At 38.0% G+C, this 1,153,433-nt stretch overlaps 35 protein-coding genes, 3 long non-coding RNA genes and 1 other non-coding gene across 58 annotated transcripts; 22 read left to right on the top strand and 17 right to left on the bottom strand.

Annotated features, from left to right (window-relative positions):
• Nucleotides 1-105,189: 105,189 nt before the first annotated feature.
• On the top strand, nt 105,190-327,016 carry LOC135078586 (Ig-like and fibronectin type-III domain-containing protein 1). Its single transcript, XM_063973116.1, has 31 exons — nt 105,190-105,356; nt 181,435-181,468; nt 226,749-226,810; nt 238,005-238,074; nt 283,295-283,559; nt 283,734-283,882; nt 287,064-287,210; nt 295,377-295,602; nt 298,132-298,304; nt 298,875-299,211; nt 299,898-300,051; nt 300,680-300,840; nt 301,121-301,334; nt 301,464-301,589; nt 301,856-302,036; nt 302,725-302,859; nt 303,294-303,478; nt 304,181-304,325; nt 307,937-308,066; nt 309,044-309,245; nt 312,944-313,049; nt 313,815-313,955; nt 314,366-314,544; nt 316,210-316,377; nt 319,251-319,374; nt 319,903-320,104; nt 320,933-321,105; nt 322,446-322,618; nt 323,116-323,199; nt 323,302-323,502; nt 325,283-327,016. Exons 4-30 carry the CDS (start codon nt 238,005-238,007, stop codon nt 323,494-323,496), a joined length of 4,545 nt encoding a protein of 1,514 aa, XP_063829186.1. The 5' UTR covers nt 105,190-105,356; nt 181,435-181,468; nt 226,749-226,810; the 3' UTR covers nt 323,497-323,502; nt 325,283-327,016.
• A 25,093-nt stretch (nt 327,017-352,109) lies between these two features.
• LOC135078415 (uncharacterized) lies at nt 352,110-354,737 on the top strand. The gene is made up of 4 exons (XM_063972982.1): nt 352,110-352,233; nt 353,286-353,481; nt 353,706-353,923; nt 354,010-354,737. The coding sequence occupies exons 1-4, from the start codon at nt 352,110-352,112 to the stop codon at nt 354,735-354,737; spliced, it is 1,266 nt and encodes a 421-aa protein (XP_063829052.1).
• A 13,341-nt stretch (nt 354,738-368,078) lies between these two features.
• On the top strand, nt 368,079-370,339 carry LOC135078679 (uncharacterized). The gene is made up of 4 exons (XM_063973222.1): nt 368,079-368,202; nt 368,794-368,989; nt 369,310-369,527; nt 369,612-370,339. Exons 1-4 carry the CDS (start codon nt 368,079-368,081, stop codon nt 370,337-370,339), a joined length of 1,266 nt encoding a protein of 421 aa, XP_063829292.1.
• A 13,903-nt stretch (nt 370,340-384,242) lies between these two features.
• Nucleotides 384,243-386,875, top strand: LOC135078414 (uncharacterized). Its single transcript, XM_063972981.1, has 4 exons — nt 384,243-384,360; nt 384,930-385,125; nt 385,728-385,945; nt 386,036-386,875. The coding sequence occupies exons 1-4, from the start codon at nt 384,243-384,245 to the stop codon at nt 386,755-386,757; spliced, it is 1,254 nt and encodes a 417-aa protein (XP_063829051.1). The 3' UTR covers nt 386,758-386,875.
• Nucleotides 386,876-387,167: 292 nt separating this feature from the next.
• Nucleotides 387,168-389,562, top strand: LOC135078585 (uncharacterized). Its single transcript, XM_063973115.1, has 4 exons — nt 387,168-387,327; nt 387,737-387,908; nt 388,405-388,622; nt 388,835-389,562. The coding sequence occupies exons 1-4, from the start codon at nt 387,168-387,170 to the stop codon at nt 389,560-389,562; spliced, it is 1,278 nt and encodes a 425-aa protein (XP_063829185.1).
• Nucleotides 389,563-389,748: 186 nt separating this feature from the next.
• LOC135078691 (cytochrome P450 4C1-like) lies at nt 389,749-418,044 on the bottom strand. The gene is made up of 11 exons (XM_063973235.1): nt 418,010-418,044; nt 409,466-409,625; nt 407,281-407,370; nt 406,691-406,801; nt 406,081-406,269; nt 404,185-404,381; nt 403,938-404,004; nt 403,661-403,862; nt 402,227-402,378; nt 399,283-399,465; nt 389,749-390,156 (listed from the first exon to the last, which is right to left on the bottom strand). Exons 2-11 carry the CDS (start codon nt 409,623-409,625, stop codon nt 390,005-390,007), a joined length of 1,503 nt encoding a protein of 500 aa, XP_063829305.1. The 5' UTR covers nt 418,010-418,044; the 3' UTR covers nt 389,749-390,004.
• A 1,757-nt stretch (nt 418,045-419,801) lies between these two features.
• LOC135078695 (F-box/LRR-repeat protein 15) lies at nt 419,802-422,112 on the top strand. Its single transcript, XM_063973241.1, has 3 exons — nt 419,802-420,080; nt 420,154-420,620; nt 420,706-422,112. The coding sequence occupies exons 1-3, from the start codon at nt 419,883-419,885 to the stop codon at nt 420,857-420,859; spliced, it is 819 nt and encodes a 272-aa protein (XP_063829311.1). The 5' UTR covers nt 419,802-419,882; the 3' UTR covers nt 420,860-422,112.
• Nucleotides 422,113-422,189: 77 nt separating this feature from the next.
• Nucleotides 422,190-450,523, bottom strand: LOC135078584 (uncharacterized). The gene is made up of 12 exons (XM_063973114.1): nt 449,306-450,523; nt 441,755-441,931; nt 438,258-438,436; nt 435,569-436,650; nt 435,237-435,362; nt 434,462-434,753; nt 433,283-433,680; nt 429,144-433,167; nt 427,766-427,884; nt 427,078-427,244; nt 425,846-425,969; nt 422,190-425,220 (listed from the first exon to the last, which is right to left on the bottom strand). Exons 1-12 carry the CDS (start codon nt 449,858-449,860, stop codon nt 424,946-424,948), a joined length of 7,518 nt encoding a protein of 2,505 aa, XP_063829184.1. The 5' UTR covers nt 449,861-450,523; the 3' UTR covers nt 422,190-424,945.
• Nucleotides 450,524-451,662: 1,139 nt separating this feature from the next.
• LOC135078692 (uncharacterized) lies at nt 451,663-464,048 on the bottom strand. Of its 2 annotated transcripts, XM_063973236.1 has the most exons (7): nt 463,874-464,048; nt 463,305-463,469; nt 463,166-463,198; nt 459,963-460,106; nt 456,225-456,414; nt 455,184-455,354; nt 451,663-454,657 (listed from the first exon to the last, which is right to left on the bottom strand). In XM_063973236.1, the coding sequence occupies exons 1-7, from the start codon at nt 463,885-463,887 to the stop codon at nt 454,289-454,291; spliced, it is 1,086 nt and encodes a 361-aa protein (XP_063829306.1). In that variant the 5' UTR covers nt 463,888-464,048; the 3' UTR covers nt 451,663-454,288. The 2 variants fall into 2 exon arrangements, with proteins under 2 accessions (XP_063829306.1, XP_063829307.1); XM_063973237.1 differs by lacking the exon at nt 463,166-463,198.
• Nucleotides 464,049-471,791: 7,743 nt separating this feature from the next.
• LOC135078677 (uncharacterized) lies at nt 471,792-476,959 on the top strand. Its single transcript, XR_010258652.1, has 6 exons — nt 471,792-472,084; nt 472,180-472,336; nt 472,696-472,752; nt 473,185-473,254; nt 473,708-473,897; nt 474,468-476,959. It is a non-coding gene; the product is annotated as an uncharacterized LOC135078677 (long non-coding RNA).
• Nucleotides 476,960-483,293: 6,334 nt separating this feature from the next.
• LOC135078676 (heat shock protein 60A-like) lies at nt 483,294-485,417 on the top strand. Its single transcript, XM_063973220.1, has one exon. It carries the CDS (start codon nt 483,440-483,442, stop codon nt 485,156-485,158), a length of 1,719 nt encoding a protein of 572 aa, XP_063829290.1. The 5' UTR covers nt 483,294-483,439; the 3' UTR covers nt 485,159-485,417.
• Nucleotides 485,418-486,027: 610 nt separating this feature from the next.
• On the bottom strand, nt 486,028-490,272 carry LOC135078665 (tyrosine-protein phosphatase non-receptor type 13-like). 3 transcript variants are annotated; one of them, XM_063973195.1, is made up of 2 exons: nt 490,022-490,272; nt 486,028-489,411 (listed from the first exon to the last, which is right to left on the bottom strand). In XM_063973195.1, the coding sequence occupies exon 2, from the start codon at nt 489,405-489,407 to the stop codon at nt 486,132-486,134; it is 3,276 nt and encodes a 1,091-aa protein (XP_063829265.1). In that variant the 5' UTR covers nt 489,408-489,411; nt 490,022-490,272; the 3' UTR covers nt 486,028-486,131. The 3 variants fall into 3 exon arrangements, with proteins under 3 accessions (XP_063829265.1, XP_063829266.1, XP_063829267.1); XM_063973196.1 differs by lacking the exon at nt 490,022-490,272 and adding an exon at nt 489,863-489,885; XM_063973197.1 differs by lacking the exon at nt 490,022-490,272 and adding an exon at nt 489,772-489,792.
• Nucleotides 490,273-490,412: 140 nt separating this feature from the next.
• On the top strand, nt 490,413-499,841 carry LOC135078674 (vesicle transport through interaction with t-SNAREs homolog 1A). The gene is made up of 5 exons (XM_063973218.1): nt 490,413-490,865; nt 490,997-491,055; nt 491,189-491,312; nt 493,823-494,034; nt 494,536-499,841. Exons 1-5 carry the CDS (start codon nt 490,772-490,774, stop codon nt 494,683-494,685), a joined length of 639 nt encoding a protein of 212 aa, XP_063829288.1. The 5' UTR covers nt 490,413-490,771; the 3' UTR covers nt 494,686-499,841.
• A 1,316-nt stretch (nt 499,842-501,157) lies between these two features.
• Nucleotides 501,158-510,059, bottom strand: LOC135078666 (general vesicular transport factor p115). Its single transcript, XM_063973198.1, has 7 exons — nt 509,849-510,059; nt 508,699-508,833; nt 507,034-507,980; nt 506,412-506,733; nt 505,455-505,848; nt 503,389-504,510; nt 501,158-501,379 (listed from the first exon to the last, which is right to left on the bottom strand). Exons 1-7 carry the CDS (start codon nt 509,924-509,926, stop codon nt 501,246-501,248), a joined length of 3,132 nt encoding a protein of 1,043 aa, XP_063829268.1. The 5' UTR covers nt 509,927-510,059; the 3' UTR covers nt 501,158-501,245.
• A 375-nt stretch (nt 510,060-510,434) lies between these two features.
• On the top strand, nt 510,435-512,726 carry LOC135078663 (uncharacterized). Its single transcript, XM_063973193.1, has 6 exons — nt 510,435-510,582; nt 510,694-510,943; nt 511,219-511,432; nt 511,883-511,961; nt 512,057-512,169; nt 512,425-512,726. The coding sequence occupies exons 1-6, from the start codon at nt 510,518-510,520 to the stop codon at nt 512,607-512,609; spliced, it is 906 nt and encodes a 301-aa protein (XP_063829263.1). The 5' UTR covers nt 510,435-510,517; the 3' UTR covers nt 512,610-512,726.
• A 464-nt stretch (nt 512,727-513,190) lies between these two features.
• LOC135078661 (serine/threonine-protein kinase RIO3) lies at nt 513,191-515,465 on the bottom strand. Its single transcript, XM_063973191.1, has 2 exons — nt 513,964-515,465; nt 513,191-513,872 (listed from the first exon to the last, which is right to left on the bottom strand). Exons 1-2 carry the CDS (start codon nt 515,314-515,316, stop codon nt 513,378-513,380), a joined length of 1,848 nt encoding a protein of 615 aa, XP_063829261.1. The 5' UTR covers nt 515,317-515,465; the 3' UTR covers nt 513,191-513,377.
• Nucleotides 515,466-517,124: 1,659 nt separating this feature from the next.
• Nucleotides 517,125-519,186, bottom strand: LOC135078662 (large ribosomal subunit protein eL34-like). The gene is made up of 3 exons (XM_063973192.1): nt 519,160-519,186; nt 518,952-519,023; nt 517,125-517,450 (listed from the first exon to the last, which is right to left on the bottom strand). Exons 2-3 carry the CDS (start codon nt 519,014-519,016, stop codon nt 517,156-517,158), a joined length of 360 nt encoding a protein of 119 aa, XP_063829262.1. The 5' UTR covers nt 519,017-519,023; nt 519,160-519,186; the 3' UTR covers nt 517,125-517,155.
• Nucleotides 519,187-522,401: 3,215 nt separating this feature from the next.
• Nucleotides 522,402-590,161, top strand: LOC135078668 (bone morphogenetic protein receptor type-1B). Of its 2 annotated transcripts, none has more exons than XM_063973200.1 (3): nt 522,402-522,495; nt 586,240-586,427; nt 587,743-590,161. In XM_063973200.1, exons 1-3 carry the CDS (start codon nt 522,492-522,494, stop codon nt 589,009-589,011), a joined length of 1,461 nt encoding a protein of 486 aa, XP_063829270.1. In that variant the 5' UTR covers nt 522,402-522,491; the 3' UTR covers nt 589,012-590,161. The 2 variants fall into 2 exon arrangements, with proteins under 2 accessions (XP_063829270.1, XP_063829269.1); XM_063973199.1 differs by lacking the exon at nt 522,402-522,495 and adding an exon at nt 582,461-582,658.
• Nucleotides 533,493-538,755, bottom strand: LOC135078660 (uncharacterized). The gene is made up of 2 exons (XM_063973189.1): nt 537,427-538,755; nt 533,493-533,880 (listed from the first exon to the last, which is right to left on the bottom strand). The coding sequence occupies exons 1-2, from the start codon at nt 538,406-538,408 to the stop codon at nt 533,876-533,878; spliced, it is 987 nt and encodes a 328-aa protein (XP_063829259.1). The 5' UTR covers nt 538,409-538,755; the 3' UTR covers nt 533,493-533,875.
• Nucleotides 590,162-590,934: 773 nt separating the features above from the next.
• On the bottom strand, nt 590,935-593,539 carry LOC135078657 (RNA-binding protein lark). 4 transcript variants are annotated; one of them, XM_063973184.1, is made up of 5 exons: nt 593,315-593,539; nt 592,524-593,197; nt 591,753-592,018; nt 591,584-591,625; nt 590,935-591,223 (listed from the first exon to the last, which is right to left on the bottom strand). In XM_063973184.1, exons 2-5 carry the CDS (start codon nt 593,187-593,189, stop codon nt 591,175-591,177), a joined length of 1,023 nt encoding a protein of 340 aa, XP_063829254.1. In that variant the 5' UTR covers nt 593,190-593,197; nt 593,315-593,539; the 3' UTR covers nt 590,935-591,174. The 4 variants fall into 4 exon arrangements, with proteins under 4 accessions (XP_063829254.1, XP_063829255.1, XP_063829256.1 ...); XM_063973185.1 differs by having other exon boundaries at nt 591,795-592,018; XM_063973186.1 differs by having other exon boundaries at nt 591,810-592,018.
• Nucleotides 593,540-594,238: 699 nt separating this feature from the next.
• LOC135078675 (stress-activated protein kinase JNK) lies at nt 594,239-788,847 on the top strand. Its single transcript, XM_063973219.1, has 13 exons — nt 594,239-594,405; nt 691,556-691,582; nt 732,253-732,310; nt 763,624-763,746; nt 765,048-765,209; nt 769,844-769,973; nt 772,433-772,630; nt 775,009-775,143; nt 776,107-776,236; nt 777,088-777,245; nt 780,336-780,461; nt 781,839-782,003; nt 785,435-788,847. Exons 5-12 carry the CDS (start codon nt 765,061-765,063, stop codon nt 782,001-782,003), a joined length of 1,191 nt encoding a protein of 396 aa, XP_063829289.1. The 5' UTR covers nt 594,239-594,405; nt 691,556-691,582; nt 732,253-732,310; nt 763,624-763,746; nt 765,048-765,060; the 3' UTR covers nt 785,435-788,847.
• On the top strand, nt 653,716-653,787 carry Trnai-uau (transfer RNA isoleucine (anticodon UAU)). The gene has a single exon. It is a non-coding gene; the product is annotated as a tRNA-Ile (tRNA).
• LOC135078652 (uncharacterized) lies at nt 680,323-685,445 on the top strand. Its single transcript, XR_010258651.1, has 3 exons — nt 680,323-680,717; nt 680,793-680,843; nt 684,726-685,445. It is a non-coding gene; the product is annotated as an uncharacterized LOC135078652 (long non-coding RNA).
• A 621-nt stretch (nt 788,848-789,468) lies between the features above and the next one.
• On the top strand, nt 789,469-790,889 carry LOC135078673 (transcription initiation factor TFIID subunit 9). Its single transcript, XM_063973217.1, has 3 exons — nt 789,469-790,002; nt 790,210-790,435; nt 790,677-790,889. Exons 1-3 carry the CDS (start codon nt 789,635-789,637, stop codon nt 790,800-790,802), a joined length of 720 nt encoding a protein of 239 aa, XP_063829287.1. The 5' UTR covers nt 789,469-789,634; the 3' UTR covers nt 790,803-790,889.
• A 135-nt stretch (nt 790,890-791,024) lies between these two features.
• On the bottom strand, nt 791,025-943,538 carry LOC135078672 (probable 3-hydroxyacyl-CoA dehydrogenase B0272.3). 2 transcript variants are annotated; one of them, XM_063973216.1, is made up of 5 exons: nt 943,533-943,538; nt 792,958-793,012; nt 792,493-792,854; nt 792,059-792,273; nt 791,025-791,419 (listed from the first exon to the last, which is right to left on the bottom strand). In XM_063973216.1, the coding sequence occupies exons 2-5, from the start codon at nt 792,976-792,978 to the stop codon at nt 791,178-791,180; spliced, it is 840 nt and encodes a 279-aa protein (XP_063829286.1). In that variant the 5' UTR covers nt 792,979-793,012; nt 943,533-943,538; the 3' UTR covers nt 791,025-791,177. The 2 variants fall into 2 exon arrangements, with proteins under 2 accessions (XP_063829286.1, XP_063829285.1); XM_063973215.1 differs by lacking the exon at nt 943,533-943,538 and having other exon boundaries at nt 792,958-793,230.
• Nucleotides 793,477-815,548, top strand: LOC135078669 (inositol polyphosphate multikinase). 6 transcript variants are annotated; one of them, XM_063973202.1, is made up of 7 exons: nt 793,477-793,757; nt 803,416-803,623; nt 804,382-804,624; nt 806,228-806,416; nt 807,644-807,839; nt 809,724-809,883; nt 814,948-815,548. In XM_063973202.1, the coding sequence occupies exons 2-7, from the start codon at nt 803,428-803,430 to the stop codon at nt 815,269-815,271; spliced, it is 1,308 nt and encodes a 435-aa protein (XP_063829272.1). In that variant the 5' UTR covers nt 793,477-793,757; nt 803,416-803,427; the 3' UTR covers nt 815,272-815,548. The 6 variants fall into 6 exon arrangements, with proteins under 6 accessions (XP_063829272.1, XP_063829271.1, XP_063829276.1 ...); XM_063973201.1 differs by lacking the exon at nt 793,477-793,757 and adding an exon at nt 802,232-802,330; XM_063973206.1 differs by lacking the exon at nt 793,477-793,757 and adding an exon at nt 802,377-802,432.
• On the top strand, nt 793,852-801,319 carry LOC135078671 (probable 3-hydroxyacyl-CoA dehydrogenase B0272.3). Of its 2 annotated transcripts, none has more exons than XM_063973214.1 (5): nt 793,852-794,057; nt 794,260-794,532; nt 794,772-794,857; nt 797,401-797,615; nt 801,056-801,319. In XM_063973214.1, the coding sequence occupies exons 1-5, from the start codon at nt 793,947-793,949 to the stop codon at nt 801,283-801,285; spliced, it is 915 nt and encodes a 304-aa protein (XP_063829284.1). In that variant the 5' UTR covers nt 793,852-793,946; the 3' UTR covers nt 801,286-801,319. The 2 variants fall into 2 exon arrangements, with proteins under 2 accessions (XP_063829284.1, XP_063829283.1); XM_063973213.1 differs by lacking the exon at nt 801,056-801,319 and adding an exon at nt 798,996-799,292 and having other exon boundaries at nt 793,857-794,057.
• LOC135078413 (small ribosomal subunit protein eS26) lies at nt 856,510-857,433 on the top strand. The gene is made up of 3 exons (XM_063972980.1): nt 856,510-856,600; nt 856,788-856,965; nt 857,237-857,433. The coding sequence occupies exons 1-3, from the start codon at nt 856,598-856,600 to the stop codon at nt 857,401-857,403; spliced, it is 348 nt and encodes a 115-aa protein (XP_063829050.1). The 5' UTR covers nt 856,510-856,597; the 3' UTR covers nt 857,404-857,433.
• LOC135078646 (PEST proteolytic signal-containing nuclear protein-like) lies at nt 858,421-860,017 on the bottom strand. The gene is made up of 4 exons (XM_063973174.1): nt 859,844-860,017; nt 859,536-859,721; nt 859,193-859,454; nt 858,421-859,059 (listed from the first exon to the last, which is right to left on the bottom strand). Exons 1-4 carry the CDS (start codon nt 859,869-859,871, stop codon nt 858,894-858,896), a joined length of 642 nt encoding a protein of 213 aa, XP_063829244.1. The 5' UTR covers nt 859,872-860,017; the 3' UTR covers nt 858,421-858,893.
• Nucleotides 860,136-864,157, top strand: LOC135078645 (mitochondrial tRNA methylthiotransferase CDK5RAP1). The gene is made up of 7 exons (XM_063973173.1): nt 860,136-860,794; nt 860,938-861,088; nt 861,162-861,376; nt 861,454-861,584; nt 862,001-862,157; nt 863,481-863,608; nt 863,736-864,157. The coding sequence occupies exons 1-7, from the start codon at nt 860,257-860,259 to the stop codon at nt 864,126-864,128; spliced, it is 1,713 nt and encodes a 570-aa protein (XP_063829243.1). The 5' UTR covers nt 860,136-860,256; the 3' UTR covers nt 864,129-864,157.
• Nucleotides 864,313-886,353, bottom strand: LOC135078583 (uncharacterized). Its single transcript, XM_063973113.1, has 8 exons — nt 886,249-886,353; nt 870,095-870,196; nt 869,346-869,543; nt 868,983-869,048; nt 868,866-868,931; nt 868,749-868,814; nt 868,632-868,697; nt 864,313-868,174 (listed from the first exon to the last, which is right to left on the bottom strand). Exons 1-8 carry the CDS (start codon nt 886,351-886,353, stop codon nt 865,445-865,447), a joined length of 3,399 nt encoding a protein of 1,132 aa, XP_063829183.1. The 3' UTR covers nt 864,313-865,444.
• LOC135078582 (uncharacterized) lies at nt 919,697-928,536 on the top strand. Its single transcript, XM_063973111.1, has 12 exons — nt 919,697-919,811; nt 920,569-920,677; nt 921,130-921,293; nt 923,412-923,489; nt 923,605-923,687; nt 924,011-924,136; nt 924,990-925,167; nt 925,786-925,904; nt 926,500-926,644; nt 926,695-926,821; nt 927,307-927,483; nt 928,521-928,536. The coding sequence occupies exons 1-12, from the start codon at nt 919,697-919,699 to the stop codon at nt 928,534-928,536; spliced, it is 1,437 nt and encodes a 478-aa protein (XP_063829181.1).
• Nucleotides 943,539-980,261: 36,723 nt separating the features above from the next.
• On the bottom strand, nt 980,262-987,388 carry LOC135078641 (uncharacterized). The gene is made up of 3 exons (XM_063973168.1): nt 987,103-987,388; nt 982,184-986,903; nt 980,262-981,354 (listed from the first exon to the last, which is right to left on the bottom strand). Exons 1-3 carry the CDS (start codon nt 987,311-987,313, stop codon nt 980,328-980,330), a joined length of 5,958 nt encoding a protein of 1,985 aa, XP_063829238.1. The 5' UTR covers nt 987,314-987,388; the 3' UTR covers nt 980,262-980,327.
• A 1,544-nt stretch (nt 987,389-988,932) lies between these two features.
• LOC135078670 (stimulator of interferon genes protein) lies at nt 988,933-1,151,127 on the bottom strand. 4 transcript variants are annotated; one of them, XM_063973210.1, is made up of 9 exons: nt 1,151,115-1,151,127; nt 1,000,162-1,000,233; nt 999,877-999,959; nt 994,559-994,618; nt 993,476-993,714; nt 992,856-993,116; nt 991,237-991,405; nt 990,203-990,316; nt 988,933-989,525 (listed from the first exon to the last, which is right to left on the bottom strand). In XM_063973210.1, the coding sequence occupies exons 3-9, from the start codon at nt 999,956-999,958 to the stop codon at nt 989,428-989,430; spliced, it is 1,023 nt and encodes a 340-aa protein (XP_063829280.1). In that variant the 5' UTR covers nt 999,959; nt 1,000,162-1,000,233; nt 1,151,115-1,151,127; the 3' UTR covers nt 988,933-989,427. The 4 variants fall into 4 exon arrangements, with proteins under 4 accessions (XP_063829280.1, XP_063829282.1, XP_063829279.1 ...); XM_063973212.1 differs by lacking the exon at nt 1,151,115-1,151,127 and having other exon boundaries at nt 988,933-989,332; nt 989,425-989,525; nt 1,000,162-1,000,416; XM_063973209.1 differs by lacking the exon at nt 1,151,115-1,151,127 and having other exon boundaries at nt 1,000,162-1,000,416.
• LOC135078636 (uncharacterized) lies at nt 1,000,906-1,002,521 on the top strand. Its single transcript, XM_063973164.1, has 3 exons — nt 1,000,906-1,001,102; nt 1,001,181-1,001,404; nt 1,001,486-1,002,521. Exons 1-3 carry the CDS (start codon nt 1,001,009-1,001,011, stop codon nt 1,002,284-1,002,286), a joined length of 1,119 nt encoding a protein of 372 aa, XP_063829234.1. The 5' UTR covers nt 1,000,906-1,001,008; the 3' UTR covers nt 1,002,287-1,002,521.
• LOC135078637 (U5 small nuclear ribonucleoprotein 40 kDa protein) lies at nt 1,002,447-1,004,615 on the bottom strand. The gene is made up of 6 exons (XM_063973165.1): nt 1,004,408-1,004,615; nt 1,004,204-1,004,330; nt 1,003,915-1,004,118; nt 1,003,210-1,003,452; nt 1,002,940-1,003,118; nt 1,002,447-1,002,801 (listed from the first exon to the last, which is right to left on the bottom strand). Exons 1-6 carry the CDS (start codon nt 1,004,519-1,004,521, stop codon nt 1,002,622-1,002,624), a joined length of 1,047 nt encoding a protein of 348 aa, XP_063829235.1. The 5' UTR covers nt 1,004,522-1,004,615; the 3' UTR covers nt 1,002,447-1,002,621.
• Nucleotides 1,008,620-1,010,788, bottom strand: LOC135078412 (uncharacterized). Of its 2 annotated transcripts, XR_010258596.1 has the most exons (4): nt 1,010,117-1,010,788; nt 1,009,825-1,009,996; nt 1,009,359-1,009,481; nt 1,008,620-1,008,995 (listed from the first exon to the last, which is right to left on the bottom strand). It is a non-coding gene; the product is annotated as an uncharacterized LOC135078412 (long non-coding RNA). The 2 variants fall into 2 exon arrangements; XR_010258595.1 differs by having other exon boundaries at nt 1,009,825-1,010,788.
• Nucleotides 1,016,711-1,018,543, bottom strand: LOC135078635 (enkurin domain-containing protein 1-like). The gene is made up of 4 exons (XM_063973163.1): nt 1,018,292-1,018,543; nt 1,017,522-1,018,154; nt 1,017,266-1,017,430; nt 1,016,711-1,017,149 (listed from the first exon to the last, which is right to left on the bottom strand). The coding sequence occupies exons 1-4, from the start codon at nt 1,018,323-1,018,325 to the stop codon at nt 1,016,989-1,016,991; spliced, it is 993 nt and encodes a 330-aa protein (XP_063829233.1). The 5' UTR covers nt 1,018,326-1,018,543; the 3' UTR covers nt 1,016,711-1,016,988.
• Nucleotides 1,018,839-1,038,906, top strand: LOC135078411 (uncharacterized). 2 transcript variants are annotated; one of them, XM_063972979.1, is made up of 8 exons: nt 1,018,839-1,019,055; nt 1,019,665-1,019,829; nt 1,020,272-1,020,505; nt 1,020,706-1,020,781; nt 1,021,339-1,021,437; nt 1,021,795-1,021,928; nt 1,022,117-1,022,215; nt 1,038,473-1,038,906. In XM_063972979.1, the coding sequence occupies exons 1-8, from the start codon at nt 1,018,922-1,018,924 to the stop codon at nt 1,038,543-1,038,545; spliced, it is 1,014 nt and encodes a 337-aa protein (XP_063829049.1). In that variant the 5' UTR covers nt 1,018,839-1,018,921; the 3' UTR covers nt 1,038,546-1,038,906. The 2 variants fall into 2 exon arrangements, with proteins under 2 accessions (XP_063829049.1, XP_063829048.1); XM_063972978.1 differs by having other exon boundaries at nt 1,021,273-1,021,437.
• Nucleotides 1,151,128-1,153,433: the final 2,306 nt, after the last annotated feature.

Here is a 1,153,433-nt window from a genome sequence, read left to right as displayed (position 1 = left end):
GAGGATCATTTCCACAAAGCGTTTGGTTAATTTGTTGACAAGTTTACTTTTGGATAATATTGTACACCTTCATTTAAAATTGTTATCAAACTACCGTACCTACATTAACATAAATGAGCGAAATTGTGTTTGTCAACAAAAAACAAAAGAAAACTCTGTTTACCTAAACAATCACTGATCCTCCAGTCCTTATTTAACTTAAAATGTTATTATTTTTTAATAAATTGTTTTTATTAATTAAAATTGAAACTGAATGTTGTCGCGAACCGAACCATCTGATTCAATAAAGCTAAATGAGCTGTAACTTGTATCTTGGTAATGTTTACATCGGCAGATAAGGTCAGTTAATGAGAAGGTATGCGTCATACGAGTATGATTTTTACATATTCCGTAGTTCTTTACGATAATTTTAGTGCGAATGTGAAAATAGCGGCAAAAAATAATAAGTATTTGAGGCAATGATATTACAGAACTATAGATATGTTACGTTCATCTGGGGGCACGGCAGTGCCCCCGCCAAGTCGAGCGCGAAGCAAACACTGCCGTACCATCCTTTACTGGAACCATTTCGCCGCATTTTCAGGCCCCTATTTGAGAACCTCTGGATAAGACCAGAACGCAGAAATTTTTGTCATCTAGTTAGCTATAATCACATACTTAAAATCCAAAATTTCAAGTCTGTAGGTCATTTAGTTCCGAAGTTAAGCGAAAGCAAAGTTTCGCATTTATGACACTCACTCACTGATGATCATCAAAATAGAACTAGTACTTCCCATAAACTCAGAGAGCTGAAATTTGGTACAGAGTTAGGGTTTAATGGCCACATAAAGGGAAAACTATAAAAACTAGGAAAATCGAAGATCTGGAGTAACACCACATTCATAATCAATACTACTAGCGCCACACCGGCACCGTGGTGTTCGCCTGTACCGCTCACCGCTAGATGGCGCTAGCACTTTGAGCGTCGATTTTCTGCACCGCGGTGTCCAGATTTTTTTTCCTTTCTAGACCCCCCCGTCGATTAAGTTAAATGTTGTGTAATTTGAGTTTGGTTGATTTCGTTTATTATATCGTGAGGTTCGCTAAGGTTAAGTCTGTTATTATTAAAACAATTCTGATTCGTTGTCCGTTTTAAAGGTCGCTATGTTTAATATCGTAAAAAAAATCGATAATATTAAAGGACGACGGATAATATTAAAGGACGACGACGTTAAATAATTATGCCACATTCTACAAAAAGAAGTGAAATCCCACCAAAAACATTCTGTAAAAAACTAGCCAAGTCTCGATGGAGCTGCTTGTTTATCTCTAAAAAGTAATGAAATCTAGACAAAGTCGTGCCAAGTCTATGGTTCTTTACTGCGATTTCTTTATTATTATAGTTAATGTTGTGGGACTTGGCCGTTGAACAATGAACAATCTTTATAAGGATAATCAATAATCATGCGTAAGTATTATTGAAATACGCAGCTTTATTAAGCCTACAATTGACTGGTTATTAAATCAACGTTTTCCAAGTGGCAATATTCCATCGTCAATGGGTAGCGGTTCTGGCAACAGATTGGTGCAATGGTGTCATGGAGCACCTGGTTTTGTACCCTTAAACGGCCAAGTCACACAACATTAACTATAATAATAAAGAAATCGCAGTAAAGAACCATAGACTTGGCACGACTTTGTCTAGATTTCATTACTTTTTAGAGATAAACAAGCAGCTCCATCGAGACTTGGCTAGTTTTTTACAGAATGTTTTTGGTGGGTAGAAATTACGATTTTAATCCGTGCCGAGCTATTCCAAATTGCACACATTGACAAATGTAACTGATAAGTGAAACAAAAGATACGAAATAGCACGCAAATGAAAGAGATAGCTATAGTTTTAACGATTCTGCACTAACTAATCTATGTCCGCAGCGCACGCATCCTTATCGCTCTAACGTCAAAACAAGATCGCTTTCTCTTTCTTAACTTGAACATGGCGCATGGCGTCTTGATTGTTTGCATAAATAATTGAAAATATAAATACTAAATAATTTTGCATAATCACATGTGGTAAGAGATCCCTTGTATTTTGTTTACTTTAGAGTCATAATTGGTACACTTTCGAAACACACACGATGGCATTTTTTATTTATTTTGGTAAACTTACGGTGTGGTACGCACGCGATTGCGCACGACGCAGGCCACACGAAGACTAAACACAAGACGTCCCAATGAGGATCATTTCGATTTTTAGCTGTGAATGCAGATTTATAGGGCTAAGAAATCCTTATTACACAGTCCAAAAATTTTTATTCTACGACAAAAATTGACGAAGTTATGGCCAAATTACTAAAAAAGTTCACTGACCGCCCGGCGCGGGGACGATGACGTCATTATATCCGATCCGAACGCTGCCGGCGTACTGCGTGGATAGAAAATATTTTTTTCTCGCCAAACTGTCAGTTTTAGAGAAAAACTTGTAATGACATTTATTCATCAGAATAAAGTAAGCTATCGATAGGTAATTTTAAAAAATAGAAATTGTGAAAAATAACGCAAAAAATTCATACGCTCATACGATTCAATAGAACGCAGAGACGCGATTGGGGTCTCCGCGGTGGTATATTTGGCGATTTATTCAAATAAAGTGTTCATAAGTGTTGTTAGAGTCACATCTTCTTCCAAGTAAAATATAAAAATGTATAAGTATTAATTTATTTACTTCTAACAATAAGGTATAGCTGAGGCAGATACACTCTGCCTAGGCTACAAGACATTGCTATGAAGATCATTTCGATGTACACGCAATACCTACCTGTTATTTAGTTTTTCTGAGTTAAACCTACGTACCTACCTATCTATTCGCCGTTTCCATGGGCGGGCCAGCTGCTGCAGGAAAGGACAGCTGCTCCCTCCTGGAAATCTATTTGATCTTAGCCTAGAAGCTGGGTATGACTCCCCAGCCCCCCTCCTCTCCCCAGGTCATAAGCTGGGCATGACTTCCCCCTCGGCCAGAAGTTGGGTATGATTTACCCCCCCCCCCCCCCCAGGCCCGAAACAGGGTATGACTTGACCCCTCCCCCTCCCCCCAGGCCAGAAGCTGGGTAAGGCTTGCCCCTCCCCCCAGGCCATAAGCATAAGCTGGATATGACTCCCCTTCGGCCAGAAGTTGGGTATGATACCCCCCCCCCCCATGCCAGAAATTGGTTATGACTTGACCCCCCCCCCCCCCCCCAGGCCAGAAGCTGGGTAAGGCTAGCCCCTTCCCCCAGTCCATAAGCATAAGCTAGGTATGACTCCCCCTCGGCCAGAAGCTGGGTATGACTTACCCCCCCCCCCCAGGCCAGAAACTGAGTATGACTTGCCTCTCCCCCCCTCCCACCAAGGCCAGAAGCTGGGTAAGGCTTGTCCCTCCCCCAGGCTATAAGCTGGGTATGACTTATCCCCCTCCCCAGGCCAGAAACTGGGTATTAGCATCATATTATGTATTATTATGTTCAATACAAACAATCATTAAGTTACACTCACCCCAACCGCGTCTCCGCATTGCATCGAATCCTATGAAAATGTGGTTTTTGGACATAGCGATACTTATTTTTCACAATTTTTATTTTTAAAAATTACTGGTCGATAGGTTACTTTATTTTCATGAATAAATGTTATTATAAGTTTTTTTCTAAAACTGATAGTTTAGCTGGAAAAAAATATTTTCCATCCCAATAGTACGCCGGCTGCGCTCGATTCGGATATAATGACGTCACGCGGCCCTGCGTACGTTGACTTTTAGCGGCATAAACGGCCTATGTTTATTACTTAATATCTTCGTAAGTAATGGTCCGATTTGGATAATTCAAAAAGATATATCTTTCTTATGTCTTAAAGATTAACGTAGATACTAGTTTTATTGCATTTTCTACAACAGTACTGATCCTCATTGGGACGTATTTGAGTATTCACAGCGCGAGCGCTTATAACATATCTGCTTTTGTTTTTATATAATATCATTGATTTGAGGAAAATCAATCAATAAAGTAATATAGTCACACCAGTCTTTAAACTGCTGAGGGCGGTTTTCCTCATTGAAAAAGAAATTTGAAATTGAATTTGAACTGGATATAAATGGACTTCTCAGCAATTTTAGGCTGAGTTGTACCACCTAACTTTAACCGTAACTTTAACGATAACCGGGGTTTTTTGTATGAAGTTTGATAGGTTTTTGACGTTTGTTTATAGTTAAAGTAAGATGGTGCAATGGTTTAAAAATATCTCTTTATGTTATCTTCCCGTGGATTAACTAATTTTGGAGTTTTGGATTTGAGGTATATGTCGTACCTATACCTATTGAAATTCCGAAACCATTTAGGTACGACAGGTTTAATTTTCTGTCTAAAGGACATCATCCACGTTTCATATATTTTTGGTCCAAAATCAAAAGTGCCGGCCAACAAAAAAAAGTGCTGTATTCTGACAGAATACGTCTGCCTTAGCATTTGTTACTATGGCACCAAAGCCGTAGCTCCACTGTGCGTCGAGTATTTGAGATCTAAAAGTCATCGATTATTCATACATTTTTTGTTCAAAATCAAAAGTGTCGGCCAATAAAAAGAAAAGTGCTGTGTTCAGACAGAATACGTCCGCCTTAGCATTTGTTACTATGGCACCAAAGCTGTAGCACCACTATGCGTCGAGTATTTGAGATCTAAAATTCATCGACGATTCATACATTTTTTGTTCAAAATCAAAAGTGTCGGCCAATAACAAAAAGTGCTGTCTTCTGACAGAATACGTCCGCCTTAGCATTTGTTACTATGGCACCAAAGCTGTAGCACCACTGTGTGTCGAGTATTTGAGATCTAAAATTCATCGACGATTCATACATTTTTTGTTCAAAATCAAAAATGTCGGCCAATAAAAATAAAAGTGCTGTATTCTGACAGAATACGTCCGCCTTAGTATTTGTTACTATGACACCAAAGCTGTAGCACCACTGTGCATCGTAGTATTTGAGATCAAAGTCAGTCGTTTCATATATTTTTAGAGCTCAAATACTACGATGCACAGTGGTGCTACAGCTTTGGTGCCATAGTAATAAATGCTAAGGCGGACGTATGAAACAGCACTTTAATTTTTTGGCCGGCACTTTTGATTTTGGACCAAAATGGATGATGTCCTTTTTGTTGTCCATCACATACTTACTTACACGTTTTTTAGGCATTGAGTGACAGCTTGGTTGCGCATCTTTAATGTTACACAAGAAGGTAAGCCCTGAACTTTAGGTACAGCAGCGTCTCGTGACACCTACAGTAGCCAAAAAGTTCGCAACACTTCTTTGTTACAGTTGAAATTAAGGTTGTGTATTGTCAACCTTTTTGCCACTTTGCGTGTCACGAACTATTTGACGCTGACTGTACAGACTTTTGTGTCATCAAACTTGTATGAAAAAGTCACGGGCGTTCAAACTGTTGACAGCAAACTACATTGTTACAATCGATGCGACTATAAATTTTCGTTTTCATACTTCACCGATAATGTTCATAAATAAGTCAATTTTCAAGGCGCCCAGTTCAATCTCCCTGGATTGAAAACAAGGATTGGAAGAGATACTGCGAGATTTATTTGACATTTCGATCTTGCTATTAACATTGTATTCATTATGACTAACTCAGTGACATCTGATTAATTTATCATTAGTATGCTTGCCTACTAGGGAAATTACTAAGTAAAGTTCATTAGCAATATCTCAATCTCTCTTTTCCAGGTATGTACTAAATGAAGGCTCTTTATTTTCAGCACTTCATAACTACTAGGATTTAAAAAAATACGCGCTTTTTCGATGCCGTCATCATCATCATTTCAGCCATTGGACGTCCACAGCTGAAAATCCAAGCCAGATTTTTCCGATGCCATATTTTTTATTTATATATTTTATTAATAGAATACAATGGCGGACTTAATGTCACGTAGCATTCTTTACCAGTCAAAAACGCTTCTACGTTGCGTCTCAGCACCGTACAAAGTCGCAACATTTATTTTAAACAGCTTTTTGTGCTATGAAAAAGCATTGGCTACACGAAATGGCGTTAGCGATGACTGTAGGCAAAAAAACATAACCATCCTTCTGGCGCAGTCGCGTAAATAATATTACCGACTGATTAAACTTCGTGATCACTTCTGCGAAGGGTTTTAGGGAAGTGATAGCTTACAAAAAATATTCCTTTGCGAAGCGAACACGAAAGAAGTACCTCACTCAATAGGGACCAAATGTTGTGCTTTTGGCTACTGGCTTGGTAGAGATTGGAATTTAGCTTCTTACATTTAAAAACATGTCGACACACCCCTTTAAACCGGCTCGTTATCTTAGGTCATGTATGATGAAACTAGGATCGCTGTTTCGTCATCCTAGTGATTAATATCTACCCTGTGGTTATCGATTTATTGCGTAATTAACTACGCCAATAATAGGCGGGAAACTGAGCAGTTACTTAGGACTTAAAATAGTCAGCGTCAAATAGTTCGTTCGTGACACCCAGAGTTGCCAAAAAGTTCGCAACAAATGTTTTTGTTACAATAAAATTAGAATAAGGTATTGTTATGAACTTTTTGGTCACTTTGGGTGTCATGAACTATTTGACGCTGACTATACCTACGCAAACTGTATTAGGTAAGTATGTTTCAATTTTATTATTTACCTTTTGATGGTGGATAATCATAAAGTAGGATTATACATTACTGTAGTTATTGATTTGAACAACAAATAAACAACCGTGAACCCAAGTTCAGAAAGTTTAATAAGAGAACTGAAAAATGCACGAAACTGACACTAAGTTAAAGTAGGTTATCTAAGTATAAGTAAAAATTGTGCATTAATGTGTAGCAACTTCGTATTTTTATTTCATCAGAAATAATCATAATTATTTCCGTCTGGCACACATATTTTTAACATTAATTTGATAAATAAGTACGAGTACGTAATAATATTTAACTAAATCAATTTCATTTTGCGTCTTATAATGGTAGATTGGCAAATATTATACACTCGCGAGCAAAAGTATGGAATCACTTACATGAAGTTGTTTCCACGCGATCTTGTGTACTAACGAATTTGTTAGTAACAAAAAAAGTAGCACCATTTTAAAGATTAAACTTTTAACTTTAAATTGATACCAAATTCATTTAAATCACACCGGTATTTAAAAAGATATCCCCGCTGATGTGAAGAAGTAAGAAAAAAGACATGTACCAACTGTTTGATACGTCGCGAGTTGCGGCCTATTTACCCCCTATAAAAGCACGTGTTTTTGGATTTTTGCGTTCACACGTTGATCCATACACATCTCGGCTTCTTTTGACACTTTACCTGGGATTCTACACCTACAGAAGCAGCACAAATCGTTGCACTGTTGCAAGAAGGGTTCAGCCAGCGGGCTGTCGCACGTCAGCTCCACATAAGCCAGTCCTGGGTTTCTAAAGTTTTAAGACGCTTTTGGGAGACTGGTGGCTTTATCCCGAGACCAAGTTCTGAACAGCGCCGGTGCACATCGCAGAGGGATGACCGTTTTTTCATGTCAACCTCTCTATGAAATCGTCATTTGACTGGTATCGACGTCCAGCAAGAGCTCAGAAATGTTCGTAGGATAGCTGTTAGCAAGTGGACAGTTCGTCTAAGATATGAGCAATAAAATTTGAGTCCAAAAAGGCCTGCCACAGGCTGGAAACTGACGGCAGGTCACCGACAAGCACGCTTTCAATTAGCTCGCACTCGGAAGGCGAGTAATGGAGGCGAGTTTTGTTTTCCGATGAATGCAGACTGTTTTTGCAGTGCAGCAGTCGAAGAGGTCGGGTCTATAGACGGCCTGGGGAGCGATTTGTGCAGTGCTGGTTTACTAAAACATTGGCTTATGGGGGTGGCTTGCTCGACTTCCCATCGAGATGTGTAGGAGCAAATTGAAAGCGTGCTTATCGGTGACCTGCCGTCAGTTTCAAGCCTGTGGCAGGCCTTTTTGGAGTCAAATTCTTTTGTTTATATCTTAGACGAACTGTCCACTTGCTAACAGCTATCCTACGAACATTTCTGAGCTCTTGCTGGACGTCGATACCAGTCAAATGACGATTTCGTAGAGAAGTTGACATGAAAAAACGGTTTTCCCTCTGCGATGTGCACCGGCAATGTTCAGAACTTGGTTTCGGGATAAAGCCACCAGTCTCCTGAAAGCGTCTTAAAACTTTCGAAACCCAGGACTGGCTTATGTGGAGCTGACGTGCGACAGCCCGCTGGCTGAGCCCTTCTTGCAATAGTGCAACGATTTGTGCTGTTTCTGAAGGTGTAGAATCCCAGGTAAAGTGTCAAAAGAAGCGGAGATGTGTATGGATCAACGTGTGAAAGCAAAAATCCGAAAACACTTGTTTTTATGGGGGGTAAATAGGCCGCAACTCGCGACGTATCAAACAGTTGATACATGTCTTTTTCCTTACTTCTTCACATCAGCCGGGATATCTTTTTAAATACTGGTGTGATTTAAATGAATTTGGTATCAATTTAAAGTAAAAAGTTTAATCTTTAAAATGGTGCTACTTTTTTTGTTACTAACAAATTGGTTAGTACACAAGATCGCGTGGAAACAACTTCATGTAAGTGATTCCATACTTTTGCTCGCAAGTGTACAATTTTAGATATACATCTCTAAATAGCCAAGTTGAATTTTAGTAAATATTTTGCAAATCCTATTCGACTAATATTAGAAATGCGAAAGTTTGTATGGATGTTAGGATGTCATGCATGATGTAGGTAATGTGTGTTACTCTTTGACGCAAAAACTACTGAACGGATTTTGTTGCAACTTTACACTATTATTGTTTGTAACCCAGATTAACATTATAGGCTACCTAGTAACTACCTATACTTTATGCCGATCTGTGACACTAAATTTCACGCGGGTGAAGCCGCGGGCAAAAGCTTGTAACTAGGCATATAAAAAGCTTTTTTACTAGGGTCAACAAATCCTTAAAAGTTTCTATTAACTACTTAGCCTGTACTTACCCGTAACTGTCCACAGACTGAACCGAGCTGGGAGTAGACAGGTCTTCTTCGCACCAATGTCTCGCCGAATTTTTGACAAACCTCATATTAACACTGCACTATCAGGAACGTCTGTCCCGGTGTCTTCGCGCACTCAGTTTGGGAGATAACGTGAATTCTTGAATGGGATTCGGAGATCTATAATTTTTACTGGCCTCTTAACTAAGTATTATTAAGGGCAGACGCACTGTGCGACAAATTCTTTTCTTTTTTAATCGAGAAGTGGCTAAGGCCTACCAAACAGAGAAGAGAGGACTGGAGGGAGATGTGTTTGACAATCAGAATTCGTTATTTCCGCATTTAATTTCTGAAATATGATTGGTCATTCAAACGCTTCTCTCCTCTTCGCTTTGTGCTTTGGTGGAAGCCGGCTTTAGTAATTTTAGTGTCTCAGAATATAGGTACATACCATTGACAGATGCATGATCTGGTGGCTTTTTAATCAGGCTATGTCTGTCTACTACGGTCAGTGGTTTGAATCCCACCGGGGATAAATGTCGACATAATCATTTCTACACGTTTAGTGTCTTTAGTTAGATTTGCTTACCTAAGTTAAGTATTCGTTTTTTATCTTACTTACTTAAGTAGTTGTCATAGTAGCAGCTCTGCTTAGTTTGGGGCAAAGGTTAACTACTTATGATAATGTTAATTGAAACATTAAGTAATTAATTAACTTTATAGCAAAAGGCTTTCTTTATGCCTTCTGTAGGTAGGTACCTACATACAAGCTTAATTTACAGAATTTGATCCAAAATGGGTAATTTTTGGATCGGATTCTGTAAATTAAGCTTGTGTGTACCTACTACATAATGCTACTGGGTCATTGCCTAGACGCTAGCGAGACTTTTTTGGAAAACATTAAAACTTAACACCAGGTGGCCAATATTTTTTCTGTCTTTCAATGCGTCCTTATGTTCTCCTAGAATTCAATTTCTATTAATATTAATTACCTAATGTTCCACTGATAGCAACAAGTTCGTGGCCGAGTGAGCGGTTATTGCCCTACCAAAAATGTTCGAGCTATTGTATTTTTGTTACATAGGTAAAATCACTAAGGTGGGTTTTATTTAAGGAATATTAGAATGTTTTAACAGAAAAACAACGAATCTCCAGTACACTGAACGATTAACCAAGAAAACTTTTAAAAAAATACACTTTTAAAAGGAGACTTTCTCATTCTGGTTTCTGAATGTGGCAAATAAACTGCGGTACCTCTGTAGTCCAGTGCCAGTGGCAGCTCCCTCGATCCCCTTATTTTCCTGTGTACCCTTGGCTGTTCCCTTGATGGTACAGTGGAAAATAAATTTTAACCGCTGTACCCTTGGTCGTAAAACCCAACCAACTTAAATTGTACACGTGACCAAGAGGACTAGCTTTTCTTGAATTTGGCCAAAAAACAAAAACAAATGAAAATCGATAAAAACAAATGTAGTAACATGGATGTAGATAAAAGTAAAACCTAATTATAATTAATTAAGTACATTATAATTAATTAAGTACATAGAATAAAGACAATATTACGCCATTTTTAACCGACTTCAAAAAAGGAGGAGGTTATATGTTCGGCTGTATGTAGGTATGTTTTTTTTTCTGATGATGAAAGGTCAAACTTCGTAAATCAGGAGTTAGATGATTTTTAATTGCCCATATTTAAAGTAGGTAGCCTGTACACTGCACTCACGATACCCCTGGTGGTATCGTGGGTCTCGTTAAAGAACTACACTTCAGACCCACGATATCCCTGGGAGTAAAGTTGGCAAACGAGGAACGGCGCGGGCGCGGCGGGCGGGAGGGGGGACGCACAGTGCACAGTGTTGTGGAATACCTCTATGAATTCTAAATTGATTTCATTGAACATGCAATAAAATTTCTTCTTCTTCTTCTTTTCTTCTTTTCAGCCAAATGACGTCCACTGCTGGACAAAGGCCTCCCCCAAGGTTTTCCACAATGAACGGTCCTGCGCTGCCCGCATCCAGTTAATAAAATTTATATCGTTAAAAATAAAATAACAACAATTTTATTCATATAAACTGCTCTACTGGAGAAGTTTTGTAATGTTAAAAAAAACTTTAATTTGACTTCATTAAAATAAGTACCTATAGCCTAAAATTAATAAAAAATGTAAATAAAAAAAATATAAATGATTGATAATATAGATAAGTTGTTGTTAATATTTTTAACGATATAAATTATTGCATGTTCAATGAAATCAATTTAGAATTCATAGAGGTACCTATTCCACAACACTGTGCACTGTGCGTCCCCCCTCCCCGCCAGTCGCGCCCGCGCCGGTCCTCGTTTGTCAACTTTACTCCCAGGGGTATCGTGGGTCTGAAGTGTAGTTCTTTAACGAGACCCACGATACCACCAGGGGTATCGTAGGTCTGCAGTGAGCCTGTATTTGTAGGGAAGATTATTTACACTTAAAATGGAAAACTATAGTCTCAATCTCATTAAACATAGGTACTGTCCATCTTCAGTGAGAATAACAAGGACTAATCAACTAAAAAGCAGAAATAAATTAATTTTAACAAAAAAATTAAAACTAACTCCAAAAAACCTGCACTAAAAAGTAGAAAATAATTAGGTATAGCCTGACCAGGAACATAAAAACCCTGGCATAGAGGCGCGTCAATTGCATTTGATAGTGCAACACTGAGTACAGTCGTACCTGTGTTAAATTAATATGTATCAGGATTCAGGATTACGGGCTAATTTGATATTTTCATAAATTAACGAAAAAATATTATTATAGGTAACCTGATTTAAATAAATTAAATGAAACCATCAATCGAGCTAGTAGAATTTATTTTATTATTCATCAATAATCAAATTCAGAACTTGAATATTCAACTGCAATGTCTGCTCATGAACGCTTCAAACTCGGTACTTCTTTCCCAATCCCATAAAATTCAACACTTAGAAAGTGACAAAAATTTTTAAAATAGGTAGTTGAAACAAACCACAGCTAATTTTCATAGTGGACTGTACTATACGATAAACATGTCAGTCAATTTGATAACCTTTGTCGGAAACATTATTCAATGAAAATATTGTCCGAACCCTTAGTATTTCTCTTCGACAAATACTTTAACACATTGTGAACCACTTTTCTTTCACGACTATAAAAAGATTTTAGCAATTTAATTCATAAAACCAATTGCGCACATTTAAAATAAAGTTTGTTTACACTTTGACAGCAATAGACTGACATGCAAGGTGACATGACAATGAAGTTTTCAGTTACTGTTGCCATTAAAAGAAATTAGTACCATTAGTTTTCCGCAACATGGCGAGGGTTTTTATGTTCCTGGTCAGGCTATACATTATTTATTTATTAGGAAAATTTTTTTGTGAATTTTATCATGGAAAAGCTAATTGCATTGACGATGATATACCTTGTTTTATTGAGAGGAATGGCGGTATTGTTTTATTACATGACGGTCGACAGTACTACAATTTTGAGATTTCAGAAGTGGTACAGGAAAATGGCGTAATATTGTCTTTATTCTATGTATTTAATTAATTATAATTAGGTTTTATTTTTATCTACATCCATGTTACTTCATTTGTTTTTATCGATGTTCATTTGTTTCTGTTTTTTAGCCAAATTCAAGAAAAGCTAGTCCTCTTGGTCACGTGTACAATTTAAGTTGGTTGGGTTTTACGGCCAAGGGTACAGCGGTTAAATTTTTTTTTCCACTGTACCATCAAGGGAACAGCCAAGGGTACACAGGAAAATAAGGGCCTCGATCGCGGTCCTAGATTCGATTTCCGGTTTAATAAGGGAAATGCAGCCTTTTAATACCAAAAGCAAGCAAGTGTACTATGTATGTATTCTCTGTTGGATAGATATACGAGTATGCCACTTGGGATCGAACCCGGGACCTCTGGGTGTGAAGCTCCTAACCCTTCTGGAGTGTAGGCCAAATACCTACTCCATTTGCCTCTAGTAAATTAGAGGGTCGTGGTGCTCCTGCAGTGGAGTCTTCCAGTGACTTGGTCCATTTTTAAAACGCCCTAATTTCAAACGTTTAATAAAAAAATTATTCTTCTATAATTTGGCGATGTCTCGTAAGTGTCCGTCGTGCCTTAGGTCAGCTCGTAGTAAGGGTTAATGCTGGCCAGATAGCCGAGTAGGTATAAATACACGTTGCTACTCGCTGTCTGATAAAAAAGTAATTTTACTTATCTACAACAATGTACACGTAGGCTTATGATAAGGGTTTGGTAGAATTTGAGATGATAAAACGTTAAAATTACATCCTATCAGATGTTATTAAACGCGTGAAGAACATCTCTTCCTAGTTCGTATGATGAATGGGCTTTTTATTTTTAAAAACATAACCCTCCTTATGGCGTAGTCGGGTAAAAATACAGGGGGACCAAAAATGTTTATAATAATGCTTGATTTCTCGAAATTCGATAGGGAAGCGTAGATGATGAGAAACTGATAAATTTTATGAATTTTTAGTCACTTCTTAGAGCGCTTCACGGGACATGAGCATGCTTTTTGTGTAAAGGCTCATCCTGTTGCACAAAATAGTGTGATACAAATAACTGTTATTTATGTCCATACTTCAATAGGAATTGAAGTATGGACTTACTATCCTAGCATTGTATTTAACAAATTTTATATCGATCATTTCAAACTCAGTATTGTTATTTTACTGAATTAGCTCCACAGCTGTTTAGTTTCAGTTGTGAAGCGAGGAAATACAATCAAAGATGATTATTATGTAACAAACATTTATTTACAATTACATTAACACTAGAATAAGTTAGGTTACAGAAGCGGCGGAACGCAGATCTTGATAATTAACCTACAACCTTATACCTAAATAAAGGCTGACAAAAAGTGATTAATACTTTGGTGATTTAAGTCTTATTTTAAGTAACACCAACTACAATATTGAATATTCAATGAACGGAAAAGTAACAAGATTTGGAAATACCTATGTTGTTAAAATACAGTCAATTGAAATGTTTCTACAAAGGACAATGACCAAAAGTGGTCCAAATGTCCACCACTAAGGAGACCTATATTGGCTTATAGTCCATTAAATAGAGATTAACTTTCAGTATGGGACGAAAAAAAAATAAGCTGTCAGTAAAAAGTTATAACACTTTAAAAAATGTAGTAGTTTACGCGCTAATCTCAGGAACTACTGGTCCGATTTGAAAAAATATTTTTGTTATGGATAGCCCATTTATCAAGGGTGGTTTTAGGATAAATAACATCACCCTACAACCAATAGGGGCGGAGCAGTAAAGATAAATGTTGTAAAAATGGGAAATATTATTCAAACTATTTTCACGCGTACAAAGTCGTAGGCACAGCTAGTATAATATTTAATAAAATTCATCTATAAGCCCGCGCCATATGCGACATGACATAATATGCGTAGATTAGTCCAAAATGTGCAATGGATAGAATGATATCAAGAACATTTTTCGGATGAAAAGGTAAAAAACAAACTTTTCATTCAGTCATATCTTTTTACTGACAGCATATTTTTGATTGCGGTTTGGTTATAATGAATCAGTATTTAGTAGACTATTTTACTACATAGGTCTCGTTAGTGGTGGACATTTGGACCACACTCCATACATTTTTGGTCATTGTCCTTACATGATCTTAATTTTATGTGATTACATACCAATGTAAGCATGAACAATAAATATGAAAGAAGAGGCCCATATCGAAAATTTATTATGAATGAAAAGGGCAATTTTATGAATACCTATACTATAACCTAAACTTCTACTATTCATCCATTGCTAATATTTAACTAAAGTTATGTTACTAAAACTATACATCACAATTTAATCCAAGGTTCTTTCATTAAAAAAATTGAAATAAAATCATCTTACATGAAGAATATTTTTGATATGAAGCAATGGAATAGTAGAAATGCATCATCATTATAAATTAAATTTAAATGTTTTTGAAAGATTTAGATACATTATATTTTCTACAATGTATTTAATGTAGATGCAATGCCGTAGCTGTTCAGTAAATGCCAAATTATTACAATTCTTGTTCTGTTAGGAAGTTGTCTTTTTGTAAACTATAACGCTGGTTTAACACAGAACATGCTTCTTTAAAGAATTGTCATATCAAAAGTTAAAAATTGTTATGAGCATTGATGATGGGGAGTGTCAATGATGTCATCAACGTAACGTTACAGTGATATGACTAGCATGTCTCGTACAATACTAGGTACTATGTGTGGTACACATATTAGATGTTGAAGCCCATTTTCCTCATGCATGCCTTGTGCTCTTCTATCAGGTCACCGCAGTTTTCTTCACCTTTTTCGATGATGCTGAAAAATAATAGAACTCATAAAAAGCTCATAAAACTCTTTTATTTCTGCAAATAGGCTTTAAAAAAGCACTTTTACACGTCCCAGTATTAACCCTACCACTGCTTCAGGACAATAAATGGACCAGTGCTGAAAAGAAGCAGAAGAAACTCGAGTCACTATTGTCAGCCAATAAAAAAGTTTGTTTACTGTCTTTGTTCGCACTTAACTTTAAAGAATATCGGCTCTTTGTTGCAATATTGTATTTTTACTACAACAATAATAGGGACAAATTTTATGGTTATTATTTGAGAATTTCAGGTGGACTTTTTTATTAACCAAGATGAAAAATATCTCCAAAATGTATCAAGTTTGTGTGTGACATTTCTTGTGCTCTCTTAATTTTGAAAAAAGTGTTACAGACTGTTAAACGGTCTGTATCTTCAACTACCAGGACATTATCAATCTTTGTTTACATTTTCTTCAAATAGCCAGTCAAAAGTAATTATTAGTAACAAAAATGAGGGTGAATTCTCTTATGACTACAAGAGTAATGTAATATTGAATAAGTATTTCATTATATTTGGGCAAATGGTTACGTAATTACTAGAATCTTTCGGAAAAATCATTTTAACCTTACCAAGCATCTCGCACTCTTTTGGTCTCCGGGCACGCGCAGCAGGGCTTCAACTTCGGCTTTTCTGCAGTCGCAGGAGCCGGAGCTTCCAAAACCTTCACATCGGCAGCTTTAGCACTTGCGTTTCCCATTTTTAGTTATAAAAATTCACAGAAATTATGATGCAATACAAAATACGGCGCACGTGAAAATGTCAGACAATTTTTTTTTCAAGGGCCCACCAAGGTCACCGTAGCTGTCAAAGTGACAGCGGCGTGTTCCTTTACGTTAGTGCTACTTTATTTGTAACGCGTAACGTTATTCGTTACGAGAGATTTTCCTTTGATGGCATAGCGTTTAAACCGATATTTTGTGGGAATCCTGCTAACTTGGCGCAGGTACTGGGTAGGTAGGGTAGGCAGATTGGGCAACAGAAGAGTCCCTTTCAAGTGGTTTATATTGTCTTGAGCTTCTTGGAGTGTAGATGTATGTACATACTACTTAGAGCAAGTCTAGTTTAAATATTTTACAATAATATAATATCTATTGTTTAAGTTCTTTTATCGTGCATCAATAATGAACATTTTGATATATGAATTAATACATTTCTAAATAAATATAAAGTCGTAAAAATAGTAACATCGCACAACAGAACAAGTTAAACAAAACTAGGCTAGGATTAACAAGCTTTTAATAGTCTGAGTGGGGAGTCAAAAACTTTCCGCTTGATCAAATAGAGGTGGAAGGAATGGTAAATAGAATGACCGCGATAGTGCTGTTCATCCTTTGAATTTGTTGGGACGTAACATATAAGTAGTAACTGACCCGGCGAACTTCATATCGCTTTTGTTCATCAAAATTAATTACTGAAATATTTTTTTCAAATAGATCCAGTAGTTTCAGAGCTTATTAAACAATCAAGCCTAAAAGTCTATTAAGTAAATCACTCATGAAAATCTTTCGATTAGTTAGCCTTAGTTTTAAGATACCAAGAAAATTTACCTACTTAATGCTGCGTTTACCGCAAGTGGTAGTGGTGACGGCATGATGGTGGTTATAAAAAGGGACACAAGTAGGTACTTTTTTAGCGTCCCATTTTGAATTGAAGTAGGGACGTCCCTCAAGCAGTTGCCCACCGCCACCTGCGCCAGGCAGGTCCGCCGTAATCCTACTAAGCCTTGTTTACTTTACTACGTGAGGCGTTAGCTTTAACCTTGCCTATATTATTTTAATGTTGGCTTTTGTGCTTCATATTGCGTATTTTTATCTTATTTAATGTCCTCTATTTTCTTCGCAAGTGTAGCGAAGATCGGCACGGGTGGTGGCAAGGTTTTTAGATTAGCTCATACTTTGATCAGACTCCTAGAGCGGCTTATAAAGCTTGCCGCCGTCTACTAAACCATTGACACGACAAAATAAATACAGAACTAACGTGAAGCACAAAACTTTATGAAATCTGGCATTAGTTATATGAGTTTGAACGGCTATGCAAATGCACTCGGTCCCACCATTACTACAAAATAATTGTAATAGTTATGGCAGATTATGTACACTAATTAGGAAATTGACCAAGACGTAATAGCACGTAATAGTGTGAACACCCATCTCGATTACTTTCTTCTAGCGTGCGTCACCCATGTTACTTCGGTGTGCGGACTAGCGCTTCGACTTGGACAATTTGCCGTATAGTGTACATTCGCCATTAAACTGCAGGGCTACTCTCTAACGACGTCTACACCTATCTGTCTGTCACTGTCGCTCGTGCTATCATCTCGCTTTATGAGGAATACATTCAAAACTTCGAATAACGTTGTAGAGAGCTGCCCCGCAGACAAAATTACATCTATCTACATATCCATTCTATCCGGGCTGTAGCAACCCCAACGTCTAGTCTCACGACCAAACCCACATGCGAATTGTAAAAAGTCATGAGATAGATGGATAGATGGCGCTGTGCTTCTTTACATTGCGGTGTGTTCTGGGGGCACGGCAGTGCCCCCACCAAGTCGAGCAAAAAAGCGGCACGGCCGTACCATCCTTTTCTCGAAGCAATTCAGGCCATTTTCGACTGCCTGTAACTTCGTTGTGGATAAAACTAGAAGGCTGAATTTTCATTAGCTATGCAGGCATTGTAAAGACACGGTATATTTAAAATTTCATTCAATTTGAACCAGTAGTTTAAGAATTATAACGGGTCAAAGTTACTTAATTTTGTCACTCACTGACTGACTCACTGACTCACCGATCATCAAAACTCTAAGGCACTTCTAGCAGACCTAGAAGCTTCAAATTTGGAATATAAGTAGTGTTTGGTGTATGAATCAAGGAAAAACTAAAATATTTGGGGGCACGGTAGTGCAACCGCCAAGTCGAGTAAAATTTTTCAATTTCGGTCCAGTTTTCTAGATACATAACTGCTGTCTACAAAATACAAAAAGAAATGAGATTTGGGGGCACGGTAGTGCAACCGCCAAGTCGAGTAAAATTTTTCAATTTCGGTCCAGTTTTCTAGATACATAACTGCTGTCTACAAAATACAAAAAGAAATGAGATCCCATCAAAAACAATACTTGTCAAAAAAACCAAGTCTCGCAACTCAGTTGTTCTACGGTAAAAAGTTGTGAGATCCATGTAATACCAAGTCCAGGCCAGGAAATGTTTAACGTTTTACATAAATATATTGACTTGGCCATCGCATGAAAACACGTGTACCTAAATTAAATTATTTAGTGCGATGGCCAAGTCAATATATTTATGTAAAACGTTAAAGATTTCCTGGCCTGGACTTGGTATTACATGGATCTCACAACTTTTTACCGTAGAACAACTGAGTTGCGAGACTTGGTTTTTTTGACAAGTATTGTTTTTGATGGGATTGTTTTTTTCCGATATTATAGAATTTTTAAACACGCAGTGTGAGAATATCAGGTCAACTTACTATTTTCAATGTCTTCGAGGTCGATCTACCCACCTCGTAAGGGTAGCACGCCTCAAGGCACTGAAAATACTAGTAGGCTTACCTGATTATAAATTAATATGAAAATCCGTAGGGAAGCCATTGTCCAGCAGAGGTCGGGTCGGCATTAGGCTAAAACGTGAACTTAAAGGATTTTATGAAAATATTGCATAAGAGTTTAGAATAAAAACTTAAGATAAAAAATAAGAAAAAGGTTTTTTTTTTAACTTTTGCCTAGGCATAAACTTAACTAATTTGGTTGCAAATAACGTACTACAATCCCTTACAAGGATCATGTGAGCCGCCTGCCACTTAAGTTGGGAAATTCTGCGGGCCGTAAGTTTGAAAATTCTGCGGTACCTATAAGTTAGGTACTAAACAGGGCTTTCATTTATAAACTTTGACTAATCCTCCTATTCGATACACAATCGTGTAAAGTAACTGGCAGTCGCATCGTAATTTGCGCGTACGCGGACATTGCTCGACAATTTATTCCTATTGTTGCGGATGGAACTGGATAAAACCGGATATTTCCGCATTTTCCGCGCCATGTACATGACGGCATATCAAGGTAAGCTGTGGCATCTTATGTCGTTGCCATAGGGTCTATTTTGGAACTAAGATTTACAGTTTAATGTGCTGTAGCTACATCACGGTGACGGTCACATAGATGGTGTCCTAAACTAACTCACCGTATATTCTGTGGAAATGGGTGACGGGTACGCTATTGAATGGACTCGCAGAAGTGGTTTATGTTTTTGAGGAAGTTAGTGGGTAAATTGTTTTTAAAATGCGTTTTATTTTATAGATAGCATATTATCCTCCGGTCCTCTTTAGTTCTGAAACGATTATTTTCACTCTTATAGAGTTGTTAAGTTTCTCCTTTCAACTTCTGATCCTATAATATGATACACCTTTTTCATACAATAACCCTTACAGCATCATTCATAATAGTGTTTTAGTATTTATTTATTAGGCTAAGCCTGCCTGTAGAGTCAGATTTTGCATACAGAACGCTAATATCATACAAATCCATTCAACCATTGAACTCACAGACATCTCGTTGAAAATATAACCAGATTACACAACAACAATCTTAGACCCTCACAATAAAACATCCCATTTGAAACCCAACTTCAAGTGAAGATTGTATTCGCAGGTCATTAGACGTGAGGTGGGCCATAACAATGAAAATTTAAAACGGCCCGAACGGCCCGATGGGGCCTTGTTATGGCGCACCGTGAATTTTAACTGCGACTCAGTGGCGGACTAAGTCCGTCATAGGCCTGTAGGCCTAAGATGCGCGCCGTGATAACTTTTATCGATGTCAAAATGTATGGGCAAAATCGATAAAATGGCGTGACAACCGCTTATCGCGACGTGCATCTTAGGCCTACTGGGGCGACAAAGCTAAATGAGGCCCCCCAGCTTTAAAAAAATTGTTTTACAGGCAGTGGCGATTTGGGACATGAGCCGGGCGGGGCCTCCTCGGTCGGGGGCCCTTGACATTTTTAAAGTCTTGTTTAGAATTTGATCAGGAGAATGCCTCCATTTGATGAATTTTTATTTTGGTGATGGGTCTGGGTGTTACTATGTATAATATGTATGTATTTACAAAAAAAAGTATTTAAGTATGTTTATATCCGTTGTCTAGTACCCATAGTACAAGCTTTGCTTAGTTTGGGACTAGAAGCGTAGTGTAAAATATCCAAGGATATTTATTATTTATTTGGGGCCCCCCAAAGACCGGGGGCCCGTGGCATGCTGCCCCTTCCGCCCTGTTAATCCGCCACTGCGCTGACTACTGATTAACATAAATACAGATAAACGGGATCTTTTGTACACGTGCGGTTTTTTGGCGGGTTAATACCGGTGATTTTTATTCAGCTGGCGAAACAAAATGGTTGACACGCCTGTTGCATTCTTTCGCATGTTATGTATGTTTTTTTGTTATATTTTCAGGGAAATAATTGAGAAATAAATAAATTAGATTTTTCAACTAAAATATGAGTGGAGTTTCTGCTTATTATATTGCTAGTTTGAAAGTTAAAGACGCTATAGAACTCCGAGCAAGCTCGCTCCCAGGAGACTAAAAATGGCGGCAAACAGAAGTTCGTTCGTTCGTTTCAACCAAATGACGTCCACTGCTGGACTGAGGCTTCCCCCAAGGATTTCCATACTGACCGGTCCTGCGCTGCCCGCATCCAGGTTCTTCCCGCGGCCTACGGAAACGGAAGTAGGTAAGTCAAATCAATTCCTATTATGTATGATTATTGTGGAAATGACGTTAATCACGGTATAAAAGCTAGACTGGAACGCATCTCTCTCACCAGATGCTGTGCTCAATACCTAATAATTACAAGTTTAATACCTAATTAATGCAAGTTTAATACCTAATTAATAAAAGTTTAATACCTAATTAATACAAGTTTTATTGTTATCTAAAACTTGTACTTTGAGTTTTTGAGCTGGAATTCATAATACGGATCTTAGACTGAGTTGCACCACCTAATTTTAACCGTGACTATAACCAACACCGTTGTTTTTTGTGTGGAGCTTACAGACTTTTGTTAAAGTTAAAGTAAGATGGTGCAACCCAGCCTAAGTTTAGTAGGAATCTTCTCAAGTACAAAATGTCTCGACAATATTGCCAAAATTGCAAACAAGCTTAGTGTTTAGGGCGGGCTGCACCAACAGGCCGGAGATTAACTTGGAACTATGATAATCGCCGATTAAGCGGCCCGCTAACTCCTGAACATTATTATTAGAAAACTTTCTTGGGAAAAGGCAGGGAGATTTAGAGATAGCTAGATGCGCCACTTGTTACCTCAGTATGGTTTTATGATAGGTAAATACAATACCGGCGCAGGACCGGTCTTAGGGGAAAATTTGTCCAGCGGTGGACGTCTTTCGGCTGAAACGAAAGAACGCAATACAATAAAACGTCGGCCGTTTGGTGTAGTGGTTCAGAACGGACTACTATGCCGAGAGGTCCCGGGTTCGATTCCCGGCCGGGCAGAAATTGAAATGATGAATTTTAATTTCTGTGACGGGTCTGGGTGTGACTATGTATAATATTTATGTATTTAAAAAAAAAAAAAAAGTATATAAGTAGTATATCCGTTAAGCTAGCACCCATAACACAAGCATTAAGTTGCTTACTTTGGGGCTAGCTGGCGCTGTGTGAAATTGTCCAAAGATTTATTATTTATTATTTATTATAATAAAAAGTAAATACTTACAGATGAGCCCACCACCTCCAACCACAAGGTAGACCGACGATCTCATAAAGGTAGCAGAAAGGCGCTGGATGCAAGCCGCTACAAACCGTGCGACGTGGAAATCATTTGGGGACGCTTATGTTCAGTTTCACTGCCACGAAATTCCGATCGACCAGCAGATCAAGTGCCGCAAGTGGAACTGGATTGGCCACACTCTCCGAAGGGACCCCGATCACATCCCTAAGCAGGCTCTGGATTGGAATCCCCAAGGAAAATGCAAACGTGGTCGCCCCAGGCAAACTCAAACACACACACACACACACACACAAACACACACACACACACACACACGCACGCACGCGCACACACACACACACACACACACACACACACACACACACACACACACACACACACACAATTATTCACTCAAAGTTCGCTTTTGCTTGTTTTTATTTTCATGTAATAGGCCTTTATAATTAATCAACTTTAACTTCAAAATTATAATAATTATCAAAATGTAACAACATCTGAAATAGTTATAAACCTAGGGTGGAAGACGCTGGCAGCTGTGACACAGTGTATACTAGTACAGCTGTCAACGCTAACCTCTTTGTAATAATAATGTTGTACAAGCTCCATTAAAAAAAAAAAAAACTTGGCGGCGCACTGTAGCGGACGAGGCGAAGAAGATCGGCAAGACCTGGAGCGAGATCAAGCGAGAAGCTCAAGACCGAACGAGATGGAGGACTGTTGTGGACGCCCTCTGCCCCATCTAGGGGACATAGGACCATAAGTAAGTATATTCAGCAGGGGACGTTTTGTGGCTGAAATCATGATAATGATGATGACAAGTAAGTTCCGTAAAGCAGAAAACTGACTTGGTTCGCACCTCAATATTTTTTAAGAACTTGCAAATGTTTGTGACAATTTGATATTTTTATAGTTTGAATTCTAATCGATTTGCTGTGTATTTTTGTAACGTAACTTCACCCTGTAAAGCTGTACCTACTCAATGAACATTACTTTGTTTGGGAGAACAGGAAGTTTATAAAGCGAGTGTTACTTCCACATTATCTAAGTCCTTTCCACCAACTCGGCGGTACAGTCAAGCTCGCCTTTGAACCCGCGTTATTATGTTCTAAAATTAACCATTGTACACTCGGCGTACGACGGTAGTTTTAAAACTCACGTGAAAAGCCCATATTAAAAGGAAATTACGCTCGCGTCTTGAAACGAGCATTCAGGAGTTCATGATTTTGTAAGGTAAGGAACAAGTTCGGTATTAATGTGTTTGGTTATTGTGTTGGAGAGCTTATCAAGTAATAATAATAGTCTAGGTGACAATAGCACAATACCTTCTTCTCCTTTGAGACTAAAAGATTTTACTGACGGGGTAGGAGTACTTAAATAGCTGACCATGATAGATTTATGTAGCAAAACGCCTGTTTACAGGTGTTTGCATGTATTAATTTGTCCAAAAGTTATTTTATTTTTACAAATAAACTTTTTTATATTTATTTTATTTGGCCATTTTGTTTGTTCTCACTACTAGAATCAAAACGATCATTATCGAACGTTAAAATAAAGATGCAGGTAGTTCGAATTTCGAATTCCGTGTCTATTCGGAATCAGTGACGCGCGTCAACCATAGCTCCTATAGTCCATTGAGAGCTTAAAAAGCATAAAATTTTGTAAAAAGTGGAACATTTTTGTGATATGATTATAAAAAAACTAATTATGGAGTTTCATATTCTTAGAAAGTGCTGTGAAAGTTAAGGTATGGCGATAGTGAATGGATTTCTTCGAGTCTAATAGTACACGTTCTTGGCACTTCTTGGCTTGGAGCCTTGGACTGCAGGGCTGCTGAATCTGTGAAGTAGGTAAGTGGCTTATTATGTTTCATAGTCTTGGTCTTACATTCAACTGTGTTCCAAACAAAGAGCTAACTGATGTCTTTTCTCAATTTTCATTTTACCCTCACAATATTTTTAACAAATTAATCCATAGCTTTGAATTCATATTACCATTAACTTGTTGCGGGTTCAAGATAACGTATATTATTCAGAGTTCAGACTACTAAAACGTTTTTGGACATGCATCCTTGAAATAGCTAGATAGAAACGGGCCTATTTCACAGCCCATATCACATGTTTCATCTGTCAAAGCAATCAACGCCGTCAGCTGATCGCTTATGTCAAGTGCGTGTGCCTTTGCGAGGCAGACTACCGTCAAAGCTTGATTGAGGTGACCGGCTCTCACTCTTTGATTTGCCACAACCCCGGCGTTTGGTAGTTCGAACGGGACAACAGGACAAATTGGGGACGTATTTTGTGTGCTATTTTGTACTCAAGTTAAGTTTTACGTGCAGTTCATAGTTGGAAAAATGTAAATAATTCGCTACCTCGATATTTTCACTTATCGATTTAGTTAGAGTCAATTGAGATTTTTGGCTTGAGAATATTTACTTATCCTCATCAAGTATGAAGTTTTCATACTTGAGTTGAAGATGAGCACTCATGATGGAAATCTCAATTCAAAAACCGGCCATTTTAGTTTACGTGTTTTATGAAAAAATAGAAGCAGAAATGTTCATTAAATCGAGTTAGATTGAATTTACTGACAATTTAGTGACTGGGTTTCTTTCTTTCTTACGCTACTTCTTCTCAGCACTTGCCTACATTATTGTTCTGAAGTAATCGTAGGGTTAAAGCAAAAAATAAGCTTATTGGGACGTGTGAAATTGCTCTATAAAAGCCTGCTTACATGCAGAAAGCATTTTACAATTTTTTAAATTACCTTTTACGGTTCTTTTATTTTGACCAAGAAATTAAAAACGAGCGGACAATTTCTATACCTACCTACTAGTTGTCCCCTGTATTAGATTTCTCGGGTTTAACAAATAATGACTCGTGCGCAAAGTTGGGTATCCTCCTTCGAGCCACATGAGGCCTCGAACTTTTATTGTTCGCCACAAGTTCGGGCGTGGATAGATGGCGCCCTGAGGGACAGGTTGTCATAATGTAGAGGAGTACAATAGGCCCAATAAAACAACGCTACAGGGGCATAATGCTCTAGTACTTAAAGTGCATAATAGAGCAATAAATGATTGAGTATTTAGTGTTGAAACCAGGTCACAAAGAGTTTTGCTATCTTGTCAAATCAATAAAAAAGATTATGACGTGTGGGTTTAGCGCACGTCGCTATTTCCTGTGTATCTATCTTTTATAAGTAGTTTTGCTTAATAAACATCCGATGGACACGTGAATATGCAGTTGTGTGAGTAGGCTACGACATTGGTGTCCTAAAACTGAACCTGAAAAAAAAATTGTTGGTATTTGACAACGCACAACTGCGGCGCGGCGTTTGAATCTAAACTTATTACCTTTTAGTTTTGGGTTACAGTTTTTGAGTAACTGACTCTTTTATAATGCAAACAGCTAAAAGGATTCAGATTATAATGAAACAGCTATAAAAGGATTCATACTCGTTCTGAAACTTCAGATATCTTTCTCGAGCACTACACATATACGAAACCCATACAAATGTATTGAGCTTTTTAGTAAAAACTGGTACTACTGGGTCAGTTTCCACTATGTGGTTACACGATAAATTGCCCGATTAGACACAGGAATGTTAAGGGGTATTAATGGAATGAACCGAGCCTTGTTTGGAGATACTGGGCTCGGAATTTGTTTAACTTGATAAGAATCTGATTCGGGACTTCGGAAGTCTTCCAATAGAATAAGGCCAGATATTTATATGTAGATCCGGGCCTTTTCAAGGCGAGAGTGAATAGGCACTTACAGGGCAGATATGTACCATCCTAGACTGCATCTCACTTAACACCAGGTGCGATTGCGGTCAAATACCTGCCTTATCTAGCATAAAAAAAAACCATCATACATTTTTTTCCAAAATACAGGAAGGCTTATTACAAAATGTTAAACACCCGTTGAACTCTTGTTTAAATTATCATTTAGTAAAGTAATGACATTTTAAACTAATAATTAATTAATAAATTTGTCTGCCTACTAGAAAGAAGAACTAAAGTCCCACTAGTTCTACTGTCCTCGTGCCTCCGTACTACACATAAAATCGTAGGAATAAAAGGAAAAAAAGTAAGAACTAGTGAGAATAAAAGGTACAACTTACTTCGACCTACTACGTAAGTAGTTAGGTACCTATCATGTGGTTTATTACCTCCTATCTAAAATCATTTGAGAAAAATCTTCCATAGCAATTTAGTTGCAAACGAGAGAGTACTGTTTCAATGGATCTCACCGATACTGCTATACTAGATACACTCTACTGGAGCTCAGTCAAAGACCGTCTCGCTTAATTGCTTTAGTTAGGATACTAATTTTGAACTTAAAACCAAATGTAGTTTCACGTTTTACCTGTACTGCTTTATCACTATAATAATTTACAAACATACAACTTAACTTGAGGGTTGATTTCACGTGTTCTAATTTTTTTTACAATGATGTCGAAAGTAAAAAATATTTATTTGCAGAAAAGCGAGTGCATTAGTTAATTTCGCCAGTCAGGCAATCAGTCAGATAAAACATCGTTCGTATCAGCCGAATGACGTCCACTTCTGGACAAAGGCCTCCTCCAAGGATTTCCATAAAGACCGATCCTTCACCTTCCCCGGAATAAAAAAAAACATAATACGAGATTCATATTATTTTTAGATTTTAATATATTTATTAAAGTCGATTTCTTAATTTTAATTAAATGACATTTCATTTTTACTTAATAAATACTCTGCGATTGCTATAATCTAACTAAACGTAAGATGTAATTTCTTTCTGACTCCGATTCAGTCAGTTTGTGAGTCAGTTTTCCATCATCCACATTATACCTCCCTTGCGCCATACAACGTGCATTACTTTGCTATTTCCCCCGATGCAAACTGAATTTGTAGAACGTCTAGGAGTGCTCACAAATATTATTTGTATTCATGAATGCGAAATGAGGTGTCAATCGGGGAGGTTTGCGCTGCTCTCGGCGACAATAGGATCGCTTACCTTCAAATAGTGGGGTAACTAATGCATCCTTCAACTGGGTAGAAGGTATTTGGTTGACGTAAGTCATTGTATTTTAGAAAGTTCATAGGTCTTTAGTTCGTTTCAGCGAAATGTCGTCCACTGCTGGACAAAGGCTTCCTCAAGGATTTCCATCATAGGTCAGTTGTTGTAAAATACTTGCGAGGTAACTTGGTCTACTTTCCTTGTAATAAGAATGCGTGTCTACTTCAAGGGTTACTTACTGTCAGCGTCAAATAGGTCGTGACACCCAAAGTTTTCAAAAAGTTGACAACACAACAAAGACGTGTTGCGAACTTCTGGCTATTTTGGATGACGATTTGACAGACTGTATAAGACTGTACCTGATATATATTACTTATTCTTTTTTTATACATATTACAATGGTGACCATATTAGGTTGTTCATTACACACTTGATTTTGGTTTTGAACTGGCTAACTTATGTCAATGTCTTACAATCTAGTAATTCCAGAATTGCCGTTTTAAGTTCGAAAGATGTTTTACGTATTCTTACTCCTGTATCTATCAAACTAAGCTCCCAGCCCATGGGGCCCCATTATTTATCGATGGCCCATAAACAAATATCGCAAAACAACGACTTAGCAAGACAGATGGCGCCACGCGACAGCAACGGATTTATTGTGCCGACTAGCCGAAGCATGTTAAGTACAGCCGGATCATTTCGAACGGAAATCTGAAAAAGTATTTTACTACTAAAAATACTAAAATACTATTTTGTGATTATTGTGATGTGAATTCCGGTTTAAGATCAATAAAATATTCTGTTTTATTTTAATCAATATTTTTTTTAGTTAATCAGACTGTTAACTTCTTAGGCTGCACTGGGTTGCGCCAAAAATCTGTCAAACTCCATACAAAATACACCGGTTATCGTAATAGTTACGGTCAAAGTTAGGTGGTGCAACTCAGCCTTAATCTAGTCGTATACTCGCTACACGGGGCTCTCAAATCCCATGAAGGAAGTCGGATAGTACTAACATAGTTTTCTTTCATAGCCAGTAACACACTGAAAAAAAAAAACGCTTTTTAAGTTACCAGTTTTATGTTACTACGACCACAGCTACGACGCTCTTGCTACGATCTTGTTTCGCTACGAGCTTGCTACGAGCCATTGCCTACGGATTACGTAGCACGTAGCAGCATGAGTTGACTGTTCTTACTGAACTACGGCAGAAATGATAAGTTGTTGCAATTTCTTTGGTATCTAAAAACCACATTGCGAATTGCGTTACGAGTTTTGTAATCTCCGCCTTATTTCATAAGCAATAGAGGTGAACGACTATTTCTTAGTGGTTGTTTTAAGATGGGTTTCGAATTCACCGCTTACTGTCCCATAGGACCTTTCTTGCCGTTCCATAGTTTCATATCTTAGAATGTTTTTGTTCTATGATTAATTGTTATTTGTAAGAACTTGTGATGAAATAGGGCCTATCGCTTCTAGAACATAAATGTTTTTTTTTTATGTTAAATTACTTAAATTAAAACTATAACTATCTTTAGCAAGAATTGAGAACCTCCTCGTTTTGTTGAAGTCGTTTAAAAATGCTTAATTTCTTTGAAGTACCTATATTGCACCATTGCATAATTTTATAGAAACACAGAAGTTTATAAGTAAGTCGGCGTACCTTTAACTTCTTAATCTTACCAGAACATCGGGATTACCTGTCATACCTACATGTACCTATATTTATTTATTGTGATGTATTGAGTCCTTTACAAAGGTTTTCAAAATGGTTCTCATTTTACTGAATAGGTGTCCTACGATTCTTTATCCGTCATGTTGACGCCATACCAGGATATGGAATAGGCACAGTCGCAATCTGCTTCAGTGCAGGACTTGGAAACATTTTGCGTTTTTTCGGGAAATACTATATTTTTTCAACTACTATGCGAGTAAGTATACTAAAGGTTCGGCTAAACCAACGCGTGCTCGATGGGCGATGGCGATGGCGACCAGATGGAGTCAGTTTGACTGAACCTTAACGGCTGATTTTCTGGATTTTTCAATCGTCGGATAACTTAGCTGAAGAACATGTTTGACACAGTTTCACCATGGGAAATAATGTCAGATTGACAAGTTTATTTTTCAGTTAAAAGATATTATAACGTTGGAAAAATCAGCCCTTAGAGCTGATAGCAACTACTGATGAGTTTATTCATTGCTCTTGATACATAATAATATGAGCTTTTAAGAATACTATTTCCATGATACTCTGGAAGTGACCGCTCCGAAGAAAAGCTCTGGTTTAAGGCTGTCAAATTAAGAATGACAGTTGTCAATGAGTGAACATGTCGTTTACTCGTAGTCGTGCGGACGCACCCGAGCTTTTTTTGTGGAAAGTTTTTTATTGTGAAATTACTGTGTATTTTTTGTAACAGTTGACCATATGTAATAGAGTATGTACCTACCCCACGTATCAGTTACTTAATGAAAATGATACTGGATTTTAAATATGTCTTTTTTTTTAATGAAAAACGGAATCCAGACTTACAACCCCTGCTTTTATGGCGCGATCCACGCTCCGCTGGCTCCGAATAACGAGAGCGGCGCGCATTTAGTGTCACTAAAGCCCCCGACACACGGCGTGACGTGACGCGACGTGAACGCAACGTGACATGTCTGTGTTGTGACTCAATGGTCACAATTGAATGTGCGTGTGTTTAGAGATACGAGTAAATCAGCTAAATTTTGAGCGAAAACTCAGTAACTCTGGCGTCGACTTATAGTGTGAATAAAAATTGCGCTACACATAAATAAAAGTGGGACGCAGTGTGACTTTTTACCAACTCTTCTTTTCATTCATGAAAATATTCAGAATTGCCAACTCAGTCGCTTGTTGACGTGACTCAGACGCTTGTGTACTTAATAAAAAATCGGTTAGTCTAGGTAAAGTACAAAATGAAAGAGTACATACATTACAGGGTTTAAATTCGCAGTTAAAAATATCTTGCATACCTCTAAGATTCTTGCAATACCCCAAATGACATAATATCACATTATTTTCAAATTCTCTCGATTTTAAGAAGTAATCCAACGCGCTTAACACACCAATTAAAGTGAATATAGTATCATGCTTTCATGCTGGCACACTCGGTGTGCGTGAGGCTTAAGACCAACTCCTTAAGCCTACGTGTTTGAAGAAAATGTCTTTTGTGAGTTACAAGCCTTTGCAGCGTAGGCGGCATGGAATAAAATACATAGTTATTTATCTAAATGTAGTGCTTTCTTGGCCTAAAAATACTGTGATACATCCCTCGAGAGTTAAGGGTTTGCCATACTGGGTGCATACTGCGGTCTGTGGTCAGGTCAAAGTGAACGCAGCATCATAACAGTCAGCGTCAAATATTTCGTGACACCCAAAGTAGCCAAAAAGTCCGCAACACGTCTTTGTTACAACTTTTTGGCTACTTTGGGTGCTTAGGGTGTCACGAACTATTATTTTACGCTGATGACTGTATGAACAACTTCAATGTAAACAAACAATTAAAAAAATCATCTTTATAATACATTGTAGATAATCTGCATAACTTTACGCCTGAAATTTAGTGGCATATCAGAAAAAATAGACCTATTATAGCGTTATACTGAAATAACATAATAATTATTTTTATTTAGGTTTTTTTTAATACTACCGGAACTAGATTACTAAAATGATTGAAAATATACCTATTCGTAATTTAGATTTGATCTGCATACTTGTAATTCGAGTAGATTTTATGTTTATGCTATCGGCTAAATCTTGATTACCAACAAAATGGGTTGGATTTACAGGTTAGATATTCCAAAATTTTTCATAAAAAACTTTATTGACACAATTATTTTTCAATTGACCATTGATTTTGCTTCTTAAGGCTGAGCTGCACCACCTAACTTTAACGGTAACTATGACGATAACCGGTGCTTTTTGTATGGAGTTTGACAGATTTTTGACGTTTCCAAAGTTAAAATAAGATGGTGTAACTCAGCCTAAAGCTTCCTCCTAGCTTTCAATTAGTGAGTTGATTAGATAAATTTTATTTTACTTACATGCATGCGGTAAGGTGAGAATACGAATTCAGAATACGCCTTTTAGCGGCAACAGATCTGACTTTATTCTTACTCGTATATCAACCTTCCTCTATTATTGTCAAATAAACCATCATCTCATCTATTGTAAATATTTATCGAAAAAGTCCCCAAAAGGAACGAAAGGGAATGTAAATGAGGTGGGTACAAGGGATGGGAGTGTCCCGTCCCGTGCGCTGTCAGCACGCCCCGCTCTTTGGGGTTAATACGGTGTTGGTGAACTTTGTCCCGGATACGCTGGAAAAGAATTCCATATGAGAAGGTTAGGGGTGAGACATGCAGGAAGCAGGCTGACTGTTTAAGATGTTTGATAGATAGGTAGGACTCTTTATTACGCACTACCCAAAACTGGTTAAATTAATTCAGCTCAAAAATTAAAATAAATAATATTTTGTTCAATTTAAACCGGTATTTTGGTACTTATGAACGTCAAAAAAAGACCTCGAGGGGCAATTTACATGTCTCCTTAACTTTTGGGTCCTACTAGCTCTGATGTTTATTGCTGGATAAAGGCCTATATTAAGGATTTCAATAACGACCGGTCCAACGCTATCCGCATTTAGGCATCTAGTAATTTTTGCAAATGACTAATATTTTCGCTAACCCCTCAAAGTATGTTTGAGCACCTTTGGGCTATTGTCGCCTGAAACGTTTAATATTGGTTACATTATTAACTTTTAAACTCGCTACTGGTTGTAATCTACGCGACCTCTACACCAATTGACTGTATTTATAGACGTAGGTCGGTTTTAGAACGTTTAATAAATCGTTTGTCCGACATAAACGCGGCTAAGTGCTATTAACGCATTAGTGGCCCGTATTCACCGAGTGTCAATTTTTCAGCAATTTACAGGGGTTTGAACTGATTTTATTACACCTATAAAACGGTTTTGGGACTCGTAAATATTTATATTGGATTGACTATTCGGTGTAGGTGGAAAATTGCAGAGAACTCAAACTATTCAAAATCTAACCAGCATATAAGCACTAAGAAATTGGAGGGTTAGACAGTCTGTAAGAGTGCTTTGGAGCTAAGTATAAGTAATAGAAGTCCAGAACTGAACCAAAGGTACAGCGTATGGTCTCCTACTCGATAGACCGACGACCTCACTTGGCAATGGTTGCATATTAGGTTGTATTTCATAGCGATTCTTGGGGGACTCTTACGTACATCAGTGGAGTGCCATTGGTTTGTGTGTAGAGTGTATCAGTCAAAAACGACCAAAAAATTGTCAAATACGCTTAATTACCCGACTGCGCCATAAGGAGGGTTATATTTTTTTTTTTTTTTTTTGCAATTTTTGTAAGTTCTAAACATTTTCATTGCTCTGAGCTCGTGTCGGTCTTCAGGGGTTTATCACCCACGGTAATGTTCTGTGAAAATTTATATTGGACCCACTGTCCTCTGGCGGCTTGCTTGCTATTTTATAGCGCTCGCCGAAAAGGATTCATTTTACTGGGAGCTGTGGGCACATTGATAGTGGAAAGTAATAATGGTTTGAGATTTACTTATACGAAGGCAAAAGATGGGATTTGAGATCATAACTATATTCATCATCATTTTAACCACAGGACTTTCATTGTTGAACATAGGCCTTCCCCAATGTTTTCCATATTAGCCGATTGGAAGCTTTATTAAGGCTTCAATAATTGGGGGAAAGATTGCTCCTCATTGGTTGAGGATTTCGGGCGAATCTTAAATTGATCATCACTTTGTGATGTAGGTCAAGACCTTCCCCATTTTGGTTAAAAAAACAAAATAGATGTGTTTTATTATGTAGTACTTAGTTTCAAGATGATTTTTACACAAATAAGTAAGACATGTTAGGCCCAGAACAGACGGTGACGAACGCAACTGCAACGAAACTGCAACTGCTAGTTACCTTTGAGTTGCATCTAAGTTTCTGCCATAGCGTCCGTTGAGAGACCACACATGACGCGACCAGTTTGAAACTTTCAGTTTCAGTTTCATTCATCAGAATCATCAGAAAGTTGCAGATTCGTTGCAGTTGCGTTTCACCGTCTGTTCTGGGCCTAAGAGTGAATATTTGCACTTACAATACACGCAAGCATAGAGAGGTAGAATAAATTAATTATTTTTTTCATCGTTTCGTTAGAATTAAGGTTTTTTCTCATTGATCTATGGCGAGTGCCGAAGGCCTTTCCTGGAAGGCCTTAACAGCCTCGTGGCTAAAAATTGATTATAACTTTAATATTACTATAGTTTATTGGAAGCTCTAGGCTTAGCAAGTCTGGCATGTAATGTATGCGTTCCAATTTGCTGTTTATTGCATGGCCATCAGTTATAACGGGTCTAATTGGGCGCATATAATGGGCCGGATTGGACCATTGTGCGGTCAATGTGTAGTCGCTTTTAAACAAAAGCTGAAATACCTAGTTTTCGTATGATCGCTTTTCATTAACGGTTTTGAATATAATTACAAGTGAGTGCAGTATTCTAAAGGCATTAAAATAACACTAAAGACCCGTTAGAGGTTCAGATAGATTTAATTAGGTATAGTGCTTACAAATACATAGCACTATACTATGAATCACAATGAATAAATCTACAATGCTCATCGAGTTTAGTATGAAAATGTCGTAGGCAGTCGTCCTCAACCCTTTATCGATCAGATATCTCTAATGAGATTTGTAAAACAAAAAGTTATAGTTTATCTGACAGATAAGTTCCTGATAGGCTATCAGAGACTTGTTCAGAATAGTGAAACTGGGACCGAAACTTATCCATAGACTTTGTCAAAGTCGCTTCATATCCGCGGCCGGCGGCCTTCGTCCTAATTGCCCCACAACGGATATTGTGCTGTAAAGTCAATACCTTTGGGTCTATAAGTTTACAGCTTAACTGTGTCAATGCCAGAGGTATTTTTTATTTTTTTATTTGTGGCAACCAAACCTCTCTGGGAGGTTTATTTCTGCCAATGTCGAGTGAAATATATTGACATAGTTATCAATAGAACGTGGGTGTTTCAGTTCTATTGATTTTTCATGGATTCCGTGGAGTTAAGTATGCCCGTAAGCAGGTTTCGAGACGCCACCGGGTCCAAAGCGGGTTGTTCATACGACAACCCACTCGACACTCGATGCGCGCTCAAATTCGAAGTATTTCAATGTTTTTTATAATTTATCACTTCACTGCACTTTAGAACACAAAATAACACCAAATTTGTACACTAAAGTCCATTAAATAATAAATTGAAACCATTAAAACAGATCGACCATGCTTCCCGTTCAACTACCCTCCACGGAATCCATGCCAGAGGTATGTGAGCGACACGGGAGCGTGTTTTTGTGACAGTAAAATGTCAGCGAGACTTCAGATCTCCTTCAGTGGGTCTAGTCAAAACGCACTTTAAAATCGCAAACCCATCGCAAACCAGTCGCAAACAAACAAACAAATCGCAAAAGAGGTCGATAACAAAAAAGGCTTAGTCAAACGGCAAAAAATCGAATCGCAAAGCCCTACCTATCGATAATCGAAAGACTGGATTGAAATTTCCCATACAAAGGCTTAGCCAACATGCATTTAAGACTCAATCAAAATCGAATCGAATCGCAACACCCGCCATTTTCATTGCGATTACTTAAACCCCGGTGATAAGCTTCGATTATATCGAAAACCAATAATGAGTTGCACCACCTAACTTTGACCGTAACTATGACGTTAACCGGTGTTTTTTGTATGGAGTTTGACAGATTTTAGACGTTTGTCAAAGTTAAACTAAGATGGTGCAACCCACCCTAAGGCTGTTTTGACAAATCCGTATCGCGATGTCGTTTTGACAGCTAATTTGACAGCGAAGCATAGACGTAAACAGAGAGCAGAAAGAAGGAAGAAACTAATTTAAAAAAAAAAAGCTAAAAAAAGTAAAAACAATCGCAAAGTCATAGACATTTTTTAACTTTTATTCGATTTTGAATGAACTTTTATGTCGCCGCGTCGTTGGTGGTTCAATGTGCATTTTGGCTGCCATTTTCCGATCGAATCGAATTACTGGTGACGCGGCGACTGACATTAGTGAAAACTTCATATTGGTTTGCGATGGCATTTTGACTAGACCCACAGATGTGTGCCCTGTCACGTCATAATATGTCAATGTCACCGCTCCCGTGCTGTTCACTTACACCAGGCATTGAATCAGTTAAGCGTTAAACCTATGTGCCTGAGATATGGCAGCGGAACGGGATGGTGTTTTTGTGACAGTCAAATGTCAGCGAGACTTCAGTGGGTCTAGTCAAAATGCCATCGCAAACCAATGGGAAGTTTTCACTAATGTCAGTCGCCGCGTCACCAGTGATTCGATTCGATCGGAAAATGGCAGCCAAAATGCACATTGAACCACCAACGACGCGGCGATATAAAAGTTCATTCAAAATCGAATAAAAGTTAAAAAATGTCTATGACTTTGCGATTGTTTTTACTTTTTCTAGCTTTTTTTTTTAAAATTAGTTTCTTCCTTCTTTCTGCTCTCTGTTTACGTCTATGCTTCGCTATCAAACTAGCTGTCAAAACGACATCGCGATACGGATTTGTCAAAACAGCCTTAGGGTGGGTTGCACTATCTTAGTTTAACTTTGACAAACGTCTAAAATCTGTCAAACTCCATACAAAAAACACCGGTTAACCGGTCATAGTTACGTTTAAAGTTAGGTGGTGCAACTCACCCTATTGGTTTTCGATCGAATCCAAGCTTATCACCGGGGTTTTAGTAATCGCAATGAAAATGGCGGGTGTTGCGATTCGATTCGATTTTGATTGAGTCTTAAATGCATGTTGGCTAAGCCTTTGTATGGGAAATTTTAATCCAGTCTTTCGATTATCGATAGATAGGGCTTTGCGATTCGATTTTTTGCCGTTTGACTAAGCCTTTTTTGTTATCGACCTCTTTTGCGATTTGTTTATTTGTTTGCGACTGGTTTGCGATGGGTTTGCGATTTTAAAGTGCGTTTTGACTAGACCCACAGATCTCCTTCGGATTTACGTATGCCCTGTCACGTCATAATATGTCAATGTCACCGCTCCCGTGCCGTTCGCTCACCTCAGGCACTGACTCAATTACTAGACACGGGGTTGTTTGGTGGCCGCTAAAGGAGGACCCGTGGCGGCGGCGCGCGCATGTGTTCACACGCACCGTTAGCGAAGAACAGGGGAGGTACTACTCCCCTGAAGCCTTTGTTTGTCACCTGACATCCGCTTTGCAATGGAGGGAAGTCGAACCTTAATTTTGAACTCCTCCTATGTTCTTCTGATTAATTTCGTTGCGGGTCCAATGACAGTTTAACTTTCCCCCGGGACAAACTTGACCTTAATTGGTTGGGTTTTTATGGCGGTCAAGCTGTAGATCCTGACTACACAGGAGTTGCAGTGGTGGGAACGAGAGGTGGGAATAGTCCCGTTGCTCCCCTGAAGCCAGTCGTCGCTTGCTCAAACAGAGCGAGCCACAGTCTGGGGCGGAGCCGCGAAAGAATGTCTAGGCAGTCTAGCTTGGACAATAACTAGCAGTTCCGTCCCAAAGACTTCGGGAGGACATCAGGTTTTAGTGAGTAGGCCCTGCCCATCTGGCAGGGAGAGCCTCACATAACCGACTGGTCCCCCCGGGCCGGTGGGTATGCAATTTTATGCATTTGCTGACGAAAAAAAAAGGCATTGACTCACTTAACTGCTACATCTATGTGCCTGAGGTATGGCAGCGGCACGGGAGGGTGATTTTGTGACAGTTAAATGTCAGCGAGACTTCTGTAGCCTTATTCACGTAACAAAACTTCAACGACAACAAAACACTGAGTTGCGATCCTATCGAGTAATCGTTCTATCAAAATGACCCTTGCTTGTGAATACGGATTTAGAACTGTTTTTCAATGGGACGACATCTGAACGTCAGCGAGATCTTGACTGTCAAAATACGTGAATTAGGCCACTGGTCGTCTTCAGATTCGTATGCTCTGTCACGCCATACTTAATATGTCAACGCAAAATATAAGGCCCAAAAGATAAGGAGACATGTAAAGTGCCCCATAAGGGGTACCTTTTCTTTTTTATTATTTACTATATTATTTTGACGTTCATAAGTGCCACTTGTGGTCTAAACTGAATAAATATTTTTGATTTTGATTTTGATTTTTGATTTATGTCAATGTCACTCCTCCCGCGCCGCTCAAATATCTCGGGCACTGACTCAATTGAGTGCTAGACTGTAACCGCTCTAGCAACGGAAAAAGGTTTGATAGATGTTAAAATGAGTTTCAGATATCTGCGGTTTAGCTGGATTTTAAAATAGAGTTGATAGAACGTTGTAAAATGGTTCGTGGTTATTCATTATTGGTTTAGAATGAGTTATTGGACAGCGTGGGACGTCCACCCACAAGGTGGACCGACGACATCATAAAGGTAGCAGGAAAGCGCTGGACGTAGGCCGCTACCAACCGGGTAACATGGAAAGCATTGGGGGAGGCCTATGTTCAGCAGTGGACGTCCTATGGCTGAAATGATAATGATGATGATGATAATGAGTTATTGGACAATATAGATTCATTTATGCTGGGAAAATGTTAGTACCTACGCGAAGCGATTTTCAATTTGTGATTTCCTAATGGGAATCGAAAACAGGACTTTCGTGTCAAGGAAGTTTAGGTATTAGATCATTTAGCCCACGAAACTACACAGGATATGACTGGCGCAAAAACGCGCACAGTAAGTAAATACATTTAAAGGGGCCTCGCCCGTATACACAAACATTACTATGAGGCCTCACAGTGCGCGTGAACGCACAGGGTGACATACGAACCAATAAAAGAGCTCTATTCAACGCTGTGCGTTCGATTTGCTGCTTCACTTTAGCAAGCATCGTTTGTGAATACGGGTGTTATTTACAAAAAAAGTTTACAAGAACGTTGGTTTGAATTGACATTTCCATACTAAACGTCAGTTTAAACAAGTGTTCAACGGGCGTTTAACTTTCGCAAATCAGAAAAATTGAAATATTTCGGAGTTTACTCGTAGGTGTTTTCTGATATCCTATAAGGGTATGTTATGAAAATATCAAGTCAAACGCCATTTTGATCTTCACAAAACACGCATGTTCTATAGGACAATCTATACCATCCCTTGTAGCCTAGTAGCAGTTAATAAGACATTGTTCAGTTCGGCCGGCGCTATAGGAATGTAATTAACTCCTGCAGCCCTTTGCCCTGTCCTGAAGGATTTATTGAAATGAGCCTAGAAGCGACATCTTTGTAAAATTGGAAAGACAATAGACTTGATTGGAAGCTGTAGCTAGACGTCGTATTTCTGTTAGAACTGTCCTTGTTGATTTACACATAATTAAGTTTTTAATTTAAAAAAGTAAGTGCTTTGGTAGTAATAAAAAATAATAGGTACTTAGGTCTTATTTAAAACGTCTCAAACGCTAGTTTTTAGATGTTTTTTCATCATATCGTTACGTTACACTACGATACGTTTATGTACTGCGCACTTAGTCGAAACAAATTGTATTCTAAAAGCACAAAAAGCTCTTCAAGGCAAGGATGAAATAGGTATATGGAATATAAGTAGTTACTTCTGGCAGGATCACATCATTATAAGCTCAAACGTGTGTCATTAAAAATGCCTAGTGGCAGGTACGTAAGGAGGCAATATCCAGCATCTTCGTTGGGTATTATTCTTCAGCTGTTGCTTACCTTTTTATATCAAAACCCGGTTTCTACTTAACTCGTTTTCATTGTCATACTACCTTAGTGTATTACTTACTTATACAATTTTTGGCCAATATATCTGACAGTAAGGCTTCTAAGGCCTTTCTAGGAAGTCTAAACCTCTGCGTCTGTCCACTCCACCCAATCCGGTTTAACAGATCGCGCCACCATAAATATTTGGATGGACACATCCAATTTTATCGAGACCGGACGCGTCTTGCGAATGTGGCCGTTAATTGAGACCACTTTGACCATAGACTCCCATCACAAAACTCTATGCTCTATGGCAGGGGTCACCAAACTACGGCCCGCGGGTCATATCCGGCCCACGACAGCTTAAGACTAAGCCTATGTTTGCATAGGTGGGCAGAAAAATTAAAATTGTCATGGCCCTTGCAACATACCGAAAAAAATATTATGGCCCCAAGGCTTCGAAGTTTGGAGACCCCTGCTCTATGGAGATACAATATTCGGTGAAGCATAGAGCTTTAGTACAGTTTCTTAATTTATCATCATCATTTCAGCCACAGATCATCCACTGCTGAGCAAAAACGGGAGTACTTTAAATACTTCCAGATTGGCCAGTTTACAACTTCCTGCGTACATTACTAAAACATAAAATAAAAATTTGTTTTCTAAGATTTAACTTTTGGAACCTTTGAAACTGAGAACCCTTTATTTACAGACAGCCAGTTTGACAGAGATTTATTTATGTTGTCGCTCTCAAATTGCTAGAGACAATTTATGTCCTGAAATTCAATAAAAGGTCCTCTTTTAAGTGCGTATTTTTGATGGGCAACTACGGGACCTTATACAGTGTGAGTCACGTTAAAGTGTACATATGAAAATAGATGAAACTAGACCTATTTTTATCGACAAAAAAGAGGTCAAAATTTTTTTGAGATTTTTTTTAAATTTTTTATAGAATTTTTTTTCTTCCAATTACTTATTGTAAAGAAAACGTAATAACTTTTAAACTAAGCGGTATATCCTGATAAAATAAAAACAGTAATAATGCTAAATAACAGGCAATACTAAATAAATACATAAAATACACAAAAAATGCCAACAAATAATAAAAAATGGTACTTTTTGAAAAAAATCTGCTTTTAAATTCGTGTTTCTTTGGTTATTTGATAAATTTCTCCAAAAAATGCCCCTATAACAGGTGGTTTTTATTACTTTGTATAATTCTCTATCGTATTATCTTTGTAAAACCAAAAATCGCATGTCTTTATCCCTATCACAACATTTGCTATGATCGTTTGAACAAAGGCCTGCCACAACATTATTCTCCGCTACAGGTAGAGACAATTTTAATTTTAACTAAAATGCTTATTTTACTTCGAAATCTTTTGTTTTTATTTGAAATCTAACTTGTGTTTATCAAAATTACAAATCTAGAGCCATTTTCAGTTTCGTTGTTAACGAAGCTTTGAATGGCGCGCCCGGAGAAGCTTAGTTCAAACGATCATTGCAAACGTTGTGATAGGAATAGAGACATGCGATTTTTGGTTTTACGAAGGTAATACGATAGAGAATAATACAAAGTAATAAAAACTACTGGTTATAGGGGCATTTTTTGGATAAATTTATCAAATAACCAAAAAAACACGAATTTAAAAGCAGATTTTTTTCAAAAAGTACCATTTTTTATTATTTTTTGTCCTTTTTTGTGTATTTTATGTATTTTTTTAGTATCGCCTGTTATTTAGCATTATTACTGTTTTTATTTTATCAGGATATACCGCTTAGTTTAAAAGTTATTACGTTTTCTTTACAATAAGTAATTGGAAGAAAAAAAATTCTATAAAAAATTAAAAAAAAATGTCAAAAATTTTTTGACCTCTTTTTTGTCGATAAATATAGGTCTAGTTTCATCTATTTTCATATGTACACTTTAACGTGACTCACACTGTATTGCTTATGCTTCAACCATACCAACGCGTGCAGATCGCCACTATGACAGTTCACGCGACCTATCATTGGCCTTTGATCGCGATGGCGATCTGCACGCGTTGGTGTGGTTGAAGCTTTAGTTCTTACCGAGCATTATAGATCCACACTACTAAGTTACTGAACAAAACTACACTAACTCGACATACTCAGTTTCGATAGGAAATTGATAAGTTTATTTTATTATGCGAGCGGCGCAGGATTGGTCTTTGTGGAATTCCTTGAGGGAGGCTTTTGTCCAGCAGTGGAACGATATCATCATTATCATCATCATCTCAGCCACAGACGTCCACTGCTGAACATAGGCCTCCCCCAATGTTTTTCATGTTACCCGGTATGTAGCGGCCTGCGTCCAGGATCTTCCTGCTTTAGGACATCGTCGGTCCTCCTTGTGGGTGGGTGATGAGTTCATATTTCACGTGGCTATTTACAAGTCTCAAGTGCCACAACACAGGTCAAAACTGAATAAAATATTTTTGATTTAGATTTTTGATTTTGTTGAAAGTGGTAGGCTGTAACGGAGTCTTTTGGTCAGAGTGGTCTGTCTGCTAAAATACTTACTGCATTATTGCCCTGTCTCGGTCGTGATCAGAATTATATTTGGGGCAGCGATTTATATCGCGTGGCAGGTGAGTTATAAATCTAGGATAGCGATCTTATACAGTTTATGCTTATTGAATTGAATGTTGATTGCAGGGGCTGCAATTGGCTGAATGAAATGGTGTTTAAGAGCTGTAATAGGCTATAATTAGAGCTTATCTATAGAACTAATACGAGCTTTTAGCTTTGGTTTCTTGATTGAAACATTACGTTACGGTCAGATATGTTACGGTCAGATATTCCGAAGCAATGACGTTTAAATGACTAAGCGTTTCGATGACTCTTTTATATTGCGAACAGCTAGGGACTGGAACTCGCTGCCTGCTACTGTCTTTCCTAAACACTATAATCCGGGCCTTTTCAAAGCGAGAGTGAATAGGCACTTACAGGGCAGATATGTACCATCCTAGACTGCATCTCACTTAATATCAAGTGCGATTGCGGTCAAATACCTGCCTTGTCATGCATAAAAAAAATATGGCATGATTTGCTACTAACCCTGACGCATATTGTGCTGTCACAAGATTCCGTAATAGACATTTTTCACATCGCATACCGTATGACGCCTGCAGTTGAGTTGTAGGATCCGATCATAGGACAAAATCTAGAGACGTTCATCTCATAGCTAAGGAAATCGAAAGGTACTTGATACAAATAAGGCCTACGTTCTAATAAGGCCTATACATCAGAAAACACAGATAAATAAATCCGAGCGGGATAATACTTCAAGGACACGTACTCATATGCCCTATAACCCGGTAGAGAGCAAAAGCGTCCCGATCCACGATCTCAGCTCCAATTGGCACGCGTTCTTCTAAGGTGGTGGGTGATTTCGTGCTCTCTTATAAAAATCTGGCGATTTCATCTTCAATTTTCGGTAAAATGACGCTGTTTTAGATTAAGCTTTTCTTAGTAATCATTTCTAAATATTTCTTACTAGCTAATAATTACCTTAATTTGTACTACTGGCTATAGATGCATTATTTGTAAATTCAAGAGCGAGATATCTAATAAGGCCTAGGCCTTATTTCAGCATGGTAGGCCATATTAGATATTTATGTCAACACCTGATTACGGACAAATTCATTAAACTAAATGAGTCAAACAGTAACTATAGGTGTACCAGAATCTCATGGCAAATAGGGAAAATAAACTTTGTTGAGAGCAATACTGGGGAAATTGGAATAAACGATCTTGATACTGTTTAATTTTTTACTTTTATGACTAATATTAATGAACATGAAGTACGAATATACATTTTAGGTAGGTATGTGTATGAAGAATGTTGTTATACATCAGGTTTTTAACATGTGAAAATGTCTTGGAAATTAAATATCGTCTGTGAGAAAAGAAATGTCTGAGAAATTAATTATTTAAATTAACTACCTACATATTTTCACGTGGAACTGAAACATAGGCGGTGCCGTTCTTTTTGTATATTTTTAATTTTACTAAGAAAGAATCTTGAGTGACCCTAGCTGAAAAATAAAAACTGCTAGATTTAAAAAAAATGAACTGGCTGGATCAGGGGTGATTTACTGTTTGTACTCCGAATGACTGTGTGAATACACCGAATAGCTATGCGCAACTTAAGGGCCCTGTAACTTATTTATTTGTAGAGATATTTTCATGATTATTTCACAATTATTATTAGTTCTACTTATATTTATTTCAAGTTTTATTTCAAAGAAAAAAATTGGAAAATTCTCCATTATTCAATCTTGCTTTATGAAATCTTTTTAAATTTTCTTTACATCGTCATAACATCAGCACCAATTTGTGAGATATACCTGAAAACCCCGATAAAGCAGCTATTAAGTAAGAATAATATAAAAAAACACAACCCTCCTTCTGACACAGTTGGGTAATAAACTAAATGTATCAAAACATTTCAGTCCAACTTACTGTCAACTCGACGACGCGCTTTAGAATCAAAGATTGACTTTGAATTATGCCTTATTTTACAATTCACATTGAAAACAATATGCCTTGCTTGAACTTTTTCGACTTTTTCACAAAAATAACAAATAGTCAAGAAGAGATTACAAAAATTTTCAAGCGGCTGACAGATTTCATAATTTTCTTTGACAGGTGACAATTAAACCATAGACAATTGCCATATGAAAAACACACTTTTCCAATATTTTTGTTTGCCATGAGATTCTGGTACACCTATAAATATTTATTTAATAAGAATGTTACTAACAGTACAGAAAATAAAAAGAAAACTGAGTCGAAAAAAATTACAAAACCTGTAAAAAAAAAGAAACAAAATACAAAACCAAGTAAAAATAAGAAAAAAAAGCCGTATGTATAATTCTAAAGGAAAGGAGAATAAAAGCTGGTATTATCATGCCTGTCTCGAAGACAATGTAGCAGATATGCGACCATATAGGACTGCTTTTGGTGGTATCACAAAGATTGTGTAGGAGTTCGTAGTGATGATTCAAAAGCCTTTTTATGCCCTGGTTCTAACAAAAATTTAGATCTTATTTTGTTTACAAGAATTCAAGACTAAATGATGTTCCTAAACTGAGTTATTTAAAAGGTTTTATGTATAAGCCTTATTCGAACACGGTGTTTTAATAAGCCCTATACAAAAAAATAATATTGTTTGTTTTCTTTTTTTTTGACAATTTAGGTAAGGAATCATTACTTTGTTACTATGAATATTTAATTTTATCTATAATTGATGTATAATTCTTAATAAGTGGAATTTAAGTTTATCTAGAGATATACAGTATATTTCTGTTTACTTGGTGTGTAAAATTTTGATAACGCAAACAAATCGACGTGTTAAATGTTATTAAGACCGCATTTTGTTTAATACAACCTCAATTTTATGGTCTAGAGGCATTTGAATCATGTAGGCCTTATTCCGTGTAGGTGATTTAATAAAGCCAAAATCAGTGGTTTCGTAATTTGCTTATTTTGAATAGATTTAGTTAAAAATTGTGTTATTTTTTGTAATATTCCTAAAATTAAAGGATGGAAGAAGTTAATTAACCTTGTTTTTGTTAATTGGCGTTAATATTTATTGAAATATAAGCATTTAAAGTTAGGTAGGCCTTATTTGTATCAAGTACCTAACATAGAGCTCCCAGATTAGAGATAGGTTCATGAAAACATTCAACGTTGAACGAAAAGGAGACTTCCAAATATTCATAAAACAAAAAAGCTTGGGTTAGATAATCCGAGAGAACCTTAACAACTTTCTCCAATTTATACTTGTAATAGGCTTTGATTATAATGTTCCAAAATAATCCGCAGCACAATAACTTATTTATACCAAGCTGCTTAACACTTAAGCTGGTTTACGTGGATTGGCAAAGTTCTTGAGTGAAAAAATCTAATCCCGCTTTTATCCGAGAGGTGGAGCTCGGAGCTCTAGTGATGTTGAAATGTCGATGTGGGATGTCGATAGGTTTTCCGTGACTCTACATGACCATGGACCTATAAAAAAAGTCGGACGGATTCTCATCAACAAAATACTGTGACATTAGGATATACCAGCTCGCCTGTACGTACAGGCCGGCACGCACACATTCATACCCTGATACACCACTTCGAGTGCAAACTTCACACAGTTGACACATTTACGCGGCGAAAAAAAAACACAAATACGACATGTCTTGCGTGGTGAAATTGTGTAAAAACCGTTCTGATCGAACGAACAAAAATCAAGGAATCACATTTCACAGGTAAACTAATAATCTAATCACTTATTTCCCCGATTTTATAAACATTAAAATATTAAAATCAAACGTCAATCACCCGACAAAATAATACGTCAAAAGCCAGTGTTCTCAGTTATTTACGTGGGAAAATTACCCGAAAAGTGGGAAATCTATAATTTTAAGACTTTTTAGGTGTTTATTACGCATACTATTGAAATAAAATAATGTATCATAATAACTGTGTTTTAATGGGATAATATATATTTTCGTAGGCAGATTTGATCCTTCCCAAGGGCGTGGAACTACGAAATTCAAATTTTTTTTATATTTTTGCAAGTCAGTGTCAGGTTGTATGTTAAAATCTATCAGAGATAATAATATTGATGATACATAAGAATATGATTACGTAGGTACACAAGATTGATAATTTGTAACTGCGTGAATCGTACCTGACACTGACTTGCAAACAAAGTAAGAAAATTTGAAAATTTCGCGTCTACCTCAACGTATTCATCTTTCATCATTTTCAAATGGCACGATATAATTTCGTCTACATTTCCAAGTAACATATCTGCCCATCTATGTTTTTCTTAAGATAAATGGGTAAAATGTTTTGGCTAACATGGCATCCCTAAATTCACTCACACAATAGACAAACGCCAAAATTTTGCGTCACAGTTTTGTTGTAGCGCGAGTTCCGTCCGCCTTTTTTTATAGGTCCATGTACATGACTATAAGGCCTGTTAGCGGTAAAATCTAAAGCAGTTTTTATCTGAGAGGTATAGCTTGGAGTTCTAGTGATGTTAAAATGTCGATGTGAGGCGTCGATAGGTTTTTTGTTTCTCTCCATGACAATCTCCATTTTTGGGAAAATAATCCGGGATTTGTTATTGTTTTTTTTTTATCTAAAGCCCAATAATAATTAACTCAGGTAATTGCCGGCAAGCACAAAGTCTAGGGTTCTCTTCTCAAGCGAAAAATTAAAACAATTACGTTTTGTTAGGTATACCTAGTTTAACTTTCTTGAACCTCTCTCCCGCCCCTTTCGAAAAACTGTTCTAGGAGCCAACTCTCCTATATGTCGGATCTGCAAGATCTACAATAAATGTAGTGGTCCCCTGGATGTGCATTTCATGTCCCTACCCAAATTCAAGGCAACAGCAACCGACTCTATGTCATAATAATTTTACTTATATAACATCATTTATGCTAACTAAGCAGCAACTTATATTTCTTGCAAGCTGTGTATACCTCTAAGTGATAGTGCAATTAGCTTAATATTTTGCGTATTTTTTAACATATTGTGTATTGTTGTACCTATCGTTGGTGTACCTAATAAATAAATAAATAAAAAATAAATAAATTAACTTTCCCCCGGGACAAACTTGACCTTCACTGGTTCAGTTTTTATTGGCGGTCAAGCTGTAGATCCTGGCTATACAGGAGTTGCAGCGGTGGGAATAGTCCCGTTATACATAGTTAATGTTTGTTCATAATAATTAAATTATGTAGTAATTGAAGTATTCTCTATAGGAACTTATTTCCGGTCAAGTAAATTAATTGTAATATAAAATGTATTACATTTCTGAAAAACTCTTCACAACACTAGCGACCCCTCATTTGCATTCAAATGCAGAGGGAGGCCTTCTTTCATAACCCAAGACGAGGTGCGAACGAAATGAGGAATTACCCAGCCAGCCATTTGGTCGCGAATTTGTTACTAACTACCGCTTCACTTAAGATTAGACTCTGATGCATATGATATGGGGTTGAAATTCAGAAATTTTATACCCTGTGTGATGCCAGGACATTAGCAAGATAAGCTTTTTCTTATCAGGATATCTCGAGGGGAATTGGACAACTGCAAATGAGGGTAAAATGGTATCTTGTCCGTTAACATGTTAACGCGGAATCTAAATAATTTTTGCACATGGTAAAACAAGATTGAAAGTACTAAAAAGCAAGTTACTAACTAGCTTTCGATTAAAGCTCCCTCATCTACAATATAATATTATAAAGAGGAAAACTTTGTTAGTTTGGTTGTAATGAATAGGCTCAAAAACTACTGGACCATTTTAAAAAATCCTTTCACCATTCAAAAGCTACATTATCCACGAGTAACATAGGCTAAATTGTATTTTGGAAAAAAATAGGGTTCCGTAAAATATGTAGATAATGTAGTCCATGCGCGCGAAGCCGCGGGCGGAAAGCTAGTATTAAATAATGCTGGACTAACATAGAAATTTTCATACTCGGTATGTACCTATAAGAGTTATTTAAGACATATTTCAGAGAATAGGTAAGGATCCACGTGAAGAAGATTATTTGATTTTGTATCTGTCTGGACTTATCTACCTTTCTTTGAATTTATTTTTGTACTGAAGTATTCTATACTAGTAACTAAACTGCACCAGCATTATTTTCCAACGCAACCGCTATGAAAAATCACGTACCTAAGTTGAAAACTTTCCGTAATTGGATCGGAGTTTGAGGGAAGTTCCCTACTTAAAATATTACCTGCCGCCACTAAATTAAATTAAAAACTGTTGGGAAATCTCGAAAGAGGCTGTATAAGCGGTTTCTACGGTTTTAATCGTTTCTCATGTGGTAAAAAAATGACCGTTTTTTTGTTATTAATTAATGCCAAGTTAATGCTGAGTTGCACCACCTAACTTAAACCTTAACTATAACGATGTTTTTTGTATGGATATTGAAAAATTTTTGACGTTTGTTAAAGTAGTTAGTCAGCCTAAATGTAATTTCAAATTGGCAATGCGACGCAATCTTCTCAGCACCAGTCCATATGTTGTCCTGAAGTGGTGGTAGGGCAAGCTATATTTTGGACGTGTATAAGTGCACTGGAAAGGGCCTATGTACTGAATAAAATATTTGAACTTGAATTCGACTGCTTTGGATCGATCTGTAAGCTTTCTTGCACACAATTTAAAAGGAAATAAATAAAAAATGTTATTGAAACAAAGTGACCAAGGTTTTGACTTAATTTTATATTTTGTTTAAAATAGAGTCCTTTGCTTAGAGTGGACTATTTATTTAATCACTTAAATTAGCACAAAGCTATTCACTTCAACATAATGGACTCAGGTTACTAATCATTCCCAAGTGTAAAGTTGCACGGTCGAAGCACTGTAAGTCTGAAGACGCAGGTTTGAATCCCAATTAAGACATCTAGGAGAAGTTGTGACTACCAGTTGTTTGTTTTGCAGTCTACCCGCACTCGCCTCTTTGTTAGCTCTAGGGCCGGTTGAACAATGTTAAACTTTATTTAAATATCAGTGATTATATTTTTACTGGCGTAATATAAAATGGCAGAATTAAGGCGATTAGAGTCCTCAATCCGCGCCAAATGGGCATTTTGTAAAGCCTACTCCTCTTTTACTGCTGGACAGAAATAGTTGAAAAAAATATATGTTATACAACAGTTCAAGGACTACATTTGTGACGTTTGAATTTTCGCTACGTCTCTTTGTTTTGGATTAAAAAAATAAATACGGGACATCGATTTTTTACTTAAATTCCCTACTCCTCCAAAACGACTATGTTAATTTAAAAGATTTTTGCACGAATAGATTAGGAATTCTTTAATCTTTAAATGACACGTTGCGTTTTTCAATCGAACATTACTTTCATTCATAAATTTTACTTTTGATAAATTCCGAACGTTTTGCTGTTGAGGGGGCCTTCGCGGGGTGCGGGCGGCAGTCGGCCGCTGGCCTTCAGACGGGGAGGTTGTGTCACTCGCTGCAAACTGACATTAGCGATCAAAATGAATTTTTTCTTTGGCTGAGTTGCACCACCTGCCTGACGTGACCTAACTTTGACCGTAGCTTTGGCGATAACCGGTGTTTTTTGTATGGAGTTAGACAGACTTTTGACGCTTGTCAAAGTTGAAGTAAGATGGTGCAACCCAGCTTTTGTTCGACAATAGATTTTATGTCAGAATTGTTCATAGAGTACGTGCAGTCAGATGATACAATTGAATTATGACGCGCTCAGACGCTATTTTCTACCTGAATAGAATCTATTAGCGTAAAAAAAAACTATAATTGACTCCAAAACAACTGCACTAGATAAATACAAGTAGAAAAATTATTACGTCATTTATTTACTAGGCCTTTGCAATCAGTATCCAAATTAGGAGCTAGTCAGAATCTGTAACTTAATCGATTTACGTGAAGAAAACAATTTATATTTTTCATACTGATTAGAATTAGATTTTCAATATGTTTCTTCGCGAAAATACCACAATTAAAAATAACACCTGTAACGCCCCTGGGTCTGCGGGTGTCTATGGGCGACGGTACTCATTTACCAACAGGTGATCCGTTTGCTCGGTTGCCTCCTGTCACATTAAAAAAAAATTAAGATAAAGTGGTATTGAATTGTTCTATAGAGCTTATTAAAAAATTTGGAGACTGATTACAAAATTAGCCATTTTCGGAGTCGGTGGCAGCCTACCTTTTGGTGATTCGTTTTGGAGTTGGTTTTAATTTTTAGTGAAATTAATCTATTTCATGCCTTTAGTAGACTATAGGTACTCAGTAGACCTTGTTGTTGCCACTGAAGGTGCATAGGTACTCAGTACATTGATACCATATTTTTCATGTTAAGTGCAAATAAACTTCCCTAAATTACAATGGATAACCCTTCAACCATCGATAGGCCTCGCCATGGTCTCCCTAACGTCCAATTTTGACCCCAGTAAAAATATCACCATTTTCAAGATTTTTAAGATTTTGTGCATTTTTAGAAAATTGTAATCTGGGGGCACGGCAGTGCCCCCGCCAAGTCGAGCGCGAAGCAAACACTGCCGTACCATCCTTTACTGGAACCATTTCGCCGCATTTTCAGACCCCTATTTGAGACCCTCTGGATAAGACCAGAACGCAGAAATTTTCGTCATCTAGTAAGCTATAATCACATACTTAAAATCCAAAATTTCAAGTCTGTAGGTCATTTAGTTCCGAAGTTATGCGAAAGCAAAGTTTTGCATTTACGACACTCACTCACTCACTGATGATCATCAAAATAGAACTAGTACTTCCCATAAACTCAGAGAGCTGAAATTTGGTACAGAGTTAGGGTTTAATGGCCACATAAAGGGAAAACTATAAAAACTAGGAAAATCGAAGATCTGGAGTAACACCACATTCATAATCAACAATTACTACTCCGGCACCGTGGTGTTCGCCTGTATCGCTCACCGCTAGATGGCGCTAGCACTAGCAAGCGGTGTCCAGATTTTTTTCCTTTCTAGAGAAAGTCGTCGATTAAGTTGAATGTTGTGTAATTTGCATTTCGTTGATTTCGTTTATTATATTGTAAGGTTCGCTAAGGTTATGTTATTAAAACAATTCTGATTCGTTGTCCATTTTAAAGGTCGTTGAGTTTATTTGCGTTTAATATCGTAAAAAAATGTCGCCACTTTCTACAAAAAGAAGTGAAATCCCACCAAAAACATTCTGTAAAAACTAGCCAAGTCTCGATGGTGCTGCTTGTTTACCTATCTCTAAAAAGTAATGAAATCTAGACAAAGTCGTGCCAAGTCTATAATGGTTCCTTACTGCGATTTCTTTATTATTATAGTTAATGTTGTGTGACTTGGCCGTTGAACAATCTTTATTAAGATAATCATACATAAGTATTATTGAAATACGCAGCTTTATTAAACCTACAATTGACTGGTTATAGTTGAATCAACGTTTTCCAAGTGGCAATTTTCCATCGTCAATGGGTAGCGGTTCTGGCGACAGATTGGTGCAACGATATCATGGAGCACCTGGTTTTGTCACCCTTCAACGGCCAAGTCACACAACATTAACTATAATAATAAAGAAATCGCAGTAAGGAACCATTATAGACTTGGCACGACTTTGTCTAGATTTCATTACTTTTTAGAGATAGGTAAACAAGCAGCACCATCGAGACTTGGCTAGTTTTTACAGAATGTTTTTGGTGGGATGAAATTATTTAGGTATAATAATAAATAAATACAAATTAAACGAGCCTAAACTCGATGGAATCGTTTAATCCCGGAGTTGCTATGGGGCCACTGGCATTCCAGCTCTACCATCAGATCAGCTCCATGTCATCACAATATTGAATTGTCACCCGAATTACATGTATATCCGAAATTTTAACTCAATCAATTGATGAAGGATTTCTAATAAAATGACAAATACATTTTCAGTTTATTCTTCATAAGTGACACAGAGAGAATGACAATAGACAAAAGCAGAAACATTTGCTTTTTAGGCCATAGACAATACAAGGTACTAATGCGTTCCAATAGGGATGATGACTAGGTAATGAAATCGAAATTCTATTTAGTCCGTCAGACAGATAATTAGAAAATATTAGACTCATATTTTTTATTTTTTTCCATAATCGAATAATTACAGTATTATATTGAGTTGAAATGTCGCGTGACGTCACATTTGAGTAAAAATTCTACTCAAGCGTGGCGTATCGCGCCATTTCAACTCGATGTAGCACTGTAATTATTTAATTATGAAAGAAAATAAAAAATATGAGTCTAATATTTTCTAATTATCTGTCTGACGGACAAATAATTGAAATTTTGTCATCTAGCCTAGTTGTCGTCAGGAAGTTGGTCTAACTAATTCAGCTTGCAAGATTCCACCCGAACAAACATTTATGTAATTACCTACATAGGTACATCATAAATTGCAAGCTAAATAAAAGCTTGTAATAAAGTCGGGTTTGTTCAAATTTCGAGAACGACTGAACCGACAAAAGCGTTAGAAAATTTACAAAAAATAAAATAAAATTTTATCCCGTACAAAATGTTCATGGATTTTGTTATTTTTATTAAATACCTTTACGCCTGAGTTAAATGACACCGACATTAAGGTTCATCAATAATAATTTAAGTTTAAAATAATAGGCAGTAATGTATGAAGAAAGAGCTTCTATTCTGTATCTACCTATGCCCGTGTATTTTTGATCGGTGTCAAATCGGAGTTTTTGGTGCGGGGTACGCGGGTGTTGCTCGCGGCGTGAAGGTCAAACGCCCAAGGTCATTGAGGACTCTAATCGCCTTAATGATACATAATAATATGAGGAATCAGGGTGACTTGTGACTTTGACTTTTGTAATGTAGTCATTGTGGAAAGCTCTCGAAGAAAAATTTGCAGTATCATGTGACTTTACTAGTATTTCCTAATCTATATCTAAAAAAGCGAAAGGTCAATGACTCATTCACTCATTCATTACGAAACTTAGAAACTACAAGTGTTAGAAGTCTCAAATGTTGCATAGAGGTTCCTTTTAGAACGTAGTTGCTCACTAAGACGGGATTTTGCAAAATTCAACCCCTAAGGGGGTAAAATAAACCTATGAAATCGCGGGCATCCGGTAGTAAATAAATAAATAAATATAATAATATTTCGTAATAACGGGGAAGCTCTTATGGCCTATGTCTGATGGATTTGGTGATCATGCTGATGGTGAAAGTGATCTTAACCCGGAATCCTCAACCACAGAGGAACTAGCTATCTTACCTCTAACTCCTGAAACACAGCAATGCTGTTAATATGGTTGTTATGGTCACAGACTTAGGTAACAGTTAAAGTTTGGTCAATAAATCGCCACTACTCTACCGTCGGTGGCACCGGCCCTGGTCTGTAGTTATCTCCGGTCAAAGTTTGACCAGCGGCGAGCGTCCGACATCGATTCCAGGATTTAACTGCGAAATTAATAATAGTTCGCAACTTTACTAAATTAACTTGAATTTCGGGAACTGAATGATAAAGTTTAATAGTCACTTTGGTTATTTATAGGTAGCTCCGAGAAATAGGTTCTTGACCTGAGTAATAATTTATGATTAAATACCTACCGATTTAATTTTTTATTTTTAGTTTACTCAAGTTTAAATAATTTTATTTCAAAGGAAAATAACTTAAAAGAGAATAAAAACCGTGTGCTTACCATGAGTTTACGTTAGGTGTGCTCGCTAACGACTGCGTAATAAAATAACATTAAATAAATGACATAATAATATTATGCAGCGCCCTAGCGGCTACTTTCAAGAAATAAAATCTTCATAGATTTTTTTGACGTATTCGCTAGCAATATTAGGTGTTCTCACGTACAATATTGTATGATGGTGTTGAACACTGTGCTGTGTGCGAGAGCGACTCGACTTGGTCAGCCAATAAAATGCCTTTGTCATTTAAAAGTACGCAGTTATATTGTGATTGGTTTAATTGAGACTTAAAACGGACTTACCTTAACACTTAAAAAATAAATAAAAGCGTTGATATTTTGTCCCTATATCTGAGAATCCTCCGCCTGGACATGAGCTCCCCTGGCCTACATGGACATCTTTAAATAGACTTCGGACGCAGGTCGGCCGTAGTAAGGACAATCTGTTCAGGTGGGGATTCTTCACATTCGCTTCGCATCGCTCGCACGGTACGGACGTGCGCTCCGCCTCGCCCGCCCGCTCGCATGCGCTGCGCTCCGAGTTCCTCGAGCTTATCGCCCTCGCTCTGCGAGTCTTGTTTCTGTGGTGTTTTGTCACAATTACGTGGCTTGCCCGCGGCTGCGCTTGGGATACCTAACGGTGATAACGAACAAGCGTAGTTAAACGCCTTTCTAAAGGCGGTTCGGTTCGATTGGGAGCGACCGACAGTGCCTTTTTCAAGGCGCTGAAATTTCCTGCCGCCGCCGGTATATTAGGCTGTGAACCTTGGCCTCCTGGAAGGCACGTTTGAGAGGGTGAGGCGTTCCTCCTCGCCCTTGAGACACTCGGTTTCACAGTCTTTTCACTGCCGGGCGTGACCCCCCCTACCCCTCCCTACTTTCCATCCCTGAAGGAGCGTATCCCTGGTTGTTTTTGCGACCGGGGCCCTCCTGAAGGACTGCTAGGAGTAGGTACTCACCCTACGTCGCGGCGTTGCTACGTTGCGGCGTAGTTACATTGGCTAGGGCACACTTTTCCCACTCACCCCGCACGGTTTACACCGACTGTGCGGGACTTACACACCGCTATAACCACCGAGTTTCTTGCCGGCTCTTCTCGGTGGTTGCGACTTGCGAACCGGCGTAGATTCACGCGTCGCGAAACTCAACTCCATGCCATGGACACGGAGGAACTCTTAAAGTTCCTCCGGGCCACTCACCCGGAGGTCCTCTCCGGGTTTAAAGCCCACATACGGGCAAAGACCCTCGCAAGCTCTGTGTTTGAGGAGCCTGCTTCCCCTTCATGTCCCGAGGACGCCATGTGCGATCCGAACTCGGCCCCTCTACCAATTCCGCTCACTAACGAGCACTCTCTTACCATAGAGCACCAATCCCATGCTCCCAGTAGGGACATGGAATGTGACTATGTCTCGGACGCCGATGACAGTGGCTTCACCACCGTCAGTCGTTCAAAGAGGACCCGCAAATCCGCGGCCTCTCCACCTCCTTCCCCCCCTGCGAAGGCGCTGAAGGCCAACTCGGGCCTCTCTCAGCCCTCGCAATCCTCCCAGCCATCCGGCTCGCAGTCGAGCACCGGGCGGACTACCAGAGTCCCCCCAGTCTTTGTCCAGGACAAGGCGTCCTGGAACAAGATTTCCGGCGCGCTCAAGGAGCGCCACATCAACTTCTCGCACGCTAAGTCGTGCAATGTAGGCATTAAGGTGTCTTTGTCCACCTCGGACGAGCACCGAGCCCTAACACGTTTCCTTGATGAGAACCGTATCGGTTATCATACTTTCCCCCGCGAGGAGGAAAGGGAGCTGCGGGTTGTTATCCGTGGCATTCCCAAGGAGCTAGACTCCGCCTCCATCCTGGCCGACCTCAAGGCCCAAAACTTCCCCGTCAAACAGGTTCATCGTCTGTACAGGACTCGTACTCGTGAACCTTTTGACCTTGTCCAAGTAGTCTTGGACTATTCCGACGAAGCGAAATCGATTTTCAACTTGAAATCGGTTTGTTTCATCTCCGGGCTCAAAGTTGAGCCACCCCGAAAGCGCGGCGCTCCCGGCCAGTGCCACCGCTGTCAACATTACGGGCACGCTGCCCGTAATTGTCACGCCCGTCCTAGGTGCGTCAAGTGCCTAGGCGATCACGGCACAGCCGACTGTGTCCGTGACAAGGCCACAGCCACCGAACCACCGAGCTGCATACTGTGTGGTACCCAGGGTCATCCTGCGAATTATCGCGGTTGTCCCCGGGCCCCACGCACTCAGCCGCGTGCCCCCATCCCCTCTGCTCCCAGGCAGATCAATGCTACTCGCAACTTTGCGGTAGCAAGTGAGGCTCCTAGCCTCCGTCCCAATAGGCCCAATGCTTGGGCTAGGCCTCTGGCCTACACCCAGGCAGCCAGCCTTATTCCCGCACCCGCCCAAACAGCTGTGGCCCCACCCGCGCCCCAGCAGGCTCCTCAACCCCACCCAGCCCCTAAGGCTACGCCAAAGGCACCTACCCATCAGGCGCCTAACCCTAGTCCCCCTGCCCCTAAGGCACCGGCCCACAAAATCCCGGCCCCTCAGGCCAAGCCCCAGCCTACACATTCACCTGCGGCTGACATTAAATTGGTCAGAGACTTCTTTGGCCAAATTAATGTCGGCGAGATGTTTGTGATCGCCGCAAAACTGCGCGCGACTAATGGCGAAGGCAACATCATGGATAGGTTATCTATCCTCGCCGAACACGTAGACTTTTGCTACGCTATCTCTTCTTTCCACGCTCCGTAATGGCTAACCCCACCGCTAGGATCAAACCCCGGTCAATCACCTTAGCGTTTTTCAACGCTAACGGTCTTAGACAGCAGAAGGACGAGGTTACTCAGTTCCTTACCGACCACCAGGTCGACATCTTTCTGGTTCAAGAGACCCTCCTAACTCCCTCTATTCGCAATCCTAGGATAGCGAACTACAATATCATTAGACACGATAGGCCCACACGTGGCGGCGGCACGCTTATTTATTATAAGCGTTCTCTGCACTGTGCTTTAGTCGATCCCCCTTCTCTCTCTAACCTAGAAGTCTCACTCTGTCGGATAGCCATGACTGGACACGAGCCCATTCTCATCGGCTCGGTTTACCTCTCCCCGAACAAGACTCCCTTAAGGAGCGACTTTCAGGCCCTCTTTGCTATGAATAGTGCAGTCATTCTTGGCGGCGACTTTAATAGCAAACACACTCATTGGGGTTGCGTAACATCCACTGCCAATGGCAACATGTTAAGCGAACTCTCTGAGGAACTCATCTTTGACATCTTAGTCCCTATGACGCCCACTCACTATCCTTACAATGTCGAGCATCGGCCCGACATTTTGGACATGGCAATTCTAAAGAATATAGGCCTCCGCCTACACTCTATAGAAACCATGCACGCGCTCACTTCTGACCATCGCCCGGTCGTACTACAACTAGGCTCTCCTGAGTCTACACCCACTATGAAGACAATTGTGGACTGGGACAAACTCAAGGTAAAACTTGGGAACTGTCAGAGCCCACAACTGTCCTCAATCCCCGACGATATAGTTTCGCCTCACGAAACTATTCACGCGATCGATGCCCTCACTAGTCACATCTCGGTCGCCATCGGCGACTCGTCTAGGCAAGTGCCTGCGATGGCTAACCACCGTCTCAGGTTGCCTGACGACGCGCGAGAGCTATTGAGGGCAAAGAACGCAGCCACTCGCGATTATGACGCTTATCCAACCGAGGAAAACAGAGCCCGCCTACGTTCCTTACAGCGCGCTGTCAAGGCTCGTATCGCGGAACTCCGTAACAATCAGTGGGATGATCTACTTAAAGAAATCTCGCCATCTCACCAAGCCTATTGGAAGTTGACGAGAGCCTTTAAGTCCGACACCGTAGCGTCCACGCCACCGCTTTTACGTCCCGATCAAACGCTTGCGTTTGACGACGACGCCAAAGCCGAATGTCTAGCCGACAGTCTAGAAGCACAGTGCTCCCCCAGTACCCTCCCAGTAGACTCTGCCCACCTCCGCATGGTGGACAGCGAAGTCGAACGTAGAGCCGCCCTCCCTCCGACCACAACCCTAGACCCGACCAACGTCGACGAGGTGCGAACGATAATCAAAGGTTTCCGTCCCAACAAAGCCCCCGGCCCGGACCGTATCTCTAATAGAGTCTTACGCGCCCTGCCCGCCCCCCTAGTATACCTCTTGGTTGCTATTTTCAATGCGGCTATGTCTCACTGCATCTTTCCCGACGCGTGGAAAGAGGCGGAAGTCATTGGCATCCCGAAGCCCGGTAAGAAACTGGCTGACCCCACAAGCTACAGACCCATCAGTCTCTTAAAGACCATGGGTAAGTTATACGAACGTATAATTGTCTCTCGATTAAGAGATTATGTTTTTTCTAATAATCTCTTAATAAACGAACAGTTTGGCTTCCGCGCCTCACATTCCTGCGTACAACAGGTGCACCGCTTAACGGAGCACATACTTAGCGGCCTCACTGCTAAGCCACCCGTAGGGACAGGAGTGCTATTCTTTGACGTAGCGAAGGCATTCGATAAAGTCTGGCACAATGGCTTGATTTACAAGCTTTACGAACTCGGTGTGCCGGACAGTCTCGTGCACATCTTACGTGACTTTTTATCGAATCGCACCTTTCGTTACCGAGTAGATGGCTCCCTCTCCTCCCCCCGCCCCATAAGAGCCGGAGTCCCCCAGGGCTCCGTGCTCTCGCCCATTCTCTTTTCATTGTACGTCAATGACATCCCCAAATACCCGCATACGGATTTAGCCCTCTTTGCGGACGACACCGCACTCTACAAGTCCGGACGTAATCGGAATTACGTCATCTTGGCGCTCCAACGCGCAGTCACACAATTAGGCGAATGGTTCAGGAAGTGGCGTATCGAGGTAAATCCCGAAAAAAGTGCAGCAGTGTACTTTTCTAGGGCTTTGTCTGCGAAACGTCCTCCGGTTCGCACTCGTCCTAATGTCCCCACCCATCTCACCTTATTTGACCAAACTATTCCTTGGAAAAGTGAGGCCAAGTACTTAGGTGTCACCCTCGACCAGAGATTATCGTTCGCTCCGCACCTCAGACGCGTCTTGAGCCGTGCGAACCACTACATCCACCGACTCTACCACCTAGTTGGAAGGAAAAGTAAATTGTCACTTAGAAATAAGTTGACAATTTACAAAACCTGCATCCGTCCAGTGTTGACTTACGCCAGTCCGGTGTTTGCTCACACTTCCTGCACAGACCTTAAGAAATTCCAGACCCTCCAAAACAAATTCTTACGCCGAGCCGCGGATGCCCCGTGGTTCGTGCGTAACACGAATCTCCATAGAGATTTCGAGATCCCATCGATTGATCACTTTATGAAAGAAGCCTCTCGCCGCTACTTTGATAAAGCGATCAACCACAAGAACCCTCTTATCGTTAGCGCCGCCACGTATACACCCCAGAAAGATGTCGCTGCCCAATACCGACGACCTAGGCATGTCCTAGACGACCCGGACGATCCTATTACCGAATTTCTGAACACAGACATCACTGCCTTAAGCACGCCAACTACTCCACAACACAGTAGCTCGTTACACCGTACTCGCCGGCGAGTACGAGGCCCTGCTTTCCATTTCGGACGGTACAGACATGTACCGGGCCGGTTCTCCCCTATCCGTCCCCCGGACACGGCCTGAGCCGAGGTCCGAGCCTACCGTGGCGCCCTCAGGCCGCGTCCGTAGTCCCCTCGATCGGGCCCACTAGAGTGAGCCCGCCGTAGGCTGGACTTTGGTCCAACACCGCGGTGGGCAACCCTCTAGTTGGGTTCGCCACTGATCGGGCGCCTTATGCGCTCGATACGGCCCGATCGCGAACGTCGGTCTGCGACCGACGCGGACGAGCCTGGGCTTCGCTACGCGAAGCCCACACTCGGCCTCGTCGGCACGCGCACCGACGATCGCCAAACGGCTAGAGTACCTTCTGTACTCGCCACTCTGCCCGGTGAAGCTGGAAAAGCTCCTCAAGCTACCAGCGCGCGTCCCTTCAAAAAAAAAAAAAAAAAAAAGTGGGGATTCTTGGATGGCTCAAACTTGAAGTGCAAGTGTGGTTTTGTTCCCCAGTCGACGAAGCACATGATGACGTGCCCTGCGTGCCCAAACAACTGCACGCAGGAAGATTTTTTTATTTTATTTTATTTTGTTGGAAAACAAAACAGAATACATCATTTGGTTAGATTAATACTAACAATGGTGTTAAGCGCAAGAAAGTAATCCTATAACGTGTTTCCACGGCAGAAGCAGACTTATAGGGTTAGTAAAAATACTTATTCTATTGATATTAATAATTAAATTAGGGTAAAAATAATCCCAACTAATATTATAAATGCGAAAGTAACTCTGTCTGTCTGTCTGTCTGTCTGTCTGTCTGTCTGTCTGTCTGTCTGTCTGTTACGCTTTCCCGCTTAAACCTCGCAACCGATTTTGATGAAATTTGGCATAGAGATAGTTTGAGTCCCGGGAAAGAACATAGGATAGTTTTTATCCCGGTTTTTGAAACAGGGACGCGCGCGATAAAGTTTTTCTGTGACAGACAAAATTCCACGCGGGCGAAGCCGCGGGCGGAAAGCTAGTAAAACTAATAAAATTAGGGTCTAGGGATATTCTTGAGGATGGGCAGACGCTGTGTAGGTTTGTTGGCGACACGACAAGAAGAAGAAGAATAAAATATTTTCTTTCTTTCTTTCAAACATAATATTTCGTTATTTCCATATCATACCCGTCTTATTTACTCGTCTGTCAAAAAGAAGGGTTAATCCGCCGCTGACACGCCGTTTAACCACTTGTTAAATAACGGGTCCATTACAAAACAGGACAAGTCGCAATTGTCCAGTTTTAATCTCGGACGTGTAAACGCGGATGTAATGGCGGCCGCAATTACCGCGCGTATTGTTTGCGGGATTAAAAACGGTGCATTCAAATTAATTGTAGCTGAAATTTACTTCCAGAAGAACTGGTTGAAACAAGAGAGGTTCAGAAAATGTTGTTATAATCATTTGTCATGTTAGCTTTATTTACTCAGCTTCTTTATTAGAAACATAATAAAAAAAACTTATACATGAACCTAAGTAAGTATCTCTTTTCGAAGGGAAAATTGTGTAGCAATAACAGTCCTCCGAAATAATTTATTAACTAATGGAGTTTCAATTTTGTAATACTTAATAAATTACAGATCTAAACACTAATACCTACGTACTTTCAGCCTATGGATGTCTACTTCTAAACGTATGGCTCTGCCATAGTCTCCAAAGGAATGCCACAAGATTTCCCGTTATTTTCATTCATCTATCTCCACTGTAGGACATACGCCCGTTTTCACCATCAATCCGTAATTTTTAAGTGACCCCTATGTAAACAAAATTCCTGTATGTGTTAACCTCGGGGTCACTTAAAAATTTGGGATTTATGGTGAAAACGGGCAATAGGCCTGCACCAATAGGCGGCATTTTAGCCCGTATTCGGCTCGTCGCATCGTAATCACGTCGCGTTGCAGTCACGTCAGCTGTGTGAGCTTAAACGTTTCATATCGTATTAAATCCAATGAATCAAGACACAGCTTTTATAAGCCAAGTTTCAGTGTTCCAGTAAATAATTGCTTAAATTAAATTAATTAATCTACCATAATACCTTTTAATGTCTCTCAACGATGGATAACGATGCTTTAGCGCGTAAACTTAGGAAAATTACTAATTAGGAGTCTTTCTTTGCTAATTCTAAGAGATGGTATAAATTATGTAAAAGGACTCATAAATAAAGCTGAAAGTTGGACTTCTACAATTAATTTAGCAACTATAAATTACTAGCTTTTTCCCACGGCTTCGTCCGCGTGAAATTTTGTCTGTCACAGAAGAACTTTATCGCGCACGTAAATAAATAAATATTTATTCCCTGTTTCAAAAACCGGGATAAAACTTATCCTATGTCCTTTCCCGGAACTTAAACTTTTTCTATACCAAACACACACAACATTGTATATATGCTATTTTTATAATTGTATGTAGGTACATACAAGATGCTAAATTGTGTCTTGATATGCTGTCGTTTCTACTCGATGCTTTTTATGTAAATAAAAAGTATAACTTTTGTTTCTTGCAAACATGACCCTATCTATGCTGCCTATTTTCGAAGGAATTTGAATAGTTTTTTTTAGTAACAAATGAGATATTTTTAATTAGACTTTAGGATAGGAAAATTAGACGAAATTCACCCGGGCAAAGTCACAGGAAGAGGCTAGACCTAGTGCCCTATAATATAATTTAGTTAATATTCTAACCAAGTAAATGAACAGCTGAAACAGGTGTTTCAATTTAATTTATTCACACAAGAATGTTAATCAAATCGAATGTCTGGAATGATTGGAATTCCCCCAACTTCGACAGTTTTGAACCGCAGCCACACGAAAAGTCCGGGGGTATATCTTCAAAGTATTCGATAATGAATACACAAATTAAATCTTTGTTTTTTGCTTGGGTTTTAGTCTGCGTCAAAAAGTCCGTGACACCCAAAGTAGCCCAAAAGTTCGCAACACGTCTTTGTTACAATTGGAATAAGGTGTGTTGTCAGCTTTATGGTCACTTTAGGTGTCTCGAACTATTTGACAGTGACTGTAGTACCTATCGTCGCTTCTAGTGCTCGCTAATCTGTATTATTGATAAACTAGTTTTGCCCGCGGCTTCACCCGCGTGAAATTTATTTTGTCACATATCATCATAAATTATAGCCTATATGTTATTCTGGGTTATAAACAATAATACTGACAAGTTTCATCAAAATCCGTTCAGTAGTTTTTGCGTGAAAGAGTAATCCAGACATCAAGACATCCAGACATCCAAACTTTCTCATTTATAATATTAGTAGGAAGTAGGATAAATAAGTATCCTTCCAACCTTTGCTTTAGGACTATTTAGCAGTCAATTTTAAATGGTTCGGCCAAACCAACGCGATTACACGCGATCAGCCGGCGTGCAGCGATGGCGACCAGACTTAAATGCATTGATCGCCGATCTTAAGAGTGGTGACATTTTAGTTGTAATGAAAATTTATCAATAATTGCTTTTTTATTTTGTTTATGTATAGTGTGTGACTTTATTGTCTTATTCTACAATGTTTGGATGAATGAGTTAATGCACGGGTGGCACCCATGAAAAATATTTTATAGAATTAACACAAATCGAAACGGATGCCAGTTTTCAATTTTGTATTACTTCCTGTCATTAAGAGAATTAGTTTTTGGAGCCCAGAATGCTAAACCTTATCTAGAAAAACTGAAACCAATTCCCAAACCTCCTATTAAATAATTTAGTTATTATTTTACACTGATTGTATTATGCATGTAAAGTTATTTATTTTAAACTTATATGCACATAAAACAGTGTACATAAGGCGGCCCCAGTCAAACTGAAATTAAAGTAGGCGGTACAAAATTGATATTAACTTAGATGAAATAAGATTACATAATTATTAGGAATAGATGCATACATCTAAATTTAAGTATATAACTCAAAGGTGACTGACTGACTGACTAACACAGTGATCTATCAACGCACAGTCCAAACCGCTGGACGGATCGGGCTGAAATTTGACATGCAGGTAGATGTTATGACGTAGGCATCCGCTAAGAAAGGATTTTACGAAACTCCAAACTAAAACGGGATCCACGCGTACGAAGTCGCGGGCGGCCGCTAGTAGTATAATAATAAGATGGATGACAAAGGGAGAAAAAAAATTATAATGTCGTTGGTATATTTTTTCAATAAATAAATAATACATTATTTTTTGTGTACTAATTTACTAGGCAGTTTCGCTAGGGATGTAATTATGGGATGATATTAAAATCCCGCTGATTTATCGCACGACACCATAATAGCTCCTAAATAAAAGCTAGCGTTTAGGGATGAACGCGGGTGAAAAATGGGGGATAGGGGGGGTTCTAATTATTGGATGGAATGTTAATAGGTCTAATTAATGTCGAGTGATCGTGACAAGCCGCGACTTGGCCGGGCTATTATTTGCAAGGGCCTTTTTATATTCGTATTCTGTGGATAGAGGCCCGGAAATCCGGAGGGAGCTGTCATTGGGGTTTTTAAGGAAAATTTAATCTTAAGATGGGCAAGTTTAAGGGAAGGGATTTCTTTTCTGCGCCTAATATGAATCATCATCCAGTTAATATTAACTATATTTATTTTATTACTAGCTTTCCGCCCGCGGATTCGCCCGCGTGAAAAAAGGACTGTTTTTAGGGGTTTCCCGGAAATTATTCGAATTTTTCTTGCCGTAAAAACCATCACTTATTAATTAAACGATCATTAAAAAATGAATTGGCAAAATTGGTCCAGGCGTTGTTGAGTTATGCGCTTACCAACACATTTTGCAATTCATTTTTAAAGATTTCAACTTCTCGTCTTCGCTCCGTACAGTGCATGGTGGAAACCGGGCCTTACGATAAAATTATTTCGTGTTGTCCGCAAATCGCTGTCCAATGTGATCTCTGTCTATAATTTATAATTAGATTTTGATTAGTGTATAAAACTAAGTCATTTGTACATTTTGGACTAGTGCAATATTTGCAGCCTAGTGGTGATGCAAATGGAAGTACTAAATAGTTTAATATCATGCCAAAAGAAGCCATGCATCTCATTGCGAAAGGTGGTCGTCTTATTTTACGTGATGTTTTTATTAATTTTCATAACAAGGGCAGAAAAGGTGAGAATACTAGGATGTATTAATTTCTGATCTTATAACATCAGTACAACGCATGCACACATTCACACAAACCCACACACACAATATCTCATACTCACACAACTTTTGGTACTTTGGTGTTAAGTAAAAAATCATGTAATTTTTTTATATTTTATTTTCTTATTATATAAAACTGATCGAAAATGCGGGCGTCTCTTCATACAGGTTTTCTAAACCTAAAAGGAGACACCCAAACCCCTGTAAATGTGTCTTATAAGAAAATAAAGAAATTTTGATTTTTTTTGATTTTTTTTTTAATCTGTAATCTTGTTAATGCATTATCAACATCGATCGGCATCGGTTCAAGAGCTATTTTGTTTACTTGCCATATGTTAAAATAATATTTTGGATATTCCACGAATCCCAGGATTTGCTTTTTAAGTAGAAAAATAATAAAAAACTACAAATTCACGCTTTAGGGAGTAATTGAGTAAGTTTTCGTATTGCGTTGTAAAATCCCGGAGTAGGTATAAGTCGGAATCCCGTGAAATATCCATATTAACATCAATGTTTGACGTTAATGAACCTAAATAGCTCTACATATTCCGATTAGTGATTATCAATCACTTGTTTTTCTAACTTATTCAGATCCGTTACATCAGCACAGAGCATCCGTGCGTAGAGTACATAAATACGAAGTACATCCCGTTCGCCAACCTGACCACCACCCGTTACGGTCGCACCAATCCTGTGTACTATATTGGGCTCCACTTTGTGACTTTGGTAACTTTGGGAAATAACTTCACTGTGAGTACCCATCAGACGTATGCATTGCGAGTTTACGCCAAACGTCATCATTAGCAACTGCGTAAAATTGACATGAAATATAGGACATAATATTGTGCAGCATCCCTAGCGGATAGTTTCAAGAACTAAAACTCTTCAGATTAAGTTTTTTTAAACGCACTCGCTAGCGCCGACGTTCAACGTAAACTCGCACTAAGCCCGTTGTTCCTCCATAACAAATGCCCCGTCAACATCACCTCTGGGGTTTTTTAAAGATGTCCCCTGCATCGTGGCCCGGGAAAGTGGGTAGACGGGCCCCAGGCCCACTCAGTTTGGGTTACGGGTTAAACTTGACAGGCCCTCTGATTTGACCAGACTTGCCGCGCTTGAGTTTTTCTCCGCACCGGTATTCCGGTTCCCCCATCACTGGGGACTAGTCCATACGAGGAAAGCCCTAACCGATTGCCCAGCTAAAAATGAGTTACCTACTACCGGTGACCCCTTAATCAGGTTGAGGAGGACCTAAATAGTAACAGCCTAAGGACGTCCAGTCCACTGCTGGACAACCCCAAGGATTTCCCCAACAACTGGTCCCGCGCTGCCCGCATCCAGGTGCTTCCCGCGACCTTTACCAGACCGTCAGATTATTTAACGATTAAAAGACATCGCACATTTATCAATCCGGAAAGGGATCGTCACCGTATCAACTCGAGGCGGTCAGTATTTTTTGTATGAAACTCCATATTGTAACGCACATATAGGCGGTTACCACACTGCGCCGCGCTCCGTCGCGGAGCGCGGGGCGACAGATTTTTTCATTGTATGCAAGTACCTCAGTTTGTATAGAAAACACGCGTGGCACTTCACACTGACAACGCGTCCGCGCGCGTGATTTTTTATATGAAAATCACGCTCTCCGCGGCGGAGCGCGGTGCAGTTGTGATAACTGCCATACCCGCACGCAATGTAACGTAAACGCCTCGGCTCGCGACTGACAGCGCACGAAAGACGATAGCGATACGGTGTTGATCCCTTTCCGAGTTGATAAGTCTGCTATGAGCTTTTAAACCTTCGTTCGTTCGTTTCAGCCGACAGACGTCCACTGCTGGACAAAGGCCTTTAAACCTTAACCTCGCAATAAGTTTGCTCCTTTCGAGGAGTCGTCTCTTTATGTTGTGAAATCAAATGAGATAAGAGAAATGTTTCATCGTAGCCGTAGCTAAGTGATGTCTTGTAGCAAATAAATACATTGGCAGGAATCGTTCTATAGTTTTCGATTCTTGCCCACAGATTGACTTCTACTTCTACGAGTACCTATCGAACGTGTACAAGCGTGGGTTCATAGAGCTACACTTTAAATTGTGCAACTTCATCGGAAAGGATAAGTTTCTAGGCACATCCCTACTGCAAGGGAAGTTTAAGAGGCCGTGCCCATATCCGCCGGTACGTTCGTTCGTTCGTTTCAGCCAAATGACGTCCATTGCTGGACAAAGGCCTTCCCCAAGGTTTTCCACAATGAACGGTCCTGCGCTGCCCGCATCCAGGCTCTACCTTTACCAGATCGTCGGTCCACCTAGTAGGAGGCCTGCCCACGCTACGTCTTCCAGCCCGTGGTCGCCACTCGAGAACTTTCCTGCCCCAACGGCCATCGTCTCTACGAGCTATGTGCCCTGCCAACTGCCACTGGATTTTAGCAATTCTGCGAACTATGTCGCCGGTACGTTTATTCTTAATTAAAGCTTTAGAGTAGGCGCACACCGTTGATTTTTCGTTGGCCGATAGTTTATACGGGCGGTTGATCAGTATGGGCATGTATGGGAGTGCGCACACTACGCCGATTCGATTTGGCCGATTCTTCATACAATTTAAAATCGGGCACAACTATCGGCCAACTAAAAATCAACGGTGTGCGCCTACTCTTAACCACACCAACGCCTGCAGATCGCCATCGCCGGCGCGATCATAGGCCAATGACAGGTCGCGCCAACTGTCACGTGTATAACAGTTTAATAAGATACTCAAAAGCAGGATACCTAAGCACGAAAATATTTGCTCTTAGATATTAAGACCTACTATTCTTACTACTGCACTGTCACTGTGGTATCAATAACATTTGTTATTCCAGGACGACTATCATTTGTACAACATAACGTTCAACATCGGGGTTATACCCGGGGAATTCCCCATTAAGAAGGGTCGCATAATTGCAAACTTCACTTCGACAGACTACGGCGTGCAGGTGGCTTCAGGTTTCATAGACATGGAAATTAAAGAGGTTAATGTAAGAAGAAAGAAGAAGGAGAAGTAACGCTTGCTGTGTCTGAAGCATTTAAAGAAGAATCTCAAATTACACGATAGGATAATTAAAAAAAAAGTCATAAAACTCATTTTATTTTTGCAAGCAGGCTTTTTAAAAGCACTTTTAGGTACACGTCCCAGTATTAACCCTACCACTGCTTCGGGACTATAAATGGGCCAGTTGCAGTGCTGAGAAGAAGCGCTAGAGACTCAGTCACTATTGTCAGGCTCTTTTTTTAAGGGATAACAGTCTTTACAATTCACAATTTGAAATGTAATGAATATTATAAATCAATTTCTTATTGTTATTTTTTAAAATACATAGTTATTAAATATTGATGCGAGCTAGGCAGTTAAATAAATAAATAACTAAGTTTATTGAGCGATTTTTTTCTAGACTGGTTTACGGTGACAATCTAGCCTATTTCGAGTTCAACAGTACACAGCTATATTTTACAATTTTGCCTCGGTTTCCCCCTAGTAAATTATAAAGTAAATTTTCATTTTCGCACTTATGAATTTATCGTCCAAGGCGACATGTATTGTTGTTTAAATCTTTTTAACTTGTTTTGTTTCTGAAAAGAATTTTGTACACGAAATGATAAGGAAAGCTTTGCTTGAGAAAATCTACAAAATTATTTGTTTCATATTTTTGTCGTTCCGGATATTATTATAGTCTTAACTTCAGCTACCACTATATTGGAGAACAAAACCAACAAAACTTTAAACATCCTTAAAATTAATTCAGTAACTTTGAAAAATAGTTATTTTAACTGTCATAGTTTTCACGGATCATATTTTGTAAGATGCGTTTGGCTGCAGCGTTATTTTTTTATGCATGAGAAGACAGGTATTTGACCACAATCGCACCTGGTGTTAAGTGAGATGCAGATCAATATGATGTGCTGTTAAAGTTCTTATTGTTTTTTTTATTTGTAAGGATATACTAACATCCCAATAATATTGTTTTTCTTTCTTTCTCTATTCGTCTGGACGTAGCCTTATCCCGACCATTTTCAGCTGCAACTGCTGCAAGCCCCTATTGACCAGTCGCCGCGTTGTTACATAATTATTGGCTGCGAGAGACAATCCACTGTCAAATCATATCGCTCCGGCGTTGCGAGTAATTGACCACCATCATTGCGTAGCCCGAGCAGAACAGCCAGCGCTCTTAGGCTCGGCTCACTCTTAGGGCCCTTTAGTGCAGGATCCAGCGAAACTAGACTGTCGCGTGAACACAGAAGTTTGAATTCCAAATTCGAATCGGTTTATTGCGGGACACTGCAAACGGGATGTTCATTCTACTACTAAAAGGGATCCTGCAAAAAACGGGATTTCTCCGTAGCAAATAGTCCTTAGTTTAACATACAGCACAGGGCAGCGGGGCTTCAATTCTAATTTTATACACAGTTTTGTGTTTGATGTCGCTCTTGCTCGAGTAAATGCAATGATTAAATGATGGATAGACCTGAAACTTCTGAAAACGTTGCTGGGAGTAGGATACGAAGAAAATTGAAAATTATACAGTGCTCACGGTTAATCGCCCTTTAATATCATCATGTGAAAGCCGCAGTAGAAGTTAGACGGACGAATAATATGTCCTGGAATAATAATATGTACCTATCACCCGACCAAACTTTAGACCTTGGCTCTACAGGAGTTGCAGTGGTGGGTATAAAAGAAATAAATAAGTAAGTGTCTAAGGGCTATATTTCACCGGGACACAGCAAAATGTATACAGCTCTATAGAGAGTTACTCACCTGGTGTCCGTTTGGTTGCGCAAAGCTCTATACATTTTGTTGGTAGCGGCGACTGGTTGCGCCGCCATGGTGTCCCGGTGAAATATAGCCCTAAGGAGCTCAGATGGAAGAGTAGTCGCCCGGCAAGCGAAACGTCGTAGGTTCGATTCCCGCCTTAGACAGTTCGATTTTTTCAAGTTGTTTATTTAAAACAAAAGAAATGGTCTGTTTTCATTGTGCTATGCCAATGATACCCGCTATTGGATGTTTGCGGTCACATACAGTTCGATGTGTGAATGCCTTCATTATTTTAACCCCGTTCCGATCTGAAGCTTCAGTTAGTCATTTAAGTACTTCTTGGCCTTAGATCTGGCTCTAGCTCTAGTTTGTCTGTTTGTTTAACTGGCTGTAAGTTAACTACTAGTTTCAGTTTCACTAGCCTGGATATACAGAATTTCCTTTCCAGCCGGGCTAGGATGCGCGCCGTGATAAAAACTTATCGACAAATGTATGGGCTTATCGGGCGTGATAAACTCTTACCGCGGCGCGCATCCTAGGCCTACTAGTAGTTTAACACACGATTTAAAAAATAAAAAATAGTCGGAGTAATGACTAAAGAGTACACTTTCAATAGGAGAATTCTAATTCTAAGAGTAGGCGCACACCGTTGATTTTTCGTCGGCCGATAGTTTAGTCGGGCAGTTGATCAGTATGGGCATTTATGGGAGTGCGCACACTAAGCCGATTCGATTTGGCCGATTCTTCATACAAATTAAAATCGGGCACAACGCCAACTAAAAATCAACGGTGCGTGTGCGCCTACTCTAAGGGATATAGGATTTATTGCTTCAGAGAGTAATTTAAGTAAGAACTAGAGATTCTGATAGTATCATAAATTCTCGACCGAATACAAATCTGTGATACGCCAAAAACACAGTTACAGAGAGAAATGTACTATTATTTTAGGTGAAAAGATAAGAGGAACCTAAATTAATCATATTGATTGTTTTGCTGACACGCAATTATTTCGCTCTTGTGTTGATTTCTCGGGTAGATTACCGCTTTCATGGCGAGTAAGCGGAAAATGTGCAAACAAATATACACTCGTAGGTACGTGTTTGTAAGAATATGTAAGAAGTAAAATAAATAATATTATAGTATGAGAAGAATATTCTGATATTTTAGGTCACTAAGAATTTAAATTAGCTATTCAAGTAGGTACTTACTTCCTAAACATCTGTATCTATTAAAAACACTTAAAAGGAGTGTTTTACTTTCAGGTGTCCAGTTCGATTCTTATTTCACCTGAACAAATCGATGAAACTTAGTAAAGGATTTGCAGTGCCTAAAATAAACCTAATTTTATCAAAGAACTAGCTGACCCGGCGAACTTTGTTCCGCCTTAATGGCAATAAAAAGTATCCTATGTCCTTCTCCTGGCTCTAAACTACCTCCCTGACAATTTTCAGCTAAATCGGTTCAGCCGTTCTTGAGTTATAAGTGGAGTAACTAAGACGACTTTCTTTTATATATATAGATTAATCATATCTTGGCTAGAATTCAAAATCCTGCATATCTTACTAGCCGGCACCTAAGTATACTTTTAGGGTTGACGTTCACAAGCGCCCACATTACCACAGATTACTCCCATAAAATGTGTCTCTGTCTGTGTCAAGATGTCTACTTGGCCTTAAAACAAAAAATATTCAATTTGTCGACGTAAAAGTTCACGCGAAAGAAAATTCAAAGCCAATAGCAAAATTGCAATCACTCGCGAGCGCCTCCTCAAACGTCTGAGCCTACAATTTCCTACAGCCACCACCTTATATGATGTTTCAGAGACAGCACAGTCTCAGGGAGGGAACGTAGACTCATATTATTTGATACGATTTTTATAACGATTCAAACTCATAGTATGAGAGGGGATCGTACTTTACTTGTACTTTCGGCCAAATCGGAGTTTATTAATTAATTGTTCCAAGCTCAGCAGAACATTTATGAACGTGTGCCATGGAGCTTATCTTAGTTCAAGTGACGTAGGGTTTCTTACGGTCCCCTCTCGTACCATCAATTTGAATAAAAATATTTATATTTCATCCGAATCACTTTTATCCAGGGAAACAAGCTTGTCTGTATTTTCTTGATAAAATAAATACCATTTCTTCAATAACTGCAGTTTTTATCGTATGAAGAAAACACCAATTTTAATTATTTTTCACGTCCTTTAGGTCAGTATTGAGGAAGGCTTCTTCTACAGAACTAACATTACAATTTATTTTGTTTATTTATTATTTATAAGGCTTTGTGTATCTCAAAATTGCTATTGTTACAGAGCACAATCACAGTTTATATGTGATTCGATATATTTTTATCCTGCCACGAACAGAAAATGGGTCGGATGGACCAATAAAATGTTGTGAGTAAAATACATCGTCACATCACTATTCGTCACTTGTGCTCCCCAAGACAATAACCAATTTTGTGATATACGAAGCCTTAGAAAGATTGTCAAATAAAGACTTCAAGAAATAATTATTAAAATGTGACCTTTAGTATTTGCTTTGTTAGTTGTCTAGAAGAAGCCTTCATTAATAAGGCCTAAAAGTACGAGTAGATAAAGTCATAAACATGCTAAAAGTGGATGTATCTCACTCTGCTCCGTTGAACGTCGAAAAGCGTCGCGAATAACATTATCGCTGCCGTAACTTAAGATCCTGATACGAATCCTCATTTATTTGGGGTCGTGTCACAATGACGAATGGGTGTCAACCCTTACGGTTGGGGGGCCGAGAGACGAGTGACGAGCGGGAGACTAGAAGAGACATTCGTCCGTTAACGTCTTGGTAGTCCAATTTTAGGACAAACTGCGGCTTCGTTTCATTGCACGCAATGCAAAGCATTTCCCCACTGAAAAGCTCATAAAGCGACGAAGTGTGAACGTAGTAATAGGTAGGATCACACATACGTCATATAAGTCGTAGAAGTTATGGCCGTTGGAGCAGAAGATTTTCCGAGCAGTAACCACGGAAGGCGCGATGTCGGCACGCCTCCCACTTGGTGGACCAACAATTTGGGAAGTACCTGGATGCCTGTTGATGCAATACGTACCTACTTTGAAAAACGTTATCCGAAGCTTCGAATGCTACCATCCCTCTCACGGAAAACGAGACGCGAGCATCAGCGATGGTGACAGATAGACCCGAAACTAGGTATACAGCGTTTTAGAGTAGCCATACAGGTTTTGCCTTAACTGGTTAACTGAACCACGCGGGTCCAGTGCGAATAGTACTAGGGCATAGACTAGGGTGAGTCAATAGCTACCACCATCTTACCTAATCCGGGTGAAGCTCGCTTCCACCTTCGGCCTGATCATCGCTTACTATTAGGTGAGATACAACATAATTTAATAATTTGTATAATTTTTGGACTTACAATTTTATAGTAATCGATGTGGTGACTAAACATGTAAGCACTTTGGGTTTTCTGTAAGCTTATTGTGTTGCTCATTAAATAAATAAATAAATAAAAACGAGGAACCTCCTCGTTGTGGATAAAAAAAATGCAATACTTGATGTCGGCTTATTATTATAACCAGTAGTTCAATTTCTTCTTATGAACTTCAAATCCGCTTCAGCCAGTGTCTTGTTTTATGTCCAAGTTAAAATTCCCCTCCCGTAGCCGCCGATGCCGTACAAGTGTCCACGTTTTGACAACACAATTTATGGTGTCCCGAACGTTGTAGGCGTTGTAATTGAAGTATTAGCGAATAAATTACGCTGTCCGATAGGTTCGGGAGATTTATTGTTATTGGGTGGGTAATTAGATATTGGTTCAGGTAAGATAAGCCTTAATCTTGAGGAAATTGCTTAAAATCTGGTCAAGTTATTTAAACTAAAGCCCGGTCCGTGAGCACGTAGAATTTTGTCCAATGACCCCAAGCTACACATCCATATTGCTCGCGTGTAATTATATTGCTGTCGCGACTGTGCGACGGGCGCCCGCAGTGAGTGTACGAGCTCACGGACCAGGCTTTAGTAACAAGTATCTATCAATGGATCTGCTGTGCAGTGGTGTGACGCATTCGTATTTGACCCATTTATTGTCCCGAAGCAGTGACAGGGTTAAAGTAATACACGGACGTGTAATATTGCATATTATTATTAATTTGTATTTCCACTAGTATTCCCAGGTGACACTCACTGTTGAGCCTTTAGTTATTAGGTACTTACATCTACATTTTAACAGCTTACATAAGACTAGGCGCAGACCACCGATTTTTAGTTGGCCGATTGTTGGGCCCGATTTTAATTTGTATGAAGAATTGGCCAAATCAAATCGCTGTAATGTCCGCACTTCCATAAATGCCCATACTGCTCAACTGCCCGATTAAACTATCGGCCGACGAAAAATCGATGGTCTGCGCTTAGGCTTATATGCGGTTTATGAGCCGCTTGATCTGACACTAAGATTATGGAGAAATGTTTAGTGTTCAGAATCCAGATGAAGGCAAGTAGCTATGTTCAATTTATTCCACATGTGTAAACAACATGTTTCCACATATGTGGAAATCCTTGGGGGAGGCCTTTGTCCAGCAGTGGACGTCTTTCGGCTGAAACGAACGAACGAACGATGTAAACAACTTGCATGTCCTCATTCATATTACAAGTTTATATTAATTGGTGTTTGTTCATAGTGCTCCAAACAACCGGTTCCCCCGAGAGATGCGTTGCAATAATTAAAAATATCGATTTGATTAAATCTCTTCTTAATTAGTAGTGGCCAAAACACCGCCCGCGGGATCGCATTACCCGGCTTCCCTAATGGAATTGCTTTTATTGATACATGTTCGATTAATTAAAATTTCGTAATGAGATTATTTCTTTTTTTTTTGTAGAAGAAATGGGCTTGAAAATGACACTACATAGAGTCTTACACAAAGGTCTGCTTAACAATTTAAATAGGTTTATGTCAACTCGAACTTGGGCAAACTCATAGTAAACCATGAGCCTTTATAAATTTTACTTATAGATGACTAGCTTTCCGCCCGCGGCTTCGTCCGGGTGGAATTTTGTCTGTCACAGAAAAACTTTATCGCGCGCGCGTCCCTGTTTCAAAAACCGGGATAAAAACTACCTATGTCCTTTCCCGGGACTCAAACTATCTCGCCAAAATTCATCAAAATCGGTTCAGTGGTTTAGGCGTGAAAGCAAGACAGACAGAAAGACAGAGTTACTTTCGCATTTATAATATTAGTATAGATTTAAACAAAATTTTAATATTGTCAACTGATAACAAAAAAATACTTAATCAGTTTTACAGAGAGCGTTTCATACTACAATTGCCTCGAAACGTGGTCTCTACTGAACTCGTCGATGACAACTTGTTACAATTTCAACTTCAGTTCATTATTTTTTAACCCTCTAGCTGCAAGCAACTTAAAATTTTTTGATCAATATTTTGTATTCTTGCAAACGATTCATTATAAAATAAGACACATCCATGCTCTTTTCTGTAACTAAAAGATCATAAGACCTCTTTCATAATGAAAGAAATCTTAAAAAGGCTTTACGATGATCCTCAAATCAAAAACGATCCTTTTAAATAACGCGGCGGAATCAAAAGGAAATGAGACGATCATGTAATCGAAGGGATTAATGCCTATTGGATTGGAAGCGATGGAAGGGGCTTGAATTTTTACATGGAGATTAGAAACATTGAAAATTTTAGACTTCTTACTTGAAAAAATCCACTGTCTTGGATAAAACAAATCAAATATGACTGTTTATTAAGTCATCGTTCGTTTCGTTTCAGCCAAATGACGTCCACGGCCTCCCCCAAGGTTTTACACAATGAACGGTCCTGCGCTGCCTGCATCCAGGTTCTTCCCGCGACCTTTACCAGATCGACGGTCCACCTAGAAGGAGGCCTTCCCACGCTACATCATCATCATCATCATCATTTCAACCACAGGACGTCCACTGTTGAACATAGGCCTCCCCCAATGACTTCCACATCACACGGTTGGTAGCGGCCTGCATCAAGCGCCTTCCTGCTACCTTTATCAGGTCGTCGGTCCACCTTGTGGGTGGACGTCCCACGCTGCGTTTTCCGGTACGTGGCCTCCATTCCAGAACCTTGCTGCCCCATCGGCCGTCAGTTCTGCGTACTATGTGCCCTGCCCACTGCCACTTCAGCTTGCTGATCCGTCGGGCTATGTCAGCGACTTTAGTTCATTTACGGATCTCCTCATTTCTGATTTGATCTCGTAAAGAAACACCGAGCTCCCACGCTACGTCTAATACAAATTCACTATACTTACTATTTATTGTCTGGAACTTAGGAGGTTAAAAACACACAGTACCTATCTAAAAGTATTATTAAATGCCAGTATTCCTGTTTAGGCACTTCATAATTATGTTCTTTCTGGGACACCAAACACATTCAACTAAACTCTTTGCCATCTTATGTAGTGATAGGTATTTATATTTCTTGTGATAAGCTCTCAGACAGACAGTTTTCAAACTTCCACAGAACCCTCAACATCAACAGCACTTAGTATCTGTGTGCTTACCATGAGTTTACGTTAGGTGAGCTCGCTAGCGAATACGTCAAAAAATTCTATGAAGATTTTATTTCTTGAAAGTAGCCGCTAGGGGCGCTGCACAATATGTCATACATTTAAATGCCATTTTTTTACGCAGTCGCTAGCGAGCACACCTAACGTAAACTCACTGTACAAACAAACAGCCTAACTATGGCAACCTTTTTGCATGCTTTATGAACTGACCCTCGTGATATTTATACAGCCCTGGAAGAGTATCTTTTGAATTTGTCCTCCCGCTCCGAAGGGCCCGCACAAAGACGCTGTAGATGGCTTAATTCGGCCAACAATGAAGACGGTTATAAGAAAATATTTGGTAAACAAAATGGATAAATTCTTTATGCTGGAGAATTGACATGCCCACGGATTTAGAACGGGGATGAGCTTTTGTTACAGTTTAGTTTTCCCTTTTTGAGATGCAATAAGGGATTTTGCATAACAAACTAAACTGGCTGTTACTGACTTACGTTTTAATCGAACTATTTCATAATCGGCTACTTTTTAACATCACTGTTCATAAAATTTGTCTGTTACAGAAAAACTTAATCACGCGCGTCCCTGTTTCAAAAACCGGGATAAAAACTATCCTATGCACTTTCCCTGGACTTAAATTATCTCTATGCCAAATTTCATCGAAATTTGTTTAGTGGTTTAGGCGTGAAAGCTTGACAGACAGTTATATTTGCATTTATAATATTACTAGTAGCGATAGAAAGCTGTAATTGCAAAAATACTAGTTGACTTAAAATTGACTGTAAAACCAATCCTACGTGGTTTTACAGTCAATTTTAAGTCAACTAGTATTTTACATAATTTATAAAATTTTTGAACCTACTTATTACATAATGTTGATAAATAAGTACCATTCTGTCTTAATTTGCCTCCAACCGTATCCACTCTACATAAAATTGGGTCAAACCTTGTCTAAATGCAAATCCACACGAATATAAGAATATTTTTTCAATGTCAGAAATATTTAACGTCACGTTACAAAATGTGCATGCGTTTTAGCGGTCATAGACTCTCAACATTGTGTCTACATTAGTCTACAATGAATTATACATTACGCTAAATTGTTATTATCGGTTAGTCCCAAACCCAAATGTACGAGTATACCTACTCGTATTACATTGTTTATTTACAGAAATCAACTTAGCAACTTAACTTTGGGAACCGTGCACTGGCTTTTTTAAACGGTTTTTTCTTCTTTGGCTCTCGCGGATTGTGTACTTGTTTAGAACTCATTAGATTTAGTTCTTTTCTTTTCCCAGTTAGGCTAATTCTTGTTAGAGTCGAGATAACCTATATGCAAACAATGGACAGTATTAGTAGTCTGAGATCTGTCTTGGAAATACCTAGACTAAAATGGAACCTAAAGCGCCGGGGCTATAGCAATTTAACTTGCACAGTGTAGGGTTTTGTGAAATGAGCATTAACGTAGAAATATCAACTTTGGGAACCCCTGAGGTATAATCCCGTGTAGAATTTAGTTCTTGCGTCCCGGCACGGGATCCCTGGCAAATCCGGGATCAGCGCGTCGTGATAAAAACGACAAATAAAACGCGCCTTCTGCGTAATGTGGGACGCAGAGTAGAGGAGACTACACCATAGTCCCCAGGATAAATTAAATATTTTTTCTTTATGCTGGTTCTTTCTTTATTAGGAAACTTGACAACAGTCTTCGGCGTCTTTCGACTCTATCAATTTGGTTGGGTCTTCGAAGGATGTGTCTTATTTCTTTACAGAAAATCAGGTAAATTCAAGTCGTCAATGCCTAACCTATGCTACTTTGTTACCGAATTTTGTTCAGAGTTCTTCCAAGTGAGACCTAAGATATGTTTTAACATGTCCCAATTTTGCCTGAAACCAGCTTTTACATGCTTGAGTAAAATCTACACATCCAAATGGTCCCATCAGTTTTTCAAATCAAATCAAAAATATCTTTATTTGTCTATGAACTAATTGAATTAGTTCTTACAATTTGTCAAATGGTCTTAAGGAGCCTTTACATGTCTTATTCTTTTTTCGCCCTACCAGCAGCGCTTCGAGACTAAGATTTCGTAAGTGCTGAAAAAGCGCCGCAAAAAACTTAACGGTCAGTAGAGAATTAGCAGTGCTACTTCAACTTACTAATTTAACCCACGATTCCATCAGGCTATATCGGTAGCCTAAGTTATGTTAGTAATAAATACTTAACTTCTAAGCAATTCAGGTTTTTGTGCAGGGTCCGTTGTACGCTCAGGAAGCGCCGCGACCACGGACATGATATATAGCGCACAAATGTCACGAGTTGCTCGTGTTATGGTAATATCCACTACTGTAATGTATGCCGTGGCAGGCATTCGAGGCAATTTTACTTTTATTACTGCCACTGGACGGCTGAGGCGGCAACGTTTGACGTGGAGCTGATATTGCTATTGAGAAAGCGACAGGCGTTATTTATTTTGGACAGCCAACAAAAGAAACGATGTAAGTCTGTTGGAATATTTATTAAACTGCTGCTACGAAATGCTAAATTTTGTAAATAAATTATTCCTACGCGCATACCTAAATAAAATATTATTTACATGAAATCGTTCTAAATTCCATAGACTTTAAAGCAAATATAACAAAATATAAATTATATTAGGAATGCAAAACAATTAAACTTTATATTATGAAACAATGTAGGTACCTACTTACATTAATGAGACCACATAAATACCATATACCATATTCGTACTGTACTAGGGGAGTTTACTAAATCCGAGTAATAAACAACTAAGCACGTTTGCTGGTGCAGCTGATTGGAACCATCCAATTTATTTATATGTTTATACATAAATTTTATATGATCCTCATGTGGGGAAAAGGTCACTCAATTAGAGGAGGGTGTGATGCGATCGAAACTTGGTATTGCCAGGGTTTAACCCTCAATATGAACAAGAATAAGAAATCATGTAGGTAGTTAGAATAAGACAGTTACTATTGCCCGTGGATCTCGTAAAAGGTGACTGAGGGACAATCAGGCCTCTCTAACCGGACTCCTCCGTATTCCTCTGAAAAATTAGAAAAGGTCATGCTCCTGAGATTTTGAATTTGCCTAAATTTTGAGATTGTGAAGCTTGCCACCAAATCAGTTGCGTCACAACTGGCAAGAGTGTAGCGACGAAGAAGAAGAATGTTCCTGAGACTAAATGACTTAGTATGATACAGGGCTGGTCTTTATTTTTAACCACCACGAAACCAAAATGATACAAAAGAGAGCTGGTCTGTGTATGTAGGGTAGGTACAAATAGGTAAGTACACAACACACGCGCGTTTTTATCCACGGGGTCGGCAAAGGGAAACTGCATTTCTAGGCCGTTGACCACCGCATACACGCATAGAAATCAATGGCCGCCAAGAAATAGGGTTATTACTTTGTCGCCATGGCAACGGAAGTGTACACAACTGCAGCACTGCATCATTTTTCAATTTAAAAAGTCCCCTTTTATTGTAGCAGTTTCATTTGGTATATTTGGGTTACGTGGAATTTTAGACATGCCTTTATTTTGCGCAGTACTAAGCAGTAAGTAGGTACCCTAAGTACCTACCATATTACTTATAAATCGTAGCGTTTGAAAAATTTAAGTGGTGGATGTCATTGTTTCATTAGGTTATCAATCAACTCTACCAAATAACTCTATAAGCTAACAATTTGATTAGGACTTAGGATATAGAAATGGGCCGAAAGATTAATAAGATTCTGTGCTCCGAATGCTAGGTTAAGCCATAAATAAGCCATAGTCTGATAGAGCCATGTTAAGACGCCTAAGTTATTATAGTCTGCAGAACTGACGGCCGATGGAGCAGCAAGGTTCTGGGGTAGAGGCCACGTACCGGAAAACGCAGCGTAGTCGCATCGGCATTCATCCACCCACAACATGAACTGACGACCTCATGAAGGTAGCAGGAAGGCGCTGGATGCAGGCCGCTACCAACCGGCTATTGTGGAAATCATTGGGGGAGGGCATATGTTCAGCAGAAGATGTCCTATGGCTGAAATGATAACGATGAAGACGCCTCTTGAGAGTCATTTAAGTTTGACACCGTGTGTGACCTTTATACCAAAACAACTCTCAAACAAAACAAAAAAGATCCAATCCTCATTTTCTTAAGCATGCCTTTTTGCATTACGACGGTATTCCTCTAACCTTGACTGCACTTCACATAATAATACCGGTTGTCAAACAACCATTGACCTAACGTAACACTTCTAAGTTGCGAGTGTCGTGTCGAACTGTGATTATACATAAACGCACTCGTACAAAATACACGATATCGCGTGATGCATCACTATCATCGATCCATCAAGCAAACTTCAACCTTATGTCCATCAGATATTTATACTTTATCTTAATTGCAATTTAAATTAACGGGTTGAGGACGTACGTTTTCGAAAACCTTTTAACTAATGTTAAGACGCAGTAGTTTATTATTTTTTAATGTTCGACTTAATACTAGGTAACAGCAACATTGATGTTTGGATTGCATCATTATTTTGGTAAGATAAGGTAATTTTACGGCGATCATCTCTTCTTAGATGTCTTTATTGCTACAATTTCTGTATCATCTCGAGGAAATAATTGAAAAGCATTAATTTGATGATTATCAAGAGTCCTTAAATCAAGAGGGTTTAACGGGAGATTCATGATAGAGCACATTAGTTGTTTCCATCTGATTTTTAAAAAAAAAAAATAGGTCCATAACCCGAATAAACAAAACCTGTGGGTCTAGAAAAGTGGCACTTTTTGATCGAATGGATAATCGAATCCGTTGTAACTCTATACAAAAAAGAAAGTCTTTTCGAGCATCTTTCGACATAAAAACTGACACATTTTGCAATTTGTCTAGGGGCTGATGTTGTACCCAAGTTTAAGGAAAGTTGTTAAAGCATTAACTAAAATTCATAACAAGTGCTACCCAATGATGGCTCACGATAGAGGTGGGCGCCGATATAAAATTGGCCGGCGGCGGCGCGCCGACTTTTTGACCTCGGCGGCGGCGGCGTCGGCGGCGTGACCTTGTTTGACCTTTGTTCATTAGGTTTTTTTTTTTAAATCTGCTTTTTTAGTATCTGTCGTCAATACTAATCAGGTAATTTGCAGTTGGTTGGGGTTTGAGCCACTAGAGTGATTTACCCTAGTAAATTAGCTCTCTTGATCATAGATACTTTGATATTTGGATAGCGGGTTTTGCTGAGATCAGGTTCTCGTGTATTTCCTAAAGGCGAGCGTACCAATGTGCCGATAAAAGTACCATTAACATGTATTTTTGAGCTCTTTGGAGGCACATAGTTAATGTTGGATTAGCTGACTGTCAGTTGAATATTATATTCAGTTCTGTTTTATTTATATTTATGGTCTTTCCATGTCATCCTACGGTCCAGGATTTTAGTGCAGGTTGATTGCAGCAATTTGTCGAGGTCTAGATTGGCCGGAGGATAAGTTTCACGTCTTAAATGATAATATGGTGAGACTTCGCCACTTGGTCAGCCAAGCAGCTGACTTTGCAGTCTAGTCACTTTAATCACAGTTACATTTGAGGAATGCCGCAGCTTTCTGGTGTCTGGGCTACTTTACTAGTACTAAATGTTATAGAGCGGACCAAGTACAGAGTCCTGGGGTACTCCAGCTCTGCAGCTAAAAAGAGAAGATTTTGTCATCGAGTTTGATTTAAAACTGTCTGTCACTGAGATAAGAATCCGTCAGTAGGTAGTAGAAGTGTGCTAGAAGGTACTTTTTAACTTCATAGAGTAGTCCTTTATGATAAACCCAGCTGAAGCCGCAGCGAAAGCAGACGTACAGGATTCTTTCTTTTCCAAACCTTGTACTGATTATGGTTGGTATGGTTTCTGCCAAAATGTATGGTCGGGTATACTATATTACATGGATCATACTTAGAAAAGGGAATAAACGAGCAAGAATGATCCTTTTCCATAATTTTAACAATACAAATGTCAGATTAATTGAGCGATAAGAGAATTCGTTAGGCGACTTGCCAGCCTTGTGGATCATTTCCAAAGTTAAGAGACTTGCGAGGTTCTACGTCTTCCGGCTCGTGGTCGCCACTCAAAAACTTCCCCAGCGGCCATCAGCTCTACGAGATATGTGCCCCGCCCACTGCCACTTAATTTTAGCGATTCTGTGGGCTATGTTAGTCACTTTGTCCTCCTGCGTCTTTAGTCCTCAATTAGCATAGCAGGAATCAATCTTCTACTTTGAACTTGAGGAGGGTAAGCTGAAATATGGCTGTCAACTCCTCAGATTGTCAAGTACAAAGATGTTCAGAAGCAGCATACGAAAAGATGCAAAATGAGCCCTCTCAAATCACAATGGGAAGGTTTGGCAGCACAGCACCTAGAATGGCGGGAGACTGAGTTGTGTAGAGGCGAGTCCGCGAATTCAACTGAACTCGACGCAAAACGCTATGATGTAAATGCCGTCCATCTGCCGCCATTCACTATAATTATGTTGGCGGCGGGTAATTACTCTCAACGTGCGAGGAGTTTGCCGCGAAGATCGGCTATGTAAGCCATCTTCGGGCGCACCAGTGCCCGTTAAGACAGCTAAGTCGAAGTGGTCACCATGACCGAAATCGGTTGGATAAATCATCATCATCAGTAGGAATCAAAGGCAGGCATAGCTGCAAGTCTCGGATCAAATCCAATGCTTGGTCTTATTTTTTTGATTGAATTGTGGATTTTTTGGATTATCCGTGTCAATGGGTTTAAATAAACCGGCTTGTCATGTAGCAAAGATCTGAGATTTTTCTTGTCAGTTTGCACTAATTTATTACCGTACCTAATAAGCGGAGAACACTTTGAGGGAGGTACTTTGTTGCCTTCCAGAGGTTGTGGTTCCCATTTGCATTCCGAGACATATTTGCCAATCTCTGTGTGAGTGATTCTCTTAAAGTATAGTCCAATAGTGTGGGTTATCTGCCAGACGAAGGCGGGGATTTTTTTCTTGACAGCAAGAGGGACCGGCGCCTCTCGCGATTAATTATTTACTAGACCAAGCAGTAACTTGAATAATGTACTTGATTAACTGTTAAAACATATAGTTAGTATTAAGTTATTCAATCAATTTATTAGTAGGTATATCAACGGCATTAAGTTTGCCTTGTGTACCAATTTATATGGCATTAAAAAATAAATATTATAGTTAGTTCTTCTGTTATATGGTTTACTGATGGGTCAAAAATGGGCCCTAACGTAGGCTTTGTCGTGTACGGGACTATTCCCACCTCTCGTTCCCACCACTGCAAATCCTGTGTAGCCAGGATCTACAGCTTGACCGCCACAAAAACCCAACCAATGAAGGTCAAGTTTGTCCCGGGGGAAAGTTAAACTGTCATTGGACCCGCAACGAAATTAATCAGAAGAACATAGGAGGAGTTCGAAATTAAGGTTCGACTTCCCTCCATTGCAAAGCGGATGACAGGTGACAAAAAAAGGTTTAAAACCTTTAAGAAAAGATTATGCACCACGGACAATAAATTAAATTAAGGGGGCCTATCTTATGAGCAATTAGCAACTACCTGCCAATAATATTGGCGTGTATGGAGAGCAGCCGAAGCTTAGGCTATCTCAAAGCCTGGATAAATTTGCTTGAAGTCTACGCCATTATTGAATGTGCGAAAGCTAACCTGCGAAAAAAATTATGCCAATAATTTACATTAACTCAGACAGTCAGGCCGCGCTGATGGCCTTAAACTCCAACTTAACCACCTTAAAGTTGGTAAAAAATGCATGAGTCGACTGAATACCCTAGGAAAACGTAACAGAGTAACGCTAAGATGGGTTTCAGGTCACGCGGGAATCGTGGACAGTGAAAATGCCAACGAACTGGCCAGAGCGGGAGCGGAGGGAACACAATATGGTCCAGAACCCTTTTGTGGCATTCCCAAAAGCACATTCTCACGGACTGCGGACCTTTGATGCGCAAGCGGAGCTTACACCTGGGCAAACACATCCTAAGCCCACAAGATGTAAAACATATCGCCCCCCAAAAGATACTGCAATTCCTAATGGATGCAGGACTCGGAGGCAAACTGTAAGGAAAATAGCGGCGATCACAATAGATCGGTACCGGTCGCAGTGATACTATACTAGGACTTTATTGAACTAGAATAGTCGCTCAACTCCATAAAAAAATAGTTCTTCTGCGTTTGAAACACAAATTAGTACAGTATATCAGAGGAATAAATTGCAAATAGTTTGTACAGTATCAGTATCGGCGCGCCGACAGCTAGTCGTCGGCGGCGGCGGCGCGAAAAAATTCGCGGCGGCGGCGGCGCGCCGGCGTGGCGCCCACCTCTACTCACGATAGAAGAAGACTCGATATGATATGTTTTTTTTAATCCACAACGAGGAAGCTCGTGGCCTGTATCTCACCTAATGGTAAGTGACGATCAGGCCGAAGGTGGAAGCGAGCTTCACCCGGAATCCTCAACCACGGAGGAACTGGCTATCTTACCTCTAACTGCCGGAACACAACAATGCTGTTAACATTGTTGTTATGGCGACAGACTTAGGTAAGATGGTGGTAGCTAGTCAAGGTCACATGATTGCTTACGTAATGTTTTCCCCACATGTCATTAACAAACTTAATCACTCACCCTTTAAGTTATTGAATGTTGTGGTCACTGAACGCCTTATCAGTCACTAATTGCAGTTTGATTTGGTTCTGATGAGGTGCAGTTAGTGTAACGGGTCTCGTTAAACGTTTCATAGCGGTAACTAAAATGTGGTTAACGCGGTTTTGGCAGGTTAAATGCAATGGATGCAGTGGCCTTTAGATCTCTGTTCTTTGAATGTATCTTTGAAGATACAGAACATGAAGATTATTTATTAAGCACTTTCAGGGCAAGTGCTCTATATTTAAATGTCAACTGTTAAGATGATTCTGAGTGGGTGACCTCTTTGACAACATTTTTTTCTTTTTCTCTCCGTTGTTTATTTTTGTACTTTTATTAGGTGTCCAATAAATATTTTCTCTTTCTTTTTTTTTCATATTTCATACTTTGATAACACCGTCATGCTTATTTGCAATATACATTTAGGCTGGGTAGCATTATCTTACTTTAACAAACGTCAAAAATCTGTCAAACTCCATACAAAAAACATCCGTTATCGTTATAGTTACGGTCAAAGTTAGGTGGTGCAACTCAGCCTTAGTGTTAGATTAACATTACGCATGCTGTTGTCACCTGTATCAAGTTTGCAATTAAATATGTAACCAAATGTTATTGTTCATATTTATTTTGTGGTGTAATCTTGCTAGTGATCTTTTTAAATAATAAATAAATTCCTTAAAAGTAAGTTCAAGTACACAAGATTTGTAAATAAGTATGATTCATAGGATTTAAAAAAAAAATGTTTACTTATGTACATAAGTACCTATCTATGAAGATGAATCCAAGAAAATTATTACTATTACTCAATACTCAATATGTTTATTGCTTCCTTAAGTACATTTAGGTGTTACATATGTTTGGAGATCATTAAGGACCCTGTTGGGCGCTGCAAACTTAAAATCTAAGGAGAGGAGGCTTCTTTTTATAGATAGAAAGTTACAGTTTAGTTAGGTACATCGTTAATTAATTTTATCGTCTAGATATTCTTTTATGGTGTAATAGCATTTCGTAGACAATAGCTCTTTTAGTCCTGTTATGAATGTACTATTATTATTTTCTTTTAATAAATGATCGGGCAATTTGTTATATATTTTTATGGCCATATTGTAGGTGCTTGAAGAAGATAAATTTAGGCGGATGGTTGGTATTTTTAATTTATTTTTATTTCTCAAATGATATTGTGGACATGATTCTTCGCGTTTGGTAAAAAACTCAAAGTGGGAGCGGACAAATTTACAAATATTTAAAATGTAGATACAAGGCAAGGGTAGAATTTTGTACTTTTGAAAATAAGGTTTACAACTGACTTTGGGCTTGATATTTGCTAATATACGGATTAGTTTTTTTTGTTTTATAAATAACGATCGAACATCTGTGCTATTGCCCCATAAAATAACCCCGTTTTTTTTTTTTTTTTTTTTTTTGCGTCAGGAAAATGTATAACTTAGCCAAGCGTAACCGTATGCGTAATAAGTTACAAGTGCAGTCTCTAAATCTGTTGTCTTCTTAACCTCTCGGAGAGCGAACGCGAAGCTTGATAATTTGGACTTAATTTTTTGTATGTGTATCTTCCAATGCAAATTTGTATCTATAGTTAAACCGAGTAGACTAAAATCTTTTACTTGTTCCATATTAATGTTATTAAAATTATAGTTAAGAGTAAGTGGTGTCTTTTGATGTGGGTTAAAGGTCATTAGTTTCGTTTTTTCAAAATTGATTTCTAGATTATGTGCTCTCATCCAATTTGATATTTTATTAAATAATTTATCTAATTTATCTTTTATATTAATGTTATTTCGGCAAGTCGTTAATAGAGAAATATCATCTGCAAACAGAACGCACGGCTCCTCCATGATCTTGGGGAGGTCGTTAATGTATATCAAAAATAAGAGACACCCTACTACACTGCCTTGCGGTATTGATGCATTAACTGTTTTTTTATCAGATCGGACTTGTAAAATTTTTTGGGTTTCATTATCAAACTGTTCTATTTCGACATACTGTTCCCTATCCTTTAGATATGACTTGAACCATGAGTGTGCTGAACCGCGAATGCCAATTTCGTATAGTTTAGATAGTAGTATATTATGTTGTACTCGGTCATACGCTTTGGTCATATCGAGTAGGATTCCGACGCCATATTGTTTTGCATCTAAGGTTTTGACTATTTCTTGGGTATATTTATACACTGCCAGTGTTGTAGAGCGGTTTTTGCGGAAACCGTTTTGGCTATTGTCAAATAAATCGTATTTTTCGCAAAATTTTGTAACTCTATCACAGATCGCTTTTTCAAATATTTTTGAGCATGTGGGCAAAAGGGCTATTGGACGGTAATTTGATGGATTGGTTTTTTCATTTTTTTTGTAAATTGGTTTGATAATTGTTTTTTTAAGTAATGATGGGAAAGTACCTTCAGTAAATGATTGGTTAATCAATAGTGTCAGTGGCAAGGTTAACTCGTCTGCACACTCTTTGAATAGATTAGGTGGTATTTCATCTATTCCGTGGCTGTGTTTATTCTTTAAAGATTTTATGATTTTATTGATCTCGCGAGAACTTACCGGACTTAGGAACATTGTGTTTTCCGTGGGATTCATAACATGATAGTTATATACGGGTTGGCTAGAGTTGGTGCTGCCACCTGGTGGATTTTTTGGGGTCGAAAGTTCACCCATGGATGCAAAGAATTCATTAAAGTGGTCAGCGACTTGTTTTGGGTTTGAGCAAAGATCACCTTTTATTTTTATTTTAATGTTTCTTTTTTCTTTTAGATTTTTCTTATTTGTTCTCTCGTTTATTATACTCCACATTGTTTTAACTTTATTATTTGAAAGCTTTATTTTATTGATATAATGATTTTTTTTAGCCCAGACAATCGACTTCTTAAGTATTTTTTCATAACTTTTGTAATGGTTATTAATTATTATATTATTTGACCTTGAAGCAAAAATTTTTAAAAGCCTTTTATGTTGACAGGATTTTTTAATACCTTTTGTTAACCAATATTTTGTATAGTTCTTTTTTAACTTTATTTTTTGCCTTGGAATACATGTGTTCAATATTTCTTTAACTTTGTTATGAAAGGCTTCATAGTTTTGATTAATGTTATTATTTTTATTTATTATATCATCCCAGTTTATTGATTTTAATTCAGCTCTGAATTGTGATATTGCTTTTTTGTTGAATAGGCGTTTCTCTACTATCCAAGTATTTCTTTTTAATATTTTAGATAATTTAAAATCAATTATAACTCCTGAATGGTCTGAAAAACCAAATTCTTTTACTTCAGTTTCAAGAAATTTCGGTTTAAAATTTGTAAAAATATGGTCTAAGCATGTTTCTATTGTCTGAGTTATATGGGTAGGAACTTTAATATGTTGGGTGAATTTATGTTCTAGCATCAAATCTAAGTATTCATATGTTTTTTTTATTATTTTGCAATAAGTTTATATTTATTAATAAATAACATCGTCACAAACTCTCAGATTCCAAGCTGAAGCTTAAAAATAATACCCAATCAAACCACTATTATTACTCGAATAAATTATATACCTATACGTTGTCGGTACATATTATGATATCATTTTAATATGTATCTTGATGGAAATCGTTGTTGATAAATTGAAATTTTGCCAGGGTATAAGCGACTCTATATCGTTGGGTTAAGGTTAAAGTTTCGGTGTGGTCGTTTGACCGTAGATCGTGATTGTGCTGCATAGTTGAGTGCGACCTTCAAACGCTCACGCTTTGTTTGTACAGTGAAGCACAAAAGTGGTTTTTAAGTTAATTGTTTTGTTACCTTTGACCGGAATTTGTTTCGTCCATATTAAATGTTTCAAAAGAAAAAAAAATCTAATGAATTTTGGTTACTAAAAAGAGTTGTTAGCTAATTTTAATAGAACAATAAATTAGTTATTAAGCTTCGGTTTCAATAACTTAATTGGACAATTACGTACGAGTAAGTAGGTATTAGGTATACAAAATGTTATTAAATTTGCTTTCATGTCTTATTACTCGTCTAAAGAACACTGTTTTAATCTGGGGGCACGGCAGTGCCCCCACCAAGTCGAGCACGGCCGTACCATCCTTTTCTCGAAGCAATGAAGAATGTTCACTAATTTTGTTTTTTAGCTTTCTGTATTCTCTGTTAAAAATAAAAAATACACGTGAAATAATTATTTCGATACGTCAATTAGTTTCCAAGATATTGAATTTTAAAAGTGCGGGCGGCGGCCGGCCCGCCATTTTATGCGCGTGACGTCATATTACAACGACTGGCTCATATTTGTATGGGTGGAATGCAAACTGAATTAAGACCCACTTCCAGGCAACCGATTAAGCTGAAATTTCGCAAACACATGTGATTTGGATGACCATGCAATATTATGATGACATGGAGCTGATCTGATGATGGAGCTGGAAGGTGGCCATAGGAATTCTATAATAAAACGACTTAAATGCATCGAGTTTGGGCTCGTTCGTTTTGTATTGATGAGTATTTTAATTCTATATAGTAATCGGGGTCTAATAATGGAGCTGGAAGGTAATTCGCAATAAAACGACACAATCGCATCAAGTTTGGGTTTGGTTCAATTTTAATTTCTGTGATGGGTCTGGGTGTTAATATGTATAATAAGTTTGTATTTACAAAAAAAAATTATTTAAGTATGTTTATATCCGTTTTCTATAGTCTATCCAATATAGCTTGATTAGAATGACAGCTGCCATCAAAAGTAACGACATAACTTTGTAGTAGCGATCAATGAGAGCTAAATATTGGCGGACAAGAAATAATTCACGTCTGACCTACAAACAATATTTTCGACGACAGTGCTTCCAATAAAAATGTTAATTTCGTGTTATATGCAGCGTTAAATTACACCAATAAGTAGTAATTCGAAATTACAAAAATCAAGCTAGAGTATTAACGACGTCTCTACAAGGTTATCTCGAGTTACAAAAATGTTAGGGTTGGGACATATCGACAAATGTCATATTAAATTAAAACTATTTTTTTAACATATTTAACAAATTTTTTTTCTAACTAATTTTTTTACATATTTAAGTCAAGTTATACGTTTTTCTAAATGTTCACTATTAGAAACCAAAAAACATTTCATTCTTAAATAATCAAACATCGGAAATCAATCACCGGTAATTTTTTGGGTATTCATAGCACTGTTGCTCTAGAAGAGATACCCACCGCCCTCTAGCGAGAGGAAAAAACCACTGAAGAACACTGATGATAATGACTACGACTTAGGTTGTACACCCTTGACATGAATTTTAAATTTTACTGTCTTTAAATTTAAATCATAATTGTCATTTTTATGAATAAAGATATGAAGAAAAATTGGGTGCATTTTTTTATATCATTTTTTCGAAAACTTATCGATACATCTATGTGAACCGTACGAAACATACTCAGCACTAGTCACATTCGTTTGACAGCCGTCATTCTAATCAAGCTATATTGGATAGACTATAGTGAGTGGACGCTGTGAATGTACGTCACACGGGGTCACGTGACCGTCGGCGGGATTCAATATTTAAGCGAACTTTGAATGCCTATAAAATCATAACTACTGGGTATTTTTGAATGAAATAAAAACTAATGTATTTGTAAATGTAAAAGCTTAACTGTAACATAGGTTTCAAGTGATTTTGCATACCTAGTAACATTCTCAATTCAGGCCATTTTCGACCGCCTGTAACTTCGTTGTGGATAAAACTAGAAGGCTGAATTTTCATTAGCTATGCAGGCATTGTAGACACGGTATATTTCAAATTTCATTTAATTTGAACCAGTAGTTTAAGAATTATAACGGGTCAAAGTTTCTTAATTTTGTTAATTTTGTCACTCACTGACTGACTCACCGATCATCAAAATTCTAAGGCACTTCTAGCAGACCTAGAAGCTTCAAATTTGGAATATAAGTAGTGTTTGGTGTATGAATCAAGGAAAAACTAAAATATTTGGGGGCACGGTAACTAGTGCAACCGCCAAGTCGAGTAAAATTTTTCAATTTCGGTCCAGTTTTCTAGATACATAACTGCTGTCTACAAAATACAAAAAGAAATGAGATCCCATCAAAAACAATACTTGTCAAAAAAACCAAGTCTCGCAATCAGGTTTCAGGTTTAAGAATTTATTTCTCAAAAGAAATTGTACATTTCACTTAAAATGAGAAACAAGGTATTTCAATTATTTATAAAATAAATGTAGGTAGATCTTAAACTAAGGGCGCACGGATTTAATTGTTCACCAAACACAAGACATTCGTCGGTAGACGTGAAAAAAACAAGACACATTGACCTTATTAAGTATCACTTTTTGACTCAGGTGTAGAAGGCGATCACTTGCCATCAAGACCTTTATGCGGACCTTTGAGGATGTGGAACTTTAATATCTTTTTGAAAAACGGAAAAGACTGAATTTCTTTGATGTTTTTGGGTAGCTTATTATATTGCTGAGCTCCTTCATATAATATACTTTTTTTACCATAATTAGTTCTGGAAGGTTTCAAAAGAATATTGTTGTTTTGCCTAGTTATGTTTTTTCTTGATTGTCCTACTTTAGTAAATGATATTTTTGAATGAATATCTTTAGTGAGGATCTTTCGTACAAGTACACATATATTATATAGGTAGGTCTGGGATACGGACATTAATTTTGTATCTTTGTAAAGTTTTTCAGAGGAAGTATAATAGTCGTAATGGAAAAGAAGTTTAATTAGTTTGTTTTTCGTTGTTTGTAACTTTTTGAGGTTGGTTTTAGCAGCTGTGCCCCATATTTCAATGAGATAGTCGAGGTGAGGTTTGACCATGGAGTTGTAAATCAAATACCGAACCGGAAGTGGGAAACAATTTGCCACGCCATGCAGTGAACATATCAGAGCAGATAATTTTGATCGAACTTGGTTTATGTGAGGCTGCCATGTTAAGCGATTGTCAAGTATTAGTCCAAGGTACCTTTCTGAGTATATTCTGGTCAAGTGTTCGTCGTTAATGGTTAAAGCTGGGTGATTTTCGATTTCTTTGTTTTTGGCACTAAAAATGATATAATTTGTTTTAGATACATTGATCGTAAGTAAATTTGATTGGCCATGGCATGAAAACACGTGTAAATTAAATTATTTAGTGCGATGGCCAAGTCAATAATTTATGTAAAACGTTAAAGATTTCCTGGCCTGGACTTGGTATTACATGGATCTCACAACTTTTTACCGTAGAACAACTGAGTTGCGAGGCTTGGTTTTTTTGACAAGTACTGTTTTTGATGGGATATAATGTACTGTGATGATCAGTCCAAAAGAGATAAGTCCACATAGAAATCAGAAATATTTATTTGCTTTTACATGGTTTTACAAGATATTATTATTACAATTGGCATGTCCACATGTTGACGCAATTAGTCATGCAAAAATTGAAAAAAAAAAAATGTTGTAAGTACAAAAGAACAGTAATAAGCGTTTGAATGTCAGGACTATTATTACAATGGATTATATTAATATGCTTTATATTAACATGCTTAAAAACATAACCCTCCTTCTGACGCAGTCGGGTAAAAAGGTTGTGAATTTTCAATTCAGACGGTAACTACATACCAATCTGGTAGAGAAAAAGCCTTTGTCCATCAGCGCTTATAACAACAAAGTTATTGAGTTTGTGCTCGACTGTACCCGCTCATCAGCGCGGTCTTATGTAAGGTGCCTCCATGCAGCTGTAGAACATAAACAATAACATAAAAATATAAACAGCTCGTACCTGAGCGACGAACGTCGTTAGCAGGTAGTCTTTAGAAGACGGGGAATATTCATATTCATATTCATATTCATTTATTTGCTCACTAAGTGTAGGTACATAAGGTCTTATAACTAAATACAGTGCTTAAAACTTAGTAACCTAGTTTAGGTATTGCAAATTTTTTGGAGAGCTGCATGCATGCTATATAATTATTTATTTTGTAGGTAAGTATAATATTATATTTTAAGTATTTATTTACAGTCCAGAATACCAAGTTGTATGTAGGTAAAGGAGTAAAAATAAGTCTAAAGTTCTATAAGGTACCTTTAGACTCAAACTTGACAAGACTCCAAGTGTGTTCATAAAGACGTCACGGCTTTATATCACCAACTTTTAAAAGTGTCCTTGCCTTTTTACTAACTTCAGAGAAGGTAGACCTAGAGATACTTACTTTTGTCGGAAAAAACAATTACAGTTACTAAGGTTTTTTTGGCGTTTGGTGTAGTGGTTCAGAACGGACTACTATGCCGAGAGGTCCCGGGTTCGATTCCCGGCCGGGCAGAAATTGAAATGATGAATTTTAATTTCTGTGACGGGTCTGGGTGTGACTATGTATAATATTTATGTATTTAAAAAAAAAGTATATAAGTAGTATATCCGTTAAGCTAGCACCCATAACACAAGCATTAAGTTGCTTACTTTGGGGCTAGCTGGCGCTGTGTGAAATTGTCCAAAGATTTATTATTTACTAGCGGCCGCCCGCGACTTCGTACGCGTGAATCCTGTTTCTCCCGCTAATTCCCGTTCCCGTGGGAATTTCGGGAATTCCTTTCTTAGTGCACCTCTACGGTACCTAAGCTACGTCCCTTCCAAATTTCAAGTGCCTACGTTTAGCCGTTTAGGCTGTGCGTTGATCTGTCAGTCAGTCAGTCAGTTTCTCCTTTTATATATTTAGATTATTATTATTATTTTGCTCTTAAGGAGCCTCTACATGTCTCATAATCTTTTTAACCTACCAGCGCTTCGAGACCAGCATTTGGCAAGTGCTGAGACAGCTGAGAAGAAGCGCCGTAAGTTGTTCTAACAAGATAAACATTTTGCTTTCCTCCGTCTCGTACTAATTTAAAACCCTGTATACACATAAGGTACGTACCGTTCACCGACTTAAGTGTGGGCACTGGCTCCTGTAACACAGGTACATACACCTAGCACAGGAGTCAGGGGTTTCGCAATTTTATACTGTACTTGTTTTTATGTCAATAAAGTTATTATTTATTTATAAGGTCAACATCAATCCTGCTTCTTGTTCCCACTAAGTATTACAAGTCCTGTGCAGCCAAGATCAACAGCTTGGTAATCTATGAAAGAAGTTGAAGTCTTGGGGATAGCTTATAATCATCATCATCATCATCATCTCAGCCACAAGACGTTCACTGCAGAACATAGACCTTCCCCAATGATTTCCACATCGCCCGGTTGGTAGCGGCCTGCATCCAGCGCCTCCCCGGGGATAGCAATGTGAGAAAATGACGATATTTCTATTTATTTTTAAGTATTCAGGATATTACATTTTGTGACCGCCAACCAGACCCAGTTGAAGGTTGAGCAGTTCCGGGAGAAAGTTGAAATGTTTTAGGTTTCCGTAAAGAAATCAATCAATAGTTATCACAGATTAAAAAGGGAAGAACTATAAGTAATAAGGAAAATATTTAGAAAAAGGTATTTAAACAGTGATTCTTGGAATAAGTTTTCCAAATAAAAATAAGTGGCGTTAATCAAGAATCCTAAACGATTAAATTGTAGGTACCTACTAAAATTGTATATTTACCCACCAAAAACTCCACGTGTAAAGTTACGGAAAATCTCTAGCCTATTGAAATCTTTATCCCATTAAGTAGTTAGCAAAACCATAAAAATATAGGCTGTATAGTGAACCTAACCACTATAATTTCATGGGAACACCGCGATACAAAATGACAGCTATGTCAACTGGACACTACACCGTAATTAAACCGTTTATCTTACATGATAGGGTTTTACTTTGTATTGTGTATCAATCCACTAGTTTTTGAATCCTGGTTTCATCATTTTACTTAACTACTTGCTGTGTGGTTCTCGAAGAATAGAGTAGGAATATTTTGACTCACCCTATGCAATGGATGTCGTAAAAAAAACATACATACAGTCGAACATAGAACCTCCTCCTTTTTTGAAGTCGGTTAAAAAGGCGATTAATGCTGGTTTTCTATATTCAATCCTAATCCAAATCCGTCCGTCAGCTGTCAAATTTCAATATGCTTTTGTCAAAATATCTGCGGTTTTGTTTTTTTTTACATTTTCATATTGTTTATGAGACTATTAAAACAATATTAAGATGTACCTAAACACGCATCAAAAATGAATTAAATTAGACAGTTGAAATCCTGATTTGGACAAGGATTGAATATGGGAAACGGGCGTAAGGGGGAGAATTAAAAATGCGAACTTCAGTCAGGCCTCAAGTCAGCCAGAGTGTCAAGTACTTTATACAGACTAAGAATGGTTTTCCTGTAGTAGAGACTTCGACGATGATGGATGACCTAACTGCTAGGTATATTAGGGCCATTAGTGCTTCAAAACTAAACTATTTAGATTCAAGTTTCCTTCCTTATTTTTTAGTCGAAATTATGATATTTTTAATGATTCATACTCGGGAAACTTTATTTTTATATGCGATCTTAGGCATTTTGATATATTAGAAGTCGGAATTACTCTAGATTTCAACAGCGTATTCTTAAAAGACATAAAGGGAGTTGAAGGTGCTGTCAGAGTCCAAGCAAAGAAAGAAAGAAAGAAAAATCTTTATTTGACAACTTAAAAGTAAAAAATAAATACATTCATCTCATTTTAGATCACAAACATCAAAAGGAGAAAGAAAAAAAGGAAAAAATAGTTATAAAGTTGTCAAAAAGGCCACACACTCAGTAACGTCTTCAAAGTTCTTAATATTGAAAGAAAATTTAAAGTCGTAACTGTATAACTATTTTTAATTACACCCGGTATAAACAGACGCACCTTCCGACCCACAAATGTTAAGGTTATCATAGCATTAGATAAAACAATCGCTCATAATCACATTTCCCACCCGGTGACATCATGACCCGCGGTGCCTGGCACGCGGCTTGAAACGCTGTGACGTCACACTTTTTGTAAACACTAGTGTTACAAGTGTTAATTTGCTATTGTTATTTCGTGTTTCCTGATTTATTTAGTCTTTAAGAATTATTTCTTGCAAAGATCCAAAAGATTAGTTCAAGTAGATGTGTCTGTGTTACTTCATTCGTTCCTTTGTTTCAGATAAATGGCGCCCACGGCTGGACAAAGGCCTCCCCCAAGAATTACCATAACGACTCTTCTGCCCGCATCCAGGTAGGTGACAGATGATGGAAATTACTATTACGATTTAATACAGACTAAGCTTCATCAGTATTGCTTTCATGAACATAAGATACATTCTTGTGATGCTTCTTCTTAGAATGGGCCCATATTATTGTTTCCAAGTTATTTTTGGACATGTAAAAGTCTACCCACCTGAAAATAAATTGATTGTCGTGTTTATTTCATAAATGTTACACATAATTTTCCTCTCTGTGAAAGATATATAAAATCAAAGAGCATTTTCACAGCTTCTGATAACACCAAAGTGTGATGAATTTCATCGTATTCTGTAGATCAAAATAGGAATTAAATCTGCCCCCGCACTGTGACCTTTCTACAATCTGACGCCGTATTTTAAGCATTCTGTTTTAATTTGCACTGTTCGAAAACGAATTCTTAATAACGCTGAGTCATTTCTTGAACTTAGTAAAGAGCAGTGGAGCAATCATATTTTAAATTCTACTTGTAGAAATCTAGGTACCTAGTTTGTGTTATCAATTTCGATAATAATTTGTTTCTTTAGGATCTTAACACAACTTAACCCTTGGAAGTACCTATAAGGCCTGAAGTTATAAAATAAAGGAAATAATAATAATAGGAACAGAAAACATATGTGTACCTATTTCAGGAAGGAAAAATTGACAGGAAAAGAGAGAAACAATTTAAGCTATACATGCCCAATACAAATATTCCTAAGAATTTTTACAGGTTTTGTGAGCCAGTTGAAATTTTGATTAGCTTATTCAAGAAACCTTCTATTGGTAGGTATTCTATGTGCGTAGTGTGTTGCAAGTATTAAGAACCAGCCAAAATAATTCCAATATTAATAATAACTAGACTGGCAACATTGTACCCATGCGATGCAAAAAAGTCCTAAAATTACCATGAAAATCCGGTCCAGATGTATCGTATACCTATTCCTTAGGCATAAGGTTGGTATTGGCTTAAGTTTCTCTAATAATGCCAGTAATTTTTTCATGATCTTTTTGCATGAGAGTCATCGGCCGGCATCGATCACAACAGGTATGACCAAATGATCTAACACATGGTTTTTGGACAGACATTTTGTCTCTTGACAAATCATGCTGCGGTGAAAATGAGAATTTTAGCTTTTGCTAAAAACTTCTTTCCTTCGTTAATTCAGCCAAAAGATGTCTACTGCTAGACACGGATTTTCACAAAGACCTGTCCTGCGCTTTCCCCATTTAGGTGACTCTCGATATCTTCAGCAGATCGTCGGTTCACTTAGTGGAAGGTCTATTTGCACTTCGTCTTCCCATCCATGGTTACTGACTAAAAAACTAAGTCTGTTTTTTATAATTCTGCTCGACAACTTTTTTGACTAAAAACTAAGCCTGTTTTTTATAATTCTGCTATAGGAGAATGTTATTTATAGTCCATGAGATATGCATTCAACATTATCATCACATAATTTAAGGTCTTGAAAGCACTTTAGTCCCGTGCGCCAGTAAGGAAGAAATCCTGACCTTCAGGTGGAATATCTCAAAGCTAATGTAACATTACCCAAACTTTCACTTACATTATTGACAGCAGCAAATACTTATGTTGGATGGGAAAAATCCCACATTTCTGTTTACTGAGGCTTTCTGATTTTTGAAGGCGTGTATGATTTAAACATGGCTCCGAAGTTTCTTTGTCGGAATTCAACGCCTCGAATGAGTGAAGGACACTTGAGGTCGTCTTATTTGACGGCGTCCAAAGGGTTAAGCTGACCCTCGTCAACTTTAACGCGTCACTGGACAGAAATAGGGTTAAGTGTTAAAGCCTATTCTGTGTCTGAAAGTGAAGCCTGAACTTCAGAGAATGGTTTAAATTGAAAAACTAAATTAGATGTAAAATCTTATTAGGGGTTCATAAACTACGTGGAATATTTGGTAAGAAGAAGATATTTGCTTTAAAAGAAAAGTGTTCACTCATTTGAAAACTAATTTCTTTAAACTTGGAAAACGGATTGAGCATTTGATCCGTCGCATTTTTAATAGGATACAAAACGTATTTTCCTCGACATTATAGTTTTTAGCTAGGCATTTTGTACTGGTGATTTATTGTAAATATGAATCGGAACCCACCGAAAATCCATAAATCTAACTTCCAGATTGTAAATCACAGTTTCTCACCCATAACTCAGACCTCGAAAGTGGTCGAGTTGCGAGCCGTCCCAAATCGCTACTTGACCGTAACATGGCGCTAAAAAACCGGCCGTCCTCGCCAGTACCGAGAAAAGGTTTTTGTTGCTATACAGTCAACGCTGATAGAAACCGGCAGTTGGAAAAATGATTAACCAAATACTAATACTTAGACCCGTATACCTACTACAATGAAACTCAAGTTTGCAAGAGGCAAACATTATGGGCCTAACTATAACTCTGGGTTGTTCGTTTCAGCCGAAAGACGTCCACTGTTGGACAAAGGCCTCCCCCAACGATTTCCACAAAGACCGGTCCTGCGCGTCCGCATCCAGGCACCTCCCACGACCTTTACCAGATCGTCAGTCCGCCTAGTGGGAGGCCTGCCCACGCTACGTCTTCCAGCTCATGGTCGCCACTCAAGAACTTTCCTGGCCCATTTGGTACGAACTCTTTTGATAGAGTACGAGCACATCAGGCAGCCAGTCATTTCGGCCAACGGCAGTCCACTGCAAGATTTTGAGCCTCCTCCAAAGAGCGCCACCAGTATAAAGCGATCCATCGAGTTCGCTGGCCTTTTCCCTGATCTTCCTCCGAAATGGTGGACTCTGGATCTGGTTACGGGAGACCGTCCCGGACTTCATCCCTTAACAACATCCAAGCCAGAGTATTGGTCTTTCCATAACTCGCTGAGTGACATGTAGCCTGTGGATTATCTTTACTGTCATGTTTCTGCTCCAAAAGTCATCATGTTAGACAGCTATACTTTACAATTTTGAAAAAGTGTAGGTATTAGATAACTAAGGCTGAGTTTTAAATAAACAATTTGAAAAAAACAGGGTTTCGATTGGGGTTTTCTTTTAAGTATAAATAGATACTTGTGTTAAAATAACTAATTGTTAAATTTTGCTATTAATGGTTAAATATTAACAAAATGCAAACTAATAGTTAAAAATGTATTAAAAGTCAAGCTAACCATTCATCAAAAAACATTTTTTATGATATTTAACCACTTGTCATTTGACATCTGCCAAATTTGGCTATTGGTTATTTTAACTACGAATCAAAAAACTGGGCCTAAGGCGAATAAGGCCACCTTACAAAAGCACCGGTTAATAACATTAACCGGTGCTTTTTGTATGAAGTTTGACATATTTTGACGTTTGTCAAAGTTATGAAGTAAGATGGTGCAACTCAGCCTAAGTTTCTCAGGTCCATACAAGGAAAGAATGATTTTTGTCTTTTTTCTCAATGGCTACTTCAAATGTAACATATTATTATACCTATTTTAAATAAACGCTTATGGGTTAAGGAAAACGGGTCAAGCGATGGAAAATTTGCAAGGAAACTAACGATTTATATGCAATCGGTAACAATTGCTATTTAATTTTATTGCTATGTTTTATGTATGGGTCGTGTAGATTGTAGCTAGATCTGTAATAGGATGCGAAGATGGTTTCTTGTTATGTGATCTTTGATTTATAACTTCCCTTCTATAGCGTCTGTCGGCGACTTTACATGTGCATACTTATTCACACAAATAATTTATAGCCCAATACAAATTTTTGTGACAAGTGTGAATAAACTATTCTGCACCTACTAAAACTAAGTTAGGGATTTAGGGTATAAAATATAAATGTTATGTAATGGACAGATTTAGAAGAAGAAAGAAAGATACATTTATTACAATGGACATCACACAAATACAGGCAATTACATAGACATGACAGTGATTTTCGTACACATTCATAATAATAGTGCAGGAATGACTTACTAGGTATGTGGTAGACTTCGCTTATCATAATTACCAAGCACGGCAGTATAGTTTTATTTTTATTCCGATGGTCCTACCAAACTTGAACTAATTAGTAAATTAAAGGCACTTTAAGTTAGTGCTTATATGCAACAATATTATTAAGCCGTGTTGCTTACAAAATACCTACGCTGCCTCTACGAATAAAACAGCGTCGTCACGCAATATGCTACATGGATTATTTTTTCTTTTATTAACATTTGGCATTAAATGTTAGTTATTTCTGTTTTAAAATAGTTATACAAAGTATCCAGTGCCAGGCAGCCTCATTTTGCAAGTCTGTCTGGAAGTGTATCTTTTGTATATTAATTCTTCCTTTTTTTCTTGTGTGGTGTAAAATAAAATGTGTTCTTTCTACCTATCATTGTCTTTTTGGCCATAAATGTCGCATCGATGTCAGAATCGCATATATTTCCGATAAGTTCAATTTAATCGCATCACGCACACGTCGTTACGCAACGAGTGTCACAATTGTATGTCAGTGGACTTGCCTACAAAATGTACACACGATAGCGATCGTTGTTCGATTTTTTATTGTTTGAGCCTATGGGCTACCTAAGTAAACTCCGACAAACTTTACTTCGACTTTACGTTACTCCGACAAAGGATATTCGCCTTTGTCTAAGTAGTGTAGTGTCGAAGTAAAGTCATGTTGATATTCAGTAGTGTCGGAGTAACGTAATGTCGAAGTAACGTTTGTCGGAGTTCAGTTTTTGAGCCGAGCCTATGTAATAAGCGGTTCAATAACTTAGTTCTCAGTGAGAATTACAAAAATTGGTTTAGCGAAATCTACAGTAACTGAGAATGAGAAAAAAAGAAAAAAAAGTCGGGGGTAGAATCAAAAATTGCATCGTCAGGCAGACGTTTCCACGGATGAGATTTAATTTTTAGATTTGCATGTAAATTCAGAATGGTCTGTACCTATGCGTCGTCTGGTACCCATAGTGCAAGCTTTGTTTAGTTTGAGACTAGATAGTACCATAGAGTACCTACTCGTACTTACTGTGTAAGTTATACAAGGGTAGGTAAATGTTTAAAAAAACTTAGGCTGCGTTGAAACCGTAACCATAACCAAATAAGATGGTGCAACCCATCCTTAGAAGAGTAACGCCTGTATTCACAAACGATGCTTGCTTAAGTGAAGCGGCAAATCTAACGCACAGCGTTGAATAGAGCTTTGTGATTGGTTTGTGTGTCACCCTGTGCGTCCACGCGCACTGTGAGCCCTCATAGTAATGTTTGTGAATACGGGCGTAAAAACTTTTCATAAATGTGGATTTTAGGTCACTCCGTCCATTAACGTAACTTTTTACACGTTTAAGCAACTTTTTAACACTAGGAAGGAGTCAAATGTAGCCAACGCATGCATTCCTTAGTTGCGTGCGTCGAAATTCGGTAACATTTCCTTCCGAGGTGTCGTTCGCCGCTCGCAGTGAAATCGTCACGCTTTGGTGCCAATGGTAAATTGCTGATGGTTTCACATGTGGAGGTCTGGTGAAGAGCTTACCATAGACTAGGGTACTTCTAGCCTCAGTCTATCATCATCATCATTTTAGCTAGATTTGAAGGTCTAGTGAAGAGTTTACCTATTCTAGCGCTTTCCTGCAACCTTAATAAGGTCATCTGTCCCAGCTGAACATCTTTATGCCTCCCTCAACGAATTCCAGATTGGCCGGTTGGAAGCGCTTGCATCTAGCGCCTTTCCTGCTACCTTTATGGGGTCAATTGTCTATTTGGTGGATGGAGTCCCGTCTCAACTTTTGATCTGGATCTATGCTTGAGATTGATACGAAATTTTTGCATCGTTCTTTAATATGGATCTTACTTAGCATAATAAATATTGAGTCACGTATGCACAAAAACTATTGTAAGCCTCGATATTATAGTTTATTATCGTATCTTACTCTCCCAAAATCATAGATTACCGCATAATGTCCAATCTGTAACCGCAGCACGTGTGGCCAAAGACAATAAACCCGAGCCGTGATTTGCGCCATAGATAAGACGAGTCCATAGACACGCGTCATACACGTAATGAAAACGAAAGTTATTGCGTAAAAGTGCGTTTGTGTGAAGAAACTTGAGTGAAATGCCGCGAAAAATGTGCGGGCAGTTTAATGTCTTATCCGTTTGTGTAATGGATAGGCGCGTTTGAATTTTAAGGCTGAGTTACACCACTTTACTTTAACCGTAACTACAACCATATTAGGCTGAGTTGCATCACCTAACTGTAACCGTAAATATAGCGATAACCGGTGTTTTTTGTATGGAGTTTGTCAGACTTTTGACGTTTGTCAAAGTTAAAGAAAGATGGTGCAACTAGGGTTGCCAACCGTACTCTAAAATAGAGTATTGTCCTCTATATCATGTAGGCGTACTCTATAATCTATAACACTAATAGAGTACGCTAAAATACTTTTTTTTACAAAATGTTTACTAAACTAGTGCACGTCTGTAATAAATGCAAAAATCCATAATCAGAATAAAAAAGACTAATGTTGAATTTAATCATTTAGAACAAATTATAGAAGGAAAACTTAATTTACAAAGACTAAACATACAGATGGACAGTTTATATTCAGAAGTAATAATTTTAAAAGAACTCCAAGCCGAATTGTTTAATAACACAGATTTTATGCAGAATACAGTACTTTTGTTCAACTTTGGCGGCTCGTAACTAACTATCCAATCATTATCTGGATCTGATATTTGACTAAAAACATATTCGATATTAATATCAAATAAAAAAAAACGGTTGAAAACTGGCGAGAAAAAAAATTTAAGTAGTTAAATAAAAACAAAAATATCAATTAAAAAAAACAAGCTCACTTAGGGTCAAATGGGCGAAATTGTATTCTTAAAATGACCTTATACACACACGAAGTTTGTGTAACCTTCCGCCAAACACCCTGTATATAAATTTAGAGTTGGAATGTTTGGACTCATACAATTCCTTTAAAAACAATCAAAAATTGTTATGTGCTGCAAAAATTACAAAAAAAATACCTGTTTAAAAGTAAAAAATAAATGATACTCTTTTTTGTAAGTCCGTACTCTTTATTTACCTCCTTTAAAATCAGATATACTTTATTTCTTCTAAAAAAAGTTGGCAACCCTAGGTGCAACCCACCCTTAGTATGGAGTTTGACAGACTTATGACGTTTGTTATAGTTATAGTAACAGTCTTAGGCTGAGTTGCACCACCTAACTGTAACGAAAACTATGACGATAACCGGTGCGTTTTGTATGGAGTTTGACAAATTTTTGACGTTTGTCAAAGTTAAAGTTTGGGTTGCACCCTACTGCATCTTACATCTTACTTTAACAAACGTCAAAAACCTGTCAAACTCTATAAAAAAGCACTGATTGTCGTTATAGTTACCGTTAAAGTTAGGTGGTGCAACTCAGCTTTAATCTATAATACTATTAACGCGAAAGTATGTTTGTAGAGATAGGATGCATGTCATGTTCATTACGCTTCACATAAAAAATACTGAAAAGATTTTATAAAAGTTTATAATGTTATTTATGAGAATAGCACAGCTGATATTTATGATTATTATTTATTATTATGTTGTGTAACTTTATTAAATCCTACGCGGACTATGTCGCGGGCAAGCTGGAAAATAAATTGGTGTTATTACAAAAAAGTTTGCCAGTCGTTAAACACGTGTGTTTAAAGTGACATTTTCATAGGTGTATGTATGTTAAAACAATTAAATCAATGTAAATTAAAACAAGTGTTCAACGCCCGTTTAACTTTTTGTAATAAACCCCAACATGTTTATTTTAATAATGAATCGAAATTATTTTTCATTGAAATAAATCATATCAGTTTCTTTTTGTATGTATTGATTGATTTTGATTGTTAATTTGTTTTAATAGTGTAATACCTAATTGGTACAACCGTTAACTGTACAAAATATTTTTTTAATAAATGGGAAATTGATTTTATGAAAGATTTTTCAACTCTTTTACTACAAATTGTCTGAAATGAATAGATATTATTTTGATGATGATTGGAATTTAATTAGGTATTGTGAGTCCCGCAAACTACCTTGTTATCACAATGATTAATTATTAGAAGTGACAGTAAACAATAGTCATTCATAATTTATAACTAATTAGTATCATATTCGGAAAGCTAGCAAACGTAGAGCCAAATAACTGTTGACTTGCTCGCACACTGTCAACTTAATTATCGTCAAAATTAATGAACTGTCAAAACAAATGTCATTTACAGACTGCTCAAAACGTTAATGTAACTGAAAATGTGACAAATTGTATAACTTATAGGCCAGTAGAATTAAACACAAAAATTGATTAAATCGGAAATAATTCCTACAAAAGATTTTTTTGCTTTAATGGCTTCATTGGTTGCCCATTAAGACTCTCCTAAGTTTTCGACTTCGACGGAGTTGTGCTTAAGTGGTGGGGGCCCCCGAAAGCGGCGTTTTTTCGGTTTTCCGGTTATACCGCGTAAAGGACTTACCCTATCGAAAAGTGGTCTTCATGACGGTTAAAGGGCACTTAATCCTGCATTGAATAAGACCAAATTCATATGTTTTGGACAAACCGTTCTCGCGCTAAAGTTCGGCAAAGTAGAAAATATACGTATAATTAATGACCCTCTCCACGTCCAATGGCTTGTTACCCACATGCTTCCAAGCCTTGTAAAGGGTCGCCTTAACCAGTGTAACCCTAACAAGGCTCTCGAGTTTGATTCGCTTATCCTTGTTCGTCCCAGCCGTTCCTTAACTGCGGTTGCTGCACCTCTTCCTGACACTCTCCTGAACGACTCTGTGTTACCTAATGTGGCTGCCTCTCTTCCTTGTACCCTCCTGTACGATTGCATTGCTTAGCTATATGCCTGGTCCAAGGTTCGACGCCACAAAATCAACTTTGTACGCGTGAAAATAGTTTAAATACTATTTTCCGTGCTTGCAACATTTTTCTTTACTGCTTCGCCTCTATTAGTCGTAGAGTGATTGTATATATCCTATAGCCTTCCTCAATGTATGAGCTATTCAACACAAAAATAATGATTTCAATCAAACTAGTAATTCTTAAGATTAGCGCGTTCAAACAAACAAACAAAAAACTCTTCAGCGTTTTAATATGAACTTGTTGTTGTTGATTTTTGGCGTCGAACCTTAGACCAGGCATACGGCTAGGCAACGTAGTCATGCAGGAGGATACAAGGAAGAGGGGCAGCCACAGTAGGTAACACAGAGTCGTTCAGGTGAGTGCCAGGAAGAGGTGCAGCAACCGCAGTTAAGGAACGGCTGGGACGAACAAGGATAGGCGCATCAAGCTCGTAAGCCTTGATAGGGTTACACTGGTTGAGGTGGCCCTTTTCAAGACTTGGAAGCCTGTGGGTAACAAACCATTGGACGTGGAGAGGGTCATTAATTATACGTATATTTTCTACTTTGCCGAACTTTAGCGCGAGAACGGTTTGTCCAAAACATATGAATTTGGTCTTATTCAATGCATGATTAAGTGCCCTTCAACCGTCATGAAGACCACTTTTTGATAGGGTAAGTCCTTTACGCGGTATAACCGGAAAACCGAAAAAATGCCTCTTTCGGGGGCCCCCACCACTTAAGCACAACTCCGTCGAAGTCGAAAACTTAGGAGAGTCTTAATGGGCAACCAATGAAGCCATTAAAACAATAAAATCTTTTGTAGGAATTATTTCCGATTTAAAAGCTAATTCTACTGGACTATTAAACATTTTACATAATAATATTAAATAACACAAAGGTTGTCTTATAACGAGTTAAGAAAATAAAAATGGCCGTACTCATCTCATTCTCACCTTCGCGACCTTGCGTCGAGGCTGCATCGGTGACGTTTGCAAACAATCCAAACCAAATTGACCTAAATAAACAATAAAAACACACCTTTTGCGTGTGCAATAGAGTATTATATTGCATAGCGAGGTGAAGAATTACCTTTGTATTAATTACGGAGGTATAAACAAATCATCATTGTTTTCAATAGCGCTATAGATGCGGCCAAGCAAACGCCGCCGGGCCAGCTCAGTCGAGTCGCGTCGATCGTACGGCGCGGACTGATCGCCATTTTCACGGTTTCCCGCTCACGTCGCGAGTGTTCGAATTTCAAATTCGTGTGTTTCTTTTTCTGATTTTTGCTTTTTATCTTTGTTTTGTGCCAGGATTTTTTCAAGGAGATCAATAAGGTTGGTATTTTTTTTTATTTTTGATACCTAGTTATTTTTTAATTAATCCGCTTGAATGTCGGAAAATGTTTTTGTGTTACAAAAAGAAAGAAGGTAGCTGTTTTTTTTTCGTAAATGCGGTGTCAATGGAGTTTTTTAGAGTTATTTTAAAGGAAGCGTGAAGCGATTGAAGTGCTATTTTCCTGAAGTAGCTTCCTGTTGGTAAAGAAAATGTGCTAACCCACCTGTTTCATAGTACATAATTAATAAATGCTCCATTAAACCGGTTGCAACGGAGTTCGTTCTGTTATTGTTTTTTTATTGGCAGATATTCGCTGAAATAATTATACGTTGTTTTAGAATTTTCCTCAATAAATTATGATGAGTAGTTTATCTCTAGATCTCTCAGAAACTATTTCGTGAAAAAATAAAACTTAACAGACACCTATCTATAAATTAATCTTTATTGTTTTGAGGGATATCTGAAATATACGATATTATCTTATTTTTTGTGATATTGTATAGACTAGATTTATTGACTTCAAAATTAGACGTCTAACTCAATTGTACAAGTAACGTTTCTTTTAATTTTTTAGAGCAAAAGAAAACTTGTACTGTTTTCACTATAGTAAATTTATTATCAATAGGCTTTAGTTAGTGCCGAACATAAATTAAATAAATCATATTATGTATAATAAACTACGTAAATAAAAAAATTGCGCAGATACTGGTTTTATTGTTGCTAAAAAGCTTAATGATATTATTTATGTTTTTATGTGATGTCCATTCCTTTACTTAGGTCACCAAGAAGCAGCACTATTGCAAAAAAAAAACCTTTTAAGTTATAAGTAGTATTTAAACCATATAGTTTGTATTTTTTATGTTAATGTAGAGTAACTAAGTTTTTGATAAAAATTGACTAATAAAAAAGCCTTTCAATCACTTTAGGTAGATAAATCGAGAACAAAACATTTAGTTTAGTGTCACGTTTAAAATTCTTCATCTGTGCTAGACTGTATGAACGTTAGCCTTGGCCTGAACGAAATTCAGTTACCTACCTACATACTGAACTCGTATTTTTCTCGATCGTACCTCGAATATTACACGATAACTCGGAATGAATGTTAGAGCTAGATTCGTAAAATTTGACTCAACAAAAGATCTTTGGTATATTTCTATTCCTCCGAGACGATTTAGTCTATGATAGTGACGTATTTTAAAGCATTAACTTATCTCGCTGAAAAAATATTATATGGATTCATCATCATTTGAGTCATAGGACGTCCACTGTGAACATACTAGGCCTCCCCGAATGTTTTCCATAATGATCGGTTGGTAGCGGCCTGCATCCAGCGCCTTCCTGCTACCTTTATAGGGTCATCGTGCATCGGTCCACCTTGTGTTTTATCCGAATACGGATAAACGCACCAATCGTATAGGAATCCTTTACGATTACGAGTAAGTATGCGAGTTACGAATCGAATGTTACAAAAATGTGTCAAAACCTTATTTTGCGTTTGCTTGAAAAGAATTAATTAAAATTAACGGCCAATGAAGTTTATTCAAGCCTGCAATATAGTAGTAACTAGAAACCAGTACAAAAAGTATGTTTTGCTCTTTACTGTGAGTATTATGTATTCTTATCGGAAGTGGTATTTCAAAAATATTAAAATTAGGTAATCAATATGATGTAGTTTAATAACTACGTATTAATTAAAAGATTTAAATGATCTTTGGCAAGGTAGGTACCCAGCTAGTAACATAGTTTCACGTGACATATTATGTAACTTACATTATTATTTTGACAGTAAGGCTGGGTTGCACCATCTTACTTTAACTTTGACAAACGTCAAAAATCTTTCAAACTCCATACAAAAAACACCGGTTATCGTTATAGTTACGGTTAAAGTTAGGTGGTGCAACTCAGCCCAAGATGTGAGAAATTAAGAACATCTCATGGTGTTACGGTTGATGTGGGGTCGTAGATAAAGCATTTTCATTGGCTTTTCCATGGCATCAGTATTCAAAGTTACCATAACCATTGTTAGGTCGTCCGTCCATCGTGAATGACGTATAAAAATTGAGAATATTAAAAAGAGGAGAGAAATAATTTTACTGACTGAAACATAAGAACTGAAAATTACTTAATACTAAACTTTAAATTACACAGGTTTTAATAATTAAATATAGTACGAGTATTTAGTGTAGTTCTAGATATTATTAATTATTATTATTCTGTGACGAAATTAATCATAAAAGCAATTAAAACATGAGATCACAAAGGTGATGACATATCACCAAACAAAATTTAATCAAGAAACATAAACACACTGACAATGAACAATCGGTGCCAAAGATTAGACCCAGTGTTTGTAAACCAAACAATTCCGCTCAAACATTTGTTTGTCAACAAATATGTTTAATCAATATTATATTTCAATTTAGTTTCTATGATGTCTATTTTAGGAAGGAGTAGCGAAGGCTCATCACCCTTTTAGGGTTTCGTGTTTGTTATACAAAGATTCATTTTACGTAAGTATTTTAAATAAATGTCCACACGTGTACATTTGTGTCTGCGTACCCTTATTACTTTTTACCGGTTTATAGGTACTTCGTATGGAAAATACAATGTATTCAAATATTGTTCAACAAGGAAAGATTTCTTGAATACTTAATGCCCGCCTCACTTTTACAAAAACCCGCATTCATCGTAGAGCGAACCCTAAAATATTGCTAGAACATTTTCAACAATGTAAAAAGCTATTTTGCCTTACCGACCGACCTTCGCCGGCGGCAAATGAAAAAAATACCTTTTTTTTTCTTAAACCGCAAGCACGTGACATTGAAATTGTACAGCCAGTCACAAAAACTACGTAATACACCTTTTTAGTCCATAATTCTAAGTGGTAAGAACTAAAATTGCATCTTTAGGAAATAGGTACCTAGCTCCCGTTTTGCGATTATCTGTTTTGCCTCGGACTCATTTTTTATTTTTAAATCTAGATTTGGAATGCCAGTGTTTTCTAATTCCATTCGTTTTAAATCTTTTGTTTTAGTTGATCGTTTGTTGTTTTGTTTTTAATTAATGCTGAAGTCGCATTACGATTTGAAAGGCAGTTGCATAATGTTGGATTGTAAGTCAAAGCATAAAAAATCAGGAATGCCAATGGCGTTTTATTTTGTAACTTTTTTGCACTAATGGACTATTAGTGGTTGAGCGTATAAATGCCGAATTTAGAAGAATATTAAAGACATGATATGAGCCGGTATTGCAGACTTTCAAATCTAGAGTCACGAACGTATCTGTTTTTAAATGCATATCTTTTATCTAGTAACTAAAGTAAGCTAAAATGTTAATCTAAAATGTTAGATCAAGGCTAGGAGATAGAGCCATTTGCTACACATTATAAACCAAAACACTTCTTTGGACTATGTTTCAAAATTTTCATCAATGATGAAAAGAAGATTTATTTACTTCGTGTACGTTTCATTTCTGTTTCGCGTCCAAAAAGCTCAGTATGTTTGCTTTATATTGAATTAAGACTACAAGAAGAGCGAGGGAACGAAATTACTCCATTCCGAGACAATTCGAAGACGTAGGAATGCAAATATCGCATGTACCCTGACATCTCACACTAATTAAACTTGCGTCTCGTGTGTAACGCCTTGCAAGTGGTTAGGGATGTGCGGAGTCCGGAACTTGAGATAGTTTTTATCGATAATATCGATATTTTTGTTTTCTTATTTAATGAAATTTTTGAGTGTCTAATAACTTTGTTGCTCATCCAAGTACCTAATTGTAAAGGAAAAAGGATCGAAAATTCAAACAAGATATTTTTATTACTTTCTCTAATATCTCTTTTTGTATTTCACAACATGAGTAGTAGTTAATCAAAGTACGTGGTAAATAAATTTGATAAATGACGTATTTCAACTCCACCCAATCATCTCCAATCTAAATTCGAAATTAAATGTTTGGTATCTTGACGACGGTACCCTTGGAGGCAAAGCAGATTCTGTTTACAATGATCTTGTTAGGATCATGACCAACTTTAAAAAGATTGGACTTGACCTTAACCTTTCGAAATGCGAAATTTTTATTAACAATAATATTCCTTCACATATTCGACAAAACATTTTGGATAAATTCAACTGTCTGACCCCCAACATTAAAATTCTAAATTCTGACTCACTTTGCCTCCTTGGTGCTCCTCTTCTCGATGACAGCATTAAACCTTGTTTGGACAAAAAAATTAACCATTTTTCAAATATGGCGTCCAGGCTGGAACATCTAAATTCTCATATTGCTTTCACTATTTTGAAATATTGCCTTTTCGTCCCTAAATTTACATATACTCTCCGTGCAAGTACAGTTTGGAAAAAAAATAACTATTTGGATGTGATAGATTCGACCCTTAGATCTTCCCTTGAAAAAATTCTAAATTTGCAACTCAATGATAATTCCTGGTTACAAGCCACACTCCCTATTCGGCTCGGTGGTATCGGCATACGCAAAATTTCTAGTGTTGCTTTACCCGCCTTTCTTTCGTCCGCTTACAGTAAGTACTCTTCACCTCGTCAAAAAAATTTTTTTTAACAGCACATTTTTAGATGAAATCAGTGAGGCGGAAGAATCTTGGAAAAGTCTCTGTCCTAGTGAGGACGTCCCAAAGGAACGTCATCATCAAAAACTCTGGGACGCCCCACTAGCGAAAGAGACTTTTAACCATCTTGTTCAAAATTCTATCAGTGATACTAACAAAGCTAGGCTCTTAGCAGTTTCTTGTAGGGAATCCGGTCATTGTCACTTCCCTCCAAAAATCTCGGAACATTTTTTGACAACGATTCTTTCCGGGTGTGTGTGGGCTTACGCCTCGGAGCACCAATATGTGATCCCCATACGTGTCCCTGTGGCAAAAAGGTGGACCAATTCGGTCACCACGGTCTATGTTGCCAGCAAAGTGCTGGTCGTCTCGCCCGACACGCTGCTCTCAACGACGCCATCAGGAGAGTCCTTGCCAGCATCAACGTTCCTTCCACGTTAGAACCACGTGGATTGGTCCGTGATGATGGCAAGAGACCTGATGGTCTCACTCTGGTTCCCTGGGAACGGGGACGGGCTTTAGTTTGGGACGCTACATGTGTCGATACTTTAGCCCCTTCCCACCTCAGGGAATCAGTTGCTAAAGCTGGGGCTGCAGCGGAGTCGGCTGAGTTAGCCAAACGGCGCAAATATGAGTCACTTTCTAATGATTACATATTTGCGCCTTTTGGTGTCGGGACCTTCGGACCTTGGGGACCGAATGCTAAATTATTGTTTCGGACCATTTCCCCTAAATTAATTAAAATTTCGGAAAATCTAAATGCTGGCTCTTTCCTTGCACAAAGGCTTAGTATTGCCATTCAGCGAGGAAATGCAGCCAGCATCCTCGCCTCTTTGCCTCACGGACACACTTTTATTTTTGAGTAAAATAAGTTTATATTTTTATTTTGTTTAGAGTTAAGTTTGCCTTAGTTTAAAAAAAATCTGTTTATTGTAAATAAAGAGAAAAATGACAAAAAAAAAAACAAAAAAAAAGTAACTTCATTGTTGCAAAAATAAACTACAAGAAAGAAGGTACTTCAACCGTGATCATGGCACAAAGGTGACACAGAAACGTATTTACCTACTTCATAGTTGTAAAAATATCTGAGTGTAATCAGTATGTTTATCAACAGTTCCGGACTTCTCAAACTGGACACTGCACATCACTATCGCCTACCATTGACGCCTCCACAATGCACGTTGCACGTAAAATACTCATTAACCTAAATGCTAGCTCTCATAAAAACTAGGGCTGCTCCCTACTCCTCCGGAGTTCTTGAGTCAAAGGAACTAGGTAATTTAGTAGCTGTACGGTAACATTACCAAGTGGCTATAATTTGCTGAAGCTCAGAATATTATGTGTCTTTAAAGTCGTATTGTTGCATCTGTGTCCAAGTTTGACTCAAGTAGAGTCTCAAGTCAGTTTTCATTAGCGTCATAAGCACTAATTCAAGTTCACATCAAGCAACAGTTCCAAGGCACAGCTTCTCTAAAATAACTTCAATTAAGTCCTGAAAACCCCATTTTTTATTAAAGCAGTAAATGACAGTTTAACTCGTTAATTTCTTTGAGTTGTGCAATAGTTTGGATGTGTTTTGAAAACAAGCTAATTATCAAAACGTAGATAACAATTTTATGTTCTTGCTATACAGTGTGAGTCTTGATAAAGTGCACATATGAAATTAAGTGAAAGAGACTATTTTTATCGACGAAAAAAAAGGGCAAAAATTATCTGAGATTTTTTTTTATTTCAATTACTTATTATAAAGAAAAGGTAATAACTTTTAAACTAAGAGGTATATCGTGATAAAATAAAAATAGTAATAATGCTAAATAACAGGCGATACTAAAAAAAAACAAAAAATATTCAGAAAATGGTAACAAATAATAAAAAATTGTAACATTTTGAGAAAAATCTGCATGACCATTTTTCGTCGATAAAAATAGGTCTAGTTTAACATATTTTCATATGTGCACTTTATCAAGACTCACACTGTATTATGAGAAATTGGATATCGTCACTCTACACTGCAAATATTCCACAACTTTTATCATTTGGTTTGACCCGTAAGGAGATATACCACGAACACACATTTTAAAGAAACATCATTTAAATAAAAAATTCACAGTAGAATCATAAAGGCTGCATTGCCCAGTCTTAACAAACAGAGTGACGACACACAAATGCATTGCACATTAACCTAAATATTCCCTTCAGAGCCGGGGCCAAGTCCCGACATGTGTTTATATTACCATCTGGCTGTAAAAAGCATTAGACTGGGTTGCACCATCTTACTTTAACTTTGAAAAACGTCAAAAAGCTGTCAAACTGCATACAAAATACACCGGTTATCGTTACTTAACCAATTGTCAAATATTGTGGGACGAAAAGACGTAACTGATTTTTATCAATTTCACGGGGGCGACATTTACAGAAAATTTTAAGCATGGAAAAATGCATTTCGGGCGCTCTTTAACTGTCAATACTGGCTTCCTGACAAATTCATTTACGATCTTTTGTGAGGTTATAAAATGCACGTTGTTTAATAATATTGTGTGTTTCAATATCGCCATTTTGTTAGATACACCTTTTGGTGATTCGACCGTTTACGTTTTTCAGATTACGTTTTTCAAATTATGGTCTTCTGGGCCAGCCTAGGTCAAATCTTCTGTGTTCAACCTTTGGTAAATTAGAGAGCTGCACCTTCCGTCGGTTATAACCTAAATATGTCTGGTTTCTAACTTTTTAACTTGCTACATTGACGCCTGTAATCGTAACTCAATATAATTTTGCTAATATTTTATGCAATAATGACTTAAACAATAAATAATATTATACTGAAATATTAGTACGTATTGTGTAAATATATTTGCACACGGATCATTCATTATATCAATAATCAAACACCAAATCGATATGAATGTTTATTTGAAATAAAGTATTTCATACAATATTGCTGAAACACAATTAATTGGCTAAGAAATTATCGCAATTCAGTTATTTATTTATACACCTACCTCCCTTATATTTGGTTCAGTTTTTCATAATAAATTGCCCAAGGTCTAAAATATGTAGCACATCAGCCTATACATTTTTGTAGCAAAACCACCTCTATTACAAAGGAATAAGATGCCAGTGTTAAACTTGACGTGCCTTAGCAGTTCTGTTACATTGCCGTTCGAGTCCATTGGTCGCGATTTATGTATTATGGAATTAGGTTATGAAAACTGAAATGATTTTGAAACCAAAAGTATTTATTGGAATATTTCTGTTTTTTACACAAGCGTTATTTATTTATTTTATTTTCTTTATTATTAAAATATTTTTGTAATATAAAAAATATGACTTTTTACATTAGCTTAAAAGTTTTCACTGCTTTTAAAATCTATGCGTTAGAAATTACTTAGATGCAGGAAACTGGACGTGGAGTTTCGGAATTCAGAATTTCAGAGCAGAATAAAACTACCCCGCCCTTCCCAAAGGTGACTAAAACCCCGTTCCCTTTTCACCGTTTATCCTTTATACATCACTTACCATAGTAGGTAAGGTACCGATAGTTTAGTCGGGCAGTTGATCAGTATGGGCATGTATGGGAGTGCGCACTTTACACCGATTCAATTTGGCCGATTCTTCATACAGTTTAAAATCGGGCACAACTATCGGCCAACTAAAAATCGATGGTCTGCGCCTAGTCTTAGTTTTATTTTATTTTTATTTTTCTTTATTCCTACTGGATCGGTACTTAGAATCTGTTTGAGTATTTGCTTCTGGTAAATTAAAGGTGGAAGATGGAGATACTAAAATACTTGTAATACCTACGTTTACCCATGTTCGCAAAATAAATATATTTGATTTGATTTAAATAAGAGTTGTGCTCCTGCAGTGGAGACTAAATGACCATCGGGTCATTTTGTCATATCGATGATGATTTCTTTCACATGGGATAGGAACACAGAACCTCTGAAGTCTCTCTCTCTTACCTTTGGACTGAAAGTAGATATTGGAGCACTGAAAACATATTTTTAAACTTCTTAACCAATATTGTTTATGGTTTAAATGTATAACAACAGATAGCTCGTGACTTATCATGCGCGGCGTTATGTCATACTGCCTAATGTATGCAAGAACCGACACAGTTTAGTTCAAGGCTGAACGGATTGCGATGTGACCCGGTGTCACGACCGATAATGTATTATGTCGGAAATGTTAAGAGAGATCTACAAATCGACAATCCAAGGTCATCTTCCGGTTTGCAGAATATTTGGCATCTTCTGCAATAAAAACTTAAGAAAATGGTTGTTTTATGCTTTTAATGCAGTGTTAACGATCAAATCTATGATTCAATATTTTAAGGAAATGAAAAACACCCATTAAAAATTATCAATGCGATTTGGTTTGTATTATTCGTGTCCTTTTTAATTAATGTTTTGTCTATATTTTGATCAAACTTACTAAACTAAAGAATTTCTAATTCCATAAGAACTTAGGTCAACTAACTAAGCTTATTTAACTTAGTACAAAGTCTACACTTTTACCAACTTGTTATGTTGAGATTCCATTAACCTAAGACTTGAATCTATTTGAATTGGGATAGAGTTTTCTAATACGGTAAAAAAGCCGGAGAAATATGGACAAGACTTGAATAAAACTTTGAAAATACTACCACAGCTCTAAATAAGTATGTTCAAGCCACGCATGGTCGTCTTCTTGGCTTCGCGACACTGGCCATCAAGAAACTGCATTGTTTTCTCAGTGACTAATATCGAAATTCTTTTGTTTTTTCTCTCGCTTGACCTTCGATTTTCCACGTACCATGCATTTTCACGCCTCGAATTTGTAAACATTGTAAAATAGCGGCGCCCACATGGACCCCGTTTACCCCCTTAGGGGTGGTGTTTCGTAAAATCCGATGGCGGATGTCTCACACCCCTTAAGGAATCTACCTGCCTTTCAAGTTTGTGGGTGTTATAGTTTCTGAAATTACATTATTAATCAGTGAGTGGTATTTCGTTTTTAATTATCGAGTTTACTTCATTTCTATATCTATCACGAAACACAACAATAAGGCCTATCGAGCCACTTCAAAGATTTTAACCCTTAAGTAACATCCTTATTTTTGGTTACACTTTGAACACCCTGGGGCAAAAAATTACCCCAAACGGAAACTGAAAAATTTTAAGTAAATATTTAAAATCAATTTAATTTTGTGATTTACAATGTATTAATGGACTCACTGAATTATACGATTGCTTTAAAAGAACGTCTATCTAGCGTAAAGAAACACCTTAAATCAATCATAACATAAACAAATAATTTGTCATTGGCAACTAATAGTCTCCACAATCCACTAGAAAAATCTTGGAAAGTTATTGTGGGAACCAAAAACTTACACTAATCGGACATTAAATAGATGTTTTATGCATATTTTAAACACAAAATGAAATAAAACGAAAATTTCTGGCTTTATAATAAAGCAAAATAAAAAAAAATTTTTTTTTATAAAATTATGAAAAAATATTTTAAAATATTTTTTATTTATTTTATTTCCAATTATTTTTTTCAAAACACATCAGACACGCTGAATTACTACGTAATTATCTCTTTTGAGCCCCATTTCTGTGTCGAATTTATGAACGCTCTGTTCTGAGGGGACGTCTTCAAAGTTCGAAAAGTATCATGTAAATCAAGCTCTAATTATCTCTCTGCATTCTAGAGACAATGTGCTACTTAATCGTCATACTCGTATAAATATTTACTCATTTTGTTTCAATGTTGTAAAAACCTATTAATAACATGTTAGGTGATGATAAATTAAAGTATGCGTAACCAACACCTTGGGGTAAATTTCTGCCCCACCTACCTGTACAAGCCAAACGGATGATTTTTTTCACATCCCGCATCTACGAGCTTAAAGCGCACACTCTGGATTGAGAATACACAAAACGACATTGCACTAGCTACGCTAGAAAAAAAGATATGTCAATTTTTATGCGCCTGGGGTAAAAAATTACCCCACGGTGTTACTTAAGGGATAAAGTATAAGTACCTGCCTATTACATGAAAACCAACCAAAACTGAAGTCAAAGCGAATCTAGGTCGATAATTTTGAATCTTTATCCGTAAATTGACCAGACCTCGGCTTGTGGTATTTGTAGTCTCCTTTGTAGGCCTTTAATTTGTGCTGTGGTCGGTCGGCCTCAGTAAATAAGCCTGGAGTTATGTTAGTGAGATTAAATTTAGTTTTAGAGGTTATTAATGGGTTGATCGCTGGTTAGTTTGGACCCGTGGGATAAGACGTAGTGAGGTTCATTTACAAGACTTTTTGAAACCAAGGATTAATAAATCTTTGACCTAGTTATTTAGGTGTTAAGTCAATTGGTTTGAAAATTGTAGAGACGGAGTCGTTTCTATGTCTTTCTCTCTCTCTATGTAAATCCGTTTTTATATGCTTTTGGTATTTGGTAGGAATAATATTACCTAGTTGGAATCATTTTTTTTTATTTTACATCTTGGGTATTTTAATGGAGGGACGCTCGACAAGTTTCTTTACAAAACTTTTTCTGAAGTCTCAAAAAGTCTTAGAATAGTTAATTATAAATAAAAACCCAACCTAATGACTTTTGTTTTTAGTCGAAGTCAAAATACGACATTAATTTTTGCGACACTCAGAAACCGTTTAAAAAACATTCAATGATCTATTCTTTTAACAAAGATCATGCTAAACTTATTTTTAACTAAACAATCTTCCTCTTACCGTTCCAAAATAAATTTTCCAATTTTTTGCCGCCTGCAATTAACGCAAATGAAGGGGTTTTGACGTAGGTACAGTCAGCAGCTCATCAGATTAAATTTTCGTTGCAAAATAACCCTTTTTACCACGTCTTAAGAGCCAGTGTTAGCTTGATGTGCTCTGTACAAAGTTTTGTTTACATCGTTAACGCGACAAGCGAACCGGCAAAGGTTAAATGAATTATAACCTAAGGTTGCGACTTAATCCATATTGAGCGGTTAATGAAGAAATGTGTTGCAGGTAAGTATCGATATCCTTTGGACTAAGCAACGTGTGATGCTAACATATACTTAGAAGGTACCTGTCAATTTGGAGTAACTTCTTCTTTCATCGTATAAGTTGTTTCAACTGGGGTCAAAACTTCTGATATAGTTTAATCAAACCAAGCACGGAAACATATCTATCTCAAGGTCTGGTTGGTCTGGTAAGGTAGAACTAAACCTTGCTATGTTTTAACTAAAAGGAACCTCTAGACAAAATGGTTTATTAATAGTGTTTTTTCTACAGAATCTACAGCAAATACTAAAGTATTTTGACAGTCAAGAAGCTTGTTTAAAAAGCGTTATTTCAGTCATAGGACATCTACAGCTGAAAATAGGCTACCCCCAAATAAATGTTATAAAAAACCAATGACAGGGTAAAATCAATCACTCACACCTCTGTTGTTATTTTATTTGTCTAATGCCGCGAAAAAGGGTCAAATCAATCCGAAACCTTTACATGACATTTCACTTAAGATTGTCCCTGTGTTACATATAGCGTAACCTCGAGACACTTCTTGTCATATTAGCATACAATGTGTGACAGTGACACACAATATTTATTAAATTACAGTTCAGTCCTTAGAGAAAATGTGAAGTCTAGCACACAGCAGGCGTGGTCACGTTACAGATCGCAAGAAATTGCATAATTGGAATAAAATTTCGATTTAGTTGACTTTAGTAGGTAAGGCTAATTTCCTTCTTAGAATGCTTGCAGTAGAAATCAAGTCTAAATTGTTTCAAGTTAATGTGAGGCAATCTTGCCTAAAAACTACTACTGAAATTAGCACCTAAGGTTGGTCTATGTAGGGCAGTGTTACCTAACTCGTACTTGAGCTAGATTTCATGGCGTTGATATTTCAACGGTGCTATGCGATCCCAGAGATCTAAAAGAATTTAATACCTTTTAGGGGAATAATTCAAGTCAAAGTGGTAGTTTCAAACTCATTTTTTTGGACTTTTGTGATCCGGTTCAATACGTCACAACATTTTGCATCCAAGACACCGCTACCACTGGAAATGCCTTTAGCATAAACCTAACGACTTGACCTGAGACCCTTACGTTCCATTTTGAACAATGAAATCTGTCCACTTGTAACATAGTAACTTGTAACTCACAGCCGGCTGTGTGTCAGGGGCTTTGGTTGCTTCAAGCCTATGTGGGGCAGTGTTACGGCAACAACCGCTGCGTTTGTAATACTAATTGATAGATCTCACGCGATTCAATCAATACTATCGAGTTAGAATAATTAACAGCATCGAGTGGCCACAGTGAAGTATGCTATAGTAGCTTTAGGTCAAAATCATAATATGGTCGAACAAAGGTTAAAGTCAAAAATGTCTTTAATTGTAACAAATTGTTAAATTGAAAATTATTTTTGCCCTTAAGAAGCCTCAATAAGTAGGTAATATAATTGTACGTTTTTAAGTTTTCGCAAATTAATCATTATTATCTTCCAAATCTACTTAATTGGGTCATCCTGAACGGAAAATAAACAAAAATATTACTCTAATTACTTTATTATCTACGTTTAAAACCCCAGTCCTTAATACTTCTTATTTTGGGCAGAGTTCACAAACAATTTTCGCTATGATGTCACAGGAGTCATTTTTCATTTAGTAGGTATTGTTAAAGACGGTAGGCTCGGGAAATACTAGTAATCCCCGTTGTGTGCTACAAGGGACAGTGTGAAGCGTTTTAGATTAATTATTTCGTAATAACATTGTGCTTATAACACGCAAAGGTCACACAGTTATAATAAAGGGTTAGATTGGGTGAATTGAATGCATAATATTTTAAAAATGAACAATAAAAATGGCATGTGCTTTTGCGGCACAAAAGATCAATCTTAATTATTCTTCTTTAGATTTTCTGATTTCTTCCTAGTTTAAATTTCCGAATTTATACTAGTATTATTTAATGCTTTCATTTAAAATTATAAGCGAAGCTGTTATTATTAACTCATTATTTATTTACTTGCAAACCGCTCAATTTTTTTAACTTGAACCGTCTCTGGACTTTCATCAGATCCTTGTACGAAAAAACCTTATTCATTTTAATTTGTCCTCTAGAGGTTTTGCGTCCTTTTGAGTCCTTAGACTTGATTTATTGCCAGCATCCATTCCGCTGGCTTACGACTCTCTGGACAGTCAGTAAACTAAAAATGAGTTATTTTTTGTATTGAGCTATATTGACGACATTGTTATTGTTGGATAGGCTTTCATAAACATTACCTAACTATGAACTACAAAGCTAGTAAGAAGACGCGTATAAATGCATTATTACCTATGTGTAGGTGATGTGTATCTATTTTAGTCAAAGCACAGACGACTGGCACATCAAGCTGTGCTATCTTATGTATTGGTAATTAATTATTAATTTGTTATTTTGTGACAACAATCTATAATGCTGTTGTACCTACTTCAAATTCACTTAGTTAGGGTCTAAGAAATTTATGTGTTTGTTAATTATAATGTAAGTCTCATAGTGTCCCAATGAATAAGCCAAATATTAAAAAATGAATATTTCAAAGAAAAATGCCATTGTTACAAATATGCAAAGTATGTCAAGAGACGCCAAAATAGACATGTTCGTTCCATTAAGAAAGCTCAACGTCGGGCTCAGTTTAAATCTCCAAAAATGCTGCGTCCCGTGATCGATCATACACGAAGCCTGTCCGCGGCGATAAGGCTGAGCGATGATCACCCATCAGCTCGGTGCTCACGCAAATTGACGGAAGGGGCCCGTAATGAAGTGGGACTATGGTTTTGCTATTGAGGGCTGGAAGAGGTTAACACGCGTGTTTATTATGAAAGAAATTCAATATTATTAATTGCGCTGCTGTGATAAGAAAAGACGAAATGCGCTTAGGGCAGTTTTGTAGTTACCATGCATACAATTTTTCAAACAATGGATTACATCTGTGAATATTGATGGAGGCCTATGTTCAGCAGTGGATGTCTTTTTGTGAAATGATGATAATGGTGATATTTGTAGATCTTTGTCAACAATGATATCATACAATTCTGTTATCACCAGTAAAAATGCCATAGTTTTCATATCGTCAGTATTATTGTAGTAAAAACTTAAAAACAAATTCCTTTTGATTAAGGCAAATATATATCCGGCACACTCTTGCGTGACCCAAGCCCGCAGCGTCACAAATGAGTGATGCAACCCCGCGCCCTATCTACTTGAGTGCCTTGAAGGTCACTTTATCAGTTCAAGTTCCATTCCACCTGCGTGACCTTTTCCAATAAAATATTATAGATAATACGCCCTAATGACCCGGCATTACGTGACAATCGTCACGTACTGGTTGATTGTCAATTGTTTCCTATTTTACACAACAATGGGCTGTTTGGACCTATCGAGAGCTTGTTTATCTCTTCCTATGACTTTTAATTGCATTTAACTAGACTTGCACGCGGCTGTGAATGCATTTCACGTAAAGTTAAACAAACAAATTATGAAAATATTGTGAGCTCATTAGGCAGGTACTCGTAGTATCTCAAATCTCAGATTCGATCGCTATTCCTACGACACTTTTGTGTATTAATTAAACCATAAGTATTTTATTTATTTATATTAGGAATTTTAAGGCAAGCATAAATCTTTTTTATTTTTCGATGTGATAAAATCTTAATAATTATATTATTTTTTACAAAATAACTACACTTCAAAATATAGATAATGTACCTAAATTAATAGCAATTGTGACTCCACAGCTCCGGTGTATTGTGGCGCGAATCTTCTAATGTACAAAAGACTGGTTGTTGTACCGTATATGTATAATAACTCTATGTATATCTAATCTTTAAATCTACTCTTAGCTAAGTAATAAAATGTAAAAAAACTCATCAGCATGTTGTAAAGACCCCCATAAAAATGCATCATTCGGACAAAGAAACCACCGAGGAAAGTACCTATTTTTCCTCAAGGATTACGGGCAAAATACGCTTTCCATGTTACCTTAATAATGGTGCGATTAATACGTAAAGACCGGCAAATTCTTTGTAACAACGTTGTTACCTAAAATTGGTTTGTTACAGGATAATTTATCACAAAAAGTTAGCAGAAGAGAATTATTAATGACACCGCGATCTCCTAATTTGATTCTTTACGTTATCATGGCTGAATTAATGGTGTTCAAGTGTTTGGGGATTTTATGCGATTTCTTTTAAATAAATTATGCATGTTTTCATTATGTACGAGTATGCCTTAATATAATTATGCCTTGCCATTTAATGTAATTTGTTTCTACACAGTATTCGGCTACTCCAATTCCGAAAGGTTTTAAGCGTACAATTTAAACATTTAAATATGAATAAATTCCCATACATATTATATGGATATCTCACAAAAATTGTCAATTAAAGAAATAGAATAGATGAAAAAGTACAATTTAAGAGCTTTGTCCAGCAGTGGACGTCTTTCGGCTGAAACGAACGAACGAACGAAGAGCTCTTATCGCTAGGAACATCATTTAACTGTTGATTAAATATGATTGGATTGAACGTTTTCGACTTTTTCAAGTAATAATTTGTCTAATGTATGTAATTTATAAAGTTTTTAACTAAAAATGTTTTATCTTTTAATTAGACGGATACTCCTATCAACGTCCGCTTCAAAATAAAATAAAATAAAAATGCAAATACAAAAATCCAAAACACGTGACTTTTGCCCCAAGAGTTTATGCAAACGAAGGATTAATATGGAGGTTCATTTTAATGTCGTCGAAATCCCTCTTTGTTAAATCTCGCCGTAATATGATTTTATCAATATCTAATATGCAAAGACGCAAACTGCGAGCGCTTATTAACCGAACCGGCGCTCGCGTCTCCAAATCCGTAAATCCGGAATTAAGCTTATTACGCGAAAATACGGCTTAATACCGAATTCGCATTTATTTGACCCGGTTAGGGCCCGTTCCTGCAATCCAGTTTCGGGATCCAGTTGTGCAGTCCCAAAAACTGGACTGTCGTGTGAACACACAATATTAATGTGTTTGAAATTCGAACGGGTCGATTTTTTGCGGAATACTGCATATTATGGGATGTGACACTGGAAAACGCAGCGTGGGACGTCCATCCATAAGGTGGACCTACGACCTCATAAAAGTAGCAGGAAGGCGTTGGATGCAGGCTGCTACCAAACGGACGATGTGAAAATCATTGGGGGAGGCAGTTCAGTGGTGGACGTCCTATCGCTGGAATGATGATGATTATAATGGCAATCCTACTAATATTATAAATGCAAAAGTTTGGATGTCTGGATGTCTGGATGGATGTTTGTTACTCTTTCAAGCAAAAACTACTGAACGGATTTTGATGATACTTTACAATATTATTCTTCATAACCCAGAATAACATATAGGCTATAATTTATGACGATCTGTGACAAACTAAATTTCACGCGGGTGAAGCCGCGGGCAAAAGCTATACTGCAATAAACGCGATATCTCCGTGGGAACAAGCCCTTAAGATTAACATGAAAATACGGCTCAATACCGAATTCGTATTTATTCGACCCGGTTAGGATTAACCGTCAGATGGAAGCGAAGGTAAGACAACACCGACTTGAATAATTAGAAAAGTTTTTGAATTAGCACAGTTGGATTTTTAATCGACTCTTGCCGCGTCCAGTTATCTGATTTTACTTTTTTGTATCTACTTTGTTATCTTTTTATAGATGAACAATAAAATATGTACATTCTTCAGCAGTTAAAGTATTTTTAATGCCTCTCTGAGTAAAGACTGAAAACCAGCGCCGTGGCCTTCGTCACCGTGGGCCACGGCATATGCTGAGTGGGGTCCCGTTGCAGTGGGCATCTTGTTGGTGAATGGGTGGCACTGCTCAGTTTACTCTTGTTTTTATTTTTTCTTCTTCCATTATTATGTGCCACTGTCATGATGTCTATGTAATTGCCTGTATTTGTGTGATGTCCATTGTAATAAATGTATCTTTCTTTCTTTCTTTATAAAGTGTCAAGTAGGCTACTCGTTGCAAAAGTGACGAGTGGCAACGAAACTATGACAAGACTTTGACGCTAAAATAATTCTTACTTTACTTACTAAATTAGTGTGAATCAGGAAGTTACTATTTACTTACAACTTTACTCGAAGATCGTGAAAGAGAAAGTTAAAAATCTGTCTTGCCAGCTCTTTCGTTAGTTTTAAACAGAGTAAAAACTTAACCCTTTACACCCGACGCCATACGATCGTGAGTTTGACTTTGAAAAATTCTAGACCACACTCGAAACCATTTTTCCGAACACAACCGTCATCGATCGATTGATAAGTATGGGTCTGGTGCTTAACTTCAAGTGCATGAGGTTTGAAATCGGCGCGGGAGGGTGTCAGTGAACTTTAGATTTGCATGCTCTGTCACGCCAAAAATGTCGATGTCACACATCCCTTGTCGCTCCCGTATCTTTTGTTTCGTTGAAATGGAACGCGAAAGTTTAAATTCTTATATTGCTATAGCTAGGTACCTATAGATATTGCTTTTTCCAGCCCTATGTCAGTGTACGTAACATAACGTCTATAGATAATTCATAGTTCATATTCAAGTCTCTACCATGAAATTTACTTCACCGAGTTTTAATTAAGACAGAATTTTATGTAGTCCATTAGATAATACTCCCGTTAAAGATATTCCCAGCAAATGAAACGCCATAAAGTGGCTAATCTCACGCGCACCTGAGCGATGTTTACGACCGAGACACCAATTTGATGGAGTGGCATCCAGCACAGCCGGTGTATCTGTGGATACAATATTGAGATAGGCTTCGTAAACATTACGTATTGATTTTATTGATATACCTACTAGCTGGAGGGAAGTCGTACCTTAATTTCGTACTCCTACTATTTTCTTCAGTGTGCTTACCATGAGTTTACGTTAGGTGTGCTCACTAGCACAGTCTAGCGACTACGCAAAAAAATTACATTAAATGAATGACAAATTGTACAGCGCCCCTAGCGGCTACTTTCAAGAACTAAAATCTTCATAGATTTTTTGACGCAGTCGCTAGCGAGAAAGCTCATGGTAAGCACACTGATTAATTTCGTTGCGGGTCCAATGGCAGTTTAACTTTCCCCCGGCACAAACTTGACCTTCATTGGTTGGGTTTTATGGCGTTCAAGCTGTAGATCCTGGCTACACAGGAGTTGCAGCGGTAGGAACGAGAGGTGGGAATACTAGCTGGCCCAGCGGACATCACCGCCCAGTCAAGTAATATTAACATTGCGGATTAAAAAAAAAACGCAAGGGTATTGTAGGATTGTAATAGTGAAAGAATTTTTCAAATCGATCTAATAGTTACGGAGCCCATTTATTTATTTAAGGACAACTAACAAAATATATACCATACATTCCCAGTTTCCTTATAAATAAATTATGCTAAGGTGTTGCCTTAATTAAAGGTTGCCACGACATGCACATAATGTTGGATAACAATGAAGATGCCAAAGTGATAGAATTGATTATTAACTATCTGTCAAATAAATCTGTAAATTCAAACTCAAACAAACAATCAAATCTTTCCTGTTTGTAAGTAAAATAATTTTGCCTGCGGTTTCACCCACGTGAAAATTATTCTTTCACAAAAACTGTATCAGGCGTGGCTTCTTTCGAAAACTGGGATAAAAACTCTCTTTTGATTTTCTTTTTGGCATAAACCTACCTCATGAATCACATGAAAATCCGTTTAGTAGTTTTTGTACGTTACACAAGGAATATCTATTACATTTGCGAAATAGCATTAAAGTATTGATAGCCCAGTTGGAACGGCTCGGTATAAAGGTTATTTATTACATTAACCTCGTTCAAGCCACGAGATGTAGCGTTCAAAACTGACATTTTATTTGTTCCCTAGGTACCTATTTCCGCAGTCTGTCATACCTTCCCGGAAATTATCACCCGCCTTCTCAATCGCTGCTTTGAACTGGCATATTTTCCGACCATCTGGAAAACGGCACATGTGATAGCTGTACCCAAACCTACCAAGGATGATTACAACGTAGCGTCTTCTTATCGGCCAATAGGTCTTATAAATGTCTTTGGAAAACTGGTTGAGAAGCTCATCACTAAGCGGCTCACTCATCATCTTCACACTAAAGGCTTTATGAACCCGAAGCAATTTGGGTTCAAAGAACAAACTTCTACCGTAAATGCCCTCAATCAAGCTCTTAAAGATATTCAATCAGCTCGCCAGGACAAAAAACTAGGGATAGCAGTGTCTATGGACATCCAAGGTGCCTTTAACAATGCCTGGTGGCCCAAGCTTTTGCAGAGACTCCAGCTTGTTGAGTGTCCTCAAAACATATATAAACTCATCACGAACTACCTCAATGATCGGACAGTTACTCTTAATTATGCCGACTCAAGCGCCTCTAAAACAATGACTCGTGGATGCATACAGGGCTCGGTCTGTGGACCGAGTTTCTGGAATATCATCTTGGATGAACTCTTCGAGCGGGAGCTCCCGTCAGGGTGTAAGCTGCAGGCTTATGCGGATGATGTATTGCTGATCTGCACTGCCAAAGACTTGTCACAACTGGAACGCAATACAAACACAGCTCTTGAAATCATAACAGCTTGGGGAGAGAGTGCAAAGCTCACATTTGGCCCTACAAAAACACAAATGATTGGCTTTACCCCGACTGCTCGTAAAGCTTGCATCACCCACCGTGGTATTCGTCTGCAATTTAAGACTGACATAAAATTACTTGGCATCATAATCGATCAAAGACTAACCTTCACAAAACACGTTGACTACACCATCTGTAAAGCTCTTAAAATCTATCGTTCACTTTGTAAATTTGTTCGCCCCACATGGGGAGTTCATAGCCAAAACATCTCAACAATATACCAACAAGTCATCCAACCCATTATCACATATGCAGCCGGAATCTGGGGTGATGCAATTAAATTCAAGAAGGTTAAAAGAAGTCTCTTGTCCTTGCAGCGTGGGTTTGCTGTTAAGATAATACGTGGTTTCCGTACTGTATCAACTATTGCTGCTATCTCGCTTGCACGGCTCACTCCACTTGACCTAAAAGTCCACGAGGTTTGCGTCACCGAGCGTGCAAAACTCTCGGAATGCTCCCCATATCTCCCTTCGAACATCAAGTTACAAAAACCCACACCACCAGCAAAACTTCCCCACCCTGCAGTGCGACAGGGCATCAAATTCTCTTCGGCATATACCGAGCAAGATATTGACAGACTTTGCCCATCTGACGGCACCAAGATCTTCACCGATGGCAGTAAGCTGGAGGATGGTAAAGTTGGAGCAGCGTATGTCATTGTGAAGCCTAACCAAACGCCTATAACTTACAAACTTAAGCTCCACAACAGCTGTACCGTCTTTCAAGCGGAACTGTTAGCCATTGAACGTGCTGTTAGATGGGCCACAGAATCCAGTAATACCGAAAGGGCAACAGTTCTCTCGGACAGCCATTCTGCTCTTCAAGAGTTAGCAAATATGCACACCACCAACAGCTTGGCAGTAATGACTCATAATCATTTACGTCTCCATCCAGGATGCGTGGAGTTCGTCTGGGTTAAAGCACATGCCGGCCTGGAAGGCAACGAAACAGCAGATGAGGCCGCAAAAAGTGCAGCGTCTTCTCAGCGTGCTCCCGACTTTTCTAGATTTCCGATCAGTCATGTAAAGCGCGGTATACGAGAAATTAACCAACGTCTCAATAATGATCGGTATATTACTGCTAGCACGGGTGCCCTTACTCGTAACTTGCTTCCAAACCTGGACAACATTATCCAACTTTTCGCTCAGGTGGAATACTCCTTCCACCTGACACAAATTCTTACCGGTCACGGCTATCACCGACAATACTTACATCGATTCAAGATAGCTGAGACCGACAAGTGTAATTGCGATCCAAATGCTGTCCAGGATATACTCCATCTACTCAAAGACTGTCCGCGTTTTATCCGGCAAAGAGTGCAACACATGGCTATATGCCAGTACCTTAAAGTAAAACCTTTTGAAATATCGGACCTGTTAAAGAGGGAAAGCACCATCAAATCATTCATAGAACTGTGTAAATATATTGTAAATAATTTAAAAGAATACAATAGTACTTAAGAAATAATATATAAAAAAAAAGTGCATAAATGTATAATAAAAAAAAAAAAAAAAAAAAAAAAAAAAACAATAAAAAAAAAAAAAAAAAAAAAAAAAAAAAACAATTAAAAAAAAAAAAAAAAAAAAAAACCTCTAAAAAAAAAAAAATCTTACTTATTTTGTTAATTTTAAACCTTGTACATAAATGTGTGTAAAGTATGGAGCCTACAAGTTTGCTCGTATACATTGGCGAGAAGCTACCTGCACTCTCTAAATATGTACATTCATTTGTCTGCATATTTAAAATACCATTACCTTGCAAAAACCAAACTCCGGTAATTTCGGCTGGAGATAAAAAAAAAAAAAAAAAAAAAAAAAAATCTATATATCTATATCAGGGAGGTAGTTTAGAGCCAGGAGAAGGACATAGGATACTTTTTATCCCGTTCGAAATAAAAAAACGTCTGCTTATTTATTGCCATTAAGGCGGAACAAAGTTCGCCGGGTCAGCTAGTATATATATACAGGGTGTTAGGTAAATGGGTATATGAGCCGACACTAGCCCATGTTAACATAGGCATATAAATGGTATGGTGAAGTCAGAAATTTGATATCATCATTTTAATTTTTTTAATTTTCATACAAAAAAAAATTTATAAAATCCGATTTGTATAAAAAATAAAATAATTAAAATGAAGATATCAATTTTCTGACTTCACCATACCATTTATATAACCATGTTAACATGGGCTAGTGTCGGCTCATATACCCATTTACCAAACACCCTGTATATATAAAAGAAAGTCGTGTTAGTTACACCACTTATAACTCAAGAACGGCTGAACCGATTTAGCTGAAAATTGTCAGGGAGGTAGTTTAGAACCAGGAGAAGGACATAGGATACTTTTTATCCCGTTCGAAATAAAAAAAAAGTCTGCTTATTTATTGCCATTAAGTCGGAACAAAGTTCGCCGGGTCAGCTAGTTATCAGGCACTTACAGGGCAGATATTACCATCCTAAACTGCATCTCATTTAACACCAGGTACGATTGCGGTCAAATGTCTGCCTTGTTATGCATAAAAAAATAAAAGAAATACATAGTACAACATGAATAATTAGCCATGTCAGATTAACAAAGTATTATAAATATGGTTTATGCTGAATAGGTACGAAGGATATTGAAGTTTTTAAGGAAAAGCGGTTCTTCCTCACTGTGGGCTACAAGGAATTAATAATTTTATAAGAAAATGTCACAAAATCGCCTGTCTCCCACCACTTCTGGCAAACGTTTAACCGTCTCCGTACATCGTAGATTGGACCGGTCATCACGCTGCTAAAGGCGCAGGATGTGCCCATTGCCATGGGCATTTGTCGCTTTATGTCCAAACCATTGTTCCCTATTGTTACGTCTGTCTTGCTCTCACAACCGGTAATCTGTATTGGAGAGAGCGAGAGCGAAAAGGGATATTAAGCGAACTCTTGCGGTCGGGAGCAGAAATTTGTAGTTTAGTGTTGAAGGATAGTTTATGCTGTGTTTGTTTACAATTTAACGACTGTGATATGGCCCTTTAGTTTTTTGGTAATGATGTACTTTAGAGTTGTTGGAAAGTGATCTTTCAGATCTCTAGACATTAAACAAATTGGAAATTTAATTATTGATTTCAGTTTGGTTGAGTATGAGCAGCTTGAATCACTCTAATTCTCTACTTTACAAATAAATATTATTATTCCAGGCTCTGGAGAGCACTTTAATTGGTCTGAATGAACTGTATACTCTGTATCTTATAACATAATCAAATTAATTTACATTTCTTGTCAAATATCATTTCTTTTTATAACGCGAAAGAAGCTAAACATTTTCCGTAGAAATAGGCACATAAGAGTATTTCTCAGGAAAATGAAGTAATTATTTATTTTTAACAAGCGTTACTCCACGCTTTAAAAAACACAATTTTATAAACACAAGTGTTTTGTTTTTATCATCAGTCTTTTGTGTCCAGGCCTTGCTTGCCTTATTGAGGGTCAAACGACACTTGTATGGTCGCTGATTCGATAAGCTATTAACGACGTTTGCATACTAATTATTAATTAGGAGGAAAAAGTTATTGTTCAAGGATGAGTAATTGTAAAAAGATAATTTGTCATCATCGTTTTAGCCAAAGGACATCCAGCCGGACTAGGTAGGATGCGCGTCGTGATAAACGTAATCGTAACATGTTTTATCCCATAAAATCGATAAAATGATGGATATGTTACGGTCAAAGTGATAAATGTGAAAATTATGAATAATCGCCGGTTATTATGAATAATTACCGCATGATTTGGTAAATGTGATTAATATGAGGTCATTTATGTGTGTATAAAACTAAATAGGCGGCTTAGGCCCTTGGGCCACCCCCGCCGCACCTTAACCTATTTTTCACTTTAAATCAAAACATTATGTTAGGCATCATGGAAAAGTAATATTATGCAAGAAACATTCCAAACTCATTATGCCAAATTATATTAATATATGATATCAAAACGTTCAAAAGTTTGGCTGTACACGAGCACGTACACAAGATGTTGTTCTCTTTTATGAAATTTGTTAGTAATAAGGTTGTATTATTAAATGATCACTGTTAAATGTGATTAAATTATCACTTTTACCGCGACTGTCGGTAATTATTCATAACTAGCTGACCCGGCGAACTTTGTTCCGCCTTAATGGCAATAAATAAGCAGACTTTTTTTTTAATTTCGAACGGGATAAAAAGTATCCTATGTCCTTCTCCTGGCTCTAAACTACCTCCCTGACAATTTTCAGCTAAATCGGTTCAGCCGTTCTTGAGTTATAAGTGGTGTAACTAACACGACTTTCTTTTATATGTATAGATAAACGGTTATTATTAATAATTTTTAATTTATCACATTAACCGTAACAGATATACCTACACCTGAAATAAAGAGGTCCTCGCCCCAACCCATCTGACCAGGGTGGGGAGTGTAGGCCAAATAACATTTGTCTCTGGTAAATTAGAGAGTCGTGCTCCTGCGTTAGAGACTAACGCCCGATTCCCATATTCAATCCTTGTCCAAATCCGGATTACAACTGTCAAATTGAATTCAGTTTTAGATTATATTTCCAAAATTTTCGATGCATTTACACTTTAATATTGTTTAAATAGTCTTATAAACAATATAAAAATGTAAAAACATCAAAAACCGCAGTTATTTTGGCCAAAAACATATTAAAATTTGACAGTTGACAATCCAAATCCGTATAATTTGGATTAGGATTGAATATAGAAATCCAGCATAAATGACCTGACGATGATAGAGTTTTCTCTTTCCGTGGATGTCCTGAATTTTACAGATAGTCTCAGGGAAAGTTTATTCCTAAAGAAGTCCTAAGAAAGTCCTGTGTTCCTTCAAAAACTTCCATACTTATCAGTGTCAGGATTTCTCTTATTGTTGAAACTTTTTCATTTTGATAAACATAAATTAAAAAATTAAAATTCATAAAATTCATTTATTTTTGCAAATAGGCTTTAAAAAAGCGCTTTTACACATAATCACGTTTACGTATATTTATTTGACATTGCGAAGTCGGCTCATAACAGATATTAAATGCTTTTCATGGAGGAAATAAAGGCAATATTGAGACTTGGATGATATTGTCGATCATCTCACCTAAATTTTATTTGATAGGTCTTGCAATTGCTAAGACTATACAAATTAAAATACAATGGAAAATCAGCAGAATCACAAACACATCAATATAGATCACGTCGCAAACCCGTTCAACCCTAAATTTAAAATTTCACCCTTCTGTTTACATTTTGCAAGTTTAAGCGGACAATTTTTAATCCTTCCCCTCGTAACGTCAGCTCAGGAATCTGTTATCAAAAATTCTCATAACATGCCCTTTGATTTATTACCCAGACTACAGGACGTGGTCAGCTCATGAGCGGTGAGCTAGCGGGAGCGAGTTTGCACTCGATCTTTTTGGCGAAGTTTATGGAAATCACATAAAAATCCTACATTTTTAGAGTCAAGTTACACTTACAGCGATACATTTTTACAGCGATACAGTATGTAGTTTTTAATTAGATAATTTATTATAACTAAGTAGACAATGCTCAATAACTTATGACATTGCTCAATAACTTATAATGCAAATTAGGAAGGAACTGGAACTCGCTGCCTTTAACGAATAATATGACCTAGGTCTTACTTTACTTATTTTTACATCACAGGCATAACTCATAAACCTATTAACAATGTTATTTTATTACAATTGACTCTGAAAGTTCTTTTTCCACGTCGATATTGTCAACTTATCTCGCTCTGGGTGAAGCCCCGGCCTCTATCAACGCGCGCTGAACGGTAAGTAGCAGGCATTACGTCGGCATTCGAATTCTCAAACATTCTCAAACGTAATTAAAACGCTTCGACTTATTAAAGTGGCCAGGAATTTTTATTTGGACGCGTGGAAACGAGGGACGTGTGGAAACTCCAGGAGCACGGAATTAAACTTTTAAATCAGTGGAAATATGCAAATGTTGCTGTGGTGCAGTTTTGATTTGGTTTTTCCACTTTAATCTAGTTTTGGGTTACTTTTTTGGGAGAAATTTGAAATGAAATTTTTTTTCTGTGTTGGTAGTGTTTTTCGCAAAAACTTACAGATCATAACATTTTAAAGTCGCACTCAATTTTTTCTTGCAACTGTCATCGCATAGTAATTTGGTTAAATCTATTTTTTAACCGACTTAAAAAAAGAAGGAGGTTCTATGTTCGGCTATATGTATTTTTTTTTATAATGTCAATCAATTTATTTTTCCTCTTTTCATTGAATGTGTAAATACTTTCCTAATATCAATAATATTTACGCAAGTAACCTTTACGCTATTGAGCATACATTTTTGCACAGTATAATGTCTGACATCGCAAATCGATTGTCACTGTGACAGAGCCTCCGTCCGTAACCATATTCTGTACACAATAAGGCTAACTGCACAACAGTGGAGCTTTTTTACAAGAATACCGAGCAAGGCTAGGTTTATTAGGTTTCTTTGAGAGAAATGAAGAGTTGTTATTAGTATTGTTGACGCCTCCTAAGTGACAGGTAAGACTCTTTAGACTTGGAGGTTCTGGGTTATATTTCCGAATGGGTCAACAATATTGTTAAATCACTTTTGTTACTGTTTACAGTTTATAATATTTACTCTTAATCATATTGCATTTTTCACTATTTTGGATTTGACAACAAAATCACTTTTATAAAGGTAAAAAGGGTTACAGTTTAGTTAGGACATTGTACGCTTAAATCAATCTAATTGCCCTAAAAATAATAAAGATTCTGTGCTTTGGAAAGCACTTTAAGCAGTTTAAGTCCGATTGAGTCATATTGGACGCCTATGGCGGCTCATTGAGTCTGACACCAGATGGTGCTTTCGATAGTAAGAGCAGTAAGAGCAAATTCAAAGACTACAATTCATTGCCATTATGTATTAAAAAAGGATTAAATACTATTTTAAAATAATACATCAAAGAAAAGGTTATGTATGTAACACATTTACTTTAATAAACTATTGTATTAAGTTTAACATTCATTGATAGTCATTTGTTTTAGTTTAACAGCAGTTGCGCCAAAAAAGACAAATCATTTCAATTGTAACTGTAAACCTCCGTTACATCTTTCGTAGTAACGCATAGCCTAGCACACAGCACAGCAATAATAAGTCATAGTGTACCCTGACCTTTAGACATACCAAAGACGTTTCATAACATTGTATGACATTGTGCCTTAAATGGGCAGTAGGTACGTAACAATTGTGTGGCAGACGTAAAACTCGAAGTGCCCTGTTCTTTGCGAACTTAACGACCTATGTGGCAACATGACCTCACATGAAAGACTATTTGAACATGCAAATTAGCTTATGACAATGTTTCTCTACTACGGGCCGGAAGACGTAGAGGCCCCCTACTAGGTGGACCGACGATCTGGTGAAGATCGCTGGAGGAACCTGGATGCCAGAGCGCAGGATCGGTCGTTATAGAAATCCTTGGGGAAGGCCTTTGTCCAGCCGTGGACGTCATTTGGCTGAATCGAACGAATGTTTCTCTACACATGAGCCATCTGAAATGTACCGAAAAAAATGGTATTTCAATGAAATTCCAACATGAATGTGGTTAAATTAGTTAAAAGGTTTTTCATTCATTTATAATATTAAACAAATAAAGGTTTCGCATAAATTATACTAAGTACCTATGTAAATACAGGCCTATATTTTAATATACTCATACTTTCAAAATGATATTACGTAGAGGTAGAAGAGTTCAGAATGCCTAAGGAAATATTATTATCGGCTATAATTTTGAAATAATTTATTTAACCTTCTGCTGCTCTACATAATCGTTATTATACAGTTATTTATGTTTATATTCTCCGATAGCAAATTATAAGCCCTTTCCAAAGTCCTAGGTAAAAGTGACTTCGGTATAAATCCTCTTGACCTATGTTTTCTTTATTTAACTTTAACCGCACATCAAGCTCCCAGTCTGTAACCACAGCGAGTTTAACCGCAATCGAGTAGCCTAGAAACAAATGCCAGTGCCACAGTCAATAAAGAACCAACAGCATATTCTGTGGCAGGAAAGTTTTAAGCTGTCAAAGTAAAAAACAAATGCTTTTGTGTGCTGAAAGTACAAAATTTTGTGGAAAGTCAGCAAGCCAAAGTAGGTTTAACTAAAATAGTGAGCATGAAAAAACATATTCAATGCCATCGGTTTTCCACGGTCTTCATTTTTATTGAGGTAAAATGTAAAGAAGAGTTATATATTAGAGACTAAATAGAAAAATATGTCGTATTGATGAGTTTTTTGAGAATTGTCAAAATGCTATCTGAAAAGACAGCACCTTTATTGCCCGTGTTACTACCATTCTTACTACCAGTAGTAATACCGGTAAAGTGATTACCCGTCTTACTACTGTAGTTGAAAGTTGTTAGAACAGCAATAAAATATTGCTCGTGTTACTACCGTTTAATTTTAATTACAAAAACAACAAAATATAGCGAATTTGCATGTTGCATTTTGGCAACAACGTTTGGTCTTGTGGGTGTTAAAAAAGTTTCAATGTAGATATTACACTATACCAGAGTAAATACAAATCGTTCAACCAAACAAACTCTTCAGCTTTATAATATTAGTATAGATATTATGTTGAAGTTATTGTATAAAATATTTAATTTCCAAAAGATTTTTATTTTGCCTGTGTAGATATTGTGTGTCTGTAGATGACAATATCCGACACATTCAGATGCAATTATTGAATAGTGAAATCTCGGTAGGCCACGTCCTCGATAAATTACGATGATTTTCCTGTGTTGTTTTGTATAATTTCATGTATTTTATTTTATTTTATTTATTAGGACAACCAACAAGACAAACATGCATACATGGAATTACTATAACTAAAAGTGCATAGAACTATATAAGTGTGTTAATTTTGTTTGCATTTTGTTCAAAATAAAAATTCGCAATAATATTTAGTTTGTTTTTGTAATTAAAATTAAACGGTAGTAACACGAGCAATATTTTATTGCTGTTCTAACAACTTTCAACTACAGTAGTAAGACGGGTAAACACTTTACCGGTATTACTACTGGTAGTAAGAATGGTAGTAACACGGGCAATAAAGGAGACAGACAGCCCAGCAGCAACTGGCACAATGCGTAAATCATCTCAGCAATAGAACTGGCTGTTACATTTGAGTCGCGCCACACTGCGCCAAGGTGAGAATCTACCCTCATTACATATTCCAACGCGAATTTGCCTCACTTTGAGGGTAGCCTCGATTGCTGACTTTGCAGCGTACTCGGCGAAATCTATATTTTTCATACATTTGCATAGTATGAGTATGTTCCGGAACAGCGATGTAGACAATTGGCCCATAAACTCATATCTTTACGAGACTTTGTGTTTTATGTTGTTGGGCTTAGGTTTTCTATACATATAGGAATGTCGTAGAAGAGACAACGATGTTAAAATTCTATAGAACTTTTCATCTCTTTCGAATTATAGGAGTTTCTTAAAAATTAAATTCCTAATTCTTTTCTCATTTAGGTATTTAAATTATAATTTTTAGGCATTAAATATAACCCAGATATTTGAGATTTTGTTATTTAATTGTTTTGAGTAGGTAATTCAATCAAAATAAGTCATTCGAAGTTGATATTCGTGGTTGGTTTTTTTAAGATAAAGAAAACGATAACCTTTTAGAACTTTGACATGTATCGGTGGATATTTTGTGTTAGATAATAAATTATTGTATATTAATTTACAATCGTGTAAACACGAGACTTTATGAACATGTTAAAAGTCAACACATGATTGTTAAGACATATTTGTATGTAAACGGCGCTATAAAACCGGCATTTATTGAATAATGACAAAGAAGATGCGCAATTTCTCATGTTATGGTACCATTTACCTCTTGCTCTTGGGTTTTACCACATCAATATTATGATCAATAGGTAAGATTGTGTACCTATATTAGATTGATAGAGCCCATTTAATAAATGATCATTCTCATAATAACAGGAAAACGGAATGATACCTAACCAATAATATTATCAGCCTAAGAAACCTTACTATGACGTAGTGATACAAAAATAATTATATTTTTATCTGTTGTACTTAAAAAATACCTAATCTGTTTTTATATACGTTTGGCATTAAAATGGTAGTAGCTTACATTTATTTATTCAAAAAAATAGACCAAAAACATATAATTTCACAGACAAAAACATCAACAAAAGTTAGTAGTAAATGGTTGTAATAATATGCTTTTTACAGGTGGATACAGCATTTGTGGATAATGGTTCTGAAAAGAAAATGGATTTTCATTATTATAATTAATTAGGTACCTACCTAGTACATATTCAGGAGTAATTTGGATATACTTTAAGTGTCCCAAAAAAGAAAAATTGTTGAAATGCGTGCTTTTTAGTTTAGTAGCAAAGTGTCAATCACGAATACTTACAAGCTTTTTATAACAAACTTTTAGGTTAAATATAAAAAAAATATGGTCTTATCGATTTATAAATCTAAAATATTATAAATGGATTTCACCTTGAATACATAAATAATGCTTCAGTATGCGGCTGTATAAAACATTTTATCTAGATCGATATAGCCAATACTTATACCTAGGGTTTCTGATTTCTCGACTTATTTTTTTTCTCGAGTTTTGAGAATTCTCGAGGCCAAAGTCTCGAGTTTTCTCGGGTCTCGAGTCTTTTAATGAAAACTGCTGAAATCGGTTGAAATTTATTAAAAACAAAGGTTTTTTTATCTAATATACTTACTTTTATGCACAACAATCAATATTAGAATTTAGTACCACTTATTTTGGTAAAGAAAGAAACAAAAAATTAAATCTTCTTTCATCATTAATATTTACTAATAATCATAACAAAAGTCATAAAGTCGCGTGTACTTTAAGGATAAATAACAATAAAAATCTGGAGCTACAATTGAATCACTTGTTTTCTAAAGAACACAAGTCCAAATAGCAAAATTACGATAAATACACTGGTCATCACAAAAATCGACCCTCCCGCGACAAGCACTTTCAAACGTATGCATCCCCACTTCCCACTAATATTGGCACCATTTAAAAGCCTAGTTCTAAACTTCATTTCATTAAAGGAAAGGTTTTTACCCCAAAAATGTGTCTGTAGAAGAATCCAGAGTCACTTCTTCAAAAAATAGGTAGTTACGCTTGAGCCAACTGTCATAAACTATAAAACTGTTAAGTTGGGATTAATCGCTATCAATCTGTTAAAGAGGACACGTGATATTATTATTTGGTTTTATAACCATAAAAATTGGTCTAATTGATCCCAGAGGTGAGCCCAATGTGAGGTCTTTTTTCAAGTCACATTTATTGTATATGTTAATCGTTTAAATCGTTTATTAAGAAATTAAATGTGTTTTTCTTTAAGGATATTTATTGGGCTTTCAAATAACACCAATATTGTTGGGGCACCATGATTTTGTCAGTAGAAACGAGCTTTCCTGTAAAACGTAGGTGGGCCGATTTTTGTGATGACCAGTTTAATTTTTTTTATGAACAAAAAAAAACTTTTTAATAAATTTTTAAATTTCTCCTAGATAACGACTTGAATAAACTTTACGAGGAGGCACGAGTTTAACAAATTTTTCAGTCTTTATATCAGTCAGCAGAGTTAAACATACATAATACGTAATATATCATACTCGTTGTTGAATATTATTACTTTGTTTCGATTGAGATCATTACTTGCAAATCAAATCAGTTAAAAAAGGAAAGACTAGGCCAGTCTAAAAGCAACGTTGACCTATTAAATAATTAAAAACTTTCTTTTGTCTAAGAAAATAGGCTTTCAAGAATATTAAAGCTTCAAAATCGAAACTCGAGAATTCTCGAGCTCCGGTAATTTTTTTCTCGTCTCGAATGAAGCCAAATTTCTCGAGTTTTCTCGAGTTCGAGAAAGCTCGAGCAGAAACCCTACTTATACCTCTACATTCTTTTTATTCCAAAGGACAACGCAAAAAGAATGCCAAATAGAGCAGTAAATATTTAAATTGCCCTCGTAAATAAGAATAACCTGTGTTTTTTATCGTCAGCAATAAAAGGCGTATACTTACCTCAGCGCGTCATGACGTGACACACTTGACGCGGCAAAATGACAATTTGACACGTTTATGACGGAAATTCGACGGAGTGATGTGGGCGCCTTTATTTTGAGTATGGAGTGATGACTTGCTAAACGTGTAATTTATTTTAAAAGAAACCTTTTATCTTAACGCTCTTTCAAATTAGACATTTTGAAATGGACGGTTGTCGTACGTTTGTAGGGCCGCACACGGAAAATTGTATAATGATAATTGCATTGGAATAAAAATTGACAATTACCAACAGTGTATGCGGACTTGCATTCTCACGACAACCGTCCGGCTCAAAATTTTGACCACCTAACTTTGACCGTAACTTTAACGATAACCGGTGTTTTTTGTATGAAGTTTGACAGATTTTTGACGTTTGCCAAAGTTAAAGTAAGATGGTACAACCCAGCCTAAGAGTCGCAGCACGCATGTTACTATTTGAATCGGCGATGGACGAATTAGCCGCTTTTTAGAAGCTATATGTAGCGACCACATATTCCACATCGCACAGTTAAAAACGACAAACACGGCGTTTGAATCGCATTTCGGAAGCGCGACGTAGCGACAGCTAAAACGCGCGAGTCTACCTATACCTTGCTTAGATTGGTTATGATCGGAAAATTTGGACTAAATTGTAGTGGCCGGGCAATTGACAATTTACATCCAACAATCATATAATACCAGTGAATATTCGAGAATTCTTAAGATCATTTTACATTGAACAACAACAACATTTCAACAACAAATGACGAATGCAACATCATCATCCTCAAGTGAAATCATCGTCCTAAATAAGTGGCTTAAGAAATTCTCCATTCAAAAGAAATAGGTCAAATGTAGCCACGTATTCACGAGAATACCTCAGCACGTCAACTGCGACAATACATTCCAAAATCTCTCTTATTTTGTTTGTCATAAGGGCGGTGTAAAGATCAACTGTGAAGCTTAATGTGCAGTGTATGATACAAGAGTGTAATTGAGGATGCGCTCAATATAAGGACGCCTGTTTACTTGTTGATGTGCAGTGTGCAGTGTACTTTCTAACCTGACTAAACCAAAGAGATATATCGCGATGACCCTCATGTTGAAATGAAGACCTTCTGGATTTTTCCAGAGACTTTAGCACATGAACAACAAAGCTCTTTTAGATACAGTTTGCTGTATTCAATACTGTGTCACGAGTTCACGACATTCAGCCTTAGGAGGGTTCACGAATTAAATCCCTTGACTGATACTTACATACCTTGGTACTGGGTAACGGTACGGACCTAGACATCCTAAGACATTTCGGTGTACAATAAGTAGATCCGAGAGCAATGGATTGTGGTAGCTTATAAAGTATTTTTTGGACATTAATTGTAACTAGATGAATCTATAAATTACTCTAATATAAATCGTTATTTATCTCTACTACTTAATAATTTAACTCAAACTCTTACATTAAAACATAATCTTTCATCAGCTAATTAAAAACCGAATTGATAATCCAATCAACAGCACATCAGTCCACTTTAGTCTTGTAAAACAATACCTGTTCCAACGACATAAGACTCCAATTAGCTTGATATACCATCGCACGCAAAATTGATATCCTTCCGGATACCGCAGCGAATCCGCGAGACACGCGCTGTAACATAACATAACAATAACTGTTAATGTAACGTAACGCGCGTTACGCGGCCGTTACGTAACGCCGCGTAATGCACCAGTAACATTGATCATTCGCCTCGTGATGAGCTGTCTACAAGTTTTTAATAACTGAACTGTATCGTGTTTTTTTTTTGTATTTGGCACTTTTACGATTTTGTTTTCATTAAAGTACCTAATAATGTGCTCACAGTTTATTGAACTTAGGAAATTCTGATCTCAAAGGGCGTTTGATTGCAGTCTGCTAATGGATATAGTCTGCTACCAAACGTGAAATGAGAGGGATCCAACAACACATAGCTTACATGCTATTCTATTGAGTTGATGAGGGCCATGAATGTGTCGATTGGTTGAGATTTGGTTATGATTTGTTGTGGTTTATAAGGGTCAATACGTAAATTGTTGCATGTCATCTCGTGCTCATGCCGAAGTCTGCTAAATATCGGGCAGTCTCAGATTTGTAGCCTCAATTCCTCATGTGTAAACATTCTTTAGAGTCGAGTAACTCCTAATTAGTTTAATTTAACTTAGTTTATCTACTTACTATATAAAAATAAGTCGGGTTTTCCTCCCTGACGCTATAACTCCAGAACGCACGAACCGATTTCCACGGTTTTGCATTCGTTGGAAAGGTCTCGGGCTCCGTGAGGTTTATAGCAAAGAAAATTCGGGAAAAGGGGGTAATCTACTATATAAAAATAAGTCGGGTTTTCCTCCCTGACGCTATAACTCCAGAACGCACGAACCGATTTCCACGGTTTTGCATTCGTTGGAAAAGTCTCGGGCTCCGTGAGGTTTATAGCAAAGAAAATTCGGGAAAAGGGGGTAAAACGGGATCCACGCGTACGAAGTCGCGGGCGGCCGCTAGTTGCCAATAAAAATAAACCATAACATGTGATCCACACATGCTATGAACAAAATACTCATCATAGATTAAATCTGTTGCACAACAAACCACCAGACTGGTCGGGCTTCTTGCACCACTAACATTGAGAGGTCGATGACCTTGTACAAGGTGCTCTTGTGATTAGTACTTTATTGACAGGATGTTTGAATTTAGAATAATTATGTTTTTCCTCGATATGCGTATTTTTATGGTACTTTTTTTTCTCCAGCCAGTACATTTTTTAATTTTGTATTATTTTTATTACGTTAAAAATATATGCAACCTACCTTTAGTTAATTGGTAGGTCTGCATTTTATTGACAGGATGTTTGAATTTAGAACAATTTATTTTATTTTTCCTCGTGATGCATATTTTTGTAGCATTTTTTTTTCCAGCCAATAAGTTTTTGTATTTGTTATCATAATAAGGTTTATAACATAACTCAAAGTAAAAAAGAAGGTAAAAACATACACAACCTACCTTCAACTAATTGGTAGGTACTTAAACATACCTACTTACCTACTTGAAAGAAACAAAACAAAATTGATTAAAATATTTTGGGATTTTACTAATTTGTATTTCAATCCTTTCACGTGACATTATCACCTAAAATGCATTAATATGTCATTATAAATCAATAAATAAATATTGTTTGAGATATAGAGAAGGCTTTGGGATTAATTATCTTATTTTATTGTCTGATGTTGATGTCAATTTATGTCTAAATTATTTCACTGGATTTGTTATTAATTTCCTAATTATTTTTATTTTCTAACGATATTGACCGGCAATATCCTGGTTTCAACAATGAATTTTATTAAATTTTACGACGCACTATTTTTCAATTAACACGAGTGTAATAAAATGTGTTAATTAATTAATTTTTCGTTATCTTTTCAGGTAATGAGAGCTGATCATTCCAGTGCGATGGTTCTGGTAATCAACGGTAGTGAAACGTATTAGTGAGTCACGCGATAATTTAAACAATAGTTCTTTTCCTATGAAATAAGTAGTCGTTCTACGAGTTTAATATGAATAACTGCAAAAAATATTTTTTTCGAACGTCTTTGGAGTTTTCTAAGAACAGTATTTATAATACAAAATTTGAGTACATACATATTTTTTGAAAATTGAATTTTAGTAGGTTTAGGATCAGACCTCTATTATAGAGGCTCTATTATTAAATTAAACTCTTTTATTTGTTGAAATTTATTTAAAATGTAGTTTGAGATGCCACCACCACTAAAAAAAAATCTAATAAAGTATGTGCTTTATAGAGCGTTTAATTGTTACGGATTCTTCAAAATTAAATGGAACTTTTATACTAAAATACGCGAATTTTCAGCATAAACGCTTACGAATTAGCTTAAAGGTTAAATAAACTAAGCAGGAGGTTTCCAAGGTTACAATTGACTCGTTACATACAGAAATCAACATCCGCCATTTTTGTATATTTTTTTATTATTTAAACACTAATCATCTAACGTGACCTCGATACCAAAGTTCAATGCGAACTCACGTGACCTGAAAATGGAAACTAAATCGTTATATAATTGAAAACATAATTATGCGCATATAATACATAAATACATGCTCGATTTGGCTCATTAAATGCTTTAATAAGCTATATTGTTTATGTATGATCCTAAACATACTAAGAACCAGTTATAAATAAATAATCTTAGTGGATTACATTATTTAATGAGTTTAAGGTAATTTAATCAATTAGATGACCCTTTAATAAGCGTTAGCTACAGAGCCGTAACTAGAGTTAAATGTAATAGGGAAGCGGTAATCATTTAGAATAAGTAGCAAAAAGGTGTGTCGATATTAGTTATTAAGGTAGCTGCACCTTATATGCTGATATAGTTTCATTATTACTTCTTCCTAACTATGCACTGGCATAAAAGATTAAAATTATCCTGAAGGTTATAGAAATTAGAGATTTCGAGGTATTTTCGCTTTGCATCATTCTGCAATTTGGCGTCGAAACAAAACAGCTCTCCTTCAGAACTTTACACTTTTGCGAAATAGCACTAATTCCAAGTAAATAGTTGTCACAGTTTTTCGCTTGATGAGCGCTTGATGAGCTATCGTCTGTAAAAACACTTAATGTAGGTATATTTTTTTCTTACCTATGATTCACAATCATACCGATATTCTCTTTCATAATCATTGTAAGCTTGTGCTCAAAAATGTGCATACCTTTCTGTAGTACTGTGTATTATGTTAAGCAGTCCAATAGGACTCTATTCAAAATAGGCTGTCACTTGGTGTCATGTAGCTCAATCAATCATCGTGATAAATTATCACTAATATTGCTATTGTTCGATTAGTATCCCTGAGTCACCTTGAAGCGTCGGCCGTTTGGTGTAGTGGTTCAGAACGGACTACTATGCCGAGAGGTCCCGGGTTCGATTCCCGGCCGGGCAGAAATTGAAATGATGAATTTTAATTTCTGTGACGGGTCTGGGTGTTACTATGTATAATATGTATGTATTTAAAAAAAAAAAGTATATAAGTAGTATATCCGTTAAGCTAGCACCCATAACACAAGCATATTAATTGCTTACTTTGGGGCTAGATGGCGCTGTGTGAGATTGTCCAAAGATATTTATTTATTATTTATTTATTTGTCCAAAGATATTTATTAAAAGTATTATACGTTTAAAAGTAAAGGTTAATGCAATATGAAAAGTAATAGTGTTCTTAACTAAAAAGTACTTACTTTAAAAGTAATCTGTTATTTCTTTTTGATAGGTATTATTTAAAAGTATGACGTAGGATCAAAGTTCAAGTCTAAAGTATGTTTTATTCAATACCTTTGTATGTTTAACCTTCAAATATAAATATTATTTATCTTGAAACTTGATTTCAAATGAGTTTTCTTAATCCAGGAATGAAGGAAAAAGCTAATAGAGGAATGTTTTTGCTTCATTGGAGATTTTCTAAAAAATAGGATACTGTAATAAAATAAATTATAATGTTAATTAATTAATGTACTCGTAGGACAAAAATGTAAGATTTGCATGCTACACATTTAAGATGGCTAAAGTACAACTGAAAAATTGTAATAACACCCACTAAGTGAAATCCCCTATTGAATGGAAATAAATGATATTTGATTTGAAAAAATAAAAAAAAACATTTTACAAGATTCTTGCTATTTACAACGTACTAATTAGATATAATGCATTGTATTACAAACTTATTGAATCGATTTCTCTTTTTGTAACTCGCCAGGTTATAAATGTGGGCACTAATTGTGTTAAAACATACGTATATTGAACATTATTTCTACTCTATTTAAAGTTTGATTTGCTACTTGATTAATGAATTGAAAGGATTGACTGTCTAGCAAGATAGACATTAGTAATACGAGTAATTCACACCTACATAAATTATAATTAGTTGGTAGTAACACAGAATAATAATAAGTACTACGTACAGAAGTTTTACTTCGCGAAGGTATTTAAAAAAATGTATGCTCAATGTCATTAACAATATGGTGTAATTTAGCTTGTCTCAAGAGTCAAGCAAGTTTGTCAGAAGTTTTGTTGACAAACGTCAGTGATCGGTACTGCGCCGAAGCTATAGGGCTGACTTCGGTAAAATGATGTGACGTGAGGTGCCAATCTGCAGAAAATGGCGGAGGAAATACATGATTTAGCATGAATTATCACGAATAATATTAACTACTTATTTACCTCTCAGTGTCTTCAGGCAACTTAAAAAAGTACATTCTGTGTTTTTATTATTATTTAGGCAGTTAAATACTGCACAGTATTTAGTACACCATTTTCTTTATTTTTTTCCATCATACACAAGAATACGCGTGCGTGAGTCAATGTTCGCTCGTATGTGAGGCCTTGTCGAATAGTACTCTTGTAGGGGGCAATCGTGCGTGTTTTGTTTTCGATGTAAACTCGCGGAGATGAACAGGCCTGGAAGTAATAAATATATAATGGCTTCGAAGTAAGTTTGACACTTGAGATTGTCGTTAAAAATTAAAAATTGCATTTTATCAGTTAATGACATGCTGCTGCTGTTTATAACTAATATAATTACCAATCGCCTAGATCGGATTCATTTTACATTGGACTTACGCCCGTATTCACAAACATTACTATGAGGTCTCACAGTGCGCGTGGACGCACAGGGTGACACACGAACCAATCACAGAGCTCTATTCAACGTTCGTTCGGTTTGCTGCTTCACTTAAGCAAGCATCGTTTGTGAATACGGACGTTAGTCCCATACAATCATCATCATCATCATCTCAGCCATAGGACGTCCACTGCTGAACATAGGCCTCCCCCAATGCTTTCCATGTTACCCGGTTGGTAGCGGACTGCGTCCAGCGCTTTCGTGCTACCTTAATGATGTCGTCGGTCCACCTTGTGGGTGGTAGTCCCATACAAACGAGAGATCATTATTGACTGGAAGATTGTCTTATAAAATGATACACATATTACGAACTTTGCTTATAAGCATGAGCCTATAGGTGTATGATCAATCAATCAATGTGTCGTAATAACAAATCAGCTTTTAGGCTAACACGGGAACACCATTTGCGTGCTCTGTGATCGATCTTCAGTAGAAGTTTCATTAAGTTTGGAGAAGATAATAGAACCTTTGTTAACTTGACGTTGAGATTGTTTAAAGATGTTCATATGAACTTTACGATGTTTATTTAAACTAACTATAGCCCGTGATTTGCCTATCATTTCGATAAAAATACATATTTAGAAAGAAAGCTTTTCGTGAGCTTTCGTGGTAGCCTTTAGGATAAGAAAGTTTTATTTTCTACAAAAGTTAATATAGTTGTTGTCATTTGTCTCTATTGGAATTCGAACTTACTACTTTAAGTACAATACCGGTACATACCACTCAGGATTGCAAGGACTTGAAAAAAAAGTATAACATTGTGAACAAAATCTATGACACTGGCTGTATGGCTTTGCCTTTTTCTGCAAAAAGAAAAAAAAAAGAAACAAATCGTGACCAAAATTTACTCGGCCCAAACCGTGGGCAGTACCAGTTAAAAAAGTTTAGATAGCAAACAATCCCTACAATATTCGGATACATTTGCTGACTGCGCAAAAAAACACTTTTATCATAATTTTTCAGGAACTCAAAAGAACATCTCATTACCGTTGTAAAAAGTACTTTGGAACAAAACAATACCGCCTTTTTAGGGGCGAAGGTGCGAACCCGGTTTTAACTGAAAAAATAAATTACTCTTGCAAAGTTTCAAATGTGCATTGTCAGCCAGTATAAAGGAGGCTAGAACAGTAACCCTTTTTGTGAGTTGGGACGTTTTGTAAAACGATTCAAACCTAAAAAGCTTCTGTAGTCGGTGCCCTCAGATATAGGGTCTCTAGACTTTTAACGATTCTATTATAAAAAGCAGTTGCAGTCAGTGCCCTTTGACCTAAGGTCTCGAAAAGTTTTGGTTGTTAAACTAATTGCAATATTCGAATTGTTTGTTCGTGAGGATAAGGGTGCTTTTTATATCTAGGTTTGTTTAAGTTTCTAAAGCTAAGCTTTTTTGAATCACGGATTTATTATTTTACCCGGTTCAACCAACATGTTATTTCTTTTAACAAACCTGAGGCAGTAAATTTTGGAATTGACCAAATTTGCACTAAATTGACTGCTGCCTGGCCTGATGGTTGTCGTAGCCAACTATCAATACCAGATAGGGTTGCGGCTTCGAATCCCGTCATGTGCAAAAATAATACCTTCAGGGCGAGAGTGAATAGACACTTACAGGGTAAGGTATGCACCACCCTAAACTGTATCTCACTTAACATCAAGTGTGATTGCAGTCCAATACCTACCTGCTTTGTTCTGCATATAAAAACCTGTTAGAAAGAAAAACTTGAAAATAACTACATATTAGTCTAGTAAACCTTATGGCATTAAGTTCGCCTTTATCGGCCATTTCCATTTTTTCTCTCGCTCTCATCAAATGGTGATTCTTTGCTTGCGATAGAACGAGACGACATGACCGGGAATGGGTAGCTGAACCTGTGGCCGATGGTACCAATTTATATGGCATTAAAGATTAAATAAATAAATAAACCTACTGACTTCACCTGCCCCGTGGCAACGAACAATGCGAACTTACCGTAACGGGAAAATTTTGGGTAAAGGGCAATTACGATGTTAATTAAACGAAATTATTCAAGTGTTAATAAATAAATTAGACAGGATTTGTTTGGGAAGCCCTTCTGCTGGCAGACAGATTCCTGCTCGAACTCAAAGGAGCAGGAGGTAATTGCCGTGTGATTTAGCAAAAGGATTTCGAATTTCGGAAGCAGAAGTAACAAACGTTGTGGTGGAGAAGTAAATTAACCCAAAAAGTTACACTTACCTAGGTTAAGGCACTTACAGGGCAGATATGTACCATCCTAGACTGCATCTCACTTAACATCAGTGCGATTGCCGTCAAATACCTGCCTTGTTCTGCATAAAAAGGTGAAGTTAAGATGGGTGACCAGTCAGTAGCTTATATCCTGGAAGGTCTAAAAGTCTGAAATAGATACGATTCTATGTAAAAACTACAACGACGGAACTAATTTCCCTTTTAATTGAAAGAAAGAAGAAAAAAATATTTCAATTTACTGGGTACAGTCAGCGTCTAATAATACATATAATTAGTGACACCCAAAGTGGCCAAAAAGTTGATAACACAACCTTATTCCAATTTTGACTTCGTGCGTTTGCATTATTTATTAGGTAGGTACATTCATAATCATAGACAATTATTTAATCATGTTGCCAGTGTCAAGTAGGTATTTAAGAAAACAAATTCATTTGTTTAAAAAAAAAACTGCAATTTTTAAACTTGGAATTATGTAGAACAGTGAAACAAATGCCTACCAATCGTTGACGCAATCGAACAAAAATGGTTGCGGTTGAGTAACGTTAGTTAACAGATGTATCAATAGTTGTAATGCGCGTGCGACACACCGACCGAATGGAACACTTTCTTTGCTATTGCTTGTGTTGTGGCTCAAGTTACAGGGATTAGCGATTTGTTATACCTAGATAAAAGTCAAACATAAACATATTTGTCTGTGTTTTTCCAGAACATATGAAAAAGTAACTAACTTATTTTCGATAGAGACAGATTTTTAAAAATGCGCAAAAAGTAGCTCTAATACCAGATTTTTGGAAACTTTTTCATGTTCGAACTCGTATAATTTTTCTCACGAGCAAAAGTCCATTGCAAATGGTCCATTACAAAAAAATGCAAAAGGTAAATATAAGTAAAATGTTAAATACTGTTTCGGGGTACTAATTTGTGCCAGTGTGAGAAATGATAGAGCAAAAAAACTCCCTCAAAAGGTTGCAGTAAGGATGCAAGCTCGGAAATTTTGTAATTCAGTTTTCTTTTTTAAAATTATAAATGTCAATTTTTCCTACTTACTCATAGAATATGTAAAACAATTTCTTTGTTATTAATAACAGACTTAGGCTGAGTTGCACCACCAAACTTTCACCGTAACTATAACGATAACAGGTGGATTTTGTATGGAGATTGACAGATATTTGACGTTTGTTACAGTCAAAGTAAGATGGTGCAACCTACCCTTAATTGATTAAGTCCGATTTCAAATAGCATTTCACTTCCATCTTGCACCACACTCATCGGTCATTACCGGGCTAGCGCCGCACGATCGAGTTGCACAAGGTGAAAGAAGATAGTTTGAACGCTACGGACGTACAAACGACCAGTTTTTATATATCTAAAGTGTAATTGATGCCTTTGGTATTTAATGCAGAGGTTTGGAGTCTGGTCGATTGGAAAATTAGAGTTTTGATTTGACAAGTTGTTTGGATGACGTGCGGGTCAACATTTTGTGATAGGCACCGTTATTTTGTTTTTTGACTTTACTAAATACTACGTCAAATAGTTCGTGACACCCAAAATGGCCAAATAGTTGACAACCACCTTACGAAGACGTGGTCCGAACTTTTTGGCTACTCTGGGTGTCATGAACTATTTGACTCTGATTGTACTGGAAGAAATCTAATAATAATTCCAAGCACTTTTACTTTTACTTATAATAGAGCATTCATATTTACTTTATTGTTCTAAGTACAATTGGTTTAATTGTCTTTACAACCAATTTAATAGCCCATAATGAATAGTTTATGGTAAAAAACTAGCTAATAAAATTACATGCAAACGTAACACAAACGTGACGTCTGTTATATAAAAATGGCATGAGCATTAACTAACCCGAAATGCGTTGCATGGCGATTCGCCTTGCCCGTTGCATATTTATTAGCGACTAACACTGGTCGCTATGGATATAAAAAGTGGATTCCGCCGGTGACAGTGAAAAGTGGAGCGCTACTACTTGTCAATTTCAATATGCGCGCATCACTACACTTGCATTAATTAATAAAATAGAGATTCAATACGAATTTTTTTGTGACCACGGCTGTAGCAAAACAGCAAACGTACTTGCCGAAATGTCAAGCAGTAAGAACTATGTATTTACCTACTTCATAAAAAATCTCGCGTTTAGATCCGTGTTTCAATATTATTTTTAATGGAACATGAAAGCCTGAAAACTTGCGGTATTTATGAATATTAATGAGTATTTTTTCAAAATCACTGAAAATACGTATAAATTCATTAATTAATTGTGACATCACTTTATCGAATCAAAACGCAGTGTTTTAGTATAAATGAGATGAGTACGTATTATGTGACGTCACGGACAGTTGTTTTCTGACAAAGTTTAAAAACGCTTACATACAAGCCAACTTTTAACAAAAAGTTACACAGTTGTTAAACACTGTTTTAAAATGTAATTTCTATACTAAACGTTACTTTAAAACACTGTTCAACGAGCGTGTAAGTTTTATTAGGTTAAAGTTTGACAGATTGTCCAGGCTTTACTAACTTTTGTCTATGTAAGGTAACTTACCCATATGGATCTGAATGACTCAATATTTGTTATTGTACTTGAAATAAGTCAAACAAAGCAACAAGCTTTCATTAGTCTTCAATCTCAACCTACGATTGATGGTTTCAACGTTGAACTGCTACGCGAAATTGAACAGCTACCCTCCAATTGAAATGCAACCTTGTATTCATGAGTACAGATGCTAAATTGCAGTGGGATTGTTCGTTCATTATAAGGAAATAGGTATTTGATGAATGGCTGGAGTAGTAATGATCAGTGCATGATATACTGTTTCCTGAATACTGTCTGTTTTGTGAGCGTGAAATGTATGTAATCGTAATTTTTGCAGTATCCCGGACAACTTTTCCGTGTTGCTGACATATTTTCTGTGCAACAAATGACAATAATAATATGTCGTGTATTTAAAGCAATAAAAGATAGGTATTTACGATTGAAAAATAATTGTTTTTTTTTCAGCGTCACTGAAAACTAGACTATGCTAGAAAACTTGTATTGTATCCTGTGTGATACAGGATGTTTCTTGAAGTCAAGAAAAAGTATCCCAGAAATTGTGTAAAAATGCTTGAAAGTAGCTAAGCAAGAAAATCAATAGCTACCTGAGCAAAAAATAACTCTAAGGCCCAGAACAGACGATGAAACGCAACTGCAACGAAACTGCAACTGCTAGTTACTTTTGAGTTGCATCTAAGTTTCTGCCATAGCGTCCGTTGAGAGACCACACATGACGCGACCAGTTTGAAACTTTCAGTTTCAGTTTCATTCATCAAAATCATCAGAAAGTTGCAGTTTCGTTGCAGTTGCGTTTCACCGTCTGTTCTGGGCCTAAAAGTAAGCAAAGATGCAACACATACATGGGGACTAAGGCCACATAGATTGCTAGTTACAGTCAGCGTCAAATAGTTTGTGACACCCAAAGTAGCCAAAATGTTCGCGACACTTCTTTGTGTTGTTAACTTTTTGGCCACTTTTGGTGTCACGAACTATTTGACTCTGAATGTACAGTCACGGAATGAAAAGGTTCGTCAGTTTTCAAATTGATTCCTTCAACGAATCGCGAGCACATATTACCTTTTGAAACATGTTACAGAATAATCTCGAGTTAGAGAAAATAATCTTTAAATGTTCGTCAGTAAAGTTCAAAATTATTCAGCTCAAAGTTGTTTGACGATTTATCTTGTCAAGAAGATTATTATGATTGATAAACTAAAACCTTCTTGTTGGTTCAACCTGCCATTATTATTTCTGTTAAATAAAAAAAACTATTGTCAATTGGTCAATGTCATCATTGCATTGCACTGATGGGATAAAAAAATAAACAAGCAAAACCTTATTCGTTAGCAAACGTCATATTTATTTAAATGTTAGCAGCACTGTTTCTTGCACGGTTATGTTGGCAGGTTTGACTCTTACAGTACCTAGTGCAAGCGAAAACCGACACTAAGGTGACGAACCTTTTCATTCCGCGACTGTACTACCTCACTAATGTTAAAGTATTACCTCACACCCGCTTGACACCTCACAAGAATCGCCCTGTGTAAAAAACCATTTCCCGTAATTCATAGCTACTACATTTTTACTTTAAACCGCTAAGTATGGAACTAGTCGCAGTGTTGAATTAGTTGAGTAATCTACATATGCGCTCTATTACGTCAGCGCGCATTTACCTACGCGCGTAAACGTAATAGTTAGTTAGGTTTGCGACTGAGTTTTTATTTCTTGTTTAGGCAAATCGTTTATGCGACAAAAGATTTGCTTATCTTTAGGATTTATCGGAAAAAATGTAGGGTGGGAAAATGTAGGGATGGTTGACAAATTGCTGATGTATGTTTTGTTGTTATTAGTGTCAAGTCCATAGACATCGACTCTTTCTGGGTTCTGTTATTGTAAATTAAAGTAAAAGTAGTTTACGTGGGTTTTTCTAATCAATTAAGAATTTGCTTGAATTTTCCATTGTTTGATGTTTGGGGATATCTTCCTCTTCCGAATGATGATAGTGATGATGATAAATTTCTTGTCAAACAGCTTCGAATCTTCTTCCTCTGTCATATTGGTATCTTGTGGGTAGTACCTAGTAATCATTATGGTTTTTAACCTGACATAGCTCATTAGGAATATTAGGATAGATGGCTTAATATTCTCTGGCCGGGAAACTCAGAATCGTAATCAATCAAATTTTTTCATCGAATCGAATACATGACCTTTAGACCATAGAAGTCCCTATTTTCGCGGCTTTGCGCCTCATTTCTGTTTACCAATTTGAAGTAACTTCGATGAGTACCTAGTAATCAATAAGACTTAAACTAAACTCCAGGCCGAAAAGTAAGGATTTAAGTACCGCCTTGAATAATATAAACAGACCATTTTAGTAATCGCTAAGTCAGTTTTAGATCTAAGCCTCGGTGAAGGCACATTGAAAATAGATATAGAAAGCACATAGCAGTGACAATTAAGACAAACAATTTATTGTATTACTGGCGACCCGCCCCTGCTTTGTACAGGTACCTAAAATACTTAAAAAACCTTCCTCACTCTATTGAATAATAAAAAAAAAACGCATCAATATCCGTTGCGTAGTTTTAAAGATTTTCGTCGATTCTAAAGGTACGAAATTGACATGAGACAGAAATATGAAAAAAAAAAGAAATACATGAAGCAACTATTCTCGTAGAGTTTGTCATTAGAAAGCTCTTTTGTACAACTCGTACATTTTTAATATGAGAATGGAATAATGTTTGTGGCCAGTAGGTTGTACTCGTATATACTTTACGTTTCATTTCGTTGATTTTGTAAAAGCCCAAGAAATTCGGTCAACTTTGTCAACAAAAGATGATTTACTTGTGCCATGAAGGCAGTCAAATCCAGAATCATTTTTGACTAAGTATGATATTGTAGAGTTCCCCTACTTTGTGTACTTCCATTGTTAGAGGGCACTTCTCGCAAATTCTAATTTTCGCAAGCCAGCTTAAATCACGCATTTAGTAATCCCTATTATAATTCAGGATTAGCAACGCAGAGCTTGTTGTGACAAGAAATACAAACGAAAGGAAGCAATCATTTACATTTTGCGAATCCTAATATTGTAGACGATTCTTTTTCCAACAGCTTAGTTTTTTATTTTATTTTTATTTTATTTATTAGGACAACCAACAAGACAAACGTAAATTTTTTATAAATGCTTAGAACTAAGTGTTGTCTTATTTAAGTAGAGGCTTTTTTTTGGACTCTATGTCAAAAGGTTCTTTTTTGGCTGAAATCTCACTTCATTATCGGTCGGTGTCTTCAATGTTTAGGAAATTCAATATAAATCATAGAGACTTGTCTTCAGTGAGTAAGTGTAGTTGAATTCCATATTTTCATATTACTCGTATTTCGGCAATTATTAAAGGTGTAAAATTTATTGTGAGGCTTCTTAAGTTTAGAATAAATAGAAGTACGCTAGCTAGGTTGGCATTTATCTTAATATACATAATTCAAGGTTTTTATGTGTATGAGTATTTCATAATAGGACAACCGCACGTTATTTTGGTTAAACCGAAATTTTTGCCTCTGGCGCAACAGCTTAAATTGTTGAAAGTGCTCCTAACCACATTGTGGTTCAATTGTTATTATTTTTGTTTATTATAGTGAGTATATTCAACAAGTATTGCAAATATATTATGTACGTGATAAAATGTTACGAAAAAAATTCTACTATGAAAATTAAACAAATGATTTACTGGCATAAAATTATGATCTAAAAACTAAAACTATCAACCAATAAATCCTTAAAATATCGTTAATTTAAATATTTTTAATAATGCTTTTAGTAAGAAATAAAAGGCTTTTGGATAATGGGATGCGATGAACACTTTTTCTGACACACCTACTGAAATCCTCGCTTGACTTGGTCCTATGTCTGATCCTATGTTCCCTAGATGGGGCAGAGGGCGTCCACAACAGTCTTCCATCGCGTTCGGTCTTGAGCTTCGCGTTTGATCTCGCTCCAAGTCTTGCCGATTTTCTTCGCCTCGTCTGCCACTGTGCGCCGCCAAGTTTGTTTGTTGACAAACTTGGAAATCCTCGCAGATGAGATTATATTAGAAGCTGTATAAATAATAACAAAGAGATTTATTTTGTCCTCACAATTTAAGTGGGTAAAAATACAATTTTAAAACTCGTACTGTTTGACCAAAGTCCGTCAAGAACGTTTTTCTGTCGGAAGCGCAGGCGCAGCGAATCGTTACTTTTTGCGACGCATTTAATTAGTGAATTGTTTTGTTACTTCGCGTTTACCACATTATTTACGTTTTTATTGACTGGGATAACGTATTTATTTTTGTTGGAAATAAGTTTTGTTATTTATGTAATTTTGGCAGGCCTCCCAACTACACGACACGACTGGGCAGTGTTGCGGGAAGCGTCTGGAACACAGTCATATAAGACTGATATACAGGGTGCCTTGAAATTAACACGTCATACGACACTGGAGGTAGCTAGGTATAAGACGCATCGAACAAGCCTAATATGTCCATAGGAAAGTTTCATAAGTTTTGAGATATGACCAATTTTTGAAATTAATGTCCATAGAAAAGTTTGAGGAGTTTTGAAACATGTTGTTATTTTTTAACGTGGATTTTATAGACTTGTTCGATGCGTCTTACGCCCGTATTCATAAACAACGCTTGCTTAAGTAAAGCAGCAAATCGAATGCACAGCGTTGAATAGAGCTCTGTGATTGGTTCGTGTGTGACTCTGTGCGTCCACGTGCACTGTAAGACCTCATGGTAATGTTTGTGAATACGGGCGTTAGGCTCGTATAGGTACTTCTGGTGTCACTGTGACGAGCTAATTTTAGGACACCCTCTATAGTTTTAATGATCATGTGTGTAACACAACATGATGAGACATAAGTCTTTTGTCCCTTTGATAACTTGCATCTAAGATCCAATGCACAATGTATGAAAGCCACAAGGTATTACCGTATAGCATTGACTACGGCATTATAAAGGATCGTGGGCAAACGCATTGGTCTGTATAATCTGGCGATGACGTACAGTCAGCATATCAACATTTTGCTTGCAAAAAACTAGTTTTTGAACTGAAAGACGCACGCAAACTGAAGCATCATCGACCTATGCTTTCAAATCATTTGAATTCATTCATTTATTACACCTACTTTCTGTATCTTCTGGGAGTAATTTTAAATAGGAATACCTAGTACACCTACCTAATACCCTATTTCTCGTCCAATAAAGTAGAGTATGCTCTAATTGTCACTGAAATATAAATGGGCAGGTTGAATTTGAATATACTTGGAAAAGTAAATGACACAACATGTAATAGGTGCCTACTTGATATTGTTCGATTAAAAGGGGCAATCATCATCATCATCATTTCAGCCATAGGACGTCCACTGCTGAACATAGGCCTCCCCTAATGCTTTCCACGTTGATCGATTGGTAGCGGCCTGCATCCAGGTACTGGAATGGAGGCCGCGTACCGGAAAACGCAGCGTGGGACGTCTACCTACAAGGTGGACCGACGACATCGTAAAGGTAGCAGGGAAAAGGGGCAATAATTTTGAGCAATTGTGTAAGTCACGTGTTTTTTATGCTGACTGTAACCTCACATTCTGATGCTGTCGAGACGTTTGCACCCACTACGTTTAAATGAACGCTTCCTTCAGTTAACCGTGTGGAGACTCCATCTGTTGATCTATTGTCTGGACTTTTTAATACAAAAAATACTTATTTTGCTTTAAACATATTTTTCCGACTGTTTTGTATGTCCTAGTCACAGATCACAGAAACTAAAAGGAGATGTGACAGGGAGCGGGGCCGGTGTCGCAGCAATATGCCCAAAAACAGAACAAATTGCTCGTGACAGCAATGATGACAGTAGCGACGTCATAATGTAAACAGTTTACATTGCTTGCGTAGTACGAAAGATTATTCGAACGTTGAATACTGATACCGCAGTGGATAATGAGCACATATTTTGATTACTTTGTGTGTGTGAATTTCTAATGCGACACTGAGTTTCGAACTCAGCGCATTAGTTGGCATCTCTCTACATCTCTATGGTCCTAGATTATCTATGTTAGTACCTACTAACTTGTTTACAATTTATTATTGGACTTACATTAAATTACTTCCATCGTGTAAATTCTAACCATAGAAAGCCATAAATAATTGAATCTGAATTGAGCACGGGTCAAACGAATTTATAACATAGGTAATCTAACATAGGCACACCTCTCCGTTTACGACCCATCCGTACCAGAGCGTCAATGTGACGTCACGGCTGCCAGGTGCGCAGTTAACTCGACTGGGTTGTATCTTCCAGAGTATCCGCGAACACAATGTGCTAACCTCCGAATTATTTCCTTGTTTTGTACGAACCCTGAAACTATGGTCACCCTTCTGCTTCTAGAATACAGTGGAACCGACTAATACGTCGTCGGCGACGCTCCGTGATATCTTTAATTAAACCGATTATCCACTAAAGCGTCCAGACCCATGAAGATGTGACGCGACAGCCAGGGCTGACATCAGTGTAGGTTACCTTAGTTTTTCCTGGAAAATCATCTTGGATATAAAAATAATAATAAATAAATAAATAAATAAATATCCTTGGACATTTTACACTGCGCTTCTAGTCCCAAACTAAGCAAAGCTTGTACTATGGGTACTAGACAACGGATATAAACATACTTAAATACTTTTTTTTTTGTAAATACATACATAATTATACATAGAAAACACCCAGTCCAATACAAACAAATATGTTCATGCACATATGGGCGGCGTACCTTTTTAATTATTATTATGAGCCTAAATAATTATGAAATATATAGAATAATATGTAATTCAATTATTTTTGTATAAAATTAATTCATATCTTATCAGTTTTATTTGCCGATCACGTTTGCTGTACATATCCGGTTCCGTTTAGTTTATAAAAGCGAATATAATTAATAGACATTTTTAAATATAATTAAATCAATTTATAAATAGTTTAAAATATTTGTTTAGTATTTTAAAAATATATTTTAATTATTAAATGAATTGTTGATAAAATAAGTCTATTGATTGACTTGTTTTGTACAAAGTGTCGTGAGTAGTGGTGGGGTTGTTTGTCACACACACAGTATTTAAGTCATTTGTCGTTGTAGCGATGGCATTCGCATTTGAACCGTGTTATAAGGTGTTACTCTGCCCGATTGTGATCAAGTGTAATATTGTAATTATAAATAAAATTACAAGTGATTATTGAAACTTAAATGGTCTCATTTATCACCCGAAATGGAACCCAACGAACGTGATGGCGGAATACCGCCGACAGCAGCGGCGGGATCACAATCCCCTATACTTGGTGGAGCCTTCAGAGATGCAGAATCACGACACGAGCCTACATTTTCCATGGATCAAGTGATGAGTTTATTGACAAGTGTGACGAAACAAGCAGCGTCGAGTGCAGTTACTGCGGCGATCTCTGCCACTCCTATGCCCCGTGATCGCAGCCATTTTTACCTCCCACCGTTTGATCCAGACATCCGTTCACATGACATCAGAGATTGGTGTGCGAATGTTGACGAAACCATCACTGCTTTCAACATTTCACCGCAAGAGGCACGCATGAAAGCTATTCTCCAACTGAAAGGACGCGCTAAGACATGGGCTGATACCTGGTCCCTACAATCCACTACTTGGCAACAAGTGAAAGAAGACTTGATTCGAACATTTGGAAAGGAATTCCGGTATGCTGATGATGTTTACAAATGGCGTAGCTACACATCTGATCAAGCTGCCAGTTACGCCGAGTACGCTACGACGGGATGGACACTCTTCAAGCGGGTCCGGCCTGAGGCTTCGGACGCTGAGGTGATCGACGCTTTGATAACAGGTATTTATCCTGAATATATTAGGTCTGAATTATTAAGAAATACACCTGATTCTTTGCCCAAGCTAGTTTCTGTTTTAAAAACTTATCGCAAGCGTAAATTTGATAGTTCAGAAAAGCCTTATAACAGTTATATTAAAAGATCGCGTGTATCTGAAATCCCTGGAAGGAATGACCAATCTCTTACTTGCTACAAATGTAACAAACAAGGTCATCGTTTTCGTGATTGCAAGGAATCCACTACTCTTTCATCTGTGCCGATATCTAAGCCAGATTCTGTTCAAGGCCCTAGCGTTCCTAGTGTTTCTGTGAAGTCTGTCGAGTGCAAATACTGTCATAAATTGGGTCACGTAGAAAAGAATTGCTTTCGAAAACAAAATGCCGAACGTAACAGGGCTTCTCAAAATAAATCTGTATTTTTTTGTAATTCAGTGAATCGCAGTACCACAAAAGTGAAAATAGGGAATAGCTTTTACGACTGCTTATTTGACACAGGCGCCGATTGTTCATTAATTAGGCAACGGTTCTCTGGGTGTGTTCCAGGGAAAAGGAAATCTGTAAACGTTGTTTTTTCTGGTATCGGTGGTTACCCAGTGCGTTCAACCCAATCTATCACAACCATTGTTGAGATTGATAAAGTCAGTGTAGAGCTAGAGTTTTATGTAGTCGGGGATACGCAAACCCAATTTGACATTTTAATAGGCTATGACCTTTTGCAAATCCCTGGTCTCAGTGTTACATTAACTAACACTGGAATTTCAATAAATCAAGCCGCTAATGACAACGTAAAGGCTTTGAATGAGTGCACAGTAACAGATTCTATTTTTGATCTTGACACTGATATTAAAGACCAGGCCTTGCTTGAACAATTAAAAAATATCGTAAGTAGCTTTCAAAAAAGTTTTACTACCGGCAATAATGTAACAAAGGTCACTACAGGCGAGTTAGAAATTAAATTAAAAAATCCTGATAAAATTGTACAACGCAGACCCTACAGATTATCCCCCGTTGAACGTGAGAAGGTAAAATGTATTATAAATGACCTTAAGAGTAATGGTATCATCCGCGACAGTTCTTCTCCTTTTAGCAGCCCTATTCTGCTCGTAAAGAAGAAAGATGGCTCTGACCGACTCTGTGTCGACTTTCGAGAGCTGAATACCAATACACTTAGGGATCATTATCCATTACCTTTGATTGCAGACCAAATAGACAAACTAGGTAAGGCGCGTTACTTTACTTGTCTGGACATGGCCGCGGGGTTTCACCAAATACCTATTGCCGAAAACTCGATTGAGAAAACTGGCTTTGTAACACCTGACGGCCAATATGAGTTTTTGCGCATGCCTTTCGGTCTTTGTAATGCGCCTTCCGTTTATCAACGAGCGATTAACAAGGCATTAGGAGATTATAAAGATAAAATTGCTCTCGTTTATATAGATGACATATTAATTTTTTCTGAAACGGCTGAAGAAGGTTTGCATAATCTAAATCTTGTTCTTAAGCGCTTGACAGATGCTGGTTTTTCACTAAATATTGCGAAATGCTCATTTTTAAAAACTTCTGTTCAATTTTTGGGAAATGTTATCGAAAATGGCACTGTCAAACCAAGTCCATTAAAAATACAAGCCCTGTCTAGCTCGGAAGTTCCTAAAAATGTAAAGGAACTCCGCCAGTTCAATGGTTTAGCTAGTTACTTTAGAAAATTTGTGCCTAATTTTTCTAAAATTATGATACCTTTATATGAACTAACAAAATCCAATGTCCCCTGGAACTGGACTGAAACCCATGAAAAAGCTAGACAAGAGATAATTAACCGTTTAACATCTTTCCCATTGTTGACAATATTTGACCCTGACTTGCCAACCGAACTGCACACTGATGCCAGTGCTCTTGGTTATGGGGCAGTATTAATACAGAGACAAGATCAGGTCCCCCATGTCATCGGCTATTTTAGTATGAGAACGACGAGTGCGGAAAGCAAGTATCACTCGTATGAACTCGAAACTTTAGCCGTTGTCAAAGCTATTCGTCATTTTCGCCATTTTTTATATGGCCGTTCATTTAAGGTCGTAACTGACTGTAACTCCCTTAAAGCCTCGAGGCACAAGAAAGAACTGACTCCTAGGGTACACCGTTGGTGGTCTTATCTGCAGTCGTTTCAGTTCGAAATAGAGTATCGCAAAGGAGAACGACTTGCCCATGCTGACTATTTCAGTAGGAACCCAGTGAATGTGACTAGATCACAAAAAAGCTCTGACGAAGTATCGAGCTCAGTCCCAACATTGCATTTCTCTCTTAATGCTTCAACTCTTGACCACAATTGGTTGCTCATCGAACAAAAACGTGACTCCGTACTTAAGAATATAGTGGACCAATTACAGTCCGACTCCATTCCCAAGAACATCGCAGACACTTATGTTATTTTACAAGACAAATTATTGAGACGTAAAGTACAAATAGATAAGAAAACGCGAAAATTGATTATCGTTCCTCGCAGTTACCGATGGAACTTAATTTCCCACTATCACAATTCTCTCCAGCACTTCAGTTGGGAAAAAGTATTGGCAAAAATACGAGAGCAATATTGGTTTCCAGACATGTCCAAACTAGTACGCAAATTTATTGAAAACTGTGTTAGTTGTAGAGTCAGAAAAGGAGTATCACGTGCTAGACAAGTTTCTTTGCATCCAATTGACAAAATTTCTGTTCCTTTTCACACGGTGCATGCAGATATTACTGGCCAAATGAATGGAAAACGTAATCGCGCTGAATATGCTTTCGTTTACATAGACGCATTCACTAAATATGTTCATCTTGTGTATTCAAACGATCGTACCTCAGATTCTGCTATAAGATGTTTTCGTGAAGTGATTACTATTTTTGGTACTCCCACTAGACTTATAACCGACCAAGATAAAAGCATGACTTCCTCGGATTTCAAACAATTTTGTCAAGATTTCGGTATAGAACATCATGTTGTAGCAAAAGGCGCTAGTAGGGCAAATGGTCAGGTGGAACGAATTATGAAGGTCATTAAAGATAACATGTCAGTGGTGGAGCTTGATAAGCCTTGGCACAATGCAATTCAAGATTTACAATTAGCCATAAATTGTACAGTCTCAAAAAGTACTGGTAAAAGTCCAATGGAATTATTATTTGGTAAAAAATGTCATCCTCCAGCTATCAAGCTCCTCCAAGTTGATGATGATGAACCTGTCGAAGACCTTATAGCTGTTAGGAATGCTTGTAAAGAAAGGATGGACGAGCGATCTATTCAGGACAAAATTCGATTTGATAAAGGTAAAGCAAAAATCAAACATTTTCAAGTTGGAGATTTTGTTTTAATGCGGATTCATGAACGTCATACTACAAAATTGGGACCCAAATTCGAGGGCCCCATGGAAATTTTGGAAATTCTACCTAACGATCGATATAAAGTAAAACACATCAATTTACGCGGATGCTCTGAAAAGATCGCCAGCCATGATTATTTAAGACCTGCTCCCATCGGACAGGCAGACCCGTTCGATAAAAGTGAGGAATGTACCGCATGGGCGGATGATATCTTAGATAAGAATTAAGAAAATAATTAGTAGAGCTAATTAGTGTGTAATAATGAAGTAATTCGTGTCAATTTTACTATGTTCCTTTCCACATTTCCTATCCTAACGCTGGCTGGCCACCATGCGTTTCCTTTCCCGGTCTTGGAGGCTAGATCCCAGGATGGGTGATGCCTGAATTGGTGTATTGGCTAGATCCCTGGATGGGTGATGCCTGAATTTGTGTATTGGCTAGACCCCAGGATGGGTGATGCCTGATTTGTGTTTTGGCTAGATCCCAGTAGAGGTGATGCCTTGGTTATTTGTGTGATTATGAATTTATTTTGCTATAGTATGATTTTGTAATGTTATTTAATTCAGCGCAGAGAGCGCGCTGGATCAGTATGGCCGTATGGGCGGCGTACCTTTTTAATTATTATTATGAGCCTAAATAATTATGAAATATATAGAATAATATGTAATTCAATTATTTTTGTATAAAATTAATTCATATCTTATCAGTTTTATTTGCCGATCACGTTTGCTGTACATATCCGGTTCCGTTTAGTTTATAAAAGCGAATATAATTAATAGACATTTTTAAATATAATTAAATCAATTTATAAATAGTTTAAAATATTTGTTTAGTATTTTAAAAATATATTTTAATTATTAAATGAATTGTTGATAAAATAAGTCTATTGATTGACTTGTTTTGTACAAAGTGTCGTGAGTAGTGGTGGGGTTGTTTGTCACACACACAGTATTTAAGTCATTTGTCGTTGTAGCGATGGCATTCGCATTTGAACCGTGTTATAAGGTGTTACTCTGCCCGATTGTGATCAAGTGTAATATTGTAATTATAAATAAAATTACAAGTGATTATTGAAACTTAAATGGTCTCATTTATCACCCGAAATGGAACCCAACGAACGTGATGGCGGAATACCGCCGACACACACAAATGTTTGTACTGTGCGGGAATCGAACCCGCAACCTCTGGAATAGTAGTCCATTTCAAACCACTACACCAAACGGCTGACGATATGTGAGTAGATAAGCGCGTGTAGTGCCGTCTAGAAGAGCCTGGAGCCTCCGAGTGACGTAATGATAATTTTCTCTCTCTGTTTCTCTAGATGTCTAAGATCCTACTTATAAGACCGGACTTTAAAATTATGTCAAATCAGCTGACCCGGCGAATTTGGTACCGCCTATGTTCATCAGAAATAATGTGAAATTCTATTGGTGAAAGAATTTTTCAAATTGGTCCATAGTTTTGGAGTCTATTAATTACAAACAAACAATCAAATCTTTACTCTATGATATTAATGTAGAGTTACCATAATGTAGATTAAAAGCAGCATTAATTATTATTTTTAGTTTTCGGTAAAATTACATCCGGTGAACTAAAATGTTTTGGAAAAACACCATAAACTTCATTTATTCTATGTACAGTTGGGTCAGTAATGATCTATGTCATTAAAATCTCCGCCCAACAATCGCAATTTTGGTTTTACAACCCTAGCCACGGTCATAGTGAAGGCCAATCGGCTGATGGCATTCCATGATTGGAAGTTAAAAAGCTGAAACACAAACAAACAATTGATTTTGCAGAGTTAATGGATATAAAAATATAAAAACGTATATTTGTAATTATAGCCTTCTGTGCACATACGATTTGGTAGGTAACACTCCGTTTTTTTACTTCTTCGAATTGTCTGTCACTTTTGAACAAACATCTTTAAAATGCAAGTAAATAGTAGTCCTGACTATAAGAACTGTACCTCCTGCAGTGCGACGATTTCGACAAGAAGGTCACTGACAAAATAACCTCTTTTGAGTATTACCTGTTTTTTTAGAAAATTTTACGAACAGTTCTTTCGGAGATAGGGAAGTGGAGGTGTCTTTTTCCGACATAAATAAGGTTTTAGTCCATAATACTCTTTCAAGTAAGCAATCTTGTGACGAACACGTGAATAACGGTTCCGTTTTTTAACCCGAATGAACCCTAAATCTAGAATTCTCAAGAATGCTCTGGTACCTGCTAGCACTTCTAATAACTGAGAGAATAACACGCGATGAGTCATCGGAAAATTCTAGTTTATTACTAAATTGGATAATCGCACTTCTTTTCTCTTGTGACCAGTATATTTGTGTAGGAGTTAATTGTTTTGTATCTTTTTGTTTGACGAACTATTCTACTGGGAATTATAGTTACAGTGATATTTGATTTGCTCTGTTTTGTTAGAGGTATGAGACTTGGTTATTTTCCTGCGGGTGATATTTATGCCGATTGTTGTGCGGAGTTATTTTTGTATTGGTTGTACGAGTTCTCTGTATAATACCGTGATTGGATCTTAACTCGTGTGATACACAAACTATAGGTACATGGTGATGCCAGATAACATTACACAAGAAAACGGATAATTTACAACTGAAACTTTTCCATGCGATAGATCGTAGGTTTTTTAGGTTTCCTAGTAAAATCGCAAAACTTTCTACCGTGTTACTCGTACGGGTAAGTATTTTATCCAGAATCACCATGCTCTTGTATAAAACATTTACAGGTATCAAGTAAGTCAGCGTCAAAAGTTTGTCACACCCAAAGTTGCCAAAAAGTCGATACCAATTGTAAAAAAGACGTGTTGGGCCATTCTTATTCTTACGCATTTTTGTGTGAGATGTAAGAATAGCATATGTTTTTAAAGAAAATCAGTGCACTGTATATTAATTTACTTAGTAAAATACCTCTATTAACTAGGCCCAATATCATTTTTATCATAAAACTATTAGAAGAATAATAAAAAAAAGTTACAAGTCCAAAATGTCACGGACCGTGTAGTGTGAGATTCCCGGATTTGGACATACAATATTTTTTTCTGAAGAGATGTTATGTTATTTTGATAAATATTACAGTAATTATGCAAGATTAATACATGTTATATAAGACTGTTAAAAATTTATATCAATAATAATTACCATTTTTTATTTTGAACACCAAACATTGTGTGAGCAGTTTTTGTGTCACAACCACGTGCGCCACTTTAAATATGCGTAACTCGGTAAAAAACTATCTTTGATATTGACATCCCTTGCTAAGTTTTTTTAGAACAGTAACATTGTCATCTTATTAGATTTGCAAATGGCTGAACGTAGTGAGTGAGCCGCAAAAAATTATTTCCTATTTATTTGAAAAAATAATTATGTTTTATGTGTATAAAACATAATTATGTACCTCATGCAGTATAGTTTCAGATAATTGCATAAGATCTGCTAATTCACAGATAGTTTTTTGGATATATCGGACACGTTCCAAATTGTCACGGCCATGGTGATGCTTATGTGTATGAGATTAGAGTTGACTATCGAATGGCAGGTACAGAGTGTAACGAAAAGACGTGTGTTATATACGGCGACTTTATTGGGACTGTTTTTACACTGCAAAATTTGCCTAGCTACTCATTCAATGAATGAGACCGTGCGCTTGTCTATTATAAACATAACATGCCGCCCACCAAAGTACGACAGGACTTTCATTAAATTATTAGCATGCACATAGTATACTTATACAATACAACAGCAATTTACTACCAATATCACATAACTAAGTAAACATGATCGCAAGTTAACATAATTATACAAAGTAAGTTAAACTCAGGAAGTAAACAGTAGTTAAGAAACTGTGAGACAATGTAAGTATAATCCAGTAGGCTTTCTCAACATTGACATTTACTATTAAAATTATATATTCGTACAAACTGAATTAATCTTCAACATAGATAAAGAAATTTACTGCATCATCATTAATAGGTAGTTCACACAATTTACTAACCGAACGTTTTACAATTTCATTACGATACCTAACACTGTATACTCTGGTACAACCGTCATTTCCAGGGTGTTGAGCCACTATCCTACCTAATGGCCACTTTCCGGGTGGTAATTGTTCGTCCTTAAGTAACACAACGTCACCTACTTTGAATTCTGATTGTTTTTTATGCCACTTAGGTCTAGTTTGCAATCTAGTCAAATATTCAGTTTGCCATCTATGCCAAAAATCTCTAACTAACTTTTGAGTCATTTGCCAACGGTTTAAACGGTTAATATTTATGTGTTGTAAATTAGGAGAGGGTACGTTAATTGGGGCCTCGCCTATCAAAAAATGACCAGGCGTCAAAGGTTCTGGTGCAACTGGATCTAAATTGTCGATTGGAACCAAGGGTCGTGAATTCAAACAAGCTTCTATGTCACAGAGTGTGGTTGTCATCTCCTCGAACGTGAGACTAGCTGTGAGTATTCTTCGAAGGTGGTATTTTGTAGATTTCACGCCTGCTTCCCACAAGCCACCGAAATTAGGGCTGTAAGGCGGAATGAAATGCCACTGTGTTCCTTCTTTTGCGAGATGTTCCGTTAAATGTTCTGGTAGTTCTAATTTTGTGGCGTTTAATGCTTGTGCCAATTCCTTGTTAGCACCGACAAAATTTCTGCCTTGATCACTCCACAAATGTGTACATCTACCCCTGCGAGCAACACAGCGACGAAATGCGCCGATGAAAGATTCGGATGTTAGGTCCCCAACCAATTCAAGATGGATAGCTTTAGTAGCCATACAAATGAATATGGCAATGTACGCCTTATTTTGTTTAGCTCCACGTCCTCTTGACATCAAAACATACAAAGGACCAGCAAAATCAACCCCACTGTGCAAGAAAGGACGTGCTGGTGTTGTGCGCACACGAGGTAAGTCACCCATCAGTTGTGTTTTAACAAGGGCCTTCTGCCTAGCACATATTACACACTTATGTATGTAAGCCTTAACCGTATTTTTTGCTTGCAGGATCCAGTACTTCGAACGCAGGTAAGTCAACACTAGCTGCGTTCCACCATGCAGTGTTCTTTTGTGTGCATCAGCAATAATCAGGTAAGTTAATTTACTTTTGTTTTTCAGGATTATAGGATGTTTGCTGTGTTCCGGTAAGACAGAGTTACGCAATCTGCCGCCCACCCTGAGGACATCATCTTCGTCAAGGTAAGGATTCAATGTTTTTAATTTACTATTTCTCTTTACATTTTTGTTAGCTTTTAAATTTTCAATTTCATCATTAAATTCTTCTTGTTCAATTTTGATGCATTTCTTCAAAGCAATGTCTAATTCTTGTGTAGTTATTGGTTCATCTATCCCTTCTGGATTTGTTTTATTGTGTAAAAATCTTATGCTGTATACTATTACTGTTAAAAGTTCATTCAAACTGTCAAATTCTTCAAATTTTATTATCCTTTCTTCATTTATCTTCAAATTTGCATGTATGTTTCTTTGTTCTAAGTCTGTATGGGACACATTTGGTTTTGTAAATATGATTTCTTGTTGGCTTAACCATTTTGGTCCATCCCACCATAGCTTGCATGTTTTCAGGTCTGAGACTAGAGCGCCCCGAGAAGCAACATCAGCAGGGTTTTGCTCTGATTTCACATGATGCCACTGCTGGTGATTGACATTGTCCAAAATTTCGACGACGCGGTTCGCAACAAATGTCTTCCATCGAGTCGGTTCTCCACTTAGCCACGACAACACTATCGAAGAGTCAGTCCAAGCAAATATTTGTGAAGCAGGTATTCGCATTGCTTGTGCTACATGCCTAAGTAATTTGGACAATAGCACTGCTCCACAAAGTTCCAGCCTAGGTAACGAAACTGGCTTAACAGGAGCGACTCTTGTTCGAGCTGCAAGCAGTTTAGTGGTTATAGTGCCATCGAAGTTAATTATTCTGCAATAAATAACTGAGGCGTATGCTTTCTCAGATGCGTCTGAAAATCCATGCAATTCTATCCTCTTGGTTTCTTTGTTTGAACATCCAATCCATCTTGTTATATTGATGTCTTTAACGTTTTCAAAGTCTTGTCTTAATTTTGACCATTCTTCTTTCAATGCCTCGTCAAGTTCTTCATCCCAGTCTACCTTCTTCAACCACAGTTTCTGTATCAGTATCTTCGCGTTAACTATGCAGGGTGCTATCCATCCAAGTGGATCAAACAGTCTTTGAATTTCCGCTAGTATGTTTCGCTTTGTGATTGAGGTGTCCAGAATGGGAGGTAAGTCTATGTCATATTTGAATTGATCGTTTGCTAAATTCCATAGGATGCCTAACGCTTTAATAGTTCCATCAATTTTCAAATTTAGCTGTACTTTAGTTGAACGGTCTTCCGGTTTGATAGATTTCATGAATTCGGCACTATTAGACGACCATTTTTGCAATTCGAAGCCACCTCTTTTTAGTATTTCAGACATTTGTTTGCATGCTTCTATGGCTTCGGCTGCACTGTCAAACCCAGATAGTACGTCATCCATATAAAAGTCTTCTTTCAGGATCTTTGCAGCGACAGGAAATTCTTCACCTTCATCGTCAGCTAATTGTAACAAGGTCCTGACTGCGAGGTAAGGTGCTGGTGCGGTTCCAAACGTAACGGTAAGTAAACGGTATTCTTTTATGTCTTCATTAGGATTGTCTCTCCACAAAATACGTTGGAAATCGGCATGTTCTTTCTTTACTAACACCATTCTATACATTTTTTTCAGGTCAGAAACAAAACATACGGCGTGCATTCTCCACCGCAGGACTATGCTTCTCAGATCTTCCTGCAAAACCGGTCCAACCAACAACTCATCGTTCAGAGATATCCCGTTCGTGTCTTTACACGATGCATCGAAAACTACACGAACTGGAGTAGTCTCGCTTCCGCTTCTTATGACAGCATGATGACTCAAATAAACTGCTTTGTTTTCATGTTCTTGTTTTGGTATTTCTTCTGCATGATTTAAAGTTACATATTCTTGAATAACTTTCGCGTAATCTTCTTTTAATTCTTGTTTCTTCTGTAATTGCCTTTCAAGCTGTAAAAATCTTCTCAATGCTATCTCTTTGCTGTTACCATCTAATGATTTCTGAACTTCTACTTTAAATGGTAAGTTTACTATGTATCTACCGACTTCATTTCTTTTGTATGTTTTCTCGTATATGTCTTCGCATTGTTTTTCTTCTTGTGTAAGCTTTCTTCCTCTTCCAGTATCTAATTCCCACATTGCGCTGAGCATATTATTAAAATCAACCTGGTGATGCATTACAAGCAGTGACGGCGTTTCAGGTTCTCTCTCACCTATTTTGCCAAACAAAATCCAGCCAAGATCAGTCTTTTGAGCACACGGAGTTCCAGGGGGCCCTTTAATTATGTCAGAATGGACGATTTGTGCGTACTCGTTGACCCCAAGTAACAAGTCTATCGGTGCTGATTTGTTGTAGGTTGGATCAGCTAATTGCAAGTTGTATAGGTGAGGCCAGTCTCTCACCGCGATTGATGAAGAAGGTAATTTTGTCGTTAACTGTTTAGATATAACGTAAGCTTCTGATTGCAGACAAAATTCCTTGTTATGTGTTGAAAGTATATGAAGTTGAACTTTGCTATTTATCTTCATCTTTGTAGAACCAACTCCAACAATGTTCCCTGTGATTGATTTTCTTTTCAGTTTCAGTAGTTGAGTCGCCCGTTCGCTTATAAAAGATGCCTGCGATCCTGGATCTATTAGCGCTCGAAAAATCATGGTATGTCCTGTTTCACTCTTCACTTTTACCATTGCTGTGGCTAATAGAGCATACACCTGGTTTGTCTTGCAGTGTGACGTCATCAATGTGTTGACTTGGATTTCATCCTCTTCTACATTTGTATTAGTAGCATGTGCAGTAGGTTCATTCGACTTAGTTTGATGCAGAAGGGTATGATGACGCCTGTGACATATGCGACAGGACATTTGTAATCGGCACTTCATAGCGGAATGTCCTGTCCACAAACAATTGAAACACAGGTTTTGATTTTTTGCATAATTACTTCGTTCCGTAGTTGACATCTTTGTGAACTGTTTACAATGACATAAAGTATGATTTTCGTTACATAATATGCATGTTCTTACTGGAGAAGTTGCTGCGTGGAATGTTTTCTCTCTTGTGGTCTTCTCTCTTGCTCTCTCTGATGCTCCCGTCGTGATTGGATGAACTAACTCTAATGTACGAAACCTTGATTCCAAAAAACACTTCAAATCAATCCACGACGGTAACACGTCCGAGTCACTCTTGAAAGCGAAAGTCTCCCAATCTTTACGTGACTCCTGATCCAATTTCTGTACTACAAGAAATATAATTATAGGATCCCAAGAATCGGTTTTAATATTTAAGTTATTTAATGTATTTATGCATTCGTTAGTATTATCGAGTAACATTTTAATTTGATTGGCAGACTGAACACTTAACCTTTTATATGAAAACAACCTATTTATAAGAGAGTGCACTATTATACGTTTATTTCCGTAACGATTTTTCAAAGTGTCCCACGCATCCAAATAATTGGCTTCTGTCACACGAACATGTCTGAGGAGTGCTTCTGCTTCGCCCGCTAGGCTGGTCTTCAAGTAATGAAGCTTTTGTACGTCGGAGAGTGCGCTGCTGTTGTGTACTAAACTCACGAACAAGTCTTGAAATGTTGGCCACTCTTCATAGCTTCCATGGAAGGTAGGTAATTGTATACTCGGTAGCCTAACTTGCGACTGAAACGTTGATACATTGGGCGAATCATTATTCATAATGCAAGGCGAGCTTCTTTGTTGTTCCAGACTTTTCTTCTCATCTATCGCCGTGATCGCATCACGAATGTTGCCTTTGATACAGATATACATGTCCTCAAACGTTCCATATTGATCTTCCGCAAAATAAGCTATGTCAGCTCGTTGTTCGCGTGGCGTGATCTTCACGAGTTCATGATGTGTGGTTGTAAACAACTTCCAGTATTCGTCTATACACTGCATTCGAGCTTGTAAGTATCCTTTAGTCAACCTTGCTTTAGGACATTTTCTTAGATTACTTTCCGTTTTTCTTATCAAACAAGCTGTTTCTTCAAGTTGAAGTAGTAATTGTTCCATATTTGTAGTAATTGATGTTTAACTTCACTCGTAAAAATGTCCGATGAATAAGTTTTCTCTAAAACTCAGTCCGGCATTGATATGCAAATTAGGCAGATAACGCTCAACTCGTAAACAAGTTAGTTGGAATCTTCATTTCTCCTTCGATATCGTAACTGCTTCACCATAAGGGCTAATTTGCAACTTCACGTAGCACAAATAAATCGGCACCTTCCATTAGCGCGCAGCGTATTGTATTCGATCGCTCCCAGGTGCACGAATATTTTGTTTATTCCACTGCAAATATCCGGTTCGTTACGGACCACTATGATGTTTATGTGTATGAGATTAGAGTTGACTATCGAATGGCAGGTACAGAGTGTAACGAAAAGACGTGTTTTATATACGGCGACTTTATTGGGACTGTTTTTACACTGCAAAATTTGCCTAGCTACTCATTCAATGAATGAGACCGTGCGCTTGTCTATTATAAACATAACACATGGTATTAAAAATGTGTCACTACCGCAAACTATTTAAGTACATCGTCGTGACATTACAACGCGTGGTTGTGACTTTCTATTTTTATTATTTTAATAGTTTTTGTTGTTCTGCTAAATTATTTTGTGTATTGTGCAATTTTTAGGAGTAGCCTTTTAGTAAGTGTACTTATTTTTCGCTAGTATGATTTTCTAGAGGCCACGAAGGAAAAATTATTGCACTTTCTCATTTCTGCAGTAATATCAAATTTTACTGAGATAGCTCCCGGTAAAGGCCCTGTAGAGGTGGTCGGAGTTGTTTAAAAGGAATTGCTATTAACCATATTTTTAGTGGTACGGTGACTATGAAACATGTTTAAGTTGTCAAAACCAACTATTATGTGAATCCTACAGAAATCTCATATGATACTCAATTAGGTACCTACTGTGTTTAAGATTTACTAATTTGTTAAGCATATTATCATATCGAAACCATGTAGGTAGCATATCGGAAGCATGATCAGATAGTGCCAATAATAAAAAGTCTATTTTTTTATTATCTAGTAGATATATTAACTACCTGACGGTATTTTTGATCTCAATTTTAATTAAATTTTTGGATGTTCAGAAAAAAGTACATATTACCAAATAACACCTTTGTTGATGAAACGAATTTAGTGTATTTTATTGTTAATCAATTTAAACTATTATTATATAAATTTAACAACATAAATATTATTATTTACAGTAAAAATGTAAAACTGTCACATCCGTGTCATGCTGTGTCACAGCCGTGTTTACGTAGGCTATTTTGTTTCCTTTCCGAGGGCTTTAAGGTTGTCCATATACATCAAAAGTATGCTTTTGGTTTATACTTTCGATACACATCGCAAAAAGTTTAAAAAAAAAACTTTAATTTAAAAAAAAAAATTGGCACAAATTTAAGAATGGCCCTGTTACGAAATTTTTGATTACTTTTTTTAAGCATAACAAGGCAGGTATTGAGTGCATTCGCACCTGATGTTAAGTGAGATGCTGTCTAGGAGGATGCCTTTTGGTATCATTGAATAAGCCGTATTGCTAATAGCTATATCACTCGATGTTTATGTACTTATCATTTAAAAATAGTGATGTTCCAATAATCACAAAGAAATAACCCTTCCATGCTCAAGGAGCAGAGACACGCAATAAACTGTCCCCAAATGACCCTACACGGGGCCGAACAAACCCTACACGAGACGGTGCCAAATGTGCCTTCTTGAGCGCCTGGCCCGTTAGGTTAATATTTGTGGCACCATATGCTGCATCCACTTTATGAGCGGGCCAAATGAGATGAAGGAATGGGAGGGTTATTTTTAGCTAAAGATTAAGACTGAGGATAATCTTGTTACAAAGGAGAGTCTGTGATTGATAAAAGTATTGATCTATATGTATAGATTTAAAATTAATGTTTTTTTCATTCATAAAATTAGTAGCAAAAACAAGACAGTCCATTCCAATTTGTCAGAAATCATGGTCATGAAATTAAAAACGAAACGAAAACTTTTTTCTAAAAACACTAATTCTTTAAAGCTTTTGTTTAAAATCTCTTATTGGAATATTTTTGACAATATTTATATACAGTTCATACAAGATTTACCATAAGATACAGTCAATTGCTTAGGCATTTCAGTCTTTCAGTCTGTCTGAAGAATGTGTGATTATCATTTTAATCACAAAAGCCTTTGTCTAATCAATCGTAGTTGCTTGCGAATAAAAATTAGTGATACAGTAGTTTAGGTATGAAAATAATGCAATTAAAGACAAAATAATAATCACAGGTGACATTTCTCAAAAATATACCTGAGTGCGAATTCCATTCATCCATTTAATTAAAGGTCATTGTTTTTTGTTTTGTTATTAATTATTTTTCGATGAACAAAATCGAAATATAAACAAGCTTATCCCCTCGAGATGAGTCATTATCAAAAATAGATCGCAGATTCTTCGAAAAAGGTCAAAATAATAATTTATTGATGATACCCTGACTGTTTGAAGCTTTAAAATCGAAATTATGTTGAATCTATCGAATATTTTATGCATGCTTGCAATTCTTATTTAAAAGATTACTGCTGATGACGATGTTATCTATATTTATAAAAGCGAAAGGTCACTGATTGACTGACTCACTCATCACGAAATCTCAGAAACTACAAGCGCTAGTCCCAAATTTCGCATGGGGATTATTTTTAGAATGTAGGTGCTCTAAGACGAAGACGGGTTTTTGCAAAATTCAACCCAAGGGAGTAAAACAGGATCCACGGGTACAAAGTCGCGGGCGGCCGCTAGTTATTTATAACATTTGAGAGATAGTTACTCAATATGACAGCCTTTTCATCCTACAAAGATTAACATTATTCATTGTGAAACCACTTCTATAAATAAAAATCACAATTATCTGTCTCAAAAGAGACTCGAACCCACGCCGTTTCGTATTGTTACAGACCACTTGGCCGAATTTATCAAGTGATTCTTACGCCCGTATTCCCAAACATTATTCAACACTGTGCGTTCGATTTGCTGCTTCACTTAAGCAAGTATCGTTTGTGAATACGGGCGTTACAATATGAGCCAGCGTCCTTAGCGTGAGTACGAGTATAAACGTCTTTCTTACACCTTGTTATTAGTAAAATTTGATCTAACGTGTGTAAGTCAACTTCCAAACAAGCCGTAGTTTCCAATTCTCCCAGGCGTGTGTTGATATAACAACGGTATTTTAGGATAAAACCGCTAAATCTGAGAAGTCCCAAACATTACTTATCTTGGCAATAACAAAGTTTGTTTTCAAACACCGAGATTGTTAGGGAAATCTTTATAAAAGCAATCGAAGTGTATTCGTGTTTACCGGCGCCATTTCAATAGACTACACGAATGTTTGTACTTCAACGTAAAAGGTACAGATCGTTGCTACGACGAAGAAACCCAAACTTACTCGTGTTAAAAATAATAGTACTGAGCATACTTTCTCGTAGAAGCTACACACATACATATACATACACATACATACTTACTCGTATTCGTCATTCGAATATGCACACGATGCACACCCTTTATTACTTTACAATATTGATTAAAAAACTCGGTTCCCACAATTTTCATAGTTCGTCTCCTGAAACTTTATTTTTTACTTGCAGCTTTTTATTTATCACCTTAAAGATGACAAAGATGATAAAAATTGTAGTGTAAACTGAAGGTGTGAAGTAGCATATTAAGTTCACTTGGGTTTGTTAATTCATTCTTTGCCAAGCCAAGAAAAACTTTTTTCAAAGCCAAGAAAATCTTTTAGCTTTTTTAATTGTTTGCGGTTCAACTGACATTTGACACTGGTAGGTAAAAACATATTTGTATGTCCCTATATAAATTGGTGGTAGTAAAATGTCAATTTACTTACATAAATCAAAAAAACACGTGAAGAATCAGCTCCATGCAACCTTGACATTGGTCACGTGGCCGGAAGCGGCAATCACGGGACAATGGCTAATCAAAATGGCGGATGCGCGCCATTACTGATCGGATCAAGCTCTGACATGTCGGAGCTATTATTTGCCGATCTTCTGCTCGTTTGTGTATCATTGTTTCATTACTGAAACTTTTTGGGTATTGGTGAAAATTTTAGTAAGCCTTTTTTAGAATTTGGCAGATTGTACGAGTATATTTCCCATGGAAATAGGGCGAATGTTTTTGCGATTCAAAGTTTAGCCTATTTATTAACTTTTTAGTGCACTTATTTATTTGTCCTAAATAAAGCGGACTCTAAAACACGACTTGAAAGAGCTCTAATGAGCTCTAGAGCTCTTATACAAGTGTTCTACCTTCACCTACGTAGTAGTTTCCTTCTGGATAACTTATCTAATAACACTTAGAAGTGGCAGAAGATCGTATGCTTAACCTGTTTGCAAGCGGAAATGCATTTTCAAAATACATTCATAAATTCTTCCAGAAAAGTGGCATATTTAGGTAATTTCTTTTCCATTCTTCTTTTTCACCTTAGACTTTCCTAGTCGCTTCCGGTTTCAAATCCATTTCTGTTTTTTTGAGATGGTCCAAATCACGACAGACATTCGCAAATAATCAAAATTGAAAACATTAATTTCTAAAAGCTTTAAACGAAACAAATTAATGCCAATCACTGAATAAACGTGAAATAACAATTAATCCAAAACTAAATAAACTAGAAACTAAATCCTATCCAATAAGCAATCAGGGTTCAAAATTAGCACCAAATAGCAATCGATCGCCGGCAACCTGTCTATTTAAATTACGACCAATAATTGGTTCCCGAGTTAATGGAAACTGCCTGAGTAACCAGGCTGTACTTTGGACATGTATAGGGCTTCCATCCGTCTGGGTTTTCCTGGAAAAACCTCTCCACTCCGAGCATTCCCTGCTTTTTGTCTAAATAAAAATAAAGTTTCGTGTGCCAATCGCTATTTACTCTCGTAAAGCTGCTCTCTAATAGCTTCACTGAATTCAGGTAATCGATTTTCCCTGATTTACTTGATTAGCTGCTGCCAACTTTTAAGTTTTTAATGTATCTTTTATTTTAATAAAAGATACATTAAAAACCGATTTTCGAGAAAACGTCAGAATAGCGTAGATTTTACTAAAATCTGTCAAACTCTATACAAAAAGCACCGGTCATCGTTGTAGTTACGGTTAAAGTTAGGTGGTGCAACTCAGCCTTATTATACTCCTTCACAATCCAGAGTCCATGCTTTTACTGAAATCTTTTTTCTAAGATCTCTTAGGCTAATTTGCAGCATCTTACTTTAGCTTTAACAAACGTCAAAAATCTGTCAAACTCCATTGCAAAAAACACCGGTTATTGTTCAAGTTACGGTGTAAGTAAGTTGAACTTAATAATTCTAGATGGTTACCCTACACACGTAGCGACAGCCTATTATCCCGTAGACCGCGGTTATTGAAGACGAAATAGAAAATGAATTGCGTCTGGCACTCATTAGTGCTTGAACATTGACCTTCATGGGTTTCATCAGCAGTTAAGTTCATTATCAACTGGGTCTTAATTTGGCGTCAGTCTGGTCTAGTATTTATACTTTTGATAGTGGAACTTATGGGGTATAATTAAATTACAGACAGTATTGTCCAATAGCTGATGAGTCTTTAAATATCATTATCCGTTTCAATTAAATATCATTACGGATTCATCATCATGATTTGCAATTTTGTTGTTTAGGTGATTTATTTACTTAATTAATACTGATCTAATTAATTTCATTGTTGGAACAATTTACGTATTCAGGAATTTGCTAGTGACAGACGAAGATGCAGATTTCTTTCAGACCGGTGCTTTTTATATGGAGTTTGACAGATTTTTGACTTTTGTCACAGTTAAAGTAAGATGGTGGTGCTACCCCAGCCTTACCCATTTTTCGGCATACTCTGCATTATTTGTAGTGACCTACTATCCTACGTATCCTGTCACTGTAATTAATCTTTTTTTTATTTATTTTGTTTAAATAGAGGATATTTTAATCAAGTTCATCAAACTAATTCCACACCTAAATAATTCCAAATGCTCACCCATCCAACATCAGGCCACGCAGAAAGCTGCTTAACTTCGATCGATTTCAGTTCACGCAAACCACCACACCACGCGGCTCTTGTTCACGTGTACGAATCTGGCCATGCCCACTGTCAGACCTCCGTCAGGGTAATCCGCCATCTTTAATCTACCTGATCTGACCAATTAGTCCTGTTCGATATTCAATTTGAATTAGCTCGGTTTTCGGTCCGTAAAACATATCGAAGGCAGTCCGGACCAGTGGGCTGAGAAGATAAGTCTTTGGGAATTCAATTAGAACCAGGTTGGAAATGTTTAAATATTTGAATTTTATTTACTGTCATTATTTAGAATTTTCATTATGTACTTAACTTTATATAGGTACATTATTAGTTTACAAATCAAACATATTTTGAACGTCTCTATAATCTGTTGCTCTATCCTTTAACTTTTAACTTGATTAATTTTCATTCTAAAATGAAAACTTCCGATTTTATAATTAATAATTATTTTATTTTTAAAAATGACCGTCTACTAAAGTTTTGAATTTAGTAAAAATCCATCACTCAAAAACTATCCTATATTAATAATTATAATCAAACTTTTCAAATTCAACCAGTCTTGATCGTACTTACAAAATTAAATACAAGCAACACTAAAAATGATTACCCCTAATGGGCTGTGGTACAAATACAAATGCACAGCAATTACGCCAGTGGTACACCAGTCACTGGCACGTGCCCAATGCCGAACAAGCTTCAATGCCGGCCGATGCCATAACTATGGGATGCCACTGCGATCTACCGGCGACTGGCGTAAGGGAAAAGATACAGATCAATAACTTAAATCACTAAAAGACATCAGCCACGTCATGGCAAAGTATAGGTAAATACTCAAAAAGAAAAAGATAAGGGGCCAAACAAACCTTGGGAGAGGCCTTTGACCAGCAGTGGACGTCTTTCGGCTGAAACGAACGAAGGGGCCATAATATTACAAAAAGTTAAACATACGTTGAATATTTGTTGGAATTGTTAAACTAGCGTTATGCTTTTTTGTAATAGGGCCCAAGATATTTTGGATTAACCTTTCCTGGCGATTAGCTTAACGTTTTCTGCAATGAGATATTAAAAAGGTTACAATTTAAATATTTTTGGTGTCATTACTTATTAAAGAAGGAATTTTACGCTAAATTACTTAAGTATGCTTAGCAAAACGTTGAACCTTTTGTTTAGTATAACTTGGTGACTATTATGTATTTTGAGTTATTTTTTACTCGTATAACTTACCAATGTATGGACGTATTATGTTATAAGTATGGATGGATGTTTATGTTCTGTACCTATAGTAGCTAAAATAAATCATTTAAATAAATACCCAATAACTTGTTGCCTAAAAAATGACTTTCAAAAATGAGGTGACATTCTATGACTTACGCCACCCACAAGGCTCGCAATATCAGCTATCATAACCGCCATTGTGAGGTCTAAGTGCACATTAACCGTACAAATCCACTTTTATCTCGGCTTACACAAGTTATGCTTAATGCCCCTTCTTTGAATGTCACTTGAATAGGCCATGTGACTCTTTATTGCGGAGGCTGACACTGTGACATTCCATAGAGTAAAATGTAACTCAATTTACAGTATTATTTGACGATACTGGTGTCAAACTTTAATTTTAATTGCTCATAAGATAGGCCCCCTTAATTTAATTTATTGTCCGTGGTGCATAATCTTTTTCTTAAAGGTTTTAAACCTTTGTTTGTCACCTGTCATCCGCTTTGCAATGGAGGGAAGTCGAACCTTAATTTCGAACTCCTCCTATGTTCTTCTGATTAATTTCGTTGCGGGTCCAATGACAGTTTAACTTTCCCCCGGGACAAACTTGACCTTCATTGGTTGGGTTTTTGTGGCGGTCAAGCTGTAGATCCTGGCTACACAGGAGTTGCAGTGGTGGGAACGAGAGGTGGGAATAGTCCCGTGGTGTCAAACTTTACAGGGAATCCCCCAGTTTCTGATATTTGCATTATGAAGAAATGATACTGGCCAGATTTGGGGATATCTCACATTTTGCGAAATCAAAATCTAATTTTAACAACCACTAAAAATCAAATGTAGAGTGACTGGAATTTGATTTTCCAGACCAGTGCATTGACTGCTGACAGACAAAATGACTGATAAGTTCCACTTAAATTACTTACCTACTTATTAAGCAATATTTTAAGCAACTTTGTATTCTAGTGACTTTGTCGTTTTGAAGTAAAATTTTATTGTAAGTGATCTTTACGACTTTTGGTTCTTAGTTCATCGTAAATCAGCAACGTATTTCTAAAATTACCTGAAGGTTAAGTGCATTGAAAAGGGCCTATTTAATAAACAATTTGAATTGAACGAAAACTGAATTACCTTAAAACTTAAACACTTCGTTTATATTGACTTCAAACTTAAATAATGATAATATGATCTTTAAAGTTACTTAAACTTACGAATATTGTTGAAGCTCTAAACACAAAGCTCTAATAAACCTAAACAATCACCCTGTAAACATTATCCCACTACATTACCAGATGAATATTAATGCAAATTGTGTGGCAGCGATCATCCCCGTGTTTATCAATTGGGTACTAATTAATTGAGATTGATGCGTGTGTTTGTTCGTATTATGTCAGTGGGTAAACAAGCAGTTTAATTTGGAAAGTGGTTTTCGATGCAAAAAACAGTCACTCTATTTTCAGTTGTTTGCCTAACACGGAATAAATTGTAGCAGAATTTTGTATTGTTTGTCATATGGATTGATTTAGTTTATATCCAAAGAGATTATGGGTATACTCGTAGTTCTTGCAACACACGAAGGCGAGTGAGCTTTACTTGTACATGCACATAACGATAGTGTAATGTCTGTCAAAACTTTTGCAAAACGAACAGTAGCGAGCCACAACACATGTAAAGCTCACTCGCCTTCGTGAATTGCAATTTTAAACAAGTAAGACCATGACTGATTTTATGAGCCGTCAAACCGCCATAGGTGTGTTAGTAATTTTATTTATTTATCGGTTAATTATTTAATTTGGGGCTAGATGGCGCAGTGTATAAAATGTCCAAGGATATTATTTTTTTATTAGTTAACTAATTTTATTAAAGCATGTTTTATTCACAACAGAAATAAATACATATTCTCGTTATTTCTGTTATGTTAGAATTCCAGTTAATTAACTTTAACTTTGTGCTGGTGAAAATTAGTTTAAAATGTAAACGGGATCTCCGTTTATCCCATGTCTGAAGTAATTCTATTAAATTTATTCGTCTCCCAATTAATAGAAAGGAAAAACTTTAATTAAAAGTAAATACTATTAAAAGAGAATGTTATCCATCCAAACCATTAAGTTTGCAAGTCCTATAGTCTTGTTCCATTTTATCAAGGAAGAAATTCAAAATGAGCATTAGACTTGAACTACCTTACTAAAGTCAAGATGAACTTTTGACTCTACTGTTTTCAAAGTGCATAATAGGAGGCTTTGTAGGAGCTTTTCTTCTATTTAAACATCTAAGGCATATACACAGTTTTCGTGACTCTCTTTTTTAAAATTAATTGTTTCTATTGGCACAGAATATAATATAGAAGTATCTAACTATCCTACCTATGATTCAGGGTAGTTCCCAGTTGTGAGTTGTTACAACACGTCTCTTAAATTATATATTTAATCAGTGTAGCTCTATTAAGAGGATATCGAGTCTTCCTAAGGTACTATTGTCGAACAAAGGCCCTCATCGCCTCTTGACCTTACTCGGCGAACAATCTCTCGCTAAATATTACTTCCTCAAGAATACCCCTCGAACAAGAGCCATATTTTCGCAGCTACGTTAAGTACCTATGTATTTAGATTGTATAATGAAATTTATTTATAATTAACGCCTTGGCTGGTAGGGCCCAAAAAATAAGGAGACATGTAAAGTGCCCCTTAAGGACTACCTTCTGTTTTTTTATTTTTGACGTTCATAAGTACCAGAAATACTGGTGAAAATTGAATAAATATTTTTAATTTGATTTGATACTGAAAGAAAATGATAGCGTAATATTTTAACGACTTTTAAAAGGATGTGATCTTCAATTTGTCTGTTTTTTTAATGTATGTTACCGCAGGTCAACGATTTCAAAATTATTGATTACTGGATAAACAAACAAAATAATATAAATACTTTTCATGTTATAAATAAGTATTTATTGATAGGTTCTGTTTCAATAACTAGTAAAACATAAATAAAAGTACAGTCGAACGCAAAAGTAATATGAGCAAAATGGCTCATTTGGGGAACTCGTTAAAAGTGTCATTTTTCCACTAAATTGGACCACTGGGGAGACATACGAGCCACAACGTAAGACAGATAGAGTGAGCTCACTACACTCGCGAGCTAGTAACATAACATGTTTTCTTATTCTAATCAAAATATAACAATACAATAAGTCTTATTAGTGGCGTAATTATTGAAAAAAATAATCAAAAACCCAATTACGTAAAAATGAACAGGATCTGGCACAGTCGGGTAAAACGCCCCATGTTTTTTTTAATTAGCCTCTCATTATTTATTATTTTCCCTGTAAGCTACTTTAATGACAGACATGTTGTGTGCACTTCCATAATAATTGTAGAATTATATTGCAATGTCTGTTGTACCGTTTACACAGATGTAGACTGCTTATTTTAGTATTCATTATTTATTTGACTAACACAGCTGGTGTAGAAAATACCTATAAATCATTGGAAACATCGTCAGAAGTTTAGTAATCATCATAACTCATCATCATAATCATATCATATTTGTCTGTTTTTAAAAACATACAAATATGAATACGCAGGAAGATTTCATGAATGCTACTGACAACGCCACTCTTGTAGCGGAGTTTTGGGTTGTCACTGTATAGGTGTGTTGTCGACACGACAAGAAGAAGATTGTTTCACTATATGTTTTCCAAATAAAATAAATAAATATTTTACCAAACAAATGAGGTCAGATGTGAAGAACCCACTGCTTTATTGTGTTGTAGAAGGGTGTAAATATAAAATGTATTTATGTCCGCGGGTAACGTCCGGGGAGGGATATGACCCGTTGGATGTGACTGTACCTTATTATGTAGCTTATTGCAGAGGCGTTTTCTTAAACAATGTTCGACACAATAAATTACTAGGAAACCAACCATTTTAAGAAATATTTTCTTCTAACGAAAATTTCGTCTAATATTGCCAGTGAATCCAAAAAGACCTCTACAAAAATAAGTAAGCGATAAAGGGGTTTTACACGAATATTTTTTTTGTTCATAAGACTATTTGGCTTGAAAATAATCATGGAGATTGGTATCAAAATCCTGTACAAAACAACCAAAATTGCTTCGGAAAAATAACCAGAAAGTTTATAGTTTTGTCTCCATCATGGTAATCTTCTAAAAAATTGTAAGCAAGAAATAATCATATTTTCTAGTGGTCCATAAACTAACCACATATTACACAACATTGTCACTCCTTAAGAAGTCGTTGTCAACACGTGTCGGATTGTATTAAAGATGCATTAAAAATTTCCACGGCCAACTGCGCACTTGTTAAAGGAATTCAATACCTTTGACGATTCGCATCACAATGTTTCGATTATTATTAATTGATCTACGTGAAGTTATCCATCAGAAAACAAAAGTAATCAATATTGTAACAAAGTGTAAGTAAACCTACAGGAAATGTGCTGGTTTTAATTCATTAGATTCAAAATTTCAAATACTTATTCCCGTTTTATTTGTTTCAGGTTCTAGTTTGGGATTGAACTGATTGGAATTATTGTAAGTAATTAAATAATAATACTATAACTATTTATTAAGCTTTTGTCAAAACTAAATTAAAAGCTAAATACCATGGTTTTACCGTATAGCTATCCTTTTATAAATACGCTATTATTAGCGTTCGTACCTAAATACCTGGTGTAATTTATTTATTTGCTTGTCACATGGTTAAAATTCGGCGCAACACCCCGCTAATCCACGCTAAATTTTGTCAGTGTGTGCGTGCGCGCCGCATACGTATTGGCGCGCTCACATACAAACCGCTCTCGGTGCGTTTCTATGAAGATGACCTACTCATTTGTATTTACTCTGGTCTTGAGGACTGTAGGTGACATACTCTGCCTTTGTAGGCCCACTGTTTACAAAGTGCCACAAACGCTGGCGATTACACATGCAAACTCGGTGCAATTAGGCGCGGCCTTGCGGCGACATTGGCCTGTCGCGTTAGTGGGACATCACTCATTGTTTTGTGACCGGTTGGACACACGTTATGTTAGAACAAATAGTTTGTGATTTGAGCGGATAATCATGACAAGAAGTCTAGATTTTTTGTCTCTACATAGATATCATACCTCTAGATATCATGTCCCTAGATATCATTCGTCTAGAGATTTGTTTTTCTTTTATGGGACAGGAGGCAAACGAGGAGATCGATCATTTGATGGTAAATGATTACCGTCGCTCATAGACACGCGCAGATCCGGCCTGGTCTTTAGAAATTGTTTCTAAGCTTAGTTCCAGCCTAAAACGATTTCAATTTCAAGCATATACCTACTTCGTATTAAGGCTTTGGTTGGTTGAATTTCAATAAGTAATTAGACCAATCACAAGGTAGACTTAGATTGAACCGAGTGTTGTTAACGGACCTAAAATCTTCAAGTAGATAGCTTAGGGACCGAAATTAGGGTTAATCTTTTAGGAATCACTCAAACTTCACTATTAGGTGTAGGTATCAAACAGGATTTTGAAGAGGTAAACAAATTGTTAATGGTAAATGAAGAACATGATATTAGCGCTCACTAGTTGGCTCTTCGTAGAGAGTGACAGGACTTTTCTCTGCTCTCATTCACTCTAGTAAGTGCAAATGCGAAAGTCCTCCTGTCATTTCAGAGTGATAGGACCTAACTCTACAGTGGCTGGTAATCGCTAATACAGTAGCTCTCTTAGCGTTAGCTAAATTTTGAGTTAGCTCAAGAAATGCTGAGTTTTCCATCATTCGTTCATTCGTTTTTCAACCTAATGTACTACTACTAGATATGCCTCATCGCGGATTTTCCCAACAACCGATCCGGCGCTACCCGCATCCAGGTGCTTCCCGTGACGTATCCCACTTAGAGCACCTATCGATATTTTGAGCAGGTGCTATTAAATTTAATTTTATATCGATAGGTGCTCTAAGTGGAACAAACCAGGTGCCTGAAATACGTCTTTCCTGCGACCTTCATCAAATCGTCGGTCAGAGTTACCCATACTTGTCACATATTTGTCGCATACAAAGCGACCTTGCTTTGACATTGGTCTAGCTCATTAGCACCGTTTGAGCATCACATCGTCCGTTTGATTGCTTGTTAGCGCCATGACAGACGTTTAGGCTCGCCCATTTTACCAGAGTAAATACATTAATACAGTGTGTGCGTGCGCGCTGCATACGTATTGGCGCGCTCACATACAAACCGCGCTCGGGCGTTTCTATGAAGATGACCTACTCATTTGTATTTACTCTGATTTTACCGTCTGCTGACCACCATCTGCATTGTATACGAATTATGATTGCAAAACAATGGGAGCTGGATTCTGGAGTTTTGTCAACTGCAGCACCATTTTGTCACTAGGAGAGCTCATTTACGTGCTAACCTTTCCCTACTGTTAAACTAAAAACTAGGTAGAGCCTGCGACTATTATTTATTTTATTTAAAACATATATTAAGTATGCACAAAAACACACATTACATAAGGCGCACTTAATACCATTTGGTATTAGTTTCCAGTTAACCTTATTTTTTCCTGAAAAAGGTAAATCAAAACGCTGGGTTATATAGGAAAGTATATTGTGATTGTATTGTATTTTATTATCTTGCATTCCGTATTTATTTAGACTATGATGATTCAAGTTTAGCATGTCTTTAATAAGATCTCAAGGTTTTAATTTTTATCCGAAACTGGTTGATAGATAAACTTGAAAAACTAAATGATATGATCAAATAAAAACATCAATAACACATCCGAATACCAACATACACTAGTAAACTAAAATGTACATATTATAATAACATGAATCAGTCGTACGAGGTCAAGGCCAGCATAAAATAATATAAGCTATTTTTAACCGCAGCCTCATTAACGTGAACCAATTATTATAATAATACTGGCTTTTAGAGCAAAAACTTCGTTGCTTAATAAAATAATAACATGCTGGAAATATGAAAAAGTTACCAGAGTGTAGGTCACTTGATGTGCTGAACTAACGTGAGGTCAGTGTCAAGCTTATTTAGATTTAAATATCATACTCCAGATTTTTTGAGTAATTAAAATTCTATATTTCAGCTTCATATGCCCTAAAAAGTATTATTATTCCATGAATCCGTGAATCAAAACTTTGTTATTTTTACAAGTGATAATAACACCATAAACAGAAATTGGAAACTAAAATTAACTTTGTTAGATTGGATAAAAGTTTTAAGATCAATTGGATTTAAGATCATAAATTAATGTAGTAGAACACTTATATGCAATAAAGAATTTCAATTTGAATAAGGTACTCGTATAGTACGAGATCTGTAGATACCTCAGATCGATTTATATCCTTACTATAATATGGAGGTAAACTTCCAAGAAATAGCTTCCATTTAAATAATTTGTTTTTGTAACACAATACAATACCTACCAGCCAGGTTCCTACTCAAAACAATACGGAGGTAAATAATAATACAATGGCTTTCCATCTCAACAAACCAATCAATCTAGCTTGATCATCCCTTCCATTGTAAATTCAAGATTCGATGACTGGTAGGGACGTTTCTCGATTACTCATAAATTATCGGCACTTTATCGATAAACGTAAAGGTTTAAAGGTTTTGCCACACTATATAAATAAATAAATATCCTTAGACATTTTACACTGCGCTTCTAGTCCCAAACTAAGCAAAGCTTGTACTTTGGGTACTAGACAACGGATATAAACATACTTACCTAAATACTTTTTTTTTTGTAAATACATACTTATTATACATAGAAAACACCCAGTCCAATACAAACAAATATGTTCATGCACACAAATGTTTGTACTGTGCGGGAATCGAACCCGCTACCTCCGGATTAGTAGTCCGTTTCGAACCACTACACCAAACGGCCGTCACTGAATGCGATATGCGGGCAATCCGGTCGACGTGAAAGGAGCCCATTTTTAAACAGCATAGTCGGTCAGGGCAACGGTCATCAGTCCGGGCAATACAATCTGTCAGCAGCGGTCGTGACAAAGCAATCTGTCAGTGCAGCGGTGCAATTTGCGTTCTTTGCAAGATGATCGCATCAAATACAAAATGTAAAGACCGACAACGGCATTACATGATGCAGGCTGCGTTTACTGACCAGTGGGCCTAGGCGCGCCGCGATAGGCGGTTATCACGCCATTTTATCGATTTTGTCCACCTATTTTGATGTCGATAAAAGTTATCACGGCGCGCATCTTAAGCCTACTGAATGCAGTGTGACAAATCCTTAATCTTTAAACCGAGCCCAATAAATGCATTTACCTTATATCATAAATCGCCTTGGCCCTGGCCGCAATCGTCTTACATAACGCTTGCGCATACTTGTCGTGTAAATAACTTGTGCGCTTTATCTAAAATAGGCATCGGATTGTCACGGATAATACGTATGGTAAATAATCTCCTGTGGATTAAGGTTTGTGGCGTTTATCGATAGTTTTGGAATTTAACTTGACATTCAATTAAGTTGTTAATGTTTAATTAAAGGCTTATCATAGTTCTATTACCAACAGTGTTATATTGTGTTCACTTTGTAGAGTTTTTGAAGCTGTAGATATTTTTGTGTATTCTATTGAATGTTCCATCTAAATATTAGATTATTTTAAATGTGTTTTAAAAACAAAACGTTTTTAATAATTGCTTTGAACATGGAGCGACATTGTCACCTTGAAAAAGGTTCATAAATAAAGAGAAAAAAAATACTTTGGACGCTATTATGTTCTACCTTAGCTTAATTTATTTATAAGGAAACTATGAATGTATGGTGTATGTTTTGTTGGTTGTCCTTAATAAATAAATAAATAAATAACATATTATTTTTGTGAGTGACTTTGGCTGTTTAGTTTATTTGATTTACTATTTGTTGTTTTTTAAAAGGCGATAAATTGATATATAATATGAGGAAACATCCGTTTCTGAACATTTTGCCCTTTATTTTAACTCACAAAAAGATCGTCCAACAATAGTTTCAATGCCTAAAGTTTATCGATAAAATTATCGACATACGAGGTTACATCACTACTGAAGATGCTCCATCGTCAGTGGCCTTAACATCGGAAATGCTTGACACCGTTTGCCGATTGTGCTCGGTTAATACTAAATACATTTGTTTGTATACCTACCTACTTTGAGGTGAACTTGCAGCTGTTATTTAGTCTTACTAAAAATATGTTTTCGTGTAATATTATGTTTAATACGTAAGTAAGTACTTTAGTAGTCTTAGATTAATTCAACCTTAGAAGTGATGCTACGAGTAGTTTGGTAATATTAATAGTTTGAACGCGTACCGCGACGTGAAACATCCACCCACAAGGTGGGCCGACGACATCATAAAGGTATCAGGGAAGCGCTGGACGCAGGCCGCTACCAATCAAACAGCATGGAAAGCATTAAGGGAGGCCTATGTTCAGCAGTGGACGTCTTTTGCTGAAATGATGATGATGATGAATGTTTGAAGCAACAATAGCCGAACGGTGATGGTGTCGGACTGGATGACTTGTGCCCGAGGAACGCGGGTTCGATCCTCACCGCTGGACCACGCTGGATTATTGTGGTGAACCCACTCATCCAAGCATATTTAGTTTAACATGGTTTACCATGAGGGGTTAAGTGTTAAAAAAAACTGTTCATCTGTCACATATTTTTCTTAATATGGTCGGAATCAAATCAAAATTGCTATTCAGTTGGAATATTGGGCAATGTTGATAAGAATTCTCACTTTTGTCAAATATGCTGCGAACTGAAATATAGCATTCCTAGCTAAGTATTTTGATTGCTCAATGCAATAAATTCCAATAAATGATAATACGCTTACAATTAATATTAAATTGCAATTCTGATTGCAATTTATGAGCGGATTGTGTTGTCTGACTGCAATAAATTTACAAGCAGAAGATTTGACTCTATGATGAGAGTTTCGTAGAGGATAATCTACGACTATATCTATTTGAAAATGAAGGTAGTTAGGTACTATTCGAAATCTTTTGCAAATAAGCCCAGTATAAATCTGCCCATGAACAGTCATCCTTAAAGTTCGTGATAACAAAAGTAGCCAAAAAGTTCGCAACACGTCTTTGTTACAATTGGAATTGTTTTGTTAACTTTTTGGCCACTTCGGGTGTACGGACTATTTAGAATATTATGTAATTTTGAGAAAAGAAACTACAATTTAATTTAACTATCTATAGTCAATAGTCAATATCTTTATTGCATTCCATGTTGTACATAAGTATCTTTCTATATCTGTTGTATATAAGTACTATCTTTTGATTGACCTTTTAAATTCAAGCCTCCTACTCCAGTCCCCAAGAGACAGGTGTAACCTAGTTTGGGGACCACTAGCAATACTTAGTTGTATGTAAGCTTTGTTAAATAAAGGATTTATAATTTTATTTATTTTAAAAACTGATAATATCATCACTAATAATACAATGTGCTAGTTTCTTACCCTTGAATTCGACACTATGCTATTGACAGGACAATGTCTATACAATACAAATAGCAGGTGTGAACCAGACATAATGTTCTGTTGGCGTAACTTATTAATACGGTCTATAGCACCTTGAGGAAGGTCGAATTTTCGGTTGAGATGTCCTTATTTAAAAAAGGAAGAGTAGTACCTAAGGCCAAAAAATTTTGCAATGTGCCGTCATGGTAATATGTACCCTACTCATAGCATATGTAAATAAATTATAGTCACCTGCTCTAAAAATTACGATCATGATAAAACATTATAGTTCAATTACTCTCAATCAATCAGCAAATCATAAAATTATATCCTTAAAAATTACTCATTAAATAACTCAATATGCCATAATAATGATTTATAACGGCTTCCCCAAAACAGCACATCATCAAGCGAACCGTATGAAGTTTGTTAAAAAATATTACCGCATTCATCTCTTTATGACCGGCATTAAACGTCTAAGTTTAATGAGGTAATGATTATTAACGACCGCCCATCGGAAGTCAGCCTTTACCTACGGACCATCCACAATGGACACCGGTGCAGTGGGCTCAATTACCAAGCGGGACTATTCTCACCTCTCTTTCCCACCGCTGCAACTCCTGTGTAGCCAGGATCGACAGCTTGACCACCATAAAAAACCCAAACAGTGAAGGTCAAGTTGGTCCCGGCAGAAAGTTAAACTGTCATAGGACTTGCGTCTTGCAATGTAATTAATCAAAAGAACATAGGAGGAGTTCGAAGCTCAGTTACTAAGCAAGCAATATCATGTGGTATCCACTACAGGAGCTCCTCTCTAATTTAACAGAGGCAAATGGAAAACGCAGCGTAGGACGTCCACCGAGGTGGACCGACGACATCATAAAGGTAGCAAGAAGGCGCTGGATGCAGGCCGCAACCGACCGGTCATTAGGCAAATCATTATGGGAGGCCTATGTTCAGCAGTAGACATCCTAGGGCTGAAATGATGATGATGATGAAATGAGGATTTGGCTTACACTCCCTCTTCTATTTTATTCTATCATGCTGGCCAGTATCATACTTTTATTTGGCACACAGTGAATCACATACCTTTCAAGAAAATAAAAAAATAAATAAAAGAAAATACCAGAGGTGCACATGTAGGTATGCCATGCATGACGCTGGCTTTCAGTAGCCCAGTATCTTTAGTTTAGTGAAGTTTGGGGCACTGTGTTATCATCATAATACATTATTTAATTACAGTAGAATCTCGATTATACGGACTTCGATTATCCGGATATCCGATTATCCGGACACATTCTTCACGGTTTCTAATTACCGATTCAGGGTCTGGACCCATAAATACCTAAGGCGCCACCACCGTAACATGGTACGGAAGTCTTCTTAGTTTATTGTTTAAAGAAATGGATGACCAATGGTCTAATATTTACATTTTTAGACTCTAAAATGATGTATTGAAAACCATTTTTATTGTAAAAAGTTAATTATTGTTTGATTTTACTTTGAAATCGATTATCCGGATTTTCGATTATCCGGAGCACCCCTGGTTTTTTAATTGATCCGGATAATCGGGATTCTACTGTATATCAAATCAAGCTCTATCTGCCATAAAGCAATTTATTATAAAGCAGTTAGAGAACAAGAATGCGGAATGATGGATCAAGTTAAATATATTCCACACAACATAGGGCGTCCTTATAATTGAATAGCCTGAGTCAGAATCTTGACAAAAGGAAACTCATTAATAAACATTAAATTAATGAAGATATTTATAAGCATTTCCTTGAGAATCGTCACCTGCTTTAATTGAGAAGGCTAAGAAGATTATGTTATTTAAATACTTATGTAATTAGGTAATATGAATAAAAATAGAGTCATCATCTTATTTATTTACAAACTAAGATGAAAATTTTCTGCTACTTTTTTTTTGGAAAATCCTAGAATACTATTGTTGTAATTTGTAAGTTTTAACTTTTAACTACGGGTTAGAGACTACAATGCGCCAATAACTGCAAACATATACTTTTATTATGATATTACAGGAGTATTTTGAAATAACATAATTATATTTTAGTAGGTAAGCCAGAAACCAAGTAAATAACATAGAACTTTGACACAATATGCACTGATTAACACCTGGAAGCTGGAACTAAGTTCTAAAATCAAATTCTACGAAGTTTGGGAACTTAACATGCCGACGCGTGGGCTGAATGCTAAAAGTATTCCTATGACTAAAATATTAGATAATATTCGAATATTGACAGATAGAGAGGGGTGCAGACATCTATGCTGTGACCTGTCAAATACGCGAAAAATGACAGATGACAGCGTTGGTGCATTGTAAATTTTGTCAATAAGTAGTCTAATCGGCAAAAAAAATTTCATATTCGAATAATGTATTTTACATAGAATAAAATTACATGTAAGTCCTACATAGTTTTATTAAATCTTTCCTTATTTTTTTTTACGATAGTTCATATAATCACGCATTATAATTTATTCAAATCAAAATATATGGATGTGGGACCGGTCGTTGTGGCAATTCTTGGAGATGCCTTTGTCCAGCAGTGGACTTCAACGAACGATTATAAATGTATCATAGTACTAGCGGCCGCCCGCGACTTTGTACGCGTGGATCCGTTTTACCCCCTTAGGGGTTGAATTTTGCAAAATCCCGACTTAGTGAGCACCTGAGTTCTAAAATGCACCATGCATCATCATTTCATGCATGCAAAATTTGAGACTCATAACACTTGTAGTTTCTGAGATTTCGTGATGAGTGAGTGAGTCATTCAGTCAATCAGTCAGTGACCTTTCGCTTTTGTAGATATACCTACATAGATAATATTAAAGCTACGACAAGAAGCGTTCAATACGTCGATACTCATCATTTCCTAGTTCAATAAGGAACTTTGTATTTCTACAACATCGTCAATGACGCTCTGCGCACGCACACGTTGTAATAACATTTCATACAAGCACATCAGATTATGTTTTTTATAGCATTATAGACCTTAATACAATCACATAAGATGCCAGTGTATGGTGTGATGTGGCGTCGGTGTAGGTACATCATAACGATTATGTCGATCTTAATTCGAAATATTGAAGGTTTGGAATCACTTCCTAATTAATTAAAAGTATTTTTAATTGGAAGGGCTTGCTCTTGTTGGTTATTTTACTCAAGGCAAAGGTGATTCAAATTAAAAGAAATTATTCATTTCAGGCAGTAAATAAAGGACAAAAGACAATCTAATGCCAGTTTTCACCATCAATCCCAAATTTTTAAGCGACCCCTATAACTCATAACAGGAACTTTGTTTTCATAGAGGTCACTTAAAAATTAAGGATTGATGGTGAAAACGGGCGCAAAAACCTTTTTTTTTTTAATTATTAATTCACAATTTACGACACATAGGTGTCATACCCACAGCGCCTTAACTTTCGACAAAATTGGATCATTTTCTTTTGCCTTAAATTCTTTTCGAATAAATAATAATAAATCGTGAAACATTGCTAGGCTAAAATGAAAAAAATATTAAAAATCAAACTGTTACTTATGCTAAAAAGTTGAGATGAAACCGATTTCGGAGTCGTAAAAAAATTGGTATTCCATTCCGCCCCCAGCCCTCGCATAATTACTTTTTATTAAAAACTTCCTCTAAAATACTGCACACGAATTTGTGGAATGTCTAATAAACAAAAAGTGTTGCCAACGCGGAAAAATCGAGCTATGAGGAAACACGTGTGGGAATTCAAACCATGCGTGGATTGTAATTGAATTCAAATTTCAATGACTTTTCACACGGTTTCGGAAATGTTTAACTCGGGTTAAATCACAGATGAGGTAAAATAAGTTCGAACAAATAAAATATGATTTCATATTCGCATGCCTAGGTAAAAATTAGTGCAACCCAAAACTCTTAAAAAAACGTACTGTCGTGTGACACATGGGACTCTACAAACGGACATTCGTGTGAACGTTAATATTAAAACACAAATACAAGTACCTACTTACTACTAAACGGGATTTTGCAGAAACCAGTTCCTGCAAAAAACGGGATATCTCCGTGGGAATAATGGCCCAAAGTTAGTTCACGTAGTTTTTGATGCAGATTTCGATTATTTTTAGTTGTTCTACCCTTTATCTAAGTGTGTTATCTTTTATTTGAAAATTAAAAAGGTTTTAAATCAACTGTCGTTGCCGGCATTTCATAATTATAACTTTTAATAGCTCGAAGTTTTCGAATTAAAAACAAATGAATGTTGTTTCCAAGTTAAAATTTGCGTCCGACTCGACAATCAGTGCCGATTGAGTTTGTCCTTTAATGGAAGCACAATGGACTTTGTGTTTAAAATAACAGAGTATTAATTTTTAACTGTTGAACGAACACTTTAATGTTGAAACAGATTTTAAAAAATGATTAATATATTGTGCTATTTTTAAGAGTTGTTGGAAAAATGACTGCCTATATTTTTATTAGGACTTTTTTTTTACAAAATCTTGAATCTTTTTCAAGTATAAAAATAAATTCCAGCAGAATTGTTCTTATTAACATTATATTACAAGATCTTTAAAGGGCTATTATTACTGATGCTCAAATTAAACTAGTGACATTTAAAATTGTTAATTTAATTAAAGTAATTATTAATTAACTTTATTTTTCCTTGAACATGCTGCTTGTCTTGACCTCCATCGGATAGGACTTTTAAACCGTCAACAGTATAGAGAAAAATATTTTTCATTGGTGTAGAATTTTATTTCATTTTGGCAGGATACATTTTGCTACTCTTGAGGAAAGGGTTAAACAGTCAACCACAACCAACAAAATTGTATCCCTAAACTCCTTCCAGTATACTTCAGTAGAAAGATCGCATAAATATAATTTCATAGACTTATTTTCTAATCCACAACGAGGATAATATTAACCCAATATTCCCTAAAATTAGATTTCCTGATAAGGAAGTTTTACACCCTTATTCACGAACGATGCTTACTTAAGTGAAGCAGCAACGCTAGGCGAAGTCTAACGCACAGAGTTGAGAGCACTCTATAGAGCTCTATGATAGGTTCGTGTGTGTCACTCCGCAACTCAAGTATTGTCTAGGAAAAGGTTTTTGGGACCCTGTGCGTCCACGCGCACTGTGAGTCAACATAATATATATGTTAATGAATTTTACAATGTTAACACCCGTGTTAACATTGTAAAATTTTATCAAAATTCGTTGTGTACTTTTTGCATGATAGAGACAAACATTCCATCGTTGCCTTGTTTGGCGTTAATAATATTAATGAATCACACATAGATATTTCAGAAAACTTCGCCGCTCTTCAATTAAGATAAGCTCGGATTAATTTGCATATTTATGAGATTTATTAAGAAGAATTAATTGTATTTGTACAGGTCCGTCTTGATGACCTAGAACTAATAAATAAAATTGTAAGGTTGCATACCAAACTCATTGGTCGCGCGCCTGGCCGGTTAGAAAATACTTTTTACTTTTTTGCGTTTTTTCATCGATTGTCACTTTTTTTCTCTTTTGTCTTGAATTTTCTACCTAAAAGAAATGTAATTTATTTTATTTGAAGCAATATAATTTTACATTTTACATTTAACAAGGCCTTTTAATGAATAATCTCTCGTAGTATCGGTAACGTAAATTTCGTTCAGTATTGAATAAAAATACATAATAAAATAGAGATATAGAGTCAAGCAGAATAAGCATACAAATAATAGAATATAATCTATGTTCCTCATCTTTGAATTTAAATCATCGAATAAAATGAAAAATGTAAATGTAGAGTCATTTGTGACTCTACATTTACATTTTGGAAGACACACACATAATGGAAGATAGGTACTTATAAGCTTTTCAACATTGTATTATTCTAGAGCTATTTTAAAACCAACAATATACAACTAAAGGCTATCAGTTCCATATTACATTACTGTTACGAGTGCATTGCAAATTAAAATAGAAGCAATAATTGTAGATTTCGATCGTTAAAACTAGGTGAGGAGTCCGATTTAAACCGGTTTTTCGCGATTATCGATTCAAATCGATGATGATATTTGAATTGCAAACGCTCGATATCGCGGTAGGTCCATAGCCTCATTTAAAACTGGTATCTAACAAAAGGTCACGTATGTGTTTACAAAAATATTGCAAATAGGATCATTGAACTTGATTTGATTACAAAATAGAAAAACGGTCAGGTTTATTTGAATTTGGGCGATATTTCCGTTGAGTGAGAATAGAGAGCCTTTTCAGCTTAAAGTTTTGTGTTGTACATAATAAAGAAAATTTTGTAACAGGTGTTTTAATTTTTGTAACTCAGTTAACTAACTAGTTTTCAATTTTTATTTCAAAATTACTAGATCTACCTTTTAACATTGGCTACCAAGAGATCCTTGAATCGAGTCTGAAGCAATGGATTTTTAATCTTCTTCTTCTTATCGTGTCGACAACAAACCTACAGAGTGTCAGCCCAAAACTCCACTACAAGAGTGGCGTTTTCAGCAGCATTCATTAAATCCTCCTGAGTGCAGTTGCTTGGGCACTAAGGGCACGACATCATGTGCTTCATCGACTGGGGAACAAAAGCATTTTTGATATATTTTTTTAATAAAATCTTTGAAGAGTTCACTGGCAAATATCCATAATTTCCTTAATGATAATAATAAAACACCTTTGCTATAAGGTTGTAGAACCCGATTATTTTGAAATAGGTAACCTGTTTCAATTTAAAATATCAATGAACCTATTAAATAATACCCTAGTCAAACCCCAGAAAAACTGGCGCTATAAATATAACTATTGGACTGGAAATAACGGTCATTGTCGCTGATCCTAATGATTATTGGGTCACTCACCCCGTTTTAATGAGTAAAAAATTCCACAATTTCACATTTAACGTTTTTATTTATCATCAAAAATGATTAAAGTTACCAAGTTGGTCGTATTTTTATTTTTTCAAAACGTCACTGGCAGCCGTAGCTTTTTGACATATTTCTATACCAACATCACTGTTGCTATCTACCTAAGTATTAGCCTAGGCGCAGACCACCGATTTTTTGTTGGCCGATAGTTGCGCCCGATTTTAATTTGTATAAAGAATCGGCCGATAGCAAATCGGTGAAATGTGCGCACATCTCCATACTGATTAACAGCCCGATCTAACTATCGGCCAACTAATAATCGCTAGGCTTATTAATATTGTTAACATGTAATATCTTATGGCATTAAGGCTGCGTTATCTTACTTTTACTTTAACAACGTCAAAAATCTGTCAAACTCCACACAAAAAGCACCGGTTATCATTATAGCTACGGTTAAAGTTAGGTGGTGCAACGCAACCTTAAAATCTAAATCAGCATTTATCATATTTACGAACTTATTCTTGTCCAAAATATGTGAGAAACAACTGAATAACGTTATAATGCCGCGTTCCTTTGTCCGTTAATTTAAAACAATGCTGTTAATGTATTAGTTGTAATTATATGCAGCGCAAAGCAGGCAGCCTTGAGAGCGTGCGATTGACTATGCGGCATGTCCCTTTAAGGCGAGACCTAAAGGTAACAGGGCCGTAGCCAGAGTTCAATTTAGATTATACTATTATTTTAGGATCATCCTCTCCGAAGAAAACAATTTTTTTCGGAGGCGGTTGACCATAAGATTTATTTTTCTGAAGGAATCCTAAAATATGAATCTTTTGTTAATTTGAAGTTCTTTAGAAAGTAGATACCTTACGTCAATAGTTCTTTTTTTTAACATATGAAAATTTTACTGTTTTTGTTGGAAGTTTTATCATAGTATAAGATAGGGCAATGTAATTTAAGGTAGAGCATTGCATTTACCCTCCTTTCCTATCTACGGGCCTGTTTGATACGCACCTGATAGTGAGCAGAATACCGATGATACATTGAGTATTAATAGTGGCATAGATTTGTAACAATTATGTCAAGATTTGGGAAATTTTCCAAAAGCTTTACATACAACTAACTTTGTAAATAATAAAGTCATCCTTGCTCATCTATTCGTTGTCTATCAGTTGTATGTCGATGCCATTGATTACGGTACGTGGATTGCATAAACCGATAAATATTAATGGTGAATAAATAACTTTGTACTTAATTCTTTGTGTCATACCTCTTTGATACCTTGACGATCCTATAGTGAGTGACTTATAACAGATTTTATTTAGTAGGTAGGTACGTGCCTACTCGTACGCGTGTCAATTTGAAAGGAACCTCAAGAAGAGAACCATTGTCTCTTCTCGTACTATTGATAATGTTGAAATCCGAATCAGTGAAAACGGTTCATATCCGTCATCCGATTTTTAGTCAGTTTTCTAGACCCGTATTTTAACGGATTCGGATATGACGCAATGCGTTGCGCTCTATAGGTCCACACGATAAGAATACATGACGTTGTCCGAAATACATTTTTTTATTTTGTTTATTTGTTAGCTGTGCCCCGCGGTGTTACTCGAGGTAAAACGTAGCCTATTTGTTAATCCAAAGTGTCAACTAACTCCATACCAAATTTTATTAACATCGCTCCAGCCGCTTAGACCTGAGGAAGTAACAAACATACACACTCACAAACTTTCGCCATTAAACAATATTAGTGTGATGTGACAATATTTGTGTCATTGAAAGTAGAAATATTTTGTTTTTAGTTTATTTATTTATTAAAAGTTATTTTAATTGATCGGTAGATCAATGTCATACATTAAACTTTTGAGTAACTAATGGAGACATTTGAATGTTCTGTCCCACTTGAGTTTGCGCACGTAAACAGTGACGCGCGTGTTGTACAAGCAAACAAGTTATGTAGGTTTTGTCTATATTGAACCGCCTTTGTTTTGTAATTACTTGATGTTAGGTCACTTTGGTGTCTTAAAATCTTTGGGTGACTTTGAAAAGGTCAATGACATAAGTATTTTATTCATATTTAGGAGAAGTAGGCTGGAAGACGTAGCGTGGGCAGGCCTCCTACTAGGTGGACCGACGATCTGATAAAGGTCGCGGGGGATGCGGGCAGCGCAGGACCTTTGTCCAGCAGTGGACGTCATTTGGCTGGAACAAACGAACGGAGGTGAAGAAAGTAACATAATATTCTAAACGTATAGATAACTAGCTGTCTCGGCGAACTTCGTACCTACCGCCAGTAAAATATTAGTAAGACAAGATCCAGTTCAAAAATGCAAAAGCGTTTTATAAAAAGTAAGACAAGATCCAGTTCAGATCATCCAGTGTCTAAATAGCTCAAAAGGAAGGGCAGTCGCCCGGCAATCGAAAGGTCATGGATTCGATTCCCGCCTTAGGCAGTTCGATTTTTTCAAGTTATTTATAATTAAAAAAAAAGAGACAAAACGTCTTGTAAGACGGTCTATAGCTTAGTGGTAAGAACAAGAAGTTAGTTAAAAGTCATGGATTCGTATCCCTCATGTGACAATAAAAACATTATTTTTTCTTCTCTGTTATTGCTCTTTGTTTCATACTATTACATAATTGTCTCTAACTTCCTGTTTAACAGCTGATCGAACACCCAACCAAAACCACATTCAAATGTATAAAAACTAGTCAATGGCTCTGTACGTATGTAGGCTTGTAATTTACAATTCTAATTGAATGAATAACATAACTTGAAATCAATATAGTAATTACTACCTAAGTTATTAATGGCAAATTGAGTTAAGATGGAACAATAATAATTTTAAACAAAGAAACAGTAATTATAAGTATGTTTTATAACTATTAAACAGTCTAGAAAAAAGCAAAAGCGTTTTATAAAAAATATTTGTAAAATTAATTATAAAATCGTTTGTCCATGAATGCTTGTTACTTACAAAGGAGTGTTTATATAAATTACTTTTCGCTTGATGGAAAACCGTTTAAAATCATGATAAGTGAACTGAAATATTCTTATTATTTTTAATAAATTTTCATTTCTGTATTTTTCCGAAAGTTGAAAAGACCGATTTATTTTTTAAATCGTCCTTTTACTCGTCTGTTTTAAGTTTTTTTTTTTTCGCTTAATAATTTGTGAAGTCTGTAAAATAAGAATTTAATTAAATAAAATTCAATTTTTCATTAAGGGAATATTTTGTGTAATTATCGCGAACGTTTTCTATTCACAACAACGTTGCTTCAAAATCACAAATTAAATGCGTGTTTACATTACAATTAAACCAATATTTTTCTACGGTTTCAATAACAGCTTCTTTATTTGAAAAACATTCACTATTTATTTTTCCCCTGCCATTATCTTTGATTCGTCAATCAATCTCATTCGGTTTTTGCAGCCAAAATAAATCATCCAATCAGTTTCACCTTTTCACACATCCAAATCCGGGGGCGACCATTGTTTCGCCCCTGCACTGATTCCCGATCCCATTCATGGGTCCCCATTGTGTTGAACCTTTTATGGGAATCGGGAACATTCATGGTAGGGATTCCACTTCTTTGTTTTTCCCGCGCCGATGCCGGCCATCTTGTTTTTCCCATTTCCCGGACCCGATTCCGTTGTCTGCTAGAATTTAAAATTCGAACGAAGCGATTCTTTGGAGATTTCCGATATGTTTTTTTTCTTTGTGCGGAATTCGAGCGTGCACTTAGTTGACTAAAGATTCTGGGAATTGTAGTGTCAGGAATAGGAAATTTCCCGGGCGATGTTATGGAAATCTGGGTTTCAGTTGGCAATAATTTGGCCATAGTATTTTTACATTAGAAATTCCGGTTACATGGTGCTGAAGAATCAGTTTTTTTATTTCAGTATTTTGTCTACATCTTTCGTCGAATTCCGCGACCATTAGGGTTTCTGCTCGAGCTTTCTCGAACTCGAGAAAACTCGAGAAATTTGGCTTCATTCGAGACGAGAAAAAAAATACCGGAGCTCGAGAATTCTCGAGTTTCGATTTTGAAGCTTTAATATGTTTGAAAGCCTATTTTCTTAGACAAAAGTAAGTTTTTAAATATTTAATAGGTTAACGTTGCGTTTAGACTGGCCTAGTCTTTCCTTTTTTTAACTAATTTGATTTGCAAGTAATGATCTTAACCGAAACTAATAATGTTCACCTACGAGTATGCTATATCTTCTATAAATATATAAAAGGAGAAACTGACTGACTGACTGACAGATCAACGCACAGCCTAAACGGCTAAACGTAGGCACTTGAAATTTGGAAGGGACGTAGTTTAGGTACCGTAGAGGTGCACTAAGAAAGGAATTCCCGAAATTCCCACGGGAACGGGAATTAGCGGGAAAATACTTTTGTATGAAAAATCTAAACCGCTTAAGTTAGACGCTTGAAATTTGGTATGCAGGTACCTTAGTAAACTTAAAGCTTAGGTACAACAGGATACCGCAAAATTCCCACGGGAACGGGAGTTAGCGGGAAAAAACATATGTATGAAAAAATCTAAACTGCGTAAGATAGACGCTTGAAATTTGGCATGCAGGTACCTTAGTAAACTTAAAGCTTAGTTACAACAGGATATTGCAAAAATCTTACGGGAACGGGAGTTAGCGGGAAAAAACATTTGTATGAAAAAAATCTAAACCGCTTAAGATATATGAAGGGGGTAAAACGGGATCCACGCGTACGAAGTCGCGGGCGGCCGCTAGCTATCATCTATCTTCTAAATACACTCGGCATCAAATAAATCGCACCTCCCACGACAAGCACTTATCAAACGTATGCATCCCCACTTCCCACCAACATTGGTACCATTTGAAAGCCTAGTTCTAAACTTCATTTCATTAAAGGAAAGGTTTTTACCCCAAAAATGTGTCTTTACAAGGATCCAGAGTCACTTCTTCAAAAAATAGGTAGTTACGCTATAGCCATTTTTTATGACTATGAAACTGTTAAGTTGGGATTAATCGCTATCCATCTGTTAAAGAGGACACGTGAGATCTTTGTTTGGTTTAATAACCATAAAAATTGGTCTAATTGATCCCAGAGGTGAGCCCAAAGTGAGGTCTATTTTCAAGTCACATTTATGGTATATGTTAATCATTTATTTAGAAATGAAATGTATTTTTCTTTAAGGATATTTATTGGGCTTTCAAATAACACCAATATTGTTGGGGTACCATAATTGTGTCAGAAGAAAATCTTTAAAGTTCGCGTCGCGGAAGGTGCGGTTTATTTGATGTTGAGTGTATATAAAAGGAGAAACTGACTGACTGACTGACAGATCAACGCACAGCCTAAACGGCTAAACGTAGGCACTTAAAATTTGGAAGGGACGTAGTTTAGGTACCGTAGAGGTGCACTAAGAAAGGAATTCCCGAAATTCCCACGGGAACGGGAATTAGCGGAAAAATCCTTTTGTATGAAAAATCTAAACCGCTTAAGTTAGATGCTTGAAATTTGGTGTGCAGGTACCTTAGTAAACTTAAAGCTTAGGTACAACAGGATATCGTAAAATTCCCACGGGAACGGGAGTCAGCGGGAAAAAACATATGTATGAAAAAATCTAAACTGCGTAAGATAGACGCTTGAAATGTGGCATGCAGGTACCTTAGTAAACTTAAAGCTTAGTTACAACAGGATATTGCAAAATTCCTACGGGAAGGGGAGTTAACCGCTGAAGATAGGTGAAGGGGGTAAAACGGGATCCACGCGTACGAAGTCGCGGGCGGCTGCTAGTCCTTTATCGAAAGCAAATTATTCGGCGCAATCCAATTCCAATTACTAGAAACAATAATTACTTATATTTCAACCTTATTTCCGTTTTATTTTTCCCTCCCTCCTTTGCATATTCGCTTTATCGATACCTCTGGGCTCAAAGGTCGTAAAGGACAAAGTACGACTTTTCAGGAGAAGCAAAAAACGATTTTTTATTTTTTATTTCGACAGTAACTTTTTTGTTTTTTGAGCTATTAAAATATGACCTAAGAAGAAAGTGCTTAAAATTCAAAGCATTTTCCGAGGAAGTATTGAAAAACTGGACTAGGGCAGTATTTACTGAGATAGATTTCCTTTACGCCCTCAAAATTACAATAAAAAGACCTTTACGCCCCTCAAATATTCGTCCTAGGCAAGTTACTCAGGGCGTAAGTCTATTTTTACTTTACAAAACTACAAAATCAAGGTAATAAAGGACAATTTACAGAGTTTTATAGGTTTTCATAGGTCGTAACGGAACACCCAGGTAAGGTATTATGCAAGGGTAAATTGATAATTTCGCTTAAATATTTAATGTTTTATGGTATTTGATGTGTAATATAGCATTTCTTCACATATTTTTAATGAATTATAGTATTTTAAATGAAATAAAATGTTTTTTCGTGGCTTCAAAATTTAATGCACACAATTTATGTAACTATTATTTAAGCAAGCAGAAGTTTTGATATCTTCGAACTAGAAGATACCATTTCCGATATAAGAGCGATTTTAGAAAATAAATATTATGACGTTTTTAAATAAAACTTCATAATAATGTCTACTTTACACAAAAAGCCGAAACCAATTTAATTTTATTTATTTATTTAATCATTATTATTGTTTCGAAAACCTACAAATGGCGGACTTAATTCTATAGGGCAGTCTGTCAACCAGTTTACCTTATGATACTGGAGATAGGATAGAATTATTAAGGACAAACGAAAACCAAACTATGATTATTCTAAATTCTAAATAGGTTAAAACATTGTTATTCATAAAAGCTTGAAATTATGTCATTGTACTTGGCACAAAAGTAGAAATATTAGGTAAGTAAGATTACAAGTAGGAAGTTTTTCATTCCAGTAAAGTACATCCACTTACTTTACTCTTACATAATACAGTTTTTAAAAGCCAATTATTTTTAATATAAAAATATAACTTCGAAAAAAAGTGCATTCACGCTTTTTAGTACATTAAGTCTCAACTGACACTATAGTTCATATTTTCCCATGTTAAGCGTAAATATTTTTCCTACTAGTTATACTTTATTAACTGATCCAAATAACTTTAGAAACTATACTTATTTATTTATAATTGTTACAGTCAAAACTTAAAAGAACGTTAGTCAAAATTACTAGGCAATCATTAAAAACAATTGTAAAGCGTAGCATTTGTGTGATTTATGCATACAAAACATACATACACTCGAAAAAACATAACCCTCCTTCTGCAGTCGTGTAATAATGACACCTTATGGTACTACAGTAAGGTGACTTCTTTTTCTCATCTAGCTTTTTCATTTTTCAAATTTGTATGATGACTATCCTAACTTAATTAGGTAATACGTTATTTTATAGCATGTTTTCATTGTGTTAAATCATCTTTTAATTATCTTTTACCTGACAAATCGATGGCTCCTACGTATAAAGGCGAAACTGCCGCTTACGCCTTTTTCCAATTATTTAAGCAATGATTTCATTTTGCTCTAATCTATAACGTCAGTAAGAAAAAAAAATTTTTTTTCCATTAGATACAAAATAAAATTTTAGGCAAATAGGCGTATGTGCAAAACTACGCCACGTATAAAGCCCAATCATACGATTCGTCAATCTATACGAGTAGTTGCTTACGGCTAAAGTCATGAAAATATTTAGCAAATTGTTTTATTTATAAATTATGACACATTATGTAGTTATTTAATTTTTAGCGTTAAGAGTCGCATCTCAAACTAATTTGAAAATTATAAATAACTTGAAAAAATCGAACTGCCTAAGGCATCGTGGGTTCAATTCCCGCCTTAGGCAGTTCGATTTTTTCAAGTTATTTATAATTTTTAAAAATATGACACATTATGTTAAAAGACCTAACTAAATCTCGAGCACAGTATATGGGCGTATTTGCGTTAAAACGTAATAACGATACATTAAACAACTTTTTCTAACTGATTTATTATTAATATAGCACATGATAACAATTAAAATAATTACATGCATAAATAAAGAGAGTAATCGCTTAAAATATTATATTTACGTTGTCATTTAAGTCTCTTTACGTTGAACAATATACATGAAATTATAGAAATGTGACGACGTAAAAGGGCAATGCGTAAAATCTCAAAATATATAAGAAAAATATAAAAATTGATAACAGCAGTAGTAAAAGCATTACATGTTAAGGCTAAATGTGAAATTTCATTAAATTCGTTTTAGTAGGTCAGAAGATATGACCCAAAAATATGGTTCTGGCCACTAAAATGGCTCTCCTGTAAAATTTACTTTTTTCACTTACGCCAGTATACGTAGGAGCCATCGCAATACCTAATTTCGTCAAATATGAGAAATAATAAAAAGCATCATTACTTTACCCGATGTGGATAGATGTCATCATTTCTTAATGTACAAATTACATAATCGTTACACTCTAAAATAGTTTTATTACATATTTTTAATGATTTTTTAGTTCTTTCGTTTGTTCTAAACGCACATACTTAAATACAATAAGAAACGTCTATAAAATTTACCTACTCAGTTGTTTTAATATCCTCTTTTTGTAGATTTTTAAAATATTTGTTTAGATAATCTAAGGGCGTAAAGGACATATTATTTAGACTTTGGTAAGAAAATTTGGGTTGTATAGGACAATAGATTATACTACATGTACATTATACGCCCAAAAATTTGTTTTTACTTGTTCTTTACTACCATGCTAACTGTATTAAAAAATCTAATGGTATTTACATCCCAATTTTCACGATGAATTCTGTTTAGCTTATCAAATATGATGGGTCGTAAAGGCACTTTTTTTGAGAATTTCGACAAACTAAATATACAGATCGATAGAGAATTAAATTCTGAGTACAACTGTATAAAAAACTCATTTTCGGTATTTTGTCCTTTACGACCTTTGAGCCCAGAGGTATCGTTATGTTAAATTTATTTTATTGCCAGCTTCCGATATAAAACATTTCTTGGAAAACAAACCCATCAACCGAGGAATAAAATATTCAATGGGTGTTAAAACACAGGTTCAAATGGGAAATAATTAAAATTCATGCTTAGCTGGTAAAACCGTAAGTTGACGTGCTTGGCTGGGGTCCAATTCTAGCTATTGTTTGTCGATTGTTTTCCTTTAAAAAAACTCAAGTAATCTGCATGAGGCTCCACGTTTGTCATAAAATGGTTTTTATCGTGTCCTGGCTAAAACATAATTTCCTTCCAAAAGATTTATCTCTTTCTTTATCAATTACGAGCATAAAATTCTCGTGTCACTTTGTTTGTAACAAAACTTAAACGGCTTGACTGATTCTTATGAAATGTGTGTATAGTATTCAGTAGGTAGGACGTAACTATTTTTCATACCCTATTCTCTTTTTACACTGATTTAGTCGTTTTAACTTCATTATCCAATCACTAAAATACCCTTTTCAGCTTATTTCGTTTCGTTTTGATTTTTTGTAACAAAAAGTCATTCGTAATATCCAAGCCGCGCGCATTCGCAAAAAAATCGTGCTATCTCATAAAAATTGTAGCAGCGACAAAATGCAAAGCTGAATTGTGCAAACGCGAAGTTTTAAATTTGAATGCCATTCGGAGCTGAATATGATTCATCAAAGGTCGCGTTCGTTAAGCCTTTCGTTAACTGAGCTGAGCCTTTTCAGAATATTGCTGGGGTCAGTATGGCTTAATTTAATCTTGGCGACTGCATAGAGCAGGTCGCTGTTAGGTGTTGGTGTATCTTTATTGATTGTAAATTAAGTCTTGTTTATTGGTCCAAAAAGGTTATTTTATGTTACACTAGCGGCCGCCCGCGACTTCGTACGCGTGGATCTCATTTTACCCCCCCCCCCCCCCCCCTTCATCTATCTTACGCGGTTCAGATTTTTTCATACAAATGTTTTTTCCCGCTAACTCCCGTTCCCGTGGGAATTTTGCAATATCCTGTTGTAACTAAGTTTTAAGTTTACTGAGGTACCTGCATGCCAAATTTCAAGCGTCTAACTTAAGCGGTTTAGATTTTTCATACAAAAGGATTTTCCCGCTGATTCCCGTTCCCGTGGGAATTCCTAAGTATCCTATAACCTGCCCAGGAGTATGAAGAATAATTGTACCAAGTTTCGTTAAAATCCGTCGAGTAGTTTTTGTTTCTATAAGGAACATACAGACAGACAGACAGACAGACAGACAGACAGACAGACAGACAAAAATTTTACTGATTGCATTTTTGGCATCAGTATCGATCACTAATCACCCTTCTTGTAGTGTACCTAAATGTGCACACTGGCTCACCGTCACACCAAGCGTCTCACTGCGGCACGTCCGTACTCGCCGGCGTCTGCCGTACGACTGACTCGTCCCACTCGTAACGACGTCACGTGACTGCCTATCACTTGTGTACGTGAGACAGCGTATTGTATCCATCTAGTTCGTAGATACAAACACTACATCCCTTCCTTGTTAATAAATTTTAATGAAAGTTTTTTGTCAAGTAAATGTAAGGTTAATTATTGTAATAGAAGTATGGAAAAGATCGCTATACCGCGATAACACCGACTGAATTATTGTACTCATACGTCTCACTCTCTTTTTTTTTTCTTTTAATATCTATTATACATTACTTTAATAAACATCCAATTTCAGTTACGTTCAATTAATGCAAATAAGTTAATTTGAATTTAGTAAACAACAAGGCTACCTAACAGATCCGGGTTACATCCCATTTAAAGGATATCAGTTGCCTGAAAAAAAAAATACATCCAATTTAGTGGATATCATAGGTACATCCAATTTAATGGACATCATTGTACATCCAATTTAATGGATATCAGGGTACATCCAATTTAATGGATATCAGTTGTCTGAAAAAAAAATACATCCAATTTAATGGATATCAGTGTACATCCAATTTAACGGATATCAGGGTACATCCAATTTAATGGATATCACGGGTACATCCAATTTAATGGATATCAGGGTACATCCAATTTAATGGATATCAGTTGTCTGAAAAAAAATACATCCAATTTAATGGATATCAGTTGCCTGAAAAATTGAATGGATATCAGGGTACATCCAATTTAATGGATATCAGTTGTCTGAAAAAAAAAATACATCCAATTTAATGGATATCAGTTGCCTGAAAAATTGAATGGATATCAGGGTACATCCAATTTAATGGATATCACGGGTACATCCAATTTAATGGATATCAAGGTACATCCAATTTAATGGATATCAGTTGCCTGAAAAAAAAAATACATCCAATTTAATGGATATCACAAGTACATCCAATTGAATGGATATCAGGGTACATCCAATTTAATGGATATCAGTGTACATCCAATTTAATGGATATCAGGGTACATCCAATTTAATGGATATCAGTGTACATCCAATTTAATGGATATCAGGGTACATCCAATTTAATGGATATCACGGGTACATCCAATTGAATGGATATCAGGGTACATCCAATTTAATGGAAGTCAGGGTACATCCAATTAAATGGATATCACGGGTACATCCAATTTAACGGATATCAGTATATATCCAATTTAATGAGCATCAAGCAATGATCTCTTCTCTTGTCGGCGTCAGGAGTGAAAGTCAGTTCGATCCATCTTGCTATGATCATTATGGCTCTGCGGAAACGCGTCCAACAGTGATGTGCCGATTCGCCTCCAGGTGCCGCGCCCGTATTCCAGTTTAGTGCACGCGCTCACGACTGTCTGCAACACGGCCATCCTGCGCGACATGCGTCCTCGTATGTTCCTTTGAAAAACTAAGAAGAACAGCCAGTATCCGCTCGGCCAATCTTTCTTCATGAAATATAAAAGGGTCATTCCACCGGCCAAGAAAATCACGTGTCCGGGGCCAAAAAGTACCCGAATATCATAATATTTTAGTAACAAATATTTTTATCTAATAGTATAACTTTGGTTCTTGTTGTTAAACCACAGAGATAGTTAATAATAGTTAATTAAGTAATTTAAAAAAAATCGTAAGTCGTCAAAAATTGATTACCACGACGTGTCCGCGCTCCCGATTTCAGAACAAATTTGCTCGTATAAATTAATCCGTTATTATTACCGCTTTCAATGCTTATGTAATCGATTACTGATTAAATAAACATTGATAAATTAAATACGATATAACTATATGACTAAAAGGTTTTGTAAAATAAATATTTGAAGTTGTGTCCGGGCGTTAACCGTGATTACCCCGACACGTCACTAATGTGCGCCTACGTCCCTAGCTACGCAATTTAGAAACGAGCTCTATCCTCCCCCGTGAACCTTTAGTGGTGGCCTGCGTGCCGAGGTGATCTGTAATGCAACTCGTCGCAGGATTTCAGAGTTATCGAGATAAGAATATGATTACCCCGACCTTGGTTCAGTGCACGATTGATTTACTCTATCCTGTTTTTTTAGGTTTCTTTACATGGAAAGTTCTTGAGAATGTACAGGAATAATGGTCCATGTAACCGCATTTTTGTGTATTAAAACATATGGGATTCAACTTACAGATTGGGCAGGGCTCAGGATAAACCTTAATTTTTTGACTACCCCGACCTTGATTACCCCGACTTTTGTCACCGAGTAATCAATAATACTGTAATTTTACTAATGAATGATTAACTAAATAACGTTTAATAAGCAAAATTACCCTTTACTAAAATGAAATCCTATCTCCTATTAACACAGTCATAATATTATCCCTCAAAATTGGCAAGACCCCTAGACTCGACCTTATCACCGCTGAAATGCTGTAAGCCGATGTAAACTCCGCCGTTAACGTCCTGACACCTGTCTTCGAAAACATCTGGATGGAAGAGGAACTCCCAGACGACTGGCATAAGGGGCTTCTAATTATTGTGCCGAAAAAAGGGTAAAGCAAGGGTATCAGTACCGGAAGACCCAAGAGATGCGATTTGGAGTGAGGAATTGCACACCGTTGGTGCAGAGGATGTCCAACGAGTCCACAATTTCACTTACCTCGGGAGCATCGTTTCAGAGCCTGGAGGTACCAAAGAGGACATCACTTCGCGCATTGCCAAGGCCAGAGCTACCTTCGCACAACTTCGAGCCGTATGGCAGTCACGGAAATTGACCCAAGCAAGATCAAAATATTCGGGTCCAACGTCAAACCAGTTCTGCTCTATGGGCGTGAAACGTGGAAGGTCACTAAGGTTATCTCGCACCAGCTGCAGATCTTCTTCAGCTGCTGTCTTCGCCGAATTCTCCAAAATCTTCAAACGACGAACTTTTGGAACGCTGCCACGAAATACCGATCTTTCAGCAGAATAAACGCTGCAAGTGGAACTGGATCGGCCACACTCTCCGAAGGGACCCAGATCACATCCCCAAGGAGGCTCTAGATTGGAACCCCCAGGGAAAATGCAAACGTGGTTGCGCCAAAAAAACATAGCGGCGCACTGTTAAGACTTGGAGCGAGATCAAACACGAAGCTCAAGACCGAATGCGATGGAGGACTGTTGTGGACGCCTTCTGTCCCATATAGGAGACATAGGACATTGAGTCACTAATATTATATGTATAATGTATATGTATGTTTTTTACTCTTTTACGCAACAACTACTTAACAGATTTTGTTGAAACTTTACAATATTGTCGTTTATACATCAAAATAACAAATGGCTAGTTATAATAACATTTATTTTACCATAACTTAAAAAAAAACTTAGAAAATAAAATATTTTGTTTTATTTTTGATTACTTTGGCTCCCAACTTTGATTACCCCGACCATGAAAATTTTGATGTCGCATAACTTTTTATTCCTGCTTGCTACATATGGGCCAATATAAAAAATATGCTCGTAATAATGTCTATTTTGAAATGTTTTACCTAAACTTACTCTAAATTAAAAAATAAAAAAGGTCGGGGTAATCAACAAAATAATCCAGATCCGGAGAATGACCGAAAATATGTATGCTTTCAGAGCAAGAAAACTAAACTTTTAGTACCTACTACTAGTTACTCTTTCAAATAAAACCCATCTAACTAAATATCTTATGTTACTAACTTGTAACCATAGCCTATTTTAAGCTACTTAGCTTTTACGATTCCAATCAACTACTAATAACAATTCCAATTAATTGTAACATTGAAGATCACTGAGATCCACAAATCATTGAGCAAAATTACCAAAATTTTCTCTAAAATATCAATTAAACAACAGTGGCCTAATTCACGTATTTTGACACATCGTCCGACGTCCTAATGAAAACAGTTCTAAATCGATAGGATCCCAACTCAGCGGTTTGTCATTTGACGTTTAATCACTTGAACCAAATTTCAAAATAGGTAATAGGTGAATACTGCCGAGACTACGATTGAATACGCATAAAAACGAAATCAAAACAAAATCGGGCGATTAACACGTGAATACGAAAAGTGACACCAGCGATCAAATCGCTTGCATGCCGTTGAAGTTTTGTTACGTGAATACGGCTACAGCCTCGGGAACCTATGTCAAACAGTCAATGGCTTTATGATCTTTGCTAAACACAGCAAGATCCGACTGCACCACCCAGAAGTATCTCACCTCAGAACATCTCCCCTTTTCGCTCGCAGCTTGGTTGGCTTCCCATCAGACAGCGTAGATATCTTCGTTCACTTTGTATGCTTCATTCGATTCTCTCCAATCCTGACTCTCCATCTTATTTAAAAGAAAAATTTCAGTACCTCCACTCCACTCACAATAGAAATCTTCGCTCTAGTCAGACTCTTCAGCCTTGCCACCCCTCATCATAGCACCGGCTCCATGTCCAACTCTTTCCTAGTCTCCGCTGTACCGCCTTACTCTTTCTACATGACCCGTGGTTGACTGGCAGAGAATGCCATCCGGCATTAAGTCCGCCACAGTGCATTGTTAGTTTGTGTGCTGAAGTTTAAATAAATAAATAAATATCGCACTACCGAATTCCAACTGGCTACTCAGGGCAAACACCACCCTCTACCAGAATACAGCCACAATATTCTAGTACAGTCTCCCCTCTTAAGACCTTACTACTCAGCAAGATCCGACTAAACCACCCAGGAGTACCGTACTATTGCACCACACTATCCGCAGATACCACAGACAAACACTTATTTCCACCGAGCTACGCTACGGCATCCTGGTACAGTCTCCAACCCAACGAATTGAGAACATCCAATCCAACTATTCTTCACTTACAATTACAAAGATACTGGGCCCTCAGGCATCTTCCTATCACGGTCATGTTGCATACTCAATACACGCTTGTTATTAGGAATCCCAAACACAAACTACGTTCTCCAAATCGCCTGCCAAGCGCGAAGACTTATGACAAAACCTTGCACCAAAGTGGAAGAGGCTGCTGGTCTATACCAGCAGCGGACCTCAAAGGTCTGTTGATGATGATGATAAGAGGATATAAATTATTGAATCGTTTAATGTAAATCCGCAGGTGCTCTTTACGCTCATTATTCTAGCGCTTAAGCAATGTTTATAGCTAATGTTTTATCAGTTTATTTCTAGTATAAATCATTTAATTGATAATTAGCATATTTATCAGTAAATGAATTGTAATTCTTAACGAAAATAACGTTCTTCTTAAACCAGAAACCGTGAGGGACTTCAAAGATTTAAAACTATCATATTTTACTTGTGTGTAATCTTGTAGTTGTATTGTAATTTACTAACGTAGATTCTAAGAACTTTGTTACTAATACTTTTATGGCCCATGCTTGAAATAAATAACTTTTATTTTATTTATTCAAGGGTATTTGAAACTTTATCGATGAATCTCAAAATTATGCCTGATTTCGGGATTCAATTCAAGCTTATTTAAGAAAATATTATTATGTGTAAAACATTATCTTTTCTTAAATATTTCAAACTTAAAAGGAATGTACAAGTACCAAAATATCAAGTAGTATCTTCCTGCCTATATACAATTAAGTGCTGTTGAAGCATTGTTTAATAAATAAAATTAAATATGTTGTAAACCATTTTCATTTATGAAATAAAACATTTCATTTTTCATTTTCACTTTTTATTCCCAATTCAACATTAAACAAATTATATGCAAGATAAGTAAACATTTTATTCTTTAGGTACTCATCAGATTTTAGAGCGCTGACAACTAAAACTGTTGCATTTATTTTCACTCCACTAATACTTTTCCTTTTTTTTTTTTTTTTTTTTTCATAGTATTCCCATTGAATTACATTTAAAGAACATTGAATAATTAATTAAACTAATTTAATTTACATTTAACATTTACAGTAAACATTATACCGCTTTATCTAATTTAATGAAAACACTCTTTTTTTCACACACATACAATTTTACGACTTGCTCAAATTGCCTAAGGTGGTAGGTACATGTCATACACACCAGGCTGTCGGGTGACTAATCCAACTACGAGCCACTTAGACATCGGTCAACTCGTCCTTATAAGTGTTCTACGGCTAGCGTTGTTCCATCAAATATTCTCAACACAATGCCGGTGACCCCATACTAAATTACACGGTCATTAATTCAATGAATTAATTAAACAACGATAAAGGTGGTCAATATACGCACATTTCATTGCTAAAAATGTGTTAAGTATGATTTTTGTCAGATTAAAATTGCCCTATGTTTGTATTGCCCTATGGCACCAGATGTCTTTTGTAAACTATGTTTTGAGTAGTTAAATATACTGCGGCTATCGTAAAATGCCTCCAAAAACAAATCGTTTTCTATTAAATGCCCAAAAAAAAAAAAAACGAATAACATTAGTAAATAAACATCAAAGGCACCCTGGCGGAACCGCCACCAACAAGCCCGGCCCAAACTCAATTGATGAACAGAATCTGTCACTATGGATATCCTCAGGGGAAGTATCCATCTAGCAGACAACGTCCTCTGGCTAAAACGCAAGTTCTACCCTGCTGGGACCGCGCTCTTGTAGAAAGATCTTAGATTCGATTGCTTACCTTGAATATTCAAAACGATTACAAATTACCATCTGTTCCATCCGATCGATTTTCATTGTTTTATTTGCAGCACAATAAGAGCAATGAATGCTATATGAAATGGTGACAATCCATTAGTAGGCCTTCAATGAAGCGCTTCATGCACTCCACCCGTGAAGTCACGGTGAGAGCCAGTGACAACAACACTTATTTCTGTGTCCAAATGACGATAACATTTCTGAGGTAACCAGATCAGTCATGCGGCTTAGACTAGATTTATGTATGTGAAAACAAGACTGGCGAGCCAGACTCCACCATCATTGTTTAAATTACTACTAAAGAACTATAAAAGGACTCCCTTTTCACCAATTCTTCCACCTGTACCGGACCCCGTTGACCAATTGCTGGATCCACTTTTAATTGTGCAATATAATACCACAAATATACCACCGCAGAACGTTATTCGATTCTTTCTTTTTATAAATACCGAATGCTGGGACGCCGTCGACATTAACAGCGTTTAACTTCATGTGAGTAGGTATGTCTATTCTCATACATAAAGTACTAAGTTATACGTTAAAAATCTAGACAAACTGAGTGGGTGGAAGTAGTTTATGTTATAAACAACATTAAAATTCGTAGATACGCTTTACCATAGGTCTGATTACTTCTCTTTTTAATTATTTTTATTTTATTTTGTTTTGGCCGATTTCTGCTGAATACCTACTTATTTATTTCTAATATCACTACTTATTATCACCCATCACTTTATTGCTATTTTCAAGTTGATAATAAGTATTTCTAATAAAATCTGATTTTATAATGATAAAAACCAAAATGTTTTCGCTTGCTAACTTGACTATTCTCATACAACAAAATAATGATGCCCTTTCCAAAGCAGAATAATCTTTATTTTATCCATAACTCGATAAAATCAGACACATTACTGAACTTTAATTATTATGGCAGGTTTGTTACAAATTATTATTTCAAAAATGTGTATTTTACCGACCTTTTATTTTCCTTATTTTTCAAAAAATGTGTATTTATCCTCGTCGCCACTTGTAGTGTACCTAAATGTGCACACTAGCTCACCGTCACACCAAGCGTCTCACTGCGGCACGTCCGTACTCGCCGGCGTCTGCCGTACGACTGACTCGTCCCACTCGTAACGACGTCACGTGACTGCCTATCACTTGTGTACGTGAGACAGCGTATTGTATCCATCTAGTACGTAGATACAAACACTACACTTCTGATAGTTATTTTGAAAATATATTTCATGTACAGAATTGACCTCTCTACAGATTTATTATAAGTATAGATTAAAGATGTAATTCAGCCGTGTGGATCTGGCAGTGTAGAATAGGACCTCCTCACTCTACCTACGGATGTTATTTTTTTCTCTTTATTTGGGACAACAAACAGTCACATTGAGGGCTTATGAAATAAATCTTAATAAATAAATTTTGTAAAATACAAGTGAGAGACAAAATAATGCGTCTATTAGGGCTCCCCAAGCCGATTCCCCTGGGTGGACAGTGTAGGGTAAAAGCACCAATTTCCTCTAGTAAATTAGAAAGAGTCGTGCTCCTGCAGTGGAAACTAAAATACTTGATGATGATGATGATGAAAAAGTATTATTGTGTATTTTGTATATTGAAGGATGACATTCAAATGGTCTGAAGTTCACTATTCTATTATATGAAATGAAATAGTTGTTAGTTAAACTACTAAACTAATTAGGTAAATCTGTTCACTCCTCAGTTCGCATCTATTATTGTGTTAGCAAAGTTGCTGAACGCAGAATGAAATATCCATAGTAATATTACAATCCGAACTTTTTTGTCTATATTTCACTGTGTTTTATGAAGAAAGATGAAAAATGAAGGAAATACTACTCATTCCGTACTGCAAGTAATTAATGTTTTAACACAAAGCAATTCCATCCTGTTAATAAAACTGAGTATCGTAAGTTACTTTTTATCAGAATTCTTGAATAAGCTGTGTATTTTACGAAAGAAAGAACAGAACAAACAAACCCGCGGGCGAAGGCTAGCTACAATAAAAATAACAGCAAATCTTGAGCAAACTCAAAACAAATATTCGACACGAATCCAATTATGCCGCTTTGTTTTATATTTGCGAGTGAAAATTGAAACGATTTGTATCCTCGACGGAATAATATTGAGTTATAATACAAGTTCTAAAAACTCTGAGCAGTCATTTTGAGTTAGGGGAAAATAACAGGTGCAGGCAACAAAGAGATTTCAATTAGATATCGATAATGTCGATCGCCCGTGAATTTGGAAAAGAGATTTTATTATGAGACTGTCTAACAAATTATCTTCTGTGTGATTCACTTTGTTAAAATCATTAATATCAACGATTTTGTAACTTTTTGAATTTAATAATCGTAGTTACTTTGTTGGTGTTCCTGAGAATTCAACTCAATTTAGATTACACTCAAATCGATATCACTTCATTTGCAATCAGAGGACCTTAATACCATTACACCTAGTCAGAAAATATTAGAGAGCCCAAAATCATCTTCGATATCCACGGCAATGGGACCCTCGGGTCGCATTGTACCAATTTATTACTTTGACTTTTTCCTCACAAAACCGCCGACCGCGAGAAATCTTTCAAAGACCAAATTGAGTCCCATTGTAGGGATTAAAAGGTTTTACATTCCCGACTATTGTTCTAATATTACCCCGAAATGGGGAGAACCGTGAATTGAATGTTAATTTGTAATCGGCTGAGATGATAAGGGTAGGCTTGTTTCTGAAGATTAGTCGGTGAGACTTGTAGATAGGTACTAACAGGGGGACATAAACCCTTAAATCCTTTTGATAATAAATATTAAGTTAGCGACTAATTACCTGAATCTTAAATCTTGTTAGCTATGTTAATTAAATTAATGATATGCTTCTCCAGAGTCAAGGTATGGAAGTAAAATAGATAAGACCAACATGCAAACCTAACATTATAATTTAACTGATAACAAAGTAACTGAAAGAGTTAATATACCTCTTATTCACAAGCATTGTTAGCGAATAAAGGCCATTTGTTTCATTTTATTGGAGGCAGTAACTTTACTCTTGTGCTCTTTAATAGTGTAACTTGGTAATTTTACATACAAAAGGGTCAACTGACAACTATAAAATTTAATCTTCGCTATAATGTTACTAATAAAACCTCATGTAAACACACCAAAACAAAAGCAGTAACCGTACAACGTTACATTTGTAATGGGTCCCTTCGGCTTGGAGGTGTAAGCAGGAAGGAGAGCGGCGACAAGTACGCTCCCTGCGGGACCCCGAAATGGCGTAGGCGGCTTGTAGCGACCATTCACGGTGGAAAATTATGGGGGTGTTCTTTGAAATTGCATTCTAGTCAGTAAGCGTGAAAAGATCTTACGATTTTATCGTGCGTGAGTGTATCGATACGGTATCATAAGCTAATTGAAAATTCTTTTGGGAATTTCTAAAAATATCAACATTTGGAATTGGATTATACTTTTCCGAATCGAGTGAACGTTGAAGAGTTTATATTTACACTAAATAACAACCTACAAAATTTTCCGTTAACAAAATTTCTTTTTTTAGTGTTTGATTAATAAAATAACCTTTGATTGTATAACCATTTACCCGTATGGCATTTCGTCCTGAATCGAGAAATGTAATTTGTTACGAATGTTTCCTTATATCTGAGCTAAAGCTGAGCGTTATCGAGACAATTCTCGTTTTTCTTTTAATAATGCAACTGGCATCTTTAAAATTAAGTAATATTCGGTCCTCAAAAGGGCCCTTAACTTTCTTGAGGGACTCCTAACGAGAGCTCGGGTCGTTAAAAAGGAAGATCCTCTGCAGAAGCCCGAAATGCGTTTGTTACTCCCCACTTTAATTTGGGGAGTGCAGACGACATTCTATTTATCTGAATTTAGAAACGATTAGGAATAATGCGCGCGTTAATGCGATTGATGACTCTACAAATATTCTACAATTACTTAAAATAAAGAGAATAATTCTAGTTTAAGAAAAGTTCCAAGGGCAAGACATCTCGCAACTTGATTTAATTTGCTACATAAATATTTGTACGATTGTAGAACTGTAACAAGTCATTTTCTACTAACCAGCCTTTGGAATGATTGTTACAAAATATGATTTTGTGTCTAGACTAAACTAAACAGTAAATATGATTTTAGTGAATATTTCGGTACGTTATTATAAGCTATCTGTCTGAGTGCCTAATTATATTCGGATCTATTTCAGGGCCTTAAATAAAGGGGTTATTTGGTCTATCTAGTTCTCAGTAAAAGTTTGAAGCTTATTTTTGTCTGATATTTATTCAATGTTAAAAAAATATGGCCGAGTTTAAAAACCGAAACTTTATCTCTGATTGATCGTATAGTAACCACTCACACCACTGAAACTGCTTTAGCACCGGCTGCGGGCTTGTAGACTCTTTCGTTCTTATTTCACTGGTCTGAAATAAAAGGTTTTTGCTCTTTGTTGTCGCCAAACCTGCCATATTTGAATGCACCTTAAGTGCTCTTAGTGTCTCGCCCAATTATAGTGGATAGAATTAAATTTCCCTCCAGAGAAGTTTTTGAGTGTTGCAACTCGTACATGTTTTTATTTATTTATTTTAAGCTACGGCCACATGATTCGTTGAACTGTGGTAATGAAATTACCTTAATTAATGAACAGCTACAGTGCTAGACTCTCCTGCAAAGAATTTAACGTACTGAATTCCATATTCATAACATAAGTAGGTAAGTAACGTGTTTTTTCTTAACTTCAACTCTTATTTTGTAACTGTAGATAATGCGTTGCACTTCTCTGTACAATAAGATTTTACAGTCGGAGGTTTCACATGCATCTTTTTCATCTGATCATCTTTGCTTTTATGACTCTAGCTAGAGATATTCGAAACATTATTAGTAGGTATTTTTATAAGCGTACACAAAACGCATGATATTGGATCAAAAATATTAAGTCCAACTCTAAAGCAAGTTACAAACCTAAACCTCCTAAGAATAGTTATAGAGGTGAGGTAACTAGATATTTACTGTATCTACCTCACCTGAATATCAAAACCAGAAAGTATGGCATCGTTGACACCTCAAAAAGCCCGGGTGTACATAACCCCTTACGAAATAGAATTAAATTTCCCTCCAGAGAAGTTTTCGGTACCAGCTTGCGCTCGGAAGCCTCACGAATTGTTTATTTAATGCGGTTCTGCCAAATTGGACGTCGGAACACGTTTCAGGCCGACGTTTTTCTAAAACAAAGGTAGGAAACAGCTCGGGTGGTCTAAAAGATCGATTTATCTAGCTTTAGATCTAGAATCTAGAGCTTTATTGTTGCGTAATTACTGTAGACTCGTTTATGGTAGTCCCTATCTACCACCACCAGTGTTTATTGCCAACTACGACACTTATTATGGCCTTATAAACATATTATTTAGTGAATTGAGGGATAGAATAATATCTACGTGTAATAAGTATTGTCAAGTTAAACACTGGCACTGGCAAATTCTTATCACTAAAAGAAATATTGACACGTTATGTAAAGGTCTAGTTCTACAGCCTACTACTACTTAGTTAATTTTAGTCTTACAGTCTTATTAGGTGTACACGCCAAGCGTGAATAAAACTCAAACTGTCACAACATGGCCAGCGCGAAACCGCACAAAACCAATTGAAAAACATAACCAAATATTTCATATCCTAATCTCACCGACACCGTTACCCTTTAACGGCCGAACAATATCAATATGCAGCCGATAAAAAATCAGATAGGTACCCAATTCCAGGGCCCCTCGTGATAAAGCTCGCCGCCGATATAACCCTCTCAACATTCAATTCCGCACGCAAATGTGGGGGTCGGAGTGACCGCGGCGTTGGAAGAATAGAACAGACAGCATTTCATAAACAATACTTAAGCTCTAGAACATTTTGTATATCAAAAACTCAATATAATACCTCTACTTGAAAACTATTTGGATTGTAAGAACTCTATGAATTTTAAACTACCATAAGCATCTGACGATTTTCGTATTGATTAAGTCGTTGAAAGCTTAATAATAGTGAAAGAAAATTGTAAATATCAAATGATGGAGACTAATTTTACATATTTATATGAACTGGCACGTTCTGTTAACTATTCCAGGTTTCATAGATATTCCTAGGTATCTATGTAGTTTAGGAATCCACCGATTCAGCAATAGCCGCCTCTGTGGTCTAGTGGTAAGACCACCTGCTACAGACGCAGAGGTCGATTTCGGATTCGGACACCGGATTCGATTCCCAGTGGGGGCAGATTTTTCTGTTCGGTTTGGTTGGTGGTAGGGCTTGTTCTAAGTCCGTCTGGCTAGCTACCACCATCTTACCTAAGTCTGTCGCCATAAAAACAATGTTAACAGCATTGTTGTGTTCCGGCAGTTAGAGGTAAGATAGCCAGTTCCTCTGTGGTTGAGGATTCCGGGTGAAGCTCGCTTCCACCTTCGGCCTGATCATCACTTACCATCAGGTGAGATACAAGCCAAAGTTTCCTCGTTGTGGATAAAAAAAAATAGTAATAGCCCCATTATAATATCAGCCCTTTCGGTATTATTATTATACTTTGAAACGATGCTCAAAACTCGACTAAAATAAAATTCAATCAATTGCAGATCTGAATGAGGTGACAAAGATCCACTATTTTGCCTCGTTAGTCGAGGAGACTGAGGAATCTGATACATTTTCGAATGGCTTGCTTCATTTCCCTGCCCTATGGTCAAAGCGACTGCGGTCAACGCCGGCACAGTAACGTTCTGGGCCTATTTATTTCTATTATCGCCAGTGGAGGGTTGGCACGTGAACCTAAACACTGGGCATCTTATGTAGTTAATATTAAGGTACAATTTTGAAACAAAAAATATAAGTTTGTAAGGTAAACGTACTGGGCTTACTAAATGGAATTGGTTGGGTGCAGATCGGTAACAGTTTATGGAAATTAATGGAAGCAGGTGTTGTTTTATTTGGGGAAATTTATTGGTTATGATGTTATTAGTGTGGTAAATCATTTTTATTATGGCCACTTTCTTGGCTTTGTTCGGGTTAGGTTAAGGAAGCATGGTTGGTTCACAAATTGAAAAATGGCTTTGGGTAACATTCCCGATTAGTTCATTATTCATTGCTTCATGTTTTTGTACATTAAGTGGATGTTCAACAAGGCAGGCTGATCTGATCTGAAAAAAAATTAACGGCCGTATTCACAAACGATGCTTGCTTATGTAAAGTTACAAATTGAACGCACAGCGTTGAATAGAGCTCTGTGATTGGTTGGAAGAGGTCACCCTGTGCGGCTGTGCAGCGCGTCATCGCGCATCCACGCGCACTGTGAGACCTCGTAGTAATGTTTGTGAATACGGACGTAAATTGTCAATCAAATTGAGTGCTCGGGCGTGCGATATTTTTTTTAGTTTGAGTCTCATATAAAATTGGAATAATTATCTTCTTTTTTATTTACGAGCCTCCGTTTCTAATATTGTAATGTTAGTGAGCATGAAAATTTAAACAAAATAACTTATAAACAAGTCGCAGATATCCAATGGTTTGATAGAACAAAGTCAACACAATTACCTACACATTGTCTATGTGTGTCCCAACCGGGAATTCAACCAGGACATGCTCAAAAGCATCTAACGCCCTAATCTACCCTATACGGGAATTTAACAGGACGTCACGCGCCATCGAAAGAATCTCGCGCCCTATAGATCTAATATCACAAAACCAATATATCGAAATAAGAGCCCATACCACGAAAGTATCATCGACATAGCGTTTCAAGCGATCACTACTTGTGCCCGAACCTATACCGGAATAGGTTTGGGGTCAAGACGCCACGATTGGTTTTTCCCGGATTAAATTTCAGACACTTGGACCTTTGTACAGGATTACACCCTAAAATGGGAAGGGGTAGATTGTAAGGACATCCCTACACAGATAGAAGATCCATACTAATAGTATTACGTGAAAGTTTTTGAGGTTGAATTGATTTGTTACTTCATCACGCAAAAGTTACTGGACGATACGACTGGACTTCTCAATGATATAGATGACCTACACTGAAACGTTCCAGGGCGCTACTATCTCTATAATTATTAGTTCCGATTATTGTCACATTGGACAACCATATAATTATGACATTTACAGGAGGGCGCTACTGTCAATGCTGGGTTGTTATAGTTTTTGATTTTGCCATTTGACGTTTCAAAATCGTTGGACTACGAGTATACTACGGACATAATTTGTCAAAGTTCACACGGGCAAGGCTCTACAAAAACTAAGGCTGACTTGCACCACCTAAATTTGACTCTAACTATGACGATAACCGGTGTTTTTTGTATGGAGTTTGACAGATTTTTGACGCTAGTTAGGCAAAGATGGTGCAACTCAGCCTCAGTAATGATAATCTTGGTATAAGATTATCTAGAAACTAAAGATAACAAGTAACGTAGAGAGAACATAAAATCAATTTCCACAACAATTTCGAGAGAAAATTACTGCAATGCGAAGGAAAATTGATTCTGAAAACCCTTTATTAGTCAAATACTCGGCAATTAATTGACTTAATTCCATAGAATTTGTATCAGGACACAAAGAAAATGTCACATGCCATTGTTTTCCTTCAATTAGATGAATACTACACATTTTTACTGAGCTAATGACTTTTCAGTGTGTAATTAAGTCTGTAACAACGGTCCTGGATAGTAATTGAGATGGGTGAAGATTACGCCTTATTTTATGTCAATATCGGTGGTTTAACATAATATTAAAAGGCATCCGGCATTGTGTTTCCAATAGACATTGCAAATGCTTTCAAACGGATAGCAATTATCTTTTTGATAGCAACTAAGATGCTGATGAAGTAGTATATTTTGGAATAGTAACCACAGGTGGTCTAGTTCTAAGCTTTAGGGCAAAACATCATTATTCTGACATCGGATTATTATCTTTTTTTAAACCGTTAACCCCTCGTGTTAAGTTAAATATGCTTATGTTACGAGTGGGTTCGAACACCCGTTCCTCAGATTACGAGTCGGCTAGACCGACACCTTCATCGTGCGACTAATTGTCGCTGCTTAATGTCTTGTGTTGATAAAGTTATCATAGAAGCCCCCCTTTAATGTTCATGTGTCACTATTTGTATCATACAAAGCTCCATTTTTATCTTCGCCTCGCTTCTATCTCTCAGTGGATACGTGTTTCTCAAAGATTCTTCTGCTCATGATGTGTTTAATTAAATTCAGCGATATTACCCGGGTTGCGAGATGTTCGCAGCACCTCTTATGATTCGGGGAAGTGGGAAAGTTTGCATAACTTCTCCCAGGTAGCACAGGTTAGAGGTACTAATATCATAAGGTTTATACAGGGCAGATTGTTGAACCTATGTAAAAATTATTTCTATCGTAAAACTCATAAAACTAATTTTATTTTTACATTAGGCTTTTAAAAGACACTTTTACATGTCCCAGTATTAACCCTACCACTGCTTCGGGACAATAAATTTGTATTTATACCAACCAAATACGCAATAAGTATTTAAATTGAAGTATTTAACAGTAAATTACTATTGTATTTTGTTACTTCTTTTAAACCAAAAGACGTCCACTTCTGGACAAAGGTCTCTCCAAACACAACGGCTGGCCCTGCGCTGTGCGCTTCCTTACCTTTCATAAAAGCATTCTTTTCTATTTTAAACAAAATGTGAATCTGCCATTTATGATGTTTATATTTTAAGTATTAATTTTCACCCTCCAAATACGTAAAAGGATATACAAAAAGAGACAAAAAGCGTATGAAATTCCAAACGATGCTCCCAAAGCTCTCGCTAGTCTCAATTTTATGAACCAGTCTTTATTACAAGTGTCTTCATATATTTTATCAGTCTCGCGACACAGAGGGTATCTTTATCAAGTACTTTCTCTTGCAATGCTAAAAACACTAAAATTTTAGGATATGTCAGTCTTCAAATTGATCTAGACACCCAAGAGACCATAAGAAATTATTAATTTGCGGTTAGACTGTATTGTACTTAGTCGGGTCATAAGTTCTGTCACATGTTTATAGTGAAATAATTGATACTATATTTGTTTTAACGGTAATCATTTATATACCAATAGAAAGGTACTAAAACAAAGATTTTATGCTTATAAAAAATATTTCAAATTTTCCTCGCAATTATGAATACAAGGGTTCAAACTGCGGGGTCAGTGGTCTCTAGAAACACGAGCGAGTTTCGTATCAATATCGGTGGCTGGTTTAATACAGGATGCCTTGAGGGACTCCAAAACAGTATGACGCATAGAGCAGGCCTTCTTCTCCAAATGTTGCCATATTTTGTAATCCAACGGATTAGAGTCTGGACTGGATGAGGGCCAGACTTCGTGCCGGCTGAGGTCAATTTTACGCCCTACGAGCGGGTTTTGCGCGCCTTTCGCTCTATGAGCTGGCTCAGAATCCTGCTGGAACTCCCAGTGTCTGTTATTGGGCATGATATGTGAAAAAGGTTCCATAAGCTTTGTGAGAACTGAATTTTGATACAGAATGGCATTCGTTTTTTTGCCTTTCATGCAAAAAATACCTCAAAAAAGCCCAAATTTGAGACATGTTACCGAACCTTGAGTGACGATAAAAGCTGGCCTAGCTGGACAGTCGAAATTAAGCTGGTGCTTCTTCATTGATGTACGCATCCAACTTACCATTTTGTTTTTTTGTAACTCTCTTCCATGGTAAAAAACAAAATTCGAAAAAAAAATCAAGGTACTTTTTTCCCGCGTACCGCTTAAGCAAAATGTGGGATTTCTTCAATCTCAGGTCTTTTAAACGCGCATCCAAGTGATTTTTGATTTTTATTAAAAAAGTTTGAAGCCTTGAGTCTTCATAAATACCAATTTCACCCTGGTTCTGCTTATGCCTACGTCTAGGGCAGGCAAAGTCTGCTAACGCATGGAATTTTTTTGAGTTCGCGCCTTCGCAGTTTTTAACACTGCTGGAGTCCTAACCGTGCAAGGACAATTACTTTTGTTTTGTGTCTTCTACACTTAAAACTTCATTATATCGTTTGATGAAACGATAAATGTAAAATTGATATTTAATTGAATTTTTTCAGCACATCGAAAATCTGCTTTGGCGCGTAACCGCACCAATGCAGCGTGACGACTGCTGTTCAGTCTTCTTTATGCATCCACTACATATTTAAAAACAAATAAAATTCAAAACAGTGCACATTTTTAATTTCGTTAAATATTCTAAATTCTAATTCAATAAATATTTTTGAGACCTTCATTCAAAATTCAAAAGTAATGATCATGTGACAGAACTTATGACCAGACTAGGTATTATCATATTTCAGCCCCCTTCCATCTTCAATACACTTACTGAAAATGTACCAAATGATTTTGTATAAAACATAGAAAAAATATAACAAACTATATTTGGGACGTGTATAAGCGCCCTGGGAGGGCCTAAGTACTGAATAAAATATTTGACTTTAACTTTGATACATCTAGACCTTATTTTATTTAAGTCATTCCAATAAAAATATATTATTTTTTCCCAAAAATATGCGGTTTATGCAGAAAAACCAAAGTTTCACTCAGAACTTTTACCTTTTAATAATAAATAGATAAACTTAAGGTTTATGTAGTGGTAGCCACAAAAATGCAGCAGGAAAGTTTTAAAATATGCCGAATGAATAAATAACTGGCGCCCAATTTCAGAAGTTCAATTCCCAAATTGCCTAAGCCAGGATTCGACCCTCGCACCGCTAGACGAGCCACAGGCTGTCTATTTATTTATTTATTTCCCGATCCGCGTCAATATTTCAGAGCTTCTGTCAGAAAGTTCGCGCCCGCGTGCGTAGGGTTTTCAACTTGTTTTTCTACCCTCAAAAATAAGTGAGAGATCGAGGTGATCGAGTAATGTTTAGATGTTTAGAAAAAATAAGGTTGTGTTATCTCATTTAGTACTAATTTATATTAGTTTTCTACTAACTGAATTTTTAATGTTGATTAAAGTCTCTAAATGAAAATAAAGAAAGGCATGTACGAGTAAAAAACCTTAAAAAGTGGGCATAAGAATCTCATATGGAAAAATAAGTTAATAAAAGAAGAAGATCATAGGGATTTTTCAGACACGACACGACATTTTATACCAACTTGAAGAACAAATAGTAGATAGTGCAGCGCTGCTATAATAGACAATATTTGTCAACAGAATTCATAGATAAAACCATCGTAAAAATCACACGTACACGGGTAATATTTTTTATAAGTTGGCAAGGCAACCCTGTCCCGGGCAAAAATTGGACGATCTCAAACTCTTGTTCTTGTCTAGAAACTTTGCGGGTTTTTATTGAACCAACTTTGGGGTTCCGTAACCTGTATTATGCAGGAGCTTTTTTCCCATAAACTTCCCCGTAATGTGGGGAAATATAGGAAATTGTATTTTAGATTTCAATATATTATTATTTTTAGGGAAAATAATAATCCTACTAAATGATCTGATGATGATGATTCAGTCTTAAAATGAAATCCTTCCGAAAACACATAATAAAGCATGTAATTTAGATGCTGAATTATTATAATAGTTTAGGTAACATGGCCAATAAAATGGGCAGCTTCAAAATATACCATTATTATGTTGTTATTATCAATTTGGTTCTAAATCAATTTCATGAACCGCCATTATGAAAATAACTCGAGGCATATTTGGTTTGAAATTAAGTCGACAAATTGAGCTCTTAATTGACTCCATTATTATTTATGTTCAAATTATGAGCCCTAGAATTGAACACTTTGTTCAAACAATGTTATTGTTAGAAGATATTGAGGTTAAAATTGTTTACAAATTATTTTGCGACCATGACAGTGAGTTATTTGACAACAATAATCAAGTCTTGAGAGTATTATCAGAGTAAATACAAATGAGTAGGTCATCTTCATAGAAACGCACGGGCGTGGTTGCGCATGCCCAAGTAACATTTTACTCCATTTAAGAGTTCAATAGTCGTTCACATGTACTCCACAAGCTGTGTATGTCAGCTGTATACGAGCTGTATAGCTTGCTATAATGCTTTTATAGAACCAGTTTGGGCACAAATTAGACAGCTTTAAGTTCACTATGGCTGTACATTAGCAGTATAATAGCATTATAATAGCAGTTTAAGTAGTAACATCGTACTTAAGGCTGACTTACGGCACTATATGGGACGCAGTGTGAACCATACAACGTACGTGAGGACAATAAAGAGTAACAAGTGGCTAAATGCACAGCTTTCAAAGTTATAAAGTCCGACAAAAGTATTCCAATGCTACCTAAAGTTCACGTGTGTCTTAAATTATTTCCACATTTTAATATTAGTTTGGTATTTGTACGTGAGTGCCAAGAGGGAAACAACTCGGGCGGATAATCATTTATGCAAATAATAACACGGGTTTTAAATACTTAATAATGTTAATGCCATTGGGAATGCAACTTTATCGTGAAATGTATACATATTTACAGCTAAAATATTTACGCGCCTCTGTAAAAACGCGATATTCATTTTAAAATATTTAAAACTGGCTGAGAGGAAATCTACAATTTTCAGTTTTTGATATTGGATTGGCATTATAATTATATTACGGTAATTAATTATAACATGAAACCAAAACTCAATCGCTCTATCTGCGAATTTTGTGATAAATCTGCATTAATTTTGGAGATTTATTTGGTAAATATTTTAGGTTACGTAGAACAAAATGGTGGAAATGAAATACGGCTATGTGAACTGTTATAACTCCAATTTAATGCGGTGAGCGTATATTAGGTTCACATGTGTTCTGTTAGAATGCTGTTATCTATATGATGTTCCACATTTGTACCACTACAGCGCTAATGTCTATAAATTTATTCTAATGTGAACTTATGTACAGCTTTAAGATGTACCTAGTTCAGGTCAATTGTGTATCTTTAATTCTTTCAAATACTGAAATTTTAGAGATCCGCAATAAAAAATATTAATGTCCGTTAAATCGCCTAGCCCAGGTACTAATACCTAGTCAAGTATGAATACCTAAAGCATCAGACGGTAGTGTTCCCGGTTTAAATTCGTTTATTATGCTTGACAATTTATTCAAAGCGGAATGAGGAATACGATTTTCAATAGCCCATGTTCTTATTTTTTTTTGCGAAAGGTTAAATAATTGTCCAAATCAAAATGGTATTCACTATCACAAGAACTGCAATCATCACACTCTGATATCTGGTATATTTTGAAGGGAAATTTCAGGTTCAGGCATAATATTTTCCTCTGCATCATGTACAGAACCACCATGAACAACTAAAAACAGGCTTGGGGAAATGTGTAATAGAATATCACATTCACATTCGTGTTCAGCTTAAAGCAAATAAGAGTAGTACTTGTGGACAAATAAACTGCTATTGATGTAAATGGACAACACATATAGTCCTTTTAACAGCCTACAGTGTACATGCGAACCATTGAAACACTTTTGTACAGATAGTAAAAAAAGGTTATTTTAATTATCACAAACAAGTCCTACTACAGCTACTAGCTGTATAACAGTCTAAAACAAGTAAACATAACAGCCTTTGGCTTTATAAATGACCACGTGTGTTCTATTAAAATGCTAGCTCTATAACATCGTACAAGTAGGCCGTTAAACAGCGATTGCCGTATCTCTACCCTCCTATAATGCTCTTAGTCAGATGGCTGACTAAAGGATAGTTGTTAGAGTATTATAACACCAACAATCGTATAAAAGTATAACTCTACACTAGTCTACACTCCTATAAGTCCCTTAGACAGGTATAGGTGTAATTAATTGCAATAATACAGCTTATACATCACGAGTGAACTGTACTAATGCTTTAAGTACACATTGGAACTAAATGTGAACTCTTAAATGGAGTAAAATGTTACTTGGGTGTGAGCGCGCCAACACGTATGCGGCGCGCACGCACACACTTTTCTCCACTTTTTCATATGAGAATCGCGTTGTACTGTTCCGTCGTACGGATATATAAGATTTAAGGTCATAACACATTTATCAACCCGGGAAGGCATCAAGACTGTATCGCCTTTCGCCATGAGGCGAGGAGTTTACGTTATGGTGCGGATAAGTGTGCGTTGCAGTACGGAGTTTCATACAAAGAATACTGACCGCATCGAGTTGATAGGGTTATGATCCGTTTCTGGGTTGATTGTGCTTCGTCCTTTAGGTGCCGTTTTACTTATGTATTTTCGTTACTCTTAGGCTGAGTTGCACCATCTTACTTTAACTTTGACAAACGTCAAAAATCTGTCAAACTCCATACAAAAAGCACCGGTTACCGTTATAGTTACGGTCAAAGTTAGGTGGTGCAACTCAGCCTTATAATTAACAGTTTTTTATGTTTTTTAGAATTGAATGTGTTTCTAAATATGTTTTTTGTTTGTTTCAGTTCTCGCATGCAACCTGGAAGATAGTCTCTACAAAAAGTAGGGTTCGTCCCGAACATTAAAGGTAATTACAATTCCTTGTTATAATAATAATTAATCTGTATTAAAAATTACATGCATCTTTGACTAAAGCCTGGTCCGTGAGCACGTAGAATCCCGTCCAATGACCCCAACTGCGACTGTGCGACGCGCGCCCACAGTGAGTGTGCGAGCGCGACAGCAACATAATTACGTGCGAGCGACAAGGATGGGCAGCTTGGGGTCATTGGACGGGATTCTACGTGCTCAGGGACCAGGCTTTACCTGTATTTATATTACCTATCCACATCACATTATAGTATAACGCAATCATCATCATCATCATCGTTTCAGTCATAGGACGTCCACTGCTGAACATAGGCCTCTCCCAATGATTTCCATGTTGACCAGTTGGCCTCCGATAACGCAATATCTGTATATTATTAAAGCATACATATGTAGCAAATAATATTAGTGATAAATAAATCTACCCTACATACGCCTCCAGATAAATTGATATAAGATCCACTTAAACACTCCTTTGTGTGAGTACATCGATCACAGCGATGTGCTCCGATCATCAATATAATCCGTGCTAAGATTGTTCTCCTTGGAACCCGATATTAACTGAAACCAACCAAATGTTCCTGAAACGCAACACCTGTACTTCAGTGTGCTTACCATGAGTTTACGTTAGGTGTGCTCGCTAGCGACTGCGTAAAAAAATGACATTTAAATGTATGACATATCATGCAGCGCCCCTAGCGGCTACTTTCAAAAAATAAAATCTTCATAGAATTCTTTGACGTATTCGCTAGCGAGCTCACCTAACGTAAACTCATGGTAAGCACACAGATGAGTTCCTACACACAGTGTATATTCCGCGTCAATGAACTTTGGCAATCTTGCAAACCAATGAGGCAAATTGACGTCGAATTCGCTATATTTCTTTCCATTTAATGAGGGCTATCGTTTTAGCGCTCACCAGTTAGCGCCACTGTAGAGTAAGGTCCTGTCACTTGCTAGTAGCGAAGACAGTGGCGCCAACTGGTGAGCGCTAAAGTGGTAGGAGGACTATCGCATTTGCACTCATCAAGATGGCGCCACTGTAGAGTAAGGTCCTGTCAAACGCCAGGGGTGCCAACTGTTAAGTATAAAAACGATATCACTCATTGTGTATGTCTTGTTAGCTGTCCTTAAATAAATAAATATACGTACGTGTATACATATTTAGTAATTTAAGCAAGCGTAGTGTAGGAGACTGCACATAGAGCGAAGACTTGCGAAAGGTCGCTAACTCAGTTTACCTCTTTTACAGTCGATTAATGTCAATTAAAATTAAATTAGTAAGTTGTGAAATTAATTGCTTTAAATCTTGTTTTCAGTAATTATCATTATTGTTTCTCTTCTCTATAATTAATTAAAGTTTGTGACCCATTTTAGACCTATCAATGATAGATTATAATTTAAAAGTTGTTTTGTTATACATAAAAATGCTGAAATCTATTGGCTCAGACTCTAATGATTACATAAGGTATTCGTATTTAGGGAATGTTGCTGATAGCCTTAGATTTATAGACTGAACAATATAAAGAGACATTAATTAATGATCGCTACATTCTCTACAGCGGTATAAATACTAAATTATTTATCTTTCTGATAATTTATGTTGCGAGAGCAATGAAATGTAAGAAAATGTTACCTAAGGAAAAAACTTAGTACATAAATAGTTAAGCCTTTAGTAGTAGCTACAAATCTGTAGCTACTTACAAAATTAGAATTAATGGAATCACTATTAACCCAACTATCCCCAAACGGTCGCATTTTTACTCTTGCTTCAACTGTATGTTCAGCATATAAATCCTTTATTTCTTCGTTCGCCATATCGCCTGTAACAACAAAAACACTGATACCCTTATTCTCATACCCTTCGCACCGGAACAAACACGTACCAAAAAACTAACCTCAAAATCTATAAATCCATCAGACAACCCGCCGCGTCGCGACGCGTCTGAATTATAGGTATTTTTCTTCAAAGAAAACGAAAAATCTAAGGGTGAATTTCTATTTATTCGCCCCCTAATCGTAGCCACAATATTTCACCACACACAGCCCGCGGCCTTTGAATTATTTATATATCGTGATAGAAATAAATTTATTTCGTTATCTGGATGTTACCTATTTCTCTTCGGGACTGATAGTGTAGGGCTTAGGCACTGCGATAGAGATTAATGTCTTAATTACGCATCGGCATTTCTGGCTATGGCTATTTGTTTTGGATGGAATACATTGAAGGCGTATTTGTAATTTAATTATGTACCAACATAGCTCTCGAATTGCCAAAACAGTTCTTATCATATATGTAGTATCACAATAACGAATGTTTAAGTCTCTTATGCCCGTTTTCTCCATCAATCCCTAATTTTTAAGTGACCCCTATGAAAACAAAATTCCTGTTATGTGTTACCATTAGGGGTCACTTAAAAATTAGGGATTGATGGTGAAAACGGGCATTAGACTCTCTAGCATATAAATTAAAAACCTTAAGACATAAGAAAAAACCTGTAACCATTAGGAGGACTGTAAAAACAAATGAAAAACTCCAGGTGCATTTCTTGAATCGAACCTAATAACTCGTGGACCCTTTAATGGTCGCATAAGACCGCGGTAACAATTGATTCGCTAGTACTTAAAGGGTTAAATTAAGTTCACTCGATAGCACATTCAACTTCTAATTTTTGTTGCGAAATAGTATCTGTTACGACTACACAAGATGCCATAATGTTTAGCAAGATGTTCCGGCATCGAAAACAATTATTTACCATCTTTAACTTTGATCTCTACGTAATAATAACGGTTCAGGTAAACTTGCGCGAAAGACACTAGCGCGAAAGATATTTGCACGAAGACACAAGTGTTTTTCGCGCTCATCTTTTTTCGCGCTCATGTCTTTTCGCGCTAACGTCCATTCGCGCTAGTGTCTTTTCGCGCTAGTGTCTTTCACGCAAATATCTTTCGCGCAAATCCTTTCGCGCAAATCTCTTTCGCGCTTGTGTCTTCGCGCAAGAGTTTTGATTAAATAAAATCAATTTTTCTTTGAAGTCCATCTCCGAGCCTATTCCGGTCCGCTCAAACATCTGTCATTCTGTTAGCCCAATCGAGATCGGAATACAATTGGGAAAACACGAAATGCCGTAACAATGATAAAATGTGGTTGTTTGATTTTCATTTGCGGTATCTTGATTGAGTCGTGTTTTTATAAACATAGCGTTTTTTTAAACGCTAAAGGGTTAAATTAAGTTCACTCGATAGCACATTCAACTTCTATTTTTTTTGCAAAATAGTATCTGTTACGACTACACAAGATGCCATAATGTTTAGCAAGATGTTCCACCATCTAAAACACAATTATTTACAATCTTTAACTTTGATCTCTACGTAATAAAAACGGTTCTGGTACACTTGCGCGAAAGACACTAGCGCGAAAGATATTTGCACAAAGACACAAGTGTCTTTCGCGCTCATCTCTTTTCGCGCAAACGTCCATTCGCGCTCATGTCTTTTCTGGCTAACGTCCATTCGCGCTCATGTCTTTTCGCGCAAGTGTCCATGCGCGCAAATGTCTTTCGCGCTAACGTCCATTCGCGCTATTGTCTTTCGCGCTCATGACTTTTCACGCTAACGTCCATTCGCGCTAGTGTCTTTTCGCGCAAGTTTCCATGCGCGCAAATGTCATTTGCTCTACTGTCTTTCGCGCTTGTGCCTTTGCGCAAGTCTTTCGATGCGAATAAAAACAATTTTTCTTTGAAGTCCATCTCCGAGCCTATTCCGGTCCGTTCAAACATCTGTCATTCTGTTAGCCCAATCGAGATCGGAATACAATTGGGAAAACACGAAATGCCGTAACAATGATAAAATGTGGTTGTTTGATTTTCATTTGCGGTATCTTGATTGAGTCGTGTTTTTATAAACATAGCGTTTTTTTAAACGCTCGTTTTGTGATGAATATTTTTACGAACATCCTTTTCTTTTGATTTTATCAGATTCTTCTGAATATTTACTATAAAATACTATTATTCTTTTGATTTATCATTTGTTGAAATTAATATGATTTATTTATATTATATCAAGTCGTTACTCACTGAAATGTTCCTAAATTGCTTAAGTTTCGACGCAGAACGATGCTGTGTTTATCAATTTGTCAAATATTTCAACCTATTCTATTTGTAACGACTACCCACCAAATTTACCATTAATGTTCTTTTTATAATAATTCATATACTTCACAAAAAGATCCTCCCTAACAATTTCTACAATTTCTATTTAGGGCGTCGAAAAAAACGCCCGTCTACACAACCCCAGCAATAATAATGAATTGATTCAGCAATATTGTTACAGATTGTGTAAATACGCGTATAAGTTTCAGTTATCGTCGGAGTAACGTCCATAAATACGTGCGTTTAATACATTATGAATGTTGATTTGTTGATACATCAATATCAAACGTTATTAGTATAATTTGATTCTCGAACAGAGAAGCTTCCAAAAAGTATTTGGAATTCAAAACAAAAACTTCACGTTCCGATACACGCAACCAGAACAGTGTTTTAAGTATTAAAGGAGTACGATTTAAAACCCGCCTTTGTGGTACATTATTCAGTCATATCGCGTAAAATACAGGCATACATGTGGGGATGTAATCTAAGCTCTTACCTTTAGACAGCTCGAGTTTAGGTTGTATCCGTCAAAAGTGAGCAAGGTATACCTAGCACCAATTTTACCGAGTAATAGTAGTATTCTACCGATCCAACCTTCACTGGTTGGGTTTCATTGGTCGCCAAACTGTAGATCCGGGCGGTACACGTACCTATTTTAAAATCTATTGCAGAGTTGAGTTTTCAAGCTACTACGGTACACAACACACAAAAGCACACTGAAAAGCTTAGGGCTGCCACATTAGTAACAAAATTAAAAGAGATTTATACCTCTTATCACTGAAAAAGAGGATGTAATGTAAGAAAATCTTAAGCAAGAACGTTGCTAGGAACTTTATACCTACTATAAATATCAGATCATTTTATTCGTTGCATGAGCACAACCCTCTCTAATTTACAAGAAACAAATGAAGGATGGCCGACACGTTGGCTTCCAATAGGGAATAATTATGCGAACATTAGGCTTTTCTAATCGCTTTTACAAAAATGTAATAGTAAATCCGAACAGTGCCAACCCTACAAACCGGAAAGTATCAAGCTGGTGGAAATTGCGTCCAGTCACTGCTGCATCATCTGTACCACATCTATAAGCCCATTGTGCGGACAAAAACCCTGTATTTTAACCACACGGCACCAGACAAAAGCTCCGGTTTATTTGAAAACTGTTTCACTGAGCTTTCGAATAAGCTTTTTTGTAATGAATGCCCAGACTTAGAAGCTTTTGTATCTTTTTGTATAGTACTGAATTGGATCGTGCATTTTAACGAAGTAATGGAGTTTTTAAATTCTGTTTATTACATAGGCTTGTGAGCTGTGAGACAATCCGAGAATGGTGCCCAGTTAAAAATAAAATGGATTTTTGTAAAATAGTGTTGTGATTTTTAATCCGCAGTTATAAGATATTTTTAGAAAACTCTTGTAACTTATTTTGCTTTTATATTATTGTTGAACTTGATAAACCTTGTAAAACTAATAACGTAATCTATGTTTAGATACCTAACAATCTAAATTCTGGGATATCTTTGCGGTTTTAATTTTAGGAGCCATTTTGATACAAAATTAGCCGGTCTACATGTGTAATTGTACTAATTCTCTGATAAAAAATATTTATTAATTTAAAATTATGGAATGTCCGAAAAGACTAATTGTGAGACTTGAATCTATTAGAAAAGAATAGAATATAAATCATTAATTTGCGTAGGAGACATATTTGTTCAAATGATACATAGGTACATAAAGCAAGTGCATGCGTGCTCTACCGAATGACGGCATGCATATTATCTGTATTTATCTTTTATAAAGCAAACATAATTAATGATGATTCTGATTCTGATTTATAAATATTTTTCTTTCTTTCTTTCTTGATTCTAGAATAGGTCTGAAATTAAAATGACCATTTTGCAAATCTGTTATGCCACAATATTTCGATACTACTAAAAATATAACTTTCCAGCAGCGATGAGAATTTCCGAGTGCTATTTATCCCTCCCCTCTACCGACTGCATATTATTTACATTCCTGCTGGAACTCGTTCCAGGATGTAGCGTGTTCTGACCGCTGGTGCACTTCATAAATATTCCACCAGTATTCTCTAAACAGCTGTATCTCTATGGAATGCACATTTTCAGCAATTTCCATAAACATATTTACAGTAAGTAGATGAATAAAGCTGAAGGAGGTATTTCCAGAGGGAAAGACATTGCATGCAAAGTTATTGACTGGTATTACCAATGCTGTTTTGAAGAAGAAGTTTGAATAGGAAAACAGCCATTTCAAGATATGAAAATTAATATATCTATCTGTAAGGCCTCTTTTAAATTAGACGTTTTGAGACGGACGTTTATCAAGACCGCTCACTCTGTTGGTAATTGACTGTCTTTTTTATTCCAACGCAGTTGTCATAAAATTTTCAGTGTGCGGTCCTGCAAACGGACGACAAACATCGTCTCAAAACGTCTAATTTGAAAGAGCTCTAAGAAATGAAGCTATCCCTCATGAAAAATCATTACAAAGACCCTATAACAATACATCGAACCTCTCGTTTTCGCTTCACAAAATCTTCATCTTGATTCGCAATAAAAAATAACTAGGCATCTAACCAACCGATTTCTCAATAGCGTCTCCATCAAAGGATATGAAGTCGAGCGATTCGACCAAACACAACTTTCTGTGCTTCGCTCGCTCCGCTCAATTAAGTAGGAAAGCAGCCGACCGCGGCGCCTCTACCGGCGCTGGCGGAAACTACGCTTGAAATTGAACGCTGTATTTGCGACTGCGGCTCAGATGGCTTGTGGGATTTGGCACAAATACCTTCGTGTAAAATGGACGCTAAATACTGGACGGCCGAAATTCGACCTATACTTTACAATGTCACTAATTGAGGCTGGTATTTTATACCATTTTTTACTTTAGGTATAATTTATATTTATGTTTAGGAATAGCTATTTACCATTACAACTCCAGCTCCACCCAGAATGGTCTTATAAACAAGGTAGCGTAATATTTCTTATCTTTGGTTGTCATCACTGAAAGCTATCGGTACCTTGCATAGCTGTAAAGCATCTTCAAAAAGATTGATAAAAAGTGTCATCTTCTGAAAATGCACAGTGATGCCTGATCAAGCCAAACTTCTGGTGCATTGAATTTTCAGATAGATCCAGTATATTATGTAACCTATTGTTGGTACCGTTTGAAAGATATCGTGAAGCACTTTCAGGATCAGTAACCAGTTTTTCGATATCTTGTATAGTTTAGAAATAATCGAGTGAGATCACTTTTCGTTTCCACCCTGTATAGTTTGGTGTGCTGGAGACTGTACCACACCACCCTGGTCTCCCATTCGATTTATACACATTTGAAGCGAAGTGGCGCGAGACATTGCTTCAATTCCAGTAACTGCGCAGTTTCGGCGGGCGCCGCCAGAGGCGCCACGGTCGGCTGCTTAGACTTAATTGACCAGCGGCAAGTTAGTATGTTTGGTGAATTTGCTTCAGCGCATTTATGGAGTTCAAAGAATTTCGCAATTCCCTTTGAAATAAATGGTATTAGGCAATTGGCGGAACGACTTGGTACGATTGTTTCTCAATTGGAGCACTCTGGTTTATTGGGAACGATGTTGTTACATTGAAATGTTTATAGAACATAATAAAACATGAATAAAATCATCATCATCTTCATAATTTCAGCCACAGGACGTCCAATGCTGAACATAGGCCTCCCCCAATGATTTCCACATTGCCCGGTTGGTAGCGGCCTGCATCCTGCGCCTTCCTGCTACATTTATGAGGTCGTTGGTCCACCTTGTGGTGGACGTACCACGCCGCGTTTTCCGGGAAAATATACCTACACTAATTATTTTGCCTAACATCAATGGAAGTGATGATATGTTTGTTCTTAAGGAGCCAACCCATCTGGCAACCGTAGAGTGTATGCCAAATCCTTCATTTGTCTCTGGTAAATGAGAGATGATCTTCCTCCTTTAGTGAAGACTATGACCTGATGATGATGATAGGTTTAAGGTATATCTTTTTAGAAATTGATGGCGGAGGCTTTGGAGGCTGAGTTGCACCACCTAACTTTAACTGTAACCGGTGCTTTTTGTATGCAAATTTTTGACGTTTGTTGAAGTTGAAGTAAGCTGGTGCAACCCAGCTTTAGAAACAGATTCCACTAGTAAAGCTACTTTTAGACGTACCTTCGTTTATTATTTACAACGATTTGTTTACCTACCCACACACATCGTGCGAGTGCGGCCTAATTTTCCTACCCCCAATATACAACCCACGTTGCTACCAAAGCACCTGTCACACAACCCGCGCGCCATTACACATTAATACACGACTACCGTCATATTTGCGAAGGGCAAAGACAGAATACATCGTAAATACTCTGTACACTTGAAGGACCAGAACGACTGGCATTAAATATTTTAATTCCGTTCCATTCCTTCGGGAGCTCTACTGCCATTTTGTTCTGTACAGTCGGCTTCGGAAAGATTATAATTAAATGCGAGGTTGCGGAGTTGGCCTTTAGGGAGCTTGTTGGCTTTTAATCCTACAGGCTTGTAAACCTATTGTCAACATTAATTACCTAAGCAGAATAAAAATATTTCATAAGTATTATAGTTAAGTATACAAGTTTACACACAAATTTCTTGACTATCAATGAGACAAACATAAAACTTTCACACTCACATACACTTCAAAAATTAGTATTCAAATGAATGATCTGGAAATCAACCAGACGCATGTCAACGTCGGAAAATAATATAATTACAATATTTATCCGCAAGTATTCACTGTGAATAAATGTACGGATTTAAAATTTTGTACGCTTGAAACCCGTTTTACCCCCTTAGGGGTGGAGTTTCGTAAAATCCTTTCTTAGCAGATGCCTACGTCATAACATCAACCTGCACGCCAAATTTCAGCCCGATCTGTCCAGTGGTTTAGGCTGTGCGTCGATACATCACTATATCAGTCAGTCACCTTTGAGTTATACAATTTAGATTTCTGTTTCTTTTTCAAACATTGTGTATTTCTTCAGCCAACTATACCGTCTCTACAAATGAAGGTATTGCTTCACGCTCGAAAGTTTTTAATTACTCCAATAAAAACCGCGGATTGGAGCGTGTCGTCAAGACTTAACCGACCGTTAGGGCCCCACTCGAAATTAACTACAGTTTAATATTTTACAAGCGATTTACTTGACAATCACAGTTTGTTTAGTTAATTGCCTTTGGGTGGCGAGCCAGTGGCGGCTTGACATAGTCATTTATTTTTGGAGTTTGTCAGAACATTTTGCTATGAATCAAAGGTCGAATCTTGATTTAGAAGTAGTTGGACAAGTACATAACGGCGATAAGACCGTCTATTGTACCTTTCCGTGTGTTTCTTTTTTGTTCTTATTCAATGTGGTGTGCAATAAAGAATTTTAATAATAATAATAACGCTATCGTTATTATTATTATTAAAAAACAAAGTGACTATTCACTTTGTGTTTTCTGAGTTTTTCTTACCTGTTAATTAATTTATTTATTAATAGTAACACCTCCTTAATGAGGGCTATCGTTTTAGCGCTCACCAGTTAGCCCCACTGTAGAGTAAGGTCCTGTCACTTGCTAGTAGCGAAGACAGTGGCACCAACTGGTGAGCGCTAAAGTGGTAGGAGGACTATCGCATTTGCACTCATCAAGATGGCGCCACTGTAGAGTAAGGTCCTGTCAATCGCCAGGGGTGCCAACTGTTAAGTATAAAAACGATAGCCCTCATTAGTATGATATACAAACGTGTTTTATTCCTTCTGATATCTTTGTAAGATGGTTTAGACACAACAAACAATTATTAGTCAAAATTTAAATCATAACCTACACAAAGAATCTACTGTTTAAAGCAGTCTGTCTAACAATATTCAGAATAAATATATAAAGTACATTAAAATTTTGCATATGAAATTATAACATTAAAACAATAAACATTCCGTGTCCCATAACCTCAAAAGAACAAAATTGAAACCAAACTGAAAACCGAAATAAAGAAGTCAATTACATCAACGGTCTACGCAATCATGTCGTAGCAATTATGCCCTCGTAGCAACCGCTACGCGCTACGAGCTCGGATTAATACTCGCTGTAGCGCCGTAGCAGCTGGACTTTTAGGAATCCGTAGCCCGTATTTTCGTAGCAAGGGAAACGAAAAGTTACTTTTTAAAACGAAAAATTGTATTTTATTTTGTTTGATCATAGATTTTATCTTAAACATTTTATATCGAATGTGTGTGAATGAGTTGTCGATATTAAGTCCAGTCTATTACTATATCAATAACATTTTATTCCACTTTTTGTGGCAATAAGAACTTAAAAAATTAGGTTTATAATATGCGTATTTTTCTAAAATATTTAAAGTTTCCTTTAGTTTTTATTAGAAAGTAGAATATTTAATTATAAATATTACTGTCGAGCTGCGATAACAAATTTTTTCTTCATTTTCTTCTAACAAAAATTTAAAATGAAGTGAGCAAGTCGTTGCGCTCTTTGCCAGTTTTTCTCCCTTAATATCTAAATTAATACTGCAGATTATTGGCTTATTACGGCTGCCTCGCGAATTCGTTACGAATCTCATCTTACTTAACTTGATCTTATTGAAATTGCAGCGTCGGAGACGTTTGCAAGATTATTTCCTATTTTTCAAGATAGAAAATATGCTAGTTTAATTTTAATGTTATTCTTCTTTGTAGAGTTATCCCTACGTTCCTACTAATATTATAAATGTGAAAGTAGCTTTGTATGTGTGTTACGCTTTCAAGACTAAACTACTGAACTGGTTTTGATGTAATTTAGTATAGAGATAGTTTTAGTCCCAGAAAAGGATATAGGCTAGTATTGATTCCGCTTTTTGAAACAGGGACGCGCGCTATAATTTTTTTCTGTAACAGACGAAATTTCCCGGAAGCAAGCTACGGGCAAAAGCTCGTAAATAAATAAAAAAATAGACGGAATAACTAATTTTCTTTCTTTTTCTTTCACAGATGAGAGGAGTGTCGTGGTGCATAGCGCTTCTAGCGCTCCTAGCCACAGTGACAACCGACACTATAGAAGGTTAGTACTTAGTATGTAACAAATCCTTAGTTTCCAATAGAAAATTAAATTAGCTGGGCTAGGATGCGCGCCGTGATATACTTTATCGACGTCAAAATGTATGGGCAAAATCGATAAAATGGCGTGAAACCGCTTATCACGGCGCGCATCCTAGGCCTACTGGTTTTAAATTTTACAGCGTGAAAATAGTTCTTGACGGTAGCAATCTGTGCCCAAAGTAGCCATATAATGTCTATCTATATGTAAGAACTTTTATATACCAACATTGGAGCAATAAAGAATTTGAATTTGAAATTTTAAACACGTCTTTGAGCCATGTATTAATTAGGCAACATTTGTTGATAAAATGTTTATGACTAGTGTGAAACAAGTTTACTATAAACACAGGTTTCTGAAACTTGGCCGTCCACACTTGTCAGTTGTTGATAGGATGTCGCCCGACGAGTTGTCACTACTTCCATGTTTATAAACTCGCGTAACACACGTCCACACCTGTTGACTTCTGTTTGTAAACTAGATGTTTCGTCTTGCTCTCCACTCCTAGCGGGGAGCACGGCAACATGTATCATAAACAATCTTTCATCACCTATGTTTAAGGACTGTTTATAAACTGTTTACAGAGATGATGAAACATTATGAAACATTGTTTATGAACAGTTTATAAACAGTGTTTATCAACAAATATTGCCTAATGAATACATGGCCAATTGGAATAAGGTTGTGTTGTCAATTTTGTGGCCACTTTGGGTGTCGCGAATTTTTGACGCTGACTTACGGGACTATTCCCACCTCTCGTTCCCACCACTGCAACTCCTGTGTAGCCAGGATCTACAGCTTGACCGCCACAAAAACCCAACCAATGAAGGTCAAGTTTGTCCCGGGGGAAAGTTAAACTGTCATTGGACCCGCAACGAAATTAATCAGAAGAACATAGGAGGAGTTCGAAATTAAGGTTCGACTTCCCTCCATTGCAAAGCGGATGACAGGTGACAAACAAAGGTTTAAAACCTTTAAGAAAAAGATTATGCACCACGGACAATAAATTAAATTAAGGGGGCCTATCTTATGAGCAATTAGCAACTACCTGCCAATAATATTTTTCACAAAATCGCTTAAAAGCACGGAAATTTTTCCTTGTCGCGACAAGATCGGTGTAATAAATTGCGGAAACAGATGTATGTTGTATTGAATTAAGCATTATATCACGTTCATGTTTCCAAAGATCACACTCCCACAAGATATGATGGGCAGACTGCTCATGACTGACATCATCAGTGGAACACTCGCAAAAAGGAGACGGAACTAGTTTGAATTCGTGAAGTTTATGTTTAAAGTTGCCATGTCCCGTGAGGAACTGCGACGAGCAATGGTCGATTTCTAACCATCGCCTAGTTAGACGTTCGCGTACATTCGGGAAGAATTTATATAAGTGACGTCCTTTGACTGACGTATCCCATCTTTTTTGCCATTCATTAAGTAAATCTTCTTCAACGACTTCTCGGGAATCAAATAATCGACTTATTTTAGAACGATCGCGGCTATTTAAGAAATCGGAGGTTATATTTTCCCTTGATGCGAAGTACATAGCCGCACGCTTCTGTACCTCTAAGTCGACCGGCAGTACACCAGCCAGGACTGGCAGAGCCTCCGTGCTCACAGTTCTGTAAGCTTTGCAAAGAAAAATCAATGCAAGGCGTTGACTTGTGTATTGAGTAACATTGAAAACAATAAAAATTCTAAAGCTAGACATCGTCAACAATGTTGGTTGAAGGTAATACCCGTACATATACCTGTTAAATCCATAATTGCGTTCTCCGAAATCGCTTTAGTAAATTCCATGTTTACCAAAAAACCAATCAGGCTAGGTCTTAATATAATAGGCTAGTTTCCTAAAAAAATTTTTTTAGTCCGTCATGTTTAATATCAAAAAATATTGGACACATATATTTTTATTTGTCAATTTAACAAATAATTACATAGTTATGGTGCGTTGAAGTTCCGCACGACGTCACAACGTGCGGCACTTTTATGCAAGCATTGACGTCACGGGCCTCTTCTTATGAACTTTGGCGCGCTTTATCTCTTTAAATTTTCATTAGTTTGAAAAAGTGAAAAATACGTGTAGAGTATTTTTTGATAAGTTAACTGACGGACTAATTAAAACTCTTGCTTTTTGACACAGGAAACATCCCTATTCTGGGAACATTGGTTTTCTGTTTGTACACGCAATATTATACTTATTACTCGTTAATATTGGTTGGTTCAACATATTATACGTAGATGCCAGGCTCAACTAAATGAGAGAGAGAGAGAGACAAGTCTTGGCTTAACTAAATGAGAGAGGAGGAGTTGGATTTCCTGGAAGAGAGGTCGATTTTTTTTTATTCTGTTTGCGAAGACCAGATAGTATTTTATTCTTCTTACATTGTTGATAAATAAATAAACCGCTAAATTAATGTGTTCTCAAAACATGAATAGACTTTCCGATAAATATTATCAGTTATAGTGCAATTTTCTATCTCTAGAAATAAAATGATTGATGTTCATTTAGAACAAGTCAGACGAACTTAATAATACTACTTATTTTTGAAAGCATTTCTTTTAAATGAAAGCTTATTGATAAAGAATCAATCATATAAACGAGACATACAATTGGTATTTTAATCAAAATTAAATTGAAGTTTGACGAAAAAACACTTACTTAAAGCTTCAAGAGAAAATGTAATCTCCAAGATGAACGTTTTCGTTCAAATCGTTTTTAGAGTTAAAAACCGTTTAAGAATTCAATCAAATTTGTTTGCAAATGACATCCATCATGTTCATTTCAAGCAATATTTTTAAGTCGCAAAAATGTTGGGGGAAAATAAACAAAATACAACATTGAATTTTCCTTTTTCTTTTTTTTTCTATTTTTCTTTTCTTTATTAGGAAAACATACGGCTTATATTGTAACACTGGGCAATTTACAGTGTTTCCATTCTTAATTAAATAGAGTCGGTAGTCCAAAAGAACAATTTACAAAACCGACTATTCCACTTAGAAAGGCCTACTTTTCCACATCAATGATATAATGCCACACACGTGTACCTGCTTCCTATTACAGTGAAATTACCCTCATATAATTTTAAAACAGGCTCTTTCACGGTCCTTTGTGTTCGCGTGAATCATTTAGAGGACGGCCACGTTGCCGTAACTACGGCAACTTTGTGAGGCGACAAACATTTTGTGTTTATTACACATTGATGGTAACTCTCTTTACACTTGTTGGAAATTGGTTTTATGTTTATTTTAGCGCCGTCCCGTCAATTCATAAGACTAATGCCTGAACTCTTGGTTTAGAAAAAAAAGTAGTAGCTTACTTTTTCAGTTTATTTTGAATAGGCTTTTGAGTTATGCATTTTGCTACTTTGTCATTCTATCATCTTTGCAATGGCTGGGTTGCACCATCTTACTTTAAACTTTAACAAATTAATGTCAAAAGTCTATCAAACTCCATACAAAGGTTGTGGTTATAGTGCGTATATTTTAATATTGCAAAGTGGGACATCAGCAAAAATAAATAATGTTGATTGTAACACAAAATTGAACTAAATAACATGACTGTTTTCAAAGACAAACCAATTTAACTTAAAAATTGCACTATTCGTTTTTACTAAAAATATTCACTTGAAAAAGAGATTTCATTGTGTTCATAAAGCTTGTACTAAATATTTGAATTGCAGTAGTAGTACCTACTAGGCATGTGTTCAAGTATATCATTTCCTTTACTCTTAAGAGGCTTAAAAACTACAACAGTATAAATTTTCTGGTCAAAGGTTCCAGTGTTCATGTTTCGGCCTGATAAACTAATCCCAGCTCAACCGCCGCGGTCGCTGCTAAATCATTCAGTCTACAAAGGGACAGTTTTAGCGAAAGTGCCCTTATTTGACAATAAAGGTTCGTAGGTATAAGTGTACTACAGTAATGTTTGACCATAAAGGTAGTATACCTAGTAAGGTATGCGCCCGTATTTACAAACATTACTATGAGGTCTCACAGTGCGCGTGGACGCACAGGGTGACACGAACCAATCACAGAGCTTTATTCAACGATGTTGACAATCATGTAAACAGTCCAGTTAGGTAGGTCCAACTTCGAGAAGGGGTAAATCGTCGAATCCAACTCGGCTGGGCAGCGTTCGGGAAGCTTCGCGATATTCTCACGTCCGAAATACCGCAGTGTCTCAAGTCAACAGTATTTGACCAGTGTGTGTTGCCAGTGATGGTATACGGATCTGAGACGTGGTCACTTACTATGGGCCTCATAAGAAGGCCCAAGGTCACCCAAAGAGCGATAGAGCGTGCTATGCTCGGAGTTTCCCTGCGTGATCGAATCAGAGATGAGGAGATCCGTAGGAGAACCAGAGTGACTGACATAGCCCGCAGAATCGCTAAAATCAAGTGGCAGTGGGCGGGGCACATAGCTCGAAGAGCTGATGGCCGCTGGGGCAGGAAAATTCTTGAGTGGCGACCACGAGCCGGAAGACGTAGCGTGGTCAGGCCTCCCACTAGGTGGACCAACGATCTGGTAAAGGTCGCGGGAGGTGCCTGGATGCGAGCGGCGCAGGACCGGTCTTTGTGGAAATCCTTGGGGGAGGCCTGTGTCCAGCAGTGGACGTCTTTCGGCTGAAACGAACGAAACGTGACAGAAGTAAAATTTGAACCACTTTCAGTTGAATTAGAATTAATAGCCATAGCTTGTACTACGACTCTACATTACATTTGAGGTATTTTTAAATAAACAACTTGAAAAAATCGTACTGCCTAAGGTGGAAAATTAGTTTGATAAGCGAGTCTAATCGCTAAGAAATTTTAATAATATTTGCGAATCATTTGATTGCTAATAGTTTGAGGTGACGACGCACCGACATAAGTTGTCGACATTTGTCATGTTGTCAATCATAGCAAGTATAAGTCGTCGACATGATGCTTATGAAATAAAGCAGCTGAGTATAGACTCCTTAAGGATATAACGCCCGTATTCACAAACGATGCTTGCTTAAGTGAAGCAGCAAATCGAACGCACAGCGTTGAATAGAGCTCTGTGATTGGTTCGTGTCACCCTGTGCGTCTACGCGCACTGTGAGACCTCATAGTAATATTTATGAATACGGGCAATACGCCGATATGTCGTCAACATGATTCTTATTAAATAAAGCAGCTGAGTATAGAGACCTTAAGGATATTAGTTTCAATCCTCAATGATATTTTTAGCAGTTCACAACTTATCAGTATTTCGCAATAACCGAGTTCTAACTACAATTAACAGCTCAGCGGCTCCAGAACAAAAGTTGCGACAGCGAGCCCTGTAGCGCTAAGATAACGGGCGGATTAGCGGATTGCCGAGAACAAAATGGCGTTGCTTTGAACGAAGTACTGGTACAGTATATCGAGCTAAACAATGCACCTTGTGTAGTGATGTTAGGTGTTATTTTGCAACAAAATATGTTGTTAGATTGTAGTTACATTAAGTTATGTAGGATACTTAAAACATTTAGATGTTATAGGAAACTACTTAAACAGCGCTGTGTGAAATTGTCTAAAGATATTTATTTATTTATTTACTTATAAGAAAATCACAGATCATGGAAACTATAGGTCAACCAGCGGCCGCCCGCGACTTCGTACGCGTGGATCCCGTTTTAAATCCTTAGGGGTGGAGTTTCGTAAAATCCTTTCTTAGCGGATGTCTACGTCATACCATCTACCTGTATGCCAAATTTCAGCCCGATCCGTCCAGTGTTTTGGGCTGTGCGTTGATAGATCACTATGTCAGTCAGTCAGTCAGTCAGTCACCTTTGAGTTATATTATATTTAGATGCCTGAGGGTGCCTGAGGGTGCCTGAGGGTGCCTGAGGGTGCCTGAGGGTGCCTGAGGGTGCCTGAGGGTGCCTGAGCATGCCTGAGGGTGCCTAAGGTATTGGATGGGAAGGTATGTGTCTTTGAGCACAGTCAAATGACAGCGAGACTTTTCAGATCTCCTTCAGATTTGTATACTCTGTCACGTCATAATAATATGTCAATGTCACCCCTTCCATGCCGCTTCCATACATCAGGCATTGAGTGAGTTAAGCGCTTAACTTTACATGGAACAAAAATACAAAAAATCGTTCTTTAAGCAATCTTATCCACATTACCAGGAAGAGGAAAGTCTCAAATTAAAAGTGAAAAGAGGAACATAAACCATGTTTATCAATTTTAAATGAAAAGAAATCCCATGTTTTCTTTTCATATTGTTAATTGCTCAAGAGTCTGTTTGACTATTAAATTTTTATGAGAAGAGAGTTCTATTACTACAAAAACGTTAAGAAATCCCATATTCTTTAAGTAGAGAACTGTCAAACAGGTTCGTTCGTTTATTCGTTTCAGCCATGACGTCCACTGCTGGACAAAGGCCTCCCCCAAACAGGTAATCCTGGTTTAATCACAGTATGCAGATGTGTAACTACAACCCAGTTACGTTTAAAATCTCATAAACTCTAAGGTCCAACCGTAACCTTACATTAACACGTTCGCCTCGTCTAAACAGATGCATATTCATTAACTCACTTTGAGCCCAAACACTGGTCACCGAGCCGACCCCTGAGGTACCTTACTAACTAGTTAACCCTTTGTCCGCCGCCTACAAGAACCGAGCCTGTAGCTAAACGTTTAATTAAAAGTTGTTTGGCTATACGGTAATGTTTCGGCTTTGCACGGGTGTTTTGAAGACACGTGCAAACTCTTTTCAATTGAGTATTATTTTTCGCCTACGTGGTTAATTATTGCTTTGTAAAATATAATACCATCGTCCATCGTCTATTAATATGAAATAGCTAAGTAAAAGGGTATAAAGAGATCAATAAATAGAAAATAGAAATGGACTATTTGCAACTCTATACTAATATTATAAATATGTGAAACTGTCTGTCTGTCTTGCTTTCACGCCTAAACCACTGAACCGATTTTGATGAAATTTGTCACAGAGATAGTTTAAGTCTCAGGAAAGGACATAGGATAGTTTTTATCCCGGTTTTTGAAACAGGGACGCGCGCGATAAAGTTTTACTGTGACAGACAAAATTCAACGCGGGCGAAGCCGCGGGCGGAAAGCTAGTGTTGTATGTAAAAAATGGCTAAAATAACTTAAAGTTATACTGCACAACCAAACATACGTGCACATTTATAATAAGACATTATGAAAGTTAGCTCTGACGGTAGGTAACAGTGTAGTTTGAAATCGCAGTGAGATCATTCGTTCAAATATCCAGACTAATTTAATCACTCGACCCAAGCTACTAATGTGTTAATGTGCATGATAGAGCGAGTAAAGGCTTGAATTCCTTTCATTGTACAAACGAGATCTCCCAACTATTCATGGAATCGATTCATGCAGTCGACGTGTAATGAATTTAATGCCATCGAGTATAAATCGATTTGTTTAATCGCTTTATAGTTTTGTCCGAGCGGCTGTCCGCGGCGAAATGAATTTGTGGGCCGGCCCCAAAATGTTCTGGCGCTGATTAAATAAAGTTGTGGAACTTTATGGGTACTTGTATGAGTCAAAAGTGTAGTGGTTATCAAGGAAAACTATAGGAGGTTCTGGGTTCCATTCTCAGCATGTAAAGTAGCTAAAATACTTCGGGTAATATTGAAGGTTTCTTTACGAGATCGAATCAGAAATGAGGAGATCCGTAAACGAACTAAAGTCGCTGACATAGCCCGACGGATCAGCAAGCTGAAGTGGCAGTGGGCTGGGCACATAGTACGCAGAACTGACGGCCGATGGGGCAGCAAGGTTCTGGAATGGAGGCCATGTACCGGAAAACGCAGCGTGGGACGTCCACCTACAAGGTGGACCGACGACCTGATAAAGGTAGCGGGAAGGCGCTGGATGCAGGCCGCTACCAACCGTGCGATGTGGAAGTCATTGGGGGAGACCTACGTTCAGCAGTGGACGTCCTGTGGCTGAAATGATGATGATGATGAATATTGAAGGCCTCATTCATATAAGTACCTAATGACACGTTTTAAACGGTGACTGACAAAATCTAAACGTACGAATGACCACGTCTATTGAGCTGAACACTGTGTTCCTTATGTAAGTTGGTAAAAGATGATTTTTGCTACACATGTATAGTCGTTCAGTCTAATGAGCTATCGTCTAGTTACTTTTGAGCTGATAAAATACCTCATTGACATCTGTAGTACTTTTCAGAAAGACTTCATAAATAAAGCAACTATTAATCGACTTGCAGTCCAACAAAATACAACTCCTCCACCGCCATCTCTTCATCAACTTGAGTTGTTCTGAGCTGAACAAACAGTTTCTTCAATCATCAAAAGGTCTATATTTTTCAAACCGCAACTTTGCGTACCTACTCGTATTTATCATCTTTCCATCATACTCAAGGCCGTTGCTTTGTACCCGCATGTCTGTCTGATACTGATAAAATCTTATGCAAGTCAAGTAGTTCGCAACTCCCAACTATCAACTCAGAACAGTGAGCATTTGATTGGAGCCAAAGTTTGCTTCAAGCTGCTTTACGTCAAAAGACTAGGTATTTTCCTAGTTATACCTGTTATTAATGTATTCTATATCCTGGTCTGCGAGCACGTATAATTTTGTCCAATGATCCCAAGCTACCCATCCTTATCGCTCACGCGTAATTATATTGCTGTCGCGACTGTGCGACGGGCGCCCGCAGTGAGTGTGCGAGCGCGACAGCAACATAATTACGCGCTTGTTGGGGTCATTGGACTAAATTCTACGTGCTCGCAGACCAGACTATACGATGTATTATAGAATGAACTCTAAATAATTTTAAGCCTCCTTGGTCTTGTTTTAGGTTTCTTTAGTAAATATTAAGTTTTTTTTTTCTTTATTAAGGAAAGAAAAATATAGGCTAAATCTTCCCTGTCACTACAGTGCACTATTATTTACAATAATGATTAACTTACCTGATGATCATGATGATGATAACGAGGCTTAAGAAAGAAAGAGGGTGAAAAAGGAGGAAGAACTCTACAAAAAGTTTAAGCGCAAAACATTTACTTACGAGTGACGTCAGATGTAGATGTTTCCATATAATAAATTCTATAAAATAACTCCGAATATGAGCTACATATTGTCCAATCTGCTATGGAACCAAGACAATTCTTAGGCTGGATTGGACCACCTTCCTTTAACTTTGACAAACGCCAAAAGTCTGTCGTACTCCATCCAAAAAGCCCCGGTTATCGTTATAGTTACTGTTAAAGTTAGGTGGTGCAACCCAGCCTTAATTAATCTTTGTCACTAATCCCATTAACATTGTCAAGATGATCCAATCCCAACTAAATCACGAGTGACGAAAACCAACCACACAAAATATTGTGCTTCTTGGTATTGAACGTTATAAATCGGTTTTCCTCCGGGCTTTATTAATATAACACACCAAACTAGTAATTGTGAGGTTGATCGGTTGAGTGTTGTGATTCACATTATTTTGTAGCTGTGATTTTTAATGGAACATTTTTTTAAATTGTCGGAACTACATCACAAATGAGAAGATTTAGAGAAAATACGATCATGATACTTCAGAAGTCCTTGACGATAGTTGACTGACATTAATTGATTACAAAATAAGTATTTGGCATTTTATAACAACACCAAAAATAATTAAAAAAAACATCATACCTCTCTTACAGATGAAAGATTGTATTATAACAGTTTGGACGGTTTTTTTTAAACCTGAAACTTTAGCCGGTTTTCATTTTACTTCCATATTAAACAACTGTTATACCTATCCAAAACACAATACATGTCACATACGAAAGCAATGTAACACTTCGATCCGCGTTAAAAAGAACTTTTATTTCATTCGACTAACCGTCACATTTTATCAATAGTTCCAGATCAATTTGCGACTGTTCGAATACATTTACCTATCTGGTATTTCTGTCACCGCTCCGTAAATATCGGGTGACAGACACCAGCACTATCGGTGGGGCGGGCAAATCAATAGCTGTACCACATCAAAATGTTACCAAATGAACTCTGTACAATACATCATTCCATGCCGATACCGACCTCTTTTAGTTTGGCCGAAAGTCGGCAAATAAAGTTAATGGATCTAACCGCGAATACATGCAGGCGGCCCGGACAGCTAGCCGGGGGTTAGGTGTTCAGAATGCATGTAACAAGCTATCAGTTATTATTACAGACTGACTGAAAAGCAAGAATAAAAAACTAAGCAAGCTCGCTACATCGTTGAGCACACTTTAAGGGGTAAGTTTCCCATAGATCCCTCTAATTATAACGGCCCAAACGTTTGTCACTCCTATGCATGATCTTATAAGCACCAGATCACCTATTTCAAGATCGTCATCTAGTCCTGGGTCTACATCAACTGTTTTCAAGTGTTGGTGTAATTTTAGGCTGATGTGTTGCACCTTTACCTTCAAAAAACTTCAAGTCTGTCAAACTCTATACAAAACACACCGGTTATTGTAATAGTCACGGTTAAAATAAGGTGGCGCAACTTAGCCTGGCCTTACAGTTATGGATAACAATAGACTTTTCAGGGCTGAAATTAATTTATTTACAGACTATAGTCCGGTCGCCGAGCACGTAGAATTTCGTCCAATGAGCCCAAGCTACCCTCACCTCACGCTCACACACTCACTGCTGCCACCCGTCGCACAGTCGCGACAGAAATATAATTACGCGCGAGCGATAAGGATAGGTAGCTTCGGGTTATTGGACGAAATTCTACGAGCTCGGCGACCAGACTTTAGCCATTATTATTATGTTTCCATAACAAAAATACAAAGGCATTACAAAAATGGCTGCCTCGTTCTCGACCCTAACAGCCGTGTGTACACACGGCTGAAACAGCGTCGCCGAAGTAGGAATCTTTCATTTCTTATCGCGGTATCGCGATCCAGGCCCTTTGTCTCGCGGCATATCTCTGATGAACGTCGCAGCGCTTTCTTTGATATTTCCCTTTATTTCCAACTGCATTGTGGGGAATGAAAAGTTTTGGCAGAGAAATGTTGTGTTGGCTGGGAAATAACCTAGATTTATTTTTACATTGTATGCCGTACCTATTATAAAGACTGAATTTACTTATTAACCACATTTATTAGCAAACTTGAACATTAAAACATTTAGCATTAATATACGCGCGAAAATACCGAAAGTCAAGTGACAGATCGTAGTGAAGTGCACGAGTCATCGATTGAATAGTGATGGAATGCGTAGATTCGATTTAACCCGCTAACAACTCGGCCATCCTGCAACATCTTCGGTCCTCCGAAGATGACCTTTGGAGCAGCAGCGTCTGCAGGCTCCACCACCACCACGTCGCAGCGGTCCTCGTACATCACGCCTTGTCACCACGATGTCCAAGGAAGATGTCATCCCCTCTCAAGGAAGAGAGTGGCCTGATAGTGGCAAGGCCCCGAAGGCAACCACTGAGTTAGTGCTGGCAGGCCCCTAAGGCAAGCACGGAACTAATGCTGTTAGGCCCCTAAGGCAAGCACTAGACCAAGACTGTTAGGCCCCAAAGGCAATCATTGAACAGATGCTATTAGGCTCCGAAAGCAAGCACTGAACCAATGCTGTTAGGCCCCTAAGGCAAACACTGAACCAATGATGTTAGGCCCCTAAGGCAAACACTGAACCAATGCTGTTAGGCCCCTAAGGCAAACACTGAACCAATGCTGTTAGGCTCCGAAAGCAAGCATTATTGACTAGCACCATAAGGTCCCGATAGACAAGGCAATGTAAGAGAACACACGCTATGGAGGCCCCAAAGGCAAGCGTCATCATTCACATGAAGATAGTATTGTGTGAGGCTCCAAGAGCAAATTAAGGCAAAACACTGTGTAGGCCCCGGAAGCAAGTGTCAGCCACTACAACCAAGGTGAATTAAGGCTCCGAAAGCAGGTATCACTCGCTGTGTAGGCCCCGAAGGCAAGGAGTTAATAATTCACAGAATAGTGATATAGGGCTTCGAAAGCAAGCACAGTGTATACGCTGTAGAGGCCCCGTAGGCAAGCGTAGAAAAACAGATAATCTAAAATTAATTGTGTAATTAATCTTCACCAGATGAGGAACTTTTATATCTGTGTTCCTTGCTCTTACGACATCTACTTGCCTTGTGACCTAATTTGCCACAAACAAAACATTTTATATTTTTGTTAGAACTGACACTTCTCAATGCTGTCACAGGTTGGTCTTGTTCTACACTAGCATCTAAATTATTGATACTGGCCAAATATTGGAGAAGAGAGGCAGTGTCTCGGCACCCAGCTGACTTTGCACCAACTTCTAATAATTTGTTGCCAAGAGTACCAATGATGGCTTCCGTGATCACTTCATCACTTAATTGACATGACATACCTATTCCCAATTTATTGTAATAAAATTCTATAGGCTCTTCATTAGGCAACCGGACTCGATTCACTAAGTCCCTGATTTGTGATAATTTATTTTTAGTGAAAGGAAAAGCCTTTATTAATTTTTCCTTCCACTCAATCCAACGAATCTCATATGATGCTTGTTGCTCATACCATCCCTTAGCATAACCACTCAACTTTGCAGTACAATTACAAATTAAGGTACGCTCATCCCAACCATGCATCTTAGCGGTGCTTTCTAAATTTCGAATCCAATGTTCTACAGAGACCGATGTAGTTTGTGGATTGAACTCAGGTACGAAGTCATTACGCCCCACATAACGCACAACTGGCTTTGATATTGCTTCACTAAAATTAGTCTTTGGCACCCATGCCACTGATGAAACAGAAACCGGCGGGGATGGTGTTGATTCATTATGATAATTACTTGTTTTCCGTAACTCTCTAATCAATCCCTCCAGGGCATCAATACGCTTGTCTTTATCCTTTAGATCTCTTTTATACTTCTTCTTTATTCTACCAGATGAAGAGGATGAACTTGAACTATGTGACCGTTTACTATGTTTTGACCGACCCATTATTACACAAGTAACCAAAACCAAAACACAAAAAATCACATGCACACAATTGTTATACTAACAGCACATATAGTTCAATAAAATGCAATCAAAAGTTAGTCACTACAATGACCATCATTCATTAGAAAAATGAAAATTAAGTTTTGTCAATATAAATTGTTCAAATCTTTTAAGTGTCCAACACACAATAAAACTCTGAAATAAGTTTATATTGCACACAAAATGTTCTGTACTGACTAGTTCCACTGCACTTTAATGTTATTATCTATAATATAAAAATGAATCGCAAAATGTGTTGGTAAGCGCATAACTCAACAACGCCTGGACCAATTTTACCAATTCTTTTTTTAAAATGTTTGTTGAAGTCCAAGGATGGTTTTTACAGCGAGAAAAGTTTGAATAATTTCCGGGTAAACCCTAAAAAACTCGAAACTTCACCCCTAAGGGTAAAACGGGGTCCACGCGTACGAAGTCGCGGGCGGCCGCTAGTTTAAAATAAAATTCAATAGTCCAAAATGATACAGCTCACCGATAAGCAGGAACAATGATTGCACCTTCAAGAGGTGTTATTTATGCACATGCAACCCTTCACCTCAAGACCTTTTTAACAAAATCTATTGACTTTGAACAGGACAGCAGCTATTCCTGATCCTAAAATATTTCACCAACAAAACCAAAGTCACCACAGAAACTTGTCACAACATGCTTGTAGTAGTACTTTTTCACACATCAGTTTTGCATTCAATGTCACAAAAAAATATAAATACACACGTACTAGAACACTAAGTATGCCGTTTTCACTGAACAACATCCATTTAAGTAGAATGTACAAGAAATAAAGTACTTTTCATCAACTTGTAGGTAGCGTCCCATACACATTACACACTGAAACTCGCAACAGATCGTACAAATTAATATAGTTTAAGGGTACTGATCGCACTTCTGAACTCTATAAAGACTGAATTTACTTATTAACCACATTTATTAGCAAACTTGAACATTAAATCATTTAGCATTAATATACGCGCGAAAATACCGAAAGTCAAGTGACAGATCGTAGTGAAGTGCACGAGTCATCGATTGAATAGTGATGGAATGCGTAGATTCGATTTAACCCGCTAACACTATTTACTAGATACCTACCTACTTTACCAATTTAAGAATCAGACATTTTGCAATATATTTTTTTATCCACAAAGAGAAAGCTCCTGGCCTCTACACGTGATGGAAAGCGATGATCAAATCGAAGGTGGAAAATATAATACGCTGTAAAAGTGTTTCAAAACATGATATTTTATTTGCAAATTCGACTGCCTCAAGTAGAATTCAAATCTGCGACCTTTTGCTTGCCAAAAGACAAAATTTAGCTACAGAAGCATTTGCTAACTTTATCAAATTAGTTTACATTGAGGATTTGACACGTTTCATTTGTATTATCCACCTTTAGTGCCGTTGCTTCTTCATGAACAAGAATGAAGCCCTTAATATTTTAGCTATATTTTGCATTTTGCAAACATTGAGTAACAAAATGGAAACAAAAATTACACGTATTGCATTCCATCCCTCGGTGGGTGCAATAAAACTGAAATGCAACTTTTCGACCGTCGCCACTTCATTTATAAGCGTTTGCGAGCTTCAAGTACAGACAGCAAATAAATTAAGCTTATGAACATTTTCATTTCCTTTTATTATTTGTGCCTGAATTGAGTACTTTAACTTGACATTAATAACTAATTTAATGTCAAGTCACGATTTCTCTTAAAATCCCTTCGTTTTTGCCCTACAAACCGATAAAGATACGATTGTATTGACTCTTACAACAATAAATTTTCAATGCTTTAGTCCCATTTATACCATTATTATGAGATGCATTTTCACAGCCCATAAAAAAGGATGTCAATTGACTAGGGTGTACACCCCTTTTTAACAACGTCACTAAAAAATGATTTACTATAAATAAATTACTCACTTTACTTACTTGCTTACTTTGAGGCAATATAGAAGAATTATGGAAAAAAATAGAAGTCCCCTGTTTTGCTGACGCTACCAAGTCAATTGTATAAAAATGTCTGCAAAGCTCTTGCAGCGAGCTGGCGCTTTAACGGCATTTAATGAAATCCCCGCCGTCGCTTACGCCGCCTTAACAAGACGAATTTCAAAACCAAAAAACAAGCTGTGAACACCTTTTCAATTACTTGACAGGTTTTCTCGTTTTCATTTTCTCAATAATCTGTGTGCTTACCATGAGTAACAAAAAAAATCTATGACGATTTTATTTCTTGAAAGTAGCAATCGTTTTTAACGCTAGACGATATTCTATTTTCCTACAGATGATAATATAACGAGTTCGGTGAAATGGAATGGAAAAAATTTGAGAAAAAATATTTCTCAATAATCTTCCGTCGACTAACTTCACATTGAAATGAGCATAAGGTCCCAAGTCCCAACTGCTAGATTGACGTTTTAAATGTTTTTTCTTCCGGCAACTGGACCCACCGTCAACAGGCAAAATCACAGCAGAATCTAGGTATTTTAGAAACAGAAGCGAAAACTATCATACTTTTAGTAAAATACACGGCGAAATTCATTAAATAACCGCGCATCATATGACCTAACCACCACCATCAGATGGTCTTGTAAAGCGTTTAATAAACTCCGCCACGTCGTAACTCACACCTCAGGAACAAGTAATGTGTACTAACGACGTGTAATATGGGTTGATTGTTTACTTAATTACTTCACATGAGCAAAGCACCTTCGTGTCTCGTTTAATAACAAGACTAGCTTGGTCCGTGACAACGCCTCTTGATTTTAAAGCTTAATAGATAGATGTCCCCCAGTGACCTCCGTTTCTGAGTGAAATATGTATTTCCATATCTTAACCCTTAACCACGTACCAGGAGTCTCTCAGACTCCGGTGAATTTGTTTCTTGTCGTCTATCTTATGCCTGTTTTCACCATCAATCTCTAATTTTTAAGTGACCCCTACGGTAACACATAGCAGAAGAATTTGGTTTTTATAAAATTCCGGTTATGTTTGTTAAAATTAGGGATTGATGGTGAAAACGGGCATTAGACATTTTTCAATATATTTTTTTATCCACAACCAGATAGCTCTTGTCATCTCACGTGTTGGAAAGCGATGATCAAATCTCATCATCATCATCATTTCAGCCATAGGACGTCCAATGCTGAACATAGGCCTTCCCCAATGCTTTCCATGTTGATCACCATCAGATGGTCTTGTTAAGCGTTTAATAAACACCTCCACGTCATAACTCGCACCTCAGGAACAAGCAATGTGTACTAACGACGTGTAATATGGGTTGATTGTTTACTTAATTACTTCACATGAGCATAGCACCTTCGTGTCGCGTTTATATAACAAGACGCTTGGTCCGTGACAACGCCTCTTGATTTTAAAGTTTAATAGATAGGTGACCTCTGTTTCTAAGTGAAATATGTATTTCCATATCTTAACTCTTAACCTCCTACCAGGAGTCTCCCAGACTCCGGTGAATTTGTTTCTTGTCGTAACTAGTCGCATGTGTTGTAAGTGATTTAGGTTTTTTTGTCAATCTTGGCAATTTTGGCATCAATACTTATGACTATAATTTGTATATTTTAAAGACTGTAAACCCTTGAAAAGGAGGCTGACAATAGTGACTGAGTTTCTTGCGCTGCTTCTTCTCAGCACTGGCCCATTTATTGTCCCGAAGCAGTGGTAGGGTTAATATTGGGACGTGTAAAAGTGCTTTTTTAAAGCCTATTTGCAAAAATAAATGAATTTTATGAATTTTTATGTCAAATGTCTTAGATTGTTTAATACGCCTTCATGAGTCCTGAGAAGAGAGGAGTCTGAGAGACTCCATGTAGGTGGTTATGTGACTGGAACAAGAGGTAGATTTAAGGGTTAAACAGGGTAACTCATTGGTCAGATGATCAAACAAAAAGCAAACTCAGCTCCACCACCGCCACCGAGAAACTTTTAACTTACCTAAACCCCGAAACAGTTCAAAATTGCTTCTCCATTTAACAAAATACGTGATAATATTATTTAACAGGTCTTAAGGGTTGGATCCCGCCGCTGGCGATATATCTCCCATAAAACATCCCGGCTAGACGTTAATAAGTAAGGAATCCCGGCCGGGATTTACAACCGGGATTATCGCGGGATTTACGATTTTACGTTTATTAAAACTGCGTTTTATTATTAATTCGATTAAACCTAGCTCACGGTAATGGTGTCTATAATTTTAAAAACGTACTATTAAGATTATATTTATTGTTGCTGTAAAATATGCAGGGCTGTCAAGTTTAACACTCTCCATATTATTAATATGAAAAATATCACTTTTCGATTTTTTTATTTTGTCTTCAAAATGCAAATGTGTCATCAGACCTATTAGTCTAAAAACATACAATACCATATTATTGTTGCTTAAAAAAACACTCTCCCAACGCATTTCTAAGTAAATAACATCCGTACTTCATACTCATAGTCAAATAATGAGCGTACTCATTACTCACGACGAGATACACTTTTTTTTCAGGAATTCCGTTTTTGTCTGTTACGGAAAAATGTGAAGAAAAAATCCAAGAAAATGTCATAAACTTCTTACTAAATAGAAAAAAACTCTCAGCTATGTAAGACACCTAAGCAAAACGTCACTTATGCAAAAACACGTGTTTCAACAGTGTCTGCTCACTGCAGACAGCACATCCACCTATACATTATTATTCCAAACTCGTCTCTATTACAACTGCAAAAGACCTCAGATTATTTAGCTTGACATGCTGCCATCTCTACTTAGCGTAAATTTACGCTCCGTGTGAAACACAAGATGCAAACAGTTGACAACAGACACGTTTTTGTTTGTTTTTGTAAAATAGCACTTAAATACAACTACGTAGGAACCTACTGTGGAGCTTGAGGTGCTGTCGTCTGTCTACTTAGGGACTCAGAATTCATTATTGTGAGTCTTCAGCGAGGAGATGGTTCCACAACACTGCAAGGTCTAAGAAATATTTGCTCTAGTGCATATCACTGTAAACTCTACTGTATTGTTTTTATTGTATTTAGTATGTTCGTGTACTTATAAAAAGAAATAGAAAAACCTTTATTTGACACGCACAAATGAAAATGAACAAATAAAAGAAGATAAAAAATAATATATTATTTGATATCTTAAAAAAAAACAAATCAGAGAGACGTCTGAAATACTGATCGCTATACCTACTCGTACCTATTTCCAATAACACTCGAAGTTATAAAATGAACCTTTGTTGAAAATGTATACAAAAAGATATGATATTCGTGCACATTCGGAGTTCCAGAAACTCTGATCTGGTTTCAGAAACTGAAATCACATCTACGTAGATCCAGGAAATATTCGCCGCCAAATTAAGCTCTATTTGCTTTCAGTCAGTCGTGTTATATGGACTGTGAAAAAATCTAGATTACAACAACTAAGTAACATTCGCACCGATAATTTTTGTCACGAATATACTTTTATTTGAAGGAAATGTCTTAAGCTGGATATTCAGAGACATTTAACTGACATTGCATCTAAAAACTGACAGAGTATAGATCGTTTCTTCCACGAAGACGCGTCCCACCAATTTTTGGTCGAGGGCAGCGCGGGGTGCGAGGAGTTTGATCCAAGCAACCAAGCGTCATTATTGTAGTGTGCGTGTGCACTCATGGATAATTTAGCGTGTAGGTAATAACAACATTAGTGGAAGAATGGTGGGGCGCGTCTTCGTGGATGAAACGATCTATACAATTAGTTCCTTTTTTCTGTGATGTGGATTTCAGCACGCGTGCGGATCTGATCCGCATGCGCCCGCATTTTCATTATTTCACTCATGTTTTTCCTATTATGCTGGCTACACGCGCGTACTTAATTTCAACGAGATTTCTCACAAGGACAAGGAGTTTTTGGATATAGGTTACATCATCAACCCCTCATTTCCAACTTGTCGATTTTCAACTCGTCAGATTTGCAACTCGAAACTGATCAGTCTAACTGACCGTGAATGTCCAGTTATACGTATGAGCCACCATTGGCTTCCGTCACCGTTTACATTTATTTATGCACATTCGTTTTCAGATCTTACAAGATGTATTTAAATTTAAACTAGTTAAATGTTAAATATCTTTAATTTACTCCATGTGTACGCCAAGATGTTCGCTCTCGTGAGCTGGGAACGCGAAATTCATTATCTCTGGTCCCCAGCGAGTAGCTTTAATAATGTTGAGGGCGCCACTGACTACGTGGCTGCAGGATAGGAGTAATGTTACTTCAGACACCACTAGACTTGGGGATTCGTAATCTTGTTGCACACTTCTCTGTAGTTATTTTCATTTAACGAAACAAATTTATTCAAATTCATTCTGTATATTACATTTTTGCCTTCAATCGTATTTTTCCGAACCGTGATCACGACTGAGCTGACCTTAATTTTTTTTTAAAGATTATACTGATTTTTACTAATTACTAATAATCCTGTTAGCCCCATATCCATCGCCTCCGCCAGTCCGACCCCTTCACCGTTCGGCTATCGTGGCTTCAAACTTATCTGCCACAGACTTTCAGACTATCTTTATAATGATTTGAAGTGACAAAATCAATTACTCGAACAATAATCAAAATAATTTATTTTTATCTTTTTCTAATCTTGAACGATCAATTGCTCAATATCGGTTTAATCAACTTGACGTTTGATTAAACTTCATCAGCCGTATCCAGTTAATCCTGGATTAGGTTCGTGCTCATTCTAGACTTCGCTTAGGCCAGCAATACACGGACAGCTCGAGCAGTTAGTCAGTGATCAACACACACGGATCGCTCTTGCAGTCAAGAGTCAACAGCTTGAAGCTGCCAGTGATAACTGCTCGAGCAGTTGGTATTAACTGCTCAACAAATCACAAGCGCGCGCGCCGTGGAATGAAGAAAGTGGGCGGAGGTAACTGCGCGAGAGCTGTCGACAGCTCGAGCAGTCAGTGTATGGCTGGCGACTGCTTGACCGCACGATGAAAATTCACCGTGCTGTCGACCGCCCGAATCAGTTGCAACTGCTCGAGTGGTTCGTGTATGTGCGTCCATAGAACTCTGCAGTTCACTGTGCAGTCGCAGCTTGAAGCTGTCGACCCTGACTGCTTCAAGCGGTCCGTGTATTTCCGGCCTTAGTCGTAATTGTGTGTACAAGCTCGTTGAAATACATGTTTGAGGTTTGAGCTACGAACGCGAAATTCATTATCACCTTAGGTACTTGAGCGAAACCTAGCTTAGTAAAAAACATGGCGCTATCCTTCGTCAATGGTTTACATAGTTAAAATTAAACTGACTTAGGCCCGATACGACCAAACTTTTATCCGAGTATAATTCCTGGTATACCTAACTGACACATTAACAGTTTCAGTATGGGAAATATGTCAAAACCTAGGAGCTTGGCCTCACAAATTTACTAACTTGTCATTGTAACTTTGAAGGTGGAAGACGCTGACAGCTGTGACACAGTGCATACTAGTACAGCTGTCATCGTAAACCTCTAATAATTTGCTTAGACCTAAGTTAGTTGATATGTTTATACATATTATGTAGCTACTTAAGAGGGCATATTTTTGTAACTCCGGATACATTAAATAAATATTATTATTTATTATTATTATTATTTTATTTAATTTCCTTCTTATTTTTATTATTATTAAAACTGACTATTTATTTTGAGATTAATATTTACTCTTGTTTGGTCGAATCCACCCTAGAAGAGTTTTCTTAAGTTCAAAAGGAGAAGTGCATAGTTGTAGGTATGTATTGTTGTCCCTGGGTTGTCTGGAAGAGATCTCTTCCCATCGATAAGACCGCCTAAATTGCGACTTCACAATTTTATCGCTCATTTGTCAGTATTTATTAGTGAGAGAAAATTGTTGCGATACCTGTAGGCCTAGGATGCGCGCCGCGATAAGCGTTTATCACGCCATTTTATCGATTTTACGAGATAAACAAGATACATTTGTCGTCTAAAATCATCGATAAAAATTTATCACGGCGCGCATCCTACCCCGGCTGAAAAACTTATACAGGGTGTTAGGTAAATGGGTATATGAGCCGACACTAGCCCATGTTAACATATGCATATAAATGGTATGGTGAAGTCAGAAATTTGGTATCATCATTTTAATTTTTTAAATGTTCTTACAAAATAAAATTTATAAAATCAGATTTGTATGAAAATTAAAATAATTTAAATGATGATATCAATTTTCTGACTTTACCATACTATTTATATGCACATGTTAACATGGGCTAGTGTCGGCTCATATACCCATTTATCTAACACCCTGTATATCCCTAAGACTGCGTTTCCACAAGAGATGTGCGAGAATGCGTAGCGAGGGATGTGTTTGTAAAGAACCATTAGAGTCGCTTCATTTACCGAAGCGAGGTCTGGTGGAAACGCAGCCTAACACTAATACAACTTCATTTTAATGAGATATATGAAAATTGAGTTTGAGGTTCTTTATTAATCAGTATTTGCTTAATCTGTTGGAGATACTGATAACACTTGATATTACTCGTATAAACTACGCTCGTTACCCCAACATTAATAAAACCCCTATGAAAATTTGCACGTCATGTAACAAATGCGTTTTATATCACAGCACACAATCTAAATTACGTCATTTACGTCTACCCTCTCATAGTACGGGTTGGATTACAAAACAATCACTAAAAGCACACAGCTCGAGGCAAAGCCTGGCGCTAACAATTCACTTTTTGCAGTGTTGAATGGGAACTCTACATGAGATACGTAATTATGTGAAGTATTTTGTATTAGACTGCTTACTTTTAAAAGTCATTTTAAAGGACTTTTTAAACCCTAATCTAACTACCTAAAAAGACTTTTAAAACAAGATTTAAGATATTTGTATCAGCTCAAACTTAAGTAACTAAAAATTGGTTCTAAGAATGTTACTTCAGGACTTACAGGTGTTCAAATACAATACCTTATGTCAAAGTCTCTCGACATAAAACCAAATATAGTAAAATATTAATTTACAAATTCCTTTTTAGGTTATTACCATAATTATCATCTTATCAATCACTCCACACTAGAGAAATAGAATTCTTCTTATTATTTTTAATACTGTTCCAATAACAGATAAACTTTCCCCCGAGACTAATGCCATTATTCACAAACATTACTATAAGCGCTACACAATGCGTATGAACCAATCACAGAGCTTTATTCAACGCTATGCGTTTGATTTGCTGCTTCACTTAAGCAAGCATCGTTTGTGAATAGGGGCGTCACTCAGCATTCACTACTTGCGTGTAGCGGTCATACCTACTATAATTATTGCAATTCACGAAGGCGATAGAGCTTTACATGTCTGGTGGCTCCCTACTGTTCGTTTTTCAAAAGTTTTGACAGACATTACACTATCGTGTGCATGAACAGTGTGCACGTACACACACAGGTAAAGCAGTGAGCTTTACGAGTTTGTGAGTTGCAAGAACTATACACAGTTTCAATAGCAGCAACGGTCCCGTAACGCTCATTCATGTTCCTTGAACTAATTTCCGTTTGGAAACTAAGAAGCCTGCAGTTGACGTTTCAGAGCGTAAGACTAGAATGTCTGGAAACCTGTCACGTACTCCCAAGTTGCTCTCAAGGGTGCAGCTAGCACGTACCCTCGTTTTACACGTACTGTATAGTTTAATTCAATGTGTGTGTAAGCAAAAAGTAAACTTGTCAATTTAATTCAGAATAATTTAATTTTAGATGAAATTAGCCACCTTGTTCAAAATTCTATCAGTGATACTAACAAAGCTAGGCTCTTAGCAGTTTCTTGTAGGGAATCCGGTCACTGGCTAAATGCACTTCCCTCCAAAAATCTCGGAACATTTTTTGACAACGATTCTTTCCGGGTGTGTGTGGGCTTACGCCTCGGAGCACCAATCTGTGTACCCCACACGTGTCCCTGTGGCAAAGAGGAGCCCTTGCCAGCATCAACGTTCCTTCCACGTTAGAACCACGTGGATTGGTCCGTGATGATGGTAAGAGACCTGATGGTCTCACTCTGGTTCCCTGGGCGTCCCCGTTGGACGGGCTTTAGTTTGGGACGCTACATGTGTCGATACTTTAGCCCCTTCCCACCTCAGGGAATCAGTTGCTAAAGCTGGGGCTGCAGCAGAGTCGGCTGAGTTAGCCAAACGGCGCAAATATGAGTCACTTTCTAATGACTACATATTTGCGCCTTTTGGTGTCGAGACCTTCGGACCTTGGGGACCGAATGCTAAATTACTGTTTCGGACCATTTCACCTAAATTAATTAAAATTTCGGAAAATCTAAATGCTGGCTCTTTCCTTGCACAAAGGCTTAGTATTGCCATTCAGCGAGGAAATGCAGCCAGCATTCTCGCCTCTTTGCCTCACGGACACACTTTTATTTTTGAGTAAAATAAGTTTATATTTTTATTTTGTTTAGAGTTAAGTTTGCCTTAGTTTAAAAAAAAAAAATCTGTTTATTGTAAATAAAGCCACTGACACCAATATTTTTCTTAAATTAAAATGGAATTTTGGAGAGTTAAACTGTGGTTCAACCTCCGTGCTCAGTCCGATGGCTCAATTGGAGTCAATAAATCTGTCATTCCTTTTTCAATCAACATAAAAGAAGAAACCAACTACGAGTAGAACTTATGGCCGTTGGGGCAGAAAAGTTCTCGAAAGACGATCATGAGCCGGAAGACGTAATGTGGACAGGCCTCCCACTAGATCATTGGTTCCCAAAGTGGGGGTCGCGCCCATTTGTGTGTAAGTATAAAAAACCTGCGACCGCTGAGAGAATGCATTTCCAGATACGACCAATAAAACTTGACTGTAGGAGGGGGGGCGCGGAATTATTTGTATGGTCGAAAGGCGGCGCGTCTCAAATAAGTTTGGGAACCAATGCACTATATGGACCGACAAAATGGTGAAGGCTCTACCTTCACACCTGGCACCTGGATGCGACCAGCGCAGAACTGGTCGTTGTGGAAATCCTCGGGTGAGGTTTTTGTCCAACAGGACCATTTGGCTGCTGAAACGAACGAAAAGAAAAAGTTTTTTTTTATCCACAACGAGGAAGCTCTTGGCCTGTATCTCACCTGATGGTAAGTGATGATCAGGCCGAAGGTGGAAGCGAGCTTCATCCGGAATCCTCAACCACGGAGGAACTGGCTATCTTACCTCTAACTGCCGGAACACAACAATGCTGTTAACATTGTTGTTATGGCGACATACTTAGGTAAGATGGTGGTAGCTAGCCAGGCGGACTTGGAACAAACCCTACCACCAACCAAACCGAACAGAAAATTCTGCCCCCACTGGGAATCGAACCCGGGACCTCAGCGTTTGAAGCAGGTGGTCTAACCACTAGACCACAGAGGCGGTTAATTATTTACCATTTTAGGCTTAGAACCCAGGTCGCATTAGAAAATAAGAAACACAAACATTATTCTGAATTACATTCTTTATCTCAACGCATTAAATCAGAAAATGGTTTAAAATGTATTTGTCACTATAATCCGTTACTCGGCTCTTAGCTTAACCCCTCGGATAACAATAACTCAGGTGTTGACATCTCGCGAGGGGATGAGAGGGGATTCCCTCCCTTTCAAGTGGCATGTGAAAGGGATAATGCACTAGTGTCTAGTGCAATCTGACACGCGGCATATTGTCTCCTAGTGTAAAAGAATTACTTACTGACTTTAACATTTTTGAAGTTTGAATTTCATTCACTGTTAAGTCCCTACCTAATCCTACTAATATTATAAATCCGAAAGTTTGGATGTCTGGATGTTTGTTACACTTTCACGCAAAAACTACTAAACGGATTTTGTTGAAACTTTACAGTATTATTGTTTATAACCCAGAAGAATAACATATAGGCTATAATTTATGACGATCTGACAAACTAAATTTCACGCGAGTGAAGCCGCGGGCAAAAGCTAGTATTGAAATAATTTGATAGCCATTAATAGTCTAAGAAGACCCAAAAGGCAAACACATTGAATTAAAAGAATCCAATTAAGATATCTCAAAGGCGCTTTTTATTCTGACTTCAATGATGATGATGATGATGCATTTATAATCTAGCATGTCTATTTATCAATAGGATTTTCTTTTTTAATATTTTATAAACAAAATCCACGGCACCTTTAAAGCTTCTGTAGAAAGAAATATTTCCACTGCAATAAAATTATTTTTAATAGAATTTTTGAAAACTACAGGCAAATTAGAACTGGAGAAATTCACTTCGACTGAGTCCTAGAAAACTGGATACGCTTCTTCCAATCTATTTCACGACTTGTGAATAATATAGGGCGCCCGAAGTAGTGGGGTGATAATGAATTTCCTGCAACTCTTGAGCTGCAACAGCGAGGGGAGAACAGTTCATTCATCAACATCATACATTACACCTACGTCAATTTCGACTAAATGAAAATTAGGTAAAAAGTGAGTTATGTACATTTTTAAGACTTAAACGATACATCATTACTATAGCATTCAACTTCGACAAAATCTTCATTAAATAATTTATCCCATTCAAAAATTCAAATTAAAATTAAGTAACAGAAGTTATGATTACCTGGCCTGTGTTTCTATAATATTATGTGTTTCATCGGTTTATTGTTTTATTTTATCTATGCCAATAGTTAGTGCTACACGTTTCAAGACCATTTCATTTCGTCTCAGCTGGTGTTTGAAGACACTATTTCCACTTAGAGCTTTCATTTTGATGTTATCTCTTTGTCTTATGCCCTAATAAGATCGTCTGTTCTCGTTGGCTTACGGTTTCATTTCCTTTACTTGTCTTTTACTTTATGAAACGTTTCATTTGACTTGGCTGATCTTTACGGTGACATTTCGACTGAAATAACGTTAATGTTTGAACGTCATTGGTGCTATTGAATGCCTGTCCTTATTTATCTATGTCACTTTTAACAAGTTATATTGGCACAGACGCTACAGCTACCGTGTAAATTATAATTTAATTAGATACATTTTAAAAGTCGTATTTTTTCTGATATTTTGAAAATTTTAAAAGAATGATTTTCAAATTCTTTGATTTTATTGTAGAATCTATATACATTCCTAAGCTAGAGATTCGATTTCGACACTTATTTGATTTTAAACCTTTACCTGGTAGTGGCAGAATTGTTGCCACCATATTTTGAACCTTATTGAGAAAACATAAGGTACAAAACTAATGAAAAATATTTTTCTCTATACCAGTTAAAGGGTTAAACGACGAATTCGTTTATAGAGCGTGCTCTCTGATTTGCCTACTCTATTCCTCCGTCCGGTTTTAATTTACTCTAAAAGTAAAAGTAAATGTTTGTTTTCTAGTGTGCTGTTGGTTCTATGCCCTCTACGTCTCATTCTAAAGCTCGCACGTACCGTCGATTTTAATTTAGTCTGTTGGTAATACTTGATGTTTGTGTTACCTACTTAAATGAGCTATGCTTTAGGAGCTTTCTGTTTTATTGACTCTACATCTCCATTCATTAAGCTCGCAATTTAGACAGCTAGTAGTCTACGTATATCGTGTATTTTATGAGTGAAAACGAACTAGTAAAGCTTAAGATAAGAAGCCCTCTTTTGCAAAAATTTGGGCAAAAGACCGCGTGAACGAAGACCGAGTTGAATAAATTAACAAAACACAAATGCCAGCTACTTAGTAACTTACAGATCCTTTTAGCCAAATACTTGAATGATTGCAGGAAAAAAAATGGCAATACTGTACTATTGTAAATATTATTAATGTGTCAATTAAGTTTTTTTCTATTTCCATTTTAAAAGGTTTTTGAAAAATACTTTTTGATCGTTTTTTTAAAGACTGTGGACTTTTTGGACTGTGTTGTCTGTTCTTCTTGCTCTACGGCTCCAGCTCGTACACAGACGGTTTTAATTTAGTCAGCTGATATTTGATGACGCATGTTTGAGTTGCAAACTCGGTATTTACTTAAGGCAATCTTAATTAAGGATTATGGCTGAAGGCGAATATTAACTCGCTCAAGGTGGGATGAATTAAGTTAAGGTTTCTTTGGGAAGTTGTTTGATTTGAGAAAAGGCTTCGTTACATCGGTGTTTTATAGGCGAAGTTATATCGTTAAACGATAGATAGATAGCATACATTTTATTGTCTTTGGTGGGAGGCCTTTGTCCAGCAGTGGACGTCATTTGGCTGAAACGAACGATACATTTTATTGTAAAGCACACAAGACAAGAAATTAAAGAGAAAGATACGGCACAATTTAGGCGGTCTTATCGCTTATTAAAGCAATCTCTTCCAGACAACGATTTATATATAATAAATATTTTTAATGCAACAAAGAGTAGGTACTTAAAATAAGGAATATACTAGTTATAGGATGAGTAGAACTTATTTTTACGGTATTTTATCAACTTTATATCGATATCAGTTACAAACAAACATTGAAATGATAATAAGCTCTGAAATACGAGTACATTCAAAGATAATGAGTAAAGCAAGCTTATCATAACTTTAAAAACTTATGTAAGTATGTGTAAACATTTTCCAGCTTACGATTTTGAGTTTCAAAATAAACAACATCTTCAACTATGCAAGTCTTCAAGTACTGCTAAGTTGTATATTTTCACCTCCACTCATTTGCATGCGAGTATAAACTTACAGCTCATCAAAGGAGAAGTTGCAACTTCCATAGAAAATTACCCCACGTCCGACGGCTGTGAGAGGTATCTCAGAGAGTAGTTAACCCTTAACCACCTACCTGGGGTCTCTCAGACTCCGGTGAATTTGTTTCTTGTCGTAACCAGTCGCATGCGCTGTAAGAGATTTAGGCTTTTTTTGACAAATGTCTTGTGTACGCCTTTATATATTTTTTTGAAATAAAACACTGTTAAAATTACATTTATTAACTTAATTTACCTTTTGACAACTTAGTTTATTGTTTAGAGTCCTGAGAAGAGAGGAGTCTGAGGGACTCCAGGTAGGTGGTTATGTGACTGAAACAAGAGGTAGGTGGTTAAAGAAGATGAGTATTAATAAATTGCGTACCACCGATCGTCGTTCTTACTGGCATTCATACTTGGTAAATGATCCAAATATTAATACCTACCTACCTACTACTCTAACGACCATAATTTAACAAATTCGATCGTGTTCGTACAAAATGTTCATCAAGAATGTGTCTGCGACGTCCTCAGAGCGTTTGCTCACATACAAGTTATACAATTTCCAAATAACAATTCTTAGGTTCCACTATTACGAGCATTTCATTTTCTCTGAGGTATGGTGCGGGTGATAGTTGTCATTCAAATAACTTCTATCAAGTTCCATAGGTATTTATGTTCTTATTTCTACTATAAAGGGTTACAGGTGATTTACTCTTGAATTATGTAATATTTAGAGCAATTTGGTATGTTTGCAATGCTTCTCGTTAAGTTGGGGCATTTTTGCAACTTCTTTACCAACAAACACCCTGACTGTATAAGTGTATATTGATGAAAATGGCAGCTAGGTAGACTTAAAGCACGTTATTTTTGTTTGGAGTATACCTTTACAGGGTGTTAGGTAAATGGGTATATGATCCGACACTAGCCCATGTTAACATATGCATGTAAATGGTATGGTGAAGTCAGAAAATTGATATCATCATTTTAATTATTTTAATTTTCATACAAATCTGATTTTATTAATTTTATTTTGCATGAACATTTAAAAAAATAAAATGATGATATCAAATTTCTGACTTCACCATACCATTTATGTGCATATGTTAACATGGACTAGTGTCGGCTCATATACCCATTTACATAACACCCTGTATATAGTTTTAGACTTCATCATAAAAACAAAGTAAGCTTGTGGAAATTCGTGATTTTCCTGGAAAACAAAATCCATAAAGCCATATTTATCAGAGAATACAGAAGCTATGTATAGTCAACAGCAGCCCATCAGACTATACATATTTGTTGCAATTTCGCACCTATTCCAACAATACAATAAGACACCGTTGTGTTTAGCTGGATGTGACGTCGCCTGTACAGTCAGCGTCAAATAGTTCCTAACACCCAAAGTAGCCTATAAGTTCGCAACACGTCTTTGTTACAAGTGTAATAAGGTTATTTGTCAACTTTTTGACCACTTTAGGCGTCAACTGTACAATGGTTGAAACAAAAGAGGAAAAACATTTGAAAATCAAAGTCAGAACACCCCACTGCTCGCACATGACACGTCCGTGTCACACTCCAGTTAAATAACGCGGGTCCGTGGCCGAGTCCCCCAGTATTTGACGCACCCGTGGTGGACTCCCCCGATTTAAATAAATTTAATATCATATTTTTTTCGGCTTTTGCACTAAGTACAGTCAACGAAAAAAGTTTCACAAGCTAATTATTATACTAAACTATGCATGTTTGACGCTATTTATGCAATCTGGGAGCAAAATTTTAACCCAAAACCAGCAGTACTAAGAAACAAAAAACTTTTGTAGGAATTATTTTCATTTCATTAGATTCATTTTTGTGTTTAATTCTACTGGCCTAATAAATATTTATTCGTTTATAAACATTTTTGTGCCTGACTGTACATTTGATTAAAAATTGCTTCAAATCGAATTTAACTGACCGGGGGCGTCGACCACGGGTGCGTCGACAACTGGGGGACTCGGCCACGGACCCAATAACGCTGGGGGTAACATACCAGCTGTAACACGTTACAGCTTGTGTGCTGATATTGCGCCAAGTGTGAGCATGTTACACACACTGCAGCGAAATTAATATTTATTTAGCTTTTAACAGTAAGTTGAAAATCATATGAAACATTAAAATACAATTTTGTAAATCATACCTAGAACTTAGGCAAAAATAGTGTAGGAACCAACTACCTTATGAAGAGTTGGCAGTGGCTGAATGAAATCCTCCCAACTGGCACTTAAGGAAATCGTGTTTTATAAAGAAAAACTGACGCCCAGCAAGCCAACTGGATGTGATGCAATCATTTAAGTAAGTACTTACATAAAACAAGATTCAGTCACAGGTATTACATTCCAGATATTATTAGGAGGCATTTTATAGGTGCAATCTAATTATAAACAGTAAAACTATCCTCATCTACTAGAAAGAAAACAAAAATTCCTAGAACAAAAATAATCATAATAAAACATGATAAAGCAATTTATACTTCAAATTGACATCCCAAATTCGTTTCCTGATTTTACCAACATTTGAGTACCAGAGTAAAGATTGACTGCTCCACAAAACCCTCAATATTTAACCTCGCCCAGACAACTACATGAATACCTACGAAGTAAAAAGTGACTCTAAAGTACCCATTTTAAAGTATAATTTCGTTTGATGTATACATCGGGTTTGATCGCCGTAAATAAACCCCATCAAAAACATTCCATGCCAAAATAAGGCCAAGTTTTACGATTTTGCCACATTTCAGTAGAGTGGAGGCAAGTTGTGGAGGAAAAAACATTTTTGTAGTCTTATCGTATTCTGCGTTTTGGATTAGAACCTGATGTTTTCATTTTACATACAATAACATTTCACATGTAAAAGATCTGCAGTATTCACGACAGACATACTTAAAGTACGGAAATGCACTTCATCATCATCATCATCATCATTCATTTCTGCCACAGGACGTCCACTGCTGAACATAGGCCTCCCCAATGCTTTCCACGTTGATCGATTGGTAGCGGCCTGCGTCCAGCACCTCCCCGCTACCTTTACGATGTCGTCGGTCCACCTTATAGCTGGACGTCCCACGCTGCGTTTTCCGGTATGCGGCCTCCATTCCAGAACCTTGCTGCCCCACCGGCTGTCAGTTCTGCGTACTATGTGCCCTGCCCATTGCCACTTCAGCTTGCTAATCAAATGCACATACCAAGAGCTATAATTAACTCATAACTTTTATCGATCTATGTAGAACAAAAAATACCTTATAACACTCCATTATCTGTAAATAACCACTTTTAACAATTGCATTTTTCATTTATAACTTTCCTAGAGATGAAGCTATAAACTAGAAAAGTCTGGCACATCAACTTTCTGCTCATTCGATCATCTAGCGAACTTGGCGCGAGCACTACGTGCACGCATTTGGGTTGAGTGAATTTAATGGAACCGGTGCGGGCTCGAGCTGAGCTCATGAATAGTAATGCCAGGGTTTGTGGAAGACGGTGATCGCGGTTTTATGGCAGAAGAAAAATACGCACTTTTGAAAAACCTCTGACAGTTTGGAGAGGGATTTACGTTTGCTTTTCTGGATGACCCGGGATGATTTTGTACTAGCTTTTGCCCGCGACTTCAGCCGCGTGAGCTTTGTCACAGATCGCCATAAATTAGCCTAATAATATTATTCTGGGTTATAAACAATAATACAGTAAAGTTTCATCAAAATCCGTTCAGTAGTTTTTGCGTGAAAGAGTAATATACATCCAGACATCCAAACTTTCGCATTTATAATATTAAGTAGGATATTAGTAGGATATTAAACCCACGCACTCAGTGTACTCGTGTTACTATCAGAAACCATACATAGATTTCCCAAATTAGTTTGTTACACAAAAATACCACGTTCAAAGAAAAACCCTCGTATACAATATTAATAATTTCTTTTTAAAAAATAATCGCCAGACGTCAAAGCTTAAAAAATGAGAAAGACATTGAAATTTTCTGAGCCACCGCAGTCAATTTGCTTCAATTTCTCCAATAAAGGCTAGTTATTACAAAAAGTCTGCAATAAAGCGGAGCGGCAAAGGGCGAGTCAATCAACTTGCCTTCCGCCATTTTCACAAGAGGATTGTCTACGGTATTATTAAAAGAGAATTTTCTTGAAATAATAATGCTAGACTTTTTAGCTTTGGTATTGTTAGTTAGTTAGTTAGTTTTGCAGGGCAATCGAATACCGCACTTAGCCTCATGATAGGGCCATTGTGCGCGATTTGTGGTTTATCTTCCTACTCCAACCACCCCAGATCCCCCCAGAAGGCGAGCAGCCCGTCCAGGCTGCTGCAAGCTTCCTGTAGCGACGACGGTGATCGAAGAAATTGAGCCCGTTGTTCTTCCACGCTACTGCACTCCATGAGCACATGCTGCGGTGTTTCCTCTGCCTCCATGCACCCCCTGCACAGTGGGCTGTCTGTGACACCTATGTTGTATAGGTGCTTGTTTAGCATACAGTGTCCTGTTATGACACTTAAAACCTTGCGGATGCTGTCCCTGTTTAGTCTGATGAGGCTGCGGGAGAACTTTTTCGATACGTCCGGAACCGCATCTTTTGTTTGCCTGCATCCTTCGCTATTTTTCCATTCTGTGTGGTGTTTTTCTTCTGTTTTGGAACGCAGCCAGTTCCTGATCTGTGCTTGTGGTATCGGCAGTATTGGTTCCGGGCCAAATACTGTTGTGTCCGAACCTCTTTTTGCCAGTTCATCCGCTGCGTCGTTGCCTAAAGAGTTACTGTGCCCTTTGATCCATTGTAGGGTAACTCCATTTACAGCTGCAATGTCTTGGAGCGCTTCATGGCATTCCAATATAAGGGCCGTTGTTATTGTGTTGCTTTGTAGCGCTTGCAGTACGGATGCACTATCCGAGATAATTCTTATATTTAGACCTCGGATGTCTCTGGCTGTTACCGCCTGTGCTGCTTTGGTGATTCCAATGCATTCTGCTTGGAAAATTGTATTGTGTTTATCTAAAGTTGTTGATATTCTTATATTAAGATCATTCGAGAAGACACCAGCTCCTGTACCCGTTTGAGTTTTGGAGCCGTCCGTGTATATCCTAACTTCATTGATTCCAGAGTAATCTCGCGTCTCCGCTGTAAGTTGGATATCATATCTTCGGTCGAAAATGTGTTCACAGGGTATCCTATCGATTGGTGCCTCAGTGAGAGGTATTTCTTTTATGGTTTTCTGCAGGATCGCAGAGTGTCCTGTCTCCTTGTTTTGCTTCCATAGGCCGTTTCCTTTAAGTCTTAGAGCGGCTGCTTGCGCTTCCTCCTGAATGATGAGATCTAAGGGTCTAAGATTCAGAAGGTACTCAAGTGATGCCGATGGTGTGGTTCTCATGCAACCGGTGGCCGCTATGCTTGCTAGACGTTGCAGGCTTTGGAGTTTTGATCTTACTGTGGATAGTTTTGTTCTGGGCCACCAGACAACTGATCCGTAAGTGACAGAGGGCCTGATAACTGATGTGTAGAGCCAAAGTGTTATCTTTGGGTTAAGACCCCATCTGCTACCAATGAGTCTTTTACACTGATAAAATGCTATACAGGCTTTCTTTGTCTTGTTTTCAATGTGACTCGCCCAGTTCAATTTGTGGTCAAAGGTGATGCCCAGATACTTCACTTGTGTTGAGAGGGAGAGTTTTGTTTTAAAGAGTTCTGGTAGCTGGAGCTCTGGTAGTTTCCTTTTGTTAGTGAAAAGGATTAGTTCAGTTTTGTTTGGGTTTACTGACAACTGGTGGTCGCTGCACCAGTTTTCAACAATGTTCAGGGCTGAACGCATTATTTCACATAGCACGTTTTCAGCCCCTCCGTTTAACAGTATGGTGATGTCATCTGCATATCCAATGGCCGTGTACCCTCTGTCATTTAGTTTCCTTAACAGACTGTCCACTACCATGTTCCATAGTAGTGGCGATAGGACGCCTCCTTGAGGGCATCCTCTGACAACCTCTGCTCTGGTAGTCGTGTTCGCCACCACCTGAACCGCCCTTTTACTAACTAGTTCAGTGACCCAGCTTCTTACGGCTGGTTCTACGTTGAATTGTTCCAGGGCGTGGTTTATGCTGTTGTGCATAGTTTTATCAAACGCTCCTTCTATGTCTATGAAGACAGCAAGAGTTGACGCTTTGTTTGTGATGGCCGACTCTATTTTATGTACTACCATGTGTAGAGCCGACTCTGTTGATCTGCCTTTCCTGTAGGCGTGTTGTTGGGGGTGTAGTGGTTTGCTTTTCAGCACGCCATCCCTGAGATGTCGGTCTACCAATCTTTCTAGTCCTTTTAGTAGGAACGATGTTAGACTAATTGGTCTGAAGGATTTTGCCTGTGTGTAGTCTTCTTTTCCCGGTTTCGGTAAGAAGATTACTTTTGCTTCCCTCCATGGCTTGGGTATGTATTTGAAAGCTATGCATGCCCGGTATATCTGTACTAGGTACTTGAGTATTTGGGCTGTTTGCCATTGTAATAGCGCTGGGAAGATTCCGTCCAGTCCTGCGGATTTAAAGGGTTGAAAGCTATTTAGCGCCCATTTTACTTTATCCGCTGTTGCTATACTATTGGCGATTTTCCACTCTTCGTTTGTCGGTGTGCTTTGTTGTTCATCCTGCCACCTTGCGATCGATGTGATCTTACAACCCGGAAAGTGTGTTTTTAGCAGCATTGTGCTTGTTTCATCTTCCGTGTTCGTGTAGGTGCCGTCTTCCTTCTTTAGGAAGCCCAGTAGATTGAGATCACCTTTTGATAGGATTTTCTTAATCCTAGCAGCCTGGCTTGTTGAGTTTATGCTACTACAGAAATTGCGCCAGTGTTCTCTACTACGGAATCTGATCCGCTTCTTGTAGTGCTTCTGTGCTTCTTTGTATTTGTTCCAGTCTTCATTGGTTCTGGTGTTTTTCGCTCGGTTGAAAAGTGTCCTGAGTTTTTTCCGAAGGCGTTCAAGTTCCGGCCCCCACCAGGAACCTTTGTTCGCAACTTTGGGAGTAACTTCTGGGCATGACTCTACGTAGCTTTTCGTTAGAGCAGTTGTGAGGTGTTGTATGTTTAGCTCTATATTGTTAGTGCTAAGTGTTACATCTGTCATTTGTGTATCGTTAAGTGTTTTGGTTAGTATTTTGGTATACCTTGTTATATCGGTTTTACGGGGGTTACGATATGGAACAGGGTCAGTTAGTTTCATTTTTATTTGGTAACATATGCGTCGGTGGTCTGCAAAGGATGGCTCGTTTGACACATGCCAGCCTTCAATCAGTTCCGCCGCCTCATGTGTTGCCAGCGTCAGATCTATTATAGTTTGGTACCTTGAACTTACGAAGGTGGGTTCAGCTCCTTTGTTCATAATGTTCAGGTTCGATTGGAATAAATATTCAGTTAGTAACTCACCCCTTTTGTTTGTATCCGTACTTCCCCACAGCGGGTGGTGTGCGTTGCAGTCTGCGGAGATGATCAAGCCCCAGGCCTGCTCTCTACAGTGTTGTACCAGTGCGGTGAGTTCTTGTGAGGGAACTGCATCCTCACTTGGCATATACACTGAGGCTAGCACTAGGGTTTGTTGTTCTGTCACGGTTTTCACTGCGGTGACATCTCTGGAACAGAACTGATTTAACATGGTACAGCTTAACGTATTCGGCATGTAAATACACGTTCTTGGTTTATCAATGGAGGTGTTTACTAGTAACTTACCTCCTGTGTTGTTTAGGCCGCAGATTTTGTTGTTTCTGATCCAGGGCTCTTGGATCAGGGCGACGGTCCTATTGTTATTTACCTCCAGCACCCTGCGTAGTGACGCCGCCGCTATTTGTTTGTGCTGGAGGTTTGTTTGTATGACGTCGATGGTGGACTTAGGGACTGTTGAGGAGGCCATCTTCGTCTTCGCTGGTCCCTCCTTCCGTCTTTAGTGGCGAGGCTTTTTCCAACTCGCTCTGACCCTGATGGGGAGCTGAGGTGGAAGGCTCAGGGGTCGACGTCTCCTTCGTCGCTGCTGTGGTTGTGGTGGTGGCCTCCGATTCTTCCTCCTTGCTACTGAAGAATCTGATGTAGCCACCACCAGACAGGTGTGATACCCGACGGTCTCTATCGAGGATGGTCTGTTTTTGGTCCTCAGGGATCCCCAGGACCAGGTACACTACTTTGTACCTAGACGACAGACCTTCCTCCGCTTCTTCTGCTCCCTCTGTCACCGAGGCGCTGATGCACTGCCAGGTGTCCACCTTGTACCAGGGGTTTTGGTTACTGATAACCTTTTGCAGCGTCACCGGGTCGGTAATGTGGCTGTGTAGGAGAAGTCCCGCTCTCAGTTTCCTCCTTACTTCTGACAGCTTTACAACTGTCAGGGTTGTGTCCGGGATAGGTGAGGGAATGGATTTCACCTGGTTCTCCAGCCATTCGCGGGACCTTGCATCCTCGCACCAAAACGCGAAAGCCCCCTCATAAAGATAGGGACGACCGCGCAATGACGGAGCATGCATGCCTGGGGTTAGAGCAGTATCCGTGATTCTATCATCGATAGCAATACGGATCCGCTCCGCTTGGCTCATAGTGAGGTCCCTCGGCGGGACGGTGGTCACCGCTATCTGCAGATGCGATTGACTCGCATCCGCGTAGCTCATCGTCCGCTTTGGCCTCACGTCGGTTTTTGCACGCTTGGCTTCCCCCCTGGGAGACCTGGTTTCGTCCAGTCGGGCGCGCTTCGCTGAAGCGCGTTCACACTTCCCAGGTTGCGCCTTTTCAAGCGCAGGGGTTGCCGTCGCTGCAGTCCGCCGACCGTGATAACCTCCCGGAGCCTTACCCTTCGCCTGACTGGGTAACGTAGGTGGGGGTGGGGGAGGAGGAGGTAGTGATGATGATGGTGGTGGTGGTGGTGGTGGTGGTGGTGGTGGTGGAGGATTTTGCTTCGTGGTGCCCTGCGAATCGGTCAACACCTTGGAGGTGGACGGCAGATTCTCACGCTGCGTTTCCGCCACGTGGGGTGTTTGTGAGTTTAGCGACTGGCGGGCTTTCTGTCTCGCTCGCCTGCTAGGACGAACACGAGCCGGTTTGCTTCCCTGTCGTTGCTGTTGTTGTTGTTGCTGCTCCTGCTGCTTCTTCTTATCGCCCTTCTTGGGCCGCTTGTGCATCACCACGTTCCAGGGCGACAGGGTGTCGACCGGCGCGGTGGATGGGATCGCCTCTGCTAGGCATGTTAAATCCAGGCTAGATCCTGGCTTGTGGCATTCTTTGTCCCCCCCAGAGTACGTGGGACAGACCGGATTGGGTCCGGTGAGGGATTCTCCACCTTCGGTGGTACCCTCCTGGGGCAATACATTTTTAAAGTCTGCCATCATAAGGTGTGCGGGCGGAAGATAGTAACGCACACTGCCACCTGCCCATGGTGAAAGTGTGGTGCGAGCTTTTAGGGGGTATTTAGTGCCCCAGGGCTTTGCGGGCCCGGTGTGGTTATGCGCCGCCACGGTTCGGCTATGTAGGGTGTGGTGGGTGGGAGACTGGAGAGGAGTGGGTTGATGGGGAGGAGTGAGGATTATTGAGGTGTGGGGGGGGAGGGTGGAGGGGGTGGGAGGATTACACATGTCGCTTTCCCAAGGTGACATGGCCATGCTTTTAGGAGGGATTTAGTCCTCCTTGGTTTATGGTGCACCAGATGGTCAGGTTATTTAACCGCCGCCTGTTGTTCGGCGTTGTCGCTCATTTGGCACCACCCAGGGGGCACGTGTAGGGTGGGCCTCGGAAAAGGTGGTGTTTCCTACGGACGCGAGCAACTTCTGCCCCCCTTTTGGTATTGTTAGTGTGTGTTATAAAATCTGGAGATAAGTTGTTGTTACAAAAAGAAATGTCCGTCAATCAAGCTGATGTAGGTTTAAACATATTATTATGAACTAAATTAATAGAATATTAGGCAGTTCTTGTTTTTGGCAATACGAAGTACTTAAGTTGGTAAGGTATTTTCATAATTTGATATTAAAATCATAAAAAAGGTTAGAGTCCGCCATACTTTGTTATAAATAAAATAGGCAATTATCTTCCAAAGAAATTAAAATAAAGATGCCTTGAAAGGCATAAACTTACTACTTCAAAAGTAAAAGGTTTGTCTTAAAAGTTTTTAGTCGAAATATTTTAAGTAACATCTGGCAGCCTAGAATTTGCAGCCGCTTTATTAGAAAAAAAGAAAAAACAAAAGCAAGCGCTTAATTTTGAATTACTCTGAGTTTGTAAGTGTTTTGTTTTGAATATTTTAATGTTAATATTTAAATATTTTAAAAGAAGAAAAAGATTCATGGCCTTATACAATAACTTTAGAGAAGTCTTGAATATCACGGAGCAAATAATGACGTCACTTAACATGTAAGTTTAATATGTTAATTAATTTATTTTTCTTTTTTCTGGTTTTAGCATTTTAAATACAACAATGTATTAACTTAGGTATATCATTGTAATGAATTTAAAATCTAAAATATGCATTTGGCATAGAGATAGTTTGAGTCCCGGGAAAGGACATAGGATAGTTTTTATCCCGGTTTTTGAAACAGGGACGCGCGCAATAAAGGTTTTCTGTGACACAAAATTCCACGCGGGCGAAGCCTCTCGGGCGAAAAGCTAGTAGGCTATAATTTAAGACGATCTGTGACAAACTAAATTTCACGTTGGTGAAGCCGCGGAGAAAAGCTAGTATTGAATGAAATTAAAATGGGTGACAGATGTTGTCAGCTGACGGCAGCCATCCATTGTTGATTTTACCTTCCCAATGAATTATTTTTTGTCGTACCCCATGAAGGTAATCCTTTTTTCAGTGAAAACAATCTCGTCAACATTTCCAGAGCTTTTATTTAACTTGACAACAAAACCTCATTATATGAGCGTAAAAAGTACGTAAAAATCCCATTTCAAGCCGTCCCACTCCCAAGTGAAAACAAATAAAAAGTTAGCCCTTAAACGAGTTAAAAAAGTAAGTGTTCAGAAGTGTTCAGACTTTGGGAAGGGCTGGATAGATCTCTATTTGTGATCCTGCTAACTTATCGAAGAAAGACTTTGTTTAGAGATCTCAAAATATCAGAGGCTCGTTAATTAAAAGGCACATGGTAGCAATCCCGTAAATAATAATTATTCTAATTTATGTATAGACTCATGGCATTGTGATGTTTTTGAGTTGTAAAATTTTTCTTCATAATCCTCTTCTATTAACTCTCTAATATTCTTTATAGCTTTTAATGAAATCTAATGAGTAGCGGCATATTGTATAGCGCTAAAAATAATTTCTTTAATAAAGAAATTAAAATTCTCTAAATTCGTTCGTTCGTTCGTTCGTTTCAGCCGAATGACGTCCACTGCTGAACAAAGGCCGGCTCTTCCCACGACCTTCACCAAATCGTCGATCCACCTTTCTTTAAATTACTTCCATGCAAATGCAAAAAAGCTGTTTAAAGAAAATAAATTAATTACTTTGAATACAAACTCCTTATAAATAAACCGTACCAATGAAGTAAGTACTTAGATCCGAGCATCTTTAAAACGGGTTTAAAACTGGAACCTCATTAAAAACTCATAGCAGAGAACACAAGAAATCCATTTCGTGAACAGTCCCGACGCCTATTTTGAAACCTAACCAAGTTAGGGAAAAAGTAAAAAAGGCTTTTATGCAGAGGGATAGACTAAACGTAGGAAAATCCTGGCGACGGGTGAGATGAGCTTGTATGCCACTCTAGGGCTGTAATGTCAAGTGGTGATACATACAGGTGGGGAGATTAGACGTTGGATAGCCTTCTTGTGTTTCAGATAGTTATCCGACATTTTTAGGTGTGTCCTCGTAAGTGTTAATAAAGCTAGATTTTGATCACGGTTTCGTTCACATCAAATTCAGTTTTATATCATTAAGTTTCAGCAGCTTTTGCGTGAATATTAACAAACACTATCCATTCATTTATCCATCCTCAAAAACTTTTACATTTATTAGTAGGTATTAACTCTGGTATGAGTCTAAAATCGCTATCTAAAGGTTTAGTGGTGAATTTATTTGTCCGATATTATGTGTCTCGCATAGACATGACGTGAGACACATTAATACCAATAGTTGTAGTATAATATGTGATATACCATACAATAGTAATAGTTGTAGTACCTATATCTGGGGTTTTACCAGCTAAAAGTAAAAGAAGCTTACTTAAAATGGGTTTGGATTTTTTATTTTTACTTTGATGTGTAATAATGGAGAACAAGCGCGATTCCCTAAGACACTGTGTCACGCTAACCTCGGATGTTTACCGGGAGTCTTTGCGACACCCTATTATCGCTGCTGAATGCAATATCCCCCTTCCCATAACGTAATATGGCTTCAAGGGAAATTGCAATGTTCCCAGGACCTGCTGCAATCTCGTACTCAGAAAATATGAGGACATTGTTTGTCATGCTTAACATGTAAATACTTGGTAGAATCTTATAGCCGCTTCTACATAGCAAAATATTACTTGCTCTTTCACAATGTTGAAACCAGTCTTGAGTAGGTATCATTTAACAATATTTAGTATACTGTTTACATAAAACATACTCAATAGATTAGATAAATCATTACAGCACAATTTGTTAAAATTAAAACAAACATATTATACGAGTATTTAATAAAATATGAAAGGCATTTAGACCCCTCTTCTAAAACAAATTGATGCAGGAATTAGTTAGTTCATTTATTTATTTATTAAGGTACAGCAACAGATAGCAAATCATGCAATCAGTTATGGTAATAAATGTTTCTTTTACAAAACGAATTGAAACTGGACTCTTTTTATAAAATGAAAAACTTAAAGATTGTTTCGTATGTATCGTCTTGTGCCTGTTGAGATGTTTTCGCTAGTCTTAAATTCAGTTTCCCGCCACATTCCCTTGAACACGATTATTCTAATGTTATGGCGTGTTAGGCTTTCTTGCTCTACTAAATAAACAAAATATTTGTTCGCTGGTATTTTTCCCAGAAATTCCAACTCAAATACCTCTTCCTGGGGTGTGTCGTGCTACTCATGCGGGGATCCTTAGACGCGTCGGAATTTTCCCGTTTTATTTTTACACCAGCTTTTTATTTTGCTCTACACGAGTTTTCAGGCTCATAAAACATAAATTCTTATTTATATTCCCGCTTAAATTAAGTATTATTTTTTAGATACAATTTCTTGGTAGGACGACGTTAATATTGTTTGTTACTGGAATTTTGTCAAATTAACTTCACGAAATCTAACTTCACGACATGCTAAACAGGTAATTAAAACCTGGCTACTGGACCTTTCATATAAGGAAACAGAACAGATTCTTCCCAATAACATCTAGTTTCTGATAATTATGCTGCCCTTACCTGTTAACAACTGCGCTTACAAACACTCAATCACACTCACTAATACACACTACACATCACACTCACTAATGCACACTACACAACCACAACACTCTCACTAATACACACTACTCAACACACTCACACTTTTGTTTTTTGCTTTTTTATATTTTGTTAATTTAACCTTTTTATTTTGTCTCAAAGTCGCTCTTATTCTAAATTCATTAGTATGAACCGGAGCTACAGTACTTAAAATAATATTTCAAAAATTGTAAACCCACTTATAGTTTTTGCGACACAGGTCTGCGAGCCTAGTGCAATAACTACTGCTGCCTTGTATTGTACCTAGCTTTTTATGAAAATAAACATATTTTTTTTATTATTATTAATTTTCCTTGCATATCACGTTTCCAACTAAAAGATTGATGATATCAAGAAGATAGCTGACAAAAGCGGAACGAAAAAAGCGAGAGATCATTTTCTTTGGCTTATGTCCAGTAGCGGTGAACTGCAAATTCCTAAAACGTTAAATTATTTCATTCTAAACATATAAACGAAGCAGTAAATAAACTCAGCAAAATAAACGATCCGTCCGCTTCACTAAATCAAATATTCGCTCGAGTTAAAAGCGAAAACGAATCAAAATTTCAAGGAGCACTTTATCGGCGATTCTAGTTTTCATTCGAATACGCAAAATTGAATACAGATGCAAATCTCTAACCCACTCACGTAAGGCGGGGGTAGTAAATAGCTGGAATATGCAGACAGCTCGGGGAAACACGGTAGGCTTGTTCCCAGTTCATCCGGTCTTTGAAAAAACACAAACATCCGAACACAACGAACAAAGCTGTTACACGTAGAGAGTAAAAGCTAATTGATTAAATATTGCTGCTGAAGATGTCTGATACAACTTAAGGTTCGACCAAACCAACGCGTGCAACCTACGTGCGCGATAGCGATGGCGATGTCGTGTATGAATTTGTAGCGATGAGTACACATCAACGCGACCTGTCATTGGTCGCGGCGATCTATGCTCACGCAGTAATCGCCATCCCCATTGCCATCGCCGACGCGAGCTGCACGCGTTGGTTTGGCCGAAGCTTTAAAATGCATCTAACTTCCTCGTCGCTATTGTAACAATATTTGTTTCTTTTTGGTCTCTCAAATTCCCGCAACATCTACCTACCCACTATAATTATATTTACTCAACCTACTGTATACAACCTTAGTGTGCCTTATAAACTCCTTAACAAACTCGGGCCGGCTGTTATCATAGAGATTGATTCATCGGGCGAAATATGTGGGAAATGGAAGCGGCTGGATGCTCAATTTGCGTTGATTTCTTTATCCGCCCGCCCTGGGCGAGCGCGGAATCGCAATGAGGTGGGGCGTGGACGCGTCTAGCAGTAGTATAAAAATAAATATAGTTTTGTTCATTTTTAAAGTGAGTAAAGTGCATTTCACATACCTGCTAGAGAACGAAAGCTGCAGCTATAGCCATGGCTGTCGTGACACCCATATATGAATATAAATTAAACGCTATCAGTCGTCAAAGAGGTAGAAATAAAGTATTCATGAGATCATCAATTACCCCAAAGTTAACAGAACCTATAACCAAACTGTATTCAACTAAGCGATTCAAACACAAAATATGGACTGTTTTGACTCCTGCTCCTAACACAATCATATTTCAGCAAAGACACACGCCAATAATAAATGCCTGTTTCTCGTTAATAACATTTTAAACTTTCGCTTTCCATTTCAACTACGAGTAAAATAGAGACACGGGTCTCAACGCGACATTTTTATATGAGTTACACATGTACTCACGGTTTGACGTTTCGGTTGCTATCTCGTTTCTCTAATTCATTCCTCATAATATAATAGCTATTTACCTACTCCCATAGGTACATGCATGCTGTTGGGTGACAAATAAACCAATAAGGTGCCTCCATCAAGTAGGACTAAGGATGTTACATCCCCGTTATTAATCTACAGTAAGCCCGCTGTAACTGGCACCACACCCCTTTTCTCGCCTTTCTGACATTTATATTCGCGATGCGAGCTGCCACGGGTCCAGGAGACCTCCATCAGGGGTGGCCGCGGTCAGGTTAACGGTTTTCGATACAAAACCTACTAAGTACAATATTGGGACTGGAAGGATTCAGATATGGAGCTTTATTGAATCCGTGACGTGTTTTTTTTGTAAGCGAGCGGTTTTTAAGCTATGTACTTCTAAATAATGACTTCATAAACGCGCAATAATACTGATACTACTCACTAAACAGTAACACCTTCAAACTTGAAAGTCAGGTAGGGTCTTTATAGGGTGTAGACATCCGCTAAGAACGGATTTTACGAAACTCCACCCCTAAGTGGGTTAAACAGGGTACGCGTACGAAGTCGCGGGCGGCCGCTAGTTAGTTAAATACATTTACTGAAATACATTTTTTTATTGTATTCGTTTTAAAACTTAATTAACAGTATAATTGCATCCAATTTAATTATCCTCGTACGAAAAGATAAGATCTTGCCAACGGAATATTATTAAAAGATAATAATTGTATTTAATATTAAACAACTCTGGCAACACAACAGCTTGTTATAATAGATGCAGATCTATTGAACGTCTGGACCGAATTGAATTAATTTGTCTGGGTGTCGTCTATTTTGAAAACTTTTATAAAGCAAAACTTAAATAAGTACGAGTATTTAATGTTTGGTAGTAAAAGACAATTTAGAAAATAATGTGTTTTTATTTAACTAAGAGACTTGAACCGCAATTTCTTATGTTACACAATTCAATTGTTTAATTTAATAAATGGTTACCTATATTATAGATTTACTAGATAACAATACGTGCTAATCGTTAGTACGTACTAGCCTAAGACCTAAGCCTTATTTGTTAAATTGTTAATTTCACAATGCAAAAATGTCGCCTATAATTTTAGGGGTACTTTTGAACGCTACATCTAACCTTTTTGCATTCACCTTCCAAAAGCCCCTCATTGTTTCCCCGTCAAAATATGTATAAGTGGATTATTTAAAAATAATTGCCGTCCGTTTTGTTCCCAGAAATAAACAACTTTTATTTTAACAAACTTCTGCAGAATAACGAAATGAATTCGTTCTTTTGCAATCCATTTTTCGACAGGCTTCGACTTTTAGCACGGACGAATTTTGCAGAACGATGTAGATTGAATTATCAACAGCGTTTCAGCGTCAAGCTGTCAGCAGAATTTACATGTTCGAAAATGTATTGTTTATGATAATGTATGTAAAGCTAATAACTTGGCTAAACATTATAATTTAGTGCTAGAGTTTGATGAAAGTCGACATCTGCAGTTTTGGAGCTAAAAGCTGCATTGAACTTCATCCTAAGCGTGACAAACTTTGTTTAAGTAAAATTATGTAGCCAGCCAACGTAACATCACATCAGCCTTATTTAAATATTTGCGGCAATACCAATTACAACTACTTATGTACCTACATGAAAAGTCTGTGCATGGAATCATAATCATAATCATAATCATCACCTTGTTTTTGTATTTTGTTGTAAGATTGTAATAAAGCCCTTCAGCAATTTATTGACGCTCGTTTTCTTACACCAAATCAATTATAAAAATATTGTTCGCTGTTAAAGTAAATAAAGTCGTAGATAAGTTATAAAATTACGTTCTTATTCTTGGAACACCTCGTTAATTTGTTTCAAGCCTCAAATAAATTAACGAAGTAGGTATTTCCTTTGTGTTGTTTGTAAAATACTTAATTCAAAAAGAGAAGAGTGAAAATTCAGTTAACCTTACAATCTTTTTTTAAACAGACCAAAATGGATTGCTTCTGATGGGAGTTTTTTCTTGACTTTTTTTTATTACCTACTAGCAGTTCCTCGCAGTGTTAACCGCGGTAAAACGTAGCCTATGTGTTAAATCAGGGTGTCAGCTAACTCCAAACCATTTTTTTAAAAATCGCTCCATCCGTTTAGACGTGAAGAAGTAACAAATATACACACTTTCGCCTTTATAATATTAGTGTGATATTGGTTGTGAATTTGTGATTTTGTGTCCATTACCTATCCTAACTAATCGAAAATATGAAACAATAAACAAAATAAACTCACACAGCTCTCTCCTTGTCCACAGAATTGAAAAACGAATCGGTGGAAAGCGCAAGCACGTCCACAGGCAGTTCTCAAGAAGATGAGGAGCCTAAAGAGGCGTGGATGCGAGCCCCAGCTGGTGGGGTATCGGTTAGGAGTGGGGAGGACGCGCTGCTGACGTGTGTGGTACTGGGGGCCAGGGGCCGGCCCGTGCTGTGGCGGAGGTCCAGGGACCTGCAGCTGCTGACTGCGGGCGGCGTCAGGGTCACGAGAGACGACCGCATACACGTCCTTCATGATGACTGTAAGTGTAACTGAAGAACCCTAAGACGCGTAGATACCACGTGGTGCTGGGGGCCAGGGGCCGGCCCGTGCTGTGGCGGAGGTCAGGATCACGAGAAACGACCGCCATACACGTCCTTCATGACTGTAAGTTTTACTTAAGAACCAAAGTCATAGAGTGCGAGCTGGATGTCGGTCAGGAGTAGGAAGGACGCGCTGCTGACGTGTGTGGTGCTGGGGGCCAGGGGCCGGCCCGTGCTGTGGAGGAGGTCCAGGGACCTGCAGCTGCTGACTGCGGGCGGTGTCAGAGTCACGAGAGATGACCGCATACACGTCCTTCATGATGACTGTAAGTGCTACTTAATAACTAAAGAAACGTCCTGCGTTTTTCATCCAAACCGGATTCTGCCTGGAATGGGGAGGACGCGCTTATGACTTGCTTGGTACTGGGGGCCAGGGCCCGGCAAAGGTACAGGGGCCTGCAACTGCTGACTTCTGGCTGATCTGAAAGTTTTTTAAGAACTGATATAATCTCATCAATATCTCATTATCACTTACAAGTAACATTACTCGTAGACTATAAAAATATGCATCGAAAAATCTAAATAAACAAAATTTTCTCGAGTCTATATCAGTCAGTTAATATAAAATGAATTAACTTTTAAATTATTCCTGTTTGAAACACACGCTAAAGCCTGGAGCTATCTAGTTTTAGATTAAAAGGCCGAATGAAACGCTTTCCGGGATGAAAACAAAATTGCTGTTTGAATTTGATGAAAATAAATTATCTTCTAAACGCTCGAAACATTGTCAAATCTACCTCAATGTTTAAACGTGCCTTTAATCTACTTTATCTAAAAAGTAAAAAGATTAAACTTTAATTAGTACCAGTGGAAGTGGCTAAAACCTTCTGTAAACAAATTCTTCGTCAGCTCATCCCGTAGATCACGCCCCGAGCGCGTGTAGTGTGTACTCGTATAAATGGGCTTATGTGTGGGTAGGTGTATATTTTTTAGACATAAACCGTGGGATGAATTAACGAAAACAGACATTAAGTGGTTACTGGCCGCAAAAAGGGAACCTGAAGATCTAAAAACTAAGTTTTAACCATCTCAATTCGCTAAGATTTAGTATTAGAGATTATAAATTTAGGATGAAGATCTTCAAAACAAAATTATTTTTCCAGTGTTCTATTTATTTATTTAAACATAAAAGTAATACAGTGGCGGACTTCATGCCGAGTGGCATTCTCTTCCAGTACACACACACATTTTCTAGTGTTTTCATTATGTCAACCTTTCAGCCTAACAGAAAATCGATTGTAGCAACAGAAGGGAAAAGGAATCCAAATCCAAGAATGCCTTCGGTTATCATAATTTACCTGCCTCATATTGTTTCTTGCTTTGTTTTACCATTCAATTACGAGAACGCCCGACATCCCCATATTAAGGAGGCACATGGAGGCACAATGCCTCTCCAGACACCTCAGAAACACGATCTTTGCAGGATATTGTAATTACTGAACCCTTTATGTAAGATAATTACTCACCTCGGGAATAATTAAAATCGGCCGTGTTGGCACAACATCACAGTGCAAATAATGTGAAGTAGACTCACTAAATTACAAAAGAGCGTTTATTCCAATTTAAGTACAAACAAACTAGCCTAGTTTCCAAAAAAAAGTTTTTTAGTCCGTCAATTTTAATATAAAAAAATATTGGACACGTATATTTTTAATTGTCAATCAAACAAATAATTACAAAGTTATAGTGCGTTGAAGTTCCGCGCGACGTCACAAAGTTTAGCACTTTTACGCACTCACTGACGTCACGGGCCTTTTCTTTAGAACTTTGGCACGCTTTATCTCTTTACATTTTCATTAGTTTTAAAAAGTGAAAAATAGGTGTCGAGTAGTTTTTGATAAGCTAACTGACGGACTAATTAATACTCTTGATTTTTTCCCCAGGAAACATCCCTATTTAAAGACGTATTTGTGTCTTTTGAAGGTTTTATTTCCAGTTTTGTATGTGAACTACTCAAAACGCACCTCTTCTTAGAATTGTCGATATTTTACGAGAACGAAACTACGATGTAGTTAGAGCTACTAAAGTTACTAAGATTAGAAAGTGATAATATCTAGGTATATCAAATCGTGGAAGTAATAGAACCAGTTTAAAGGTTCATAGAGCCTTTACGCGTGAAGTAGAGTGTACCTACCGCATTCGCACATCTACTTGTGACCCAACCTTGTGACATATAGTACATGTGTGTGAAACCACAATATTTTGACTAAGGTGAAATCAACTAGGTACATGCTGTCCAATATAAGTTGACGTCAGTTTAATTATTTTACCAAGAACTAAACTTGAATTTTGATAGTCACAATCGCTCCATCGTACTCTTTGGAACATTTACGTTCCAGGCACCAATACCACTAATTTTCAATCATCGAAATAGTTTCACTGCTCAGTGAATATTGTTAATAACTAGAAACGGATAGGTTTAAGCAAAAACCTATTCATATTTTCATCTAAGCCTTCGACCACTTTAGTATAGGACCGCAAAATGTTCGGCATTAATGTAGCATAAAGGGCTCAAGTTCTTTATTCATAAAAGAGTTTTCAGTATCGGATTAGTAATTCCGAGCAATCCTCTCTGAGAAATATTTTGCTGTAGACAATTTGTACATTAATTAAAATCTAAAACGAGGAGTTAATAGATTGGGGTTATTTTCGGTGTCCACAGGTATGTTATTTAATTGGGACGGTACCAATTAGTTCAACAGCGTCGTCCAGTGTTTCGAATTTTCATTCTACTATGTGTTAACAGACTCTCCACAAACCACACCCCTAATTAAAATAACGTGTGAATAAATACTACAGACATCGTTAATGTCGTAATACACGTTTATTTGTAAAATAGACCCAAAAATCGAAAACCTTTTTAAGAGAACACCTAAAATTTCCGAGACAAGAATAAAATCTTCACGCTCGAGGGAGTCTAATAACAATCCTCAACCAAAACAATTTGTTTTTGTTTTGAAGGTCCTCATTATTCAACTCTCTACCTAAAAATATATCCTCAGCAATGAGCAACAGATTCGTAGGAGAAGGTACACGTAAATGTAGAGTCATACACAAATATTTTCACCATCACCTATTTTTTAAGTAACCCCTATGGTAACACTTAACAGGAATTATGTTTTCAAAGGGGTCACTTAAAAATTAGTGATTGATGGTGAAAACGGGCACAAGACTACAGACAGACTTTTAGTCGGCCGATAGTCTGGTCGGCATCCAAACTGTACGAGGAATCGGCCCATACCAATCGATGTTGTGCGTACCTACTTCCATACAAATTCATACAATGTACAATTTATATGTCCTCACACAGCAAGACCCAACGAAAGAAAGTCTGGTCTGCGGGGTATCTTAAAGGCAATTTTTGAGTTAGTTATAATTTTCAGATGTTTTTTCTTTAAATAAAGTTTAGTTCTTCTACGATTTTTAACTCTCTTCTTCTTTGAACAGCTGAGGAGCCCTTCCAAGGCCCGGGCATAGCCAAGGGCGGGGACGTGTGGGCTCTGGTCATCAAGTCCGTGAAGGCCTCCGACGCTGGCCTGTACATGTGTGAGCTGAACACCGAACCACCTGTCAGGAGTTTCCACAAGCTTACAGGTGAGATAATACTTTTTATTTAAGGCTTGGTATTTCTGCTAAAGTAGGTATTTCGCGCTGTCAAAATCTGCGCGCGCAATACTTCGCCGAAGACAGCGCGCCAAAGAGCTCTCGCGGCTACACAGTATAGAAATACGCAGTTTAGAAATACGCAGTTGGTTAGGTTAGGTTGACTTCCTTCCGTTCAAGCGTCACACTCACAGCACTTTCTAATACAAATCATATCCAAGTGATACAAATTAAAACAACTTTCAAAATTTTTGGGAATATATTTTAGAATCGAATAAATATAGAATATAACTGCCAAAGTAAACACGGTTCAAAGAGGCGTGGCGTCACCCGACCTTCCGGAAGTTCCGCGCCGGCTAAAAGAATTTCAAGATTACGTCACCCGACCTATCGGTAGATCCTCGGGAGCTTGAGCGATTGGAAAAACATTTTATGATCAGTTACTCGTAGTAGCGATTATTTAGAGCTTGGATAATAAATTATAGTTGTTGCAATTCACAAAGCTTTGCATGTAGTTAATTACATTAATCAGTACACGCATCAATTTTGTTCAGTCTATTTGTTTATTAATAAATAAAAATATCATACTAAAATTGCATACATATTTGTTTGTATTGGTCTGGGTGTTTTCTTTCCATAATTTATGTATAACGTATGTACGGGGCTCTGTATCGAAAATCACTATGAGCAATGAGCATCACACACGGTTACCTGGAGTGCATTACCGCAGCAAAATGTTTATAAATGTTGTGCTTTAGATAGTCGAGAGAGTATAGCAGATAAATTAGTCCTTTGTTTGTTTGTTTTGTGATGTCCCAGATCTCGTAAATGGCTCAACGCAGAAGTTTGAAAAAAATACCAATGATAGACCTTGATATGTCCAAATTAGTTCAAACATTAGTCATTGATTTGAATGATAAACCCCAGTGTAATTAAAAGATTTCAGAAAATCAGATAAAACGGATTTGTGAGTAAACCAGTACTCTTACAATCGAATAAAAAGGTGTAGCATGTACCCTTGGTATGGTACACCTTTATAACCACAGTATGGTTTTGGCTAAAAGATTCTTCTATCTTGCAGTTTAGACTTTTATTACAGACCTCAGACAGTATTTTTGGAAAACTTTTACGCATGGTGGAGGAAGGGACGCTCTAGAGACTCAAGTCTAGAAGGAGTCACATGAAATACTGTCTAAGGTCTGTAGCTAAAGGTCTAAGCTGCAAGATAGACGAATCTTCTAGCCAAAAAGATGGCAGATGCAGCAGATGTCAACGATGTGCACTTGCACACCTTGGTCAAAACCACTTTTAACTGATTTTTGCAGTCAAACTGGTTTTGACCGATTATGAGGTGGTCCCTGACAAGACAGAAATTTGGTAAAATGGTCCCTCATGACTTAAAGGTTAAGAACCACTGCTCTAGAGACTCAAAACTACAAGGATACACATGAACTCCAGTTTTAAATCCGTTGATATCTGCTGCATCTGCCATGTTTTTGGCTATAAGAATCTTCTATCTTACGGCTTAGACCTTTAGCTACAGACCTTAGACAGTATTTTTGCGAAAATTCTTACGCATGGTGGAGGAAGGGCCGCTCTAGACACTCAAGTCTACAAGGAGTCACATCAACTCCAGTTTTAAATCCGTTGACATCTGCTGCATCTGCCATCTTTTTGGTTAGAAGATTCTTCCATCTTGCAGCGTAGACCTTTAGCTACAGACCTTAGACAGTATTTTTGTGAAAATTCTTACGCATGGTGGAGGAAGGGACGCTCTAGAGACTCAAGTCTACAAGGAGTCATATGAACTCCAGTTTTAAATCCGTTGACATCTGCTGCATCTGCCATCTTTTTGGCTAGAAGATTCCTCTATCTTACAGCTTAGACCTTTAGCTACAGACCTTAGACAGTATTTTTTATTATTTATTTGTGTCAGTGTGCTCTTCTAAAGAGTGTAAGACGATTGTATGTAGGTACTATTAAAATGTAATTTTAACTCATTGGTTTTGTCTCATATTTGAGGAATGTACTATGTATCATGAGTAGAGTCTTCGTTTAAAAGGATGCGAACGATTTAAATTTCAATAGGTAGACAAAATTGATAATTATTTTTAATTATCAAAAATTTAAGCTTTCTCCAGTAACACTGATATTATTATACTGTGACTCATCAAAGTCATCATTGTCAAAAATATTGACAAATCGCGAACTGTCACGGCCAAAAAACTGACACGCGTCCGTCCTCCGTAAGCGCCACCGCGCGACTGATTGAGATTGTCCAAGCCGTCATGGACGATTTTTTCCACATTTTTTAACATAGTAACTAAATAAGACGCAATATAAAAATTTCATCCGTTAAAAGCCCTCAAGTTATTTCTGAACTTTAGTTTAGTAAAAGATTTAGAATCTCAAATCGCTTATTTTAAAAATAAAACCATAAATAGAAAACGAATAGAGGTAACTTTGGGAATTTATTCTATCGAGTCAACTTCATCAAATCGTGTTTCCATCCGTTAATAGCCCTAGAAAATATCCTCAACTATGCCCAATAAAAATCTTAGCCTTTAATTTTATTGTTTAGTACCTCAAAAATGAAAAATGAAAACCTCATTTTCGCCATTTTCTCTGCTACCCGGCCTTAATGTAAGACCAGGCCTGGCTCACTCCGCGCGGTACATCCGATAATTACCTACAGCGAAGCGCCCCGCCGCACACTGGTTCAAGAAACGATAAAAATGGAATTAGCGATTTATTCACTTTTTTCGATGGTATCATGTGTAGAATGTTATAAAAAACGTTTTGTTTAAGTTCTATTTTTCTGAGAAATGCGTAGTTTTTGCTATATTACGTGTTTTGTGTTTTATTTGTATGAAACGTTTCCTTCACGAGGCTCTTATTCAAAATGTTAAAATTTGTTAAAGATGACTACTTATAGGTTTTAAAGAGTTATACTAATAGAAGCTAATACAGTAACAACTTTGTCCCAGTGCGTCCCTGTTTAGGATATAAGTGATATTTTCTAAGGTACGAAAAAGTATACAAAATATATGGATATAAGGCAACTTAATGATAATTTATTGATTTTCTAAAATAAAAAGAAGCTAACAATCATTCCAATCTTAATCTTTTATTATTCAACATCATCGTCAACATCTATAAATTCAATAGTTTCATCATTATTTGAAGCTAGTAAATTTTTAACTTCTTTAGGAAGAGGAGAATTTTGGAATCGCACTCATTTTTGGTCTTATTGTTGACAAAAAAGATCCGAAGAAATAAGTTTATTATTTAAAATATCACGATTGGTCACTTTTCGGTTAAATTTATATATGATCTTTAAATATCGATATGTACAAGTATGGCCTATCTTTATTGCACGCATGGATACGGGTAGGGCATGCAATTCGGATATCCGGATATCCATATTATTCGGATATTCGCCACATTTATTATTCGAATAGCATCTATATAATTATTCGGTCTTTTCGAACAATACGAATACGTCTTTCCTATTAAAAACTTGTAAAAATATCTGACCGCAAACTACTTAATAAAACTTAAAACTATTAAAACTGCAGGCAAGAAGTTAGCGGTAAGGTTAGATGAATGGACAAGTACGCGCAATCGCAGATATCCCTTCAAGTGCCAACCAACATTCGCGAAAAAGATTAAAGTGGCTACTACTAGGCATATGGTTTCCGATGGTGCTAGTGTTATGGTGTAGTTATCTCCTGTTGTAATGAGATTTTTTGTTCGTAGTAAATCAGCAGGAGTCCAGTGACTCAGTTGCCCTCAGTGGTCATGGTTTCTCAACTGTCCTGGAATCTACTAAGGAGACTCCTGACACTAGCTCTTTGCAGTCTGCTGAATAGGAAGCCTTCAATGGTCATGAGTTGTTGGACTGATGAGTTTGGATAATTTGAAAGTTTATCCTTGCTTGTAGCGGAGTGTGTGGCTCTTTATTTCCTCTCTGACTGTGGGCAATGGCAAGTCCTGATAGATGAGCCTGTTGCTGATATACCACGGGATTTGGTAAATCAAACGTATGGCTTTTGTCTGGAAACGCTCGATTATGTCGAGATTGGAGTTGGCAGCTGTTCCCCACAACTGTATCCCGTAGGTCCAGATAGGTTTAAGGATAGTTTTGTAGACCATCATTTTGCCACCTCTTATATGCTTTCTCCATTAAGTTTAAGCAGTGGGCAGGAGTTTCTTCTGAGAGTGAAGGTTACATAAACATGCACAGATTTTTCTCCGTTCGCTTTAATACGCCATGAATGGTACCATTTTCTCCATTTCCGTCAGGTTTTCCTGGAGATTTCCTGGATCGTCGTGTGTTGCCATTGTTAAATTGTCGTCAGCAAAGGTTCATGTGAATGTATTTGCAGTTGTTGGCAGGTCTGCGGTAAACAATAGGTATAGCACGGGCCCCAAGACACTAACCTGGGGTATACCGGACGTTATATTGCATAGGGCAGAACAAGAGTCTCCAGATCTGACTTCAAAGCATCTGTCTTTCAAATACGACCTTAGTATTTCGTAGAACGGACATGGGAGGTTCTGTGTCAGTTTGTATAAGAGCCCTTTATAGAACTTGTAGAAGGCTTGACTTATGTCCAAGAACGCAGCTGAGCAGTATCGTTTCTTTTCTAGTGCTTCTGAGATGATGTTTATGGTTCTGTGGACCTGTTCAGTTGTGGAGTGTCTTTCCCGGAAACCAAATTGGTGTTCAGGTATCAGATCACCGATGTGGGGCTTCATTCGTTTGAACAGTATTTTTTCGAATACCTTCGATAGCAGCGTTTTTTTTTTCAAGTAGTTATTGAAGTTAGATGATTGTATTAAGCAAATTGATCCTTATTAAAATGATTATAGACAAAAAAGTGTTTCTTTTAATTTACATTATATTGAAAATAGCAGTATTCGAAAAAATCGTTTTATTCGAAGTATTCGAATAACATAAATTTTAGTATTTGAAATATTCGAATACCAATATAGAACGAATAATGCATGCCCTAGATACGGGCTATGGAGACTATATTACACATTGCTTATAGACTAGAATTTAAAACTTGGACAGCAAGAGGAAATAAAAAAGCAATTATGGAGAAACGAAAAGCTGAAATACAAAAACGGTTTCGCGATGAAACTGGATTGCTAATAGATATTGTGCAGCAAGGGGCTGGAACAACAAACAACGGAAAATACTGCGCGTAGATTTTTTGCAGATCCAGAAAAAACATCCAACATCACTGGAGTTAGTCAAGATCTGATCGCTAGGTTGTCTGAATTATTAAGGGCTATGGCTTCCGGTGAGCAAATAAACCACCAAAACCTCACTCAATATGGATGGGAAACCTCTGAGTTGTTCGTCAGTTTATACGGTTGGTATTACATACCATCCAGCATACATAAGCTTCTTATACATGGGGTGACATCATAAAGCACTTAGATATTATGCCAATAGGAGCACTATCGGAAGAAGCTGCAGAATCGCGGAATAAAGATTTTAGAAAGATCAGAGAGAATCATACGCGTAAATTTAACCGAAAAGTGACCAATCGTGATATTTCAAATAATAAACTTATTTCTTTGGATAATTTTTTGTCAACAATAAGACCAAAAATGAGTGCGAGTCCAAAATCTCCTCTTCCTAAAGAAGTTAAAAATTTACTAGCTTTAAATAATGATAAAATTTTGAATTTATAGATGTTGACGATGATGTTGAATAATAAAAGATTAAGATTGGAATGATTGTTAGCTTCTTTTTATTTTAGAAAATCAATAAATTATCATTAAGTTGCCTTATATCCATATATTTTGTATACTTTTTCGTACCTTAGAAAATATCACTTATATCCTAAACGGGGACGCACTGGGACAAAGTTGTTACTGTATTAGCTTCTATTAATATAACTCTTTAAAACCAATAAGTAGTCATCTTTAACAAATTTTAACATTTTGAATAAGAGCCTCGTGAAGGAAACGTTTCATACAAATAAAACACAAAACACGTAATATAGCAAAAACTACGCATTTCTCAGAAAAATAGAACTTAAACAAAACGTTTTTTATAACATTCTACACATGATACCATCGAAAAAAGTGAATAAATCGCTAATTCCATTTTTATCGTTTCTTGAACCAGTGTGCGCCGGCGGGTAATATATCAGTCGAGTGTCACGCGCGCGTCCGTCAGGACGCTGGCGTGCGTTGTAATACCTAATTCTATGATCGAAGTATTATTTAAAAATGGACATAAAGAGAAAGAAATATTATTGTGCGGCGTTCGGGTGTTTATATTCGAAAAGAAATCTACCGGATTTATCTTTTTTTTCGCTTCCCAAAGATGCTGAAAGGTATGTTGGCCATGTAGGTAATCAATAATTCTTAGGATAGTATAGGAACCTAACCTACCATGACTACTGCTCAGAATGCGTTCGTTCGTTTTAGCCAAAAATGACGTCCACTGCTGGACAAAGGCCTCTCCCAAGGTTTTCCATAATGAATACGTACTTACCTACATACGTACCTCATTACAAATAAGTAGATTAATTATTTTTTTACTAGACACTACTAGACAGCAACCCTAACAGCGTAAGAAGAGTTCAGAGGCACGCGATAGAGAGAGACAAAACTTGTAGGTGAATAAAATTGTAGGTACGTAGTGCTGTGCGAGCTGAATTCCACTGTATCGCGTCGTAGCAAGACTCGCATTTATTTAAATCGTCTTGCGGAGTAATCCTTCTGTACCTGTACTATTACTTATTCTGTGGTAAGACGCAAGTCTAGGTAATTTTAAAGGAACGAAAGAAAAGTTTAAAAAAAACCTATTACACTTGAGACATTTATAATTGTGTGTAAAATACCCCAGACGAGAAATCTGGGGGCACGGCAGTGCCCCCACCAAGTCGAGCACGGCCGTACCATCCTTTTCTCGAAGCAATTCAGGCCATTTTCGACCGCCTGTAACTTCGTTCTGGATAAAACTAGAAGGCTGAATTTTCATTAGCTATGCAGGCATTGTAAAGACACGGTATATTTCAAATTTCATTCAATTTGAACCAGTAGTTTAAGAATTATAACGGGTCAAAGTTACTTAATTTTGTCACTCACTGACTCACTGACTGACTCACCGATCATCAAAACTCTAAGGCACTTCTAGCAGACCTAGAAGCTTCAAATTTGGAATATAAGTAGTGTTTGGTGTATGAATCAAGGAAAAACTAAAATATTTGGGGGCACGGTAGTGCAACCGCCAAGTCGAGTAAAATTTTTCATTTTCGGTCCAGTTTTCTAGATACATAACTGCTGTCTACAAAATACAAAAAGAAATGAGATTTGGGGGCACGGTAGTGCAACCGCCAAATCGAGTAAATTTTTTAAATTTCGGTCCTTTTTCTAGATACATAACTGCTGTCTACAAAATACAAAAAGAAATGAGATCCCATCAAAAACAATACTTGTCAAAAAAACCAAGTCTCGCAACTCAGTTGTTCTACGGTAAAAAGTTGTGAGATCCATGTAATACCAAGTCCAGGCCAGGAAATCTTTAACGTTTTACATAAATATATTGACTTGGCCATCGCATGAAAACACGTGTAAATTAAATTATTTAGTGTGACGTGTAAATCAAAATTTTCAAGAGGTTTAAAAAGTGGCTACCTGTTACTTTCATGACTGTCATAATTACAAGTATTTGTTGTTATAGCTCTCAATGTTAAGAACTCAGTTCGTCACAGACAGTTCGCGACAGTTTCAATAGTTTTTGATTGTTATAAACCACCTGTTTACTTACTATATTGAAAACTATGTATAAGCCCAAGCACACGATGCGTTGTGGCGGCGGTGCGACGTTGGAGCGGTGTCGCTGCGTCGTCTTACAGAGAATAATCTGTAGCGGGCATACGAGCTGTGTATTGATGGCGATGGCGATACGGCGAAATCTTTACGGTGCGCAACGCATCGTGTGTTTTGGCTCTTAAGGTGAGGCCCCATTAGTCCGTTGCACTGCGTCGCGTCATAAAAAATATATGGAAAGCGTCGCTCGCAGCTCGCAGCGTCGACGCTGCGACGTTTCCCATATATTTTTTATTTTAACTAATGGGGCCTCACCCTTAGTGGTATGTGTGCTAACTTATATTGCTCTTTTTCTAGTTATCTCTCGAGGGCTAACCCCTCCCGAGAACCAGAACACAACTGACAGCTACTCCGCCAACGCGGCCACGCCGTCGTCAATCGCGTTGGCACACAACTACACCGACTGCTGTCTCGCGTCCAACGTTAGCAAGGCCTGCCTCGGCTTCTGCAGCATACAGACCATCCTGGAGGGCACTGGGCAAGACCCGGAGACGTGCCAGCCTGACTTCCCTGCTATTGTCAAGTATGTATAGCTCATAGAAGACTGTCACCAAGTTACTATTGAATGATTAATGGTTGAACATAACGAAACGTAAAATTACAAGAAATCTAAGCTAACGTCTCAGAATACAGATACGAGTATTCTGAGGCTAACGTGTTTTTTTAAGAAAAATGTTTTTTTCAGATACACTCGGCATCAAATAAATCGCACCTCCCGCAACAAGCACTTCTCAAACGTATGCATCTCCACTTCCCACCAACATTGGTTCCATTCGAAAGCCTAGTTCTAACCTGCCTCTTCATACGACCCACTTGGGGCGTTCACCTCTTCATACGACCCACTTGGGGCGTTCACTCAGACAACGTTCGGATAATCTACGAACATGTAATGGAGCCTATCATTTGTTACGGGGCAGGAATCTGGTCTCCAGCCATCAAACACAAATATATCGTCCAGCGTCTCCTCTCTGTTCAAAGGCTGTTCGCCATTAAAATCATTCGAGGATTCAGAACGATTAGCACCGCTGCTGCAATATCTCTTGCACAGCTCACTCCGCTCCCAGCAAAAGTTGCCATGGTTGCTGACGTGGAAACCTCAAAACTCTCCGGCGTAACATCTTTTTTGCCCCATGAAATCTCTCTCGAGAATCCATATCCTCCGTCTAAATTACTCCACCCGTCTGACAGAATTGGCATACGATTCGAGGAAGTCACCTCCACACCCGAGCTCACTCAGGCGGGCGCCAATCACACCTGGCTTATATTCACGGACGGAAGTAAAATTGACGATCGAGTTGGAGCTGCCTTTGTCGTTAAGGACTCCGCCAACACTCAGCCATCAGTCATCAAGAAGTTCAAGCTTCATGACGACTGTTCGGTATTTCAGGCGGAAATGCTTGCCGTGCAAATGGCTTGCAAACACATCATTGACCACCACCTCACGGATGTACTCATACTCTCTGACAGCAAGTCTGGCCTTACAGAGCTGCGAAACGGCAGCAGCTACAACCGCTTCGCCGTCAACATCCATAAACTCTTACACCAAGCCCGATCATCTGGCTATACCATCGAATTCGCGTGGATTAAGGCCCACGCTGGATTCGATGGCAACGAAGAAGCAGACTTGGCAGCAAAGGCTGCTGCAAGAATGCGCAGAATACCAGACTTCCAAAGAGTACCCATCAGCCTCGTTAAACATCAAAATAGGCAAAAATGCAAAGAATCGGCCAAAACTTTGTATATGGACCCGAACACCTGCGTCCATACAAGATCTCTCCTGCCAACATACAACACCTTGCAGGAGTTCATAAAGATCGTTCGGCCGGACTTTGCCACCACCCAGGTCTTAACCAACCACGGTTATCATAAGGAATACCTACATCGTTTCCATATCGTCGCAGATGACCGCTGTCCCTGCGATGACCACACTCCACAGACTTGGAAACACCTTTTAACACAGTGCCCTAGATTTGCTTCAGCCCGATATAATCATGAAATGATATCCCGTTTGTTAAACATCGATCCATACAATCTCTCAGAAATAATCAGAAAAGAAGATACAGCAAAAAGTTTTAAAGCCTACATTACCAATATAGTCGATCATTTAAAAGAATTCAACCAAACATAAGCAGCCAACACATTACAACGATAAAGGTCACAAACTAAATCACCGCACTGCAATTGGAGTACTCCACTAGCTCCAATTGCAGGTGCATATCAATAGCACTCATTAAAAAAAAAAAAAAAAAAAAAACCCTTCATTTCATTAAAGGAAATGTTTTTACCCCAAAAATGTGTTTTTAGACGGATCCAGAGTCACTTCTTCAAAAAATAGGTAGTTACGCTTGAGCCAACTTTTATGGCTCAGCTATAAAACTGTTAAATTGGGATTAATCGCTATCCATCTGTTAAAAAGGACTCGTAAGATCATTATTTGGTTTTATAATCACAAAAATTGGTCTAATTGATCCCAGAGGTGAGCCCCAAGGGAGGCCTTTTTTCAAGTCACATTTATGGTACCTGTTAATTGTTTATAAAAAAATAAAATGTGTTTTTCTTTAAGTATATTTATTAGGCTTTCAAATAACACCAATATTGTTGGGGCACCATGATTGTGTCAGAAGAAAATCTTTAAAGTTCGCGTCGCGGAAGGTGCGATTTATTTGATGTTGAGTATATTTGAATGAACACTGTCAGTAGCGGTGCTACTGCTCGCCTTCGAATGCCAATAAAATTGATAGATTGGGTTTAATTGACTGCGAGATGATTTTGTATTTAGCGTAATGTTCTGTTTGTTCTTCACTTATCAAGTAAATTCCAAATTAGCTTCTAAAATAACGTTATTTTTTACATAAGCTCTGTTGGTTGACAAAAATCTTGCCAACTTCTCTTACTACAACGTGATGTCTCCCCTACATGAGGACAGGGGTGTCCTGGTGTTCGTATTTCTCCTTTTTGTTACCCCTTACGGCCTCGGAAAGAGTGGGGGTGGTCCTTTTCTACTCAGCCGAAACCACGTGGCTAAATATGGTTAATAATTTCCCACAACCAGATGCATGGCCGACGGTCGCAACCACGTGCCGTGCTGCGTGCAAGAGCGCGTGCCCGACATCTGCCAGGACGTGTGCCGCGGCGAGTTCACGCCCGTCACCGACAACATCAAGACGCACTACTCGTGCGCGTCTTACATGGAGAAGACGCTCGCTTGCATAGTTGAGGGCATTGGTACGTGTGCACAAAACTAAAGCCTGGTTCGTGAGCACGTATATCGCGACTGTGCGACGGGCGCCCGCAGTGAGTGTGCGAGCGCGACAGCAACATAATTACGCGCGAGCGATAAGGATGGGTAGCTTGGGGTCATTGGACAAAATTCTACGTGCTCACGGACCAGGCTTTACCAAAGAACTGTTTTTATGTCCGAAAATGCTCAAGTGTCACTGATTCGGAAATACAGGAATTTGGGATAGATCTACAGGGCTACTCCGAAATGCTGTTTACGTAGTTTCGAGTCTATCTATTACCGTCGCTCGTGATGGGGCGTCTCGCTTTGCGTGAGAGGGATGGCAACATTCGTAACTTCGGATAACGTTTTTAGAATAATCCAGCTGATCTAACGTGAAAAAGACCTTTCCTTTTTGAGAAGTCACAGGGCCATCATTATCTAATTTCACACTTAAAAACTTACACTTCTCGAGTAGAATAAATTGAAGAATTGATTTCGCTGCAGCAGTCTTACCCTGTTGTTTTATACTTGCATTGTTAGTTCTTATTCTAAAAAACTTGTTTTTGTTTTAGAATTACTTCCAAGCCCGCCAGAGGAGGTGGAAATCGAGCCACTCAACGAAAAACAATTGAACGTTACGTGGAACCCTCCAATCGAGAACACTGACACGGTCACAGAGTACATAGTCAACGTGACCACACTCAGGTCCTTCGACGCCCATCTCATAGACCCATCCGAAAGTTCCATGAAGAACACTACGAACATGAAAATGAGTCAGCCCATGACTTTCAAAGTGCCAGCAAACAAAACCTTCCTGGTGCTAAACGATCTTCTCCCGTTCACAATGTACGAGGTTACGGTGACCTCGTATAATATTCACGGCTCCAGCCTGCCAAGCTACGCGATCAGGTGAGCTAATATTAACTAAGACGATTAAATAGTCATACTCGTAGCATTTATGATTCGTTCCGCCTTCGGACCTGACGTCTGGTTTGTTCATTTGTGTTCCCAACCGTAATTGATTTAAATAAGTTAGCGAGTCTCTGTTTAAAGTTACGATGATATTCTCTTGATAATAATGTCAGATTAGTGACCTTAAGTTATTAATAGTCGAGAAACTTTCGTCTCATTTTGTCGCGAAACTTTTGTCATAAGATATCAATTAAAATGAATGTTGGAGTTCATTGCTCTCTTTAGGTGTAGCGTATACCTAACTAGCTGGTTTAATGTCTTTATAATTGAAAAACTTTTTATTTTCATTATGTTATTAGAGTTGCGTAAAAATCATGCTGTCTATCAAAGACAAAGAATTCTAAATCTGTTGTATATTATTCTTAATCGTAAACCTTGACTTATCAACTTGTATCAATTAGCTGACATGTTCGAATGTATCGATCTTAGCTCCTAAATAAAATAAAGAGAAAAAAAAACTTGTATGAAGTAAAAGAGTTAAGAAATAAACCGTCTCAGTATTTGCAGAAATTATATCTAAAGTTGAAAGCATTAGATAAGTACACAGTTATATTAACAACCAACATTGTGATAGGTTTCCCAATGAAGATTAGGAAAGGTTTTTCTAAAACATATATTTTTAGATCCCTCACATTGACCCCTGGGAAGATGAAGACCACAGAAGTGGCAGCGGCGCCAGAACTACCAGATGTCCGCCAATGCTGCGTCTCAGCTGGAGTCAACTACTTCGGTTGTGTGGACAAGCTCTGTGACCCCACCAAAACCTTTGAGATTGGCGTAAGTTTGGATCTAGAAAATGGTTTGTGTGTCTGCACTTCGACATCTTTGCACCATATTACTTATTAAGTATATTACCTAATTCACAAACAAAAACAAGCAAAAATATTTTCAAAACAGTTCTCTAAAAGCACCAACATAAGCTAAAAATAAAAACAAGCGAGCATTCATGTATTAGTTTGTCATTCATTTATTCGGAAAAAGGGCTGACAACAACGTTTTACAAAAAGCTCAAACCATTTTGCACTAAAATCAAAAACATTTATCTTTATTAATTTCGTTAAAACAATGCAGCATATCGGGAATTCGTTCGCTGTTATTCGTAAAACGTTCAGGGTTCATCGGGTATGGAATATTGCAGGGTGTGTTACACAGAGGCTTATAATAACAGTGAATTTGTGATAGCGTTATGTGAACCGTAATAATATTGAAATTGTGTTGATGTACCATATCATTTTTTCTCACAAAAATCGTCTATATAAACAACTAACTCAACTTAATTTTATGTCATTCACAAATAACGTAAATATTTACACTTTGGCGTTCTTATAATACCATTTGGCACTGCACCTCTCATTTGTGACTAACACACATCACCCAACGGACGTTTTGTAACCCTCAGCTACAGGTCACAGATCTGATGATATGCGCTCCATGGGCCGGCGTCACCTTCGGGTGCCTCGCCAATGGAATGGACCACACTCCTTGCTGTAGGGCAAGAGGATTGCCAGAGAACTGCCTACCTCTGTGCAGTGGAAACATTACGACGTTGGATTTCAATCATTTCAAGTGAGTAACTATTTATTTTAAACTATTTAATTCACTACAGTAGACTTTAACATTGAATAGCTAGCTTCTCGGAGTATTTAAATTAGCCCGAAAATAGTTCGCTGCTGGAATTTGTCTGAATATGGAAATAGATGTTTGTTTAGATTACTAATGGTTTTGGTACGTCCTCAATTGTAATAATGTCTTTGTTTATTTTCATCCAAGGTCTGCTAATGTTAGCTTTTCATTTGACGGATGTTGTTAAGATTAAACCTATTTACAAGAGCTGTTTTGTCTGTAGGTGTCTTCGCCACATGAGTTCCTACACTAACTGCCTTCTACAAGGCTATGGAGTCCTCCCAGGGCCTCCCTCCAAGCTTCATTTGACCAATATTGATACCGACTACGCAGTTGTGCATTGGTCGCCACCTGCAGCTTTGGCTGACACTGTCCAGTTCTACAACTTGCATTACAAGTCATTGTCAACTGATGATGATTACAGAGCTTTGGAGAGGGTAAGTTATTATGTTCCATTGACTTCAATGATATTACATTGTTTGACAAATTTAGAAAATGAACTCTGATGATAACTAAGTTTTTTGTTTCTTTAAAGTTAGCCATGCTAACAAAGTGTTTTGTCGTAGGTACATTCGCCATACATTCTAGAAGATTTGGAATCAAACACGGATTACGAGATTTACGTTGAAGCTGTAAATGAGCATGGAGTTGGAGCATCATCACCAAGGCTTATATTCAGAACTCAGAGTCAGGTAATAATCATCACTCTTGATTTAGCTTCATTAAAACTTTTGCTGATAAAATCCTTTATTGTATTATGCCTCTGAGCAACAGTGCACGTTTTTAACTTAAACGAAGGAATGAACGACTGTGTTTTACAAGAGAGAAATCTTAAAGAGAAAGTCAGAGTTACTTATTCAGTACTTAGACCATTTCCAGAGTGCACATACAAATCTAGCTTCGGGACAACATTTACGGCTGGTGCTTAGGTTTTTCTTAATGATTTCTTCTTTCACAGTTGATCGAAGAAGAAGAAGAAGCAGCCAACTCTTACAACGTCACGGAGTGCTGTGAGAGGGTCCAATTAGCCGGTGTATGTATGCCACTTTGCACGTACGATGCCAAGATGTCGGATTTGAGGACGCTGGCTCCTCTCTGTGCTCAGGACTTCCACAAACTGCTGCGGTGTGGTGCTGGAGGTAATAAAATAGAAAAAGTATTATTAAAAGGAAACAGATCATTAGGAGGACCACTTTTAATACAAAAGTAAAGAGAAGCAACACGCTTATTTTACATTATAAATAAGGGCTGATTTGTGCTGTTGAAACTAGTTTTCATGTCTTTGCTTATTTTGCGTCGTATAAGAGATCGATCACACCAAATTCATTTACAGTACAGCATATGTTTCATTTAATATTATTAAAACTAATAAAATATGTCTATTAAAATGACGATACAAATGCATTACTGATTCCTGTATAAAGTATACAAAGGCTGCGTTGCACTGCACCACCTAACTTTACCCGTAACTAAAGCCTGGTCCGTGAGCACGTAGAATTTTGTCCAATGACCCCAAGCTACCCATCCTTATCGCTCGCGCGTAATTATGTTGCTGTCGCGTTCGCACACTCACTGCGGGCGCCCGTCGGACAGTCGCGACTGCAATATAATTACGCGCGAGCGATAAGGATTGGTAGCTTGGGGTCATTGGACAAAATTCTACGTGCTCACGGACCAGGCTTTACAATGATAACCAGTGTTTTTTTATTAACTTTGACAGATTTTTGACGTTTGTTATAGTTAAAGTAAGATGGTGCAACAAAGCCTAAGAATGTACAGTTAGGTCTGAATTCTAGGTTAACTAATTTCCGACCTTTTATTACCTAGGTCGTAACCACGCCGCGTGCTGTGCGCGTCGCGGCGTGCCTGAGAATTGTCGCGGAGTGTGCGCGGGCGCATACTCTGGTGGAGTCAATACATGTGTGCCATACATCGGCAATATCGTGCAATGCTTTGAAGAGGGTAAGTGGTTCTAGTATTGAAGATGAAGGTGTGAAGATTCTAGAAAATAATGTGGATTCGGATTTCAATTCCAGTAATTTTTCAGATATTTTTTTAATCTTTGTTAATAAGGGGGATGTTTTTCTTCCTTTTCTCGTTCGTTTCAGTCCACTGCTGGAGAAATGCCTCCTCCAAGGTTTTCCACAATGAACGGTCCTGCGCTGCTCGCATCCAGGCTCTTCCTGCGACCTTCACCAGATCGTCGGTCCACCTAGTAGGAGGCCTGCCCACGCTTCCTTTTCTCACTCCTTTTAAAATATTTCATTCTGTCATTGATAAAATGTTTTCAATCAAAATTAAAAACACAAACATTGAAGAGATACCATAGGGACGTTCGAAAATTATCGCCACTTTATCTCAAGAAGCAGAACCTTGAAATAATATTTATTCACCAGGTACTGGCCTCTTACCTGGACCACCAAGACAACTGCACGCCCACATCGACTCCAACGGATCTCTCGCCCTGGACTGGGTAGCACCTGACGATGCTGACAACGGCACTGTCTATGTAGTGTTCTGGCAGCAACTCAGCAACGGAACACAACCGTATAACGCCAATACACTACCATCGCTGACACAGGTAAGCTGTTCTAGACACCGAGACAACTGCATGGATACATCGACTTCAACGGACCCTGCCCTGAACTTAGTGAGACGCTGACAACGAAACTGTCTATGTAGTGTTCTCTCAGCAACGGAACACAGCCGTATAACGCCAATACACTGCCATCGCTGACACAGGTAAGCTGAACTGGACACTGATGTCCGTTTTCACCATCAATCCCAAATTTTTAAGTGACCCTTATGAAAACAAAAAGCCTGTTAAGTGCTACCATAGGGGTCACTTAAAAAATATGGATTGATGGTGAAAACGGGCATGAGACAACTGCACGAACATATCGACTTCAACGGACCCTGGCCTAAACTGGGTGATAATAAAATGTAAGTCAATTGAGTTGGCGAAAAGTTATCCTCTCATGCAATATCCATAGCGGAATCTCGTTTTGTCAGCTTCCAAATTATCTCAGTTGACTGATAGTGTGCCATCTACTGGACTCTTTCAATTAAAATGTCATTTTGAAGTGGACGTCGCGTCGGTGGGTCATCGGTTTGCAGGATATCACACGGATGACAACTGTGTTGAAAAATAAATTACATACAATTACTACTACCAAATATTGGTGTTTTGCAAACACTCGGCTGACGTCCAGCTCAAAACATCTTATTTGAAAGTCTTATTACCAAAGATTTTTTGTAAAATGTATGTCTTTTCTTGGCACAGGGAATGCAAATGAACACCACTGAGAAGTCGATCGAGCTGCGAGGCCTGATTCCCAACAGCACCTACCGCATGTTCGTGGTGGCGTCCAACCAGCACGGCTCCTCCATACCTTCCAGCATGATCATCTTCAACTTCACGCAGGGCGGTGAGTCTTGTACTATAATGTATAAGTGTAGCGCTTAACTGAGTCAGTGTTTGAAGTATGGGATCAGCACAAGAGGATGCTTTTCTGACGGTCAAATCAGTCAGACTTCAGATTTGTATGCTCTGGCATGTCTTAATATGTCAATGTCACCGCTCCCACACCTCAGGCTCTGACTCTGTTTAGCGCTACACCTATTGTTCCCTAAAGCACGAACTACATGTTTGTGACGGCATCCACGGCTCCTCGATACCCTCCAGCATGATCATAATCAACTTCACGCGAGGTGGTGCGTACCTACTTGTGTGACTTGCTTTTGCCGGGTGAAATTCAATTTTGCCACAAATCTTTGCGAGTGTACCTAGGTATATTGAAAAGTCGTGTTTTGTCCCTTACATTAATTGATACTTCCACTATCGATATATTATTCCAATATAACAATTATTATGCTGTAAAGTTTCATCAAATTGTCTCATATAGTCAACAAACAAACAACAAGTTTTTTTTATTATAGGTAGGTATTGCTAATAAAATACAACTAATTTTTCAAAAATTCTGCAAATTTAGTATGCCTAATATGGATAACCTTGAAGTGTCAAAGAGATCATCATAGGTGAAAAATACTTTATTATAGACAATTTGACACCATTCCCCAATAATTCGAAATCACAACTTTTCTAAAAAGACACTTCATTCTGGTCTTAAAAACTAATTAATTTTTAAATTACCTGTAAATTAAGATTTTTGGTCGAATTGTAATTGTAAAAAGTAGTTTAATTTGAGTTGACAAAATAGTGACGTCACTTGCTCGTAGTGCCATACAAAATCTATCAGAGAGTTTCGTTTTGACAGTTTTAAAAAGTACGTCAATTGATTGGTGGTGTCAACACGTCTATTGTAACAAATGACAATATGAGGGTAGCCGATATATTCAAGTCCGCCCGAACGGACGACGCCGCGAGCCGCCAGTCTGCTTGTGACCACGGTTTTAGCAATGTATTGTGTTATAAGCAAACCCAAAAGATAAGAAAGGATAATAGAAACCACATTTGAAAATTCTGTTAGCAACAGAAAGGTTAGTAACAACAATCCAAATATTAATTAATTCAATCATCAAATAACAATTTCGTAATTATAATTTGTGTATCGGTCAAGGTTTTTAAATTCAATTATTTCTTTTAATAAGATTTCTTAATTTCGGTGTTATTATTAGGTACTTTTTACTTTAATGACTTTCAATCAATACTTATTTCGTATTCTAATAAGTTTAGACCAAGAGCAATCATGCAAAAAAATAATGGAATCTTCTAAATTCATTATTAGAGACGAGAATTTGAAATCAAATGTATAGAAACATTCGGTCCGCTCCCAATCTGATCGTTTGGGTGATATCATTATGTATTCAAAGGCCGTCATTAGACATTATTCGAGGTATTCCAATATCTGACTGAAGATAGCTAAGGGATGGCCCGAAATTCAACATGCTTTATTATACTTATTTGGGATCTAAAATAGATTTGCTAAAATCCAATATTTTTGTGTCATTTCAAAAGTGATATAGTTCCAAAATAGTGAACTGTCCTATCGATGACATTGACAGTGGGGCGCCACCGTCAATACCGGATCGCTGGTTCCGATTTTTGCCATGTTGGAAACCATACAGTTGAACGATGGTAGCGCCCCCCTGTCATTGAGTTTGGTGGGACAGTTCAGCGTGGGTCATCTATATCATATTTTCTTCACTTCTTTTATTTTGTTGAGTGGTATCTTTAATTTGGCACTAAATCTGATGAACTTTATAGAATTAAAAGTTTTACCAGTTTTATTTAAAATAGCTATAACTGTCAGTTTTATTAATTAGTAGTTGTTGAGACGGGACGGGCCCGAAAACACTAATTGGCGATTAGAAAGTTATTATAAATAGAGGAACTCTCTGGATTTATAGGCTAGAAATTTTGTTTATTAAAATCTGGATTCAGGGAATCACTAAAATTATGCTTCAATAACTTTGGGATATTTGTCCAAGTTTTGCTAAACTCGAAATGTTTTAAACAATTTCATGAATTTTTCATTTTAAGCTATCAAAGTTTTTATTGCTTATTAAATCTTGTACAACTACGAATTCTTAAAAGTATGTAACTGAATAAAGCCAAATGATTGAAATACAACCACTTATTGAGATATATAACTCACGAGAGATACGCCATAGCCTGTATTTGCTCAATCGAAATCGAACTTAACAAGACAAATAAAGGGCTCGATGGAGGGTAGTTGAGCGGGAAGCACGGTCGATCTGTTAGTTAATTTATTATTCAATTGACTTAAGTTTACACAAATCTCGTCTTATTTTGTTCTCGTGTGTAGTGAAGTGATCAATATTTTACAAAACATTGAGACACTTTGAATTCAAACGTACGTTCGTGTAAATTTTTGTGTGAATAACTTACTAGGTACGATAGCATTTTGAAATGTGCTTATACGGGAAACTTATTGCGATGGAATCCATTGAAAAGCCACAAAGCGGGAAAATATTCGTATTTTGTTGTGCAATTTACATCAACAGTGTCACTCACTCGATACCCATCACATGTGAAATCAGACGCCTTAGGCATATCAATGCTCTTTTACAAGGATGGGTCTATTCCACTTTGATCACCTGGATTTGATCACCTAGGTGATCAAAGTAGACTCCAGTCAGGCCTGGCTCACTCCGCGCGGTACATCCGATAATTACCTACAGCGAAGCGCCCCGCCGGCGGGTATTATATCAGTCGAGTGTCACGCGCGCGCCCGTCAGGACGCTGGCGTGCGTTGTAGTACCTAATTCTATGATCGAAGATAATATAGAGAATATTATTTAAAAATGGACATAAAGAGAAAGAAATATTGTGCGGCGTTCGGGTGTTTAAATTCGAAAAGAAATCTACCGGATTTATCTTTTTTCGCTTCCCAAAGATGCTGAAAGGTATGTTGGCCATGTAGGTATTTTTAGGATAGTATAGGAACCTAACCTACCATAACTACTGCTCAGAATGCGTTCGTTCGTTTCAGCCAAATGACGTCCACTGCTGGACAAAGGCCTCTCCCAAGGTTTTCCATAATGAATGCGTACTTACCTACATACGTACCTCATTACAAATAAGTAGATTAATTATTTTTTCACTAGACAGCAACCCTAACAGCGTAAGAAGAGTTCAGAGGCACGCGATAGAAAGAGACAAAACTTGTAGGTGAATAAAATTGTAGGTACGTAGTGCTGTGCGAGCTGAATTCCACTGTATCGCGTCGTAGGAAGACTCGCATTTATTTAAATCGTCTTGCGGAGTAATCCTTCTGTACCTGTACTATTACTTATTCTGTGCTCCAGTCGACACTTTGGTGTCATTTGATAACCCGTGGATAAAATCAACCAAATCTTCAAAGTGCATGGACTGCTTTATCCGTGTGTGATCAAAAGACACCAAAGTGTCACTTGGAGTCCACTGATCAAATCCAGGTGATCAAGGTGGAATAGTACCAAGGGTGGCCTTATCGGAAGAAGACTCGATTCTCTCAAATCTCAAACTTAAACTTGCTGTTTTAAGAAAGGCTAAAATTTGTTTTTGTCAAAGCAGAAGAGAAAGAAGTGAACGGCATCCCGTCCCCGCCGCACTCGCTGGCGGTGTCCTCGCACTCCGCCACCTGGCTGACGCTGAGCTGGCAGCCGCCGCAGTTCTCGCTGCCCGACGAGAAGATATCCTACTCGTGAGTCCTTATAATATTGTAAACTTTCAGCCGGGCTAGGATGCGTAATATACCTACTTTCGTTAGTTTCAGCCAAATGACGTCCACTGCTGAACAAAGGCCTCCCCCAAGGTTTTCCAGGTCCTTTGCTGCCCGCATCCAGGTTCTTCCCGCGACCTTTACCAGATCGTCGGTCCACCTAGTAGGAGGCCTGCCCACGCTACGTCTTCCAGCCCGTGGTCGCCACTCGAGAACTTTTCTGCCCCAACGCGAACGGTATACTTTATCGATGTCAAAATGTATGGGCAAAATCGATAAAATGGCGTGATAACCGCTTATCGAGGCGCGCATCCTAGGCCTACAAGTTGCATTTCAAAATTCTCACTAACACGGGATTTAGAAAATATTGTGCAAATGGGGGTGGGTGAAGAAAACTCATCGCGCCCGAGCAAACGACGCCGCATCTCTTCGGTCTGCCCGCGACCGTGACTCGTGCAACCGACTCGAAACGTTTTTACCTTCTTAAAAGTGTTTGTGTGTTGCCAAATCCCGTATAAGTGAGGATTACGTGAGTCCTTATAATAGACATAATACAGTGAAGAAAATGATACTAATGGTTTGGCTAACAATATCCAGATATTTTCTGTTAACATTAGAGCCTGGATAAATCTAACAGATAGATTTAGAGTTCTAAGGATAACCACGCGGTTTCTGGGTGGTTCTTTTCATTGGCCAGGCTCTGATGCGGCAAACATGCAGTTACGGTTTAATACAAATGTCCGAGAACTGCCAAGCAACCACGAAATTATCGCTATCTAAACCAGGCCTGAAATTCAGCAAAACAAAACCTTACATTACAACATACTTGAGATTGGATTGAATTTAAACGTCATTCCGAACAGGATAACGAATACATTTTCAAAACTGTTCGAGGCCCAAACTTTCTCTAACATAAAAGAACATTAACAAAACAATACAGCAACTCCTCTCCACCCCAGATTGTACTTCAAATCGCCCACGGTCCTGGCAGCGGCCAACGTGACACTCATCAACGTGACGGTCCCAGGGTACACCCTTGAGAAGCTGGTGCCCAACTCGCAGTACATAGTCTGGGTCAAGGCGCATACCGACGCCGGGGATTCCCTGCCCTCGGAGACTCTGCTGGCATGGACCGATCCTGCCTACCCGGCGTATGTGGAGGTAAGGTTTCTTAATCTAATTGTGGTGCTAAATGCCAATTTGTAAGTTTTTTTATGCAGAACAAGGTATTTGATCGCAATCGCACCTGAAAAGGTTATTTTTCAGTTTAAGATACCTATTATTGTTTAATGTAATATAAGGTTTAATTTGAATGGAAGCTGGCGATTTTTAAAAGCATAAAGTTAAAATCGAGTCAAGATAAATCTGTGTTATTTCTAACTTTTTTACTACTGGTAGGTAGTCATTAATGTTATTCGGATTTTTTTTACAAAAACGCCAGTGTCCCTTGGTATGTTGTAAAGTAAGTAGCAGAAATACCTACATGCCAAAGATCGAAGATTTTGTTACAAGTTAATGAATCGACCTGGCATCCAAAGTTGATATCCCTTTCAGCACAGAATAATACGAAAGTGCGTTCGACTTTGAAAAAATCTAGTGAATTGGTAAATCTATTTTACCGCGCCAAGACGCTTCCGATCGATCATACGGTTCGATATATTTGCTATTTTTCATACAAAAACTTTCAATGGCGTTCAGTCGGTACTGTGTTGAGTGACAAAGATGGACGTGTACCTGACTACGGGAGGCGTGAAAAGTATTAATTTATTTAAATTACTTCTTTTGTGGATTTCAATGAATTTTGTGCGTATTAATTTAAATTATATCCTTAAAAAATATAATTCGCTTTAATTTTATAAAAAGTTAGATGTAACCGAGTACCAGGTACTCCTAAAGTTCTACAGCACGAGCGTGCATGTCGGGACGATGTTTGAATTTTTGGTAATGTAAGTAATGGAAACCTTTCGAATCTTTTAAAGGCCTGAACATCAGATTTACTCTAGAATAAACTCAAGAATGTCTCCGAGACACATAACCACCAAATAGTACAAATCCGCTGTAGAAAATATAGCCACCAGTGAAAATATCGAGAGGATACCAGGATTCTAGTACCAATAGATGAACCAAAATGATCCCTTTTATGAAAATATCTAACCCCATGTGTTATTGAATAATAGCCTCGACATCTGGGATTCAAAAAAAAAGTTATTACTAAAAACGAAAGCTCATGTTCAATTTTAAGATGCTACTACCCCCAAAATTCAGGTTTTGACAGAGTTCTAGGTTAGGGCCATGAGCTATTTTTTGATTTTTTTTGCAGAAATTAGTATCTAATTACGATATCATGTCTTTATGAAGAATAATAAAGCTCCTTATATCTAAAATGTCTTTTTTTAATTAGTTTAAATTGTAATTGTAATGAAATAGCTATTCATAGGTTCATGACGGATTGATACGATCGTGGTTTAGGGGGGTTAAAGTCACCCCCTAAATTTTTTCGCTATTTTTCTCTATTTACTAAGATCCTAAAGACTCCAGAAACTAACGCGATTTTTTAGAAATCGACAAATTTTCCTCTCGTGCTGAAAGGGATATAAGGGTTAGCAAGGATTTGACGATAAGCTTACTATAAAACCTACAAATAACGCTCACAATAACGTAGTAGAGTGGGTTTACAACTTTATATCTCTTCCCCCCTTGAGCAAAGTTCTAAAAGTTAACAACCAACTGACGTTCTTAGATGACGTATCCCCATCATGGTTCATAAAAAATGTAAATAAGAACGTTCAAAAGCTGCTTACAAATATTCATAGGCATTTCCCAGTTTTTATTAGAGTAGGCTCAAAGCAACATAATAGCGATTTACATTTAGAGCCGTTGTGAGAACTCGATGAAGCTTAACCCGCGCTGTAGGCACCGCTCTGGCAGAATAAAAATGCAAATACACCGTTTGATGTCCAAAGGAGGCAGGAATCGGTTGGTTAACATGGCTCTTAAGTCGCTTACAAATTAGAGGTTTACACTAAAAGCAAATCGTTAGTTTAGGGTAGAACCCTAAAAGTAGTAAAGTTTTCGTTTGTGGGTATCGATATTAAATTTTACAACTGAATATTTTTTTAAATACTTTATCCTTTATCCACTGGTTCAAGCTACCGTTTTTTGTTTTCTTTGTATTGAGCTTACATCGTTTTAATTGTAGTTATAAGACCTTAATTTTACTAAGTGTAGATCCGGTTTATTGTGACTAAACTTTATACGTCATCGAGCAAGAAAATACTGGAAACTTCATTTTCAAATCATGCCTATATTAAACACAATTCCGCAAACATTTGAAACAAAAGTTTAAACAAATATAATCTTGATCTTCATTCAGAGATACTTGGTTCCGCCTACACAGTTTGAACTAAAGAAACGAAACCAAAATCTGGGGGAAAGTAACATAACATTCATTAGCTAAAACAGTATTCTCTACAGCTCTTTTATTTTTATAAGAAGGTTTAGCATGTTAACGCTTTTATTAGACCCACATTAGGGATGTTATGGATATTCGTGACCGTAACCGAAACTATCGGATATCCGAAATAAAAAAATATCCGTAATCGAAACCGATTCAAAAGTTTCGGATAGTTTCGGATATAAGCGGAGTCTAAATCTTAATATTTTTAGTACTTGTTACTTGCCTGGCATTACCTGGTACCATATAATATCCCCGCCTGTTTTACCTTTATCATAGGTGTAGTCATAGACATGTGGGTCGCGCAGCATCTCCCTATTTGAATTTTACATCTTTAAAATTCTAATATCTGTAACCGAAATTATCCGAAACTTTCGGATAATCAGAAATAATTTCATATCCGTAACCGTAACCGAAACCGGTATAGTATTATTCTAATATCCGTAACCGTATCCATAACCGAAACTTCATATCCTTAACATCCCTTCCCAAATCCAACCCCGTAAGAACAAGACGAGTCTTTACTGCGATTTACATTTGAAGGCGTTTTCCGACCCCAATGGAGCTTAATGCTCATCTGCGGACTGCAGTCCCGGGAGAATAAAAATGCAAATGGTTCGTTTGATCTCGGAGGCGATAGGCATCGGCCAAGGTATTGGCGTTATATAGTGACTCTTTACAGCCCGACTTGGGACGTCTTTTAAAAGAAAAGTTTCTAGATGGTTCATTTGAGTTGCGGCTTGATTGAGATATTTTAATTTTTTATTTTCCGGACGTTTCAATAGTAAACATAGCTAATATAAATTATTTACCGAGTAGATATAGCTACTCTTTTATACCTATTTTATTTAAAAAAAAATAGGAAGGAACAGTACAGGAAAATTTCTTTATCATTAATTTTTTCTGCGGCTCTACCATTTTAACACATAGGAGTTATTGTAACTATTTATTTTTATAAAGAGACTTTCGTGAATATACATGCGTAGTATAAGTACCTACTTCAGTCTAAAGACTTATGACGTAATCATACACAAAAATAAAAATAACAGGAAAATAAGTAACTTAATAGTGTTGTCCTCAGAAATTTGTTAAATTAAAACGTCCTTTCTTAGTTTATTCCACTTAGATCACCTGGATTTGATCACCCAGGTGATCTTATTCATGGGTGATCAAAGGACACCAAAGTGTCACTTGGAGTCCACTTTGATCACTTGACTTACTTGACTTAAGGTCCTATGTCCCCTAGATGAGGCAGAGGGCGTGCACAACAGTCCTCCATCGCGTTCGGTCTTGAGCTTCGCGTTTGATCTGGCTCCAAGTCTTGCCTCACATGGGTGATCAAATCCAGGTGATCAAAGTGGAATAGACCTCTTTGTTCTCCGGCTGTATTGTGTGTTTGTTGCAGCCCCCCACCGTGAACCCCGTCAACCTGGTGGTGGAAGGATCCAGCATGACGATCCTGTGCATCGCCATGGGAACACCCACGCCCACCATCTCTCTCTACATAAGTGGTAAGCAAGTTAAACGTATGGCAATATTTTTAGGAAATACAGCGCAGAATTTTAGCAACCAAAAAATTGATTCTTCGTTACGAATGTCTTTGTAATTTTGAGTAAGTTTTTGTCATCAATAAAAACATTTATCTTATTACTTTATGTACCTACCTGGAATTACGCAAATAAAGAAATTTGATTTGATTTTGATTTGATTTGATTTGATATTTAATTCTTTTGTCGTACTTTAATGAAATCATCGTGCCCTTCCTATTCGTCGAGCAGACGACATCTCCAACATAATTAATTCAATTTTCATTTGCATGAAAACCGCTTAACTGCGAGTGACGTCGTCATAGTTTAAAATCATCTGGCTGCCAAGAATTGTATCCTGGCAGGATGTAGATATCCGTTAGACCCAAAACAGACGGTGAAACGCAACTGCAACGAAACTGCAACTTTCTGATGATTCTTATGAATGAAACTGAAACTGAAAGTTTCAAACTGGTCGCGTCATGTGTGGTCTCTCAACGGACGCTATGGCAGAAACTCAGATACAACTCAAAAGTAACAGTTGCAGTTTCGTTGCAGTTGCGTTTCACCGTCTGTTCTGGGCCTTAGGAATCTGTTGGTTGATTGACCATAGTCAATCTGGGCAACCTATTAAGCCTTCATTACATTTTTTTTATCCATATTGACTGCATCGATTATACAAGTGTACTGTAACCAGTCCACCCTTTGTTATACTGTGGGCCACATTAACATATCCTATGTGTCCCCTAGGTCGCCTGGTCAGGCAGGAGGTGACGCGGCACATGGTGACAGTGATCCACAACGTGACGCGCGACATGGACGAAATCGCGTGCTATGGTGACAACGGCTACGGGACCCCCATGCAGGCTGCGAGAAAGATCAACATCTCGCGTGAGTAGCGTAGAAAATAATGTTAATTGTAATTAATGCAATACTTTTTTACCAATAATAACCAAGAATATTTTTCCCAATGCAGCAAAACTAATTTCTTATCAAAAAGCCTTTCTTCATTGTGGTCAGATACCTTGTAAGTTCTGGATTACACGCCGCTTAAAAGTACCTAGCTAATCTGATAATCGTTAGGCAGGCAGTGACCGCAAGATGTCGGCTGCGGAAAGGATGATGATTAATGTAACATTAGAAAATTAATGTTACATACGTGACAGATTCGATTACAAAACAGTATATGTGCGTGATTCTAGCGAGTTCAATGATAACAAATGGGACTTTTGTTTAAATTTTGTCCAAAAAAATACTTTACTCCGTAACCTTCTTAGTAACCGATTCCATCATCCCACCAGATGTGCCCACAATCCAAGCGTCCGGCATTACCATGGCGGCGGCAGGAGACTCAGTCATCCTGGAGTGCCGGGTCGAAGCGCTGCCCAAGCCCACCATAGCTTTCTGGAGAGACCCCACCGGCCGGACACCAGTCATCGATGGACCCAACTACTCCATACAGCTGGTGGCTGACCCTGAGGTTGGTATTCTTGTTACAAAAGCTAGACTGTCTCTGGAAAGTCCCTGTGAACCTGAAGTGCCGAGTCGAAGCCCTGCCCAAGCCTACCATAGCTTTCTGGAGAGACCCCACCGGACGGACACCAGTCATTGACGGACCCAACTACTCCATACAGCTGGTGGCTGACCCTGAGGTTAGTAAATTGTTAAATCAGCTTGACTGTCTTTGGGAAACCCCGTGATTTTAGGATGCCAGATGGAAGCGCTGCCCAAGCCCACCATAGCTTTCTGGAGAGACCCTACCGGACGGACACCAGTCATTGACGGACCCAACTACTCAATACAGCTGGTAGCTGACCCTGAGGTTAGTGCGCTTGTTAGAACAGCTCAACTATCTTAGGGAAGGCCAAGTGATCCTGGAATGCCGGATCGAAGTCCTGCCCAAGCCCACCATAGCTTTCTGGAGAGACCCCACTGGACGGACACCAGTCATTGACGGGCCCAAATACTTCACACAGCTGGTGGCTGACCCTGAGGTTAGTATGCTTGTTAGATCAGCTCAACTGTCTTTGAGAAGTCCCCGTAATCTTAGGGTTCCAGGTGGAAGCGCTGCCCAAGCCCACCATAGCTTTCTGGAGAGACCCCACAGGCCGGACACCAGTCATCGATGGACCCAACTACTCCATACAGCTGGTGGCTGACCCTGAGGTTGGTATCAATTATCTCTAAAAATGTACACTAGGATAATTAACACAAGAGCTCTGTAAATGCATTTAAAATTGTGTAACTACGACTACAACGAGCAAACCAAGGAAACGTTTTATGTAGATACCTACATCAAAAAGCTAAATTAATTAGGTCATTAATGTTTGATCGCGCTGAACTTTTCAAGAGCTTTCCCTCAACTTCAATCTTATCTTATCTTTTCCATCAACTAACTATACTATTTCTTAACTTTTCCATCTTAATTCACAGCGATACATCGGCAATTTTGATTTTTCATTAAAATATTAAGGAAATCTATTCTTCCCTCAATATTTGACGCAAACCTCCTTCCCAATTAATACGAGATTGGATTATGGCGCTCATTGCTATTCATGGAGGCCGCGATAGCGTTTGCCGGAGCCATTACAGCCGTCATCTTACAAGGATTCGTTAGTTTTCATTTAAATATTTATAAATCCTATTAAGCCGAAAACGTCTCCTTGGATATTATTTTTCACAAAATATAAATCAATCTCAAGAGAATAATTATTTACTATCGAGATTGCTACCATGTACCTTCTTTAGAAGCCTCCAATATTTCGGCAAATTTCAAGCGCCATGATCATGGTGTGTCACTTGAACCCACGACTTTTGGCTACCCTGACTACTGAGCCATGAAGACGTGACCATAAGCCGTCGAATTAAGAATTACTTTGTGCTGAAGCGAAATAGTCTTTTATGATAATGTAATGTCCCAAAGGAGGAAGCAGATTTTTCAAGTGAATGTTCTTTAAATTGTCATTAATTAACATTCAAAATAATCCTCGACTTCCCGACCACTTATCTGTGGCACTCTTTTGCCCATGGGCATCCCTTCTTTTTACAAATATTTCAAAGCTAAAACAGCATGGTAGTTGGACCGTTCTAAACATATTCAACAATCTTTTTAACCCGAAATACTAATTCGAACCCCTCTTCTTAGGAACCAACAAAGTACACCATGCGTCTCATAATCAAGAAGATATCGGAGCTAAGCGAAGGCGACTACTTCTGCCACGCGGAGAACGCGTTCGGGAAGACCCTCCGGCCGGTGTCTGTCAGACTGAGGCCCACCGCGCCGCACCACAACGTCACTGCTTGCTGTGTACAGGTAAGACTGACTTTTATCTTGTGTTATAGTGAAAAATTTAACGTTTTTTACCAGAAACACGCGGTACGATAAGGCCGAGTTGCACCACCTTATTTTAACCGTGACTAGAACTTTAACCGATGTTTTTTGTATGTTATTTGACACACTCTTGACGTTTGTTAAAGTTAGATGGTCCAACTCAGCCTAAATGTTTAGCGGCGCGAATGCCGGGAGCCTATATTAAAGAATGTTTCTAATTATAAGCACACAATTTCTCAAATAAGAAAAATGGTTATGTTTAGGCAAAATCAATTAAAGATCAGCACGGCTTAGTTTTCTTTCTTCTGGCGATTATCAGATATCTCTCATCTAACTAGGTATCTTAGCTGTCTTTATTGAGAGCAAAATAAGGCTTTTTTTATGAAAAGCCTTTCGACTTATGTAACGGTAAAACTGGCTTCATTACTTCAACTACAGTACAATCAAAGCTCTATATTGTTGGAGGCATAATATGTTTGAGGTTCTTTGTACGATTCTCAAGAATTCTTGTAAATGTTATTCAGTGCTAATAAAAACAAATACTGGGTGGAATTTTCTATACGACAAAGTTATAACTTTAGCTCTCCTCTTAAAAGTTCACAAAATAAAAAGTGTACGCTTAACGCTCAAGATGATACCTTAAAATTTGCAAACAATCACCAACAGATGGCGACACATTAACACCTGAATCGCGCTTAAAAGTTGTCGCGAACAGCAATTATGTCCCGTTGTCGCCGCCGGTGTCCGACGCCGGCTCACGCAAAGTTTCCAAACTTCCAACTCGCGCTTTGTGAACAGAAAACTCAATTTTGCATGAGTTATGCAAGAGTTTAATAATGGTAAAGGGAAAGTAATGAATCTTTTGTATAGTTTTACAACATGGTTAACAATGAAAGGTGCAGGAGGTGCATTATTTTTTTCTTATATGATGGATATTTCATTAGTTAAATATTTAAAAACGTCTTTCCGAATGGTTTATTTTTTAGGGCTCCGGTTAACACCAGGACCACTTTTGTAAGAGTAGACAATTTTATTACTAGTAAGTAAACAGGAGTTTATTAAAAAAGTATACAATACTTCGTTTCATTACATTGATTAATTAATTACACCATAATATGTAGTCTGCTTTACAAAACATTACATAAAAATCTAATCCCCTGCTAAAAGTAATAAATATTAAAACACACATTTAATCCTTGTTCCACGGGATAAATAAATAGTGGCAACATTTCACAAACAAAGGAGACGTACTGCGCATTAATTTCGTCTTAAGGAAAGCCGCGGGAACGAAGAACCGAAATTAATAACGGCTCCTAGCGACCCTAGCTCTAGTGATGTGGTGTGCTTTAGTGAAGCACTTAGGATTAAAGTCTATATTTTGTCACATAAATCAAAAGCATACAGGGTGGAAACGATTTAAGTGATCTTACTCGATTATTTCTAAAGTAGGTATACAAGATAAAAAAAAACTAGTTATTCATATTCATATAGTGCTTCATGAGCTCTATCAAGCGGAATCAATAGTAGGTTACAGAATAAACTAGAACTATCCGAAAATTCAACGTTTCCAGCTTCCATACTAAATGTAAGCCAACCACACAATATAAGAGTTATTTTATTTAGTAAATAAACTCGTAAATTGCATTCTTATTTAAAAGAAGTTTGAAAGAGCTCGTGATGCAATTTCAGACTCAGTAACTAGTTTTTCGTTATCTTGCATAGTTTAGAAATAATCGAATGAGATCACTTATCGTTTCCACCCTGTATAGTTTTGATAACGTATTTTAGGATTATAAACCAGAATGTTGCTTGAGTTAAATAAAATACTTGGCAAAATGGAGGTTACTTTTTAACGCATTAGTAAAGTATGTATTCAACAGTTTTCGTATTTTGGCGAGTATAAAAGAAGACAAAGAAATTCAGTAGGTAAATTATTCAAGTCTCAATTTGCCTCGAAAACATTTATACGGGTACCTAAGCATTCTGATTTCAGAATGCCATATTTCCTAGAATAAAGCCTGGTTAATATTTTTCTAATTGAATACCCTCGATTTCAATGCAGTAATGCACGTCACTATGAGTGTTTCTAGACGTCTAAATACAGCTCGATGAAATAAGGATTCAGACTGTTTAAAATAGATCCTGCCATCTAAAAGTCGGGAAGTTCTTACGCTCGGCCCAGGAGAAATTAAACTTGTGCAAGGATTATTTTTCAACTTCGCAATTTGTATAGGTACTATCTTAGAAAAGGAGTACCTACCTATCACCGTTGCATGATTCTTGCAGTTCCAGTTACCTAGACTTCGTCCTATTAATTAGATTTACAGTGGAGTGATAGCCTAAAAAAGCAACTTCGTATAAAGTATTTTAAGCCTACTTATCAAGGCCACATCTATACTAATTTACAATGTGCATAATAAAAACATGTTTTGCGTCTGTTTGTATTAGTTTATTTGGGTGTTCTCTACATAAAAAAATACAATTAAAAAAACTAAGATTTAAAAAATCACATAAGTTACGGGTTACATCTCAACAGACTACATATGTGGCATTAGTGCCTCGTTTAGTTGATTTAAGCTTCAGCCAAACCAGCGCGATCACACGCGATCAACCGGCGTACGCCGATGACGATCAATGCATTTAAAGGTTCGGCCAAACCAACGCGATCAGCCGGCGTACAGCTATGGCGACCAGACTTAAATGCATTGATCGCCATCGCTGCACCGCCGGCTGATCGCGTGTGATCGCGTTAGTTTGGCTGAACCTTTAGTCTGATCGCTATCGCTGCACGCCGTCTGATCGCGTGTGATCGCGTTGGTTTGACCGAACCTTTATTTATTGATACTTGTACGCAGATGAACGTGTCGTCGGCGTGCATAGACGCGTGCAATTTCCGGCTGGACATGGAGAACATCATGGACCGGCCCGAGTGCATGAACGACTTCGACAAACTCATGAAGTGCGCGGCTGACGGCTCAGGTAAGGTTTGACGTGGAGAATGCAGCAGGTCCCTGAAATAGAAATAGGCAGGAGTAGGTAATTTGTATTTTGATAACTTACCATGAATGTAAAACTTAACAATGTGAGCTTTTGTAATAATAAAATAGACGTCTTTTTTTCCAATTAATTCAAAGAAAAATACCACTAAAGAAACACTGAGGTAGTTGGTGGTCCAGCAACGGATCCTAGGAGAAGTAAAATATTTACGTTACGACTGGTGTGGCTTGATGCATAGCAACTGTAACATTCCCATCTCGGTCCTACCACAAAATATTTTGCGGTCCTATACGACACGATTGGTACAAGTGTGGCTTGGTGCATAGCAACTCTAACGTGTGCTTTATTTACAATCCGAATTTCTTACGCTGCTTCTTTTCAGTACTGGCTCATATTAGTTAGTGCCTTGAAGTAGTGGTAGGATTTAAAAGGGCCGTGTAAAAACGCTTATTCTAATTCTGAATGATTGATGACTGAATCTGATTCTAAGAGTCTAATTGCTGAAAATAGATCATCGCGGCTGCTGCGCCTCCTGGGGCGTGCCACGCGCGTGCCTTGAACTATGCCGCGGCGGCGGCGTGTCGCGCTCATGCGCCATGCAGCACGCACGCCGCGCGTTGGCGTGTTTCAGAGACGCCGGCGCCAAGCTACCTGGACCGCCCAGGAACTTGAGGGCCCACCAGGCACCCACGCCTAACGCAGTTCTACTTAGGTAAGTGATCATTTTCATAAGACTAACTAACCACCAGAGTTGGGACATGGGTAACCAAGTCAGATCCTAGTGCGTGCTGCAACACGCCTGCCGCGCTCTCGAGTGCTTTAAAGACGCCGGCGTCAAGCTGTCTGGACCGCCCAGGAACCTGAGGGCTCACCAGGCATCCACGCCTAATGCAGTTCTGCTTAGGTGAGTGATCATCAGCATTTCAGAAGGATATAACTAAGGGCATGGACTGGGATATGGGTATACAACGAGGCCCCGTGCGCGCTATAGCACGCCCGCCGTGCGCTCGCCTGCTTCAGAGACGCTGGCGCCAAGCTGCCCGGACCGCCCAAGAACCTACGCGCTCACCAGGCTCCTACGCCCAATGCAGTGCTGCTTAGGTAAGTGATCATTTTCAGAAGACAGTGCCACTAGAGTTTGAACATGAGTAAACAATGCGGATCCTCCGCGCTGCGCGCTCACCTGCTTTAGAGACGCCGGCGCCAAGCTGCCTGGCCCACCCAGTACCTTAGAGCTCATCAAGCACCCACATCCAATGAGGTGCTGCTAAGGTGAGTGATCTTCAGCATTTCAGCAGACTGAGATGGAATAGCTGAATGGCCCGTCCAGAAACATGAGGGTCCATCAGGATCCCACACCCAAATCGGTGCTCCTCGGGTGATTCCGTTAGTGATCAGTATTTCAAAAGACTACTAAGCTCGCCGTGCGCTCTTTTGAGACGCTGGCAGCTCATGATTCATTAATCCATGGATCAATAAGGCAATTTTAGGATGATGAAGATTTTCTTCTTCAAATGCTAAGACCCCTTTTTCTCCCCAGCTGGGAGCCGCCTCTCAAGAACCCTCAAACCGTCTACCTGTACCGCGTGTTCTGGCGCGCGTACGGCGACAAGGTTCCAGAGAAGCTGGACACCAGCGAGACCAGCGTAGTCCTCACGGGTCTGCAGGACGACAAGCGCTACGAGTGCGTTGTGAAGTCCGCCAACGATATTGGTAAGTCGCATTAGATTTTATGTTCATCTGTGCCCCAATAGGGATGTTTCCTGGGTTAAAAAGCAAGAGTTTTTATTAGTCCGTCAGTTAGCTTATATCAAAAACTACTCAACACGTATTTTTCACTTTTTAAAACTAATGAAAATGTAAAGAGATAAAGCGTGCCAAAGTTCCAAAGAAAAGGCCCGTGACGTCAGTGAGTGCGTAAAAGTGCAGCACTTTGTGACGTCGTGCGGAACTTCAACGCACTATAACTTTGTAATTATTTGTTTGATTGACAATTACAAATATTTTTTTATACCTACTAAAATTGACGGACTAAAAAATTTTTTTTAGGAAACTAGCCTATTGCGCTAATTTGTAATGTCTCCAATTCATTCGCGTTTCATCTCTAGTCTACACTTCAGTCACACGCCATTTTCATTCCAGCTGATGTGCAATTTGGTATCACGATATGCACTTTCATTAAAAGTCCGAGTAGCCGCGCTGTTCTGGCATGATGATAAAATAATATCCTTGTTTTTGTGTTTTAACAAATGAGTTACGTAATAGAAACATTGGTGAAAGATTATCGTTTGCTTAAAACTCACTATTTTGTAAAAAAAAAAAAACATTTTTGGACTTTTCCAAATACGATATAATACTACGAGGTTGCTATTCCCGATGTTAGCTTTTTGAAAAGATTACAAGAGAAGATTTTTTATACAATTTCTAAAATCACTAATAACTTTCCAAAAGTGTTAGGCAACTGTGTAACTTTTCCCTCGACTTTCCCTTTTCGACCCGACCAAAATAGTGGTCCTCCACGATTTAAAATTAAGTTATGTAGTTGTCCACAGCATCCGTAATGATTGAATTATACCATTTAGGGCTACCCACATTTGGTTACATACATGTATAATAGCAGACCAACCAACCAAAATTTTAAAATTGCTACGTAACGTTGTTTAAAATTTTGGGAATTCAGTTATTGGACCAGATTTACCCCTAGGGATGAAAGGAAAAAAATATTGTCAAATGATGAATTTGTTGTAAAGCAAAGTACATTGTTATAGACTGAATCATAATGTTGTAGAGATTACATACAGCCAACCAAAAAAGTCGTGTACCTAATATTTTTTACAATAACTCTTTTTACATCTCGTTACTATTTACATTACGGAATGATTTATGCTATTTTTAAGTACTAATACTACCGATAGATGCCGCAGTTTGTACATTAGATCGCAATGGCAGAGAATAATCTTCAATATAATTTAAGTAAAGGCTATAAAAATCTAATTGTAGCGATCGCAACCTCAAAGGCGTTCAAAACAGTCATTTCATTTGTTTTTTCGCAGGCACATCATCTCTCAGTGAAGCCATAATCTTCACCACCGCGGGGCAGGACAACGGCGCCGCCGCCGCGCCCGTGACCGGAGCCGGCACCGCCACGGCGGTCGGCTTAGCAGTCGCCTTCATACTAGTGGCAGCCATCTTGCTGGCAGCAGCCCTGTACTACAGGCATAGAAAGGTACTGGACTAAATAAAACTGTAATGAGGGTTTTCGCGATTGAAAAATTTCACCGGATGGCGAGACGCGGACGTGGGGTCCGACCGCTACGTGATTGGTGGCTTTTGACATACCTGTCAATGTCATGTCAAAAATAACCAATCACGCAGCATCTGGACCCCGCGTTCACGTATCGCCATCTGGCGGATCCTTCAATCGCGAAAACCCTCATTGGGTAGCGGACACTTAATTTAAGACACGACTGTTGTAAACCAATATTTAGCGCCCTCTAATTACTTATAAGCAACTGTTTGTAAAGCGCCATCTATGGTTCTTCTTCCTTTCTTAATGAACTACTTTATACCGAGAGTCGGGACAAACTGTTAATTCATACAACGAAACATAGATGGCGCTACACCTGTGCGTGCTGCTTTTTATCGATCGGTTCGCACTCCGCCACTGTACCTACTGCGTGTGAAAATACGACGACGACATAATTTGAATTTATTTTTTTCCAGAATCTTAGGTTGAAGGCGCAAGGAGGTGTTGCGTTTGAAAACCCAAGCTATCTCAGGGAACCAAATCCAGACACCGTAGTCAATGTAAGTTCCTTGTAAACCTCTCTGATACGTGTCTTTATTCTATTGTCGAATATTAAAGAAATCCCACGTGAAAAAAGTTCTTAAATGCTTAAAATTTTATAGGGAACACTTCCAAATGGGAACGCGAATGGAGGAAACGGTGTAGCGAATGGCGTTTCGAATAGCACAGCGTGGAGACAGGAGACCTTGCAGAATCCAAGTACTGCCGTGCCTACGCAGCGAGAGGTTGACCCCACGCTATATGAGGAGCTCAAGCTTGGTCAAGATGGCGCCGGCTTCAAGAGACTGAAGCCATAGCCCGAGGTAAGCTAGCTTAGAGACTGAAGCCTAATACCTGATGTAAGCTAGGGCCAGGGTAGATATTAAAACCACAGCCCGAGGAAAGCTAGCATCTTTATGCTGAAGAATGACGCCATAGCCCGAGGTAAGCTAGCGTAGAGTCTGAAGCCATAGCCCGAGGTAAGCTAGCGTAGAGACTGGAAGCTATAGCCCGAGGTAAGCTAGCGTAGAAGCTGGAAGCCATAGCCCGAGGTAAGCTAGCGTAGAGACTGGAAGCTATAGCCCGAGGTAAGCTAACGTGGCGACTGAACTGAAGCCATAGCCCGAGGTAAACTATCGTGCAAACTGAAGCCATAACCTAAGATAGCTAGCGTAGACTGAAGCATTAGACCTAGATAAGCTAGCGTGGAGACTGAAGCCATAGCCCGAGTTAAGCTAGCGTCGAGATCAAATCTGAAGCCATAGCCCGAGGTAAGCTAGCTTAAAGACTGAAGCCATAGCCCGATGTAAGCTAGCGTAGAGACTGAAGCCATAGTCCAAGGTAAGTTAGCATAGAGACTGAATCTCAAGCCCGAGGTAAGCTAGCAAGGCGACTGAAGCCATAGCCCGAGGAAAGCTAGCGTAGAGTCTGAAGCTATATAGCCTGAGGTAAGCTAGCGTCGAGAGAAACTATAGACCGAGGTAAGCTAGCGTAAAGAAAGGCAAAGCCCGAAGTAAGCTAGCGTAGAGACTGTAGCTATAGCCCGAGGTAAGCTAGCGTCGAGATCAAATCTGAAGCCATAGCCCGAGCTCAGTTAGCATAGTCTGAAACTATAGCCTGACGTAAGCTAGCGTAGAGACTGAAGCCATAGTCCAAGGTAAGTTAGCGTAGAGACTGAATCTCTAGCCCGAGGTAAGCTAGCAAGGCGACTGAAGCCCAAGCCCGAGGTAAGCTAGCTTCGAGATCGAGACCGAGTCTGAAGCTATAGACCGAGGTAAGCTATCGTAAAGAAGGGCAAATCCCGCAGTAAGCTAGCGTAGAGACTGTAGCCATAGCCCGAGGTAAGCTAGCGTCGAGATCAAATCTGAAGCCATAGCCCGAGCTCAGTTAGCATAGTCTGAAACTATAGCCTGACGTAAGCTAGCGTAGAGACTGAAGCCATAGTCCAAGGTAAGTTAGCGTAGAGACTGAATCTCTAGCCCGAGGTAAGCTAGCAAGGCGACTGAAGCCATAGCCCAAAGTAAGCTAGCGTAGAGTCTGAAGCTATATAGCCTGAGGTAAGTTAGCGTGGAGACTTAAGCTATAGCCCGAGGTAAGCTAGCGTCGAGAGAAACTATAGACCGAGGTAAGCTAGCGTAAAGAAAGGCAAAACCCGAAGTAAGCTAGCGTAGAGACTGTAGCTATAGCCCGAGTTAAGCTAGCGTCGAGATCAAATCTGAAGCCATAGCCCGAGGTCAGATAGCATAGAGTCTGAAGCCATAGCCCGAGGTCAGTTAGCATAGAGTCTGAAACTATAGCCTGACGTAAGTTAGCGTAGAGACTGAATTTCTAGCCCGAGGTAAGCTAGCAAGGCGACTGAAGCCATAGCCGGAGGTAAGCTAGCGGAAAGACTAAAGCTATAGCGTAAGATAAACTAGGGTGCAGACTGAAGCCAAAGCCCGAGGTAAGCTAGCGTAGACTTAAGTCATAGCCCGCCCGAGGTAAACTAGCATGGCGACTGAAGCCATACCCTAAGCCCCTAAGGTGTAGACTGAAGCGGTAAGCTAGCGTAGCCTTAAAAAACGTCCTTATCTTACATTTATTTTCTGTTTTTGCACCTGTCAGGTGGCGCGCCGCTCCCCGCTCCGCTCGCCGCGACTGTCGTCGCCGCGGGTGGCGCCGCGCTACTGAGCGGCCGCGGGCCCGCGCGCGCTTCACTCCCCCCTCCCCGGCGCGGCGTCTCTGTCGCACGCGCCCGGGAACGCATCCTTCTCGCTCGCACACGGAATAGTTACCCCGGCTGGGTGATGTGAACTTCGCACTGTGTTATAGAAAAATATTTTTCCTGATTAATCCTTCAAGGCCCGCGAATCTAGACACAATAGATAATCAATTGTTATGGCATTAATGTATGCCGTCTGGGACTTTAAAGGTTAATTCAAAATAAGTTCAACTCAAAATTTGAATTTAAACGGTTTTGTAGTTCACGTGATATGTCACGTGGTTATATGAAGCGCCACCTAGTGCTAAGGAAAATGAACTAAGTTGTATTTTGACTTTTTTATATTACACAGTGCATTTTTCACGAAACCCAGCCTCACATTTAGATTATATTTTATCGTAATAGAAACCAAATATTAATGATAACGGTTTTGCATTTGGTCTGGCGAGCGAGACTAGTGATGTACCTACTGTACAGTAGTGTTGTAACGACAACGCGGCCATAGCGGAGTGTAGATAATAAGAAAGTATATTTTCAGTATCATACTAGATGTGATTTTAACCAAAAAAAGACCTCAAATACTTGTCACTTCGTGTAAATATTTCCCGCAATAGAGTAGATGCAGTTTACACTAGAAGTAACTTCAACCAGAGTAAATACAAATGAGTAGGTCATCTTCATAGAAACCAGACTTCATAGGTCAACTTCATAGAATAGCACCTCACCGCTAATCCACGCTAAATTTTGTCAGTGTGTGCGTATTGGCGCGCTCACATACAAACCGCGCTCGGGAGTTTCTATGAAGATGACCTACTCATTTGTATTTACTCTGCTTCAACCTAACGTTGAATTAAAAATTAGGATGTTCTCTAAACAAAAATGTGCCTTCGAACAATTTATGAAGTAGATAGTGATATACAATACGTATAGTGATAGTTAACTCTTGGCCTGTAAAGTTGTACCTACTGTAAATAATACTATGACATTCCAAGTTAGACAGTCTGATATTACTCATATCCTCATTAGGCCTTCCAAACCCCAAAATTTGTGGGTATTTCTTATTTTTGTAGTTCTAAAATATAGAAAAATAATCAGTATTGAAAGAATTTCTTTCTAATTTTTATGCTGACAGTGTCCCAAGATTCCCCCCAAATTTTTTATAGATCTGCGGGCCTATTACTAAACGCCGTGTCCGTATTTTCGGATTTAACTGCTGCTGTTACTCATGCCTCGCTTTGAGTGAGAGAGACAGACAGATCTGAAAATACGGACACTGTAATTGGAGTATCCCTTTCTCGTATTAATTTGGACAGGTTGTTAATATGCACATCACTCATGTTAAGACATTTATCGTTCTTAAAAATGATCTCATTGATTACAGATTCAACATATTTTTTGTATTTGTTATACATGAAACAAATTTTGGTTATATTTTTTAAATATTGTATAATATTTTGTCAGTTTTAGATGTGCATAAATTACAATAGTATTATAACTTGCTCAGATAATAAAGATGTGTGATGAATAGTTTTATTTAGAACTTCTTGTCCTAAACTAATGATTTTATTTTAGATAAAGACGGATGTGATTAGATTTGTAAATAATATTGATAAAAAATAATAAAAATACAAATTTTATGGTCTGTTTCATTGATTTACCCTTTCGCAGAGAGCTCATAGTACATCCTATGTTGAAGAAGGTGACATTAAGCTATCTTGCTATTGTGTACTCAATTGCCTGGAAATTGTAATCCTCTACATACATACCTACCTACCTTATGTATTGTTCTTATGTGCTTAAGAGCGTGGAGGGGACCATACTTAAAAAAACTGATGGGGGCAACCCTTGTAACAGACTGCCCAGAGCCTAAAGTTGGCCCGTGGAGCAAAACATGGGTACGACCATGCAATTACGCATAAATAACGTCAAGAAAACATTCAATTGAAATTAAATCAATTATCAAGATTTCATACGTATCAAAGTAAGTATTCTGCAAAAAGGGTTAAGTTATAACGACGTACTTCAGCCCTTTTCCTCACTTCAACAGTTCTCAAAAGGTACAAAGAGGCAAACAGCAGAGTTGTGCTGTAACCGCAAACAAGGAAGAAACTAGGTAATCAAACTTGCGCAGCTCTATTATTCGAGATACTTCGAAACAGCTCCTTTTCAAAACTTCAACACACTGTTGTTGTTAAAAATAGCCAACTGCAATATTTTTATTCAATAAAGTTTAGTTGTAGAACCCTAAATCACCTAAGTTTCGCCATTTGGAAACATTTTTCATACAAACAACATCTTTAAAACAACTAGATTTAAACGAGCACCATAGGTTCACCGTAATAGAATGAGGAATAAGATACCTTCATCTGGTCCACGCAAAAAAAGATCTGCAGGCCAAATGTCAACATTTTAAAATATTCATTATGTGTAAATTCACCCGGACCAGTTTACTCATAGTTAGGGAAGTACATAGTATATTTTAAATATATAGAGTTGTTACGTTACAATATCTAAGTATATATATTAACATTTCAAAAATAACATCAAGTAGGTAAACATTTTTTATCTTAATAAATAAAATAAAAATAAAAGCAAGGTAAAACGTTGTATTTTACTGACAAATTCAAATATTCTGGGTGCAGAAAAAAGCCTACTTTGTTAAGTTTTGGTACCTAACTCTCTAATCATGCAATAAAAATTGGGAATCAAATAGACATGGATGGTTTATGGTCAGGAACAGGACTATAGGAAACAGCTGGGAATCCAGACTCTGTTACTGTTCCGCAGAACTTCGACTTGGAACTCGGCCCCGTAGAGGAACTAAGCACATTCAGTCGGCACCTCGAACTCGGAACTCGGCCTTCGGAACTCAGGCTCTAGGACTCACCCTCAGGCATCGGGACTCGGAACATTGGCCAGGAACCTCGGGTCACGGAACTCGGCCTCGGAACTCGCACTGTGTTACTTCAGATCCGTCTGTTTAGTGCACGGAACCAGTCTCCGAACTTTGGAAGCTGAACAAAGTCTTGAATTCTTACAGCTTGGGAAGGTCGAAGTAGGAACAGAATAGTACAAATATAGTTTTTACATAATATTATACAAAATCATACATTTGATAATAAATAAATTTCTTTACCTAGATATTATTACCTAAACTAACGAATATTGGTGTACTTAGTTGTTATTTTTTGTTATAAAATTAAAGACTTGAGTAATATTTTAAGGCAGTTGACATTAGGCCTGCAGACCAGCTTTTAAGTGGGCGAGAATGTACCCTACCAGATGAACTTCAACATAGGTAACCTTTATCACGAACTATAATTATTTTATTGAACTTAAAACCAATGTAAAAAAAAAAACTTCTAAAGCCAACGAATTAAACTTACTTACCCTCTCACCAGAGAATAATATTTTAGATGAAAATTATATTTATACAAGTTATGAAATATAAACTAGATCCGGCAAACTAAGGAGACGTTACTAATCAAACTTTGCGCAAACTTCGCGACCCGGGATAAGTTTTGACCATCTTCCCTTTGAAAAGGTGTAGATAAGAATTTTATTAGAGCAGAATTCTGAGTAAAATCAAACTAAACAGGATTTCTGTGAAATCCATCCTAAGTATTTTAATATCAAACGGTATAGCGAATAGGTAAATAAATAAACAACAAGCACACGTTAATTTATTATACATACATAATTAAAATTAGCAGGAAGGCGCTGTATGCAGGCCGCAACCGGTCTATCTGGAAATCATTGTGGATGATGATGATGATGATGGCACATTACCTAAATGGCTGTTAAAACATTGTTATATTTAAATAATACATACGGAGTAAGTTTTTTTTTTCGGCAGGTATGAAGTCATGTCGAAATAATTAAGCCCGGTAAGACAATGTTTAACATTTTTAAGAGACACATTTTAGCCTAGGCGCAGACCACCGATTTTTAGTTGGCCGATAGTTGGGCACGATTTTAATTTGTATGAAGCATCGGCCAAAACAAATCGGTGTAATGTGCGCACTTCCATACATGCCCATTATTGCCCATACTGATCAACTGCCCGACTAAACTATCGGCCGACGAAAAATCAATGGTCTGCGCCTAGGCTTCAATTGAATAACTCTCCATTTACATTTGCTGACTTATGCTGTACAAAAAAACCGTTAAAATGTCTTAGTATACTCGTTAAATTCAAAGGATTAATAATGGATACTTATCACAGCACAGAAGCATTAGATCCAATTAGATCTAGGTATCTAGGCACTTATCCCTAACAATGATATCCTCAAGTAGGTAATCACATCTACATTTGTACGTCCAGCGAAGCCAACATTACGGTATATAATAGAGCGGATCGCTTTGAGCAATTTGCCGCCATTGTGGTCACCCGGGACAAGGGTTGCCATCTGTAACATTTGGTAACCAGGACAAGACGAGTGACTCCCCCGATTTTAGAGCCCAGAATCTAGACATGTCAACAGATTTTTTAAAAACTTAATTGCGGCGCCCGGCATCGGTCTAAGATTTAAAAAAATAAACCCGTACTTCCCGGACGCTGTCTAAACTAGGACAAGTCCGGGGAAACCCGGACGGATGGCAACCCTACCAGCGCTGAAATGCCGACAATACCGGTGAGTTGGGCCACATAAATATATCATACTGGGCTGCACGATCTTGCTTTGACTATAAGTCAAAGTAAAATCAGTGACCATGGTCATCTTGACGCTAACTGTGATCGCCCAATTTAGACCGGTCAGGGCTATCGTTTACGGTGATTTTATTGATAGACTATCAAAATCTACTAACATGGAATGAAAAAGATAAAGAAATACACGCAGAATATAAGTTTCAATTCGTATTTCGAGCAATTTACATGTAACTTTAGGTTCTAATTGTTTTAAATTGTTGTGTTGTGATCTACGTAAAATCTATAGGTACGTAAATGTATCAGTAGGATCATAGGATCATCTTACATTCATCTTATAGATGTAAACACATCAATAATAACAACAACAGGGCAGCTTATGTAGTCATGATAGGTGTTATTTTGCAACAAAACAGTCTGATATGTTATCTAGATGTACCTACAGTTGTTTTCTATAAAAAAAGCTTTTAAAGTTGATGAAAGCACATCCATTGAAACCCGCCGGCTTTTCCAGGCTCGACCTTTTGTTCTCAATTATTCAGCGTCTGTCAGTCGCTCGCAGCCGGGAGCGGGTTCGGTTCCTGTCAATGCCATTTCCGTTGCTTCGACTGTTTCATTTGTTGATTTTACAAATACGGAGAGATATCTCATGTGGATGTATGTTTTATTCACTGACTCGTATTGCGAAGCAAAAGATTCAATAACTAGTTTGCTTTACAAAAAGCACACATATAACGTTTTAACTTTATTTCATTTAAAAATACGAAAGGAAATTATGCACAGTTACAGCCTAAAAACATTGCATATCACTGCACTAAGAAACTATCGCCCGCACAGGGTGACATACGAACCAATCACAGAGCTCCATTAAACGCTGTGCGTTCGAATTGCTGCTTCACTTAACCCATTTAGCCCTACCGTACCCTATGTGGTACGGTATCTTTTTGAAAATATTTCGAAGTACCAAACTGTTATTAATTTGTAAAAATTATTGTGACAGTAAGCTTAAAGTGATTATTTTACATAAAAATATTTAAAAATATGTTTTAACAAGTGGTTTCGGAAATATTTATGAAATTCCTCTACAGAAAACAAAAAAAATATTTACAATATATTTAAGAAGGTATAATTTCTTATTATTCATGGTAAATTATATTATTTATCAATTTTATTTTAAAAATAGAGTCCAATAGATATCATGACTACAAAAAAAATATTATTGAGATTATTTTTATACGGTTTATTCCAGTCTAAAATAAGTGTACCGTATAAGGTACAGTAGGTCCATGCACGAGCAAATCGTGCGAAAAAATATAATTTAATTTTTATTATTTTTATTTGTTTTAGGCAATTGATGCTTCACTTTATTGCCACAAATCATGAAAAATTTGATAATTTCAGCAAACATAAAGCAATGTTGGTATTTTTCTACTGCTGTCTTGTCAGATGACCGCTAATGATGATCAGACTGACGAAGATTTAGGCGATAAAGATAGTGTCAATGTAAATAAAAACCCTCAGAGTTTTCTTCGATGGATTTGCTAAATTTCCATCGTCGTGTTTCTAAATGCGATTATGGATAGCACTAAACGTAACAAATCAGAAGAAGCCAGGTCTTTTTCAGCTATCCTCACTAACTTCGGAGAAGGTAGGAAAAAAGAACCAAATGTGGTTAGTATCACAGAAAACGTCTTACAAGATATGCCAAGTGTGATACTAGTGATTATATGATTTTATTTTTATTTTATGTCATACAAAAATAAATAAAAATCTTCTTTGAACAACAACTATGTTTTGCTTGCTTATAGACCTACTGTACCCTATATGGTACGGGCTCCCCACGGCCCCCTATTTATGGATTATTTTTTTAAATATTTTTTTCATGATTTTTAGGCTTCCCTTTGTAAGTTTTTGCTGAAAAATAAATTTTTATTTACAAAAATAATTATCGGTCTAAATGGGTTAAGCAAGGATCGTTTGTGAATACGGGCGTAACTCGAATCATCCTTTTGAATTGCAACCTTTGCAACGTAAGTTTTTTTGTCCTAAAATAAAATTTAGTAAGGCGTATTGTCCCTTGGTCAAAGGGTAAACATTGCAAAAAGTAAACAATCGAATGCTCACGAGTTCTGCCCAATCTGAATGTATTATTTTACTACAATCAAGCGGAACTACTTTGCCGGTGGGTTTAGTGTTGTTACACTTTTTATGTTATCGATATGAACAATTTCATCGACTTTGGACAATAGTTAGTTCCCTTTTAACATAATTTAGGATTTATGTTATACCTATTTAGCTTTAATTTACCCAAAAATGTTTAGGGCCACTAGTTAAACACTAGGATCACTAGTTTGGGATAGTTAATTTCCCACAAATTATTAGTAAAGGAACCTGCGAAAGACACCTTAATTGCTTACATTTTCCAATTTTTCAGGCTATTGGAAAACAACGATGTGGAATATCAAACTAAACCACAATTGTGACGGTATAACTATTGAGAGAAGTACGGAATCGTATTAATTCTCAGAAAATAAATATGATTCAAATCTTTAAAACCCTAAAACCCTGTCAAAACTGGGAACAAATACACAAAGAAAAATACTAGGCTGCTTTAACAATTGATTACTATAGAATGTTGAATAAAGAATAAAAGAATCGATACCTGAAATTTATCGAATAACCGTTACATCACTAACACCTTACAAGGAATCCCACTACACATGTCCCCAAGGGCTGTAAGGGCCAGGTGACCCTCAGCCACCGGCGTCAGCATAATGCCCTCGGCTCTACGCGAACCAATAATACCTATCTGCAGCAGGTGCGGATCTGCTGTAGAAAATTGATACACACTGATCAAAAATGTTTGACTCAGTGATCTATGAAAGAGACTAACGTCCTATTCACAAACGTTACTATGAGCTCTCACAGTGCGCGTGAACGCACAGGGTGACATACGAACTAATCAAAGAGCTCTATTCAACGCTGTGCGTTCGATTTGCTGAATAAGCAAGCATCGTTTGTAAATACGGGCGTAACAATTTAGTAAATCTACACCACTATTAAGTATAAAGTGAAAAGATTTGATTCTTTCTTTCGTTCGTTCGTTCGTTTCAGCCGAAAGACGTCCACTGCTGGACAAAGGCCTGCCCCAAGGATTTCCACAAAGACCGGTCCTAAGCCGCTCGCATCCAGGCGCCTCCCGCGACCTTCACCAGATCGTCGGTCCACCTAGTGGGAGGCCTGCCCACGCTACGCCTTCCGGTTCGTGGTCGCCATCTCAAGAACTTTCCTGCCCCAACGGCCATCAGCTCTACGAGCTATGTGATTGTTTGATTGATGTGTGTGATTCTTTCTTTGTTTGTATTGAATAAGCCCCGAAACAACTGGAACGATTTGAAATTCTTTCACCATAAGAATCCTACGTTATTATGGAACAAAGGCGGTAAGAAGCCGTGACAGCTAGTGCTAGCTAATAAAATCGACTCAAACTGCTGTTCTAGAATGCGAGATTAAGTTATCTCAGTCGTTTTAACACGGAAAGAAACACAGGAATTTTTTGCTCAGTAAAATAAATTAGACAAATGAAAATTGAATTGAAAATCCACTCGCTATACACATGGTATATACCTAGATATTACTAGAATTTATATTTATTATTTATTGTGCATTATTGTTTATACAAAACGGCAATTTCATTAAGCACCAAACAGCTACACTGCGCGGCCATTTGTTAATGCCAAGGATTGAACCGAGATACGCGCATTAGTTAAATAATTCCTAATGGCGTGGAAACTCGGAGGGGCCCGTCTTCAGCCCTTGCTCTATGGTGTTACAGGGCTGGCAATAAGTCTGACACTAAAGTTTTCCAAGTATCAGCTCTCTAATGACAGAGTAAATACAAATGAGTAGGTCATCTTCATAGAAACGCACCGAGCGCGGTTTGTATGTGAGCGCGCCAATACGTATGCGGCGTGCACGCACACACTGACAAAATTTAGCGTGGATTAGCGGGGTGTTGCGCCGAATTTTGGCAGTGTGTGCTGCTAATGACGACGATTGGATTGATGGTAATAATAATGAATGATGATGACACAAGGATTAAATAGCAGAAGGAACAAAAATGTGTAAAGTGGTCTGAAAAGGGCCTACATTTAATAAAAAAATATTTTGAAGATACCACAAGCTGTAGACCACACAAAAAGACAGTGCCTTTGAAACCTCATGTTTATGGATCCTTACTGCTTTATATTGATAGGGACCCGCCCTTGCTTCGCATGGGTATTTAACAAAAATGTTAAGTTAAAAATTATAAATTAAAAAATTTGCCCATGTTCAAAAAATAGGATTCTAATGGTAAAAGAATTTAAAAAAGAAACACAAATCTTTTCTATTTATAATATTGTAATATAGATAGATCTAGATAACGCGATTAAGTACGTAAAATATTATGCGCAAACAAAGAATATTTTATATTATAATATCTTGTGAAATTCGATCTATGAAAACATAGGCCTTCGTATGATCACGTATGTTTGCCAACCCTACGCTACCTACTTATCCCTTATGAAGGGATCAAGTGCCCGCGGTCGGTCATGCCCTATGATATTAATTACTCAGTAAATACTTACAACTGCTAGCTAATCCAATGTACGAGAAATATCAAGATTACGATGAATTTCTTCCCAGTAATGTTTACGGGAAAATACCGTATTCTATGAATCAAGACTATATTAGACAAAAATTTATCTGAAAATGATATATTGTGGAAACTCAGAGGTACGAAGCTATACACAAACATTACTATGAGGTCTCACGCGCATGGACGCCCAGAGTGACAACGAACCAATCATAGAGCTCTATTTACCGCTGTGCGTCTATTTTCTGCTTTACATAAGCAAGCATCGTTTGTGAATAGGGGCGTTAGGAGTCCTCCTAAGTAAGACTTTACTGCCTACCTCGAAATGAAATTCACGCCAGCCTCTGAACGAGTGACCTGCATTTTATTACTCGTAAGACATCAAACTCCTGCTACCGGCTTTTTTTTTTGCTTGGGGGACAGCACGAATGTTTCGAATGGTTGACCCAAGCCAAGTAAACCATAAATCTTTATCTTTGTTTAAAATGTGGTTACAAAGTGGGTGCAAGATGTTGGTAGAAAACTATAGAGAATGTTTAAAGAGAGCCCAAAATATGAATAAAAGAATAATATTAACTCGGAAGATAATAAGGGCTGGCATATAATCATACGAAACTTTTGTTCGATACATGGTTCAGCTGTCTAAACTTTTTAAAAAGAACTCTTCATTATTTACAGTACCTAGAGCCAATGATAACTCTATTATAAAAATATCAATAAAATATCATTCGTAAACAATTCGAAAATTATCTACAATGAAAGAATGTCATGTTGACCCATTCCGCAGACGTTCTTAACTCACTGGCAATTTATATTAAAATATACCAGCCATCTCGGAATAGCGCGATTGGCGCCGCCTGGCGGGAGCAGGGAAATTGAGAGAGGATCAAATTTCAATAAGAATTTACTCAAAAGATTACGCAAGGAACTCCTTCAGCGCCCGCCCGCACTTGCTGTTTGACTTGGGTCAGCGATCCTCAAACATACGAAAAGGGGCATTCGAAAAAGTACGACCGAATTGAAAATATTCTCCTTTTTTGAAGTCGGTAAATAATAATGGAGAGCCAAAATGTGTTCAGTTTTGCTAAAGTCAAATTACCAAAAAAACCTTCAAAAATTGCGGATACGCTATGAAGGAGGAAGAACATGAAAAGGTTTTCAGAATAAGGTACATGGTAGCAATCTAGCAATCCCGTAGATACCTATTGTGATTTCAGAATCACGTTTCAGAGTATCTTAGCCAATTGCATATTCATTTTAAATAGTTACAGCATTACTACTTCATTCAACAAGCTACAAGTAACATAAGCTACCTAGCTTATTGTGCCATGTTGGGAGACCGTATGAATGAGACACGGGTTGTAGTTAGTCTCTGATATTAATCTGTTTATTAACGCGGACTACACGTATATTTATACGATATAGATTATAGATAAATGACGTCACAGCATCAGCACTATACGTGATAAATGTGCTGACACTGTGAACGTGATCAAGATAAGATATGAAGAGATTAAGTATTGTGCATACCGGCACAGTACTCCCCCCCCCCCCCCTTTAAATAAGAAAAAATAAAATAATGCGCTAATTACAATAACATACATAAATTATCTACGTTAATACATGGTTCAATTTTCAATCTCTACATACTTACATACAAGAAATAAAAATAATGCGCTAATTACATAATACAAATTACAATAACTATATCTATGTTATACAAACCATGTGGTGAAAAATAGTGAAATGTTTATAAAGATGAGATTATAACAAAATATAACCACTGGCTTCTTCCTTATCTGGCGTTTTCACAGTCGTGGGTTGCCCTCGCGCAAGCTCGGCGTTACGCGATGGGTGCGCTGTAGTCACAGCGTTCATCATGCCTTGTGTCCTTGCACATTTCATAAGCGTTATCGGCATAGCTGGGCACCGTTAATCAAATAGTTAACTTCGTTAATCGTTAAACCGTTAATAAAAAAATTAACTTCGTTAAACGTTAAAACGTTACATTTCGCAAGATTTAACGCAAGTTAACGTTAATCGTTAATCCGTTAACACATGATAATAAAACAAAAAAAATAATTGTATGCAAGGTACAAATAATTAAGAAAGCTTGTATCGCGCCTAGAATTTTTTCCTCTATGTTTGCGCTACAAGCTTTCGAAATTATTTGAACCTTGCATAAGTACAATTATTTTTTCGTTTTAGTACAACTGCATTTCAGAATAAAAGCTTGTTTTTAAAAAAGTTTTTTAATTATTATAATTTTATTTTACATTTTTTAGTAGTATCTCAATCTCAGAGCCTTGGTTCAATTACAATACAATTTAGCACCAAACTGCTCGAAAAGACAAATCCAGCAAACCCAAACTCGATAAGTTTCCACCGTTTCGTTTAGGAATTCCTATGGCCACCTCCTGACTCCATCATCAGGACCCTGGACATCATCTAGTAATAAAGTTCTCGAAAAGACAAATCCAACGAACCCAAATTCGATGCGATGCCGCCGATTCATTTAGGAGTTCCTATGGCCACCTCATGACTCCATCATCAAACCAGCTCAATGGTACCATAACATTGCACTGTCATCGTACCTACATAAGTAGGTATACCAAATTTCAGCTCAATCGGTTGAGGAAAACTGGTCTTAAATTCAGTTGCAAGAGTTGTCCCACACATACTAACAAGTGTCGTTAGTGATCTGGTTACAAAAACTTGTTTTGGGTTCTGGAAGTTCTGGAAGCCCGAACCACCCGAACGTACACTTGTCAGAACGCGTTTTTCAGCGTGCCTGCTGTATCTTTTTGGTAAATAGTAGGTACTGAATTAACGATTAACGGACTTAGGATAATTTAACGGAAGTTAACGAGTCCGTTAACATTTTTTAAAGTTAACTTAAAAGTTAATCCGTTAATAGAAATGTTAACTTCGTTAATTAACGATTAACGGATTAACGAGTTAATGCCCAGCTATGGTTATCGGCTTCTGAAGACCAAAGGATAGGCGAATTATCATTCTTGAAATATTCAAAGTATTCAACTTCGATACGCGGGATCATCTTCTTCTTCGACTTCGTTGGGGTCACCAATTTGTGTCATCTTCGTCGGGTTCGTCTTCCTCGTCGGGGTCACCAAATTGTGGCAACTTCGTCGGGATCATCTTCTTCGTCGGGGTCACCAATTTGTGGCAACTTCGTCGGGATCATCTTCTTCGTCGGGGTCACCAATTTGTGGCAACTTCGTCGGGATCATCTTCTTCGTCGGGGTCACCAATTTGTGGCAACTTCGTCGGGATCATCTTCTTCGTCGGGGTCACCAATTTGTGGCAACTTCGTCGGGATCATCAGGTTCGTCGGGTTCGTCGTCGGGGTCACCAATTTGTGCCATGTTGGGAGACCGTATGAATGAGACACGGGTTGTAGTTAGTCTCTGATATTAATCTGTTTATTAACGCGGACTACACGTATATTTATACGATATAGATTATAGATAAATGACGTCACAGCATCAGCACTATACGTGATAAATGTGCTGACACTGTGAACGTGATCAAGATAAGATATGAAGAGATTAAGTATTGTGCATACCGGCACACTTATTATAAAACCTAAAAATTGACCAGCCGCGACAGTGATGAGGGGCAAATGCTATATTTGGGAACCAGCAGCGTTAGTGAAGGCAAACAAAGGTACATAGGTGGGTACTTCTCATTTACACTCAAATTTGATGGTCACACAATAATAGTTCATAAACGGTATAAGTTAGAACAATAACTTTGAAATCAGATGATAAAATATCTATTTAGCTACATACAAAATAAATTTTATCGTAATAGAAGCAAAAATAATACGAAAAAATCACATGAAACGATAAAAAACGGGGTCATTTTTCGCGTTCTCATCGTGTCACACCTTCGGTTGCAATGAAACATTTGGTTACTGCATTCACAATTTTCATTCAATTTGTGTGTAGCATATACTAAAATCATCGTAATTAAATATACTTTCCACACTATAGTAAAAAAAATATCTTCTTATAATTATTTTGAATTGAGAAAGCGAAATACGTTGGTCACACGATTTTAGGTACCTAAAATTTTGAGTAATAATACAAGATTGCCGTTAAACCGAACACCAACAACCAATCACAGCGTTCTATTCGGTTAACGTCAGTCGCGCTTCGACCATTGGGAAGGTGAGATAGGTCGATCGTCGCTCCGCGAAAAAAATACGTAACTTTTTGTGATTATCCATAGACATACCGTCTCTTGCTTGAACAATATTTTCTACCTCTAAAATTTAAACAATTTAATTGAAACTTTGCCATTGAACACTTAACATGTTAGACTTATTTGTGTAGTATTCAACTTGAACCGTTAAATTCAAATTTAAGGATAATTCATAAAAAACTAAAATTTTCGTCACCTTCGTGGCATCACCTTCGTTGTGTTTTATACACGAAGGTGATTTAAGGCCACGAAAGTGATTTCTTGCTTTGGTTTATTTTAAAATATAGTGATTGGTGTTTATGTTTTTACAATATTTTAATAAGTAATAAATTATACGTGGTAAGTAGAGATCAGTACATCAAAAAAATAAATAAGGGCCTCGTATTTTTGTTGTCTGTCTGTCTGTGTGACTGTATGTATGTCTGTATATGTGACTGTGTGTGTATCTGTTTGTAAGATAAATTTAATCTGAAGTTTGAGTTAAAAGTTGTACAACAAAAATACGAGGCCCTCTTGCCTAAATAAAAAATATATTTTTCAAAAAAAATTCAAAACGTTTATTTGCTAAAAACACAGTAATACAGGGTGACAATATTAAAATAGGATCATGATGTGTTTAGTCTGATCACAGACGTGCAAAAATTATAGGATTCAATAATATAAATGTCAAATGATTAAAAAAAAATGTCAATGTAAAATTAAATTAATACCTAGTACCTATCAATGTCGCCAATTAAAATATTCCTTACAAAAATTATCAAATCAAATATGTCATCTATATAAATAAAAATTAATTTATTGTTGTTCGTTAGTCTGATTAAAATTCTATTGTTCGTCGAGATATTCCCTGACTGAATAATAGCACTTAGTTAATAGCCAGGCGTGTATTTGTCTTTTAAAAGACAGCAAAGGTAGATCTTTGAACTTATCAGGTAATTTATTATAAATTTTTATAGCCATACAATGAGGACTGCGTTTGAAAAACGTCAGTTTAATATTAGGCAACAAGATCCTACCTTGATGTCTCGTTGGCTTATTTTTAAATTCACCCCTTGTCAAAAAATAATGTGGGTTCTGTTTTACGAAAATACACGCCTGCTTTATGTATAAGCATGGAACAGGTAATATTGAAAGCTTTTCGAATAAAGGTTTACATGATTCAAGAAAATGCGCTTTGCAAATAGCCCTTATACACTTTTTTTGTGCAATGAATACCCTTGTCACATCGACCGAGTTACCCCACAACAGCGTGCCGTAGCTAAGCAGCGACGATACATAGCCATGATACGCGGCTAAAGCGGTTTCAATGGATGAAATGTTACTAAGGCGTCTTAAAGCATATACGAATCTATCAATGTTCATACACATCGCCTCTATGTGTGCTTTCCAATTACAATGTTTGTCCAAAGTGAAGCCTAAGAATTTTACAGTATCTACTATCTCGACAGTACTACCATTATATGTGACTACCACATCCACTGGTTTGGCCTTGTGAGTAGAAAATTGCACAGCCTTAGTCTTCTGTACATTAACTTTAAGGTTATTTCTATCTAGCCACTTTATAACACTTTCTAGCGTTTTGTTGATTTCATCGTTAAATCCGTTTCGGTCATGACATTTAATCACTACTGTGGTATCGTCGGCAAACATAAAACACCTGTGTTGCGTTACACATGGAAGGTCGTTAATGAACAATAAAAATAGAAGTGGGCCTAGAATGCTGCCTTGTGGTACTCCACAAGAATTAACACGATATTTCGACCGAAAGATGCATCTTTTGGCATCAATGACTTTGGCTATTTCAGTACATTGTTGTCTATTTGACAAATAGCTTTTTAGCCAAGTATATGCATTTCCTCTTATTCCGTATCTTTCTAATTTGTCTAGTAGTCTTTTATGCGGTACACAATCAAAGGCTTTACTCATATCAAGAAATAATGTAACGAGTGGTATTTTATCATTAATACTTTCTGATATTAATCGTATCAAATTATAACAAGCCATTGTGGTAGAACTACCTTTGCGAAACCCGTATTGTTCGTCTCTAAGTAGCTTATTTGCGGTAATAAAATTATATATACGCTTATAAATTACTTTTTCATATATTTTTGAAAATATTGGTATAAGTGTAATGGGTCTGTAATTTGTCATTTCATATTTTTTACCTTTCTTAAATAATGGCTTAACAATACATAATTTGAGTTTATCGGGAAAGTATCCTTGTTCCATAGATAAGTTGATCACATATGCTAGGGGTCGACTCAAATATTTAGCACACATTTTAATAACGCGGGTAGTTATACCATCATGACCTACTGAATTGCTGTTTTTAGCGTCATGATAATTGAAAAAATTTCATTCTCATTTGTAGGTACAAGAAAAATTGAGTTATTATGAAATGGGATATTAACTGTATCTAAATTTAAATTCTCATCATTTGATTTTGTTATGTCTATAAAATAATCATTAAATAATTCACATATGTCATTTGGATCATTATACATTATGTCATTGTTATTAATTATGTCAATATTATTATTTGCTATGTCATTATTACAATTATTACCTATAATACGCCACGTCGCTTTACATGTATTCGGAGCATTCTGTATAACTCTCTGGTTTTCCAGTTGTTGGGCTTTTTTAATACATTTTTTTAGTATTCTGTTATATTTTTTGTAGTTATATTTCTTACGAGTTCTATGAGTTTTATCACTTCTACTGTACTGAATATATAAAAGTCTTTTCGTCCTGCATGCCAATTTGATTCCCTTACTCAGCCACTTCTGATACCTAAATCTATTTCGAATTTTCACAAAGATGTTTGGAAAGCAAAGCAAGTTAAAGAGCTCAAACAAAGTGTGCAATTCATTAAAAGCTTCATTAGCATTACAATTATTATAAACTTCTGAAAATGATAAGGCAGAAATACATGTCTTAAACTTGATTATGTTTTTGTTGAGGGACTGATAATCAGTTAGAGTTCTTTTTTATTGAGGTACTGATAATCCGTTTTTTGCTTCTTTAGCATTTCAGAATGCCACCAGTGTCACCCTTAAAACCAATTGCGTAGAATCTTGTAACTTAGTAGGTGACGTAATCGGTAAAATTTTATCTTGTATTTAAGTAGGTAATTTATATTGTTATTGCTATTTATCTATGAAAATAAGACAAAATATATGTTTTATAAACACTTAAGAGTCATTTACAGTAGTAAAGTTTGAAAAAAATATTGCTGTGAAGTACAGAATCACTTTCGTGGCATCAAAAAATTCAAAACGTTAAAGCTTCCAAACGAGACTCACTATTTGACTGATTTACTGAGAATATAACCTTCACATCAAGCGCTACAATTTTTGTTTACAAAAAGTTGAAATAAGTTAGAAATAAAATTCGCCACGAAGGTGACGATGAGAACCGTGGCGATGAGAAATAGCCAGGTATCGGTATGAATTGAGAATTGATCTCCAGCGACAAATAGGGACCTATCGTCAATCACTCTGATACACTTCGCCCGAGGACAGTTTCAATTATGTCTTTTAGATCTCTATTGGACTTACAAATCCTCGTGATAAGAGTAAATGGGCGGTCTCCTAAGTTATATTAGTCCCAGTGGAATGAATACTGTTAAAAATTCTAAATGTAAGTACTTATTAAATATTTAAATGCTAATCAGTTCTGTAATAAAATGTGTAGGTTACTTCCCTTGAATTTGTAGGGTAGGGCGAAGATAAGAAACAAATGAAGACTCCCAAGGGCTACCTTTTCATTTTGACGTTTATAAGTACTTACCGAGTTTTTTTACAAAATTGAATAAAGATATTTTATTTTGTCACTAATCATCATATTATAGGAGAAGTAAATATTTCCAGTCGAATCATAAAAGTATGCCAAGCAGAGGTCACAGAAACAAACATTCGGTAATGTTACCTAAATTAACACAGGTGATGATGCCAAAAGTTTAAAAGTACTCTTATGCCACGGCTGTAAACCATTTTCAGGGGTGCGTTATACATAGAAATTTTCTGATAAACTAAATAAGAACAAAAGCTACGAGTGCTTAGCAAAGTAAGTATAAAAAACAACACTAATGAAGCAAAGCCTGCCGTAATCCTGCTAATTGACAGGGCCATTGAGATGGCTAGCAGCCTCCAACTTACTTCTTATAACGACTGGATCCTTGCTCACAAGGCAAATACAACAGCCAACCCTTTCCTTTTAATACGCATGCTATGAGCCCTATGTCAATTTCTTTTTTGTAAGACTTCGTAGATTCCACTTTTAGTGGGTCGATAGTTCGGCCCGATTCTAATTTGGATGAAGAATCGGCCGATTACCAATGTACGCACTTTCGTACATGCCCATACTGATTAACAGCCCGACCCAACTATCGGTCAACAAAGTCGGTGGTACGCGCCGAGGCGAAATGTTTTGTTGCAAAATAACACTTTTATAAGAAACACATAAGCTGCCATAGTATTTATCAATCGCATTGATGGTCTAATCAAGAAAATAGCTTAGTATTAGGCTAAGTTGCACCATCTTACTTTAACTTTGACAATCATCAAAAATCTGTCAAACTCCATACAAAAAGCACCTGTTATTGTTATGGTTAAAATAAGGTGAAGCAACTCAGTCTTAATGTGACAAATAAATAAAAACACTTACCAAGATAGAAGCAGCAGCAGCAGCAGCAACAGCCAATGGAAAACTGGATGTGGATAAAGATGCCGGGGAAATTTTGCGCCGAGGTTACCTGAAAAGAAGATAAGAGATGAGCGCATTAAATAAATTAATAATGTTGCAGATAAAACTCGTATGATTGGTGTAGTATGGTGTGTTTGCTTTAGCTTAGCTATAGATCTGTGATCTACAAACAAAAAAGAAGAATGTATCACTACAACTAGGTATATTTAGTATGGTCGACAAAATGCTTTAGTCTATCTACTAAATGTTAACTCTCATTTATATCTGTCATAAATAGCCCGTCTTAATAAATCTATAGACTAAAATTGGTAAATATTTTAATTACTTATGAATAAGTAATCTACTGTGATATTCAAACCAGCTTTTTGGTATGACATGTACTTTAGAATATTTAACTATTTGATAGCTTCAATTTAACTTAATTGCAGTAGCGTACATCAAAGAGCAGCGATTTAGTTTAATTTCTAAATTATAACTAAAACATAGAAAGCTGGGGTTTGACAAAAAGCTAGTATATTGAAGAAAACCTTATTAAACTTTGAAATAAAAGAATCATACATACCATTCAGAAAAAGATTTTCCAGGTAATCCACCACAAACGTATTTATTTTCAGTCGTTGAAACAGTAGGTTGGGCGTTGCGCATTGTATTTCTTGATTTCCTAGAAAAAAAATCATGAATATGTTATCAATTCAATCCAAAATATACTTAGACAGACTGCAATTCTTCAATTACAGCTGCACACCGATTTACAATGTGATTGGCAGTTTTCTTGCAGGTGACAAAATTTCAGTTTAAAAAGCACTTTTCACACGCGTCGTTACTTCAAATATCGAGTAATAATTTGTTATAGTGACAATAGGATGTCTTAGATAAATTATTTTTACATGATTCTAAAAGTCGAAGGCGGTTTCGAAACGCTTCGGGTCCAAAGTTCATACCTACGGCAAGACGAATGAGAATTTATTGAAGCTGCATGTTGTATTTCATTGTTTCGTTATTTCAACACAATTCGCTCACTACATCGCTACACTACACATCACAAAACTAAAAAAAAACACCAAAATGTAAATCCATTAACTTTAAACTAAAAACTAATTACAGATCGTATTAAAACTCACTTACCATGTTTTCCATTCTCCTACCCTCCACAAAATGATTATTTCCTGTGCATAGTTCACTTGCTTGATTTTTTTTCTAAGAGATTAACTGCTTGGACCGAGTCCATTCGGCCAAAAAAAAGAACAAACTAAAACGTTACATTTTTTCTGCATTATTCCGATTTTGTAAAATAAACCAAATTAAACGCATTATTTTATATAAAAAAATCTGGACTCTACAATTCAATGTTTCTTATCGTCACGATATGAGTTTTCTATTTACATAATTTTTACGACTTTGTGGTATTTTAGAAAAGTTAGTTCAATAAATACCGCCTCGCTTATAAACAAACCACGGCTTCAGTTAGCTTTTGACAACACAAATCTCACAAATTCATAACTAATTTCGACTCACAAAGTTCAACAACGGCACGGCAGTCGCGTAGGTAAATATTTTTTCGAAAGTGCAATGAAAGTCTACTTTTTTTAAATTATCACTAAAAAATACATTACAATTTTAAGTAAAAATAATTTAACTCACTTTTTTATTTGAACCTATGTAAATCAACTCAAACACCAATATTCTGCAAAAACACTTTTATTAATATTTAGCTACATTACCTACACAATCTCACCATCATAATAATTATTATAGCTCAATTTTCTATAGTGAAATCATATTTATTAATAATTGAAATGATACTTTACTCTTTTACAATATTACCAATTTATAAGTAAAATTTTATAAAAAAAAATAAAACCGACTCCAAAAAACCTACACTAAAAAAAGTAGAAAAATAATTACTAATTACCTATTTATTTATTAGGACGAATTATTAATATTTATGTAGGTATACCATGATTGATACTTTTGGAGTCGGTGCCAAGATTATGAAACATGTAAAGTTTGCCTGCACCGACTCCAAAAGTATCAATCATGGTATACCTACATAAATATTAATAATTCGTCCTAATAAATAAATAGGTAATTAGTAATTATTTTTCTACTTTTTTTAGTGTAGGTTTTTTGGAGTCGGTTTTATTTTTTTTTATAAAATTTTACTTATTTCTTGCTTTTTAGTTAACTAATTATTACCTTGATGTTACCACTGAAGGTAGGCAGTACATTGAGACCATATTCTTCATGTCTAGTGTAAAATAATATTCCCTACAAAATACAGGTTACAATATAGGAAACCTAAAAAGACCTTAAACCGTCAGCCCATCTTAAAAACATGAAAGAATACAACTGTTGGTCTATTTGTACTTATAATATTTAAAGAATTATCCTACAACTCCTAAGCATTAAGGAGTTGTACCTACCATGACCAGTTTTTCTTCAAATTCGCACCACCCTTTTGATAATACCTATTCAACAAAAAAATAATCGTTCAAATTGGTTCATAATCGGCGGAGATATTGCGTATAAAAAAGTTCATCCCCAATTTTCCACCCTTGGGGGTGAAATATTTTCTTCAAATTCGCATGAAACCACCCTTTTGATAATACCTATTCAACAAAAAAATAATCGTTCAAATTGGTTTATAATCGGCGGAGATATTGCGTATAAAAAAGTTCATCCCCAATTTTCCACCCTTGGGGGTTGTTTTTTTTATTATTAAATTTAAATGGGACCACCCTTGAGGTATTACCTATACGCCGAAAAAAGATTTGTTCAAATCGGTTCATAATTGGCGGAGTTATCGCGTAACAAACATAGAAAAAAAAAAAAAAAAAAAAAAAAAAAAAAAAACATACGGGTCGAATTGAGAACCTCCTCCTTTTTTTGAAGTCGGTTGAAAATAAAAATCACGTATAAAATAATAATTGTACTTCGTTTTTTTAAAAATAATAATAGCTTTCAGCAAGACAAGGTGAGTGTTACTAGCTCGACGCTTCGACAAGGAATGATCGAGTGGCCGCTCGTTGTTCGAATGACGTCTCGGTGTCGCCCTCTAGCGGCGGCAAATTGTACTTCCGGGCGGAAACGACTGTGGCGACAACATCCGGCCGTCCTGCATACGTGGTCGTCCTCGGACATCGTATTGGTCTAATGTGGAAGCTGTAAACAAATAATAATGTTATTTTTATATTTAAGATAGTTCAGAATATCACTTTATCCTTATGCGCCTGCAAGATTCATGTTTTAATAATAGTTTGAACTAAATGACTTTAACTGTCACTTAGTCTTGTATCACCATTACATCTTAAAAACGGCTTTCACTTTGGATTCCCGTTTGAAGACAACACACTTGCAAGCTCATAAGTGTAAAGACATATTAATAAGAAAATAGAGACCAACAAATATCACAGCAACACAAAAGTTCTTAGTATTTGTAGGTATAATGGCTTGAACTATTTGATACTGTTTAAGCATAGTCATCAACATAGTTTTGTATCACCATTATAAAACCAACGGCAGCTTTCACTAGGGATTCCCATCAATTGGTGCAAAAACTCTAAGAACTTTTCGTTGAAGCTGACACATTAGGCCCACATAACTCGAAATGAATTATTTACTTTATACAAGCTAACGTCTCTAATAAAGATAAATAATAAATGTTTAACTTACATGTGTTTCAATGAGTACCTGATTACTGGACAACATCCGGTGCAACTTCCTCCTCGCCCTCATCCGAAATGCGTATCCAAAACTTCATATTCTCTGCGCAGGTTACGCCATCATAACGTTTTGTACTCCGCTCCGCTCCTCTCATATCGGATACTTTATAACGGTCATGCCCTAGGACTTCTGTTATTTGGAAAGGTCCTTTAAACAATGGCATTAACTTTGTGCTGTGACCGTCATTTGAGTGACTTGGTATTTTAATCACAACCAAGTCTCCAATATTATAATTAGTAGCCAATTTCCTTTTAGAGTCGAAAGCTGCTTTTTGTGCTTGAGCAGCTCTTTTAATGTTTTGATCTACTTTGTCACGCAAGGCTGTCACGTCAACCGATTTTTCTGTATTATCCTCATCAGCAATTCTATCATTCATCATCCGAATTCTGTATCCAAAAAATACTTCACTAGGTACTGCTGCAGTACTTTTGTTTATTGTACTGTTTATACCTTGTTGTATTTGGGTTACATGTTGATCCCATTTATTGTTATTTGTATCTGCGCTAAGACTCCGTAACGCATCTAAAATGGTTCGATTATATCGTTCGACTTGACCGTTCGAACGTGGTACGGCTGTGGCAATAATATGACGTCGAATATTATGATCATTACAATAACCAGTAAATAATTTTGATGTAAAAGCGCTTCCGGCATCACAAATCAGTCTTTTAGGGTTCCCGAATATTTTGAAAATCTTATTTAATTCGTTGATAACTATTTTGCTTTTGGTATTTTTGACAGCGACAATAAACACAAATTTAGTAAAAGAATCTACTATTACCAAAAGATAAGCATTATTTTGTGTTGTTTTAACAAAAGGGCCTAAATGGTCAAGGTGTAAAGTGTGGAAAGGTCTAGCATATTTTGGAATTGGATGTAACAGTCCCGGTTTTTTTCCACTTATAGCCTTGTAGTAAATACAGTTTAAACAGTTTTTAATGTACTTTGTAACAATTTTCTTGAGTCGAGGAAACCAGTACTGTGCTTTGATTCTCTCAACAGTCTTATCAACTGCAAAATGCCCAATGTCATCATGATTGGCTCTTATGACATGCCATATACACTGTTTAGGTACAACCCAACGTCTTCCGTATTGAGTCCTACGATAAACCTTATTGCCTAATAAATCATACTCATTGAATATTTTTTTATTAGACTCGGCCTCGCCTGATAATAGTATATCTCGAATACAGCAAATGTTAGGATCCTGTAACTGGACTGATAAGAGCCAATCACTTTCTGTAATAGACAGAACTGACAAGGAGTGCTCAGTTTGTACGGGGTTCCGACTCAAGGCGTCCACATGTTTCATTTGTGTACCAGCCCTATGAACTATCTCAAATGTAAATTCCTGAGTTTGTAAGACCCACCTGCTAATCCGAGGTATGATTTCTTTTTTGTTTAAAGTATGACGAACAGCATTGCAATCGGTTACAATTCTAAATTGATTTCCTAGTAAATAATGTCTGAATTTCTGTAATCCCACTACAATCGCTAAAAGCTCTAATTCAAAAGAATGATAGTTCTTTTCTTCATTAGTAGTTTGTCGGCTATAAAAGTAAATAGGTTTTTCCCCGTTGGAAGTGGTTTGGACTAAAATACATCCTATTCCATCGCGACTAGCGTCTGTATAGAGAGTGATAGGTAAATTAGGGTCAAAAATATTTAAAACGGCATCATCAATTAAGGCCTTTTTAAGATCTTCTACTGCCTGTGTTTGTTGAGGACCCCATTGCCAGGTTACATTCTTCTTTAACAAATTAGTTAAGGGCTTGCACATTACAGCACAGTTTTTTATGAATTTTCTGAAATAATTAATGAGTCCCAGAAATTGTCTAAGTTGGTGAATTGTTTTGGGGGTAGGATAATCTTTAATAGCTTTCAATTTACGTGAACTTGGGCGAACACCTTCATCTGAAATGTCGTACCCCAAAAATGTTACTTCCTTTTGGAAGAACGAACATTTTTCCAAGTTGATGGTCAGACCATTTTTTTGGAATATATCTAGAACAGTCTCTAAACAAGCTACATTTTGTTCAAATGTTTCAGTGGCTATTAGCAAGTCGTCCATATAACATATAACCCTCCCAAAACGCATATTTCCTAACACTGTATCCATTAGTCTTTGAAAGACTGAAGGTCCATTGCTCAGCCCGAAGGGCATTCTAATATACTCAAAATGACCATCGGGCGTAATAAAGGCTGTTTTAGGTATTGTTTCAGGATTTACAGCAATTTGGTGATATCCGCTTTTTAAATCGAGGGATGTAAAATATTTACACCCTCGTAACCGGTCAATGAGATCCTCAATCAATGGCATGGGGTATTTTTCCTTAACAGTAATTTTGTTTAGCTGCCTATAATCTACGCATAATCTTTTATCACCTGATGCTTTATCTACAAGGAGTGCAGGGCTAGCATAAGCAGAATTACTGTTTTGAATGATACCATTTTTTAGTAAGTCATCCGTGATGTTCCTCATAACTGAGCGCTCAGATTCAGACATTCTGTAAGGTCTTTGAAAGACTGGCTTATTAGACGTGAGTTCAAGGTTTAACTCAACACAGTCAGTTTTTCCTAATGTTGATAAATCATGAGAAATACATTGAGGGTATTTGGCAAAAGTTTTATTCAACACTGATGCATGTTCTTTCGAATTGTCGTTAAATTTTAAAACGTTAACATTTAAAACTTTTAGGCATTCTACTGGTTGAAAAGTTAAAGAATCACCCACACGTATGTACATAATACTTCTGTCCTCAGTAAAGTTCCGCCCTATGAGTATGTCACAGCCCGCTAATTTGTCGATAATATAAAGGGTGACAATTAATTCAACAGTGTCGACCTTCAAGGTAACGGCTACAGCTTTGGAAACAGTCACGTTCGACTCACATGTAAAACCTACTAAACTGATAGGCGCATTCAAAGAAAATGGTTTCAAATCATATTGTTTCACTAATTTATCTGTGATGAGTGAGCAATCACTTCCCATGTCGAAAAACGCGTTACTTTTGTAATCATTCAACATAATATCTTTGAAAAATTTCTGCTTAGTCTCTGACTCAGCGATCATCTTTACTTCAAGTTTAGTCTCCAATTTAGGCTTTGTTTTTAAACGACAAATTGTTTCTACATGCCCTAATTTATTACAAAAAGTGCATTGTACGTTACTGTTCAACTTACAGGTGGTTTTTTTATGCCCTACCTCCCCACAACGATAGCATGTTATATTTATATCGCGTTGTGAAGTCGTGGGATTATTCATAAAAGAGTCACTTTTATTATTGCCACTAAACTTTCGATCTGAACTTAAGGTCTCACTAGGTAGCGAACGAGTGCTTTGTTTATTAGACATGCTCGGTTTTTGAAATTGAGTCTTGTCTTTTTCAGGTTGCACATAAACTTTGCCATGTAAAAATGATGCTAACTCATCACAATATCGAAAAGTACCTGCCTGCGCAGCTGTGCTAATATTAGGGTCCCCGATTGACCCTACAATGACCGAAATAATATCCTGCTCACGAAACTCTAATTGCAATCTATCAATCTTTGCCTTTTGTTGAAAATAAAACTCGTAAAGGGACTGATCAGGAAGCGGTTTTGCATCTACTAACTGTTTTAGCAAAGTAAACATATCACGTTTAACTTGGAATGTATCCGACAATTTATTACGCCATTGTCGCCACCTCCATGTCGTCCACTGGGTCTCATTTTTTTGTAACGAATCGAGCCAAGTTTTAGCCGTATTACGCAGCTTTTGCAGAGCTTGGTACTGAATCATATTATCTGACCACCCAAATGCTCTGGCGTTTGCTTCAACTACATTTATCCACATATCAATATTATCAACTAATGGATCGAATTCCGGAATTACTGATGATAATAATGCACTTTGACTTACGGTTGGCGATCCTCTGCGACGTCTTTTATGCTTTTTATGCCGTTTATGACTTTCATCCGTGTCATAGTTTTTACTTGCGGAAGCCACCGATGAGATCGATGTGCTGGAGTCGGAAGATGTGTCTCTTCGAGATTTCCTTTTACTTTTCTTGCGATGGCGTGGCATTTTGGCACGGCTCCGTACCACTTCTGATGTAAATCAACTCAAACACCAATATTCTGCAAAAACACTTTTATTAATATTTAGCTACATTACCTACACAATCTCACCATCATAATAATTATTATAGCTCAATTTTCTATAGTGAAATCATATTTATTAATAATTGAAATGATACTTTACTCTTTTACAATATTACCAATTTAAAATAAAAATCACGTATAAAATAATAATTGTACTTCGTTTTTTTAAAAATAATAATAGCTTTCAGCAAGACAAGGTGAGTGTTACTAGCTCGACGCTTCGACAAGGAATGATCGAGTGGCCGCTCGTTGTTCGAATGACGTCTCGGTGTCGCCCTCTAGCGGCGGCAAATTGTACTTCCGGGCGGAAACGACTGTGGCGACAACACCTATTTCAACTGTCAACTGTCTTGGCTAAAATTAAATTCTAGCGATTGTCAGTTCTTTAAAGATTCAACGCTCAAGGAAAAATAATTTGATCAACATTTTTTTACCCCAAATCTTCATTATCATTATTATCATCATGCTCTGTTGTAAATGTGTGAAACTATTTTTTTTTTTGCAAGAAGGCTGATGATCGTACATGTCAAGGAGCTAACACACCTTGAGTGGCGCAACCCTCAGTACCTACTGCAATTTCAGTTTGTTGTTCTAAAAATGTGATCCTTAAGATTGTTGATTTTAGGTGCCTATTTCATTACTTCAAATGTCGTTATGGAGCACCATCCGCAAGTTCGGGCTGGGCTACTGCGACCTGCCCACCATGCTGTGGAACGTGAGTTTCATGCTGCGGGCCCTCACGCTCAACATCGACAGCAGATATAAGAAACGTGAGTTGCAGTTGGTTGACTATGTGAAATCTTCTGGAAGTTAAGAAAAATATTGGTGCTGATGATTGTCATTTTACTAGTAATACGAGTATACTTAACTAATTTTGATTTGATCAAGTTGTTCAAATCAACAATGAAAGTCACTTATAAAGGCCTGATATGTATACGAATATTACCTATTAGCAATAAACTGAAAAGTCGTGAAAGATTTTGTCCTTGTTTTATCGAACACCAAATCAAGAAATCCTTTATAATGCGAACAGCTAGGGAATCGTATTCACTGCCTGCTGTACCTCTAGCATGAACAACTTTCGTCTTCGAATCGTTTGCGTACTCGATAAAATTCGATACTCAATCTTCGAATTAAACGATAACTGACAATTTTCATTCTCAAAATAAGTTTTGTGCAACCACATCTCATACTAAGTTCACTTTACGACACGTTCACAAGGGCGCTGTTGTAGTTTTCTTACTTAATCTTTTGATGGCGTTTCGAGTACGCAAAAGATTTGAACTCAAAAGTTTTTTGTGCTAGCCGTACAGATATCTTTTCGGAACACTACGATCTGGGCCTCTTCAAGGCGAGAGTGAATAGGCATTTACTGAGCAACCACCCTAGATAGACTACATCTTAACCGCCTCTGTCTAGTGGTAAGACCACCTGCTTCAGACGCAGAGGTCCCGGGTTCGATTACCAGTGGGGGCAGATTTTTCTGTTCGGTTTGGTTGGTGGTAGGGCTTGTTCTAAGTCCACCTGGTCAGCTTCCTTCCACCATCTTATCTAAGTCTGTCGCCATAATAACAATGTTAACAGCACACACACACATGTTAACAGTTGTTGTGTTCCGGCAGTTAGAGGTAAGATAGCCAGTTCCTCTGTGGTTAAGGATTCCGGGTGAAGCTCACTTCCACCTTCGGCTTGATCGTCACTTACCATCAGGTGAGATACAGGCCAAGAGCTTCCTCGTTGTGGATAAAAAAAAATCTACATAAAGCCAGCATTACCTACATATTACGAAATTAGTGGCTAAATACACATTAAAACTCCTCAGGCATCCCGTTAATCTTCTACATCATCTTCGCGCTGGTGGCGGCGAGCTACTTCTACATATACCTGATCTCGATGGCCTGGTTCGTGTTCTGGCACTCCCGGGAGACGGGCGACCTCGTGGCCGCCATGGTGGTAGCCTCGCTGGGGATCTCCAGTGAGATTGGAACTGCTAAGCTGATCTATATGTTTCTTTACAGGTATTTTCACTTACTTTTTTTTATGTTCCGTTGGTCTTGCTCTTTTTCTTTGATGCTCTTGCTTGCAGTGTTGTCTTAATTCTGAAGCTGAAAGTAAGAATTATTTATTAAGGACTTTATTCCAATTCTAAACCAAATGTTGCCTACTCATTGCTTTTATTTTCTGATTGAATGATTCAATTCCAAATCAAGAGCGTTTTCTAACATTACATACTTCCTTCCAGAAATAAAGTCAGAGAGCTGGTAGACATGTACCTAGACTGCGATGCCCTGGTGAAGCCCGGCAGTCGGTTCGCCAACAACCTGATGAAGACCCTGAGGAACGTGAAGAAGCGAGCCATGATCTTCTGGATCGTGATCATGGGGAACGGCGTGGTCTACGTGTTGAAGCCGCTGCTGACGCCTGGAAGACACTTTATGGAAGATCTGTTTACTCCTTATGGTTATTTATTATTATGCTTCAATGTTCCTATAGTTTGTAGCCAAAGTACGTTGAATGAAACAATGATAATATTTTTCCTTTAACAGGATTTGATCCAGTCTACGAGTCACCAAACTACGAGATTGTGTTCCTCCTGATGACTGGAGGAGTGATCTTCACCTGCTACCTCCCGGCCAACATCACCGCCTTCCTCATCATCATCACCGGCTATACGGAGGGCCAGATGCTGGCTCTGAGCAAGGAGATGCTCAACCTTTGGAGCGACGCCCAGCAGTTTTACCTGGACCATCGCACATTTGATATGGGCACCACCAGGCCTGTGGTAACCCTCGACAGCGAACAAAAAACAAAGAAAAAGATCGTCAATGAATATGTGAAGAAGCGGTTGCACGAAATGATAAAAATCCATACGACTAATATTAACTTATTGCACCATGTCGAAAGAGTATACCGAGGGGCAATTGCCATTGAATTTGGGATACTAATAATTGGTTTGATCTTCGAACTCCTTGGTGGTCTTGAAAATACGTACCTGGAGGTTCCTTATGCATTGATGCAAGTTGCTATGGACTGCTTGACTGGTCAGAGAGTGATGGATGCAAGCAAGGCGTTCGAGGATGCCGTGTACGACTGCAAATGGGAGAACTTCGATGTAGCCAACATGAAGACGATCCTGCTGATGCTGCAAAACTCGCAGAAGACAATGAGGCTGTCTGCTGGGGGGGTCACCATGTTGAGCTTCAGCTCCCTGATGATGGTTTTTAGGTCCATTTATTCAGCTTATACTACTTTGAGGACCACTATGAACAAATAAATGTAGTAAATCAATATGTAGATAATGTATGTGTTTTAATGTGTTTACGGTACCCTAAAATCTTTAAAAATATCACTAGTGTTCAATCATTCACGATACCAAATAGGTCAATGAAAAAAGAAAATGTTCCATTGCAGAAATTCTACACAATATTTTTCTGACTAATATTTTCTAACCTGTCGGTTGAAATAGCGTAACATTTTCTATTAAAGTTGACTTACCTAACTACATTTTCAGTCCTGAAAATTAGCATTCTATTCTAGCCTTTTGAAATCTAAAAGTACATAAATCCAAGCACATTTTTTCCCAAGAAACTAATACTTTATCTGCTAAGCTCGGCTTCAGGAACAATAGCCAAGTAAAAAGCTTTCCTTGTAGTCTTGGAATCCCTTTGTTAGGTCCACGACGCTAACTAATAATAACCAAGTAATAAAACATTTTCTTCTTGTTTCGCGACTTCCGGAGTAAATAAATATGATATTACATAAAAGATCCAGACGCAATAAATATTGGTACTCGCTAGACTTAGTAGCCCGATACACAATATACAGGATGCAATCGTTTGTAAGTTGGTAGTTTCAATCCGTTATAAAAGCTCTCTATCAGTTAATTTATCATTAGTGTAATTTAAGTAATTAGTAATACTATACCTCGATTAAAAGTTTGTAAAATAGTATTAGAGAAAGTTCACTCACAATTCAAAAATCCCATACCCCATTTCACTCATATGAACTTTCACTTACCTCTGTTAAAATATTTTTGATGTTAAATCTGAAAGAGGCGGTCAACAACAATAAGTATTACAAAGTAAAAATTCGTCAACTATCAGAATGCATACCTGAACCAAATAAATTAATTCTCTCACTCCTATTAATTTAGACATTAATTATGTATTGAACAATTTTGCGCGGACACCAATTAAGAGACATCGTTTAGTACCTGTCTGCTTATTATATGCCAATTAGCACATAACTAAACACCATTCACACTTCACTTCAGTAATGTAATGTGCAATTATTATATTATACATAATTGGATTCAAGTAGATATTGTCATTGTATTCGAGCACTTGTCCGATCGTTGACGACATACGTCCATCCATTGAACTGTTTCATTGTTATTAATAAATAGTAAGTAATAAAACAATAGTAAGTTTTAATAACGTAAATCATATAGAACCTGTAACGTTGCCGTTTGCTGTTTTTTCACAAATTAATATTTCTTCTCAATATTCTGATTTTGGATACCACTAGCGACATCTATTGGCGTGATTTAGAATTAATTTGCAATAGATGGCGCTTTTTGCTCAGTTAATTGAAATATACTTTGATGAAACATTTCCTAGTGTTTTTATATTGATTATTCTATTTTTCAAATAGAATATTTTCAGTGTTCTGGAAATTGTTTTCATCATGGTTTTATTAGTACAGTATTTACTTTTTCAAACGGCGAAACGAAACGTATCGCGATGTCTATGACAGAGCGGCTGTCAGTGGAGCTGAAAATGACTTAGGAATTTGTCGATCGTGCGCAACCGCAATTTGATTATTTTCGGGAATGTAATTCCTTTTATTTCAAATCGGGTGGTGCAAAATGCATCCACGATAATTTCTTGATGAATAAATAAAAATAACACACATGAGGTAAGTTCCCGTCGGAGAATTTATTTATTTTTCGTGATTGATATTTTTCGTATTCCAGTACGTGGTTATTTCATGTGATCGTTTCTTTCAGAGATTCCCTAAATTCTATTCGGATGAGGGTATTGGGTTGCTGAGGGCTGCGAGCGAAGCTCAAATTAGTGAACAGCCTTCGTAAGTATTTCTTTCCCATTGCGGTTTTTTTCATAACCTAATGCCACGTTCCACATGTGATGCTGACACACGTATTTTTCGTTTCAGATGCGGGATTTCATAGATTTCATATTTTACATGTTGATATTTCATATATTTTAATTTCTCTTCATTTCGTATCAAATATTTGTCCTTTCTAAACTGCTGATCTCTTCGCATTTCCTCCTTGTCATCAAACCTCTGTCTCTGCAAGAGTTTGAACGCTTACCTGTCGAAGAGATGCAAGAGCTTCATCTGGCACTGCGCGCTTGAGGCCGTGGAGGACGCTGCTTGGAGCCTAAAAGTGTGCGAGACCCGTTGGACCCCGGAAGAAGAGAGGAACGTTCAGGGTAACGGCTTATAACCGCATGGCTTCCAAGGTACCCACTTTTCCATCCTTCAAGTAGGAGTCTTTCCGACCGGACATCGTGCAGTTATCTTAACTATTAGAGTCTTTTAATATTTAGGCTGAGTTTTAAGAAATTTGTAGTGGCAATAATATTCACCAAACCGAACCTAATTAACGACCCTGAATCCCTTGAGATTGGCACTATTACAGTAGTTATTATAATATCGTAATTGTTAACTATATACGAGCATACGTGATAAAAATAAACCGTGTCAATTGAGAGGGAGCTGTTTTATTTACATTTTCTAATTTCACACAAGGAACGGTAACTTATATAAATTTCTGCAAGCCGGACAACCTCTTTTTCACGTGCAGACAATTCACCATCTTCTCAGTCTGCACCGGTGGCGGTTCAATTCCAGTCACCAAGCCGCCAGGAAAAAATCCTTTCTTGCAGTGGCGCCCCTCTTTGGTGTTTATTATTGCCACCCTTTTTGTAAAAGGTTTATGGGTGGATGGTTAATAAAAGAAGCGACATTGTTTGCTGACTATCCTCTCATACACTTTTATTTAGTTATTTTATTATTGTAATTAGGGAATTTCTCATGTTGTGTGTTGTGTTTGTCCTGTATTTTATTTTTGTGGCCCACATTTTGTTAACAACATAAACTTATAACCTATTTATAACAGAGCGTACTTACTCTTATTTATGAGGAACTACATAATGTTTGGTTATTTTGTTGAGTTGAAACTTGTTTTATAGTTGGGACAAGTAAGTAACATTTTTATTGTTAGGTTATCAATTTAGTATACCTACACTGCTTTTGTGTTTCTTTATGTAAACATATAACCCGTTACTTACTTTAATTTTAATTAATTTTTCAAGGACAAACACTTTTGTTGAAATTTAAAATTAGTTTATGTAATAGGATAACAAAGTACCTATTTACCTGTTATTTTGTACTAAGGTAACAATTTCCTTTGTGTCACTGCGGACATATAACATTAATTTGAAGTTACCTAGTACATTGTTTTTTTTTGGTAATTATTTACATACTTGTTTATTACTTGTATTTTTTTTAAACAATAACATTATTGTTGTTATTGTGTGTTTTAGAACATAAGTGAGAGGTTTTATCCAATCTTGTAAGGTGCCATTCTCAACAAATTTGACAATTTAAATTCATTTTCATTCAAAAATTTTTAAATAATATTTTTGCCACTTAGTTTATTTTACACATAGCTTTTTACAATGGATACCAAAACGGTTTACTACCATTCATTATTACGCGACGAACTTATTTATGAGATAACTGTTCGATCTGAGTCTCCGGAAGATACAGTTCCCAAAATGAAAAAACAACTTAAGTCATTGTGTTCTGAGTTTAGTCCTGAGGAAATTATTGATGAAGAACTTAAACCTAGTGTGGAATTGCCCAATATTTCTGGCAAGTTAAAGGAATTACAATCACACTTAGATAATTTCAAGAAGACTAAGGAGCGGTATCAGCTGACTCGTTCGAAGGCTTTGTATTGCCACTTGCTTCACCGACTGGATAGGCTAGCAGCGTGTAAGGAATCTGTTGACGCAGCTATTCATGCTAGCTTAAAACAGAAGTTGAACTTGTGCTTTTCAGTTTTAGAAGGCTTCGTCACAAACAAATCAGATGGTGAATCTAGTTCCAATTTATACTCAGACGATTGTAGGGAAACTGTTGTTGTGGACCAGTCATCGAAGGTAAATGTTTTAAATTGGAACATAAAGTTTTCAGTTGATTCCAGTGTGCATTCCTTTTTGGAATTAGTTAATGAACGCGCGACAGCTTTTGGTGTTTCTGATAGTGTTTTATTTAAGTCGGCGTTTTGTTTTTTCCATGATCAAACACTTTTATGGTATAGAGGTGTCAAAGATCAGGTCTCGTCGTGGAAGGAACTAAGTGAATTATTGGTTGAGGAGTTTGCACCTGCAGATTATGACTATAGGTTGATAGGAGAAATTCGTTCTCGTACACAAGGTCAGGATGAACCTACCCACATTTATTTTGCTATCATGAATGGAATGTTTTCGCGTTTGAAACGGCCATTTTCTGAACAAGATAAGATTGAGATCTTGTTACATAATATTAGGCCTATCTATGCTGAATTGTTAGCTTTACACGACTTCGACACTGTTGCTGACCTCAAAGATAAATGTCGTAAAATTGAAGTAAGACGTCAGCAAACTAGTACCTTCAATGAACCATCTAAACAGCCGTGTATGAATCCGGAGTACACTTACAAGGGTAAATCACCAAAGCCTGTTACTGCTGTCACACAACCACCCTTTTCTGACAGTAAACCAACTTCTAACAAAAAACTATTGTGTTTGAAGTGTAAGGCAAATACACATAGTACAAAATACTGTACGGATAAACGGTTGCTATGTTTTAAGTGTGGTGAAGTAGGGTACACTACTAAAAATTGTGCTAAGTGTAAAAGTGCTACCAATTCAAAAAACTAGCAGGTAACCGAAGTGATGTTATTTCAGAAGATGTCGAACCTTCTGAAAATAAACAATGGTTAGACATTGTTGATTCTTATTTCAAAAACAACAACGTTACTTCGGTTTTGTTTAAACCTAATATAAATGATGTTCGGCCATATTTGAACGTGAACATTTTAGACATGACTGTTTGCGGATTATTGGATTCTGGAGCTGCAATTTCAATTATTGGTAACGGAGCACACCAACGTTTCATTGATCTGGGTTACTCTTTGGATGAGTCGTGTGCATCAACGGTTACTGTTGCTGATGGGTCTTTCTGTAGCACTATAGGAACCATCACATTACCTATTACATTTAAGGACGTCACAAAGGTAATTACATTTTATGTCATTCCTTCAATTGTCTCTGATGTCATTTTAGGAGTAGACTTTTGGAAAAATTTTAAATTAATGCCAGAGATTTTTCAAAATATTTGTTACGTAGAGGCACCTAAAAATTTTATTAAAACTTCAGCTAACATTGACAAGCCTATTAATTTTATTCAATCTTTTGAAAACTTAAACTTGGAACAACGTGAATTGGCAGACAGGATGATCAAACAGTTTCATAGTGTTTCTTTTGAAAGCAAGGGCTTAGGTAGGACGGATCTTATTGAGCACACAATAAACACAGGCGAAGCTTCACCGATTAAGTGTAGGCCATATCCCATGTCACCTGAGAAATCTAAGGAGTTACATAAGGAGGTAGATAAGATGCTGGAGCTAGATGTTATTACACCTAGTGAAAGTCCGTGGAATAATCCCGTACTTATGGTTCCTAAATCTGACGGTTCATGGCGATTTTGTTTAGACTGCCGTAAACTTAATGCAGTCACTAAAGGTGATGCTTACGCTATCCCGTACATACCTCAAATTTTAGACAGCCTTAGAAATGCTAAGTACATCAGTTCTGTGGATTTTAAATCTAGTTTCTGGCAAATTAAATTAGACGAACAGTCACAAGAGAAAACTAGTTTCACTGTTCCAGGGAGAGGCTTGTTCAAATTTAAGGTAATGCCATTTGGTCTTTGCGGAGCACCTGCTCGTCAGCAAAGATTAATGGACATGTTGTTCGGAACGCCCTTTTGTAGTGACATAACTAAGGGAATGATCTTTTGTTACGTTGATGACGTCATAATAGTTGCAGAGGATTTCAATACGCACTTATTATTACTACAGCGACTGCACCAACGTATCCAAAGTGCAAATTTGACGATTAACTTCGAAAAAAGTAAATTTTTTAGACAGTCGCTGAAATATTTAGGGTACATCGTTGATGAGTATGGTTTGAGGACAGACCCAGACAAAGTGCGTGCAATTCTTGATTTCCCGGTACCAAAAACTTCGAAAGAGGTTAAAATGTTTATTGGCACTTGTTCTTGGTACCGTCGGTTCATCCGGAATTTTGCATCCATTGCTGCGCCTTTGAATGCCCTCACCAGTACTAAGACTAAATTTTTGTGGAACCCAGCTGCACAAGAGGCTTTTGAATCTTTAAAAAATTGTTTGGTCTCTGCTCCAGTTTTAGCATGCCCAGATTTTGAGAAGCCCTTTTCTGTTCATTGCGATGCGTCAAGTTACGGCATAGGTGGTATGCTAACCCAGACAGTAGACGGGAATGACCATCCTATTGCATATATTAGTAGATCACTTAATAAGAATGAACGTAACTACAGTGCAACCGAAAGGGAAGCACTAGCGGTAGTTTTTGCGGTAGAGAAATTTGAACCGTACCTAGGCACCAGACCATTTAAGGTTATTACGGATCATGCTTCCCTTAAATGGTTCATGAACTTAGAGAACCCGACAGGTCGTTTAGCTCGTTGGGGATGTCGTCTGTCCCAATACAATTTTACTATCGAGCATCGTAGGGGGAAGGATAATGTTGTCCCAGACGCTCTCTCGCGTTTATTGAATGTAGATGCTATAGATACCTCAGTTTCAGTAGACGTTGATGACGAGTGGTATAATAAAGTGATACATGGTTGCACGGCTTATCCAAAGAACTACCCCAACTATCGCATTGAAAATGGGAAACTGTACAGGCTTAGTAAAGGTAAATATACCCTGACACAGGAGTTTGACTGGAAAGAAGTTGTGTCCAAGTCCAAGAGGAAAGCAGTCATCGCCGAAAACCACGAACCTCCGACTTCAGCACACTTTGGTGTATTCAAAACACACCGAAGATTGAGCCTGAGGTATTATTGGCCGGGGATGTACCGCGACGTCATGGACTTCGTAAAAAATTGCACAACTTGTTCCGCGTACAAACACAAGACTACCTTGACACCTGGACTCATGGGTCAGCCTAAGCAATGTTTCAGACCGTTTCAAGCTTTGTCGATAGACTTAGTCGGACCTTTGCCTAGATCCCGATCAGGTTACATTCATCTGTTAGTGGTCACTTGCTGTTTTTCAAAATATACAATGCTATTTCCCTTGAGACGCGCGACTAGCGCAGCTGTGGCAAAGGCGTTCGAGAACTATGTTCTCCTGGCTCATGGAATTCCTGAAACCGTAATTACCGACAATGGGGTTCAATTTACGGGATCGGAGTTTCGTAGCCTGTTGGAGAAATATAACGTCCCTCGTGTACATTACGGTCCTAGATACACGCCACAGATAAACTTGGTCGAAAGGTATAACAAAACAGTAATGACTGCCGTATCTTCGTACGTGAAAGAAGATCATAGAACCTGGGATCTCAATTTGTTTAAGATTCAGTTCGCACTTAACAGTGCTGTGAACGAATCTACCGGATTTACACCGTTCTTTTTGGTTCATGGCAGAGAACCTATAATAAATGGCTCCTTTTATAAGCAAACGGACGACTGCGAGTATGAAGTTGCTATGCCAAGAGAAGACTATGCAGGGGAGTTTGGCGTCTTGAAGGAAGTGTTCGAGAAGGTACGTTCGCATTTGCTGAAGGCCCACGCTACGAACACCAAGTACTACAACCTCAGAAGACGTAACGTCAAACTTTCAGAGGGTCAGGAGGTGTGGCGCAAAACGTACATTCAGAGTGACGCTGAGAAGTTCAAGGCTACCAAGCTTGCCCCAAAGTACGAGAAGTGCATTGTCAAGAAGGTACTATCTCCGCTTGTTTACGAATTAATTGCTCACAATGGCAAGCCTCTCGGTACTTGGCATATCAAGGACATCAAGGTTTAATCCTTGTCTTTTGTTTTCACCCTCAGTTCGCCGAATAGTTTTTTTTGCCAGGGTTCTCAGCCGTAGGACTTGTTTCACAAGTGTTGTTTGGTATTCTACCAACAATGACGCCAAGGCTACTTTTCCCTTTTAGGGAAACCTTTAGGTTAGTTTTTTTTTGTGATCGCCCCATTTAGGGTATGCGATTTATTTTTCTTTTTTCGAGTGGACAAGTATCTGCTGTATACTTGCCTCGTGTTTTTTTCTCTGTGACTTTATAGTCCAGATTTTTGTTTCCATGTGTTTTGAGCACTATTCCCTGTGGTTGTGTTTTGTTGCGATGACGTCCAATTATATTGTGATCAGCGACGTTTTGTTCTGCGGTTTATAACCCAGGCATTTTTATTTTATTTTAGCAAATAATGTTAGTTATGGCCGAAATAGCCTAACAACGTTTTGGAAAAAGAACGAGTAGAATTGCATGTCAAGTTCTACTTTACTGGGGAAATCGAGTACCACTGGTTCACAGTTGGGACTTTATGGGGAATTTTGGATGCTCGGACAGGAGAGATTTTTTTTGGCTGGTAGAACATCAGTCCTGGTAGATGGATTATTTTGGTTTGGTATTGCTTTTGTGAAAGTTTAGTTATAGTTAGTAAGTTAGTTTTTTTTCTCAATTGGACTTTTTGGGGGTCTTTCTGGTGTAAAGATACATTTTTTTTTCTCTTTTTCAGTTTGTAGTTCGCTGAGGGCAGCTCAGATTCTTTCTCCGTGCGAATGTCTAGGGGGGAGGGTATTGTAACGTTGCCGTTTGCTGTTTTTTCACAAATTAATATTTCTTCTCAATATTCTGATTTTGGATACCACTAGCGACATCTATTGGCGTGATTTAGAATTAATTTGCAATAGATGGCGCTTTTTGCTCAGTTAATTGAAATATACTTTGATGAAACATTTCCTAGTGTTTTTATATTGATTATTCTATTTTTCAAATAGAATATTTTCAGTGTTCTGGAAATTGTTTTCATCATGGTTTTATTAGTACAGTATTTACTTTTTCAAACGGCGAAACGAAACGTATCGCGATGTCTATGACAGAGCGGCTGTCAGTGGAGCTGAAAATGACTTAGGAATTTGTCGATCGTGCGCAACCGCAATTTGATTATTTTCGGGAATGTAATTCCTTTTATTTCAAATCGGGTGGTGCAAAATGCATCCACGATAATTTCTTGATGAATAAATAAAAATAACACACATGAGGTAAGTTCCCGTCGGAGAATTTATTTATTTTTCGTGATTGATATTTTTCGTATTCCAGTACGTGGTTATTTCATGTGATCGTTTCTTTCAGAGATTCCCTAAATTCTATTCGGATGAGGGTATTGGGTTGCTGAGGGCTGCGAGCGAAGCTCAAATTAGTGAACAGCCTTCGTAAGTATTTCTTTCCCATTGCGGTTTTTTTCATAACCTAATGCCACGTTCCACATGTGATGCTGACACACGTATTTTTCGTTTCAGATGCGGGATTTCATAGATTTCATATTTTACATGTTGATATTTCATATATTTTAATTTCTCTTCATTTCGTATCAAATATTTGTCCTTTCTAAACTGCTGATCTCTTCGCATTTCCTCCTTGTCATCAAACCTCTGTCTCTGCAAGAGTTTGAACGCTTACCTGTCGAAGAGATGCAAGAGCTTCATCTGGCACTGCGCGCTTGAGGCCGTGGAGGACGCTGCTTGGAGCCTAAAAGTGTGCGAGACCCGTTGGACCCCGGAAGAAGAGAGGAACGTTCAGGGTAACGGCTTATAACCGCATGGCTTCCAAGGTACCCACTTTTCCATCCTTCAAGTAGGAGTCTTTCCGACCGGACATCGTGCAGTTATCTTAACTATTAGAGTCTTTTAATATTTAGGCTGAGTTTTAAGAAATTTGTAGTGGCAATAATATTCACCAAACCGAACCTAATTAACGACCCTGAATCCCTTGAGATTGGCACTATTACAGTAGTTATTATAATATCGTAATTGTTAACTATATACGAGCATACGTGATAAAAATAAACCGTGTCAATTGAGAGGGAGCTGTTTTATTTACATTTTCTAATTTCACACAAGGAACGGTAACTTATATAAATTTCTGCAAGCCGGACAACCTCTTTTTCACGTGCAGACAATTCACCATCTTCTCAGTCTGCACCGGTGGCGGTTCAATTCCAGTCACCAAGCCGCCAGGAAAAAATCCTTTCTTGCAAACCAGTTTAACTAGGTATGTAATTTAAGTTAGACACAGAACTAAAAAAGTCCTTAATAAAAAGTTACTCATACCAAGACTCGTTAAAGTTACTTACCGTGACAAAATTAGAGTTTGGTCCCACTTAAAACAGTTCTACTCAAATCAATCATCATCATCTCAGCCATTAGACGTCCACTGCTAAACATAGGTCTCCCAATGCTTTCCATGTTGCCCGGTTGGTAGCGGCCTGCGTCCAGCCCCTTCCTGCTACCTTTATGATGTCGTCGGTCCACCTTGTGGGTGGACGTCCCACGCTGCGTTTTCCGGTACGCGGCCTCCACTCCAGAACCTTGCTGCCCCATCGGCCGTCAGTTCTGCATACTAAAATCAATCATATTATTTAATTAATAGTCCAGTCAATAAAGCATTATAGATGGAAATCCATGGAACACAATTTCTGACTTCGGGACTTTATTTAGACTAGTTAGGAGGTGAACATAGCAAAAGTCCCCGCCCTTAGCCCTTGAGCCGGCGGGGTGAGGGGGGTTTAAAGATACCACTTTTCGCTTAATCCTCGGAAACTATGCGTCCTAGTGACATGACTACTATGAACCAAAAAAAGCTTATTCAATTTGCTACATGTGAGATAGTCAAGTTTTTCTATAACTTGTATAGTTTTTGCGGCATCTGCTCTAGAAGGTCTGTAATATTAGAAATTTTATTTTTGTCTTACATGTTCCCATCAGGAGAAAATCGACTGAATCAACATTGAGCAAATATTTTAGACATGCGGAAGCATGTTAAGCCTAGTTCCAGGGAGGGAACTGCACTGTGCGTATATTTAGGCAAATCAATTGGAGCCACTTTTGACTCCTCATCACTCAAAAACTACTTTGCATTAACACTTCAAATTTGGCTCATGTGTTGAGACTTGCAAGATAAACATCAGCTTCAAATTTCATAAATATACCTTCAACGGTTCTTTAGGTATTGACGTCCCAAAATCTACATATCTGACCTATAGACCAAATTCTATCCACTTCCAGATGACCGTGAAGGTTCAAAGGCATCCAGATAGGTAGATGTGTAAATACAAAGGAGCAAATAAAAAAACAGTAAATTTTAACATTTCACAGGTGATAGATAGATTTTAGTGCTCTAAATGTCGATTTTTGAACTTCAATACCTAAATAACCGTTTGAGGTATATTTATGAGATTTGAAGCTGATGTTTATCTTGCAAGTCTCAACACATGAGCCAAATTTGAAGTGTTAATGCACAGTAGTTTTTGAGTGATGAGAAGTCAAAAGTGGCTCCAATTGGGTCGTCTAAATATACGCACGGTGCAGTCCCCTCCCTGGAACTAGGTTTAACATGCTCCCGCATGTCTAAAATGTTTGCTTAATGTTGATTTAGTCGATTTTCTCCTGATGGGAACATGTAAGACAAAAATAAAATTTCCAACATTACAGACCTTAGATAGAGCAGATGCCGTGAAAACTATAAAAGATTTAGAAAAACTGGACCGTCTCACCTGTAGCAAATTGAATAAGCTTTTTTTGGTTCATAGTAGTCATGTCACTAGGACGCATAGTTTCCGAGGATTAAGCGAAAAACCGAAAAGTAGTACCTTTAACCCCCTCTCCCCGCCGGCTCAAGGGCTAAGGGCGGGGACTTTTGCTATGTTCACCTCCTAACTAGTTTAAATAAAGTCCCGAGGTCAGAAATTGTGTTCCACGGATTTCTCTCTACACCGTCGTTAAAGCATTCATTGACTGGACTATAACTAGCGGCCGCCCGCGACTTCGTACGCGTGGATCCCGTTTTACCCCCTTCATCTATCTTACGCGGTTTAGATTTTTTCATACAAATGTTTTTTCCCGCTAACTCCCGTTCCCGTGGGAATTTTGCAATATCCTGTTGTAACTAAGCTTTGAATTTACTAAGGTACCTGCATGCCAAAATTTTAAGCGACTAACTTAAGCGGTTTAGATTTTTTATACAAAAGGATTTTCCCGCTAATTCCCGTTCCCGTGGGAATTCCTAAGTATACTATAACCTGCCCAGGAAAATGAAGAATAATTGTACCAAGTTTCGTTAAAATCCGTCGAGTAGTTTTTGTTTCTATAAGGAACATACAGACGGACAGACAGACAGACAAAAAAATTTCTGATTGCATTTTTGGCATCAGTATCGATCACTAATCACCCCCTGATAGTTATTTTGAAAATATTTTTCATGTACAGAATTGACCTCTCTACAGATTTATTATTATACGAGTGTAATATTACATGTTCGTCGACTCGTCGTAACTTTCGTATTTGAATTAATTTAAACAGGTTTTAACGCGATACGCGAATAGGTAACATTGAATAATTACCTGTATTTGCCTGACGTTTCGGCCGAGTTGCACCGGCCGTGGTCACAGGCTGACTGGAGCATTGAGTGCGCGATCCGGTGGGTAGAATCATCTAATTCTACCCCCAATCCCCATGTTATTATTTCTTCTCCAAGTACCATCACACATTATGCTGCGTTTACACTGCGCGGAAATTAGCCAAGTCAAGTCAAAAAAACATAGGAGTGGGGATGAAATTCATTCATTTTTCATCCGCACTCCTCTGTTTTTTTTACTTGACTCGGCTAATTTCCGCATAGTGTAAAAGCAGCATTACACTTATTGTGTCCCTATTCTGTGATGCCGTCGGTGCGTCCGTATTTCGATTCCACTGCGAAATCAAGCAAGACTTAAAACTATTAATCACTGGATTCCAAGTGGCAGAGAGAGTTTGAAACCGTCCTCCCGATTGAAATTCTTGTACTTTTTAATTTCAATGGCTTCACGCACAACTCTGTCGGTCCTTCCTTACCTATGAAATTAGCGTTTTGTATGGAGAATTTTACGAAAATTCATTTTTCCATGCTAAATTTTTTTGTTTAAAGCCCGGTCCGTGAGCACGTAGAATTTTGTCCAATGACCCCTAGCTACCCATCCTTATCGCTCTCGCGTAATTATATTGCTGTCGCGACTGTGCGACTGGCACCCGCAGTGAGAGTGCGAGCGCGATAGCAACATAATTACGCGCGAGAAGATGGGTAGCTAGGGGTCATTGGACAAAATTCTACGTGCTCACGGACTAGACTATAGAGTGGAGCAACCTTTGTGCCTACTGTAATTCCAGTTTGGAACTATGTTCTAAAAATGTAATCCTTAAGGTTATTGATTTTAGGTGCCTATTTCATTACTTCAAATGTCGTTATGGAGCACCATCCGCAAGTTCGGGCTGGGCTACTGCGACCTGCCCACCATGCTGTGGAACGTGAGTTTCATGCTGCGAGCTCTCACTCTCAACATCGACAGCAGATATAAGAAGCGTGAGTTGCAGTTGGTTGACTATTGGCAAAGTGATAATGTGAAATCTTCTGAAAGTTAAGAAAAATATTGGTGCTGATGATTGCCATTTTACTAAGTAATATACCTACTTAACAAATTTTGATTTGATCAGGTTGTATAAATCAACTTATAAAGGCCTGAGATGTATACGAATATCATTAGCAATAAACTGAAAAGTCGTGAAAGATTTTGTCCTTGTCTTATTGAACAAGAAATCTCCCTGTTATAAACGAACAGCTCGGAATGGCAGCTGCCTGCTGATGTCTTCTCTGAAAGTCCGAACACTACGATCTGAGCCTCTTCAAGGCGAGAGTAAATATGCATTTACTGAGCAACCACCCTAGATAGACGACATCTACACAAAGCCAGCATTATCTACATATTACGAAATTAGTAGCTAAATACACATTAAGGCTATGTTCACATGTACCCGCGACAACGCGCGATCGCCTGCGTCTAGAGACTTTTTCTCTGAGCGCTGCAACAACGCTCGCTGACGCGCGGTCATGTGATCGGTTGTATTGTATGTAAATACCTACTACGATGTCTGAACATAGCGTTAAACTCCTCAGGCATCCCATTAATCTTCTACATCATCTTCGCGCTGGTGGCGGCGAGCTACTTCTACATCTACCTGATCTCCGTAGCCTGGTTCGTGTTCTGGCACTCCCGGGAGACGGGCGACCTCGTAGCCGCCATGGTGGTAGCCTCGCTAGGGATCGCCAGCGAGATTGGAACTGCAAAGCTGATCTATATGTTTCTGTACAGGTAATATGACATAAACTTAACCTTCTAGTGAAGGTCGTGGGAAGTACCTGGATGCTGGCAGCGCAGGACTGGTCTGAGGCCGTCCATGTGGCTGAAACGAACGAATTCTAACTTATTTTTACAAATTTTATGCTCCGTAGCTCTTGCTCTTTATCTTCTTATTTGAGGCACTGGCCTTATTCTAAATCTAAAACGATTATTTATTATGAACCAGAATCTAATTCAAAGTACAGTATAAGCTACAAATTGCTGTTTTCTTATGAGGCAAAACCTATTCCAAATCAAAAACTTTTTCCAAAGTTTTAAAAACTTTATTCCAGAAATAAGGTGAGGGAGCTTGTAGACATGTACCTAGACTGTGATGCTCTGGTGAAGCCCGGCAGTCGGTTCGCCAACAACCTGACGAAGACCCTGAGGAACGTGAAGAAGCGAGCCATGATCTTCTGGATCGTGATCATGGGGAACGGGGTGGTCTACGTGTTGAAGCCGCTGCTGATGTCTGGAAGACACTTTATGGAAGATCTGTTTACTCCTTATGGTTATTATTATGCTTAAATGTTCCTATATTATGCTGGAATTTCTATTTAGTACTTTGAAAGAAACATTTTTTTTTTCATAACAGGATTTGATCCTTTCTACGAATCACCAAACTACGAGATCGTATACCTCCTGATGACTGGAGGGGTATTCTTCACCTGCTACCTCTCGGCCAACATCACCACCTTCCACATCATCATCACCGGCTACACGGAGGGCCAGATGCTGGCTCTGAGCAAGGAGATGCTCAACCTTTGGAGCGACGCCCAGCGGTTTTACCTGGACCATCGCACATTTGATATGGGCACCACCAGACCTGTGGTTACCCTTGACAGTGAACAAAAAACAAAGAAGAAGATCGTCAATGAATATGTGAAAAAGCGGTTGCATGAAATGATAAAAATCCATACGACTAATATAAACTTATTGCACCATGTCGAAAGAGTATACCGAGGGGCGATTGCCATTGAATTTGGGATACTAATAATTGGTTTGATCTTCGAACTCCTTGGTGGTCTTGAAAATACGTACCTGCAGGTTCCTTATGCATTGATGCAAGTTGCTATGGACTGCTTGACTGGTCAGAGAGTGATGGATGCAAGCAAGGCGTTCGAGGATGCCGTGTACGACTGCAAATGGGAGAACTTCGATGTAGCCAACATGAAGACGATCCTGCTGATGCTGCAAAACTCGCAGAAGACCATGAGGCTGTCTGCTGGGGGGGTCACCACGTTGAGCTTCAGTTCCCTGATGATGGTTTTTAGGTCCGTTTATTCAGCCTATACTACTTTGAGAACCACTATGAACAAATAAATGCAGTAAATCAATATGTAGATAATGTATGACATGTTTTAATGTGTTTACTGTTCCATAAATTCGTTAAAAAATAACACCAGTGTTCAATCATTCACGACACTAAACAGATCATTGCAATAAGGAAACTTTCTTCCATTACAGAAATTCTATACAATATTTTTCTGTCTAATTTAATCTAACCTGTCGGTTGAAATAGAGTGATATTCTCTTTTAAAATCGACTTTTCTAACTACATTTTCAGTCCTTTTCAGTTAGTTTCAAATTAATTTATCAGTAGTGTAAATAAATATAAATAATAATTAATAATATTCTATTAAACCTCTACTAAAAGTTCGTACATAATATTTAATATTATGTTAAGTGCAATCTCAATTTTGAACAAATCAATTTCGACTTTTACTTTTTACTTACCACTGATAAATGTTTTTAATGGAATAAAAAAGTGTTTTGTGTTTAAGGCGATTAGAGTCCTCAATTCGCGTCAAATGGGCATTTTGTAAAGCCTACTCCTCTCTTACTGCTGGACAGAAATAGTTGAAAAAAATATATGACAAACAACAGTTCAAGGACTACATTTGTGACGTTTGAATTTTCGCTACGTCTCTTTGTTTTGGATTAAAAAAATAAATACGGGACATCGATTTTTTACTTAAATTCCCTACTCCTCCAAAACGGCTATGTTAATTTAAAAGATTTTTGCACGAATAGATTAGGAATTCTTTAATCTTTAAATGACACGTTGCGTTTTTCAATCGAACATTACTTTCATTCATAAATTTTGCTTTTGATAAATTCCGAACGTTTTGCTGTTGAGGGGGCCTTCGCGGGGTGCGGGCGGCAGTCGGCTGCTGGCCTTCAGACGGGGAGGTTGTGTCACTCGCTGCAAACTGACATTAGCGATCAAAATGAATTTTTTCTTTGGCTGAGTTGCACCACCTGAAGTGACCTAACTTTGACCGTAGCTTTGGCGATAACCGGTGTTTTTTTGTATGGAGTTTGACAGATTTTTGACTTTTGTCAAATTTAAAATAAGATGGTGCAACCTAGTCTTTGTTTGACAATAGTTTTTATGTCAGAGTTGTTCATAGAGCACGTTCAGTCAGACGATACGATTGAATTAAGGCATGCTCGGACGCTATTATCTACCTAAATAGAATCTATTAGTGTAAAAAAATCGACTCCAAAAAAAACGGCACTAGATAAGTAAAAGTTGAAAATATATTCCGTTATTTATTTACTAGGCCTTTGCAATCAGTATCCAAATTAGGAGCGAGTCAGAATCAGTAACTTAATCTATTTACGTGAAGAAAACAATTTATATTTTTCATACTTAGGCTCGGCGCAAATGGGCCATTTAGAATTAGATTTTCAATATGTTTCTTCGCGAAAATACCACAGTTAAAAAAAATAAGATAAAGTGGTATTGATAAATTGTTCTATAGAGCTTATTAAAAAATGTGGATACTGATTACAAATGCCCGTATATCATGATTGATATTTTCGGAGTCGGTGACAGCCTACCTTTTGGTGATTCGTTTTGGAGTTGGTTTTAATTTTTGGTAAAAAAGAATTTATTTCATGCCTTTAGTAGACTATAGGTACTCAATAGACCTTGTTGTTGCCACTGAAGGTGCATAGGTACACAGTACATTGATACCATATTTTTCATGTTAAGTGCAAATAAACTTCCCTAAATTACCTAACCATGACACGTACCTATAATAATTGAAAAGTTTCGTCGATAAAAACTGAAATCCTCTTATAAGATGATGAATTTTTGCGTAGTAGCAAAGATTTTTCGTTATGTAGCTCGTAATAATTTCGAAGAATAGGGATGTTTCCTGGGTAAAGCAAGAGTTTGAATTAGTCCGTCGGTCAACTTACCAAAAAATACTTTAATTTTTTTTTACACTTTTTTAAACTTATGAAAATTTAAAGAGATAAAGCGCGCCAAAGTTCAGAAGAGGCCCATGACGTTAAGGCGTGCTTAAAATTGTTGCGATTTGTGACGTCACGAGAATTTCATCGCATCATAACTTCGTAATTACTTGTTTGTTGACAAAAAAAAATATCCCGTGTCCAATATTTTTTGATAGTGTAATTGACGGACTAAAAGTGTTTTTTTAAGAAACTAGCCTATTCCTACACATTCCAGCTCCATCATCAGACCCTGTTTGCCTTTGAGAATTGAAGTAGGTAGGTACTCGTGATTTTTAAAGTAGCTTACTTACATAATATTACTTACTTATATTTATATAAATAAATAAATACAAATCAAACGAGCCTAAACTCGATGGAATCGTTTAATCCCGGAGTTGCTATGGGGCCACTGGCATTCCAGCTCTATCATCAGATCGACTCCATGTCATCACAACATTGCATTGTCATCCGAATTACATGTATATCCAAAATTTTAACTCAATCTGTTGTTGAAGGATTTCTAATAAAAAGACGAGATTAAACACATTTTCAGTTTATTCTTCATAAGTGACACAAAGAGAATGACAATAGACAAAAGAAGAAACATTTGCTTTTTTAAACCATAGACAATACTACTATGTGTTCCAATACCTACAGTTGTCGTCAGGAAGTTGGTCTAACAAATTCAGCTTGCAAGATTCCACCCGAAGTTACCTACATATTACATGTTCAAATTTCGAGAACGGCTGAACCGACAAAAACATTAGAAAATTAACGAAAAAAAAAAAAAAAATATCCCGTACAAAATGTTCATGGATTGTGTTATTTTTATTAAATACCTTTACGCCTGAGTTAAATGACACCGACATCAAGGTTCATTAATTCAAGTTTAAAATAATAGGCAGTAATGTGATGAAAAAAGAGCTTCTATTCTGTATCTACCTATGCCCGTGTAATTTTGATCGGTGTCAAATCGGAGTTTTCGTGCGGGGTGCGCGGGTGTTTCGCACGGCGTGAAGGTCAAACGCCCAAGGTCATTGAGGACTCTAATCGCCTTAAGGAGAATAACAGCAAATAGTGTTACAAATTCAAAATTTGACAACTATCAGAATGCATGCCTGAACCAATTAAATTAATTCTCTCACTCCTGTTAATTTAGACATTAATTTTATTATGCATCGAACAATTTTGTGCGGACACCAATTAAGAGACATCGTTAGTATAGCCTGACCAGGAACATAAAAACCCTCGCCATGTTGCGGAAAACTAATGGTACTAATTTCTTTTAATGGCAACAGTAACTGAAAACTTCATTGACATGTCACCTTGCATGTCAGTCTATTGCTGTCAAAGTGTAAACAAACTTTATTTTAAATGTGCGCAATTGGTTTTATGAATGAGGATCATTTCGATTTTTAGCTGTGAATGCAGATTTATAGGGCTAAGAAATCCTTAATACACAGTGCAAAAATTTTTGTTCTACGACAAAAATTGACGAAGTTATGGCCAAATTACTAAAAAAGTTCACTGACCGCCCGGCGCGGGGACGATGACGTCATTATATCCGATCCGAACGCTGCCGACGTACTGCGTGGATAGAAAATATTTTTTTCTAGCCAAATTATCAGTTTTAGAGAAAAACTTGTAAAGACATTTATTCATCAGAATAAAGTAAGCTATCGATAGGTAATTTTTAAAAATAGAAATTGTGAAAAATAACGCAAAAAATCCATACGCTCATACGATTCAATGGCACGCAGAGACGCGATTGGGGTCTCCGCGGTGGTATATTTGGCGATTTATTCAAATAAAGTGTTCATAAGTGTTGTTAGACTCATATCTTCTTCCAAGTAAAATATAAAAATGTATAAGTATTAATTTATTTACTTCTAACAATAAGGTATAGCTGAGGCAGATACACTCTGCCTAGGCTACAAGACATTGCTATGAAAATCATTTCGATGTACACGCAATACCTACCTGTTATTTAGTTTTTCTGAGTTAAACCTACGCACCTACCTATCTATTCGCCGTTCCCATGGGCGGGCCAGCTGCTGCAGGAAAGGACAGCCGCTCCGTGCTGGAAATCTATTTAATCTTAGCCTAGAAGCTGGGTATGACTACCCCGCCCCTCTCCTCTCCCCAGGTCATAAGCTGGGCATGACTTCCCCCTCGGCCAGAAGTTGGGTATGATTTACCCCCCCCCCCCCCCCCCCGGCCCGAAACTGGGTATGACTTGACCCCTCCCCCTCCCCCCGGCCAGAAGCTAGGTAAGGCTTGCCCCTACCCCCAGGCCATAAGCATAAGCTGGATATGACTCCCCTTCGGCCAGAAGCTGGGTATGACACCCCCCCCATGCCAGAAACTGGGTATGACTTGACCCCCCCCCCCTCCCCCAGGCCATAAGCTGGGTAAGGCTAGCCCCTCCCCCCAGCCTATAGAAACTGGTTATGACTTGACCCCTCCCCCCCCCCCTCCCCAAGCCAGAAGCTGGGTAAGGCTAGCCCCTTCCCCCAGTCCATAAGCATAAGCTAGGTATGACTCCCCCTCGGCCGGAAGCTGGGTATTACTTACCCCCTGAAGCTGGGTAAGGCTTGCCCCTCCCCCCAGGCTATAAGCTGGGTATGACTTATCCCCCCCCCCCCCCCCCCAGGTCAGAAACTGGGTATTAGCATCATATTATGTATTATTATGTTCAATACAAACAATCATTAAGTTACCCTCACCCCAACCGCGTCTCCGCATTGCATCGAATCCTATGAAAATGTGGTTTTTGGACATAGCAATACTTATTTTTCACAATTTTTATTTTTAAAAATTACTGGTCGATAGTTTACTTTATTTTGAAGAATAAATGTTATTAAAAGTTTTTTTCTAAAACTGATAGTTTAGCCGGAAAAAAATATTTTCCATCCCAATAGTACGCCGGCTGCGCTCGATTCGGATATAATGACGTCACGCGGACTTGCGTACGTTGACTTTTAGCGGCAAAAACGGCCTATGTTTATTACTTAATATCTTCGTAAGTAATGGTCCGATTTGGATAATTCAAAAAGATATATCTTTCTTATGTCTTAAAGATTAACGTAGATACTAGTTTTATTGAATTTTCTACAACAGTACTGATCCTCATTAAATTGCTAAAATATTTTTATAGTCGTGAAAGAAAAGTGGTTCACAATGTGTTAAAGTATTTTTCGAAGAGAAATACTAAGGGTTCGGACAATATTTTAATTGAATAATGTTTCCGACAAAGGTTGTCAAATTGACTGACATGTTTATCGTATAGTACAGTCCACTATGAAAATTAGCTGTGGTTTGTTTCAACTACCTATTTTAAAAATTTTGTCACTTTCTAAGTGTTGAATTTTATGAGATTGGGAAAGAAGTACCGAGTTTGAAGCGTTCCAGTTTGAAGTTCAGACATTGCAGTTGAATATTCAAGTTCTGAATTTGATTATTGATGAATAATAAAATAAATCTACTAGCTCGATTGATGGTTTTATTTAATTTATTTAAATCAGGTTACCTATAATAATATTTTTTCGTTAATTTATGAAAATATCAAATTAGCCCGTAATCCTGAATCCTGATACATAAAGTGAGCCTATTAATTTAACACAGGTACGACTGTACTCAGTGTTGCACTATCAAATGCAATTGACGCGCCTCTATGCCAGGGTTTTTATGTTCCTGGTCAGGCTATACCTGTCTGCTTATTATTGCCAATTAGCACATAACTAAACACCATTCACACTTCACTTCAGTAATGTAATGCACAGTTATTATAATATCTACTTAATTGGACTCAAGTAGATATTGACATTGTATTCGTGCACTTGTCCGATCGTTGATAACATAGTTACGTCCATCATAGAACTGTTTCATTGTTATTAACAAATAGTAAGTATAAAACAACAGTATTCTTTAATAATAATACCTATTCTATGCAAATAAATGTTTGAGTTTAAAGTAAATCATTTATAGAACCAGTTAAACTAATTTAAGTTAGACACAGAACAAAAAAGTCCTTAATAAAAAGTTACTCATACCAAGACTCGTTCAAGTTACCGTGTCAAAAGATTTCGGTCCTACTTAAAACAGTTCTACTAAAATCAATCATATTATTTAATTAATATACGAGTACATTGATCGTCGACTCGTCGTAACTAACTTTCGTATTGTTTTAACCCTCAATTGTTTTGCTTTCATTAATATTGAAAGGGCAGCGATCGAAAATAGGTTTGCATAGACCAATTTTAGTAATACCGGCAGAAATAAGAAAACTGCGTAAGTATTATTTTAAATAAACCACTGTTCTAACAATGTAAGTGATAGACAAATCATTTATTTTCAAACAGTAAAGTTGCAGCATATCAATAATAAGAAAACAACAAGAGACAAAGATAAAGCATGGATAAAACAATATTAGTGTATAATTTGTATAGAATTGAAAAATGTTTTCTGCGTTTGTGACGATGTGCGACGGTAAGTGACGATCAGGCCGAAGGTGGAAGCGAGCTTCACCCGGAATCCTCAACCACGGAGGAAATGGCTATCTTACCTCTAACTGCCGGAACACAACAATGCTGTTAAAAAAAAATCAAAAATATTTATTCAGTTTAGACCACAAGTGGCACTTATGAACGTCAATAGAAAATAATAAAAAAAGAAAAGGTAGCCCTTATGGGGCACTTTACATGTCTCCTTATCTTTTGGGCCCTACCAGCGCTTCGAGACAAACATATGGCAAGTGCTGAGAAGAAACGCCGGAACAAACTCAGTCACCACTTATTGCCAGGAATTATCTAAAACGGTAAGAATAGTCAAATTTAAGTACATCAAATATGTGCAGACTGAACTGACCACGCATCCTTGTCATCAATATAGTCTCGAACCTTGTAGTACCCTTTGGACATAAGGGTATTTTTTATATGTATCTTAAATTTGTTTATTGGCAATTCGACAAGGTTGTGTGGTATTTTGTTAAATATGGTAATACATTTCCCCAAGAATGAATTACCTATCTTATGCAACCTAAATGATGGAACAGCAAGTTTATTCTTATGTCTCGTGTTAAATGAGTGGACGTCACTTTTCTTAGTAAATAAATGTATATGTTTACGGACATACATAATGTTATCAAATATGTATTGCGAAGCCACAGTCAATATATTGATTTCTTTAAAAACTTCTCTAAGCGAGTCACGTGGTTTAAGACCGTAACTATATTGCCCGGACAGCTCTTTTCTGTAAAATGAAAATTGATTCTATGTCTGCTGCTGAGCCCCACAGTAAAAGACCATAAGACATAATACTATGAAAATAACTAAAATATACAAGCCTTGCTGTTTCAACATCAGTCAAGTTTCTGATCTTTCTCACCGCAAAGGCAGCTGAACTAAGTCTTCCCGCCAAGGCAGCAATATGGGGGCCCCATTGTAATTTACAGTCTAGAGTAATACCTAGAAAGACAGTAGAGTTTATCAGTTCAATGCGTTCATTATTTACTGCAATATTAGTATTAACTTGTTTGACATTAGGCATAGTGAATTTTAAACATTTAGTTTTTTTTGCGTTTAATAGCAAATTATTAGTTGTAAACCAGTCTAATACTTTGGAAAGAGCATTATTCACGTCGTCAAATATTTCCTGACGCCTGTCAGTTTTAAAAATTAAAGAAGTGTCATCAGCAAATAATACTATCTCACAAAGGTCCTTTGAAAAAAAAGGTAGATCATTTATATAAATCAGAAAGAGCAATGGTCCCAGTATTGAGCCTTGGGGCACTCCCATTCTTAGGGGGGCGCCCGAAGAGTTAGTTCCGTGAATATTTACTTTTTGTAATCTGTCTGAGAGGTAAGAGTGTAATAGGCTTAAGGCCTTGCCTGATACGCCATAATGTTCTAGCTTAAATAACAGAGTTTGATGATCAACACAGTCAAACGCCTTCGATAAGTCACAAAATACACCAATAGCATCTTTTTTCTCCTGCCAAGCATCGAAAATGTGTTTGATAAGAGCAACCCCTGCATCGGTCGTACTTTTCCCTTTTGTGAACCCATATTGTTTTTCATGAAACAGTTTATTTAAGTTAAAATGAGACAGTAGTTGATTGAAAATATTTTTTTCAAATATTTTACTGAGCGCAGGTAGTATCGATATAGGTCTAAAGTTGGATGGGTCACTTTTGTCTCCTGCTTTAAATAATGGTATGATTTTACTATGTTTCATCAGGGTAGGGAACTGACCTTCGTTAATACATTCATTAAAGATATGAGCTAAATGGGGAGCTATAAGAGGAATGATGGGTTTTATTATGTCTGTTGATATGCCCCATATATCCTCTGTCTTTTTTATATTTAGTTCTTTGAAAGTTTTTATAATAACTATGGGGTCTATTTGTCTAAATTTTAATGGTAAACATCAACACAACCCTCGAGAAGAGACATTGCCTGATATGAACATGAATTAAGATTGCTTGTTGTTATGATTGGTACATTTGAGAAGTAACCTTCGAATGCGTTTGCTACCTTATCATTGCATTTAATATACTTATTATCAATTTTTAATGCGAATGTGTCATCCCGAGATATAATTCTACGAGTTTCTTTATTAATACAATTCCAAGTAGCTTTAATTTTGTTGCCAGAGTTTTTAATTTTGTCACGTATGTAAATAGATTTTGCCATAGTACAAACTTGTTTAAAAACTTTTGAGTATTTTTTTACATATTCTATAAAGTCCGGGTCGCTACTATAGGCTTTTCTACCATATAATTCAAACATTTTTTTCCTACTAATATAAATACCTACTGTAGCCCAGTCACTGAATTTAGTTTTATTGTTTTTAATAATAATTGTTTTCTTAGGAAAAGTTTTATTGAACTCATTTTTGATGCAAAAGTGGGACCTTATTAGATATTTGAGATTTAAATTTGTCTTTCTGGGATGCAGTGACTGGTCTATATTCTATTTCCTTGCTCGATGGCACAAAATGGTGTTGAAATGACGCTATTTGACCGCAATGATCAGAATTAACAAAATTTATTATTGATTTCTCTAGCACTAAGCAGTTGCAGAATATATTGCCTAAGCAAGTAGCTGATGTTGGAGTCACCCTAGTTGGTTCAGAGACAGTTAACATTGTTGTTATGGCGACAGACTTAGGTAAGATGGTGGTAGCTAGCCAGGCGGACTTAGAACAAGCCCTACCACCAACCAAACCGAACAGAAAAATCTGCCCCCACTGGGAATCGAACCCGGGACCTCTGCGTCTGAAGCAGGTGGTCTTACCACTAGACCACAGAGGCGGTTGGGGAGAAAATTCGCCGTCTCGTCGCAGTACCTCGAGTATGACTCTCTCGTCACTCCTGGATCACGCATCTCCAAGAACTTGCTGCAAGTCCTCCGCAGGGTCAAAAAGCGTGCGCTGGTCCACTGGGTCATCGTGGTTGGGAATGGCGTCATGTACATCCTCAAGCCACTGCTTATGCCTGGTCGAGTGCCTATGGAAGAAGTATTTATACTTTACGGTACTAAATTTTTCAAAGAATTAAAGTAGTGACCTGTTCTATTGTCTATTTTAAAGCCTCTAGCAGACATGTAACAGCGGGGTGAAGTTGCTGTAAAAATTACATACGTAATTACCATTAATATTTGAATTATCTTTTTGCATGGATACAGGATGATGATACATTGACATACATTAACTTTTCCAGGTTTGGAACCGCAATTGGAGTCGCCCAATTATGAAATCGCTTTCTTTACTTGCGCTTGGGGTTCCATTTTGACTTGCTACCTGACCTCCAACGTGGCTGGATTTCTCACTATCATTAGTGGTTAAGTAGAAACACAGCTGTTAGCCCTCAGCGAGGAACTTTTAAATATTTGGGACGACGCTGAGCTTGAGTATAATGCCATTGACGATATCGATGAAGAAGAGTCTGAGAAGAAAGAAAAATATGATGCTATTAACGAGTCAATCAAATATCAACTAAAAGACATCATAAAAGGACACACCACTAGTATTAACTTATTGCAACAAGTAGAAGACATCTACAGGGGAGCTTTTGCTTTTGAATTCTGCATCTTATCTGTAGGATTGATCGCAGAACTCCTTGGGGGATTGGAGAATACTTATATGAAGGTACCGTTTGCTATAATCCAAGTTGGGATGGACTGTCTCACTGGCCAGAGGGTTATAGATGCCTGTGGCACTTTTGAAAGAGCCGTGTACAGTTGCAAGTGGGAGAGATTCGATGTCACAAATATGAAAACGGTGTATCTCATGCTGATGAACGCACAGAAGAACTTGAGGCTGTCTGCTGAAGGCATAGCTGTTCTAAGCTTTGCATGTCTGATGTCTGTGTTCAGATCGATCTATTCGGCGTTCATTACTTTGCAGTCGGTTATGTAAATAGTAAATATTTTATGTAACAAACAATGAAAATGTAATATTTGCACTGTAGTTTTAGAGAGCAAATTAAATTAAAAGTTTATATGCCTAAATTATATTTACTCTCTTTACAACATTCAATAAACCTACCAAAAACATAAAATAACTTCTTCCTTCTTCCTCTAATTTTACAGCTTAGCATGATTGAGGTGATTCAATCATTCAATTGTCAATGAGCCACCATATGACTTCGTTTACTAATAAGGACTTTTCTGGTGCTATGGACGACAATGTGCGGTAGTGATCACTTTTATTCATCAGACGACTCACAAGCGCCTGTTTTCCCACTGTTAATAATGAAAAAACCCTGCAACAAAACAATAGGCCTGCGGCTTAAGGTTCTAAAGAAACACTAGAACAAAATACTCGCTAACCACATTATTCCCAGTGCGCTTCATTATTTTAAATTAATCGCGTAATTTTGCTTACCTTTGTAATTAGGTAATCTCTTAATCCTCATTCCTTCGCATTATTCTCTATCCTGAAGCGTTAATTTAATCAAAAGCGGCCAAAACTGGGACAATAACTTCTATTAATTTATTCCACATAAAGCGAAATTCCAAATCAATACAAGAGCATTGTCGCGGCCATCCCTCTCAGCCGATAATTAAATATTGACGGCCATTCATACTTGATTGGAATCGATCTGAAACGTAATGAATGCACCGTCTTCGTGTGCACAGTGACATCTGAATTCAGAGGAAATGGAATCTGGTGATGGAATTCGATTACCGTTCGTTCTCCGGACTACAAAGGGAAAGTCGTGGGTTCGATCCCTGCAATATTCTGAAGGTACTCTGAAAAAAAAATGCTTCTTAATATTGTTTTATTTAACCTTATATTTCTTCACTCTACGAGAATGCTACGGGCGTGCTACGGATATGCTACGGTCATGCTATGCGTGTGCCACGGTCATGCTACAGATATGTTACGGTCATGCTATGCGTGTGCCACGGTCATGCTGCAGATATGCTACGGTCATGCTACGCGAGTGCTACGGACATGCTACAGTCCTGCTACGGGTGTGCTACGGGCATGCCACGGTCATTCTACAGTCCTGCTACGGGTGTGCTACGGTCATGCTACAGTCCTGCTACGGGTGTGCTACGGGCATGCTACGGTCATGCTACAGTCCTGCTACGGGTGTGCTACGGGCATGCTACGGTCATGCTACAGTCATGCTACGGGTGTGCTACGGTCGTGCTACATGTAACGGGAATGCCATGGCTGCATTCCGAAATTATTATGGACACGTTGCGGGTCAGTTTTCTGTATAAACATAATATGCGATGCGCTATGCGATTTTCGGATACTAATTAAGTTTTATATCAGATTAACTCAAATTACAAATTACATCCGGATAGTATTAAATATTTCATCTGTGTAACTCTCTGACCCTACATAAACTACATTTATATCCCAAAAGCTTAAAATGATTGGTAATAAGTACTTATGCAGCAGGATTTAGGCATTGAAGATCCGAAAAGACACGTAATATTTTTATATCATAATTTCATGAACACTACGATGTTTTTATGAGAGGATGAAAATGATTCCATGATTACATCTTTAGTACATATTTTATTGACATTATATTATGGGCTTTTGGCCCTTTTAACTATTACACTAGATCGCCACCCAATCCAAATCGAGGGTCACTTTATCGTCCCCATATAAGAGGCATTAAGTAAAGTAAGTCAAATTGCCACCCTGTATTGCTGCAGCGACACACATGCAAAATCTTTCTTTTCGGATTACAGTGGGCTACGCCTGGCCGATCACGATAGAGGTGTGCAATGACTCGTGAAATTGCCCACCACTAAGCCCGCCCACACATTACTTTAAAGGAGATTAGAAGCTTTTGTCCAGTCTCTAGCTTTGAGTTTATTGTAAGTAGTTTAATATTTATTCTAGTTTGTATTTGGCCCTTTTAAGGTTGTTATTGTAAAAATAAATAATAAAATAAACATTTCGAATTGGTTTTTTTAGTGTTGTATGGTTATTTTAATATTAAAAGTTGTTTTGTTGCAGGGTTTAATATTAAGTCTTAAATTACTTAGATCAATTGCTAACTACCTACCATACTCGTAATCAAATTGTAATCTAAATTTTTGAAAATTTTGTATGTGTTTATTAATTGTGCAACGTACCTAAATAAAATTATCGTAACTCTTAAATGTATGCTACTTGTAGGTTGGAGTCTAGACACTGTTCACTTTTTTTATGTATTTTGTTATGTAAATGACTTTAACCTGTATGTGTACTTATTGAATAAAATAAAAATAAATTCATTTGTCCCATCTAGTACTGGAAACCAGAACTTATATTGAAACTCTCCAGCCACCAGGTATAAAAAGGTAAACATAAAAACCCATTTCTTAGTTAATTGCAGCGTTTGACAAAAGGGTGCGACCTACCACTTATTTAATTGTCAAATGTCATTCAAACCTCGCGGGAATAATTAATGTTTTCAATGCGATTTCTTTTTAAATACTCTTTTAGAAACTAGCTTTATTCTGCTAATTTACTTGGATATTTCACAGGAGTATTAAATAAAGGGTCTATCCAACAACTTATAATCTAATTTCATCTTATTCTGAGGTGTCTGCTGTAATATTTTGGCCTTAACATTAGACTATGAGCAAATCATAATTATGCATATCATGCCTTAATTGGACGAACGAACAAGCAGGTTGATTCACACCCTAATTATTGAAGGCAAGTAGATCAATCTCAAACCTAAAGATTGTTGCTCACTAATGATTGTGATTAGAGGATTGAACGAAGTATCGATGCTTGTTCCTCCAAAGATAAACGACAAAAATAAATTTTGTCGCTTCCTCAAACACTTCTACACATTCTTAATTCGCATTAAAATACGCAGATGAGAAAATATTCAAGCAACATTCATGCAACAAACAAAACAACTATCTTAATCCTTTATTACGATTTTTCCTCTGACAGTAAAAAAGTGCTAACCTATAATTATTCGAAATAACTGTTTATTATTGGTCGTCAGTTGTCATCAGAACTACTCTACAATTTTTATTCAATTTAGTTCAGAACTTCGGAAAACAAGATTGTTTCGAACTTTGCTGTTAAAAGATAAGATTATGAAATCTAAAATAGAGTAGATTTACCTCCAAGTGTACCTCAAATCTTGGTTTAAATCCCACGCCAGAACTTTTAGACTCATCTAACCACCACTACTTAAGCATACGTCATAGCAATCCAAAATACCATCTACGTGGTAACCTTTTTGTCTGCCTCACACTGTAGTAACCAACTCAAATTAATTACACTGTGATTTGTTTGTGTTTGTGACTGAGTTTCATTGTCACCGCCTGCAATACTAGTTAGCGGTTAAACTTTAGCGTGGAACCAACTTTGTTTCCTGGTTATTGTGGTCAATGAAAATATAAGTACATACTTATCTAGAGTCACCACAAGCTTAGAGCAAGTCCAACAATTATTTATAGACATCAACAAAGTAGTGAATTCAGAATCATCGTAATATTGTAAAATGTGGGATAAACTTCGTAAATTCGGCCTGCAGTACTGCGATCTACCCACTATGCTGTGGAACGTCTGTTTCATGCTCAGAGCTCTTACCGTCAGTGTGGATAGCAGGAACCCGGCTAGTAAGTATGGAGAATAGACTTCAGGACATGAATATAATATATGACAATTCATTCAAGAATAGACGCTACATCGCCCTACATACTTGTAAGAAAAGACACCTATAATCCTATAATCTTAAAATGGTTTTCTTTCGTTAAATGTAATTTGAATACTCTAAGTAACATGCTAGATTACTCTATGCCAGGGGTGGCCAACCGGTCGATCGTGGCAAGGCAAAAAATACTACATGATCGTGTACTAAATTATGCTGTTCCATTTAAGAAGTATGTAAGTGTTAGATCGCCCAGGGTTTCGTTAGTAAACAGTAGACCTTATGTCTAATCAAGTTGACCACCCCTGCTCTATGCTATACCCCATAGCTATAGTTATATGTATAGCTATAGTTATATGTATAGCTATAGAGCTATAGTCAAATCACCATTATTTATTAGAGGACATCCAAATAATTCATTTTTAACACCCAAACTAGTACCTACTTCGTGCAGTCACTAACTTGAATTACAGGGATACTCACCACGAGAACAAATTAATTTCTAAGACTCAAACTACTTCATGCACTACCTTACAGGGATACCCATAATCTTCTACATATTCACCACGGTCATATCCACCTGCTACTTCTACGTGTACCTCGTATCAATGGTGTGGTTCGTGTTCTGGAAGTGCCGCGAGACCGGTGACGTCATCGCCGCCATGATCGTCTTCTCGCTCGGCATCAGCAGCGAAATCGGCCCTTGCAAGTTGTTCTATATGTTTATGTACGAGTAAGTTATCAAAGGTGTAATAAAAAAAATCTGCTTTATTTCCCATAAAAGCCCTAACTTACGTTGGGACAGTGGCGGCGTAGCATGGGTTGGCACCCGGGGCGATCACCCCCCCCCCCCCCCCCGTCACAAGTCCTAAGGCACCCCCTGGTGCCCCCAGGATTTTTGGGGTTACCTACCCCCTTCGTATCATGACATAGACCGCAGATTTGCCATGCAGATGTGCCAGTGAGTACTAATCTGCGCGACTTGTGTCACCCCCTGATGCTTGGCACCCGGGGCGGACCGCCCCCACCGCCCCCCCCTTACGCCGCTACTGCGTTGGGAGGCATATTTCTACAATCCGGTCAAGTTAACTGCACACCTAGCGACCAAGACGTCACATCGACGCTCTTGTACAGACTGGGAGGGAGAGTCGCATTCAGCAAGGTGCGCAATTAGCTCGACTGGGTTGTAGAGTCGGGGAGCCTTCTCTGGTTGGAAGGTATTTTTCTCATGATTTGAGCTGCCTATAGGTACATAATATACTTCTATTATAGGTAAATGACTACTAGACTAGTGATCATTTAGATGCTGTACTATCCTCAACTCACTGTCCGCAGGAAAGTAATCAAAAACATCGTCGATGGATACTTGGCTTGCGATGCTCAGACTCTGAAAAGCGACCGATTCTGCCAGAATTTGCTAAAAGGCCTAAGAGTCGTAAAGAAACGTGGCCTAATCTTCTGGATGGTCATCATTGGGAATGGCACTATCTACATCATGAAGCCCATTGTCACACCTGGAAGGCACATTATGGAAGATTTGTTTATCATCTATGGTAAATGAGGCTACAAGATTAATAATCTTCTTCAGATTTTTAGCTACATTTATTATACCGTATATATAGGGTCTTCTTATCTTTTTTCAGGACTCGAACCGATGTTTGAATCACCCAACTACGAGATAGGCTTCCTCCTCACCGCTGGAGGCGTAATTTGCACATGCTACCTCCCTGCCAACATCACAGCCTTACTCACGGTGCTCATCGGCTACACCGAAGCCACCATGCTGGCCCTTAGCGAGGAGCTCGTCCACCTTTGGAGCGACGCCCAGGAGCACTACAATAAATACCTGTTAGAAACCGAAGCTGACAACGCTGGTGCATTGGTCACCTCAACCAATGATATCAAAAACCAAATCATCAACAAATACATCAAACAAAAATTACAACAAATAGTAAAAATCCACACCACCAACATCAATCTCATCCAGCAAATCGAGCACGTATTCCGAGGGGCCATAGCTGTGGAGTTTCTTCTACTCATAACTGGTCTCATATCGGAACTGCTCGGGGGTCTCGAGAACACCTACATCGAAATGCCTTTTGCACTGATGCAAGTCGCGATGGATTGCCTGACCGGCCAGAGGATGATGGATGCGTGCGATAAGTTTGAAAACTCCGTATATGACTGCAAATGGGAGAACTTCAATGTTGCCAACATGAGAACTGTGCTGCTGATGCTTCAGAACGCACAGAAGACCATGGTGCTATCTGCCGGAGGAATGACTCAACTGAGCTTCACGTGTCTGATGACTGTGATAAGGTCGATATACTCCGCCTACACGACATTGCGATCAATGATGGCGTAATACTACACAGAAAATAGATTTTTAACCTGATAGTAGCGTTTACAATTCATTAGCAAACAAAGACAAGATTAGTTTGCAATATCGATTAGCAAATCAATGATAAAAAGTAAATTTTGAGTTTCACGGCTTTCTATGGATGACGTATACAGTAGGCAAACACTACACCTGTAATTTAGTATTTAGCCAACATATACATTACTGAAAATAAAAAATATGAAAGTAGGTATCTTTTGATTTTTGCGAACCTCAATGACTCAATATCCTTTAACTTCCCGACAGACGTCAAAGCAGTTATTTCATACACATGAGCATTACTGAAACAAATGAAGAAAATAATTAACATTCAGCTCAGCAGATTCGCCATTAAAGTTTTGATTTAATTTGACAACATTATGAAGATTAAAGTTAAAATGTTGCCGGTATCAAAATTTAAAACTAAGGAGGGCAAGAACTCTAGATTTGATTTTCGCAAACTCGGCCTCAAGTACTGTGATCTACCAACTATGATAGAAAACGTAGCCATATTCCTCAGGGTGTTGACCCTTAATATTGATAATAGGCACAAGGAACGTAAGTATCGACTCTATATTGATCGCAAGATTGACAAATCTTGTTTTGAATGTTTAAATTTTACTGTTAACCAATTCAAATGAAAGAGTTAAATTAACGGAATCTAAATTGGATTTAACACCAACACGGACTAAACCGCGGGCTGCCTCTAGTTCAAAGCTTCATAGATGACTACTATTATAATTAATTCGTACGCGTGGACCCCGTTTTACCCCCTCACGAGTTGAATTTTGCAAAATCCCGCCTTAGTGAGCACCTACGTTCTAAAAGGAACCCCCATGCAAAATTTGAGACTCCTAGCACTTGTAGTTTCTGAGATTTCGTTATGAGTGCAGTGACCTTTCGCTTTCACCTATGTCTTTCTTATGCTCACTACCCTAACCTTTTATTACTCTTCTTTGCCTTCCAGGAATACCTCTCTGGTCCTATCTCGTCACCATCAGCACAGCTTCAGCGTACTTCTTCGTGTTCGTAGTCTCAGCTATTTGGTTCGTAAAGGAGCGGTGCGTGGCCGAACACGACCTCTTGAAAGGCATCATTATGTTCTCGCTGTGCGTCTCGAGTGAGATCGGCAACGCTAAGTTTGCTTATGTCTACTTATACAGGTGTTATTCTTAGCTTTATTATTTGAAAGAAAGAAAGAAAAATATTTTTATTTAGTCCAAACATCCTTAGACTACTTACAACAATATAATTACTAAGTAGTTAAATTTGAACCAAAATGGCAGCCACTCAGCATGTGCTATGCCCTAGGTCAAGACCTAGAGTATAACGCTGGTATTCCGTGGCAGCCATATCAAGTGGGTAGACATTAATATTTAAGTTTTACACAAACAAAAAAATAAATAACACAGTAAGCACAGTTCATTATAAGTTACTTGTTTGTCGGACACTACTTGCTTGTTTTTATCAAAGTGTAGCGGAGTAATATTGTCAATCTTTTCATCTCTGTTAAAGCACCATCTCTCTTTGAAATGTTGAATTAGATATTTTCAACCCAGTAAGTAATTGTCCCTAGTTCAAAAGAGTATAATATACCCTTTTCATTGTTAACCGTACACTCAATTTTGCTTCCAGGGATATTATCAGAAAAATTGTAGATGAGAGTTTAGAGTTTGATGCAAAAATTGTTCCCGGGAGTCGGTTTTCTAATAAAGTTTTGAAATCTATGAGGAAGGCCAAGTTACGGGCCATGGTTTACTGGTTCATCATCATGGGGAATGGCATGGCGTATGTTGGCAAGCCCCTCTTCACTCCCGGCAGACATTTTATGGATAATGTGTTCACTCTTTATGGTATGTTATTTGAGTTACTTCACAAATGAATCAAATTAGCATGACCTCAACAATTAATCACTTACAAAGTTTAGCTTATTCAATTGTATCTGCTGATATCTGACATCTCCAGTTCAAACAATTAAGCTTAGCATTATATCTCAACATTTTAATATGGACTTTTAAAATTGTCTGAAATAAAGAATTTTTATTTTATTTTTATTTATCAACAGGTCTAGAACCGATGGAGAAGTCTCCCAACTTCGAATTCGGTTACGCCCTAGTCGCCGCCAGCGTCTGGTTCCTTTGCTATGTCCCAGCCAACGTCACCTCCGTGCTCATAGTCTTCGCGGGCTACATCGAAGCACAAATGCTGGCCCTCACTCAAGAACTGCTCCACATCTGGGCCGACGCCGAACAACACTACGCCAATATCAACCTTAGCACGTTAAAAAGAGGGACGTTTCTCGACGCCAAATTCAAGAAAAGAGTCATCAACGAGTTTATAGCTATGCGACTCCATGATATAATAAGGAAGCATGCGACGAATGTGCGCATTCTACATTTGCTGGAAGAAGTATTTAAAGGGGCGATAGCTTTCGAATTCCTGTTCCTAATAATGGGTTTGATAGCTGAGCTGCTGGGTGGTCTGCAGAACACGATTTTAGAGATGCCGTATGCATTTGTGCAGGTAGCTATGGACTGTTGGACTGGCCAGCGAGTAATGGACGCCAGTGCACAATTCGCAGCAGCTGTGTACGCTTGCAACTGGGAGATGTTTGACGTCCCGAATATGAAGATTGTACTGCTGATGCTGGCTAGTGCACAGAAGACGATGAAACTCTCTGCTGGGGGCGTGACGATGCTGAGTTTCGAATGCCTCATGAGTGTTGTTAAGAATATTTATTCCGCCTACACGACACTGCGATCTGCTTTTACTATTAATTTGCATGCACATTAGTATACTTACTATTTCTATAGGTTTGATTTTGGAATATGTAATAAATTAATCTTGCTTTGTTTTATTTTGTTTCGCTTAAAAATATATTTTCTTAGTTAACACAATTTATTGTCTATTACATAATACCAAATTTTTTTTATATTGCATTTTACTAAAGCTATGTTAAAGAAAACTACTTTTCTCTATTTAAGTATGTATAACTAACCTTTTCTACAATTACGTTCTAAAAGTACCAAAGAAACCTTCATCATGCCATCACATCTATACCATCACCATCTCTACCTCATGCCTTCAGACTAAAGGGGCACACTGTTTATTTAATCATTAAAAGTATTTACAAAAAATCACTTTTAGAAAAAAGATTCGGTACCCTTTTACAGCCGTCATCATAACCAAGACATCATGATCCCTGGTCTTGTCCTAAACTCCTTAGCGTGGAAGGTCAGCGTAGCTGGACCTTGAGCAAGTGTCCGCTGACTGGTCGGAGCGCCAGGTCAACCCTAAGCCTCAAGTTCTCAGCATCAGAAATGATGCGGAGCTCTCTCACACAATAAGCTAGCGCCGTTTTGAGGAACGCCATGGCGTATTTTTTACCTGAAAGGGAGGATAATGGCACCTATTAGAATTGCATTATAAAATTAGTAAACAAAGGCATTGTTATGTCACACTAGTCCGTGTCTACTAGTTCCTGTCCGTGCCTGTTTCGTGTGGAAAGTATTCTCAAAACCACTGGAGAGTCCCTACTCTGTATGTATGTACCGGAGAACCAAAGGTGGAGTATGGTACATAGTACACAGATTTGCCAAACTTAAGTGGCGAATCAGACATTGAAATTGATCGCCATTGGGGAATTAGGTAAGCATCTGAATGAGAGAAGCGCAATACCGGTCACTGTGGAAATCCTTGGGGGAGGGCTTGTAGCGTTGCAGTTTTGGCTGTTTTCACAAATTGATATTTCTTCTCGATATTCTGATTTTGGATACCACTAGCGACATCTATTGGCGTGATTTAGAATTAATTTGCAATAGATGGCGCTTTTTGCTCAGTCAATTCAAATATATTTTATTGAAACATTTCCTAATGTTTTTGTTTTGATTATTCTATTTTTTAATAGAATATTTTCGGTGTTCAGGAGATTGTTTTCATCATGGTTTTTATTAGTATTTGCTTTTTACCTAAGCGGCGAAACGAAACGTCTTGCGATGTCAATGACTCGCAGGCTGTCAGTTGAGCTGTCAAATCACTTTGGAATTTTGGTCGATCTTGCGCAACCGCAATTTTATTGTTTTCGGGGATGTAATCCCCTTTTGTTTTAAATCGTGTGATGCGGAATGCATCCACGATAATTTCTTAATATAATTAAAAATATTCACACATGAGGTAAGTTCCCGTCGGAGAATTTATTTATTTTTCGTGATTGATATTTTTCGTATTCCAGTACGTGGTATTTTATGTGATGGTTTCTTTCAGAAATTCCCTAAATTCTATTCGGATGAGGGTATTGGGTTGCTGAGGGCTGCGAGCGAAGCTCAAATTAGTGAACAGCCTTCGTAAGTATTTCTTTCCCATTGCGGGGTTTTTCATAACCTAATGCCACGTTCCACATGTGATGCTGACAGTGTATTTTTCGTTTCAGATGCGGGATTTCAAATTTTATATTTTATATTTCATATTTTCATATTTCATATTTTCAAATTTCAAATTTTACAATATTTTGTAGTTTAAACAATTTCAAATTTCGTATTTCATAATTTCATATATTGATCTCTTCGCATTTCCTCCTTGTCATCAAACCTCTGTCTCTGCAAGAGTTTGAACGCTTACCTGTCAAAGAGATGCAAGAGCTTCACTGCGCGCTTGAGGCCGTGGAGGACGCTGCTTGTAACCTAAAAGTGTGCGAGACCCGTTGGACCCCGGAAGAAGAGAGGAACGTTCAGGGTAACGGCTCATAACCGCATGGCTTCCAAGGTACCCACTTTTCCATCCTTCAAGTAGGAGTCTTTCCGACCTGACATCGTGCAGTTATCTTAACTAGTAGAGTCTTTCAATATTTAGGCTGAGTTTTAAGAAATTTGTAGTGGCAATAATATTCACCAAACCGAACCTAATTGACGACCCTGAATCCCTTGAGATTGGCACTATTACAGTAGTTATTATAATATCGTAATTGTTAACTATATACGAGCATACGAGATAAAAATAAATTGTGTCAATTGAGAGGGAGCTGTTTTATTTACATTTTCTAATTTCACACAAGGAACGGTAACTTATATAAATTTCTGCAAGCCGGACAACCTCTTTTCCACGTGCAGACAATTCACCATCTTCTCTGTCTGCACCGGTGGCGGTTCAATTCCAGTCACCAAGCCGCCAGGAAAAAATCCTTTCTTGCAGTGGCGCCCATCTTTTGTTGTTTATTATTGCCACATTTTTTTATGAAGTTTATGGGTGGAAAGCCAATAATAGAAGCAACATTGTGTGCTGACTATCCGCTCATATCCTTCTATTTTGTTGTTAAATATTTTTTATTAGGGAGTCTCTCATGTGTGTGCTGTTGTTTGTCTTGTTTTTTTTTGTAATTTATTTTATTTGTGATGCCCACATAATTTTTTTTATTTAGGTTGTCAACTTTAAACTTATTATGTTAACCATTATAACAGAGCGTACTACTCTATATGAGGTTAGTTTACATGATGTTAGGTTACATTTTTTTAGTGTTGCAACTCTTATTTTGTATATTGTGTTGGGACAAGTAAGTAACATTTTTTTTGTTAGGTTATATTTATTTTATACCTACACTGCTTTTGGGCTTTATAGCTTATAACTTTTAGTTACTTACTTTAATTATTTTGTTTTTACATACAAGACAAACACAGTTTAATTTTAATTTTAGTGTTTATTCATTTGTACTAATATTAAGTAAGTACATAATGTATTTTAAAGTACCTACCCGGATATTTTGTTACATAATGCTAACTAAAATCTTTAATATTGTTTATGTACTTAGGTAACAAATTGCTTTTGTGTCACCATGGACATATAACTTTTATTTCATGTTACTTAGTACACATTATTTAGTATTACATAATGTTAGCACAATATTGTAACTTTTATTTGAAATTTTAATTAATTTAATTTGGCTAAATTTTGATAACTTATGGCAGATATTCCTATTAGTTATTTAGGCATTATACTGCAGTGTATTATAAGGTTTGGTACATAATGTTATTACTGGCTAGTGAGTTGTTTGTGGGTACACTTGCTAACTTGTTAATTTTTATACGGGAATAACTTAATTGATTATCGATTGATTTTGGTTTTGATAACAATTCAAAGTTATTAATTTTTAGTAAAGTGCCATTCTCTTAAATTTGTATAAATTAATGATTAATTTTCATTTAACTTTTGGAAAATATTTTTGCCACATAGTTTTTTTTTTCAAAAATAATTCATGATTAAGCTACCTTCTATAAGGAAGATTTTTTTTGAAATTATAGTTATGCCAAGGTTCTCAGTCGTAGGACTTAGGATTTTCTTTGTTCTGGGTAGGTAGGTACTTTGGTAACTAACTTGAGTTTAGTTTTTAGATTTTTTTTTGACACAATCGTATTGTGTAATGTATTTCTGTTGGGAATTTGATAGATTCTTTTATAGCAAAAATTTTTTTGGACACATTCGAGTTGTCGGGTATCTGCTACAGTTTTGCCTCGGTGCTTTATCTGTAACTTATAGTTCAGAAATTTTTTTTCCAGAGATTTTATCTCTGTGTTTTTGTTTTGTTGTGTTTGAGTGCTATGTATCTCCTATATACATACCTCGTTTGTTTTGTCTTTTCCAGGGATGACATCATGTGCTTTTATGCACTATTCCCTGTGTTTTGTGTTTTGTTGCGATGACGTCCAATTTATATTGTGGCCAGCGACATTTTTGTTCTGTGGTTTTTAACCCAGACATTTTTTCTAGGGATGACATGTGTTGAAATATACACTTTCCCTAGGGCCCACTGGATGGCTATTCCAGAAAATATGTTAGTAATGGCCGAAATAGCCTTACAACGTTACTGGGGATTTCGAGTACCACTGGTTCACAGTTGGGACTCTATGGGGAATTTTGAATGCAGGTGGCAAGCAGTATAATTTGAAACTGATGCTTACAGGTATGAAAGAGAGGTATGAAAGATGATTGTACGTTAGTGTTGGGTTTTATTTATGCTCGGACAGCAGAGATTGTTTTAGGTTTGAAGAACATCAGTCCTGGTAGTTGGTTTTCATCTGGTTTGTTTTGCTTAGTGAAAAGTTTGTTTTTGTTCCTGTTATGTCAGCATACCCTACAACTCGTTGTTTGTTTTTTCGATTTTTTTTTCAGTTGAAGTTTCTGCTGGAATGTTTTCTTTTTGAGGTCTTTCTGCGTTTAGACACATTTTTTTTTCTTTTTCAGTTTGTAGTTCGCTGAGGGCAGCTCAGATTCTTTCTCCGTGCGAATGTCTAGGGGGGAGGGTATTGTAGCGTTGCAGTTTTGGCTGTTTTCACAAATTGATATTTCTTCTCGATATTCTGATTTTGGATACCACTAGCGACATCTATTGGCGTGATTTAGAATTAATTTGCAATAGATGGCGCTTTTTGCTCAGTCAATTCAAATATATTTTATTGAAACATTTCCTAATGTTTTTGTTTTGATTATTCTATTTTTTAATAGAATATTTTCGGTGTTCAGGAGATTGTTTTCATCATGGTTTTTATTAGTATTTGCTTTTTACCTAAGCGGCGAAACGAAACGTCTTGCGATGTCAATGACTCGCAGGCTGTCAGTTGAGCTGTCAAATCACTTTGGAATTTTGGTCGATCTTGCGCAACCGCAATTTTATTGTTTTCGGGGATGTAATCCCCTTTTGTTTTAAATCGTGTGATGCGGAATGCATCCACGATAATTTCTTAATATAATTAAAAATATTCACACATGAGGTAAGTTCCCGTCGGAGAATTTATTTATTTTTCGTGATTGATATTTTTCGTATTCCAGTACGTGGTATTTTATGTGATGGTTTCTTTCAGAAATTCCCTAAATTCTATTCGGATGAGGGTATTGGGTTGCTGAGGGCTGCGAGCGAAGCTCAAATTAGTGAACAGCCTTCGTAAGTATTTCTTTCCCATTGCGGGGTTTTTCATAACCTAATGCCACGTTCCACATGTGATGCTGACAGTGTATTTTTCGTTTCAGATGCGGGATTTCAAATTTTATATTTTATATTTCATATTTTCATATTTCATATTTTCAAATTTCAAATTTTACAATATTTTGTAGTTTAAACAATTTCAAATTTCGTATTTCATAATTTCATATATTGATCTCTTCGCATTTCCTCCTTGTCATCAAACCTCTGTCTCTGCAAGAGTTTGAACGCTTACCTGTCAAAGAGATGCAAGAGCTTCACTGCGCGCTTGAGGCCGTGGAGGACGCTGCTTGTAACCTAAAAGTGTGCGAGACCCGTTGGACCCCGGAAGAAGAGAGGAACGTTCAGGGTAACGGCTCATAACCGCATGGCTTCCAAGGTACCCACTTTTCCATCCTTCAAGTAGGAGTCTTTCCGACCTGACATCGTGCAGTTATCTTAACTAGTAGAGTCTTTCAATATTTAGGCTGAGTTTTAAGAAATTTGTAGTGGCAATAATATTCACCAAACCGAACCTAATTGACGACCCTGAATCCCTTGAGATTGGCACTATTACAGTAGTTATTATAATATCGTAATTGTTAACTATATACGAGCATACGAGATAAAAATAAATTGTGTCAATTGAGAGGGAGCTGTTTTATTTACATTTTCTAATTTCACACAAGGAACGGTAACTTATATAAATTTCTGCAAGCCGGACAACCTCTTTTCCACGTGCAGACAATTCACCATCTTCTCTGTCTGCACCGGTGGCGGTTCAATTCCAGTCACCAAGCCGCCAGGAAAAAATCCTTTCTTGCAGTAGATAACTGCACGATGTCAGGTCGGAAAGACTCCTACTTGAAGGATGGAAAAGTGGGTACCTTGGAAGCCATGCGGTTATGAGCCGTTACCCTGAACGTTCCTCTCTTCTTCCGGGGTCCAACGGGTCTCGCACACTTTTAGGTTACAAGCAGCGTCCTCCACGGCCTCAAGCGCGCAGTGAAGCTCTTGCATCTCTTTGACAGGTAAGCGTTCAAACTCTTGCAGAGACAGAGGTTTGATGACAAGGAGGAAATGCGAAGAGATCAATATATGAAATTATGAAATACGAAATTTGAAATTGTTTAAACTACAAAATATTGTAAAATTTGAAATTTGAAAATATGAAATATGAAAATATGAAATATAAAATATAAAATTTGAAATCCCGCATCTGAAACGAAAAATACACTGTCAGCATCACATGTGGAACGTGGCATTAGGTTATGAAAAACCCCGCAATGGGAAAGAAATACTTACGAAGGCTGTTCACTAATTTGAGCTTCGCTCGCAGCCCTCAGCAACCCAATACCCTCATCCGAATAGAATTTAGGGAATTTCTGAAAGAAACCATCACATAAAATACCACGTACTGGAATACGAAAAATATCAATCACGAAAAATAAATAAATTCTCCGACGGGAACTTACCTCATGTGTGAATATTTTTAATTATATTAAGAAATTATCGTGGATGCATTCCGCATCACACGATTTAAAACAAAAGGGGATTACATCCCCGAAAACAATAAAATTGCGGTTGCGCAAGATCGACCAAAATTCCAAAGTGATTTGACAGCTCAACTGACAGCCTGCGAGTCATTGACATCGCAAGACGTTTCGTTTCGCCGCTTAGGTAAAAAGCAAATACTAATAAAAACCATGATGAAAACAATCTCCTGAACACCGAAAATATTCTATTAAAAAATAGAATAATCAAAACAAAAACATTAGGAAATGTTTCAATAAAATATATTTGAATTGACTGAGCAAAAAGCGCCATCTATTGCAAATTAATTCTAAATCACGCCAATAGATGTCGCTAGTGGTATCCAAAATCAGAATATCGAGAAGAAATATCAATTTGTGAAAACAGCCAAAACTGCAACGCTACAATTTTTCCAAAAGTTATAAGAAAAATTATTATTATTAATTATTAAACTACACAAAAGTTATACAAGAAGAATTAAGCCCCACGTTGGGCGCCACTGCAAGAAAGGATTTTTTCCTGGCGGCTTGGTGACTGGAATTGAACCGCCACCGGTGCAGACAGAGAAGATGGTGAATTGTCTGCACGTGGAAAAGAGGTTGTCCGGCTTGCAGAAATTTATATAAGTTACCGTTCCTTGTGTGAAATTAGAAAATGTAAATAAAACAGCTCCCTCTCAATTGACACAATTTATTTTTATCTCGTATGCTCGTATATAGTTAACAATTACGATATTATAATAACTACTGTAATAGTGCCAATCTCAAGGGATTCAGGGTCGTCAATTAGGTTCGGTTTGGTGAATATTATTGCCACTACAAATTTCTTAAAACTCAGCCTAAATATTGAAAGACTCTACTAGTTAAGATAACTGCACGATGTCAGGTCGGAAAGACTCCTACTTGAAGGATGGAAAAGTGGGTACCTTGGAAGCCATGCGGTTATGAGCCGTTACCCTGAACGTTCCTCTCTTCTTCCGGGGTCCAACGGGTCTCGCACACTTTTAGGTTACAAGCAGCGTCCTCCACGGCCTCAAGCGCGCAGTGAAGCTCTTGCATCTCTTTGACAGGTAAGCGTTCAAACTCTTGCAGAGACAGAGGTTTGATGACAAGGAGGAAATGCGAAGAGATCAATATATGAAATTATGAAATACGAAATTTGAAATTGTTTAAACTACAAAATATTGTAAAATTTGAAATTTGAAAATATGAAATATGAAAATATGAAATATAAAATATAAAATTTGAAATCCCGCATCTGAAACGAAAAATACACTGTCAGCATCACATGTGGAACGTGGCATTAGGTTATGAAAAACCCCGCAATGGGAAAGAAATACTTACGAAGGCTGTTCACTAATTTGAGCTTCGCTCGCAGCCCTCAGCAACCCAATACCCTCATCCGAATAGAATTTAGGGAATTTCTGAAAGAAACCATCACATAAAATACCACGTACTGGAATACGAAAAATATCAATCACGAAAAATAAATAAATTCTCCGACGGGAACTTACCTCATGTGTGAATATTTTTAATTATATTAAGAAATTATCGTGGATGCATTCCGCATCACACGATTTAAAACAAAAGGGGATTACATCCCCGAAAACAATAAAATTGCGGTTGCGCAAGATCGACCAAAATTCCAAAGTGATTTGACAGCTCAACTGACAGCCTGCGAGTCATTGACATCGCAAGACGTTTCGTTTCGCCGCTTAGGTAAAAAGCAAATACTAATAAAAACCATGATGAAAACAATCTCCTGAACACCGAAAATATTCTATTAAAAAATAGAATAATCAAAACAAAAACATTAGGAAATGTTTCAATAAAATATATTTGAATTGACTGAGCAAAAAGCGCCATCTATTGCAAATTAATTCTAAATCACGCCAATAGATGTCGCTAGTGGTATCCAAAATCAGAATATCGAGAAGAAATATCAATTTGTGAAAACAGCCAAAACTGCAACGCTACAGGCTTTGTCCAGCAGTCGACGTCTTTGGATCTCAGTGAATACCTCACGCTGTATCATTGGCACTTTGAGGTGGTTGTCTCGTTGCGGGTTCACTTACTTATACAAAAGCACCGACTGTAGCTGACGGCCAACAGAGCCGTAGCGTGTGTTCAAGCTGGGTCTGCCTCCAGCCAACACTTGGAGCGGTAGCTCAGGACGTCAGCATCCCACGTATACCGCACGCCGTGTCTAGAGCGCTGCGAAGTGAGATGACTTACCTATACAAGACCGCCGGCCGTAGCTGAAGGCCAGTAGACCCGTAGCGAGTGTGCAAGCGAGGTCTGCTTCCAACCAGCGCTCGGGGTAGCTCAGCACGTCAGCACCCCACAAATGCCGCATGCCATATCTTGGGCGCTGTGAAGTGGTATGACTCACCTATACAAGAGCGCCGTCCGTAGCTGAAGGCCAGTAGACCCGTAGCGTGTGTGCAAGCGAGGTCTGCCTCCAGCCAGCGCTCGGGGCGGTAGCTCATAACATCAGCTTCTCACAGATGCCGCATGCCATGTCTTGGGCGCTGTGAAGTGGTATGACTCACCTATACAAGAGCGCCGTCCGTAGCTGAAGGCCAGTAGACCCGTGGCTTGTGTACAAGCGAGGTCTGCCTCCAGCCAGCACTTGGAGCGGTAGCTCAGGACGTCAGCGCCCTACAGACGCCGCCGCAGTGTCTAGAGCGCTATAAAGTGGTATGACATGACTCACCTATACAAGAGCGCCGTCCGTAGCTGAAGGCCAGTAGACCCGTGGCGTGTGTGCAAGCGAGGTCTGCCTCCAGCCAACACTTAGGGTGGTAGCTAAACACGTCAGCGCCCTAGATGCCGCACGCTGTGTCTAGAGTGCTGTGAAGTGGTATGACTCACCTATACAAGAGCGCCGTCCGTAGCTGAAGGCCAGTAGACCCGTGGCGTGTGTGCAGGCGAGGTCTGCTTCCAGCCAGCACTCAGGGTGGTAGCTCAGGACTTCAGCACCCCATGTATACCGCACGCCGTGTCTAGAGCGCTGTGAAGTTATTACGGACTCACCTATACAAGACCGCCGGCCGTAGCTGAAGGCCAGTAGACCAGTAGCGTGCGTGCAAGCGAGGTCTGCCTCCAGCCAGCGCCCAGGTCGATAGCTCAAGACATCGGCGCCCCAGAGACGACGCGAGCGGCCTGCGCCCCACGCGTTGATGCCGCAAGCGGTGTCTTTGGGGATCGTGAAGGTGGCTGAAAGGATATGATAGTTTCAATTCACTAGGTCTCCACTGCGGGAGCATGACTCTTTCTAATTTACCAGAGGGAAATAAAAAGGAGAAATGGAAGAAGAAAGGAAGACAAAAATCCATAGCTCATCTGTGTCAATCATTCAAATTTTAATCAGAAAAATCTAACTAAAAATTTAGATGTTGGTAAAGCTGCTGGTTCGGGAATGGACTGCCGCGTACCGGAAAACTCAGCGTGAGACGTCCACCTACAAGGTGGACCGACGACATCGTAAGGTAAGACAGGGAAGCGCTGGACGCAGGCCGCTACCAATAGATCAACATGGAAAGCATTGGGGGAGGCCTATGTTCAGCAGTGGACGTCCTATGGCTGAAATGATGATGATGATGAAAGCTGCTACTATAACACTGTAAGCCGACAAGTTTTGCAAGTTCTTTATTTTTGTAGATAGATAGATAAGATAAATTTATTGAATAAAGACTTAGCCTAAATACAAGAAACTTAAATGGGGCTATGAAATTATTTGGTTAGTAACAATATTTTAATTAAGGTAGTATACCTAAACTAAGCAAAAATGTTTTCCTGTGTTTTAGGTATCCATACTTATTATGTAAGTTAGTGCTTATTAAACAGATATTATAAATAATTACACCAAAACAATGTTGATAAAGGTAAAGGTTGACAATTTTGTTACATAAATAAAATTTTGCTGACAGAATGTTTATTTATAGTTAGTATACCTAAAGTAAGTAATTTAACTAATAACTATTAACAGGTTTTCTGTGTCATCATATGTTTTACCCTTGAGCTATTTCTGCAGTGCATATTTACATTCTTTGCTGTTCATTGGGTATATACAGAGATACTTGTTTATACTGTTGTACAAAAAGCTTCCTAGAAAACAAAAGAATTTGTGGGTATGCTGTCTGTTAAATCGCTCAGAGGGACATACGATGTCGGCGCGCCTTTTGTTGGGTTTGAGGTCGGGATTAAAGGTAGTTAGTGAGTGTTTTTTGAGGATTGTTAGTAATACGAAAAGTTGACGTACTGATAGAACGTCGCATTTCGTAAGAAGCTCTACTGTAGGGAAGCGTGTTGGTCGGAAAGTGCTTACTTTCAGAACAGCTCTTTGAGCTATTTCTAAGCGTATTAGTGTAGTTTTATGCGTGCCTCCCCAGGATGTAATACAGTAAGTAATTAATGACTGACATAGCGTGAGGTAGACAGTTTTGAGAAGAGGACCCTTAGCCACGTGTCTCAGATTTTTAAAGGCAAATATCAATTTTCTGACTCTAGATGTGAGAGCTTCGACGTGAGCTTTAAAGTTCAGGTGTTTATCAATGATTATACCTAAGTATTTCATATTATCAGTACTATTTAAATAAGGGCATGCACATGCTTGTTGAGAATTAGTGCAGGAGTGGGCTTTAATGGAGTATAAGTTTGAGGTAGGCTGCGAGAAAGCATTGTAGGAGAATGTTATGAACTTAGTTTTATCTACATTAAGGGTTAGTAAGTTGTTTTTAAGCCACTGATTGACAGAGTCGAAACCGAGTTGAGCTTGTGCGAACGCGTCACTCCAGGTGTTTGCGCTAAACATTAAAGCTGTATCATCGGCGTATGATATTATTTTCCCTTTGTTGTCGGGAAGTGGAAGTAGGCATAGGTCATTGATATACGTGAGAAATAACAGCGGCCCCAGTATGCTACCCTGTGGAACCCCATATTCGACAATTAACTCTTCACTCACTTCATCATCTATAATTACACGTTGAGTTCTTTCCGAAAGATAATTCTTGATTAGAGTATGTGGAATTCCTCTAATACCCAGGTCGTATAATTTCTTTAGAAGCATTGGTATCGAAATTGTATCGAAAGCTTTTGCAAGATCAAGGAAGATGACTAAGCATTTATTACCTGAGTCTAGTTGCCTCGCAATGTAATTGGTGAGCTCATGTACTGCGTCATCAGTAGACCTATTCGGTCTGAAACCGAATTGAGTGTCTGCCAAAAGTTTTTTTTTTTCTAAATAATTTAAGAGTCTGTTATAAATAAGCCTTTCAAGGATCTTGGAAATGGATGGCAGTAAAGCTATTGGGCGGTAGTTATTCATACAGGTTTTATCTCCACTTTTATGTATGGGTCGTATTATAGCTTTCTTTAGTACGTTGGGAAAAATTCCTTTCGACATGCATTGATTGAAAAGATGTGTGAGCGGAGGAGTAAGTTGTTTTTTGAATTGTTTAATAAAAGAGCAGGGGATTTTGTCAATTCCTGACGCACAGTCATTCTTCAGCGTCATGATAATTTGCTCAACTTCGGCCTCGTCAGTGTCAAATAGGGCAAACGAGTATAATGTTTGTAATTTGGAAGGGTTTTGGATAGAGGGAAAAAGTTGCGTGCAATTTAGTTTAGCTTTTTCAGCGAGATTTTTGCCTATATTAGTAAAGAACTTGTTTACACAATTTACGGATTGTGCAGCCGAGGCGGAATTCGTGATTAGTTGCCGAGCGGAAGATTTGGTGTTAGTAGTGTAGGTGATATTTTTGATGACTTTCCACAATTTCTTTTTGTCATGACCTGCTTTATGAATTGTAGGTATTGACGTATTGAAAATTATAAATGTAAAAATTATCAATTTCGACAAATTGTTAATTAAAGTTTTGTGCAGACAGCAAATAAAACTAAATCTTAGAAATCTTATACCAGTTGTAATAGCTGCTATTTAAAAAAAATATACCTACATTTTGACGTTTTTACTTACCTAACTTCAAGTCCTTGTCGGCATATCTCATGACCACAGGCGCTGGAGGATAGAGCCGCAGCGTCTCATAGATGACCGCCTCGCAGTACTTCATCTGCGCTAGGTCTTGCTTTTGGACGGCGCGTTTACTGTCGCCGAATATTTCTTTTAACCTGAAATAATTACAGAATCCACTCATATTACGAGAACACACTAGAAAGAGGAAGCCCACATCTGTCTTGTATTATTTACCGAACTTTCTCAACTCAAAGGCTCTGGGTTCAATTCCGAGGTGTGACAATACGGTAGTGAAAAAAAAACGATTTAAAGATAAAGATTTTTTTTTTTTATTTTTACCAGAACATGCTTTTTTTTATCTACAACGAAGAAGCTCTTGGCCTGTATTTCACCTGATGGTAATTGATGATCAGGCCGAAGGTGGAAGCGAGCTTCAGCCGGAATCCTCAACCACGGAGGAACTGGCTTTCTTACCTCTAACTGCCGGAACACAACAATGCTGTTAACATTGTTGTTATGGCGATATGTGTTTCGTGCTTTTCGTGTTTGTTTACAATTTATTTAGTACCTAGGTACGTTGTCGACACGAATGTAGGTATCTTATTACAAAAAATATATAAAAATGCCTCTGATACGATTACACGTGCTGTGTCTGACGTCCATGGTGATTCATTAGCTTTGACATCACGGCTGTGACCTCTGTCTAGCCCGAGTGTTTTGGGACTATACCCAAAAAACAGTCATTAAAGTAATGTATTCTAATTTATTAGGCTTTTAAAAAGCACTTTAATACGAACCTCTCTGAAAAAAACCATGGCACTGCTTCAGAACAATAAATGTAGACCAATGTTGAAAAGATTACTTACAGCAGGAACAAGATATCCCTTTTTAACATTGATCTCGGTCAGTGATTATACATTTTCATTCCTTCTACTCACTTTTCACTAGGTAGGTGTCCACCTCCGATTTCAGCTGCTCCAAGAGGATTTTCTTCAACGTTGATGTAGGCTGCACTTATATTTTAGTTCTAACTACTCACTCTTCATACGGCTTGCTTTTCACGTCATCATTGCAACGAATCATGAGCAGATAGTAGAACAGTGGTAGCGGCGGTCTATTATGCGCTTACGATGATGGTGTCCACTTCTGCCTTCAGCTGTTCAAGGTAGTGCTCTCGTCTCTCTCGCTGATATTTAGGAGAATGTATCCCTTTGATATTGATATCGTTTCGTTTCAGCCAAATGGCGTCCACTGCTGGACAAAGGCCTCCCCCAAGGTTTTCCACAGTGAACGGTCCTGCGCTGCCCGCATTCAGGTTCTTTCCGCGACCTTTACCAGATCGTCGGTCCACCTAGTAGGAAGCCTGCCCACGCTAAGTCTTCCAGTCCGTGTTCTGCCATGAAATTGATATAACCAGTGCTTATACTAACTACTCACTCTTCATACAGCTTGTTCTGCACATCGTCATTGCAGCCGATCATAAGCAGACAGTAGAACAGGGTCGTGGCCACGGTTTCTTGTCCTCCCACGATGATGGTGTCCACTTCTGCTTTTAACTGTTCCAAGGTCATATTCTCGTCCCTCTCACTGATCTCCAGAAGGATGTCCAGGAACGACTTGAACCTCATTTCAGATGGATCTAAATACATGAAGAAGTATTATCACATCACAAAGAAAATACGTATAAATGGAAATCGTAGAAGAGAATTCTTACCAGCTTCTTTTTCTACGACTCCAGACTTTTTCTTTTCCTCCCACTCCAGTTTTCTTAGGTTTATGACCTGAAAAGTGTTGATTGTCTTAGTTCCAAACCTATAGGAATGTAAATGAATGATTTACCTAACCTCAATCGGATTTACATTTGATACAACATCTTTGCACACCCACAATTCAAATTCTACTCATTTAATGTATGTACTGAGAGATAGGCAAATGAAACAGAAAATAATGCGTATACGCACGGTGTCCGACACGTTGTGTATGACGTCGATGCACTTCATGAACTGCTTGTGGGATGACGAGAACCGGTATAAAGGCCCCCAGTGCTGAAAGAGGTTGAGGCCGCGCCGGATGAGAAGCTTCACGGCCATGTTGAAAGCAGCATAGTACTCCGCTGTTACGATGCTGCCCGTTATGTCTGGGACGCCCAGGGCCGTCTCTGGAGGCAGACGGAATGAAGGAAATGTAAGGTCTTCTCAGAGTAAAATCACCACACTTCCCGTGGATTTTGTAAGAGGCAACTAAGGGAGAAATGTGCGAACATCAGGCCTTCTGAAACCGTCTTGTCAGCGCGGGCCAAATCCTCCCTTTTGAATTTGGTAAATTAGAGGATATATCTTCCGCTCCGCGTCGCACCGTCTTCACCTCAGATCATAGAAGGGAATAGATGTGAAACGGGGGCGTGGCGCGTGTCTCCGCGATATGCCCAGAAACGAACATCGGCCGCGTAGCTAGGTTAGTCGCGATTCAGTCGTACTAAGGAAATGTTCTCCGATATTTTGGATAATGCGTCGTTACGTGCAATAAAACAAGTGAAACGAAGAACTACAGGAACAATGGAGTCATTTACTACATGTAAGTATTGCAAATCCATTGGTATTTTGGTTATAAATAAAAAAAACTTAAAATTTTTACGAACGAATTCAGTGCCGTAACAGTTACTGCGATATCGAAATCAGTGGTGATAAAAATTCTAACACACTTGTACATTGACGATTTAGTTAGCAACCACTTTATGTCATGCTTAACTACTGCGCAATGTATTTAATTTCTTCCGATATTCACTGTCGTGTGAAAATACACAGTACGGCCGCATGTGCCGGTCGTAACATAGTGCCGTGCTCGTGTTCTAATGCGGTTTCCTATTATCGATAAATAGAAGTAAATTATAATTTTCTATTTTGTAATTTTAAATAAAAATGATGTGTTACTTGCGATTATAAGATTTTACAAAAAAAATAATAACAGTAGAAGTAATTAGTAACTGTCAACTATGTAATTACAGTAAGAGCTAGTTGAAAGCCTAATATAGGCATTATTTTTGATAAACATATGCGGTACGCAGATCGCCATAATTAAAAAGTAAATGCGTGATAGTAGTTAATAATAACGTATAATAATAAAAAGGTTTTCATACATAAGCATTTTGTGAAACCAGTTTCGAGCCTTGCCCCTAGCGATTTAAAGTATCGATATCTTGTCGACTCCATTTTATCTTTGTTCTCTCACTAGTTTTCAAAGTGTGCGTCACGTCACGCGGCCATTGATTGGCCATAAGGCACGCCTTCTGGCTTCTGGCCAATCACAGCACTTTTAAGCCGGTTGCACATGTTGTCGTAACTTTGTTTTTACACAGTTGAATGTGTGTGTGGGAGCTGTGGTGGGGGAAATGTGGGGACACTGGTTCTCGTTGTAGTTACGCGCGACTTCATTATCTATTCTCTTTCTATGATCTGAGGTTTTCACTATCAAATTGTATAGGAAAATTAGTTTATCTGTTCCGACGCTTTGATGGAAACCGGGCAAAAGTCTCTTAAAACTTTCCGTTTTCAATTTTGTTTAAAGTAGGTAGAGCTGTTTTGAACATGTTTTGAATCTTACTTTCAGGCGTAGCGTATCAATCACAGCAAAAAATATCGAAAGGATTTGTATTATTATTACAGTCTAAAATGTCGTGGGTACATTAAATTACAGTCTACAAGAACTTTTAAGTTAAGCCAGTTCCTCCGTGGTTGAGGATTCCGGGTGAAGCTCGCTTCCACCTTCGGCCTGATCGTCACTTACCATCAGGTGAGATACAGGCCAAGAGCTTCCTCGTGGTGGATAAAAAAAAAAAAAAAAAAAAAGTAATAACTCACGGCAAACAGTCTCCAGCGTGGTATAAGCCAGATACTTGTGCATGGCGTCGAACGGCTCCGCGCCGACTTCTTTCTTCAAGTTGCGCACGAGGTTCTGCGCTTGCGCATTGAACACGTTCTGGTAGCCATCCACGACGGTGGTGTTGAATGTGCCGGCCAGGTTCCTGATGTTGTGCTTCCAGATTGAACCTTAAATGCAGGAGAGTAAAAGCCATCGGTGAAGTGGTGGAAACAATAGCATTGGCTTCGGTAAAATATGCTCCATGACAACCAGACTTGTAATAGTACCACTGTCTTCAATGGAAATTTATTGCTAAGTTTCTGAATGCACTTATCCCAAAACTGAAGGTTGTAGAGTCGGAAGGCAAACTTATCGACTCTTTCGAAGATCGAACCATGTGAATTCCCCTAAAAACCTCACAAGAAAAACTTAGTTGTAAAATCTTAATTTTAATAACAAAAAAGTGTGCACTTTGATAACGTTTGAAACTTAAAATTATCATCAAAAGGTACTGTAACACCATTTTTTTATTCGAAACAGCTTTTCTTTTAGAAGTTTTTGTAGATAACAAGATTTCCCAGGCTAAATTATGTATTTAGTGATAGTTACCAGGTCCAGTAACGAGCCCGTTGCCCAGCCAGGGCCGCGCGAAGTTGTAGTAGTAAGGCTTCTCTATGAAGGCGTTGGTCACCGCCTTTATATCTTCACCGCCGGTAAACACTAAAAGAAAAATTAGGTAAAAATCCACAGAAAACAACTTATTGACACCCGAATTCACCCGATCAACACGTATTTAGCACAAATTATGAAATAGTTTTAGGCCGGTTTTAATTTTCTACGTGTGGGTAGGATTACACAAAAATCATGAGGGTACCTAATGTCGTTTTTAGAGTTTTCCCGGACCTTATAAGAATGTTATACCTGGTTATACCCACAACCATAATTGTTTTATCATTAAGATACAAGTTGATATCGGACGACGAACTACTGGTTTCTATGTATTTCTGTGAAGTACCATTCGTAGTAGGTAAGCGACACGTCATAAAAATACATAGAAAGTGACATGTCGCGGCGACATGTCTGCTGCTGCTGCTGCTGCGTGCAGTCGGCTGCGAGTCCACGATCTTACACCTTTATAGTTGGAAATAAATAATTGAGGCAATAAATAAAACCCAATGTTTATTCCTTTATTCACTTACTCAAAGCGGGGACAGGTCCAATCCACAATAGAAATGGTAGGCTTTTTTCATCCGATATCGCTGACAACTCCGTTAAGGTACGCAGTATACCTGACAACATAATAATCACAGTATATCATGAGCTGTAATAATTGTTAACTTCCTTCTTCAATATAACTATTATTGATATTGCAAACTCAACTAAATACAATGTGTCCCTACACTACAATTACCAACACACAACATACTCGTAGTATTATCTCTTCTAAAACATTAAGATACACTATACAAGAATGCATGGTAAATTCAGTGAACTGCTCCTGAATCGAATGTACCTACTACTGCTATTTCTATTTATTTATATTAACTGGCAGACAGTGGTGACTGAGTTTGTGGCGGCGCTTCTTCTTAGCACTTGCCAAATGTTGGTCTCGAAGCGCTGCACGCTGGTAGGGTAAAAAGATTATGAGACATGTAGAGGCTCCTTAAGAGCAAAATGACGATTTGTAAGAACTATTTATTAGTCTAAACAAATAAAGAAATTTTGACTTTGACTTTGCCCAGTTGAACATTTCAAAAACTTTCTCATAAGCTACATCGCACTTGACTTAACGAAAACCGTATGATGAACTTCAAAAACAATAATACCTGCACTTATGGCAGGTAACTTGCTACGTGTACCTCCATTTAAGTTTATTTGCTGCAGTGCGTTATTATCTCACCACAACATGCTCGCGAATGATAATTATAATAAAAACTATCATTAAATCATTCATAGTCTTTTGTTCGTGCTTCCGGAATAAACATAGTGAATAGCAGAAAAGGCTTTTAAACTGTAGTTCAGTTTCAGGGGCTTTTGCTTTTTTTGTAGCTTTAATTTTTTGAAAATTCCGTCTGCTCGTTTGCCTCCTGTCACATAAAAAAAAGAAAAGAAAATATTATTATTTAATCAAATCTGTGGTTAGAGTAGGTACCTACAATGCAAATAATATGATTGAGTACCTAAATAAAGGTCCACCGGGTACCACCTTCCTGGGTATACCCCAGTCACATTTGGCAAGTTAGCTCTATACTTTGGATGGACCTAGGCAAAGTAAAGGACAATGACTGAAATATGTTAATTATATTTATTTATATTATATGTTTGTATGTATCTGTATATATGTATGTATATGTATGTATGTATGTAGGTATATGTATCTTAAATATTATATAAATTAAAAATTTAACTTCAATTTTAACTTCTACCCTTCTACCTCTACCTTCGCACTCACAGCTTTCTGCATAACCCAGGGGTCGACTGGCTGAGAATGCTTAAATAGCATTAAGTCCACCTTTTGTACTATTTTATTGTGCAATAAAGTTTTATAATAATAATATAATAATGACCAAAAATGTATGGAGTGTGGTCCAAATGTCCACCACTAACGAGACCTATGTAGTAAAATAGTCTACTAAATACTGATTCATTATAAACAAACCGCAATCAAAAATATGCTGTCAGTAAAAAGTTATGACTGAATGAAAAGTCATGTTTTTTACCTTTTCATCCGAAAAATGTTCTTGATATCATTCTATCCATCACACATTTTGGACTAATCTATGCATGTTATGTCGTGTCGCTTAGTGCGCCGTGTTAGTTTCTCGCTAAAAGAAAAAAAAAACAAGCTCAGAAGAAAGACAACTATATTGGAATACGTGTGAAAATAGTTTGAATAATATTTCCCATTTTTACAACATTTGTCTTTACTGCTCCGCCCCTATTAGTTGTAGGGTGATGTTATATAACCTAAAACTATCCTTGATAAATGTGCTATCCATAACAAAAATAATTTTTCAAATCGGACCAGTAGTTCCTGAGATTAGCGCGTAAACTACTACAATTTTTCATACAATCATAACTTTTTACTGACAGCTTATTTTTTTTTCGTCCCATACTGAAAGTTAATCTCTATTTAATGAACTATAAGCCAATATAGGTCTCATTAGTGGTGGACATTTGGACCACTTTTGGTCATTGTCCTTTGTTTTTTCCTATCAAAGGCCTATCAAAACTCAGCAATAATGTGTAGATGGTTTATAAAATTTGACACCAAAATATAATAACCTACACTTGATAGTTGGAATAACCATAGGACTGTTTGCATTGTTATGAGAATCCCGAAAACCCTAGGCTTCCTGTGAATATATTTTTAAACAAACTCACGCTCCCCTCCTCCGAAGAACTTGTGCACGCTTCCAAAGAAAGGCAGCTCGGGGTAGCAAGGCAGCCCGGCCAGCAACCGCCGCGCGCGCCGCGTGCGCAACCATATCGTGACCCACGCGGCCCACAGCGCGCATCCCAGCAACACCAGGCTTATGTACATCTGGGGGACAATGAGAGCGCTTAGGGCTTGTCAGACAATTGACACTGTCACGCATTCTCGAGGCAGATTGGGGGCTATAAGCCAAAGAAAGGCAGCAAGGTAGCCTGGCCAGCAGCCGCCGCATGTACTCTTATCGTGACCCACGCGGCCCACAGCACCACCGCCAGTGACCGCCAGGAACACCAGGGTATACATCTGAGGAAATCGAGAGTAACACACCACTAACACTGCTACGCAGGCTCGTGGCAGATTGGGGGCCATAAGCCGTAGCACGGTAGGCCGGCCAGCAATCGTCGCGCGGGTTGCGTTACAGGTAGGTATTGTTATCAACCGAAACTTGTTTTTTTAGATTTCTAAGGTCTTGTTACAAGTACGCCGACCGAATATTAAGTACGAGTATATTTCCATTATGGAAAATCCCTTTGAGCCTCCATTCTAGAAACCTATAAAATACGTACTATCATGTAGGTACGTTCGTGGGTTCATCAAAACATAGAAGGTTGTAGGCTACTATGTGACAAATAACGCATACGTACAGGGAATTGACATCACGACTCAATTTTAATTGGATGTTGACCTTGATGCTAAAAACACTTTTTTATCTTCGACATAAGTTCTTGTTTACTTCTAAAAAAAGAGCCTAAAGTGATCTTGTTAGTAGGGTATGCAAAACCGAAAGTTTATCAAAAACCGTTTTTTTTTTCGGTTTCCAAGAAAAAAAACCGGTTTTCGGTTTTTAATCGGTTATTATCGTTCTATTTTTTTTTTTGAATCAACTAGTAGTTACATACAGCGATTTGTTACGTCCTGTCCGTTTTGTGTTAAATTACATTATTTAAGAGAGGGTTATAACCAGGGTTCGAAAATATCCGATATTTATGATATATATCCGATATATATCGGATATATATCATAAATATCCGATATTTATGATATTTATCAGATATATATCTGATATATATCATAAGAATATTTTCGAACCCTAGGTTCGAAAATATCCGATATATATCCGATATTTATGATATATATCCGATATATATCGGATATATATCATAATATCAGATATATATCCGATATATATCGGATATATATCATAAGGATATTTTCGAACCCTGGTTATAACAGTTTTGATAAATTTAGCTTATTCATTAGGCATTATTGGCACATAATGAATAATGAATAAGCTAAATTTAACTCAAGGGATGGTAGTTTATCTCCATTGTACGTAATAATTCAACGAATACGTTTTTAAAATTCATTACCTACTCTGTCGGTTTAGTATTTTGTTAATTACCACCATGTACGTAATGTACCTACATCAAAAACGTATTTGTTTACAATTACGATTGATATAAGCAATATCTTAAATTAAAAAGTAGAATAAAATGTAAAAAGCTTTATTTGTGAACGTTAGGGGGTATTTCTGTCAAATTTCAATACACTAAGTATTACAGTAATAAGCTTCTGCAGATATCGCAAATAAATGAGATTCAATGTTCAAAACAATTCAAAAATAAAAACTGTTCAATTCACTCACACATAGGTTAATTATTCACTGCAATAATCACCAACTATCTGAATCGCGGGGTGGGTCATGTCAGGTGGCGGGCGCGGGCGGTACGAGTCTTAAGGCCGGGTAGCAGAGAAAATGGCGAAAATGAGGTTTTCATTTTTCATTTTTGAGGTACTAAACAGTAAAATTAAAGGCTAAGATTTTTATTGGGCATAGTTGAGGATATTTTCTAGGGCTATTAACGGATGGAAACACGATTTGATGAAGTTGACTCGATAGAATAAATTCCCAAAGTTACCTCTATTCGTTTTCTAATTATGGTTTTATTTTTAAAATAAGCGATTTGAGATTCTAAATCTTTTACTAAACTAAAGTTCAGAAATAACTTGAGGGCTTTTAACGGATGGAATTTTTATATTGCGTCTTATTTAGTTACTATGTTAAAAAATGTGGAAAAAATCGTCCATGACGGCTTGGACTATCTCAATCAGTCGCGCGGTGGCGCTTACGGAGGACGGACGCGTGTCAGTTTTTTGGACGTGACAGTTCGCGATTTGTCAATATTTTTGACAATGATGACTTTGATGAGTCACAGTATAATAATATCAGTGTTACTGGAGAAAGCTAAAATATTTGATAATTAAGAATTATCAATTTTGTCTACCTATTGAAATTTAAATCGTTCGCATCCTTTTAAACGAAGACTCTACTCATGATACATAGTAAATTCCTTAAATATGAGACAAAACCAATGAGTTAAAATTACATATTAATAGTACCTACATACAATCGTCTTACACTTATTAGAAGAGCACACTGATACAAATAAATAATAAAAAAATAGGTCAGAGGGTCAAATATAGGGGCAGCTGCACGTCACTGAAAGACGATTCTGTTTACTCGGCATCTGGGCTGGAGAACATGAACCCTTGTTTACAGATGCAGATGTAAATGGAGTTATAACTGGACAAATTTTACATGAAATGTTTAACAGAAATCAGTTAAAAGACACATACATGGAATACCAATAAGGTTGCGGAGGGAAAGCTACCTATTATAAACTAGCGGCCGCCCGCGACTTCGTTCGCGTGGACCTCGTTTTACCCCCGTTAGATATCATGTTGATAGATGGCGTTTCACGGCTTCCCCCGAATGAATATTTACGAACGTCATACAGTAGTTTGTCCAGCGCTGTAGATTTTAACCAATGACGATAGGTAGAGTTCGCTTTTTAGACACGTCTTATTTATTTATTGAAATTTATTTGTCACATATCGTCATAAGTTAGCCTATATGTTAATCTGGGTTATAAACAATAATACTATAAAGTTTCAACAAAATCCGTACAGTAATTTTTGCGTGAAAGAGTAACAAACATCCAGACATCATGACATCCAGACATCCGAACTTTCGCCTTTATAATATTATAGTAGGATAGGATATTCACAATCCAAACTAATATTTACTATTTAGCATTTACTTACAGTAAATATATTAGTTTGGTTTTCACAATCGAACGGGTGCGAATCGACCCCTTTGAGAACTAGTAATCGCATACTACTAGTTCAAAAAAGAGTCGATTCGCACGCGATTTTAATACTTCTAATACATCCGGGCGAAACGCCTACTAAAAAAAAATTATTATTGAAAGGGGACGTTTCGCATATTCGTGCGAAGGAAAATCGTGCGAAACTACTACTAACCCAATAGGGGGTAATAGGATGTGTTGGTAAAATATGATCAGTTAAAAAAATAACACCTTATATAAAAACCGAAAAATTCTTATTCTTATATTATTCTAATTATGTAAGAGCATAATTATTAAAGTCGAAGTCAAACATTCTTTATTTGTGTGGACCTACATTAACGAGAGATTACAAGGCGTCAAATATTTCAAGAAAAAAATTAAAAACTATTATAAAGCTAAATTTTGCTCTCATGGAGCCTTTACCTACTCTGACAAATCAAGACTTAAAGAAGAAACTAATAATAAAACTATTTAACTGTCCTGCAATGAAAAGCTTGATCGGGTACAACACCTCAAGTTATTTTAGAACTTGATTTCATTAAGGGACTCTGAATATCAAATCGCTTAGGTATCTAAAGTCAAACGATTCTGAAATGTCAAGTGGTATAAAGTTGGGACTAATAAATAACCCATTAAGATAGTAGCGCCCTCCTGTCAATGACATACCTGGAACGATAGAGTATTGGACAACTAATAAAAATGCTTAGTCCTAAATGACTGACGGATATCGTAGAGACCTGAAAGTTGGAAGGTGTGTTCTTTGTATGACGTAGGCATCCGATTTTCCGAAATGGGGTCAAGAAATGAAGGGGGTGAAATAAGGGGGCAAAGTTTGTATGGGACAGTGATTATTTGGTTCAATCTACTTGAAATTTTGCTTAACAATTCCTTAATATTATAATTTATGACAAACGTGTAAAAGGGGTAGAAAGTTATTTTGGGAGTCTTACTGCTTTTGATTTAATTACTTTTTATTTTTACAAGTGTTTGAAAACTCCATGTCAGATTGCAATCAATGTCAAGTGAAATCTCAAATTGAAATGTCTCAATTTCAATGAGGAGGCTCTGCATTTATTCCTAGAATTCCCCTAACACCGTCAAATTACCCTTTCGAATTCAAGACAGTGCAGTTTCCCATCAAAATCTGCTTCGTAATGACTATAAACAAAGCTCAAAGTCAAACTCTAGCGACCTCTGCATAAACTCCCATGAGTGCTCAGAGCGGGTGCCTGCGGCAGGTAACCGCGTGTGATGCTCATAGTGATTTTCAATACAGAGCCCCGTACATACGTTATACATAAATTATGGAAAGAAAACACCCAGACCAATACAAAAAAATATGTATGCAATTTTAGTATGATATTTTTATTTATTAATAAACAAAAAGACTGAACAAAATTGATGCATGTACTGATTAATGTAATTAACCACATGCAAAGTTTCGTGAATTGCAACAACTATAATTTATTATCCAAGCTCTAAATAATCGCTACTAATTGTAACTGATCATAAAATGTTTTTCCAATCGCTCAAGCTCCCGAGGACCTAACGATAGGTCGGGTGACGTAATCTTGAAAATTCCGGAAGGTCGGGTGACGCCACGCCTCTTTGAACCGTGTTTACTTTGGCAGTTATATTTTATATTTATTCGATTCTAAAATATATTCCCAAAAATTCTGAAAGTTGTTTTAATTTGTATCACTTGGATATGATTTGTATTAGAAAGTGCTGTGAGTGTGACGCTTGAACGGAAGGAAGTCAACCTAACCTAACCAACTGGTATTTCTATACTGTGTAGCCGCGAGAGCTCTTTGGCGCGCTGTCTTCGGCGAAGTATTGCGCGCGCAGATTTTGACAGCGCGAAATACCTACTTTAGCAGAAATACCAAGCCTTAAATAATTATCGGGGATTCCCCGTTCAAAGGTAAACGTCGCGACGGAGTAACCAAGTGACAATGTTGCCAAGTTATAAATTGTAAAATAACCAAATATTCGTCAAATATCAAAATACCCAGGTTATATTATAATAATATAATATAATAAAATGATATTGCTTATTTATGGAATTTGTTAAGTGTATACAGATAGAAAAACCGATTTAAATCCGGGTTTCGATTTTTAAAACCGGTTTTAGAATTCGTCGAAAAAGGGCGGTTTTTCCGATTTTTCGGTTTCCGATTAACCGGTTTTGCATTCCCTACTTGTTAGTGACCACTTTATGCATGAAGTATAGTATCTTAATAGGTAGCGCATTTTCTTACATAACTTTTCAATTCCTATCATTGGAGGTCCGAAAATATTTCTCATACAATTTGATACCATAATGATCATTCTTCATAAAAAATTTAAAACCTACATATTTAAAAACATAATCATTGATATTCATAATATCACTAATCATACACTTAGTTTTTACTAATATTTGTTTTCATATATTTTTCTATACTAATGATCGAAACTCATAATCATTCGAATAAATAACTATAATATTCATAAATGTGATGTATCCTAATATTTGTTTTCATAAATTTATTACTCATAAGTGTATTTATCCATATTATTGAAAATCATGATGTCAATATTCGTATTAAATCGTATTTTAAAATTAAATTAATTTGAAATGGTCCAAAACAGGCAATATTTTGTGCCACAAAACTAACGCGACAGAAACGAATCGCTGCTAAACCGACTCCACGTAGTCTTGTCTGCCCTACCCCTAGAGTGTAATTTAAAAGCCGGAGGCGCGGAGGGAGGGCAGCCCTCGCCCGCTGTAACGAGGTTCAGGCGCCCGGGCGAGCTGGAGCGGCTGAGGCTGGTCGCCGAGGCGCCGAAGGCGCCGATGGCGATCCAAAAAGCCGAAGCTGCGGAAGCAAGCGTGGGTGCCTGAGCCTCGTTACGCAAGGGCGGAAGGGCTGCACATCCCGCAGCGCCGGAGACGAGGAGATACCAATGCATGCTGCATGCTTGCTTTCATGCTGCATGCTCTGCATGCTTATCTACTCTATTAAATTATATATGATTTTTTTAAAGATACGAGTATGTCTGTTATAAAGTAAATTATTCTGAACAACAACATTATGAGTTGAAGTATGTTCTTAGTAACAACATTATTAATTAAAACAATATGATCAATGAATGTTATGAAGAAAAAAGATCTGAAAATAAAAATTATGTATTTTAAATGGTTCTTGGTAGTAACAGTATTGATAAAAAAATTATGATTACTAACTGTTATGAGCTCCGATGGTAGTAATAAAAATGTATGAATAAAAAAAGTATGAAAAATAAAATTATGAAGAGAGATTATTATGAACACAAATCGGTAGTAAGACAAAGAATAGGATTTAGAATTTTATGTGAGCCAATATAGAACCATCTTAATACCTAGTATAATTAAAACGTAGCAATTACATTCTAGATGACGGTGGTTAGATATATTTTATTTAATTCACTATAACAATCAACTTATCGCCGACTATAACTTTGATTGAAGCTATTATCCTGAAATTACTCGCTTTAAACAATTGAAAATATAACTACCTGCGCGCCTAGTTATCTAGTTAACCTAAGTGCTGGGTATTTTAATTACTAAACGCGCTTCCTCTTCTTGTCCTTTGGTGAATCCACACGAGTTTCCTAGGTCTTAGTAGGTAGGTCAAAAACATAACCCTCCTTCTGGCACAGTTGGGTAAAAATAGATTCACTCGTTTACTTGAAAGACATAAAAAAAGAAAAACTTTGAAAAAGAAGGACAAATTCTGGTAGGTAACCTAAAAAATAAACAGTAGCCATTTACTACTTTGTTAATATTAAAGCTCACCTAATCACTCCGTTAGTTCGTAGGTAGGTACTACCAGAGTTACCGAACAGATTATGAGCTTAAATATAGCTTTCTACAACTTTTAGTAGACACGTGTAGCATAATTCATAAATTTTGTTCATCGCGTAAATACTTATCTACCGCCATCTTCGATCTTCACAATCACATTTTCTATCCGTTCGCTTTAAGTTTGCCGCTGGGGATATGACGTCACTCGAAGGGAAGCGAGCGTCTTTATCTATAACAAACTATGTAATTTAAAATAATTTTTTAATATTGATAAAAATGTGTATTTGCGTAAAATAAGACACATAATTTAAGCGTTTAACTGGTCAACTGTGGGACGACTCTACAAGTCAAAAATCTTTTAGAAATTAAAAACAATATATAAAAGTAATAAAAGTTGACTTTAACCGCTTGAGTCCCAGACCAGAGCCCCGATTACGGTAACTTTTATAACGTCTACAATCCAGACGCGTTTCTGATTCTGCGATACGATTGGTCAAAACAGCTGACGTACGCTGTTGAACGACCAATCGTACCCCAGAATCGAGAAGCGTGTCTGGATTGTTGACGTTAAAAATTACCGTAATCGGGGCTCAGACGGCATTAATTAATGTCATAACAATTGATTATTATCTATTGTGTCTAGATTCGCGGGCCTTGAAGGATTAAATACTATTCAAAAAGAGATTTTCATGAATCGACCAATTAAACATTTCGGTAACAACTACCCCATATTTTGTGCCTACATCGTTCATTCGCAAAAAAATAGGCCTACCTGCCTACGCGTACCTGCAGAGTTCAAGGCAGCATTTTATTCTAGTTGCAGGTTTTGCTCACAAACTTCTTAGTCTTCTTTTTCTTATTTTATTTTGGACACTTCTAATAATCCTTTTAATGAATATTCGTGGCAACAGTTGACTATTTTCACGCGCGAGCCGCGCCATCGCGCCATTATTACGAATATTTTTTTTTATTTCTGTGCCACAGATTACTAAATTTACTCTATGATCAAACAGACTATAACCATAACGCACCTCTGATGAAAAAGCTTTCGTTATTAAAAATAAGCTTTTTCTTAGTTAATTACTCAAAATCAATTTTACAAGTTTTTTAAGCTACGTACTATACTAATTTACACTTAATCCAGTTATTTTAAAAAGAGGTAAAAATACCTGAATTGTTGTTACCTGAAAATTTAATCGCTTTCGTTTTCATAGGATAAACAACGAATTAATGATTTTACGGCTAAGATCTTCGACTAAATAAATATTAACCTACCTAAGACTAGGACGGTCTTTATCCCTATGAACTATGGAGTGATCTCATTCCATATTTGTGTTTTAAGCATTATTTTATAACTATAGAGAATGAAGATTCATAGGTTGAACCTTAATATTCCTTAAAAGAAAGCTTTACCTACAGTTTTTTTAAATGTATTAAATTATTCGCCTGGCGTAAAAAATGGTCTTACAAAATTCTCCTTACACTCTACATGTCAATAAACACTGTTTACTCACGTTTGTTGTGTTCTCTTTAGACCTATAGCAGTGTAAGACTGTCACTGAGGCTGTGATTGTTTACCGCAGTAAGTATATACTTACACTTGGAGCAAGCAGGGGCGCATCCAGATTAGAATTATTTTTGTATGAAGGCCGGTACATCAAGCAAAATATTGTGATAAGTAAGTATTTGCATCAAAGATGTTTTGCTTGATGGGCTAGGATGATGATGATGAAGTTTGTACCGCCTAATACTAGCCTACAATTAATGCCAATTCGCATACAAAAGTCGTATTCCTCTATGACAAAATCTGACCAGTACACTGTGGAATGGATTCCATTCCATGCTCTGTGTTCCACGCTACTTTTCATTGTGGGCGAATTAGGCAAAAAATATTTAAAAAATCACTACCCCATTCTTTAAAGGAAATAGGGAGGCTTTGCTCGTCATTGGGAAGAACCTTCATATCACAATCAAATTCAAATCGCAATGATTCCTAAAAATAGTGTATTTAGGTTGTCCCCTCTAGTGGAAACAATGGGAATAATAAATATACATATTAATTTTAATTATTTAATTAAAAAATTAAGCCCGCAACTGGAAAAAACCCTAAAATATAATATGTTAACACTTTAAAAGTTATTTAAAGTTTATTCATGTCCATTAGTTTACTTATATACCTGAATCCGCACCTGTATCACTTTAAACGAGATACAGGAAATAATGTGAACTCGTGAATGAATTACTTAATGTTTTACGAACTGTGCGCGAGGCATACTGTCATTACTGCTCCACGAGGAGCAAACCAAGCCTTCAAAGTTGGTAGGCTCTGGTTCTGTTTTTGTCTTCGTCATTCCCATTATTTTTATACTTTTTTCGAATTACCATTTGTCATGAAAACCTCATTAATTGCGCGATGGGAATACGAATTTCGAGATCTAGGTGATATTGTAATTTTACGTTAAATGCGTAATCAATAAATATACTGTAAATTCAGGGTACCGAATAACAAAAAAAATATTATTTTTGTCTGAGTCAGGCGTCAGGTCATACGTGTGACTAATAAAATCGTGCAGACAAACGTTAGTCAAATAAAAATCTTGTTGGACAATGCCAATAAAGTAAGTAATCTTATGTAGGATCAGCAAAACACAGGTGACGACGAGTGATTGTGGCTTGAAAATTGCAAGTTATGTAGGTACCTGATAATCATACAAACCTAACATTAGAGTCAACAACAAGCAACAAGTCTTTGATTGCTCGCCAGTTGATATATTATGGTTCGCGTAAATTGTAGTACCTGTAGTACCTGCTTTAATGCAGTCTCAATGTCGAGTTTGAACTCATGTAGTCAGCAGTAGGTACCTAACCTAGGCAATTCTTATCTATGTAGATAGCTAACAATTTCCCTGGTCTGGTAGTTACCTACGCGTACCGTTAGTTACTATACCAGAAGTCGCAAGTTCGATTCCAGCACAAATATGTGCATGAGCAAAGATGTGTAGGTACTCTAAAACCTTTCCTCAAACAAATTACAATGTTAGCTGACCCAAATTAGATAGGTAATGATAATGAAAAAAGATTGGTACCTACCTACAGTTAACCCCAGTGGTTAACCCAGTCCTAATAAGTAATAAAATACGGGGAACATACACTTAAAAGTAACGAACTATTTTTACTTTTTGAAGCTCTGCCGAGAAATAACGATACGTTATTTACAGTACCGATGTTTGTACGCTTCTATTCCTTTGCTTATCTCAGGAAGAAAAAATTATGACATAACTGACGTAACTGACAGTGACAGTTTTCCTCAATGTCGGATTTGTCAACAAAAGCGAGAATGTTCCTCGTATTTTTTTTTCGAGAAAATGGCATAAATTCAGAAAGAACATGAAGCGGACGACGCAACTATATGATTTATATTGGGAAGATATTTTAGTGGCACGAATACTACCGTACCTCACTATTCAAGAATGTTTTAATTTTCGCTGTGTTTCAAAAACTAGCATGCAGATTATAGACATGTATTTTTCCAAGCTGAAATCGCTGAAGCTCATGAATAAAGGCTTTTCACCACACACCTTCAATGTGAGTTGCGTGCCAATACCATAAATTCTTGGAAATTCAACTGTTAAGTGGTTAAAATTCTTTTATTTTGCAGGTGTTCACTGCAACTTGTACAAGACTGAAAGACCTGAATTTGAGTCGGTGCACGAGTGTCACGGATGCTGAACTAATACCAATGCTACTCCAGAATCATTGCATAGAGAATTTAAACCTGAGTCAATGTAAAAACGTGACTGCCAAATGTTTACAACCAGTTATATTATATTGCAATAATTTACGGACTTTAAAGCTGGCTAAATGTGCTTGGCTTACAACGGGAGCCATGGAGGCTCTGGCTTTACACCAGAGCAAGTTGGAGAATGTAGATCTGTCTTATTGTGTGTCTATTTCTGAGAGCTGCATCCTCATATTCCTAAAGAAGTTCAGATTCCTCAAGACCCTGAGCCTGGAGGGAAACAAACAAGTGTCAGATAAAAGTCTCTATGCATTGTCCAAGTATAGCACATCCTTGAAGCTACTCAACTTAGGTGGATGTTCAGACATTACGGATAAAGGAGTCAGGTAATCATGTCATGATTGAAAAACTAAATACTAACATTTTTTTCTAATCTTTTCAACATTACAATATACTATTTGTAATTTTCAGGGCCCTAGCGCTTCACAGCCACAAACTAGAAGGGCTGCTAATCAGAGGGTGCACCAAAGTTACAGAAAACAGCCTGAAACACATGCGGAACCGTGTCAACCTTGACAGGAGACCAGCAGAGCCTGTCCCTTACCAAGTTCTCATCCAAGTGTAGCCAAAAATACAAGTTACAATTCATGGGCACATCTTTCCTACCAGTTTTACAACTATAGTATGAAAAATTTAGTAGTAATTTAAGTAGGTACATATTTCTATAAATTTTGAATAGTATTTTAGAAGGGCATAAACTTTATTTGCACCCAAAAAGCTGTCTGCTGTCTAGTCCATTGTATTTTTAAATTATACAATTACCTTAGATTTGGTATTGGTAAATGATCTAAGGGATTTTAATTGTATCCGCCTTTGAATTTTATTATTCACTAAGTATAAATTTTATTCAATGTTGTTGTTATTGTACATATTTGGTTTAAGAGGTATTGACCTAAATGTATATTTCAGTAGCAATACTAACATAATGGTAAATTTGGCTAGAACTTATTTTTTTTAACATGACTGTTGAGCTTTTGCATATAATATAAGTATATAACAATTGTAACATGTCCACATACAACAATAAACAAACCCCAAACTAAGCTTGTATGTACTGTGGCGAGCCTTAAATGAGTAGATACATCCATACCTGTGGATATAAATACTGGTAGCTAAAACATCTGCCCCTCTAGGATTACAACTGGAAATTCTATAGGATGGTATTGTAGGCTAGTATGTTAAGCATCAGGCCAGGAGGCCGAATATAAAGTGTGGGGCGCCCGAATACTTCCTATTTTTAAACTTGAGCACCCCACACTTTTCTTTATAATATTATGAGCTAGTTCATCAAAGAAATAATTGAAGATTGTCTAAGGGCTCACGCCCACTGTTCCCTTATTGACAAGTAAAAATTATTAGATAAGTTGTAACAACTAACAAAATAAGTTGTAGCCTAGCCAAAATTGACGAAAATTTTGTCATTCAGAATGCAAAGGACAAGTAATATTTTGAACTTATTGTAAAAAGGCTGCTATAAGTGAGTTAATGATGTTTATATTATATTAGTCTTAAATTGCTTCAATTGGCTTGCTGTGCTTAAGTTAATTTCGGTGTGTCTTGGTTGCTATTGACCATCAGCAGGGTCATCAGTTGTTGACTTCCATTAAAAAGTGGGCCGTAGTGGCGCGATTCAAATGTAGTGTTATAAAGAAAAGTACAGCAGCTAAATGTATGTATAATACTGTAATGTATTATTAAGATTATGTATAGTAGGGATTATTTTATTTCTCTCTAATCATTATATTTTATTTTGAATTAGAATTATGTAAATTGTACCTACATATTATATTGTTTATTTTAGATAAACAATAAATTCAATACAATAGACTTGTTGTTTCCATTATTCCCACAGATCCCACACACAAAGAAGGGGGGGTAGCAATAAAACGTCCCAATTTTTCACAAAATTATATTTTGTGTGATAACACCTGCTACATGTTCTTACTGTTATTGTATTTACAATATTTTATACTACACATTAGTAACAAATAACATTCATAATCATAACCTTAGAGGGGCAGATCTTACAAAATAATTCACCGAGAGCGAGGCCACGCCGCGGCCCGCGCCTCCACGCGGCGCTCGCGTCAGGTCTAACACAATAACCTAAAATACTTAACATAATCGCAAAGTCAGTGTTAATAACATTTGGCAATAAATTACTGGGATAACACGAACATAATCCTTAAGCAAAGCGTAAAACAAAGAAGTTATCATAATAAAAAAATATTAAAACCTATCAGGGTAAAGGAATATAAAAAATAACTTTCCTTAGGCTCGCCACAGGCGGCGCGCTGCTGGCCGCTACACGTCAACGTCCATAGAACTAAACCGTATCATACAAATATGCTAAATTATTTACGAGCTCATGTGTTAATGAAGCGTTACATTTACAATATCTTACACTGGAACACAAGCAGACGGGACGAGAAAGAGGCACTTCAAGAACAGACAAAAACACTATCTGGATCTTACTGTATAAAATTAACGTTAACGCCGACTGTACAATCATTTACAACTACGACGCGTGTGCCCGCTAAACCTCACAACGTAAACAGGATATACATATAAAATGAGTTTCAAAAGAATCTTTACATCAGAAAGTACAATTTGCGATTCGAAAACATTGCACTTATTTAAAACGTAACCAAAGACTTAACATTATCTCTTTGGAAATTAAGTAATATATTAATTTATGATTTAAGCACACGCCCATTAGACCACTGTCCAACCGTCAGTTATCACAGTACTCTCACAGAGTGAGCCGAATACTTTCGTTACGCCAATATATAAAACACGCAGTTCTACGATTATTGCACTATATAATTATGCTACTTTTCGCTGACGACGTCATTACTGTAAAAAGATTTAAATACATCATTAACTGCAATTTTGTACTTTACTCAGCTTCCATATGGGGTACGGGTGCTTTCTCGGAGAGAAACGATTACATACATATGATACAAAACTATAACAAAGCTGCCGTTACAATTACACCGTTACAACAAAAGTGTTCTCACCCGAGGGATAAGGCAACCGAAGTGGTGTTAACGTTCGTTAAATTACGCTATATACAGACTATCTTAACCGTTCAGTTTGTACTATGCCTCAGCCGGTCGGGGGGTCTATTCCACTTTGATCACCTGGATTTGATCACCCAGGTGATCAAAGTGAACTCCAAGCTATAACTTGGTGTCCTTTGATCATCCATGGATAAGTTAACCTGGGTAATCTAAGTGGACTCCAGTTAAATAATTATTTTAGTTTCCTTTGATCACCTATAAATAAATCAGACTTCCTCTGAATAGTCACATGTCCAATTGTTGTTTGTTTTGTTGTTGTTACATATTTCTAAAAAATCGCAACAAACAAATTGGACATGTGAGTGACTAATCACAGGTGTGATTTATTTATAGGTGATCAAAGGAAGCTAAAATAATAATTTAACTGGAGTCCACTTTGATCACCCAGGCCATCTTATCCATGAGTGATCAATAGGGTGGTCCTTATTCCTACGAAAAAATTTTTTTTTCTTATATTTTGCGGGGCACCACGTAATTTGAATATATACCATATGAAAGTCTTTCATTATTTTTTTTTTAATTTTTAAAAGACATTTAGGGGTCGCTACCAAGGTTTGAATTTTAAGTAAAAACTAAATCTGTATTTGTTAGATTCATTCATTTTTAAAGCCAAAGCCAAATAAAAATATTACAAAATTATTGTTGTTGCTATGAACTAAGATTATTATGTACAATGTACATATTTGAATCAATTATTTTTAAGATATAAGAGTTTACTTGTTAGTATCTCGACGCGTCGGTACCATGGTCGGTATAGAAGAGGGGTTGAGGGGAGAAGGGGACAAGAAGCGATTGTCTATTCTATCTAAGCGATGTTCATTTGCACGTAAAATGTGATATAAACACTTAAATAAAACATTTATGAAACCATGATTTAAGATTTTCAAAGCTTTTGTAAATATTTTGACAGCTGGTAGCGACCTCTAAATCTTAACTAAAAAAAAAACAAAAAAAGCTAATTTCATATTTAGAGGTATATAATCGAATAAGAAAGTGCCCCGGGGATAATTCAAAAGTCGAAAAATAAGGACCACCCTAGTGATCAAAGGACACCAACTTATCGCTTGGAGTTCACTTTGATCACCCAGGTCATCTTATCCATGGGTGATCAATGGACACCAAATTGTCGCTCTAGAGTTCACTTTGATCACCCAGGTCTTGTCCATAGGTTGTCGAAAGACACCAAACTGTCGCTCGGAGTCCACTTTGATCACCCGGGTGATCTGAGAACAGACCAATCGGGGTCGTGTCGCTCGGACTCCACTTCTCACCCGGGTGATCTGAGAACAGACCTTTCGGGGTCGTGTCGCTTAGACTCCACTTCTCACCCGGGTGATCTGAGAACAGACCGGTCGGGGTCATGTCGCTCCGATTCCACTTCGATCACCCGGGTGTTCTGAGAATAGACCGGTTGGGGTCCACTTTGATCACCCGGGTGATCTGAGAACAGACCAATCGGGGTCGTGTCGCTTGGACTCCACTTCTCACCCAGATGATCTGAGAACAGACCGGTCGGGGTCGCCGCGTCACGCGTGCCCCGCAGGCGCGTCGGGCGCGGCGGGGTCGCGCTACCGGCGCATAGACGAGTTCAGCGGCTGCATGGCGAGCGGCGGCGGCGGGTTTATATACCCGTAATACACATTTGGCTGTTGCGCGCGCGCGTCTGGCGCTGGGTACTGTGCTGGTTGCACATTCATCATCTGCACGGGCAGGTTGTTGAACTGCTGCTGCGGCGGCACGCGGTACCCGTTGAGCCCGTACTGGCTGATGATGTGAGTGTTGAGATTCGGCGACATGCGTGAGCCAGGCGCCATTTGCATGTGCTGCATCGGGCTGAGGTTGCCTGGAACATGGAATATTGATGTTAGGAAACAGTTTCCAGAAATTCAGTGTCATCAAGAACTGAACTGGTGGTTCGTGTACTGGATTACGACAGCTGCGAATAATGGTATTCAACCCTTATACACACAGTGAATACATTTATTTGTCATCTTATGAGCTCTACTTAGTGTGGGACCAATTTACTGACTGATTTCGTCTTCAAAATAGCAGTTCATTCCAACCCTTTGACTGGTTTGTAAAGAATAGCTTTTTTGGAACAAAGAACATGGGAATAAGTGGAACTTACTCAGGGAACATAGCCCATAAAACCCTGGTTTTCCAAAATAACACAAAAAGTGGTAACATTGCATGAAAGTTGTCCATCAAAGAGAGAACAAGAGAAAAAAGTAACACAACTTGGGAATATTCAACAGCACAAGCTAGGCATACACATAAAGAGCGCTTTCACATTTGCGCGACTTTAGCAACACGACAAACGCGCGACAGACGCACTGCCGATAATTTCATACGTCATTACTTTAAAACAGCGGATGCCTGCCTTCACATTATGAAAACGCCGCTGCCGCGCTGCTGTCAAAGCGGTCCAAGTAAAGCACATTAAGAGATAGCTAGTTGATGGTACTGACTGGAGGTGTTCCGTGTGTTGCGCGGCGAGTCGAGCTGGTTGTGCGGCGCGTAGTACTTGGCGGCGGCGTGGTAGTGCGCCGACGACGTCGCGCCGCTCGGCGGCGTGGCTGACTGCTGCGCGTACTGGAATGATAAGTACAATTTGTTTCAACGTCATTTTATTTTAAAAGCAATATTTTGTTCGCCCGATCTTTGACATGCTGAAGCAATGTCGAGTGTGACTGCATTTGAAAATAGATTCACACCCGTATTTACAAACGATGCTTGCTTAAGTGAAGCAGCAAATCGAACGCACAGCGTTGAAAAGATACTGTGAGACATCATAGTATTCATAGTAATGTTTGTGAATACAGGCGTCAAACTGTGATTTCAGTGTTGAAATTGAATCATGCTTAACCAGCAATTTTTGACTAGATTTTTATTTTTGACTAAATACTGCTAGGTATGTTTCGTGTCATGTTGAGACCTTTTGACTCCTGCTTAAGTTGTCCTACTTTCTACTAATATTATAAATGCGAAAGTTTGGATGTCTGGATGTTTGTTACTCTTTCACGCAGAAACTACTGAACGGATTTTGATGAAACTTTACAGTATTATTGTTTATAACCCAGATTAACATATAGCCTATAATTTATGACGATCTGTGACTAACTAAATTTCACGCTGGTGAAGCTGCGGGCAAAAGTTAGTATAACATATTTTCTGTCGTGTGGATTATAACAAATACGAAATCAATGTATGTAATGCAAATAAATGATTTAATTTAATCGACTGATGCCATGCGTCTTGACATAACTGGAAGACGACATATCAAGAACTTTCAAATAAAGCATTTCAAGTTAAAAACGCTATGAGATTTTAATGTTATTGCGTAATAAGTGGGATTTCGTAATAAAAATAATCTGAAGCATGTAATGTATCAGATACTGTATCAAGTGAGTACATAGGCACGAGCCCGCTGCGAGCTGCTCGCGCGTGGTTCGCAGGGAGATCGCAGCGACCCGCCGAGTGGCGGTATCACTGCGAGCACAAAGGCGGCTCGCAGTAGGATTCAGGAGCTCGCAGCCAGATACGCGATGACCGTGGACGAGCCGTACTCACTTGAAGGTTGGTTACGTTACATGTTACGTTACGTGCTACATAGCAGGTGAGTACCCTGCTTGACATGCTGCGGACCGTATTTGGTAGTTCCAACCATATTTTGAAACTTATTGCTTTTCTTATTGTGTACCTGCTGCGAGTGCGGCGGGTGGTGCTCGGCCATCTGTTGCAGCTTGGCCAGGCTGCAGGACGGCGCGGGCCAGCCGCCGCCGTGGTACTGCTGCTGCTGCTGGAAGGACAGGTAGCCGCCCTGGTAGCCGCCGCCGCCGCCGCTCGCCGCGCCCATCGCCACGCCGCCTGGAAGTCAAACGATTGCGTGTCTCATAAGGGGTACCTTTTCTTTTTTTATTATTTACATTTTGACGTTCAAAGTGCCACTTGTGGTCTAAGAGTAGGCGCACACCGTTGATTTTTAGTTGGCCGATAGCTGTGCCCGATTTTAATTTGTATGAAGAATTGGCCAAATCGAATCGGCGTAGTGTGCGCACTCCCATACATGCCAAATGCTGCATGATTGGTTATTTTTGACATGACATTGACAGATATGTCAAAATCCACCAATCACGCAGCAGTCAGACCCCACATCCACGTCCCGCCATCTAGCGGATCTTTCATTCGCGAAAACCCTTATTATATTGCTGTCGCGACTGTGCGACGGGCGCTTGCAGTAAGTGTGCGAGCGCGACAGCAACATAATTACGCGCGAGCGATAAGGATGGGTAGGTTGGGGTCATTGGACAAAATTCTACGTGCTCACGGACCAGGCTTTAGTACTTATTATTATTCTGTGATATTAGTACTAAAAGAGTGTTACATACCGTGAGGCTGGTGAGCAGGTGGCGTAGCGCGGTGTCGCGCGGGTGGCGTGGCGGCACCGCGAAGTTTGTTCTCACCCTGTGCTAAAGCACCGCCACTGTTGCTGCTTGCCGCGTTGTTCCTGAGGACATGGAGGTGACGGTCAAAGATTGATATTTTCTAGGAGATAATATCGCAAAATATGCTTTAAAGATATGAATTCTAAGCTTTCAATTCCCCAAGTTCATTACGATCATCTTTCGTAGTGTATTTTATGCAGATGACTATTGCATTTGATTTCAATTTGTGATGCCAATGTTATCTACCTACATCAAATCCAAATGTTATAAATCATTATTGGGGAAAATAGGCACAGTTTTTTTAAATTTCGGGGTAGGTATTATGATTTTCAGGTTAATTAAAGTGAAGTTGGTAGTGTATTTACCCGACTGCGCCAGAAGGAGGTATTTTAGATTCTGTTTAGTTACTGATTCAAATCACAATTTATGAAAGAGTATTAAGAAGGATCCTGCTTATGTCGATCTTAGAAACAAAGGTTACAATGAAGAATGTTCACTAATTTTGTTTTTTAGCTTTCTGTATTCTCTGTTAAAAATAAAAAATACTCGTGAAAGAATTATTTCGATACGTCAATTAGTTTCCAAGATATTGAATTTTAAAAGTGCGGGCGGCGGCCGGCCCGCCATTTTATGCGCGTGACGTCATATTACAGTGACTGGCTCATATTTGTATGGGTGGAATCTTGCAAACTGAATTAAGACCCACTTCCAGGCAACCGATTAAGCTGAAATTTCGCAAACACATGTGATTTGGATGACCATGCAATATTATGATGACATGGAACTGATCTGATGATGGAGCTGGAAGGTGGCCATAGGAACTCTATAATAAAACGACTTAAATCCATCGAGTTTGGGCTCGTTCGTTTTGTATTGATGAGTACTTTAATTCTATATAGTAATCAGGGTCTAATGATGGAGCTGGAAGGTAATTCGCAATAAAACGACACAATCGCATCAAGATTGGGTTTGGTTCAATTTTAATTTCTGTGATGGGTCTGGGTGTTAATATGTATAATAAGTTTGTATTTACAAAAAAAAATGTATTTAAGTATGTTTATATCCGTTTTCTAGTGAGCGGACACTGTGAATGTACGTCACGCGCGGTCACGTGACCGTCGGCGGGACTCGATATTTTAGCGAACTTTGAATGCCTATAAAATCATAACTACTGGGTATTTTTGAATGAAATAAAAACTAATGTATTTGTAAATGTAAAAGCCTAACTGTAACATAGGTTTCAAGTGATTTTGCATACCTAGTAACATTCTCAATTACACCATATTTTAAAGATTGGCTCATAATGTCGTTACTAACTCACCTATTCCGATTGTTGATCTTCTGCTGCTTGGGCGGCTGGTTGGGCTGCGTCATGATGGAAGGGATGTGGATGGACGAGTGCGGGTACTGCGGGCTGGGCGCCGGGTGCATGTGCATCATGGAACACGGCGACGCCAGGTCCGACCCGATGCTCGTCGGCGACTCCAGCCCTAACTGGCTCACGTCCAACTCGCAATTCCCATACTGCACCGAATGAACCGAATTGCTGGTCGAATCCGGCGTGTAAACGCCCATCGATTGCAGCGCCGGACTCGCCGCTTCACACATCTCTTCTTTCTCTTTAGGCGTGTCGTCCTTCTTCCGAGATTTCTTCTCGACGTCAGTCTTCTCGCACGGCCCGTTCTGCGTGTAAGTTTTACAGCCCGGCGACGTCATAACTTGAGGAGACTGCTGGCGGTACTCAGCGCAGTTGGTCTGCTCCTGCTGCTTCGCCTGCCGCTGCATCATCTGCTTGATCTGCGCCTCCGCCGAGCTCTGCGACTGAGACTTCTTCGGCTCGCACTGCGTTTGACACGCGGTGGTCGTTTTCGACTGCTTCGACGGCTTGCAGTCGTTCTTCTGCGAGCACTCGGATTTAGCCGGACCCTTGGTCTCCTTGAAGTGAGGCAGACCCGAGTACACGGTTGATAGAGGTCCGTACGCGATGTTGTGGAAGTCCTTCTGGTCGTATTTCGTGTGCAGCTTCTGCGGCGACTTCTGCACCGGATCGAGGTGCGGCAAATTGAAGCCTTGAAACTTGTCGAGGTAGTTCTTGTCGCTGTTCTTCATCTCCAGGAACCGGTTGGGGTCCCACGTGCCCTGCAGGCGCGCGGCGTCCCACGGCGCCCACTGGTACTGCGCGTGCGTGGTGTGGTAGTTTGGGATCTGGTTCATCGAGTAGTCCGCCTTCGGGATCAGCTCATTATCGTACTTGAACTTGGGCAAGGCTTTATTGGTGTCGTTCTGATCCGCCTTGAGGTTCAGCTGCGCCGTGCAGCTCTTGTCGTGCTTGACCGAGGCGTTTTTCGAGTCGCATTTGGCGGAGCTGGCCTTATCCTTCTTAAAAAAATCCTGCTTCTTCGGCGCCTCGGCGGTCGTCTTCGCCTCTGTCTTGCTGACGGTCACCGAGTTGATCACGTTTATAGGAACGGACGTCTCCGGCTTCCTTGCGTTTGTACTTTGCTCCGGAAAAAACATCTTCGGCTCCGGCGTGCTTCTCGGCGTGTCGTTTTTCGACGGTTTCTTATCGGTTTTCTCGAGTTTGCTGTGCGCCGAGTTCACTCGAACGTCGCGGAGTTTGCTCTTCTCTCGAGGTTTTAAATTCGGATCGTTTTTGTCCTGGGACGTCGACTGGACGATGTTCATGGACCCCGTCAACGAATTCTGTATGGCGCTACTGCTCGCGAAACTATTTTCTAAGTCGTTTCTCTCCATTCCTAAGTTAACGGCGGCGTTAGCGCTCTGGCATCGCGGTAAAAAACTGATATCGGTAACGTTCGGAACTTTGGGTATCACGGGGTTGATTATGGGCGACGTGATGGGGTGAGGCACTTCTAGTTTGGTGGTCTTGCTGATCACGGGAGTGGAGTCGGCCATGTTAAGGCTGCGGCCAGGCTCGCTGGTCTTGAGCATGGCCTTGTCAGTCTGCACAGCTTGCGACTCCTTGCTGACGGCGGCGCGGTGGTTGAGGAAGGAGTGTTGCGCGCTGTTGATCTGCTGGATGGTCATCGAGTTGCTCACTGGCGTCGGAAAAGGCGGCATGTTCGACTCGATTATGCTCCTCGTGATGACGATCTCGTCCTTCCTCGTGTTCAGCAAGTCGTTCCGAAAGGGAAGCTCGCCCTCCTTGCTTATCGTTATCGAGTTTTGGTTCGGAACCTTATTCCTAATATCCGCATCTACGAACGAATCTAGCTTGGGCGGTTCTAATTTCTTAATATTAATGGGCAGCTCCCTTTGCGGATCCAAGTTCTGTATGATAGATTCTATTTTAGTAGGAGATTTCTTATCTGTCTTAGTTTCGTCTACGGTTTGATGCTGAATCACAGTTTCTTTTCTCATTTCGCACTTTTTTATCTCACTCGAAGCGTCCATGTTCATAGTTTCTGGAGATTTCTTCGGCTTGGGCGATTCACTAATAACTGATTTATCTATTTTCCTAGGCGATATACACGGAGAATTCGTCGTATCCGATTCTCCTTCTACAACTATGGTTTCTATTTGATGAGTTTTAGGGGTCGTATTGTTTTCTAGCGGACTTCTAATAATGTTGACCTCCTCTTGGACCTTAGGATCTAAAACTATGTGGGCGTTCTCGGTGGACACCACAGGTATAACCTTAGAAGGGCTATCGTTTTCTTCTATTTCTTTGGGTTTATTATCATTACTCTGCGGCACCGGCGCCACCACGTTCGGTTTGGGCGATGGCAGTGGACAACTCTGACTGTTATTGTCATCGGATTCCGAAATAACTATTGTATCTTTATCATCGATAACTGGCTTAGTAGGCGACTTCATGTCGCCGTTTCTAATTTCAGGCACTTTCTTTTCATCTAAGTCTTTTGGCGCTGACTTCGCGTCGGCGGTGTCATTATTCACCACACCGGCGTCGTCAGTTGTGTTTTCAGGTTCAGGGGCATCCTTTTGAGACTCCTCGTTAGTGGAAGTTTCGTTAATTACTTGGTCCTTATCTTCTATCGATTTGGGGGAGGCCATATGGATGCTGTCGAGCTCCATATCGCTGGTGTGATGATCCGTGCTGTTCTCCTCGACGTGTCGCGGCGTGGCGGGCTTGCAGGGAACGCTTCTCCTGTCCTCGCCTTCCTCGACGTCCATTTCATCGTCAGCTTCGCCCGACGAGTCCTCCGAGCTAGCCTCAGAATCTTTAGCTTTCTCCTCGGGCTTCTCGCTGCTTTGAACTTTCGGAGATTCTGGACACTCCTCGTCTGCAACAACGGCCATTTTCTCGGGCTCCTCCATAGATTCGTCAGTTTTGTAATCGTTTGTTTCCGCTTTACTCTCCGCCAACTTCGGTTTTTTCGCCACCGGCGAGCTAGTTCTGCCTTTGGGAGATTTGTTAACTTTTTGTCGCTTTCTTTGACGACCTTTGTACGCAATTTTTCTCTTAGCCTTAGGTTTAACTGGATTCGAGACTGGGGTTTTAACAACAATAGAGCTATCTTCCTGACTCTCCTGGCTGTCGGAAGCGTAGGTAGGCTCTTTAATACTTTGTCTTCTGTTCCTGGCGACATTAGGCTCCTCGCTGGCTTCATTCTGGACGACTCTAGAAGATCTTCTTGAAACGCTTTTACTTCTCTGTCTTCTCGGCGTTTCCTCGTCCTTCTTGTCCTCGTCGGCGTTAGATTCCGAGAGCTTAGCATTGAGATCACGTTTTCTTTTCCGACCACCCTCGAGTGGCGTGGGCGTGGTTTGGTACGTGGCTTCGCTATATTTCAATGGTCTCGTTCGTCTCCTGCCAGATGAGGTAACCTCCACGGGCACTTCCGTAGATTCTTTTTCAACTTTCTCTTTAGTCTTTACCACAGGTTTGGGTGCTAAAGTTTCGGTCTCCGTTGCGGTATCTTCGCTCTCCGTTTTCATTTCCGTTTCGTCATTTGTGTCTTGGTCCACGGAGCCCTCCTCGGGAGATCTGAACGGATTTACGGTCGGCGCTAACAGCGGCGTCCATCTCAAGCATTCAGGATCGATTTCCAACCGCTGTCTACTGGTCACTCTTTTCACATGATTATCTACTCTATTCCAGTCTATACAAAGTCCTAATTTCATAGAATCATTATTAGGTATATATCTTACAAAGCCCAAGAGCTGAAACGTGACTGCAATGTCGTTCATGTGCATTCCTGTCGTGTGCGCGATATCTTCAAACGTGAAGTGTTTGTCCTTGTGATCGTGCAGGAATTCGAGGATAACAGATTTCCAATAGGCGTGGTAGGAGACTCTTCCGAGGTCCGACAGAGGTTTTTCTGGGGTCCCGGGTTGTCCCTCTTCTTTTGACAGTAAATAACCTGAGGACAAAGGCAACATCAATTAATTTCATCCATCATGAGCACGTAAAATGAATCATATAATTTTTAAGAGCGTATCAATTTATCAAATGGAAATAAAGACACCACCACTCACTAAAATGGATGAGAAACCTCCCGTAGCCCTGTCTCTGGTACTGCGGCATCGTCATGATGCAGGACACGTTATACTTCTGCTGGCAGTGTTTCTCTTTCGAAAAGTATCCAACCAGGTGGCATCCTTTGCTGTCGTTCTTTGTCAGGACGTAGAATAGGAAAGGTTCGACGTCGTAGTAGAGCGTTTTGTGGTCGAGGAACAGCTTGGCGAGGAGACAGAGGTTCTGGCAGTAGATTTTGTTGGCGTTGCCGTCTACTTCGAAAACCGAGATGTCCCCACAGCGGTAGATTTCAGTGGCCGGTGGATGCCGCCAGAGACACTTGTCCAAATGCCGCATTAAAACTGCTCGACTCTTTGCGTACTTTAGACAGAACTCGCACAGGAACAATTTTGGTAACCTGTAAAAGAAAAAAAGGAGTATTGAGCAACTAACCAGATACGTAATAGATTTCGACCTTATCATGAAATGACCAAAGCATGTGATATTCTTAGAATCATGTATGATGTCTCTTTCCTTTCCTAGATAATCATAGATGATGTTAACCCTGAGTTAGTGTCAGACGAGAAAACGACAATAAATGGCAATGCCAGATTTTGTATGGAAAGTGGCGTCTTTTTTTTTCGCGCGGCCATCGACCAAACTTTGTTTTTTGATTACAAAATAGTGTAATAAACCAAACTTACTATGGCATGTATACCTCTAAACTCAGTCTGAACTGAGTTACGAGCATTAGAAGTTTGATGATTTTCATACTAGATTTGCTTTTTGTGCGCAAGTTTTGTAAGAAATTTCTTATAATATTTTGTTGCAATTGCAACAAAATATTGCGCTATTTTTTTTATTGCGCTGATTCTGCTCCATACTGATGTCTGGAGCCTTTAATGGATGGTATTGTTTGTTTACACATACAATCTCACTATTTTGTTGCAATTTCTTACAAAACTTTGCGCGCAAAAAGCAAATCTAGTATGAAAATCATCAAACTTCTAATGCTCGTAACTCAGTTCAGATTGAGTTTAGAGGTATACATGTCATAGTAAGTTTGGTTTATTACACTATTTTGTAATCAAAAAAAAAAAATTTTGGTCGATGGCCGCGCGAAAAAAAAAAGACTCCAATTTCCGGCATTGTCTTTTTACGGTAAGATTATTTCTGACCGTAATAACCAGCGGCCTTACCTGGCATACTCCTGCGGGAAGGGGCTAGAGTACCAGGTCTCAATCTCCCACTGGCCGAACTCGATCGCGGACGGGCAGCGGGGGGCCGCCTGGAGGGGGGCCGGCGTGGCGGCGGGGGTCCCCGGGCCGGGGGTCCCGGGGGGCCGGGCGGGGGTCCCGGGGGGCCGGGCGGGGGTCCCGGGGGGCCGGGCGGGCGGTAGGTCCACCTCGGGGGCCGTACTTGCAGCCGCCTTGGCCTGGTTGAAGAGTTCCGCGTCGGCTTCCGTGACGCCGGCCGGCAGCCGCTTGCTCTCTGTAAGGGGCGCCATCTCGCTTCACGGTCCGCCTCGCGTTTACGATGGCGTAGCGCGAGCAAGTAAACTTATGAAGTACGGTTTACGGGGAGTTTTGGACAGAATTTAATGAATGAGACCATGTTGTTGACTGTCAAAACTAGATAGACATAGCGTAAAATATGAAAAGGGTTTAAGGAACTGAGGTAATGTCGACAGAAATTCAAACAATATGATCTCATCCTGAAAAGAATCATAATAGAAATATTTCATACACCAATAAAATGTTAGAAGATAGTTCAAAATAAAAAGGATGATAGAGTGCCTGCCGGTTTTGTTCTGTTACAAGATGTTAATGTTAATGCTTTTTGTTAATACACAAAGAATGTCTAACGCAAAGCGAACATAAAATGATGGTAGACGTACCCAGGTATTTAGGTCCTTGTGACACATTTGAAATTGTATTAATTCGTTCACTCCACAACTACGACTTTCGAAAATACCTGAGTACGTGAGGACTTTTCGACGGACGGCCACTTCGGCACCGAGCTCGCCGGCCGTCGAAGAGTCCGACGATGAACATTCACGCCTCAACACGAGAAGCGCGAGCGAAAGTGCATGTGTGGATACTGCCGAAACCCGATTAACAAATGTTTTGTCATCGGCGCTCGGCGTCCGTAGTAAGCTGAACAAACCAGCGAGGCTCACTCACCGCCCGAACAGAGTTTCGGAGGAGAAACGAAAGGGGAGACAGCGGAGCGCCGGCCATCAATCAGAGCTTGCGGGACGGTCAGATCCACCAGACACTTTCACCGCGCTCACGAACCGATCTTACCCGTCTGATTGGTGGCCGGCCTCGCCAGCAGCCCGCGCCACAGTTTGGCGTCCTCGCCCGCCCCGGCCCGCTTGCAGGCCGCCAGCCGCCGCACCAGCGCCGACGCCGACAGCCGCGGGCCCACGCAGGGGTCCCTATGAGCGCCGCGCTCCAAAGTCTCTACGGTCTCCGTGGCCTCCTCAGTCTCGGCGGGTTCGCAACTCTCAATGTGTCTCACTGGCGCCGCGGGCCTCGCCGGCCGCGGCCGGCTGCGGGACCGCGCGCGCTCCGGCGGCCGCGACCGGCTCCGCTCTCGGCTCCGCTCTCGAGTCCGCTCTCTGCTTCGCTCTCTGCTGCGCTCCCGGCTTCGCCCGCGGCTGCGGCGGAGCGACGCCTGGTACCGCCGGAACGTGCTCCGCGTCTCCTTGAGCACCTGGCGCTCCTCGGACTCCTCGCGGGTCTCGCGCGGCGGGGCGCGCGCGCGGGACTGCGAGCGCGACGCCGTGCGCACCGAGTAGAACTCCGAGAGGCCGTCGAACAGCGTCGTGAGCAGGCGGTCGCCGCAGCGGCTGCGCCGGCGCCGGCCGGGCGCGGCGGGCTTCGGCGGCTCAGGGCGCTGCTTGCGCGCCTCCGCGGCGAAGCCCCAGGCGCCGTCGGGCGCGGTGTCGGCGGCGAGGCGCTCGAACACGGTGCAGTAGCGGTCGGGCGCGGGCAGCGCGGGCGGTGACGTGCTGGCGGACGACGTGGCGGACGGGGAGGGGGAGGGGGAAGGGGACGGGGAGGGGGATGGGGACGGGGAGGGGGAGGGGGACGGGGACGGGGAGGGGGAACGCGAGCGCTCGTGCAGGCGCAGCTCGAGGCGCTGCACGCGCGTGACGCGCACGCCGCCCCAGCGCTCCCACTCGCTGGAGGAGTCGCGGCGGCGGCGCTCGACGAGGTTGAACGCGGAGAACCTAAAGAACTTTTGTTTCTCCTTGGACATTCTCTGTTCGGGCGCGCGCGCCGGCCCCGGCGGGGCATTACCGTCGGAGGGCTCGTCGTCGGACGCGGCGCGGCGCGGCGTGCGCGGCTTGCGGCCCCGCGGCGTGCCGCCCATGCCGGACCTGCCCGGACAACGCAGCGTGAGAGCGCCAGTGGCACAACAATCGACGGGTAAACAATGGGACTATGTACACCAGTGGTTCCCAAACTTATTTAGTCTACTGCCCACTTTGAGATTATTATTTTTAGCGCCCCCCATTTTTGTAGTCACGAGTCGAGCTCAGTCGGTGTCTAAGAGTCCTCCTAGTACGACGCCTCCCAAGCCCCTACACAACGTCCCGATTTTTTTTCTGGGTCTCTTACTGCCCCCCTTTAAGCCTGCAGCGCCCACAAGGGGGCGTTATCGCCCACTTTGGAAAAGACTGATGTACACTAATGTTGTGAGATTAAAATCGTACTGCCTCTAGATGAGAGATGAGTAGCCGCTCGGTCACAACTTTCGATATCAGCGGAAACTTGATGCGTGTGAAATAAATGTAAAATATGCAATGTATTGGGTAACCGCAGCCAAAAGTTGTGGCCGAGCGACAAAGCACGAGTGTATAAAACCGATGTAACTACAACCAGAGTAAATACAAATGAGTAGGTCATCTTCATAGAAACGTACCGAGCGCGGTTTGTATGTGAGTGCATCAATATACGTATGCGGCGCGCACGCACACACTGACTAAATTCGGCGCTACTTTACTACTCTACTCATTTGTATTTACTCTGCTACCATTCAAACATCGCCTCCATCCTTCGCCATCCACACTGAAACTACCCACAAAACAATACAAGCTAAATCCTGGTCCGTGAGCACGTAGAATCCCGTCCAATGACCCCAAGCTGCCCATCCTTGTCGCTCGCACGTAATTATGTTGCTGTCGCGCTCGCACACTCACTGCGGGCGCGCGTCGCACTGTCGCGACAGCAATATAATGAGGGTTTTCGCGAATGAAAGATCCGCTAGATGGCGGGACGTGGATGTGGGGTATGACTGCTGCGTGATTGGTGGATTTTGACATATCTGTCAATGTCATGTCAAAAATAACCAATCATGCAGCATTTGGACCTCGCGTCTACGTATTGCCATCTGGCGGATTTTTCATTCGCGAAAACCCTCATTATGCGCGGTAGCTTGGGGTCATTGTTTTCTTTTAAATATAAATACAAAGGTTTCCTTTTAAATTTGCAAAAAGACTCATTATAGGACAGCAAACTGAAATTAATGTAAATTAAAATACACTCACTTCAAGTTCCACATTTCATCAGTAACATGTATTGCTATGGTTGTTATGGTAACTGTGTGCTAACTTTCTTATAATTATGTAAAGAGTTAAATGTAAGGTGTACAATATGTAACGTATTTATGAGGCATTTATATTATTATGTATTCTTAATATAAATGCATTCATGATTCATAAGCAATTGTTGTGTTCAGTAGTGCTCTCCCTGTTTGGGTGTCCACGGAAGACCAGCGTCGTGGCATTATCTACTGAGATGCTACGACACCATGCTGAGTGGATACCTTTTCAGTATCATTGTAATTACCTTCTCATTAAATAATAATAAGTATTGTAAGTGTATTGTCGATGATACTGAATAAACATTTTTTCTTTCTTTCTTTCTTTCATTGGACGGGATTCTACGTGCTCACGGACCAGGCTTTAGTCAATCAAGCACTCACTTTTTATGGTGCGCTACGGGCGCTGTGTTGGCGGGCAGCGCGCAGGCGGCGCAGCGCCAGGGCGGCGGCGCGCAGGCGGGGTGCGCGGTCCGCGCGCAGGCCCGGCAGCGCGCGCACCAGCCGCCCGCCGCGCCGCAGGCCGAGCACCACGAGCACGCGCCGCACGACCAGCGCAGCGACTGAGGGGATGTAAGTGTAAGGCTCAGAACAGACGGTGGAGGACTTCTTGGCGGGAATCTGAAGCGTCATGTTAGCGGTTTTGTTTTATTTCCTCAAATTCGTGTTTAGGCGAATATTAATGTGTAATGAGTGTGGGCGAGTGAAGCAAAACAGTGCATCGTGATTCTTCAGGTTCTCTCAAGTTGTCCATAGGAGGTCTCAGTAAGGCCTCAGCCTCGAGTTTAGCGGACAGCGGGGCGGCGGCGGCGGCGGCGCGGGAGCGGCAGGATCTTATGCGTAAAATCAAATAGACCGGTTCTCGAAAACAGCGGCGCGGGAGCGGCGCCGGAGCGGGCAACGAGCGGGCAGCGGCGAGGGAGCGGGCAACGAGCGGGCAGCGCACTCCTTCTTTTGCCCACAATACATCGAGCGTAAGGAATAAATTTGAATCGAAAGCGGAGCAGCGGAGCGGGAGCGGCGGCGGCGAGGGAGCGGGGCGGGCAACGCAGACCCGTTCTCGAAACAAGCGGGCAGCTCGCGCGGCGCTTTAGCGGCGAAGTGTTGTGTTCGGGGTTGTGTTGTCGAGATATTTGTTTTTATTCGCAAACGAAATGTCTGAACAACGGCGACAATTTTATTTCGATTCAAATTTATTCCTAACGCTCGATTTATTGTGGGCAAAAGAAGGAGTGCGCTGCCCGCTCATTGCCCGCTCCCGCGCCGCTGTTTTCGAGAACCGGTCTATTTGATTTTACGCATAAGATCCTGCCGCTCCCGCGCCGCTACCGCCGCCGCCCCGCTGCCCGCTAAATTCGAGGCTGAGGCCTTAGCGACATTATATTATTAGCTAAAAAAGCCACAAAACGCGCGCGAGTGTCATTTCATATAGCTGTCGTCAGGACTCCGCCACATGTCGTTAATACAAATAACACTGGCGCACGTTTTGTGGCTTTTTCACCCAGTGTGCGCTGTTGCTTAGTCAGCCGATAGTTGGGACCCGATTTTAAATTGCATGAAGAATCAATCGGTGTAATGTGCGCACTTTCATACATCTCCATACTGTTTAACAGCCCGACCCATCATCGGTCATTCGGTCAACTAAAGGTCGGTGGTCTGCCTAGGCTTATGGCCTTCTAAGGCCTCAGCCTCGAACTTAGCGGGCAGCGGGGCGGGAGCGGCGGCGGCGCTGGAGCGGGGCGGGCAACGCAGACCCGTTCTCGAAACAAGCGGGCAGCTCGCGCGGCGCTTTAGCGGCGAAGTGTTGTGTTTGGGGTTGTGTTGTCGAGATATTTGTTTTTATTCGCAAACGAAATGTCTGAACAACGGCGACAATTTTATTTCGATTCAAATTTATTCCTAACGCTCGATTTATTGTGGGCAAAAGAAGGAGTGCGCTGCCCGCTCGTTGCCCGCTCCCTCGCCGCTGCCCGCTCGTTGCCCGCTCCGGCGCCGCTCCCGCGCCGCTGTTTTCGAGAACCGGTCTATTTGATTTTACGCATAAGATCCTGCCGCTCCCGCGCCGCCGCCGCCGCCGCCCCGCTGCCCGCTAAGTTCGAGGCTGAGGCCTAATAGATGTGCTATCGGCCACAGTTCCAGCTACCCATTTCAGTTTTTTTTCTCACTCATCAAATGGTGCGATAGAACGAGTCGACATGGGTCGGGAGACCGAAAATGGGTAACTAGAACAGTGGCCTATAGTACAACCCGGTCGAGTTGACTGCGCACCCAGCGGCCGTGACGTCACATGGACGTTCTGGTACGGACAGGGAGAACGCGGGGAGGTGTGTGGGTAAGTGCGAGAGAGAGTCGCATTCCAGCCAGGCGCGCTAAGATTGTTGTAGACGCTATTTTGCAGCAAAATATGCTGTTATCTTTACCAACTGCACGTCAACCAAGAACCAATGCGGTGAGGTCTGCAAAGCCTCCTGTCGTATGAAGCAGACAAGCGCATCTCAGACTAATCAAGCGTCTTTTGAGGGTCAGCTTGTATTGTATTGTCAGTTAATTTTATTATAACTTTTCATCATTTTTAGATCTTAAGAGAAGGCAACAAATAATGTTATTACTTCCAAGTAGAGATTCTGAATGAAAAAGACAATGCCGGAAATTGGCGTCTTTTTTTTTTCGCGCGGCCATCGACCCCACTTTGTTTTTTGATTACAAAATAGTGTAATAAATCAAACTTACTATGACATGTATGTATACCTCTAAACTCAGTCTGAACTGAGTTACGAGCATTAGAAGTTTGATGATTTTCATACTAGATTTGCTTTTTGCGCGCAAAGTTTTGTAATAAATTGCAACTAAACTAGTGAGATTGTATGTGTAAACAAACAATACCATCCATTAAAGGCTCCAGACATCAGTATGGAGCAGAATCAGCGCAATAAAAAAATAGCGCAATATTTTGTTGCAATTTCTTACAAAACTTGCGCACAAAAAGCAAATCTAGTATGAAAATCATCAAACTTCTAATGCTCGTAACTCAGTTCAGACTGAGTTTAGAGGTATACATGCCATAGTAAGTTTGGTTTATTACACTATTTTGTAATCAAAAAACAAAGTTTGATCGATGGCCGCGCGAAAAAAAAAGACGCCACTTTCCATACAAGATCTGGCATTGCCATTACATATTTTCTTTGAAATATGTAGTCCCTGACTGATCCAAGAAAAAAAAAACAGTAGTTAAAAGAACTGCACAAAGAAAATAAAACTATGTCATTTTATAAAACAATTTTCTAAAAATACTATTGTACCATACAATACCTTCTTCAAAGTAGCTAGACAATAAAGAAACATTGCCTTTGAAACAGACATTTATGCCTATCAGTCCACAAATCACATTAATAATGCAATGCAGTTCCAACCGAGCCATCATTACATAATTGCAGTATAATGGCTTTTCAGGGAATTGTGAAGGTTTAATCCAACATAATTATATGCATGCAAATTATACACCTACCTAGCGTAACCAACCACCATGACGTGGTCTATTTTTATTAATTTATTTATTTTATTTATTTATTTACACTTTTGCACATACAACTGCTGTACAGTGGCGGACTTAATGCCAGGTGGCATTATCTGCCAGTCAACCACAATCAATATAATATAGTTTGTTTAACTATTCTATTTGTCCAAAAATGAGATGGTCATTAAGGAAAGTGCTTTTTTTAACTGTAAGCTCTTTTATGTTTACAAAAAAGTCTTTGTATGCCAGTAATCAGAGCACAAATAATTTTTTTTTAAGTTTCATAAATTATAATAAATTGCTTTATCAATATAGTCACTTTTTGACTTCTTTCAGACTTTTAAAAGCATGTTAACTTCAAAATTACCTTGATAGTAGTCTGGTTCACGTGCTCCAAAAGGTTGAGGCAGGTGGGGTGGGCATAAGACTTGCACTGTTGGCAGCAGATCAAGGCTTCCACCGCCCCTAGCCCATTCCTCAGGTCCGTCCCCAGGCACTCGGAACAAACCGGCACACCAACTTGGACTGGTGGACTTTCCTTTGGCTGAAACAATTTTGAACAGCTTCTAAGTATGGTACGAACTTTCGGCAGCCCCAGCAGTTTCATTCAAAACATTTAGTAGATTTAAATGATTAAAACATTTTTAATTTTGATATAAAATGTGTGCTGTAGATATTTATTTTATTATTTTATATGATACAATTAAGTATGCAGTTTTATTAGATAAAGGGATTTCTATATCTTATTTATTTATCTATTGAAATAGATTTACCAACTTGAACACATCTTTATAAAAACAATGCATGCAATGATGACAAGACCAAACAATAATCATGTCTCTACAGGTAAATAATTTTGATTATAAATAGGTATTCAACAAAGTTTAAGTTCTAAAAAACCAGCAACCATCTGTTTTTATACTAAAGGCATTTATTTCTATGACACCATTGGGAATAACAAAAATTTACTATAGGGTCATTCCATGACAAATGTTACCGAGGGTGAAAAACTAAATATGTTCTATCCTCGTAGCGCCCACGCGCCTTTTGATAACCCAAAATAAACATGGCGACTACAGCCCAGAACTTTTTTCAACTAACTTTCAATTACCGCCCATGCGCCTTTCAGAAGGCCATATTATTAAACTTTGTCTAGATTTTTGAAATTTCGCGGCTTAAAGAAATAATTTAATTCGATTTCTGAACGAAATATTAGGGAACAGTTTCCGGTATGCTACCATTGGCTGTCACAATTGACAGATGGGATTTTTTGAAAAATGGCCGGCGGTATGGACGGCTCACTAACACGTAGTTAGTAAATCGCATTTTTTTTATGATAATCCGTGGTTGTCGAGTATGTTTTTATGCAAAAAGTTGCTAACGAATAGGTATTACTTAAATAGAGATAATTACTTTGCATTTTTAGGGCAGAAATTCTGCAAAATCTTGGTTTGAAATAATATGTACTTTGTGAAGGCGGTTGGGTCGAAGCTAGTAGGGTCATTCCATCGTTTCGGGTGTTACGTTCGTACACACATATTCAACAATTTCATGTATTTTGAAATAGTATTTTAATAATGTTAGTGCCTTAATCTGTCCGTTTTTAGTTGTTTCATCTAAATAATAAAGTTTGTACAGCTTAGAATGTAGGATAACGAAAATATAAGTCGAAAAGTGTGCGTTTCGGGCGTTACGAGATTTTGCCTCTATGTTCTGACTGTTGCTGCATTTACTCGAAATTTAGCGAATTTTCTTAAGGAATCATACCTAAAACTTACAGGACTTCTAAAGTATGAAATTTGCAAACCATGTAACATACAATCAATGTTAAACAAAACGTTTTACTATTTTTTTATAAATTTTTTCTTTGTTTCGGGTGTTACAATGGTTTTGTTTCGGGTGTTACGAGTACGAAAATTCAAAGCGTTTTATCGATAAAATCGGTGTTTTATTAGTCTCTAGGTACTACAAAATAAGGAGTACAACAAATAAACACAAATAGAGCGAATTCTGGTTTGAAATTACGAAGCAGCTTTTTTTAAAAAATATACAAAGTTCAAGTTTAATTTTTCCTCAGAATATAGCTTTTTCTATTGTTTTTGGCTTGAAATAGCATTACTTTAATTTCTAATTACGATATTTATTGGAACTGTCAAACATCGACACTTTTTGGCAATACCTTAATTTTAGTGTTAAGTCGACATTTCAAAAAAGTCTTAAATTGAGAAATATGACTCCTTTTCCGATGCCAGCGCTAGTGGGAGGTCAAAGGACCCTCACAGTAATACTTTTTCACTTCTTCAAGCAATATACACACATTATCGACATATAAATAAAAATGTAATACCCGAAACGTTTCGGGTGTTACAGTTTTTAATCAAGAAAGAAACATACTAAATTAGTATCATGCTCAGATATTAGTTCGTATTTGAAATCATTACTACCATGACCTTACTTTTACCAAATATTGTTACCCTAATCCATGTGTAAGGTACAATAATAAAACAAATACCTGTTTTTCTGTTTCGGGTGTTACATCGCCGAAGTAACAAGAAAACACACTTAAAACTTGATGATTATCAATTTTTTTTGGGACTATGACGCTATCTACCAATACTATGATAAATACCCTCGAATCATATAGTGGCAAAACGTTTCACAGATTGATAGTTTTTTTTTAAATCGTATTACCAATAATTAGAGAGAAAATGATCATTCAGACAGTTGACTTAAGTATAAACTTTGAAGACTAATAACTTAAAAATTACTTGTTTCTTTCAGATTTTTTTTGTTGCACATTATAATTTGGAATGTTTACTTTCAAAATTCATCAGATTTAATGCGAAAAGAACATATTTAGTTTTTCACCCTCGGTAACATTTGTCATGGAATGACCCAGTACTAAAAATATCATAATATTTTTAGTTTGTGGCTTTGTTTTATATTGGTTTATGGAATATTACTAATATAAAAATGCAACTTATCTTTCACTAATAATTAATTTAATTAATTAATTATTTGTCGGCCGTTTGGTGTAGTAGTTCTAAAAGGGACTACTATGCCGAGAGGTCCCGGGTTCGATTCCCAGCCGGGCAGAAATTGAAATGATGAATTTTAATTTCTGTGATGGGTCTGGGTGTTACTAGTATAATATGTATGTATTTAAAACGTATATAATGTAGTATATCCGTTAAGCGAGCACCCATAACACAAGCATATTAATTGCTTACTATGGGGCTAGATAGCGTTATGTGTGAAATTGTTAAAAAATATTTATTATATTTATTATTATTATTAATTTAATACTCTTTACACTACTAATTTTTTGTATTATTTAATTTTACATCACTTAATACTTCCTTTTAATCTAGAATTTGTGGCCCGATGGCCTTTGTAAAGAACAAAAGGTAGACAAATAATTGAATTTAAAAACACATGCTAATATAATCATAATTATACCCTGAAAGTTTCACTTCAAACCGGTAACTCTAACACATACGAATTTCAACTCAAAATCTTGGGCTGATAGGACTATAACTATAAGTCCTATAAGAAGGACGGTCGGGTCGTAGTTAAAGAGGATCCAAAAAATCCGTGGGCGCTACGAGGCTATTCGCATTAAATCTGATGAATTTTGAAAGTAAACATTCCAAATTATAATGTGCAACAAAAAAAATCTGAAAGAAACAAGTAATTTTTAAGTTATTAGTCTTCAAAGTCTATACTTAAGTCAACTGTCTGAATGATCATTTTCTCTCTAATTATTGGTAATACGATTTTAAAAAAACTATCAATCTGTGAAACGTTTTGCCACTATATAATTCGAGGGTATTTATCATAGTATTGGTAGATAGCGTCATAGTCCCAAAAAAATTGATAATCATCAAGTTTTAAGTGTGTTTTCTTGTTACTTCGGCGATGTAACACCCGAAACAGAAAAACAGGTATTTGTTTTATTATTGTACCTTACACATGGATTAGGGTAACAATATTTGGTAAAAGTAAGGTCATGGTAGTAATGATTTCAAATACTAACTAATATCTGAGCATGATACTAATTTAGTATGTTTCTTTCTTGATTAAAAACTGTAACACCCAAAACGTTTCGGGTATTACATTTTTATTTATATGTCGATATTGTGTGTATATTGATTGGAGAAGTGAAAAAGTATTACTGTGAGGGTCCTTTGACCTCCCACTAGCGCTGGCATCGGAAAAGGAGTCATATTTCTCATTTAAAGACTTTTTTGAAATGTCGACTTAACACTAAAATTAAGGTATTGCCAAAAAGTGTCGATGTTTGACATTTCCAATAAATATTGTAATTAAAAATTAAAGTAATACTATTTCAAGCCAAAAACAATAGAAAAAGCTATATTCTGAGGAAAAATTAAACTTGAACTTTGTATATTTTTGAAAAAAAGCTGCTTCGTAATTTCAAACCAGAATTCGCTCCATTTGTGTTTATTTGTTGTACTCCTTATTTTGTAGTACCTACAGACTAATAAAACACCGATTTTATCGATAAAACGCTTTGAATTTTCGTACTCGTAACACCCGAAACAAAACCATTGTAACACCCGAAACAAAGAAAAAATTTATAAAAAAATAGTAAAAGGTTTTATTTAACATTGATTGTATGTTACATGGTTTGTAAATTTCATACTTTAGAAGTCCTGTAAGTTTTAGGTATGATTCCTTAAGAAAATTCGCTAAATTTCGAGTAAATGCAGCAACAGTCAGAACATAGAGGCAAAATCTCGTAACGCCCGAAACGCACACTTTTCGACTTATATTTTCGTTATCCTACATTCTAAGCTGTACAAACTTTATTATTTAGATGAAACAACTAAAAACGGACAGATTAAGGCACTAACATTATTAAAATACTATTTCAAAATACATGAAATTGTTGAATATGTGTGTACGAACGTAACACCCGAAACGATGGAATGACCCTATAATAACATTGATTGATAATGATTATTACTGAACTAAGTCAACTTTTTCAGCTTCTCTAGCTGTAAGAAAACTTAAATTACTGTATGTAAGGATCTAAGACATAGGGTGATTGCTATAGTAATTGGCCTGTACATAGTTATTGGCCACCTTGGCTAAAATAAAAATAAACAAGCATATGTACGTTATTAAGAGTGGAAAAGAGACACAAATACTTTCTCTGAGCAATACGCTGTCCAATGTAGTATGTCAGAGTAAGAACAGATGGCACTCTAAACAGCAGAAGCTTTCTTTCGACAACGAGTCGTCCGAGTAGTCGCATGCTTGTCAAAATTTTAAGGTAAATATTTATGAACATTGTTCGTAATTTAATTGTTTTTGCTTGTTATAGTAATTTTACTGTTTTTTTTGTAAAGAGATAAATGGTAGCTTATGTAGATAGATTAAGTTACTTTGTTTTGGAATAAAATAACTTTAAAATTATACCGGCCAATAACTATACCACGTTTCAATTTATTTCAGTTATTGGCCATGGGTGGCCAATAATTAAATTTTACTTTTATTGTATTTTTATTCAAGATTAAGTTAATTTAACCCTTAAATATTTGCTATTAAAATACTAACGTCCTAACCTATTAGGATCAGTAATTAGCCGGGGGGCCAATTACTGACACTTATGCACGGCCAATAACTATTTTTATTGATTTACTTTACCTAGATTGTTACAAGATGCCGTAGGTAACACAGTATACTAAGGTTGGTATAAGTAGTTGGAACAGAAACACTTAATCAGTTTAAAAAAATAAAACAAATAATACCTGAAATGCAAAACAATGAAATTTTTTTATTCTCTATCGTTTGTGGGACTATTTATTATAAGCAAGATGGATTGGAAGCGGAAGTTACTGATGAACCTAAACCTGTAAGTCGGGAGAAAGAATCAACATTGAGTGAAATAGGAGAACTTCAAACTAGAGATAGAGAAAGAGAGACAAAAGACCCTAAAACTGGGACCCAAGAAGATGAGATAGGTACTTGTAGACGAACGAGAACGACGAGATGAACCGTTAAAACAGTTAATGAAGCAGCGTTATCTGAAAATAGAACACAACAAAAAATAAATTTGACGACCTGGAAAAAACTGAAACAAGGACTACCAATTTTTATTAGTATTACAGCAGAAGTACATCCACTACCGGCTAAATTGACGAAAAAAAGACAATGATCAATAAAACGTACATTAAGGTGAAAGAAATAGAACGAAACAACTTTGATTTAATAGAAATAGAAAACGAAAACTGTAAAGAAACTTTAGAAGCAGAAAGTGGAAGCTATGCTGATCTCATCACTTTTTGCATCACGCCAACAGGCAAAAAAAAATCAAGTCTGAAGGACTTTCTACGGATTCCCCCAGAGCCAGCTCGAAAAGGGAAGAGAAATATATCGCGATTACCGTTTCACATATCAGGCCAGAATATCAGAGGATTCAGGAAGAAAAAGCTAAAGAAAAAGAATTCCTCTAGAAAGAAAAAAGGGAACGGAAAATTGAAAGAGAACAAAAAAGAGATGACAGAAAACGGAAAGCTGAAGAAAGAAAACTGCTAAAATAAAATAAAGTAAGAATAATGTATCTGTATCCAATCAAATCTGTAATATTTGCAAAAAGCTTATAAAAAATAGGCCGTTTGGTGTAGTGGTTCAGAACGGACTACTATGCCGAGAGGTCCCGGGTTCGATTCCCGGCCGGGCAGAAATTGAAATGATGAATTTTAATTTCTGTGACGGGTCTGGGTGTAAATATGTATAATATGTATGTATTTAATAAAAAAAAAGTATATAAGTAGTATATCCGTTAAGCTAGCACCCATAACACAAGCATTGAGTTGCTTACTTTGGGGCTAGCTGGCGCTGTGTGAAATTGTCCAAAGATTTATTTATAGAGCTTATTTTAGGTGAAAAATAATAAAAAAATGTTTTCTCTTAAAAGAACATTCGGTATTACAGACTTTAAAAAGGAAAAGTAAATAAATTGTATTTAAAAAAAAAAAAAAAAAAAAAAAAAGACTTTTAGTATGCTCTGAATGTCACCGTGTCTTTCATAAATCTTGTGCAACAGCATATTCCTGAAGAAGAAGGAGACTTCTTTGTCACAATTGTTACAATGTTACTGAATGTACTGACGATGATGAGATAGATGAAGAAATCGATAAGAGTGATACTGATGACGAATTCTTAGCTAATCTTAAGGAAAGTTTCAGTGATTTTTATGGGTTTTTTTCGGTGGCTAATAACTGTACTTCTAGGAGCCAATTACTGTGTTTTTGGGGCCAATAGCTAAATTTAATGTGATCTCTGATATTTTTAAAATTATTATTGTAATTCTTATCGTATAACACCAAATAGGTACTAGCTTAAATAGCAGCAATATTGTTTTCTCATAATAAAATATAAAAAGTAAACAAAAGTCGAGTTTTTGTTACATTTAACACAAGTTAACTTACACAACGCTCTTAAAGGGCCAATAACTGTAGCAATCACCCTACTTAAATCATAATACTAGAAAAAATATTCAGTTGAAAAAGATAATAATATGAAAATTATCATTGCATCATCTAAAATAGCAGTGAAATAATATGCAAATAATCTTAAAATAAGCATCTGTCTATGTTAAACAAACTCATAGTAATGAATTAAGAATTGAAGGCAACAACAATTATGTGAATCCTAGAGCAATGTAGAATAGGTCATTGACCTTGACAATGAACTTCTGACAAGTTGAAATGTTGAGAATTTATTTAGAATTTTATTGTGAGAATGCAATACACACATTTGGCTTGTGTTTGAAAATGGGTTAGCTGTACAAAATGTTAATCTTGTCAGCATTGTTATTTGTTGTTGTTAACAAACTAATTACATTGTTCAAGACATGTGAATGGAAGGTGTAACTTTATTAACATACCTCTTCAACAACTTCTTCTGGTGCTTGTTGTTGTTGTTTAGATTTTTTTATACTACTTCGCTCAGTAGACTTATCAGTGGGCTTATACGCTCCCGCCTGATGGGTAAGCAGACCCCTAGCCACTGCTCTCTTCGCTGCCGACCTTAAAATGTTTTTGATGTCAACCTCAGGGGGCACTGACACTTGGTACGCTTGCCGCAAATGTCTCTCAATGGATTTCAGCGTAGAACCCTCTCGTTCACACAACTCCCGCACTGCTTTGGCCACAGCCCGCGAAAGGTCCGTGTCCGCCGACACCCGCAATGTCTTGCTCTGGAAACCTCCAGGGTCCTTGTACGAGCTCTGCCCTTTATTATACACTTTCAACACGACACCCTCGCGCACTGCGCTTTCCAAACGCTCCGTAACAACGTCCTCATGATAGTTATGGTGCTGCCTAATTGCATGACATATTCTCTCCACACTGGGCCTCTGTTTTTGCGCCCGAATTTTGTGAATCGCGTCCAATATCCATCGCTTCCACTCTTCTTTGCCGACGTCGTCTGGCTCGCTCATTTTTGTCAACGATTATTTTGTGCAGCCGTCAGAGTAACGGTACGGTATCAGACTTGTGTCAACACCCATCATATTTTGGCGCCTCGAGCGAAATCCCATTGTATGGAATGGAACCTCGCCGAAAGCGACCGGAACGCTCGGCTCCGCGGCCGACGCCGGCTTACAGCACATCCGCGAGGCGCTCGCTGGCTGATGACACATCGGGCCCCACGAGCGGGTTTTGGCGGAGCGGGCATCCTATGGCGGCCATCTTGTGGCGATCTAAATTTTACGTACAACAAAACACGCGACGTAAATAAACGATAAATCTGTAACACTTCACTGAAATAATCTAAAACACTGACTTTTATCACTTTTTGTCTTGACAAATTATAAAAATTATTTACAAAGAAAATTAAAACAAGAGTAAAATATGACTGTTCTTTCCGGTTTTTTTTTTTCCACAATGCTTCTTCCCCAAACAAACAACACATTCACGATAAGTCAACACGATTTGGCCTTTTACTAAAACTATGGCTTCCTGGTGCTCATACAAATTTCTTTCTACTAGATAATGCAAAAAATTACATGAAAACATTCACAAAACACCAACAAAAGGCTCTTCAAAATGGCTATCAATCACATTGCCTTGTTGAAAAAATGTATTTGATATCCTGTCGGTCACAAAACAGTATTGCCATTTTAATTAAACAATAACAAATTCATTTCCAATTATTACCGTTTTGTCTATGGTTTGATTATGAGAAGGAGAAGGTAAATCGGCATTGAACATGCATTGAATGATTGAAAAGTCGGTTAACAAGCAAAGTGATAGTATATTTTTTGCAGGCTTAGGCAAATAATTTTGACTGAAAAATATAACTAAGATCACTAAAAGTTATGAAATATTACACGGGTTTTTATCAAATTATTATTGCTAGTTCTTCTCGTCAGAGTAAATATATTCTTTGCACATACTTATCAGAATCGTAACGTAATCGCCTCGCGGTTCGCCTCCAAGCTCACAAACCGCGTTGTGTGGGTAGTCGATGATTAAATCGATTGATGACGATCGTTACGATTTCGTTCGATAAGTGTGCGTTTGTTGCATTAGGTCGTTTAATATTATGAATTGGAACGGCTCGGGTTGATACGGTTACGATACGTTTCAAAGTTGAATAAGTGTGCTTCTAAAATCTAACTTCATAAAGTCCACAATTTCTGCTGAGACTAATCGCAATTTCTTGTGTACACTCTGCTTAATGGCAAAACAGTCATTTCCAGATATGACAGTTGTCAGTTGATAAAAAAAATCGAAAATAGCGCGATCAGCGGTTTTACGAAAAAGTAAAATTTTGGAAAGTTTCTCAATTTCAGTCAATTTGCAGTATTTTGAGTTTTTTAACTAACAAGGTGGTGTCCCAAAAGATTTCGTTGTGCATAAGTGGCGATAGTTCACACTAATATTGTTCAAGAAGTTACATGAAATTTGACACCCTACACAACTTGCCGCAAAGTTACTTTCGGTATACCGTCAAATTAATTAATAAATAATAATGAGGTAAGTTGGTTGAACCTCATCTAAACATCATAAAGTATGTAACGTAAATTGGTATGTGGGTCTTAAAGCAGATAAACATGTATCTTCTATGAAAATAATTAAGTTTTAAATCGGCGTCACTTCTAAAGTTCTTGATATTGATGGACATAGGTGTTCTTCCTTTCTTGAACTATACTTTTACCAAGGAAAATAACTTAATACTTACTAATCAATTACAATATTTTAGAATTTATTTTCTGCTGTATATATAAAAGGAAAAAAATGTGAAAATCATGTTTATTCCATAACAAATAAGTACAATTAATTTATTTTATACAACTTTCTTACAGGTCTTCAAGAAAACGTAGTAGGACAAAACAGTTGAAGCATTTGCAGCCCAAATGTGTGGTGTGTGAAAGAAAGGCATGCATTGATGATGCACCTAAGATAATATGTAGGATAATAAACTCTGACTATACAAGGATAACAAGAAGTATTACAAAAAGAATAAAGGACATGAACAATTTTATTATTATTGAGATATATCGATGTATGCCACTATTAGGCAATGAGGAGCAGTTGTGGCCAGACTGGAATATACATATAGTACACTATGCTGTAGTTTTTGTTAACAAATCTTAAGGAGTCCACACACCAAAGACCACTGACCCGCCTGACATGCGTTGGCTGCTATATTTTCTCCTCTCTAATTATGTTAATATTGAAAACATCAAGTCACCGACTGTGGCTTTGGCGTGTGGAGTATTCTAGCAGGTTCTAGTAATTAAGTAAATTTATAGATTTAATGTTGACTGTAAAACCAGTTCCTATGACATTTTTGTTAAAAATTTTGAATTTAAAAAAATTATATGTTGTTATAAAGATTTACATTATACTGAACTGAGATTAGATTTAAGAAGTGACTATATATCTTGTGTAAGTTGAAATACAAATGTTTTTAATTCTTTATTCATTTACAATAGGCATGAGGACACCACTACACAAGTGTATCAGCCTATCAGGTGTCATCATCCCTTTTCCATTAACTGTTAGTTAACAGCATTATAAAAATCAACTGGTGACATAATAGCATGCACAAATGATATTGTAAGTAAGTACTTGTACCGAAGTAAGCGATTGTAAAAGTTGCTCTTATGTCTCCAGCTGATCTTTAAAATATGCACATATTGACTATTTTTACTATGAATAAGCAACCAGTGCCTATTAAAAGTATTACTAATGTATAGTAATAAATGATTATAATTTGTATGTGCAGCTTGTTTTATTCATTCTATAAATTAACCCTATATTCGATGCATATTTATGTACACAGCACACTAACATTAACATACTAATATTTGCACCAATCAAAATCTATTTAACTTTATTTTATTCGAACTGATTACATTACAGGCAAATCTATTTCTTATTTCAGATCTATTTATAATACTATTGATTTCATCAACTAATATTCTATGACAATGTTTTGCTAAAATTGCGGACAGTACAACCGTTTCGAGCTAACTGCGCACCCCGTCCGTCCCAGCGGCAATGTGACGTCACGGCCGCCAAGTACGCAGTTACCTCGACCGTGTTGTACTTCCTTCCACAAAGTACATACATACATAATTCTATAAAAGATTAATTATTTATTTATTACTATGCCTCATTAACAATTCATCAAAATTTAACATTACTTACACAATAATGTTCAACAATTACGCCAAGTTTCCAAGCTCGGCAATTAAAATTAAGAGCTTGTTATTGTAGATATTTTTACATTAGTATCATGAATCAATTAAGTGGTTAATTAATTATAACATCAAACAAATTATTTTTATAACGAGTTTCAATTACATCAATGGTAAATAATAGTGTTTTTGGTATAATTACATGAATGAATGAAGTATGAACCACTGTAGATTAATGATAACAATATTGTTGTGTGCGTGTTTTAATCTTCAGGGCAGATTATTCAATCGTCAAATAACTTTCTGGGACAACGTGTGACAGAATCAACGCATTAGTTTATTTACATCAGGAATAGTTCACATTCGAGTTATTAGCCGGATTTTGTAGTGCCAGAGTAAATACAAATGAGTAGGTCATCTTCATAGAAACGCACCGAGCGCGGTTTGTATGTGAGCGCGCCAATATAGGTAGTGCGCGCAGATCAATGCATACTCCAGCGATATCTGTGTGCTAATTTCGAGTTGAAGAGCAACGAGTCAACGTTAATAGTCAGTTAATTGAAATGTAACCATACTATCAACAGTTATTTCCAAAAATAGATTTGACGATTGAGAAATGAGTCCCAAATTATTATGTACTTACATGGTTACCGTTTTCGAACCTCACACCACACAAAGTTCACTCCACTTTGAAGAAACTCGACTTTAAAATTGGTCTGGTTTGCCTAAAGTTTATTTGGGAATTGATAGCATTTACTGTACAAAAGGTAGACTGATAAGAGAAAGTTAGTAGGGACCAGAGACGAATCTAGTAAGGTTGTATAAAAGTCTGAAACAAACATGTACCTATGTAACAACAAGTAAACTGTGGCAAGGGGACGAATTAGTCTGTTCACACATGTCTCCGTCCGTTTTATCGTGTAGGTACGTTTATTTTTCGTCGATGGCGTATGTAGTTGTATGAACGACTTCACACATGACACAGTATTCTGTATAGAGTAATACATACAAAAACATACACGATAAAACGGAACAGTAAAACGGAGACATGTGTGAACCGGGCGTTAACAAAGAAGAAATTATAGTCCCTGGTCTAACAGTCGAGTTTCTTTCATTCGAATTATACTAACAAAAACTGATATGTCGTCTAGACAACTTTCCTAAACACAGCGCGAATATTCACTGTTGCCTTAACAGCTGATCGTCTGTCCACCAAAGTTAGCTGTCCGCGAAACAGCTTTGACCACTGAACGTGCAGCCCGAGTGTTGGATAATATGAGTAGCACTGTATATCCCGCACTTTACGGCAGTTTTGTACGAGGCTCCGAGCACCATTTGAGCTAGGAATCCTCCTGTGAAAGCGTCACCTGCCCCATTGGTGTCTACAATCTGTTCCCTGGCCAATACACTGACAGGGATAAGCGAGATCTCTCCGTTTTCCACCAGGATGACCGGTTCGCAGCCTTGCGTGATGACTACGACACGTTTGCGGGACTCGTTGACCTTCGGCATGGCGGCTATCCTGAGCGCGACTTGTTGCAAGTCCGTGGAGATGATGTTGAATGCCTTTGCGAATGCTTCTGCCTCCTGGAAAGGTTGGATTGGAAATTGTCATTTGAAGGTGAATTCTATTATTAGACTCGGAAAAACGATCTTTAGACTCTATAGAGTTTCTCATAGTAAGTAATGTTCTATCATATCATACTGCTGCTATCAAATTCTGTTACCAAAACTACAAGTACTACAACATCTGCCGATTGAACTCGATTGCCACTTCGCTATCCTAAAACATGTCGTCCCTATGTTTGAGCATTCCCAGTGTGAGAAAGCACCTTCGGTCTGATCATCATCAAATGAAATTAAATACAGGCCAAGAGCTTCCCCGTTGTAAATTGTAGTTATGATGTTATGGTAATGGGGCAGCAAGGTTCTGGAGTGGAGGCCACATACCGGGAAATGCAGCGTGGGATGTCCACCCACATAGTGGACCGACGACCTCATAAAGGAAGGCGTCAGATGCAGGCCGCTACCAACCGGGAGACGTGGAAATCATTGGTGGAGGCCTATGTTCAGCAGTGGACGTCCTGTGGCTGAAATGATGATAATGACTTACAGATTCATTCCCGAACAGCACGTCGACATACGGCAGCAGCTTCTCAAGTGGTTCCTTGAAGAACTGCGAGACGAAGGGCGCGCTGAGGTTCATGACGAAAGAGTGCCGACGGTTGTGCGCGTGCGACGCTAGTTGCATGATCGCCTCGGGCGACACTGCTACGAAGAAACCCTGCAAGTGGTACAATATTGGTCCATATTATACTCAACCTTTCCTTTAATGCAGTGTTTTTCAACCTTTTTCATGACGCGACCCCCCTGGTATGAAAAAATATTTCGCGACCCCCCGACCGTTCGCTTTTTTTTTCATGCATTTTATAATGTTACAAAGATGTTGTAGGGACCGAATATTTCAATCCATACAACATTTATGCATTTGGATAATTAGATTTCGGTTAAATCTATCATTATAACTTTACTGATTCTTTTACTGAGGTAGTTTTTACGACATATTGCGACCCCCCTACAGAGGCTTGGCGACCCCCCAGGGGGTCGCGACCCACAGGTTGAAAAACACTGCTTTAAGGAAATGAAGTTTAGAACTAGGCTTTTAAATGGTGCCAATATTGGGGGGAAGTGCTTGTCGCGAAAGTGCGATTTATTTGATGTCGAGTGTAGAATGGGTAATCACCAGTTCCTAAATGATGGTCATGCAGGCGAGTTAGGCTGTCAGACAACGAATATGATTTCTTTAGATACTTCTTTATTTGTCATCGGGGTTTCTAAAGTTTAGTCGACGGGCGCGGAGCGGATTGCTGCTGCGATACTTACGTCAACCAACCTCTTATTTGACTCCTTGGCTAAAGTTAACTACCTAATCGCAATAAACTTTATGAAAATACAATCCCCTTTTTCTGGCAATACTTTTGTATAACCTTGATAACTAAGTATGTCCACTGTCATTCCTCATTCTATTGAGGAAAAACCGCTATTGTGAATTTCAACGATTTATGCAGGGGACTGTTGTATGATGAGATTTTAGAAATGAGCTTATTAATGTCGTAATCTTGAAAAATTTACTGCGACAAATAAATCCACTCACAGAAGCGTAGAAGAACTTCGCCGCCTCTATGCTCTTCTTGCACTCTTCCTTAGCAAGGTGGTCTGCGGTGAACTTCTGTGCGGCGGCCAAGTTGGCGCACAGGGACCGATGGGTGCCTGTCACCAGCACAGCACAGGTGCCTGTAGGGGCTTCGGATGTGACTTGGTAGTGCACCGTCACGCCCTCTGCGCTGGAGGAAAAACACAGGATTGCTGCGAGTGCTTAAAACTATTACACTTTACATTGGTCAAAGTAGTAGCAGTAGGTCGTACATAGGCCAATCTCAAACACCAGAGAAGTATTTTGAAACAGATTATAGCTCGCAATTTGATTTCGTTATTTAACTCGTAATTTCTTTCTCGTAAATTCTGAGCTGGCTAAGCCGCTAGACTATTATAAGTTATGGCTTCAACATAGCGAATAACGACAAAGTAATCTGAATTTCCTGAAATAGATAATACATAAAAGAAAATACAAATGAAACATACACTGAAACAGTCTTTATGAAGGTTTTCCTTATACCTAAGTAGGCATATTTTTACTTTCAAACAGAAGCGGTGCTAATGAGCTTATCGCCGCGAGGTCACAGCCTTTAAGATAAAGATAAACCGAACAAAATGTACATTCTTACCACTATTACATACTTCGACCAAGAGATATCACACATTTCTAGAGGACTAGCTTTTGCCTACGGCTTCGCCCATGTACCTATATTGTAGCCCCTTCATGCCACACGAAAATAGCTAATCAATTGTTACGCGGTCGTATGAGGAGACCATTTGGGTATTGATGGGTAGTACAAAATAACGTACTATATTATTAAGCGTACTTATTAGGTACTAATTTATAGCCTAGCCTTCGATGCGGATAGAAATCTATAACGAAAAATTTCATAAAAATCCATGAAGTAGTTTTTTCGTGAAACAAACCAACATGGACGTTGGTAACATCCATACATCCTCATTCCTCACACACTTTGGTTCGAGTTTATGCTGTTTATGATACTAGTAAAGTATAAATAGATAAATAAATGTAAGTGTGACTTGTAAGATCAAATGTTATCTCGCGGGATCAGACGCCCTGTCATTTTATCTCGAGACGTTATCAGTATCAGCTCAGCAGAGCAAAGTTTGGGAGTTACATCACTGTTGACACAGTTGCTGGTTACATTTGCAGTTTCCAGACGAATTCGTATTTTTCTGCATAAAAAACTCATTTATTTATGCAAGTAGGCTTTTAAAAAGCACTTTTACATCTCCCAGTATTAACCCACTGCTTCAAGACAATAAATGGGCCAGTGCTGAGAAGAAGTAGCGCAAGAAATTCAGTCACTAATGCAGCAAAATTATCTGATATGTACTTGCATTGTTGAACAGGGCATTTTATACAGGGTAAACGTGTCATCGATCTGGTGAATTTCGCGGTAGGTGCCTGGATGCGGGCAGCGCAGGACCATTCCATCATTTGGCTGCAGGACCGGTCGTTCTGGACACCCTTGGGGGAGGCCTTTGTCCAGCAGTGGACGTCATTTGGCTGAAACGAACGAACGAAACGTGTCTCTATGGCTCAGCGGTTAGTCGTTAGGGAAAGGTTGTGGGTTCGAGACGGAAATGTGGCAATCGAGTTTGCCATGTTTTTCGTGTGAAAAGTAAATATTACATCATTATTATGGCAGAGCCTTTCAGAAGAATCTCGTGTCCCTAATGCGATTAGGAGGCCGCGTACCGGAAAACGCAGCGTGGGACGTCCACCCACAAGGTGGACCAACGACATCATAAAGGTAGCAGGAAAGCGCTGGACGCAGGCCGCTACCAACCGGGTAACATGGAAAGCATTGGAGGAGGCCTATGTTCAGCAGTGGACGTCCTATGGCTGAGATAATGATGATATTGAATGCGATTAGACTAGACTCAACCAAATGCTCAAAGCATAGTTTTCATAATTTCAATACACACATAGGCTACTACATGGTGTTAGCGGAAATTACGTGACCTAGTGAAAACTTGATGGGCACTTAACTGATAAATAAAAAAAACTTATACAATATTCTATTCGTAACTTTAAGACTTGGATATAAGTTCGAATTTCCTCTACCCACTTGCATGCCCTCGTCTCTTCGACAATTTTTATCTGACATGATATTGATTGATTTGTTTCTAATACTCGATAAACCAAATCTAACGGCAGAAGGTACGGGACGATTTGCACCTCGTACGATCGTTATCACTTATCAGGCATTCAGGGTTGATGACTTGCCCGATTTATGTTAATAACGCAATATTATCTGATAATTACGTGATTATTACACATGTTTACTATGAGTGATTAGGTAAACAAGTGGGGCGTGTAGTAGGGAAAAGGTTACAAGAAATACAGCGCTCAGTCCACAATCTGTCGCAAGATCTCAATTCAATTTTTTGCTTTTTGTTACTTGCTTATTATAATAATGTGAATAAGAGCGTGATCGCTTTTGTTATTTTTAAAAGGTTTTATTTGGCTTGCCCTATTTTGTGTTTCTTATAATTAATTATTACAAAATCTTTCCTCAAGTGACTTATGTAAAGTGTTCATCAGTTATTTTCGTTTAATACGTTTGCACTGTAATCTTTATTGAAAATCGCTAATGATTACTGACTGAGGGGGGTCTGCTAATTTCCAGTCGCTCGCAAACGAGGAAAACTATAATCTATGCGTATTATCTCATCAGCTACCACATCTGTTTATCGAATATAAAAAAAAACATTCCAGGAAACATAACAAATACTCTTGATCTTAAATTACCTTAGATAATTTATCTAATGTGACTAAAAATAAGTATTTCAATCGATCTCAAATCAAAAACATACTCGTACAAATGGGGGGTGATTTGGGCACCGGTAGAGATTATCTATCTCTGTATCTATACTAATATTATAAATGCGAAAGTAACTCTGTCTGTCTGTCTGTCTCGCTTTAACGCCTAAACCACTGAACCGATTTTGATGAAATTTGGCATAGAGATAGTTTGAGTCCTGGGAAAGGACATAGGATAGTTTTTATCCCGGTTTTTTAAACAGGGACGCGCGCGATAAAGTTTTTCTGTGACAGACAAAATTCCACGCGGACGAAACCGCGGGCGAAAAGCTAGTTTCCTATAAGTATTTTATCATAGATGCTACCGTGCCGATACGCTCTAATGTTCGCGAATCGAATCATATGTTTTCATACAATATCTTTCTCTCATGCAAAGATTTGCTTGGCGAAACCGAATCTAATTATAACAATACGCGAAATTATCTTTTGTTTGCCATTTACATTGTTCCATTTGCGATTAGTCGCGACAATTATTTCTCTATTGACCAACACTGACATACATTGCGTTTGATACGCCATTCACGTCCAATTGTCCAGTCACTCATCATACTTGAGATACATTACATCATATTATCATGTTTGAACGATAAACACATTTATTTGTATGTACACAAATATTTTAGTATGTATGTAGTGTTAACTATCCAATTAGTGCCCTCATGTGTGCTATTTACAGCATAGTTTTCTTTATACATTAAATAAACTAGCTTTTACCCACGGCTTTGCCCTCGTGAAATTTAGCTTGTCACAGATGGTTATAAATTATAGCCAAAATCCATTCAGTAGTTTTTGCATGATAGAGTAACAAACATTCATCCATCCTCATACAAACTTTCGCATTTATAACATTAGTAGGATGGATAAAATAAAAGTAAAACAACTTACACGGCCCTTTCCTTCAATATCTTGGCATAGTCGTCGTTCCCGACGCATCCGAAGTACGTGCATATGTGTGGCTTTTTGAGGATCCACTGTGCGACACGAAGCGAGTTCTGCACGCTGCCCCCAGCTATGAACTCCGCTTTGTACCTGTAAAACAAAATGTACTATTAGAAGTACGTAAGTGGCGAAGAGCAGGACACAGTTCATATGTTAGTTAGTGTACCACCCTGTATTGTTTCAAAACCACAATGCACTCAAATGGGTCTTATTACATAATTATTTACATTAGATATAATAATATGTACTGCCATTTACAATATTGCGGCTGGGAGCATATTAAATTACAACCACAAATCATCCCACGATGTAGGTTTAAACACCCAAGGTATAAAATAGGGGTGCGTGACAGTTTATATAAGTTTAGGTATATGATATAAATTCATTTCAATAACGTTCATATTGTATAATAAACGTATGTTATAATAACACTTGATATATTTTTTTAACATATAATGTTTACTTCATATAATGAATCATTTCTAATAATGTCATTTCAGATACCAATCAAAACGCATAAAGACATTTGATATAAACCTTACTTAATCTAAGACTCATTTGATGTAATTTTGTTTAATATAAATAATATTTCATATAATCATTACATAAAATAAATATTATTTGTTATAACGACTACTTGGTATACTCTTTAATTGATATAATTTCTGATAGATATAACTTTTAGTATGTTCTTCTTTAGCTTGACTTATAAATGACGTTAGTGACAAAAACGAATCGCCGTAAAACCGACTCCACGTAGTCTTGTCTGCCCTACCCCTAGAGTGTAATTTAGAAGCGCGTAGGCACGGAGGGGCGAGGCGGCCCGCGGGCTGAGGAGCAGGTGGCTGGAAGCGAGGCGCCGCGGCTGAGGCTGGCCGGCGAAGCCGGCCAGCAAGCCGAAGACGCGGTGTCGAGCGAAAGCCATCTGCGACGATTAGCACGCGAGGGACCGCCAGAGCCCCGCAGTGCCGGAGCCGTGACAGAAGTCTCAAGTTTTTAGTCAAATTTGCATGCCTGCTTGCTTGCTTGCTTGCCTGCTTGCATGCTGCATGCCTGCTTGCTTGCATGCTTGCCTGCTTGCTTGCTTGCTAGCCTGCTTGCTTGCTTGCCTGCTTGCTTGCTTGCCTGCTTGCTAGCTTGCTTGCTAGCTTGCTTGCCTGCTTCTTGCCTGCATGCTAGCTTGCTTGCTAGCTTGCTTGCTTGCTCGTTTGCTAGCTTGCTTGCTGCATGCAATGCTTATTATAAGAATTGAACTTCATATAAAATTATTATTTTTATATGATTTAAGTTTTATAGGAAAATAATTTTATCTCATTTGATTGTTAGACATTTTATTTTTATATGATTTGAATGTTATTTGTTTTAAATAGTATACATTGTAAGTTTTATAGAAAATATTCTTTATATCAAACCATTTTATATCAGTTGTTAGTTATTTGTCTTAAAATTATTCGTTTTAAAATTATATTATTCGTTTATTATAGTAAATAATTATTATATTAAATGATTTTATATAATTTGATGTTATATCCTCTAAGTATTATATGATATGTAGTTATATCATACATTACACACCCATAAAATAGGGTGGTGAAATGGTGAGTCTTACGAGATAACTTATCAATTAATGCTATGGGCAAACTGTTGAAACCTCTTTCACTATGGAAGCAACATCGAAATCAAGAAAATTTTGGATCGCTGTACTAATTCCCCGCGACTGCCGCGTTGGGTCTCGGCTAGTCAGTTTTTTCGCGCGTTCAATAGCTCTTTATTTCTTAACAAATTCAAATAATTTTTCATTTAAAAGAGAAATGATAACACGTTTTCGTGTCGGTATACATGAGACCTTAACAAACACGCCAACAATACGATACACTTCTGTTCAAAGATTTGCATGAGGAACATCCAACCCGGTCGAGCTAACTGCGTACCAGACGGCCGTGACGTCACATCGACCCTCTGGTACGGACTCGGGGAGAACGCAAAAGGTGTGCGGGTAAGTGGGAGAGAGTCGCATTTTAGCGAGGTACGCACTTAGCTCGATCGGCATGTACAAACGATCAGCAGACAGAATCGTAAACTTAATGACGTAATAGTTTTTTTCCTTTTCCGATGTTAATTACATAGTAAAGTTGTCGCTGCGCGTACGATATAATTTCACGCCTCGATATAAAAAATAACACCCATAAAAAATATTAGTTATATTTTAAACTGCTAACTTACTACATTCACAAACTTTGAAAATATTATAATGTACAAATGAAATGCATGCCATAATATAGGTAAGGTACCAATACCAATGTATTTGTAGGAAAAAGTATCTCACTTGAAAGCATAATCGTTGTCTAATAATATCCCGTCATACAATCCCAATAATGTTTAATTGAAGACTTGTGTCCCAGTTTATCAGTCGATTATTTAACCTATTGATTGATCTTATCTTCTATAGAGGTCATAGTAACATGACAATTTGTTTCTAAAACGATTCACGATATTCGTATTTTTAGATTGACTTTTTGAACTTAGTGAAAGAAATTGCGCGTATTTAAAAGCGTAAGGTAAGCGCGTGTTTACCTTAAAATATCTTTATCATCCTTAGTAATTAAGAAATAAACAATAAATTAATGAGATGATCAGTCAATTGTAATTCAGTCAAGAAAAAATGATGTAATAATGTTTTTATCATCATTACTTCAAATAATAAAATTGATAATACAGGTCAACTTAAACAATTAATCAGCTACATAAATAATCTACATAAAGCACTAATTCATGCGTTGGAAAATCCAAATATGTACATATAAATGTGAGACAGGAAAAGATTGATCTAATAGTTGAGTTTTGCACTAGGAATAGGTCAGTTTCACATTCATCATTCAATGTTCATTAGGTAAAAAATGATTTAAATATTTTATAAATATTTACAAAATACAAGACGTTGTAAAATAATGTAATAATGAAAAAATAATTTAGAATTCATGTCCTAATTTCTAAAAAATTTTTTGTTCTTTATAAAAAATTTATTTCTTGAATCTACTGGTGTGTTGACCCTATGAATAATAATAATAATATTAAAATGGTCGAAGTAATTTTAAAAGTTAGTAGGTACATACAAACAAATTGGAAAACCATAATAATTTAAACATTACTTGGCTGGCTGGCCGGCAATGCCAGAAAGTACGCTGTAATGGAAAATGTTAGAAATTAAATTCCCATTTTCTTTTTGCTAAAAAATACAAACTATAGTGTGGTATAGCAAAATTGAGACCTAAAAACTTTTATACATACTTTTCCATAAGTTCTCTATACAAGGGCATGTGCTTCTCTTCAGCCATGATAGCATCGTCCGGCTGCAGACCATACTTCTTGAGCAGTTCGTCGTCAACGATGGCCGAGATATCCAGCAAGGGATTACCAATGCCTACCAAAGCACCCTCCTTCAGGCAGACGCAACTGAGAAACAAAATTAAATTACAAATACAAGGTGTAACAATAACTAATTGTTGGAGATGGATTTCACTGCAAGCTCAGACCACAAAATAAGTTTGCAAATTTTAACTTATTATTGTCCCTATAAGCGGATTTTTTATGATTGTGGTAATTCAATAATTTGTGAGGATAATCGGCTGGTATAGAGATAATACTGGAAGATAGCTAACATTATTACAAAAGCCACAATTCCATAAAAACATTTTTTTCAAACTAAGAAACAATTTACAAATAATGTTGTGGCTTACAATTAAATACTAGGGTTTATTGGTACAAAACTGTTGAAACTAAAAATATGCAGCTCGCACTAATATGGAAATTAATTCCTCTTGAGAAAGGAAGTCGCTAATGCTAGAAAATTAGCTCACCTGGGTTTATCCATTATGTAATATTTTTAAGGGCAACTCAAGACGCCTCAACAGTCACCGTTAGCACTAACGTATTATTTTACGTTCAAGTTATTTTATTCCTTATCGTGCGTCTTATCACCGCATGTATTTGTTGATTTATAAATTGAAAAACGTGCTCCCAAGACCGAACCGCGACCACGGGGTGGAAACGCAGTGGGTAGACACTTCTCATACAAAAACTAGTCTCTATATGTAGCAATTGATATACAACCTTATCCCTTAAGCAATAAAGTGCATTTTGGATTGATTTCACTATAGCAGGGGAACCCGCGGATCAATACCACCATACTAAAAATAATTGTTAGTGTCCTTATGTTGGTAGTATTGTTAGTTTGACAAATGAAAAAAAATTTCTGTCAATTGAGTTTGAGTTTTTAACCGGCGAATTGATTCGTGTGAAGTTATTTTCTCAGATTTGGTGCAATATTACTGTAAATAAACTTTTCTGTCGTTTACGTTGAGTTGATTAAGTTCCTCCGTATCGGGCGTGATAAAGTTTGCTGTTCAGTGTTATGTTTTTTGTGAGATAGAGACTCTTTTAAATAAGCTGTGTTTCAACTTCTACAGAAGTTTAAACTCTTATTTACTTTTCTGTTTAATGGGTATGTTATCTACTTACTTGAAATATTAGATCTATTACAAATCTATTTTTCATTAAAAACAACCCTATGTGATGAAAATGTAAATGTACTTTCAAAACTGGTAAATGCATGAACCAGGGCATTGACACTGGTTGGAGAGACTTTATAGGCTTTGTTTAATTAATACCTATTTCATTTTAGGCTTCTACTGATAATGGAGAGTAGAAACAACAAGAAGTGCGTTATTTGTAATAAGAGGCGAAGTCGTGGTGGATCACCCTTACTTTTGAGTAGGTTTCCTCTGGATTCTGACCGGTAAGTTTCTAATAACACTCATTTATTACAAGATAATTTTACTGATTGTGTAAACTTAAAGGCTGGAATTTTTTTAATTTTTTTTAATTTCAGTATTTTGTTTCGTACTCTGTAAATGAATTGCATAACAATACTAAAAGAAATTAGTTGATGAATAAATTTCAGTTTGTTATTCTTTTTCTTTTCTAATAGGTATTTCTTATTTCAGTTGTCGAATGTGGGTTAAAAATGCTGGCATAGAAGACTTAGCATATGTACCTATTGAAAAGTTACACCAACTGAAGTTTGTTTGTGGTGGGCACTTCACTCCTGAATCCTTCAATGCCAAAGGAACTCGGCTGAAGAACTCAGCTATTCCAACACTGGAATTGAGCAATCCCATCTTGCCAGATGAAGTTTTGACAGAGTTTCCTCTTCATGTAAAAGACTCCAATAAAGAAAACCTCAAGACAGGTATGATGATGACTTCAATTATTTTTTTAAAATTTAATTTACTATCTATAAATTTTTCTGAATTATTTAGATGTCTTAATTAATTTTCTTTGGTTTCCAAAACAAACCAACCGAATGCAATTTAACAAGGTTCTTTCTTTGTAACCACAAACATGTGTTGTATGCTTATCAATAAATAATATATAATTTCAATTATTAATTATATCTATACTTTGTTACAGTTCTTTATGATCATTCATATTGCATTCCAAAGAAGTCAAATCCAGTTGAACGAGGTATGTTTATCTAAAATTATACTAATAATATAAAAAGGAAATATTTAATTGTTTGTTCGTATTTGATCGGCTCCGTAACTCGAAGCCAAGATAGCCTAAAGTGCGGGTTAGAACCCCACAGCTTGAATATTGTAGTAAACCCACTCGTAACACAATTTAGCTTAGAATGTGTGTTGAGTTAGAGGGACTTTAGTAATTTGTGTAATACAAATTCTTCAAAAAAAGTACCGGACCAATTTGAAAAATTTTAGGCAATCTACATTAATTAGCCAGGTCAGCTAGTTTAATAATATTTATAAGCTAGTAATTTTTAATGTGAGCAAGACATGTACTAGACTGATTGTACCCTAAAGTTGGGTAAGAACATGACATTTTATTACCCAATTTCATTATCTGCTTTCAGTTCCCCTTACAACAACCAAACAACTAAATTCAACATGTTTGGGAGCTGTGGATATACCAGATTCTGGTATTTCTGCGAAAACAACTTTTGAACCTCTTCCTTCTACTTCCAATGCACCAGAACATATGACCTATAAACCCATTACTCATGGTAAGTGTACAAACTAATTATTTACCTTCTAAAATATGCCTTCCCTCAAACTAAAGAATGCCACCCTGGATGCGTTCTGCAGTCTGCAGTCAGGTCAAAATGAACTTATATGTACAACATTCTAGGTTTCTGTACATTTTATATTAATGCGATTTGACCGTGCGGATACGAACAAAGAACGCAAAGCACACGTGACTGATTGCCTTATCACGACCACTTACAGATTGTCTTGACATACCCGCAGACCGCATCCAGAATGCAGAACATTAAAACCTCTAAATGCCTTTAATTTAATATTATGTCATTGTTATTGAAGGTGGGCACACGCTTCATATTTTATGAGAAGAGCTATCATTATCCTGTCTTTGCATTTTTTTAAAACTTGATAATGATTGATTGATTTGGAAATAATATGTTTCATAAAACAACAAAATAAATTTTAAACTAATTTGCATATTTATAATAATTTCAGATGATAAAAACATTTGCCATCAAGATGCACAGGCAGAAATATTAGTCCACAGTTATAAAAGACCTAAGAAAAACATTGAAATGAAAGGTAAGATAAAACATACCTAATTTAAAAAACTAAGTAAAATTGCTGATTAATTAACCAATATTCAATTCAATTTGCTTTAATGTTGTTTTTTTTACTAATGGAAATGTTTTTATTACAGACACTTCATCAACATTTACAATTAAAGAGAAGAGGCTTTGGCGACAGTCACAAAATGCAAAAAAAACAATAAGGAATATAGCGAAGTCAAGAGTGAATTTAGACAAGTTAGATTCGGAAGTGCTGACATCGTTAGTAAAGGATGTAGTGCAGAATAACAAAAAAAAGTCACAAGGAAAAAGGTGGACTTTAGCCAACAAAATATATGCTTTGGCTATATTTAAACGGTCCCCTAAAGCATACCGCTATATGCAAAAGCTGTTTACGCTACCAAGCACTAAAACGCTCCAAAGGATTTTAAAAAATATACCAATGGAGCCTGGTATAAATAAAAATATAATTGATATGTTAGAGGCAAAAGCATCAAGTATGCCAAAGGAAAATAAATATTGCTCGTTAATATTTGACGAGATGGCGTTAAAGAAACGGATAATTTATAACGAAATTGCTGATAAAGTGGATGGCTACGTGGATTATGGAGAGGGCGAGAACATGGGACGAGAAAAGAAAATTGCAGACCATGCGTTAGTGTTTATGATACAGGGTGCTAAACATAAATACAAACAATATATTGCGCACTATTTTGTGGAAGGCACAATATCAACAGCAAAACTGGCAAAAATTATATCGGACATCATCAAAAAATTAAAAGAAATCGGATTTATGGTTCTAACAACAGTTTGTGATCAGGGATCTACAAATATAGGAGCTCTTAACATGTTAAAAAGAAACTGTGGACAAGGCATAGATAGCAACTTTTTCTCTGTAAATAATGACAAAATTTTTATAATCTATGACATCCCTCACTTGTTCAAATCATTACGAAACAATTTCTTTAAAAGTGGAAATATGTCTTTCGATGGAAAAATTGCACAATGGAGGCATTTGGTAGTTGCAGAAGAACACAACAGAAATTTTTTAAATTTTAAAAAACTGAATAGTACCATTGTAAATCCAACATTCAAAACTAAGATGAGGGTGAAGTATGCTGCGCATGCTCTGAGTAATACCGTGGCAGCTATTTTAAAAATGATGGCATGGAAAGAAGTTTCTGATTGCAATGATACAGCATTTGTGATTGAACAGTTAGATAAACTATTTGATTGTACAAATGGTCCATCATCTTTAAATGACGTAAAGAAAGGGATCCGGGAAAATGTTTCCACATTAAGTAATCACATTGAGTCTTGGACCTTTTATACTGATAAGTTAAAAACCATAAAATTTATAACAGCAGAAAACACGATACTAAAAAATGTTAAATGCGTAAAGGGATATCAAATATCTATCAAATCCTTAAACGATATTTGGGAAAAGTTAAAGAATGAAGGGTTTAAATATATGAACCTTAGACAGTTTAACCAAGACTCTCTGGAAAACTTATTTGGAATCATTAGGCAACACAGTGTAACCAATATAAATCCCACTATCACGCACTTTACTGCAGCGCTTAAAACAAGCATGGTTACTGGGCTGAAAGTGCCTCATAGCAGAAGTGCTAATTGTGAAGCAGACAACAATAAACATATGCTGGAATATAAAGACATTTTAAAAACTAATTTAAAAACAACAGAAATAAAAATTAATGTTCAAGATTCCACAGACACTGAATTTTATCCTGTGTTGTCTATCCCGGACCCTGAAAACTTAGAACAGCCCATTGAAAATTTGTGTAGCCTTGAAAACCAACCAGTAGTATATGTAAGCGGGTATTTAGCTGCCAAACTATTACAGAACAGTTCTTGTTTAATTTGTGAAGAGTGTTTGAGCGTGAAAACTCCTGTTGACAATGATTTGTATGCATATATATCTCTTCGCGAATGGTGGCATGATAAAAAAAGTCTCGTTTATCCAACAATTCAATTATGTACCACCGTAAATGAAGCTAAACAATTTTATCATGACCATATTACCGACCAGATATATATCGATACCTCTGGGCTCAAAGGTCGTAAAGGACAAAATACCGAAAATGAGTTTTTTATACAGTTGTACTCAGAATTTAATTCTCTATCGATCTGTATATTTAGTTTGTCAAAATTCTCAAAAAAAGTGCCTTTACGACCCATCATATTTGATAAGCTAAACAGAATTCATCGTGAAAATTGGGATGTAAATACCATTTGATTTTTTAGTACAGTTAGCATGGTAGTAAAGAACAAGTAAACACAAATTTTTGGGCGTATAATGTACATGTAGTATAATCTATTGTCCTATACAACCCAAATTTTCATACCAAAGTCTAAATAATTTGTCCTTTACGCCCTTAGATTATCTAAATAAATATTTTAAAAATCTACAAAGAAAGGATATTAAAACAACTGAGTAGGTACATTTTATAGACGTTTCTTATTGTATTTAAGTATGTGCGTTTAGAACAAACGAAAGAACTAAAAAATCATCAAAAATATGTAATAAAACTATTTTAGAGTGTAACGTTTATGTGATTTGTACATTAAAAAATGATGACATCTATCCACATCGGGTAAAGTAATGATGCTTTTTATTATTTCTCATATTTGACGAAACTAGGTATTTGTCAGGTAAAAGATAATTAAAAGATGATTTAACAAAATGAAAACATGCTATAAAATAACGTATTGCCTAATGAAGTTACGATAGTCATCAAACAAATTTGAAAAATGAAAAAGCTAGATGAGAAAAAGAAGTCACCTTACTGTAGTATCATAAGGTGTCATTATTACCCGACTGCAGAAAGAGGGTTATGTTTTTTCGAGTGTATGTATGTTTTGTATGCATAAATCATACAAATGCTACGCTTTACAATTGTTTTTAATTATTTCCTAGTAATTTTGAAAAACGTTCTTTTGAGTTTTGACTGTAACAATTATAATAAATAAGTATAGTTTCTAAAGTTATTTGGATCAGCTAATAAAGTATAACTAGTAGGAAAAATATTTACGCTTGACATGGGAAAATATGTATAGTGTCAGTTTAGACTTAATGTTCTAAAAAGCGTGAATGCACTTTTTTCGAAGTTATATTTTTATATTAAAAATATTTGGCTTTTAAAAACTGTAATAGGTAAGACTCTTACCTCTTACCGTAAGAGTATAGTAAGAGGATGTACTTTACTGGAATGAAAAACTTCCTACTTGTAATCTTACTTACCTAACATTTCTACTTTTGTACCAAGTACAATGACATAATTTCAAGCTATTATGAATAACAATGTTTATTCTATTTAGAATTTAGAATAATCATAGTTTGGTTTTCGTTTGTCCTTATAATTCTAACCTATCTGCAGTATCATAAGGTCAACTGGTTGACAGACTGCCTTATAGAATTAAGTCCGCCATTTGTAGCTTTTCGAAACAATAATAATGATTAAATAAATAAATAAAATTAAATTGGTTTCGGCTTTTCGTGTAAAGTAGACATTATTATGAAGTTTTATTTAAAAACCTCATAATATTTATTTTCTAAAATCGCTCTTATATCGGAAATGGTATCTATTCTAGTTCGAAGATATCAAAATTTCTGCTTGCTTAAATAATAGTTTCATAAATTGTGTGCATTAAATTTTGAAGCCACGAAAAATCATTTTATTTCATTTAAAATACCATAATTCATTAAAAATATGTGAAGAAATGGTATATTACATATCAAATACCATAAAACATTTAATATTTAAGCTAAACTATCAATTTGCCCTTGCATAATACCTTACCTGGGTGTTCCGTTACGACCTATGAAAACCTATAAAACCATGTAAATTGTCCTTTATTACCTTGATTTTGTAGTTTTGTAAAATAAAAATAGACTTACGCCCTGAGTAACTTGCCTAGGACGAATATTTGAGGGGCGTAAAGGTTTTTTTATTGTAATTTTGAGGGCGTAAAGGAAATCTATCTCAGTAAATACTGCCCTAGTCCAGTTTTTCAATACCTCTTCGGAAAATGCTGTGAATTCTAAGCACTTTCTTCTTAGATCATATTTTAATAGCTCAAAAAACAAAAAAGTTATTGTCGAATAAAAAAATAAAAAATCGTTTTTTGCTTCTCCTGAAAAGTCGTACTTTGTCCTTTACGACCTTTGAGCCCAGAGGTATCGATATGGAAAATGTTGGAAAATTCATTTTCTTAATGTTGAGTACAAATTGTAATTTTAGTTGGTTTAAATGTCAACAACATAATAAAGAAATTTATGATAAGATGTTTAAAATATTAAGTTACCTTTTTCTAAGAAAAAGTTGTAAAATCATTAATGACAGCTTCATAAAAAGTGAAAACAATTTTGCTGACAAAAGTAAAAAAGCACAGCAACAAAGCATTGAAAAGTAATCTTGAGGCTGAGGTTCGATCAGCTGATAAGAAAATTAAAGATGTTTATAAATAAAAATCCTATTTTTTCTTAGAAAAAGTTGTGAAAATAAAAGTTTACAAAATTATCATTTCTGTACTTTGTTATAATTTTCAATAATTCCTCATGCCTACAACTGCTATGTCATGTTCAATACTTATTGTAATATACCTATTTTATTTCGAAATAAATAATTTACGTTACAAAACTTCGTTTTACTTACACATAGTATAAAATAAAAATAGTAATCATTAAAATATTGAAGGTTCCTATACTAGATATCGATATGCAATTACAACCCTAGCAAAGTATCGATAATCGATAAGTTATTTCGAACGTCACTAATACTGTCAGAAAATAAGGCATTATGTTGGTAGCTCCGCCTGTAGTTTGTGCGGTTGGTAAAGATTTGCGGGTCGTTCTCTAAAATGCATATGTGTGCGTGAGCTCAAAAAATATCTATGGAGTGCCGTCTCTTACTCTTTTATGCTCTTTGTGGAAACGCCATAGTGTTTGACAGATGGTTAGTCAAATGTCATTTCTAGGAGCATCCACATAATCTCAGCAAACATAGCCTGTAGGATTGGGCCAATTAAAAAAAAAAAGAGCATCCTTTACGTCAACTGTCATTTTAATGACATTGACAGGACAGTATCCACTCATTCATTCGCTGATTTTGCTCGCTCATTCAATCAATCATTCATTCACTCAATTCTTTTCGAAATTCCGATAAAAAAATCTTGATTCCGAAATATTCGGAAATAAAAGCAAACAAATAATGGTCATTTTACCGTATTTACATTGTTTACCGTATAAACAAGATGGTTTCTTATTATCACCAAATGCATCGTGACTGGTTGCTCGTCCACCAAGTCCAGGGTTTTTTCTCTAGCACGTGATGAAGCATTGCAGGCTCTAAGGATACAGTACCTCCTCCTGCCTGCAAATCCTTTATGAGGAACTATGACAAAGGAGCAACTTCGTCAAAGAAAGGCAAGTCATATTTTTAGGTTATTAAACAACCTTCCAAATTGCTATAAAATTTGCTGCAATTTCCCTAGGACTGAACTGACTGATTTTTGTTTCAGGTCTGCCAATCACATTTTGAGGATAAATAAATCTAAAACAATCTATTGGTTATGACAATGATGAATGGATGTCCTATTTTTATTTATCCATGAAGAAAATAATAACATCTCGGCGACCATCCAAGCTGTTGCTGATCAGGTCATCCAGTAAGTTAAAGTAAGTATATACCTAGATTCAACCATAAAGTGTTTTGCAAGTACTAATTTAATTAGTCTATACGAATAAAGAAAGTTTAATTTTTTGATTTGACTAAAAAAGTAAACAATGTTCTTAATAAGTATTACTTTTATTTTAAGATCAATCTTAGTCAATAAAACTAAAATAGAAAGAGATATTTTACTACATTTCAATAAAACAAATTATCCTTATTCTATTTGTTTGGATTAGGCACCTTACATAAATTATATTATTGACACGGTAACTTACCACTAAAAATTGAAACATTAATTTTAACATTTAAGATTTCAATACAGGATGTTGCAATAGATGATTATTTATATTTTTTTTCTTTCTAGCTGCTAATAGAGATAACTTCAATTCAATGTTGTTGCCAGATAATGCTGTGAGTGAAGGTATGTTCAACTCAGTTGTAAATAATACCTAAGTACTTTTAAATTGATGAGTCACTTACAATATTCTTTGAACATAATTTATAATTTCAATACGTAATTTAAACTGATTTTTCGTGATAGTAATTTTTCTTTTGTAATGTTTTGTAAGCAATACCTACATTAATTCTGCAAAGAAAACTCTTTCTTGAGTTATTTAAATTATATTGTTTTGTATGATAATTAATTGTACATTAAGTTTTACAGGATTTTGCCAATATATTTATATTTAGTAGAGGTTGCAGTATTCTATCTTATAAAACTATCTTTTTAAATTAATTTTACATAGTTATAACACAGGTTATACCATCATACTTAATTAATTTTATAGGTTTATTTTATGCTAATTTTTTAATTGTGTAATAAATTTTAATTATGTTTTATTAAATATTTCAGAAACTATATCCTGCCATCTACATCAGAGCCACATCTGTCATTATGGATAATATTATTGCTGCGTCCTAAGGTATCATAATAATGTATTTAATTTATTTAAATTCCTACGGGAACGGGAGTAAGCGGGAAAAAACATTTGTATGAAAGAATCTAAACCGCGTAAGATAGATCAACGCACAGCGTAAACGGCTAAACCTAGGCACTTGAAATTTGGAAGGGACGTAGCTTAGGTACCGTAGAGATGCACTAAGAAAGGAATTCCTGAAATTCCCACGTGAACGGGAAAGAGCGGGAAAAAACATTTGTATGAAAAAATTTAAACCGCGTAAGATACATGAAGAGGGTAAAACGAGATCCACGCGTACGAAGTCGCGGGCGGCCGCTAGTATTCTTCTAAAATTATTAATATTAAGTATTTCAGTTACATATTTTGATGCTTTTTTCAAAGTAGATAATTAATTTTAAGTAAGCGTTTATAATATGTTTAATACATGTATTATACTATTGTTATTAATTATTTCAGGTTCAGCTTGCAAATAAACCCATCAAGCAGAGGCGGTACACACAAACAAAAGGTGGACTCTTTGGTTTTTTAAAACGGAGCCCGAAAGCGTATGAGCTATTGCGCCACATATTTATTTTGCCTAGTCAACGATCAAGAAAATGAAGGTATTGAGTGAAAAAACTGCCGCAATGATACAGCCCCAAATTTGGTAGGTTTGACAAACGCTCAATAATATCATTTAAATGTAAATTATGTACAGTCGAGTTCATAAATATAAGTGCAGTGCCAATTTAAAAAAATATTGTAAGCGTTTTAACGATCATACAAATCTAAAACAAATTCAGACAAATGTAATCATAAGCTGTTCATAAATATGTTGCGGTAACGCAGTATTGACTACGCTACTGCTCTATAATCTGTTGATAATGCGCATGTGCATATACCTTAAGTTGTAAAGGCATTAAAGGTTTATTTTCGTGCGCCATAATGACTGTGATTTCATGGATAAATCGATTAACTTACTAATAATTCTGAGTCGCTCATAAAAAATGGCAACACCTTAAAGAGTCACCCAGTATGTAGTAGTATTATCCTTAATAATATTGTAAATGTTACACCAAATTGAATCTGGTTTAATATGAAAGGAATAAGCGTCGACAAACATCACGTGCGGGTACAAGTCGCCAATTTGAGTTCTTTTTCTATTATTATAAACCGCTTATTCAGTCTGTTATTATTTGTAATAAGAATCATAATAATGTAATTCAAATTGTTTCAGATTCCGGCCCAGTGTATAGTTTTTTAACTAAAGTTTTTTGTTATTTTTGCCTCAAGAATGTACTTATTGTGAATTTCTTTGTTAATGGCTGTATAGTTTTACTTGAGTCAAAGAAAATCGTAGTTGTTGTATAAAAAAATAATTTATAAATCTATTAGGGTACATTTTACTGTCGTCTTTTTTTTCTTAGAAACTTGCAGTAGATTATTCACTTTTTTGGAAACTGATAATTACTTGTTAATACCATAATTTATTATGGAAAATTGTACTGTTAAGTAGGTAATTTTTTTTCATTACCTTATAGTAGATAATGTCTTTTGTTGATGGCTGTATAGTTTTACGCAAGTTAAAGAAAATCGTAGTATTTTTTTTTCTACACAAATTTTAGTTATAAGATGACATATATGATTGTTTGTTTGTTTGTATTGAAGAGGCTCCGAAACTAAGTACTGGACCAATTTGAAAAATTATTTCACAATTAGAATCCTTTATTTTCCCTAATGAAGATAGGCTATAACCGGATTTTTACAGGCGGTACGAAGTTCGCCGGGTCAGCTAGTTTCTTATAAACATGCAAATACGGTAAAAATGATTCATTTTGTTAATGGCTGTCTAGTGTTACGCAATTACAGGTAATCATCATTTTTATTGTAAACAGAATTAGGTACCATTTATTTATAACTAGCTTTTGCCCGCGGCTTCACCCGCGTGAAATTTAGTGCCACAGATTGGCATAAATTATACCCTATATGTTAATCTAGATTACAAATAATAATACTGTAAAGGTTCAACCAAATCCGTTCAGTAGTTTTTGCGTGAAAGAGTAACAAACATCTACACAACCTTTATAATATAGTAGGATTTATAGTCAGCGACAATAGAAATGTTCGCTCGCTTGAAATTTTGTAAACAATTATTGCAAAAAGTTAATATTAATTTATATTATTCTGTTCTGTTGGCTTCAATGGTGGGTACCTATTTATTTCAATAAGTTAAACTCTAGGTAAAATTGACATTTAGTATGGAAATGTTCGGGAAGCTTCGCCATATACTCATGTCCGAAATACCGCAGTGTCTCAAGACAAAAGTCTTCGAGCAGTGTGTGTTGCCAGTGTTGATATATGGATCCGAAACGTGGTCGCTTACTATGGGCCTCATAAGAAGGCTCAAGGTCACCCAAAGGGCGATGGAGCGGGCTATGCTCGGAGTTTCCCTGCGTGATCGAATCAGAAATGAGGAGATCCGTAGGAGAACCAAAGTAACCGACATAGCTCGCAGAATTGCTAAAATCAAGTGGCAGTGGGCGGGGCACATAGCTCGTAGAGACGATGGCCGTTGGGGCAGGAAAGTTCTCGAGTGGCGACCACGGGCTGGAAAACGTAGCGTGGGCAGGCCTCCTACTAGGTGGACCGACGATCTGGTAAAGGTCGCGGGAAGAGCCTGGATGCGGGCAGCGCAGGACCGTTCATTGTGGAAAACCTTGGGGGAGGCCTTTGTCCAGCTGCAGTGGACGTCATTTGGCTGAAACGAACGATGGAAATGTAATTTTAAACCAGTGTTCATCCCTTTCATAGAGGAGGTTTAATTCTCTAAGGTTCATCCCGGGCTTAATTTTTTTTGTATAATGGGTTTTATGACTGAAATTGACTCAAACAGAGATAAAATAACTAAGAGTCTTTAACATTTACTTACTTGGCAATTAAAGATAGATTTACTCAAATCCTACTTCGTACTATGTAATATTATAAATGCGAAAGTTTGTATGGACGTCTGGAATCTGAATGTTAACAGGTTTGTTACTTTTTCACGCAAAAACTACTGAACGGATTTTGATGAAACTGCAGTATTATACTTTATAACCCAGAATATCTTTGAATGCAGTTCCCTTTCTTTACAAAAATAAAGGAATGTTTCCTTTGAGTAAAATTTTCTATCTACAGTATTAAGAGTACTTTCCCTACAGGTGGCATTACAAAGTTCCACCCTGTATAATTTATGACGATCTTTGACAAACTAAATTTCATGCGTGTGAAGCCGCGGGCAGCAGCTAGTTACTAAATATTATGTCATAAATAGTTCAGTCTCAATGTTATTGATGAAAATAAAGCCCAACTAGACTTTATTTTCTATTGGCGCGGTAGGTTTTCTTTTATTTTTCTTAAAAACCTACAGTTGATGATTCTGTGAATTAATGACTGTATAGTTTTACTTACTAATAGTATTTCATAGTTTCCTAAGTTTATGGTGCTTACTTATAATTATCGAGTTCAGCGGATGATTTTTTATTCCATTATTATTTTGTAATTTTCCTTACGGAATAAGAAATCATCCGCTTGGTATATTATCTTCGAACGTGTAGATAATTCTAAGATGTACTTCATGTTCAGACTCAAGTGCTCAAAAGATAGGACCACCTTTGTAATTTTGTCGATAGTTGTATGCATTAGTTTTTAAGTTGTATTTTTATGAAATAAATTTTTTAATAAAACTTATGTATTTGGTTTTTTATTTCTATAAATAATTCGAAATAATAATGTACCCGTACCGTTATTGGTGCGGTAACGTTACTCGTTATAAAATATATTAAAGCGGTACTGCAACGTCGCTAAGGCAGTCGTTATTAAAAAGTTACGATCTTTTTTTTTTTTTTAGCGCTACCCAATGGAAGTCCATAGATGCCGGAACTTTTACTATGAACGGACCAATCATAGGGCCGTTTTTTTTTTTTTTTTTTTTTTTTTTTTTTTTCTTGGCTTTCGCGGTTTGCGTTTAGCCACAACGGTGTGGGAGAAAAGGTTAGGAAACGTTTAGGAAAAGAAAAAACCGGGGTGGAGTACAGAAAAGGATGAGGATCAGGTTGGGAGGTGAGAAATTAAATAATAATAATAAAATTAAAATATATAAAGGAATTAATGTTAATATAATATAATAAGTTTGCATTTAAATACTTGAGAGATAAATTAAAGTTTAATATTATTTGTAATTAAATATTCAGAAATACATTTATAAATATCAAAATCATTTAAACCAAGCAGGCAAGATATCGAAGTGGGGAGAGGGACACGGAGGGCTAGGAGAGATGACATAAAGAAGGAGCGATCGTGAATCTGGCAAGCAAAGAAAATGTGATTCAAATCACCTGACTCCGTTCCACAGTCACACACATCATTTTCGATTATATTAAGCCTTGCCAAATGAGCTGGGGAACATACGTGCCCCAGTCTCATACGGATAATGCTTGAAACAGAAAATTTATCAAGATCTGTTTTGAAAAACCAAGGTTTTGTCGGTATACATGGTTGGATCAGTTTATAAGCTTTACCTTTACTTTGACTACTGATGTTCCACTCCTCATGCCATTTTTCAAGCATATAGACTTTGGGTAATGCAATTAAATCATGCGCATAATTTTTGTAAGGAAAAATGTCACCCACAGTCACAGCATTATTAGCTAAAGAATCAGCTTTTTCATTACCAAAAATTTTACAATGTCCAGGAATCCAAGCAAAATTTACTACAATATCTAACAATGAACAAGTTAGTAACAGTTTTCTACAATCAATAATAATAGGATAAGAAGAATTTGATTTGAACGGGAACTTAACTAATGCTTGTAATGCACTTTTAGAATCACTAAATATTACAGCTTTACTAAGTTTCATAAGTAAAATATACTCCAACGATTTGAAAATGCCAAAACACTCTCCTGTGAAAACAGATGATTCAGGTGGCAGTTTAATCATCTGGTAAATTTTATACTGGGTGTGGTACACTCCAACACCAACATGTCCATTGTTCGAATGTTTTGAGGCATCACAGTATAAATGATGCCAACCGTCCCACTCATTGTCTAAAATCATATTAAATTTTACATTTGCATGAATATCAGACTTACAAATATCAATATCAAATTTAACATTAGGAGAAAGGATTAATGCATTATAATTTGCACAGAATACAGGCAAATACATAGATTTGTGAGTAGGTGCTTGTAAAGAAAGGAGTTTTCGGAAACTAATGACTAGACATGGTGGAGTTTTATGAGACCAATATGGAGAATTTTGTACTTGTTCAGACAATGCTTCTAATTTTGAAAACAAAGGATGGTTTGATAACTGAAAAGCTCGAAATAAGAATTTATCACAGAGAAATTGACGACGAAGTGTTAAAGGCGGGTCAGAACATTCAACTTGCAGTGCGTTATTCGGGCTAGATTTCATTGCCCCAACTACTATTCTGAGTGCTTTTGTCTGGATGACATCAAGCTTTCTAATTCCTACCATGCTACAGGGTTCTAAAAATTGAGTGCCATAGTCAAGAGAGCTCCTAATTAAGGCATTATAAATAAGTTTTAAATTGAATGGGTGGGCACCCCACCATACTCCAGCTAAACATCTTAAAATATTAAGTGTACGCTCACATTTAGCACTAATATTATACAAATGTGACATTCCAGTAAGTTTCGAATCTAAAGTTATACCTAAGAACTTGGCCTCATTATTAACCGGAATACTTAAATTGTTATACTCAACTAATACTGGAGGAGGGCGACGCATTCGGGAAAAAAGTACAACTGAGCTTTTTGCAACAGAAAGACTTAAGCCGTTTCTATCCAGCCATGACTTAAGCAAGTGTAAAGAAGAGTTAAGTGATGAACATAATTTTGCAACGCTTTTATCAGAAAAGTAAAGGAGAAGGTCATCTGCATATTGCAAAATACTAACATTATTATTAATAGAGCTTTCTAAATCCGACGAGTATATATTGAAAAGTAGTGGGCTCAAAACAGACCCTTGAGGTAATCCATTCCATAAAATTCTAGATTTTGTAGAATCGTCACATGCAATATTAATACTACGTCCAACTAAAATATTTATAATGAAATTTATTAAAATACAAGGAACATTTAATTTTATTAATTTGTCTCTGAGGATTGATAACACTACGTTGTCATAGGCGGCTGATATATCTAGGAATGCTGCAAGAAGGTGTTCATTATTTGAGAAGGCTAGTCTGATGTCGGTTATAAAAATGGCAATACTGTCAGCAGTGCTCCTACCTTTTCTGAAGCCAAACTGGAAATTACTCAGTAGACCTTTACTTTCTACAAACCATTCAAGTCTATTTTTAATAAGGTGCTCAGCTAATTTTAAAAGAACAGAGGATAGTGCTATTGGGCGATAAGAGTCAGCGTTGGATGGAGATTTATTTGGTTTTAAGATAGGAATAATTTCTTGAATTTTCCAATGAGAAGGAATGTTTCCGGACTGCATTATAAAATTTATGAGAGAAAGATAATAAGTTAAAGTTGAATCATTTAAATTGACCAGAAAAGAATAAGGAATTCCATCAGTGCCAGGTGCAGAATCTTTCACATATGAAAGAATACCTTTCAGCTCTGAAATACTGAAAGGATTGCCTAATTCAGATTGATCTGAATTAGTAGAAAACTGTTCATTTGGAATTAAAAGATCTTGGGGGGCAAAAGAAGGGGCAAGACTATCTAAAAATTGTTCAATTAGTGGTTCATGAAGGAGCTTGGGTGTAGGTGGTTTATATGCTGAACGAAAACGCCTTATATTGGTCCAAACTGCAGATGGCGAAGTATCAGGTGAAATGGAACGACAAAAAGCTCTCCAACTTTCCCACTTTTTCTGTTTAAATAGTTTTCTAGTACTATTAATTACGTTCGATAAATTATCAAAATTTTCGGCTGTAGAATAAGAGGAATATAATTTTTCGGCTTCTTTTCTCTTTTTAATAGCGGCCGTACATTCGGTATCCCACCAAGGGGGAGGGGGTAATTTACTTCTATTACTACTTTTTACAGGAAAAACTTCATCTGCTGCTTCTATTAAAACAGATGCTAGTGCTTCAGCACAATAGGTATAATTATCATTTTGAACTACAGGCAGTGATTGAATTTTCAGTTCTACTTTTTCTTTATAACGGTTCCAGTCAACATCTTGAGTTTTATATTTGAATCGTGGAGGGCGTCTAGTATTAATTTTATTAATATCAGGAAAAGAAAAGACAATTGGAAAATGATCACTCCCATAGGTGGAAGGGAGGGTGGACCAGGCTAAAGAGGAAGCAAGATTTGGGCTACATATAGTTAAATCAGGAGCACTCACACCTTCGTGCGGCTGGGTACGACGAGTAGCATTTCCAGTATTAAGAATACACAAGTTATTATTATCCAGAAAATCTACAATTCTATTGCCATAGTAATTGGAATTGCTACTGCCCCATGACTGGTGTTGAGCATTAAAATCGCCCATGATAATAATAGGCCTAGATATGTTGCTAAGAATTTGTTCTACCTCATCATATATAGCAGTTGACGGGTGAGGAATATAAACCGACACAAAACTAGTGTTATTTATAGAAACAGCTATTATGGAAAAATCATTATTGTGTGGTGGGAGAGGAATATATGTAAATGGAATAGAGTGATGGACTAACAAAGCTACTCCACCATAATTATCATATCTATCTTCTCTGGCACAAGAGAAACCAGAAATTTTAAAATTAGAATCTGGACGGAGCCAGGTTTCTTGTAAGGCAATTAAAAAGGGATCAAATTCATTAATTAAATGTAATATATCACTTTTTTTACTGTTAATGCTTCGACAGTTCCATTGAACTGCTAGGGAGAACTTTACCATCAGCAATAGAAGTAAGGTCAACTACGAGGTCATTATTTTGAAGGGCAACGTGGGACGGTACTAAATTAGATTGATTTAAAGAGGTAATTAGAGTAATAATTAATTCTTTAATTGACATATTTGTTAAGGTGTTTGAATTGTCATCTTTACATAAAATATTTTGGCTTGGGCCAAACGGAGTATTATAATCATTGGTCATATTTTGATGTTGTTCTCGGTCATAACTTTTACCTGGGTTGAACGGAGATCTAGGTTTCTTTAAAACAGTTTTTTTGTAAGAATCCCAGCCTGGGTTATTATTTGGAACATATTTTAGTTTTGAGTTCTGGGGAAGATTTCCAGAAGTTTGAGAATGAGATTGAGTCGAGCTACCAGATCTTACAACATCTGCAAAAGATTTACCAATTGGAGGATGCAGTTTTAAAGCCTCAGCATAAGTAATGCAACTTTTGGCCATTGTCTCCTTAATATTTTTTTGACGTGTGTATTCAGGGCATTTTCTACTAGTAGCCTGATGGGGACCTGAGCACAAGAAACATAATACATTTTCCTCCTCAACATTACAGGTATCACCGGTGTGGCCAAGACCACATTTATAACATCTTGGAAGGGACCTACACTGACTCTTCACATGACCATAGCGACAACATTGGTAACATTGGATTGTTGGGTAAATGTAAAGATCAACCGGCAAAGAGTTGTAACAAACAAAGATTCTTTTAGGCAGAACCTGACCATCAAATGTTAATACAACTGTCTCAATGGGGACAAATTCAGACTTTCCATTAACAAAATTCTTCTTTTTCAACCTTCTAATTTTTAAGATTCTACCACACCCCATTGGTACAGTTATATTATTAAGGATGTCCTCATCATTCCACTCTGTAGGAACTCCTCTGATCACTCCCATCCGTGTGATATTGAATGTTGGAATAAAAGTCTTGTAATTGTTGGTTTTAAGCAAGTCATTATTAAGGAATGCATTGGCATCTTCAAAACGAGAGAAAGCAACAGAAATCCGATTTCTGCCTATTTTTTTCAGACTACCATCAACAATACCTCTTATAGATTTTCGTTTTAGAAAATGACCCACAGTCACGGGGTGCAGAGTACAGTTTTCATTTGGCATAGATTGTTCTTTCTGTATATGAACAACAAAGGGCGCAACATCAGTAGCCTCATAAAAGCATCTACTTACCGAATTAGGTGCAGCAGGGGTCGAATCAGATGTGTGGGACTGAGTAGCAACAGGAGTTGATGGAGTAACAAAAGGAATCTCATTTTCAACAACTTTTTTAGCGCTATTTACGTTCTCTGTGTTTGCACAACAACAATCTGAATCATTAGGTACCTGGCTCAATGTAGAAGATTTGTTATGACGACTTTTACGCTTTTTATTACAATGCTTGCAAACTTTACGTACAACTACTCTCTTTCTTTTAGAAGGGTTAGAAGCACTTTCAGATCCGTCCGTGTCCATTACAGAACCTTCCGTATCCATACCTGACTGGCTACATGTTGAAATAGTAACAAAATTTGACGCCTGGGGGGTTGTCCCGCCAGGATCGTCCGGCTCGTTCATCACGAGAAAAAACAATTAAAACTCACCCAGAACTGCAGAAGTGAATGCTACACTACAATAAAATAATAAATATAACTTAGAATACTACTTAATTATGCACTAAACCACCAATCTGATCCTTTTTCTAATTTAAAAATTTTTAGCAAGAAAAATGACGTCCACCAAGTACGACGTTTCCCGCGCTTTTTTTCAATAGGGCCGTTTCCTATCTGTCCCTGTCTCATCTGTGACCGCGACCGAAGAACGCGAAATGTCATAATGACACAATTGACACATGTCATCAAACGCGTGTCATTATTTTTCTTTTTAGGGCTTTTACACACTAGCAACTTTCTATCGCGTAAAGGCGTGTACAGATATTTTTTCAATAAAAGTAAGATTGTGAGAACTATGCTTTATTAAATTTTTGTCTATGGTCCTTATTGAACGTTCCGTTTCACGAGAGATGACAATGTAATGGAAATGTATTATATTTCTATCTCTATTTAATATTAGATTAATGAAAGAGACAAACGTGTATCGAAGTTGAAAAACGACAAATGGAACGTTTTTTCTCTACTAGTGTTGCACCTTGAACCGTACTCCGACGCCATTCATTCGCTCGATATAACCTCAACCGGCAGAAGATCACGTTTTGCGATCCCGGCGAGAATCTTCGAGAAATAGACAGAGGTTGGAAAACTCCTTGGAGCATCAAATATCGAATTTAATTTTATTTCAAAATGTTGCGTTTGCCTCGTGTTGTTCGCCAGACTGCTGCATTCCACAAATCATATCAAAACGCAAGATTTTACGCCAAAGATGTAAGGTTCGGTGCTGATGTAAGAGCCCTCATGCTCCAGGGCGTCGACGTCCTGGCTGACGCCGTCGCTGTCACAATGGGTCCCAAGGGCAGAAATGTGATCTTAGAACAGTCCTGGGGCTCACCGAAGATCACCAAGGATGGAGTCACCGTCGCCAAAGGAGTGGAGCTCAAAGACAAATTCCAGAACATCGGAGCAAAACTGGTCCAGAATGTGGCGAACAACACAAACGAAGAAGCCGGCGATGGTACCACGACTGCCACCGTTCTTGCGAGAGCTATCGCCAAGGAAGGTTTCGAGAAGATCTCAAAGGGTGCGAATCCCATTGAAATCCGAAGGGGCGTCATGCTGGCGGTGGATGCAGTCAAGGACAAGCTGAAGACGATGTCGAAGCCCGTCACGACACCGGAGGAGATCGCGCAGGTCGCCACCATCTCCGCCAACGGAGACACCGCCATCGGCCAGCTCATCGCCGAGGCCATGAAGAAGGTCGGCCGCGACGGCGTTATAACCGTGAAGGACGGGAAAACGCTCACCGACGAACTAGAAATCATTGAAGGTATGAAATTCGATAGAGGTTATATTTCACCATATTTCATCAACTCTTCCAAGGGCGCCAAAGTCGAGTTCCAGGACGCACTAGTCTTGTTCTCAGAGAAGAAAATCAGCAATGTGCAGACTATCATCCCTGCTCTGGAGATGGCCAACCAACAAAGGAAGCCACTGATCATCGTTGCTGAGGATGTTGATGGAGAGGCTCTCTCCACATTGGTTGTTAACAGGCTGAAGATTGGTCTCCAAGTGGCTGCAGTCAAGGCTCCAGGCTTTGGTGACAACCGCAAGGCCACCCTAAGTGACATGGCTATCGCTACTGGAGGTGTTGTGTTCGGTGATGATGCTAACCTTATCAAATTGGAAGATGTCCAGCCCTCTGATTTAGGTCAGGTTGCTGAGGTTGTCATCACCAAGGATGACACACTGCTACTCAAAGGAAAGGGCAAGAAGGCCGATATTGACAGGAGAGCTGAACAAATCCGTGATCAAATCCAGGAAACCACCTCTGAGTATGAGAAGGAGAAGCTGCAGGAACGTCTTGCCCGCTTGGCCTCTGGTGTTGCTGTACTTCACGTCGGTGGCTCCAGCGAAGTCGAAGTCAATGAGAAGAAGGACCGTGTCAATGATGCCCTGTGTGCCACCCGTGCTGCTGTTGAGGAAGGCATCGTTCCCGGCGGAGGTTCAGCTCTCCTCAGATGCATTCCAGTACTTGAACAGCTCAAGACTGCCAACCCAGACCAGGCCACCGGTGTAGAAATTGTCAAGAAAGCCCTCAGAATGCCTTGCATGACTATTGCACGCAACGCAGGAATCGATGGGTCTGTTGTTGTTGCTAAAGTTGAAGATTTGGGACCAGAATTCGGATATGATGCTCTGAACAATGAGTATGTGAACATGATTGAGAAGGGCATCATTGACCCCACCAAAGTAGTCAGAACAGCGCTCACAGACGCCAGTGGCGTCGCGTCACTCCTGACGACAGCCGAGGCCGTCATCTGCGACATCCCTCAGGAGAAGGAGCCCAACCCCATGGCTGGCATGGGAGGCATGGGCGGCATGGGGGGAATGGGCGGTATGATGTAAATACCGAATAGACTATTGATGCATTTAATAATGTGAATAAAGAACTATGTTATAATAGTTACATCACCTGTTGTGGGTATGGCAATTTAATTGATATGTTCTAGTTGTAAAAATTGTGGTGTGAATGACTACGTAGTTTCCGTTTATTTTAATGAGTCTGATTGTGTTACAAATGTAGTAGATTTATTTAGTTAGTTATAATGTTGGCTGAATTGTGCAAGCAACTGTTATTTTTAATAATAAAATAATGTTTTCTAAAGTATTTTTTTCATTCCTTGCTCATGTTAAGTACAACTTGACGTTTTCATTAGTGAGAGTTTTGATATGAATGAAATACGAAAGTTAATGAGATTTTGTAAAAAGTTTTCTCCCACATGTGGTAGTTGAGAATTTGCAAACAATACGCGCGCGTTCACTTTGTGAAGTTATCGCTGCCGGTATCTGTGCGGCTTACGTAACAATGCCTTAGTTCGTCAAATGATAAGACAAGTTTATAGTACATTTCATAGTACTAGTTATTACTATTATCAATGCCGGAATGCGATATGGTTGCTGTTACTAAGCGAGATGTTAATCTCGAGATACGCCTATTAGGTCAGAGATTTAAAACCACTGGCGTAAATTATACACGCCATGTGTTCATCTGAGTAGGTACTTACTTATAAGCCCAGAGTAATAGGCGCCTCCCCACCCAGCTGAAAGCTCATATAATTTATAATGTGGGGCTTACAAATACAACTTGGACGCGACATGGCTGGCTAGCGGTCAGAAGGTTAATCGAACCCAAGACCTTTGGATTAGAAACTAACTACTAGCTACTAGACCAATCAACCAACAGCTCAGTAACAACGTCAATGAAAACAACACAGTGTTAAATATAAAAATATTTATTACAAATTATCACAATATAACTTCTATAATGATTATGCCTATCTACTTACGATAGTTAACAATATTAGTAAACTGTAAAACATTACAAAAATATTTGATCTTCGTCTGAATCTCCAGCACCATATACAAAACGTCTCCTTATAATATTATTGTCTACGATTGCACTGTTTTCGGTGGTATTGTTGCTGTTCTTGCATGGCGTCACAGGGTACCGCACGGGGCCCAACCATCTTCTGCCAAGTCCAAAGTTCCTAGGCAAAGCCACATTCTTTGAAGATGTGCTTTTAACAGATTTATCTAAACTATTCAACGAAGACTGTATGGACTTCAATGATGACTTCTTCAGCAATTCGTTATCGTCCAAGTAATCTTCAGGTAGATCCATATCAGTAGGTATACTAAGGCTAAGCGGTCTTCGTTTCGGCATGTTATTCGGTAAATGACCTCGCCATGTATTGAACTTTCCCTTTCCTAGACCATTTCGCTTCCGTGGAGTACTCTCTTGAGATGAATAGTTACCGATATCGGATTCCTCGTTAACTTGTACCTCAGAGAAGCATTTTTGAAGATTACTCTTGTTTGGAGTACTTTGCCTGCTAGACTTGTCTTTCATTCGACTAATAACTTTTTCCTTAGTCAGTTTTATTAGAGCATAAATTGTTTTTAATGCTTCTTCATTTAAGAGCTCGTCGTCTGTTATTTCTCCATCTAAGGCACTGGCTACACTGACGCTTTTTTGATTTCTTAACTTGGGATATTGACTGTGATCGTCACTAATTGTAGTGTGTTGATACTCCAGACTCGATGGCTTAAGAGTATTCTGTAAAACTATAAGCTCCACTGTCTGTGGTGCAGTTTGCAGCATTCCCAAAGCTTTGTCGTATTTTACGTTTAGTAGGGTTTTTCCATTTACTGATATAATTTGGTCTCCAGGCAATAATTTCTTACATAGGTCTGCCGGACTACCGGGTGTTATTGATTTGATGTAAACATTCCCATCCGAACCTTCAGCGACTTGAAGGCCTAACGCATTCATCTGGTCCCTTTCTAAAGTAACAGTAACAAATACTCTCTCGCCTTGCACACAGCCCATGTTGTCCAACTTTTCAAACAGGGATGTGTTCAAACAAGATTCATTATTAGTGGTATTGTAATTGAATGCTTCAGAGTACACTTTTGGAGATTCTAGAACATAAGCAGTTGGGGCAGTAGAAATGTTTTGATTGTAATGTCTTTCAGGAAGTAATTTCATACTATCCACATTACAATGTTGTTTCTGCTCCGAACTTAAGTCGTCGGAATCGCTTTGTGTCGTCGCGAAATCACAATCCGACCTAAAACATGTATTGCGAATAGGAGACGTACGGTATCTATTATCGACAGTTGGCTTCATGCCATTAAATACCCTTGTTCCCATTTTTACTCCATGCCTCCTTGGAAGACTACAACTTTCAGAAGATGATAAACCATCATTGGAAGAATTGCCTTGAGTGTTTGGGTTGGAAGTGTTCAGCATACTTTCGTCATTATGTTGTGACGATGATAGTATTTGTCGTAGTAGCTCTTCTGTATTTGGTTTTTCATTCTCTTTATTTTGTACCTTCTTTTCGCCAAACAGGTCCATTCTAAATCTTCTCCTTGTTGGTCTTCTTACTCTTATTGGATTAGGATTCCTGACAGCTAAATTGTAGCTATCCTGGTAGTTGCTGCAATCAATTTTATTTGTATTCCTTTCAGCAGTTACAGGATTACTCAATTCACCAGATAAATATGTTATGAAGTCTTCTTTCGCATACAATTTTAAATACAATCTATGATGAAGCGAAGCTAACCAATATGTAAAGTAGGTTTTGTTGTCAATCATTTTAAGTTTGTACTTTACTCCGATTTTTGATAGACCCGAGTAAGAATTTGGTATGATGTATAGGCTTTTCTTATTGTAATAGAAAGTATGTATGTGATGCCACGGCAAGCTTTGCAAAACGATCCTGTTATTGTTACTACCAGATTCTTCAGAGTTGTGGTTATTTCTAGAATACAGTGTCACACCTCGAGGACCAATAGATAGCCACACATCTCTACAAAAACCGTCTCTGGTAGCCCAGATAGCCGAGTAAAAATGTGCTCCATAATCGCGGAAAGTTTGTGCCAATGTTATGTAATTTATAATAGCCTTATTTCTGTCTAATCCACGTCGAGATTCATGTGCCCTTTTCATTCGAAGTTTAATATCTGCCATATCATGTGTTATTGCACTTTCAGGAAGATAATGTTCCAAAAGAAAATAATCAGCAGAACCGTGCTCCCTGTATAAGAACTCCCCAAATTCTACATGCAGGGCATACCCAGCTAATAAAATGAGATTCTGTATCGTGGAGGTAAGTTGACCCTCAACTGTTGCTCTTCTAAGTTGTAAATAAACTCGGTACCTCCATTCGCCATCTTGTATGTTACCAGAAATATTTTTAGGTAAGAAAAACTTAATCCTCAAAAAAACCGTTAGAGAGACATTTTCCTCCACTATTTTACATCTTTTACTTGGCATTTTATGCCAACCTTCAGGGGCAACTTTTTTCAATTTGTAGTCATCAGGTAAAAATACAAAGTCTCCTCCAATCAAAACAGCAATACCAAGCATGAAATTGTGTTCATACTTTTCACTGTGAACTAAAGCTTCAAATAGTTGTCCTGCAGTTATAATATTTGGATCACACAGGACTTCCATCTTTTGGCCATTCAATAAAACAACAGTTACTATTCTCCTATCTGAAATAGCTGAGAGTGTCAAGTCCATTTTCTTGGCAGGTTGGTTGGCTCGGACTATAAACTCAGGTCCTACACATCCTTCTCTACCTTTGAAACCACACTCAGCTTTGTACAGCCTTGATGCTGCTCTTTGAACCGGTTTCCCTCTGCGGAAATTTGTGTTTGTAAGTCCTGGTTTACAACTATCAATATCGTTATTAGCTATAGCAGTCATGGAGACTGCAGCATTAGAGACAGGTTCTTCTATTTGGGTGCTGCAGGCAATGTCTAAAGTGGAATGGGCATTGCTTAGGCCTCCTCTTCGGGGAATGTCAAAAATGTTGAAGACAACATTTCTGTGTCTGGTAGGTAATCTGCAGCTTGGGAAAGGGTCTCTTTCATCTGGAGATTTTAAGAGAGAAATACAGCTCCTTGGCCGGGTGCTTACTTGTAAGTTGGTGTTGGTGCTTGCTTCTTGTGTCTTGGCATGTCGTCTTTTGACCTGATGTGGCAAGTCAGGTTGGAGTTCATGATAGTCTATTATCGGGCTGAGGCCAACAGATCCTGCTGAGCAGGAGCTGCGGCCTGAATCTTCCTCACAACTACGGATCATGGCTCTGTAACAATACAAATAATTGGTTGTTTTTTTAATTATGTATACTGAGTGACATTCCTAGAGTCAACGACACATTTGATTTTTATAATGATTTTTGAGAAGATTATATTGTAGCTCTGATGATTTTATAAGGAATGTATCAAAATTAAACATAGGTGTCTAACTAATTAGGTAGGCTACATTATATTAGTGAACCTGCCTATTTTTTAATAGTGAATAGACAGTTCAGTGGTTTAAACATAAATCAGCTCAACATTTCAATGATTTCCTGCATCAAATTATTTAAAACTTTTAACGAATGCTATGATTGTCATGCATGAATAAATCACCAAGTCATCAATAGGTATTGAACGGAATTTACATAAAAATACGCGCATTCTTAAGACCACGCACACGAGAGAAAGTGCATCTTTTACAACAGTCACAACAACCAATGAATGACTAATATCTACCATTAAATAGATAGTTCGAAGTAAACTACAGTCTATAGGTCTATAGATACGTTGTACACACATTTACATTTCAACCGGTAGAGATTCGAATGACTAATAATCTCTAAGTTAGAACGAAAACATTAGAATGCGGCACAAAGCATTATTGTAGGTACATACCTTTATTTTAACTCATGTCGCGGACTTAGGAGACACTGATTTGTACAGTATTTAATAAACTATTCAAAAATTTAAATTCCAAGGTCTATTCACAGGTCTCACCATTTCAAAATCTTGAAGAATAAACACAAACTACCAAACTTGTCATATTTAGTAAGCTACTGAACCGAACAAATTTTTTTAATGCTCGTTCGTGCTCGCTCGCTCACTCAAACACACAAACTATTACGTGCTCTGTGCGTGCACACAACTAGCCACCCGTCTACCTCTCCTCTTCTTTCTTTCGTTGAGCGGCAATAAGAAGCGGCATGCACTGCTGCACTTGTCTGTTGTAATAACAATAATAATTATTGTTCTTTGTCGCATGCACACACAGGTGCAGCACACATGTTGCATTGAATTTTTTGCTCTAATCGTCGATCGAAAACTACTTTAACTAATTAAATAAAAAAAAACAAAAGAATTTAATAAAAGAACAAAACAAACGAGAAACGAATAAAGGAATAAAGATTGAAAAAATTGTTTTTGAAAATCTTGGTAGTACATTGCGTTTTGTTTCGTAGTTTGCTGCGTCGGTCAACATTAAACTAAACTTGACAGTTTGATAATAACACAGCAAATAAAACGCAATGTCATCATTCGTTTTTCCGACTGACGTGTAGAAGAACAAGAGTGTTTGCTTTTTATCGTTTTTTGGGAAAATGCCATCGATTACAGTGTAAATAGTGTGTAAACGTGAAAGCTATTACAATGGCCACGCTAATACAGTCTTACGAGCAACAATATTCAGTGCTTACTGCTGACATAACTGCAAAAATCAGTCGCCTGATATCGTGCAATGAAGGCAAGTGTAAAACATTATTTTGATTCTCTTCTCGACTCTAAAAGATTCCAACAAGTTTCATATCGATATTATGAAATGTGATGCCAATGAATATTAAGTAAAATAAATATTGAATAAATGTTATGTTGCAGAAAATCGAGATCAACTTTCCAGAGAAATACTATCGAATTTTGAAGAAGCCAACGATTTGGTAAGGTCTTATTTCTAAATGACCTATTCATATATTTTTAGTGCTTCGTTTCGTTTAACTACAATAATAATCCTTGATTGGATCACTAGAAACCTTTTTAACAGAAATGTTGTTGTTTATTTTGTGGATGTAGTTAGAACAGTTGGAGCTGGAGTCTCGCAGTGCAGGTGCGGGCTCGCGCGTGGGTGCCTACCGCGTGGAGCTGTTGCGAGTGCAGGACGAGTACCGAGCAGTAGTCGCCAGCCACGCTGCCAAGTGTATGATATTTTTATACATTTTTTAGGCTGAGTTGCACCAACCTAACTTTGACCGTAACTATAATAATTATTATTATTCTGTCTAATGGCTTCAATGGTGCGAATTTGAAGCACACTGGTTTTGCCAATGTCGAGTGTTTAGAGAAACACGGTGGACAGTGGAATTTGAAGGTTGCCTGGTGATAATTTAATTAATTCTTCAATGAGCTTTTTATACATATAAAATAAAACTATAACAATAACAGGTGTATTTTGTATGGAGTTTGACAGATTTATGATGTTTGTCATAGTTTAAGTGGAGCAACTCGGCCTTCAACAAACAATAATCATCTAACAAATTAGGACAAGTGTTAAATAATTTATTAGACTAGTGTATGTGTTACGGTCAAAGTGATAAATGTGAAAATTATGAATAATCGCCGGTTATTATGAATAATTACCGCATGATTTGGTAAATGTGATTAATATGAGGTTATTTATGTGTGTATAAAACTAAATAGGCGGCTTAGGGGTGGCCCAAGGGCCACCCCCGCCGCACCTTAACCTATTTTTCACTTTAAATCAAAACATTATGTTATAGGCATCATGGAAAAGTAATTTTATGCAAGAAACATTCCAAACTCATTATGCCAAATTATATTAATATATGATATCAAAACGTTCAAAAGTTTGGCTGTACACGAGCACGTACACAAGATGTTGTTCTCTTTTATGAAATTTGTTAGTACTAAGGTTGAATTATTAAATAATCACTGTTAAATGTGATTAATTTATCACTTTTACCGCGACTGTCGGTAATTATTCATAATAACCGGTTATTATTAATAATTTTCAATTTATCACATTAACCGTAACATATCGCACACCTAGATCTAAACTGAGACAACTCAAAAAAGGGCATTTTTCAGGAGGCGAAAAAAACGTATTACTACATTTTTTGTTAGGGAAGTTATGAAACTCAGTTTTATTTTGGATTATTGATAGGCTGTGAAATGACCCTTTGTATAATCTGGGTCAAAAAATCTATCCTTTTTACCTTTAATCGCAGTTTTTTTAGTTGTTACATTTTAGGGGAATGACTTCGTATAAATAATAAAGTACATTTAGACTTGAATCAGTTTTGTTTGGACATTTTGAGATTTGAGTCCTCCTTTTCCACTCTTAAAATTTTTATATCGTGCCATTTAACTTGATTCCGATTTTCGTCTACAACCAAATTAGTTGCCCACATTTTTTGCAAGATTTTAGTGTCATAAAACTTTTCAAATGTCATCTCTTCCACGTTCTTTGGTCCTCTGTATTTCAAAATTTCAAGATGTGGCTGAGTCCTCTTCCTGCACTATTAAAGTGTTTTCATTGAATGTTTCGATATCCTTAATCATCAATTTAGGAATTGTTTGAGAAAACAGTTCTTTTTTAACACGATTTGGATCAGCATAAGAGATATAAATGAAGATTTCATGACATGGTGAACATGATAGGTGTTTGAGTTTCTTCAGCCACTTTTTCTTAGCATCAGCTGATTGATATGTTTATTTATAATTTATTTACTTATTATAAACCTTTTTTCTACATTATTTTTTATTTCTACATTATAAAGAAGGTTTTATCTCTTGTGCAGACAACAGCATATCAGACAATACACTTGTATTACAACTACATTAGTTACTACAGTGTTTAACTTGAAGTGCCGTCGTCTGTACATTGCCATTTTAACTATCTTTACACTGTTCTCTCAATATATTTAAATAAAAACGACCTAGCATATTTTTTTGGGAAAATAAAAAAAATATCCACTGTAATTTTTACTTATCCAACAATAGTAAGTTAACTCAAAACACTCTTCTCAAACACAACAGTTGAACAGTTTGAATAAAACTAACTTTATTTAGAAACAGGGATTATCATACTGTACCTGATTTTAGGTGAAACATGCAAAACTACGCGTTCTGTATAGAAAAACATTGAATTGAATTTTGTTTCAACAAAACTACGCCAACTAGAAATTCACAAGTTGATTCATCAAAACAAATTCAACTCAAAATAGTAACAAAATATAAGTTTCTTTATCAAACAAAACTGGAACAAGTCAAAATGGTCTGGTTGACTATTGCAGAACATTTCATCAATACTGTTACTACTCAAATTAACTCATTATATATTTTCTGCTTAACTGTAACAAATCTAAATATCCGCGTTTTCGTTTACTTTAATACGTGCACTCTCTGATACTAGCGAAGGTCAACTGACAAAACGCTTGTTTAGGTGGAAGGGGTTGACAAGCGTTGATTCAACAAAAGTAAGTTATCGCCATCTAGCGGCAAATGGATCAAGGCTTTATTAAACCTGTTATGTTGGAAAGATGCGTATGATAACCGAGTATTTGAATACAAGCATAAGTCAAAATTGGCAATTTTTGAGTTGTCTCAGTTTAGATCTAGGTGTGCGATATGCACACTTGACTTGTTTCTTAAAGGTATTGAATTAAATTGAAATTTAAACTTTTATAGACAACATAGACAATGAGATAGAAGACTATGAAGACTGGAGCGGTTTAGCCGATCAACAACGCATGCTACTGGACAACACTGAGCGAGTGGAGCGCACGGGAAAGACCATCACTGAGGGATACAGGCTGGTGCTGGAGACGGAACAAATTGGCGCTGCTGTACTTCAAGACTTGAGTGTACAGAGAGAGACGATACAACGATCTCGTGGGAGGGTAAGAGAATTTGTAAATTTATTTATTTTAAACTAGCTGACCCGGCGAACTTCGTACCGCCTTAGCGTAGAGATTTTCTTAATATTTTTTTCCGTAAGAACCATCCTTGGACTTCCACAAACATTTAAAAAAAAGAATTATCGAAATCGGTTCAGCCGTTCACACGTGATGCCGTGACAACGCGAAACGGGTTTCATTTTTATATATACAGGGTGTTAGGTAAATGGGTATATGAGCCGACACTAGCCCATGTTAACATGGTCATGTAAATGGTATGGTGAAGTCAGAAATTTGATATCATCATTATGTCCAAGTACTTACGTGAAAAATCTTATACCTGCAAGCTTAGGCATATATTAGTTCAGTAGGCAAACACCGGATATTGGCAGTTATGAAAAATCCTTCTAACGTGATGAATTTTTCTTCCAGCTCCGTGAATCAATCACTAGATATAAGCAGCTGTTATGAAAAATCCTCTAACATGATGAATTTTTCTTCCAGCTCCGTGAAACAGACGAGCAGCTGAACCGTTCGTCGCGCCTCCTCAACTCAATGGTGATGCGGGCGCTGCAGGACCGCTTCGTGCTCAGCGTCGTGTTCGTCGTGCTCGGCGGGCTCGGCTGCCTGGCCATATACTTCACCGTCACTTAGCCAGCTTGACCAGAAAAGTGAGGTACCCATATGCGTAATCTATTGGTTAGGTGTCCGTGAAGAGGCATGTATATTCTTATTTGTTCATTGGTAAGCTGCTGCATATAATTATTAACAAGCAGCATACATTACACTATCCCAGTTATTAATTGAGGATAATATTAATAGAAAATGCACTACGGCCCGATTGCGAACGTCGGTCTGCGACCGACGCGGACGAGCCTGGGCTTGCTGCAAGCCCACACTCGGCCTCGTCGGCACGCGCACCGACGATCGCCAAACGGCTAGAGTACCTTCTGTACTCGCCACTTTGCCCGGTGTTGCTGGAAAAGCTCTTCAAGCTACAAGCGCGCGTCCCTTCAAAAAAAAAAAATGGAAAATGCGCATTGCACATAAGTTGGCATTCTAATATTAAACCACATTACACACTGAATAGTTTGTTGCTTTCATCAACTTTATGGGAATTTTATTCACTACAGCATCCCTGTTATGCATAAAAAAAATCTCACATTGATATATCTCCAACTCATACTTGGACACATTGTATTATTATTGTCCTCATATTCCATACATTGACTAAAAAAGACAGTATTCTTAATTTAGGACTTTTATTCATTGTAAAAAAAAGAAAGCATTTAATAATTTTAAGAAACAATATCATGAGAAAAAAATATTTTACGCGTTATTCAGAATTCCTGTGTTGTGATAATTTAAGTTTATTTATGTTTGTGTGTTCACGCACTGTTACATTTAAAAAAATCACATATTGGTTAAGTACCTGACTATATTTATTAAGATTATGTTAAAAATTACACTATATTCATTAGAAATTAGGTTTAAGTTATTTATATTCATATAAAACTACTATAAAAGACAATCAAATTATGTTTATACTTCCAGCATTGTAGATAGGCTCATTTTAAACCACCTAAAAAATTCTTGATAATGAAATGAAAAATTATAGCTAATTTATTAACATAACTCATTCTATCAATAAATATGTAATAAACTTGTAAGTATAACCAGGCCTGTTCATCTCCGCGAGTTCACATCGAAAACAAAACACGCACGATAGCCCACCTACAGGAGGCGATTCGACAAGGCGTCACATACGAGATACGAGCGAGCATTGACACACGCACGCGTACTCTTGTATTATGGAAAAAAAATACTGTGCAGTATTTAACTGCCTAAATAATAATAAAAACACACAATGTACTTTTTTTAAGTTGTTTGAAGACACTGAGAGGTAAATAAGTGGTTATTGTTATTCATGATAATTCATGCAAATTCATGTATTTCTTCCGACATTTTCCGCGATTTGGCACTTCACGTCACACATTAGTTTGCCGAAGTTCGCCGAGCCAGCTATTGTCAATTATTATAGGTGTCAAACAGGATAGGGTCTTTGCGCTGGTTTTCGTCCAACTATCTGAGTTGCCAACTTTGTGATCTTAAAATACCCTTACATAAATGTATCATATTATTTTATGTCGTTCGAGTGCTCATAAAGGCAGTCAACTAAAGTCCATACTGCAACGCACACACAATCCGCACTGTAACGTAAACGCCTTGCCTCGCCGATGACAGCGCGCGAAGGGCAATGACAGCTCGCAAAACACTGACGTATATCAATGTCTCATGGACTTGGCGTAACTTTAAAATAAACGTACTCGGTACATTACGCACACATTTACACGCATTATAAATACATACACGATTTAAGAAAACAACATGGCCGCAATATAGGCAATCAGCTGACAGGTATTTGTGTGTGTGTGTGTGCGTGTAGTTGTCAGCTGATTGCCTATAAATATGTTGTTTTCTTAAATCTTGTATGTAGGTACCTACTCGGCACAAGTCAGGTAGTTAGTGACGTCACATGAAAATGTTGCCAGAATGAGTACTGACCAAACATTATCTATTTCTTTTTTTTATACATCACCAGGGGTAAGTTAGAAAGAGATAAACAGCTGTTTGTCATTAATTTGTCGAATTTTTGTATAGATCTATATTTCCTCTCCACTATTACCTCCATGCCACAAAAGGCGATACGTTGTTGATCCCTTTCCGAGTTGATTTGCCTGCTATATGACCTGAGCTATGCTTTAAAAAAATGACCCTTAGTCATCTAAGATTTAATTTTGTATGAAGAAGTTTAATAAACACTTAAAATTGTGTTTATAATGCTATCAATTAGACATACGTGCCAAAAACTTTTCCTGTCAGCCAATGATATTAAAGAACTATAGATATGTTACGTTCATAGAAATTACGATTTTAATCCGTGCCGAGCTATTCCAAATTGCACACATTGACAAATGTAACTGATAAGTGAAACAAAAGATACGAAATAGCACGCAAATGAAATAGATAGCTATAGTTTTAACGATTCTGAACTAACTAATCTATGTCCGCAGCGCACCCATCCTTATCGCTCTAACGTCAAAACAAGATCGCTTTCTCTTTCTTAACTTGAACATGGCGCATGGCGTCTTGATTGCTGGCATAAATAATTGAAAATATAAATACTAAATAATTTTGCATAATCACATGTGGTAAGAGATCCCTTGTATTTTGTTTACTTTAGTCATAATTGGTACACTTTCGAAACACACACGATGGCATTTTTTATTTATTTTGGTAAGAACACAGGAACTTACGGTGTGGTACGCACGCGATTGCGCACGACGCAGGCCACACGAAGACTAAACACAAGACGTCCCAATTGGGACGTATTTGAGTATTCACAGCGCGAGCGCTTATAACATATCTGCTTTTGTTTTTATATAATATCATTGCTGTCAGCACGTTTTTTTTCTAGCGCGATGATTTCTGCAATGTACCGGTGACCGGTGTATGGCCGCGCATTTACGTAATTTTTTTGAACTCACTACTTTTTAAATTACATTTTCATTTAGGTAGAACTGTTGCTTTGGCGTTATAGATTGCAACAAAACTAGCGCGGGATGGCTACTGCCTTCTGTGAATACAATACTTTGTATTCAAATTTTACGCATGTGTTTATGGCAGCTCAGTGAAATGGACGAAAACCGAAGTTAGATAGAAAACCAGCACAATGACCCTACTTTCAAAAATTAATATTGCGATTTTATAAATCACTTAAACAACTTTATATTAATTTGCGGTACGAAGTACGCCGGGACAGCTCGTAAAACAAATTCATTATTTACATATTACTAATTTATCAACTTTGTTCATTGTTAGTTCATTAGTTGTTCGTGTTTCGTTTGGGTTAGACCAAGAGCCGAATGCAAAAAATAAATGTTACTTAATTATATTAATCCTACAAAAAACGGACGGACGTGTGCAAGTCTAATAGCCATATACTTGGTTAACTCATTTTAAAAAGTGCACAAAAACGTTCTATGTTCAGACAGACTATATTATGACGAATCTATAAGGGTTCCGTTTTTGCCATTTGGCTACGGAACCCTAAATACCGTATCAAAATCTGTTGCATAGTTTTAAAGATCTAAGCATACATAGGGACAGACAGACAGGAAAGCGACTTTTTTTTATAATTATTACGTAGTGATGATGGGCATATAGACCAAATAAAGACATTTTGATTTAAGGGGGGGACATCGTAAGAGCCATTCACATTTTTATCAGAAAGTTAATAAATTAATATATTTCATTTAGGTTTTTGAAATCTAAAACAGCCAGGAAATCAAAGAGGCAAACATGATACCTTTGTGATTTTATAGGAATTTTATTGTAAAACACGGTCATATTAAACTTTTATAAAAAAATCCAGAGGTAAATGTTTTTTTTGAGAAAAAATTTTTCTAATCGTGTTTTCGAAAATATCATCCCATCACACATACGTTCTGTAATACATAATATTGAAAACAGTGCGAAATATCGTCAATTGCAGTTTTCACATACTAAGGACCCATAATGAAATTAGTATAATGTTTGTTTATGTAATAAAATTTGGTTTGAAATACCTACTGAATTGAATTTTTATTTCTTACTAGCTTTTTGGCTTCGCCCACGTGAAATAAATTGTCACAGTTATGTGTGTTATAAAATATTTAGGTGCTAGCTCTTACACTATATAACTGGCGGCCGCATGTAGCTGCGCGTTGCCGCGAAGAGCAGTGAATGCAAGTGTGGTGCGCTAGATGGCGACACAGTAGCTTCTTGTAGCAGTCAGCCCTATGGCATCAAGACAGTACCGATCACTGACTATGTCAACAAAACGGTGCTCGACTCATAAGACAAGCTAAATTACACCATATTGTTGATGACATTGAGCATACATTTTTTTGAATACCTTCGCGAAGAAAAACTTCTGTACGTAGTACTTATTATTATTCTGTGGTATAACCCCATCAGTAACGGTTTTCTGCACTCTTCTAATGTAAAAACGTGTATTTTATACGATCTGTACGTAACGTAATGTACATTAACGCTTTTTATGATTATTGTGAGACTGTTATGTAGGTAACTAAGTGTAGATAGGTAGATCAAATATTTACTCATCTGTGCAATATTGATGTAAGGCAAATAAAAGGTGTGGCTTATGTACGAGTTTTATTCATTTTCTTGAAACTTAAGATGGCCATAACGACACGACAATCCACATAGATCAGAAATGAAACAAAATTTGCAAGAAAATTACATAATATATTAATTCTACATCTTTATAATACATTTAAATACAATATCAATCAGTAGATAAAATTAACAGTAAACGACTGTGCCATTTCCAATACAAAAACATGTAAGAAAGGCACAATGATTCGTACATTACGTCTATCTCAACAATTTACAATACGGCATATTCACAGCTGATAGCATAACTAGCTACACTAGGTTTGTAGAGCCCTACCGAAGTCTTGATCAGCAGATTTACTATGTCTATGACCATGATATTTTAATTATCCTCATTCTATCCGTCATATTTAGATAAATGTGGCATTACTTACTTTGCATAAACTGCCACCATAACGACCAACAAAAGCAATCATGTTTTCCATCACACAATATTATCGCTATCGCCTAACCTAACCTATCGATAAATGACGTTTTGGCGACAGTAATTTGAACCTGTACCACTATCCTCATAAAGCTAGAGAAACTAAATAGATTGCACCTAGTAATGTGTATAGAAAACATTCTGATTTTATAAAATCCAATCAATCATTTTATTATGTTTTTACGCATCATGTAACATCCATAATATTAATTTGTTTATTTCGAATTTCAAATATTAATTAAGTTCACTCAATATACCTACATGAGAAATACTTTTTAACTTGGATATTTAAGATAATAAGCACAAGTTGCCATATAAAATGGTGTATAATCGAATCTTTAAGACGAAGAAACCTGTACATAATTAACTAAAGTAACTAATCAATTAAAAGTAAATTGATTTCATTTTCAAAATGGACCTCTTGCAGTAATTACAATTTTATTTTATGGAATAATAAAATGTGTTGGTTACTCTATTTAAAATCAATATTAATAAGACGGCGAGATTGCGCAGTGACTTGTATTTTGTCTTGAACACAGAAGGTCCCAGCTACTGTACTTGGTCTGATCAACTTTTCAAAACAATCTTTACTAAATTGGGATTGGCACCTCATAGCTAAGGATGTAGTTCTTCAGACCAGCAATGTTATCTAGCATATACTTCATGGGCGTACTCAGGGGAGGGCAGCTGCCCCCCCATGGAAATCTTGCTGAAAATGTATGACCTACTACAGAAAGAACTAAGATAAAAAGTCGGATATGACCTAAAAAAATCGGATTTGCCCCTCTAGGCCAAAAGCTGGGTATGACTTGCCCTCCAATAGGCCAGAAGCTGGGTACGCACTATCTTATTCCCTACGGTTTAACTTCGTCTCATTTACCTGCTATACATAGAACCTAGTCAGTACGGGGTTGATTACGTGAGGTTCTCCTCCGTTGGCTCGTCGACTGGCTGGCCGAGTGACATCAATCGCATCTTGTAATCGTTCAGTTTCGCGTCCTGGAATAACAGAAGAAGATAATTATCCATAATGTAAGGTTTAAACACATTTGTGTGAAAGTAATGCAAGCCTATGTTATGTCTAAATGATGGACATTTAAATAAGTGATCACATCAATCATAAAAAATCTAAAATTCATTGAAAGTAGACATTAAACACTGTCTGTCACACTAGACGCGGTCTGTGGCAAGTCAAAGTGAATGCAGTCTACGTTCCACGGTCAGATCGCATCCTTACAAAATGTAATAAGAGACCGACAATGTCCACGTCTAACCTGACCACTGACAGACAGCAGAACACATCCAGTGTGAAATACTTGTTTTTTTTTTTCGAATTAATAATGATAGTGACGTCACAATCACCCTGGCCCCTTTGAGAGCATAACAAATGACAATCTGGTCACATACCTGATCAACTAACAGCACCAACAGATCCTCCTGGTCCTTCTTCAACTTCTCCAGCTCCTCAGCGGACGTCTTCTGCGCTTCTCTCGACGCGTTCAGTTCCCCATTCAACCTGGCCACTTCGTCGGCCAAGTTCTGCATCTTGGCCTCATACTCCTTGAGCTTGGCGTCGTCTTGGCTCGGCGCTTGGTGGTTGAGAGGCGCGGCCGACACTTGCGCTTTGAGCAGCGTGTTCTCGTCTTTTAGATGGGAGTTTGATGTTAGCGAGTCGTTTAGGGCGTCCTGAAATGAGAGGGTGGTGATTAGATAAACCAAGTAAGGTCTAGCTGTCATTATTACATATCTAGCGCATAACTGAGTCTGTGCCTGAAGTATGATAGCAACACGGGAGGGGTGCCATGTGCCGTGAGAGAGTTTACAAGTCTGAAACACATCTGAAGCACAGTAGATAAATCAAACAGTACGGAAGCTTCATACAAACGCTCGAAATCAGACTCACGCACACAGACGCACGCTTTACACGAGCTCTAAGCGAACCTCGCAGTCCATCCGTCGCGAGTGTCGCGCGCGTTGTGTTTTGAATAATAATTTTATTGCATGCACTGTCCGCTGTATTTTTAAAAAACATGCCACGAGTGTATTGCGTAGTATACGGCTGCTTGAACTCGGCATCTTCAAAACCAGAACTTTCATTTTTTAAACTTCGTAATAATTCTGAATTGTAAAAATGATTAAATATTACTTTTTAAATAAAGTGCTTACATCTGATTTTGTAATAGTTCTTTTTAAATTACGTAATTACGCTTTTTAACAATTTATGTGTTCTATTTGATAAAGTAATTTGCTCCGCGCGCTTTTGTACTAAGTGATGAACTGTATTTAAAATGAGGCAATAGCTATGTGAAAGTAAGTATCCGGTATTTTATTTATGAGAATAGAATATCTTCTACCGGCCTCTAATAGTACTTAATCAATTTATTCGATTATGTATTCGATCATTATAGAACCTAATTAACGTTTTATTTTTTTGTTAACTACTTAGTCAATTAATCTATTCCATTAGGTATTTGATAATTAAAAAACCTAAATAAACCTTTTAATAAATAAGGAAGTCAGAACCTTATTAATTTTATAAAGATTAAGAGTGCCAACCCTAACACTCAGTTGAAGTGTAGGTATTTAACTCGCCGAAAGGGCTAAGTTTCCGTACTGCTTTAGCTCATATATCTACTGTGTCTGAAGTTTAGCTGACGTCATGAAAACACTCAGCCGTGCCCCTCCCAAACCTTAGGCCCGGTTACACCAAGGCGGAGATAAGCGGAGACCAGAGGTGATGTGTTTTGAATAACCAATCAAATTTCGTTATTTCCATCTTTCCGCTCAGCTTCGGTGGAAATGGATCGAGCGATTTTTCTATAGAATTTGACAGCAGCGGTGACCGTGCGGTGTGGAGTGGAGATGCGTCCCCCCCTTGCGCCTCATTCCCCGCTGCCTTCTCACGGTTTACGACGATTAAGGCCGGGTTCCCACTATGCCGGACCGGCATTTCTGCCGTAAACCGGACACCGGACAGGGGTGTTCACATTACACCGGATCACCGGATCCAAAATCCGAGCCGAATGAAGTGCGGGGAGCACGGGCGGGGCGGGGCGGGAAGCGCGAGCGCGGCGGGGTGGGCCGCAACTCGTTCACATTACTCCGGTCCGGTGATTTTGCCGGCATTTTGTAGCGACAAAACGCTCGGTAAAAATGCCGGGCTCGACGAAAAAGCCGGATCCGGGATAATGTGAACAGCTTCATACAATTTGTACCGCCGCTAGGCCTTCCGGCGATTTTACCGGACCGGGAGATCTGCCGGTCCGGCATAGTGGGAACCCGGCCTAAGAGGGGCATTTATTCTGGGGAGGGAGAGCTTCATAGGTTTGACATTTTGAACTTTAATAGTACCGCTGCAGAGCACACAGTCCCGCCTCCTACCTGTAGACCAGTGGTTCTTAACCTTTAAGTCATGAGGGACCATTTTACCAAATTTCTGTCTTGTCAGGGACCACCTCATAATCGGTGAAAACCAGTTTGACTGCAAAAATGAGTTAAAAGTGGTTTTGACCAAGGTGTGCAAGTGCACAACGTGGACCACTTGGAATGCCTTCAGGGATCACCGGTTAAGAACCACAGCTGTAGACGGACAGCGGTTATGCTGCTGCCGGACGAGGCTCTTGTACTGGAGGCTCCCGGAGGAGGGCTCGGCATCATGAGCCGTAACTGTATCGCCGCAAGGCACACTGTCCCACCTGCAGGCGGCGGTTGTGCTGCAGCAAGCCGTCCAGCTGCTGCGTGAGCTCCTGCAGGCGTCCTGCTGCCGGACGAGGCTCTTGTACTGGAGGCTCCCGGAGGAGGGCGAGGCATCATGAGCCGTAACTGTATCGCCGCAAGGCACACTGTCCCACCTGCAGGCGGCGGTTGTGCTGCAGCAAGCCGTCCAGCTGCTGCGTGAGCTCCTGCAGGCGTCCTGCTGCCGGACGAGGCTCTTGTACTGGAGGCTCCCGGAGGAGGGCGAGGCATCATGAGCCGTAACTGTATCGCCGCAAGGCACACTGTCCCACCTGCAGGCGGCGGTTGTGCTGCAGCAAGCCGTCCAGCTGCTGCGTGAGCTCCTGCAGGCGTCCTGCTGCCGGACGAGGCTCTTGTACTGGAGGCTCCCGGAGGAGGGCGAGGCATCGTGAGCCGTAACTGTATCGCCGCAAGGCACACTGTCCCACCTGCAGGCGGCGGTTGTGCTGCAGCAAGCCGTCCAGCTGCTGCGTGAGCTCCTGCAGGCGTCCTGCTGCCGGACGAGGCTCTTGTACTGGAGGCTCCCGGAGGAGGGCGAGGCATCATGAGCCGTAACTGTATCGCCGCAAGGCACACTGTCCCACCTGCAGGCGGCGGTTGTGCTGCAGCAAGCCGTCCAGCTGCTGCGTGAGCTCCTGCAGGCGTCCTGCTGCCGGACGAGGCTCTTGTACTGGAGGCTCCCGGAGGAGGGCGAGGCATCATGAGCCGTAACTGTATCGCCGCAAGGCACACTGTCCCACCTGCAGGCGGCGGTTGTGCTGCAGCAAGCCGTCCAGCTGCTGCGTGAGCCGGATGAGGCTCTTGTACTACTGGAGGGCAAGGCTCGCCACTCCGGTTTGGCAATTTGAGCCTTAACTGTATCAACGCAGGACACACTGTCCCGCACCTCCTACCTACCTGCAGGCGGCGGTTGTGCTGCAGCAAGCCGTCCAGCTGCTGCGTGAGCTCCTGCAGACGCGCGTCCTGCTGCCGGATGAGGCTCTTGTACTGCTGGAGGGTTCCAGACGAAGGCGAGGCGCGGGATTCGGGCGCGGAGTCCACGCCGTTCTCTTTCTTCACCGTGAAGCTTTCCACCACCACTCCTGGAAGATTGAAAGTAGGAATCAGTGTGGTGCACACTTTAGTACCACCCGGTCGAGTTAACTGCGTAGCAGGCAGCCGTGACGTCACATCGACGCTCTGGTACGGAAAGCGAGGTTCGCAGTTAGCTCGATCAGGATTCGGCTTGTAGCAAAGTTGATACAAACGAGCGAGACTGTTACTTTAGAAAATGTATAAGTATCAATTAGCGAGCGAGAAATAGACCTAAGTCAAAGTAGCGATCACGGTCTACGGTCTCTATCGCGAACGCCGCCTTGCAGCATTGTACAGTCGCGGAATGAAAAGGTTCGTCACCTTAGTGTCGGTTTTCGCTTGCACTAGGTACTGTAAGAATCAAACCTGCCAACATAACAGTGCAAGAAACAGTGCTGCTAACATTTAAATAAATATGACGTTTGCTAACGAATAAGGTTTTGCTTGTTTATTTTTCTATCCCATCAGTGCAATGCAATGATGACATTGACCAATTGACAATAGTTTTTTTTTATTTATTAGAAATAATAATGGCAGGTTGAATCAACAAGAAGGTTTTAGTTTATCAATCATAATAATCTTCTTGACAAGATAAATCGTCAAACAACTTTGATCTGAATAATTTTGAACTTTACTGACGAACAGTTAAAGATTATTTTCTCTAACTCTAGATTATTCTGTAACATAGTTTCAAAAGGTAATATGTGCTCGCGATTCGTTGAAGGAATCAATTTGAAAACTGACGAACCTTTTCATTCCGTGACTGTACCTCCGTAAATCAAATCAAATCAGTTTATTTGTATAAATGTGGGTAAAAAATAAGATGACAAAGAATATGGAAAAAGCACAAACACATTTACCATCACTGGCATACAAATATTTTATGGTATTGAATTAATATTAAAATGTGAAATTATCTAAGTCAATACAGGTAAAATGTCAAAGTACTCACCTTCAAGGGATTTGAACAACTTGCAGAATTCGTAGTCAATAAGAATTTCCGCTGCCGCCTTGACTCTTAACTGTGGATGTTTCGCCGCTTTATTGTACGACTCGTGCTTCGTCACCTCACTGAGTTTCCCTGAAAACGTCTCCATGCCTATCCTTTTTAACAGAAGTTGTTTTAGGGAGTCTTTCGAGTAATTCTCTACGGAATCGTCGTTGAAGTGTATGCAGATGGCTAGGAGGAAAGCTGATAGGCCTTGTAAAAGGTATTCGTTCTCGTCGTGCTCGTTGGAGCAGGTCTGGTTGACGAGGTAGCCGACGCCACCTGGCACTTTGAGGAAGGCGCTCACTGCTGACGGACAGTGGCTCATCCATTGCGAGAGGAGCATTAGTAAGGCCACCTGGAAGAAAATAAAGTAAGAGATTTTTATATGCTGCGTAAATTTTCGATAGACTATCACTGTTTTTATGTAAATAAATGTTTGACTTGACTCAATACTCGATACTTTATTGCTTCACCACGTTAGAATTTAGGTCTTACAATTCAAGCAGATCAATGTGGACCCAGTTAGGGCACAGCAACCTTTGGATGGAGGCAGAACGATCTGAGTAGTTTATATCGATTGAATTTAACCGGTTGATTATGGTGGAAATGTCAATGTTTGTTATATGTATAATAGGTATTTTAGAAATTAAAGAAAAAAATGTCATGCTAAATCTTGTCAAAAGTTTACTTGCGACCGATTTTGCACAATTCGTCCGTCCATTTGCGACTACAGTGTGACATCTCGAATTATACCTACTATAGTTCGAGATGTCACACTGTCGTAGCAAGTCGCTGACCATGGTCATTGGAAAATTAATGTTTTATTTATTACAGTGATATTAGATAAACAACAAATATAGGTTGCATAATGATTATTAGGACACGGATATTGATATGAATCATCAGATCTAACCTCACCTTAGCCTGCAGTTTAGTCGACTGTTGAAGCAGCAGCGTACACTGATGCAACAGAGACACGGGCGAGCTTCCTATATTAGTCGCAAGCAGCACCCTTAACAACTGCTCCTTCTGCGATGGATTCTCAGTCAGCGCGTGCATCAACGCAACTGCTGAGAACCAGTTTGATAACACATCGGATGAGAATAACCCCCCGCAGAGCAGTTGCCCGCTGGTCAAGCTTGAGACGTCGGAGGAGGAAGGTAAAAGAGTCTGGACTAAGCTGGCTTGGCTCATCTCGTTGTGGTAGAGGTAGCATTGGAAGCAGTAGAGGACAGCGCATCTGGAACAGTAAAAATTTAAAGTCATTTTGATGTGGTGGCTTTAAGTCTAGTAGTATTATTGTCTAAGTATTGGTACTAAGTAAGATTTTGAATGTACGATAAACATAAGTTCGTTACTAGGATTCTGAGGGGCCATTCTCGCGTTACACAATTTAGGCCACGTCGAAATAGAGAAAAGTCTACTATTTTATAGGCATGTGGACCAGATAAACGCACATTTAACGCAACGTTCTAGAATAGGGTTTTAAACAAAGTTAAGTCAAAGTGTAATTTAGAATTAAATGAAAACCATTTGTTACCTCAACGAAAACGGTTGTTTCTCGTTGACCATCGACATGAGCAGCACCACAATGGCCGGCCTTGGCGGGTTGGACGGCGCCATCACATTACCCAAGAAGTCTTGATTATTCACGTCCCCGCGCACCACCTCTCCCACAGTGTTGATCGTCTCCGTCAAAATGTCCGCCGGCACACCGCTCGCCATCAATATATTGCACAGAGAATCCAACAAGCCGGCGTATTTCATTATCTTTTGACAACTAGTTATAATTTGCACCGCGTTACTCGGCGACACTAAAGTCCTCACGATTTGGAGCATGCAGTGCACGTTGGACACCTTCTGAGGAGACCAGCCGATGTCTTCCGCGTCGTCGGGAGTCTGGAACATTGGCAGCATCTTCTGGATGTAATTTCCTTCTTTGAAGAAGTGGATATTACTGCTGTTATTCTTTAGTAAGTTTAGCATGAGGAGCAGACAGTCTTCCACGATTATTCCGCCGTCGGAATACCCTTCAGACGACACGATTTCAAATAGCCTATCAAACGCATTTTCAAACGCGACGATTTTCTGTATATTGGCGTTCCCTTTCGTCAGTTTTATTAGCAGGAGCAAGGTTTCATTCCGTATGACTTCTCTCGTGTCTCCCAAGAGATCCATCATTTTGGACACGCCCATTGGTTTGACTAGAATTATTTCCTGTATATCTTTAGGCCTGTTGGTTAGCAGCGACGTGAGCAGCTGGACTGCTGATAGTCGTACTCTGAAGTCATATTCGTCTAGGAGATCTAGAACGAGTTGGATGTTGTTGTGGTCCTTGATGAACATTTCTGTGAACTGTTCCCCGATGTTCATGGGAATGTTGGGGTTCTTTTCTTCCTCCTCGAACTGGGCGGGAGACATGATGTTGTTGAGTGTGTCGAGGGCGTAGTTTATGGTCTCATTGTCGGCGCGATCGAGCTCTAGCACCTGAAGATGATAAAAGACACTAAGGGTCTATGCATACAATGTTTTATAAGCGCGCCGTCGACGTGTGTTTGTAAGAACACAGACGCGAACGCGATACACACGAAAATCGGACCCAATCTATAGACCTTTGTAGGAAAAGGCGCGTCATCGGCGCGTTTAAAAGAAGTGGTGTGCACAGGCACAGGACCTCTAAAACAGTGTTTTTCAACCTTTTTCATGAAGCGACCCCCCTTTTTTTTACTGAGGTAGTTTTTACGACCTCTCGCGACCCCCATGTAAGGGCCACAGGTTGAAAAACACTGCTCTAAAATGTATTCAAAGTTAAAATATTGCATTGGAATCGAATACCGTGCGTGACAGAGGGGTTCACTATTGAAAAGTTTTGGAGCCATTGGAGACTTCAGGCCCCTACACCCTTACAAGCATCATACTTGTTTGAGCGTGGCCAATTTGGCCATGCCCTGCGCGCCGATATCGACGCGGTACTCCCGCAATATGGCTTTGAGCATGCGGAATCAAAGAGTGTCTTCCCATTTAGGAAGTATATTTTGAGTAGCAATCTCTTGGCAACAGGTTGCTTTATAAAGCCCCCACATTCTAGTCTACCATTGAAAGTTTGGGTGCTGCTGGAGACTCATAAGGCTAGTAATTCATGGTACATGACATCCATGATGCTGCAGTCTAAGATTTCCTAGCGTAGCCTAGAATATTTATCTACCTGCTTGAGGGTGGCCATGCCCTGCGCGCCGACCTCGACGCGGTACTTGCGCGACAACGCTTTGAGCGCGCGGCAGGCGTCGCGCCGGTCTTCCAGCAGTGTGGAGTTCTCCACGCGGTTCACTAGGCGCTCCACCTGGAAACAAATTATTAAGTTTTAGGCTGGTTTTAGAATCACGCTGACCGTCAGCACTGATAGCCGAAATGTATGGAGCGTCGGCGCCGAGCGATCAGCGAGCGGTCAGCGCGATTCTAAAACCAGCCTTAGTAAACATACTTGGACATTTTACACTGCGCCATCTAGTCCCCAACTAAGTAGAGCTTGTGCAAAAAGTTAAAGTTATAAAAACACTTTTATTAGGTTTGTAGGTCAAAGGATTATCATCAATCAGCAGGACCATTATGGCCACAAATACCCAAAAACAGAGAAGCATGGAGATCCTTGGAGGAGGCCTGTGACAAACTGGAGAAGATAAATCAGAGTGCAGTTTTAGTTAATTATTATTTAATTGATCATCATCTTAATCAGCTTACAGCAGTCTAAGTGCTGGTCTCCACAACCTGGGTGGGAGAGTAGGAGGCCAAATCCTCCATTTACCTTTGGTAAATTACAGAGGGTCATGCTCGTTTAGTGGAGACTAATAGTTGGTGGTGGTAATCTAATAATATAAAAGCTGCTGAACATAATAAGCCTCCCCAATATCCCAAGCTTGTATGAAAAGCTGTTGCTGTATGCACATAGAGAGTGTTACAAATACAAATGACACTAAACTAGTATTTTGTTACTGTTTTCGCAAGCCTCATACTCCCATTATTCTCATCTTAAACTTGGTTTAACAAGCAATATTTGTTTGATGATCTAAAATTAAGGTAACAAAATGATTAGCGGATTAAACAATAGTATTTTCTTTTCAGATCATTAGAAAGTTATGTTATGGTTATAAAACAATATAAAATACATAGGAAAGTTACAAACTATGGTGTTTTGTGCTAGAGAATGTAATAATATTTCTAAATACCATAACTCAGTTTTCAGTGATCCCAATCGCTTTAATATGCTATTCAGACACAAAATTAGAACACTAGAGATGTCTACTATTCCTAATATATCGGTCAAGCGGCAATAAAATGAGAAATATGCCAGGAATCACCGTCTCGCCAGCCGAAGGTTGTTGTCCGGGCTCCGGGGCGCCGAGCACGGTCTTGAGACCACTTTTAAAGAAATCCATTTTGCACCGCTCCCTTGGTTCTATTAATATCACACACTACCGCGGTTAATACGAAACCATCGTATAAAATAGCAAAAATATAGAAAATCAAATTATCACTAATTCACGACACGTCAAAGCAAAATTTGACAGATTCCGATAAGACGATTACGTTTTGTTCATATATCTAAAATTGTTCTGGAGCAAAGTAATATTCAAAAAATATTTATAAGAATCCTCAATCACAACAGCACTTATGAATTTCATTTTTTACAATTTAAAGGGGTTATTTAACATACTGGAAAGAACAATCTACTTAGTTAAACTGGCTTTATTAAATTGGTTAATCCTATTCAATGTAATAACGAAACATCTTTAATGTCAAACTTGACAGTTTAATTCCAGGTTGCAGGTTGTGCTTCGGACAAACTATTTTAGACCTTATTCATACGTAGTTACAATCTTTTTTTTATGCACGACTCTGAGGAGTTGATAGTTGAAGTTGATAGAAGAATTTCATGTTTGTTGTGTTGTGATTAGATTTTAATTTAGTAATTTTAAAATAAAATACTCGTTCTATTTTAATTTACTACCAATTTTACTTTCATAAAAATGTCGACCGATCTCTATGCTAGTTTCAACGAACAGTACATGAATATCAACACGAAGATGAAAAAGTATGTGCACCTTTCTATCTAAAAATTGTTTTCTAATTTCTAATAGATTTCACAATCTTCACACTGCATTTTGTCAGAGTTATTATTATATTCGTATTGCTAATATTTCAGGCGGTTTATGCGTAAACCGAACATCTCAGAAGCGACGAACGAGTTCATAGCCCTAGCCATCCAGTGCGAGCATTCGGAGCAGCCAGCTTTCGCAGCACAGGCGTACGTGGGCGCCGCCAAGTGCGAGGCGTCCGCGGGCAACTTCTTGGGCGAGGCGGAGCACTACGTCACGGCCGCGCGGCAGTTCATGAAGGCGGAGAAGAAGCTCGTCTCTTTGAAGTTCCACAGTCCTGATAGAGAAAACTTAGAGGTAAGAAGACCTAGACAGTACTTTGTTACATAATAATAGCCAATAGGTAATGTTTGTCACAAGTTTGAGCTCAGGTAAAGTTTCTTTTACCTAAACATATTAAGTCACCTATTTGAAACCTATCAGTCAATCTTCCTTCAAGCTATACTATTGCTTAGATACTTTGCAAAATGTTTGTACCAACTAAACTGAAGTAAAGTAAGCCAGTTGATTCAACCTAAACAATGAAATGAAAATCAGCACAGCTAACTCACAAATGATTTTTTCCATTCCAGGCAGCCATAGGATGCTTCATGCAAGCCCTGACCAAGTACCCAGCCAAGTCTCCGATCCGGACGTCCATCCTGATGGAGCTGGCCAACGACCTAGCAATACTGGAGCACAAACTGGAAGCCGTATCTTACTACGAGCAGGCACTGGAAGGTGTGGTAGACACTACCATGCGGCTGATGTGTATGAGGAAACTACTCAATATGCAGATTGACTGTGGTATGTGATATTCATTTTTTTCAACTGACTTTTATTTTAGAGTAAAATAAGTTTATATTTTTATTTTGTGTAGAGTTAAGTTTGCCTTAATTTAAAAAAAAATCTGTTTATTGTAAATAAAAGCGTAATCTGTTCAGAAAAAAGCATTTGCAATAATACAGATGATAATGACATGTGCGAGAAAAAATATCTTAAAAAAACAATAAAATTGTAACTGACTTTTTGAGTAAAGAAAAAAGCATATTTCTATTAGCTTTCAACTCAAATATCAACAGATTTTTAGTTGATATTTTATAAAGATTGTTTATTTAGTTACATTGTTTTTGTTAATATTTAAAGTGGAATTTGAGGGTGTTTAGTCAATGATATGTATCTTTTGTGGGATTAGATTATATTAGCTTATTATTTGTAATTTCTAAGCTAATTCAACATCATTTTATTTCTTTACAGACAAACTGGATGTTGCACTGGAAACAGCCAATGAAATTTGCGATTCAAATACGAATTTACCTGATGACATATTGACTGAGTAAGTAGAGAGTAAATATAATGTTAAAATATTTACTGTAAATTCTAACAAATAAGCAACAGACATTCTCTAATTAGTTAATTCTCCATTTACAGAATACAAACGAGCAGAATACTCCTAACACTCCTGGTGGAGCCTCAGGAAGAAAGCAAACCAGAATCTCTGAAGCAGCTGATGTCTGATCTTCTGAATGACAGTGAAACTGACAGTAAGTTTGTAGTTTTTATCATAAATCTTTCTAAATTACAGTAACTAATATCACTACTGCCTTGGTCTATTATTACCAAAATAAATAATTATCTCTGAAGTTTCATCAAAATCTGTTCAGCAATTTTTGCAGCACCATCAATGCTCCATTCCTACTCTCTATCCTGTACATTTTCAGAACTAATTTCCTAAGAACCTATTATATTCGTCATTCACCATTGTGCCTGCATCTCACTTCAACACTTTTACTCCCCAGCGATCCCATTTAACAGCGACCTCCGTCTGAAACTACAATCAGTCGCGATGTCGTGCGCGAGCGGCGATGTTCCTTCTCTAGTGGGCGTAGCCGCGGACGCTAAGCGCTTGCTCACGGCGCCGCAGGCCGACCTCATGGACAGACTGTGCAAGGAGATGAGGCACGCTCATTTGACTATTGCATAGTGGGTGTAGTGTGCTAATCGTAAAGGTTCGTTATCTCTCATGTATAACATGCACCAATGAAATAAAAAAGCTAATGCAGCAATGAACTCGACGCGAAGAATGAGGCCCATCCATATACCGCCAGTGAATGGCGTATAATATGTTTGCGGCGTGCTCAAGATACCCTCAATGTGCGAGGGGGTTTGCCGCGAAGATCATCGTAGGCCATCTTCGGCTACCACCGCTGCCAAGACGTTGGATTGACGATTCAAGGAATGGATTGAAAGGATGAAATGCTTCTGTTACACTTGTCATGCTATTGAGTGTGCCTCATTCATCCAGGATTAATTTGAGACTCAATATTTTTTAGCCAAAGTTGTTGATTGTTTATAAGATAGTGGGTGGTGTAGTAAGTGTAGTGCTGACAGTGATTAATTTGCGCCTTGTCTGCCATTGTGCTACTTTTAAAAACTGCAATGTAGGTATTATTATAACTAAGTATGTATAATTTGTTTAAATATTTTATGTAATTAAGTGAAACTTGTGTATTATTTTGTCAAAAACCATTCCATTAAAATATTCATATTAAAGATAGACATAAACAAGATTTACAAAATTTATTCATTTCAGTAAAACATGAACACATTTTCATTACATACATAATTCAACGCCTAGATGTGTTACTGTTACAAGAATATTTTTTTCATTTTCGTCATGTACATTTTGCATTAAAATGTAAATACAATTTGTATTTTTTTTTTCCATTAAAAACCTTTATTTTCTATGACATTAAGACTTCTTGTCAATACTCTTACTACTTGTACACCCATCTTCAGGGATATTGACAGCCAGTTCTTTCCCAAAATTGGTCTTGTCATCAATAACTGTCACTGGCTGCTCATCGACTACCATAACTGGTTTGTTTTCGACAATCTTTACAGATTTGCTGTCGTCAATCTTAACTTCATTAGCAAAGTTGGTTGCTGTGTCAACAATTTTATCTTTTAGAGAGTGGGTCCACATTTCTTCGAACTCATCTTCCTCACTGTCGTCACCACTCTTGTCGCTCTTAGCTTTGCCCTCGTTGGTCTTTTGCCAGCAGTACTCAAATGGATAGCTGGTATTCCTGTTGTCATCCAGAGCTATCTCAAACCGAGTTGACAGGGAGTTGTAGACGGTATGCACCCCCTCAAGCATATTCACATCCACCTCCTCAAACCCAGTGATGGACTTAAACAGGTCTTCACCTGATTTCACATGGCTTACACCTTTCTTTTCAAAGAACTGTAACAATAAAAACAAACATTATTACATAATCAACCAACAATGTCAAGTAAATATTGTGCAACACATACTAATGATGAGTCATACTCACGTTGCTAATGTTGCGGCAATCTCTCAGTAAAAACTTAAGACCATTGGGGTGGTCCGGTTGAACTGACTGGGAGACATCTATGAACCAACATTTGTTGTCCCACCACAGAATGTTGTACTCGGACAGGTCAGCGTGAATCATTTGCCCGACATTGTACATCTTGTGCATTGCATCCACAACCTCATTGTACACACTCTGCCATTTCTCAGGCTTCAATATCACTTCCTTCAGCTTTGGAGCTGGCTTATTATCCTTACCAATAAAGGACATGACCAGAATATGTTTCTTCAAAACAACCATTTCAGGGCAGTTCAAGCCAATCTTCTGCAGCCGCATCATGTTGTGCATCTCCTTCTCGGCCCACATGTGCACCACCTTCCTGGGATTCTGCTTGGAAAAGCGATCCTTGAATCTGTAGTCGGCTTCAATATATTTGTCCCGAGTTTTGAACTCATTCAATGTAGTTTTGAAAACTTTGATTGCACACTCTTTAGGGATCACCAGGTCAGGATATGAAGTGTCCCCATTAGCGTGGAATACCACTGACTCCTTCCCGGTAGAGATAGCACCATTGATATTCTCCAACATTCCATTATTGACCAGTTTGTATAAAATGAGCTTTGTGGGTTCATCGAGACCCATTTCAGCAGTGGCATGACTGTCCTTCCTGTCTAACATTTTGTTCTTGCGAGCCTGGTGATTCCGTGTCTGTTCTTTTAGGTGATTGAACACAGGGTTGGACAGTTTCATGTCAAACCCGGCTCCGTCGCCGGTGCACACCTCGGGCGGAAACTCCATAACGCGGCAAGCGTTCCTCCTGCCGTTGATCACACTGTCGTGTTTCGTAACCATCTCTCCATCCTTCATAATAAAGCCGCGCTTGGGAAGGCTCGCGAATTCTTTTTCATTGGTCTCAAAGCGGTCCCAGTCTTTCTTGCCGTTCTGCTCAAGGTCGTCACCATCCGACTCCGAGTCGTACACCAGATGTTCAGGGACAGTGCGGTAGTTGTCGTAGGACACTGACACTTTCGCCTCCCCGTTCTTTTTCTTCTCTATCCTCTTGATTTCTTCATCGTACTCCTTATCGAACTGGCATTGCAAAACTTTCGCAATAATAGCGTCAGAATCGCAATACTCTTTCACATTCGAATCCTCTATTTGCTTCAATATCTCAGGCGATATGTCACTGGTTACGGGCTTATCTGGAGACTCATGTTGAAATACATCACCGATTTGCTCCGCGAACTTGATTTCCTCCTTGATCTGCAGTCCTTTAGCGTATTGTTCAGACATAATGTCCGAGAGGTTTTGCACGTCTGTTGGTGCTGAAACTTTCTTCCATGGATTCGACATTATGTGAGATTTTTTATTTTAAGGCTAAGTCTAAATATATCACAGAAATTTTCTTTATTAAATAAATAATCTTAGTGGAATAGTCCAAATTTTAATTCACAATTTTCCCTGCACCCTACACGGAAATGTCAATGACAAGAATGACAGACAAAAGAAAAGATCAGTGTGACCACTTTTTCATCAGATAATCTACCAAAAACGATGCTCAAATCTACCAAAATCTACCAAGACCTATTTAAAATTCTACTTAAATTCTACCACATAAAATAAAACATATAATTTGAACAAAATATAGTATTTTTATTTATTTATCATCATCATTATAGTATTTTTTAACATTTTTATATAATTTTTTGTCATTTTTCATTACTTGTAGCATGGATGCTTCAGGTTTCAAATTTGTGCAATTTCCATCGCTCTTTATAATATTAGTATAGATGTTACGGTTAATGTGATAAATTGAAAATTATTAATAATAACCGGTTATTATGAATAATTACCGACAGTCGCGGTAAAAGTGATAAATTAAGATAATCACATTTAACAGTGATTATTTAATAATTCAACCTTAGTACTAACAAATTTCATAAAAGAGAACAACATCTTGTGTACGTGCTCGTGTACAGCCAAACTTTTAAACGTTTTGATATCATAAAATATATTAATATAATTTGGCATAATGAGTTTTTAATGTTTCTTGCATAATATTACTTTTCCATGATGCCTATAACATAATGTTTTGATTTAAAGTGAAAAATAGGTTAAGGTGCGGCGGCCCTTGGGCCACCCCTAAGCTGCCTATTTAGTTTTATACACACATAAATGACCTCATATTAATCACAATTACCAAATCATATGTAACATAGATATAATTATAACACTTTTAAAATTAGTACTATTTAATAATACAAGTTTTAAGTTTAATTTCATTGATAAATAAAAGTACTTCTAAAAAATAAACCCTTGGTTTGAACGTTTGAATTTTTTTATGTCGATATTAACAACACTAGCCAATATGTGGCAACATTTGTGTGCATTGAATTGATCTGTCAAATTAGTTCGCCTTCATAAAGTGACCATAAACGGACCCTAAAGTTCTTTTTTTCTGGCCTGGATTCTCGGCTCGGTTACAATTTAATTTTGGACTACCATTTATTACAATGTTCTAAAAATACCAATTATCTACCAAAATCTACTAAACGATTTCCCACTACTAAATCATCGTTCTATTTGCCTCAAATCTACCAAAAAAGTAGAAATCTACTAAAAGTGGTCACGCTGGAAAAGATTGCGAAACGGAAGTTATAGGATTTTTTTTAAACAAGTGGATAGTCGAAGGAAATCATTGTTACAGCCTGATAACGTTATTTGATATGGAATAACGGTATTTACATTTTTTATCCACATCGAGGAAGCTCTTGGTCTGCAGGCCGGAATCCTCAACTACAAAGGAAAGATGGTAGCTATCGGTGGACTTGGAACAAAACCTATCATTTACCAAACCGAACAAAAAAATCTGCTCCCACTGAGCACTTAAATACTCTCTAACGTAGTAGAAAAAAAATAGTAATAATCGAACCTGGGACCCAGTTTCTGTAGTCAACTAGCATAACTTAAGTTTCGAAGACATAACTAGCAAAAATCAAAGATTTTCAGATATTATATTATTTTTCTTCTTCATCTAAAAACAAATAGGAAGCACTTACGTAATGTAAAAAATGCAAACTGAATAGCAAAGCTTTCCCTCCCCAGTCAACCAGTAAATGACAGTTACAATGTAATATCAGATTTAAAATAAAACAAGGAAATTTGTTTTTACTTATTTATTAACCCTAGCATTTACTTTGCTGACTTCTTGCCGGTCTTGACACTGGCTTGCTGTGCCTTGAGGACCTTGACAATCTTCTGTTCCTCAATAAGGAAAGCTCTGACAATGCGCTGCTTGACACACTTGTGGCAGAGGACTCCTCCGTATACACGCTTTACGGTCTTCTTGCGGTAGCACAGGCGGGAACGTTCTGCAGGCCTGGCAGGCTCAATACCGCGCAGTTTGCTTTTGCACTGACCACATCTCGGGATCTTCTTGGGTTTCTTGACGTATTGATAGACCAGACGGCCACCAGGAGTCCGGACTCTGAAGACAAAATAATTTATTAGGTTAGAAATGTACAGTTTTTATTTCTGTTCCTTAAAATAGTAGTTGTTTTTCACATAATGAGATATATTATAATGAAATTAATTCAACAAAGCGGCACTAACTTTTGTAACATTGAAATATGTACAGCACATTCCACTGTCTAAGTAAGAATATATTTTTGTTGCTAAGTTGAACTTAAAAGAACTACCTAACATGCCATAGTGTGTATGCACATGAAAAGTTATAGAAATTACAAATAATTTCTCAAACTTCTATTGGCATCTCACAATATTTTACTGGGTAAACCTGATAACATTTGTTTCAAGATACACAAACATGACTACATATTTTATTACACTAACAACATAGGTAACTTTTGTAAGTAAATGTTACACATGTCTCGATGAAAATAATGTTAATACAATAAGTTACCACATCCCTTCATACTGAAGCAGTGGCGGGGCAAGACCTAAATTTGATGTGGGCAAGACAGATTTCGCGAGGCCTTGTTCTGTGGCGACCTGAAGACGGATTTTATGAAATAATAAAAAAACGGGTCAATGGTCTATTCATTGACAGTTTCTGATTTCTTGATTCAGTGATTATTTTTAAAGGAATTTTGCGCCAAAGAATAATGTTTGTCACTTAAAACCGTGTTGTTGCTTAATTTTGTGTCTGATTATGGCTGAATTTGTTTGGAAAAAAAAATTTAACTACATTGTTTAGCTATCAATAATTTATCCTACTAATATTATAAATGCGAAAGTTTGGATGTCATGATGTCTGGATGTTTGGATGTCTGGATGTCTGGATGTTTGTTACTTTTTCACGCAAAAACTACTGAACGGATTTTGTTGAAACTTTACAGTATTACGGTTTATAACCCAGATTAACATATAGGCTATAATTTATGACGATCTGTGACATACCTACTAAATTTCACGCGGGTGAAACCGCGGGCAGAAGCTAGTATTTAATAGTATTTAAAAGTTGAATTTGACATGTGAGCAAAATTTTTGATGCGCGAGGCCCCTTGTTCCGCGAGGCCGTAGGCGGTGGCCCACGTCGCCTACGCCTTACGCCGCCTCTGTACTGAAGTATCTACAGTAACAATTTTATTAAGTTCTACACATCAGATTTAGTTAGTAAAATGAAATGCCTCCACGTTATTCAATTTCTGAAGATGTGTAGATGAATAAATAGACTAGTAATTCAAGTCTCAAATACAACACTGTAATAGTTTAAGTTTTAGACAACCTGTTGCTTCTGGGTGTTCGTGTGTTACATTATGACGAATATGCTTTGACGTATATCATTATTAGTGGAGAACTTTTGGCATACACGGAGATAAACGAGATGAGAATGCCGATACTTTGAGGTTATGTGTATCTGACTTCGATGTTCACTAAAGAGTGAAAATAAATTAGAATACACTTCTACATAACGTAACGATTTTCACTTAAACTTAAAGTAAGTTAATATAATTCAAAATACTCACATTCTCCTCTGGTTAGACTTGGTATTGTACGACAATCGTCGTCTGAATGTAAGTCGCTGTACCATTTTGGAGCTGAAATACGAGACAAATTATAAATAATAGGTATAACACACGTCGTTTCACTTAAAATAAATATATTCTTTTGTTTTCAACACTTGGATTAAATAAGATTTTGGATAAAAATTCACAAAACACATATTTCGCCAACCTTTTTGACAGCTGGTTGACAGGAAAGAACAAAGAGCATGGAAAGAATAACAATCTGCGATTATGGCAACACCAATGTTTTTACTATCCACTATTTTAACGTCTGTGAAATACTCTAATGCCAATATTTGATAAAAGAGGGCAGTTTAGACGACTGTTATCACAAAAAAGTCAGCAACATTTTAAACATTCGTCTCTCTCTCCATCTAAATCTCCATATATGTATTTGAATTATTCTTTAAACATCTGAGCTATTTAGAACTATTTATCTGGTTTTTATCAGAAGCAAATCGGTTATCTTCGTTAGTTCAGCTTTTTATGAATTATTGCGTGAAACTGCTATCGAAGAGGACATCCATTTTACCTGGAGTGTTGCATCAATTTGCATAATGGTGACTGCTGAGATAGAAACGCAGTGACACAGTTGCGCAACCATTCCTACCGCGCAACTTCGCAAGACCCAAAAGTTGCACGCGCGACTATGAATGCCAAAACTTTTGTTTGTGCCTTTAAATAAATAAATAAACAAGTAGCTGGCCTAGCACCTCCTCCTTGGCTAGAGCTAGAAGTAAGTGCCGCCAAGAGTGAAGCTGACAAGTTTTAAAATTTCCTGGGTGGGGCTAATGACAACTATCGCAGCTTCTCCTGCAGGCACTATCTACACTAAACTTTCATTCAATAGGTTATAATGTACTCTGTGACTAAACTGGGTATTTCGAAACAGTAAATTTTCTGTGTCCAGGCAGGCGAACACATGTTTTTTTTATATTTATATGTATAAAACTATTTTTATAGGAAAATTAATTAAAAGTTTTATTTGTTTTTGCTATTACAATAGCAGAAACTACAAATAATACCGTAGAAAAACTTAATCAATAGACGTTTTTCTAATTTCCTTGTTATGTCCATTACTGTTGTTTGCCAAAATGAAGGCACATTATAACATATTGAAGCGTAATTTCATTCTAATAGCACTCTCTTTATATTTGAGAAATGTTTGGCTATCGGAAAATAAAAACTTTAAATGTCAAATACTAAAAGGAAGGAAATAAAGTGAAGTTAAGTTCTTGTCCGAGTCAAAAGTATAATTTCCCTGGGTCTTCTTTTCGACCATTGTAGTAACGAAACGAAAGAACTTAGAATGTAATGCACTGCACCGTTACACTCGGCCATTTCGTCCCAAGAGGCCATCGAGGCAGGACAGTACTTCGTTGAACAGCTTCGCGACAAATCGCATAAGTAGGTCCCTCCTTGGGTTTTTGTTTACTAAAAAGTCAATTTCTTTGGACGGTTTTTTGCAGCTAAACAATGGATTAATTTTATTGTTTATTTACACAGATGTAGTGTCTGTAGGGGTAAACCCTTGATTTAAATAGTAAATGCATAGGGTAAATAGGTTTTTGTCTGTGATGTCTTTTAGGCATAAATCTAATTTCTTTGGCCCTAATTTCCTTGTTTTCCGTGGCATAAAAAGGCCTAGGAAATTATAAAAGACCATTTTTAATTCGGCGTAAAGTCAAATTTTGAGTATTTCTTTATTGGAATAAGTTTAAAATTTACATTTTAAGAAATGGGTATCAGAATAGATATAGAACAACTTGTTTTTAACTCTTAACTCAATCTACTGAATTTATCTTCCTTAGTTGTGTAAAAAGGTCGTAATGATACAATATTCATTGGTATGTTTGCTTGCGAAGGTACACAAAAATGGGTCGAACAAAAAACAAGCAAACCACAGAAGAAAACTTAGAGAAAAAAATATTTATAATAATTTCCTTGGCTACCAAAAATTCATGACTTTGTTTCTAAAACGAATTATGACACCCCTTTTAGATATATTAGCTTAGTTTTTGTTACTTAATACAATGGGAAACTAAAAATAGTTAAAAACAAAAATATATTTCGTACCAAGGAAATTAGGCAAAATTGACCATTTTTGGCGAAATACCCAACTCCACTTTACTATCCCATGGTATCCCACGATTCTACGAACAACCTCAGGGTTCAATGGATGGCTGCTGTTGTCAATGTCAAATAAGCATGTGGTGCTATCGGTTGCTGTAAGACAAGTACTGTGTAGGAATGCCCCTTGTGCCGCAAAGTCTGCACAAAGGAAGACCTGAATTAGCTGGCCGGGTCTCTAGCGTGTGTTTTGCCCTACACAATCAACAAAAACATCTTAACATTCAATATTAAATGCCTATAGCCTGACCAGGAACATAAAAACCCTCGCCATGTTGCGGAAAACTAATGGTACTAATTTCTTTTAATGGCAACAGTAACTGAAAACTTCATTGTCATGTCACCTTGCATGTCAGTCTATTGCTGTCAAAGTGTAAACAAACTTTATTTTAAATGTGCGCAATTGATTTTGTGAATTAAATTGCTAAAATCTTTTCATAGTCGTGAAAGAAAAGTGGTTCACAATGTGTTAAAGTATTTGTCGAAGAGAAATACTAAGGGTTCGGACAATATTTTCATTGAATAATTTTTCCGACAAGGGTGTCAAATTGACTGACATGTTTATCGTATAGTACAGTCCACTATGAAAATTAGCTGTGGTTTGTTTCAACTACCTATTTTAAAGTTTTTTGTCACTTTCTAAGTGTTGAATTTTATGGAATTGGTAAAGAAGTACCGAGTTTGAAGCGTTCATGAGCAGACATTGCAGTTGAATATTCAAGTTCTGAATTTGATTATTGATGAATAATAAAATAAATCCTACTAGCTCGATTGATGTTTTCATTTAATTTATTTAAACCAGGTTACCTATAATAATATTTTTTCGTTAATTCATGAAAATATCAAATTAGCCCGTAATCCTGAATCCTGATACATAAAGTTAGCCTATTAATTTAGCACAGGTACGACTGTACTCAGTGTTGCACTATCAAATGCAATTGACGCGCCTCTATGCCAGGGTTTTTATGTTCCTGGTCAGGCTATACAAAAAATAAATTAATGTTGAATGTTGACTTACGTTTTTGTTGATTGTGTATGGAAGGTACATAGGTAACGTTTTTTAAGAGCTATGAGGTAGATAGCTAGGATATAAAGAAAAGAAGACTAAAAACTTAATATTTTAATTTTTAGAGCCAATTAGATCAAATTAGAAGTGCAGATGGTTTCAAAAAAAATCATTCGACAGGATAGGATCTATTGGGTCGGTCAAATAACAAATTAATGACATCTATCTTTCAATTGTGACAGATACAATTTTTTATAACTTGCAACACCAGCGTATTAAAATGGCCGCTGCTGTGTAATGTTTTGTGGTGATGTTTTTCTGTGAAAAATACAGTTTTTTCTGTTTTAAGTGAATTTTATTGGATTATGGGTAAGTTAATTGTAATTATTACCCTTTCTTTAATGTAATACTGATATTTGTGGCTCATTTAGGTGATTATATTTTGTGTAAGTGTTAATCAAATGGGTCCCAAAATCACTTGCAAGAATTTTGTTGATGTCTTTGACCGTGTTTTCGATCTTCCTTTGTAATAAACACAGATTTTGATAATTATATAGTTTAGATGGGCTTTTCTATGAAATATTGACTTGTATCGAGTCAATGTTTATCATGCGCTACTACAGAAAAGTTTAAATTAAGGTGTCTATGAAGTGTAGAATATACTCCAGATAGATTTAAAATTTTATTTGAAACACAAGAAATACTTAACATGTTTTGTTTTTAACTAATAAACCCCTTGATTGTTATGGGAGCCACTAAGAGTTTGTTATGTTTTTTTGCTGGAATGTTACATTATTCTTGATGTATCTATTTATTCTCTTTTTGATTGTGTATTTGTTTGATACCCATAAGAGAATTTAGATTCATAGAAGAAATTCCATCTAGTAAATTGTATTATCAGTTATTATCAGTGTCTTCTATGGCAGATATGCTACATTTGTCTCAATTTAGGTTACTTACTTATTTATTTCTACCATCAAAAACGTTTTACTAATGAATAAAATTCACATTTTGTCATGTTTTCCATGCTAGAACTGCCTGTTAGATCAAACTTACTCTGCAGGTTAAAGTTATCATGTAAATAATGGAAAATCTATCCCAGGCTTTTATAACAAAACAAAGTTTTTAACAGATGCCGATATAATTATTTTAAGATAATAAGCACATGGAGGGTCCACTGCAATAATGATTAATGTCCATTTTCCATCTGACTTCAACGCAACAACTTCCATGAAATGATGAAAGAAATCAAATCAAAGAAGTTAAAGTTAGACTTTATGTATTTTATTTTTATCAAATCACACATTACTTTTAATTTTTTTTAAAGAATATTTGCAACAATTTTAAAACTTGGTATTGAACATTTGAACAATCATCCCAACCCAAAAATGTTGAAAAGGACATTTTTATTATTATTGCCCATTGCAATAATTCCTTCATAATTATGAAAACTATTTACATACTTTCTTAGGATCTTTCTACAAGGTATATTTATTTATAAATTTACTTGAAGGCTCAAATTAGTGTATAATAAAAAATTTAGGCTATTTTAGTAAGAGTTCTAAAATATTGAGATATTATTATTTTAAGATTTCAAAATCAAAAGTACTTTACTTGAATTAACTAGAGCTATTTTCACCATAATCATATTTAGATACAAATCGAATGTAAGGGATTCCTAACTTAATGGAATTTACATACTACTTGAGCCTTTTAGGTACATAATGCGTGTAATATTTATAACCCATAACAAAAGTACAGCATTAACTTAATCCTCTCATACACAAATCGTCGGATCCAATTTGGAATTCCATTTTGTGGGTGCCTCTTTATGGGCGCTTTATAAATGCGCGCACGCATTCGTTATGCGCCATGTTTCATCCGAGGTGTCAGAAATAAGCCTTTATAAAATGCTCAGAGGCGCTTAAGATTTACCTCAAAAGATGTACACAGTACAAAACAATACAGTAAGCCTAATACTTTAGTCTACAACCAATGTGTGTTACCTGTGATGACTTATGGCTCGGAAACGTGGCCCCTCACTATAGGCCTTATACAGAAGCTCAAAGTTGCACAGCGTGCTATGGAGAGGGCTATGCTCGGTGTTTCTTTACGAGATCGAATCTAGAAATGAGGAGATCCGTAAACGAACTAAAGTCGCTGACATAGCCCGACGGATTAGCAAGCTGAAGTGGCAGTGGGCAGGGCACATAGTACGCAGTACTGACGGCCGATGGGGCAGCAAGGTTCTGGAATGGAGGCCACGTACCGGAAAACGCAGCGTGGGACGTCCACCCACAAGGTGGACCGACGACTTGATAAAGGTAGCAGGAAGGCGCTGGATGCAGGCCGCTACCAACCGTGCGATGTGGAAGTCATTGGAGGAGGCCTATGTTCAGCAGTGGACGTCCTGTGGCTGAAATGATGATGATGATGATGAATACTTTAGGTGATACAGATTGATAACGATTGATCTGATCTGATAACGAAATACTATTACCTTGCAAAAACCGAACTCCGGTAATTTCGGCTGGAGATAAAAAAAAATGTTGCCCGCGGAATCGGCTGCACGGTGCGACGGTCTTTTAAGCTTTTCCTAATTTTCCGCAATAATAAAAAGCAGCCAAATCTGTGCCTACCGTTTTAAAGAGTTGCACCATCATGATATGCGAGAATCGCTTCGTCACAGCAAATAATCTAAAACCTGAAATATTACAAAATTCTCATCTAGGGCGCTAAATATAGGCCGGAATTCACACTCGGAACTTTGCTTACCACATCCCTTTACACTGTGGACGTACATAACCTGAACCACTCGGTTCGGAGAAGCGTTCGACATTGAGATGGGTCATTTTGTAATAACAATAGCCGGGATTCATCCAAGGGTTGCCACTTCTCCGCGTTTTATACAACCTCTTTTGCGGTTTTCTATTTTATTTACCGTTTAATATTAAATAGCAACATTTCCTTATTCAATTGATATTTAAGCGATGATTTATTAAATTGAGGAAAGCTGGAAAATGAAATCAATATTAATAACTACTTGATTTACAACATGAATGGAAAGTTATTTTGCGACGTGACTCATGGACGTTAATTAAAACTTGGTGTCAAAGTTCATAGGCTGGCCAGCGATATCCGTAGTGAATAACTTCCAAATTAGTAACGCCGTAATATTTTTCTTTGAATTATTTTGTATTATCAACTATTGCCGACGGCGAATGAGGTCAACCCAATTTATTGTTGGTACACGTGTTCGTGAATATTGTTTATTATGGTCTAAATAGTATTTTAGTAATAAGTTCTTTAGTTTAACGAATTTAATAATTAATTTAATTTAACGAGATTAAATCATTTACACGATATTTTTTGCTTTATCTGTTATCACAACTTAATGTTTAAATTTGTAATAATGAATGATTTTCAAGTTCTAGGAGACCCTACACAAAGTTTATAAATAAACACTTTGAATTAAAACTGAATCATATATTAAATTCTAGCCAACTCGGTACTATGAAAGTCGTTTGTTACTAAAGTAGTCAAATAGACAGCCCTATACATAGTGGTAAGTCTTCAGTCTCTTTTACTTTTTTCGTAGCAGGGGTTTGGGGTCGGACTCGAAGCTGGGACTCCGACACAATAAGAGTGACTGACGCGCCTCCTGCCAGATATACTATTGTTGTTTCGAACATTGTCCCCAAAACACATAATTTCATTTTTTAACATCCGTGATATTTAAAGTTACAGACTGTAAAAGACAATTTTAGAACCTTCATCAAAACATAATAAATTAACCTTTAATAGTAGTAAAATATTTCAAATGTAATTAAAGGACATGAAAGTTTACAATACTCCTCTATCTGAAACACCGATCGTAAAACTAAAATAGATAAAGTGTGCAGTAAAACTGATGCTCTTCCCCTTTAATATTGTAGCTTAGAACCGTTAGACGTGTATAAAATCTGTACAGAAACGGTAAATGATAATTCCAGAGGGTAAAGTCCAACAACGTCTAGAACGCACGTTTGTAAATCCTTTACAATGATAGTGCATAATAATATGTCGATGCATGAACTGCTTATGTAAATTCATTTCGCTTATCCTGCGTATTACTATTCATAGCGGACATAGGTGTATCACACGCACTGCATGCTTATCTGCATCTAAAAGAATCGATTACCATTGTCACGAGGAGCCCTAGCGTCCCAGCACCCCTACAACTCGGTCCCAGCGTCAAACCCCACCTACACCCAATACTTTTTGTTGCATAACTCCAAGTGACACTATAAATTTTCATTCATGTCTTACACGCCCTTCGCACAACAGGTTCTGCCTTTGTACATGCAGTTTTAGAACCCCACATTGATTTATCCTAATAGATATCAATTAAACTTATTGCATTTAATAACTAATCTATAGTTGTTATCTGCGAAAACATTATTGAAGTCGACTCCACGGCATTTACGACCGACCAGTTTTAGTTTACGCGGCACTTGTTCTATCTCATTGCTTATTTATTATGCCTTATTTTCTTTTATCTAGGTTCTAGTCTGAGATGACATAACATAAACACGTGATACCTAGATGTGAATGTAGCGTAGCGAAGGTTATATTGCCCATGTATAAATTAATTGGTAAGCGAAGCGACTCTTAACAATTTTCAATTATATTTTACGTCAAAAACGTGTGATGTTCAAATAAATTTGCTGTGAAGTTAACGCGAGATGCAGACAGTAATTTTAATTATTTTTGGTCCTCAATCTTCCCTCCACATCACCGTGTCGAAACGAAAATTTGATTTAATGGTTCACGTATAAATCCTATTCCTCTGTGATATTACTGATATTACGCTTTGGAAGACGTAGATCATTTCGTTGGACCATAATGCGAGGAGCGGGTTCAATTTAGATCGATACGATTTGGTATTTCGGGACCAATCGCTTGAGCATACCCATTGTTGTCAGTAAAAGCTGCTGTATCTTGTACCGGCATCGAAGTGTTAATGATTACGGATACTGATACAGCCGTTGATAAGTTCAACTTGATGGGTTGAGGTCTAGTAATTTTAATCGAAGGAGTGAGAGCATCATCTCTACGTTTAGATGACATCTTTTTAGAAATGGTCAAGCCATTTAATGGCTTGACCAGTGGCTGTGCTCTCATAGGCCCTGGAGGAAATGATGGCCGCGATGACGGTGCCGATAAACATTTTAAACCCTTCAACAGTAAACCAAGACGAATTATTCACATCGATCACGCCACCGAAAAGTATTTCAGTGTAACGCACAATTTGTTTACGAGTCGTTGACCCGATCGGAAAATACTAACGTATTGTTGCAAGTACAACTCGGTTTACAATCTAGGGCATTACCCCTCTAAAATGAGGTATTTGTTTAACAACAGGCTCTGTTTACATTAATACAATGTATCGCATTCCTACGGGTTTCCTTACCAAATCGACCGGCTTACCAATACACATGAATTTTTTCTTATTCACATTAAATATTGCGTCTATAAATCTACTGTTTAGAAATATCAACTTTGCGGGGTTTAGCCCAAGCAAAGTTTATTATTATTTTATAATAATTAATAAGATAACGACGCTATAAAGTTTAGTAGCTAATTAAATTCGACATTTTGTTAGTACATACATAATATTATGTTCATTAAGATATGAAACAGCCTAAACTTAATCGTAAGATTGGTTACTTCAAACACAAAGATCTTCAGAAAATTTCTAACACTGAAAAATGTTCCTGCAGAACATAAAGAATTACAGAAAATTGATAACTATTCAAATCTAGTTCGAACACGTAGGATGCTGAATGGCTGGTGCATGGATATTAAACCATGCAATTTGATATAATAGTAATGCTAGTAAGTGTATACAATTTTGCTCTTGTGTGAAATTATGTTGGCGTTATAACAATTTCCTCTGCAAGAAGGATGATTTGGTGTCCTTGTTGCCTGCTCATTAAATCCAACACTTGAGATTGAGCCGATGCGTGCAGAGGTGCTTGGCTCGCATACCTCAAGCTTTATGTTGACTCTCCGTCAAGGATGTTCGGATCACGTGTGAGATGGGACGATAATCCTGTTATATATTTTTACTTCGTGTTTAATTAAATGTAGGCTTAACTCCGACGTCCACTAATACGGATATATTTGGTAGTATTTATTTTGGGTCTGGCCCATAAGTTACTTCGGTAAATTAAAGCTCTAATTAATGACCTGTTTCCTGCTTTACCAAGAATTTTAAGGGCCGAAGTACTGGATGTTGTTATTTCGGTTCAGTTAGAGAAATATTCGTTGCAACGTTATCTGAATTCCTGCTATAAAATTGATACGTATTGTATTGAAATTAGTTTTCGGAGAGAAACGGAGCCTTTCATGTGGTTTATTACGCATTGAAATTGCTATTGGTTCGCATCGCAGCGGGCCATTGAAGCGTCTGCAGTTTGATGTTGCTTCGTGGTGTGCGTACTGTGCGTTTGGTTTTTGCGGTCGAGTGCAGCACGACTTCGCCTGCAATTTGTTCGTACGTGCGAAGAGGGATTGCCTTCCCTAATTGCAGTTTGTGCGTTCTGCTCGACCGTTTCATTTGCTACGAATTACCTCGCGTCAAAATTTCTTGGAAGCGCTCAATCTTCCGATCCTGCGCGGATCCTTAATGAGTCTTTATTACTTCGATTCTCTTCGCCGATACTGCAGCTGATAGATTTATAACGGAACGATTAGCTCGGATATGTAACGTATTTAGATGCGGGAAGTTAATTAGAATTCTTAGTGAATCCCGTTTTCCACTTAACGCATCGAGCGTTCGGATCTTGATAATCTGTCCCTATTAGGGTTCCCGCTGGACGTCTGTAGGAGCTGCGGCACGTAAAGGTCCTGAAATAGCCGCGGACAGGTGTCGCGATTGACTTTCAATGGAGGCTGGAGGCTGAGGAGCAGCCGCGTGGTTAACTCGCGGTACAACACGTCGTTTTTTGTTCGGCGGGCGTTGCGAACGAAATTACCCATCGTTCGGCGCCGCGCGGCCGCACCGACTCCTTTTTTTAACGTGGTCCAAGTCGAATTTTATTATTTTTATTTAACACCTGCGCCCAGTAATCTGTATTCGACGATCTTCCGAACGCTTAACTCTTTTTGGGCGTGTTTTTGTGTCGGGAACGGTCGATTTATAGAGCTTGAGTTTTGTCAGCCGAAAAGTGTCGTTTAATTTTCGTTGTTGCTCCGGTGACAATCGATTATGTCCGCCCATGCTTAGAAATTCTCGCATTCGAGCTTTGTTCTTTTTTATTTTATTTTAAAATGTGATTAGTATTTTCATTTTCTCTTTAACGAAGAGTTGATTAATTGAACGAGACGAAGTTAATTAATTTTAATTGATATAACTTGGCACTGGAATTCCATTGGTGTTATTGAAAGTGGAATCTATTGACGAATAGAAATCGTCATTGGTATTTTATACAAAAGAAAGTGCTGAATTTCGTTCAATTTTAAATTGTCATAAATACAAAAAAAAATCTCTTTGAAAAAGTCGTTGTAGCTAGTGTAATTACGATACATATGTTTAATAATATGTTCTGCTGTTAACAAGTCGTTTTTATAAGAAATGGTTCTCTAATAAAATTAATTTTATTTAAGAAAATGTGCCCCTTTGTAATGAGGCTCACGTGTAAAGTATTGGTATGCGTTTTTGAAAACTTATCGGAGAAATTAAAAGATCGACTCCCTATAATTTTCTGTAGTTAGCAATTCAGAACTTTCCACTTCGACACCTACAGAACATAATTCCCTTGGGAGTGCATGTTTCGGTCTTTTTTCGATCGGTTTTTAATGGTGTATCAATTACAGTAGTGGTTTGAAGATTATTCATATTGTTGGTTGGTTAGTTCGATTGTGGGAGCAAAAAGGGCAGTAATGATGCGTTTTAGACCTAAACGTTAATTGCTACCGGCACGCGGGCGGCGCCACCCTGTCATTATCTCAGGTGCACTCGTGTTCAGATGACGCGTGTGCGCACTGGCCATCGAAGACGCATTGTGGCCGATAGGGCCTCATTATACGACTCTACTAGGATATATTCTAAGGCTAGATTTGTCATCTTTGCTGACTATATTTACCTACATTGAATAGCCGCATATGTAATTACATTAATGCGGATTTTGAAAATTAAAGGCAGATTTTACTGTATTGTATAGATTGTTATTTTCAATTTTTAATACTTATGATCTTGCAAACTAATGCGTATCATAAAAATATCATCCACGTAAATCAACAAAAACATGTGGTTTTTGTATCTTCTAAAAAACAACGAAAGATACGATAGGTAATAAAGTAGGACATGTGTTACATAAGAATATTGCTCTATGGCTGCCAAGTTTCAAAGTTAATGCTACAATATTTTATCTTTACAGCGTATTATACCTGTATCTGTATTCATAAACCCAACGATCGGTATTCGGAACCGACCTCGAATTATAAAATAAAATCCCAGAGTAAAAAAACGCGGCCCCGTGGCGCCTGCGCAGTCCTTCGACAAACTTATAACAAGTTCGCAGATCGATCTAATGTTTGATTCGGTAAAGTTCAATTTTCAATAAATTTGTTGGGCAACACACTTGGCGCACCAATAAATCATATTCGCTTTATGCCCTATGAACGCGTGTTTTTACACAAATATACATCAACGAAACGAATAAAATATATTATTGCTTTTTTGTTTTAAATGGCTGACGGTTTGAACCCATTGGTCCTAATTGCTCACATCATTAGAGATATTTTTGGGGTGTTATTATTTCCTTAAATATTTATTCAAGAGATGTATTGCATGACGAATCGTCTGAATATTATTAAGCTAATGTTTTTCTAGCTATGTTATAATTAAAATTATAGTTATAATTAACTTCTTTGATAATTTATTTAGAAGCCCAGTGTCTGGAGCTCTAAATATACAGAAGTAGTCGGGTCATTTGTTTGTCTGCGACGAGGCGAGCTGTTTGATGTGGTCGAGGAATCAGGTCAGACAGGCGAGACAGTGTACATTTTCAACTGGATTTAGATTTCACGTTTATGTTCACGATGCTATGAAGAAAAAATATGTATATGTATGTGTATTATCATCTCCCAACTGTTTTATAAAGTTTCTGACGCTCTATCATCTATTTTTTCCATTTATTAAATGTAAATGGACCTGAATGTATAATGTAAGAAAAGTATGATACTAATTAACAGTTTTTTTTCTTAGCTGTAGTTTTATTGCGTTATTAAGTAATGCATACATAATATTCTGTCATCATAAGTAACATCTGCGATCGAGTGCACTACAATATTATTTAAAAATTACATAAAATATGTACAAAATGACATATTTTTTGTACGATGCCGCTGGATTCATCTAGTTTTGTTCTTCTTTGTTAAGTTTGCAAATTGAGGTGTGGTATTCATATGAGTTTTTATACGGTTTACAAATTAATATGAATGGGCCAATGATATTCTTGTGATGCGCGGGCGCGGGCGGCGCTATCAAAGCCGCGTTTCCCGCCGCCACTATTACGGCCCGTGTTTTTGCCCAGAGCTATCAATTAATGCAAAACTTAAAAATCGTAATTAGCGCCGATACATGGGTATCTGTATAATATTTATGGCGCGGAAATGCCACTGCATATTGTAATTTTATATCTGTTTATTGGTGCGTTATGTACTGCAAGACTACTTTACATTTTTAAGAAATGCGATATTCAGAATAATCAATGGGTTTTTTCTTTATAGTAGTTGTTCTAGTGTAGAAGTGCTACATTTTCTTATTGGAAAATAATGACTTTTTATGCGAATATTGTGGATTGTTTTTGCAATCGCAGATCAGGATAAAAAAAATACGGCTGCCTGAAACTAAGCTTTGCTTGTACAAATTCAGTGTAATGCTTGGAAGAATCAAGAAAATTTGGTCTAGAATAGTTTTCTGTACAGTGTGGCAATAATGTACACTCGGTTTAATTATGCAATGGTATATTGCTTCTCAGTTTTTTGTTTAGTATCAGAGTTTCTTACATCACAAATTGGTGTATTGTTGAGAGTGACACGGGCGGTTGATTGACGCGGCTTGATTCGTTAAGCCTCTCTTCAAAGGGTACGTGGGTTGTAGACGTAGTTCTCTGAAAGCTTCGGCTTATTATTATTCTCGTAAATAATAGTCTCATCTCCGTTTACGACTGTGATATTTCTCGTATGTTGAAACGTTTTTGTTGAGACGAACTCTTCTTTTACGGCGCGCCGTGCTCTATGATAGGATTCTTGGTAATTGAAATCAACACAAGCGCAGTCTCCTTCATACTTTGTGCCAGTTTGTATGATTGCAACATTTGAATAGTCGTCTAGTTTCCTTAATGCATTTAAATGACCTATAAATCTTATAATACACACACATGTAGGAGTAGGTAGTTAGTTAGTTATATCTATTTGATTTCTTTTTAATAATATTAGGTTAAAATGTAGAGTAATCAAACTCGTATTTTTCTAAAATAGTTTTTTCGATTGACTGCTAAACCAATTAGAGTGGAAACAAGCAGCTAAAGTACCAATCATTATAACTTCTGTGAGGCGATAGTTTTTATGACTCATCTGTAATACAATTTATCGTTATAAAAATTTCTTCAATACAAATTAAAATTAAATAACAATTTTTATGTTGCGCCCGAGTTGATTCGTTTGCGTGTTTTACTCGGCTCGCGACCTGCGCAAGCGCTGGTGGCAATGATATACGCCAGCCAGCCTGATTGACGGCTGGCGCCGCTTCGCTACTCCTTCATTACGGACGGAATCTTACTCTTACAGAAACTTAACTAAGAATCAAACCATTACAAATTAAAGAACTATTTCCTCGCCTGACTAGTTTCAGTGTAGGGTCGGCTCAAAAACAAACCCGTAACACTTTTGAATTTAGAAAAAATGTAAATCTCCATTCGTTACGGACAAATAAATGATTTCCGTCGCTCTCGAGCCGCGGAGGCGTCGCACAAAGGGGGCTCATTAACAAAATCCGACACCGCACCTAATCCTTTCGTTAGACCTCCATTGTGAGGCTGCAGCCAAGGCTCGACCTCTTCACACAAAGGTTAAAAAATATTGACTTAATATATCACAAGCGACCCTTAATTATTTAGGCTCTTCTCGCGACCACAATTCTGAAAGAATATTAGTTTTTCCTTATTAATCATCAAATTATTTACATACTGAATAACATGTACCGAACGTATTCATTTCAACATAAATGTTAATTATATTCTAATTCATTAATGTGTTAACTTTTTATACATATACATGTTGGGGTTCGAAGACGATCCATGAATAAATAGAACAGATACTTGTGAGCGATGTTTATTCGACCAAGGTTCGAACACGAATGAATCACAGATACAGACAGCAAGCGCTTTTATAAGGCGATCAAAACAACTTTCTAACTTAGGTGGGGAGAGCGCACGTGCACTCTTGTTTACCGGCCGATTGCAGGTGTTGTTTTGATCGCTTTATAATACAATATTTTGGTAAATTGTGATATAAATTAACAAATAATATAATATTAGTAATAATTATTATAATAATTCAAACTTTAATAGTTAATTACTACTCTATATAATTAAAATGTTAATATAATTAATTATTTAAAGAAACTAAAATAAAATAAATATTAAAACGCTATCACGGCCATTCTGATGAACAGCTCGTGCTCTGAGCGGAGACACATTCAATCTGAAAGGAATAAAAATAGAGCAGATTAATTTCTTTATAAAACGTACAAAAACGACAGTTAACTTGAATCTAGCTTAACTACAACAAACAATGTAAATTAAATTCATTTTTATGTCTGTCAGTCCGAATATGTCTCACGCATACGTTGATGACATCTTATTTGCCCAGTTATCACACTGAATCACTAATGTGATCCGTGCGGATAAGTGGCATACACAATTTATTATTTTGCCCAGTTGTCAGACTGAGCCACTGGTGTGACCCGTACAGACAAGTGGCTTACACACTTTATTATTTTGCCCAGTTGTCAGACTAAGCCACTGGTGTGACCCGTACAGACAAGTGGCTTACACACTTTATTATTTTGCCCAGTTGTCAGACTAAGCCACTGGTGTGACCCGTACAGACAAGTGGCTTACACATTTTATTATTTTGCCCAGTTGTCAGACTAAGCCACTGGTGTGACCCGTACAGACAAGTGGCATGCACATTTTACTAATTTGCCCAGTTGTAAGACTAAGTCACTGGTGTGGTGACTCGTACAGACAAGTGGCTATCAATTGTCATCGTCTGTGTCAGTAACGCTATCACGGTCATCTAAATTTGGTGTTGGTAAAGCTCTTACATGCTCGTGTGATACTACAGTGACTTTGTCATTGCGTAAACTTTTTACTTCATAGCGGTCATTTTCAAGTATTTTTGTAATTTGATATGGACCTAAATATTTGGGACCTAGTTTATTGTTGGACCATTGAGTATCTTTGCAAAGAACGAAGTCGCTTAACTTGAATGGAGTAACTGCTGCGCATTTTTTATTAAAACGATCTCTACTTTTGTGGGACTGTTCGGTCATTCTGATTTCAGCTTCTTTACGAATCTCGTCACGATCAATATTGGTTTCTATAAGTGTAAGTTGAGCAATAGCAGGAGGTGCGCAAATTTTGCCAATTAATAATTCCAAAGGGGAGTGTCCAGTTGTCTTAGATTTTGTACAATTGATACAAAGTTGAAGTTCACCTAATTTGGTAGCCCAGGCCCTTTTGTGAGTTTGAGCTACTGCACTAAGGTGATCTTTGATAGTACGCATCAGACGTTCAATCTGACCATTTGCCCTAGGTACGCCTTTGGCGATAGCATGGTGTTCAATACCTCCGGATGTGAAAAAGTCTTGAATTTCCTTGCCCATTATAGCTGGTTCTCTGTCTGAGATTACACGTTTAGGGGTTCCAAAGAGATTAATTATTTCATGAAGGGATTTAAGAATGAGATTTGAGGTTTTATCTTTTAATGGATAAATAATGACAAATTTAGTGTAAGCGTCGATTGCGACGAATGCGTAAGCTTTTTGCGTGCTACCCGTTAGATTTCCGATCAAATCGACATGTATTGTATGAAAAGGACCATTATTTTTATCTATAGGATGAAGGTTGATTTGCTTTTTACCTGATGCTTCTTTACCGACTTTACAGTTCAAGCAATTATCGCAAAATTTTCTGACTCTTTTCGACATATTTTTGAACCAAAATTGTTCTCTCATTTTGTGCAAAGTTCGTTCCCAACCAGCATGTAAAAGAGTAAGATGGTATTCATTTATAAGGTTACGTACAAGAGCATCTGGTATAATTATTCTATTGAAGGATTTTCCATTACTATCTTGGATTTTAATATATAAAATGTCATTTTTCATACTAAATTTTCTATCATGGTCTTCATTGTTTATTATAGATTCTCTAATTTTATTTAATTCAAGGTCTCTTTTCTGTTCTACAATAATCCAAGTTGAATCTTTTGCTAGCATATTGATAAGAGGATTTCTGCTCAGAAAGTCCACATGTGACATTTCCTCACCTTTTCTGTATTTAATGTCAAATTCAAAATTTTGTAAAAAGGACCACCATCTGTGCACTCGTGGTGTTAGTTCCTTCTTTGTACTACTTGCCTTAAGGGCATTACAGTCGGTTACTACGGTAAATTTTCTGCCGAATAAAAAATGTCTAAAATGTCTCAAAGCTTTCACAACTGCGAGAGTTTCTAATTCATAAGAATGGTATTTTGATTCTGGTTCAGTTGTTCGTAAACTGTAATAACCAATAACTTTGCGACGGGAATTTTCAATTTGAATAAGCATTGCTCCATAGCCGAGAGAACTAGCATCGGTGTGAACCTCAATAGGTAATTCATCATTGAATATAGAAAGAATTGGTTCTGATGTTAGATAACTAATAATTTCTTGTCTAATATTTTCGTGTACTGCAGTCCATTTAAATGCGACATCTTTCTTTGTTAATTGGTAGAGGGGCGCCATTTTCTGCGAGAAATTTGGGATAAATCGACGGAAATAACTAGCGAGTCCATTAAATTGTCGCAACTGTTTGACGCATGTTGGGGGTTTAGAGTTTTTAAGAACATTAGTCTTATGTGGGCTAGGCTTGACTTCGCCATTTGAAATAATATTACCTAAATATTCAACGGAATTTTTCAAAAATTTACATTTTGAAATATTAAGTGAGAAGCCTGCGGCAGACAATCTTTTCAGAACTAGATCTAAACGATGCAAGCCTTCTTCTACAGTTACTGACGGAATAAGGACATCGTCCATATAGACAAGGGCGATTGAATCTTTGTAATCCCCCAAGGCTTTATTAATAGCTCGCTGGAATACAGAAGGGGCATTGCATAATCCAAACGGCATTGTCAAATATTCAAATTGCCCATCGGGTGTCACAAAAGCTGTTTTTTCTATTGATTGTTCGTCTATGGGGATTTGATGAAAACCACATTCCATATCTAGACTTGTGAAGTACCTAGCTTTTCCTAAATTATCAATTTGATCCTGGATCAAGGGCAGGGGATAATTGTCTCTTACTGTGTTCATGTTTAACTCTCTAAAATCGACGCAAAGACGGTCTGTGCCGTTTTTCTTTTTAACTAAGAGAATGGGGCTTGAATATGGAGAACAGCTATCTCTTATAATGCCTTTATTTTTTAGATCCTGAACAATATTTTTAACTTTTTCTCGTTCTACTGGGGCTAGTCTGTATGGTCGTCGTTGAACTATGCGATTGGGGTCTTTCAATCGGATTGACAGGCTTCCAGTAGTTATTTTGCGAACTAAATCCTTCAAACCAAAACTATCTTTATATTCGTCAAGTATTTTAACAAGTTGAGTCCGATAATTGTCAGTCAGGTCAGTGTCAATAGAATCAAAAGAAGGCTGAGAGGCAAAATAGCAAATGTTAAGTTCCCTTTCAATGGCTATTCCATCGGTAGTAATCGTAATTTTAAGACCGGGTGTTTTCAAAGTGTCTATACCAAGGATAACTGAATATGGTAATTTTTCTACAACATGTAATCTGACGTCAAACGATACTCCATTCAAATTAGCTACAGTATCAATAACTTCGTTAGATATTAAAGGTTGATTCGTAACACTAAGCAAGTTAAGAACTTCGGCAGTGCGTTTTCCTGGAATGGATCCCGCAGCCTTTTGTGAAATAAGTGAACATTCAGCACCAGTGTCAATTAAACAAGAAAGGTGTACATTACCAATGTTGATTTCCGTGCTGCCGGGTGTCGCGCGCCGTACCAGGTTTGCTTGAGATCCTCCCTTGTTAGCTGCCATCGGAGTAGTTGGTTTGGAGCGACAATCCTTCAACAGATGTCCTGCTCGCTTACAGAACTCGCAGTAGATGGATTTGCAGTCTCGAACTCTGTGGCCTGGTTTTCCGCACTTGTTGCATGTAAATTCGTTGCGTGGTTGTTTTGCATAAGGTTCATTTGTTGATGAAAACTCAGCTGGTCGTTTTCTATAGTTACGTAGACTGGCAATCAGTTCAGCTTGAGACTTAGGAGTTGACCGCAGCAGTTCCGCTTGGATGAATTTCGGGCGGATTCCTGATATGACGGCTTCAACCATCAAATCATCTGGAGCGTTCGGAGAAATCCTTGAGAAGAGGCGCCAAGCTTCGCTGACGTACTCGGCGTAATTTTTTGCATCATAAGACGTATAATCACGGAATTTGTTGACAAAATGAATATAACGGGATTCTGCCTTAAACTGGGCGTGTAGCTCATCTTTTATTTCAGTCCATGTTGCATGTTTATGTGCATTAGTATCGGCCCAAAGCTTAGCACGTCCTCGTAGGCATGACAATCCCTTCATCATTGCTGTAGTCATAGAAAATCCTCGAAGATTGATTAGTGAATCAACTTGCTTGCACCATTCTTCAACAGTCAGTCGACACTCATCAGGGTCGAAATCAGGTAAGTAGATCTCGCTTAATTTCTGGATCGGCGTCATTGATTGAGCTGGTTTCCGTTGGTCAAGAAGTTGTTGTAATAGTTGAACTTGAAGTCGAAGAAGTGTGAAGTCATTGGATTGTTCATTGTTGGTGTTGCGAGCAGCCTTTGATGATGAAGAGGTTTGTGTAGTTGTTTCACATGGTAGAGTTGGTGAGGATCTGCCAGGGAGCAGGTCAGGGGCGTAGTCATCCGCTTCTTCTGATGTTGGGGTTCGAAGACGATCCATGAATAAATAGAACAGATACTTGTGAGCGATGTTTATTCGACCAAGGTTCGAACACGAATGAATCACAGATACAGACAGCAAGCGCTTTTATAAGGCGATCAAAACAACTTTCTAACTTAGGTGGGGAGAGCGCACGTGCACTCTTGTTTACCGGCCGATTGCAGGTGTTGTTTTGATCGCTTTATAATACAATATTTTGGTAAATTGTGATATAAATTAACAAATAATATAATATTAGTAATAATTATTATAATAATTCAAACTTTAATAGTTAATTACTACTCTATATAATTAAAATGTTAATATAATTAATTATTTAAAGAAACTAAAATAAAATAAATATTAAAACGCTATCATACATGATTATATTGTCTTAATATTATCTCTGTCTACAATATTGTGTTTAAAAAAGAGGTTACATGGAAAACCACACGAAGACTATTTTTTGTTCACTTGCCAGTTCTCTAAAACTTTAAAAATGCCGAAAATTGTTTTGAGGAAAACTCATGTGCATACGGTTTGTAAAAATCATAATAATGATACAACTGTCGCCATGAACTCTGACACAGCTCCAGCAGACATTGTCAAGTCACGTACGCATTTTTTACAACATGCTGACAGTAAAGTATCATTCCCACGAACTGCCTAAATGAAATCAAGAAAACAGTTACGCTAGTGGTAACGCAAACGATCACATACCATGCAAATTGGCAACAACGTTCAATTTGTCGTCATTGAAATTGATGTCCATTGATATTCGCTCAACCAATTCAGTTATTTGATATGTCGGCGTTTACGATCGCAAATAGTGCACCGCTATGAATCCAAACGAGCCACAATTGAGACGAATGCGGCCTCTAATAAGTGTATGACACATCTCCGCCGAATATTTGCGTGCTCCAAGATTCGCTATGAGATTGACGGTGATATCATGATCCAGCAACTTTGAATGAAGAATGTTCACTAATTTTGTTTTTTAGCTTTCTGTATTCTCTGTTAAAAATAAAAAATACACGTGAAAGAATTATTTCGATACGTTAATTAGTTTCCAAGATATTGAATTTTAAAAGTGCGGGCGGCGGCCGGCCCGCCATTTTATGCGCGTGACGTCATATTACAACGACTGGCTCATATTTGTATGGGTGGAATCTTGCAAACTGAATTAAGACCCACTTCCAGGCAACCGATTAAGCTGAAATTTCGCAAACACATGTGATTTGGATGACCATGCAATATTATGATGACATGGAGCTGATCTGATGATGGAGCTGGAAGGTGGCCATAGGAACTCTATAATAAAACGACTTAAATGCATCGAGTTTGGGCTCGTTCGTTTTGTATTGATGAGCATTTTAATTCTATATAGTAATCGGGGTCTAATGATGGAGCTGGAAGGTAATTCGCAATAAAACGACACAATCGCATCAAGTTTGGGTTTGGTTCAATTTTAATTTCTGTGATGGGTCTGGGTGTTAATATGTATAATAAGTTTGTATTTACAAAAAAAAATTATTTAAGTATGTTTATATCCGTTTTCTAGTGAGCGGACGCTGTGAATGTACGTCACACGGGGTCACGTGACCGTCGGCGGGACTCAATATTTAAGCGAACTTTGAATGCCTATAAAATCATAACTACTGGGTATTTTTGAATGAAATAAAAACTAATGTATTTGTAAATGTAAAAGCTTAACTGTAACATAGGTTTCAAGTGATTTTGCATATCTAGTAACATTCTCAATTAACTAAATGTTTGTGCAACGGCTTTGTTTAAAAGATTGACGTATCGCCTACATTCGAAGAACCGTGTGCTTTTATGACACGCGGTCTAGCTTTAGATTTATTGACGTTTATCCGTTTTATTTCAAACATAAAATATGCTAAGCTCCTTACACCGCGAGCTCCATCTAAAACCAGCATCTTATTTATTGATTGTGTTTTTATTGGTTGTCCATAATCCTGTAATTTCAGTAATGTTACTTTACTTTTGTTTATTTTATCCTTTAAGCTATGGCATGCTTTACGTACGCTTCTCGTATCGTTAATCGTGGCCTAACCGATCCTTAAAATATATTTGAGCATTAAATTCTGAGAGCGGCATCCTCAAAGGTTATTTTATCTCACGTTGACAGCTTACAAAATCCTTTTAATTAGCCGGGTGTTGGCGCGGCCATACCTATCGACGTGTCGCCGTCTCACTCCCACGCTGGCCAACCTCGCACCTTTTATTAAGTCATTTCGAGATCATCCGATAACCAAATCATATCCGCCGATTTTATACAACTTTAATTGCGCATCATTGTTTTGTTGCTCTGTTTTAATTTGGCTTTGTATTGCTCGTCGTCGTTATTTATGAATTGGCTGGAACATCTCTTCCATGAAATGCTTAGCACAGATTTACAATGTCAATATGGAATATTATTTCAGTTAGTTTCCTAGTAGGAGTTGAACATTGTTACAGTGCAGCGGCGGTTCACTCCCGGCGCGCAGCGCGCCACTTTAGACAGATCTTCATTGTCTGTGTTTACATGATTTGCAGATATCTCTTAGAGCACTCGAGAGGGCTCGCTGGGGGTCACGTTAGAGTGGCGTTTGTTATAGTTCGTTGAATGAGCGTAATCGGTGCACTCGTAAAGGACGGCCTTATCGCCTGCTCCCTCGTAAAAGTCTGCATAAAGTTTATGCCGTTGGTATGAAACGTTGGGTTATTTATATATTTGTGGATTTAGTGGCGAGGAAGCCTATGAGCATCCGCTCGGACCGAAATACACGTGGCTAGATTCCGCGACGTCTCGATGGGTTAACGAACTCATAATGAAACACCACTTCGATGATAACACTAACGTAACAAATTTTGTAAGAAACAACCAGCTTATGTGTCATTTAATCTGGCGTGGATGGTTCCTTGTGTGTTATTGCCAAAATACCTAACATTGAACCTCAACAGCTTTTAAATTTTACTTCGTATAAGTATAGGTACAATTTTAAGGTACTTGAACTGTGGTGAGATCCCCCACATTCGGAGTTATCGAGCAATCAGCCATTACGGTTGAATCGAGCAATTTATTTTTAAGCAGTATAACGAGATTATCCATCCGATGAAACGATTCGAATTATTTTCATTTGAGTCCAGCGTCCCCAAATTCCATTGCTGCATCATTTATAACGTCGATTTAAATTCTCCATTCTGACCGTCAAGTGCTCGGAAGATATTTATGTTAGTGCGCGTGTGTCGCGCTCCATCGGACGATGTTCGGTGGTGTCGGGCCTGGCGCGAGCGGCCGGTGGTTGTGGCTGGTGTGAAGTCCTGCGGTGCCCAATTATTCTGCCCGCGGTGGTCGGCGGGCAGGCGCCGCGCCCCCTATCGCGGCTCGCCATCGATAACACAAACCGGTTCATTTTCGTTTATGGCTCGGACCATCTTGATACATACTCGGCTCCGTGGCCATCCCAATTTCCTAATCTGGATTTCATTACAATTGTATATTATCACTCGGATGCATCCCATCGCCGTCGTTCTGCTCTATGAATATCCACTTCTACCTTGTGGGTCTACTGAGAACATAACCTTTTTTGTAATCATTAGCAGTTTACAAAGAATTAATTAGGTATTTGTTAAAGCTCACGTTGCTGCGTTTGTTTTTGTTACATGGCACGGCGCAGGCATTTGATTTCTTGCCGTTGAAGTATTTTCACATTAGTCGGCAGTGCCACGTCAGGTTTCTAGTATTTATTATTTTCATTCAACAAGGATTTTCCACGTATGGTCATGCCAAGTACACTTGTCTTGTACTTGTTTGCCAACTCGCTGCCGTCCACAATTAAATTACTAATTAATTGTTATAGAAACTGTGGTTAAAAACTTTAATTACATAACCAACAATGCTCTAAGCTTCCATTTCCGATTAGATTTTTACTTTACTTTATGTTTTTCTTCTTTCGATTTGCGAATGGCTCTATGAAAGTAATGAGAACCTGTATAGGGTTTTATTTTTGTAATTGCTATACACGTTAGTGCATTATATTGAATTAAATGCTCCAATTAGAATAACTCTCCTGTACGACATAGTTCGCACAAATTACTTTGCGCACGGTCTCAGGATATAATTTGTCCACCGAGTGTAATTACAACTGTTAAGCGACTTAAAACGTTCCCTTTATTAACCGCCCAACTGGTTTTTGCGTCGTACGTTTAAAAATGATCATCTAGCAGAGCTGTTTCCTTCAAAGAATCGCAAGACACCTTATCATTTACATCATACACGACTGCGAAGTATTCCGTGACTCCGGCTCAAGTTATTTATTTTAAAAGTAGTCATTAAGTACAGAAGCAGCAATTTGGTTCCCACATGACCCCGTTCTCGGTGCCGTGAGATAATCGCAAACGGTAGTGTCCGACCACGTACTAGCTCCTTATTAGGAGTAAGATTTTTTCCGTCGCCCGTCGCGACGACATGGGATTGAGTGCGCATGCATGATGCCGCACTGAGAACCATTTTAAGCGTGTATTCACTTCTGTAGCTGCTAGGCACTGCTTTCTCCTTTCCTGGCTGTGGAATGAGAAATTTATTACGCATCCAATGCTATGCCTTATATTATTACTCCGGATCTGGAACATTCTGATACGTCGTGTGAAGCGGCGTTTCCAATTTTCTTCAAATCTCATTAAACTCGCATCCCATAAAAGTCAAAGGCGAGTGTTACAGTGAAATATGATAATTTTTCCCCGTCACTTGCTCGGGTCGAGCAACAAAACGATTCGGCGCTGGCGCCAGCGGTCCTGCCCTCGTCAGGTTTTGAACGACCACGGTTTTTATTCCATTTCAGTATGGACCATAAAAATAAGCAGATTTTTAACTTCGCTGTTAAACGTCGACGGCCGGAGTTAGTTATTATTGTCGCCTTTGTGCCTAGCTACGAGAATTCGCATAAAATTTGTCTCGCCATGACACTTTGGTCTGTAACTCGTAAATACTCCGAAATAGTTATGACCAGGTTGGAATATCGAAGTTAGTCGAGTAAATCCATTGTTTGTACGAACAGGACCACCTGGTGGTATAAGGTAATGTACTTATTGAGCTGCCATTTTAGGTGGGTTATGGTGTCGTATAAGGAAACCCGGAAGGTTTCCTCACAAATATGCCGGCAACCCGTGCCCTTATGAATTATCCAAGCGCTCCGGTGGCGTCTTGGCGGCGCCCGCGCACTCGTAGCGCACGCGCTGGCATCACTCGGCATCGACGAATGCGGTTCGTTTCCTTTGTGCAAATCTCCGTCTCCACATAAAACTTGCAACAGTTGCCTTCGTTCTCCACATAATTGTATGAGCGTATGTTGCATTATAAGAATTCTTGTCGCATCGGTGGACTTGCATAAGTTAATTACCTACGGATAAGGCGAAGCTTGTTCCACACGGAAAGTTTAATTCCCTTCTTCCTGTATACACCCAGCGAACATAAATTTTCACGTAATATCTTTTTATACTTAGGTACATACTTTTTGCACTTGTTCTATCATGTTGAGTGGAATTGGCTTTTATGCAATATGATGGGATTACTACCTACTATAGCGACATTATTCAAGTTTGTCGGGGTAGTTAAAGAGATTGCTTTTAAATTAGTTTTGAGGTATTGTGGGAATATATGCGATTGAAGAGGGGGAAATGTCGTTTTAAACCGCTTCAGAAAACCTCGTATAGGGAAAAGATAACTAAGTTTCCTTATAAGGAGTGTTCATATTCTCTATATGCTGCGAAGTCGTGGTGCAGGCATGTTTTAACTGCTACGTCGTTATGCATTTTTATTGTTAATGCTTGACAATTATCCCATCGTTTCTATTTTAGTCTCATCCATCTTGCATTGCTGACAATTGCACCAAACTCGGAGTATTCTCCGTATTTTAATGGTTTCATTGAATTCAATATTTCTTTTTCAACATAAAGATTATGTTTTAATAAAACACTAGGTATATTTTCTTCATGTTTAAAACATTATGCTCAATTGAAATTGAAATACATGATCAATTAAAAATGAAAAAAATAACTTCTACTGCCTGAGCCAATTAAATGTTTGCTTCTTTTATAATGGCTGCTTTCTTTGTAATAAAGGCACTTTATCCTGGCCGTAACTATCGAATGTTTTTTTCTTCATCAACAACTGATCAAGTGTTAGTTGGATTTGCTACCACTTATCCATCTCTTGCTCCCCTTCCACCATTTGTCTCCCTGTCTTGGAAAATACTTATAAGTCCAGTCAGTCATATGTAGTAATTTCCGTAATTGAAATTCTTATTTCCTTTGATAATATTTGTCTTTATTTCATTGTGTTGTATCAGCGAAGTAAAAGTACGTTTTTCTTGCTGTTAACAAGTGGGTAAATTAAATTATATCCAACTAAAGCTTGTATGTAATGTTCAGCTGGTTAGGACTGCCACAACTTCCGATTAAATTCCTTTTCTTGTAATGAGGTTTTCTAATAGAATATCACATTTCTAATCTAAAGCTCATATGGCCTCAGAGGCCAAGTCAGCGGCCTGCGCGGTGCATTTATCTTGAGAATTATAACGGATGTGAGGTGCGCACGCGACGACGCTTTCCCCTTTTAAACAACTACTGGATAAGGCATTCGCATTTGATAAATCGCCATTAGACTTTCATGTTACGAAATCACTAACATTTGTATTTATTTTTATACTAATTCTGTTTGTGTTGGTCACACGAAAATATCTGTTTTCTCTATGAAATCACGTAGAGTTCCTTGCCTCAATAAACAAAAATCAATCGTTATTTATTTAAAGCCTTTAGGTGTTTGCCAATTTGTATTCCGGATGAAGATATTATTATTGGTCGGAAGGAGGTAATCGTTGTGGTTATTATTATTATCTTTAATAGTGTTATTTTTACGACTCCTCCGGCGTTCGTCGTAAAAATAATAAACATTGGCCCCTTGATTAGGGCGGGCTAGCGCCACTAGCACCGCGGAACAGATGTTTGTGCTCGCACCGCCACGGCAATGTTTACACGATAAATAATATTAAAACACGTTAATGTACCGCTCATATGCGCTGGCTGCCAGTCAATTTTATATTTAAGGTATGACCCCATTCTTCATTTTCCAATATTGTTTCACGGACATTTTCGCGTGTTATTCCGTCGGTGCTCTATCGCATATGAATATCGATCTTAATTGGTCGAACGAGAAATGAAGCTTCACTAATTGGCAGAGAATCGTATAATTTGCATATTAACTTTATTATTAGCTTTAATTGGTGTTCTTAAATCAATTCATATTAACGGTTGTAGCGTGAGATGATCTCCTGAGATCTCCAAACCTGTTGTATTTATGGTTTGTGAATGAAATGCTAAATAGTTATACTTGCCTTTCAATGAGTTGTAAACTGGTCGAAGCATATGGAACCGAGCGCTATGATTAATCCTAGCTTACAAAATAGTTACAGACGTGATTAAAGTGATGCACCAAAATGATTGCCCAAGATGCAGATGCGTAGGTGTGACTGGTTACGTAACGCTCGCAGTGAACACTTGTTCGCTAATCGAGCGTTAGCCTGTAATTAGCACAGTGGACTTCTCAAGCCACTAAGAGCTCTGTGACACTGAAGATGCAAGTCGACTGATGCGATAAAAATGCGATTATGGTTTCCCATCCACTTTATCTGCTGCTGTTAAAGAAATTGTATCATTATGGACGACATTGAAGTCGCCTACGCTCAGCAATCGCATGTGATAGCAGTTTAAGGCGTAATTAGCGCAGTGTAGTCTGTAATTAAGAGTTGAAATCAGGACGCGTCGTCGGCTGCTGACAATTGATTGTAATGTGCGCTGCGCTCGTGAATGGCCCGCTACGCATGCGCCCTCGCGGAATACGTAATCGCACGGAGCGCCCACGTAAGGCTGTTTGGTGATTTATGCCATAGGATATTGTTTGTCCATCTTGTTGCTTCAATGAATTCCTCGGACATTGTTGACGCACTTTTGATATGTCTATAACATAATAATAGGCTCTTACACGTGTAGACTGGAGTATCCTTGAAAAATAGTATAAACTCATCGATAATAATCTCTGATTCAAATCAAAAGAAACAAATCATAAAAGTTAACAGTTGCTCATCACCAGTGTTGATTTATACTCTTTTTTTTTTTCTATTTCAATATTCGATAATGTACATGTCGGCAGTGAAATCTAGTATCGCGTCTAATAAAACGATTTGAAATGAATTCGATTGCTATCCTGTAGATATTGTCTGTTCCGCTGCCAGACAGCTTCAATTGGCAGTTTCGATATGTTATCATCTCAATTGCATCTCCATCAGTCCCGGGGCTTCTGATTTAAATAACTAGTTGCCACAGAGCAGTTTACGTGTCCTGGCATTTCGTTTCATACTTACTTCGTCGCCAGCATAAAGCTGTCTGTGTTTGTAAATTGCATACCTCGATGAAACGAAGGCGAGTGGGGCTGAGGACGGCGCTCGCGCAGCGCTCGTTGATTAGTGATTGGACACGGGACAGAGTGGCAACAGACGAGCACTGACGCGGGCGCAGACGTGGGCGTGGACATGCCTTGGAGAAATCAGCCACCTCGCCTCGCATAAATATATCTCCAACTTTTGCATCTGGCCTCTAGGCTACGCTAGGTCTAGCGCAATATCTGCTTTTTCAAAACTTTCTACTAGTTTCTTACTGGTCGACGCTTATCCTAGTTTGTGGTTTACTTTTCTTTAAAAAGCCACCATAGTGGGGTGGGGATCGAGAATAATTTCGATGTTTATCGAATACGCAGTAGCGTTTGGGTTGATCATACATTCAACGTCAAGAACATAATTTCGTTAAAGTTATGATTGATGATTACTTCTCGTGTGCGCTTTATAAAGCTAATTTTCTTTTTATTCACGTCGCTTTATATCAAGTTACTTTATTTTTTTTATATCGACCATTATAAGAGAAGCAGCAGCCTGTTAACTGTCAGAACTGTCTGGCCTGGCTTCTGTGCCTGCGCGCACTGTGGTGCAGTGGCACGGAATTCCTGCCGTCACTGTCACCCCACGGGAGAGTAATAACGCGTTTTGCAATTCCGATAGCTCTATTGCATTACTAAACTTGTCAATTTAGTCCATATTCTGTACAAATGTAATAGGACGGAACCTCGTAAAGCTGTAGCTTTCTAGAGAATATTTTGCAAGGGATAGCTGGCAATGATGAATGTGCGCGATGAAATTTATTGTTCCAGTCACCCGGCTTATGAATCGAGGCGGGTTCGCGCCAGAGCTAGACCATGATTGATACTAAAGATGCGATCGTACATTTATTGCGCAGTAGAAACACCAGTAGTTTCACCTGCGCGACGGCTCATCCAGTCGCGAGCTTTTATCTGAAAGTTGTTCCTTTAGAACGCGACCAGTTCTAAAAGCATCGCCGTTACCTTACGTCATATTTCAGTTAAAATCCAATTTCGCTAGGTCTTTTGTTTTGTACGTATTATTTTGCCTCCTTTACTTGCCGAAGCGATCACAATATCGATTACTTTGTCTGCAGAGCTCACATAGCAACAAGATTTTACTCAATTTAATCTTCTGCAACAAAATAGCTCTACCATCTTCATACTGAATCAAATGTTAAGTTGTTATTAAAGCCTGTAATAGCAAACTTCTTATATCTCAGACACGATCTACAGCTTCGTGAAAATGTAAACGCTAAGCTGTTATATTATGACAGCGACTGGAACCAAGTGCCAACTGGTCTCATAAAATGTGGTATCGGTTACTACAGAACAGAACTGAAGCAGGAATTTAGGGAGCCAGTGAGCGCTGTAAATTGTCTTAACAGGCTTTTAATGTTTAGGCTCCTATTAGCGCTGGCAACAATTGAAAATAATGTTCCATGTTATTCAATCAGAGTACAATATTTGCAGCTGTGTAACTACTAAGTTATTTTATTAAGCAACGTTATTACTAGCTTGCTGTTGTACGGCGTGTTTAATGTTAGATTATGAAATTATTACCAATTAAAATGTGCATAAAAATAATTTCTACGTAATTACAAGAATATTTTAAAAATCAATTTACTAATTAACTTCTGCAAACATGAACCTTCCTTCTTATGAAAAATTTCAGGATGTGTGGTATTATGAAATGTGCTAAAAGCCGTGATTATCCAAACGATAGTTTGTAGATGAACGATAAGTGTCGCTAAGTTCGTAATTTCCTAGCACAGGTCATATCAAAGTCACAAGGGACTTTATCCACGGCAATTACAAGTTTCCGATATTCAAAGGGATCATATGAAAAAGGAGGAATGGAGAAATTGAAAAGTAAACTAATGATCAAAATAGCACCTCTTTTATTGGGCAAACTGACAGCCCTCAAAGTAATGATGGAGATGGATGGATGATAGACAAACATCTCTCGGCGGATGGGAGTGGCCGATTGATGGATGGTCCTCGGATCATTGTTCTTTTATTTGTAAGTACCTGCTCTATGCAGATTTCATACAATCGTTGAATCGATCACTAAAGTATTGAGTAATGCACATAAATGATTTGATTTGAGTAACTAATTACATAACATATTATGTGTAGGTGTGAATTAATTTAGAGTCATGAGATAAGAACGGAGATAAGTGATAACTAATCGTTTCGTTTGATTCGGTAATTTCAGTTCCACCATGTTCATAATTTTTATTATGTATTTTTTACTTTTACCATTTACTACACAAACATCATAGAGATGTAGAGCGTATACTCTGTGACTGACAGAAACATTCTTTTATGTTTTAGTAAATACTTACTTCTACGTCCTGTATCAACAAAGCACCAATTACCGTTTAGTGTTTCTCTACTCCGAGCACGTGCACGGTATTAGAAATCGAGGCTCATTCGAATTAGAACCACTTGTCAGTCAAAGCCTAGACAAACAAGATACATAATTATGTCGATTTTGCGTTTTATCGGCATCGAATACCACGATGTAGTAAATGTATGGACTCCATAAGCGGCATGGCATAGTTGTAACGAGCAGCTCGCCAGCGATCGAGTGCTGTATCGTGTTTAAATCATGCAAACACAACCGATGGTATCGGACTACACGCCACTACACGTTGTTGTTAGTTGCACGGAAAATTGAAAAGTTATATCTCTTTCTTGTAACGTCTGCTTTTTACAACATTTCGTTGTAAATTCGGAGCGCCGTAATTAGCCTCCTAAATATGACTGCCCGAGCAATAATTGGCGCCGATCTCGCAAACCAGTGAAGCGGCGCAAATCAACAGGACTCGTTAAAAATGTATTGATCAGATTTTAATTGCACTATGTATCGCTACATTTATATGTTTTTCATCACTCATCTTTTTTAGTGGCGGCGCGTCACACTCTATCGGGTTACTGTCGTGAATTTATCTTTATTACAAAAGTTTCCAATATCAGACACAAATATGAGTCAGCGCGTGAAACTATTCGACGCCTATAATGTTCGTTTTAATCGATACCATGTGAGCGACATATCGAATGGTGTAATTCTATACTCCGACGTGATCTGGCGGAGCGGTCGATGCGAGTCCTGTCGATAGCGCGCGAGGCGGTCCGGATGGTCTGGTTTACTTGCCGTGTTGCGCGGACGCAGACGATCGGTTTCCGGCGACTCTCGTTAGCTCTCTTCCTCGTAGATAAGGAATCGGCCGTGGGAACTGTTCCGGATGACCGTGTACGGTCTTTCCTATTTAAAGTGGCTATTTTTTACCATCGCCAGCCGTTCGCGTCGGATACACATGTCGCAAATAATTAAACGCATGTAGCTAATTAATATACATCTCTGTGAACGGTAAACGGGTCGTGACTAGTAAATTAGTGGAACTGAAACTTATAATTTGTTGAACAAATTCAACTTTAACTCATTGGATTCATTTTCATAGTTTTTAGAGAACTCGAGTCGCATTACCTCTTAACATTCAAATCTGATAGAACCACTACAACCACCGTAGATGCCAGTAAAACCACCATAGTAATTGAAATATCGAGAATAAATTCTATTTTCGATACTTCACATCCCTAGCACTCGCAGCTGGCCGCTGTCAAATGCGCTTGTCAACTCTCAGCGTGCGCGACGTACGACCACTAATCTGTGGTCGCCATCATCCGATACTCGTGGCAACGTCAAATCTATGCGCACTGACCCTATCCGCTGACTCATAGATCGTAAGAAAATTCGCCAGGCGTGCGACACGAAATATTAGATAGACAAAGTATCTAGAGCGCCTGTCATTGTTCCACTGATCCGTGCTGTAGCATGTCCTAATGCTAAACCTGATAGTGTTCGTTCTAGTATTATAGATCTTGTCAAACCTTATCTGGAAGATCAAAATGGTCAGATTGATTCACTTGTCTATTTTCGGGCAGAGATTTTCTTTCCACTTAATTCTGATGCTTGATATACTCACAGAGCTCATTAAATCAGTAACTCCGTCACCTAATTTGGGTCGTTTTATAAACACGACGTTATCATTTAGTTTATTTTCGGTGTCGTTTCGCAATGGACTCTACATGGCGCATGGAGGCTTAATGTGGTAATTAACGGCTTCCATAAAAGCCGAACGTTCGGAAAATGGTACATAGGTAGCTATTACGTGTGCCGTGCCGACTATGGGCTAAAATGTATGAATGTGGTGGTGTAAAACCACTTTACATGTTTATAACTAGATTGGGAACAAGTTAATCATGACATGATCATCTTACGAATTTCAAATTGTTTTATCTTCTATTAGTGACCGTTTTAATTACCTAGCCATGGTTCTAGCAATAGAACTAGAAAAAATACAGACACAAAAAAATCTTATGCAGTATAACGTCATGTCGTTTTTAGCTGAAAAGTCCGTAGATAAACAGCTTGGCTGTTTATTAATAGTAGATGTAACTATAAAATTAAAAATGACCATAACCAAGATTTTATTCTTACTTTGCTACGAAGTTTTTACCCCGTAACTTCCTTCAGAATATCCATAAAGTCGTGCGATTATGCATGATAAGTGTTAGGAGCTATCATAGAAGCAGCTTCCGCGAGCGAGTTTATTATTTCTCAGATAATTTTACAGCCGCGGCTTGTCGTTTTATAACTACGTTTTATAGGCGGTGGCATCACTAAAGTTGGAATTGCAGCATTCGCCATGTTTAGGTTGCCAATTGAAAGTTTTACGATTTATAATAATGTTCTCAGTTTCGTTATTGTATTTGTTTATTGTGCCGTATCAAACCTATCTGCCCACTGAATATCCGCTCGAAGATGTTTTATGTGTCTCGTTTCAAACTTGTTTGATGCTCGTGTGGTTACGTACATAGATGTTTCTGTGCAATCTGTCTGTTTTAGAGTGGAGTGATAAATGTAGAGTCCCCGCCTTAAAATCGCGTGACTGAGTTTACCCTGATATTTGCACGTGTTTTAGGTTAAATCGTTTTACCAAAAGCAATTAAACTGACAAATCGTAATTTACGATTCGTTTCAAACGAAACGAGATGTATTTGCAAGTCGTGCCTCATATTAATTGCATTAAATAAATCCGCCGACATTTCCAACGAGCGGGTACAGTCGATATTAACAATTGAAGCGATCAATTCATGCTGTCCCCTCTGATGATGATGGATGCACCACCCCGGCGCGGGCGTCCGGCGATCATTCCATTACTCGACTTAATGGTATGATTGTTAATGCGGCTGTTCTCAATAAATGATAATATGCTATTGGCCGGTCGAGATTGCTGGTTCAATTGGTCACTCGCCGAACGGCGCGATTTGTCACTTGTGCAACAAAGTTGGGGACGTTAAATCGATGTCTTTGTATACGCAGTAAAGTCTCCATTTTAGACGATTTTATGTGACTTGGCTCCGTGAAAAATTGTGCCAAATAAAATAACCTAAAAATATCCCCACAAATATGTGAATTGAGAATCTCTTAAAGAATGCTGCCGCTTCATTCTTGTGTCGACGTGTATTTAAAATGCAATAGCTTATGAAGATAAATATGAGCGAATGACAATTATGTCTCATTATAATTCTCGATTCCCGTTTTACGGTGTTTCCTGGGCGCAGCATAAATCAGAGGTGCGGAGTTGGCCGCGGGCGGTTTGTCATTACCTCACCTGTAATGGAGCGGTGCCACTCCGGCCGTTCGCTGCGAGCCGCCATTTGCGCACCCGCATCATTTGTAATAGGATTTAGAACTGTCATTGGAGTCGGAATCCGACGCTAAATCGCGATTACAGCGATATTACCCGCCCGCCTTTTGAGCTTGCGATTTGCGAACAATCGTAAAACTTTGTACACTTGCACAATTTTGCATTATTCTGAAGCTTGAGGAATGTCGCACGGCAATTTATCTCCGAAAGGGTCCCTAGTTCCATACACAGCGTCGCATAATTGGCGGTGTTCACACTTTGCAATTCCCGGCTGGGCGATGGTGACTCTAAAAACAAGACGAGTGTACCTACACGCGGCGGCATGTGTGCGAGCGCCGCGGACGTGTATAAATCCGACTCGCCCATTGTTCTGTCGCGACACGCACAAAACTGCACTTTTATTTGCTATCTGATCGGAATAACTTGCAAAGGTTGAACTCTGTAAAATCTGCGCTGATTCTTACTACTGATTCGCAGTTATTAAATGGCTCCTAAGGTCATTGTCACATTGTGAGCAATATTTGAGCAAAGTTTAGTAATCTGCTGTTTATTTTTCCAATATGTAGAATTGTAGATACGTCTTTGCTGAACATAATGTAGTGAAAATATTTGTCATCTAACTGAAATTCATCACAGGGACACTAACGAAGCATCGCAAATTCGCAACCTAACGAAGCATATCCTTCGTAACACAATAAACGTTAAGTTAACCCTTAGATGTAATGTACTCGCTGGCTAGGCATCTGAAAGCCGCCTGTCGCGCCCCGCACGAACCTCGCTTTGGCATTAACGCCGAATGTCTTACAATCCCCCGCCGGAGTTTTTGCTCGTTTTCGCAGCGGGACGTGCGAAATTCGCGCCACTTAAGCAAAATAAAAATAACGACGACATGGAAACTGCTGTATTTCTCGCGAACACAAAAAATAACGAACTCGAATGGCGTGTAACCAATAAGATTACTTCCAAATTCAGATAATCTTCAACACTAAATTCTATTGTGCTGGAATAACGCGATTGGAATCACGGCTCCGACTGTTAAATATTACAGACGTTGGTCATGGAATCGTATTCACGGCGCGGTACAGACACGTTTTTATTGTAGCCTTTTCAAATCTTTATTGATCCCCGTCAATAAATCTTGTATTGCTAGACCTTTTAGATGCGAGGTGCAATGTATCACACCCGAGCGTTCAGTAATCATAAATCAAATCGGGATGAATACTCGCTTATTAATACTCGACGCGGGTAAGGTCAAGATTTCCATCAGAATGACCTTAACGTGATATGAAGGGTGTAGTAAAATAAATTCCTGCTGCTGATGAGTATTATTAAATGGTTCTTGGGAAAGGGGTAACATGAAAGAGTCGAGATATCAAATAATTTATAGCAGCCACCATGTGCAAGGAAATGCCCTGTTTACTTTCATTCCGTTTTCGAACAGTTCCTTTTAAGCAGCTCGTTTATTGCGCTCTGTGCACGGATAACAAGGGATTTTGTAACATGGCTATTTCTGGTACACAATGAAATCGTATCTCCTGCGTTCGGTGGGTGGAAGTCTATGTTTGTGCCTATGTAAGTGAATTTCGTAATACTGACCGGAATGGAGTGTAGTGTCGTTCTGTGATATATGTATTTGAATTGTTTCGTGTATCCCGAATGGGCTTGCTAATACTGATATAGAGGCAGTCCAAAATAGTAAAACTGTACACGACCAGCTTACGAATACAACTGCGTTTGTAATTGTATATGGTAATGGGGCGCGCGGCGGCAGGGTTCAAAGGCAAGCACTCAATAAGGAATTGTCCCCTTAATTCCCGCCGTGTGATCGGTAACATTCCTACAAGGGTTTGCTCTTCACATTTTTGTGTGTTCGGGTCTCGTTTTTCTCGGCCGCCATTTCCCACCTAGGTTTTGTCGTCGGGAATTTAAACGAGCGCGCTGATCAACATCGCGTTTCTGGTCCAGCTTTGTTTGGAATTGTGCGAGGAAATGTCAGCCTTTCGGGTTACGTCACTATTTTTTCTCCTTCTCTGAGAGATGTTCTTCTTTGCTCAGCGCTGTGTAGAGCAATCATTTTCGACAAACTGCCAATAATGTCAAGTAACCTACAAATTCTTGTCTCTATATTTTTTATAGTAATAAAAAAGCTCATGCAGTATTTGAAAATATATATCTCTGATAAATTAATTTCTTCTCTGCAACTGTAATGATCTCTACATTCTCTGGTATCCAGGTAAACCGTCTTAAAATATGAATTTGAAGATCGCTAGCAACTGAATTTATCTGCAGTTTCAAGTGAATAAAGTAGCTGGTTCTCTATTGTGTAGGATCCGGTACATAAAAATATTCCCTTTTGTTTGTTCGCGTTTCATGCGCTCGACTGCGGAGTCGTTTATTTGGCGCAGCATTGTGCGATGGACAGCGGATTAACAAGGGCGTCGGCGCCGGCCGCGCGTGCTGCCGCGGCGGCGGCTGCATAGCAAATGCGCACCGTGTGTGGTACTTGCGCGTATCAGATGCTGGCCGCGCTGCTCAAGACGACGAGATGCGCACGATTGGACGCATTAACATAGTATAGCCGTTTTTATGTAGCCATTGTGGTCATGCGATGAGACCCTTTTGAAATTCGAATATATCAATCGAATAATAATATAATCGGCGTGTATGCTTTAGGGCAGTCTCGCACGGGATAATTGACACACGCTCGGCGTTGTACCTTCAAATTGTGTTCAAATATTGACTCTGTGAACCCATAAAGGCCACGGCAAACACGTCGCTGTCCGTCTGTTTGCGAGCCCGGCGTGTTTGCCTCCGTTATCTGTACGTGATCTCGCCTCTACAGACCAGTTTACTTCAAGCCGGAGATTTTCTTTGTTTTCTAGTTAAGGCATTTTTTTATCTTATCCCGGAGATCGCGTCGTTGACACGCAGTAGAAAACGGTTTTATGGGTTTTTTGTCCTTGCCTTATTTCACAAAATTTAATTAACCATATTATAACTTTTTGTTCCAGGTACGTATCCAGATAATTACACTGTGCATGACTTAGCAACAAGTTGGTATGTAATTTTCAACACTGTCTTATTATATTAATTGGGTTAGTTAATTTACTATTCAACGCCTTGTGATTCTCCCTTGTTAACGAAGTGAAGACAAGTAATGTAATTAGTAGACTTGTCCATCATAAATTTTCATAAAGAATATCTGCCTATATGGTAAAAATATCAGTAAACTGTCTTTCTCTCTTAAATGACACAGGTTTTGAGCGCATGTTACAGTAATTCGAATCAGTGATGGTTATCTTTCCCGTGTCTCCGTCATTGAGATGTTAATTGCCAACATAATGTTATTAAAATGTGCGCACTCGGACCACGCTGCGAACAGAGATTTTTATCATCGCAGCGTTGAATTTAAGTGATCCGACACACGATTGGATAGGCTTTATAGCATAGTTTTCATATTCATATATTTGGTAGAGCTACTGAAAAATTAAAATGCAGAAATGCCACTAATTAAATTTAATTAACTCTGAAGCTCGTGTAGGTAATAGGTGTTGCTTTGTTCTGCTGGTTTGTAATTTATTTATATGGAATTGTAGAGTTTCAAGTTAACTTCAAGACCAAGTTTTCTCTATCGACCGTTGCTCAGTCGATTAGGTAGGCGACTATTTTACATAGTTCCAGGGAACTCTTTTTATTGCACTTGGAACTATTAAGCATCTTTAATTGTGAAACATTTGCATCTCGTTTCCAACTAAATCAGCTTCAGGAATGTCCATCCGAGCGTCCATTTTCGCATCATGGCCATAACACCGACATGGTAATGAATGGTCAAAGATTCCTAGACGAGGGACGGTGGTATTTTAATGACACGGTCCAGCCCAATGTTGCTAATTGTGGTTAATTGGAGAGCCGGCAGCCTGCCATACAGCTTCGTGATCTGGCTTGCCTAACCTACGGATTGGAAAGGTCCTGGGCAGTTTGCTCTGTAAAGGTTACATGTGTCCGAAGCCAAAGTATTTCTCAGAACATTTGTCATTCTTGGTCTACCTAAAAGGGCTTAGCTTTCAAGCTCGATGGTTAATTACTTTAATTAATAATTTATTAGATATGGTAATTGGATAAACAGTTATCTTTCGATAAGTGCTTATTTTTGCATTATAATTTTACTCTGAATTACATGGGTGTGAAGCTCTCGCGCTAATTCTTAAAGTCTAGTCCAGAAGTCGCATCCAACTCGCCTTGGATGAACAAGGATCCCCAAACTTTTATTTTAATATGACGCTCTTACCACTCATTTCGTTCTCTACATTAATTTCGATCGCCTCGCTAAGCCCTTGGATAATGTCACAGTTTGGAAACCCCTGGACTAGTAAATTGCGAAACTTGATTAGGTACGTGTAATTTATTTAGGATCAGTGTTAGGTATGTAAATGGTCCATGTCGCCCTATGTACTTTCCCTCGCCTAATGTGCAGTTGTCTTTGTAGTCGTGCCCGCAAGGCGTGCCTCATCCTTCGATAACAACAACAACAAGCACCGGACTAATTTGCTGATTAATCCCCATTATCGTTAATCAATGACGATGGCAATTGACGCACGCGCACATGAGCATAGAATAAATTATATTACACCGTAACATACACGGTTATGAAGCTTTTTACAAGCTTTTAATAAGCTCAGACAGGAGGCTGAGCAATAAAATTTTCAAAGTGCAATTTTCCAACATTACGCAGTTAGATTGAGTAGAAAATTAGCTTAAGTACTTGAGTTGGGAAAAAATACAATCAAATCTTACTCTTGCGATGATGATGATGGGAATATTTTTTAAAAATACACTTTGAAGCTAGTATAAATGCTAATCGTATTTCTCGTGTCGTGTCGATGGAAATGAATGTAAAATTTCGCCATTTATTTTCGTCGTGTCAGTCAGCACGGCCACAGGGGTTGGTCGTCTAGACGAGGTAATTGAATTTATGTAGCAGCGGACACTAAATAAAACTTTAAATATTCTTCACCACCATATAAATACCTCTCGGTTGTTTATCTGACGTGGTCGTGGAAATACTATGCGACCGAGAAATAAACAAGTTTGAATTGAAATAACTTACTTTTTACGTTTGCTACCTACTGCGTTTTTGTTTTGTTTTGTTATCACTGAGGTAAAGTTTCAGCAACGTAATTCGTGGTATCTAATCAAATTGTAGAGTTGTCACATTTTGTTATGATAAGATCCTATTTACTATCAGGGATGTAATAGTTTATCAAAATTATAAATGTTTAAGTGCACGTTATTAAGTGGTAGAAGAAACCTAATTAATACTCGTTACTTACTTATAATATTTCGTTCAGAAAATACGTAAATAAAAAGTACTTTCGTCGTGAGCGTTATTCTAAGACTGGTTCAATGAAAAAGAAAAAAAGCCTAGCCTTTTTCATTACTCTATGTCAGGTGTTTCTGTACCCAACAATCACCGTTAGTTAGGTACCTACCTAAGTAGAGTATCTACCTAAGAGCTTTACGTCAGGTTTCTTTGCTTGTAACCTCCATGATTTACCGACGTCTATCCCGGTGTTTATGAGACACTCCCGCTAAGTGCGACCTGCAAAGATATTATTTAAACACCCTAAGGTTCACAATTGTGTGTTCGCTGGTGTCAACTGGTGTCTAAGTTGCAGCTCATTACGCGTCATTACACCCTCATTACATGGTCATGGCGTCCGGCCAGTCACCGTTGCAAAACGCAAATAATGTCATTCGTCATGATACTGTACTGATGGTTGACGCTTTTTTGTGAAATTACTCCACAAGCGTTATCAGCGACACTGTTGTAGTAGCTTCTTGAAACACACTAAAATGAGATATACAGAACACTGAAATTATACAAATAGGAACCAACTGTACAAATACGATTAATTTTACTGCTACAAGCCAGTTGTAATTATGATTTGGTTGGTTAATATGCTACATTGTGTACATAGTTGGTTGTGCTACCTGCTTCCTTTGTGTACAAACACACAAGTAACAAATCATTTCGGTGTTGGGTAAGCTTTCATGTTAACAAATGTTTAGTGCAAGTGCACCGAACCCTAAGTAAAGTTAATCCTATAATAATACTGTTAAGACGCTGATTGCCTAGATAAAATAGGCTTTAGACTGGTGATATACAATCATTGTCTTCTTGATAATGCGATAACGGTGACTGTGGAGATTATAGATCTCTACACAAGTATCATGCTTGATGAGATCTGGGAAAGGCGGATTTTAAGATTAACGTAAATGTCGCTAATTATTAGCCATTGGCCTCTAAATGATAATTTAGTGTGATAGATTAGGTTAGGTTAGGTTCTGTATTTACCTTTCTAAATAATTAATAGTGTTACTTAGTTAAAGCGGATTTGTGATTAGTGTCATTGCAGCAGATTACAAGCTGTAGATAGCGTCCTAATCGCGTTCTAATTAGATAAGCACTCAATAATAAAGCGATGAACTAAGCCATAATCAGGACGAGGTGTGGCTGTTGATTCTAATAAGCTCACACATAAACTTGTTGACATTTATCAGAAACGGATTCCCATGGAACAATTGTTGGGCAGCTATACATCAGGCAAACCTGTTCAACAAAGATTTGTCATGAAGCAACTGCTCAAATTATCTTTAATATATGCTAAACTGTTCACACGTTAGCAAAAAACGCTGCTCCAATTTTCTGATCTTTTTTTGTATCGTTGCAAATGTAATAAAATGCACGCCTGTGTTTTCTATAATGAATTTCACTTGTTAACCACTTGGAACAACTTTTCTAACGTGTCCTAGGTCTTTTCCTACTGCGATAATGTATCAGGTCTCTAATAATCTTGACATTAATCATAGATAGCCCCCGGCTCGCGCGTTGACTACAATTTAATGTGTAATAATTATGCTCGGCCATAAACAAGCTTAATATCGGCGACTTGCCATAGACAAGCTTCTACTTTAGGGTTGGCACCTGGAAGTTATTCAGGTTCTCATTTATTCAAACTAACTTTGCAAGAAGATCAAACTATTGCAACAAACATAATCCTTTCTGGTTGCTGTTTACTTGTTGTATCAACATTATCTATGATCACTATCTTTTGATTTGTCTGTACTCTGTAGAACTCCATATCTGTTAGTAATCTGTTGTTTTCATACAAGTCTTCATTCAGTCATGCCATGACTAAGATTTCAATGTCAATTTGTGGTATGGGGTGTGGCAACATGTTTTTGTGTCATCACAAAGATATCAAGATTAATATGTAGGTACAGTCGCCAACTCATTTTTGTTGCAAAATCATATTTATTACTTGAAGAAGATGTCAAAGTATTTAGCTTAATGTGCCGTTATCTGAACTGGGAATTGAGTTCGTCAGCCCTACGGGTCACCGGTCGTGTCCAGTCTCACGAAGGCATTCCGAATATTCGCCCATAACTCCACCTTAATGCAGGCCTACATAATACAATAATGCGCATTCACTATCGTAATATCTATTAATTCCGTTAATATCCCGTGATTATAGTGGCGACTCGGCTGTGCTCTAAACTTAACCATTAATCTGAAAATTGGTGTGTAGATACGTCTCTTTTTATTGTTGTCTGGCCTAAAAGGATTGCGTTCAGCTATCAACTATAAAACTTTAAAATACAGCTTTTACTAACGATAAAACCTTATCATCATGATTTTAATAGTTAAAAATAAACTTTAGTTGGACACTTTCTAATTGCGTACTTTCATTTTTAAGTCTTGTGAAAAGGCTTTATTTCTAAACTGGCATCACATTAGTCTGACTCTACACTACAGCATTATTAAGAATCAAGGAATGATTGATACTCGAGTAAGAATCTGTACTCAAGAATAGGTAGAGTTTGTGTTAATCCATCATAATAAAATAAGCAATTACTTGTAGGCTTGAAATCAAATGAGTCGGATATCATAGAGTTGTTTTACATAACAGTACTCACGTGTAGTCTAACAACCAATCGCCTCTATTATCTACAAATAATTTGTAGTAAAATGTCGTTAAGTCCATAATACCGGTATTAGTTGGTTTAGTTGACGTGTGACGAAGACATTAATTTGTAGACTTTTTTTTATCATGTTATCTTTCTACGATTATCTTCATCACGTATTTACTTAATAACTTATTGGATTAAGATTAGAAAATCCATAAGATAACTCTACTATTTACAACACCAGTCTGAGAACTGGCTTTTTTAGCTTCTAAGATAGTTTATAACACTTATTATTAGCAGTGTACGTACAAGTGAATTTAAAATGATTATTTAAAAAGGTTTGTTTTTAATCCAAAGCAAATTTAAATGCAAATCCATTTAACTGTTAACTGTTTATTGCCAGATTCGGAAAACATTCATGCAAACTTTCATATTTTTGTTTTAGTAGGATTATTACGAAGTTGCTTAAGAACAAGCTGGATTTTAATTGCAGCACAACGATATTATAATAAGAGATAATTATTTTGCTTCAATCAACCGCCTTATTCATTAACCGAAAATGTTAAAGTCAAGTGTATAATTAAAATACAGTATTGGATAAGTGGACAGTAAACAAGTATTTAATGCAAGAGACGAGAGTACAGTTCTAATAGAACAGCCAACTCATTTTTCTTCATCATATTTCATATTTCAGTTTTTTTGTTTTATCTCAGACGTTTTTGCGCCTCAGTTTATTTTAAATTAGCCAAAATATCGTCGTTGTGCAGCTTTCAAGTTATTATGATTTATTATTTTTGTATTCGACGCTGTGACGTTACCATCACAACGAGGTAACGAGGTGGTGTGGCTGTTATCTAAAAGCTTTGACTGAACTTTCTTACGGTACTGAAAAAGACCTATAATTCCAGCCATGTTTATTCTAGTTAAGTAAATTGATATTAATAGATAACTTCTAACCATCGAACTGTTAAACATTTAATAGCCTCTTGCGTCGTCGGCTGGTTATGATAGTTTACGTTACATTAACTTAGCGGCGCGCCGTGGGTTGACATTCTCCGTGATGGCAACTTTACTTATAAATTCAACGTAAATCGTGTTGTGTCGGAAAACTGAAATTTTACCAATTACAGACTAAATGCATGCGCATGAATTTGAACCTCGTTTTACAAAACATAAAATACAAGACCCAAAGGTGACGCTGTATTTTGTGTTTCTTATTAAAAAACGCTTGCGCCTATCAACGTGTCTGCAGAGTGACCAGACTCTCCAGTCTTGTGTGAAAGTTCACCCAGTACTTAACTTTGAGATCAGACGACGAACCAAGTCCAAGCAACGGATACACTCCACAGTTAGAGTTATAATAAAATAAGTACAAAAAAATAAATACGCTCTCAATTTATTAGCGTAATCGATCTCGATGTAAGGATTGAAGGAACCGTTTTACGATTAACTACTAAAGAAATCCGTTAACAAGCACTAGGAATTGGAGCGAATGGATGGCCGAGTGCAAAGCAAACCATAAATCACTGAATTATAACTAATTGGCATCGGATCTGATCCGCGCGCGGAGTCAATCCATTAATTAACATCGTGCATGAAAATGGCCGTTTTTCAACTTCGACACCATGTAGCTAGCAGACACAATAAAAACAATGTCTGGAGCTGGCGTCGGCTAGCGCGAATGTCTGCGTACTAATGTTCTGAGCTTTTTTGTTTTATTTATTAACTCGCCTTTTAATAAATTGGCTAAATATATTAATCATTTTGCTGTCTAAATTGAATTGAAAATTGAAGACTCAATTTTCTATTACCTTGTTTCTCATGGATCATAAACTGATGGGCATCCGAGCTTCACTTGTACGATTCTATCGAAATCGCGTTTGTCTCACATAATCACATAAATAAAATCAATTAGATAAGATTTATAAGATCTTTATTTAGATAAAACCAATCTAAATACGCCCATATAAAGGCGCGGTTAGACACTAATCTCATATTTTTTCCAACTACAAATAAGTAACTGACATAAACATATCAATCTCATTGAACCCACGCTTTGATCAACATACAGGTTTATTTTTTAGTCAGCGTCAGTTTTTGTAAACAAAACCTAATTCCCGAAAGCCTGAAGTGTGAAGGGCAAATAAACGACAGCGACACAGGATTTACAGCGGGGCCGTTCGCGGAACTCTCTTTGTGCCTTCACAAAGGATGTTTGGCATTTCGAAAAATTCCCGGACTTACGCGGGAGTTACAAGTTCAACATGTGACCTGTGAGATTTCATTTGAATAGACTGTTTCCCGTCTTTGGAATAATGCAGGCGTAGCTCTTCAACAAATTCTGGCGTTCTTTTGGCTGCAACAGGTTCTCGTAGGTTAAAATAGAAGAAATCTCTCGTAGATTTACCTATGTAAAAGGTAGAGATTACCTCTTACATTCTTATCAAATTGATAGAGTTAATCAACTTACCATCTAAAAAGTTGCTCCTCCGGGGTAAGGTACAGTGTACTCAAGTGGAGTTGCGTTGAATTTTTAATTTGTACCTGTAGTAAAAACATTTTATCATCATCTAGATACATAAAATATTTGCTAGAACAGGACTGGTACGAGATTTCTTGTTGTTTGTCGCGACCTCTAAAACATTCGCGATCCGCATCGCTCGTGCCGTCGCGTCGCTTTTTGTCCGTTTTGTGCCGACGCGGGCGCAGACGTTCCCCGAACTGTCGCTGGTCAAAAAAACAACCCGCTGCGGTCGACAAAGGTGTGAATATAATTAATGGTTTATCAAAGCACCCGCCTACCGTCATCTCAGCCGATTTGGACATGAGCATGCTTAATGCAGACTCCCGATTTCATGGCATATTTTTTGCGCGTCCTGTATTAAAAAATATTTTCCACCAGCGTCATTAATAAATTAAATTCGCCAGGGTACTAATTTTATCAAAGTATGGGTACGTCATTGTTCAACGCAACAGAAGTTCGTACGGAAGTCGACCAGGATTCATGGGATCGTCTGTGGAAAATTTAATGAGCGAAATAATAAATTTTAACTCACTGCGATCTAATTTCATGGTGTCGTTGGTCGACACCTCTAATTTTCATTTCATCATATGACACGCCATGTGTCATAGTTATCACCGTTTGTGGTAGCACGTATTCTTGGAACATGTATCATAGGTGTATCTTGATCCTCGTTAGCGGTGGCAACTCCAGGTTTATCTGTTGATATATTAAACGTCAAGTGTTATGTTTCACAGATGAAAAATGTGTTGTCCTATTCAGTAGAGTTGTAACACGGGAACATTACAGATGACACTGTGTGAATGGACGTTAGAAAGAAAAGTTTTTTAATTATTGTAACGCAAGTTTTGAAAATAAAGCTTTCAGCCTACACCAACACTCAACAGTTTTGAAAAAGTTTTAGGATTTTAAACCAACTTTGAAACAAACGGAACATCATCGACACGATAATACTCGTATTACCGTGTCACCGATACAGTCAAAGTATCAGAAATCCAAACAAAAACACACTGTATAAGCTACATACGAGAATTTTCTGCGACAATTCCACAAAATTAGTTCGCCAGGTAACAGGGTGTTGTTGCAAATAGTTTACGTCTCCCGTGACACTTGAATGAGCCATTGTTTCGCCAGTCGCCCGGCGCGGACGGCTCGGCCATCGCCGCGCCTCTAATTACGTCGCGCATTATGATTTAGGTATTTAGTTAATGGCACGACTACACCGACCTGATAGTCTTGATACCGGTGTACCGTTACTTTTATTGCTCTAGACTCTAGGTAATCGCAGTGCAGACGATTTTAGGCTTCGCATATTAAAATTACTCTGGTCTGACTCATGGCTGAGACGGGTAAGTTACAAGAATTTGCTTGATAACTTCCTTAGTTATGAAATTATGTATAATGTGCCTTAATGTAAATTTATTTATGATGTAAGTAAAGAGCAATGATATTAAAGAACTATAGATATGTTACGTTCATAGAAATTACGATTTGAATCCGTGCCGAGCTATTCCAAATTGCACACATTGACAAATGTAACTGATAAGTGAAACAAAAGATACGAAATAGCACGCAAATGAAAGAGATAGCTATAGTTTTAACGATTCTGCACTAACTAATCTATGTCCGCAGCGCACGCATCCTTATCGCTCTAACGTCAAAACAAGATCGCTTTCTCTTTCAACTTGAACATGGCGCATGGCGTCTTGATTGTTTGCATAAATAATTGAAAATATAAATACTAAATAATTTTGCATAATCACCATGTGGTAAGAGATCCCTTGTATTTTGTTTACTTTAGAGTCGTAATTGGTACACTTTCGAAACACACACGATGGCATTTTTTATTTATTTTGGTAAGAACAGGAACTTACGGTGTGGTACGCACGCGATTGCGCACGACGCAGGCCACACGAAGACTAAACACAAGACGTCCCAATTGGGACGTATTTGAGTATTCACAGCGCGAGCGCTTATAACATATCTGCTTTTGTTTTTATATAATATCATTGGTAAAGAGTAAAAACATGACAAGAAGTTGAATGTAAAGGAACACAATTAAAAAAAAAAGCAGTTAAATGCGCATCCCTTTAAATCCAACATTTTTAGCTATTGATACTTAAAATTTATGTTAAAAAATAAATTTAACTATTTCAATGCATTCGTCGTGTTATATTCTTATACGTATCACCTTCTTAAATCATTTCAATCGTTAAGTAATCCTTAAATAGAAACGGTCAGGTATGCTGCAGGTAGTTCTTTGTTGTGCTGATCGAGGGAACATCAAATCGGCTACAAATTCTACTAAAGCATTGTTCAGTTTCCCAAGGAGACGACACCGTGTCTGCCAGATGCGACGAGGCCTTTGTGTTTTTACGGCCCGACACGGTTTTCTGAGAAATTCCACGATTCGATGCACATGTGCATTCGAGAACGGATTTTATACCTGTAAAGATTGTAAAGCGCACCGGCCTTTTGTCGTCCTCAGATCCTAGACCAAGCCAATGGCATTCGTTCCGAGCTTACACAAATCGTGCGCATACAACGCGACAAGTAATTTCGGAACAATTGTTTCGCTTCAATAGCCCCGCAATTTCCGATTCCTTTGCTGTTGCAGGAAGCTGTATTGTGCAGAGATCGTTGGACGTCAACGTAATTTATATCCCTTTCAAGACCGTTGAACAGCCAATGAAATGTACTACTAAATGTGTTTCCTAACCAGATAACCCTTTAGGCGCGCGCTGTAGAATTTATTGTACAACTATTTGAGGACGCGCAGCAGTAGATTAGGGTTTAGTTAGATATCTAAATCATTATTTTAGAATTTGTCATCGATGTGACTCAATCGGTAATTCGTATTTAACGATTTGTGTTATAAGATTAGACAATTATTTAGGCCTTGATATTCGTTAAAAAATCTTGCTGGTTAGTAAGCAAATAAGCTTGCTCTATTAATGTTATACATACATGCGTCTGTAATTATTCATGAAGTATGAAAGGAGCACAACTTTATCCCATGTGCGTGCCAACTCCGGCTCGTGTTACATTGCCACTGCCATTAATTCCGAAGCAGACCACCATCTATCATGCTACACACAGCACCGACTCTGCAGAACGCATTTGGCAACAAATTACCATTTAAAAGCATGTAGATCTGAAAATGCTTTCATAAAACTACGTTCAAGCTATTTGTCCAGTGCCAGTACATCCTTCATGTTATCTAATTTCGCATTATAAACGATAGCAATTATCACAATCATTGCCAAAATTAGAATGGCTGTATCTAATCTAGAATATTACCCAAAACCACATAGTTTTAATTATAGTGTGGCCAACAAATGTTAGTAGGATGTGCACTGTCCGATTAGTGTGATGACTAAGCTCATCTCGGTTATACGTAAAGGTTACATTAACACAAAGTCGAGTATGTTAAGTACTCGTGAATACAATACTTTGATTCATATGTAAATAATAGTTTTCCTCAACGTCGTCATCGTCACCGTTGAGGGAACTGCGTAAGAGCGGATTGAGTCATGGATATCATGTTTCACTCGTTGGACTTGTGAAAGGATGACTGTGCGAGTCTGGAAATCTAGACTGCACGGCGCTGGCACTCGTGCTCATAACCTTTGCGTCTCTAAATCTTGGCAATAGCACCTGATCAAATGCTATCGCATTCGCGATTGTCACGATCTGCATTCGAATCTCGAGGGAGCGTTGACTCTACATCTGTTACGATTGGTGTTGCGCTATCAGAAAGAGTTCTCATGCAATAGTTGGTTCCGACTCTTGGCAGCTGGTGGATCTCATCTACCAATTGCTATTGAGTATTCGATATCGTCATGACGCAATTAGAGTTGGTTGTTAAAATAGGTTGTGCTTGTGTGAGTGGGAGTGTTCTTTCTCAGCACTTGCAGTGATTTTTCACATAGATATCTCCTTGAGTTTGCAAGTCAAAATGAACTAGATCAGAAGATACATAATCAACATAATTTATTATTTTTACACATCATTTAAATGTGATGTTAGTGCGTAGGAGCAGTTTTACCAACCAAATAAACCACCAGACAGATGTAACTTAACTTTGATAGTGAAAATGTTCTACACACACTGTAGAGTCTACTATACGAAGTGTGTGAATTATTAGTAGACAGGCTGGCGTTAGCATAAACCTGTATGTTTATCTGTCTCATGAAATTTGCTCAGATAGGTCAAATGACATTATCGTTCGTTAGCACTGCGATTTTATCGATATCAAATAATGTAGGTACCTGTCGTAAATATCTAAATGTTTGCATTGCCCCACCCTGTTGTGGCATTAAAAATATTTGTTTGTCTGATAACTGAAGTCTTGGTTGTTTGCAAAAATAGTTCCATGTCGATTATGATGCAAGGATTAACTTGACCATGTAACAGGAAGACTGCCGCTTTACATTTTAAAAGCGGCCATTACGAAGTTCCCAGGGCGTGCGCTTGGAGAGTCACGAGGAGCAACGCTCCAAATGTGATTGGCACGAGATCGCATCGGCGGAGATAAGAGCTGTCGGAAACGATGGCCATTCCGGTCGCGGTGACATCATCCGAGCCGTGGTCCAGCAATCGATGTGCACTTGATTTAATGGTAGAGCACTTGTTGAGTGATGGTCTTGCCAATTTTTTATTCGGAACTGTTTCTTGTGGTTGCAAACTAATAATGTAACACGCGTACATGTTTTAGTAGCTCTAAGATAAAACGTAGACAAGCTAGTTTTATTGAATTTCGGAATGCAAAGGATTGTATATTTTGTCAATTTTATCTAAAGTCGATAATCAAGATTTCGCAAGGACGTCAAACTCATACATCATTATGAATTATGAAGATAACAATGTTAAAAGCGTGTTATAATACTACACACACATTTCGCAACCTCGTCTGCGACAGTAGTCATCAGCGGATGCGCTAGACAACTGATGGTTCTCGATCCAGGACTTTGAACTATTCGCGGATCTAGCCCGCGGCAATAAGTCATCGCGGACTGTGCCGCCGAGGCTTCCTTCCCGCCGGTAATTGAATGCGTTTCCAGGAAACAATCTGTTGCCGTATCAGTCGCTAATTGGACCGACGATGCTACCTCTCAATCGGCAGATAACCGCGGAAAAAGAGCTTGAGGCCTTCAAAACAACACTCAGAACTAGATTCAATGTCCGTCTTAGATACTTTCCTGTGATTGGTCTAAATATGTATTGCAATTAAACCAATGAAAAGCTTCAAATTCGATAATCATTCAATAATACACACTCATAAATTCTGGTATTAAGACTCCCGCATTTATGTTGGTACGTTCTGGCTGGTCTACTATATTTCCATAAAAATGTAATCTTCGATATTGTTTATTCACTTTTATGCTCAAGAAACGGGCAATAACAGGTATATCAAATTACAAGGTGGTAGATATATTTGAATTTTAAATTGTATCTTTTGAATTCAATTTTTAGATGAATAATGAAAACCTTTAGTCGATAATTTTGCTGCAATGCTTTTCAAAATAATTCGAGCTTAGATAAGTTACATTTTGAATTTGGTCCTATACAAAGTTTAAGATATCATTGAATTTATTGTCCAGTTATACATAATATTCAAATAGATTCCCTGAATTTCTGTGATTAACTTAGCTAGTCCCTACAAATTATACGATGAAGCAGTAATTTGTAGCAACCTGCTATGCAATGCAACTAAGTTGCAACAAACGTGTTCCGCTGTAAATAACTAAGATTAGTATCGCCGAATTTAATTAGAACTGGAATAACGATGATATGCAATTACAGTTAGGACTCTGTAATTTGTCGTTAGGTTTTCAACTCTATGCACTACTGATAAGATGTATAAATGAGTTCTTATTAACTTGTCTATTAATAAATTACAACTATGCTTTTGAACATTAAATCGGAACGCTATTGCAATTTGCAAATGAATTTTAATAAAGCACTCAAATTCAGGTTTAAGTAAATATTAATAACACCTATAGTCTTTTTCACCTAAGATGATCCGTATGACGTTTCGAGTTTGAAAGATTTAGAGATGTCACATAACTAAACCATAGCGATTTATCTATCGATTTTTTTCGAAAAGTTAGTAAAACCTACTTTTAAAGAAATATTTTGTATAGGTGTTCTTTAACAAAAAACATGTTTTTTTTTAATTACAACTATTATTGTAACAATTTTTTATTGATAAAATTCAAATTTCATGGTTCGTGTTCTAAAAAACGATTCCTAAAAAGTACTGGTTCTGTTTCTTTAAATTAAAAACTATTAATTTATTTTCAATGCGTTTATTAAAGTCAATAATCGAAAAATACAGTTGATTTTTGTGATGTTTTTAATAACTAAGTATTCACTGCAATCGATTAATGAACCGCGGAAATAATCGATTTAATAATACAAGAAATACCCCAGCACTAAATCTATTCCGTTTCACACATTGCGTACATTAAATAAAAAATTTTTTTACATCGTATTTAATGAAAATATAATCAATAGACTCAGATTTTACTATATATTTCAAGACAAGTAGTTAATATTTTTTTATTATATTGCTAATAAAATACAAATATTTTTTCAAAAATATTCTGCATATGTAGTATGCGTAATATGGATAACCTTGAAGTGTCATACGGATCATCTTACGTGAAAAAGACTATAGGTTTAGTCAAGAAATACTGGATTACTTTAGTGTTTTATTTGATTGGTACATAATTACAGTTAACAACATTAATTGCCGAATACAACACTTTGTATGTCTGTAGCGTTACGTATTTGCCTTATCAGAAAGACTCTACACAAGAATGAACTAATACATTAAAAATAGACTCGTGTGAAGCGAAGTTGATTCGATGGTGCCAACTGTTGAGGTGGATATTGAAGCTTTAATGAATGACGTCACAGCCCGCGCACCGAAATGATCGACAGCCCCGCGCGGTAGTAAACATGCGTACGCGTCATTCACAGACGCGCCCGGAAGCCGCGCGTGCGTGTGCGCACCCATCATACACACAACTCACGTGTGTGAGTGCGGGGAAATGATGAAGTAATTTCTATACTAAAGATGCGCGCTTCCAATAATGTTTGAACTCTACTTGCATCATGTTTTGACGCGTACTTGTCCAGTGTTTGGTCTAGTCTCCGCAATGAATCGTCGCTTATGCAACGAACATTACGGACCACTTCCACACAATCGATTCTACTTATCCACAGATCCGCAGCCTTTGGCCCATGAATAAAAAGAAAGTTCCGTAAAACGCGTCTAGTACATGATAAAGCAAGAGGTCACGACTATCTATCCAAAACTAGTTTCCGATAGAACAACGCAGTACCCGAATATTGAATAGATTCGAGCGATCCGAAACGTATTTGCCTATTAGACAAGTTTGGACTTGTCAAATACAAGGCAACTATAAAATTTAATTTACCGGTCAATCTGTTTTATTAAACTTAAAGCAATGTAAATAAATCATACAGTTTGGCATCTCTAATGCCATGCTCGAATGCATTCAGCTGAATAATTACTGTTGAAATGTTGCGTTAGCGAATCAAATCTAAAGATTCAATCTGGTTAACCGATGGACTCGCCCAGGTTATTACATTATTTTTACGACTGCCGTGAATGAGCCGGAAACGGTACAACTTGTGTTTAATTTGTAGATACATCCAATTCAAACACTATCATAGTTTTTGCATTGGAAACTGGAATAAAAGAGATGCTATCATAAATCGGAACACCTGTTCGTCCGACCATTAAAAATGCCGTCGAAGATACGAAATGAGAAATGATTATAGCTGAACATGTTCCGATTTGAAATTAAATTTTATGAAGTTGGCCGAATAGCGCTTGATTAAATACTTTCATCGCGGCCAGACGGCGCGAGGCAGACCAGGCTGGCCCGTTACCGCTGTCAATGGTGCCCGTGCCCCTTACTTCACTGCACACCCGTATTTGCATATACGTTCTCTCGTAACTTCGTAACAAGATTATCTACGCCGCGCTCGGAGCTCCATTCATTTACCGCCTCCGAACTTTCATCCGCTATAACTTACAGACGAGTCTCCAGAAAAATTACGTGCACTTTAAGAATGAACGGCTTTTTATTCGCAAACTGGTTTCTATTTCACAATATTAAAAGTTTGACGAAGCAGGTGTTCAGATACGTTTATTATTATTGACAGCCAATTATCATAATTAATAATTTAGACGATGTCCTTAGTTAGATGGAGGTGTATTTTAAATCTGTTTTAGTCCGCTAATGGTTTATTCAAAAGCAAATGTATAATACCATTAGGAGTTGAGGTTAGTTTGCTGGGATCAAGATTGTTTAGTGTCGCCGTGTCAGCGGGGTTGCAACAATGCTGCTTCGAGCTGAACAACGATGTACCGTTGAGATTACACCGCTCGTGGACGTGAACCCTCGCCTCGCGACAATACTTTGTGTTCTACGTGCACTTAAACAGTAATTTACAGATCCTGCTAAAGAGCACTAGCGGTGTTTGCTGCAAATATGCTTTGCTAAAATCTTGCAATCCCATACACAAATGTGGTTAAATTATGACTCTACAATTTCCTTTATAGATTTTCTTGGAATATCCATTAGAAGTTTATTTAGTAGCAATTACTTGACAAACGGGAAGAAGATTTTTGTACTTTTGATTTCATTTAACTTTCAAACAAAGCACTGAATATTATGTGATGTTATTTTAAGGGAACATATCAGAGAACTTAATTATAGAAAGCACGTGCCGGCATCGTGATAAGCCTTATGATAGCGCTGAATAGTTTTTTATTCTACGTCGTACTTTGAGACCAATTACGATACAATCACCTAACTGTGAGTCCGTATCCATATTAGCAGGGTTAACTGCACTCTTAACCCCCGCTTATCGCAGCATTTGCTATGAATAATTAATCATAATAATTTGCACGTGGAAAGTTCTCTTCTTAAGTGTGTAATAAAATAATTGTAATGGAGATGCGATAGCGCAATTTTCATTCATAAACACAGACCAAGTTGTAACCTCATTAATAACTTTATTGCGTGCGAGGTTTTGTGTTTTCCAATAGATATTTTGAATCATAAAATCTATTGACCTCTCAATTTCTAAGAGGTTTTTATTAATATTTATGAATGGAAAGACTATACGTTCGAGTCGTGTTTCATCCACATTTGGTACGTGGGTGTCGTCAAATATTAATTTAGTGTGGTCTTGGGAGATAAAGTCGATCGCCCACCTATGACCCGGCCGGCACGCGCCGCCAAATGTATCTTCCGATATACAGTTATAAAAGAAAACTGTTGTATTCTTTATTTTCTACCGATTTCACATCTTTACGACTTCTGATTAAAACTATTTTAGTCAGCGAAAGAATGAACACTTTATATATTCATATCTCCGTGGATTTTTATGAGGCACTTAATATAATGCTCTTCCTGTATCACGTATGTTGCGAGTGATAAAACAGCATATTAACGTTTACCGAGTATAGCCATTTGAAAGCCTATAATGATATGAGGCAGGTTTCTCTCATCAATTTTACGTTGCTGAAATGATGAGGGACCTTATCGACGCTAATGTTTCCTAGCCCCCGCGGCTGATGCTAATCAAGTTTTGATTGATCGCTTTTTTAAAGTCCATCATCGGCGTAAGTTTTTAATATCGGTGTATTGTGAGGGCGTCTATTGCTTGGACGGCCCGCCCTCTCCGGTTGCATCGCTAATGGCTGCAGCCGGGGCCTCCTCCGCATCATTTCGCAATGATCATCAATTACGGCGGTAATTGCTCGTGCACCTCAGTCTCGTATTTCACAACGGTGATCGCGGGGGTGTGGGCGGTGACCTTTCGCCACGCGTGGGCGACTTTCTACCGCAATCTGCCGATCAGCCGTATCGTGCTCGCTCTCATCTGAATAGCCTCTTGGCTCGGCGTTGGCGTCTGACGAGTGGCCGTTGTTCCCACTTCCTTATTGTCTGTGGATACAGCAGTGACTAATAGGCTCTTTGACTCGTTTCTAAAAACATCAGATTATTTACCCAACGGTCTTAGAATATGGAGCGCAAAACGTTACATGGAACATAAAAATTTCGTCGTAACAATATGACGACAAATTGTCACTGGCTGGCATCGACGTCATTATATTTTTAGCCAATAATAATTGCGAATAATTCAGTTTTTTTTTAAATAACCCTGCTGAGTAACGAGACTCCATAAATTGTGCATAAAGATAAAAAATATTTTAAGGATAGCTCTCATTAACAATGACCTGAAGTTACACGTTAATGGCTTAAACTGACAAGAAATAAGAGTCGCAATACGCCCCGCTGATGGCTCCGATTAAGAATTAAACTACGCGAAAGTAAAGCGAGGTACTTATACACGTGTGCCCACTTCACTCGCGCCAGACATCGTAATGATAACAGTACACTAGGAAACAATTTTATTTACTCATCATAACGACCGAATTCTGTTGTTATTGTTACTATCAATGTTTATTAATATCTTTATAGCTGCAACGACTTCATTTATACCGACCTACCTTCCTATTAAATACGCATTACATGAACATTGAAGTAAATAGGGTTTCCTGTCGTATCTCAGAATTAATTTAAATGTAAATTGATCATTGTTAACACGTAGAAATCGATATGATAATTACTGGTTATGATATTTTTCTTGGATGATTTCTGTTTTGTAACGTGCGGTGTCTATTACAAACGAGTTACAGCAAGGTTGACCACGCCGCAGTTGTCAACCGAAGTCTTGAGTTTCACAATAAAAAAGCTAAAATTGGTCGCCGCGACAAATCCGTGGCCGTCGCCATGTTTTTGTCCTTCGAGCCCGATCGAGTGATCCTTTCATGAAGAATATCATGTTACGGATTTGTTTATTGAAGTGTGTTTTTCCGTTTGCTCGTATTATTTTACACAAAAAGTATGAGGTGCTTATTTCACTCGTTTGTTTAGTGAACACATTAGCCATGAAAAGCTTTTAAATATTCTGGTAGAGTTCGTAGTATGAGTATTTATTCTGTGGTTAGAGTACACATAAAATTTTATTAACCTATATCTGTGTCATGTAAAGTAAAATACTGACTTTCATAACAAAGAAACTGATAAATTTTCTGAGTAGGAGTTACAATTATGATTATAAATATCGGAATTTATTGGTATATTTTCTCTACGACTTTAAAATTAGATTTCACCGTTTCTTTTTGCGACAGCATTATGTTAAATTATAATAGTAATGGGTGTCGCGAGCCAGGGTCAGTTAATGTGTTTTGGCCGTGTTAAGGTGTTTGCACATTGAGTTTTTCTTCGGTGCTTATAATAATATCAAACAGTTCAACAATTTTGTACTGTTTGCCATAAATGTCATATTATCAATATTTTTCTTACTAACATTCTCTAGATTTCTTTTTTCTTTCAGAGTCAATCAAACCCGTAGATTTTTTATTATGATTAAAAAAAAAAGCACTTAAAATGCTTTCTCTCAATAAAGCTCTTCTTTTCAGTAGGCCGGCAATACACGGACCGCTTGAAGCAGTCAGGGTCGACAGCTTCAAGCTGCGACTGCACAGTGAACTGCAGAGTTCTATGCACGCACATACACGAACCGCTCGAGCAGTTGCAACTGATTCGGGCGGTCGACAGCTTGAAGCTGTCGACCCTGCTGCTTCAAGCGGTCCGTGTATTGCCGGCCTAACTCCACTTAAAATCTCAGAGATTAGACTCCTGTAATTTTTTCAATACTGCAACAACCTAAGCCATTGGAGTAGATGTATCTCAAAATTTCTTCTTTCTCCACGTATAAAAACGCACAATCTGTATACGCTCTTACAAAAAGTCGCGAAGTCTAGCGGTGCCATTAAAACATCAAACGGGTCATCATATCTGGCTAATAGATTGGTTTGCGCCTTCTACCTCGCTCATATGGGGAAAGAACGTTAGATTCGAGATGATTAGCTCAAACTGGCGCTGTGGGCGTTGTTTATTAAGTATTTTTCATTTTTTTACGAGCTTCGTTACGTTTCAAAGCCATAATTTCTTTTAGATATGTAGACTTTTATTATCCTTAAAGTAAACTTTCATAACATTTTGTTTCTTGAGGCCCTTACTTTTGTTTTTATTAAGAAATGTTGTAGATTTTTAACAATTAGCATTCAGCTAAGCCTTCCTCATTGACATGTTTATTTAATCTCCTGCGCATAATATGCCAATATTGATTCAGTTCATTAATGAATCGTCAAATATTTTATTATAAGCCCGGCTCATCAATTCAATTCATTAGGCGCTTTTCATCGTTTCGACATATCGCATCCAAATCCGATCAGACCTTATTTATGATACGTAGATATAGTTAGAATTGTATCAATATTTCCATATTAATTTGGAGAATTCATATCATCGGTATAATTTGTGATGGTATTTTTATGTTGCACAATTCCACCGTTATGGTGCCCACGCGCCGGTCAAAGGTGCGTCGCGTGCCCACGCTTCTGATCGTTTGAATTGTACATTTTTCTGGATTAAAGCCATATGACACTGGCAGCGAATGACATCAAGTTGTAAAGCGCAGTATTAAGGTTCAATAAGCTCACTGGGAGAACTTTCCTTTGTTGTTAATTGTAATTTCCCGAGAGTGCGACGTCGATAAATGTAGAGTTTACGGGTCTAAATTTTCTTCAGAAGCAGTATTTTAAAAGTCTCTACATAACTTTTACTGAAAAATGATGGAAGTTGAATGGTCTTCGTCGGTGTTCAGAATATTATTTTACGCTTCCGCTTTAGTGGTATGTTGCCCTATGGCCACCGACACACGCAACGCCTTATGTCATGCAAACGACCGGTGTCGCGCGACAAGCCATCGCGACATCATCCGAGAACACTTAACCCGAGACCACACGGCAATCCAACAGGCGATTAAGGCCAGTGCTATACAATGGCGATTTTAACGGAAACACCGAAATCTTGGTGAAAACTCCCATTGATCGATGGTTATTGGCTCTTGACCAGTGAGTGTTGGATCGTCGATTGAGCACGAGCCTAAGTATTAATATAAATAAATCTTTATCGTGGCTGTATCGAAATTAGCATTTTAAAAAGTTTCTCGTATAAAATGACAATGAAAACCATTGTCAAATAGGTACTGACCAAATTGTTGAACCCAAAATCGTAAAAAGAATTGATGCTGGAATCTTTTTATTGATCATAATAGAACTGAACTCTAGCCAAGAATATTCAACTTCAATCAAACAGATATTTCTGCAAACGGAATACTGGAATATTAAGTCCTTATTGTTGGTAATGTTCATGATTATTGTTTCACTCGAGTGGGTGATATTAACGATCTGGATAAGCTCTTACATGTTAACGTTGAAATGAAACATCGACCACTTATTATTTAAATATACAAGTCATTTCAAATCTCTTGTATATGAAACTGTGAAGAGCCCGTGTGGGACGACATTGCAAAATTGTAGTTCCGCTTGTGATGAATTAGTCCCATTGGTCAAGTGTTCCAGTAATGCAATTCAAATTGCAACCAAAATTAACGTTCACATGGTTCAGCTAAACATATTTCATGCATAATGGAATTGCGGGTATTTGCATAAGTGCTATTTGGTTTATTTAATTGCGGCGTGGGATTGGTCTAGCGTTCATTAGCTTATGACCCGAGAGACGTCGCGTCCATAAGTTCTGAGCCCGAGGCTCTAGCGGCTCTCGTGGGCGTCACCTGTCGTGTTGGGCTGTGGCCATCTCGCCATGTAGACCCGTCAGCAGACATGGTTCCACAAATCATGTTATGGCTTCAGTTTCGAGAAATTTTGTGCAGAACTCTGCTATTGTTGTTGTTGAGGCAAATATCAAAAACATTTTTTTACTTAGTTATGTCATTGCAATTATAATCTTAGCTTAAAATATGTCTATCCGGATTGTTATTAATTTATTATATTAGCATAAGTTTTGTTATAAACAAGTTAAGCGCCTGAGTTATCGTCTAATACAGATGTCTTTATTCCGAAATACCTAAGATTAAAGTTAGCAAATGCAAATTCAAAAGAGAAGGCGGCGATCGCGGTGTCGCCCACCAGCACTCATTGGCCGCCAAGCCAACAACTAGTCGAACAACTTCAAGCACTAAAGTAGCAAAATATTACTTTCAAAATTCCTTTTACATTATTTTCCAAAAAAGTACGACAAAATTTATGCTAAGTGCAGTACTTGAAGTGTCCACTTGATTGGATTTTTAATAAATCGGGACTTTAATTACTCGAGCCCAAAGATTAATGCATTACAGTCTTGACACAAATATTTCGTACAAAGCCATTTATAATACCGGTTCGCCTACATGCCATTACTGTTTTTGCTATTAAAACTTGATTGTCAATCAATTGGACAAAATTGAAATCTTTGACACCTATAGCTTTGACTGACAGACATTATTTGTATGTTCGTATAAGATAATCGCCCACCATTGAACCTGTATCTTTTCATTCACTATCTCTGTATCTATCTTTGCTTTGTTTGACAGGTTATTAATTACATCTGCATTATTATTTGGTTTTGTTGCGTACTATTGTTTAAGATCAATTTAGTTCATTGTTTATCGAGTTTCTAATTCGTTTATAGTAATCTCTCGAACCAAATCCTTAAATCCAATCATTTACGCGTAGATATCCCTTATCAGCGTATTGATAAGTGAAGGCACTCTATACAGCTAACTGCGTAGTATCGCTTCACCAATTTCACCTGAACTACCGTGTTATCATTTTCATGTAATAGCACGATATTGTTTTGGTTTATGAGTGGACGGCGGAGGTTCCGTGCGGCTTGGTCACGAGCAGCCGCCGCGTCGCTGCCGCGTGACAACTTACACGAAGTACAACGCCGATATCTCCCCAAGATACTCCGACATCTGATAGTACACTTTCATCCACAAAACATCGACGGCCGCGCCCCTGCAATTAAGATTATCTCGTCATGATTAAGAGATTATCTGAAATTGCGCAGCTCTAGGCACACTTTATGACTCTGTGGAATATTTTGCTACTGTCTGGCGACGGTTATATATAGACGACGATTTATTTCTCTGGCGTAGGGAAAACTAGTCAATGACGTTATATCTTGTAACATTAATGCCGTTATCTGCTCGGTACACATTGACAATTATTGTGTCCTCGATCACATTCCGGGGAACGGGGCTCATTCATTATAGATAATGTTCCACCAAGCGTTGTTTTGAAAGTTCCGTTGCTCGCTAAAATTGTACTTTAACTGTCGTTTAAAGACCTTCCCAATTACCACATAGTATTGCGCACTGTCATGAATATGCGAGAGAAATCGATCAAGATGTTAATGCAGAAACCGGACAAGCCCCGTTCGAAGTAAATTATGAGTAAAATGTATTAACTCTGACAGGTATCCATATCGGGCATTCTCGTTGTCAGATCGCGGCAAATGGAAGTCTAATTGAGGACATAAATCTGCACGAACTCCTGCAATTACGATCGGGCACATCGTTCGGAGCGCGCTGATTAATAAACGCTCCTAATGATCGATCGGTATCTTTCGAAAATTATGACATTCGTGATTTTTGTCACGTACAAACAACAATCGCGTTTCTAGGGAATCTGGTTACTAATTTGCACCACTTTAATTATCTACAACATTCTTTTGATAAAGTAATTACAAGGACGTTGGTAAGGTCACTGCATTGATATGTACCTTGTTTGTTTTTGATTTGTTTACAGTTATCTGCGATAGCAATAATTTCAATGACTTAAAAAGCTTTTGATCTATTTTCCTCATCACAATCTGCCAAGGCCAATTCGGACTGCTAGCCTTCTGGTCATTATCTCTTTTATTAGAGTGATTCTTATGCTATAGTCCATTTGGCAGTTCCCTCCAATATCTGTGATACGTGCAGTTTACATTATTTCCAGTTCCAAGTGTTGGTAAACAAGTGTGTTGCTATAACAATTCACATAGCAGGTAACGAGATAGCGTCGGTTGGACTCATGGTAAATATTGATATGTCCCAACTTGAGTACACAGTCGTTTATCACGAATCATTGAACTCCGCAAGGTGCTTTCTTTGACCAGTTTGACTTATCCAGTTCACCTGTTTGCCAACTGGAAATTACACAAATTACTGTGATTGATGTTTATTTCATTATAAGGAAATTTGAAAATTTCGGGTGCGTGATTGGTACCCAATGGAATTAAATACATACTTTTGATATTATTAATTTGTGGTTATTTTAGAATAGAAGTCATGTAATCAGTCGTTCGTTCGTTCGTTCGTTTCAGCCGAAAGACGTCCACTGCTGGACAAAGGCCTCCCCCAAGGATTTCCACAAAGACCGGTCCTGCGCCGCTTGCATCCAGGTACTTCCCGCGACCTTTACCAGATCGTCGGTCCACCTAGTGGGAGGCCTGCCCACGCTACGTCTTCCAGCTCGTGGTCGCCACTCAAGAACTTTCCTGCCCCAGCGGCCATCAGCTCTTCGAGCTATGTGCCCCGCCCACTGCCACTTGATTTTAGCGATTCTGCGGGCTATGTCAGTCACTCTGGTTCTCCTACGGATCTCCTCATTTCTGATTCGATCACGCAGGGAAACTCCGAGCATAGCACGCTCCATCGCTCTTTGGGTGACCTTGAGCCTTCATCAGTCAAAGACAGTAATTATGTAGACATGCGCGCGCGCAAATATTGTCACTGCGACCCTCTTATCGTACAAACAACGGTACTCTCAGGTGAATAAGATGGATCTGTTTGCGCCGAATACTTATACAAAAAAAAAACCACAGAACTGTGTAATTTTAAAAACCATCACAATTTAACACACGGTCCCATGGGTCATTGGAAGATTAAGGGTGTGTAAAAACTATTACGTAACCTGCGTTTAACCTGATACTCCTTAATCCTCGGTCCACAAAAAATATAGGGATCCTGTTTCGTAAGGAGGCGGGGTGCGCGGGCGCGCGGGGTCCCGGCACCTCGGAGGCGCGCCACTCTGCCGCCGAATAAATTATGTTCTTTGGCCCTATCCCCGCGCCCGCGCGTGCCCCTCGGGACCTTATCGATCGGGTTGGATAATCCGAGAGGTCGCTAGATAGCCGGCGCTTGTGCGCCGTACTATGATGATGACCTCTCACCCCGGCATGATCGGAACGAAATGCCAATTGCAAGAGTCACGACAAACGCTCGCGCGATAAAGGGGACATACGTACTCTGTGCTTCGTCCTAAGTGCTCTTAAAACGTTATCCTCGTTTGAATCTCTTCGCACGTTACTTTCTCCATTCGGAGTTTTTATCTTTATCGCGTCTGATTCGTCTGACGGAACTGTGATCCAATTTATTCATATCTAAAACAAGATGGAGTGCGATGCTGTGTTCTACATCAAATTCATCTTGATCAATTGCCCTTTTACTTGTATCTCAGTAACAAATCGATTTATGTGAGCGGTTGCAGTACACTTGATGTCGATATTCTCGTATTTATTAATCGATATCAGAAACATCTGCGCTGTTTGGCGAAACGAAATCAAATGTTGCACGTGTCGCGGACTCGCGGCTCGATCATATCAACATTACTAGCGCGTTTGAACTAAAACATTGTTTGAAAGTGTTATCTGGACTGAACTGGGCTGCACGCCGATGCTCACTGAGGATTTGATTTGTGGATAATCATATAACCATCGCACTGATGAGCTTCTGATGGTTCGCTCAAGTGTCACCGCTGACGATCCCACGGGAAAATGACAAAATGTTTATCTCAAGGCTGAGCAGCGGTTCATTTGTCGTCACAGTGACACGAATTTACGTTCCGAATTTCACTAAATCGAACCATCAAGAGGCTAATCATGAATGACATTAAGCCTAATAATGTCAATTATTTGCAAATTGATGGCTCAGACGAGCAAGAACAATAGTGTGTCGTCTATTTACGCATGTAATTGGAATTTATAAACCTAATTTACATACGATTTGGCAATCGTCACGCTCAAATACAGTTCGGCGCGTACCCGCATAGGTATTCTGGTGTTTGTGCCCGAGTTAATATCTGCAATTGGCTGGATCCTTGAGATGCATTAATGTTGCCGTAGAATCGGCACTACCGTTATGAATCGAGGCAATTGGACGCGGCGTGCGCACGTGAGGAACATATGCCGCGGCCTCGGAGAGATCGACCGACGCTTTTGCAATACGAGATAGGGCTCATGCATGACCAAATCGGTCCGAAGAGACAAGACCACCGAGCCGAGTTCACCTTACCGGGAAACCGTTTGTGCAATAGACGATTACGATTCTCACAGTAAGGGTCCGCGTGGATACTTTTCACGGAGGGGAAAATTACACCCGATCCATCGTCCAGAAAAGGAAAGGTCCATAAAATACAAACCTACGAGCTGCTCATAAAATAATCACATTAAGCTTCGCGATTAGTTCAGCATCGTAAGGTTTTATTACTTGCGTTTCTCTTAATAACATGTGGAAGTCGCGTAGGCTGTAAACTATAAAAAGCTTCAGCATGAATACAGGTTGGATTTCAAGAACTGATACCAATTTTGTCCTTGGTAAAATTATTGGTGGAAATGTCGTGCTTACTTTCACGGAATTAAATTTTCGTTGGATACTGTTGTCACATCTGTTGTCTATTTATATCCCTCTACTGTAGAGCAACAACATCATCAACTGTTACTCGAATTCAGTTAGATATTTACCAACAGCTAGTTGTTTATATTTTGCAATTAGATCGTGTAAACAGTTGTTATCGTGGCGGGCGTCAATGATTCGCGTCGCGTCCCCGCGTTGGAGTGCGAGCGCGCGGGCCGTCTGCGGGCGGCAGTGTTGCCAGTCGGGTCTTGTCAGAAATTACCAGAAATATAATAAAATGTAACCTTTTTGAATAAAGTGCGGATTGTTCATGGATGGAAAATGAATACAATTGATCATCAATCGTTTACCCAAATTCGAAATTTTGACTATTCCATGAAGACCGAAAAGTGACCGGTCGTATAAAAACGTTTCATGGATTTGCGTTTCACTATCGAAAAACATTCGGTAAAACTCATTTTTTTTAACAAATAAAAATTCAAATTCATGTTTAAATGCAGTTTATGACATAATTTTTAAATTGTCACTATTAATGTTTTTTACTGAATAACCTGTAAAAGTTAATTCTACAATTTCTGAAAAATCACCTAAAAGTAACCTTTTCATTAGTGTAACCTAAAAGTAACCAATGCAGTTCAAAAGTAACCTTCTGGCAACACTGGCGGGCGGCGGGCTATCGGGGCATGCGGAGGCTGCAGCGGACAGCGGTGCATAGTGCACGGGGCGGGGCGGGGGCTCCGCCTGCCCGCGCCGGCCGCGCTCAGTGTCCTCCGGCCGGCCGCCCGCGCCTCTCGTGACGAACGCCGCTCGTTGTCACTCCCCACAATAATCTTCGCGGTGTAAAAATAAAGCCCGCGACAGACGGCGGCTCCCCAAGTTATATTTAAATGATAGCGCGGACGTTGGATCTTGCCCGCCTCGACCGCTCGCCGCCGACATGAGACTGAGTACGTGCGACACCTTCAGCCTCCTAAACTAGAACACCTATGCTTCACGCCCGCAAGCATGTGTATTGTATTTCAGAGCCTCAAGGCTCTCGAATCAGGATGTGTTCAAGTGATGTCCCCAGTGTCAACATTGGCCTTTCTGTCTGGACTCGAAGGATCGTGATCTTACGGTGTAGTTGAGTTTCCGTTTTTGAACGGATTTGAATAGTGGAAGGTGGTGCTGGTTGAATTATTCATCGTTTCCTGTCTTTGTCGTTTACCATGGGTTTATCTTCGTTGTAAGTAGCGCTAATGGATTCGAGCCTGCTGGGCGTCATATGCACAGCTTGCCAATGTTTTGTGAGTAATGATTCATAGCAGAAGTTTAGAATAACTCGTATCCTTGTAAATAGGAAAACTCAACTCATTAGCTATTTAAATTCGTCAGAACTCTATAACTCACGTTTTTCAAAGTAATGTTGGTTCTTGTTTTCTTTAGTAATTAAACAGTTTTTGTTGATTGCATCTACTAATAAAATAGCATTAACCTTTAACTATGGACGTGAAAAAATAATCACACTCCCATGGACGTCGGGTCTCACAGACCCCTATCTAAAATTCTTCTTATTTTCATAACTGAATCAATTTGAATTTATGAAAGAGTTGATATATATCTAATAACTATTAATAAAGGATTTAGTAGTAAATGTAATCAAATTTTAACCATCATTTAATTTTTCTTTGCAATTTTTAAAAACTTAGACATTTTTCAGTGTAAATTGACTTGCCATCACGTATAGGCTCCTTGATTACAATATATTATTAATAAATGATAGTAATATTTTTTTCCTTGCTAATTAATAACCATGTAACTTAAAGACATGAACAAAATTTCTGAAGGACATAAAATAAAAATTTTGACAAGGGTTAAAGTTACCATAATTATACACAGTAGCCTAGAACACTAAAGACAAATTATCTCTACAGGTATGTGTTATCTTTCTTTGGGAGCTTTGATAGGCAAAATGTACACCATTCAGAAGTGTAATGTGCAGCAATGGTGAATTCTAAAACATCTAAACTCAAAAGAAGAATCGTCTACAAGAAATACCATACTCCTGAAATGTTCTTTAGATAGTTGGGCTAATAATATAGCTAATGTACTCAGATACTTTCTGCCATTATGTATTCTTAAACTAGAACAATTTACTTAAGATTATAATAATTTAATAGAAAAAAAAAATAGTTGACAGGTCACATCCATACAAGTATGTTTGTATGAAAATTATAGTCATCGGGTCTCCCAGACCCGGACAAAATTTTGGATGGTGATTATTCACGTAATAAGTGCCGGAAGACGCGATTTTATGTCTCCTTGGTCCAAACACAGTTAAAACTGAAGCTACTGAGATGGTCGAAAGCAGCACGTGACGGGAAGGTGTTCAAACCGAGAAATTGGAAAGGGGGGTGGGCCTCTGAGACCCGACGTCCATAGTTAAAGGTTAAACACTATTAATTCTATTAATTGTTGTGGAATCAGTTGTTCAATCTGTTGAAGTATCTCTTCTCACATCATTTATTTATTATAGTATTAAATGCAAGCGCCAGGGACTCTACATAAAATTAATTATTATAGAACCTTAAGAAATCAATCAATTACCTGTTTTTTAATTTGCCTTTCTATATCCAGTCAATGTTTGCTTTTTGTAATGGAAACAGCAATTAAAATTGTTGTTTAGCAGTTTGGGAACACTCTTCGTCACAGTTGATTTCAGGTGTACTATTATTTGATTTAGATAGACGATGTACGCCAGAAGCTATTTCATGTTATATTTTTTAGAAGAACTTTCAGAAACACTTGTTACGGTAATGTTAACATTTATGCTTTCAACTTTACTGTTTAGTTTATTGCACATCTGATTACTTCATTATCTTCGTTTTTATAATTGTAATGGGAAGTCTATAAAATATATTATAAATCAGTTAATAAAACTGTAAGAAGGATACTCAGTGATTAATTTATTGCAGGAAATTCAATTAGAAAACGCATTGTATTTTTAAATGGCAATTGTTTTGTTTTTATTTGTGCAACTAATGCTTTTACCATGTGCAAAGCTAGGTCTACCTGCTGTAGTATTGTGGCCGCCCTTTTGTTAGCGAGCCCGGGGCCGTGGTACCTGCCGCGTGCCAAAAAACACCCGAGATGCGCCTCCACTCGAGTCTCGAGCGCTCCTCTTCCAGATGTGTTATATTTTTGTTTTCATGCATATCTTGCATTCCATCTAAGCTTGGCACGACCAATTCTTTAATATTAAATTCAGCAACGCGCTCCCGAACTTGAGATTTCATCACGACGAATTTTTGTCTCCTTGCATTCATTAGGTTAAACTTCTTAGAACGATTAAATATTGTTTTTTAACCACATTTTTTGTGTTTCGAAAAAACTGTTTGCGAGAATACCTAAGAATGACGATTGTAACCTTTAAAAGTCTGTTTTTAACTCGCAAATCTGCAGATCAAAACACCTGAGTCATTATTAACATCTATTTCTTCCTCCATAAAATGGTAGAGAAGTATAATTATGTATTCAGTTACACACCAGTGATACGGTACAACTAGCAGCACACTTATCGATGGCGGGTATTTCTCAGAAAAGCTTAAGGAATGGTTATTAAAGTATGGAAATGGTTCGTGCCCATAACAGACAGAGAAATTGCCTGGGAGACTTTTTATTAAAACCAGTTACTCGGAGGAAGTAAGTGTAAAGTGAAGCTCACGGCTGCTCCAATAACACGCAACACTGCCCCGGCTGAATAGAGGCTCATTTGTGGTCGCTTCGATCGAGCGTCCGCGTAATCGATCTCTATAGAATTTCCGCTGAAATGTCATTGAAGAAGTTAATTGTCGCGTTCTGCAAATCGGTGCCCCGGACTGCAGTCTCTCCATTGTTGTCCTGAAGTTATGTTTTGTTGCTGGCGATCAATTTGCGTTGCAGGCGTTTGGTTTTATTATTCATCAGTCCGACTTGCCTCGGACACATATGCTGCCCTAGTTCCGAAGGAACACCTGAATTAACATTTGTCGACTCGATTGTCTTATTCTCGGAAATATATTTCCGTGTTATCGATTTTTCGTCTTTGGCGTGCATTGTTAGGTTAGGTTAGATTGTTAGAGTGTGTCCCCTTCCACTTGTGGTGGAAGGGTTCAATCAAGTTGCTAACATTACACGTCGTTATTTCATGAAGACGTTACCTTTGTGGAAATGCTTTTCTTACTCATTGTCCTGGTTTGAAGTGATTGTACGAGAATGTATAATAATTTATATCTTGAAAAAGCTAGCATTAGCAGCTATGGATTTAATATAACTTATAAAATTGTCTGCATATATTTATGATCTTGATCCACGTCCACTGCAGAACATAAGTTACATAAGTCTCCCCCGATGATTTCCTTCCACATTGCGCGGTTGGTAATGGGCTGCATCCAGCGCCATCCTGCTATCTTTATTTAGTTCAAATTAATTCGCGGGTGTTCAAATGAATTTGTCGTACAATATTGAAAACGATAACTAGATTACTAAGGGATTGTTTTCCATTTTCCAGGTCGGGGCCTAGAGTGCGAGTGTGCCGGCGGCGCCGCGTGCCCCGACGGCGCGGCCAACGGCACCTGCCTCACGCAGCCCGGCGGCTACTGCTTCGTGGCCGTGGAGGAGGTGCTCGACGAGAACGGGTACATCGTGCTGGACCGCTCCGCTGGCTGCCTGCCGCCCGATGAATCAGGGTTTATGCAAGTGAGTAGTCTGTTTTTGTGAACTGCAGCTGCCATACGCAGATATGCAGCTTTATGTGCTTGTTCACGTAGGCACGCGCGGGCGCGGGCGCGGGCGCGGGCGCGGGTAACGTCGCGAGCTCGTGTTCATATTGACGACCAGGCGTTCGCGCGATTGTGACGTATTGTCAGAGGTCGAATTATGGACGACGATCTTTTATTTTTAACCGAAAATTCATACCTAAAGTGGGAGATGCTAAAAATTAGAATTGGTGTGCACGAGATTAATAAAGAAAGAGAACGGTATGGTGAATTTCATACTTTACTCGTATATCGTAATTTGAGAGAACATCCTTCAAGGTTTTTTGGATATACCAGGATGAGTGTCAACTGTTTTGATTACATACTGGATTCAATAAGGAGTGATATTTCAAAAGTAGACACAAATTTTCATAAAAGTATAAAGCCCGAAGAAAGACTATTTGTAACTATAAGGTGAGTTTAAAAAAAAGATTTTCTTAGTAAGTAATTTATAATTTTCAATCAAAATCAAATTCAAACAAGGTTCCTCTTTATTATTTAATTTAATTAATATTATCGTTATCAACTAAACAACATTTCTGTTCATATGATGACTGTGTTTACTTTGCCAAATAGGAGTTCTAGCCTGAATAGCACTAATAAACTCTTCTGTATTGAACGACATGATAAAAACGTGCTATCGTTTCTAGCGACAAGATCAAACTGGTTGAACTTACCTGACGTCGCGAGTGAAACGCGCGCGCCGCCGCTAGTTTGACATGAACACACACAAACATCTTCACGCGTTGAAATTACCGCGAGCGCTCCGCGCGCGCCAGTCGCTAGCTTGCCCGCTAGTTAGACCGCACGTGCGTTTCGTACGTGAACACTTGGAATCACTACATATGTTTGATATTTCGTCACCGCGCCCGCGCCCGCGCCCGCGAGTCAACGTGTGCAAGCACTATGGAATTAGCTAGTAGAACTGGAGTTGTGGTTGTGGAGAACGAACTCAGCTGGTAGACAAATATTTCTTGGATTTTTTTATGTCGAAGTTTAAGTCAAAATGTGTTTAATGCCAATGATTTTGAGAACTACTTTTCCTAAGGCCCTTTTTAGTATTTTCTCCTTTTTGCAGTCTGATGAGATAATGTTGCATTCGCTTGACATACGTTTAATAGGTATATTTTCATCATATACGTAAAGTCATATACGCATCATGTGTTAAACCATGTTAAAATGTATGAACTGTATTATGTATGTGACTTTGTTGGTGTACCTAATAAATAAATTAATTAATATTTTTAACTTTCCAGTGCAAAAGCGCGCAAGTGCCACACCAGCACCCGAAGGGCATCGAATGCTGCTCGGATAGGGACCTGTGCAACCAGCGGCTGAGCCCGCTGCTGCCGGCGCCGCCGCCCGGGCCGGACGACGCGGGCCCGGCGCTGCGGCCGCCCGCCGCCGCCAGCCCCGCGGCGCTGCTGGCGGCCGCGCTGTGCGTGGCGCTGCTGGCCGCGCTGGGCGCCTGCCTGCTGCTGCTGCGCCGCCGCCGCGCCGGCAAGCGCCCGCCCTCGCCGCCCGCGCCCCGCGCGCCGCCCGCGCTCGCCGACGCCTCCTCGGGCTCCGGCTCCGGCCTGCCGCTGCTGGTCCAGCGCACCGTCGCCAAGCAGATCCAGATGGTCGAGTCCGTCGGCAAGGGCCGCTACGGCGAGGTCTGGCTCGCGCGCTGGCGCGGCGAGAAGGTCGCCGTCAAGGTGTTCTTCACCACCGAGGAGGCGTCCTGGTTCCGCGAGACCGAGATCTACCAGACGGTGCTGATGCGCCACGAGAACATCCTCGGCTTCATCGCCGCCGACATCAAGGGCACCGGCTCCTGGACGCAGATGCTGCTCATCACCGACTACCACGAGAACGGCTCGCTGCACGACTACCTGCAGACGGTGGTGCTCGACGCGCACGCGCTCATGACCATGGCCTACTCGGTCGTGAGCGGGCTCGCGCACCTGCACATGGACATCTTCGGCACCAGCGGCAAGCCGGCCATCGCGCACCGCGACATCAAGAGCAAGAACATCCTCGTGAAGCGCGACGGCCAGTGCGCCATCGCCGACTTCGGGCTCGCCGTGCGCTACGTGGCCGAGCGCAACGAGGTGGACATCGCGCCCAACACGCGCGTCGGCACGCGCCGCTACATGGCGCCCGAGGTGCTCGCCGAGCGGCTCGACGGCGCCAACTTCGAGGCCTTCAAGACCGCCGACATGTACTCGCTCGGGCTCGTGCTGTGGGAGATGTGCCGGCGCTGCGCCACGGGCGACAAGGCGCAGCACGTGGAGGCCTACGCGCTGCCGTACCACGAGTTCGTGCCGCCCGACCCGTCCTTCGAGGACATGCACGCGGTGGTGGTGGCCAAAGGTATCCGGCCGCCGGTGCCGGCGCGCTGGCGGGCGAGCGAGCCGCTGGCCACGCTGGCGGCGCTGATGGCGGAGTGCTGGCACGCCAACCCGCCCGTGCGACTCACGGCGCTGCGCGTCAAGAAGACGCTGGCGCGCTACAACACGGAGACGACCGTCAAGCTCGTGTGACCCCGTGCGTGTCTCGTGACTCTCGGACGTTCTGCGACGATTAGCCTAGTTCAAAGTTAAGTTCCTCGATATTTTTCTATTTATTTTTAGTGGGGCGCCGTGGAGTTCGGACCGACCGCCGCTCGTGTAAATCTCAGTATTGTTAAGTTGTCCGGCCGCCGGCCCCGGCCCAGTGACGCGACCGCTCGCCGCGCTTCGGTCCGCCCGCTCGGACGAAGCCGTCGAAGGTCCCCCCGGAATCTCGACAGTGGACGATTTTGGTTTTAGTTGTTCTATATTTTTATTTTATTACTGTTACGTAGAATTAATGCGAAGGAATTTTATGATGAAAAATTGTTGTCTTCCGTTCCGATGGGCGAGGTTGAGCGCGGAGGCGTCCGGAGCGCTGGCCGCCCGCTCCCGAGCGACATGAATTGTGATATTTTGACAATAAGACGCTTTTGAAATACAAAATGTTGTACAAAATGTATGATTTCAAAATTATTGACGTGGCGACGTTTACGCACTTTATTTACAATGTTCAGAGGTAAATAGTTGTAGATTGTACTTAAAAGTTGATAAAAAGACTAATATTAGTGTGTGAGTATTAGAAATGGGATGTAAAGCGCAGTGTCTTACGGAGATGCCTTCGCCAGATTAGTATTAACGTTTAGTTGTTAGCGACGCGCTGGGCCCGGGCTGCGCCCGCGGGATGTGCCTTTATTTGCCGAACGTGCCTAATGTGATGCAGTCGAGGTGACGAGTACCTTATGAAATGTAATATAGATGTTTCCTACGAACTGTAGCGCCGAGGCCGGGCCGAGCGCGCCCGTCGCATTTATGTGCGCCCGCGCACGCCTGTACAGTGTTGTGTAAATATAGCGGTAAAGGACATTGCATAGGTATCTTACATAAATAATAAATAAACCTTTATTGTCACCAAAACAAAAGAAAAACAAAACACATAACACAGATTGAATTGTAAAACAAGGTGACAAGGGTATCCGGCTTAGCGTAAGCTGTACGGCACTGTCCGTGCAGCGCTGGTTTTCAGCCGGTGCCAGTCTTCTGCAAAGTACTAATGACAGCATACATGGGTAGCTAGCAAGTGATGTAAAAAAAGAAAAACATGTTGATAGGTAAGTTACAAATAAAATATTAATGGACATAATGTACGGATTTTATTTGCCTTCCCTTTTTCGTAACGCATGTGATAACACAAATCAGGGATGTTATGGATATTCGTAACCGTAACCGAAACTTTCGGATATCCGAAACCGGTATAATATTATTCCTATATCCGTAACCGAAATTACATTCCATAACATCCCTACCACAAATAATAAATGCTGATGAAACGGTATCAGGATGTAGGGAAATTAGACGGGAACCTTTTCGTGCTTTTACTCTGGTAAATTCAGTTCTTATGGTGGATCCTCAATCGTAACAAGCAACGCCAAATTGAATCAATTCAGAGCTGCGCTTACCCGCGGCTTTATTGGCGAGGCTTTAGTCATGGATCCAGTGTAGGATTTTTTTAGAGGACAGCAGGAACAAATAATATAAAACTAGCTTTTGCCCGCGGCTTCACCCGCGTGAAATTTTTAGTCACAGATAGTCATAAATTATAGCCTATATGCAGAGTAAATACAAATATGTTATTGTGGGTTTATAAACAATAATACTGTAGTTTCATCAAAATCCGTTCAGCATACAAACGCATTTTTTTAGTACGATAAACTGGTGGTAGGGACAAGCCTAGACCAAATTGTGTTCGTTGTATACCTCCTGAATTTAATTTTGAAAATTCCCAAGGTTTTTTACTTTCGGGAGAGCCTAGCTATGGCAGCTAACACTTGCTGCCTAGTGCGCGGGGGAGGCCTAGTGTGAATATTTATCTGGTTCTGATGTGTAATTAGGAAAGGAAAGCAAAAATTAAAGCAATTTATGTACTTAATTGAGATTTATTTCACTTATTTACATTCCATCACAAATCTTACTCATTCATACGAAACACTAAACTAGAAATTGCAAAATCAGTCACTCCCGCATCTCTTACCAATAAAATAGTCTATATAAAATCTGATTCGTCGGACAGTCCAAGATTAAGGTACGAACAGAATCAGGACAATAATGGTACCAACATGAGCGTTGGACGACTATATCTATAACGTAATACTAATGTTAGTAAGGCGCGTATCTTCTCGACGGCGACGGCCCACGCATGCCGGGTCTGAAAGTAGAAAAAGTTCGGAATCAGGAAATGATAATACAATGTTGGAAGGTACAATTTAAGGAAACTGTCTAAAATTAATAATATAAAGGCCTATTCAGACCTAAGCAGTATTCGCTACCGTCTGCGGCAGAGAAAACCCTGTGGGTATGCGGTAATAATACTGTTCAGACCTAAGCGGTATTCGCTACCGTCTGCCATGTACCTCTACCCACAGCGGCAGCGAATATCGCTCAGGTCGCTCTAGCCGCGATACTTGATACTAAATACCTGAGCGAAACCCGCGCGGTATGTACCTCTACCCACAGCGGCAGCGAATATCGCTCAGGTTTGAATAGGCCTTTAATTAGTGATAATTACCTTCTGTCATCAAAGGTGTCCCGGCTAAAGTCTTCGTACATCCTGTAACAGAGAAAGGCTGAATTTAGCAACTTTATTCACTCGCAAGAGTTCGTTTCTTCTTGTAAGTTCAATCTTGAGCTAATCTTTATTCATTAAAGACCACAAACTTATAAAAAGGAATCCTCACCCGCGGGACACCTGTCCGCGCGGGGGACTCCTGCGGCTGTACATATCATCATACGACGACCTCATGGCTCCCATCCCGCTGCGCATCGGCAGGCTGGGCATCGGCGGCATCGGCTCCCGGCGCAGCGGCGGCGACACGAAGTCCCCGCGCGCGCCTCGCGACCCGCCCATCTCTAGTCCCCGGGACGCGCCCACCGGGTAGCGCCGCTCGAACAGCTCCCGCGGCGAGTCGAACCGGGCCCGGTCATAGTAGCCATCGTACGGGTCCTGTACGACAAACGGGTATCAGTGCACGGCCAGGAAAGATCGAAATAAAATAAAAGAAAACTGAACTGAATTGATTAAATGAAAATAAAGCAAAATTTGAAGACTGTTCTGCAGAAATTAATGATGGACGATGATGTTATGAAATTAAAGAAGTTGGTAAAATTATAAAATTAACATCATCCATCACAAGTTCATACTTCTTAGCCAGATCTTCGGCTAATGATCGTTTAATTGTAACTCGTTAAATTATAAATTGCGACTATTTCTGCGGAACAACCAAAATGGATAATGGAAATAAAAGCTGTAATACTATGATTTGAAGTTGACGTGGGATTTTATGACCTAGTTTCAAGTTAAGCATTCTGTAGCATCACCGAGCCCGTCATGAGAGATTCGGCCCGAGTTAGAACCGCGTGCGGAGAGAGCTTCTCGCGCTCGGCCTACGTGATGCATTCTACTCGCAACCGGCGAAAGGCGATACGGGAAGTAAAAGTGAACGCGTTACCCCAAATCCTCCCATCATGCGATCGCGGAGGAACGGCGGCGGCGGCGGCGGGGGATACGGGTCGCGGCCGAACGCTCGATCGCGGAAACCGTTGCGGTCGGGGCCCAGCGCCTTCGGGCACTCCTTGGACCAGTGACCGCCGCGACCGCAGCGGTAGCACTGCTCGGGGTCGCCCATGCCCGGCCGCTGACGGACGCGGCTCGTCGACAGCTGCACCTTCATGGGCTGGCCGTCCACCATCATACCGTTCAGCTCTTTGATGGCCTCGTTCACGTCGCCCGACGCGTCCAAGTGTACGAAGCCGTAGTTACGAACGATATCGCATTCGACGACCGTGCCGAACTTCTGAAACAGCTCGCGGACCTCGGGCGCGCGCGTCTTGTCCGTTAGGTTACCGACGAATATTTTCGTGGTCGGCGTCGACGGTGCCTTCCGGCTCTTGGCCGCTTCTATTTTGATCGCTTGACCATGAACCATCTCTCCGTTTAAGTTCTGAATGGCTTCGCGGCCGACTTGCTCATTTTCCATGTGCACGAAACCGTAATTTCTGACGATATCGCATTCTACGACGGTACCGTATTTTTCGAACAGCGGTCTAAGATCGGCGTCTGTCGTTTTATCGGAAAGATTCCCGACGAAGATTTTGAAAGTACCGGCGCCCGGCATTTTAGTTTCTGAAACGCATACACAATTTGTCGAAATGAGTCAGCAGCGTCGATTATCATTGTAGATCGTAGTTCCGAATTACGGGGAAATAACACAAAGGGGACGTGGTATTTTATGATACTTACCTGATGACAGCTTGACGGCTTACAGGAACCACGCTAAATAGAAAAATTATTACACACAAATCTACTGAAGAAGTAACGAAATTAGGAAACTACAGCAATAACCAGCAACAAAATGGCTTCCAGTCACACAAATCCGCAGAAAGAACACACAACGCGATGGTAATGAACGCAACGCGACAAGAATTCCCGATATGGCGTCTCTTGATTGGTTGACAGAAAGGAAATGACCACGAGCGTGCTTGACATTTATAAAACTTCCGGTATAATGTTGCCCTAGCAAAAAATATTTTAGCTTTACTTTTCCACAGTTTCACTCCGTCCGTTTCACAGGTTTCACACAAGTTTTTACCCGACTGCGCCAGAGGAGGGTTATGTTTTTGTTGAGTGTTTGGACAAAAAAACATGCTGGAGTCCCGGATTTATTATTCAGCGCAACGAAAGTTCGAACAACATGTTCCCCTCAACTTTCGTTGCGCGACCATGTAGTTGATTAATCTGAAAAGTTCAAATCAAATGAACTTTAAAATGTAAGACTGAAAATGATTACAAAAAAATGCGTTTTATTACAGTTTTTTTATTATAACATTTTGTGGTTATAAGCGTAGCATTTATATTAAACTAGCTTTCCGCCCCCGCGGCTTCGCCCGCGTGGAATTTTGTCTGTCACAGAAAAACTTTATCGCGCGCGTCCCTGTTTCAAAAACCGGGATAAAAACTATCCTATGTTCTTTCCCGGGACTCAAACTATCTCTATGCCAAATTTCATCAAAATCGGTTGCGAGGTTTAAGCGGGAAAGCGTAACAGACAGACAGACAGACAGACAGACAGACAGACAGACAGACAGACAGACAGAGTTACTTTCGCATTTATAATATTAGTTGGGATATATCTTGATATAGCAACGAAGTTTTAAAAAACAAAACGTCATTCGGTAGCTGTCATGCTGTCATTCTCATCTGTGATCGGTCGACACTTTAGCGTAAAAAATATTGAATTTTTCCACACTGAAATCAATTGAATTCGGTGACGTACTGTGAAATTGTGAGGAGAAAACCTTTCTGCAGTTTCGAGGACTCCAATATTTGGGAAGGTAAGTTTAGAATTTAATTTGCAACCTGCTAAATCTTGAGATGCTAAAATAGATCAAATTGGTTTTTGAATTATGTATTTTGAATACGTCTGCCTAGAAGTCTGCGGAATGTTAGGTTTTACTTAGATAGCGGGAATGATTTAAATGCGTGATAATGTCGTAGTGTTGACGAGTTCTTGGTTCCAGTTAATGGATGTTTGATGAGTTACATCCTCTACGTTGATACCGGCGCCCCCGTCCTTCAGGGTGGTTTTATTTTTGCTAGGTTTCTGTCACAGAGTTCTATCATTTCTAAATGCCATGATTTATTACGCATTCTCAAAGGATTAGATTGCAGCTGCTGCTTATATTTCCTTTGAAAAGTATGGATAGACGTGAGATAGGTGCCTATATTATGTGACTTAAACCTCCTTCCTCAATTAGTTCATTAACCTTTTACCAAATTTAAGTACTCAATCATATTCAAAGAATGCTACAACCATAAAAGTAGTAAACAGACTTTATAAAATATCAAAGTGTCATACAACATAGTGTTATCATGATAAGTTCATCATTTTCAAACTTATCATAAGCCTAGCCTGTATATTGACAAATTCAATTATTTTTTAACAGCTGAAGAAAATGAATTGAATGAAATGAATATTGAAACTTGTGGAAAATTGAAAAAAAAAAAGCTAAGATATTTTGGACATTTGAATTTAAAAAAAGAAAAAATCCAAAAAGATTTACAGTTCTTTCTTTATCTCTTGTGATTAAAATCAATGAATGTGTTGTAATTTGAAGCATTATTTATTTCAGTTAATAAATTATTTAATAGTTGGAGAAATTTTATTATATTGAAATATAATATTGAAGTGATATAAAAATGAAATGGATTACAGTAGAATGCCGATTATCCGAATTAATTGGGACCGGGGTCGATTCGGATAATCGAAAATTCGGATAATCGGACATAGACTGGTAATAAAGAAAAAGCGCGTTTAAAACTAACCGTCACACATAGAATAAACTTTATTAAATATGTTTACAGTTCTACAATAACGCTCAGTTGAAATAATCTAGACTCCTGAGAGTTCGTACTTGTTAGAACAAAACAAAATAAAATTACTTGGTTTTAATTTTATTTATTAGGGGGCGTCCATAAATTACGTGAGACTTTTAGGGGGGGGAGGGGGTCAACGAAAACCTCACTAAATCTCACGTGGGGGAGAGGGGGGTCTCGGAAAATATCACGTAATTTTTCCCGCAAGAAATAGAGTAAAATTGCCAGAAAACTGGGTTATTGAAGTAAAAAAAAATGATTTTTTTTATGATGATAATGACAATTTATTCTAAACCGTATAATCAAATTAAACTAAAAATGCCTACATCTGCATTTGTGAACACTAAAGATGAAATGTCGAAATTAAGAAAATTCGAAGTTAAAATAAACGTCATCGGCATCGCTATTGCGTAATAAAAAATTGGCCAAGTGCGTGTCGTGCCACGCGCAGTGTAGGGTTCCGTAGTTGTCTGTCGTTACCACAATATATTTCAGAAGCAAGCAATTACTTCATCTAAAGTCACTTTTCATATTTTCTTCTAAGGAATTTTTACTGGTTAAGAAATTGTATACAATACATGAGTCAAATGACTACCTATTACTCTTAAACTAAGTAATGTATCTTAACCGTTACAGGTTTCCTTGAAAAAATTCATCCCCACTTTACATGCACTTTACTTGATACATGCAGGGGAGCTACCCTAGAAAAAAAAAGTTTTTTCAAAATTTTATTTTACCGTTTTGTCTGCGTGATTAATATAGGTACATAACATACCTTCACAAAATTACAGCTCCCCAGTGCCAATAGTTTCCAAACGAAACCTCGGACAGACAGACAGACATATCGAAACTATAAGGGTTCCTTGTCAGGACTACGGAACCCTAAAAAATGACATTACACACGTATGAAAATATTAAGTATTCGTAGTTAGTTAAATTTGACAGATGTCAAATGACAAGTGGTTAAATAACAGAAAAAATGTTTAAACAATGTTTAACTATTAGTTTACATTTTATTAATATTTAACCATTAGTAGCAAACAATTAGTTATTTTAACTATGAATCAAAAAACTGGTCCTAGGTTGAAGCAATTGCTTGTCTTACTAAACGACGGGAAGCTACGGAACCCTGCACTGCGCGTGGCACGACACTGGGTTACTGATTTTTTCATATAAATCTAATGTGTTGTGAATGCTTATACTAAAACGTTTGTTTTTATTTGTATAGAGAACAATAGTGTCTAGACAAACCTAAAGAGGATTTAGGACGCTATTTGGATCAAATATGTAATTGCTCAATAATGAATAATAAATAAATAAATAAATAAATAAAATAGACTCGAAGCATAGACATTGCAATATAGGCATTTTATTAAATTATATCACGTGAGATTAGGGTGGTGGGGGAGGGGGTCAGGCAAAATCTCACCAAATCTCACAAAGGGGGGCGGGGGGGTTGAAAAATGGCCAAAATTGTCTCACGTAATTTATGGACGCCCCCTTACGCTTAGGACCGATTTGGATAATTGGCGATTCGGTTAATCGGCGTTCTACTGTATCTTGATATAGACTATCTTACAAAACAATACTTGCATCCTGACTAAAGTATGATTACTTAAGTTTTCTACATCCGTTCTGCGCTATCAGTTCACATTTTCCTGCGTCTCACCTTATCTTTGAGATGCTGTTATTACGATCATATTATATCTGTGTAAGTCATGACAATGACAATGTAGGAATCTAGATGATGTGATAAGTAGATTTGTCACAAGTATATCAATTTCATGTTTTGTTGACAATAGACATAAATTGAAGAACAATTGTTTTGTTAGTTAAATGTTACTGGTAAAATAGATTAGTATAAAAGTAATTAATCATTTTTTTTTCATTTAGTATCATTTGCCAGTAAAATAATAAAATAAATAATAATAAAAAGCTTTTATTTCCACAAGTTTACAATTTTATAAATTAAGTTAGAAGCATTTGTCTTCACTCTTGTGGCACCCCTGTATGGGCAAAAGCCTCCTCCATTCCGCTCCATTTCTTCCTGTCCTGGGCTAGGTCGAGCCAATTTTCTCCCGCTACTCTCATTATATCATCAGCCCACCTTTCTTTGGGTCTCCCAACCAGTAAAAAGCAATGTAAAATTGTTAAGAGAAGTTTTCAACAAACACATATTGAATGTGTATGAATGTATTGTCAAGCTGATCGTCTCATATTTAGCATCATTTTGCACAGTTGAATACATTCGCCGGCCGGCGGCAGGTGGCGCTGCAATCAGTGTCCTTTCAAACCGCTTCCATTGTGCGGCACACATCGCCGCGTCACCTACATCGCTTATTATATCGCGCGAAGGAGGCACCCCATGAATGGTGTTTATGAAAAGCTTTCCAAACTGACGTTTGGGGGGTAAGTCGACACGCCAGTGTGTCGGAAAGAGAGCCAGATACGCGGGAAAGGGACAGGCGCCGCTCGATACGCCCCGTTGAAGGGGCGCCCCGCGCACCCCTCAAGAGGGTTATGTAATTCAGTCCTTTATGAGAAATGGGAGGAATGTATTCGTCCATTCTTATAATTGGCCCGCAATTTTCGTGCGGGCTGGGGCTTAATTATATGAGAACATCTAGGTCTTACTAGGTCTTCCTATTTGAACAGATGTGTTGCCTCGGCATGAATTGAAAACCAAAATGTGACCGAAAGCATTTAATTAATTTGACTAACTACGAGTACAATGCGCCAAATTCATATGCCGTTGTTCAGTACCTCCATTGGCAACAAGTTATGTATGTGGTTCATAAGTAACGATTTTCTATTTATTCCCAAACTTATTGATCTTATTGTTACTCGTTGCTGTAAGGTTTTCATGTACGAAATGGGTACGAAACTGGTCGTTATCTGGGGGCACGGCAGTGCCCCCACCAAGTCGAGCAAAAAAGCGGCACGGCCGTACCATCCTTTTCTCGAAGCAATTCAGGCAATTTTCGACCGCCTGTAACTTCGTTGTGGATAAAACTAGAAGGCTGAATTTTCATTAGCTATGCAGGCATTGTAAAGACACGGTATATTTAAAATTTCATTCAATTTGAACCAGTAGTTTAGGAATTATAACGGGTCAAAGTTACTTAATTTTGTCACTCACTGACTGACTCACTGACTCACCGATCATCAAAATTCTAAGGCACTTCTAGCAGACCTAGAAGCTACAAATTTGGAATATAAGTAGTGTTTGGTGTATGAATCAAGGAAAAACTAAAATATTTAGGGGCACGGTAGTGCAACCGCCAAGTCGAGTAAAATTTTTCAATTTCGGTCCAGTTTTCTAGATACATAACTGCTGTCTACAAAATACAAAAAGAAATGAGATTTGGGGGCACGGTAGTGCAACCGCCAAGTCGAGTAAAATTTTTCAATTTCGGTCCAGTTTTCTAGATACATAACTGCTGTCTACAAAATACAAAAAGAAATGAGATCCCATCAAAAACAATACTTGTCAAAAAAACCAAGTCTCGCAACTCAGTTGTTCTACGGTAAAAAGTTGTGAGATCCATGTAATACCAAGTCCAGGCCAGGAAATCTTTAACGTTTTACATAAATATATTGACTTGGCCATCGCATGAAAACACGTGTAAATTAAATTATTTAGTGCGATGGCCAAGTCAATAATTTATGTAAAACGTTAAAGATTTCCTGGCCTGGACTTGGTATTACATGGATCTCACAACTTTTTACCGTAGAACAACTGAGTTGCGAGACTTGGTTTTTTTGACAAGTATTGTTTTTGATGGGATTTTATTAGCAAAGCAATATTACATCGAAGAACACTACTACCGGTAGACCATCTTATTTTTACGAGTATTATTTGACCAACAACATAAGATTTGTCAGATACTTATGTAAATCAATACTACGTTTTTTCAAATAATCACACCAATTAACTAGCTCCAAACTTAGCGTAGCTTTTATTTACTATAGCGACTCCATAATACCTAAATACATTAAGATAAACCTACTTCACACCACATGTAGGTATGCTATAAACACGTCCATGACTCGAGCGTTCACTTCTCACCCGTCAGGATTCGATCCCGCAACTGCGGTTAGCGTTGTAGTGCGGTACGCGAACCACTAGACAGGCGACAGTTTTGTTACTCTTTTACTAACTTACTTTATTGACTTTCCTTCTGACATACCCCATAACTGTCTGTAGATAATGCATCATTGTATTGTCTTGAGTAAGTCAATTCTGTCGAATGAAATAGCGATCGTTAACAATTCGACCCATACCGCCCAATTGCGAGCCCATAAGTAATTCCTCACGTCGGTGTTGTTCTGACATTGAAGAAGTCAATTCAATTGGCCGCCTCCGTTCGCACGGGATTCGCGATCAAACATTCAGGGGCATCATCCACTGCTATTAGATAATTGCCCTAGGGCTGTCTGAAGACGCAATAGAACCCAGGATTTCTCGTATGTTCTCTAAAAGTAAACTAGTTCTTCCTCGCCCTCTAAACGTTGATTTCGGTCCTGAAAGTAAGTGAGTAAAGTTACTCAGGATGTAAAGAGTGCAGGACTTGACACACACAATGTAAAAAGTCCGACTTATCCGATGTTAATCTGGTTTTCTTCTTGATATGAATGAATTACCGCATATTTTTTACTTAAAAATTAAAAGAGAATATAAAACGGCTCAGATGAAATGAAAAACTTGAACTGTGGAGTACTCCACCGTCTTTCATTATAAAACTTCTCCAAAATGCTGCTGACAACCCTAATCTTCTATGTCCCAATTCCAGGAGCACGTGGGAAACCTTCGGAAACGCAGCCTATTTCCAATTAGCTCTAGGCGGAATGTTGATTTGCGCCTGAAACGCCAACTGTTCCAATTAATTAACGGTTCTTGCCTTTTGAGTTACAGATCATCGCTCTAAAGATATTAATTACTGCGTCAGGATTCTTTTCGAATAGACACTAACCGCTGCGCTGATTTATTATGTTCGGCAGTGACCTTTCACATTTTCTTTACCTAAAGTTTATTCTCTTGTATTGGAATCCATAAATCCTTTGTTCTTAACAATGCTGCGCGTGTATTTTCTTAAACTAAAACCAAATTGGGTTTTCCCCTTTTTCTTTCAAAGGATTTTACTTTGATTTACATTTATTCTCGGTAAAATTTTGAGTGACACTGCTAAAACATTTTGCAATTCCATGAAAACAGATGTACCTAAGAAATGCTATAATATTCCTCGTATTCAACTACATCTGCTTATGTAATTTGGTCATTTAGTCTCGACTTTTGCACTCTCCGACTTCAATCTTTAGTGGCTTGGTTCTGGAACTGACTTATCAGTAAACTAGCTTTTGCCCGCGGCTTCAACCGCGTGAAGTTTAGTGTCACAGATCGGCATAAATTATAGCCTATATGTTAATCTGGGTTACAAACAATAATACTGTAAAGTTTCAACAAAATCCGTTCAGTAGTTTTTGCGTGAAAGAGTAACAAACATCCAGACATCCAGACATCCAAACTTTCGCATTTATAATATTAGTAGGATAGTAGGATGATTCAGATTTCTATTTATCAAAATTTCCCAGCTTACAAAAACGTCTTAATAAACTTCCCAAGTAGCAACAGATTATCTTCATAAGGCATTGAAGATATCTTGAAGACTAGTAGCCTAATTCCAGCCGTTGTCTTGGCCAAGACAATAGTCGCACTCAAGAAATCTTGAAGTTATCCCCCAAGACAATGGTAAGCAAAAAAGGGCACAATCCTTTGGAAATCAAAGAGACACAGTTAAGACAACGCTTAATGCAGGCTTAAAACCTAATTAAGAGTGTAGTTTTAAGAATTTCTAAACAAGTACTATAAGATATCTAGTAGTATGACTGTAGACAAGGAAATAGAGTTGAAGATATCTTGAATACTTATTTAAGACTAATAATTATTTTTACAGCTAAGGTTTATTTAACTTCATGAAGAACTATGTAAGACACTTTTTATTAAAGAGGAACTTTAATTTAGAAAACATTGTGATCTTTAACACTAAATTAACTTTAGATAAAGGTTAATGAAAATGGCGATTAAATTATTTTAATAACTAATTTATATTTTGTCTAGAAATGACCGTGAATGTCATTTTTGCATAGGAAATATAAAACGCATTGTGGTTTCTCGTGTAAAATCAATGGATAATGTTATAAAACAGGAGGGCCTTGAAAAAAACCTAATAAGATCAATAAAATATTACGAAATTGCATTGTATAAAGAAAACTTTGAGGTTATAAAATTATATTTTATTTTATGCAAACGTTCTAAGACATTTATGCAACTACAAAAAGTGTAACAAAGACGTACTTCAATTTAAATGTCCTCTTGTTATGATATTATTGGTTAATTTCTGGTTTATTTTTTGTTACACATAGCTCATAATGGCGGTAATTCTAATTTGTCTTAATGTAGCAAGAGTATAGAAGATTTTGAATTTGTAAGTTTAGTTACGAAAGAGTTGCGTCAATTTATACTTTACATAGTATTCGTTCAGAAACATTAGATTTAACTTACACTTAAAAGTCACTTGATGAAGTATTACTTAAGTGCATGTGGTATCAAGTAGACCTTTAGTTTTATTGAGTTAAAACTAAATAGTTTTCATTCTGTCTTAGTCTTGCTAAATTATTGGTGTTGCTATACAGTAGAGAACAATTCATTTACTAACTTATTTATTAATTACATGATTTCTCCTTTGACTTTGTCCGTGTGGAAGGCGAAAATGGTTCTAATAGGATTTTTATTGTCTTTACGTTTTTAGTTTTGTTATAACATATAGGGGAAAGTTCAGTGTATTGTACTGGCGGGTAAATTGCACCACCCTCATATTTCGTAAAGTATTCTTTGAACTCTGTAATTGCTACACTCAGCGATAAGCAATCAAATTCATTGAATATCGGCCATATGATTTTTGCCGTATTATGAACACAAATGACGTATTTTATTGTGAAAGTGTTTAATTGATTTTATGGAACTTTTAACAATTTGTAATTTTGTTCAATTTAATCATACAGTGTTTCTAATTTATTAAATGAGAAGCGTAAATTAGTGTGGATTACAAGTATTAGAAACATTTTTCGGTACTTATTATGTTAAGATTTTTTAAAAGTATCTACTGTCACCTAGTTAGTTAAATGCAAAATGTTTTCCTTTCAATAAAACTTGAAAATATAAGTAAAACTAATAATAACTGTGAAAGAATCATGAAAATATCTCTACAAATACAAAAGTTATAGGGCCCTAAAGTTGCGCATAATAAATATTCGCGCCATTTTGATCGGTGTAATCACGACAGTCATTCGGAGTACAAACAGTAAAAATCACCCCAGTGGGTCTAGACAAAACGCACTTTTTGATCGAATCGAAAATCGAATCCGTCAAAACTCCATACAAAAAAGGGGCTTTTCGACCACTTTTCGACTGGTTTGCGATTATAATTTGCACTTTGTCTAGACCCACTGGTCCAGTGCTGTTGACAGTTCAATTTTTTTTAATTATAGTAGTTTTTAATTTTTCAGCCAGGGTCACTCAAGATTCTTTCTTAGTAAAATTGTGTAACCTTTTTTGACATATCCAAGACCTGACCATATTTTATATAAAAATAAGAAGAAGACTTTGACATTATAGTGTCACTCTCGACAATGCGTTAGAGGTGGTAAGCATGGTGATTGAAACTTGAACAGGTGGCCTGACGTTACGGCACCGCCTATGTTTAATTCCACGCAAAAATATGGAGGTAATTTAAATAATTAATTTCTCAGCCATTTCTTGATGGATTTCAAAAATAACTTCACGGGCTTTTTATTTGGTCTATATTTTAATTCCATTCAGTTAAATCGTTTGCCACATATTAATAAAAATGTTTTCAACATCACGAAACTACTCCATTGTATAATAATCATGTTGTACCCAACTTTACCATACAATTTTGAAAATATTTTAGACAATATTTTAGTAAATCATATTTGGAGTTTACTTATAATAGCATAATTTACTAATAAAGAATAATACAATAAGGTGCGCACGCCGCGGGCGTGCATTACTTTGAATTAATAGGCGTGATCCTGTTTTATCGAAATCGTCCCGTTAAGTGTATTTTTTCTCAAAATGTATTAATTCTAGTAAAAAAGTAATTAACTTAATCTTCAGAAAACTATTTCTAGGACAATAGTCTTTAAAGAGTCCTAAGTAAATCTACGAATACTTTATTTACTTTGCAACACTTAAATAATACTTCATCTATACTATTTAGTATTAAGTGAGCATACAAAAAATCATAAAATTTCGTAAAATAAGTTTTTTTTAACTTAAGCTAAGAATAACTTAAGACCAAATTATCTCAAGAATACTTAACTTGGTTTTGGATATTCTTAATTTGCTTAAGTAGTGCTCGATGAAGAATATAAACTCTTAAAGAGAGAAATCTCTATCCTAAGTTTATTTGGTTTTAGCTTAAGTGTAAATTTAGATAGAGTTAAGACAAGTAAGATTTTGCCATTAATACCAATTGCTACTTGGGTTAGCTCTTTATCATAAAACCACACATCCACAAAAACTTTCGCATTTATAATATTAGTAGGATAACGAAATTATCGTCATGTACTATGGTAACTATGTCGGATATTTCGCGGTTGTTTTACTGGTCTGTGAGCCCAAAACTTTGTACCTACTTACGCCATACTCTAGGAAGGGAGGCAAAGAGTAGGCCGTTCTGAGGTCTCGAAGATTTGATGAGTTTAGGACTAACATAAGAAAAGTTAGATAGTTATGTAACTATCTTACTTTGAATTATAATAATCAATTCGTAAGAAGAATTGACTCGAGATACATTTTAACTCTGGTTAAGAATTTGGAAAAACTGTTGTTTTAACTAAAGGCAATTTGTCTTAAGATGGTTGATGAATCACAATTTAATCAAAATAATTGTAACACTTAAGTGGTTAACATGTAAATGACTCACGCATCTAGATTTGATACGAAACAGAAGCGCTAAGTCGTTCACCGTTTATCACATATATCTACCTAAATCTAGTAATTTATTACTAGCATCATCAAGATAATGCAGGACTTACTTAAGGTGATTCATAGTTCTAATTTAATTAATTACACACCTCTTTATCTGATTGCAACATTTGAAGAGATCAGACAAAATATTGACATAAAATTATTCATCGGTTTCCAAGCATCCTTCTCGTAATGTATGATTTAAATGTACAAACAGTTGATACTGCTTAAATTCAGATCTCCAGTCTTAGAAGATAAGTGTAATTAGGGTCTAAAAGTAATATACGTACTTCTTCATAAAAAATAATAATTGCCAACCGCCATCGTCCTGACTTCCGAACTGACCGATTAACAAGCTGAGGCCGAAATTTAATGAAATTCCCAGTAATAAACGATTATTATGAAAGAGCGTTTAGGGAAATTGTAATAAAATGGGAAATTGTTTCAGCGTATTAAACGGGAGTAGATTTTGTGTTACGTAATAAAGGTATTAAGAGTCGAAGCCCGCGTCGCCGTCAATTAAGATGAGCGGCGGGCTCCGCGAAATTATGGATTCAGGCAAGACGAGCCTACACGTGGAGTTATTTGAGTGTAATTAATCTTCAGGGCGCTGTAAAGACATTTAAAATAAAATATTGATAATACATCTTAATGCTCGACGTCCAATGTTGAAGCCTCTAAAAGTTTAGTAACAGAATCATGACTTTAGGAAGTTGCTACAGCCTCAAACGATTTTTCTGCGTCAAACATTTCCAATTCTTTTGTTATTATCAAAACTATAAGTACTTATACATTAATTTATCAAAATTAGGTAAGTAATAAGTTTATTTATCCGGTTACACAACTTAATAAATTAGCCCGACCAGACTAATCGCTTGGTAATAAATTGGGGAAATCCATCGCCAAACTAAAGTTTACATTCTCATCGTGTAATATTGATATTTATGTACTTAACATTGTATTGTATTCGATACATGATAATAATTAGGTTTGTTCTTACTTTCTGCTTCTTTGTGTTTATTTGAGCGACGGCATTAATAAAATGGAGAACTTATACTAATTTCATATTTTTCTTCTTGTTTTTGATCCTAGGATCAACAATGAACCGTATCGAATCCATCAATTACATATTATAAAATGAAATAAGACCCGACGTAAACGCAGCACAGTAATTCATTATATTTTATACTGTTTAGGTGCTTGAGAAGGATGGTGGCACCCCGGAGATTAGAATCTATAAACCTGAGAGCAAATAGAACATACCGATGTCGCATATATCCGCCAATATATTTCATTTAGGTCATGCGAGAAAGCAGGACGTACAGCAATACTCGTAGATATCAATTGCAGTTTTTTTATAGAAACTATCATCATCATTTCAGCCACAGGACGTCCACTGCTGAACATAGGCCTTCCCCAATGACTTCCACATCCCACGGTTGGTAGCGGCCTGCATCCAGCGCCTTCCTGCTACCTTTATCAGATCGTCGGTCCACCTTGTGGGTGAACGTCCGACGCTGCGTTTTCCGGTACGTGGCCTCCACTCCAGTATGGAAACTATATATTGTATAGTTTTTATTACTGACCGAAACGTACCTACGTGACTTATCTAGCTACTAATCTCATTTTATACTCGTGTTATCAAGTACTGTTGTAACTCAGATCATAGAAAGAGAATAGATATGAAGTCGCGCGTAACTACAACGAGAACCAGTGTCCCCACATTTCCCCCACCACAGCTCCCACACACACATTCAACTGTGTAAAAACAAAGCGACTGAGAGTCTACGACAACATGTGCAACCGGCTTAAAAGTGCTGTGATTGGCCAGAAGGCGTGCCTTATGGCCAATCAATGGCCGCGTGACGTGACGCACACTTTGAAAAAAGCAATTAGAGAGAAGAAAGATAAAATGGAGTCGATAAGATATCGATACTTTAAATCCTGGGGGCAAGGCTCGAAATTGGTTTAAAAAATGCTTGTATGAAAACCTTTTTATTATTATACGTTATTATTATGTTCTTTAACGATTTTTGCATAAAGGAGTCAGTTCCATTTTGTATGGACGAAAAACTCAGAATCAATTATTGGGACTAAATGAAGTTACCTTATATTAATTTACCCCAACCAAAGCTCAATGTCGTTATCGATGGAGTATAGAAGTTATAGACTGACAAAGTTTGTATGAAAAGTCATGGGTTAAGTAGGTACTTGCGATTTTTACCAGTATTTACAATATTGGTAATATATTATTATTTACTTTAATAATAATAACAGGATCACTGTAATTATTATTAACTACTATCGCGCATTAACTTTTTAATTATGGCGAAATTCGTACCGCCTATGTTTATCAAAAATAATGCCTATATTAGGCTTTCAACTAGCTCTTATAGTAATTACATAGTTGACAGTTACTAATCCCTTCTACTATTGTTATTGTTTTTGTAAAAACTTAAAAATCGCAAGCAACTCATGATTTTTTCATTCAAAATTAGAAAATAGAAAATAATAATTTACTTCTATTTATCGATAATAGGAAACCGTATTAGAACACGAGCCCTGCACTATGTTACGACCGGCACATGCGGCCGTACTGTGTATTTTCACGCGTCAGTGGATATCGGAAGAAATAAAATACATTGCGCAGTAGTTACGCATGACATAAAGTGGTTGCTAACTAAATCGTCAATGTACAACGTGTTTGAATTTTTATCACCACTAATTTCGATATCGCAGTAAATGTCACGGCACTGAATTCGTTCGTAAAAATGTTTAGTTTTTTTTATTTATAAGCAAAATACCAATGGATTTGCAATACTTACATGTGGTAAATGACTTCATTGTTCCTGTAGTTCTTCGTTTCACTTATGTTATTGCACGTTACGACGCATTATCCAACAATATCGGAGAACATTTCCTCAGTACGACTGAATCGCGACTAACCTGGCGTCGCGGGTGATGTTCGTTTCTGGGCATATCGCGGAGATACGCGCCACGCCCCCGTTTCACATCTATTCCCTTCTATGATCTGAGTGTTGTAAGATGTCCTAGAGACAATAATTCTTCAAATCTGCTCACCTATGAAAATGTTTTTCAACTTTTTGCTTTATTACTTATTTTCAGAACTCTACATTGAAGTGCTTCTGTTGCTTGGTCTTTTGTGATATGAGTTTGATGTCACAAGTTTTCTCATCGATTGTGTTATAACACATGTTCAAAGAATTTGCAGAACTGACACTTAGTTGTCACGTTACTTTACTGTAGATCTCAAGTTACTGTAGATGATTGTTTCGACGTCGCATATTACGAGTATGTTACAGTTTACAAGTAAATGTGCTAGCCGAGGAGGTCAAATGACAATAATATTGGGTTTTACCAATTTCCTTATCGGTCCACCGATCTTCCATTAGTAATCGTTAAAATATTTACCGCAGTCATTACTGAGGAATGGCTTTACGTTCACTTTTTACTGCGTTAGTGCTATTTTTAGTCGAACAGTACGACTGGCGACAATTCAGTCGTGTCTCCATACGGCATTGTCCGGGTATCCCGGGCGCGGGGAGCGGGGCGGGGCGGGGCGTACGTCAGTTCCATTGATCGCGGCTGACGTCAGAGCGCGCGCCATTGCAGCTTCGTTCGCGCCTGGCCCGGGGCGCGTTTCGGTAACGCACTCAATCAGCGTGTTCATTTGGTTAATGCGGCTGTTTGGATTTTATGCTGTTGCCTTTTTTTGCCTAAAATAACGAGCGTTGCCTGTGGTTCTTTATATTTAAAATTCAGATTCAAAATCCCAGCCACGTTTAGTTTCAGCATTAGAAATGAAAACCATTTTCTGAAATCTGTTTCGGAGATTTGATATGCTTACATGGTAATGTCGTTCATACATGTTGTCAAGCCAATTTTCATGTCGGTCTAGCTTTTCGTCTATGAATAGTAAACGTGTCTAGGAATTCGGTGTAGGTAGTTCATAATATTGGCGGAGTAATTAAGCGGATTGTGATCCTTGGGGGCTTACCATTGTTTTTGTTTGTACAAAACGCTGTCTGGGGAGTAATTAATGCTGTATTCAGTTTATTTTAGAATTTCAAAATTAGAAATGAGGCTTCGTAGACTTTTGTTTTTAGGAGTTGATGAAATGTAGGCTTTGTCTTTATAGCGAGGATAAAAGCTTCTTAGACAGATTAGGTAGTTTTTTCGGACAAAAGTTGGAAATGGCAACAGGTTTTAATGATGGCCGTGAAAAATTCCCAGGGTGCTTTTATTAAATTTCTCCGGCGTCGAAAAATTGTAATTTAAATTCTCGTCTACTGCGTAAAATTAGGTCGCAATCAAATAAGTTTCGAAGTTAACGTTTGTAACTTTTTCCGCCTGAAATGTAAGGGTCCAAGGTGCAGCCACGTTTTTTCATCTAGCAATCTAGCAATCAAAAAACAATCTTCGCCTCGAACCTAGGACTTTTTTTGGCGAAAAAAGTTAAAAAGCAAAAAAGTGCTTTATGAAATAGGTAAGTACCTACTACAGTACAGAGGAGAGCATGCTGTGGATTGACGCGTAATGATGAACCAGCTCTCATTCACGGTCCAAACTACCACAATAGAGACGCCAGTTCGAATGGCCTAATGAGAGCTTTTGTTTTGCCAAACCGAATGAAAAGTATCGCGTGATTTCGCATTTAGATACAGCCGATTTATTGCCGTCATAGCAAAGCAAAATTCGGGATTCGTAGCTCTATAAATATTTTTTCTTCATATTTTTCTAGCCAAAAGATAAATAGTGACCCTTTTCGTAATAATCTTACTTATGATAATCCAAAGCTTCCAACAATTTAGAGTGGGTTTCTTTATTTGTTTTCTTATAATATAGGTACAACCTCAAGTTTGAAATCCCGCTATCAAATACAGCTTCTGAAGACTTAGGTAGAGTTTTGTCTATCCCTTTTCAATTTAGCCGAAAACATTACCCAAAATGTTTTTAACGGGATCTAAAAATCTAAAATTGAGTTTTCTTAAATTAAAGTTTACACGAAACGCACGTGAGAGAATCAAGTTCATATGAATTTTGATTCTTACGAGCTGTCTCAAATACAGTTACGTAACATTCCTGATTCCTGAGCCCACCCGGGATTACCTTCGTAATCCTGTATAATCGATTCCAGGTAATCGGACTTCGCCAGGACAGGACGTGTGGTTAGCCGTCTATCCCTGTTCCACGTCTCAATGCGGTTTATAGGTCCACTAGCTTTCCGCCCGCGGCTTCGCCCGCGTGGAATTTTGTCTGTCACAGAAAAACTTTATCGCGCGCGTCCCTGTTTCAAAAACCGGGATAAAAACTATCCTATGTTCTTTCCCGGGACTCAAACTATCTCTATGCCAAATTTCATCAAAATCGGTTGCGAGGTTTAAGCGGGAAAGCGTAACAGACAGACAGACAGACAGACAGACAGAGTTACTTTCGCATTTATAATATTAGTTGGGATTCTACTATACAACGTTTAGTGCTTGATCCAATCTCAGTTACAAATTCTAATCTTGTGGTCTAAATATTAAAATTTAACCAATTAAAAGCCTCTAACTATGCTTGATTTGACTGACAGGCTAGACAGGCAGACCGTTGCGAATTTTACGATTCAGTCTCGATGCAGCACCGATACAGCCGCATATAGCAGCGATACATTCGCGATGTAGTCTCGAGGCTTTCACACGCGTTTGTATCGACGCAAAGAGTCGTAGTGTACTCGTATAAAGAGGCTGACAAACGTGACTGAGTTTCTTCCGCCACTTCTTCTCAGCACCAGCCCATATGTTGTCCCGAAGTGGTGTTAGGGCAAGCTATATTTGGGAAGTGTATAAGCGTCCTGGAAACCTAAGTACTGAATAAAAAACTTAAGCTTTAATGTACGGTCGACGGCATCTCATCTATATCTATACTAATAGCTGAAGAGTTTGTTTGTTTGTTTGTTTGTTTGTTTGGTTGAACGCGCTAATCTCAGGAACTACTAGACCGATTTGAAAAATTCTTTTTGTGTTGGATAGCCCGTTAGTTCCTGAAGGCTTTAGGCTATATATCATCACGCTAAGACCAATAGAAGCGGAGCACCAATGAAGAATGTTTCAAATCAGTGAATTTTTTCCTTTTGAGAGCTGACGCTGCGTAAACGGTTAAAGTTTCGCAAAAATCATGTATGACAGGATTGTTCCCCTTTAAAAGTTCTAAAAAAAAGTCCGCGATAGTATATGTCTATCTTTTAAGGTTGGCTCATAGTAACCCTTTTTATGCAAAAAGAAATCTGTTTTATATTAATGCATTATTTGCGGAGGTTTTTTCATAAACACGATATTAATCCTTATCCAAATAAATAAGTTATTCATCACAAGTATTTAATTTTAAACATACTTGGCCTTTACACCATTCGATTTCAATTAATATCTTAGGAGATATCGCAGTTTTAAAATATCATCGCAGCAAAATAATGATCAAGTACTGCGCGCGCCACTGATGGATCAATGCACAGCCTAAATCGCTGATCGTAGAGACCTGAAACTTGGACGGTGTGTTCTTTGTAAGACGTAAGCATCTGATAAGAAAGGATTTTCCAAAATTCTACCCCTAAGGAGGTAAAAAGGGGTGGCAAAGTTTGTATGGGATAACGAGATTCCTTCGTTCAATCTACTTCAAATTTCGCATAAGCATTCTATAACAGAATTAATGGAAGATGTGTTTCGTATTTTAGTGAAATGCACCCCCTAACTATGTTAAAAAGGGGTAGAAAGTTATTTTAGTGGTGATTTACTTCAAAGTTGATATTAATTACCTACTCATTAGTGCATTTTTTTTACAATCATGTCATGTTACAGACTATCATACTCTAGGGGCCTCCACTTAACCTCGGAGTGGGTGCCCGCTGCGTGCGCTCGCCTAACAATGCATAGTAATGCATGACGGTCATGCCGCGGGCACCTGCTTGCGCTGTATATATGTTACGGTTAATGTGATAAATTGAAAATTATTAATAATAACCGGTTATTATGAATAATTCCCGACAGTCGTGGTGAAAGTGATAAATTAATCACATTTAACAGTGATTATTTAATAATTCAACCTTAGTACTAACAAATTTCATAGAAGAGAACAACATCTTGTGTACGTGTTCGTGTACAGCCAAACTTTTGAACGTTTTGATATCATATATTAATATAATTTGGCATAATGAGTTTGGAATGTTTTTTGCATAATATTACTTTTCCATGATGCCTATAACATAATGTTTTGATTTAAAGTGAAAAATAGGTTAAGGTGCGGCGGGGGTGGCCCTTGGGCCACCCCTAAGCCGCCTATTTAGTTTTATACACACATAAATGACCTCATATTAATCACATTTACCAAATCATGCGGTAATTATTCATAATAACCGGCGATTATTCATAATTTTCACATTTATCACTTTGACCGTAACATATACATAAACTCATTTTCGCGCGAGAGTTTTGGCGGAGGCCCTTGAGGTTGTGGGAGTAGTCTTGAGGAAAAGCTCCTTCTCCCACGGCCAGTGGCATGCTAGAAGCTTGGTGATTCTAGCACCCGTAGGAAAATAAAAAAAAGTTTACCAATAATACTGCGGTAGGTGTAGTTTTCGATATCGTTGTAAAAAGATAATACCACCGAGTAACTTTCACCGGATCAAAGGCCGAGCTGCATATTCATAAAATATAAGAAAAAATTATTTTCATGTTTATTTAACCTTTAAGATTTTTATATTTTATAAGTATTCAAACATTTAGATAATAACGTTAAAAACATTTAAAAATCGTATGAGAACGTTTTCGACTTCTCCGCGGACGAAGTCGCGGGCAAAAGCTATTTGTAAAATAATTAGACTAAATTATTAAAAGTGCCTCCCAAAGTCATTATTCCACGCGGACGAAGTCGCGGGCACAGCTAGTGTTAAATATTTGTGTCATCTTCGTTCGTTCGTTCGTTTCAGCCAAATGACGTCCACTGCTGGACAAAGGCCTCCTTATTATGTTATTATTGCCGGGATTGCTATCATGTACCTTAATTTCGAGTCTCCGATATTTCGATCTGTTAGTGACCATGAAAGTTTACAACAATATATCTTACTAAGTATTTGAATTTCGCTGTAAATTTGTGTCTGATGTCTTGCCGTTAATTGCCTATGTAGAGTTTAGGAATTATTTCGGGTAATTGTTAATAGTAGGGAATTTAGTGCAAGAACCCCTCCACTTTGGTATAGAAGGCTCATTTTTGCACCAGGTGTTCTTTGGGTGCTCCTGAGTAGATTTCCGTCGGTAGACATCGGGAGCCCCCCCTGTGGTAGCAGGGGGAGGGGGGGGCAAGTTTCCTTCCGCCGCGCTTCACTTTAAGGCCCATATCTTCAAAACTATAGGTATTAGGGCAAGTGTGGTGTCATTTTCGGATAATTAAAGGATGGCGAATTCATTTCTAGAACAAAGTTTTTGCCTTTTCATACAAAAAAATATAAATATTGAGTGAAATTCACAAAAACCAAAAAGTATTTTTTTAAATAAACGTCGTTTACTTTTAAACCATTGGAGATAATCTAATAAAAAAAATATGTACTGAAAGCTACATTTACCAGGATTATAAATATTTACCATTGTATGGTACTTTTTTCGAAAAAAGTAGGTGAAAAAAATTTTTTCTTCAGGACACAGCGGGCGAATTTTACTGCGCGTCGGAAAAAATATTTATTTTATTCATGAATTCATACTATTTGGTTCATAAGCAAGTAAGGATTATTATTTTAGAATTTATGTATAGTTCCTGGCACATCAAGCTAACATGATTTGTATTTTTTCTTCAATTAATTTTGAACTCTATGTGTAAGACATAAGGTTGAAAATAGCTTAAATACATTTTAATATTGAAAATATCATAAGAAGAAAGCACTAAATAAAGAACTTGAATTTGTCTAAACGTCTAATGATTATTATTATTTTAATTAACACTTATTTCTACATACTATTGTACCAGTGATTTAACGGAAAGGTAAGTGTGAGGAAAGTGAGGATTGATAATCATAGTACGGGAGATTATTTTTAGCACAAAGGCTACGGCTGTGACCATTATAGTTGTTTGTTCAGACAGCACCAGCTTCTGCACTACTTCTTGCACTTACACATCACCATTTCCAGGCAAGCTTCGGCAGCTACGTGCAAATCGGTCCATGTAGGCTCCATGTTGCTGTCGACTCTGGTCCACCCCCAACCAGTCGGGTAAAGGGAAGACTGAGTCATTTGCTTGCAACTGACCCTATAGTACACGAACCCCTTGATATACCTACTAAATTTTAAATAACTTGAAAAAATCATAAGGACGTGACATGATTACTGCCCTTGATATACTGCCCGTAGCCGATTCTGATACAAAACTGCCTAGGTTTGTGGGCACTTACAGCACTCGTTCATAGTCAAGCATGTAGTAATAATAGGAGGTACTTGATCTAAAACAATACCAGTGGATTAATATGATAAGTGAAAAGAAAACAGTGGATTGAGCTAATAAGTGGATAGATCTTGAACAAGGGACGACTAGAAAAGAGGACCAAAATCCCAACAGAACAGCCTAATCTGGTTTACTGACAGCTCCAAGCCAAGATGCCCTTGGGAACGGGAGCGGGCGTCTACTGTAAACACAAACACAGTGAACGTTTAAGGAGGTTTGCTACAGTATTTCAAGCTGAATTCTACGCTATAATTATGTGTGCACTAAAAAACAGGGGTGTAAAAAACACAATATTTACATCCTGAGCCACAGCCAGGCAGCACTCAAACAAAGCCATCGCCTCGGTGAAGGTTGAGTCTAGAATTATTCTAGATGCAATCTTAAAGATGAACAAACTCGGAAGGCATGACAAAGTGTACCTGATGTGGGATACCTGGACATACAAGGATCGAATGCAATGAGAGAGCCGACAGTCTAGCGAGACAAGGGTCAGAGACGATAACTATTGGGTCAGAACTGATAGTATCTTTATCTAAAAGCATACCTCATGGCCATAATATGGCCATATCCAAGAAGCACAGGGCTGAATGAGAAAGCTTCAACGCGATATAAGCCTCTCCAAATCATTAAATTTCTAAAGGGAAATACAGGGTCATGGAGAAAACTCATCAAAGGTAAGCCCAAGCAATGAGGGCTATCGTTTTAGCGCTCACCAGTTAGCGCCACTGTAGAGTAAGGTCCTGTCACTTTCTAGTAGCGAAGACAGTGCCACCACCTGGTGAGCGCAAACGTGGTAGGAGGACTATCCCATTTGCACTCATCAAGATGGCGCCACTGTAGAGTAAGGTCCTGTCAATCGCCAGGGGTGCCAACTTTTAAATAAGTATAAAAACGATAGCCCTCATTACAGGTGCGCAAACTGGGGAACAAACCACATGTCCCACAAAATGGGCCTAACAACAGAAGCTCTCGAGCATTTGGAATACATGTGGGGTCCATGAAACACTTAATACTGTAAGGATGGGTCTGCTTGGGTCAGCATATCCGGCATCAGAATACTATTAGCTGGCTTTCACTCAGACGCTTGGATAGGATTTTTTTGGATGATAGGGAATAAAAAAGGGAGAATAAAGATCCTAATGGCTTGCTGTGGACTACGCTTAGGTGTGGCCCTACATAAAATAACCCAGACAGCTTTGTATCAGCATTGGCTACTGGCAGTATATCAAGGGGTTCGCGTATAGGGTCAGTTGCAAGCAACCGACTCAGTCTTCCCTTTACCCGACTGGTTGGGGGTGGACCAGAGTCGATAGCAACATGGAGCCTACATGGACCGATTTGCCCGTAGCTGCCGAAGATTGCCTGGAAATGGTGAGATGTAAGTGCAAGAAGTAGTGCAGAAGCTGGTGCTGTCTGAACAAACAACTATAATGGTCACAGCCGCCTTTGTGCTAAAAATAATCTCCCGTACTATGATTTTCAATCCTCACTTTCCTCACACTTACCTTTCCGTTAAATCACTGGTACAATAGTATGTAGAAATAAGTGTTAATTAAAATAGTAATAATCATTAGACGTTTAGACAAATTCAAGTTCTTTATTTAGTGCTTTCTTCTTATGATATTTTCAATATTAAAATGTATTTAAGCTATTTTCAACCTTATGTCTTACACATAGAGTTCAAAATTAATTGAAGAAAAAATACAAATCATGTTAGCTTGATGTGCCAGGAACTATACATAAATTCTAAAATAATAATCCTTACTTGCTTATGAACCAAATAGTATGAATTCATGGATAAAATAAATATTTTTTTCCGACGCGCAGTAAAATTCGCCCGCTGTGTCCTGAGGAAAAAATTTTTTCACCTACTTTTTTCGAAAAAAGTACCATACAATGGTATATATTTATAATCCTGGTAAATGTAGCTTTCAGTACATATTTTTTTTATTAGATTATCTCCAATGGTTTAAAAGTAAACGACGTTTATTTAAAAAAATACTTTTTGGTTTTTGTGAATTTCACTCAATATTTATATTTTTTTGTATGAAAAAGCAAAAAGTTTGTTCCAGAAATGAATTCGCCATCCTTTAATTATCCGAAAATGACACCACACTTGCCCTAATACCTATAGTTTTGAAGATATGGGCCTTAAAGTGAAGCGCGGCAGAAGGAAACTTGCCCCCCCTCCCCCTGCTACCACAGGGGGGGCTCCCGATGTCTACCGACGGAAATCTACTCAGGAGCACCCAAAGAACACTTGGTGCAAAAATAAGCCTTCTATACCAAAGTGGAGGGGTCTCCATACAAATCATTGCACTAAATTCCCTACTATAAATGATGTTTTGAGTTCCAGCGGAATGTGATGAAATTTCTCTGAACGCTTCTTCCCAGTAATTGGCACGTGTTTGTTTGAGGTGTGTCGGCGTGGAAATAAATAATGAGACGTGTAAAAGCGCCTTAAGCGCGTCATTATTACACGTCGTCGTCAGACTACGAAATAATTCAGTATTATTGTTGTTTCAGTTGTCTTACTAATATTTTATTTGTATTGTAACGAAACATTAATTTTGATTCCTGTGATTTTTCCAATTTCATTTTGTACATTTAATACGAACTACAAATACGTATGGTAATTTAAATAAAATGTTTCTATGAGGTAAACATTTTGATTTATAACTTACGTACCTACCTACCTACTCGGTAATTTCCGCAAATACATTGTTGCCCTTCAAGTCACCTGTACCTCTAGTAGGAAAAACTTTCGAGTTCGTTTCGTTGCGTATTCAAAGTGTCATCGAAAAATTTTGTATGAAAAATTAAACAGCGCCCCCTAGGGCGGCTATAATATAGGGGGCGCTGTTTAATTTTTCATACAAAATTTTTCGATGACACTTTGAATACGCAACGAAACGAACTCGAAAGTTTTTCCTACTAGAGGTACTGTTCGTATCTCTCGAGTATCGTAAAATCGCATAATACATTATTTGTTATCTGCAATATTTATCTGCATTTCTCGTTTATGCAGATTCCCCTTGTCCCGGTTCCTTTTAATTCGTATAATATGCAAATTGACGGTCAAGATTACCCCAGGATTTATTTACGTAGAATTTCCCGCAACATGCTCTGAAACTAATTTTATGTAGGTAAGTACGTTGTGAATATTTTACTTCTTTGTCTACTTTACCAATGAATTAGAATTTAATTAATTCCTACTATCTTCCAGTTTTTGTGGTATCACTTACCATCAGGTGATCCGTCTGCTCGTTTGCCTCCTGTCACATAAAAAAATGGCTCGCCATGGATTTTCAAGTTTAGGTAATGTTTAATTGGTTAGTTTTTAAGTAGTAGTAAAATAACCAGAACCAGATGGACGCTAATAAAGTGTAGGACTTTTTATTCTCAAATCTCACTAGCGATTTCATTTTAACAGTGCGTATAGCTGACGCGCAAAAAGATTGAAAGTGTCAGCATATTTCTGCCTGAAACTGAAGAAAATTGTCCCTGAAAATTCCTCCCGCAATGTTTGCAGGTGTCGCTTTTGGAGCAGACGGTTCGGCGAAAGTGTCGCCCTCTGTAGTCTGATTACAGGACTATAATTTGATAAAGGCACCGAGATTTATGTTCTGAAATTCATTTTCAGTCTGAACCTGCTTAGTCCCTTGAGGTGAGATGCTTAAAGTATCAGAGTAAATAACATTATCACACTCTGTGATTAATACTTTCCCAGAAGTAACATATTAAAGGCTTATCTTATAATTTCCTTCATACCTAGTACCTACATTCACAATGTGTCATCCATTCATAATTCCTATTGGTTGGATTGGCCTAAATTGTTGAAGGTTATGTATGAATACGAAGTCTTGCTTTCTTTTTGTTTCAATTAACTAATAATGCTCACTCAGACTACAAACTGAATGTACTAACGTAGTAGAATCCACACCATGTTGCTAAGCAATCATGGAGTTTCGAATTTGTACGTACACCGTGGAGGTCATATTCCATGGGTCAGAGTACCCATGGCCGGCCACAATCCCCATACAGCAATCGATAAACCGTCAGCCTTGTAATGTTGGTACATTGACGCATGTTGTTCTATTTTAGGACCAATTCGGTAAACGCACACTTTGAACTAGGCCTAGATATGGAGTGGTTCTACATTAATGTAATTTATTGATCAGTACATCAAACAAAAAAATTTGCGATGAATGATCTCCGCTTTCCATTTTAATTAGAAATCTTGTAGCAACTTCTGATGGTCAGTGTAAAGTTCCTTCCTTTTCCTTTATTATGTTTTCATTTTCACATAATCACTTGTGAATTCATATTCATACATAATACACATACACTTTGAAAATAAATTACACCCACAAAAATACACTTCAAAATTGGGTGGTAAAATAGGAATTGATATTGGGTAGGCAACAAATCGACAGTTTTTATGGGTAGCTTTGAATTAGGCTAGATAAATTAATAATACGCCTACGGCTCCCTACATACGCCAAGACAATGTTCAGCATTAGCCTGATTATTTTTTGTTTGGTACTACATAAATCAAATCGGTTATATTTGTTTTACTACATCTTTTCGTGGATATAGCTAAGCTCTTCAGCAAAGCCTTGTTAACCACGAGTAATTAAGCTCTGTGCATTGAATACCATCTACAATATAATGAATATAAACCGTCAAAAGGGTCTGCTTAAATGTTTTCGCTGTAGATCATTGGGGCTAGGCTTACTCACATAGTATGCCAGCTAATCAATTAGTGAGATAGACGGGTAGAGCGGCTTGCACACAAAAACCACAATTCCTTTCATTCGTATGAATGAAGCCTGTTTTGTGATTGATTTTCAATTCGTAGTTTGGTCTGAAATTGAAATGGAGCAGTGGAAATGCGAGGGAAGTTGAAATTGAGATTTTTTTTTTCATTTTAGAAACAAGATTATTTTCTAACTCAGCAAATATATTACGCATGGATTCTTTCTATACCCCCAATACCTTTCTGTGACTCATTTTCACATTATAGTTAGTTCAGACAAACCCCAATGGATTTAAATGTACAGAACTGTTTTCTGTTTGGAATAAATGACTATGACTATGACTATCGAGTATTTAGACGTGTTGTTCGCATTCTGTCGAAAATCCGTTCCATTCTGTAGTTCACCACTGATTCAATTTTGTTACCGGTATCACAGAATAATAATAAGTACTACGTACAGAAGTTTTTCTTCGCGAAGGTATTCAAAAAAATGTATGCTCAATGTCATCAACAATATGGTGTAATTTAGCTTGTCTTATGAGTCGAGCACCGTTTTGTTGACATACGTCAGTGATCGGTACTGTCTTGATGCCATAGGGCTGACTGCTACAAGAAGCTACTGTGTCGCCATCTAGCGCACCACACTTGCATTCACTGCTCTTCGCGGCAACGCGCAGCTACATGCGGCCGCCAGTTATATAGTGTAAGAGCTAGCACCTAAATATTTTATAACACACATAACTGTGACAATTTATTTCACGTGGGCGAAGCCAAAAAGCTAGTAAGAAATAAAAATTCAATTCAGTAGGTATTTCAAACCAAATTTTATTACATAAACAAACATTATACTAATTTCATTATGGGCCCTTAGTATGTGAAAACTGCAATTGACGATATTTCGCACTGTTTTCAATATTATGTATTACAGAACGTATGTGTGATGGGATGATATTTTCGAAAACACGATTAGAAAAAAAAATTCTCGAAAAAAAACATTTACCTCTGGATTTTTTTATAAAAGTTTAATATGACCGTGTTTTACAATAAAATTCCTATAAAATCACAAAGGTATCATGTTTGCCTCTTTGATTTCCTGGCTGTTTTATATTTCAAAAACCTAAATATATTAATTTATTAACTTTCTGATAAAAATGTGAATGGCTCTTACGATGTCCCCCCCTTAAATCAAAATGTCTTTATTTGGTCTATATGCCCATCATCACTACGTAATAATTATTTAAAAAAATCGCTTTCCTGTCTGTCTGTCCCTATGTATGCTTAGATCTTTAAAACTATGCAACAGATTTTGATACGGTATTTAGGGTTCCGTAGCCAAATGGCAAAAACGGAACCCTTATAGATTCGTCATATAGTCTGTCTGTCCGTCCGTATGAAACAGCCATTTTTTTCCGAAACTATAAGAAAAATACTGATGAAACTTGGTATGTAGATGTATTCTGTGAACAGCATTAAGATTTTCACACAAATTAATATAGAAAAAAGCAATACATTTTGGTTTTCATTAAACCCATACGTGTGGGGTATCTATGGATAGGTCTTTAAAAATGATATTAAGGTTTCTAACATCATTTTATATGTATGTACATACATTGTACATCATGTAAACTTCCAACGAAAATTGGTTTGAACGAGATCTTGTAAGCAGATTTTTTAAAATATTTTTGAAAAAAATTTAAAGTTGCTACTTATTTCCTCATGTACGCGTAGAGGTATTAAATTGAAATTAATATTAAATACTCAGGTCTATAGTACCTTTAAGCTGTAACAAAATCAAAGTTATATACCAACTGGCTTGTACGGAACCCTAGCGAGTCCGACTCGCACTTGGCCGGTTTTTTTTTAAATAGAGTGATTCAAGAGGAATGTATAATAAATAATACATTGTACATTGTGGAGCAGTGGCAGGTCACTAGTACTATGATAAATCTAACTTCATAAATTGATTCTTATAAAATCTCAAAAAATGCTCATAAGGAGCCTTTAAAATGTCTCATTATTTTTTTGCCCTATCAGTGCTTTGTGAGACAAACATATTTTGGCAAGTGCTGAGAAGAAACGAAATACTCAGTCACGACTACGCTTCTTTGTCACTTTGTTTACCCAAAATTATGCAAGCATCTATAATAAAAATTATAGATGCCTAATTTTTAGATATTTTTTTATTTCTTTTTTAGAATCTTTAAAACATCTGTTATTGAATTTTATTGTTGCGTATATGCGTAGCCTGGTAAACAATTTTAACAAATATTCTACCGGAAAACAAGAGCACGGAGTTTGTGGAGGTAAGGTTTTAAATAAATTATATATTTGTCTTCCTGGATTTAATTGAAGGAATTTTTCAAAGTTATGTGTAAAACTTGCTTCTAAACTCCGTATATATTCTATAAATTCTCTGGGAGGCATTTTCAAACTGGCTATTAGACTTGCACACGTCCGTCCGTTTTTTGTAGGATTAATATAATTAAGTAACATTTATTTTTTGCATTCGGCTCTTGGTCTAACCCATACGAAACACGAACAACTAATGAACTAACAATGAACAAAGTTGATAAATTAGTAATATGTAAATAATGAATTTGTTTTACGAGCTGTCCCGGCGTACTTCGTACCGCAAATTAATATAAAGTTGTTTAAGTGATTTATAAAATCGCAATATTAATTTTTGAAAGTAGGGTCATTGTGCTGGTTATCTATCTAACTTCGGTTTTCGTCCATTTCACTGAGCTGCCATAAACACAGTCATGCGTAAAATTTGAATACAAAGTATTGTATTCACACAAGGCAGTAGCCATCCCGCGCTAGTTTTGTTGCAATCTATAATGCCTAAGCAACAGTTCTACCTAAATGAAAATGTAATTTAAAAAGTAGTGAGTTCCAAAAAATTACGTAAATGCGCGGCCATACACCGGTCACCGGTACATTGCAGAAATCATCGCGCTAGAAAAAAAACGTGCTGACAGGAAAAGTTTTTGGCACGTATGTCTAATTGATAGCATTATAAACACAATTTTAAGTGTTTATTAAACTTCTTCATACAAAATTAAATCTTAGATGACTAAGGGTCATTTTTTTAAAGCATAGCTCAGGTCATATAGCAGGCAAATCAACTCGGAAAGGGATCAACAACGTATCGCCTTTTGTGACATGGAGGTAATAGTGGAGAGGAAATATAGATCTATACAAAAATTCGACAAATTAATGACAAACAGCTGTTTATCTCTTTCTAACTTACCCCTGGTGATGTATAAAAAAAAGAAATAGAAAATGTTTGGTCAGTACTCATTCTGGCAACATTTTCATGTGACGTCACTAATTACCTGACTTGTGCCAAGTAGGTACCTACATACAAGATTTAAGAAAACAACATATTTATAGGCAATCAGCTGACAACTACACGCACACACACACACACAAATACCTGTCAGCTGATTGCCTATATTGCGGCCATGTTGTTTTCTTAAATCGTGTATGTATTTATAATGCGTGTAAGTGTGTGCGTAATGTACCTACCGAGTACGTTTATTTTAAAGTTACGCCAAGTCCATGAGACATTGATATACGTCAGTGTTTTGCGAGCTGTCATTGCCCTTCGCGCGCTGTCATCGGCGAGGCAAGGCGTTTACGTTACGGTGCGGATTGTGTGTGCGTTGCAGTATGGACTTTAGTTGACTGCCTTTATGAGCACTCGAACGACATAAAATAATATGATACATTTATGTAAGGGTATTTTAAGATCACAAAGTTGGCAACTCCGATAGTTGGACGAAAACCAGCGCAAAGACCCTATCCTGTTTGACACCTATAATAATTGACAATAGCTGGCTCGGCGAACTTCGGCAAACTAATGTGTGACGTGAAGTGCCAAATCGCGGAAAATGTCGGAAGAAATACATGAATTTGCATGAATTATCTTGAATAATAATAACCACTTATTTACCTCTCAGTGTCTTCAGGCAACTTAAAAAAAGTACATTGTGTGTTTTTATTATTATTTAGGCAGTCAAATACTGCACAGTATTTTTTTATTTTTTTCCATAATACAAGAGTACGCGTGCGTGTGTCAATGCTCGCTCGTATCTCGTATGTGACGCCTTGTCGAATCGCCTCCTGTAGGTGGGCTATCGTGCGTGTTTTGTTTTCGATGTGAACTCGCGGAGATGAACAGGCCTGCCGGTATTTAGTTTTGGATGTCAAATGGGAAAGTGAAAAATGTACACGTTTGGTCCACTATTTTAATCATTTTTCACTGTCAGTTTTTGTTGGATTTGTAATCCTGTCCTATGTGTTTACTAGAATGAACTTGAGTAAACCGTTACAGGCGTTATCACATGAACTCGCGTAAACGATCCACGTCATCAGCAAAATAAAAAAACCGGTTAAATACGGCCTTGTGATAATGAGGGGCAAGATTTATGCTCCGCAACTTTTTCGGTAGCGTAATCACGCGGGCTATCCGGGGCGGTAACGGTAACCCGATAAAGCGCCGGGCGCAGAGGTGTCCGTCACAATTTTTCCGGGCAGCTGCTTGTTTGACGGGCCTGGATCCGCTGGGGGTTATGCAATTAGTACTGGGTACTATGACTTTACGTTCGTTATAGTCAAATTAGAATAGGTGCGGTTAATCGCTCGGAACCTCAGCCTGAACGCGACAAAACTTTTCTAAATAGGCTCGTGTTTAGACTTTAGACATACTTGAAGATGCAAATATGGTATCTAACTTTCTTACAACAAAACCACGATGTGTGTTATTATGTATTTAATTATTACGACAGTGCTTATTCATGGCTAAATAAAGATCTCTGGATATTGTATGAACTGAATCATCTCGCTGTCAAGACAATTTTCTACCCTTGGCTTTCTCTCTTAAATTAATCAAGTTAATAACATACGATATTTCACCACTCCATTTTCTTTTCTCATTGTTTTTAAATTATCTCCTTCATCTGCATTATTTTCATCAGGCAACACATAAACAGATCCCTGACCTCTGAATCCCATTATGTATTAAACATTTATCATTTAGCTCAACTCGTCGGATTGCGGTTCAAAATTAAATTCGTCAGAGCGCTGGCGCACTCAATATTTGCGAATTGCGTTAATATGCCTGCGGAATTATTTATTGGACATAACGCAATACGATTAAATTCATTTTGAGTATCGGAATTTTACAACAGTTTTGAATGTCCATTACCAGTCCAGTACCATTTATTGTCCTGAAGCAGTGGTAGGGTTAATGCTGGGATGTGTTAAAGCGTTACAAAAATAAAATGAATTTTATGAGTACGCGGCTTTGCCTTTTTAGGTCAAGAGAATTAATCGATTTATGTAATGTTAGTTTTTGATAGGTTTTGACTTAAATCAGATTCGGGGTTATTCTTAACCTTTAACCGACGACGTGATTTTTTTGTCACGCCGTCTGCGACGTGCGGTCTGTGGGACCGCTATACTGTTTACTCAAAAAGTAATATTTTTTTGTATAAAAGTATATTGGTTTTATATTTTTTGAGAACATTATAGTATTACAAATAAACATACGTATAATTTGCGAGGAATCAATGTATATTTTTTATTTAAATATGGCTAAAACTTTTTTGACCCTTAATTTCATTGAAATTACACTAGAGCTCAATAATACCTATATAACTTGTAAATTTTAATCAAAGCAAGAAAAACTATACTCCTTCCTAAATATAGTGAACATAATGAATAAAATAAAAATAAATGACACGTACATTACATGCACAAAAAAAAATTGACGTAGGGTAAACATCAGGCAAAATCAGGACATTTTTTTTACTGCATGCCAAGCATTTTCGGAATGCATAGGTAACACCTGTAAGATAATTTCGTTTTCAATTTAGATGGACTAAAATGTACGTCTTTTTTGCAGCTGGTGCAATGACATCAGGCTGATTTGGCATGTCAGAGCTTAGAATACATGTCACTGTTTGCTTTACCACCCGTTTCGCGGTATTTTTTTACAGACTACCATCTTTTACATAATATTATGTTCAAATATCAATATATCATTAGGAAATGTCTTTTCCTAGGTTGTGGTGGCCCAGGATCCATCATTTTTACGAAAAATTAGTCGTCTAAAACAAAAACGCCAGTTTCAGTGTGGTACAAAAATGTCACGTAGTCTGCGACGTGCGGTCCCACAGACCGCTGTTGAACTTTAAATTGAATTATCTTATTAAAACTGCCCTCGTTGATGTAACCACTACCTGTAATGGCGTTTGGGCAACTAAACTCGAAGGTACTGAGACGCTCGGGACACGGGAGTAAGTAGAACATTGCAATCCAGAAATTTCAAAAACCGGAGCGGTCTGTGAGACCGCACCTCGTCGGTTAAAGGTTAAACCTCTTTTCTACCGCTACAATTCCTGTATAGGCTCTGACGCTGATACTTGTATCTTATATTGTATCAAATAACAACCAAAATCGTGTAATTGACCTACCAAAGCTCCAGTGAACTCGTCTACATCGAAACCCAAGTAACATTTTACTCCATTTAAGAGTTCAATAGTCGTTCACATGTACTCCACAAGCTGTGTATGTCAGCTGTATACGAGCTGTATAGCTTGCTATAATGCTTTTATAGAACCAGTTTGGGCACAAATTAGACAGCTTTAAGTTCACTATGGCTGTACATTAGCAGTATAATAGCATTACAATAGCAGTTTAAGTAGTAACATCGTACTTAAGGCTGACTTACGGCACTATATGGGACGCAGTGTGAACCATACAACGTACGTGAGGACAATAAAGAGTAACAAGTGGCTAAATGCACAGCTTTCAAAGTTATAAAGTCCGACAAAAGTACTCCAATGCTACCTAAAGTTCACGTGTGTCTTAAATTATTTCCACATTTTAATATTAGTTTGGTATTTGTACGTGAGTGCCAAGAGGGAAACAACTCGGGCGGATAATCATTTATGCAAATAATAACACGGGTTTTAAATACTTAATAATGTTAATGCCATTGGGAATGCAACTTTATCGTGAAATGTATACATATTTACAGCTAAAATATTTACGCGCCTCTGTAAAAACGCGATATTCATTTTAAAATATTTAAAACTGGCTGAGAGGAAATCTACAATTTTCAGTTTTTGATATTGGATTGGCATTATAATTATATTACGGTAATTAATTATAACATGAAACCAAAACTCAATCGCTCTATCTGCGAATTTTGTGATAAATCTGCATTAATTTTGGAGATTTATTTGGTAAATATTTTAGGTTATGTAGAACAAAATGGTGGAAATGAAATACGGCTATGTGAACTGTTATAACTCCAATTTAATGCGGTGAGCGTATATTAGGTTCACATGTGTTCTGTTAGAATGCTGTTATCTATATGAAGTTCCACATTTGTACCACTACAGCGCTAATGTCTATAAATTTATTCTAATGTGAACTTATGTACCTACAGCTTTAAGGTGTACCTAGTTCAGGTCAATTGTGTATCTTTAATTCTTTCAAATACTGAAATTTTAGAGATCCGCAATAAAAATTATTAATGTCCGTTAAATCGCCTAGCCCAGGTAGACTAATAGTCAAGTATGAATACCTAAAGCATCAGACGGTAGTGTTCCCGGTTTAAATTCGTTTATTATGCTTGATAATTTATTCAAAGCGGAATGAGGAATACGATTTTCAATAGCCCATGTTCTTATTTTTTTTTGCGAAAGGTTAAATAATTGTCCAAATCAAAATGGTATTCACTATCACAAGAACTGCAATCATCTGGTATATTTTGAAGGGAAATTTCAGGTTCAGGCATAATATTTTCCTCTGCATCATGTACAGAACCACCATGAACAACTAAAAACAGGCTTGGGGAAATGTGTAATAGAATATCACATTCACATTCGTGTTCAGCTTAAAGCAAATAAGAGTAGTACTTGTGGACAAATAAACTGATATTGATGTTAATGGACAACACATATAGTCCTTTTAACAGCCTACAGTGTACATGCGAACCATTGAAACACTTTTGTACAGTAGTAAAAAAAGGTTATTTTAATTATCACAAACAAGTCCTACTACAGCTACTAGCTGTATAACAGTCTAAAACAAGTAAACATAACAGCCTTTGGCTTTATAAATGACCACGTGTGTTCTATTAAAATGCTAGCTCTATAACATCGTACAAGTAGGCCGTTAAACAGCGGTTGCCGTATCTCTACCCTCCTATAATGCTCTTAGTCAGATGGCTGACTAAAGGATAGTTGTTAGAGTATTATAACACCAACAATCGTATAAAAGTATAACTCTACACTAGTCTACACTCCTATAAGTCCCTTAGACAGGTATAGGTGTAATTAATTGCAATAATACAGCTTATACATCACGAGTGAACTGTACTAATGCTTTAAGTACACATTGGAACTAAATGTGAACTCTTAAATGGAGTAAAATGTTACTTGGGAAATATCTTTGTAGCATTAGATTTATCCAACAATTTGATGCTCGTAGAATCAAAGGCAGCTCTAATTTCTATGACACCTTGTATAACAGAGATAATATTACGCTCCTTTATTTGGAAGTTATTCCTGAATTAATTTGGTGTAATCGTGAGTCTCCTCATAATTCACGACACAGGCACCTTTTTCGGCTTCTCTCGTATCCATACTAATTAGCGAATAATCAAGACAGATGGCTTCATGTCCTTAATTTTGCTTTGTCATAAAGATTACTTTACACATTCTTTGGAAATTGCTCTCAGTGTATTAATTAATTAGGTAAACAGATAAGTTAATCGTGCTCTAATTGTAGCAAAGATAACCATAACACTGTGATCCGGGCCTATTCAAGGTGAGGTGAATAGGCACTTACGGGGCAGGTATGTTACCATCGTTGATTGCATCCTACATAACATGCTGTGATTGCTGTCATATACCTGCCTTGTTCTGCATTTATAAAAGATTGAAGAAATAGATTTTATTCCTTAATTTCCCCACTAACTCACACTTCATGAACGAATAAGTTTACCGCCCGCCAGACAAAGATTGATTGATCGGATTACAAACTCAAAGAGATTGAAAGTTTCGCACCAATTAATAGGAACTGCCAATTTTGCCATTAAGTATTGACAGTAATTTGTTAATGGATTCCAGATTCTGAGAACAAACAAGTACTTATTTTCACACAAAAAAGGTATTTTCACACCCATGCTATAGGAATAGATGAATCTTTGTTTTTTTCCACTCGAAATTATTTAAAACTCATGCTCATAACACCTATTTTATTTAACACATTATTATCATTTATAGTCTCAGAGATTTTTATGCCTAATAGCGATATTTACGCAATATTTACTATTGCATTCTTACGATTAAAGTGTGTCTTCTTCACCCTTAGCTTCCAATTTCCCAAAGATTTGGAAAGGCTAGCACAAATCTAGTTTTCTTCATTGTGATCAAACGGGAGGCGGTATTGTGTGGACAGAAACGTCCAAATAAAGAATTTCTCTGTCATTTCTGTGGTTATGACCTGTACGTGATTGTTGTTTACGGCCTTCATGTGCGATTGTAGTTTATCGCGACAATAAGACCCATAGAAACTGTTGAGAAAGAATTGTAGCCTGTCGGAGTATTTACAAAGTTTCACACAAGTTTAATTGCGAAATTTTTAAGTTTCATACAAGAACCATTAAGAGTTTTTTATTTTATTTTTCTCTGTAATGCGTGTAAGCCGAAAAAAGGCAGTTTGCTCGTTCGTCAGTATCAAATTACTAAAAATATGTGTGACAAGCAAATGGATCGGAGACAAACCTACATCTTGAAAAGCTTTTAGGCTTGCCAACGTTCGGACCGGCGGGCCATTTCTATAAATTCCAAGGGATAAGCACTACTAAATACCTAAAATGCCTAGTTTACCCAACGTTACAGTTTGCCCCACCTGCGTCACATGTTTACACTTGACTTATCTTAGAGAGCTTTTGTGTACTACGGGGCGTCGTAGCACCGTAGTTAATGTCCGTAGCATTGTAGCCGATCGCTACTTGCTACAATACTACGAATTTTATGGAATTTCGTAGCATTCCCGGAGCTACAGTACTTGAAAAAGTAAATCTTAATTTTTAAATCCATTTATAGATATTTCGGATACAGGTCTGCGAGCCTAGTGCAATAACTACTGCTGGTCCTCGTATAGTACCTACCTAGTTTTTAATAAAAAAAAAAATGGTTATTAACAATAGAACCGCGTTTTTGGCGACGGGTTTTTTAAATGTCAATAAAAGCGATCCTATTCCTGGGATTTCATTTTTATGATTGCCATTGGTCAATAGATGTTGCTTCCACAAAAATCCGTATACAATAAAAGTGTAGTCAAGTTTATTGATCAATTTCACAGGCGATTACTTGCTGGAGCAGTTCTTTATTTATTTCCAATTGTATTTCCCCAGAGTGGGCAGACGACCTCGTCTAACTAGTACCTATACTTCGTCTTTGATAAAAATATTATAATAGAGGTATCTTAAGTAGAAGTATTATAAGCTTAAATACATTTTTATCTAAAATCGCGACTTAGAAACTAAGCTCTGACAATTTTGTTTTTTTTTGTCAGTTACATAATCCCACTTTCTATATTTTATGTAAATCGAATAATAATCAGAATGGTAATAAATTATGATTTTTAATTTATATTGCTGTTCTTTGAATGATTTATTTGTATTTTAAATAGCATAGTTCCTTAATTACGAGTACCTCAGTTTAATTGCATTCTAGAGCTCACCCGGTTAAACTTTTGGAACTAACTAAGTTCTGATAGTTAAGAGACCGAGTTTTACATTCACTGTGGCCGGGATAAAGAGGAATCCAATTCAATTGCATTGCAATCATTAACTCGTCTACAACTTTCCAATTTATCGGTTAGCGTACCTACTTTAAGGCCCAGAACAGACGGTGAAACGAAACTGCAACTTTGTGATGATTCTGATGAATGAAACTCAAACTGAAAGTTTCAAACTGGTCGCGTTGTGTGTGGTTTCTCAACGGACGCTATGGCAGAACTAAGTTTCATGGCAACTCAACTCACATTACATAACAATATTATTTCTCTAAACCCAGGCATAATATAGTTCTATAATAAATCCCAGAAAAAAGCTGACGAAATCCACTCAAGTAAATTGCAGGGGAATCACCTCCCAATTTAAAAATGGAAAAGTAACACCCTGGCCCATAAACAATAACGTGACGTGATGCACTCCATCCCGCAATAAACAGGAGCGCACGCACCACGCGGCTCTCAATAAGGTCCCACTTCCGAGGGTCACGGTTCGATTCTTCGGAACTTTAGGGAGTAAGGCTGAGAACACATGATTTGGCCTCCACTTGTCATTCAAAGTACTGAATTCCCAATATAGTCCCAATACAACGAAAAAAAAAAGTTTTATTTATTGACTATACCGCTGAAGTGCTTATTCTGCCTGTGCCTGACTCGTATTTAGTTCTAGAAATACATGTTTGTTCATATAGACAAGTAACCGGTGTTTATTTGGGTAAAAATGAATTATTTCGAGAAGTTATTGATAGACAACACGTTATAGTACAGAAAACACCAATTTAGTACATAGAAGCGTCCTGGAAAGACGGCATGTATATCCGCTCCGCTATCGTTATTTTAATCAAATAATAACGGTAACCATTCGTATGTCATCGTGAGTTCTCAGCCTTAGGGTCGCGGTCGAAATCAAATATCCAACCTGGTGGAACAAGGGTCGATATGAGCCGCGTGAGTTATAGCAAATAAAAGATCCAAATTGGACTTTGAACGGCTGCCAACGTTTGACTTTAAGGAATATTGGAAATTCGACAATGGAAAAGTCTGATAAGTGCGTAGGCCGCCTTTGTGATTTCGGGGAAATGAGCACTTTATCATTTGTTATTTTTGCTACAAATTTTCCTAGAGAAAATAGAACAAGAAAATATCTTAGTAATTATTAATATTTACCTGACCTAATTATAACGTACAAAATAACAATAGCTCGTAGATTAATTTCGTACATTTTTGATGTTATTAAAGTAGCTATTTCGTATTCTCTTTGTTGAAATTCACAAGGATTGTAGTCTAATGAAAGCTCTACTGCCCACCGTTTCAACTAGGCTCCTCTCTTTGAGAGTTATTGAGTTGAGAGAAAATTAAATCGAGACAGCGGATACCACAGTGGACAACCGCTCAGTAGATGCTCTTATGTAAATTAATAATTCTGTTGTTGATAAGAACATGTAAATCTGCTCCATTATGTTTAGTATGAGGCAATTCGAGCAAAGTAATTGTGTCTGAAATCTGTGCTTACTTTTACTATTAGTCATTTTCTGTAAAATCAAACTAGACTTTGCTAGCACGTATTTACTTCGTTAGTTCGCGTCGTGGTTTGAAATGGCATGCTCATGCTTCTTGTACACGCTAAGAAATTTCACCGTGTCCGCCGCAGTCAAGACAAGAATTTCGTCGGACCTAGCTACGAAAATTTGTCACACAGTACGCATTCGCCGCGAGTCGTATCTAGCGCAGACAATAATTATTTCTTGGTCAACGCGGAGCAATGTACACGGTTCATGTGTAGAAACGACACGAATTCCTGTGTAGGCCCGGCGACTTTTCTTAGCGTATATAAGCGGCCTTACATGTTTATCACGCTTCGTAAAGAACAAACCTACTGAATCTATACTGTACTGTGGCTGAACTCTGTCTAATAACTAGGTCTTGCGTCGCTTTGAGTTGGTAAGGTCGTCGTTGGGTTGACCCAACGACGACCGTTGAACGGGGCTCATCGTTAAGCTGGTATCCTGGAGTTTAGGCTGATTTATTTGCTAAGTTTCTTAACAGTATTAATTGCCAAACTTCAAAGGTGCCCTTGATTTGGGAAAACGTGACGTGTGATGTTTGAATGTAACAAGTTTTTTGCAAAATACACATATTTGTAATATACGTAACTATTTTTAAGCGAGCAGCAATAGTTTATCTATAGTTTGTATGGTTTTGTATTCAATTATTGTTTATAAACTTTATTTTTTTTATTAAATGTACTAGTAGGTGATTGCCTATGTGCTATGTACACACGGCCACAGTGTTAACTATCCACTTCCGTTTTTGCTCTCGCTCTCATCAAATGGTGATTATTTGCGATAGAACGAGACGACATGAATGGGCAGTTAACACTGTTTGCCGTTAGTACTTTTAATAAAACCTATTTCTAGAAAATATTATACTTGTCTGTACTTTGTATCCAGGCCATGTTTGACTCGATAAATGTTTAAAAGAAACCTCGTTCATATGTAATAACGTGTGCGCTATAAAATATGTAAATATGAGGTAATGTTACTGATGTTTATTGCATAAAACTGGAGCGTGAAAAGCCTATCTTTAAAATTACTATGTATTTCTTAAAGATTCCTGGAAAATAATTCTGAAAAAAAAAGCTTGGAAATTATTCTGTAAGTGCTTTCCAGATTTATACTTTCTCGTAACGCAAAAGTGACAGCGGGTTGCGACAGGTGGCAGCGCTTGTCTAAGGTGTGCTAATGGCGCCTTTTTTATTGGATTTCCGCGTTCAGCGTGCCCTAAGTGCTAGCGCGTAGCCCTATTACGTAAAAGCAATCGTGAATTTTGGTGACGTCAAACTTTTTGAGAGGATTTGCTCTATGACGATAAGATCTATATTTCGAACACGTCCGGATTCCGATCACCACAACAGTGTTATTACAAACAGCCAACATCAAACACACTCAGAGATAAGAGTCTTTTGCTAGCTACTGATTTAACTAGCTGCTAAAAGTTAATACCAAGGAACTGTCAACTCTCGAAATTTTGCCATAAAATTATCTTTATTTCTTTCGTAATAATGATGGAAAGGGCTTCACCTGAAATAGAGACTGAATCCGGGGACTAAGAAGTTCCGGGAGATGAAGGGTCGAATGAAGTGAATTAATCCTCATTTAAGAGAGAAAGCACCTTTTTAATTAAAGCCTTAGTAGTAGTTTCAGAGAAGGTATTGAGGAATTGGAATGGACTGTTTTGTTCTCAATTATCAATCAGCCCCAACGAAGCAGGTCAAGCAGGTCTAGTTGTATTGCCCTCACGTAATGCAGGCGCGGTGTGTCGTCGTTTATTTCATTCCGGCGCTTTATCGCAGGTAATGAATGTCCATTGGCTTAAAGTTCAAGACAAAACGATTGTTTTCTTATGCTTTTCATTCGATACCTTTTTTAACGTGGCGCAGATAATATTCCTTTTAAAATCAGTCGTAATTAATACTGTGATAGCCCTTGGGTCCTGAGTACTTCTAAAACTGTTGTAAATTGATTCTAGATAGATTTGGCACTTGGCTAATATTGGAAATTTTGAGGTCAAGATCATTCGAACGGCGCAATTGTTAATAAAGTTAAATGATCTTTATTACGTCAATTTCAAATCAATGAAACTTTACATTAACATTCTAAATTTTAAAAAATGTTTTAATAATTACCGTGAGTAAAGAATTTAGTCACCATTATGGAAAAAATGTCGTCTGGATGTATGAATTGTGGAAAATAGTTTGTCTTTTGATTCGTATTTGTCTTTTGCCAGCTAGTATTTTCTTTTTCATCATAAATTATTAGATCATCTATAACATCTAAACCGTGTTTTCCATTAAGGTTCTATTTTTTAGTTTTCTCTTTATTAACATTATGTTCTTACCGCCCACGTTCCAATTTTCCGTCAGACAAAAGTTTTACAGTCTCAAAATATCCGCGTCTTGCTTTCATAAAATATTTTCTGAACAGAATGTTGCCAGTTTGTAAAGTCGACATTACTGTCGAAGTCTTGAAGTAATAAAATGACTTACTAAATCCAATAAACGGAGTCTGTAAGAGAGTAAAATTAGTACAGTAGGTACCTAGATTAATAATTTGTGCCCGCGACTTAAGGCCGGGTAGCAGAGAAAATGGCGAAAATGAGGTTTTCATTTTTCATTTTTGAGGTACTAAACAGTAAAATTAAAGGCTAAGATTTTTATTGGGCATAGTTGAGGATATTTTCTAGGGCTATTAACGGATGGAAACACGATTTGATGAAGTTGACTCGATAGAATAAATTCCCAAAGTTACCTCTATTCGTTTTCTATTTATGGTTTTATTTTTAAAATAAGCGATTTGAGATTCTAAATCTTATACTAAACTAAAGTTCAGAAATAACTTGAGGGCTTTTAACGGATGAAATTTTTATATTGCGTCTTATTTAGTTACTATGTTAAAAAATGTGGAAAAAATCGTCCATGACGGCTTGGACAATCTCAATCAGTCGCGCGGTGGCGCTTACGGAGGACGGACGCGTGTCAGTTTTTTGGCCGTGACAGTTCGCGATTTGTCAATATTTTTTTCAATGATGACTTTGATGAGTCACAGTATAATAATATCAGTGTTACTGGAGAAAGCTTAAATTTTTGATAATTAAAAATTATCAATTTTGTCTACCTATTGAAATTTAAATCGTTCGCATCCTTTTAAACGAAGACTCTACTCATGATACATAGTACATTCCTCAAATATGAGACAAAACCAATGAGTTAAAATTACATTTTAATAGTACCTACATACAATCGTCTTACACTCTTTAGAAGAGCACACTGACACAAATAAATAATAAAAAATACTGTCTAAGGTCTGTAGCTAAAGGTCTAAGCTGTAAGATAGAAGAATCTTCTAGCCAAAAAGATGGCAGATGCAGCAGATGTCAACGGATTTAAAACTGGAGTTCATATGACTCCTTTTAGACTTGAGTCTCTAGAGCGTCCCTTCCTCCACCATGCGTAAGAATTTTCACAAAAATACTGTCTAAGGTCTGTAGCTAAGGGTCTAAGCTGCAAGTTAGAAGAATCTTCTAGCCAAAAAGATGGCAGATGCAGCAGATGTCAACGGATTTAAAACTGGAGTTCATGTGACTCCTTGTAGACTTGAGTGTCTAGAGCGTCCCTTCCTCCACCATGCGTAAGAATTTTCACAAAAATACTGTCTAAGGTCTGTAGCTAAAGGTCTACGCTGCAAGATGGAAGAATCTTCTAACCAAAAAGATGGCAGATGCAGCAGATGTCAACGGATTTAAAACTGGAGTTCATTATGACTCCTTGTATACTTGAGTCTCTAGAGCGTCCCTTCCTCCACCATGCGTAAGAATGTTTCAAAAATACTGTCTAAGGTCTGTAGCTAAAGGTCTAAGCTGCAAGATAGAAGAATCTTCTAGCCAAAAAGATGGCAGATGCAGCAGATGTAAACGGATTTAAAACTTGGAGTTCATGTGACTCCTTCTAGACTTGAGTCTCTAGAGCGTCCCTTCCTCCACCATGCGTAAAAGTTTTCCAAAAATACTGTCTGAGGTCTGTAATAAAAGTCTAAACTGCAAGATAGAAGAATCTTTTAGCCAAAAACATGGCAGATGCAGCATATATCAACGGATTTAAGACTGGACTGGCACCACCTTGCAATGTCATCTCTCATTGTTATCTGTAATGTAAATTGTTTTTAAAATGTATTTAAAAAATAAAATGTTCGTTTTATTATTTCAATAATCTGACCTCTCAACTCAACTACACTACACAAACACCTTTGTTCGCAACTGTACTGACGAAACCTCGATATTATACCGTTCATTTAAGATGGCAAGCTTTTTGCTGCGGTAATGCACTCCAGGTAACCGTGTGTGATGCTTATTGCTCATAGTGATTTTCGATACAGAGCCCCGTACATACGTTATACAAAATTATGGAAAGAAAACACCCAGACCAATACAAACAAATATGTATGCAATTTTAGTATGATATTTTTATTTATTATTAAACAAAAAGACTGAAAAAATTGATGCGTGTACTGATTAATGTAATTAACCACATGCAAAGCTTTGTGAATTGCAACAACTATAATTTATTATCCAAGCTCTAAATAATCGCTACTACGAGTAACTGATCATAAAATGTTTTTCCAATCGCTCAAGCTCCCGAGGATCTACCGATAGGTCGGGTGACGTAATCTTGAAATTCTTTTAGCCGGCGCGGAACTTCCGGAAGGTCGGGTGACGCCACGCCTCTTTGAACCGTGTTTACTTTGGCAGTTATATTCTATATTTATTCGATTCTAAAATATACGTATTCCCAAAAATTTTGAAAGTTGTTTTAATTTGTATGACTTGGATATGATTTGTATTAGAAAGTGCTGTGAGTGTGACGCTTGAACGGAAGGAAGTCAACCTAACCTAACCAACTGCGTATTTCTAAACTGCGTATTTCTATACTGTGTAGCCGCGAGAGCTCTTTGGCGCGCTGTCTTCGGCGAAGTATTGCGCGCGCAGATTTTGACAGCGCGACATACCTACTTTAGCAGAAATACCAAGCCTTAATCTAGGTACAGAAAATTATTAATCAAGGTACAGCTAATATCTAGATTAATAATTTGTGCCCGCGACTTCGTACGCGTGAAATTAGTTTCACTTGCTTCGATTGGCCTATAGCCTTCCTCGATAAATAGGCTATCCAAACCAAAAGATTTTTTGAAATCGGACCAGTTGTCCCTGAGATTAGCACGTTCCACCAAACTCTTCAGCTTCATAATCTTACAGTATACTTCTGGACCTACTTCTAAATCTTAGGGTGCATATTCCGATTTATTCTTATTTTCTTACGTATTCGATTTTCTCAAACATGGCTGCTATCTTCGGGTAATCAGCGTTAAGGATTCAGTGGTTCGTTCCCCAGCATTCTGTCTGGACAAGTGACGTCTGAATAGTGGCCGTTTTTACGTCGTGACTGTCGGGGGACGCGCTCGTTTATCTTGTCGATGCAGTTGTCTTTGTCCGGACTGGCTCACAGTCAAAGTGAGTGGTAAACCATGGCATACCTAAAACTGTGCAGTTGATTGACTGGCGCATCAGAAATGTAGTTTATTCACCAGATGACAGTTGGTTCCTTAAGTCATACCAGCTGGAACCAGGGAAATACTTTCGATTCGCGTAAACGTTATCTACCCAAAATCTCCCAGGACGGGGCCAATTTTATCACATCAGATGGCTGTTTTCAGTGAGAATCCAAGTAATTCCGGTACTAAGTACGACTATAATATTATTTGTGATAGTAGGCTTCGTAGTCTATGCAAAATCGACGCATAGTATGAAGATGGATTTACTATTCGCTTTGACTATGGTCGCGAATGTTCGCAGTCCGGATTTAATCGATGCGCCGCTATTTCTACTGTCGCGATCGATGTTTGTTTCCGATATAAATTGTCCTGCCGTCGGGACTAACGGTGCTCGATCAGAATCTGCCAATTCATATTCTATTCTTTTACGAGCAGGGGGATTACAGACAGACTTCCAATTTTGACTGCAACGCCTTTGTACTTTTAGAAAAAATGCAGGATTATTCTACATCAATCGTTGGTACATTGTTTTATTCGGTTTCATAATATCTCTTCCCTTCTATCTCTCTATGCACAAACTTTGCTATTTAGGTACTAGTTTTTTCAAACACTGTTGTTTATTGATAGGCTAATTACAAAACTAGGAGGGTTATGTGAACAGCAAGTTCTTTACCCGCACAAAGGGAGTGAAATTGAGAATGAAATAGCTAGCAACGCCTCCTACCCTCAGGGATCGGATATTTTATCAGTGCAACGCGTCGCGCGATTTCTCCAGGGTGCTATTCCGAGGCCGAATGCAGGAGCGTGGCGAACCTAATGCGCTGTAGGACTATTCGAAAAAGTTTTCTTCTTTCTTTTATGACGGTGGAGTAAACGAGATAACCGGGATTGTGTTTTATGAGCGATTATGTCGTGCGGTTTTTCGGACGTTTGGGAATCGGTCACCTCGTTTTCACAAAGATTTTCAGACAATTTCGTGTTCTTAATGAACTGTTTTGTGTTTTATCTAACTAAGCAATTGTGTATGAGCATATTCTCATCCACGGATCCATAAAAAATGCAATCTGCGGTCAATGAGGTCCAAAAAACTGCAGACGTTTGATCTGTTACGTATTCTCAAGACTTTTATTTGAGCATATTCTCATCTACGGATCCATAAAAAATGCAATCTGCGGTCAATGAGGTCCAAAAAACTGCAGACGTTTGATCTGTTACGTATTCTCAATATTTTTATTTTTAATTAAAAAAAACGTAGAGGTTCACTTCACACACAGTTTTGATACGTGAAACAGTTACATAAAATTGCCATCCGCAATGATAGGGACACGTACGATTGCTGCCTATTCAATACGTTTACATTGCGCATTTTCTTGGGCCGTGATTCTATTATTATCTTATGGAAATATCGTAAAACCCATGTGAACTTCATGTAGACCTTTAATATGACTATCTAGGATCCTTGTTATGTATTTAATAGTGGCAGTCTACATAGACAGGACTGCTAAGCGACAGCTCAATCAACAGTTCACAAAGTTTTTACATTTGAAAGTTTCAATCGCAGAGCTCTATATTTCAGCAGTCTAAAAGCTCCGCAAGGATTTCTCTCTAAACTCAAACATTCATCAACGTCAGCCTTCGAGTGTATGTGATCCCTTTTTAACCTTCTTTAATGCCTTTTGAGCAATGTACCTACCCAGTTTTAGGCTAGTCATGAAATCCCAATTAAGTTTCGCAACGCTTAACAGAATTTGTTTTACTATTGAGTAATTGTGGCGAATTTGGGAGTGTGCCAGGGTTCTGTTTTAGGACCTGCGCTCCAAATTGTGCATATTACTGCACATCCGAGCGCCTGTTACAAAGAGCTAATTATGAGGCTCGTTATACGAAAGGCTTTGCATGTCGACGTTGTAATATGTTACTTCTTCGTAAAAAGTTCATTAGTGAATTAAATATTCTCTTTTTACAAGTTGAAAAGGAATTTTCGCCTTAGTATCATTTAAATTTCCTTGGTAAAATGTACGAGTAAAACAATACTCAATTCTGAAGTTCTAAAGACCGAATCTCCGTAAATGGGGCAGTTTATGAATCGTATCTCTACAGATAATGCCTCGATGGTTTAAGGGATGATACGCCCATAAATACCACGTGTCGGCTTCTGGCCTTCCAAAGGACCAACTGTAATGGCTACTCGTCATCGTTTTCTACTTTATCCCCAAATCTTTATTCATGAGTTTAGTTTATTGTACGGACAATAGCTTATCATGCTACATACTGTGGCATATTATTTACTTGTAATAAGTGTTATTTTACAACAAATATATGTAGTCTGATGTGCTGTACACGCGAGACATTCTGGGTAGTAAAATTAGTTCTAAAGCTTTTGCCCGCGGCTTCATCCGCGTGAAATTTAGTTTGTTACAGATCGTCATAAATTATAGCCTATATGTTATTCTGGGTTATTAACAATAATACTGTTCATCAAAATCCGTTCAGAAGTTTTTGCGTGAAAGAGTAACAAACATCCAGACATCATGACATCCAAACTTTCGCATTTATAATATTAGTAGGATGATATATGATATTCGGGTATAAATATATTATTTTACTTGGGCTCAATTGCACCACCTTATTTTAACCGTAACAATAACATTAACCGGTGCTTTTTGTATAGAATATGACAGATTTTTGACGTTTGTCAATGTTAAAGTAAATGTTTCGACTCTCATCTGTGGAGGGACGAACACTGCCAGGCTAGGTCGCTATTGTTGTTTACGCACTTAAATTAAAATTCACAATGTTAGGTAAAGGTATTTATGTAATGCATAGTATATTACATAGTAGCACACAGGTCCACACGCAAACGGCCGTGGCCTTTGTCGGGTTTCCGACTTGAGTCGACTCAAGATATGCTTGTAATGGCGGTTAAAAATAGAAAGCCTTTGTAACTTAAAATATACGTAATACGTATAAGACGGTCTACCGGCATGGTGGTGCGGGTAACTGACTACAATATCAGCGGCGGTCGCTTGTTCGAATCCCGTCGTAGGCAAGTGTTAAAATTAATGTGATAAAAATGAGCATTCTACGTTATGTATGTTCCTCATATATATATTAATAATTTAAATATGTTTATTAATTATTTTAACAATTAGTATATAAGGTGAAAGCTACGCTTTAGTTGGGGATAATCGTTTTGTCGCTTTAGGTTTTTATATGTATAATCGTATGGTTGGATAATAGTAAGTAATGAAATACTTTTAGTCTCAAATTGCCTCTTATTAAAAGCTGTCGATTTTTCTTTTTTAATTGTTCTGAAGTTATGAAGTTTCAACTTAAATAAATCTTTTTTTAGGTATTTGCGTCAAATATTATTAAGTTTGAAGCATTGTTTGTTTTCAAACGAACTTTGCTAATAAATTAAAGATTTGTAGACTGTATTACAAAAGAGTTAGTTTTAATGAACCTAAACTATAGCTACCAATAGGTGCTTATAGCACAGTATTATTTTACTACAAAAAGATAATAATGTAATGGCTAATACCAGATGAAGTTATTTAATTTACTTGAACGCAGCCAATTAATCAAGATTCACAAAGTTGTTAAAGAATTGCGGTTTGACAGCTCATAAAAATACCCTATTGTCCATTCCTCAGAGAAACCTTGTAACTTCTTGCCATTTACCTAATTAACTTGTGGCTGTTCTGCCCTCAAAGCTAAAAGCTTTCTTGGAATATTATTAGCGTTTGTAGAGTCCGAGAAGTCGGAAACCTTAGTGCATGTTGATAAGTAAACTTCAGCTGCCTCCAACTTGCGCAGTTGCGACTTGTGAGTGGACGTTTACTTGAGAAACATACAACTTGAAATAGCTACCTAGGAACCATTTGCAACTTTGGAAAATGGTATCGATTATGAAGTACTAGGTTCTGTCTACGACTTCGTTCGCGTGATACATGATGAGTAATAGCCAATGTGCTTTCTAATGTATGAGCTAGATAAGTACATAATTGTAAATTTCATCAAAACACGTCTATACAGGGTGACTGGAACTGAACCCGCCATAGCTAATACGCGTATAGAGGAGGTCATTTGCTAATTGTTGAACCTTACTTTCTATGACTAAAGTTTTATAGTTTAGGAGATATGACAATTTTTATACTTGTTTCAGATTTTCCCGAAATTTGACCTAAAAACTGATTAAATTTTTTTTCTCGCATGATTTTAACCGATTTTTTTATTTGATACTAATATTGAATAAACCTTTAGTCAAATAAAATAAATTTCAGATCTAGATAATGATTTAAAAACTAGTTACGAGCCGCCAAAGTTCAACAAAAGTACAAACCACGATAAAGAATTCAAATTCGATTTCGATTTAAGAAAAAACTAATGGTGATAATGGATTGCCAATGATCTTAAAAATATCTCTACCTTCTCTTATTTCCAATGACATATCACACGTAGTAATTAGATATTCAAATTAATAAAAATTCAAAGTTTATGGAAGAAAATGGAGTAATTTACGAAAATTATCCATACAAAGTTTCTTCAAACAACTCATATTTTCTGCTATACTCCTTTTCATAACTATTTTCGTGTTTTTTTTAAAATGAATTTAAAAATAATAATCACATTATAAGAAAAAAAAATTCAAAAAATTCAAAATCAACTTTGTATGGATAATTTTTGTATTATTACTCCATTTTCTTCCATAAACTTTGAATTTTTAATAAATTTCAATATCCAATTACAACGTGTGATATATCATTGGAAAGAAGAGAAGCTGGAGATATTTTTAAGATTATTGGCAATCCATTATCACCATTAATATTTGTTTCGATCGAATTTGAAGTAGAATTTTTTAACGTGGTTTGTACTTTTGTTGAACTTTGGCGGCTCGTACGTAACTAACTATTCAATCATTATCTGGATCAGAAATTTATTTTATTTGAATAAAGACATATTCGATATTAATATCAAATAAAAAAAACTGTTGAAATCACGCGAGAAAAAAAATTGAAGCAGTTTTTAGGTCAAATTTCGGAAAAATCTGAAAAAAGTATAAAAATTGACATATCTCCTAAACTATAAAACTTTAGCCATAGAAAGTAAGGTTCAATAATTAGCAAATGACCTCCTCTATACGCCTATTAGCTATGGCGGGTTCAGTTCCAGTCACCCTGTATAGTAGTTTTTTCGTGAAGGATCTATTTTCCAGTAAAAGTAAGGTAAAATGAAACGAATGGCTGTCATTTGTTACTATTATGGGCTTTTATGACTTCTAGACTTGATGTCATAAAAGTTTTATTGTCAAAGAGCTTTTTACATTCGTTACGTTACCATAAGCTTTGAGTCTCACGCTCCAGTTTTTCTAAATTACTATTCTATGTAATTACACCTCTCACATCATTCATTTACCAACCATTTGGCGTTGAATTCCATTAACTGCGCAACATTAAAGAAAACGGTAGGTAACTTATTTATTTGTTCTCAAACGATTTACCCAATTAGTCGATCCTCTCCAAGTTGCGCATTAGCGAGAAACAAACGTCCAAATTCCCGCTCAATATGAGCGCGATCTTTAAAGTTACGGCCCGAGCATTCCGTACCTAACCGCAGTTAATGTAACATCCCCCAAATCGCGCCCTAAGGGCTCTTGTAGACTTGATACTTTTAATCTTAACGTTCAGCGTTGAACGACTCAGTTTGCAGCTCGCCGTAGATTTGCTACATACTCGTAGCTATAGCGATGAACATGAACAACGCAGTTTGCAGCTTTTCGAAGACTCGTTGCCGTTAGCGAACGCTTCATTCAGTAGACTAGACATTTACGATCGAGTCGTTAAAGTGCTGCAATTTCGATGTCGCGAGACAGACAAATATTTGCCTAATCGCGATGCACTTACGGGGCATGAGCAAAATCGCTAATCGCCGATACTAACTCCGATGCAAGTGCAATGCAACAAAATCTTGTTGCTACCTCGCTGAAGTGGTGGTGTGTTAGAGGCTTAAAAGTATGCCACTTTCATCTACGGCCCCAACACGCGACCCACGAACGTTAATTAGCTCACAAGTTTGTCGAAAGACCTTTCTGTTATTCTTTATTCTTTGGTGTGGGTATGGGGTCTATGAGACGATTTGAGTATATTGTTGCTATTTATGAGAAAGAGAGCGAAAAAGTGGAATAGGTATGAATAGGCATTGTGTTGGTGGTAGTCCAGTAAATCACAAAACATTAGGCAACGATTGCACATACAAATTGTCTGATATTGTGTAAAACGCATACATATTTGATTGACCATAAAATGTGTATAACAATCGTGTCTGATAACTACATTTTTGTTACCCGAAATTGTTGTTTGCAATATTTTTTACACGAGTATTAGTGTATAATTTGAGGGCATTTGTTAATTGTAATTAAGAATAACAGGAAAATATACTTTTCCAGGAAACGTGTAGTCCCACTTACAAGCGTTTATCCGTATAGTTGTCCCAATCGACAAGTTAATCCCGTTCGAGCGTTCGCTGGCCGCCACCGGCCGCTCTATCGCCGTCATTGTAGTGTCCTCTCTGATTTTCTGCTCTTTGTCTCGGAAAATCGGAATGGGGTTAGGCTGTGGCGTGTCGCGCAGGGCGGGGGCGGGGGCGGGCGGCTACTACGGCAGTCCGCCCGCGACGCGCGCCCCAGCCGCCCGCGTCCTGTCGCCCGCCCAACGCATCACGTACCAGTGCTCAGTACTCTGTATCACTCAGTGCTTGTGGTTATTAAAGAACATTAAAAGAACTCACCCAAATCTCCAACTTGCCGGTGAGTTTTCATTTTGACAGGTTTCCTAAGTGCCCGCTAGATGGCGCTGTCGCGACGCGTCCGTATTGCAGCTGTAATGGTTTTGTAACCTTTCTATTTGGAGACACTTGTTTCTTATATAACTTTTAAGGTTCCAGGCAAGCGAACTAAGGCTAAAGAGTTTGTTGTGTATGTTATAATCTTGTATAGCGTTGTATAACATGTATGTTACGATGCCGCATCTCCGGCGGGCGACGCCGCTTACTTAGGTTATTTTAGGACGTGCTTACCGTTACACAATATCAAGTCTACATAATTACTTATATCGTAGTGAGAGTAAATATTACATGTTTCTAAATAATGTTACTTAACTTTATAAAAATATCGATTGAAATTATTTTTGGACACAATTGTATTCTTGGCGGTGAAAAATATAATGAATTTTGGTATATTCTAATACGTAGGTATATTCTATTGTTTCCTGTTTGTATTGTAATTATGAAAATGAATGTTTCTTTAATAGAAGCTCGTTTCCTAAAATTATTGTGTGAATCTAAAGTAATACCTAAAGTTTAAACTTCTCGTCTCATCGTTATAATAAGTAATAATGGACGGTGACTAGGTACATAGTATTTTCCAAAACTAAAAAGCTTTAGCTCATATTTAGTTAAAGTGACTTTCGATAACTGTCTTCAAAATTCTTATGCCCGTCCGGAAATTATTATTGGGATTTTTTTTCAGTAACATGAGTGAACAAGTATATTTTATCTCTGACTTAAACATATTTATATTCAGCAAACTGGGGTAAGAAATAGGTATTTTCCAAGCAATACGGAGGCTTCGCCGGGAGCGCTTCCCAATACGCCTACAAAGAAGCCGAATTATATCGAACCTGGGACCTTGCGCTCAAGGCAATACACTGCGCCAATGCGCATTGTGTGGGCTGAGTAACAAGACAAGCACCAAACACATATTTTTCAACTACTTTGTGCAGTCAGTGGCAAATAGTTCGTGTCACTCAAGGTGGCCTCCTACTAGGTGGACCGACGATCTGGTAAAGGTCGCGGGAAGAGCCTGGATGCGAGCGGCGCAGGACCGGTCTTTGTGGAAATCCTTGGGGGAGGCCTTTGTTCAGCAGTGGACGTCTTTCGGCTGAAACGAACGAACAAACGAACGAACGAACCCAAAGTGGTAAAAAGTTAACAACACAAGTCACAACCTTATTCCAATTGTAACAAAGACGTTTTGCGAACATTTTCGCTATTTTGGGTGGGTGTTATACTATTTGACGCTGACTGTACGTACAGTCAACAGCACATCAGACTATATTTTTGTTGCAAAATAGAGCCTATTACAACTGTTTAAGACACAATGTTGTAACTTGATCTGCTGTCGCCTGTACTTTATGCGACATTTGAGAATCGCACCAAGGATATCCGTGGTTGTTAAAAATAGTCAATTTAATTGTACCCAAAATGTTCAATATAAAATAACCTCAAATTGCTGTAAATAAAGTAGCTCATCATTTTTATTTAAATTTCGAGTAAACATTGTAATCCTAGAAGCCGCCACCGAATTAATAACGCTGAAATTTCAGGGTTGTCAATTTCAATATATTTCCCCCATTGTTTAATTAATAGGATAACGTGCGATATACTTAATTAAAATTCTATTCTATTGTAACGAATTACATAATTATTGGTAAACATCCACGACATTAATAATTCTCTCTTAATGGGTTTCCAAAGCGAAACTGTCGCTCGTACAACTCATCAGTCACCATAATTATTATTATTCATAGCTTTTATTTGATCAAAAGGGACCTGTCTAAACTTCCTAAACATGTTTACCCCGAAATTTCGGTCAATTATAAACTGGCAACCCTGTGGAATTTCGATTGTACCGCTAATTGGATCTGAATAACAAGCAATTTGTATTACGCGTCCAAAATTTTAATATCCCGAGAAGTCCAAAACAATAGTCTTGTAAATCGCAAACAGGCTTTGGCCTCATTTACTTGGATTATGTAATTTTAGAGTTATTACCGTTGGGCGCTTCGTATTTATTTTTGTCGCGACGACATCGTAATAGACTAATCGATATAATACTCTAGTTTCCTAAAAAATAACGTTAAGTCCATCAATTACATTAACAAAAAATATTGGACACGTGTATTTTTATTTGTCAATCAAATAAGTAATAAGTAAGTTATGATGCGTTGAAGTTCCGCGTGACGTTAAAAAGTGCTACACTTTTAAGCACGCCTTGACGTCACGGGCTTGCTTTTTTACCCAGGAAACAGGCATTCACTTCATTTCAAATGTCGAAGGTCACTTCAGTCTTTAAATTGGACAGTTAATCATCTATTAAAACTTTCAAAAACTCACTCTACTCGTAGAAAATTACGAGATTTCAGGTAGCATCCTATATCGTGGTTCGTTGTGTTCATAGTTAACACAACCTTAATTATTTAATGTATGGCGTCATGACCCAGCTTTACCCGTTTTATATCCATGCAATAATTGATGCATGGTCCAGATCCCGTGAATAAGTTAAAATGCGCCCAACCACAGTCAAAAAAAGTCAAAATTTCTTTATTTGTTTGGACTAATAAATAGTTCTTACAGAGCATTAACAATGAATTTTGCATTTTCAAACATTTTCAAAGTAAGTCACCCGCTCATGAAAACCTTTGCTGGCCCGGCGCGCCGCGGCGTAGAGGTTAATGCACCCGCTGACAGGTGTTGCCAATTTATTATTCTGGTTTTCCTGGAAATTCCGTTAAATTTTTCGCCAATATTTGATTCCGGGAATTAAAGTTTCATGTGATCTATTTGCAGTTTGATGTTTAAAATTGGTTTGAAACAACAAACATGTTCACTCGTCCAGAATTATATTTTCCTTATCGTAAATTCTATTATGTCAAATGTAGAAAAAACACACATCAACTGATACTATACCGCAAAAATAATTATATGAAAGGACGATAGCTTTACCTTACATTGCCATTCAGTTTAGTTTTTTTTCCATTATTACAGAGTATGTCCGAGTTACTACAGTAATAAAGCTATTCTTCGGTCGTGTACTTCTGCAGAACCAAGATATGAATATCTCAAACGCAAAACTTACGCAATTTCTTCAAAACACTCTGCCCCATCAGTCAAACACTAAACAAATCCCCAACACATCCGCACAAACAATACTATTACCCTAAATATAGGGTAAAATACCGCTCACCGCTGCGAGGGGTGCCCAAAATGGGGTTAATGGCACGATCCACACTCGTGCTCAGGTACCTACGGGCCCATCTGATCCGGCGGGTTTTTAAAGCTTAATTAATGCCGCGGGAACCCTGTTCTGGCTATATACAATCAGGGGCGATTTTCAAAGGCGATTTTTTCTGCGGTTGAGTTTGGAAAGGCGGACTTTTATATCTACTTTTCTCCTTTTGGGCATGAATATGAAAATTTGAGTTTCGAATAAATTAGCGTCGCTGGGAGGTTCTCATTTCTTTTTTATTTCATGTTTATACTTTTACTAGCGACCCGTTTGGATTTATATTAATATGTTACGGCTAAAGATAGGTGTGAACATAAACTTAAGATTAGCCGGCTAAAGTTAAGTTTATCTTCGACGAGGTTGTAATGTTAGTTTCTTCTATCTTTAGCCGGCTAAACTTAAGTGTAACCGCAGGCCCTTGGCTAAAAATGTAGAAGGAAATGGAAAAGAAAACAATTTAATAATGTTTACTATTTTAACACGAAAATGTTATTAAAAAATAATCACTTTCATTACACATACTTTTATGTACCTATGTAGGTATTCAAAATTACAATTATTACAATAACAAAATATTAATTACCTACTTAAAACCATTTATCTACCTAATCATTAAAATAAAATAATAAGGAACCATTTGGTCATTACAGACTCTTCTACGTATTTAAAATTACAAAATAAAACTGCGCGCGCGTTGTCTCCCCACCGCCCCCTCAAGCCCTCCGCCGGCCTGGCGCGCCCATCGAATACATTTTTAGCCGTTTCGTTTTGGCTAATGTGCACATTAGCCGGCTAAAGATGGAATATCATGACGCAAACTAACATGTTATCGAACTTTAGCTGCTTCTCGAAGATAAACTTAAGTTTAGCCGGCTAATCTTAAGTTTATGTTCACAACTATCTTTAGCCGTAACAAATATACATGAACAGACCCTAAGGAAATTCTTATTTTAGTCGCAAAAGTCGGCTAAAATCATTCAACAGATTTTGCTTTATAACGGTAGCGGCCATAAATGCAGAACCCTATTTAAATACATAAAAGTACTATCTAGTGGTAGGTCATGTTCGAAACCAATTTAATATACAAGATACATTTAATATCACGAATAGCAAAATTAATAGATACAGCACCATCAAAAATTCTACATTTATTTTATTTATTAAGCGTGTAGCTTCCCCGATATTGTTATCGTTTCTGATGAATATTTCATAACATTGATTGTCGCTTCCCATATTTTTGTTTTTATTTTCAAACAGTTTCCGTCGAGTTGATTTACATACTGTGTATTGAAATCGTGCTGACAATTTTTATAGATATATATATTTTGTCATAAAATCATCACGTTTCCTCAAACCTGTATTTGTACTCTTGATAAACATAAAACTTTAAGGCTGGGGTGCACCATCTTACTTTAACTTTAACAAACGTCAAAAATCTGTCAAACTCCATACAAAATGCACCGGTCATCGAATTCAAATTCAAATTCAAAATCTTTATTGCATTCTATGTTGTACATAAGGTCTTAAACAATATATTGTAGTCTCAAACATAGACCCGGTTTGGGCACAGCAACATTGTGTTTTACAAACATTTATTTATTAATTCGGCATGCATATTAGTGTTAGTAATTTCAGAAATATTGAAAAATCTTAATTTTAACTGGAAGTAGGTATTTGATGTCATAATTTTAAAGATGTCAAGTTCACGATGTCAATTTACAATGTCAATATTTTATATAATAATAGGTATGTTCAATATAACAGAATTTACGTGGAAGTTTGCTAAAATTATACAATTTTGAGTACACAGTCATACACTTAATAATAATATTCATGTCTAAAACAAAGATAATAAAAATATAAATTAAAAATAATTGCATAATGTCATGGAATTGTAGTATAATAATGTCAATAATAAAAATTAATGAAAATTGTATAAATTGTATATCGTCATAGTTACTGTCAAAGTTAGGTGGTGCAACTCAGCCTAAGTATTACATGATCGTTTTCTTTCCATTTGTTTTTTTTTTGACAATTTGTTCCACTAAGGGACCGTGCGAAGCGTGTTAAAGCGGCACACCTAATGTCTAAACTTTGAAGTACCTACAAGTTTTATTCATCGAAAACTATCGTTGTAGAGTCGACAAAACGATCGTTACACTCGTTAAACTACCTCGTCAATAGGTCACGCTCTGCAGAAACAATAAAGCCTAGTTTAAAGCCATTTAGCGGCATATTGACATGCACATGCACGTCGGAATTCGTTCGCCGACACGCGACCGCATATTTACTATTTACACACACCTACTCGTGTTTGTCGCATGTACTTACTGTGTACTTACTCGTTAAAGTACATAAGTGCCTGGTAAAACAAGTTTTATCGTTGTTAATGTATTGGAGTTCACTCCAACTAAATGTTAAAACATTTAAGCCTATGACACGCAGTTGGTAATATGCCGAGTTATAAATTTGCTGTTTGACTGATATCATAAAGCAATTTGTTATATTTGGCCTTGTCAAAAGCTGTTTACCAGTCTCTCCTTACATTTGTCTTATTGCCAGAAGTGAGATCAAACGAGCGAAATAATGATAACATAAAAGGATAAAAGAGTTTTCCACATTTTTTCCTGAACAAAATTGTTTTATGTCTTTGTACGTTATTAAATATTGTCAAATTCTTTTTCAATTTTGTAGAAAAACAAAATTAAGAAGTGAAAACATTTCCGCTTTAATAATCGATTATTCTGTTGGTATTTCAATAAGTGTGTATTGCAATTTGCCGCCCTGTGCCAAACTTCTGTACTACGACTACGGTACCACGCGCTACGGCGCTACGAAACTTGCTACGCGCTACGAGATCGTCACTACTTTTCTAGGTGACTAGCTGCGTCTGCAACTTCGTACGCGTAAAAGTTGTTTTCTAGAAAGTTTATTCAACCTCTGGATAACAACAATTTTAAGCTGTGGTAGAGAACAATTAAAATTAAATAAATAACCGTTTAATACTTCGGCTTTGACTTTTAGTCTACGAAAGCCGTTAACATTAACGACATAATAGTATAAACGGTCATTCTACCTCTATTCTAGCCTGTCAGCTCAACTCCATTAACAAATATTTAACCCCCAGACGACCTGCAGTCAACCCTCGCATTAGGCCGGGTGCAACTTTAGGGGGTGAACAAACATTTAACCCCTTCGGCGATCTTGCTCGTTTTTTACCTTAATTCACTTGGGCAATTACTGCTATTTACCTTTCAGAGCTGGCAAAAATGGTTGTGACGTCTGCAAAATGCATGAGTGGGCATTACGTTGTTAAATTTTGTTTAGCTCAGCAAGGACCGATTTGAAATTGTATTATTTTTCCATTTTCTTCCCTAAACTTTGAATTTTTGACGAAATTAAAAATCGAATTACTACATGTGATATCATCAAAAAGAAGAAAAGCCAGAGATGTTTTTAAAATCATTAGCAATCCACAAACACATATCATTATTTTTGAAATCAAATTCTAATTTGCGTTTTTTGTCGTGTTTTAAACTTTTGTTAAACTTTGGCGGCACACAACTAGCTATCCAATAATTATTAGAAAACAAAAAATCACCAGACATATTCGAAATTAATACTAAATAACAAATTTACAGTTTTTAGGTGAAATTCCGGAAAAAAAAACAAAAAACCAATTCAAAAAAAGTAGCTGACTTAGGGTCAAATGGGTGAATGAAATCTCGTATTGATTCATCTTCATTTCTGTTTTTATTACTTCACCAAGTCCGTAATGTGACTGGAGCATGTAGTATGTACTGCTTAACTATAGCCCCTTCCCGTCATGTTTACTCTAAGGAAGTTCGTTTAACCCTTACAGCGGAGGCAATTTAATTCACTCGGCCGGCAACGTGAACGTATAGGTTAATGAAAACAGTCTGTGCAAAGACAGTGACAGCAAAAATGTATAAGATTTAATATTATTATAGAAGATAACTATTTTATTCAGAGCAACATAATATAAGGTTATTTCGCAATCTAGATTGTGTAGTCTGTGTTACGCTTTAAGTATTTCGAACATATTTTTTTATTTACAGTTACTTTATTAACGCTTCTTATTAGTAGGCCTCAGCTTTTCTTACTATTACTATACAGGGTGTTAGGTAAATGGGTTTATAATGGGTTTATAAGCCGACACTAGCCCATGTTATGCATGCATATGTTAACATGGGCTAGTGTCGGCTTATAAACCCATTTACCTAACACCCTGTATACTATAAAGTAACGCAATGTTCTGGCTGTTTCGAGTCAGCTGTAGTCCAGTCTCGATTATTCGCCGAGTCACGGGCGATGCGAGCGAATAATTAATAATCGTCAGCGTGATCGAGAAGCCGTTGTCAATCGTAACTCGATTCTAAGTTCGTCGGAGCCACTTTGTGTCCGAGCCTGCAGCGTGGCTCGATTAATCCTTTGTTGTTCGTCATATCAGTCATAGCTAATTGTTTTAACACTAGCAGTATCGGGGAAACTAATCTTTATCAACAATCAGTGTTTTCCGATTTTTGAGAAAATGTATTCTTGAAAAAGCGGAAGAAATGATCTTAGGATAAAAGATTCATCAACTAACAAATGTCCTATTTCAAATATCACATACCCTTCTCTCAAACTTATACTTCCATGTAACTTACGCCCGTATTCACAAACGATGCTTGCTTAAGTGAAGCAGAAAATCGAACGCACAGCGTTGAATAGAGCTCTGTGATTGGTTCGTGTTTCTCCTGTGCGTCCACGCGCACCGTGAGACCTCATAGTAATGTTTGTGAATAGGGCGTTAATATGTTTCTTGCGTTAAGGAGAAACTTTTGTAAGCGAAATACTGTCCATTAAACTGTACATTTTTTGTTTCAGGTAAGCGCAAATATCTCACGCAGCCAAGATTTAAAACTCCCCGAAGTTCCATTATTCTATTTGCCCGGTTTTAATCTTGGGAAATAACTCCCCGAGTTTTTCGCGCTACGAGCTACGACAGAGTTGGGAAGTTCGTAGCTACGGCTGAAGTTCGTAGCAGCTACGACACGTAGCCAAGTGCTACGCTTAGTTTGTTTCGGAGTTTAGTTCGGTAGGTCTTATTATTTTTAGATGGCGCAAGCGGCGCGGGTGGTTGACTTGTAAGTTAGTTCTTTCTTTGGTAGTACGTATGATTTCACAAGTCTTAAAACTTATCTTGAGTCTAGGTAATACATAGTAAAGCTATTTACCCCTTTCGGACCCGCGCTTAAACTAGAAAGAAATTTGTAATTTTGAAAATGAATTTTAGGTAATTTGGGGCCGCAGATTACGAATCTGCTATAATTTTTCAGATTTTCCGCCGCCATCTTGGAAAATTCATTTACCAACAATTGTATCAAACTGGGCCCTTTACTTCCCACGTACAATTGTGAGGGTCAAAATTGTAAGGGTTTTGGAAATTTTAGAAATGGCATTTATTCCGAAAAACGTATTTATAACCCGTAAGGAATAAAGAGGTTTCAATTTTATACCAGTATTTGCCATTTAATATTGATTTGTGGGTAAAACCATCTGTTTCATGAGCTCAACAGTAAATATAGCGCTCGAAATATTCCTATGGAGTTTTAATATCTCCTGGATCATGAACAGCATCTCCTGGAAGATGTTGACGATTGAAGGGCTTCGTCTGCTATGCCGCTTGCATACTCAGATGTATGTATCGTCATGAATGTCTGAGTCTTTATCCGAAGAAGAGGAGTAGATCATCTGAAGTAGCCGAAACTAGCTTTTGTTGTTGTCATCGCTCTCATCCCCAGATGCATTGAGCATCCCTTCGATAGTAGCGTCGTTTAAAATCGGAAACATGGTGCGGAAACCATGAAAAATTAATAATTATGAGAAACTTAAAATACGCATAAGGTATTGTAGGGCCCACGTCGATACAATTGTGTCAGTAAAGTTCGTTAAGCCGTTACGCGAAAGTCTTTGCGTACAAGTAGTCACTGTTATCACAAAAAGATGCTATTTTTATCTATTTGTCTAATCAATAACTTGTATATTTACTACAATTACAAAATAAAACCATAGTAGGTACTTTCTTTCGCCAAGTCGGGGAGCGCAATCAGTCATGAACTGTACAGGTTGTAACCTGCTCACCAACTGCGCTTCGGACAAAATTTGCACGGGAGGTGAAAGAACGCATCCCGCACAATCGTACGATACTCAGCCCATCCACTTCCGATATAAAACTAATGAGATAATCTCGATTTTGTAACCCGCACAATTGTATTGGAGCGGTCCGAAAGGGTTATAGGAAAAGTATTTGGTTACTATTTATAAAAACAGTAATTGTACAATGCAAATGTATGTAACTTTGACCTTTCAAGATCGAGCAACTTTTATAAAAAGAACAAGTAAAATTACAGAAAGTTTAGGCGCTCAGGAATATCTGTAACAAAAATAGAACTTGTTTCTTCATTTACAAATGTAGGTAAAGTTACCATTCAGATGTTTCTGCGGCGAACAACAGCCGGAGGCAGCCAGATTAACATTTATGCTAAACTAAAATCCAGTGCAAGAATGTCTGTCATCCAATATGAAAGCTAGATGTTGCCAGCGCTGCGCCTGCACCGCTCACGGTGTACAACCCTACGATAGCGAGGTGTGCATGGGAAAATGAAAGCTATTTTACAGGCAATAGCATCGTTTATTGAGATTCAAAGCTAAGCTATGTGATGAACCTAGTTGAACCTAGTTGAACCTAGTTGAACCTAGTTGAGCCTAGCTGAACTTAGGTGAGCATACATTTCCAGGAGGTATATAAAGCCAGGAAAAAAACAAATGTTAGCGCGAGCTAAAGGAGCACAGCGCCATCTGTTATCCCAAATATAAACTACGTTTTACTTACCCATTGTTCTTGGTGGACTTGCTTTTCACTTGACACTCAAACTTATACACACGGAACACTTAGGCCGGAGTTGCACCATCTTAACCGCCTCTGTGGTCTAGTGGTAAGACCACCTGCTTTATACGCAGAGGCCCTGGGTTCGATTCCTAGTGGGGGCAGATTTTTCTATTCGGTTTGGTTGGTGTTAGGGCTTTTTCTAAGTCCGCCTGGCTAGCTACCACCATCTTACCTAAGTCTGTCGCCATAACAACAATGTTAACAGCATTGTTGTGTTCCGGCAGTTAAACGTAAGATAGCCAGTTCCTCCGTGGTTGAGGATTCCGGGTGAAGCTCGCTTCCACCTTCGGCCTGATCGTCACTTACCATCAGGTGAGATACAGGCCAAGAGCTTCCTCGTTGTGGATAAAAAAAGTAATCTTACTTTAACTTTGACAAACGTCAAAAATCTGTCAAACTCGATACAAAAAGCACCGGTTATCGTTATAGTTACGGTCAAAGTTAGGTGGTGCAACTCAGCCAAAGAAACACATTAGGCTAAGTGAGCGCCGGAATCTCCCGGGGCTCTTGAGGCGTGCTCGCCTTTATTACCTTTTGAATATTGCGCTTAGAAAACTGTCATTTGGAGGTAAATGTTGAGGTGAAAGTGTTTGTGGATTTCACTCAACTGTCAAAAGAGATAGTGGCAAATGTGACCCAAAAAACAAAGTACTCATTGATAAGTATGCCAGAAAAAAAAACATAGATAAGTACTTTAAAATATACTCGTAATAATACACTAAACTAATAATCCCAGAGGGCCAAAATAAGCTTCATAATAAGAGCTACTCGTAAGTTAGTTTTGCTTAGCTCGCATAGTTGACGCAGTTTTCCATAGGTGTGTGCAGACTGAAAACTATCCAAACACTAATATTCGACCTAAGCTAAACTAAATTAGCTTAGCCCTTGATCTGTAACCGGTTTTAGTCAACGCAATATTTTTAAAAGCGTGGGTAAAATCTCAGCCACAATCACACTTCTTTGTAAAAGACTACGTATTTTTCCATAAACATCTAACGCAGGACTTATTGCTTCTAGCGGCAAACACACGGCAAAGAAGGAAGGCTTTATAAAAGCTAAAATTGCCTTCGAGCGCGGCTGTGTGCGAGCTTATTGCGCATTATACTAAAGCATTATTATGTGAAAATGAGTAAGAAAGTCTCGGTATAGAAATATCTTACAGTTATTACATTTGTTTAGATGAATATGGCAACAGGAAAACTCTGAAAATAGTGTTTAATGAACTTGGGAAGGAGTAAAAGTTGATACCTATAACGCGGGCGACGGTTTAATGACCAAATTGTTTTGAATTTAGGTATTTGACAGCAAATACCGCAATCGGACCTGGTGTTAAGTGAGATGCAGTCTAAGATAGTATCTCAATCTGCCCTGTAAATATATATCTGCTTTTCTTCATTATCGTTATGACAGTTAAGACAGTATATTTTTCCTCCGGGACTTCCAGGGTTTGATTAGCAACCGAGTTTACACAAGTTACAGTGATATTCTAGATCTGAAAGCTTGCATTGCGGTCTAATTTAACTTTTATCTAAGTACAACTATAACACAGCTGTGGATGAAGAACACGAATCCTAATTCAAATTAGTTGTCCACTGCATAATGTTATGCACAAGTGGCCTTAAAGCTCGTTCGTAAACTTTAACCTAGTTACCGCAGCGAAGGTAGTACACGGAAAGCACTTAAAGCTGTAAAGCTGTTAAAAGTCCTTATCCTGTCTAGCAGGGTAGGTAATCTTATCGAGGTATTTTATCGAATTTAGACGATAAAGACAAGCTCATATATTTGTCATCTTATGACGATAAAAATTAAATTAGATCCGTAAACGAACCAAAGTCGCTGACATAGCCCGACGGATTAGCAAGCTGAAGTGGCAATGGGCAGGGCACATAGTACGCAGAACTGACGGCCGATGGGGCAGAAAGGTTCTGGAATGGAGGCCGCGTACCGGAAAACGCAGCGTGGGACGTCCACCTACAAGGTGGACCGACGACATCGTAAAGGTAGCAGGGAAGCGCTGGACGCAGGCCGCTACCAATCGATCAACATGGAAAGCATTGGGGGAGGCCTATGTTCAGCAGTGGACGTCCTATGGCTGAAATGATGATGATGATGATGATGACGATAAAAATTATCGTAGCGCGTCCTAGCCCTGTCTGGTCGATATCGGCAATATTATCTTTAGTTTCACATAACTCACAATGAACTTAGTCTTTGTTTTGTCTACGGTTCTTGCCAACAGTTTTTTTAAATGACCAATATTCAGAAATTATATTTATTATTCATACATGGAACTATCATAAATCTATAACCAGACATACCTTCTGCCGCATAACAGCGCCTTATGCTATCCACGGCCTGTCACAGTATATCACGGCAAGGTGACGGCCAGCCCCGGATTTATCCCGTCGCATCGAACGAGTTGGGGAAATAATATGCATAATGGGAATTTATGGCGGCCATATTTCAACAGGAATGAGCTACAGATGTAAAATGAGGTCTGGGTTGCGTAGCCGGTGAAGGAGGTGCGCAAATTGTTTGAGCGAGGCTGTTATTTGTTGACGCTTGCTGGAAATTGGTAATTTGGGAATGTTGCGTACATTTATTGTGTTGTTTTTGTTAGGACCTGACCTTCAGACTCGGAAATTGATTTATATCACAATCGGATTGTGTCTCTACTAGCTTCTACCCGTGGCTTCGTCCGGTCCTTATTTCGTTCAATGGCTTCATTATTTTCTCCCGTTTTAATCCCTATCAATTTATTTGAGATTTATAATTGCAGAAAAATGTACCTAATATCCTTCTTCGAGTTTAGATCTACCTCAATAGGGGTAGATAAAGCCTTTAAACGTAAGATAAAAGAACATTAGGTAGTTAGGAGACAGGAGAGCTTCAGTACCAAAAAGCATTGTTTTGTTTTCGGTTGAGCACCCATTAAAAAGTTTAGCGATAGGTACGTCCACAAAAACTCGAAATCAGTTTGCGGATGGACAAAAGAACTCCGGCCACCAGCTCAAAAGGCTCCAAAGCCGCGATATTAAACAAGTTCGGCCGCCGCGCCGGTGTGTGCACTGTCATACTTTAGCTGTTTTATTTGGTGGACCAACTTTTTTATGCCCTTCCAAAGTCAATAAAAAGTCATGTGTGTTGGCCTCAGCTACATGTGATTACATAATGTACATACGTATTTATATTTAACATAAACGCCATCATGATTGTGTCAATTAAGTCAAGAACAGATACCATTGCCCAAGTTGTCTTAAGGATACGTTCTAAAGAGAGTTTCTTATAAAAGAGAACAAATAAATTGTATTTCGGGGATCACAAAGTTATTAGTTCAACTGCATTCTGCTTTCCTATTTACCAAGCTTGCATCTTTCTTGTTATATTATACGAGTAGAGAACCATGTGTAGCGATCAATGCCCACTATTGCCCACCTTGTAGACTTGTAATGTACACTTCAGAGGTCATAAGTTATTAGTTTAACTGCATTCTACTTTCCTGTTTCCCAAGCTTGCAGCTATTGTGTTATACAGCACTGTGTATGGCGATCGATGCCCACCTTGTAGACTTGTAACGTGCACTTCAGAATTTCATAAGTTATTAGTTCAACTGCATTCTGCTTACTCATTTCCTTAGCTTGCATCTTTCTTGTTATACAAAGCACCATGTGTGGCGATCGATACGCACCTTGTAGACTAGTAATGTGCACTTGCTATTCTTGTGTAGTCCGCATCAAAGGAGCGCAATGGCCCGAGAGGATTTGGGCGCGGCAACCCGAGCTGTTTAGGGTTGCCTGTTGTGTTTCTATAAATAAACAGTACCTATCGTATTTTTACCTCCTTACTCTTTATTTTTATACCATCTATTCTAGACAGTATGTAAAAATAACCTGTTTGATCAGAAATTGGTGATTCTGGCCCTTAAATATCTTTTTGGATAGAACCAAAGGACCAACACCGATATCCAAAATATTTTCCTCATGTAAGTCAGCTGTCACATTTGTATGGGGGAAGTAAATGTTTTTGTGTATTTTCATATTAAGATCATCTGTTAGGAACTTCGTTTTTTAATACTGCAATAATCTAATTATTTTCTTACTTCCGCAAATGGATATCAGCGTATGTCGTGTGCAACAGCCACCAAAACCGAAGTTTTTATTCAATTCAACTTTTCGATCGATCGGATTAAAATTCGGCGAACTTAAATGACTTCGAACGGCAGCCCTGCGCGAGGGTTGCTGACGCAGAATTAGCGGCCCCCGGGAGGGCCGGAATATTTATTAGGCTGCGTTCGCCGACGCATCGGGCATGTGGGCAAGTTGCTTGACTACCCGCAGATTACAGGCTTTTAGTCGGCCGATAGTTGGGCCCGATTCCAATTTGTATGAAAATTCGACCGATCCCAACTATCCGCCGATAAAAAGTCTATAGTTTGTGGCTAGGCTTCGGACGGACAGACGCACTACAATGAATGAGGTTGTCTCCACTAATCGTGATGGATAAATCCTAATTAAAGACCTTTCAGGTGAAAATACCACAAACAATATCGTTCCCATATGATTTTAAAATTTCGCGTTCCATTACAAATAAAGCAGAGAATAACAGGTCTCAAACTCTACATTATTAACATAAGTTCTTACAATTTGACGTTTCGGCTGTGTTGCTTGTGCTCACAGTCCACTGCAGAACATTAGTTCTATTCCAGAGTGGGCAGTAGTAATGGTTTATTGATCTCATGTTTCTGTCATATCAAAGCAGACCGACGCAATGTAAACCAACGCAGCCCCCATAACGAGCCGGAATATTTATTACCTACACTGCGTGCGCGAGTCGACTGGGCCGGCCCATCGGGCGACCGATCGCCCGTGAAATATGGATCGGTAAAAGTCCGACTGCTCGACAATATTGCAACGAACCCTAGCCCTGCAGTACCTAAAACGTTTTCTTTCTTAGTCACAGTCCTCCTGTTAGGGAGAGTCATAAACTAGAGAGATATTAAGTCACGACTTTCATGGTAACTGTTATTTAGTGCTTTGACATTGCCCTGTTTACTTATTTCACATTCACACACTAGTAAACATAGGTATTCGGTGTGTATAGGCCAGTAAGGCCTACTTGGCATACTGTTATGAAGCCAATGTTATTTTGAAATTCGTGAATTTCTGCTCAACGATAGAACTAATTCCCACCACAGCTAAAGATTAACGACGAGCAATCAGTGCACAGGTTTTCGTAGAATTTGTTTTTTTACCTTAAGGCAGCGATATTTCAGAAAATACTGCCTAAATAAAATATGTATATGGTTTATACGTAGCGTTTATTAGCGTTATTCAGGCATTAGGGATTTTTCATACATTTTGCTTATTTCATGCGAAAAATCGGCCGCTGGCAACATAAAAATCTATATACAGGGTGTTGATTTCAATCCTCGCCATATTTATTTAGGTGATCTATTATGACTTATATAAACGCATTATCCACCAAAAAAAAAATTACAAACTAAAGTAGAATTTTTAGCGAATATTTTCCGTGCGACATCAACTGTACTGTGGCTCGTAATACTGCAATACGTTTCAACTGCGGCACCCATCGAGCTACGCGGATCGCTCGCTTATCATGTCTGATAGTCTACTGAAGGAAGCCACGTAAAATAGGTAGTGTAAATAGGTATTTTTGTTTGACTAACTAAAGTTAAAGTTCGTTTTAAATTAGTTTGCTGTTTCCTATGTGTGTGTGTGTGTGTGTGTATTGGAGCGTACCTACGCGCTTTCCGCCACTACCTACCGCAATCGCGGGAGTATTTTGTACACAAAATTACCAGATTATTTACTCCCTACATTAAAAAAAACACATTCCTTTAAGTTTAGAACTAGGTACCTACTCACCGATGCGACTTCAGATGCGTTTCCACGTGCCCTCCCGTAACAGTAAACCATGTTTACGTACTCACGAGCACTGTACGTATGGTTTGGCATCTTCCTAACACTCACTCACTATTATTACACTCACTATCACACTTTCACACACTAAATACTCAAAACCGCACGAGAAAACAATCAAAAATCGCAAATTTGCAATTAGAAAAGTGCATTCGATGAAATACGTCCATCGAATGTCGTCGTGAATCGGTAGTTATCGTTATTCTTCATTTTCAACTACTTTACGCAATTTTTAACATCAGAAAAGTTTAATTTCGTCAGTTTAGTACAGGAAGTCTATCAACGAATGAGCGGCGGGAAAAATACTTTGTTTAATCTTTGTGAACTAAAGATTCGTCCTATCATTAATGCTCTTAAAGCAAGCTTTCAAAACACTCAAATGCAAATGATTTGTAGATCTTTAATTACTAATCGTTATTATTAAAACGATAAGAATATCAATAAATTTTGGTAGTTATTTCGTGTAATGAAATTACATTCATTTAAAATAATCCCGAACATGATGATGAATTATTTTATGTAAGTTATGAAAAATGGAAGTCTAACCTGAACCTAACTAACATTCGTTCAGGGTATTTAAATTAAACGCCGATAGAAATGAAATTACGTTATTACGGTAGTAGGAAGTAATAAGTACTAGAAAACAGTTATCAAGCAGAGAGGAAGAGAAAAGTTGAAGTTACAAGGCAAGAAATAAGAAAATAGCGATTGAGTACTAGGTATTCTAAATACGAGCTAGATTTCGCGGAGCGTGCGCGCGGCCTCTCTGCGTGGATAGCAAAATCGGACTGATGAACAGAGAAAATCGATGATCCACGATTGAGCGCCGGCCGCCCGATGACGCCCGAAACACGAAGATGGGGAAGTACCTATTCCGTGCGAGCCCGATGTCCGTGCCGCGCGCAAGGCGGTGGTATTATTGTATTCAATTACAAGTCACCGCTCCAAATGAAAAGATATGAAATTTTCTTTTAAGATATGAAATTTTGTTTAGGTACTGAAATCAATCGAGTTTAAAAACAAAATCTTGTCTTATCTCCTATCGAAAGTGAAGGAACAAGAGTTTGCCAGTGTGTTATTTCTAGGTGTTCAGTTTGCGGTATTAAGTTAAGTTTTATTTTAATAATTACTATCGTAAAGACGTAAAAGTTATTAAGGTAGAGAGCTGGAAATGTAAGGAATAACGAACCTGTATGAAAGAGCATTATTGTCATCTGTTTACAGTACTTTTGAATGATAAGTAGGTACAAGCTTATCACACACATAAAAGCATGGTTTAATTAAAAAATAATAATAATGTAGGTTCTGTAAAAAACATTATTTTGCGGAAGGAAGCAAATTCGTGTAAAAGGTTTTTTTATTAATTAAAGAGTACTTAATTAATTAGTTTTTAGAACAACAAATAAACTCGTAACATGATAAGGTGTAAGTAACTAATTTACTCATTACATTTTTAGGGTAGATTTGGATTAAGCTCTGTCCAGTAGTCGTCTTTGAACTCACAGCTGATTGTGGCTGATAGTTGACTGACTCATGGGCGAGCGCGGGTAGTGGGGCGTGGGACGGGGGGCGCAGCGCTTGCCCGGGTCACCGGGTGAGCGCCGCGCGCCGTTTGCGTTGGGGGACTATTCTGCACTGTAGTGGTCGATTATGGAAATCGTAGATATTTAAAAAATAATAATAAAAAATTTGGAAGTCAGTTTTTTTGCTGATTCGTGATCAGAATAAGCTACTTAATCTACTCCCTAAATATGGCGGGTATTGAAATCAACACCCTGTATATAAAAGAAAGTCGTGTTAGTTACTCCACTTATAACTCAAGAACGGCTGAACCGATTTAGCTGAAAATTGTCAGGGAGGTAGTTTAGAGCCAGGAGAAGGACATAGGATACTTTTTATCCCGTTAGAAATTTAAAAAAAGTCTGCTTATTTATTGCCATTAAGGCGGAACAAAGTTCGCCGGGTCAGCTAGTTAATATATGAAAATTACTTAAGCTTTTTAGTAAGACCGATTTGTAGGTAGTACTAATAAATACTTACAAACTCTATAACACATTCTAACTTATAAATTCAACTTTAACCGTAAAATTTAACCATTTCAAGCGCGCCATTAAACTTTTGATTCAGTTCTTACTTTAACCACGATACGTTTAAGTTATGCGTGGAAAAGTTAGAAAGCGAGTTTGGGTAATTTTCTTAATAAATGTCGCCAGACGTTATTCATGGTTTCGGGATAAGTTCGCGGAAACCATTTGGTTCGCAGGGGTGAGGCTTGGGTGGGACACTGAACGATTTTTAAAGAGACACATTTTACCTTTTTGGCATGACTGTAGAGATGTGTCAGCGAAAAATATATGACATTAAATACTGCATATTTATGCTCTGCGTATTATTCATATTCACATTAAAAATAATCATTTTTACATGGGTTACAAAACTGATAAAATATTGAAGATGATTGAATACAAATTAACACCAAATCTAGAGTAGGTATTTGTTGAGAAATCCGGACCATTTTTCTAAGAAGTAGCCAGGTTTTCTTTATGTGACAGGTATATTGTATCTGCTTTTTTTGCTTTCATTTCTTTATTTAGATTAATGAAGTACTTTCAAATAGTCAAAAATATGCGTTCAATATCTTCAAGTATTATAAATTGTTACCATAATTTAAAAGTTAACGGTAATTAAGACAAGTTTTGTCTTCTGACGACAGCACTCCTCACTGATGAATACATTTCCATGCCATTCATTCCACGTACCCGCGTACCCCTGGATAATGTCCAATAAAACTTCCGAACCTCCCCTAATGATTACACCTGTACCTGTACTTGCTGAAGTGTCGCCCTCTTACGTGTCTTGAGGGCGTTTCCAATCCCCGAGGTAGCACGACAATTATAACTTAGCCCCAGAACAGACGGTGAAACGCAACTGCAACGAAACTGCAACTTTCTGATGATTCTGATGAATGAAACTGAAAGTTTCTAACTGGTCGCGTCATGTGTGGTCTCTCAACGGACGCTATGGCAGAAACTTAGATGCAACTCAAAAGTAATTAGCAGTTGCAGTTTCGTTGCAGTTGCGTTTCACCGTCTGTTCTGGGCCTTATCTGTTCTTCAATGACAAGCTACTAATGATCTTAGTTTACATGAAAAAGGTTTGAATGGGAGGGATATCGATACGTCTATTAAGATTTAACTTATAATGTTACCAGTAAATTATGCATTACTTCAGAGGGCATTTTTGAAAATAGACAATCAACAAAAGGTCGGCATGTGAATTTGAGAATCCCAAATATTTACACTGTTGATATCTTATATATATAAAAGAAAGTCGTGTTAGTTACTCCACTTATAACTCAAGAACGGCTGAACCGATTTAGCTGAAAATTGTCAGGGAGGTAGTTTAGAGCCAGGAGAAGGGCATAGGATACTTTTTAACCCGTTCGAAATAAAAAAAGTCTGCTTATTTATTGCCATTAAGGCGGAACAAAGTTCGCCGGGTCAGCTAGTAATAAGCTAAATTCCACTCTGCAATGTGATATGACTTTCGTTCAATGACACATTTTCAAAGTTACATGACTTCATTTATACAACGTGTCCCAAAATTCAAGGATAAGCCGGCGCCGCAGGATGGACATAGTCATGACTACTTTAGGAAAAATAAGAAAAAAAATCTATCTCAATTATTTTTTAAGTTACACAATAAATTATGAAATTCGTCGAAAATTGACACCCCTTATGATATTTTATATTACCACGACCACAATTTTTCAAATACTTCTGTTTTTTTGTTTGTATTGGCAACTTAAGTAGTGCTGCTGTCCACTCCAATTCTTAAAACCTTCAGAATCCTTGTAATTTTTAAACAAAAGTTAATCAAAATATGATATTTCCTTAAAAATTTGAACGAATTTTACTTTCACTCCACTTTGACTCGTCGTTTTGTAAAAAAACAGTATCAACACTACTGCGGCAAGTTTTTTATAAAGTTGACGCAACTATCCAAGATTCCAAAATGGTATAATACTCTAAGAAAACTAGTCGCAAAAAAGATATGCGTACCATTTTTACAAGCACTTCGCTTGTTAGTTAGTATGGGATAAATCTTGCAATTAAATGACATTGGGAACTTTTTGCCCCACTTTTCGAAAAGTAGCGGACACAAACGAAACCTATCACAGATGATACATACTAATATCCAATGAATTTCCATGCATTTTTTTTTCTCTCTTATATGGGAATATTGAGAAAATGAAGTTTTAATATTTTATTTTATTTTACATTTAGGTAACATTTTTGACGACCTCCGTGGCGGAGAGGCGCACACACCGGTTTTCAAGGTGTGCCGGGCCAATCCTGAGGTCCCGGGTTCGATTCCCGGCCGGGACAATATAGAAAACGATCTTTTCACATTGTCTCTGGTTTGGGTGTGTTGTGGTACGTCGTTCCCGATTTCCATAACACAAATGCCTTAGCTACTTATTTTGGGTTGGAGTAATATTTTATTTTATTTTATTTTACTTTATTCAGAAAACAAACAGTGTTAATTGACTTATTAACTATCTGAATATAAAGCTTTACACCAATTATATGTTTTCGCATACAATAACTGAGATAAAATGTTTACTAATATACTTAAATTATTTTATACTTTTTAAACTTTTTAACTACTGCCACACTTGCCACAAATTACGCTGCAAACTAAACAACATACTTAAAAATAAAATATAAAACAGGAACAGAAGAAGAACCTCCGGTCAGGGAACCAACTCAAACCACTCTTTCGACATAGTTTTTTTAAATTCTACTGGTTTGGAGTTGAACAGGTCCAGCTCACGATCATCGACGAGCCCGTTCACCTGGGCCGCTGCTCGCACAAGGAAAGAGTTCTGTCTATAATTTGTAGAACATTGAGGAATACAGATTGCAGTAGGTCGTCTGACTGATCTGTTTGGTACTTTAAGTTTAATTGAGGAAAGAAGGTCTGGCGTATCTATTTGAGACTGTGCTATTTTAACATACAGCACAACGTCTGCGATTCTACGTCTCTCACTCAAAGGCAATATATGATGTCTCTTACACCTGGATTCATATGAGGCATCGTATTTTTTACATTTATACTGCAAGAATCTCATCAGCTTACGTTGTATACTTTCTAATCTATTGATGTATATGTTATACTGTGGATACCAGATCTGTGAACAATATTCCAGGGCACTACGCACAAATGAACAGTAGAGTATCTTGATGATTTTGATGCTCGAAAACTGAGAACAAGATCTCATTACGAATCCCATGAGTTTGATGGCCTTTCTAGAGATAGTGTCTACGTGTTTTTCATAAGTTAGTTTAGTGTCGTGGGTAACGCCTAGATCCTTGATTTCGTTAACACGTATAAGTTCTTGATTTTTTAAAATATAGTTATTTAGAATAGGTTTAGGTTTGCGGGTGAAAGTTATCGAGAAGCATTTACTAACATTTAGGTCCAGTTTGTTCCGATTGCAATAATCTTCCAACCTTACGAGATCACCCTGTAATAGACAACAATCATGAAGCGTTTCAATCTTCTTGAATATTTTCATGTCGTCTGCATACAGCAAGAATCTCGAAGACTGAAAGCATGAGTTTATGTCATTGACAAAGATGTCAAACAGTAGAGGCCCCAACAAAGATCCCTGTGGGACACCGGAAGGGACATCATGCCATGCGGATGAGTATCCGTTAACTGCAACGGCCTGAGATCTATTCTCGATATAAGATGAAAACCATCTGAGCAAATTGCCATGGATTCCAGCAGACAAAAGCTTTTCCAGCAGTATTGAGTGATCAATACGATCAAATGCCTTGCTATAATCGGTAAATATAGAATCAACCTGACCACCAGAATCCATATTTGAGGTGACAAAATCCGCAAATGAGAGGAGATTAGTTGCTGTTGACCGCTTTTTGAGGAAACCATGCTGCTCAGGGATAAAAAAGTTAGATAGGGCACTGTATACTTGGTTGTGGACTATCCTCTCAAACAATTTTGAGAAGATGCACAACTTGGATATCGGCCTATAATTTTTCACTTCACTCCTACTTCCGGATTTGTGAATGGGCGTGACAAAGGCAGATTTCCACATTTTAGGTACAATACCCTCCTTAAGGGAGCGGTCAAATAATATGGTAAGCGGTTTTGTTAATTCATCAGCACATCTAACTATGAAAAGTGGCGAAATGCGATCTGGACCGGCTCCCTTATTCAAATCAATTGACTTTAATAACTTAAGGACGTCTTCCGCTAAAACCTCTATGTCGCTAATCGAATAAGAACTATTACAGTCAGGTGTGTCCTTACAATCTCTGTTATTTAACGATGGTGATAAAAAAGTTGATTGGAAATATGTTGCAAAGAGATTACATATCCCTTCGCCAGATTCAGATGTGATACCATTATATGATAGACTAGAAGGAAGAGTATTATTACCTTTCTTAGTATTTTTTATAAATGACCAAAACAATTTAGGATTCTCAGTTATAGATACTTCCATTTTATTGAGGTAATCGCGATAACATTTATTTTCGATTGATTTCGCTCTTTTACGCAGAAGAGAAAAGGTACTATAGTCAGATGTGTTACCATAAATCCGAAATTTCTTTAGGTATTTAGACTTTTCTCTCAATATTTTAATCAAGCTAGTGTTGTACCATGGCGGATAAGTAGAAGGGTAATATTTTTTTTGCGGTATGTATTTATCTATAGCGTCATAGAGGCATTTGTAAAAGAAGTCAAGAGCGTCGTCCAGAGGATCATTATTTATTAAAGAGTATTCCCAGTCCACTGAGTTGAGGTATTCACGGATCCTCTCATAGTCTCCCCTACTATATAGGTACTTGAGCCTATGGTTTGCTTTCAGGGGTTCGAAAACGGCAGCACTTAATGAAATACTGAGTGATTTGTGGTGGGCATCTTCTGGTACTAAGGGATCATCACTACATGAGACAACCAAATCGACATTACTTAAGGTTAAGTCCAAAAGCCTATTGTTTATATTTCGACATAGATTATACTGATTCAGGTTACATTCAGTCAGGGTGTCAAAAAAGTATATTTGAGCTTCGCCTGCAATTCCCATCGGTTCAATAGTATCGCCATTTTGATACCAATCCACATTACTAAGATTAAAATCACCCAATATGATGAATGTATCGTTTGGACAAGAATTTATTATGTGCGAGAGTTTATCTGAGAAATTTATAAGCTGAGTTTTGTGGGAATATCCAAGTCTTTCTTCACAGAGGTAGAGAGTGCATATGTGTATTTTGTTTGAATTATTATTTAATTTATTTTTATAATTAATAGTGACCCAGATATCTTCGGCTGTCGAATTCCAGTCCGGTCGGTCAACAGCCGTGTGTTCACGGCGCACAGCTAAAAGCACACCCCCACCATATTTTACTTGGGTTTCAGAGTAATTCCTATCGCGACGAAAGACAAGATACCTATCATCAAAAAGCTCCGCGTCACCTATTCCAGCAATAAGCCATGTTTCAGTCAATGAAATAACATCATAGGAATTCACAAAAACATTTCGCTTAAAAGAGTGCGTTTTTGTGCGCAGTCCCCGGGTATTCTGATAATATAAACTCAGTTCATTAGCCATCACAACTAAAGATAAATAAAAACATGTAAAACACTGTGTTAAACGAAATACAATAATTATTGTGGTAAAACAATCTGCAAATATTAATGATCAGGTGAGAACAATAATAAAATGTTAAAATAGATATGTGCCAAACCATCGAATACTTCCTCCAGCCAACCATTCCCAATAAAAACAAGTCATGTGAAAAGCAGCCATACAGGCAAGCAAGCTCGCCAGCAACAAATAAACCCCAAAAAGTCCCGCAAGATACGCCGCCCAACTCCAAATAATTATAAAAATGCAGGGTATACTTAAAACAGTCGAGTCGTATCAACGTAGGCATAAAAACTGAGCATTCTTGGCTACGCGCAAGCGAACATAGGCGCAGCTTTATTAGCGCGCAGGCGATAATGACCATTAAAACCGGGCGAGCGCAGTCACGGGCGGGCGGAAACCGGCTGAGTAACAGAGAACTTACGTGCGTAGACCGCTCGCGCAGTGTTATAGTTGCCGCGAGCGGAACCGGTATGCAGTGAGCGGGGATGAGTGTGGTTCCCAAACTGTGCGCAGCCAACAAATACAAAATACAAGCAATCTGTATACTAACGATTAACAAATTAATTATTAAGCTATTTTTAGTAAGTCCTTTTCGGTTTTTATAAAAAATATTGGCGTGGTGTCCGATCTTCTTGCCATAATCTTGCAATGCTTGACCCAAATGTATTGAAAGTTTTTTTCTTTAGCTAATGTCCTCGCTTTGCTCAGTAAGTTTTTGTTATATTGTGTTAAATGATCATTAACGTAGAAATTCCCCTCCGCCGCGTAGCCTATATCTGACAGTTTGTTTTGTTTCTTCTTACGCGACGCTGCTACGTAGTTTTCTTTTGTGTAACGACTGTGGAATGACACTATTATTGGCTTTTCAATCTTAGGGACTCTAGTTGGGACACGTGCGATATAGTTGATATCTTCTTTTTTTATAGCGTAGTCGTTAAAATTGCCAATTTTTTGAACAATTTCGTATAAGTTTTCTGATTTTCCTTGTGGAATTCCCCTAATTTCGATATTGTTGGCTCGATCTCTCTGGTCTCTGTCCTGTAACTCAAGGTTGAGTCTATTCACCTCAGAGCGCAACGTAGGAACCTCATTTGCAACTTTCTCAAGGCTCACAATTTTCGCATCCAGGCTTTTGACCTTATCTGAGAAGCTGTTAATCAGCTCGTGCGCCAGTTCCAGTGAGTCCTTAACGTTAGTCAACTCATTTTTTATCTGCTTGATGTCTTCAACGAGTGATGCCAGTGGAGCTAGTTGAGTAGTTATCCTCTTGAGTTGTTCTTGCATCTGATCCAGTTGGCTTGATGATTGTTGCAATGAGGACGTAGCTGGTGATGGAGACGAGCTTGATTTGCATTTAAGGCAACGCCAGGTGTTTTTCCGGTCACCAAGTTTGCGATAGCCCGATTCTGTAATTCCAGAGCACTGGAAGTCATAGTGGCGTCGGCAGGCGCTGCATGTAGGTCCGTCAGTATGTTGCACTCCACAGCTTGCACACGTAAACATTTTGTCAAAAAGTTTGAGAAACACTGGATTGCCGAGTAGAGTAAACAAGCGTCTGTCCACGAAAGCGACTGAGCGCAGACTGTTATATATGAGATGTTGTCTAATATTAATTTAAGTATTTATAATATTTTATTTATTTATATTATTTTATTTATATTTTTTATTTATTTATATTATTTTATTTACTTTTATTGGTTACTCTGCAATGCCAAACAACATAACATGTAAAAATATCAAATCATTTTAGACAAATATATTTTCAACTTAGACTCGTCATATCTCAGAATTCCCATATCTCACAACATAGCGCTTTAAGTGAATATACCTACAAGTATAAAGCTTTGAAATAAAATACGTTTCATCTTTGTCCGCCGTGGGGCATTTTCTCATATTAAAGTTCCCAATGTCCTTTAAAACCAGTTCTCCTCAACCAATTGAGCTGAAATTTGGTATACTTATGTAAGTACGATGACATTGCAATATTATGGTATCATTGAGTTGGATGGAGTCTGGAGGTGGTCATAGGAACAGTTAGGAACTTCTAAACGAAACGGCGGAGTCGCATCTAGTTTGGGTTCGTTGGATATCTTTTCGAGCACTTTAGTGCTAGATGATGTCCAGGGTACTGATGATGAAGTCAAGAGGTGGCCAGGAGCTGGCCAAAGGAACTCCTGATCGAAATGGCGGAAGATTATCGAGTTTGGGTTCGTTGGATTTGACTTCCCGAGCACTTGGACCATGCGATTGAGAAACAACTAAAAAGTGTAAAATAAAGTTATAATAAAAAAAAACTTTTTTAAAAACAAGCATTAATGCGAAATTTTACGAAAGAATTTAACGATAAAAATAATTGTATGCAAGGTTCAAATAATTTAGAAAGTTTGTAGCGCAAACAGAAAAAAAGAGGAATAAATTCCATGCGCAATTATAACTTTATTTTAAACTTTTTAGTTGTTTCTCAATCTCATGGCCCAAGTGCCCGAGAAGACAAATCCAACGAACCCAAACTCGATAAGCTTCCACTATTTCGTTTAGGAGTTCCTATGGCCAGTTCCTGGCCACCTCTTGACTTCATCATCAGGATCCTGGACATCATCTAGCACCAAAGTGCTTGAAAAGACAAATCTAACGAACCTAAACTAGATGCAATTCCGCCGTTTCATTTAGAAGTTCCTATGGCCACCTCCAGACTCTATCCAGCTCAATGATACCATAATATTGCATTGTCATCGTACTTACATAAGTATACCAAATTTCAGCTCAATTGGTTGAGGAGAACTGGTTTTAAATTTAATTGCAAGATTTATCCCATACTAACTAACAAACGAAGTGCTTGTAAAAATGGTACGCATATCTTTTTTGCGACTAGTTTTCTTAGAGTATTATACCATTTTGGAATCTTGGATAGTTGCGTCAACTTTATAAAAAACTTGCCGCAGTAGTGTTCATACTGTTTTTTTACAAAACGACGAGTCAAAGTGGAGTGAAAGTAAAAATAGTTCAAAATTTTAAGGAAATATCATATTTTGATTAACTTTTGTGTAAAAACTGCAAGGATTCTGGGGGTTTTAAGAATTGGAGTGGACAGCAGCACTACTTAAGTTGCCAATACAAACAAAAAAACAGAAGTATTTGAAAAATTGTGGTAATGGTAATGTAAAATATTATAAGGGGTGTCAATTTTCGACGAATTTCATAATTTATTGTGTAACTTAAAAAATAATTGAGATAGATTTTTTTTCTTATTTTTCCTAAAGTAGTCATGACTATGTCCATCCTGCGGCGCCGGCTTATCCTTGAATTTTGGGACACGTTGTATATAACTAGCGGCCGCCCGCGACTTTTTACGCGTGGATCCTGATTTACCCCTCTCAGTTTCGTAAAATCCGTTCTTAGTGAACAACTACTTTCTAAATGGAACCCCCATGCACAATTTGAAACTCCTAGTACTTGTAGTTTCTGAGATTTCGTGATGAGTGAGTGAGTCAGTCAGTCAGTCAATAAGTGACCTTTCGCTTTTATACATATACAGGGTGTTAGGTAAATGGGTATATGAGCCGACACTAGCCCATGTTAATATGGGCATATAAATGGTATGGTGAAGTCAGAAATTCGATATCATCATTTTATTTTTTTGAATTTTCATACAAAATAAATTTTATAAAATCAGATTTGTATGAAAATTAAAATAATTAAAATGAAGGTATCAATTTTCTGACTTCACCATACCATTTATATGCCCATGTTAACATGGGCTAGTGTTGGCTCATATACCCATTTACCTAACACCCTGTATATAGATACAAAGATTTAATATACAAAGTCAGATAAACTTTGTATAAGCAAATAATGAAGCAGCTTTTCCACGATGTAATTTAATATTCCTTTGTAAAGTGTCAATTCGATTGTAAACTTTAACCCATTTTCAAGTTTTTCAATCTCCGTCCAATACATATTAATCAGTCTTTTCAGCCACTAATGGAGTAAGTTTTCAATTAATTGTTGATTGCTGTGGCCAACGGCGGCTGAAGTTCGGTCTTTTTGTCGCGTAGTTTTACTTAAACGTATGCAATGACTAGCCAAAGTAGTCGGCTGTTGTTGATGGACTTTGTTTGCTTGTGATAAAGTTCAAAGTTAGTCAAAACTGTACATTCCTCTGCTGCTTCTGTACATGCATTTATTGTTTGTCGGTGTAACTCAGGAATAACGACTTTCCACTGAAAATGTGTTTTCTGAAGGTAGTTCCGTAGTTCTGTTACCTCTACTAACATAATTTGCGCAGACGGTTCTAGACGAGTCAAAAGTTGTGTCCAGACGACGGCACACCTAAATACTGAGGCACCTTGTTTAGTTGCAATAAGTGCCATTTTGCAACAAATATGTAAAGTTTGAACTGCTATTAACTGGACCTATTCGATTTCAGGAAGAGACGGGCAAATGGCGTAAAATCACTTTACTCGTACATAATATTAGTTGTTGTTTCCCGTTTTGTTATCTATTAAATATGCAGGTATATCTCGTCGCACAATGCACACGGTGCGTACAATTACATCATGGGGCGCCATCGTCAACCTCAGTGTCGCGCGTTCTCGATGAGTCCCGTAATCGATACCCCGCCGACTCGGTGTCTCGCATCCCTCGATTATCTTTTCGCTTTTCATATTTTGCCACTCGGGCGATTTATGTATCCATGTGTTTTACTCAAAGTTCCCTTGTCGTGACTGAGTTGTAAATTACAAGATTTTGGCGTACTAATTCTGACTTAGTTACGGGATCATATGACACGCAGTTTTGAAATGTTGCTACATACAGCGTATTCTCCTTGGGACTTGTACAATTTCTCATGTTTTTAAGCCCTTTTTCTTATTATAGGATTGGAATGAACGGTGTGCTTGATTAGAATCCCTGCTCTAGGCCTTTACAAAGTTAAGCGAGCCGTGTAAGGTCTCATAGTTTCAGCGAGGTGTGGGCGAATTTTTATTGTATTACCTAAAGATGATTGCCAAAAGCGAGGCTTGCCAAAAACAGCGGGGTGCTTTGAATAGATTGAATCAATACATAGTTTTACAGGGACGCTTTTTGTGGAGTCTGAATGTGGTGTCTGACCTTGTATTTACTTGTGTGAATTATAGAACGTGCGAATAAATGATATAAACCTTTCGGCGCCTCAGCAGATGTGTTAATTTTAGCTACAGTGATTTATTATTGAATCTACTTCCTTCGCTGTAGAGATAATCGGATTTCTATAGAAAATCTTTAAAAAAGAGAAATAAAAGAAATATTTACGGCGTTGTCCATGCTATGGGACATTAGACAAAAGGTTAAAAGAAGCCTGGTAACTAAACACAACGGGCATTAAGCCTAACGAGACCTCGCTGGCCTGGAGCGGAGCCAACACAAAATGTAAGGCTTTGTCACCGTCCATTACTTCACGTGTACCTTCCACTTTGATTAGATTAAAGATAATTCAATACGGACAATGTATAAGGCAAGGTTTTATTGTGATTAAATGGCCTTACTGTTTTTAGTTTAAGTAGCAATTTGTCTTTTTCGTTAGAAGTTTCAGCTAAATGATGTCCTGAGCTGCCCGCATCCAGGCACCTTCCGCGACCTTCATCAGATCGTCGGTCTACCTGGTGGAAGGGCAGCCCACACTACGTCTTCCGGCCCGTGGTCTCCATACGAGAACTTTTCTGCCCCAGCGGTCATTACCTTTTTACTTCAAATTATTTTTATCCGTGCACGTGGAGTTTCACATTCTTTGTGACCAGAAATAAGGCACATTACTTCTCACGCGAGACGTACGAGTCGGCAGTAAAAGTTAAAAGTGGTGCATGTGAAAAATTAACTAGCTCCTCTTCCCACTCGCCGGCATACAATTGTAATGTGGGCAGTTTAAAATTCCGCTCGGGGAAAGTTTGCGCCATTGCTTATTGACACGGCGAGTTACGGGCTTGTCCCTACTCCTGCGTTTGACCGCACAGTAATGGACACAGAAAGAAATGTAGCATAGATTTTTTGTGCAACTGATTTATTAATGCAGTTAGTTAGAGAAATTGCACTAGTCTTACTTGTCTAACTAAGGAATGTTATTTTCTCCGTTTCCTAACTGCTCAACTGGCGCAGTGCCGAGTATAGTAATTTAGTTATCCAACAATGTTATGAACAGCATTAGATTGTACATAAGATGTGCAAAAATAAATAAAGATAGTGATCTTCCAAGGTGAATCTTGCGAAATGACAGTTCTCCAATTGAAATTGAACACTAGACTAAAGATTTTAAGTTCAAAATGAGAAGTTTATAAGTGTGTGCTGGTTGCCGATCGTATATCATCCATTTAACCCTCTTCCGTTGGCGTCAGCTTTTAATTGAAAACCCAACGAAAAGTAAACAAAGGCTCCGCGGATCTCGCTAAGTTATCACAGGTAGGTTAAACGTGGTTAGACAAAGCAAGGTGGCGTCTGGAGTCAGTTTCGTATATCTTAATTATAGTTAACGTAAACAAAGAAAGTTCCGATCTTTGCTTAGTCTGCTCTGGCTGAAAGCTCGCGTCTAGCGCTCTAAGTATTATTATGTTCAATATTTCGAGACAAAACAAACTCATGTGTAGCTTTATTATCCTAAGGAAGTGTCTTGATACTGGTCTAGACTAAGGACATGAACCTGAAATGTGTCCGATACGTGTGCAGATTTATATCCAGGGGTGCCTGATCGGATATAACGAAGGCAATTTTGTTTTATTTCTTAAACTCACACATTCTTACAGTCCCACGTGTGTTTATGAAGCTGTTCGAAGTTTTGGCAGAGAGTCGTAAAAGTTATGCCTTGTTAGTGTGATTATTTTGATGTTGTGACGGCGTCTTGTTAATGTCTGGAAGTATGAGAGCCTGGAGACGTACGAGTGTGTTGGAGAAGCATGAAGTTGCGTCGTGTTTTGCACTGTGCAACATGGTACAAAAATACGTGTTCTGAGTAAATTGCACTAATTGTTCCTATGAGTTTTAGTCATAGCAAAAAAGTGTATCCCGGAAGATTAAGCAACGATATTTGTAAAATTACTGGCAGCGGTTAAGAAATAGTTAGCCAGTAGGATCAGTGCATCAAGGGAGTAATTTACTTGAAACTTTACTGCACATAAATGAAGGACAAAAGGCCGCAGGGAATTATTTAATTGAGCCATACGTTTTTGGAGTCATTTTTGGAGAAGAAAATGAAATATAGAGAACGATTTAAAAATATTCCGAACCACCTTCGAATATTCTCCGGCACTGTTGATTCACATATACTTTTGCCTGCCCTGTCTACAAACAGACATTCCCAACAATATGACCGCCTGCCGACTGCCGTTATGGGGGCAAGTTAGTCTCTTTCCAATTATACTTTAGCTTCGGGGCGGGGGAACATTTGGCTGGGCAACGACGATTGGGCAATATGCTTTGAAAATATGCATGTTACCTTGAGTTCTTTGTGTTTTTGTACATACTTATTTTCTGGTAAAATTTATTTATCGAGGCGCACAGCTAATTTTTGTAGTGTAAGAAACTAATAATTATGTTTGGTCAATTTCCAGTAACTTTAAGGTACGTAGGGTAAACCGTATAGCTATTGCCCACTTAAGGATTTCAAACACATTGAGATGAAAAATTAAAGAAAGTATTTTAAAAATCTACCATTTATGACTGTTTTCTTATAACTCAATAAACTGTTAAACAGAATATTAACAGTTTTTAGTTAAAACTTACGTAACTTAGCAAATATTGAAATAAATTTAAAATCCTCCAAAAAGTACAGTCATTGCCCATTACTTACACTAATTGCCCACATCAAAGCACAGTATTTGCCCAGTATCTTAAAACAAAATGATCTATTTTAAAATGACAAAATAGGCTTTAAATAAACAAAACAAAACATTAAACTTAAATTCTAGTAGTACAGTCTTCAAAATTTCAAAATAAATTGCGTTTGGACTTATTAACTATATTATGAAATATTTCTTGAGCTGATGTTGATGAGTCAGAATCGGTAGAGACAGAATCATCTACTTCAAAACATAGATGACGCAAAAATTTGAATTTTATAGGTACTTATTTTTTTATCTTCTTTGTTAACAGTTCAAGTGGTTGCTCAGAATGTTCAATTAGCTGTTGGTTATTCTTCCCTAAAGTTGTATCTATTTCCTTACAATTAACATTTTCACTAGTAGATTTAACGTAGGATTTTCATTTTTTGTATTTGCGTTTAAATTATTATCAATTTTTTCAAGCCAAACCATATTTTTCAGCAATTTATCTTGTAGATAAATTGTTGGATACATCTTGTACAGCTTCGATCGCTTTTTGCAAATTTTCTATGCTATATTGAACTTTTGGAGTCTTTGGCATACTGAAAATGAAACATTAAAAGCCATTTCAATATTTATGCCTGTAAATTGCAAAACAAGTCTAGCAATGAGCAACTTAAACACTGCTACTGCATGGTGGCAACACTCTAATAATAATTACCCTGGGCAATAACTATACATTAACATATGGCAATAACTGAAATGTTGGTGGGCAATAACTAAAAATATACAGATTTACGTGCAGTGATTACCCACCGTTAAAATGACCGTTAGAAATCAAATTTTATCAGTTATTTTCATTGATAATGGAGAAAACACTTATAATTTCATCATGACTATACACCATTAGTTGAATATTAAATAACTTGCAAAAAAAATTTAACCTCTAAGCAAGTAATTTCTTAGTAAAATTGTTAAAGTCTTTACCTGGTTGAGTAACATTTTCACCCGTCTTGACAAAATCTGCCATAACTGTTTTTTTTTTTAGTGTTTCCTATTGTAAATTTTAAATCTACTGTACATTGATCTCGGGGCCATCTACTTAGTAAATTCAAATCTAACTAGAGTGATTTAAAGTCAGAGCACCTGACAATATTATTCTTAAAGCGGGCAATCACTACCAGTGGGCAATCACTCTCTGGTTTACCCTACCTAATTATTAACGATTCTTTGAAAATGTTAAAACATTTAATAAATGAAACAAACTTTTCTTCGGAAAAATTTCTATTACATTATGAGGTCGAACAAGTCGCAAGTCGCCAAGTTGGCCAAGTGGACATTATTGACAGCTGCTACCACTGACACAGCCCGAAGGAAACAAGCAGCCCACTTTATAAGTTTCACTAAAATCCAACATGTTCAAGGTTGTTATAATATCTTGGCTAACTATTAAAACACGGACAGATAGGTCTCACACAGAGCTATTTGTCATCGTTTTCGTTAGTTGGAATATCTGTTGCAATTTCCATGTAAGTGATAATACTTTTTGTATTTGTTTTAGTTAATTACGTGAAAAGCGAAAGGAATTTTGACCCGAATCTAAAATTTAACCTAAATTATAATCACTATTTTTTAGTACCTCGAAAGTTCTTGCAAGGCCTTGGCTCGCAACTTTAAAACTATTGATATAGATGAAGAAGTTACCTACAAGTTACTTGGCCGCTCTCGCCAGCCTGTCGTGTTGGCGGCCAAGGTGAATGGCAGGCCAGCGACCAGTCTAGACGCCGCTGGCGCCGCCTACCACTTCGATGGGGCATTCAGCTTGGCGCCTTCGTGGAAGAATTCAAACTGCCATTTGAAGACGTCAGAGGAAATAGAAAAGCTTCAGAAATACTTGGAAATGGGAGAAGGTGAATAAAAAATAGATTTTTGACTTAAATATAAAGTCTGCTTCTTGCGTAACAGTTAAGGTCCTCTAGATTTCGTTGTCAATCTTTATTCGCTAAAGTCTCATACGTCAACTGTTTTGCAACTAACTTAGGCAGGGTTTGGATTCGGATCGATTGTTTTAACTTATTCACCAGTTGGTAAACTTTGGCCACTAGGTACTAGCTAGGTATACTTAATCGGCGTCTTAGTCCAAATTAACTTTAGACTAAATAATATATCTACAAGATTATAATTATTCAGTCGTATATTTATTTCTTCAGCATTAGACGACTTTTGGTTAAAACAAACATTTAATTAGAACATTTTATTGAAATAATTTGGTTTTGTGTTTTTAATATCTATAAAATATCTATAATAAATGACGAATTCACGATTAAAAGCACTGCGGGCTTGACGCATTAACAAACGGGATTAATGGCCGCCATCAAAACATTATTGTGCCGTTTCACAGCGTTTTTGATTTGAATACATTAAGCTGGGGTGCTAACTATAGCGCGGTAAAGGTGCGTCCACACCGAGCGCAATTAAACACCGAAAATATTGTTGTAAATTAATTTATTCAGAGAGACACTAACAACGTAAAGCGACACTAGAGTGAGAGAGCAATACCTATCAGTAGAGAGCGTATGACCTGTGGTACGACAGGAAACCGTGCTCAATGCCCTACAGTAGTTACAACTACAACCAACATTAGTGTGGAATGAGCTTTAAGTTTTTTTCAGCAATAGTCTTATGTTGACCTAAAGTGGAGGTAGAGAAAGGTGGTCTATATTTGGAACGTTTCTAAGGCGCTGAAAAGGATTTACGTTACCTAGATACATACCATTAAGAATTTGCGTAATCAGTATACTAAGAAGCTGTAGTACATAATATAGCAATATACACACCTTTCCAACCACTCACGTGTGAATAACAGCAAATATACCAAAGTATATTTTCGTTTCTGCGAAGGTCGACGAGGTCTTTGGAGAGTGTTGGTTGAGGGCACCCGGTAATATGGAGATAACAATGTGTCTGCGGCGAAAGAGGCGGATATAAAAACATTTTCTTAAAAGGATTACGTTTTTGTTCGCTTTGTACAATAATCCAGATCTACCCGATAAAGACAGCTACATTTCAATATTGATAGAATGTTACAAATTGTACTCGATTTGAGTTCCATTAAAAATTTTCATAAGAAATCAGTATTCGAAAGAAAAGAGGAAGTAGTGACATAAAATAGAAAGCTCAATTATTTCGTCTGCCATCACGTCTACAGAGAATAAATCGACATGTTTTATTTTTATCGATTACCAAGCTAACAATAACCATACTGTGAAAATGTTAGAGACCTCCAGTACAATTATCTAAATGGAAACGATAAAATGCATTTAGAAAACGAGTTCAAACTCGGAAGATCCAGTTAATGATAACATTAATAAATCCCCAATTCTTTTCAAAGTTTGCACAAAAACCCAGCATCTATAGACGTTCCTTTCTCTTCAGACGTTAATCTCGCCCGTTTTTATAATCGCAATTAACAAAGGAGCGAGATTTTTCCCGCGATCTTCCCTCCGTCCTCCGGGGGCAGTTAGAAGCATATTGCGATAGAATAGAACATTGCAGAAGCACCATCACGTACTGAAGCAATTATCTTCTTTTCTAGCTTTTAACTGGATATGTTACCTACGAGTATTTTTAGCGGTTGGAGGTAGGTAGACCGTGACGCCTGAAACATTTAGCTTTGAACTTTTTGTTACCAGCTGTATCCAACTTAGTAGCTCCTGTAGTAAAAAATAGACGGGATATATTCACATGTCAAGTCATTGCGATAGTTTGTAGCACAGAGTGCAATATTAATAAAACTGCTACCCTCGACAAAGTAACTAACATTTGTGTCAGATGCTAATTTGCAATCGCTATACAGAGCAAAATGTTAAGTTCAGAAAAGTCAGAGCGAAGCGATTTCAGAAATGATAGTCACAATTTTTTTTAACGTATTAATTTGGCTAGGGAGTTGCAGTCTCTGTACACCAACAGTTAGGTACGTTTTTGGGAACGGAGTTAGGACGCTGAAATAAAATAAAAAAAAGTTGTTCGGCCTGAAGCTTCTGTATTTGTTTACACTGCGTATTACGTCAAAGGTAAACTGAAGTAATGTCGGCATCAGACGCGCCTAATTTCGGCATTTAAACTTTTCGCATTCGGCTTATTTGTACGAGCGACGCTGAATGGTCACGTTTCGCCACTTTTGCAGTCGCAATATTTTGAGACTCGAAATATAAAAGTAAAGCTTTTTAAACTTTTTATTCCAAATGCTTAGTAACGGAGTTGAGATTCTTAACTACATATAGAAGTATCACAGTACTTACTTATTATTATTCTGTTGAATCACTTACATAAGATATAAATGAAAGATTTTTTTTTTGTTTAAATATTCATTCTTTTGGGTACTCGATAGAAGCTATGTTTTTGTTAAATTATTTGTTATTTTTGTCTATCGCCACGTTTGATAAATTATAGTTAATGTTGTCTGTCGTTTAGTAATGCTTGGTCTTTTGAACTCAAAAATGATACTGTAATATAATCATATAGGTAATATGTATAAGCACACACAACTTAACTTAAAAAATACAGCCAAAAGATATTTAAGCGAAAAATTATCAGATTATTAATTTCACGTCCAGCCGCCTAGCAATCAACACTGCTAATTAGAACTACTTTTCCTTATCACATACCTACTAAATAACACAGCCTAATGCATATCTAGGGCCGCGTGTTGTTGCCATGATTTATGGCCGGGCCGCGTCGAACCCGGGCCCTGGGTCAAGGAGACGCCGGACGTTAAATAATGCCCGCTGAATTGATTACGTATTTTGGGCTCTTTTGTAAAACATATAGAGGCTTTTGTGGAAAGAAAAGTGCCTTTAGTCTTAAAATTTTGATTGAAATGGTAAGCGAAAGCGTGTGCAGTGTGCTTACCATGAGTTTACGTTAGGTGTGTTCGCTAGCGAGTACGTCAAAAAAATCTATGAAGATTCTATTTATTGAAAGTAGCCGCCAGAGGTGCTGCACAATATGTCATTTAAATGTAATTTTTTACGCAGTCGCTAGCGAGCACGTTCGTTCGTTCGTTTTCAGCCAAATGACGTCCACTGCTGGACGAGCGAGCACACCTAACGTAAACTCATGGTAAGCACACTGGTCTTTTAGAATTCGCAGATTATAATTTTAACTTCCTCGCGTAACGGAGTATGGCTCATGCCAGTCTTGTATACTTGTTAGGAGACACCCTGTTAAGAAGAGCCATCTATTGGAGCGCGTGAGAAGCTCCAACCAAAGATCAATGGCAATACTATCACCGAGCACACCGCATCGATTACGTCACGCGATGTCAAGAAACTACAACAGATGGCGCTGAAGCACACCTATAAAAACGATTGCACAGACGCTTAACGTCTCTCATTCTCATTTGAACTTTCAACTGAAATATTGTAAACGCTTTATTGTAAAGTAATAAATCCCAGTATATCTTCAAAGTCGCCTGATTTACCCGTGTTGATCCATACACACAAGAAGATTAGGAGTCACAGACAATAGCTAGAAATTAGAAGCTTAGGAACACACTCTGAACACGCAAACATTGGACCTTCAGAGCCGCATCATCCATCATCACATCGAGGGATCAGCAAAGGGTCTGGCCAAATCGTTCCTTTTTTCCCCCATCTTATCCCATTTCAATTTTACTAAAGCTGTGCTTGTTCCTCTAGGTACCGTGTTGTGCTTCCTCACGAGTCACGTACGCAGTTTACAGGAATTTGGTGAGTACCCACTTTTATAAATCGTCAAAATGAGTGTTGAAAACGTAACCGTTCGTTGTAAATCTCCTAATTTGTGCGTAGATTCTGATGATACTATAATTAGAGAATTAAATAAAAAACGCGGTTCAATCAAGGGTAGACTGACGTTATTCGTAAAATTTGTAAATTCTTTTCATAGCCACTCTCGTCCTAGCGATAAACAATTAACCGAATTAAAATTGCGTAGTGAATTAGCCAAATCATTATTTAGTGAATTTAATAGCATTCAAAGCTCCATCGAAATGCTCATGGTGTTAGATAGTGAAACTGCAATTCAGTTAGAACATCGTGAATCATTTGAAAATATTTATTACGAAACCATGGCAGAAGCAGAAAGTTTAATAAAACGTTTTAGCCTTTCTGATTCAACTAGTGCTAGTTCTAGGTGTGAAGCTTCGATAAATATTAAGCTTCCTACTATTTCACTACCCTCCTTTGACGGGTCGTTTGAAAATTGGTTAGAGTTCAGGGATACCTACCTTTCTATGATTCACAACTCCACCCAGCTTGATGACATTCGTAAATTCCATTATTTGCGTACATCGCTTACTAGTCAGGCAGCTCAAGTTATTAAATCAATAGAATGCACATCAGAAAACTACACAATAGCTTGCGAATTTGCTCAATGAGAGGTATAATAACGTCAAGTTGCTGGTACATAATCATGTCAAGTCTTTATTTACCATTCAAAATCTAAATAAAGAGACTTCATTTCATTTAAGGAAATTAATTGATATAGTTTCAAAGAATTTACGTGCCTTAAAGACACTCGGGGAACCTGTAGAATATTGGGATACACTTATTATTTATATCATTACCTCCAAATTAGACGCAGTAGTTGAGAAAGAGTGGGAGGAACATAAAAATAATTTATTTACGCAGCATCATAAACGCGTTAAGTTAGACGATCTCATTACATTCTTGAAAAATAAGGCTGACACTTTAGAAATGATTAAAGCGCATAATTCTTCATCATTTTCTAATAGTAAAGTCCCTTTTGATAACAATAAAAAACCTCAACAACAATCGCAACAAAAATCACATATTTTCGCTTCAACAAAAAATAATGTGAATTCCAAAAGTACCCGCACATGCTCATTATGCAGCGGAAATCATTCGCTTTATTCTTGTACTAAGTTTTTGGATTTAAACGTTAAAGAGAGATTAGAATTCGTTAATAATAAAAGGTTATGTGTTAATTGTTTACGAGCTGGACATTTCGCTTCAAATTGTTATTTTGGTCCGTGTAAACAGTGCAGTAGAAAACACAACAGTTTATTGCACAGTAACAATAATGATAAAGTAGAAAACGCATTAGTATCAGTCGTGGAGTGCCAACCGGATTCGAACCCCGTACTGCACTCGTCGGCAGTGTTACATACAGCCGAACCGACACGAAACGAGAATTCGAACAATAGTTTGTATACGCAGGCGTCAGAAACTGTTTTATTATCCACAGCTTTAGTGGAGATAGCAGGTAATGACAATGTATATCATAAGGCTCGCGCTTTGTTAGATAGCGGCAGTCAACACTGTTTAATTACAGAAAATTTACGTAAAAAATTAAAAGTCGATTCGATACAGTCCACATATCATATCACAGGAATAGGGCATTCACACACTCAGTCAACAGAGTTGTGCGAAATTAAGGTCAGGTCATTAAACGGTGATTATAATACTCGCTGTAAATGTATAGTTTTGAAACATATAACTTCAAATTTACCAACAGTTCCATTACATTATAACTCTTTAGACATTCCGAATAATATTCAGTTAGCCGATTCGTTATTTTATTTACCGTCAAAAATTGACTTATTGATCGGGGCTGACGTGTTTTGGGAATTGTTGATAGAAGGTAAAATGCGATTACTGGCAGGTCCTTACCTACAAAACACTACGCTAGGTTGGATTATTTCAGGCATTGTTTATAATTCAAAATCAATAAATAATAAAAGCCGTGTGGTGACGGCAGAGGAGAATACATTTGTCACCAACCCCTACTCTTCCCGCGGGTGTCGTAAGAGGCGACTTAGGGACTACACATCAAACAGAGAACGGGCAGCAGCGCTCTCTGAAAAACATCAATCTTTTAAACTGCGATCTCCTACTCGCTTGAAACATTAACTTATTTACATAATATTCGCGTACCGCGTCATGTTGTAGGAACGTGTGACCATTCTAGGATCGAATTACACATATTTACGGATGCGAGCGAGGCTGCATACGGTGCGTGCGCTTATGTTCGGACGTGCAATAGTAATGATGACGTCATCACGGTGAGATTATTATGTTCGAAGAGCCGCGTCGCGCCAGTGAAACCGGTTAGCATTCCACGGCTCGAGTTATGCGGTGCACTATTGGGAGCTAGATTGTATGATAAAATAATTAAATCACTTCGATTGAACTTTGACAAAGTTGTTTTTTGGACAGATTCTACTATAGTTCTCAGATGGTTGCAAATGTCACCACATCAGTTAAAGACTTTTGTTCAGAATCGCGTTGTTGAGATAAATGAGTTGACAAGCAACACAATTTGGCTGCATGTAAACTCGTCAAATAATCCAGCTGACCTGGTTTCCCGTGGAGTACTTTTAAATGAATTGAGTTCATCAACTTTATGGTGGAACGGACCCACCTTTTTATTTGAAGATAGCATAAAATGGTCACAAAATCAAAATAATATTTTGCAAAACTTAAATGATTTGCCTGAATTAAAACTTCCCACTACAAACTTGTTGTGTAGTAGCGATTCTAATTTACCTGTCATTGATTTCAGCCGATTTTCTAAACTAAATCGATTACAAAGAACTTGTGCTTATGTAATGCGTTTTATACATAACATACGAACAAAATCTATTGATGAGCGGTTACACGGGCCGTTATCAGTAGAAGAACTTGATAAATCTTTATTGTTTATAGTTAGACAGGCACAAATAGAATCGTTTCCTGAAGAATACAATGCGCTTTATAATAATCTTGCTATAAATAAATCAAAACGTAATATTTCCAGTTTAAATATATTTTTAGATGCTGACAAAATCATAAGAGTCAGGGGCAGATTAGTTAATTCTGAATTTTCATATGACAAAAAGCACCCCATTTTATTGTGTAGTAAACATATCTTTACCTATTTATTATTTCAAAGTCAACATTTAAAATTATTGCACGCTGGGCCTCAATTAATTTTATCTCATATCAGAGACAATTGGTGGCCACTAGGCGGTAGAAACTTAGCAAAAAAAGTCGTTAACCAGTGTGTCATATGTTGTCGTTTGAAAGGTAAAATAGTACAACCAATCATGGGTAACTTACCAACTGAACGAGTAACTGCAAATTTTCCTTTCATAAACTGTGGAGTAGACTATGCTGGACCTTTATTTATTTTAAATAAGAAAGGTAGGGGTTCCAGACTAGAAAAATGTTATTTATGTCTGTTTATATGTTTTTCAACTCGAGCGATACACTTGGAACTAGTAACTAGTTTGTCTTCACAGAGTTATATTTTAGCACTGAAACGATTTATTTCCCGGAGAGGAAAACCTTATCAAATATTTTCCGATAATGGACGTAACTTTGTAGGAACAGCTCGTGAATTTTCAGATTTTTTAAAGAGTAATTCTCAGTCTATCATTGATTACGCTTCAGATAATCACATTAAATTTAAATTCATTCCCCCTTACGCGCCTCATTTTGCCGGTTTATGGGAAGCTGGGATCAAGTCCTGTAAGCACCATATAACACGTGTGGTAGGAAATGTAAACATGACTTATGAGGAATTCAGCACAGTTTTGGTACAAATTGAAGCTGTCCTGAATTCCCGCCCTATGTATCCTTTATCCTCAGACCCCAACGACTACTCTCCACTCACTCCTGCCCACTTCACTATTGGTCGGCCGCTGACTGCACCTGCAGAGAGTGATGTTACCGCTGCAACCACGCACACACTCAATCGTTACCAGCGAGTTGAACAGCTGAGGCAGACATTTTGGAGGAGATGGTCTACAGAGTACATATCAGAGCTTCAGACACGTACTAAATGGCAACAGAAAACTGAAGACTTGCAAACTGGAACATTGGTTGTCATAAAGGACGATAACCTTCCGCCGCTGAAATGGCGGTTAGGACGCATAATAACTCTGATTTCAGGCAGTGACGGCGTACCAAGGGTTGCTGTCATTCGGACGGCCACAGGCATCATACACAGGGCATTCTCAAAGATATGCCCACTTCCGGTCGCTGAGGTGCCAGGTTCGAGGCTCGGCGCGTGACACGACGTGAGCTGAGATGTTGAGAGGGAGTCTCTCAAGGCCCGCCGGAATGTTAAGAAGAGCCATCTATTGGAGCGCGTGAGAAGCTCCAACCAAAGATCAATGGCAATACTATCACCGAGCACACCGCATCGATTACGTCACGCGATGTCAAGAAACTACAACAGATGGCGCTGAAGCACACCTATAAAAACGATTGCACAGACGCTTAACGTCTCTCATTCTCATTTGAACTTTCAACTGAAATATTGTAAACGCTTTATTGTAAAGTAATAAATCCCAGTATATCTTCAAAGTCGCCTGATTTACCCGTGTTGATCCATACACACAAGAAGATTAGGAGTCACAGACAATAGCTAGAAATTAGAAGCTTAGGAACACACTCTGAACACGCAAACACACCCTGAAAGGACTTTGACAACATGAATACTTATTTTCTTTTCATATTTTCGGCAATATTATGAATAAGCATAATCGTCTTACGAGAGTATTGTAAAAGCCATTAAGCATAACAACGGCCTAAAATTCCCTTCCTGAGCGATCGGTCATCAGATTATGACGTAAGAGCCTTTACATTACCGCCTTGAGATTTATCCTTACATATATATATGTCAACGTGAAATTGTGAACTCTGTCAGTTTATAATATAACGCGTCAGATTGTAAACTAACAGTGGGTTAGGTTAGGTTAGATTGTAATTTAACTACGTCAGATTATAATCTGACGGAATTCACAATTTTACGGTGACATATAAATTATATGTGTTATATATGCTTATTGTACGTACACTGATGACAATGCTCAATTTCCATGAAATAACTAAAATCATAGCACAGATATAACTTTGTAGTACATATAAAAGGACAGTTTTTTTTCTAAGCCCAATTCCAACCCACTGTTTTTTCTAAGCCCAATCGGTAATTGCTAAGGCGTTTCTGTTTTATACTCATAAATGATAGGTTCTCAGTAAGAATATGCTCAAGATCAAAATGTGGTTAAAATAACATAAAATAACCCGATAATTTTACACATCCATCGTCTATTTTTAAAACAATTGATGACCGAAAATTATTGTTACGAATCCTCCAAAGCTCACTGCGACCAGACATACAAACTTTTCCCTCTGCTCTCCCCCAAACCATAACTGGGGACCCTAAACAAACTATCAGGTAACATGAATGACCGCGAGCTGTTGTTCCGAGGGCTGACGAGGGGCGGGCGGAGGCCCTGCGTCACATTAGCCGGATGATAAAAAATGTGTGGACGTTTTTTATCAGACCTTTTCTGTGGGATACTTTGCGAAATACTGAAATGATACTGATGGTTGAATTCTTTATTTTGGGTTTTTGGGATCTGATGCCATTTTTTAATCTTTTGCTCACGTAAACATTTTTTACTACACATTTTAGATACCTTTGGAAAATAAATAATAAATAAATTGTAATTTATTTCAGACCATTATGATCCATACAGGGTTGTTGTTAGTAAGTTATACTTAAAATGTAAGTTAGTAGCTAGTGACGGTAAAATAAAACTTGTTAATTTTCTTAAAGAGTAGAGACATTTTTATTCTGCTTAAAACAAAAAGGCCTAGAATTTTTCATGTCATTTTGAATTTTTCTATTCTTAAGCTTGGTTTTACAAATCCGAAACCAAGTATGAGAAATAGCAAAAAATTTGGAAAAATTGGAAACACAACACATACTAATCAAAACATGATAAAAGAAAGCCTCCCGATATATTTAATTCCGAAGTAGGACCAGTTCCTAGTTAGCCTTGCGACTAATGGTAGCATTATTGTGTGGATAAAACTTATGAGTCCCAAAATTTATGACGAAGGACAACGTGGACATTATGTCGGGTTCATAAAAAATGTGACGACAATTTCGGGTCTTTGTGACGTGGGCAATGTGGATGGCGGGCCGAGGACGACACAGTTCTGAAGGCATTTACTTAATAGGCCAATTACGTAGGTAATGTGGATAATAAGTTATTCAAATTATACTTACCTACTCGTACAATTAGCCTCATCATAGTAGCCTCTTTATGTATTTAACACTACGACCTTCGTGGCGGTGGTCTAAAGCGCAAAAGATTAAAAAAAAAAGATATTTATTCACCGAGACAAGGTAATACAACAAGGTAGATGTTAAAATAGTTACAGCTCAGCTTATCTAACCAGCAAAGCTAGTGTGTGATTATTAAAAATTTTTTATTGACCAATAGATTTTTATCATCTTTTGACACCTAATGAAAATACTTGGTCGTTGGCGTGGATCATTTGACATCATTATAAAAATCCTTAGGAACCAAAATAAAGTAACTCAAAAATACAAATAAAGACCATTTGATATGTTACAAAAAGGCCTTAATAAATATTTGTTTTCACCTTTTGTTTTGTATTTTATGACGTGGGTCGGGTATGACATTGTGTGGGTTTTTATTCATCGCAAACTGTTCTAAAATAAAAACTTTTCGTCCTCTGTAAATAGATTTTGGCTCTGAAAATAATTGTTTGCGAACCCTTCACCGGACAAGAAGCCACGTGAATTGAAACTCGCCGAATTTCCACTGTTTGGAGACATAATACAAGTGTATTCAGATATGAACAACAGAAGTGAACAATTTTGTAACTGTTTGAACTTTGAAGATTGGAAAATTACAATATCACCATTTTCCTTCCGGTTACGATTCTGCTTTTGCTTGGGTTAAATTAAAGCAAAACGTTTCCAAGTCCATCCACTTAGAAACATGGCATCCCACACAATAGCATAATAGTTGGAACATTCTGTGTGATTCTGTGTTCGCTTCATATACCAAGCACATTGCATGTGTAGATCAGTATTTATATCATCTAACTCAGTTCCCATTTAAGGATTAGTCACACACTTTCCTAAGATGATAACATATACATAAACATTATTTTGAAATTACCCTGTCTGCCTTTGCCATGTGGTAAACTATAAGGTTTTGGCATGGCATAAGCATTTAATATTAAAGCAGCCTAAAGCCCAGAATAGAATGCACACGTTAATTTAACGTTCCGGTGGTTTTTGCCGGTGGCACCTCCGTCAGGCCTGGCTCACTCCGCGCGGTACATCCGATAATTACCTACAGCGAAGCGCCCCGCCGGCGGGTATTATATCAGTCGATTGTCACGCGCGCGCCCGTCAGGACGCTGCACGCCAGCGTTGTAGTACCTAATTCTATGATCGAAGTATTATTTAAAAATGGACATAAATAGAAAGAAATATTATTGTGCGGCGTTCGGGTGTTTTAAATTCGAAAAGAAATCTACCGGATTTATCTTTTTTTTCGCTTCCCAAAGATGCTGAAAGGTATGTTTACCATGTAGGTAATCAATAATTCTTAGGATAGTATAGGAACCTAACCTACCATGACTATTGCTCAGAATGCGTTCGTTCGTTTCAGCCAAAATAAATGACGTCCACTGCTGGACAAAGGCCTCTCCCAAGGTTTTCCATAATGAATGCGTACTTACCTACATACGTACCTCATTATAAATAAGTAGATTAATTATTTTTTTACTAGACACTACTAGACAGCAACCCTAACAGCGTAAGAAGAGTTCAGAGGCACGCGATAGAAAGAGACAAAACTTGTAGGTGAATAAAATTGTAGGTACGTAGTGCTGTGCGAGCTGAATTCCACTGTATCGCGTCGTAGCAAGACTCGTATTTATTTAAATCGTCTTGCGGAGTAATCCTTCTGTACCTGTACTATTATTTATTCTGTGCCTCCGTCTGGTTTATTTCCGCTCAGCACGACCGGCTGCGGAACAGATAGGTATGTCTACCCCCAGGTTCAACGGACTTGCTAATTTGATGTGGCGGGCGAAAGTAATTAATGTGGTTTTTGACTTATTTGTGTTTGCTATCCAACACTTTTTTGTGGTTGTCAGGTTTTTTGCATTTACTCGTGGTATGCTAAATATATTTAGTAAATCGTCGTTTAAGTTCTATCACCACGTAAGTAATTTTTAGCAACTTTTCAGGAGATTGGACGAACGACGCGTCTTTCGATTCTCTAGTCTAGCGAATGGCATCAAAATGTCAAAACTGCCAGAAATGACTTACGTGGTGATAGAAATTAACCGACAAAATGCGACCTTCAATCTATTGACCATCAAACCATCTATGGTTAGAGGTAGCAAATACCTAAATACCTACTACTACAAATAACATGACTCTGGTTCTCCACGTAAAAATAACCTGAAAATTTCGACATGGAACGTACTATGTTTCATCCCGCTATCAAACACGTAAAGGCGTGACAATAAACTTTTATTCCGCGAGCCCCGTAAAATAACAATCATTAATTCAGAAAAGCCTGATTCGACTTAGATACGGGGATCTAAACTAATGTGTTTTTGAGCTCCCGTGAAGCCCGGGACACTGGAACTTGCCCGGGATTCTGCTACATTCCCGGGAATTAGGGACGCGCTCGATTCTCGCAAATAAAGATTTCGCTGTCGTTAAAATGGGACGCGTCGATGCTTTCTTTAGGCACAATTGAATTTGTAGATTCTATAAGTGTTTTTAGGTCACTGAATAAATAAGTACGTATGTACTCATTCGAGTTAAAGATAGCTAGCGTACACTCTTCCAAGGTTAAAGGTAACATAAATCACTGAACTGTACTAATTATACCAAGTACTATTTGTAAACGAATCATGTCACTATAATAGCTAGACGATCCGGGGGTCAATTATCTTGAGTTTTAATCCTACTTTTCGGAAAAAAGCGCTTCGTATTTAAAATTTCGTAGGCAGCCAATTATTTATTTGTCATTTATTTATTGCTCTAATCGGGTTCGCTCTCGTTAATTAAGTCTGCAAATAGACAGCAGTCACCCGCAGCCGTAAGCTCTGACGTAGGCTCACCTGAAAGCTGCCTGCCCTGATGCGGCTTAATTGCGACTAAAAAACGACCTCCTTTGTCATCAAAAATATTCAGACAGGTGCTGTGAGACGCAGATTTAATCGCTATGATAATTCATAGCGTAAGTAAAAAATCTAGTAAAATATAATTATTTTACTAGATTTTTTACTTACGACGTGATGGAACGACAAGTATTATACTCATCGTAAATTCTAGACGCTTTCAGATTTGAAGCTTCAGTGTTTCTTTTCGCAAATGTCTAAAATATCTCTTAAAAGCTCGCAAGTGTTTAAAACATGCGCGGTCACGTTTACGAGTACGCCGGTATATTTACACTTCTATTCTCGTAGCAATTACTACGGGCTACGCAAGTGCTACGAGCTACGGCTACTAGGTTGTACCACTGTCTCTTTAATGATACTTTGCCCGGGTTTTATGTGCAGTCACAGAATAAGTAATAGTACAGGTACAGAAGGATTACTCCGCAAGACGATGTAAATAAATGCGAGTCTTGCTACGACGCGATACAGTGGAATTCAGCTCGCACAGCACTACGTACCTACAATTTTATTCACCTACAAGTTTTGTCTCTTTCTATCGCGTGCCTCTGAACTCTTCTTACGCTGTTAGGGTTGCTGTCTAGTGAAAAAATAATTAATCTAGGTACTTATTTGTAATGAGGTACGTATGTAGGTAACTATGCATTCATTATGGAAAACCTTGGGAGAGGCCTTTGTCCAGCAGTGGACGTCATTTGGCTAAAACGAACGAACGCATTCTGAGCAGTAGTCATAGTAGGTTAGGTTCCTATACTATCCTAAGAATTATTGATTACCTACATGGCCAACATACCTTTCAGCATCTTTGGGAAGCGAAAAAAAAAGATAAATCCGGTAGATTTCTTTTCGAATTTAAACACCCGAACGCCGCACAATATTTCTTTCTCTTTATGTCCATTTTTAAATAATACTTCGATCATAGAATTATAATCATACTACAACGCACGCCAGCGTCCTGACGGGCGCGCGCGTGACACTCGACTGATATAATACCCGCCGGCGGGGCGCTTCGCTGTAGGTAATTATCGGATGTACCGCGCGGAGTGAGCCAGGCCTGGTGCAGTGCAGGTTTGAAGGTCAAGCGCCGAAACGTACTAAAGTATTTGTATTTTATGTTTTCGTAGTCGCGTACCAATTACTACGAGATGCGCTACGGCTACGAGGGTCGCGTACTACGGCGTTTTTGTTACTTTAATGAGACGGTATGCTGTATAGCCTACATCATATCTGTGTCTGACCATATTGTTGCAAACGTATACCTATGACAACAACATTAAGAAAGAATACGTTTTATACGGTTAGGGCTTTTTAGAACTCCAATACACACACACATATAGATGCTACATAATTTGGTCCTTGGATTTTTATCGATTTTCGCTCCTTCCATTTGAATTTTATCTGATGTTGTTTGAATATTTTTTAAATAAATAAATCTTTTGTTGCAGATACTGGTGACGTGATTCAAGAAGTTGGTGAGTATCATGTTATCATAAACAAAGAATGAAACTCGTAAACAGAGTGCGTTGCGTCAGTCTTCAAAATATCATCTTGTATTTTTAAACCCGAAATATTTTTTCAAACTGGATTCCTTTAGGCTGTTATAAAAATACATTTTGCGCCCTCCCTTGCTGAATATTCCTATGTACAGCCCACAGCATGTTAGGGTATACTTTTGTTCCAAAATAACTTCTATTACAAGCGCATAAGTTCGCTCGGTTTTTGGCTAGAGTAGCCTTATGGTCTTTGATGTCGCGACCATAAATAAAAGACTCAGCCTGTCTGCGCCGCGAGTGCATAATTATGCGCTTCGCATGCAACCGGGCGCGGCCTGTTTCGGAACGAATTACTTTATTTATTAGTGCTGAGTAATTTTCCTTGTTATGAAGGTCTACTGGCTAGATTTAACATCGTTACGTACCCTTGTGTTGGAACAAATTTTATAAAGTAGGTTTACTTTTCGTCATTTTCTTTATCATGAACCTGTTTAAAGAGGCATCTTTGAAACTTTTGTAATTTTGAAATTACACCAACTTTCTACGTAAAGATATTATAAATCTAAAAAACATTATCACGCTGTTGCTGATCAAGAAAAGGTTTTAACATTTTCTTAGATTATATTGTTTAGGCTCTTATACTGTAAATTAGGGTCTGTAAAATAGATTTAGATAGTTGAATTGGTTTCAAAATAAAAATCAACAGCCTTGTAACATCGCCCTCTAAATTGCTTTTTTATAATTTTTCCTTCTGTTATTCAGCTGTGTAGGCTACAAAAAAGGGTTACCGTGACCTTTTCATGCATATTTGTATACGTTATTATGAATCTGCAGCACTCGAAAAATAACGAGCTAAAAGTGGCCGATCTCCGCCGCACTTCATCAGGCTCGAGGGAGATAGGGGTGGAGCGGAGGATCATTGTTATTATGAATATTTTAGCCCATCTTTCTCGCGAGAGGGTTGCCGGGCTACAAACATTTTTCTACAATACTGACATAGTCTATTAGAAAGGTTGTATTACACGTAGTTAGGTTCTTTTTCTATTTACATTATTTTCGATATCAAAACCTGCTTGTTTTCTTTGAGAGGATATGTAAAAATCCTGTAACACATCTTTATTTATGTAACACAGATATGAAAAGTATAAACCATTCTTGTCCCTGGCTGCGAGAGGCAACCCTAAGAACGAAAGAGGTGACAGCGAACTTAAAGCATCCGTCTCTGTCTATCCTTAGTATGTAATTAAAGAATGATTAACGAATTAGCTTACAAATTATTTTAGAGATTTGTTATATAAATGTAACCTTATTTAAACCTGAACAAAGCTAGCCTCATTTCCATCCTTCTTCCTAAGTATGATTTTTCAGAAATTCAGCGACTTACGCATTACCTATTAAAACTAATGAAGAGACAGAATCAACAAAGTTTGAATGAAACTACTGCCATACCAAGTTGGCTGGGGCAGCCATCAGATTCCACTTAATTCAAACACATTTGGGGTGCCATATAAATCAAATCAAACACCGGACTCTATACTGCAGAGCAAACATTTAATTTCGCCGTGCAAACTTAAGCGGGCCCGGGTGAATGTTTATACCCCGATCCTTATTACGTGAAGGAAATTAAGCATAATCTTTATGAAAACGAAATGTTACACTACACAGTAGTAAAATTAAAAATAGGTAGTGTAAAGGCACCTAAGTATTTTTAAAGGTAAAACTGAGCAATGGTTTTCCTTCGTTCCTTTCCATCAGCATTAAAAGTATGTTCGTAAGCTTTTATCATGTTTTTTACTGATTGCCAATTGTTTCATCCGTAGTACATGTTTTGATTAGTTTATAGCTAGTTAGCGCCGTGTCATTAACAGTGGTGTTGTAATGATGAGTGCGAGACAATCGAAAATTATTTTTGATCCATACATTATGTTTGATAGCGATTTCGCCACCCGTTTCAATAGCATTTCGTAATAAGCCCGGTCTCAATGAATATTTAGCTCGTGGAAGGCAAATGAGTCAGCCTTGTCAATACACTATCAATCATTCATCTCTGTGGGGAGAACCTCCGTAGTGAAATAAGGGTCCCATAATAAAGCAAGAGTTTGGCAATTAACGTCTCATTCATTCGTCTTACAAGAATTGATGATGGATTATACTCGTAGATGTCGCTTCCTGCTTGAATCAATACAGAAAACGATATTTTCGGAACTATTTTTGAAAAATTAGTCTTCGAAGTGGTAATTCTTCTTGTCGTGTCGACAACAAACCTACACAGCGTCAGCTCAAAACTCCGCCACAAGAATGGCGTTGTCACAGTAGCCTTCATTAAATCTTCCGAAGAAAAAGTGGTAATAATTTCCACACTTGGGTCAACTATATGGCAGATTCATAGACATATCACTGAAAAATATACCTGTTCTCCATATTTTAGCATCACAAAGTATGTAATTATAGTTGTTTGTAAACTCATCACGATTCAAAGGGTAGGCCGGCAGATCCATCAGCCGCCCTTGTTTACATTTATAATGAGGTCCTGAGCTCTGACCACTAGCCGTTAAATATTCATTGGCATAACCGAAACAGGATGGCCATGTGGAGAGTAGTTGCCTTTACTACTCTATTTTCTTTCTCTAAAAAGTCACTTTTGCTTGCCCTTATAAGACACGACTTCATTGTGAGTTTCGATACATTCTGGCAGAATTTTTTTTGTTCAGTTGTATTCGTTACCGGTCATTCGTCCTCGAGCAGGCGTCATTTTGGTACTTCGGTAGCAATTTATACTAATGCGATTACGTTGCGCTGTGGTCCAATTCTTAGAAATTAGGACAGCTTAGGACTAAGCCTGACACTTCAATGAGTCGGTCAAAACTTGAACTGCCATGCTGATGCAGAGGTCTGACACTGTATGCGAATTATACAATCACGCACGTTTTTTACAGTCAACAGTTAGTTGAATATAGATGAAATAAGATAGTTATTCGAGTAGGTGGATTATGTGGCGGCAAATATCACGTCCGCCCGATATTACGGTGATCTGTTTGCGGACCGATCTTGCGACCTGTTGAATATTCATGTCGCGAGACACTCACGTGTGGATTAAGCCGCACGACACTGAAGCGCAGAAGACCCATATAAATGATCATGTTCGTATAAAAATCGCCTTATAAAACTGATCTTGTCTACGTTCCGTGCAAATCAAGAGCTTCCTTGCGTATTTTATTAGGTAATCTGTAGGTACCTGTACTGTAAAATAACTTTTTAAAAAAAATAAAACCAACTTCAAATGCGTGAACACAAATAATACCTATTCAACAAAAAAATAATCGTTCAAATTGGTTCATAATCGGCGGAGATATTGCGTATAAAAAAGTTCATCCCCAATTTTCCACCCTTGGGGGTGAAATATTTTCTTCAAATTCGCATGAAACCACCCTTTTGATAATACCTATTCAAAAAAAAAATAATCGTTCAAATTGGTTTATAATCGGCGGAGATATTGCGTATAAAAAAGTTCATCCCCAATTTTCCACCCTTGGGGGTTGTTGTTTTATTATTAAATTTAAATGGGACCACCCTTGAGGTATTACCTATACGCCGAAAAAAGATTTGTTCAAATCGGTTCATAATTGGCGGAGTTATCGCGTAACAAACATAGAAAAAAAAAACATACGGGTCGAATTGAGAACCTCCTCCTTTTTTTGAAGTCGGTTGATAATGTTTCACCTATTGTGAAACAGAGGCGCTTTTACACTACCAGTATTATGAATAGACTACAGAAATAATATAGATATTTTAGCTTGAAGAAGAAGATAATCTTCTACTCTATAGAGTGAACGTGTGTCAATTTTAAAATTATCATAATCTACCTGTGTAGAGCGAGCCTACTCAGTCATCTATATTGTATTCTGATTAAGGCGTGTAACGCACACATACATCCGCCCGAATAGTGACAGGCCCGCCCACACGCAGACACGGCGGGCTGTAGCTGTACAGAGCCCTTGATTTGACGTGTATCCATAGGGGACAGCCGATAAACCTTGGATTGACAGGTTCAAACGCGTTTCTCAATTCGAAGTGCTTCCAGAGAGAACGCACGTCTCTATCAAGTAAGTTTGTAGTAAATCCCGCCTCAGACTTGAATAAAAATGGGAAACTTAGTTTATAAATTTATTTATTTCAGTCTTGTATGCACATAGAGCAGTGTATTTAGAATGACATGAATTTATTCGTATCTTTCGATTGCCAGATTTTATAATTTGATACTAATGTATTTTTCGACTTACTTGAATTATATGGTTGGGTTTTTATTGACGGCCAAGCTGTAGATCCTGGCTACACAGGAGATGAGAGGTGGGAATAGTCCCGTTACTTGAATTCTAACTTAATAATTTCACTTTCTATTCATCCATAATCGATCTTCGTCATAACCCAAGGGATTTCTACCTTTCGGAGTATTCATCCAGCTTATATTATTATCCAGAATTTTTGAATAAAGTGAATTTTATTTCATGTCGCACTTGAACGTACCCTCTGGGATCTGCTTATTGGAGGGAGCCGTGTGCCCTCTCAAGAACAAAGTGGAGTGCGTCGATGACATGTTTTTGTGTTGGGTGAATGTGACAAATTATGTACTAGATAGGGTGTGAAAAGTACTATGACGGGGACGATTTTTTTTTTCGTGTCTGACGAAGCCTGATTAAAAAGTTTAGGAAACGAAATTAAACATATAATTTTATATAAACTATATCATGAGGTAAGCATCTCCGCGACTCTATATCGTATTAAGTTTGTAGTCTGAGCCCATTAATCAAACCAAACTAGTCGCGTAAAATGAGCTAAGATTGTTCAGCTCACTTGTTGTCAGCAAAGCACACAAGTTTCTTACATTAAATTCACTAATAAAGTAAGTTGTGATAGCTCGCATGCCAACAGCACATTCACCACACAGCTAAGCATGGCGCCCATAAACTCGCTTATGACACGCGCTGCGCCCGGCTCGCCTCGCTGCCACTGCGGAAAACGTAAAGCTGGTGACTTACTTGAACCATCTAAAGCAAGAAAAATACTCCTTATATGTAGAGTGTACATAAGTCAGTGATCAGCTTAAGTTTTAAAGTTACTGCGTAAAGAAAACAAAAGTAGGTCCAGGAAAAGCTGATTTTGGAAAGAAAGTCGTCTAAATAATTTGTTTCGTTTCTCTTAAAGCCAAAACTGAAACTACGAGACGAATGGAAACGCACCTTACTTTTGTATCATATTTGTGTACATATTTTATTCAATAAGTACATGGTTTCATTTTACATAGGAGTCGGTAACTGCGAAAATCCAACACTAAAAGATATTCTTCTTTTGCCCTATCGAATGAAACTTCTGTAATCCATTAGACACGAATCCATCCAAGACCAGACCAAACAGGCGATATGTAAATTACTATTAGGACTCTCAGTGAGTTCTGTCTAAAACGGTTCCAGTCTAGACCCGTCGAAAAGCAAACTTCAAGCAATCAACAGATTAATTGACAAAGGGATCGCTAATTTGGCCGCAGGCAGCACTGGATTAGGGATTTGGAATTGCTTCATTTGATGCATATAAATAGGGTTCGTCCACGAGAATTGTTGCTGACAATCTCGAGATTACGGTTTAATATTAACTAATGATGATAATGTAACTGTTGCAGGGACCAGAAATCCATTTATTTTTTCCTAATGGATATGTAGTAGAGTTTAGCATGTTTACAAAACTGTATACTTTTTTGCAAACTACGAGTATTTCAATTTTCGTTGTTTCAGTTCCAATATTTTCTTTTCAAAGTCCTAATTTCCTATCTCAATTTATGATCTTGAAGGACATAGAGCAGTTGCTGTTGCTACAGAAATGTTACAGAGCAATAATAGCTCAAAAATGTTTTATTTACGAAGCTTTAAATTAAACTTTGATCAATCAATCCGACACTGATTTAGGAACTCACTTTTGTTCTATTTTAAGGCGCGGGCCGACCTTCTAATTGAATTGAACTACTTTGCTCGGATTACTCGATGTGGACAGATTAAAAAGATACGCCCTTTGATGGTGGTTTCGTTAAGTGGATACGGGGGGACATGTTGAATTTGAAGCCGATAGGCGTTAGTGGCTGTTGATAATATTGCTAGTCGTAATGTCTATTTATCTGTGCATATTGTATATTAGTAATAATATGTTTTTTATTTATTTAGGAAATCAATTACGGTGTGTATCTACTTTGTAATAAATATCACATGGAAATGTCATTTCATTGCATTTTTATACGAAGTGTGTATAATAATACAAAATGTCCCCAACAAAAGCATTTGAAACTGTCTCAGGCCACTTGTACCCAATTTTTAAAGCGGTTCCACCGCGAATGTAAAGTCTTAGAACGCAGCACGTTCGCCATATAAAAATAAATTGTCCCCATAAATCTCGGTTCCCGAAAGTCCAGGAATTCCATACAGTTGAGATTTATACCCCATAACGTTTTGGTCGCGAGTTTATTTCGTTAGGGACAGGGGCACAGCTCAGGTGTATGAGCTACCTCATTGCGTTGGAATTTTTTTATTGCAATGGAATAAAATCTCTATTATCATTTTAATATGGTGAAATATACGTGAACGTATGAGGTTTATGGAAACCCTTCCAGGAACCGAACATGGAAGTAACCATTAATGACAATGTTTTATACACATAGAGTAGTAAATCCTCGCATTATTTTAGACTAGATAAGATTTTACCTAATAAACATAAGAAATAATATCTTTATACGAGTTAAATGACGTAGGTCTAGGTTAGATGATTTATTTAAAAACGCTTTTTGGAGTCACGACTAAATAAATGTTCAATATTTAAAAAAAAAAAAATTCTGTAGAAATAAAGAACACTTTTCTTACAATTTTTCTATCGTCGAGACTGATCTTTTTTGTCTATGTCTGGAACAATATTGTTTCCTTCCTTATTGGGAGCGATGAATAATGCAGGAACAGCTGAGGTGCGACTATTTGCCGATTACGCTCTCGTTTCAAATGCTTCTTTTGAAGTTATTGCTGTAAGCTTTAGTTTGGAAGCTCACCTCATATTACATGTGATGTATATTATATTTATTAAAGACTATAAACTGCGATCAAACGTTGAAACAACTTAGAGTAACCTAACAATACTTCTAACAGTCTGTGTAAAAGCATCTGATCTAATAGCAACTAAATAACAAATGAGTAAATGGCAAAACTTTCTCTCAATAATTAATTATAACAGGAAAACAAATTACACAATTCTGCGTCTTTTTAGAGAAGTTCATAAGTAAAATGATTCTATGAAACTGTCGTTCTCACCGTGACATTACCTCCTTTTAAACAGGCAAAATCATACCTAATAGCACAAAAGAGTCTAAATATAGGTTGACAAGTAAATAAAGGCCCTGTCAGAGAATCTACATGTTGTGTTATCTTTCCGAGGGAAAATCCCCTCGGAAATTGTTTGTGTACGATATTATTAGATTCTTTGTACGCCCACATGACAAAAACCTTACTCAATTATTTTCGGATGATAAGATGAGACAAGGATTGTCACAGGTAAAAATAAACACCTAAAATTTTTGTGGGATACCTAAATCATTATTGGGATAAACATGAGGTACCTACCTAAATCCATTAGGGACATACCTACTGTAGGTATGGTACTGTAGAGATGAGATCTACGTGTTTGAAAGCTTGCTTTTTAAGGGTCCCGGGTGTCTTTGTTGAATTCCATATAGTGAATCAAAAATGAACAGGGAATTATGAAAATGACCGTTTTATTATGAATTATAAATCCCAGCTTGCACTTCCAAGAAGTTACGCTCAACAGCACTTTGCCTCTGTGTGTACATTAGTTATGTGCAAATATGACCATTATTATTTGTCACCCAGTTGGAGTGCCCACTCCGCGAATTCTGACGTTTGGTAATTGAATCTGCGAAGTTGCTAATTGCTGCAGTCAGCCTTACATTATGCATGCTGGAACCGTAACTTATGTATTCAGTGCATTAACTTGCGTTTCATTGGGCCTTGCGCGTGTTTCTAGCGAGGGACTAGTACACGGTGCGAGAACGTTTTGAGCGTCGTATCGTGTGTGTGATAGTACAGTCAACGTAAAACTCAACATCAAATAAATCGCACCTTCCGCGACGCGAACTTTAAAGATTTCCTTCTGACACAATCATGGTGCCCCAAGAGTATTGGTGTTATTTGAAAGCCCAATAAATAAACTTGAAGAAAAACACATTTTTTTTTTATAAACAATTAACGGGTACCATAAATTTTAATGTGACTTGAAAAAAGGCCTCACTTGGGGCTCACCTCTGGGATCAATTAGAACAATTTTTGTGGTCATAAAACCAAATAATGATCTTACGTGTCATTTTTAACAGATGGATAGCATTAATCCCAATTTAACATTTTTATAGCCATGAAAGTTGGGTCAAGCGTAACTACCTATTTTTTGAAGAAGTGACTCTGGATCCTTCTAGATACACATTTTTGGGGTATAATAAACCTTTCCTTTAATTGAATGAAGTTTAGAACTAGGCTTTCAAATGGAACCAATATTGGTGGGAAGTTGGGATGCATATGTTCGAGAAGTGCTTGTTGCGGGAGGTGCGATTTATTTGATGCCGAGTGTAGTTTGTGGCATCCAAAGTTGCCAAAAAGTTCGCAACGTCTTTGTTACAATTGGAATAAGGTTGTGTTGTCAACTTTTTGCCACTATGGGTGTCACGAATTATTTGACGCTGCTGACTGTAGGTACATAATTAGTAACAAACCGGTCAATAAAATTGGTTTTAGACTTTTTAACAGTTAAACGGAAACAATAAAGGTGTATAATTTTCGACAAGCAGTCATCTTATGGTAAGTTTCGTAGTAGCAATTGTTATTTTTCTGGCTAAACTGGCAATTGAAAGTGGACGATTATCATGGCGTGTAATAACGCCATAAAACAGTTTTACAAAATAATACTCCTTTAATCCTTTTGCCTACCTACTTCCAACAAATACCCCGACCATCGTATTATTCGTCCCCAAATATAAATATTAATTAAAGGAGTTATACCCGAACTTCCTATGAAGGCGGGTTCATCGCCCCCTAACACAATATCTGCAGACAGCGCCGCGCAATAATAATAAACATCGGGGCATCACCACGACTTCCACCTTCCCACGGTGGACCTTACCTGGTGGGGACAAGGGCGGGAATCCCTCAGCAGGTAAGGTGGTTGACTTATAAAACAAAAGTGTAATTGGAATTTTCGCGCATGAATAAGAAGGGGCCATGTGCTAGTATCCTTGTTGAGGGACACACAGACAATACGTGTGGCGAACTTTATCGCGAAGTTTTTAATAAATCGGGGTTTAAAACAAATAAATCAAGTATAGTATGCCAAACCTACTTAACCATATCTTTTTTAAGAATGCTTTTCTTTATTCATAAAATAAGTGGTTTATTATCGTGTGACTCGAGTATAAATCCCATCTCTATTCGTTTTAGGTTGTTAATATTACGTATATTGGATGGTTGTTGAAAATACCCAAATTCTTCTATTTAATATGAAATACTTCATGCAGACTATGATTGGGGTTCAACTACAAGTTTGGCACATTAACGTAATTGTGTTCCCCAAACTGAACGGGCCCGAATAGTTTATAAATAGGGCACATGAGTTTGAATAGGTCTTTGAATAGGATACGGCTTGGAATTTAGACCCTCAGTTTAGCTAACATTAATCGCCAACTGGATTACAACATTAAGCCTTCTAAATTCATACATTTACCTAATTGAACTGTATTACGAGTAATTCTTTATTAAATGAAAAGGTCATGTATTCAAATTCCTAGAATTTCCAAGTTCAAATGTCAACCCACAATTAAATAGTCCCTTTTTAGTAAAAAATAAATATCTTTGAAAAGCGTAACGAAACAACTTACAAAAGAAATGTGAATAACGCCTACGATATCTATTTTTAAGACGGCAAAGCCTACGTATCTTCCACATAAGTGTGGAAATACTTTCACCTGAAAATACACAGGACTTGTGGAAATACATACTTTCATCTGCAAATGTAAACATAGCAAATAGGTTTTCACTCGACGATCTTTTCTACCGTGTGTAGGTACCCGTTGCAAGCCGTCTTGATGTATCGCACCTCGGGGAGGGACAGAGGCCGAAGTTAATCGACTTACTCTTTCTAATGTTCCGCCGTTTGTTCAGTGGAGCAGCAATGTACAGTCGATAGCACATCAGACTGTACAGGGTGACTTTTAAAATCGTTGGCATGCTTTTAAACTAATACAAATAATACAGCACACTAATACAAATAAGTAAATAGTAAAATTAAGAAAAGAAAACTCATTGGATTTGTCTCATATTTAGGGAATGTACTATGTACCATGAGTAGCGTCTTAGTTTAAAAGAATGCCAACGATTTAAAAGTCACCCTGTATACCAGGGGTAGCCAACTTGATTAGACATAAGATCTACTGTTTACTAACGAAATCCTGGATGATCTACCACTAACATATTTCTTGAAATCTTAAATGAAACAGCATAGTTTAGTACACAATCATGTAGTATTTTTTGCCTTGCCACGATCGACTGGACTAAGAGTCGCGATCGACCGGTTGGCCACCCCTGCTGTATACCTATACATTTTTCTTGCATAATCGCACCTACAACAACTACGTAAGGTGCCGTTCATTCTACTCTACCTCTATTCTAAATCTTTGGTGTTGTCGTAAAAATAACAGCTATTCGTTGTGCTAAAAATGTAAAAATGTGTGTAAAATGTAGTTGGTAAAATCAAGTAACGTTTACATTTCATCAAAATCGATTCATCAGGTATTTTATCATCAATTGCTGTGTTAAAAGCGCGATGCGGTTGTGTATAAAGTCAAAGCCGCCGCCTAGAGGCGATAAAACAATTTCACTGCACTGTGCGCAACCCCACCGGTTAATTAACCGGACGTGCGCTAGCGCCCTCTGTGAGCTTGTCGGGAAACCTGTGTGACAGGCCTTTGTAAATATTTAGTTTGAGGTAAACATTGCTTGCTAACTGACCATAAATGTAACGTGGTTATTCAATTAATTTGGCTGATTTTTCAATCGTCAGATAACTTTTAACTGTAGAATAAGTTTTTTGCACTGACAGTTTCAGTATGGGAAATATGTCAAAATGAGAAGTTTTATCTTCAAGACACATGAAAATGTTACTAGGTATGCAAAATCACTTGAAACCTATGTTACAGTTAAGCTTTTACATATACAAATACATTTGTTTTTATTTCATTCAAAAATACCAAGTAGTTATGATTTTATAGGCATTCAAATCTCGCTTAAATATCGAGTCCTGCCGACGGTCACGTGACCCCGCGTGACGTACATTTACAGTGTCCGCTCACTAGACAACGGATATAAACATACTCAAATACATTTTTTTTGTAAATACATACTTATTATACATATTAACACCCAGACCCATCACAGAAATTAAAATTGAACCAAACCCAAACTTGATGCGATTGTGTCGTTTTATTGCGAATTACCTTCCAGCTCCATCATTAGACCCTGATTAGGTACTATATATAATTAAAGTACTCATCAATACAAAACGAACGAGCCCAAACTCGATGGATTTAAGTCGTTTTATTATAGAGTTCCTATGGCCACCTTCCAGCTCCATCATCAGATCAGCTCCATCATCAGATCAGCTCCATGTCATCATAATATTGCATGGTCATCCAAATCACATGTGTATGCGAAATTTCAGCTTAATCGGTTGCCCGGAAGTGGGTCTTAATTCAGCTTGCAAGATTCCACCCATACAAATATGTGCCAGTCACTGTAATATGACGTCACGCGCATAAAATGGCGGGCCGGCCGCCGCCCGCACTTTTAAAATTCAATATCTTGGAAACTAATTGACGTATCGAAATAATTCTTTCACGTGTATTTTTTATTTTTAACAGAGAATACAGAAAGCTAAAAAACAAAATTAGTGAACATTCTTCAGGCCTCAGTAACAAGATAATAACAAATTCTCTTCTCTACGATCTCCATTTATAGCGGTTTTTCCTAAATATAAGTACTTATCTAACCCGCACTTTTCTTCTCCCTTTTCTTTTAAGACGGAAAATACTTCACGCGTTTCACATAAACAAACCCGATCATTATTATGAGCAAAGGAATAAATTTCTCACTCAACTTGGTTCAAGATAGATAAATTCACCACCGCAGGCGTGTCTCATTTTCTGCGTATATTGGAAATATAAGATACGACAATACTGTAAGAGGATACAGTAGGTCTATTCTAACTCTTGCAATTCACAATTTCAGACGCCAACTGGCTGCCAACTTTCAAAGCAAACGTACTGGCATTTATCTTTTTCTTTTTCGTAGAGCCTACTGTAGTAGTCTGTATTATAGTATGAGGTAGTTTCCCTAATATATCGGATGAAGCTAGTTTCAGCCGTCTCTCGCACCCTCCTGAAAAGCGACGAAGCTAAGCCGAGCTTTGAATAAGAAGCTTATCAGATTTCTTCAAAATGGTGTAATATTTACACTAGTTCCATCTTAAGGCCTAATCCTGAATGGCCTATTCGTGTGCTAAACACCAAAATATGTCAGGCTGTATAATTTGCGGGACTTATTTATCAAGGGAGGAATCTTAAAGTAGATTTTTATTTTACATTCCCGACGCAAAAATGACGGCTATCGCGAGAATTCGTTCTGAACTCCAATTAACAAAATACCACTTAGAATAACACAATGTTGGTTTGCTAAACAAATTGAACCGCAATCTGAATTGGCATCTTCAATTAACAACCTCGGAATAGAACGAAACAGGCAAGTTATTTTGGTGTATAACTGAAAGCACCACAGCAAAATAAGTAAAAAAAAAAACTCAGTAAAACTCATTTATTTCTGTAAGTAGGCTTTAAAAAAGCACTTTTACACGTCCCAGTATTAACCCTACCACTGCTTCAGGACAATAAATGGGCCAGTGCTGAGAAGAAGCAGCGCAAGAAACTCCGACACTATTGTCAGCCTCTTTTTCAAAGGTTTACAGGTTTTTAAAATACATAGTTATAAATATTTATGCGAGCTAGGCAGTTACGCATCCCAAACATTTTTATCTTTTAAATAATCATCGACTTTATAGTAGCCCTTTTTCATTAAGGTACTTTTAATATGTGCTTTGAATTTATGAATAGGTAGTTCTACAACAGTTTGTGGTAATTTATTAAATAATTTAATACATTTCCCCATAAATGAATTCCCAATCTTATGCAGTCTGAAATTTGGAACGGCAAGTTTATTTTTGTTTCTTGTATTAAAGTTATGCAAATCTCTCTTTTTCGTGAATTGCTCTATATTTATATAAAAGCAATCACACCATGGTGTGAGTTTGCGTGGTGTAAGCTTCCATACCTAGTTATATTAGCGCTTTTCTGTGTGTTTAATACCACCTATTTTGGCTGGGTTGCGGCGGCATCTTACTTTAACTTTAACAAACGTCAAAAACATGTCAAACTTCATACAAAAACGTCAATCAACAACGTTATCGTCAAAGTTAGGTGGTGAAACTCAGCCTTAGTCGCCAATTCTTCTACTATTTGTTCCCGATATTATTTCCTTTTCTTCGATATGATTTTTATTTCCATGGCGATCCCTAAAAGCTGTCTGTGCCCCCCATAACTGAGTTACGTTGCCCGTGACATTGTGAACCCTGTCGAGGTAATAACATTGTAAAACCGACAAGGGTAATTTTACACTAACGTAGCACAAATAGAAGAGACCGCCCTCGTGTTAGATTTTGTAAATAATTATCATGCTGCAAAAATGCTGATGGATGCAAATTAATACGGTTTAACTTGCCACAGAATTGTCACTTGTGTAATCTTCGGAGCATAATTTAGCTATAGCCCGACCAGGAACATAAAAACCCTCGCCATGTTGCGGTAAACTAATGGTACTAATTTCTTTTAATGGCAACAGTAACTGAAAACTTCATTGACATGTCACCTTGCATGTCAGTCTATTGCTGTCAAAGTGTAAATAAACTTTATTTTCAATGTGCGCAATTGATTTTGTGAATTAAATTGCTAAAATCTTTTTATATTCGTGAAAGAAAAGTGGTTCATAATGTGTTAAAGTATTTGTCGAAGAGAATACTAAGGGTTCGGACAATATTTTCATTGAATAATGTTTCCGACAAAAGTTGTCAAATTGACTGACATGTTTATAATATAGTACAGTCCACTATGAAAATTAGCTGTGGTTTGTTTCAACTACCTATTTTAAAGTTTTTTGTTACTTTCTAAGTGTTGAATTTTATGGAATTGGGAAAGAAGTACCGAGTTTGAAGCGTTCATGAGCAGACATTGCAGTTGAATATTCAAGTTCTGAATTTGATTTTATTGATGAATAATAAAATAAATCCTACTAGCTCGATTGATGGTTTCATTTATTAATTTATTTAAACCAGGTTACCTATAATAATATTTTTTGTTAATTTATGAAAATATCAAATTAGCCCGTAATCCTGAATCCTGATACATAAAGTTAGCCTATTAATTTAACACAGGTACGACTGTACTCAGTGTTGCACTATCAAATGCAATTGACGCGCCTCTATGCCAGGGTTTTTATGTTCCTGGTCAGGCTATAAAACATTTATTTGATACCACTCATACTTATAAAGAGTACAAAACAAATAACTAAAAGAAATACAAAATCGAAACGGCAGAATTCAGGTAATTTTATCGCTAGTTACTATAGTTGCTGTTACCAAAATGATTTTTGTTACGAGAAAGAAATAAAAATAGAGATTTTTCCATAAATAGAGTTTTCCTAAAAATGTAGTCTGTTTAATTTAGGCTGTGGCTTAAAGCATCTACGCTCATTCGCTTTCGGCGATGGATTTTTCAAACCAATTTGGGCTACATTTGACGACGTTAGTGATCAAATGGGTTGCTGTCGGTAGGTTGGGGATACATATTTCACAGAAGCCTGGCTATATTCGTGAGCTTTTTTGAATCATGGTTCCTAATCTGAGATTTGTAAAACAAGATTGAAAATAAGCTTTTGCTGCTTGAGTTTAAGTAGAAACTTATATCTTTTTTCTGAACTGGATAGCGAGATTAGACAAAGAATAGATTAGGCAGATATGTACCATCCTAGACTGCATCCCACTTAACATCAGGTGCGATTGTGGTCAAATACCTGCCTTGTCATGCATAAAAAAAAAGAAAAAAAAAAGAATAAGATAGTTCCTAATTTAAAAATATCTATAATAAACGTCTAGTAATTGACTACATTTCCCTGTGAAAATCCGTTATTATATCACACCACGTGCTACTACTGATCAAAGTAGTTTAATACACTTTCAGATTCATTTTAGCATCTGTTCACAAGTTATCGAGAAAAGCAAAACTTTTTGCTCTAAAACGAATGAAAACATTCCGCCGGGATTGAAAAAACTGTATTTGAACCTGGCGAGTTTTATTTCAATTGAAATCTGCTTGCTTTCCCAACAGAACGTGTTTTTATGGGAACACTTACGTAAATAGAACATTTTATTTTATGTTTGCCGAAATATTACGGTTTATTTTTAGGCAAACATTAATAAACGATATTCTGTGATGTTTGTAGGCTACAAAGTATAATGATTTTATCTTTGAAATATGATATTTCATACCCAGTTACAGATATCACACGCCAATTCTTCCAGCAATTAATGTTAACATCTTTTTCGAACGCGAAAAGTTAACCCACAATTACTCAGCAGGTTTAATTAACAAACAATTCATATAGGCATTTCACATTTCGCCTGAAACAGTTGAAAGTGTTAATTACATTACCCACATTGAATAATTTAAATTGTAACCGTGTCTTGGAATTACGTCTCTGGAGTTTCAGTTCGTAAATTGGATAACGTGGAACGGTGGCGGATGCGAGTCGCTTTAGATAACACGTTTCTGAACTTAGTACGTGTCACGATCAACGCTTTACGATTTGGCGATGTGTATAATTAAGTAGCTGTCTCTCTCATTCACGCTGGAAAGCTGGTGTCTGTGATAGAGATAGGCATTAAAATAGTTGGTGTGTAGACCTAGGTAGGTACTCATAGACCGTATGATAAGCTATTGTGAGTTGATGGTGTCTTATGTTCGTAAGAGTATGTAAATACTCATTATTATAGTACCTAGTCTCGTGTCGTTTCTGTTCCTCAAAGATAGAAGCTGTACACTGTAGTACCAGGGTCATTTTGTGACCTTTGTGTGTTTAGGTTCAATGCGTGATAGAATGTACAGAGTGGAAAATTATCACATAATTTTGTACGTCATTATTAATTACATAATTGTGTTGAGGGTCGAACCCTTGCTTTTATACCTTATTACGTTAAAAAGCAATTGGGGACACTTTATCGTAGGTTTTTTCAGGCTTATCTGACAGTTGCGTTCCTGGCGTAAATGTGAGCCGTCCACCTAAAGCTGGCTTAATCCGATAAAATCCCGTATTTGTTTGTCCTCACGTCCATTGTTGCACTCATTGTTTTTAAAGTATCACGTGAAAAGTCAAGCTGTTTTGTACCCCACAGAGTCACGTACAAAGTCAAGCTATTGTGTGCTTTATTATTTATTTTTATAAACAAAATGAAATGAACGCCCAACTCAACATTATTCCAGTAATTTAATATCGCACAAAGTTGGCTCGCTGAGTGCGGTTAGCTTTTACTGTTTACCACTGAAAGATAAATTGTGCGCGTCGGTATTTTAGAGCTAACTAATACGGCGGTTTGAACGTAAATTACATTTAACACGGGTTATTTGGTAGCTAATTTGAAAAACGAAGATAAAAAAGAATTACAAAATAATATTTGCTTTATGATAAAATAGTTTTGGACGGCAACTCAAGACTGAAACTTCTTTTAATTCATTTGAAGGAATTGAAACATCTGCTTGCTTCATCCAAATTATATTCTGTTTAACGTAAAATATACTGCTATATTTCTTTGTAGCAGATCGCTCCGTCACGACTTTGTTTTGCAGTTAAACAGTGTGTCGCTCGCAATGTGTCTTTTGACTTCGAATTTTAAGTATTTTTCGCGTTGTAGCTTTTTCTAGGGTTTATCGTAACAGTCTTCCTAAACTCTAGCAACTCACAGCTACCACCTAGCAAATATAGCCTGCTTTAACACCCAGATAGACTATATAGTTTGTAGAATGTTAACTTTCACTATAGGTATCGTTAAATTCGTAGTAGTTTGGTACGATTATTCGTAGCAGTGTTGAACTTAAAAAGTTTCCTGCTCGTTATCTACTACGGCATTTTTATTCATCCTCTCTTTAGTATTGCAATCACTTGGGAAGATTTACCGTATACATATACAAGACTAGCTTTTGCCCGCGGCTTCATTTAGTTTGTCACAGATCGTCATAAATTATAGCCTATATGTTATTCTGGGTTATAAATAATAATACTGTAAAGTTTCATCAAAATCCGTTCTGTGGTTTTTGCGTGAAAGAGTTACGAACATCTAGACATCCAGACATCCATACAAACTTTCGCATTTATAATATTAGTAAGATAATAATTTCAACCGACTTGACTGACTTTGAAATGGAAAGCTTCCTTATAAATGTCAACGTGAAATTGTGAACTTTGTCAGTTTATAATATAACGCGTTAGATTGTAATCTAACAGTGGGTTAGGTTAGGTTAGATTGTAATTTAACTACGTCAGATTATAATCTGACGGAATTCACAATTTTACGGTGACATAAACATTGCAATATTAGTTCGTAGTCGTTACTACGGGTGCCCGTAGCACCGTAGCACCGTCGCTACGCCATTCGTAGCAAACTGCTTTGTTCGTAGCAGCGCTGTTCGCGACACTCTCATTACAATCATTTAGCCTGCCACTTGCAGGCGCCTGGATGTAGCCTTTTGTACGGTGAAACAGGTACTCTAGATTTCTACTATATTTGTTTCTTATCTAAAATAGAAAGACGTCATAACGCGACGTTTATTAATGAGTTACATTATGCACTCACGGCTTGACGTTTCGACTGCTATGCTGCAGCCATGGTCACAAGCAGACTTTAAAATATTTCTTATCTGTTTTGTATTAGATCTTGATTTGACAAATAAAAATAGCCACATGTACTACTTATTTATAGTTGTATTTTTGGAACAATGTAATTGGTAAATCCAATTTTGATTTATTTTGAGTTTGCTATAAACATAGACAGGTTTCGCAAATAGAAATGTAGTAAAACTGAAATAAAAAGTTACAAGCTACTTGCACTTCCAATCCTACTATTGACATCATAAATATCAGACTCAAACCAAGCTTCATATTTGCTACATAATGCATTTTTCCACTTCCATTCCCGACGCGTTGTTATTAGGGTTTCTGCTCGAGCCTTCTCGAACTCGAGAAAACTCGAGAAATTTGGCTTCATTCGAGACGAGAAAAAAATTACCGGAGCTCGAGAATTCTCGAGTTTCGATTTTGAAGCTTTAATACTCTTGAAAGCCTGTTTTCTTAGACAAAAGTAAGTTTTTAATTATTTAATAGGTTAACGTTGCTTTTAGACTGGCCTAGTCTTCTTTTTTTAACTGATTTAATTTGCAATATTAATGATCTCAATCGAAACTAAGTAATAATGTTTACCTACGAGTATGCTATACCTATTTATTATGTATGTTTAACTCTGACTGATTTAAAGACCGAAAAATTTGTTAACTGTCTGTAAGGTTAGGTACTCGTGTCTCTTCGTAGTTTATTCAAGTCGTTATCCTAAAGAAATTTAAAAAAATATTAAAAAGTGTTTAATAGTTTTTTTTTATAAACAAAAATGTTTATAAAAAAAAACTATTTATCGTAATTTTGCTATTTGGACCTGTGTCCTTTGGAAAACAAGTGATTCAATTGTAGCTTCAGATTTTTTATTGTTATTTAGCGACTTTATGACTTTTGTTCCTTTAGTTAATAACTAAGTTATGATTATTAGTTAATATTAATTATGAAAGAAGATTTCATTTTTTGTTTGTTTTCTTACCAAAATAATATCGTACTAAATTCTAATATTGATTGTTGTGCATTAAAGTAGGTATATTAGATTAAAAAACCTGTGTTTTTTATTAAATTTCAACCGATTTCAACAGTTTTAATTAAAAGACTCGAGACCCGAGAAAACTCGAGACTTTCGCCTCGAGAATTCCCGAAACTCGAGAAAAAAAATAGGTCGAGAAATCAGAAACCCTAGTTGTTATTCAAAAACCATTTCGACAAAGATATCGCGGCCAAAGTGCATTTTGAAACGAGTTGGCCGAACACTGCCATATTTCATCCGTATCGCCCATCAGGTTAAAAAGTTACGCGTACGTTCACCTTCTGAGAAACCTGTCACTGCGAACATGGTCTTTACGACCTGTGTACTGCAGTGCAACTTATGGAAATTGTAGTTGTAGTCAACTTACGAAGTCGTGTTCGTGTCTTTGTCTTATCTTAAAAGTTGAAAATACTTGCACTTTGGTTTTCAAAATTGTATGTTGATTTTCGAATCTAAGTAATTTACAAATGACTGGCTAAAGCTGCATGATTGTTTAGTGTTTGTGGTATTTGTATCAAAATTAAAAAACTGCGCTGTTTGATAAGACTATACTCGACGCAAAGACTTGTGACAGGCGAGTTCATAGGTAATTTTTGAAACGGAGATGCACACTCGCCAATATTTTATTAATTATTACGTAATATAAACAACGTTCGTGGGTGCGAGAGAAAACGTGACCGTTACACTGCCTGCTACGAGTCTTTGCGCGGAGTATAATGAATTTATTTCTTTTAAATAATGGTTTAAATAAGTAGTATATGTAATTTGCAGTAGCAGTATTTCCATTTTATTTATAATAGTGTTTGTAGAAATCTTTGTGATTGTCTCTAAAGCACTAGCTGTGAACGCCATGAGTATTTCAGCGCTCCTTCACTCATGCTAAGCTGTCGAGAGAGCGTTGGCCCGCTCGGCACGTACTTCGCGTAGAGTTCAAGTGTTTCAAGTGACTTAGGAATAACATTGTGATCTAGCATCCAGTGTGCTGACACAAAATGAATGATGACAAAAGGAAGGAAGGAAAGCTTTTACCTAAATTAATAATGATAACAGTGTCACAATTCTATGTTATTCCAGTCTTACAAAAGGTATGCCTGTAGTATGAACGACAGAGCCTCTGCTATTAGGTTGTTGGCTACCTTAGCATCCTATAGTATAAACGGCCAACTGTGTGCTTACCATGAGTTTACGTCAGGAGTGCTCGCGAGAGTGCGTAAAAAATTAACATTTGAGTTCTTGAAAGTAGCCGCTAGAGGCGCTCTACAATCTATCATACATTTAATGTCATTTTTTCAACCGACTTCAAAAAAGGAGGAGGTTCTCAATTCGACCCGTATGTTTTTTTTTTTCGTATATCTCCGCCGATTATGAACCAATTTTTTTTGGTCTCAGTGTACTGCCTACCTTCAGTGGTAACATCAAGGTAATAATTAGTTAACTAAAAAGCAAGAAATAAGTAAAATTTTATAAAAAAAAAAAACCGACTCCAAAAAACCTACACTAAAACGTAGAAAAATAATTACTAATTACCTACTTATTTATTAGGACGAATTATTAATATTTATGTAGGTATACCATGATTGATACTTCTGGAGTCGGTGCCAAGATTATGAAACATGTAAAGTTTGCCTGCACCGACTCCAAAAGTATCAATCATTACGCAGTCGCTAGTAAGCACACCTAACGTAAATTCATGGTAAGCACACTGTACACAGTCACAAAAGCAAGCATCGCTCGCAAGTCGCAACAGCAGTGCATTTGCGAATTACTGCGCCCGAGCGCGCGGTCTCAATGACCCATTACGCAGGCGACGGTTGACTGGCAGCGACGCTGCGAGCTTTTAGGCAAAGGAGGTCATGCACTCGCGTGGAGTATTTTCAACTTTTATACATCATCATCATTGCAGTCTATGCAGTCCACAGATGGACGTAAGCTTCTCAAGGAAAGTCATAAAATTACGATTTTTTTTAAACGAAGTAATTCATTTAATTAATTAAAAGAGACGCCATATTAATAAACTTTTGGTCTGTATTTGATCTAACAAACGCATGACTACGAACATTATTGATGAAATTGTATACAACTTAGAAGTTCATTACATATTGAATCATAGTCGCAAACTGAGTAGATAAAAGGAGTAAGATGTTCTTTGGATTTTATTTCTTCATTCCAATGCCGGGAATGTGTTCTGCACTTTCAAAGCAATATCAGTGCAAATATTTTTCCTGCCCGTTGAGGCATCTCTTAACAGTATTTGCACAGCCCGCACTCCAATGGATTGGTAAAACAACCATTTCCTTTCAGTTTTTGCTTGCACACTAGTATAATTTCTACCATACAAGCTCATAATAGAAAATACCCCAAATGAAACTGCCTCAAGTGTTTATGTTTTAAAGTTTATTCAAGTACTAAAATACCTACATAGTTAAGAATTCATATGTAATCGACTAAAGATTTAATAGTGATGCTTTTCTTTAAAATATTTTAGAGCGTATATTTCGTTATAAGCGGCATCAAAACAACACGGTCCCCACACAATCAATAGGTAACTTATGTTGAAACGAAAACGGCCGCAAGCGGTTTGGCGAATGTTTGCTAAACTAGCTCCTGATAGGGGCCTAAATGGAAGCCGCCATTGTGATCCCACAGCCCCCGGCTACAATAGTAACGATATATGTGCGGGGAACACGGAATTGACTAGCGAGGTAACTGAATAACTAACGCCCGTATTCACAAACGATGCTTGCATAAGTGAACAGCATTGAATAGAGCTCTGTGATTGGTTCGCGTGTCACCCTGTGCTTCCACGCGCACTTTGAGACATAGTAATGTTTGTGAATACGGGCGTGAGGCTGCGTTGCACCATCTTTTCATCATCCATACTTTAACTGTATCAAACGTCAAGTCTGTCAAACTCCATACAAAAAACATTGGTTATTGGTTAAAGTAAGGTGGTGCAACACATCCTTAGCAGTTCTCGTACGTGTTTGATATAAGATATCCTCTAACTAAATAGACGCACTGGGTTACTGTGATATTTACGTAGGTACTCTAGAGACATAATGTTTGCTAACCAGCTCCTGACAGAGGCCTACAATGAGGCCGCCATTGTAATCCAGCCCCCGGCTACAATAGTAACGATACGCAGGTGCGGGGAACACAGAATTGACTAGTGAGATACACTGAATAACTAAGCAGCTCTGATGCGTGTTTCATGTATAAGGCAAACCGTAAATGCCTGAAATAGACACACTGAATGAATGAAACATTCACGTAAGTGCTTCAGACATACATATTTAAGTACCGAAAGGTTCTTATTTTAGCTCGGGCCGAATCTTGTTTGTAAGTGATATCTATAGTAGGTATTTTACTGTCAATAGAGCCTGCATTCAGCGTCTTTCCACCTTGTGGGTGAACGTCCTACGCTACGCTTTCCGTATTTTATCTGTATTCCGTAATTGTGGAAGTCATTGGAGGAGACCTGTGTTCAGAAGTAGACGTCCTATGGCTGAAATGATGATCACAATGCAATGATGAAAGTGCGTGCTAGTGATGGATGTGGCGTGGTTGGTATACTAGCAAATGTGTGTGAAACGGAGTGAAACCACTCAAAAAATACATGCTACAAAACAAACACAATCTACTGACATAAAACAAGAAATTCAAGCGCAGTGCTAATCAACTCTGGCGTTGTTTGGCCGTTAGCTCACATGGCAACAAAATATTCATAAGCCGAGTCTAGTTTTAACTCACGTCCACATTTCAGGCGCTAACGGGCCGGGGCCGTATGTATAAATTGTCAATTTGCGCGTCACCGAAATAAGGTTTGCATTCATGAACGACCACGCGGCTTCTAGTGATGTTATAACACTAATGTAACTAACTCGACATCGATAAGTGTAATTTTAAAAGTAATTGTTGTTGATTATATTTATATTCAAGTTAAGAGATGCGGTTCATGCGGTCCAGCAGTGGACGTCTTTCGGCTGAAACGAACGAACGAAGAGATGCAGATTTCCCCGACTCCGTAGCACTGTAAAGTTTTCAGTGTGTGGAGTTAGGAAGAGAATAACCAAGAATCGGGCTCAGGAGCTTGCATAGATGGTGCCTATATCTAACAGTCGACTAAGGTAGGCCGACTTATATTAGACTTAGGTAAGCTGGTGATAATAAATCAGAGGTAATCGATATGATATTTAATAACCGCTCTTCCCTAGTGGCCGAGTGACTGCGGCGGACAGCACTCGCCGCTCGCAACGCAATTAGCGTGCCCTTCGGCTGTATCGGCTGCATGTAATCACGTTTCGATATCACACTCCTGACATTTGCCTAATTTACAAATGTCCACTTGGAATTTAAAGTCACGCTTATAGTAGACTTAGGTAAGCTGATGATAACAAATCAGAGGTTATCGATATGATATTAATTATAACCGCTCCTGCCTAGCGGCCGAGTGACTGCGGCGGACAGCACTCGCCGCTCGCAACGCAATTTTTTTTTATTTACAACGAGAAAGCTCTTGACCTATTACTTAGGTAGGCTGATGATAATAAATCAGAGGTAATCGATATGATATTAAATGACTGCGGCGGACAGCACTCGACGCTCGCAACGCAATTAGCGTGCCCTTCGGCTGTATCGGCTGCATGTAATCACGTTTCGCCGTCACTCTCCTGACATTTGCCTAATTTACTAATATGTACCTGGAATTTGATGTCGATTGATTTAGGTAACTTCATAAGTGATTTAGGCTATGTTTTAGTGTGGGAAATTCGAGATTGATCTAGCCCACATGAAAGTAAATTAAAAATATGGCTTCTGCTATAGTAGGCTACTGAGCTCGTTCGCTCCACATGAATAGACATCACATGAATTTACAATATTGAAGAAAGTATGTTTTTGACGGCTGACTTCGAAACCCACATACTCGGAATTTTTTAAGACCTACCCATTATCCAACGATATTTTTTGTGTGTGTAGTCGCGATACCTACGCTTTTGGTTTAGTTAGGAATTAAGTCAAAAACTTTTTCAAGCATTATTAGTACCTACTAATGGCAGTTATGCCTTATTTAGACTAAAACAGGAAGTCCATTTGTCTCCATTCTCCTGAACTATGATGACTGTCATTAAAACACGTAATGCCTCTTTAATGGACTCTTTTGTGATCAACAAACAGACAGAATTCCAATTAAATGTCAGTTAGGTAGGCAGTTCACGGCAATAAAAGTTATTGCCTCTATTTGTCCATTTGTGACGTAATGGCTATCATCGTAAACAATTATTGAAATTAGTTAGATTTCTTCGATTGGACATCAAGGTTCTGGAATGATGAATTAAGCTCATAGCAGACTCATCAACTCGGAAATACCGAAACAATGTATCGCCTTTCGCGCGCTGTTTAGCGCTCACCAGTTGGCGCCACTGTAGAGTAAGGTCCTGTCACTTGCTAGTAGCGAAGACAGTGGCGCCAACTTGTGAGCGCTAAAGTGGTAGGAGGACTATCGCATTTGCACTCATCAAGATTGCGCCGCTGTAGAGTAATGTCCTGTCAATCGCCAGGGGTGCCAACTGTTAAGTATAAAAACGATAGCCCTCATTGCGATGCGAGGCGTTTACGTTACGGTGCGTTGCAGTATGAAGTTTCATACAAAGAATAGTGACCGCCTCGAGTTGATACGGTTACGATCCCTTTCCGGGTTGATAAATGTGCGACGCCCTTTAAACTTCTTCAACTACCCTCATAATAGTCTTATAATGTGTTTTGTGTCGTTTATGCCGTGGTGTGTTATTTTCACTACATTGTTATGGCTTGTTTGGCTCGTATTTTTTTTAATCAACTGCCTAACACCAACTCCCACCAATCTTTTTAATTACTTGTGGCAAAAGATATCTATCTTACCACCAGCCGGTTTCATTCTAAATAGGTCAATTAAAAAAATAATTCATGAAGCCATATAGCCGATTTTCGCGTGTGGCCGACCAGCCGTTTGCGTACGCGACTGATGGGTGACCGGCACGCAACGCGCGCTATTATAGGCTCTGATTACATCTGTAGCCTCATTATGTGCCTACGATTTTCGACCTAATGAAAAATTAATTTCACCAAAAAGATTTTCGGAGAGCGATTTGTTTCGTTGTGATTGATAGCGTTTTGTAAGGTATTATTCAAAAACATTAATTGCATCGATACTCGTTTAATAGTACGTGGAGAGTAAGTTACAGGCATGTTGTTATTCTTTCTCAATCGTTCGTGTTTATTATATTAGTCTGATTATGGTCATAGATATTCATTTGTTAATTCAATATCGTCGCTGTAAACCGAAAACGATAAATGTTGTCTATGCTACCAAAATAATCACTAACTGGTCTGTTTTTTTACATAATTCTCAGAACTGGAGCAAAAGCTCCGATGGCACAAACCAACTTAAGGCCGGGTAGCAGAGAAAATGGCGAAAATGAGCTTTTCATTTTTCATTTTTGAGGTACTAAACAGTAAAATTAAGGGCTAAGATTTCTTTTGGGCATAGTTGAGGATATTTTCTAGGGCTATTAACGGATGGAAACACGATTTGATGAAGTTGACTCGATAGAATAAATTCCCAAAGTTACCTCTATTCGTTTTCTATTTATGGTTTTATTTTTAAAATAAGCGATTTGAGATTCTGAATCTTTTACTAAACTTAAGTTCAGAAATAACTTGAGGGCTTTTAACGGATGAAATTTTTATATTGCGTCTTATTTAGTTACTATGTTAAAAAATGTGGAAAAAATCGCCCATGACGGCTTGGACAATCTCAATCAGTCGCGCGGTGGCGCTTACGGAGGTCGGACGCGTGTCAGTTTTATGCACGTGACAGTTCGCAATTTGTCAATATTTTTGACAATGATGACTTTGATGAGTCACAGTATAATAATATCAGTGTTACTGGAGAAAGCAAAAATTTTTGATAATTAAGAATTATGAATTTTGTCTACTTATTGAAATTTAAATTGTTGGCATCCTTTTAAACTAAGACTCTACTCATGATACATAGTACATTCCTCAAATATGAGACAAAAGCAATGAGTTAAAATTACATTTTAATAGTACCTACCTACATACAATCGACTTACACTCTTTAGAAGAGCACACTTACACAAATAAATAATAAAAAATTAGGTCAGTGGGTCAAAATATAGGGGCAGCTGCACGTCACTGAAAGACGCATCTGGGCTGGAGAACATCCTTCATCCTTGCTTACAGATGTAGATGTAAATAGAGTTATAACTGGACAAATTTTACATGAAATGTTTAACAGAAATCAGTTTTTGCGTGAAAGAGTAACAAACATCCAAACATCATGACATCCAGACATCCAAACTTTCGCCTTTATAATATTTGTAGGATATTTCACAATCCAAACTAATATTTACTATTTAGCATTTACTTACAGTAAATATTAGTTTGGATTGTGAAATATTTAAAATAAAAAAAAGAATAATACAACAAAATAGGGTTTCAAATTACCTATCTATATCTAATATTAAAAAGAGGTAAAGTTTGTGTGTTTGTATATTTTTTAAATTGTAAGGGGTAATCTCGGGATCTACTGAACCGATTTAAAAAAATCTTTCACCAATAGATAGCCACATTATATCTGAGTGTAATAGTTTAGTATATAAAAACCGAAAAATTCCACGCGGGCGAAGCGGTGGGCGGAAAGCTAGTTTATTTATAATTATGTAAGAGCATAATTATTTTAATTATTAAAGTCGAAGTCAAACATTCTTTATTTGTGTGGACCTATATTAACGAGAGATTACAAGGCGTCAAATATTTCAAGAAAAAAATTAAAAACTATTATAAAGCTAAATTTTGCTCTCATGGAGCCTTTTCCTAATCTGACAAATTAAGACTTAGAGAAGAAACTAATAATAAAACTATTTAACTGTCCTGCAATGAAAAGCTTCATCGAATACAACACCTCAAGTTATTTCAGAACTTGATTTCATTCAAAGACTCCGAATATCAAATCGCTTAGGTACCTATCTAAAGTCAAACGATTCTGAAATGTCAAGTGGCATAAAGTTGGGACTAACGAATAACCCATTAAGATAGTAGCGCCCTCCTGTCAATGACATACCTGGAACGATAGAGTATTAGACAACTAATAAAAATGCTTTATCCTAAATGACTGACGGATATCGTAGAGACCTGAAAGTTGGAAGGTGTGTTCTTTGTATGACGTAGGCATCTCATAAGAAAAGATTTTCCGAAATGGGGTCATAAAATGAAGGGGGTGAAAAAAGGGGGCAAAGTTTGTATGGGACAAATTGATTCCTTGGTTCGATCTACTTGAAATTTAGCTTAATATAATTCATTAATATAATTCATGAAAGACGTGTGGAACGGGTAGAAAGTAATTTTGGCAGTCATTTTCTTCGAAGTTGATATCAATACTACTTAGTGCCTTTGATTTAATTACTTTTTATTTTTACAAGTGTTTGAAAACTCCATGTCAGATTGTGTTCAATGTCAAGTGAAATCTCAAATTGAAATGTCTCAATCTCAATGAGAAGACTCTGTATTTATTCCTAGAATTCCCCTAACACCGTCAAATTACCCTTTCGAATTCAAGACAGTGCAGTTTCCCATCAGTCTGCTTCGTAATGACTATAAACAAAGCTCAAAGTCAAACTCTAGGGACCTCTGCTTAAACTCCCATGAGTGCACAGAGGTACGAAGGTAACCGCGTGTGATGCTCATAGTAATTTTCGATACAGAACCCCGTACATAAGTCATACATATTATAGAAAGAAAACACCCAGACCAATACAAACAAATATGTTTCTGCAATTTTAGTATGATATTTTTATTTATTAATAATAAACAAAGAGACTGAACAAAATTGATGCGTGTACTGATTAATGTTATTAACCACATGCAAAGCTTCGTGAATTGCAACAACTATAATTTATTATCCAAGCTCTAAATAATCGCTACTAAGAGTAACTTATCATAAAATGTTTTTCCAATCGCTCAAGCTCCCAAGGGCCTACTGATAGGTCGGGTGACGTAATCTTGAAATTCTTTAAGCCGGCGCAGAACTTCCAGCAGGTCGGGCGCCGCCACGGCCACTTTGAACCGTGTTTACTTCTGCAGTTATATTTTATATTTATTCGATTCTAGAATATATTCCCAAAAAGTCTGAAAGGTGTTTTAATTTGTATCACTTGGATATGATTTGTATTAGAAAGTGTTGTGAGTGTGAGGCTTGAAGGGAAGAAAGTCAACCTAACCTAACCAACTGCGTATTTCTATACTGTGTAGCTGGAAATTGTGGCGGGAGCTCTTTGGCGCGCTGTCTTCGGAGAAGAATTGCGCGCGCAGATTTTGACAGCGCGAAATACCTACTTTAGAAGAAATACCAAGCCTTAAACTAACTTAGTTTCTAAAATAAACAATCACAGTACATTTCCCGATGAACTGGGAAGCATTTACCAAAATCAAAATAACATTTAACCAAATATCTTTGAAATCAAACTCTTTAGTAATTAGGCCTTTTCCTGGACACTTATACCTACACGTTCCATTATATCTTGCCCTACCATATATTTCTCTTACTGTTTTCCATACATCCTCTCTTATAAAAGAGGCTTCCCCAAGGCCTGCCCGGGGCGTTGCATCCGAAGGTTTGCGCCTCTATTTGAGCGCCACTCGTGGCCATTCAGCGGGGATTACTGCAAACAAGCATTTATGCATGCAAAGATTGCTGCAGAGGAAGGTCACCCCTTTTTCATATGGGTAATTAATATACCTACACGTATACATCTTTTTTTATTTTAAATTTGGGAATTTTGAATTTCAGATAGAGCGCGGCACTATCCGGTTTACGCGTTGCTCTCTCCTACATTTTACGACGGCAAGAATAGGTTTTAGCACTAAAACACTGAAAAAGTAGATTTAAAATTGGATAATGACGATTTTAATGAGCGCTTCAGCAGTCATTAAAAATTATAACCTCAAACTGTCAAAATAGACGCTCATTTAGCGCTAATGACGTTTTGTGCAACGCAAAAATGTGCAACGCAAAGCTAATGTGCAAGATTGACACTTCATTACTTAAATTTAATGAGGCATTAAAATCTTTGTTAATGTTGGTTTGTGCAACAAGTTAATGATTCATTAGAGTTTAATGAAGTCATTAAAATTTAAAGTCTGTTTCTGCAACTGGGTGTAAGTGATTTAGAATTTTAATTGTTGAAAGATTATACATCAGAATGTACTCGTACCTGCTCCTGTGGAGACAATAAAGTTGTAGAGACATTATGTAGAGATGCAGAGTGACGTCACCCTTCTTCTTCTTCACATGGGTAAAACATTACAAGCACCTGTGCCGTGTAGCTTATAGTAGACTATACAATATGCTATGATAAGTACGCTATTCATTCACAGGGAGGTAGAGTATAAAATGCGCACAGTATACTTACTTAGTTTAAAGACTATATTAAGAAATTGAAAAATCTATTGATTTTTTGTGACATTACATGCTTCCGGATAGTTGTAAGACCTTCCGGCCTATATGACGCAAGTTTCTCGATTATTAATTTAAGATATTAAATGACATGCTGCCCCAGCATGTTTTCATTAATAGCTCTACGGACAACAACGGCAGAATAAGTAATGCGTCAACACTTTCGTTGGCACGCGAAGGAGAGCCGCTGCGACTCATTCATCACTAAACCTTGACCCTCGATCCATCCAGCCTACCAGTGAAGGTCGGCCATAGTCCCGAACAAAACGTCTGGTGACGTCTGTGTTGACACCTTACACAAACTTAAGGGCAAAGCACACTAATCAACCAAAAAACGGATCGTAACCATATCAACTCGAGGCGGCCAGTATTCTTTGTATGAAACTCCGTATTGCAACCATTAATCGGAAACGTCGAAATCCAATCCAGATGTAACCCTTAGGATGATGGGGAGTAGCATTAATATTAATCACCTAAATAAGTATCTAAATAGACATATCACGCACGATATGGCTTTATTTCTGTTATGAATCTCCATGAAATTACTATCTGAAAAAATTACTGGCAAATTAGCCATAACTCTCAACAATGATCCTTTAAGTTTTAAGAAAAAATACGTAATGTCGATGATGCTACTAAATAGAAACTGGTTTTTATGCGACTCCAAAAGCTATATAAGTGTCCATATACACCTCATTTGAAGCATAAAGGAATATTTTATTTGTATTTGCTAGTGTAAAATAATCTAGATCCACCGACACTCGAGGCAGCTGCATCGGAGGCGGCGCGTCGGAGCGTTGTCTATTTGGGTTGCGTCTCCATTCACTCGGGAGATTAGTGCAAACACCGCCTTTGAGCGCCACCTGGAGGGAAATATATCTATTTGATGTCTTTATGCACTGAGGCACATTTCTGTGTGAACGGGTTCGAATGGAACCACATTATTAATTTGTTATTTGAATACAGTCCAGCTAGAATTTTTTAAATTAAAATCGATAAAAACTTAACGAACTATCGGGCCTGTTGATTAATCAACTAGTTAATTTGATTTTTAATTAAAAGCATAACTTCGTGATTGTTATAAAAATATATATTTTAAAAGTTTGTCATTAGTAAAAATATTGAAAATAATCCCACTCAACCAATAGTTGCTGAAGCTATTAATTATATTAAAGCAGACATTTCGTTTTAACTTTAACTAAGAATACCTAAGGAACAGTAGTCAAGAATCATAATTGTAAAGCCGTTTCTGAAGGTATATTAAGTGAAATAACCTTTCAAAGCATAAGTATGGTGGACATTCTCGTGTAATGTGTACGAATGTAGAGCACGCAGCCAAAACCGCCGGGGCGTGCGGCCAAATGCCGTGCTGCCAATGGCTCGGATAATGCCTTTGAAGTGGCCTGCCTACAGTATACTTTATACAGTATGTTACAGCACAAACACATACATCTATATCTATAAAAGCGAAAGGTCACTGATTGACTGACTCACTCACTCATCACGAAATCTCAGAAACTATTAGTGCTAGGAGTCTCAAATTTTGCCTTTTAGAACGTGGGTGCTCACTAGGAACGGATTTCACGAAACTCCACCCATAAGGGGGTAAAACGGGATCCACGCGTACGAAGTCGCGGGCGGCCGCTAGTATAGTATACTAGTAAAGTGTACTTTATTTGCTAATATAAATACTATAATGTGTGACAAAACGTGTACTTATGATGCTTGATACTCTGAGTTTTTCTATTTTGCTATATGGGTGTAGTTATACGGGAATATTCCCATATCTGTTCCCACCGCTGCAACTCCTGTGTAACCAGGATCTACAGCTTGACCGCCAATAAAAACCCAACCAGTGAAGGCCAAGTTTGTCCCGGAGGAAAGTTAATCTGTGGGTGTTGTATAACTTAATATATTTATGTTGGATTATATTCCAGGTCACAAGTTAAACACTGTAGACTTTCAACAGGATATTTATTTTCCACCGTGCACAGTAAATACAGTACTTCACAGTTTCAAAGTTCTGCCGAGAAGAGACCGAGTCAGCCTAGAGCACTCACTTTTATCATTTCACTCCCTACCCGATTTTCTGCTCAGACCACGCCATCTGGCGGAAACATCTTTTGACTCAAGTAGTCAAATAGACAACTAATAAAATCTTTAATGTTATAAAATCGACTATTAACAATTGAAATTGCTTTATAAAATATTAAAAATAATAATTATAATATTAAATTGAACAAATTTATATATGAACCTAACACTCGTCCATCCTGATAGCATGTATGCCCTCATACATGCATCATGTGATAACCTAACACTAGGCTGGCTGGGTCTTTCACAGTTTAGTACTTTATTTAATTAGGTACATTTGTTAAACGTAATGTGTATTTGATTGTATTATTCCACAATAAAAATAAAGTGTCTTACTCTACTATTTGCTTAATTTTATTATAATGCCCATCATACATTATTTTTCCCAAATGGGATCACATTAGTTCGTATTAAAAAAAAACACTAATAATGTGCAAGTACTATGAGCAAAACTATTCTCGAAAATGTTTACATACAATAGGCGAGCTAACCTGTTCTCGCTAAAATATAAATAATAGTGAGCAAATCTGATCTCACATAAATCATAAATTAATCAAATTGTGAGCTAAACTGTTCTCACAAAACTTTATATACAATAGGCGAGCTAATCTGTTCTCGCTAAACTATAGATTAATAACAGTGAGCAAATCTGATCTCACACAAATCTCAAAATAATTACATTGTGAGCTAAAATGTTCTCACAAGTGTTTGTTACAATAGGCGAGCTAATCTGTTCTCGCTGTACTACAATAAACAAAACAGTGAGCAAATCTGATCTCACACAAATCCTTATAATATAATTTTGTACATCAATAAATACTTAAACAGATAAGTACATTAATTTATCTGTTAGGTAAGAAAAGAGTGTATATTAAAAATGTATATTAAAGTAAAAATGTATATTAAATTATATTCCTTGTAATTATTAATTTATATTTAATTTGACAATGAGATGTAAAAGTATGATGCATTGATGAAATAAATGTTTACCTAATATGAGTATAATATATAAAATATAAGAGTTGATAAAATTCATTAGCAATCGACTGTATCATCATCAGTATCAGTGTCATTATTAATTTCTAGAGCTGCGATATGTACCCAGGGCTTCATACGGTCTGCGGCTACAACAGTACCTCGCTTATGTTTTATGTTACTGAACCCTGGCACCGACTTTATTTTGTAACGGTCATTTCCCAAAACTCTTATGACTCTGAATGGTCCTACGTAAGATGGAAGTAATTTCTTACTTTTGCCATCATTATTATAAGAAGTTTGAGTAATTTTTACTAGTTCACCTTCTTTATACATGTGTGCAGGGCGCCTATCCTTATCGTAATAAGCCTTCTGTTTAACTTGTTCACTATCAATTTTATCTTTTACTTCTTTCCTAATAGTATCTAAATCTGTGGTTTCTCGAGTCTCTGACGAGATTTCCTCAAGTGACGAATTTATGTCCCCATTAATGGCAGTTCCGAACATAACTTCTGCTGGTGTCCTACCAATAGTTTTATGTTTGGTATTGTTCATACCCCATTGGACTTTTCCTACCTGAAGGTCCCAGTCTTTTTCGGCATTATTTAAATTTTGAGCTGTCAAGGAATCCAAAATTGTGCGATTGTATCGCTCTACTTGGCCATTTGATTTAGGGCTCGACACAGCATTTAAAATGTGTTTAATTCCTTTGTCAAGACAAAATTTCCTAAAAGAATGTGAAGTGAAGCAACTTCCTCGGTCAGTTATTAATCGCACAGGGATTCTGAATGTATAAAATATATCGTTTAATATTTTTATCACATTAACTGTTTTTGTGTTTCTTACGGGTTTTATGAAGACAAACTTTGTAAAAGCGTCTACTACGACAAGTAAATAAGAATTTCCCCTATTAGATTTAACAAAAGGCCCAAGGTGGTCGGCATGCAGAGTATGAAACGGTATTTCTATTTTAGTTATAGGGTGTAATAATCCTTCACGGTTATCTTTATTATGTTTAGCAAAAGCGCATTCAACACAGGCTGCTACATATTTTTTTACAAAACGGGTCATTTTCGGAAACCAATATTGTTTTTTTACTCTATCTAGCGTCTTTTCAATTCCAAAATGGCCAATATCATCATGATTCATCCTGCATACCTGCCACCTTGCCCCCTTTGGTACAACCCAACGTAAGTTGTTTTTATCGCCGTCAACGCATTTAAACAGTTTATTGTCTTTGATTACATAATTATCCTTGATATATTGAAGGTCTTTCGGATTCATGTCACTAACGAGAATATTGCGGGTCCTGGCTAATTCGGAGTCACCAAGTTGTAGACTAAGTAACCAATCTTCACTATTTATGGTCATTACTGAAGGAAAACACTCATTTTGTAAGTCTACATCTGCAACCGGATTACGAGATAGAGCGTCGACGTGTTGCATTTTAACACCAGGTTTGTATTCAACACTACAATTAAATTCTTGTAACATTAACCACCACCGGGCTATGCGAGGCACGAGGTCACGTTTTGAGAAAGTTGAGCGAAGGGCATTGCAATCGGTAACTATCTTGAACTCTTTTCCTATCAAATAAATCCGAAATTTTTTTAAAGAGCACACAACTGCGAGTGTCTCCAGCTCATATGAATGAAAGTTCTTTTCTTCGGGCGAGGTTTGCCGACTGTAGTAAGCGATAGGCCTAAAGTCTTTAGAGTCATGAGCTTTTTGTAAGAGAATACCACCAACACCGTGCTTACTTGCATCGGTGTGGAGCTCTAATTCTGCAGTATGATCAAATATAGCCAAAACAGGTCTGTTTACCAATTTACTTTTGAGTGTTTCGAACGCTTCTACCTGAGTACTAGTCCATTCCCATACAGCATCCTTTTTGAGCAACTTTGTCAGTGGAAATGCAATATGGGCAAAATTTTGTATAAACTTCCGGAAAAATCCCACCAAGCCTAAAAATTGTCTAACTTTATGTACGTCGGTAGGTGTTGGAAAATTTTTAACGCACTGTATTTTCTTTTCGCCTGGCTTCACCCCTTCAGCGCTAATCTCGTACCCCAGATAATCAATTTTATTTTGAAGAAAATTACATTTTGATAATTTTAAAGTCAAATTGGATTTATCAATTAATTGCAGGACCTCCTCTAACCTATCTAAGCATTCTAGAGGGTTAGCGCCAAAAATAAGCAAGTCATCAATGTAAACCATAGCTTTTGTAAATCGCGATGAACCCAAAATCTTGTTCATCATTCTTTGAAAAACAGCTGGTGCATTCGCCAACCCAAATGGCATTCTGTTAAATTCAAACTGTCCATCTGGGGTGACGAACGCAGTCAGCTGTTTACTGTGCTCCCCGATAGGCACCTGATAGTAACCAGATGCTAGGTCCAAAGTGATGAAACAAGCTTGTCCGGATAAGCGCGCTATCTCGTCTTCAATAATAGGCATCGGATATCTTTCTTTAACGGTTACTGAATTTAATTTCCTATAATCTATGCACATTCTGAGGCTACCATCAGGTTTCCGCACTAAAATGATGGGACTAGCATATTCTGAAACCGATTCTCGGATTATGCCTGCATCTAACATCTCATCAATCATACTACGGACTTGTTCTCTTTCATGGTGTGAAAGCCTATAAGGTCTGCAAACAATTGGGCGTTGATCATTAAGCTCTATGTTCATTTCCGTGACGTTAGTACATCCTAATTCCCCTAGACTAGAGGCAAAGCAATGTTTATACTTATTTAAAAGCTCAATAAGCCTATCTTTGTGCTCTTTTGATACCGATTCGCCTATATTGAGATCCGAATCCAATATCTCTCCAAAATCTCTCGATTCAAGAACAGTTGGAGAGTGTCTGGAGATTCTATTTACAGTGTCTATCCTTTCAGCTCTACACAATGCAAAATTATCCATTATCAAACAAGGACTGCAACTAGGGGCTACAGTAATATAGACAACCCCGTTTGTAACTTTATGTAAACCACCGTAGATGACAAACTGTTGACCGGGTTTCCCTACTAGCCTTTCTTTTATAATAATAGTTCCACTAAAACCATCGTATGTAAAAGCTTTAAAGGAAGCAGGTCCATATAGCTCTATGTCGTATTGAGCCAAAACTTTAACGAATGAATCATTACTAGATTCAGTCTGCGGTAGTTCATTCCCTATATCATAGAAGCGTAGTTGAGACAAATCTTTATAAACCACAATATGGGGTAGCTCTGTAAAAGTCTGACCTACTAAAATTTTCGTATCTAAAAGATTATCTCTCACAATTTTACAGGGCACCTCCGCTTTCACATTATCTATTTCCAATGTAATATTCACATTCCCCAAAGATTTTACAATATTATTACCGAAACCCTTCATCATAGATTCTTTGGAATCATTTGTCAAACCCAAACTCAATGCAAACGATTCTTTAATTAATGTTACCTCGCTACCAAAATCAATGAATACTTCTGTTTCGACCCCATTTACGTTTGCCGGTTTTAAAAATTTTGAATTTTGACTTGAGCTAGTTATGCACATTGTTTTACGAGTTTCATCATGTTGGTTGTTTTGCATTTTATCTGATTTGAAACTAAAGCAATTTTCAGTTTTATGACCCACTCTATTGCATCGACTACATTTAATCAAGGGCTTCGAACACTGTGTAAAATGGTGTCCCTTTTCCCTACAATTGAAACAATATGGACCCTGAGGCTGTTTACTATTAAACCTTGAGCTTTCCTTAGTATTATCTGACCAAGTTTTTTGCCTTGCATGAAAGTTAGACTGCAATCTATCAGAAAAGCTACCAGCGTCCTTGTTACTTAACAAAAATTCTAGTAATTGATCCGGGTTAGAGCAACGCAAAGCCAGGGCACTAGATTTCATAGTTTTGTCACTAATACCGTGGATGATACAGTCAACTGCCCGTTTTCCACTAATATCACATTGATTTAAAAGACTTAATTTCTCATAATAGTACACTTCAATAGGTTCACCGAACCTACTCCTACGTTTCAACATTTCTTCCAAGATTTGACCATAATTCAGTTCCGAAGGGAAAGCTTTGATCAATTTCTCTTGCCACTCTTGCCACGAAAACAAAATTGTGTCCAAGCTCTCGTACCAAATTTTGGCCAAACCTTGTAATTTTTGCATTGCAAAGTGAACGGTAGTTTTATCGTCCCAGCCATACACTGATGCACACTCGTTAACTTTCTTTAGCCATATATTAATACGTTGATTCTTTGTAGCTGGGTCAAAACTAGGAATAATATTTTGATGATCTAAATTTTTGTTAGTTGATGATGTGATTTGGTTTGGCTGAGATGGTAAAATACCGTTCTTAATTGATTTTACAATTTCTGTGATATCTCTACTCGTGAAATTAGGGCTACGGGATCTACAACGAGGCCTATCACTATCCTCTTCCTGCCTACGACGGTGATAACGTTCTTTGGAAGTTGTGTCTCGACGCCTATTTCGATAACACTGACGTGAAGAACATGGTGAATTTACTCTCCTCTCTCTAGTACGTGACCGGGTTATATTATCACGATCTTTTTGCAATTCGCGTTCTAATATTTGAAGTCTTGTACGTACGTTTTCTAACTCCTCCTGACGCTCCCGAAGACGACTGCTCCTCGCACTCCTCTCGCGGGAACGGCTACGGCTTCGACGATCCAAGTTGTGACTGCGGTCTTCGTTTGGGATGTCATCTTGTTGTCGGGGCTGGCTAGGGTCCGGTGTTTCCAGTCGCCGACGCTTGCGTCCTGGTTCTGAACTTGAGCCGTCCATCGTTTGCCACTCGAAAGAGAAGAAAATATATTAGTCATATACCCGAAAATAAACCTAAAGCCAAAGGAGCCTAGCTTTCTAGGTTTTTTTTTTGTGGGTATTTAAAAAAAATATATCCCTTAGAGATAAACGTACGATACTAAAATTATTGCCTAAATACAACACTAACCAAATTTTATAGAATCTACACTAATCTTCACTCCTTATCAAAGTATAAAAATTAAAAAAAATGATACTAATAAAAACGCAAAAACTCATTTTCAAATCCAAATATTCTAATATTACGTTGTTAAAATAAAATAAATGATAGTACAACTACCCCGTCAAAAATAAAAATATTCACTTATAATTCACTATTAAAAATAATTTGTAGGTACCTACTCTTATTTATTAAACTTATTGAAAAAAAATGTTTTCAAAAATCTTAATAAAACTCTGCCACTATTAGCAATAGGAAAAATAGGAATAAAAGAAATTACCATACCATGCTTCAAAGTCACCGTTAGGAGAGACCCCAGGTGCCAGTAGCTAAATAACCGGTTTCTTATTTCAACTTTGACTCAAAATTATTTCTAGCTAATTTGATTTCTTTGTAGTTTATCAGGTACTTGTATACTTCACGAATTAAAAATAATTAAAACAAAATTAACCGGTATAATATATTGCTTTACGGAACCAAGGGATAGTAGCAAAATTTAAAGTATTCCTTTTTAACTATACACTTCACACACTTAAAAGATTACATTATGGGCGTGTACTTACGTTTTAAAACGCTGTTTATCCCACTTCTGACTTGTTGGATTATATTCCAGGTCACAAGTTAAACACTGTAGACTTTCAACAGGATATTTATTTTCCACCGTGCACAGTAAATACAGTACTTCACAGTTTCAAAGTTCTGCCGAGAAGAGACCGAGTCAGCCTAGAGCACTCACTTTTATCATTTCACTCCCTACCCGATTTTCTGCTCAGACCACGCCATCTGGCGGAAACATCTTTTGACTCAAGTAGTCAAATAGACAACTAATAAAATCTTTAATGTTATAAAATCGACTATTAACAATTGAAATTGCTTTATAAAATATTAAAAATAATAATTATAATATTAAATTGAACAAATTTATATATGAACCTAACATTTATTATATCATCCAGAACTAATTTGATATTTGCCCTTTGTTACACACAACAATCCCAGACATTTCACTTACCAATTAAAAAACCCACTCATATTTCTCTCTAAACACCTGCGACCTTTTAATGGAGAGAAAAAATGAGTTTCATTCATGCCATCGTAATAACTGGAACAACTTGTCACGCGTGGGAGTTGTTTTCAGGCTAACTGGTAGTTGCTGTGTTGGATATAGCTTAACCATAGTGCGGGGAGATCAGTTAAACATGTAGTACTTTAATCACTTTGCAGAAGTAATAATTACTTTGCAGAAGACTGGCACCGGCTGAAAGTACGGACCCTAGTGCCGTACAGCTTACGCTGAGCCGGATGCCCCTGTCACCTTATTTTACAATTTAATATATGTTATGTATGTGTTTTTTGGTGACAATAGAGGCTTCTTTAGTTAATAGTAGACTCGTTGATTGACGGACGGGAAATGGTCTGAGATAACACAACCCTTGGTGGACTAAAATTGATAGGTTCCTGCAGGACTTAGGCCGGTTGTAACTTGTAAATAAGGTGTTACATTATCCTACGGCTATAATTTCGATGACTATGAAAGGCTATGCGTAACGAATTGATGGATTTCTATAGATACCTAGATTAGTTCTATAGTGATGTTATGTGCTAGTGAACTGGTTGTATTCTTTTGACTATAGCCCAATGTCTGTTCGCCCTCAGTATTTTGATCCCGGCGTGGTGTGAAGTGATCTAAAGTTTAACAACAGTTATCTATGTCGCAGGCAAATTGTATGATTCCGCATTTTACAAACGGCGTCGTCAGTTCACAAACGCTCGCTGCTCTATGAAATGCCGAAGGCAAAATGTAAATTGCCTGGGCACTTTATAATATGCCAAAACATTTGATAGCCAATTCAATTGCTGTTTACAAAATGCCGCGGCAAATTGAAGTATTTAGTTCTTTTTCTTACCACGCGAGGCGCTGCTAATCAAAACAAGAAAAATGGCGTCGAGTCGTGGTGTTGTGATACAGAAAACAGTGCAAATTCTACGTATTCAAAGGACTTTTCACATAAAAAGACATTGATTATACTTAGTGAATTAAAAATATTTTACGATTCATAAATAGGAGCAGTGAAAAAGCTATGGAAAAATGAAATAGTTTTTGAGGTTATCCGGCACGTAAAAAACGCTAAGGTGACAATGGAATCTGGTGCTCGGACTGGTGGTGGACTGCTGCGGAATATTATTGGTTTAAAAAAATATTGTGTTATCTTCTAGACTTCTTCTAGGTATAATTAAAATTTAAGAATTAAAGGACTGACTATCGATGTCATAGTTTTATGTATTATTACCTATAGGTACGTACGTCAATAGTTTAAATTAGTTTAGTGTTGTTTTTATTACGAAAATATTTTAATTACTTTAGGAGTAGCTAGTATTTTAGGTTTGTCTTACCTGAATAGATACCTACCTGATTTCTGAAATTAAGTCTGATTTGTCCAACATGTGTTTTATGATGGTCACCCTATTGCAACAATCATAGTCGAAATTTTATCAATTGAACGAGTCGCCAATTTGCCTTCGGCATTTCATAGAACAGCGAGCGTTTGTAAACTGACGACGCCGTTTGTAAAATGCGGAATCATACAATTTGCCTGCGACATCTACATTGAGTTCTGAATTTGAGAGACAGACGAATGTAGGCGTGTGGCCCACGCGAGCCTCCGCCCCACGTTTTAAAGGCGATACTTATTAAATTACCTATTAAAATGTTCATTGTTAAGGTATTCCTAATTAATCGCCTGTAAAGGGAATATCCATTCGCGATGAAGCGCCGAAAATATTCAAAATTTAATTTAGCTAATAACATTATAATATCTAATTACGGTGTTGGCTTTAATTAATATTGAAATTATTGAGATCCTTTCAGATCGATTATGAAACTAATTAATTTTTTTTTTGTTCTAGATGGTCGGACTTCAAATCAGCAATAAATTAAGACAAAAATGAATATACGGATCTTATGGTAAGTTTTTTAATTAATATTACTTAAATAATCCGTTTTATCATCTGTGATTTACGGGCGAAATGGCCGCGGCTCATGTTTGTCAATTTACGAATGACATATGAATCTTGGAGGAGGAGGCAAAATACAGCTCGCACGTGCCAGTTATAAGGCATCCTTTTCTATGAAATTACGCCGAGCTATGAAAAAAGTTCCTTTTAATAAAGGCAAAACAGAGAAATAACAAGTTATTTTTAAATATGTAAAGCCGGCAAAGTGTTTGTGTTAATAATGGAGTGTTTTTTCAAGGAACTTCTTGTACAAACTCTTGTCATACTTCTCGGAGTTTTACGGCGACGGCCCAGATAACTTATCAATGTGACATTGAGGGACATCTTTCGTCCCGGGACGGACAAAAAGAATCTGTCTCGCAACCCTCCTCGTTATTCGAGGTTTGGAAACTAAAAAAAGTAAAAAAAACACCATTATCATTATAACAAAAGTAAAAAAAAACGTCATAAAACTCATTTATTTTTGCAAATAGGCTTTTAAAAAGCACTTTTACACGTCTCAATATTAACCTTACCACCAAACATAACCAACTTCTTAGACTGGGTTGCACTTGCACCATCCTACTTTTACTTTAACAAACGTCAAAAATCTGTCAAACTCCATACAAAAACCACCGGTTATGGTTATAACCGGTTACTGTTAAAGTAAGATGGTGCAACTCAACCTTAGTGTAACATATTATTTGTTACTTTTTCTAAACTGTTTAATTGTAGGCCATTTTACTTTTTCTATACTGATCCAATTTGAACCACTTTGGTGAGTGACCTTTAAGTGTGAAGTGCTTTTTATCACGCACAGAAACAACAAAATATTGACCATGATAAGATATAGTAGACGATAAAAGTAGATTGCTACAATTAAATGTTTAGATTTGTTGGTCAAAGCAAACTGCTTTTTAACTGAAAATTATTATCATGTAAGAGATGCATTTGTTTAATTTTAGACTAACTTTACGATCTCATTAAATTTAAAGCAGTTTCTGTGCTCATTTCTTATGCTCAATAGAACAAGAAGAATTGCGATTTTCATTTGTTCAAACTTTTACAATGAGACGTAATAACGAGGGCTGTATTCTAAAAATAGAAATGGCTGATTAGTCGATAATAAGACGGAATTGTAATCATTTTGAGATGTATACAGATCCTCAAGCTAATGAGGTATATTGTTGAGAACGCCCACCGCGTACAGATGTTTTTCTTATTTACTCGTATATCTTATCCATTCAAAGAATAATGGAAAATTCCAAACAAAATTACTTACTCTAGTTTCAGTTGTTTTTTCAAAGCTACAAATAAATTAACTAAATTGTATAGCTTTTATAGAAAGCCCAGCTTGAATAAATTGATGTATCGTTTGAAAGTGCGCCGTGACTTTCGGGCTATTTCAATCCATCACATTGAAATATTTTGGATAAAAAACAACGATTGCCGAGTCTAATGGATTACGTGGATTTGAATACTAAACAATTTTGATTCCACAAATAAAAGATTGATCGGGTAAAAAGCAAAAATAAAGCCATATACGTAGGTATTGTTTTAAATGTGTAGGTCACCTGTTAATATCGTACGTTTCTCAATGTTACACGGATGTTTCACTACGTGGAGTAACGAACTGATTGATGTTACAACTGCTTTTGCTGCTGCCATCGTCATAAACGTCTGACATTCCGTGATCTAACCGACATTAATGTTGGATCAAAAAGCATTCTAATTGATTTTGACTTTGAACACCACGCCATGTATGAGTGCCAAATATACGAGTAAAATGTACTTGATGTCGCTGGTGTGGGTCTCTTTGACTCCCTCTACTTTTATCCTTATCCTTTATTACTAGTACGCCTTCGTAGACGTTGTACTGTATTAAAAAATAACGCATTTTACATTATATCACCAGATTACGCCTCACCTCAATTATACAAGACCCGTGCCCCGGCATCTCGTAAGAGAGGCGGCTGCGGTCCGAAATTGTGTGAAATATACGCGCTTCCATCGCGGCGGATTGCCCAATTTATAACTCTCGCCGTTTATTCCCCCCCCCCCCCTTCACCCCCCTTTCCCTTCGGACGGGTAGCTGGCGATGATTTATCAAATTTTATTATTGTGTTTTTAGTGGATTTTTTGCGGAGGTATTCATGTCGGAGCGGCGTGAAATATTTTAGTTCGTTCACTTGTTTTATTTTTCCGCTTGTAACTTTTTTGTATGAATCAATTTGTTTCATTTTCATCACTTCACACTGCGTAGTTTTTGTACGGTGTACGTTAACCTTAGTGGTTTCAAGAAACTTAGACCTCAGTCATTTTCACTATAATGTAAACCTAGCTTAGACATAAATAGTATCTTTTCTGTAAAACTGGTATCCTGGAAGATAACTAAAGGCTAATAAAGAGCTTCTACAATTAATGAAGATAGCTTATTATTTCCCGGCCCTCTTCATAACTCGGTAGAGCTGCCCCGGCTACGACCATCGCTCTAAGTTATCTCAAATTAATTACTATAATTAACTTTATTATCATAGAATAAGTATTTTTTTCTATGCTTTTATCACAAAAGTGGATAAAACGACATCTTTTTAAAGTCAACTCATTTGCCTTTAATTTATTTTAAAATGAATGACAATAAGTGAATGCAAAGACATGAATGTAGATGGCTTCACTCACTGTACATCCTTCAGAAAATAACATACATTTACGAAAAATGCCCCATGGTTCACAAGGAATAATGAAATACACGAGTACTTGAACATTTAGACCCTGGCCATAGAAATAAGGCAACACAAGAAACTGCACATTGAACGTCTTACTCATCACCCCAATCCACTGGATTTGATGGAGAATGACAACGTGGTTAAAAGGCTAAAAAGGAACCACGTGATTTAAGAAGACAGCATGGCATAGGCCCGCAGCTGCTTTTTAATAATAAAAAACACATCACCTGCAAGCTTTCAAGAAGAGAATATACAGTGTGAGTCACGTTAAAGTGTATATATGAAAACAGATGAAACTAGACCTATTTTTATCGACAAAAAAGAGGTCAAAAAATTTTTGCGATTTTTTTTTAATTTTTTATAGAATTTTTTTTCTTCCAATTACTTATTGTAAAGAAAACGTAATAACTTTTAAACTAAGCGGTATATCCTGGTAAAATAAAAACAGTAATAATGCTAAATAACAGGCGATACTATAAAAATACATAAAATACACAAAAAATGCCAACAAATAATAAAAAATGATACTTTTTAAAAAAAATCTGCTTTTAAATTCGTGTTTTTTTGGTTATTTGATAAATTTCTCCAAAAAATGCCCCTATAACCGGTGGTTTTTATTACTTTGTATTATTCTCTATCGTATTACCTTCGTAAAACCAATAATCGCATATCTCTATTCCTATCACAACGTTTGCAATGATCGTTTGAACTAAGCCTCTCCGGGCGCGCCATTCAACGCTTCGTTAACAACGAAACTGAAAATGGCTCTAGATTTGTAATTTTGATAAAGACAAGTTAGATTTCAAATAAAAACAAAAGATTTCGAAGTAAAATAAGCATTTTAGTTAAAATTAAAATTTGTCTCTACCTGTAGCGGAGAATAATGTTGTGGCAGGCCTTTGTTCAAACGATCATAGCAAATGTTGTGATAGGGACAGAGACATGCGATTTTTGGTTTTACAAAAATAATACGATAGAGAATAATACAAAGTAATAAAAACCACCTGTTATAGGGGCATTTTTTGCAGAAATTTATCAAATAACCAAAGAAACACGAATTTAAAAGCAGATTTTTTTCAAAGAGTATCATTTTTTATTATTTGTTGGCATTTTTTGTGTATTTTATGTATTTTTTTAGTATTGCCTGTTATTTAGCATTATTACTGTTTTTATTTTATCAGGATATACCGCTTAGTTTAAAAGTTATTACGTTTTCTTTACAATAAGTAATTGGAAGAAAAAAAATTCTATAATTTTTTTTAAAAAAATCTCAAAAAATTTTTGACCTCTTTTTTGTCGATAAAAATAGGTCTAGTTTCATCTATTTTCATATGTACACTTTAACGTGACTCACACTGTATCTTCACCTTAAAGGCCGGCAACGCACCTGTAACGCCTCTGGGTCTGCGGGTGTCTATGGGCGACGGTAATGACTTACCATCAGGTAATCCATCTGCTCGTTTGCCTTCTGTCGTATGACCTGAATGTCTCCAACTTCCTCATTGGCCGTAGAGCAATTCCAAGTATACCATCAATAAAAGCCTAATTAGAGTCATCAAACCTCTCAGTCATTCAATTAGAGCCATTAGAACTTCATAACTATGAGTTGTTTTCTATGTGTAAGCTGAGGACACGTGTCTCCAGCTGACACATCTGTATCTTCGTAAATATTTATGCTACGATAATGTATTATACCTCACAAATTACAGTCGAATCCAAATAGTAGGCTTTCCACTTTTCAAGACTTTAGCTCAAATACTGTTAAAACCACGATCAAAAAACTATGTGCGAGCTGGAGTACCGTGTCTCCAGCTTACACATCTGTATCTTCGTAAATATTTAAGCTACATCAATGTTTTATATCTCATAAATTAAAGTCGAATAAAAAAACCCGACTTCAATTCTTTCAAAGCTTTATTTCGAACCGTTTTCGAACTACGAACCGATACGTATGTGTAAGCTGGTGACACGTAACACACGGTGGATTATTAAAACCGTATAAGTTAGAGTTGCGTTTTAAAGATCAAATAATTCGTTATAATTAAAGTACACACGAGACATAATTTCAAATCTCTAGGCCTCTTAGTTTCAGAATTAAAAGCCAAAAACTATTTTCCCGCCAAATAATTCAAATAATATGGGTCGACTGCGACGTTGCCGTTCCGTGCGTCCACTAGAGCAGTCGAATTTGAACCTAAAAACTAGTACTGTTTGAATCATTTTTATTTGTAGTTTAAATCATTTAATTTCGATTATAAGAATTTTAGACTAGGAGCCGGCTGATTTCTGTATTGAGTACTTAATAACCTATATTTTATTAATAAGAAAAAGCTAGGTAAAACAAAATTATATTTTAATATACAAGTATAATAACGAACTTGTTTCCAAAGACTCAAATATTTGTGGCGTTTCTAAACGCAACCACTTTAATTTTTATTTAAATACCGTGAAGTCCCACGATTCTGCCACGTCAAGTGGCAAAAATGGGCAACAACTATACAGGGTGGAAACGTTAAGTGATCTCACTCGATTATTTCTTAACTATACAAGATATTAAAAAACTGGTTACTGATCCTGAAAGTGCTTAATGAGCTCTTTCAAACGGTACCAATAATAAGTTACAGAATAAACTGGATCTATCTGAAAATTCAATGTTTCCAGCTTCCATACTAAATGTATGCCAGACACACAATATTAGAAGTGTAATTTTTTTAATTTAATAATAAATACTTAAAATAAACTCGTAAATTGTATTCTTATTTTAAATTATTAATGAAAAACATTGGTTTTAGGCTTTACTTGCTATAATATTGTCAAGAGATGAGTGTCATGACTGTGGTAGTACTAAATGTATGGAAGAAGGAAACATTGAATTTTTGGTTAGATCCAGTTTATTCTGTAACCTATTATTGATACCATTGGATAGAGCTTGTGAAGCACTTTTAGAATCAGTAATCAGTTTTACGATATCATTATGTAGTTTTTAAAATAATGTGACTTTACCAAATGTATGGAAGCTGGAAACATTGAAGTTTCGGATAGATCCAGTTTATTCTGTAACCTATTATTAATACCGTTTGATAGAGCTCATGAAGCACTTTCAGGATCAATAACTAGTTTATTGATATCTTGTATAGTTTAGAAATAATCGAGTGAGATCACTTATCGTTTCCACCCTGTATTTTGCTCTATGGTTACAAACAGATTTTGCATGACATTGACAGATATATGTCAAAATCCACCAATCACGCAGCATTTGGACCTCGCATCTACGTATTGCCATCTGGCGGATTTTCCAATCGCGAAAGCCCTCATTGAATTCTTCTTCTTTTGTTGAAAAAAAAAAAAATTAACAACATTAACATCACAAATCACAATCACTACTAAGACATCACAAAATAGACGAAACACAGCATTTGCACAGAATTGGCCGTAGCTTAGATTAATAAAACCCGTAAGGATCTATATCCATAGCCGTAAAACTTGTATTAAAAAAAAAGATGACAGTTGACTGCAATATTGAGAAACAGTCAGTGTTGCCAGAAGGTTACTTTTGTAACCTTTTAGCTGATTTTTGAACTGCTTTGGTTTACTTTTAGGTTACACTAATGAAAAGGTTACTTTTAGGTGATTTAGTTAGTAAAATATGATTTATCTGTGGTAATTAAATAGATTAATTAGATTTACGAATCTCTGATGGATGAGTGATACCCGACCCGAGGTTTCCGCCAACTGGGACCGCAATCAACTAGGACCGCGGTCCCAATCGCCAGATCAGTAAAAATTAAATACTTTTCTGGGACCATTCATAAAGGACAATGACCAAAAATGTATGGAGTGTGGTCCAAATGTCAACCACCACCTACCTATGTAGTAAAATAGTCTACTAAATACTGATTCATTATAACAAAACCGCAATCAAAAATATGCTGTCAGTAAAAAGTTATGACTGAATGAAAAGTCATGTTTTTACCTTTTCATCTGAAAATTAATGTTCTTGATATTCGATGGCTCCTACGTATAAAGGCGAAACTGCCGCTTACGCCTTTTTCCAATTATTTAAGCAATGATTTCATTTTGCTCTAATCTATAACGTCAGTAAGAAAAAAAAAATTTTTTTCCATTAGATACAAAATAAAATTTTAGGCAAATAGGCGTATGTGCAAAACTACGCCACGTATAAAGCCCAATCATACGATTCGTCAATCTATACGAGTAGTTGCTTACATAAATATATATTTTTTATAATCCAAATCTTAAATAAAGCCATGAAAATATTTAGCGAATTGTTTTATTTATAAATTATGACACATTATATAGTTATTTAATTTTTAGCGTTAAGAGTCGCATCTCAAACTAATTTGAAAATTATAAATAACTTGAAAAAATCGAACTGCCTAAGGCATCGTGGGTTCAATTCCCGCCTTAGGCAGTTCGATTTTTTCAAGTTATTTATAATTTTTAAAAATATGACACATTATGATAAAAGACCTAACTAAATCTCGAGCACAGTATATGGGCGTATTTGCGTTAAATCGTAATAACGATACATTAAACAACTTTTTCTAACTGATTTATTATTAATATAGCACATGATAACAATTAAAATAATTACATGCATAAATAAAGAGAGTAATCGCTTAAAATATTATATTTACGTTGTCATTTAAGTCTCTTTACGTTGAACAATATACATGAAAATATAGAAATGTGACGACGTAAAAGGGCAATGCGTAAAATCTCAAAATATATAAGAAAAATATAAAAATTGATAACAGCAGTAGCAAAAGCATTACATGTTAAGGCTAAATGTGAAATTTCATTAAATTCGTTTTAGTAGGTCAGAAGATATGACCCAAAAATATGGTTCTGGCCACTAAAATGGCTCTCCTGTAAAATTTACTTTTTTCACTTACGCCAGTATACGTAGGAGCCATCGAATATCATTCTATCCATCGCACATTTCGGACTAATCTATGCATATTATGTCATGTCGCTTAGTGTGCCGTGTTAGATTCTCGCTAAAAGAAAAAAAAAACTCAGAAGAAAGACAACAATATTGGAATTATGGTCGGGTGGTCGCTGCTCCGCCCCTATTGGTTGTAGGGTGATGTTATAATATAACCTAAAACCATCCTTGATAAATGGGCTATCCATAACAAAAAGAATTTTTCAAATCGGACCAGTAGTTCCTGAGATTAGCGCGTAAACTACTACAATTTTTCATACAGTCATAACTTTTTACTGACAGTTTATTTATTTTTCGTCCCATACTGAAACTTAATCTCTATTTAATGGACCATAAGCCAATATAGGTCTCATTAGTGGTGGACATTTGGACCACTTTTGGTCATTGTCCTTTTAGTACGATACCGATTTTGGCTTGAATAATATATTTTTTTAAGTTATCTATGAGTGAACCTAGTCGCTGGAAGAAAAATATTTAATTTTTATCGATCCAGCGACTGGGACCACTGTCCCAGTTAATTGCGGTCCCAGTAGCCGGAATCTACGGCCCGATCGCGAACGTCTTCGCTTTCGCTTCGCGAAGCCCACACTCGGCCTCGTCGGCACGCGCACCGACGATCGCCAAACGGCTAGAGTACCTTCTGTACTCGCCACTCTGCCCGGTGAAGCTGGAAAAGCTCCTCCAGCTACCAGCGCGCGTCCCTTCAAAAAAAAAAAAAAAAAGCCGGAAACCTCCCCGACCCGACCGTGGATCACCAGTATTCTACTACACAGTAAAGTATAGGGTAAGGTGGGGCACAATGTTACACGGGGTACAATGTTACAATGCATATTTCTCCGTCCCTTTCTATTAGTTGTATGATGTTCAGCGGCTCAGTTCAGCAGCTCTTATGAGCTTGACAAACGTGTATACCAACATCATACAACTAATAGAAAGGGACGGAGAAATATGCATTGTAACATTGTACCCCGTGTAACATTGTGCCCCACCTTACCCTACCTAGGTTATTAAAAGTTGATCGATCTGTGATAAATAATTTACCTGATTAATTAGTTTTATGAAGTAGGAATTTTATTTCATTAGTGATACCCGACAAGAACGTAGATCATCGGATTTCTAGTAAAGTGTATCTACCTTAATTATTAAAAATGTTAATTGATCTGTGATAATAATCAAGCTGAATAAAAATGTTTTTGATTGTTATTTTAGTATTTCATTCTAGCTATTATATTTCCAAGAATAACCTGGTTTTGCCATGTCTGAATACAGTTTTTTTTTCGGTTTCGGTAAAACCGGTTTTGTGACCCCCTAAATCCCACCCTTACGTTCATATAAAAAGAATGTGCGTAATCTATACGTACATAAGGCACCTAAAATAATAGAGAGGAAAGAATTGATTGTATTGAACAATGAACCGTCTCAGCTATAAAAGACCCACTAAACTGAACTGTCCCACCAAACACATTGATAGGGGGCGCCACCATTGTTCACCTGTATATACAAGGTTTCCCAAAAAGTACTGTCAAGCCGAAGCCCAGAGGTAGAGTATCACTAGGGCTATCCGAATACTCGATTTTTTCAAGTTATTTATAATTTTCAGATGATTATGATAATGATGAAAATCTTTATCATATTTCAAAAACTGGGATAAAATCTATCCTACGTCCTTTCCCGGGACTCAACCATCTCTATGCCAAATTTCATCAAAATCGGTTCAGTGGTTTAGGCGTGAAAGCAAGACAAAGTTACTTTCACATTTATAATATTAGTATAGATGCAATGTTTTTGCCTCGATTAAATAAAACATTGTGATCAAAATAAAAACTTATTATCAAAATATTTTATAGGTTATTAGGTACTCAATACAGAAATCAGCCGGCTCCTAGTCTAAAATTCTTATAATCGAAATTAAATGATTTAAACTACAAATAAAAATGATTCAAACAGTACTAGTTTTTAGGTTCAAATTCGACTGCTCTAGTGGACGCACGGAACGGCAACGTCGCAGTCGACCCATATTATTTGAATTATTTGGCGGGAAAATAGTTTTTGGCTTTTAATTCTGAAACTAAGAGACCTAGAGATTTGAAATTATGTCTCGTGTGTACTTTAATTATAACGAATTATTTGATCTTTAAAACGAAACTCTAACTTATACGGTTTTAATAATCCACCGTGTGTTACGTGTCACCAGCTTACACATACGTATCGGTTCGTAGTTCGAAAACGATTCGAAATAAAGCTTTGAAAGAATTGAAGTCGGGTTTTTTTATTCGACTTTAATTTATGAGATATAAAACATTGATGTAGCTTAAATATTTACGAAGATACAGATGTGTAAGCTGGAGACACGGTACTCCAGCTCGCACATAGTTTTTTGATCGTGGTTTTAACAGTATTTGAGCTAAAGTCTTGAAAAGTGGAAAGCCTACTATTTGGATTCGACTGTAATTTGTGAGGTATAATACATTATCGTAGCATAAATATTTACGAAGATACAGATGTGTCAGCTGGAGACACGTGTCCTCAGCTTACACATAGAAAACAACTCATAGTTATGAAGTTCTAATGGCTCTAATTGAATGACTGAGAGGTTTGATGACTCTAATTAGGCTTTTATTGATGGTATACTTGGAATTGCTCTACGGCCAATGAGGAAGTTGGAGACATTCAGGTGTCGTATGTCGAATAAGTAGTCTGGCGACTGATTGCAGAAAAAATCAGAATAAAAAAAATGAAAAGTACAACGAAAAAGCACAACGCACATAGTGTGACTCGCTGATTTGATGAAATCAATAGCGTAAGCAGTTGAAATAACACCATCAAATCAATCTAAGTGTTTCGTGTTTGAACGAAGCCCGGCCTTCAACTCCTGCGGTGGTGGCGGCCTCGACCCATCACCACGAGGGGCTTTTACATGCCACTGTTTGCTCACGGCAAGATAATATTATTGCAAATAATAACTAAAATCCATTAAGGGAATTTAGTTTAGTTTTTGTAAGATTATTTTAAAACAGTAAGTAAGTACCTAACAGTCGTGTTTGAACAAAAACATGAAGTTTATTTTCTACCTGCAGACGCAGTCTTTATTAATTTTAGATTAATATTTTGCGCTTATGATTTTTTGTGATTACTAAGGGTTTTTGATAGAAAAACTATAGTGAGCTCTTATAAGTAGTTCATAATATTTGTTTCGTTAAAAACAAGCTTCATTTTAATAACCATCAAATTACATTTTTATTCATTGCCGTGACAATGTTTTTTTTAGACTACCGTAACGTGCTTCTTAGTGCTTTAATCGTCATTTCATTGTTCATATAATATTTAGTCAGAAGTACCACACGAGTATTCAGCGCCCTCGGCGTCGCGTGCGCCGTTAATTCTTTATCTGTGCCCTTCATCTACGAGCGGCTTTTACACGTTTCGATCAAGAATAATATATTTTTAAAAGTAATTTGGCAAAGACAACTTGACTGTCAGTGCAGATTTTGTGAATGAACTAATCTATGACTGAGATGAGAGACATAATCTCAAAAGTCTGTGTTTTGAACTAATGTAGAGACCGTATATCCAATTTTCCATTATTCGCCCCGCAATTCGCACATTCAAATCTAAACTTTGCTGACAATGTGCTATCGAAATGCAAGAGATATGGACTCCAACTCCAAAGTTAACAGGATCATGATTAAATTACTATGACAGTTCCATTTCCATTTTTATTAGACCTGAAGTACAATCGTTTTCAGATTCTTTCAAACGGAATAATGCGTTCAAAGACGTGACAATTTATTGGAGATTATTTTGACAAACGCGGGAGGGAGGAATTCAATAAAATTTCGTAGATTTAACTTCGCTTTTGTACGGAAATCTAAAATAACACGGAGGCGTTGGACCATTGTTCGAGAATCAACAATATTCGTTGTTTTAGGAGGGCAATCGATTATACAACCTACCTACGTGTCTATTGAAAGCAAGTTTTTCCAAGTATATTTCCTCATTGGAAAATAAAGGAGTACTTAGTAGGGAGTTTCGCGATCCGATTTTTGCCGGTCAACTTAACTTTAGGTCGGTTAAACCTTTTTGTTGCCTTACTTACCTACTGAGTCTGTACTTTCTAACTACTATTTTGCTTCTGATTTTTCTGCTGACCCAATGGTCGTTTAGCTTTCCTCTGGGAGTAACTCGACTCACTGGTTAAGTAAGCGGTGGGAACGAGAGGTGGGAATAATCGTGCAAAGTCTGTATATTTCAACAGGATTAAAATTATGTCCTGCAAGTTTCCTGGTTCAAAAATGTGTGCACAGAGGGCGGCACAAATTAACGCGGCGCCGCAACATCTCGCATTCATTTCCCCTGGCGCGGAGTCTGCAGCCCACTGTGCGATGCGACTGGTTATTATGCATCTACCCTGTATTAAGTCCCAACTGGACTTTACAACGCGACTGTAAGTACTCCTCGTTCCTGCTATTTACTAAAACAGCCCATAACTATAAATAGAGTTTGGAACTGTTTTCGTTTGAACGTATGTAGCGGGATACCAGTTATGTTAGTTTTAGTACGGGACCTCTCAAAAGACGTACTCGCTCGAAGTTTATGTTTAGTAGTTTTGTGCAATATGCATATCTATTACTGAACACTGTTACACGCGTGGTGTACTTATTTGAATTTTTGTTTTCTCCGCTTAGGTACACCTAGTTCTTAACTAAGCAGTACATTTATTATGGTGACTAGATTTCGTATCTCTTTTGAAAAGATAAGACAAAAGTTTATGACCTGGGTATTCGGTAGTTCGTTCGGACCCGCAACCGCAGTCGAATCAAAGAAACCACCAAGCCAAGAAGCTTTCGCATCCAAGATGTCTGAAAGTATCCCTTTTCGTTGTGTTACATAATATGAGCTACAATATAGCATCGTTAGTTTGTTATTATGAGTTTTAACCGCCATACAAGGTCTTAGTTCCCCGCACCCAAGCAAGGTCGAGGATTGCCGGAGGCGGTCGTGTCCTTGCCTAAATTTATCATTAAGTCAATAAAACTTTTGCTTGACGACTAACGGGCTGGATAATAACCAAACTTTACTCACTTCTCTGTTCTAAAACTAGAACTTGCTAAAAGAGGCATGCTTATAGACAATTGGGGAAGTCCCTATGAGTAAGAAAGAAGGGTAGATGAATAAGCAAAAACAATGTTGGGTGCATGGTAGGGTGTCCCATAAATGGCTGAAAAAAAATTTTTTTTAGATATTGAAATGCATACCCTCTATTTCTTTTAGTACTACCACAGAATAATAATAAGTACTACGTACAGAAGTTTTTCTTCGCGAAGGTATTCAAAAAAATGTATGCTCAATGTCATCAACAATATGGTGTAATTTAGCTTGTCTTAAGAGTCGAGCACCGTTTTGTTGACATACGTCAGTGATCGGTACTGTCTTGATGCCATAGGGCTGACTGCTACAAGAAGCTACTGTGTCGCCATCTAGCGCACCACACTTGCATTCACTGCTCTTCGCGGCAACGCGCAGCTACATGCGGCCGCCAGTTATATAGTGTAAGAGCTAGCACCTAAATATTTTATAACACACATAACTGTGACAATTTATTTCACGTGGGCGAAGCCAAAAAGCTAGTAAGAAATAAAAATTCAATTCAGTAGGTATTTCAAACCAAATTTTATTACATAAACAAACATTATACTAATTTCATTATGGGCCCTTAGTATGTGAAAACTGCAATTGACGATATTTCGCACTGTTTTCAATATTATGTATTACAGAACGTATGTGTGATGGGATGATATTTTCGAAAACACGATTAGAAAAAATTTTTCTCGAAAAAAAAACATTTACCTCTGGATTTTTTTATAAAAGTTTAATATGACCGTGTTTTACAATAAAATTCCTATAAAATCACAAAGGTATCATGTTTGCCTCTTTGATTTCCTGGCTGTTTGAGATTTCAAAAACCTAAATATATTAATTTATTAACTTTCTGATAAAAATGTGAATGGCCCTTACGATGTCCCCCCTTAAATCAAAATGTCTTTATTTGGTCTATATGCCCATCATCACTACGTAATAATTATAAAAAAAAGTCGCTTTCCTGTCTGTCTGTCCCTATGTATGCTTAGATCTTTAAAACTATGCAACAGATTTTGATACGGTATTTAGGGTTCCGTAGCCAAATGGCAAAAACGAACCCTTATAGATTCGTCATAATAGTCTGTCTGAACATAGAACGTTTTTGTGCACTTTTTAAAATGAGTTAACCAAGTATATGGCTATTAGACTTGCACACGTCCGTCCGTTTTTTGTAGGATTAATATAATTAAGTAACATTTATTTTTTGCATTCGGCTCTTGGTCTAACCCAAACGAAACACGAACAACTAATGAACTAACAATGAACAAAGTTGATAAATTAGTAATATGTAAATAATGAATTTGTTTTACGAGCTGTCCCGGCGTACCCGCAAATTAATATAAAGTTGTTTAAGTGATTTATAAAATCGCAATATTAATTTTTGAAAGTAGGGTCATTGTGCTGGTTTTCTATCTAACTTCGGTTTTCGTCCATTTCACTGAGCTGCCATAAACACATGCGTAAAATTTGAATACAAAGTATTGTATTCACAGAAGGCAGTAGCCATCCCGCGCTAGTTTTGTTGCAATCTATAATGCCTAAGCAACAGTTCTACCTAAATGAAAATGTAATTTAAAAAGTAGTGAGTTCCAAAAAATTACGTAAATGCGCGGCCATACACCGGTCACCGGTACATTGCAGAAATCATCGCGCTAGAAAAAAAACGTGCTGACAGGAAAAGTTTTTGGCACGTATGTCTAATTGATAGCATTATAAACACAATTTTAAGTGTTTATTAAACTTCTTCATACAAAATTAAATCTTAGATGACTAAGGGTCATTTTTTTAAAGCAAAGCTCAGGTCATATAGCAGGCAAATCAACTCGGAAAGGGATCAACAACGTATCGCCTTTTGTGGCATGGAGGTAATAGTGGAGAGGAAATATAGATCTATACAAATATTCGACAAATTAATGACAAACAGCTGTTTATCTCTTTCTAACTTACCCCTGGTGATGTATAAAAAAAGAAATAGATAATGTTTGGTCAGTACTCATTCTGGCAACATTTTCATGTGACGTCACTAACTTACCTGAGTGCCGAGTAGGTACCTACATACAAGATTTAAGAAAACAACATATTTATAGGCAATCAGCTGACAACTACACGCACACACACACACACAAATACCTGTCAGCTGATTGCCTATATTGCGGCCATGTTGTTTTCTTAAATCGTGTATGTATTTATAATGCGTGTAAATGTGTGCGTAATGTACCGAGTACGTTTATTTTAAAGTTACGCCAAGTCCATGAGACATTGATATACGTCAGTGTTTTGCGAGCTGTCATTGCCCTTCGCGCGCTGTCATCGGCGAGGCAAGGCGTTTACGTTACGGTGCGGATTGTGTGTGCGTTGCAGTATGGACTTTAGTTGACTGCCTTTATGAGCACTCGAACGACATAAAATAATATGATACATTTATGTAAGGGTATTTTAAGATCACAAAGTTGGCAACTCCGATAGTTGGACGAAAACCAGCGCAAAGACCCTATCCTGTTTGACACCTATAATAATTGACAATAGCTGGCTCGGCGAACTTCGGCAAACTAATGTGTGACGTGAAGTGCCAAATCGCGGAAAATGTCGGAAGAAATACATGAATTTGCATGAATTATCATGAATAACAATAACCACTTATTTACCTCTCAGTGTCTTCAGGCAACTTAAAAAAAGTACATTGTGTGTTTTTATTATTATTTAGGCAGTTAAATACTGCACAGTATTTTTTACACAGTATTTTTTTATTTTTTTCCATAATACAAGAGTACGCGTGCGTGTGTCAATGCTCGATCGTATCTCGTAATGTGACGCCTTGTCGAATCGCCTCCTGTAGGTGGGCTATCGTGCGTGTTTTGTTTTCGATGTGAACTCGCGGAGATGAACAGGCCTGGTACTACTCAGACATAGTTAAATACAAAATTTCATCTTCCTACGTCAACATTAACCCGTGCCGACTGAGCTCTGAAGATTTTGAAAAATGCTGGTTTTATCCCTTTGGTTATGTAGCTTAATCAATTAAAATATTTAAATTTTACAAAATATTTATATAAAGAAGATATCAGACAATATATTTTCCCCCTTGGGTCCCTTTTTTACATTCTGGATACAGATTTCCATGCTCCTGAATATTGGCCTGATTTTTGCTACACTGTTATTTTTTTATTTATTTTTATTTATTTTATTTTAATCAATTAAAATATTTAAATTTTACAAAATATTTATATAAAGAAGATATCAGACAATATATTTTCCCCCTTGGGTCCCTTTTTTACATTCTGGATACAGATTTCCATGCTCCTGAATATTGGCCTGATTTTTGCTACACTGTGCGTAGCAAAAATAGCTTTTTCTCTTCCTTTGCAGTGATCGAACAATGAAAATCTTGCATAAGCTTTATAGCTCTCTCAGCTGTATCATTAACTACCCTTAAAGAAAGCACTTTTTTGCTTTTAAATAGGCAACATCTTCATCTCATTTAGAAATGGGTCTCAGGGGAAAATTCTTATCAATTTTCAATGGGAAAAATAAATGTATAGTCTTGACAGACACTAAATCACTCAATGGGTTTCCAGCAACAATAAATAAGACAGTATTATTATCAATTCATTAAAAACATGATAAAAAAATTAGTACTAGTCCTATTTACCATAGAAATAATCATACCTTCTTCAGATGGAATGTATATCTTCCCAGAATCATACATACTCTCTCTTTGTACTTTTACTACAGTATTGACGGTGTTTCTTCATTACCTTCATCATCAAAGAGTGATAAAACGGCAATTTCTTCTGACATGAAGTAACAAAGATGTTGACTAAACTTGCTCAAGGCTGATTTGGAAATCAATTTGTCAACACTCACATATACCTTTTGGAAAGTGGATGTCAAGAGTTCCTTAAGGCTTTCATCAGAGCTGGTAAGTTGGTCGTGATGATTAATTGGGAACAAATGAATACGCACCGCTACTGCCGTGCAACATGTTTCGATGCAAGTCGGCACGGGTTATCGTACTCCAAATAAAGTAAAAATTTATTTCCGAGTGTTTTAGAGGCAAACAAACAAAACTAAGACCTATGCGTTACAAATTTAAAACTTTGAAAATTATGGGACACCCTAGTGCATGGTCTTCCCCTAAGTATACCTACTCGTCAATGCTGGCGATAATTTCTATAAAAGATTTGACCCACAAAAGCTCCAACACTTTAAATGTTAAACGCTTTACGTCGAACGCTCGTATTGTACAGCCTTATCGAAATATGAGCGATATTGTACTCATATCGGTCCGACAAACGCCTCGAAATAGAAAAATCGTTTCAGTTTTGGCGATCGGCCAGAACGCAATATCATAGCCTGAGGAGCGGAGGTTCAATACTGTAATATTACATAACAGAAGCATGTTCAGTGACTATCCATAAGCAATGCGACAAAATTGTCATGAAATAGTTCGCGACAGCCAAAGTAGCCAAAAAGTTCGCAACACGTCTTTGTTACAATTGAACTGACTGTTGTCAACTTTTTGATCTGTTTAGGTGTTACTTTACTCTTTAGTTCAGCGTGGGTCATCTATAACCTTACATAAGTCAGATAGTCTAATTTAAGGTACTACCGTTAGCCTGACCTACAATTTAATCCATAGTAAAAAGGAGTTCAAGGCACCTTTTACAAATACATTAGGTAGTATTGCTTGAGCTTTCTTTGTATGCCATTTCAATAGAATGTTTTCAAAGCTACTCGTATAGTTACGTAACTTTTGTTCTTTAACTTTTAAAGATTTGAAAAGCTACACTGAAATGGAAAGAAAAAAGATCGGTTAGAAATCTTCTAATATCTTCAAAGGTACCTGACCTAGCTTTATGAAACAAAACGTACTGGAAAATCTACGCATTATTATTTATTAAAAAATTAAAGGCTTGAATTCATTTACTCTTTATTTTATAGCTGGGTCAGAACTTTTGAAGAAAATCTTCAGATTTTCTAACCGACCCTTTTTCTTTGCGGTCCAGTGTAGTTAAATAAATAGAGGTCCTACTGGTTCTACCTGGCTGTGGCCACGGTATGATGCGGCACTTAGCGAACTACACACAGAGGTCGCTGGAGTGCACTGAGGCGGGAATCCAATGATTTTTATTGGGCGGGTTACGTACGACAAACTTTACAAAGGTTTGAACATTTCCGCTCCGTTTAAGATGCGGTAATAACCCTGAGGTGGAATGAACAGCAGTTGTTTAAGTTAATCTGCTATAGGCGTAGGACAGGTTTCGATATGATTAAGCATGTTTCGATAGAAATTAGTTTTGTTTTTACCCGATTGCGCCAGATGGAGGGTTATATTCGAGTGTATAAAAATTATAGCGATTTACCTTTTGCATGCCTTTGAGCAAAAGATGGCACTCAATGAATAATCATGAAATCTTGAAAGCTTAAATCTAATTTTGCGACTGGCTCAAGTCAAACGGGAAATACCTATGGGTTTTAGTGTCTTTGAAACTATTAACTATATTTAATTATTAAGTGTAAGTACCTATAAATAATAATAATAATAATAAGGGCAGCTTTGTGGCGAGCTGTTGGTGAGTAGCGACACCACGGGGCCAGTTGTTAACCCGAGTGCTCCCGAGAGTCGGTCAAGACCCTCGTCTTCGGCTTGCCGAAGTGGAATCCGAGAGGGTCTGCAGGACTTTCACCTCTGGCTTGCCTTAACCGGCCGGCCAGAGTGGAGTCGCTAGAGCTATATGCTCCAGGGGTGGAAGTGTTAAAGGGCATAACGCCGCGAGTAACCTCGGAGAAAGCGCAGCACACCTCTCTACACCCCTGAGCTGGCAGACGCCAATGTTGCCCCTCAGTCCGGTCTATACGACCCATGACGCCAGGGGGGGCCCATTTAGTCGCTGGCTAGTCACCGCCTGCCATTTTTTCAGTCCGAGACTATGAACCAGGCAGGTGACCCGTAGTCTCCATCCATAGCCCAGTAACCAGTCCATCCATCCTTCATCCATAACCCTAGTCCATTGTCCAATAACTGCAATAGCTCCTGTGCACAGGCTGGGGATGGTCTCTGGCTACATCCCATGATATAGTCAGAGACTAGATCCAGCATGTGCACCACTTTCACTTTTGTCGATTATTTTGCGCTTAAAACGGCCTCTACGTGTTGGATCTGTATCCCCACGCAAGCCTTATAAAGGACCGGGCCACTTTTGACCCGTGAGCTCCAAAGCGTACAAACATAATAATAATAATAATAAAACGTTTATTTCAGACATTACGTATCCATATGTGTTAGTAACATGATAATCTTAATCTAGTGTTAGTAATAAGCTAATGACAAGTAGGTAGATAATTATTTATACAATATGGCTTCCAGTGTGACTCCTGCGCTATAGGTATTCATAGCGAGTGACCGGAGCATGAAGCTGCAGCCAGCGGCGCATCAGCGGGGAGTCCCACCGGTCAGCCAGCGCGCGCAGAATGCTGTTCGAGCTGCCGCGCACCCGCGCCCACAGCGAGGCGCAGCGCTTTCTGATGATAGTGTAGAAACAATCAGTCTGCGCCTCAGCAAACATGGCTGATGCACTACAGTGTCGCGGCAGGCCGAACAACATCCTGAACGCGTTATTGTATTGGACGCGTAGTGCACTATAAGCCCGCTGCGTAAAGCTAGCCCATAGGCCGCACGTGTAGAACGATTGACAATATGCTTTATAAAGCGTCAGCTTAACTGGTTTACTACAACGTGCGAATCTACGAGCCAACATATTACAGCGAACACACAGAGCCCTACGCTCCCTCTCAATATCCACAGAGTCTGACAGGCTGTCAGTGACCCAGTGACCCAGATACTTAAATTGGTGAACTCTTTTTAGTTGTGAGCCTCCGAGAGTAACAGATGGTACATTCCGCTGACTCCCGGCCGCACCAGCTTGAAACAACATAAACTCACTTTTAAGCGAGTTGTATCTAAGCCCATGAGCCACCGCATACTCTTCACACATGTGTAGAAGTCTTCTTAATGCTCCAATCGACGGGCTCAGCAGCACCATATCGTCAGCATAACTAATGTTGTTTACACACACGCCACCTACATGGCATCCTATATATGTGCTGCTGAGCTCCCCGATCAGCCCGTTCATGTATAGGTTGAAGAGCTTGGGCGAGCTCAACCCTCCCTGTCTCACCCCACACTGCAACCCATACATGTCGGACCGCGAGCCAGCCCACTTTACACAATTATTCTGATTATCATACCAATATTTAAATATGGATATGATTTCAGTGGGCACATTAGTTTCACAATGCAGCTTATTCCATAATAAATTGTACGACACCAAATCGAATGCCTTCGATAAGTCCAAAAAACAAGCATAAACCGGGGTTTTTCTAGCTGTATAGTACTGCACAGTCTGCTTGAGACAGAAGATGGCACTCTCTGTGGACAGACCTGGTTTGAAACCAAACTGTGCATCGTGAAGCTCAATGTGCTCACCTAATCTTCTATCAAGCAGACTATCCAGCACTTTAGCTATAACCGTGGCTAAAGATATAGGCCTATAATTGGACAAATCTGAGGCATCCCCAGTTTTATTTTTTATAATAGGCACTACAACTGTGAACATCAACTCTTCCGGCAAGTAACAGTGACTTATGCAAAGATTAAAGAACATAGACAGAACTCGCGGCAAATGGACTCCCGCATACTTTAGATGCTCGATGCTGAGATCATCGTGACCAGGAGACTTACCTCTGACCATGTTTTTAATTATGGAGGCGACCTCTCGCGCTGAAAACCTGACAGACAAATCCTCGACACGACATCCAGCATCGAACACCCTAGACTCCTGAAGGAGAGGGGACTCCACTTTGAAGTGCTTCCGGAAGGCATTTGCTATGTCGGTCGGTTCGTACATACCGGCTACACTCGCCGGTAGACTCGGTTTCGGGTTCAATTTATTGGTATTTTTCCAAAATTTACTAAAGCATTTTTCAGTATGATTTTGAGCGATAATGTCCATCTTAATTTGTTGCTCATTGTTTTGACAATATTTTAATTTAGCTTTAAACAGTTTTTTAGAGTCACACATTTTATCATGAATAAAACCGTAATTGGGTTTACCATATTGTAACCAAGACTGATACCAAAACCGAGCCTCCCTGTGAGCAACACTCACATGTTTATTCCAACCAGTTATACATTTATGTCTTTTACGCTTTTTCTCCCTATAAGTACTCTCTGCTGATTCTTTTAAAACACATATAATATCATGGTACATTGACGTTAGTATTGTTCTATGGTCGATATTAGAACATGTTTTGTCGCCACATTTAGAAAAATCTGCAGGAAAATCTATTAGATAAAGTCAAACGCGAGAGTCAGCAGAAAATGTTTTCACCATCGATCCCTAATTTTTAAGTTACCCCTATGGTAACACTTAACAGGCATTTTGTTTTCATAGGGGTCACTTAAAAATTGGGGATTGATGGTGAAAACGGGCATAAATCTTTCAAGGTCCTAATATTACTTTTACTCGGCAATGAGGTCCGCAATACGAAGCCATTACCTGCCCGCAGTACGTTCGGGGGATCCCCCGGCGCGAATTAGTAACATTCTGGAGTCAGACCGCGCCGCTCCCGCGAGCCTTCTGCGCGGGTAATGGCGCGGGCATAGGGTTGCCAGGTCCAAAATCACAAAAGCCGGACTTTGTACTTCATTTGGCCGGACATTTTACCCTAAAAGCCGGACATGTGACGGGGGGGGGGGGGTGCAATTAGTGTCAGCTCATGGGTGAGTACTATCATCATCGGTTGCTAACCAACATCCTGAAGCGTGCGCTTCATATGATTCTGTGGCTCGACTTTCACCTGATGCGGCAACCAAATAAAAAGCCTAACAAAAGCCGGACAGGCCGGACAAGGCAATGTTTGGCCGGACAAGTCCCTAAAAAGCCAAACATGTCCGGCTAAAGCCGGACGCCTGGCAACCCTACGCGGGCAGCGCTGGGAATAACAGCTGCTGGGAAGATTATCTAGGATTTGAAGCTCGAAATTATTTATTCAAGACAGCTTTGAACACCTTTCAAAGCTAGAACTGGAATAAGTAATAGTTTTGTCAAAGAGAGTTCATTTAGCACATTATGATATTAGAAATACGAAAGTGTAGGCTGAATGCAAACAGCCCGAGAATAACGCCCGTATTCACAAACGATGCTTGCTTAAGAGCCATTTTACATTTTCGTGCGAATTTCTAAGATTTTGGAAGCATGAATTACTATCTTAAGCAACACCCAGAGATTATTTAATAACTGCGAAAGATAAGTCAATCCTTGTTGTTGACCATTAATGAAACGGATTTCCTAAAACTCTTTTGCTTAATTCACAGTGCCCCATCTCCCACAACCATTTTACGAAAAAATTGCCGCAGACTCATTTTCAAAGTCCTGTATCTATTATTTATGCCTATATAATAAGCTTAAAAATATATAGTAATCATCGGACATATATTCTTGTAGTCCATTAATGAAATAGATTCTTGAATTTCATTACCATTATTGAGTAAAATCTAAAAATAATTTGGCAAATTTGAAGATCAACGTCACATTTAGATCGTGGTTTTTGGTTTAAAAACAAAGCAATAACTGCAATAAAAGTATCCCAAAATAAAGAATATTCATTGTAGAATTAATTTCTACAGTTATTGTTTAAATATTAGTAACCACTTTGTCAAAATATTGATGTGAATATCAGTATAAATTACAATGCGCAAGCCGACATCGATTAGTATGGCGCGAGCGCCCGTCAAGGCAGGACCTGTGTCATTTTTCCCGCCGTGACGTTTACGTGCGTTCGTGTCGTAAAGCGGTGATTTGTACGGCGACCAAATACATTTGATACTATGCCGAGAGGCTGTTTCGAGTCGGCCGGCCGAGCAGAAATTGAAATGATGAATTTTAATTTCTTTGACGGATCTGGGTTTAACTATGTATAATATATAATAATAATAAATAGTATTTATTTTCTCATCACAAACATTACAATGACACAAGTTTTTAAGCACATTAGGTACAATTCAAAAACCAAGTTGTTTGTGTGAGACTGATGCCCGTGAATATGTAGGTACCATGTATTTAATTTAATAAATAAATTATAAAAAAGTATATCCATTATGATAGCACCCTTAACACAAGCATATTGGTTGCCTACTTTTGGACTAGATGGCGCTGTGAAATTGTCCAAAGATTTGTTTATTTATTTATCCGCTTTGAGTTTTGTTTCGTGAAGAAGAAAAAGAAACGTTTTGTTTTTTTGTTAAATCTATACTAATAAAAGAGGAAAGATTTAATTGTTTGTTTGTTTGTTTGGAGGCAACAGGCTCCGAAAAAAATTTCTTTCACGATTTAGAATCCTAATTTGTTTCTATGTAGGCTATAAAATATTTTCAAAAACTTTAGTCCAAAATCTTTGATAAAATTCGACGTTTAATAAATAAATTAGATAACATATTAATACTTTTTTTTTCAGTACGATTTTAGTACTTGTTTTTCAGAAATTCTACGATTTAACTAAACTTCTAAAGTGTTTATATTTTATGCATAATTTATTAACTTCTAAAATATACATATATCCTATTGATAGATGACGTGCTTCGTATTTTATTAAAATTATTACCTGACTAGGTTAAAAAGGTGTGGAATGTTATTTTGGAGATAATTTGGTTCCATAGAAATATAGAGAGATGCTAAGTAATGCACTGAGTTCGAAACTCAGTGTCGTATTAGAAATTCACACACACAAAGAAATCAAATTATGTGCTCATTATCCATTGCGGTATCAGTATTCAACGTCCGAATAATCTTTAGTACTATGCAAGCAATATAAACTGTTTACATAATGACGTCGCTACTGTCATCATTGCTTTCACAAGCAATATGTTCCAATTTGTCCCTTGTCACATTTCCCTTTAGTTTCTGTGATCTGTGCTTGTTTCTAAGTTGATATCAATGAAATATTCCTTAGTACTTTTGATTTAAATTATTTTTTTTATTTTGACACGTGTTTTCAAACATCAAGGTCAGATTACAATAAAATAACAAGTGAAAACGTAACATTGCATTGCAACTCGCAATTTCGCAATATTGATGAGGAGATTCCATTGGAAAGTCTATATTCATTCCTAGGATTCCCCTAACACCATCAAATTCAAGAGAATTCAAGAGAGTGCAGTTTCCCATCTCATGCTTAGGGACCACGGTTTAAAATAGCGTGGTTGCATAGAGCCTGCAACGGGCAACCGCGTGCGCAGCTGCTCATACTAATTTTCGATACAAAAGCAAGTGTTGGCGCCCTCACGAGTTTTAGCGGAGTTCCATATGGTAGCGGGAGTAGACTTAATGGAAATCTATGCTTCTCCGACGACCAGTTGTATGTGGAATACTCCAGAGTATGCGCACACAATAGCCTGGTGATTTTAGCACCTGAAGGAAAAACAAAAAAACATTGTTTACAAAGAAATCTGCGGCAGGTGTAGTGTTTTAATTTTGTTTTAGAAAGATCTCATAATTTTGTAAGTATTCAAATATTTAAACATAATGATGTGTAGATTTTATATTAAAAAATATAATCATTTAACAAAATTAATTTTCTAAGGATATTTTAATTCTATTAGAACCATAGAATTATCACTTCACGGGATTTATTGCAACAATATCTATTTTATCGGTAAATAAAATATTTACCCTCCCGACGTTTCTATTAGAACCATTTTCCACTTCATCGCAGTAGAAGTCGCGGGCAAAAAGCTAGTATGAAATATGTAGTATTGCCCGCGGCTTCACCCGCTTGAAATTTAGTTTGTCACAGATCGTCATAAATTATAGCCTATACATTGTTATTCTGGTCGACGCCAGGGATGGATGAGCGTCGCTGTCGCTGGCGACAGGGTCTTCTGGTTCAGGGTTCATGGCGTAGGTCTCAGGCAAAATGAAATCCACTCGTAGAAATTAATAAACTCAGTGTATTCACGAAAATAATTACACACAGCACTAGAGTCGTATCGGAACTGAGTGAACCAAAGGTCTTGCGATAGGAACGTCCGACCCGAGTGATAGTTGAACACAGACTGCCTAGTACTGCTGTACTGTAAAGTTTCATCAAAATCTGTTCAGTAGTTTTTGCGTGAAAGTGTAACCAGGCCTGTTCATCTCCGCGAGTTTACATCGAAAACAAAACACGCACGATTGCCCCCTACAAGAGTACTATTCGACAAGGCCTCACATACGAGCGAACATTGACTCACGCACGCGTATTCTTGTGTATGAAGGAAAAAAATAAAGAAAATGGTGTACTAAATACTGTGCAGTATTTAACTGCCTAAATAATAATAAAAACACAGAATGTACTTTTTTAAGTTGCCTGAAGACACTGAGAGGTAAATAAGTAGTTAATATTATTCATGATAATTCATGCTAAATCATGTATTTCCTCCGCCATTTTCCGCAGTTTGGCACCTCACGTCACATCATTTTACCGAAGTCAGCCCTATAGCTTCGGCGCAGTGCCGATCACTGACGTTTGTCAACAAAATGGTGCTTGACTCTTGAGACAGGCTAAATCACACCATATTGTTAATGACATTGAGCATACATTTTTTTAAATACCTTCGCGAAGTAAAACTTCTGTACGTAGTACTTATTATTATTCTGTGGTGTAACAAACATCCAGACATCCACACAAACTTTCGTATTTATAATATTAGTAAGACTAGTAAAAAGTAAGATAGTAAGATGAATTATTTTTATTATTTGTTTACTTATAATAATATTTATTTATTTATTTCTTAGCTCTGTCTGATAATGGATCTGGAGGAGATGCAATAAAACTCAGTAAAAACTCAGTAAAACTCATTTATTTCTGTAAGTAGGCTTTAAAAAAGCACTTTTACACGTCCCAGTATTAACCCTACCACTGCTTCAGGACAAATAATGGCCACCTCCGTAACAAAACAATAGAACCCTATGGAGTTTGGGCTTGTGTGATTCGCCTTGACGAATATTTCGTATCCAGGGTCCGATGATGGAGCTGTAAGGGGGAAGCATTTTTTTTTCACTATGTGACTGTCTTTATTTTGTACTTAATATATTTTACATATTATACCTATTCGTGTTTTATTATTCGTATCCAGGGTCCGATGATGGAGCTGTAAGGGGGCAGATTTATTTTTCACTATGTGACTGTCTTTATTTTGTACTTAATATATATTTTACATATTATACCTATTCGTGTTTCATTATGAATCGAAATATAAAAGACTTAATAAACTCTATTAAAAATTTAAATTAATTAATCAAGTTTGAATACCTCATTCTACCTTAAAATTAATAACTTAAATCAAGTCTTAATACGGTCACGGCTCAAGATTTTTTTGTCCATTTCAGCGTTCTTTTTACTCTTTTGACGTTGCGTTGACAGCTTTTACCTAAATTCGCGCGGAATATTTTTGTGAAATGGCTCTTAAGTAAAGCAGCAAATCAAACGTACAGCGTTGAATAGAGCTCTGTGATTGGTTCGTGTGTCACTCTGTGCTTCCATGTGCACTGTGAGACCTCATAGTAATGTTTGTGAATACGGGCGTAAGACCTCCTTCATTTCACTATGCATTTCTTTTTTCTTTGGACAACCATCATGATCCAAGCTTGAACTGTTCAAGCCAGAACAAAGACTCAAACTTTATATTTTCCCACTTGAGACTCGACTCTAGAACTTCTGAGTTCTGAGAGTCTAACTTTTTGTCCACCGGATCACAGAGGCGATCTGTAATGACGATGAAGGACTCTTGTTGTTGTTAATTAGTCCCATTTGCCTAGCTCTAGATTATCGCAGAGACAGCTGTTTAAACCACCACGTTGTTAATATGTGCGCAAACACTCAGATTGATCACGTTTTACAGCTTGATTTCATTTAATTAATATAAATTGGTACATAATTACTGTAATTGGTACAAAAGCATAATTATTTAAATAAATACATAATGATATTAGTTTATTTATTAATTTGTTTTATTGCTTGTCACACGATCACAACAAACGTGGTAAAAAAATAGTAAATTTAAATACATGACAACTTCGTCATCTTCGTCGTCATGACACCGAATTTACATACATAGTTCTTTTTCTTTGGAATTATTATAACATCTAGGTGAATGCAATGTACGAGTATGCATGTATAAATGGATAAAAAAAATAATAGCCCTTTTTCTTTAAATATTTTAATAAAAGTAGCTCGAATAGTTTGTGACCACCACATGCCACATTTCTTTTGTTTCGCCTGCGTCTAACAACGCAAATAGTTTCCCTCAATAAACCAGTGCAAGTAATTCTCTCCGCTCCAAAGAGCTGGCGATGCAATAAAGCGCAGGCCGCGGGCTCATTGGAAACGCAATAAATAACTCAACTTACAATGGAATTTTCATTGAGACGGTCCTTTGTTTCTTTAGAAGATAAACACAATGAGAAAAATTTGCATAGATTTTAAATGCAGCTGTTCATACAGAAATGTTGGTCCACTTTTACTTAAAGCACGTCCTATTTTTGTTGTGAATCACATACTTCGAGTATTAACATGTAAACAAGGGCTTACTTAAACTCAGTACTGAGTATTATTGTATGTTTTCTTTTTTATAAGTACACTAAAATAATATTAAAACATTTGAATCGGTTAAAAGGCAGACCCATAAGAAGCTTTTATCTACGACTTAATAAATTAATAACATTTATTTTACATCGGGATACCCCATAACGCTCCAAGAATTCTCGTAGCGTAAACTTAGCCTGATGAGTTCGAGCGTGCAAGCCTCTCACTGGCGGGAAAGCTCTGATCGTAGCGGCAAAAAGCTCGCTCGTGGCGCTCTGGTGAGAAGCCTCGAAAGCTCGCCGCGGGGTCGAGTGCCGAACGGGCACTGCGGAATAATTGGAGCGAACGAACTTGGCTCGTGGTTACAGTTGAATTTTAATATTTTATAAAAGTTCGCGTGTTTTAGTGTAACTTGAGATAAGAATAAGTTTTTTGAATTAACTTCTGTGACTTTATCGTATTTATTCATAGATAAATAATGTCGTAGTACGTAGTTACAGAAAGATTTGCTACGAACCTACTACAAACCAAGTTCGTAGCATTATGCCGCTCTCTAGCAAGCAAGTAACATACATGTAGCAATAAGAGCGTGCTAACCTGCTTGTTTTTTCTATGTTATTTAAAATACATAATTAGAGCGAGCGGACTGCGCTCGTGGTTACAGTTGAATTTTAATGTTTCATAAAATTTCGCGTTTTAGTGTATCTTGAGAATAACTTTTTGGATTTACTTCTGTAACTTTATCGTATTTATTCACAAATAAATAATGTCGTAGTACACTCGTTACAGAAAAATATGCTACAGAGCTACATAACGCTTCGATTCCGCTACGAACTTAGTTCGTAGCAAACCAAGGTCGTAGCGAATCGTAGCGTTATGTAGCTTTGTAGCACGTAGCATGCGTGTACCTACCTGCATGTTTCTTCTATAAATGTTCTTTAAAATACTTTGTAAACGGAGTAACCAGTAATACTATTGTGAATTCAAATAAACAGATAATTAATCGTAACCCATACTATAGTTACGCTCGTGGGAAACTGGTCTTACACTGAGTTTAACGATCCCTAATTCACATAAACACTATTTACGAGTATCTCCAGTGCATAACGTTCCAGCTGGGCAAATAGGCTATAGCATGTTAAAGTGTTTGTTAAACCTGCGTATAACTTTGTTATTGTTATTTGCAGAAGGTATTTATTTTACAGTATTTACAGTTTATTTCTTTAAAGAAAGAAAGAAAAATAGTTTATTTGGTTAAAAATGAGTTTTTAAAAACAATACCATTAAAGTTTTTAAATGCATGTGTTATTCAATCGTCAAAGGCATACAAAAGCTTTGTTTCATTCTTAAAAGTACAAAAAATATTACATTTTAGGTATTTGTGGTAAAAGATCAACAGTGTTTTCTATGAGTATAGGTACCGTCGTCATCATTTCCAATATTACACTGTTTTTCATTGAATGTAAACTCTATAGGTAACGTCCTTGCCAAAAATGTGCACATGAATGTGTCCTATAATATATTTTAGAAACAAAAGCAACCGACCAAACCCGTGAGGTTAAGCTTAGTATGACGTATCCTTCAAATTGGTGTGCACATGTAATGTTTTACGGCCGAGTTTGAGAGGCAATTGGCCCTCTCGACCTGTGGAGGGAATGGCAAATGTCAAGTGGGCACTCGCCGCGGCTTGCGCTGTATGACATACTATTTTGGATATATAGATGAATTTACTCGTACGTTGAGATGTATAATATGGTCAGGTGTTTGCTGAACTACTAATTTATCTGGCGTGACTAACCACTAATTTATATTTAATATAAAAGCTTAGCTAGGTTTTTCTGTCAGAAATATTTATCTACATGTAAATTTTTAAGTCTACTGCTACCTACGTTTTTTGGTTTGTTTGTTAATTTTTCACGCCTATACCATTGAAATTTTATAGATAAATCATCATTTGAAGATTGGACTTGGAATAACCATTTGAGTTATTTATGAAACAAAAACTCATAGACAAAATTTTTAACAACAAACAAAATTATAGCACTTTCGCACTGTACTACTATTTATGAAGGGCATTTGTCGTTTATGCTATTGAATACAACCGAATCCGAATTGATGTAACAAATAGCTGGCATAGCGATTGAATGCCCGTACCGCAGCCCAGTGAACTAAATACTAGCAGCACAGTCTGGAATGCACATCATGTACATTCGTGGGGGTGTATATCAGTTCCAAAATGCTTTACACGCTAGATCAGGCGTTCATTCAGGGCCTTACTAAAAAAAAGTTAAACAAAGTGTTTACTACAAAGAAGTTAGTTTCAAGACGATAGTGAATATAATAGGCACTTACAGGGCAGATATGTATCTACCATCCTAGACTGTATCTCACTTAATATCAGGTGCGATTGCGGTCAAATACCTGCCTTGTCTTGCTTAAAAAAAATTGGGATGGACACTGGTTTAAAATGTCATTTTCATACTAAATGACAATTTAAACTAGAGTTCAACTAGAGTTTATCTTTTTATAATGGCCCCAGTTTGGACTTTTGGAGTGTGGACGCAATGTATACGACTAGATTTTAAATCGCAGCATTTGTAAAGATCAAAGGAATTTTAAAATCATCCGTACCACCGTAAAGGGGACACATCTTGACAGCATTCGAAATTAATGCAAATTGAAGAGGAGTTGGCAGATCCGAGCGTCTGCCGCGTAGGGCGCTAGCTGTTTGTTTATCACCAGTAGGTTTGCACTCCCCCCACTAAACAAATAGACACAGGACATACAGTCTGAGGAAGTTTCAGGGAAATCGTAGGTTACTTTAAATCTACTCATGAATGTTTTTGGTTCTACTTTATAGCATGATACACTGTAGGTATATGCTGAGTAGTTGCTAATTTGTTCTAACAACGATTTTTTTTCTCTTAATTATGTTATTTTATGTTATGAACCAAATAAACATAATTTTCTTCTTCTTAATTAATCATCGAACGACTAATCAATGCGATGCGATTATGAACATGGAATGTAATGCATTTCTTCATTTTGACTTTTAGTGTCAATTATATTTATTCATCTTTATTACATGGACTTGAAAGCTACTGAGAATTTACTTCAATATGATTTTTGGCACGAAAACATTATAATTCTTCTTCTGTGCCCCAGACCTCTTCGCCCTAATGTTTGCGAGTGATGTAATCAGCATAATGGTTCATCATTATCTCTTGTTGCCAACATCTCAAATTGTACGTCCTACTGCGAGAGTTGGCAAATTATTTTGATGGCGCTGTGTAGATAATAATAACTTTGAATGGCCTAATAACAAATCCCCATCTTCCAGGAATTTATAATCCTTAGAGATATTACAAAAATTTTGCTCTTTTCCTTTTCCAATAATAGTTCGTTAGAAAATCTTCATTTTTTAAAGGCTACATAAATTCGCCTCATTGGCCGCGCGACACTGGCCACCAAGAAAATGTATCCTTTTTTCTTAACGACCAATATCGATATTCTTTTGTTTTTTTCTTTCTCTATCTTCGAATTTTCACGCATACTTTTACGTCTATAATTATTAAAATTATACTATACTAGCTTTCCGCCGGCGTCTTCCCCCGCGTGAAATTTTGTCTGTCACAGAAAAACATTATCGCGCTCGTCCCTGTTTCAAAAACCGGGATAAAAACTATCCTATGTCCTTTCCCGGGACTCAAACTATCTCGGTTCGTACCGCGACCGTGGCGGGAGACCGTGAGCTTACTAGTTAATCCTGAGGTTGATTGATTTGATTAAAACAAATAATATTAACGTAGTGTGTTTTGTTGTCCACAGACGTAATAGACGCTGTTCGTCTCCCACCGGCACAAGACTGACTCTGTGATAAGCGCGCGCACCCGGACAATAAGGCACACATATATGGGGACGCCTGCACCTTTATAGACGCACTAATCTAAAGTAAGTTCGATACCAATATACATATTTGTAAACTACAACTAAGTCAAAGACAATTATCGCCTCAGACGAAAACGTTGCACAATGGCAACACAAATTTTTTTTTGTTACCTACATATTTAGCCTAGGCGTCCACAGACCACTGACTTTTTGTCGACCGATAGTTGGGTCGGGCTGTTAATCAGTATGGACATATTGTATGAAAGTGCGCAAATTGGATCGGCCGATTCTTCATACAAATTAGAATCGGGCCCAACTATCGGCCGACAAAGTCTGTAGTCTGCGGCTAGACTTAATTTGGACTGACTGTAGTGTAACTTTTCCCGGGACTACTATTTATCTCTTTCTTTTAAATGGTAGTGATTCGTTACCTTTTTTATCCCATATCGTACTATCGTGGGTGAACGAGCTAACACTCAGTAGACACTACTCACTTTGAAAAATGTCCAAAAGAAAAAAGCAATCGTTCATTTCGAAAGGTATTGGAATAGCAATATTTCATCCAGCACAAAGAACAACCGAAGTGCATAACAGCAATAAAAACTTGGGCAGCTGTGCCGGCGACATATTCCCTCAATAAGCACCCCTTTATGGAAGATATTGTAAATTTCCAGACGCAACTTTCTCCATTGAAGTTGTGAACAATATTTAGCATGTAAACTCCACATTTCGTATGCTGGGGATCTAACTTTATTTAGCTCTTCTTGCCATATTCAGATACATGTTGCTAGAATAATAACAAGTGGTTTATTAATGTGTCCGTAAGCCTGAGAGAAGAATACTTGTACAGAAAATTCATTAACATTATCCTGGACTTAAGCCTTCTCTTACTTTGACCAATGCAAGCCACTCTGGGTAGACTACCTTTTTCCAAAACTGGAATTCAGAAGTTGCAGTGCTCATTACGAGAAGTAGGGCTATTCCCGTAGTTTGAAAAGGCTCAAAATGTGTTACATCACTCAAGAGATGGAAATAGTTTTGCAAAAATTACTAATAGTCCCGCTAACCCCTCTTACTCAGCTAAATATTCTTGTGACACGAGTGAGTTCAACACAATAGTCGAGCGGCGGCGGGTTTGAACCCGCGTGCCAAGGATGTCGAGTCGGCCAATCCGACGCCCACCGTTAGGCCATAGTTCCGTAGAAACTTGACCTTCACTGGTTGGCTTTTGATTGGCGGTAAAAAACTGTAGATTCTGGCTACACAGGATTTGCAACGGTGGGAACGAGAGGTGGAAATAGTCCCGTTATAGTTCCGTAGTTTCTAAAGAATCTTAGTATTGACGTGCCCCCCACTTGTTCCAGCTAGGGGTGGTCGATGCCCCACGCGGCACCAGTCACCGCCATGTCGGCCCCGCCGCGCCACCCCCACTTCTACACCGTCGAGGTCGGCGACACACGCTTCACCATCCTCAAGCGCTACCAGAACCTCAAGCCCATCGGCTCAGGCGCTCAGGGTATCGTGTGGTGAGTACCAACACCAAATTGTTTAAGAAACTGATGATACTTTATGCCAAGACCATCTACTCAGGCGCTCAGGGTATCGTATGGTGAGTACCAACTTGTTTGACAAACTATACGATACTTTATTTATGGATACTGCTGCAGGGAATCTATATTACACGAGTCCGGCTTGCAACTAGATTCAATGATTGCTACAACTCTACAAACTCATTTAATGGTGAGTGCCAAGTGAGTGGTATACATGTTACGGCTAAAGATAGTTGTGAACATAAACTTAAGATTAGCCGGCTAAACTTAAGTTTATCTTCGAGAAGCAGCTAAAGTTCGATAGCATGTTAGTTTGCGTCGTGATATTAAATCTTTAGCCGGCTAATGTGCACATTAGCCAAAACGAAACGGCTAAAAATGTATTCGATGGGCGCGCCAGGCCGTCGGAGGGCTTGAGGGGGCGGTGGGAGACAACGCGCGCGCAGTTTTACTTTGTTTTATTTTTTAATTTTAAATACCTACAGAAGATTCAATTGTAATGACCAAATGGTTCCTTATTATTTTATTTTAATGATTAGGTAGATATTGTTTTAAGTGATTAATATTTTGTTATTGTAATAATTGTAATTTTGAATACCTATTACCTACATAGGTACATAAAATGAAAGTGATTATTTTTTAACACGTTCCGCCGCGGTGACGGCACATAGGTACAGTAAAGGTGGAATTCATTCATATTATGGCAGTACGGGTCTCGCCGTTTTCACGAAAATCAATCTAAAAATCACTACGGCAACAACCGTCGATTTTACATTAGAGTTTCATAGAGAGCAGACTTGTTGTTGCAAAATATTGTGAACAACAGTACGGGTATAGGTGTATGAAACATTTATGTGAAGATTGTTAGTGTCATAGTGGACTGGAGTACAGCGTCGGAACGTGTTAATAAAGTTTTCGTGTCAAAAAAAACATACGGGTCGAATTGAGAACCTCCTCCTTTTTTTTGAAGTCGGTTGAAAATAGTAAACATTATTACATTGTTTCCTTTTCCATTTCCTTCTACATTTTTAGCCAAGCGCCTGCGGTTAGACTTAAGTTTAGCCGGCTAAAGATAGAAGAAACTATCATTAACACCTCGTCGAAGATAAACTTAAGTTTAGCCGGCTAATCTTAAGTTTATGTTCACACCTATCTTTAGCCGTAACATACATACTAGATGGATCTATAAGTTGCAAATGCTGATCGGATTCCAAGTTCGAAGAGTATGCAGACGATGATGGCCTCATCACGAACGCTATCCTCTAAACTGCTACCTGATACCAAAGGATATACAGCACCGTCAAATTCTGTTCTGAGGAAAGTAATGAATAACTCTTACAGCAACGGCCTGTTCAGGTTTTACAGACCTATATCAGTTGATTCATTTATTTCTTTGCAAAAAGCATTTTTTTAATTATGTTATTATGACCACACTTTGTTATAGGAGACGCTAGTCTTTCCTTTTTACTAGGATGCCTATGAAAGTTGTCGGGTTTTAGAATTATTTAATATCAAATTAAAATGACCAATATCATTACCATCCTGGTAATTTTCCTAGGCATCTTAGAAGTTCATTTGGTTATGTACTGTATTACTTATGTTTCGCAAGTTCTTTTCTCTGCACACAGCACGCAACTCCTTGCACGATGCACCATTTCACCGTAGATGACTTCGACCTTCGATTTTTTGCACGCGCCTTCTATTTTACTTTATTTCTGTATCGATTACATTAGTATAGTATCGGATGATATTTTATCTTGTTTCCTCGGTACCTACTTAGTAAACCCATCTCATATAAATTAATGTAACAATAGTCATCCTTATCACACAGACACGTAACGCGGTGTCCTAACGAGTTTGTGTTGTTAATCTATCTCCATTTACTAAGGCTTGGGAGGACACACTAATGATTCGTCTTATAATAATACAAATCATGAATCATAACGTCATGTACGACTACACATTCTTGTTGCAAAACAGTACCTACTACAGTTACCGTTTAAGCCATGTATTCATTAGACAACATTTGTTGATAAACTGTTTATGACTAGTGTTAAACAAGTTTACCATAAACACAGGTTTCTGAAACTTGGCCGTCCACACTTGCCCTCCACTCATAGCGGAGAGCACGGCAACATGTATCATAAACAAGTTTCATCACCTATGTTTATGAACGGTTTATAAACTGTTTACAGAGATGATGAAACATTATGAAACATTGTTTATGAACAGTTTATAAACAGTGTTTATCAACAAATGTTGCCTAATGAATACATGGCTTAAATTTGATGTATCGTCATGCGTTTACAGTGTAACATAAACGCACGATGCACTCTGGCGTTTTTTTAACCGCGCGCAGAAATTTTCAGCGCGTAATCGCCACGTACTTTTACAGCAGGCTGTCTACGGTCTTTTCTTCTGCGACAAACCTTCACAATAACACATTACACGACGCTAACAAATGGATCTCGCTAGTCTCCCGGCAGTAATGTGTTTCTGTTGTAGCTGAAGTCCGCCATGGTTCAGTTTTACACGGTCGCGCTCGGCGACGTGGTGTTCACGGTGCCGGCGCGGTACACCGAGCTCGTGCCTCGAGGCACGGGCGCGCAGGGCGTCGTATGGTAAGCTCAAGCACGCGACGCTCATTTCAAAGTTTTGAACGATTGCGCGTGGTGTTGACATTCTTTAAGATAAATTAACAATGGCCAATTATATGGCTCTTTGAAAAAGGAAACCATAAAACACAGCCCAATATTAATCTGGAATTTTATGATTTAACAATGTATGCCTATTGCAAACGATAGAGAAGTCACAGAAAATAGATGTTCAATTTATTTTGTCGAGTAATTTAATCCAGTTTAGTCTCCTCTACCAAAAAACTGTTGGAAATCATGAGTAAATATAACATAATTCCATAAAATATGCTCATTTTTAAATTCATTTTATCTTAGTTTCATTTACAATATTGTAAATCTGCCCGCGTAATTGAACTTAGAACTTTGAAATCAGCCCAAAAAATGCACATTTATTCCATTTCAATAGCGAATAAATGTTAATGAATGGGATAAATGTGTTCAGCGTTCACTGGCGCGGTTAGCCGCACGTGCGTTTTTTAACCGCGCGGTTGGCCGCCTGGTGTCGCTAGCGTGCGCGCGTTCTGTGTTGATACGTGGGGACGCGTGATGTTTCAAGCAAGTGGTATATCTGACTAGATTTGATGGCATAAACTGTGTTAATATAAAAATCAAAGGTTAAAAGTCGGGCCAAATTAAATTAAAATTACTAAAGCCCGATCTGTGAGCACGTAGAATTTTGTCCAATGACCCCAAGCTACCTATCCTTATCGCTCGCGCGTAATTATATTGTGTCGCGACTGTGCGACGGGCGCCCGCAGTGAGTGTGCGAGCGCGACAGCAACATAATTACGCGCGAGCGATAAGGATGGGTAGCTTGGGGTCATTGGACAAAATTCTACGTGCTCACAGACCAGACTATAGTTAAGCTTCAAAACTCAAAGTTCAGTAGGATCATTATAAAGTTAGGATATGTCACTTGCAAATAAATGTGTCGTCCTAATGAAAATGCCCTGAAACGAGTCGAGGGTAGGTAACGTTCTAACATTCACTAATTCATTAACTTTTGTATTATCTTTTGTGTCAGTGTTAACTTTCCGTCTCAGGTTTTGTTATTTTCTACGAATAATTTAATGAAATTAAGTGTTTATTTCTCTATTTTTTGTCTTTTTGAAGGAATCCGCACATTATTTAACTATTGGATTTTGGTGTTAGTGTTCATGTGACATTATTTGCGTGGTGATGGCTGTGTCTAACATTTGTCTATGTGTGCAGTTAATTTTGTTAACCTACTGATGGATACTACATAGAACCACAAATTACTAATAAGTTACTGTAGAACTAAAATATCTAAGCATTTATCTAACATTTGCCAAAAAAGCTTCAACTCATAGTAATCTTTTGGCAATTAATGTAGCAAAAATACATTTAGGTACTGTTTTTTACTGTTTATTAATAAATAAATAGGTACCCAGAGTTTTTATACATTTCCTAGTTAGATATTTTAGTTCTCCGTGCTTACAGATTTGCATGTGCATCTTGTTGAGTGCTTTCTAAGCTTGCTTGGCTTTAGCACTTCTTTACGGGCTTTTTACAGGCACTTACAGGTTTATGACTCGTTTACTTGTTTATCGCTTGTTTTATAATGTTTGTCTGAACACCTTTTTTGCACGTCGCTGATTATATTTCAAAATAATGTAGTTTACCTAAATTATGTTTTTTTTAGGTCAAAATTTACTATTGTTATTAAGTAGTGGTTAGGGTAGGTTTACCAGTGACATATTATGTGAATAATAAAATTCTAATTCCAGGCATCTTGGTAGATTTAACTAGTAAATCAAACTAATTGCATATCAACTTTCCAAGCGGACTATTCCAACAAAATGTTTCACCTGGATATTCTAAACTGATTATTCCAGTAACATTTTTCCAGTAAAATTACTATTCCAGTAAAATTACCAAATTCTTTATATCGGTCGTTGTCAAAGCCTTGTTTTCCCCATGGATGGTGCTAATAATGTATTTGTTTAATTTCAGTGCCGCATACGACACAGTAACACAACAGAATGTCGCGATCAAGAAGCTATCGCGGCCCTTCCAAAACGTCACGCACGCCAAGCGGGCCTACCGCGAGTTCAAACTCATGAAACTTGTCAACCATAAAAATGTAAGTGATAATGTGTGATTTTAACGCCCGTATTCACAAACATTACTATGATGTCTCACAGTGCGCGTGGACAGTGGCGGGGCAAGACCTAAATTTGATGTGGGCAAGACAGATTTCGCGAGGCCTTGTTCTGTGGCGAACTGAATTATAAAAAAAGTAATAATAAAAAAACAATGAACACTGACAAGTTTTTATTCATAAAAATACAAATTAGATTAATATTTAAAAAAAAATTTTTTGATTCGCGAGGCCCCTTGTACCGCGAGGCCGTAGGCGATGGCCCACGTCGCCCACGCCTTACGCCGCCACTGCGCGTGGACGCACAGGGTGATTTACGAACCAATCACAGAGCCCTATTCAACGTCGTGCGTTCGATTTGCTGCTTCACTTAAGCAAGCATCGTTTGTGAATACGTGCGTAATTCAACTTCTATAGTATTTAGATCCTTTACAAACGCAACTCGTAGAATGTGATATCAATGCTGGTAAGAGCTGTGTGAGATGTCCACCTACAAGGGAGTCAGATGACCTAGTAAAGGTTGCAAAAAGCTGCTGCTTGCAGGCTTCCAATCGGGAAATCTCATTAAAGTATGCTTGTGTTCAGCAGTGAACAGTCTATGGCTGAAATTATGATAATGAGGCCTTTTTAGGGCACTTATACACATCCTAAATATACAGTGTCCCGGACACAGTGTAGATGCCTTTTTACTCGCTAAATATTGCAAGATTTTATGGTATCTTCATTAAGATTTTAAAACAACTTCCCAAGAATGACTGCCTACCTTTGCGTGTTGCCTATTACAATAAACATCAGAGTAAAGAATATTTGCTCTACTGTTCCACACACCGCGCCCTAGCACTAAAGTATAATTGGGAAACAAACTTGCCCCCATAAAGGCACGGGGTAACCGCCTACAATCCTTGCTGCTTTCTTTGCTAACCTTTAAGCAAATTGGGTATAACAACGCTCCATCACCCTTAGCTGTACTTGTTAAAAGACTCAGCAGAACAAATACTGTGTAAGAATCGACACAAGAGTACCTACTAAATTACTTTTTTTGTATTTTGAGATATGCCTTTATTAATCTCCAGTCCTCCACGACTTTAATAATAGCTTTTTTAAGGTATCTTCGCTCGTGTAGGCTGATGAGATACAAAAAATAACTTCTTAAATTCGACAGATATTTTTTTATGAAGAAAATATTTAATCCACGCCTATTTTCGTAAGTAATTACCACCTACGCTCTCCTTAAAATGTCCAGATATTTTTGTAAGAAAATGTAATGGATTAAAAACATTTTCATCACATTGTCTATTAAAATACCGTCTCGTAGAGACTCGGGAACAGGGCACATAATCTCAAAATCCACTTTTAATCGCGAGCCGTGAAGAACGAGCCGAAAGAAGCACGGATTAATTAACTTAGCGCTACGGAACTTTTTATCCTTGTTGATCCTTATCGCAATTAACGTAAAAGAAGTAGGCTCTCTGAACAATGATCAGTCGATCATTAACAGTTAACTATAAAATCTTTTATTAAGGCTGAGTTGCACCATCTTACTTTAACTATGATAAACGTCAAAAATCTGTCAAACTCCATACAAAAAGCACCGGTTATCGTTATAGTTACCGTTCAAGTTAGGTGGTGCAACTCATCCTAAGTCTGACCATGATTGTGTAGTAACTGGCAACATAATATTAGAATAAGAAAAAAGTCACAAAAAATATCTATAATATATATAATGAGTGACTTAAGGCTTTGGTCTTAAGCATTATATGCTAAGAATCTGACAACAGTAATGTCTTTGTAAACATAGACACTTCACCTAAAGTGAGAGTATTCTCAACTCCCTTTTATTGTGATCTCGTCGGTCTGGTCTGGCTATGTCCTAGCCTGTTTTTATTTTTATACTCATTCATCACGGAAATTATAAAAGTTTAAAGTATCAAACGGAAATTTTCACTGTTTTCACTTTCACGAAAAAAATAGATAAAAGACCTATTTTCAAAATGACTTATAAAGAAAGAAGTTAATGAAAAAAGCTTTTGAAACACTTTTTTCATTATCTTGATTTAAAAAAGTAACAGCCTTTACGTAACGTAAAGCCCTAAAACTGTTGTTTATAGAGTTTTTATCAGCGTTTGATTGAAACATACGTTTTAAGTTTGTAAGTTCACGCGCGTAATTTTCATAGAAGATTTCGAAGAGCTGATGGCCGCTGGGGCAGGAAAGTTCTTGAGTGGCGACCACGAGCGAGAAGACGTAGCGTGGGCAGGCCTCCCACTAGGTGGACCGACGATCTGGTGAAGGTCGCGGGAGGTACCTGGATACAAGCGGCGCAGGACCGGTCTTTGTGGAAATCCTTGGGGGAGGCCTTTGTCCAGCAGTGGACGTCTTTCGGCTGAAACGAACGAACGAACGAACGAAATTTTCATACTTTTCAACACCTGAAATTCCAGATAATCGGTCTCCTGAACGCGTTCACGCCGCAGCGCAGCCTGGAGGAGTTCCAGGACGTGTACCTGGTTATGGAGCTGATGGACGCCAACCTGTGCCAGGTCATCCAGATGGACCTGGACCACGAGCGCATGAGCTACCTGCTCTACCAGATGCTGTGCGGCATCAAGCACTTGCATCTCGCGGGGATCATACACAGGGTGAGATTTGATCACAGATTTCATAGTTGTTGTAGTAGTAGCAGGCCTGTTCATCTCCGCGAGTTTGCATCGAAAACAAAACACGCGCGACTACCCCTCCTGCGGTACCTAATCGACAGGACAATCACGAGCGAGTATTGACGCACGCACGTATTCTTCACCCATTTGCATTGTAAAGACAATATACCATATGTAAAAACGGTGGTGCAATTAATACTCTACAGTATTTTTTAACTGCCTGAATAATATTAGAAACACAAAATATAATTCATGCTTATTCATGTATTTCCTCCGCCATTTTTCGCAGTTTGGCACCTCATGTCACACATCATTTTACCGAAGTCAGCCCTATGTCTTCGGCGCAGTACCGATCACTGACGTTTGTCAACAAAATTGTGCTCGACTCTTGAGACAAGCTAAATTACACCATATTGTTAACGACATTGAGCATACATTTTTTTAAATACCTTCGCGAAGAAAATCTTCTGTACGAAGTACTTATTATTATTCTGTGGTAGTAGTTGAAAAGGCAGCCCTTAAGGGGGCACTTTACATGTCTCCTTATCTTTTGGGCCCTACCAGCGCTTCGAGACAAACATATGGCAAGTGCTGAGAAGAAACGCCGGAACAAACTTGGTCATCACTAGTTAGAACTTACATAAAGCACTGCATCTCGCAGGTGAGATTTTATGATCGCAGGCCTTACAGAAATTTCAGGCGTTCCAGATGATCCAACAGTGATTGCATCATTTCCTGAGATGATACACAGGGTAATTTGGAATAGCCACAGGTTTGAGATCAAAACACTGGGTGATTTGAAATGGCCTCAGTTTTTACAGAAATTTCCAAACAAGGGAAAGGGTTAGGGTTTCCGGTACAAGGGAATCCAATGGAACTAAATAACAATCCAGTTACAAATCAAATCAAATTTCTTTATTTGCGTAATTCCAGGTACATAAGTGGTCTTACCTACATTTCATTTTAGATTTCACATACACACACTACCGTTCCAGGTAATCTAAGAGATTCATGAAAACTAAAAATGAGCTCGGTTACCCTAGACGTCAAGCAGCTACTTGAATTATAACTTATGAGATGAGTATTCCAGAAGTTTGAGAAATTGCACCTTAACCGTTAAACAACTGATAAAGCCTTACAGATAAGAAACAAAGCAAGAAAGTAGACAGTTTTAAATAATACATTAAGTAGAGTCATGTTACAAAGGGAGCATTTATTTTTCCGGCGTTAGACAGGGGCGAGCCGAGAAGGGTGCGAGCATTAATCAGAGCACTTCGTTTGCACCCTTTGAGCGTAATGTAACGGGAAACGTGATTACGTCAGCATATTGCACTTTTAATGCAGTGTCAATACCATACACGTAACAGATACAAACCCTTTGAGATCCCTTTGAGAGACATACTGGTGGATTATTAAAATGCGTTACACATGTAGCTACTTTGTTCGGTGTAGTAAGCCGATAAGAATGTCAGCGTAAAAAAAGAAAATGTTAAAACACTTCAAAAATAAATCTGAATGAGGGCTATCGTTTTTATACTTAACAGTTGGCACCCCTTTGCCAAGACCTTACTCTACAGCGATTGACAAGACCTTACTCTACAGTGGCGCCATCTTGATGAGTGCAAATGCGATAGTCCTCCTACCACTTTAGCGGTCACCAGTTGGTGCCACTGTCTTCGCTACTAGCAAGTAACAGGACCTTACTCTACAGTGGCGCTAACTGGTGAGCGCTAAAACGATAGCCCTCATTAAAAGCTAGCTTGACGTTTAAAACTTTGCTACTTATTTCCACCCCTTTACAAATCACAGACCTTCGTACGCGGTGCGTTTTCATTGTGACTTATTTTAAGAAAGCCGCGTATGTGTCTTTTTATTAGTTAGGGGGTTATCATCTATTAAGTTTTCCCTTATGGGACTATTCCCATCGCTGCAACTCCTTTGCAGGCAGGATCTACTTGACTGCCAATAAAAACCCAACCAGTTAAAGGCATGTTAACCGCCTCTGTGGTTTAGTGGTAAGACCACCTGCTTCAGACGCAGAGGTCCCGGGTTCGATTCCTAGTGGGGACAGATTTTTCTGTTCGGTTTGGTTGGTGGTAGAGCTTGTTCTAAGTCCGCCTGGCTAGCTACCACCATCTTACCTAAGTCTGTCGCCATAACAACAATGTTATCAGCATTGTTGTGTTCCTGCAGTTAGAGGTAAGATAGCCAGTTCCTCCGTGGTTGAGGATTCCGGGTGAAGCTCGCTTCCACTTTCGGCCTGATCATCACTTACCATCAGGAGAAATACAGGCCAAGAGCTTCCTCGTTGTGGATAAAAAAAAATGTTTGGCGTTACTAATCTTTGCGGTTTATTCCAGGACCTGAAGCCGTCCAACATCGTGGTGAAGAGCGACTGCACTCTGAAGATCTTGGACTTCGGGCTGGCGCGCACCGCTGGCACCACCTTCATGATGACGCCCTATGTCGTCACGCGCTACTACCGCGCGCCAGAGGTAGGCTGATATAGTCTGGTCCGTGAGCACGCAGAATTTTGTCCAATGACCCCTAGCTACCCATCCTTATCGCTCGCGCATAATTATGTTGTATCGCGCTCGCACACTCACTGCGGGTGCCAGTCGCACAGTCGCGACAGCAATATAATTACGCGCGAGCGATAAGGATGGGTAGCTAGAGGTCATTGGACAAAATTCTACGTGCTCACGGACCGGGCTTTAGTTGAGAAATACCTAGGGAAACAGCAGACATTGTTTTACACATGACCACCACTGTGTACCCAAGATGTGTCTCAGGAAACAGGAGAACAGATTTCATTATAAAGTTAGGCATACAACACAGCGTAAAACAGCACCTTGCATACTTTTTGGAAAACAGCAGACCTTGCTTATGCACCTAGGCAAACAGTAGACTTCTTTATAAGCATAGACAAAGACAAAATCTTACAATATCAAAAAGTCCAATTCAATTACATATAGCTGCAACACGTTGCGGGAACCCTGATGATTGTTCTGCAAATATGCTCTAGCTCCATTATTATTCCTTATCTCGCCTGAATGCTGTTATCTAAAAGCATCACATGGCAAGTACAAAATATGTTGAACATATTTTGCAAATATGCAGTGCATTTGGAAGTCTTTACATTCATCGTTGTCATAGTAAGTAAGTAAGTAAGTAAGCATTTATTTGCTGCACACAAAGTCACATACATAGTTCAACAAGATTACATAATTCAATATTTAACATGCACATTCAAAATAAAAAAAATAAAATAAATAACAATTAGAAATGAAATAATGTGAGCAGAGTTGCGGCAGCAAAAGGTCGATAGTTCAAATCCGGCTCGAAGGATTTAAAAAACTAGTGTGCTTTCACTCACAGGATACTTAACTTTTGTGTGAATCCTGTTCACTATAAGCACCAGTAGCCAGTACTAATCAGTAATGGTGGTGCCTCGGCAGGTGATCCTGGGCATGGGCTACACGGAGAACGTGGACATCTGGTCAGTGGGCTGCATCATGGGCGAGATGATCCGCGGCGGCGTGCTGTTCCCCGGCACCGACCACATCGACCAGTGGAACAAAATCATCGGTGAGTGCCGCTACTCCTAGTGCCTATTATGATAAATCTGTAAAAGTTTCCTTCATAAAAAACATTTATTTATACTTTTAAACCTGCTAGAAATGTAACAAACCAACATGAAGTAAAAAGATGCCCCAGTTTCTTAAATGCCTAAGGCCCAGAACAGACGGTGAAACGCAACTGCAACGAAACTGCAACTGCTAGTTACTTTTGAGTTGCATATAAGTTTCTGACGCGACCAGTTTGAAACTTTCAGTTTCAGTTTCATTCATGAGAATCATCAGAAACTGCAAGTTTCGTTGCAGTTGCGTTTCACCGTCTGTTCTGGGCCTAAGTGTGTCGAGTAAAATTTAATACCATTGGCTCAGTTCAGTGAAATATTGCTCCAAAAACACATCCAACCTACAGTCTCGCTTGTGATATCGCAAAATCCCTTATACCTTTGCTACACTACTCAATTTGACGCTTCAACCAAGTACCGAACTGAATAATGTATTTAGACAGATACTTCGTGTTCAAACTTCAGATCGCTTCAAGACCTTTGACTCTGACGCTTTACGGAAAACAGTTGGAAGAATGCGAGGTTTATCGAATCGAAGTGAAGTGCGTGCATTCCGACACTATCTACTTCGATCAACTTTCGCGAGTGTGGAGGCATTAGGTCTCGATATTGAAGTTAACGATTGCGAGGGAATGGTGGCGGCGCGTTTCGTTCAATGCATAGATATAAGATAGGCTTCGAAGGAAGTGGCGCATGAGCGATGCGCTTCGTCCTAGCGGTGCCCTTACGCCGCCGCCCCGCGCCCGCTGATTTCTTGTCCGTATCCCTCGGTTACCAATAAGTAGTTGCATCCTTGCAGAGCAACTGGGCACGCCATCGGCGGCGTTCATGGCGCGCCTGCAGCCTACAGTCCGCAACTACGTGGAGAACCGGCCGCGCTACGCCGGCTACAGCTTCGAGCGGCTCTTCCCGGACATACTGTTCCCTAGCGACAGCAGCGAGCACAACCGCCTCAAGGTCAGTCCCACGGGGACACGGGGCGCTCCCAGGGGACACGGGGCGCTCCCAGGGGACACGTGGCGCTCCCAGGGGACACGGGGCGCTCCCAGGGGACACGGGGCGCTCCCAGGGGACACGGGGCGCTCCCACGGGGAGAACCGGCCGCGCTACGCCGGCTACAGCTTCGAGCGGCTCTTCCCGGACATACTGTTCCCTAGCGACAGCAGCGAGCACAACCGCCTCAAGGTCAGTCCCACGGGGACACGGGGCGCTCCCAGGGGACACGGGGCGCTCCCAGGGGACACGTGGCGCTCCCAGGGGACACGGGGCGCTCCCAGGGGACACGGGGCGCTCCCAGGGGACACGGGGCGCTCCCACGGGGAGAACCGGCCGCGCTACGCCGGCTACAGCTTCGAGCGGCTCTTCCCGGACATACTGTTCCCTAGCGACAGCAGCGAGCACAACCGCCTCAAGGTCAGTCCCACGGGGACACGGGGCGCTCCCAGGGGACACGGGGCGCTCCCAGGGGACACGTGGCGCTCCCAGGGGACACGGGGCGCTCCCAGGGGACACGGGGCGCTCCCAGGGGACACGGGGCGCTCCCACGGGGAGAACCGGCCGCGCTACGCCGGCTACAGCTTCGAGCGGCTCTTCCCGGACATACTGTTCCCTAGCGACAGCAGCGAGCACAACCGCCTCAAGGTCAGTCCCACGGGGACACGGGGCGCTCCCAGGGGACACGGGGCGCTCCCAGGGGACACGTGGCGCTCCCAGGGGACACGGGGCGCTCCCAGGGGACACGGGGCGCTCCCAGGGGACACGGGGCGCTCCCACGGGGAGAACCGGCCGCGCTACGCCGGCTACAGCTTCGAGCGGCTCTTCCCGGACATACTGTTCCCTAGCGACAGCAGCGAGCACAACCGCCTCAAGGTCAGTCCCACGGGGACACGGGGCGCTCCCAGGGGACACGGGGCGCTCCCAGGGGACACGGGGCGCTCCCAGGGGACACGGGGCGCTCCCAGGGGACACGGGGCGCTCCCAGGGGACACGGGGCGCTCCCAGGGGACACGGGGCGCTCCCAGGGGACACGGGGCGCTCCCAGGGGACACGGGGCGCTCCCACGGGGAGAACCGGCCGCGCTACGCCGGCTACAGCTTCGAGCGGCTCTTCCCGGACATACTGTTCCCTAGCGACAGCAGCGAGCACAACCGCCTCAAGGTCAGTCTCACGGGGACACGGGGCGCTCCCAGGGGACACGGGGCGCTCCCAGGGGACACGGGGCGCTCCCAGGGGACACGGGGCGCTCCCAGGGCACACGGGGCGCTCCCAGGGGACACGGGGCGCTCCCAGGGGACACTAGGCGCCCCCAGGGGACACGGGGCGCTCCCAGGGGACACGGGGCGCTCCCAGGGGACACGGGGCGCTCCCAGGGGACACGGGGCGCTCCCAGGGGACACGGGGCGCTCCCACGGGGACACGGGGCGCTCCCAGGGGACACGGGGCGCTCCCACGGGGACACGGGGCGCTCCCAGGAGACACGGGGCGCTCTCACGAGGACACGGGGCGCTCCCAGGGGACACGGGGTGCTCCCACGGGGACACGGGGCGCTCCCAGGGGACACGGGGCGCTCCCACGGGGAGAACCGGCCGCGCTACGCCGGCTACAGCTTCGAGCGGCTCTTCCCGGACATACTGTTCCCTAGCGACAGCAGCGAGCACAACCGCCTCAAGGTCAGTCCCACGGGGACACGGGGCGCTCCCAGGGGACACGGGGCGCTCCCAGGGGACACGGGGCGCTCCCACGGGGACACGGGGCGCTCCCAGGAGACACGGGGCGCTCTCACGAGGACACGGGGCGCTCCCAGGGGACACGGGGTGCTCCCACGGGGACACGGGGCGCTCCCAGGGGACACGGGGCGCTCCCACGGGGAGAACCGGCCGCGCTACGCCGGCTACAGCTTCGAGCGGCTCTTCCCGGACATACTGTTCCCTAGCGACAGCAGCGAGCACAACCGCCTCAAGGTCAGTCTCACGGGGACACGGGGCGCTCCCAGGGGACACGGGGCGCCCCCAGGGGACACGGGGCGCTCCCAGGGGACACGGGGCGCTCCCACGGGACACGGGGCGCTCCCAGGGGACACGGGGCGCTCCCAGGGGACACGGGGCGCTCCCAGGGGACACGGGGCGCTCTCAGGGGACACGGGGCGCTCCCAGGGGACACGGGGCGCTCCCAGGGGACACGGGGCGCTCCCAGGGGACACGAGGCGCTCCCAGGGGACACGGGGCGCTCCCACGGGGCCACGGGGCGCTCCCAAGGGACACGGGGACACCCGCTGCCCAGCGGTTGGCTCGGTAGGTTGGTGTGTCGTTCTACAGGCAGGGCCCACTTAATGTTCGCTTGCGACCCACCACTGGGTCGCGACCCATAGTTTGGGAAACCCTGCTCTAGAGATCACTGCAGGATTCCAAAGATACTCGTATATTCTCACATAACTCAATCAGGACAAAGATCTAACGTACTCAAATTAAATAGTTTATTCAGTAAGTTAACTAAGGCCCTTTCCAGGACGCTTATACACGTCTATACACGTCTCAAATATAGCTTGCCCTACCACCACTCAACTCAGAAACTCAGTCACCTGTACTAGTACAACCGCCTTTAGGTCCGCAGTTTCGTAACTCTAACTGCACAGAGTCAGTTTTGGGCAGACTTCAGAGACCAGAATAGAACGGAGTTTTAATGTGCTTACTCAACTGCCTCAATGTCAGGAGCTTCTATACTCTGGCAGGACAACCTTGAACAGGCCTGTAGAAACCTCTTCAGCTCAATTGGAAGAGGTCTAACGTGTCCGCATGACCGCCTCATAGTCAGTATGTGCAAACACTTACAGACAGTACACGTTGCCGCCAACGCTAGTCGGATAATTTGTGACACGTTGACGTTGACTATTTTACCAGTCCTGTCCCGTCAAGGGTCAACGTAAAGATGCGCCTACGTTGGGACCAATACTTGGACCCACACGTTGGACGAGAGACGTTGGTCCCAACGCTAGTCGTGTGGTCGATTTTGGTGTTCTAAATTTGACAAAAATATCTGATTGTGTTTCAGGCGTCGCAAGCGCGTGATCTTCTGTCCCGCATGTTGGTGATCGACCCCGAGCGCCGCATCAGCGTGGACGAGGCGCTGCTCCACCCCTACATCAACGTGTGGTACGACGAGGGCGAGGTCAACGCGGTGAGCACGCTCTAGCATCATCACCGCAGTCGTCATCATCACCGACCAGCTGTCGCATGGTGATGACCCGAGCCCGCATCAGCGTGGACGAGGCGCTGCTCCACCCCTACATCAACGTGTGGTACGACGAGGGCGAGGTCAACGCGGTGAGCACGCTCTAGCATCATCACCGCAGTCGTCATCATCACCGACCAGCTGTCGCATGGTGATGACCCGAGCCCGCATCAGCGTGGACGAGGCGCTGCTCCACCCCTACATCAACGTGTGGTACGACGAGGGCGAGGTCAACGCGGTGAGCACGCTCTAGCATCATCACCGCAGTCGTCATCATCACCGACCAGCTGTCGCATGGTGATGACCCGAGCCCGCATCAGCGTGGACGAGGCGCTGCTCCACCCCTACATCAACGTGTGGTACGACGAGGGCGAGGTCAACGCGGTGAGCACGCTCTAGCATCATCACCGCAGTCGTCATCATCACCGACCAGCTGTCGCATGCTGGTGATGACCCGAGCCCGCATCAGCGTGCATTGGAATCATCACAATATCATCATTGTTATTGTGGCTAGCTCAAATCTGGACGCAACGTAACACAACGTATTTTTTTTCGACCAAATGGAGAGGAATGATTTGTAAACATCGTTCCTCTAAGAATTTTGAAAAATAGTAACTTTAATTCTTACAAAATTCAGTTCAGAACTTCCGAATCATTATCGAATTTTGATTAGGATAACAGTAGCATGAAACTAACTTTGCATTAGTCATTAGTTTGGGACTAGAAGCGTAGTGTAAAATGTCCAAGGATATTTATTTATTTAAAAAAATACATTGGTGGTTAGCTAATTATGTATCTTGCTTGCTATGTAAAATACAAAATCATTTATTGTGAATCATAGGTAAAATGGTGACATGTTACATTAGGTAGTATCACTATGTTCCGCTCAAAGAGCATACAATTTGTCAGACAACAATAAAATTTGGCAGTTACATAAACTCATGTAGACCCATTAAGCTCGTTTTTAAATGCCAGTATGTATATGTCAACGCGAAATTGTGGACGCCGTTAGTTTATAATCTGACATAGTTAGATTACAATCTAACCTAACCTAACCCACTGTTAGTTTACAATCTAACGCGTTATAAACTGACAGAGTTCACAATTTCACGTTGACATATATAACAGAAATTCGCCGGCCAATGAACCAGAGTAAATAAATACAAATGAGTAGGTCATCTTCATAGAAACGCACCGAGCGCGGTTTGTATGTGAGCGCGCACGCACACACTGACAAAATTTGGGGCAATTCACCGCTATTTACTCTGATTGAACGTTCGAAATTCTGAAAGTTTATCATAAATGTGTCGTTTATGTTCCCAGCCTGCGCCGGCGTCTTACGACCACTCGGTGGACGAGCGCGAGCACACGGTGGAGCAATGGAAGCAGCTCATCTACCAGGAGGTGGTGGAGTACGCCGCGCCGCAGCCGCCGCCGCCGCCGCACCACCCGCCGCCCGACCACCCGCAGCCCGCGCTCACCACATAGGTACCATTTGTTTTTTTTTGTTCAGGAAATGCATGATAATTAACTTTAAAAAAAAAAACGACTTCAAATGCGTGAACACAAAAAAAAAACAAAAAATTTCGTATAAAAAAGTTCATCCCCAATTTTCCACCCTTGGGGGTGAAATATTTTCTTCAAATTCGCATGAAACCACCCTTTTGATAATACCTATTCAACAAAAAAATAATCAGTCAAATTGATTTATAATCGGCGGAGATATTGCGTATAAAAAAGTTCATCCCCAATTTTCCACCCTTGGGGGTTGTTTTTTCTATTATTAAATTTAAATGGGACCACTCTTGAGGTATTACCTATACGCCGAAAAAAGATTTGTTCAAATCGGTTCATAATTGGCGGAGTTATCGCGTAACAAACATAGAAAAAAAAAAAAACATACGGGTCGAATTGAGAACCTCCTCCTTTTTTGAAGTCGGTTGAAAATGCATACCCACTGGCCCGGGGGAACCGTGGGTTATGTGAGGCTCTCCCTGCCAGATGGGCAGGGCCTACTCACTAAAACCTGACGGTGTCCTCCCGAAGTCTTTGGGACGGCGCTGCGAGTTACTGTCCGAGCTAGACGGCCTAGACATTCTTTCGCGGCTCCGCCCCGGACTGTGGCTCGCTCTGTTAGAGCAAGCGACGACTGGCTTCAGGGGAGTAGTACCTTCTCTGGTCTTCGCTAAAGGCACCACATAGGTAACATCCCCTCACTTAGTATGCGCAGCCCTTTACATAGTACCCAGACCCCCACATAGTACCCGGATCCCCATAAACTACCCGACCCCACATAGTGTTCCCTCCAATAGTACTTAGCCCCCACATAATATACAGGGTGGAATTTTGTAATGCCACCTGAAGGGAAAGTACTTTTAATACTGTAGATAGAAAATTTTACTTAAAGAAAACATTTCTTTATTTTTTTAAAGAAATAGAACTGCATTCAAACATTTCCAAAAATGTGCTTGCTACACCCGGGAATCGAACCCATTAAAATATGTAAAAAATTACACCTTGTATTTTTATAGCATCGATCGTTAGGGTTAAGTGACTATTTCTATTTATTTATATTAACCGGCAGACAGTGGTGACTGAGTTTGTTGCGGCGCTTCTTCTCAGCACTTGCCAAATGTTGGTCTCGAAGCGCTGGTAGGGTAAAAAGATTATGAGACATGTAGAGGCTCCTTAAGAGCAAAATGACGATTTGTAAGAACTATTTATTAGTCCAAACAAATAAAGAAATTTTGACTTTTGACTTTTTTTGACTAAGTATAAAGGTGAAATCTCTCAAACAAACTTGATAAATCAAATGAAATGAAAACAATGAAATCTTAAATTATTGTAATTATTTACAGAAAATTGTATGGTATGGACCATACTAGTCCTATAACGTAATAGACCATATAGTAGAATAATTATTTTTTCACTAGACAGCAACCCTAACAGCGTAAGAAGGGTTCAGAGGCACGCGATAGAAAGAGACAAAACTTGTAGGTAAATAAAATTGTAGGCACGCAGTGTTGTGCGAGCTGAATTCCACTGTATCGCGTCGTAGCAAGACTCGCATTTATTTAAATCGTCTTGGGGAGTAAACCTTCTAAAATAAAATTCATTTATTTTTGCAAATAGGCTTTTAAAAAGCGCTTTTACACATCCCAATATTAACCCTACTGTATACTATTACTTATTATGTGACCCTGTATAACCTCTCACATAGTACCAAGGCCTCCACATAGTACCCAGCTCCTCACATGGTACATAACCTCTCACAAAGTATCCAGCTCCCTACATAGGAGACTACTTCCCACATAGTAACCAGCTCCTCACATAGGTACCATTCCCTCACTTAGTATGCAGCCCCCTACATAGTACTCTCACTATCCGGCCCCCCTCATAATACCTAACTCCCCACATAGTACATAACCTCTTACATAGTACCCAACACTCCATATAGTACATTACCTACCACATAGTACCAAGCTCCCCGCATTGTACATAACTTTCCACATAGTACCCAACCCCCACATTGTGCCCAGTCCCCCACATAAAAGCCAGCCTCCCACATAGTATTCAGCCTCCCACATAGTATTCAGCCTCCCACATAGTATTCAGACCCCACATACTATTCAGCCTCCCACATAGTACCCAACTCCCCACATAGTATCCTACTCCTCACATAGGTATCCTCCCCTCACATAACATGCAGCCCCCTACATAGTACTCCCACATAATACCCAGCTTTTCCCCACAATACCCAGACCCCCACATGGTACCCGGATCCCCATATAGTACCCGGACCGTCACATAGTGTTCCCTCCTATAGTACCTAGCCCCCACCTAGTATATGACCTCTCACATAGTACCCAATCCCAATATAGTACATTACCTTTCTAGGAGTACCTAGCCTCTCACAGAGGTACCATCCCCTCACCACCTTGTAACTAACCCCCACATAGTACCCAGCCACTCACATTGTATATAACATATTATTACATAGTACCCAACTCCCCATATAGAACATTACCATTCAAACAGTACCCAGCTCCTCATAGAGGTACCATCCCCTCACCATATTGTAACTAAAGTCTGGTAGCCGAGCACGTAGAACTTTGTCCAATGACCCCAAGCTACCCATCCTTATCGCTCGCGCGTAATTATGTTGCTGTCGCGACTGTGAGACGGGTGCCCGCAGTGAGTGTGCGAGCGTGACAGCAATATAATTACGCGCGAGCGATAAGGGTCGGTAGCTTGGGGTCATTGGACAAAATTCTACGTGCTCGCAGACCGGGCTTTAACCCCTGCATAGTACCCGGACCCTCACATAGTACATAACCTCTAACATAGTACCCAGCCCCTCACATAGTACATACATAAATTCTCACATATTATCCAACTCCCTACATAGGAGATTACCTCCCACATAATACTCAACGCATCACATAGTACATAACCTCTTACATAGTACCCAACACCCCATATAGTACATTACCTTCCCCTACATGGTCCCCAGCTCCTCACATAGTGCATAACTTCCCACATAGCACTCAACCCCCACATAGTATCCAGTCCGCTTCCCACAAGGTATCCAGTCCGCCTCCCACACAGTATCCAGACTCCTGCATGCTAATTTTCAGAAAATGTATACCATGTTCAAAGGGATAAAGCTTGGTGCCTAACGCCCGTATTCACAAACGACGCTTGCTTAAGTAAAACAGCAAATCGAACACACAGCGTTAAATAGAGCCCCGTGATTGTTTCGTATGTCACCTTGTGCGTCCAGGCACACTGTGAGACTTCATAGTAATGTTTGTGAATATGAGCGTAAAAGAGTTTATAAAACTGGTCTTGGTCTTAATATACCAACAAAATATTTGCTTGTCAAAGAATTTCATTTTAATGAAAAATTTAATTTCCAGGTTTCAACCGAGCTGTCCGCCGAGATATAAGCAGCGCGCCGGACGCGCTCTCGAGCGGCGCTCACATGACACGCCACGCGCGCCACGACACGCCACGTGGCAACACACGCGACGCGACACGCGCGCCATACGACAGTGCAAACTAGGCGTTCGTTTTATGTTTTGAATTAGGGTTTCCAATTAGACATAGATTACTGCATTACGATTTATTGGTGGCACTGACAGTCTGTAAAATGACGTATAATTTTATTTGCCACGGGGAGTCATCAAAATGAATCTTGGACAATAATGATGATATTGGCCTATATGGTTGTGTTAAACAGTTTAATAATAACCAACCTTTCAGGTCAGAAATCATTTGCCATGATGGACAATCAGGTTAACGTAACCGTGCAAAATACTAACCAAAAATGTTTTATCATAGAGTCAAAACACATTTACACTTCAAGGGAGAGTATCGACTCCGATTCCTACTGGCCAAAAGTGACAATTCATCTCATTCAGTGGGTTAGTTCCACATTTGGCCGCTTCAAGACACCCTAATCGTAATGTAGTTGTCTATGGTACAAATGCAAAACTATTCGAAATATAAATACAACAGCCCATATATGCCCTAAATGGCTGGAGTCATTCGATCATTTAGATTCGTTATTTGTCTTATTTTTCCACGTATATTCTGGATGATTATGTATATATTTTGGGTGTATATGGGCGCGTTGGCTTTGACTCGCTCACTGTCCCGTGTGCAGACGGTGAATGCGTCAGAGGTAAGCCAGTTCTGCTGCGATCAACAATAAAAAAACGGCAATGGGAATGTTACGTATTCGGGCAATGTCCAACTGACAAGGGGATTAAGCGTAGGCCAATCGTAACAATATGAAAACTTGATTTTCATAAAACGTCGTTCGCAGCCGACACGGCTAGAGGTAGCTAGCGCAGCCTGCGGTCCTTTCGGTAGTCCGTAGCCGGAGCGCCGGGCCGGGCCGGGTCGGATCGGGTCGGTGGCGGGTCGGATCGGGTCGGTGGCGGGTCGGATCGGGTCGGCGGCGGGTCGGTTCCGGTTCCTGTCGGTTCGTTTTGCGTCAAGGAGTGCCTTCGCGAGCCGCGGTTCTGCCCGACGGACTGACTGTAAACGTGTGGGTATTTTTGTATCGAAATGACTCGGATCGATTCCCCGATTGATCGCGCGATATTTTTTACCGTCGGACGTTTCGTTTTATTTTGTAACGTGTATTGAATATTATACTGTAATTAATCGTAATAATGAAGTTGAGCTTAATAATCTGTGTTGTTGACATGTGTAATATTATTTCGATTGTGCAATCTTTATTTCTGTTCATATTGTTGTATTCGTAATAGTAAGTAGGTCACTTTTGCAAATGATGATCGTCGCGACTCGGTGCGCGCCATTGATCCGCGAGATGTTTGAGTTTGTAAAACAATTTGCAATCGTGAGTCGAGAGCGTGATTTTTTAAATTGTATTATAATTATTTCTTAGCCATACACATCGTCGGATTAGTTGGGATTTTGTGATGTTCATAGTTTCTCGTAGGTAGTCCCTAGTTACGTTGTTGATAATATTGTATTGACTGTATGAGAGTAGGTGTTTAAGTAAGTTTCTACCTAATAGCATAGGCGCCTCACACGTTGGCCGCCGGGAGGCGAAGCCCTACTGAGCGAAACGATTTCTATATCGTCTGTATCTCTTAATCATACCAGCTTACTGAGACAAGTGAAAGATACGGTTACAGCCGAATATACGAATCATTTTGACGCGTAGATTTACTGAAGTATTCATAATGTTTATACCGTAATCCCATGTGATAATAACACGTGTGCGTGTATACCTAAGAGTACAATCCAAATCAACAGTAGAAACTCGTATTTGACAGCTTTGGAATCTTCCTACTAAGGAAATAAGTCAATAGCTGTCAAAGGGGAGTATAGATCTACTCGTAAACGGTTGAACGTGTTCACAGTGCATCAGCGCAGCGGGTGTTTAGTACAATAAAGTGCGCGTTACAAAGTTGTGATTATAACTCGATAATAACTTTAGTACTAATGTAGCGACGTTAACGTTATGGTCGGTCCAGCGACGCATGCTCGGTTTTATGTCGGTAGACATGAATGCGGTTCAGATATTTTTCTACCTGTCCCCATTTTGTAAAGTCTAAAGTTTATGACCTCATAAACAATGTCTTGAATTCCTTATGCAGGAATAGCTGACAGACAGGTGTATAAATATGCATTAAATTTGTATCTGTAAAATGACGTAAAAATAAAAGATTAGATGCATATTTCTCTACGTATTCATAAAACCGAAGCTCGACGCTCGTTAGGACCGATTGAACATTCGGTTCCCCGTAACTTTAAAGCTTAACGTGTGAGGGATGTCGTAGGTTATCGTTTGAAACCTCACTAGGTGATATATAATTATAAATATAAGTATAATAAAGAATGGCGATAGTCTTATCGGATGGTTTCAACAAATAGCACAATTTATTAGCTATAGAGTACCAGGACGACGACGCGAGCGAGTATCGCAAAGTTTTGTACGAAATTGATATCGTTACGAAAGCAATAAATACATTATAGTTCAATTTTTTATTCGTATTCGTGATTTGACGTTTGAATCGTAGACACCTTACAATAGGAATCGTTGAAAGTGATAGTTCAAATGTCGAATTACTGGTTCGAATTGAAAATCCGAATTGACTTTCTTCTACAGCGGGCGGACGCCGCGGTCAATTCGGCCCTAGCTCCTGGACTATAACATATCACGTGACACGATAGTTGGTTTTGATATTCCCCAACCTAGCGCCGCTCCGCCCGCTACTGTAAGGCGGTGTTGCTTTACTTTTGTTCCATGGTGTAAGTGAATATACGGATATTTAATAAAGAAAAATACGTTATATATTTACAAAATGTGGCTGCTGGCTTTGCCCAGTGTACTTTTCGACCTCTAAACTATAAAATAATGTTTCATGTTGGTGTATGATAATAATGCTAAAAGAGAATAGCGAATCTTTGAGAGTATACACTATACAATAATAATGATAATTAGGTGTAAGCGTACAAAATTGTAAATATAAATAAAGCCATAGACTAAACGGAACGAAAGTGAAGATGACATGCGCAATATCCTTTCCTTTATCACTATAGTAAATAAATCACAACTGTACGTCCAAATTGTCCATTTATATGTTAATGTACCTAATACAAATTACAATAATGTAATCGTTAGACGTATGTTAGATCACTTGGTATCGAGGGATAAGGCGGCACGACGCGGCCGAGGGCGCAGCGGGATTCTTACTTGAGTTACACTTCGATGACTATCTAAAAACTTATTTTTACTGTACACGTAAGTTATTTCATATTTTAACTGAATAAAATCGAAATGGTTATTAAACGTGGTGTTTTAATTATCCGGTGTCGTTTTTTATAGGTAAATCTACCTAAACTTTGAATAGCTGAAGACTGGGTATACTTATTCGAATCAGGCATATGAATTATGGGTGAGATACAAATGTTGAGCCAGCGCGCCACCGCGCGTGTCGCTCATACGGGCGATTCTCACGACTACAAAACTGCTTCACATTTACAAGGATGTAAGTTCCTAAAGCAAAATCTCAACTGGTGGCGGCAGAATTGATGCCATTAAATTTTGAACTTTAGTAAGTTAAGGTTCAAAACCAATGAAAAATATTTTTCCCTTTACCAGTTAAAGGGTCAAATCATTTATTCTTAGGGTCTCTGCTAAAACCCTTGAATATATGGAGTGGTTCCGCGCGCGGGCGCCCGCGTGAGTTTAATTAAGCGGAAGAAAGCAGCAGAAATGAAAATGAGGAGAACACAAGCACAAGTAACAAAAGTGCTCTACAATGGTTTACTAAGAAATACCGTTAATGGATATCGTTATTATTGTCTATGGAATGTTTCTGAACGAGTGGAAAATGAATGAACTAAAATGACATAGTCCAAAGCCGTGAAACTTCCATTTTTTTTTTCAGTGCCATCTGTCAAAGTGACAGTTTGCAACTGCGGCTGGTGGTGGTGTGTGTGCATTTTTTTGTGATAATTTCAACAGCACGAAAATAACATGTAAAACAAAATAAATATCAATAAAGCCTAGGGAAAAAGTGAATTAATTAAGTTCATACTGTTATTTCTGATCGTCTCAACTGCAAGCTATAATCATGGGGGACAAAGATAAGTCTAAACTCAATGCCCAAAACAAACACATTCCGAAGGACGCTCAAGTGATCATGTCCATCATGAAGGAAGTGGGGATCACGGACTACGAGCCCCGCGTCGTGAACCAGCTGCTGGAGTTCACGTACAGATACGTCACATCGATATTGGACGATGCGCGCGTTTTCGCCAACCACGCCAAGAAAAAGACTATTGACCTGGAAGATGTCCGATTGGCTGTCCAAATGCAGTTGGATAAATCATTCACAAGCCCTCCGCCACGCGAGGTTCTTCTAGAAGTCGCCAGAACTAAGAATGTGAACCCTCTGCCGTTGATAAAGCCACACTGTGGTCTGAGGTTGCCACCAGACCGGTATGTACCAAGTTTATGGTGTTTATTTTATTTAAATCTTTGTTTCATCAAAAACCTCTTTTAATCCTCAAAAGTATAACAATTTCCATTCCTTTCAGTCATTGTTTAAGTAATAAGTTTGTTAATTATTGTACTAATAATTTGTGTCAATTTCCTTCCTAGTTTAGCTGTATAAATAGATTACTACAGGAAACTTCTGTATTTCAGTTACTGCCTATCAGCCTGCAACTACCGCCTTAAGCCAGCCAAAAAAGCCCCAGTCAAAGCCACAGTTGCTACGGCTCCCGCAATCAAAACCATTACCACTGCCAAATCAAACTTGGGTCAGCAGAATGTTGTGATGAAAAGACCTTCCGGTGGCATAGTCAACGTCTCTGCATCAAAACCTAATGTTGTACCTAAGCCTGTATTGAAGTTTACGTCCAGTAGCAAGGTAACCATTACAATAATATTGCAGTTTCTACATTTTGTAGAAACTTCCAGTTTGAATATGCCTCATAAGCAATAAAGTAATTAATGGTCATTAGTCTACATCATTTAATTCATGATAAATTAATTTAGTCTATTATCATTACATTTGTGATGTGATTTATTAATGACATAAAATATACAAGGAGACCAGTGACAGACCTATATTGTAGGTTTGATTGTTATTGATTACATCTTTGCTATAGGTTGTGGCCAAGCCTGCTGTACGAGTGACTGCCGGGCCCTCAGCCCAGGGGCCTGTGAAGATGGAAGTAGACGACCAGACTGGGGCTCAAAAGCGGAAGAGGGAGGACGATGACTATGACATGTAAAATATTTTATTTCTCACTAGGTTAAAGGTTGATTTGTTAAGATTAATGAAGTATAGTGATTAATACAGATTTTTAATTTCAATGGTATCAAGTTATTTCATATTTGTATGCATGGGAGTGGTGAATATATCCAAGGTAGTAGTAGTAGTAGTACGTAGTGTAGTTTATGGGTAATTTCTGTATGCGTTTTTTCGCCCTTTACATCAGTAAGAAAACACGAAATTTAAAAAATACTCAGACTTTATTGATTGATAAAACAATAAATAAATATTTAATAGAAAACAGATGTAAAGTCTGACACACTATGCTTACAACAACCATACAAAATAGATTACTCTTCATGATTACTAATTTCAGGTTTCAGAATAATATCACTTATTTCTTCTCATATTTGTAGAAGCCTTCGCCAGATTTGACGCCCAGTTTGCCCTCGGAAACCAGTTTGTTCAGTAGGGGGATGGGTTTGAAGAGGACCTGGTCGGGGTACTTCTTGTGCCAGCCGTCCAGGATGAACTTGTTGGTGTCCAGGCCGACGTAATCGGCTAGTTCAAGCGGGCCCATGGGGTAGCCGGCGCCCAGCTTCATCGCGATGTCGATGTCGCGCGCTGAGGCATCGCCTGAAAACAATGATGGGAATGTAATAAATAGGGTACATTTACTTTTACTAATTGATAACAGATGAACATCTGGATTGTACCCTGATACTGCTCTAATGTACTTATTTGCAATGTGTAGAAACAGAATTTGTTATACTAGAAGTACATATTATAAAGTAACAACAATAGAAATAACAGGAAGAACATTACCATAACAAGATAGCAATGGGGGCAAAATACAAGGTCTGAGGTACAGAAATATTAGAAATTTAAGCATTTATTACTTCACCATGGAGGTCATTTGGAAACAAACTAATGCATCATTAAATTGACATTGAGATTATCTTATCATAAGATTTGTATTTTTGGCAATAATCATCATTATCTATTCTTACATAACTAAAGGTAGCAACTTATTCTTACAAAGTAGGGCCAGAGGGTAATTTAGTATGTAGACTTGATTACTAAAAGGTGATAGTATGTATATGTCACCGTAAAATTGTGAATTCCGTCAGATTATAATCTGACGTAGTTAAATTACAATCTAACCTAACCTAACCCACTGTTAGTTTACAATCTAACGCGTTATATTGTATACTGACAGAGTTCACAATTTCACGTTGACATATACAAATTATCATGTGTAAAAAATCAACCAACCTCTTTCATACAGCCTGATGGCCTCACAAATGTAAGGTACCAACAGTCTGTTGACCACGAAGCCAGGAGTGTCCTTGCAGGTGATGCAAGTCTTGCCCACAGCCTTGCCCCACGCCATCATGGCGTTGTAGGTGGTCTCCGATGTCTCTGCACCCTTCACCACTTCTAGCAGGCGCATCACTGGCACTGGGTTGAAGAAGTGGAGACCACCAAATCTAGAATTAAAAATAAATAATTGTTAATGTAAAGAATGTGAATGTGCTTTGAAGGATATTTGAGAAGAACCTCTTACAAGATTTACAGGTGACCTACAGTTTCGATTCTATCAGTTAAAAATAAAGTATTTAAAGTACTACCCTCTTCTATCTACTTATCAAAACCGTTTATCATTTCTCTAAATAAGATTTATTTAAATTAGTATTCTCAATTCTTACCTGTCCTTCCTCTTAACCACTGAACCAATTTCATTGATAGAGAGTGAAGATGTGTTGGATGCCAGGATTGTATGCTGAGGGGCTGCTTCATCCAATTGCTTGAACAACTTATGTTTAACGTCCATGTTCTCCACAATAGCCTCGACTACAAGGTCGGCGGTCTTCGCTGCGGCCACCGGGTCTGTGAGAGTCTTGATCCTTCCCAGGGACTCGGATACAAACTTCTCGCCCTCCTGAGGGTTGTCTTTGTAAACTTTTTTAGCTACCCGACCAAGATTAGCTCCGATAGACTTCTGTGCCTTGGCCAGAACGTCCGGACTTACGTCTACGAGAGTCACATTTTGTCCGGCTTGAGCTGACACCTATACAAAACATAGAAATAACTTTATTAGTTGTTTTATAGAACGATGGAAGGTAATATGTGTAGGTATTCATATATGTACATGGATTAATATTTGTACATACCTGGGCAATTCCAGAGCCCATCAAACCGCCTCCAATCACGGTAACATTTTTGATTACACTAGCTGAACTTGAAAACTTTCTTGCAATTAACCCGAACTGCATCATTATAATATTTTTTTGGTAATATACTGCGTAAAATAGCAACTTCCGAGTTGCTTGACTTATCTCAAACAACAACTAAAGTAAAATAAAAATTATTTCAACCAAAATTCCAAAGTTCACTCGCAAAACGATAAGTGGCGGGTGAATGCCCTCAGCCAAAAATGTGGTACACTCATAAACTCGAATCAAATTTTCACTTACGAAGTTACTGGCCATGTGGTTATCTCACTCTATTCCAAGTTATAGAAAGAGACCAATGCTTAGGCGAGTTGAACGTTGAAGAAGGTTGAAGGTACCGTTGAAAAGTTTTGACAGCTGTCGCGAAATGACAGCTACTTGTCCACGTAAAGTTCGTTCAAATACCCTTTAAAATAAACTTACAATTTATTTCATAAATATTAATCTACCTACTAATATGTAATAAATTAGATTAAATAAATAAAAAATCAGTCGAAATAACCAACAGTTACACCCAGAGTAGAAAAAAAAAAACTAATTAAACCATACTTTTATTATTTTTAACACTACCTCCAATAATTTTGTAAAACATTTGGAACGTTTATTTATATGTCTTCCTACCTTGTGTCTGCAATTTTGTAAATATTTTAATTTTTCGTTTAATCCCCTAAAATTGTTTATCATCTTAATATTCTAGGTGTGTTACTCTTGTTGTGCGCAACGAAAAATGCTCACAATGTGTAAGTAATATCTAAGTTATTAAAAGCTAAGTTTTATCATCGATAGAATAATCTCAGTTTATGATAAAAATTTAACTGTAGCGCCAATTTATAACCGGATTCACGTCAGGCGGGCCGCGGGTAGTGTTTGTGCCGGTCGCGAGTTACATCGTCGCGTCTTTTACTACTTTCTAACGTGTGTTTTGTAAAATGAATAAGTTGATCGGCGTCACCCGGAACTTTTGCAGTTCCTCAACTCGGAATGCAATCAAGACTGTCACGGTGGTCGGCGGAGGCCTCATGGGGTCAGGCATCGCCCAGGTGAGTTTGTTTTGGAATTTGTCATGATAATGCTGCCTTATCACGAACTTTGTACTGCACTGATAAGGATTTTAAGATGTTACTATGTTATTTGTATTCCCCTATGTAATCTCCGAAAGCAGCTACAAATATTGTGACATTGTATTTGTGTCTTTTTTAAAATTTTCATGTAAAGACCAGAATCTAACATTTATTGGTACAGGTTGCAGCACAGGCCGGTCAAAATGTGACCATCGTTGACCTACAACCAGAAATCCTTGACAAAGCACAGAAGTCGATTCAAAACAACCTTGTCCGAGTTGGCAAGAAGCTGTACAAGGATGATGCCTCCAAGGTGGAGGCCTTCGTGAAAGATTCCTTCGATAGAATCAAGGTCGCCACAAAGGTCGAGGATGCTGTCAATGCCGACTTAATCATTGAGGCTATTGTTGAGAAACTGGACGTTAAACAGGAGTTGTTCAACAAACTTGACCAGGTAACACATTTTTATACTTTACATAGGGTTCAAAGGTTAATAAATGTTTAAATCATTGTCATTGAAATTCATCTACCTACATTGGCACCTACTAACTAGAAATAGAAATATAGAAAGTATTTTTCATGAAATACTTGCTTTTACATGACTACAACTCAACTTTAAAATAATGCAGTTAAAGTATTACCTAACAAATAATACTATAATTAAATTAATGTAATTATATAAAATCATTTCAGCTTGCCCCAGGGCACACCATACTTGCAACAAACACCTCCTCCATCTCAGTCAATGAGATTGCAGCCGGCATCAAGAGGAAAGACAGGTATTGTATTCATTTTACATTATTCCCTATGTATGTGATGGCACGTAACAATCATAGTCTAATTTAAAGACTAACATTATAGAAATCTTCAATATGTTTATTTATTTATTTAATTAGGACAACCAACAAGACAGACACAAATTCAAGCAAAGGGGTTTACATACATAATTTTGCCTTAGGACTAGGTGCTATCTTAATTACAGGCTGCCACGGCATGCAAAAGTGGACTTTGACAGAATGTGAAACTTAAACGTACAGCTGACTTTGACACAATATTCATATTATTAATTTAAAGTACCTTAAGTATCTAGAAAGAAAACTTATTATAAGTGTAGCGTCTTTTAATTACTGTTATACCCAATTTATGACACAATCGTTGTGTGCTTGACCTTGAGTTTTACATTCATATTGTAAAATAGATAGATAGCTGCAGCAGTACATTATAACATGCCATAAATATGACAGTCGTCATGCATATGATAAACAAATGATAAATGTTGCGTTGCCTATTCTTTGTTCTCTTCTACTACTTACATATTTAGTTAATTTCGAAACTGAAACCTCTTCCAAACTAGTTGCCTGAAGAAGTACTTTGGGGCCGTCCATATATTACGTCATTCTAAATTAGGGGGGGGGGGGGTTGGTCTGCGGATGACGGTAAATGATAGATAGGGGGGGGGGGGTGTTTCGAAATTGACGTCATTCTTATTTATTTATTTATAGTTTATTGTTCACCTACAAAAAGATTATTTCTAAAAAGAAATTTCTTCCAGCACACCTAGTAAGTGAGACTGCAAATGTGAGAGGCGGCTAAGGCGCGTACAATACTAAAAAAAACTCATAATAAACATACATAATGCAACATAGATGTACACAAATACAGTAATAACTACAGATAAAATACTCTAACAAGAATATTACATACAGTGGCGGCGTAGCATGGGTTGGCACCCGGGGCGATCACCCCCCCCCGTCACAAGTCCTATGGCACCCCCTGGTACCCCCCCCAGGATTTTTGGGGTTTCCTACCGATTCAAAGACAACCGCACCCCCCACCCCCCCGTATCATGACATAGACCGCAGATTTGCCATGCAGATGTGCCAGGGAGTATTAATCTGCGCGACTTGTGTCACCCCCTGATGCTTGGCACCCGGGGCGGACCGACCCCCCCCCCCCCCCCCCCCCCCCCTTCCGCCGCTACTTATTACATATAATACTAGCTGCCCGCCCCGGCTTCGCCCGTGGTACTTACATGTATTATACATATAAACCTTTCTTAAGAATCACTCTATCTATTAAAAAAAAAAAAAGGTGATTCTACAAGTGTTTTAATTTTGTCAAACTGGTAATGACGTCAATTTTGGGAGAAGGGGGGGGGGGGTCATTAAGAAATGACGCTAGGATGATTGTAGGGGGGGGGGGGTCTAAAATCTGAAAAAATCGATGACGTAATTTATGGACGGCCCCTTTGATAAAAACTGAATGTTTGTGACTGATAACATAGATAAGGTATTTATTTATTTATGAATATCTTAAGGGCTAAAAAGTCGATATGGCACACATGAAGATAAAGAAGATAATGGATCTAGCTAGATCATGAAATACGAGGAGGTTTTTTAAATATTTTTCACAAGTCTAACAACTAGTAGGGATTGGTGTCCATGGTTTCTACCTCAATAAACCTGACGATTTTCAAAATGAAATTGGCAGTTTGAGGCCAGAGTCAGAGGCAGTTTGAGTTATGATGAGCTCTTATTACCTAGCATTGAACTAGGACAGTGCAGTGGCACTTAGCTATGCATATCTTTTGTATGATCAAAATCAAATATTTATTCAATTTAGACCACAAGTGGCACTTATGAACGTCAAAATGAAAAAAGGTAGCCCTTATGAGGCACTTTCCATGTCTCCTTATCTTTTGGGCTCTACCAAGTATCTGTGAAAATCAATGAAAATAAACTAATAATTGCTAATGCAACCATTTAATCCAGTTCAGTGTCGTTGCAATATCCAAAATTATTAACTGTTCGTTCTTAGCATTTAGTTCTTAGTTTAACACAACTCCGTTTCAAACCAAATATTTATGCATAACAAGACAGGTATTTGACCACAATCGCACCTGATGATAAGTGGGATGCTGTCTAGGATGGTACATACATATCTGCCCTGTATGTGCCTATTCACTCTCGCCTTGAAGAGACCCGGATTATAGTCCTTTTAATTATATTATCATTTGCATGAGTTTTCAGTTTCTCCTGATATTTCAGTCTTGCCTGTACTATTTCCTCACGAACTCGCACAGGCCTTAGGTGGAGAAGATGGACAGTACAATCGACTGAAAAGACAAGGCATTCCCAGTCTCACCCAAAGATTTGTAGACTGAGCCAGGAAGAGAGTTTGCTGGAAAAAGATCAGCAATTGATTGGCTCTCGAAGACAACATAAATCTCAGGACATGTAGCTCCAGCCAACAAGTGGCTTATTGTTTTCGAACAGATTGCCATAGGGCAGAAAATACATAAAAAAATATCCTTTCATTGCAGATACGGCGGCCTCCACTTCTTCAACCCGGTGCCAGTGATGCGTCTGCTTGAAGTGATCAAGGGCGAGCAGATGTCGGAGGAGACGTACCAAGCCATGCTGGCGTGGGGCGCGAGCATCGGCAAGACTTGCATCACCTGCAAGGACACACCCGGCTTCGTGGTGAACAGGCTGCTCGGGCCTTATAGCGCGGAGGCCATCAGGCTGTATGAGAGAGGTCAGTACTTTTGAACCCAGTGTGTACAGCATGTTAAAAAAATTCATTGCTTTTAGACTCTGTAAATGAGTAAAGTTCAAATTATGGTGGCACTGTATTCGCCAGAGCCAGAGTAAATACAAATGAGTAGGTCATCTTCATAGAAACGCACCGAGCGCGGTTTGTATGTGAGCGCGCCAATACGTATACGGCGCGCAAGCAAACACTGACAAAATTTCGGCGCAACACCCCGCTAATCTACGCTAAATTACAAACCGCGCTCGGTGCGTTTGTATGAAGATGACCTACTCATTTGTATTTACTCTGCCAGAGCCCTTTAAAGGCTTTTCAAGCAAGCATTCTTCATCCTCCATAAAGGATATTGTACCTACAGAAATACACAATATTATATTCATCAAAGCAAACCGTTTTTATGCAATACATGAGCAAATTGCATTATGCATATATCAGTAATCCGGGAGTCAAGCTATACAAGTTCTGCTTAGTTTGGGAGTTTTTCATTTTCATAACCAATATTAGAAAAATGTACGGAGCCATAGATATCGAGTCACTTTTTGAAAAATCCTGAAAAAAAGGTGGCTGTTGAATTTCCATCTGTTGTACTCTTTTGTTAATTTTGGACTTGAAAAAAGTGGGGGATGCATATTGATGGTGTTGGTTTCATTTACTCTGGGTCTGAAAAATTTTACCTGTAAGTACATTTGTCTCTTACTTGCTTTTATATCTGTTTGTATTTTGACATGTTGATCTCATACTTATTTTGTTTTGCGCTCAAACACACTTACATAGTACTTATTGTGCTTAAAAATACAGGGTGTAGAGGCACATTGGCTTATTTTGGTTCAAGTCACATTTCAACATCATTCATCATCATGAATTCTCACTCACTTAAGCTTCCAATTATTATTAAGCTATTCGATAAGACAAATACTTTAGAGGTAGCACTAAAAATTTGCTTCTGCTTAATAAGAAAAGGTCCTACTTATGTAATTTTTAGAGTAGGCGCACACCGTTGATTTTTAGTTGGCCGATAGTTGTGCCCGATTTTAATTTGTATGAAGAATCGGTCAAATCGAATCGGCGTAGTGTGCGCACTCCCATACATGCCCATTGCCCATACTGATCAACTGCCCGACTAAACTATCGGCCGACGAAAAATCAACGGTGTGCGCCTACTCTTAGTGTTAAGAGTTGCATCTGAAACTAATCTAAAAAGAAAAGGTCCTGCTCCTACAGTAGAGAATTTAAAAATTAGAGAACTTTGCCTGCCTTTGGCCTGATGAAGAAAAAAGAAGTGGAGGTCTAGTCAAGTTTAGTTACACATTTCATGTGTTCCTTCTGTTATATCCCCATATTGATAATCACAGTACTTTTTTCCAGGTGACGCCAGCAAAGAAGACATCGACATCGGCATGAAGTTAGGTGCAGGATACCCCATGGGTCCCTTCGAGTTGGCCGACTATACCGGCTTAGACACCAACAAATACGTCTTGGAGGTCATGTATAAGTTGACCAAGAACCCGGTGTTTGAGCCCATTCCGCTGCTTGACAAGATGGTGGCCGAGGGTAAACTGGGCATCAAGAGTGGAGAAGGGTTCTATAAGTACAACAAGAAGTCTAAGATTTAATGGGTTGCTCTTGAATGGCCTTTGTTGTCCCGAATCCCGATATAAAGAAGCATATATCCAAACTCTGAATTTATTTTCAAGTACATAGATTTATAATTGAGCCTCTTTTTATATAGATTTATAAGTGGGCCTATACTCCATTTTTGAAATGTTTTATTATAACGATTCTGGGTTATGCAGAATTTAAAAGCGAATCTGCTTTCAGTATTTGCCCGAGAGCCGATCCCTTGTTATATTTTATACTAGCTGACCCGGCGAACTTTGTTCCGCCTTAATGGCAATAAATAAGCAGACTCTTTTTTTAATTTCGAACGGGATTAAAAGTATCCTATGTCCTTCTCCTGGCTCTAAACTACCTCCCTGACAATTTTCAGCTAAATCGGTTCAGCCGTTCTTGAGTTATAAGTGGAGTAACTAACACGACTTTCTTTTATATATATAGATTGCCTATTATCATATTACATCAGACTTTTTCTATAATATAATGTTGTTTAGCATATTAGCATTTATTCAGGGTAAATGGTATTATGTTTTTGCTATGTATTTTTATATAAATATTTAATATTGAACATGACAGACTGTTTTCGAATTGTATTTATAGTAAAATAAGTAAACTGTTTTTATTTAGCAATAAAATAATAAGGTGCACACTTGTTTACAGAATAAAGATTTATTTTGGTATACAATGGGTTTTAATTTTATTAATTCCTTGTGAATACTGTTTATTGTATTGTATTTACTGTTGTACAAAATTTGCAGAAAATAATTGTACAAAGTAAAGTTTATGATACCTTTGTAATGTAATGATAAAGTTTATCAATAAAAAACAGCCATAAAACAATATAAAATTATCTTTATTATCGATTGCAAGTAAATTACAATTTTTAACCATTTCTAAATGCATAAATCTAGATCTTAATACGTAGTTTTATACATATTATTACATCTAGTCCCAAATTAAGCAGGGCTTGTATACTACAGTACTCACAAGTAATTTTTATTGTAACACCTGTATTATCACATGGTAACACCTATATTACTATTACGGAAGCAATAAACGTATTGAGTATACACCTCAGATCAATTATATTGTTAATGCACACAAATGTTTGTAAGAGGCTAGGGTTGAACCCGCGACTTCTGAAATGTAATGTAGCAGGCAATAATATACACAGGAAAACGATTTTTTTATATTGCTTAAGTGCGCATAGTGTCATAAAGGTGTAACTAATTTAATCCGATAAAAATAATAAAATAAGATAATTATCGAAGCGATTACTTTTATCGATTATTACGTAAATTGCCGTGATATTGAACATCGTCAAGTTCAGTTTGACGATTAGATTGTTAACTATTTTTGGTAAGCACAATATCAATCATAATTATGATGAATGAAAGCATGGACGAGGGCATGTGAAGATACACACTGACTTGCAGCTTGATATGGTTTTATTAAGTACTATTTTGCAATAAAAAATCATATTTTATGGAATGTCTACATTAGGTACTACTTTTTTTAAAGTTGCATTTAGGTAATTGCAATTTTTAAATATTATGTAGTTGTTTACTGTGGTAGAATTTGAAACAACAAAGCCGGGTCTCCAGCGCATGTTTTGCGCTACACAATCAACAAAAATATTCAACTTTTTTGTAGACAATTTTGTTGAATGTTGAGATATTTTTGTTGATTGTGTAGGGCAAAATACGCACTGGAGACCCGGGTTAAAGCAGCTATGTTAGTGCATGCAAAAACATAAGTACTGTTATTGCTATTAAAAATATGACCAAATTACATAAATTAATATTTTTCAGGAGACGCATCTGCCCAGGACATAGACATAGCTATGAAGCTAGGAGCTGGCTATCCTATGGGACCCCTGGAGCTATCTGACTACACAGGCCTGGATACCAAGAAGTTTGTTCTAGCGACCATATTCGAGAAGACTGGCAACCCAGTGTTCAGGCCCATACCTCTGTTGGACAAGTTGGTCGAAGAGGGAAAGCTTGGGAGAAAAACTGGGGAGGGGTTCTATAAATATTAATTATACTTGTAAATAAATTACCTACTCGAATCAAAATATTATTTTTTATTTTATGGTTATACTTATTTCCTATCTTACCTACCAACTCGTATGTAACACTTTTTAGTTTGATGCCGTACAAAACTAAAGAATCACTATACAGAAATTGGTACGTCACAATTTAGGCGGGTTTATCGTTGGGAAGAGATCTCTCCAGAATATGTAAATGAATCGATTTAGTGTCCAAAGAAAATCGATGAGTTAGTTAACTTTACCGCTGCAATGGTAGACTTCTACAAACTGGGAATATTTTCATTCAGAAACTAAGTTCAATATTATAAACCTGTCCAGTTGTATTAGTAAGAATTACAAATCAATCTGTGCTTCATGTACTACATAACTGATGATTAAACGTACAAGTATTCACATTAAAACAAGGATTAAAAATTGGATTATCTTTTAAGCCTAGTGCTTAAATTTGATTTAACTCCGATATGAAGGCCGACTGGTGGTTTTCATACCGGACTACAAAGCCAGCTACGGTTGAGGGGATCGAATCCCAACGGGGGCAATGCAGATGCTAGTCGCTATAATAAACCCGGAAATATACGCTTATGTGTATGTATGTTAAATGTTAATTCATTTGTATCCTTATCCGGTATTTAGTCGAAACTATTGACTATTATTTTTGTTGCGAAAAAACTATCTATTTCAATCGAATATGATGTTTGTGTGTTTTGTTTACTTTCTTTCTTAAAAGAATCACATCTTCCTTTTTTGTTGATAGGCAAGTCTTTGAGATTGCGATAATGGTTAAGTTAAACATTTAGGTACAAACCCAAAGTAATTCTACGAACGAAAAGAACAAACTCTTAGTTCGGCTCTGTGCACATTTATTTATCTTCAGTGCGAATATCGTAGCTTAAAAGTATATTGTTTGATAAAGACAAGCCAATCTTGATTTATGTATTGATTAGATAAATCCCGTTTTTCTATTACATTCGTATTGTGCTAGCATCGCATCGCCCGCGGTATATGTGCGAAGATTTCTCTGCGTAATTTTCAAGTACGTTTTCGAACGCCATTTCAAATAATTATTTTTTGTAACTACCCACATTTTCGCAGTCTCAGTGTGTCATGTCGGATCGAATTGATTGTGATTGGAAGTGTGAGAATAAATTTGTATTTTCGTGATTGCATGTGTTTATATCGAGTGTTGATAAGAGATAAGCGAAGGAGTGACTTGTGTCTTAATAAATACAATTGGTTTCCCGTTTACGAATGTTAGATGTGATGTGATAGGAAGTTTAGTGACGGTCACTTTTTACTATTTATTACGAATCGAGGTCACGGTAGGTGCTCACATTGAGATGTCCTCCGATATCTTATTATTACTTCAATAATTATAACCGGTTGTGGAATAGGTATTATTTATAAAATATGTGTCGGTCGGCTCCAAACAAAAGTGGTGTAAAAGCAAGCAAATTGTGGTGACTCATTTCTTGGTGTAAATTATTTTACGGACGCAATAAACGATAAGTTTGATGGAAGGTAGGAAAGGAATCAAGAAAAATAATTACATATTTCATAATTTTGGTTATTAGTTAATACTTTGTAGGTAGTCAAGACTATATTTTATTTGTGTTCGAATCGTTACTTAGTTTTAATATTTTTCTACATTCCTAAGTTTTCTCAAGCTCTGACAAAAAGGTGTGTTAGTTTAGTTACATTCGGATGTGATGTGGAAAGGCAACAAGGGAATTATTGACACTGCAGCAACTGGGAACAGTGTCCTAACTAGCATTTTATACGCCCAGTTGTATAGCTTCCTCGAAAAATGTTCACATCTCAGTCAGGCATGTGGCCTACGGTACTATTCCTAGGCACCGTAGTATCAATTTAGTTACGGCACTGACTAGGAGTCCAAAGCATGTAAGTAGAGTGATTAAAATCAGGGTTTTGTTTTAAAGACTGTGAACCCTTGAAAAGGAGGCTGACAATAGTGACTGAGTTTCTTGCGCTGCTTCTTCTCAGCACTGGCCTATTTATTGTGCCGAAGCAGTGGTAGGGTTAATACTGGGACGTGTAAAAGTGCTTTTTAAAAGCCTATTTGCAAAAATGAATGAGTTTTATGCGTTTTTTCTCCACCAGGTCTCAAACTAAATGAGTGATGAACCGGCCAAGCAGTCACGCCCGCTGCGTCGGCAGCGCTCCATCTACCAAGTGCACTACGCGCTCCCTCGAAGGACTACCGAGGACATGGCAACTCCCCTGCTGACTCCGTGCGGGAGTCTCGCGCTGCAGGCCTTCGGGCTGCAAGTCGCGGGACATAGGAAGAGCGAGGACACCAAGTTCACAGGTTAGTGCTGCTGTTGTTGAATGAGTCACTTACCGGCAAGCGCAACGTAGGACGCCCACCCATAAGGTGGACAGGACACTAGATGCAGGCCGCTGCCAACCGGCCTATCTAGAAATCATTGGAGGAGACTTATGTTTGAACGTCTTGTGTACTACGCGCTCCCTCGAAGGACTACTGAGGACATGGCAACTCTCCTGCTGACTCCATGCGGGAGTCTCGCACTCCAGGCTTTCGGGCTGCAAGTCGCGGGACATAGGAAGAGCGAGGACACTAAGTTCACAGGTGAGGGTAATACCGGTGTTAAATGAGTGAGCCATTGTCCTAGGTGAAGGTTACATGAAGGGACGCAATATGATGCTATGCGACGTAATTCGACCAACACTTACTTCTCGCGACGTGTGTCCTACCTACGCGACTATACGTAGGCACTACTACTTGTTTTTTTCGCGTTCGGTTGCTGCGTTTGTCGTTCACTCAGGACAACGGGTGATGAACCAGCCAAGTAGAGTCGTGCTCCATTTACCAAGTGCACTACGCGCTCCCTCGAAGGACAAAAATTTTACAAATTTCAACCCCTAAGGGGGTAAAACGGGGGTTGGAAGTTTCCACGCGTACGAAGTCGCTTGAATACAAATGAATGTCAATGCTATCAAGAGTACTGATCAAACAGTTCTTTTTTATAAAACATGAAATCAATTTAAACACCACAAAATTCCTAATCCTAAAACAATAGATTGAACATGCTCAACCACTTCTAGGGCTCCTCCAATGCAACGGCACAGTTCTCAAGCCCATCTTAAAAGAATCCCAGAAGCGCGAGGTGGAGTTCTACACGAGGATCAAGGCTTCCTCCGACCCTGAGCTGGTGGAGCTGCGCAGCTTCGTGCCCAAGTACTACGGCTGCAGGAAGTTCACGTATAGAGGCTTCGAGCAGGACTACATCATCCTGGAGGACCTCACGCAGAGAATGCTGGAGCAGTGTGTCATGGATGTTAAGATTGGTGAGTATCTGCTAACCTTATTTCTTAACTTTTTTAAATATAAATACTGATAATAATACAAAAATTAATTGATAACTTTTTCCTTTTTTCTTTTTTAACACAGTTTATAGGGTTGTGTATTTGAGCATTTTGTATGTGTTTATTAATTGTGCAACGTAAATGAAATCATCGTAACTTAAATGTACGCTACTTGTAGGTTGGAGTCTAGACAATGTTCATTTTGTTTATGTATTTTGATATGTAAATGACTGTAACCTGTATGTGTACTTATTGAATAAAATAAATAAAATAACTATATCTGTGTTGAGGCCATCTGTTTCAAACACAGGTCCCGGGTTCGATTCCCAGTGAGAAAAAAGGTTTGATTGCTTCTCGCTTTGGTTGATGGTAGGGCCTGTTCTAGGCTAAGTCCGTCTGACTCTACCATCAACCAGCCAGAGCCTGCTGCCAGGCCTTTTGGCCTGATCATTAGATTTTATCAGATGAGATATAGGCCTAGGCCTAGGGCTTCCCCGTTATGGTACACATACATTTTGTTTGTTTGTTTCTCACTTTGCAGTGTAAGAATTAGAGATGAAACTGATATCCGGTAACTATCCGGTAGGCCGGATATCCGGCCTATATTTACTATCCGGTCGGATACCGGATAGTAACTCACTATCCGGCCGGATACCGGATAGTTAAAAACTACGACAATTTCCTATAATTAAATGAAATACATTAATCTTTGTGGTAAATATCAATAAAATAGCATAAAATAATGACGGCTTTTATATAAAGCCCAAAAAGTTACAAAAAAAACATATTAAGGCCTTTCAAAAAACTAATTTCTTTTTCTGGGCTATTCACTCTAAAAACGAATACATAAATAGTAAATATCTGTTAATGTCGAAATATTGCCAAATAAAATAGGCGATCTTTTTTTCACTGATGGTCTGATGACATGATGCAGTTCAGTCTGATGACATGTAGCAGTTCAGTCAGATTACGCACCAAGTAAACTAATTTGATTTTCACTATTCAATCACACACTCATTATGGCAACCAAAATAGCCCGAATTGCTCCATAGACAAGTGGCAAAATCTGACATTCTATTCGGACGGATACGATATTCGAAGAGTGTGACTTGTCTAGTCTACTAGACCCACTGATCGCGTTCGAAGCTCCTGTGCGGCGCTAAACTCGTCACGACATGCAACGAGACAATGGGCCAACTATCCGGCCGCCGGATATCCAGCTATCCGGCCTAGCAGCTGGCCGGATATCCGGTATCCGGCCAAACAACTATCCGTTTCATCTCTAGTAAGAATGTCGATCCTTAGCTTCGCGACTTAAAATTCCATCTAGTATTTTCTTCTGTATAATTTTCTTACTTAATTCATTCATTCATTACTTAAAGTTTAATCTTAGTTATTAAATTTTTAGCGTTAAGAGTTGCATCTCAAACTAATTCAAACAAATCAGTTTAATCTTCTAATTCACACAATAGCGGCCTTAATACAGTGGTCGACGGGCATTGAATTAGCATTCCTCGAAACTCGAATCTGCAGCCCGATGCCAATTTCTTTACATCGTTCTTACATACGTTACTCTGTATTCCAGGCAAAAGAACCTGGGACCCGCTAGCCTCGGAACAAAAGATCAAGTCCGAGCAGAGCAAGTATGCCGCCTGCAAGCAGCAGTTCGGCTTCTGCATCCCCGGCTACCAGGTGCACAAGCTGTCGTCGGGCAAGTTGCTCAAGTTCGGCAAGGACTACGGCAAGAAGCTGCACGGACGCATGGTGAGAGAGGGTGAGACGCATTTTTAGGGGATATGTACGAGGGGTCCATATTGGCTCACCTAAAGTTATTTACCCGAAATAATTGTTCTTCCTAATGATTTGTAATCCAAATTATTACTTTTCCTAAAACTTTTCATCCTAAAGTTTTTATTCATACTATTTATGTACCGGCGATGTTCATAACACTCATGTTTCCGAAAATTGTAATGATGAGAAAATATAAGAAAACAAATAAAAGTGTAATAGATGTTTATTGCTAATGACATTATGAAGTTGAATGCTTCGGAATTATGAACATTAGAGACAGAGTAGTTAGGAATTGTGATTGTTAGGATGAAAAATGTTAGGAAGAGCATTTTCGGATTTCCAATTATCGGAGTTGAAAATTTAGGTGAACTTTGGCGCACCCATGTACGGGGACTGTTATCTTTGTCTATGTCTGTAAAAAATCTTGTTGTTGGAATAAGGTTGTGTTATAAATTTTTGGTCCCTTTGGGGGTTACGAATTAATAATTGACGCTTAAATTACAAAAGAATGCCCCGGAGTGAAATTATTTTCTAATTAATAATTGTACAACAAGATGCAATAAATGAATATGAATTATTACAACTCTCACGTTTGCAATATTTTTGGGTGTGATGCTGTTCAAATACAACAACTTTTGAAATCTTATATTAAACAACTTTTGTGTGGCGACCAACATGGAAAAATCATAAATTAACTTCTGTATGCTAATTGATTAATAAACTGTTACAATTTTCTTATTATTTATTTTATCTAAAGTAACTGAGGGCTACGGTATTTGCACTTGACGCCACTGTAGAGTCCTCTCGCTCGCGAGTGGTTAAGACAGTGGCGCCACCTGGTGATAACTGAAGCGGTAGAAAGACAATAGGTTTTGTAAACTGCGACTGTGCGACGGGCGCCCGCAGTGAGTGTGCGAGCGCGACAGCAACATAATTACGCGCGAGCGATAAGGATGGGTAGCTTGGGGTCATTGGACAAAATTCTACGTGCTCACAGACCAGACTATAGTCATTTAGCTATTTGGCGCTAGGGTCGAGTTAGGTCCTGTCATTCAAGAGTCAAGTCGTCAATACATACCCTCATTTGTGTTAGAAAAGTCTATTGCAAAACATACTATTACATACATATGATATTATGAGCGCATTGCAGACTTTTAAAACTTTCTTTGTCAGGCATTGTAAGACTTATATGAAATGTATTTTTTTCCAGCCATCCGCAACTACCTGAACGGTATAGGAGCGCCGCTGTGCCGCGCGCTCATACTTCAGTTCCTGACCGAGCTATGGAAGATACAGAAGTGGGCTCGAAGACAGACGTCTGTGAGACTGTTCTCAACGTCACTGTTGCTGGTATATGATGCGACTAGACTTCGGGAGTGCTGTGGGGAGACTGACGACACACTTGTGTGAGTAGTCATCAACATTTAAGCTTTAACCACCCCAATGCGAGTAGATCACCATCTTCTTCTTCATTCGTTCATGGCGATGGACTTGTGTTTTTTTGCCACTGAGGGCACACTGTTCCACCAATGTCATGTCAGATTGCCATCACCGGCGCGATCAAAGGCCAATGACAGGTCGTGTGACCCATGACAGTTCATGCGACCTGTCATTTCCCTATGATCGCGCCATGATTACGCTGCGATGGCGATCTGCACGCGTTGGTGTGGTTGAAGCATTACAGTGTTCTTAGATTCCATTATGGAAGATACTGAAGTGGACAATAGATGGTTGTGCGACTGTTCTCAACATCTCTACTGCTTGTGTATGATCCGACCAGGGTTTTAGGAATGCTGCGGGGAGATTGACAACATACTTATGGAAGTGGTATCTTATAGTTACTAGTCCTAGGTTATAGCTATGAAGGATACAGAAGTGCAGCGCGACGGCAGACGGCCGTGAGACTGTTTTCAACATATTTGCTGCTTGTGTGACGCCACCAGGTTAAGGGATTGCTGCAGAGAGACTGGCGACACACTCGTGTAAGTGGTTGGAGGATATAGAGACTTACGACAGTTCTCAACTTCGTTACTGCTGGTGTATGATGCAACTAGGCTGCGGGGAAACTGACAACACGCTCGTGTGAGTATTAACACCAAATTCTTCTGCAGGGCTAGTTTTTTAAGCTGCGGAAGATACAGAAATAGGCGCAGAGATCTATGAGAGTCAAACGATCGTACGATTGTTCGCTACTTATTCGCTATTCGCCGCTCGTGTATGATGCCACTAGGCTCTGGGATTGTTGCGTAGAGACCGATGATGCTCTCGTGAGTATTAGTAGTATTAGCGCTATGCTTTCTATCCTATGGGTATTGCAATTTTTATATTGCACATAAAGTTTATAATATTTAATCATTGAAACTGTTTGTGGCGTTTTTGCTATTTTAGTGTAATGAATTAAGCTTCAATGTGGAGACGAGACGAGTGGAGATTAACAAACAATAGAATTTTGTCTAGTTTCCTTTCAAATTCAGTAGAAACGGTTAAATAGTTTCGCTGCGCGTTGGCAGAAATAACCTGCTCGCTCGTCTCCACACATTTCACATGTCTCCCTTCTATGTAAAAAAAAACTCAGTAAAACTCATTTATTTCTGTAAGTAGGCTTTAAAAAAGCACTTTTACACGTCCCAGTATTAACCCTACCACTGCTTCAGGACAATAAATGGGCCAGTGCTGAGAAGAAGCAGCGCAAGAAACTCAGACACTATTGTCAGCCTCTTTTTCAAAGGTTTACAGGTTTTCAAAATACATAGTTATAAATATTTATGCGAGCTAGGCAGTTACGCATCCCAAACATTTTTATCTTTTAAATAAAAGGTTTTCATAAATGAACTGTGAAGCTACTGTCAGTATGTTAATTTCCTTAAAAAATTCTTTCAAGGAAAATCGGGGTCCAAGGTTATAAATCCAAGGTTATTAAAAAATAATATGTAAAACGTGTTTCCTTCCGTCAGGTCGCGCGCGTCATGCCGGCCGCCCCTGCCGCGTCGCCGGCGCTCGATCCACTCTCTGCACGCGGGCGCGGGAGGGGACGGGATGCACGGGCGCGGCGGGGTGGGCCGCAACTCGTTCACATTACTCCGGTCCGGTGATTTTGCCGGCATTTTGTGGCGACAAAACGCTCGGTAAAAATGCCGGGCTCGGCGAAAAAGCCGGATCCGGGATAATGTGAACAGCTTCATACAATTTGTACCGCCGCTAGGCCTTCCGGCGATTTTACCGGACCGGGAGATCTGCCGGTCCGGCATAGTGGGAACCCGGCCTAAGCCGTTCACATTTGTTTTCCTCAGGTCGCGCGCCTCATGCCGGCCGCCCCTGCCGCGTCGGCGGCGCTCCATCCACTCTCTGCACGCGGGCGGCGGCGGCGGTTTACGCGGGCAGCTGTCGGCGCGCGGGCCGGTGTACAAGGCCCTCGCCGCCGTGCCGCTCAGCCCTATGGCCGCCGCGCAGGTAACACTTTCTTCTTCTTCTTTTCAGCTTTTTACTCTAGTTAGTTCGGTAAGAAAGTAAGAAGAACCATAAATGGCGCTTTACAAACTGTCTGCCTGTTATGTGTACGTGATCCGTACGGGGCCTTCCGCAAACGGACTGACCGTATGGGTCTCCCGTTCGTTCGTTTCAGCCAAAAGACGTCCACTGCTGGACAAAGGCCTCCCCCGAGGATTTCCACAAAGACCGGTCCTGCGCTGCTCGCATCCAGGCACCTCCCGCGACCTTTACCAGACCGTCGGTCCACCTAGTAGGAGGCCTGCCCACGCTACGTCTTCCAGCCCGTGGTCGCCACTCGAGAACTTTCCTGCCCCAACGGCCATCGTCTCTACGAGCTATGTGCCCCGCCCACTGCCACTTGATTTTAGCAATTCTGCGAGCTATGTCGGTTACTTTGGTTCTCCTGCGGATCTCCTCATTTCTGATTCGATCACGCAGGGAAACTCCGAGCATAGCCCGCTCCATCGCCCTTTGGGTGACCTTGAGCCTTCTTATGAGGCCCATAGTAAGCGACCACGTCTCAGATCCGTATACCATCCGTATACCATCATCGCAGGTGACACACCGATTCAATATTCCCACCTCTCGTTCCCACCGCTGCAACTCCTGTGTAGCCAGGATCTACAGCTTGACCGCCTAAAATCCCAACCAATGAAATTCAAGTTTGACACAAGGGAAAGTTAAACTGTCATTGGACCCGCAACGAAATTAATCAGAAGAACATAGGAGTTCGAAATTAAGGTTCGACTTCCCTTCATTGCAAAGCGGATAACAGGTGACAAACAAATGTTTAAAACCTTTAAGAGCGTTTACGTCTAGCGTGGCATGTCAATTTTAGGTAATTTCGATGCTATTTTAATTCACACTAAAATAATTGTGACTGTGCGTGTTCTCTTACTTTAAAGCAGTGATTCTTAACCGGTGGTCCGCGGACCACTGGTGGTTCCTGGAGGCATTCCAAGTGGTCCGCGAAGACATCGTAATAAACAAGTGACGTGACGTGATGAGTCGAGTCAACACAATGTGTGCCATGGTGGGGGAGCGTATGAATGAGACACGGGTTGTAATTACATAATAAAAATTACAATAACTATCTACGTAATACAAATCATGTGGTGAAAAATAGTTAAATATGTTTATAAAGATGAGAATATAACAAAATATAACCACTGGCTTCTTCCTTATCTGGCGTTTTCACAGTCATGGGTTGCCCTCGCGCAAGCTCGGCGCTACGCGATGGGTGCGCTGTGGTCACAGCGTTCATGCCTTGTGTCCTTGCACATTTCATAAGCGTTATCGGCTTCTGAAGACCAAAGGATAGGCGAATTATCATTCTTGAAATATTCAAAGTATTCAACTTCGATACGCGGCTGCGTAATTTTCTCAATTCCATAACTGTGTTTCAATTAATCGATTTCTTTGTATTTCTGCTCTGTTGGGCGATTTCTTGGCTCGTTATCGGATAACCTAAGAAATATTCGCTCTGGAGGGACTCACATTTTTCTAAATGATTATAATCCCAAGTTAAAGAGTCAGAGTTTTCTCACCGTAAGTGTTTATCTTTGAACCATTCGTGGCATATAACATATTGCTCATTTGGCATTGTTGCTTTACTGTAGGATTTGCTCCTGATATGTTGCTCCCGTAACGATTAAAAACCTTATACCACTTTTTCAGTCGGTAAAAATAAGGCGGTTAGACGGGTAAATAGCACAGAAGCCGTGCTGGCTGTGCGATTTTTAGTTTCCTTGATTCGTTTGTTTCCAATCACATGATTTTTCACATTTTTCTGCATACGTTGATACATATTATAATAACAAAATCTTCTTACTTGACTAGGCGACCTTGGCCTGTAACTGCTGCGTCGCAAATTTTCACGGTCATGGCACAATCATTATTTCAATTGAGAATGTTACTAGGTATGCAAAATCACTTGAAACCTATGTTACAGTTAAGCTTTTACATTTACAAATACATTACTTTTTATTTCATTCAAAAATACCCAGTAGTTATGATTTTATAGGCATTCAAAGTTCGCTTAAATATTGAGTCCCGCCGACGGTCACGTGACCCCGTGTGACGTACATTCACAGTGTCCGCTCACTAGAAAACGGATATTAACATACTTAAATACATTTTTTTTTGTAAATACAAACTTTTTATACATAATAACACCCAGACCCATCACAGAAATTAAAATTGAACCAAACCCAAACTTGATGCGATTGTGTCGTTTTATTGCGAATTACCTTCCAGCTCCATCATTAGACCCTGATTACTATATAGAATTAAAGTACTCATCAATACAAAACGAACGAGCCCAAACTCGATGGATTTAAGTCGTTTTATTATAGAGTTCCTATGACCACCTTCCAGCTCCATCATCAGATCAGCTCCATGTCATCATAATATTGCATGGTCATCCAAATCACATGTGTTTGCGAAATTTCAGCTTAATCGGTTGCCTGGAAGTGGGTCTTAATTCAGCTTGCAAGATTCCACCCATACAAATATGAGCCAGTCGTTGTAATATGACGTCACGCGCATAAAATGGCGGGCCGGCCGCCGCCCGCACTTTTAAAATTCAATATCTTGGAAACTAATTAACGTATCGAAATAATTCTTTCACGTGTATTTTTTATTTTTAACAGAGAATACAGAAAGCTAAAAAACAAAATTAGTGAACATTCTTCATTGCACATGTTATAGCTGTGTTAGCACATTTTCCATTGTTTGGTCTTGAATTTTGCTGATGTTGTAGTTGACTGTTGAACTGCCGAGACTTCATTATTTTTGCATTCTCTAATATTTTATTAGCGATTTGATTCTTTTGAAGTTCCAAGACTGATTCCAGCTACACAGACGAGGTTGGTCCTTTTAGAAATCGGGAATACGGATGTGACAGGGGTACTGGCAGCGACTTCTCGTAGTGTTGTGTTGCACGAGTTGACATGATGACGATGATTGATGTTGAAGTGACGTCACGGATTTGCTCTGCTCAATCGGGGTAGCCAATTTGATTCCATGTCAGATGAAAGCTGGCGGAGGCTGATTTATGATTTATTACCAATTTGTGTCATCTTCGTTTGGATCGTCTTCCTCGTCCGGTTCGTCGTCGGGGTCACCAATTTGTGCCATGTTGGGGGACCGTATGAATGAGACACGGGTTGTAGTTAGACTCTGATATTAATCTGTTTATTAACGCGAACTGCGTGACTATTTATACGATATAGATTAAAGGTAAATGACGTCACAGCATCAGCACTATACGTGATAAATGTGCTGACACTGTGAACGTGATCAAGATAAGATATGAGGAGATTTAGTATTGTGCATACCGGCACACAATGCAAACGGCGCACAATGGGCGAGAAATCGACCTCCCCTTTCATAGGATTTAAAAAAAATATAAGTAGTCCCTGACAAGACAGAAATTTGGTAAAATGGTCCCTCGTGACTGAACCACTGCACTAGGTGGACCGACGATCCGGTGAAGGTCGCGGGAGGTGCCTGGATGCGAGCGGCGCAGGACCGGTCTTTGTGGAAATCCATGGGGGAGGCCTTTGTCCAGCCGTGGACGTCTTTTGGCTGAAACGAACGAACGGGAGACCCATACGGTCAGTCCGTTTGCGGAAGGCCCCGTACGGATCACGTACACATAACAGGCAGACAGTTTGTAAAGCGCCATCTATGGTTCTTCTTACTTTCTTACCGAACTAACTAGAGTAACGAACTAATTCATATAATTGACCATAGATGGCGCTACACATAACGTTCGTGCTGCTTGCACAGCCATCTTTACATTCCCTTTTGAACCACGGTAAAACTACTGAGTATGAAATATAGTTCCAAAATACTGAACTGTCCTATCCATGACATTGACAGCGGGGCGCCACCGTCAATACCGGATCGCTGGTTCTGATTTTTGCCATGTTGGAAACCATATAGTTGAACGATGGTAGCGCCCCCTTGTCATTGAGCTTGGTGGGACAGTTCAGCGTGGGTCATCTATAGGTCCTTACTACAGTGGCGCCGCCCTGGTGAGTGCAAATAAAATAGTACCGCTTCAGCACTCACGAGTTGGCGCCACTATCTTTGTCCCGCAAGTGACAGGACTTGCTCTTCAGTGGCGCCATCTGGTGAGCGCTGAAACGATAGCCCTCATTGACACCAACGATATGCTACACTGAATCGTCCCATCCGTGACATTGACAAGGGGGCGCCACCGTCAACATAGATCGTTTCATCCATGAAGACGCACCCCACCAAGTTTTGGTCGAGGGAAGCGTGGGGTGCGTACTCAGTTTTGCAGAATATCCATTTTAATTTCAGAATAGAATATTATTCTTTTTTTTTTTAATCGTATCTTGAAATATTTACCTAATCTGACAGTTATCGCTAGTGAACATGCAATTCGCATGAAAACAACCCTGTGCTCACGTCGTACCTACCACCAGGCCTGTTCATCTCCGCGAGTTTACATCGAAAACAAAACACGCACGATGGCCCACCTACAGGATACTATTCGACAAGGCCTCATATACGAGCGAACATTGACTCACGCACGCGTATTCTTGTGTATGATGGAAGAAAATAAAGAAAATGGTGTACTAAATACTGTGCAGTATTTAACTGCCTAAATAATAATAAAAACACAGAATGTACTTTTTTAAGTTGCCTCAAGACACAGAGGTAAATAAGTAGTTAATATTATTCATGATAATTCATGCTAAATCATCCATTTCCTCCGCCATTTTCCGCAGTTTGGCACCTCACGTCACATCATTTTACCGAAGTCAGCCCTATAGCTTCGGCGCAGTGCCGATCACCGACGTTTGTCAACAAAATGGTGCTTGACTCTTGAGACAGGCTAAATTACACCATATTGTTAATGACATTGAGCATACATTTTTTTAAATACCTTCGCGAAGTTAAACTTCTGTACGTAGTACTTATTATTATTCTGTGCTACCACATTAATGCTGCTGCCGTGTCCTTATTAACTTTGTTCCCATCTCTCCTCAGGCCACATTCGCTCCGCCTCCCGCCATCAAGTCGTCGTGGACCGAGGCTCTAGACAAACTCAACACCAACCACTCCTTCGAGCACAACTACGAAGATAAGCTCTCCAAGATCAAGATGAACTACCGCGCGATGCTGGACGAGCTGTCCAGCGACGAGCCCAATCCCCACCCGTGGGGCACCGTGAAGATCATAGACTTCGCCCACGCTTTTTTCAACGACGAAGAAGACGAATGCGCCGTCGATGAAAACTTTAGACAAGGCATCGACAGTTTTGTCGAGATTTTCGAAGATTTCCTCAAGGAGACCGAAGACCAGCTTTCTTGACGTGACGAGACCGACTCAATGGGAGCAGCAAAATAAGGCTAAATTCCAAGATATATTTTGACAACTAATTTGGCTTCAAAATAGGTTAACTAACAAATTAGGCACTACCTCCATAAAAAGTCTTAGGAATTTAGATTTTTTTAATTCGGATTTTATTGCTCAATGTTGGTACTGGTGATTAGATCACTTGTTAGGTAGTTCAGATCCTAATATTTAAGTTTTAAGTGATATGTAAGTTCCAGTTAAATTGTTTGATAAAATGTTCTGTTCAAACAAGTTTCATTTTTTGGATTAAAACTGTTTATTGCCCTTACGTATGAGGGCTGCCGTATTTAGTTTGATAGTTGGCGACACTGGCGGGTGACAATCTTACTCTACAGTGGCGCCATCCTGGTGATGTTGTTTTCCTACCATTGCAGCGCTTAACAGGTGGCGCCACTGTCGTAGCATGACAGGGCCGCACAGTGGCGCCACCTAGTGAGATTGTTTTCCTACCGTTACAACAGGTGGCGCCACTGGCTTAGCATGACAGGACCGCACAGTAGCGCCACCTAGTGAGATTGTTCTCCTACCGTTACAACAGTGGCGCCACTGTCTTACCATGACAGGGCCGCACAGTGGCGCCACCTAGTGAGATTGTTTTCCTGCCGTTACAACATGACAGGGCCACATAGTGGCGCTACTTGGTGAGATTGTGTTCCTACTGTTTCAACAGATGGCGCCACTGTCTTAGCACTAGCTAGAACAGGGCCGCACAGTGGCGCTACCTGGTGAGATTGTGTTCCTACAGTTTCAACAGATGGCGCCACTGTCTTACCATGACAGGGCCGCACAGTGGCGCCACCTAGTGAGATTGTTTTCCTACCGTTACAACAGGTGGCGCCACTGTCTTACCATGACAGGGCCGCACAGTGGCGCCACCTAGTGAGATTGTTTTCCTATCGTTACAACAGGTGGCGTCACTGTCTTAACATGACAGGGTCGCATAGTGGCGCCACCTAGTGAGATTGTGTTCCTACCGTTTCAACAGATGGCGCCACTGTTTTAGCACTAGTTTGAACAGGGCCGCACAGTAGCGTCACCTGGTGATATTGTTTTCCTACCGTTGCAGCGTTCACCAGGTGGCGCCACTGTCTTACATGACAGGGCTGCACAGTGGCGCCACCTAGTGAGATTGTCTTCCTACCGTTACAACAGGCGGCGCCACTGTATTAGCATTAGCGAGTGACAGGGCCGCACTGTGGCGCCACCTCGTGTTTTCCTGTTTCAACAGTGGCGCCACCTGGTAAGCGTTGAAACGGTAGGAAAAACAAATCTCACCGGGTGGCGCCATTGAACGCTGCAACTGTAGGAAAACTATCACCAGGATGGCACCACTGTGCACTGTAGTGTAACATTCTTTCAAATTAAAAAATAAGTTGATAGTTTTAATCCAAAATATCAACTTATTTTTACAAAACATTAAAATACATTGATTATCAAACAATTTAAATGGAACTTAAAACTTAAATACTAGAATCTGAGCCCCGATTACGGTAATTTTTAACGTCAACAATCCAGACACGCTTCTCGATTCTGCGATACGATTGGTCGTTCAACAGCGTACGTCAGCTGTTTTGACCAATCGTATTGCAGAATCAGAAACGCGTCTGGATTGTAGACGTTAAAAGTTACCGTAATCGGGGCTCTGACCTACCTAACAAGTGATCTGAACACCAAACCAACATTGAGCACCACTAAGTGGCGCCACTTTCGTAGCGTAACAAGGCCGCACAGTGGCCCCACCTGGTGAGCTATGTGCCAAAGTAATCAAGTCTTATAAGATACAGTAAATATTCGCGATGGAAGTATTTCATGTATAAAATAATATAATATTATGTACTTAAATGTAGTTGAATTATTTATTTACCTGAGAGAACTTATTTTTAAAATAATTACAAAATTTCGCTTTCGCATTATAAATATTTTATTTCGAAATCAGCCAAAATTACTTCCCAAATAAAAATTATCTATAAACTTAAATACCATCTAATATGAAAATCAAATGTTACATCCGGTCGAGCAAGCTGCTGTTAGTGGCTCGAGTCGCGCAATAAAAGTTCTTCAAACATGGACTTTGCAACGCGCTTGGGTCGAGTTTCGCTAGAACTTTTAATGTTACACAAGCTATACTTTTTACCTAAACAATAATACGCTACTAACATTCGAAAACGTTAAAATAATAGCTCCAAACAGATACAGCCACCTTAGTTATCAAGCTCAAAATGATTATAAAAAGAAACTAAAAGACTAGGACAGCGACTCTACGCTTTACACACGAATTTTAGTAGATGCATTATTAACACTATAATTATTTGTTACTTCTAACTAATCCTTGCATACTTAACACGTAAATAATCTTTTGCACCAGCTATCACATTGTGGATAGATAAGATTATTTCAACGAGTGTCACGCCACAGTCAAAGGGAAAGGGACAACATACTAAATGATTTCGCACCCATAAAAAATAACGGTTCAAATCACTAATCTAAACACCGCTTTAATCTCCTTTCAAACCAAATTAAAATTTATTCTTGATGAGAGATAATTGAGCGACGTTTTAGAATATGAACCTTATGCGTGCCAAATCAAAGTGAGTTACTGCTCGATTTCACTGTGGTGTGTCACTTCACGTGAAACATGAACAGTTTCGGAACTCGTGAACATTACACACTATGCTTCAACATTTGTATACAATATTTATAATCAATGATAAATGTATTGGAACGCTTAATAATGAGTATGTACGACTTAAAGATTTACATTTAAATTGAAAAAGTATAGCAGGTGTAGATGTCGCTGGACGTTTGACGGCAATGTTCCGGCGCCGGGCGGCGACCTTTGGCCGGGGACGAGGCAGTGGCGTCCGGGCATTTGAGACTTAACGATACGAAAATAATACATATTGAAATCTATGGCAGTCGTCAAGGAAATACAGACCATAAACAATTTAATTTTATTTTTGTCAGTTAGTCAAAATCAAAAGAATATGCCAAAATGAAAATATTAAGGTCCTAAATCAAAACAATCTATCCATACCAGTCAAAAAATTGGTGTTCAAGCCATTGTATGTCCTTGATGACTACTATTCATTGTTCACAGACTGTGGCCCATTCACCCCATAGTAACTTAAAAATAAAAAAACTTAAATTTTTTGCGTCCAAAAAATAAATTCTTTTCAACAGTTACTGCTACGTCCAATTGCAAAAAATGCAAACCACTACCTACAAAATAATAAGAATTAAAATGAAATAAATATTGAATAATTGCATAAATTGTAATTCAATTCATAATAACTTGGCTTGCATTTTTTGTACAGTGCGGTCATAGATTATATTATAGACTGAATGGACAAGTCTATATTGTTTATGTTTGCTGTCTATGCCCGTGCGCCAGCGCACGTCGATTGTCAACAAAGGCTCAATGAACATGTTCTAATATTACACAGTTTAGGCCGATTCCAACAGTCATTGGCATGGTCAGTACAAACATTCATTTGATTCGAGTACGAAAATTCCTACTAGCGACTTTGTGCAACAGACGATAGTGTTATTTATCTTTCCCATCTTTATGATATTGAATATACATACAACAATACATCTGGCACACTACAATTGAAGTAATTTCAGACAATTGACGTAAATTACAACAACCAACTCGTGGACAATCACAGGGCGACAAAAGTGACTGCTGAAGTACCGGCCGAGGTCAAAATAATGTTATTGACATTTTATTCTACAAAAAAGCGTAAGTTTTATACAACGATATGCTCTGTGGGGTCCACTAAGTAAAACGCATGCTCAATAACATAATAGCGTGGTGTTATCTCGCATGCCAGCTAGCATACTTCAGGAAGGTTTGCAGTGGGCACTTTCTCGCCATGCAATTGTCCATAGTTCAACTACCCTCTGTGCTGACCACACCACAATATTATTACATAAATTATTTATAATTTTCTTACAAAAACAACTTTAACATCCAAAGCTATGTGCCCACAAGAATTTGCGTGTAATTTACACTACAAAACATTATCTAACAAACATTTTAAACGATTTCAGTGTGTTATTTTCATGCGAGGATACGCAGTTACGTTATTTTTAAAGTACTTTTTTTATAATTTTCTAACAATTTATTTGTGGGTTTGGTTTTATATTTCATTCCCTTTTACAATAAATTTTAGTGAATACATTAAATATAATTATGTGTCTAGTGTTATACAGAAATAAATCTTATATTTATTATAACTTTCTTCTCTTTAGGACGTTTTTAATAAACCACTTATTAATTATTTTGATCGAGTCGCTAGTTTAACAGATCTACACACAAGTACTTCGCTGGACATTAGTGGCAACACTTTACTAACTACAATAACGTTGCTAATGATATAATTTCTAGCGATCTCCTATTAAAACGTGTTAAAAAGGTAAATAAGCAGTGTTGCCGGGAAAGAGGTTTATACAAGAAATTTAATAATTAGCAATATAGAGGTACCTCTGTAAATCTGTCAAATTACCAACGCGAACTATAACCAAGTTTAGTCTACACAGCAATATTATTAGAACACGTGTCATCGACTCACAACACACCAGATGTAGACGTAAAGAACAAAAAATTAATTATAATGTAAGCATTATTAATAAAACTAGTGTTATACAATGTAATATACAACAACAAATTACAGAAATCATACGAATACGAGTCCTAGCACAAACGAAGCACCTCCGTGTTAACTAAGGGCGATAATATAATTATTTTTAATCATTTTTTTGCAATTTTCTCGATTATTTCATTACAAAAAACAAAACACACACATGGCAGAAGTTTTTTAACATTTTTATCTTAATTTAGGTCAAATATTATATCACATTTACCGGCTCCCGCCGGGTCGGGCCTCTCGCTCGCACACAACCTTACACACGATACTTCACAAATATGCGGCCGATACTTTGTGGTCCAATTCGAAATCCTCTACGCGCACATCGACAGACAGGAGATTTCGAATCGGGAATATCATCAACTTTGCGGTTGCTCGTCGTGGCAGAATTTTTAATGCGAAACGTTTCATAAAATCTGTCCATAAAATATCAACGATATGAAGTTAAAAATGTTTTAACAGCAACGCGGTAGAATATCGAATCACTGGAAGACGAAAGAAGTCAAGGGCAGAAAACAGGATTAAGTGGTACGCAAACATAACTAAAATCGACAGGTAGAAAAAAAAACAAGTGCTTAAATCGTAAAGCGGAAAATAATTGCATTCATATAACGTGTCCAGATCAAAAAAAAAATATAGATCAAAAGCTGCCAGCGTTTCCTACAAAAGACAATGCCGGAAATTGGCGTCTTTTTTTTTCGCGCGGCCATCGACCAAACTTTGTTTTTTGATTACAAAATAGTGTAATAAACCAAACTTACTATGACATGTATACCTCTAAACTCAGTCTGAACTGAGTTACGAGCATTAGAAGTTTGATGATTTTCATACTAGATTTGCTTTTTGCGCGCAAAGTTTTGTAAGAAATTGCAACAAAATAGTGAGATTGTGTGTGTAAACAAACAACATCATCCATTAAAGGCTCCAGGACATCAGTATGGAGCAGAATCAGCGCAATAAAAAAATATCGCAATATTTTGTTGCAATTTCTCACAAAACTTGCGCACAAAAAGCAAATCTAGTATGAAAATCATCAAACTTCTAATGCTCGTAACTCAGTTCAGACTGAGTTTAGAGGTATACATGCCGTAGTAAGTTTGGTTTATTACACTATTTTGTAATCAAAAAACAAAGTTTGGTCGATGGCCGCGCGAAAAAAAAAAAGACGCCACTTTCCATACTAAATCTGGCATTGCCATTTACCACGAGCAAAATACAAGGAATACATCGATTCGTCAGTTCCAAACGTGGTGGTCCCTTTTCGTTCGGGGAGGGGGAGGGGGACAGACGGTCGCCGCGTGAAGCGTGGGGGGGGGGGGGGCTATATCTTGGGCAGCTTGGGCGCGGCCAGCGGCGTCAGCGCGGGCGCACCTGCCTTGTAGTCGTACGCGCAGCCGTGCACTTCGGCATACCTGTAATAAGAGAAACAATTTAGATTTATTTATTTAAGACGTACAAAACAGGTTACAGCCAAAATATGATTTTCAAATTTAATGCAGTACGATTTTATGGACGAGGTTACAAACACTAACTGTACAGGGTGGGTTATGTATTTTGAGGGCTCTGGCAAACATATTGCCACAATAATTTGAACCTTACTACACTTATTATAAGGAAATCAACAAAAAATTTCATCATGATATGCCTATCGATATGAAAATAATATCAACTTAACAAAATCCTAAAGACGTCCATTGTTAGCTAGACAAAGACCTCTCCTTAGGGTTTCTACAACGACATGAGTTGTCTGCATCCAGGCGTTAGGTTGTTAATGTTATAGGTCAAATCTTTCAATGTAATTAAAGAATATTAGTCCCGTTAACCCCTCGTACTAAGCCAAATATGCTCGTGTCACGAATGGGTTTTACTACAATAGTTGAGCGACGGCGGGTTTCTAATCCGTGATTCTCGGATGTCGAGTTGGCCAGTCCGACCCCTTGACCGTTCAACTATCACGGCTTCAATTAGGAGAGTCGTGATCCCGCCGTAGATACCTGTGTGTGCTTGCCATGAGTTTACGTTAGGTACACTCGTTAGCAAGTGCGTCAAAAAATCTATGAAGATTACAGTTCTTGAAAGTAGCCGCTAGAGGCGTTGTACAATCTGTCATACATTTTGTAATTTTTTAAGCTGTCGCCAGCGAGCATACCTAACATAAACTCATGGTGAGCACAAAGATTACATCAAGATGCCGATGACATTTATTATGCAAGTAAGAGTCCAATCATCATCATCATCATTAACAGCCCTTTACAGTCCACTGCTGGACTATGAGCCTCCTCCACTATAGTGGAGGGTTTTGCCATAATCCCCACGCTTGGCAGCGGGTCGGAGATCGCAGTTTAAAAGATTGACGTTTTTCAGAGAGCGCTGCTGCCCGTTCTCTGTTTGATGTGTAAAGCCTGGTCCGTGAGCAAGTAGAATTTTGTCCAATGACCTCAAGCTACCCATCCTTATCGCTCGCGCGTAATTATATTGCTGTCGCGACTGTGCGACGGGCGCCCGCAGTGAGTGTGCGAGCGTGACAACAATATAATTACTCGCGAGCGATAAGGATGGGTAGCTTGGGGTCATTGGACAAAATTCTAAGTGCTCACGGACCAGGCTTTAGTCCCTAAGTCGCCTCTTACGACACCCGTGGGAAGAGTAGGGGTTGGTGACAAATGTATTCTACTCTGCCGTCACCACACGGCTTAAGAGTCCAATAAAGAGGTGTAGTTACCTGTGCGGCGCGCAGTAGTCGGTGCCGCAGCGGCAGGTGTGCTTGGTGGCGATGGTGAGGCGCTTGCGGCACCACGCGCAGCGCAGCCGTCGGGCCGGCGCCGGCGTCGGTGCTGAACAGGAACATAAAAACCCTGGCATAGAGGCGCGTCAATTGCGCCTCTATGCCAGGGTTTTTATGTTCCTGGTCAGGCTGTATTATAAATATTACCTGTGCGGCGCGCAGTAGTCGGTGCCGCAGCGGCAGGTGTGCTTGGTGGCGATGGTGAGGCGCTTGCGGCACCACGCGCAGCGCAGCCGTCGGGCCGGCGCCGGCGTCGGGGCCGGCGGAGGAGCCGCCGCCGGCTCCGGCTCCGGGTCGCTGGGGACACAGAAGTGGATATAAGTTTTTTTTTATGCTAGACAAGGCAGGTATTTGACCGCAATCGCACCTGGTGTTAAGTGAGATGCAGTCTAAAGCCTGGTCCGTGAGCACGTAAAATTTTGTCTAATGACCCCAAGCTACCCATCCTTATCGCTCGCGCGTAATTATATTGCTGTCGTGCTCGCACACTCACTGCGGGCGCGCGTCGCATAGTCGCGTAACAGTTGCGTCACAGGATGGGTAGCTTGGGGTCATTGGACAAAATTCTACGTGCTCACGGACCAGGCTTTAGGATGGTACATATCTCCCTGTAAGTGCCTATTCATTCTCGCCTTGAAAACGTCTTGTCGTGTTGACATAATAAACCTACAAAGCGTCAGCCCAAAACTCCGCCACAAGCGTGGCGTTGTCAGTAGCCTTCATTAAATCTTCTTTCAGTAGTATCATTGAAAAAGCTGTCCTAAATCTAAATTGTTTAAAATTACAGTTCTATGTGAAGATTACAGATTAGATTAGTCCTCTCTCACCACTAATACTGCAATACCCATTAACGAGTTATAAGCTCATTGTTTAGATCACTGGTTCTTAACCTTTAAGTCATGAGGGACCATTTTACCAAATTTCTGTCTTGTCAGGGACCACCTCATAATCGGTCAAAACCAATTTGACTGCAAAAATCAGTTAAAAGTGGCTTTGACCAAGGTGTGCAAGTACACTTCGTGGACCACTTGGAATGCTTCCAGGGACCACCAGTGGTCCGCGGACCACCGGTTAAGAACCACTGGTTTAGATTAAGACCCAATTGTAAATACTTAATATGCATTAAAAGATTTGAATTTGAAAAATACTTGGCGCTACAAAGAATCGCTCCATTTACTCCGATGCGAGTTCGGTCATGCGTAGCGTATCTTTGAGCTTAACCGAGTGAGGTTTTTGTACCTCAAAACAAAACTTCATTCAATAAATTACAAATCTGTGGAGAATAAATCCATACCGTTTCACAGCAGCGCTACACATCTTTGCTCCACTCATCTTTCTAGCACATCTCTGGTGGAAATGCAGTCTAACTGTATGGTACGGACGACAACACATTAAGCTAAACGCAGTGGCGTCTTATCTCGTTAGAATACGGACTATTATGCAGCAAAAATGTATATTCTGATATGCTGTCGATGGTAAATAAAAGTGACCGTTATAAAGGCGTGCGCGCACAACAGATTTTTGTCACCGTGATAGTATGACGTATCTCCATAGATAAGAATGAATAGTATAGTTCCAAAATACTGAACTGTCCTATCCATGACATTGACAGCGGGGCGCCACAGTCAATACCGGATCGCTGGTTCCGATTTTTGCCATGTTGGAAACCATAAGATAAGATAAATTTATTGAATAAAGACTTAGCCTAAATACAAGAAACTTAAATGGGGCTATGAAATTATTTGGTTAGTAACAATATTTTAATTAAGGTAGTATACCATATAGTTAACCATATAGTTGAACGATGGTAGCGCCCCCCTGTCATTGAGTTTGGTGGGACAGTTCAGCGTGGGTCATCTATACTCGTATTTTGTGATTTGTACCATTTGTCACTAAACCATTGTAACCATGGTGATAATGTACATTATGACACTGGGTCTTTTTGACGTTCATACTTTTTGTCACATTAACAGCCGGTCCTTAGACATTTTGACACCTGCACATTCCAACCGTTGAGCGATTTTTCGCATTGACTACCCACTCCCATAATGATAAAAAAAAATGAATACTATGTTGACTCTCTTTTTCTCTATAAAAAAGTTTAGAACATCGCAGTAGTCGGGAAAAATTCACCCTTATGTATAACATACCGTGTGAGACAGACGGCCTCGCTGATGCGCTGTATGCGGCGCTGTCGGCGTTCGCTGCCCACCTCGAGGCTACGCGCCGGCGCCAAGTGTAAGCCCTCGTCGCTCAAGTGCAAGTGCTCCCGGTTGCGGTGCCGGGACAGGGACGGCAGGATTCTGAAAAATATCAAGTTTACAATAGGGTATTTTACTCCATGTAAGAAAAAATACAAAAATGCATGTCTTTAATAGATTTCATAAAAACTAAACGGGAAACGTAGATATTTTTACATATAATTAGCTTTTTAAAAAAATAAAACCGACTTCAAATCCGTGAACACAAAAAAAAACTAAAAATTAAAAATATTGCGTATAAAAAAGTTCATCCCCAATTTTCCACCCTTGGGGGTTGTTTTTTCTATTATTAAATTTAAATGGGACCACCCTTGAGGTATTACTTATATGCCGAAAAAAGATTTGTTCAAATCGGTTCATAATTGGCGGAGTTATCGCGTAACAAACATAGAAAAAAAAAAACATACGGGTCGAATTGAGAACCTCCTCCTTTTTTGAAGTCGGTTGAAAAGTGCAAATAGAACTTTTAAATTCACTTTTAAAAACGCATCTTTTTAATGTTCTTCAAATGTCTAAAACGCCATCCGCCATGACGGATCCGCAGTGACGTCACACCGTTAGTAAACAAGTAGATTTTGGCTTGATTTATGTGTAAAATATTGAATTTGTTTGTGATAATATCACGTTAATGGACTTTTAAGTTTTATTTTATTAAAATGGCGTTATGGAAGACGGTTTTGTGAAAGCAGAAAGTTAAAGAAACTAACGGAGTGACGTCACGAGCCGAGTCAGCATGGCGGTTGGCGTTTCCGCGCGAAAAGTCAAAATCATATTTACACTTAAGTTTTTTAGTAATTTATAGGCTTTTAAAAATTAAAATTCCACTGGTTCATTATAACCTTAGGATTGATTTACAACATATTTCAAAAAAAGGTGTAAGACCCTATTTAGCTCTTGTGACACAAGTTTTTATTCATGACTAGCGGCCGTCCACGACTTCGTACGCGTGGACCTCGTTTAATTACTAATGATGTTGATAGATGGCGTTTAACGACTTCCCCCTCATGAATATTTACGAACGTCAATTTTTTTTTGTCTAGCGCTGTAGATTTTAACCAATGCCGATAGATGGCGCTTTTTACCCACGTCTTATTTATTTATTGAAATTTAGTTTGTCACATATCGTCATAAATTATAGCCTATATGTTATTCCGGGTTATAAACAATAATACTGCAAAGTTTCAACAAAATCCGTTCAGTAGTTTTTGCGTGAAAGAGTAACAAACATCCAGACATCATGACATTCAGACATCCAAACTTTTGCATTTATAATATTAAGTAGGAAGTAGGATAAACACGCTGATGATTGCGTGCGTTTTTAGTGAGGAGTGCGCACGTTTTAGCCATGAGAAGCAGCGTGGACGCCATTTCGTACACTCGTATCACGCGCTGCGATTGGTGTCTGAAGCGTCCTAGTTGCACGTCCGCGATTTACTGTGTTCGATGGAAAGCACCCTCAAAGTTAAAGTATTGGTGGAGCCCCGCAAAGCGGCTATATGTCAAGCAGGGAATTTGGACTTACGCAAGTGCAACCGGTGACTGTGATGTTCCGCATTCTCGACTCTAAGGTAAATGGAGGGCATCGTCAGGATTTAGTGGGTCGATTCTATTCTTCTGGTAGGGATTGTTGGGCCTCGGAGGACACTTGTCGTGTCTGTTAGGAGTTTAGGAGGTACTTGTTTTGGCGAGAGTCCCACTGTTTGTTCCCATCTTGGCGTATACAACTGCACGCGTGGTGCAGCGCGTCGGGCTCGCGCGCACAGCGGGCCTGCTGGTGTGTACCTGGTGCGCTGCAGCTGCTCGCTGGAGGAGGAGAGCGCGTGGTGCAGCGCACAGCGGGCTCGCGCGCACAGCGGGCCTGCTGGTGTGTACCTGGTGCGCTGCAGCTGCTCGCTGGAGGAGGAGAGCGCGTGGTGCAGCGCACAGCGGGCTCGCGCGCACAGCGGGCCTGCTGGTGTGTACCTGGTGCGCTGCAGCTGCTCGCTGGAGGAGGAGAGCGCGTGGTGCAGCGCACAGCGGGCTCGCGCGCACAGCGGGCCTGCTGGTGTGTACCTGGTGCGCTGCAGCTGCTCGCTGGAGGAGGAGAGCGCGTGGTGCAGCGCACAGCGGGCTCGCGCGCACAGCGGGCCTGCTGGTGTGTACCTGGTGCGCTGCAGCTGCTCGCTGGAGGAGGAGAGCGCGTGGTGCAGCGCACAGCGGGCTCGCGCGCACAGCGGGCCTGCTGGTGTGTACCTGGTGCGCTGCAGCTGCTCGCTGGAGGAGGAGAGCGCGTGGTGCAGCGCACAGCGGGCTCGCGCGCACAGCGGGCCTGCTGGTGTGTACCTGGTGCGCTGCAGCTGCTCGCTGGAGGAGGAGAGCGCGTGGTGCAGCGCACAGCGGGCTCGCGCGCACAGCGGGCCTGCTGGTGTGTACCTGGTGCGCTGCAGCTGCTCGCTGGAGGAGGAGAGCGCGTGGTGCAGCGCACAGCGGGCTCGCGCGCACAGCGGGCCTGCTGGTGTGTACCTGGTGCGCTGCAGCTGCTCGCTGGAGGAGGAGAGCGCGTGGTGCAGCGCACAGCGGGCTCGCGCGCACAGCGGGCCTGCTGGTGTGTACCTGGTGCGCTGCAGCTGCTCGCTGGAGGAGGAGAGCGCGTGGTGCAGCGCACAGCGGGCTCGCGCGCACAGCGGGCCTGCTGGTGTGTACCTGGTGCGCTGCAGCTGCTCGCTGGAGGAGGAGAGCGCGTGGTGCAGCGCACAGCGGGCTCGCGCGCACAGCGGGCCTGCTGGTGTGTACCTGGTGCGCTGCAGCTGCTCGCTGGAGGAGGAGAGCGCGTGGTGCAGCGCACAGCGGGCTCGCGCGCACAGCGGGCCTGCTGGTGTGTACCTGGTGCGCTGCAGCTGCTCGCTGGAGGAGGAGAGCGCGTGGTGCAGCGCGTCGGGCTCGCGGGCCCTCAGCACGGCGCCCACGGAGCCGGCTGAGCCGAAGCCGGCCGCGCGCCATCCCGAAGTACCCGCACCCACAAGCGGACCTGGAAAAAGACACAATTTACTGTAACATACTGAGCCATCGCCGCTTCCAAAACAATTTTCTCAATGAGGGCTATCGTTTTTATACTTAACCTTCGGAAGGCAACAGGGGTGACTGGTCACCCCACCAGTTCAAAAAAGTCTTGATACGTTTAGTTGCTGATGTTGTGCCTTTCTGTCGTTTGGTCTATTCTCTAATTGGAGAGAAAGCTATCAGTCGCATTCGTCAACATATAGCGTTAGGCTCCTGTTTTTGATATTTTGACACTGCTGGGGTGACTCATCACCCCTGTTGCCTTTTACGTATACTTTATTTTTTCGTGTTGCTAAAGTAAATAATTGATTTTGGAGTAAAAATGGCTTTGTTTTCGAATGGTCAAATCGAAAAATACATTTATAGACTTGCTGATGTCAATTTCTATGATAAACGCTGCTCAAATGATAATAAGATTTCCAAAATTGAAGACAATATCTAAGTTCAGTCGGAGGAAGAAGTCTTTATTTCCAATAGCGAAAAATTGTTACGACGATGACGTTCTACTAGCACAATTCAAACATAACGTGCTACTATGTAAAAACGGACATGTTTGGTCTTCTTGGTTCCATCACCTTGGAGTCAAACATCACGACGAAATATAGTAACTGCTACGAGAGATACGAGAATTATAGAGCAATTACACATGACATTCTAAATATGAACTAGGGACCTCCTGAGGGTGCACCTTTAGCAAAGTTACAGAAACAGCAAGGTGAGTGCTGTGTCAAAAAAAACTGGACAAAAAAGTTAAGACATCTCGTATAAAATGTCAACTACCCTCATGCCCTCAACATCGCAAAGATATTAGCTTTAACTGTGCTTAATGTTAAAAAAATAATTATTAAAAATATATAAACTGTTAAATAAAAGCATTTTTAGTTTTATAATGAAACAAAGTAATAGATCTTATCATTAATTAGTTTGATTTTTTATCACAAAGCTATTTATTTCAAATTGAATTTGTGGGGTGACTGGTCACCCCTGTTGCCTTTTACGTATACAAAAAGAGTGTTGCCTGCCGAAGGTTAACAGTTGGCACCCCTGGCGATTGACAGGACCTTACTCTATACCTTGATTTTTTAGAATCCAGCAGAGATGTAAACAAACACTTTCATCCACAATTACACCATAATCACTTACGTGTTCATAATATCATACACATTATTTAACAAGCCCATGAAACCAACTTTATTTTCACGTTTATACAAGTTTGAAATCAATCTTTGAAACAAATTATTTTAGCAAAATACGTGGACGATGAAAATTTGTGAGACTTGTCAAATTGACTTGACGTTTAAAATCATGTGTTATCTCCATATTGTCTATGACTTGTCTTTGACACATCAGTGCTGTAACCTGTGAGTCATAGACAATAATCTGTAAATTTAATCGATATTATTTTAAGTATTCACTTATTCCGATTACTGATTAATTTTAAATAAAAAATATACGATACTTTGTTTAGTTTTCCAGCGATAACTTCGACAATATTGGAGATAACGTAAAATTATTTTTCTACTTGTACGTGTATACTTTTTCGGAGTCTGTTTAATTTTTAGTCAATTTTATTTAAACGAAGTTATTTTACTTTTTTATGCAATTATGCTTGCGTATTTTTCCATTGCTTATTTTCCTATATAAGTAAATAAAATAAAAGAAAATAAAAATCTTCTTTCAATTGATAGCATCTTAAATTACCTCCCTAGCGGAATAGAGCAACAAAGAACTGAGCGAGCGAGATGTCACTAGTAGCAACACTGTCAAACAGAACTTTTTGCAACTATTTGAAGTTTAATAACTTTACGGATATCATTGATTGTTTAACTGTCCAGTGTGTTTTTTGATTACATCTGTGCATACAGTTTGTTTCCTGTTCTCGAAAATTTCATAATCAGTTCACATTCAATGTTGTGACTTTGTTGCATATTTTTAGTATTTTGACGATCACCCGGCGATGATACGCAAGTACTGCAATAATTTCACTTCGCGATTAACGAGAGGTTTTGTCGCATCACTAGTTCACAGACTAAAAATATTTTTATGTCAGTTGGCCATTTTTGATGACATTTCTGCTGATTTCTAAAAAATTAGACTGTACAGTGGTGCCATCTTGATGAGTGCAAATGCGATAGTCCTCCTACCACTTTAGCGCTCACCAGTTGGTGCCACTACTGCCACTGTCTTCGCTACTAGCAAGTGACAGGACCTTACTCTACAGTGGCGCTAACTGGTGAGCGCTAAACCGATAGCCCTCATTACAAAGTTATGTGCACAGTTAGTGAAAGGTTCTTGGATGGACTGCTCCTCGTGCTGCGTGACTGACACCTGCGTCAGTGGAGCCAGTGTCCATACCTAGGTCCTGCGGCGCCGTGGCGGGCGCGCGCTCGGCGCCGGGCAGCAGCAGCGCGGCGGCGTCGTGGATGGACTGCTCCTCGTGCTGCGTGACTGACACCTGCGTCAGTGGAGCCAGTGTCCATACCTAGGTCCTGCGGCGCCGTGGCGGGCGCGCGGTCGGCGCCGGGCAGCAGCAGCGCGGCGGCGTCGTGGATGGACCGCTCCTCGTGCTGCGTGACTGACACCTGCGTCAGTGGAGCCAGTGTCCATACCTAGGTCCTGCGGCGCCGTGGCGGGCGCGCGCTCGGCGCCGGGCAGCAGCAGCGCGGCGGCGTCGTGGATGGACTGCTCCTCGTGCTGCGTGACTGACACCTGCGTCAGTGGAGCCAGTGTCCATACCTAGGTCCTGCGGCGCCGTGGCGGGCGCGCGCTCGGCGCCGGGCAGCAGCAGCGCGGCGGCGTCGTGGATGGACCGCTCCTCGTGCTGCGTGCCTGACACCTGCGTCAGTGGAGCCAGTGTCCATACCTAGGTCCTGCGGCGCCGTGGCGGGCGCGCGCTCGGCGCCGGGCAGCAGCAGCGCGGCGGCGTCGTGGATGGCTGCTCCTCGTGCTGCGTGACTGACACCTGCGTCAGTGGAGCCAGTGTCCATACCTAGGTCCTGCGGCGCCGTGGCGGGCGCGCGCTCGGCGCCGGGCAGCAGCAGCGCGGCGGCGTCGTGGATGGCTGCTCCTCGTGCTGCGTGACTGACACCTGCGTCAGTGGAGCCAGTGTCCATACCTAGGTCCTGCGGCGCCGTGGCGGGCGCGCGCTCGGCGCCGGGCAGCAGCAGCGCGGCGGCGTCGTGGATGGACTGCTCGGACTCGCTTCGCACGCCGATTCCTGGTAGCACGGAATACCTGCAACATGTAATGGATCATATTAGACGATTTTGATTTGGTTTGAAATCGCTCTGATGCACACGCCTGTTTATAACTCAATCAGCAGCACCGGTATCTGCACCGCGAGGAAATATTATTGCAAATAGCTTCAATGGGGCGCTAAATTTGCGCGAGTGCCTGCTTCGGACGTCAAGACACGGGCCTGCGAGCCGCGAAAATACAGACGCCTGAACGACACGAGGAAGGAATTTAATCGACTTTTATTTTCAGTGCTATCAAAGACTTAAAAGGACATCTCTCTCCAAATATAAATATAATTTAGGATTAAGCAAGCACTAAAGCGAAATTATGTTGAGAGTATAGTAAAAGCCTCGCCTATTTCGAAGCGCTATCACACATACTAAAGCCCGGTCTGTGAGCACGTAGAATTTTGTCCAATGACCCCAAGCTAACCATCCTTATCGCTCGCGCGTAATTATGTTGCTGTCGCGCTCGCACACTCACTGCGGGCGCGCGTCGCACAGTCGCGACAGCAATATAATTACGCGCGAGCGATAAGGATGGTTAGCTTGGGGTCATTGGACAAAATTCTACGTGCTCGCAGACCAGACTATAGTTACTTCTTTAAACCCTCTGAAAGACAAAATATATTGATTTTCATTTGTTTTTGCCTTATCATCATAATAGGAACAAGGTTCAAATTGTGGTCTGAGTTCAGTCAAGGTTGACCTGCAGCAGTCCTACCGACTCACCGGTCGTTGAGCGCGCAGTGGTAGTGCAGGCGGTAGCGGCAGGCGTCGTCCTCGAAGGCGCTAGAGTCTCCTCGCTGCGGTCTCCTGGACTCCGGCTTGTCTGCGAGGGTTGACCTGCAGCAGTCCTACCGACTCACCGGTCGTTGAGCGCGCAGTGGTAGTGCAGACGGTAGCGGCAGGCGTCGTCCTCGAAGGCGCGCGGCCGCTCGCAGCGCGCACCCGCTAGAGTCTCCTCGCTGCGAGTCTTCTGGATCTCAGGCTTGTCTGCGAAGGGTTAACACACGCTTGCTTTATATGACAGAACAACTTACTTACAACAATAGAATTTAAAGTGGACTCTCCAATGGCACCTGCGCCAGAAGGAGTCACTCTCTAAGTGTACATGCACATATAAAGAAAGAAAGAAAGAAACATTTATTACAAGGGACATCACACAAATACAGGCAATTACATAGACATGACAGTGGCACATAATAATGTGCAACGGGGCGTCTTAGCTAGCTCAGTCTGACACCCCGCTGTTTAGTACTAAGTCCGTTAGTTAGAAGAAGAAAAAATAAAAACAAGAGTAAACTGAGCAGTGCCACCCATCCACCAACAAGATGCCCACTGCAACGGGACCCCACTCAGCATATGCCGTGGCCCACGGTGACGAAGGCCACGGCGCTGGTTTTCAGTATGCCCCATGCCGAGTGAGGGTCACGGACACATATCGATAGTGTAGTCTATCCAAACTTAAAAAAAAAAAACCTACACTAAAAAGTAGAAAAATAATTACTAATTACCTACTTATTTATTAGGACGAATTATTAATATTTATGTAGGTATACCATGATTGATACTTCTGGAGTCGGTGCCAAGATTATGAAACATGTAAAGTTTGCCTGCACCGACTCCAAAAGTATCAATCATGGTATACCTACATAAATATTAATAATTCGTCCTAATAAATAAGTAGGTAATTAGTAATTATTTTTCTACTTTTTAGTGTAGGTTTTTTGGAGTCGGTTTTATTTTTTTTTATAAAATTTTACTTATTTCTTGCTTTTTAGTTAACTTATTATTACCTTGATGTTACCACTGAAGGTAGGCAGTACACTGAGACCATATTCTTAATGTATATTATAAAAAAATTCATCCCCAATTTTCCACCCTTGGGGGTGAAATATTTTCTTCAAATTCGCATGAAACCACCCTTTTGATAATACCTATTCAACAAAAAAATAATCGTTCAAATTGGTTCATAATCAGCGGAGATATTGCGTATAAAAAAGTTCATCCCCAATTTTCCACCCTTGGGGGTGAAATATTTTCTTCAAATTCGCATGAAACCACCCTTTTGATAATACCTATTCAACAAAAAAGTAATCGTTCTAATTGGTTTATAATCGGCGGAGATATTGCGTATAAAAAAGTTCATCCCCAATTTTCCACCCTTGGGGGTTGTTTTTTTTATTATTAAATTTAAATGGGACCACCCTTGAGGTATTACCTATACGCTGAAAAAAGATTTGTTCAAATCGGTTCATAATTGGCGGAGTTATCGCGTAACAAACATAGAAAAAAAAAAAAAAAAAAAAAAAAACATACGGGTCGAATTGAGAACCTCCTCCTTTTTTTGAAGTCGGTTGAAAAAACGAATAGTAGCGAGCCACCACACATGTAAGACTAGGCGCAGACTACAGATTTTTAGTTGGCCGATAGTTTGGCCCGATTTTAATTTGTATGAAGAATCGGCCAAATCAAATCGGTGTAATGTGCGCACTTCCATACATGCCCATACTGATTAACTGCCCGACTAAAATGTCGGCCGACGAAAAATCGGTGGTCTGCACCTAGGCTTAAGGTCACTCGTCTTCGTGAATTACAAGTATAACATAAACTAACTTTACTTTCAAGTTGCGTTGTGTGAACTTGTGTGTTTGATTGTGCGTAAGTGTGTGCGTGTGTGTACGTGTGTGTGTGTGTGTGTGTGTGTGTGTGTGTGTGTGTGTGTGTGTGTGTGTGTGTGTGTGTGTGTGTGCGCGTGTATGTGTGTGCGTGTGTGTGCAGGTCACTGCCAACCGGGCGATGCGGAAATCATTGGGGGAAGTCAATATAAAGCAGTAGACGCCCTGTGGTTGAAGCCTGAAATGATGGTGATGATTTATGGAGCTTCAACTCACCGGCGCGGTCGCTGCGGCGGCGCTGCACGGACAGGTCCTCCATGCGGCGGCGCAGGTCCATCATCTTGCCCACGTGACCGCGTCACACAGCATGTACTCACCGGCGCAGGTCCGTCATCTTGCCCACGTGACCGCGTCACACAGCATGTACTCACCGGCGCAGGTCCGTCATCTTGCCCACGTGACCGCGTCACACAGCATGTACTCACCGGCGCAGGTCCGTCATCTTGCCCACGTGACCGCGTCACACAGCATGTACTCACCGGCGCAGGTCCATCATCTTGCCCACGTGACCGCGTCACACAGCATGTACTCACCGGCGCAGGTCCGTCATCTTGCCCACGTGACCGCGTCACACAGCATGTACTCACCGGCGCAGGTCCGTCATCTTGCCCACGTGACCGCGTCACACAGCATGTACTCACCGACGCGGTCGCTGCGGCGGCGCTGCACGGACAGGTCCTCCATGCGGCGGCGCAGGTCCATCATCTTGCCCATGGTGACCGCGTTCTCGTGCAGCGAGCCCGACAGCCCGTCGTCCGGCTCGTGCTCGAGGAGATGTGTCAGCGATGACGAGTCTGTGGGCGAAAATGTACTGTTATAAAGAAAGAAAGATACATTTATTACAATGGACACCACACAAATACAGGCAATTACATATTTTATTTTATTTAGGATACAAACAATTGTACAATTCAGATATGCAGTAAAGTTATACATCGACATTTAGTTATTGTACAACCCGCACCGCTATCCCCATCTTACACACCATACATATTATAGACATAGCGGCACGAAATAATGGAAGAAACACAAAAACAAGAGTGGAATGAGCAGTGCCACCTATTTACAAACAAGATGCCCACTGCAACGGGACCCCACTCAGCATATGCCGTGGCCCACGGTGACGAAGGCCACGGCGCTGGTTTTCAGTATGCCCCATAAAGGCAGGCGACAGTGTAGGAATCTTTTTACACTAGCGACTTCTCGGCGAGGCGAGATATCGTATAGCCGGATCTCCACTGGAGGCCGCCTTGGGCCGAGCGGCCGCCTCGACCCGAGGCTGCTCCAATGGAGATTCTGACTCAACCTGAGCATAACGTATATGCTGCTTGCTCGCCACGTATGAGCTGCAATCTCTGAAAATAAGGCTCTTAGCCTATGATAACACTAACATCCCGACTAAGCCAGCCACAGTAATCTTTTTGTGAGAAAGAGCAAGTATCATGGCTTAATATTATAATCTTGAGTTGCAACAAGTAAGATGGCTTAGATGGCAGACTAGAGCCACTATGGACCCTAGGCAGTGGAGACAGGCGCTATATCCTGAACACTGTAATCCGGGCGTTTTCAAGGCGAGAGTTAATAGGCACTTACAGGGCAAATATGTACCATCCTAGGCTGCATCTCATTTAACACCAGGTGCGATTGCGGTCAAATACCTGCCTTGCATCAGGCCTGTTCATCTCCGCGAGTTTACATCGAAAACAAAACACGCACGATGGCCCACCTACAGGATACTATTCGACAAGGCCTCACATCACGAGCGAACATTGACTCACGCACGCGTATTCTTGTGTATGATGGAACAAAATAAAGAAAATGGTGTACTAAATACTGTGCAGTATTTAACTGCCTAAATAATAATAAAAACACAGAATGTACTTTTTTAAGTTGCCTCAAGACACTGAGAGGTAAATAAGTAGTTAATATAATTCATGATAATTCATGCTAAATCATGTATTTCCTCCGCCATTTTCCGCAGTTTGGCATCTCACGTCACATCATTTTAACGAAGTCAGCCCTATAGCTTCGGCGCAGTGCCGATCACTGACGTTTGTCAACAAAATGGTGCTTGACTCTTGAGACAGGCTAAATTACACCACATTGTTAATGAAATTGAGCATACATTTTTTTAAATACCTTCGTGAAGTAAAACTTCAGTACGTAGTACTTATTATTATTCTGTGCTTGCATGCAAAAAAAAGTGTACTCACACTTGTTGTGGTCGAGCGGCGAGTAGGAGCCGTCGCGAGCCACTGTGGACCCTGTGCAGTGGTAACAGGCGCTATATTAGTGCACTCACACTTGTTGTGGTCGAGCGGCGAGTAGGAGCCGTCGCGGGCCACTGTGGACCCTGTGCAGTGGTAACAGGCGCTATATTAGTGCACTCACACTTGTTGTGGTCGAGCGGCGAGTAGGAGCCGTCGCGGGCCACTGTGGACCCTGTGCAGTGGTAACAGGCGCTATATTAGTGCACTCACACTTGTTGTGGTCGAGCGGCGAGTAGGAGCCGTCGCGGGCCACTGTGGACCCTGTGCAGTGGTAACAGGCGCTATATTAGTGCACTCACACTTGTTGTGGTCGAGCGGCGAGTAGGAGCCGTCGCGGGCCACTGTGGACCCTGTGCAGTGGTAACAGGCGCTATATTAGTGCACTCACACTTGTTGTGGTCGAGCGGCGAGTAGGAGCCGTCGCGGGCCACTGTGGACCCTGTGCAGTGGTAACAGGCGCTATATTAGTGCACTCACACTTGTTGTGGTCGAGCGGCGAGTAGGAGCCGTCGCGGGCCACTGTGGACCCTGTGCAGTGGTAACAGGCGCTATATTAGTGCACTCACACTTGTTGTGGTCGAGCGGCGAGTAGGAGCCGTCGCGAGCCACTGTGGACCCTGTGCAGTGGTGACAGGCGCTATATTAGTGCACTCACACTTGTTGTGGTCGAGCGGCGAGTAGGAGCCGTCGCGAGCCACTGTGGACCCTGTGCAGTGGTGACAGGCGCTATATTAGTGCACTCACACTTGTTGTGGTCGAGCGGCGAGTAGGAGCCGTCGCGGTTCTCGCGCACGCGCAGCATGTTGACGCGTTCGCCCTCGCGGAACACCAGCACCGTCACCTTGCAGCCGTTGCTGCCCCATTCCGTCTCCTCCCTGGAAAATTTCGTTATGTACTTGGGATAGGAGCGAATTTTCAACAAGAATGTATAGTCTGAGGTGCTATTATAAATCGTTTCATCCACGAAGACGCGCCCCACCATTCTTCCGCTAATGTTTGAGTGTTATCGGTACACGTTAATTTATCTATGAGTGCACACGCACACTACAATAATGACCCTCGGATTGCTCGGATCAAACACCCCGCACCCCGCGCTTCCCTCGACCAAAAATTGATGGGGCGCGTCTTCGTGGATGAAACGATCTATACCTACACACCGAGAGAGAGACGAATTCATCATCGGATTAAGCGATTATCACACTGCACCGCGCTCCGCCGCGGTACGCGGGACAACAGATTTAATCATTGTATGCAAGTACCTCAGTTTGTATAGAAAACACGCGCGGCACAACACACTGACAATGCGTCTGCACGCGGGATTTTTTATATGTAATCACGCGGACCGCGGCGGAGCGCGGTGCAGTGTGATAATCGTCTAAGGTACAAATCCGAGATAGACTGCAGACCGCAAACTTCAAGCCACCACGGTTTATGAATCAATTTCATAGAGGTACAAAGAAACCGTGGTGTCTTGCAATTTGCGGTCTGCAGTTCATCGTGGACTTGTACCTTTAGCAAGCTAAAATGGCAGTGTGCTGGTCATATGGTGTAGTCAAGTTAAATGCAGATTGACCGCAAATAAAATATCTTGTCCCGGGGCAGAATGGACTAACATTGGATCCACAATAAAATTAATAACAAAAACATAGGAGTTCGAAGTTAAGGACCGACTTCCTTCATCATCATCATCATTTCAGCCATAGGACGTCCACTGCTGAACATAGGCCTCCCCCAATGCTTTCCATGTTGATCGATTGGCAGCGGTCTGCGTCCAGCGCTTCCCTGCTACCTTTACGATGTCGTCGGTCCACCTTGTAGGTGGACGTCCCACGCTGCGTTTTCCGGTACGCGGCCTCCATTCCAGAACCTTTCTGCCCCATCGGCCGTCAGTTCTGCGTACTATGTGCCCTGCCCATTGCCACTTCAGCTTGCTAATCCGTCGGGCTATGTCAGCGACTTTGGTTCGTTTACGGATCTCCTCATTTCTGATTCGATCTCGCAAAGAAACACCAAGCATAGCCCTCTCCATAGCACGCTGTGCAACTTTGAGCTTCTGTATAAGGCCTATAGTGAGTGAGACTTCCTTCCAGTGCAAAATAACTGCTAGGGTAAACAATTTCCTGAGTGGACGCCCACGACTTAAAACGCAGTATTGGACGCTCAGATGTTATATTAGAACGACTTTCGATAATAAATAACCTATCTTCTGCTAATGTTAACTAATTTGTTGTATGCAATCTCGTGCGCATACAAGCATACATAAACATTGTAATATTGTGCGAAATAGATATAATCTAAGCTAATTTCCTTTGTAATTATAAAACTTTCTCTTTGTGCTTATAATAAATACTCTTCGAACCTTGAAGTAAACGCGAAAAGGAAGAGTGGTTCCTTTCAACAATTATTTTTTATAAGTTTGTTAGCAAAGGACATTGTCAGAAACCGCCTAAAAAACCGCCCAAAAACATTAACCCATCATAATTATTTTCTATTTTTTTTAATACATTAAGCACCCTTTCATTCTAATGGACACTTAAGCATTGAAAAATTAAATAAATAAGTCTTTCAACGTTTATTCTATAATACTATTACAACTTCCGGACGTTTTGGTTCGTGGCATGGTCTAAAACCTATCAAGTTCCATAATTTTTGCCGATAAAATCTGTACGAGGCATTACCGTACTTTATTGCTGGGAGTCCATGTATAGTGATGTTCCTGCGGCCATCATAGACAATAAAATATCGATTTTGAAAATAAAATAAATCGATTAAACTGCTTTGAAGACTAGATTTGCGTTAAAAGCTAAAAAGATATTGACACTATTACAAGAAGCTATCTAAAGTGTCCAACTGGTCGAAGGTCGTAAATAAAATAAAAATAATTAGGACCATAAACTGATATTCATGGTATCATAACTGTAAAAGTGTCAGAATCCGATGTTGAATCCAATGCCAGTTGAAGTGTGAGAAACATATATAAACCTAGTATAGTTGCCAGTCTCTCATAATCTATGCCAATGAGGGTTTTCGCGATTGAAAAATCCGCCAGATGGCAATACGTAGACGTGAGGTCCAAATGCTGCATGATTGGTTATTTTTGACATGACATTGACAGATATCCACCAATCATGCAGCATTTGGACCTCGCGTCTACGTATTGCCATCTCGCGGATTTTTCAATCGCGAAAACCCTCATTCATAGCACATGTATAATAATAGACCCAATGAACTTTTATAGATTGTGAAAGAGAAGATAAAGATTTTATTATTTTATTAAAATCTTGCCACGAGGTAGTTTTTCAGTAGAAACCAGGATTGGATAATCGCTACAGGCAAGTATCAGAACATTTTATAAATAATTTTAATCGATTATATCCTTGTGAATCGTTTTAATAAATTGTCATTTTACTTTTTCAATTATAACTTTTTCAATCCCTAGTCTTGTCAAACTGTCATAATGTCAACAAATTATAAATGTCACGTCAGTTGACTCAATTTCAGTCTTCTGTGCGTTTATTGTATTTTTATTTCAATGAAATAGTGCTAAAGGGTTAGTACTAAAAGTGAAAGCCTTTTTCAACCGACTTCAAAAAAGGAGGAGGTTCTCAATTCGACCCGTATGTTTTTTTTTTTTTTCTATGTTTGTTACGCGATAACTCCGCCAATTATGAACCGATTTGAACAAATCTTTTTTCGGCGTATAGGTAATACCTCAAGGGTGGTCCCATTTAAATTTAATAATAGAAAAAACAACCCCCAAGGGTGGAAAATTGGGGATGAACTTTTTTATACGCAATATCTCCGCCGATTATAAATCAATTTGAACGATTATTTTTTTGTTGAATAGGTATTATCAAAAGGGTGGTTTCATGCGAATTTGAAGAAAATATTTCACCCCCAAGGGTGGAAAATTGGGGATGAACTTTTTTATACGCAATATTTTTAATTTTTAGTTTTTTTTTTGTGTTCACGCATTTGAAGTCGGTTTTATTTTTTTTAAAAGTTAATTATTCAGAAAGAAAACCAATGTGGTGCCCTTATTATTCATACTGTTTGAAAGTTACAAGTCAGTGATACAGAGTTGCCGCCATTATAACTCCGTGGTGATACCATACCAAAGAAGAAGTTTTCCTAAACACTTGTGTTATTTTTACATGACGTGATCAAATAAAAAGGATTAATTCTACTGCTCAAATGGAATAACTTATCCCAAGAGACCGAATATAAAAAAAACCTCTCCATAGAAATTATCACCATCACGAGGATGTGAATTTTTTTGAGAATTTGATATTGGTCCTGTAAGAAAAGTAGTTGTATTTCAGTAGTAGAATCAACCCTTCTTGTTTCATCAGCAAGAGTAACTATAAAAACGCCCTGTAGGTAGGTATTATTAAGCTGAAGAGTTTGTTTAGTGTCAAAGACTGTCACACAGTGTAACTTAAATTGGCATAATTATTATGATAATGAACATAAAAACTTAAATAAATATTTATGTTAATATTTTTTCTATTTATATATTTTCCCAAAGCTTCACAGTGACAGCTGAAACAGCAATACTGTTGTAAAACTAAACTTGGAACAAACTGTTACAAATATTTTACAAATTAAAATAAAACCGCATGTTGCTTTACTTTCTCGTATAGGTAATAAATGTAATTAATGGCTAGATTATTAATGTTACTTTGTTACCCTCAATAGTGAGGAGATCTTATAAAATGGTAACCCTGATTTTCATTGTCATTCAAGTGCTCTTTCTTCGCATAGGCTTCTGTGATTTGGCCAAGGGCCACACACATTGCGATAACATTACGCGACATTGATTTGACAGCAGCGGAGTGAAGTCTTGCGACTATGCAAAATGATACCCTGTAATCGTAGCGCATATAGACATAGACGGGGCGGGGCACATAGCTCGTAGAGCTGATGGCCGCTGGGGCAGGAAAGTTCTTGAGTGGCGACCACGAGCCGAAAGACGTAGCGTGGGCAGGCCTCCCACTAGGTGGACCGACGATCTGGTGAAGGTCGCGGGAGGTGCCTGTATGCGAGCGGTGCAGGATCGGTCTTCGTGGAAATCCTTGGGGGAGGCCTTTGTCCAGCAGTGGACGTCTTTTCGGCTGAAACGAACGAACGAACGATACGTATTACCACTATTTACCAGACATTACTATTTATTGCATACTCGCCGGATTACACGTAGGAGCACGCGCGTTACAGCTTCGGCCTTGCATTATTATAAGATCTTGTTCCGCCCTTTTACGAACTTCCTCCGTGAGGATATCCCCGCCGAATTCTATGATGAACCTATCAAAAGTCATATTCTGCAATGTCAACCCACCACAAGGTGGACCGACGACCTGATAAAGGTAGCGGGAAGGCGCTGGATGCAGGCCGCTACCAACCGTGCGATGTGGAAGTCATTGGGGGAGGCCTATGTTCAGTAGTGGACGTCCTGTGGCTGAAATGATGATGATGATGATGAAATGAATGAAAATGACAAATCTTCGAACGTGTATAATACCGTGCCAAAGTAATCATATAATTTTGGCACCTTAATAACTATTGCCGTTTTTGTTGTAAAGATCATGCAGCGCTACTTGCGGATATTATTGGAAAGAAAACTATGTAGGCTCTAGATCTGAAGCCGCTTTAACGAACACGAAGTGCTCATACAATGCGGCGTATTTTCTTCCAGTCTTTAGTCAGGACTTTAGTCGAATTTATTTATTTATTTATTTATTTATTTATTTATTATTCATTATTGAGCAATTACATATTTGATCCAAATAGCGTCCTAAATCCTCTTTAGGTTTGTCTAGACACTATTGTTCTCCATACAAATAAAAACAAACGTTTTAGTATAATATAATATAATTAAAATCCCGGTTGAACGTGATATAGCCGCACTAGAATACGATGCTTTTTTGCATAATCGCAAGACTTCGTTCCGGTGTCGACCGAATGTTATCATGATGTATGTGGCCCAGGGGTTACCGTAGCCGCTAAGGTTTGAAACTTCTTGCTTAAAATATTGTAGTCTTTGGCATAGACTACGACGTAGAGGTGGGCGCCACGCCGGCGCGCCGCCGCCGCCGCGAATTTTTTCACGCCGCTGCCGCCGACGACCAGCTGTCGGCGCGCCGATACTGATACTGTACAAACTATTTGCAATTTATTCCTCTCCTATACTGTACTAATTTGTGTTTCGAACGCTTTTTTATTGAGTTGAGAGGCTATTCTAGTTCAATAAAGTCCTAGTATCACTGCGACTGGACCGATCTATTGTTTGTGATCGCCGCTATTTTCCTTACAGTTCGCCTCCGAGTCCTGCATCCATTAGGAATTGCAGTATCTTTTGGGGGGTGACATGTTTTACATCTTGTGGGCTTAGGATGTGTTTGCCCAGGTGTAAGCTCCGCTTGCGCATCAAAGGTCCGCAGTCCGTGAGAATGTGTAGTGGCGTTTAATCTGCCTCTTGGCACATCCTGCACGTTCTTGATTCGGACAGTCCCATAGTGGACAAGTGCTTGTTTAAGCTGCAGTGTCCAGTGAAGGCTCGAACTAAGATGCGCATTTTGATCCTACTCAGTCCTATGATCTGCTAAGAGCATTTTCGGTCATAGGCTTTTATGAGAGCTTTGGAATGATCTGAGCTTTAATCCTGGCGTGTCTGACCATGCCTTAAAGGATTTGTTTAAATAGATGTTCTCCAAGGTCATTCGAGCGAGACTTTTGGGAATGCCACAAAAGGGTTCTGGACCATATTGTGTTCATTCCGCTCCCGCTCTGGCCAGTTTGTCGGCATTTTCATTGTCCACGATTCCCGCGTGACCTGGAACCCATCTCAGCGTTACTCTGTTACGTTTTCCTAGGGTATTCAGTCGACTCATGCAGTTTTCTACCAACTTTGAGGTGATTAAGTTGGAGTTTAAGGCCATCAGCGCGGCCTGACTGAGTTAATGTAAATTATGTGGTTGGCATAATTTTTTCGCAGGTTAGCTTCCGCACATTTAATAATGGCGTAGACTGCTGCCTGAAAGATGGAGGCAAAAGACACCGTATAATAAATTTAAAGGTATAGTTAAAGATCACATGCTTAAAAAAGCCTATTATACAACTCGAGATTTTCTTAATGATAAGTCATCCTGGGAGTAGGATTATGGTCCTCTCATGCTCGCACTAAAAATAATTAAAATGGAAAGTAATGTATAAACTAATAATAATTTCTCAAATGTTATAGTGTCATGCTTCTCAATCTGGACTGTTACTTAGCTTTAATATTAGTTTTTTTTAAAGAGATAACTTGGAATTGTCATTCTCACTAAAATGTCTCTGGGGTGGTGGCGTAGTGAGGCGGGTCGTTACATTCCCTCCAATATGGTCGAGTGAAGCGATGGCTGGTTCACTCGTCATGTCTGTGAACAGGCGCTGCTTTCGGGGACTGGTCAATCCAAGTTATTCAAATTTATGTATGCGAGTCTTTTCTACTAGTATCTTAATATGTAAGTCTAGATATTAGCACGTCACTACCTTGTTTAATATACCACGCAATCTTGTATACCCATTCTTATAAGATACACCATACAAGAATGCATGGTAAATTCAGTGAACTGCTCCTGAATCGAATGTACCTACTACCTACTACTATTTATATTTATTTATATTAACCGGCAGACAGTGGTGACTGAGTTTGTTGCGGCGCTTCTTCTCAGCACTTGCCAAATGTTGGTCTCGAAGCGCTGGTAGGGTAAAAAGATTATGAGACATGTAGAGGCTCCTTAAGAGCAAAATGACGATTTGTAAGAACTATTTATTAGTCTAAACAAATAAAGAAATTTTGACTTTGACTTTGACTTTGACAATGCCGGAAATCGGCGTCTTTTTTTTTCGCGCGGCCATCGACCAAACCTTCTTTTTTGATTACAAAATAGTGTAATAAACCAAACTTACTATGACATGTATACCTCTAAACTCAGTCTGAACTGAGTTACGAGTATTAGAAGTTTGATGATTTTACACATACTAGATTTGCTTTTTGCGCGCAAGTTTTGTAAGAAATTGCAACAAAATAGTGACATTGTATGTGTAAACAAACAATAACATCCATCAAAGGCTCCAGACATCAGTATGCAGCAGAATCAGCGCAATAAAAAAATAGCGCAATATATTGTTGCAATTTCTTACAAAACTTGCGCGCAAAAAGCAAATCTAGTATGAAAATCATCAAACTTCTAATGCTCGTAACTCAGTTCAGACTGAGTTTAGAGGTATGCATGCCATAGTAAGTTTGGTTTATTACACTATTTTGTAATCAAAAAACAAAGTTTGGTCGATGGCCGCGCGAAAAAAAAAAGACGCCACCTTCCATACAAAATCTGGCATTACCATTTACCCAGGATTTGAGATAGCCTAAGCTTCGGCTGTTCTCCATACATGCCAAAGCCTACGTTAGGGCCCATTTTTGACCCATCAGTAAACCATATTACAGAAGAACTAACTATTCTATTTATTCTTTAATGCCGTTGACATACTAATAAATTGATTGAATAACTTAATACTAACTATATTAACAGTTAATCAAGTAAATTATTCAAGTTGCTGCTTGGTCTAGTAAATAATTGGTCGCGAGCGGCACCGGTCCCTCTTGCTGTCAAGAAAAAAATCCACGCCTTCGTCTGGCAGACAACCCACACTATTGGACTATACTTTAAGCGAATTACCTCCCTCAATGTTCTCCGCTTATTAGGTCCGGTAACACATGAGTGCGAACTGACAAGAAAAATCTCAGACCTTTGCTACATGACAAGCCGGTTTATTTAAACCCATTGACACGGATAATCCAAAAAATCCACAATTCAATCAAAAAAATAACATCAAACATTGGACTTGATCTGAGACTTGCAGCTATGCCTGCCTGTGATTCCTACTGATGATGATGATTCATCCGACCGATTTCGGTCATGGTGCCCACTTCGACTTAGCTGTCTTAGCGGCGCTGGTGCGCCCGAAGATGGCTTACATAGCCGATCTTCGCGGCAAACTCCTCGCACATTGAGAGTAATTACCCGCCGCCAACATAATTATAGTGAATGGCGGCAGATGGACGGGATTTACATCATCGCGTTTTGCTTCGAGTTCAGTTGTGCGCTGCTCGTTGAATTCGCGGACTGGCCTCTACACAACACAATCTCCCGCCATTCTAGGTGCTGTGCTACCAAACCTTCCCATTGTGATTTGAGAGGGCTCATTTAGTATCTTTTCGTATACTGCTTCTGGACATCTTTGTACTTGACTATCTGAGGAGTTGACCGCCATGTTTCCGCTTACCCTCCTCAAGTTCAAAGTAGAAGATTGATCCATACTATGCTAATTGAGGACGAAAGACGCAGGAGGACAAAGTGACTGACATAGCCCACAGAATCGCTAAAATCAAGTGGCAGTGGGCGGGGCACATAATAATATCTCGTAGAGCTGATGGCCGCTGGGGCAGTAAAGTTCTTGAGTGGCGACCACGAGCTGGAAGACGTAGCGTGGGCAGGCCTCCCACTAGGTGGACCGACGATTTGGGGAAGGTCGCAGGAAGTGCCTGGATGCGAGCGGTGCAGGACGTCTTTCGGCTGAAACGAAAGAACTAACGCTAAGAGAGATGGCTAAGCTAAAGAAATAGCCAAAATGGACCCTCGTAAAGCACTTGCATTTGATCTGGTCACCATGAAGTCCATGGTCTTGACAATGATCACACTGAGTGAGAACCTCGCAAGTCTCTTAACTTTGGAAATGATCCATAAGGCTGGCAAGTCGCCTAACGAATCCTCTTATAGCTCAATTAATCTGACATTTGTATTGTTAAAATTATGGAAAAGGATCATTCTTGCTCGTTTATTCCCTTGCCTAAGTATGACCCATGTAATATAGTATACCCGAACATAAATTTTGGCAGAAACCATACCAACCATAATCAATAAAATGTTTGGAAAAGAAAGAATCCTGTACGTCTGCTTTCGCTGCGGCTTCAGCTGGGTTTATCATAAAGGACTACACGAGAACCTGATCTCAGCCAAACCCGCTATCCAAATATCTATGATCAAGAGAGCTAATTTACTAAGGTAAACCACTGCTCTAGTGGCTCAAACCCCAACCAACTGCAAATCACCTGATTTGTCTTGACAACAGATACTAAAAATGCAAATTAAAAAAAAAAAACCTAATGAACAAAGGTCAAACAAGGTCACGCCGCCGACGCCGCCGCCGCCGAGGTCAAAAAGTCGGCGCGCCGCCGCCGGCCAATTTTATATCGGCGCCCACCTCTACTACGACGGTAGTCATGGAGATAGGAGTTTGTTATCTCGTGTCAGATGTAAATGGTGAAAAGAAAACTCATGATTCGTGTTATTTTTATGCAATATGTAGGTATTTTATAAAAGTGGAACCCCGAGTGATCTCCAAAACCCATTCTATTATTATATACGATTCGGCTTCGATATCTATAATACAACAGGAGTTTATTTCATGTGTCAGATGACAAGGGTGGAAACAACCTACGATTCATGTTGTTTATTTACGTGCAATATGTGGGCATATTATAAAAGTGGAATGCCGAGTTGTATTTCTAAAACTTGTTCTATTATTTTATACTATTTGGCTGCGATTCGGCGTGACGACAATACAAATCATTTTTCGCGAATCGGTGTTCATACATTCACACAATACATTAGACGCCATGTTGTCATAAACGACATATTATAAAATCGCTGTGATTTAATATTCTTAATCATTAATTTTATGGCAAGTGTCCATCAGGAATCATTGTTCTTACACACAGAATCGTATTATTTCGCTTTCGGGTAGTAATATGTCAAAATTGTTGGTTCTTAGGCGAACAATGTATGGAGAACGAACATTGTCCTTTGTTCATTGTAGTTTGGTTCGTTAAAGAAATAAAGCAGTTTGATTTGATTTTGATTCCAATCAACCTACGACAGATCAATAATGCTAAGAACAAAAGCAATCAAAAGAATAGCTTAGTACTCTACATTAAATAATACAAATCTAATTAAAAAAGATAAGTACATTAAGTTATAACATCAATATTAAAATTATAATCTTGCAAGATTCGAAGTCACATTATCCGATTACGGGTCACTAGACCGACCGAACTAATCTGCGTTTACAGAGAAAAATCTACGTCAGACCACACAAATAGATAAGTAGTCTGCGGTCGAGACTCGAGGCTCGAGAGAATATGCAGAGCTGCAGCAAAAAGTGGCACCAAGCGGAAGCAGGAAGATGGCTCAAGGCCTACCAGCCCGCATCTGTGTGCGCCTTGAATAATTAGGCACACATTAACGTTTCTGAATGAAGATATCTTTGAAAGTCATCTACTTACAGCTTATTTTCGGTGGTTTATCTGATAAGGTTACGCCTACGCGCATCAAATGTGTGCTTTGAACGAAAGGACAGAATAAAAAAAAATTAGTACCTGCACACGGGTCAAAATAAAAACTATCGACGGTTACTTGAGTGGTTTGAGCTTCGAAGTAATGCCAGCGATTGTGAATTCAAATCCCATAGCGATTTTCTTCAATTTTGGTTACACAAACACGGAATCACACAAATAACAAACAATTTACACAAACGTTGTTACTGCACGACAAAATACTAAAGCGTTGTAATTTTGTTGAAAATAGGTCGGTAACTCGCGGCGGCGTCGGACGTAATAAAATAAAGAGGGTAGACTGATTCGTCTGTAAAAATATTTACTATTTACCCTCTTTTACGTAATATTAACGAAAACACGGGGTATGAAACCTCTGACCGAAGATAAGACAATTTAATTATAAAAATACTTTTACTGTACCTACCTAATTACCTACCTACCAAAGTTTATAACTTCGTTTTTGCAAGTGTCATGCATATTATGTGTAAGTAAAGGTATACGATTTGCACTGTATCGATGCTGCATCAAGACTGAATGAATTGCGTTTGTATCGCTGCAAAATATGAAAGAGTCCTTACTGGCTGGCTAACGAATGCAACCTGGTAGTATCGAGAAACCGCTCGATGTCTAGCCAGAGTTTTGTTGTTGTGAGTCGACTTTTTTTAGGTCAACAGTCAGTTAGTAGGCAGCTGCCCTCTCCTGCCCCCCTTAGGGGAATAGTCCCGTTTTTTACCTGGTGGTGTCCAGGAGGCGCTCGATGTCCCGCCAGGGCTCGGCGCCGGCGGGCGGCGGCAGGCGGCGCGTGGTGATGGGCCACACATGCCCAGCACCAGCCGCAGGTTGTCCAGCTCTCTCAAGCTGTATAGCAGGTGCTGCTGTACACTAGGATACCTGGTGGTGTCCAGGAGGCGCTCGATGTCCCGCCAGGGCTCGGCGCCGGCGGGCGGCGGCAGGCGGCGCGTGGTGATGCGCCACACATGCCCAGCACCAGCCGCAGGGTTGTCCAGCTCCCTCAAGCTGTATAGCAGGTGCTGCTGGCCAATAGCATACCTGGTGGTGTCCAGGAGGCGCTCGATGTCCCGCCAGGGCTCGGCGCCGGCGGGCACATGCCCAGCACCAGCCGCAGGGTTGTCCAGCTCCCTCAAGCTGTATAGCAGGTGCTGCTGTACACTAGGATACCTGGTGGTGTCCAGGAGGCGCTCGATGTCCCGCCAGGGCTCGGCGCCGGCGGGCACATGCCCAGCACTAGCCGCAGGGTTGTTCAGCTCCCTCAAGCTGTATAGCAGGTGCTGCTGTACACTAGGATACCTGGTGGTGTCCAGGAGACGCTCGATGTCCCGCCAGGGCTCGGCGCCGGCGGGCGGCGGCAGGCGGCGCGTGGTGATGGGCCACACATGCCCAGCACAAGCCGCAGGGTTGTCCAGCTCCCTCAAGCTGTATAGCAGGTGCTGCTGGACACAAGGATACCTGGTGGTGTCCAGGAGGCGCTCGATGTCCCGCCAGGGCTCGGCGCCGGCGGGCGGCGGCAGGCGGCGCGTGGTGATGGGTCCGCCACACATGCCCAGCACCAGCCGCAGGCGCGCGCCGTCGCCCACGCCGTGCTCGCGCAGCATCGACGCGTTGTCCAACTCCTTGAGGTTGTACAGCAGGTGCTGCTGCGATACCGGGATACCTGGGGGTGGTGCAAAGGGTTTAGTAGGCAGGAACTTTTCAGGGCACAAACACGGTCTAAATATAAAGGTTCGGCCAAACCAACGCGTGCAGCCTGCGTGCACGATGGCGATCAGATGTCGTGTATGAATTTGTAGCGTTGAGTTCACATCAATTTAGTCGCGACTATCTAATCTAGGCACGCGCTGACGCGAGTTGCACGCATAAGCTTACCCTACCACCGATACCTACCAAGTTCATGGTAGGAGCCTCGGTTGACCATTAAAATTCAAATGCAGACGTAGTAAAATCGTTCGCAGTAAAGTTTTTAGATGTAACGAAACATCACGCAGTAAGAAAATGTCGATATAACAAGGCGTCGCAGTATAGAAATGTTGCAGAAACGTTTTCGAAACAATTTGATATAACGTTTTTTGCACTCACGTAGGTAATTCGTTTAAAAATGGAGGTAGGGTAATAATAGCTCATGGGAGTGAAGATAATTTTTGATCTACCCTACTAGATTTTTTCTCGTGTAAATCGAGGTCGGGGGTAGTGAAGACGGATCCTGTGTGTCCTTATGAAGAACGATTTGACCTTGTTGACGTCACGAGCGACATTCATGCTCTGCTCTCAGCGTGAAGACATGAATGAAGATGGTCTCCATGGAACTTTTAATACACACGCGCACGTAACAATGTCAAACTGTGCCAAAAGTATTGTGGAATGTAAATTATCTTGATTCAGTTAATTGCGCACGCGAAACACTGTAGGTCAAAAACTATACGTGTGAACGAACAGCGAGTAACTACTTGTTCGAGTCTGATCCCCAGAATGCAAATTATGACAACCGGTTTCAGATGAAGAATATTTCCATCTACCCGCTTTCTTTTTTATTCGCTTCGCTTTTTTCTTTTTCTTTTTACAAACATAAATGAAATATTGTGTACGGAAAGGTACCTCTAATAATACGGTTATCAGGCATTAATGTCCATGACCATTGAAAGAAATCATTTCACGAGTTGTTAATGCGGAACCAGACAGAGGGCATTTTAATTCTGCATAATGGCGTAGGTTATATCAATAAGCTGCAGCTTTACATTATCCAATTAGACGAATCTTTAACCCTGTTCATGTTACAGACGGGTCATTCCATCGTTTCGGGTGTTACGTTCGTACACACATATTCAACAATTTCTTGTATTTTGAAATAGTATTTTAATAATATTAGTGCCTTAATCTGTCCGTTTTTAGTTGCTTTATCTAAATAATAAAGTTTGTACAGCTTAGAATGTAGGATAACGAAAATATGAGCCAAAAAGTGTGCGTTTCGGGCGTTACGAGATTTTGCCTCTATGTTCTGACTGTTGCTGCATTTACTCGAAATTTAGCGAATTTTCTTAAGGAATTATACCTAAAACTTACAGGACTTCTAAAGTATAAAATTTACAAACCATGTAACATACAATCACTGTTACATAAAACGTTTTACTATTTTTTTATAATTTTTTTCTTTGTTTCGGGTGTTACAATGGTTCTGTTTCGGGTGTTACGAGTACGAAAATGCAACTCGTTTTATCGATAAAATCGGTGTTTTATTAGTCCCTAGGTACTACAAAATAAGGAGTACAACAAATAAACACAAATAGAGCGAATTCTGGTTTGAAATTACGAAGCAGCTTTTCTTAAAAAATATACAAAGTTCAAGTTTAATTTTTCCTCAGAATATAGCTTTTTCTATTGTTTTTGGCTTGAGATAGCATTACTTTAATTTCTAATTACGATATTTAATGGAAATGTCAAACATCGAGACTTTTTAGCAATATCTTAATTTTAGTGTTAAGTCGACATTTCAAAAATGTCTTAAATAGATAAATATGACTCCTTTTCCGACGCCAGCGCTAGTGGGAGGTCGAAGGACCCTCACAGTAATACTTTTTGACTTCTCCAAGCAATATACACACATTATCGACGTATAAATAAAAATGTAATACCCGAAACGTTTCGGGTGTTACAGTTTTTAATCAAGAAAGAAACATACTAAATTAGTATCATGCTCAGATATTAGTTAGTATTTGAAATCATTACTACCATGACCTTACTTTTACCAAATATTGTTATCCTAATCCATGTGTAAGGTACAATAATAAAACAAATACCTGTTTTTTTGTTTCGGGTGTTACATCGCCGAAGTAACAAGAAAACACACTTAGAACTTGATGATTATCAATTTTTTTGGGACTATGGCGCTACCTACCAATACTATGATAAATACCCTCAAATCATATAGTGGCAAAACGTTTCACAGATTGATAGTTTTTTTTTAAATCGTATTACCAATAATTAGAGAGAAAATGATCATTCAGACAGTTGACTTAAGTATAGACTTTGAAGACTAATAACTTAAAAATTACTTGTTTCTTGCAGATTGTTTTTGTTGCACATTATAATTTGGAATGTTTACTTTCAAAATTCATCAGATTTAATGCGAAAAGAACATATTTAGTTTTTCACCCTCGGTAACATTTGTCATGGAATGACCCAGACGTCTTCTGGAAGGTTAATGTATAATCTTTTTAGGCTTTCAATTTCTCTTACAGACTTCATTGAACTAGATTTATCTCATCATCATGCAGTATTTTAAGAGTTAGACAATCTAGACACTTGTATTTTGCTATTGAAATGGGCTTTAGCGCGCACGTTTTAAATGAATAAGTAAGTTCGGACATAGTTATCGTATAGCGAGTTTTCCTGCTATCTATGCTACTAACGCTAACATAGTATTAGTAAACATAAACCATGTTTATTTTCCTAACCCATTTAGAAAAATGTAGCCCACATAGACCGTAATCATTATAACGAATGACTCAAGAAAACGCGCGTTATTTTTACCTACAGCTTGCCAACAAAATAACAGATTATACCTGAGCAGCTGAGTCGTAAAAGTCGTAAATCAATTACTAGATTTGAGGCTGACATCACGGCATGCGGCACACGCGATTGTTACGAATTGCAGGAATTCCTTATTCGATATAATTTCGTATTACAACTATCTAGGTATCAAACCCACTCTCACCGAGTCGATTTTAATCATCTAAACTAAAAATATAACTTGACATTTCTAATCCAACGCATCATTAAGTAAATAAATTGTTCCAAGAATCACAGCAATTAACTAGCCCCAAACTAAGCGCAGATCGTGCTAATGACACAGAAGAGGATTCGCTCACAAACAGCGTTGTTATTCCAGGCGAACTTATCAGGCGACAGATCATTTAGGTGACTTAGGTTTTTCGTTTTTTTATGATGCCGAAATAGATTATCCACCCCCTAAGGCCAGCTTGTTCGACTGGCTGGTACCGAATCATTGATTAATTCAATTCTAATAGAGGCACATTCGCTGCTAAGCGAGTCAAAGGAGGCATATTGGCGTAACGAGGTCCATATGAAGGTGCCCCCACTCCACTCAAGAAGAGTGAGGGGAGCGGCGTATCTAGTCGCCACGTTAGAGCGTCGCGGGCGTTCAAGCTAAACATTATTTAGTTAGAGTATCAACTAAAATAAAAATCAACTAAAGGTAGCGGGAAGGCGTTGGACGCAGGCCGCCACCAACCGGCCATTGTGGAAATCATTAGGGGAGGCCTATGTTCAGCAGTGGACGTCCTATGGCTGAAATGATGATGATGATCAACTAAAATTGTACCTAAGAAAGGGTGCCGAAAGAACATCTCGTTCTTTCCTGCCTGATCAAGGGCTTGGGATGGTGTTGGTTGGTATATCACCAAGCAAAGATGGTGAGTCAACATCCGACACGGGAGACTGACGCCCGTTTTCACCATCCATCCCTAATTTTTAAGTGACCCCTATGAAAACAAAATTCCTGTTATTTGTTACTACTGGGGTCACTTAAAAACTAGGGATTGATGGTGAAAACGGGCATGAATGCTGCTGACAACGCCACTCATGTAGCAGAGTTTTGAGGCTGACACTGTGTAGTTTTGTTGTCGACACGATAAGATGACAGGAGACTGACAATAGAACTCAACAAGTGTCTCGATCTCCACTGGTACTAGTTTACAGTATGAAGACCCAAGAAGTGTGTTCATCCAGTATTGCCAAACTAGTTGTTGGAGTTCTCTTGTCTCTGACTCCGGTCTCTATCGCCGCGCGAACCGCCACTTTGGGATCACATTGGACATACATAGGAATCTACAATGAAGGTGAAATGAGACAATACACATAGCCTTTGTACCAGTCAATAACAAACAGGGGCACTAATAATGTTGTAAACTTGTAACTTACCTAGTATTCAAAAAACTAGGACATAGTCTTCTAGTGTCCTATTATAAACAAAGTTCAGCATTGTAAGTAGGTAATAGTGCTTTTTATATCGCAATTGACAATTGTTAAGAGACCAGCTGGTGCGTGAATCACAAGGTTGGAGCAAGGCCAAGAAAGAAGAGTACTATCCCCAGTGATACTGTTGCTATGTAAAAATTTATAAATGTATGAAACTTGCAGACACTACATTTGTAGTAAAGTGCATTGTTAGAGTTTTACATGATGTATCTAGTTGTCTGACATGACTTGTGAAACATAATGAATGCACATAATAAGAGTCTAAAATTTGTCTTCATGTTTTGATTACTATCAACTGGTCTTTATGGATGTGTTTCCAGGGGAAAATCAATTCAATTAAAAAAGGACTATGATCTATCAGGTCATTTATGCAGGAGCAAGCCCTTTCTAATTTACTAGAAATGAAGGTTTTGAACTACATTCCCCACACTGGCTATAGGGGCCAAAGGGCCACAGGGTTGGGGAGGCATAACAATGCATATTTGGTGGTAGCATAGGCTACAACTACAATAATAGACTGGAATGAATAACTATATTCATTCCAAGTATTAATCAAATCAAAAAAGATATTTAAATATTAATGAGAACATCTTCCTTTTGTTGAAGTCGGTTAGAAAGACTATTGAGTAGTTTACATAATGTCAAACACAGACAGACATGAATAAATTACACTCCTGATTCACACATCTCGTGTTGATCTCTCGAACATTGAAATTATTTTGGCATCATTTCAAAGCAACATAACATGTTAGTCTCATTGACCTGATGGATTAAAGAAAATTTACAAAATCTATAACACTACAACCAAAATAGCTCTAGCTATATCATAAGTACATACATTAGAAGAAAATTGGGATCACAAAAAGAGAAAGCTATAAAACTATGTAACACAACTAAAGATTTATAATTGAATACAGTTTAGTAAATAACATTTTCGGTAGTGAGTCATGGTCATGGCATTGGCAGCCAAACTTTGTGATAAAGTTTTTAAAGATCAAGTTAGGTAATACACCTAATCCAATTCAAAACTATGGCATAGGTACTAACAGTACAAAAACAAATACTATAATATTCTATTTATTCAAGAATATCAGAGTGATTTGTAGCAAGCTGGCAGTATGTAATAATTTTTGTAGCATTAAAAAGTAAAACAGCACTTATCAGAAAACAATAAATACCTACTAAGATTGTGGGGAACATTCTGGATAAAAGCCAAGATTAAAGTTGTTTTAAATGCTAAATTAATGTATCACAGTTATGATTAGAGAGCTAGGCTCTTGACCATTAGATCCTCGGTTTGACTCTCAGGATTGGCACACAGTTGTAATTAATTTTAATGTTTAGTTTCACACCAAAATCTAGTACCTAATCTGGCATTGTTTTAATCAACTATTGTCTCCATGAAATGTATTTATTTAAATTTTTTAAGGTTTAAGAGAATGAAGCTTGATATCATGAGTAGAAAGCAAATAAAAACTTGCAAGAGTGGGTATTCAGAAAACTAAACAAAAATCTATTGCATTCATTAATAATAAGTCACATTACTATTCAATGTATCCTAGCCTGTAATAAATACATAACAATAAAGTAACCAAGAAATGAGTAATTTACCTAATATATTGTATGCAAATGTTGTTATGTGACTCAACAAGGAATGTTTACCAAAATAACCTATAATTCCTAAAATTTATTTTGAAATTGTTCATTAACATTGATCACAGCATGTTGACCCAGAAAGTTTGTTTACACAAGGATAGGTTATGGTTTGTTTCTATGCACCAAATTGGATTTAGCTACCGTACAACAATGTTGCAAAACATAGGCTGGTTTTGAAACTTCAATGCTCAGTTTGGCTAAATATAGTCAAATTCTGCCCTTTTCTACAATTTTCTATGTTTTGTCTATCAATTCGTTGCAAGAAATATGCGTAGAATAGCCACGACATCCTTTGTTGGGTATAGATGACGCACTGTAAATCGAATCCTGTCAAACGAAATAGTTGTGTAATATATCATGGAAACTCACCTTCAACCCTGAATATCTTCGATTTGATCGCGAATATAGTGTCCGTCGGGGACACCGTCATTTCGAAGGCGGTCCCCGTGAGGGTCTCCACCAGGACCTCCATCGTAGGCTGGCTCGGACCGTCTTCCTGGAATCCTTTCGATCTATTGGAAAGTCTCTCTGGGCATCCATGTTGTGACATTTCACACGCAATACACAAAATTAACTATCTGCACCACATCGCAGTTCATAAAATGTTTATATCAGAATAATTATCAGCACCGAGACGATCACACGATGTAGTAAAATAATGGTACCTCGGCGGCTAGAAACTGATTTAAAGCACAATATAATTACGTAAGAAACACAAATGAAGCAAATTAAATGGAAAAGTCCACTAATTATCTACTATTTTAGCAACAAAAATAATTACAACACAGAAAGAAAATCGTCGTGACAGAACAGCAGTTTTTTTTTTGTTGATTGATGCATTGATGGTTAAAGGGAATTGAGTGACTGAAATGAATGAACTAGTTCGTGGAGTTCTCTATGGTAGAATATTTTTCTAGAAAGTGAAAAGAAAACCTATACCTATTCAACTTTTAAATAATATTGACTAGCTGGTAGGCTATGAATTTGTTGCTAATCGTATTTGTTCATCGTAGCGTTTGTTTTATAATCGTTTTCTTATGAATTTAGTCGAAGAAGATATTTGCCAAGGAGAGATTAACAATGTTATATGGCAACACTGTTTCCGGCTTGGCTTGTAAATATGGCTTAAAACACAAAATGCCAATGCTGTGAAATTAGAAAAAAAATTAATACCGGAAACAGATACTCCCTGTCACTTGCTTGTCTATGATCTCGAGCTCTTTTCCGTCTTTCTTCGTTTACCGATTCGGAGGTTAGAAACATGGTGCGTAAATTTTTGCAAATAGAAATTGGTTTATTAGCGTGAAATTCAAGCTAGCAATCAAAAGAAGATGTTATGTGTTGTGCGGAATAAATTGGATGGATTATTTCACTGATCATCGATATCAACACGCGTCATTGGTGTTGAGTCGTGTGAGCATGTGGCCTGAAGACTCCTTTTATGTTTTCAGACTCGCAAACGCCGTAATGGAGGACGCGCCAAGCACGGCCGTGGCCACGTGAAGGCCGTCAGATGCACCAACTGCGCCCGATGTGTGCCGAAGGACAAGGCTATCAAGAAGTTCGTCATTAGGAATATTGTCGAAGCTGCCGCCGTGAGAGATATCAACGAAGCCTCCGTATATGCCTGTAAGTAGATCTTCTAAATTACTTTATTCATTAAATTGCCTAAACAAAAAATAAATGTGATTATTTATCAAATCAAAGATACTAAAAAACAGAACCCTAACCTATAAAACTAACTTTCTCTAACTCTGCTTTTACAAGATTGAAACTGGTAATTCTAATTACTTCATTCCCCTGATAGCAGAACCGTCTGAAAGACGAGTAAACTATCTGATACCCTATGAACCAGTTATAACCATAGCACTATTGTAACAATATTCTATTTTGTTTACAGCATTCCAGCTCCCCAAGTTATATGCTAAGCTCCACTACTGCGTGTCGTGCGCAATCCACAGCAAGGTGGTGCGCAACAGGTCGAAGAAGGACAGACGCATCCGGACACCACCCAAGAGCAACTTCCCCCGGGACATGTCTCGCCCACAAAATGTACAGAGGAAGTAAAGCTTTGTAATAAATAAGTGAAAACCCAAATATCTTTTATTTATACTATGATAGGCACCCCTGTTGAAAAGTTTAAAATTATTCCAAAACATCACTTATTTTTATTTTTTGATTAGCTACCATAAAATAACAATTTGGAAAAATATCCAAACAGTTTGACTATCAAACTACTGGTAGGACTAGATGGAATAAAGGGACAATAATCACTACACACATTACCTACTATTTGACTAATAACTCTTGCTTTTGAGTACCTATAGTTTCTGGTTGATAGCCAACTATCTTCTAGACCAGTGGTTCTTAACTTTTAAGTCATGAGGGACCATTTTACCAAATTTTTGTCTATACTTGTATATTTTTGGCCACACAATTGGTTATAATTAGTTATTATGTTACAGTCAAAACTCATAATCGGTCAAAACCACTTTTGACTACAATAATCAGTTAAATGTGGTTTTGACCGATGCCCTTAGTCAATATCACGACTGATTTTTCCAGTCAAAAGTGATTTGGACCAAGGTGTGCAAGTGCACTTCGTGGACCACTTGGAATCCCTCCAGGGACCACCAGTGGTCCGCGAACCACCGGTTAAGAACCACTGTTCTAGACAATTTCTCAGAAATTAGTTTCCATTACAGAAGCTCAACTGTCTAATTTAATCCAGAGGTAAATATAGTTTTGCCTGCATTGGCCAGATGGGTTAGAGAGAGAGAGTAACATAATGTTTGTAACTAAGCTTATTTAACAAAAAAAACAGTTATAGATCTTTAACCAATGTAATTTAAAATTTAGGTAAAGATAAAACCTTAGACAATATAGATAGGTATCCTATGTCTTTAATAGCAGTAAATAGAAACGGTTCATTCAATATACAGCATAGTACATTATGGTACAAACATAATGATTGTATTAACTTTATAGTTATTCATTATCAATGCAAGAATTCAAATATTATAATTTCGATTAATTAACTCCATAGCAGAACAATTTTAATAATACCAATACAAACAAATGAAGTAAATAACATTCAATACATTTATTTATTTAGAATTTTTGATTTCAAAAACCATGTTTAAAGATTAATGCTCAACATAAGAAGCATGGGTTATCTAATTACATCTAATACAATCTACACAACAAATGTGGGCTTACAAAACCATGTGGTAAAGTTTAAACTACATACTTAACAACTAGTTGTAATGAAAAGTTATAAACAGACTGTTCAAGATGTAAGTACATGTTGAAAAGAAATTATTAAGTTCTATTTTTCAGATAATTGAAATTAAATTGATAAGATCCATTATAGTCAGACATGTTTACAACCAAGTTTACATTTACTCCCCACATAATGTTACACTAATACAGGATTCAGACAGAGCCAAGTGCAAACTGGAAACACTGAAAGTTAGAGAGAATAGTAAATATAAATCTGTTAGTCACACTCAGCAACAATATCTGAATCCTGCTCTCTAATCTCTAAGCTACGTCTATCAAGGGCCCTTTATCTTGTAGATGGTTTGTGGGAACTTCGGCACAGCTTTTTCATTATTTGTCTCTAGGGCTTCCTTCAAGTTCTTTTCAAATACTTTTTTCGCATCACAGAAACCTTGTTTGGTCTTTCCAAAAGAATTAGGGCCTGCTGATGTAGGTGTTTCTCTGAAAATAATAATTTCAATGTAAGTCAGATCTTAGGCTAAAAAAGGAAAGTAAAGAAGGTGTTCGGAAAATAATAATTTCATTTTAAGTCAGATCTTAGGCTACATTTCACACAAAAAAAAACAAGTCTCACCTGCCAATGTTCCTCATTCTCATGCGAGCTTCTGCTGGCATCTCTTCTGGTTCATCATCATCATCCGTGTTGAACACAGAAGCAACTGTGGGTTTCTTAACCCCCATGTTGGGCTTTGGAGCACCACCTAGAGTCATTTTGATGGGTTCCTTAGGTTTTGAGAAACCAATGGAGATTTTAGTGATGCGCGGCGGCGGCGGGGGCGCAGGCACTTCCTCGTCAGAGTCTTCCCAATCATTTGAGCGTTGGGGATGTCTTTTGTCTGTAATAAATAGTAAAATTAAAATTTGGCCAAGCTCTACTTACTAACTTAGAAAGACAATTATACAGCAAAATTAAGTACCATCATAGCGTTCATCCTTGTCACGGCTCTTTGAAGACCTTTCAGGGGTGTAGCGACTCCCGCGGGGCTCCGGGGAGTATCGTCTTCGCGGAGAGCGCGACCTCGATCGCGACCTCCTCCTGTCCCGACCGTCCCGCCCACTCTCTCGGTGCGTCCTAGAATCATCACGCGTGGATCGAGACGACCCTGCCAATGCGAAAACACTGGCAAAGATAAATAAAGAGACGTATTTGAGTCACTAAATAAAGATAGCAAAACCAGGTGTCTGAAAACGAAGTTGGCTTTAAAGTTTTATGTCATTCGAATACCTTTGTAATCACTGTAGCGGTCCGTCATGGTGCTTTGCTTAGTGTTTTTTTGTGAGCATTGATGAACAATTGATTGAATCAATGAAGCAAATAATAAAAATGGTAAAATAAATCGATCGATTTGTCAACATTTGACATATTTTTCAGCCGCCATGACTCATGAAACTCTATAGTCTATGCTTATTCGTTTCGTTCGGAAATTGCTTTCCACAAGTTGAATGAGTGCATAGACAATAATGGTTTTGCGAGATGAAATAATTTCACAATCACGGTTTCAAAACTTGACAGAAACGTCAAGACTGAAAAAAAAAATACTTGACGTTTGGGAAGAGGTATGTTTGTGATTTTATTTAGCTCATTATAATTCATTTTAAATTAATTTTAAAGTAAATATTGATTCATGATTCTAGATAATGTTTTATTTACGCCAAAGCCGACGCTTGATACCACATTTGAACTCTGTGGTACTCAGAAATTGTAGATGTTATTCGGACTCAACAAGATTAGATTCCGTTCGAAATCAATTAAAAAAGGGGCCAGGATTGAAAGAATTTATAGTTGGGTCATCAGAACCTGTTCTTGTAGACCGCCCTCACATACCTTATTTGCCAGAAAATGCTCAAGTTACGTGTAAAAGGAAAGTTTTCTTCGATGTGTATGGATGTCAGATGAATCTCAATGATACTGAAATTGTGTGGTCTATATTGAAGAATGAGGGTTTTGAAAGGACAGAAGTGGAAGATGAAGCGGATATATTTCTTGTGATGACGTGCGCCATCCGTGAAGGAGCCGAGTCAAAGATTTGGTATCGTTTAGATCACTTGAGAGGTTTCAAGCGACGGCGGGAGATGTCTAAGAACAGGGACAAGCCCGTGAAGATCGGCTTACTGGGCTGCATGGCGGAGCGATTGAAAGAGAAGCTGATAGAGAAAGAGAAAGCTGTTGATGTAGGTAGGATTTTTCTTCACAGTCACTGTTACTTTGTCTTATGTAATGAACTAGTCTTATAAAATGGTGTACTATAGTGTAATTTATATTTAGAATATATATCTTTTCTAGATCTTTTACATACCAGTTTTTTGTTTTCTCTACAGTTGCAGGCCCAGACAGCTACAGAGACTTACCCAGACTCCTAGCGCTCACAAATAGTGGTCAAACTGCTGTGAATGTGCTACTATCTCTTGATGAGACGTATGCTGACGTTGTACCAGTTCGTCTCAACCAGGACAGTGTGTCCGCTTTTATGTAAGAAAATCTAAACTTATTAACCTGTAAAAGTTTTATAATGTGAATCTGACTGTATCTTATTTGTTAACAGTTCAATAATGCGAGGCTGTGACAACATGTGCACATATTGCATAGTACCATTCACCAGAGGCAGAGAGCGTTCGAGGCCAGTAAACTCCATTGTAGATGAGGTTCGGTTACTGGCCGACCAGGGGGTCAAAGAAGTCACATTGCTCGGCCAAAATGTTAATAGTTATAGAGATATTTCACAACAAACTGAGAAGGTTGATACACAAATGGCTAAAGGTAACATTTTCTTTGAAATTACAACAATAAAAAAGTTGGTGGTTAGTTACATGTTTTTGCAATAAATGTTTTTTTAGGATTTAAAACAGTATACAAAAGCAAGAAGGGTGGTCTTAGATTTGCTGATCTGTTGGACAAAGTGTCATCAGTGGATCCTGAGATGAGAATACGGTTTACAGCAGCACATCCTAAAGATTTTCCTGATGAGGTGAGTTGTGGGATAATTATCATAGGTAGTGATGGATTTTCTTTATTTCAGAATATCCAGCAATATGTATCTGGTGTAAGATTTACACAGAAATTGCAGTCCCAGTTTTGAATACCTTTGCATAGGGATGCTTAATCTCTGATCATTCCAAAGTTCCCAACTCAATGCATATCCCCTGCAAGTCTAGCTTTATGAGGTCTTAATGGCCCTTTTGTTGAAATGAATATTTTCCTGTGACTGCTAATAATATAATCTGACAAGTAACACCCCTTAACTGAAACCAGTGAAAATTAGTGTCTTGGCAGTTACACTGTGACCTTTTTGGCAACTTTGTTTCATTTTTGTTTTTTTTTCTTGTAGCAAAAATAAAATTATTTTCTTTCTTTAACTCCATTCTCAAAGTATTATCACCTCAGGTGCTCCAAGTGATCTCGGAGCGGCCCAACATCTGCAAGCTGCTACACCTGCCCGCCCAGAGCGGCTGCAGCGCGGTTCTGGAGCGCATGCGGCGCGGGTACACACGGGAGGCCTACCTGCTGCTGGTGGAGCACGTGAGGAACACTATTCCGGGAGGTAGGTGTGACAATGTTAAAAAGCCTCTATACTAAGCCTGGATTGCACCATCTTACTTTAACTTTAACAAACGTCAAAAATCTGTCAAACTCCATACAAAAAGCGCCGGTTATCGTCATAGTTATCGTTAAAGTTATAGTCCGATTTTTAATTCGACGGAATTCTGACAGCTGTCATTTTTTGACAATTCAGATGTAATAAGCCTTTTTTGCTTTGAATTATTAATAAATAATATGAAATGAAATTTCATCAAGTACAACTTACAAGAATGAACTATTGTTTGTTGTGTCAATTCAATGTACACTAATTATTATGTACATTTTAGAGTTTAAATAGAAAAAAAACGTGTTTTTAACATAGTAAAACAACATATTATCACTAACGAAAATATGTATTGATCATCAATCATCATTATCGTCGTCACAATCAACTTGGATTATAAAATTGGCATCTTGTTAAATTGGTTATTTTATGAACCTAAGATTTTATTAACAAAAGGATTTTCATAAAAAAGGTTTGTAACCCATGGATTATTGGCCAGGGAGTCCAGTGATAGAAAAATAATTTCCCAATTTTTTTTGTAACTTCAAAAATATGATAATAAAAATTCAAATAACCATTTTGAAATGATCAGTACATTTTTAAGCCTTAGTTTTTCAAGTGAAACCTTAAATTCAAGAAAGGATTATTTTTTAATTTGTGAAAATGCTCTCCATTCATAATGGGAATGTTTCAATGTTGACAACACTTCTGAAATGTCAAAATTCCGTCGAATTAAAAATCAGAGTTTAGGTGGTCCAACTCAGCCTAAGATACCCGCGCATTAGACACGCGTGTACAAAACGCGTGAAACATTTTATTCGGTTGATGCCCGTTTTCACCATCAATCCCTAATTTTTAAGCGACCCCTATGAAAACAAAGTGTCATATTGTGTTACCATAGGGGTAACTTAAAAATAAGGGATTGATGGTGAAAACGGGCATAAGAGTAACAATGAAATGAAAGTATCAATGAGGGCTACCGCATTTCCATTCACTAGGGTGGCCCCACTGTAGAGTTAAGTCCTGTGATCCTGTCACTCCCCGGTAGCGCCATCTAGTGAGCGCAAATACGGTAGCCCTCATTGTTGGCGTAGTTGGCGACTTATACTAAACAGTTATGAATTATTTTCGTAGTACAAAAGTGGAATCATAATATTTAAATACATTGTCTCTCTTAGAATGGCTATCGTTTTTATAAATACTTTGCCTCACAAAGAAACTAAGCTATAGATTGTATTTTAAGCTCCTATGTATAACCAGGTTGTTATTTCTTTGTTGCAGTGGGCCTGTCAACAGACATGATCTGCGGGTTCTGTGGGGAGACAGAAGAGGACTTTCAAGAGACGCTAACGCTAATGGATATCGTGGACTACAACATCGCTTTCCTGTTCCCGTACAGCATGCGAGAGGTAAAGCTTCACTTTATTTCGTATTTTACTGCGTATGAACAACACCTAACTAGATCTTACTGAAACAAACATTTGTAGATATTTTTCTGTGTTACATGATTCATAAAAATAACATTTCTTTTTCCAGAAAACAACAGCATATCGCAGGTACAAAGACGACGTTCCTGAAGAAGTGAAGAAAGAAAGACACAGTCGCATGATAGAGCTATACAGACGCAAATGTCAACTCCTAAATGAAGCTGAAATAGGGAACACTCACTTAGTTCTAATCGAAGGAACCGTTAAAAAAACCGGGCAAGTTCTAGGCCGAAACGAGTTTTATCTAAAAGTAGTTTTTGATCAAGAGGAAATCTTGTCCGAAGATGGAGGCAGAAGACAGGCGAAACCGGGAGATTACGTAGCTGTAAAGATAGTTTCCGCGAAAGCGTCGGTGTTGCAAGGAAAACCACTTTACCACACTAGTATTGGAGATTTCTATAGAGAATGTAGTTGGAGCGACCGAAGTCGAGTTAGATTGTAAGAAATGTTGATAATAAATTAATTTGTTACAAACAATGATTTTGATTTAACATTGTTGTTTATCGATTGAGCGTTTCAAAAAAGTCGGAAATTTTCGAATATTTTATCATTACGATTGAGTATCTAAAATAAAAAAAAGAACTTAGTTTTAAAATTATATCTAAAGGGAACAAAACACAGCTATATTTAGTTTGTGACACTTCAAAAGTGCAGTTTTATTAGAATCGCTCAATCAATACAAAATTACATTACAAAATACACAATGGAACACAATAAATATCAGTTATTTTACATTAAACGTACAAAACGTGCTTATTAGCTATATTACATATAAATAAAACATCTGTCGTATAGCGACTTTGTTTTAAGTACATTCAAGGTACGACTTTCCCTTTTTTCACTTATTAATTAAATCGCTATATTACAGACCACGCAAAAATAATAAATCTGGCAATACAAAAATCACACACACGCTCCACACCATTCTTTACAAAACTTATTGTTGAGTAATCAATCAAAAGGACACAAAACTGATTCGCTTGTGTTTACAGTTACACGAGTATACTTTTTATTTCTTACAAAAATATAATAGCCACATGGAAGGTGGTAAGTTTTTTTACACATTTTTACACAAAGTAAACAGTAGTTTGAAATATAAAAAGTACTATTTAAATGTGACAGTTAAAATAACTTAAATTAATTGTGATACATGGCATCAATATTAAAAAATAAATTTGTACTTTATTTGTTACTAGCTTTCCGCCCGCGGCTTCGCCCGCGTGGAATTTTGTCTGTCACAGAAAAACTTTTATCGCGCGCGTCCCTGTTTCAAAAACCGGGATAAAAACTATCCTATGTTCTTTCCCGGGACTCAAACTATCTCTATGCCAAATTTCATCAAAATCGGTTGCGAGGTTTAAGCGGGAAAGCGTAACAGACAGACAGACAGACAGACAGAGTTACTTTCGCATTTATAATATTAGTTGGGATGTTTTTGACCCTAAACTACACGTGATCATGTGTTTATGAGTATAAAAGTGAGTATTTTGTACTTTTTAATTTTTATCAGTGAGTTTTCTCATGTGACAAAGTGAGAGTTATGTATTTTTGATCTCTTACGATACTAATCAAGTCAATAGTTTTCTCATATAATATAATTTTGATATTTTAAAGCCAGATGTAGTATAGTATTTATTTTTGTTGAATCAAGGCTAGATACTCAGATAACTATAAGTAGTTATATTTGCTTCTAAGCTTGAGTATCAATCCTTATTTAAAATAGAAAAAGGCACTGGAAGGCACAGAAATTCATGTTTGTTACACCAAACTAGAAGCACCTAGTTGTGCACCGACTTTCCCAGGACCCACATTGACTCGCTGCCCTGAAAGGTTATCTGAACACTCCACGTGCCCTGAAAGACTTGGAGAGGGTCCTTGGGAACTTCCATATACTTTAGTACTGTACCCAGAGTCGTTGTGAGACTCCCTGTCTGTTAGACTCTGCGTTTCAGTCAAATGCGTGTTGATGGCCAAAGATTGAAGGCGACTGTGTAGCAAATTGTGGTCGGCCACAGGTTTCCTGGTCATGCCATGTGCATTCCCTCTAAAGTTCGGGTACACTGGCGAATGGTTATCGTAGTAACCGCCGCGAAAGTGGTCGTTCTGGTTCGCAATCTCTATCTCCGTGTTCTGGTCCAAATGGTCGCTGTAGCACTGGGGAATCCGTTCCATTTCCCGCATCATGTGGTCTTGCATCATCGCGTCGAAGACCCCGGTCTGGTGGTGGTACAGGGGGTTCCTGCTTCGAGCCGGGACCTGCGTGTGAGGGAGGCCGGTTTCATTGTAGTCGTACTGCGGCTGACAAGGGTTGTACTGAGGCACGGGGAGACCGTTGTCGATCATGTCCCTGTAAGGCATCTGATGATGTATCTGCCGGTTCGGTATGTCATGGAAGTAGGCGTCCTTGGGTATCATCGCCCGTAAGTCGTGGTTGTACATGTTATTATGATTCCCCGCGACCTGTGGTGCTGGCGATTGAGACTTGTTTGACATGGTTTCGTAGTTAGGTAATGGCAACGTCTGCAGCAGGTTTGCATTTCGCATCGGTCCGGGCTGGTGCGTGGTTCTGATGGGATTGTCTTCCTCGTCGCTGCTCTCGGAATTGTTCCCGTTGTCTTTAGGTGGGGTTTGGAAAGTTTTCCTCGTTGGGAAGGGTATGAGGTTGTGCAAACTGAATCGTTTACTCTTCGGTGGCTTCTCTTTCAGCACGGGTGCAGGTCGTTGAGGTTGTTGCGGCATCTTCAGTATTCCTGGACTCGGCTGAACGTTGACTGGGGCGATCTGTTCGTCTTGAAGTTCGGTGGGAGGCATCTTCCTCGGCAAAGGAATAAGTTCAGGTGATTGACATATCTGCTGGCATTCCACTTGAGCGACTAACTCCTGCACCGACTTTCTCGGTTCTCGAACGATGTTGTTATCTTCTATCGGGTAGTTGCCCTGTTTACGCAGCTTCACGTAGCCGTCTTGAGCTATGTCGAGGGACTTAGGGTTACTCCTCGACAATACGTCAGACATTTCCTTCTCAAGCATAACTCTTTTTCGAATGTCATCAGCTGTTCTTTGAAGAACCTGGCTTTTCCAAACTGGAACGCTCTGTGGGTTATCTTTCTGAACTCTGTGGAGGTTGTCTCCATCCGAATCGCTCGCTTTGTAATCCGACTGTCTGTTGCTATTGCTCGGTGACTTGGCGTTTGATTGCCGACTAGGTGACGCGTAGCGATCATTGTAATCTGGAACCTCTGATACAGGGGATTGTGAGACAGAAATCTTATTCGCTTTTACATGAATTTCTGCTGTGACATTTTGTGAATGACTTTCACGAGCCGGACTTGCATGCGATGTGTGAGGTGATCTAGAAGGTCTAGAACTTGTGCTTGGGCCTGCTTCAAGCTGGTCACTACTTCTCGAGTTTTTAAGCAAGAATTTTCTTCTTGGAGTCGGCGGGGATCTTCTCGTGTCTAAAACCTCAGTACTTTTAGACGTCGGTTTAGTTTCATTTAGATCTTTGGCATTGCTCTCGTAGTGTTCTGCGTTTTTGTTGAAGCTTCTGATCAGCCTGTTTACTCTATTCCACTCTTCAGCGTGCGCATCCAGAAGTTCTAAACTTCTTGTCCTCTTCAATGGAGGTATATCCAAAGAGCCTTTAGGACTGAAATCTAGTTTCCTGACTCTCTCTGATGCTCTAAACATCATGCCTCTCGTCAGCCATTGTTCCAAATGTTTGTGTCTCTCTTTGCACATCGCTCGTTCCGCAGCTACGAATCTCGTCAACTCGGAAATCTGTCCTTGTGTCTTCATTTCTAAATCAGTGACTTTCTGATCTAATCTTTCATGAGCTCTGTCTATGTGTCTCTTCAGGTCTTTCTTATCGTCATTCAATTTATCCTCCATGTGTTTAAAGAATGGCGCACAGTAGCACGTGTAGCCAGCGCCTATTGGACCCTTTTTGATGTTTCCGGCCAGATCCAAGTAGTACTGCTCGCCTTTTTTGAGGGGTTCGGTGGGTAACGAGCTGAGTCTTGGCTTGGGGAAGTATTTAGGATCGGGGTAGTAGTGGCAACCGTAAGGGGACCACTGGACAGTCGGGGGCTCTTGTTCAAAATGGACGTTCTTCTTTTTCTTGTCTTTGTTTTTCTTCTTTGCTTCATCGGGCTCGTCCACTCCCCTTTCTTTGCTTTTGTCTCTGTGTTTTTCTTTCTTCTTGGGTTGTTTTGCTACGGGCGTATTCAGGATGCTGATGATTTCTTCTAGGCCCTTTCTCGTGGCTATATCCCGGGCGGTCTCGCCTTGCTGGTTCTTGAGCGACTTGTCGCAGCCAGCTTCTAGGAGTATCCTGGTCAGTTTCCGCCGGCCCATGGCTGCGGCGATGTGGAGAGCCGTGTCTCCGTTCTTGTTCTGTTCGGAGACCTTGCATTGGGCTGAGATGAGAATTCTAGTGACGCCAGCGTGACCGTATCGAGCAGCTGTGTGCAGTGAAGTGTCGCCGTACTGGAAGAGACAAACGAACATTTAAGTCATGATTACCTAAGTAAAGTAGGTACTCTTACCTACTGAGTGATCTAAATAACACCGTCATAGGTTCGTAATTATTTGGTGATCTTCGGTTGAATAACGGTGATAAATCTACATTAAGTTAAAGGTGTGTCCAGTTACAACTTTTAGGTAGGTTAAAGAAGGAAATACGTTCTAGGAATTGCCTCTATCAACTTACGTTGTTCTGTACATCCGGCGGCGCGCCCGCCAGTAGGATCTCGCTTCAGGACTGGTTGTGTCCGTTCTGGCAGGCGAGGTGCAGCAACTAGACACTAGTGATGCCTTGTGTACTCACGTTGTTCTGTATGTCCGGCGACGCGCCCGCCAGTAGGACCTCGCGGCAGGACTGGTTGTGTCCGTTCTGGCAGGCGAGGTGCAGCAACTAGACACTAGTGATGCCTTGTGTACTCACGTTGTTCTGTATGTCCGGCGACGCGCCCGCCAGTAGGATCTCGCGGCAGGACTGGTTGTGTCCGTTCTGGCAGGCGAGGTGCAGCAACTAGACACTAGTGATGACTTGTCCACTCACGTTGTTCTGTATGTCCGGCGGCACGCCCGCTAGTAGAATCTCGCGGCAGGACTGGTTGTGTCCGTTCTGGCAGGCGAGGTGCAGCAACTAGACACTAGTGATGCCTTGTCCACTCACGTTGTTCTGTAAGTCCGGCGGCGCGCCCGCCAGTAGGACCTCGCGGCAGGACTGGTTGTGTCCGTTCTGGCAGGCGAGGTGCAGCAACTAGACACTAGCGATGCCTTGTCTACTCACGTTGTTCTGTATATCCGGCGGCACGGCGGCCAGTAGGATCTCGCGGCAGGACTGGTTGTGTCCGTTCTGGCAGGCGAGGTGCAGCAACTAGACACTAGTGATGCCTTGTGATTGTCTTCTCACGTTGTTCTGTAAGTCCGGCGGCGCGCCCGCCATTAAGACTTCGCGGCAGGACTGGTTGTGTCCGTTCTGGCAGGCGAGGTGCAGCAACTAGACACTAGTGATGCCTTGTGATTGTCTTCTCACGTTGTTCTGTAAGTCCGGCGGCGCGCCCGCCATTAAGACTTCACGGCAGGACTGGTTGTGTCCGTTCTGGCAGGCGAGGTGCAGCAACTAGACACTAGTGATGCCTTGTCCACTCACGTTGTTCTGTATGTCCGGCGGCGCGCCCGCCAGTAGGACCTCGCGGCAGGACTGGTTGTGTCCGTTCTGGCAGGCGAGGTGTAGCGGCGCGAACCCGCCGGCGTTGCGCACGCGCAGGTCCGCGCCGGCCGCCGCCAGCAGCGCCACGCAGCGGCTGTAGCCCTTCCATGCTGCCTCGTGCGCGGCTGTGTTGCCGTGCTGGGGGTGGATACAATGCAATTATAGTAGGGTATTTAATGAAACCATGAAATAATCAATCTCAGTCAAGCACGTAGAGAGCACGTCACTGTCTCTGACCAGATGGGGATGAGGCGTCGCAAACCAGTGGCGAATTCCCGAGGGCGTCAGAGGTCCTGGTTGCTAGATATTACAAAATTCTATGCTTCGGGTTCAGTCGCAGTAAGCAAAGACTATGAGTTCCAGCACAAATAAGACTGACTTCGAGTTGGCAGGTTGTGCACCTACTGGAATAGAACAAGATTTCTCAAAGTGTATAAGTACGTGAACCGCCAGGGGTTCGCAATTCGACGGCAGGGGGTACGCGACAAGATTTACGTAATGGTGGCTTGATAGCTGACAGGCACGTGTGGCACACATGGTGGCCTTATAAAAACCTTATTTTCTTCAACAGTTAATTTTATTATTTTCTTTATGGGGAATTTAATTAGTCAAGGGGTTCGCCGTCACCTGGAAACTTTAACAGGGGATATTTTGAGATACCCTGGAGTAGAGCATAAGGAGTAGTTTACCACGTGGTCCTGCTTGTTGGGGTCGGCGCTGCGCCGCAGCAGCAGCTGCACGGCGTCCACGTGCCCGTCCGCCGCCGCGCGCTGCAGCGCACTGCATCCATTCTACAACAGAACAAATTAAACATTCTTATTCTTTGGTCTTTAAAAAAGATTTTTAGTAATTTTTTATTACACAAATTACTAATACTCCCGTTATAGCCCCTCGTGCTAAGCTAAATATTCTTGTATTACGAGTGAGCTCACCACAATAGTCGAGCGGCGGCGGGGAATGAACCCGCGTTTCCCGGATTATGAGTCGGCCAGTCCGACCCCTTCACCTTTCGGCTATCGTGGCTTCAAAGGGCGGTAAAGGGTCTAGTCAATTAACAATTTTTTGCTGCGTAATCAAGGTATGAAATAAGAACGAATACTTAATAAGAACCGTAAAATAGTAACTTGCTTTTACAGTCGAGTATCTAGATAAGTGCCCGATTATATTAATTACAGCGTAATAAAAAACCATCAGTTTCAACATGAAGCAAAACGTTATTAATGAAAGTTTTAATACAGTTTCAGAAAACGCTTCACTTCAGCGTAATTTCAAAGGAAATACTAACTTTTACTGTCGCATAAACTTATGTAAAACCGCGTAACAGCTGTATAGGATTCATTACATCTTACGTTACTCATTAAAATTTATACGCGGCCATTGAATAGATTTGCGAGGGCCGTAATTGGCCCGGGAATCGGCCGCGTGATTGTGCTCGCGTTGCGTTTGCCCAGACGACTTCATAATGCAAGGGTTTGCCATAATAACGGGCGTAATGAAGGCAGAAATAACGGAAATTACCATCTTACTTTAACTTTAACAAACGTCAAGTCTGTCAAACTCCGTACAAAAATTATGGTTAAAGTTAAGGTAGCGCGACTGAGGCTAAGGGTAACGTCTCAAAAGCTTGCAAATTCTGCTAAGCTTTAACATAATTATTTATTTATTTATTTAAGGGTAGTACACAGCACAATATCAATTTAGGTTACAATATGTTTTAGGTTACAATATGTCTTAGTAAGATTTTGTAGGCCAATTATGACTAAGTATCCAATATTTAAAATTTCTACATGTATTTACCTTCTCAAGTGACAATTTTAAGGATTTAAATTTCTGAAGGAGAGCTAAAACATATAATAATGTATGACTGCCAAACTAGACGATTCACTTTTCAGCCAAGTCAAGTAATATAATCAGAAATCTATATATATAAAAGAAAGTCGTGTTAGTTACTCCACTTATAACTCAAGAACGGCTGAACCGATTTAGCTGAAAATTGTCAGGGAGGTAGTTTAGAGCCAGGAGAATAGGATACTTTTTATCCCGTTCGACAGCATTCCCGTGTGACTTGACATGAAACGTCAGTCATTTTTTCCAATTAAAAAAAAGTCTGCTTATTTATTGCCATTAAGGCGGAACAAAGTTCGCCGGGTCAGCTAGTTTGATATAAAAAGAAAATCGAGACGAGAAAGCAAAATGATGTGCTTGCAACATGCGGTAAAATATTTTATCTTTATTCAATAGGCATAAAGACACTGCAATTAAAATCAGATGTATGGGAGCGCATGAATATTTATACGAATATTATAAAGCTGAAGAGTTTGTCTGTCTGTCCGTCCGTCCGTCCGTCTATCTGTTTGTTTACTTGAACGCGCTAATCTCAGGAACTACTGGTCGGATTGGAAAAATTCTTTCATTGTAAAAAAATCCAATATCAAATCAAATACAATTTATTTGCATATCACGACTGACATTCTCATTGTATTTAATTAGTACGTCAGACTTCAACATTTTGATACATTTCTGAACTGAATACTTACCTACATTAGATAAGATTCACATAAGACCTAAACGGTACAAATGTTCTATTGAATTAAGATAAACTTTGATATTAGAGACAAGATTTGCAATACGATGAATCCTTTGCAGGGTAGAGCGACATGAGATTTAAATACTTAAGTATTTTATAAAATAGACTATTTAAAATGCAATCAGGCTCAATTTCAATAATTGACTTCACGGACATTTATAGACCATGCTTAACTGGCGTCTTGGACCGGTAAATTGTGTTGAAAAAAAGGCAAGAAAATAAAGTTATTAAATTGTTTAATTATTCATGCAGTTTATAATTATTTTCATTACTAAGGTTATTAAGTTTAATACAAAAAAAGTTTGATTAGACTGCGTTTTCTGTTACTTTAAAGGAATACTTTTGATAGCATAATAAATGGAGTATAACAAAACTTAAAAATTAAGCGTAGATAATTTGAAATCATGGATTTTCTGTTCATTAAATTAAAAATCATTTTATAATATGGTTGACGATAAAACTAACTTGCAAACCAGTTGCTACATATTTTTTGCGCCTTAACTAACTCGACGACTTATGCAAGTCTTATATTCTCTATGGTAGCGACCAGTTAAGAGGCGAGCCATAAAAAAAATAGTTTTTATGCTTTTACAGCCTGTTATTAGAACTAGTTATGACTTATTGGATGATTTCATTAAATGCGCAAGTTAGTGTTTCATAAGTCATAACACTGACTACAGTGTCTGGTAAGATTTACAATTGAAGAGTTTAAAAACTTTGCCTGTTTTAATTATTGCAAAGTTATATCAATAAATAAGATTATAGTTACAAATCTTCTTTATGCACACTGATTCTTTTATGATGACGTTGAACATTCAATCTCGATGTTTAATGTCAGTCATAATTTAGAGCCATTAAATAAAAACCTGATAGATTCGACTAAGTATTTCTCAGCACGGATTGGTTGCTCATTGAGATCTTTTGTCTCCCCTTTATCCTACTTCATCTTTTCACTCATCATCAAGTTTCTTGAAGTAATTAAGTCAATAATTCATTGTTACTGGATATGCCATTATATCATCATCATACTACATGCTGTGTCAGAAATACCGCTAGAAAATTTCAAAAAACTTGATGTCTAAGCTTTTTCATTCAGTGCATTCTTTAATAAACTCGCTATTGATCAAGAGCTATTATCAGACTATGCATATCAAATCAATCGATTGAGATGCATAGGCGCGCAAATTGCTTTCTAAACAGAGAACAGCAATCTATGCGCGTACGCACGATATTATCACGGGGCTACGATTAGCGGTCGCTGATAGGTACCTATTGCTTACTTAAATCTTATGTGATTTCTTTATTCATCGAAAAATTATGTTTACTTATTAGTTAATCTCTATGTCTACTTTTGCAATGTCTCATAATCACAAAAATAGGCTTTCCTCCCCATAAGTTTTTAACCTCCTAAGAGTGGATTCGACCAAACAAGAGTTAAATATTATTAATGTCAGAATAAACTTGTCATTTTGACATATTATTTCCCATACTGAAACTGTCAATGTGCCAGTTATACCAGTGGGTCTAGACAAAGTGCAAATTATAATCGCAAACCAGTCGAAAAGTGGTCGAAAAGCCCCTTTTTTGTATGGAGTTTTGACGGATTCGATTTTAGATTCGATCAAAAAGTGCGTTTTGTCTAGGGGGGCAGGAGTTATTCTCGGTTATAAGTTTGGTCGAATCAGCCTAAGCAAAACTTTTTTCTCTTTAACATTCAAAGAATTTTGGATGCGATGTAAATGTAAATCCAAAGGTTTTATCGAAATAGGTAGGCAGACATAAGGAGTTATGTTAAAGTCAATTGAATCTTAAACCGGAAACTAAAGAGAATGAAAAAAAAAAGTTAGTATTTTGATATAAAAAAATGGTCAACAAATACTTACTTTGGAGGTGTCTACTTTTCTGCAAGAACGTAAAAAGCTTTAACTTCTTTTACAATTCCAAGTTTATGTTAGTCTAAGTTTGCTACTGAACATGTAATTTACCTCACTCAACAAAAAGATAATTTATTTCCCAGCGGGTTATTGTGTTTTGATTGCTCAGTTTAATTTCAATTCACGGAGCAAAGTGATAGTTAAAATGTTATTTATATTCATTTGAATATAATTGTCCATTGCGGGTTTATTATTGAATGTACAAATGCAGCACAAAAAGCGCAAATGACCCGTTTAGTGGCATTAAAGAATCATTAAAGCCGCCGTGATAGGCTTTTTACAGCAATTGTAAAGTTATTCTATTTAAAAAGCAGTTTAATTTATCGACAAACTTGTCACGAATTAAAGTTTTTATGCACTTTCATAAATGGCTCTAGTGTTCTTTGTAGAGCATTAATAAATACGTTTGTAGACTGCACTTGTGAATTTCAAGTGCATTTTAAAGATTGTACACCAGAACAATGTAAGGCAGTCTTAGCATTAGTGATATAATATTGTTGAAATATTTTAGTTTTTTTTATGATGGAGCATCTTCATCCCATTCCCTTCTTTAGGCAGAAAGAGTGGCATTATATGACACATTATTGTAAATAAAATAAAGTTTTACATTTCCAAAATAATTTCTACTCGACCAAGGTGAATGGAGTTATCTCCGTCAAGCTCTTATTCAGACTAAGCCCATAATTACCGATTTGATTAATAAATCATTCGAGATGGATCACATAGATAATGACTCGTTAATCCCACGGTGCAGGATCCCACTCAATTAGCCACTTATTTTTTGCTTAATTAAAACTTACTTTATAGTGAGCTTGGACCATATTTTTAATTTAATTTCATGAAGAAGAGAATAAAAGTTGTAAATTGCGTGCGCATAATAATGTGATTGTAATAGCGACAGAATTTTTAAACTACATATAAAGCCTGTTTACTCTTGGTATGAAACATTGCATTGTATAAACAATAAACCTACAAGAACTTAAAATAACAATCCCTGAGATAATGGAACTTTTACAATCGATTTCAACTAGACAAAATGTAATTATTCTCATATTTAATACTCTTCGTGCATCTTAACACAAAACCAAATGGTATGGTTTTAAATATACTGAAACAGACTTAAGCTTACAAAGCTTTTAGTTAGAGGTAGGGTACTTTCACATCGCGAGTGACAGTCTTTCATAAGACGACTATCAAAATGCTATGTATTTTCGCTCCTAGTGTGACTTACGCTTTAGTATAGGTATATACATTGTATGTCTGCCGATGAAGGAAGTAGCGAGCAAACGCAGCCATAACAAAATAGTAAAATTGACTGCGTACTTCGTGAATTGTGAACCAACGAGCAATCATAACGTCATTGCGCACATAGTCATCAGCACCGTTACGACCGAGTCACATCACACCTGCCTGCTCGCGAATGGAAGATTAACGACATGTTTGTGCGAAGGAAAATCAACGCTATGTTTATGTTTGAAGGTAAACAATAGATTGGCAATACTAGAGAAGTCGTTTTCAGGATTACGCAGAATGAATGAAAGCGTATTACCATAGCAGAAAGGTGTAAAATGAAGTGAAAGGTTTGAGGCAGGAATAGAGGAGGTATATGGTGTTATGGTGCTAGGAATACAGACGAAAGCTAAAAGTCGTGCGTGGTGGAATCCTTTGGCGGTGGTTCTCAAAGGTGCCGTTAGCTCGTAAAGATAGTATATTGTTTTTACGTGGCTTACGCTTTTTGCACAATCCATCACAATCTTTTAAACGAACCCACGCAAAAAGACATAACAACCTACTTAGGTATTTGATCTCTCTCAAGAATCTTTTTATGTTATCCCCTTTAAAGACCAGTACGGCTAGCACGAAAAACTTTCGAGTTCAAATCGTTTGCGTACTCGAATCGCCATCAAAAGATTTAGTACGAAAACTACTACAGCGCCCTTGTGAACGTGTCGTAAAGTGAACTTAGTGTAAGAAATGGTTGCACGAAACTTATTTTGAAAATCAAAATTGTCACGTTATCGTTTAATTCGAAGGTTGAGTATCGAATTTTATCGAATACGCAAACGATTCGAAGACGGAAGTTGTTCATGCTAGAGGTACTGTGTATTGTATTTTGGGTTCTTATTCTAGGACTTGTGTGTACATTTGTACAATGCTTTATTTATTGTTAAGCTACTACGACATTTATAGCCAATAATGACGCGCAGACGTCGATAACGAAGCGCATTGCGTACGCGCAGATTTATCGATATTGGGATCGTGACAAGTATATCACAATGTGCGCCTAAGCTAGCGTTTTGTATTCCTTCTATAGCCGTAAATCCCCGACACGTTTTGATCAACATTGTATTATCTTCTACTGGTTTGATTTCTAGCATTAATTCACCAAAACCTACAGTGTCCCCAAGTAAAGATTTATGTAAAATAGGCATTTTATAGTGCCAGGACCTTGGGCCAAGACCAAAGACGCAATTTTATCTCAACTGTAACAAATAGCAATAAATCCGATAAATATAGATTAGCAGACACGGCCATAAAAGCCTCAGCGCCATCGCCTGTCCCCATAGGTCGCTAGTGATGTTACAGTGTCGATAGCGATATGTAGAGGATTTATAGTTATGGAGGCTCACCGCGGGAGTGCCACGCTCGCGGTCTTCGTGACACGTCCAACGTCGCCCGGGGACTTGCGGTAAATAATATGCGCCCGCGTCGGTGTTGGGATGCATTTTAATGATTGATTGTTTTGTGAGTTTGTAAGGGAAACAAAACATTGATTTTTTTAACAGTTTTAACGAAGATGATTTGGAAAAGAAAGCTACTCACGAATGATAAAACATTTGGTAGTTTAACTATACTACTATAGCACAGTAGGTATCGGTGGCATTATACAAAACAAATAATTAAACTGTTGCCACTTAGCGTGTTGCTTAAGTACTTATTTAAATGCAAATCAATTTGAAACGTCAAGTAACCGAATTAAGCAATAAAGTAACTCGAAATCACTTCCACTCTCGTTCAACAAATTACAGATAACCGAAGCGTGAGGCTGTAAACACACGATTAGAAGTGACAAAATAACCCATAAACTTTTAGTATCGCTGAACTCTACAACCTCTAAACTACACCTTATCAAATCACCATAAAGTCTTTATTCGATTGAGGAAATCTCGGCCATTTCAAAGAGGTTTTTGTATAAATTAATTAAGTGAAACCAAAGGGACCGCAAAGGGTTCGCTAATTAACGACACAGATAATATAAATACAGTTAATTTGTTTATTTTGCATTTAAATAACATAATTTTGTGCGGTTCGCAGAATGAATAGGCAATCATTTTAAGTGATTTGTGTGTTTGGCGCGGCTAATTAGGATATCTTCAAAATAAATCCAAATAACATTATTTATGGTTCCGAGTAAGTAATTTATGTGTTTCTTCGATATTTTATATTTTGTACATGGGTCCGTCATTAGTTGAAAAAATGTCTTGTCTTTTTGGTGTTATTGACGGGCACGAGGTTTATTTCTTAGGCCCGATCAACCAAACTTTTATCCGACAATAACTCCTGGTATTACTGACACATTGACAGTTTCAGTATGGGAAATATGAACTGACGATTTATTCTGAGATTAATCTTTACTCTTGTTTGGTCAAATCCACCCTTAATTGATTTAAAAGATAGCAGAATTTAATTAAACATAGTTCCATTTGTGTCGTTAAGGCATATTGCGAAGGGTTTCTTTGCCACTTGACGATGTGCCTACAATTTGCACCTATCCTGTTCCATCTAGACATTATATTTTATAGGGTTATAAATTCACCCGTATGGGTCGGAGTTTTATTGCTCTGATTTGTCTGAATTTAAAATGTGGTCAGGATGCAGCGGTCGGTTAGGTCAAGGAACCTTTATACATAAGAATAGCACGAATAAAACTCGAGTTAGAATCCAGTTTTAAATATATCTGAACAAAAACTCATTCTCATCCTAATAAATGTTTATGGCCAATGTAAAAGATTAACTCTACAAATTTTTGATTTACAGAGTAAGTTTATTATAATATCCTTCAAGTAATATTTGCAAATAAAAGCTTGCGGGAATATACCTGGATGCGGGAAGCGCTGGATCGGTCATTGTGGAAATCCTTGGAGGAAGCCTTTGTCCAGCAGTGTCATTTGGCTTGAACAAATATCCTTTCAAACTAAGGGCATAAATAGGTTAACAATAAGCCTAGGCGTAGACTATCGATTTTTAGCTGGCCGATAGTTGGGCCCGATTTTAATTTGTATGAAGAAAATTGGTGTAATGTGCGCACTTTCATACATCACCGTACTGATTAACAGCCCGGTCCAACTATCGGCCAACTAAAAGTTGGTGGTGTGCGCCTAGGCTAAAAAAAAAACGCTTTTATTTACTACCACTCGTCAACGCTTAAGTAGACTGATTGTTAAATGAGGCGATACAAACGGCGTCACACGAATTTCTCGGCGCGTTGTGGAGCCAGGCTTGTTAAATTAACCTTACCACAGACAATCGATTATCACGGTGAACAAGTGTGACTACTCTAAGAACCGAATTCGATAAATCTTACATCTCTCTCGCTCAAGCCAACAATGTTAGGCAAGCGATAGAGAGGGTATATTCGAAAAAATCGAATCGTTTTACAGAATAGCACTCCAATGTAGCTGGTTATTATGTACGTACGTCAGGTCCAGACGAGAGCCATCCATCTTGGATTAGGCAGTCGATGTTCAAGAGTAAATTGGACCGCATAATTTTAAAGTTAATACGAGGCACGGTAATTACAGGCGAGAGGAAGGCCACGTCGATGTTAAACAAACATGGGCTTTGCGCGTTGAGTTACAGTTAGTGCGCTGTCTTATGTGATACTTTACGATGTTAAGAGTATGATGAAGCAATAGTATAATAATGAGTATGGAAGAACTATTGGTAAGACAAATCAGACACCCAGGTATGGCTGCTCAAAAAGTCACTAGGAAAATCCAACTCATCATCATTTCAGCCATAGGACGTCCACTGCTGAACATAGACCTCCCCCAATGATTTTCACAATGGCCGGTTGGTGGCAGCCTGCATCCAGCGCCTTCCCGCTACCTTTATGAGGTCGTCGGTCCACCTTGTGGGTAGACGTCCTACGCTGCGCTTTACGTGGCCTCCACTCCAGAACCTTGCTGCCGCATCGGCCGTCAAAACCCAACTAACCCAACCAAGCTTAGAGCACAATCAATTTTATAAAAAGTTTAATTTGTATCTTCTAAGTAGGTACTTAGTTTAAGGCATTAATCTAATGTAGCCTGTCTCCCAGCTCAGTCCAACCATAGTTATTGCCCAGGCATGTAGCAAAAAGCTCGATTAACATATTTCGTCCGTTATTAGTCCAGTCGAACTTCATAGTTCTGCGATAAATAAAAACCTGTCACCTGGCAACATTGAATGTCCATTTACGCGCAAGGAATGTTGCCAGCATACTTTATTGGGAAAAGTAGCTGGGAACGGCATTAGAAAAAGCTAAAGACCGCATTTATTGGCTTAGCAATAAACAAGTAGGGTTTTTAAAATACTGCGGGAATCCGTTTATTTTTTTAAATACTCTTAACATTAGTTGGTATATAGTTCAGTTTATAGAGCAAAGGAGGAGGCCTATTTTCAGCAGTGGGTGTCCTAAAAGATATGAACAATGAAGGAAATGCTGATACAGTGGTATGTAAAAATAGCGAACACCCAAATGGATTGAAAAAGACATCAACGCGTCAGTAGATTTATCTTTCTTTATTAATATCAACAATATTTTTTACATGTATTGCTGTTTTGCTTTTATGAATTATATTTATTAAATAAAAGTTTAGTTATGGCCCATTTACCTAACGCCTTGTATGGCCCTGTAAGAAAATTATGAAAACTAGTTTCTTTCTCATTTTAAAAACACGAATTAAATAATGCAATTTGATTGTTTCATCATCATAATTTCATTAGCATCCTAGAAAACTTTTTTCTCCTTTTATTTGATTTCAAGGTAGAAGGTTTGATTATAACATTGCCTTTTATTCGACCTTGGAAACGCTTCAAACAGGTTGAGGCATCCGAAAAAATGCATTAGAATACACTCAATGAATGTGCGCCTCGATTCTGGAACTCATTGATATTGTCGAATCATCGCAATGATTTTGAAGTAACGGTTGTGGTTCTCGATGATAAGAAACATTGATATATGTATAGCTTGGAAAATCAAAGAAAGGCGAGAGACACGACTTGTCTCAGACAAGGCCTTAGAGTAGGAAATGGGGTACTTTTTGTTTCAATAAACCTTTTGGGGAAGAATAGGAATGAGTAAGAAGACTTCTGTCCTAAGTCAATAGGAACTGTGATCTACTATTTTTTCTGTTGCTAAGCGCTTTCTCATTCAAATTCTCCAACACACCAACAGCAGAAGAATCAGTCTACAGCCGGGATACTCCATAACGTTACATATTTTCAGGTCTATCTGTCACTGTCGTTCAAGGAGGCATTTCCCTTTGCGTGAGCGAGAAGAATACACTCGAATCTTCGGTTAACATTGTAGAGTCGACACCTTGCACCGTATCTACATCGACAATTGATCGAGTTGTGCCACAGAGGCCGACTTAACAAAACGCGGACCGGTCCGGCGAACTAGTTGGTTAATGGTCCGGGCTCCGTTGCCAGATGACAGCGGATAGCGTATCAGATACGGGACATAATTAATTGCTAGACTTTCGGTTAACACGTGCAATTATAACGAACTCGTTATGTAACTAATTAGTGCTTGTCCGTTTGCTTGGTAGGTTCCTAGAAAACTATTTATACAGCATCAAGCTTTAGACGTCGTCACCAGACACACTCAATTTTTTTTTATGTGACAAGAGGCAAACGGTCAGACGGGTCACCTGATGGTAAGTCGCCCATAGACACCCGCAGTCCTAGGGGCTTTGCCCGCCTTTGAGGTGAAGAAACGCTCTCTCCTCAAAAGCTTGAAAGATATTCAACGACGTCTAATATTTAGATACTTAGGTTCCCTTAGATCCAAAATATCTTACCAAAATCCATCAACATACAGTACAGACAGATAGTATTTCGTCGTCGTCGTTTCAGCCGAAAGACGTCCACTGCTGGACAAAGGCCTCCCCCAAGGATTTCCACAAAGACCGGTCCTGCGCCGCTTGCATCCAGGTAATTCCCGCGACCTTCACCAGATCCAGTGATGGTGTATGGCTCTGAGACGTGGTCGCTTACTATGGGCCTCATAAGAAGGCTCAAGGTCACCCAAAGAGCGATGGAGCGTGCTATGCTCGGAGTTTCCCTGCGTGATCGAATAAGAAATGAGGAGATCCGTAGGAGGACCAGAGTGACTGACATAGCCCGCAGAATCGCTAAAATCAAGTGGCAGTGGGCGGGGCACATAGCTCGAAGAGCTGATGGCCGCTGGGGCAGGAAAGTTCTTGAGTGGCGACCACGAGCTGGAAGACGTAGCGTGGGCAGGCCTCCCACTAGGTGGACCGACGATCTGGAGATAGTATTTGAATCATTAATATTAGATACATGCTTGAACAGTAAAGGTTAACCTTCTTGTAATAAGTACGAGTATTAATTAATTCTGTTTAAACAGAATTTAATTTTAATTTAATTTAATAAGAAGAACGGTCACGCCCCATACAAAAAAAACCCAGACCCGACAGAAACGAGACATACCTCAGTTTTTTTGTCATGTCTTTATTAGTTAAATTATATATTTTTTATATTCGAAATCTATGTATAACACCAAAATATTACCCTTCGTTTTTGTTCAGGCGTTATACAAAAACTAATACAAAATGACTATTTATCACCAAAATTGGTAAATGTATGTACCTAAATGTCTATTACAGCTGCTATGGAATGTATCTAGGTGACCTGGAGATACAGCCGGATTATACAGGGTGGTTATACATATGGAACGATAAGTGATCTCACTCGATTATTTCTAAACTATACAAGATATCGAAAAACTAGTTACTGATTCTGAAAGTACTTCACGAGCTCTTTCAAATGGTACCAATAATAGGTTACAGATTATGGAAGCTGGTAACATTGAATTTTTGGATTTTGTAACTTCTCGTTTCCACCCTGTATAATCCGGCTGTATCTCCAGGTCACCTAGATACATTCCATAGCAGCTGTAATAGCCATTTAGGTACATACATTTACCAATTTTGGTGATAAATAGGCATTTTGTATTAGTTTTTGTATAACGCCTGAACAAAAACAAAGGGTAATATTTTGGTGTTATACATAGATTTGGAATATAAAAAATATATAATTTAACTAATTAAAACATGACAAAAAAACTGAGGTATGTCTCGTTTCTGTCGGGCCTGGGTCACAGATGACCGTTCTTCTTTGTGTAATTTTTTGACTTATAATTTTATTGTAATCGATGTGGTGACTAAACATGTAAGCGCTTTGGGTTTTCTGTAAGCTTATTATGTTGCTCATTAAATAAATAAATTAATTACACAGAATGACTGGGGTAGAACGAGGGTTAAGTTTGTACAGGATTTTATCTTAAATCATCATCATTACCTGCCTAGGTTTAATTTTAGAGCTGTAGCAGCATCTGTTATTTAGTAATAAACACATCCAAATGGGCCATTCTGAGACATTTTGAGACAAATTGAGACAGGACTTTTATCCAAGAATAACTTCTGGTATGACTGGCACCTTGGCAGTTTCAGTATGGGAAATATGTCAAAATTGACGATTTATTCTGAGATTAATATTTACTCTTGTTTGATCGAATCCACCCTAAATGAAGTTAGTATTGTCTTTAATGAGCCTGCATTCAAACAAAGTTAATGGAAAAGTATCCAATTAGACCGGAATTTGTAATTTTGTATAGACATAACAAACGTTTTTGCGTTGTCAGTGAAAGCGAAATGAAAACCAGCCGAGTGGAATGTGAGAGCGGGTGTTATGTAAGGGTTTTGTTTATTCAATACATAATAATGCTGCAACTTCCTGTAGATTTTATTCAGTTAAATACATAAGACAGTGTAGGCTTTTGTGCCGTCATAGTTGCTGTAGAATCGATGGGGTCGTCAAGTAGAGACCACGTCTAGCGCCTCAATGAGCGCGGCGTGGAGTGCCCTTAAGCAAGATAGAGCAACGATATGCGTAAAGTATATTAGAGTTAAGTTGAAAATGAATGAATAAAATAATGCGCGGGTTTAGTGGACTGCATGTGCCTGAATGTCTGGGATACGAATGAGGATGATGAAGTACTAACTTTACTGTTAAAGTCATTTCCCACTATGTTATTATGTAAATAATACTACATAATGTTTTTGTAGGCTAATGTTGGGTGGACCTATTGGATTGAATGACATGCGACTATGGCAGCCAAGTCTGACTAGAGTTCATATGACGTTAAAATCCACATCAAGGAACAAGAAGATTGGAGTGTATCTTAAATTGGCGCGATAGTTTAATTAAAATCATGATCCAAAACTCCCCATGGTCATAAAAATGTCGATTAAATCATTTCAAAAAACTTGTAGATATGAGTATTTACATATTACTTGTAATTTGTAATTATAATATGTAATCACCAATTACCATCTGCTAATCATTAATGCCACTACCGTGAAATGTAGCCGGCGTGGATTGGTCACGGTGTGCGTAGTATGGTTTCAATTAATATTCATAATAAGTTCTGCCTTATTGGATAATCGATCACTTCTCAACTCGGCTCGATACGATCGCAGCAGAGTGTAAAACAAATTAAAGTGATGGCTACCGAGTTTACACGAAATAACGTGTATTTATTTATTATGGTATTTAAAGTTTTAAAGCTCAGGTCCCGGAGCTTTTAACTTTAACGTGATAGATAAATAAGAGATACCTTTTATTATTATGAATTTAACATTTCATTCAAGCTGAATTTCATATACCTATAAGAATGCTTTTTACCTCCAATAAATTACATGCCCCAGGTGGGTTTTGAATGTGCGACCTTTACATTTTGGCTTTAAAAGCTTCAAGTCAGTCGATCTTAAAATTGCAAGTGACTTAATGGATTATTTTACATTTTCGTTGGTAAACAGAACAATTAATTTGATAAATATTTATGGTTCTTTTACGGCATGAGCGCAAAATACATAGTAGACGAAGGCGATTTATCACACTCAAGTGCCATATAATTTATCTTTAGTGTCATAGAGAGTAGACATCCGAGACTCTACTCGTCAAACGGTGCGTATACAGGCTTCTTCTTGTATGTATGAGCCTGACTTTCAGGCCCATTCATTAATTTTAATTAGTTGTTATAAATTAATTTCAATAAAAACATTAAAATTAAAGACTGCTAAAATATTAAAAGCAGAATAAAATTAAGACTTATCACAGGCAAAACATATCAATAACTTAACTGAGCAATATTTGAATTCATCACAGCCAGTTACATAATAATAGTAATATAATTTAACTCGGATGATAATAATATTTAAAGTGAAAGGGGTCACGTTTTATCATTTTAAATAATTTGAAAAAGATTAAGTACAATCATTATTTGCTCGTAAACTATGATTGATAGGTGAACTCACATTATCTACGCGGGGTAAAATTACCATACACCAATTACCAGCTGTATATTATCTTATGAATATCTAAATTGGTTATCTCATGCCGTAACCGTTCATATTGCAATTTAAACTTAAATTTGCAGATACATGGATTAAATTAAATACTATTTGTTTAACAGTTTCCCGTCGTTACTTTACAATTTTAATTAAATTGATGTCAACAACCTTTAGATACTTTAGGCTATTATTAAATGAGAATAGATTTAATAGGCTTTTATTAAATAACAATAGATGTGAGTCATATAGCTACGACAATAGGACCACAAATAGGACTGAAAAGTTGCTAATTTGATCGTATATCCGGTAGCAAATTACCACCTGTCTTTTTAATGATGATATATTAGTCTATAGATCTTACAAAAAATATCTTTATAACTAATAGATTCAAATAAGGATATGATGTAATACGAATTTTTACACAGTTAGATATTTTGTGGGTGTGTTCATTTTATCCTGAAAGATCTTATGGAAGCAAAATAAATTTTGCTGAAAATACGCTACAACAAACTTGTCAATAAGTTAAAGTATCATGCACCACACTTGTCGTTACTTCTTACCTTAAATACGTGTACAACACAAAAAGAAGGCAGTTTTTACCTTTTGCTTTAAATACCTTTATGGACGATTGCGGCCTGCATGGCAAACAAAATGCAATTATTTTCGCATTTCACTGGACGTCTTCGCGTACTTATGCACTTATCTCTCGCGCGTATCGGGTTTCCAGGCTATAACAATTACGGCCGATGCATCAATGTATCGATACATTTTAATTTATTTATTCGATTCTGGCCGGCATTCGACATCGACAACGTATGGTGACAGGCATAAATATAAGCCTTATGTGTGTCTGTTGCTGGCTATAAAGTGTAGATTCGTTTGGCGTTGCGAAATTGATTTGGCCAAGCATTAATTTGTTCGCAATGGGGTGCCTATTCCTTATTGGACGTCGATATAAAATGAAGCAACTGATAGTAACGTCTCTCGAATATTACGTTATGGCTCGACATTGTTATGTTGCGTTCGTTTTGTTTTTGCGGAGGGCAATAAATATGAATGAGTTATCGATCGATATTTATGCCAGCGATTATGAGTTGATGACAGCTCGCGGTGCGACAAGCTCGTGAGGTGAGCTGGCTTGCAAGTGAAATTGCGGAGGTTTTGTTTTGGACCTTAAGTGTGTCGCTTTCTTTTACACGAAACAGGTAGAGACGAAAACTTCGAACATTTCTGTTGAAAGTTTTGTTGTGCTTTTTTATGTTACGAAATCACATTAAATGCGATGAGTTGGTAAAGAGACTGTGCTTGTAGATATTTTAAGATTCGTGTTCGAGAAGGCATAATTTTGACCAATCCTGAGCGCGAAATTGAATCTGTCACGAAATCATTGTCTATATGTAGAGGCAAAAAGCTCGTTTCGCTCACGTCTTCGCATCAGACCCACGCTACTTCACGTCAAAGCGCGCTACTTTTCGTCAAAGCGAATCACCCTACGTCAAAGCGCGCCACCTTACTTCAAAGCGCGCCACCTTACTTCAAAGCGAGCCTTTCTTTGTCAAAGCGCGCTAGGTACTCTTTTTCAAAGCGCGCCACCCTTCGTCAAAGCGTGCCACTCTTTGTCAGAGCGCACTACTCTGGGTCAAAGTGCAACTCGCTCCATAACTTGTAGGTGTACCCACCTCATCTTGCGCATCGATATGCCGAGGGTCTGCGTTGAGGAGGCTGGTGAGTCGCGCCGCGTCGCCGCGCGCCGCCGCGTCTAGCAGCGCAGCGGCCACAGACATGCGGCCCTTACACCATCACTGCAACAAGCAACACCATTGTTAAGACATATCATCATCAGGACATGTAGGCCTGGTTCAGACACAGCGACAATCGCGCGGTTGTCAGGTCTTACACCATCACTGCAACAATCAACACCAAATCTTAATACAGGTCATCATCAGTGAGTCTAGACAAAGTGCACATTATAATCGCAAACCAGTAGAAAAGTGGTCGAAAGGCCTTTTTTTATGGAGTTTTGACGGATTCGATTTTCGATTCGATCAAAAAGTGCCACTTGTCTAGAAGAACTGGACATTTAGGGCTGGTTCAGACACAGCGACAATCGCGCAGTTACTGGGCAGTTCTCTACACTTGCATCAAACCACATGTTTACCGCATCAGAGTGCCAACCTAAAGATGAGGAGAACCAACTAGAAACCGCGCGATTCTTGATGTGACTGAACCATGCCTTAGTCTCCATTGCAAGAGCACGTCCATCTCTAATTTACCAGAGGAAAATTGTGGAATTGGCCTTCACTCCCCACCCTGACCAGATGGGTTGGGAAGGTAGATACCTATACCTACATATATGGTACCTTAGCCCTTAAGTAAGCTAAGTCCAACTGCCGATCTTGGTTGGAACACTATCGTAGTCTTAGCATCTGAAAGAACTGGCAAATGTTATAAAGCAGTGTAGATAAAACAGGTCTGCCTAAGTTTTTGTAACATTCTCAGCGTAATTTTGCCAACTATCATTTAAGTAATAGTTTATATTTTTTGGCTTAGAAACCGTTAGCACTTAGCAGATTATCTCGAGGTTCGCTGTTATTTTAAGATTGCGATTGTTATCTGAGTGCACGTTTCTCAGCGTCGTGAAAAAGAACATAAAGGTCTTTGAGACTTAAACGTAAACTTGAATTATACTCAAAGGATAGGTTTAACGACATCGCTTAAATCACGGTAACAGCTCGGTCCAGCTAGTTTAGCTTAATTAACATTTCCGTGTCCATAACTAACTCTTTCTACTGGCATTGTGGAGCATTTCTGTATTTATAGGGGTTTTACGACGATGGCGATCCACATAAAGATATTAAGAGCCATTTTACATTTTCGTGCAAATTTCTAAGATTTTGGAAGCATGAATTACTATCTTAAGCAACACCCTGATATTATTGAATAACTGCGAAAGATAGGTCAATCCTTAGTGTTGACCATTAATGAAACGGATTTACTAAAACTCTTTTGCTTAATTCTCAGTGCCCCATCTCCCACAACCATTTTACGGAAAAATTGCCGCAGACTCAATTTCAAAGTCCTGTATCTATTATTTATGCTCATATAATAAGCTTAAAAATATATAGTAATCATCGGACATATATTCTTGTTGTCCATTAATGAAATGGATTCTTGAATTTCACTACCATTATTGAGTAAAATTTAAAAATAATTTGACAAATTTGAAGATTAACGTCACATTTTGATCGTGGTTTTTGGTTTAAAAACACAGCAATAACTGCAATAAAAGTATCCCAAAATAAAGAATATGCATTGTAGAATAGATTTCTACAGTTATTGTTTAAATATTAGTAACCACTTTGTCAAAATATTGATGTGAATATCAGTATAAATTACAATACACAAGCCGACATCGATTAGTATGGCGCGAGCGCCCGTCAAGGCAGGACCTGTGTCACTTTTCCCGCCATGACGTTTACGTGCGTTCGTGTCGTGAAACGGTGATTTATACGGCGACCAAATACATTTGATACTATGCCGAGAGGTCCCTGTTTCAAGTCGGCCGTTTGGTGTAGTGGTTCGAAACGGACTAATATGCCGAGAGGTCCCGGGTTCGATTCCCGGCCGAGCAGAAACTGAAAGAATGAATTTTTTTGACGGGTCTGGGTGTAACTATGTATAATTATGTATGTATTTAATTTAATAAATAAATTATTAAAAAAGTATGTAAGTGGTATACTTATCTGTTACGGTTAATGTGATAAATTGAAAATTATGAATAATCGCTGGTTATTATGAATAATTACCGACAGGCGAGGTAAAAGTGATAAATTAATCACATTTATCAGTGATTATTTTATCATGTAATCTTAATACTAACAAATATCATAAAAGAGAACACCGGCTCGTGTACAGCGCTCATGTACAGCCTCACATTTTGAACGTTTTGATATCACTATATTGATGACAAGGATGCGTGGTCAGTTCAGTCTGCACATAATATTTGATGTACTCGAATTTGGTTATTCTTAGCGTTAGACAATTCCCGGCAATTAGTGGTGACTGAGTTTGTTCCGGCGTTTCTTCTCAGCACTTGCCATAATATGTTTGTCTCGAAGCGCTGGTAGTGCCCAAAAGATAAGGAGACATGTAAAGTGCCCCATAAGGGCTAAATTTTCTTTTTTATTATTTTCTATAATAATTTTGACGTTCATAAGTGCCACTTGTGGTCTAAACTGAATAAATACTTTTGATTTTGATTTTATCATTTATTAATATAATTTGGCATAGTGAGTTTGGACTGTTTTTTGCGTTACGTTACTTTCCCATAACACATATAAAACATTGTTTTGATTTAAAGTGAAAAATAAGTTAAGGAGCGGCGGGGGTGGCCCTTTTTAGATTTATACACACATAAATGATCTCATATTAATCACATTTATCAAATCATGAGGTAATTATTCATAATAACCGGCGATTATTCATAATTTTCACATTTATCATATTTACCGTAACATTTATATTTTATGCATAATTAATTTATTAACTTCTAAAATATATTTTATATCCTATTAATAGATGAAGTGCTTCGTATTTTAATAAAATTATTACCTGACTAGGTTAAAAAGGTGTAGAATGTTATTTTGGAGATAACTTGCTTCCATAGAGAGAGATGCTAGCTAAGTAATGCGCTGAGTTCGAAACTCAGTGTCGCATTAGAAATTCACAAACACAAAGAAATCAAAATATTATGTGCTCATTATCCACTCTGGTACAGTCCTCTTAACTTAAGCTGAGAATTTCATTTGTGTGAGTGCACACCGATAGTGTAGAGTGGCAATCGGCTTGAGGCGCGGCGCGTCCCGCGCATGGTTTAAACCGGTTTATACTAGTTTATAGCAAGCGGCCTGAGGCGCGGCGCGTCCGCCATGCGTCACTTCCCTGCCGCTCACATACTTCACTTCACCCTCGGTACTGGTAGCAGATAGACGTGTAATTTCCAAATATTAGCGAAATGGCTCCTACTGTAAGTGAATTTCCTGTACGAAAACCATTAAGCAGGCAAGTAAAACAAATTTTATGCTAATTGAATACGTATTTTAAAGGTGTGAACGAAAAGTTTTTAGTCTGTTTTTATTTTGTAATTATAAAAATTTGTTTGTCTTTTTGTTGTATTTTGTAAGGCTCTATAAACGGTGCTCGCAGAATATCAGCGTCGCGGTACTTCGTGCCTTGGCAATTGGCATAAATGCTGAGCGAGGACCTGTTTTTATTTATTTATTTATTTAAAAGGATGTGTCAAGTGTCGTTACATCGGCCCAATTGGTAGCTAGTGTTTTATGGAGTTCCTTTTAATAAAACATTAATTTTATTTGTATGTGTTTTACTAACTGTACTTTTAGCGATCACTCACACAAATGCAATTCTCAGCTTAAGTTGATAGGACTGTATTAGTATTTAACGTTCGAATAATCTTTAGTACTATGCAAGCAATGTAAACTGTTTACATTATGACGTCGCTGCTGTCATCATTGCTTTCACAAGCAATATGTTCTGTTTTTGGGCATATTGTTGCGACACCGACTCAAGGCTCAAGGGGGCGGCTCTTGTCACATCTCCCTTAAGTTTCTGTGATCTGTGCTTGCTTCGAAATTGATGTCAATTAAATATTCCTTAGAGCTTTTGATTTAAATTATTTTTTTATTTTGACACGTGTTTGAAAAATCAAGGTCAGATTGCAAGAAAACGTAACATTGCAACTCGCAATGTCTCAACATTGATGAGGAGATTCCATTGTAAAGTCTGTATTCGTTCCTAGGATTCCCCTAATACCATCAAATTAAAGAAAATTCAAGTGAGTGCAGTTTCCCATCTCGTGCTTAGGGGCCACGGTTTAAAATAGCGTGGTTGCATAGAGCCTACAACGGGCGACCACGTGCGCTGCTCATACTAATTTTCGATACAAAAGCAAGTGTTGGCACCCTCACGAGTTTTAGCGGAGTGCCAAGGTAGCGGGAGTAGACTTAAGGGAAATCTATGCTTCTCCGACGGTCAGTTGTATGTAGCATGCTCCAGAGTATGCGCACAATTCTGGTCAACGCTAGGGATGGATAAGTGTCGCTGTCGCTGGCGACAGGGTCTTCTTGTTCAGGGTTCATGGCGTAGGTCTCAGGCAAAATGAAATCCACTCGTAGAAATTAATAAACTCAGTGTATTCACGAGAATAATTACACACAGCACTAGAGTCGTATCGGAACTGAGTGAACCAACGGTTTTGCGATAGGAACGTCCGACCCGAGTGATATTTGAACACAGACTGCCTAGTACTGCTGTGCTGTACTGTAAAGTTTCATCAAAATCTGTTCAGTAGTTTTTGCGTGAAAGAGTAACAAACATCCAGACATCCATTCAAACTTTCGTATTTATAATTTTAGTAAGACTAGTAAGAAGTAAGATAGTTAGATGAAATATTTTAGTTATTTGTTTAATAATTATTATTATTTATTTATTTATTTCTTAGCTCTGTCTGATAATGGATCTGGAGGAGTTGCAATGGCCACCTCCATTGCAACTCCGTAACAAAACAATAGAACCCCATGGAGTTTGGGCTTGTGTGATTCGCCTTGACGAATACTTCGTCCCTAAATGATATCCAGGGTCCGATGATAGAGCTGTAAGAGGGCATTTTTTTTCACTATGTGATTGTCTTTATTTTGTACTTAATATATATTTTACATATTATACCTATTCGTGTTTCATTATTATTAATCGAAATATAAAAATTTTTGAAAGATTACATAAACTCTATTAAAATTTTAAATTAATTTATCAAGTTTTAATACCTTATTCTATCTTAACCCTTAACTGGTATCGTAAATTGGACATACGTAACTGGTATCGTGGGGGCCGCGCGGCCCCCATACTATGTTTGCTTCTAGCAAGCATGTTTTACCTATATACTTGAATAAATGCTCATAAATGATATATATCAGGCTTGTTCTATGTAATAATTTAGTTTTTATTGTATTAAATCTTCTTACTTATATACTTCAAGACATTACATAATAGTAACTACTTTTTACGTAATATTTTTTTAACGTTACAAATATCTATGAAACCTATCGTTTAGAAAGTTATAACCAAAATTATTATTATTTTAATTAATCCATAATAATGTGAACTTAATAATAAATAACGTTTTAATGTAATGTTTAATAAAAATAATAAGCATTTTATAAAAATAAAAACATAAATATTATGTTGACAAACATTAGCAGGTCCTGGTGGATTTTCAGACCACTTGTATTTATATTTTCATAGTAGCTGGATTGACTAGGTCCTACAACATCTTCATTTTCACTCTCCGAAGAAAAAACTTGAAAATCAGATTCAATATACTCATTATCGACCGAATATTGTTTATTGGGTCTTCACAGTGGCCTATAATTTTATTATCACTATATCCTTCTTCTAACATGCTACTAATCACTAATTTGGAATCAAAAACTTCGTTTTAGGTATCTTCTATTGTTTTATCACTTATAAGTCATCAATACTACAAAAAAACTAAAACCAAATAAAAATTGCCATGGAAAAAAAAACTAACGTAACTGGTATTGTGGGGGCCGCGCGGACCCCAACACGTGCATATCTTCGTCCTGGTGATGATGCAGTGCTGAAACGCCTGCACTAGACGCGAGTAGCGCCGATATGAGAATACCAAAAATTTTGGCTGCCCACGATGCGTAGCTTCTTATAAATCAAAGAAAACGTCATGCGTGGGGGCCGCGCGGCCCCCACGATACCAGTTAAGGGTTAATATTAATAACTTATATCAAGTCTTAATACGGTCACGGCTCAAGATTTTTTTGTCCATTTCGGCGTTCTTTTTACTCTTTTTACGTTGCGTTGACAGTTTGTACCTAAATTCGCGCGGAACTTTTTTGTGAAATGGCTCTTAACCCTGGTGTGTGATGCTCGGTGACTAAATTAACAATTTGATAACAATGATTTAACAGGCTGTTAGTTTTTGATGTTCTAAAAGGCGCGGCAGCAACGGGCATAAGTTTTTTTGTGAAGTTATTCCTCTTTTCTATCTTTTTTCAGGTAGCTTGCATTTACTCCTAGGTACAGTAGTGACTGAGTTTCTTGCGCTGCTTCTTTTCAGCACTGGCCCATTTATTGTCCGAAGCAGTGGTAGGGTTAATACTGGGACATGTAAAAGTGCTTTTTAAAAGACAATTTGCAAAAATAAATGAGTTATATCAGTTTTTTATGAATTTTTATGTATATGTCACCGTAAAATTGTGAATTCCGTCAGATTATAATCCGACGTAGTTAAATTACAATCTAACCTAACCTAACCCACTGTTAGTTCACAATCTAATGCGTTATATTATAAACTGACAGAGTTCACAATTTCACGTTGACATATATAACGTGATATAATTATGATAAGTACTAAACTTAACCCCAGCAAGTAGCACCTCATTATAACGTTTGTAAAGATAAATAAGCAGATAAATACAGGACAGGTAACGCGGGTGCAGTCGGACGATTTGCTATTCTTGGACCAGATCGATGGTGCGTGAGACAGGCCTACGTTTAGCGCGCGGAAAAAGAACAAGGGAGAGAAACGGCTGCCGTAGTTACGTCTTTTAAAGTAGTTACCACATTATCCAAATAATAAAAAGATAATGAATATACAGTTGACAGCAAATCAGTCTATACATCTGTATGACAAAATCGCACTTAATGCAACAACATACGATATCAAGTTTTAGCTTTAAGTGTCGTCGTTTGTACAATAAATAGGGGTAACAATGTAAAACATGCCGTCAGAATGCATGAAAATTTCAAGTCCCTAGATTTGCAAAAGTAACACGAGGGCATCATTGGGAAAAACATAGTTATTGTTTCTATCAGCGGAAAATATAAGTATAGGAACAAGAACTTAAATCTGTCCTCGTATTACAGGTATTTATTTACAAACAAACAGAACTAAAAACCAGTCCATGACAATGTCATACTTTGTATGGTTCCAGGTTCCAGTCCTCGTTATTACAAACGTCTTTTTGTTTTAATTTCTTTTGCTATTCTATTTCTTTTTCTGTAATTACTTAATGGTGAAGTCTTTAAAAATAGATCTCATAGGTCGCGGAAAAAATTAAATGCCGCTTGAACTTGCTTCGCGAGTAGTCGTGAGTTGTATTCAATTACATAACTGATGCAGTACTATTTGTAAATGAGTGTAGTAGTTGGTCGACAAGCATGATCTGTCCATAGTCGAAACTATAGACTATACCATAATGATTTAATTTAAAAGAGATCCATTTTTCCAAGAATGATCTTCTATAGTTAATTACATTGTTATATTCTTCGTTTGGAAAACGGTGTGACATGAAAATGACAAATAAGTGTTTTTTTAACATTGAAGTTTTCCCTAGGAACTAAAATCCAAGTTGAGAATGCAACCACATTACATCCACACCCTCGTGTCATTAGAACCAAGCAGTTTCAATGATCCAGTTACAATGTTAGATAACTGGCCACAAAACACAGACCATGTATTCCAGGACCATGGCCAGGTTGTTAGTTAGTGCGGTGCGCCGTTCATTAGCAGCTAAGACATTTGTTCCGCTTTTTATTGCAGGACCCCGCTGTAAAAAGGAGGGTTTATAACAGTCGATACAGGACACAGGATATCGAGTACTTGCTATTAAGTTATTGAGTTTCAGTTAAATCTCGGGTATAAAAAAAGAGCAGAGAAATACTTGAAACGTTATCAGATTAAAGTTTTATTACGCTGTTAATTTTTATCGTGAACGTTAAGAGGATTTCGAGAAACAAGATATGATATACGTAAACTTGTCATGTAATTACTCGACACAAATAATGTAATCCTTAGGTTGAGTTGCACCAACTAACTTTTTTAAGCGTAACTTTAACGATAACTGGTGTTTTCTGTATGGCGTTTGACAGTTTTTTGAAGTTTGTTAAAGTTAAAGTAAGATGGTGCAACCCAGCCTTAAGCGGTTAAGAGTTGATTACCTATTATAATAGGTAAATCCGACGAGTTGCTTCTAATCCACAAATTCCACAATGCACAAGAGGCGACGCGAGCGCATCGCACTATACTCTTAACTATACTAAAACTTGACAATGATCCAGCTAATACATACTTATTGATCGCTCCACTAAGTGTGGCGGTGTGTTTATGGTGATAAGCGGCAGCGGGGAACATATGACTTTGGCTCCGCTTACAGCGATTACCTACTTTGTTATTTTTATTGAAAACAAATCTTCATCATTTCAACCATAGTACGTCCACTGCTGAACATTGGTCCTCCAATGACCAATGATTTCCATGTTGACCAGTTGGTAGCGGGCTAGCGGCCTGCGTACAGCGCCTTTTATGATGTCGGTCGACCTTGTGGGTGTAAAACAAAACAAATGCTGGATTTTTATCGTCAGCATTAAACAAGCTAAGGATGCTAAACTTTCATTGCATGATAATTGCGTTGTTTATAGCTTTGAGTTGGGAGTGGCACTTCGAGGTGTGAATAAAATTTACTGCGAAAGGATGAGGGTGTTAAAATAATTATCTTAGTACATGGTAATTATTGTTTTACGGGTCTATTCCCACCTCTCGTTCCCACCATAGCAACTCCTGTGTGCCAATAAAACCCCAACCAGTGAAGGTCAAGTTGGTAATTAATTATGGTTACATTAATTATTTTATTTTAAATCTCCCCAAATGATTAGACACATCTCAAGGCAAGATCGCTCTCTGCTTCTCTTGCCACTAAGTCCTCACGCTCTATCTTAACAATAAGGTATTATCCACGCTTCATCAGCGCTGCCCTGCCCTTCCGTCAAGCAGTATCCGCTCCTGCCACAGGGTTTCGCAAGGCCCTTCTCCCTTCCATCAAACTACTTAAATAGCCATCAATCGATGTTGAATTACAGGATGGGTACAATGAAATATCAATGATTGCTTCCTAACTATAAAGAAGTTTTGTTTGGATTATATTACTGTTATTGTTCAAACTTCAGCAAGTTTTTCATAAGATTGACGTTGGTGAGGTTTTTCTAAATCCGATTCAGAGCATTAAATAGGAGAATCTATAAACAATTTCGTAAATGTGGATGTTGATCTCTTCAGACTGAAATAAAAAGGCACTTAATCCAATGGAAAATATTTAAGTTATAGCTTTAAACTGAAATATAAACGAAACTAAAAGCTTATACGAAAATATAGGTGTCCTCGAGGCAAAGAGGCGAGGATGCTGGCTTCATTTCCTCGCTAGATAGCTATAATACTTTTGCGAAAAAGGAAAAAGCTGGCATGAACATAAAGACTTACAAAATTTATAACTCCACTATACTATAAAATACGTCAACGGTTTCTTCCACTTAAGAATATGGTCTAATAGTAAACTTTTGTAGAGCTAATGATAACAAATTACGCCATAACAAATTCAATGGGCATTTTTGCACCTCGAATAGTAGGTTAGTTTCGAACTGGTTGTTTTTATCCCAAAAAGGCTCTAAATGTCTCATTTCTTGGTGGAAACGACCGATACGAAATGCAATGGATTCGTATGCGACACACGGACGGCGCGGCTTGAAAGTTGAATCGTAATGCGCAGTTCGAAGCGCACACGCATTTAAGCAGCGCTGTTATGGAATGCATTCGAAAATGACACGACGTGTCACCTGGATGTGACCATACATACATATTTTATGGCGTTATTATTTATGAGGCCAGGCATCGTTTGTAGTATCAACCTAATGTAACATTTGCAGTGGGCTCGAGTAGATACATTTATAACTTTTATTACGCTTATATTTGTAACATACCAAACGCAGATCTGCTAAGTATAAAAGTAGCTTAATATTAATCATGATTTAATCTGAATAATATCAATAAATAATTCATAAAGGTGTTAAAGTGTTAAAAAGAGCAAACAAGGCACTCCTGCGCATTGCGCCTTGCATTTTAAAATATGCATTTACTCCTAGACACCGCGACACGATTACGGCGATAAATAAGCGAGAAATGGCTTTTATACCAGTATATAGTTTTATACCGGTATAAACGCGAAGTAAACCCAGCCTGTTATCATTTATGGCCTGCGGACAGCAGTTGTTTTCTTAATAGAACCTTTAAAACCTTTTTAAGTGGCTAAACGTTAAATAATAATATAGGTAACATAGTTGCGTAGAGCAAGTAAGTAGGGTTTAAAAAAATGATGGCTGCGTTTAAAGTGCCTTTCCTAAACTACTGTAAATGTCACCTTCCAGAATTCAAATTGCTTGACAGTAAAACAACAAAGCAATTACTAATTCTAACCCGTATGTATATCAGAACAAGGGTTATTGGTTGTGATAGTACCGATCTCACACCATGATGCATAGTATCCGAAACAATTAGCCGTGCGCACACGCAGCCGCGCTAAACGCTCTGTATTACTCCAATTAATTGTCATTTAGGACTATTATTTATTTCTTATACACCGCCCATAGCGTCGCTAAGCTATTCGCTGAATAGTATTGGGTGGGGATTCTGGGAAATATAATTTCAAGTATTTTGGAAATTAGCATTAGATAATAATTTTAACTTTCATTAGCTATTTTACTAATGTTTGATTGCAAATAAAATATTAAAGGATAAGGAAAAGGTAATTTTACTTGGATTTTTTTCAACTTTAACACAAACGTAAAAGAAGTTGAAAATACACTCGGCATCAAATAAATCGCACCTCCCGCAACAAGCACTTCTCAAACGTATGCATCCCCCCTTCCCACCAACATTGGTTCCATTTGAAAGCCTAGTTCTGACCTTAATTTCATTAAAGGAAAGATTTTTACCCCAAAAATGTGTTTTTAGAAGGATTCAGAGTCACTTCTTCAAAAAATAGGTAGTTACGCTTGAGACAATTTTTATGGCTATAAAACTGTTAAATTGGGATTAATCGCTATCCATCTGTTAAAAAGGACACGTAAGATCATTATTTGGTTTTATCACCACAAAAATTGGTCTAATTGATCCCAGAGGTGAGCCCCAAGTGAGGCCTTTTTTCAAGTCACATTTATGGTACCTGTTAATTGCTTATAGAAAAATTAAATGTGTTTTTCTTTAAGTTTATTTATTGGGCTTTTAAATAACACCAATATTGTTTGGGCACCATGATTGTGTCAGAAGAAAATCTTAAAAGTTCACGTTGCGGAAGGTGCGGTTTATTTGATGTTGAGTATAGTTACTTATTCGAATTTTTGCATTATGATGTTTTTGCATGATGAACATACCTATAACAATAGTAACTTAAAAGAAATATGAAAGCCTCAAGCCTTCCTACCTGATGAAATCTATCTTTCGCTGCCAGCTTTCAAATGCTCTATAAATGGTGAGGACTTTCTCATTTTTTGAAATAAAGTCGTCTGCATTCGTTCCTATTTTGACCACTCGGTTAAACAAGCATTCAGTGCGTGTCAAGTGCACATAACCTTCGTAATGACTTAACACTCCAGTTATTTAGCCGCTATCGGGCTGATGGTGTAAAAGTGAGTCTTTTAGCCGAGACCGCAATTTGCCACAACTTATTGCATAAATTAGTTTAATGACGACACAACTGGGGACGCTGGGAAACTTTAAATGGTCAAAAAAGGTCTCAGACGCATTAAAATTATAAAGATCTGTCGTGTAGAGATAAGAAAAAAAAATGTCTGACTTTTTGCTCAACCAGTTTTCTTCACCCAACCTTCATTGGTTGTTTGATGTTTAATAAACAACAATAATGATATCTAAATTTGGCAAAAGATTAATGTGTGGACAACACGTACCACAGGCATGCATTATTGCCGTCGCCGTTAAAAATGCGCCTGCAAAAACACGCATCGGTCACGATAGGTAGCTAAGTACATCCATCTTCACAGAATGTTAACGAGTTGCCGACGACAGTCGGTTAGTCACCGCCACAAAAACAAATGTCCTATAATACCTACGGTATAAAAAACCGATCACACAACAATGTGTCGCGTTAAAAAAACTCATTTAAATTCCGAGCGATGTGATCTGGTATGCGGAAGGCTGATAAAAAGATATAACAACGCAGAGAACGGTAGACTACGCTGGATTTAAGTAGCAGTGGAGCTCAAACTTTGGAAGCTTTTAAAGACTTTTTAGTTATGTATCAAATTCCTGTGTTGTCATCTTTACCTATCCATAATTTTCCTCTGAAATTTCGGACTGTTTTAATTATATTTTTAAGATCAGACACTATTATGAGGATTAACATTATTATCATATCACATTATTTGACGCGTTTGATGAAAATGTTGCGTCAAAATCTCATGGAATTGACGACTTAGAAGGCCGTATTCTAGATTATAAAGACATGTGTGGCCATTTTGAATTAAATAATGATGTCTATTCGCCATGGACATACAAGCTTGTCCATATAAGGGAAGCGTGAAAACTTGATCCTGTAGTGAGTATAAAATAAGACAAGCAGTTCCTAGATATGAAAGAAAGCTTGTTAAAATGCCGAGGCGCGGGCGCAGCGCGGAAGGTGACCGCAGGAATGGCCGCAAAAACAATGCCGACTATTATATGGCTACGGTTTTCAAACTTTGGCTTAGAATATCTGTATTGTTCATTTCTTTACACCGCCCATGGCCTCGCTAAGCTATTCGCTGAATGGTTTTGGGTGGGTATTCTGGGAAATCCCTATGTCCAGTGACGTAAACAATCAAAAAATTATCTCTAATGTGTATGAAAAGGTACAAAATTGACTTACAGGGCAGGTATGTACTAGACTGCAACTCACTTAAAATCAGATGTGATTGCAGTCAAAGAATTGCTTTGTTCTGCATAAAAACGTAAAAATCTAACAGGTTTCTCACAAATAGGGTTTCTGATTTCTCGACCTATTTTTTTTCTCGAGTTTCGGGAATTCTCGAGGCGAAAGTCTCGAGTTTTCTCGGGTCTCGAGTCTTTAAATTAAAACTGTTGAAATCGGTTGAAATTTAATAAAAACACAGGTTTTTTAATCTAATATACCTACTTTAATGCACAACAATCAATATTAGAATTTAGTACCACTTATTTTGGTAAGAAAACAAACAAAAAATGAAATCTTCTTCCATAATTAATATTAACTAATAATCATAACTTAGTTATTAACTAAAGGAACAAAAGTCATAAAGTCGCGTGTACTTTAAGGATAAATAACAATAAAAAATCTGGAGCTACAATTGAATTACTTGTTTTCCAAAGGACACAAGTCCAAATAGCAAAATTACGATAATTAGTTTTTTTTTTATAAACAAAAAAAAAACACTTTTTAATATTTTTTTAAATTTCTTTAGGATAACGACTTGAATAAACTTTACGAGGAGGCACGAGTACCTAACCTAACAGACAGTTAATAAATTTTTCGGTCTTTAAATCAGTCAGAGTTAAACATACATACATAATAAATAGGTATAGCATACTCGTAGGTAAACATTATTACTTAGTTTCGATTGAGATCATTAATTGCAAATCAAATCAGTTAAAAAAGGAAGACTAGGCCAGTCTAAAAGCAACGTTAACCTATTAAATAATTAAAAACTTACTTTTGTCTAAGAAAACAGGCTTTCAAGACTATTAAAGCTTCAAAATCGAAACTCGAGAATTCTCGAGCTCCGGTAATTTTTTTCTCGTCTCGAGTGAAGCCAAATTTCTCGAGTTTTCTCGAGTTCGAGAAGGCTCGAGCAGAAACCCTACTCACAAAGGAATGCTCTGCATTTACCCAACTCTTTAGTCCATTTGGAAAGAGCAAAAGAAATAACTAGTAGTTATTTCTACAACCGACAAGGAGTTATTAACTACCTAGTCGGTTGTCAAAAAAGGAAGATAATCTAAAATCCTTAATTAGGAGCATAATCTGATAAGTATTTGTAGCATTGATTTCAAAGTCACTTGAAAATGTTAGTTTTTTTGTTAATAGTTTGAGAAGCGCCGTGAAAAATGATTAGTAAGCAAGCTGTGCGTTCATACCGTGATCTTATTACGCAACCCTGATAAGGAACTCTCCCTTGCGTAGGCGCAGCCAGCGGCTCTATTCTGTAAAACTACTCCTGTAGTCGTCTCCCTCATTAGCCTGGGATATGACACAGGTAAGAAAGAGAACGTTTACTTTATCAATATTGTTTTGCAAAATAAGACACTTTTGAGAAACGCAGCGATACAAGCGGTTATCTGCAATCGCTAACGCCCATAGGTACCTACCTACTCCTAGGGGTTACATACACGGTACATGAGAATCGATTATACGCTTGATAAAAACTGTGCTATCTACAATATAACTAATTTACATTTAGATTTTTAAATATACGGCTTTCGTAGGTTAGTTAGCAACGCCGAATTTAAATGCGAAAACGCAAGAGTAAATTTTACACGTTGTATCCATTAGGTACCAAAGGGAATCTCTATCAATAGATTGCTTTAGTCAGCATCATCATGTCCAAAAATACAATTTTTCTAGTATAAACGCTATCGATCGTAAAAAAAGAATAGAAACGACTTGTTAAGTGTTCAGTAACTGCACTCAGTCTGAGCCAGTAATTAATCCTCAAGTATTGAGTGTCGTCGCTTGTAAACGAGACCGATACAAAACGGCGCGGGATTAGAAGCCGTTCGATGCTCCGAAGGGACACGCGATTAACTGCAACTTAACACTTTGACGTGCGTGTAAGCCATGACACTACTATGGTCAAACAATCGTTTAATCGATACGGTGTGTGTTTACCTCTATATTCTGCAGGACCCTTATGTCCAAGAAAAAATACCCTTATGTCCAAAGGGTACTACAAGGTTCGAGACTATATTGATGACAAGGATGCGTGGTCAGTTCAGGCTGCACATATTTGATGTACTTAAATTTGCCTATTCTTACCGCTAGATAATTCCTAGCAATAAGTGGTGACTGAGTTTGTTCCGGCGTTTCTTCTCAGCACTTGCCATATGTTTGTCTCGAAGCGCTGGTAGGGCCCAAAAGATAAGGAGACATGTAAAGTGCCCCATAAGGGCTACCTTTTCTTTTTTATATTTGACGTTCATAAGTGCCACTTGTGGTCTAAACTGAATAAATATTTTTGATTTTGATTTTTTGACCCATAAGAACGACTCAGAAAACTAACCTTCCTTCTGGCGCAGTCAGGTAAAAACAGATTTTAGTCTGTAATTGGCTTACACTTGCGTTGTACTTGAATTTAATTTAATTGAGTATTACGTAGTTAATAAATAAATGATTAAATGTGTTGTTAATAAATAAATGATTAAATGTAAGGTGACCTTAGTATTCTTAATTTCCTGACAAAATTGAGTTTAGATGCACGATAGCGGTGGGCTTAGATATACGTATCAAAATTGTACAAGTTTGCGTATCCGTAATGCTAAACAAAAGATCAAGTCGCGCCGCAATATCGTAGGCAAGGTAATACTTATGATAGTATTACCATTTACCGTGTCGTAGGCGTAGCGTATCCAGTTCATCTATCTCGGATCTCCAAAGCCGCGTGCAAATGGTAGTTTACGGCCGGAGAGGTCGATAAAGTCCCGAGCACATCGTTACAGACGGCCGACAGACGGGCCGACTCACCTGGGCGCCGTAAATCTCGACAGATGTGGGCGAATGTAGGTGAGGCGAGGGACGAGGACGTAGGGTTATCAGTTCTTTGATTGGATATTGATTTTCATGTAGTACCTACTTATTCCTTGACTTAGACTTGGAGCGAGATCAAACGCGAAGCTCAAGACCGAACGCGATGGAGGACTGTTGTGGACGCCCTCTGCCCTATCTAGGGGACATAGGACGTTAAGTCAAGTCACTTATTCCTTCAGTAAGTCGGAAATTAATACAAGGAAACAAATAAAAGGGGCGGAAAAAATTTGCTTCAAAATAATATTGTTAGTCAGAAACAAACACCAGAACTACTGGTGACTGAGCATAGTCTGTGCAAGCACAGTTAATGTTTCCTGGTTTAACTAAGCTCAAAGCTTACTAGGTGATTGATGGATCCGATGCATGATTTTTTTCATTAATAAAGCTCTAATGCCGTAGAGGTTGCCAAAGCTCGATTGGACCGACTCTACACGTCTGACCGCAGAAGCACACCATTATTTGTTTTCCCAGGTGTTCGTGCAAGCAAACTATGCACCAGCTCAAAGGGTTTCTTCAAAGTTTGGAGCACCTGGATCTTGGCAGCCCTAGCGCGTAAAACCGGGTGCGCTTGCGCCGGAAGTGACGCGCTATTGTTTTACGCGCAACATAAATATGGCGCGGAATTGGGCAACGCTAAAGCGAGTGTAACTACCAAGGTGAGCATGGTGAAATCCGCGGGTAGCCATCCATTTGCTATTATGATTATTTATGAAGACATTATGTCTGTATATGGTGCAATCTTTGATTGTTATTGTGATGGTAACATTTTATTGCTAAATATACATAAACCATATTTTTTGTGTAAAGGACTTATGAAGGAGTGTAATTTTTCCCAATTATACAACCAATTTAACAAATATCGTATCAAAACAAATAAAATTTAGGATACAAAAATAAGTACGTAACTTAAAAGAGACGATAAATTAATTAATTTTGAATATTACGTAATAAAACTAGAGTAACTAAATAAATAACAATCAAAGGGATATGTTGTTAGCAAGATGAGTTATGAAGTTAGGTGCTACATTTATCCAAAGTAATATTATTTATTACCCAAAAATTTTAAAATATGCGCAGTACACATGTTTGGAATGTCCATAACAAACAATTTACATTTCTGAGATAAAATCTCGATTCTCGGCGAGCTTGCAGCTCATAAGCGCATTCCGAGGTAGGTACGTTCCCCATCACTCATCAATATCTACTAACAGTTGTTCAACTGTTTACCCCGCCACTGTGGCCACCGCGAACCTTATGGCGCTAGTACACTATGCGAGAAACCAAGATGAAGAGCTGGATCGCACACCGAAGTATGGGCGACACACGGGTAGGGGAAGGTTTGGAAGGAGAAAGTAACCAAGATGGTGTTCACACTTAAATCTCGGCGATTTTCCCGCATAGTGTACTTGCGCCATTGCAACATACCTTATGGTTTTAACTGTCGGAACTGTTGTTTTAGTAACACGAGATCTTGACGATAAGTGTAATTAAGCACGCTTGTTAAACTGTCATGATGTTTGTTTAGAACAGGTTGTTTATGAGGTTTCAAAAATGTGAGGTAAGTTGCTTGAATTGCTGGAATGCAGCAATTTAATGTTTTAAACTCACAAGAAGGCAAAAATGTCGTGCATCATAATATTCATAAATTGTTTGCATTCTAAATTAGGATTAAGATCAAAAGAAGTTTTTTCCTCCTAGAACTCAACGCCATAAATAAGAATTAATCGCTAAATGTGTTGCTATGCGCCAAAGTTTAGAACGGCTGGAAAATTCAGCTTTTTTCAACTTGTCTGTTTTTTGCCTATCGATTTCTCGATTCTCTTTTATTTCCATCTAAGTTTTTAATAACGAGACAACATCTAGCGAGTTTGTTATAAATTGTTGAACATTGCAAGTTACATAAATTTAATTTCACTACAAAAACAATTAAACACCAATACTAAATAAACCCTTCCAACCATTAAGGAAAATATAAATACAAGAAAGCTATTAAAATCTAGAAACAAACGATTTTATACTATAGTTTTAACTTTATAGCCAACACTAAACAGAACCGTTAAAAGGTACTCCATATTTCATAATTTCCAACTTCCATAAATTGTATGAAGCCATACACACGTTCGTTCAGCGCAATGAATGGCGCATTCAACCGACATCGCCGAAAGAGGTATTTACTTTTCAATTAAGCACGGCTTTATGCGCAGCAGCCTTCCGTTTGCCGGCAAAGGCCTTTACAATCTTTACAACTCTTTGTTTGGAAAATCAAAACATCTGTTTGGTATTTTAAATGACAGTGTGACTTGAATGCCGTTTAAACGCTTTGATATTATTCTATAGCAAGGTTAATGAAGTACAAGCAGTCGCATTAAAATATTAATTCAATTAAATAAAATAAAAAATAAGAAAAATCAATTTTCCATGTCTGCTAGCGCGTTGATATCTTTTCCAAAGGCGTCAAAATTTGCCAATATTCTTTGACTTGGGTGTTTAAAATTTCCATATTTTTAAATATAAAATTTTAATATGTTAATTTGGACCTCCCGTGACGCCAGAATATTAAATTCACAAAATGGAAGTCTTTCATTAACTTAATAATTTTATTCGAGATAAACTGATAAGGACAGCCATTTATTATTTTATAGTTGAAATTAAAAGTGCAATAAAGAGTTTAAAGTACACGTAGGCACTAGCGCAAATGATGCGTCGCAAATGGTAATGATGAAATTTAAAATATGTAATAATAAGCTGAAATTACGTAAAGCAAAGCAGGGCTTTAGATGAATAAATCCAAGTTTACCTCTGATAAATTATTTATTTATTTATTCACAAATTCAATTAGCGAGGTTTTTACTTCTGCAGTTGAGATTAAATGACCATGATGATGATGAAATAATACCGTTTGTGATAGTGATCACATGCAAACTACATAAACTGTTGAACAATTTCATTCACATTGCATTAAATTAATTTCTCCAGTCACATAAGTAACTTAGATACGCTACTACGCGCTACGTCCTAACGGTTCTTTATGGATATCTATAAAGTTATGCCACAGTATAGGAGAATACAGTTATAACTTAATTATTTTTCAATATTTTATGAAAGATCTCCTGAAATATAATGTGAATGTGTGTGGCTATGCACTTGCAATCAAAAGTCAATAAAACTGTAATAAAATAAGAAGACAACTAAATTCGAAATCTAAATTGAAATGGAATGTTTCTAAGATATTAACTATTATCCAGTAAGACGAACGCGAGTCACTTGGCTGGCAAACACTATAAACTTGCGTTTAATTTAAAATTGGATAGAATAGCTTCAGAAGGAACATAAGAAATTAGATTAGCATTCAGATGATCTTATCGCTACGCGATTTTTTTAGATATTTCAGTGTCTGAAAAAATATTATTAGACAGGTAAAATATTATTAAAAAAAAGAGGTTCTATTCTGCATACCTACGAGCAGAGCAAAGATACTGTTTGAGTTTCTACTGTCCACACGATCCGTCCGTGCACCGTACATGGAATTTTACCGCGTTATTTATAGGTACTTGCGAAATATATAGACAATATTTTAGGGTGAATAAAAGCAGTTATTCCCACGCACAAAGGATGTAAAACTTGATATTTATTATTAAGTTAATGTCGCAGAGTGGGAGACCTCCTATGGTGGACAGATGGGACCCACATGAAGCTGCATTCATTACACACGTTTACGTAGATAACTTTAAAGTCACAACACAATCGAGGATACTATTCGTTTGTGTTGCGTGTGTTAAAAGTGAAAGTATATCCGCATATGTCCAGCTGCGTGGCGCAGACCTCACCTCAACATAAGGCATAAATAAAGCAACCCATTTAGAGGTAAGTCCAAACCATATAATAGCACGTTATGCATAACATACAATACCTAATTCATTCATATTGCGTCTGGAAGTAGTTTTTATCTTTTCTATTTCCTAGTGATAATGCCACCTAAATTACACTCAAAATTTTAGTATTCGTTGTAATTGTGGGGTATTGTGTAGTGTACTATAAAAATCCATCTTGAATATCAACCGATCTGACCTCTGACTTGGTAGGTTAGACGATAACATCAGATACTAATTTACGTATTACTAAAACTACTGAAATTGAGGAACCCACGCATACGAGTAACCAATCCGACCATCAATTTATTGGAATTTATTACAAGCATCTCCGTTTTCATAAATTAGATAAGTACATACGTAAGGAAACGAATAGATTACCAATATATTTCGTATTTGTATCATTTGCGAATACACGATGCTTCAGATAGCTAGGAAGTGGAATATGTACAGTGCTAACGTTAGATCGAAGGCTCTGCGATATTTATGACATGAATATGTATCAGACGACGGGATCGGGCCTGAGTGATGTCAGGCATGTGCCAGTTTGTTGTCAGGCCTCGTTACCACGTGAAAGCGAGCTAACATTGGTACTTGTTTGTTTAACATCTAACAGCTGTCGATATTTTAAGTAGAGCAGTTAATATAATGATAGAGAGATAGTACTGCACACCTACCATGCAAAACTGTATTATCAGTTACTAGCTAGAGATATAAAAATTAAAGGACGCAATTTAGGCCATCTTGATACATTATTGTTTATTCAAGATTTTACACAAATATCAGAATTGTAGTTTTAGTTAACAACGAGGTAGAACTGCGTTATATTGATCATCATCATTAATATAACAAAAACTAAGGTACTTATAACATTATGGTTTCCTTAGCTCATAGGGCAACAAAACATAGCCACAATTTAACACCGTCTGTTTGTTCGAGCTGCAACCTAATAAGGAAACCAGCCTTTCTTGTAAGTTAGTTCTAGCGTTATACTAAGACCATAATGTACTTACACCAAGATTTATCTGGAAATAGCCACGATTCCTTGCAGAATAGGGTCAACGAATGCCACCGTGAGGTATGGCCACGAGTTAGACATTAATATTCAAAAACTCTACATTTCACGGAAAACGACAAAAAGACGTCGTAGCCCATCAAATTGGCGAAAGATAACAGAGAAACTTCCTATTTTATTAAGATACATTAAAAATTTTTGACTACAAATCCACTTTTTCTTCTCCTCTACCTAATAGCTGCACCATTTACGATTATTTTGACCTTATTTTTAATATTTCCGTGTTTGATAATAAAAGACAGTCATGCTTTCATTTCGCTAATGTAGTCATAAATATAAAATTAATTAGCATTTATGAATTCAAACCTTACGTGTCAAAATAACATTAATATAATTAAAGTTTAAATTGTAAATAGGTTACGAATTTGCATATGAATCGACTTATCGAGGCTTTCTTTTCGATCACGCGAGTTTCAACTTCCGATTTTAGAATTCGTTTCCACTTCGCAAGTGACGGATTCGTAGCATGATGATACGGAACCGTAGCATAAAGGTTGTACATTTACTCTGAATGTAAACATTTAAAAAAATCAAATTCAAATTCAAATTGTTTGTTTCAAATCAGCTGTGAAATAAGAGTATTCTACTTATAGATATCTTTATTTGTCAGGTTCCGGGTATTTATAAAAACCCTATATTCATTGTCAACCCTATATTGTTTCACATTGTGTCAACATTTTGCCCAACTAAGTACTCGATTCCCGATTATTCATCGGTTCGGAATTTGATAATGGGAACGCGATCTCATACAATTTGCATTTATGTATCCAAACACTGTTTTTAGGGCGGCGGTCAATTTATTCTATTGTTTTTGACGAGAGAGTCGTTAAATAAAAACTTTATGTCCAAAGTGTCGTTTCCGAACAAATTATGTGGCATTTTATATGCTAACTACCGTTAGTTGATCAATCGATACTGCGCTGATATAAATATTTATGTTTTAAGCTTGGAAGAGTAGCATCTACTTCCTTTTGAAAAGCAATTCAGTCTAGACTAGATTTATTATTCGATTTTTTATTAAAGAATTGCAATATTATTTAAAAGACTCGTGTTATACAACGTTGTATTTTATAAGTTAATGTTTATTTATATGCTTACCAGTTGTTTTGGGAGTAAAGTTGTGTGTGTGAAGAAAATGGTGTCAATAAGAAGTTTTAGACTAAAAATTACTTACAAATATTTTTCCCATAATTTACAATCTCTAGCAATGAATGACATAACGTCCTCTTGCGACGACAGTGTGACATCTCCTACGTTAATCTAATTGAAGACAATAAAATATATTTTTAGGAAATTCATATTATTGATGGTTGTAAGTATTTTGACCTGTTGCCTATTGTCCATGTTGCCGGAATCTGGAATAATGCCATAAAATCCAAAGCGGGCCATAAACGATCTGATGAATAAACACCGAGTCCGACCAATTGTTACGGTTGAAGTTAGCTACGACAACAAATACTTTTGCGAACGATTTTAACCGTCGTGCACCGTGTGCATACATAATTCCGTCGTTTAGTCACACACATGAATATTTATGTCATACATATCTAACCCATAAAATGTCGCGTGGACATATTTATAACTTAATCGAGTTTGTTTTCGATATTTGGAATTCGTTTGCCAATTAGCTTTTCATTAGTAAAGCTGATTGGAGTTATTAATGATTATTTGCATTTGCTATTTTTATCTCCGAATTGGTTTTGGATAAAAGAATCGAGAGAGAAACTTGAAAATGTTAATAGACTCTGAAGCTCAGAGGTCAAAACAGTTCCCTAGGAAGTTAAAGGTCGTGATTTTTAATCCTAAATGAGGTAGGTATTCAGATATGTGTAAATATAAATCTGTATATAATTTGAAATAGAGTCTAGTATGATGAAAATGACGTACTTTGATTGTTTGGATTTGTATAATTAAAACCCTAAAATCCCCAGATTTTTCCCAAAGGACAATGGGCAAAATGGTACCCGGCTCCAATAGATATGTGTCTAGTATCGTTTGAAAGGTCTTACCAAGATGAACAACTTTTACTATGACCACCAGCCTCAGATCTGGTTGTGTACGAAGATATACATACTTTTTTGCAGAATGGTACCCGGCTCCAATAGTTATGTTTGTAGTGACATTTGAAAGGTCTTACCAAGACGAACAACATTTACTATGGCCACCAGCCTCAGATCTGGTTGCGTTCGAAGATAAAGATACTTTTTGTGTAACCTAAGTATCATACAGTATGAAGGGGGACGCGCTCGGGGCAGGGCATCGACGAGATGGTCGGACGCGGTGAGGAAGACGGTGGGCGGGAGTTTGCATCGTGCGGTCCACACAGCTTATGACCGCAGTCTGTGGAGGAACACTATCTGTGGTCGCGATCCTCATCAGTGAGGGACCGAGGAAGAAGAAGAAGAATTATCATACGTGTCCATCGTATGGTACTTTATGCGAGGCAGGAAGGGTTTACTGCTCCACCATCCTTCCTTAACTCTATAATTATTGATGGGGATAATTGTGAAATAAATATTTTTATTTAAAGAAGTACTACCCCCATATTAATAAAAAGTTACACCTAGGAAGAACCTTGGATTAAAATGACATTTCCATACCAAATGACAATTTAAGCTAGAGTTCAACTAGGGTGTAACTTTTATTAATAAAGGGGTTAAAGTTGTATTACTTCTTAAGGGTTTTATTTTATTATGGGTTGCTAAAGCGAATAAACCCACAAGACTCAATAAGTCCACCCACAAGATGGACCGACGACCTCATAAAGGTAGCGGGAAGGCGCTGGATGCAGGCCGCCACCAACCGGCCATTGTGGAAATCATTGGGGGAGGCCTATGTTCAACTGGACGTCCTATGGCTAAAATGATCATGATGATGATGATGAAAGCGAATAAAGGGCTAATAGCTTGGGTAGTTCATCGTAGGTACAATCCTTTCCTTTTCAATGCTTCTTTTAGTTATATTAATAGATTGTAGTCATAATACATACTCGTATACATGGATGATTGTGTTATACTTTCATTATAATACTTAGTGGAATTACTGCTTTCAAAACGTGAATTAGAACTGGCCCCATAGCAGACATTTTCCTACATCTAAAGGCCTTTTAAAATATATATTGGTTATGGCTATTGGAGCGGGTACCACTTTCCATACATTTGTGCCCATCATCCTTTTATAGCATTCCAAACACTCCTTTCTATTTCTTATCACTTAAGTCTTCATTCCTTTTGTAGTTCTGATCTGAATAACACAATGACATTACATAATACACGGCACCGAATATCTCGAGCGACGATACCGTTACTCTCGGACGGCCTCGCCCACGTCTTACCACAAACATTATTAATATAAAAGTATCATTTGTCTTTATGTTTAGTCATTAATTAAAAAGTCCGTGTTGGACCTTCTAACTATGATTAAGACCCCAATTCTTATTGGTTTGTTTTATAAAATGTATTTCTTTAAATCACCTGAATTGCATGAAGTTAAAGTTTAAAAGTAATTTTGAAACATGCGGTTATTAATATCATTAGATCATCCTCCACTACGTGCATGAGGTCACTCATCGATAGTTGATTAATAGAATATACTGTAAAATTTACTGAACCCTAATTACCTACCTGTGATTTTATTCTTATTCATCTATTAAAAGATTCATGATTAATAACCATGCCTTGAATGGCAGAATAAGCGCTTTGATAAAATGGTGATTGATAGTTGTTTTATGTAAGAGAACAATTAGCTTTATGCCGAGGCACGCTTTCAGTACTTAATTGATTAACAATACAATTGTTGTCAAGATACTGGAACATCATAAAACTTGTTACCAGCTATTTCCAAATTCATATTATAACCACTTTCATTGAAAACTCGTAAAAGCTCTCATTCATGAATATTTCAACCGAAACGTGGCCAAGTTTATGTGGGCCAGGAATTATCATAAACCCACTAAATACACGCTAAGCGAGTTAACACGCGGCGCGCCATCTCGCGATCATTGTGTGGAGTCACGAACGGTGTACAAAAGCTTAGTTTTTGGTAAATACAGAGCCATTTTTATGATTCCAGATTTCGAAGTTCATTTTAAGTAACTCAGTTTTATGGATTAGTGAAATCGCGAGGCAATAAAATTAAATTTAAAATGGAAATGCGGATATATCCGTACATTTACGATAAAATTTGGAACGAGGTTATTGGCAGAAGACCAAATATGTAGCAGGCTAAGGTGGCATTGAGTGGGCACAAAAAGATAAAAGTGTAGACCACATCTTGGCAAACGTAGTATTAGGTTGTCCCCAAAAGCTTCGACGGACAGCTTCAAGAAGAGAATAGATCGAGCTATTTGGCGTTACAAGGAGGAAGCATATGACAAGCTGTGGCCTGCGATTGTAGAAAAAGCTGCCAATTGTTAGTTTAAATCATAATCATAATTTTATTGTCAAAACTGTGTACAAAAGGTGGTAACAATAATAAACTGAAACTGAATTCAAAGTAACTGAAGCTGCGAAACTGAATTCAAAGAAAGATCACTATTCAAATAGAAATTAGATGAATGCCTACAGAATGTAATCTCTACAATTTTGCCATAAACATATCAGTCATTTTATACGCTGTTAATGCTATTGCATTATAAACCACAAATTGCAACCTACCATTTTTGTTGGAACGGCAATAATTTAAGCTGTCTGGAGATCCAAACCGACTGCGCCCCGTCTTAATGGACGGACGAATTAGTACACGAAAACAAATTGAGGTCGACGAGGCCGAACAGGTTAAAGGCGCCTTCGGGCTTAGTCAAAACATTTTTTAATTTGATAAGGTATGTTTAGTCAGAACTGTTTTAGAATAATAGTATTGTAAGTAAGGCTCATCGCGTGACTACATTTCTGTCTAGAAAGAATAACAAGAATTCTCAACGTTTTTTTCACATTATAACTCAGCTAGTTTTCTTAAGTTTTTTCGTAAACTATAATATGACTAATATTATGTAAAGAAAATTGCGATATTCGGAGAGTACCCACTAATAACTTTATTGTTTAGTATACTTTTGTCATCTAAATAAATACATAAAAACATTTTAAACATTTTATATTCGTTTCACTTAATTCATTTTGTGTTTTGAGATCTTGTACAAAAGCCTTACAGCTCGAGTCATATCACATCACATTCAATTTCACGCTAGTCGGTCGTAGCTTTTTACCCGTTCTGATACGACGCGGCGCCGTAAAAAGCTGTGTTTGCTTGGCCGTCGGATCCAATTGTAAAACAAATAGAGTGCTCGCGGTTTCGAAGAAGGAGCTATGAAGTCAACAAAGTTCTTCCGTTGAGCAACTCATAATAATATTACCACAGAATAATAATAAGTACTTTACGAGTATTGCATGACAAAGAAAGTTGTTGATATCACAGAAAATTTTTTTTTTTTTTTTTTTTCCCCTTTTTATATCTGCAATCGACTTAGGTCATAATCAGATGTTTTGTCTTGCTTTTTTGTTTGTGTTCATGAGGAGGGGTATTCCAGTAAATTCTCTCCCTCGGTTTTTACTAATTCACGTAGCAATCTAGTCCAGCCTTCCAATATTCAGTCCAAGCCACTAGCATCTTTGGTCCAACTGTAATATTTGCCATCTTTTCAGTCTTGTGGTGGTCTTGTGGGTTTGTTCCACAATTTCTCTAGCAAGTTGGTTTGTGTGATGTTTTAGCCTTTCCTTATATTTGGTACAGTATTTGCTCACCTCCTCCCTGACTGTCGGCATCTCCAAGTACTCGTGTATCTCTACATTTCTAGCGAACCATGGTGAATTTGAGATTGCCCTCAGTGTTTTATTCTGAAACCTTTGGAGGATTTCAAGGTTGGAATTACTGGCAGATCCCCAGAGTTGAATCCCATAAGTCCATATAGGCTTTATTATGCATTTATAGACCAGCATTTTGTTGTTTAAACTGAGGGATGATTGTCTCCCAATCAGCCAGTAGAACTTCTTAAATTGTAAATCTGCTTCTTTTCTCTTTGTTTTTATATGGGTTGCCCAGGTTAATCTCCGGTCTAGATGGAGTCCCAGGTATCTTACACAATTTTCTGTAGGCAGTTGTTGCCCCCGTAACGTTACAGCTGGGCAGTCTCCTTTGCGGAGTGTGAACGTTATTTGTAGAGATTTAGTAACATTTGGCTTTATTCTCCACTTTTCCAGCCATTCGTCAATTTCATACAGGTGATTTTGTAGTTTTTCTGATGCCAAAGCCGGATCTTTATGACTTGCATATCACAGAAAATACACAATTTTATTACTTACAACTACGAGTAGCTGGAGATATATCTTCCAAGCAACGAAGAAAGAGCTAAACTACAGTTTGTGATCAACGAATCGACCCTGTGAACTAACACAACATTCTTCAATATTCGGTTTTGGTATGCAATTAAAATGGGCCTACTGAAACTTGTAGCTATCCGCGGAGGCCATAAATACGGTGCTTTGTGGCTCCGCGGTCGCTATGGCAACGGAGGTCGGGCAGGTTAATTGTCCTCTGCTTTACCACGGTCGAGCTTTGGGCTTCAGCTTTGTATTTATGTTGGCTAGTATGTACTTACAGATGAAATATGACGTAGATATTACTAGAACAATTTATTTGTTGGGCTTCTCCGTGATTGGAAAATTCTACAGGGTGTTTGGCGCATCGTGTGCCAAAATGATTTGGCGTATAGAAGGGGCCATTTCCTATATTTTCAGCCCCCATAACACGTTCCATGCCAGGCGGCTACTTTTATATTAATTTTTTTAATAATTTCACCAAAATACCCAAATCGCATCATTTAATTTCGATTTAAAAAAAAACTACTAGGCGTAGCCTCAAAGTAAATATTTTGTATTGACGTGCATTGATGTAGGGTTGCATCAAATCTAAATTTACTGGCAAATATCATCTAGTTTTTTTAAAATTCAGCTTTAAAGTTTTCCGAAAAGTTAAAAATGGACTGAACATTTAAGTTTACATGGCTATAATTTTTTTTTAAAAAGAGAGAGCGATCTTCTGATTTTATCAAAACTTCTGTAGTCTATCCCCATTCAAACGGTATACTAATCTTGTTTAAATAATAACAACAACTTCACAAATTCCTTAAATTAGTGCATTGACTCTACTCGGACTGATTTGCGAAATTTGTGTTTATAGCCCCTTTTTATGTGAATAGTACGTAGAACACCTAACAGGTAAAAATTATTTATCTTATGCAATGTAAAAACCTTTTCCCTATCGTTTTTCAATGTGGATTTCTTGAAATTAAAGACGAAAATTATTATTTTGATCGTTTATTAATTATTACAAATTTTGTTCAAAATAACCGCCTCGGCTACGTATACTAATTTTGACTGTTGTCGTATGCAACCACATTTCTCTTTTTATTACTACAAAGGCGTTTTCTATTCGTGGATTGGAAGAGATGGCCCTATACAGTGGCCTGCACGTTCCCCAGACCTAACTCCGTTAGATTTTTACGTCTGGGGACAAACTAAAGAACTGGTGTACGTAACGGATTCAAACAATAGAAGAACTACAACAACGAATAGAAAACGCCTTTGTAGTAATAAAAAGAGAAATGTGGCTGCATACGACAACAGTCGAAATTAAAAGAAGATGTCGTGAGTGTACCTATACGTTGCCGAGGCGGACATTTTGAACAAAATTTGTAATAATTAATAAACGATCAAAATAATTATTATCGTCTATAATTTCAAGAAATCCACATTGAAAAACGATAGGAAAAAGGTTGTTACATTGCATAAGATAAATATTTTTTACCTGTTAGGTGTTTAACGTGCTATTCACACAAAAAGGGGCTATAAACACAAATTTCGCAAATCAGTCCGAGTAGAGTCAATGCACTAATTTAAGGAATTTGTGAAGTTGTTGTTATTATTTAAACAAGATTAGTATACCGTTTGAATGGGGATAGACTACAGAAGTTTTGATAAAATCCGAAGATCGCTATCTCTTTTAAAAAAAAAATTTATAGCCATGTAAACTTAAATGTTCAGTCCATTTTTAACTTTTCGGAAAACTTTAAAGCTGAATTTAAAAAAAACTAGATTATATTTGCCAGTAAATTTAGATTTGATGCAACCCTACATCAATGCACGTCAAAACAAAATATTTACTTTGAGGCTACGCCTAGTAGTTTTTTTTTAAATCGAAATTAAATGATGCGATTTGGGTATTTTGGTGAAATTACTAAAAAAATTAATTTAAAAGTAGCCGCCTGGCATGGAACGTGTTATGGGGGCTGAAAATATAGGAAATGACCCATTCTATCCGCCAAATCATTTTGGCACACGATGCGCCAAACACCCTGTATAATTATTTTTCTTTTCTTTTACTGAATAGATTAAAGATTTTGAAAAAGTTAGCATGTTAAACTGTATGATTTGTGATGATGCTATTAAGTTCTACGGCAAAACATAAATTTTAATTGATTCCTCAACTTGAAAATGTGGCTTCAGTTTGCTCACTCAATTCGCTATGCCTCGAAAAACCAAGATGTATGTTTTGGCCGATTTGCAATGGAGAGTTTCACACGGTAAAATTCGACTCTAGAAATCAAGGTGCCATATAAGATGACTTTTAACTAATAACTCATTCCGTATAATAATTAAACAACTTCATAAGCAGTTGAGTTTTATAAAACAACTTCGTTCTTCAGTACGTAGAGAAAGTTTGAACCGTTTGCGTCTAGTCGCAAAATGCCACTTAAAGGTCAATATGTCAATATTTAATATCTTAACAACCACACGTGCCATCTCTCTTCATTGGCTCAACCGTACACTATCATATCGCTTTCCATTACCAATGACAAATTGACTCAACCTCTATCCATAAATCCGTTAGTAAAAATTACCATGTCTAAAACATATTTTAAGCAATCGCGTATCTAAATAATAAATGGCTAGCTGAAATTCCGACGGGCTTTGATACATAGCTAATTGATGCAAATGCTGAGTCTCTCCGCAGTGGGTGTTTGTAATTGAGGATACTTATGTTAAATGTTTTACAAGTTTAATCAACATCGATGTAGGTAAGAATTAGGCTTTTTACCTGTTGAAACTTCTGACTTATTGATTCTACTTTAAGATATAGTATTAATATGCATTAAAAGGGTTATCGCGTTGTTAGTTTTAAAAATTGGTAAAAGAACTTAAACTAACAATTAACATCTAATGTGGCTTTTTCATTTCACATGTGAATAAGGCTACAAACGGCTAAAAATAAGGCTACATTTCCAGTAGGTACAAGATTAGAGAATAAACGAAACGACACCGTTATCCAGATATTAGTCTAGAGAAATGGTGGATTCCATTCCATGGAAACTCTGACACCACAGTTGTAATGCTTGTTGTTCAACACATAAATAAGCCCGTCATTTCTCTCATAAAATAACTCACAATAAGAACAAAGCGCAAAGGCGTAAAAGCGTTTATTAAAAGCTCAAAGTACCGCTTATTTTATATGGCACGAGCTTTCAAGCGGTTCCCTTTAGGGGAGAGGGAACTATGGCTCTGTGGGGACAGGACGGCTATAGCAGAGACGCACAAAAGGTATTGTTCTGCGAACTGCAGAGAGAGGTGAAATGCAATGGATGTTGGACGGCGGGTGGTCATATCAACTCCGATTTATTGTTTGTCTACCCGTAGGATGAAGGTTTTGATTAAGCTTTTAGAAATAGAGTACCATATAAAGCTATCGCATCTATATTTAGAACAAATTTTTCATTTTATTTCAGATTGACATACACACGCGCATTTCGGCAGCTCGTAGAGACGATGGCCGTTGGGGCAGAAAAGTTTTCGAGTGGCGACCACGGGCTGGAAGACGTAGCGTGGGCAGGCCTACTACTAGGTGGACTGACGATCTCGTAAAGGTCGCGGGAAGAGCCTGGATGCGGGCAGCGCAGGACCGTGCATTGTGGAAAACCTTGGAGGAGGCCTTTGTCCAGCAGTGGACGTCATTTGGCTGAAACGTATACACACGCGCATTTCACAGTAAAAGAATAACTTAATAGTAAATTGTGGTAAAAGACACATCACAAACACTTGAGAAAATCTTTACTGTACTCGTAGTCTGTTAACTTCTTATTTATCAGGGAACATATCAATACAAATAAGTAATATCATAATAATGTTAGTTAAGTTTTTGTGCGCATGAATGAAAATCTCAGAGCAAATCTGTGTTATCAAAGTTGGCATAGCATTTCCAAAGACTGGAGGGAGGATATGGATTATTTAAATAAATCACACTCATAATGTAATAATACAAATTCCTATTGGGCAAAATGAAGGTGTTTCGCTTAAGTAATTTAAATACGTACTTAAACTAAAGCACGGATTCAATACGGAAGTCTCCAAAGATCGAGTTTCTCTAGATTTCATTGCGAAGCTTTTGTTCGAGTCATTTGAAAGCCTTAAACAGAGCTCATTGAAATGTATAACGATGTAAAATAGCTTTTAAGAGTGGGGTATAAAGTGTAAAATGGGGTTAAAGCATCTAACGGGTACTCAATATGGGTTTGGTACACTCGACTATATTTTTTGCAGACTATAGATATCATATCATATTAGCCTTGAGTTAATTTCGACTGTAGAAAGAGGACTTGATAGTTCGTTACTCTTTCAAGTCAGGTGCCAAAACGTAAAAGGTGTACTCAATATTTACTATCATAAATTAATTTGAGAAGGTTATTTTAATTTAGCATGCGATGCGATGACTCGTGGCTAACGTCATCTCCGTACATTTCTAAACTTTTGCTTACATCCAAAAATAACTCATTTATTAAGAGTAATTTCTCTAATTGATACGATAGAAGTACGTAAAACTTGCTGTTCATATTTTGCGTCCAAACATAGATGTGGTCCTCTAATCTCTATATGGTAGAGTTGGTATGAATATGGACTTAATAAGTTTCGAAGCCGACTGTACGCCGGCCTCTATGTTTGTTTTGGCGAGAGTGGGCGCAGCAGCTGGCGTAAGTGCCTTGAACAAGCAGAAAGCTTCCGAAAGCGTCATCTGAGCTTTACGGACAATTTGCGTTTGAGGTTTGACGACGCTGAGCTTGATTTATTTTTCGAAGTAATAAGAAGCTTTTGTATGTTTGTATGTATGTTTATAAGGTGATTTAAAATCTAAGGTATATTTTGCAATAGTTACACATTTATTTTATAAGCCGTGTGGTGACGGCAGATTAGAATACATTATTTTGTCACCAACCCCTACTCTTCCCACGGGTGTCGTAAGAGGCGACTTAGGGACTACACATCAAACAGAGAACGGGCAGCAAAGCTCTCTGAAAAACAAAAATCTTTTAAACTGCGATCTCCAACCCGCCTGCCAAGCGTGGGGATTATGGCAAAACCCTCCACTATAGTGGAGGAGGCTCATAGTCCAGCAGTGAACTGTAAAGGGCTGTTGATGATGATGATGACACATTTTTTTTTGAGTTATTAAAATCTCTTTTTTCGAAACGAAGATTGTTTAGCAGTGACAACAATACAAATATCACAAGAGGTCTGTAAAAAAGATTCCTCAAGTCACGTCCATGTAGTCCAATGCATGGGGCACACTGAAAACCAGCGCCGTGGCCTTCGTCACCGTGGGCCACGGCATATGCTGAGTTGGGTCCCGTTGCAGTGGGCATCTTGTTGGTGAATGGGTGGCACTGCTCAGTTTACTCTTGTTTTTATTTTTTCTTCTTCCATTATTATGTGCCACTGTCATGTCTATGTAATTGCCTGTATTTGTGTGATGTCCATTGTAATAAATGTATCTTTCTTTCTTTCAATGGTGTTGCTTCACTAAATTAAATGTTTCTTGACTGACTCGTCTCGCGCAAACGTAAAAATCCAACCTAAAAATGTAAACACAGCTCTGATTCCCACCACATTGTTTTGCCGCATTGCACAGTGGTGCCGCTACGGGTTGGTGGGAAACAAACTGTTTATTCGCTCTATATCAGACACACATCCGTAAATATGCACAATTGCCGTGTTGATAAATAATTAGTTCAAAATTGCGCACCACTGGGTGTAGGTTTTACCAGTCTGCGATTAGAAGTGTTGAAGTAGACACCGGTGTTTCAAGTAGTGATATGAGTTACGTGCAAAAAGTATGGGAGTTCAAAAGTTTATTTTCATGCTTATAGTTATTATTTCGAAAGGTGTGTTCAACTCGATCAGTGATCGTTAACTACCTACATTAATCTATTATTGAAAAAAAAAATACAAATCTAATCTCTAACATTGTTTTTTTTCACGTGTAATTTATGCAACACGTGTAAAATATGTGCCGTAAAGGCACCTGCTCAGTTCCAATCAGGACATTATAGTATGAGATCCTGACGCTGTGAAACCCTTACTAGCGTGCCCTTTTCAAATAGAAAAACGAGGGAAAGGTGGGGTAATACTAATTTCTTTCAGAGACTTCGTCGATGCTGCTATGGGACCGCATGCGCTGTGCGCCGGACCCCGAGCAGAGCATACCGGATGGCGCCACCGACGACATCGGCCGCTTCCCCTGGATGGGCATCATACAGCACACCTTCTGTGAGACCCTTTGAGAACCACCACTATAAGCATTCTCTACCAGACAACTATTATCACCTTCTGTGAGACCCTTGAGAACCACCACTATAAGCATTATCTACCAGACAACTATTATCACCTTCTGTGAGACCCTTGAGAACCACTACTATAAGCATTCTCTGCCAGACAAATCACTTTCTGTGAGACCCTTTGAGAACCACCACTATAAAAATTCTCTGCCAGACAAATAACCTTCTGTGAAACCCTTTGAGAACCACCACTATAAGCATTTTCGACCAGACAATTATTATCAATCTTTTAGCGAAAAAATTCAAAACAGCAAAAAAAGTCAAACATTAACGTGGCAAATCAGTACAAACATTTTCATTCAAAAGAAGAGGTCAATATCTGGCTAATTACTCGTCGACGGCGCTACAACAATAGCTTTTAATTACCAAAATACGCGTTAGAACAAAGTGCTTTGTATGAGTTAGTTCGTTCGCCCCGATTTGTCTGGGCCCCCCGCTAACGACTGCTCTAATGACCATACAAAAAGTATGGGAGAATCGCCTCACTTCGAGTTACGAACAAACATTAGCCGGCGGTCTAATTGAAATAGATTTCTCTTTGTGTTTTTGTAGGTGTATTTCACTTTATGATACAATATTCAATCATTATGCTGTGTGCTTGATAGAATAAAACCATATTATTTTTATAATACAGTTCCTCAAGCACCAGCTTCATAATAAGCAAACCTAAATTCCACATGACTTTTCAGATATGGGCGGGCGCAGTCGCTTCGCGGTGACGTCAGGGATCCTCATTCACCCCGAATACGTCATCGCATCAGCTGAGGACATGGCCCGCATCCACCCAGAAACTTTAGCGTATGACTTGCATTTTGTTAACTTTCCTTTTGATAAAAAGTGAATCATCTGAAGATGTGGTACCTAGCTTCTCCAGCTAAGCTAAATTGTATTAATGCATACGAGTAATTTTGGGTAGGAGTAGGTTCCACCATAATAGTTCGGTGAACAACGGGATCAAATTACAGACTCTCGAAACAGATTCAAATTCAAAATTGGCAAGTAGGCTTTTAAAACGCTCTTTTACAGAATTTTTCATTATCATCTTTGATGCCACTCTCACGCCCCTATTCACAAACAATGCTTACGTGAAGCAGCAAATCGAACGCACAGTTGAATAGAGAGCTCTGTGATTGGTTCGTGTGTCACCCTGTGCGTCCACGCGCACTGTGACTGTGAGACCACATAGTAATGTTTGTGAATACGGGCGCAAATCACATATCACAATCTCCTTAAATCTAAACCTCTCGTAGGAATACCACCCAGTTCGTGGCGTGGCACAGCAAAGACGTGAAGTACACCGTGGACGTCAAGGACTACACCCTGCATCCTGAGTTCGTGGAGGGCTCCACACTGGCCTCCATCGCGCTGGTGGAGCTCCACAACTACGGCCAGATCGGGTACAGCGAGGCAGGCAGTAAGCAGCATTATACTATGACTATGACATATACACATACAGGGTGTCCCAAAAACAATGGATAACCCTGTAACCATCGATAGGCCTCGCCATGGTCTCGCTAACGTTCAATTTTGACCCTAGTAAAAATATCACCGTTTTCAAGATTTTTAAGTTTTTGTGCATTTTTAGAAAATTGCCACCTGCGATTACTTTTTCTCATGCCATTTCTACAAATGAGGATACTTTTCAATCTAGTTTTTTTCCTTATCACAAGGGATAGTTGGGCTATTAAAGGAAAAGATTAAAGTTCAACAAACTAGTTTAAAAGTATGAAAATTTTAAGAAATTGCAGAGAAGAAGGAAAAATTAATTCATTGTCTTGCACTTTTGATCAGCCGTCGTGTAAAAAAAAATGTAGGAAGACCATCGTGCCCATTACCTTAAAAACTTCCTTGGTTAATTGAGATTCTAAAAAGGTATCACAAGCTTATGTATTCTGTATTATTTTTATCTTATGGCTACTTGAATAGCAACTAGTATGAAAACTGCAAAAATGAGTTTTTCTCGTAATAGTTAAACTAGGACTGCATAGTGGCATTAAATACAAATGGATAATTTTTAGCGTAGGAATTTTAATAAAGCAACATTTTATCATCATCATCATCATCATTTCAGCCATAGGACGTCCACTGCTGAACATAGGCCTGTACCCCAATGATTTTCATAATGACCGCTTGGTAGCGGCCTGCATCCAGCACCTTCCTGCTTACCTTTATGAGGTCGTCGGTCCACTTTGTAGGTAGACGTCCTAAGATGCGCATTCCGGTACGTAGCCTCCACTTGAACCCTGTTGCCCCATTGGCCGTCCGTTCTGCGTTTTTGTGATTACTTAATTTTTGTTTTAAACCTTATAAATGTGCCTATAGACAGAATCAGATACCCGTGATAATACACAGCTCGGAAACGTGGATTTTTTGGACAGTGTGCTATGGAAGGGGCTATGCTCGGGTTTCTTCATGAAACCGTATCAGAATTTAGGAGATCTGTAAACGAACTAAAGTCGCTGACATAGCTCGACGGATCAGCAAGCTGAAGTGGCAATGGGCAGGGCACAGTAGGTTGAACTGAGGCAGCAGGGTTAAAGTGGAGGCTACGTACCGGAAAGCGCATCGTAGGACGTCCACCTACAAAGTGGACCGACGACCTCATAAAGGTAAGCAGGAAGGTGCTGGATGCAGGCCGCTACCAAGCGGTCATTATGAAAATCATTGGGGTACAGGCCTATGTTCAGCAGTGGACGTCCTATGGCTGAAATGATGATGATGATGATGACAAAATGTTGCTTTATTAAAATTCCTACGCTAAAAATTATCCATTTGTATTTAATGCCACTATGCAGTCCTAGTTTAACTATTACGAGAAAAACTCATTTTTGCAGTTTTCATACTAGTTGCTATTCAAGTAGCCATAAGATAAAAATAATACAGAATACATAAGCTTGTGATACCTTTTTAGAATCTCAATTAACCAAGGAAGTTTTTAAGGTAATGGGCACGATGGTCTTCCTACATTTTTTTTTACACGACGGCTGATCAAAAGTGCAAGACAATGAATTAATTTTTCCTTCTTCTCTGCAATTTCTTAAAATTTTCATACTTTTAAACTAGTTTGTTGAACTTTAATCTTTTCTTTTGATAGCCCAACTATCCCTTGTGATAAGGAAAAAAACTAGATTGAAAAGTATCCTCATTTGTAGAAATGGCATGAGAAAAAGTAATCGTAGGTGGCAATTTTCTAAAAATGCACAAAATCTTGAAAATCTTGAAAACGGTGATATTTTTACTGGGGTCAAAATTGGATGTTAGGGAGACCATGGCGAGGCCTATCGATGGTTACAGGGTTATCCATTGTTTTTGGGACACCCTGTATATTATGACTTGAATGCTCCGCTTATTAATTGAAAGATATAAAAATGCGAAAAGGTTGATTCTACTATTTAAATAGGTATTTCTTTTCAATCAATAACAAAGTGTGACAATAAGGCGTGACATAAAGCATGAAAGGGTCCACTCCTTTAAGTAGATCACCAATAGGTAGACGTAGAGTCGTTTCTATGCTTATTACTTTTTGTTTTAGGTCCCATTCTTCCAATATGCATGACGGTGACAGGGGCCGGCAGCTTATCAGATTTGTACGCCATCAAAATGACGGATGGTTTGTATTTTGGCTCATAATACGTGTGATGAAACTATTCAGCTATTGATAACTTACAAAACTTATAAATCAATAAATATTTTCTCATAACTTTATTCTGCTATTCATCTTTTAGTAAAAGGCGAAGTATTCAAAGAAGCATACAAAATGAGTTTCGTAGAAGACAAAGACTGTGAAGAGTTCTATTATAAAGCTAAGGTGAGAGTTACCGTTGGTATGTAGACATCAGACTACTCTTTTTCAAGATCACACGTAAGGCCGTATACAGTTATAAGTTTATAAACTTTTAAGTTTCCAGCTTTCTTTCTGTATACGGCCTAACAAGTAAAAAATAGTTTCCTACCAAGCAATTGCTATTTATTTATTAATAGAAGGTACAGTTACAGTACATAGAATACTACTTATTTAGTAAAAATACAGCTACATATCACGTGTAATCACTATGTAAACGTATGTGCTTTCTTGCTTTTGCTTATTGTATTGTCCGTAATCTGCTATTTAGTGCCAATTTTTTCTTCTAGCTGACGTACAAGAAGATGCGGCCCATCAACCCGATCTGCGCGGTGGTGGACCAGCTGACGACGCCGTGCGTGTGGGACGGTGGTTCCGCGCTCGTCACGCGCCAGGGCTGGGGCTACTGGAAACTAGTCAGTGCACTTTATTTTATCATCTATAACGAAGAGGCTCTTGGTTAACCTGATAGAGAGAGATGATCAGACCGAAGGTGGAAGCTATCTTCACCCGGAGACCTCAATGGTTTCAGCCAAATGACGTCCACTGCTGGACAAAGGCCTCGCACAAGGATTTCCATAATGATCGGTCCTGCGCTGCCCGCGTCTAGGTTCTTATAGTGACCTTCAACAGATCGTCGGTCCACTTAGTAGGGGGCCCACGCTACGTCTTCCAGCTCGTGGTCGCCACTCGAGAACTTTTCTCCCCACGGACCACGGCAATTTTTCTCCGTTATTTCATTCACTTCACCCGCAGCACACTTCATAGCGTTTAGAAGCTGATTGCTGATGGGTTTCCCAGTCTCTCACTTATGCGATTTTGCGAATGATACTTACTGCCCAAATGTCCAAAATTGTTTATTTTTTATTTCTTCTTTAGATTCACATTGTAAATGCTTACTGTTCATGACATATCATTTTCTTAAAGGTTTACCTTTGTATATCATCTGTTATCCTCATGAAACGTAGATGAATCCTTACTTCGCACTCCTCCCATTTTCTTCCCTTTAATTTCTTAGCGGGTCAAACGCCAGTACTTATAACTTTTCTTTGACAAACATTGGCTTCACTAGTTGCGTATTTAATGGCTATTACGGGACTATTCCCACCTCTCTTTACCAATGCTGCAACTCTTGTGTAGCCAGAATCTACAGTTTGAACGCCAATAAACACCCAACCAGTGAGGGTCAAATTTGTCCCGGGGGATTTCTTGACTATACAAAACCATCAATAGAGTAGACGACTATTCTACTCTGTATATTCGTCACAGGTTGGCTTCGGCGTCCGCGGGCCGGGCTGCGGCGCGCCCGCGCGGTTCATCCACATCCACGACTACATGGACTGGATCGACGCCCTGGTCTCCTTCTCCGACCTCGACATGGGCGACGAGGAGGAGCACAAGCTGTACTTCAGAAGACTCTCTCCGATCAAACTCATCATGTACAAAGGTCAGTTATTGCCTTTCATTCATCATTGTCAGGTCATTTTGGTATCCACTTCAAAAGTAAGGCTATCTCCAATTTCCGAGCCAAATGCCCACGGTGATCAGTCGGGTTGTGGAGTCCTGATGTTGGTATATTCAATGCATTTTACTATGAATCTGATTTATCTGTTTGCAGCTTTCAAAATTAATTTGACTCACTTTCCAATATTTAGGTAAAAATAATTGGAAACAAACTACTCTAGTTTAATAAATAATATTTGAAAGATTTAACTCTATTGTTCATAAATCATGATGCTTTCTACAGCTGTTCCCATTTTAAAACTAACTAATAATCAGCACACACACATAATCACACACTAGCTTGCTGGTGAGATAAGCTGAACTGTACTAAACTATTGTAACATCTACCTTGTTGTATTACCTTGTCTCGGTGAATAAATGATCTTTTATCTCTTTTTATCTCTTTTTTATCACAAACAATTAGAAGCAGTGTAAGAAATATTACTATTGAATTGCTAGCTTCGTTGGCGTCTCGCTTTCCAATAGGGCGTTATTATACATAATTTGTTCTTCAACAGAACAACAGAAGAGTGTATTCCTGTAATAAAGTGAATGGTTCCAGGTGAAACCAAGATCCCTAAGGACCAGGGCCAGTGCGAGCGCAAGGACCGCGGCGGAGTCCTGTTCAAGGACAGCTCGGAAGTCCTCGTCAATAAGAACTTTGCTCAAGGATTCTACTTTGTAAGGATTACTCGTATGCTTTGGTTTAATCTAGAAAGTAATAATAGGGATGTTTCCTGGGTCAAAAAGCAAGAGTTTTAATTAGTCCGTCAGTTAACTTATCAAAAAATACTCTACACGCATTTTTCACTTTTTCAAACTAATGAAAATTTAAAGAGATAAAGCGCGCCAAAGTTCATAAGAAGAGGCCCGTGACGTCAATGCGTGCATAAAAGTGCCGCACGTTGTGACGTCGTGCGGAACTTCAACGCACCATAACTATGTAATTATTTGTTAGATTGACAAATAAAATATATATAATGTGTCCAATATTTTTTGATATTAAACATGATTACATGACGGACTAAAAAATTTTTTTTAGGAAACTAGCCTATTATACGAGTACATTACACAAATGGTGCCGTCTCTTTTGTGTGTATTTCTTTCCTAAAAGAGCTCGAACGGGTTTATCGAATGAACTTTTGTGTTTCAACATACTTCTATTTCGGCATTGAAGTAATATTACTACGTAGGTATAATGTACTACGTACGTAGTACATTATAACTCAATGTATTTTGTTTGGGTAAACTCTCATCAAGTTGTTTTTTTTTGCAGTTGACAGTGACACAGATCGCGGGCTTCTACTGCGCGTCTGTGGCGCTGGAGGCCGTGTCCCGCTCCAACGCGGCCGTCTGGCTGGAGCACCACTGCCACAGAGACGTCGTGGGGCTCGCGCCGGGCATGCAGGGCCCCGACGCACGCAAGTAGGGCCCCGTCGTTATTGTTGCGGCTGACAGTGACAGGTTGCAGGCTTCTACTGCGCATCTGTGTCGCTGGAGGCCGTGTCCCGCTCCAACGCGGCCGTCTGGCTGGAGCACCACTGCCACAGAGACGTCGTGGGGCTCGCGCCGGGCATGCAGGGCCCCGACGCACGCAAGTAGGGCCCCGTTGTTATTGTTGCGGTCGACAGTGACAGATCGCGGGCTTTTACTGCGCGTCTGTGGCGCTGGAGGCCGTGTCCCGCTCCAACGCGGCCGTCTGGCTGGAGCACCACTGCCATAGAGACGTCGTGGGGCTCGCGCCGGGCATGCAGGGCCCCAATGCACGCAAGTAGGGCCCCGAATTGAATAGATCCTCTGATTTCATCATATTTTGTAATGCGAACAGCTAGGGACTGGAATTCGCTGCCAGCTACTGTCTTTCCCGAAGACTATAATCCGGGCTTTTTCAAGGCAAGAGTGAATAGGCACTTACAAGGCATTGTATTGTATTAAACTATGTATTGTATTATACTAGATGCATCCTATTTAACACCAGGTGCGATTGTGGTCAAATACCTGCCTTGTTACGCATAAAAAAACCGCTTCATTTTTGTTCTACCACTTCCAACGATAAATTTACTCATGAAATGTATGTTGACAGAATGGAGTGCTTCGTGTATTACAAGTCGAAGGCGTTCCTCGAGTTCCGGTTCTTCTTCTCGTTCCGGGTGGTGATCGAGCTGACGATGTACGGCAAGGAGGAGCTGCCGAAGCTGCTGCCCAACCCCTTCCACACCACCGAGACCACCAACAACTGGTTCCCCACCGGCATCTTCAGGTGGGGCAAGTTTGTCCCATATGCCTCTTACTGGTATTACATGTAATATTGTTTCTATCAACATTCTGAGTAAAAAAATTATGTCAAAGTCAGTCTCTTTATTTGTTTGGACTATCAAATAGTGCTTACATATTTTATAATATCCAACTCAGGTTCAATCTGACAAAAAACTATGTTACTTTTAAAGTTTGTGTTACTGATGCAGTTGCAATTGGAGCTAGACAATTACTTCAATAGCATTGCGGTGTTTTAGTTAGAGAGTTGTTTATGTATTTCAATCTTTTAGGCTGTGCATATAAATATGAGTAAATATTTTTTCAATAAGAGCTATTTCGAAAACTAGGTACAAAAATATGTCTAATCCTAAGTAATGTAAGGTGTAATACATTTAAAAATATACCAGGATACATCAAGGCAGACATTTTGCGCCTGATTTACTAAACTCCTGACAGGAGCTTGTGTGAGAACAGCCAAAAAGGTTATAAAAACTAAGTGTCGGGTGTTCAATTTCATAAGTTACTTTTACGGAAGTTACGGTTATTGACGTTACTTATAAAGGGTTTTAAAAATAAATGACTACATCATAGTCCGACAGCGTTACGACGAGGTAAGCCCTGAACGTAGTTATAGCTGGCTGATCTGATCGAGCTATGCAGCGTGGGACACAAAAACTGGATCGGGTGAACGCCCGCGCTTTGGAATTTTTCATTTAAATAGATCCTTGAATGTTGGTTTTGTTTTAAAAATATTTATAACAATCAAATGGATTATGCCAAAAGTTATATTATTATTATTTATCTATAAGTTACAAAAACAGCTTTAAGACAACTTTGTATCGCGAGGAATGTTACTACCGCCATCTAATAAAGTTTATTAATAAATATCGATTTTATTTTCATAATCCGCATAAGGTGACCGTACAAATATTGTATTTATCTCATATTTTTAACAACAAAGATACTAGTTTCTTAATCTTCACTTCAAAAATGTATTACGTCTTATCAACCATGTTGCTTAATAAAACCCTTCGCCCTTAGCTCGGAGTGCCCATAAAACGACCCAGTGTGGTTAATAAGTGAGGCTGTTAAATATATGGCCAATTCGCCCCGAGGTTTTTGTGATCCGACTGATTTATTAATAGCTCATAACACGTTACAGCTTACCTACAATATAAAAGAATCTTATGGTAAAATACTTCCCACCAAAGCATGATAAAATTAGGCCTATGTTTCAAAATCAAAAATCAAAATCAGAAATATTTATTCAGTTTAGACCACAAGTGGCACTTACGTTTGTATGGATTTGAGGTATATAAATATACGTGTCTTGTAAGAACAGTTCTAAGTCGCGTCGCAATTTGAGTGTAGAGTTGTGTAGATTAGATCAATGCGTGGGAGTACAATAAAACAACTGGAGTGTATCGTAGAAAATGTTAAAGATCTTTTTACAATAGATAAGCAAGATATAATAAAGATTTGCAAATAAAATTATTTGCAAGGAAATTGGGTTTTACTAAAAAAACAAACACCATTCAAGAACTATAAACTTAATTCTATTATTTCATTGGGATCTGCGGTGTTGTCAGGTTGAAAGCTCCTAATTTTTCATGCTGGCAACACTAATGATTGAAATATCATTATTGTATCCAATCATTAAAAATGTATGAACAGTAAGCGCGCGTTGATGTCTTTTGTAGGATAAGCCAATGATGCGAACAGTGTTCCACACTTCAAGACAATATTAATGATAGGTAGGAACATAATGCATTACCGAATGCAATGTTATGGTAACTCAGTATTGTACTAGTAAAAGTTCTGATAATTTTAATGATTCCATTATTTAATCTAGGACGGATAAAATTTTCAAATGATCATTTTTAAAACTATACATGGTGATGCCAAGAGATGATTTTTTGATTTGCAAGCATTGAATAAATTAAGCAGTTTATTGTATTGGATATTTATAGAGTACTTAACTTAAACACGTATAAAAGATCATTTTCTTAATAACGTACTCTTTTTCTTTGAATTAAAGATTTTATCTGCTGAACTAAACACAATATAATATATGATAATATTTTTGTATTTACGGCCAACAAATAAACACAAAAAAGATAAATAGCGATAGTATCGAAAGTTTCTTACCTTGAATAAAATCCAATTAGATCGATGTTGATACACAAACAACACAACACGACACCTCGGTGTACTCACTCCAAACAATGCACTTCATCCATCAGATATGTTTGAAAACGTTACACTCACTCTCATTGTCCGCTCATCGTTTTGCACAACACTGAATCCACATCACTAGTTTCTAATATTTATCTCCAAAAGACAAATTCCAATACACTTATTCACAAAAAAAAAAAACTCGAAATTCAAAAAGAGAATCGGAACGTGAAAACACGGACACATCCAAAGCCTTCGGCAGTTTCGCCCGGACTGACGCGTGGCGGCGCCACCGCTCAGCGCGCGCGCAGCTTTACATCCTCCGTCTCTTTCCCGCGCTCGCCGCGCCGATACATCTGAAAAAGACAGGTATGATTAATAGATGCAACGCCGATGACGAGCGAAAGCTCCTTGATGGACAAAAAGTTGATTTGTAATTTTATAAAGAGGTTGGCATTTCGGACGAGGGCCAATCGTGTCGGCCACAATGTGCACCTTGCTTGTACAAACACGAGCGTTGCGCAACGCGATGTTCGAGATAAAACGACGCACAATGACTCGTTCATGGTCGGTTTACTTTGATTTTGAATCCATTTAGCACTTTTATGGAAATGTAATACAATAGATTGGTTGTTACTCTATTGTTGAAGGTGGAATGTTGTTAATCAATTGGTTTTTAGTTTGATTAGGTGCCGTAAAGTATTTTGTTTCTACATAACTGATTAAATACATACACAGGAAATGAATCCTAATATATCAAGTAATTTTGCGTAAAAGTGAAAATGTTCAAAAATATTTTGTTGTTTCTAAATTCTTTAAAACACTTTATGTATTTTATTATTCATAAAAACTTCAAGGGCCAATATCGTTGAAATACATAGTTTAGCTACAACATCGCATTTATTGAACGCAGTAAATTACCGTGAGTTTTTACTCATTTTATAAACAGTTCGTAAAGTCGTCGCTATAAATCCGTCTGGCAACGCACGAAACGTTTTACGGCACTTATAGTTAATAAATAAAATGCCAAGTAGCTGGAAAAAGTGTAATAACCACTATTAGAGGCATTCCACAAAAACTGTGGCGACACCGACCGCACCGCGTTAAGGTATATTCACATAGGTATGTAGTGTGCTCAAAGTTGTATCATGATCGGGAACTCTATCCCATTCGAGACATTATTGGCAAGGTTCTCGAATGTTTGTATTGATCAGAAATATTAGGGAACGATACCGGGAATGTTATGAACTAGGGATTAATCCAGAAATGCATGCTAAATGCAAACGTAAGTATGAGGAATCCTTATGAGAGAAATACAGGCAAGCTAGAAAAAAAAAGAAATGCATTTCAATAAAACAATGCATGGCCTTTTTCACATACATCGTACTGTATCTAAAGAGCATTAGAGTTACTTATTCCTTCATATACCTGGTCGGTCTACGCGAAGTCTTTGCACGCACCATGTGAACGTACCTTTACTCTGCGGTTTTCTCGCCGCTACTGAGCGCTAAATCACTCTATCTCTAACGGCCGTGCAAGAGATAATGTATGCGCTTCAGTCGCAAATAGACAAGCTCGGAATGGATTAACTGGCCTATAATCAAGCAGTAAAGTGATATCAAGCTTATACTTTAAAGTGCAGACTTGATAGAAAATAAACCTGATACAGTCGTTACGGCTTCAAAATTATTTCCATCTCACTCAATGAGTTGAAAACGATTTATGGGAACCGATAGGTGGACCAACCTCTTTTTGATATTGTCTATGTTTTTATACTTTTTTTACTCTTTTTGATACCTTTTGTTTCTAGTTTTGAAGAATATGTTTTTGATAGCCGTTGTGGGCATATATTGCAGAAATACACCTTTATATAAAACGAAGGAATTTTCTTATTTCAGCACGACCGAGCGGCTGTCCGCTACAATGATGATAATAAATATGATCAAGTAGTATAACAAAAACAACGCTCGAATCTCTGTTAGAGATTCTGCCCTGTAATTACAGGTACAGACAGACCAATTGGTCTAAATATTGAATTCAACGAATCAATAGCTTCAAACCCTATGCTTGGATTGAATCCAGTTTTGAACTCGTTCTGTCATATGCACCATTCATGTTCATAGATTTGCATATTTGATTGCTTGATTCGTGTACAGGTAATTTTTTTCTCTAAGATATTTATTATTATGGTCAGTGAAGCCTCAGCCTTCGTAGCAAGTTTGAATCCAAGCCCGAAACAATAGATCATTCCAATAATTCAAAAGTCCGATGCGCACGCTTCGGCAGTACTAGAGTAATATTTTATCGAGCCGTCATAACTGCGCTATTGCATTTCTAGTGGTGAGGTAAAAGGCTATTGTTCTGACTTCCTGGACAAAAGATTCTTATATAGAAATAATAGATAATATTACGATGTTGACCACACAATAATATGAGAGGATTCCGTACACAGACTAAAACTTTAAATCACTGAAACCAATCCAACCCAATACCAACAAGTATAACTATAGTACAAAAACAAACCCTCCTATGATCCCATTACTTGTAGTTTCTGTGTTAAAATGCCTTTGAAACTAGAACCTTTTTGAATTTCTCTACATTTCCTTAGATCCCAGAAATGCAAACCCAAAATCTAGTTTTCAGGTCGACAAACTGACTGAGATAGGTAAAAAGCTCGCTGAAAAAGCACTAGCATGTCGTGACTGGTGACGATGAAAGACGTGACGATCGTAGCGATACTGATTTGAAGTTTTATTACCCACAACATCTAAATTTTTTTATCTTTTTTTACCCAAACAAAAAGCACACTTTTTATTTAAAACGTACACGCGCTGTATATTTTTGTACACTAATTTCAGGAATTGCTTTTTCATCATTTTATTAGCTTCAGGAATTGCTTTTTTTATGGAGTCAAAGAATAAAATGTCATTGTCAATCTATTTAATATGATGATGATGTGTTTGTGTTTCTTTTTATGAATAAATCAATAATATGGGAAGGTTATAATAATATTTTAACTTATGTAAGGCGTCCAATAAACTCTAGCATTAAACAATTTCAATTTCAAGATAAGCTAAGGAGATATAATAAATTATAATTAAGTTAGATATACCATACTTATTCCATGTATTACAGTAAAAACGTGTAAATGAATACGATGGACGGAGCAAACAAGGTTCAAAGTAAATGATATGACATTATAAAATAGCTAAAACGTGATCTCGTTAAGACCAGCGCACGCGCATTGACAGACAAAATGGGGAAATTACGGCTATTTCGTATTTGTGGGGAGTGGGTGATTCCGACCTCTAGCTGTAACCACTCGCGACTCCCCTGGTCAAAAGTATTCGATGTTTTTCTATTATGAGAAAGAAGAGAAAGTTGTCAGAAATTCAATGAAAATTCAACATTCGCGTGCGCAAATTCCAAACAATAGAACATCAATGGGCGGTGGCCAGCGGCGTGGTCGCATCATTCAGGCATTAATTTAATTAAAAGGGAAAACGTGAACTAATAATTTTATTGTAGTAACCTATTTATTACACAGGAAATTATTCAGAAAGAGAAATTATTTAGAAAATTGCACATCAATTTGTTTCCCAAAAAAAACTAAACACTTTTTTAAAAGATCCATTGCGATCCTCAGAGCTTTGCAAGTTTCAGTGTATCTTAAAATATCGGCCATGGTGCATAAAGTCTGACACCAGTTATTACCTTACTCGCCGACAGAAGATAACACTGAGATGTACGTCCAAGATTGTTTAACTAGTACGATGAATATTCATTCCTTTAAGTTATACAGCGCCCCAAATAATTATCGGTAATCGGAGTCATTTCCAGCGACGCCGATGAAGTCGTCGGCCTGCTATTTAATTATTGGTGATGTGACTATGGTAATTAACGTGCGCCACTCGTGTGGAATCGCGCCGCCCGCTGGGAGCTAGGGGCGACACTATAGATAAAGGAATATTAAATATGGAGCTACAAGATCAACTCGATGCTCAAGGTAGATCAAAACATGTGATAACTGCTATTAATTTAATTTTAGCAGGTATTTATGACAAACGAGCTCTGCAAGTTGCAGGTCCTTCAAAATGAATGTACTTAAAAAAGGATATTATTTTAATTTACGCTATTTTTGGATTAAAACCCCAACTTTGAACATGCTTAAAGTTGCAAAGGTTTTACGAATACTTCATTTATACGTAAAGCATTAATTGTTCATTCTAGTTAGCTCTAAATACCCTTAAGGGTGGATTCGACCAAACAAGAGTAAATATTAATCTCAAAACAAATCGACAGTTTTCGACATTTTGACATATTTCCCATACCGAAACTGTCAATGTGCCAGTTATACCAGGAGTTACTCTCGGATAAAATTTTGGTCGAAAAACGTCCCTAAATATGGTGAAATTCCCTATTTTGAGCACATTATGACAGCACATCAATCCGAACTGTGTGGCTTCTATGTAGTTATTATGGGTAGGTGCTACAAAAATTGCATAAATTTTCTACGAAACCCGCAACTATTATTACATTAATTGTAGCCACTAAGATGCATGTATCGCTATTAGATTACCAACACACTAATAAGCCTTCGTATAATAATAACCCAGAACAAGTTAGTTCTGTCCACAACCAGCAGATAGTTGTCATCGTGCGCAAGAGCAAGCGACCGCGGATCAATTACCGGCTTCGATACGCTCCGCAATTTGCGAACATAACAATAATCGTATAAATGCTTCTACATTATTACATTCTAGGTTTACTTATGAATTAGACAAATAGGTTATTATTCAGTAAAAAAAGTAATAGGTAGAGATAAATTTATTCTACGTATAATAAAAACTACCATGAAGTTTTCCATACCACCTCTATGTTAGTTTTTTAGGTGCAGTTTTTTTTTTTTTAAAACCGGCCAAGTGCGAGTCGGACTCGCGCACCGAGGGTTCCGTACAAACCTGCAAGGTTTACAAAGTTCGTTCATTACGACAATCGAGTCATAACTATGGTATTTTTATTGCAAAATGAAATTCATAACATTACAATGGGGAAAGATGCAGGAGCATAAATTTAAGACAAAGATCTCTTTATCGTTTAAGTAATCCTTTATTTTATATTAACACATATCATTTATCTATAATATAACTGAAACACTTATACTAGCCTTGCAGCAGACTTGCGAAAGTTCTTTTATTAAAGTTATTTATTTACTAAGTTTTTAGTCACTATTTAGAAATCTGGTTCAAAAATATTAATTAAGTATTAAATTTGAACCAGACCTGTAAATGGTGACTGAAAAAGGTATGGCGTGTAGTTGCGAGTTTCAAAATATGCGGTATCAATGGTTGTACTTTTGCGTTTTTGCGTTGACTTAGAATTTTTTTTTCACGGGTTAAAGGCAATTAGATCTAAGTATTTGATATGAATTTCAACTTGATAGCTCTACGCGTTCATGAGGAAAAAAGTAATAAGTTTATATTTATTAAAAAATATATATTTTGTAATGTAACTAAAAATTTAAGGTTTTCGGAATTTTTCCTTTATGTGTGCTATAAAACGTTGCTTCATGCCAAATTTCAAGATTCTAGGTCGACTGGAAGTACCCTTTAGGTTTTGATTCCCTTGCGAGTACTTGCGAGTTTCAAAATATGCAGCTTAAATTGTTGTTTCTTTTGATTGCGTTGACATAGAATTTTGATTTTGTTACAGCTTAAAGGTATTATAGACCTGAGTATTTGGTATGAATTTCAATTTAATACCTCTACGCGTTTATGAGGAAATGGGTAGTAAGTTTAAAATTATTAAAAAAAAATAATTATGTGATGTAACTAAAAATTTATGGTTTTCGTAATTTTTCCTTTATCTATGCTATAAGACGTTGCTTCGTACCAAATTTCAAGATTCTGAGTTCACGGGAAGCACCCTGTAGGTTTTGATTCCCTTGCAAGTGTCGAAAATTTGCGGCATAAACGGCTGTATCTTTTGATTGCGTTGGCTTAGAAGTTTGATTTTTTCACAGCTTCAAGGGACAGTAGACCTGAGTAATTGATATAAATTTCAGCTTCATACCTCCACGCGTTCCTGAGAAAAAGGGTCTTGACAGACGGACGGACGGACGGACAGACGGACAACAAAGTGATCCTATAAGGGTTCAGTTTTTTCCTTTTGAGGTACGGAACCCTAAAAATAAACAGTAATATTTAAATCACGTCTCGCATATCATTCAATTGCATTAATTAAATGCTGTTTCCACAGGCAAAATCTTTTTTCAAGCACAGGAATACTTATCCTTACCTGAGGCATTGACAAAATAAAATAGTTTATTCAGTACAAAGGCCCTTTCCAGGGCACTTATACACGTCCCAAATATAGCTTGCCCTACCACCACTTCTGGACAACTTATGGGCTGGTGCTGAGAAGAAGTGGCGGAAGAAACTCAGTCACCTGAGATAGATTTGTCACAGACAAAGAATTTAGTATATTTTGATAGCATTTAACACAGACTTAGTACATCCATTTATACGTAAAATCTGAACAAGTCTACGTTTCCTTCATAACTTTTCAATTCAACAAAATGGAATCCACGTTTAATGACTTGTTTCAACATAGTCTTCGAACTGAAATTTCAATACTCCGAAGTAGTTACGCGTAATTGGAAGAATCGATCGACCGATAACTTCTCGCTAATCGATTACGACGACTACATTATTATCGGACCACCCAATCGTATGAATCAACAATTACAAACAATTGTTCAGTATTATACACATACATACTAGAACAACACTTATTTCTGAAAGTTAATAAAGGAGTCTTAAAAAGCTAACTTAGGAAAAACTAGTTTTAATAGTTTTTTTCAAAGATCAAATTCTGCAGTTTTAGTTTTTATGAAAATAGGCTTAAGCATTTCAGCATTTTTTTGTTATTTCTTATTAAATAGTTTTTGATTTGTCAATCACGTACACTTGACTGATTCAAGTTGTTAACTTACCCTTTAACTGCTACTATCAAAAAAATGCTACTTTTTATCCCATAAGCCTAAAAATATCAAATTCGAAATCCCCGTCCCCGGTGGCCAAAAGCATCAAACCGATCCGATCATTTCGGATTTAGCCCGCGCGTATCATAGCAACCCACTGTGCAGCGAGCATGGCAGCAGCTCGGCCGACTGTCAAATAAATCTCACCAGCGGTAGCTGTGCCGCTGATAATCGATCCTACATAAACCCTCGGGACAATGGATCCGACTTCACAAATTGATAGAGGCTCGAGTTTCATTGAGTGTTTATTCGGCGTTAAAGACTGGCTTGGTTTGTCTTTAGTTGTACCTACCTATCAACAGCTCTTATCGTATCGAAAATCTAGGCTCAATTTGTCTTTAGTAAAAAATTAAAACGATTTCAGAACAATTGATGGAGCTGAAATTACCTACTTAGTATAAAATATTTAATTGATTGTATCGTTTTGTGAATCTTCACCGATTTCTTGCCAAAAAGTTGAATGGCCAATTTGAATTACAAACCTAGCTTACAACCATACAACAGTTGTATAATTTTATTGACTCAAAACTTGTTTAGAGCGACACACAAAACGAAGAAAATCTTAACGTACGAAACACAATTCAACGCCCACACCTCAGTGTAAGGTTCTACAAAGTTAGATATTTTTATGGAATCCAATACGAGTATAACAACATCAAAATCGATACCTTCGACATATTAGACACTCAAATGGTAGGCCCACTCTGTAAAAGCACAGGCTCTAAAAATTATTAAGCCAAATAAATGCACAACAATCCTAGTTAACTTTTGTAATTTTTCATACAAGAGTGGGTAAACGAGCTTACACTAACCCTGACAGTCAGAAGAATAGAAACTACACATACGTAAGGACGATCGATCCAATGTCTGAATCGCCAGGCTAGTGTGGCATTTTCCATGGATAATTGCTTGCCAAATAGGTGATCCATTGCTCCGTTGCTTGTTCTTGCTGGTAGAGCCTACTTAATCTTCCTCATTTTCCTAGAGTCGCGTCGCGCGTCGCCTATCGCATTTCAAATCGGCCGCCCGGTGGGCCGGAGTGTCAAAACGATTACTCTCGGATTACATTTTAGTCCAGCCCGCGCGTCGGGAGCCACTGTGCGATCGACAAACTGTCAGGTTTATTAATTAAACCAGGGTGAAAAGGATACACGTGGGATATTGTGATTTGTGCTAGAAAATATTAATTCACAAATATTGCTTGTTTCAGTCGTCTGTTATATTGTGGCCAAATGGCGGATATAGTTGAAAAAATTGTTTACCATTTAAAAACAAATTCTTTGATTGCCTATCTATGGGTACTTCTCATTTACACTCAAATTTGATGGTCACACAATAATAGTTCATAAACGGTATAAGTTAGAACAATAACTTTGAAATCAGATGATAAAATATCTATTTAGCTACATACAAAATAAATTTTATCGTAATAGAAGCATAAATAATACGAAAACATCACATGAAACGATAAAAAACGGGGTCATTTTTCGCGTTCTCATCGTGTCACACCTTCGGTTGCAATGAAACATTTGGTTACTGCATTCACAATTTTCATTCAATTTGTGTGTAGCATATACTAAAATCATCGTAATTAAATATACTTTCCACACAATAGTCAACAAAATATCTTCATATAATTATTTCGAATTGAGAAAGCAAAATATGTTGGTCACACGATTTTAGGTACCTAAAATTTTGAGTAATAATACAAGATTGCCGTTAAACCGAACACCAACAACCAATCACAGCGTTCTATTTGGTTAACGTCAGTCGCGCTCCGGCCATTGGGAAGGTGAGATAGGTCGATCGTCGCTCCGTGAAAAAAATACGTAACTTTTTGTGATTATCCATAGACATACCGTCGCTTGCTTGAACAATGTTTTCTACCTCTAAAATTAAAACAATTTAATTGAAACTTAGGCCATTGAAAACTTAACATGTTAGACTTATTTGTGTAGTATTCGACTTGAACCGTTAAATTCAAATTTAAGGATAATTCATAAAAAACTAAAATTTTCGTCACCTTCGTGGCATCACCTTCGTGGTGTTTTATACACGAAGGTGATTTTAGGCCACGAAAGTGATTTCTTGCTTTGGTTTATTTTAAAATATAGTGACTGGTGTTTATGTTTTTACAATATTTTAATAACTAATAAATTATACCTGGTAAGTACTCGTAGAGTTCAGTAAATCAATAAAAAAATAAGGGCCTCGTATTTTTGTTGTCTGTCTGACTGTATGTATGTCTGTATATGTGACTGTGTATTTGTTTGTAAGATAAATGGCAATGCCAGATTTTGTATGGAAGGTGGCGTCTCCTTTTTTCGCGCGGCCAACGACAAAACCTTATTTTTCGATTACAAAATAGTGTAATAAACCAAATTTACTATGACATGTATACCTCTAAACTCAGTCTGAACTGAGTTACAAGCATTAGAAGTTTCATGATTTTACATACTAGGTTTGCTTTCTGCGTGCAAGCTTTGTAAGAAATTGCAACAAAATAGTGACATTTTATGTGTAAACAAACAATAACATCAATTATAGGCTCCAGCCATCAGTGTGGAGCAGAATCAGCGCAATAAAAAAAGACGTCACTATTTTGTTGCAATTTCTTACAAAACTTGCGCGCAAAAAGCAAATCGTAGTATGTAAAACATCAAACTTCTAATGCTCGTAACTCAGTTCAGACTGAGTTTAGAGGTATACATGTCATAGTAAGTTTGGTTTATAACACTATTTTGTAACCAAAAAACATGGTTAGGTCGATGGCCGCGCGAAAAAAAAAGACGCCAATTTCTGGCATTGTTTTTTAATCTGAAGTTTGAGTTAAAAGTTGTACAACAAAAATACGAGGCCCTCTGGCCTCAATAAAAATATATTTTTGTTGAGGGACTGATAATCAGTTAAAGCTCTTTTTTATTGAGGTACTGATAATCCTTTTTTTGCTTCTTTAGCATTTCAGAATGCCACCAGTGTCAACCTTAAAACCAATTGCGTAGAATCTTGTAACTTAGTAGGTGACGTTATCGGTAAAATTTTATCTTGTATTTAGGTAGGTACCTATTTATATTATGTTATTGCTATTTATCTATGAAAATAAGACAAAATATATGTTTTATAAACACTTAAGAGTCATTTACAGTAGTAAAGTTTGAAAAAATTATTGCTGTGAAGTACAGAATCACTTTCGTGGCATCAAAAAATTCAAAACGTTAAAGCTTCCAAACGAGACTCACTAGTTTACTGATTTACTGAGAATACAATCTTCACATCAAGCGCTACAATTTTTGTTTACAAAAAGTTGAAATAAGTTAGAAATAAAATTTGCCACGAAGGTGACGATGAGAACCGTGGCGATGAGAAATAGCCCTATAAAAATATTATGATAATAGTTGACTATTTTGTCAACTTTTCTAAAAAGCTCGTAAATCTCATATCGAATACATTAATATAAGAGGACAAGTATATAAACATGTCAAATATAATTTAGACATCCGACGCCATTGTCGATTTGGACGTAAAAAAGCTATAAAAACGTCTTTTAACAAAGATTTAAGTTCGTCGTGTCTCTTAAATTCTTTAAACTGGTAATGATATAACTAATTAGGTATGTAAATTGACTGTGAATATTTCTTTTGTCTTTTAAGATTCGTCCTAATAACTATCCGATATATAAATTACTATTAGTGAGTAACTCTTAAAACGAAAGTGAACTTAATACCGTGGACTGAAATTTAAGTTCATAACGTTCCATAATTCATTAGGATTTGAAAAAATCTGGTTATGTAATGTTTATGGCACGATATAAAATATTGAAAAGGGATCTCTAATACCTACTAAGAATGAAATAAGCCCACACTAATTGATCAAATTGTGCATTTAGATAAATTGTTGAATCTATCTATCATCATTCATCGCCATTTTGCTTACATCATCAAATAAATAATATTATTTAAAGTTTCATTCCAATCATTCGAGTTGTTAAATACAAAATAAATATCATAAACTAAGAAGAATCGACTATTTCAAAGCCAAACCAAACTGCAGCCACTTTATGGAGTTAGAATAGCTTAGAGAGATAAATTGGAATTACGTTTTACATTTATTTAGGGTTTTAACAGCGTTAAGGTTCTTTAATTCCCACACAACGGGATTAGGGCTGTCAACAGGTAAGCTTATTTAGATTTCTAAGTTGCTTTTAATAGTACTTTTGCCATATCAAATTGTTATAAGTACAAACATAACGGAAAAACATTAACTATGTTTAAGACTCTTCTCAAACACAGGAACTTAATTTTACCGTATTTTTGCTAACGAAAACTTACGGGAAAAACTAATCCGTTTGTTTTTACCTATATTAGTCATCAAGTAATATTTTTTGAAATTAAATGTACACACGGCCACAATGTTAACTATCCATTTCCGTTTTTGCTCTCGCTCTCATCAAATGGTGATTCTTTGCGATAGAACGAGACGACATGACAGGCAATGGATAGTTAACACTGTTGCCGATGGTACAACAAGCTAGTTTTCTCAAACAATTTCCAGCAGCCCTGAGCCGCTCATAGGTGGGCGCGTAATATTTATCGGTCCCGATGGGATCGGCTTGAATTAGAGCTGTCCATTAGCACCGATTAATTAAAACTTTTGCTTTTATCTCACTCGCCACCGCGTTTATACTACATCCGATAGAGCTGGGAGTCGATATTGAGAAGCTTTTACGTTTCCATACACAAACCTTGCTTTTCCTATATGAATTAGTGAAGAGAAACAATCGGCAACTTTATCATTATCTAAAGTATGTTTATGACTATCGATATATTCAAAGCGAGAATGAACAGGCATTTACTAGGCAAGTATGTAGTATGTACCGCCCTAGACTGCATCTCACTTAACATCAGGCGTGGTTGCGGTCAGATGCCTGCCTTTTGCTACGAAAAAGCCTATCTATACACGAGTATCGTATCTTTTAACGGAAAGATCATTGTGTATAATAGCTTCAACAAAGGTTCTAATTTTAACCAACAACGCAGCCGATACCCGAGCGACCGGTTCTGGCATCATTAGCGTTGTCTCGTACGACGCGTTTCCATAGACAATGGACGCGCCATAAAATTTGATAACCACAAAAAGTTCGCATAAAATTGAGCAATCATCGCTTTCCAAATTTTTAATTGTCTTAACGGGAAAACTGTTTGTTGAGACGAAGCGATATTAAGAATAAAATAAAAAACAGAAAGCTCACAGTCTTCTTAAGTCTCAAAACTTATTATACAGGAATGTTTTGCACAAATTACATACTATAGGCATCGAGATTGTTCTTTGAGAGAACTTACCCGTACACGAGCCGTACATTTACTATTTCATCAAGGTGTGACGTCTGATTGATCTTTACACTGAACCTATATTTTTATGTCATTTAAACTGCCTGTCTCCAAAGGACTACAAACTCGCTGAAACAATAAGAAGAACTGGATCATTATCCAGCAGATGGTCTAGGGAAGATGTTTGTCCAGTCCTAACTAGAAGTTGGATAAGACCTAGCGTTAGGAAAAACCTACGAGTACGAGCATCACTCCTAGTGACTCTAGAGTGCTGAAATACTTGTTTTAGAAACTGACTATCTTACTCGTTCATGAAACCTGAGACTTCTGTATTTACTTACGCTATGTTATCGCGATAAATATGAATGGACTAATAGTTGTTATTCACAAGCAAATTGTTTGTTCCACGCTTATTTGCTACGGTGTGATCCTGAGTGGGGGCGTGACCTTACGATAGGCAACGCACATTACGACTTACATTGCAAGACCGTGAAGTTACGATGATATTGGGCAAATACACAACCTTGAAGACTTAGTGAATCGATAGTAGTGCTCGAGGAACCTCGAGGCAACTGGTCGGGTCGGTTCGAAAAAATGAATCGGTTACGTCGCTCCTGGCTAGGTTCAGTAATTTGACTACCTCTACAACAAAAAAGGGTTGTAGAATGCTCTCAAATATATTTCAAGCATTCTCAAATTATGTGAAAATATTGTAAATTAATGAACGAATGTAATAATATGCCTATTGAACTAGAAGAGCTTCTGTGTACCTTTAAAATAAGGTCTAAACTATTCTCAATGCACGAAAACTCTGGCTATAGTATTAGATTCTGAGTTTCTGGGATCATTCAAAGACGTGAAAGATAGATGAATAAATCACATCAGTCATTTCAGAACGTTTTAAACACCGGAGTGTGGGGTATCAAATAGGATAAAAAATACTAATCAGATCAGTTTCACAACAGTTTTTTGTGACCCTAGAGAGTTGCCGCAAGTTGTAGAAGCCACCTGCAGCTATTGAGCCTATTACACCTACCTAAAGCACCGTTAAAAGCATTGTTAAACGCACGCGCCCCGCTGCGGCCCGACGCGGAACCAATCGAGAGCGCGTGACGTCGGTCGTGCGAACATACCTTTAGGGACGCCTTAGATTCGTTGATTGAAATCTATACGGCTCAGTATGAAGTACCCATTAGGGCTATTATTGCTTCAACAATCACTTACACACGACAGAACATCCGTAACATACTGACCTTGAAAACGCTATTTAGGAAAGCGTATAATCAAGATAAATACTGTGGCAACCTGTTATTGAACGAATTAAAGCAATCACTACAATTTATGAGCAACAATAGTATGAATCCAGAATTTTAATGTCTGTTAAAAATAAACCTATAATTTAAACATTATTACCTAACTATAAAATTATTTTTCGATAACCTTTGCAAAAGCTCGGCGCGGAATGTGAACTTATTTATCAAAGGCTAAGACCTTAATTCCCATCGCAGAGCACTTTGTACTGTCAAACCCAATCCGAATTTACGGCTTTTCTGAACTAAGCCCAACAGACTGATTTTCCAGGTCCTTCTATCTTTCGTCTCCTTCCAACTCAGAAGCTTATTCGTAAGGTAGAGCAGGAAGGCACTAACGTTCTGAACGGTTTATGTCTTCATTTAGCCGAAGATGGGGATTTTACGAGCGCATTTATATTGAACATAAAAGAGGATTAATATTTTGTCAATTTTCACGACAGCAATAAAATAAGCAATGTTCGTAATGGAATTTAAATTGTTGGAAGTAATCTGTAAATAATATTTCCTGTGCAGGAAATGAATATCTTACATAAAAATAAAGAATTTAGGCTTGAAGTTACTATTTATTCTGAAGGCTTCTTTAGTAAATTCTGCTTAGTTTAATGAAGTATGGAGATAATCGTGGTTACTATTGACTTTTGAACGCCACATTTCGTATTTAAATCGTAAAACGTGTGAATAAATTAAAGATCGCCATTGTAAATGGCGGAAGATCGCCGCAAAGTTCTGTTACGTAGCTGTTCCTTAATCCACTGAATACTCCCATTTCGCGTAATGATCACGATTCACGACCACACTACAGTATAGACTGTGAATCTATATTCATTATATTTTACAGTCTCATGAATATGAATCACGTAATCATATGCTTATTTGAGTCTATTACTTATAACATAAACGGATACATACGGATTATTTAACAAATGAATATTGCTTCTTTTATTTATTTGTACAAAACACTGTTAACACTTTTACGAGTTGTTGTTATTATAAAACTGCAGTTAACAATAACAAATTCACATCTCTAAACATGATTTTTTCTATGATTTGTTAATTGAACTACACGGAGCAAGTGTTCTATCTTTATCTTACTTTAACTTTGACAAAGGTCAAAAATCTGTCAAACTCTATACAAAAAGCACCGGTTATTGTTATTGTTACGGCTAAAATAAGGTGGTGCAACTCAGCCTTAGCTTTTAACTCATAAACTTTATTTTCCTAAATCCACGGCTTCGAGCTGAGGCTAGTCAGCAAGCCTATTTTATCATCGATCACATCTACGTCCTTTGGTTAGATAGTAATCTGGAGCTAGCTCAGGCAAAAGTGAGCACAAAACGCCCACCTATAAGATTATTGTGACGATAGGCAAAGTAGCTGCCTGCGAAAGTAAAAGAAAAACACCACCAAAGCATTCCAGTGGTGTGACGTATTGCTCTACTGGATAAAATTGATCATATAGAGTTGGCTGTATTTTTTATCGTGCTGAACAAAACTTAATTAATTTCACATCCATGATAAATTAATGATCTTTTTTTTTCTTCTTGTCGTGTCGACAACAAACCCTATACAGTGTCAGCCCAAAACTCCGCTACAAGAGTGGCGTTGTCAGTAGCATTCGTTAATTCTTCCTGCGTGCAGTTGTTCTTTTTTTAAGGTATTCAAAATACAGTACGTTTCAAAAAGACAAAAGATGATGATTATCATAAAATAAAACCAAATGTTAGTTTAATAACATAATGAGACATGGCTAAATGCAAGATGAATAGCCTTCTTCAGCACCGTTGAAAGCCTTCGTGACACGTTAATTATATCATCAGTGTCAATCATCATCGAATTGGAGGTGATTAATGATACGCGCTAACGATACATCAACTTGTTGCAACGAGAACATACATCTGTACCGAGCGGTGAAGTGATAGGAGTTGAAAGTTAAAACGACTAGACAGCAGCATTATGGCAATTAAATAAAAAAAGGCCTTTAACACTGTACAGTGGCAGAGTTTTTAAGTTAAATTGAAAATGTCTGTAATTTTATCACAAAAAGTTATTTGAAATAAATCAATCATCTACTCTATCTTTATTATTTTGGTCAATGACTCTATTAAATTCTATGATAACTTTGTTTTATTGAAATAATTTCCAAAATCGATCAAAACCCATGTCCGCAAATAAAAATTATTTGATTTGATAAAAATCAATTATCTTCTAAACAACGCTACACTTTATTAGCGTTCAAAGCAATAAACACAAAACAATCACTACTATCTCCCAAATTAAACAACAATGCGTAGTTATCAAGAGAAAATTAGTTGCGAGTCGGCCAACAACATTTCTCCAGTGGATATTACCATACAAACTGGTTTCACACAAGATACTAAAGTAACACTGTTATGGCGAAAGAGAGTAAGTACTGCTGGTTTTTACTACTCTGTAATGAGCTCGGGCTACTTAACAACATGCCTATTCTATTAGATTAGTGGTCAATAGACAGCTTCTGATCTAATTTCTTTTTCAACCATCTCACCAATTATCTAGCCTCAAATTAAGCCGAGTACACAGTAATCATATACTATACATATTGTTTATCTGTTATAGTATCTAATAATGGTGTACATCAGTACCAGAGACACACAAGATCAAATATTTTCGACGATTAACTTTGTTATGGGTTTAGCGCTTACGGGAGGGTGTTTTGGACTTCAAATGCAAAATGTCAAATTCATAAAAATCTTAACCCTAACTTAACCTAAACCTTAAGGATATTTGTATGCTCTGTTACATCATAGAATCTTCCGTACCGCTATGTTAGAGTCATAATAATATGACAAATAATTAACGACTTAAATAAAACCCTATTGCCTCATTTCCTTGCCATATCGAGAAATAGTGTAGTTTATTTCCTCCTCCTTCCTGACTTTCAGTGATAATTGTGCTTTTTACAAGCTATGTTATCATCTCGCGGTGGCTTTCAAGTTTCAATGGATCCAAGGCGATAGGGCGCAGTCTCCGCGGCGACCTCAAAGTGAACCGATTGGCCATTTCCCGAGTCAATCGTAAGTTAAATTGGTGTGTAGACTTAGGTTGTTATAAATTCAGTATCTACTAGAAATTCGATGAAATTGCTAACTTCAGGCTTCGTAAAGTAGAAATATGCCCTACCTGAAACACCTATTGTAATGCTGAAACTGTCCAATTCACTCGATAGAGGGACATGTGGTCTTAACTTTAATCAAACGAACATTCGGCAAACACCTGTAAATGTGTAATCGCGGTTAACTGCGCCGGATGTAACACTTCTCTGCAAAATGTTTCCAATGTAATTTACCACCTCTCACCAAATATTTAGCAAATGAAATCTCAAGGTGTCGAATGTTAACAATAAACATTTTCGACTGTGTCTCTCTCTTAGAGATAATACGAGTAAGAGAGACAAAAGAAAGTGGCGTAGTATTCGTTTTGTAGAGTAGAGCCCGCAGGTGCGATGTTTCGTGGGAGAAAGCCTTCGATTGTTATCTGGAAGATATTTACCGCTTGTCCGCTGTTTGTGGCTTTGTAAATTAAAAAGGGCATTTGAGAGACTTGTACGCAGTAAAAAAATAATTAATGTTTACACGACTACTCGTGTAAGTCTAATGAGCCAGCTTCCCGGGTGAGTTAAGCCTCAAATTAGAGTAATCCAGTGGCCAGATAGTAGGTCTTTTTTAATTGAGTACGGGATTACCGCCCCTAAAAACATGATAAGCTAGACATAGCTAGCTCTTTAAGACCGTGTAGCTTACATATTAAATTCTTAACCTATCTGGATATCACAACACTTAACACTAGCACTAACCCATTTGGCAAAATGGCATTCGTTTTATTCCAATGTAGGTATTGCGGTAAAAAAATAACCAGACTTTTATAAATAAGACTATTTGACAGGTAGCCCCAATGAACTCCCTTGAGTCTGGCTGTAATTCTCTCCATCATCATTAAACTCACAGCTTATGACTCTAGAAGTCAAAAGTGCTGTAAGTGTGACTTAATTCATTAGATTAAATCGTAGGCGTGTCATTACAAGAGATCGTGTTACATCTGCACAAACGCGTTAATTGGTGCATTCATTAATCACCATTCCTTTTCACTAAGAATAAAACTGTGGGAACTGAATACCTGGGGGATTAATTAGAAACAATTATTGCACTGTTAATTTTATTTCTCTGGGTAGGTATGAAGATGGATGGAGTGCGATAAAGATCATGAGGCTAGGTTGAGCTTCATAATCAATCCAGTGTGTTTTAACTACCACCTGCGTGTGTGTTCGCTCGTATGAATTTTACTGACACAGAAAGTCTGGGAATAATAACACGATAAACGTTCTGAAACTCTAAATTTTTGTAATATGTAAATTATTTAATATTTTATGCCTAATTTTCACTTTCTAATTAAAATCGCAAGTAACTAATGAGAAGAAAAGGTTTCACTAATTTCATCAGGACTACTTCCACCGATACTAGTCAGAACTAAGGCTCTTCTGGTGTTCAGATGACTTTCAAGCATTTTCAGCATCAAATAACCGTGGCAACCTATAATTAAGGCAGCACTTAGATTAAGTTAAATACGTTGTAAATATTGATTGTCTTCCAGTGTATGTCTTGTTGGTTGTCCTATTAAATAAATAAAATAAATAAATCAGCTTTTTAATGCCACAATCGCGTCATCCCTATCTTTCATTCCCCTGTCAGCACTAGGATAAGCGTGAAAGGCGTATAAAGCCGAATTCGTTATAATCTTCCAAGCTGCGCAGGCGCATAGTCCGTGCACCCTAGGGCGGCGGCTGCATAATGGCCATTGGTTACACTGATGTATGACTAGATTCCGGCTGTCTGCTCTTGCGAGTTTAGTGTTGTGTATAATATCTGCGGATGCTTCAAGATTACAAATATGTATTTAGCGAGCACATAACTAATATAAAGTAGGTAATATAGGATAGATAAGTGTTCCTTACTGTAGCATCACACAAAAGTAAAAACACCAGGAACAATAGTTTTTACTCATTGGCTTAGGAACTTTATTTCATCAAATAAATAAGTTTATTTTGCAAAATAAAAAGCTATTTCACACGTCCCAGTATTACATTGACCCTGCCATTGCTACGGGAGAACAAATGTCAGCGCTCAGAAGAGCAATTAAAGACAATAAGATGCGTAGGTCAAAGTTCAAACCTCACGAAGAATACCCTCAAAATTTACCTACTATCCAGTCTGTAATCACTGTACCCTACGGAAATAGTACGACAAAAGTTTTCCTTCAACTTAATTTTATTAGCTTTATTAGATCCAAATCACAAATTACCCATTCTTCCCAAATTCCTCTAGTCACTTCCGGTACAATTCATAATTCTCATATTACACGCCATGACTGGTGGTATGGGGTCTATTATGTAATTGGGACCCTAATTGGGGGGTCCGTTACCCATAGATACCGATAGTTATTGTTCTAATGTGATACTTCAAGTGGTATGGAATTTGGTGGATCATCAGTTATTTTTTCTTCAGGTTGAGTCCAACCGCTCGCGCTCTATCATGTTTCAAAGATCAAGTTTTGTATTGTGTAGCAAAATTTCTAGAAAAGGTCAAAATACTGTGGAATGACGTCCCATAACTGATCTTGTTAATAAAAGTGGCATACTGGCTCACAAAATGTGTCTCAAACTCATGGAAACTTATAGATAGAGACGTAATGTGTTAGCAATAGCAATAATTAGCTGCTCAAATGTAATCATTAGATTGATCTCGACCCGCGTTAATCATCGTCGCGTCGTTAAGCTCGCGGTGCACCACCAGTATAGCTCATTAGCCGCCTAACTGCTCGTTAACTTTCTAACGTGTCACCGGCCGCGGTGTCTCGCACACTAAATGCGCGTGAGTTAAGACATAGAGCAGATGATTCGAGTAAAAAAGGTAAGAAAATTGCATATTTATTTATATCAGCGATTAGAGCTGATATTTTCATTTCTATGCATAGTCAATCCGATCAAAATTATTCGCAAAAAATCAGAATATAAATGGCTATCGTAAAAAAGAGAGATTAGTCTTAGAGAAGAAAAGTCTATTGATTTCAAAGATTGAAATTCAGAGTTTCAACTGTCAAATAGGTCTGAATCTATACTTGACTTTGATTGAAGCTTCTGGGATCTTCAGGGCTGAATTTGACAATCGTCGGATAACTTTTAACTGAAGAATAAGTTTGGCACATTGACAGTTTCAGTATGGAAAATATGACAAAATGACAAGTTTATTATTCAGTTAAAAGATATCTGACTATTGAAAAATCAGCCCTTAGTATGATGGCACTTGTTTTTCTTCCTCTAAGTACACTACGCCACCTATCTCTCAATATACGTGCCCTTATCGGGTGTGCTCGATACGTTATGGGTTGTCAGAACAGTCTTGAGACCAGGATGTCCCCTATCCCGAAGTAAGTTGTATCGTAATTGAAAAGACGTGTCCAAGGGCATGCGGGCAACACGTACAGTTGAGATAAGCTCGTGATAATGACTACATTCTGTTCAGTCTTGATACGAGGCGAGATTAAAACTATGATAGATTATCGACTTTCTGCAAATGAACATAATAGTGATGTGTATTTTGTTTTAATTGAGACAGAATAAATTCAGATCGTTTAAAATATTCTTTATCGCCAAGACGAGCCGGTGAAGCGCAAAGGCCCTATCTACAATTTCTGGAAGCGATTCGTCGATTTTTAAACCCTCAGTGAATAAAATTTTCACCGTACGCCCATAAATGACGTTGGTGAAAGGGCTATGCCACATATTTTGACTAAGTTGTAGAGTTGAAGATTGACTCTACATTAGGTCCCACAACTTTTTCACAGTGCAAGCCATACGGTTCATCTTATCAATATTTTACGTGCAATGTTTTTTGTGGGATCGAATATTACATTTGGATTTTTAAGCTAACCAAGCAAGTCTAAGCCACTTCACATAGTAATCGCTGGCTACAAACGACGCGGCGCGCTCGCGGTCAAGCCGCAGGTCTAAGCTCATAATGATTACATGTTATTTGAATGCTCTGTGCCCGTAATTGTGCCGCTCGTAACACAAGACGAAATTAATACATTCCAGTCCCTTGGATGCCTTCGGAAATATCCGAGGAACGTCCTTAATACGATATTAGCTGGCGCAAGTATGAGAAAGTATCTGAAATAAAGGATAGTGACTCAAGGTACAGGCAATGTTGACTAAAGTAATCGAAGTTCGAACGAATTACTACAGCTGTATTGCTTTTGGTCATGCAATGAAAGAAAGACAAGGTAAAAAGGAGCGTATTGCGTATACTCGCAACAGACTGCAACAGGCTGATGATAATGCAATGAATAACGATAGTATTGATTAGGTAAGGCATATTATTATGCATATTATAAAAACTGAACCTTTTAAAATTATCACAATCCCGATCTTTGAATTCTATAAAAAATATTTGTTACCTTCATAGCTGGCCCAATGATGACGAATAATGTAGAGATAATGTCCACACAAAACGCTGTTATACCGCCACCTGTTATGGAGCCTGACCCTTAAATAGAGTGACTCCTCCCTATCTAAAATAGGTTACATTGTTAGCAGACTATCGATACCCTCATCTCCATTGTTACAATCAAGTGCCCTCGTCCCGCCGCGTCCTATCACTCGCATCGGTCCGTCCAAACCAGAATACGCACCCTCAGGCTACACTCCTGCGCACCTGACCCGACAATCGCGGCCACATCTCAATACCGCAAATACATCGACGATACTCCATCATATCCGTTGTTAAACTCTCTAAGATACAGTGTAATGGATGCGCTATTTGAGAAAGTTTGCAGCTGTGAGTGAAACTTTAGGGGACCGAGTAAGACAATGGCGCAGCCCCAGAACTGGTTTCCTGAGACGAAGGACGTGTGCTGCTAGATGTGTATTACTTAATTAACATTCGGTCAACCGATTGTCTTGTTGGACGTGATTGAACATTAAACATGTAATAAAGTTCTTTTAGTCCGTTACAATTAATCTGACGAGGACGTTTAATCGTAAGAAAGCTCTTTACAACCTTTTTATTAAGAAACTGATTTGGTTTGGCTTTTACAGTTTTCAGTACCTACAAATAATGTCGAATTATTTTATTGTGAAAATTGATTATCCCATGAAAGTACAGATAAAAATATACATACATATTTTTATCTTTTATAATTAGGTGTTTTAATTACACAGGTATAAAGCAAGTAAGTTGTTAAGTACTTCGAAAGAAAGTTACTTAATTATGGACAGAAACTGCAATCACAACATTGTTGCAATTCACAAAAAAGTTACAAACCACATACAATAGGACAGCAAGCGCAGTTAAGAATGTACTTCAAGTACTTAGCGATCGAAACTCGTTTCAGCGAATTTAAGTGCATCCAAAAATGCAGCGAGCGGAGCCTGCAACTGCGCCGATACAATGACATCTGACGAATTGCGCGGGTCGACGACCGAGCCGCAAGCGCCATTCAGCGCGCGCCTTTTTCAAGTTTTTGCGCACGCTCGTATGGATAGAGAACCGACTGGTTTTGTACTCTCTTCCCTTCGGATAATGTCGGTTCTGGGAAACGATAGTTTAACATACAACGCTTCCTTGATTCTTGCGAATAAATTGTTATTTATGACAGTGGACATAAATATACGTTTTTAAATGTGTCGGTGGTCAAACCACCGGGAGCTTGAAATGAGCTTTCTGATTGATTCATGGCCTTGTCTCACAAGACAATACACCTACTCCCACTGGCTAAAAGTTACAAATGTTACGCAGTGGTTCGTAGTGGAATAGTTTGTTTAAAGAACATTAGGTATATTGTAAGTTTTGTTAAAGTTGGCAAATGGAATCTCGCAAGATTCCTATAGTCTGCAAATAGCCGGAAAATAGGCTATCGATTGATCGATATCAAAGATAACTGTGCCCCCTTATCCATTACAATAGATTCTCTTTTACTTTCTGGCAAATTATAGTGTCTTCAAGATGAAATAGACCTTTAACTTTACAAGCTTTTTTTAGATTTCGTAAAAACGAGGTTTAAAACAGAATTAACTCCTATAATATCGTTCTCCACGCCATTACATCAAGGCTGTAAACTTGGGATGCAGGAACTGGTCGTGGGAAGTCAATCAGAGGGTGTCTATCACGGATCTTAATTAAATACGGCGCGCATCGCGGGCTAATCGAGATAATAACGCGACTTAGACGCGTGCGAGAAAATTAGCAACAAAACGGTTTGCTAGTTACCAAGGTTCATACTAAACGATTTTATTGAAGGAACTAGCGGCCGCCCGCGACTACGTACGCGTGGACTCCGTTTTACCTCCTTAGGGATGGAGTTTCGTAAAATCCTTACTTAGCGAATGCCTACGTCATAACATCTACCTGCATGCCAAATTTCAGCCCGATCCGTCCAGTGGTTTGGGCTGTGCGTTGATAGATCACTGTGTCAGTCAGTCACCTTTGAGTTATACATATACTCGTATATTTAGACTACAGACAACAGAATTATTATTTGAAATTTTACAAGAATTTGGTTTCGTGACAATTATGTCGGATGCACATGATCACACGATAAATTGGTGATAAGAGAAAAGAGAGTCGCTAGTGTCCCTCCGGCCTCCGTATTAGTTCATTTTAAAGCCATTTTGTATCGTACTATCGGTATTTTCATTTCCATCAGCCATCATACCATGATCGAGGTAAGCTGGTGACGGTAACCTGAAACCCTGCTCTGAAAATTAAATCGGTAATCGAGTGGTGTACTCGTCTCGGACCGACGATCTGGTAAAGGTCGCGGGATGAGCCCGGATGCGGGCAGCGCAGGACCGTTCATTGTGGGAAACTTTGGGGGAGGCCTTTGTCCGACAGTGGACGTTATTTGGCTGAAACGAACGAACTCGTCTCGTGTAAACCCCCATCCTACCGATATGTCGCAGTTTAACCACAATTAGCTGACTCTCGGGCGAACTCATTACCGCACACAGCTTGAGCACAGGAGATATTAATCACTGAGATGAGGAGGATATTGAATCTGATACCAGTATCGTATACGCGATTTCAAGAGGAATGTGGGTATTCACATCATTTTCATCTTTTTAATGGATAAAGCCTTGGTTTTACAGCATACAGTCAAGCGTTCAGCGTTACTCACCTATATGTTTTTAACAAGACGTTTCTATTCAAAATATAGAAATGATCTTAATAAAGGGTCTATTTCTGACTCAATATTATGAGCCAAAAGAATATTTACGAGGACAATTCTAATGACTCCCTGTTCTACTCACGGTCGATCCGATTGTATAGTTATACCTACTGTCACGAAATAAGTATCGTCTAGTTTTTTTTCAAAATCGTGACCATGTATTCGCCTAGAAATTAATTAAAATCTTCTCAAGAGTAAAATAATTTTGAAGATATACCTATTCATAATCATAATCATCCCAGCCTTATTGCTCATCTATTCCGCCTTCATATTGAAAGTTAAACGGTGCGACTTTCCTACAATTTTAATAGACTTATAAAGTACTATGATCATATCCAATAACCTAGCTTTTAATAGTCAATGCGTAAGTAGGCACATAATAATTATTGGCTGCACAAAACCTGAATATTAACGAGGTTACAACCCTGTCTTCAATTAGTGTTAGAAACTTCAATCCCACTGGTTTGCTAATTTATTGGGTCCAATTAACTACTTGAAAGCTTGTTTGCGCATGTCGCGGAAACTTAATTATTTCGCAAAACTAATAAAACCTGTATAGATTAATCACCTTTTCTCTGAGGTTATGTTAGCTTAAGTAGCAGCCTGTGAATTTTTCTGCCTAGTATGACATAGATGAATAATTTTATCTATACTTCTATACTCTATACTAATATTATAAGTGCGAAAGTAACTCTGTCTGTCTGTCTTGCTTTCACGCCTAAACCACTGAACCGATTTTGATGAAATTTGGCATAGAGATAATTTGAGTCCCGGGAAAGGACATAGGACAGTTTTTATCCCGGTTTTTGAAACAGGAACGCGCCCGATAAAGTTTTTCTGTGACAGACAAAATTCCACACGGCCGAAGCCGCGGGCGGAAAGCTAGTTTAGAATAAGGAAAGTTATTTTCATAAATTAATTATCAATTTCATGATACTGATTTTAATCTCTACTCTTTATTACAGAACAAGAACAGACACACTAATAATAACTGAAACTAAGCGCTTTTCGGATCTCGAATCGGGAGTCTGTCACCGTTGGGTTATTGTCACACAGCTGTGACGTTGCTTGTAACACTGTAGCAATTAAATCGTTTCAACTCACATATCGTAGCATACTTAGACCTGTTTGTTAACCTCAATAATCTTATCGTATCTAAATGTTATCTATTGCGACTCAAGTAAAACTAGTTGCCATAGAGCAGATGGCGAGATAGCGATTTGGCCGTTGTTTATGGTGGGTGGGCCGGCCTTATATGGGCCTATAATTAACATTCTGTGAGCTAAATATGGACTTTGGGGACATGATGGAAGGTCTAATGGTTGGATAGTTTTGACCCGGAAGCGCTGGGTTCGATTCCTATACAGGCAAATTCCCAAAGAGGTGAAAATAATAAATCAATCGCAGGTAACATTTAAAAATTGATATTGTGGTGCTGAATTCAATTACATTTATTATTTTAGTGCATCCCTTTGCAATATTTAATTTGGTTAGGTACAGGTTATTAGTTCTTAATTTCGGTAAGTCGACTAGTTGTTTAGATGTTCTTAAGTTTAAAAAAAAGTTGATTGTTTAAGTTGATAATAAAACTCGCATAGCGTAATGTTGTTTGATTAATAGGAATTAAAAACCCACTGGCATTCAGCTCAGAAATAATGTCTGATCTGCTAAAATGTTTGCTCCTTACATCCTGTGTTTAACACTAATTCCTTGCAACTTTAATTGCAGCCGTAAATCTTTTAAAATCGTTGGCGCACCTCTACATTATGGCTAACCTTGTGCCACTTTACTTTTTTGGAAAGGAAGTCCAACATGCATTCTTAAGGCTTCACTTTGGTGGATGCTTTACCAAAGTTTGGGCTTAAGAAACCTTAAAAGGGACAACGCTTCGCTGCACTTATTGTGGTAAGGTTGCGTCAAATTCACGATTACTTGATCATCTTAAAAATAATAAACATCCTTTCCAAAAAATGTTAAAGCAATAAATGAACACACCGAACGGTAAATTATAGTGCGCGCAAAGTTAGCATAAAACTTCGGTAAAAATATTGCATGATGAATACTTAATACCGATAGTAGAAAAACTATTGCAAATACTAAACGGTCCTAATAGACTTCCATAGAAAAGGGTAAGTTTTTTGCTATAATAGAACTGAGAAATTATCTAATTATGGTTGCATAATTCAAACGCACCTGCTTGTTACTGTTGAAACATTTCATGTCACAAACCTATACAATATAATGAGCTCGATAACTTCTTAATATCCAGACGACTGCGTTTCTTTATACATATCCACTATCGCATAAGTTTATGAATGTGTTATTAGCATACATTAAAATATCGTATAAAAATCTTCATAAAAACCAAACCGACGTAAAAAGCCGAGGTAAAGTACTGAATGAATATTGATAGAGATATGATTTTCACACGGTTATAGCAGAATGTTTACCCATTATTGTTTATTCCCCTCTAATAGGTCGTCATTAGTATGGAGGGCCTTTTATAGCGCAGGTTCGAGAATCGAGACCCGGGGAGGCCTATATTAGTGATGGGAACGAAGCTTGTGAAATACGGGACTATTCCCACCTATCGTTCCCACCGTTGCATCTCCTGTGCAGGATCTACAACTTGACCGAAAAGATAACTACGCGAGGGAAGGGGAACTCAATGCCTTGGAAAAGTTGGTATAAAATATCTAGCTATTGTGTAATAAATGTTTTTAGAAGTTACCAACTAAAATGGTACTTTCTATGAAGTATTAAATATTGAATCCCTTCGCTTTAACTACGCGGGACGACTTTAGGACCGCATCACTAGTTGTCCCGACTACTCGGGACGTTTAGTAGAGCGGTTAGTTAGGAAAAGAGATCAATATCGCAAATCGATAAATACTCGTAATTATAACATTCATAATCATATTTTATGGACCAGTAATAAATATACTCTGTATATAACGTATCCCACTTGAACATGCACATATTATGAAGGGAGCATATTAGTCTATTTTAATACATATTATAAGGTATCATATTTATATAAAACTAACTTTCCACCGGCGTGAAAAAAGGGCTGTTTTTAGGGTTTTCTCAGAAATAATTCGAATTTTTCTTGCTGTAAAAACCATCCTTGGACTTCAACGAACATTTAAAAAAAAGAATTGGTAAAATTGGTCCAGGCGTTGTTGAGTTATGTGCTTACCAACACATTTTGCGATTCATTTTTATAATATGTATAATATTGTTATATGTAAATAAATTAACGAAACCAACCAAGATTTTAGGTAAAATTATTAAAATATGCAGCCCAGACTTGTGTTCGGCTTTTTCTTACAAAATACGGCTTGCATTCTAGAATATTCAAATGTTTCGAAATATACATATTTACTACAGTGAAGTAAAATAAATAAAGTTATCAGATTGATTTGAAATGCCTGAACCAGTTTCTGATTAGCTACCGTTGAAACAAACCAGGTATTTGGTCACGAGAATTTGGTAGTTGCTCTGTCATTTGATTGGAATAACATGGCGATAGTTTGGTATGCAACTTTCCCAGAAACGTTAGTTAGGTTGCCAGAAACCTTGCTTGACAGCCCATTCCCATTCCTTATTCCCAGTCACATTGCCAGTCAACCGCATTCGGCAAAATTCCCAACAATGGCACAGAGCTGTTCGTATCTATCAGCCGAGTTAGAAAACTGACGTCTAAAAGGGCTGGGCGGGATTGTTTACGCATATGGGCATTGCGTTGACAAGATTGGGTTAGCCGATACCTACCGCTTAGTGGGCGGTAAGATCAAAGTACTCGTACAGTAAAGTATTGACTGCAGGTAGAGATTAAACTAACCCATAGAACAGTAGCTAACGGAGACCACTAAGGAAATTAAGTGAACATAAACGAGCATAGAAAAAGGGTAGTTGTAAAACTGTCTGCACTATTCATATCTTCTTCTTTCTACCTTCTCCAATATTTGTGCACTGTTCGGAAGTGTCTACTACCGCCAGTGCGTACCAACGCCAGGTAACAATAATCCTGATTTATACGAAAACTTGTGGCTTACAATCGGAGGTACGTATTTTTTACATAAATCAGGTAATCAGAGAGCAATTATAAAATGTGATCGCGATGTTGCTATACACAAATTATGCACAATTATTCTTATTCAATATGCTTTATGTACCTATACATGAAGGTTTCCCTTTCATGTCCTGAATAGTGAAGTTAGATTATCCACTCGTTATAGGTAATAATGCAAAACGAACGAGACGTACACGGTTTTCTCATAATCGTCGAGCATGAGCCGGGTTACGTGAATAATGTCGTAGGAAACTTAAGGATTAATTACCGCCGCCGGCGCAGGCCCAGTAATGAGTGAAACTCCCATAGGGGTGCCATGGTGACACTTTAAAGCCACATAATTCTATGTATCTCTACATTTTACAGTTCCAGGTCAAGCTGTCAAAATTGAGATTTCTCAAGCTCAAATGAGAGTTTATTTTCAGGTAAAATGTTGCCAAGGCGAGACCACAATGGCTCGCATTGTGAAAAATATATCAAATCTCATGTAGAGCCAAGCTATAGACCAGGGGTGGCCAACCGGTCGATCAAGGCAAAAAATACTACATGATTGTGTACTAAACTATACTGTTTCATTTAAGATTTCAAGAAGTATGCAAGTAGTAGATCACCCAGGGTTTCGTTAGTAAACAGTAGATCTCATGTGTAATCAAGTTGGCCACCCCTGCTATAGACTCTCTGTGATATGACCGTTTCTTGCCTTAGAAAAAAGAAATTGAAATGAAAATTCAGCTTTTTATCTACCTGGCAACCCTATATTATACGAATAGAGTTATTCATACCACAACCCGGGGCCGATTCTATAATTTGTTCTTAATTCCGTCGACGGTATAACGTCGCCAGATTAACAACTAATAAATTATCTTTTATGTTTATTTGACACGTGATTTTATGGCAGCAATATAATAGTTGCCTAATCAAAGGCCAAAAAGTCAACTCTACCAGGCAAATGAGTACTTACCTATCTTATGTAGACTATGCGCAGAAATTTATGAACTTTTTTTTAAAATCTTTTATAATAATTCAAAAGAATCTTGAACGTTTATGAATAAATTAAGATTCTATAATACAAAAACGAGATCTTTAGATCCTTATCTCTAATGCATGCAATCTATGCAAGCATATTAATTATTAAAAGCTCTCTTGGTTATGCAAACCGCATTCCTTCGATTAGGAACAAACTGTATTGAAAAAGTAATTTAACTTTTCCACCAATTTATATTTACAAGTACCTTTATTAGATAAAGCAATATGGGAAGATTAAGCATTAGGTAAGCCTGTAGTGACATTGCCAATGAGTCTTGAGCCTTGTAGACGATTTGGTACTTATTACTAGAAATCTATCGATACATTGATCGCTAGTGCATCCAACAGCACATCAGACTATACGTTTTTATTGCAAAATCGCACCTATTCCAAGTACACAAGGTATTGCTGTGTTTAGCTTGATGCGCCGTCTATGCCATGTTTCACAATCGCAGCGTGCGCGGGCGCACTCGGTCGCGGACAAATCAGTAATTGAGCCCTCAAATCGATTCAGCACAGTGGGCCTTTGGAGATGGTATCGAAAAAACGCGTAGGAGAAAGTTAAGACTAGTATACAAAGATTTACAACTTTGGTGAAGGTACCAAATTGCATAATTATGTCTAACTAAACATAAATTAAATAAAAACATGTTTCCATGCCTTTAAATACTACATACAGAAATGTAGCTCTACATAACAATACGCATAACTTTAGTTAGACCACTGCAGAACAATAACCTGTACTTTGTTGCAAGAAATCAGGCAAGCATTTTCTCAGTTCAACATCATCCCTAGATACTAAAGTAAATAAAGTAATTACACAAGAATGTGAACTTATCCACTCAAAACACGTGTTTCATGTAGGTACCAGTGTGCACCCGCCCTCAAGTCCCGCGCACAGTGGGCCGTGGGCCGTGGTAATTGGCGTCCAACGCAGTTTTGTTCCCACTGCGCCAATTAGTTCCACTGGGTGTTCGTCGCTCGTGCTTAATAGTTCTGATAGTCGCGTTAATTCGTGTTCCGGTTCGAGGTTACATTGTGCAGTTATTTTTTTACCGAACTTTGGGAAATGTAATTTAAGTTTAAGATTAGATGATAAAAAAGTGCGTAAAAGCACTTTTCAAAGACTAATTGCAAAAAAAAATCTTTTATGGCTCTATTAGAAAGAGCACAATCACCAGTAAAATTGTCTACTAAAATATTTAATGTAAACCCAATGGAGAAAAGTAGTTCGAGACTCAATTTCACTTGATGGATTTCTGAAAATATCTACCTACACTCCGATGCATTGGGAAATCAAAATCAGCCTTCAGAACCATGAGCAAAGCCTGTTAAATAACGAATGCCATAATCAAGGCTACCTCGCGATAGCACCTTGAAAATCAATATCCAACAAAGTTCAAGAGTTCACTCCAACACATACACCTATACCAATTGACATATGTAATAAAATATGTAGCTGTCACCCACTGTGCTACGACCACGGCTAGAGAAACAAACGCAAAGTAGACGTAAGTGTCGGATCGGATGACATGTTATGTAGTATGATATAAGGCGCCCAGTGAGCCGCGCGGTGTCGGTTGCAACTTGCAGTGCACAGTGCACCGACGACTGCAAATAACTGGGGCCCACTCAGCCGTAAATGAGGCAAACCTTGGGACTCATTAACTGACAAATAAAACAAGGAAAGCGGGACTTCAAATGTTTGATAAAATAATATTAATACCAGCCATATCATAATTTTATAAGTTTGTTTTTAATGTGTGTGAAAGAATTGATGGATGGTTTTTAGCTTTAAAAATATTGTTCGACAAGTTAATTCTCGCATATTTGTACATACTATGCAAATTAAAGTATACACAAACAAACACATAAATCTGCAACTTACTGGTGTCTATTAGTGCACCTTCAAAATGGAAAGTTACAGGCAGTCTCACCAGATAAGGACCGAAATACGGGAATTCACGTCTCTTAAACTTAAAGCTTCAATAGATATAGTCAGGCCTTATAACCAGTGAATAACGTTCAAAATACTAACATCCACAAGAAACATATCTCTAGAATATTGTATATGACACGTACTTTAGTATCTCTACGTGATATTTCGCTTTCTCGCCTTCTCTCTGTAACTGATAGTTAAACTATAAGATAAGAGCAACAATTCTATTGTAGCTACAAAATGGCGATTTCACTAAAGCCAAGTCTACATTGTATTTTTCAAGAAAACCAATTGCGATTGTACGAGTAGACTGAATTTTATTTGACTCAACTTTACTTAACGGCTGATTTCTCAATCGTCAGATAACTTTTAACTGAAGAATAATGTAGGTAGGTACTTTGACAGTTTCAGAATGGGAAATAGATCAAAATGAAAAGTTTATTCTTCAGTTAAGATATCTGACGATTGAAAAATCAGCCCTAAGTCAAAGAAATGTTTGTGTACTATATTTTTGATGATCTTTTATGAAACTTTTACGAGCCCTTAAGCCTCAAGGTATAGAGTGTTTAAAGGGACAACAAAATTACTCGAAGTGTTATCTCGGTAACGTGATATTTTGCACCTGGCAACACTTTCACACCTTGTGGCGATACCAGTGTCAGCGCGACATGGTACTAAACTTGAATTTGTTTTTGTTTTTCTTTACACTCGGGTTCTCTGTCGGTTCGCAGTACTGGCAGGTTGCATAAAATGTAGAGTATACGTAGCTCAAAGATAACGAGACTGAAATGACTAAAATAAGAAAACGATAAATAATTATACTTTACAGTCTGCGCTAGTATACTTGAAAAATTGTTTTCAAGGTATTCTATAAGATCTTGAATGAAATCAATCAATCTTCTACTATACATGCAGCACTGCTTTTTTTCCCAAGGTAATGATTGAAGACAGATGTCTGGACTATAATAATATGGAGGTAGATAGATAGAACTGGGGCATGACCCAAAACAGATTAGAATATTGCATGAACGACACCAACTTTTTTTAATCCACAACGAGGAAGCTCTTGGCCTTGACATGATGGAAAGTGACGATTAGGTCAAAGATGGTCGAGCTTCGGCCGGAATTACCTTAAAACTTAAAAAACTCTCGTTAACTTAGTTGTATTCATATATTTATATGGCTGTCTCTGACCCCCCGTGGCACTATGGCACCGCCAACCGACAATGTTACGAGCCGTACGATGGAGGCGTCACGCGCGCCGGTCACGACAGCTGTGTTCGACACCGAAGGGGGCCTTGAATTCAACCAGTATTCATTTGGTGCTCTTGTCGTCAAAATCTAGATAAGTACTTAAACAAAAGCATCGATCGATATAAATCGAGTTAGGCCCGATTCGACCAAACTTTTATCCGAGAATAACTCCTGGTGTAACAGGCACATTTGACAGTTTCAGTATGGGAAATATGTCAAAACTGGCGATTTATTCTGAGACTAATATTTACTCTTGTCAGTTTAATTTAATAAATATACCCACTACCCAGCGCCTGAGCTTCTGGGTTCTTCGAATTACAGGTTGTATAAAGTAATTCACTTAACTTGCGGTGATACAAACGTCTCAACAAAATGCATATTTAGTTGAGCGTCTAAGATATGACATTAAGCCGCTTGATTACAGTACTGCACTTCATTTCATGGACTGTCGTTGCCGTAATAACATTATTATAACGATAATTGGCGTTGGATAGAGTTGCACTTAATCGCAGCGTAGCCGCGGGACTACAGGAAGAGCTAGGGTTGTCAGCAGGGAGGAACAACCACTGAGTATGGATAGCTAGAAAAATGTATCAAAATTGTAACTTACTCACTATGCTACTTCCTACTAATATTATAAATGCGAAAGTTCAGATGTCTGGATGTTTGTTACTCTTTCAGGCAAAAAATACTGAACGGATTTTGATGAACCTTTACAGTATTATTGTTTATAACCCAGAATAACATATAGGCTATAATTTATGACGATCTGTGACAAACTAAATTTCACGCGAGTGAAGCCGCGGGCAAAAGCTAGTTGTCAATAAAGCTACAAGCGAGTAACTACACTTTTGTCCGATTTAAGTAATAAAGTGGTTACTATAATTTTGGACGTGTTTTAGAGATTACAACTTTCTGTATTCAATGTAAATACGTGTGCAATTACGTTTGGCATAGCTGTTAGGTATGTGAGATGCTGCTTTCAATAGGTACGAATAAATACTACATAACTATTTAGTAAAATTTCGGCTAATTTTGAGAGTTTACGTCACCGATTGATCAACCCTCAAGTCAGTCTTCACGCGTGTCGCCCGCAACGACAATCGCAAAGGGACGTAGACCGATATTACAGCACTGGGCCGAAGGATATGACTTGAGACGGGCTAGTTGCGTGCCTTGGAATCGTGAGGTCAGGACCATATTTCCTGTATAAGATTATAGGTACAGTTGACAGCACATCAGGCTAGACTTTTTTGCAAAGCTCTTATTACAGTGCTTAGCTAGAAACATCTGTAACTTTGTATTTGTTACCTCAATGATAATTATGTTACTAGCTGAATAGTTTTACCTCAAGAAATAATATTATTCATTAGACTGAAAGGTATTATTTTCCTGAACTAATTGGAAACTTATGATGTGCAAACTTTACCATTAGAAAAAGCTCTCACCTGTGCGAATACATTCTAGACGCCATGAATTAAACTTATCGCGCTTTAAAGATACGGTAATAACTCTATCTAAGGGTGAAAGAGATTATTGATCTTCGCCGGTTGCAGTGTTAAGGGCTACATTGAACTAAATAGAAATATCGTACACACAATATTTTTTTTTCTTTTTAAAAAGATTAAGTATTAGCAATTTGTATTGCACAAATTAATAATAGTCCCGTTTGCCCCTCGTGGTAAGCTAAATAAGCTTGTGTTACGAGTGGGCTCACCACAATAGTCGAGCGGCGCGGTGGGATTCGAACCCGCGTTCCTCGGATCTCGAGTCGACCAGTCCGACCTCTTCACCGTTCGGCTATCGTAGCTATAAAATAGCTATGGCCAAAATCTAGAGCTGCAAGGAATGGTATATTTCTACATTATGTTTTCTCATTAATCCTCATCCGTGTTTCATCTAAGCTCTCAAAAATAGCCAGTCTTACTTAAACTCAAAACGTTGTTAAAAAAACGTCATTTTAAAGCCCGCCTCAGTTTATACAATTCGTATAGCACGTAGCGATTATTTTCGTTGACTGCCCATTGGACCTCTGTCCGAGCAAACTCGTTGTGGCCAAAACCAACATCGATTGCATCGGCAATCGGCGTCGATCGCAACATGTCATTGCGCAGATTGGCCGCGAGCGTGATGTTGGCCCACGGTGCGTGCTGCGGTTGACTTGCTCTTCGCTTTCTACTTTTTTTCGTGAAAGATATTATGGTTTAAACCTTTGCCACAAGAATTCTTTAAAAATAAAGAGTTTGCACCTATAAAAATGTTCAATCTTTCTTGAACTTCAATGTTTATCAGACGCTGGATATCAGTAAATATAAATATAAATAAATATCCTTGAACATTTTACACTGCGCTTCTAGTCCCAAACTAAGCAAAGCTTGTACTATGGGTACTAGACAACGGACATAAACATACTTAAATCCTATTTTTTGTAAATACATACATATTATAAATAGAACATAGTAACTTTACTTTTAGGAATGCAGTAAATACATTTTTAGGTTTTTACAACTACGAAGTAACCACCAAATCCTCCATTTGCGACTTAGAATTAAGTGTACCTATCTCTCTCTATCGTAGTAGAGTCACACGAACGTATATTTAGAATGGAAATTATCAAAATCTGATAGTGAATGAAGTTACACCCTTCTATTTATAACGAATATTGGCTATTTTCAACCGACTTCAAAAAAGGAGGAGGTGCAGGCAAACTTTACATATTTCATAATCTTGGCACCGACTCCAGAAGTATCAATCATGGTATACCTACATAAATATTAATAATTCGTCCTAATAAATAAGTAGGTAATTAGTAATTATTTTTCTACTTTTTAGTGTAGGTTTTTTGGAGTCGGTTTTATTTTTTTTTATAAAATTTTTATGAAATTGGGACTAAAAATTCAGACCATATCCAAGTCAGAAACCCCCGGCGCAGTAATTTGCATATTTAACTGAAAACACGGGCCTTATTCCAGCTTCTCAACGCGCCCGTCACGTTCTCCCATTGTTGTGTGCCCATACATGGCCTAAGGATCTCCTTGCGAGCTTCATTTGGTTTGTTTTCAGAAATATCTTAGCGACTGCAGCTTTTAATATAATTATACGAACAATGATCATTTGCATAACATTCAATGGTAGAATATTTTTGGATTATTGCGCAGTTACGCCAGAATACGTTGATGTACAAATATTATGGGGTTATGAAATATTTATCGAAGCTATTAATAAAAATACTTTCATTATTTATAAAAAAAAGTTCTCTGTTAACTTGGCTTGCTGGTTTAAGTATCACATCTTTATAAATTGGCTACTGTATTGTTAATTTTTAAACCGCTGCACAAAATAAGCGTATTGAAATAAAAATTTAAAGCCCTTTTACAATGAAATTCGGTAGCCAAAGCTAACAAAACAATTACGCAGGATGTTAACAACTGGCTTTTTCCAATAAACTACGGAAAAAACTATACAAGGAAATAAAAGAAAATCGCTTACCAATGACATCTGAAGGCTGCAACCATTAACGCATCCTTGCACTTTCCACGACCACCACACCGTGACTTCCACACTCCGTGGCAACACTGACACTGGCTGGCAACAACAAACAAAACCTTCTTCAATAGAATAGATATCAATACTACACCGTTACGCGCGTGACATATCTACAGAAAAAAGAAAATTTGAAAATCGAATCGTTCGAAGGCGCTCGTGCGTCCCCGGCGACTGCGGGCCGCCAACGTGCTAGCTTCCACGACATCCGCCGTCCCTTTCGCACCCATACTAATAAGTTTGATAAACAGAGACAGGTTGCACGGGGACTTGATCGAATGTGTGCAAAAAATGTGCTTTTTTCACGTTATTGTTAACAAGTTTTCCTCGGCGGGTGGGTAGGTACTACAAGTTTTATGACAGCTACGAGCAAGTAACCTTTGGTTTTAATTACCTATCCCACGACTTACGCAACTTAGATAATGATACGTAAATACAGTTTAGGAGAGACCTATTTTCCCGATTCCAGGAAGGAGGGTAATGTTTTTTAAGCTTATTTACGGTTCCTTTGTATTTCTCGGTAGGGAAACAACACGGTAGGGGAACACATAGAGAATTGTGAATATGTGAGACTAGGCAATAGATTCAGGGAAATTCAGTATCTATAAAAAGTAACAAAACTTTTATATTGAAACAATTCTCAAAAGTAGAGTCAAACTCAATCATAGACCATTTTATCTTGTGATGTTCAATCACAAGATAAAATGGTCTATGATTGAGTTAACATAACAACATAAATAATATTTAATTTCAATCGTCAGGAAATTAAATAAACGCCTCAATTTAATTTCACACATCGAGTTTTTGGCCTCGTCTCAAGCCTAAAAAATAATAAAAATGAATGAAATACTTTTCATTACTACTATTATTTTTTTTTTTTTTTTTTTTTTTTTTTTTTTTTTTTTTTTTTTTTTTTTTTTTTTTGGAGCTCACGGGTCAAAAGTGGCCCGGTCCTTTATAAGGCTTGCGTGGGGATACAGATCCAACACGTAGAGGCCGTTTTAAGCGCAAAATAATCGACAAAAGTGAAAGTGGTGCACATGCTGGATCTAGTCTCTGACTATATCATGGGATGTAGCCAGAGACCATCCCCAGCCTGTGCACAGGAGCTATTGCAGTTATTGGAGAATGGACTAGGGTTATGGATGAAGGATGGATGGACTGGTTACTGGGCTATGGATGGAGACTACGGGACACCTGCCTGGTTCATAGTCTCGGACTGAAAAAATGGCAGGCGGTGACTAGCCAGCGACTAAATGGGCCCCCCCTGGCGTCATGGGTCGTATAGACCGGACTGAGGGGCAACATTGGCGTCTGCCGGCTCAGGGGTGTAGAGAGGTGTGCTGCGCTTTCTCCGAGGTTACTCGCGGCGTTATGCCCTTTAACACTTCCACCCCTGGAGCATATAGCTCTAGCGACTCCACTCTGGCCGGCCGGTTAAGGCAAGCCAGAGGTGAAAGTCCTGCAGACCCTCTCGGATTCCACTTCGGCAAGCCGAAGACGAGGATCTTGACCGACTCTCGGGAGCACTCGGATTAACAACTGGCCCCGTGGTGTCGCTACTCACCAACAGCTCGCCACAAAGCTGCCCTGCGGGGCTATTATTATTATGTTTGTACGCTTTGGAGCTCACGGGTCAAAAGTGGCCCGGTGCTTTATAAGGCTTGCGTGGGGATACAGATCCAACACGTAGAGGCCGTTTTAAGCGCAAAATAATCGACAAAAGTGAAAGTGGTGCACATGCTGGATCTAGTCTCTGACTATATCATGGGATGTAGCCAGAGACCATCCCCAGCCTGTGCACAGGAGCTATTGCAGTTATTGGAGAATGGACTAGGGTTATGGATGAAGGATGGATGGACTGGTTACTGGGCTATGGATGGAGACTACGGGACACCTGCCTGGTTCATAGTCTCGGACTGAAAAAATGGCAGGCGGTGACTAGCCAGCGACTAAATGGGCCCCCCCTGGCGTCATGGGTCGTATAGACCGGACTGAGGGGCAACATTGGCGTCTGCCAGCTCAGGGGTGTAGAGAGGTGTGCTGCGCTTTCTCCGAAGTTACTCGCGGCGTTATGCCCTTTAACACTTCCACCCCTGGAGCATATAGCTCTAGCGACTCCACTCTGGCCGGCCGGTTAAGGCAAGCCAGAGGTGAAAGTCCTGCAGACCCTCTCGGATTCCACTTCGGCAAGCCGAAGACGAGGGTCTTGACCGACTCTCGGGAGCACTCGGATTAACAACTGGCCCCGTGGTGTCGCTACTCACCAACAGCTCGCCACAAAGCTGCCCTGCGGGGTTATTATTATTATTATTATTATTATTATTGAATGAAAAACATAAGTAAAATTTCTTGCTAATTTTACGTAAATCGTAAATTACGTGTTAACGTTCTTTTTTGGTTGTATGTAAAAGGCGGTAAGAGTAAATTTAATGCTTGCATTGTTTATCAAGCCCGCGATCCGACAGCGTGGCAGGACGTCAATGACTGACGCGACAGGGCTCCGCAAATTGGCCTCCACTTCAGGGGACGCATTCTTGAAACACTCTACTTTCAATACATGTGCGGTCTTTAAAGTTTTCTCGGTAGTCCCGAAAACATCGAAGTAGCTCCTGTAAGGTTATGTTTTCCTGTCTAACAAATACATTAGCAGCCAACATTATGTAGTGCTATTGTAAGTGCTGTATGGGAACAAAAATGTAAAATAGTTTTGAATGCACGAACAGCACGTCGATGCTATTCGGGCAGGTGCTCTAAGTGGACTACGTCAGCATTTTGGCAGAATTTTACATTGTCGTGCACGAAACCAAGATTCAATTCGAGTGTTTCAAAAATATGTGTCCTGAGGCCGACCACCGCAGGACGCGATAAGGTGGCACATCCAAAAGCAGATCGGATGCATACTAATGGCCAGATGGATAGTTAGCTACGCATGGGGTTTGGTCTGAAAAATAATTCTGTTTTCATTTAAACTATGAATTTCCAACTTTAATTTGTACTGAATGAATGCGTGTCTGTCTTCACTATAAAATGACTTGTTATTGTAAACCACATCAATATCATAATTTTAGCCACATGACGTCCACTGCTGAACATAGGCCTCCTCCTATGATCTCCAGATTGTTGGATAATTCACACATAAGGCATATAAGAAGGAAAGCTTTAAGATATTTTCATTCTTCCAAAGTAGTCTAGAATATTTCCAGCTAGAGACTTTCAAAACGATTCAAGTTGAAATTAATTTCGGTAAGTGATAAACAGGTATGATTAAGCTAAGTAATACTTTGTTATGCTATTGGAAATTACTATTTAAGCGTAGTGTCGTGATTCCATGACATGCGGTAAACGAACCTCCTATGATCTCCAGATTGTTGGATAATATAAAAAGTGAATCTATACTAATATTATAAATGCGAAAGTAACTCTGTCTGTATGTCTGTCTGTCTCTTTTTCACGCCAAAACCACTGAACCGATATTGATTAATTTAGCATAGAGATAGTTTGAGTCCCGGGAAAGGACATAGTTAGGATAGTTTTATGCCGGTTTTTGAAACAGGGACGCGCGCGATAAAGTTTTTCTGTGACAGACAAAATTCTATTTACTCCTAGAGTGGGGTCCAAGTGGACAAGTGGACCCAAAAATGTTCAAGAACTTTGTCTGAATGTAGAATACTTCGTAGCTACTTAAAACTCCCCGTAGGATCTAAAGCAAAGAGCCAGCTATAATGCAATCCAATCAATTTATTAGTGCAGCCCGCCGAAAGGTTTTCAATTATATCCCTTTAGCCTTTTTGGGTATGCATATCGCGAGATGTGCAAGATAAGTGCGCGCGCGACGATACGCCGCGACAGGGCTGTCAATCGTTCGTTAGTCAATATGAAACTAATTTAATAGATTTTGCTCGAGATTTTTACTTAAGTACCTGTATGAACTTTTATATTATTAAGTTCATACTAAGAAAATAAGCACGTTTAAGCTAAAAATCTCAATTCACACATAAGGCATATAAGAAGGAAAGCTTTAAGATATTTTCATTCTTCCAAAGTAGTCTAGAATATTTCCAGCTAGAGACTTTCAAAACGATTCAAGTTGAAATTAATTTCGGTAAGTGATAAACAGGTATGATTAAGCTAAGTAATACTTTGTTATGCTATTGGAAATTACTATTTAAGCGTAGTGTCGTGATTCCATGACATGCGGTAAACGAACGTTAAAGGCTGTATTTCAGCGGCAACCCTAACGGCAAGCCGAACCAGTCGGCCATTTTGAAATATGCCGCCGTCTGCGCACAAAAGAATTAATGAGGAATGGCCGCGGCTACATTGAAGGAAGACTTGCCAAAAAAGGCAAATCAATGTTGCTTTGGATTTTCGCATATGTATGTTAAGTTGCCACATTGCTGGTGAGAGTTATTTTGTTCACTAACAGACAGGTTGATTACAGGAAGTTTTAAAAGACAAGATGTAAGGTGAATTGTAGAATATTTTCTTATTAATTACACAATACAATTTATACGTAGCTAGGTAGGGGTAATCAAAGATGGCCAGATGATGTAGGTAACAAATTAGTAACAATATTATGTACCATAAGTTGGTTTCTATGTTAGTTCATTTATGTAGCGTACTTGACGCGATTGTAGAGTGGTAACGGGTCTTATTCTTAAAAATCTCTAAAATCTAGAGCTCAAGCTTGCGATTAGTATAAATATTTAAATGTAACCAACAACATGCTGAAAATTTATTTCATGTCATTTCAGACACCAAATCAAACTCTACCTACATTTTTGTTGCAAAGTAGGTATGTGTTATATTAAATTTATACATCTGTGACGATGAAATAGTTTCTTTAATGAGAGGCTTCTAAAGCTTTCCATTTTAGAACCTCTACCAACTCTCCAGTCTCTACTATTATAATAATCCCATCACAATATTTTTATCCGCAGCCGAAAATCTGTAAACAACCTTCTTAACCCGCCACCACTCATCTTGACAGTAATCTGACAGCTGGTCAACTGGGCCTTACCACTCAAACTCACAACAAGAGGTCTACTCTGTAAAACGATTACTATCACGACAAGGTCTATCCTCTTGCTTGCCAGCACTCCTGGATGGGTAAAAGAGATAGATGAAGACATATTTGGCTATAGAAATCGTTCTGAATAGCATAGTAGAGGACCACAGTTTCAACCTGTATCAAAAACAAAATCCGATCACGCAGACCTGACTGACTCTTAATTACATAGAAATAAGGAGGGTTATGAATTGAAAGCAAGTACCTACTAGCCTATTAACATGATTAATCTAAATATGTCAATCATTAATTTAATACGCTATTTTTGTTTTTGTATCGCTGCGAGCACAGAATAATAATAAGTACTACGTACAGAAGTTTTACTTCGCGAAGGTATTTAAAAAAATGTATGCTCAATGTCATTAACAATATGGTGTAATTTAGCTTGTCTCAAGAGTCAAGCAAGTTTGTCAGAAGTTTTGTTGACAAACGTCAGTGATCGGTACTGCGCCGAAGCTATAGGGCTGACTTCGGTAAAATGATGTGACGTGAGGTGCCAATCTGCAGAAAATGGCGGAGGAAATACATGATTTAGCATGAATTATCATGAATAATATTAACTACTTATTTACCTCTCAGTGTCTTGAGGCAACTTAAAAAAGTACATTCTGTGTTTTTATTATTATTTAGGCAGTTAAATACTGCACAGTATTTAGTACACCATTTTCTTTATTTTTTTCCATCATACACAAGAATACGCGTGCGTGAGTCAATGTTCGCTCGTATGTGAGGCCTTGTCGAATAGTACTCTTGTAGGGGGCAATCGTGCGTGTTTTGTTTTCGATGTAAACTCGCGGAGATGAACAGGCCTGCTGCGAGCGAGAGCGAGGAATGCGAGTTTTATTTTATTTTTTGTTAAAAAAACGTTACCAAGTAAATCTTGGTAGTTACAAGTAATTTTGAAGAATTACTTTTTACCGTGATACACACTAGCTTAGAAAAGACCTTTGCACACTGGTAGGTAGGTACAGGTTACTTTATACTACGTGAAATACGTTTTCAGATTTGGGTGCCCTCTTAGACGCATAACATTTTTCATCATAATTTAGTTTGGTATAACAGTATTTGCATAAAGTTTTTTCGCATAAACTTTGATATGCATAGTTTTCTAAATGCATAATGGTTTCTTAGGCATAATAATAACTTTCTCTAATTTTCAATACCATAATTTAAATAATCATAAATGTAAAGAACATAATTTTTATATACATAAAGTTTGTTTTTAATAAAATACTATAAACATAATTTAATTATTTATAACATTTAAAGTCACAAATATTGTCTATAAGAGCAACCAACATTGAAGAGTAAATAATTATGTATTTGTGATGTTGCGAACGATCCTCCTTCCACCTTTATACTCTTTCGGCCTATAGATTTGCAAAAACTAAATTCTCTGTATCATTGTCATTTTTGTTCTTAATTTTTGACCTGTTTCTTAGAAAACTTAAGCTCGTGAAACTACATTCTGTTTGATCTTGAATCCCTCTTATCTATTATAACGTACATATTATACAGTAGAGATGAGACGTATTTACTAGAACAGATCCACACACTAGGTATTTTACAGTACTAAGTGGCACCTATTCCAATTTTTAAAATACTTGATCCACGTAGTATTTTTTAAATTACACGATTTCCGACCCTACCATTAAAGTAATAGAGGTTATTATTGCATAATCCGTAGTCGTGTATTACGCACACCGCGTATTTCTCACTAAGTATTTTTTAAATTACACGATTTCCGACCCTACCCTCAAAGTAATAGAGGTTATTATTGCATAATCCGTAGTCGTGTATTACGCGCACCGCGTATTTCTCGCTAAGCTTATGTGCGAACGTAGAGATTCACTCCGTCTCTGTCTGACAAACAAATTTGAGCGCAGGCAGGTGTGAGATAGGAATAGGTGTTTGATGTATTACGTAATTTAAACTCTATTTGTACACAGGTAAGGTTTTGAATATTTTAATTTTTGTTCTCTCTCATCCAGCTCACTCCTTGTTGACTAGCCGGTAAAAAACCAGTTTTTATTCTTCCGACAGGTTTGTTTTGGTTTGTTGTCACGCGTCCGTGATAATTGCATAAATAAAAAATAGAAAAAATTATGTAAATATTTTTATGAAATTGATATCTTTTAAATACGCCAACTTTTAAGTTGACAGTCCTAAGCCTGTTGAAGTATGAAGGGAGGATATCAATCAATCAACAACCAGCAAAAACATTATTATTCAATTTCAAATTGCATTATTAATACTACGACTACGAGTGGATCTTTTCAAAGAAAATTGTATTTTAAAGTCATAATACGTGGATTAGTCCGCACTAGTCGCGTCAAGTATGGTAAATTACTACGTACTAAGTGGAACAGGTATTTGGATCACGTATTAATAAATACTTGGAATAGGTGCACCTAGTATCAAATTTACCTAGTATAACCCATCTCTATTATACAGTCCACATTTCTTTTACAACATTAAGCTTGCCTGGTCTGAAATTATGTTGATCCCGACTGGCCGTGGTCTCTTCCACGTGGTACTAGTCTGCCCTATACTAGAGTGTAATTTAAAAGCCGGAGGCGCGGAGGGAGTGCGGTCCTCGCTCGCTGTAACATATATCCGGCAGCCGTGCGAGCTGGAGCGGCTGAGGCTGGTCGCCGAAGGCGACCAGCAAGCCGAAGCTGCGGAAGCGAGCATGGCATGCCGGGTATATGTTACGCCAGAGCGGAAGGACCGCACTTCCCGCAGCGCCGGAGATAAGGCAATCCTATTGCTTGCTTGCATGCTTGCTTGCTTGCATGCTTGCGTGCTTGCTGCTTGCTGCTTGCTGCTTGCTTGCATGCTTGCTTGCTGCTTGCTTGCTGCTTGCTTGCTGCTTGCTTGCTGCTTGCTTGCAGGCTTGCTTGTTTGCATCCTTGCTTGCATGCATGCTTACATGCTTCCTTGCAGCTTGCTTGCATGCTTGCTGTTTGATTGCATGCTTGCTGCTTGCTTGCATGCTTGTTTGCATGCTTGCTTGTCTATTTATATTTGTTAACTTATAACATTTTTATATTTCATATTTGTTAAAATTATGGTATTTTGTATATTATGAATGATAATATTTATGGCATTGGTTTGGATGCCAATAAATGTTATGCCTAGAAATCGTTATTAAAAAAACGAGTATACAGAAAAAATATATACTAAAATATTATTATAATAAAAGTGGTTATGGCAAAAAAAATATGCCTTATGAATTATTCTGTATGAACGTTATGCGAAATGATGAGTATGCCAAAAAACTTTGTGCACTCTTAAATTATGACAATATTTTTTATGCAACCGAATATGGACCCATTAAAAGAGCTCTGAAAAGGGTAAGTAGTTGGCCGCAGTAGGAATGTTGGTTTATCTCTTTATAACGCTTCATGAATGGTTTTATGAAGGCTTTGATGCATAATAAAGTAAATTTTATGGGTTTTGATTAATCTTTATGGGTACTTCAACTATCTCTAGATACTCTGTATCTACATAAGTATAACAGCATGAAGGGAAAAGTTGTTGGCAGTCGGAAAGACAATACTATGAAAGCTATCTTTGTCGAAAACCTACGTATTATTATTTTCTATTGCTATGGTGACTAAAATCTTAATAGACTGTTCTTGCTCATCAGTTCATCACACAAACATACACATACCTACATACCTGACGCATACGCGTCTTTCCGTTCTATACATAGCCAGAACGCAAGGGTGTGAAACTAATCGAGTATAGTTTGGAGATGACTTTTTTTACTAAGCTCCTCCAAACTATACACGACCAGTACGCATATGCTGCGTACTGCTCGCGTATACTTTGTAGTGACTTAGGTCAATTATCTTACTCCAAAATATACATCGCCAGTACGCATACGGACTAATCATGTATGTATTGTAATAAGTGCGTGATTACAATTTATACGCGAGTAGTTGCATGCTTTCCTTGCCTTTGTCCAGCAGTGGACGTCATTTGGCTGAAAAGAAAGAAGAAAGAAGTTGCATGCTAGTCATTTTGTCTTATTGACCTCTCTTTCTATTACATATTAATTCATATCTGCGTGTCTACTTTAAACATTGAATCATCTTTCGACACGTATTTTGCCATAGAAAAGATATTTGTTTTGGGGCTGATATTTAATTTTCACCAATTCTCGAATAACTCTTAAATTAAGAATTATGTAGGTATGGAAATATGTCAAAATGATTTTGTTCTTGAGATAAAAGTTAATAAATAAAATAAATAATAAATAAATATCCTTAGACATTTTACACTGCGCTTCTAGTCCCAAACTAAGCAAAGCTTGTACATAATACTAAGTATTAAACATACATACTTAAATACTTTTTTTTTTGTAAATACATACTCTCAATACATAGAAAACACCCAGTCCAATACAAACAAATATGTTCATGCACACAAATGTTTGTACTGTGCGGGAATCGAACCCGCTACCTCCGGAATAGTAGTCCGTTTCGAACCACTACACCAAACGGCCGATAATACAAACCTAGCATTTAAAGTCTCGCATAATGTATTAATAATGCACGTTGAACTTTCTTCTCACACTCTCTCTCATTTTAAATGAATTTATGATTACACTAATACTTAATTATTGTTATTTAATTTGAAATCTACCTAATCAATTTAATTTAAAAAACCACTTACAATAGTGTTAAAAATCTAGATTTATTATAGATTCAGTAAAATAATAATATTTTATGTAATAATATCGAATAAATGTAATTTTAAATATAATTCCATATTTTACTAAATCAATATCAACTAAACACACTCTAGTCAAGTATAAGTGATGTAGTAGAAACTAATCAAGTATAGTTTGGATATGACTTTTTTTACTGAGCTCTTCCAAACTATACACGATCAGTACGCAAAATTCGTGTATAGTTTGGAGTCACAGATTTACAAACGGGCACTACAAAATATACACGAGCAGTTTCCTATGGGTGCGTTCTGGCCATGTATAGAACGGAAAGACGCGACGCATACCTATGCTAGCGGAATTCGAACCCGCTACCGCTAGCTTACAGTCTCAGTCAAGACCGCTAACCGCTAGATCAGATGGAGGTAATTAGTTTGAATGCCTTTTCCACAGCCGATCAATTCTTAGCCGGCTTATATTCACGAGTCGCGGGTTGTTCAAGTGACAATTGACTTTCGGTATATCACGTGAATAGAATATATGTTCCTTTATCGAATTTAAGGTTGAATTACTTAATAAAGTATTCACTAATCGGTTGTATTGACCAAGGCTGCCCGCGTGGGAACGGTCAGTCTCCCATATACACAAAGCATCTCTGAACTTCGGCCATTTATTGACCAACAAAAAAGTATCATTGATTTGTCCGATTGTGCACAAATAGTTGCGCAGTTAGCGAAACCGACGGTTTATTATATCGGTTATTTCAGTATACTGGATTGCAGCTCTACCCACCCAGGTATTCAGTTCAGAAAGGTATCTCTGTCTTTCAGAAAGGTATTTTAAATGGGTTGGAAAATAAAGAAATTATTCTTAAAGATTTAAAGAAAGGGGAAATTATGTTAGAAGAAAGATCAAGGATCGAACGAAAGAAATAAGGAACCTAGTAAGTCGGACCCCAATCGAAGCGAAGGTGGTATTTATGATCATAAATGTATTTTTATAGCTCTGCCTTAAGCCTATCCATTCATTATCCATTCATCACAAGCATAGCTGGGCATTAACTCGTTAATCCGTTAATCGTTAATTAACGAAGTTAACATTTCTATTAACGGATTAACTTTTAAGTTAACTTAAAAAAATGTTAACGAACTGGTTAACTTCCGTTAAATTATCCTAAGTCCGTTAATCGTTAATCCAGTACCTACTATATACTAAAAAGATATAGCAGGCACGCTGAAAAACGCTAGAAAAACGCGTTCTGACAAGTACGTTCGGGCTTCCAGAACTTCCAGAACCCAAAACAACAGTTTTTGTAACCAGATCACTAACGACACTTGTTTGTATGTGTGGGACAACTCTTGCAACTGAATTTAAGACCAGTTTTCCTGAACCGATTGAGCTTAAAATTTGGTATACTTATGTAAGTACGATGACAATGCAATGTTATGGTACCATTAAGCTGGTCTGATGATGGAGTCATGAGGTGGCCATAGGAACTGCTAAATGAAACGGCGGCATCGCATCGAATTTGGGTTCGTTGGATTTGTCTTTTCGAGCACTTTAGTACTAGATGATGTCCAGGGTCCTAATGATGGAGTCAGGAGGTGGCCATAGGAATTCCTAAACGAAACGGTGGAAACTTATCGAGTTTGAGTTTGCTGGATTTGTCTTTTCGAGCACTTTGGTGCTAAATTGTATAGTAATTGAACCAAGGCTCTGAGATTAAGATACTACTAAAAAGTGTTTTAAACTTTTTTTAAGACAAGCTTTTATTCTAAAATGCAGTTGTACTAAAACGAAAAAAAATTATGATTGTCCTTACGCAAGGTTCAAATAATTTCGCGCAAACATCAAAGAGGAATAAATTCCATGCGCGATACAAGCTTTCGAAATTATTTGAACCTTGCATACAATTATTTTTTTCGTTTTATTATCATGTGTTAACGGATTAACGATTAACGTTAACTTGCGTTAAATCTTGCGAAATGTAACGTTTTAACGTTAAACGAAGTTAAATTTTTTATTAACGGTTTAACGATTAACGAAGTTAACTATTTGATTAACGGTGCCCAGCTATGATCACAAGGTACCATTATTCTATTTATTCAAGAGAATTGTCTTTCATCATACTATTTTATATCATTCGAGATGATATCGATTAAAATGGCGGTTGCAAATTCGCCAGATAATTTGCACGTAGCGTGCAATTTAACCTTCACTCTTGACGACCAAATTCCACCTGTACGCCGTACGTCGTAAACAAGACTGTTTGGAAGCCCTGATAAATTGAATTTGCCAATGGGCTTTTCAATTTTGTAAGCCAATCTTGTCGGTGCATGTTTTACTTCAAACTTGTTTTCTTGATTGAGATCCATTTTGAATAAAAACACTTAAGTTCTCGATGTCTTTAGAATGAGTTTACGATACAGCCTAGATTCAGCATTTAAATAAGGTATAAGTGCGTTGACTACATAAAAACAACCTACTACCATTCACATACATAATACCAAAGGAATTTAGGTAAGAACATAGAAAATAATTATCCTGATCAACCGTCATAACCATTCCATAACTCAAACCCGGCTTGCTATAAGCATAAATTATATGATTTGTAAAACCAACACAGGAAAACTGGAGATGTCCAATTGAATCATTAAATCCACAACGATATCCGTTGGTCGTTAATAATTGGTAAAATGTTTGATGATGCTTAACAACTGTGTTAACATTGGTCTCACTTGTGAGTTATGAGTCGTAAAACTCGGTGGTCCTAATAAAAAACGAGTTTTGAGTCCGGCTCTGGACTTAAATAATTCGTTTTGGGGATTAATATTGAGATTTCTGTAGAAAATAGAGGTCCAATTCTTGTAACAATTATTAAATTAGTAAGGTCAATGATCACATGTATCGCTGTTAATGTCTAACCTTAATCAAACTTCATAAGCAATTCTAAGACAAAATTGTAACATAAATAAAAAAAGATAGTTCCTACATACCTACCTGCACCCTGAAGACAGTGTGCGATTGTTGCCCATTATCCAGCAATTTTGAATTTGTATCTTGAATAAAACTTCATAATCTCACATTCGTTAGATTTCTTCAAGAACTGACACACAGACTTTTGCAACTTTCTGGGAGTACCCGCATTTTACTGAAAAGAGAAAAGAGGATTTTACTACGCGTTTAGTAACGTTGCCTAGGCTACCAGGCGACGACTGCGCGTAGAAGGGGCCTGTTGAACTTGACACCACCAAAATCAATTATAATACTTTTTTAGCTGTCCGTCCCCAAAAAAAAAGACTATGCTTACAAGGTCCATGTTTTTTGAAGTCAACTGGCCGAATTATTAAAATTCATAGCTTTTAGAAACTTTTTTTTTACAAATCAATCGAAACATTTTTACTTTATTTTAAGTACTTCTCTCAGTCATTATAGCATTGTAAAGTATAAGGTAAGTACGACAAATCTACATAAGTACGACTACCAATATGTATTCAAATAAAATAGCAGATTATTTTATAAATAAAGATATACCAAAAACATAACTAAGTGTGAGGTTTAATAAACGGTAGTTGATGATTGGCGGCCATTTAGAAATTCCAATCTAATCGAAATATTTTGGCCAACTTTCTAAGGTGTTAAATCTCTCACTAAATCAGGCCCTTATCTTATTATCAGTTCATCACTTTCCCAAGCAACCTGCTAATCAGGTTCAATGAGTATTTGCTTGTAGAGTAGTATAACGTTAAACGCGTGAAGAGACGTATTAGTTTATGGATAGCAGGTATTGTTTCTTGTAGCATTAAAATGTATTGTCTACCTACCTACAAACTGGACATTCAAGAAACCTTACTGAGAATACGAGTTACAATTTTCGTCATAAGAGATTACAATAAGAAACTGGGTAACTAGTTATCTAACACCAATAAAACAATAGTTCCAAGAGATCATTTCTTTAAAATATAGGTACTTTAGGTATTCTAGCCCTGAAAACAGAGTTTTCGATGTAATTTTACTAGCTTTAAAATCAATATTTTGACAAGTTAGCGACTTTGTGAGCATCATAATCTCCTTTAGGTACCATATAAAATCAACTGTCTACCTTATTGATGAATTGCCATACGGTTGAAAGATATTTTTATTAGTATTGCCTGAAAAGTACCCTATTCGTATGTTTTCCAGTTTTTACCAATAAGCAAGTTGTATGATTTTATCGAAAACGATTTTTAATGCAAACTAAAAATCCTATAGCAATTTGCCATCAATGGTATACGAACCATTAAATCCGAATTGAACTGACCGCTATCAACAAGTAATTACGAACTGCCGTTTCAGGAGTTACGAGTCAATTACGGGAATCGAACCGCGGTAAATCGGAGACGGGAACTCTCGCGCATCCGACATACCGGCGCACGCGCATGTAATGCGGACAGTTCCTTAAGTTCGCATTACTACACTTCAATGTAGTCGCTCATCTCTTCACCTTTTCTGTATTACTTATTAGGTAAATAAACCTGGAGTGAAAGCCACGTATCGGACGTCCACCCACAAGGTGGACCGACGACCTCATAAAGGTAACAACGGCCTGGATGCAGGCCGCTACCAACCGGCCTTTGTGAAAATCATTGGGGGAAGCCTATGTTTAGCAGTGGACGTCCTATGGATGAAATGATGATAAATTAAACCCAACGAAGCCTAACAATTAACAAAGCTAATCAGATTTTGATTAGGTGAAGATTACCTATTTTCTATAGTAAAACTACACCGAGATCAATTTAGAGCCCTTTTCTATAAATGGCACCGCACCCAACTATCTTCAAGTTAATTATATTGCTGATATCATTTCCCTGCTTAGCAGTTGTCTTGCCAAATAGGAGTCCAATCAAAGAAGAGCCCTAATGAGATGTGTCCATCTGTGTAAACAGCACCAAAGAACCTTGCTATGATTTCTTAAGTCCATGGAAAGAAGGCCTACTGATCTACCAACTGTACTTACTGAGTTTCTAGGTTCATTTAAGGGATAAAATAAAGGTATTTTACGTTCAACTAGTGTCTTGTCCAGGTATTAAAGCAAAGAAAATGAACATTTGATGAATATTTATTTTTGTACACAGTTCATAAACTATATGTACTTAAATTTAATAATATTTAAGCGACGTAATTTTGAATTATTTCCGTCAATTCTCGCATCAAAACATCTTTCGACTGCACATTAACTGAACTATCAAGATTGTTTATAACATTACTCTTCAACACGTTAACATCATTATTAACAATTGATTTTGTTAACAACTTCGTAGCTTCATCCTCGATTACTGCAGCACTTTTGCAAACCAAGCCTAGAATCTGCTTCTTAGTTAAACTCTTCAGAGTTCTTTTTGACAGTAAATTATATATTTTCACATACGCCACCAGATCTTCGTCTTCCAAACTATTTGTATGCGGCATTAAGTAATACAAAACGTCCATTATTTCGCATTCTACATCTTTGTTGAGTTTGAGTTCGACATGACTGGCGTTGCGGTTCCTTGCCAGCGCCAGGTGTCTCACAAAACAATTTATTGTCATGCTGTGAATCATATTCTCCAATAGCACAAATAATGTTCTGACTAGTGTCTTGTCATCTTTCCCCAGTTGTCTGACAACGGCGTGTAGCCATGACATGAAGCCATAACCTTCCAACAAAATTCCAAACGCTCTAGGCACCGAAATAACAGAATTCAAAACTCCAAGGATCCTCTCCTTTGTCTTCCTGTCACTCAGCACTGAAGAGTAGAAGTCCATGATCATTTTCAGAGACATCGTCTTGAATATGACGTTAATATCTGTCATCGTTTTCGTCCCATCTCTGATGACGTCAAGAATCCAGAGCCTTCGGTCCGTTGACTCCACGTCACTATCGTGGAAGAGGCTCAGAAAGTCTGGTACGACTGTGAGGTCCACCAGTTGTTTGGCTATGAAGAAGTTGTTGACAGGTTTGTAGAGGGGGTCGAATGGGGCGGTGGAGACCATCAGAGCCCGCGCCAGGTACAAGGCATCTACTGCAGGGAGGCGAGGACTCCTTAAGACTTTGGTGTCTCCATCTTCGGGAGCTGGATCATTGATGGCGGTAGGAAGACTCTGCCGAATAGTGCTTATGAAGTCCGTGAGGAACAGTTTGTCGTTCTTGTGTCGGCTGAAAAAGAAAAAAAATATGTTGACACAAATTGCATAAGTATTTACATGTTGTACTCATATGTTTTCGTGTATTCAATTCTATTTGTTTTTGTTTTTCACTCACGCTGAATGAATGAAAGAGACAGGGATGAGAACATAAAGTTACTTAATTGCAATAAACAAGTATTCCTCATCTAAATCTTGAATACTGTGTAACTTTGCAGCTCAGCGGTTTTTTGTAAATTGATTTCGTTACTCAATATTCGACTCTCAGATACCACTAACGACATCTATTGGCATGATTAGAAACTATATACTTATTATAAAACAATGAAATAATTATTTTTTTAAATAGAATAAGGGCTGATTTTTCAATAGTCAGATATCTTTTAACTGAAGAATAAGCTTGTCATTTTGACATATTTCCCATACTGAAACTGTCAATGTGCCAAAGTTATTCTTCAGTTAAAAGTTATCCGACGATTGAAAAATCGGCCCTTAGAAAAATAATAACATTAGGAAATTTTAATTAAAAATAATTTATATTTATTCTTTATCGATACGAAACCACAAAGCAATGAGCGCCATGCATTTGAAATTAAAATTAGTGGTGTCTGAGAACCGAATATTGATAAAGGAAATCAATTCACAAAAAACAGCAGAGCTGCAACGTACAACTGGTAAGTCCAGAACAAAATGTATAGACATACTTATATCCACATTTACCCCCAACGGGATTCGAACCCGCAACTGTGCAACTACTATAGCACTGGCAACTCGTCCCCTTTTTTATCTTGCGAGGTGAAAAGAACCCACAATCCTACATGATTATAATAAAAAAATCTCACGTTTCAGTTTCCAGCAGAAGACAGAACCGATGCAGCACGTGGTAGGCCGCCGCGCGCATCAGCTCACAATGAGAGCCCAGCGCCACCACCGGCAGCGCCAGTAGACCCGACCGCATCATCTTGAAGCACGACGCCACCGACCCCGGAGCCAGCAGGTGACTCAGCAGAGGAAACACGAACGCAGCGTCATACACCCCCTCATCGTCCTCCAAATGTGACACCGCTGTGACCTCCACATTCGTTTCCAACAGCTTATCATACTTCACGCTCCGCAACAAATGACTGATCGCCGCTTCATTGTCCTTTATCGGCTTCGTATTAAAGTAACCCGCTTTGGACGTCTCCACCAAAGTGGCCCTGAGGGACTCCTGATATGCGCCGATTGGAGGCAGCTCGTAATTATACTCCAGCCTCTGCATAACTGAAAAATTCCTCACGGTCCTCTCGATCGTTTCTTTGTCGAATAAGTTAAATAGTCGATTGGGGGTCGGATGTCCCCACAGGGATGACGTCCTAGTTTTCCGCACAGCGTAATGGTTTGCGGCGGAATCTCCGAAAACGTAGGGTTTATATTCATTCACAGCCTGCCCGTTGCTCTCGTAAAATTGCAATATGGCTAGAATGAGCCGGTCACATGGACTTCTTGTAGCGTGATACGCGCTCAAATATACAGGGATTTGCTGAAGTTTCATTACTGATTTATTCAGTTGAATCAAGGTGTACAAGAACTCCACTAATCTCGATTTAATGTCTGAGCTGTGATGACTCAACATCACATTCAAAAACTCCGAATGGGAAGTCACCATGTCGAACAGTGTCACTATATCCTCGCTATCCGCTGAGTACAAAAGTTTTACTAATGTAGTAAGCAGGAACAGTAATTGAGGTCCAGGGGTGCTGGATTGGGCAACAGTTCGAACCTTTAAAGAGTCTTTTAGAACAGCTTTGCAGAAATTTTGCCATACGGCACTTTCTGTAACTTTTTTGAATTCATCCTTTTGTTCAATTTTGAATCCTTCTTTGCGTTTCACGATAAGAACTACATTATATACACTGGCTATGATGTCGTCTAAGATCTTGGTATCTTTATTTTCTTTCAAGGCTATAGTCATAATGTGCAACATGGAAGACAAGTAGTTCATAAGATATTCCTTCTTGTGGTGTTCAGCATGTAGACAGATTTTCAAGAAGACAGCTTGTAATAGCTGCACGTGGCTTGACTCTGCAATCTCGTATTTATGACTTTTACTAAATAGCTGTACACATTCCTTAACATCCAAGCATTCTAACAATAATTTTCTTATGAATTCCCAACATGAGTTGTATATTTGTCCAGCCTTGTGGGGTTTCTCCAGCATTTTATTTGTGTTGGATTTGTATTCAGCAAATACTTTTGGCAATAGCTCCCGGTTTTCAATAAGAAATTGCTTATGATGAATGATAGCATTTCCCAACGGCAGTGTCAACTCTCTTTGGCTTAAGATTTCTGGTCGAGATATTTGTTCTTTATAAATATTACAAAATCTCATGTTATACTTCAATAGTACTGATGCTAATTTAGATGTCGACTTTCTGATCGTAGTTGCATTGAAAAATCTTTTGTAAATGTCGTCATTTACGTATACAGAATGATGAGGTTTATTCTCAAAGTATACAGTTAAAGCATTCTCCAAATTGGTGAGATTAGCAGTGACCTCTTTGTTTGAAATCAGTTCTGCATACATTTTCATGCTCTTTCGAATCACATGCTCGGGCATTTCAATGGTTATCGATTTCGAATATTTATTTAACAAAGTTTGTAATACGTCTAAAACAATGCTGGGCTCTTTGTCATCTTTCACGCAGTAATTTGCATCCAACGCAAATATTTTATTGAAAATGACTAAATCGTCTTCATTCGTCATTCCCACAACCTCCAAAACTTTCACTGTGAGCTCACTACTCAAATTTTTCCGTTTGTTAATTTTGTTGAAAGCTTTGACCAACTCATTGAAATTCTTCTGTTGATAGGACTTTAAGATTCTATGCTTGTTATCCAAATGTGTGACTATATCGCGATGCACAACAACAATATCAAGCAGGCTTTGAGTTGATGCTACGCAAGGGTCATTTTCTTTTAAAGATAATGGCTTGTAAATTTTCAAGACATGTGGATTTTTAAATAGAGACAGCATGATCAAACGACATTCATTTATCAGATGACTTTTCTTCCCTATTGTTATAAGGAGATGAAAATAGTTGATAATTTTTATCTGTCTATCTTCATCTAATTGGCCAATGTTTGTCAAACGCACTAAACAAAATATAAGGTATTTTGCCCAAATTAAAATTTCTGAACTATCAATCGTATCAGTAGTAATCACTTTGTATGGCACATCATGTATCGTTATATCACTCTCTTCTGCTGATGTTTGCTCAAGACATCTAAATACTTCTTGGAGTGGCAAGTCTTCATTATCAAAGATAGATTTCGATAAAGCTTTTATGATATGATCTTTAGCTGTGATGGATTCAGGCAAGGAAACAGACTGTGACAACCACTGTGAAACATAATTTCTCACTTCCAGCTTAGAATCCTCTATTAAAAGCTCAGTTAGTTCAGGCGAGTAGTTGCAATGAAACAAATGGGCTATGTAACAAGATAGAAAATGTTTCAAACTTTTCTTTGCCTCTTTGTTGTTTTGAATAAATTGCATACAACCCACAATAAAGGTAGACGGAATTTTATTCTCTAAGAAAACTTGATCATCTGTGTTTTGATTTTCCATCAAATCATCAAATAATTTGTTTAGACTAGATTCGCTTCCTTCATCAGTAATTTCGAAGTTTACTATTTGATCGCTCACGTAATTTGCCAGTTCTTGTATATGTGACAGCACAAACTCGATAATATCAGCTATCAGCGAAATGGGGTTTACTTTCGCATTACGTAGAGCATACAAAATCAAATGAATTTCATCTTCATCTCTTTCAAAAATAGATGTATTTCTAAAAAAGTTGTGTAGTGTTATTTTTGCTTCAGACCAGGTTGTGTCTGAGTCAGTAGTATAAACATCCAACATGATGAGAAATAGATCTTTAAACATGGGATTTTTAAGCGAAATAGCTGTGCGATCTAGTGTCAGCCACAGAGATACAATTTTGAATTTCAAAAGAGCAGTATTCCCATCTTTCAATTTAGTCGCATATTTCAGTATTTGTTTCATGTCAATATTACCCTCCAGCATTTCGAAAAATGCAGGATGGATATCATTATACAACAGCAATACATCAATTAGGTTTATTAAAGCATCTGTATCTTGAATTTTGGGAAGCTTATAATCTTGTTGCTTTTCCTCTCCACTGTCCTTATGATTGATGACATCATGAATGAGTGTGACAATAGTAGCAGGAACAGGTAAGTGTTTAGGTAGAAAATACTCCAGTTTATTCTTCAAGTCCAAAATACGATTAGAAGAATCATCCATTTCGAAAATTTGCATGTACCTTTTTAAAGTCTGAAGCATTTTAACTAGCACCTTGATGCAATATAGAGATATTGACTGGTCCTTTCCAAGACTTGTTTGGATGTATTTCAGTAGAGGGACTGGTAATGTGACAAATCTTACAAAATTTGCTGCTTGAGAAGTATTTAAGCTTTTCATTTTGGGCACAACATTTTCTGGTTTCATGTTTTCCAGTAGATTTATTATGAACTCTACAGTTTTCTCCCAAATTGGTGAGTGTTGTGGCTCAAAGCTCTGCTCAACCACAGACATCACTGCTCTGTGCAAGTCTGGACATCTATGAATAATTTCTAAAATGACCTGGCACTCATTATTGTTTTCCCAGGGCCGTTTAAGTGTCAATAAAGCTTTGTACAAGTTTTGATTTTTGTTTAAATCTGATGTCCCTAAAGAGCTATCAATAAAATACAGACCCAATCTGTGTGATGTAAACAATGTTAGAATAATATCTGATAATAATGTAACAATTTCTGGTCGCAGCTTATTTCTGACTTCAAAGTTTATTTCAGGAGGTCCTTTCCATGTGAATATCTTGAACATGTTGTGTAGAACTTGATGATTAAAGGTTTTTAGCTTCAAGCTTTTGGAAATGAAGGAGTTTTCAACCACATTCTTCTTTAAGATATTGAGGAAGATCAACACAGCCTCAGCCTCATCGTGTACCAATCCAGGTATCACCAAGCTTAGCAGACCTTGCTTTTCTAAAAGAGCTTTTATTAGTGGTAGGTGACCATCAACAAGGAATGATGTCATGAAGTGAACAAACGATGTCCGTACATTATCTTTCTCTTTGTAATTGGATTTTTCTACAATATACTGCAGGTGTTTAGGAGTGAGAGGTGCGTGACTGAGAATCTCAATACCCAAGTCAGAGTTCAAAGTGACCATTGATGTGAGTAGCTTTAAGATTATTTTCCTGTGCCGAGGTCCAGAATTCTCGCTGATCATAATTTCCACAGTTGACATAAAGTTGTTCAGGAAGTATCGGCACGCTTCCTCGGTGGCAGCGATCATGTGGGGAAGCGAAGACTGAACTTTGACTATGATTAAGTGGAATAAATGGAACGCTGGTGTGGTAAGTGTGAGGTTTTTCTTACTGTCTTGGTTGATTTGCCGGAGGATTTCGTGTGGGTTGCCTCCCGTCTTGAGATAAGCTAGCAGGTAATCTTCCTCATTGTCTGGGTCGAGGCAAACTTGAAGAAATTGTGTCAGCACTGAAAACCATATTTACACAAATATTAATCATTGTTACAACCTTGACTTTGTGTCTTTTATTTTTAATTTAGTAATACTTTTAACAGACTACTTAGACATAAACTAATCGTTTATTTCAAGGGAAATTATAACCGCAAAGGCGACTTTATAACCCGTGTCATGACGAGTAAAAATAAATCCAGACGACTAATATCTTACCCATTCCTTGGCCTTGCTTTGCCGCCAAGTCTTTGCGAAGGTGTTTAATATCGAAACCACCTGTTTTAGGCACTTTTCTTCTTTTAACATCAGCAGTTTCGGTGTTGTCTGGTTGTTCCACGATTTCATTATTTTCTGCCCCTGCCTCCTCACTCGTCGCATTTTCTTTTGATGGAGAACTTTTATCATTATCATATTTACGCTTCCCCATTGTTAGTTTTTCTCATTAAATTAAAAATAACACAAATTTCAAAGTTTTTGATGAACAAAATACAACACGTGCGTTTGACGTTTACGTTTGACAGTGACATTACTGACAACCTATTTTTTAATTCTATGACACAGACATCGAACCACGAACCGACGTTATACAAATAACGTTATTTTTAACAGTTTAACAGAATTTTTAACACACTACAAGGTGTTCATATTTCTGTTTGCACTTTGCCTGGAGTCTGGACTACCAGGAATCATGCAATACGAGTACATGGATCGTAATAGATGCTTAATATTTCCTTTCAACATTCAAAAAATATAATTTCAAGATAGTGTGATGCGAGATAGAATGGAACCTTGGCAAAGCATTTCATGATAGTGAATTTTGCTTTTCATCATCATTTCTGCCATAGGACGTTGACTTCTGAACAAGGTCACCAAGGATTTCCAGATTATACAGTTAACAGTGGCTTGCATCCAGCGCTTTCCCCAAAAGAAACCTTAAAGTTGCACAGCGTGCTATGGAAAGCGCTTTGCTCGATATTTCTTTACGAGATCGAATCAGAAATTAGGAATCTATTTTTATTCTAATAGGCAATTTATCATAGTTTTGGGAATCTAGATTATATTCATAGATTTTAGGCTAACTGGATTATATTGGATATTATTTATTTTCTTGTTTTATGGGATGTTTAGGTGATTTAATAAAGTACCAACCGAATAATACATATTACAAGAACAAATACAACTTTACACACACAGGTTCCTCTAAATCTTTGCTCTCATTGAACAGATGAATCGATGTGTACAAAACTTATATTAATTGTAGCCGATTCGTGGGATGATGAAATAAAATAACAAACATAATAAAATTTAAAAATATAATTTTTATTTGGCATAAGCAGTAATTTTAATCAAAGTATTTTTTTTTACTTTGAATACGACTAAAGTTTTAGGTCTCCTTAATCTAGGATAGTGGATGGATTTTATCCATTCTTAATCATTAATAAGCAAGTGGTAAATTACTCTCCTTTTATGTTTTTAATATAGCTTATCTAGCATAGGCTATATTTACATGACGTGTGACAATTTTATGATGACTCATCACAACGTCACAGGCCAAATATAGTTCCAAAATACTGGACTGTCCTGTCGATGACATTGACAGTGGGGCGCCACCGTCAATACCGGATCGCTGGTTCAGATTTTTGCCATGTTGGAAACCATATAGTTGAACGATGGTAGCGCCTCCCTGTCATTGAGTTTGGCGGGACAGTTCAGCGTGGGTCATCTATAGCACCTTTATTTTGTCACGATACTAAATGTAATGAAATAACCCTTCTTCTGGCGCTGTCGGGCAAATAGAAGCAATGTATAAATAGTCATTGTCATGATTTTAGAGATCTACATTAATACCTACTATTTTGATAACAACAACATACTTAAAATTAAATATTTTTCCCCTTTATAAAATAGATATTGAGGTCGATTACAAATGCTGCGTTGGTTCTCAGTCTTCATTCAACAGTCACTTAATTATGTTTTTAAATCTTCATTTCAAAAATTTCCAAACAATATAATATTTTAATTTCGTATGGCACTAAAACACATTGACGCCATCAAACTAATTGATTTCAAACGTAGTAATTAACTGAGGGCTAGAATAAAGTAGGTACATACTTTGAATTATCATTTGGCTAGTCAACTTAGAAAAAACAAACCAAGGCATCGTCACCTTCATTATAAACATAAACGAAATTTCACCAAACGTGCGTAACGCAATCTAAAAACATTTATTAAAAATTGTATATTTATACTCACTGTATTTCAAATTGTAAACGGTAATAGAATGATTTTCGATCAATAAGAATAATTTGGTCAATCATCATCACCAATATCCAATAACAATAATTTAGCTGTTCTCAACACAGAATATAGACTGATTCATAATAATGCGAGTTTTACTCGATAACTTGATTTCGGCGTATTTGCATGAGACTCACAGTGGCGCCGCCTGGTGGAGAGAATACGAACTATTTTCTACTTGTTTTTTACAACTCTACAAAATCATACCTTGCGGAATGAAATTAAATAAGAGTAATGTACCATTTAATTGGCTTCTCCTCTGATAATGTCCTCAAAGTCTGGTTGGAGCTCGCGGATCTTGTCCAGCAGAACGTCAGCCAAATTCTGATCTGGGTCTGTGTCTGGAATTAAAATGGGACATTATTTGCTATCTGTTATTTTTAATACTGTTTTACTGAGCACATCAGACACATATTGTATTTGCAAAACTATGTCTCAGTACTCGTCGTGTGGGTGCAGGTTCGATACGACACTGGCTGTGCAAAACGCTCGAAGCCTTAATAAAAATAAATGAAGCCCACCAAAGACTCCTACGTACCTATTTGCTATGTAAAAGGTTAAAGTTTAATTTGCATTACTATTTTACTTATTTAAGCAAATTCTTTAAAGCTACAGCCAAACCAAAGCGTGCAGATCGCGTCGGCGATGGCGTTCACGGCGCGTGCATAGGCGCGCGTCCTGTCATTGTCGTGGCATGAGTACCGGCGTTTCAAGATTTTTCTTCTCAGCACTTGCCATAATTATGTTTGTCTCGGAGCGCTGGTAGGGCCCAAAAGATAAGGAGACATGTAAAGTGCCCCATAAGGGCTACCTTTTTTTTATCTATGTATTGTATTTTGACCTTCATAAGTGCCACTAGTGGTCTAAATTGAATAAAGTATTTTTGATTTTGATTGGCCTATGCACGCGCAGTAATCGCCATCGCCGACGCGATCGGCACGCGTTGGTTTGGCTGAAGCTTTACTCTTTTTAAAGAACATTCTGTAGGTTCTCCTTTAATAAAAAATAAAGTACTTACTGTCGTAGTAGACAATCTCGCAGCGGTTCTGGCACTCAGGACTCTTAGCAATGATAGAGCGCAGCATGCCTGTGAAGTCGCGAACTACCTCCGCCTCGTCGATGCCGTCCAGCTCTGCGGAAAATACGAACACATTGCTTAATAACTTCATAAATAACACGTGATATTAGAAAGAAAAGAATGAAACATTTATTACGATGAACATCAGTTAAGGACAGGGAACGTATACAGAAAAAAAAGACAGAAATAGCACATAAATATTACAAGGAAATAAAAAGTGAACTGAGCAGTGCTATCCTGTCGCAACAGGGATGCCCATCGCAAATAGCCAATATTATCTGTTTCATCATAGCTGTGCTCTGTGGGCTTAGTGAGTTTACATCAAACGTCTTCACTAGTGAATGCGTAAAAAAATAACACTAAATGTATGACGTATTGTACAGCGACCCTAGTGGATACTTTCAAGAACTAAAATCTTCATTATTTTTTGGGTCGCTACGATCTCCCTGCGAACCATGCGCGAGCAGCTCGCAGCGGGCTCGTGCCTATGTACTCACTTGATACAGTATCTGTTACATTACATGCTACACGGCTAAGCCCGGTCTGTGAGAACGTAGAATTTTGATCAATGACCCCAATGCTGTCGCGCTCGCACACTCACTGCGGGCGCCGGTCGCACAGTCGCGACAGCAATATAATTACGCGCGAGCGATAAGGATGGGTAGCTTGGGGTCATTGGACAAAATTCTACATGCTCGCAGATCAGACTATAGACAGAGTAAATACAAATGAGTAGGTATCTTCATATAAACGCCCGAGCGCGGTTTGTATGTGAGCGCGCCAATACGTATGCGGCGCGCACGCACACACTGACAAAACCGGGCACCTCACCGCTAATCAACGCTAAATTTTGTCAGTGTGTGCGTGCGCGCCGCATACGTATTGGCGCGCTCACATACAAACCGCGCTCGGGCGTTTATATGAAGATGACCTACTCATTTGTATATAAGCTTCACGCGTCACGTGTCACTCACCGTCATACAGCGTGCGGTTCTTGAGTACGAGGTGCAGCGTGTGGATGGGCGTGGCGCATTCGACGGCGAGGTACACCGGCGGCTTGTTGGCGCGGTGGATCTTGTACGCCGAGTTGCGGTACGTGCGGTTCTTCACGCCAGCAACGTCCTTCATCACGTCTTCTAGGGACTGGAATGGAATGGAATCATATTTTATTTGGAAGGTCCCGGAAAACAATATCGTTGTTTAAAAAAACATCCTAAGGTACGTATTATCTAGTACCGTTGTCTAGTACCCATAGTACAAGCTTTATTTATATATTTATTTACTTATATAATTCACTGTGGACTTACAGTTTTACCCAAGACGTACATCAGCGGCAGAAGTACAGAATACACGATTTACATAAATATGTAGGTGCTTAAATACTATGCGACAGAAAATTGTATACCTTCAAAATATACTGAGCCATACTGTCAACAAACACGTCAATATGAGGTTTTTTCGCGAGAAGCGCATTTAATGACGTCAGTGCTCTAATTGTAGGGCAGTTTTGTGCATTGCGGGTGCGCGTCACGGGCACGTTGAATAGTTAAAAAGCTTTGCTTAGTTTGGGGCTAGCGGCGCAGTGTAAAATGTCCAAGGATATATTTATTTATATTTATTATAAAACAACCCGTGGAGCGCTTTCACAAAATAAGCGACGTTAGCAGCGTGACGAAGCAGACGCGCTGTCGATAATTTCATACTTTGTAACAGTGGGTGCCTGGCTTCACATAATAAAAACGCCGCTGCCGCGCTGCTGTCGCGCTTCTGACGCCCTAATGTGAAAGCGGTCTTAATGTCTGTTAAAGGGTAACTGTGTTGGATCTAAATATTAAAATTCAAACAATCAAAAGCCTCAATTTATGTTTGACATTAAGGAGTTTTGACCTTCGTTCTAATTTAGCAGTATAACAAGGGCAGTGTTGTTGTTATACCACCTAGTGTAATCAATTTACAACTCAGCAATAAAAACAAAGGTATAGGTACCAAGACCCTACCGCAGGCCTCGATTATGACGGTAATATAAACAATCACACATTCCATTCTTATAAACATAAAGCCCCGATTGTTAATATACTGTAGGTACAGCTTCAGTTTTCGAGAAAAAAACAACTTTTATGTGCGTTATTTATTTACTGCGAAAGGTTTGAGTAGAACAAATAAATAAAGTGAGCAATCCTACTAATATTATAAATGCTTATGAGCTTCCTCGTTGTGGATAAAAAAAATGCAAAAGTTTGGATGTCTGGATGTTTGTGACTCTTTCACGCGAAATCTACTGAACGGATTTTGATGAAACTTTACAGTATTATTGTTTATAACCCAGAATAACATATAGGCTATAATTTATGACGATCTGACGGCAAAAGCTATATTTAAATATACACATACTAGACTAAAACAGAGCTAAGAAACTACAAATCATGTCTAGTCAGGAAAAGGGAAACCTATTAAAGGCCAAGTTTGTCACGGTGGAAAGTTAAAATATCATTGGAAATCAATCGGTGGAAAGTTAAATTATCAAAGAACATAGGAGGTATTTGAAGTTAAAAACAGAGCTACACGTACATCATATTAAAGGGCGATCACTAACCTTGCAAGCCTCAATGTAGGACAGGCCGGGCCTGTCCTTGTTGAAGAGCTTGAGATCAGGCGGGCAGTACAGGCTCTTTGTGACCACGATGAACAGCCTCTTGACGGGGAAGACCACGCCTTCGTTCTGCTCAAACACGCGGATGTTCTCCGCGAAGCCCACGAAGCGGTGCCCATCGCTGGGAATGACGTGCGTCAGGTAGCCCTCGAAGAAGCTGCACGCCATGCCCGTGCCGTACGTCACAGTCTTTGATTGCTTCTCCTACAAATATCAGCAGGTCATTTAGTCTGCAGAAGCATGATAGTATAATTTACTGAGCCAAATGGAGAATTTGGACTACACTCGAGAAATTGGAGAGGCCTAAAATTTCTCATATTTTCTCCTACTTACTTAAAAAAAAGGACGGAAAACTGACAATAATGAGTTTTTGCTATTTTGGTTCAAACAACTAATAATTATTTGCAGTCATATACATAGAACCAAATTATTATTTTTTATTTTGGTTTAATTTACACTCGGAATTACTCAATTTACAGTCGAAAAAAGAACCATTTATACTAATTGAAAACAAAAAATAACAAACAAAACTATATTACTAAATTAACACAAACAAAACTCACCATCTCAGTATAATCAGTGACAAGTTTGGCCGCAAATAAGAACACGAAGTCCGGTCCAAACACCTTCTGTTTACGGAATACCAGCGTGGCGAGTGCCCCGGCGAATATAAGCCAGTCCTTCTGGTGCTGTCTGTACAGCTTGTGGAAGTTTAAGGGCTGCTTAAAGCGGAACGCGTTGTGCGACAATGCGACCAAAACTCCGGTGCCCCGTATTAAATATAGGTACACCGTGTAGCGCGCTGGAATACAATAGATCGTTGTTAATGCCCGGCAGTGGTGGTGGTTGAGTAGATGGCAATATTTTAACGTAAGCGAGATGAAATAAGGTTAAAAACAATAATAAATATTATACTTTAAGTGCCAAATCTTGGTCATAGGAAGAATTAAGCTGTAACGTGAATTTGAATACTTTGGCATTAAGTACCATTATTATCGTATTTTCTGAATATAAAGTAAAACCGTATTTAAATAAATAACTAGTCACATGTGAATATTTCTTACTGCTGAATGAATGGTCGACCTAGAACAATCCCTGAAATACCAGCCAAACTGGGCAGAAAATGTTGCCTCTACTGGGAATCGAATCCTTGAGCTCTAGGCCTGACTGATAGGTCTGGATATTTCATAGATTTAAACCTCTAATGATACGGGAAGACTCTTTTAAAACCTTATTTGGCTATTTAAGCGTTGTAAATATGAGCAGCTTAAAGTTAATATCGAACGTGCCTTATCAGTTGCGACACTAACTAACAGAAAACAAAGAGCAACTGTTACTTGGGAACAAAGGGCACTTGTAAAACTTTTAAGCATCTACAGTACCTGTTTATAATTAAATTTAAATTGCAGACATTTTACTTTGAAACTAATTTCACGGCATATTAAATAAAATCTGTCTACATACGTAGCTAGACGTGTATGGATCACCAATTTTACCATTTGGGATTTTGATTTTGGGATTGTTCTAGTCCGCGACGCGAACCAAGTCTGTGGAGTCCATTACTGTTATAGGTGGTACATTAACTGTGGTCTGGCGGAGGTATTCTTTCAATTAGATTTCTTAGTATCTAGATCAAATGCACTTACCAATAATCAGCAGCCACTTCTGTGCATCGTCGACGCCATCGAAGCTAACACCTTGATATCCTGCAAAAGAAGGAGAAAGTGTACTTATATTAATATAATAACCCCGGTTCTTCCAGCATATCTATGAACTTATACCCAGTCCCCCAAACTTTATTACGAGTAAAGGTTGGGCCAAACCAACGTGGCCTGCAGCGATGGCGACCAGCAGACTAATGCATTGATCGCCATCGCTGCACGCCGCCAGCTGATCGCATGTGATCGCGTTGGTATCCTTCCGTTTGGCCAAATTACTTTTCGCCAAATTTCACTTCGCAAACAACTTATCGCCAAAGTTTCATTTCCCAAATGAACTTTTAGCAACTGTACTTTTCGCAACTAATTCATTTGGTCAAATTATCATTTGGCAAAATTTTACTTGGCAAATGTTTATATAGCAAATGTTTTATTTTGCCAAATATTATATCCCAAATAATTTGTTTCGTCAAATTGACACTTCACATACTTACTAGAGACGAAACGGATATCCGGTAACTAATTAACTATCCGGTAGGCCGGATATCCGGCCTAAATTTACTATCCGGCCGGATACCGGATAGTAACTCACTATCCGGCCGGATACCGGATATTAAAAAACTACGACAATTTCCTATTAATAAATTGAAATACATTAATCTTTGAGGTAAATATCCATAAAATGGCTTACAATACTGACGGCTTTTATTTAAAGTTCAAAAAGTTACAAAAAAGCCATATTAATGCCTTTCAAAACTAATTTCATACATAAATACTATTTATTAAATAGTAAATGTCTGTTAATGTTGAAATATTGCCAAACAAAATAGGCGATTTTTTTTTTCACTGGATGGTCTGATGACATGATGCAACTAATTAATTTTTGGTTATTCAATCACACACTCACGATTGCAACCAAAATTGAATTGATCTGCCCCCTAGACAAGTGGCAAAATTCTATTCGGACAGATTCGATTTTCGAAAAGTAACTAGTCTAGTCTACTAATAGACCCACTGATCGCGTTCGAAGCATCTGTGCGGCGCTATACTCGTCACAACATGCAACGAGACAATGGGCCAACTATTCGGCCGCCGGATATCCGGCTATCCGGCCTAACAGTTGGCCGGATATCCGGTATCCGGTATCCGGCCAAACAACTATCCGTTTCATCTCTAATACTTACCCACCGTTACCCACAAATCAAAGCATAGGCACATGATCATGGTTTTCACAAGAATTTTATGTAAAACAAAGAGATTGCAGAAAACAGTATGGTTGCAGAAAGTAGGTATTGCTGAAAATAGTAGGTTAGGTTAGGTTAGAACAGTGACCATTAACGCGCGAAGGCGAGCGAAGCGTGCCGCGGCAGCGGCCGCCGAGCGCTAGAATCACCTTTATTGTTAATGAATCATTTAGAAATTTCGAAAAAAAGAATGAAATATGAAAATTAATATAGATTTTTTTTTATATTTACTACCCACGAAACAAAATAATAACCACAGGCTTATTTGTATTCCATTCTATGCACCAATCAAATTATTTTGTAAATTGTTTATCGTGAAATATTTTTGCCAAATGAAACATTTGGCAAAACATACTTTGCCAAACAATAATTTGCTAAACAATAATATGCCAAACACGACATTTGCGAATTAAAAATTTGCAATAAGTTGTTTTGCCAAATGAAAATTTGCCAAATGAAAATTTGGGAAACGTTGTTTGCGATGTGATAATTTGGGAAACGTTTTTTGGCCAAACATTAGTAATCCGATCGCGTTGGTTTGAACCTTTAAGGATTTGCCGTACTGGGTGCGTTTTGCGGTCAGGTCAAAGTAAACGCAGCTCGCATCGTGCATGAACAGCTTTTTTTAATAAACGAGCACATAGACTTTCGTTTCTACAAATTAAGTATACCACACTCGTTGTTTACTTTTACGGGTCAAGTAACCTGAACCTCCCGTATAAATAACCTGAGTTATGACGAAGTTACATTGTTGCAACTGGTGCCGACTTATGGATGGATACTACAGTTACCGTCAAGTGCATAATATAAACAACTAGGTCTATTGTAGAGGACGGCTCTTCAAGCTAAAGAAATAAACACGGTAGCATGTTATATTTAGGTAGTTTTAATTATGTACCAATCTATGGGTAGGGTACAACGGTTGAACGGTACAACCCACCTACACAGTATTTGGCACGTATTGGCTTGCATTTTAATATTATTGGAGTTGTAATATTTATGTTTTAAAGGTATTGAGGCAATCTTGCCACTTCACGTTAGGCAGACCGCAGACGCAATATGCGGGGCTCCAATGGCAATGATAGAATGTGAAGGTACCTTTTCTATAGTTCTATGAAATGAATAAATAGCGGAAATAACATGCGCGACCAGATACACATCAGCCGTTTTATTGTGGTAATAGCCACAGTTCGCACAAGCGATAAAATAAGTAACCGCCAAATTATTATGTTCTCAGAAATGTTTGTACCTACTCTACTTATGTAGAATGAAAACAACAACCACAGAGATCGAGACAAATTTTACCTACAAATTGAACCATTTTTTGTCGGAAAATAGCTTCTATTGCAACTCTAAAGTCAGTGTTTATCTTGAGGTGCCTACTTTATTCTGTTTGGCCCTAAGGTTGACTGGAGGAAAATGCCGAAAGGCATTAAGCCCGCCTTATGTACACTGTTCTATGTGCATGTAAGTTTGAAATAAATGTGCTGTTGATATTTGAAATGTCCTATTCTAGGACCTACTTATGTACCAACTATCATCTTCATCTTCGAATCAGTAGCCCAATAACCTGGACCCTGGTACGCGTATGTTTGCTATATATTTCTTAAGCCCTCATAACTTTATTCTCGCTCAACATCCTAGAGCATGGCTGAAAACCAGTGTTGCAAGGATCTCTCCTTACAACGTAGACTGAACCAGGTCCAATTGCCTTCGGTGTACTTCATATTATTATAGTTGTAAGTCTAACTACCTGTACCTGTCTAATGGTTCGAAGGCAATAAATACATTTTTTGTTTTTATTTTAGACTAGCGGCCGCCCGCGACTTCGTACGCGTGGATCCCGTTTTACCCCCTTCATCTATCTTACGCGGTTTAGGTTTTTCATACAAATGTTTTTTCCCGCTAACTCCCGTTCCCGTTGGAATTTCGCAATATCCTGTTGTAACTAAGCTTTAAGTTTACTAAGGGACCTGCATGCCTCAAGCGTCTAACTTAAGCGGTTTAGATTTTTCATACAAAAGGATTTTCCCGGTAATTCCTGTTCCTGTGGGAATTTCGGGAATTCCTTTCTTAGTGCACCTCTACGGTACCTAAGCTACGTCCCTTATAAATTTCAAGTGCCTACGTTTAGCCGTTTAGGCTGTGCGTGGGTATGTCAGTAAGTCAGTCATACAAAAGGAATTTCCCGCTAATTCCAGTTCCCGTGGGAATTTTGCAATATCCTGTTGTAACTAAGCTTTAAGTTTACTAAGGTACCTGCATGCCAAATTTTAAGCGTCTAACTTACGCGGTTTAGATTTTTTCATACAAATGTTTTTTCCCGCTAACTCCCGTTCCCGTGAGAATTTTGCAATATCCTGTTGTAAATAAGCTTTAAATTTACTAAGGTACCTGCATGCCAAATTTCAAGCATCTATCTTACGTGGCTTAGATTTTTTCATACAAATGTTTTTTCTCGCTAATTCCCGTTCCCGTAGGAATTTTGCAATATCCTGTTATAACTAAGCTTTAAGTTTACTAAGGTACCTGCTTGCCAAATTTCAAGCTAGACGCTTGCGGTTTAGATTTTTCATACAAAAGGATTTTCCCGCTAATGCCCGTTCCCGTGGGAATTCCTAAGTATCCTATAACCTGCCCAGGAGTATGAAGAATAATTGTACCAAGTTTCGTTAAAATCGGTCGAGTAGTTTTTGTTTCTATAAGGAACATACAGACAGACAGACAGACAGACAGACAGACAGACAGACAAAAATTTTACTGATTGCATTTTTGGCATCAGTATCGATCACTAATCACCCCCTGATAGTTATTTTGAAAATATATTTCATGTACAGAAATGACCTCTCTACAGATTTATTATAAGTATAGATATTATTCTATGGCTCGAGTTTCAGCTGGCGCGGCAGCCACATAAAAAGCCTAACAAAAGCCGGACAAGAGAATATTTGGCCGGACAAGTCCGTAAAAAGCCAAAAATGTCCGGCTTTTGGACACCTGGCAGCCCTACGCGCATGTCATGTCCCCCTTTAAAACATCGCGGGGGTAACAACGGTTTTCCCTAGATTTTCAAATGTCTACTAAATCTAATGAAAATCTATACAGTGGTTTTTGCTTGAAAGAGTACTATTGCTGCACCAAATTATGAGTGTATACCACAAAGTTGATATTTGTAAAAAGCTATGGTAAAAAGTAAAAGTAAGTAAAATTGTTGGAAATAGGCTAGGTACAAGTGCTTCTGCTACTACAGGCAAACTATAATTATTATAGTTTGCCTGTAGTATAATAGGTACTTCCCAAGTTAATTAATATCAAGCTTCCTAAAGAGTGGGGAGCTAATAGCATTGAATGATAAATAAAATCGTTTTAGTCATAGCAATCTGACATCATACTGATAAGGAATGTGGCACTACAAATTATGATACTTGGGTTTTGCAAAGCTTTCAAAATGTAGAGAACAATGTTCTTCTAAAATTTTACATTACATTTTAGTCCATAGCTACTTGAGATTTATCTTATGATAAGAGTCTTGGTATTGCGTAACTTTTAAAGGAGTCAAGTAAAAACTTTAACTCATCAAAACAATGTGGTAAGGGTTTTAAATTGCTAAGTGAAAAATAAATGTCTAAAACCATAGTTACTCTTTCATTTCTTGTGTTTTATAGATGTAGGTTCTACCAAGTAGAATCTTTGTCAACAAAATAAAATGTGAAGCAGGACACTTGAGGATAGGTATACTGAGTCTGTTGTATGGGGTACAACGGTCTGAATCTGATGATATGAAATTATCACTTTATTTTAAAAAGATATAGTTTTAAAAATAAATTCTAGCTAGCAAGTAATTTAAGACCATGGTTGGTCTTGGTTTTAACTATTGAGTCCTTTAGATACTCTGACAGTAATTCATGTCATTAGCTTATTTGTGCTTGTTTTTAATACTCTCGGACGTTGGATGCAGGCCATTGTGGAAATCATTGGGGGAGGCCTATGTTCAACAGTGGACATCCTATGGCTGAGAAATACTCTTAGTTCAATATATTTTGTTACGAATATTTTACTCACCTACAGAGATAGAGACTGCAAATAAAATCTGTACAGCATAAATCTGTAGTTTACTAATAGGTTTTGCAGTTTCCAATGACATCCTGGAAAAAATATAAGTAAATACATAAGTGTGTATATCATTAACTTGCCCGAAACAAAAGTAATGTAGGTAATTCTAATAACACATGTTTAAAATGTAAATCATTTGGCGCCACTAAACTGCTTAGAGCATGCTTATTTTAACATTTTCAATGACTCAATTTCATTGTAAATGCAGGCATATACCACAAAACAGATTGATACCTATCTGATTTTTCACACAATCATTTGATTGAATAACAAAATTGTTATCATCGCTGCTCGGTGCTTACTTATTGAGCTTATATGCCTAAATGTTCTTGTTCAACTTCAGTACGATACATACACATTTAAACAAAGATAAGTATATTATCAACGCGTTATTGTTATTTCACTAAAACTAAAAATAGAAAGTGAAGAAAAATAAATAAATTCAAAACTACGACATAACCTAAAAAAATGTTGTGAAAAATGTTTACAGTTTAGTGATGTAACATAGTAACATGTTCATTCATAATCAATCGAGAAACAAATCGAGCAATAGTCGGTTATATTTCCGGTAACAACTAACAACAGACAGACTATGGGATATCTGCTAGGCTGCTAGGCGTCTGGTAGATTATATTTATAATGCGGCGCATCATACCAGACGCCTAGACGGAGCGCATTACGATCTTCAGAACCGGTGGAGCGGAGTTTACGTGGAGTCAGCGTAAACTCCCCTCCTCCTCCGGTTCTGCTCTTGCACTCCTGGCTGGCTCATTGAGGCAAGCAAGGAGGTAACGGTCATTTAAGGTACTATTCCAAATTCAACCGCTATCTTTAACTAATTGGGGTCCGATGGTCCGATCGATTTCCCAATCGATTAATGCTGTTACATCAACATGCAATAGTGCAACCGCAGTGAGCTAATTTTCTTTGTCCAAAGCCGTTATTCTTAATCAGTTTTTTTTCATATGTCAACTGTCACTGTCAGTCATATGTCATAACAAAACAGCTTTTTGCAGTTTTTCCATTTCTTCTATTCCAGTGTGTTTTCCCCTGCAGAAAATAAGTATCTCATGTAAACAGAATGGTTGTTTGTAAATTTTTTCAACAAGGCAACTGTCGTTATGGGCAGAGCTGTAGATTCGACCATATTTACGGTTCTAAATATTCTTATCATGGTAAGCGTCAGATCTCAGTACCTAGCGAATTACTACATAAATATTTATTTTAGTGGTTTCTAAAATTCAAATTTGCAGCCCAACCAGTCAGCCAGCCCGTGCAAACCGGCGTGACAGATGAACTTTTAATCAACCAAGTAGAAACCGATGTCAAATCCGTTCTGAACGGGGGTCAATGGATCCTATCATGCTACTCTCCATTCAAGGAGAAACCCAACTTCCCAGGAATCCCAGATCTCTCGCCGGAGGAAGCTAGACTGTTTATTTATGAGGCCAAAGCTAACAATAATTTGGACCAGGCTGTAAGTATTACATGTAGTAAAACTTCTAATAAATACCTTCTGATACTACTATCTTTCAATTCTATGCTTTTTCTATTACAGGTATCATACATGAATAACCAGTTTGTAGAATCACGACGCAAATATGAACAGTTAGTGCTTCCAAATCAAGCAATAGTAAAAGTACTAAGAAGTCTGTACAGGGGAGAAACTGTGGCTTCTCCATTTGCAGGTGGCCAAAGTAGTGGATTCGAAACAAACTCTGCAGCAACATCTATATTTCGAAGTGCTGTGCAGGGTACCTCTGTGTTTGGGCAAAACACAACAAACTCCAGTCCCTCAATATTTTCCCAGAATTCTGTTAACCAATCAGTTTTCGGACAAACTTCACCAAACACAAAACCATCAGTTTTTGGTCAAAACACAAACACAGGGTTTGGTCAGAATTCTGCATTTGACCAGAACCCTAATGTTTTTGGATCACCAACTGCAGAGAGTGCGAAGTCAATTTTTGCACAAGCAAGCCAGAATGTTTTTGGCCCAAGTTCACCCAGTAATGTGTTCGCGCCTTCAAATGCTGATCCAGCGAAATCTATTTTTGCTCAAGCCAGCCAGTCTGCGTTCAACATGAATCAAGCTCAACCCTCTACTAATGCTGCGAGTATATTTAGTGCAGCCTCTCAATCTGCATTTGGCAAGTCAAGTGATCCATTCAACAGTCAACAGCAACCGGCTTCATTTGGCAAACCAGCACAGAATGTATTTCAAGTCCAGGCGGACGAAAGTAGTGTATACAGTGATATTGATATTTTATCACCAGAAGACATTGAACCATTCAAAGCTGATGATTTCAAATTAGGTTTTATCCCAGAAATGCCTCCACCTCGTTCACTCTGTTTTTAATTATTGCTCTAGATGATTTTAATTATGTATACTTTTTTTATTTTTTATTATGTATACCTATTTAGTTTTAAACTGTTAACACTTCAGTCACAGTATGTCTTCAGTGCCAAATTATTGTAAAGGTGGCTAGAGTTCAACTTGACTTGATAATTAAAAATAATTAATAGTCATGTAATATTTATTGTAAAATGTTTTGTTAATTAGAATTACAATGCACAAACCATTTCTTTTATTATCATAGTCTTTCACATTCTCACTTGAAATTGTCCATCTTATAAAATGAGTTTTGTATAAGCACTTTTCCTCATAAATAAACACTAGTTACACAGCCTAAATTAATGGTCTATCTCTCCCAGATATATCTGCTTGTCACTGGAAGCAGACATCACAATGGGCTCTGTACGGTGAAAGTCCACATCATTGACAGATCCATTATGGCCAGGTAGCTTGTACAAAACTCGCCGAGATGTTGTGTCCCAGACGTATAAGAATCGATCAGAGGACCCTGCTGCCACCTAGAAAATCACCAATTTTAATTAGTTTTACAGACATTGGTAATAGAACAGGCAAATGCAATCAATTTAAACTCAATCAAAAAATCATCATCACCAAAAATCAAGTCAATTTAACTCAGAGAATCAGACTCAGGATACCTTAGAGCCATCATGTGACCAGGAACACCGCAGTAGATTCTTTTCGAAGTTGTGCTGGTGTCCCGACATTAGCTTGACGCAGCGTTCTGAAGGCGCAAAAGGCCTCACATCCCATATTCTCAGTGTGCTATCCATAGAGTTGGAAAGTAGGTAGGATCCGTCATATGACAGAGCCATGCCTGGAATGATTTACAAACCATATAAATAACTTATACAGAATTTATTATTGACTATTCATACAAGGTAAAATAATCTAAACCTGTGATTTACCTGTGATAGTATCTGTGTGTCCTTTAATTTTGTAAGAAATCTGATTTGTTCTAATATCCCAGACCTTGATGATGTTATCAACTCCACCAGAAATGATCTTTTCTGCTGTGTCATTGAACAAAACTGATGTGACAGGGTAGCCATTGTCAAAGGAGGCTATAGGGTTCCGCTTCCGGGCATCCCACAGCTTTATGGTGTTATCATCAGAAGCCGATACTAATAGTTCTGGGCCCCTTCTTGCACCTGTAAATTAGAAAATTCCCAGTCATTCATGATTCCCTAAAAGAATCTTTTGTGGTAATAATAACTCATCATCTAACTAAATCCATCCATTTTAGAGAAGGGAACCATTTGACAACCACTGAGTTTGTTCCGGCGTTTCTTCTCAGCACTTGCCATATGTTTGTCTCGAAGCGCTGGTAGGGCCCAAAAGATAAGGAGACATGTAAAGTGCCCCATAAGGGCTACCTTTTCTTTTTTTATTATTTTCTATTGACGTTCATAAGTGCCACTTGTGGTCTAAACTGAATAAATATTTTTGATTTGATTTGATTTGATTTTATTCATAAAAATTAATGCAGTAATAACTAGAGATTAATCCTTCAAGCTCCGCGAATCTAGATACAATAGATAATCAATTGTTATGACATTAATTAATGCCGTCTGGGACTCAAGCGGTTAATAAATAAATAAACACCAAATTACCTGATACAGAGTTGACAAAATTAGCATGTCCCTTGAGTTTCTTGATACGGACCCCGGTGGGCACGTCCCACACGGCGACCGTGTTGTCCGTGGCACAGGTGTACAAGTGGGAGCCGTCTGGAGAGAAGCACAGCTCCATGACGGCACCCGTGTGTCCCTTCATCACCATCACATTTTCACATTGCCCATAAACATTCCATACAACTGAAATGTTTACATATTGTCTTGTTATAACCGTTTAACTGTAAAACATTTAGTTCAAAGAATGATTTGTTTGCATTGTACTTACAAATTTGCCTATCGAAACCAGCTGAAGCTAAATGCTTCCCTTCTGGGTGGAACTTAGCAGTGAAGATTTCGCCTTGATGTCCTTCTAGTAACATAATGGGCGCATATAAACTTGAAGTGCGTGGAACCTGAAAATTCTAGTTATGTAATATACCTGTAAAACCTTAATTATTAATGATTATCACAAACAATAGTAAATACTTACAGCAGAAGTCACTACTGCTTTTTCTCTAGTGCCGACCACTGAAATCTCATGCCTAGTTCTTTTCGATGGCACTAAGGAAAAATCTTCAGCTTTTCTTTTTTCAATTTCAGGCATTTTGTGGGATGTTATTGCACGCACAATACAAAAATAATCTAGATTTTTGAAAATACTACAGCCACAACCTCAAACAACACAAACAATTGTTTTTTTTTTTTTAAATCAACAAGTCAGTCAATTACTGCTTGGAACACTGGAAAGGAGTTGTCCCAAAATGTATGGAGCCTAGGCCAACAACATGTACACCTACCAAAAAGAAGGGCTTTTAAATCTATAGCCTGACCAGGAACATAAAAACCCTCGCCATGTTGCGGAAAATTAATGGTACTAATTTCTTTTAATGGCAACAGTAACTGAAAACTTCATTGACATGTCACCTTGCATGTCAGTCTATTGTTGTCAAAGTGTAAACAAACTTTATTTTAAATGTGCGCAATTGATTTTGTGAATTAAATTGCTAAAATCTTTTTATAGTCGTGAAAGAAAAGTGGTTTACAATGTGTTAAAGTATTTGTCGAAGAGAAATACTAAGGGTTCGGACAATATTTTCATTGAATAATGTTTCCGACAAAGGTTGTCAAATTGACTGACATGTTTATCGTATAGTACAGTCAACTATGAAAATTAGCTGTGGTTTGTTTCAACTACCTATTTTAAAGATTTTTGTCACTTTGTAAGTGTTGAATTTTATGGAATTGGGAAAGAAGTACCGAGTTTGAAGCGTTCATGAGCAGACATTGTAGTTGAATATTCAAGTTCAGAATTTGATTATTGATGAATAATAATAAAATCCTACTTGCTCGATTGATGGTTTCATTTAATTTATTTAAACCAGTTTACCTATAATATAATATTTTTTTGTTAATTTATGAAAATATTAAATTAGCCCATAATCCTGAATCCTGATACATAAAGTTAGCCTATTAATTTAATACAGGTACGACTGTACCCAGTGTTGCACTATCAAATGCAACTGACGCGCCTCTATGCCAGGGTTTTTATGTTCCTGGTCAGGCTATACAACAGTTTCCTATTATTCAATTTCTTTAAAATGGCTTCGTTTATTCGTCCAAAACAAAAGATTATTAAGAAAATAGCAATACTCAACCACAAAAACCATCATGGTGGCCGAATGTTATTTTGATGACATCTGTCAGTTTTGACATTAAGTCGTATCTTGATGTGAAGAAAAATAAATAAACAACTAATGAATAATTATTATGTATTCCACAAAGTGCCATAAAATAATCAATCGACAAAAGAACAATTCAATAAAACTAATATGTCGACCAATATCCATTGCTTTGATAACCTATTACAGTGCTATAGTCAAATAGGTTATTACCGGATTTTGTGTTAATCTCATTTTTTTAAACATTTAGGGGATGATAAGAAGTAATCTGTTTTACGTTTTCTTTGTGTTGAAAAACTAATGCTAATTATTCAGAATGAAATCTTGGGATAACATTACTGACCTACTGGCAGGCTACTTTACCCACAATGATCAAACTAACCTGTTATTCACATAGAGATGTATAGGTGTATTAGTAAATAAAACAGCTTTATATTATTTTCATTAGTTTTTATTCAATCATCATCTTCCCTTATTAAAATATTATCCAAGAATGAGGCCGGTGCAGCAATAGCAGGACACTAGCCGAGCCCAACCCAAGTACCAAACAATGGTGATTGTACGAGTACATATTTTTCTTCCAGAATGATGACGAGGCTTTATACACAACCCTTACTAACACAGGGCCTGGTTGCTAATTCTTGCTGGCCCAGTAGTTATGGCACGAGTTTGCCTTCAGAGAGGAGTTCCGGGCTCTTTGCACATTTTTACATGCTGAAACCCAGCACGCATAACATACATGGCCACCAGCCACATGGAATCTAAAAAGAGTAAAATGTATAATTGAGGATACAAACTTAATACTTATTTAATTATTTATTTATAAAAATATTAATATGTAGGTACTTATAAAAATAACAATAACTTAAAAGGAACATTACCTCTAGGAAAAATCTTGCAATTATTTCATCCTGTTCCGGTCCCTCGGGCAAAGAATGCCTTCTGGTCTCAACAAGAGAGCCTAAGCACCATACACAAGTATTAATTGTCGAGGGTTCTCGCTTTCCTGTAAGCTTCAACTTCTTGCTGCGGAAGAGATCTCAGATCATGTAACTCTTACTCAACACTCATAGCACACTAAGCCATCTTCGGGTGCCTAAAAGATAATGACAGAATTAACATTACAATAAATAGATGTTTTACATAATACCCAATTAATACAACCTGAATTAATTAAAAAAATATGCATTATCATTATTTAGTACTAATAATGCATACTTAAATATACTTGTGGTGAAATATTTTCTTCATTAAACTGTCTGGCATAGTCTGTTAGGTTATGAGTACGTCTCCGGACCTTATAAAAGAATAAATAGTTATAATAATACAGTTAAAAATATGATTATATGAAACTATAGCACGAAAAATATAGTTTTTGCTCACCTTTTGGCATATGGCATTTTGAATAATAGAAATGATTTCAGGGCCCATTTCACTACACTGATAGTATCGGGAATCTTCATTTATTTAACAGAAGAACATGAAAAGAACACAAATATCATTGATTTTAATACAGTAAGAAAGTAATAATTAACGATTAGTTATTAATAAATTAATTAAGAAACATGTTAAGTTAAAAACTGTTTACATACCAATCGGATCCTAGGAGGATGTTTATCAAAACAACAGTCAAATCGCACGATGTGTCTCAAGTCCATACAACACATGCCATGGTCATCAGATGAGGCAGATAGCAATCCAAGAACGAAAGCCAGGTCACAGAGAAATGTTGATAAAAAGAACTCGGGAGACAGACAGATAAACGCGTAAACGCAATAAAAACAAACAGAACAAACAAGACGGAAGTGAGTGACAGATTGAAATCTGATAGCGACTGACGTTTAGTCTATGGTTCATCTTTTTTTTTATTTGACGCCATCCACCATCTTGTGTATCCATTTGAGAATGATAATTCATGAATAGTTTTTGATTTTGTACGGCTAAATTATATGCTAGATAGAGTTATTTATATTTTTCCCATAATCAGTAGATTTTTCTTGATTTTTGATATGGCGTACAACCTGCGGGCCGAAATTGGGACAACTCCTTTGGAAAAAATACCATAATGACTAGCGCGCAACATGTATCTGGGTAAATCCGCGAAACAGAAAAAACTTATGTTCCGATCGATAAAAAAAAAACTGCCCCCCTAGACAAAACGCACTTTTTGATCGAATCGAAAATCGAATCCGTCAAAACTCCATACAAAAAAGGGGCTTTTCGACCACTTATCGACTGGTTTGCGATTATAATTTGCACTTTGTCTAGACCCACTGTTGTAGTTCTGTGGTGCGATTGTCTAAGGCAATCGTATTCATTTGACAGTTCATAACGTACGTTATGATGTGTCAAACGGCTAATTCTAATTGTGTAAGGAGTTCATAAAACGATAACGATATGATAACGATCTGTGGTGCGATTGTCTAAGGCAATCGTATTCATTTGACAGTTCATAACGTACGTTATGATGTGTCAAACGGCTAATTTTAATTGTGTAAGGAGTTCATAAAACGATAACGATATGATAACGATTTGATCGTAATTTTATACGATGAGTGAATGATGAATATGATTTTGACAGAAAATTCGAATTGTCTAAGTTTCATGAGCCCATTGCTAATGTCAAATGATTGCGGTGACTCGTAACTCATGATAATCGTATAAATTCTCATAGGAGGTGTAATTCTATCCTCGTCCTCGTATGCAAATTGTTAATTTATTTCTTTGAAAGATAAAGTGTGGTAAGCGGTGAGTGCTTGGTGTTAATGGAAATAAGTTTTAGTGAGACACAAGAGTTCTTTTTCATCAACACTAAGTTTTGTACTATACTACTACGCAATTAATTACTTGAAATTAAGTCAATAAAGTAGTTAGGTAGGTACCTACTTAACACGTTTTAATCAGCCTTAACCCACAATACTGCCAAAGTGGTAGGGTAAAGTTATGTTGGGACATGTAAAAGTACCCTGTGTGGGCTTATTTACAGGAATAAATGACTAATAAAATAAAGAAAACTGTTCAAATATAGGTACACATCTTTTTATTTAAATTCTTTACACAGACACAGACAGCTATAAGTACTTCTTTTGTGGTCAGCCTTCGTCTCTTTACAAACTAAGTTTTTATTTTAAATATAATACTATAGGTACTTTAAATCACAGCATTCTTGAAAACTTAGTTTTTTTTTGGAACAATCAACAAGATATAAAATAACCATGAAAAATCAACAGCCTCCCTACTCATTTGTACTTGTCGTTTTTTCTAACAAATAATTATGCAATAAAATGTATTGTTTTAAACTTTTATGGTTACTAAAATAATAATCATTAATACACTTCGAAGAGTTCCAACACTGGTAGATGGTAGGACAGGTGCAGGCGCTGTAGAACAAGATGAGAGCTGCAATGACAAACAAAATAACATGTTAGCTGCTAGCTAGGATATAGCTACAACACATATCTATTATCCTACTAATATTATAAATGCGAAAGTTTGGATGTCATAATGTCTGGATGTTTGTTACTCTTTCACGCCAAAACTACTGAACGGATTTTGTGTAAACTTAACAGTATTATTGTTTGTAACCTAGATTAACATACAGTCTATAATTTATGACAATCTGTGACAAACTAAATTTTAAGCGGGTGGAGCCGCTGGCAAAAGCTACTAAAAATACCTTCATTATTTGTGCAACATAAATCATACTGTTCATACATAATAATAATATAAACATACATTATCATATTCCATTATTTAACTTACATATTTTAGAGTAGCAGTAGCAGTAACTGGAGTATTCTCCACCTGGGTGTGGGAAATTATTGGAAGAGTTCCAACACTGGTAGATGGTGGGACAAGTGCAAGTGCTGTAGAGCAAGACGAGAGCTGCAATGAGAAACAAAAAAAACATGTTAGCTGCTCTAGCTAGAATGTGGCTGAAAAATTGTGATAAATCTTAGTCACTGTTTTTTTATGCATAACGAGGCAGGTATTTGACCACAATCGCACCAAGTGTTAAGTGGGATGCAGTCTAGGATGGTACATATCTGGGCTGTAAGTGCCTACTCACTCTCGCCTTGTAAACACCCGGATTATAGTCTTCGGGAAAGACAGCAGCAGGCAACAAATTCCAGTCCCTAGCTGTTCGCATTATAAGAGTCATAATAATGTTATGTTGTGTAAGTATGTTGAACAGTTTATTGGTTAATGTCAATAAAATAGGCCTTACCGTTTTCCAGGCTTGCACCTCTTTAGACGTCCCATCCCCAATCTTGTTTAGTGCCCAGGACGTGTTGCGCCAGAACTCAAGTCAAGGAACCCTCATCACACGACCACGCGCTGTTACTACAATATTTAGCTGGGTCTCCATCTGGCGTGGGCAATTATTCTTGCCTTTGGCACTGAAAATGAAATTGATTATTTGATATGAAGAAACCAAAGTTACAGGAGTAGTTATTGAAACTTGGGTTGTTTTCATTTTTGATAGAATGCCTTAATTTAGTGTAATAATCTATACTTACTTGTGTTTATAAACAAATTTAACATAATTCAAAAACTTCGTAAAAGTTTTTCAAGTTTTTTGACACTTGACAGATAACACTTGTCATTCACAGAACATAGATTAAAATACTACTTCTCAAAACATTTATGTATAATTTATTAAATGTGAGATTAAGTTCGCCTTAGGTTAAAATTTTGGCATTAAAGTATAAATAAATAAAAAGAAGTAAGCATTTCACGTCGTTTTTCGTAGTCCATTAACGCCACCTATTGTAGAGTAGTATTCAACTTAGCCTGCCTAGCCTTAAAGTATGTATGCCACCTGGGGGCGGGTAGTGGAACTCGTATTTCATTCGTTCTATGCGTTTGGTTATATGATTTGCAGAGGTAAATTTTTAATTCGAATTCAATGTTTTTATGAATAAAAGTATGTTATTAAGGTGCAATCATAAAATTTTATTAAAAAAAACTGCATTTGAACATGGATTTCATTTGTTATTTGTTAAAAAATAATGAGTTTTAGCGAATGTTTTTCATTAATAAAACGCAAATCCATGAAACGATTATATACGACCGGTCACTTTTCGGTCTTCATGGAATGGACAAAATTACACAATTCGAATTTAGATATACGATCGATGATCAATTGTATTCATTGTCCATCCATGAACAACTTTACACAATCGCACCTCTGGTAAATTAAACTTCTGAATAACGATTCATACAAGTTTCCAATGTACATATTTACCGTGACAAAATAACAAAATTATATTGAAATCGTATTAGCCAATAAAATGGAATCATGAATTGAAATATTGTCACGAGAAATCGTCATAGCCATCGCGGCAGCATCAAAGGTTCTTTAATGCGGCTGCGACGCGACTTATCCCTGCTTGTGTCCGCGCGTCCCACTCTTCAATTCGTTGCTCGTAACAGAACAGAATGCACGTAAAATTTACGCAGCTCCGAGACTTTTTAAACTCCGAAAACGAGAGACACTCGCAGTTTGTCATCGGCTCGCGTCATTCCCATTTTGTGCGATTTAGTAAGTTTAATATATCGATATTTTTCTAATAATTAGCACTTTGTAGCATGTGATTACAATAAAAAAATGGCGATATTGAGGTGTCCCAATAGTGGTGACAATTATTTTTATATAATTATAAAATCGTTTTCGTCATTACCATTAACATCATTACCATATCATTTAGGCTTATGGTGATGACACTTTGTATATGGTAATGATGACTATGAATGGTTTCCTAAAAGAACAATGTAACAAAACGTCCCCAGAACTGTAGCACTTTAATACCTACCTTATAATACTATAATTTTATTATATGACAGCTCAAGTGTGACATGCGTGTCTCAGAAAAAAGTTATATCTAAAATAAAAATCCATAAGCAACCCTGAAAAAATACATACAAAATCACTTTTGACCAACTTCAATGGGTATCACGACAGCTTAACCCCGGGACAATTCGACTCCTGTGACAACTCGACCCCTGCGACAACTCAAACCCTGCGACAACTTGATTTTTTTCAACACTCAACACTTTTGACTTACTTCAAATGGTTTCACGACTGCTGGACAGTGGCGGCGTAGCATGGGTTGGCACCCAGGGCATAGCACAGCACAGCACCCCCCGTCATAAGTCCTTAATGTAAGTAAGTTGGGTATACATATAGCGGGGAGGTAAGACACCCCAAAATGGTCCTCCCTTACGCCGCTGGTGGCTGGACCCTACGACTGCTTAACCCTACGACCACTCGAACCCACCGACAACTTATACTTGTGACCCTGTGACAAGTCGAACACTGCGACACGTCAACCCCTGCGACTACTCTGAGCATTTATTGTAGATTCTGTTCAGGCATTGATTGATGGAGCTAAATGGTTTACAATAAGTATCATAGTTGTCATCGGGGTCAACTGGACCTCTGTGACAACTCGACCCCTGTGATAACTCGATTAAATTAATTTTAACCTACTTTAAACGAAGGTCGACCCTACAAAAACTTGACCCGGACAACTCGACCCCTACGACAAGTCCAAAATATTCAACTATGATACTTATTGTAAACCATTTAGCTCCATCAATCAATGCCTGAACTGTATCTACAATAAATGATCAGAGTAGTCGCAGGGGTTGACGTGTCGCAGTGTTCGACTTGTCACAGGGTCACAAGTGTAAGTTGTCGGAGGGTTCGAGTGGTCGTAGGGTTAAGCAGTCGTAGGGTCCAGCCACCAGCGGCGTAAGGGAGGACCATTTTGGGGTGTCTTACCTCCCCGCTATATGTATACCCAACTTACTTACATTAAGGACTTATGACGGGGGGTGCTGTGCTGTGCTATGCCCCGGGTGCCAACCCATGCTACGCCGCCACTGTCCAGCAGTCGTGAAACCATTTGAAGTAAGTTAAAAGTGTTGAGTTTTGAAAAAAATCAAGTTGTCGCAGGGTTTGAGTTGTAGCAGGGGTCGAATTGTCCCTGGGTCAAGCTGTCGTGCCCTTTGAAGTTGGTCAAAAGTGATTTTGTATGTATTTTTTCAGGGTTGCTTATGAATTTTTATTTTTGATATAACTTTTCTGAGACATGTCACACTTGAGCTGTCATAATTATAATAAAATTATAGTATTCCATTCAATTTATTCATTTAAAGATAACAATGATCCACATGGTTAGTAAATGGGTGCCTTATACAACTATGTTAGTAATTTACTTATTATAACATACCACTAATTATCCAACCCGTTCGGTAAGAAGTAGCCGAAGGAAATGTCGGATAATAGGAGAGTCGTACCTCTCCGCCACGGTCTTCAGGATACTGTTGGGGCTCGCCCGTATCCTACTGAGCAACGAGGCAGTCTTCTTGCATAGGACAGCAAAGAAGCCGTCAGTGTGCGACTGAGCAAACATTTGAAGCGAGGCAAGCCCAACAGCATCCTGAAACCGTTGTTATATTGGACCCGAAGGACGCTAAGCGATTTCTGCGAGTACGTGGTCCACAGGTTTCCCGTGTATAGACTCTGACAGTATGCTTTAAACAGAGTGATCTTGACATGGTCATTACATCGGGCAAACCTGCGAGCCAACATATTACACCTTACTGCCAGCGCCCTTCGTTCCCTCTCGATATCAACATGATCTTTAAGGTCATCAGTAACGTAGTGTCCGAGATATTTAAATTTAGTGGCTCTGTTTAACTTTACCCCATTAAGCAAGAGGTCGGGTACCACGTTTGGACATTTACTGGCGGCCTTAAATACCATGTATTCGCTCTTCTTCACAATATACAATAAGCCATGGCATTTAGCATACACTTCACACACACCCACCATCTTTCTGAGAGCCCCCATTGTTGGCGCCAGCAGTACCATATCATCAGCGTAGCTTATGTTGTTGATACAAACACCATCTACCCAGCATCCGATACGCATACTGCTAAGGGCAACAATGAGGTCATTTACGTATAGGTTGAAAAGCCTGGGAGACGTCAGCCCACCCTGTCTCACCCCGCACTGCAACCCATACTCCTCAGAAAAAACGTTAGCCCATCTTACGCTGTTAATCTGGTTAGCATACCAATAATGGAATATTTGTGATACTTCTGACGGGATGCCCTGCCTCCTCATCTTATCCCAAAGGATGTCATAAGACACAAGATCGAACGCCTTGGAGAGGTCGAGGAAGCATGCGTAAATGAGAGTCCCCTGATCCGTGTAGTACCTGACAGTGTGCTTAAGACTAAGGATGGCGCTCTCGGTCGACAGTCCAGGCTTAAACCCGAATTGAGCATCATGTGATTTTAAATATTTATCTAGTAGAGAGTCAAGCACACTGTCAAGGACCTTTGCCGTGATTGTAGCTAGAGAGATCGGTCGGGTATTAGCATGGTCTATCATATAAGGTAGGTATTAAAGTGCTACAGTTCTGGGGACGTTTTGTCCCATTGTTCTTTAAGCTTTGTTTTTAAATGAGAAGGTTTTTTATTAGTTTACGAAAAGACGTTTTTTTAATCATTTCTTGTATGTTGACTATTGTGTAAGTCTAAGTAAGAGTAGCTTGGCATATTTTTCAATCAAAATCCTCATTGGTGTAAATATATATTTTTTCTGATTCTGAATAATATTAGGAACGTAAAAAAATTTTAACTAATGTCCGTATTGTTCCAAATTCAATAAATTCATTAAATTATTGAATACATTTACTTTAATTTCCAACCCATTCTTTAATAGGTACGTGCTTAGCTAGGAAAATAACATAGATAAAATTGGTGTTTAGCTGAAGCCCATTGGGCTAGTTTCCTAAAAAAAAATTTTTAGTCCGTCATGTTTAATATCAAAAAATATTGGACACATATATTTTTATTTGTTAATCTAACAAATAATTACATAGTTATGGTGCGTTAAAGTTCCGCACGACGTCACAACGTGCGGCATTTTTATGCAAGCATTGACGTCACGGGCCTCTTCTTATGAACTTTGGCGCGCTTTATCTCTTTAAATTTTCATTAGTTTGAAAAAGTGAAAAATACGTGTAGAGTATTTTTTGATAAGTTAACTGACGGACTAATTAAAACTCTTGCTTTTTGACCCAGGAAACATCCCTATTATATCTTAATTTTAGTTTTCAAGTTATTTTAATTTAATGTATTACTATAAAATTATATTTCGTCATCACCATTAACATAAGATCATTACCATTTTAATGAAATCATTACCATTGGGAAAACGTCATTACCATTTTGTGAAAAAATATTTGGACGCTTGTTACTTCTAAAATAACGATTGAATCTAAGGGCCTCACACTGATCTAAAAAGCTCATTGCTTAACCTTTCAGTTTAAGCTAGTTTGCACGCATTCCTGTAAAGTTTTTCAAAAAACGTAAAATAAATCTCGCGGAATCAAATCGGCGGATCCACCCATCTGTTGTATTTGTGTCCTTAGCCTTACACACAGCTATCATGTCTATGGTTTCGTTTTGACAATAGACAGCTGTCAGTGTCAAATTGACTTGGTGTGGTGCATTATTTTTCAAATGATGAAAGGACGAAATTTTTCATGAAATTCTTTAAATTATGTTATAACTATACAGTTTTCGATAAGTTGTTATCATGCAAAAGTTACAGTTGACTTTGGCAATCATAAAGCCACATGCTGTGAAGAATCCAGTTGCACTTTCATATATCAGACAGGTTATAAAACATAAGTTTGTTGTGGTAAAAACTAAAAGAGTTTCCTTAAATACAGAAGCTGCTAGCAATTTTTATAAAGAGCACACGGGAAAGTTCTTCTACAATCGCCTCGTAACTTTTATGACCAGGTATTGTGCTAAAGGATAACCATTACTCATTTTGTAATGCCATTAGCATGGATTTGGGGAGAACATTAACCTTTATTTGATATTAGATTGCTGCCAATAAGCTGGTGATGTAATAGGGGATGAAAAGACGTATCTTTTTAGTCTGCAGTTCTTTCAAAATATTAGTTGTAATAATAATGCTAATCATTCATTTTATACATTTTCAGTGGCTGTGTAGACTTGCACATCATAGGCCATGCCAATGCAATAGAATTGTGGAGGAAACTTCTTGGTCCAACAAGTGTGTACAAAGGACAATTCCAGGAGCCATACTGTTTGCGCGGAATGTTTGGAATATCCGACACCAGAAATGTGGCTCATGGCTCAGGTAAAATATCTGAGAATCACATTTTTTTAAATTATTATGTGCATAATGTTTTAATTATTTAGATTGGCACCCTAAGTAGTAGTAATATCCTATTTTGCAACAAACATTTGTCTGATGTGCTGTCTTTACTAAGAATAAGCCATAACTAAACTTTTACAAAACTAATAATTTGAAATTTATTATTCCAGATTCAACAACATCAGCAGAGAGAGAAATCAAATTCTTCTTCCCTGACTTCTCATTTTATGAATGGCACAAATCCTCAGAAGAATATTATAGAAAGGGACCTATTATATTCAATGACCATCTTTTTGAACATGTACGAAAACTGTGATAGTATCGGAATTTAGTTTAATTTATTAGCCAAAGCCCATTACCTGATATCTCTAATAGTGTTTTAGTTAGTACCTACTGTATTATTTTATGTAAAATGTGAATGTGTGTTAAGATTTATCAAGTACCTATTGTGATAGTTAACCAATTTCTTTTTTGTAAATAATGTTTTGCATAGCAAATCTACGATCTAATCTTATTTGTTAAAACCTTTTGAAGGTATTGCCTGTATTGGTCAATGACAATCATCAAGTTATCCCAACTAATATTATAAATGCGAAAGTAACTCTGTCTGTCTGTCTGTCTGTCTGTCTGTCTGTCTGTCTGTCTGTCTGTCTGTCTGTTACGCTTTCCCGCTTAAACCTCGCAACCGATTTTGATGAAATTTGGCATAGAGATAGTTTGAGTCCCGGGAAAGAACATAGGATAGTTTTTATCCCGGTTTTTGAAACAGGGACGCGCGCGATAAAGTTTTTCTGTGACAGACAAAATTCCACGCGGGCGAAGCCGCGGGCGGAAAGCTAGTAAAATATAACTTAGATAATCCAGAATGTAATTTGCATTTTTATTTGATTAAAGAATCAAATCAACTGAAAAGCATATACATATATGTATTTAAATCTCCAAAAAATGTTATAGAAACACTGTAAACCATACAAAATATACCATTATATTAATTACAACAATTCAGTACATAACATACAACATTAAATTAAACTAACATACAAGAAATTAACTTACTCATATGGAGATCACAAGAATTTATGAATTGTATGCCAGCATTGTCAACTTTGAATTTAGATGTAATATACTGGACGTAATACAACTACCCCAGGCATGTGCCCAGGTTTGACTAAAATAACTTCATTCTCCTATCTTGACAAAAACCTTAGGTCTAGAGAAGACTTTGATGCCTTCCTCAAGCTTGGCGAGTTGCTTTTCAAGCTCCATTTTCCTATTCCGCATCCTCAATGTGTCAGTCTTAACTGGCATTTTGTTTAGTTCGCTTACTAACTCTGCAAAACCTGCAAAAAACAACAAAACAGATTAGTAATTAGTTTTTTTAAAAGTATTTTTAAGAAAACAGACATTACAGGAACTGGAGGTATTTATGAAATTCTATGTAATTTTAAAAACTTACTATTTCTTAGCATGCGCAATGTTTCCTTTCTTTCCGTGTCTGGTAATGTCACATGGCCCGGTGGGCATACAGCTTGATCATCATCAGCTTTTGCCCCTTCAGCCTCCTTTGGGATCTGGTCCTTGCGGTCCCGCAAATACTTAGGCAACACACCTTTTTGATAGCCTGCAGCAAGAAACATATTAATTAAAACAGTGGCTTCAATCAAGTCAAAATTAAACTAAGTACCTTCTTTCAATGAAAAGATAGAAAGTACCTGATGGTAAATAAGGATCTTTGTTGTCTTTCCTTTCTAAGATGGCATTAAGCCTACTGCGATTCCTCTCCATTTCCATAGTATCTTCACTTGTTCGTCGAGGTGAATGTGAAGAGGGAGAACTCCTGTGCAGCCCGGTGTCTCCGCTTGCCTTCATTTTGGCCTCCAAATCTTGGTCTCCTTCTTTTTTTGGATATAGCATCGTCAACTTGGCACTGTCAGCTAGCTTCTGAGCAAGGTTGGACTCAACAGTCTGGCAACCAATGTCACGAAGGCGACCAGATGATTCTGACGACTTAACTTCCTCATTTTCCGATTCTTCCGCTGGTTTCGCTTGTCTCAGTTCTTTTCTTTTTAAAAACTCTGCCATGTCACCTTTTTTTATTCTTACATCTGCATATTTCTTACGAGAGTTAGTAGAACTGGTTTTGCCAACGTTTAGAGAAACTTTCCCGCTTTTGTTGGACGGCGACGACTTGACTTGGCCTAAGGAGTTGCCAGCAGCCACGGCACTGGTCAGCCGCGGCGGGTGGACGCTCTTCAGTGTGAACTTTGGCTCTTTTGGGGACTTCCCCTGAATAAACTTCAGTTGTTTCATGTTTTCCCTGATGAAATTCTTTTTATGTTCTTTTTCTGAAACATTTAGCACAATGAAAAGTAGACGTAAGTACTTGTTTGTTAGAGTCACCACAACAAACTTTGCGAGGTCATGACAACGTAAATGCACTGAACCAAATCAAACAACGAATTTAAACAGGCACAAGACTTACTGGGTTCGGGAAATATCCCCTTCAATGTATACATCCTTGTTATCAAACAATAAAGGTTGAATACAGAAAATACACACTCATTATTTAGAGTTCAATCGAAACTGTACACTCCTAATGTAAACAAATGTTCATCATTGCACTTTTGGATATTTCAAGGAAAAATAAATTCAGTGATTTTTTGTAATTTGCGCTCGGTTTTTGTCACCTGTTTTTTTCAAACAACTGTCACATGTTGTCTATGGTCAAATAGTTTCTGGCAGGTTTTTGTTTTCGTTTACAATATTGTTTCCGTTATTTACGGTAGCGTCTGGTAGCGTTAATATGTAACAGATTTTATTGATTTTGATTATTGCCCGGGTGATTAATCCGTTGATGATAAGATGAGTTAACCAGCAAGGGTAATGATTTTAAGATTGGGGTTACTAACGCAGGGAGATAAAAATATTATAACTGCAATCTATGAAAAACACTTGCACATTTGAAGCCTGTTTGGTTCATGTTGATTATATTTTGATAACTTCTATTTACGTCACTCCATTGTCAAATTTTAATCGGGACATACACAATTTCGATTAATTTATTTTTGAAGAACTTTTCGTTTTCTATGAACATTTAGCTCCATTAAATATCATGGCAAGCATTTCGGGAGCAATATTCTCGTCAATCAGCAAGTATAAAATTTCTAGGAGAGGAAGAAAGTTACAGGCAACTGATGACCAGAGAACGTTGGTTGCTCTGCCTAAAGATGTTCCTGAAAGGACGTGGTTAGTAATAGAAGAGAAACTGATAAAACTGATTAGATCTGTTAGAAATTAAAGCCACTGAGAATAAGAAGAGAGAAGTCGTAGAGGCCTAATGGCCTGATACCCGATGCAGTGGTTCCAGGTTCGATTCTGGGATCGTTCGCGATAGCGATTAGGGAATTACTTTTGTAAACTAAAGTGTACCGATTTTCTTAGTGTAAAAACATTAAAAACTGATAAACTCCTATCTTAATTATGTAGGCCTTAATCCTTATTGAATTCGTTTTAATAAATCGTGATCGCTTCGCTACGCTCTTAGTTACGTAAAACTATCATTGACAGAGAAACAAACACACTATACCTAAATTATTTCTAGTGGTAAGTAGCTAAGTAGTACCTAAGTACGTAGTCAAATAAGTTAGGTACAGCCGTAAGACTTTCCAATAATTGCGTCTACCAGAGCCCCGATTACGGTAATTTTTAACGTCTCCAATCCAGACACGCTTCTCGATTCTGCGATACGATTGGTCGTTCAACAGCGTACGTCAGCTGTTTTGACCAATCGTATCGCAGAATCGATGAAGCGCGTCTGGATTGGAAACGTTAAAAGTTACCGTAATCGGGGCTCAGGGCTGAAGTGCTGCAGAAGGAGGAGAACGACCTGTTCATCTTCGAGATCCGCGAGGACATCGTGGAGGAGGCGCTGCGGGTCGGCTACGAGCGCTACATGGACCGGCAGAACGCGCTCTTCACGGCGCACTGCGCGGCGCAGGCCTGGCTCAAGCTCATTGATTGGTAATCAAACCTGAGTGATTTAACCTGAGTCTTGAGACGATAAGATAGATTTTAGAGTCATCTGTAGCTATAACGGAATTTATGCGGATTGCAGAGCTAAGCTAAATTAACTTAGCTCAGCTTTTGGTCTGCAACCGGCATTAATGTTGATAGCAAGGGCTTCACAAACGAAACAATGAAGCTTGAGTCGCAGTCGCATGATCATACGCTCAATTAAAGAGTTATAGGAGCTCGATCAAAAACCATAATAGCTAGATTATTTTTTTAGGTATTCACTAATATTTACATGAAATGATACGAAATTAGACGAAGTAAAGCAATGTTAAGTAATTATTTAGAAGTAAAAAACCCCTTGCATATTTTTTTCTTTTTGAATAACGTATCACTCTGTGATCTATTTAGTAAGTAAGTAGTAGTATTATTACATTTTCCTGCTCCAAAGGCACTTCTACCGGCACGATCCCGGCGAAGACCCCAGCGCCCACCCCGCTTGCTTCATCCCCAAACGCCTGGAGTCCTGGATTCCCGACGAGCTTCCCGACCCGTCCCCCAAGGACACATGGTGCAAACAAGAGCTGAATGTGGTAGAGGACACGCCCGAAGAAGGCCTCCAGAAATGGCCTTCGACCAATTCTCTGGATGTACCTGTTGTGGAGGAGATACCTTCAGAGTATTGGTAAGACAGATTTAGATGTAGAGGTCACATTTAAAAGTAGAAAACTCAAATAACTACAGTGAGAATTAAATTCCATACACTTCTGTATTATGTACCTACATTCGAATACCGTCGGCGTGTAGATTCTCCTTTAGGTCCTACTAGGTAGGTATATTGTGATTAATTAAAATAGTTTTACTTATTGCCAAATTCTTCCCAAGGTTCCCCGGGAAAGTGAATGTGCCCGATGACATGCGACGTAAACGTGAGAGAGAAGAATCACTTGGTGGTGACGATGTGAGTACCTACCTATTTCATAAAATGAGAAATAAAATGTTATTGATATTTGCAACACGTGCCATTGATTAAGATAATTTATGGCTAATTGGCTATCAACGAGGATTTCTTGAACTAATAAATGTGAACACAAAAGTATGTTCTGAATGAGCAGGTTTATCGAGATTTACCCATGTATTGAGGAAAGCTACAGTCTATATTTTTCGCTGCTAATTTTACTTCTTCGTCGTTACACTCTTGCCTGAGTGGTCGTGGTCGTCACAAGGTCCGGTGGCAAGCCGCACAATCCGCCGCCATTCCTCTCGCACTGCAGCCTTTCTTGTGCACTCGTGGGCGACCTGCCGCACTGATAATGGTTGATGATCCTCGTTAAGTTCCTATCCTAAGTGATGGCCAGTCTTCTAGCTCTTCTAAAATCTCCTAATATAAGTATGTATCTCCAAACTTCCCCCATTTGAAGTAAGTTTCGGAGGAACTGACGTGTTCCCCAGGATCGCGGTCGGAAGAAGCCGCTGGTAGTGGCGTCGAAGGTGAGCGGTGTGTGGGAATCTGTGCAGGACGCCAGCGACACCACCTCGCCGTCCGAGGACCTCGCCACCGAGAGCGAGGTGCTGCAGAAGATCACGGACTACAGCACGGAGGAGTTGTCTCAAAAGGTTTGGATACTTTCATTTTAATCTTATGTTCTTCTAGTAATGTCGTAGTTTTTAAAGGCCCATTCATGTTGAAACGTTACTCAGAGAAATCTAAATCGCAACTGATCAAGAATTTGAGTTCAAGAAGTCATTGTGCGGGGGAATATCACCTCAACGGCCTCAACCTCAACACTGTAGAATCTTGTAATTTAAGCTACGTTGAAATAAAATGTAGTTTGGTCAGTATGCCGTCTGACTGAAAAGGTCTGCATATTTTCAGGCTAGATAATTAGTGTGATAGTTTGAACTAGTTGATTTCTGCTAATAAAGAACATCGTCATCGTATCCTTCCCTTGATCATCGTTCCTGTACATCCAGGATTCAACGTACAGCGCGTTGAAGACAACGACTCCTGTCGACGGTTCGCTGCACGGAGCGGGAGACTCCGTGGTGGACCGTCTGCGAACCAAGCGGCGGCATTCGGAGAAGAGCAAGGTGTTCAGCAAGGCGAGGTGACTGTGCTGACAAATTATAAATACTTATTTAGCTGTTGGAAGTTGAAGATTTATCATATTCAAGGTGAACAGCACAGGACCAGTTGTAATCGAAATTCTTGGGGAAGGCCTTGCCCAGTAGTAAACATCTTTTTATTACATGTCTTCAAGTCTTAAGTTTAATGCAAAATCTGACTGTCCGACAGCATGATCGGAAGATCAAGAGCGACCCTGCCGCCCCTGGACATCGGAGACTCGCGCTCCCGGATAAGCATCATCTCCGACTGCCGCTTGAGGAACTTGAGGTAAGTGTGCGTGCTCCTTCTTAGGTTTCATCATCACCATTGGGTGAGGTCAACGTCAAACAAAAGACTTCAAAGAAATGATAGAATATCCTTATATCAGTGGCGGACTTACAGATTTGCCACCCGATCTTATTTGACTGGCCTGGCGAACATTGATGATTAGTATCCGAAATACGTACCTACTTTGTGTATGTAAAAATAATTATGGACTAAATCTGCCGCCCCTTAAAATTTGCCGCCCTAGGCTTCAGCCTACTCAGCCTGCTGGTAAATCCGCCACTGCCTTTTATACTATCCTTTTCTCCTATTGTCACTAGTAAATAGGTTCAAGAAAAGGAAAACGGCTAAGTAATATTACATCGTTCGAATTCGAATCGAAATAATTTCCCGAGTCTGACCCTCAGGCACGGCAATTGTTTGCTTTGTGTTTAAAGCTTCCTATAATTGAAACTGTTTCAAGTAATTGTGATCGATTCACAAATGGGTACGTGCGCAACTTGATTAACAACGGAGCGGGGGCGGTTTCATTGGAAGTTTGAAGCTTATGAAAGCACAAATAAGTAGGTTATGAAGTTACCCCGCGGTGGGGAAGCTTGAATGGTTGTATTGGAAGTGTTCAATGGCAACCAATTAGAAGGTAAGCTTTCTTAGTAATTGACACGAATGTTGGCAAATGGTATCCCATTACCGATTTCGAAGTTTGTTTCGTGTTGCTACAACTATTTAGATATGTTGATGAATCCCTATCTCTGTCAGTAACGAGGTCCTAGATTATGATAGTAAAAAATGCAGGAAACAATTTCCTGGAAGGATTGGCACCATAGAAGTAGGCAGTAAATTAGTTATAATCGAAATATACGGACAAAAGCTAGTCGTCACTGAAACTTTGAGCTTTCTTAAGCGACCACTCACTGTACATCTAGGGTGAGGGACAGTTAGGGTTGCCAACTCTTGAAAGGACCAACCCGGGAGAATTGGGGGGGGGGGGGGGGGGGGGGCTTACGCGCTCGAATGAAGCATTAATAGAGACAGGAATGGAAAGAACAAACGTGACCATTTTTTTTAATTCAGGACAGGGATTTCTGTCTTTCGATTTCGTAAAGAAGTCAACCCAGCGTAAATCCACTCGATTTTCTTCAATAAGATGTGGTTGCACCTCACGCAAAAGTACGGGTTGGGAACCCTAGGGACAGTACGCAAATCTGTGAGAACTTTTGTTGTGGGCCACACGTGCAGTGGTACAATAGTTCGAGTGAGGGAATGTAATATGAAAGGATTCGATTGTAGGGGTTGTGTGCTATTTGATATTTTAGGACTAAGTTTTACTTTTCAACTATTCTCTCCTCGTGGTGGACTGGAAGATATCGCTTGTTAGTGATAAGAAAAATCACATATTTTTTTTTTTTTTTTTTTTTTGGTTCAAGTACACGCACGGTTAAATAAGATTACCTACAATATAGTGAATATGCATTGTGCACACGCTTTTAAAGATGTAAATATGCACAATGCGCAAAGTAAGTTGGTTTTTAGAGTCAGACAATTTTATTTGAAAGTTTGGTGCCAAAAAGGCAGAAGGAAAAGCCTTTTTGTATCATTTTGCAAATTCCAATGAAAAAGATTTATTACCGCCTGCGTAAAAATACTCTCATTAGGAATTCTTTTACTTTTTAATTCATGAGTTCTCTAAAGGATAATTTACTTAAATTATGATATTTTTTTCTGTTCGTCCAGAATATAAAGTGTACTTTTTAAAATGTATAATTTGATTATCATGGTGACCCTACTGGCGAGAAGGGTCGCCGAACCCGGCTTTGTCTCTTGCAGGCCGTCCCATGTAAATGTATGGAAAGCAAGAATTAATGTGTGGGGGCTGATGAAAAAACTCGTGTTTTATCAATAGGTTGTTATGCCGTGTTTTATTAATGCTCGGACACTTGTGAACTTATTTTAGGGTTGTCACATGTTAAGTCCTTAACACTTAAAAGTTTTTTCAAAAGAAAATTTTAATAATCCTACTGTTACTCGTCTTTTGGGTTAGTTAAGGCCCTGGCTACATTTTTCTATCACTATTTGTACTATTCCATTTTTTCTATCACTATTCGTGCCATTCCGTGTTTAATAGTGTTTGAATGTCATTTTCAATTTTTACATAGTATTTTATTCTGGCAAAGAATAGAGACAAAATAAATGTCATAAACGAGAGTAGGCAGCAAATTGCTGAAATATTAATTTATTTTAAGTAAGTTGGTTTTTCAAAAAAAAATTTCGAGTTCTAGCAAAACCACATATCCGGGATAGTGATGCGTTATACAGGGTGTTGATTTCAATCCTCGCCATATTTATTTAGGTGATCTATTATGACTTATATAAACGCATTATCCACCAAAAAAAAAAATTACAAACTAAAGTAGAATTTTTAGCGAATATTTTCCGTGCGACATCAACTGTACTGTGGCTCGTAATACTGCAATACGTTTCAACTGCGGCACCCATCGAGCTACGCGGATCGCTCGCTTATCATGTCTGATAGTCTACTGAAGGAAGCCACGTAAAATAGGTAGTGTAAATAGGTATTTTTGTTTGACTAACTAAAGTTAAAGTTCGTTTTAAATTAGTTTGCTGTTTCCTATGTGTGTGTGTGTGTGTGTGTGTGTGTATTGGAGCGTACCTACGCGCTTTCCGCCACTACCTACCGCAATCGCGGGAGTATTTTGTACACAAAATTACCAGATTATTTACTCCCTACATTAAAAAAAACACATTCCTTTAAGTTTAGAACTAGGTACCTACTCACCGATGCGACTTCAGATGCGTTTCCACGTGCCCTCCCGTAACAGTAAACCATGTTTACGTACTCACGAGCACTGTACGTATGGTTTGGCATCTTCCTAACACTCACTCACTATTATTACACTCACTATCACACTTTCACACACTAAATACTCAAAACCGCACGAGAAAACAATCAAAAATCGCAAATTTGCAATTAGAAAAGTGCATTCGATGAAATACGTCCATCGAATGTCGTCGTGAATCGGTAGTTATCGTTATTCTTCATTTTCAACTACTTTACGTAATTTTTAACATCAGAAAAGTTTAATTTCGTCAGTTTAGTACAGGAAGTCTATCAACGAATGAGAATGTAAAAGCGGCGGGAAAAATACTTTGTTTAATCTTTGTGAACTAAAGATTCGTCCTATCATTAATGCTCTTAAAGCAAGCTTTCAAAACACTCAAATGCAAATGATTTGTAGATCTTTAATTACTAATCGTTATTATTAAAACGATAAGAATATCAATAAATTTTGGTAGTTATTTCGTGTAATGAAATTACATTCATTTAAAATAATCCCGAACATGATGATGAATTATTTTATGTAAGTTATGAAGAATGGAAGTCTAACCTGAACCTAACTAACATTCGTTCAGGGTATTTAAATTAAACGCCGATAGAAATGAAATTACGTTATTACGGTAGTAGTCAAAGTCAAAGTCAAAATTTCTTTATTTGTTTGGACTAATAAATAGTTCTTACAGTAGGAAGTAATAAGTACTAGAAAACAGTTATCAAGCAGAGAGGAAGAGAAAAGTTGAAGTTACAAGGCAAGAAATAAGAAAATAGCGATTGAGTACTAGGTATTCTAAATACGAGCTAGATTTCGCGGAGCGTGCGCGCGGCCTCTCTGCGTGGAAAGCAAAATCGGACTGATGAACAGAGAAAATCGATGATCCACGATTGAGCGGCGCCGGCCGCCCGATGACGCCCGAAACACGAAGATGGGGAAGTACCTATTCCGTGCGAGCCCGATGTCCGTGCCGCGCGCGTGGCGGTGGTATTATTGTATTCAATTACAAGTCACCGCTCCAAATGAAAGATATGAAATTTTCTTTTAAGATATGAAATTTTGTTTAGGTACTGAAATCAATCGAGTTTAAAAACAAAATCTTGTCTTATCTCCTATCGAAAGTGAAGGAACAAGAGTTTGCCAGTGTGTTATTTCTAGGTGTTCAGTTTGCGGTATTAAGTAAGTTAAGTTTTATTTTAATAATTACTATCGTAAAGACGTAAAAGTTATTAAGGTAGAGAGCTGGAAATGTAAGGAATAACGAACCTGTATGAAAGAGCATTATTGTCATTCTGTTTACAGTACTTTTGAATGATAAGTAGGTACAAGCTTATCACACACATAAAAGCATGGTTTAATTAAAAAATAATGATAATGTAGGTTCTGTAAAAAAAATTATTTTGCGGAAGGAAGCAAATTCGTGTAAAAGGTTTTTTTATTAATTAAAGAGTACTTAATTAATTAGTTTTTAGAACAACAAATAAACTCGTAACATGATAAGGTGTAAGTAACTAATTTACTCATTACATTTTTAGGGTAGATTTGGATTAAGCTCTGTCCAGTAGTCGTCTTTGAACTCACAGCTGATTGTGGCCGATAGTTGACTGACTCATGGGCGAGCGCGGGTAGTGGGGCGTGGGACGGGGGGCGCAGCGCTTGCCCGGGTCACCGGGTGAGCGCCGCGCGCCGTTTGCGTTGGGGGACTATTCTGCACTGTAGTGGTCGATTATGGAAATCGTAGATATTTAAAAAATAATAATAAAAAATTTGGAAGTCAGTTTTTTTGCTGATTCGTGATCAGAATAAGCTACTTAATCTACTCCCTAAATATGGCGGGTATTGAAATCAACACCCTGTATATGATGTCCGTTTTAATGATTTTTTAGTTTTATTAATGCTTAAAGGCAACCCTGTGCCCGGGTGAGTACCCAGGTGCGCCGGGATCGATGGCCGCGCTTTGTACCTTTCATGACGAGTTCACTTGGCTGAAAGGATTCCTTTATTGCATTCAACGTGAATTAACTGTAGTGGCGTTTCTTTGACTCAAAGACTGCGCTCGTCGAGGGCTGTCCTGTTTGCATAGTCTATGGTTGTAATTGATGGGTTAATTGTAGAATGATTTCATTGTGACTTCTACGTAACATTGAGCTGTATGAATATAATTGTTGAAACAGTTTTCCTTACTGATGTAGTTAGTTGACTTTGGTTTTGAAATGTACTCGTAGTCCGAAGGTTTAAACGATGAGAAAAGGAAAAAATACAGTTTGTTCTTCAGAAATAGAATATCGGTTTCTGATGTTTTTTGATAATACTTTTCACTTTTCATGAAAAAAAAGCAATATTAAGTTCGAAAAAAAAAAATGTTATTTTGTGTAAGACTCCTCAAATGTTTCAAATATTCGATAAAATCTCGCGAATATTTACAAAACATATCATTAAGGCTTGGTATTTCTGCTAAAGTAGGTATTTCGCGCTGTCAAAATCTGCGCGCGCAATACTTCGCCGAAGACAGCGCGCCAAAGAGCTCTCGCGGCTACACAGTATAGAAATACGCAGTTTAGATATACGCAGTTGGTTAGGTTAGGTTGACTTCCTTCCGTTCAAGCGTCACACTCACAGCACTTTCTAATACACATCATATCCAAGTGATACAAATTAAAACAACTTTCAAAATTTTTGGGAATATATTTTAGAATCGAATAAATTAATGTAGAATATAACTGCCAAAGTAAACACGGTTCAAAGAGGCGTGGCGTCACCCGACCTTCCGGAAATTCCGCGCCGGCTAAAAGAATTTCAAGATTACGTCACCTGACCTATCGGTAGATCCTCGGGAGCTTGAGCGATTGGAAAAACATTTTATGATCAGTTACTCGTAGTAGCGATTCAAATTCAAATTCTTTATTGCTTTATTTAGAGCTTGGATAATAAATTATAGTTGTTGCAATTCACAAAGTTAATTACATTAATCAGTACACGCATCAATTTTGTTCAGTCTTTTTGTTTATTAATAAATAAAAATATCATACTAAAATTGCATACATATTTGTTTGTATTGGTCTGGGTGTTTTCTTTCCATAATTTATGTATAACGTATGTACGGGGCTCGGTATCGAAAATCACTATGAGCAATGAGCATCGCACACGGTTACCTGGAGTGCATTACCGCAGCAAAATTTTTATAAATGTTGTGCTTTAGAGAGTCGAGAGTATAGCATATAATTAGTCCATCGTGAGCAGAAATGGCAATGCCAGATTTTGTATGGATGGTGGCGTCTTTTTTTTTTCGCGCGGCCATCGACCAAACTTTGTTTTTTGATCACAAAATAGTGTAATAAACCAAACTTACTATGGCATGTATACCTCTAAACTCAGTCTGAACTGAGTTATGAACATTAGAAGTTTGATGATTTTCATACTAGATTTGCTTTTTGCGCGCAAGTTTTGTAAGAAATTGCAACAAAATATTGCGCTATTTTTTTATTGCGCTGATTCTGCTCCATACTGATGTCTGGAGCCTTTAATGGATGGTATTGTTTGTTTACACATACAATGTCACTATTTTGTTGCAATTTCTTACAAAACTTGCGCGCAAAAAGCAAATCTAGTATGAAAATCATCAAACTTCTAATGCTCGTAACTCAGTTCAGACTGAGTTTAGAGGTATACATGTCATAGTAAGTTTGGTTTATTACACTATTTTGTAATCAAAAAACAAGGTTTGGTCGATGGCCGCGCGAAAAAAAAAAGACGCCAATTTCCGGCATTGTCTTTTGTCCACTAATAGCAAAATTCGTTCAAATTATAGTTTTAAAGTTATTGGCTAGAAGATTCTTCTATCTTACAGCTTAGACCTTTAGCTACAGACCTTAGACAGTATTTTTGAAACATTCTTACGCATGGTGGAGGAAGGGACGCTCTAGAGCAGTGGTTCTTAACCGGTGGTCCGCGGACCACTGGTGGTCCCTGGAGGCATTCCAAGTGGTCCACGATGTGCACTTGCACACCTTGGTCAAAACCACTTTTAACTGATTTTTGCAGTCAAACTGGTTTTGACCGATTATGAGGTGGTCCCTGACAAGACAGAAATTTGGTAAAATGGTCCCTCATGACTTAAAGGTTAAGAACCACTGCTCTAGAGACTCAAAACTACAAGGATACACATGAACTCCAGTTTTAAATCCGTTGATATCTGCTGCATCTGCCATGTTTTTGGCTATAAGATTCTTCTATCTTACGGCTTAGACCTTTAGCTACAGACCTTAGACAGTATTTTTGTGAAAATTCTTACGCATGGTGGAGGAAGGGACGCTCTAGACACTCAAGTCTACAAGGAGTCACATCAACTCCAGTTTTAAATCCGTTGATATCTGCTGCATCTGCCATGTTTTTGGCTAAAAGATTCTTTTATCTTGCAGTTTAGACTTTTATTACTGACCTCAGACAGTATTTTTGGAAAACTTTTACGCATGGTGGAAGAAGGGACGCTCTAGAGACTCAAGTCTAGAAGGAGTCACATGAACTCCAAGTTTTAAATCCGTTAACATCTGCTGCATCTGCCATCTTTTTGGCTAGAAGATTCTTCTATCTTGCAGCTTTGACCTTTAGCTACAGACCTTAGACAGTATTTTTGAAACATTCTTACGCATGGTGGAGGAAGGGACGCTCTAGAGACTCAAGTCTACAAGGAGTCATATGAACTCCAGTTTTAAATCCGTTGACATCTGCTGCATCTGCCATCTTTTTGGCTAGAAGATTCTTCTATCTTACAGCTTAGACCTTCAGCTACAGACCTTAGACAGTATTTTTTATTATTTATTTGTGTCAGTGTGCTCTTCTAAAGAGTGTAAGACGATTGTATGTAGGTACTATTAAAATGTAATTTTAACTCATTGGTTTTGTCTCATATTTGAGGAATGTACTATGCATCATGAGTAGAGTCTTCGTTTAAAAGGATGCGAACGATTTAAATTTCAATAGGTAGACAAAATTGATAATTTTTAATTATCAAAAATTTAAGCTTTCTCCAGTAACACTGATATTATTATACTGTGACTCATCAAAGTCATCATTGTCAAAAATATTGACAAATCGCGAACTGTCACGGCCAAAAAACTGACACGCGTCCGTCCTCCGTAAGCGCCACCGCGCGACTGATTGAGATTGTCCAAGCCGTCATGGACGATTTTTTCCACATTTTTTAACATAGTAACTAAATAAGACGCAATATCAAAATTTCATCCGTTAAAAGCCCTCAAGTTATTTCTGAACTTTAGTTTAGTAAAAGATTTAGAATCTCAAATCGCTTATTTTAAAAATAAAACCATAAATAGAAAACGAATAGAGGTAACTTTGGGAATTTATTCTATCGAGTCAACTTCATCAAATCGTGTTTCCATCCGTTAATAGCCCTAGAAAATATCCTCAACTATGCCCAATAAAAATCTTAGCCTTTAATTTTACTGTTTAGTACCTCAAAAATGAAAAATAAAAACCTCATTTTCGCCATTTTCTCTGCTACCCGGCCTTAAAAGGAGAACACACAAATATCGAAGGCGCTTATTTGTTTACTACAACAATATTTGCGCACTTTGAGAAGCAGCGTGTTCTACTAGGGCAAATATTGTTGTTTGCGATACTCCAGGATACTCCTGATGAGGAGAGGCAATCAATACGCCGCGGTGTGACGAGAAACTTTATCAATTGGAGGGAAAAATTGTCAAATTCAAAATCTTTATTTGGTAGGTAGTTCAGGACACTTCATACGTTCAAAATACATACTTATAGCTTGCTTTACCGTCTCTTAGAGACAACGAATCGGTTGTTGCTATGAAGAAATTCAGTCACCTTTGTCAGGAAAATAATGTCGTTTACATAATAAGCATTAATTTATCATATTACAAAGTAACGTAATGTATGTACATACATATATGTTTGGCATGACAGGCAAAAGTTAATTATACTGACACAATATTCAAAAATTATACATAATATTTCAATTATTTCTTTCGTCTCGAATAGTCGTATTATTCTTTTTAAATTAACTTAAGAATCATAGAAAGCGGCGGTAATACCAGCATTATTAATTGGCAAGTTAAATGTAACCTAACCAGTGACTACTTCATTGTCGTTGCAATAAACCTGGATAACATGTAAGACCTCCTGATTTTTTTCGAATACGCGTACCTGTACTGTATCTATCGAAAAATATAAAAAAACAATTTCAGGAAACGAACGTGTATGTATTTTTTGTCACGAACACAATATGGCGGCGTGTACACAGCGCGGTTGCCTTGCTAAAAGCTTTTCGCTGGGCACACATTTATATGAATTACAAGATAGGTGGCGAGAGGTGACATCCATTTTTGGATCCCTTTTTGTGACCACCATGTTTGCCTACAAGGGGATTGGGGTGTTTATCTGACAATATATCGACATGGGCTTTTGTATTTTGGCATGCCTGCGGGCGACCTTATAGAGATAGTGGGCTATGGAAGTCTGGAGCCTGTATTTATAAAGCTCACTTAAATATAGTCAATATTTTTCAAAGCATTTTGACGTAGGTACCAAAGTAATTATAACATGTTCCACTTTGTGACAACTTCGCGATTTATGTATCAAGTTTTTTTAAGTCGCAATGAATAGGTACGTAAGTTTTCCTTTACACTGTTTTTACATGTATCTTATGCTTTATCAAACATTTCTATAGGAATCTTTAAAAAAATTGCACACAGTACCTACCTCAAAAAAACATTAAAAGAGGTCACTCACAACAGAACTTTAGTCAAGCCCTGACGCCCTTTCGCAGAATTGTTTTTCGCGCGTTCCGGGAACCATAATGAAATGCCCGCGAGTTTTCGGAACTCCCCGCTTCCAATAGGATGCGTGACGGGGCCAGTTCATTTGTTAATTACTCTACATTGCATGCTTGTTCTGGGTTTAATGGAGGGAGAGGATTTTATGGTGCATTAGGCCTGTTTTTTAACGACATTTATGACAATTTTGACACGAAATTATTGTATCTCATAAGTAACAGTGAGTAACGTAATAGGTGTGTGTATTAATTAATAAAGACATGCACATTTGTGAAAATTCAATTTTCGGATCATTTCGTTACATTATTTTTACGTAATTTTGGAACGTAGAGAAGCGAAATTGAATAATTATGTCGTATAGTAAGTATTTAGCGATATTATTAGTTCAACAAATTAAGAAACTATTGATTATGATTTGACTACAAGAAACTACGGAGACAGAGGTTCGATGACGGTCTGATTTTTAAATCAATTTTTGCAATTCTAGTAATTCACTGTATAACTAAAACATGTGAAAATGAAGGGTCTCTATGAATAAGGCTGGGTTGCACCATCTTACTTTAACTTTCACAAACGTCAAAAATCTCTCAAACTCCATACAACATTTACCGGTTATCGTTAGGTGTTCGTACCGGTTATAGTTACGGTCAAAGTTAGGTGGTTCAACTCAGCCTAAGATTATTCCGGTTAACCCTTCTGTACTTGTTTAGTAAACAGAAAGTTGAACTTAGTAACAATGTTTGGTTCTAACAATCGAAGGTATTGATATTCCTTCGGCTTTGTCTACTAAATTAACATTAATCGTGTTGACTGTCGCCAAGTTGTCCACAATTCACGATGACTACGCAGTGGGGGGAAGGGGGGACATTAACAAATTGGTGTATTGTGTCATCCCTTGAATTTAATTTCACCCTTTGAGCGATTATCGCCCTTAATGGTTTTGGTTTCTGTTCTAAGTAAATACGGTAGTAAGTAGTAAAGTACTTCTTCAGTGATAGGGTTGCTAAAATACCTATAAAACTTAAAACTTTGAAACTTTTTGTAGAGTTCTGCTTTGGAATGACTTGTCACTGGTAAAATAATCATATTTGGGTAAAGAAAATCAATTACCAAAGTATCATGTCGATTTCTGACTAGTCGTCAAAAGTTTTTTAAATACCATATTTATATGATGTTGGCGAGACATAAAGAATAATGAACAATGTGTTTGAATAGAGTTAAAACTTTAAACTAAAGCACCATGTGATAATAATAATCGACTATTGTTTAATAGCGGTATGTTTTATAGCGGCATTATCCCGGCAACCCTAAATGAATTAGGGCAGCAATGAATAGTCCTTACACGGACGACAGCTCATTAAGCTTTACACAGGGGGTCTTATTTTGTTGTAATAGGTGCGATTTTAAACTAAAACGTATAGCTTGATGTTCTCCGATCCTTTTGATTAAATTTCTGTCTATGGAAGTGATGGAGAGATCTGAATCGAGGTTCGGGACGCTTGACGACCAACTGCATAAACTTAGAAGCTGCCTACTTATTAGAAATTAAATACTAGGAGTCCTTATAGTACCTACTTGAGAAGGCAAAGGCAATTGAAAAAACATACCTATCTATTACGCTATGCTACACTCACTCATGCAATTAAGCCAGAAAGTAAACAGATTGATGATATAATTAATACACATTAGAAGTACCCTATTACAAGACAAACAATATGGTGCTGTAAAAACATCTGATATCTGCATCGCTAGATGCCATGAGAAGACTCACGGTCTATTAATTTAAATCAACCCTACAAGTTAAGATAAACATAAAATTTGTTGCAAACATGTGTCAACAACATTATGTCGTAGACAGGTAGCTTTTTCTTCGTAACGAGATGATTCTGTATTTTTCTTTCTCCAGCACAAATCTCTAATATAATGGACTCGCCCGTGTGCTATTGTTCAGCGCGCGTTTGATGTGTGGATTGGGAATCTGGATTGTTTGTGAGGTTTCACAAGAGCTTTCCCTTGGAGTCCAATGTTTGATATTGGATACTTCCAAATAGGCCTTTGATTAATATTTTGCTTGGGTTTGGCAGCACTTAAATCGTATATCGTAGTTAAATGATTTTCAGTAATTTGTAGCACACGATTTACCTACTAATGGTACCGCTGACCCACTCTACTAAACTCAATTAATAGATTGTGTTGTGTAAAAGTGGGTTCATCACAACAGGTTAGTTTTCCTTGGAAATCGAACTAGCAAAATCCTGAATTAACAGTCCAGTGGCAAAATCGTTTGGCTATTGTTGTAACTATGGTAAAACAAAAGATTCTTATGGTAAATAAAATGATTTTCGCATAATCGGCATGAACTTGAGAAATAACCATGTTGAATTATTGAAGATGCAAAAGTCTAGGCTTATTTTTATTTATCTAGCCGATTCGATCAGCCATCAAGTCCAGGAAATCGATTTCCTCTTACGAAACCGAAATCTTTCTTCGTATTCGATGACGTTGAGAAGTTTCCAGAGTTCCCCCGACCGCGTGTCCCTCGTCAGCGCATCCATATTACGGGCTGCTGCGCCGGAGTCAATGCCACGGGCGGCCTCTCACCTCGCGGGCACGGGTTCGTCTCCCCGAGTGACCTGTATAATGTATGCCCATTTTCTTAACTCATGTCCTGTATATGAAAGTGGATCTGTTTTTTTGGTTGTCCATCTTTTCAATGACAAAGAGTCAAGATATCCTTATACACAGCTGCAGCTGAAAAGTCATTAGGCACAGCTGCAGTCTAAACTAGAAAAACTCCCAAGTAATAAGAATGAAGACAGGGTATCTTAAGAATGTCTTAAAGCCTGCAGACCTTTAGGTAATCCTAAAATTAATATCTGATTTCTATTAGAAACAGACAGAAATGTATTCCAAGTTTTCTCTTTTAAAATTATTCAGAATTATGATTCCAAGTTTCTCATGAACTTCATGGGATTGTTGTCAGCTGAACTGCACGTGCGACCGAAACCGGGCGCATAAACTAGCGGCCAGTTATAATGAATGCATGCGTCTGCTACGTATTTATGTGGTTATCAACTTGATGCCTGAATCCGAATGTATGGTGATGCGCCATGAAAGTATAATGCTTGGAATCGGAATGAGCTTGTTACCTAGGTCGGGGGGTCGCTGATGCTATGGGAACAGAGCACTGACTTGGAAGGGCTTTGACTTTCTATTCAAAAAAGTTAATAGACATAGTATTCTATGACTTTAAAAATTGAAGAGATATAATGAAGGCATATAATGAGAATTGAAATCCAGTTGTCCAACACTGATGAAGAGCAAAAAGGTAACAAAGATCTACAAAAGTAGAGTGAGTTATCGTGCGTGACAGTACTAAGCTGTGTACTACAATTTTCATTAAGTTTAAACTATTAAACTATGGTTATTTAGTGACTTGATTTTATGATAGCTAAACTGTAATATGATGTCATAAAAATTCCTTAGGAATCTTTTCCATTCCCAAATCTACATTAAGAGTCATTGTCATACATCGTAGTTATTTTATGTACATGTCTCAAGATGTGTACAGAGCATGTACCCGTATAATTTTTACAACAGAAGCAAGAAAAAATGAACATGGAATTAAAAGAAAAACATTGCCCCCAAGCCGAACATCGGCCGAAATTGTCGTTACGTTTCCGTAAAAAACACGCCATTTTTGTGTTATTATTGTCCCTGCCCCAAAAAGACAACACATTAGATCAGCAAACACGATGTCACCAGCACAGTTACCAACACAAACGTATTACACGTATACGTGTGGAAAATAATCTGCTTCGCGATTGTAGTCTATATTTCGTTTGAATAAGAATTATGGCGTACAGTTTTTTGTTCGAGAGAAGGTGGCAGTATTTGTGATACTATAAATGGGTCCAGTAGGTTCAGTCTCAATAGAAAGAGTCAATTTTTCTCTAGAAATTGACAGCAGCGGCTGCGTGGCGTGGAGCGGAGCTGATCGTGGAGAAGTGGAATTAATAAAATCAGAGGTGGAATTGTGTAAAGCAATCGTAATCATTTGACAGTTCATAAAATACGATAAAATCCGATAAACAAAGCGTTTGACAGAATAATCGTACGTTATGAACTGTCAAAGGATAACGATTGCTTTACACAATTCCACCTCTGATTGGTTATAACGAGCTTGCTGAGTCTTTCTACATTGTATGGCAGTACTTACTATAGTTTGTGTAAGACATAAGGTGGTGAATTAAGATAAATGTTTGGTGTTGCAGGGTTCGGTGAGAGTGATGGGGAAACGGCAAGCTTATGGCGTGTTATTTGTCTTGTGTCGAAGCCTATGTAATGGAAAACTATTTTAGATATTGTATCGTTTTTTCTCTTGTTAGATGCAGGTAGAGTGATCGAATGGTGGGAAACATAACATTTTATTGGAAAAATGGCTGTAATTCTTTTCACAAAATTGGGTTTTCATGTAGAATAAACTCTACCAAACTTTTTACGTATTGTACCTACCGGACCATCCCGGAAAACGCAGCGTGGGAAGTTCACCCACAAGGTGGTCTGAAGACCTCATGGAGGTAACAGAAAGGCGCTGGATACCAAACCGAGCCACGTGGAAATCATTGGGGGACGCCAATGTTCAGTAGTGGACGTCCTGTGCCTGAAATGATGAAACTTTTTAATGTAAATTATTTTGGAAACCTCCAATATTTTTTTGGGTTTTGACTTAAAGAGCGAGTAATTTTTATTCCTTATACGGAATACTGGTTTTGTACAGTTTAGTCGACCATGACTCTACACTAAGGGAGTGTCACATTGTTATATTGGATTAAACAGCCATTGGCCTGGTTCGCTCCGCGGTGGGCAATTTGGCAAGTTACTATCTTAGCCCCAATTGCTTTATTAAGCATTGCTCGTATTTACCGCTGTAAGGAAATACCTAGTCAGAGGAATGAAGCAACTCGTCGTTACTTCGTCATATTGTAAAAATAAAACAAAAAGTTATAGCGGAAATATAAAAATAGAGCCTCTGTTCGGTGATTTAATTTTGATGGCGTTTTTTTTAATGATGTATCGTAAATAAAAATGAATATTAATAATTTTATACGATTACCATAGTCATTCTATTGTCACACGACGCGATGGGAGAATAAGTTAGGTGCTAAAATACATCATGTCTGACATAGCTGCTCCGAGTGAAAACAGTTTTTCTTATACGAGATGTTTGCAATAACCTAGGTCCAACTCGCACATAAAGTTAGAAGAATTTGGATTACCGAATCTAAATGGAAGGTCTTAGTAGCAGTAAATAATGCAGTCTTAGTAAAGTTTTGAGCAGCAAAATCTCTCCTTCACATTTCCTCTTGCACAAGTGTCTAAGGTAGTTAGGTAGTCACAAATATAGCTAATTTAAATACGGCGGAGATCACGCCATACTCTACATGCGCGCGCGATTATGCGGGCAGATCTGCAAGTCACCTTCAGATTAGCTGGTCAGTCACTGCGCATGCTACGCGCCGCTTCACGCTGGACGGAGGCTTTACAGCTGCAGACTGATATTCAGTCAACATGTCTATTTGATAAGTATAGGTTTTTTCTGTTTTGTAAAGCGATTGAGGAAAGTCGAAATTGAGTAATTTGTCTTTGACTCTAACTAAGGATACAGGATTATAGCAGAGTGTGTGCTAAGTGTCAAGTGTATTACTTAGTTTACGTAGCCAGAACCTACAGCTCTACCAGTTGGTAGTACATGCTTCGTGGCGCGAATAAGTATGATTGTAGAGTCTAAATAGGATGTAAGATTCTGACATCATGAAATTGCCAGTCAAGTATTTTTCCTCCAATGAAGTTAAGTTTTGTATAAGGGTCAAAATCAAATAAAGAATTTGTCGGTTTAAGGTTGGTAGCGAGTGCCTTTGAAGCTTCTCATAGTAAACAGGGGACTTGTGGCCCTGCTCTGCTAACAATACCGCTTCGGGCTATTCCAACAAAGTTTGACTGAATTTGCGAATTGATTCGCCATCTTCTATAACTTTCGACAATTCGTTGGCGTCTACCTTGGCAGTATGCCAATTTATTCAAAAACATTCTGCTTACAAACAAAAACTGTTTTGCGAACTCAGCAGAGGTAAAAGAATAAAAGTTATCGATTCTTTACCTTTTACCGATCTAAATCTTTACCAAGTTGTAAATAGACAATCGTCTGATGTAAAATCCCGGTGATCTAATACAAAAAATGTCCATGGAAATGTATCTATGTGCTGATTAGCAATGTAAAGAGATCTCAAGGCTCCGTCCAGGAGTCAACGGCTGACTTAACGCAGTCTGACATTGGACCCAAGACTATTTTTTATAATTTATTTACCGGCTATCTATTGTATCCATTTGATGTACAACTTGAATTTATAATAACTAACACAAAAATTCAGACAACTGATTGAGCTGAATTTTCAACTAGTATTAATTTTTATTTTTTATTCTCGTTGTTGCACACATAAAAAAATATCAAAACTTGACGTCTTTTTGGTCCTGGTCTAAGAACAATATTCTGAAAAAATATTTTTTGACTTAATTATTGGTTTTGTTTGTTTCAGATTAGACACGCAGTACGAGATATCGTCGGAGAAGGTGGACACGCCGCCCGGCGAGACTGTCAAGAGAAAATGACAGCATTGACAGCCGTGACTGACAGTAGTGTCTGGGTGGCGCTGGTCTATGTAATATTACGTTTGTTGAAACAGGTAGGTCCTTTAAATGGAATGTAGCTTCAGCATAAAACCTGTATTTTTGGTAAATATATCATAAATATCGTAAAAAAACAGGTCAAATACTGCTGATGAAGCTATTAAATGGTTTAAAATATAAACTTTTTATGTCTGGTTAGGATCAAAATCGTCTCGAAGACCGAAAGAAAAAGAGAAGTCGTAATAACGTACGTATTTTATTTATTTGAAATTATGTAAAAGCAAACGATTTTCTTTGCCATTAAACATTATAGGGTTTTTGAAAACCTGAAACTCACTAATCAGTTAATTTAAAGATTTTTTTATTAAATTGAATACTTAATTTGTCATTATTGATAGTATAACTCAGGCCAGCGCCACCATTATATCGGTAGCGTATATTTAGCGTAAATGTAAAATTGCTATGGTAAACTGGGCAGGTATTAATTTTTAGGCATCTTTATTTTTTGTTAATTAAACTAAAAGTGTAAACAAACACTTGTTTTCTTTATTATTTTAAGTAGCTCTTACTAATATTGCAACTTGATTTGAATTATACAACATCCATTTTAGTTCTTTGTCGTGGTATCAAATAAAGTGAATGACTCTACATAGATTAAGTTTGTTACACGTTGTTCTACGATAAAGCCAACCTTATTTTTATCAATCTTGCTATAAGGGGCTCTTCAGGTTAAACGAACTAAGTAAATCAAGGTTTAAACCTATTTTAATACTAACTCTTCCTGATAGTTTTTGCTAAAGCTACCACTCGATCTTGTCCACGTTTGGCGACTCAAGCGCAACTGTCAGCCAGGATGGATCGCCGGGTGTTTGTCCGCACTCAGGGTAAGGGACCCCTTTACGGACCTTTTAGCGGTACAAACAACGCTGTTGCCCGATTGTGATTGAACACCTCACACCGTTAACGTTTCTGTTCGAGGGTAGGGACTGTTTTAAGTTGAAATGATTCTTTATTCTTAGAAATTTATTTTTAGTAAAAAATACTACTGCCAAAAAGATTTATAAAAATGCTGTATCACAGCACGTCGAAGATCAGTTTCATACCCAATTGCTGCTTTTTGAGTCGTTCGTTATCAACTGCTGGCAGGTATGGAAAAGCTTTCATAACAATTTTAAAATTGACAGCGTGAAAACTAGTATATTAAGCACAATACCGCGCCCCGTATCTGCGTTATTATATTATAATCCGTTTTATTGGCGCTCGTTTATGCGCATAATCATGTAAATATGGCGGAGATCGCGCTGCGTTTACGGCCTCCGCGGCGCCCGGAAAAATTGGAAATTCTTCTATCATATTACTGGTGAGACTCGCGGCTCCGCTTGCTTTCAAAAGGATTGCTCGACATTTCAGGCACGTGCTACAACTTTAGCGCATTTCGAATGATTCAATAATAACGTATTCCTGTGAAGTCAGCTCTGAGCCCGGAAAGAGGCAAATGTGTTTTGTGAACACACTCTTTTTTACCATAAATCGATGGCTCCTACGTATACTGGCGTAAGTGAAAAAAGTAAATTTTACAGGAGAGCCATTTTAGTGGCCAGAACCATATTTTTGGGTCATATCTTCTGACCTACTAAAACGAATTTAATGAAATTTCACATTTAGCCTTAACATGTAATGCTTTTGCTACTGCTGTTATCAATTTTTATATTTTTCTTACATATTTTGAGATTTTACGCATTGCCCTTTTACGTCGGCATATTTCTATAATTTCATGTATATTGTTCAACGTAAAGAGACTTAAATGACAACGTAAATATAATATTTTAAGCGATTACTCTCTTTATTTATGCATGTAATTATTTTAATTGTTATCATGTGCTATATCAATAATAAATCAGTTAGAAAAAGTCGTTTAATGTACCGTTTTACGTTTTAACGCAAATACGCCCATATACTGTGCTCGAGATTTAGTTAGGTCTTTTAACATAATATGTCATATTTTTAAAAAATATAAATAACTTGAAAAAATCGAATTGCCTAAGGCGGGAATTGAACCCACGATGCCTTAGGCAGTTCGATTTTTTCAAGTTATTTATAATTTTCAAATTAGTTTGAGATGCGACTCTTAACGCTAAAAATTAAATAACTGTATAATGTGTCATAATCTATACTTATAATAAATCTGTAGAGAGGTCAATTCTGTACATGAAATATATTTTCAAAATAACTATCAGGGGGTGATTAGTGATCGATACTGATGCCAAAAATGCAATCAGTAAAATTTTTGTCTGTCTGTCTGTCTGTCTGTCTGTCTGTCTGTCTGTATGTTCCTTATAGAAACAAAAACTACTTGACGGATTTTAACTAAACTTGGTACAATTATTCTTCATACTCCTGGGCAGGTTATAGGATACTTAGGAATTCCCACGGGAACGGGCATTAGCGGGAAAATCCTTTTGTATGAAAAATCTAAACCGCTTAAGTTAGACGCTTGAAATTTGGCATGTAGGTACCTTATTAAACTTAGAGCTTAGTTACAACAAGGAATTCCCGAAATTCTCACGGAAACGGGAACAAGAGGGAAAATCCTTTTGTATGAAAAATCTAAACCGCTTAAGTTAGACGCTTGAAATTTAGCAAGCAGGTACCTTATTAAACTTAAAGCTTAGTTATAACAGGATATTGCAAAATTCCTACGGGAACGGGAGTTAGCGGGAAAAAACATTTGTATGAAAAAATCTAAGCCACTTAAGATAGACGCTTGAAATTTGGCATGCAGGTACCTTAGTAAACTTAGAACTTAGTTACAACAGGATATTGCGAAATTCCAACGAAAACGGGAGTTAGCGGGAAAAAACATTTGTATGAAAAAATCTAAACCGGGGGTAAAACGGGTTCCACGCGTACGAAGTCGCGGGCGGCAGCTAGTTTATAAATAAAACAATTTGCTAAATATTTTCATGGCTTTATTTAAGATTTGGATTATAAAAAATATATGTTTGTGTAAGCAACTACTCGTATAGATTGACGAATCGTATGATTGGGCTTTATACGTGGCGTAGTTTTGCACATACGCCTATTTGCCTAAAATTTTATTTTGTATCTAATGGAAAAAAAAAATTTTTTTTCTTACTGATGTTATAGATTAGAGCAAAGTGAAATCATTGCTTAAATAATTGGAAAAAGGCGTAAGCGGCAGTTTCGCCCTTATACGTAGGAGCCATCGAAATATAATAACTTTAATATATTTTCCTACAGTTAAAAAACATCCAAGTAACTTGAATTTGTGAATTGATTAGGTCGTTTTCAGGTGCCTGAAATGGTAAAACTCTTTGTATGAGTAAGTATTTATACCGAAACATTCTATTCTATTATTAATGGTTGGTATTGAAATAGCTCAAAAAATTAGGGGATCGATTCAGAACCGCTCTTCAAACAAAGTTCAAGACGTTGCTCTTATAAAACAATACGAAATTTTTTCTCTCCATTTGACAATCATCGGTAATTCTCACAATGGTTATTCTCTTAACTGCCGCTTTTGTTAACATCTGGGACTGTTCAGAGGGAAATTACGTTATTCAATTTGCTAAATGAATCAACCGCAATTTGCAAGAAAATCAACTGAAGAAAAGAGAAAAGGAAGCGAAGTCTAACGCAGTATTTCACTACCATTTTGAGTAATTCAAAGCGCTTTTTTTTGTGCAAAAGTTGAGCAACGATTGAATAAAAAAAATTAAGGTGATGTTGGAAAATATCGGCAAAGAGCATTCGCTAATGTAGCGACGTTGCATTTTCCTTTGGCACACTACATGAAGACATTGTTAACAGTATTGAAATGCCGCTTAATTCGCCTATTTCATTTTGGTAGCTCTACCTTGCATTGTGTCTCTTTTGGTAACCCGTTACCGCAAGTTAACTAGAATTTTAATTACGTACCCTTGAATAGGAAACTTTGAGGATTGTAATGAACTATTCATCAGATGTTTAATAAAGTCGGTAGCGAAGTACTTAATTTAGTTAAGTCATTATCGTAATTGGAATCTCCGATCCAATTCTGTTTGGTTCGACGAAAAAATAATTAAGGTTGAAGATTATATCTCCAATCTAATCGAGTTGTTTGTGAACTTGGATAGTTATGAAACTTTCCTTATATTACTTAGTATTTCACTCAGAACCTAATAACTTTTATTGATACTTTCGTTTTCATATAAATTAGCGACATATTTATTACAGCAATCGATCGATTTTGTTGAACGAGAAATCGTAACAAAGTTAAGCTCTGTATAAAAGACATCAGTGTGCTTACCATGAGTTTACGTTAGGTATGTTCGCTAGCGAGTACGTCAAAAAAATCTATGAAGATTCTATTTATTGAAAGTAGCCGCCAGAGGCGCTGCACAATATGTCATACATTTAAATGTCATTTTTTTACGCAGTCGCTAGCGAGCACACCTAACGTAAACTCATGGTAAGCACACAGGGATTGACGGTCTCTACTACGCGCTACGGTAAAAGTTTTGAAAGGGTGACAGATTTCTTGGCTCTTGATATTATAGCTATGCCTTACACTTCACGAACACATGGAAAGGAAAAAATTACATGGTTACCTTTATTAAAAGAAGTCATATCATACAGCTACAAAAATAGAGCTCATAAATAAATAATACAACGTATGAAACGTAACATAAACGGTGTTTCCTGAAAAATCTCAATGCTCCGCCCGTATGGGATCACGTCCCATGTTGATGGTGCGGCCGACGTGACGTCATCTCAACTACCTGACTACGGTGGCATGGCTTGCTCAGAGCATTTGGACGCTCATTATCCTTGCTCTATTGTGTGAATTGGTGTAAATTCTGGAACTGGGGAAATTCACAATTTATGTCTAGCCCCAAGCTAAGTAAAGTAAAGCTTGTAAAGAAGAACTACGCTGAACTGTCCTTTATTTGACAGTGACAGAATGGCGCCACCATCTTCGTTCAACTACATGGTTTCCACCGTGGCAAAAGTCGGAACCAGCGATCCGCTATTGACGGTGGCCTCCCTCTCAGTGTCAAATAAAGGACAGTTCAGTGTAGTTCTTCTCTATTACCTGTATTAGAGATACATGAATAAACTTCATCAATGAGAGTAAATTCTCATGCTCATTTGCCTCTGATACATTAGGAATTAAGATTTACCTATTGGAATTGTTTTTCAAAATGGGGTCCCTGTAATGTTCCCAAAGACTAGTCACCCCAATGAAATTGCGAGCGGAGTTATTCAGGCTACACAAGGGAGCCGATAAGGGATGCCCTGACATGTACAAATACGGACCCGACGACTCAATGCGGTCTATTCCCCACGATACCCTATTAAAGGGTTTCAATGGCAGGCTATGTGAGTTTGTTCATGACAATTTTGCCGAGATTTTACACATTTGACTGGGCAATAATAAGCAAATGAAAATACTTATTTATTCAAACAACAGACACAAGACGTTGTCTAGTACCCATAGCACAAGCTTTGCTTAGTTTGGGGCTAGCGGCGCAGTGTAAAATGTTCAAGGATATTTATATTTATTTATTTATTATTTAAGACCCGTGTATAGACGTATCCCTAATTTACTTAATTACTTATGGAAAATTTTTCGTTCCATACTGATAACGGTTCATAATCAGAAACTAGCCAAGTGTGTTCCACGTGCAACTGCACACATTTCTGTAGAGATTCTACTTACCTACCCTCGGATCTCGGCGAGGCACATAATAAAGGGCCTGAATACTAATGAAGAATGCACGCAAAGGCATACTTTTTGAACACACTTTTGAAGTCCCTTTGCCAAATGGCTGCCTTTACAAAAATAATTTATTTTTTAATCATTCCTTTATCCTCTTTGTAAAGTCTTGAAACAATACCGAGCGACAAAAACACGCTTCCCGCCAAACAGACCGCCATTTGCTTTCGTGTAACTTATTTACAAAATGGCGGCCATAATTAAGGCGGGCTCTCCCCAGGGGGCAGTTACGCCCTCTCATATTTCTATTTATGAATGGAATTCCTCATTTATGCGCCCCCTAGTGGTCAGCACTGTAATTATGGCAACTGTAACTGCCTTTCTCATAATGCATTAACTTTCGTGTTTTAATTTAAACGGATTGTGGTGTGGCACGCAGAATGAACTATGTAAGTGTGTCGCGGAAAAAGCTGTTTTGTAGTTTTAATGCTACATAACCAACATGAACTTTATTATTTGTGCGTGCTGCAGTTTGTTAGAAAATTTCACAGCAGAAAATATTTTTGAACCAGTCGCGGTTCGCAACTGCGGACCTAGTAGGAAGTGTGGAAGTGTCTGTAGGAAGTAGTAGGAAGTGTGAATATGGTCGTAAAATTACTTTCTATGTAGTCTCATTAGTTTTGGTCGTCTCTACCTATCGGGAAAAGCTCTATCAAGCGAGTGCCTCTTGTAAAGGGAGAGAGAGACATCCGAGTAAAAGAGCTGCAATGTCCTTGTTGTTGTAATTGTTTCAGATCCGGGTGTTGGTATGATAGGTATTTAACCAGGCCCGGCTAGTAGCTGCGTGATTAAATTTTCAACAGCAATTTCATCGTATACAAAAATTAAGCTTCAAATAAAATGAAAGCGTTTGGAAACGAAATAAATAATTCAATCCGACCTCTGGAGGTTGCAGAATTTTTTGTTCCAAATAGATTCGCATCAAGCCGGTTCTTATCCGTCACCGAGGGAATATTCCGGCCCTTTCGGCCCTTTATCAATCTTAAAGCGTTCCCTTTTCATTTAACGAGGTGCACTTGTCGATTTCCCGCGGCCCGGACATTTTTACGGGACAGAAATGTTGGGTTATTTTTGGAATTCCGTTTGATTGTGGACGAGAGAATACTCGCTGATTGATCTATAAGTTATTACATGAATTACCTACTTTTTTCACAACAGTTTACTTATAGTCACGCAAAGTGACAACTTAATATCTTGAAGCGCTTATAAAAGGTACCTCATAATTATGTAGAGCAATATGGAGAATTTAATAATAACTATAACTAGCGAAAATATCACGACGTTTTTTAACAAAAGACACCATGACGTGTTATGTTAAGGCTAGAAGTTGGTATAGATGAATTTAACATTTTCACACGTCTCAATAACACGGCGAGCCGGGTTGTAAGTGACGTGTGAAGAGGCCTTTGAAGCCCAACAATATACTCTGATAATACATAATATGTAGGTACACGAGTACGTTTTCACTCGTTTCTATAATAAACACAATGCAATTCCGCGCCTTCTCGTCCCATCTTTACAACGTTTGATGAAGCACATTGCTTTGTTTTTGTAAACAATCTTTTGATGAGAAGGCTGCGTATTTTTATTCATAACCTCTTCAGTCCCTTTAAAGTATCGCTTATTGAATTACCTGTGCTCGTGTGTGAGATGATTGTTTTATATTGCAATAAATATTTTTGAGAGAAACCTCTAACATGTAAGAGAAAATTTCAAAGGCAATATGGGGTAGATACTTGGCATTCTCAGGGGACGCAGGGTCTATCAAGAGTGAAGTAGTTGCGTAACTGATGTTTATTCGGTATCTTCACCTACCTACATAATATGCCGGTTAAAATAATGTATTTGGGAAGCTAAATACGCTTTGATCAGGTACCTTATCTAAATTGCAATGCGTTATCTGCTAGGTAGTAATACCTTATCCAAACTCCGAACTATAACATAGGGTTGATCTGATGGACGAGGCAGGCAAATGTTTGCCGTTTGCCGGGGGGTGTCTGCCGGCTATCAATTAACGGAATTGCGTATTCCGCCCGGGTGCCCGGGTATCGGCCGCGGTCCGGTCCGGTCCATTTGATGCTCCGTCTTGGAATGCAATTTGGGCTCGAATTGGATTTTCAATGAGAGGTTTGGGTCAAACTTTGGATGTAGGCACCTACTTGAGAGTAGGCATCGGAATAATTGGATTTATAGAACAAGTATTCCATACGAATTTGTACATTATTAATGGTAATTTATTTCTGAACTTGGAAATAGGAGGAATGAAACCACATCCACATGTCTTTTGCAAGAATAAAGAAGAAAATTCAATACTCATAATTTGCGTACGCAGACACTGGCAGTTGGAAACACTGGAGCGTAATTGCCCCATCGTACCGGAAGATTGGCGAAAAAATACAAACCAATTAAGTTTCCATGCGTTCTGATATAAGGAAAACGAAAAACAGTTCAAAGTAAAATAAAACTAACAGAAAAAGCTGCCAATTTTCCATCGTGAACTATTCGGATAGAGTCCTGGACTTAACCTATCCAAAATGGCCACTATCAAACGGCCTCATTAAATAGATAACTGACCATCAAAGCCGGCTGGAACAGATAGCTAATGATGCCCGGGTGTATCGGGATCTCTGGTTGGACCGGCTACACCCGGATTAATTACGGATGGAGTCTTAGTGACAAACCCTCCAGCACTATTGATAGCTGTGAAAGCTTCATGCTTTGTAAGTTCGAATTTACCGGGTGAACATGAATCATGTATTTTCGTGAAAGTAAATTATTTAATTTAATTATGTACTTAATATGTGTATGTAAGTGCTTGCAAGTTCATTAGCGGATGGCGTATTTGTGTTTTTGCCTTATCATTTATTTACATACACATTTATAATTGCCTAAAATTAAAGAACTCTGCAATAAAAAGGTAAGCGGTAAATATCCCAAAAACAAACATATTTACATAATCATACGTTCTTTTATCTTTTGGTTTATTCAACCAAAAGCTTCGTTAAAAACATGAAATTGAGTCGTGGAGCCAAACAAGCAAGCAAAATGTTTGCGCATCAAAAGCATCAAGACAAATATTATCGCAGCATCCCCCGGGTGCGCTCCCGGCATTCTGCGCCTGTTTATGGCAGTAGGTAGTTCTTATATGCATAGGGCTGCCATGCGGTCCCGTGACCGCATTTGCATTTTCGTTTTTTGTCTCTTTTTGTCCAAAATTGGAACGACTTTTGTAGATGAAAAACAGGGCATCGATTTTATTTCAACCCAGGCTTAAGAGGAGCAACATCGTTTTGCCATAAAATTTGTCTATCACAGCCAAGCATAGGGATCTCTAGGGGTCACTGATTTCCTATGTAATGATTTTATATTATGGTAGCCACCAACAGCGCTGGTAATGCTTTGCCTGCCATTTTCTAGTTAATTATGTTACTGTTTTCTTGTTCGGCCAGTAAAACTTAAAATCAGAACAGTCGAATACTACGAGGTGGTGACCCTACATGCGAAGACATGCGATATTTTCACTATGGATTCTGTGGGACGCGTCGCAATGCGTGTATTTTTTATTGCACTTTGTCTTTCATATTTCCGCTTGGGAGACGCCATAATTGGTCGGAGAAAAAGATATTATTGCGTTACGGAAATCGCAAGATATAATAGGTATTAACTTAATATGATGACAAGTCCAGGGTTAGATTGAAAATAAAATTATGATTTAGTACAGGAAAATTGTAAAATACCAAAAAAATATCAGCCAGATGTTAATTTTCCTCAGTGCATACGCGTAATATTTCACTCAATTTTTATCATACATACACGATGCCATTTTCCAAAGCTTCCCGTTGCGATGCCATAAGGGGCGCGCGTGCGGCCGCGAGCGTAATGCGCCGCGCCCCGAATTCTGCTCGTTTCTTTTTACGAGGCGTAGCAAGAGTGATTGCGCAATACTGCACACACGTGGTTTACCGTTTAGGCCAGTTTCTTTCGGAAGCGAAGATATAATCTCTAGCCATTCGCATTAAATGTAAAAAATAACTGTTGATAAATAGTAATAAATTGAGTCGGTGCTTAAACTCACATACAGCACACTGGTGCCGCAAATGAAAAATTTTGAGGATGCTTTCTCAAGCCCCGATGTATGATGAAAAAATACGGATATAACGGTCAAATATACTGGTTTGAGCACAACTGGTACATTAATTTCAGTGGGAACCTTTGTGTTAGTAAATGATACACGTGGGTCTTACTTAATTATGTGTCTACATTTACATCATATTTTTTAATGAAACGCGTTATAGCATCCATTATTGTTGAGTTGGAGGAGCAAAACCTTTCTTACGCACTACGTACGCGCGGTGTATCAGCGCACTGAACACGCGTGCGCCATCAATTTTGATTGAACTGTGTCGAACGGCCTTTATAATGGAACTTTATGAATACGGAAAAGCTTGTTTTACGCATTATAGCATTCGGAATGAGTAGAAAACATAAATTCACTGTAATGAACATTATTTTTGCCGGTAAGACTGAAATATTGCATGTATATTGCCAATGATTCTGGTAAAGCGAAGAAGCAGGTAAATATTAAAGATGTTTATATTTTTATACCATTTTAATTCGTTTTGTAGATCAGTTATTATTCATGTAACTAAATACAGTTGTCTTCTGCATGCATCTAAATTAGTTTCAAAATGATGAATAAGATTTTGAAACTTTTCTTTATTTTATTTAAAGTAAGTACACAGATAGTGACAGCTTTAAAAAGTGAGATGATCCTTAGTGACGTTTACCATCTCTAACATATTATGTTTCTCGCCTGAAAAAGCTCAAATATTTGTATTAGAAAGCTGGTACTGGTGTGACAGGCAGCCGACATTAGTCGATCAAAGTTTAGGGAGTTGATATCACATTCTGAGGCACCTGCGCGGAAACGAGACTTGTTCCAGTTGCCAGTACACTCCGACCCGAGAGCAGCACTCAACTCGCATTGCGTTGTTGGGAATGGGTACTTTTGATTGTACTATGGGCTACAGTTTCAGCTACCGACTATCTATCTCAAAAAATCACCATTTGATGAAAGCGAGAGAAAAATCGCAAAAGGGTAGCTGAAACTGTGGTCCACTGTACGTAGTACCATAAGTAATATATGAAGTAAAACAATATTTTTTGCAGAGTTGCAGAGACTTCTGTAAATATAATTTTTCCTGAAATAACTTTAAATCTAATGAAAAATTACAAATGACCGACAAAATCTAAATAGCAAATCAAAATCATAAATCTTTAAGGTATATTTAGTGCTAAAACTATAAATTACATTTCTACATACTTTGTCAAAATAACATTTTAAACCCCTACCCAACGTACTAATGCAGCCGACTGTACCCACCTAATTGCTCTGCAGTAATTTTCCAATTTTCCCTAATGACGGTTCTAAGCGTTACGTACATGGCCTGCGCTGCCTCAAAGAGCTTTCTACAATTTTGACTGCTTGTAGAAACGTGCTCCAAGGAGCACGTTCATATTACAAGTAATATCAAGAAAACCTACGAAACCTTACAGTAATATGTAAGTCCTGCTACTTCTATGTTGATATTTAAATGTTACAGTCAAAACTCATAATTTCAAAAGTGATATTGATTGATTTTTGCAGTCAAAATTGGTTTTGACCGATTATGAGTTTTGACTATAACATAAACATCAGCGGAAATAAAATATAACAAGTATCTTTTTCAGTGTGTCAATTGAACTCAATCAGTGCATCAATTTGTACCTACAGAAGTTTTCTTTCAGATTTAAAGTTTTTGCATGATAAAAGTTAAATCTTTACAAACGCGAATTGCTAACGACAGCTGAGAGAGTAGAAACGACGTGGGCCTTCATTTCGGCGACGACAACTCACTCGATTCGGATCGAGTAAGTTATTATTCGTATACCTGGTACACCGACTCGCCACTCGACACCTGCGATCGAGCTAACTCGCCCAAATTGGTATAATGGCGCTGGTATAATTTCGTCTAATAAACGTTTCGTTTCACGAGATGATCTTGTTACATAAAAGTAGGTGAAGTAATATTAATCTAATTTTAATGTATATTTATGAGGCCTCCACAACCCGTCTGGCCAGCGTGGGGAGTGTAGGCCAAATCCTTCATTTGCCTCTGGTAAATTAGAGAGGTCCACCCACAAGGTGGACCGACGACCTGATAAAGGAAGCAGGAAGGCGCTGGATGCAGGCCGCTACTAACCGTGCGATGTGGAAGTCATTGGGGGAGGCCTATGTTCAGCAGTGGACGTCCTGTGGCTGAAAATGATGATGATGATGAAATCAGAGAGAGTCGTGCTCCTGCAGTGTATCTATGAGTCAGATTATAATCTACCTTTTAACTCTGGCGTATTTAATTGCACCTTGGGAAACGACATAGGCAATTTTATCACCACAGTAAAGATACCGTGAGGCGGGTGAAGCCACGGACAAAGGCTGGTATTAGCATAAATAAAGCCTTCCAAGATTAAGTTTGTAATAGATATGTTAGAACAAAAGCGATTGTAGGTATACCACCTTGGTGTGAAGGTTTAAAAATTTTCTCCAATATTAAATCTGTGCTTTAGTAAAATGTGTTTTCGTGAAAACATTCTACTTTTACAGAGTAGACGGGCAAAGTCGATATTCCCCTGTCAAGTTGCTTCCACCTAATTGTGTTTGATCCGGACCGATGTTCAATATCCTGCCTAAATGCTATTCCTGAGCAATTTCACAAATTGATTCTTTTTTGTCGACCTAGATACTGAATTGATGACGAAAAAGCTATAGACAGAAATTCTTTTTCGTATCTAAGACTGAAATTAAATAAAACAGTATTGAAGGTTTGCTTTGTGTAATGAAAATAAGTTTTGGAAACCATTGACGAATCTCAAATACAATTAATATGTAACTTTTAGATTCCTTATGATTATGTTATTACCCCAAGAGCTTCTTCGATTTTATTATTTCTATACTAGATATATTATAATGGAGGCTCGTAAATAAAAAGTTAAATAGCAACCCCGTAAATAATAATTATTCTAATGTTAGTGACCATGAAAGTTTCAGCTCGGAAGCAAACTGAAAAATCACTGTTTTAATTTTTCCATCTGTCCTTTTCCCCCCAATATGAAAAGCGCGTCTGTCATTAACTCCCACTGAAAGCCTGACACCAATGCCGTGAAAAATGATCCCGTAAAATAAACAGTTGATTCGGTATATTTGACTTCCATGGAATCAGAAAGCGGCCCCATCATTAATAACGGGCGGTGTGTTTGCGTACTACTCTGCGCTCCCAAATCCACGTAGGTATTACACCGTTACATATTACCCCGAAGTTTTGGGCAGTTTGGTTCTCTACATTTATATTTTAGTAACAAATTCAAAGTGTTTTGCAGCCAGATCCTCGTTATCCGATAAACATCATTCGTTAGTTCTTTTCAGCCAAATGACTACCACTGATGGACAAAGGCCTCCCCCATGGAATTGTACAACGATCGGTCCTGTTCTACCCGCATCCAGTTACTTCCCGCGACCTTCACCAGATCGACGGTCCACCTAGTGGAGGGCTTGATAAACGTAGAAACATTAATATTTTTCTTTTCTCAGCATAAATAAGGTGATTCTTATGTCTACTAATAGTGGAGATATAAATCTCCTTAAAAATATCTAACTCGATATCTTAAATTTGAGATAACCTTTTCTTGTAATTTCCTACGATCACGGTGTTAGTTACAATTCGGGACTATTCCCACCTCTCGTTCCCACCAATGCAACTCCTGTGCATCCAGGATCTACAGCTTGACCACCATAAAAATCCAACCAATGAAGGTCAAGTTTGTCCCGGGGAAAGTTAAACTGTCATTGGACCCGCAACGAAATTAATCAGAAGAACATAGGAGGAGTTCGAAATTAAGGTTAGACTTCCCTCCATTGCATAGCGGTGTTAGTTACAATGTGGGTTAGAAGGCTTCTGAGTACAGAACCATGCGAGATGAGAGATACTATGCGGTGTGACGGTCGGTTACGTAAGCCTAAAGGGCCGCATTATTCGCAAGGTCTCATAGGGAAGGCTCAATATAATAAACACGGATTAATATTGAACGGTTCCGTACACCCGCTAATGTACCCTGTTTGACTTTCATGGGTTCCGTGTAAGTGTTGCAGTCAATTGCGACCATCAGGGTTATAAACTGAGAAAATAATGGTGAATTTTCGGTGTTATGCGCAGATAACTTATCAATGAATAGAAAAGAGCTTTTAAAAGCTTTAAGCTCGATTCACACATATCAGTGAAGCTACAGTTCCGTCACAGTACCGGCACGCATCCCATACATCTGACAAGTGTCAGTGTCAGTGACGATAGAAACTGTATGAAAGAATATTTCGCACTGTGCCGGTACTGTGACGGAACTGTGGCTTCACTGATATGTGTGAATCGAGCTTTACTGTAAACAAATAACGTCTCTTATTTGATGCCTACGTTATGTAGATTGCTGGGATCTCGAATGTCCTTGCTCTGAAAAAGTAGGTACGATATACGAATTGTCGATATTACCTAATGTCAGTGAAAAAAGAAACTTTTGGTTTGATATAATGTATTTACATAGCAGTCCTCTCACAAGTATCAGTGGAGTTACTTTTTAGATTGGTTTATGTGATGTGTCGTTTGAATTCAGACAAACCGTTGTAGCAAAACTTGATGTTTATTAGAAAGCTTATTCTGCCCTCCGCTGTTGCGGTAAAATTCTGACTACGAGGTTTGCCTGCGACATAAGTTGTGGTTGAATAATATTGGGTTGGGGGAGCGTTATTACAGTTCACCATGGATTACATATTCGGGTTATTATAATTTCGAGGGAAACATTAATTTTACGTATTCCATCAGAGTGAATATTAGTTCTCGCTGTGTAATGCAAATATTTTTAGTTATTTCATACTGGAATCTATGAAGTGACGATGACAAATGAAATCCATCTTTTCGAGAGGCATTTTCGTATTTCATAATTTATGTATAAGTTACGAAAATGCCTCTCGAAAAAGCTTGTCATATTTGCTGAAGTACCTACATTCCCCCCTACCGTTAGTGAATATACCTATTTATAAAGTTTAACGTGATTTAATCAAGCACTGCTAAAGCTAAGTAGATTTGATTTTTTTTAGTATGTCTAATTGGGTTTTCGATTTTATTTCTACACGAACTTATGAGCGGACTATTGCAATTTCATAAGCAGACCTTTTACCGGTGCACTTCAGACAGAAGCTGAACTGATTTTTTATCATCAGCTGATAGCAAGAAGTAATAAAACTATACTAGCACACAGTTCCCAAGCCCGTTGTACCAAGAACCCTCATCATTACCATAGCGCCGCTGCTGCAGCACGGACAGAACAGACAGACCATTCTGTATGGAAAATGTAACTTCATGCGTTTCAACCAAAGGAACCTCCACTGCTGGACAACCTTCAATCAACGACAGATCCTACCCGCATTTAGGGAAGCACCCGCGACCTTTACTACATCGTCGGTCCACAGAGTGAACTATTAGCTATAAGATAATGTAGGTATGTTTTAGTTTTTAGGCTTTGTAAAATCGTAAAAATAGTTTTTCCAAAGTTATGAACGTCTGGTATGGTTCTACGCGTGTGATTGTAAGGTATCAAAGACACCTACATTGATTTGTTCTTTTACGGAGATGTTTCTAGAGTTGAAGAATATTTCAACGGTTCTTTTTGTGCTATACTGCAGCAAAAGGAGCTGCTAAAACACCGCCATAGGGCCAAAACCGGTCCACTTGGCCAATAAATCAGCCGAGATATCGCACAAAGCCTTTCCCATTCTCAACCCTACTCCCTGGACATAAAGACTTATGATGTGACATTATTTTCTTTGCTACACTAAAATGAACCTTAATGTGATAATAATACAGGTGTTTTAGTCAAATCCGGTGCTTTCTAATGATCCGGCTGCGCCAGCGCCGGCGCCAAGAAGAAAGTGCACGGCGCTAGAACGTAATCGCGTTGCGCTCAGCTTTGGAAATTAAGTGAGCTGTCATATTGATACGGTGATTAAGTGGCGTGTGATTATATGTGAAAAGAAATTATTTGCATTAAAACTTGCTGCGTTGAATCATAAACTAGTATCAGATTTCTCATTTGCGGTGACCGGTAGTGTGAGACTGTCAAAGAATTAATTGCGGTGTGTAATCAAGCTTTTAAAAAGCTTCATTGCCGAATATGATTTTCTTTAACGATATTTTGGCTATGTGAGATAAATAAAGCTTAATTTAAGTTAAGCAGGTAAGAATTCTTTACATTATGTTTAAGAACAACCTACCTCTGGTAGCACCAGAGGAAGTAGCTCAAAATCTTGATAGACCTAGTTCGCAGCTCCAATTCACGCAATAATATTTCATAACGAAAAAGCACTCCGGAGGACCTAACTTTGATTACAGGCGGTAGATACAAACTGGAAACACAGCAGTATGATTGGTATCAGGCTCCTATGAAGGCTCAACGAGAAGAAGAACTGGACGAGTTTCATTAAGTCAATGAAACTTAACGATGCTCAGAACCGTCTCTAAGGCTGGGTTGCACCATCTTACTTTAACTTTGACAAACGTCAAAAATCTGTCAAAATCCATACAAAAAACACCGGTTATCGTTAAAGTTACGGTCAAAGTTTGGTGGTGCAACTCAGTCTAAGTGATTTCCCAAACATTTAGTTTAGTGTGATCTTAATGGACATTGCACTTGGAACTTCTTTTCGAGGGTCTCACTCACATCCTACAAAATTACAAGATTATCGCACTGGTCACACTGCGTAAGGCCCAGAACAGATGGTGAAACGCAACTGCAACGAAACTGCAACTGCTAGTTTCTTTTGAGTTGCATCTAGGTAAGTTTCTGCTATAGCGTCCGTTGAGAGACCACACATGACGCGACCAGTTTGAAACTTTCAGTTTCATTCATCAGAATCATCAGAAAGTTGCAGTTGCGTTTCACCGTCTGTTCTAGGCCTAACTAAAATCAAAAACTCTAACATCAATGTTGACTCTGTTTGTTTATTTCTATGTATTTTCATGTGGCAGCAAAATAAACGTTTTCATTCTATTCAATCCTATCAGGATGGTTATTTTCTACGAACCATAGTTACGTTCTTTATCTGTGACCTTTTCTAAGCGCGGGCCGGATACGTTACAGTTAGCAAAGGGCTCACCCGATTGGTCCTTATTATATCCCGTTAAGGTTCAGAGTCGTTCAGCACTCATCGTGCGCAAACGCAGCCTTAGGGCCTATTCGATCGCGCGATTGGGCCTGAATCTATGACTCTTTCTACTTTCGTTGACGTTGGTAAGTATGCTATTAACTATTTAGCTTAGCTTGAACAGGAAAGACTATGAATGTTATCTTGTGTAATGGTTGTTGTTGGTTTAACTTTATTCCCAAAGAAAGCAAGCATTTGTAATCCTTACCAGTTTTTTTTTCTGGAACATTTATTCCCAGTGAATTGCATGGTTTCCCTTGTACAACTTGAGGACTTTTTCTCCATTTAAGTGCTTGGTGTCACAGGTCTGTTCTGTAATATGAATATTTGGCAGATAAACACTGATTCATGTTTTTTATTAAGCCACTGCTAGCTATTTTGTTGAGCATTAGAGCAGAGTACCAACATTTACATTTGTAAAATTAAAGGAATTCCTTCATTTCTGTAGAGTTTATTGTTAGCGATTGATAAAAGTAGAAACGTCAAGTCCACTCGGTTCGTTAACTCTTTCCAATCGAACTGTAATTACGAGCAATGATGCTAACCATTTATGACACTTATAATGATGGTTATGATTCCACTTTTTGTGAACTGTTTGACCGCACTGTTATTATTTATTCTGCTTGTAGTCTCTACATATTAGACACTTGGTTTTATGACGACAAAATATGAAAAGCTCCTAGAACGACTTAGGTACAGGTTTTTCATTAGACTTTATTAGGTAGTCTTTGTTTATATTTTTTCTGAAGGTCTGTAAGTTACTGGTCATTAATCTAAACAAAAACGTTTTCTTTGTAGCAGGTTCAGTAAATTACAATCTACTTAATATGTCATGAACAAGCATTTGCGCGTGGCTTTGCCTGTGTGAAAACTCAATACAATTATCGTTATTCTGAGGTAGTTTCATCAAATATTATTCAGTAGTTGTTGCGTGAAAGAAAAATTAATCTATCACAAACATTAATATTTATTAGCAGGATTTTGATAAGTAGAGCTTAACGAAATGTCGTCTAAATAATTATAAGGACATTAGCACATCTATACTTATAATAAATCTGTAGAGAAGTCAATTCTGTACATGAAATATATTTTCAAAATAACTATCAGGGGGTGATAAGTGATCGATACTGATGCCAAAAATGCAATCAGTAAATTTTTTGTCTGTCTGTCTGTCTGTCTGTCTGTCTGTCTGTATGTTCCTTATAGAAACAAAAACTACTCGACGAATTTTAACGAAACTTGGTACAATTATTCTTCATACTCCTGGGCAGGTTATAGGATACTTAGGAATTCCCACGTGAACGGGAATTAGCGGGAAAATCCTTTTGTATGAAAAATCTAAACCGCTTAAGTTAGACGCTTGAAATTTGGCATGCAGGTACCTTAGTAAACTTAAAGCTTAATTACAATAGGATATTGCAAAATTTTCACGGGAACGGGAGTTACCGGGAAAAAACATTTGTATGAAAAATCTAAACCGCTTAAGTTAGACGCTTGAAATTTGGCTTGCAGATACCTCAGTAAACTTAAAGCTTAGTTACAACAGGATATTGCAAAATACCTACGGAAACGGGAGTTAGCGGGAAAAAACATTTGTATGAAAAATCTAAACCGCTTAAGTTAGACGCTTGAAATTTGACATGCAGGTACCTTAGTAAACTTAAAGTTTAGTTACAACAGGATATTGCAAAATTCTCACGGGAACGGGAGTTAGTGGGGAAAAAACATTTGTATGAAAAAATCTAAACCGCGTAAGATAGATGAAGGGGGTAAAACGGGATCCACGCGTACGAAGTCGCGGGCGGCCGCTAGTCGTTAATAAGATAAAAATGTCGCAGACAAAACAAGACACGGTCCAATAGACAGATTGATAGTAGGTTTTAATAAAGTTCGTATTGTACCTACCTATCTGCGGACTAGGAAAATTATTTTACTTTGCTCCATAAACAAAGTTTCCCTTTTCCGAATTTCATAAGTTGTTTGCTGACGTAGCAACACCGAGCCACCGTGGATAGAAGACATTTTGATTCTGATCTTTCTTTGTTCGTCAAAACAACTGGGCAACATTATGAAAGTGTAAATTTAATAAGAACCATGCTTTTCCAAAGGTGTTTAAAAATATTATCAATTTAAAACTACTTGCATAACTTTTCTATTTCCAAGTGGATGAAACCAATATCATTTGAAAACTGGTTTATTCATCATACTTAAATTCATTACATTAACCGACGTTTAACTTTAACCACTCTCAGCTATAACTGGTTGTAAAATATCGGTTTCATAGCAACAGTAAAAAGGTGTCAAGTATTAAATAACACTTTTCACAGCTCATTGGCTCGCGCATGCGCGGTCGCCGCATGATGGCCGCGGTGAGCGCGGTTATGGCTCAGCCATAACGGTTGGGCCATTACTTTGTTCTACAGTAAATGCGTAATGTGTTTACGTAATAAGTATAAGTTTATACTACTGGTTTAGTAGTTGAGGTCGGATGAGAGATTATTAAATAATGTTTATGTTTGAGTACTCGTAACTAGGTATAAGTACCAGCGGAAGATAATTTGAAGTATTAAATGATATTATGTACTCGTATAGTTATTTTTGGATGCATGAAAACTCGATTACATTCATATGGTAGTAACTACTAGCATAGAGGTGCAGGCGCAGGACCGGTCTTTGTGGAAAACCTTGGGGAAGGCCTTTGTCCAGCAGTGGACGTCTATCGGCTGAAACGAACGAACTAGCATAAATACTAGTCCCGATTTATTTATTAAGTATGTGTACGAGTACCAATAATATCTTTTGTTGCCAAATAAAATTATTTTCTTTTTAATTATAGCAAAGGTGAGGGTCAATTGAAGATTAGAACATTATAGATAGGTAACTGCAAAAATATTTATCTCAGAAAAAAAGAATCCACATAAAATAGAGCAACCAAATCAAATATTTAAGACTTACTCCATTTCGAGCCGTTCGCGTTCCCCGAACTGCAAAGACGTCGAATTTGTCTGTCATAAAAAAGACGTATTTATTTTAGTATCCAAAAGTTTCCTGGAAGTTCGCCCCCGGAAGATATTCCCTTTAAAAATAATGGACAAGGAATAGAATAAACAGACTGTGAATTATACGGGGACGGTTTGTTTTGCGACACGGGAAATGGGAAAGATAAGTACAACTTGTAAAGGATGAGGTTCGGAATAAATATTTGGAGAATAATGTACAATAATATTCCTTTATCCTATTCGAAGAGGAAAGTATCTATTTACACGGGCTGTCTTATTTTTTAAATAAAAGCTTGTAAATACTCGATTTTATTTAAATTCCACATAAACATTTTTAAATCATTTGCCAGTTGAATGACTGAAAGTGTAGACTTTGCCAAAAAAAATTAGAGCTGTTATTGAAAATAAAATAGATCATTTATTTTGCCCCAAGGATAGTTTGTGCAATAGCGAACTGAATAACGGTAAACGAATGCCTACTTAAGTACAGTCCCTAGCACAGATTATAACGCCCGTATTCACAAACAATGCTTGCTTAAGTGGCGCAGCATATCGAACGCACAGCGTTGAATAGAGCTCTGTGATTGGTTCGTGTGTCACCCAGTGCGTCCACGCGCACTGTGAGAATAGTAATGTTTGTGAATACGGGCGTAAGTCAGAGATTCCTTGTCACACAATGGGACCCAAAAAAGTTGTACAGTTTTTTCCTTATTACAGCCAGCATCAGCATTTCCCGATAGTACTTCCGTGTGATTTCACCTGGCCGTCCCGTTTATTGCCGTTCCGGCGGTAGCGGAGATTTATCCCGCAAGTTCGGAGCGAATGTATAGTATTACAGCCTTTGTAGCCTGATGTTGGATGAACGTTATTTATGCCTCTTTGTTACGCGCTTTTGTAGTTTTAGAAAAGAGTGGAGGAAACTTGACTCATTTGGGTTAAGTATTAGATGCTCTAGTCAAGGCTTTCGGAAAAAATAAAAAAGTTTTGGATTTAGATCTGTTTTGCGCTTCCCGTGATAAAAATACAAACATTTGTGATAATTTAGTTTTTCCTTATAAACGAATCTATCTCTATGATACCAATTTCCACCCTTCAAGTTTTTGTAACTTTGCCTAGCTCTATCCAAATATCGAATATCTCTATTCTTACAATCCATCAAAATTAAATTAAAGAAACAATATCAGAATTGTCAAGCCGTGAGTATATAATGTAACTCATTAATAAACGTCGCGTTAAGACCCGTGTCTTACTATTTTAATTGAAATGGAACGCGAAAGTTTAAAATCTTATAATATCAGAATTTATGATTTTCACTAATATACCTAATGGGAAAATACTAATTACATATTGTTACAACCAACAACATATTAATTGCAAGTAATTACTGTGTTTGCTCTACTATTTTGAAAATCATAGATAAAGCTTTTTTTCTGGCAACATCGCCGCCTATATTTGATTCATAAACATCTATTCTCGGCTACAAACGAGATAAAAGTGAGCTGTTACTTTTCCTTTACGATTTATTGAAGTGCGCGTGCGCTTGAGGCCTATTTATTTTGCTACGAGCAGTTCAAAGAAACCTGTAGAACAATAGAGATCTTTAAAATGGCGCTGTCCTTTATGGCCGCTGAAAGGTAACATTCATTTTGTGTTTAAAGGTTTCTCAACCCTTTTGATTTAGATTACAAAATTAGATATAGTAGTAAGATTAAGGGCTTGTTCCCATGGAGATCGGACATCCAACGTTATAGGAAGATCTCGTTTGTAGTGTCCCTCAAAAAACCGATCTGTGTGCTTACCATGAGTTTACGTTAGATGTGCTCGCTAGCGAGTGCGTCAAAAAATATATGAAGAAAGTACTAGTAAAGTACTACTTCTTGAAAGTAGCCGCTAAGGGCGCTGTACAATCTGCCATAGGTACATATAATGTCATTATTTCACGCAGTCGCTAGCGAGCACGCCTAACGTAAATTCATGGTAAGCCCACTGTTCGAATTTGTTATTTGAATTTCATAATAATATGTGTGTTCACATTCACATGACAGTCCAGTTTTGGGGGATCCTGCATTACTGGATACCGTAAACTGGATTGCCGTTCCCTCCCACGAATCCATTTGTTGACCATTTCACTACACCCAGTTTCATAAACTAATCAATAAACAAAACAATTACAAGCTCTAAACAACACTCGGATCAGATTCCGTCAATTGTGTCGCATCAACGGGTCTTAATTACAGCTATCGGGCACGTGTCCGCTAATTACCCGTCACAACACGCTCTGTACAGTCGGAAACAAAATACTGTAGGAAGAAGCTACGAGTACTTCCGCTTTTCCCAAATTGAGCGGGGGCTTTGTAAGGAAAATGCCAGAAGTTCGCTGGCATAAAAATAGAATAACAAAAAATATTATCTTTGATTTTTTGTTTACTTATTTGAAAGGAAAGTTTTATTTAAATATTCTTGATGACGGTCTACTTTTGATTCTGATCCGTCGCAAATAGCTCCTAGTCTAATACATCTAATCTTACAGTATTGTTGCTGTTATTGTATTCTCGTTTTGTTTCTGTTTTTCTTAATTATTCAATCCCTCAATTTTGTGAAAGAATATTTTTATACGAAACCCCAAGTTTTCTGACTGCCTGTCCGCAATAAAGTTGTGGGTTTTGTGAATTAATAAATACAAGAAAAAAGATTTGGGTCATATAAATAGTGGAGAAGCATCATCTGATTTTGAGATATTGTTGACCGTGACTGTACTAGTACGTATGCTTAAACAGTTGCAAGTTAGTCACATAAATAGAGATTAATGTCTAGCGGCCATAATGCGATTATTATAGCCCAACACGCGCCACGAGATAAAAGCTGCGGTTACGAACTCTCTCGGCGCTGCACTGGGCAAAGATAATAATTGTTGAGTTCTAATTAATTGTATTCTACTATCAACTATTTGTGTTCCTATACTTTTCTGCCATTCTCTCTGAATAATTTTGAATCTCTCTGAATTTTTTGTGTCTTATTTTCTATAATTACCTATTATGGTTTTCAGGACTGAAAAGTTTCGATTACCCGGAAATACGTACTCGTAGGCAAAAAATTTGACCGCATCTAGCAACTATCTTAAACATTGTTATTCTGTTGTATTTGTTATTTAATTTTACATAGGTAGGTAGCTAAGTTCTTATTTGGTCAGACAACAACATTATAGTGGTGATAAATAATTCTGACTGAGATCAAAATTACATAAAAATAACGTCTTCTCATAATTTATCAAAAATTTGAATAGTTATTGCCATGTAATTGTTCTTGCCGGTTGCATCATCTCTCCCACTTAGTAAACATAGCCACATGTGCTGTGTATATTTTATGTATACACACTAGCTACATGTATACAAACACTGCGTTGTGTGCTCCACGTGGCGCGTTTATCTGCGCGCCAAGGCCGCGCATTATGCAACGCACCACTTGTTATTATGTTTGATATTCATTTATATGTTAATCCCATTTATTAGAATGCACTAAATTACAGATTGACGTGGATCGTGGACTGTAGCATGTATACCTACTGAATTTTTAAATTAAAAAAATGTTAAAAGTTATTTTAAATTGTAAAATTGTTCGTCTCTAACCCGTCTGGCCAGCGTGGGATATGTAGGCAAAATTCTTCATTTGCCTCTGGTAAATTAGAGGGTCTTGCTCCTACAGTAGAAAATGAATACATGACCTGATTATGATTGTTATAATGTTTGTCTTTAACATTACTTTTAAATAGCATTCAAGGATAGGTGAGAACAAATAGGGACAAAATATTATTATACATACTATATTGAGTTCATCTCTCCGACACGATCGGGCTCTCAAAGTGTATTGGTTGGTATAATTGTAGCTAGTACACATTGGGATGTTGTATGAATGCCCTGCTGGTAGGTATAAATATTATACATAGGTATGTCGGCGGCATGTGCTATCAGTGGATGGGCGAGCTGGTAATTGATTGGACTAACATCGGCGTAAATCAGGCGCGACGCCGGCGCATGCCGATGTGGGTGCGTACAGTCAGGCCCGAAAAATATTGGCCCTTATGTTTACAGCTTTTTGATAGCTACTACATCTAAGAACTGAACAGAGCGAATGTTGGTGACAGTTTTATCAGTTTACCAACTCCCGTAGCTCGAAGATGTAAAAAAAATAACGCGGAAAATGTAAGCCGAAATAAGATTACATTCCCGGAAGAAAAAAATTACGAGTAGGTACCTGTGTGTGTGGTAGTGCTCATATATCTAAATACAGTGTGAGTCACGTTAAAGTGTACATATGAAAATAGATGAAACTAGACCTATTTTTATCGACAAAAAAGTGGTCAAAATTTTTTTGAGATTTTTTTTAAATTTTTTATAGAATTTTTTTTCTTCCAATTACTTATTGTAAAGAAAACGTAATAACTTTTAAACTAAGCGGTATATCCTGATAAAATAAAAACAGTAATAATGCTAAATAACAGGCGATACTAAAAAAATACATACAATACACAAAAAATGCCAACGAATAATAAAAAATGTTACTTATTGAAAAAAATCTGCTTAAAAATTCGTGTTTTTTTTGTTATTTGATAAATTTCTCCAAAAAATGCCCCTATAACAGGTGGTTTTTATTGTTTTGTATTATTCTCTATCGTATTACCTTTGTAAAACCAAAAATTGCATGTCTCTATCCCTATCACAACATTTGCTATGATCGTTTGAACTAAGCCTCTCCGGGCGCGCCATTCAACGCTTAGTTAACAACGAAACTGAAAATGGCTCTAGATTTGTAATTTTGATAAAGACAACTTAGATTTCAAGTAAAAACAAAAGATTTCGAAGTAAAATAAGCATTTTAGTTAAAATTAAAATTGTCCCTACCTGTATAGGAGAATAATGTTGTGGTAGGCCTTTGTTCAAACTATCATAGCAAATGTTGTGATAGGGATAGAGACATGCAATTTTTGGTTTTACAAAGGTAATACGATAGAGAATAATACAAAACAATAAAAACTACCTGTTATAGGGGCATTTTTTGGAGAAATTTATCAAATAACCAAAAAAACACGATTTTTTAAGCAGATTTTTTACAAAAAGTATCATTTTTTATTACTTGTTGGCATTTTTTGTGTATTGTATGTATTTTTTTAGTACCGCCTGTTATTTAGCATTATTACTGTTTTTATTTTATCAGGATATACCGCTTAGTTTAAAAGTTATTACGTTTTCTTTACAATAAGTAATTGGAAGAAAAAAAATTCTATAAAAAATTTAAAAAAAATCTCAAAAAAATTTTGACCACTTTTTTGTCGATAAAAATAGGTCTAGTTTCATCTATTTTCATATGTACACTTTAACGTGACTCACACTGTATATACAGGGTGTTTCTTGTAAGGTGTCAAGCCGAAGGCAGGTGATAGGTGAGAACTAGACCTATCGATTTCACCCCCATGTAAGTTCTACGATTTTTCGTAGTTTAGAAGTTATCGTTAATTTTGTGATTTTTTCAAATTTCATGACCTTAGTTTTTAGTGGCTTAATTATTTTTTTTATCTTTTTTTTGGGTTGACTTTTCTCAGATTTCTTTTTTTTGACAGATTCCCTATTAGTTGCAGATATTTGAAAAAAATAATCACCTTCCTATCTTTGATGCAAGATACAAAATTTTTGCTAGAAACATAAAAAATATGCTTTTAGCAGAACATTCTAAAATTTTCAATTGAAATGTATAAGAAAAAAAAATCATTTCCATAGGTCCAAAATAATTTTAAAAACTGCGCAGTTTTCTAAACTTTCATAATAACACAAAAAAACATGTACTTAATAGGCCATTATTTTCTGTAATCGCTCCACTAAAGTGGTAAGTCGGAGATTCCGTTACATGTTTTTGACTTTCTTAGGACTAAGTAATATTTGCAATCCCCTAAGTTTACGTTATGTAGAACACTTTTAGAGACAATAACTGAAAAGTTTTTTTTATCCACAACGTGGAAGCTCTTGCTCTTCATGTGGTATACAAAAGGGAATATGAAATTTTTGATGATAAACCATATTAGAATGCAAGAAGCTTTTGTAAATTTACGAATAATTGTTTCGCGTCGTTGTCGAATGTGCATTCAGGTCAGCGACGGACATTTTGAACATTTACTTTAAATTAAATCATTGCACCCTTTTTTGCTCGCTCTCTCTCTCTCTCTCTCTCTCACAGACACACACACACACGTACACACACACGCGCGCGCGCACGCACACACACACACACACACACACACACAAACACACACACACACACACACACACAAACACACACACACAAACTCTTTCTCTTTCCTTTCACACTCTAATAGGTAGGTATATCAAATTTAATCGTAAAGTAACAATTACCACTGTGGTCTAGTGGTAAGACTACCTATTTAGGACAGCCAATTCCTCTGTGGTTTAGGATTCCGGGTGAAGCTCGCTGATCATCCAGCAGTTTCCAACTTTCCATCAGGTCAGATGAAGGGCAAGAGCTTCCTCGTTGTGGATAAAAAATGTTCTGTTCAGTTATTGTCTCTAAACGTGTTCTACGTAACGTACACTTAGTGGATTGCAAACATTAGTTAGTCCTAAGAAAGTCAAAAACATGTAACGGAATCTCCGACTTACTACTTTAGTAGAGCGATTACAGAAAATAATGGCCTATTAAGTACATGTTTTTTTGTGTTATTATGAAAGTTTAGAAAATTGCGCAGTTTTTAAAAATATTTTGGACCTATGGAAATTCTTTTTTTTTCTCATACATTTCAGTTGAAAATTTTAGAATGTTCTGCTAAAAGCATATTTTTTATGTTTCTAGCAAAAATTTTGTATCTTGCATCAAAGATAGGAAGGTGATTATTTTTTTCAAATATCTGCAACTAATAGGGAATCTGTCAAAAAAAAGAAATCTGAGAAAAGTCAACCCAAAAAAAAGATTAAAAAAAAATTAAGCCACTAGGTCATGAAATTTGAAAAAATCACAAAATTAACGATAACTTCTAAACTACGAAAAATCGTAGAACATACATAGGGGTGAAATCGATAGGTCTAGTCCTCACCTATCACCTGCCTTCGGCTTGACACCTTACAAGAAACACCCTGTATAACTCAAAGGTGACTGACTGACTGACATAGTGATCTATCTACGCACAGCCCAAACCACTGGACGGATCGGTCTGAAATTTGGCATACAGGTAAGTAGATGTTATGACGTAGGCATCCGCTAGTATAGGATTTTACGAAACTCCACCCCTAAGGGGGTAAAACGGGATCCACGCGTTCGAAGTCGCGGGCGGCCGCTAGTTTTTCATAAGATTCTTTAAACCGAAGATCATCATAGCATACTGCTTTAGCTTTATGGTTACGTCAGACGTCCCTTGCTTTACATTTAACTGGAGACAATTTATCGGTAAATAAATCTTTACATCCGTTGGGGTCCTGGATGTTTAAGCATACACATATCAGCAAAGTATGTTGATTTATAAAGCAGGAAGACGCTGGATACAGGCCGCTGCCAATCGGTCATTATGAAAATCATTGGGGGAGGCCTATGTTCACCAGTAGACGTCCTATAGCTGGAATGATGATGATGATGATGATGAATGCTAAAATATACTAAAATACATATTTTTGCAGTAAACTATACCCGGCGGGCACACGAGCCGCGCGGGCGTCCTCTGCCGATTGCATGCATCGGATCGCGCGGTAATCTTAACTATTTCTATGGCATGCCTTTCAATTTTACGATTTGTTTGGCTGTTTCATGTTATTTTGTTTGTTTTCCTACGGTATTTTTAAGGAATACTTGTGATTGCTAGAATGTGCAATAACTAAATAGTTGCAATATTTACAATTCCATTTGTACGAGAACTACATAAAATAATTGTAATGCGTCTTTTTCATTCTAGGCATGTATCAGTTTTATGCAAATCTCAAAACAAAAACGGTTTAGTGTGTTTGGCTTTATCAGGTCTTTCAAGGAAGCTTTTAAAATTAGGTAATTTGTAAAAAATATCTACGCATGAATAAATACTGTGTCCAGTTAGAACTAGTTCTTGTTATTAGATTACTAACTAATTAATATACAAAAAGATGCATTGTGAGTAGACAGAAGTGCAAGCTTGCATCACCTGGAAACTCATTATATACTCAACATGTAACGATTTTCCCTGAAACTTCAAGAGGCGAGGTAGCACACTTATAAAAGCCATTTGCGAGTTTATTCGTCACTCGATAAACGCTATTTCTTATCGAAAAATAAATTGTTGGCACATGACCACATGTGGGGTTCGGGGCAGGGGGCAGAGGCTATCGCGCGTAACTTATCAGCAGACGAAAGATGTAGCTCAAATTGAACAGCCAGTTCAGTTGTTGCAAAACCTACATGTGACATTAATTACATGGAGTGCAGGTGCGGTTTTGTTCCCCAGTCGATGGGGAACAAGCGCCTGATGTAGTGCCCTAAGTGCCCCAGCAACAGCACTCAGGAGGATTTGATGAGTGCTACTGACAACGCCACTCTTGTGGCGGAGTTTCGGGCTGACACTGTGTAGGTTTGTTGTCGACACGAAAAGAACTACCTTGACCTTAATACTGCCCCATAAAACTGAAGAATACAGTACGAATTCTTTCAGTGCTCGCTAGGTTTTCTACCCCAAACACTGTCGATCTGGCTTTTTTCAAAGCAAGACTGAAAAGACCACTAGACAGGTTTATGTAGGAGGTATTTGTCGAGGCCAGACTTTAGATCTGAGATTGACTGATCTAAGAAGACCTTAGACCTTCATGACGTGGACATTACAATCCTAAAGTTTCATAGATGCTTATAGGCTTACCATTAAGACACTCAAAACATCGTTTCAGCCAAATGACGTCCACTGCTGGACAAAGGCCTCCCCCAAGGTTTTCCACAATGAACGGTCCTGCGCTGCCCGCATCCAGGCTCTTCCCGCGACCCTTACCAGATCGTCGGTCCACCTAGTAGGAGGCCTGCCCACGCTACGTTTTCCAGCCCGTGGTCGCCACTCGAGAACTTTCCTGCCCCAACGGCCATCGTCTCTACGAGCTATGTGCCCCGCCCACTGCCACTTGATTTTAGCAATTCTGCGAGCTATGTCGGTTACTTTGGTTCTCCTACGGATCTCCTCATTTCTGATTCGATCACGCAGGGAAACTCCGAGCATAGCCCGCTCCATCGCCCTTTGGGTGACCTTGAGCCTTCTTATGAGAAAGAGGTCAATCGTCGAATCCAACTCGGATGGGCAGCGTTCGGGAAGCTTCGCCATATACTCATGTCCGAAATACCGCAGTGTCTCAAGACGAAAGTCTTCGAGCAGTGTGTGTTGCCAGTGTTGACATATGGATCCGAAACGTGGTCGCTTACTATGGGACTCAAAACATGTCTAATTATTTTTCTGATATAGGATGTCACTTGCTGTTGTATTTCAACTATGTCTTTACAGGAGCTTATCACATTCAGACAAGAAGTGAATTATTTTAACGACGCGAGGTGCGGGGCTCATGTCGCTCGATTACGTCGATTTTGCTTGATGTACGATTTGTCAACACTATCTTAATGGTCTACCTATTTGTATTTCGGAAATACGCAGTTTAATATCAAGAAACGTCATACGATGATTGCGTTTTAAATATTATTTACTAGAAGCGAATTTGTGATAAACAATTTTGACCTTTGCAATAAGAGGCGTGGGTTGCATTATGTGGGCTTTAGCTGAATGGACCCTTAAATTTTTAAACGAGTTTATATTTTGTTTATACATATTACCTATATTTGATAAATAATGTTGTAAGAATTTGGACGCAAAAGGTCAAAAGCGCAAAATGTACTGTATAAATAAACAGTCTGATGTGAAAGTTTTCGATAAATAGTGAAGTTTTTACTTGTTGAGGAGATACCCAGAAAAAATATTTACAAAGATGAAAAATCTAATGTGAATTATTTTCTTCCTTAAAAAATATAGAATAAATATGATAACATTAAATATTTAGCACAATATTTTTTTAATTTCTCACACTCGTTTCACATGACAGGATATTATAAATCCTTCAATTTTGCTGTACGAGTATGTTTACCAGAAAAGTGCATCTTAATAATAACAAATACAGATGCTTACACGTAGAGTCGACGTTTTCTCATACAGCGAGCGGTGTAGCGGTACTTACCGCGGCATGTAGAGACATATGTAATTAAAAATATCTGCACCTGACTATTCTCATCGCTGCAGTTCTTGTGGAGTCAGGTCTATAGCTTGGTCACCAAAAACTAATGAAGGTTAAGCGAGCTCCGGGGTCTAAGATAAACTGTGAAAAACTTATAACGAAATTAATCTTCAAAGCTCAGGAAAAAGTTGTGTTAAGTTACACGTTTGGGTGAAATGAAAAGGCACGAATTTGAAATTTATTTTAATCTTGTATATCAAAAAGCTCGATATTTTTCTTTTATGGGCTACTTATTTGATTCATAAAAATATTGTTTACGATCTGAGAGCATCACATTTGAAGATTAAAAACAAGCCTTTAGTTAACTTCACTGAATTGTTTGTGTTTCATTTTGCAAGCTTTAAGGCAAAAGTTTTTCAGCCAAACCAAGGCTCGTACAAAGAGCTCCCAGCGGTTGAAATATTTGTTATTTTATGAAAACATAATTTATCGGCCGCCATGCAGGGATGTTTACCTCGCGTTATTTATTGTTCTTGCGTAATGTAAACACATGGGCTTGTGCTCGGTTGTGTGATAAAGCTTTTGTACTATGTTAGGTAAAAATATACTATTTTTACGAGTGCTTAAAAATCGTATTGTTGACTGAATGATCGAACAACAAAGCCAAAACTACTGAGTCTAGAACGCTGAAGGCTACAACTTTAAGGTATATTATTGTGTACAGTAAAGCATTCTCTAATTAATAAAGATTAATGATAGTCGCGGTAGTTCGGTAAGAGTTTTTTTATTCATTCTATAATAATATATTTTCAGTTTTACCTTTAACAATGAGTCCAATATTTTTGACTATCCAGCAAAAATATTAGTTGTTGCTACATGAACTTTCGTTTCTCTCTACAGAAAAAGTTTACTTGACCTCTTCTTGCATATTCAAAACCAGCATTAGTTATTTGGCAGGCCCGTTAAGTGGTTCTCTTGTAAGCTGCTGCAAGTGTCAACGTGGCCCTTCAGAACTTAGCTCATTACCATCTATCACGGAGGATTACTTTCAAAAACTTCTAAACTTTCGTGTTATTCTTCAACTCCCTAAGTACAAGAGGACGTTCCTCCGGTCCACTAGTCTGCAAATTCGTTAATTAATTCAAAAGATCATCTGGTGAGTGGGAAGTTTGATCAACAAACTTGGGAGGACATTGAAGGGTGAGGGCGGAGGTATAGAGGGAGCGAGGCGATAGGTGATGTAATGCGATAGAACCTAATTGCTTAGATATAATATTGTTATTAAGAGGGAGATTATAATGAGAGAAAGAAATAGACTAGATTTTGTCTAAAATCATTTGTAGGGGTGAAATAAGGAATCAAAGTTGTAGGTATAATAAGTACGTCTTTTGGTATAACATAGATTTTAAAAGACCGCGTTTTCCAATAGTAAAACGTAGTCACATCAGCTAGTCAGTCAAACAGTTCAAATTCATGATATTCTAGTAGAGGCAAATCATCAATTTTTTATTTGTCTTCTTATTATTCTAACAAAATAAATACCTCTCTCTGTGCGCAATCCATCTCATCTAAGAGTTGAGAGCAGGCCCTCGGCTCGGCGATTAGGCTCTCTCATGAATGTGAAATGCCTCCGGGAGGAGCTCGGCCGCGATGAGCTTGCAATTTCGCTTGACTTCTGGCAGGTGCAACATTTTTCATCTTAGCCAAATTTTGAGCGGGCAATTTGTAAGCTAATGAAGTGTACTTAGCGAGCGACAGGATCTGACGTAAGTGGTTTTGTTTATTTTTGTTTGGAAATCTTGGAAGTGTCTTCTTTTCACAGTTTTCATAGAGTATGACTAGACTATGTGCTCAAAAAGTGTTAGTAAAACGCTGTTATATGATTGTTTAAGTTTTGTTTTTTTACTAAATATAATATTCATAAGGTGGTTTGAGTTTTATGACTTTCATTAACATAAAACACGAGCCCATCAAAAATATGTATTTTAATTGTTATTAATTACCAAAAATCTTTCACTTTTATTAAAAGGTCTTAAATTAATTTAGCAGAATAGGTAATATTTATAAATAAATCCACTCGCTCGATAGCATAATCAATTGACCCAATTAGAGCGAATGTGCCTACGGTAACTAATTTGAAAACGTTACGTAAATTATAACAACAACAACTGTTGATAAGGAATATTATTTTAGAACTCATTTTAAATTATTAAAAGTGGCAGGAATTAAATCGCAATTAAGAATTAATAATGTTTAGTCTGCGATTAAATTAAATTCATGATGATGAAAATCTTGGAACTTTATGCATCATGCATTGTGAGCTACGTACGACACAAAAAATATGACCAGATCCACCAGAGAAGACGGTAGGTACCTTGGCTTGTTTCAGATTCAGACAGTGTTCTCAAAATAGAAAGAGAGATTTAGAGAGACAGAGAGAAAGTTGACAGGATTCAGATACTTAGTAAAGAATAATGTTTGTGAGTATAAACTAGGGTTGCCAACTCTTGAAAGGACCAACCCGGGAGAATTGTGGGGGGGGGGGGGGGGGGTTGCTCCATAGTTGCTCCATCACGCTGAATACGCGCTCGAATGAAGCATTAATAGAGACAGGAATGGAAAGAACAAACGTGACCATTTTTTTTTAATTCAGGACAAGGATTTCTGTCTTTCGATTACGTAAAGAAGTCAACCCAGCGTAAATCAACGCGATTTTCTTCAATAAGATGTGGTTGCACCTCACGCAAAAGTCCAACCTCATCGTACAATTTGTCACTATCTATGTCAATATTTAATAATTCCTGGAGTTTAGTAATGCTGGTCCATGTGAATGGTTCTTTTAAAGATAAAATTTATACACAAGTACGAGCAGCAATGGATGCATTTAATTTTTAGAAATACCGGAGAAAATATGACTCTCCGGGAGGTAAAATACAAAACAAAGAAGATTTACCACGTGTGTATTGTGTACCTACGAATACTTACGCTTGTAAACAATGTGTGGTATGATGGTGTGTAATTATAAAAATTAATGGAACGATATCCCAACAGAACCTTTTTATCTAGTTAAAACACATGTTAAAGTAATTGGTGTACAAACCAGGAAGTGCGACCTTGTTATTTTCGCTAATGTTGTTTACATACATTCGACAATCGACATTAAGCTTTAAGATCCTAAGAATTGAGTTCAAATCGGTAGTGAACAAAATATGTGTCACGTATGTAAAAATGAACCCTATGAACCCACTCCAAGTAGTAAAATTGAATAATTTGCTAAAAAGTTCTGAGAGGCACGTGTATTTGGACACAAATTTTACAGAGCGACTTGTCAAGTGATTTTGAATTCTACAGCGGTTGATATAAGCAACACGCTTATGCTACAGAATTGTAGTTTCATTTGGTTTTATAACCTCGTCCAACTCTAGTCCTTAGGTAGAAGATATTAAGTGTTAAACTTGTGTGTGGAGAATCCTTTGTTTTTATATTTTTAACCGGGTGCCAAGGCCGTGGTTATTATCACTGGTTTATGACACGAGTTATCATTGTTTTGCCAGGGCATCCTATATCCGAATTAATTAGTGGATTTGAGGTAATCAAGTTAATTACGCATTTGCTAATATTTGCAACAAAAGGTAAATAAACATAACCTACATTTTAATCGGGAAGCGGAAATTTCAATGCAATGCTATTTTCATACTCGTATTTGTATACATAATTAGTAATTGTTGAGTGAAATAATTTCTATAAAGTAATTACTTATTGCTTACTTTTCATGTGAGTTAAATCAATTTCGAACTACACCTTTGCTGTTTGATATCACCTCAGCATCACCAATTGAAATAATTTACTAATGGAATTAATTAACACTGTATTTCTTAACTCACCATGAGTTCCTTACACAAATTAAAGTTTGTTTAATTTTTGGACGTTCTTTCTCAAGGCTCAATGTATTTCTTATCCAAAATTGAAATTTACTCAGTGGTTTAGTCGTTGTGACTAAAAACAAACTGACGTTTACGTATCTAGTTAGACATCGTTAGATAGTTATTTTTGAACTAATTTAGTGTGCCACTGGAGAAAAGATCAGGACCTACAGGGAATAGAGTCCTAACTGATGGACAACTTTAGAATACTGATTACTTCTTAGGCCACCCAGACATTTTGTACGCAGCCAAAAATTCAAATGGCAGAGATCGGATAACAATTTATGAGCTATAAACTAAAAACGCACAGACAGACGAGCGTAAAATATGTACCGACGACGACAGAGCAGCTGAATGGCACTTACTCGTGTGTTGTTGTAAAAGGTGCGGTTTCGGAGTAAATTGTTCAGTTTGATATGCTGGCGACTGTACAAACGTACCGGAATACAGAACGAGGTGAAACTCTACTATTGTTCTACGATTTGGGGTCACGGTTATAAAGTTTGGATATGTAGGTACCTACTTAAGATCCAATCAAAGGTATAAAAGTACAGTCAACTATAGGCAACAAACCTCAGATTGTGAATTGAATTAATAAGCTTCGAAACAACAAAAAAGGAACAGAAATGTTCAAGGAACCGTAAATTTTTACCCCAAAAATCACCGTTTTGCCAGCAGCGAACAAAAATCCAATTAATAAAAACCTTCACAATACAAACTCAATTTCGTTTACATGAAGACAAGGGCCGATGATTCACCGTAAACGTAATATTTTTGCTTTATTATGCAAAAAAGCAAACGCCATGAACGCACGCGCCGGCACGGGAGCATCGCATTACACAGTCCGGGGAGCATTTGGGAGAGCAAAATGAAAAATAGCCGGAGGGAAAATTTACTTTTGGTTGTAGATTTCCGTTTTTTGTTTGGATTTAAGGATTACTGACGTCATTTTGTTTTTCGTTTGTTTGCTTAGTAAATACTTACACACTGCAAATTATACATTGAAAATCCGCACAGTAACACAAGTTCTAGAAACTATTCATGTTTTTGATCTCTACTTCCTAAATCCTTGACACTTTTAAAACAACAGTACAAAACAAAACAATCTTTAAGCGTTTTAAATGTTTTCTTTGGCATTAGGTAAAGTATTGTCTCTAGATTTTTGTCTAAAACTTATTAATTAAATAGCAACTCGGAATTCATCGAAAAAGCTGTTGTAAGACGTTATGATAAAGAAAAGAAGTTATCGCAAGATAACTGCATATTTTTAAAAATGTTCGATTTATTTATTTGACCGACTCTATCAATGGCGGTTAAAAAAGAATAGACCCAGTCACATCATCATTTTGCAAACACCGGGACCATAGCCTAACTGTGTGTTTTTTCATCCCATTAAACTTTTCAGGCCAAAAAATTCTGCCAACAGACCACCGCTTAGAGATAACGTGGCCTGCTGGCGGCGGTCGGAGGAGGAGATTGCGTCCGCCATTTTGTGAAATGCGTGGAAGCCAAGTTCTCGTATCACGCCCTGGTTAATGGACCGAGTGAACTTGCTGGGGCTGGCGCGAGTGATACGCGGGGGAGAAAGCAGTAGCGGTAAGAAAAAACACAAAAATATAAAGACATAGAATAGCAAAATAAAATATACATACGACTCCTAAAATCATAACCGAGGAAAGCTCAACGTAGTCGCGTAACAAACGAAAAAGCGAATCACAATAACAGATTGTTTTAGAGATTAACTGAATAATTTCAGACTGAAACTTAAGAAAGAGTTTCAGATCTATCTGAAACTTTATCAGGCCCCCAATAAAAATATTCCTGAATAAAATGTTCGCGTTGAATATGCACCTACCCTACTCGTAAATAGACTTTAATTTTCAATGGGACTTGAATTGGACAATACTATCGTCTCTATTAGACGGCAGCTTAAACTTATTCGTAAATGCTACTACTACCTTAGCACCATCTCGTTATAACTACAATATACGGTTAAACTTAAACCTGTGGTTTTAACCTTAGACCACGCGTGTAACAGCGAAACTTTCCAAATCATCATAATTCGGAATAAATGTGCGGAAATTTTGAAACACACACTGCGCCCCTACTTGTTGTTTCGCAGTTCGGAATTAAGTATTGCGTTATTAAATTCATGCCCTGGCAACTTTGAACGGGAACGTAGATATCCAAGTTCGGGACTTTCAGGAAGCGATGTCTCATCTTAGGGACGTGCGATTCATTTGAAATGTTTATTCTGAGCGACGAAGGTGAGGAGAGGTTATGGGTTATGGAGGAACACGCGAAAATAGGGAAGTGAATAAATGGTGTGTGTTTAAAGATTTATGTGATTCATACATTTATTAGTCAATAGCTGCGTAGTTAAAGGAGAATTTACAAGTTACTTTTTAGCCTGGGCGCAGACCACCGATTTTTTGTCAGCCGATAGTTTAGTCGGGCAGTTAGTTAATCAGTATGGGCATTGGGCATGTGTGGAAGTGCACACATTACACAGATTGATTCTTTATTACAAATTAGAATCGGGCTCAACTAACTACCGACTAAAATCGGTGGTCTGCGCCTAGGCTTATTTAAGACCTATGTGTTTGTGCACTGGGTTGAATAAATATTATAATTTATCAAAAATATAATAATCGTAATCTTGATGAACTTTTGGTAACATGTTGGATTTTATGAAATAATCACATTGTGCTGTTTGCACGTTCAACTATTGCTTTTTAATTACTACACTCATCATAATCAAGCCGCCCACTAGAGCATGAAATACACTCATTCACCCAATATCAATGGAAAAATCCAAGATTGAAAGATGATTAAATTCACAGCACGTGAGCAACATGCAAGAAAACTCATTAATAATACATTTTCAAAGTATTTACCTATCTCATAAACGACTTTGTGTTTCGTAGTGTTTGTTTGTACGAGTTCTCGGGAGGTGCCAGTTAGTAAGCTGAAGCTTACTCAATTACAGATTTTCAGGCAGTAGTGTTGTCTGTCATATCAAAAGGATATGTCCATGAAATTATTTTTAGCTAGAGCGAGGAGCGACAATGAGCAAGTGGAGAAAAGCAGTCGAAGATTGGTTTATGGTTTATGTTAGCATGAGTTATTTTTGTCAATGAAACATCATTTTCTGGCTAAGCACTACCTTGATGTTGATATGAACACGCCCCTGACGTTAACGTCCAGTTTATTACATACATTCACGTAGATGGTAAGAAAATTAAAAAAAAAGCCTAATATTTTAGTTGATAGTGTAAAATTTTATAAACTACGATTTTTTATTTCGAATTTAACAACTCGATGAACATCCCTCTGAGGGCCGGGAGGGCAAACGATGTCGGGGCGAAAATAAAATAAATTGCTCTCCAATTAATATGGCTTTATTTGAGAAAGGCCGTGAAATAATTGATATCGCTCGAAGATTGTTTCGCCTGAGAAATCTTTGAACAAAATGAAATATGAGCAAGGTGTTTTCGGAAAGTTATTTTGAACATTCATCATTATAACATTATATTTTCACTTGAGCGCTCACATTGTGAAGATTTAAGAGTATGAAATTTAAATATTGTGCTAGTAATTTTGCATTTTATAGTCTTCAAAATAGAACTTGTGTTTTTTTTTTAATCTTGGATAACTAGTCGCATTAGAGAATAGTATATTAGCCTTTGCTTATCAGACGACTGCTTTTACCACTGCTTTTTTACTCTATCTACAACATTTTTTCTGTTAAGTTATTAATTTAACTGTAAACAATAGGTAGTCCTTTGTATTCTATTACACTACCTACAACCCTTTTTAGTAGCAATTATATCAACCCCGTAACGTAACTATCAGTCCCTTACTTTATCTTAATGAGGTGTCACAACACAAGCATCGTTTGTTACCCTGACCACCGCAACACGGACAAAGCCGCGTGTAAACTTTGCTATTAACGTATCTCTGAACTTACTCAGGCCAAATATATTTTTCCGGCTCTGCGACCACGCCACACGCAGAATAGATCAGCCAGCTAAGTTGGGTGGGTACCCCCCACCGAGTCATTAATTTTCGCACTGTGGAGGAAATTATATGTCAAAAAATCATTCATATTTTATATCTCTGAGATGCTATTGATATTGACATTAGCAGATGATACACATGCGTTTTCAGTGCGAATTCTAGAGAGACTAAAATGATCAAACTTTGATATACATATAAGTGGGGTTATTTGTATTGCACAAAGATAATATTCTCATTAATTCCTTGTGCTAAGCTAAAATGCTTGTGTCCCGCGTTCCTCGGATCTTAAGTCGGCCAGTCCGACACCTTCACCGTTGGGCTATTGTCGCTTTTCCGAGTCTGACGTATTAGCTCTACGCAGGCTAGTGACGCAGCTCAAGACCGAACGCGATGGAGGACTGTTGTGGACGCCCTCTGCCCCATCTAGGGGACGTAGGACCATAAGTCAAGTAAGTCAGGCTAGTGAAATCATCTGTGCTGGCTGATTTATCCGCGGCGTGGCAGGTGGTCCGGGCGAGCAAGTTAATTTCTACCCTCCCTAATGGAATCCGCCGTACTTCATAACTTCGCGGGATTAATTAAAAGTTCAGAGTAAAAACATCCCTGTGAAGAATTGGATTTTCTCTGAATTACAGCGAAGAGAGGGACTTTGAGTGTTGTTGGTTTAAAAGTAAAGGCTCCAGTTAGTTTAATTAGACCTTGATTAAAGTAGTGGACTTTGAAAGGTTACTTTTTAGTATTTGTTTTTTTAGACTGGTCTACGGTACTTAATCCATATCTCGGAAGACCGGGAGACTTATTTTTGAAACATTCGAATTCTATCTTGAGCCATTGGAAGATGTGTTGCTATATTTTTTTTAAAACCGTTTTCATTTTACGACAGAAAAATAAAAATCAAAGAAGCAAAAGTACTTATAGATTTTTCCTCCATTTCCTGTTGCTAGGTAAATGATGCCGGAAAGACGGAAATGTGACGAAACATATATGAATACTAAATGATAATAACATTACATATTATGTGTGTCAAATGAATATACCTTTCCGTCACGAACTTAAAATACATTTAAGCGTATTTTGGTATGCGAATTGTTCGAATGCTTCAAAAACACGTCTTTAGGAATAAAACAAGGTTTTAAACCTCCGTTTAGATCAATTTAATATTCTAAATTAGCTTATCGATTCGAATCTTGTTAAAAATTCGAAAAATATTTATCATTAAAATGCTTAAATAATTTTCCAACAGTTAAATAATGAATACCTTTGGCGAAACCGATCGCCAAGGTTGTAGTTATTTAAATTTGCACATCATGTATTCAAACACATGGTTTTGTGGCACATAAGCACTTGGCCAAACAAGAACGTCCTTGTTATGAATTAAACCTATTGGAACCGAAAATATGTATAAATAATAATACGACAAAAGATATTTCTTGAACGTGCTTATCAGGTCTGCAAATAGGAGGAAAAGCAAAGAAGTACCCTGTTGTGTTATTCCAATTTATATTTCGTTGCCCAAATGGTGGGTGGACCTTACTACAATCTTGAGAGATGAAGATACGTGTGCTAGGATATACTTAATATGTCCTGAGTCCATGCGAATAATTTATGGTAACTGGCTTTGCGTTTGACATGTGTAATGTCAACTTAGATTAAGGGTCAGACGAATATCAATTGGTTATCGGTACTGAATCAAAATAAAAACTGACTCTAGATGATCAGGTGATCCGTTTGCTCGTTTGCCTCCTATCACATAAAAAAAAAAAAAAAAAAAAAAAAAAAAAAAAAAGATAACCTTAGTTGTTACTACAACTGAAGATAAATATCACACAACACCATTTGCAGACATCACTAATTCCGCTTCTATGCAATTTCCGTTCCCTGCCAAGCTGACAAAAATATGTTTTCACGATTTTCATAATATTTCTTGTTGCTATGTTACGATCAGGGCGTGCTAATATAATGATTGTTATATTTAGAGCGACTGTTACTAATGAGCGCTTATTATTGGTTGTTATGACCGGAAACAACTAGCACTGTTTCCTCGATAAGAAATAATATTGTAATAATTATGGCTACTATCATTTTTGGAAAGCAACCTTGATAAAGTTATTTGTAAGTTCGCTATTTATGGACGTTAAAAGTCCCCAGACTTACCTTTTATGAAAATGGAAAAATATGAAGGTAGGTAGATACTAGCCGACATTCTTGTAATTTGATAGCCATTTGTTATCGATTTGTATGATTTGATTTGATAAAGGCTATACCGATATCGAATCAAATCAAATCAAATTTCTTTATTTGCGTAATTCCAGGTACCTACATAAGTACGAATATGTAAGTATGATTACATTATGAGATGAACACTCAATTTAGACCAGAGTTCAACTAGAGTTTAACCTTTTGTAAGGGGGGAAGTGCGTTTTTGAATCATGGAAGTGACTATTCCCAATTACTATAGTTAGTACTCAATTTTCAGTTTCACGTAAACAAACAGTCTATGATTGCATTCTTTAAAATTTAATCTACTATGATTGTGCGTTTGCAAGGTCTAGAGCCTGTCGCAATCCACACGGCATAAAAACGTGCGCGCTCCATTACCCAACCAGAACTCTCTTAATCTGCGATTAGACGGGAATTAATGCAAATCCAAACATTCCCTCGCAAATTAAGGGCGATCTTTATTCCGGGGGTGATCCAACGCGGAATTAACCCCACACGAACTCATCGGCAGGATTTCCTTCATAGAGACATAACCGTTCTCGTAAAATTCTATTCCGTAATTTGTATAATTCGAGAGCCTGTTCGGTTCCCGAGAATGCGTGATGAAAGATATTTATGCCTTTGTTTTGAGGTGTTCATGCATGGGATGTGTTTGGATATGGGGGTGTGTGAAAATAGACTGCTCTGTTTTATTAAAAAATACGGGGTGTGTACGAAATTGTGTGACTTGAGGTTTTAAGCTCCCGATTTGCAGATGCTACTGGGACAAACATTGGCATCATAAAATGGTGTAGGTATTTACATTGGGTCTTATACGGCTCAACAACTCAAATCTGTTCCCTAATCAATACTTCTTTGGGGACAGATTGATGACAGTATTGTCTTGATAACCTTTACTAACATAAAAACGTCAAATACCAAATGTGGTCACTATTACAATTCCTACGCTTTATAATAGGCATAATACATTAGATTACATTAAAATCCTCAAAAACCATGTAAACAAGGTCATTTAGAGCAACATGTAGGCAGCAAGATATTGGTCAAATGAGAATAGGCATACATAATTGTGGGCCACAAAAGGAACGATATGTCATAAAAAACTTGATGTAAACACAAAAAATAAATATTGAATATGTTTTTTAAGGAACGGCTTTTACGTAAGGCTGGTTTCATACTTGCGATACCACGACCCATAACGTTTTCAGCTTCTCGAAAAAACCCCAGAAGTTGTCTGCAACTGGACTAAGCTACTTTGTAAAGCGATTCAAGTTTAGTGACTCTACCCATCGCCAATTGCAACTTCTACAAAGGAAAAAAATACAGATTGACCCTGAATTCTCCCTTAGTTGTACTTCATTACAATAATGCATCACTGGTATATGGAATCGACGGTGTAGTGAAGGTCGCGAGAAGCACCTGGAATCGTAAGACCGGTCGTTGTAGAAATCCTTATGCTCGTTTTCACCATCAATCCCTAATTTTTAAGTGACCCCTCTGAAAACAAAATTCCTGTTATGTGTTACCACAGGGGTCACTGAAAAATTAGGGATAGATGGTGAAAACGGGCATTAATCCAGCATTTGACGTCCTCTTGAAACGTACGACGATGTGCGTATAATCGCATGTATGCAGCCAGCCTAAAGCAGCACTCGCTTGGCGCCAAACAGCTCGGCTCGATTACCATACAAATGAGTCATAAAAACATCGCGAAGGTCATAAGATCCCGCCTCCGGCCATATTTCGGACGTTATTAGAAAACTTTGGATGCTAAGTGTTATTTATTGACAGTGCAACATGAAACAATTACAAACTTCGCAAGAATGTGAGCTTCGAAGATTGGGGAAGTAAATCTCTTTTGTTTTTTTGGGAACGATACACACTGATACCTACTGCAATGTTAAGCTCTATCAAACGTATTACATTCTACAATACTCTACATTTATTGCTACAAAGAGATTAAGAAATACTACTTACGTGCTGTTCTTTCTTTCATTTTATAATGGGACCATCTTATGCAGCTAAATGCATTATTTTTGTATTCATAATAGTAGCAACAAGTTTACGCAACACTCATAAGCCGAGCCTTGTTTAGAACAACTAAGTTAGAATTATTATTAATACGACGTATGACGTTAAGGGGCGTTTCCGTTGTAGCGAACTACGTAGTGAAAACCCATTTGAGTTGTTTGGACAGCTTAAGATTCCAAACAGGACACAGGTATTATTTTAGAAAATAATGTGGGCTTGGTCAAAACAGGATGGCAAAAAATGTTTATCTAGCCAAATGCCAAAGTGCAAAGCAGATGACGAAACCTTAAAAATCAGATTGAAACAAACTTCCTTGTGTAGGTATTAAAAAATATTTTTCCGATATTGATTGAAATACCTATCTATATGGTTGAAATCAGTTACCGAAAGTTCTAGAACTAAGTACGTACTTCAGGTTTTTACTGCGTCTTCCGACTTGGCTACATTTGAAAGGGTCACCGAAGCTTCCTTCTCAAATTAAAGTAGGCACGATGCGCACCAATTAATGTCATTACGTGTATGAAAAGAGCCTACATATTATTAAAGAATTTGAAATTAAATATTCGCCTCTACCGAACTGCCCTCTAAAGAGAAATCCTGCTCATTTGTATTCATCGCGGATCCGCACTCTGTTTCTATACATGTGCCTACATAAGTACACTATTTAATTTAGTATTCTGCCCGTGATCACTTTTGTTTATCTGTACTGTACGTACTATGGTGAGTACTCGTTCGATGGTGAACATACACACCGTAGCTCTATAATTTTACTATGTTGAGAATATTATAGGCAGAATTGGTATCATAAACTTTATGTATTATTGCTTTTAAATGTCATGGTCTTGGTTTATGTTAGGCGGAGAGTATTTGGACATAAATATGAAGCGGATTTCGTAAGTTATTACATTATTAATCTATAAATAATTTAAAAATGGATCCCAAAATATGTTGGTAAGCGCATAACTCAACAACGCTTGGACCAATTTTACCAATTCTTTTTTTAAATGTTCGTTGAAGTCCAAGGATGGTTTTTACGGCGAGAAAAAATCGAATAATCTCCGGGGAAACCCTAAAAACAGCCCACAAAGGGCAAAGCCGCGAGAGGAAAGCATAAGTATTAAATAAAAAAGCGTGGACAGTTTGATTGCAAATTATTTGACACTGGATTAGAAGCAAATGTAAAAAATATAACCAACTTTTATTTCTAAGATAACTGGTAGGTATCTGATTTTTCTATCAATAAACTGATTTCTCAAGTCTTAAATAGAATAATCTAGTTATGGTTCAGTTTAATCTGACCTTCGCAAAATTTTAACATTCATGTTTGCGACAAAATTAGTGGCAATTTGTATGTGGCTATTTTAGACCAAACAACCTCAGTTCCACTCAGGGGCGAGCAGTACATAGGCAATCAAGGAAGTGCCTACTTAGCAGACTGTGTTTTCTTAATGAGAAACAGCGGTGCCTATCGGTCAATGTCGAATGGGTAGAGTTTTCGAACGTTTACAACTAAGTAACATGTTGTAAAGTACGAGTACATACCTACACTTTGGAGGTGTAAAGGTTAATGCCAAGATAAGTACGAGTATACCACTTCACTTCCTTGATGTAAAAGACACACTAAGGCTGGGTTGCACCATCTTACTTTAACTTTGAAAAACGTCAAAAATGTGTCAAAATCCATACAAAAAGCACCGGTTATCGTCAAAGTTACGGTCAAAGTTGGGTGTGCACCAGCCTAAGTGATTAACGCCCGTATTCACAAACAATGCTTGCTTAAGTAAAGCAGCAAATCGAACGCACAGCGTTGAATATAATCTATTCAACGCTGTGCGTTCGATTTGCTGCTGATTTGATCCAGGCACGGATATCTATTCAATAGATATCCGTGGCTGGCTCGTGTGTCACCCTGTGCGTCCACGCGCACTGTGAGACCTCATAGTAATGTTTGTGAATTGGCGTAAGAAGTTAGATTTTGGTTCCAGTTTCGCAAATGATTGAAATTCGCTACCAAAATAGTTGTGCAGTCTTAAAGCGGGCTCGTGCATGCATGGTTATGACCTTTGACGGCGGCCATGCATATGTATAATTATGAATTTACCTATTCCTCCGACTCGCCATTGGGACCATTTGTATTCAGCGCAAAGCACTATCTAGTGGTTGATGGTAGGCCAGGAGACACGGTGCTGGCAATAAGTAGTAGTTAAAAAACTAGTAATCTGCAATCAATAAGATTTGGTGAATTATTTAGTTTCATATAAGAGTTTCGCTAAGTTTAGAGTAGCATCGATGGCCTAAGAGAAAATTGATAACTAAATACAAACAGGTAGAACAAATGAAAAGAAAACTGACTACTTAAAAAAAAATGTTAAAATTTCCTGAAAAAAGGCGTTATTTTCGAAGGTTCTTTCTATAAGATAGTATGAAACTGTGCGAAATTTCTGAAAATGCTTAGAGTAAAGCTAAAGTAGAACTCTCATACATTGGGTAGGCAGTTAAATACTGCTATCGATAGTTGTATTAATTATCTAGCCCTCGGACTACTCGAGTAATATTCGCAAGCCGTCGCTTAACTGCGTTGACTGCGCACAGTGTAAACAATACGCTATTGGCATTCTGCGGCGCTGCGCCTAGACCAGCAGACTATTGTAGTCAAATTAGGCAAGCAGGCGGGCCTTATCGGCAATTTTCAGGAAGGACCAAGTGCCGTAAGTGGTAAATGACATGACTGTAAGCGCAAAGTGCATGCAAGTTACTGAAAATGTGGCTATGATGACTATTCACAAAAAGTGCGGCTATCTTTTATACTGCAGGTATACCTATACATATAGCAGGTGGATGGATGGGGTTTAATTCAGAATATCCACGTTGTGATTACCTATGAGCACCACACATTATTCGACTGTGGTTACGATGTCGAGTATTCGATATTACTCGTATTTGGTTCATTTGCAAATGTTGTGTTTAACACCCTATTGATTTTATTTGCTGTCAACTAGATTTGTTACACTACTAACGATTCTCTCTTGCATCAGCCCAAATAAAATAATTATTCTCTTTTTAGACGAGGTCAACTAGCTTGTATTTTCAAACAATGACAAACATTCGCGGCGCAATGTAATGCACATGCTCGCACCTGGCAGCACCCCGATTAGCATGCAGGCCGCGTCGTTGCGACTGCGCAAGCCCCGTCATGTCATAGATCGCGTACACTGTTGCTATGCTTTGATATGTATCTAACACAGTGTGGCAACTACTAACTGAAACAGAAGATAGAGAGAGAAGTCTAGATAGAGCGACAAAGGAAATGAGCGTAACAACTTTTAAAAGTTAGAGATTTATAAGCTAAAAACATAATGAAATAGGCCTAGTTCAACAGTGGACGTTTTATGGTTGAAATGATGATGATGATGATGATGAAATGGTTAAAACCTAGAGAGTGTTTGTAAAGGACTATACTACGTAAATGTAGTGCTAATTACCACCACCATTGATGGTGCTATATTTTGGGTTTGTAGAGAAAACTTTTATTTAAGTTTTTTTTTAAGTTTTATTGTGATATGAACCCCATAAAGACAATCGCTTGACATAGTTATTTCATATTAATGTTGAGGTTTATGTATAAGTAAACATTAAGCTAATGCTGAGAAAAATACGCAGCAACTAACTGGGCAAAACAATAATACATAAGATATCCATTTAGCTAGTTAGACCATAATGAATGTCAAACACAACATTATTGTCTATTATGAACAATTTATTTATTTTCATAAGAAATAAAGAAAATATTATTTATTTCGAGTCACGTTACCCAATATGAATCACCCGTGATCTATTCGTCAAGTAAATATTAATTCTGGCAATACATTTTCTTTTATTGTGGATTTTTTTATATGGACTCGTACAATCGACCTTAAAGTAACTGTATATTTCTTATGTGTAGGACAATAAGGGTTAAAAAATTCTTGCTGGTATGATTGTTTTTATGACCTAGTTTTCTGATTGCCAATGTTTGGTCAAACATTAGCAGTGGTCTGTCAATAACAAGCAAAAGTTCAGAGTCAGGCAGACCTGTTTTGGGCGGCTATAATCACGTAAGAGCCAATATTATCTATTCCAACACTATATTTTGATTGAAGTGTGTCGATGATTGCTTTTTAAATAAGTAGATTACTTTTTTTATAGTTTTTTTATTTCTGCCTTTGAACACAGAACTAATAAAACAAAAATTACTCTATCAGCAGCCTGCAGATTTTTTCTGAGCCTACACATTAAATTAATAACTATCTAAAAGCTTAATATCTATGTTTTTGTTTGTAGAGGCAGTAAAAGTTTTAGGATCTTTCATATAAGTCAAAGTTTTTCTTCCATGAATAAAATTCACGTCAACATCATCATCATTGCAGCCATAGAACGTCCACTGCTGATGTCCGGCCTCCCCCTATGACTTCCATATTGGCCGGTTGGTAGCGGTCTGCATCCAGCGTCTTCCTTTATGATCATCGTCATCATTTCAGCCATAGGACGTCCACTGCTGAACATAGGCCGTATATCGTCGTAAAATTCATGTAATCGTATCTTTTTCTGATATTAATAAAATTATTGTGTATAAACGAAACTGATTTAAGTTACTTGTTTTTTCCATATTATCTATGGTGAGTCACCCTGTTGTCTTCGTGCTAAAATTACAATAACAAATAGATAATTTATTCTTATTGTTTTGTTTTCCAGCTGAACGCTTTACTATAAGGTATAGGCATTCCACCTAGGTGATTTCATTTTTATTATTAGACAGTATTATGCGATTATTTTGTTTACTACTGCTACACCGTTTATGTAAATAGTTGATGTATTATGAACGGAAAAACAACCATTGTGTTAATTGAAATGAATACTAATTAATTTTCCATGGAAAATATTTAAAGAATAGTCAATTTTCTTGTCAATTTCAAAGTAATTGAATGATTTTATTGGAAACATTGGAGTCATATTGTATTTCCATTAAGCGTTCATTTTCACTTTCAACTTCAGTTGAAATTGATGTGAAAATTTTAACACGAAATAAGTAAAATTTGACTTCGAAGATTTGTGTACATATTATTATAATTAGTTACAGGTGCAGCCAATAAAAGCGTGTCAAGAAATGCTTGCAAGATGGAGAGCTTCCTTGGCACGCGCGACCACTTTCCTCAACCATCGCGCTTCGGTTATGTTTATTTCCGTGTTAACGAAACGGCTTCATTTACACCGTCATGTAACAATTTTGTTAAGCTGATGATACAACAATCTTAGTAAAACGTGAACATGGGCATCTGCTCTTCGTATATGAACGGTTAAAAAGCTTTGAATAACTGCAATGATACAATCAAAGCTCTAAATGTGTCTAATTTTGAAATTAGCATAATTTTGAAAGGACCTTCTATTTGATCTTGAAGTTACAAAATAATCCACGGACAAAGTAACTAATATTAACTGAACATGTTAAACAATAGAACAACGTTTAGGTGAGGCCCATGTCCAGCAGTTACTTTTAATTCTGTACAGATTCATGATTACGATAACTAAAAACTCGTGCCGAATATCTCTACATTTTATTCATATTATCTGAGAATGTGCCACTGTCTGACAGGGCCACTGTCTGTTGCCTATTTATGATTATGTGAACTAGTCCTATGTTAAATTAAATTAGTTCCTAAGTTTATGCAACATGTGGATGCGGTGTGACTGCGCCCATCTATATTTCTGTTGCTAGATCGTTAATTATGTGATTTATGCTCGCTAGGGCTCCGCCGCTTTTACAGAACCCCGCGTCGATCTGCTCCCGTGTCGGCATAATTAGATATCCGACAACATTGTGTAATTAGTTGTTTCATCTAAAGCATAAAACGATGAGCATTCGCAAAGGCTAACGCTGCCTTTGATGAATATGTTGTTAAGTGACATCTAACGGTTACTTTGTCTGGTGGTTGGAGAATTATAGAAACATTTGGTGAAATATTTTTCGGTTCCATATCCAGATGATGAAACCCACATAGTGGCGAAAATTTACCTGGGTTTGTAATTTATAAGTTTTCTGAACTTCGGATTCGGTTGTTGCGACGCACGTAATTCTTAGTCAAAACCAATCATCATTATTCTCCTTCCAGTGTTTTTTTGATATATCAAATCGTCTATTTATTTATTACTGTCTCAACATTGTAAAGAATATAAAACTGTCCAGCAAACGTCGGAACTTGAACCCGGAACCCTGGTAATCAATGCGGGCTCTCCGCCAAGCGGCTACGAGTGTCGAATACAATGAATGGCCGCTGCGTTGTCTGGCTCGTAATGGGCGTGGATGAGTTATGTGGCGTTATGTAATTTGTATGAGATATTGCGCGTCCTTTATATTGATAATTTTGTAATTATGGACGCCCCAAGGGCCTTTGGCGACTGGTAGATTCGTTATCGACATGCTAGAGGCGTTCGTCTTCTAGACGAGTGACACTATGACCTTAGAGATTGAGTCTCAACTGTCAGAAGACCCGCCTACCTTTCTAAAATACATGTATGAGTTCGATTCCCATAGGAGACACACAGTTTGAAATTACTTTGGATAATTGTAACCAGTTTGGTTAGTTTAGGAGTTTCCATCGTGAATCAACCCTAAATTCGAAAAGATATGGAATAAGTGCCTCTGAGGGTTCGTTAAACCACAGGTGAGGTAAGCTATGTCAGATGCCTAAGTCTGACATTAAGGTGATTCTCGTTTTCTATAGAAGAAAAAGGCTGCAAAATAGTGTTTACTGCCATTAAACTAATAAGGCCCTCTTTACTAATTTTTATAGAGAGCAAAACATAACCGCACCAGCCACCTTCTAATTCATGTAATCAAACTTATGAAAGTGTCACAAATAGCGCGTAATTGAGCTTGCATCAAAAACTAAGCGAACCTAGCCGGGCTGTCGTCAAAATAGTAATTGTAGTATTATGTAAATACTAGAGGCCGGCTGGAACCGGTGCTATCCAGTTGCGTCAAGGCTGCGCTCTAGTGCTGCCGAGGTTTGCATCGATGAACCTAAACTGATTTAGTCGATTTCCATATTTACAGAATGCAGATTTTATAGAAAAGCACAAGTAGTTTAAGATTATATTTTATATATATTAATCGCGCTGATTACGGGTTCCGAACCTAAAAAGGTTAGTGTGTAGAGTTCGCACATCATTAACATGTTGTACCTATGTATGTAAATGTCCGTTAATTAGTCGTCGTAAAGGAAGCTCTACTTACTTTGGGAATAAGAAAATTATGTCACAGTCGTAACACGATTAGCGCATATTTGTAACTAATTGCGTACACCTACTTCTAGATAATGATAGTAGCACTGTTGTGTACGACATGATAGTCGATAGAAGGCAATGGCATCACTAGTGATTACCATACACGGCACTCGACAATTAAACAGGAGCGGCCGGCACGCGACGCCTCCGCACAGCGCTACGTACGGGCAGCAAGCGCAGATTTTACGTCACAGTAAACAAACAGACAAATCGACTGCCTCAGCTGGGATATAAAATTATGTACCCACGTCCTTACGCTTGCTGAGCGACTAGTAATTTGACTAATTACCTGCTTTAAGTAATTACTATCGTGAATTGATGAAACAACTCTAGGTTACATTATAAAAGTAGTAAAGTCACAATAAACAGGACATGATCAAAACCTTACGCCAACTGTGGGGAGATTCCTCAAAAGTGTTATTTTTCCAGTAATGTAATGACGTTTTATTGAATTACTTAGTTACTGAAAATTTTGAAAGCCATTTCTGCTGTCCGTACAAAGAGTTAGATTTAATTGTAGTCAATTTACACGCTTTTTATACCCAGAACTGCCTTGACATGCATCCGAGGTAATAATTGTGAAAGTTTGATTAGCCCTCCTCCTGTTATGGTAATATTATAGACATAAAAGTCCTCCTCTTCAATACTTGATATCTGCCTGTTAATTTTAGAACCTGTTTTTTAGTGATTGGAGAGTTTTACTCTCGATCAAGAAGTTCTGGATTCTATTCCCAGGGGCATAAAATGTGATTCAGAAAAAAGTACGTGCGAGCATGTTGATAACTTTCAGAGAAGTAACAACTGAGCAGTTCGAATCCTGTGCGAAGCAAATGCGAGTGTCATAAGAACGAAAATCTCGACTGATTACTGACTGACTGACTGACTGACATAGTGATCTATCAACGCACAGCCCAAACCACTGGACGAATCGGGCTGAAATTTGGCATGCAGGTAGATGTTATGACGTAGGCATCCGCTAAGAAAGGATTTTACGAAACTCCACCCCTAAGGGGGTTGGTTAAACGGGATCCACGCGTAAGAAGTCGCGGGCGGCCGCTAGTCTATGAAATACAAGCTCTAGTTAGAAGCTAGTTACAAGTAATTTGTACGGTAATTAACCCAACTGCATAATCTAGGGTAATGATATACATGTTGTCTATATCACTGTTACCCTAAAAAGCTTTAAGACATGTGTGATTAAATTAAAAATGATATATTATATTCGGTTGTCAATTTATATTACTTAATTGTTTCATCAAATTCAACAAAACCGGTAAAGTTTCAAAAGTAAACAGTTAAGCGCTTCAATAAAGAGCGCTTCAGGCGATTGAAAAGTTCAAGCATTACACGAGCTGTAATTAAAGTGGGAATCAATAAATAAGTGTGAACACGTATCGCTCGTTGCGCCACCTCTCCCACGCGGGCCGTCTACATTGAGCCTCGCACGTACGAGCCTTTTACTATGGGCTGCAGTACAGGTGAGAAAACAGAGTTGTGAACAAAAGTCTAAATTGGTGCTTCCCGAAAGCTAAAATTTTGATTTGTTACAAAATTGGCACGTTATTATTGTCCTCTTATGATCATTTTCTTTACTGTACGGTATCGTGGCAAATTAAGGATTTGGCAGTGGCTAAATCCTTAATTTGGAGTTCCTTAATAGAGTACCATACGCTAACCAGACGGACTGAGAAGACAATACCAATGGCATTAAAAATATAGAAAGCTTTTGGATGCAGCTCAGCTCATATTTTCATGACAGATTATATCCTGCACAACGATGAATTTCATTAAATTCGTAATCAAAACAAAAACAAATGCATTCAGCCGATTTCTACTTTTCCTAATTTCCTAATCTGCCTGCGTCACGTATAATCGGTTCTGTGTACGCATGTGCCAGTGCAACACTCAGCTGTTGTGCCGCGGCCTCGGGGTCGCTGACCTGCGCAAAGGTAATGAGCTAGAAAGGACCCATGGATGCTAGTTTTCTGCCTATACTGGAAAATTCGCAATGAAAAAGTTAAAAATATAATTTTCACCTTATTTATAGCAAAGAACGAAATAGAACAATCTCTTCCTATTTAATAATTGGGTTTGAGCTTTTCAATAATACGAGTATAATAATAATAGGATGACGACGATCTGGTAAAGGTCGCGAAAAGAGCGTGGATGCGGGCAGCGCAGGACCGATCATTATGGAAAACCTTGGGGGAGGCCTTTGTCCAGCAGTGGACGTCATTTGGCTGAAACGAACGAATAGGATGTCAAAAATAATAGTGATCTTTTTCTATGAATACGAGTAGCCCCTATAGGCATATTATGTAAACTGATTGATAACTTTTTATAAAAAGTTTTAGCATAAAAATTGGCATCACTTTTAAGGTTAAAAATAACAAAGTAACAATTTCAGTTTCAGGATGTATTTCCAATAAAATGGCATTAGAAAAATGCATGTTGAAAACTTAAATCGAAAGTCTCCTCTGTTTAGCATAATCTTGATGCCCTAGCAACAAACAAGGCGGGTAGCGCGGTAGTTGCGTTGCGCAAGCCGCCGGTTCGATTCCAGTCGGGGCATTAAAATAAACAACTTATTGTTGTTTACGGCCACAACAGCCTCAATGAAGATAACGCCAGTTACAATACTGCTATTGATTGGCCTGTGTTACGGTAACTTTATAATATTTAAATTGAATGTGAAGGAGAAATACGGGTGAACTGATTATGAATATGTTTAATTTGGATGCTGTTGTTAAATAATTACAATAAAGGCATTTCATTATTTTTTATGTAAATAAATAAAGAGTATTACAAGGCGAAATCTTTTTAAACAATATTTACAGTTTTATGTTTCACGCACATTAAAAAATATAATTAACTGAATGTAAGTACTTGTGTATTCATAACACAAGTTTGATGTTAATTAATATTTATATGAAATAAAAAGTTTTATGAATCTTTTTATGTAAGTGTACAGTTTGTTTAATTGTATATTTTTATGTGATATCTCATCTTGAAGACTGAGAAGATTCTGCTCAAAAACTTTAAATCACGCTAACAAAAATTGTTAATAAAGAAGTTAGGGCAAATTGCAGGATTTTATTTTATTTTATTAAGGAAAACAAACAGTTGTACAATAAAAATTACAAGCTTACAGCAAGGATTAAACAACATATTAAGCGATTCGCTTTTATTTATCCAAGGCCGTAATAATTAAGCCTACCTACCTATTAAAAAAATATTCATTTATTAATTAAATATAAAGCTGTCGATGATTTACTTTCCTCGAATTTTCCACTTCACTCGAATCGTAGTTTGTATTTTGATAGAATCGAACTTATATCTTTGTAGGCTTTCGCCGTGGAAACCTGAGAATACTTCAAAAGTAGAGTCAATAAAATAACTCTGAAACAAAACTTTGAAATTACCGTAACCCAAAAATAGAAGAACAATAAAAATGTGTAACGCGTAGCTTAACTCCATTTTAATCCAATAAAGGGCAGTTCATAAAAAACGTTATCCCTACTTTATTCGTAAAGGAAAACAATAAAAATTCATAAAGGATCCCTCGATTATCCCAGTTCTGAAGTTTTTAGGGATCCGTGGGTTTAAGGGATAAGGGGCCGTTCAAGTATTACGTAAGCACCAAGGGGGGTGGGGGGGTCTCTGTTTTGCTTATTTTGGATGACATGGGGGGTAGGGGTCTAGATGATGATTACGTCATCGTTAGTTATTTCATCATTGCAAACGTTGTGATAGGGATAGAGACATGCGATTTTTGGTTTTACGAAGGTAATACGATAGAGAATAATACAAAGTAATAAAAACCACCGGTTATAGGGGCATTTTTTGGAGAAATTTATCAAATAACCAAAAAAACACGAATTTAAAAGCAGTTTTTTTTTCAAAAAGTACCTATCATTTTTTATTATTTGTTGGCCTTTTTTGTGTATTTTATGTATTTTTTTAGTATCGCCTGTTATTTAGCATTATTACTGTTTTTATTTTATCAGGATATACCGCTTAGTTTAAAAGTAATTACGTTTTCTTTACAATAAGTTTTTCTTTACAATAAGTAATTGGAAGAAAAAAATTCTTTAAAAAATTAAGAAACTATCTCAAAATTTTTTGACCTCTTTTTTGTCGATAAAAATAGGTCTAGTTTCATCTATTTTTATATGTACACTTTAACGTGACTCACACTGTATAAAAAACATTTATAACTAAAAATGTTTACGTAAGCATAGGGGGAGGGGGTAAGTGCTTTGCTTACTTTTGATGACAACGGGGGCGGGGGGGTAAAAATGGTGAGAAATCTGCTTACGTAATACTTGAACGGCCCCTAACCCGAAGTCGTTAGAAAAACAGTATAATGTGAAAATAAATTAATCGTTGCACCAACACCACCACCAGTATAAATAAACCCATGTAGGTATACAAAAAGACATAGGTACATACTTGAATGTTATTTTTGTCAAAAAAAAAGAAAATACATCTACTCAGATCAGAGTCAGAGAGTCAGATTAGAAGTTCTTAGGTACAAATCAGATTATGGAGAAATTGGCTTGGTACTGTAATATAAAGTCATTAGAAAGGCTCGTTGAAAAGATATATTTATTTCCTTATTAGAGGCCGAGGCTTGATAGCTCGTAGGACGGAAACATAATTTAGTATCAGATTGAGACAACCACTGCAATACAAATGTATTAGGAATGTTAAATAAATTACCACTAAATAAAATGGTTATAACATTTTAAAGGGGAAAGGGAAATTGTATAAGAGACCAAGCCCATTGACTTATAATTAATTAAATATTTAATCGTCAGACGTTGTATAATATTCATTAATTAATGCCTGCAATAAAGGATTATGAATATTAAATTAAACATTTGTATGGAACATCAGTCGATAACAGCGATAACGACACAAGCATTTTCTATAAAGATGATGTTATTCCGGTAGATGGATGATTTTTTTGTCTTCTTCTCATTTGTTTTGTAGCAAGTAAGCTCACAATTAGAATTAATATAGCATTAACTGTCTGTGATGTCACAATAAATCTGTTTCCGACAATACACCCGTACCCAAAAGTCCTAATTCCTAACCAAACTTGTTTGTGTTACAGAACCCATATCGCCCCGATTGAACTCATCCCTGCCCGCCACACCGCCCCGTTATAGGGTCATTAAAACGATCCGATAAGCAATAATAACGATATTTATCGGATGCCAACGATAAAAACAACTAGCTGACACCCTTCATGGAATAACAATACCACAACATAGTTTAATACAGAAGGCATTGTGCAATTCGAAAAAACGCTAATAAATTCCACGCCTCCATGGTCATAGGACCATAAACTCAGAACATAGAGGGCAGTAAAGCACGTACCTACTGTTTAATCCTGTTCCTAGAAATATCTACCTACATGATCGTTCGTTCGTCCGTTTCAGCCGAATGACGTCCACTGCTGGACAAATGCCTCCTCTAAGGATTCCCACAAAGACTAGTCCTGCGCTGCCCGCATCCAAGCACCACCCGCGACCTTCACTAGATCGTCAATCCACCTAGTGGAAGGCCTGCCCACACTACGTCTTCCGGCTCGTGGTCGCCACTCGAGAACTTTTCTGCCCCAGCGGCCATCAGCTCTACGAGCTATGTGCCCCGCCCACTGCCACTTGATTTTAGCGATTCTGCGGGCTATGTCAGTCACTTTGGTTCTCCTCCTACATAACAGTAGTGTTACGATACCTATAGTTGTGTTATTGCTTTCGATCCGAGATCATGATCGCGATCTTATACACAGATTTAAGCGAATGCGATGCAATTTTATCGAATTGAATCCCTGGTTGATGCCATTTTTAGTTTAAGTGGGAGGAAATACCTTCAAATGTAATAGTTCACTCACTATCTAAAATTATAAATTACCGAAGTAAACCTGCTGTTGTCAGCTACACTGTGGTGACAATCGAAGCTTCGTTACCGCCTCCATGCGCCGATCGTTATTTACAATTTAAGCCTGTCTATGGACTCGTTAAAATTGTTTTTCGGTGTTTAACGATGTTTGCTAGATATGGGTCTCTGATTACGTTATTTTAGTTAGATTGATGCGCAATACAAATTAAAGCAAAAATCATAAAAGGTATTTTAACCAGGTAAACATGCTCGTATAACTTACCATTATTCTGTATAAGTTTCTGAACCACTACGACAGATCAGTTAGATCTCGCTCAATTCAAAGGTCTTGGGTTCTATTCTTTGATGAAACCTTTCTAAATGGATTTTGAGGACTGGTTGAACTATGTTAGACTAAAGAAAACTTGTTTTATAACACATAATGGTAAGTTGTATTTGGTAGAACTCATACTTCTACTCAAGAGTCTATATTGCTCTTATTAGTGTCTCTACTCAGAGTCTATATTGCTCTTTGCGAGAAACAAAGCTACATTATCATAGGCGTTGTTGATTGGAGCGCGAATAACGAGGCTTGATTGACCCATTTAATTGTTAGTGATATCACTTTTATTTTACTATACTAACTTCGTAGTTACCTCCCGACCTTTTTAGATACCAGCTTTACGATCCATTTTATTGCTGAAAGAAATCTAGCTTACTTGACTTCATTACCCAAAAGCGCGCAATAAATAAAATCCGACAGTAATGTGTCAATCGGGTCGGCGTCGTCACGGAACCGGCGCGCACGCCACCGCGCACGTAAGCTGACGACTCGGTCACTTTACGACATAGCAAACTTTAGTTGATTGATAATACTGGAGAGGTAAACGGAAAAAGCATAGAGTGATGTATGAGACAGTTGATTGACAGAGAAGCATAGAGTAATGTATGAAACAGTAGATTGACAGATAAAAGGCGAAAATTATAAGATGCGTGGAAGCCTATGTGAACTTCTTGAAATTACTTGATACTACTGCTATAGGGCAACATAGGCCAATATAGCTAGCTATGTAGTTATCGCTATGCGGTGTAGCTGTATAGTGAAAAACATTGGTGCCATTTTGCAGAACAGAATTACTAAAACTTACAGAAATTGTTTAATAAACATTATTTTAGTCACGTATTGTTGTGATTTGTTTTTCATCATTACCAGGTCATTAAGTCTTCACTGCAAGAGACCCTCTGTAACCAGATGCAAATGGAGGATTAGGCTTCCCTACGCTGGTTTTGCTGTAGACTAGTTTCATTAGACTTGATTGAATAGCTCTATCTGTGCTTTTTCATTTCCTAATCATCCCCAAATGCACTTTCTCACTCGAAAAACTAAATGTCAGACAACTTCGACCTCTATTTATCAAGCATTAAGAACCCATGAAAATTTCTGGTGGTGTTAAAATAAATTTGTGGGGGTAAACGCTGCCCCCACTAGGGAAATGAGGATAGTTTGGATGAGGCATAAAAAGGAGGTAAGGACCCCATAAAAAGGTGAAAGTTAAGGGCGGGGTGATAAGTGCGATTTGGTTAGCTAGGCGTTCTAAAGTGTTGTGTTATTGTTTACTACGTTTCGGATAGCAATAGGATAACAATTATAAATGCATTTATGCAGGTTATCCTTGCTTGGTTGTTGCTGATGCTTTTTAATCGACACCATAATGCATTGTAAAATTTTTTAACGATGCAAGAATACACAAATTATGAACAATTAGATATTTACGCTTTCTTGTCTTTTGGAAGCGATATTTCAAGGCAGCCCAGGGGATAACAGTTGCTAAAAAAAACTAAATAGTAGGATACTATTCGTTGGATTAAAAACCTATGCAATAACATTTTTTATTTATTTGTTCCAAAAACAAAATACATTGTATAGGAAAATTAGTAAACAACTTATTTTACCTAAGTATCTGAGGTAGAGTTGGACCAGTCCCGTGACTCTACCTAATCTAGAGACATTAATTCGTATTCCAATCTAGGCTAAGATAATTGTAATGGACTTTTAACGAGCCAATCTGGTTCTATTTTAACAATGTTTTCACATTAACGCAGATAATGAAATAATAACGCGTTGTTTATGAGGCCAATATAATGTTGATAAAATAATGCACAAACGGAAAATGATACGTGTAATTAGTAATGTAGATCTGCTTTTGTTATTGTTATAACTGAATAAAGTATATTTATGAGTATGTGCGATTAAAAGAAAAGTACCTAATTAAAGACAAATACTTATGTAGGTACCTACTTTCAGACATGGATCTGAGTTGAGTGGTAACTACTTAAGTCTTTATAAGTTTAAATTAATTATCTACACGAATACAAAAATTTTTATGTATCCACAACGAGGAAGCTCTTGGCCTGTATCTCACCTGATGGTAAGTGATGATCAGGCAGAAGGTGGAACGAGCTTCATCCGGAATCCTCAACCATGGAGGAACTGGCTGTCTTACTTCTAACTGCCGGAACACAACGATGCTGTTAACATTGTTGTTATGGCGACAGACTTAGGTAAGATGGTGGTAGTAGAAGTACATCTGAGCAGCATTTACCTACGATATATTATCTTAATATGACGGTAACATCTCTGTTGTCAGATTTTCTTTACAAGATGGTGTCTATTTAGTTAAGAAATAAAACAGTCGCTCTACCTGGATCTAGATTTAACTATGATAGAGTAAGGTCCAGTTGTTTCCGCGTATATTTATACGACTCTCACCCGCGGTTTGACTCGTTGCCAGATATTGCAGTTCAGTATCATTGCAATGGAAGTGTGTACAGTGGGCTCTCTGTGCCTCTAAAAATAGTATAATTTGTAGTTCTGGAGGCCACAAGGTGGACCGACGACCTGATAAAGGTAGCAGGAAGGCGCTGGATGCAGGCCGCTATCAACCGTGCGATGTGGAAGTCATTGGGGGAGGCCTATGTTCAGCAGTGGACGTCCTGTGGCTGAAATGATGATGTAGTTCTGGCAGGGTAGAATGCGACCACCTCGTTGTCGTAACTGGCGACTAATACGCGAATAACAGGAAGGGAGAAATACTCGTACATCAGGCGTACAACATCACTCTGGCCAACGTTGGGAGTTTAGGCCAAATCATTTGCCTGTGGTAAATGAGAGGGTCGTGCTTCTCCTACAGTGAAGAAGAACCTGCTGATGACGATGATTTTTCTTTTTCTTTGTCCTTGATTTTTTGGCTAAAGCTCATTTAAATAAGAAGTTCGTTGGACGTTCTACGTCCTACATTCTTCTTTACCTAAGCATTGATGTAATTTTTTGGTAATAATAGAGTCAGGCTACTACATCTTTCTGTGTTATAGCTTCAATCCGAATGTGTGTTAACTGCCGAATCTACATAAAACATCCATGCCTATTTCGGGGTTTTGGGTTAAATTTTAAATTGTTTCTGTTATTTATGATTATTGTGCGATTGGCACACGGCTGTTAGTCGAGCGAAATATAATATTTAAATATATTCACGAGTTTGTGTTTGAGAGGGCTGCATTATTCTCGAATAAGATGCTGATATTGCTTTAAAAGTATATTATAGTACTTAGCACATTCGTGTAGGGTAATTCCAGGATACATGCCCCAGTGGGATAGGTGCCGCGATTTTAAGTTCACTATGTTACAACCAACTTAGCCTAATGTTATAGTACGTATAATAGAAAGGGACCTCCCCGTACCACTTTGAGCCTCGCAAACCATCAAAGAGTGGGTTCGTTTAGCCAGTAAGAGCAAAAATCTTCCGCGGTCAGACCTTATCGAGCGTCGAAATAATATTGGTAAGTATCTTATAATGGATAATTTTTTTGTCAGTTGTAAAATGAAGCAGATTTTTATATAATTTGATAGACTATCTTATAAATTATACGGGATAGCTATGTTTAATTCGATTTTAGTGTTATTATATTTTTTTATTAAAAAAGGCATCTATCCTATGCTAAAAGGATAGTTGCCTATTTTTTTTTGGGTATAGATGCCCTTAGGTCCATGTCCCATGCACCTAGGGGCATCTATCCTAACCTGCTCTTTTTGTCACAGGTAGCAAGTAAGAAGAAAAAAAGAATGTAGTACGGCTAACCTAAGGAAAGTAATAAATAGTAATAGGTGCCCTTCTGATCGAATAACCTTTTTACCCGACTGCGCTAGAAGGAGGGTTATATTTTTCGGGTGGATGTATGTATTATTTTTAATAAAAAAATATTAAATTTCATTTTTAATTAACAGTCCTAAATAATAATACTTGGCTTGTTTGATTACAAAATGCATTTCTGATCCTTAGAATTCAAAAACTGTATTAACGAGTCATCTATCCCTGCATCAGGCATCTATCCTTTGAAGAAATCATACAGTGAGTCTTCTATCCCCCACATTAGGCGTCTATCCCACTTTTAAGAGGTCAATTAAAATGGTATTTACTCAGAATCGGCATAAATTAAACTTAAATAATTATGGTAATACCATAGACGAAAGACCAAAGTTTACAGATACTAAGATCAAATTGTTGATAAAAACTTACTGACTGAGTTATAGAGCTGTTTCAAAAAGTGGGGCATCTATCCTGGACTTACCCTATTCAAATGGTTTAGGGCAAGTACACACGGCCATGACAAAAGAATCTTAGTCAAAGAGCCAATATTGGCGTTACTCAAGAGATTACAGCGGCTTGTGCACGAATCGTGAGCTCAAATAAGGGTCATTATGTACTTAAAGGTAAAGTTTATTTTAACTTTTCAAGGATTTAAGGTTGGCTAATATTTATTTGATACCAAAATCTTGGTTTAAGGTATCTCTTATGTGTTCATCTTTGAGTAATAAGCACTACTTGTATTTCCATTCCGTTGCAACACTCGTACCTATAAAACTTTGATATCTTTAAGGTGGGCGTACACTCATAGAGCTAGCAAACAAAGCCTTTATTGGGCTCTTAATCCCCTCTTTTGTATGGTGGCAAATCAAATTAAACACTGTCAAAATGTAATAGATGCGATTTTGCAACCAAACATGCTGACGACTATATTATTCGCTCATTTCATTATGAGTGTTGATACCTGGTAGGTATTTACAGACTGGTACTAATATTTCAAGCTATACTTATTTGGCTATGTTTAAGTGGCACAAAAAGGGTTCGTATACTAATAAAGAATTTGGGTTCAAATTAAATAAGACACGCGTAAAAACAACTGCTGTAAGAGATCACTATTATTAAAAAATGTAAATTAGACGGAATTACAAACTTTTTACCATGTGCTTTATCATGATAATGACTAACTCATACTATATGTTCTAGTGTAGGTGTTAATTTACAAACAAAATTAGTTTATTAATGACTTAAAGAAATTAACTATCTAGTAAACATTAATGAATAAATTCCACATTCTGGCGCCTAAAACAAATTAAAAATACAATCAAAGCTTGAATCAATTAGCATTTTAAACGACTACATAAATTGAAACATGTTAATACATTGCGAGTAAAGTGAACCCACAGCATTGACACCGCAGCGTCGCTTGCGCAACCAAATTATGGTCTAAAAACACCATGGAGTTTAGTAAAAGCCATAAAATTGATGAAATCCGTCGATCTATGGGCATTAAATGACAGCCTGTAGAGCATTATTCCTTCTGCCCACACTTGAGTTCATACTTTATGGTTCAAAAAATGAATTTTAAATCTATGGCGCCTTGATTCTATTTTGGATTTTTGACCTTGTTTATTTATTAATAGGGTTCGGTTTGAAATGTAGAGGTATTATATTTTATTTTGTGATCACATACACATCAATAAGTTTATGGCATAATAACTTTTGTTCTGAGGTATTACTTAACTTTAGAAATGTTTTGTGTAAAATGATTAATGACACTTGCAATTAGACACTATTCTTATGGATTTTATTTAGGTAATGACTGAAGCATTTAGCTTACTTAACATTTAGCTTGTGCCATCGCCCCCATCTAGGTAAGTCCCACATATTCGATCTAGGTACACAAATGTGTGTATTGGGATCGAAGCTGTGAACTCTGGCATAATAATCCGGTACGTGATCCACTAGGCGTAGAGGGCATTTAAACATCCATAGCATTATGAAAATTAATAAGTCCCTATGAAAGTATGTTCCTGAGTTTTGGCAGTCGAGTAAACAAGTGACGTAATGGATATTAAAAATGCTCAAGGCCGCAGCAGTGGGTTCGGTTCCAGCCAGAACGCCCTTTGCTGCGTCGTTATTTATTATATTATCTATCAGTGAACTCTGGTATGCAGAATGTAACAAATATTCAAATATTGGTAGCAAATATCATTATTTACTGTCATTTATTGCCATAAGTATTAAATTAAAAAACAAACTGAACCCATGTAGGTTCAGAAAGAAGAGATATTAAGAAAATTGTTCTTTAAATAAATGCTTCAGAAACCAATTTAACTATAATTTGAAGAGTAAGTCAAAATGTGAATTTTATTAGACTAATTTATTATATTTTTTTATTCAATTGATATTCCAAAAAGGTACGACATGAAAATTGTTGAAACAATAAAAAAATATTGCTCAGTTCAAAAGCCGAAGAAAATCCCCAAACAAAAGATTTAAAAAAATAACCCTCTTTCTAGCGCAGTGGGTAAAAAGTTTTTCAGCTTTTTCCATGTAGTAAAAAAAAAATGTAATAAAATACTGGTTAGCAAAATGATCCAGGGATTAATGAGTATGGGACTTGTGGCATAGAGCCGTCCCCATCAAAGTCTTATTTCTGTATCGAGTGGCGCGTGTAGCAACACTCGATGTTTACTGAGCCGTTACATCGCGCGCGCAGCCCTAGCGATTTACGACTAGTGCTGTCACACTGTTGTGGGACAGAGATTAATTATTATTAACTGGAATTTTAGAGGAATTATAGAAAGAAAATATTTAATTTACAATAAACAGCATACCAGATCACTCATTTATGTTGCTTGCATTTTTTACACATACTCAAAACTTCGAATGTAGAGTCTCCAACTTTCAGAGGAGAGGATATTTGACATGATTTTTGTCTTATCCATGTTCATTTTGAGACCCACTTGTTGAGAGGCTCTACTAAGGCCAACGAGCTCGTAGAGCTGATGGCCGCTGTGGCAGAAAAGTTCTCGAGTGGCGACCACGGGCCTGAATACGTAGTGTGGGCAGGCCTCCCACTAGGTGGACCGATGAGCTGGTGAAGATCGCGGGAGGTGCCTGGATGCGGGCGGTGCAGGTCCGGCTGTTGCGGAAATCCTTTGGGAAGGCTCTTGTCCAGCAAGTCGTCGCCGGGAACGTCATTTGGCTGTAACGATTTAAAAGTGACACTCAGTTTTTCCCATGTAGATCGTCCCGTTTTAAAGCAAACTACATCCCTATTCGCGGCCAATACCAAACACTTGTGAGCGCTATCAGCTCGTCATAATAGTAAGAGTAATGGACGCGGATTGTTTTTGCGTCCGCTGCCAGATGCTCATCTGTTCGATTGGTTACGAAATGGCCACCATAACCATTTTGCAGTGATTTGCTATTAAACTACGATTGCGGTTTTTGTTGTGTTTGATTTTATGTCGATCGATACCAGTAATTGTATACAGGGTGTTAGGTAAATGGGTATATGAGCCGACACTAGCCCATGTTAACATGGGCATATAAATGGTATGGTGAAGTCAGAAATTTGATATCAGCATTTAAATTTTTTTAATTTTCATACAAAATAATTTTTATAAAATCCGATTTGTATGAAAATTAAGTTATTTCAGGCGGAGTCTGAAATATAGTTTGCCTGCTATTAACCATTCGTACTGTATTTAGGATTATTTTTTATGCTTCGTCAAATAGGCATTAAAGCTGATATTATTAAGTTTCATTGTTTAAAAGTGTTGCAGAGATGGGACGTAATCGATTGATAAGATGAAACCTCGCTGATTTGAGTTTCGTATCCTCAGGCCCTGCTTTTCTCTGACTTTTCCACATCATCATATACCAAGCCTTACTTTTTCCAGTCAATGCTTGTATGATCTATAAATAATATCTATTATATTATTATAACATATATGTTGTTGTTGTTGTTTCAGCCAAATGACGTCCACTGCTGGACAAAGGCCTCCCCCAAGGTTTTCCACAATGAACGGTCCTGCGCTGTCCGCATCCAGGCTCTTCCCGCGACCTTTACCAGATCGTCGGTCCACCTAGTAGGAGGCCTGCCCACGCTACGTCTTCCAGCCCGTGGTCGCCACTCGAGAACTTTCCTGCCCCAACGGCCATCGTCTCTACGAGCTATGTGCCCCGCCCACATAACATATATGTATAATTATATATATTTTAAGTGTTCTATTATAAAAATAACTATTTTACCTTGAAAAAAAAAAAAACTTTGAATATTACATTGTTCTGTAACTATTTGCTTTGTGTGGTGTTCCATAGAGAGAAGCTCTATACACACAGCTAAGTAAGTGCCATAATAGACGTGAATGTGTAAGTTCAGTGTGCAAAAGATTCTTACTAAAGTGTCTACAAGTGTGTTTAATTTTTATCGATTCACAATAATTGTAATAAAATTGAAACATTTACTTTTACATGTCAGACATCTCGATTGATTTGATTACATTTTTGCAGGAGTTGCAGTGGTGGGAACAAGGAATGGGAATTATGCAGTTAGTACAGAAATATGTCACAAAAACTCCGTGGTGCAGATATCGATCTCCTGAGGTACTCAGATCAAAAACTAGATGAAAGTCTTTGTGTCGGTCTGAATGGGATACGCATGATCAAATCTGACACTAGGATTCATCATCATGATCATCATCATCTCAGCCATAGGACGTCCACTGCTGAACATAGGCCTCCCCCAATGCTTTCCAAGTTGCCCGGTTGGTAGCGGCCTGTGTCCTGCTTCCTTTATAACGTCGTCGGTCCACCTTGCAGGTGGACGTCTCACGCTGCGTTTTCCGGTACGCGGCCTCCACTCCAGAACCTTGCTGCCCCTTGCTGATACTAGGATTGTGACCATGTAATTGAAGACCACTTTTTTCATTCATGATATTTCTTGGCAAATGGGCTCGCTCATCATAATTAATGAATTATGGTCTCCTTGTATTATACCGAGTCTACTGTATGAATGTTCATTATGGCCTGGAGCACGCAGCGAACGTTCGCGTGGGAGTTAATTGCTTTGTTTATCAAAATATCCACCGAATACTTTCACGAAGTTATAGATTTATCGGTATTCTGTGACGTCAGTGCTCGGGAGCCACGAGGAGCTGGGGTGAATGAAAAGTTAAGTAGGTAGATTCAATTAAAAATGAAAACTTAATTCAAGGTGGTGGAGTCGAATTTGCTACAGGTAAAGTACAAAAATATTCGTAAGAATTTGGGTATTTTTTAGGTTACTGAGATATCGTGGACTGTCTTCAAGTTAGAATAGAATAGAATAGTTTTTTATTTGAAAGAAAGGTATACAAGCAGGCAAGACATAGGTACATAATGAAAGAGTTACGAGCTTTCAAGCTTCTTTTAATTTACCCGTCGGTACATTCGACTCCGTAACGATACACTGAAAAATATAATTAGCTTAATTATGTAATTTTTTTTTAAATAAATGACTGATCTGAAAATTAGTAAGAAATACAGTAAATCGAATAATATTGAGCTTATAAAATAACCTGCTAGATGAATCTTTTACTGGCTTGTTATAGGCAACCAATGTCCACTTAAGCATTAAGAAATCTTTGTTTTCTGCCAACACCACTTAAAGCACATTATTTGATTAACAATTCATTAGTCCACTCCTCTAAAGAAGGCTGCATTGGCTAATGTTTGATGACACGTGACCTCGCCGGCCCTTATTTCGAACAAGGGCGGCTCGAAAGCTTCCGTTTCCGGTGCCGTACTCCAAAGATAATAATAATATTTGCCCCTTAATTATCATACAAAAGATCGGAGTTTTTTATTCCAAACATTACGAAGAGACGTGTGAAGGCATTTATTTTTTGTGTGACCTCAAAAATTAGATTGTAAATACGAGTATCATGGTGATTGTTGTTATTGAGTTTTGAATATGGAAAATAATAATATGACCATCATTACGAGTACTATAACAACATCTTGTATTTAAAAGAGTGTAGTAATTGTTTCCTTGAAAGCTTATTTCGTGGCATTATCTTCTCCTGCCTGAAACTGGAAATAATTTTAGCCGCGGGTACAGTCAGAAATAATTTACGGCCGAATTTTTCAAACCTTTTACGTAAGTCCACATTCAAGAGAACAAAGAAAGAAAAGTTATTTGGAGAATCTTTTAGGGTACTCCTGTCTGTAGGTGTTTAACTCGCAAGTAATTAATTTTACGCTCCTTTTACAATATAAATAGGTACAAAGTGTATCAAAAATACCCGACTGAAAGGATTGCAGTTGCTTACTCATTAATCTGAACAGCTTTTTCTAAGAAACATATACATATAAAGAAATGTCTAAAGAAACGTTTATATTATCGATATTATACCTATCATGTAAATACATAGGCCTACTAATGTACAGGCCGATACATATAAATTCGTGAAACGTACATGCTCGTAGGTAGGTACTTACGATGCGATACATACTCACGTAAGGGCTTTTCTTTACATATCCTTATTTTTGTTTCTAGCAAACATTTTATTGAACAATTAAAGGAGCGTGTCGTCACGCGGATAAGGGTTCCGTAGTTGTTTGATTAAATAGCTCAAGTGTATTGGTGCCGACTCTACCTTTATAATTACGCTAACTTTGACGTCCGAGTTTAATATTTACATACTGTTACTTAAGTTTTGTGTAAAATATTGTACTTTTATTAGCCTGTCTTCAGAATAAGCTACGAGTATGAATGAGTCTATTTTTGTGTACTAAGTAAAAAACAATATGTTTGATTCTTTTGTTCATTTTCGAATTATCTAAGAAAAATCAGATCCGTATTAAAATATTTTTTTTGTTTTCATTTACGGATCACTAAGGGTTTCAAGGAAAATTTTTCGTAAAACATTGTGTTCTCGACTTCTCCGTTAAGCATTTTCCGTGAGCAACATAACAAACTCGCGCAACATCAAGCAAAGTGCGTATCGTGTGCCAGGGCCTTAATTTCCTCGGCCGTCGTAAAGATCCTTAAAAATACCCTCGAAGGCTTTATGCAAATTTGATACGCGCCTTAAATAGTATTAAAACGTCAACACTCGAGTGAAGTGTTATGACTGTGCTCTATGAAAGCTGTGAGCAGATTTAAAGCTCGTAAGAGACGCACAAAGCTCTACTCACACTCGAACACATATTCAAATCATTGCTAAAGTTCAAATTGAGTTATGAGTGTCATTTCATAATGCGAACTTATAAGAGCTTTGCTAATATCGCTTATTATAAGAGTTGTAAGTAGTGGTCAAAGTTGTTGACATAGTTGGATTTAAGAATGCAATAGTAATTCAAACCAGTAGATAGTTTTCAATTTCAAATTCAAGAAAATCAAATAGTTAAACAACCGTAAACAAACATCAGATAATCCGCAGTGATTTATGAACAACAATAATAGTACGAGTATAATAAGCATAGCAATTCACACAGTCAGAAAGACCAAGGTTCAATAATGAAAATTTTATTTTCTTGCATACACCTAACCAACCATAAAGTAAGTTTTATAGTAGCAATACAAAACTGTTGTGTTAATAGAAAACAAATTAAAATAGCTTTCACTGTACCACAAGCCTAGCTTGTACAGCGAGTCCCCCAAGTCTCAAAGGAAAGTATTTTCCGTATCTTTAATTAGTGAAATATGCTAAACAGAGGCACTTGGCCTCTTAGATTTAATCTGGCGGACGGAACAAACAGACGCCGGCACGAACCTCCCGGAGGACTCCACGGACGTATCTATAGCCCGGGCCAGCTTAAAGCTTAGCTCCGGCTCGAAGGTCCAAAAAAATAAAACTAAGTTTGCAGAAATCACTGAGCGAGGCCTATGTTCAGCAGTGGGCGTCCTGTGGCTGAAATGATGATGTTGATGATGATAGTTATGAAAACGAGCAGAGGCTTGTAAAAAAGTAGAGACGTTTTCAGTAATTACTGGTTCTATGAAAGCAGAAATAAATGTAGGGAATTTATTCCTGAAAATTGTCTTGCCAATCGTATCAATATTTCTCAAAGAGAATAGAGAGAGATTAACTAATTTCTGTCGTCCACGTCCAATGGGACGTCCACCCACATGGTGGTCGACAACATCATAAAGGTAGCAGGGAAGCGCTGGTTGCAGGCCGCTACCAATCGATCAACATGGAAAGCATTGGGGAACGCCTATGTTCAGCAGTGGACACGTCCTATGGCTAAAATGATGATGATGATGAACTAATTTCTGGGATCACAAATCAGTTATTTGTCACAATATTCTATTTACTTCGTGAACTAGTTATCTCTAATCCTTGCGTAACAATATAAAACATATTTCCACTGCATTTAATATTCTATTCGATTGTTATATGTCAAGTCGCTAAGCTAGAATATACGTATGTAATTGATTTACCTAAACCAACAAAGTGTGTTGAATCAATCCTCCTACTCCTACTGTCCATACTCCACTGCATACAGATTTATTAAAACAGTAATTTCTTTTTACTTTCAGATCAGAGATGCCAGAACCGGGGCTCGTGGCATAAATACGGGCCAAAGGGCACTTTCCCTCTTTTCCTTGGAATTACGCAAGTTGTGTATTTTGATGCGCCGCTTTGTTTTTTATAGGGCCTAAACTGGAGACGACGCGCGTAATTGGTAATTATTTAGGTTTTATTGCCATACTTCTTGAGAATTATTTGACAGAAAGTTTAGCTGTATCTTCAAAAAGTAATTAATGTAATTTCATTAAGTTGAAACTCCCGATAAAATATACTTATTTAGTTTTGATAGGCATCATTTTGCTTTTTGTCGTTTGATTTGCAACTCCTGGTCATTAAATTCCTAATAAAATTATATTTTTTCTTCTTCATAAACATTTAATAGCAAATACGCAAATCTATATAAAAAACTAAAAACCAGTTTTAACCAATACCATTAATTAATTGCTGACACTTCCTGAGACGTGGCCCAAGTGGGGCACAGATTATTTGTACAGGCTATACCCGAACAGCTGATTTATTATCACCTTTAAGTGTATCAGTTTAGAGTCCAAACTCTACATTAATAAGTTTGGAAGAAGATTAGCGTACAGTCCTCGCAATGAGTTTGCTAAGTTATATTCAGCTTTGTATCAGTGTTAATAAGAATCATTCTAGATGTTCTAAATAGGTTATGTGCGATACTTTGCGTGGGCGCGTCGATAGGAACGACCTATTTGCGCCTCTGGACTGCATAGAATAGTTGTACAGATGTATTTTTCCTTTTGAGATGGTGAAAAGTATTTGTATCTATTGATATAATTATTTCACTGTTTACGCCGTTAAAAGTATGACAGCTATTCTACCAAAAATACAATTTGATTTATTATCACATACGAAAGCGAGGTCTGGTATTGGTTTAATATGCGAACCTGGTGCCTGGAAGGTGCCTGGATGCGGGCAGCACAGGACCGGTCGTTTCGGAAACCTTGGGGGGAGGCCTTTATCCAGAAATTGACGTCATTTGGCTGAAACGAATAAACGAACGATGGGAACCACCAACCAAGATAATAAGACTCTTCGTCATACTTTTCATCATGCTTTATACTGATCATGGACTTAAATTGATCTTAGGTAGGTAGGAAACTGAGATGTAATTGTCACATCTGCGCTACCTACTCTCTAACGCCGATCAGTACGCAACAATAAACACTAATATCGTTGCTATCGTCTAAGAATTCGTGCCCTAGAATTTTAATATTAGCAACGTGAAGTATTTACGCGCTCCGTGGCACTTAATAGATAATAACAGCTGAATTCAGGCTTGCCATTTAGAATATGCACTGCAAAAATTGGGACACTGATAAATTGGCTTAGAATGAAAATTAAAGAGAAGAATGCGCGGGCTGAAATTAGTATTTTGCAAGGTTTAATTAAGGAAGGGAAATAAAAAGCTTTCTTTCTTTTGTGACATTACCCTTCATACTTTTCAGTGCCCGAAAGCTCAGTTGGGTTTGAAAGTAACTCTTTACTAAATGACAAGTAAATGTAGTGTAGGATTGGGTGTAACAAACTTACGATTTTGTATTATCATTAATTAACGCTAATACACTACATAAGAGCTTGTCATTATTGTAAAAGCATTTTCTGAAGCCATCTGTAATCATCTTTGCAGAAAACGATATCCTACCTAATTTCTCTCAAAACATTAATCTCGATTTTCTTTTATCAGACTAGGATGTTTATTTTAAATATTATGCAAAAATGACGCCGCCGATCTGGAAAATATTCATCAGGGAAGGCCTAAGCCAGCAATGGCCATCCTCTGTCTGAAATAATGATGATGGGTTATGCTAAAACACCGAGTCCGAGTGTCAAAAAGGGGATTACCTACTTAAATTAACTATTTTATCTCCTCACTGAAATTGAATCTAACAAATTCCAACGAGAGTCCAACTCTCTAACACGGAGTTATCAAGCCCATACAACCGAGGGGTAAAAAATGGTTAAATTAAAACCTCCGCCCTCGCCCTTTGCCGCGGACAGGTGGGACGATTTATCATCAGGGAAATGCAATGATAAGGACTGTAGGCCCAGTATTTCGGGTTCTCAAATATTCAGATTAATGGTAATAGCTTTTACCACAGGTTTTTACGAATGTTCCCAAACCACATGAGTCAGATTTGATTTTGGATTCTTAAAATCTTATTTTTATTGCAGACACTTCAGAAATTGCGACATCTAGTCGTGGGGACGTGTAGTAATTTTCGATTAAAATAAATAGGACCTCATAAAGGTAGCAAGAAGGCGCTGCATGCAGGCCGCTACCAACCGGACGATGTTGAAATCATTGGGGGAGGCCATGTTCAGCAGTGGACGTCCTGTGGCTGAAATGATAATGAATTAATATTTTTTTGCTCGATTTGATCAAGAATTAACGATGTTATGTTCTGAGTCGTATTCAATTTGAAGTAACATGAATTTGCAAACCAAACAAAAGCGCGATTTTCGTAATAAATACCACTTTCCTACGAACAACGTTTTGTAGAAATGCAAAGACCTCTGATATTTGAATATGTAAGATGTCGACAGCTGTTATTCTACAACCGCCGTTACTGTCAGATCGGATTAAAACGTCTCGCCGCCTACATAATGTTGATTGTTTTGGATTACTCCTGACATCCATGTTGGCATAATTCACTTAATACAAGAGTAAGCTCCACATCATTCGTCTTTGTCAAAACGTGTGAAGAACAAGGGAACAAGTTCTCCGCGAAAACAAGAGATGGCGCCGTTTACATATTGGAACGTGGTGGCATGTTGTGCTTAAAGGTATGTGCTGCACAAGTCTTCGCAATAGAAGAATTAAGAAAACTTTAACCTGTCTTAAAAGAAATGAATCGCAGTCGTTAGATAAATATATTCTTATGATCATAGTAGGATAAAAATAATATAGGAGTAATTACGCATTCTAATATCTATTTTTATGTCTAGAATTTTAGTAGATAACAAAGAAAAACGTTGCATTTTTCAAGGAGACCAATTTCTTTAAAGTTTTAGTAATGTAATAAACTGTTTTATCAATGAAGCAGTCGCGCCAATGAGACATAATGTATTTTATTTTTATTGGAACAACAACATTTACTTCCTCAACGTTCAGAATCATTGTGTAAAACGACGCAAATACGCAATTGAAAAAAATAGCGCAATCGCCAACAAAAATGTTGGCAAGCTAGGTTACTACGCATATCCTAAGTCGCATTAGAATACTACTTTTATAGTTCTAGTCACTCCGTCGAGTGATGATATAATCAGAGGAACTGAAAAAAAAAACGATTTCGCCTGTTGTCTAAAGTCATGTCTCAAGTCCACTGGCTCTGAATGGAAACACATCATTATTATAAAGTTGCTGTAAGTCGAAAAGACTAAAGGCATTTAGCCAGGCGAAGCGAAATATGTTTTAGATTATTCTTAGAAGAAGAAATAAATTGTACTTAGGTATTTCAACTTTAGTTACAGGAAGAGTAGCGTAAAATTTCACCCTGTATTATTCTGTACCTATTTAGGTCCCATAGCACCTGCAACCACCATCTGTGCGATAAGAATAACCTTTACCATTTCGATTCCCTGACAAAGACACATTATCAATTCGGCTGACTCGATTGATCGATTATTTCTCCAAAATTGATTTCTAAAATTAAGTTCAGCAAACAATTTCGATTAGCCTTTTCTCTCGCTTCACAGTTACGTCTGTAATCACTCGTAATTGGCGGTCAAATCGCTACACGAATGGTTTCTATTAACATTTAGCTACGGACTCCCATTTTATGTTGCTTCGACACGCACTGGGCTAACTTCCGTGTTCAGAGAACGGTTTCCATGGATTTGACATTGATGTCATGGTTTTTTACCTAGGCCCTTTATGTTCCAGAAGATATCGCTAGGCCACTGAAGGTACCACGCGGCAGAAGGAAAAGGTGCTATCTGAACTTTCAAGAGCCATTTACATCATTATGAACCATGAACTTTGGTCTAACCTTACAATAAAGAGCTTTGTAAGACCTTTTATGACTGTAAGATTATTTGAGTATTCTACAGAAAGGTACTTTTAAGGAATTGAAGTAAATGACAGTTAAAACATAAGACGAAAACTTCTGCTAACGTACCTTCTTAGCCATTGATTAGTATTTTGATCTATTTACATTAGATAGCAAAGTAAACTATTAGAAATAACGTCCTTTCCCACGTTGACGGTAGCGACCGAATGGTTTTGTCGTGTGTACAGAATTAGGGCTTATATACGGAACCTTTGGTTATACCGTCCTACTCTATCTTACATGTTATCCAGATTTCATGAAACACGTGTACAATAGAGTACAGTGACCCAATCTGATGACACAAATAGTGGTAGTGTTGTGCGCGTGACTAACGCATGTTGTGATCGATGACTTCGAAAAAGTAGCCAAATTGTTCGCAATTTTCATCACTGGTAGTGGTAGTGTTAACAGCAGGCATGTATCAATTATTTTAGGGATGCAGAGTGTTTTTGTAAAAACAATTTTCAAAAATCACTAGTTTTTACAAAAAAAATATCCATCGCGTAAGCGACTAGTGTGGCCTTTTAAGCGTTTGACCGTTTGCTGTCTGAGCGCTCTACATTCACTGAAGCACAGAATCATAGTTAAAACAAAAATATTGGATATTTTTATGACAAAATGCTTAACTGTCTTTTACTTTTCAATTACTGAATTTCACTACTATTCAGTGAAATAAAAATAAACGGTCTATTTATATTAAAACAGAAGATAAATTCAAAACAAAGGCTTTAAACACCTGGTCTATCAACTCATCAATGTCTGTGTAACAATGACAAGAGATTACTGGCTGTCAATGTTGTATCTGGAAGAAAGCAAGTGATAACCAACATTGAAATCGCTTGAAAGACACGGGTCGTAGGTTAAAAATGACAAGTTTTGGAATCACTGTGAAAAGCGTAATTTATGAAATAAAAGTTTCTCTTGGGGTCTAAATATAGATAGGTAGGTAAGTACAATTTTGTAACAAATGAGTGACGAAAATAATCACCTGACATTGTAATACGTATGACATTACATACAAATACATAAATATTATAATATGTTATAAATAATGGTCTGTGTATTTTATTATATTCGTTCGGTACTTTTTTTCTGGCAGAGACTATCAAAACTAACACCACTATCGACTAAACGTCGACAAGCGTTCCCGTCACTAGTGAACTTGAATAATATCTTCGTAATCCACCTAATATACTCGCAGTATCTCTTAAATCTCTCCTCGCAAAATGGGCCAAGTGACATTTTTGCCGGAATCCGTGCCTACGCCTAATCGGAAAGGTCGTAAGTCGCATTTACTATCTTTTATGGGACTTGGCTGCTTATGCCGATTTAAAAATAACCTATAAAAGTACTGCGTCTAATCGAAGAGGTCGATGACCCACATAGTGGGATAGTCGCGGGATTCTGTGACAAGCATGCATATTAATACCACCCCCAGAAACGCTAATATTGGGAGATGTGCTATTTGTTAATGAAGTGTAGGTGATTTTTATGACTCCTATTTTTACCTATATTGCCTCCTACGCCGGAGTGGAGAGTCTGAATTAGTAATATAAACATAATTTAGCTACTCGGAGTCTAGGTAACTATTATAACCTAACACGTTGGCCGGTGTAATATTTTAACTACAATTTAATACTATTGACCTTTAGCAAGGATTAAGCTCACTCCAGATTAAGTTAACATTACGTTTAGAATTATTTTTAGTAAAATATTAACTACTAGACTGCGCTTAAAAATAGATAATTTAAAACTTAAGTATTTCGAATATGGAAAAGCTCTACAGTATGCGGTTTTCTTGCTTAAAGTCAAATAACCAATGATACGAAAGAGAAAACAGCGTTTAAATATTCGATTACTAATAACATTCATTAGTTAGTACCTGTAATAGTTCAGAGGGCGCCATTTACACGATTACATAAATAAATATTCATATAATCTTACAAGTTATTGCAACTCAAGAAATCCAATAACTTTGCATTTACTAAACATATTGGTAAATGTTATGACACCCTGACAATATACGTTTGACAGTGCACGAAATAAAAATAATTTCTCCGCCTCCTCGTTAACGAAACCTTTAAAAAGACGAAAACATCGTAAATAAGCGTCTAAAAGAGTTAACACACTCTTTACGATCTCTATAAATTGTTATTAAAACTAACAAATACACATTTAACCTTATTCATTGATGAATAAAGTTGATATTTAGCTGGAGAAATCTTGTTTGTAAGTTCGTGTAAACCGGTTTAGGCCGGTTCGTTGCAGTTCGACTTGCGCCGAGAATATTGAAGTAAATAACGGATTTTAAACTATTAGTTTCGGTCGTGCCCAAAAGTTTGGTGATTAATCGGACGATTTAGTAAACTGCGGAACTAAAGCATGTCACATGGTTATGAATTCGTGGCATATTTCTTGGATATTGGCAAGCATTCATGGCTTGTACTTACCACTATTTACCAGTTGGTAGTACACTTGTATATATATAGAAAAATAATTATTGTTCTAAAAGTATAGATCAACATTTCACCCGGCAAGCTTTAGTGAAATAGAGTGATTAGTTAGGGTGTGGTATAATATATGTATAGTCGAACAAATTTATCATTTTCCTCCCACATTTTTACATTAATTCTACCAAATGACATATTACAGGACCACGCGAACCAGGATATGTAATTAAAAGAGTATTTGGCTTGATGACTCTCGTTATCATAATGGCCAGATTCATTTAAAATACATTGCTTTATTTTGGTAGTTATTTGTAGAGAAAACAAATTTATTAAAATAGGATAATAATATGTGCAATTAAGAGTGTGGATAATTTACAACGCAACAAAACTTAAATATGAAAAATATCTGTTACTTAAGCGTACCTAAGCAGTGGGTTTTTTGAATTTCTATGAATAAAATAGCGTTTTCTAAGTAAGGTTTTTAATTTTTTGGTTTTTCTTCAAGATAATGCAACAGAGTCATTTAATATCTATATTGGAAATACCTTATTTGTTTCAAAATTATCTCCAATTCTGTCCGAATTTATTCAATTTATGATATTACACATTCGTTTCAACAAAACCCTAACTCCAGTTAGTCCCTTCTATTTTATCCGTATTAAACAATATTATTCGCATTGATTTATTTACCGGCAACAAAAGATACGGAAGAGGACATCCAGCAGATAAACGGCAAACTGGCAGTATGTCAGCCATCAAGAGGCATAAAAGGATACAGTATAGTAAAAACAGTGTGTTGGAAATTGTTTCTCAATGAAGTCATGGAAGCATTTTCTACTAATATTCTACTTACCAGCATAACTCGCACTCGACCTGTAACAAAAAAAAAACATCAAAATTAAACGAGTTTTTAATTAAAAACGTTTATTCACATAACAGCCAATCTTCTTTTTGAAGTAAAGGAACAGAATAAGTAGTTACTTCGATAAAGGGAAGACTTGTAGAATTCATTGAATTAGCACTATTTTCTCCATCTGAACTTGGCTTGGTGTTCTTATTAACATGAGTTGGCATTAGATTTTTTTATGTCCACTCAATAGCTTTCCTTCAGGCTGAATTACAGTTACTGAATCCACGTGTACTGTGGCTGCATTTAATATTTAACCGACGGTCAGTCCGTTTGTCCGTCGCAGATGGAATATTGAATGACTCCATCAGGCGGCGCGAAATTTTTAAAATATTAACCCTGTTTTAATATTAAAGCAGCCGAGGGGCTGAAATGATTTATCATGCTTAACTAAAAAGAAAAATGGTTTTGTGTTGAGATTTACTGGAAAATCTTTGTGTGAAATGAAAAAGAACATCTTGCAACATGAGTTTTGAAAGCTGCTCCGGCTTCAATCATTTACTACTATCTACTTCGTACGCGATTATTATTGTTATTTAAGTAAAACGTTTTGTCTCCATAGGAGGGTGAATTGAGTTTGTATGGAAGGAAAGCTAATAATTTCCCCAGGATTATGAAAATAATATTTATGATTTGGGAAAAATGAAAAGATGTTTCCGAATAAGCACTACCTAGTGTGTGTACTCGTGCCTCAATTGTTTTCTCTTCCCTAAAACAAATCATTACGTTTTTTATAACAGTTAGAAATGTACGAAAAAAATCCATTTCGATTGAAGGGGACGTCACGTCACTGCAGCTAAAAGGTGGGGCGGATTGTGACATCACAGCCACAAGAAATATTAAATCCGTCTTTGAAATCTCTTATAATACCCTTGGGGTGTGATTGGAAAAATACTTTATTGTAGATTTGGAGGAAAATGTGATTTAAGTGATTGGAAGTGTAAGAGGCTTCAATATTTTCTTTGTTAATTTAACCTCGCAACCTTGTTTTTTTATTCATCCGAGAGTGGAGAAAAGATGAAATCGTAAAACTGAGATCCCTTGGTTTCTTATAGATGTGATGTGAAAATAAAATCATAACTATTATGCTTTAAATAAAAAACCTGGTGTCTTTGATCGAGGAACTTGCGGTTGACTTGGTGAAATACTGAAAATTCATGCAGACAGATCCGTGGGCAAAATATACATTCAATACCAGTCAATAAAGACACTCCATTTCTGAACTTCTGGTTCCGATTATCAACTTTTGCTGTTCACTATAAGTCCCTTCAAGTCAGTGAGTAAAACTCCTTTAACTCTACAAGTTTTCTGTGAAAAACTCCACTATGACAAAGAGAGTTAAAAGTTTGCGCGGGTCGTTCCACACATCAAAAGCTTTTTATCATTTTCTCGTTCATTCGTGTCAATTTTAGCCTACCATGAGAGTTTCATATTCTCCCCTTTTACACAGCTTTTACAGCACAATAAAGCCATCCATAATTCCACAAACAATAACAATTCCAAACTAATTTCCACCGTTCACGAGTTATTTAACGATAGCAATCGCAGGAAAGCCGATTAACGAACAAACCCGAAATATTAGTAAAATTAAACGACGTAACGGGTGGGGTGACAATAAATTACTTTTGTGAAAATAGGATTGTCCTATTCCCATTTGCTCATTGTGATTCTCTTTTTCGTGCTGAGGCTTTTTATTTTAGTTATATGACATACAGGGTTGGCCTATACTTTGGTATTAAAGGGCGAAATTGACAGCTTCATGTGAATAAGACAAATTTTATTTGCATCACAGTTCCATTTTATTTTTTTCCGTTTTGCTATACACGCCTCACCCAGATTTTGTCATCTCTAAGTTGTCTCAAGGACTAAATCACCAATTGTGTTCCACTGTCCGTGACATTTGGCCAAGCGTGGTCCCACAGGGGGTGCAACAAGCCACTAATAGCACTTCTGTGTACCGCGGAATGTTGCGAGCCAAAGGGTCGCGTCACTCCTGTCAAGGCCTCCACTCAGCTGCCACTCCACTGGACATTTGTGGCCAGTTGTGGCCTACTTCTACGATACAATGTTGACTTAAGTAAACTTGAGAATAGCTACTGAAGTGATGAAGTTTTAACTTATTTCAAGCCACACTAAAGTTATACAACTTACTTGTGAGGTGAGTAAGGTGTATTTATTACTTATAAACTAACAAATATTATCGTCCTTAAAACAGATTATACGTAGGGCAGATACCTAATATCTCTATCGGTTTTGTCAGCCTTGTTTCACACGACGTTCCACAAAAACGCACTTTCAGAAACCCAAAAACACTGTGTGAAAATTTCACACCATGCTCATCTGCGTGCCAGATGCTTAAACTCTTCAACAACAAGCCAGAAGTGGAAGAAATGAAGCCATAACATCATCGCAAGACCCTTGTTCCTCCATACCGAATACGAACCACGTTTCGCGCGGGTCATCGGACCGACCCAGTTTCTGCGGTTGCCATGCGCCTGCGGTGTATGGATAGATTTCTATTTATAATTATGGTGCGCGACGGCTTTGTTTTTTTACTTCTATGGTTAGTTAGACTGATTTTAGCAAGTACAGAAGATTGTCAACACTGACGAGTACATAAGTGTAGTATTTGGCATTGTAGAGCCTGAAAAACTCCAATTTTGCTAAATAATTTGTCAATTTCTGACTAATTTTGAACAAACTGTTCAATTTTTTGGCTAAGTGTGTAAAACGCGATGATGGTGATGAGCAATCATCAGAAAGTAATGTGGCCGCAAACCGATTGCTTTTTGAAATAAATTACTGCAAAAGTTGAAGCGCGGGACAATTTTTCCCTCAAGAACCATAAGTAGCCTTTTTAAATTGCATTGCAGTTGTTTTTTCATGCCTTTCAAATTGATTTGGCATGATTGAGCAAGAACATCATTTTTGCATCCACCAGTGCCATTAATTACTAAAGAAGTATAATTAAGTGTGTCGACACAAGCCCTGCAAGCAGAATAGATCGTTTGAAGGCCGCTGCGCAAACGCACGGGTCGACGACCGCTGCGCCACAATGTACTAAGACACAGTAACTTCTTATTTTATTTCTAAAGCACCTATGTATGACATACATTGGAGCCTGATGACATAGAGTCACCCAATAGTACTAACTGATGGCAGTCATGATAGTAGCTGGAAGGTAAGTAGCGTTTAATCGCCTTTCATCTTGCAGTTTCAGATCATTTTAACACCAAAGGTGTTGTGAATTCAATATCTAGGTATGCTGCTTGCTGCCTTGTATCAGATGACTATGAATAAGAGTTTTACTAAAGCCTGGTCCGTGAACACGTATAATCCCGTCCAATGACCCCAAGCTACCCATCCTTATCGCTTGCGTGTAATTATATTGCTGTCGCGACTGTACGACGCGCGCCCGCAGTGAGTGTGCGAGCGCGACAGCAACATAATTACGTGCGAGCGACAAGGATGGGCAGCTTGGGGTCATTGGACGGGATTCTACGTGCTCACGGACCAGGCTTTATACTCTGATACATTAGGACAAGCGAAATTAAAGGGCACACACGACGAGTACTGTGTGCTTAGTGCGAGTTATCATTGAACTTAGTCGCTAGAAAATGCGTCAAAAATCTATGAAGATTTTAGTTCTTGACAGTATCCGCTAGGGGCGCTGTACGAACAATCTATTGTAATAATGTCATGTTTTAAGCAGTCGCTAAGCGATGTTGTTTGATGTAAACTCGCACTAAGCCCCCTGTTAATATTGTACATTAACACGTACATCTCGCAATCGCTTTAGACGTATCTAAGAAAAATATTAATGTGGTAAATATATGAAAACTTTGGATTAAAGTAGAGCTTTTCCCCCCGCTTCAGTTGTGGCGTGCACTATGAATCCTGTCCATGTGCTGGGCCCAAGAATAACCTCATTTAACAAGTGTTTCGCTGCTCGTTATTAGCTCTCGGATTATTTAGTTGTGCCTCGATGGAAGGCACGGAGTAATGGTGACAACTGAGCCATACTTAAAAAAACCGCTACATCTGGCTCTACATTTTCTATGTGAGTAAGATATTAATTGTAATATTCGTTTGATTGTATGTAAGGAGGATGGGGGCAATATATGGAAAAACATGAAAAAGAATTTCGTTGATTTGAAATCTGTGGGTACCTTACCAAAGGATTAACGCTCCGGATAATAATCTCATGAATGAAATATACATCTTAAGACAGGAAAACTGAAGTTGACCATGAGTTTCCCCTAAATTACAAAAAATACAGGCATAAATAATTTTGCTATGTTGGTTTCACCGATGATTAGCTAGATGGCGCCAGCAGCTTACAACTGCAAAGGTCGCGTGCACCTGCGCAAGACTTTATGGGCGCGACTATCGATAAATCCCAGGCACGACGGCACTGATGCAGGAGTTATTGCTCGCAGCCACGACGGTCTTAAACTTAAAGTTGAGGCTTTAACTAGAATCTTAAAATACTGCCAGAGACCAGAGTACAGTACCAAATATTTTTGACAATCTCAATTTCGCGATAGTTTCATACTTGTAGAGCAAAGTACAAAAAATGATGCGAAATGATTTCGTAAATCTGTCATAAATTACCTTCGTCATATTATTATGTTATACCTTTGACATCACATCATATTTTACGGGCATACTTATTTATACTGGGTGTATAGAACCAGGGGGCTAATCTTAAGCCAGTTTGCATCCTTTTCAGTGGAACGGATTTCTGACTGAAAATATTGCAAAATCTAGGAAGCGGCCCTAGCTAGTTTAGAAACACCGGTTGTTCTGACCCTATCCGTTACAGGAGCTGCCACCTGCGCATTCAAAAACCATGTCCACCATCGTATAATCAAATTAGGGTGACGTGAGCCACCCCTCTCATTAATCAGCTGGCAACACATGTTTGTCCACGTTCGGCTTACCTACGAGGCATTATGCAGACAACTTTCATATTATATTGTTGTCGCTGATTGGTATAATTAAAGTTTGAGCGCCCGGAGTGGCGCCAGCCCGCTTTCTAATATCGACGGTACAGCCGCGATAAAAGCCTTCTTTGGGTTGCGAATGTTTATTGTTGTTTGTTAAGTGAGCACTTAGTAATTTACTAATTGACAAGGCTGTTTTTAGTATGTTTGGGTGCAATTTTAAAGCTCACCAAACCATATTTTTTATGGAACATTTATTACTGTTTTATAGATTGTTAGTGTCCAATGTGCCTCTGCAAGAATCGCTTAAAGTGCAAAGTAAATAAACTCCCGACACCTTACCTAAACCAAACCAAAATCATCTTTAAAACTAACTGAGCTTAACTCTACAATTTAACGTGAAACGAACCGTTACGCTAGAGAAAAGGTGTCAAATAGAACTACAAAGGTCTCTATAGCCTTGTGTCAGCGAGTGTACACGACATTCGGGGCACCACGGAGCGCGTAACAACACATCTGCATACCCGTTGCAGCTCCAGCTGAGGCGACCAAGCTTAGAGCTAGCAGCAGAAAAGGGTCTAGGCCACAGATAACAGAAACTAAAGGGAGATGTGACAAGGGGGCGGGGCCGATGTCGCAGCAATATGCCCAAAAACAAAACACATTGCTCGTGACAGCAATGATGACAGCAGAGTTTCGAACTCAGCGTATTAGTTGGCATCTCTCTATAATCTCTATGGTCTAGGCCCACTTTGGACTTCACTATTGCAATCGAGTGATCCGTGTTGTTAAAAGATAGCTCATGAAGGTAATGCTTTACTGCACGCGATCAAAATCGGAAAGATATGCAATTACTATTATTAGAAATTATTCTTGTGAAAATGCATTTATAATATTTATTTGATCTCACCAAAAAAGGAGATTATGATCTCAAACAAATGTTTGTTGGTCGTTAAATTAGGTAATTCAACTTTTTATATTGCTTACACAAAAAGTTACTTGCGGACTGGGTGTAACAACTTGTAGTTAAATAATAATAAAAAAAAGAGTTACAGAGATTCACTTTCATATTGAGCCATTTCCATTAATTGTTTTACAGAAAATCTATATCCTCTCATTTAAAATAGAATATTTAATTGAAAAAAAAAAATTGATCAGCTTCTTTCAGTTTAAGATCATTTTGCCTGGATCATTTAGAGCAAAAAAAGAGATCGTGTAGTATTAAAAATTTGAACTCCACTAATAGGGTCAAATGCCTTAACTATACGAACATTTAGCCGAAACGTGTGTTATTTAAGTATAAAATAGGTTGTATTGGAGTTTCTCATAGTCGCTCTATCTACAGTAAAAAAAATCAGTTGCATATTTATTTATATTATAATAAGCTTATTTATACAGCTTTTAATGCCAACACGACAGGCCGTGTTTACAACACACGCACGTCAGTCTGTCACTCGCCATGTTTATGAAAGTTGATTCGTTAGAACAACATGACCGGTGGATGTTGCCGTGTATTTTTAACCGTGGTTTTCACGAAAGCCGACGGGTTTGGTGTCCGGTGCATTTTATGGGCTTACTCTCGCCGCGGTTAGAGGGATTTTGATTATAGAAAAACTATCACACAGATAAAGAGAAAACATGGACGAAACGAGAGTTATGGAAATTCAGCCGGCTTAGCCACCAGGTCATTTAATTTTCTTTAATGCTTAAATAACGACTTTTGCATTAATTTATTAAATGACTTAGTTTAAAAAAAATACTAAGGCGAATAAACAACAGTGAAATAATGTGTCATTTCTTTGAAAATCTTTAAAGAGCTATTTATTCACGATCCTGGAAGTGTGCAACACAGTGTGTAGTCATTAGCACCTACGTAACTAATATACAATGCGATTCGTATCAGTAGGAACGCTCCTCCATATGCGATCGCATCTCATATGAACATAAAAATGCAGTAAATTGCACTCCACTGCAGGGCCCGTGTGAGCTATAAAGTTAGATGAGAGACGATTTCATAAAAATAATTAGTATGAAGAACCTTCGAAAAAACCTTGTTCATTACAGTTCATTATGCATTCTGAAATAAATACAACAATAACCAATTCTTTATAACCAACAGAATCAATCCCATTTTGCGATCTTCTTTAAAGTCAGGAGGTACAAGTGATGTTTATTAAAATGGAGCGTCTCCTGAGCCTGCTGCAACCAACTCTATTGCAGGAACTGCTGCTAATGAAGACCTGGCCAAATGAGACTTTAAGTGGATGAAAAACAATATGACGTCACATTCTCAAAAGAGCGTGAAACAAAACAAAATGGCTGCTAAAATTGTTCACTATGTACCACTTGGAAATGCTTATATTTTTAACATTGGGGTAGGTTCCAGATACGGGTCGATGACTTTACTCACAGTCGCACACAAACTGAAATAGCCCACAAACATAACAGAAGTTCAACTGAAAATCTTATTTAAAAGGCTTAAAGTTCATATTCGAACGATAACACTGTTAGAGAGCAGTAAAAGGTAAGTTGGTAGATGCAATAACTAAACGCGTTTTGTGCATGTGTGCGTAATACTCAACAGATATTAGTTAGTGTTGTGAAACGATTTCGAAATCGAAACGTTCTCTCGAAAATTCTAATAAGACGTTAGGTATCGATTCAATCAATGATTTGTTTTGTGATTGCACGATTATTTACTAAAGGTCAGTTACCGGTATTAAATAAATTGTTTTATGTGTTGTGCGTTTTCATTGATTGTTTAATTTAGATATCTTACTGTTACGACCAATGGAAGTTTATGAGCTCATTAAATTACTATTGTAATGCGTTCTGCCAATGCATATTTTATTGCTTTATGTGCAATAAGGCTGCGTTAATTGGGGTTAGTTATTGTCCTGGCAACAGAAAATGTTTTCTGAATCCTAAGTGCTGCATGCTATTCAAATAATTATTCAAAAAAATTTTTTGGGTTGTGATAACAAAACTAAATGAATTATAATTAGGTAACTCATTTTATATTTAGAGTGAAGTTAATTCAGTGGTAAGTGGTCAGGTAAATACTCTTATTTTTTGGAAATATGACGCACGTTATGTGAACTTTTCCTTTTTAGTATGTGACCGCATTTATTTAAAAGACTGAATAGAGACTGAACTTACAGACATCGATGTCGATAAACTATCATAGTTACATTAAACGCATCACTACATGGCCAGTGCACTCACCCACACACTCGCAGCCTCCGCTTAGCAACCGAAGTGAAGGCAAAAAGATCTACTGTGAGCTCTCTGCTCTACATCCTATGTTCTACGATAGCTTTACTTTACATTGCTAGTTTTGCTTGTAACTATTTTTCAAATGGGGTATAAAGTCAGAGATGTATAGTGTCTCATGAAGTTGGTTCGAGTAAATACAGAGAGTAGAAACTCACAGTAAGGGTTCATAGAATCGCTTCTATTTTCTAGGTTGGATAGCAGGACCTGGGTGTAGGTTCGTAAAAACTGGTCGCCACACGGTCCTACGTCTAAACGGCGGATGCAATCGCCATGTAGGACAAGAGTAGGATTTCTAAAAGGCTAGAAATGGCCTGATGGTAGGTCTAGTCGTTTAAGTATGTTGTAATAGTGATTTTACAGAGCGCCTCTTTCGAACGTCTGGAAATGGTGTGTCAATCTTTATCGATGACGATTTTTTCCATTGGAACATGATTGATTAATTTACAGTCCTTATTTCAATGAAATTTAAAATTCAGTGATACTGTTTTTTCAGTAGTAAATAAATTACTTCAAAACTAAAAACATACTTAAAAAAACAACCTACAATTCTTCATAATAAGTGTAGGTAAATGGAGAAATCGTAGCACACAATTTTTTACCTTTGTTGTCACGGGTTTTTAAATTGATTGTGCCAAGAAACATCTACTTTTTCGGTTATCAATTTATAGATATAAATAAGTTGTTATCAGTTGTTAACTTTTTATCCAATACATACAACATTTTCGTTTATTGAGCGTAAGAGTTATAAGGCGACATAACCTTCTTGTAGGTAACGGAATCGTAAGAGTTCAATGCTTCTATGTTTCTTTACCCATTAACATACAGTTCTATTATAATATATTATGCATAGTAAGTACAAATTAACCTTCTTCCACACCATTATTGTATGTAGGTCACACGGCAAGCATTATCAGAAATGAATCTCGGTTTTCAATTTGCAACAATAGGTATTCTATAAAAAGTAATGTATATTTGCCATTGTGCGAAAATGGAAACGATATTGAGGATGGTCATGGTTCTTGCTCGGGTTTCATAAACTATTTTATGGCTTTCGTTGTTTTATGCAATATGCACTTTAAAATGAGGGATGTAGGAAACAAATGCATTGCAGGTTTTATGGTAAACAAAGCATTAAAAACGTGTCGTCAGGACCGATAACGAAGTAGTCAAAGCGTGGAAATGAGTTGTATAATTGATTACCTAGGTTTTATGGCTATAGGCTGTTTCAAGTGTACGATAGCGAAACAGGCAAAAGATTAGGTATTGCTGCTGTCTAGTAACTTCCATTATTATTCCTAGGCTGTGCCTGACCTGCCTCAATGTTGGAGGCTGTGTGCTGGGTCACTTGAAGTGAAAGACACGCACCAGTCACTCGCAATGGAATAGATTGGTTATGCCTCCCCAGTTGAACAACCAACTGGTTTGTAGCTTTCACGAGTTGTTGATTTGGCGGTCATTGGGCGTGATAGATCGCAAATAGATTAAAAAATGAACACTGCTTGCTAATTCGAATACCGCTAGGAGTAAAAAACGTTTACAACATAGGTACCTACTACTATTTTTAGCTATGTACTACCTGCTTGATATCAAAACGCGTTGACGTTTTGTACTACTTGCTATCGTTGCATAATTATAAAATAAACAGCCAAATATTGAAGCAATCGGTAAGTAGGTTATTTGACTACATTTGTCAACTTCCCATAGATTGCAAGTAGCAAAACAATCAGCTTGAAGGCAATCAAAGCAGCCGAAGACAATAATGCTCACTAGCGGATATTGCTCTCTATCATAGTTCTGTTGGCTAATAACACCATAATGTAGTTACAAACAGTTCTCTCACTTTTCACATTTTAAGGTTAAACTGAATTCAAAGCACGTATTTCAGCTCCTGTCAAAGCTGAAATGAAAGACAGTGAGAAGTTTACTATCTTAAAAACATTTGCTTGAATGCAAAAAACGGTGATATGCAAATTGAAGAGCACGACATGGTTTTGTTATTCGAGACGTAATCAACTAGACAAAATAGCAAACTGCTGGTTTTCCGCAAGTTTTTCATTCTACATTAACTAAATAACACAATAAATATGTTTATTCACTTAAAGATGTACGCGTTTTATTTTTCAGTACAAAATAAAATAGGTAACCTACTTAATATTTATTTTTGATGCCAGTCATTGGAAGAATGTATACTACTACTCGTCAAAAACTGTCTGTATGAGTTTTCCGTGTCTATTTATCTTTGTAAGCGAGTGCAAAGGTGCGCGGGCGCTGTCGAAACGATCATTTCGGTTACAATCGACGTTGCGGAGTGTGTGCTCGGCAAACACTATGACATAAAGGCCCATTGTCGACCTTTTGTTGTGAAATACAAATAAATAGGTACCGTAAAGAACAACTTCATCTTAAGAAACTTTTGGGAACCCTCAATCTTGTGTCTTCAGCATTCATATAGTATAAAAAAAATACATTATTCTTTTAGATATTGTCTGAAACGTTTCGCTGTTACTATTATTTATTTATTTACTGTTGTCCAAAGAACCTGAAAACCAACCATAAAACTATTCAACCCAAAAAAGGTCGCATCTGAACGGACATTTTGGAATTTCCCCTGAAGTTACGACAGCCCAAATAAAACCAAACACGAACTATTTCCATGCGGGAAAGCTTAAAAAAGCGCTTGACGTCGCTTTTTGCAGCCGTTCTCGAACTACCGCTGCACTAAAGCGCTGCTGAAGCGGCTGCGTTTTACGATGTACTGGGTTTTATTGGCGCCACGCCTTTTTGTTGTTGTTGTCTGTACAACAAGGCTCGGTGACACTTAAAGCGAATATGCGCTATATGCGTATAAAAATATGTGAAGCTTTACAAAACATTGTAACTATCATTGATTTGTTACTTGCAGAAAGCCGCAGTACACATATAAATTTACTTCCCTATCAGACCTTAATCTGTTATTCAATAACGCTGTAATTGAACCAAAGAAAATCTTCCTTGCCTTGGTGGTGAACTAAACGGAGTGCGCTGATTCAAATACGGGGAATAAATTAATGTCAGTGCGATGAGCACGTACTTATCTGATCCAGGCATTCATGGACGTATTACAGATTAAATGATTAACACAATTCAGTCACAGTTAGTACAATGATGTATTACCGTCCCCCGTTGATCCGTCTAAGGATATCTGCTACTGGACGTGCAGCTTTACTAGTACTTTCGCCACAAGCGCCCTCTGTGTTTATCACCCGATCCCGCTTGGAGAATCGGTTATTGCAGTTTGGCAACGTCATGCGTACGCACTTTCACTTACTTGGAACTAGTGTGACTAGCTCCTAAATACTGCAAGATGGCTATGTCACGGTGCTTAGGCCGTAGTACTGTCAGCGCCAAATAATTTGTGACACCCAGAGTAGTAAAAAGTTCGCAACATGTCTTTGTTATAATTACGAGTAGAATAAGGTTGTGTTGTCAACTTTTTGGCCATTTTGGGTGTTCCGAACTATTTGACGCTGACTGTACGAAGCAACTTCCAAAACTCGATAGTAGACCAAAAAAAAGACATTTGCTAAGTATTGAAATTCAATTAATCCAAGGCATTGCATGTCCTTCAATCTATGATTGAAATTGAATTTAGTTGTGGACCTCATTTTATGACACGTACTATAATGTGTTTCTTTTCTTATTCCACCATCTGTTTTATGAACCACCATGTCAATATGAATATTTACACCATGACAATACGATGCACTTAGTAACATACTTACGCAACAAAAATAAAATGTTGCAATAAAGTTTGCCATGCCATATTTATTTAAACTATACACTATGTATTGCAAATATTTTATACTGTGTATAAAAAAAAATAAACAACTTATGGACAATAAGAATGGATATTAATCTCCAGAACATTAAATTTTCTTTAACTTTCAAGTAAATTTTGACCGACTTCCAAGTTTTATTTTGCTTCCATAAATTGATCATGTGTTTCCTAATCAAAATAGTGGTGTTTAGTACCGCCGAGGCATAAAGCACCAAACCTGCAGGTACGCACGCGCTGGCGAGCGTCCAGCGCGTGCTGTGCGCGTGCGCCGATGCTAATTAATTCGCGTATACGTCATGTGGCTTAGGCATGAACAGGGGTTAATCCTGGAATCAGATTTTAATGCTTTTAGAAGTACGGAATCAACCTGACTGGTTGACATGGAAATCGTTTCAGCCAGTCAGGTTGCTGATCAATGAAGAACTATGGCAGGTCACATGAAATCCGGAACAAGGAGATTTTGGATAGATTAAAGTAATGCATGCAGTCAAATAATGTTGCAAGCCAAAGTTTCAACGGACCGGTCATCTGTCCTAGATTCTGACTATAGTTTAGGCCGCCTGTCCACTTGATAAACAGATGATAGGTGGCAGTAGGTACCTGAATAAAAAATCGGAAAATTGTTGCGGGTTTCCTGTGGCTGAATTGATAAAAAGTACTAAAGTTAAATGCTACTTAGACTGGGTTCCACCATTTTACTTTACCTTTGACAAACGTCAAAAATCTGTCAAACTCCATACAAAAAGCACCAGTTATCGTTATAGTTACCGTTAAACTTTAACGGTGGTGCAACTCAGCCTTAAAGAATTAAAGGAAAAAAATAATATGAACCTTCTGTACGTAACCATATTTAATCTTTGCGTGGTAACACGCGTCAAATGAGCATGTTTTAACAAGAAGCCGCGGGAGCTGTTACCTGTCGGCGAAGGGAATAGTGCGCGCGCGCCGATTGACGCTACAAAAACAACAGTTTTACACTATGCCAATAAAACTTACGGTGAAGTTACAGTTACAAAAAAAAGATTCTTCTTGTTTACATAACCACAAACCTAATTATACAGAAATAAATGTAATAAAATAAATCTCAATTGGATTGGATTATCAAATATGTAAATCGCTAAATACTGATTGCGCTAAGCGCTTGGTTAACCTAGAGCTAACTAACCCAGTGTTTTGTGTCATCCAACCAAACATAAATGAGTGAAATAATCAATTATTTTATTTAGTTAGATAGGTAGGTAAGTATTTGTTGTCGTTTCTGTTCGTAGCTTTTGGTACTTCTGCAGAAGTTTGTTACTGAGTTTGGCAAAACAACTGCCGTTTTGACTAGTTCGGGAATCTGAGAGTCAGCGGATAAACTTTGCATTGTTGTTGTTTGTCAATACCATTTAAACGCTAAGTTAAAGTTATTGCAAAGTTAAAATATAATTATTTAACAATTTGACAAGTCGATGGCAGCTTTAGAACCAAAAATACAAATGATTAACAAAGCAAACACTGATGAAAACATCGAAAAGGTGATGAGTATATCAAAGTATTTTTGATGATTAGTGATGAACGGGAAAAACCATTGCACTATTAAAAAGTAAACTAGATAGGTTTGCACATAAAGATGTTTAATAAAACTATTTGGTGTAAGAAACACAACAACGAAGTGTGAAGGACTCTCTTCCGACCGGCGGTACGCGGAAAATCGACGGAAAATCGCCATCATGGTCACTTTAAATTTGATATTCTGCTCTCGTTCCAACGCCCGGAGTAATCTGCTATCTAGCTTCACGCGTCACAATACTCGAGTGGAAATAGATTCATTGAATCTCAAACAAATAGACATTAGCAGAACCACTCCAATTGGCAAGAGACTTTTACCGATGAAATCTCCCAGATAGAAATAGTAAATGAGTTCAAGGTGAAGTTCAAAAACATAACCCTCCTTCTGGCGCAGTCAGGTAAAAAGCTAGGAAAACCTAAAATTCTATCTCCTGAAATAAATGTACATTCTAGTCCTAAGAATATGTTGAATAATACTATTAAGGCCGGGTAGCAGAGAAAATGGCGAAAATGAGGTTTTCATTTTTCATTTTTGAGGTACTAAACAGTAAAATCAAAGGCTAAGATTTTTATTGGGCATAGTTGAGGATATTTTCGAGGGCTATTAACGGATGGAAACACGATTTGATGAAGTTGATTCGATAAAATAAATTCCCAAAGTTACCTCTATTCGTTTTCTATTTATGGTTTTATTTTTAAAATAAGCGATTTGAGATTCTAAATCTTTTACTAAACTAAAGTTCAGAAATAACTTGAGGGCTTTTAACGGATGAAATTTTTATATTGCATCTTATTTAGTTACTATGTTAAAAAATGTGGAAAAAATCGTCCATGACTGCTTGGACAATCTCAATCAGTCGCGCGGTGGCGCTTACGGAGGACGGACGCGTGTCAGTTTTTTGGCCGTGACAGTTCGCGATTTGTCAATATTTTTGACAATGATGACTTTGATGAGTCACAGTATAATAATATCAGTGTTACTGGAGAAAGCTTAAATTAAATTCAATTTTGTCTACCTATTGAAATTGAAATCGTTCGCATCCTTTTAAACGAAGACTCTACTCATGATACATAGTACATTCCTCAAATATGAGAAAGATGGCAGATGCAGCAGATGTCAACGGATTTAAAACTGGAGTTGATGTGACTCCTTGTAGACTTGAGTGTCTAGAGCGTCCCTTCCTCCACCATGCGTAAGAATTTTCACAAAAATACTGTCTAAGGTCTGTAGCTAAAGGTCTAAGCCGTAAGATAGAAGAATCTTATAGCGAAAAAAACATGGCAGATGCAGCAGATATCAACGGATTTAAAACTGGAGTTCATGTGTATCCTTGTAGTTTTGAGTCTCTAGAGCAGTGGTTCTTAACCTTTAAGTCATGACGGACCGTTTTACCAAATTTCTGTCTTGTCAGGGACCACCTCATAATCGGTCAAAACCAGTTTGACTGCAAAAATTAGTTAAAAGTGGTTTTGACCAAGGTGTGCAAGTGCACATCGTGGACCACTTGGAATGCCTCCAGGGACCACCAGTGGTCCGCGGACCACCGGTTAAGAATCACTGCTCTAGAGTGTCCCTTCCTCCACCATGCGTAAGAATGTTTCAGAAATACTGTCTAATGTCTGTAGCTAAAGGTCTAAGCTGCAAGATAGAAGAATCTTCTAGCCAAAAAGATGGCAGATGCAGCAGATGTCAACGGATTTAAAACTTGGAGTTCATGTGACTCCTTCTAGACTTGAGTCTCTAGAGCGTCCCTTCCTCCACCATGCGTAAAAGTTTTCCAAAAATACTGTCTGAGGTCTGTAATAAAAGTCTAAACTGCAAGATAGAAGAATCTTTTAGCCAAAAACATGGCAGATGCAGCATATATCAACGGATTTAAGACTGGACTGGCACCATCTTGCAATGTCATCCTCTCATTGTTATCTGTAATGTAAATTATTTTTAAAATGTATTTAAAAAATAAAATGTTCGTTTTATTATTTCAATAATCTGACCTCTCAACTCAACTACACTACACAAACACCTTTGTTTGCAACTGTACTGACGAAACCTCGATATTATACCGTTCATTTAAGATGGCAAGCTTTTTGCTGCGGTAATGCACTCCAGGTAACCGTGTGTGATGCTTATTGCTCATAGTGATTTTCGATACAGAGCCCCGTACATACGTTATACATAAATTATGGAAAGAAAACACTGGTCTGGAATACAAACAAATATGTATGCAATTTTAGTATGATATTTTTATTTATTAATAAACAAAAAGACTGAACAAAATTGATGCGTGTACTGATTAATGTAATTAACCACATGCAAAGCTTTGTGAATTGCAACAACTATAATTTATTATCCAAGCTCTAAATAATCGCTACTACGAGTAACTGATCATAAAATGTTTTTCCAATCGCTCAAGCTTCCGAGGATCTACCGATAGGTCTGGTGACGTAATCTTGAAATTCTTTTAGCCGGCGCGGAACTTCCGGAAGGTCGGGTGACGCCACGCCTCTTTGAACCGTGTTTACTTTGGCAGTTATATTCTATGTTTATTCGATTCTAAAATATATTCCCAAAAATTTTGAAAGTTGTTTTAATTTGTATCACTTGGATATGATTTGTATTAGAAAGTGCTGTGAGTGTGACGCTTGAACGGAAGGAAGTCAACCTAACCTAACCAACTGCGTATTTCCAAACTGCGTATTTCTATACTGTGTAGCCGCGAGAGCTATTTGGCGCGCTGTCTTCGGCGAAGTATTGCGCGCGCAGATTTTGACAGCGCGAAATACCTACTTTAGCAGAAATACCAAGCCTTAATGCTCGTACTGCAAAACTTTAACTTTCAAAGTACACCTGACAAGTGTCAGGAGGGCAGCAGAAATAACTATTACCTATTTATAATATGTTCCTACCACACGCCCCTATGGACTGTCCTTCTTTCAAGTGAAGAAAAATAAACTGAAATAAAGATAAACAATCATGTAATACATTATTAATGGGATGTCTCGAAACGTTAGACGTCTATCGTAAAGTACAAAATGTGATGTTTGTTCCGGAATAAAATTTTGTCTGTTTTTCTTTGTAGCTGTTACACAAATATTTTGATCGCTCGTAACGTTATCGTGTGGTGGAGAATAATTTGGTAACGGGAAATGTTTTAGTAGTTTTTTAGTTTTACATTAAATTTAAAAATGTTTAATTCATGTTATAATTATACTTAGAAGGGATTTTCATTGATATTTTCTTCTGAATATAGTCAAGCCACAAATATCGCTGTAGGTTAAGTAAATATTATGAAGAATAAAAATACCGTGAGATGCTCTGCTCGGCGTTGTTAAATGAAACTTTGTAAACCTTTTAATACATATTTACTATAAATGCTTAATTTTCTCCTACTTAATGCTCTATTACACTCTCTGCCTATATTTATGTCCACCTACCTAAACACAATTCCGTGTACAAGGAAAATATACCTCTAGTATTAAATAAAAATACACCGCTTGTCAAGTCAAGACAGCGAACAAATTATGTTTATGATAGTATACAAAACAGTGACTGCATAAACGATATGCATTAAACACGTGTTTACATTAGAGTGTTTTATCTCAATTCCTAGCACTAATGGTCCAGTGTGTTCAGTGTGTTCAGTGCTGCCAGCACTCGACACGGGAAATATGTATTTTTATCGCCCACTGAAATAGAGTACTAAATTAAACTCCACGGGTTCGGAATTGTTTGCGCGCCGCGTGGTGCGTTGGCGGCCATCTTGGACCGTTTGACAGGAGTGTGGACGATTAATAAGATAATTATCGATCGATGTAAGAAGCCAGAATAAGATTATACCTATAAATTCAGATTTTTATTTATTCCATCTTTCTATATTCAGTGCGATATTTATGAGACTGTTTGTTGTACCTAAATGAAGTATTGAAACTGTAGTACTGTTTCAAATGAAGGTAGAGCACCAAATTAGGCACAAAAGCGTTTCGACATAGGTCCTAGATCAAAGTTCAAAGATTAAGCCCAAAAAGGCAATCGAAACTGTTGAATAGGTAAGTAAGTACATTTGCGGAATTCCGTATTATTTCGAACTCTCTGATAGCCATAATCGGAAATATCTAGCGAATACGATTGCGAAAAGAAGGTATGTAAAATGTACATTTAGTTGCAAAAACGTTTGTTCATTTAAATAAACACAATGAATAAACAAAAGTTGACACAATTTCTTATTCTAAAAATTGCCTTTGAAAGACGGCAAATTCAAGAGATACCGACTTCTGTACAACAAATCACACATACATAGAGAATGCCATCCGGCATTAAGTCCGCCACAGTGCATTGTATGTATGTGCAAAAGTTTAAATAAATAAATAAATACCTCAGATTTCAGAATTCATCAAGATTAAGACATAATATACCATATACCTATTTACCAAAGCATGTAAGGACACACACATAAAAAAAATAACTCTCCTTTCCGCATCCAGCCTGCACGGGCAACTTTTTCTCCCCAATCCTACGGCAAGTATGAAATTTGTATAACGAAACTTCCTTATTGTTCCTAAAGTAATATTGACAGGATGTTTATGGCTTTTATTTTTGTTTTTCTCGAAATAACCAACTTTCCTGTTTACGTCCTGAGAAGTCCTTATTTCAGTGAAACTCGTTGAAATGCTTATGGAATTAAAAGTTATTGAAATCGATTCCGCGGCACAAACCAATACGACCAGGGTACTCGGAATCCTTTAATCAGGTGTTTTCATCAAAATAATATAAGACTTCGGGCTCCTTTGTTCATTGGAGTGAATAAATAAAAATAGTTTGGCACAAAATTTCAATACAATGTAGGTACAGACTACAGCACATAAGTACAAGATGCCACAGGTTATGTGCCATTATTTGTACCAGAGCGACATATAGATTTCAGAGCTTGATTAGCAATGTGTTTAAATAATTTGAGAATATTTTCATATGCCTTTCATCATTATGTATGGATTTACAAATTAGAGTAGGGACCTACTAATGAAAATTTAAAATGTAAAACAGTGAGTTTTCTAAGAAAGTACACGATTTTCAATTCAAAATGGCTAATGGTAGAATATCTACTTATAGCCACAGACTACATACTTTTTAGGCGGCCAACATTTTTGGCTGGCCTATTAACATTACACCAATGCTATAGGCCGATTCGTTACTACAAATTAGAAGTCAACCTAACAATCGGCTGACAACAGTCTGTAGTCTTCAGGTTGTCAGTATTATGCACCTGCAATTGGAATTGAACAAAACATCAACTACACCTGATTCAAATCACTCACAGTCATGAATTATTGAGTCGCAGGCGCATAGATACTTGAATATTAAATCAGCGCATTACATACTATGCACGCGAGTGCAAGGACCTATGCACGTGACTTGAAAACTAGATTAAATTGGATAGAACCGGTTTAAGCCGGTTTGTTTGGGCTGTCGGTAAACTCAAAGGATTTTTGGTGATGTTATTTAACAAGGTGATGGATGTTTGATATGCTCACTAAAATATCAAAACCATATGAATGCATTTACACAAAATGTCTAGTGACGGGAGACTGAGATTTTGCCAATCTACATGTCCTGGGTTCGATTCACAGATAAAAAAAAAAAAACTCAATAAAACTCATTTATTTCTGTAAATAGGCTTAAAAAAAGCACTTTTACACGTCCCAGTATTAACCCTACCACTGCTTCAGGACAATAAATGGGCCAGTGCTGAGAAGAAGCAGCGCAAGAAACTCAGTCACTATTGTCAGCCTCTTTTTCAAAGGTTTACATGCTTTAAAATGTACAAAGTTATAAATATTTATTTATGCGAGCTAGGCAGTAAAGTATCCCAAACATTTTTATCTTTTAAATAATCATCGACTTTATAGTAGCCCTTTTTCATTAAGGTACTTTTAATATGTGCTTTGAATTTATGAATGGGTAGTTCTACAACAGTTTGTGGTAATTTATTAAAGAATTTAATACATTTTCCCATAAATGAATTACCAATCTTATGCAATCTGAAATTTGGAACGGCAAGTTTATTTTTGTTTCTTGTATTAAAGTTATGCAAATCGCTCTTTTTCGTGAATTGCTCTATATTTTTGCGGACATATAAAAGGTTTTCATAAATGAACTGTGAAGCTACTGTCAGTATGTTAATTTCCTTAAAAAAATCTTTCAAGGAAAATCGGGGTCCAAGGTTATAAATGGCCCGCACTGCTCTCTTCTGCAGAACAAACACAGTTTCAATGTCCGCGGCTGAGCCCCACAACAATATGCCGTATGACATTATACTATGAAAATAGCTAAAATATACTAGCCTTGCCGTTTCAATGTCAGTTAATTGCCTTATCTTTCTCACTGCAAAAGCAGCCGAACTGAGCCTTTTTGACAAAGTTTCAATATGAGGACCCCATTGAAGTTTAGCATCTAAAGTGATTCCCAAGAATGTTGTGGAATTTATGCTATTTAATGGTTCATTCTTCACCATTAATTGCGTGGAAACCTGCCTCACATTAGGTAAGGTAAATTTAATGCACTTAGTTTTGTTTGCATTTAACAATAAGTTGTTAACAGTGAACCAATGTAGAACCTGTGAGAGTGTGTTATTAATATCGTCAAAATTTACTTTACCTCTATCAAATTTGAAAATGAGAGATGTGTCATCAGCAAATAACACAATATCACACAGATCTTTTACAAAGTAAGGAAGGTCATTAATATAAATAAGAAATAGCAAAGGTCCCAATATTGATCCCTGCGGCACACCCATAGTAAGAGGTGCTCCAGAAGACTCAGTTCCGATAATACAAACTTTTTGTTTTCTGCCTGTGAGATACGAGTTCAGCAGATCAAGTGACTTATTCGAAACACCATAATGTCGCAATTTGTTTAGTAAGGTTTGGTGGTCTACACAATCAAACGCTTTTGAAAGATCACAGAAAATACCAACAGCGTCCTTTTTACTCTCCCAAGCATCAAAGACGTGTTTCAATAGTGCTACCCCAGCGTCAGTAGTACTTCTACCTTTCGTAAAACCAAATTGCTTATTGTGTAATAATTTGTTAAAAATGAAGTGAGATAGAAGTTGGTGGAAAATAATTTTCTCAAAAATTTTGCTAAGTACTGGTAGAATAGAAATCGGTCGAAAATTAGAGGGGTCACATTTGTCACCAGCCTTGAACAATGGAATTATTTTACTTAACTTCATTAAGCTAGGAAAGCAACCTTGATCAATACATGTATTAAAAATGAATGCAAGGTGAGGAGCTATGGTGTCAATAATTGTTCCAATTATACTGACTGAGATTCCCCAAAGGTCCTCGGTTTTTTTCATATTTAATTCTCTAAAGGTTTTAATTATTGTATTACAATCTATATGCCTGAACTGGAGCAGACACTGGCACTCGGTGACATTAGATTTTAAAAGAGACTCTGCAAGAACTGGTGATGAATTCAGTTCTTTAGTTGTTTCAGACGCAATATTGGAGAAGAATGTCTCAAATGTGGTTGCAACTTCTGTATCGGAATTTATAATTTCGTTTCCGATTTTCAGTGAAAAAGTGTTATCCTTCGATTTATTTTTACATGTTTGTTTATTTATTATGTTCCACGTAGCCTTAGCTTTATTATTAGAATTTAAAATCATGTTTCGAAGATGATTTGATTTGGCAGCCAAACAAACCCTTTTAAATATTTTTGAGTAATTTTTAACATATTCTATAACATTCAGATCTTGCGTATCGGCTTTAAGACTATATAATTCATACATTTTATTTCTACTCTTGTGAATGCCGGTTGTAGCCCAGTCGTCAAATTTACATTTAACAGAATTTATTCGGATCTTTTTCTGTGGGAATGTGGTTTTGAATTCCTCACTCACAACACTGAATAGATCCTCATAAATGTGATCAACATTATTGTCATCTAATATAAGTTTATCAATACCATCACAAATATTTTTCTTAAATTTGTCAATTCGGTTAGTTGTTATTGGCCTACAAACAACATCCACTGTACTAGCGACATGATGGTGCTCAAATGTGGCCAATTGTCCACTATGATCTGAACTAAGGCAATTAATTATTGATTTACTTTGAATATTACAGTTACAAAAAATGTTATCTAAGCAAGTAGCTGATGTTGGAGTGATTCTAGTAGGCTCATTGAAAAGATTTGATAAATTAAAAGATTTAAAAAGGTTTAAGAATCTTATTTTATATTGAGTATTATCTAATAAATCTATATTAAAATCTCCACATACAACTACTCTCTTATTTGATTTAAATACCTTTTTCAAGACCTCCTCCATAGTGGATTCGAATAATTGGTAATTTGCAGATGGGGGCTTGTACACACTTACAATTATATACTGCTCTAGCTCTGCACACGCAAGTTCTATAGTTCGTTCGATTGAGAGTGAAACAATGTCTTTTCTTTCCTTGTATTTAAATTGATTATTTATTATTATGAGTGACCCCCCTCTAATAGCAGACTCCCTGGTGAACGAACTACAAACTTTATAATTACCTACATAAAACATTAATTCATAATTTTTAAGCCAATGTTCTGTTAAGCATAATACATGAACATTGTATTTTTTTAAAAACAATTCTAGTTCTAATTCTTTGCCAGCCAGGCCTTGTAAATTTTGATGAACAATATTAAATCCTTTAATAGACCTGTCTGTTGTCATCCCTCTCAGTTTAAATCAGAGGTCGTCACAGAAATATTAGTATTTCTACTAATAATATCAAAAGTTGAATTTACTTGTTTTGTGTTAATAACACAGTTAATATTATAAGCTAACAATGTAGCAACTTTTAATTTTATACTTTGAGGCAGGTGTAAAGAGCTGCCTGTCAATAAGAATTTATTAGATGGGATATAAAAATTAAAAGTGACATTTAGAATCCAAGCAGAAATAAAAATACCTGCTTAAGCTATCATTACATGCACTAAGAAAGGAACAAAATATAAACAAACGAACGACCTTAAGGTGTAGCCTTATTATGTACTTATACCTAAACGATTAATAAACAACTCAATACAAAAACACATTTCCACTCTCTTGAAACTTCAATCAAAAATTGGTTCCGGAGGAAAAACAAACACGGCTTCCTCAACCTTCGAATTTGCGAGCCCTGCAAGGGTCTACTCTGCGTAACAGACTCTTCTTGTCCTACTTTATTTTGATATCAATTTAGAGAGTGAAAGAGATGCATATAGCCGAAAATATTGTTTGTTTGACAGAGTAGGGTCCGATAGCAATCGAATCGTACTCTCGGATATTGTGTTCACGATTCAATTTCATAAGTGTTTTGTGTACGAATGGGCTGGATCTAGGTCAGGTAGGCCTGTTTATCCAATCTGCCTGAGAGTAAACAAAGAGGGGAATGAACTGGTAATATCTATGAGCACTTAGTTCGTAGATCAAGGAATTTCATTTGTTTATCGGCAAGCTGTTTATTAAATCGCATAGATAAAGACTGCTTACTTAGTATGTCATTTTGAGTCAGTTTCATGATGTATTGGCAGTCAAAATGTACCTAGTTTAGTTTCGTGGGTTCGATTCCCGCCTTAGGCAGTTCGATATAAATTTTTGTTATTTTGAAATTGAGACCATGGAGGTAAGGGTTCGATTACAAACTGCCCAACCTGTCAATAACAATTTAGTTCGTGGATTAATTAATTAATTAATTTATTTATATTAGGGAAACAAACAATTTTGATATACAGACAAATAATCACACAAAAAATATGACAGAAATCAGCATTAATAATTAATATAGTACTTTTTTTTTTTTTATGTGATAGGAGGCAAACGAGCAGACGGATCACCTGATGGTAAGTGATTACCGTCGCCCATAGACACCCGCAGATCCAGGGGCGTTACAGGTGCGTTGCCGGCCTTTAAGATAAAGATACGCTCTCCTCTTGAAAGCTTGCAGGTCGTATCCGTCCGGAAACACCGCAGATGACAGTGTAGTGCCTAAGTACAATTTATTCAAATTGATAGCTTCGATCCATTGCATAATGGTTCGCACCGGCTTGAGTGTTTGACCCAGGTTCGACTCCTGGTGGGGTCGATTTTCTGATTTGCCTTACTTTTTACTTCAAGACCTTATGTTAAAAGATCTAGTAATAGTGAGTATATGTAGATAAAAACATAAAAGAGCTCAGGTCACGAGGTCGCAACCCGCGATGTAGCCCGAGGCCGGCGCGCGCGCATATTGAGCATCGACGCTATGCGTTAGTTGTCCCGCCTTGAACCTAGCTTTATCAAGATCAGTTACAGTAGGTGGAATAGTAATACTGTTCATATGCGCCCCATTGCATTTGTAGCTGCATAATATACAGGGTGGAATTTTGTAATGCCACCTGGAGGGAAAGTACTCTTAATACTGCAGATAGAAAATTTTACTAAAAGAAAACATTCCTTTATTTTTTAAAAGAAAGAGAACTGCATTCATAGATTTTCGAAAATTTTTCGAAAATTCACTATCATACCATACAATTTTCTGTACATAATTAAAATAATTTAAGATTTTATGGATTTCCTTTCATTTGTTTTATCAAGTTTGTTAGAGAGATTTCATCCTTATACTTGACCCTAACGATTAATGCAATAAAAATACAGGGTGTAATTTTTAACAGATTTTAGTTGGTTCAATTCCCGGGTGTGGCAAGTAAATGTTTGGAATCTTTGAATGCTGTTCTATTTCTTTTCAAAAATAAAGGAATGTTTTCTTTGATAATTTTTTTCTATCTACAATATTATGGGTACTTTCCCTCCAGGTGGCATTACAAAATTCCACCCTGTATAAATCCATTTGATGCAGACGCATTAGTAAGGTAGGTACACTGTTTTTGAACTCAGCGGCGAAACAGTCATGCCACATTTTGACTAATGTAACTTAATAAACAAGTTATTAGTAGCCCGTCCCGGCTTCGCACGGGTGTGTAATGGATTTTCTCGGCTTTTCTCTTCTATAATATGCGTGTTTTATACATAAACTTTCCTCTTCCTCTTGAATCACTATCCATTAAAAACCGCATCAAAATCCGTTGGTTTTAAAGATCTAAGCATACATAGGGACACACAGACAGAAAAACGACTTTGTTTTATAGTATCTAGTGATATCCTGGGGAGTTAGAAGCTTGACTCTACATGAGATCTGATAACTTTTTCACACATCTCTCGTCTTGACAACATTCTACAGGACAATGATTTTGGTGGCATTCAATTTAACATGTATGAAATGTTCGTACATATGCCTATTGCTTGAAACAGACCCAAATCTATTCATGCTAGACATCGGTATAAGACTTGTAATCGTAAAAACTTTCTAGAAGATACAGTCAAGAGCACATCGGACTATAGATGTACAATTCTGTTGCAAAATCGCACCTATCACAACGAATTAAGTTACCACAGCTCGCTTGACATGCTGTCGCCTGTACTATCGCTATGGAGCCTATTCCCTCACACTAGATGTAGATTCGCCCAACTCTGCAGGCCGGTCACGCGGCGGGCGATGGAGGCACGTGCGCTGCGATTGTATCGATATAATCGCTCGCATCGGTTACCATCGAATGCATATTTAATACGAGTACTAGTATGTAAGCACTATTCTGCACAGCTGTAGCTTGAGACATCTGTTAGGGCACTCCAGCAAAATGGAGACACGCAAAAGGTAAAATGACCACCAACGCTCTGCCAAGCGCGAAATAAATAAGAACAAGAAAAAGTATTCTAAAATATAACTGACTGACTGACTGACATAGTGATCTATCAACGCACAGCCAAAACCACTGGGCGGATCGGGCTGAAATTTGGCATGCAGGTAGATGTTATGACGTAGGCATCCGCTAAGAAAAGACTTTACGAAACTCCACCCCTAAAGGGTAAAACGGGATCCACGCGTACGAAGTCGCGGGCGGCCGCTAGTGACCCATGTATCTAGTGGGAGTGGTTATTATGTAAAATGCATCATATAGACTGACCTTCCTGTGATATTATCATCATCATCATCATCATCATCATGAGAAAGACAGGCAAGATGCAAATAAACAACTCAAAATCAGACAGACAGACAGACGTCTTCTTTTCAGTGATAAATCAGAGCTCGATATACTTTGCTCTACATGTTCTATGTAAACCTAACTATAAGGCATTATGTTGAATACTTATAGACAGTATACGAGTAAAACGACTCTAAAACAACACGGCTAATATTTAAAATCGTTATCAATTATTATACTCGCTTGATTACCACGTCATTGTACAGTATCAATATAAAAACAACCACACATCTCATTCCACGCTCACTTTACTCAAAAATATGCATCGAAAAAGTTAATTGTAAATTCAATAACGTCTCAAAGAAGTTGATAAAGCACGGCACCCTCAGGACCCTCGAGATCCCAATTTGGGGCGAGGGTCGCTTATTAGTCTGCTATGCATTTTTGGAAAACTTTGGAAAATGGGTGCTTATATATTTATGGGGATTTTGATGGAACGAACAACGGAGTATTTTTAGCTGCTTGGAAGCATATTTATGAATTAAAAACTTTGGCAGCTTGAAATCAAGGAGCAAAAGAAACTTAAGTAACTGTTCTTACAACAAAGTCATATTTTTAAATGGTGGACTAAAATTGTGTTGGTGTTTAAGTATTATTCCGTGTAGATCTACCTATTTAGAAAAAAACTGCAGTTTTTCACTAACTAATGGTTTAGTCACGTTTTGATTTCAGCGATAGATTAGGTCGTAAGTGTGAACGAAGCTTACCTAACAAAAATTTTGCCAGAGGATTTTTTTAGTACGAGGAAAATGTTTTCCGGAGTTTCTTTAAACATGTAAGCGTGATATTAGCACTACGCTGTGCGTACAGTTGTATTCATAAATATTTAATTCAATTTATGCCGTGAATACTGGCACCAAAATATCTTGGTTCCTTAAAAGCGATGTAAGGAAAAGTAGGATTAAAGGTTTGATTCGTATTACATTCGTTAACTAAAATAACTATCCTACTCTTCCCTGCTAACATTATCCAAATATGTAACCCGTTTCGTAGCAGGTTATAACTAGTATTTATTTTTACTTTTTGTTGCTCTTGCAGTGTACGAAGCCTACCAAGCAATATCCCGCCCACTGAAAGTAACTCTGTATTTTTGACTTCCTTAAACAAAAAATGTTAGATTAATTTCCGAATCCAACTGTACAATTCACACGCACAGTTTAACCTATAAATAACGAAACGTCCAGTGATACGATCGTACGATAAATGTTTTTGCAGCACCCTCGTGGCGATGAGAAAAACATGTTTATGTGAAACAAGCCAAGAGAGAGTGACACGCGCGTCATAGCTTGTCATAATGACATTTGGCAGCGGGCTGCGCTCGGGCAGACGGGCTGGGGACACGGGCTTTAGGGCCAACTTACATGATTTATTTCAATATGCAACTAGTGTGCATTGTAACGTTAAAAATATGACCAATGTGGAACCGTATTTTTTTTTATTAATACTACAACACAGCCATTATTTCTTAATAAAAAATTGGAGTGATAATGTTGCTACAATCCGTGAAAAATAAAAGGATAAAAATTGGAACAGGACACATGACTGTCTTCTCTATATTAATCTAACACTGAAACAACCCAACCTCTTCATTACGGGACAAACTTGACCTTCATTGGTTGGGTTTTTATGGCGGTCAAGCTGTAGATCCTGGCTACACAGGAGTTGCAGCGGTGGGAACGAGAGACGGGAATAGTCACGTACCTCTTCATTACAAAATTTGACATTTACAAATATGTATTAATTAAGATTCTCTTATGAATGCTATCTAATAATAACTACGTTTGTTTTTTGTTATTTTTTATAGACCAAGTAGGTAGTAAACTTGCAAAATTCTAGTTTTTAAAACGACAAATGTAAATTGCGACCTAGAGACAGTTGCCAGAGGACTAGAGCATTTTTATCGCGCACAGCAGAATAAATCAGTGTTATACGAACATGTCGTAAATACCCATGATTACCCGCCATGATGGATCTCATAAACAATGTCAATGTCAAGAGCGCGGTCAACAAATAGATCTGTATGAAGATTCGTTTTGGCGGGCGCAGGCATAGTTTATTCGATTTTAGAATAGCCCAATGAAATCAAGCTAAGATTTTCAGGATTACCCCGGAAATTCAGTCACATACCTAATGATTCTATATTTTGTACAGAAAAAAATATTAAGAACCAGTAGAACGACTATGTAGGACTAAAGTCTCGCTTGTAGATTTAGGGAAGCAGTCAAGCAGCTGATTAACTCTACTATGCCTCTTTGTTTTAATAAAAAATGTTCCTACTATCACACCATTATATCTTATCAATGTAGTTTTTATGTATAGTTCGGCTATAAAGTAAAATTCCCTTTTTTCAGTGCATGTTGTAGGCGAGCTCATTTATAACGCGCGCTATCGGCCATCGCGGCGGCGTGACCGCGGGCGATTTTTCATCTTCTTTCATCCCGTAGAATGTAAATTTCACCGCTGATAGGGAAGGTCCGGTCTTTTGGCCGAAAGTGATGCTTTTAGTACAGGCGAGCTTAAAATGCGATCTTGTTTTAGAAAAAAACTGTTTGGGAAATATCATCATCTATTTTTCGCTAAATAGGTAACATGTGTAAATAATTCTATTATCTAATCATTAATGTAATAATAATAATTACTGAAAAAAATGTTTCAAATTCTTAGGTGTAAAAACTCGGATATTGCAGAATATAAAAGCTAAAAAAGTTTTAGTGAATTAGTCAACCTAAAGTCCGAATGACACTTAGCACATTGTGTAAGACGCTCACTGTTCGCTCACACGTCAACGGAGTGACGTTGAAATTGCTGGATACAAAAAGCTAGGAGGCCTACGCAGTTATGCCCAGCTGTAACTTACATAGGCCGAAACGACCTACCTAATTTTAGCCACAAACTTAAGTAGAACTTATCTCCCCGAGCGTCTGTTCCTTTGACCCCGGTATCTGATGTTCCGCGCGGGCGCGTAATCGCTGAGTAGTGGCCGCTTTATCAATATTCATCGCTGCGGCCCGCGTTAGGCAGGGCAATTCGATTCTCGGACGGGTCAGTTTAGAAATAGAACATTTAATCCAAAAACGTTTTCATGTAAAATGTTACCAAGACGAACACTATGTATAGCAAAACTAGCAGCCGCCCGCGACTTCGTACGCGTGGATCCCGTTTTACCCGTCTTCATCTATCTTACGCGGTTTAGATTTTTTCATACAAATGTTTTTTCCCGCTAACTCCCGTTCCCGTAGGAATTTTGCAATATCCTGTTGTAACTGAGCTTTAAGTTTACTAAGGTACATGCATGCCAAGTTTCAAGCGTCTAACTTAAGCGGTTTAGATTTTTCATACAAAAGGATTTTTTCATACAGAAGGACGCTAATTCCCGTTCCCGTGGAAATTTCGGGAATTCCTTTCTTAGTGCACCTCTACGGTACCTAAGCTACGTCCCTTCCAAATTTCAAGTGCCTACGTTTAGCCGTTTAGGCTGTGCGTTAATATGTCAGTCAGTCAGTCTGTTTCTCCTTTTATTATATTTAGATAATATTTGGGATAGGCGTTTTGTTGCCATCATAAGGCCTAAGGTGAAAAAATAGTTCACTGTTTATTACCTTAGTTCTTTTAATAACTATAAGGCTTAGCCACATACGAGTATTTTGACCGAGGTGTAGAGTAGATAAAATAAACTTACAAAAGACGCAAAAACGTCGATTTTTTTAAATAAACAAGGATTGCTCTGTCCCATCAAACTGAATAGCCGGCACTAAAAATAAGACGAAGACCACTTTAAAATTCTTCTACACCCACTTAGATAATGAGACAATTCGAAGACATTATTAGACCTTGAGACTTCTATTTGCTCCAATGTTCAATTTTATTATTGTTAGTGTAGGTCGGAAGAACTAAGCGCAGTTATAGCCGATAAATAATACCGTACGTGTTTTATTTCTATTCTCATAATATTATGCGTTGTTCTTCCTTGGCCTGGCGCCACATAACAATGCTACACTAAGCCGCATAATACAATGGCTACACGATCATCAAATTTATTGCCCTGGGAGGATTTGTATCTGCAACTACGGCCAGCGAGCGATAGCCGGCGTGGTCTGGTAGTTCTCATACCATATTATTATCACAAAAATAATAACATAAATGATAATCCTTACAATCAGAATTAATACAGGGTGTGGTTTTGTAAAACAACGCCCATCTCAGGGGTGGTAGTATACACGACACTGATGCCAAAAAAAAATATAAAAATATATTTTTCTTGTAATTACTTTCATGTGCACTACCACCCCTAAGATGGGCGTTGTTTTACAAAACAACACCCTGTATAAGTTGTTTAGGAATTCGTATCCGAATTATGACTTCGATATGTCAAAAATACGACTCCAAGAAGTATCACGCGAAGATGTACAGACAAAATTACACATCAGCATTACTGAAGAGTCTCTAATTTATAAATAAGTGATTGGAAACCAAATGGTTAACCGTTTTAAAATCGCACGCATTCCAGGCCGACTGTACCTACAAATGTGTAAATCATTAGCAAAATTTACCTTCCCCTTCCAAAACAGAAGCTAACCCAAACATCGCGAAGTGGGTCAGCACAACAAACGGTCTATTTTAAACCCAAAATACAGTGTTTGCTCTATGTGCGTTCAAACAAAACTTTACTAACTGTGATTTATTCTGAAATTTTCCACAACGAAACATGGTAGGTACTATTTAAATCGCACAGGTGAGAAAAAAGGCCTTAGAAACCCGAATGCGAGTATACATAGAGTCGTTATTAATTAATAGAGTTTAAAGGCCTATTCAGAGCTAAGCGGTATTCGCTACCGTCTGTGGCAGAGAAAACCCAGTGGGTATGCGGTAATAATACTGTTCAGACCTAAGCGGTATTCGCTACCGTCTGCGGCAGAGAAAACCCAGTGGGTATGCGGTAATATTACTGTTCATACCTAAGCGGGTCGCTCTAGCCGCGGTACTTGATACTAAATACCTGAGCGAAACCCGCGCGGTATGTACCTCTACCCACAGCGGCAGCGAATATCGCTCAGGTGAATAGGCCTTAAAACGAAATAGAGCCTTTTGATAGACAGATGACAAGACAGCATGAGACTGATGGTCCATTGCCCAGTCACTTTGGGAATGAAATGTTGAAAAATAGTATTAAGTACATATTTTGTTGTATAATAAAAGGAACAACATGTATGATTACAACCTGCTAAAAGGCTTTTAACGTATTGATTTCCTAACCGTAACAAACAAAACGCAAAGGTATTCGTTTCACTTTCCTCGTTGCAAAACGAACATTTTTCTTCGATCCAATTACCATAACAAAACAAATCAGGGTGTCATTAGCTTATTAAACCTTCATTGTCTAGCGTCAGGTAATTATCGGTCAACAAATAAATCATTTGAATGCCCCACAACTGCTTTATGATGGCCATAGCGCGGAGGTTGCGTCAGACGCCCGCGCCGTATCAAGGCTGGGCCGCAGGGGTGGGCCCAGGTGTGTTGTGGGGCCCCGAATAGAATAATTACGAAAAAATAAGCCCCCTAACAAAAAGATGACAAATGTGGCCACTCATCAAAACTGCTGACTCACAGCCACAGCTACATTGTAGAATTTAGAATATTTTGCACCGCCTTACTCTTTCTGCATGACCCATGGTTGACTGGCAGAGAATGCCATCCGGCATTAAGTCCGCCACAGTGCATTTGTTACTTTGTGTGCTGAAGTATAAATAAATAAATAAATATCCTAGTATTTACTAGTCCGCATTTGGGGATGCAGAAAATTGCTACTTGGGTATATTATATTTGTAATTTTTTGTGGATCAATGTATAGTTCATATTCAATAATAACCCGAAACCTTAATAGCATTTTGTGGAAAAGATATGATTATTATGTTCCCTTAATTCCGAAGCTGTTAGCAGCTGTTAGCAGCTGTTAAAGTATTACTTCCAACTAAAGGCCCTTTCACTCGACCTGAGTACGTCCCTCCCACTACGACTACTTGCATTGATTTGTTGCGTGAAAAATAACCAACCATAATAGGGGCTAATGCACTTTTTAATTACAGTGATCGTTTCAAGGTGTTCCTAAGCGCTGTTCGGTCAAATCCTTGGCTGCAACGGCCTGATCTGGGAACTGATAAATTTAGATACCATTGTTGTGTTAATGTTTATTATTACGTCGTTTTTACGTAATTGTATCTATTGTACAATTGCTATTAAAAATAACTATTCTGAAAACGATTCTCAGACGAAGGTCTATGTATTTTATAGGAAATAAAATACATAATAACTATTACAGAAAAAAAATTAGAATATAAATACATAATTCAATAAACGAACTCAAATTATATCGATGAGTGTTTAGGCTCGGTCCATTGAACAATATCAGACATTCAATCAGTACCTATGTTGTGATAGGAAACAAAAATATAACTTTAGTAACTACATAAATTCACGATTTGATTGTACACGTTTTCGCCTTACATCCTTCTAAATTTGAGCCCACCGAAAATCGAAGTCATTTTAAGAGTAGGCGCACACCGTTGATTTTTAGTTGGCCGATAGTTGTGCCCGATTTTAAATTGTATGAAGAATCGGCCAAATCGAATCGGCGTAGTGTGCGCAATCCCATACATGCCCATACTGATCAACTGCCCGACTAAACTATCGGCCGACAAAAATCAATGGTGTGCGCCTACTCTAACATACAACTAAGCTATCGGCTCGAATATACATATATATTCCCAGCTACGGACCCGTCCGTTATCGGAGGTGTCATTCTGGCGATTTGGGACCTGAACAGTCCCAGGTCGCTGACTGCACAAGAATCATAGAAATGGGGGTGGAACGGGCCCTCACCTCAATAAGGTTTGATGGAGGTAGGTTTTGTACTCGGAGTTACGAATTCTTGGACGATTCAAACACGTTATGTGTGGTAAGACAACAATGTGGCTGCATTGGTTTGTTCAGTGCCTTTTTCTCACTTTTTATATTATTTCTGTGCTACTGTTTTTGCTGCCTGTACCTACATATCTGATACAATAACTAGGTACCTATTTGTTCTTACAATTATTTGACTATCTCTTTTTTCTTTACTTTTCGTATGAGACTTGGCACATGTAGCGCTTTTCAATAGCTATCTATTGAAAAGCAACGCACGAAAAATTGCTGGCACCCGTTTGAAAAAATACTTGAAAATGAAAAAGGTGATGATGGTGAACACAATACTACTTCAATTCTATAAACAAACTTGTGCCCCACCACGCTAACACTAATATAATAAGGACTGATTAGTTGTTATTTTACCCAAAATTATAATTTTTCATCAAAATGCCCCATCCATGTCATCATGACTTCGAGTGACCTTACCTGTCCCGTGCGGCGCCCGCAGTCCGCCAGATCGCTGACTGGCAGCGAAAGTTTTACAGGATATCTCTGTAGGTGTAACCTTCACCAACATTTGCTTAGGTACTTTGTAAGCCCACAGGATGTTATACATATCGCCCCGAAAGATACTGAATTACCTAAAAGATGCAGGACTCGAAAGCAAATTTTAATATGTATAATGGCGATCACAATAGATCGTCACCAGAGTGTGCTTACCATGAGTTTACGTTAGGTGTGCTCGCTAACTAGTGCGTCAAAAAATTATATGAAGATTTTAGTTCATGAAGGTAGTCGCTAGGGGCGCTATACAATTTGTCATGCATTTAATGACATTTTTTACGCAGTCGCTAGCGAGCGCATCTAACGTAAACTCATGGTAAGCACACAGATCACTGCGGTTACTACGACTCCAATAAATTAGAATATGGGTACAACAAAAAAATTGCTACTTGTTCCACCACAGCTCCGATGAGTAATCGACTAACCATCAACTGTTTTCTCGTTCAAGAAACTTACAAAAGATGTAGATCCCGTGTCAGTAAAAGAGAACTCTCTGCGAGGATATATCTCTGTATGACAGTGACAAGAGCTATCAAATATTTCTACAACACTCGCCACGAAACCAAACATAAATAAATCATCTGGAAGGTTTTGTTGACTGTCAATGGAAACCCAACTCACATTCTCGACTTTTTCTAAGCACTGCATACTCTATTATGGAGCTTTCAAGGTGACCCTTGAATCTGAACAACTACAAAGTGAGTTACTTGTTGGGCACGTAAACGCGTATTTAGGTAGGGTGACCAAGCGTGTTATTTCGTAGTATTTTTTTCGTATTTATGGTTTTTGATAATGGTCATTATAGTATCTCCTTATGAATCAATGTCATCTTTACTCCGTGTTTTGCTGTACCACAGGAAGTTATAGAAAAACGACTATATGCCTAGATAGATGTAAATACACGCAATAAAATTAAGATCAACATTAGACAGGAGAACCGGTTGAGCTTTTAAAAACCTAGCTAGTCTTAGACTAAATAATGTCCTAAAATATTGACCTGAACTTGGCCCTCCTTCTCGTACACCCTACAAGTCTGCCACGAGCCGATGAGCTAAACTCAATAACACCAACATGTTTACCCACTTTTACTTACGAACTATTTACAAACTGTAATGACATTTGTGTGACCGCTGGAAAAACACCCAATGAGAGGGTTGGAATCGAGTTTTAGTTTCGCAATCAGATTAAGGTAATTTGATATTTTCTGGGTAATATGAGTGGACAAAGTAATGACACTTTGGTTTTTCGTGCTGTCAAATCAAATAATTTTACCGTGAAATAGGGCTCTACATTTCTAGTTATAAAAGGTTTTTCAAGGAATCCTTAATTGGAAACTTTCGGTATGGGTAATAAATACATGAAAATTAGCAAATATTTCACAGGCATCCAAATCCTCAGGCTCTGACTGAGTTAAACCTATAGCAGTAAACATTACATTCATGAATAATTTATTTTACCATACTTTGTAGATCACGACGTTCGTTGGACATAGCCCTCAGTTTCATATCAATTTCAAATTGAAATAAATGATGCTTCCAAAAGTAACTTCAGAATGTCTAAATGAAAATGCAGCCCAACTTGGCCTACTCTGCCGTGCACCCGGCTTTAATTACAAAGTCATAATGTAAAAATCATTTTCCTATGCGTGATTACACTGATATCGTGACTACGCATCGTTTTGTACAAATTACGTCCTATTGTTTCGGAACCGAGGAAATGTACCTTATAATTTGCCGGCTAAAGTTTGATTTCGTTGAAATTTAATCAACGTAAAGGATGCCTATGGCCCGTATCACTAAACTTTTACTTTCATCTTAGAAATTATTTAAATATCCAGGCAAGTAAAACATGCTCTAGGCGGACGCTTGACTGATTAAAAATACTTAATGCTAATTTTATTCAGTCATGCTTATAATTGAAAAATATGGTATACGATAATACAATAACCATCTACCATTTTTGAAGTTTATTATTGTTACTGTAACCCACATTGAATAGTCTATTGATGTGGTAGAAGCGTACTAAATAGATTCATTCTACCCACTTATTTTACTCTAATGTGTGACTTCTAAACTGTCACCAATAGAAAAAACCAACTGGAAATAAAGAACGTAAATTTTTTTCAGTAGTTTGTAAATAGTATCTAAGTATGTCTGAATGTTGTTTCGGAGTTTACATTGTGAATACGGGCCATAGAATCTCCGTTTATTAATCAAGGCTTATTTTAAGGTTAATTTGGAAAATGGCTAGGTTTCGGATTATGGGGTTTTATGGGCTCGTGAAAGCCGCCTAGGGGCTCCGCACAATTTCATGGCGGCTAATTTCCATTGCTTCGAGTAATCATGGTGGAACATAATACACTAATTAAATTATGGAGAATTCGGCTCATTAGAGAAGCTGTAAACAAACATGACGGGGTAGATTGTAATGAACACAAATTTTATTAATTGGCGTTAATTAGAAATTAAGGAGCCAAATGAAATTAATTTGTGTTTTCGTAAATAACGTATTGTTTCAAGCCAGCTTTTCTTTAGTTTTAAACAGTTTTCAAACACCGTCTACTATTCAGATTGAACCTATTATCTCCAATTATACATATTTTTAAATGTCAGAGAGGTTAAATAAAGCATACCTACCTAGTGAGATGAAACTTAAGAAAAACGTGCATAAGTAGGTAGGTACTTCTACTAACGTTTGGTAAAATAAACTTCGTTTAAATTTGAAAATAAGGACCTTTTTTTTACATTTATTTCAAGTTACAACTAAAACTTTGTGTCTTATTATGACCCACTTAATTATTCAGCCAACCACCCGCTGAAAAAGAACTCACGAACAACCACAAAAGGCAAGTGCGTCCAAAATATTGTTCAGGCTTTGTTTTCCACAAAGAATTACGGCTGTTATTAACTGCAGCCGGAAGTGGCTCGACGTTACACCGCTTCCGGTCTCGCGTGCTTTGGGACGTTACCGTAAACTTTACTCAGTACAATGGCGGCCGAGGAAAAATATCTAGATTAAAAAAAAATCTAATATATTTTTTTGTATAGTAAGTGACGACGATGAAATAATCAGTTTAATTATCTTCATCATACTACCATGCTTTTGGTTATCATTATGTCATTCACTGTAATCGATCCGAAATTGTTTTTATTTAAACAAATTCCATTTATGTAAACACATAATCAATAACTTGCAATAATGGAGTTGGTGCCATGTGTGCTTTCTCCAATCAGTTAATCTGACTAAAAAGCAAATGTAACTTTTTACCCAATTTGTAAAACTTACGTGAAATTAATTCATGTGGTAAAATATAATAACAATCGTAAATAAGATATGCCCATTCGGAAGTATTTAAATTACAATTCTTGTATAGTAACATGTTTCTTCCGGAATAATTCCATATCTTCAATGCTCATTACATTTTATGGTTTAATGGCGCCTGGCGCTAAGAGGCGAGTTTATTTCCGTGTGGAAGTTTAAACTTGATCCGTGGTAACTTGTAGGTTATTCCCGTATCAGCATGTTTCATTTGGGTACAAATGGTAATGGTATGGTATATGGTAATGACAAATGTGAGTTCTCGTCCAAAAATGTTGGGATGAAAAGATAGGAATGCCTAAATGTTTTTGGAAGTAAATATTACTAGTGGCCGCCCGGCATTACGTGAGTCTATTTGTGAATATGGGGATCCCCATGCTACTGCAGAAAATTCCACTGAATTTTAAATAAGGGTTGAATCCATTGTTTGCATTCATAGAATATGTTATTTGCTTTTGTACCTAATCCGCGATATAAACACACACATAATGCTCTTGCTCTTGGAAAACAGACAATATTAATATAATCTACTTATTATTACTAAACTTATTGGTTTTATTCAAATTAATATAAAACATTAGACAAACACGGCAATATTTTTGTTTAGATTAGTACCCACATCTTTGTCCAGCAGTGTAAAAAGTTCAGTAGTAAACATGGCCAGCATTCCGCGGACATACGAACAAATAAAGAAACTACGGCCCCCGCGGCCACAGTTCTACTTTTGTTTAAATTTTCATGTTGCGGCACGAGTTGAGAACTTTTTAAGTATGCCTCTGCCCTCTATAGTACCTACATTTTAACTGTTCGGAGAAAGTATAATAAGGCAATGAAAAACTTTCAGCTTGTGATTTGTTAAAAGCTGGCCTACTTACATTATTTTTGTGTATTTTTAATAACGAAAGACAACATTAAATGAATAACATTATAAGACCTAGTTCTTCTTCTCAGTCGGTACACTCTTGTCAGAGTGGTCGTGGTCATCATTTTGAATCACGATTCAGAGTGATGTTCCTCGTAATATCACAGAATAATAATAAGTACTGTAATATGTCCATACGTCCATGTCCATAACTCCCATTAATTCTGACCCTACAGAATAACATTTCAATAATATAATAATTAACTCTATTACCACTTTCTGCTTCGTTGCCCGTTATAAACACCGGGACAACCTGCGCTTTGCCGTATCACTCATATCAGCTGTAACGCGACAATCAGCTGTCCAACACCCGCGTTTCCTCAATCTAATTGTATTGCATATCCACCGCATGTCGACCTGCCCATTATCGGGGGGAGCCTCTAACTGGACTTCATCACGCAAATGATTTTAAATCTATCCGCACCAATTAAGTGTTAAGACAGAACAGGTCAGAATGACGTAGAAGGCGTCCTGCACGGCCTTACTAACCTCTACATTACGTTCGCAGAGCGTGGTCGAGCTGACAAATCGTCAAATATTTAATGAAAATAAAAGACAGATAAAAAAACTTAGGGAGGTTTATTGCTCTTAGGTAGCCTCTACATCTTTTTGCCCTACCAGCGCTTCGAGACCAACATTTGATAAGTATTGAGAAAGAGCACCGTATTTAACAAACTCAGAACCTACAGAACCACTTTTTATCGTTTAGACTACGAAATATTAGTATCGGCCCAGACTGCTTCAAATTATAAGGAAATTGATAAACAAGTTAAACACTGTGGTAATGAAACATGGAAAACGATCTCCATCTCGATCTTTCCAATCGTGTCCCGAGCAATTACTATAGAGGTAATACTTTAATGATCGCATAAATACATCGATTTGAATACGATCCATAAATAATGGTTTCGCAAGCGATTTGCGAGCTAATCGCCGCAGATGGCGATTGTTTTGCAAAACCCCGTCAATTGCAACGTAAACACAAGTGATTTAAAATCACTTTTAATGGCTGCCGTTAATTACGGATATTAACATGCTTATTTGATTAGTCTTACGGCATGGACTATGAAGACACGAGCATTTGACTTTGGTTTGGAGTATTTAAATCTAAGATTTTTACTTGTAGGTATATGTATTTTATGTAAACCTCCTCCATGTTCATCAAAAAACCGAGAAAGTAGAATTTAGACTGTCATTTCATGCCCACCCTACTCATATAATTATGTATACCATTTATCAAAAAAATCAAAGAACTCAAACCAGTGCAGTGGGATAAAGTCTGCTTCAGCTGCGTAAAATATGACGTAAGTGTTATGCAAAACACTTAATTACTCTAGTATCACAATATCCTGTTGAATATTATATTAATGAAAAATTCGTTGCACATTACGAAATTTTCAAGCACTAGTAGCTAAAGTGAAAGCTTCTGGATTTAATTTCAATAAAAAAAGTACATACATTCATCACGGCTACACTCAAATTATATGAAGAGAACTAAAGTTGCTTATGATGCTACGATCATATTTCGTAGCAGTTACGACGTAGCAAAGCAAACGACCAGCGTACACCGCACGAAATGTTCATCAAAAGAAGTTTTAAGATACCCGTTTTAAAACTGACTACATCTTACTTAATTAATTGAAACCTATTCCTCGTATATTTTTTTGCATAATAATTTATTATTTTGTTTT

Source organism: Ostrinia nubilalis, chromosome 15 (genome assembly GCF_963855985.1).
Source record: "Ostrinia nubilalis chromosome 15, ilOstNubi1.1, whole genome shotgun sequence".
NCBI classification, from domain to species: domain Eukaryota; kingdom Metazoa; phylum Arthropoda; class Insecta; order Lepidoptera; family Crambidae; genus Ostrinia; species Ostrinia nubilalis.
The sequence above is the reverse complement of the archived record's forward strand: the minus strand, read 5'-3'. Positions and strand labels throughout refer to the sequence as shown.

Excerpts from the sequence above, each read along its gene's own strand:
- LOC135078582 (XM_063973111.1), top strand. The coding sequence starts at position 919,697 with ATGCTGCTATGGGACCGCATGCGCTGTGCGCCGGACCCCGAGCAGAGC. Across the intron at positions 921,294-923,411 it reads CGGGTACAGCGAGGCAGGCA|GTCCCATTCTTCCAATATGC; the intron begins GTAAGCAGCATT and ends TTTTTGTTTTAG. Across the intron at positions 924,137-924,989 it reads GCTGGGGCTACTGGAAACTA|GTTGGCTTCGGCGTCCGCGG; the intron begins GTCAGTGCACTT and ends TATTCGTCACAG.
- LOC135078637 (XM_063973165.1), bottom strand. The coding sequence starts at position 1,004,521 with ATGCCTGAAATTGAAAAAAGAAAAGCTGAAGATTTTTCCTTAGTGCCA. Across the intron at positions 1,004,331-1,004,407 it reads AAGCAGTAGTGACTTCTGCT|GTTCCACGCACTTCAAGTTT; the intron begins GTAAGTATTTAC and ends TAGAATTTTCAG. Across the intron at positions 1,003,453-1,003,914 it reads TTTTGTCAACTCTGTATCAG|GTGCAAGAAGGGGCCCAGAA; the intron begins GTAATTTGGTGT and ends TCTAATTTACAG.
- LOC135078666 (XM_063973198.1), bottom strand. The coding sequence starts at position 509,926 with ATGGATTTCTTTAAAAGTGGTCTCAAGACCGTGCTCGGCGCCCCGGAG. Across the intron at positions 508,834-509,848 it reads AACCTTCGGCTGGCGAGACG|GTGGAGCGCCTAGTGAACCG; the intron begins GTGATTCCTGGC and ends ATTTGTTTCCAG. Across the intron at positions 505,849-506,411 it reads CGACTAAACTGCAGGCTAAG|GTGGCCTTACTAATGCTCCT; the intron begins GTGAGGTTAGAT and ends ATTTTCTTCCAG.
- LOC135078660 (XM_063973189.1), bottom strand. The coding sequence starts at position 538,408 with ATGGATCGTCTTCGAACCCCAACATCAGAAGAAGCGGATGACTACGCC.
- LOC135078673 (XM_063973217.1), top strand. The coding sequence starts at position 789,635 with ATGGGGGACAAAGATAAGTCTAAACTCAATGCCCAAAACAAACACATT. Across the intron at positions 790,003-790,209 it reads CTGAGGTTGCCACCAGACCG|TTACTGCCTATCAGCCTGCA; the intron begins GTATGTACCAAG and ends TCTGTATTTCAG. Across the intron at positions 790,436-790,676 it reads AGTTTACGTCCAGTAGCAAG|GTTGTGGCCAAGCCTGCTGT; the intron begins GTAACCATTACA and ends TCTTTGCTATAG.
- LOC135078669 (XM_063973202.1), top strand. The coding sequence starts at position 803,428 with ATGAGTGATGAACCGGCCAAGCAGTCACGCCCGCTGCGTCGGCAGCGC. Across the intron at positions 806,417-807,643 it reads CGGACGCATGGTGAGAGAGG|CCATCCGCAACTACCTGAAC; the intron begins GTGAGACGCATT and ends ATTTTTTTCCAG. Across the intron at positions 809,884-814,947 it reads GCCCTATGGCCGCCGCGCAG|GCCACATTCGCTCCGCCTCC; the intron begins GTAACACTTTCT and ends ATCTCTCCTCAG.
- LOC135078635 (XM_063973163.1), bottom strand. The coding sequence starts at position 1,018,325 with ATGTATACATTGAAGGGGATATTTCCCGAACCCA. Across the intron at positions 1,018,155-1,018,291 it reads GGGGATATTTCCCGAACCCA|AAAAAGAACATAAAAAGAAT; the intron begins GTAAGTCTTGTG and ends TAAATGTTTCAG. Across the intron at positions 1,017,150-1,017,265 it reads ATTGCGCATGCTAAGAAATA|GTTTTGCAGAGTTAGTAAGC; the intron begins GTAAGTTTTTAA and ends TGTTTTTTGCAG.
- LOC135078668 (XM_063973199.1), top strand. Across the intron at positions 586,428-587,742 it reads ATGAATCAGGGTTTATGCAA|TGCAAAAGCGCGCAAGTGCC; the intron begins GTGAGTAGTCTG and ends TTAACTTTCCAG.
- LOC135078679 (XM_063973222.1), top strand. The coding sequence starts at position 368,079 with ATGTCGTTATGGAGCACCATCCGCAAGTTCGGGCTGGGCTACTGCGAC. Across the intron at positions 368,990-369,309 it reads ATCTATATGTTTCTGTACAG|AAATAAGGTGAGGGAGCTTG; the intron begins GTAATATGACAT and ends ACTTTATTCCAG. Across the intron at positions 369,528-369,611 it reads AGATCTGTTTACTCCTTATG|GATTTGATCCTTTCTACGAA; the intron begins GTTATTATTATG and ends TTTTCATAACAG.
- LOC135078584 (XM_063973114.1), bottom strand. The coding sequence starts at position 449,860 with ATGAGCGAGCCAGACGACGTCGGCAAAGAAGAGTGGAAGCGATGGATA. Across the intron at positions 433,168-433,282 it reads GAGGTTTCTCATCCATTTTA|GTTATTTACTGTCAAAAGAA; the intron begins GTGAGTGGTGGT and ends CTTTGTCCTCAG. Across the intron at positions 427,885-429,143 it reads AAGATCAACAATCGGAATAG|GAACAACGCGGCAAGCAGCA; the intron begins GTGAGTTAGTAA and ends CCATGTCCTCAG.
- LOC135078646 (XM_063973174.1), bottom strand. The coding sequence starts at position 859,871 with ATGACGGACCGCTACAGTGATTACAAAG. Across the intron at positions 859,455-859,535 it reads CAAGGATGAACGCTATGATG|ACAAAAGACATCCCCAACGC; the intron begins GTACTTAATTTT and ends TATTTATTACAG. Across the intron at positions 859,060-859,192 it reads AGAATGAGGAACATTGGCAG|AGAAACACCTACATCAGCAG; the intron begins GTGAGACTTGTT and ends TATTATTTTCAG.
- LOC135078671 (XM_063973213.1), top strand. The coding sequence starts at position 793,947 with ATGAATAAGTTGATCGGCGTCACCCGGAACTTTTGCAGTTCCTCAACT. Across the intron at positions 794,533-794,771 it reads TGTTCAACAAACTTGACCAG|CTTGCCCCAGGGCACACCAT; the intron begins GTAACACATTTT and ends AAATCATTTCAG. Across the intron at positions 794,858-797,400 it reads GGCATCAAGAGGAAAGACAG|ATACGGCGGCCTCCACTTCT; the intron begins GTATTGTATTCA and ends CTTTCATTGCAG.
- LOC135078662 (XM_063973192.1), bottom strand. The coding sequence starts at position 519,016 with ATGGTACAGCGACTTACATTCAGACGACGATTGTCGTACAATACCAAG. Across the intron at positions 517,451-518,951 it reads AAGTCTAACCAGAGGAGAAT|AGTCCGGACTCCTGGTGGCC; the intron begins GTGAGTATTTTG and ends TTTTGTCTTCAG.
- LOC135078672 (XM_063973215.1), bottom strand. The coding sequence starts at position 793,062 with ATGATGCAGTTCGGGTTAATTGCAAGAAAGTTTTCAAGTTCAGCTAGT. Across the intron at positions 792,855-792,957 it reads TGGGCTCTGGAATTGCCCAG|GTGTCAGCTCAAGCCGGACA; the intron begins GTATGTACAAAT and ends TGTTTTGTATAG. Across the intron at positions 792,274-792,492 it reads GTGGTTAAGAGGAAGGACAG|ATTTGGTGGTCTCCACTTCT; the intron begins GTAAGAATTGAG and ends TTTTAATTCTAG.
- LOC135078675 (XM_063973219.1), top strand. The coding sequence starts at position 765,061 with ATGCCCCACGCGGCACCAGTCACCGCCATGTCGGCCCCGCCGCGCCAC. Across the intron at positions 765,210-769,843 it reads GGCGCTCAGGGTATCGTGTG|TGCCGCATACGACACAGTAA; the intron begins GTGAGTACCAAC and ends GTTTAATTTCAG. Across the intron at positions 775,144-776,106 it reads GCTACTACCGCGCGCCAGAG|GTGATCCTGGGCATGGGCTA; the intron begins GTAGGCTGATAT and ends GTGCCTCGGCAG.
- LOC135078583 (XM_063973113.1), bottom strand. The coding sequence starts at position 886,353 with ATGTCTGTGGCCGCTGCGCTGCTAGACGCGGCGGCGCGCGGCGACGCG. Across the intron at positions 870,197-886,248 it reads ATATCGATGCGCAAGATGAG|AATGGATGCAGTGCGCTGCA; the intron begins GTGGGTACACCT and ends GTTCTGTTGTAG. Across the intron at positions 869,049-869,345 it reads CGCCGGACATACAGAACAAC|AACGGACACAACCAGTCCTG; the intron begins GTGAGTGGACAA and ends CTCGCCTGCCAG.
- LOC135078641 (XM_063973168.1), bottom strand. The coding sequence starts at position 987,313 with ATGGGGAAGCGTAAATATGATAATGATAAAAGTTCTCCATCAAAAGAA. Across the intron at positions 986,904-987,102 it reads AAAGCAAGGCCAAGGAATGG|TGCTGACACAATTTCTTCAA; the intron begins GTAAGATATTAG and ends TATGGTTTTCAG. Across the intron at positions 981,355-982,183 it reads CTTCTGCTGGAAACTGAAAC|CCGACACAAGAACGACAAAC; the intron begins GTGAGATTTTTT and ends TTTCTTTTTCAG.
- LOC135078657 (XM_063973184.1), bottom strand. The coding sequence starts at position 593,189 with ATGCCGGGCGCCGGTACTTTCAAAATCTTCGTCGGGAATCTTTCCGAT. Across the intron at positions 592,019-592,523 it reads GCATGATGGGAGGATTTGGG|GACCCGTACGATGGCTACTA; the intron begins GTAACGCGTTCA and ends TTTGTCGTACAG. Across the intron at positions 591,224-591,583 it reads GACACCTTTGATGACAGAAG|ACCCGGCATGCGTGGGCCGT; the intron begins GTAATTATCACT and ends TTCTACTTTCAG.
- LOC135078411 (XM_063972978.1), top strand. The coding sequence starts at position 1,018,922 with ATGGCAAGCATTTCGGGAGCAATATTCTCGTCAATCAGCAAGTATAAA. Across the intron at positions 1,021,438-1,021,794 it reads CGGAGGAGTTGTCTCAAAAG|GATTCAACGTACAGCGCGTT; the intron begins GTTTGGATACTT and ends CTGTACATCCAG. Across the intron at positions 1,022,216-1,038,472 it reads TGCCGCTTGAGGAACTTGAG|ATTAGACACGCAGTACGAGA; the intron begins GTAAGTGTGCGT and ends TGTTTGTTTCAG.
- LOC135078413 (XM_063972980.1), top strand. Across the intron at positions 856,966-857,236 it reads CGAAGCCTCCGTATATGCCT|CATTCCAGCTCCCCAAGTTA; the intron begins GTAAGTAGATCT and ends TTTTGTTTACAG.
- LOC135078636 (XM_063973164.1), top strand. The coding sequence starts at position 1,001,009 with ATGGTTGTTTGTAAATTTTTTCAACAAGGCAACTGTCGTTATGGGCAG. Across the intron at positions 1,001,103-1,001,180 it reads TTCTAAATATTCTTATCATG|CCCAACCAGTCAGCCAGCCC; the intron begins GTAAGCGTCAGA and ends TCAAATTTGCAG. Across the intron at positions 1,001,405-1,001,485 it reads ACAATAATTTGGACCAGGCT|GTATCATACATGAATAACCA; the intron begins GTAAGTATTACA and ends TTTCTATTACAG.
- LOC135078586 (XM_063973116.1), top strand. The coding sequence starts at position 238,005 with ATGAGAGGAGTGTCGTGGTGCATAGCGCTTCTAGCGCTCCTAGCCACA. Across the intron at positions 313,956-314,365 it reads GAGAAAGATCAACATCTCGC|ATGTGCCCACAATCCAAGCG; the intron begins GTGAGTAGCGTA and ends TCATCCCACCAG. Across the intron at positions 321,106-322,445 it reads GAAGTCCGCCAACGATATTG|GCACATCATCTCTCAGTGAA; the intron begins GTAAGTCGCATT and ends GTTTTTTCGCAG.
- LOC135078645 (XM_063973173.1), top strand. The coding sequence starts at position 860,257 with ATGTTTTATTTACGCCAAAGCCGACGCTTGATACCACATTTGAACTCT. Across the intron at positions 860,795-860,937 it reads AGAGAAAGCTGTTGATGTAG|TTGCAGGCCCAGACAGCTAC; the intron begins GTAGGATTTTTC and ends TTTTCTCTACAG. Across the intron at positions 863,609-863,735 it reads TCCCGTACAGCATGCGAGAG|AAAACAACAGCATATCGCAG; the intron begins GTAAAGCTTCAC and ends TTCTTTTTCCAG.
- LOC135078670 (XM_063973210.1), bottom strand. The coding sequence starts at position 999,958 with ATGTCATTGGAAACTGCAAAACCTATTAGTAAACTACAGATTTATGCT. Across the intron at positions 993,715-994,558 it reads GAAGTGGCTGCTGATTATTG|CGCGCTACACGGTGTACCTA; the intron begins GTAAGTGCATTT and ends ATTGTATTCCAG. Across the intron at positions 991,406-992,855 it reads CCTACATTGAGGCTTGCAAG|TCCCTAGAAGACGTGATGAA; the intron begins GTTAGTGATCGC and ends ATTCCATTCCAG.
- LOC135078415 (XM_063972982.1), top strand. The coding sequence starts at position 352,110 with ATGTCGTTATGGAGCACCATCCGCAAGTTCGGGCTGGGCTACTGCGAC. Across the intron at positions 352,234-353,285 it reads CGACAGCAGATATAAGAAAC|GCATCCCGTTAATCTTCTAC; the intron begins GTGAGTTGCAGT and ends AAAACTCCTCAG. Across the intron at positions 353,482-353,705 it reads ATCTATATGTTTCTTTACAG|AAATAAAGTCAGAGAGCTGG; the intron begins GTATTTTCACTT and ends ACTTCCTTCCAG.
- LOC135078665 (XM_063973195.1), bottom strand. The coding sequence starts at position 489,407 with ATGATCCGTAGTTGTGAGGAAGATTCAGGCCGCAGCTCCTGCTCAGCA.
- LOC135078585 (XM_063973115.1), top strand. The coding sequence starts at position 387,168 with ATGTTGCCGGTATCAAAATTTAAAACTAAGGAGGGCAAGAACTCTAGA. Across the intron at positions 387,328-387,736 it reads TGATAATAGGCACAAGGAAC|GAATACCTCTCTGGTCCTAT; the intron begins GTAAGTATCGAC and ends TTTGCCTTCCAG. Across the intron at positions 387,909-388,404 it reads AGTGAGATCGGCAACGCTAA|GGATATTATCAGAAAAATTG; the intron begins GTTTGCTTATGT and ends TTTTGCTTCCAG.
- LOC135078692 (XM_063973236.1), bottom strand. Across the intron at positions 463,199-463,304 it reads TATAGAGAACTTATGGAAAA|CGTACTTTCTGGCATTGCCG; the intron begins GTATGTATAAAA and ends TTTCCATTACAG. Across the intron at positions 455,355-456,224 it reads CGAAGTTCTTCTACGCTTCT|GGTTTCTTCGTAGCAGTGTC; the intron begins GTGAGTGGATTT and ends TACCACTTGCAG.
- LOC135078414 (XM_063972981.1), top strand. The coding sequence starts at position 384,243 with ATGTGGGATAAACTTCGTAAATTCGGCCTGCAGTACTGCGATCTACCC. Across the intron at positions 384,361-384,929 it reads GGATAGCAGGAACCCGGCTA|GGATACCCATAATCTTCTAC; the intron begins GTAAGTATGGAG and ends ACTACCTTACAG. Across the intron at positions 385,946-386,035 it reads AGATTTGTTTATCATCTATG|GACTCGAACCGATGTTTGAA; the intron begins GTAAATGAGGCT and ends ATCTTTTTTCAG.
- LOC135078663 (XM_063973193.1), top strand. The coding sequence starts at position 510,518 with ATGTCGACCGATCTCTATGCTAGTTTCAACGAACAGTACATGAATATC. Across the intron at positions 510,944-511,218 it reads CTGATAGAGAAAACTTAGAG|GCAGCCATAGGATGCTTCAT; the intron begins GTAAGAAGACCT and ends TTTCCATTCCAG. Across the intron at positions 512,170-512,424 it reads GAATGACAGTGAAACTGACA|CGATCCCATTTAACAGCGAC; the intron begins GTAAGTTTGTAG and ends TTTACTCCCCAG.
- LOC135078676 (XM_063973220.1), top strand. The coding sequence starts at position 483,440 with ATGTTGCGTTTGCCTCGTGTTGTTCGCCAGACTGCTGCATTCCACAAA.
- LOC135078695 (XM_063973241.1), top strand. The coding sequence starts at position 419,883 with ATGAAGCGGACGACGCAACTATATGATTTATATTGGGAAGATATTTTA. Across the intron at positions 420,081-420,153 it reads TTTCACCACACACCTTCAAT|GTGTTCACTGCAACTTGTAC; the intron begins GTGAGTTGCGTG and ends TTTATTTTGCAG. Across the intron at positions 420,621-420,705 it reads ATTACGGATAAAGGAGTCAG|GGCCCTAGCGCTTCACAGCC; the intron begins GTAATCATGTCA and ends TGTAATTTTCAG.
- LOC135078674 (XM_063973218.1), top strand. The coding sequence starts at position 490,772 with ATGGCCACGCTAATACAGTCTTACGAGCAACAATATTCAGTGCTTACT. Across the intron at positions 491,056-491,188 it reads TTGAAGAAGCCAACGATTTG|TTAGAACAGTTGGAGCTGGA; the intron begins GTAAGGTCTTAT and ends TTGTGGATGTAG. Across the intron at positions 491,313-493,822 it reads CGCCAGCCACGCTGCCAAGT|ACAACATAGACAATGAGATA; the intron begins GTATGATATTTT and ends AAACTTTTATAG.
- LOC135078691 (XM_063973235.1), bottom strand. The coding sequence starts at position 409,625 with ATGTACATAAGCCTGGTGTTGCTGGGATGCGCGCTGTGGGCCGCGTGG. Across the intron at positions 407,371-409,465 it reads GTTCTTCGGAGGAGGGGAGC|GTATACTGCGTACCTTAACG; the intron begins GTGAGTTTGTTT and ends TTATGTTGTCAG. Across the intron at positions 404,005-404,184 it reads TACACAACGTGTCGGACACC|GTCATAAACCTAAGAAAACT; the intron begins GTGCGTATACGC and ends AACACTTTTCAG.
- LOC135078661 (XM_063973191.1), bottom strand. The coding sequence starts at position 515,316 with ATGTCGAATCCATGGAAGAAAGTTTCAGCACCAACAGACGTGCAAAAC. Across the intron at positions 513,873-513,963 it reads ATTGCCGCAACATTAGCAAC|TTCTTTGAAAAGAAAGGTGT; the intron begins GTGAGTATGACT and ends TTATTGTTACAG.